General features: G+C 40.5%; 4 protein-coding genes, 3 long non-coding RNA genes and 1 other non-coding gene across 15 annotated transcripts; 4 read left to right on the top strand and 4 right to left on the bottom strand.

Moving 5' to 3' along the window:
• The first annotated feature begins 23,302 nt into the window (after positions 1-23,302).
• LOC122673758 lies at positions 23,303-62,488 on the top strand. Its single transcript, XR_006334819.1, has 3 exons — positions 23,303-23,349; positions 61,352-61,422; positions 62,396-62,488. It is a non-coding gene; the product is annotated as an uncharacterized LOC122673758 (long non-coding RNA).
• A 35,676-nt stretch (positions 62,489-98,164) lies between these two features.
• RAPGEF5 (Rap guanine nucleotide exchange factor 5) lies at positions 98,165-330,948 on the top strand. Of its 4 annotated transcripts, none has more exons than XM_043871607.1 (26): positions 98,165-98,524; positions 140,832-140,882; positions 142,564-142,670; positions 147,857-147,978; positions 149,544-149,712; positions 164,782-164,848; positions 190,082-190,130; positions 217,275-217,348; positions 228,412-228,537; positions 255,991-256,106; positions 256,576-256,664; positions 283,200-283,278; positions 286,807-286,951; positions 288,141-288,238; positions 290,004-290,034; positions 290,981-291,059; positions 293,405-293,554; positions 297,224-297,321; positions 300,025-300,147; positions 302,196-302,374; positions 308,633-308,723; positions 312,176-312,226; positions 313,038-313,125; positions 317,977-318,041; positions 323,631-323,685; positions 326,573-330,948. In XM_043871607.1, exons 1-26 carry the CDS (start codon positions 98,294-98,296, stop codon positions 326,689-326,691), a joined length of 2,652 nt encoding a protein of 883 aa, XP_043727542.1. In that variant the 5' UTR covers positions 98,165-98,293; the 3' UTR covers positions 326,692-330,948. The 4 variants fall into 4 exon arrangements, with proteins under 4 accessions (XP_043727542.1, XP_043727540.1, XP_043727543.1 ...); XM_043871605.1 differs by having other exon boundaries at positions 98,166-98,524; positions 255,988-256,106; XM_043871609.1 differs by lacking the exons at positions 98,165-98,524; positions 140,832-140,882; positions 142,564-142,670; ... (3 more) ...; positions 190,082-190,130; positions 217,275-217,348 and adding an exon at positions 228,110-228,333 and having other exon boundaries at positions 255,988-256,106.
• Positions 330,949-346,535: 15,587 nt separating this feature from the next.
• Positions 346,536-354,368, bottom strand: LOC122674140. The gene is made up of 3 exons (XR_006334913.1): positions 353,944-354,368; positions 347,852-348,031; positions 346,536-347,658 (listed from the first exon to the last, which is right to left on the bottom strand). It is a non-coding gene; the product is annotated as an uncharacterized LOC122674140 (long non-coding RNA).
• A 71,026-nt stretch (positions 354,369-425,394) lies between these two features.
• LOC122674139 lies at positions 425,395-438,929 on the bottom strand. The gene is made up of 3 exons (XR_006334912.1): positions 438,797-438,929; positions 434,660-434,664; positions 425,395-425,406 (listed from the first exon to the last, which is right to left on the bottom strand). It is a non-coding gene; the product is annotated as an uncharacterized LOC122674139 (long non-coding RNA).
• A 60,297-nt stretch (positions 438,930-499,226) lies between these two features.
• On the top strand, positions 499,227-544,639 carry CDCA7L (cell division cycle associated 7 like). 4 transcript variants are annotated; one of them, XM_043872243.1, is made up of 10 exons: positions 499,228-499,440; positions 531,287-531,427; positions 535,199-535,330; positions 538,082-538,456; positions 539,708-539,779; positions 539,899-540,060; positions 540,749-540,874; positions 541,755-541,904; positions 542,751-542,887; positions 543,296-544,639. In XM_043872243.1, exons 1-10 carry the CDS (start codon positions 499,417-499,419, stop codon positions 543,324-543,326), a joined length of 1,350 nt encoding a protein of 449 aa, XP_043728178.1. In that variant the 5' UTR covers positions 499,228-499,416; the 3' UTR covers positions 543,327-544,639. The 4 variants fall into 4 exon arrangements, with proteins under 4 accessions (XP_043728179.1, XP_043728178.1, XP_043728177.1 ...); XM_043872242.1 differs by having other exon boundaries at positions 499,229-499,440; positions 535,202-535,330; positions 539,899-540,069; XM_043872241.1 differs by having other exon boundaries at positions 499,230-499,440; positions 539,899-540,069.
• Positions 543,908-894,565, bottom strand: DNAH11 (dynein axonemal heavy chain 11). The gene is made up of 82 exons (XM_043872240.1): positions 893,946-894,565; positions 892,507-892,650; positions 885,122-885,318; positions 884,707-884,905; positions 883,860-883,959; positions 880,712-880,923; positions 872,806-873,039; positions 870,834-871,001; positions 856,714-856,830; positions 848,703-848,840; positions 848,265-848,389; positions 847,522-847,717; positions 844,589-844,693; positions 844,047-844,439; positions 836,589-836,921; positions 835,485-835,739; positions 835,225-835,394; positions 834,782-835,004; positions 830,376-830,492; positions 830,176-830,262; positions 823,837-823,995; positions 822,569-822,652; positions 821,024-821,182; positions 818,239-818,361; positions 817,413-817,535; positions 814,776-815,000; positions 813,376-813,467; positions 811,629-811,755; positions 796,067-796,216; positions 792,677-792,910; positions 775,086-775,217; positions 773,119-773,279; positions 769,401-769,557; positions 769,139-769,284; positions 764,584-764,700; positions 759,957-760,095; positions 755,518-755,610; positions 754,040-754,234; positions 753,119-753,196; positions 750,268-750,400; positions 748,251-748,378; positions 747,645-747,793; positions 736,556-736,706; positions 732,884-733,015; positions 724,538-724,711; positions 721,484-721,688; positions 718,462-718,627; positions 717,708-717,810; positions 714,315-714,554; positions 712,515-712,676; positions 712,066-712,259; positions 707,263-707,425; positions 706,026-706,149; positions 705,462-705,604; positions 694,916-695,077; positions 683,202-683,435; positions 679,558-679,704; positions 671,660-671,773; positions 667,571-667,714; positions 666,488-666,670; positions 664,852-664,953; positions 656,328-656,462; positions 651,885-652,055; positions 631,624-631,859; positions 630,238-630,360; positions 596,627-596,831; positions 595,415-595,579; positions 592,561-592,701; positions 586,826-586,996; positions 582,832-582,954; positions 581,228-581,421; positions 579,901-580,049; positions 578,918-579,045; positions 572,268-572,495; positions 566,908-567,099; positions 563,225-563,344; positions 555,350-555,592; positions 551,229-551,411; positions 551,035-551,150; positions 546,071-546,183; positions 545,454-545,594; positions 543,908-544,549 (listed from the first exon to the last, which is right to left on the bottom strand). The coding sequence occupies exons 1-82, from the start codon at positions 894,276-894,278 to the stop codon at positions 544,302-544,304; spliced, it is 13,518 nt and encodes a 4,505-aa protein (XP_043728175.1). The 5' UTR covers positions 894,279-894,565; the 3' UTR covers positions 543,908-544,301.
• A 16,076-nt stretch (positions 894,566-910,641) lies between these two features.
• SP4 (Sp4 transcription factor) lies at positions 910,642-991,536 on the bottom strand. 2 transcript variants are annotated; one of them, XM_043872533.1, is made up of 6 exons: positions 991,317-991,536; positions 990,786-990,901; positions 988,726-990,277; positions 945,592-945,820; positions 936,700-936,899; positions 910,642-914,061 (listed from the first exon to the last, which is right to left on the bottom strand). In XM_043872533.1, the coding sequence occupies exons 1-6, from the start codon at positions 991,321-991,323 to the stop codon at positions 913,814-913,816; spliced, it is 2,352 nt and encodes a 783-aa protein (XP_043728468.1). In that variant the 5' UTR covers positions 991,324-991,536; the 3' UTR covers positions 910,642-913,813. The 2 variants fall into 2 exon arrangements, with proteins under 2 accessions (XP_043728468.1, XP_043728469.1); XM_043872534.1 differs by having other exon boundaries at positions 990,786-990,896; positions 991,317-991,512.
• TRNAC-ACA lies at positions 972,190-972,263 on the top strand. The gene has a single exon. It is a non-coding gene; the product is annotated as a tRNA-Cys (tRNA).
• Positions 991,537-1,153,433: the final 161,897 nt, after the last annotated feature.

Raw genomic sequence — 1,153,433 nt, 5'->3', positions numbered from 1 at the left:
CCAGCCGGCTTCGGTCTTACACTGAGGCAATAGAGGGCGCTGCAAAGTTGAAGGGAGAGAAAGGGCTGCTTTTGTTCCACAGGCTGTTTCTGGTGTAGTTGCATGGAACTTGGTGTGCAGAGGGCCCCGGCACGTGTTCAGTGTGGTGGTGACGGCTCTCAGGGTCCAGCCTTTAGCACCTGAGGCACTCTGGTTCTTTACGACAGCAGACGTGCTCAGCCTGCAAGGGTGTGCGTCTCAGTCTTGCGGGATCCTCCTCGCAGTTTCTGATTTCCTCACTGGCTTTTCCCTCAGCCTTAGGGATGGTCTCTACCTTCTGAATTTCTACCTCTGTTACACTTTACAGTTCTCTTATCTTCTGCCTAGTTAACAGTCCTTCCTACTTGATGTCCCACATTCGGGTTATTAATGGGATTTGTCTCTTGACTGGTCCCTAACAGATACACTTGAACACATCTGATGACCTGTGCAGCGCTGTTTGTATGTTTCCCTCAGAACTCCTTATGGAGCCTCTGCGCTCTTGACTCCTACAGAAGCGGCCTTCCAGCTGGAATATATTATATTGAGTATCTCAGGGAATTAATTTCCAGATCCTAGACTTCCCTGTGTATACACTTTCCTAATAAGATCAGCCTGAGAACATGCCTGCAGGGAAGATCCCATGGGAAGGGTTTTTTTTTTTTTCCCAGCTCACCTTGAACTTTAAAAAGGTATACTTCTTATTTCTCCCTGATTTTACAGTGCATTGTCTAGAGTTGTAATATACTTATGCTGTTTTGATTAATTTTGTTCCATTAATTTTAGCAATAACTCAATCCAGAAGAAAAACTTTTTAACATCTAAAGCCTTAAGATTACAGGAAATTAAGAAATCATTTTGATTTATATCTTACTCTTGTTACATGGAAAAATGCTAGGATAATTAATAAGAGATTTTCAAGCATGAAACGCATTATGAAGGGTAAAATTGGAGAAATGGAATGGAAATGTGACTTTAAGGAGGGAAAAAAACATTAAGTGTTCCTACTGGTAAAAGGTCATTCATGTGTTTAAAAATTTTGGATGATGGTAAATATTGCTATGGTATCTATAATTATTTGGATACATATAAAAGCATTCAACAATTTTTGTTCTAGATTGTCAATATTGACTACGTGTTAGAATTACGTTCTTTGCAACAATTTAGGCAAAAGAGAAACTGTATAAGTTAATAGAGAAAAATATATGAACATATATATATATATGAGAGACAAGAAACTTTAGCTTTCATCTTTGAAAAGTTCAAGACAGTATGTAGTTTTCCAGAATTGTTTGAGGAGATACATGAGTAGATACATGTGCCTTACTTATAATAAAACATGAGTGAAGGAAGACTGGGTGAATGAATAAAGGAATGAGTAACTGAATCAGCAGTTGAAAGACAGAAGTCCCTCCCAGGATAAATAGGAACAACATTCTGTATTTCTCTGCTCAGGCTGTTTTTCAGCCTCTCCACTTGGGGAAATATGCGTATGGAAAAGGCATATGGAAAAGACATGGAGGCCCAGATCAGGAGCCAGCCCAAGTCTCTCCTTTGCCTTTATTTTAGAATGACCTGTGACTGACTGAATGACTTGTAATGCATTTCCTTAAAGCCCAGTGTCTTGTTTTTATTTTTTCATCTGTGCAGTGGATTTAGAAATTCCAAATGAGTGACCATTGGAATATTCATTTTATCTTTTGGAGGGAAACACCTGTGGCTTAATAGAACAAAACATCTTAGAGAAAGAAGACGTGGGTTGATGTAACGGTTTGCTAGTAACTGGTTGCATGTTTATCAAATGCCTTCAAGTCTTTGCACTTCGGTTTCCTTGTGTGTAAAAAGTGAGTGGTGATAACTGTGAGCCTTAGATGAAAGCACGCATGTAAATGTGCTCTGTACATGGTAAGCCATCAGTACATGTGGAAGCTAATGCTGAAGTATCAGTTGGCAGTGAACCTTGGTATATCCACCTCTTCCTGCCCAAGGGTTGCCGGTTAGTTTACCGTGAACTAAGCTAGTTGCCATCTAGGGCTGCACACTGCCCCAGGTCCAGATCACACCATGGCTCTTCCGTCCTAAGGCAAGGATGTGGGACATGTGATGGTCACACGTGGACGTACGCCCCCTTCACTTCTGTGGCTGCGGTTCTTGTAAGCTTCCCGCTACGTGTAGCATGTGTTTTCGTCCTTGCCTCGGGGGAGACACATTTGCAGGTAGTTCATCTGTAGAATCTATGGCAGTGGTCACTGTCAAGTATTTCCATGGATTATATAAAATGTAAAACACAGACACCGTAGCTTCATGCCAGAGTGTTTCCTGAATCTGCTGTCTTGGGGGCGTGTACAGTACTGGCCGGTGTTCCAACCAACTGAATTACAAACTGAGCAACGCAAACACATGAACACAGACACACACATGCACACACACACACGTGCACACACACACGTACACACACACAAGATGATTTCTTTATAGATCTCTGGCACTGAACCATTGGTAGTTCACCTGGCATTTTGTCAACAGTGGAGATCAACTGAGAAATTTAATGCTTGTGCCAAGTACCTAAAAATAGAACTATAAGATTTCATCTATTACTGAAACATTGGTGAGTAAAGGGACGTGCCTGCGGTTTCAGAGTGGAATCAGGTTAAGGGGCATTAGAGCTGCTTCTGCACTGGTGTCACCAGCATTTAAAATCAGGACCTCTCACTGGGCTCTTCATACATTTACACTAGTGGGAGTGATGAATTTTAAAATGAGTTTTTTGATGCTCTGTAGAGAGTAAACCCTCAAGCCGTATTTCCATAAAGATTAAGATCTTATTCCAGACCCCAATTAAACTAAGGGAAGTCATGATTGCAGAGAAACAGAGAGGAGAGTCCAGTCCTTGCAGTGTGCCAGACACACACTTTTCCCAGATCTCATCTCACTGTTTCTCACAACATCACCGTAGGTTGGGTGCCGTCCCTTCCATTTCACAGGTGAGAACACCGAGGTTCGGGGAGGTTAAATTCAGCACCGCAACATGAGTCCGTGTCTGTCTGAAACAAAGCATTCTTTCCCCTTCATGCCATTAGCTCTGACCCTGGCTCAGAAAGGTGGACGCTCGAAAAACGGGCTGTGGAGGTAATGTTAGTGTCTATCTTCCCATGGACCCAAAGCGGCAGTTCTCAATCTAGGCTGCATGTTAAAATCACCGCTGCTCCAGGGTTCACACTCCTGACTTGTAAGAGAGCTCTTAGAGCAGTATTTTTCAACTTTCAGAATCACCTGGTGCTTTGTCCAAACAGATTTCTGGGCCCCGCCTCCAGAGTTTCTGAGCCTTTAAGCCTGGAGTTGGCCTGAGAATCTGCATTTTTAGTAAATTTCCTGGTGCTGCTGTTGGTTGGGGTCCTCGCTTTGTGAACTACTGTCTCAGGGCGTTGTTTCTCAAAGTGTAGTTCCTGCCCAGAGTATTTAAGTTCAGAATTACTTATGAACTCAAAAGCAAACTCAAATGCAGGATCAGTCTTGGGGGTCAGGCACTAGGGAATCTGTCTTTTAACCAAATGTTCCAGGCGATTCTTCAGCTCACTGAAGTGTGAGAACAGTCATCCAGTGGATTTTTAACCTCCACCTCTTCTCATACACGACCTTGCTCTTAAATTCTATCTCATTTTGAGTGAAAACCCCACAACTGGCCATTAGTAGTTGTTGTGACTTGGCTTCTGGTTTATTTAAAATGCCCATAAGGGATCTCTTAGTCATGCTTTATAAATAAAAACAAAAAAAGAAAAATAGTGACTTAAAAAAAAAAGCACCTATCAATTGTCCAGTTTCCACTTCTTCATCGGGGGAAAGAGGCCTGGCTGATGAGGCGTTGTTTCGTGCTTCCCCAAGTAAGTGGAATTGAGAGGAGAAAAGCACCCTTTGAAGAGTCTCCTCTTCTTTCTTCGCTGCTTCCTTATTTTACCTGCAGCTATTCAGTTTCATCAGCCCCAGTGAAAATGCAGTTCAGGCTCGGAGTTTAAAGGCCGCTGGGAGCTTGGATTTCAGCTGGGAAGCTGGGTCAGCGCCGGCTTCCTCAGAGCTGGAAAACCTCTGTGCGCTCAGAGGTCGAGGGCCAGCAAGCCTGGCAGCGGCGGATGTGCCCGAAGAGATGCAGGTGCTTCCCCGCCCAAGCCCCTCAGCTGTGCTCCGGGGGAAGCCGGCGGCCAAGAAGAGTATTTATAGCCTCCTCTGCCGGCTGGTTCCTGCCCCAGGACCCCAGCCTGCTGCTGACGAGACAGGGGAAGGTCAGCAGGCTAGGTGGAGGGGGCCCAGCTGGCTTCCCTGAAGAGTTGCAGACATTAGTCCCCCGACACCTGAAGTTACAGACACAATGGGATCTCCAACAGGGAGAAATGAAGGGCATGGGAAAAGATTTCCCATTGTTCTTCCCTGGCTCCAAAAGAAGCCGTTTGCCCAAGAGAAGCCCACCACGGGGAGACCCGCCACCATCTGCAGAACTGGCTTTTAATCATTCTTGCCAATAATCGGGGCAGGCAGGTCCATGAAGCCCCCTCGGCCCCCGCTTCTAATGCCCAGCCCTGCCCAGAGGTTCTCACCTGGAAACCAGCATCCTCTTCCAGATTCTTAACGCAAACCTGTCAGCAGAAACAACGGCCCTTTTTCTCTCACATCCTTGGTTTAGTTAGGCCTTTGAGTTACAAAAGAAGGTGGAGGTAACACAGAGGTCAAGGTTACCTTGGGCCAAGTGGACAGCCCTATTTAATCAGGTGACTTTGGGGTTTCGGAGACGGGGCCACTGCCCCCACGTGTGCAGAAGAGGATTAGGGAGCCCATGAAATACCTTGTCAGTGTTTATGGGGCTGCATTCTGTACACAGCTTCTAGGTGAAATTGTTAGCTCTCCAGGGGAAAGCCAACAAAACAGCAAATGTTCCAGAAGGGGTTTCACTTCCTAACTGGCAGCGAGCCCGAGATCAAAACCTATTACTCGGAGCCACAGGTGGAATTCCTGCCGGAGACACAGGCTGTCCTATTGTTCTGCCTGGGGTCACTGTGCGTGGACCAAGCAGGGGTCCCTCTGTAGCCAAATCAGGGACTCGTGGGTCATTTTCTCCCTGAGCTTGACTAGCATCCTCTCTCTACAAACAGGGGAACTGGAAGCCTCATGATGGGTGTAATTTCAGGAACCCTTCCTGAATGCAGAAGGCAATTTATATTTTAGTTTTCCTTTTTTAAGAGGAAGTGGGTCAGAGTGGAATGACAGAGGTAGAGGCAGTTGAAGTCAGTGTAAGGGCTGGAGCCGGGCACATGGGAATGCCAATAACCAACTGTTAGTTTGCACTTTCCAGTTATCTGTACAGCGCTGAGCGCTTTCTGGACGGGATCCATTTATTCCTCCCAGTTGCCCAAGGAGGCAGAGGCAGCTACACTCCCTCCTTTAGGGCGGAGGAGACAGGTCTAGCGAAGCCGGAGGGCTTGCTCTTTGTCATGGGTGAGGATGGCAGAGCTGGCATTCCAGCTGCCTCCCCAGGAGCCTGGGCCCTCTGGGGCTGAGAGGCTGGTCTCCCTCAGGAACTCTTCTTGCTGTAGGTGCTTCCTAGCATCCCACAGACAGGGAGGTGGGGCTCAGTGTCTCCCTGAGAGCCTGTTCTAGGCACAGCCTCTTGGGCCAGCCCAGGGTTCCTCGAGACCTCCCTTATCCCATTCCTGCAGGTGCCCACCCCCCCCCCCACTTTCCACTGGACGCTGGCTCCTGGTCAGCTCCCTGTCTGAGGGAGCTGTGCAACTGGGGTGACTTTGGGGGCACTCTGTGTGAATTAAATTCATGCTGGGTTCATGTCATTGGAAGTGTTTTGCCCGACTCTTCTCTGCAGCAGGGTGGGGCAGGGAGAGGGAGCTGAAAGCAGAAAAGGCAGCTGGCAATTGCCTCCCCCACCCCCTCCCTGGACCACCATGGAGGTTGGTGATGTTTACTGTTGTCCTCTGGGGTGTGCAGTTGCCCTTCTCCAGCTGGTGGTGGGGACCGAACGTGCACAGTGTGAAGGGGCACGGCTGCAGCTGAAGGTACACTGCCTGGGACTGAAGGTCTCTTCTGTCTGGTGGGATGACCTCTTTGTATGCTTTTCATCAGGTGGCATATAACGCTGTAAGTTTCAGAAAGAGCTTCTCCTTTCTGGATTCCTCATGGCTTTTCCATTTTCCAAGTCACCTAGATAAGATTGTCTTCCTTGTTGATTGTTATACCTCTGGGATTCAGCACAGCTCCTAGCATATGATGGGTGCTTAATCAATGCCCATCCACTTAATAGCCATCCATTAAGTGAATAGCTAATTGAATCAGTGAATCCATGAACCATTGATGTTGGTCCTAGATTCCTGAAGTTAACCAAAGAGCATGACACTAGCATCTTCTCTGGGACTTAAAAAAGGAATGCCACTTTCAGAGGTTTGGGACGTGTGTCAGTTACAAGAGCAAGAAGCAGTCACTGGAATTAAAAGTGCAGGTTTATGGGAGGGGGACATCTGTGAAAAATAGAACAGGAGGCAGCAGGGTGGGGTGGGGAAGAGCATTCTGTAGATCAGACACGGCCGAGGAAAGGGAGTGGTAGGCAGGAGTGTGAGGCCCAGTGGCTCCCCTGGCCGGAGGCTGGTTGGCCGACTGCAAGGCCTTCCCTGAAGCAGGATCTGGGTGCTGCACCTCCATGCAGTCAGGGGAAGGGTGCAAGGATGATCTGGGCGTGACGATGCTGATTGCTTTTCCTTCTCCCGGCCGTGTCCTCTCATCCCGGCGTTTCTTCCATCAGGGCCACCTGTGTCTCCATCGCCTCTGCACCTTCTTTCTGTCCATCACCTCTGAGGTCTCCTGGGGAGGCCTGGCGGCCTAGGGCACTGGTCCTCTCTCAGCCTTGTCACAGTCTCTCTTTGGCTGGTTTCTAATGACTCAAACTCAACAAGCTCAAGTCTCTCTGGAGTGTGTTCCTTTTCAGGACAATATTCTTTCCTGTTTCCAACTCTGTCATGGACACTGCCGGGTCCTGCAGCTGAAAACCTAGCACTCTCTTCCGTTTCACTCTTGGCTCTTCTCCTGATGCCTCTGACACCCCATCCACCACCTCCAGTCCCACCGTTTGAGAAAGAGCTCTTCAGAGCTCTACTCCTGACCTGTAGGCGCCTGAGGCAGGCCAGGCCTGAGCCTAGTGGGGCTGGATCAGACATCCAGAGCCCGTCAGCACAGGGCAGGCAACATCCTTGTTGTAGGCAGAGTGTCTGGTTCTCAGGGTCTGGGTAAACAACCAAAATGAGGAGGGCTTTGTTATCAGCAGGGGGAAAAGCCCGTTTGTTCTGTTGAGTCCTTGCATCCTGGCCGTTGGGGCACTGAGGAAACCATCCTGTTTACTTAAGGTAGATTGCTTTCCCTTGAAAAGTGCTGGTTCTAACTCCAAACCTTTCAACTGTGTTGTGAGTATGAAGTGGTCTCTTTGCAGTCTTTTTACCCATCATACTTAGAGTGGTTGCCATTGTCCTTTTCCTCCGCTTTCTTCATTCATTCATTCATTCATTTGCAGACACTTGTTGAGAGAGAGTCACGTGAGTTTGTAGTTGGGGCTGTGGGCTCTGCATGCAGCCTGCCTGCACTAAAGCCCAGCCCAGTCACTGCCTGGGAGCATCGTCGATTCAGTATCACCTCTCCCCACCTCAGGTTCCTCATCTGTAAAGGAGTGTAGTTAGAACGTCCGTCTCAGAGGTTCGTGAGGATTAAAAGACTTTAACAGTCTGTACCCGGCACATGGTAAGGGAGTTAAAACGGTTCTGGATCCGTAATGTCAAATCCCTGCTCTGAAGGCAGTGTGGGTGGAGGTGAAAGAGCTGGGTGCAGACAGGACGGAGGCTGGTGTGAGCTCTGGTTGGGAAACTTAGAATTACCCAGTCTGTGATGCTTTTGTGTTAGGGGGTTACTAGAACAGTGAAAACTATATTGTTTTTAAAATTATTTACTGACTAGAAAATTAGTTTCAACATAGTGCTCAACAGTAAATAGTGCTGTTCAAAAGTGATTATATGAATAGAATTCTTTTTAAAAGATAGAACGTTGCTCATGTGTGCAAACCAAAATTTTTAAATAATTTTATACAGATTGAGAAAATATAAGCAAAATACATTACAGGCATACCTTGTTGTATGGCTTTGTTGTACTTTATTGTGCTTCCCAGATACTGCCTTTTCTTTTTCTTTCCCCCCACACAAAATGAAGTTTTGTGGCAACCCTGTGGCAAGCAAGTCTATTCAGCACCATTTTTCCAGCAGCATTTGCTCACTTTCTGTCTCTGTGTCACATTTTGGTAACTCTGGAAGTATTTTAAACCTTTTCATTTTTACTATATTTGTTATGCTGATCTGTGATCAGTGATGCTTGATGCTATTATTGTAATTGTTTGGGGCACCATGGACCTCGCCCATATAAGACCATGAACTAGATAAATACTGTGTGTTTTCTGACCGCTTCACCAACCAGCCATTTCCCCTTCTCTCTCCCACTCTTTCGGCCTTCCTATTCCCTGAGACACAGCAATTTTGAAATTAAGCCAGTTAATAACCCGACAATGACCTCTAGGTGTTCAAGTGAAAGGAAGAGTCACATGTCTCTCACTTTAAATCGAAAGTTGGAAATGAGGGAATTCCCTGGCTTTCACTACCAAGAGCACCGGTTCAATCCCTGGTCGGGGAATTATCATTCCACAAGCCGCCCAGTGTGTCCAAAAAACCTAGAAATGATTAAACCTAATGAGGAAGGTGTGTTGAAAGCCAAGATAGGCTGAAAATCAGGCCTCTTGTACCAGTTAACCAAATTGTGAATACAAAGGAAAAGTTTTTGAAGGAAACTAAAAGTACTACTCCAGTGAACACATAAATGACAAGAAAGTGAAACAGCTTTATTGCTGATATGGAGAAAGTTTTAGTGGTCTGGATAGAAGATCATGGGGCTTCCCTGGTGGCTCAATGGTGGCTCCTGCCAATGTAGGAGATGCAGATTCGATCCCTGGGTCAGGAGGATCCCCTGGAGGAGGAAATGGCAACCCACTCCAGTATTCTTGCCTGGGAAATCCCGTGAACAGAGGAACCTGGCGGGCGACAGTCCATAGGGTCACAAAGAGTCAGACATGACTTAGTGACTAAACAATAGAAGATCCTACCGGCCACAACATTCCCTTAAGCCAAAGACTAATCCAGAACAAGGCTCATCAAGTCTCTGAAGGCTGAGAGAGGTGAGGAAGCTGCAGAAGAAAAGTTGGAAGCTAGCGGAGGGTTGGTTCATGAGGTTTGAGGAAAGAAGCCGTCTTCATAAAATCAGAGGGCAAGGTGAAGCTGCAAGTGCGGATGTAAGAGCTGCAGCACATTATCCAGGAGATCTCACTAAGGTTGTTAATGAGGGTGGCTACTCTAAACAACAGATTTTCAATGTAGACAAAGCAGCCTTATTTTGGAAGAAGGTAACCCTTGAGAAAAGTCAGTGCCTGGCTCCAAAGCTTCAAAGGAGAGCAGGACTCGCCTGTTACGGGTTAATGCAGCTGGAGAGCTCAGGTTGGAAGCCAATGCAGTCACCATTCTGAAGATCCTAGGGCCCTCACAAATTATGGTTAATCTATTTTGCCTATGCTCTGTAAATGGAAAAACAAAGTCGGGGTAACAGCACATCTGTTTACAACATGGTTTACTGAATATTTTAAGGACACTCTTGAGACCTACCATTCTGAAAACAAAATTCTTTTCAAAATAATACTGCTCAGTGACCACACACCTGGTCACCCAGGAGCCCTGATGGCACTGTACAATGAGATTAATGTTTTCATGCCTGCTAAAACAAAATACTCATTCTGCAGCCCACGGACCAAGGAGTAATTTCAACTTTCATGTCTTATTATTTAAGAGACACATTTCACAATGCTGTAGCTGCTGTAGATAGCAATGGCTCTGATGGATCTGGGCAAGAATAGGGAAAGCCTCCTGGAGAGGATTTACCATCCTAGATGCCATTTATGAACGTTTGTGATTCGTGAAAAAGGTTGATATATCAATGTTAACAGGAGTTTGGAAGAAGTTAATTCCAACCTTCATGGATGACTTGAAGGGGATTCAAAACCTCAGGAGGAAGTAACTTCAGATGTGAAGGAAAATAGCAAGAGAACTAGAGTTAGAAGCCGGAAGACAATGCCTGCTTTGCTGTAGTCTCGTGATAAAACTTTAATGGATAAGGAGTTGCTGCTTATGGATGAGCCAAGAAAGTGATTTCTTGAGATGTAAACCACTCCTAGTGAAGATTCTTTGTTGAAATGACAACAGAGGGTTTAGAATATTATGTAAACTTAGTTATTAAAGCAGTGGCAGCTTGAGAGGACTGACTCCAGTTTTGAAAGGAGTCCTACTGTGGGTAGATCCTGTCAAACAGCATTGCATGCTACAGAGAAAACATTCATGAAGAGTCAGTTGATGCTGCAAACTTCATTATTCTCTTATTTTAAGAAACTGTCAAAAAAGCAACAACAACAAAACAAAACAAAATAAAAGAAGAAATTACCACAGCCACCCCAACCTTCACCAGCCATCCCTCTGGTCAGTCAGCAGCCATCAACACTGAGGCAAGACCATCCGCCAGCAAAAAGATTATTACTTGCTGAAGGTTTAGGTGATAGCATTTTTCATTTTTTTTAGCAACAAAGTCTTTTTTAATTAAGGTATGTATGTTATTTTTTAGATATATTGCTCTTACCCACTTAATAGACACAGTAGAGTATAAACATACTTTTACATGCACTGGGAAACCAAAAAATTAGCATGACTCACTTTCCTGTGATATACACTTTGTTGAGGTAGTCAGGAACCAAACCTGCAATATTTCTGAGTTACGCCTATCATACTGGGTTTTCTAAATATTTTTATTTATTTATTTGGCTGCACCCGATCGTAGTTGTGGCATGAGGAATCTTGTTCCCTGACCAGGAATCGAGCCCTGGTCCCCTGCCGCTGAACCACCAGGAAAGTCCCTATCCTGTAATTACTGTACATTATTGTCTATAAATACACGTTCACAACTTTAATCAATTTTCAGTCATATTTGTTTGCATTGAGGTAAGTTCCTGACACTTTTGAAGAATGTATTTATTTCAGTCTTTTTATTTTTAAACTTAAAAATTTACCATTGTATCATTTTCAGTTGCATTACATGATTAGTAAACTTGAAACTGACCTTTCTCTGTGAGCCCAAGTATTTTTGACTGAGAAAATACTCTCTCTGGAGTTGCTGAATTATTTAGTAAGCTTCGAGCTAATGCAGCTAAATAGAGTTTCTAATGTTTGATTGATTCTAATGTTTTCAAATTGGACTGTGTTAATATTTCAGCCAAAATAACATCCCCCATTCAGAGCACCTTTATTCAGTGAATACTTTTACCAGGCACAAATTGTCAAATAATTTCTCACTATTTATGATGCTTTTGAATATTTCACTAAAGTTAGACATTGTAAAATTGCAGGCCTTTTCAATTATATTCCACTTCAATAAAGAATATAAATTGATCCAATTAAAAATAAGAGCTTCGTCAAAAGATCCTTCCTACAAGTCAAGGTATTATATACCTCTGAGCTCCACACTTTAATTTCTTCATTTCCTTCCTTGCTTTGGTAGAGACAGTTTCAATGTGTCCCTGGGTAAGCTTGTTTTAGATAATTATAATTCACAAAGAGCTTTACAACCTGAATTTTATTGTGCTCCATTTATTGAATAATTTATTAAAATATTCCAATTGACTTTCATTAAAATGCAACCAGCATTTAATGAACTTTGCAAAATAATTCTCTGGTTTTCTAGGGCACATAGGTTGATTTACAAAATAGTCATTCAAAGGCTCAAACATTTCTAAAATCAGCTTGCTGATGGGCAGTAGAGAAAGTGAGAAAATGTGCACTGCCAAGGTGAAGTTTTTATTGTTATTGTTGATGCAAGGGCTTTGTTTTGAGAGGAGTGACTGGATGCTTGATATAAGCTCTATCAGAAGAGTTTTATGCTTTGGTTACTTTGTTTACACATAAAAACATTTGTAATTTTCAACAACCACAGTTTCTATTTCATTTGGTGGAATATCACAGTTCTTTGGAGACAATCATGGATTGTGCTCGACTACAGTTTTCCAAGTGCATTCTGCTCTGCAGCTTTCTTAATTTGGTAAGAACATTATTTTTCCACAAACCTAAGCTTTCCCTAAATTTGTATTCGTATTATTACTGCAAAACACATCTTATCTTCAGTCAAACTTTTGAACTGAATATATAACAGTAAAACAACATCAGCTGTTTTACCTGAAAATAAACAGTTTTACTGTGATTTCATGAACTGTATGGAGGGAAAAAATCACACCGTAGTTGGAATTCACTGATTTTCTATTTGAAGTATCTGAAGACTCTCATGTAAAAAGGGTTTTGTGCAACTGTTTGGCAATTCTTTTACTAATGTCACCAACACACACACAGCTATCGGTTCACTTTTTGCTTGTACAGATATGGAATAAAAATGGGCAAAGTTAATTGAGAAGAGTAGTTTGGTCTAAATGAAAAGTCATGCTTCACTGGTAAACACACCTTCTGCAGCTGCTCTTGTGGAGTTATTGTTTGGGAGCACAACCTTTCTAAAATAGTTCTAACTTTTGAAGTAGAGGCTGGAACTTCTTTAGTAGACTGGTGTTTGTGTGGTCCATGATGTTACTGGGATCAGGTGGTGGGTAGTAAATATTATCAATGATATTGTACAAGTTGCATATTCATCAGTTCTCTTGATACATGAAAATTCAGTACTTAAATTTAACTTTAAATTTAACATGCACATTTTTTGTTGACTTGCTGCTGAAACATTTATTGCCAAATTTTGTAAAGTGTTACCAAATAGTAAAATAAATAGTTGTAATTTTATCCATATTTGAAGGAAAATCCCTCTACAGCAAGAATATTCAGATTACTTGTTGTACTCTTTACTGTATCTCTGCTCAGTCTCCAATTCCTGTATATTTCACACAAGAGCCTAACATATTTAATTTCTCTTATTTTCCAAAGGCTGCAGTGACTGAAGGCCTGGGGATTTGTGTGTCTTTCAGGCCCCTGCCTGGCCAGCACACCCCTGGTGGGCGCACCAGATGGCCGGCAGGAGCTGTGGTGCCCAATAGTTCACCCCCAGCTTTCCAAGACCAGGAAGAGTTATATACACACTTCATTTTATCAGCAGTAAGTGCCCTGTGTGCTGTCCTTGAAAAGGAGATGTTAGTTTTCACCTGTTTCTGTTTTCATCTAGGAAAGCTCAGGAAAAGAGACAGTTTATGGCTGATCACCTTTCAGGTCTCAGCGTGTATTACAGTAAGAACCCTATTTACTGCCTGTGGACCTTACATACTTGCAGGAGGTTGGAAAGACAAAGTGGACACCCACCAAACTCTCCCTCCCGAACATGTGCCTGTGTGCTCAGCCACTCAGTCTTGTCTTTGACTCTTTGCAACTCCATGGACTGTAGCTGCCAGGGTATCTCCCAGGTCAGAATACTGGAGTGGGTTGCCATTTCCTCTTCCAGGGGATCTTCCCAACAGAGACCAAACCCACTTGTCTCTTGCATCTCCTGAAATTGGCAGAAGGATTGTTCACCACTAGTGCCACTAGGGAAGCATCCTCCCCAACATATTTTAATGCAGTCATCACCAATAGTAATTTACAGAAAAATAAAGCATCTAGGACAAATGCCAAAACCTACATGGGACACCAAGCAAAAACTGGGACTGTTTTGCTGAACTGGGATATGTTACCTCACTGGCAAGAGTGCTATCATCATAGTATCCCTTTGTGAAAAGCCCCCAACAGCAAGGGTGGTCAAGAAATACCTGAGCAGAATCTTAAGGTAGCTTGAAAATTGTCAGTCAAAGTATGAAAAGCAGGGTTTTTTTTTTTTTAAGTTGTTTGTAAGGCTTTTATTTACCTCAGTTATCACAAAAACCCTATCGTGGGTCATATTACTCTGTTTCTTGTTGCTGCTGCTGTTCAGTCACTCAGTTGTGTCCAGCTTTTATGGACCACCAGGCTCCTCTGTCCATGAGATTCTCCCAGCAGAAATACTGGAGTGGGTTGCCATTTCCTTCTCCAACTCTCATTTTACATGTGGGGAAATCAGGGCTTAGAGGGGATTAAGGAATTTGGCTGAGGTCCCCCAGCCAGGACTTGGAGAGGCTGGGATGCAAGCAGAGGTCTGTGACTCCAGCGCTGGGGGTCCCGGTAGGTCCACCAGTGGTTCTGCGTATACAGTGGCTCAGCGTTAGAGATGGCGAGCAAATTGGGAAACGACTTCATGTTGGCAAAAACTGGGGTGGGGTTGTCTGATGAGGATGCTGCTGAAGATGGGTGGAGGCCAGGTTATAACGGGCCTGGGAGGCCAGGCTAACTTGAATTGAGTCCTGAGAGTTGCAGAAAGCCCACTTTGAAACTCTCCTTGCCCATAAAGACTGGTGACTGCAGTCTTCACTCACCCCTCCCTTCCTCTCCACTTACTTACTGGTGCTTACCGTGTGTGTGATTTAGTCACTCAGTCGTGTCTGACTCTTTGCGACCCCATGGACTGTATGTAGCACTCCAGGCTCCTCTGTCTCAATTTTCCAGGCAAAAATACTAGAATGGGTAGCCATTCCTTTCTCCAAGGGGGTTTCCCCAACCCAGGAATTGAACCCATGTCTCCTGCATTGCGGGCAGATTCTTTCCCCTCTGAGCCAGCAGAAAGCCCACAGTTGTAACTGTGGCTAAGTTAAATACCCTCAGTGCTTCACTGGATACTGTCTTGTATGGTTTTCTCACTGTTGTATGCGTGAGTCTGGTCTTTTCATGCAAAAATTTCAACTTCTTTAAGACAGGGTTTGATGTTGCCGTAGATTTCTTAGTAATTCCCGCTTGGTGCTGAGCACACAAGAAACATTCAGAAAGACATTTCTTGATAGAAGGAGGGTTGTCAGTGAATGGGTTTTGAATTATATTATGTTGATTAATATCTCAGTTTTTTAGAAATTTGACTTGAGTGTGAGCCTGCTTTAGTTCTGCTTTTTGATACTCAGCTGCTTGGCGGTGTTCCGCCCCTCCCACCCCGGTCTTCTGTTTTAGGCGCTTAACCTTGCTTCACGGTTACACTTTCTACCTCCTTTTCTGCTCCCACTGAGTAACAGGTTCATTTTCTTCCAGACATTCAAGGTCGGGTGAGTCCAGGTGGGCAGGCAGTTGATTTATTAATGCCTTGTTGAACAGGCCCATTGGTGGGTTACTTGATTTCAATATTCACTGGTTTTGGTAAATCTGGTCAGATCTAAATAGGACTAGAATTCTGGAACCGTGATATGCAGATTGGAAATCACCAGCCACAGGTGACTATTTAAATTAATTAAAATTAGATAAAATTTAAATGTCTATTCCTCAGTCATACTAGTCACATTTCAAGAGCTCAGTAGCCACAGGTGGCAAGCGGCTACCCTATTAGTACGAATTTAGAATCTTTGCATCCGTCCAGAAACTACAAGGCAGTTGATTGTAGGCAGGAGTATTGGATTAATTAACAAATCCCGGGGCCAGCATTGAGCACTATAAAACAAAGCTTTGATAACTGATTTTTCCTCTGGCTGATTTATAATTCAATATAATATTAGTAGAATTCCTAGGGGTAAAATGACTTTGGAGCACTTAAATAGCCCTTTGTTTAAGTGCCTATGACTTCCAACAAATCTGTGAGCTGTGAGTTCTTCCAGAACAGGGGATGTGTGTTAACTTTCTGTCTCCTAGGCTTGAATTTGTGTCTGGTGCAGAAAGAATTTAAAAGAAAAATATCGGGATAATGACTAAATAAATGCTTGGAAACATCATTTCATTTCCTCTATTGCTAATTATAACTATTAGGCTCACAAATTATGTTCTGAGATATACCTTTTTTTTAACCTATTCTTTTATTTTTATGCTGTATATTCTGAGAATATGAAAGAAAGAAAAAGTTCAGAAATGAAATACAAATTCATTTGAATGAAAATATGAGAAATCTCTGTTGGGGGAACACAGAAGGAAAGGCTCCCGGGGGCCCCCGTGGGGTCAGTGGAGGCCTTACCCTGGGGATAGCCTGGCCCTTGTCGCCTTTCTTGTGGAGTTGGCAGGAGTTGACATGGGGCATCCTGACTTTGGAGGCTGCAGGTGGCCTGTCCCTGGGTCTAGGAAGGCAGCACAGACTGCGGAAAGTCAGCTTCCTAGCCCTTTCCTTCCCTGGAGGGGCCGCTGCCAGGGCCCTGCGATGCTTATCTCTTCTCTGCAGATCTGTGGAGTGAGGTCATCCAGGAAGTTGAATCCCTTTGATACAATTATCTCTGCGTCCTTGGCTCTTTGTTCCTGTGGAGAATGACCGGTGACCCCCATGCTTCTTACGTGGTCGGAACAGCTATTGTGAGGTGGGATGCCAGGTGTAGGGCCCTGTGTGTGTGTGTGTGTGTGTCCTTCCCCTGATGTCAGGATGGGGGCCAGGGAATGGAGGTGGGGTCCCCCAGGAAAGCATGCTCACGCTGCAACAGAGGAGATGAGCAGGGAGAGGAGAACTTAATGGGTGATGGCGACTCTGTCTCTCTGTCTGTCTGCCTGTCTCTTTTTCTCTCTCTCTCACACACACAGACACACACACATACGTGCATGTAGACCTACATTCACCATGACAAAGCCCAGAAGTGTTTCCTCTTCAATTCGTCTCAGTTGACAACCAGTTAGGCCAGTTCTAAGGGCTCACTCTTCCTGAAGGGGCAGGGGTGGGCGACTTTTGGGAATGAGATTACTCCACAGCCCTGAGCCCATCTTTTGCTGTACTCCCTCTTGTATCTGGACACCTTTTCTACTCAGTCAGAATCCTCCTGCATAACAGACCCCAGATCCCCCAACTTGTGCCCCCTTTCCTATATGTTTCCCCTCCCCCAGACTGGCTCAGCCTCACCTGTCCTTGACTTGTCCGCACCAGAAATAACTCATTTAGGTCTTTATTCTGAGGTTCCCTTCCCTCCCGCCTCTCCTGTTGTTCTGTCTTTCATCCTCTGGCTGATCACTGAAACGTGCTCTGAGCCATCCAACGGCATTTGTTGCCAGGAACAGCAGGTCTGACGGTTTAAGCACTTTTCTGTCTGAGCTCATGAAGCAACCCGAAGTCCTTAGCATTCAGGGAGTGATGAGAGCATTTCTCTAGAAAGAGACAAAACTCCCATTGTGTGTGTACGTGTGTATGTAAATATTGTTCATATCATATGCAATCCATAGCAGAATAACAAGCTAGATTAGTGAATTATCTGTTGGAAACCATGAAGGGACAGTTTCTTGCTTCCCATTAGTGGGGTGGGGGAAGGGGGAACAAGAATTGTGGGTATTTGTGGTTTGGGGCTGCCTGGCATCTGTCCTCCCCCTTCCTCTTGGGAAGGTTTTCCCAGTCTTCACTCAGATGCTGTGGTGGCCTGGCCAGGGAAGGAGACACGTGACCGCGCTCCAGGGTTCAGTGAAGGGGATGGTTACACGATGGGGTGGGCAGGGGCCAGGGGAGCACTCGGAGGCAGGTGACAACGGGAGCTGTTACCACCGCTGGGCCTGGGGGGAGGGAGGGAACGGCTAGAGCTGGAAGTGTCGGGGGGCGCCCTCCAGGGGCTGTCCCTCCAGAGGAGCACAGCCTCTGTTAGAACCTCAGCACAGCAGGGAGCGAGCTGGGGGGACAGTCACTCCTGCCCTGTTCTCCTCCCACCTTCAGATCTTCCGCTGGTGTTCCTGGGGTCAAATCCAACTAGAAGCCAGGGAGCAGGACAGCTGGGGTGGTGCACTGTGAAAGGTGTGCCCCGAGGGCACAGAGCAGAGCAGAGGGGGATCTGGGGTGAGGGTGAAGCAGGGCCCAGGCATCCTGCCTCTTCCAGCAGCCCCTGTGCTCTGGGAGAGGAGCCTCCACCCCCAAACACATCTCCTCAGGCTCTGTCATCTAATTCCCAGCCAGAAGATCCACCCCTGGTCACAGTGCCTAGTTCAGGACACACCACCCAATTCAGACCAATGAGCCAACATTTTTTTCTCTAGAGACTTTTAGGAAAGAAGATGCTTCATTTTTAAGAGAGCTGCTGGGAGAGAGTTTTCCCTTTCTGCTAGACATAAAGAAGGGAACACATAACCCCTGTAGCTGCTTCCAGCCAGTTTGCAAACATGCAGGCAGTCAGCTTTAAGGATGAAGCAGGTACTGCAGGAGACAAGATGAGAAGAAGCTGTGCCTCAGGTGCCATGATTTGGCCACCGAAACTCACCCTATGACTAGTTTTTAATCACTGAGTCAATACCATCTTTTGATTGTTTATGTCAACTTGGGGTTTCTGTTACTTGCAACCAAAAGCATTTGATCAAAGCCACCAGTGTTGGGCCCGGAACCAGAGAATATTCTTCCATTCAGTACATTGCAGAAGGGGAAGCACCACAGGGCCAGGCAAGCTGTAGTTTGATAGGAAAACTGTAGCATGAATGATAGGGAGGCTAAGAATAGGACCAAGTCCAGAATGTCTGGGGCAAGCTGGAATCACGGAGTCAAGGGTTCATGTTTGGTACAGACAAGACTGAGTAAAGTACAGGTCAGGAGTAATGGGGAATGCCCAGTCACGGTGGTGAGTGTGTCTGTCTGACTGGCTTAAAAGGCCTGGGGCAGGTTGGACTGATGGTTTTAAATGAGGTCATCACCTTTAAGCAGCAAGACATGGCTGTCTCCAGGTTTCTTGAGAATATTTGGCCAGTTGCATTCTCAGCATGATCCGTCATGACTCTTCAGGGCGTAAGCCTTTGGACCCAGCCCGTGGTTTCCGTCAGGCCAACCAGGGGCAGAGAAAGGACAAGGAGGGCTTCCCTTGCTGGCCCTTGCTTGGCTGCTGCAGGCAGCAATGCAAAATATTCTTCCACTGCATCTTCCTTTGTTTGGGATTTTAATAATTCCTCTCCATTTTAAGATGAAAGATGTGTTCTCCTGGCAGTTCTGGTGGTGAATAGGAGGCTGATGGTAATAGAGTTATATTTATTGAGCACTTTATGTGTCTTCATATATGTCTGGCTCTCATCCCAGCACTTTATTTATTTATTTATTTTGGCATTAAAATAGAGAGATGATAGGATTTAATTGGACATAATTGATATTATTAGTATATTAAAGTTGCATGGCACTGGTGCACACAGATCATCTCTTCAAACACATCCGAAAGGTTCGTGCACACTTTATTCAGATTTATGAATTTTAGAGTCACCCTTTCTTTATAAATAATGGAGCATTTATATATTCATTACTAGTCCTAAATCTTTTTCTTTTTTTCCCCATGCTTTTAATCCAAGTACTTTATATGCATTAACTCATTTAATCTTCACCACATCCTTTGAGATAGTTGCTATTATTTTTCCCAAGAGGAAAATGAGGGAAACGAGACATCACATGAGTTGAATTTTAAGTGTTAGGAAGGGTTTTAGTCATTTGGTTCACCCTCTCTATAAAATTTTGAAATGTTGCCTACACGTAAGATAATTTAAATATATGTATATGGTATAAAGAATAATACAACAAATTCACACATGTCCACAGTCAGTTTGAGAAGTGGTACCTGAAGGTGCTGTGTATCAGTTCCCTAATCCAGAACCTCATACCCTCTAGCCTTGAGGTAGATCCTTGGCTGCATTTCGCTTTTATCATTTGTGTGGTTTTTTGCCTATAGACCTGTCCAGCCTGTGTCAGGCCTTTTAAGCCCATCAAACACACTTAAAACCTTAATACAGTGTTTACATTTATAAGCTTTTGAACTTCATATAAATGTTATTATTCTTAATACATAAGGGTATTATGTAGTATTCTAAAATATGCAATGTGATGTGAAATTTATCCATGTAGCTACAGGTAACTGTTGACTCATTTTTCACTGATCTGTGATATCTCTTTTTATGAATATACCATACTTTAGTTTTGCTGCTGTGACTGGACATTTGGGTAGGAGGTTCTTACTATTCCAACTTTGCTACTGTGTCCACTCCCATACTGTCTCTTGCTACCCACAGGCAAGAGTTTCTCCAGGGTATAAAGCTGGGAGTAGGAGGCTCATTTGTGGGGCATGTACAGCTTTGAGGGCCCTCGTTGATGACTAGTAAGTGGTTGTGTCAGTTTGTACTCCCACAAGCCGTGTAGAAGGGTTTTCATTATACCACAATCTTGCTTACTCTTGGTATTGGCAGATTAAAACTTTTTTTCCCTGAGTATGCCAGAAATTATAATTGCATTTATTTGTTTCAAATCCATACTCAAATAAGACTCATAGATTACAATTGTTTGATGTAACTCTGGAGTCTTTCTTGCTACATAGATTTCCTCTCTCTCTCTCATCTTGTTCTTTACAGTGTCTGTTGAAGAAATCAGGTCATTTATTCTGTATAGTTTCCACAGTCTGGTTTTTGCTGATTGCATTCCAATGTGTCAATCAGCATGATTCACAGAAGCCTCTATTTCCTGTAAATTGGTGGTAAGATCTAGAGAGCTGTTCACATTTGGCTTTAATTTTTTTGACAAGAATGCATCAGGCAATGTATTGTACTTCCATCCATCAGAGAGCAATGTTAATAATATCCAGTTACCTGTTTTCTTTAAATGATGTTAACAACAGCCATTAATGATTATTACCTAGATTCATTATTTAATTATGGTGTTGAAGGATTCAAATTCTATTGCTCCCACTTCATTTATTAGTTAGGATACTTCTATAGAGAAAGCCTTCTCCTCATCAATTATTTTGCATCCCAAGATACAGTTTTGTAAGTAGATTCAGTTTGCTTGATTTGGTCCTTTTATTTACTAGTTTTCGAAGGGACACATTGATACCCTGTGTCCTCTGGATATGACCAATGAATTTTGAAATTTATTATCATATTTAAAATATATCTGATATTTCAGTCCATTGCAGCTACTAAATCTGTTGATGCCCAATTGTTCCACCTTTGGCCGTTGGGAGCCTATTTAAGTTGGTTTGTGCATCCTTTTGACCCATCTGTAATATTTTCCAAAAGCTTCTTAATTTTCTGGTGTGACAAGAAGTGCTAGATTCTTTTTTATACATTTTATGTCACAGACTTGGAATCAGCCATTTCTCCAGAATTCTGGGAAATGGTATTAATGTTTAAAGTAACGATCTGGGTGCTAGGGCTTGTTATTTGCTTATTATTAACCAGGCCACAAGTCTAGAAGTCATGTTTGAGCCTGTCTTTCTCTCGCAATGCACTTCCAATCGATATGGAAATCCTTTCCTTTCCAGAGTCTGGCCATTTTTGCCATCTTCATTGCACCAAGTGTTCTATTCTGCTCAGGCTGCTACAACAAAATTCCACAGACTGAGTGGCTTATGAACAACAGAGATGTGCTCTAACAGTTCTGGAGGCTGAAGACCAAGATCGAGGCACCAGCCTGGTTGTTTTCTGGTGAACCAGCCCTCATCTGGGTCCGTAGCTGGCATCCTCTGCCTGTGTCCTCACTTGGTAGAGGGGCTGGGGGCACTCTGTGGGATCTCTTTGATAAGAACACTAATTCCATTCGTGAAGTTTCTGCCCTCATGACCTAAGAACCTCCCAAAGGTCTCATAATACCATCAGATTTGGGGATCAGGATTTCAACATGTGAATTTTGGAGGAGCGCCAACATTCAGACCATGGCTCCAAGTTATCTAGGTCATCATCATCTCTTGCTTGACCTGTTGTGTTAATTGCCATTCCAGCTTCTAGACTTGCCTTTCTATGGTATGCTCTCCACACAGCATTTTGTTGAGCCTTCTGCATGTTAACTCACCCCTCAGTGTCTTTCCAACTTCTTTGAATAATTTCCAAGTGAACAGTTCACCCTCAAGCATCTCTGTCACCTGGCCGCCTGCTGTCTCTCTCCACGCCTCCCACCCCCATCTTCTACACTCTCCTTTTGATTACTCTACCCCGGACCCCCGCCTCTGTCTTCCTCAGGCCCGGCTTAGGAGCTTTTACATTTTCAGTTCCTCCTGCTTAGAGAGCACTTTGTTTTAATGTCTGCATGAATCACTCCCTCACTCCTTTCGGGTCTTACTTAGGTGTTACATTTCTCAGGGTACTTTCTTCACCCAACTAGACAAAATTTCTCCCCTATTTAGTTACTCATTAGCCTCCTTCCCCTTATTTATTTTTCTTCTAACATTTGTCACTGTCTGATCTGCATGTTTGTTTATTGTCTGTCTCCCACTATTGGAATATAATCTCTTTCAAGGCGGGGCCTATCTGTTTTGTTCATTGCTATATCTCCAATATCTAGCTCATAGCCTGGCACGCAGCGTTCAAGAAATATTTAATGAGTGAATGAGTGAATACAGGTTGGCTTTAAGTGACAAGTTCTCAGGGAAAACCACTTCCCCTTTGACCCATAGCCACAGTTTTGCCTTTATGCAGCAGTTTTATTCTTGTTTTTATTGTTGTCATTCATCCTTTTCCTAAAAGTGTTGGTAGCCCTTTGGAGATCTAACTTAATTCATGGAAGTGGGGTGGCAGAAGGAAGCATCTGCCTTTTGACTTGATATTTTTCAAGGGCCCAAGGCCACAGTCATCTTTCTGATGAGTGAATATCAGAAAATAACCTGAGGCAACTTCGGCTTCACCACTCTTTAAAAATTCTGAGTTTCTTCTCTCACTTCATTTGGAGGAGGGGTCCTCCAAGGATTTCCCTTACTTTCTTATGAGCTTAGTTATGCGTTTCTACCAATTGTTTCTTTATGTTCTTTTGCATTTCAGATGACCTGGCTTACAGTAGTACTGAATCTGGAACTCATCAGACCTGCTGTTTTTCATGCCCTGCACAGCAACCCAGGGGACTGACTTGCCCAAGGTCCTCCTGTAAATGGAATCGCTAGAAGCAGACCCTGAATCCCTCACCTCTTCATGGTGAGTGCTTAATGTCCACCTTGGACTGGGGCTGTGTCCTATTTTCTTAAGAGGGTCTACTAGAACAGATATTTCTAGCTTAATGTTTATAGTCAGAGAAGGTAGAAACGAACAAAAACAATAATCACAACACGAGGGTCTCCAGTTCTAAGGAAACTGTTGTCAGCGTTGAGGTCTGTAATAGCCACTTGTAAATGTGTAATGGGAAATAGGAGTGGGACTTGTGGCTGATGTCAGCAGGGTAGCTTTTGTCAGAAGCTGCTCTTTTTGCTTTTCCTTTAGAAGTCAGATCTGAAAGACCCATTTTCCTCAGAATTTCTGCTCCGAGGTAAGGCTGGAGGCCTCCTTTCACTCCTACAGTTCATTTAGGCTGCACTCAGGGTGGTTTCCAATCAGCGTGGAAACATTTGTACCTTGATAATTATAGTAGATTTAAAAAAATGTTTATTGGCTCTGGTGAGATAGTGTTACTGAAAACAGGCTGTACTTTAAGCAAAATGGCTGCAAGCTTGGCATGCTCAGAATACTTTGCAAATCAGTTGATAACTGAGATCTTCAGTCAGTCAGTCAATTTTGCTTCACATGATGCCAACTGACATTTAAAAGAAAAACCCTTATTTGTCTCATTGAACTGACTGACTTGGGGCCTGAATTGACTTAATTGCATGGTTGCTTTTGGTATATGGTAGATAGAGATTGCTCTGCTGGGTCATCATCGAATGTAACACACAGGTCATGAATAATAGTGGACAGCCCCAGTGGGCAAATGACTTGCTAACTTTTTCCTTGCAAAATAACTTACTGTTGCCAACCTATCAGTAACCTGGTTTAAAAGGCATGTGAATAATAGACAGTGCAGTGTTCTGTCCATTGAACTCAATTTTAATGTATCACATCAAATCATTGGGTCAGTCAATCCAGTACCAATTTTTGATAGATAAGGTTTTGATGACTTTCAAAATATAGGCAGTGAGGTATGCTGGGATAGCTACCTTTGAAGATTCCCTTAGTAAGAACAGCAGTAAGTTATGTTTTCTAACCACAAAAGTATTACTACAATGCACATTTGGAAATTTCACTCACCTGGAGGTGGTGACAGTTAACACTTTAGTATATTTCCTTCCAATCTTCTTTTCACACATTTTTTACTAATTGAAATGATACTATATCCTGGTGAGATTTTCTTTCACTTAATTTGTGTACTGATGGTGTTTTCTTCCACTGAGCATGATGATGCGAATATTTCCCATGTTATTATCAAGTTTTCCATAAATATTTTAATGGTCCATAGCATTGCATTGTATGAATGCAAGATAGCTTTTTTGTTTGTTTTTGTTTTTAATTAATTGTTAATTAATTGATTTATTTTTGGCTGCATGGGGTCTTTGTGGCTACCAGGGGTCTTTGTTGCTGCCCGGCTGTTCTCTAGTTGTGGTTCACGGCCCTCTCACAGCAGTGGCTTCTCCTGATGCAGACGCAGGCTCTAGGGAGCACAGGCTTCAGCCGTCGTGGCACAGGGCCTCAGCTGCCCTGTGGCATGTGAAACCCTCTGGGACCAGGGATCGAGCCCATGTCCTCTGCGTTGGCAGGCAGATTATTAACCACTGGACCACCAGGGAAGTCCCAGAATAGGTTACTTAAACATTCTCCTACTGTTGAACAGTTGGGCGGCTGTTTTGTTATCTATTATTATAAATACTATTTACCTGAACATATTTTTCAGGTACAGAAAATTTTTTCTCTATATCTTAAATTATTTTCTTAAGCTAGCATCGTATAATCATAGTATAAGTATTTAATCAAAGGTTATAGATATTTTTCAGCCTTCTGAGACAAATGGCAGAATTGTTTTCCTAAAGGAGTGTCCGTATTTATATTCAATCCAACAAGACACAAGAGGATTGTGTCTGTGGCGCTCCAGGCATGTTATTTTGGCTCTCCTAAGTGATTACAATGTCTGTGGCAGGTGACATTTATTTTTAGAAAGAGCAAAGAATCATTTGGAACCAAACATACTCAGTAGAGCAAGTGATTGAATTGAACCAGAACTATGGGCTGCATAGTAACACTCCCTACACACACACACACACACACACACACACACACACACGGTTGCATTATGTGTGTGTATTTCCTAGATTAGACCAGAAAAAAAACCCTCTAAAAATAGTTACCAATATACTTTTAAGTGATAACACTATTTGCTGAACAAGAGAATAATCTTCTGCGGTACTATCTTTAGAGAAAAAACATTCAAAGAGTTGTATAAGTTATAGCATATTTGTTTAAAATTTTATCCCTCTATTTGATAGTAACACTTCATTTCAAAGGTAACTTTGATAATTCCAAGTTCAAAGTTTTATTCATTCTGTTTCCCATAGGCGGCTCTAATTACAAAGCTGGGTAAGAAGAGGTCCTTGCTTTGGTTTTAAGCTCCCTACTGAGCACGTTATGAGTTTCTGGTCTCATTGGCACTGTGTGTTGAACTCAATGAATATCAAGCACATCTATGCTTACTGTAGGCTTCTTCGGAATGCTAATGATTCATGTTTCTTACAAAAGTGCTTGGAAAAGTTTTTTTTTTCTTTTGGTTTTTGGGCCTCCTCTCACTATATCTATATTCAAGGAGTGTTAGATAGACAACGCAAAAGATCTCCTGAAGGATGAGATTTAAACATTAGGGATTGAGTTGGAGCAAAGACAGAACTACCTGGCTGTCGTCAGAAGGTGGTGGAGAGAAACCCCAGAGTCTAACTAACTCTTCTGCCTTTGTAGAGTGTCGTCAGAGTTTCCTGGGTGAGCTCTGATTGGCTGTATGGCTTTTGACAGGCTTCCCAGGTGGCTCAGTGATAAAGAATCTGCCTACCAATGCAGGAGACACAGGAGACTCAGGTTTGATCCCTGGGTTGGGAAGATCCCCTGGAAAAAGAAATGGCAACCCACTGCAGTATTCTTGCCTGCAGAATCCCCTTGACAGCAGAGCCTGGTGGGCTGCAGTCCATGGGGTCAAAAGAGCCGAACATGACTGAGCAACTGAACAGGCACACACATGGCTTCTGACATGTCCTTGGCTGTCCATTTCCTCAACTGTACAATGGACACGAAGTGCAAAATATTTGTTTCACAAGATATAGCAAAACTGAAATGTGATGGTACTCAGCACTGTATGTGGCCATTAAGCGTTTAAATGACAGTGAGTCCCATTGCTGTCACCATCATCAGTTGTCATGATCATCTTTTGGTCGCCCCTTAGGACCTGCCAGGGTGCCTGTTTAATGAGAGCACAATAAGTGTTACCTCATACTGGCCACATCCTTGTGTCCTTTTCCTGACTTACCACAGAGCCTGGCGTCCAGCCAGCATGCAATAAATGAATATTAAATTAGTGAAAAAAAGTCCACTTTAACTGTGTGATTGCCAGATGTAATTCACATGGATATTCAAAAAAATGGTATTTAACGTGATTTCATTTTTTTCCCATTTATTTTTATTAGTTGGAGGCTAATTATTTTACAATATTGTAATGGTTTTTGCCATACATTGACATGAATCAGCCATGGATTTACATGTGTTCCCCATCCTGAACCCCCCTCCCACCTCCCTCCCCTTAACGTGATTTCTCAGTTAAGAACTTCCTCTTCTTCTGTTATGTGCTCTGAGGGTAGGTAGAGTGTGGTTACTACAAACAGGGCTGCTCGAGTTGGACTTTCCTGGGTGGAAATCCTGGCATCGCTTCTTGCTTGCTCTGTGACCTAAGACAAGTTTCCTCCCCTCTCTGTGCCTCAGTTTCTTCATCTGTAAAGCAATAGCACCTTCCTCACAGGGATTAGAGACTTTATACATACGGTGATTAGAACAGGGCTGGCAAACAGTAAAGGCCATGTAAGTGTGTACCAGGGAAGGGGAAAGAACTTTACAAGGGACGAAGCAGAGCCCCTCTCCTCAAAGATGCTTTCCGGTCCTCAGGGTTCCACGTATGCCCACAAGGCATGCAACAACATGAAGGAAAGCCGAGCGTGAGTGAGGAGTTCAGTGGTGTGCTGCGATGTGCTAAGCTGTTGTTAAACAGCCAGCAGTCTGGGAGAAAAAAAGCCCTGACTTAAACAACTCTTCCAATTTCCGTGGTGTAAATATTCCTGCCGAGGCCAGTTTGAAGCCACCGTTGTGCTGATTGTGGAACCAGGAAAAGACACACACAATCGGTTCCTGCAGGTTGACGCGAGTGGGCTCCAGGACACTGCTGGGTAGAAGCTGCAGGATTCTAGAGAACACCTCGTATTTGGTGATATGGACAAAGGGTGTTAACATCTTCCGGTCTGGAGACTGCTGCTTGGTTCTGGGAACAGGAGAGGTCCCTCTATCAAACCAGAGGGAGGGACGCCTTTCCTTCCCACAACCTACCACTTAAAAACATAATTCCCCTGATCACCTGATGCCTGAAAGACTTCAGAAAGTCAGTCTCTTTGACCTTTTACCAGTCAGTCCTTGACCTTGAGATAGCCAGTGGGTCGCATTACGAAGATGGGGTTCAGGTTTGCTGAGCCTGGAGAGAGAGAGTAGAGGGGTGGGGTCCTCGTCTCCCAGTGTTGTCTTCTTCGGGCAGCTCAGGGAGAAGCAGCCACCAGAACCTTGGCCCCTGCTCTGCCCTAATTCCCGGGAGGACTTTAAGAAAGCACTTAAACTCACTAATAAAATGGGTAGAATAACATGATGGTAGTCATTCCTTTCATTGGGCATCCCTAATGATTCAAGTGGTAAAGAATCTGCCTGCAATGCAGGAGGCTCAAGTTTGAGCCCTGGGTTGGAAGATCCCCTGGAGAAGAAAATGGCAACCCACTCCAGTATTCTTGCTCAGAGAATCCCATGGGCAGAGGAACCTGCTGGGCTGTGGTCCACGGGGTCGCAAAGAGTTGGACACAGAGAGTTGGTTGTGGGAAGCAACTGAGCACCACACACAGTCATTACTTCTCTGCACCGATGATTCCCCGTTGCCCACTAGAATAGGACGCTCCTGGTGGCTCTTTTCCCTTGGCCACAGTGCCCGCCACATTCCAAATGACGGTTGTGTGGTCAGTGTGGACACTGCAGAGAAGGTGACATGGGGTGGATTCCCAGCTGAGTAATGGGAGAGCAAGCAGGAAATACGTGTTTGTTGTGTGAATGCCCTGAGACTGTGGGGTTCATGATGGAGCACGAGCTGTCCTGTACCGACGGACACAAGGATGCAGTGGTGAGAATCAAAAGCAGTTATACACTGTGGATGGAAATGTTCTGTCAGCATTAAAGCACTCTACCTAAGGAAGGAGTTGGCATGTCTAAATTAGCAAGTGGGTGGAACGCTCATACTTGGAAAATTGCTTGCAATTATTTCCTTGAAATAGAAATTGAACTCTCAGGAACTACATCTGATCTCAGGTCTATACAACAGGTCAGATTTGCTGTTAGCTTTCCTGGTCCAAGACTGGAGAGCAGTCATCTTCTAGCCTTTGGTGTTTAAGTTTCCAGAAGTGTTCATGAGGAAGGAAAAAATGTTTTATCATTGTTTAAGGATAGGAACGGTGACCACATAACAGAACCCCCTTCACAGCAACAATAAGAATGGCTTTTCTCCAGTGCCTTTGTGCCAGAACTTTGTGTTAATATATAGAAATGTAACACCTCGCCCCCCTTTCCAGAGTCAAAGCTCATCAAAGTTTGTACAGAAGGAAAGGACCAGAGCTGGCATTCAAACCAGGCCTGTCAGAAACCCTGCCTTAGGTTTTCCCAAGAAGGCGATAAGGATTCAAGTACAAGTAGTACATGGGGTGTGCATGTGTGCTCACTCACTCAGTTATGTCCAACTCTTTTGCGACCCCATGGACCATAGCCCACCAGGCTCCACAGTCCATGGGATTTCCCAGGCAAGAATACTGGAGTGGGTTGCCATTCCCTCCTCCAGGGGATCTTCCCGACCCAGGGTTGAACCCGTCTTCTCTGTCTCTTGCATTGGCAGGCGGATTCTTTACCCCTGCGTCACCAGGGAAGCCTTTATATACTGGGCAGTGGGAAGTGATTCAGGAGAAGGAAGGCAGCTAATAAAGGATGACTGTCACATAATTATCATTATGGCTATGGTTTAATCCCCTGGAGACAAAACTCATGACCCAGAATAATCCCACTCAAGGGCTGAGAGAGTTGGGGTATTAATATACCAACAGCTGAGTTTGAAGACGGCTCCCAGGGGCAGAGTGGCCTACTCTGGTTTGGGGAATAAGTGCCCTCAGGCACAGAGGCAGAGCCTGGTGATGGGAAGTCATCTTGGAAAGCACATACGCCCAAAGGTTGTGGATTGAGGCATGACAGCATTTGCTCCAGGCTCCAAAGCCTGAGGTCTCCGCTACTTCTACCCTGTTCAGCTCCCTTGGTCTCTGAGCCGTGGAAGCTCCTCGGCACATCCGCCCTCCCATCCTGGAGCACCTCTGGGGCCACGGAAACCCCATTGCTACTAAGGATTGCATCTAGAGACTATCTGGTGCCCAGCCAGCAAGCAGCGGACAGAGCTCATGGATTAAACCACTTTAAATGGGAGAGTGGAGTCCATTTTCTAGGATGGTTGTGAGCATTGAATGAGTACATGTAGATTTCTTGGCACAGTGTCTGAGGCATGGTAAATGAACAATAAATGTGAGCCGCGATGTGGTTGAAGACAATAGACTGGGCAGAAGATGATGAAGGGAAGGACCAGGAGGACAAGGAGGGAGCGAGCAGAACAGAGGAGGGACTAAGGAGCAGACAGACAGAAAGCTGATGTCACAATGTGCTGTTCATGTCGGCTGTCAGCATCAGCAAACTGCTCTTCTCTCTCCTCTTCTCAAGGTGTGGGGGGATGATATTCTTTCTTATCAACCAGAGCAAGTCTGAGAAAGATTCCTGCAGCATCTCTAGTTCCCATTCCTGCTCAAGGTTACCCTCCTGGCAGTGTTACTGCTGGACACACAGATAGCCTGGGGCTGAAATCCGTGCTTCTGAGCTGCCTGAGGATGGGCTGGGGCTTTCCAAATGGCTCCTTCGACTGAGCCTAAGGCTCAGAATTTAATGTTGCTTCTGTGATAATGCCAGTTTATGGAGTCCTGAGTGTATGTGTGTGTGTGTGTGTGTGTGTGTGTGTGCATGCACACGCATGCATGCTCACTTGCACTTGTGAGTGTATGTAGGCACTTGTGTTTAGCTTGCAGGATGTATACAATTTCAGATATTCTGGAAATAATTGCTCTTGATTAGGACCGGCGGCAGCCACCAGTTCCTATTTTCACTGCAAGTTGAAGGAGAAAAGCAGTGACTTAAATCACAGAACAGGTGTTTCAGATTAGACATTAGGGGAAATTTCTTTTTCAGATGGATTTGATAAACTCTGGAATGGATTGTCAAGGGAAGTTTTGAAGCTTCTTTTTCTGGGAACTTTTATAAATAGGATAGATACTTGCCTGCCTGAGGCAGTTGAAGCATAATTCCATCTGGAGATGCCCTGATGGACTGGCTTCAGGTGGGAACAGAAGGGAGCAGCGATCATCTTTCTACTGAGGTCTCCTAACCAAGCGTTTCATTCCACTGTTCAGAGCATTTCAGCATTACTGATTTTATCTGATTTCAAAAGTTATACATGTTCATTACCTAAAATTCAGAGAATGCAGAAACATATGAAAAAACTCAAACAAAATCCTGTAATTCAGAGGCAACCAAAAATAATTTATTTTGGCCTATATATTTTCCAGAATTTTTTATACATTTCACACAGAATTTTCCAAAAAAATTGTATCATACGCTACACATTTTTGTAATGTAGCTTTTGTACTTACTATATTGTGGACTCCTTTCTATATCACTAAATATGGCTTTATATCAGTTTTGGTAGCTAAAGACAACTCCATGATATCCATGTAGCATATTTTATTTAACCAGGTTTCTACTGTGGAGGTTTAGGTTGCTTTTCCTGGAAATTCCTATATGTATGTCCTTGTGGAGTTGTACAGTTATTTCTTAATAATAAATTCCTTTAAGCAAAATTGCTGTATAAGGGTATGCCTGTTTAGAATTTTCCTACCTATTGCTAGACTCCCCTCCAGAAAGGTCAGATCAATGTGCATCACCATCAGTAATGCTTGAGTGAGTCTGTTTTCCCTTTTCCTACACGACATTAACTACTGTCCATGTTCACTGTCTGTTCTCAATGTTTTAATATACATTTCTTGCGTTCTAGAAACATTGAGGTTCTCAAGGTTTTTAGTCATTTATGTTTCTTTTGTTAGTTGCCTTTTGTCTCTTTTATGCAGTTTTCTATTGGGGACCCAGATAGATAGATGGATCAATTGCTGTTGTCTGACTCTTTGACCCTGTGAACCTGTAGCCCACAGGCTCCTCTGTGGCATTTCCCAGGCAAGAATCCTGAAATCAGTTGCCATTTCCTTCTCCAGGGGATCTTCCTGACCCAGGGATCAAGTGTGTGTTGACAAGCAGGTTCTTTACCACTGAGCCACCAGGGAAGGATGGATCAATAGATAAATAATCAATAGATAAGCCATTTCCTTCTCCAGGGGATCTTCCTGACCCAGGGATCAAGTGTGTGTTGACAAGCAGGTTCTTTACCACTGAGCCACCAGGGAAGGATGGATCAATAGATAAATAATCAATAGATAAATAATCTTATTTATATCATTTTCAAAGCTGCCTTTTAACTTTACTATGAACATATTGTTCAGAGGTTTGCTACACAAATTATTCTTTGGGCAACAGTAGTTTTAACTAGAATATAACAAGCTATTGGAATCCTGGTCACAGCTGTCACCTGTCTCTAGGCCAGATGAAGTCTCCAATCACCACGGAGTGTGGGGAGGTGGGCAAATTGTGGAGACATGGCCCGTGCATAGTTTTTGGATCAGATCAGAGTGTCCTGCCTTTGAATGAAGTCAGAGCCTCTGGGCTTGACAACAGAACAGGAACAAAGCCTTCAACCCAGGGAGCCTGTGGTGGAAGGAGCAAGCGATGAGGAATGTAGGGAAGGTGGGGAAGATGGGCCAGTCATCTGATCTTCAGGGCCAGTCCCTCTGTTCCCCTAAAGGTAGCAGCAGCTTCTCCTTCTCAGCTCCCCTCCCCACCTACCCCCCCATACACAAAGCACCCACGTTAAGAGGCTTTACCAACCAGAACTGACGTCCGCTCTCTCCTGTCTCTTCCCTTGGACTGAGGAGGAGGGGGACATGAACGCTTCCTACTTGGCAGCGTAGGGCAAGGCAGGCTGCCTGCACAAGGGCAGGGCAGGCAGAGTGGGGGGAAAAGCCGGACATTCTTCCTGGGGCAGGACTGCCTCTGGGGAGAAGGGCCTGGCTGCCTGATAGGGAACTAGAACTTGGCATCGTGCTTTGTCACAAAGAGGGAGCTCAAACCAGGACCACATCCTACTTCTTCAACTTCAGCTCATCTTTGCTTTTTCCTGCTCATCTTAGCTGTTTCAGGTTACAAGTTTTGTGAGTTTTTGAGAACAGTATCTTGCTCATTTCACTCAGAGTAAAAGCCAGACTTCTTACCTGGCCTGTCTGGCCCTGTCAGGGTGGTGTCACCTCGGCCACCTCTCCCACTCCCTGACTTACCCCGTTCCCCAGACCGTTCTATCCCACCGATGCCTAGAACACTCCGAGTGCGTGCTCACCCTACGGCTGTTGCACTTGCTGCTGGCTTTGCTTGAAGGCCCTTTCCCCACATGTCCACACAGCTTACCCACTCCATCCTCAGCTTTCTGCCCCAGAGTCGCCTCATCTCAGCGGCATGTAGAGGTCCTTGGCAGACAGCTGTCTCCGGGAAGTGCATCTCAGAGAGCAGGGACCAGACATCAGGGAGGGCTCCTGAGGTGAACCCCAGGTCTGGGGCAGGGCTGACTGACAGGATGGAAATAGACCCAAGAGTCAGCAGGGTCCAGGGCTTGCAGCTCACCAGGGTGAGGGCTTGGCACAAGGGACCCAGTTGACAGGCCCAGACAAATACCTGGGCCGCTATTCCTTCTACTCCTCCAAGTCCACCTGTCTCCTGCTGAGCTGCGCCCCCCCCCCACCCCCCCACACACACACACACACGCACACACACACAAGCAGCATCTTCTCTCTGTCCCAGCCTCCACCGTGGGCTCATGCTCAGGACCCCACTGCACCAGCAGCCGGCCTGCTCCGCTGCCCCGCATTCCTTCTGTCTCCCCTCCCTGCCCTCTTCCCGAGACTCAGGTTTCTCCTCATCCTGTTCTGAAAAACCTCCATTCTCTTCAGGTGTATTGTTGCATCTGAACTCAGGCACATCCCCGGGGCAGCACACCCAGCCCAGCTCTGGGAGCTGGTGAGGCAGGAATGCATCGTAGGAACTCAGCCTCAGAAAGAAAGGGCAGTTAGTTTCTGGACCACAAGACCAGAGTCAGGCAGCCAGCAAGTGTGAGCTGATGCTGTGTTTGAGAGCTCTAGGCCCAGAGCTCAGAAATCCCTGCTGCTGGAGAGTGGGATTGCCCCAGAGCACAGGATGGTGCCGAGCAATCCCGAGGCGGTGCTGAGACGGCTGCAGGCCCAGGAGGAGGGAGGTCGGGGGAGTCGGCGGGGGGGCAGTGGAGGGGCAGTGGTGGGAAGACAGTCCTAATGTACTGTCCGGTCCAGCAGGGGCACCTGTCTGTCTGAATCAGTGCCCATGGACCAATTAAATCAGGAACTCTGCTGGTGCAGCCCAGGCTTGGTCCATTTTCAGATCTCCCTAAGTTATTTTAATGTGCAGCTCTAGCTGGGAATCCCGGATCCAAGGGAAAGAGGAGGTGATCCAGGACACTAATATTTGCTGAATACCTGCCATGTGCTAGATGGTTTGCCTAGTCGTGGCTGCTGTCTATTGGGTGCGTACTACGTGTAAGACACGGTTTCAAAGGTTTTTTATCTACTGGTATGTGTAACAGTCCTCTGAAGAATGAGCTCCATGTCTCGATAAGGAAACCAAGGCACAGAGCAATCACAAAGCTCATGAATGACGGAGAACGGTTTCAGATCAAGGCAGTACAGCGTCAGAAGCCACACTGTTTTACCATTACATCTTACTGTCTCACAAAGACCTTGGCTGTTAGTGAGGGCGGGCCATGTTGTTCTGAGAATGGAGGAAGTTACCTGGAAACCCCTTAACAGAAGTCCCTTAAGAACGCAAAAATCTCCATGCTACCATGTTAACAACGATGATTTCTTACTCAAACTGGCTATTCATTGAACTTCAAATTTTTTATATATAGCATTCATTTATGGCTTGAAAAAAGGTTGCTGTTTATTCATTGAAGGTCCATAAGGAGTTGGGAATGGGGGAGGAGGAGTGAATGCTCTCCTCCACAAAGCCACTCAGAGACCCAGGCTGAAAGAAGCTCTGCCATCTTGTAAGCTGCATCATTTGAAGAGGAAGGTGGCCTTCTCAGTCCCTTGGACCAGGCCATAGAGAGGTGGCATAATCACACCTGGTTTTTTCACTGCCTCAGCTGGAAGGGGCAGAGGTCATTTCTGCCCCTCCTTCATTGGCTAGTCATGTGACCCTGCCTAGCCGCAGGGTGATTGGGAAACACAGGGAGCCAGTGGAATATGTGTAAGCATTCATTTCTTGGCCATACCCCCCTGAGGGGGCTGGGATTCCCAAAGGCCATCTCAGAGATCAAGAAATGTACCTAAAGAGACCCAGAGCTTGGAGCTGGGCTTCATACTCAGCTAGTCTCACTGGAATTCTTGTGCTTTTTCTACCCCATCAGTGTCATTTATTTATGCTCGAGGGCATCCAGTAAATGCCTACACCGCCTCCAAACATAAGGTGACACTAGAAACTTCTGGGTTGTAAATATAGATAATTGTGCTATTTTTATGAGGTTGTGCTCATTAAATCATCTGTTGAAGTATCTCATGCCATCCTGGGAGCAGAAAGGATCACGCTTGGTGCCTAAAAATAAAGAACGGATTCACTGTGGGTTGCTAATATATGTAGCTTCAAAAAAAGCAGCCACCAACTAGCACATCTCCTGTATGCGTAAAAGACCACAGTTACACTGTTAGTGGCAGCTTCTTGCAGTTTCTGGAGCTCTGCCATCCCAAATTGCTCCAGGTACAGAGTTGACAGGTTGGAGGAAAGCTTTTTTCTCCCTCAGTCTGTGATCACCCCTGGCTATGGTTGTTTATTAACCCACAGCATGAGCAGGAGTAGAAATTTGCTAAACTCCACAATTTTAGCATGAAACTTGGCGAGTGATGAAATTTCTCACCTTGTCCAATCGCTTAGGGTCTATTGTTCTGATAATTACATCTTAAAATAGTGCCCATTTTCCAAATGTGCAGCCATCCTGACGGGAAGGAAGAGCGTGCCCTGAGGTAGGTAGTCCCTGCTTGTATTTCCCTTGACATGGAGACGCTTTGCCCTTGGCCCCCAGGAAGCCCAGGGCTAGGACCTGGAGCCCCCACATCTGTCCTGCACCCCGGGGAAGTGCTCTGTTGCAAGTGTGCCCCACCCCATGACCCAGGCCTGTGCTAGGGGTTGTAACTGCATGAATACTGACAAGTCCGTCCCAAACCTTCCTCTCCGATGCGGCACCTCCTCTTGTGCCCCAAGGAGCTGCGCTTCCCTCTAGAAAGGGGCCAAGGCGAGTGTGCCGAGGGTGACATGTGGGACCAGAGCAAGTCAAATAATGAAAACAGTAGCCACCACTAATGAGCTTTACCACAGGCCGGGCACCCCTCTCAGTATTCTACGTGTCAGTTGGTACAGTTCTCAGAACAGTACTCCAAAGCAGGTGGTGCCATGATCTTTAGTTCATGGATAAGGGAGCTTGAGGCACAGGGAGGTTTAGAAACTTGCCCAAAGTCCTGCAATTAGACATTGGCAAAACCGAGGAGAAGAGGCAGGCAGGATGGTTTTTGAGGTTGAGCTCTTCACCAATACAGAAAATAAAAAGAGGCATGGGAGGGGGAAATATGATTGACAAGAGGAAACCCACTGATCACTTTTCCATGTTTCTCCTTGGCGTCTGTAAAGCCCAGCAGGAGACTGAGGTTACCTTCCCAGACTGGCTCTGGTTCCAGAAAGATCTGAACCCCAAACCAAGCTGATCATTGAAACCATCTGGGGAACCTTAGAAAGGCCAGCTATTTAAGCAGTACCCCTGAGCTACTAAACCAGTCTGACTCCATATGAGTCAGGGCCCCTGGAAATAGTATTACTGCACATTAAATTTCCTCGAGTGTTTCTAACGGCCAAGCAGGTTTTGAAGTCCCTGCTATAGCAGAATCAAAACATTCCCAAACACAGGGGTGGGCTCACACTGGCCTGGGACATGCCCCGTGATGTGCACAGGAAGTATACCTAACACGAGCATCAAGGCTGGGTTTGAAAGGGAGGAGAGGTGGTCATGGTTCAGCATGGAAAATGTGTAGCTAGGAAGGGTGTGATCATCAGCCTGCCCTAGTCATCCCTGTTGCCTTAGTTTCGGGAATGAGGGCCTTTGAAAACACTTTTTATTGTTTCTTTTTCTTTGTATACCATCATTGTAAAAGTGCACATTGGTAAAAAGAAGAAAAGGATCTAGCACTGGCATTTCTAACACCAGAGTTATCCTGCTAACACTTGAGTGCTCATAGTCACTTCCTGCCAGATAGATACACATCCTCTCTCTCTGTTTTTTGGAAAAGCTGGTGGCACCACCATTTTGCCATCTGCCTGTCTGGAACCCCACTGAGTGAGGTGCCAACAGGTGCCTTGTCCCTGTGGATATGTGGGTTTGCCAGAATTTGAGGCTCGGCAGAGCCGAGTTGGGGTCAGCAGATCCACAGGAGTCGGGGAAGCCTGTGTAGCCAATGGATGGCCTGGGTGGGCCTGCACCTCTGGTCACCACACCCCTGCCACGCCAGCAGCACCGCCGTCACTGCACCAGCTCAGAACCACGGTGTCCAGCCTGGGAGAAACCTCAGAGATCACCACCTGGTTGGCATTTTATAAACAAGGAAGCCAAGGCTTAGAAGGGGGAATGGCAAGCCCAGCTGTCTGTCTGCCCTGGCTATGAGCCCTAAGATGCCTGGAATATAACTACGGGTCTGGCAGAAGAATCAGGTGATTCCTAAGGGCCAAGACTAATGAATGGGCTACAGAACAAGAGATGGGCAGAGCTCACTGGAGCTTGACTTTGTGGAAATCCTTTATGGCCACTCCCGGCAATCAAGATTGCTGGGAGAAATATCAATAACCTCAGATATGCAGATAACACCACACTCACAGCAGAAAGCGAAGAAGAATTAAAGAGATTCTTGATGAAAGTGAAAGAGGAGAATGAAAATGTTGGTTTAAAACTTAACATTCAGAAAACAAAGAACATGGCATCTCGTCCCATCACTTCATGGCAAATAGTTGGGGAAACAGTGAAAACAGACTTTATTTTTGGGGGCTCCAAAATCACTGCAGTTGGTGACTGCAGCCATGAAATTAAAAGACGCTTGCCCCTTGGAAGAAAAGTTATGACCAACTTAGACGACATATTCAAAAGCAGAGACATTACTTTGCCAACAAAGGTCTGTCTAGCCAAAGCTATGGTTTTTCCAGTAGTCACGTATGGATGTGAGAGTTGGGCTATAAAGAAAGCTGACTGCTGAGGAACTGATGCTTTTGAACTGTGGTGTTGGAGAAGACTCTTGAAAGTCTCTTGGACAGCAAGGAGATCCAACCAGTCCATCCTAAATGAAATCAGTCCTGAATATTCATGGGAAGGACTGATGCTGAAGCTGAAACTCCAATCCTTTGGCCATCTGATGTGAAAAACTGACTCATTGGAAAAGACCCTGATGCTGGGAAAGATTGAAGGCAGGAGGAGAAGGGGATGACAGAGGATGAGATGGTTGGATGGCATCACTAACTCAGTGGACATGAGTTTGAGTAAGCTCTGGGAGTTGGTGATGGACAGGGAAGCCCGGCATGCTGCAGTCCATGGGGTTGCAAAGGGTCAGACACAACTGAGCGACTGAACTGAACTGAACTTTGTGGCCACTGGCTCACCTGTTTGTGTTGTATAACCTAGCTGCAGCTTAACTGGGGCAAATCCAGCCAACAGACCCAACAGGATTGTATTCCTACAGCTTTTTGCTGACAGTAGCCTCACACACCCCTGCCTCTCTTTCTAACTATCTGTCCCTGCAATGTGATCGGTTAGGTTTTATCAGACCAAAGCTTGTAATTTTGGCATATCTTAATACTGGCTATGTTAATAGAGTTACTGTTAATATAAAAATGTTTGTGGTATACTGCAGGGGTTGGAAGATCATATAGTAAATGTTTTAGCATTTGTCAGCCCTAGGATGTCTGTTGCAGCTACTCAGCTCGGCAGCTGTCACACAAAAGCAGTCGTAGATAATATGTAAATGCATGAGTGTGACTATGTACCAGTAAAGCTTTATTTACAAAAATAGGTGGTCAGACTGCCAAATAGTTGTAAAGGGGTTACTCTATGCATAATAGAGATTTATTCCTGATTATTCTACTGAATAATTACAGTATATCTAGAAATTCTTAATAATGTGAGTAAATGTCAGCAGAAATGACTGAATCGTTAGAGTGAGAGCAAAGTCAGATCTAGTCATAGAAAAAAATTCACGTGGTTCTGGAAACTCTACTTTTCCTGCTTTTTAATGGCTGCCAGAACAATGTTCTTGCCAGACACGTGTTTCAGTAACTCCTTGTGAATACATTCATAGTGTGGAATTCTTTAAGCTCAGATTGCCACAGTGCACTGGTCTAAGATATTAAAGCAGATGGAATATTAACCACCAGTGTGAATGTTTCATTTTTAAGACAGAAAATGCTCTCTCAAAGTAGCTAATGTTTGTAAGAAGGTGTTGTGGTTGTTGTCTATTGTCAGTTAATTACAGAAACAAGCTGCCCTAAAACAATATTTATTTAGCTTGTCCATCCCTGGATCGCCTGGGAGGTTCTTTTGATCTAAACCAGACGAGGCCCATGTCAAACAGTACAGGTTGGGTCTGCCCATGCTCCCATCGGGGACTGGGTGGTCTCGTGGAGCCCTACTTGCATGTCTGCTGGTGGGCTGGCTGTCTGCTCAGGCAGTGGGGGTGGGGAAGATGGTCCAGGATTGCATGGCTCTCAGTCTCCAGTAAGCTAGCCTGGACTGTTCACAGTGCAGTCCCAGGGGGCCACGGTGGTGAATGGAAGCCTGAAAGGCCTCCTGAGGCCTGAGCTCTGAACAGGCACGTGGGGCACTTCAGTTGCCTTCCATTGGCCTAAGCAAGTCACAAGATCAGCCCGTATTCAAGAAGTGGGGAAATAGATCCCACTTCTTACTGAGAGGAGTGCAAGGTAATACTGCAAATCGGGGAGGCATGGACAATGGGGCCATTGCTGCAATCAATCTCGCACGGTTTGTAAGAAAACAGGCAGGATAATCATCTCTTAAAGACCCGACAGGAAACCCTATTGACAGCAGCATTCATGCAGTGGAACTAAGAACAAAATTAGCAAGACTGACACATTTTCACAGTGCTGCAGCTCCTTCTCATTGTTGAATGAAACCGTGTTTGTTGGCTTTTTGTTTGTTTTCTTTGCTGTACTCTGTGGCATGTTGACCTTAGTTCCCCAGCTAGGAATCAAACCCATGCACTCTGTAGTAGAAGCACAGATTCTTAACCACTGGACCACCAGAGAAATCCCTCAGTTGCTATTTCTGTCCACCTCACAGGCCTGTCCAAATTTCAGCACTTTTCCTAGTGTGTGTAATTGTGTTCTACCAAAAGAAAGCCCTGGGTATGAACATTCAGACTTTCAAAAGAGAAATTAGGATGTTCTTCTTTGATTGACAGGAATTCTTTTAAGTTTTAACAGAAGGTTTTATTATAGAGTTCCTTGAAATAGTGAGTTCTTTACTTACCATGTAATTTACTTCATAGAAATTTGGTGTGGAGGTTTTCTGGGCACTCCTGTTACCAGGAACATGACACATCCTTATTTCTCTCAGGACTCCTTAATGTTAAGATGATATGCTTAGTCTTGTTTTTTCACCATGTTTGTATATATGAAAAGGCCAAGCCTGCAACAATAGTACCTCCTTTTTTTTTCTTCTTAAAGAAGTCAGACCACATTGGATTTGGGGGAGGGGGGCGGCGGGGCGGGAAGCATTGGCCCAAGTTTCAGCAGATGTGAGCTACAGTGAGATGGCTCAGGTCCTAAAAAGAACAGCAGGCTTGGAGTCAGGAAATGTGTGTTTGGATCTCATCTACAAATATTTTCTTTGTTATAAGACATCATTTAACTCTTCTTGCCTCCAGTTCATTCGGGTAGATGCCTCCACTGTCTGTCACCATGTGATTCTCTTTGCTGACTGTGTGATTCCCTGGGTCTCAGTCTCCACACCTGTAAAGTGGGGCTAACGGCACTCATTTTGATCATTTATCGATGAAAAAAAAATCAGAAACGAATTTGTCAAGTTCCCGAAGACCAAACTTGAGAGTACCTCACATACACAGCTTTCTTTTAAATCAGTATTCTTTGATATCTAATTTTGTATTCATAATACTGAAGAAATTCAGCATTTCTTCAGGCGGAGGGTCCTCAATGTTGGTGTCCATCAGGATGACACAACTTGAATCTGCCTCCAGAGAGAACACATGGGAAGTACTCTATTAGGGCTCTGGAGCTGAGGGTTGGGGTTATAGTTCTTTCATTTAAGGCTTTCCCCTCAAGTTAAATGCATATACTTCTGGAATGGGGAGCACACAAAGTTTTGCTTGTGGTTTAGACTCTAGAGTGTGCGAGTTAGAACTTGTCCTGAGAGCAGGTTTTGACAGATGGGAAAGAAGAGAAAGGATAAAATGTGAGACCCTAAAATGAGTGAGGGAGAATCCATAAAGAGAAAGGAGGACAATAGCCAAGGTAACTCAGGCAGTGACCAAGCAGAAAGGATGTGGCCGTGGTCCCGATGTAGGACTCTGGACATATGTCGCTGCTGGACCTGAGGTGAGGTCTGGAGGTACTAAGGGAGACGTGGGAAGTCATAACAACCAAATGCGGACAAAGCATTTCTCTTTGGGTGGCGTGAATGTTTTATTTTCCTTTTTTGTATGGGTATACTTTTGTTTTTCCCCAATTATAAAATAGACCCGAATTGGCTCTATCAGCACTTTTTTTCGCATTTGAAAAATATTTTACATTTCAAAGCAAAGAGGACAGAGAAGACATCTCACACTATTGGACCAAAGCTGGAGTGAATGGCTTATGGTTTAGAAAATGTTTCAGATGAAGGCCCTTTCTCCTGCGTGTTTTTATATTTCCAGACACACATACCTCTCTGAAAGAAGTATTTTCCTCCTTGAAGCTGATTCAGGCTAAATAAGGGTTTTAAAGCTGTGTAAAATTGAATCTAGTTTTCTTATGGATGCTATTAAGAGCCCCTTAAGATAGAAACCTTTACCGGGGCTCATGTAGTTTAATTCAATTCAATTCTATACCCATCATTGAGTGCCAGCATGCAGGAGGTGTCACGATGAGGAAGGCTTGATTCCTGCCCTCAAGATGTTCAAAGCAAAGCGGATGAGACAGGTGCAGAGATAAGAGCCTTCACGTTGTCTTTGATGAGGGGCTCGAGTCCTGTTAAGTCTGGCCACCCCAATCTATTAGTCTTGACCCCAGAGACACAGGGAATTTTGGACAGCACTTTGACACTTAAGGCAGTTTCCCTCCATATTATTCATGAACCATCACCACCAATGTGTACGCAGTTCACATTGCAGCTCTCATTCCCCACCGTGGGTTTTAGAACCTAGGTCCTACTCTCTGGCTCTGCAGGGGAGACTTCTATGTGGGCAATATCCTGGGACACTCCGTCCCCTTCAAACCCACCAGCCTTTCCTGCTCTGCTTCTATCAGCTTCCATTCACACAAGCATTTCACTCCCTCTTAACAAAAAAGGAGAGTTAAATTTAAAATACCTATATGTGGGATTTGCCCATTTCTTCTTTACCCACTTCAGCCCAAACTTCTGTTAAGCCCCATGAAATAGACACAGAGTGTGGAGTGGGTGGAGGAAGAAATGAATTCCAACTGGCATGGGGTATCTGAGAAAGCTTTTCGAAGGAGATGCTATTTCATGTGGGCTTGGAAAGGTGGTTGTGATTTCAGCAGGTGAGCGTGATGCTTTCTGGCCCTGGGAGCTCCGTAAAGAAAGGGCCATAAGTTTGGCAAATGGCGGGTGGCTTTGGGGGTGGTAGACCTGGTGTCTACTCTGGGCTGGGTGTGCCACTGCAGAGGAGTGTAGCTCAAGGGAGGGAAATAAAGGTGGAGAGATGATTTGCAGCAATTCTGCAAAGGGTCTTGGGGGCCAGTCTAAGGATTTTAAAGTTATCCTTCATGCAGAGGAGATAAGCCTAAAATATGGCTGTGAGGGGAGCATAAGAGAGGAGCATCTCAGAGTCCCGTGTGCAGAGAGTGAGCACAGAATCTGCCTCAGAAAGCCTCTCCACACCGCTCTTACTCTTAGATCCTCTCCATAATCCAGCTTGTGCAGAATGAGACCTAGGAGGCCAAGGTCCTATAGCATAACTTCCTAATCGGCCCCCGGAGGCCTGCAGAGGTATATGCTCTCAGAGCCGCGAGTTACCTCCTTCTCTTCTGCTCTACAAAGCAGTGTTTACTAAGTCTAGGCTAGATCCACAGCAGTGCACTGCTGAGCCTGAGGGCATTAAAACTTTGTGAAAAATCACTCCCTGTCCAATTTAAACATGCGAACCCAGCAGCCTGCCCTGAGTAAAGGGAACATGTTGTGAAAAGTAGATTTCCTATTAACTTTTTTCTTTTTTCTTTTTTAATGTGAAAAAGACCAGGTAGTCACTCTTGCCAACCTCCATCACAGGCTGGAGAAGGTCAGGTTCAGCTCCTGAGGAGGTAAACAGATCTCAGGGAAAAAACACATTAGAGGAATAATCCCCCCAGAGTCATTCGGAAAATTGCCTGTGCTGATCCACAATGGGAAAAACAAAGTGCATTTGATGAGTTCAGCTGAATAAGATCCTGGAAAATTATCTGAGTCAAAAAAATTTCAAAGCAGAGCTTAAAAGCCTTAGCAGACTTTTGCGTGTCGGGAAATAGCAGGCTCATGCACACACAGGCACACACATGCACACATGCGGGGCGATTCACATCTTAATGGTCTCTTTGTCAGATGGTGCCGCTAACCCAGAGTAGTGTCATTTACTGCTCATTTCCTACAGGGAGAGGGAAGTGGAGGGCTAGTGAGAGGCGTGAATGTGAAAACAGACTCCAGGAGTAAAGGAAATCTTATGGTCTTTTTCAGTGGGTGGGACTCAAGTCCTTTGTGTCTAGTTATTGTTGAAGCAGTTGAAGCACTGAGTCCTTGGGTGGGACTTAATCTTGAATTTTTACAGCTATGTCTTAAACATAGAACAAGGCATCTGAAAGATTTGTCAGGGGGGCACGTGTCCAGGGAACAAGCAGAATTCTTGCTATTTACCTTTACTAGCTGTGTTTTCTTTGTGCTTGAAACAGAAGCCCTGGCAGGAAGAAGCAGAGAAGAATTCCCTCTGCAACACCTGTGACATGGGTCCGGTGCCCTGCGGCCCAGGTCTCAGGGCATCCTGGCGGTCTGTCTCTGGGATGGACCTTGGGTGGCAAATCTCACCTGCCCACTGCCCTCGAAGTTTCCGGCTCAGCCACGGCTGCTGCAGCAGAGCAAGGGGCTGAAGGTCTGGGACACAGGTGAGGCCAAGTGTACCCGAGGAGGCCTGTGAGATGGTCTGACACAGGGAGGAGCCAAAACGGTCACACAGGGTTATTAGGAAGATCTGTACTCTGGCTGGATTACATTACAACCTCGTTGTTCAGTTGCTTAGTCATGTCCGACTCTTTGCGACCACATGGACTGCAGCACACCAGGCTTCCCAGTCCTTCACCATCTCCTGGAGCTTGCTCCTGTTTGTTGAGTTGATGATGCCATCCAACCATCTCATCCTCTGTTGCCCACTTCTCTTGCCTTCAGTCTTTCCCAGCATCAGAGTCTTTTCCAGTAAGTCGGCTCTTTGCATCAGGTGGCCAAAGTATTGGAGCATTAGCTTCAGCCTCAATCCTTCCAATAAATATTCAGGGTTGATTTCCTTTAGGGTTGACTGGTTTGATCTTGCTGTCCAAGGGACTCTCAAGAGTCTTCTTCAACACCGCAGTTCAAAAGCATCAATTCTTTGGTGCTCAGCCTTCTTTCTGGTCCAACTCTCACATTTGTACATGACTTCTGGAAAAACCACAGCTTTGACTATACGGATCTTTGTTGGCAAAGTGATGTTTCTTCTTTTTATTATGCTGTCTAGGTTTGTCATAGCTTTTCTTCCAAGGAGCAAGTACCTTTTAATTTCATGGCTGCAGTCACAGCCTGCAGTGATTTTGGAGCCCAAGAAAATGAAATCTGCCATGTTTGGGTAGCCATTCCCCTCTCTAGGGTATCTTCCCAACCCAGGGATTGAACCCAGGTCTCCTGCATTGCAGGCAAGGTTCTTTACCATCTGAGATTACAACCTTAGGAGGACCAAAGGTGAATGTGTCTCTTGACCAGATTTGGGGTACATCGTCCCACATGAGCCATTATGCAGGAGTTGTCATCTAAAAGTGTGAAGGTGGGAAATTATTTTGAAGGTCCTGTTCAGTGTCCTGTCTTGTATAACAGTGCAGCACCACTCTGTGTGTGTCCAGAGTTTTACAAGGGGCTTCTTCAGCCCAGGAAAGGGGCCATACCCAGAGCAGACCCAGGACCGCCTCTCCGGACTGTGCCTCATGGCTGGATTTTAACTGAACACTTCCTAAGTACCAGACCTTGTAAGAAAGGAAGAGGAGAGCTCACAGAGCCTGCCTTCTAGGCCCTCACTTTGCAGAGGGGAGGCCCTGCAGGTCTACCAGCCTGATAGACCCACATGGAGGAGGGCCCATGGTTCACTCAAGACCCCTGACATCTGCTCCCTGAGTGGACCTCGCTCCCTACGAGTCCTCGCTCAGATGCCTCCTTCTCAGAGAGACCATCCCTGTTTTTAAGCCACGGTACGTCTCATCCCCTCATCCTGCTCCACTCTTTCTCTTTATTTCCGTACGTGAGTCCACTAACAGACCGTGTAATGTACTTAGTCTGATGACCGTTATTTATGAAAAGCTTCTTCCCTCTTGAATGGAAATGCTCATGAAGCAGAGACCTTTGCTACTTATAACTGACTGGTGCAGTAACCGTAAGCGCAGTCTGGGCTCCCTGGACCCCAGGTTACCTGATTGGGGTTGGCCTGGGTTGCCCGGGGGCCAGGCTCTCTGTTCCATAGCTCAGACCACTGCTTCTCTATCCCATTTTGTGAAAGAACATCAGTTCCTTGTTACGAGCTGGAATCCAGGGTTACATCTCATAAAGCTCTGTTTCTAGGCTCTCAGCAGAGATTGTTTCTCTCTCCTTTCTGTTTTATCTCTGATGGCAGTGCCTGGGATTTCATAGGTAGGACTTGGTCAGTGTTTATGGGAATGAAATGTACGTAGTTGACAGTGACATTTCTACATAGCTGACATTTCACTCCTCTTTTCCCAGGCATAGAAAGAGCTCTACTGTCTCTGCCACCCAGCACTCACCTCTGTGTCCCTCTGGACACGGCCTTGGGGAGTGGAAGGCCGGTCTGGCGTGGAAGCCGGGGTGGTTCTTGTCCCATGCCGCTGGCTTTTACCACAGCTCCTCCCTCTCCTGATCCTAAAGCTCCCCCCTAACGAGTGGCCCAAGTCCCTGCAGACACTGCCGCCCTGCCGTCATCTCCGAGTCGGCCTGGATTTAATCACACCCCTCCTTGCTGACTGGGTCCCAGGTCTCCACAGAAACAGACTCAGAAACAGTATTCACATCTCTCAGCTCCTTCCTCTGTTACCCAAGATAAGTGCAAGGAGGAGGTAAAACCAGGGCAGAAGGGCCAGGAGGTGCCTGTATGAACTCGAATGGGTCATCGGGTCTTTCTGGGCCAGGAGTCACATCCTTGCTTTGCAGTTGGTGGTGGGCTCCCTCTCCAAGGTGAGCAGCCTGCAGCGGAGCACGGTGAGGAATTGCAGCAGGAACCCCGACCACTGCTTCAGCCCTGGAGGCTGACCGCGGCTGCTTCTAGCCACGTTCCCGTCTTCCCAGGGCCTCTCGGAAGTGTGCAGACAGCGGTACGGCACCGGATCTCTCTGCGGCTGTCAGGGGACAGTTACACACGCGGAGGAAGGCCCTCTCACCAAGCCGGAGCCAATCTCTGTAGCTCAGACAGCGCTGTAGAGGGGTCTCAGGTGTTAGATGGTCCTTTGTCTGCTGTTGTAACCGAGAGAGAGAGGTCCTTCCATCATGCTTCTCCTTCTCTGGGAAGGTGTCTTGACAGTGAGAGCCAGATCGATGGGGCTGAGCCAGAGCGGAGGGCAGGGCCAGCAATCCAGGTCCTCTTGATGGAGAACAGGCCCCTCACAAGGATTCCCCTGCCTCAAAACCGACTGCTGTGGCTGTCAGCACTTACTGGCCATTTGGAAAGCGGCTCAGTTTGGGGACCCAGATCCCTCTACTAGCCCCTTGCAGGTAATTGGTGTCCTTTGGGAGAAGGAGGAGAAGAAAGCTGAAGGAGGTGAGGAAACAGGACACTTGGTCCAAGTGCTGTTTCACCTGCCCTTTTCTCCAGTTTGCTGCCTCGCCAAGACGTTTCCCCATACCTCTGCCATACAGCTTCCCGCCACCCCACCCCTGCCCAGCCGCCACGTACACTTTCTCTAACCCTAACAAAAGAGAAGAGGAAGTGGCTATCAGCTCCAGTCAGGATCTCAGCAGAAACATCAGAAGTTGTCATTACCTTCAGGTTCTGAGTCAGCGAAGGGGGAGGGAAGTCGGCTCCCACCACAGCACGTAATTCTGCTCCAGGGGCTCTTCTCACCACACCGAGCCCAGGTGGCAGCGTGGGCCCCCTGGCAGCGTGAGGCCGGGGTTCCTTGGAGAATCCCACCGCCATCAGGAAGTGCCACAGACTCCCAGTTCTCCTTGGTTAAGGCCAGGTTCAGGGGGATGGGGAGAGGAGCCAGGAGGGAGGGTGTGGCCCGTGTAATCGGAGCCAGGGCCTCAGCTCAGTAGCATGCCCACTGCAAAAGCCAGTGTTGTCTTACTGAGAACAAGGCACTGCTTAAAAATGCGAAGGAAAGGTTAAAAAGGAGATAAATCCCGTGTATTTCTTTTCATGTTTGGCTTTCCATTGTACCTAGAACTAGGATAATCAACTCTACATCATGGTAGACGATGATCAGCCTGTAATTTGATGATTGATCAGCCTGTAATTTGGACTGATTTATGTGGGTGAAAATTGATTTTTTAAAATCTCTTGGATGATAGTGCTAACAGACCCCCACCTACAGACATAACTGTTAGTTACAAGTGCCTGCTGGGTTTGGGAAGTTAATAATAGAAGGTTAGCCTTCTAATCCAGGCTTTGCTGTCTATTGATATTGTTGCCTATCTGTATATCATCATGATCATTTCCAAACATTTGTTGTGGCTCTTATTAACTGTATAAGGAACCCACAAAAGGTAGAAATCAGTTATATGAAAATCTCTCTTTCTTGTGTTGCCCTGAACTGATTTCAATTCTTGGTCAAGTGGCATGTTCAGTATCATCTCTGTTTCCTGAGTTCTTCCTGAAAGAATTGGCTTCTCAATGAGGAGTGCTTGGCCATGTCTTTGGCCTTTTGGAAATGTCTGCTCACCTCCTTTAGGTAGAGAATATTCCTTCCTAGCAAAAAATGTGTATTATATAAGTATATAGAGAGAGCTGATTGAAAATGCAGGAACCAACTAGCCAGTATCTATAATATTTTCTCTGAAATGGCTAGCTTTATGGCACGGCTTGAGATGCATTAGGAGAGTAAGTCATATTTCATTTGTTTCTTCTCCTCTGATGGGTGCCCCATGAGACTATGGTCCCTTGGACTGACATCTGGTAGAAGAAACATTGAAGGATAAATGAAATGCTTCCAGTTAATCCCATTATGCTGTTTACTGACATCCTCTCTGGGCTCAATCTATCCCCAAGGGACTTTCTACAGGGGAGCATATTTGATGGGAAATATAGATTGTGTCCTAATAAGCCAACGAAGGTAATCATGAGTCCTGGGCTTGCCAATGGAGGCTGTCGCTCCGAGAGCCCACAGAACGGGACAGATTCTGTTTCTTCCTCCACATGCCATGCTCAGTGAGCTTGGGAAGGTTTGCAAAGACTAGGTTAGTGTCATTTAATTGCAGCGTTATTTCCATCCTGAAAATTATACTACATAGAAGACCTGAGTTCAGACCTGGTTCCACCAGATAGCACTTTGTAGCTTTCCTTAGCCTTCAGGCCTTGATGTTGTTAATCAGAGTCACTGCCTGAAAATACTTGGAAAACTTGGATGCCACATTCACACATAAGCTATCATTTATCATGATTACAATATCCCCATTGGGCCCTTTTATTTTCTACTAAATAGTGGAGCAATCTCTTTAAGCAGAACCCATCATTTCCTGAGGTATCTTCTTACTTCCCCTTTGCATTGCCTGTTATAGATCTGTCAAGAGGTGGAAGACCAACCACTTAAGTCTCCTCTTTTGGAGATAAAAAGTCAATGTGGCAACTGATCTTGCTGTGAAGAGTTGAAAAAATTTTTCATTGTAAGAATCTACGTGTTTGTTTGTTTGTTTGTTTGTTTTAACCTGCCTAATAACCCCTTCAAGGTGAAATCCAGCAGGGGTAATTAAGGTAAAATCAGCAATAACATCCTTCATTGAACTTTCAAAACAGGAACTTTGTGAACATTTTACCCAAAGCTTGCATGCATTAATTAAGTAATGTAAATTAAAGTAGTATGCTCCTTTATTTTTGCTTACTCTAGGAAACCAAGCATTCCATTCCAGCCTGAATGTTGACACGCTTAGGAAATCAAAGCTTCCTTGTTTCATCGTGTTGGATTGGATGAGTAATAAGAAGTTTCTCTGGCCTCTGGCCTAAATGTATAGGTGCTGCAGTGGGACAGAGGTGCTATAGGTCAGTGAGCTCAACTTGGACAGGTGGGACGACCAGAAGGAAGCACAGGTTGGGTACTGCAGGAAGATCACCACATCTTGGTTATCACAGATCTCTAGGTGGTTAAGATTATATCAAGTACTTGAAGTTCAAGTCATAATAAGCCTGGAATAGAGTTCTAAATTTAGGGCTGGAAGCACTTTAGAGATCATCTAAACTCTTGTCACCCAAAAGTCTGGCCTGAGAACTGGCAGCATCAGTATCATCTTCAGGTCCCACGCTGGACCCACTGAGCCAGAGTCTGTGTGTAGCAAAATCCCCAGGGGGCTCGAAGTCATATTAAAGTTGTAGTCTCATTGGTCTAACCCATTCCTCTTGTTGTAGAGATGAATGAAGTCACCAAAAGTCTATGTGACATCAAGCAATGCCAGTTCAGAGACAGTTCTCACTGGTTCAACTAAAATTTCTACACTACTTGTATAAGTGGGTTAATATCATGTTGGTAGCTCAGCTGGTAAAGAATCCGCCTGCAGTGGAGGAGATCCTGGTTCGATTCCTGGATCAGGAAGATCCCCTATAGAAGGGATAAGCTACCCACTCCAGTATTCTTGGGCTTCCTTGGTGGCTTAGCTGCATTATCGTGACTGTAGGTCAAGTGCTTGGGCACCTTGAGAAGGGAACTGTTAATAAGGCAGCACAGAGGAAAGCGGCTTGGCATCCACTGCCTATGGTGAGGCAGTGCAGTGTTGAGGTGGGGTTCACCCCAGGGCCTTGCTCCTCCTGCTCCCTCTGCCTGTGATGCTCACCTCTGAGTCTTCACATGGCAGGTGCCTCCTTATCTCCCGAGACTCACCCTTGGAGAAGCTTTTCTTGGTCACTCAATCTCGAGCCACTTTCTCTCCCCATTCCAATCCCCTCAGTCATTCTCTATCCCCATGGTCTTGCCTCTAAAAAAAAAAAATTCATAGCAATTATTAAATGAAACTATTTATTTTAACACCTTATTGTCTGTCTTCCCTCCCAAAACATGTTCGTTTGATGAGAGCAGGCACCGTGTTCTGCTTGTGCACTGCAGAGTCCCTCCTCACCAACAGCAGAGCCTGACACAGTACCTGCACAATACTTATTTGCTAAATGACTAAGTAATTGAGAACAAAGTATGCCATGTTCATGGTAAGAATAATCATCAATAAGAGCTAACGTTTGTTGATTTTAGCAATATGTAGGGAGGGCACTCTGCCACAGGTTTTATCTACATTGTCTCATTTAATTCTTTATTATCAAAAGCATGAGCTAGTGTTGACTGCTTGGAGATTGTGACCTTATAAAATTGGGGGAGATGATTGAAATCTGACTTGAATTCAGGACATTTCCCTAAAGGAAAGCACTGAGTGGCCCTCTGCACAAAGTGGTCCACACTTGGGGAGGATCTCAAGGATCCAGGCTACTCCCAGGACTGTCTTGGCTCCCTTGATGGTTTTCCTTTGAGCACACGAATAGGGACAACCTGACTTAGAGGCCTGATGAGGAATGAAATGTCCTGATATGCTTTTCAAAGTGATGGTGGAAAAATGAACCCTTTCTTACCCCTTCCATGACCTGCAAAGCCATCTGTAACAGAAAGTAAGTTGTGCTTGGAGGACATGATGCCAACCAGAGGACAATCCTTGATCTTCATTTTTCACCAAAGCAAATAGATCAGTATTGGCTTCTGTCATCAGATACATTTCATGGTGCCTACGGAGAGAGGAGGGCTTCCCAGGTGGCGCTAGTGGTAAAGAACACTCCTGCCAATGCAGGAGACATAAGAGATGTGGGTTTGATCCCTGGATTGGGAAGATCCCCTGGAGGAGGGCATGGCAATCTACTCCAGTATTCTTGCCTAGACAATCCATGGGGGACTGGGCGCTTTAAGATTTCAAGATATCTTAGAGTGCCCAGTCCCCATTCCACTCTCCATCTCGCCCTCCATCGGCCCTGCACGTCCCTCGAAGACAGCCACACCCAGCTGACTCAGTAGGACGAGGCCTACCAACAGATCAGGGAGTCAGCCGGAAGAGCACATCTATAAGGAGAAGCAGGAGGATGGAGCGGAGAACAACTTGAGTGAATGCATTTCATTCCAGAGAAGAGCTTTTTAAAAAGCCATTTAACATTTAAAGTTCTATTATTATTTTTGGCAGCATGTTGAGTCCATGTCTCTTTTTTGGCTACTTTTCTAGTACTTTATGTATCTGGAAGCAGAATTTGCAACCGATTTCAGTAACTCTGGGAAAGCTTTTTCAGTGCCATTATAGGAGGTGTTTAAATGCTATCTAAATGTTATTTGGTGCACTCATCAAACAAGAGGCAGGCACAACTGGGAGTGACCAAATAAAATGACCTGTAATTTATGTTTCTATATCATAAACATAAAAATGCCTGAAGCATTGGTCTTTGTAGAATTAATTATATAACTTAAAAAGCAAATCTAACAACCATTACCCATAAATTCCAAGTTAATTACACAAAGCAAAAAACAGATGGGTGTACAAGACCGTGGGTGGGCCCTTCCTTTACACGGTCAGTCATGCAGCCTGGTATCTTTATTTTAATAAGCTTTATTTAATTTTAGTTGTATTTATGTGTTTGTTTATGTGTTTATTTATTTTGTCTGTGCTGGGTCTTCATTGCTGCCCTGGCTTTTCTCTAGTTGCAGACAGTGTGGGTTTTTCTCCAGTTGTTGTACGCAGGCTTCTTACTGCGGTGGCTTCTCATTTTACAGAGCGTGGGCTCTAGGGCACTTGAGCATCAGTAGTTGTGGCTTCCGGGCTCTCGGGCACAGGCTCAATAGTTGTGGCCCATGGGCTTAGTTGCTCTGCAGCATGTGGAATCTTCCTTGACCAGGGACTGAACCCATGTCTCCTGCATTGGCAGGTGGATTCTTTACCACTGGGCCACCAGGGAAGCCCAATAAACTTTCTGTTAGGCAAAACTGCAAGTATGTACAAAAGTAGAGAGGCCATGCACACATCATCTAGCTTCAACAATCTCCCTTTACTGGCCCTTTGCCCTGATGGTGAGAGGAGGAGCTGATAGGTGTGGCCCTTGTAATAGCTGCAAAGGCAAAAGAGTTGTGTCCATGGCAGGGGTGGGTTATGCACATTAACTACTTGAAGCTGTAGGTAAAGTAGGTAGATCATAAGCTTCATCTCAACTTCTGCTTCAAGACATCAGGCCAAAAAAAAGAGTCAGGTTTATAAGCATTTATTGTCTACCATGAGCCCATCATTGCACTAGATTTTGTAATGGATTTAGAATAGTAGTCATTAACATATTGGAATGGTAAAATAGTTTCCATTTGCCCTTCCATGTATCATCTCCTCATTACCCTACCCTGCTCTGCATCCCGGGAGACTGATCTGTACTACATCAGAAGTCCCCCCGCCCTCTGACTTCTGCTGGGCTGAGCCAAGGGGTGGCAGGGAGACGGACACCAGCAGGATGTTGGAGACAGGGATGTTGAGCGGGCAGGGTACCGGCTCACACAGGATGTGAGGCAGTGCTGCCCTGACTATCCAGCCGATGAGTTTTAGTTGATTCAAGAGAAATAGTATGCTCAATATAACTCATCCTTAGGAAAATGTAAATTAAGCCACAGTGAGATACCACATCACACTCAGGAGAGATCATGTCACATCCATTGGGATGGCTATTATTGGGAGAGGAAAAAAAAAAATAAACAATATCAACTGTTGATGAGGGTGTGGAGAAATTAGAAAGTTTGTGCATTGCTGGTAGAAATGTAAAATGGTACAGCCACTGTGGAAAACAGTATGGCAAATCCTTAGAAAAGCTGATAGAATACCCATATGATCTAGCAATTCCATTACAGGGTATATACCCAGAAGAACTGAAAGCAGAGACTTGAACAGATTTTTGTATGTCAATGTTCATAGCAGCATTATTCACAATAGTCAAAAGGTAGAAGAGAACCAAACATTCATGGATAGATGAATAGATAAACAAGATGTGGTATATACATAAAATGAAATATGATTCAGCCTTAAAAATAAATGAGATTTTGATACTTGCTGTAATAGGGATGAACCTTGAAGACATGATGCTAAATGAAAGAAGCCCGATACAAAAAATAATGTAAATATTGTATTATTTCACTAACATGAGAAATCTAGAGTGGTCCAATTCATAGAGACAGAAAGTAGATTGTAGGTTATGAGGGACTGGGAAAATTGGGGAATGGGGAGTTATTGTTTGATAGGTACAGAGTTTCCATTTGAGAAGATGAGGAATCTCTGCAGATGGATGGTGCTGATGGTTGCAAAACAATGTAAACTGACTTAAAGCCACTGAACTATATACCTAAAAAATGGCCATAATTGTAAGTTTTATGTTATGTGTATTTTACAATAAAAAAGTAATAGGTATACTTTGCAGCTTTACCGCAAAGTGAAGATATGGAAATTTGTTTGGAGGCGTTTAGCGTCAGTGTACAGGAGTAAAATATGTGGCCCACTCTCCCCTCCCCTGCCACTTATACAAGGAATTTTTTCCCCAATAAATCTGAGATTGCAGAACCAAAGACATCCCACTGTGCCAAGTGTCTCAGATTTTCCCTCTGCAGGGTGTGGGTGCCCCTATCCCCCTGCCCACTGCAGTGTTCAAGGGTCAACTGTATTTAACTTCTTACCAAGAAAATTCTTCTCCTCCTCCTTCCTCTCTTTCTCTTCTTCTTCAATTAGTATCTTTGTGTATATAGGTTCTAAGGCAAGAACCAGGAAGCTGGCAGTATGGAGACTTTTTCTGCAGGCAATTAAGGTAGCCCAAAAAGAGAGGTGGAGAAGAAAGGGCAGGTAATAGAAGTGCTGTGATGAGAGGCTGCTTTTTCCAGATCTTTTCAGGGAGGCGGTCTGGTCCTTTTCATCATGGAGACCTTTAATTAGGAACTACATATTCATGTGTTATTTACCTGGCCAACAATATTGGCTCAAACACTGGTTGCTATAAAAAAAATTTTCACTGAAAAGGAGGCTTAATAATATTTCTTAATACAAAGAATTCTGTAAATTGTCTCTTCAGTTGTAACTTGTATCAAGGGTGAGGTCTTCTGAATGATAGTTTAATAAGGCACGTGCCTCTTAACATGCCAAAATATCACAGATATTTTCTCCTTACACACAGAATGAGCACCAAGTTTACTTAAGACCAAATGTAACTCTGGAATAAAGGAAGTGGGACTATGTCTGAAATAAAACCTGAGTTTGAGTCTCAGATCTGAAGAAAGCTAATATGAAAACATACACTGTTGCTATTCTTGTTACAAATTACTTGGACATTGTTCTCTCTTTACAGCAGCTCTGTTCATTATTCCCATGTTAAGGGTGGAGAAATTGGAGCTTACTAACTTGAGGAGTAGTTATTAAGCTACAGACCGATATTGAACCAGAGCTGCCTTCTCAAACACCACAGCTCTTTGGGTTCCATCAGAGCTGTGAAAGGCAGGCGATTATATACATGGATTTTCCAGAAGACATGATCAGAATGTTCTATTCCCTCAGTTGTTTTCAGGGCAGGAATGAGACTAAAGTATTGTGTCAATATATAGATTCAACCACATCATGTATTTCTTATTTGTATTTCTTGTTTACCTTAAAATTTTTTAAAGATTTTCATATCATGACTATTTCAATTCAAATAGTTGGATGATAGATTTAAGCTTAACAGGTGATGAAATTGAGATGCAACTTGACTTTTCAAAGATCAGTTTACTCGTGGCTGTTGTTTAGTCGCTAAGTCACGTTCAGCTCTTTGTGACCTCATGGACTGCAGCACACCAGGCTCCTCTGTCCTTCACTATCTCTTGGAGTTTGCTCATGTCCATTGAGTCAGTGATGCCATCCAACTGTCTCATCCTGTGCTGCCCCTTCTTCCTCCTGCCCTCAATCTTTCCCAGAATCAAGGTCTTTTCCAATGAGCCAGCTCTTGGCATCAGGTGACCAAAGTATTGGAACTTCAGCTTCAGCTTCCAATGAGTATTCAGGGTTGATTTCCTTTAGCTTTGACTGGTTTGATCTCCTTGCTGTCCAAGGGACTCTCAAGAGTCTTCTCCAGCACCACAGTTCCAAAGCATTAATTCAGCATTAAGCCTTTATGGTACAACTCGCCCCTCTGTATATGACCACTGGACAACCACGGCTTTAACTATATGGACCTTTGTTGGAAAAGTGATGTCTCTGCTTTTTAATACACTCTCTAGGTTTGTCATAGCTTTCCTTGCTAGTGGCTGAGTTGAGGAATATCCTAGGACCCTCATCTCTGGGTTACTGGTTGTCATGGCAATGTAGAGGTGGCTGTACAGTGGTTCTTGTTTAGGTGGTGGGGCCTGGATGTCACACTGACCTAGGCTAAGCAACTGGAAAAACAAACAAACAAACAAAGCAAGCCTTCACATACTAGTTTCACATATTTAAGTTGTAGTTTCTAGTAATAGTTTTGAAGAAAAAGTCAAAGTTGGAAATACAGTGTTCACTAACTTTATTTTCTGCAAATTTTTTGCACCGGAACAGACAATTGTTAGGTGAATTTTAGAATTAGGAAAGTTCAGCATTTAATGCAGATTAAAATGTTACTGATTTTGCTTCTGTAATCACTTTTTTGCTCGCCAGCATTTCTGTGAGTCAGTTTCACTTGTAAGGAAAACCTAACTCTTTTGAAAAGCAAACCTTCTCAAGAGTGACCTCTATTAGGAGCCAGTGGTGTCTGTTTCACAGTTGATTCTGACTGCTTCATTATTCCCACTTCCCAAACTGCTAAATACACATAGCTGTACCGTATCTTCTGACTTCATTCATTTGATCCACAAATATTTATTAAGCACTTAACACATGCAGGGCTTCTCTTGTGGCTCAACTGGTAAAGAATCCGCCCGCAATGTGGGAGACCTGGGTTCAATCCTTGGGTTGGGAAGATCCCCTGGAGAAGGGAAAGGCTACCTACACCAGTATGCTGGCCTGGAGAATTCCAAGGACTGTATAGTCCATGGGATCACAAAGAGCTGGATGCAACTAAGTGACTTTCACTTTCATTTTAACATGTGCAGGCACTGTTCTGGTCTCTTGGGATATGTCAGTGAATAACAGAAGCATCTCTGCCCTCTAGAAACTTACATTTTAGCAACTTTGAAGGTACCTTGCTATTCACATATTAATAGCATTACATATGTTGACTTCTAAGAGAAGGGGAATACATTACAGTATTCTCATGTAGACCTGGTTTCCAGCCATAGCCTTTCCATGAGCATATCTGCTGGTAAATAATCTGAGTAAGGAATGTTAAGAGGAAATATTCTCATAAACTCAATATGGGTTTTTCGGACCTTTTAGCTCTACCTCAGGATAGCTAGGAGCCTGACAGAAGTAACGGGCTAGTTGCCTTTAAGAGCTGAGGTTAAATCAAAGAAGTTTTTCTTCATGGTAATCAAGGAAAGAAACCTTTCCTCCCCTATCCCACGCAGAGCACTATATTAATCATTCATTGCTCATGAAATTCAGACATATATCTTAGTTTTCTGCACAGAACTGCATAATGATAAAAAACCAAAGGGCTCTGGGTGGAAACCAGGCAGAATGGGGAGGAAAGAGGAAGATGATAGAACAGCCTCACAGCTTATATCGTAAACAGTGTCAAGAGGCACAAAGAGAGAAATCTTTTCATGTTGCTTCCCAATCTAGGCTGGTCCTTTTGAACCGTAACACAGTCTTGAAATTTTTAAGAGTCTCTGCAACTCAAAATCCGAAAGCATAAAATAATGGGGAAGTACTGCCACTTCTTATTAGCTTTGTTATAGCGCAGGTATAAATGAAATCAGCAAATACATTTCAAAAAGTAAATATGAAAAATATTGAGCTTATGCATTTATGAAGATTCTGGTTCATAAATGAAGGCTTCATTTTTTAAAAATAAAAATTGTTATTTTGAGTCAGTTATTGAGTCTCTTTCAACTTAAAAAAAAAAATTCAGCAGACTCTGTGTGTAGTTTTTCATATAGGAAATTGCTCTTTGGGACTTCCCTTGAACCCATCCTCTAAGTTCTAAAAGAGCTGCTATTCATTAGGCCCAGCTGACATGAGAAGTTATAATTTTCTTGGTTTTCTTAAAAAAATGACAGTTGATATTTTGCAACTTCTGAATGTGGGTGGGAAGATGACAAATAACAGAACATATATCATTAAGACATCCTGGAAGAAGGTAACTAAACTCTGGATGTATGCTGGGGATGGAGGCAGGAAAGAGGAGGAGGTGTCTCAGTGGAACAAGTGCTGGGCAGGAAGGCTCCATAGCTGACTGCTCTGTGCTTGCCAAGTACTTGGGTTCTGCAGTGGCATTGAAGCGGAATCTTGTTCAAAGTTGGTTTTTTTTTTTTTAAAGATACCTAATTAGGATGAATAAAATAGTCATCTCCTATGTGAAAATCTTCACTGTTGTGACTGCTTATCCTAAAAAAGATTTAAAAGTGAGTTTTGTTATGCTTCATGCTTTCCTCATTGATGCATTCTAGACTTTTCCTTTCATGGAACTCCTGGCCTTAATCCTGATGGGCACTTCAATTTAATGAGTGGACAGCCTCTTTAGCTATAAACCAGAGGTATAGCTCTCCCCAGATTGAATTTCAGAGAGGGTCTCTTAAACTTTGTTAATTGCAGACTGGAAAGCTTGCTTGTCTATCTGCAATGCTGAAATGTGTGTGGGCAGAAGTCAGATTCATAAAGAGAGACAAAGGCAGAGAGTTAGCCTGAGTCACTTTATTCTGACAAGCTTGATTTTGTGTGTGTATGCTTTTTGGTGGGGGCACGTTGTTCAGCCCACTGTGAGCTAAAAAAAGAAAGAAAGAAACCCAAACAGCCATGAATTGAACTACAGGTCCTCTATTCCAATTGTAAGTCTAGGAAGTTGAGTTGAAGATAGTATTGACTAGGTACAAAAGCAATGAGTTATGGACTGTCAGGAGCCCTTCTCTAATTAACAGACTTGCCACTGGCATTGGTGTGGACTCCACAGGGGCGATTTAGGAAACAGTTGTACCTGTGCTGAACCTCTGTGATGCAGCCCCTTGTCACCATCCTCTGGAGAGCATCGAGCCCTGGGACAGTAAAAAACATCACTCCATCACCTCCTGCAGAAATCATCCCCTTTTCTATTCACCACTGTCTCTTCTCAGTATATACTGCTCCAAATGTAAATTAGCATTGCCTTAAAATTTGGGGGTAGGTTGGGAAGCCAATAGTAGTACTTTGAGTGGTACATTAAATACTCTACAAAAGCTTCCTGGATCTCTATTAGGAGTCTGATAACATTAATATTATAATTCAAATATTACTATAAACATACATGCAAATCCTTAGTCTATCTTTTATTGCCTATTCTCATATTAGATGGGCTTCCCAAGTGGCTCAGTGGTATAGAATCTACCTGCCAATGCAGCAGCTGCAGGGCATGCAAGTTCAGTCCCTGGGTGGGCAAGAGCCTCTGGAGAAGGACATGGCAACTCACTTCAGTATTCTTGCCTGGAAGTTGCACGGACAGAGGAGCCTGGTGGGTTACAGTCCATGGGGCCACAGAGAGTTGAACACGACTGAAGAGACTGAGCACATATGCATGCATTCATATTAAATATGTATTGTACATCAAAAGACACAGTTCTTTTTTTTCCTAGCAATATAAAAAGCAACACAAAAAGTACAAATTCTCATGACAAGTGTGATCAAATGCTTTAGCCAGGAAACTATGTACCATATTTTATGAAAATAATGATTGGTTAAAGTTGAATATTCCTTCCTTGAGTTTAACACAAAATCATGGATCAAACACTATTTATCTGGCAAATTCTCTGCTCAGTGCATCCTCCAACTCTTGAGACGTTGTGGAGCCCAAGGGTTGAGGAGGCTTCTGAACCAAACCTACCCTCCCAACAGAGTGTATGATGAGGGAATGAGAGAGGGAACATGGTCCTGCTGGGTTTTTCTCACAGTTGGGGTTCAGTGGAGCTGATCCAGCAGCTGCTGGGGACTCACACCGTTCTGGCTTTCTCTTGCCCATTTACGGGTAGGCCTACATGAGTTTATTTTCTGAGAAACCCCTAACCTTGGGTTTTCACTGTAAACCCGATATAGACAGTATATGGTTGGGAATGGCTAGCCACAGATGGGAGAAGGCAATGGCACCCCGCTCCAGTACTCTTGCCTGGAAAATCCCATGGACGGAGGAGCCTGGTAGGCTGCAGTCCGTGGGGTCGCGAAGAGTCGGACACGATTGAGCGACTTCACTTTCACTTTTCACTTTCATGCACTGGAGAAGGAAATGACAACCCACTCCAGTGTTCTTGCCTGGAGAATCCCAGGGACGGGGGAGCCTGGTGGGCTGCCGTCTATGGGGTCACACAGGGTCGGACGCGACTGAAGCGACTTAGCAGCAGCAGCAGCAGCCACAGATGAGCTTGTAGGGATAAATTGGGAGTGGTTAGCACAGAATATGTGGAATGTTTATCAGAAATAAGGCCTCGAAACTAAATTTGACACCAGAGATGATAAAAAAAATTGAGCAACCTATTGATTAATGTAAACCCTATTATGTTTTATGTGTGGCAAGTTATTTTTCAAAAATTCTATCTTCTCTGGGGAGATACTATGTCACAAGTGTTATGAAGAACTCATACACCAGAGGTTTCCACTTTTTGAGAAAAAAATCTGTCTTTTCCCCCAAAATCTTTGAGGTATAATTAGAAGCAGTGAACTAGATGTACACAAAAAGCATAGATATCAACAACGTAGTGCTGACTGAAGATGATTTTTAGTGGAAAAAAATGAAATGAGACTTATAACAGTATCATCTATGTACATTAAATCACAAACACATAATCAACAACATTACACCTTTTATAAGGGTCCATGCATATCAGGGCTTCCCTGGTGGCTTAGATGGTAAAGAATCTGCCTGCAATGCAGGAGACCTGGGTTCAGTCCCTGGGTCAGGAAGATCCCCTGGAGAAAGGAATGGCAACCCACTCCAGTATCCTTGCCTGGATAATCCCATGGACAAAGGGGCCTGGTGGACTGAAGTCCATGGGGTCGCAAAGAGTTGGACATGACTGAGTGACTAACAGCTAACATTTTTTTTAATGCATATCAGACACTTCTGAGTGACATGCTTATAGGAAGGAAGAGTGAGGGGACACAGGGGGTGGGGCTGGAGATGAAGGGGTTAAATGAAATAAAGGAAAGCAAGCAAGGACCTGGCACCCACCTAGAATGCTGGGCTGTGGATTCAAGAGTATAATTCACTCTGTGAACCTGAGGGCCAAAGACTCCCATGGTAGGAGTGACAGGAGTTGGAAAGTGGGGGTCCCTGGGCACAAGGAAGGGAAAAGGAACCTACTGAGTTCATACTTCCTTCTCCATCCTCCCCCCTGCCATGTCAGTGACATCTGCAGAAGGGGCCATGCCGCAGGGAATTTTTTCTATAGGGGACTGTCTAGAGAATATTCTAGCCCATGCAGGCCAGTCTCACAACTATTCAACTTGGTTGTTGTAATTGAAAGCAGTCATTGACAATCCACAAGAAATGTGGAGGGCTGTTTTCTAGTAAAACTTCACTTAAAAAACAAGAGGCAGACTGCACGTGACCCATGGGCTGTAGGCGGCTGACCCCTGGCATGAGAGCTGGAGCCCCTCCTCCTCCTGGACTGCCCAGAGCAGAGCCACCAAGATGATTCTGTCATTCAAAAATATGACCTCAGAGGACAGGTGGAAAGGCATCAGGGCTCATTTAAATTCAGAGAAAAAGAACCTGAGGTCCATAGGGGCTTCCGTGATAATAGAATTTTAGACATCCTGAGCATTTGCTGCTGGGATAAATAACCTGTGGGCAGGGTTCACATCATTTTTCATTTGATCAAGTCAAGAGCATGTTTCATAAGCAAATGCAAATGCTCAAGAGCTTTTCTGAGTTTGTAGCAAGTGGCAGGAATTTACATCCTGTGTGTCCCAGCGGCATGGTGCCAGGGGCTCCCTCTCCACCTTTCTCAGACATGTTGGCCTAAGTCTTTGGGGCACTTTCTCCAAGAACCCCCAAACTGGACTGGAGGCTGTCTAGGCAAGAGCTAAGCCCATGCCTGCAGCTCATGTCATGTGAACGTAGGACAAAAGCATAAAGTCTTCAAAATCATCATTTCTACATGAACAGGCCAGTCAAGCACTGTAGATTCAAGCATGAGGATCACCAGTGCGAAGCTTTTCGGATGTCAACAGCAAAAGGTAAACAAAATCAAGTAGCTGGACTGCCTTTCACCTCCACCCTGGTTCACTGGCTTCTAGTTGCTAATTATCATCTCTCGAGGCTCCTGTCCTGTCCCCTGTTGTGTCTGTCTGGCGAGCATCTAAGCCTCTCTCTCATTACTGAGTGCCTGGCTGTTTTCCAGCAGAGGGCCGGTTCCCTCTGGCCCTGGAAGGACAGCCTGTACCATGATGCGCTGACATCTTAATTTGGTCCTGTAACAGCGTGCTTATCCATGGCCATCCGCTTGGTCCAAGTGAGATTTCCCCAGGCACCCCTTCCCCTGCATTTAGACTGTCTTGCTGTGGCTCCAATACTTTACTCTCCTAAGGAGAGGCTGTAAGGCAGAAAAGGCCCCATTTAAAGCCTGTATAAATTAGTGTCAGTCATAAAATTCACCCACTGTATTTCTCAGGAGTCCACATGTCAAGAGAGAGGTGAGAAGAATCATTAGCTAAGCGTGCTCTTCTGTTTGGCCTACCAGGATTTCAGTCTAGGACCTGCACATACTGACTAAGACAGGGGGTAGTTCTCCAAGCCGACTTAGGGAGAAAAATTAATAGTCAAAGGCTCCATGGACCTGTTATTCCCATGTCTGGTTATAAATCCAGAATATTGAAATATTGAAACTTGTTCATGAAGGTAATGCATTTTGTTAGTCTTAATTGAGAAATTGCCCTCAGCGTGGTACTTGATTTGAAAGTTTACTCTTAATGATATTCGGAAACAGGAATCCAACTTCATGCTTCCCTGTAAGTAAAACGATGGAAAATGTGTTAATCTCAGCCACATGAGGCCTTGGGTGCCCAGTAACAACTGCATTTACACTTTTGGCCTTGTGTCAGAGTAAAAGCAAAGAGCAATTTACACCTGCTGAGTGTCCTCTGTCTTTGTGCCCAGATCCAACTTTGTTCTTGTTTTCTCAGCTCTGCAACTTTATCTTCTTTCCTGCAGTGATTCTGTAGCTGAGCCCTCCAGGTCAAACACCTGCATATGCTCTTGGCCTTCATGTCTGCATTTCCCTGGAGGAGGGAAACAAGCCTGCCTTCTCCCTTCCAGACTCCAAGGTGAGAGGGAACTCAAGCGAGACCCAGAGAGACGGTATTCTTTCTACTTCTGCTGAGCATTCTGAGCATGTTGTTTAAAGGGTCAAGAACTTGAACTTAGACAGAGAAAACGAATTAAAATATGTGATTATGTTAGTCTCAAACTCCTAGTTAGCGCCCCCTGCCCAACCTTTCCCCTTTGGTAACCACAAGTTTGTTTTCTATGTCAAAGGTCAATCTCTTGACCCTTTAAACAAAATGCCCAGGACTTCCCTGGTGGTCCAGTGGTAGAGAATCTGCCTGCCAATGCAGGGGACACCGGTTCGATCCCTGATCTGGGAAGATTCCACATGCTGCAGGGCAACTAAGCTGGTACACCACAACTATAGATAACCAACAAGGACCTACTATATAGAACAGGGAGCTCTACTCAACATCTTGTAATAATCTATAAGGGAAAAGAATCTGAAAAAAGAATAGATATATGTAACAGAAGCACTTCACTGTGTACCTGAAACTAACACCTGGACTCCCCGGTGGCCCAGATGGTAAAGCGTCTGCCCACAATGCAGGAGACCCAGGTTCAATCCCTGGGTCGGGAAGATCTCCTGGAGAAGGAAATGGCAACCCAGTCCAGTATTCTTGCCTGGAAAATCCCGTGAACGGAGGAGCCTGATAGGCTACAGTCCATGGGGTCACAAACAGTTGGACATGACTGAGCGGCTTCACTTCCTTTCACTTTGAAACTAACACAACATTATAAATCAACTATGTTGTTGTTTAGTCACTAAGTCATGTCCGATTCTGTGCAACCCCATGGACTGTTGCACACCAGGCTCCTCTGTCCTTCTTTACCTCCTGGAATTTGCTCGAATTCATGTCCAGTGAGTTGGTGATGCTATCTAACCATCTCATCCTCTGCCACCCTCTTCTCCTTTTGCCTTCAGTCTTTCCCAACATTATGGTCTTTTCCAGTGAATTGGCTCTTCGAGTCAGGTGGCCAAACTGTTGGAGCTTCAGCTTCAGCAGCAGTCCTTCCAATGAATATTCAGGACTGATTTTCTTTAGGATTGACTGGTTTGATTTCCTTGCAGTCTAAGGGACTCTCAAAAGTCTTCTTCAGCACCACAGCTATACTTCAATTTAAAAAAAAAAAAAAGAGAGACTGACTGTGTGGATCACAATAAACTGTGGAAAATTCCGAAAGAGATGGGAATACCAGACCACCTGACCTGCCTCTTGAGAAACCTGTATGCAGGTCAGGAAGCAACAGTTAGAACTGGACATGGAACAACAGACTGGTTCCAAATAGGAAAAGGAGTACGTCAAGGCTGTATAATGTCACCCTGCTTATTTAACTTATATGCAGAGTACATCATGAGAAACGCTGGGCTCGAAGAAGCACAAGCTGGAATCAAGATTGCCGGGAGAAATATCAATAACCTCAGATATGCAGATGGCACCACCCTTATGGCAGAAAGTGAAGAGGAACTGAAAAGCCTCTTGATGAAAGTGAAAGAGGAGAGTGAAAAAGTTGGCTTAAAACTCAACATTCAGAAAACTAAGATCATGGCATCTGGTCCCATCACTTCATGGGAAATAGATGGGGAGACCTTGGAAACAGTGTCAGACTTTATTTTTTGGGGCTCCAAAATCACTGCAGATGCTGACTGCAGCCATGAAATCAAAAGACGCTTACTCCTTGGAAGGAAGAGTTATGACCAACCTAGATAGCATATTAAAAAGCAGAGACATTACTTTGCCAACAAAGGTCCATCTGGTCAAGACTATGGTTTTTCCAGTGGTCATGTATGGATGTGAGAGTTGGACTGTGAAGAAAGCTGAGCCCTGAAAAATTGATGCTTTTGAACTATGGTGTTGGAGAAGACTCTTGAGAGTCCCTTGGACTACAAGGAGATCCAAGCAGTCCATCCTAAAAGAGATCAGTCCTGGGTGTTCACTGGAAGAACTGATGCTGAAGCTGAAACTCCAGTACTTTGGCCACCTCATGAGAAGAGTTGACTCATTGGAAAAGACCCTGATGCTGGCAGTGATTGGGGGCAGGAGGAGAAGGGGACGACAGAGGATGAGATGGCTGGATGGCATCACCGACTCGATGGGCATGGGTTTGGATAGACTCCGGGAGTTGGTGATGGACAGGGACGCCTGGCGTGCTGTGATTCATTGGGGTTGCAAAGAGTCGGACACGACTGAGGGACTGAACTGAACTGAACTGACCTTTAATTAATAATAGTAATATAAATGTCTAGCTTTGAATGTTAACTGTCTGTCAGGCTCTTTGCTAAGCACTTATATGTTTTATACTCATAACAACCCTGGGTAGGAGGAATTTCACATGGGGAAACTGAAATTGGATAAATTAAGTGACTTGCTCGGATGTGGAATTTGAAACTGGGGAGTCTGGCCCCTGTTTCCAGCCTCTGTGCTACAGCAGGACAAGGAATAGAAGAGGTACCACCCTGAGTCTTGCCGCTTTGTGGTTATACAATTCTCAAGGGAGACCAGTCTCCATCACCCTGTGTAGGATTTACACAGTACAAACTAAAAATGCCTTCTGGATTAATCTTGGCAGCCCACACCTTACCACCCTCCTCTTCTCCTGCAATCAGTCCCTGTCTGTTCAGTGAATGTTAACTCAGGTTATTATTAGCTGAAGAATAATTATAGCTATAAATATAAAATTCATGTATGTAAATGTATTAATACCTTTCTCCTGCCCTTAATCTTGTCTACAGTGTTATCATGAAAGGGCGTTTTACTGTCTTCAACCTAATCTCTGATAGACAGAATAGAGTTTGTTTGGATTTAATGCGCAGAGGGCATAAGTCCTTAGGAGAACAGAGATTGGAGGTGGTTTTTTGTGTTTCTTTTTAGAAATGGTTGTACCTGGTCTGCAAAGGAGATGCTACCAACTCCTTTGTCAGTGAATGCTTTTCTAGACTATTTCCTGGTAGATTTTTGGAATAAAGACAGGTGAGTGAGATGGCCTGGCTAAGCCAGGGTTGCAGAAATGTTTTTGAAACAGTGCAAAACTAACTGCCCCCCCAGCCCCCCCCCCCCCATATGCCCCAAACGGAAAACCCTGGCTCCATTAGCACTGTTCTCTAAGGGAGGTAACTGAAAAAAAAAGTGTTAAGTTGCTCAGTCATGGCGAACTCTTTGCAACCACATGGACTGTAGCCCGCCAGGTGGCTCTGTCTGTGACATTTTTCCAGGCAAGAATATTGGTATGGGTTGAGATTCCCTCCTCCAGGGGATCTTCTTGAGTCACATTGGAGGCCCAAAGGCAAACTCCCCCACTGACCAAACCCTAGAACAACAGTTAACAGTTAACAATAATAAGAGCTGACCTCTACTTAAAGCTTTCTATCGGTCCAAAAAAGATCTTAATGACCCAGATAACCATGATGGTGTGATCACTCACCTAGAGCCAGACCTCGTGGAATTTGAAGTCAAGTGGGCCTTAGGAAGCATCACTACAAACAAAGCTAGTGGGGTGATGGAATTCCAATTATTTCAAATCCTAAAAGATGATGCTATTAAAGTGCTACACTCAATATGCCAGCAAATTTGGAAAGCTCAGCGGTGGCCACAGGACTGGAAAAGGTCAGTTTTCATTCCAATCCCAAAGAAAGGCAATGCCAAAGAATATTCAAACTATACACCATTGCACTCATCTCACAAGCTAGCAAAGTAATGCTCAAAATTCTCCTAGCAAGGCTTCAACAGTATGTGAACTGAGAACTTCCAGATGTTCAAGCTGGATTTAGAAAAAGCAGAGGAACCAGAGATCAAATTGCCAACATCCACTGGATCATAGAAAAAGCAAGAGAGTTCCAGAAAACATCTACTTCTGCTTTATTGACTACACCAAAGTCTTTGACTGTGTTGATTCCAACAAACTGTGGAAAGTTCTTCAAGAGATGGGAATACCAGACCACCTGACTGCCCTCCTGAGAAACCTGTATGCAGGTCAAGAAGCAACAGTTAGAACCAGACATGGAACAATGGACTGATTCCAAGTTGGGAAAGGAGTATATCAAGGCTGTATATTGTCACCCTGCTTATTCAACTCGTATGCAGAGTACATCATGTAAAATGCTGGGCTGGATGAAACACAAGCTGGAATCAAGATTGCTGGGAGAATTATCAATAACCTCAGATATGCATATGACACCACCCTTATGGCAGAAAGTGAAGAGGACTTTACTAAAGAGCCTCTTGATGAAAGTGAAAGCAGAGGGTGAAAAGGCTAGCTTAAAACTCAACATTCAAAAAATGAAGATCATGGCACCTGGTCCCATCACCTCATGGCAAATCGATGGGGAAACAGTGGAAACAGTGACAGACTTTATTTTCTTGGGCTTCAAAATCACTGCAGATGGTGACTGCAGCCATGAAATTAAAAGACACTTGTTTCTCTGAAGAAAAGCTATGACCAACCTAGATAGAGTATTAAAAAGCAGAGACGTTGCTTTGCCAACATAGGTCTATCTAGTCAAAGCTATGGTTTTTCAAGTAGTCATGTATGAATGTGAGAAATGGATCATAAAGAAGGCTAAAGCCTGAAGAATTGATGCTTTTGAACTGTGGTGTTGGAGAAGACTCTTGGGAGTCCCTTGGACTGTAAGGAGATCCAACCAGTCATTCCTAAAGGAAATCAGTCCTGAATATTCATGGAAGGACTGATGCTGAAGCTGAAGCTCCAACACTTTGCCCACCTGATATGAAGAACTGACCCATTGGAAAAAACCCTGATGCTGGGAAAGACTGAAGGCAGGAGGAGAAGGGAGTGAAAGAGGATGAGATGGTTGGAATATATCACTGACTCGATGGGCATGAGTTTGAGTAAGCTCTGGGAGTTGGTGATGGACAGGGAGGCTGTTATGCAGTCCATGGGGTCACAAAGAGTCAGACATGACTGAGCAACTGAACTGAATGGATGGGTCCAGATGCTATGCTAAGCAAATTACACACACTGAGTGGTTGCTATAGATTTGAGTTACTATTATGCCCACTTAACAGATGAGGAAACTAAGGTAACAGGTAGTAAAATCGTAGCGACAAGATTTAAGCACAGAACCTGTGGGCCTTTTTAGTTCTCTGACTCACCATGAGACTCAGCCAAGTGACAGTGTCCCTGCTGCTCCAGGGCCCTGGCAGGCAGCTTGAAGAAGTGAGGTCAGTGGGTTCAAACCACAGGGAGCGAGGGGGCTGGAACACACGGAGAGAGCACGATCTAGCCCCGGAGGAGCTGCCACTCACAATAGGAGGGTGTGCAGGCCAGGTGCCAGGCCTTTTGACTTGTCTAGAGTGGCCAAAAAAGCTGAAGTTCAGTAAGAGATCTCCCGGGTTTTGAATGTTGGCTCCTTATTTTAGAAAGGCACTCTCCACACCGACCGCCTACCCCCGCCACTCATGCAGAGCCTACTCCTTCCTCCTCCTTCCTCCACTGCACTGGCTCCGCACAGCGTGCCCCTTGCCAGGGGTTTGCCCTCAGATGTTGATCTTCTGTCTGAACGTGCTCCCGCCTGGGCTCAAACTGTCTGCTAAGCGTCACGAACTTACGCTGTTGAAGAATGGTGACAGAATTGGGAACCCGCCTGCTTCCGTGTCTCCTCCTGCAGTTTACTCAGCTCAGTGCGGACTGCACCTCTGAGCTTCCCCACATCCTCTCTGTAGGGATCAGTGTCCTCTTGGCCAAAGTTCTCCTGAGGCTTTGTACTGCGCCTGGCTGTATCCTTTCTCCCTTTTACGTGGTCCATTTCTTCTCTCTCCCAATCACACAGTCAGCCTCTTGGGACAAGTCCAAAGTCTTAGTAATTACCTCACTCTTCCCATCTTCCCCCAAGCCTGATCTCAGTGCTTCATAGGTTTACCTCTCAAATCTTTACTGAGTTAAATATAAAAATTGCAGTACAGGTGAGGCTTGTCTTTGTATTCTTAATGACGAGGCAGGTTCAGTTGCTTTAATAAAGAACTAAAAGTACAGTTACTTTGCCTCTGTAAACCTGTTTTCTCATCTATTAAATATTATCAAACCCATAGGAATCACTTAATAGGTGTAGATTGCATAGCACAGCACCTGAGGCATAGAAGGCACTCGGGAGAGGCCAGTTCATCTTGTTGTCACAGCTTTCATGATTTAATACAATTGTTGCTTAGACTGTTTTTGATCCCATGGACTGTAGCACTCCAGGCTTGCCTGTCTTTCACCATCTACCGGAGCTTGCTCGAACGCATGTCCATTGAGTCAATGATGCCATCCAGCCATCTCATCCTCTGTCATCCCCTTCTCCTCCTGCCCTCAATCTTTCCCAGCATCAGGGTCTTTTCCAATGAGTCAACTCTTGGCATCAGGTGGCCAGAGTATTGGAACTTCAGCTTCAGCATCAGTCCTTCCTATGAGTATTCAGGGTTGATTTCCTTTAGGATTATGTGGTTTGATCTCCTTGCAGTCCAAGGATCTCTCAAGAGTCTTCTCCAACACTACAGCTCAAAAGCATCAGTTCTTTGGCACCCAGCCTTTTTTCTGGCCCAACTTTCACATCTGTACATGACTACTTGAAAAACCATAGCTTTGACTAGATGGACCTTTGTCAGTAAAGTAATGTCTCTGCTTTTTATTATGCTGTCTAGGTTAGTTATAGCTTTTCTTCCAAAGAGGAAGTGTCTCAGTTTCATGGCTGTCATCACCATCTGCAGTGATTTTGGAGCCCAAGAAAATAAAATCTGTCACTGTTTCCATTGTTTCCCCATCTATTTGCCATGAAATTATGGGACTGGATGCCATGATCATCATTTTTTGAATGCTGAATTTAAAGCCAGCTTTTTCACTCTCCTCTTTCACTTTAATCAAGAGGCTCTTTAGTTCCTCTTCACTTTCTACCATAAGAGTGGTGTTATCTGCATACCTGAGGTTATTGATATTTCTCCCAGCAATCTTGATTCCAGTTCATGCTTCATCTAGCCCAGCATTTCACATGATGTACTCTGCATAGAAGTTAAATAAGCAGGGTGACAATATACAGCCTTGGTGTACTCCTTTCCCAACTTGGAATCAGTCCATTGTTCCATGTCTGGTTCTAACTGTTGCTTCTTGACCTGCATACAGATTCCTCAGGAGGCAGGTCAAGTGGTTTGGTATTCCTATCTCTTGAAGAACTTTCCACAGTTTGTTGGAATCAACACAGTCAAAGACTTTGGCATAGTCAATAAGCAGAAGTAGATGTTTTCTGGAACTCTCTTGCTTTTTCTATGATCCAGTGGATGTTGGCAGTTTGATCTCTGGTTCCTCTGCCTTTTCTAAATCCAGCTTGAACATCTGGAAGTTCATGGTTCACGTATTGCTGAAGCCTGGCTTGGAGAATTTTGAGCATTACTTTGCTAGCTTGTGAGATGAGTGCAATGGTGCATAGTTTGAATATTCTTTGGCATTGCCTTTCTTTGGGATTGGAATGAAAACTGACCTTTTCCAGTCCTGTGGTCACTGCTGAGCTTTCCAAATTTGCTGACATATTGAGTGTAGCACTTTCACAGCATCATCTTTCAGGATTTTAAATAGCTCAACTGGGATTCCATCACCTCCACTAACTTTGTTTATAGTGATGCTTCCTAAGGCCTACTTGACTTCACATTCCATGATGTCCGGCTCTAGGTGAGTGATCACACCACTGTGATTATTTAGGTCACTGAGACCATTTTTTTTTTTTTCTTTCTTTCTTTTTTTTTTTTAATTTTATTTATTTTTTCAGTGGGTTTTGTCATACATTGATATGAATCAGCAATAGATTTACACGTATTCCCCATCCCGATCCCCCCCTCCCACCTCCCTCTCCACCCGATTCCTCTGGGTCTTCCCAGTGCACCAGGCCCGAGCACTTTGTCTCATGCATCCCACCTGGGCTGGTGACCTGTTTCACCATAGATAATACATGCTGTTCTTTCGAAACATCCCACCCTCACCTTCTCCCAGAGAGTTCAAAAGTCTGTTCTGTACTTCTGTGTCTCTTTTTCTGTTTTTGCATATAGGGTTGTCGTTACCATATTTCTAAATTCCATATATATGTGTTAGTATGCTGTAATGGTCTTTATCTTTCTGGCTTACTTCACTCTGTATAAGGGGCTCCAGTTTCATCCATCTCATTAGAACTGATTCAAACGAATTCTTTTTAACGGCTGAGTAATATTCCATGGTGTATATGTACCACAGCTTCCTTATCCATTCATCTGCTGATGGGCATCTAGGTTGCTTCCATGTCCTGGCTATTATAAACAGTGCTGTGATGAACATTGGGGTGCACGTGTCTCTTTCAGATCTGGTTTCCTCAGTGTGTATGCCCAGAAGTGGGATTGCTGGGTCATATGGCAGTTCCATTTCCAGTTTTTTAAGAAATCTCCACACTGTTTTCCATAGCGGCTGTACTAGTTTGCATTCCCACCAACAGTGTAAGAGGGTTCCCTTTTCTCCACAGCCTCTCCAGCATTTATTGCTTGTAGACTTTTGGATAGTAGCCATCCTGACTGGCGTGTAATGGTACCTCATTGTGGTTTTGATTTGCATTTCTCTGATAATGAGTGATGTTGAGCATCTTTTCATGTGTTTGTTAGCCATCTGTATGTCTTCTTTGGAGAAATGTCTGTTTAGTTCTTTGGCCCATTTTTTGATTGGGTCATTTATTTTTCTGGAATTGAGCTTCAAGAGTTGCTTGTATATTTTTGAGATTAATCCTTTGTCTGTTTCTTCATTTGCTATTATTTTCTCCCAATCTGAGGGCTGTCTTTTCACCTTACTTATAGTTTCCTTTGTTGTGCAAAAGCTTTTAAGTTTCATTAGGTCCCATTTGTTTATTTTTGCTTTTATTTCCAATATTCTGGGAGGTGGGTCATAGAGGATCTTGCTGTGATTTATGTCGGAGAGTGTTTTGCCTATGTTCTCCTCTAGGAGTTTTATAGTTTCTGGTCTTACATTTAGATCTTTAATCCATTTTGAGTTTATTTTTGTGTATGGTGTTAGAAAGTGTTCTAGTTTCAGAATCCAGATAGGAAAAGAAGAAGTGAAACTCTCGCTGTTTGCAGATGACATGATCCTCTACATAGAAAACCCTAAAGACTCTACCAGAAAATTACTAGAGCTAATCAATGAATATAGTAAAGTTGCAGGATATAAAATTAACACACAAAAATCCCTTGCATTCCTATATACCAACAATGAGAAAACAGAAAGAGAAATTAAGGAAACAATACCATTCACCATTGCAACAAAAAGAACAAAATACTTAGGAGTATATCTACCTAAAGAAACAAAAGACCTATACATAGAAAACTATAAAACACTGATGAAAGAGATCAAAGAGGACACAAACAGATGGAGAAACATACCATGCTCATGGATTGGAAGAATCAATATTGTCAAAATGGCTATTCTACCCAAAGCAATCTATAGATTCAATGCAATCCCTATCAAGCTACCAACGGTATTTGTCACAGAACTAGACCAAAGAATTTCACAATTTGTATGGAAATACAAAAAACCTCGAATAGCCAAAGTAATCTTGAGAAAGAAGAATAGAACTGGAGGAATCAACCTGCCTGACTTCAGACTCTACTACAAAGCCACAGTCATCAAGACAGTATGGTACTGGCACAAAGACAGAAATATAGATCAATGGAACAGAATAGAAAGCCCAGAGATAAATCCATGAACTTATGGACACCTTATCTTTGACAAAGGAGGCAAGGATATACAATGGAAAAAAGACAACCTCTTTAACAAGTGGTGCTGGGAAAGCTGGTCAACCACTTGTAAAAGAATGAAACTAGGATACTAATATTTTCAAGTAGCATTTCCCAAACTGTTCTGGAAAGTCAACATTCATATGCTAAGAAGACATTATTTAATGTTCCATGGACAACCCCAAGGGAGGTAGGAAGGTCTGCATCCTGTTTCGTTTTTAATTCTCTGTCTTAAATAAACTTGAACATTCCCATGATTAGGGCGTTTTGAACTGTGCATCTCCAATTGTGGACTATGAGGGGCTTCCAGAAGTTGAGGAATAGTTTTCGTCATTGTAACACTGTTCGTGTCTTCTTAAGTATAAGCCTGGCCACAGCCTTGTTTCTGAAACTTCATCTCTTTTTTTGTTCTCTGCATTTTATTGTGGTTCTAAGATTAGGCTCGCTGACTGTGCTGTCATCTGGAAATATGGTTGGGCATGAGCTATACTTTTTAGTAAGCTTCCCTGGAGATACCGTCCGTTACAGATTTGCTCCGGAAAATTGTGCTTGCCCTTGGGTGGTCAAAAGGGTTTGATTCCAAAGCTAAGTCTTCGGGCATCTCCCGGTCGCTGATGTGCTGCAGGTGGTGGCCTTCACCCGCTCGGAAATCCAACTCAGTGGGTTCCACGGCAGCCGGCGCCGGTGCTACGGCCACCGGGTCTCCGGCCGCCGCCTCGTAGACCTCAGACTCGGAGTCTGGCGCAGGCCCCACGCGCCGGTTGGCATTGAGGCACACGCAACAACTCAACGTGTTCCCCATGGGGCGCCTCCGCTCGGCCCCGGACTCCGCCAAGCTCAGAGACCGCCCCCTCCCCCAACAATGGAGCGGCGGGCACCGGCAGACCCGGGCTATGCCGGGGCTGCGCCGCACAGGTAGACGCGGCCTCGCCTGCCTCTCTCCTGTCCGCCACGCCGCCGGGGCCGGAGCAGGGCTCCGGCCCGGCCGCACCCCCGCTGTCTCGCCGCCGCCGCCTCCCCGGAGTCAGCTAGTCAGTACTGAGACCATTTTTGTATAGTTCTTCTGTGTATTCTTGCCACTTCTTCTTAATCGCTTCTGTTTCTGTTACCATCTCTGCATTTCAGGATTTAAGACAATAGAGCTAAGTTTTACTGAAAGGCAAGGCTGTTCTTATTGCAGGTTATCCTCACATCCTGAACTGAGATCCCAAGGCACTCGTTGAAGGTCTTTTCCAAATTAAGACAGCAGTTAAAATTCCACCTATTCATTTCTTGCCTGTAATTGTTTGTTTGACCCTGGTAAAAACACTTGCTTTCCTTCTTAATAGAAATTTTACAAATCTAAGTGATGAACATGGTCATTACTCTCTGTCATAGGCTGAATTTTGAACCCCCCTTCAAATTCATATATGTTGAGGCCCTAACCCCAGCACTTCAGAATGTGCTTCTGTTTGAAGATAGGGACTTTAAAATGGTAATTAAGGTTAAATGATTCAGTTTAGTTCAGTAGCTCAGTCATGACCAACTTTTTGCAACCCCATGAACCGCAGCACACCAGGCCCCCTGTCCATCACCAACTCCCAGAGCTTACTCAAACTCATGTCCATTGAGTCGGTAATGCCATCCAACGATCTCATCCTCTGTCGTCCCCTTCTCCTCCTGCCCCCAATCCCTCCCAGCATCAGGGTCTTTTCAAATGAGTCAGCTCTTCGCATCAGGTGGCCAAAAGATTGGAGTTTCAGCTTCAGCATCAGTCCTTCCCTTGAATATTCAGGACTGATTTCCTTTAGGATGGACTGGTTGGATCTCCTTGGAGTCCAAGAGACTCTCAAGAGTCTTCTCCAACACCACAGTTCAAAAGCATCAATTCTTCAGCATTCAGCTTTCTTTATAGTCCAACTCTCACATTAATACATGACTACTGGAAAAACCATAGCCTTGACTAGATGGACCTTTGTTGGCAAAGTAACGTCTCTGCTTTTTTTTTTTTTTTTGTGATTCTATTATTTTAATAGTTAAGGACCCCTTTAAGACAAGTAAGCTTCAAAATTAAGAATGCCATAGACGTCTCTGCTTTTTAATATGCTGTCTAGGTTGGTCATAACTTTTCTTCCAAGAAGTAAGCGTCTTTTGATTTCATGGCTGCAATCACCAGCTGCAGTGATTTTGCAGCCCCCAAAAATAGTCTGTCACTGTTTCCACTGTTTCTACATCTATTTGCCATGAAGTGATGGGACCGGATGCCCCGATATTTGTTTTCTGAATGTTGAGCTATAAGTGGGCCCCAATTCATTCTGACTGTGGTTCTTATAGGAGGAGGAAGTTTGGAGACATAAAGGGACACAGGGTGGGGCATGCACAGGGAAGGTGCCATCTACAAGCCAAGGAGAGAGGCTTCAGGAGAAACCTGACCTGCTGACACCTTAATCTTGGACTTCCAGCCTCCAGAACTGTCAGAAAATGAATTTCTGGGGCTTTCCTGGTAGCTTAGTAGTACAAAACCTGTCTGCTAATGCAGAAGACACAGGTTCGATCCCTGATCTGAGAAGATCCCACATGCTACGAAGCAAATACCCCATGTACCACAGCTGTTGAGCCTGTGCTCTAGAACCCAGGAACTGAAACTACTGTAGGCTGTGTGCCCTAGGACCCGTGCTCTGCACCAAGAGGAGCCACCACAGTGAGAAGCTTGCACACCACAGCTAGAGAGTAACTGCCTCTCGCCACACTAGAGAAAAGCCTGTGCAGCAACAAAGACCCAGCACAGCCAAAAAAATAAATAAAATTATTTTTTTAAAACAATGAAAAAAAAAGAAAACGAATTTCTGTTGTGCATGCAATAGGTAGTATAGGTACATACATGTCCCCTCCCTCCCAGCCTCCTTCCCACCTCACTCTTCATCCCACCCTTCAGTCTGTGACATTTTGTTCTGGCAGCCCTATCAAATTAACACCTGCTTCTTCTTTTGGACCTTTGCCTCTTCCTAGTGATGTAACTTCAGAAAACAGGAAATGGGGATCTTCTTGAAGGATATGGGAGAAAAATATATTTTGGGAGAAACAACATGTTTGCTTAAAAACTGTCTCCTGGCCTAATATTTGAGAGATTTTCTGAGGAAGACCTGTGTGGCAGATCCCGCCCATATCCTGCCCACATTCCCTCTGCCTTGTGGCTGTGGCACATACCAGCCAGACATTAAACTGCAAGCATCTTGTCAGTGGCTTGGAGGCTTTTTCCTCGTGCCTGAAACCTACTTTGTCAGTGCTCAGGGCAGACTGAAAATGTCAGAGAATTGATGCTTTATGACCCATAGGAACTGGAGTATAAATACCCTAGATCCCTCATCCTCAAACATGATAACTCAGGTAACTCCAGAAGCTTGCAGAATTCTCCAGCAGGATTAAGCTCCCTTAATCTTTCTTGATTAAGCTGTGAGTGGCGGCCGTGAGGACATACCCCACGTCCAAGGTAAGGAGCAGCAGCTGTGCTTTGCTGGAGCAGCTGTGAAGAGATACCCCACATCCAAGGTAAGAGAAACCCAAGTAAGATGGTAGGTACTGAGAGAGGGCATCAGAGAGCAGAAACACTGAAATCACAATCACAGAAAACTAACCAATCTGTTCACAGGACCACAGCCTTGTCTAACTCAATGAAACTAAGTCATGCCGTGTGGGGCCACCCAAGACGGACGGGTCACGGTGGAGATGTCTGACAGAATGTGGTCCACTGAAGAAGGGAATGGCAAACCACTTCAGTATTCTTGCCTTGAGAACCCCGTGAACAGTATGAAAAGGCAAAAAAGATAGGACACTGAAAGATGAACTCCCAGGTTGGTAGGTGCCCAATATGCTACTGGAGATCAGTGGAGAAATAACTTCAGAAAGAATGAAGGGATGGAGCCAAAGCAAAAACAACACCTAGTTGTGGATGTGACTGGTGATAGAAGCAAGGTCCAATGCTGTAAAAGCAATATAGCATGGAACCAATGTTAGTTCCATGAATCAAGGCAAATTAGAAGTGGTCAAACAGAAGATGGTAAGAGTGAACGTCGACATTCTAGGAATCAGTGAACTAAAATGGACTGGAATGGGTGAATTTAATTCAGATGACCATTATATCTACTACTGTGGGCAGGAATCCCTTAGAAGAAATGGAGTAGCTATCATAGTCAACAAAAGAGTCTGAAATGCAGTACTTGGATGCAATCTCAAAAATGACAGAATGATCTCTGTTCGTTTCCAAGGCAAGCCATTCAATATCATGGTAATCCATGTCTATGCTCCAACCAGTAATGCTGAAGAAGGTGAAGTTGAATGGTTCTATGAAGACCTAAAAGACATTCTAGAACCAACACACAAAAAAGATGTCCTTTTCATTATAGGGGACTGGAATGCAAAAGTAGGAAGTCAAGAAACACCTGGAGTAATAGGCAAATTTGGCCTTGGAGTAAAGAATGAAGCACGGCAAAGGCTAATAAAGTTTTGCCAAGAGAACGCACTGGTCATAGCAAACACCCTCTTCCAACAACACAAGAAAAGACTCTACACATGGACATCACCAGATGGCCTTCACTGAAATCAGATTGATTATATTCTTTGCAGCCAGAGATGGAGTAGCTCTATACAGTCAACAAAAACAAGGCCAGGAGTGGACTGTGGCTCAGATCATGAACTCCTTATTGCCAAATTCAGACTTAAATTGAGCAAAGTGGGGAAAACCACTAAACCATTCAGGTATGGCCTAAATCAAATCCCTTATGATTACACAGTGGAAGTGAAAAATAGATTTAAGGAACTAGATCTGATAGATAGAGTGCCTGATGAACTATGGACAGAGGTTTGTGACATTGTATAGGAGATAGGGATCAAGACCATCCCCAAGAAAAAGAAATGCAAAAAAGCAAAATGGCTGTCTGAGGAGGCCTTACAAATAGCTGTGAAAAGAAAAGAAGCAAAAAGCAAAGAAGAAAAGGAAAGATATTCCCATTTGAATGCAGAGTTCCAAAGAATAGCAGGAGAGATAATAAAGCCTTCCTCAGTGATCAATGCAAAGAAATAGAGGGAAAAATAGAGTGGAAAAGACTAGAGATCTCTTCAAGAAAATTAGAGATACAAGGGAGCATTTCATGCAAAGATGGGCTCAATAAAGGGCAGAAATGGTATGGACCTGACAGAAGCAGAAGATATTAAGAAGAGGTGGCAAGAATACACAGAAGAACTGTACAAAAAAGATCTTCATGACTCAGTTAATCACGATGGTGTGATCACTTACCTAGAGCCAGACATCCTGGAATGTGAAGTCAAGTGGGCCTTAGAAAGCATCACTACGAACAAAGCTAGTGGAGGTGATGGAATCCCTGTTGAGCTATCTCAAATCCTAAAAGATGATGTTGTGAAAGTGCTGCACTCAGTATGTCAGGAAATTTGGAAAACTCAGTAGTGGCCAGAGGACTGGAAAAGGTCAGTTTTCATTCCAGTCCCAAAGAAAGGCAATCCCTAAGAATGCTCAAACTACCACACAATTGCACTCATCTCACACACTAGTAAAGTAATGCTCAAAATTCTCCAAGCCAGGCTTCAGCAATACGTGAACCATGAACTTCCAGATGTTCAAGCTGGATTTAGAAAAGGCAGAGGAACCAGAGATCAAATTGCCAACATCCACTGGATCAAAAAAGCAAGAGAGTTCCAGAAAACATCTACTTCTGCTTTATTCACTATGCCAAAGCCTTTGACTGTGTGGATCACAATAAACTGGAAAATTCTTCAAGAGATGGGAATACCAGACCACCTGACCTGCCTCTTGAGAAACCTGTATGCAGAAGAAGCAACAGTTAGAATTGGACATGGAACAACAGACTGGTTCCAAATAGGAAAAAGAGTTCATCAAAGCTGTATATTGTCACCCTGCTTATTTAACTTTTATGCAGAGTACATCATGAGAAACGCTGGGCTGGAAGAAGCACAAGCTGGAATCAAGATTGACGGGAGAAATATCGATAACCTCAGATATGCAGATGACCACCACCCTTATGGCAGAAAGTGAAGAGGAACTAAAGAGCTTCTTGATGAAAGTGAAGGAGGAGAGTGAAAAAGTTGGCTTAAAGCTCAACATTCAGAAAAGATCATGGCATCCGGTTCCATCACTTCATGGCAAATAGATGGAGAAACAGTGGAAACAGTGGCTGACTTTATTTTTTTGGGCTCCAAAATCATTGCAGATGGTGATTGCAGCCGTGAAATAAAAAGAAGCTTACTCCTTGGAAGAAAAGTTATGACCAACCTAGACAGCATATTGAAAGGCAGAGACATTACTTTGCCAACAAAGGTCCATCTAGTCAAGGCTATGGTTTTTCCAGTGGTCATGTATGGCTGTGAGAGTTGGACTATAAAGAAAGCTGAATGCTGAAGAACTGATGCTTTTGAACTGTGGTGTTGGAGAAGACTCTTGCGAGTCCCTTGCACTGCACGGAGATCCAAGCAGTCCATCCTAAAGGAGATCAGTCCTGAATGTTCATTGGAAGGAATGATGTTGAAGCTGAAACTCCAATACTTTGGCCAGCTGATGGGAAGAGCTGACTCATTTGAAAAGATCCTGATGCTGGGAAAGCTTGAGGGCAGGAGGAGAAGGGGATGGCAGTTAATGAGATAGTTTGGTGGCATCACCAATTCAATGGACATGAGTTTGAGCAGGCTCTGGGAGTTCGTGATGAACAGGGAGGCCTGGCGTGCACAGTCCATGGGGTTGCAAAGAGTTGGACATGACTGAGCGACTGAATTGAACTGAAGTTAATCTTTCTTGAGATGCACCTTTTCTTGGCTCCCTTCATATCTCTTTGGAAGCTCTCCATCCTTCCTCTGCAAAACGCATCTCCCAAGGACATTACTTGCTCTAGAATTCTTATGTTAGGATGTGATTCTAGGGGAACCAAAACTAGGGCTACCTGCCTTCTTTCTACCTGTGTGTGCATATGAAACATCCATATTTAAAGATGCTGCTGTGGTTTCTAATTTAACAAGATGGTATATTGCATTGGGGCTTTCCTGGTGGCTCAATGGTAAAGAATCTGCCAATGCAGGAGACTCGGGTTCAGTCCCTAGGTCGGGTAGATCCCCTGGAAAAGGAAATAGCAACGCACTCCAGTATTCTTGCCTGGAGAATTCCATGGACAGAGGAGCGTGGTGCGCTACAGTCCATGGGGTCGCAAGAGTCAGACATGACTTAGTAACTAAACAACAACACTGCATCCAGTTCTTTCTCTGGTACGGAGGTAAGTGGTTCATCTACTGGTGAACCCTGGAGCCTCTCCTTGCAGAAAGGGTGTTCTAAAGCCCTGCCTAGTGGACATGTCTTTGTGTCGTCAACTGTGCTGCATTTATTTCTTCTATAAACACCAAAGCCCAGTCTTTTCAGAACTTACTGGCTTTTAAAAAAATCTTTTTAAATTGAAGGATAGTTGCTTTACAGGATTTTGTGGTTTTGTGTCCTGCATCAACAAGAATCAGCCATAGGTGCACCCATGTCCCCTCCTTCCCGACCTCCCTCCCGTCTTCCATCTCATCCCACCCTTCAGCCTGTGTCAGAGCCCCTGTCTGAGTTCCCTGAGTCATGCAGCGGATTCTCACTGGCTCTCTGTTTTACACATGGGATGGTAAATCTGTTACTCTCCCCACGCGTCTCCCTCTCCCTCCTCTCCTTCCACTGAGTCCTTACTGGCTTTGCTTGGCCTGTGCTCCTGCTCTGCCCATCTCTGTGATGGGCAGGTGTGTCTGCACTGGGGTGGAGTGGTTTTAATAAGTTGGCTGTGCCTGAGCCTCATGTTTCCTTATGGGGCTGCCGTGATACCTGGTGTGAAGTTTTCATGGTCCACGGGGGTGCAGCTGGGGGAGTTGCTTCTGAATAGGAGTCCAAGTGACTGTGAGAGAAACAGACTTCTGAGCAACAATACAAGCTGCCCTGGGTGGCAGTAAAGCTTCTGCTAAGCCCGCTGACCCTAAGCCCTTCCTCGTTACTCTCAGGCTGGTGTTGAGCATGTCTTCTCAGGTCTTCAAAATCCTATAAAGCAACTATCCTCAGTGACTGCTCAGAACACTGCTGAGGACACTCTACACTGAGTAGGTTTCAACCTTCTAGGCCCTTACGGCCAGGCCCACAGTTCTGGAATGCGGCGCCCTGGGACAAGGCTGTGGATGAATGCGTTAGCCAGGCCTCACCTGACCGTGCGTGCAACCTCTGCAGCTGCTCTGGTGAAAGGACCGCTTGTCTTTGCCCCAAGAGGAAAGGTTTTGTCACAGAAGCTTTTTCTCTGTCGCATCTTTTGTGAATCTTTTGCTATTAGTGCATTAATCCTAAGAAGTATTGCTGGCTTAAAGGATTTTTGTGAGACAGCCAGGGGTCCACCACCGTGGTGTTTAATCACCTTCATTGCCACATGATCTTCAGCTCCCAGTTGAAGGCCAGAACCACAGGTTTAAAGGGCCATGGGCATCTCACTCCATGCATCCCTGCCGACTTATTTACCTTCTGCTCATTGACTGGTAAAAAGGAAATAGTAAAGGTGCATGTTACTCTATTATTTTCTGTCTAATTATTTAGAAAAGCCTCCCCTGTGAATTGGTTAAGGTATTATACCGAGGGAAGATTTCAGATCGACTCTGGATAAATCTACGGACTCGTGTAAATCCACCCATGACATCTAAATGGACTTCCTTTGAACCAGGTCAGTCTGTAAATGATGAGGGCCTTAATCCTGTCTTTCGTTTTTTTTTTTGGTGTTTTGTCATACATTGATATGAATCAGCCATAGATTTACACGTATTCCCCATCCCGATTCCCCCTCCCACCTCCCTCTCCACCCGATTCCTCTGGGTCTTCCCAGTGCACCAGGCCCGAGCACTTGTCTCATGCATCCCACCTGGGCTGGGGATCTGTTTCACCATAGATAGTATACATGCTGTTCTTTTGAAATATCCCACCCTCACATTCTCCCACATAGTTCAATAGTCTGTTCTGTATTTCTGTGTCTCTTTTTCTGTTTTGCATATAGGGTTATCGTTACCATCTTTCTAAATTCCATATATATGCGTTAGTATGCTGTAATGTTCTTTATCTTTCTGGCTTACTTCACTCTGTATAAGGGGCTCCAGTTTCATCCATCTCATTAGGACTGGTTCAAATGAATTCTTTTTAACGGCTGAGTAATATTCCATGGTGTATATGTACCACAGCTTCCTTATCCATTCATCTGCTGATGGGCATCTAGGTTGCTTCCATGTCCTGGCTATTATAAACAGTGCTGCGATGAACATTGGGGTGCACGTGTCTCTTTCAGATCTGGTTTCCTCAGTGTGTATGCCCAGAAGTGGGATTGCTGGGTCATATGGCAGTTCTATTTCCAGTTTTTTAAGAAATCTCCACACTGTTTTCCATAGCGGCTGTACTAGCTTGCATTCCCACCAACAGTGTAAGAGGGTTCCCTTTTCTCCACACCCTCTCCAGCATTTATTGCTTGTAGACTTTTGGATAGCAGCCATCCTGACTGGCGTGTAATGGTACCTCATTGTGGTTTTGATTTGCATTTCTCTAATAATGAGTGATGTTGAGCATCTTTTCATGTGTTTGTTAGCCATCTGTATGTCTTCTTTGGAGAAATGTCTGTTTAGTTCTCTGGCCCATTTTTGAATTGGGTCATTTATTTTTCTGGAACTGAGCTTCAGGAGTTGCTTGTATATTTTTGAGATTAATCCTTTGTCTGTTTCTTCATTTGCTATTATTTTCTCCCAATCTGAGGGCTGTCTTTTCACCTTACTTATAGTTTCCTTTGTAGTGCAAAAGCTTTTAAGTTTCATTAGGTCCCATTTGTTTAGTTTTGCTTTTATTTCCAATATTCTGGGAGGTGGGTCATAGAGGATCCTGCTGTGATTTATGTCGGAGAGTGTTTTGCCTATGTTCTCCTCTAGGAGTTTTATAGTTTCTGGTCTTACATTTAGATCTTTAATCCATTTTGAGTTTATTTTTGTGTATGGTGTTAGAAAGTGTTCTAGTTTCATTCTTTTACAAGTGGTTGACCAGTTTTCCCAGCACCACTTGTTAAAGAGGTTGTCTTTTTTCCATTGTATATCCTTGCCTCCTTTGTCAAAGATAAGGTGTCCATAGGTTCGTGGATTTATCTCTGGGCTTTCTATTCTGTTCCATTGATCTATATTTCTGTCTTTGTGCCAGTACCATACTGTCTTGATGACTGTGGCTTTGTAGTAGAGTCTGAAGTCAGGCAGGTTGATTCCTCCAGTTCCATTCTTCTTTCTCAGGATTACTTTGGCTATTCGAGGTTTTTTGTATTTCCATACAAATTGTGAAATTCTTTGGTCTAGTTCTGTGAAAAATACCATTGGTAGCTTGATAGGGATTGCATTGAATCTATAGATTGCTTTGGGTAGAATAGCCATTTTGACAATATTGATTCTTCCAATCCATGAACACGGTGTGTTTCTCCATCTGTTTGTGTCCTCTTTGATTTCTTTCATCAGTGTTTTATAGTTTTCTATGTATAGGTCTTTTGTTTCTTTAGGTAGATATACTCCTAAGGAGTAGGACGGGGAGACCACTTTCTCTCCTACAAATTCATCAAAAGAATAACTGAACGCAGAGCAAACTTCACAGAACAACTTCTGATCGCTAGGTGAGGTCATCAGGCGCCCAGAAAAGCAGCCCATTGTCTTCGAAAGGAGGTAGGACAAAATATAAAAGATAAAAAGTGAGACAAAAGAGCTGAGGACGGAGATTCGTCCCGGGAAGGGAGTCTTGGGCGGCATTGCTTGGGGTAGGGTCCGGGCCTGAGTGCCCTGAGGACAATCGGAGGGAGCTTCTGTGAGGTGCCAACTTGAACTGTGGGAGACCAAAAGAGAGTACATTAACTGGCCCGAACACACTGCCAGCCGTTCGCAGAACAAAGAGACCGAGAAAGTCCAGAGAAGAGCTCGCAGGCTGCAGACCGGCCCAGCCCCGCAGGAGGCAGGAGGCAGGGGGGAGGGGAAGGTCGCGGCGAGACACAGGGCGCAGGCACCCGACCGGCGCGGGCGGGGACTGGGGCTGGGGACATGGAGGGCGGAAGGCGCGCGCACCCGACTGGCGCCAGCAGAAACTGAGACTGGGTCCGCGGAAGGGAGTGGGCGTGCCACACCTGGGTAGAGTGCGCCCACCAAGCCCCTGGCTGCCTGGACCGCTCTGACGGGGAAGGCACAGAGAGCAGGCGCAGCTTTTCGCTCCGCGCTTTTGTGGAACACCCGAGAGCTGGAAACTCGCGCAGCGCGGGCCGCGCTCCATATAGAACAGCCGGGAGCCTGAGCAGCGCAGACGGAGAAAGCAGCGCCAGCCCCTCCCGGCAGCCCCAGCCCCTCCCCGCAGAGCGACGGAACTAGCTACCTGAATAAGAGTCCACCTCCGCCCGCCTGTGTCAGGGCAGAAATGAGGCTCTGAAGAGACCGGCAAACAGAAGTCAAATAAACAAAGGGAACGGCTTCAGAAGGGACTGGTGCAACAGATTAAAATCCCTCTAGAAAACACCGACTACACCGTAAGGGGCCTGTAGATACCGAGAAGTGTAAGCTGGAACGAGGAGCTATCCGAAACTGAGCCGAACCCACACTGACCGCAACAGCTCTAGAGAAACTCCTAGATATAATTTTACTTTTTTCTTTTTTTTCTTTTTTATTTTTTCTCTTTTATTTTCCTTTAAAATCCCCTATTACTCCCCCATTACTCCTTAACTTTCATTTTCATAGATTTTTACGATTTTTTTAATTAGGGAAAAAAAATTTTTTTTTTCTTTCTTTCTTTTTTTTTTTCTTTTTTCTTCTTTTTTTTTCTGTCTTTCGTTTAAACACGTCTTTCAAGATAATTTCTCCTAGCAACCTGTTGGGGTATTAGTTCGGCTCTGATGCAGACGGAGTTAGCATTGAACTGTAAAGCACAAAATCCCTTGTTTGGCTTCCCAGAATTTGTTTCCTAAAATTTAATAATATTTCCCTGTTTTTCTTTTGTTTGAATAACAGCAAGGTAGTTTACTGGATTGAAGATTTGACATTATCTTACCCTAGACAAAGGCCCTGAGCACCAAAACTGTGTGGGGCTGCGTGTTAAAGGGACCGTCCCTGCCTGACTCCTCTCTCATCTTCCGTTCCCATCTGGTCGGGTTTTCCTTCCAGATGCTCATCTCTTCTTTGCTTCTCTACTCCCACTTAGACTGTTTAATAGCATCAGGTGTCATCACCTCACCTGGGAGTCCCCTTGGTTATCTCCAAGTCTGCCTCCTTGATATTAATTCCAGATATTCCAGGCAACTCTGCCTCCTGTTTTTCTGCTAATTATCCCCAAACATGAGTCCATTGTGGCCATCCCCAACTAAGAAACATACTGTGCTCCCTATGGATTACCACACACCTTCCAGTGTTCTGGGCTGGACTTTCGAGGCCCTCCACAATCTAGCCTGTCCCACACAGCCCAGCACGCTCTCCTTCTCCATTACTCAACATGCTTTGCTTTTTCCTCTAACCATGAGCAAGTCAGGACCATTTCCAGAGCCAGTGGATATGGGTATCCAGCTTGTGTACTGCCCCCAGCCCTGGGCGTCATGCAAAGCTGGTCTTTTCTACTTCCATGATCTTCTTTCTTCCCACTGTTTGCCTGTCTAAATTCTTCTCATCCTTCAAAACATCCCTAGCCACAATGTCTTCTTTAGTTGTGCCAAGTCTCAGTTGTCTTTACCCCTTCTTTTGAAGTTCTACAAGTCTTATAAACTCTTCCCCCCAAACAGTTCCTACTAAGAAAACACCCCTGCTACGGAGGGAATGTCATTGTTGTTATTTAGTTTCTAAGTTGTGTCAAGTTCTTTTGCGACCCCATGGACTGTAGCCCATCAGGCTCCTCTGTCCATGGAATTTCCCAGGCAAAAATACTGGAGTGGGTTTCCATTTCCTTCTCCAGGAGATCTTCCTGACCCAGGGACTGAACCCATGCCTGCTGCATCTCCTGTGTGGCAGACTGATTCCCAGAGGGCATGTACCCCCAGTTATCTTCCCATCCCAACAACAGACCACAGTAGGGCTTAGGGACTATTGACTAGTTTTCTCTCTTTTCAAATGTGATTATTTTAACTCTCCCGATTACTTCCTGAGTTCCTGGAGGGAATGAAGGCCACCATCCACATCTGTAGCTCACACAGTGCTGAGCACAGGATTGGTGTTCTATAAATATTGGCTCTTTGATTCCTGAGCATGATCTATAATTAAGACAGAAAGAAGGAAGAACATCAAATGTTGATATGCTTCTTAAGGCAAAATCGGCATCATTCTTAGTTTGAGCCTGGAGATATGTAACGTGAGCGAAAGGTATGTGATTTTCAAGTAATAAGGCCTGTTCCAGGAAGTTGTCCACATTGTCCAGAGAGAAGAATGAATTAATTATTTTTTCACCACCAATAATATAGTTGATTTCAAGCAAGGCAGCTTCAATTATTTAGAATACTGAGTAGCTATTCAGGGTTATTTATATGCAAACTAAAAGGCAGAAACACTAGAAAAGCAACATCTCTGCCCTCTTGTTAGAGATTGAAATTTTATGAGGACTACCTGTTGTCATGGCAGAAAATTATTCTAAGTGCATACCCAATAGTAACTACAAAGAGTCATAAATTCTCTAGTAAATGCTCCAGAAAACAGGCACAAAATTCTGTCATCCCATCTGTCTTTTTCTTCTTACAGAGAATCTGTGCTGTCTTTGAAAGAAAAATGCAAAATTGAAACAGAAAGTAAAGCAGCCTCCTGCAAGTGCCTTCTTTGCTGTCTCCTCCTCTAGCATTTTCCCTCTCATACCTGGTCCTGTGATGGTTGTCACTTCTTTGTGGTATTTTTAGGATGTAAGCATCAACAGAAATGTCGGGTTTCCACTTGTTTTGCCCCTTCCCAGACTGCCTTCAATCCTTCCCAGAACCTCTTGGCCAGCAGGTACTGGGCTCCCTAATGACCAGTGTGGATTGTTAACTTTTGCTCATTTTCAGGTTTGTATCTTGTGGTGGTGGTGTTAGGTGCTGGAGGGAGATCCATTTGTACTAGATATGGGTCCACTAACGAAGGAGCAATCCTTTACGTTGTGGTGGACATCATAATTAATGCCGCAAGTGTAAGTGGGGCAGCTTACTTCTGTCTTCATCTGTGGTCTGTATATACACACTCATATTTAGAAAGTTAGGCTCAACCCAAGTGCCATGGGTCTTAGAAATTTTGTGACTAGGGTGCCTATTTTGAAGAGGGGGGCACAGCAGCCCACTCCAGTATTCTTGCCTGGAGAATCCCATGGACAGACGAGCCCGGTCGGCTACAGTCCATAGGGTCGCACAGAATCAGACAAACTAAAACAACTTGGCAGGCACACACGTACCTATTTTGAAAATCTGATGACACCCATGTCTCTTTCATCAGAGAAGTAAGCAGGCATTTTTCATATGATTTCAGGAAGTTCCCAGCCCTTTTTGAATCTCTATAGCTCAGATTGAAGAGTAATAAAAATATCCTCTCACAAGCCTGTGCTCCTGACTGTGCCTTCATTGTTCTAGGTGCTTTACACGTACCCTCTCATGTTTTCTCCACAGTGATCTGATGAGGCAAGTTGTTCCTCATTTTGCAAATGAAGGGACTGAGGCCAAAGATGTAGCTCTTTCAGCTTCCAACAGTGCTTCCAAGTCTTTCCTGTGATTTCATGGACTCTTGAGTTCATCTTCTTTTCTGATGTCTACACCATAAGCAGAGGTCTAAAAAGTATCTTGTCCATACAGCTTGAGAAGAACTATTAAGACTTAACAAACATTAAGGCCTGTTGATCCTCTGAGTCTCCCTTGAAAATAAATATGACATTCTATTGTTACCATTGTGAATGGTATCTGCAAACATGTTTCAAATCGACACATTTGAAAAGTGAAACAGTATCAATTTTGATCTGAAATCATAATACTACAGTTGCCTATAATGCCCACCATGCAGAGAACAACACTGTAAGTGAGGGGGAATTTACATGGTATTTAGAAGGAATGACATTAGCCAAAGAGGAGCCAAGGATAATAAATATGCATGTAACTCAGTGGACCATCACCAAAACTGGCTCATCCTGAATCGAGTGGAGAACGGAGTCAGGTTCTTTCAGCCTTGACAATGCAGGTTTTGACATTTCATCAGGAATAAACAGGAACTTTATGACTAACAGCTTTTCCTATTTCTAAATCAATAGACATAAAAGAGCACCTGCAGATAAAAGATTTCGTTAGCAGCTCTGCTAATAGCAGTTATAAATTCTTACCCTTGCAAACGTCTCCTCAAACTTTCTCTTCCCTCCTAAGAGACCAGGTCATAGGGAGAGAACCAGATGTGTGTCACATTTTAATTTTCTAAGAAAGTTCTTCGTTGCTGCTCTTTTCAACATTACTACCACTTTTAAGTAAATGTATTTAGAAATAAAGATTGATATGTCATAGTGTTTCTCTTTATCAGGGCTTGACTTCAGACTTTAGAAAAACTAATTGGGGAGATTGCCCAGAAGACAGTCACAAAGTTTGTGGGCTTGTAAAAATGTGTGCAAAGTTCATGTTACTATCCAGTCATACACACACTTACACGTGGGTATGTGTGGAGATAATGTTTTTTTCTTTCCTTCTTTTTTTTTTTTTGACTGCATGGCTTGCAGTCAGCCTGAGTTTTAACACTGTTAGTTCCCTGACCAGGGATCAAACCTAGGCACTTGGCAGAGATAGCGTGGTGGCCTGGTTAGGATTTCAGGGAGTTACCTGGAGATAATTTTGATTAAGTAGTCATTGTGAAATTTTTTAAGTTAGATCAATTTTAAACATAAAATAGATGAGATTTGTTAATGACAACAACATATATATATATGTATTTTACTGTTTGCTCGCTGTTTTCATAGGCATTATTTAGTTTAGCTTTCATAACCACCCCAGAGACTTTTATTATTCCCTGTTTCATGGATGAGGAAATGGGCTCAAAGAGACGAAGTGCCGGTTGAAGGTCACAGAGCTAATAAATCAATAAATGTGGGACATGGCCTAGGTTTTCGATTCCCTGTTTAATGTTTGTTCTCCTCCCCCACAGCTGTATTCAGAGTAGAGAGGATGAGGAAGTTATGTTTCAGGGCTTGACGGTAAAGTCAGTGCTTCAGGAATAACCTGTCTAAAGATTTGGGGTTTGTCTAGAGAGGGGATTATGTGGGGAGAATTGGTGAAAATCATGTGTAGACCACCGTTTGTTCACCAGGTCATGCTGCTTCCCTGGGCTTCACCTGGGATTAATCAACAGCCACGTGGGAGCTGTAATTTAAGAGGGATCCACCTGGGTTGTATCTCACCAGGACTTCCCTGGTGGCTCAGACGGTAAAAACCTCTGCTTACACGGCGGGAGACCCAGGTTCGATCCCTGGGTTGGGAAGATCCCCTGGAGAAGGAAATGGCAATCCACTCCAGTACTCTTGCCTGGAAAATCCCATGGACAGAGGAGCCTGGTAGGCTACAATCCATGGGGCCGCAAAGAATCAGACACGACTGAGTGACTTCACTTTCACTGGGTTAGATTCTACATGAAGATCTTTTTTTTTTTCATTTATTTTTATTAGTTGGAGGCTAATTACTTTACAATATTGTAGTGGTTTTTGTCATACATTGACATGAATCAGCCATGGATTTACATGTATTCCCCATCCTGATCCCCCCTCCCACCTCCCTCTCCACCTGATCCCTCTGGGTCTTCCCAGTGCACCAGGCCCGAGCACTTGTCTCATGCATCCAGCCTGGGCTCGTGATCTGTTTCACCCTAGATAATATACATGTTTCGATGCTATTCTCTCGAAACATCCCACCCTCGCCTTCTCCCACAGAGTCCAGAAGATCTTGTCTAATCTCAACAACCTGGTAGTCTTAATAATAAACAGAACAGATCATGGAGGCTCAGAGAGGCCAAGTAATTTAAGGCCTCTAGAAGGTGGAAAAATCTGGGTTCAAACTCAGGCCCATCTGTTTCCAAAGCATGGGTCTTCCATTCCACCACCCAGATACCTCTACTAGCCACCTTTGTGGAAAACCCTAGTTCTCTGTCAGGATGAAGGTGGTGTTAACTCAGCAAAACTGGGAAGTGGGAGGGCAGAACGGTTTCTTTAGCCTGTTCACATCTCCCTACTTTCTTTCTTTTTTCCTTTCTTCTTCCTTCTTTTCTTTCTTTCTCTCTTCTTTTTTAGTTTTTTTATTTTTTCCAGCTGTGCTGCATGGCTTCTGAGATCTTGGTTCTTTGAGCAGGGATGGAACCTGTGGCCCCTTTGCTGGGAGCTCGGAGCACTAACCACTGGACCACCAGCGAAGTCCCTCCCTCTTTTCTTATTATCAGAGACAATTTTCTTTTTCTGACCGTTTTTTGGGACCCCTTTATACCTTTAAATTATTGAGGGTCTCGAAGAGCTTTTGTTTTCCTGTGGGTCATACCTGTGGATACCTACTATTTTAAAATTGAAAAGAGCAGAATTTAAAAAAATTACTTATTAATGCATTTAATAAACTGATTATGTTAATAGAAATGTTTTATGAAAAATAATGGTTTTCCAAAACAAAACAAAGTTTAGTGAAACGAATGGCCTTGTGTATATTTTAGTTAGCTTCCTTGATGTTTGGCTTAGTAGAAGCTGCTGGAGTCTCTTCTCCGTTCCTGCATTCCGTCTGCTGCAGTGTCACATGGCCGTAGCCTCTGGAAAACACCTCTTCGAAAAATGACAACAAAAAAGACAAATAGCATTTTGGCATTATTAAGAGAACAGTTTTGACCTTATGAAAACCCTGCAAGGGTCTTGAGGAATCCCAGAGGTCCCCAGGCCACACTTTGAGAACTGCTGCTCCATATAACCGCCTCAGTATTCACTAGGGCTGGTGAAAAACCCCAGTGTTCAGGTCACTGAATCCAACCATGCATCTGATAAAATGAAATTCCATGAAGTCCGCTCATTTTGCAAGGGTAAGAATACTAGAGAAGGAAATGGCACTCCTCTCCAGTATTCTTGCCTGGAGAATCCCCATGGACAAAAGAGCCCGGTGGGCTGCAGTCCCTGGGGTCACAAAGAGTCAGACATGACTGAGCTCTCACAGACACAGACACAGACACAGACACACACACACACACACACACACACACACAGACTGTTTAAGTTCAACATGGATTTAAATGGATAGAAAAGTCTTTATTATGCTAAGAAGAAACAGTCTTAACTGTTTAGAATGAATCCAATTTCTCCTCTGTATATTCCAGATACATGAAAACAACAGCCTTGTCCCTTGCTGTCATTTTCTTCAGAAGACCTCCTTTATGTTTAAGAACTTAGGAGACCTCCCTGCTCTGAGTGTTCTCTAGCCCCACATCTCTATATTCTCATCCAGACCTTCAAATGCCAATTTGAACTCATACAATGTTGCCAGAATGCACTCAGGCAGATTTTCTCATGGCTTACTCTGTGCTTGGCTTTCATCAGGGCTACAAATGCTTCACATTCACAGACGGGGAGAAACATATTGTCAAAGGTCTCTGTCTTCTGGTTGAACATGACCTTTGACACCCTATTTACTTTCCTACTCCTTCTGCCTTGGAGAAAGGCTCCGCTTTCTCCAAGGCATCATCTCATCCGTCCCTTCTCTTTCACCCCTACAGAAAGGCAGTGCTTTAGGTGTAATGCTTTGAAGTTTGCAAACAGCTTTATAAACATCATCTCATTTAATTAGCATGGAAACTATGCACAAAATATTTTTGTTGTTCAGTCATTAAGTTGGGTCCAACTCATTGCAACCCCATGGCCTGCAGCATGCCAGGCTTCCCTGTCCTTTACCATCTCCCAGAGTTTGCTCAAACTCATGTCTATTGAGTCAGTGATGCTATCTAACCATCTTATCCCCTGCCACCCGCTTCTCCTTTTACCTTCAGTCTTTCCCACCATCAGGGTCTTCTTTAATGAGGAGGCTCTTCACATCAGGTGGCCAAAGTATTGGAGTTTCAGCTTCAGCATCAGTCCTTCCAATGAACACCCAGGACTGATCTCCTTTAGGATGGACTGGTTGGATCTCCTTGCAGTCCAAGGGACTCTCAAGAGTCTTCTCCAACACCACAGTTCAAAAGCATCAGTTCTTTGGCACTGAGCCTTCTTTATGGTCCAACTCTCACATTTGTATATGACTACTGGAAAAACCATAGCTTTGACTAGATGAACCTTTGTCTGCAAAGTGATGTCTCTTCTTTTTAATATACTGTCTATGTACAGAATGCACAGATGTGAGTAGGATAAGGAAAACACAGAAGTTTCTGTTAAACTGATTTTATGGGTTACCACGCTAATACTTCATGCTTGGGATTCTGTAACCTGCTTTGCTGGCTGTGCAACTTTCAGGGTCTCCCTATTTTAAAGCACTCTACATACTGATGCTAAAATCATCTTTCTTCCCTGCTGATCTGAACATGCCACCATCTGGAGTCCATTTATAGCCTCCAACACTCTTGGGGTAATGTATTTTCCTGAGACCTTCGAGACTCTGCATCTGCTAAGACCTCTGCCTGACTTTCCTCAACCTAGGATAACAGTGTTTGGCTAATCAGAGTTTTGTTCATTCATTTGTTCATCCATCCAGCATTCATTCATGTATGCATTTTTTTTTTTTTGACGTGTAGATGTATGCATTTTTTAACATAGCATCTATGATGTGCTAGGCACTGCAATGGACAGTAGAAGGGAATACAACAGTAAGCCTTCTCTGCCCTCCAAGGTTTTATAACCTCATCTAGGTCTTATATGCACAAGTGGTAAAGTACCTGCATGCCAATGCAGGAGACGTAAGAGACATGGGTTCGATCCCTGGGTTGGGACGATCCTCTAGAGAAGGGCATGGTAACCCACTCCAGTATTCTTGCCTGGAGAATTACATGGACTGAAGAGCCTGGTGGGCTACAGTCCATGGGGTCGCAAAGAGTTGGATACGACTGACATGACTTAGCATGCACACACACATGCAATTCAAATACAAGACTAACTGTGATAAGAGAGGTGGTGAAAATAGATTTATAGTTGTAGGTAAACTCTGAGGTTTACCTGAGGAAGAATTAATCCCAATGGGCAGAGCATACAAGACCTCCAGGAGGGGGTACTGTTGAATCTGTGCAAGGACAAATAGATTTCCATAAGCAGAACGGGGAGATGGGACAAGACTGGCTCGGCTTCCTTGCTGTCTGTTGGTCAAGTTAGGTCTCCTATTGCCTTCTCCTTGTGTCTTCTTGGGCATTTGACCACAAAGAATTTTTTTTTTTTAACCAGTGTCCTAAATACTCAAGGGCCTGGTAAACGTGCACACCTGACTTAAAAAAGGAAATTTCCAGCATGATAAGAGTCAATGGCATATGAAAAGGCATAAACAGACAGATTTTGTTTCAAGATTATGAGTGTATAGAAGACAAACTTACAAGGAAGGTCACCCACCCTTATCAGCCGGTCTCTGGTTGGAGCCACCAATGCAAATAGTGTAAGAAAAAAATGTGTCATCCTTGAAGGGAGTATTTGCATGATGCACAGTGCATGATATACTACACAAATAATAGCACAGCATCACACAGGTTTGTCATGAACCATCTGATGGCAGATAGTCCTATTTGTGATTCTCCAAAACTAAAACAAAATGAGTAAGGCTTAACATTTTTAGGTTTGAAGCATGTTTCATTATTTTGTGACTTTTATCTCAATTGCATATTCATTCCATAATAAAACATAAAAATAGTATTAGTATCAGGCACACACTTCTGTGTGGCATTCTCGGCAGAGGCAGGGTGGGCAGAACTGGGTTGCAAGCTCTGATCTCCCACTTCAGCCTTAGTTCTTGGGAAGGTCCCATTCAATCCATCTTGATCATTATATATTAAAGCGTTAGCAGGCTTGAATAGAGAGGCAAAACTGTATTTAGATTTTCTATTTCAAATAGCTGGTAAAGAAATGCAAAACACCTTAAATGGAGAAAAAATGAAAACAAGAGATGTTGGGACGGGATGGGCACCAAGGAGGACTCATCAAAGTCCTGGTAGCTGTGGGGTTAGGAGACGGTATAGCGTTTGACACACGTGTACATTTATGGGGAGATGAGTAGGTACACAGGGAGGGGAAAATGCAAGGGAAAGCCCACCTAGTAGATGCTTTCCTTGGCATTCTGGACAATCATATGGACCACAAAACCTAAAGGAGGAAAACCAAGGTGAGTCATTGCTTCAAATTCCACACAACGAGGACTGGAAAGTCGCACACTGTGTGCTCCAAGGGCTGACTGTCTCTGCTCCTCTCTGTCCTCTGAGCACTCAGCCCCATTCCATCCTTTACTATCAGATATTTGGACCCCAGCATCACTATCGCTCCTGTCCTTTCTCTTGGGCTCCAGCTCATCCTTTGTTCTTGCTGGTCAGATTTTCACTGAGCGGGGTTGGTGGGGGGAGCTTCTAGTTTAGTGAGTTTAACTGCTGTGTAAACAAATCTCTCAAATCAGCTCCCCTTACCTCCTAACTTTTCTAAATCCAGAGCCATTTTTTAAAACAATTTTTTGAATAGGTAGTATGTTTTCATGTTTTTTTTTAAAAAACAACAAAAAAGTTATACTTGAGAAAAATCTCCCTTCTTTTCTTTCCTCATGTAGCTAATTCCAACCACTTGCAAGAAACTTCAGGTTTCTTCACATACATGCAAACAGAAATATAAATTTCCTTTTTTTCTTTTTAATTCATAAAGGAGTATATTTTTTGTGGTTTTCTGAACCATGTGTTTTGGCCATTTACTAGTATGTAACGTGCATGTGTGCTCAGTCACTTCTCCCACCAACTCTTTGCAATCCTATTGACTGTGGCCTGTCAGGCTCCTCCGTCCATGGGATTCTTCAGGCAAGAATACTGGAGTGGGTTGCCATGCCCTCCTCCAGGGGATCTTCCTGACCCAGGGACTGAACCTGCATCTGTATGTAACAAATATCTCTAAACTGAGGGGCTTAAAATAATTTGTTGCTAACTCTCATAGTTTGGTGTGTTGATTGGGCTCAACTGTGTAGTTCTTGCTTTGGCTTCTCACTGTGGTTATGGTCAGATGTGGGCTAGTATAGGGGTCATGGAAAGGCTTGACTGGGTTGGAGGTTCCAAATGGCTGGCAATTATGTTGGCTGTTGGATGGGAGCTCAGTTGCCAGAGAACCTCTGTATAGACTGGGCTTTTCACAAGAAGCTGGTCTCTGAGTGGGAGCATCCCAAGAGATCTGGAAGTGAAAGATACCAGCTTAATTAAGGGCACCTTACAGAATTGGCACTGTTAGGTCTGCTGGATTCTGTTGGCAAAATGGTCTCAGGGCTAGCCCAGGCTCAAGGAGATGGAGAAAGAAACCCTGTTCTCTTCATGGGAGAGTAGGAAGATTGTATTGCAGAAGATCTTGAGGTTAGGAGATACTATGTTGGCCATTTTGGTAAAATACAATCTGTATCACCATCTGAAGTACCTTTCTACCCCTTCTAACACATGTCCAAGGCCTGAGGAGCATTCTTTTTTAAGGTCTAACATCTGACCTCTCCCTTTTTCCACCAACTCTACTCATTCAAGCCCACATCCTTTTGTAGTTAGGCGAATGCCAGAGTCCCTGGTATCCCGCTTTCCTTCACTGCAAATAGCCAATGAAACTTTCTTAACGTTGGTGTTTACATAAACTTTAGCTTTAATGATGTCATTCTCCTAAGTAAAAACCAGATCTGATATCCCCAGTGGTTTTGTTTGACCTGTGCAAAGCTGGCATATATAGGATTTGCTTTTTTTTAACTTTCAGCATTGCAAAATCAGGAGATCCAGATGAAGCTCCTTTTGAAAAACTACGTCCTTATATGTAGTAAAATCGGATTTTTTGACTAATATGTTCTAGATACTGAACAAAAGGGAACAACGCTCAGGCTCTTGTGGGATTTAATGGACAGCAGGGAAAATAGATAAATAACATAGAAAGACTGATGGATGGCAACACTGCAAGGTTAAAAAGCAGATAGGGCAGGAGGCAGATGGGAAGGGCTACAATTTCAAATCACATGGTCATGGATGACCTCACTGAAATGGAGACATTTCAGTTAAAAAACTTAAAGAGTAGAGGAAGGGTAACAGGAAATTCTAGAACTTTGCTTTCCAGTAGAGTAGCCCACAACCATATGTGGCTATCTTAATTTGTATTAATTAAAATTAAATAAAATTAAAAATTCAGTTTTTCAGGCACAGTAGCCATATTTCCAGTGCTCAAAAGTCACCTATGGCTAGTGGCTACAAAGCAGATATAGAACATTCCCACCATTACAGAGTTCTACTGGACAGCATTTCAGAGGTGGGGTATTCCAGGCTGAGGGGACAGCAAGTGCAAAGGTCCTGGGGTGGGGGAGCAGGTGGAACACTGTGGTACTGCTCTTCTGCTCACACATTCCTGCTATGCCCTACTGTCTGTCTTATACCGTAGCTGTATGGCAGTTGTCATTTAGCACCTTACCCCAAGCCAACTTTCCAAAGGCCTTTGCTGATATTAAGTTTTAGACCTTTGGTCAATGCCATAGAATCTATGGGGTCAAGTCCCAGACTCCCTGATCTTGCACTGAGAAACTCTGTGAAAGAGCATGAAGTCCAAGGATCTAGACCAGGAGTTTGAACACGCGTGTTCTGTTTTAGAGCAGAGTAGGTTCATGGTGTGATTCAAAGGGTGTTCTCAGGGGTAACATGGCACAAGCATCCACTCACTAGAGAGATTGTTGGCCACAAGTGTCCTGGAGTGCCTTTACTGGACCAGGACCAAAGGTCTAGTGGACTTTTAGCTGGTATTTCAGGAGGAAATCTGGACTATGGAGTATGACATTGGTTTTTGTTTTTTTTAGTTGCTAAGTCATGTCCAACTCTTGTGACTCCATGGACTGTAGCCTGCCAGGCTCCTCTGTCCATGGGATTTCCCAGGCAAGAATACTGGAGTGGGTTGCCATTTCCTTCTCCAGGGGATCTTCCTGGCCCAGGAATTGAACCCCGGTCTCCTGCACTGCAGGCAAATTCTTTACTGATTGAGCCATGAGGGAAGCCCACGACATTGGGGCTCAAGGCAATACCTAATTACCAGTGGGAGCAGAAGTATTTAAACATTATATAAGCCGGTATACTCTTATATGGTCCATACAAGTGAAATTTCAGCCTTGAATAAATATATGTAATAGGTATTTGGAAACTGTAATGTCTGATAGAGTTTATTGCCGTGCCCTTTCCAGTAAACACACACAGCTTTCGGTGACAGGATGTAAGGCGTCCACTATGTCACCAGCATCTATTCTGACATTTTCTCCTCCTCCATCACAGGATCCCTTTTTCTCACCAGTAGGACACATTCAGGGCCCAATAGGTTCTGTGTTCTACCACCATGGTGTTTTTTTCATGTTTTTCCTTCTTGCTTGAAGGAGCCACATTCTCTTTTCTGCCTGATTGAATCGTCTGCACTCAGCTTGAGGGCACAGCTTAAACTCCCTTCATCAACTTTTCTTTGCCCGGGCCAGAAGCATTTCCCTGTTCCTGTGAGCTGCAGTGCTCATTATTCACACTCAGTTGGCAATCACCAAGACTACAACGCAATATCTTTGTTTTTTTTAATGTATGTATTTAGTCCTGGGTCAAGTCTTAAGTTTGAGCAAACTCTGGGAGGTAGTGAAGGACAGGGAAGCCTGGTGTGCTGCAGTCCATGGGGTCAGAGAGTCAGGCACGACTTAGCAACTGAACAAGTCTTAAGATCCTTGAAGGCAGAGTTCACATGTCATTCTTTTTTCCTTGCATGGTCATATTTCCATATATATTTGCCAGGCGTCTTCCATATGAGGGCTGAGGGTACAGTGGTAAACCAACATAAACCAACAAAGGGCCCCGATTCCCTGTAATCCTTGGTTGTCAACTTTATTTTTTCTAAGGTGAGTAAGGTTATTCAGTTCTTGCAAGTCTTAGGCAAAGATAGGAGCCCTGTGTCCTACTGATAAGGAGTAAAACTACTGGCTGCCCCTTGCTGAAGACAGATTGATCTGGGAGGTGAAGGTTCACAGCCATCTGGACGTTAAGGCCCTGTTGGAAGAGTCTCGCTGCCAGGGCTCCACTATTCCTGCCTCCTGGAATGGTGTAAACAATGATTCACACCACGGTAGGCCTTTACGCTTTACCAAGCACATTCATCACATGCATTAGGCTTTCAGGGAAGGTCAGGTTCCAACTTGTTAACAGAGAATCACCTCCAGGTCACCAGACTTGCATCTATTTTGCTCAACACCTATCATAATGAACAAAAGTTTTAGACTTTAATGATGAATGTGCCAAAGAGAGGACAGCGTTTGATTTGTAGCAGAATGCAGAGCCTGTTTTGAAGTTCTTAGGCGAAAACCATTTCTGGGAAGACTGATTACGATTTGAGACCAGGCGGTGAAGAGAAAAAAAAAAACAAAAAACCACCTTGTGCGCCTGGGCGGGGTGGTGGTGTTCCCCACTGCCTGGCTCACTGGGGTCGAAGTTCAGGTCGAGCCCGGCATGCAGGAAAAGGGGTGAAGCGGGACTTTTCAGCCTACAGGGAGTAGGGGGAAGGGCCGGGCAGTGGAGTGGGTTTGGTGGCGGCTTCTGGGAACCCCGCACCTGCGGAGGAGACGGTGCTCAAGGTTCGGGGAGGGGCTGCGGGGGCCGGGTCCGCAGGCGGAGGTGTGCCGCGGCGAGGGCGGGGCGGGGCGGGGCCGGGCGCACCTGGGCGGAGAGGGGGAGGCGCGCGGGGCTGAGCCGGGCGGGGGCCGCGGCGCGCGCCAATGGGCAGCGGCTGGCAGCGCGCCCCGCGCCCGAGCCGCAGTCGCGCCCTCTTGCTGCCTGGCGAAGGCGCGGACGGCGCGCGGAGGCGAGCGCGGGGAAGAGCCGCCGGCGCCACAGCCGCCGTCAGGGCATGAGGATGGCCGTGGGCTCCGTCAAGATGCAGCCACCGTGCGAGAGCCCGGCCCTGGCCGCGGTGGCGGCCGTGGCGGCGGCGGACGGCGCCCTGCGCCGCAGCCCTAGCGCGCGCGAGCCGGAGCGCGAGCAGCTGCCGGTGCCGCCGCGGCCGCGGCTGCGGGACCTGCCGGCGCTGCTGCGGAGCGGGCTCACCCTGCGGAGGAAGCGCAGCGCCGCTGGGGGCCGGGTGAGTGGCCGGGTCTTGCGCCGCCGGAATGGGCGTGGGAGGCGCACACGTGGAGCCCGCGCCCACCCACCGGGGCGGCCATGGAGGGCATCTGGAAGTTGGGGAGGTGCCGGGAGTGGGGCCCTTGTGCCGGACTAGGCAGAAGAGGGGCCCTGGAAGGCGGGGTCGTGGGGTGACCCCCGCGGAGCGGCGGTTTCCCTCTCCCCTAGGTGCACCTGACTTAGCCCAAGCGCACCTGGATTCTGGCAGCCGGACCGTGAGCATCGCCGGAAGAAGGGCCGTTTGCCTTTCTCCAGAGGGGGAGCTGCAGGTGTCCGGTGCCCAACGGCCGGCCCTGTCCCGACAGCGAGCCCAAGGCCCCACGCGCGGGACCTCAGTTTTCAGGAGGCATGAGACGTGTGCACTGCTGTCGGGCGCCTCGCTGCAAGCTTTGGGCACCGACACTGGCTCTGGCCGCCGCCACGGCCGAGGGACCGACGCCGGAGTTGGAAGTTCCGGGGCGATCTTTAGCTCCTGGGCTCTCCAGTCGCCAGCACTTAGTTCTCGGCGACGCCGCCAGAATCTTAAATATTGACTTCCTGCTAGTGTGTTCGGTAGGATTTCCTGGTGGAGGAGTGTCCCTTCTTGGGTTCTAAGTGCATCTAATGTCCCGAGCAGGTCGGACATGTTTTGTGGTTAAGAGAAGCGGGACAGCCTGGGATCTCTCATAAGTCACTCAGTAGGCACTACTGACTTACGGGTGTCCCTGCTCACCGGGGCCTTGGGCACCTTTGGGAAGTTTTACTTTGCTTTAAAAATTTTTGCATCATTAAGGAGACTTTACCGAGAAGGCACCACAAGGTAGATATTTTGGTTTGTAATTTTAAATTGTTTCATATCTGGTCAAGTTGAGATTTTTAAGAACCTCATTTTTAATTTGTAGTAAAAGTTTACAGCTTGATTTTTAAAAAAAAAAAAAAAGTCAACAAACTGCAAGCACCTGTTAATAAAGGTCTTAAATAATTGAAAAATAAAAAAAATAAAAAGAAGTCGTAGTTGTCGGCCTTAAAAGATCTTGCTGGGGGACTTCCAGCTCTTGAAAGACAGGTTTATGAAACTTGAGTGTTAGGGAGAAACACTGGGTTTGGTATGGCTTCCTTTGGGCAGGAAATGGTCTGAATTAATGTTGAGTCTTTGGCCTTTCTAGGCTGTGTACCTCCTTCCCTAAGAATTCTTCCCACATAGAGATGACTGTACATAATCTACCTTAGAAGGATGTTTTGAGGATTAGCTGAGCAGTAATAGGACCATCTTTAGGTCAAATGACCAGGGGGGTTTAGGAATTAGCGCAGATGACCTTACCGTGTGGCGTACAGGGTTACCTACAAAGAAAGTGAGGAAATGTATCCCAAAGATATGATAGCTAAATAAACACAAAAATCAGAGTTAGAGACTTTCCAGGAGTCTAGGGGAAAGTAGGTCAAATTATATTCCTGTTATCCTTGACAGTTACTTTTACACTGTACAGAATCCTGAGGACATGAGGGCAGCCAGGCAGTCTGTGAGGAGGATTGCCCAGGGTTTCTGCGTAAATAGATCTGGAGTGTTCATCTGCACAGAGGCTAGAATTTCTCCCTGTCTGGGATGATGTTGTGGTGTACCTTGCCAAAATACATATTACTCATTAATTATTCTGAGTGTGGTTACTTCAAATAAGGTATAATTTATTAGCCCTTCTTTGGTTCTAATATTGTATTAGTTCTCCTTGTGACATTCCAAATACATTTCATAAGTGCATGGCCAGTTTTTTTTTTTTTTTTTTTTTTTTAAACTGGGGGAAGATTGTCAAGTTTTCCAACATTGGAAACCCATAATTTTCAACCGTTTTCCCTCCTTTGGCTCTGGAACCACCTTTGTGATCATGGAACCTTCCCATCAAAGGAGTTGGAAAGAGTTTGAAAAAAAGAGAAAAATAGGTGAAATATGTATTAGCTTGTTCAGGCTACCATAAAAAAAAATACCATAGACTGGGGACTTACATAACAGAAACATATTTTCTCACAGTTTTGGAGGCTGAGAAGTGCAAGATCAAGGTGCCAGCATATTTAGTTTCTGGTGCGAACACCTCCTGGCCGGTAGACAGCCACCTTCCCTCTGTGTCCTGATGTGACCATTCCTTGGTGCCTCTCTCTCTTTTTTTAAACTGGAATATAGTTGATATACAATATGATGTTAGTTTCAGGCGTGCCACATACTGATTGGTATTTGCATACATTAGACAATGATGTGATGATGTGAGTCTGGTTACCATCTGTTCCCACACGAAGTTACTACAGTATTATTGACCATATTCCGTATGCTGTATATGACATCCTCATGGCTTATTTATTTTACAACTGGAGGCTTATACCTCATACTCCTGTTCACCTGTTTTGTGCCACCCCCATCACTTGTTTATTCTCTGTATCTTTGCTTTCATTTTGTTTTGGTTTTTACATTCCATATGTACGTGAGATCATCCAGTATGTTTTTCTCTAACTTATTTCACTTAACAATACCCTCTAGATCCATCCATGTTGTCACCAATGGTAAGAATTCATTTTTTTTTAATGGCTGAGTAATCTTTCATTATACGTATATACCCCATCTTATTTATCCATTCACCCATCAGTGGACACTTCACTTACTTCCATATCTTGGCCATTGTAAATAGCGTGGCAGAGGGCATGGGGGTGCATATATCTTTTCCAATTAGGGCTTTCGTTTCCTTTGGATAAGTACCCACATGTGAGATTCCTGGATCATATGGTAGTTCTATTTTTAATTTTTTGAGGGATCTTCATACTGTTTTCCATAGTGACTCTGTCAGTTATAATCGTAACCAATGGTATGGGAGGATTCCCTTTTCTGTGTATCCTCACCAGCACTTGTTGTTTGCTGTCTTTTTGATGATAGTCATTCTGACAGGTGTGAGGTGATACCTCATTGTGGTTTTGGATTGCATTTCCCTGATGATTAGTGATGTTTAGCATCTTTTCATATGCCTGTTGGCCATCTGCTTGTCTTCTTTGGAAAAATGTCCCTTCAGGTCCTCTGCCCATTTTTTTTTTTAATGGGGTTATTTTTGTTTTTGATGTTGAGTTGTTTGAGTTGTTCGCATATTTTAGATCGATTCCTTGTTGGGTATATCATTTGCAAATAATTTACATACTCCCATTCAGTAAGCTGCCTTTTCATTTTGTTGATGGATTCTTTCACTGTGAAAAAGCCTTTTAGTTTGATGTAGTCCCTTTTGTTTATTTTTTCTTTTGTTTCCCTTGCCTGAGGAGACAGATCCAAAAAGTATTGCTAGACTGATAGAAGAGTGTACTGCCTATGTTTTCTTCTAGGACTTTTATGGTTTCAGATCTTATGTTTGTAAGTCCTTATCCATTTTGAGTTTGTTTTTGTATATGGTGTGAGAAAGTGGTCCAGTTTGATTCTTTTGCCTGTAGCTTTCCCAACACTATTTATTGAAGAGGCTGTCTTTCCTCTGTCGTATATTCCTCGTTTGTCATAGATTAATGCACCGTATAAGCATGGGTTTATTTCTGAGTTCTCGATTCTGTTTTTGTGCCAGTACCACATTATTTTGATATAGGTACTGTATCAGTTTTTGTACCAGTTTTTGTACCAGTACCATACCATTTTGATGACTGTAACTTTGCAAAATAAATTGTTTGAAATCAGGGTGTGTGATACCTGGAGTTTTGTTCTCTCTCTTAAAACTGCTTTGACTATTTGGAATCTTTTGTGTTTTCATGCAAATTTTAGAATTTTTTTGTTCTGATTCTTCTGTCTCTCTCCTTTTCTTATAAGGCCACTAATTCCATCATGGAGACACCACCCTCATGGCCTGTCTCACCCTTAGTACCTCCCTCAGGCCCTCCAAATACCAGCATCTTGGGGCTTATGGCTTCAACATTAATTTTGGGGGAACACAAATATTCAATCCACAACAGAAGTGTTTGAAGGAAAGAGAAAAACACAAGCAGTGTGTATCAAACCAGTGGGTGACTGGTAAACACCTGGGGTCGTGTGGTGAGCCCCTTGGTTAGGGCAGGGATACCAATGCAAGTAAATCATGGCTTAGCTCTTTCTGTGGACCTTCAGTTTTGTATGTCATGAGCTGTACTTCCAGATTACAGCTGAGTGATTATAGGGACAAGTTAGCACAGATTCATTACTACTGGTAAGAAAGTAGCTTTGTGCATTACACAAGTTGGTAGGAAAGTTTGCAGCTTCTGTATTGACCAAGATCTGATTTAGGAATCTGTGTGGCCCTTGCCCATGCTGCCTTGGGCTCTCACAGATCTTAACAATCTGACATCAACTGTCATCAGATAAGCTCTTTGTGAGTTGTGTTGCCCAACCCAGGTGGCTTGTAGGCTGTCTCTTACTGGGAAAATGTAAGCTGACATTTGCTTGTTACTATAGAACTCCTGGTTCCTTGGTTCAGTCACTTATTGTCATAATGAATTCAGAATGCAAGTTGATTAAGGCTCTTTAGGCTAAGTGGAATGACTAGATTTTTCTTAACTACCTCCTAAAAAATCACTGGTAAAATAAGGCACAGATTGAATTTACATCAAAACCATTTAATTTTCTTTTTTAACTTTGTGTTGTGGACATTTTGAGAGAACAATGTAATTACTTCCTACCTTTAGCTATTAACACTTTACCAATTTTGTTTCACTTATTTCTCTTTTCCCCACTTTTCTTTTGTGGGGGACTGGTGTATTTTAAAACAAAATGCTAAATATTATGTCATCTGTCTCATTAGTGTTTTCAGTTTACATCTCTGATAAGGACTTTGTTCCTTAAAAAAAAAAAGTTGTGTGCCTTTCTTGTCTAAAATTTTTAATAATAATTCCTTAACATAATTCCCATATTTAATTTTTCTCAGAGATGTCTTTTCACTTATGATTGGTTACAACCAGAAATTAAGGTCCACGTGTTGTGTTTGGTTGTTAGGTTTTCAAGTCTATTTTATTTTATAACCATCTCCTCCCCCTGCTTCTTTTTTCATGCCTTTGATGTGATGGAGATAGCAGGTCATTTGTCAAGTAGAATGTCCACTTCTGGGGTCACTTCTTACTTGTGATGTTGTCTAGTTTGTTCATTTATTTTCCATGTTTCCTGTAACCTGGCAGTGAGATGTAGTGGCTTGATTAGATTCAGACTTAAGAGCAAGCATTCTTGGTAGGTATTACTGTGTATGATCTGTTGCATCACGTCACTAGAGACGTGATGCCTGAATGTGTCCCTGTTTGAGATACCAAGAGTGATTAGTGGGTTCAGGTGGGGTCAACTTATCTTTCTACCTTTCACCTAATGATTGTAACATCCTTGATAGTTGTAAGCCAGATCCATTTCATTAGAGGTTGCAAAATGATGATCTAAATCTATCATTCCTCTTGCATTTATCAGTTGGAATTCTGTCTATAAAGAATTTACTCTCAAAAAGAAAAAATAAAAATTTACCCTCATGAACTACTTGGGTCTTCTGAAAAAAAAAAAAAAAATTGCATAGGAAGGACAGGGGAAAGTCTTGATTTTTTTCCCTTTTATCAATTTTCTGAGTTATGATTTAATGCCCTAACAACCAGTGAGTTTTTTTCTTTTTCAAGTATCAGTAAGAGCTTGTATTTGTTTGTAATTTGTTTGTAAATACATTACATTTGTAATGTATTTGTTTCAGTCCATTGAAGGCAATATTCTTTTTGATGCTCAGTTTATGTTTATCTCCTGCGTACTTCTTACAAGGCCCTAGTAGTCTCTGATACCTTTCTTCCTTTTCAGCACAAGTTATTCTAAGCATATCTTTTTCCATTTCCTGCTCCAGACTCCAAATCAGCCATTTTCTCAAGGAGTACTGATTTTTTTTCTTCTGAAACCCATTCATGTCCCTCAACTTCTGCCTCTCATAGTGGTTGAGTTTTTTTTTTAACCTTCTTTTTAAGTCTTTCATCTTAAATTTTTGTTTCATTAAAAATTCTTCTCATCAGGCTGTTTCTAAGACTGTCATTTTTTCCCTCTAATGAAATAACTGGTAGCTACATTCCCTCTTTCTATATATACTGTCGGAGTGCTGGGGCTGCCTTATTTTGGGCTTTGGCTGCTGGGATATTTTCTGCAGTGTTCCACCACTTTCTTTATCTCCTTGAAATCTGTTTCATTTACCTCAGTCAGAATGGTTCACTGGTTGTGCCAGTTTGACTGTTCACCCAAGTCTTCCTGTGATCCTCAGCCTTTGGATCAGTCTTCTCTGCCTTGACCTCTTCCCTTCAGCCACCCTTCACTCAGGCAGGGTCTCAGTGGCTCTTCAGACTTGAGAAACTGGAAGTTCTCTCTTTTTCATTTATAGTCTGTACCTTGATGCATGCGTGTGTGATCAGTCATGTCCAGCTATTTGCAACCCCATGGACGGTAACCCACCAGGCTCCTCTGTCCATGGGATTTCCCAGGCAGGAATACCAGAGTGGATATTTGCCTTTTCCTTCTCCAGGGGATCGTCCCAACCCGGAGATTGAATCCCACCCTGGTGACTCCCTCTCATAGAAGAACAAGGCTGCCATTTCCTGTGTCTGAGCTGGAATGCTTCAGGCCTGGTTTACCACCCTCCTCTGCTGGAAGTAAGACTTTGTTGATTGAGAAACACGTTCTGCTCCAAGTTATACCAGTATGGCCAACTTACAGTTATTTTATACATGTATCTCATAGGCAAAGCATGTAGTTTCTTCCTTGTATTTAAATTAAAATCAGTGCTAACACTTCATAGCATTTAATTATGTGCCTGGCAGGTTCTGGTATAAACTTTAACGCTCACTACAAGCCTCTGTGTTAGATGCTTTTATTTGCATTCCACAGATGAGGAAGGGGGTTCCCAGGTGGTGGTGCAGTGGTGATGAATCCGCATGCAATGCAGGAGACATGGGTTCAATCCCTGCGTCAGGAAGATTCCCCTGGAGGAGGACATGGCAACCCACTCCTTTATTCTTGCGTGGAAAATTCCGTGGGCAGAGGAGCCTGGTGGGCAGCAGTCCCTGGGGTCAAAAAGAGTTGAACACAACTGAGTGCACTTGTGTGCATGCACTCATGCACACCCCCCTCCCCCCCACACTCACATACACACACACATGAGGAAACTGAAACCTAGAGGCAACTTGCCTAAGATCACTGAGTGGGCGGGACAAGGGAGGTTTGAATCCAGCCAGTCTGGTTCCATAGTCCATGTTCTGAATTCACTCTCAAGTGTACTGAGGACCTAGGGTCTGTTATTTTTTTTTTTTTCTAAATGTCCATTGTTGTTGTTGAGTCACTCAGTAGTGTCCAACTCTTTGTGACCCCATGGATTGCAGCATGCCAGGCTTCCCTGTCCTTCATCATCTCCCTGAGTTTGCCCAGACTCATGTCCATTGAGTTGGTGATGCCATCCAATCATCTCGTCCCCTGTTGTCCCCTTCTCCTGACTTCAATCTTTCCCAGCATCAGGACCTTTTCCAATGAATGCCCATAGCCTTTATAGTACCTGCTGGTATGACCTTACCCCTCTTGAGAATGGTCAGTACGTGCTGTTGATAATGCCACACATTAACTTTTCTTTCATTGGAGCGCACAAGGGCTTGTGATCCTCCTCCTGGGATTGAGGTGGAGAGGTCGGGGTCTTGGTGGGAGGGGAAGTGCTGTGGTTATAGGTGTGTATAGTAACTAATAGCTACTAAGATTAAAGGTTGCTTTCAGTGTCCTAAGCAAAAAACTCCCAGGCCTATCTTCATCAATCCAAAAAGTTTGTGAATTTCTCCTCCTTACTCTTTTCTTATCTGCTTATGGTAGCCTGTCAGAAGATAAAGGTCATTAGGGGAGGCGTGCATCCTCCAGGAAAGGTGAGTCAGATCAGATATGACAGCACGTGTTGGTCTTATTTAAGAAACAGTGACTTCCGGCCAGCTCAAACTTTGAGTTGCGGGGTCACTACTCTATATCCTCGCATGTTATTCTCTGAGCTCTTGAAACCTCATTTTCTTCTACTGTTGTGAGATACACTGTGGGTCAGGTTTTTCTGAGAATAGAGGCAATGTATGGGAAGCTTTGGGCACCTTGGAGCTAAAATGTTTTCTTCCCCAGCTGGATGCTTATTCTAAGCAAATGGACTTTGATAGACATATGTATGGAAATCTAGGCATAAAAAATTTTGCTCTTGTATGCAGTGTCAGTTTCCAAGTTTTTAAAGATTGTGGTGTCCTAACATAGAGTGAATATTTTAGGTAGTGTCTAAATACTTGTACCATAACGAAACAGTCTGAGGTTCACACTTGCACTGTCTAAAATGGACTTGGCAGTAATTGGTAACTTGTGCAGCTAAAAATAGATGGAAAGGTGGGAGAAAAGTCACTGGAGATGACTCTGAGTGCTTGTGACTTTTTTTTTTTCCCCTCAATGTTGCATAACAACCCTGGTTAGGAATACTGATCATTCTAGTAACAATATGTTATCAAGGAGTAATTTGTGAGAGGTTATGAGATTTTATGGGAAGGCAACCTAGTTAAAATCAGTGGCTTCCCCCCCCCCACCATGGTTAATTATTGTTATGATAAATCATTTATAAGTCCATATGGAAAAGGGAAAGTTCAAGGACAACATTGTGGATTCTGGCACGTCTTTATCAGATTGAAATTTCAGTAGTCCTCTAAAAGGAGAAGGTATTTTCAACTGTGAGAAAATTACCATCTAGAGAGGTTTAATAGCCTTCCATGATCACCCAGCTAAGAAGTAGTACAGTCAGAGTGGGGCCCAGGACTATCTGATTCCAATATCTGTGGCCTTTTTGCAAAACCATGTTGTCTAAGTGTGTGTGTGTGTGTGTGTGTGTGTGTGTGTACGTGCGCATGCTCAGTATCCAGGTCATGTCCAACTCTTTGTGACCCCATGGACTGTAGCTTTGCCAGGCTCCTCTGTCCATTCTTTACCACTGAGCCACTGTACCCTGTTGTCTAAGACATGGACGTAATTATAACATGTTGAGCATTGGATCAATGGTTACCCCAAGGAACTCCAGTGGTAGAATCCCTTAGTGTGTGGTATTTATATAAAACTAGGGGTGCCCTAGACATTTCAAGTTTAGGGCAAAACACAGCTTATTTTCTTTCCAGTGTCTTAGGTAAATGGCTTCCAGGATTAGTCTTTATCCACTTGCAAGGTTTGGTGATGGCTTGAGCAGCAGCTGTTTGTCATCGCTCTGCAATACCATCCATTGTTCAAGAAACAGGAAGGTTTAGGATGACTCATTCCGGAAGCCATTGCTCTGGAGATTTGGAAACTGACTGACTGCGTATTGCAAATGAACTTGGAGATTTATATAACGAAAGTAGCTTCCTTTTCTGGAAGACTGGAAGAAAGGGTAGAATGAGTTTCTGATAACCCAGGATTTACATTTCTGATGGTGGCTTGTTTGATATTTAAGAAACTTCTGATTAGGAAGGGGGAACTGTGCATACCTATCAAAGTAAAAGAATCCACTTACAATTGAATCAAGTCATTGAGAATACACAAGTGTCTTTTACTAAAATTAAGCTTTGGCATATTTATCTTTTAATGTATCTGATTACATGAAACAAATAGCTCTCAACTCCGCCCCCCCCCCCCCCCCCCAATCCCAGGCCTTTTCTGGAATCTGGGATGGCACCCTAGAAAAAAATGCATGTGCAGGCATAATTTTGCACCTCATTTCAGAGGGCTTGTGGATGTTCTGAAGCCTAGGTCACCACACACCCCTAGTTATAAGGCCCTTCTTCTAGAAGCAGCACCATGGTTCTATAATTATTTTACTTTGTATCTTTCCTTCCTCTAAAAATCTGGCATAGTGTCAGGTGCTCAGTCAGTAAATATTTCCCCAAATTAAAGCATTTTATTGGCTTGTTGAATTGGAAATTTGTTCACCTCAGTGCAGCAAAAGCTTCAGTGAGTCCTGGAAGGTGGTGGCCGTGGTGATGATAACTGTTATTATTTAACAAATTCTCATGTAACATTCATCATATCGGGGTTGTTTGAGGTACTTTAAGAACATTAATCACTGAATCCTCATATCAGCCTTGTATGACTGATGCGCTCTTTGTCTTCTTCTTGTCTGAAGTGAAGAATGAGGTTCACGGAGGCTGGGTAGATTGCATGAGATCACCTAGTAAGTGGAGGAGCCAGAGTTTGAACACAGGAAATCTGGCTCTGTATTACAAGGCTTACCTATTCTGCTGTATCCTTTCTCCAAATAAGAGAATGTATTTTCTTGATTATAATCTCTTTCTCTTTTTCATTTTATTACTTTTGAAATAGGGATGTATGTTAAATTAATATGATCATTTAATGGGATATAACTTTTTTCATTTCAAAGCTATTATTAAATTGATAGTATATGTTAAAATTTGCTTCTCAGGTGGTGATAGTGGTAAAGAACTTGCCTGCCAATGCAGGAGACATAAGAGACTCAGGTTCCATCCTTGGGTCAGGAAGATCCTCTGGAGGAGGGCATGGCAACCCACTCCAGTTCTTGCCTGGAGAATCCCATGGACAGAGGAGCCTGGAAGATTACAGTCCATAGGGTCGCACAGAGTCAGACATGACTGAAGAGACTTAGCATACATGCCATCTTGAAATCTTGATGTCTTAAATTAAACAGCTATAATAAGCCACATTTTACTTTTTGAATGTAGCTGCATAGTTTATCTGTTGAAATATCAAAATAAATCACAGCTTTAAAATCATGCATGCAGGTCACTCACTCTGGATCTTTCCCATGTATACATGTTACTAAACTTTTGTTTGATTTTCTCCTGTTAATAAATAAAGTAAAATGATGCATACGAACAAAGTGTTAGTTACTCAATTGTGTCTGACTCTTTGTGACCCCATAGACTGTAGCCCTCCAGGCTCCTCTGTCTGTGGAATTTTCCAGGTGAGAATACGGGAATGGGTAGCCATTCCCTCGAACCCGGGTCTCCCACATTGCAGGCAGATTCTTTACCATCTGAGCCACCAAGGACTCCCAATACAAACAAAATCCATATCTGTTTGGAAGTGTGAAAAATTTAATGAAGAGTATATTAACAATTTATCTGAGCACTGATAATTGCTTATGTAATGATTTAAATGACAGAGGAGAATGCATATAATTTTTTTCCTACAGAAAATATGATTACCTTTAAAATAATGTTGAAGGTGAAATTATATATACATAGAAAGTTTATTATTGTTTTCCTCCAGTTTTTTTTTCCATAAAATTTAAAAGGTAAACTTCCCATATGAATTTCTTACTTTTTTGAAACAGCCATGAATATACACAAATGCCAATAGAGTTAGACTTTGTCTTTGAGTCACTGTACATTGTATGGGAAGTTGGCAGATCTTACCTAGAAGGGACTCAATTAATATTTTTTATGTTTTATCTGCTTTTTTTCATGAGGCTTTGGCCTCTCCCTTGGAAAGTGCTTTTCTTTGCTTTTTGTACCATTTGTGTTATCTGTAGAAAAAACACAATTCAGGATTTCTCATAAAGGCAAAACAAACCTTTCTAAAGTTAGAGTCCAGAAAACCAGGGCTTCTGCAATCTAGCTGATTGTCTTCCTGTATTTTTTTCTAACTGGTCTAGCAACTCACTCCAGCCCCATTGGTGCTTTTGCTGTTCAGTTGAGTTTGACCTTGTCAGATCATTTACCTGCAGCTGTTATGAGGTGTACATGCAAATACTTGTGATTGCCTAACACTTTTGCCTTTGGTGAAGACTGTAAATTTGTTTTACTCTCTCCTGCTATTATTGAGGGAAGTGAACAGCTTATCACTTCTGCTTGGTCTAACACTCTAAATGTTGACTGTAAAGGACAAACACTACAAATGGTACACTCCATCATCCTGTGTTGTGAATTTATATATAGGTATGAAATCTTTTGTAGGGAAAAAAAGAAACTGTGTGATGTTGCTTTTAGAGAGTAGGGGAAGTATGATGCCTGTTTCAGTCCATGGAAATAGAATTTGGCTTTGTTATAGAAGAAAAGACACTTTTTTCCTATGTTTTGTCATTTATCGGCTATGTGAATAAGTCAGATAACCTTTCTGAGTCTCTGTTTCTAAATGGAATGCCACTATTCTATCATGCAGGTGATGGTGGGAGAGGGGACCACTTTTCATTTCTTGGCCCTTGTCTGTCCAGCCAAAGTCTTTCTCCTTTGAGATGCCAGCTCCACCCCCAGTACACTCTGGGAGCATGTTTTAGACAGAGGGGAAGATGGGTCTTAATATTCACCTCATCTCTGGAGTTAAAGAGGGGAAGATAATGCTCTAATAGAAAGAGCATTTGAAGGAGGAGGAAGATTCTGATTAAATCGAGAATCCGTCATATCAAAAGAGTAAAAATGATGTTACCTATGAATTTGTTTCTAGAAGATTAAATCATTTGTTTGGCCATAAACAGAATTCTGGGAGAGGAGTCAGAAAAGAACTTGTGTCAGCAGCCCTTTGTATCTGGGGAGAGCTTACCCGGTGGTTTGATATTCTTTTAGGTAAGAGGTTTGTTGTTGTTTCTTGTCATCAAGGAAAGCTATTTTTTAGATTCAGATTAGCATCAATATTTGTTTTCCTCTACTGTTTCAAATTTATGAAAAATCTTCAAATAGCACCCATTGAAACACTGAAATTTCTGTTCTTCTTGGCACATGACTTCTTTTAAAAAAAGCAGCAGCCTGCTGGTCTATTCTAATCTACCTCGAATATCCCATGAAGTTAGAGCTTAATGAAACTGCAGAGAGTCAGTTCAGCAGTAGCTGGCTGTTCATGCTGCTGTCATTTATATAAGGCTTTATGTTTGCGGAATGCTTTCTCATACTGTTCTCATAGCTCTGAAGTAGGTATTCCTTTCTTATACAGACAAAACAAGTTACTGAGTTTTTCCGTAGGCCACAACCTCACCATCTGTGAAGCACAGATAGTGCCTACCTCACAGAGTGGGAGAGGAAGTGGGTTAACATGCACAGTACTTTTCAGACGAAGCTGGTTGTGTGGAGAAGGCTTAGTGTGAGCTGCTCCTGTTGTCCTCGCTGCCATCATCATCGTCTCCTGAAATGACAAATCTGAGGGATTTCAAGATCAAGCTCTTTGAAAAGCTGAAATAGATTTTATTGGCTATAGTGACCGCAACTAAGTTAGAAAACGGAGGCTCAGACATTGGTATCTTGCTAAAGGTTGTAGGGAGGAAGCTCAGGGTCAAGGGCTCCTTACACTGGAAGGGCCTCTGATAGGATATCCATGGTCTGTCCTCCCTAAAACGTCAAAGATGGGGTCTAAAGGAGGACTCCTCAAACAGTAGCATATACATACATGAGCATCCCTGAGAGCTTTTTAAAACACAGATTCCTGGGCCCCAGTCTTAGAGACTTTGATTCCATAGGTCATGGATGGAGCCCAAGAATCTGCATTTCTGTGCAGTTCCAGGTGATGCTGATGCGACTGGGACATGGACCACACTTACACCAGTTGAAAGGGCCTTGAAAGTTTGATTCCCTTCAGTGTCAGAAAATTTCTGAGGCCGGGAGTCTACCTGCTGTTCTGTTTGCCACCTTCATGATGGAAGGACAAACCAAGATGGAAGACCGTGACTATAAGAACTTAATTAGAATTAATAATACTGGAAACTCCCCCTGATTGGTTTCCACAAAGTCACTGGCAATTGGAAAAGTCGTGAGCATTTGAAACACAAAGGGCCCGTGGCGGCTGGCCTCCTGACTCTCTGTCCATCCCCTGTCCTGTCCGTTTCATCCGGTCTACACCTTGGATCCTGCCCTCTGGGTGTTCATCACTGGGGCTCCCGCCATGTGGTTCTGGTTTGGGTTCAGTCAGTGGAAGGCCAGGGGAGGAGTGAAGCCAGGCGTGGGTGTCTGTCCCTTCTGCTGCTGCTCCTTTCCGTGTAGTGCCGGCAGTGCCTGTGACTGTCTGTCACCAGCTTCAACAGGGCAGCCTCTCCTCCATCACTTCGGCTCTGTTCCGTCTCCAGCAGAGCTGTGTCTTCCCTGGTCCCCCCTGCCTGTGGCTGTTAAAGGCTTGTTGTTCCTAACCCCTGTGTTCTGCAGCCTCTCCTGCTGGCTCTCGGAACCTCGCCCACACACCTTTGCTAGGCTGTCTTTTGAGAGGACCCTTGATTGACACTGGAGTGTAAAGAAGAGCTCCCAAAAGATGGGAAGAGTGATGGTAGAAGGTGTAGCCTTGGATGAAAAGAACATCATGAGTGGAGTGGGCAATTGGCGGTGAAGTTTATGTCAAGGGGCTCCAAAATCACTGCCTATGGTGACTGCAGCCATGAAATGAAAAGACACTTGCTCCTTGGAAGGAAAGCGATGACAAACCTAGAGAGCATATTAAAAAGCAGAGGCATTACTTTGCCAACAAAGATCCATATAGTCAAAGCTATGGTTTTTCCAGTAGTCATATTACAGACATGAGAGTTGGACCATAAGGAAGGCTGAGCACTGAAGAATTGATGCTTTCGAACTATGGTGCTGGAGAAGGCTCTGGAGAGTCCCTTGTACTGCAAGGAGATCCAACCACTCCATCCTAAAGGAGATCAGTCCTGAGTGTTCATTGGAAGGACTGATGTTAAGGCTGAAACTCCAATACTTTGGCCACTTGATGCGAAGAACCGACTCATTGGAAAAGACCCTGATGATGGGAAATATTGATGGCAACAGGAGAAGGGGATGTCAGAGGATGAGATCATTGGATGGCATCACTGACTCAATGGACATAAATTTGTGTAAACTTTGGGACATAGTAAAGGACAGGGAAACCTGGCGTGCTGCAGTCCATGGGGTCGCAAAGAGTTGGACATGACCTGGTGACTGAATAAGACAATAAGAGGTGAGGAGTGCAGGAAAGGGGTCTGGCCTTTAAATTGATTCTGGATTAATCACAGAAGGTCCCGAGAGGTCCCTGGGTGAGAAGCTACAACTACTAGAATGTGACGCCAGTGTCATCCCTAAGTGTAAACTTGCGCGGTGAGGGGTTCAGAGGAGCTTTTTTATGAAGAATGTACATCCCTCGGTCGACAATTGCCTAACAGTTTTTTTCTTTCCTGCGCCTGCCGCTTCCCCAGACACCCCTTAGTGTCGTCAGCCTCTACACAGGGGTCATAAGGTCTTTTTGCGGCGCTTTGATCTTGCTCAATTTTGTCACAGTATATTGAACATATTCTGAAGTGCCTGCCAGAACTACATTCACAAAGTTAACAACTAGTTGAATAGAATAATCACAACTTCAGTTCCTTTGCCCGTGGGTCCCAGTGATGGGCATATCAATAAGATGAAAAATGCTGTTCATGGTTTTGGTACTCAGCTGCATCACCCTCTACAGTACCCTCGCCATGAAGCAGGACCATAGCACAGACTTGTACCAATGCTGTGTGTTTACTGGTCCTTTTATATTGAAATGTTATGCCCAGGTTGAAACTGTTCAACAGCTTTTAGAGATGTTTTTAGTGGGGGTGGGTAGTAAAGTTTGTCTTAATACTTTGCCTTAATTGGTTTAAAGATAAAACAGGTCCTTGATCTCAGATTTTCTGTTGTTAACAATTCTTTAGGAAGAAGAAAAGTTCTCAAGGAAAAAGGAATTCTGGAATTTTTTCCCTCTTCTTTCTGTGTTTTCATATACCTTTGTGTCAGAAAACATGACTTTGGGAGGGAGTTGGGAGTGTGACCTTATACAATTGAGGCAAATCATGGTGAATCATCTTGTGTTACCGTGGCACAGATTTCAGGTACATGAGCTGAATTTTCCCTCCTTTCTGGTTATTTATCCTGAGGGCGTGGTGGCTGGACACCCTGAGAAGACAAGCCACAGAGGAGAGGATCCCAAGTCTACCAAGAAGGCCATGGTGTCTTCCTGGATGGAGGCTGCCTTGACATGGTAATGTGTCAGCGTCAGCTGTTAGTGGAAATTGACTGGAGGGAGTAAGGGGATTCCTAGTGCAGATGATCCTCAGAGAGGCCATATCCTGTCCAGGGAACAAGGAGGAGCCCGGCATGGAGGAGTGGGGCCCCCATCATAGGCTTCTTTTCCAGTCTTGCATCCTGCGGTGAGGATGGTTCTTGCTGATCTGCTTTGTTTTCACCTCCTAGAGTAGGGGTCCTCCCTATCCCCCTCCCTGGGGAAAGAGCCTTTCTCTTCCTAATATCTCCATCTCTGGTTTGGCCCCAGGAAATCTCTGGGAGCCTTCTCCTGGTATTTTGAGGACTCATCTCCTTACTCACTTCGCTTGGGATGAAAAGCAGGATTAAAGGATTAAAGCATACATTCTCCTTTCCATCTTCATTATTGGTTTGGTTTCCTTTGGCTCCACAGTGCCTGCTTTTCTCTCCTCCTCCCCCGAGGTTTGTTCCCTAAGGCTGTTCTGGTGGGCTGTTTTCCCAGCACATCTGTGAATCAGCTCTCCCTGTTGTCGCCTCTCCTTGTTTCCCTGCAGAGCCCTCCTTTTCTTCATCCTTTTACCATTTACCTGGCCCCAGCTGAGGGCTGTTTCATATAAACGGGGATGCCACAAGCCCCTTTTAGAAATCTGGGAGATTCAAACCCACTTTTACACGTTAAAGGTTCCCTCTTTTTAAGGTGATTTAAGCTCTTACAGCAGTCTACCTCTCTTCCTTAACTTCCCAGAAGAACTTTTGCATGGGCTTGGATAACCACTGTCTCCCTGGTCTGCACTGAGGGATGCAGAGTTTACAAACATTGTTTTCTAATTAGCTTTCATTTTCAAAACTACCTCCTTTAAATAGAGACTTCTATCTTGGTCCAAAAGATGTGTACAAGAAGGTATTGCTCTGGTGAGAACCAGGGTTGTGAAATGCAAAATCATTTTCATTCCTTAATGGCAGTAATAAATGTAGAACCTTCATTTAAGCAGTTAGCTTTGGGAGGACAAGGCTAGACAGATGACAAAATAAAGTGGATTAATGGTTTTGTTAATCAGTTCTTTCACCACAGGCAGCTTCATAATAGTATAGCACTTACCCCTCCCATCTCAGGCTGCTGTCCACTGAGTCATCCTCACTTTTGCATTTCCTGATATCTGTGTAAAGTATCTATCATCTGATTTGTCAGGATAGTCTAGGTTTTGCAGCAATAACAAAAATACTGCAAAATCTTTGCTGCTTAACACCACAGACGTTTATTTATTACTCACTGAAAGACCGTTTTGTGTCTGGGTGCTCACCACGGGGAGCTGTCCTCCATGTGGTGGCTCTGCTTCCATCGTAGGACATTTCTGCATCATCATCACCTTCCACTATGACTGCGAAGTGTGAAGAAAGAGTGGAGAACTCCACGAGGGTATTTAAATACACCTCTCTGAAGGGTGTCTTGCTGACATCTGATTGGCTGGAGCAAGTCATGTGACCTCATTCACTTCAAGGCACGGGGCGAGCGTTTCCTCTTCCCAGGAGCTTTGAAGGAGAAAGGGGGCACAGATACTAGGAATGCCTACCCCAGGCTCCAGAAACTGAGCATTCAGAAATGAATAAAGGCATAATCCCAGTCTTTCAGTCCAGCTGGAGAGGTAGACAGGTTCATAGTATTACAGTATGGTCTTATAAAACTGTACAAGTTGCAAGTTAGCACGGTAATGACTGTGATAGGACAGGGAGCACCTAAGAGCACAGAGAAGAGCGGGGCAGCCACCTCCCTGGGCTGGAGAAAGGGAAGACCCTCTCGTGGAAGTGACATCAGGGCTGGGCTTTGCTCGCCAGCTGGCAGTCTCTTAACCTTGGTGAGGGTGGTATCTGGCCTTATTTTATGTGCTGCATCCCAGTGAAACTAACGTTTGGAATGCAGCTCCAAGAAGTAGGCTTATCTTTTCTTTAAGACCTCAAGAAAAAAGTGAAAGCAGGCTGTCAGCAAGAGAAAAGATCTGTCCGTTCCCATGAAAGGTGACACACAGTATCCTTCTAACAGAGATTTGCAAGCACTATTCTACACTTCTCCTAGCTGTTATGCTCCTGACAGTTCTTTGATCTCAAAAATTAAACTTGCTGTTATAGTAGGAAAGGAGCAAAGCAGGTGTAAAATAACAATCAAGGTTGGTTATTAGGCAGCAAAGGTTGCATATACTGTACTTTGATTTGCCCAGAGATTCTGACACATTTTACATTAGAAATAAATGTGAGTGGTGTGTTAACAGTGCAAAGAATTTACTTTATAGACAGAAGGAGACAGGCTTGTCCTCAGATCTTATAAAGCCACATCCTTACCCTCTTTCACTGCTCTAGCCCCATTGGCCTTATTGCTGGTCATCCATCACAGTGGGCATTCTCCCACCTTGGGGTCTTTGCACCTGTTGTTTTCTTTGTCTAAAGTTTTCTTTCTCCAGATACCTATTCACCTACTTCAAGTCTTTGTACAAAGGCCATTCTCTTGATGAGATGTGCCAGGCACCCTATTTTGGGTTGAGAACTACTCCATGCAATACACATATGGGTTTGGGGACAGAATAATGTTGAGACTGTATGTGGATAGGATCTAACAGTTAAGGTTGTAGTCACTGTCTGTTGACAAAAACATTTCTTAAAGTTCAGTCTAGGTGTAGGGGGTGCAGAATGGAGAACAGAGAGGTTGAAGGCAGCAGAATCTGTTGGGAGCTGTTGTCCAGGTAACAGGAGCCGAGGGCCTGGTGTGAGACGGAGGTGTTGGGAGTGAGAGGTCTGAGGGTGGGGGAAGGTCAGGATGCTAGAATTCGGTGATTTCCTCTCAGTTTTCATGGGGAGCTAAAAATTAGCAAGGACTCAGAATAGGTTTCTTGTGTTGAAAGGAATATAACTGTCAGAAGCATGACCAGACGTGGTGTCTATACTATACAGAAGGTCTCTTAGAAATTATGAGAATGTGTATGTGTGTTTGAATGAAAAATTGAATGTAAGTCAGCTTTTGTGATGAAAAAAGAGGGAAAGGGGATTCTTTTAAAATGACTAAGTGGTAGTGTTTGTCTTTAGGACATAGTTTGAAATTTCCACTTCTTGGTTGGGGCAGAAGAGCGGAAGGGCAGCCTGCTCCCATTCTGCTGGGGCTCTCAGGGTTGCGCCCGCCTTGTGACCCGCCTGCCCCTCCCTCCCAGCCTTGGCCTCAGGCTACATCTCCTCGTGCCAGGTCTCCACCTTCAGTGCCGGGAGCATTGTGCCAGCTGCCCTCCAGCCCCACCTCGGGTCAGGCGGAGGAAGGTACAAGTAGGAGAGCTAGAAAGGAGAATGTGTCCTTTAATCCTGCTTTTTTTTTTTTTCCAATTCTTAAATTTCTCTGTGAAGTCCAGGGAATTGTGGCCTCAAGATACCCATAGCTGCTTGTTTCAGTAGAATCAGGTAGAAAATTGTAAATGTTTTCAAGGCTTACCTCTCAAAATCCACCTGCCTTCTGCTTGATGTTGAGAAAAACAGACACCTCTCTTCTTTCATAAATTTCCTGACAGCTCCTGCTTCTCACCCTGTAGGATGAGAATTTGACTCATTTGTGTGAGCCCATAAATATGTGTACCCGGCCTCCACGCATACCCTCCCTCTCACCTCGGTCCTCAGGTAATTGAGTTGCTGCTGGACCAGAGTTCGGAGGAGCCTTTTGTGTTCACTTAAACTTGTCTCTGTAATTGGATTTGGGACTGAGTCAATCGGGGTTTTGATTGCTTACAAGAGAAACCAACTCCGAAATTACTAGGAGGTGTTGTAGGTCATCCTACAGAATTACTGGAAGGCTGGAGAGGTAGGCTTCTGACAGGGCAGGAACCAAGTATATTTCCAGAGAAGAAACCATAGAAGGTGAACAATCAAGAGCCTGAATGGGGACTTCCCTGGTGGTCCAGTGGTTAAGACTTCACCTTCCAATGCAGGGGATGCGGGTTTGATCTCCAGTGTGGGAGCCAAGATCCCACAGGCTTCGTGGCCAAAAAACCGATACATAAAACCGTCATTGTAACAAACTTAAGAAAGACTTTACAAATGGTCCACGTGAAAAAAATCTTAACAAGGCATGAATGTCCAGAACAACCAGCTTGGGTCTCTCTGTCACTTGCCAGCTGAACAACTCTGGACCTATCTCTTAACCATTCTATGCCTCCCAGGATAGTTATTAGTGAGAAATGCCTTCGTATTTGGAAGAAGTACTTAAACAGTGACTGGCAAATAATAAACAGTGTCTCATCCTCTGTCGTCCCCTTCTCCTCCTGCCCCCAATCCCTCCCAGCATCAGGGTCGTTTCCAACGAGTCAACTCTTCGCATGAGGTGCCCAAAGCAGGAAGAGAAGGGGATGACAGAGGATGGGATGGCTGGATGGCATCACCGACTCGATGGGCATGAGTTTGAGTAAACTCCGGGAGTTTGTGATGGACAGGGAGGCCTGGCGTGCTGCGATTCATGGGGTTGCAAAGAGTAGGACAGGACTGAGTCACTGAACTGAACTGAACTGATAATTGCTCTCTGGGCTGCAGGCTTTGCTTCTGTGCCCCTAGCTGCTGCTTTGCTGGAACTAGTTTCTCCCTTATCGCTAAAGGCCAAACGTTTGTTCAAGGACATTGTTTCAGTTCTTTGTGGTTCCCTCAGAACCATTAATTCTGGGACATTATTAAGAACAGAAGTACATAAAAATCATGGTCTGTGCATTTGGGGCTTTAGTATTACTTGGCCACCCTGAGCGATAGTGTAGCCAACTTATTTCTGCCACTTCTTGTCTTCTTTTTTTTTTATATTATGTTTTCTTGGTCATTACTAACATCCCCTTTATTCTTTCCTCCTATTATTCTGTTCAGAGAGGAGCAGCCAAAATGGAGATTGTCATAAACGATAAACCATCTTACCTAAGAAGGATTTAGGAGTCCTCTCCCCTTTTTAAGGGTAGCATTAATATTTAAACATATTAATAATTAACATAATTGCTTATTAGTATTATTTATTATTCACACTAAATATTTTTAAAAAGTAGGTTTCTGTAATACTTATTCTATTCCCTATTTGATTTTGTTCAAAGACAATTATATCTATCTATTCTTTTATTGACAGAATCTTTCCTTTAAGATTGTCAAGAGTGTTGGTTGTTTTGGCAAGCCAGGGCATAGTCCATTTATAGAGAAGCTTTACTTAAAAGCAAAAAGTCAATGACTTGGTGTAGTCCATGTGTTGAATATGCTGTTTAGGGTCCCAAGTTTAGTTCAGTTCAGTTCATTTCAGTTGCTGTCGTCTCTGACTCTTTGGGACCCCATGAACCACAGCACGCCAGGCCTCCCTGTCCATCACCAACTCCCGGAGTTTACCAAAACTCATGTCCATTGAGATGGTGATGCCATCCAACCATCTGTCATCCCCTTCTCCTCCAGCTCTCAATCTTTTCCAGCATCAGGGTCTTTTCAAATGAGTCAGCTCTTTGCATCAGGTGGCCAAAGGATTGGAGTTTCAGTTTCAACATCAGTCTTCCAATAAATACCCAGGACTGATTTCCTTTAGGATGGACTGGTTGGATCTCCTTGCAGTCCAAGGGACTCTCAAGAGTCTTCACCAACACCACAGTTCAAAAGCATCAATTCTTTGGCACTCAGCTTTCCTTATAGTCCAACTCTCACACCCGTACGTGACTACCGGGAAAACCATAGCCTTGACCAGATGGACCTTTGTTGGCAAAGTAATGTCTCTGCTTTTCAATATGCTGTCTAGGTTGGTCATAACTTCCCTTCCAAGGAGTAAGCGTCTTTTAATTTCATGGCTGCAGTCACCATCTGCAGTGATTTTGGAGCCCCCCAAAAATAAAGTCAGCCACTGTTTCCACTGTTTCCCCCTCTATTTCCCATGAAGTGATGGGACCAGATGCCATGATCTTAGTTTTCTGAATGTTGAGCTTTAAGCCAACTTTTTCACTCTCCTCTTTGACTTTCATCAAGAGGCTCTTTAGTTCTTCTTCACTTTCTGCCATAAGGGTGGTGTCATCTGCATATCTGAGATTATTGCTGTTTCTCCTGGCAATCTTGATTCCAGCTTGTGCTTCATCCAGTCCAGCGTTTCTCATGACGTACTCTGCATATGAGTTAAATAAGCAGGGTGACAGCATACAGCCTTGACGTACTCCTTTTCCTATTTGGAACCAGTCTGTTGTTCCATGTCCAGTTCTAACTGTTGCTTCCTGAGCTGCATACAGGTTTCTCAAGAGGCAGGTCAGGTGGTCTGGTATTCCCATCTCTTTCAGAATTTTCCACAGTTTATTGTGATCCACACAGTCAAAGACTTTGGCATAGTCAATAAAGCAGAAATAGATTTTTGGTTACTCTCTTTCTCCACACAAACAGACATATAATATCTAGGTATATGGTCATGCAGTTCAGCCTGATTTTGATTATGTAAATATGTAAGTAATAGCTATCAAATATTTATCTATTGAACATTTTAAAGATTTAAATAGCTAAAAAGTTCTTTCACTGACTCTTTAACATGAATATTGTAGAATCACTATAATGAAATGTAAACATTTAATATGAATATATGTAAAACAACAGTGGGTTTAGGTTTGATCTCATCTGGCAGGCTGTATAAGGAGATGATTAAACGTGTTTTGTTTCAGTTACATACAAATACACATATGTTTATGTGACCCAGGCCACCACATAAAATGTACTGCCTACTGTGGGTTGTAGTCAGGAAAGTTTGAAAGGCAGTGATTAAACAAGCAGCTTATTCCAGTTTTGTCTGTGCTCACCTCGTAGTGGGTTGCTCCCTCCAGCACAGAAGGGTGTGAGAGAATCAGAGAGAAGGTGGTTTGAATGGAATGCCTTACCCCATGGGTTATAGCCCGTGATGGTGGTGAAGTGTTTGTTGTCCAACTCGAGACACACAGGACCTAAGTGAGAGCTATGTGAAAGGAATTGCCTGCCACGAGTTTGGAGTGAATTCATAATTGGAAAGCTTTCAAAAGAAGGTTTGCCTCTGTGTGTCCTATGTAGTTGGCAGTAAGAAATTGGGAACGACTTTGAAAACCTTCTCTTAGCCTGGACTCTTGACTATGGAAATGTGGCCGAGTGGACAGAGCCAAGTTCTGTTCTCCACAAGGGAACAGGCCTGGTTTTCACCTTCCTATTGAAGGCTTTATTTACACCGAGGACCCTGACGACTCTCATGATGCACTAAAACACATTTATAAGGGCACACAGTTGCAGTAATTAAGTTCTGAAGCTTCATTTGCTTGCGATTACATTTCTAATGTTGCCATTTAAAACCTCATTAAAATTAAGAAGGGTTTGACAGGCCCAAGTCCTGGAGGCTCAGGCAGTTCACAGGCAAAGTTAGAGCCCAAGAAGAGCCTTCAGCTGCTTTGTATGACTTTAGTTATGTGCTTATTTATTTCGTTTTGGAGGCGGTCATTTTTAAGTAAATTTAGAATTTCAAAACCTATCAAATATGGTTTAAAAATAAAATTTAAAAAAATTTTGTTTGTTTTTGGCTGTGCTGAGTCTTTGTTGCTGCTCAGGCTTTTCCCTGGTTGCGGTGGGCGGGTACGACTATGCAGTGCTCGCTTCTCTCGTTGCAGAGCGCAGGCTCTAGCACACTGGCTCTGTAGTTGTGGCACTGAGGCTGAGTCGCTCCGCTGGCTTGTGGCATCTTCCCATATGAGGGATCAAACCTGTGTCCTCTGCATTGGCAGGCAGGTTCTTTACCCCTGAGCCACCAGGGAAGCCCTAAAAAAATTTTTTTTTTACATTGTGGTAGAGTACATGAAATCTGAAATTTACCATCTTCACCATTTTTTAATTTTAATTTTTATAATTTTATTTATTTATTTTTGGCTGTGCTGGGTCTTCACTGCCCCACAGGTTTTCTCTCGTTGTGGCGGCAGGCTTCTCATTGCTGTGGCGTCTCTGGTTGTGGAGCACAGGCTCTAGGTGAGCAGGCCTCAGTAGTCGTGGCTCCCGGGCTCTGGAGCACAGGCTCAGCAGTTGTGGCACATGCCTGCCCAGAGGGCTCAGTGGTAAAGAATCCCATGCCAATGCAGGAGTCACAGGAGATGCAGGTTCGATCCCTGGGTTGAGAAGATCCCCTGGAGAAAGAAATGGCAACCCACTCCAGTATTCTTACCTGGAAAATTTCGCAGACAGAGGAGCCTAGCAGCCTACAGTCCACAGGGCCACAAAGAGTCAGACATGACTGAGCGACTGAGTACACACGCACGGGCTTAGTCGCTCTGCAGCGTGTGGGATCTTCCCGGATCAAAGATCTAACCCGTGTCTCCTGCATTGGCAGGCAGATTCTTTACCACTGAGCCATCTGGGAAGCCCATCTTGACCATTTTAAAATATACATTTCTATGGTGTTAAGCACACTCACATTGCTGTGCATCGAAACTCCAGAATCATACATGGGTTTGAAGTCAGAATGGTATAAGAGCTTTAATGTAAGTATGCTTTTACTCTAGGATTTTAACGATGCTTTAGTATTCTGAGTTTTTCTGTTACTCAACCAGTGTTTTCTAATTCATGCTAATTCATGCTTCTGAGATATATAATAGAAATAGAAGGAAATCCTCAGTTATTTGCTCACTGCTATCCCCTCATTGAATGTACTCCTTTCTTGAAGGTTTTTGATCAACTCAGTTTCTCTTGTAATTATTTTTAAAGGAGTCTTGATCTTTTATTTTAGGCTTCCCAGGTGGCGCTAGTGGTAAAGAACCTGCCTGCTAATGCAGGAGACTTAAGAGACATAGATTCGATCCCTGGGTTGAGAAGATCCCTTAGAGGAGGCCGGGCAACCCACTCCAGTTTTCTTGCCTGGAGAATCCCATGGACAGAGGAGCCTGGTGGGCCACAGTCTCTAGGGTTATAAAGAGTTGGACACAATTGAAGCAACTTAGCACAAAAGCATGCATGACCTTTTATTTATTTCAAGAGACATGCAAAATTTCAGACTGAAAACGGTGTGGAAATATTAATACTTTCTTCTGTAGGACTTATTCTCTGGAGAGGGGCATATCTCTTAGGAAAAATGAAAAGGTTTCAATCTTGTGTTCTTTTGCAAAGATTTTGGTCTAATTCAGTTCTATGTGCCATCCATATGTGAGTTGTAAAATAGTTTTCATTCTATCTTAGCAACTGCTTTACAAACTGCTCTCTTGGTGATTTAACCTTACCTTCAGTGAAAGCTCTGCATGGAAGTTGTTAATGGAATATGTACATAAAGGCTTTTAGAACTCCTTTTCCTCTTGCAGGTTGAGGATTTCATCCCAGCCTGCATGTTGAGGACTGGGTACTGACATTGTTTTGGATTGAACAAGAGAGTTGAGTTGTTGTCCAGGACTCAGGAAGGGGTGTGATGAACAAGGAAGCCCATGAGGCCAGGATCAAAACTCACATTCTTGCTGATGTCTCTGATGAAGCCAATGTCCTGTACATGAGGATCACAATTCATTAAAAAATTGATATGCAGTTTGCATACCTGAGAGTAGTGAACTCAGTGTCTGTTCTCTGGGACAGAGGAGGAGGTTAGATTTTACTAGAAACTGCATTGACCATATAGCTTCATATCCTGTATTAAATGTAGCTGTCACATCATAATCCATTGTGTATCTCACATTCTTCCCTTGGAAGCTGATATCTAACCTGGCTGTGTATAGACAATTAAATTCAAACACTGAGAACCTCAAAATTACTGGCATTTGACTTTGGGGTATTTACTTCTTGCATTGTTTCCTGTAGATGTTGTTAGCTCTGAGTATTCAGAGGTTGATGGCATGAGAAAGTGATCCTAAACACTTCCATAAACTGGCCACAAAACCAACACTGACCAAGTACTGATGTTATTAGAATAGGAACTCTGGGCAGAGCCTGGTCTACATCCTTTACCACCAAGGGTCATTTAGAAATGGAAGGGCTGCCCTGTCTCTTCTCGCTGTGGGTTTTCAGTCTCCCCACTGTAATCTCTCATCGTCTTCTGTTGCTTTTTTCTCTCCATGGGTCTTGTTCAGCCTCCTGTCTCTTCAGGGAAGGCGGGGAGGGTGTGAAGGGGGCTCCATGGAGAAGAAAGAGGGGGAACAAATGAAAACATCTCTCCTTGTAGAATCTTTAACCTGTCATATCTTCTTGGCTCTTTACCTAGAGACTTATCTCCCTCTCATGAACCCAAACATACTTATATTAGAGCTAATTTAAGTTTGGATTTCTTTCTGACTGTAGACATTTTCTTAATCCTGTATGTGTAAAGAATCACCATTTGTATCTCTGTAACTTTACCTTTCTGTTTAAGGGTTAGAGGTGGAGGATTGTGATATAAGTAGAGGTTTTACATTTTTTGATTATAAAAGAAATATATTTAATACAGAAAAATTGAAATTTTGAAAAGATAAGAACAAATCTACCAGTAGCCAGTCCCACGAAGACCATTACTATTAGCATTTTGATATGTTCTTTTCTATTTGTTTTTTAAGTGCTGTTGACCTTATATGTCTCTTTAGTTTTACTTGCTTTTTTAAAAAAAAACTTTTCACCAAAATACTTCACTGTATTACAAGTTCTTTGCGATACTTTTAATGACTTCATAACGTTTCGCCGGGTTCCTGGACTGTTAAAAGGGGGAGGGGGGTATAGGTCGAGGAGTCACAGAGCATGTTGAGTTTTTAGATAACCAAGGATTGTAAAACCCTTTCAAGTAGTAAAAAAATACCCTAACAAAATGTCTCCTCCTTTGTCATTCATATATGTTGTGTCAGTTAACTCTGCAGTCACCTACTTCTGGAATGTGGGGCACTTTATTAACTTTTGTCTAGAAACAGATGATCAATGTTAACATACTTTGAAAGGAGCCTCTTAAAAAGTTAGGGTTGTGATTGACTGTATCTCAGCTCTGTCAAGTTAGAGAAGATATTGTTTGATACCTGATTTTATGCAGATTTGAAGGAGAAAGAGTCCAGTTGTAGGTGTTTAAAATGAAGTTTTAAAAAATGAATTTGATTAAAACTAAAAATTGAGAAAGTTCTAAAAATGGAAATCCTTATGAGGTACCTCTCACAGTAATTATGCTTCAAGAAGAGGGGTGAACACAAAAAATTGGAGTTATTTTTGGATCTTACATAGCAGAACACATGTAAATCAGTTTCTGAATGTCGTCCTCTTCGTGAAAAAATAGTACAGAGAGGAGTCAAGATATGTCCAGAAAGTTTGGAATGGTAACAGTCTGCTTTAATCAGATGGTTAGGTAGCTCTGGTATTTGGCCTTTTTCTTTTGTTCATCTTGGCCTTATAATGTCCCACCCTTGGGGCCAAGGCTGCTGTCTGCTTGACTTCCCCTGCCAAGAATTTAGGCAGCAACATCACTTCTGACCTTGATTAATAGATGCACTTAAAAGTCAGCAGGCCAGCAGGAGAGGCTTGGAGAAGTCACTGCAGCACTTTAAGTGGAAGTACTTAAGCTCTGGGACAGGCTTCTCAATTTACTGTTTTCTGTTAACACCAGTAAATGTGCTTTAAGATGGCAACAGATATCTATAAAAATAGATAAATTTTTAAAATTCCTTGGTCAGATGTGTTTGAGAAATGTTGTATTAAGCAGAATTTATTTACTGCAGGAATTTTTTTTTTTAATTTTTTTTTATTGGTTGTGCTGGGTCTTCATTGCTTTGCGGGCTTTTGTTTAGTTGTGGCAAGCAGGGACCACTTGTTGCTGTCCTTGGGTTTCTCATTGTTGTGGCTTCTCTTGTTGCAGAGCACAGGCTCCAGGGCATGCAGGCTTCAGTAGTTGTGGCTCCCAGATTCTTGAAACAGAAGCTTAGTAGTTGGAGCGCATGGGCTTAGTTGCTGTGATATGTGGGATCTTCTCAGATCAGGGATTGAACCCGTGTCTCCTGCATTGGCTGGTGGATTCTTTACCGCTGAGCCACCAGGAAAGCTCTCCGAGAATTCTTGAACATTTTTAATTTGCTTAGGGGCACTTTTCCACTTTAAGAAGAGAGAATGAAGTAAGTGACGTCTTCAAAACTCATCTTGCCCGTTTAGTCCTTTTTTTAGGAGGCTCTCTGTTGATGTCTGGACTTCCCTTGTGGCTCAGCTGGTAAAGAATCCTCCTGCAATGTGGGAGACCTGGATTTGATCCCTGGGTTGGGAAGATCCCCTGGAGAATGGAAAGGCTGCCCACTGCAGTATTCTGGCCTGGAGACTTCCATGGACTGTGTAATTCATGGGGTCTCAAAGAGTTGGACATGACTGAGCGACTTTCACTGTTGATGTCTTGGTCTGAAAACACTTGTAGCAGAAGCAGGATTTTGTATCTAGGTGGTGTGGATGAATGCTTTTCAGACTTGACTGTGATATGATTCACCTGGTGATCTCGTTAAGCTTCATCTCCTAACTGGGTGCATCTCGGGTGGCCCCTGAGACTCTGCATCTCCCAGGAGCACCCAGGTGATGCTGCCGCTGCTGCCGCACAGACCATGTGGAGGAAGGAGCTAGTTAACTGTGGATTAGCAGCTGCTGAGCTGGGGCCCGAGAAAGACAAATACTTGCCAGGTGGTTTTAGTAGCCTTCCAGAAGGTTCCCTTCTGAGCCGAGTGAACTGATTGGAAGTTGCTGATGCCTGTTGTGCTGAAAGGGGGATTATCAGAGGAAAACTAGAGAACTGGCTCTCCTTGAACTCCAGGACCGCCGAGTGAGCTGTGGGGCGTCTGCTCTGAGTCTCGTTCTGGCTGAAGGCATCACCGGTTCTGTTCACTGGGACCGTCACGGGCCTTTGTGTTAGAGTCGAACGTTGTGGGAGAGGAGGGAAGCCATTTGAGGAAAGACTCTGGTGATTTGTTAGAGAGAGGAAAGGATGTCCAGACAGGTTAGATGAAATAATTTGGCGGGAAGACTAGAAAGGAGGGATTCAGTGGAGGGGGAGGAAGACCTAAATCAGCGTCAGGGAATTGAAAGAGTAAGCGTACAGTCAGGGCTGGAAAGTCGTCAGTGCCGATGCAGGAAGCAGCGCAAGGCCCGTTAGACTCCGCTCATTACAGGGAACCTGGGGAGCAGGTGACCCTGTTTTGAACCTGCACGTGGTGGAATCTGCTGTGTCAGCACACTCGGAGAAGTGATGAGTTCCGATTCCTTAGTGTGGCTGTTAGACTGTTTTGGGAGAGGAGAGGAAGTGACGGACCCTGATGTGGCTGTAAAGAGGGCTTCCCAGGTGGCACAGTGGTGAAGAACCCGCCTGCCCATGCAGGGGACGCAGGATACGTGGGATCCATTCCTGGGTTGGGGAGATTCCCCTGGGGTAGGCCATGGTGACCCACTCCAGGATTCTTGCCTGGGAAATCCCATGGACAGAGGAGCCTGGTGGGCTACAGTCCATGGGGTCACAAGGAGCTGGACACGACTGAGCGACTAAGAGCACGAACAGATGTGAAGAAGACGAGGGGACCAGAGGAAGGAGGGCGTGTGACTCAGGCTGGAGTAAGCGTCACAAGCCTGTCGGACACCAGTGCCCGCTCTCTGAGGGCTTGGGAAGTAGGCGAAGGCCACAGAGCTCACAGTTCTGTGTGCGATCGGAGCCAGGAGAGGAGGAAGGCACAGGCCTGCTCCTTGTGGCGAATGCAAGATGAGATGTCTCTGTTCTTACCTCCATCAAGAGAATGATGTTTCAAACTGGAACTGCATGAGATAGGAGGTAATGGGGTGCCCAGCTGCTTCAAGTCCCTTCTGCGAGCCAGAACAGTGACCTTGTGTGATTCCGAAAGTCTGCACATAGGATCACAGCGCCACAGTCAGTATTATTTGCCAGATTGTGGAGGATTTATGTCATTGCCCTGGTATTAATGCAAATGTCGTGAATTTTATAAGTTGTGTATGTGACACTGTAAATAGCCAAGGTTAATATCAATCCTCTCAAGTCCTAAAATGAATTATTAACTGAAAGGTTTGGGAATGCTAAGGGAGATAAGTCATAGTAACCAGGAGACACAATAAAAAGTTGAAAGTGACTTACAAGATTTCCACTTGGCAATGTCCAGATCAGACTTCTCTTGAAAACTCTAGGTGTATTTCATTCAGAGATAAACAGTGGCAGCGGCACATTGTTGTCATTGACAGAAGCCGCTGGAAATTCTGTACCTGTTTGGGAAGGGACCGTGGTCCCAAGAACATGAGAAAAGTAGACTGATTCTGAGTTACTCCTCCAGACTCCCAAGTATGAGAAACAGGACCTCCCCGACATGGGTCAGGCGGATGAATGAAACAGCCTGTGTCCTAAAGGTGCTTGCTGTGGGAATCCTGGGCGTTGGCCTGTAGGAGAGTTTCCCTCCCCACAGATTTTCTCTTCTGACCGCGAGGAACCTGGGCGAGAGGCAGAGAATTCTCTCAGAGCTGCACTGGCCTTGCTTTGTCACAGGCACTGTCATGTCCTAGGAATTGTGGATGAAAAGGATACAGTCCTGTCCCTGGGTAAGTTTAATACTGTGAAAGGGAGACCCACATTCATGTACATGATAATAAGTTTGCAGAGCGACCCCAGAATAATAATGAATGCTTACTGGGACTTCCCAGGGCACCCAGGATTAAGACTCCTCACTTCCAGTGCTTCCACTGCCAGGGGTTCAGTTTCGATCCCTGGTGAGGGAACCAGGATCCCGCATGCCACACAGTGCAGCCAAAACAAAACAAAAAAAAAATGAATTTCCCTCTTTAAAAAAAAATAGTGAGTGCTTGTTGAGCACCTTTGTAAGCTCTTTAATATTTTAAATCAGCGGTTCTCAGAGTATAGTCAGTCCATCAGCATTGTCTTCTGGGAATCTGTTAGAAACGCAGATTCAGAACTTCACCCCAGACCCAAGACAGCCAAAACCTCTAGAATGGAGCCCAGCAATCTGATTTAATAAGGTGATTCTGATGCAAGCAATTTGAGAACCACTATTTTAAGCCATTTCATCGTTACAACAACTTTATGAACAGATTTTATTTCTCCCATTAAAGAGATGGAAACAGAGGCACGAAGAAGTTAAATGAATTGTCCACAGATGTAGAACTTTTAAGTGGTACAGGTGGGCTTTGAATCTAAGCAAAGCAAATTCAGAGCCCTGCTCCTAACCATCAGGCAAGGCAGCGTCCTAGGAAAATAAGGGGCAATACACAGAAGAAGGAGCTGTAAACTCCAAAAGGTGAAAAGATTTAAAGGAGTAAGACCAGATTTTTTTGTTTCTTTGTTTACAAACATTTAATGAGAATTAATTGTATGCAATGAATTATTTTAAACCCTGTGGACGTGTATGAATATGAGTGGAACACAGACTCTATTTTAAGATTCTTATAATGAATTAGGAGCAATCCAAATATAAGTGTCTGGAATCTAAAGTGCTTTGAAGTAACCAAGAAATTTTTATGGGGCAGGGGTTGAGGATTTGAGCGTGTGAATACATTTTAACATAAACTGTTGTTGTTCGGTCCCTCAGTCCTGTCTGACTCTTTGTGACCCCGTGGACTGCAGCACGCCAGGCTTTCCCTGTCCTTCACCATCTCCTGGAGTTTGCTCAAACTCATGTCCATTGAGTCGGTGAGGCCATCCAACCAACTTGTCCTCTGTCATCCGCTTCTCCTCTTGCCTTCAATCTTTCCCAGCATCAGGGTCTTTTCAGGCTGTTAGTTTGTGGCCAAAGTATTGGAGCTTCAGCATCAGTCCTTCCAGTGAATATTCAGGATTGATTTCCTTCAGGATTGACTAGTTTGATCTCCTTGCAGTCCAAGGGACTCTCAAGAGTTTTCTCCAACACCATAGTTCAAAAGCATCAATTTTTCATTGTTCAGCCTTCTTTATGATCCAACTCTATCATCCATACATGACCACTGGAAAAGCCATAGCTTTGACTAAACAAACGTTTGTCAATAATGTAATGTCTCTGCTTTTTAATATACAGTCTAGGGTTATCATAGCTTTTCTTCCAAGGAGCAAGCATCTTTTAATTTCATGGCTACAGTCATCATCTGCGGTGATTTTGGAACCCAAGAAAACAAAGTCTGTCACTGTTTCTCTCGTTTCCCCATTTATTTGCCATGAAGTGATGGGACTGGATGCCATGATCTTTGATTTTTGAATGTTGAGTTTTAAGCCAGCTTTTTCTCTCCTTTCACCTTCATCAAGAGGCTGTTTAGTTCTTCTTTCTGCCATAAGGGTGGTGTACTCTACGTATCTGAGGTTATTGATATTTTTCCCAGTAATCTTGATTCCAGCTTGTGCTTCATCCAGACTGGCATTTTGCCTGATGTACTCTGCATATAAGTTAAATAAGCAGGGTGACAGTATGCAGCCTTGATGTACTCCTTTCCCAATTTGGAACCAGTCTGCTGTTCCATGTCTGGTTCTATCAGTTACTTCTTAACATGCATACAGGTTTCTTGGAAGGCAGGTAAGGTGGTCTGGTATTCCCATCTCTTGAAGAATTTTCCATGTTTGTTGTGATCCACACAGTGAAAGGCTTTAGCATGATCAATGAAGCAGATGTTTTTCTGAAACTCTCTTGCTTTTTCTATGATCCAGTGGTTGTTGGCAATTTGATCTCTGGTTCCTCTGCCTTTTCTAAATCCAGCTTGAATATCTGAAAGTTCTCTGTTCATGTATTGTCGAAGCCTAGCTTGGAGAATTTTGAGCATTACTTTGTTAGCATGTGATAAGAGTGCAATGAATGGTGCAGTAGTTGGAACATTCTTTGGCACTGCCTTTCTTTGGTATTGGAATGAAAACTGACCTTTTCCAGTCCTGTGGCCACTGCTGAGCTTTCCAAATTTGTTGAATTATTGAGTACAGCCCTTTCATAGCATCCTCTTTTACGATTTGAAATAGCTCAGCTGGAATTCCATCACCTCCACTAGCTATGTTCGTAGTGATGCTTCCTAAGGCCCACTTGACCTCGTGCTCCAAAATGTCTGGCTCTAGATGAGTGATCACACAGTTGTGATTATCTGGGTCATTAAGATATTTTTTGTACAGTTCATCTGTGTATTCTTGCCACCTCTTCTTAGTATCTTCTGCTTCTGTTAGGTCCATACCATTTCAGTCCTTTATCGAGCCCATCTTTGCATGAAATGTTCCCTTGGTATCTCTAATTTTCTTGAAGAGATCTCTAGTCTTTCCCATCCTATTTATTTCCTCTATTTCTTTGCATTGTTCACTTAGGAAGGTTTTCCTGTCTCTCCTTGCTATTCTTTGGAACTCTGCACTCAGATGGGTATATCTTTCCTTTTCTCCTTTGCCTTTTGCTCCTCCTCTTTTCTCAGCTCTTTGTAAGGCCTCCTCAGAGAACCATAAACTGTATGGAAACAGCATAAACTGTCTGGAAACTTAGAAGAAAGGGATTCCAGGCATTGAGGATATTGTGTGCAAGATTCAAATGTTCGAAACAAGGCGTATTCTGTATTACCATATAGATTGGTAGTTCCTAGTTTAAAAGTAGTTAGTGAAACTGGTTGCTTATGTTTGTTTTAGTCTTGGGAGCCAATAATTGTTTTGACCTATTTCTTGTGTTCATGTAATATGTCAGTGAAGGTGGAAATGTGTCTTAAACAATTTTGAAGGAAATAATCTTAAATGGCAGCAAAAGATTATTTGGTTCAAAATGAAAAAAATTCTTACTGATAGCTGGTTACTGGAATATATGCTAGGGAGATTACAGAGAGCCTTCTGCTCTGTAAAATTTGATAATTTAGACCAGGGTTGGTAAACTTTTCCTGTAGAAGCCCAGATAAAAAATATTTTTGTCAGGAAAATGGCCAGAGGCGGATGTAAACATGGGACACAGCTGTGTTCCAGTAACACCATGAACCCAGCACCGGCAGCTGGGTTTGGTCTGTGACCCCTGATCCCTCCTGCCTCAGATCACTAAGACGAAGGCTGTGGGATGGTCTGGAGGCCTCCGGGTGTCCTTTCTGGTACTGTATTTCTGAGGTGCTCTGTATGGCTTGGGTAACTGAAAAATAAAAACTCGAACTAGTTTCTAAGTCTTCCTTCTGCCAGAGGACTATACATTGTCACCTTTATTGTTTTTTGCAGCTTTCAAAAACTTTTGTACAAATTAACAAGGAACATGAAAGAGATTGACTCATTTCCAGAGGCAACAAAGATAAGATACCTACTCCAAGGTGTGTTTCTTTTGCACATTTCTGACTTGGCAGTAGTATAGGAAAGGAAAAGTGAAAAAATTTCCTCTTGAAGATGCCACACAAAGTGACTTATTGAAGTCTTTCCCACTGCAAAGAAATAATTGGCATTCAAGTGGATCTTTAAGTTTTAAAGCAAGCACATTTATTATTCAGTCTTTAAAAATATATTCTGTATATATGTTTCATATATATGTGTGTGTTTGTGTGTGTGTGTGTTTCATATGTGACCACTTACAACACAGTTGAGAAACTTGAGAAAGCAAGCCGGGAAGGATGGCAGAGATGGTGGTGGGTTTCGTAGGTTTTGAGGGGATGATATCCTGCCTTACTCTTTGGCCTGGGAGTCCGGGTCACCAGGTGACGTGGCGGTGGGAGGAAGTCGCCACTGGCTGTCCGGCCTCTGCTGTGCTCTGTAGAAGGTCCTAGATTGACAGAAGGTGGAAGTTCCTCTGGGGGTTTACGAGACTGGTTGAGGAGAGATGAGCTACATATGCAGATGGAGCCAGGAGACGCATCAGTGACAAATACTGAGAGTGTTTAGTGGAAGAGATTGGACACAGGAGGCTCAAGGCTTGGGTGAGCTTTACACAGCATTTGTGTGGGTTGAAGGAAGGGCAGGATGTGGAAATAAAAAGATACACAGAGGTCAGAGGTCATGGCAAGGGCTTGGGCTTGGAGGTGAGATTGTGCACTGTTGGCAGAGAGAAAATTGGAGCAGCTGTCTGGCTAGAGTGGGGAGTTTGCGGAAGAGACATGCAGCCAGGATTGTGGAGACATTGACAGACTGGCCACTTGGGTAAAGTCTTAGAATATTGTTTGTGAGTGCATAAAGAGCATAAACTATTTTAGAATCAATTTTACTTTTTAATAACGAAGTAGTATGTAAGGAGACATTTTAGGGAGGCTAATCTGATCTGTGTGAAGGTGCTAGAGGCCGGAGTGGTCAGGGGGCAGGGAGGGTCATTCTGTTGCAGCCCAGGATGATAATGTTATGGAGAGAGCAACTTTTAGTACAGAAATAGAGGCTGTATTTTAAATAATATTTGAATGGTTTTTGAGGCTTTGTTTTTGGGGAGGAAAGAGGCTATTACTTAAACATTTTTTATTTCACTTTGAAATAATTTCAGACTTAAACGTATAAATACTACAAAGAAAGCCTTATAACCATTACCCAGCTTCCCCAAATGTTAACATTTTAGGTAACCACAGTGCACTTGTCAATACCAGCATTGACACTCAAGTAGCTCAAGTATAGACCTCATTCACTTCCTACCAGCTGACCTACTAAGGTCCTCATCCTTGTCCAGGCAGGCACTCAGGGGCGGATTGTCTTTCTTGTCAGTCTCCTTTGTTCTCCAATCCAGGAGAGATGCTCTGCTTTTCTCGGTTTTTCCTTACCTTGACAATTGTTGCAGAGTACGAGCTAGTTACATTGAAGAATATCCCTCAGCTTGGAGTTGTGTGATGTTTTCTCATTAAATTACAGCATGCATTTTGACAAAAAATACCCTGAAAGTGCCTTTCTCAGGGTATCATATGATTAATAGCAGTCAAGTGATGTCAAGTCTCATGATTGGTGATAACTTTTATCACTTAGTTAAGATGGATCTGCTAAGCTCTGCTGAAAAGTTACTATTCTTTCCTCTATTCCTTAATAGCTTATGGGGAAACACTTTGACACTATGCAGATGTCCTATATCTTAGTGGTACTTTTATTCTCTCCTTTTGGCACCCGCTGATGATTCTTGCTAGCAACACTTGGTACTGTGTTCTTTGTCTAATTGTGATATTCTTTGCCTCTTCTTGTTGCATTTAGTAATTGAAAGAATTCTGTAAGGAAGAGCTGTTTCTCCACTGTGTCCTCTGCCCCATGTTTGTTTATTCAGTGATTTAGTAGATCAGTTTGGACTCCTGGTTATTTATCCTCCTGGTATAATGTAATGCTTCCACTGTTTTGTGCTCAAGTCCTAGATAGGGCAGATGGGAGCTTCTTCACATTGGATGCTGAGAAAAGGGTTCATTTTGGAGTCCAGGTGTGACTGGGAGGTTGATGTTATTGCAGGTAGGGAATTCAGTAACAAGTGGAGATAAGGAAGCTGCCAATTTAACTGCTGACCCAAAATCTTTAGTGACCTGCTTCCTAAACTGTAAAGGCTTTTTCTATGATTGCATTAACCAAGGAAGCCCACCCTGTAGGCTGTTATGCTGTTGTTTGTACACACAATAAAAAGAAAGATACTTTCCCAAGGAATAAAAAAAGCAAGTTGATGAGATTTGGGGGTTTGTTTCCGTGGTACCTATTGTATATATTTCCCCAGAAGTTGCCAGTTCCTGCCGATTTATCTCCCTAGGCAGGCAAGATTGTGAAATATTTATAAGTATTCCTAAGCCCCACTTTAATTTTCTCCTTTGGCTTTTAAGTGGGGCAAACATGTTTGTACTAGAAGAGAGTCCTTCATTAGTGGGAAATGTAAATTAAGTCTAATGCTACAGATGCCATTAAAAGGGAGATGTCCTTTCAGAAGGCGTGTAGGAAGGATGCCGCTCTGCAGACGTGAGGCACCTTGGCTTAGGGTTATGTCTGGGATGGGGCGGATAGAAAACACACACCACAAGGACAGGTGCAGGGTGCGATTTACTGAAACACTACCTCTTTGTTCTGCACAAACCAGTGAGAAGCTCAGACACAGACCCCAGGGCTGCTGTTTGGATGGCCTGCACCTCTGCTGTGTTTAGATCTCTGGTGGGCATGTGAGGGAGGAGATGGCGGAGGAGTGCACCCAGCTTCATAGTGGAGGTGGGTGAAGAGAGCTGCATATCATCGAGTTCAACCAGTTTTTTTAGTTTTTCTCAAACCAGAGCGCATCCAAGCTACCCTGAGAAGCTTGGAGAAAACCCATTCAGGCTGCACTCCTATAGGTTCTAATTCTGTGGACCTGAGCTCCTGGTTATTTCTTCAGGTTCCCTGATGGTTCTAATTTACATCCAGGGTTAAGCGCCTCTGGATCTAGCAGAGACAACTATCTGTGACATCTTCATGCAGCCATATATGCTTGCTTGTCACGTGATTCTTAAATTGGCATATTCGATATTATAAGATAAATGAATGGGAAAATAACTACAGACAGTGGTAAACTTGGTGGGTGACAAGTTGGGTGAACTTCTTAACCTGTTCAAGTCTAGCTTCATCATCTACAAAATGAGATTAATAATACCTCATAGTTTTTCCAAAGTTAAGCAGTATGTTGCATGTAAAATAATCAGTACAATCTCTAGCACACGGTACAAACACATTTATTATTTAGTAACATGCAGCATGTTACAGTAGAGTGGTCACTTTGGAATCAATCAAAATTTTCTTCCAGCCCTGGCTGTATAACTTTCCAGCTCTGGGACCTTAAGTGAATTCCCTAATTTCTCTGACCCCCAGGGCTCTTGTCTATAGCTGTATGAACAGGTAGGTACACTTCCTAGTGTGGAAAAGTGCTTAAGCATAAAGGCAGTGCTCAGTAAGCATATCTGCCACCTTCCCGCTCATTCTGTTTTCTTATTACATCACAAGGCAGTGGAAAAATCTAGTTTTGAGAACATCATTGACTTTGGTTTGGCCAGGTTGTGTGGAGAAGATACTGTTACAAATGGCCTTTGTGGCTGTGACTGACTTTGGGAGCATGACCCTTGGAGCCCTGAGGGATGGTTGGGCCTGAATTGGGACCAGAGCCTGCAGATAGAGTTGGGGTGCCCTGCGCTGCACTTCCGTATTAGTACTTGGCTAGTGTCTCCAGTTTGCCTTATGCTGAACTTGTGATGACCTTGTCCTTCTTAAGCCAACATACTGGCTGGGTGGGATTCTGTCCTTTTTACCTGAATCAAGCTTTGCTTGAAATGCAAGGGTATGCTGGGACTTAAAAAGGACCCCCACCCCAGGTCTTAGAATTCTACTTCACAGCCTCTGTTGTTGTAGTCCCTAGTCTCCTAACACATGCGCCCTCTAGTTGCTTATGGAACTTTTTGACTTCTAAGTATACTTACCCATTTTAACATCTGCATTTATACTTTGTCAGCCTTCAGAGGGTAGAGGACAGTGGCTGAAGATGACAGAAGTTGTGTTGTGAGCTGAACTCTTAACTTATCAACACGTTTGGTAGTTCTTGTTGGTTCCTGTTTGTAATAGAGCAGGTCATAATTCTGTGCTGATTGAAGTGATTCAGTCTTTTTCTTTTCATTTCTCTCTCCCCTTGTAGCCTAAGTTTTTTAATTCAATCCAAGAAGAACATTAAGACATGTCCTTTAAGAGCTGATTAAAAAAATGTGCGTTAAGTCCAGTGATGCTAAAATGTTTAATTTAGACCCAACCTCACAGACTACTATAGTTTAACTTTAGTGGGCACTTAACTTAGAAAAAAATGGAAATAATATATGATTGCTTTCCAGTTATCCCTCTGAGTTATGCCATTATTTTTTTTTCTGGAAGTTCATTTATGAATATTAAAGGGGTGCAATTTTCTAACACATGTCTAAAATATGAGATCTGCATGGAATCATTTAGGGAATTATTTTCTATGGTTCATTAAATTGGAAAGGAGAAGAAATTTGAATTAAAGTCTAATTTAATTTGTATTATTACTAGTCTTCTCTCTATGGTCTGTGTAAAGTCCTGTCTAAAAGATTCAATGCATCTAGCTTAAGTAATTCTTGGAAATGGGAGATAAAGGGGAGAAAAGAATCATCTCATCTGGGCATTCTATTTGAGATATCATGGTGAGAACCACTGAGAAGAGGACACTGCATCAATTGGACCAGCCACCCAAGATTATAGAGAAAATTGATGGGAAATTGGGAAGAAGAAAGAGACTTCTTATGGGTTTAAAGTGTTCTTTAGATCCTGTGTCTTTCAGTAAATTGATTTCTAAATTAGAGGATGGTATCTTGTTCACATCTCTGTTTCTGGAACTCCCATGTTGCCGGAATAAGAGCTCAATAGGTGCTTCATAAGGAACTTAAGGAAAGTTAGTTGCCACAGGAGTGGTGAGATGAAGCTCAGAAATGCTGAGAGGAGAAGCAGAACCCAGGGAGTCTAGGATGGAATGAAAACAGCTGAGTGATTGAATATCATGGAAAGAATGTTGAGTGGAGAAGGTGCATCGTCAATGTTTCTTGTGCTGCTCTTTCAGGGAAGGGCTGGGTGCTTTAGAGCAGTGATTCTGAGTCCTGTAAGTTGGCCCATGGCATTCTCCCAGTAAAATTCCACGACAGTCCTTTCACGAGGTCTGTGAAAAAATGAGGTGATGGATGGTCAGTTCCTCCATGTTCTTTTTTAATCAATCTTTGGCACTTGCAATTTTTAGTCATAAAGTGGTCTCAAAAAAAAAAAAAAAAAAGTACAGGCTTATGGTAGTTATTTTCAGTTGAACAAATCAGTCCTTTCTGGTACTGTTTGAGAGCTGCTGTCTGGAACGTTTAGGAAACACAGCTCCCTGGGGACGAGTCGAGAGCAGGCTTCTGAGGCATTTCTGACAACAAATCTAGGTATTGTGTGCTGTCAAAGGCAGTTCCTGGTCGATTCCCCGTGGGCTGGGGCTCATCTAACACTGTTGTCTAGTCGGCATGGACGCATCCCATGGCTTTATTGACTCACCTTACCAATCTTTTGTAACAAGCCACCCACAGGGGAAGTGTCTGTGAAATGGAATTGTGCAAGTCTAACACTAGTGTCAAGACAGCCAGATTGGGGCTGGCAGCAGAGAGAAAGGAAGCCGTTCGCTTTCTTTTGTGGACGTGCCCCCACCTAATTCAGAGCTTGTTTCTACCTGGAAGACTTCTTTTTAACTAGATCATGTGACATCGTTGCTTTTCTGAGCTGATTTAGGCAACCAGATGAGTAATAAAGATTGTCAGTTCTGGCCTGCCATATTGACTTTTAAAAGGCTGTTTAGGGGGAAAAAATCACTTACCATGATGATTCATCTTCAACTTATAAATCTGGTGTGGATGCAGATTTCACACTATTCAGTATTTCAGTAAGTGAGTACAAATGCATAGGCTCAGATGACAAAAGGCCTAGGAAGGGCTGGTTGGGAATGTGTATGGACTAGACCAGAAGGGGTGAGTGGATGTTTTATTTTAATACATGATAATTAAAAATGGCCTGTCTGGGGCTTCCCTGAGTGGTTCAGTGGTAAAGAATCCACTTACTGATGCAGAAGACACGGGTTCGACCCCTGGTGTGTGAGAAGATCCCATATACCCCAAAGCAGCTAAGCCTCTGGGCCACAACCATTGAGTCTGTGTCCTAGAGCCCGGGAGCCGCAGCTACTGAACCCAGCACACCCTGGGGCGTCTGTTCTGCAACAAGAGAAGCCGCTGAGATGAGAAACCCGCACACACAGCTAAACAGTAGCCCCCGCTCGCTGCAACTAGAGAGAAACCCTCGCGGCAGTGAAGAACCGGCACAGCCAAAAATAAATAAATTATTCTTAAAAGAATTAAAAATGGCCTATCTTAAACAATTTCTGGATTGTTTGGCAGCACCCACTCGATGGACATGAGTCTGAGCAAGCTCCAGGAATTGATGATGGACAGGGAAGCCTGGCGGGCTGCAGTCCATGGGGTTGCAGAGATTCGGACACGACTGAGCGACAGAACTGAACTGACTGAAACAATTTCTAGGGTGGGGGGTGGGGAGCCATTGCAAGTCTTTGGTGGAGTGCCAACTGACATTTCTGGATAGAGAGTCCATATATTTATTTCGGTTTAATTAGAAGATAAGTAATATGGGAGCTGTGTGGAGTGGGCCAGAGGCAAAATGGAAGTTCTGCCATAAAGTCTGGTAGAAGGTTCAGAGGCTGGAAGGCCCTGAGTGGCAGGGAATGTTTTGTAAGTGAGTCTAAGAAGTGGAGGCGGCAGAAAAAAAACTATGGGATCTCAAAAGATAGCAAGCTTCAGAATAGAAGTGTAAAGAACTTCTAAACATAGGGTTGGGAGCTCAGTAAATGTTCATTTCTCTCTTCTTTTTCCTAAACCACAACAGGAAAACATAATAGTTTTCTATTGTGCTTAAACACATGTGGGTGATGGTGCCGCTCACTGGATTGTTAGGTAGGAAAAATTAGCTCCTACAATACAAATCATTCAGCAAATACTCAATTGATACAGAGATATAAATAATCTGTAATAAATGAATAGAAAAATTCAACACTTCTGTGCACAGCTGTGTGCTAGAGCCTGTGAAAGCAAAGGCGGGTAAGCTGCCAGCTCTCCCTCAAGGAGCTCATGGATTCGTTGGGCAAATGCACGTGTGGAAGGACAGTCAGTAAGGCAGAGCACCCGGGAGCTGCCCCAGAAATAGTCAGAAACAAGGAGCTCCAAAGAGGGGCACATCCCAGTGGAGGGGGACAGAGCCTCACCCAGCAGGTGACTGCACAGACCTGGGCTTCGCTGGGGTCCAGGGCCGTGTCAGGGAAGGTGAAGGGCGTCCTGATGTGGGGAAGGGTATGAGCAGAGGCAGGTATGTGTTGTAGGTTCTTCTGAGAAGTGGATTTCATGTTGAATCACAGAAGCCGCATGGGGAGGTAGAGGGAAAATACTAGAAATCTGCTGGAGGCCGACTCTGGTGGGCCCAGAAGGGCAGGCGGGGGTTTTTCACTGACTCCTGTAAGCAAAGAGAGACTCCCCCTCAGCTGAGGGGGCTACACAGGGGCTTCTGTTCATGTGGGGTTTGCAGGATGGCCTGAGAGGGTGTGACTGGAGCCTGGGGAAGTCCACTGAAGGCTGAGACAACAGTCCAGGGGTGCACGGATGAGAGCTGCAATTAGATCAGTGAAAGGGGAAATGGAAGGGAAAAGAGGGTGGTATCAAAGTCATGTTGAGAATAAAGCGACACAGACACAAACGTCCATTGTTCTGTTGCAGTTTTTAAAGCTGTGGAAGCCGTTCTGGTAGAATATCCTGTCCTGTTGGAGTAAATGTTGACCAGATATTTACCTTGAATGAGAAGAAGGATGTTATCCTCTGTGGCCATTGACATTTTTTGGCTCAGACAATTGCTGGACTTGCCATGGTTGCATGTATTGTGTCCTTGATTGTACAGTGGTACTGAAAAACTGTTTGGTTCTAATTTTTCCCTTCTCTTTCCTTCCAAATAGACTCTATCAAGAAGAATTTCCAATCCATACCTCGAACATACTCCATCCCAGGTATGATTCTTTTCTGTCTTACAGCATTTCTGAAACAATAGTCCACGAATCCCGGTGTAGTACTTGCTAGTTAGAAATCTGCCCTTTGCTCCTGATCACGCTGTCTCCTTCACGTGGAATGACATGGCCGAAGGTGTTTGGAATGCTTTGATAACTTTCATGTAGAAAGATGTTCACTAAATAAGGAAAAAAAATTTCCCCCACTTTCCAAGTCCTTTACATGAATGTGTTACGAATATGGTGGAGTTTGTATATAATAGAAATATTTTCAATTTGCTGAATGATAGAAATGCTGTATTTAAAAAATAGGAGATGTTTTACTCTGAAAACTTTGTGAAAAGGGGGATTATTTATAGGTATCTAATAGTAGAATATCCCCGATACTCACTGAAACAAGGTGGGGCTGCCTTCATTGTGTTGTTAAAAAAAATCAGCTGACTAAAAAAAAAAAAAATCAGCTGACAGGGTTGTGTATTTTAGAAAGACAGGGGACTATGAGCTTTGTGAGGACAGAACCTTTGGTCTTGTTCACTGCTGTATCCCCAGCATCTAGAATGGGGCTGATTGCTGCTCCGTGTTTTTGAATGACTGAGTGAATGAACGCTGTCAGGACTAGTCAGGTAGTACTTTCTGTTGTCTGACTCAAGTATTTTTTTTTAATGGGTTTAGCATGTTAAAAATAAAATCATCTCCTGTCCTCATCTTCTCATTACGTTGTGTTCAGGAGGTGATCGTATGAAAATTAAGGGCGTATAAGGATGGGATTGAAGTGTTCAGGATTAGGTTATTGTGAATATATTATCAATTGTCTGCCTTGGGAAACGATAAAAATATTCCGTCAAAACTTTGTGGGTGCAAAAAGAGTTTAGCAAGAAACAAGTGAACAGATGTAAGCATGCACCCTCAATATATCTTCCTTTTCATGAGCTTTTACTTAGGAAAAGAGTTCATCTCCTTTCCTTTGTGAGGCAACATTGCCCTGTGGATGAAGTTGCCAGTTACAGAGAAAGGAGGTAGTTTATAAAGTGGGACACAGACCTCTCCAGATCTAAGGGATACCCTCCTTCATCCTCCAAGAATCAGAGATGCATACAGGCAAATCAGAAGATTAAAAAAAGAAGTTATATGAAATTTGTATCTGCTAGATGCAATCATGAAGTAGATTGAACCCAGGATGCTTGGAACTAACTATGAACTCTGCAGTTGAGTGAAGCTTAAAAGCAAAGCACACAAATTATATCATGGTGTGAGATGGTCACTAGATAGGAAAAAATTTAATTTTCCCATCTTCCAAGCTGTTTACATATATGCATTATCAATATGGCAGAATTCATATAAAAATGTTCTTCAGTTTGCTGTATTGATAGAAACATTGTATATAAAGAAAAAAGGAACAGGTATTTTGCCTGGAAATTTTGTGTAAAAGGAAATTATTTACAGTTAAAGCACTTTAGCATTTGGAAAGTAGTTATAATAGCCTAATAGCTTAAATGGTCCAATAGCAAAAATAAATAGAACAGGTAGTTACATAGCTGTTATCTTAGCTATGTATGGTAAGATATAAGTGTTTTATGCTTAGGGACTTGGCCATAATTTTTCTGTATAGTGTGTCATCGGCAGCTCACAAATTGTCACATTATTGTTCTGCATTCTCAGTGAATCTTTTGTCTTTTCTATGTAGATTTATGGGGAGAATTCTTCTTGTGCAGGAAGAGCGTTGCGGAATATTATCATCGTTCAGGCAGCTGACCTGATAAAGGACAGAGCGAACCTCAAGGGGTTTTATAGGTAACACCGTTTGCTAACACCTTGTCAGAAATTCTCCTTGAGAGAGAAAAAAAACTGAAAACCTGTTAAAGTCATAACCTTGATCACAGAGAGATGGGCTATTATGAGGAGTAGGAGGGTTGCTGGGCTTGAAGTGTCTGCTTGGGAGATTGGCGGTGACGTTTCTCTTAATTAAACGAGTGTTGGTCAGCTGGACTCCTGGTCTGAAGATCAGGCGAGGAATGCTCAGCTGCAGGTGTGCTTGGGCTCCTGAGAGCCTGCTCTGCTTCCTCAAAGACGTGATGTTTTATAGTGTTTTTACCGGGCGTGTGCTGTGTTGGGCCTTCTGTAAATACAGGCCCCCTCTCTCAGAGCTCTGTGGGGATCCTTGGAGGCCCCTGGGGGAGAGGGCCATTACTCTGATTCTCCAGGTGGGCGTGAGCTGCCCCTTCAGGACCTTCAGGGTGGAGGAGGGCCAGCTGGGCACAGGATTGGCACTTGTTTGCCTTGGCAGGTGAATAAGGGTGGAGGTGTTAGAGTAAATGGATGGGCATATGGTCAGCTATAAAGTACATCTGGACCAAGAAGATGGTCACGGAGAAAGTTCAGGGCACATGTCTTCATTTCATGGAGCCATTTAAAGAAATAACAAAAGTAGATGAGCAGCTTTTTGTGACTATTTTTTCCAAGTAAAGGTATTAAACCACAGCAAACAATACTAAAACTACAAAAATAACCAGAGAAAGAACCACTATCATTTATTATCATTATTTGTTCTTACAAAAATGAGATTACAATACCATGAAGAATAGGAAAGAATACTCAGAACAAATGATGCCAAAAAAAGTAGGAAAGATTCTCAGGATAAAGACGTTTCTTTAACTAAGTTTAGCTAAATCACCATCTCCTTATGGTATTTTCTTTTTTTTTCCACTTGCCACAGATGGGAAAAATTTCATCATGGCCTAGATTTAGGGGGATAGTGCTTCCTAACCTGTTTGAGTAAGAAGGACCCCCCCCCCCCCCACTTTTCTATTGAGGCATAGTTTACATACAGTAAAATGCACAAATCTAAGGGTACAGCTGGGTGAATTTTTAATTATTACACATACCAATGTGACTGCTATCTATAGCAAGATCTAGGAGGTTTTCACACCCCAGATGATGTCTTCATGTCCCATCCCTATCAGTAACTGTCCCAGGCCGACAACTTGTTTCTCATCAGAAACTTGGCAGGATCTGTAATCTTAGGCACCACTGAGCAACTACACAGTGGAGATGAGAGAACTACAATGAATTAACACTTTAAAATCCCATGTTTAATTAATCTTATTAGTATTTATGTAGGTTTTGACGCCTCCCACATAGGTTAGACATGATTCATTCTGTTGAGAAACAGTGCTTTTGTGTATTGTGAATCTCATTAAAAAGCTCCAAGATCACCTCTACTCACTTCCTCCCATAATGAATTCAAGCCCCTAAGTCTGAAAATCACCAGCTTAGGGCCCAGGTCAAGTAATTGCAACAGGCTGGGATAGGGGCTGTGAGTATAGTTGCATTACTTCATGTAAAATCTCTCTCTTTTTTTTTCTTTAATAGATGATAGTATCAACTTTAGACAAGTCTAATTCTTTTTTTTCTTAAAAACTAAAACTGCCTATACAAGCATACCTCAGAGATACTGTGGGTTTGGTTCCAGACCACCCCAGGGCAATGGGTAGCACAATAAAGTGGGTCACATGGATTATTCTGTTTCTCAGTGCATGTAACAGTTATTATACTGTAGTCTATTAAGTGTGCAGTTGCATTATGTCCAAAAATAATATTCATCCCTTAATTTAAAAAATACTTTATTGCTGAAACTTGCTAATCATCATCTGAGTCTTCAGCAAGTCATCATCTTTTTGTTAGTGGAGGGTTTGAAATGTTTTGAGAAGTACCAAAAACAGAGATACGAAGTGAGCAAATGCCATTGCAAAAATGGCACTGATAGACTTGCTATATTAAGCTTGCCACAAACCTTCAGTTTGTAAACATAATATCTCTAAAGTACAGCAAAGGAAAGTGCAATAAAATGAGGTCTGCCTATGTCAGTCTTTGGGCCTAGTTGTGAGCAGACTCATAGGATTCATTTTCGCTTCTATATAAGACTGTGTGTAGGACTGGTCCTTGCTATCAGTTTTGTTCCTGATTGGATATAGACTGAAAAAGAACTGGAACATGTACATTAATCAGGTTCATGGAAAAGAACCATCCATCTGAGCAAGGGCATAGTTTGAGTTTATTGAGAGTAGAATGTGGTGAGAGTGTGGGTCTATAGTCTAAGGACTGATTAATGCTCTGGGTTTAGAGGCAAAGTGCTAATATGATAGCCTAGGCTGAGTCATTTTCATTTGTCTGGTAGTAAATTGAGGCAGAGTACCACATGAAAATTACTTTCATAATTTTGATATGTTTTCCATTCATTTGGTACTATAGGAAAAATCATACTTTTTTGAGCCTTCATGTAAGTCTCTAAATACCACTGTCCCATTGAAGGAGATGAGGGTCTGTCTCTACTGCTATGAACTGATTACTAAAACTGTAACTGGAGATGGAAGGAGGCCAAGAAAAACCAAGTGTTCAACTTCAGCGATTAGTAAAATTCTTGTTTTGCTGTGGCAATCACATTGACCTTGGAGCCATCACCTCTGTATCATAACGTTCCTATCTAGCATTGCAGCATTGGTGAGATCTCTATGTACTCAGAACAGCTTCTGGATTCAGTACAAGACTGAAGATACGTGGGGAGTAAGAACTGCTGTGGGTGTTCACACGCCTCCTTTCCAGGCATCTCTAATTTCTCCACCACCCTCCTCTCAGTCCTGTAGACTCAGGGATTTAAAGTGGATTGTTGCTGACCTGGTCCACGAGTCAAGGAGGTTGTTGGTTAACTGCAGTGGCCACTCACCTCATTTTGTTTGCTTTGGTGGTATTGTTCACTTGCCAAGTTGGGTGCAACTCTTTGCGGCCCTGTGGATGGCAGCACATCAGCCTTCCTTGTCCTTTACTATCTCCCAGAGTTTGCTCGTACTGATGTCCATTGAGTTGGTGAATTGGTGGTATTAGTGATAGTGTCTATCTTTATCCCAGTGATATTTTCCCTGGTGCAAATGGATTGTCCAAAGCGATTTGAAACATGATATGATAAATTGCAGGTGGGGGTAGAAAGAGATTGTGTACAACTGAAACAGTAGCTTACTTTGAGAGTGAGAGCTTGATTATTAGGTAATAACTACAGATGACAGCAGTCATGCCTATACCATGTTTTAGCAAATCGACTCAGTCCTGCCCACCACACTCTCCTCCTCGCCCCCGAGACAGAGCGAGACTTTCCCATTGAGAAGGTCGGGCTGAGTCACTGGCCTCACCTGGCAGCCCGTTAGAAGTGAGGGCTCCGAGGCTGTGCCCAGCCACACTGCACCAGAATCTTCATGTTAACAAGGTCTCCCAGATGACTCCCACTCAACACAGTCATGGGAAGCCCTCTTCTGAGAAACGTCTTTCTGATCACCTGTGAGGAAACAAGCCAGTGCATCTGTCTAGTCACTGTTGCAATGTGAAAGTTTAGTTTGTTTAGTAAATGTTTTGTTGTATCCTGCCATGTTCCAGGTGGTGTCAGACACAGAACAGGCTGAGGAGCTGTCTGTACTGTTCTGAGAATGAGGATTAAGATGATAAAAGTGCTTTACAAGCCCAAAGATGCTGGCTAATTGATAGAGGTGTTGAGGAATTAACACTTTGAGCATTTACTAATGAAAGGTGTCCTATAGAGTTAGAAGTTAATGTTGATGGTTTGGTCTAATTGCCTGTTTTGTTGCAATCTGTTTTCCTGTATTGTTTTAAAAAAACCCATTTATTTGACTGTTAATCTTTCTTTTGTCTTACTGCTAACCTGCAACTGGATTTGTACAGTTGGTACAACTTAGAATTGCCTTAATGATCTCAGAGTATCTTTCAAATCTTTAGCCAAGAAAGTGATATTTTAACTAAAGCTAGAATAGTTGTTCAGATATCTCAGCAGAAGTGTTTACTACCTTATTTTTCCATCATCCAGGAAAATAAAGTATCTCATGGCATTTTTTCATTCTTTTGGTTAGTGGGTGATTTCTAGGTATTTGTGATTATGCCAGTCATAAAAGATAGGCACTATTTTTCTGTTCTAGAAATACAAATAAATGTTGGCATTTTTAGTCCTTAAATAAAAAATATAGGAGAAAGTCATTTTCATGATACAGGTGTTAAAAAAAAATTTTTGGTGTGACTTTTTTCATATGGGAGAGTGGGTTTCAATGAAATTTCTGCAATTAATCTTATTTCAGAAAGTTTTCTTTATTTGGTTTTTCATCTGAGGCTGATAAAGATGGAAAGGTAGGCATGAAAATATTGTTTGTAATACCCAGATGAGGGCATTCTTTGAATACAGCTGTGTATTTTAAGATGGATTATAGAAAGTCTTTCTTCAGGTGGTTAGCAGAATCCGTTATCCAGGTTTGCAGGTTTATGATCCAGGGTGCTTGGTGGATTGGTTAGACTATATTAAGATTAACAGTCAAATTCATTGTCCTTTGAGACAAATATTAGGTTTAATCTCTGTTTGAAGAGTAGAAAACAAAACATTATACCCCTCACTGTGGTGTTACTTTGTCTAATCTTGGAATTATCTTGTTCTCAAAGAGACGAGATAAAAATGTGTAAATGGTTGCACCAAAGTTGATCACCACTTATCTTATCAAGGCAGAAACATTGTCTTTCAGTAAAGGACTGCTAAATTTATTCCTTCATTTATTCAAATGTATGTATTCAGAGAATTTGCTGTGTTCCTGGACTGTTCTAGTGTTGGAGTTTAGTCATGAGTTACGTATACATAGTCCCTTTCTCCTGAAAATTATTCTCAAGGGAAGAAAGCAGGTATTATTCATTTGGAAAGATGTATAATTGGTAAATGTTAGGTGATGTAAAGAAAAAGTATAAGAGGATATGATTCTTAGCTTCTGTAAGGAAGTGATATTTGAGCTGAAATCTGAAACATGAATAAGAAGTACATGTCATTTATTCTTGAGTTGCTTGTCTAAAAAGAACATGAAAGGGATGGTATTAAATTGCCTATTTTTTTGGCAAATGGGTGGCAACCATGTCTTACTGTCAATGGCTTTGCTTTTGTCTAGGAAGAGCTGCGTTGGGTCAGAACTGGTGGACTGGCTTCTAGAACACTGTCCTTTCGTCCAGTGCAGATCTATGGCCATAGGGGTCTGGCAGCTCCTACTGGACATGGGGATTCTGTCATCAGGTTAGTATTACGTGTTCTGAAGGCACAGAATCCTGAAGCTGTTAAGCTGCCTGACCAAAATGTGTTTGATTTCTTAGATGATATTATAATCTAGATGGAAATTGTTTTTGCTCGTAAATATTTGTGTTCTCTTATAAATGAAAGTGACAGGTCATCTTTTGTTATTTCTCACACCTCTTGGTATTTGCTGATTTATTAACTACAACCTGTAAGAGTCTTTCCCTTACCCCATCTCTTCTCTACTCAAAATGATGCTCACAATGTTTAAAAAAGATCAGTGGACATCTTTAGTTGCTCTAAATGTGTGACTTGTCTTGCTGTACTTAGAATAATCATCAGAAAACTGACTGTATGAATAGAAGGTGTATGCCATTTTAATTGTATAAGGAATCATGAACAGCTAGAAATACGATCTATGAAAATAAACTGTTTAAATAGAACAGAAATTTGATGTTAACTAGACACTAAAATTGGAGAAGGAAATGGCAGCCCACTCCAGTATTCTTGCCTGCAGAATCTCATGGACAGAGGAACCTGGTGGTCTACAGTCCACGGGGTCACAGAGAGTCAGACGCGACTGAAGAGGCTTAGCACAGACACTAAAATAGATGGTGAATGTCTCTTTTCTTTGTTGAGTCCCAGGGAATTGAAGAGTTATAAGTCAAGCAGCTTGGAGTCTTTATTTGGCTCTACCACACAGGTGCGGGGTCACTGGGAAACTCTTTTCTTCTCTGGGTTATAAATAATGAGGGTCAGAGAACAAAGTAAGGTTCAGAAAGACATACCCAAGTCCCACTGTGGGAAAGTGGTACAGATGGGGATGTGGGTGTCATCTTAGTTGATCACACTTAGCACCTGATGCTCTTATTTAGAAAAGCAGTTAACTGCCTTTAAGGATTATAATTATCAGCTTGCTTGTGAAGTTCAGGTTTCTGGTTTGCAAAACATTTTACATTAATATTTTTAGGAAATGTCTCCACTTCTTTATTTCTTTTAAAGTAGGGGTTCCCAGACTTGGTAGTATTGGTATTTTCTGCCAGATAATTCTTAGTTGTGGGGGGCTGTCTTGTACATGATAGGATGTTTAGTAGCATCCCTAGCACCCCCTAGTTGTGGCAACTCAGAATGTCACCAGACATTGTTAAATGTCCTCAGGGCGGGAAACAGATGCCTCTGGCTGAGAACCACTGATCTAAAACGTGGCATAGTTTTGTATTTGTGTACCATTAAAGTGATTAAATGTACTGCTTTGGGACACTAAGAAAAAAAAAAAAAAAGAAATTTCTTCTACTCCCTTGGAATTGCTATTGATTTCACCTGTCCCTTGATGCAGAAGAGTTGTAAAATCCGGGTGAATGTGCTGGCCAAAGTTTCAAATAATAAAAATAGGTTGGTCAGTAAGTCCTTTTTCATTCAATGTGATTGTGAGCATGAATGGACTTAATTATGGTCCTATCCCAGCTTCTCCCTAGTAATTAGTAGGTCTTTCAATTTATTACTTGGTTTATGACTCTCTAAATAATATACTTTACGAAACCGATCCACACCTTTTTTGTTTCCAACAGTGGACCAGCATTTATACTTTCAGGACACCTATGTTTTCTACCAGTTTTCGTCTGATGAGTGTAGCTACTTGTACTGTGAGTTCGAAAGAGAAGAGGAGTGGCAGAACGGTGTCAGACTGTTACTGCAGCTTGTGCCTCTCATTCCCAGTCGAGCTGGCATCTGTGAACTGTAAGTAGAGGCTGTTTTGTTCCGTTGTAAAATTATTCTCACTTCGAGAACCATCCCTGTGTCTGGGGACTGTGCTCTGCTTTTTAAGACCATCTCCTTTTAAAAGTAATTGTTTTATTCCCATTTCTCAGATGTAGGTTCAGAAAGGTAAAATGCTGAAAATTCAGTCCAGCTAATAAATGACTGAACTGGTGTTCAAACCCCGGAAGTCCACGCCCTGCCAGCTGCACCATACTGCTTCTGATTTAATCACTGCTATATGAGTAGATGATCCAAATTGGGAATAAACATGATTTAGCTGAACTTGGAATAAAATAATAACCGGCATCTTATTCTCTAGCTAAGTCATGACTTTCCTAAGAAAAACTCAACAAACATTTCTGCAAATAATCTAGAAGCAACATTTGGCAAATTAAAACCCATGAATCATTATCACATGAAGACGCTGAGTCACTATATGATTAAAATGAATTTGTTAGAAGAGGTTTTGGAATAGGACTTGAGTCATGATATGATGAATCTGACATGCCTTTGTTTATGCACAGCATTCATGACAAGCTTATTTCAGTATAATCAATCGCAGATTAAAATTTTTAGTTAGTAACCTTTGTATATTCTGTTTCTAGAATACATTGAGATTAGAGGGCAAGTGGTATTATCCTTGCTTCATGGGTAAGAAAAATAGGTTTGGGGAGAAACACCTACAACCACAGCAAAGATGAATTACTCTTGGTTAAAAAAATACAATACTGAACAATTAATACAGACTTTTAGAAAAGATAGAAATGTCAGAATAAGACACTAATAGGTTGATTGTAAAGAATGCACTTTGTGTCAGGAACTGTGCTACATGCTTTATATTTGTTATTTCATCTTCAGATGAATTGTATAAGACAGTTTCTATTATTTTAAAGTGAGGAAACTGAGGCATACAGATCAGGTAACTTATCTAAGGTCACACACGTGGTGTGTGGCACGTCCCATGTCTGTCTGGCTCTCACACCCGTGCTTTTAACACCTGCTAGAGTGTGTGCCTAGGAGTTGTGGGGGTCATTCTAGCTTCCCTTCTGAGACGTGATAATCAGAAGCTATAAAAGTGTTAGGCTGACTCTGAAATGCTTATGAATTCAATGCCACTGTCCATAGAGGACCTTGCCGTGGTAAAGCAAATTCAAATAGAATGCATCATTCGACTAAGTACGGAAAATGTTCCTTAATGTAATATGCTTTTAATATAGGCCAGAAGTTTCCCAGGAAAAGTCAAGGAGCATTTCAATAAATTTTAAAAAGCTTTCTAAGAAAAAGTCAAATTAAGCTAGAGGTGGCTGTGACTTTCTGTGACTTCATAGACTGGCATTCTCTGGCAGCTGTTCTTAACCATTTCCTGTCCTGAACTTGGAAGTCTGTGCAGTCCTGAAGGGTGTACCCAGAGTAATGGGGGCATGAGGGGTTCTGCAGTAAACTTGCAAGCAGTCCTCATGGTTTAGCTCCACTCCTTTCTCCCCCACTGAGGAAGCATATTGGAATGCCAGTGAGAGGACCTTGTTACAGGGAAACCTTAAGTCTGCTGCAGGTTCTAAAAATGAACCTATTTTTTAAAATTTGGTTCCTAATATTAACTGCATATTACTTGCAGTCTTTTGTCGCCCCGATCACCGTACACGTGCCGTGCCTGTGGAGTTGACAGTCACTGTGGCGTGCCTTGTCAGCACATTCTTTTTCTCTTGTTGTGATCACATACATTTGGGAGTGGTAATTCCTCTGGGAAAATTGGCAGTGGGGAGCTATAGACCTGTTTAATCCCATATTATAAGTACAAACTATGAAAAGATAAAATTACTGAACCTACTGCAAATCCCTTCTGGAGAGAATATATCTTTTTTTTTTTTTCTCTGTACTAGAGTTATAAGCAAACTTCTATGCTCTGGTAAAATGTTTTGGGCCAAAATTTTTTAACCTAATCAAAGATTAGGTTATCCAGACTTGGAATCAACTATGGTCAGAGAAAAGGAAGGTGTCCGGGGGACGTCATCCTCTTCCAGTTGGGTTGTCACAGCCATTCCTAAGGCTCAGTGCCTGTGATCCCATCATGACTTCTCCAGTCTGGTGATCTCCTTTCATTGTAGCCTGAATCCCACAGCTGTTTATTCCCTCCTGCCCTTGTGAGGTTCTGCTGTTTCCTTGTCTGGTCAGGTTCTTCCCACCCCTCAAGGGGGAGCCCAAGTCCTGCCTTGACCACAGAGCTTCCGTGATGGCTGCAGTCTGTGGCAGCCCTGTGTAGTATAGTGTGTGTGTCAGTCACTCAGTCGTGTCCGACTCTTTGTGACTCCACGGACTGCAGCCCACCGTGCCCCTCTGTTCATGGACTTCTCCAGGCAGGAATACTGGAGTGGGTTGCCAGGCCCTTCTCCAGGGGGTCTTCTCAACCCAGGGATCGAAGCTGAGTCTCCCACATTGTAGGCAGATTCGTTACCATCTGAGCCAACAGGGAAGCCCTCACTTTTAGTAAAATTTACTGCTCTTGCTGTTTGTATCAAAAATTTTTTTTCCATTCTTCTATGTCATTCTTAGTCCTATGGTACCCATTCCACTATATTATCCATTCATTTTTACCCATTCTAGTGAAATGCCCTCTAAAGTCCTCTCGACTCATTAACTTACATTGTCTGTTCACAAGCTGAAAACCCAGTCCTATGGTTCTTTTACTAACCTTTTTGATATCTGAAGGCTTTGAAGTTCTGCCTGTGCAGTTCCACACTGGGGTTCCTGTATTTGCCGTCTTCTCTCTAATCCCTTTAACACTATGTGAGGAAACTACCTCCTGTCTCTATGTAAATACAATTCTGTTCTTTAAGGCTGCATTTTTAAAAAGAAAAAAGAAACAGATTTTTTTTTCCATTTAAAGTAAAATGTTTAAATCAGGAAGGAAAATGGAACTATTGCAGGTTTTTTTGGCTAATGTGAAGAAACAAAATTCCTCTTCTATACAAAATAACTTTTACATCTAAGCTGAGTAGATCATTTGAAAGAAGTGAGTGCATTGGTTGTCAAGGGTAATCTCCGGGGGAAGAAGGAACAATTGTGGTAACTTATTCAAACTGAAAGCCAAATCAAGTCATCCAGAATGTACTTTTTTCTAACTTTTTTTATTGGTGTGGGAGGAGGGAAAGTGGGGGGGGGAGGCGGTTAGGAATACTGAAGTCGCAGTGTAGGGAAAGGCAGCCTAATAATTCCTCCAGGACGAGTAAGACACGTTTCTCTCTTAACACTGACTCGTTGGAGAATTTAGGCTGTGTGGGAACTTGGCTGTTTTAATTCAACCACCTGTGTTACAGCCCTCCCAGCTTGCCCAGGGGTGGGAGTGGTGGTGCCCTGAATAACTGAGTCTGTGAACCTTGATACATAAAGCTGTATTCTGCCAATTACAGGGCAGTTAACGTTTATGCTGCTGTTAAGAGTCAGAGAGGATTGCTAAAATTTTACTCACGCTGCACTCAGGCAGGTAAAGAAAAATGTAAATGTAACTTTGCTTTTCTCTAAGCGGTCCGTTGTTTGCTGTCCACATGAGTCCCATCCTGCTGGATCACCAGAAAGAAGGAAAAGCAAAGCCCCATAATTTTATTTTATTTTTTCCATTTTAAACTAAAGCTTGCATTTTATTTTATTTTGTTTTATTTTATTTTCCATTTATTTTTATTAGTTGGAGGCTAATTACTCTACAATATTGTAGTGGCTTTTGCCATACATTGACATGAATCAGCCATGGATTTACATGTGTTCCCCATCCCGATCCTCCTTCCCGCCTCCCTCCCCATCCCATCCCTCTGGGTTTTCCCAGTGCATCAGCCCTGAGCACCCATCTCATGCATCCAACCTGGGCTGGTGATCTGTTTCACCCTTGATAGTATACTAGTTTCAATGCTGTTCTCTCTGAACATCCCACCCTCGCCTTCTCCCACAGTCTAAAAGTCTGTTCTGTACATCTGTGTCTCTTTTTCTGTTTTACATATAGGGTTATTGTTACCATCTTTCTAAATTCCATATATATGTGTTAGTATACTGTATTGGTCTTTATCTTTCTGGCTTACTTCACTGTGTATAATGGGCTCCAGTTTCATCCATCTCATTAGAACTGATTCAAATGAATTCTTTTTAATGGCTGAGTAATATTCCATGGTGTATATGTACCACAGCTTCCTTATCCATTCGTCTGCTGATGGGCATCTAGGTTGCTTCCATGTCCTGACTATTATAAACAGTGCTGCGATGAACATTGGGATACATGTGTCTCTTTCAGATCTGGTTTCCTTGGTGGATATGCCCAGGAGTGGGATTGCTGGGTCATATGGCAGTTCTATTTCCAGTTTTTTAAGGAATCTCCATGCTGTTCTCCATAGTGAAAGCCCCATAATTTTAGCCTAATCGAGTAAAATTATTCTAGTAAGGGAATTTTTAAAAATTTCTTTGGTTAGCTCTTGAGCATAGTTTGGTAAAATGGTTCAGTCTCTCTCTGCCCTGTCCTTACTCCTCAGCAAGATAGCCTTTGGGGATATGGTGGGTGGTGTGGGCCCCGACCCTGGGCTGAGCTGTTACTGTGAAGCCAGGGCCTGGCATCTTTGGGTCCATCTCTGTGGGCTTGATCAGTGCCCCAGGGTCCTGGCCAATGTGCCCTCCTGGGTGTGTGCTGGCATTCTGATGCTCCTGAGGCCCACAGACCTCCATTCACTCACTGCTGTCTGCTCTCTCTCCCTGATCTTCCCTCTATCCTGTTTAAAAAATCATGCCTGTTCATTGTTGTTCCTGTTAATGAGCTGAGTACTTAACTGGATGGCACCTTTGATTCCTCACTAACCAGCCGTAGGGAAAGCTCAGCCCAGTGGGTTAGGAGGGTTTTCTTGACATTCATGGCTCCAGGCTCTAAATAGAGAAGAAAACGGGTGGGTGTTTGAGGTAGATGGTACAGTAAGGAGAGCAGGAAGTCAAGAAGATGGGTGGCATGTTGAGACAATACAAGGCAGCTTGATATGTCTGGAGCAGTAAGTCAAAATCAGTGGAACTCAGAACCTTAAGAGGGGTGGAGAGCAGGCTCAGATTGGTTACAGGGGTCTGAAAATCTACAGGGAAGCCAAGCATTATCTTTGTATTGAATAAAGAGAATGACTTAACTGTATATAGATGCTGCTGAAATAAGTACAATTTACTTGAATTCACGGTAACATTTTGGTCATATATTTGCTCAACAGGTACAGAGTTTATGTGTCTTTGATCTATTTCTATGTTAAAGGGGATCCCCCCACTCTGGTAAAATGGTAAAATGGGTGGTTCAGTGGTAAAGAATCTGCCTGCCAGTGCAGGAGCCACAGGAGATGTCAGTTCGATCCCTGGGTCAAAAAGATCCCCTGATGAAGGGAATGGCAACTCACTCCAGTATTCTTGCCTGGAGAATCCCACGGACAGAGGAGTCTGGTGAGCTATTGTCCATGGGGTCACAAAGAGTCAGACACAACTGAGCGACTGAGCATAGCACACAACTACTTAAAAATGGAAAATAAATGGCTTGGCCTAACCTAATCTAGCAGTGGCAATAATAATAAAAAAAATAGCAGTAATAGTTAACACTTACATGTACTTACCACATTCTGAGCATTTTACACGGGATTCATTTAATGCTGACAACAGTAGTTTGGAGCTGTTCTGATCTTACAGATGAGGAACTATTAATATTATGTAACTTGCTCAAAGGGCCGGCGTCTGTACTTGGTGGCAGAAATGTGAACTGAAGGCAGAAAGTGAACCACAGTTTGCAACCATGACACCTTAGAAATTAAACAGATATAACCTGTGATCTACTAAATCGAGACTGGGATAGAGAGATAAGACACAGCAGTATTTTTTTTTAAACAAGAGGCCGAGGTGCACCAAGGTGATCTACAGTTCTATGACATTAGTCCTATAGAAAGAGCTCCGCCAAGTGATAGGGAATGTGAAGGTTAATTAAATCACAGTCTCAAAATACTACATTAAAAAGCCAGATTAATTTTATCAGGACATAAATATTTTATTGAGCATGATACCTGTCACACTTGGCTGACACTTCTGAAATTCTGTAAATTTAGCTTCATAAACATTTATATCTGGAAAGGGATTTTCTGGATAACTGAATTTGCTTCTCTTAGTTTTCAGGTAAGGAAAAGGGACAGGACATAGAGAGTCTAGGAAAAACCACACCCTTGTCACAAATACTCTCCACTAAGTGACTTACTTAACAACATTTACTTACCGTCAGGTTTGTGTTAATAACTGTGCCAAAGCCTTATAAGATATGTGACCACATATATGTAAGTAATGGAAGGCCTTTTATGAGACCAGTGTTATTATGACAAAGTTAAGAAAAGGAAACTGAGTGTAAACATAAAAACTGTAACAAATATTACTGAATGGGATCTGGCAATATATAAAAATGATAATGCATCATAAAATGATATTTATCCCAGGAATATAAGGGTGATTCAACATCTAAAAATCAATCAGTGTAATCCACCAGATCCAGTCCAAAAAAGAAAACTGAAAGTATGTGACAGACTCTGCAGATGCGTGAAAGCATTTTAAAAAATTCAACATTCATGATAGAAATTTTCAGAAAACTAAGAATGTAAGGGAATTTCTTCCATCTGGTATAACCTTACATAAAACATGTAGCTTATGTCATACTTGATAGTGAAAGACTGAATCCTTTTCCACTAAGATTGGGAACAAGGCTAATATATTACCTCTTATCACTGTTTCCAACATGAGCCAGTGTAATAAGGTCAGATAAAGAAGGAAAAGGTATACAGATTAGAAGGAAAAAAATAAAGCCATCTTTCTTTGCAGATGACCTAATTATAAACATAAATTATATACATAAAAGATTCTAAGGAATCCACAAGAAACCCACTAGACCTAATAAATGGTTTAGCAAGATTACAGGCTCTAAGACCAATGTATGGAATCACATTTTTCTGTACTGGCACAAAAAAAGAACCTGTGAAATGCTTAGGTGCAAGTCTAAGAGTGTGCAAGAGCTGTATGTCACACACTTCATAAGCCTGATTGTAAAAAATCAGGAATTAAATAAGTAGAGGATTTATTCATGTTCATGGATTGGAAGATTCAATATTATTTAGATATTAATTCTCCCCATATTGACCAATCACTTCTACGTCCATCATCCCCTGACCCGTTGCCCTCACTATACCTGCATAATATAAAACCCATGTTTGGAAACATTGACCTCTAAACAAGGAGTGTTTGGAGCTCAGTCTTCTTTTTTCTGCTGTCTCTCTGGATGCACCATCACTTAGTCATATTTTTAATATCAGCTCCACAGTGATGACTTCCATAATTCAGATCCCTGTCTTCTCTGAGGACTTTATTATTCAATAGTAACACCACCACCAACTCCTGCATCACCTCTGCCCCGTTTATTCTCCTTATCCTGCCTAACTTGTTCTTTTTTACTTGACATGTTTAAGCACCATGAGAAATTCATTGGCATCCTTAATTTCTGAGATGGTGCTAGATTAACACCTTCTAACTGGAAAGATCAACTTCAAGTCTGCCGTTCCTGCATCCCCAAAACTTCACTTTGTATTCTTTACTTTTCCTGCTTAGATTCTCATTTTATGATCCTTGGAGAGGACAAAATACTGAATGACTAAACAAACCTTTTTTGAGTATCTCTCAAAAAATTTTTCCTGATGAAACTTGACATAAGTTTTGTATTAGGGTCATAGGTGAAGAAAAATTTCTGTTTATCACTAAATTGTTTATATAAAAAATGCTATGAAATCAGCTGGTCTCAGTCTTTGTTATTACTCATCACTGCCTCTCCTAAGGAAATACTAAGTCCTCCAAAATTTCCATTGTTTACAGATAAGGCTTACTCCAGGTGTGTAAACAGACTGCTTATCTCTATTTGAGTACATCAGTTTAGGAATAGTACAGGAATTTTTAACAAAACTTAAACTTTTAGTCTTGCTTGAAATGGCACACATTTGAAATGTAGCTGTTTAATTAAATAGCAAACATTAGTTTTCAAATCTTCAATGTGAAATGTGAAAAAGAGATTATCAGTAATATTTTATTCAGTTTTAGATGAATGTGTAACTATATACCCTGGACCCTTAATGAAACCTGTCACATTGACAACTTTCTCCTGTTTGGTAAATTTCCTCTGTAAATATAACTAGTAGCCTGATACTATGAAAAGTCACCTTCTCTTGAGAAGTTTGAACAGGTATTTTTATTCATGATATCAGTGATCTCAAAAAAATAAAATCCAATTCTCATATACCTCCCACCCACTTTTTCTTTTTGTCATAGGAATTTGCTTTGTTAAGCAAAATAGACCTATCTGATTATAGGTGTTATGGGAAGATCTAGGTGGGATAGTACTTGAGTGTCAGATATCCTCTTGGGGTCTGTAGGTGTTGGATATGGTAGAGATTGACTCTGTGCCCCTTGAAGAACATTCTGTTGTGGTGTTGAGGACTTGGTGGCAATGGTTTCTTAGGAAAGAAACTTTAAATCTGGCCCAGGAAACATTTCTAGTGGAAAATAAAAAGGTCCCTAATGCTTTTCCTTGCCTGACATTCAACAAGGATGGAATGGACTCTGGCTTGTCCAGGAGAAGGTGGATTCTGGGGTTGTCACCTGACCTGTCGTTTCTTCCTGACGTGGTGGAGACGAGTCCCTTCTGCTCCAGGCTCCCTCTGCTGCCTGGGCTGTGGACCTCAGTTTCTGCTCTCTCCGTTCCTCGCCCTCTGTTGGTGTTCTCCTTACCTTTGCTGCAGTCCTGTTTGCTTGTGTACAGCCAAGTGCCTCAGCGTAACCCCCAAACTCATTAGCAGTAGCAGACGTGCCCTGACTGTCCTGGCCTTGGCTTGGCCTCTCGCCATTTCCCGCCTCCCTGTGCTGGTCATCCTGCCAAGTTCCAGGGCCACTCCTTTCCCATCAGACCTCACCTCGGATAGCACTTCTCCCAAGACACCTCTGAATTCCAGAACAGGCTAAGTGACTCTTGCTTGTGTTGGCAGAGTATTTCAAAGATGGATTTTTTTAAGCCCAGTAAATAGTTTGTAGTTTTCTTTTTTTTTTCCCCCATATATGTGGGTGCTGTGCATCTTTTGTTTGTTGTGGGATCATGTTTGAAAGATTCCTGTATAGTTTGTCTTGGTTCTGGTTTGTTCCATGCCCTAGAATTTCACCAGCCTCTCACTGGGGTTGTCTGAGATTCATGCTAAAAACTGGCTTTTTCTCAGTCCCTTCCAAACAGGGCGGGGCAGCGGCAGCCTGGCTTGGGGTGGGAGGTAGGGACAGGCCTGCCCCAATTCCCCAGGAACACCCTCTTCCTGACAGAATTCTGATTTGGAGACAGATGTGTTCCCCACCTTCATTAAGTCCCAGTCTAGATTATCTGTTTCCCTATCTATTTTGCCATGAAGTGATGGGACCAGATGCCATGATCTTCATTTTTTGAATGTTGAGTTTTAAGCCAGCTTTTTCACTCACCTCTTTCACTTTTATCAAGAGGCTCTTTAGTTCATCTTTGATTTCTGCCATAAGGATGTGTCATCTGCATATCTGAGGTTATTGCTATTTCTCCTAGCAATCTTGATTCCAGCTTGTGCTTCATCCAGCTTGGCATTTCACATGATATACTCTGCATATCAGTTAAATAAGCAGGGAAACAATATATAGCCTTGACATAACTCCTTTCCCAATTTGGAACCAGTCTGTTGTTGCATGTTCGTTTCTAATTGTTGCTTCTTGACCTGCATACAGGTTTCTCAGGAGGCAGGTAAGGTGGTCTGGTATTCCTACCTCTTTCAGAATTTTCCACTCTTTGTTGTGATCCACACAGTCAAAGTCTTTAGCGTAGTCAATGAAACAGAACAGATGTTTTTCTGGAATTCTCTTGCTTTTTCTATGATCCAACAGATGTTGGCCATTTGATCTCTGGTTCCTCTGCCTTTTCTAAATCCAGCTTGAACATCTGGAAGTTCTTGGTTCACATACTGTTGGAGCCTAGCTTAAAAGATTTTGAGCATTACCTTGCTAGTGTGTGAAATGAACACAATAATGTGGTAGTTTGAACATCTTTGGCATTACATTTCTTTGGGATTGGAATGAAAACTGACCCTTTCCAGTCCTGTGGCCTCTGCTGAGTTTTCCATATTTTCTGGCATATTGAGTACAGCACTTTCACAGCATCATCTTTTAGGATTTGAAATAACTCAGCTGGAATTCCATCACCTCCACTAGCTTTGTTTGTAGTGATGCTTCGTAAGGCCCACTTGACTTAGCACTCCAAAATGTCTGGCTCTAGGTGAGTGATCACATCATCATGGTTATCTGGGTCATTAAGATCTTTTTTGTATAGTTCTCTGTATTCTTGCCACCTCTTCTTAATATCTTCTTCCTCTGTTAGGTCCATTACCTAACAGAAACCTGAAGGGTTCTGTCCTTTATTGTGCCCATCTTTGCATGAAATGTTCCCTTGGTATCTCTAATTTTCTTGAAGAGATCTCTAGTCTTTCCCATTCTGTTGTTTTCCTTTATTTCTTTGCATTGTCCACTTAGAAAGGCTTTCTTATCTCCCCTTGATATTCTTTGGAAGTCTGCTGTAACCAGGAACAAAACAGGCATAAATCTCTATTCCCATGTCTAGGAGGGAAGGACAATTTCATAAATAAACAGATTGATGTCAGTTAACAGTGGAAAACTTTGCACAGATGAAGTAGGAAATGAGCGATAGAGTGATGGGTCAGGAAAGGCCTCTCCAGGAGGTTGATGTGAGGGAAGAGGCAATGTGCAGTGTTGGGGGAAGTGTTCTAGGCTTGGGGACAGTCAGGGCAAGGCCCAAGACGAGAGCATTGAAGGCAGGGCCAGAGAGACCAGAACAGAGAAAAGAGAGCAAGCGATGGCAGCACTCTAGAGACTCTGGCTTTATTCCAAGGATGATGGGGGGTCACTTGAGGGTTTTGAGCAGAGGAGGAACATGATCTAGCTTACGTGTTAACAAGACCACTCTGGCTCTAGGTAAGCGATCTTGTGGCTGGGGCAGCAATGGTTGGAGCAGAGATGGTGAGAAGTGCTCCAAAGCGAGAGATGCCTCGAAGATAGGATCTGGGGCTGGATACAGTGAAGAGACCATAAGGAGCGGGGATCAAAGGTGACTTCTAACTAGAAGGGTGGGGTTGCCGGTAATTAAGGTGGAGAAACCTGTAGAGAGGCAGGGGTTTGTTTTGTTTTCAGTGCAGATTGAGTGCAATGAAAACGTGTCCTATTTGATGGCCAGAGGGACAAGGGTAGAGGCGCACTGGCCTTTGCCATTCCCATGTCCTTACAGCAGCACCCCGAGATACTGCAGACCTCTCGAACTCACAGAGACATCCGCCCAGGGCCCTGTAGTTGTGGAGTCACTAAGTCATGTTCGAGTCTTTGCAGTGCCATGGACTGCAGCATACCAGGCTTCCCTGTTTTTCACTATCTCCTGAAGTTTGCTCAAACTCATGACCATTGAGTCAGTGTTGCCATCTAACCATCTCATCCTCTTCTGCTCCCTTCGTCTTTTGCCTTCAATCTTTCACAGCAGCAGCGTCTTTTTCAATGAGTCGGCTTTTCACATCAGGTGGCCAAAGTATTGGAGCTTCAGCTTTAGCATCAGTCCTTCAGTGAATATTCAGGGTTGATTTCCATTGTATATATGTACTGCAACTACTTAATCTGTCCATCTGTCACTGGCCATCTAGGTTGCTTCCATGTCCTCTTGCTACCTCTTGTTAATCTCTTCAGCTTCTGTTAGGTCCTTCCCATGTCTGTCCTTTATCATGCCCATCCTTGCATGTAATGTTGCCTTGATATCTCCAATTTTCTTGAAGAGATCTCTAGTCTTTCCCATTGTGTTGTATTGCCCAAAGCCCTAGGATTCGGCATTTCCCTTGGAGGATCATGGGGTCAGGCTTGCGCTGTTGCCAGGCAGAGACCTTGAGAAGCGGCCTTAGGAAATCATAAAAGGGACTGCAGTTGGGCCAGAGCTTCCTGCTGGCTCAGACCCTCAGGGATGGGTCTTCCTTCCTAGGGTCACTTCCTTTTCTCTTTCTTTCATCATCTCGTCACTGCCATCACTGCTGAGTCCAACCAGGATTTTCTGTTGCCCTCTCTCTGCAGAGTTTCTCTCTGCCTCCCTTGTTTACTGAGCAGCACAGCACAGCCCCCTTAAGATGCAAGTACAGCCTTTCCTTAGTATCTGTGGGGGACTGTTCCCAGGACCTCCATGGATACTAAAATCCACGGATGCTTGAGTCTCATGTATAAAATGGCATGCTACGTGTTACAGGTGGTGAAAGAACCTGTGAAGAAAGATCTTTATTCTCCCATGCTCCTTCTGTTTCATCATCTGTTTTGATCTGATATGTGAGAACTTTACCATCACTGGGTTGCACGAATGGGTATTTACATCATAAAATAATCAGAATTTATCTTATTTTGCAAAAATATGCTTACAAGGGAAAAGGAATCTGGTATTTCTGGGCCTCTGGGCATTGCGCTGGGCAGGGATGCTCGTGGTGAGGAGGGAAGCTGAGTGGGGGAGCATCGTCCTTTCCTCTTCCGTCCCCCCACCCCACGCGCCTCACTGTTTGCCTGCTGCCCACCTCACTCCCCTGCGCCGGGTGCCGTGCAGGTCCTTGTGGGAGCAGGGTGGACCTGGGCTCCTCAGCAGACAGGAAGTCTTCTGAATTCTCAGGTAGGCAGTGGGAGAGTCCCTGAAGTTGTGGGTCTGGAGAAGAGCAGGACCAGGTCGGGGTTGTAGAAAGAGAACCCTGGCATCAACAGAAGATCAGGTACTGGAGAAGAAGCAGAGACAAGCTGGTTAGAAGCTGGTTAAAGTATATTGTGGAGGTGAGAGCCTCCCACAGAGGCTAGTGGGGAGGAAAGCAGGAAAGCAGAGAAGAGGAGGATGTGATGGAAAGATGAGGAATGACCACAGGGTGACGTGAGGCTGAGTGGTGAGAGGCGGTGGAGTACCACTGAGGGCAGGAGAAGGTCACTGGAAGTTATGTCGAGTCTGAGGGCCTTGTAAGATCCCCATGAGAGTGAAAACAGTGTTCTGAGATTGCCACCTAGAGCCCTGCTGAAGGCAGATGGAAGCACAGGGTAAGCTCAGCGAAGATTCAGGGGCTAGAGAAGGACTTGAGAGTTCTGGGTATAGAGTGTGGTGATTGAGGGGATAAAAACGGGCCTTGGGCTGGAGGACGGCACTCAGGAGAGCATCACTGTCTCTCTTAGATGTGTTTCCTTGAGAAATGTTTCTGCCAGGGGCGTGTTTTGTGCTGGAAGCATGATGAAAGATAGTTTTGCTTGAACAGAGATGAAATTATTTGTCACTGAATTTGCAACAGCTTGGCTGTTACTCATTGCATAGCCCCCATCAGTCACACACACTAGAACTTCCCTTGGAGTTTTGAATTCCTTTCGGCAGTTTGCTGAAAATGCATTCACAACAGAATCTGTGTTAATGGGGAATACGTCATGCACATGGACTCATCCTTCAGGTGTCTGCTGGGGGCTGAGCAAGAGATGGCACCACCAGCTGCTCTTCACCGCAGACACCGATGGGGCCTTGAAGTCCTTGGTGGTGCTCTTGTGTCTAATGTTCTCAGCTCCTAATTTCCTCTCAGATCTGTTCTGTCACCCCAGCATAATCTTATAAACCTGCTTTGGTGGCTTAGGTTATAAAGGGTTCCAGTCTCTTCTCAGTGTAACTTCATGCGTATGGAAACCTTGTAAGTAGATTGTTTTAATAATAAAGCTTATTGTTTGAAATGTTCATTATCAAGGTCATGTTTCAGAGGCTTTGCTGCACCAAGAATTAAGTTATTGGACAACATGCCTGCACTGCCCCATACCTGTGACATGCCATTCTTGTAAAGGTGGTAGTTTGTAATTCATTCCTCTGACCTGAAGGGTGGGACATTTTTCCTTTGAAAAGTTTTAGTAACTTTTACAGAAACTGGAAGCCAGTGCTTTTCCTTTCTCAAAGAGCCTCTTCTCAACTCTCTTAGGAGCCAGGAGAAGCCCTTCTGCCCTGCAAGGCTTGCGCTCAGGCTGGCCCACTGCAGTTTCTGAGATTGAAATCCAACAGTGGGCTGTAACACCGTGGTACTGCTCTGCAGAGCAATTACCACCAACCCCCTCCCAGTCCACAGAGGTGCCGCAAGGAATTGCTTGTGGAAATAGATCTGGGAGACGATTACATATATTCAGTTGGCATTAGTCAGTGTTTTTCCCTTTGACCAGGTCAGGAGAAAGAAATGTAATTTTTATAAGGCTTGTTTGAAGTAGATTTTATGTGTTAGCAATGTACATTTGTGTGGTAACAATTTTTCATGAATTACATTAGGTGATTTTCTAAACAAACTGATATCCCACTGTGTAAATGTTGTTTGTCTCCTTAGTTATTTAACACATGCATAATTTTCTTCTCAACTCGGCTGTGGTCTCATAAAAAAGAACAAAGTGCTTCTGCTATTGTGATCCATATAATTCCTATCACAGGACAAGGCTTATAATAGACTATTTCCTAATAAATTTGTTTGTCGGCTGGAACTCAGATATAGTAGAAAATTCATGTTTCATATTTTCAGAATCTGGATTTAACGTAGACTGACCAGGAATTTCACTACTTAACCACATTATGTTCACCCTCTGCTGGTTCTCTGTGCATACCCATGTTAGTAAATTTGGTGTGTCAGGATTATCCTTCGATTCATTTGGAGAGCAGTAACAGTCCTCAGGATTTAATTGATATGTGGGAAGGAGGTTCTCACTGATTGATTTTGAAGGAATCGTTGGCCTGCCCCAGGTTGTGTTCTTCTGGTATTATTGTCACCATGTTGCTCACATAGGTTACTTTCACTAATGTATGAAGCAATAATGCTATTATTTACCCTGTATTCCCCATAACTTGGTGAATAAATATGAGCAGCCAAAGCTAAAGTGTAATTTATTCTTTGTTTTTCAAAGATCTCATCAGAAAATTGAAGACTCAGAAGAGAGCAGTGATGAAATTCTTGCCCGTCTAACGTCTGCGGTAAGGTCACTCGATTTCCCTGCCCAGGAGTGCAGAAATAGTGAGGGGTCTTGGAAGGGAGGCACTGTGGGTAGTGATGTAGGGAGACACTTGCCCTGTGGCTGCTTCTCACTGTGGGAGGCCCAAGTCAGGGTGAAAACAGACAGTGGCATTAACTTGCTCTGCTCTCAGGCAGCCTCTCCTGCAAGATTACAGATGCTGTTGATGGAGAGTTCCCGGAACCTTAGAGAAGGACTTCTTTTTTTTTTTTAATACTGTATGACTTAACCTAGGGAAAACTGTGACCTACTGCACAAAAGAGAAAGGACTGTATGTTTCATTAGGAAAAAAAGACCACCTCAACGAACAGAAGATCAGTTCTTCAGTTTTCAATGTATGGATTACAACATTTTCATTATGTCTTTTAAAGCCATTAATTAGAGTCAGTACTTAACCTGTTGGTTGAGGGAAAGCTTAGCCCCTTCTTCCCAGAAGAAGCTGGCCATGGTCGCTAATCATTAAACTCTGGTTGTTGACAGGCTCTAGCAATCCTCTCTCACAAAATCTAGCCTTCCCAAAGCTTCTTGAGTGCTTCTTTAAATGTAGTGAAAAAATGGTGCTTGCTGAAAATCATGCTGGATTGGGTTATGTATGTGAAATGAAACTGATCTTGTATAGTTTCACACCCCAAGTTTTGGCATCTGGGCGCAGCTTGAAAGTTAAAAGTTGTCTTTCCTACTCTTCTAGAATGTAGCTTAGAAAAGCAATTTTTGGCTAAATATAGTGATGAGTAGTATAAAACTTCACATGCAATGGAATCTTGACAGTGTGTTAATAAAAAATATTTAACGTGACCTTTGCAGTTTAAAGGGCTTCCCTAGTGGCTCAGACAGTAAAGAATCTGCCTGTAATGAGGAGACCAGGGTTTGATCCCTGGGTCGGGAAGATCCCCAGGAGAAGGGAATGGCAACGCACTCCAGTATTCTTGCCTGAGAAATCCCATGGACAGAGAAGCCTGGCGGGCTAAGGTTGCAAAGAGTTGGACTCAACTGAGTGGCTGACACTTCACTTGCAGTTTAAAGTATTGACCTATGGGTTGCAAAGTCATTAATAGCCATCTGTTTAAAAAAACACCCACTCACTATGTACCAAATACTGTGTTAAACATGGTGTGTTTGTATGTGTGTGTGCACATACCCATATACATTTTACACTTCACTACAGCCTTGTGAAATAGGTGGCTTTATCTCTGTTTTATAGACATGAAAGCTTCTAGAGGTTAAGTAACTTGCCCAAGGTCACCCATCTAAAAAGGAACAGAGCCAGGATCTAAACTCAGGATTTTCTACTTCTTAGTCATGTTCTCCTAATCACTGGGCCTCATTTTTAAAATAATGTAATATAGTAGGTAAGTTTCAGAAGCAGTGAACATGTAAGATGTGGTTCTTACAGCCATACCAGGAAGGCAGGCACATTAAGAAGCTAGCTTATAAAACAACTGACAGTTGAGCACCAACAACCATAGTGTATGATAGTAAATCCAAGAACAGTAATAGAGAGCTCGGTTAAAGGGACCGGACTTGAATCAGCACTGAAAGCGGTCAGGCTGTGGGCAGGTAGAGGATGTGTACTCTAGCTGTGGGGTTTAATAAAGAAAATTAAAAGACTTTTTGAACAACAGATTAACATGATGTAGACGTTTAAGAAAGATGAGTTGGAGATGGGGAGATGGATGAACATCTAATTTGAGAGGCTGATGAAAACCTAGTTTCTGGTGTATTTTTGGGGAACCACAAGAAAAAGGAGCATAAAGAATTGTTTAAAAATCAATAGATCTAGGTAAATGTAGAGGAGGAGCCAAGTAACCAAAGCTGTGAACTTAATGGAAAAGTGATGATACTTTTAGGAAGCTGAATAAAATATACGGAAGGAGAGATGATGTAATTTTGGACACGCTGAGTTTGAGGACATAAGGGTGTAAAAATATTCGGGAAACACCTGGAGACGTGAATCTGGAACTCAGAAAGGTCAGGACTAGAGTTATGGGAACCAGTCCAGGTTGTCAATTGAAGAGCAAAGTGGAAGATGCAGTCTTGGGCAGCCCCCAAGATAAAAGGGAGTTAGGGAGCTGAGGCTTAACACTCAACATTGCAAAAACTAAAATCATGGCATCCAATCCCATCACTTCTTGGCAAATAGATGGGGAAAAGATGGAAACAGTGACAGACTTTATTTTCTTGTGCTCCAAAATCACTGCGGACAGTGACTGCAGCCATGAAATTAAAAGACATTTTCTCCTTGGAAGAAAAGCTATGACAAACCTAGACAGTGTATGAAAAAGTAGAGACATCACTTTGCAGCAAAGAACCATCTAGTCAAAGCTATTGTTTTTCCAGTGCTCATGTACAGATGTGAGAGTTGGACCATAAAGAACGCTGAGCGCCGAAGAATTGATCCTTTCAAACTGTGGTGCTGGACAAGACTCCTGAGAGTCCCTTGGATAGCAAGGAGATCAAACCAGTCAATCCTAAAGAAAATCAATCCTGAATATTCATTGGAAGGACTGATGCTGAAGCTGAAGCTCCAGTACTTTGGCCACCTGATGCAAAGAGCCGACTCATTGGAAACGACCCTGATGCTGGGAAAGATTGAGGGCGGGTGGAGAAGGGAATGGTTGAATAGCAGCACCAACTCAGTGAACATGAGTCTGAGCAAACTCTGGGAGATAGTGAAGGACAGGGAACCCTGGTGTGCTGCAGTTCATGGGGTCACAGAGGGTCAGACACGACTTAGCAACTTCACAACCACAAAGGGAGATGAGGAGACTGTGATAAGAAGTGAATATACTTCTTATTGAAAGTGAAAGTTTATACCATAAAAGTAAAATTCAAGAGAACCTCTAGAAAGGAGGGGTGGACAGCAGAGTGATGGTTGTATACTTGTTTGAGGTAATCTTACTGGAAAAAATCTCCAAGCTAAAAGACTGAATAAATTTAGGTAAGGTGCTAGAGTAGAAATGAGAATAAAGGATATAGGAGAAATAATCATGTCTTCAATTGATAGCTGACCAGCCTGGAATAATGAAACTATCTTTGAACTGAGAATGTAGACCTTTATTCTTAATTCTTTCAAACAGTATGACCTTGGCCAAATTGAGACAGTATCTAGGTTCTAAAATTCCTGGGTTCCTTGTATAAGCATTTATGAAGAGACTGTTGTGCTTCCCCACTTCACAGCGTAGATATTCCTGTTGGCAGTGGTCTGAAAGCTTTGTTACCCAGCTGTTAACACCACACAGGACGGGAGATGTTTGCATACATCACTCAAGTGGCAGTTGTCATCTAGCATGACCCTGAAATGCATTAAAGGAAAGCAGAAGTGACATCTGTAAAGTGGAGTTGTTAAAGTGCTCTTCGGAGCTTTTGTGTAATTAGGGGTCATTGGAAGGGGGAACGCATACTGCACTGTGTATTCATCTCTTTTTCCTCAAACTTGGGGGTTTTATAAATAAGCATTCTTTAAAAAAAAAAAAAATCCCCCTTGTTAAATAGTTTATTTCTTAGTCTCAGCTTAGGTTCATCAGGAAAAAGGTCCTTTCATCCAAAAAATAATATGTAAAATTCTACCCTGGAAGAAAACACAAGTGAGTTTTCATATTAAAGTATCAGGAGAAGGCAGTGTATATAGAAATAAAAATACCTTGATAATTCGGTCAGATTTACAGCTGCTAGATTTACACAAACATAAACAGTAAAAATGTTTCATCTATGTTTCTAGTGAGTTTCAAGAAAGAGCCACCTTCCCAAGTGCCTGACATCCAAAAACCTAAAGAAGAAAACCTTGTAAGAAGTTTTCAGCTTAAGGAAAAAGGGCATGACTGTAATAGACTCCTCCCAGTATATGAACTCTTCTGTCACACCTTGGGCATTATTATCTGAAAATATTTTGGTTTTCCCTGTGTACATAGGGTTTCTGCCTTAACATCTTAGCCACCTTTCTAATATCTTCTGACTGAACACATTTTGTTAACCTTAAACCTTCTCTTCTTCGTTTCCTCTGAGTCTCTGTTAGTCAGATAAAGCTGGCAGGCTAAAAGGAGCCTATGGATGACACAGTCTGCCACTTTGTACCCTGGAAATTTTGAGCATTGTTTTATTTTATCTTTAAACATGAATTCTCCCAGGGTACATGACAAAAAGAGTGTTCAGAATCGATAATACAGCTTTTATATATTTGTTTTACAGTCCAGGATAAACTAGACATAGAGAAGAGCTTTTAGTCAGTAAAATACTGCTTTCAAAGTCATAGTTCTAAGGATGTAAATTTAGGAATTAAGCTAAACTTTGAGGCATTTTCCAGAACTGAGAAGTAACTTGGGCATTATCCAAAGACAGGAAGTGGCAACATGGACATGGTTAAAGAGGATATAAAAACTGATTCTGGACTTCAGATCATGCTGCCTTAAAATCAACATCGTAAACAAACCATGTTGGGTTATTTCTGTTACTTCAGGCTAAATTTTCTTGACGTAAATTGTAGAAATACGAAAACACAAACATCCTAGTAAAGTCTGGTGATTTTCATTCACATGGTCCAGTTGTTGGCCTGCTGAGGTGATGTGAGCGAGGCTAAGTTGTGAATCTAACGTATCAGATGCATGTTTGATGACGTGGTTGTATGAGTGGCATTTATGAAAGGGTTGTGGGGGGAGCTGTGATGTGGTCATCTGTGCTGCTTGTCCAGTGAAGTCAGCCATCACTCAGATGGTAAAAGAGAACTGTGCTGAGCGTCCACACTGACCCGGTGATGGTAATGGTGAAGAGTTTGTGGCCATGTCTTGAGATATGAATTCAAATGAAAAATATAGTGTATAGAATTTAGGAAGAGCAGTCAGAATTGGATGAGAACAGAATCTAATAACCGGGGACCATTTAAGTAGGCACTCGTACACCCTCATCAGTTCAGTTGCTCAGTTGTGTCCGACTCTTTGTGACCCCATGGACTGCAGCATGCCAGGCTTCACTGTCCATCACCGACTCCTGGAGCTTGCTCAAACTCATGTCCATTGAGTCGGTGATGCCATCCAGCCATCTCATCCTCTGTTGTGCCCTTCTCCTCCCTGATGCATTCCCAGCATCAGGGTCTTTTCCAATGAGTCAGTTCTTTGCATCAGGTGGCCAAAGTATTGGAGTTTCAGCTTCAGCATCAGTCCTTCCAGTGAATATTCAGGACTGATTTCCTTTAGGATGGACTGGTTGGATCTCCTTGCAGTCCAAGGGACTCTCAAGAGTCTTCTCCAACACCATGGTTCAAAAGCGTTAATACTTCGGTGCACAGATTTCTTTATAGTCCAACTCTCACATACATACGTGACTACTGGAAAAACCATCAGCTTTGACTAGACAGACCTTCATTGGCAAAGTAATGTCTCTGCTTTTTAATATGCTGTCTAAGTTGGTCATAACGTTTCTTCCAAGGAGCAAGCGTCTTTTAATTTCATGGCTGCAGTCACAATCTGCAGTGATTTTGGAGCCCCCCAAAATAAAGTCTGTCACTGTTTCCATTGTTTCCCCATCTATTTGCTATGAAGTGATGGGACTGGATGCCATGATCTTCTTTTTTTGAATGTTCAGTTTTAAGCCAACTTTTTCACTCTCCTCTTTCACTTTCATCAAGAAGCTTTTTAGTTCCTCTTCACTTTCTGCCATAAGGGTGGTATCATCTGCATATCTGAGGTTATTGGTATTTCTCCCAACAATCTTGATTGAAGCTTGTGCTTCATCCAGCTTGGTATTTAACATGATGTACTCTGCATATAAGTTAAATAAGCAGGGTGATAATATACAGCCTTGACGTATTCCTTTCCCATTTTGGAACCAGTCTATTGTTTCATGTTCTGTTCTAACTGTTGCTTCTTGTCCTGCATAGAGATTTCTCAGAGGCAGGTAACGTGGTCTGGTATTCCCATCTCTTGAAGAATTTTCCACAGTTTGTTGTGAACTGCACAGTCAAAGGCTTTGGCATAATCAGTAAAACAAAAGTAGATGTTTTTGTGGATTTCTCTTGCTTTTTCTGTGATGTTGGCAATTTGATCTCTGGTTCCTCTGCCTTTTCTAAATCCAGCTTGAACATCTGGAAGTTCATGATTCATGTATTGCTGAAGCCTGACTTGGAGAATTTTGAGCATTACTTCACTAGCGTGTGAGATGAGTGCAATTATGTGGCAGTTTGAACATTCTTTGGCATTGCATTTCTTTGGGATTGGAATGAAAACTGACTTTTTCCAATCCTGTGGCCACTACTGAGTTTTCCAAACTTGCTGGCATATTGAGTGCCTCACTTTCACAGCATCATCTTTTAGGATTTGAAAAAGCTCAACTGGAATTCCATTGCCTCCACTAGCTTTGTTCATAGTGATGCTTCTTAAGACCCACTTGATTTCTCATTCCAGGGTGTCTGATTCTAGGCGAGTGATCAACCATTGTGGGTATCTGGGTCATAAGATCTTTTTTGTATTGTTCTTCTGTGTATTCTTGCCACCTCTTCTTAATATCTGCTTCTGTTAGGACCATACCATTTCTGTTTTCTATTGTGCCCATCTTTGCATGAAATATGTCCTTGGTATTTCTGATTTTCTTGAAGAGATCTCTAGTCTTCCCCATTTTATTGTTTTCCTCTATTTCTTTACATTGATCACTGAGGAAGGTTTTCTTATCTCTCCTTGCTGTTCTTTGGAACTCTTGCATTCAAATGGGTATATCTTCCCTTTTCTCCTTTGTCTTTAGCTTCTCTTCTTTTCTCAGCTATTTGTAAGGCCTCCTTAGACAACCATTTTGCCTTTTTGCATTTCATTTTCTTGGGGTTATTCTTGATCACTGCCTCCTGTACAATGTCACAAACCTGTGGCCATAGTTCTTCAGCTACTCTGTCTATCAGATCTAATCCCTTGAATCTATTTGTCACTTATACTGTATAATCCTAAAGGATTTGCTTTAGGTCATACCTAAATGGTCTAGTGGTTTTCCCTACTTTTCTTCGATTTAAGTCTGAATTTGGCAATAAGGAGTTCATGATCTGAGCCACAGTCATCTCCCGGTCTTGTTTTTGTTGACTGTATAGAGCTTCTCCATCTTTGGCTGCAAAGAATATAATCAATCTGATTTCTATATTGACTATCTGGTGATGTTCATGTGTAGAGTCTTCTCTTGTGTTGTTGGAAGAGGGCGTTTGCTATGACCAGTGCATTCTTTTGGCAAAAGTCTGTTAGCCTTTGCCTTGCTTCATTTTGTACTCCAGGGCCAAATTTGCCTGTTACTCCAGGTATCTCTTGACTTCCTCCTTTTGCATTCCACTCCCCTATGATGAAAAGGACATCTCTTTTGGGTGTTAGTTCTAGAAGGTCTTTTAGGTCTTCATAGAACCATTCAACTTCAGGTTCTTCAGCGTTACTGGTTGGGGCATAGACTTGGATTACTGTGATACTAAATGGTTTGCCTTGGAAATGAACCAAGATCATTCTGTCATTTTTGAGATTGCACCAAAGTACTGCATTTCAGACTCTTTTGTTGACTATGATGTCTACACCATTTCTTCTAATGGATTCTTGCCCACAGTAGTAAATATGATGGTCATCTGAATTAAATTTGCTCATTCCAGTCCATTTTAGTTCACTGATTCCTAAAATATCAATGTTCACTCTTGCCATCTCCTGTTTGACCACTTCTAATGTACCCTGATTCATGGACCTAACATTCCAGGTTCCTATGCAGTATTGCCATTTACAGCATTGGGCTTTGCTTGTATCACCAGTCACATCCACAACTTGGTGGTGTTTTCGTTTTGGCTCTGTCTCTTCATTCTTTCTGGAGTTATTTCTCCACTGATCTCCAGTAGCATATTGGGGACCTACCGACCTGGGGAGTTTATCTTTCAGCATCCTGTCTTTTTGCCTTTTCATACTGTTCATGGGGTTTTCAAGGCAAGAATACTGAAGTGGTTTTCCATTCCTTTATCCAGTGGACCATGTTTTATCAGAACTTTCCACCATGACCTGTCTGTCTTGGGTGGTCCTATGGGGCATGGCTCATAGTTTCATTGAGTTAGACAAGGCTGTGGTTCATGTGGTCAGTTTGATTAGTTTTCTGTGATTGTGATTTTCATTCTGTCTGCCTTCTGATGGATAAGGATAAGAGGCTTATAGAAACTTCCTGATGGGAGAGACTGTGGAAGAAACTGGTTCTTGTTCTACTGGGTGGGGCCAGGCTCAGAAAATCTTTAATCCAATTTTCTGTTGATGGGTGGGGCTCTATTGCCTCCCTGTTGTTTGATTTGAGACCAAACTATGGTGGAGGTGATGAAGATAATGGCGGCCTCCTTCAGAAGGTCCCATGCATGCACTGCCACGCTCAGTGCCCCCAACCCTGCAGCGGGCTGCCGCCGACCCACGCCTCCACTAAGGCACTCCTGGACTCTCACAGGCAAGTCTGGGTCAGTGTCTTTAGGGGTCATTGCTCCTTTCTCCTGGGTCCTGGTGTGCACAGGGTTTTGTTTGTGCCCTCCGAGTGTCTGTTTCCCCAGTCCTGTGTAAGTTCTGTGATCAAATCCCCCTGCCCTCCAAAGTCAAATTCTCTGGGGGTCCCCAGTCCCGTTGCCAGATCCCCAGCTTGGGAAATCTGTTGTGGGTCCTAGAACTTTCGTAACAGTATGAGAATTTCTTTCTTAAAATTTTTCTGCAGTTTGTAGGTTGTCTCCTCGGTGGCTCTGTGGTGGGGTTAATGGCAACCTCCTCCAAGAGGGCTTATGCCACAGGTTTTGTGACTCAGGTATCTGCACCCAGAGCCCCTGACCCTGTGGCAGGCCACGGCTGACCCATACCTCTGCAGGAGACTCAAACACAGGTTTGGCTCAGTCTCTGTGGGGTCTCTGGGTCCTGATGCGGTCAAGATTTTGTTTGAGCTCTCCAAGCATCTCTGGCGGGTATGGGGTTTGGTTCTAAACGTGATTTCACCACTCTTACTGTCTTATTGGGGTTTCTCCTTTGCCCTTGGATGTGGAGTATCTTTTTTTGGTGGGATCCAACATTCTCATGTCATTGGTTGTTCAGCAAAGAGTTGTAATTTTGGAGTTCTCACAGAGAAGATGAGTGTACGTCCTTCTGCTCCACCATCTTGCCAGTGGTATTCCTGGCACCCTCATATTCTTTCTCAAAGCTGATGTAGTTGATGATTTTCATCAGTGTAGATTTCTCTCTTGGTACGTCTCTGCCCTATCCTGTTGCTCATTTTCTTCAGCTCATCCAATTTTAGTTTAGAACCCCTCTGCGTTTAATGTCCTTAGTGGTGTTTTCCAAATTCCTTCTTATAGGGTACATTATCACTCCTCTGAGAAATACCTCTGACCTTAAAAAAAAATCTAACCCAAATTACAAATGAAGGTTACTGCTATAAGTTCTAGAAGATCTTGAAGCAGATGAAACCCCAAGAAGTCAGCAGGACACATAACTTTTGGTGCAAGTGTTAGAGAAGAAGAGATTTGAGATGGAATTTCTCTTTGCAACTCTCTAGGAAAAAAAGACAAAAAACAAAAGAAGAGATGGTTATAACTGCAGCACATTGTCAACTTCACAGCAGAGTCTTCCCAGCTTAATGTCCAGAAGTTGTGACATTAACTCCATCAGTTTTTCCATCAGCGGTGAACTTGTTCTCTCATGCTTTCTTGCATTCTTTCTAGTAAAAGTCATCTCATGTTTTCCCTCTCTGGGATCCTGCTTTACAGGTAAAAAGGACCTGATTTTCCTCTCACTTAACCCGGGCCTGTGATTCTTCTCCCATGTCATCTTTTCCTTAGATAGACTCTCTTGGGAAATACTTTTCAGGGAGGCACCAGAAACTGAGTCTTAATGAACAGCCAGTTGTCCTGTATCACCAAAAGCATAACACTAGGAAACTCAAGGACCCCAGCTCCCCAAGGATGTCTGTCTTGTCAGCTGTCTCACTCCTCGCACTCATTTAAAACTCCTCTCCTTTGCCTTGCCTAGTTATTCTTCTGAACCTTCACTTGTTTTCTTTAAGGTTTGTCTTTTCCAAGAATCTGCTATACCCTTTCTGGGTCAGGAAGCATATAACGTGGCTAGGATTCCTTTAGTTCATCCTTCTGGATGAATCTAAGAGTTGGGTTTGATACAGTGGAGAGATTCCTTTTTGGGCAGTAGAGTCTGAAGAGAGGGCTTCCTTAGTGGCTCAGATGGTAAAGAATCTGCCTGCAGTATGTATGGGAGACCCAGGTTCGATCCCTTGGTCAGAAGGATCCCCTGGAGAAAGGAATGGATACCCCTTCCAGTATTCCTGGGGCTTCTCTAAAGAGAAGGGCGACAGCTTTTTTGATTGGAATTGTTCACATTGGTACCGGTTCAGGAAGAAGAAGTAGCATGGGATTTGCGTTTTACCGAATATTTTAAAAGTTAGAACTTTGTAGACTTATTTAAGAGATGATACATAGAGTTAGTAAGGTCTAGAAATAATCTTAGGTTAGGGGAAGTGGGGAGAATCTGTCACATTTGGTACACAATGCGCACCATCCAGTGATGAATTTTGCCACATTTAGAAACACGGCTTTTTTAATGCTAAAGTACTGATCTCCACTCACTCTTTTTCTGGGCTATCTGCCTCTTCCTTTCAGGGGAACAGAGGAATGGAGTGGAGCTAATCTCCATTTTCTGTGTCTGTCACAGACCTGAGTGAGCATGTTTGTTCAGAGAATAAACATAAGTGACTCCCCCAGGGAATGACTCACCTTGTATCTGGGCACTGCAGGATCTTGAACACCTTGCCACCTTGTATTTCTCATCTGTGAGGGATGTGCAATTCCCGCTTGGAACTGTAGCCTGGTTCCAGCCCTTCCAGGGGCTTTAGAGCTGCTACGTGATTTGGGGAAGGTCAGGTGGGTTGAGATTTGAGAGGAAGTGTCAAATGAGGCCCATGAAGACAGATCTGGTTTCAGGAAGCATCAAGAAAGCCCTGGAGCACTTGTAGCACAGTCTTGGTGTGGTATTCCTTGTTTTTGATATTTCTAAGGAGTTGTGGGGTTTATTAGTACCTTTCCTCGTTGTGCTTTAGAGCTACCCTGATCAACTGTCAGTGTCCAAGGTGCATTTGGCTGTGGATTTTTAAGTCTCTAGGACCATGTGGAGAGCTGGTTACAGCTCCTTCAGTTTCTCTCAGGTAGGATCTCACAGTAACACATCGCAAAGCCCATGATTATCAATATGTGAACAGGTAACTCAGCGGTGTTTTTCTCTCCTTTGTAAATCAAACAGGCTTAATACATCTACCGCACATCAAGTTGATTTTCTTTGTCTTGGGAATAGGTCCCTAAATAGCAAAAGATATAGATGTATACACACATGCCTTTTTAAAAATAAATACTAACTTATTGTCTCTACTTTCAAAGAAACCAGGACTTGCCTGGTGGCTCAGACAGTAAAGCATCTGCCTACAATTCAGGAGACCCTGGTTTGATCCCTGGCTTGGGAAGATCCTCTGGAGGAGGAAATGGCAACCCACTCCAGTAGTCTTGCCTGGAAAATGCCATGGACAGAGGAGTGTGGTAGGCTACAGTCCATGGGGTTGCAAAGAGTTGGACCTGACTGAGCGACTTCACTTTTCAAAGAAACCATCTTTACATGCTCGGATCTTGTGGTAACCTAATTAAACTCTAGCCTTGTGAAGTTTGTTTTGGGTTTTGGTGAATAGCATAGTACATGGTGTTTTGCCTACTGAGATGAGCCCAGTGTGGGGACATTAACTTAAAAACATAATTTTAGAAAGATATGAGTGTGCAGAACTCATTCAAGAATAAAATGTGACTTGAAGAATCCCTTGTCAATAAGGGAAGAAGTGTGTGTGTGTATACATATATAATATATTACAATCCTTGGGTATCAGTTCCGAAGATGAAGATAATAATTTTTCTCTGCAATATACATGCAAAACAGACCTTTTTTAATTGACAGGGTATACAGATAGACCACAGTTCAAAAGCATCAATTCTTCGGTGCTCAGCTTTCTTTATAGTCCTAACTCTCACATCCATACATGACTACTGGAAAAAGCATAGCCGTGACTAGATGGACCTTTGTTGGCAAAGTAATGTCTCTGCTTTTTAATATGCTGTCTAGGTTGGTCATAACTTTTCTTCCAAGGAGTAAGCATCTTTTAATTTCATGGCTGCAGTCACCATCTGCAGTGATTTTGGAGCCTGAGAAAGTAAAGTCTGACACTGTTTCCACTGTTTCCCCATCTGTTTGCCATGAAGTGATGCGACCGGATGCCATGATCTTAGTTTTCTGAATGTTGCACTTTAAGCCAGCTTTTTCACTCTCCTCTTTCACTTTGATCAAGAGGCTCTTTAGTTCTTCTTCACTTTCTGCTGTAAGGGTGGTGTCATCTGCATATCTGAGGTTATTGATATTTCTCCCAGCAATCTTGATTCCAGCTTGTGCTTCATCTAGTCAAGTGTTTCTCATGATTTAACATATAAGTTAAATAAGCTGGGTGACGGTATACAGCCTTGATGTACTCCTTTTCCTATTTGGAACCAGTCTATTGTTGCACGTCCGGTTCTAACTGTTGCTTCCTGACCTGCATACAGGTTTCTCAAGAGGCAGGTCAGGTGGTCTGGTATTCCCATCTCTTTCAGAATTTTCCAGAGTTTGTTGTGGTCCACACAGTCAAAGGCTTTGGCATAGTCAATAAAGCAGAAATAGATGTTTTTCTGGAACTCTCTTGCTTTTTTGATGATCCAAGGCATGTTGGCAATTTGATCTCTGGTGCCTCTGCCTTTTCTAAAACCAGCTTGAACATCTGGAATTTCATGGTTCACATATTGTTGAAGCCTGGCTTGGAGAGTTTTTAGCGCTGAAGAATTGATGCTTTTAAACTGTGGTGTTGGAGAAGATTCTTGAGAGTCCCTTGGACTGCAAGGAGACCCAACCAGTCCATCCTAAAGGAAATCAGTCTTGAATATTCATTGGAGAGACTGATGCTGAAGCTGAAGCTCCAATACTTTGGCCACCTGATGTGAAGAACTGACTCATTAGAAAAGACCCTGATTCTGGGAAAGATTGAAGGCGGGAGGAGAAGGGGACAACAGAGGATGAGATGGTTGGATGGCATCACCGACTCAATGGACATGAGTTTGAGTAAGCTCTGGGAGTTGGTGATGGACAGGGAGGCCTGGCGTGCTGTTATTCATGGGGTCGCAAAGAGTCGGACGCAACTGAGTGACTGAACTGAACTGAACAGATAGACCATTTCGCCATCAGTTTGTACATTAAGAGTCACGGGTTTGTGGAGTGTTACTGTGAAATCCTATCTAAGGCAAGTGGAAGGAGCTTTCAAAGGATGATCCATGAACATTTCATGTTGGGTTGCTTCTTTGTGCATTTGTTTAAAATAGAACTTCTTATAGATGCTTAGATGAAATTTAATTTTGCATACTTAACTCAATGGTGCAGCTTTAGTATTATGTCCATTTGTGAAGCAGGAACAGGACGCATATAAAAAAAGAGAAGACTACTTGAGTTTTTGGTGGTAATGGAATAAGGTAGATTTTAAATTAGTTTGTTATTTTATGCTGTTGTATTAATATAAATTAGAATATAAGGAAATTTTGTGTGCATACTAGATGGTTAGAATTAGGGTGAATTCTATTTGTGTCAAAATGATGATAAATCTGGTAGTGAGTCATTGTTAATATGGATTATGCTTTGCAAATTTTAAAAATTTATCTGACACTTAGGTTATTTAACTTGAATATAAAGACAATAATTTAAAAAAAATCCAGAATAAAAAAGATGCCCATAGTGAAACCGCTTAGATGTGACTCACTATTAACACTTTAGTGTTTATTACTTTCTAGGTTATATTTCTTGTGTGTGTATTTTTTGTAAAATATGTAAAAAAAAAAAAAAGACTCTTATTTTAAGGTCTGTACTTTTCCCTTTATGTATTTTCAGCGCCAACAGTACCTCCTGTGACATTGGTTGTGGTTCATAGCACCCTATACCATGGATTTATCATCCCCTGAACATTGTGGTTGTTTTCCATCTTTTGTATTAGAAACAGCACAGGTGAACTTCTCTATGGGGAAATTATTAAAGAAACTTGTTTGCAGGTATAAATGTATTAGCCTGCTGCTGAGTTATGAATACCAGATGAGCTCTGGGTAAAAGGCTAAGACTGGGTGATTTTTGTTGAGTTCTTACCTTGCGCAGTCATCCTGCCTCTGCTTCTCATGCAGCATCACATTTCAGCCTTGCACAGCATCACAGGTTGTCATTTGTATTGCAGAGGTGAAGCATTTGAGACAGAAAGTATTAATTAAGAGTAATTAAAAATAGCAATTTTTGCTATTGTACAGGAATTGCTGTAGTAATGAAAAATAGCAATTTAGGGTTCAAAAAGCAATTCTCTACATTATCTTCACTTAAAATACTTCATAGTTACCGAATAGGTCTCAACAAGTGGGATTTGGGATTTGATTATAGAGTCTTCTTATCTGAAGAATTGTATAAAATGAAACCTATGAAATTTTGTTAAATAGCATTTTAACTTTTAGCCTGTTAGGGATCATGAAATACTGTAAACAGGATTGCATGGTTTAGCAATTCAGATATTTATTTAGACTGGCTCTCAAGTCATGGGATTCCATTGTGTGAACTCAGAGGTATGCTCTGGTAAAGATGTGACAGCTGGTAAATCATGACCCAGGACTAGACTTATTAGCATGTTACTATAAAATCCTAAAATGGGGTTCAAGGCTAGTTTTCCAGGAGGGCTCTGAGGGTCTAAGTTGCTGTACCTTAGTAGGTAGAATGACCCCAAAGATGAATGCACTATTTGGCACCTGTAGATACTCACTACATGGTAAAAGGTACTCTGCTGATGTAATTAAGCGTAGAGATCTGGATTGTCTGCAAGTACCCAGTCTAATCCTGTGAACCTTGCTCTGGTGAGTATCAAAGAGAAGTGACAGAAGAGCTAATAAGGAAAAATTCCGAGCGTGAGGATTCAATGTGTTGTCACTGGCTCTGAGAAGTAGGTCTCCCTGTGCAAGGACCAGAGAGAGGCCTCTAGGAGCTCAGGGTAGGTTCCAGGTGACACAAGCAAGGAAATGGGTCCCCTAGTCACACAGATGCAGGAACCAGACTCTGCCAACAACCTGGATGCACTTGGAAGCATCTTCTCTCCCAGTGCCTCCACAGGGAACACAGCTCCGCCTGTACCTTCATTTATGGCCTCGTAAGTCTCTAAGCAGAGGATCCAGCTGAGCCATGCTTCCTCTGCACTCCTGAGCTGTGGAAGTGTGAGATGATCAGTGGGTGTTCTCTTAAGCCTCTCAGTGGGTCATGATTTGCTGGGGCAGAAATACAAAAGTAATACACACTCTTTGTCAAGCAGAGCTGCAATCCCTTGATTCATTCAACAGCAGTTATCTCTTGGATGCCAAAAGCTGCCAGGCCACAGCTAGTTGGCTGATCCCTCTGAAGTTTCAAAGTGAATTTCTAACTCTGAGGTCTGTCTTACATGCATTTGTAAAAGCTTCAGAATTCTGTAGAAATCTAAAAGCATATTTAAAAATATATATAAACTCTAGAAATACCTGCACTGTAGGCAGTGTTAAAACTTTTCAGTGAAGCTTATCGGTCACTTTTATGCTACTGGCGATGTGGGGGCCATGTAGGAGGCATATTATAAGCAGAAGCAATACTGATTGCCAAGGAGTTTTAATAACTTAGATGAGAAGAAGGGTTTAAACAAATGAAATAGTAAAGCAACTAGGGACTGAAATGTCCTTCTATTATAATTTGTTGTTAAGCTCAGCTGCATTACTTACAGTAATGTGGTGATGATGATGATAATGGTAGCTAACCTGCAGGTAGCACTCGCGGTTGCACACCATCCCTGGGTGCTTTATAGGTGTGAACTCACTTCATGCCCACAGCAGTCCTGTGCTGAGGGGTGGAGGGCTGTGACTCTGCCCCAACGCCCACCTCCCCAGATTTCCCTCAAGGTTGGCATAAACTAGATGAAGATTTCCCATTCCTGTTACAGGCTTTTGGATCTTGTGTTCTGCATCTTGTTCTTCCAGGACGTCCTCCCACATTCGCAGTTTTTGTAGACAGACTTCCTAGTTGGAAGGGGTCTTAGATGATCTGGATTCATGCCAGTGCAGGCGTTTCTGTGTAATGTCCCTTGTTGTTCAGTCACTCAGTTGTGTCCGACCCTTTGTGACCCCACGAACTGCAGCACGCCAACCTTCCCTGTCCTTAACGGTGTCTCTGAGCTTGCTCAGACTTGTGTTCATTGAGTCAGTGATGCCATCCAACCATCTTATCCTTTGTTGCCCCCTTCGCCTCTTGCCCTCAATCTTTCAACTTCTATAGCACCTATCCTTTCTGATGGGAGATCCTTACTGTAGATGATCCCTGGAATGTCTAGAGCTATAGGTTATACTCCTGCTGCAGTTTAGAAACTTACTTCCGAAGAGCACAAAAGGGCTTGTAAGGAATGACATGTGATACGAAATAAAAGGCATGCTGAAGACATAAGTTTGCAAACTATGTCTTTAAAGATACTTTGTTAAATAAATCTATTGAAGAATCATTAAATGTGACATAGATGGAAAATACTCTGGTCTTACCAGAAAATGGAAAAAAGTAACTTGAGACATAAAAATTTTTAAAAATATATTGATGTAAGCATAATCAATGTTTTATTTCATTGTCATAGCAAAACCCATGGTGTCCAATGTATACGTGTTTCCTTATAACACTTCATATATAAAATGTTCATCAAGAAATTCATGTGGATGAGCAATTAGGGCTTTGGGGAAATGACTAGATCAAGAATTGTGAGAGCAGCTTTGAAGACTGAAGGAGCAGATTCACCTGCTCTTTTGAAAAGATGTCAGTGTCATTTGCTTGCTCTTTTAAGATTACATTTGGCCAGTACATCTGTAGCATCTTCTGTTCTTTGTGTCATGAAATTGAAGAGATTTCCACAGTAAGGAATGGCCTCCAACTGTTCTTTTTCATCTGTTTGTTGAGATTTGCTCTCCCCCTGTCTATGTTAGCTAGATGAAATGGCAATAATATGCCCAACTGTTCTATTGTAGGCTGACAGATAGGCGACTGCCAGGAGGTTTATGCTTGTTCTCTTTTGTTGATAGTAGATAATTTGGGTAGGAGGCATTCATAAAACAAATCTTTAGAACAAATCCTTGGTCTGGGTACTTCTGAAATTTACCTTCCCATATAAAGCATCTTCTACTGAACTTCACATAGTAGACCATTTCCACTGTGGGTAGCTCTGAGTATTTGAAAGTTTGTAGAGCCAAAGTGTGCCTTTTTGCCACAAGAGCCACTTTAATGAAAAGCCCACACACCACAACAAAGAGTAGCCCCTGCTCACCACTACTAGAAAAAACCCAAGCGCACCAAAGAAGAACTCCCTCACCCAAAAAGGGAGATGTGGAAATAGGTGATACTGAAGACCAGATGAAAAGAATATTATATATGAAATATTGGACATTGGACTCTGTCATGGTGTCATGGGAAGTCTTTGAAGGGTTTTTTAGCAAGAGATGTAATATAAGATTTATATTTTCTATTGGGTATGATGTGGTTTGAAGAGATGTGTAAATGATGTGTAAAAAGAGATGTGTAAATGAGAGGCAACAGTCTGAGTTGGGAGAAGATGGTGGGTTGCATTAAATCAAGGAAACCTCACTTCTTGGCTTGAGATGCTTGGTATATGGTGGTACCATTCACTGCCTGGGTATATGGGCCATGCTGCAGATGTAGACAGTGGAGGGAAGTGGTAAGAAAGTGACTTCACGTTTGGAAGTGTTGAGTTTGAGTTACTCGTGGGACATTTAGGTCCTGGAGGTGGATGGGGATGAGACTTCTGGACCCTGGAAATGAAGATAGATTGAAATCCTGTGAGTAAGTGAGGTTGCCTATGGAGAACGAATAGAAAGAGAAGAAAGTTGAGAGGGCTAAGAACAAACCACTGAGGATCATCAAAACTTAAAGACAGGGGAAAGCAAAGCCTTGAGGGAAGAGAAGTGGCAGCCAGAGAGAAAAGAGAAAAGCCTGGAGGGTATGGTGTCATGGAACCCTAGGGGTTAAGAACAAGAGGATGGGTAACATGCCAGACCCTGCAGTTGAGGACAAGATAAATGAAGACCATTACATCACATCGACTCGAGGAGGCGACCTCCTTGGGGTTGTCCTGTGAATACTGTCAACTCCTCATAACCTAAACAGATGGTACTTCAAACAGTACAATCCAGGTGTTGATCTCTCTGGAGTCCACCATTTCTTGGTGACCTGAATGTCATCCTAGTACTATTCCAAAAGCATTGTTGCACAATTCTAAATAATTTCATTTCCATTGTTAGCTTATACCATGCTTATGATCAACTAAAAATTATCATATCTTTTTAATGTGACCCTCATGCATAGTAGATACATGTACAAGTAGCAGACCTAAATAACAGACTTAAAAAGCGAACTTAAATATAGGGACTTCCCTGGTGGTACAGTGGCTGAAGATTCCATGCTTCCAGTGCAGGGGGCCTGGGTTCAGTCCCTGGGCAGGGAACTAGATGCCACTTGCTGCAACTGAAAGTTCACATGTCGAAGCTAAGACCTGGCATAGCCAAGTGAATAAATATTTTAAAAAAGGAAAAAGGAAAGAACTTACATGTAGGACTTTATTCCACTAGTTAGTTTCAGGTCACTTATGTATGTGTTAATCTTTGGTCAGTGATTATCTAAGTAAAATAAACAGACATATCTGTATTTAGTCAACAAAGTCTTTATGAGATTTTTAAAATATCCCTAATGTCCTTGAAATAAGAATAAGCATATTTTATCATCCTAGCATGCTTAGCAAACACATCTTTGATATGGTGAGAGCAGTTATTAGGAAAACAACTATTTGTTAAATAAACTATTAGGTGGAGAGCAGTACTGTCTAGACAGATAAATAACTTTCTTAATTTTCTAATTATGGGTTGACATTAGCAGGTAATCACAAGATTATTCATGTGTCAGTCCTGTGGCAATATTAACTGTTTAGAACAGAACAGTGAATTTGGAAATGGGAAAATGGGCCACTGAGGAACAAAGAAAATTGTCACTGAGTATGTGGCTATTTCTTCATGGGACAGAAGTCTAGTCACCATCAGTACCCAGTTTATATCTTATCCAAAAATATGTTGATGGCTTTAATAAGCATATTTATTTATTTATCTAGAATTTTAAACCCTGTTTTGGAAACAACTCTATTTGGGAATAAAACAGGAAAGTGTATTGAATTATGTTTCTTCTTACATTTAATTTAGGAAATTGAGAAAACATGTTCTGTGTTTTAAAACATTTTGATTATATTATCAAAATTTAAAGATTTCTAAGATTAATAGATTTACTAAAAACCTTTAGGAAATTTGTGAATTCATGATTTCCTGTAAACTTAGTTTGTAAGGATGGCCCTTTGGTTAGCTAAGACTTTGATCTCTGTTGGTCTGTCTCCCATGATGACCTTCATTGGCTAGCTGTCAATGTTGGTCTGTCCCACGGTGACCTTCGTTGGCTTTCTCCAGCTTCATGCTTGGTTTTCAGGAGCCTCTTCCTCCAGGAAGGCCACCACGTCTTCTCACGTTGACCTCTCCATGGTCTTGATCTCTGGCACTCAGGGCTTGTATTTGACACTTTCTGTTGCCTCTTGAATCTTGTGCTGATGCAAGACTCATTGCATTTGTATTTTGAGTCTGAAAGCCGTATAAAGCCAGAGAAAAACAGACAAAATGCTGGAACTGAGACTAACCCTGATTCTTGTTGAATTTCAGGGCTATTTTGTGAGTAGCCCTGCTGGTTATTAAAGATAGAAAGCCAAAATACTTCAACATTTTAAAACATTTTTAAATTGCTGATGGGTACCCAGAGGAGAGAGAAAATTTTGATATGTGTTTCATCAGTCCCTTAATTATCCTCTATCTAGATATTCAGAAAAGCAAATATACCCTAAGCTGCAGATGTGTTTTGAGTTATAAGGTTCTTTTCATATTGAGTAAACTATGTTTTAAAGTTTAAGCTTCTTTAAAAGCTCCCTTGCAATTTTCCTTGTGATTGGGTCTGTCAAACCACTGATGTTGTAATGGAATCTTACCATTTGATTGGATTATATCAAAATAATAGCTAAAACACAGTGAGGACCATGTTCCTTTACAAATGATTTAAATTAGAGGAGACTAAAATAAAAAGTAAAAATTGATTGTCAGTTGAAATGATTTCAAGATTAAAAGGTGAGTCTTGGAGAAGTGAAGATGTCTTATGAAACAGAACAGTGCTTCTCAACCCTGGATACAGTGTAGAATTGCTTAGGAAACTTGGGAACAGCAGCAGCAATAAATACTGATGGCTGGACTTCTCCCCCAGAGATTCTGATTTAGTTGGGGCCCAAGTATCAATTGCTTTTTTAAAGCTTCCCAAGTGATTCTCATGTGCAGTCAGGTTCAAAATGGATGAAAAGCCAAGCTATTTAAAGAAAGCATTTCTTAGACAGAGTATAGTGATTGCATAGCTATTTGACAAGAGGAAACATGAGAAAAAGATGGAGACAAATCTTCAGCTTAAAATTGGTAGAGGTTTACGATCCATTACTCACAAATCTGAAATATAAAAGCCCTAAAAAACAAAAGGTTTTCATAACTTGCATGTTTGTGTGCTTCCTTGCTCAGTGATGCCCAACTCTTTTGTGACCCCGTGGTCTGCAGTCTGCCAGGCTCCTCTGTCCATGGAATTTCCCAGACAAGAAAACTGAAAGGGGTTGCCCTTTCCTACTCCAGGAGATCCTCTTGACCTAGGGATCGAACTTGCATCTCTGGCGTCTCCTGCAGGTGGATTCTTTACCACTCTGCCACCTGGTGCCAAAATCTAACCTAAACTGAATATATTTAGTAGAAAATCCTGAGACTTCTCCTAGTCTGTCTTTATCCCCTTTGGTATGAATAATCTTACATTTCATTACAGAAATATTAATATGCCTGATTTCTTATTATAAGACTTCACTGAGGGTGTGACATAGGTAGGGTACATTTCTGAACTACATAAAATGTTCAGTCACCAATACAATGAACATGAGTTTGAGCAAGCTCCGGGAGATGGTGAAGGACAGGGAAGCCTGGCGTGCTGCAGTCCATGGGGTCACAGAGAGTCGGACACCACTGACCAGTTGAACAACAAAGGCTTGTGATGGACCGCTGTAAGAATGTACTTCCGGCCAGATTAACAGCAGTGCATTTCTTCTAATTTTCTAGGCAGTGGTTTAGCACCCTCATTAAATAAAAACAATGGTGAATATCAGAGCGTGGCTCTTGGCCATTTTTTAATATACATATATATGTATATATTTTTTGATACTGATCTAAGAAGAGGGTTCCATTTGTGTCATGATGAGAGAAGCTTACATTAAGGAACAGCACAAGTAGATCAAGTAGAAAAATGATTGTCTATAAAAGACTTTTCGGTGTAAAAAACTCCTCCCCCAAGTTAATTGTTGAAAACAGCACATATTTATTGTACTTTCTTCTTCTTCTTTTTTTTTTTTTAAGTGAAACAGGTAAAGTGTTTATTAGGAAAAAGATTAGAGAGAAAGTCGCCACGTATTTATTATCTTCATCAGTTCCTGAGTGTTAGGAATTCAGAAGCATCTTAGCTGGTCGGTTTTTGCTCAGGGATCCCAGAAAGTTGTTATCGAAATGTGGGCCAGGATTTCAGACATCTGGAAACTGGAGCGTTGCTGGGGTGTTATATTTCTTTTTCAGTGCCAACAAGCCCCTTATTAGTGCTTACGAAGAAGTCTAGCCTCTGTTTCTGCAGTTGTTAAAAGTTTACGTTTTCAGAATAAACCTAACAAGTATTTGCTGAAGGAGGCTTGGAGTCCTAATTTGTTCTGAAGATCTCTGCTACAAGTCCCTTCTTAGGGGGAGTGCCTTCTCTCTGGATTTTCCTTGTCCTCCCTCAGGCGGCCTTGTTTTTTTTTCTTTTTTCCCCTCCCCTGGGTTCTGTCTCTGTTCCCTTAAAGTCGCCTCTTCATCCACCTCCTGTGGGTCAGTGCGTGTTGATGGCCCTGAGTCATGGTGCTGAAAAGCTGGTTGCCTCAGTGGAGCTTCTGCCCAGAAGACAGGCATTAGTCACAGTTGAAAATAATGAAATAGTGATTGCTGATGTATCTTAAAAAAAAAAAAAAGGTGCAGGAAGATACTATGTTGTTGTTGTTCTGTCACTAAGTCGTGTCCGACTCTTTGCAACCCCATAGGCTGCAGCACGCCAGGCTTCCCTGTCCTTCACTGTCTCCCTGAGTTTACTCAGACTCATGTCCATTGAGTCAGTGATGCCATCCAGCCACCTATAGGAGACTAACGGGATCTCACCCAGTTTGTGATTTGTTTGATCAGTGCTTCCCCCTTTGTATTTTGGAGGAAGAGTAACCTGCCCTTAGGGTTTTGCTCAAAAATGTTTTCCCTCGGGGGCAGAAATGGGGAAGCTGTTCTACACGCCACCCATGTAACACTTCTATGTCCTCTCTGACTGCAGATGTTCAGGGGGTGTGGTGTGGTACAGTAGAGTGTTCTCATTTATTTTATGGGAAAAAGAAAAAGCTTAGGTTCATTTTTAACTGTGAAGTCCTTGTCTTTCTCACTATCCATTTTTTTTTTTTTTCATCTTCTTGGCTTCCCCAAAAACTGATCTATAGGTTTCTTACTCATCCTTTTTCTCCCTTTCTTTCTCCACCAAATCTTTGCAGAGATGTTTTATATAGTGATGGGAATAAAACATTTTCCTTTTCTGAGCTACTTCTCTTTTGAGTCTTATTTCTAAATCGAGAAAGAAAAAGTGAAGCTCTCATGAAGAGAGAGTATCAGGTATGGAAAACTGAAGGAGGAGAGTGGAAAAGACAGTTTTAAGTGAGCTACCTTCTGCATCTTTTTCTGTCTCTGCTGTCTTCCTATGCCTGAGCCAAGAGAAGTCTTCCCTGGGCGCCCATAACATATTAGGAAGCCATTGACAGGGTCCCAGGGAGCCTTTCTAATCTGTATCTTTGTCCTCCTCCAGATATTCTCCCCTGTAACAGGGGAGAATTCTGAAGAGAGAGGTTGTTACTACGATAAACCTTACACACAATTTCAGATATATAAAATAGGCATTCATTTGTGTTTTATTTTTTTGCTTTTTTACTACAACACATGCAAGTATCTTGTAAAGTCTTTCCTCTGGTTAATCATCACTTATATCTCTCCCAACTCTCTTTTCTGGATAAGTTCTTCAACTAAATTTTTATATCTGTGAACATTTTTGTTTATTTTTTTTTTTAACTTTTAATTTTGTATTGGAGTAGGAGTGGCTGAGCATGCACGCACGCGTGCACACACACACACGCACACACAGCTGATTGACAAATAATGTTTCCAGTGAATAGCGAAGGGACTCAGCCATACATATACATGTATCCCTTCTCCCCCAAACTCCCCTCCCATCCAGAATGCCACATGACATTGAGCAGAGTTCCACGTGCTTTGCAATAGGCCTTTTGTTTGTTACCCATTATCAGTACAGCAGTGTGTACATGTCAATCTTAAATTCCCTAACTGTCCCTTCTCCCTGTCCTTCTCACAGCAACCATCAGATTGTTTTCTAAGTCTGTTAGTCTCTTTCTGTTTTGCAAGTTCATTTGTATCATTTCTTTTTAGATTCCAAATACAAGGGGTTTAATACAATATTTCTCCTTCTCTGTTTGGCTTCCTTCACTCAGTATGACAATCTCTGGGTCCATCTGTATTGCTGCAAATGGCATTATTTCATTCTTTTTAATGACTCAGTGATATCCCATTGTATATATGTACCACGTCTTCTTTATCCAGTCCCCCATGAGTGTTTTTGGATTTCAAACTCCCACCATTAGAGAGGGACTGATTATCTTCTCATTACAGTATAGCTTTCCTGAGGAAGTCCTAAGGAAGCCAAGAATCGGTTAAATCAAGAGTATATATACCCTTTCGACTGGCGTTCATGCTGGCCAGCCAGGGCCGTTGACAGTAAAGCAGTGTGTGTGTGTGGGGGGGGGGGGGTCGGGGCAGTAAAGCAGTGTGTGTGTGTGGGGGGCGGGGGGCCTGCTCTCTCCAGGGAAGATGGCTCCTTGATCAGTGTGTACGGACCCCAGGCAGAGTCCCAGTGTCTCACTGAGCTGCTTTTGCCTTCACATACATCAGTGTAAATTAGATTAATTTCCAGAGCACATCTTCTTTAACCTTGAACTTTCACACTCTGCCTTTAAAATGTCACTTGTATAACACATTAAGTTGCAGGACCCTTCCAAACTCACTACCGCTACCCCTTCAAACCTCCAAAGGTTTCTCAGATATTATCCTCATGTCATCTTTTTTTTTTTTTTCCCCCACATTATCTTTGAAAGTGACTGTGATTACCTTTCTTGGTCTCTGCTTTATGTTCCTTTTTGAGAAAGGATTTAAGCATATATATTCAGGGAAGAGAGAGAGAATGAGTGAATAAGCAAAAATCTGGACAATAAGTGAGGTTTAAGGCACTTAGGATATTAAAGTTCATCCTGCCTGTTGCCATTTCACCTGCCCTGTGTGTGGATAGCATTTGCTTTTATGCAGCATGTTATCTGAAATGGTTGCTATTAAACCTGTCAGGCCTCAAGTGATCATTCATTGTATTCAGAAAGAAGTCCAATTAAACTAGGGTCACCTACCTCAATTTTTCCAGAATTTCTGTATAAACTAGAATCTTTGAGGGAGAAAGAATATTTACCATCTTTGCCACAGTATTGTGCCTGTTTTAATTATTTATTTGCATTATTTCTGAATGTTACAGAGCTATGTTTTTGAGGTACTTCCCATAAAAGCATCGTAAGTAACAATGTTTTCCAATGTGTACATTCTGGCAACTGTTTATAATTTCTTTTTAAAAAGAAGTCAGTTAGATTCTTTGAGGTTTTCTGCCTAAAATTCCTGTGCAGAAGTTTTTCCATATTATTAAAAACAAACAAAAAGATGATAGCAAACTTTCTTATCTCAACAGCTCTTAACTTTGTTTGCAGATCTAAAGACAAACCTATGTTTTTCTTATTCTAATTTGATGTTTTCCCCCTAATATTTTCTTAGGTGCAGAGAGAGCTTGCAGCTGTTATTGCTTTGAAAGCGAGGAAGTCTGGTAAGTAGTCTTTCGTGGGGCTGGAGGAAGATTCTGATTCTTTGGGGATATTTCACATGTCATGTGCTCTGAGCAGTTGAATGTATCCTGGGAAGATTTGGTCCGGAAAGCATATCTCCGTTTGTTTTAAAAATTATTTATTCTATTCTCAAAATAGCACAGGCATATATACAGTTCTTTCAGATTTCACTGCCTGGCTTTATTTCATGCTTCAAGGAAAACTGAAATTCAAAATTAAAAATGTGTTTGCAGCCCGCTGCAAGCATGGGTCTAGGTACCCAGCAAAAGAAAGCAAACCACTTTACATTACTTGTCATAATGACAGAGGAAAATAGATAATGTAATGGTGGTCTCTGTTTTATATTTCTCATCTCAAAGTGGCTTCTTAAAAAAATAATTGAATTGTCTAATAACATTTCATAGCAAGCGTGTTTCGCAGGAACTGATGGTATGAATCCAATTCCTAATACCTTAGGAAGCAATCTGTGAATGTAATAAGTGGAAAGGAAAAGGGAGCTCTTCACTACATCTTGAGGAGAGAAAGTCATGCTCTGCTGAAATTCAGTATGAAACAGACACTCAGTGAGGTAGAGAACACTTGCTTTGAAAAGAAGAGTAGCAGGAGGACCCAGCCCTTGCTGTTCAGAGGAGGTCGGTGCTGAATGGAATGGCAAACAGAGGAGAGATGCTTCGTGGAGAATGTTAAACTAGGCTAAGACTTTTCGGGTGAAAGTACAATGACAAAATCAGCGAGTTGCCAAAGTTTGAAGAAATGCCTGGAACAGAGATGTCTTCAGAACAGAAGTCATACACTTTGCATCTTCCTTTTTCTAGCTTGAAACTAAAACTTTGCTTTTCTCTCGGTGACTTTTGGGATCAAACACACCTTGTTGTGTTTGTACTGTGTCTTTGTTGACTTGGCTGTTGTAGAGGATGTGGAGACTGGACACTATGAAGGTGGTGGAGAAGAAATGTGGGGCACAGTGATCTGGATCCGCAGAGCCCAGGCAGTGCGAATGGCATTAGATCGTGGGTATTTGCATAGGTGGAGATCAAGAGGGAGAAGGGACACCAGGATACAGGTGGTAGGAGGGGAGTCTTAGAAATGAATTGTGCTAGAGCTGCTGTATGTTCCTACAACCATAAGGAGACAGAATTTACAGTCAGAATGAGTGGGGATGATAGTGGCTTGGAGGATAGATTTATTTTTTAAGTTTTAGAAAAAGTTGGGAAAATAATAAAATACATATAGTCTGTCATTGCTGGAGCAAAACAGAGCAAGTAAATAGAGATGGGGCTGGAGAAGGAGGTGATTGCTAATTTACACAGTGTGGGATGGGCAGGCCTCTTGAGCAAAGACCTGAAGTCACTGAGGGGTGAGCCCTGTGGACGTCCAGGCAAGGGCATTGGACAGAGGTGTGCAAAATGTGTATAGAGAACAGCAAGGAGGTGAAAGTGGCTGGAGCAAAGTGAACCAGGCAAAAAGAGGTAGATTTCAGATGTCAGGCTAAGAAGTTTGAACTTTCTGGAGGTGAAGAGTAATGAGGAAGAGTAAGCAAACCCATACACAGTAGACTGTGCAGAGTCAAAGATTGGTATGAAGTTGACTGTTATGCCATGAGATTAACATCTCTATTTTCCTTACTTATTTCATCCGTGGAGCTTGGAATGTCAAGACAACATTGGCAACTTCTCAGGGACAGAGTGAAACACAAATATACCAGGGATGGGGGCATAAATTCATATTTTTATTTTGTCAAGTTCCATGAAAGCCCTTATTGGTAGTTTTTAAACCGTATTGAATTTATAGGTCATTAGATAAGTTTGGCACTTTGGAGATAAGTGTTTCCATTCATAAATCTAGGATTTCATTCCACTTTTTTCACATCTTCAGTACTGTCTTAAAAATGTCCACTTAAAGCTTTGTACCTTTTTTCGCTTAACATATTTTTTGGCGCCTTTGGTTACTGTTATTTTTAGTGATTGTTATTTTTTTGGCTACTGGTATTTTTAGCTTTTTTTCTTTTTTTTTTTTTAAGTTAAGGTTTCTGTCTTTGTCTTTCATGACACTTTTTCTTGAAATAAACTTTACCTTTTAGAGTAGTTTCAGTTCACAGAAAAACTGAGCAGAAAGTACACAGTTCCCATACACCCCGTGTCCCCACATGCCCTACCCCCTTACGGCCGTCATCTCAGAGGGGTGCTTTGTTATAATCAATAGCCTATGTTGACACATCATTGTCACCCACTCTCCATAGTTTAGGGCTCACTCTTGGTACTGTCCATTTTATGTGTTTGGACTAATGTCCCATAACTTGTGTTTATCATTATAGTATCACACAGAGTCATTTCAGGGCCCTTCTGCTCTACCTATTTATGCCTCCCTCCCCCATTTCCTGGCAACCACTTACGTTATTGTCCCCATAGTTTTGCCTTTTCCAAAACGTCACATAGTTGGAATCATAGAGTAGATAGCCTTTTCAGATCGGCTTTGTTCAGTCAGTAATAGGCATTTAAAGTTCATCTATGTCTTCTACTAATGACTTGATAACTCATTTCTTCCTAGCACAGAATAATAATCTGTTGTCTGGATGTACCATAGTTTATGTATCCATTCACCTGCTAAAGGACATCTTGATTGCTTCCAGGTTTTGGTAGTTATGGATGTTATAAATAAACCTTCTGTAAACATCTGTGTGTATGTTTGTATACAGTTTTCATCTACACAGACACGTACATGCACACATAGTTTTCAGCTACTTTGGGTGAGTAGCAAAGAGTGTGATTTCTGGATCGTGTGGCAAGAGTATGTTGAGTTCTTTAAGAAGCTGCTTCTGGTAACTACCTTCCCGAGTGGCTGTACTGTTTGTGTTCCCACCAGCAGTGAACAAGAGTTCCTGTTGTTCTGTATCTTCACCAGCATTTGTTGTTGTCAGTGTTTCAGATTTGGTTGTTTTAGTTTCCATTTTCCTGATGGTATGTGATCTGGAATATCTTTTCATGTGCTTACTTGTTATCTTTATATCTTCTTTGATGAGATTGTTGTTAAAGTCTTTGATCCATTTTTCAGTCAGCTTTCTTGTTTTCTTGTTGAGTCTTAAGAGTTCTGTATATATTTTTGATGATTGTCCTTTTTTGGATATATTTTGCAGGTATTTTCTCCCAGTCTCTGGCTTGTATTCTCATTCTCTTCACATTGTCTTTGAAAGAGCAGAGATTTTTAATTTTAATAAAGTCAAGCTTATCTTTCTTCTCTTTTGGATCCTGCCTTTGTTGTTATAGCTAAAAAGTCATAGCACACACAGAAATTTTATAGGCATATCACATCCTAGAAATTTTATAGTTTTGCATTACATTTAAGTCTGTGATCCATTTTGAGTTCATTTTTATGAAGAGTGTTAGGTCTGCATTTAGGTTCTTTTATGTGTGTGTATGTCTGTATGTCTAGTTGTTACAGCAGCATTTGTTGAAAACACTATCCTTTTTCCATTTTCTTGCCTTTGCTCCTTTGCCAAAGGTCATTTGACCATATTTGTGTGGGTTTATGTCTGGGCTCTCTATTCTCTTCCATTGACTACTTGTCTGTGCTTTTGCCAGTACCACACTGTTTGGATTACTGTAACTTTACAGTATTATCTTTTCTATTATCTATTATCTTTTCTAATTGTTTATTTTTCCTGTATGAGAACCCTTGTTTTTGTGCCTATCAAAAGTGTTGAACTTAAATGAATTCTAATAGCTTGTTTTAAAATTATCTTGGGTTTTCTTTATGGGCAAATATAGTGTCTATCAATTATGACTATTTTATCTCTGTCTTACCAACCCAAGTAACTTCCCTTTTTTCCCCTCATGCTATTTCATTAGCTAGGGTCCTGTGATATATAAATTGAATAATAAAAAAGATAGTTGGCCTTCTTACTTTGTCCCTGACAAAATTAAATAAGTTTTCTGACTAGAAAAATAGGGTAAGCAAAGAAGATCATTTTTAGAGAAAAACAGACTTTTCTGTGCCACATTCCCCAAACCACATCAAATTTGGGAAACAATCTAGGGGCAAAAATAACCAACAAGATGATACTGCAATATTCAAAGAATCCAAGTGTGGACTTCAGGAGATACCCACCTGATTCGTCCTACGCTGTTGCTGCTTGATTTGACATTGAGAGTAGATGAAAAATAATAGTGGCAAAGTGTGAGAACCTAGCTCATAAGTGCTGCTTTTATTCCTTTATCAGATTCTAACTGAACACCTACTCTAGGGCATTGACGGGACAGTGGTGAGCAAAGACAAGTATGGCTCCCTGCTATTTTAAAATCACAATGTTTATTTCATAGATAAATAAACATGAGTAAGTCAATGGCTGTCTGAAAAAGGATAATGTATTACTGTGTAGTTAGGAGGGGATAAAATGAAGAACTATTAAACACAGCCTTAATTAAACAGAATTTTAGCTGCAGAAGGGTACTTTCTGTGTATGCTCATTTTTTAAAAACAAAAAACTATTTTGATTTTTTTTAAGGTAGGATAAAAAGAAATTGGTATACTTCTAATAAAAAAAAAGTATTAATAGTTGGCACATCTGGGGCTTGACAAAAGGAATTGATTGCTTTAATATCTGTCTTGCAGTAGAACTGTTAATTAGGGCTCAGGTGGTCATGCCAGATTTATGTCTCTCTGTGAAGGGTTGTTAAAACAAGAATTAGTATAAAGAAAAAGTTTTCGGTTTCAGCTCTCTGTACAAACAGAAATAAAAGTAATTGCCAATTGATAGATTATATAGATGATTCAAGGATCTAGCTTTGTAAAAAATCCATTTTGTTGTTATTTTCTAAGAAGCTATTAGGATGTGCCTTTAAATAGTTTTCTCCTCTAAATGCTAACCTTAGTGAATGTGAATAGCATTTTAAGGCTTCACACGGTTTTAAGATGTTAACACAGATATCCTTGCACTTGTTTCTTTTTTGTTGAATTGCTATTACTAATTGTTAGACAGGTAGAAGGCAATGGCACCCCGCTCCAGTACTTTTGCCTGGAAAATCCCATGGATGGAGGAGCCTGGTAGGCTGCAGTCCATGGGGTCGAGAAGGGTTGGATATGACTGAGCGGCATCACTTTCACTTTTCACTTTTATGCATTGGAGAAGGAAATGGCAACCCACTCCAGTGTTCTTGCCTGGAGAATCCCAGGGATGGGGTTGCATAGAGTCGGGACACGACTGAAGTGACTTAGCAGCAGCAACAGACAGTTAGAGTCTTAGGGGACATTTTCTTTCCCTTTTCAAGGGAATCCACAGCCAAAGAATGTTTAGCTCTCAGTATCTTTAGATTAAATGAAATTTGTGCCATGGTGGACTTTTATTTCAGGAAAGCCAGAAATCTCACATTGATAAACCTCTCTGGCAGTTTTTATATTTCACTCTCTCTCCTAGTCCATACCTAGTTAAGTGTTTTAAAACTATCAAAAAAATAAAAAATAAAAAAAAATAAAACTAAGTATTGAGGATATTAATGTTTGGAAAACACAGAAGAGGTTCTAGACTCTGTTTGTACCATTAAATGTCTTTGTGACTTTGGTAAAGGGATTCCAATTTGTACTGTATCATGAGGGGGTGGGTATAGAATGTAGGAACCTTCGTGATTCCTCCCAGCTCCAGTATTTAATTATAATAGTGAGTATTTTCATTAATTTCTTTCATTATCCTTAATGGAGTCACAACCTTGGGAATGTTTTATTCAGGACTCTTAGGGACAAGTTGAGAGAAAAATAAGCTGAAAACCACAAGGGGACTTTATCGGCTCAGGGTATTTGTGGAGCTAATCAGTCTCAGCAGGAGAGAACCTCTTTCCTGGTAAGGCCCACGGGAGTCTTGGTGGGGACTTTGCTGGAAGGATGGAATGCCCATCTCTGGAGCAGTGGAAGCTTGGATGGAGGGCAGGATACAGAGGTTAAGTCCCATGAACTGAGGCTGGGGCAGGTGTGGCTCCCAGAGAAAACCAGCAGAAGAGGGATGGCTACTGGGGCAGAGTACTCACCACAGGAGGAACTACTTGTATTGTCTGAATCTCATGATTCAGAGAGGATTTAGAGGGAAGTGTCCACAGGCTAAGAAGGCTGCAGCCAGTGCAAACCCAGGCTTTCCAACATCCAGTCTGTAGGTTTCCTAGCTACACTGTGTCCCCTCCCTTGTTGTTATGGGGAGTAAAGATGTGGTTTATGGAAAGGCATTCACATTTTCTACTTTTGTTTCTGGAAATGGAAAAGAATCGAGTGAAAACTTACATTTTTCAAGCAGTAAATAGCATCAATTTTTCCCCTCTTTTTCAAATAAATTAGCCAGGGATTCAGGTTAACGTGTTATTTTTGTACCAAGATATTTTATTATTTCTTGGGATGTTAAATATATATATAACATAGAATTGTATAAAATGGGTTTACCTACTGTGTTTAGTTCTAGCTTTTAGAAACATTATTTTTAATAGGCCAGAAAGGATGAGAAGGAAGCCCGAGTTTTACATTCACGTTAAATTGTTTCTCCTAGCCTCAGAAATCCCCGTTTGTTCAATCGTCTTTGATTCCTATACTCAAGCTTAAATAGGCATTTGAATGGGTATGTGATTTTTCCAACTTGGTTATTACTATTTGCTGTACACTGAACTGCATGTTTGTAAAACATTCAACAGGTGACCATGGGATCTGGTAATCCAGGTGAACCCATCAAACAAGTTGAGGGCCTTTTATTACCTGGCTAAATTCCTAGCTTTGAAGATCTACTGCTGGTAACAGTCACTGGTCACCAATAACTTGTTATAGGAACTCAAGCAGTTTTAAGCCCCTTTGTGAGATTGGAGGGGAGTCAGTGTTGACAGGAAGCTCTGCAGAGAGGTTTGAGGTCTGACACAGTTGAAGGGACATGTCCTCCTTCAGGACAGAAGCTTCCCAAAGAGAAGACATCCCCATCGCTTTGTCATGAGAAATGAAATCGATGGGCTGATTATTTTTAACAGTAGAGAAAGGTTTCTCCCTTCTGCACATTTAGAAAAAGAAAAATAACCGTTAAGCCAACGAACTGCTTCTACTTTTACGGTCCTCTAACTTTTTACTTTTTATTTTAATGTAGCACAGTGTTTGACTTTATTCTCTCATGAACACATTGCTCATAAAGGAGCATGCACAGTGAAATGGAATTTTAGAGTGGATGATAATAATAAAGTTAAGGACCAACAAAGACAGACTTAACGTGCTGGTACAATTATTGCTATCTCAAACCCCTTTCTGGTTTCCTGTGATTAACTTGCTATTGAAAAAATTTAAATGCTTTTGAAAGTATTAATAAAAGCTGTAATCCTGTCTGGAATAGTTTTTTCCATCTAATCTCTGAGTGCTCTAATAATGAATGTTCAAGCTAGAAAATACTAGTTTATAATGACAGAGGTCTGTTGGCTGTATTTTAAGCAGTTGAGATACTATGCTTAGTTTTTAGTGATATTTTCAACCCCTTGAAAATTTAAAGTCTTCCCCAACCTGTCCTCATAGGGCGCACCTTCTCCTCTCGGGACTGGTGTCTCCACGTGGTTTGTATTCTGTCCTCTCCTCCTTTGCCGCCTCCTGGATGCTGAGCTGGCTGGGCCGTGGCTCTCGTTCGTGGTCAGCACAGACCCACACCGACTGTCTTGTTAGCCCCACTAACAGATGTGCTATTTAGCATTTGTCAGCCAAGAGGAAAGAAGTAGCATGTGTTTTCCCCCAAAATAATCAGCCCAACATTCTGGTCTTCCTGATTGATTGAGGATCTAGGATGTTTTCCTGAGAAGAAAGAGCTTTGCCTAACACCACACTGATTGTTGAAGTTTGTAAAAATCTCCCCCTTCTCGGTGCTATAATAACTCCTTGTTCTAACATTTCCAGAGGCTCTTCTGCCAGCTGACGGATTTTGTACATTCACATCCCGTCTCCACCAGTGCATGTTCTTCCTAAACAGTGACCAATTCAGTGGTTGACAAGTTGTATCTTTCTTTTTTATTTAATGGCATGAAACCATAATAAGAGTCTTGAAACAGTCATTGTCAATGCAACACAAAGTTAAAACTTACTTGAAAATGTAAAAATCTTCCTATCAAGAAAATAATAGCATCGATAAAACCCAGGAACAATTGAAAATGCATGAGGCAGATGCTTTGTAAATTTTTTCTAACTCTCCCACTGGGATACGAAGAAAATTGCCTTTAAAAAAAGAATCCCATGACACTGTCTTTTGTAATTAGAGCTATTAAGTCAAAATGATAAATAACCATTCAGTGACATACCATAAAAGAAAATAGCCCTTTGCCCTGTTTTCTCCTGAATAGCAAGGTATCTGAGAGCAATCAGCATGGAATTTGGGCTCTTTTTAACCCTGAGGGTTACTTAGAATTTAGGAAATTAGAAAGCAAGGCAAGATGATTTTCTTTTTCCTCCTTCCACACGGTCGTGTCCATTAAGAGAGTAAATGGAACTGATTTGCCAAGGAGGTGAAGAATGGTAATAACCACAGCAGAGAGTACGTGAGAGTGCAAGGTTTAGAGGCCTTTGTTTTAAAAAATGCACTGCAGGAACTCTTCAGCGAAGGAAGGTAATGTTTATAAGGCTCAGCAGACAAAGGGATTTATCACTCTGAACGGGAACTTGTTGTTGTTTTAGGGAACCAGATACCGGAAGGGAGAACTGAGCACTGATGCTCTCCGGTCTCCTGTGGTCCAAGACAATGATTTGACGCCATTCAGATTCTTACCTGTTATTGCCTGTGTCTTATAAATGTGGCCAAACCTTGGGAAACAGCTTTCCGAGGTTTGGAGCAGAGTTGGGGGGAAGGTGGGACAGAGACATGAAGCAGAGACTCCACAGTTTTCTGTTTGAGTGTGGAAAACTGGCTGCCAGCATTACAGCTCCTGGGAATATGTTTTCTTTGAGGAAACTAGATGAGTGTAATGAGTGTACCCTGTGCATAAATTCAATATTCCTTCTACACCCAAGGTCAAATGAAAGTTAATGACCATTTGCACACCAGAGATCTGAAACCCACATTTTATTTCTTTCTCATAATGACTGAAAAGCATAGCAATTTATATTTAAATTGATTTAAATTTCAAAGCATAAACACAGAGGTCTCCCTGGTACCCTTTTTTCACCAGTGAAACTTCCTGGTAGGGCTCAACTTTCATAAAAAATCCAGCCCCATCCCATGCCGGCTCCCCAGTGTGGACCATTTTTTTGTTTTCTGTGGAGCAGCCCTGTTCCCACCCTGCTGGGTTAGTGACACCAAATTAGAGCCCAGCAATGCAATCAAAACCACTTTCTGTAATGATTTAGGTTTTGCATTTGTTGAGTTAATTAGCTGATTGAGGCAACTAATGGGTGTCTTTAATAAACTGTTGATGGGGTGGCTTCTCTAGAGCCTGCCAGCTCCTTTGTTCTCGGTCTTCTGGGGTTTGGGAGCTGCTTCCCAGAAGAACATATGATATATGCCACCCTGAGTCTGGAGGCCAGCCCAGGAGGCTAGTATGCTAATTACCAAGTGCCCCAGAAGGACGAGCATCCACTTAAAACCCTGTATCTGACCAATTCTGTGTGCTTGAATGAAGTTTTACATGGAGGGGGTTGAGGTGCATGGGTGAGGGGGTGGGGAGAGTGACCTGTGATCCATTTTTACAATTAAAAATGCTATGATTGCTTCTCTGTATACACCCAAGCTACAAAATAAAAGCAGTTAGTAGATGTTTTAAAATATTAGAATAGTTAAGGAAATATTACAAGAACAAGATGACTAGATAATTAAATGGGAAGGTATATAAATGGCTAAAATGGTGTCTTATGAACTAAAATATTCCTTAAGTATAGGAATTCTTGTTGTATCCTGTTTTTACAAAGTTATGAAATTCTGTGGTCTGGTGAACACAGTCTGCTACCAAAATCTGGCAGTCTTGGGCATGTAGTCAGAAAATCTGGGCTGTGTTCACTCTGGCAAGTCACTGGCTCCCCTCAGCCTCAGTTTCTATTTTTTTTTTTTTTTTTTAATAAAAGGAAGAGGCTGGGCTTGGTTGATGCTGGAGGGCCATGCTGAGTCTGCAGGTCATGCCCTCAGTGCCAAGTATTAGGTGGTATTCCTTGCTGTCTGTTTAGGCAAAATGTAAGAATAATAACTGCTGATAACTTAGTATCTTTTCGAAACATTTTTTCTTTTTTTGACTTTTCCCTTAGTGAAGATCTACAGATGGGCCCCTTCCCCTCCTTTTTCAGGGAACATTTTCTGCTATCATTTGTATTGACAAGTAAGCACACTCGAGGGAAATCTTTGTCTTGGCCACATGACCCAGCTATTGTCCATCATTCGTCACATTAAAAGTCTAATTGTATAAACAGCCATGAAAATGGAGCTGTTCTCAGTAAAACTGAAAATGACATAGGCACAGTGTGTGTAAATATAAGTTAAATAATGTGCCATAGTATGTAATGCAAAGTACACAATTTCATTCAGCTGAATTATACTAGAAAAAGTGAGCCAGTTATGATAAAAGTGAAATTTATGTCACACACTGTTCTTTCTACTTACTGTGACACATAAACACTTAACATTCGAGAATTTCTTAATCAGACATTGTCTTTGTAAGTGGCTAGACAAATTGTGGTTCTAGCCACTTGCAATTTTCAGATAGTTGTAATAATATTGCATTTTAATTCTTTTTTTTTTTTTTTTAATTCTACAGTGATATCTGCTTTTGGAATGAGACTGATGATAAAAATTTTGGAGACAATGAAGGCTTATATTTACAACTTCAGTGATACATTTTGACATAAGTCTTTTTGGTTGGAGATGAGGAAACAGATGGATAGATTATTTTTTTAAATAATTTTAGGTTTCCTTCTGAATGGTTGCATCAGAATTCCTACTTAACTAAATAAAATTTTCATTTTCTAAAGTTCCTCAAGTTTAGTTGGACAACTGCCCAACTTTTCAATGTTTCTTGACCTGGGTGGAAATTTTGTCATGTGAATGGTAACAGAATTAAAAGCTCTCATGGCATTGGCAGTAAAGCCTTTGTAAATGAAGAGAAGTACTACCAAGCTTTATTTAGTGGGCAGACTCAGGAATAAGCAAATATTCCTACTGAAGTTTCTATGCTAAACTTACCAGGAAGACCTTTGGGTGGGGGAGGGAGGGCCCACTAGTTTAAAGAGGAAGTGAATTTAACCTTGGCTTTGAATGAGTGCCCATGATCCACAGCCATATCCTGATAAATTGTGGGCAGGACCACAGGTTGACAGGACTAAAAGGTTTGTCTGGTTCTCCTTTTGCCAGAAGGGGGCTAACTTCTGTGTGTTGAAAATGCAGATACAGAATAGAAACAAAGCATTTGCCTTAAGACCTATTAAAATTAATGGAGAAAGCTTATATCTTATCGTATTATTGTTTTCTGGTAGAAAAATGTGAGAAATTTGAGATTGAGGTTATCTTTATACCATTAGAAACAGACGGAAGCTTTTAGAAATGGGGCCTATTTTTCTTCCACTCTAACTGAAATAGAAGAGCTTGACAGATGCAATTGCCATCTTAGTTCTTATGTTCTATTCTCTTCATTTTGATTTTTAGTTTTGTTTTCATATGTTTAAAAGGCCCATTTCCATATCCTAGTTCTGAAGGTAGAGCAGGGTAAAGGTTCTTTTTTTCTGCCTGAGGGAGGCCTTATAGAGCAAACACAAATTTATCGAATAGTAGTAAGAAAACAAATTTCCACCTTCAGGTAGGGGGAATTAGCAGGGATTAGAGGTCATCCATAGGCCGTGGCTGGAAACCTCTCTTGCTACAGTGGAGGAGGGTAAGGGTGTTGTCCCAGCAGCCTTCTGGCCCAAGGAATGTCTGTCCACCTTGTCTGGTCAGGGGAGGAGCAGATTTCATCCTCTGCTCTCGTGGTGTTTGAGCAGCACACCTAGGCTGTAGGCTTGGTCACTGGGCACCTTGGACCTTTCAGTCATCTCAGAGTCATCGCCGAAACTAATTACTGGTGTGGAATCCAGGCTTATCGTTTGTACCTGAATCCAAGTTGTTGAAGCTGCTTCATTTTGCTAGTAACATTAGGCCTACTTAAGTCAACTAATTTCAGGGTTAATCTTGTAATCAAGTGAACAGTTTCAACGAAAGATTACATTTGTGTGAGTGGTCCAGGTCCTTCCAAGGGAATTTTCCTGGGGCCTGCTTTAGTGCAGTTTTTCATTACCTTGATATTTCAAGAAGAAAGTCAGACAAATAAAATAGCTGTAGTTTCTATCAATTGTATATGAAAAATCAAAATACATATGCTTTTATTTGAGAGGAAAGATGGCTGGCTTAGTGCCTTCAGCGTGGATGTGGAAAGTAGTCTATCAGCCAGTGCTAGTGCTGTATCAAAACTTTTTTCTTTCCACGTTTATCTTGGCTAGGTTTTCTTATCTGGTAATCTTATGGGATTATTTTAGTTTACGAACCATTAGAGCACTTATACTAATACTCCAAAATGGCAACAGATTGTCAGAATTATTCACTGTGGTGAAATGTAGATGGGAAACGCTTTCTTCTTCATTTTCAACAACTGTGCTGTATGGTCTTACCTACTGCCAGTGAGCTTCTAGATTTCAGCTGTTTCTGATTCAAACTTTCTTTGTGGTAAGCAGTCTGCTCAGGATGTTGGTCTTGCCTGAGCCTAGTTTAAATCTCCCTTCTTGGGCCACCTAGTTTCTGGCATGAGAGGGTCCTGTGGTGGCGTGGGCTCCTCTGGTCTCTGCAGTGGTGCCCCTGCCAATGACTGCTGCTGTAGGCTGGGTGGATCTACAGGGGGGATCTGCTTGCTGGGTATCTGCAGCAGCAGTTAGGGGCCCATGGCAGCTGGCTCAGTGTCTGGACCTTCCTGGGCCTCTGGCCCCATATTGCCTCTTGCTGGAGATGTAACCCCCACTGCTTCCCTGCTACAGGCTCCAGTCAGCCCCTGGCCTGGATGAGGGCAATTCCACAGCCAGCCCCTCTTCCCAGGCCATGGAGATACTTCTGAGTCCTTCCAGACTTCCCATCCAGGGAAGGAAGAGAAGCTCAGAAAAGTCATCCCTACCCCTTGTCTGCTCCAAGCCTTATGGTGCTCACAGATGGTCCCCTGTGAGTGTGCTGGCCCCTTGTGGGGCTGGGGTAGGGCTCAAGACCATCTCCCCCCGTGTGTCACAGCCCTGTAGGTGTGCTAACCAGCACTCCCATCCTCAGTGTCCCCTCAATCATCCACCCACCCCAGCCTTAGAGCCAAGCCCACCGGGGGGCTCAGGCCCACTGGTCTGACCTGTTTCTGCCTCCTCTTTCTGCTGCCCCATCCCGTGATCCACTTGTAGCACCACTGGGATGGGCTTGACCTTTTCTTACCATTACTTCCTGACTGTCTCCTTGAGGGGGATAAACCTGTGGCTTAGCTATCCCAGGAGAGAGAACTCTGCAATCTAAGACTTTTAGAGTTCTTCATGTGCAAAGGAGAGTGAACTTTCAAGCCTATTATCTTGCTGCAAAATTCTTTGGGTGTCAGAATACAAATATGATTGGCTTTGTCTTTATGCTCTTTATCTTCTGCTCTACCCAGGGTCTGATTAGGGAGAAGATTCCATCCAGAGATGAAAATGGAGAAGAAAAAAGCACATTACATGCTTTGTAGCTTAAAGTAATTACCCTTGATTAAGCACTTGACTTCCATCCTTTTTTCCCGCACACCTACCGTGTGGGCTTGTGGTTCTAATCATCCCCTTCTGCAGATAATGAAGTTTAAGAATGGTGAGTTGATGTAACTTGACAAAGGTCATATACTAGGAATAGTGTAGAAGTGATGCCATATTTTCTCCCATATGAGTAATAAAAGGGCATTAAAAAAAAATTCAGTGGGATAGAGTTCATTGAAGGTTAAGGAAAGTGTTCAGACATTTCCTAGCCTCCTCTTGGCCTATCTGCTCCCTCCCATCCCCACATTGATTGAGTGATTGGACCGTTTGGTGTCTTTGCTTGTATCAGTATTTACAAACACAAGGACTTTGAGGGGATTCTTGGTGGTTCCTCTGCATGTTTTAGAATTTCACTGTAATGTCAAGGGAAGATTCAGCAGTACAATTGCAGACAATTCAGGAACAACAACAACAGAAAAATAGCATCATGTGAGAAGTATTTTAATGTAAAAAAACATTACTTTTGGAATGTAGACTCCTTGCCTACTATAAAACCTTAGTTAACAAGACTCTGTGTAGATCTGACCTGTTATGTTTTCTGGTTTACAGTCCTTGAGGCAAAATTTCATAGCTGTGAAAAGCAATTTAAGAGACTCAGGTTCAGTTCTGGCTTAGTCCCTTACTGTGAAGTAACGGCTCCCAGACATTTGTTTTCTTGTTCTGTGAAATGGAGCAAAGGGTGTATGCCTCTGGGGCTTCTGGAGGTGGGAGAGAGTTAGATAGCGTAAAGCGTGAAGCTGGCATGTAGTTACGCTTAGAAATAATTTTCTTTTTCTCTTATTTCTGGCTGCACCTTGCAGCACCTGGGAACTTAGTTCCCCAACCAGGAATCAGACCTGTGCTGCCTGCAGTGAAAGTGTGGGGTCTTAACCTCTGGACCGCCAGGGAGGTCCCAGATATCATTTTGTTTTACTCCCTGAGATAAATATTGTAAAACTTTATCATTCTTGGGTGAAACTATACAGAGTAGTGGGGTCTGTTTAAATGAAGGAACGTCTTAAGGTGTCTGAACACCACTGCTGCTCAAGTCTTTAGTCACAGGGTTACCCTGAACCTGTCCTGTCACCAGAACACAGTTCTTGCAAGGTGTTTAAAAATGAAAGCCCTTCTGACTCCCAAGAAAAATGGTGAAGAAAAATATTGCTAAGGTTAACGCAACTTTTTCATTGAGGTTTTATTTTAGTTGGTTTGTATACAATCCATCTTTGCATTAAAAGGAAACTTGTTTATTTCCAGTACATTTCTTCACAAGAAGGGCAACCGAACAGGCTGCTGGGCTCAGGTACTGATGAATTCTTTATTACTCTCACCAATGGAGCAAATATTTATGCTCTAATTAAAGGATACACTTTGCTCTGGTGACGTTACCATTTTTCTCTGTTGAATAACTTTTCCATTGGCTGGACATTAATGTATTAAATGTGACTCCAAAGAAAACACCTAATAGGTAAAAACCTGTTAAGAAGTGGAGGAAAGAAAGTTTGGAGGATCGAGTCCTCTACAAGGCAAAGGCAAAAGAGCTGCAATGGAATCCTCTCTGCCTGGGGGCAGGGCTAAATCACACCATCAGTCAGGAGACAAGGAAACAGCCAGAGTCCGTCTCTCGGTGGCTTGAGCTGGCTCCAGGCAATCGTGCGGAGTGTGGAGTATCTGATGAAGGAGATGATGAAGGAGATGGCAGGTTTTCACCTACCTTTGGTTTTAGCCTCCGCACCGTAGATTTATTATGTTGTCCGAGTGCCGTGAATTCCCACTTCTCAGCACATCAATAGTCAAATGTTGGTAAAAGTAGAACATTAGTATTGAGCTCCTTGTGTGCTGTTATGTTCTGTAAGTGGCAAGAGGCAGGAGTCTTCAGGGATGGGGGCGTGACAGGACCAGGCTGGCGATCTGGAAGTGGAGCAGCTGAGTGGAGAATGGATGGAGGGAGGGGCTGGCTCAGAGGCTGTGGCAATAGTGGCGGAAAGGCGAGAGGTGGCATGGTCATAAGCTATGACGGTGGCAGGGAGCAAGAGGGACAGAAACGTCTCAGAGGTAAAAGTGACAGGGTCTAGTGAGAGACGGATATGAGGGCTGAGGAGAAAGAAGACTGTGCAGGCTCCTGGTGGTGATCTGAACTAAGTACAGACCCCAGGAGGAGGGAGAGGCCTGTAAGACATACTGTGTGTGATGCACGCGACTTCAGACCTCCGTGTCCTCCCATTGTATTAAATTGATGACTCTTTTTTGAGGGCAGAGGTGGTGCCGCTTCACATGCCATAGCAGCTTGTATGGAGCAGACATGTGAGGGTCTATGAAATGAGCATCCTCAGCATGTAAGCGGAGATGTGGGCCTGGCACTCAGAGAAGCGGGCAGAGATGGAGACACAGATTTGGGAATAACCCGCATAATGGGGAAAGCTGAAACCATAGGAACAGATAATATCACTGAGGAGAGAGGAAAGAGCCTGCAGGAAACTTGCATTTTTTTTTAGAGGGTTTCAACCTGATAAGGACCCAGAAAAGAAAGTTTCAAACAACAGTCTCAAGTTCAGCTGACAGGCTGAATAGATCGAGACAGAGAGAGTGGTTGTTGGTCAGCTTTCAAAGAAAGGTTGAATGGCACTGGATGGACCAGATTATAATACCCTGACATGGTAGGATTGTAAATTGGTACAGCCACTGTGGAAACAGTATGGAGAATCCTCAAAAAATTGACTATTGTGTGATCCAGCAATTCCACCTCTGGGAATATATCCAAAAGAAACGAAAACACTAACTTGAAAAGGTATCTGCACCCCCATTTCATAACAGCATTATTTACAGCAGCCAAGACATGGAAGCAGCCTAAGTGTCCACTGATGGGTGAATGGATATAGAAAAACCAAACTCATTGAAAAAGAGATGAGATTTGTGGTTACCAGAGGCACAGAGTTGGGGAAGGGGGAGATGGAGCAAGGTGGTCAAAAGATACAAACTTCCAGTTATAAGACAAATGAGTACCTGTGGTATACAGTACCTATAGCTAGCACTGCTCTATGATACATAGAGAGTAAATCCTAAGAATATTCATCACAATGAAATTTTTTTCCTTTTTTTATTATTGTATCTGTAAGAGAAGATGGATGTTAGCTGAACTGACTGTAGTAATCACTTCTGTACGTGTTAAACTTATACAGTGATGTATGTCAATTATTATTCAGTAAAACTGGAAAAAAGAATACATAAAACTTTAAAGAGTTAAAAGAATATTAAAAATACTATATGACATAACTCAATGGTAAATTCTGACCTCTATTTTTCAAATTTCACTACTAAAAACATATATAGCAATTAGGTAAGGCTTGTAACTGCTTTTCCCCTTACTTTTTAAAGATTAGAAAAGATCTGAGCATTTGGGAGCACTTGTGGATATATATAGATAACATGGCCTTCACTGGTGGCTCAGATAGTAAGCCATCCGCCTGCAATCCAGGAGACCTTGGTTCAATCCCTGGTTCGAGAAGATCCCCTGGAGAAGGGAATGGCAGCCCACTCCAGTTTCCTTGTCTGGGACATCCCATGGACAGAGGAGCCTAGCAGCTGATAGCCCGTGGGTTCGCAAAGAGTTGGACAGGACTGAGTGACTCAATGAATACGCTCTGTCAGCATGTCTTGCTGGTAGCTCATTTCCATGTCTTCTCACAGGGCTGCTCTCCTTGATGTAGTGGATAGAGTCTTGTTGAGGGGGCTCGTAAGATAAATACCACGACCTTTTTCCAGGAATGGCACTGAAAACATAGCTAGTTATTTGGATAATGAGAAATGGGATTCTGCCTCCCATGGCTGGGAATACCTTCTGTGTTTTCCTAACATATTTGTGTCCACAACCTGCAGGATACACAGAGGAGTCTGACCTGGCATACATCTAATTCCAGGTTTGTGAGAAATACTTAACTTTACTAGTTGCAGTACATTTTGACTTTTAATTTTTTTTCCTATTCTTTCCACTGTATTCTGTTCTATTTCATTGAAAAAGAAATGGAAAGAAGTCCTGGTCAGGATCCACATGAATGATTTTGCAGTTTGACCAGCTGTTACGGCTCTATCCTTGACTGAGGGCGACTTTAACTGCCACGGACGCAACATTTTATACAGGAGGATTGTATAAAATGAGAATGTTTTTGCATGCCTAACTCTGTAGGTTTTTTGAACATCAGATGAGACCCTTTATGAAAGAGCTTTTCCTCTGTAAAAGTACTGCACAGGTGAAGGGTGACATTTTTGCCAAAACTTTAATTCTTGGCAGAGTACTCAATGAATTACATTTCTTAACTCGATTTGCTGATTTCTTACATTGAAACACTAAATTTCTGTCTGTAATATGATTTTTGGTTGATTTGTAAATTAAAAAAAAATAGTCTGGTTGATTTTCAAAGAGCGCTCTCAACTATAGTCACTTAGTACATTACAGTCGTTGCATTTAATGACCAGTTGGTTTGGCTTTGACTTTTACAACATTGATCAGGAATTAAGTAAACGTCATTCTGAAAGAGCATCAGTTCCTCTTGTGTTTCAGTAACAGTTTTAACAGAGTTATTAGGAGAGTTTTCTTAGCAACCATCCCAGTTAAGTCATGGGGAGAGAGAACCTCTTGTCCCCAAGGCAGCAAGACGGTGACAGTCAGGATAATCCTGGCATCCTCAGAGGCTGACACCAGTAGCCCCTCTTGAATTGCTCTTGGCTAACCTCAGAGATGCAGACGACACCACCCTTATGGCAGAAAGTGAAGAACTAAAGAGCCTCTTGATGAAAGTGAAAGAGGAGAGTTGGCTTAAAGCTCAACATTCAGAAAACTAAGATCATGGTATCTGGTCCCATCACTTCATGGGAAATAGATGGGGGAACAGTGGAAACAGTGGCTGACTATTTTTTGGGCTCCAAAATCACTGCAGATGGTGACTGCAGCGACGAAATTGAAAGACACTTACTCCTAGGAAGGAAAGTTATGACCAACCTAGACAACATGTTAAAAAGCAGAGACATTAACTTGTCAACAAAGGTCTGTCTAGTCAAGGCTATGGTTTTTTCAGTAGTCATGTATGGATGTGAGAGTTGGACTATAAAGAAAGCTGAGCGCCGAAGGATTGATGCTTTTGAACTGTGGTGTTGGAGAAGACTCTTGAGAGTCCCTTGGACTGCAAGGAGATCCAACCAGTCCATCCTAAAGGAAATCAGTCCTGAACATTCATCGAAGGACTGATGCTGAAGCTGAAACTTCAACCCTTTGGCCACCTGATGCGAAGAGCTGACTCATTTGAAAAGTTTTCCCTGATGCTAGGAAAACTTGAGGGCAGGAGGAGAAGGGGACGACGGAGGATGAGATGGTTGGATGGCATCACCGACTCAGTGGACATGAGTTTGGGTAAACTCCAGAGTTGGTGATGGACAGGGAGGCCTGGTGTGCTGCAGTTCATGGGGTCACAAAGAGCTGGACACAACTGAGCAACTGATCTGAACTGAACTTACAAAGAGATAGAATTAAACCCAGTACTCTTATGTGATTTAGTGCTAATTAATCCACATATAGTCTTAATTCTCTTGTGGGCTCTCTGTTTACCATTTGAAGTGTATGCCTCAGGTCTTGTACTGTGACTTTTGTTGTGATAAGTTATTTTCAAAGACCTTTTCTGGCTCTTGGACTCTGTGTGTTGAGAGATAAGCGGATGGTTTGTGTTGGCAGAGAGCAAGGCTTCGAGCCTCTGTTGGTCCCAGAAGCTGTCATTCCTGTATCTTTGTGCCATGGGAGGGAACCGTCCAGAATCAATATTTGCAGAGGAAAATTTCCTCCAGCAGATTCTTATTCTGATCAGATAAAAGAATTCAGCTCAAAATCCAAGTAACTGCTTCCTCCTTGTTCTGCCAGATGAGCCACACTCTGAGGAGGCATGGAGAGAGAAAGTGCCCCCATACGTAGTCGTAGACATTGATCTTCACATTAAAGCATCAATAAGGCATTCTCTTTTAGGTGTCATCCATGAGACTTCATGGGGTGATTATAAATCCTCAGAAGGCCACAATAAATAAGGTGGTGTTGTTTTTTTTTTTTCCCCAAGTGGTATACGTGAGCCACTAGCTATAAATACATTCTTAGAATCATATTTTTTTCAGTATTTCCAATAAAGTAATGTTGTGTGTAGTAAGAGACCGCACTCTTTTCTTCATTATCAGGGTGCCGAGGTTGAGTTCAGCAGCACTTTGAGTGTCTCTTCATTACCCATGTTGCGATCAGCTGAGTTACCTCTGTGACGTGCCTTTAATGTACTTCTGTTACTAATTCTGTCTCTGTTAACCAACATATAACCTTGGGCAGCACATTTTGAGGTCTTCAATATGTGATAAGTAATGTCGTATTGTTGTTGAGGAAAAGCAAGAAATACAGGACTGAATTCTTATCCCAAGTATGCCTTTTTTGGTAATCTTCCCTTTGTTTGGTTCTAGTTGTATGTACTAAGAATTATGTCTAAATTTCAAAAATAGTGTGAACTCTCAATCATGAAATTATAATTCACCATCCTGCATGTTTTCTGAATGTTGAGCTTTAAGCCAATTTTTTCACTTTCCTCTTTCACTTTCATCAAGAGGCTCTTTAGTTCTTTACTCTCTACCATAAGAGTGGTATCACCTGCATATCTGAGGCTATTGACATTCCTCCCAGCAATCTTGATTCCAGCTTGTGCTTCATCCAGCCCAGTGTTTCTCATGATGTACTCTGCATATAAGTTAAATAAGCAGGGTGACAATATACAACTTTGATGTACTCCTTTCCCTATTTGGAACCAGTCGGTTGTTCCATGTCCAGTTCTAACTGTTGCTTCCTGACCTGCACACAGATTTCTCAAGAGGCAGGTCAGGTGGTCTGCCAGACTTCCCATCTCTTTAAGAATTTTCCAGAACTTGTTGTGGTCCACACAGTCAAAGGCTTTGGCATAGTAAATAAAGCAAAAGTAGATGTTTTTATGGAACTCTCTTGCTTTTTTGATGATCCAACAGATGTTAGCAATTTGATCTCTGATTCCTCTGCCTTTTCTAAACCCAGCTTGAACATCTGGAAGTTCACGGTTCATGTGCTGTTGAAGCCTGGCTTGGAGAATTTTGAGCATCACTTTACTAGCATGTGAGATGAGTGCAATTATGTGATGGTTTGAGCATTCTTTGGCATTGCCTTTCTTTGGGATTGGAATGAAAACACGTTTTCTAGTCCTGTGGCCACTGTTGAGTTTTCCAAACTTGCTAGCATATAGAATGCCTCACTTGCACAGCATCATCTTTTAGTATTTGAAAAAGCTCAACTGGAATTCCATCATCTTCACTATCTTTGTTCATAGTGATGCTTCCTAAGGCCCACTTGACTTTGTATTCCAGGATATCTGGTTCTAGGTGAGTGAACACACCGTTGTGGGTATCTGGGTCATGAAGATCTTTTTTGTATAGTTCTTCTGCATATTCTTGCCACCTCTTCTTAATATCTTCTGCTTCTGTTAGGTCCATACCATTTCTGTTTTTTATTGTGCCCATCTTTGCATGAAATGTTCCCTTATTAGCTCTAATTTTCTTGAAGAAATCTCTAGACTTTCCCATTCTGTTGTTTTCCTCTGTTTCTTTACATTGATCACTGAGGAAGACCTTCTTATCTCTCCATGCTGTTCTTTGGAACTCTGCATTCAAACGTGTATATCTCTCCTTTTCTCCTTTGCCTTTAGCTTCTCTTCTTTTCTCAGCTATTTGTAAGGCCTCCTTAGACAACCATTTTGCCTTTTTGCAGTTCATTTTCTTGTGGATGGTCTTGAGCACTGCCTCCTACAAGTCATGAACCTCTGGCCATAGTTCTTCAGGTACTCTGTCTATCAGATCTAATCCCTTGAATCTATTTGTTACTTCCACTGTCTAATCGTAAGGGATTTGATTTAGGTCATACCTGAATGGTCTAGTGATTTTTCCCTAGTTTCTTCAATTTAAGAAAGTGAAAGAGGAGAGTGAAAAAGTTGGCTTAAAGCTCAACGTTCAGAAAACTAAGATCATGGCATCTGGTCCCATCACTTCATGGCAAATAGATGGGGAAACAGTGACAGACTTTATTTTTTTGGACTCCAAAATCACTGCAGATGGTGACTGCAGCCATGAAATTAAAAGACGCTTACTCCTTGGAAGAAAAGTCATGACCAACCTAGATAGCATATTAAAAAGCAGAGACATTACTTTACCAATAAACGTCCATCTAGTCAAAGCTATGGTTTTTCCAGTAGTCATGTGTGGATGTGAGAGTTGGACTATAAATAAAGCTAAGTGCTGAAGAATTGATGCTTTTGAACTGTGGTGTTGAAGAAGACTCTTAAGAGTCCCTTGAACTGCAGGGAGATCCAGCCAGTCCATCCTAAAGGAGATCAGTCCTGAACATTCACTGGAAGGACTGATGCTGAAGCTGAAACTCCAATCCTTTGGCCACGTGATGCGAAGAACTGACTCATTGGAAAAGACCCTGATGCTGGGAGGGATTGGGGGCAGGACGAGAAGGACATGACAGAGGATGCGATGGCTGGATGGCATCACCGACTCAATGGGCATGGGTTTGAGTGAACTCCGGGAATTGGTGATGGACAGGGAGGCCTGGCATGCTGCAGTCCATGGGATCACGAAGAGTTGGACAAGACTGAGCGACTGAACTAACTGAACTGACTGACTGATCCTGCATGTTGTATGATGCAGTATAATAACATGAAAAAAAGAAATGCATAGATATCAGAAGATTATTGTTTTAAAAACAGAAACATGCATTTAACAGGCCAAAATACTCCAAAATTTAATTTTCTTTTTTTTTCATCAAAACTAAAACTTTAAAGAGCAAAAATTCAGATAAAGCATAAATTAAGTGCCAAGGTATAGTGAGTACTTAATGCAGGCATAGTTGTTCCCTGTTGGCATATTGTTGACTTGCCCTCTAGGAACACTGTTCCTTGTTACAGGATGAAGAAAGGGTTCTTACAATATTTCAGATAGTTTACTTATTTCTACAACCCACTGCATTTTTAAGTAGAATTGTAGATGCTATTTTGTATTTTAATATTCCCTTTTCATTTATGTCTCTAGTTTTTCAGAGAAAATATTAGTGTTGTTTCTTTTTATTCTTAAATTTCCTCCTAATTGGGCAACAGTAGCAACAGAGGGCCCCCTTTGAACAAGCGTGAATGGAACTTTTTGCTGAAAACAGAAGAAAAGCTTCTGTCGACTTCTGTTGTTCCTGCCTTGCTTTATAATGCTCAGCTGGTAGGAGTTATCCTGGTTTTCCATGGAGTTTAAGAAAAGACTTTCCCTCTCTTCTTTTTTCATAAATGGCTGTGAAAAGCATAGCTTAGGTATGTAGGTGTAATCAGTGTGTGCCTTTTTGGTCACTTGGGGAGAAATTGTTCATCTCAGTTAATTTTTACAGCACTCTCAGTGTGTGCGCAGCATTCTAGGTGGGCACCATGGCGAGTGCCACACAGTGGGCATAAGAGACACGTAAAAGCAAAAGGTACATGAAATAATGCTTGAAGGAATACAGAGTAGAGAGCATAGTACTTAAAAGTACACAAAACGGTGCCAGCTAAATCCGAAAGCACAGTGGGCTACCTCACTGTCGGTAGGGTGCTGTGTTTGGGGCCTGCTGTTGATGGAGAAGGCAAAAAGAATAAGTGGTACAGTGGGCACAAGCAATGACTTATTCTACTCAGGTATCATTCTGGATTGCCTTTTCTCACTAATCTCCCTGCCACCGGCCCCCCGACCCCACTCCCATGCAGTCCCTTGCCTCTGGTATTCAGTTCATGGCAAATTATGTCTCAGAAACACAGCTCAGATTCTCCCTGTTGCTTCAGCTCATCTGGCCCCCTCACCCCACCCCGGTCTGTGCTGCGGTCATTTCTAGCCCAGGTGGTAAGCCATGGTCACCTAACTGGGCTCCCTGCTTCCTGTCTTGCTTCTCCTAAGCCTGGTCCCCTCAAAGCAGGTAAATAGAACTTTTGAAAATAGACATCACGTCATGCAGTTCCCAATTTAAAATTCCGTAGCCAGGCTTCGGAATATGTGAACCATGAACTTCCAGATGTTCAAGCTGGTTTTAGAAAAGGCAGAGGAACCAGAGATCAATTGCCAACATCTGTTGGATCATCGAAAAAGCAAGAGAGTTCCAGAAAAACATCTATTTCTGCTTTACTGACTATGCTAAAGCCTTTGACTGCATGGATCACAATAAACTGTGGAAAATTCTTAAAGAGATGGGAGTACCAGACCACCTGACCTGCCTCTTGAGAAACCCGTATGCAGGTTAGGAAGCAACAGTTAGAACTGGACATGGAACAACAGACTGGTTCCAAATAGGAAAAGGAGTATGTCAAGGCTGTATATTGTCACCCTGCTTATTTTACTTATATGCAGAGTACATCATGAGAAATGCTGGGCTGGAAGAAGCACAAGCTGGAATCAAGATTTCCGGGAGAAATACCAATAACCTCAGATATGCAGATGACACCACCCTTATGGCAGAAAGTGAAGAGGAACTAAAAAGCCTCTTGATGAAAGTGAAAGAGGAGAGTGAAAAAATTGGCTTAAAGCTCAACATTCAGAAAACTAAGATCATGGCATCCAGTCCCATCACTTCATGGGAAATAGATGGGGAAACAGTGGAAACAGTGTCAGACTTTATTTTTCTGGGCTCCAAAATCACTGCGCATGGTGATTGCAGCCATGAAATTAAAAGATGCTTGCTCCTTGGAAGGAAAGTTATGACCAACCTAAACAGCATATTAAAAAGCAGAGACATTACTTTGTCAACAAAGGTCCGTCTAATCAAGGCTATGGTTTTTCCAGTGGTCATGTATGGATGTGAGAATTGGACTGTGAAGAAAGCTGAGCGCTGAAAAATTGATGCTTTTGAACTATGGTGTTGGAGAAGACTCTTGAGAGTCCCTTGGACTGCAAGGAGATCCAACCAGTCCATCCTAAAGGAGTCCTGGGTGTTCATTGGAAGGACTGATGCTGAAGCTGAAACTCCAATACTTTGGCCACCTCATGCGAAGAGTTGACTCATTTGAAAAGACCCTGATGCTGGGAAAGATTGAAGGCAGGAGGAGAGAGGGGCGACAGAGGATGAGATGGTTGGATGACATCATTGACTCGATGGACATGGGTTTGGGTGGACTCCGGGAGTTGGTGATGGATGGGGAGGCCTGGCATGCTGCGGTTCATGGGGTAGCAAAGAGCCAGGCGTGACTGAACTGAACTGAGTGACCCCCTGCCCCCCAACCCCATGTTCTCAGACTCACATCCACATTGCGGTCCATGCTCTCTCCAGGCCTGGCTTGCATCACTCTCACCCGCCATGTGCCTCAACCCCCAGTCTCAGCACAAGTATCGCTTCTTCAGAGAAGCAGCACGCCTGGCCTGCTCTCCACAGTGACTTCCCTCAGTTGGTTTTCCGTCATTTCCCTATTTATTATGATCTTTACTCCTATCTAGTTTTTAAAGATTATTGTTCTAATAATTGTGATTGTTACTAGTTGCAGCAGTAGTTGTTAGCCATCCCCCAGGTGATGTGTGTCCTTCACGAGGTCAGAGGCTTACCTGTCTTGTTCACAGGTGTAATCCCAGTGCCAGGCACCTAGCAGGTGCTAAGTACATATTTGTTAAAATGGCAGAGCAAGCTGTGTAAGGAGAAAAATGATGAAATCATGGAGTTTGCATCAGAGCTGGGTACACTACATTCTGACATTGAATGTTAGTGGGAAGTCAGAGAAGAGGAAGCCAGAGAGTTCAAGGATGACCTTCCGTGATGAACAGTGTTCAGAGTTGATAAGATAAGCAATACAGAGGCCAGAGCAGTGTACTTATTGTTGTATTTTCTGAGGCTAATTATTAACAGTTCTGCTCAAGCTAGATTTTAGTAAGGAGAGGCTGGAATCAGGGGCTCTGTGGTAGGAGGTTATTGCACCAGTGCAGAAAGGGTGACAAGGACTTTGATAGAGAGATGCTGCAGAAATATGGGAGAAGAGGTCAATTCAAGACTCCATAGTTTAGAATTTTGTGGTAATAATGCTCCATGCAGTCCAAATATAAAATAATCATGCTTCTTCCAGCATTCCCACTCCTGGGCATATATCCAGAGAAAACTCTTAATTCAAAAAGATCCATGCACCCCAAAGCTCACTGCAGCACTATTTACAAAAGCCAAGATATGGAAGCACCTTAATGTACACTGACAGAGGAATGGATAAGGAAGATGTGGTACAGATATACAGTGGAATTTCACTCAGTCATTAAAAAGAATGAAATAATGCCATTTGTAACAACATGGATGTACCTAGAGGTTATCACACTAATTGAAGTAAGGCAGAAAGAGAAAGACAGATATCATAGCATATCACTTACATGTGGAATCTCAAAAAATGATACAAATGAACTTATTTCTAAAACAGAAACAGATTCATAGACTTAGAAAACAAATGTATTGTTACCAAAAGGGGAAGTTGGGGCATGGATAAATTACAAGTTTGGGATTAGCAGATGAACAGTACTACATGTAAAATAGATAAATAACAAGGTCCTACTGTATAGTACAGGCAGCTATATTCAATATCTTGTAATAAACTATAATGGAAAAGAATCTAAAAAAGAATATCCATATGTATAACTGAATCACTTTACTATATACTTGAAACTAAGACAACATTGTAAATTATACTCTAATTTTAAGAAAAATCATGCTTCCTTCATAATATGTGTTAGTTGCTCAGTCATGTCTGACTCTTTTGTGACCCCATGGACTATAGCCCTCCAGGCTCCTCTGCCCATGGATTTCCCAGGCAAGAATACTGGAATGGGTTGCTATTCCATTCTCCAGGGGATCTTCCCAACTCAGTGATTGAACCTAGGTCTCTGGTGTTGCAGGCAGAGTCTTTACCGTCTGAGCCATCTGGGATAACACTAAACTATTAGCCCAAAAAATGACATAAAAATATGGTGTTCTCACTTGAACTGGGTAGCAGTCTTTCTCTCTACCCCAGATCCCCTTTGGTAAAGCACAGAACTGGCATGATGATGTCTGGGTGGGCTGAGGTGACAAGGAGAATTGAGATCGGATATCTCCAGCGCTACTGGTTTAACAAATGAGATAATGAGTGTGAAAAATGCCCAGTGTATTAGTGAAACTATTCATCCAAATAATTTATTGTAAAAAATAGTAGTGATACTTACTTTTTGGGTCTCTACCTAACATTCTTTTTTCCTGCCAAATTGCCATCTGAAAAGAAAATGACCTGAAACAATTTTCTTATGATGCTACGTTTGCTTAATATTGTTCTTTTTCTTTCTTTCTTTCTTTTTTTTTTTTACTTAAGCACTTGCACAAGATGAAGAGAACAGTGACAAACAGGTGACCGTGACAGAGGCTGAAGGTGCTGCGGATCCTCAGGTGTGACTCGCTCTGGGAGGCCCGTCCCTGCGCCCTTCTTCTGTGCTGAGTGGTGAGAGAGCACAGGTGTAGGCAGGTGGCCCAGGTCTCCCCTTCTGTGTTCTGTGAAATCATGGGAATGGAGCACTTATTTTTGATTAGGAGATATTCTACAAGAAAGGCCTGAAATTGCTCATTATCTTTATAATTTGATTCAGGGGAGAAGGACAGGTATGGAGACAGCCCCCACTTCCCAGAGGAAGCAAGCCAAGTAAGTGAAGAACCAGGGGAGACCACCCTGGGGCCATCCGCCCCTTGGAGATGGCAGAGTCAGCCCGGGACAGAGCCCAACAGATCCATGTGGTACCTCCCCTGGCAGAGTTTCCGTACCCACCCCCAGCATTTATCTCGTGGCGCAGACATACTTTTAGTAGCAGCTGACCTCCAAATAGTATGGCAGCATAAAAACTTTGGACACCCTCCTGCTGTAAACTTTATGTAAATGCAGAGGATTGGAAGTTTCTTTGTGGGGACAGCAGGGAGAGAAACAGAACAGATGGCATAAGGACTTTTATTTGCAAAGTCCCCAGCAATTCACCTCCACTCCTCGGAATTCCACTGCCTTGACACCCATCTATAGCGCTATGTGATGTGGCTGAATACCTAGTTGCATTAAAGCAGTTTCTTAACCCTTTTGAGGGTTAGATGACTCATCGCTAAACCTACCTGATAGGGAAGTTGTGAGGATTAAAAAGAGAAGTGTGTTGAATAAGAAAGCCATGGGATTTTATTATACACAAGAAAGAGAAAAGAGTGGGTTCAGGGGAGTCCACTATTTGGAAATCATGTTGTGTACAGAGCGGTGGGGTTGACTGATCTACCCAGGGAGAAGAGTCGGACAGACTCTACACTCAGGGTGAAAGGAGGAGGAAAACGAAAACAGACAAGCCCATCTGAGCCCTTACTAAGTGGGGGGTGTTGCTGGGTTCTCCTCACTAGACCTGCAGAGGAGATGCCCTCTCAGGGTTGTGATGATGGTATCCTGGTATCAAGTAGGTCCAAACTCATCAAAATGGGTACATTAAATGTGTGCAACTTGTTGTATTTCAAGTATACCTCAGTAGGCCTGGTGAAGAAAAGGCTTAGTTTGGTTGACCCCTCGCACTCCACTTTTAAAGTTGTAAATCTGTGGATTCAGGTCAGAATAATCACATTAACTTTGTTAGGCAGGACTGCATAGGTTTTCATGGCCTAATAAGTTCATATAAAGACTTGTTTGGAATTGTTTTGCTGGGGTCATACTCAGAATGCGGCAATCCACAGGCTTATACTGCAATTACTTTTCAGGCTTCCAAGTAAACCTAGGCAGGGATTGCTTTCCCAAAGGTTTCTTAAAGCATTAAGTTATTAGTGGGACATTTTATTTATTATTTAGTTTCTCAACTTAAACTTCTAGTTTTAATTTATTTTGGACTTATTCTGTGGGCAAAGGTCTGTGTTAATGTAGTTCTATTCCTTTGTGTATCTCAAATGGATATGCAGAGCTTGCTCTACAAAATTTTGAGATTTTTTGTCAGCAGTGGTGACATCTCTGACTTGAAACTGGTGAATCTATAATTAGATCAGGAACAGATTCTTTTTAAGTTGGGGAGTCATGAGTTAATTCAGTGGGGTGCCTGACTGTGAGTGTTAGAGGCCTGGACAGCTGTCACCTCCACTGACGTGTCTGAGGAGGTCTGATTCGCTCTCACAATGAGAGGGGCCGCTTTTAATGGCTTAATCCTGCAGGTCCATCTATTCAAATGTGCTGAGTGGACTCACCAGGGGTTCAGGTTGTACAGGGCAAGCTTAAAGAAAACATCCAGAGTTTCTCCATCACATATCTAGACAGATTTAGAAATAAATGTATGTGTGTGCTCATGGGTATAAACATGTGCACTTTCCACAAAAATTTATTCATTTGATACTTGTGTGTGTGTGTGTGTATGTATGTAAAAATTAATCAAGCACCTTTATGCCAGGCTTTTATGGTATTTCATATTATGGCAGTCTTCACTTCAGAGCATGTTATCATCCAGTTAAATGCAAACTGGTTTCTCATTCCTTCCCTGTATGTGATGAAATATGTCACTACAGGAAAAACTTCCTGTGGCTGTTGAAAACTTTAGGTGTACAAAGGGTTAAGCCAGTTACTAACTCTGGAGAGACTGGGCCTTGTTGTGCAAAGGTTTCTCTACCAGAAAATGAGTTCTCTCCTCCTATGCTGGTTTTCTGCTGGAGAAACTTCCTGTTTCCATGCAGTGATGTGTATGCACAGTGAAGGGAGCGTGCAGCCTGGTTTACATCCCACCCCTTTTTCCTCATAGTTGGTGCCTGTAGGCAAGTTCTGTAGTGTCTCTAAACTTGCGTGTTCCTTTAGAGTGGGATCATTTGTCACCAAAGTGTCCAAAGTATCCCCACTATGCTAGGCAGTGACTAGCATGCTTGGTTTTCGTCTTTGTAAAGTGGAGATGTTACGAAGCTGAAATGAAGCAACATAACAAAAGCCTGCCATTCTGGCACAGAAAAGAGTTGAATGTCAGGCCACACCCATGAGGTTAAGAGCTGCTGCCTCCTGGGCCAGGCTGCCAGGGCTCTGGGCTGGGCTCTGATCCAGCACCTCGGGCAAGTTACTCTGCTCTCTGGTGTCCCATGATGCTTTTCTTTAGAGTATCGAGAGTTAACACTTAGATAACACTTCAAATGCACTCTCCTAAGGCCTTTGTTTTTATTACTGTATTTTAAAACCTCACAACAAACCCTATGAGGCTGATAATATAATTACCACCACTTTACAGATGAACTGCTGATGCCGAAAGCAAAAGCTTTTCTGTACACCGGTGTACAGCTGAATCGCATCTCAGAGACAGAATTTTGGATGAAGTAGAAAAGGATAGCCTTTTTACTTTGCCAGACAAAGGGGTCACAGCGGACTCCTGCCTTGAAAAACTGTGTGTGTACCCTCGCCCCTCCTCCAGAAAGCTTTGATGAAGAGTTTTATAACAATACTTCCCAAGGGTGAGTTTGCTGACAAGATGAGGGGGTGTGTGCTCTGCTTAGTCACTCAGTCATGTCTGACTTTGCGACCCCATGGACTGTAGCCTGTCAGGCTTTTCTCTCCATGGGGATTCTCTAAGCAAAAATACTGGAGTGAGTTGCCATGCCCTCCTCCAGGAGATCTTCCCAAGTCAGGGATCGAACCCAGGTCTCCCACATTGTAGGTGGATTCTTTAGTATCTGAGCCACCAAGGAAGCCCAAGAATGTTGGAGTGGGTAGCCTATCTCTTATCCAGGGGAACTTCCTGACCCAGGAATTGAACCAGGCCTCCTGCATTGCAGGTGGATTCTTTACCAGCTGAGCCACCAGGAAGGGTGTGCTAGGGTCTCCTAATCTTGATGAGCTTCTCTGGTTCTGGCTCTGGCTCTTGCCTCTGGTGGTTTCTTGGTTCTCCCTCCCTTGATTAGCAACTGAATCTGCCCTTTGGAACTCAGGGAAGCTCCTGGAGGCTGGAAATTGCCCCCAAGCAACAGGGGACAAAAAGGCCTGTCCCCCATGCCTGGGGAGCCCCAAAGGACCCTGCTAGGATTCACTGTGAAGTGGTGGGGATGGGAATCCAAGCAAGGTAGTCTGATTCCAATATTCTTGCTTGTAACCACTGTGCTAAACAGCCTTCCTAACAGCTCTGAAACGGAGATAATTGTTCTGAAGGTTAATGAGTGTATGTGAAGCAGAACAGCGCCTGGCATACAGTAAGTTCTCAGCAAAAGTTAGCCTCCTGGTCTTCTCATGACTGTCTGTTGCATTATGTTTTGGTTTGAGAATCTATGGTGTCTATCAGGGCTGGGCTACAGGGTTACTCTGCCCTCCATTGTGGTGTCTGCATATCAGAAAGCATTCTAGACCTTCACTCATTATAACCATTTACATAGGACTAAAGGGTTAAATCATCTTACCAAAATGTATAGAATTTTTTCAGGTTCTAGTTTAAGGGTTGTAATGAGATATTCAATGAATAACTTACAGCATTTTGAACTTTAGAAATTCTCCCTGTTTATGCAGGTGGCCACTGGATTCAGTGATTATTTTGTCTCCTATTCCTCCATTGGACTCAATCATTTTATTATTAACTGATGATAACTTAATTATGAAAATTGATTACCAAATAGTTCATGATTGTTGTATCAGTAGCGAAAGTGTTTTTTTTCCAAAATAGACTGAAGAAAGCTCTTGTTTAAGGTTGTGATAGCTATCATAGAAAACAGATGATACTTTTAAATCTTTTGTGTTAGAATATATTAAATTTACTATTCTCTTTCTGTTTTGTTTTTTTTTAAACCACTTTATTATTTGCTCAGCTTTGGTGCTCTGCTTTGCAGAATGGTCAATAATGTATAAGATCTGAGCTGTAATTTCTTTCAGGTCAAAACAAGGTAAAATATGGTGACTTCTCTATTCTAGTCTGAAAGTTCAAAGAATTAAATATATGTAATGAATGAACCTCTTACTTCATCAATTACATTAAATCTGTGATGTATGTAGCTTCATCAGAAGAGATAGTTATGTAATACAATAGAGGAAAAAAAGTGTTTGAGGGAAGTAAGAGTCATAAATTCCATGTAGCTCTGGTTTCTGCCGCCTTCTGTGTTCTGGAGGCAATTTGGCACAATGCAGCATCACACACTGTTGGTATAGGATGGTGTGGTCTAGTAACACAGGTGATTCCACAAGGGAGGAGGACTGGAGGAACGAATCTCCCTGAATTTGCACTGTGAGGGACCAAAAGTCACTGGATGCTTTCCCAGGCACTGTGATGCCCCAGCATGGTGTTGAGGCCTATCCTTGTGATGCCCGGGGCATTAGTAAACCTGCCTTTACCATCACACTTTGCATCACATTTACTTTTCACTGTGACTGCTTCTTGATCCTTTCCCCAGTTATCAAAGGGTACATTTTTCTAGTCCATCTAGTAGAATATTTGTCATCATTTTCTTTCTCTGAAGAAATTTGAGAAAATGAATAATAAAAATTAAATTATTATTTATTAATATTTTAATTTATAATGAATTAACTTTTGAATTTTCCTGAAAAGAATTCTTACTGTTTTCTCGATTTGAAATAGGTATGTGCCATTTGATAATGTAATATAGCATCCCAGTCAATCAGTGTTTTATTCTGTCATTTGGGCTTTCTGTTTAAAGTAGCAAAAAAATTTTTTTCACGAATTTCTAGTCAAGATTTAATTTTTGAAGAAATGAAGCTATTATATAGTAATCAATTCTAATTTACCCACATACCCTGAATTTATGTTGAAAAGCGTTGTTATTACAAAAGTCCTTTCATGAAAGGTATTCTTTTTCATCCTGGTTTTCCTTCCCTTTGAATAGCAATTTTGGCATGATGCTTTTTCTAAGTGTTATAGAAAAGCTGATTTTTAAAGTTATGCAGGAAATGCTTCCATATATAGAACTGTGCTCTTTCACCTTATGTCATAAAGGTTGTTCATTTATCATCCTTGTAGCTTTTCCTAAGGGAATTCTGTCCACGTTTCATTTTATCCCTGAAAGAATGGACCAAACATTTTTATGACTCCATTTATAAAGGAAACAGACTTTTCATTTACATACATTTCTCTTCTCAAATACTGAAAATCATATGAATAACTTTAATTATGCATTACAGAGTTGTTTTTTTTCCGCCAAAGCAGACCTTGAAATAAGGCTCTTAAATCACTCTTCTGACTGACTGTTACACGTTCATCTTTTATTTTTTCCTGGCCTAGATTATTAGGTAAACAGTTTATAATTAATTTCACATAGATAAATTAATAGTCCTGGCATGTGAAAGTCTAGATCAAGGGCTGTTAGTTATCTTGCCTCTCTTGCCATAACAAAGCTCTCAAAATATATTAATAAATTCATGGCTTTTTGAATTAAATCACTAAATTACAGAACTGTGAAAGGAACCCCCTGGAGAACATCTGGTTGAGCATGGTATTTCCAAAGAGGACTGTCTTATAAAACTATCTAGGATATACGGGCATCTCTCCAGGCTTAAAGTTCTCTAGGGAGTGAAGAAGCTTTCATAACCCTCCTTGAAAGCCTTTTTTGATAGTTATATATGAGTGCTATCGAACTGATTGTCATGTGAAATGCATCTAGAAATTATGCAAGAGACCAGAAAATCTAGATCACAATATTCCTTTTAAAATTATAAGGTAATTTAATTACAAACATCAAAAAATTAAGCCAATCTGAAAACCCATTTTTTAAAGTAATAGCATTTTGTGTTTAAAATACATAATTTGTAAACCCAAGTATCTGGTACTGATGAAAATGTATTTCCTCAAGAAAGAAATGTGTCTAGGATCCTAAGCAAGAAGCTCATGTTCACACAGAAGCCAAAAAAATAGTCAAGGTCTCTTAACTTTCTTCTCCTCAGTCCTATCGTTTTGTTGCTGATGATATTATCAGTTATATTCTAAGGATAGGTGTGGAACCCACAGACAGAAGTAAAGACTCTGTCCAAACTGGCATCTGTGGACGCTTGGCCCAGGTGTTTGGAGCCAGTGCTGGTGAGAAGAGGGAGCAGGCTCATTCTCACTTGGCAGGTCGGTTAGCTCGAGGAGCTCTCCTCCGTGTACCATCCCAGCCGGGCCCATCCCACTCGTGGCCTCTGTTACCCCAGGCTGCCACCCCAGGGAGCAGGCAGAGATGGGGACCAATCCATCACACTGCTGAGTCAGCAGCTGTGCAGCAGGTCCAGAGCTTACAGGGTCATTAACACCCTCTCTCCTCTAGCAAGACAGTGTATTACATACTGGGAGAATGACACGGATGGAGAGAGAAGAAGTCCTAGATGGTCAGCATAAATGGACTTTCTGGATAACAGAGATACAATCCTCTAAGTATCAAAACATTTAAAGAATGTTGATCATTTTTGTCTAGGTATTTCCCAGAATAATTTCCTTGCCTTCTTAGTTTTAAAGGAAGATCCTTAATTCCACTGGTCCTCTTTTTACTCTGTGGCAGTGATTAAAAGAGCATCTTCAAGATTGGCCCATTTGTTTAGCATTAGCTCAGTTATGGACTCCATTAAAATCCTGATAAAGCAGCATGTCCTAAGGAGGATGGCTAGAATGGTAAAAGGATCTAAAAATAAAATCAAGTGAGTCCTTACTAATGCTTGGCAGTCTGATTCTATTCTTGTTGTCCAGTTTCCTATTCTCTCAGGTCAGAAGTTGAGAAACCACAGTCTCCTGCCTGTTTTGTAAATAAAGTGTTATTGGAACACAGCTGTGCTCATTCACTTACATACTGTCCATTGCTCCATTTGTGTTAAACTTGCACGGTGGCTCAGACAGTAAAGAATCTGCCTTCTGATGCAAGAGACCCAAGTTCAATCCCTGGGTAAGGAAGATCCCCTAGAGAAGGGAATGGCATCCCTCTCCAGTATTCTTTCTTGCCTGGAGAATCCCATGGACAGAGGAGCCTAGTGGACTACAGTCTGTGGAGTTGCAAAGAGTTGGACACAACTGAGCAACTAACACTTTCACTCTCACTTTGGGTCCTTACACCAGAACCACACAGCCCACTGACCCTAGAATATTTACACTCTGGCCCTTTACAGACAAAGGTTTGCTAACCCTTGGAACTGAAATGACTGTTACATGCTCTCTTTTGTTATGCTTCCAGCATCTTCTCAGAGTCCTTACTCTCAGCTAATTACCTGAATTGTTGTTTCTGAAATAGAGGTCTTCAAGAAAGAATTTCCATGTTCTTGTCACCAGATATGCCAGCCTACCTGCACTTCTCCCCCTGTATCCTCCCCTCCTGTTACAGTGAGGGAAGTATTCACATGCATGTTTCTGAGGGTTGATCTTTATGCTCTCTTTCCTACTCAGGCACGTTTCCTAAAAATGCCATCTCTCTAGCCCATGCCATCAAATTTCTCTCTACACGGGATGATTTCTAATAAAGATAAAAGTGCTGGAATATCCCTCACCTTAAACGAGCAACCAGAGCTCCCTGCAGCGTCACTTTTTAACTAGTGCCCCGTTCTTGAAATAAAACTCCTTAAAAGAGTTGTCTCTCATTCTCTGTGAAGCCCATGTGAATAAAACTTGTCCCCCCACCACTTTTTTTCCTCCAAAAAAATAGTTATACTCAAAGTCACCAATTACTTTTGTTAAATTCAATGTCAGTTGTTTGAGCTCCTCTTATTTGATGTTTCAGCTACACTGAATGCAGCTTTTCACTCCCCCCTCCTTGAAAACACCATCTTCACTACTCACCAGGTTCTCCTCCTAGAGCCCTCCTCATTCTCCTTTCCAGATTAGTCATCTTTGTTGTTTAGTTGCTAAGTCATGTCCAACTCTTTGTAACCCCATGGACTGTAGCCCACCAGGCTTCTCTGTCCATGGGATTCTCCAGGCAAGAATACTGCAGTGGGTTGCCATTTTCTTCTCAGGGGATCTTTCTGGGATCAAAATTGAGTCTCCAGATTCTTTACCACTGATCCACCAGGGAGGGAGGCCTCACTCTTCATCTTCCCAGTATCTAAATATTAGACTCAATTCATGGATTTCTTCTCTTCTTTGTTTGCATCACCCCATTGGTAACCTTAGTCCTTCCTCTAGCTTAAATACCATCTACCCTATGATGACTCCCATCCCCAGCTTAGTCTTCTCTGGATCTCCTGACAGCCAGCCCGGCAGCTCCGAATGGGTGTCTTAATAGGCATGTCCCATACCAGACTGCCCCCCCAAAAGTCTCCCAATCTCAGGAGCTGACAGCCCCTACCCTTCTAGTCACTCAGGCCAAATATCAAGGAGACAACCATTTCTGCTGGTCCTGCCTTTGAAATAGATCCAGAATCTAACCACTTCCGACCATCTCTGCCACTGCCATTTCTTCTTCCAAACCATTTCTTGTCTGAAGACCAATCTTAATCGGCCTTGTAGCTTCAACTGCTCTTCCCCACTTAACAGTGTTTCCTCAACCCAGAAGATGGAATGATCCTGTTAAAAGATAAGTTGGATCATTCCAGTCCTATGTTCAAAACATGTTAAAGTCTTCTTCCATCTTGTTCAGAAAAAGAGTGTAAACCTCTTGCACGTCCTGTGCTGAAGCTACACGTCCTGGTCCAGCATCTCCTCTCTGAACTGTCCCACAGGTCTCCCCTCAGCAGCTCCGCTGCAGCCCTGATGTGGTCTTCCCTCATCCCGGAACACGCTGAACACTCCCAGACCTCGGGGCCACTGAGCTTCTGTTCCTCTGCCGGGAACGTCCTTCACTCCCCTTCGGTCTCCTCTCAGATGTCAATCAACGAATCCTTCTGTGTCTCTTACCCTCCTTTCTTTTCCTTCTTATCACATACCACCATCTGATTTTTCATATCTGTCTGTTAATGTAATCCACATTTCCTATTTAATGTAAGCTACATGACATGTGACTTGGGCTTTATTGTTATTCACCACTGTATTCTTAGAACCTGTAATAGATCTTGGTGCATGGTTGTTCCAATAAAAGCAGTTGAGTGAGTGACTGACTGAATGAATGAATAAAATAGGAAGGTAGGGGAATATACATGAGGAATGCAAAAAGGAGGACATCATAGGTATTGGTATTTAAATATTTAGCAGATCGTCATATTGGATAAAAAGTAGACACACTTTCAGTTGCTTTAAAGGGCAGTGCTAGTTCTCATGGATTGAAGTTCAGTGGTTTCAGAATTTTGTCTAGCGTGATAAGGGGCTTTCCAGTACTTCTGGCTCTCCAGCACTGCACAGCCTGTCTTAAGATAAACTGAGATCCTTGTCTAAGGAAACCCTGGAGACAAACTGGAAAACCACTTGTGAAGCATGCGGTAAAAATAAATCCCTGACTTTGGTGGAGAAATTCCACTTGCCATTCCAGGGGAATCTGATTTGGGCCACTTCCGATTTTCTTGTTTGTTTGTTTCCTTCCTATTTGTTGGAGAAAATGCTAGATAAGGAGCTGTCCTTGCCCTTAGGAGTAACTACTTAGTCACTGCTTTGCATGGACGGTTCCATTTTTCTGATGCCCACTCAAAAAAATGTGTGTCTTCAGTACAGACTATTAAGATCCTAAGGTTGTGATCACTTGCTGCCCCTTTCTCTGTATTTGGTCACATCGCTGGGTCCATTCAAATCCTGTCGATTGTAAAGGGTAAAACGAGGATTTGATAGTTTTGGCCATTCCTGCCAGGAGTAACTTAAGATTTCTTTTTAGGTCATTTCCTCATATGTCAGTGTGAACCATTTTTGAAAGAATTTGAGTAGAAACTGTTCAGAGTGTGTGTTAACAATGAACATTTTTTTTCTTATCAAAATCCTAGATTCTTTTTCATATTATCATCATTACTTGGTGCTTGGGTCTAATGAAAAATATGGTGCTTTGTGGACCATTTCTAAACTCTGAGTATGTTTGAAGTTTTCTTTTTGCAGTTGATTTTTAATAACTTTCTACCACATTTCATGCAACATTGGAGGTATTTTACTGATATTGCCCCACAGTAACTTTTCAGTTTCGAAAGAAAAGAATTTCTTGTGCTTTTCTTGTGAACTGTATATTTGTACATGGAATGAGCTGGTGGAGCTAAGGAGTTAGGAGGTTGTGCACTGTTATTTTTAGTACTCTATCACTTCACCCTGATTGCCGGAGTAGTTCCTGGCTAACTTTCCCATGAGTTTTTAACCTCTTGCTGGGCTTATGTAACAGGAAACAGGCTGTCAGGAACAAATAGTGGCATATCAGGAGCACCCTTTAGCAGCAAATGATTCAGTTTGCTCTGCCTTTCCCTCTCTTAAAGTAGACTGATAAATGATCTCAACTTAAGTCTTTCAGTGCGGCATTCCTAGGTTAAGTTTCAGTTTTGGAGAGGCAAAATATTTTTACCAAGACCATGATTCAATCCAGGCGACAAGAGAAGATGAGTGTATTATAAGGTGAACTATTCAGTGAGCAGTGTCATGTCCTGGGACTGTGGATTTAAGTATATCTTTGCTTTTTCTCCAACTCTTAAGGCTGGCATGATGTGCAAACTTCAGGAGAGAGATGATATCGGGCGAATCGAACTGGTCCAGAAGCTGGCAAGAGAAAACTGTCAGTTTTTGCAGACGGACAAAAAAGAACAGGAGAAATCTGAACACGTAAGCACTTTTCCTCTTGGGAATGCAGGTTTGAGGGGGTGGAAAGTGTTTCTGCCTGGTTGTATGTTTGAAGGGAAGAATATTTTATTTTAAATTCTTTGGGCTTGGGTTTTTTTTTTTTTTCCCCTCCAAAAGCATGCTTCTTAGTAAAAGAGAATGACAACTGCTCTAATTTTCTAGGCCAGTGGTTTATGACACTGGATTTAGAAGCAGTCTCTTCACAGAAGTAGATTGTGTAGAAATATAAGAATGCACAGGAGCACATGTGAATGCATGTCTATTTGATAGCTTCCAGGCTTGACTTGGGGAGTTTCACCCCATCAGAAACTCTGTGGAGTATGAATTCTAAAAGAACATTCTGATGTACTTTTATGTTGAGCCCAGGGGGTGGATCTAGTTATCAAGCAAATAAGTCCTAACTCAAGAAGTAGGTGAGAACAGAGGAACAGATTCTAGATGCTTAGACCCAGCGGCAGAGTCAGAAGGGCGTTTTCCCAGTATTTCATGAACGTTTGTGTTCCAACAAGAGTTATATTGTTTAGGTGCAGTTAGACTGGAGGGAAGGGACGCTTTGCTCCGTTGTCCTGAAAGCAGTTATTCAGCCTGAGCCTTAGAACCAAGAACGCTGCGGTCATGCTGGGGAGACAATGGGACCACTCACTTCGGCTCCACATTGTTGTCTGTTGACTTCGTGTTGTTGTTTGTAAGGCCTCACCCTCCATGCTGAGCCTTCCAGGATTGCTCATGAAGGGGAAAATACCCCCGTGTGTATGAACGTGTCTTTTCTCTGACTTTTAATCTTTGCTGAAATTTTGTTTTCAACCCTTTGCAAGGGAGCAGAATTGGTTCATGCTCATTCTGCTCCGAGACCATCAATACAAACACCAGGGATTGACGGAGCGGGAGAGGAGGGGAGAGGTCCCAGGATGGCAGGCTGTTCCATTTGATCACGTAACACATCTATAGCAGTGTGGCATCGAGTCATTAGCTATCAGCGTCTCAAGGGGGAGAACAATTAGGCAGTTTCAGAGCCTGCAGTGGCAGTTATCTCAGAGGTGACTGTTGGCTTTAAGTTTGAGTGGACGTCTCAGGAGCCTTCACCTCAGTGGGTACTACTTAAGGAACTTTCTTGTGTTGTTAAAAACACTCCAGAGGTTAACTATATGGAAGACTGACTCCTAACCTCTTCTGCATCCATAGAATATCCCAGTGCATGTCTTAAATTTCTCAAAACAATGTTCCTTTTGATTCATCTTAGTTAGAAGAGCAGTCGTTTTCATATGCTATATTTTACCGATTTCAGGGTGTTCTCCCCTCCTTCCTCCACACACATCTTAGAATTTCTGAAATCAGGATGAGTCTTAACAGTTGATGATATGAAAATATGCCCTAGTTTAATTGGGAGCATTTCTCTTCCCTAGTGGTCCTTAAAAAGGATGACATATTATACAATGGAGAAGGAAATGGCAACCCACTCCAGTATTCTTGCCTGGAAAATCCCATGGACAGAGGAGCCTGGGACAGTTCATAGGGCTGCAAAGTCAGACAAAACTGAGTGACGGAGCACACATTATACAATGGATTGTATATTCAATTCAGTGGATCAGTAACAACCTGAGGGGAGAGAGAGATCTTTTAAAATCAAACCAATAGAGTAACCCTTCCCCCTTCCTCAAGGTCAGAAATCACCAGCCTTAGGCCATAGACAGCTTTATGCTTAATATAAAGCTACCTGTGTTGCCTTTGCCTTATTAGTTTAATCCAGAATATTATAGTTACAGTTAATGAGAATATAATACCCTCCAAATACATAGTAACAAATCTGAAAGTGCAGCTGTTAATGACTTTGACCATGAGATGGAAATTTAGTGGTGGAAGGTTTGCGACTCTGCTTACGGTTGTGTACTCACTGTTCTCTTTAAACCTTTATTTTAAGATGGTAGAAAAGAACACTATGGTTTTTTACTTCTTGTATGAATGTCGTAATATGGATGCATTAACAGCTCTGAAGATTGTGTCCTTCTGAGGGGAAAGATGATGTATAAATAAATAGTGGAATGATGGCCTTTTCTGTTTAGACTTTTCCTGCTGAAGCTGACAGTCAGGAAAGGTGAATGTGAAGGATCTTTCTTCCTTCATGATAAATATGAACTTAGTTATTCTGTGATCTCCCTCCTTCAAGCTGACACCAGCTGAGCTCTCAAGGCTAAGACTTCCACAGTGCACCACCAAATGGAACCTTTGACACTGGATGCTTCCTGCACCTTTTGCAGTTGTTTGTTAGGAATAAAAACCACCTGTTGGATTATTTCACTCTTTTGTCTTAAGCACTCGATATAGCAATCCCTTTGCTTGCCCACTGAGTTCAGTGTCCATGAGCTGGTTGCAGCATTTTCATTTTTCCTGCCCTCACTTTCTTTTCAGCATCAGTCATCTGTTCTTGTCTATGAAAACACGCAGAATATACAGAGGAAACTGCAATTTACTTAATGTAAACTTACTTCTGCAGTTTCCTACTCTTACAACAATAACAATTATGACCAAACCCTAGAGTTACATACAAATTTCCTTTCTTTTGTGATTCTCAAATGCTTCAACTACCTCATCTACCATTCCTGAGCCAAAATAATTTAAGTGGACAGTGGTAAAATTTGAGTTTATTTTATTTATTTATTTAAAATTTGAGTTTAGAATCTCAGATGCCTATTGAGTCATTCTTTTTAGTGAACGACTTTGCTTCTCCAGTCCCAGTAAGCCATGTCCCTCTTTGTCCATAAGCATTCAAAAGAGAAAGCTACTTTAAGGTCCTACTGCCCAGAGATAGACATGAATTTGATAGAATAAGGTTTTTGTTGCTGGTGCATCTTGTTAGAAATTGAAGGGGCTTTGAGATTTCTGGGTAGGCATATCTAATATCTTCTTAAACTGGTAAATGCCATGATTAAAAATGGATGCAATTAGAGAAATGCTTCACTCTGTGCTTTTGCCAGGGTGTTTCTGAAGTTTAAAAAAGTTAAATGTATAATTGTCACAAGTTTCTCAGGAAACATTTACTTTTCCTGTTTTCTATTAACAGGCTGTAGGCAAAATCAGCCAGCACTCATTCCTAAGTGTTGAAAATTATGTGAGAACTTTAAGAAGGGGACAGAAAGGGCTCTTTCTTATAAACATTATGAGAGTGAGCTTAATATTTGGTCATTAATTCTTTAAAGAAATTGCCTCTTATATAGGCATCGTATTTTCTAGTCTTAGTTCTATGATTATATCCATAGAGGAAGGGGCATATGTTACCAAATGGGAACTTTTGAGCTTGACCTGGAAGGATGACTAAAGTCATAGAAGGGCAGGGCAGGGAAGAGCATTTAAGACAGAGGGACCATCAGGAAGGTGTGTGAGTTGAGCCTTGGCAGTTCTTGGGAAAGGAGTTGGGGTGGGGTGGGCTGTGAGGGAAGGTAGAATTCGATTGTGAAAGACCTGGCAACCCACTCTAAGCAGTTTAGACTTGCTTTTGTGGCCAAGGAAAGCCATCAAAGAAGGGAAGCGGTATAATCAGATGTGGGCTTTGTAAGATCCCTCTGGCATTGGTTTAGAGGAAAAATTGAGTGAGGAAGAGGGAAACGCTGGAGAAAACCCTTAGAAAGATATTGTTGTGAGTCAGGTGAGAGATGTAAGTCTGAACCAGGGTGGCAACTCTGGGAAATGAGAAGGTCACAGATGGTGGGTGAGTCATTTAGATGGTAAACTTGGCAGTATTTGATGACTGGTGATGGGAGGATGTGTGTGCTAATTTATACTAAGCAATTTTGAAGTTTGTACTACAATTTCCTGGTATAGACATGAGAACGTTGTCTTTATCTCCAAAATGGTTGGTCACTTTTCCCAAAAAGCTCTGTAGCCATTTACCTTGCCTTGTCCTGCAGTTGTTTCAGGTATCTGAGATAGATGCTGCAGCACACAGTGTTTATCTCATCAGCAAATCATCAGATGGGTTTTTGGCTAACAGTAGGGAGACTGCTTCTTCTGAGACCCAGGTACTTGGACGATAGCTTAAGCATAGAGAATCTCTGGTAGCCTCAAAATGAACTGAATTATTTGGCCAATGCTTTGGCATTGGTTGCAGTGATGTGTGTACCTCCTTCAGAATTAACTGTGATTTTAGAGGTGTTCTCCTGATCCATTTAGTCTGAGTTGGTGTTTCTATACTGTTATTCTGGAATATCCTTGGTTGTTTATTCATTCAGTGCATCTTTATTAAAGCTAATGTTGTAGTGGATCCAGAATAACTATGCTGGTTCCTCCCTGAAGGAGTGTAGTTCCGTTGTGGAGAGGCGATACAGACACACGTAACAGTGGTGTGAGGAGACAGTGGTAATAATCCACAGAGAGATCCATGGGTGTCACAGCAAGACTTTTCACCTGGGCAGACAGGACTCTCTCATGGCAGAGGTAGAGTTTGATGTGGGCCTTGAAGTAGGTTTGAAGTTGGATTTAAACAATCCAAACTGAAGAAAAGCATTCCCGGCAGAGAGAGGAGCATTAGAAAATACACAAGGCGTTTTTGTTTTTGTTTTTTTTTCCTTGAAATTGAAACCACTCTGTGTCACCAGAGCACCAAGAGTGGGGTTGAGGAAGATGGTGGCAAAGATTTAGGAGAAGGAAAAGTGAGGAGCAAGATCGGGGCCAGGCTGTGGAGGATTTTGAGGGCTGACACGTTTCACTTCATCCTACAAATAATGAAGAGCCATTGACTTGTTTTGTTAGTTTTCATCAAAAAGAAGGATGAAGGGGCCCTTCTGTGAGGGAAATGATATTATTTCAGTGTGATGGGTCAGAAAGCTGAGGCTGATGGGTGACCAAGCAGAGCTGGGCCAAGTGGCAACTCAAGTCCAACTGCCCCTGGTCACCCGCTCGCTCAGCCGTCAACCCCGGAGGGAGCCTGGTGTGAGGACCGGAAGCCGAGATGACAGGGTGGTCCTGAGGAAGAGCGACCACCAGGACGGCGGCCCTGGGGGAAAGACAGAACGATGATGTACTGAAAGGATGGTGGTGGTGAAGTGTGGGAAGGAAGAAAGAAAAGGGATGCTTAGGTACAAGCTTATTTTGAATTCTAACTCAATTTTTTAAAGTGTATAGACAGTTCACATTTAGTATCTGTGAAGCAGCTGGATTGAAGAACAGCTCTAGATGTGGGTGCTGTGTTCTGCCATACCATTGCGCTGTTTACTGGAAAACTGAAACTCAGCTTTTCCTGAAATGTTGTTTATGCTTCGTAGTGTATTATCTTGTAGAAGAGGAGTAGCAACAAGCCGCTCCTAAACTCGACCTCCCAATTTCCAAACTGCAGAAACGAAAGTCTATAAAACGTATGTGGAAGCCGTGCCTAGCAATGCTTGCTTTCCATGGGGACCCTGTCTGTATCCCTCCCTCTCCCCACCCCGCTTTCTTTAGTTCCTTTGTTAAGTCTGGGGACCCACCCTACTTCCTTCCCCTTTTCCAATTCACTCATGAAATATGGGTGGGAAGGAGGTTTTACACATTCTGAAACCGAATCTTGGCAGGGTCTGCTGCCAGGCTGGGGTCCCTATCTCTCAACCTAAACCGGAATTTCCTCTCCCCCGTTTCCTGCAGCCTCATCCTGCAGCCCTGCTTGCGTCAAAGGGCTCGCTGGGCGTCCAGGGGCTTGCTGCCCGTGTGTCCCGGGGGCAGAAGTGGGCTGAGGATTCCGGCTCCTGCCACTCTTTATTCCACACTCTAAAAGTTGGTCTCTGCATTTTCCCAACTTATGTTTAGTCTCTTACTTGAAAAAAAAAAAGACTTTATATAAAATGAAAACCCTCTTTATGCTCTATGTGAAATACTGAAAAGAGATGGCCTTTTTATTCTGTATTCAAACTTGCTTTATACATCGAGGTGAATAAAATTAAAGAGGGATCATGGCATTATTTGAAGTTTGCCAGTAATTTAGTTTAACCAAGAACTACTTAAAGACAAGTGCAGTGTTATCACATCATTGCTTAGTTTCAAAAGCCAGAATTCAAATGTAATAGGCAAGTCATAACATATTAAGTGGCCCACTACTGAGAAATTCTGTGCAGAAACTATGTTGTTTTTCTTAATAAGAAAAATCCCAACTTTGTGTTGGTTTGGCATTTACATATATACCTTTTTAGAGGAAATAGGCTTCCTTGAGTGAGTTGTTTTAATTCATCTTTAATCAGGATTAATTTGGCCACAGAGTAATCACGAAAGTGATAGAGAAGAGAGGTCTTACCTCCAAGAAGTTTACGGTTTGGCTGGAGATAAAATTCACACGTGGAAAACCAGTGCACCATTCAAGACAGTGTTAAACGAAGTGTTTAAATAATTTCACAGACGTTCAGGGAGAAGGAAGTACCTCTGGTAAACTTTTTCACAGTTGCAGCAATCCATAGAGAAGCTCTTTTCCTTTTTCAAAAGCAAGGTTTGGAAGTTTGGTTCATTTTAAATCCTGCTTTTATTTTGTTTTTTTTTTTCCATCATAAAATTGGCAGCCAGGCAGCCAGAGGACTTCAGTGTTTGAGCTCCTACTGTCTGGCAGAGCCATCTGCCCACTAGCTCTGGTTTTTAGGTCTCACAAGAAGCCTGTTGCAAGTCTCACTCAACATTTAAAAAATATTATCTTCAATTTTTAACATTTTAAGCAGAGAGGAACTTGTCATTATTGTATTTGTTTATTTTTCTGAAGATACTCATTTATTTTTAAAAAGGCCCAGTTAAGAAAATGGATCCTGGCTCAGTTAGTTTGGTTTATCAAATTCGTATTCTTGGCTGATGTTGGATTCCCTGTGGTACAGATGCTACTCACCAGGTTTATCAAGTTCTTCTACACGTAAGGTTGAAATAGTCATGTTATCTTTAGTGTGTTTGAGAAATCATACTGCCGTGTGGTGCTGTGCTTCATCGCTCAGTCGTGTCTGACTCTTTGCGACCCCATAGACTGTAGCCCGCCAGGCTCCTCTGTCCATGGGGATTCTCCAGGCAAGAATATTGGAGTAGGTTGCCACGCCCTCCTCCAGCGGGAGAAATCATACTAAATATGGTGAAACATTGAAATACTGAAAAATAAAGTATTTTTCTCAACTTTTGTTCCTCTCAGTGGTATAACTCACTCCAGACCCCTGGCAACCTTATATTCTTTTTTTCTCTACCCCATCAAGGTGTGATCTACATTAATATAACAGTATTAATACTTTGTAGGTTGTCATCTGATCAGTTAACACTAGAAATCTTTGGTGGTTTGGTTTCATTTGAATTTATAATGAGTGCTTTAAGACAAAAGGATAGAGAAAAGATGCATGGACAGATGGACAGCCATTCATAGAGAGATGGACTGTACTTTATGACAACTGTGACCACTGAGGCTTGGAGAAATAAGACATGGAGACACAGGGACTCATGTACATTGTGTCTTGATTCCCCCAAAGACTGTCCTGATACATCAGTGCTTTGGGGAGAGTCAACATTGCAAGAAATTTAGAGGCTGAGTTCACAGTTACTGTTGTCTAGTTGCCAAGTCCTGTCCAGCTCTTTTGTGACCCCATGGACTGTAGCCCACCAGACTCTGTCCGTGGGATTCTCCAGGCAAGAGTACTGGCGTGGGCTGCCATGCCCACCTCCAGGGGATCTTCCTGACCCAGGGATCTCCTGTGTCTCCTGCATTGGCAGGCAGTGAATTCTTTACCACTGAGCCACCTGGGAAGGCCGGAGTTCCCAGTTACCTGCATCCTAAGTTCCAAGGTGCTATGGAAGCTTGTCACAAGGCACTCAGCTGGTCCAGGGAGACACGCCTGTGTCCCTGAGGAAGAGACAGGATCTGAAGAGTCAGAAGAGTTCCTAGAAGAAGTGAGGCAGGGCAGGCGTTCCAGGCAGAGGAGAAAACCTTGGGAGGACCGGAAGGGCTGAAGCCGAGAGGACGCCGCAGCTCTGCAGGGGGAACCAAGAGGCTGGACGGAGCTCCGGGGAGGGCGAGGAGGCAGGTCTGCCCGAGAGGCGGGGACAGAGGAGGCAAGGCCTTACCCACAGGCCTAGTCAGAGATGGGCTGCTCAGAGTGAGACAGAGCCCTTGTGGAGACTTTAAACAAGAGAGGAAGATGATTAGATTTGAAGTTTTGAGATTCCTCTGCTGCACTGTGGAACGGGTTTGCCAGCCAAGAATGGGTCACACTCACTCCCTTCAAAGCTTTCTGACTCACCTTCCCTCACAGACCTCTCTTGATTTTACATAAAACAGTAACCAGCATAAATGTCAAAGCTTTGCTGTGAAGACAGAATGTCCAATTATAGCTCACCGTTTAACTGAACAGCTTTACTCTAAAATGTACCATATCAAAAAATAAAAAAATAAAATGTACCACATCATCATTTTTCTTTAAAAAATTGACTTTGATTCAGTCCTGTTTCATAGAATAAATTTTGAATTTGTATGTAATGTGAATACTTTCTGTTAATTAACACCTGACAGGCACGTATGTTCAGATTAAATGTACTTAACTTTGCTGCATAATATTTGCTGCATATTGATTCAACCCGAGTTTGGTGATTTCTGTGTGATTCACATACTTCAGTTGATAAAGATGAGGAAAAGAAATTTATAAAAGATTTTCATGTGGGATGTAAAGAACTTTTTTTTTTTTTCCTTTTGCAGTGGGAAGTGGGTGGAAAGGAAAAATTCCATCTGGCATACAGCAGCCCTAAATGTTGTTTTAAGAGAGCAAAAATAGAAGATGGCTGAAAATATCATAACAGAACATAGCAGGCTGTGGGCAAATGTACAGTACATATTTTCCTAATAAATCATGTTAAATACCCATATTTTGCTTAAAACATGACCATGTTCTTGTTTGTCAGTACATACAAATTTGTCTTTAATTTTTTAAAAATCAACCACTCCATTATTGAAGAACAAAAGACTTGTTTGGGTGTCTTGAAGTTAATGCTGTCACATTAAGTCTACCTGGAATAGGTTTTTGTGGGGTTTTCTTTCCTTTTCCAATCTCTCCCTCCTGTATTAAGAAAAAAAAATGGAGAAATAAGATATGGCATGTCTCTTCATTTATTGTACATTTGTCCGTAATTAGGTGAACAAGGCTCAACAATTTTAACAAAACTTTGTAAATGTCCTCTTTGTTCAGGTTCCAGGAATGACTGGGCATGATCCAGATGAGCTGAGTCAGAGTAAAGGATTAGGGGCTCCTTTAGATCCAAGAAATAGAGAGGGAGTGAACAATGGTGATAATAAGATAATTAGGATGGCAGGAAATGGCCCTGGGGTAGGGATTTCCAAGGAAGCTCATGAAAACTCAATGAGTCCCAGAAGCATATCTTAGTGACCTCTCAGGTGGGGGTGGGGTAGAAGGTGTCCAGTTAAAATTTTGACCCTGTGCGATCAAAATCATACGGGGGATTCGTTAAACCTTTCTTGATCTTGCCTTGGCTACAACTTATAGAGGTAAAACAAGCTTCCTATTGGTACTCTCGTGAATAAAGAATTCTGATGATCCCCAGATGGTGCAGTGCCTAATAAAATATCAAACTGAATTTTATGGTTGGAGATGCTGTCACTTTCTCCCAGGTCAGTGACCTTACTATAAGGAATCGAACCCTCATCTCCTGCATTGGTAGGCGGTTTCTTTACCACTGAGCCACCAGGGAAGCAGTTACCCCATCAGAAAACTAACACAGCAAGTCCTAAAAGCGGGCACAAACAGTTTTGCCAACAAGAAGTTACTGGGACATTCCGTCCTTATTGAACATCCATAGGGCAGCACAGAACTGAAAATTACCTCTGTGTTAAAACAATACTTTGATATAACTCTAAAATCGTGGGAACTGAGAGGTTAATTGAAGCCATGGAGATAATACTGGCTCCTCTCCTACTACGTACGACTGGAATATACAGTGGCAGAGACAGAAACATGCATGGCTCCAGTTAGTGCTGAATTGTCCCTACAGGTTTGAGGTTAAGGGATGTACCAGCCAGGTGGAGAAGGGAAGCTTTTGAGCTTGTGTGTGAAGTCGCTCAGTCATGTCCGACTCTTTGTGACCCCATGGACTGTAGCCTACCAGGCTCCTCTGTCCATGGGATTTTCCAGGCAAGACTATATTGGAGTGGGTTGTCATTTCCTTCTCCAGTTTGAGCTTAGATGAGGCCAAATTCTAACTAACCCTTACAATCCAAGAGAAGAAACTTTGGAACAAAGCAGAGAGCCAGTTTTATTCTGATTGTCTTTTAAGGAATATACTTGAATGCCAGATGCTTGTGGGCAGATGCCTCTCAAGACTTGCTGAGCTGTTAAATGCCATTTCCATTGTAAGTTAGCAATCGTGTCTGACCTGTATCCAAATTTTAAGTAGATCCCACTTCTATCTGAAGTCAGTAAATCTCAAATTCCTGTCCTTTAGTATTACTCATGATCTTGGCACATGGAGGAGATCTGCATAGACCTGAGACAAGTTTGCCGCACCCTGGAAAAACCCTTCTTCACAAAGATCCAGGTGGCCCTGGGTAGAGTCAACGTCTGTAGCTGCTGAGCCCCCGGGGCCCCGCCCCGTGTGCTTTGCCAGTTTTGCATCTTGGCTCTGACTTCTGCTTTTAGATACCACACCTGGCCATGCCAGAACCTTCGGAGAAGAGGGCAGTGAGAGTTTTGTTGGGCCCGTTTTGGCCCAAACCTAAGTTTTAAGATTGCTTTACTCCAGAAGAAAAGTCAGGAATGCTGTCTTTTTCTTCCAAGTGATAGAGGATGGCAGACTGCAGACTTCCCAGTCTGGGGGACCCTAGAAGGAAGAGTTGGGTAGCACAGGCCTACAGAAGACCCAGAGGGAATTCAATGTGTGTTCCTTAGCCAGATTCAATGACCCAGCAATTCTGGGGGATTCAGTCACTTAACTTGACTGCCTCGAGGTCTTCAGACCGATGCTAGCATCTCGAATCAGTCAGATGCTTAGCTTCTCTACCATTAGCAGCTTATTTCAGATTCCCCTGTTTGAACTCCTAGAGATGATTAGGAAAAATCCTACTAGGAAGGAGACAGCCAGGTAACTGTTTAGCTTGCTGCTACCAACAGTGGGCATTCAGCTGTGACACATAAAGTTCACTTTGTTGAGGGCCTAAATGATTTTTAATTTCAGTAGAACTTTCTCCTTTTCAAATATAGAACAAATTTTTTTAAATGTTTGGCCAAGATTAATTTATTCTTTCCTATATTCACTGAGAAAAGCATTTTTTAAGCACTGATGAACCAGGCATCACACATGATTGAAGAGAGACATAAGTGAGCAAGATTGTATTTGAGCCCCCAAGCTCATCACCGCTTATGAGGGAGGAGGATTGAAAACAAAGACAAGAGAGTTAAAGAAGGGTAATGTACAGACTGAAGAAAAGAAGGAGTGTACTTTGAATAAGGTGTCTGTTTCTAGAAAATCGTTTCTTCACCTTCTTGTGAGGTATTTGCTAAATTAAACATCATCTCTCTTACTTCCTGGCATTGTGACCAGGTAAGACAAATCATAAATGGCAGACATCATAAGTCTTATCTCTAAGGAGAGTTAGATATTGTTGCAAAATGGCATTGCCCATTTTCCTCTCTCCCCATTTTCTAGCTACAAAATATTTTAAAAATTAGTATATTGTATTTAGTTCTTGACCTGTTTAATAATTGAATTTGTTTTTGAAAACAAGCTTCATTCTTGAGATTTATGGATGTTTAACAGTCAAGAACAAGGCATCAGGCAACTTGCTGGAATTTATGGCACATTTCTTTCTGTTAGAGACTTTTTTGTTTACATTTGTTCTACCAGCTGTAAAGTAATACATGCGTTTTGCAGAGAATTTAGAAATAATAGAAAGCTACAAGGAAGAAAAGAAAAATTTGGTGAGAACTAACCAGGATTTCTCCTCACTGTCTCCATAATCAGCACATGGATTATGAGGCTTTTCTTACATTTCTATAACAGACTTCACTTATCTACTCTTCTCATTTGGGGGCCAATAGGGTTTCAAATTTTTCCAGTTATAGTAATCTGAGATGCACATGTCTAGAAAAATCTTTATCTAAGTTTATATTTCTTAAGGGTAAATTCCTAGCTGAGTAATTACTACTCACAGGTATGAACTGCCTTAATCTTTTCTGTTTTATGACTGTTCTTCTTAAAGCTTGTTCCAGTTTTCATAAACATCAACACTCCATTAAGATATTTGTTTTGTTACACCCTCACTCATATTGGAGCATCCCTGGTGGCTCAGAGGGTAAAGAGTCTGCTTGTAGTGTGGGAGACCTGGATTCGATCCCTGAGTCAGGAAGATCCCCTGGAGAAGGAAATGGCAACCCACTCCAGTATTTTTGTCTGGAAAATCCCATGAACGGAGGAGCCTGGTCAGCTACAGTCCATGGGATTGCAAAGAGTCGGACATGACTGGGCGACTTCTCTTTCTTTCTTTCTATCTTTCACCCATATTGATTATTATGATTCTTAGAAGGAGAAGCTAAGTTTTCTTGTCAGGTTGATGGGAAGGAAAAGTATTATCTTGGTCAGATTTACATTTCTTTTCTAGTGAGGTTGAATACTTGCAGTTAATATCAGTCTATCTATATTTCTTCTGTAATTAGTCTATTCACCTCCTTTGCCCATTTTTTCCATTGGGATTTTTATTACTAATTTGAATAAGTACTTTATACATTAGGGACATAAATCTTTGTCGTATTTGTTACATGTAGTTTTTCCAAGCTTCTTATTTTTTGTTTTTATGCACATATGAGCAAAAGAGTTGATTCATGTTTTTTAACTTTAAAAATTGCCTTTAAAATTAGAAAGTTCTTCCCACTTCTGTGGCTAGATACTTAATTTTATTTTTTTCTATTCTAGAGTTATACTTCTTACTCAGGTCTTTAATATAACTGGAATTTATTTTTATAATATAAAAATAAGATTTCTCCATCAGCTATCACATGCAGATTTTTTCATGTTTTCAGATTTTTACTGGTTGCAGCATTAAAAAAAAATCCATTGTATTCTTGAGAAGTTGAAACTGTTAACAAACTTCCTTCAAATTAAATATACAGAATATAAACTTAGTAATATTACCTCTCTGAGCTTCAGTTTTCTCATCTATAAAAGTAGGAGATTAGAGGTGTAAGATTTCTTCTGGTTCTGAAATTCCTGTCTTAAACTGAAGATGACGTCCCCCACCCCCACTTTCCCCAGTTTAGCAGCATTGGTACTTTTGAGCGTTCAGCACTTTGGGGGAAAATGTTGCCATTTTAAAATAGATGCCATTCCATCACTCAGGAGGCCCTGAGTAGCCATTTTTCACTCTGATTGCCTATGCTTATCAATGCCAAAAATCATTCTGTTCTTTTATGTTCTAAAAATACTCCTGTGGGTAGAATTTCTAAAAAATCTCCTCTTTGTGAAATGCAGTTGGTATGGGACAGATGGCGATCTAGCATCCGGCTAGAAGTGTAGCTCTGCTCTCAGTGTGTTGAAGACACGTTTCAAGCCATGTCATTAAATATTTGGAATTGTTTCTCTGAGTTTACAATGTCCTGAGCAGGATTAAGATATGAAACTCTCAGATAATGACAAGCTGAAAAAAAAACTAGATCCTACTGTCTTGAACTTCTAGAAATAAGAAGAAATTAGTCTGTTTATTTATAGTGGCTCAGTTCCTTAACCACTATCCACAACCACTATCCACAACCACTGTTTGTTTGTTGTTGTTGTTTTTTTAATGCAAATTTTGATCTCTCCCCTGTCTCTCAGAAAGAATATTTCTTCTCTGAGGATAAACTCTATGTTTTATTTGAACTTTTATCCCCAGCATCTAGCATGAGGTTTTCAGTTGGTATTTGTGGACCTGATTTCTGTAGAGAAGACAAATGTGAGTGATTTGAAATAGTTCCAAAGTTCCAGCACTCAAACCAAATCTGTGCAAATCCAAAGTTATACCTGCCCCAGGATTCCAGTTCATTGGAGATTTAAAGTTTTAAATGAAAGGTTTTGTCTCAGGGAGGATTAGTCTGGAAATGACAGGAAGAAAGGACGAGGAGGTTCCTCACCAATCATCAGTTGGTAACTGCAGACAAGTCTTTAGGAGAACACATAATTGGTAAAGGGTAAAACAAACTTTCAAGCTTCAGTGAGTCACAGTTCATGGAGCAAGGATCTTACCGGGGCAGGTTTATGTATATGAAGATTTCAATTCTCTTTGGTATACTAAGTGCACATTAACATTCAGGAAAATAGATGATTTTTTTGGTCTGTATTATCATTTAAGTACTTCCATTTCTTTTCAATCCATTTTTCTCTTTCTCCACACCCATTCTTCACTCCAGAAAAAGGGAGAAACACCTACTCCTGTGTAACCAAATTTATTTATTTCTTATTTTAACCTTCTGTCTTCCTTTTTACCTCCTAATTTTGTTTATCTTTCAAACAATTGTAGTAGTATTTCATTGCAGTTTAAATTATCTTAACCTGTTTTAATACCAACTTTTTCCATCACTGCACAATAAACCAAGAGTGACACAGCCCTACTTGTCTCATAGTCTTGTTTCACACTGTAAAATAAGGTTTTTGCAATGGTTATTGCTGAGACCTAGGTGTGTCCCTCTTAAAACACCAAGGAATGTGCAAAACATGAAAAAACAAGAGTGTTTACTTAAGATGCTTTGTGTCTCCTTGCTCCCATGCCTTGTGATCTTGCGGTTGCTACGGTAACTAGGAATTTTTCATTCCATGACTTGCATAAGGACTGAGGCTGACCTTTTTATTACTGCTCTGCCCTCTCTGAAGTTATATGTGCACTCACGTGCATACACGCACACACATGTGCACGTGTTCACAGGCATACGCTTGTAAAGTCACATTTATATACACACAGCAGACATTTGGAAAGAGTTATAGAGCTCCTTGACTTGAAGCCTTCCCATTTTCTAAATGTATTACTTTACACTTTATTTATTTTTTACTTAAAAACTTTTTCCAGTTTTACTGTGGTATAATTTACAAAAACTGTATGTATTTAAGGTGTATAAGGTAGTGTTTTGATGGATACATACCTTGTAAAATTATCACAGTCTAATTAACATATTTATACATCACGAGATTATGTTTGATTGTGTGTACGTGTGTGTGTGGTGAGAACACTTAAGATCTACTCAGGAAATTTCATGGATCCAGTGCTTTTTAAATTTGAAAAATACTTCTCCTGGGTCTGTTCACAGTTAAGAGCTTGCTTTCTCAAATAATTTCAGTTTATAAATTAGATCTTTACTTATTCACGAGGCATTTTCAGACACAACTGCATTTCCTACAAGAGGGATTTGGGAAGAGAGACCAGTGCCATAGGAACCAGTTGAGGGGGGGTTATCACGTGCTGCTATAAAAATCCATACCATCCTCTTTTTACTCAGATTTTTCAAAGATTCTGTAAAACTGCTACTGTGAATTATTCAAACCCCAGGTGACAAGTATATCTGCAACTAGTAGAAATTTTGTCTGAGTCATAATTTACCGTAGGTTTTCATCTCATCTTTAGGTTGCTTGGGGAAAGGGTCAATACTGATATTTTCCCTTTAGAATAACTTTGCATGTGTGTGTCACACACACAAAATGATATGAAAATTCTTAGGAACAAGAAGGTGTTTCTACAATTTGTATTTGCCATTTCTGTAAAATTGCCTAGCAAGCAAGATTTCAGATTTTTTAGTTGTTTTAAATCTCAGGTAACATATGTTTTGTATTTTGAGGTCCATCGAGATATACCAATAATGAGAATTGGAAATTAGCACTGTACCCAGCACTAAGTCATCTCAGTTTTTTGCAAAGTGACAAAGTCTGTTGTGAACATATTATGCAAACCCTCTCCAAGAATGCTGTGGATTGATGGAATTCATATCCAAAGAATTGATAGACAGTTTTTCTCCAGTGAACTCAGTCATGTTAGGAGATACTTAATGATCTAATTTAGAATTTGAAGGCATCCCCATTTCTTCTAAATTACCTTCTAATAGGCTTCTGTCAGATCGTGTATGCACAAGGCAGTACCCTCAGTTGCCCTTTGACCTAGGCTTCTTGAAACCAAACGATAAGTCTTAGTGACTTCCCAGCCCAGCCAGGCCTTTGCAGATTCCCATGGACTCACTAACCAGGCTGAGTGTATGTAACTCATAAGTCTTAGCAGAATGAAATAACCACCATATCTGGGACTGAGGGGCTGCAGAAGCGATGGAGTGCAGCGGCCTCACCCCATGACCGTGGCCAGCATCACGCCTTGTTTGTTGCTGCAGGTGTTTTATCTTGTTTGTACTTTAGACGTGCTGATGCTAAAGGATGTTGACTGCTCCCTTGCAAGTAATCAGCAACCCCATCCCAAACTAGGGTCTCATTAGGCATGAACTCACTCCTGAAATTTCTCCTTTCTACCTGAGCCTGCTCTCTGGGCTATCTCTTTGTAGCTGAACCTCCTGCTCCCGGCCTTTGCCGACCTTTCAGTCCTTGACCTTGGGCCATTCTGATGTCTAGTATCTGCTCATCTGTCGTTCACCAGGCCGTTCATTCGTTTTACAGGCAGTGTTATTCTGGATGGAGGGGCAGCACAGAGAACAAGACAGACCAAGTCCAGGTTCTCATGAAACAAATATCAGGGTAGAACTTGTCCTGTCATTTCTCCTTGCCCTTCTCCTCTCCTTCCCCACCCATAATCTATTCAGTAACCAAGAATCTAGTGTATTGGAATTAGAGGACTTGCTGAGAAAGATTTAATAAAATTTAAGATTTTATGTTAAAAAATAATAAAAAAAAAACACCTGTGTGATTTAATAACTCTCAAGGGTCACATGGGGAGTCTCTTGTGTGAAGCAAAGAAGAGGATCTGAATTGCAGTGAACTGATATTACACCAGAAAGAGTGTTAGGAAAATAAAATGTGCAGGAATTAGATTGAAGTTAGCCTGGATCAGATTCCTAGCCTTGCCCTAATTGTAGGGTTCTCAGAAAACTTACTTTACATGATAATAATTATTGGAGACAGTAAAATTCAATACATACTGTTCTTCTCTAGCAGCCAGAACTTTCTATCTTGTCACATTTACTGGTTTTCTCTAGGAGTTTGACCACGTTCCATAACATAGTGTTTGCTTTCACACTATGGAAGTCAGACTTGACCTAGATTTTCTAAGTCTGGGGATGATGAACCCTATTAGTCCTTTTTAGGCTTTAGTTTGAATTATTAATCATATTATTCTTAGGATTTTTTAAAATAACTAATGATCATTAACTCAAATACTCTCTTTCTGCCAGGATGTGTTTGCTAAGCAAGAGCCTTGGAATCTGGTAAATTTAAACCACTGCTCACCTTGACACACATCTGCTTAGTTTATCTTTCCCTTAGCTGCTCTATTAATCAGGTCTATCTTGCCAGCAATATCCTTTTCTTTTTTTTTTTTTTCTAAAGCTCTGTTTGCTTTTTTTTTCCTGTAAGAAAATAGAATCATGAGATACATTGTCAGCAAATTTTGTGAAGGTTGTTCTTAGACAAAATTGTTTTTGGCCAGAGGAGATAATTTTTTCAGATAAGTATTCCAGTTCTGCAGTCCCCACATTTACAGTACAAGAATAGATGCGGGCACTAATGGTTTGGTTTGCTCAGCTGTGTGTGAATTTCCATAGTGTAAGATGAGGAGAGACTCCCTAAACACGAAATCACATGCAGCTTTCCTCCATAGGGAACCAACACTTCAGGTTTCTGGGGAAAAAGTGAAATCAAGACAACCGAATTTTGTAGGCTCTGAGGCTTGGGGGGAAATGTGAGGGTCATTGTCTTCAGCCTCACTCACTGAAGAAGCACCTTCACTTGTCAATAATGTTACTGCCAGACTCTGCTTCAGTTTCAAAAGGAGGTCATTTTGCCTCTGTATTTCCTAAACTTGACCTTCAGTCTGCTTCCTCCAACTCACGATCTATTAACGGAAGGTTACTTTTCTACAACATCACCAATAATCCTGTTCCACAAGGCAGCATAGCTCAGAAAGTGCAGATCTCCTGCAGTGGTTTCATTGTCACCATCTTTTTCTTCTTAGTCATTCCAACCACCTGAACACTACCTCAAAGGGCATGTTTCCCAGACCCTCTTGTAGTTCCTTGGTGCTGAGTCCCATGTGCTTTGATCAGCAGACTGCTCTGCCTACAGGCTCCTCACAGCCCCACTTTGTTTTGTTGGAGATAAGATTCACATAGCATAAAAGTAACCATTTTAAAGTGTACAGTCCCATGTCTGCCCAGTGCTTGGGCCCATGAGGCCCAAGGCAGTGTGTGCACTGGAAGCCCTGCCCCTTAGTCTGCAAGGTCTCTTGCTGCCCAAGTTCTGTAGGCATCAGATTGAACTGATCCCTGCCATCTTTAACTCTATTCTTGCCAGTGCTTCATTTCCCCCCTGCTGGGTCTTGAGCTTTGCTCTCGCGGAGCTGGTGTACTTGTGGTCCTGAGACCACGTTCAGTCCCTGTCAGCCCTCATCTCCTCTTGGAACTCAGGATGATGTAGACACCTCTGTTGCCTTACACACTGGGCAGATTGGCTTGCTTTAGCTGCCAGCACCAGGGTTAACTAGTCCCTGCCATAGTTGTAGTCTCTAACATGTATTAGTGACCATCTTCCAGGGATGTCTGTGGTTCTGGTTAAGAGCTCTGTTGTTGGGTCTTCCTGGGCTTAATCTCAGCTTTAGCACACACACCCTCACCCTGGGATCTTGCTTGGCCAAGTTACTTTGTCAAAATGAGAGATTTAACAGCATTTACCCCATGTGGGCTGTGCTGTGCTTAGTCACTTAGCCATGTCCGACTCTTTGCGACCACATGGACTGTAGCCCACCAGGCTCCTCTGTCCATGGGGATTCTCCAGACAAGAATACTGGAGTGGGTTGCCATGCCCCCCTCCAGGGGATCTTCCCAATGTAGGGACAAACCCAGGTCTCCCGCACTGCAGGTGGATTCTTCTGAGCCACCAGGGAAGCCAGAATTGTTGTAATGGTTAGATAAGAAGGTGGCTCAGACACTAAAGAATCTGCCTGCAGTGTGGGAGACCTGGGTTCAATCTCCGGGTTGGGAAGATAACCTGAAAGACAAAATGGCAACCCACTCTAGTATTCTTGCCTGGAGAATTCCATGGACAGAAGAGCCTGGTGGGCTACAGTCCATGGGATCACACAGAATTGGACATGACTGAGCAACTAACACTTAGATGAGATAACGGAAGCTCATCTCCTAGCTTTTCTGATATATGGTGAACCCTCAATAAATGTAATCGATTTATCTGCCTGGTCTTGACTTGATCCCTCCCTTGTTGCCTGTTCCTAGTAGATCTGTTAGTTGGATATGGCAGTGCTGTCTCCTTAGTTCTCCAACTGTAACTTCTACCACTGTGAGATAAAAACTATGTTAGCTTTCTTTAATGGTCTGGTAACTAATGATTACATGATGCTTTATACTTCACCATGTATACTTACCATGTATCCTCTTAAATTGGAGAAGGAAATGGCAACCCACTCCAGTATTCTTGCCTGGAGAATCCCATGGGCAGAGGAGCCTGGCAGGCTATAGTCCATGGGCTCATAAGAGTCAGACACGACTTATAAACTAAACCAACCAACCAACCATCCTCTTAAGTACTGGCCAAATCTGGGGACTGCCTTAGTGATTTTCACATTAATGACTCTCAGAGTAAGATCCTGAATTAGAGCAAGTTGTGATCTCATAACTTGTCTGTCTGTATCACTATCCAGTGTGACGAGCATGCACCTCTTCTTTTCAGTTCACCCGTATCTGTCTGAGTGTCCCAGACTTCCAGTTGGTGATGAAGATGCAGAAGAGGGTGGGCCAGTGTCATCCACTGCCCGAGTAGTTGGGTGACCCTTCCTTAGGAAGAGCACCTCTCCGCAGACTGTCCACTCTGTTAGCACCATCACAGTCCACTACTTGAGATGTAGCCTGTGAGACTTATGCTGTCATTCTGTAAACCTCCACTCAAAATTGCACTTTTATCCTTTCCTCTTTCTGTTCATTCACTGATTGATTTCACTAATGTTTGAATGTCTATGAAGTGCCAAGACCTGTTTGTTGGGAGTTCAGTGTTGAAGAAGATATGGTGCCTGCCTACACATGAGCTTATGCTTTAGAAGGGAAACACAAAAGGTCGTCAGCGTGTGCTTTTTGAAATACTGGGTCTGAAGGATTCGTGTGGCCCCATGGGGTCCCAGAAAAGGGCCCGCCACATCAGACTGGAGGTAGAGGGGACAGGAAACATGGAGGATGTGATTCTTGAAGTGCACTTTGTGAGGTGAATGAAAGTCCGACCAAGAAGGGTGGGAAATGAAAGGAGTCATAATAAGCTATTGGCTCTAAGTGCCATCACAGTCCTTTCAGGCTGTAATAAAACACCACAGACTGGATGGCTTATCAACAGGAGAAATTTATTTCTCACAGTTCTGGAGGTTGAGAAATCCAAGATCAGGGCACCAGCAATTCAACGTATGATGAGAGCCCACTTTCTGGTTCATAGACAGCTCTCATTTTGCTCTGTCCTCACAGGGCAGCAAAGGGTCAAGGGATCTCTCAGGGGCCTCTTTTGTAAGGGTACTTATCACATTCAAGAGGTCTCCACCCTCAGGACCTAGTCACCTAAAACCTCTGCCTCCAGACACCATCATGCTGGGGATTAGGTTTCAACATAGAATTTTTGGAGAGAGGACTCATTTAGTCCATAGCAAATGCCTTCCTATGAATAAATTAGCAGTTACTGTGTTCACAGACTTGAGGGAAAACAGCATTGCATCTTGTACTACATGTATGACTTCTTGAATGCCATGGCATCCAGCTAGATGATTCTGTGCATCCTTCATATGACCAGTTCTCTGTGCTGCCTGCTTTACACAGGTCTGATGATGGAGCCAGCCTGGGTCATGGGAGGAGTGTTGAGGATCCTGCTTGGGGCAGGAGGGGAGCTTAGAGGGTGCAAAATCCACATCTTCCCCAGTTGGGCCCACAGGGTGACCTGTTCCTACCCACCCCGTATTTTCCTGGTGCCCTAGACTGGGGGACAGTACCATTTAGCGCAGGCCTTCCCAGGGTTGTGTTAGTTACAGGGTCTCTTATATGTCAGTTACATGGGAGCTTAGTCTGATAGAATTTTGACAGATGGAACAAGTATAACACTCAAGTTCAGAACATAGTTATCTCATGTGATGAGTGTTATAATAGAAGGGTGACTGAGGAGAGAGGGTAAAGGCAGCCTTGGAGGAGAGTGACTGTTGAGATTGAATCTGCGTTTTAAAGGTAATCCACTCGCTCACTGTCTCCCTTGCTCATGAACTTGCAAGCTCAATAAACCATTATCAAGTTAATATCATTTGCCAGACCTTGAGCTGTGTGTTAGGAAGAGAAATAGAAGTCACAGTCCCTGCCCTCAAGATGTCATCATTTCGCGGAGACCACAGAAAGAGCTGATAGTCAGAGGTCAGTGTGATAGATGTCATGACAGCGTTCTTTGAGCATCTCATCTGGACAGGCAGTGTTACTGGCAGGAGATTTGTCAGAGAAGCTTCCTTAGATGTGGTGATAAAACGAGTTTCATTGTATGGAATGATTTGTACCTTTTGGGGTTCATAGACTCCAATGAGACCTAGAATTCTGGACTCTGGCTGGGAAACTGTGCCTACACATAAAAAATCCTGTATACTTTCAGAGGGCTCTCTGAGCCCCTGAAACCCATCCATGAACCCCCAGCTAAGTTTATGCTCACAGAATAGCAGGGACTCGATGCCATGGAGAATATCAGTGGCTGCTTTCTGTGAGCACTTGGGAGAAGAACGTTTCCCATCAGAGATAATAGAAAATCAAGCAAGTATTTGTGACAATTTCAGCAGGCCTGAAAAACCCCTTAGTAATCACTTTTCTTGCTAGTGCCAGTGATAAGTGAAAATATAAATGCAGTCACATTTGGTTTGGGACTGCCTAGACCTGCTAAACTGTGAACATCAGTTCTTGACTTTATATTTTTATTACCCTATATGTATTTCATCTTAAAAATAAATGTCTTTCATGTGAATAAATGAAAGAAAAAGAGTTGGATTTGTAAGTATAAATGCTGATCCTGGTCTTGGAATTTAATCTAAAGTAAGCCAAAGATACAGGTTCTATAATTCATTGAGAATTCACAGGCAGGAGAGCAGTGTAGCCATAAAAAGAAAAGAAATCATAGCTAGTTGCCCAAAGAATGGAAAAAAGATGAGGAGCAGGGAAGATCTGAAAACCCTCCTTTGTTTTTGTATTCCTCATGGGCTCTGTTGAGAAGGTCCTGTGAGTCTGTGATCACACAGCTTTCCCTCAGCACTCATCCCCCTCCCACTTTCAGCTGAGGATACCTGTTTATTTTTGCACTTCCTCTCCTCCCCCACCTCCCCACTCATCCTAGACTGCATCCCAGACTACATCCCAAGGGCAAATCTGTGAAGAATCTATGTGGCCCAGTCCTTGGAGTTTCTTGTTCTTCCCACCATCCCTTCAAGAGAGTAGGGCAAAGAACTAGTTTCTGCAAACCTGAGAGCTAAAGTGTGTGTCAGGGAGAGGAGAGGATTCTCAGTAAGCATGTACCAACCAGGGCTGAGCATCACAGGCCAAAGCAGGGGACGGGGTGGGAATATGCCTTCTGGGAACACACCCTGCTCCCCACTGCACCCTGCTCTTTAGTGTTGCCCCTGCAGAGCCCTTTCTCTTCTGAGGTCTGTGCCTCTTGTTCCGGCGTTCTTCCTAGCTCACCCATCTTCTGAGCCCTGTTGCCTGTAATCACTTTTGGGAACATTCCTGGGTGTGATTCTCTCATCCCCCTGACAAGGAAATAAATGCATTTTATTCTTAACTCCGATAATCATCACCTCCACTCTGCACCATGCTCATGGCAGGGCAGCATCTTAATGACCCTCGTTCATGGTCTCTGGCCAGAGACCACTGGGAACACAGCTGTAGTTGAGCAAGTTGGGTTTGTTGCTTGGCTTGGGGATGGAGCATTCGCCCTGTGGGGAGCCTTGCAACAGCTCAGTGCAAGAAGGTGTTAGAAGGACTCACAGGACTTGGGTTTGTGTTTGGTGACTCTGGGGAGGATTTAAAGTAGCGGGGCTTTGTTTTTGATCAAGCAGTTGGGTAATTCTGTGAGATATCTTAAATCTTATCTCTAGGAGGAGCAGCAAGGCTAAGGCTGTCACTGGGGAAGCAGCAGCCATCACTGGTTAGCTGGGCTTCCTGCTGCTTTCTGCTGCTACCAACATTTATGCTGTATCTTGTTCAGAGTGGCCATTGTTTTGTCTTGTCCCACCACAGCACAGAGTGACCTTCTCTAGTGTTGACTTTTTGCAGAATCTTTGGCATTTAACAGGAGAACACAGGGCTGGGCCTGAGTGCCCAGGCTGGCTCCAGGTGTCTGGGCTGCTTCTCCTTCCCATCTTCACTGCTCTGAATTGCCCTGCTTCAGAGATCAGCCTCCTTGATCAGAGCCTCCACCTGCTGCCTCCTCGACTGCCTGCCTGTCCCCTTCACTCCTGTAAAGACTTGTCCTCAGCCCCTCCATGCTGCCCTGGTTTATCGGCTGTTCTCTTGGCTCATCCTTCCGCTAACCAGACAGACGCCACGTGGTGATGAGCTGTGTGCGTGTGCTGATGTGGCCCTGAGCTCCTCTCCTCCCTCCCGTCTCCATTGCTGATCACTTCCCTGGGGTGGGGGTTGGGGGGTGCGGATCGTTCACTGTTCCCCTCTCAGGTTTCTGAACACCTTGGCAGGAAGGCCTAAAACCATACACATGTGTTATCCTCAGCAGCACAAAGCTGTCTGGCAATTGCTTTTTCCATAACTTGTTTATCCCCTGTTGCACCCCCAAAGCCATTTCTCCAATAATTTTCTCTTTGGGCCACCAGTGAACCCCCTCCGCCCAGAAGAGGGTCTCAACTCATACTCTGCAAAGATGATGGAAACCATCTCATCTGTTCTACCTCAGCTTTCTTCTTTTCCCTGCTCTATTTTTTTTCCCCTAAACCTCCATTGTCTTCTTTGCCCTGATACTCTCTGAAAGGAGGAACTCTTGGTCCTGCGGTAGCCTCACCCCTTCACACCTGTTCCTGACCTGTCTCGCCTCTTTTCCATCACCCTTCACCTCCCCACTTCCCCAGCCAGACAGCCTCTTCAGCCGGACTCCTTCCCTTCCTGGTGACATTCTAAGGAGGTCTGTCTCATCTGTGCACTTCCTCCGTGTCCTCTCACACCTCAACACTCCTCTTCCCACCGCTGGACTTAACTGTGGTCTTGACATCACTTTCTCGTGGACTCTTCATCTTCGTAAGCTTGATGACATCAGATAAGCTTTTCGTTGCCCTCCACCTACTCCTGGCTCATCTTGGTTTCACTTCTTCATCATCTCTTTAGTAGGTTTCCTCGTGACTCTGATCCCTCTCTTTTCCTCTCTATTTCTATGTTTTCTCTTCCTTTATCCATCTTCATAATCCCCTTTCTCTCCTGCTTCCCTTTAACAGTCTCACCCACTCCCTAACTGGGATAATTCACAGATTTGTCTCTGTCCTTGGCCTTCATACAGAGGCCTCGTTCTTTATTTCTAACTGCTTGCTAAACATCTACAGCGTGATGTATTGTCAGTCCTGAAACATCAGTTGTCTGAAACCAGATCCATCAGTCTCAGCAGAACCAGTTTTTTTGCCCCGTTTAATGGCACTTCCGTTCTCTGTCACGCACAGCTCTGGGATTCGATCTGTCACCTTTGACAGTCAAATCCCATGAGTCCTACCTTTGCTTTTGCTTCTTGCGTATGGACTTGTCTTGGGGAGCTCACCACATTAGACTTGCGTTATGGAGCTATCACCTTGTCCTCTAAGGGCAGGGCACCAGTCTTCCTCACCTCCGCTTGCCCCTTAGTGGTTGGCACAACACCTTCCCCACAGGAAACCCGCCCCCCTCCACTGTCTGTTGAATGATTGTCTATAAGTTAAGCATTTTAATGCTGTACTTGCATTTCACAAACTATTTGTCATTGAATGCATTTCTTTTCATTTGTTCGCTGAATACCTTTATTCTTAGCTGAGCAAGCACCAGAATGAAGTTTCATGACCAGAGCCTCAACTCCGGTACTTCTGCTGTTTTTCAGGAAGAGCAGTTTGGCATATGTTGGATGCGAGGCATTAATCTCACCTTCCTTCTTGAGAGCAGATATAATACATAGGGTTATTATGTTTTCACGGCAATTTTAGATAACTTCCATCTCCCTTTATACATTGATTTTTCTGCTTTTTCGCTTCTCTATTTTTTAACAGGTTTTCAAAATGGAAACTACCACTGTGACATAAGATGCTATTGATAGTGCATCAGTATGGTTCAGCTAGTCCCCTGCCCAGCAGAGTGTAGCTGCTCCGTGTACAGCCCTGTAATACATATTAGTTACACAGACATTAGAGAAGCCCTTCCCATCCATATGTATGCACATGGCCTGCGGAAGTTAATAATGCCATATATCACATGCACGTAGAATGTAAAATGTACTTCAAAATGACAGCGGGCTCATATAAAACGAGTATTGGCTTACGACAAGAGGAAAGCCAGAGGAAGCTTTTTGTCCTTTCAGACCTGCTCTTTACTGAATTATCTGCTTCTGTGTCTCAGTATCCCAGACTCCATTTTGCCACCCCCGCTACTTTTTGGGGGGTCAATATTATGCTCATCTTTCCAGCCACCTTATTTCACTTCAGCCACATGGATAACAAAAGAACCTCCTTGGAGAAATGAAAGATAGCAATTACACATTGGTATTCATGTTACAGGAGTCGCTGCCATCCTCGGGGACTTTAACAATGAATATCCAGCATTAATTGCCACAGTAACTGCGTGTCTGACCTTGCTGAAATGTAATACATCAGTTTTACATAGTAAAATTATTTGCCACTAAGAGATTAAAAAGGCATGATCATAAAATTATATTGCTGTTTGGAATGACTAGTAGTTTTTATTTTTAAGATCTTGGAGAACTCGAATGAGTAGGTTGCTACATTTTCTTAGAAATGAGAACATTGGGAGCTGAAATCTTAGTATTCCCATTGACTTGGTTGGCAATTATGACAAGAATAGTGCCTTCCTATTCTTATGGAAGGTGAATAAAATACATTGGCATCTCCAGTTAATCAGTGGAAAACTGATTAATAAGGCATGGAGACATAGTACTTTTTATCTACTTGGGGGAAAATGTTCTTTTTGTGTGTTTATACCTAATTTATGTAGGTTTTCTACCAGGAGCAAGAACATAGAAACATGCCTGGAACCCCAGGACCTGTTTCCCTTTGTAGCATCATTTTTAAGGTGATGCTTGTAGGCTCTCAGCTTCTTGCATCAATCTTTTGCTCAGATCCTTGGAGATACAGAAGTTAAATTTTCTCCTGTGTGTCTCTTACACACACCCTGCCCCCCCGCCCCCAATTTCCTCTGGCTGGATGTTGCCAATCAGAATTTCACACTCCACACTCTGAAAGTGTTCATCACTCGGGGTGGCTCCACACTGCTGGGTCAGCAGTGAGCCCGACTCCAACAGAGCCTCGTCAGCGGGCCATGCTGGGCTCTGGCCGTGGAAGCTGTGTCTGCAGAAATGAGTGATTGTTTGGCCTTCTGTCCGTGTTAAAAGTGACCGAGGTGAAGAAAGTCAGTGCACTCACCCGTGACAACCGAATTTCAGCCCAGATGAGATTCTAACTAGAGGATCCATTTTTTGCTTGTATCCTGGCAAAACAAGTACATGATAAATGTGAAGGCCATCTCAAATTTGCTTGGGCAGGGGGATGAACAGAAGAATAGAATGAGTAGTTTTCTGCCCACCTTTTCAAGTAAGACTGTGATGTAAATGACAATACACAGCCATTGCATCTACTTAATATGGCTTGCTCATTGTTTTAGTGTTTTGTATGGTTTTCCGGTTTTAATATAGTAAAATAGTAAAGAATATAGTAATATAGTAAAGAATAATACACATGCAATCAGTGTTTTGTGTTTCTGAGACTTTGAACTTTGGATTTCTTTATTCAGATCATTCAAGTAGTTTTAAAAATGAACTCCGACTCCCATCCTCACTGTGTTTTTTTCAGTTTTCTTTAAAGTATGTATGTCTTTCTAATGCTTTATGTGTCCAAAGAACTTGATCCTGGCCCCAGTACCATTAGACAGAGATTCTTGACCAGATTCCTAATTTGTTCTGAATCTATAAAGCGATTAGGTGGGAAAGCAACTTGAGAGATTGCAGCTTTTGTTAGCTTTTTTTTTTTTGCCTTTTAATCTTCTCTCGCTTTTTCCTTCTTCCATCCATCACTCGGGTCGGCAATTAAAGCAGGATGATGAAGTGACGACTGTTGAGGTGAAAGAGCAGGACCAGAGTGTCCTGGTGCTGAAGAAAGTGCAGAGCTGCGGCCCAGCCCCCCCGGCGGGGCGCGCCGAGAGCGATTGGAGGTGAGAGTTTTCACCGGAGCCCCGCGCTTCTGTTTCCTTTCCCTGCCTGCCTCCCCTTCTCCCGCTCCATCTCACTCGCTCTCTCTGCCGCCTCTTCCCTCCCTCCCTCCCTTTTTTTCTCCGCCTCTCGAGCCAGCTAGCTAGCGTTCTAGCTGACTGCAGAGCTCCTAGCAGCCAGATGGACTCGGATCCCAGCAAAAGGACAGAGGTGGCAAGATCCCTGAGCATCTAGGGGATGCCTTTGTTAGTGGCCGTGCAGAATGGGCAGCTCCCGGCTGAGGGTCTTTGACCCTCACTTAGAAAGAAAGGATCCCTCCGCTGCCGCGCTGGCAGACCGAGAGCTGCCCCTGCCCACCTTCGATGTGCCTTATTTCAAATACATTGACGAGGAGGATGAGGACGAGGAGTGGAGCAGCCGCTCACAGTCCTCCACTGAGGAGGACTCGGTGGACTCTCTGCTCTCTGACAGATATGTGGTCGTGTCCGGGACCCCGGAGAAGATCTTGGAGCACCTTTTGAATGACTTGCACCTGGAAGAAGTCCAGGACAAAGAAACAGGTAAGGCAGGGGGGTGTCTCCCGCTTCTTCCAGACTCAGGGCTGCAGCGCCGTTATCAGTTTCCCGAGGGGCAAGTCTCCTTCCCTAGCCAAAGCAGCAACCCGGGGGTGGGCTGAGCCAGCAAACCTTTGTGCGCCTCCCCCTTAGCCTCCTGTCGTTTTGTTTAAATCCAGTAAATGGACGCATGGAGATCCCAGCAGACGCCTGGTAAGTGGCTGTACAAAGAAAATGTTAGGAAGGCACGTATTCTTGTTTTGCTGGCAATTTTTTTTTTTTTTTTTTTTACCAAATCTCACCTAAAGGCAGTTGACACGAGGCCAGCATCCAGTAGCCAGTGTTGAATGGGAAGGATTACAAGGGAGATGGGGGTTACCAGCAAGCATTTACCTAGCCGGTGGGAAGCTCTGAGCTGGCAGGAGGAGCCTCCCTGCCAAAATGTCAACAATTAATGCAACTATTCAGCAACTGGAAGCTTAGCGGCAACTTCTGCGTTTTTCCAAGTGTTTCACAAACTGCTCAGAGCAAGCCCTACTGTGCAGAATATAAGACTCAGAGCTTCTCAGACTAGAAATGATAATTCACTGAAGTCTTCTTGGTCAGATTCCTTGTCCTTCTGTTTAATCCGCAGGGAAAATACCTGCTTAGCTTTTTCACCCCTGCATAAATCTACCTAAACTTCCTTCATCACACAGGGCAGTGCTGGATTCTTTTAACCAGGATTTGTAATTTGCTTCAGCCTGGAGCAGTTATCCCAGTGAATAGGCCTCTGGCTTTAGCCTGAATTCTGTGACTTGATCCCCTGACTAAAATGCACTTTTTGCTGCCACCATAGCACCTGTCATGATCTAAGTTTGCAGTACATGGACTGCATCAATGAAAGGCATTTGGGGGTTGTATTGGTACAATACTTTGTACTGATAACTCACTCCTTAAGTTTTTCCCATGCGGGAAGGATTTTGAAAGGATAGCTCAGGTGAGAACAAGAATTTCCTTGGGTCCTGGCAGTTTTGTCTGAACTTAACTGATCTGTGCTGCATTATGAAGGACATTAAGAGGAACAAAGATACATGGAATATGCAATTGAGTTTTTAAAAAGGCAAAATGACTCCATCATGCATCCTACCAGTAGTGTTATTGTTTGATCTCACAATTCAAATAAAAACTTTACTTTGCCTTATGTATGTTTGGGGGGGAAAATGGCAATAGTCATTTATACACAGACAAGCTAAAAGAAAAATGTATTCTTGTGGCATTTGCTGGGTGGTTTTTGCTTGTCTGTGTATTAATATTTTGCACATTTGAGTAGTATTTGCACAATTGAGTAATAATGCACAATTGAGTATTTTGCACATTCAGTAAACTGAAGCAGAAGCCAAGTTCTGCTTCATCAGAGGTGGTCATTGTGGAACCGGCCATAATTTTCTGTGTACCGATTACCAGACTGCTTTACACAGGTGGTTTGGACTTGATTACAGACAGGTTATCTGCCATGAAGACACCTTTGAACACGGGTACCAGGTTGGGAGATTCAGTGGCTTGTTCTTAATAGCACTGCAGTTCTGTTCTGGGCACAGGACTTTATGTCTAAGTTGTATAAATAAGAGTAGAGATTACTGAACTCAATACTAGGCCTACTTGGTTTCTTTTTTTCCTTTGTTCTCACTATCATTGGTTTTTTGTGAAAGATGGCCTTGTTGTTGTTGTTTAATCGCTCAGTCGTGTCCGACTCTTGCAACCCTGTGGACTGTAGCGTGCTAAGCCCCGCTGTCCATGGGATTTCCCAGGCAAGAATACTGGAGTGGGTTGCATTTCCTCCTGCAGGGCATCTTGCCGACGCAGGGATTGAACCTGTGTCTGTTGGATTGGCACACAGGTCCTTTATCACTGAGCCTCCGGGGAAGTCCTGGTGCCTACTAACAAGCTCCCATACTTAACACTGGGAATGAAAAGTCACCCTGATCCCTCTTAGTAATGCCAGTGGTTGCCTCCTGTTGGGAAATGGTGTTGTACCTGGTGTGTCGTGACTGTTATTCCTAGTTTGTTTTAGATTATAGCAACACTGGGGTCTAATGTGTCACCCTTGCCAGGTGCTGAGCAAAGCAGAGAGGACCAGGACTCAGTGGGGTGGCCTCAGTCCTGCTGGGGTCAGCCCCTCCTCACTCCTCCTCATTTCCTTAACATTTGCAGAGGACACATGTGAAACTTTATGTGTTTGCAGAGACACCTGAGGGGAAAAATGGTAACAATACTTCCTCTGATCAAAGGAGTTTTATGAAAATGAAAAAATCAACTTTAGAGAGAGATGGATGTGTAATATCATAGGGACACCTAAGTAGAAGTCACACACAGTTCTTCCAAACTTCATGAACAGCACTTGGAGAAAATACAACAGAAAGACCCATATGTGGCTTTTGTTGATAAAACTAAAAGAAATCTCATAAATATAATATCAGTTTCATGTAAAAATGGGAGAAAAGTGATTATGAGTTTGTTCTAGTTTGAATACCAAATGAATCACATATTTTAAAGTAGCTGTGGCCTCTTGTCACTGATAGAAGTGAATTTCAGTTCTTTATCTCGCTCAGGCTGGCAACCCTTATTATAAAAGGCCTATGTATTCAGGGGTCTAATAGAGTCTCGTAAACATATGGAAGACAGATGGAGGAAAATGAGAAGGGGCTGCAATAAAAGTATACAGCAGCGTTTTTATGTTCTTGAGCACCCCTTTTAGGGAGCTGGAGCCGTATGGAGCCGGGTGGAGCCATATGGTGGTCGTCCACATGGCCCCAGTGGCAGTGAGAGAGAAAGGGACATGGGAGGAAATAAATGGTGCGGGTTGGGATGAGCCTGATCTTGATTCTTACATTCCTGTACCTGCCAGAGGCTGGGGAAGTTAACTAAGCAAGAGATGCAAGCTATTCCCCATCTTTTTGCACAAAAGTCACTTCATTGTTAAAGTGTAGGTGCATGACCCAATAGATGAGACAGGTTCAAGTGATTACTAATTGATGTTAAGATGCAAGCAGAAAAAAAAGTTTACTTAATTGAGTGGAACAGAAATATGAGATAATGTATTTTTGTTATTACCTGAATTAAGAATGGAATAGAAAACAATTCATATAGTATTCTATCACCATATCAAACTGAGTTTTAAAAAGCAAAAAATGTTGGAGATGCTTACAAGCAACCTGCTAATGATTTTCCTAAATGATTTGATCCACACGACACTTACTATGCTTATTTTCATATCATAGTCTTCTGTGTGCCTACCTTTCCTCTCTGGTAGCACCAGGCACAAAAGCCCATCCTTTGATTATCTGTGGAATGAATGGATAAATGAATGAATGCATAATCCTTCATTGTTTAAAATTGAAAAACTATTTGAGTCTGGTAACTGGATATCTGTTGGTGAACAGGCAAAGCCTGAAGCTGTTTGCAAAGATTTCCTTTTCCTTCAAGGTTCAGGTTCTGACTTGAAGCATTTGGAAGGTTAGGGGAAAATCAAGCAGCTCTGTCTTCCGTCTTCCCAGAAATAGGACAGATATCATTGGGCATTCCTAGCCCAGGAGAATTACATGGAAGGCAAAAAGCAAGAAAACCAGTTTGCTGTGAGTGGAGGAGCTGGGAGCTGGAGGTGTAAGTCTGCACCACTTCCCTGGTCAGTGGTGATGGCTGCTCCTATTTAACCCCTTCCCCTCCCTGGAGGGGATGCAGTATGTTTTGTCTTGAGATGCTTCTGTCAGGAATAACGATTTCTGTTTCAAAGTGGGGAGGATGGGGGCGACACTCTATGTATCAGATGGATTCCCCAGAGGAAATCCTTCCTACTGATTTCTTTTCCTACGTCTGCATTACGATGAGTAATTAGGGGAAACAGAGAAGAGGACATGATTTGCTGTCCTGTTTCTTCTGTGTCTTAGGTTTTTTTTTCATCTTTTCAAAGCAAATATGCTTGTGTGAACAGGTTTTCAAGAAAAACAGAGACTAGGATAGTGGAAACGGGTAAATCCTGTCATGCTTACTAGGCTTGACCTGCTTTCTTCCAGGAATGGCTATTCTTAGTTCATGAGGTTACCATTCAGGATATCCAGTACTCAATGTGTGTTGACCACAGTTTAGTCCATGCGACTGGTGTGCCTTCAGTAGCATCTACAAGGCTCCTTGCGTCATGGAGAAAGTGAGTCCCTTACCTGTGTAGCGAGGCAGCCACCTCTGTGAAAGTTGACACCTGGTTTATGTCTTAGGAGTGTCTCACTTAATCGATGGGGTGCCACAGCTCTTCTCCATCTCCAGCTTAGTAGTGTTTTTGGAGCACTGTACCAATGGGACCTTGAGTGGAGCTAGAACAGGCATGACAGTTTTTCACTGACTTTTTTAACCTTCTTCACCCTGCTAACAGCAAGCCTGTCCTGAATACATGATACATACTTCTTTTGAAGGAAAATTAAGAATGCCTTTTTTCCTGATCATTGGAAATACAGAAGACAATCTAGGTGAACTTCTTCCTTAATTTCCTTATATTTTAGGATTTCTGAAAAGCTGTTTGGTCCTTCTGTTCCAGGCTTTCTTTTGCAGGTGACCAGATCTTTTTAAGACTGTGTCCGCATGGCTGTGGAGGACTAGAACTTTTGGGGGCTGGCACAGAGCTTTTAGATGGTTGGGAGGCTCCCCATGGTTTTATGCCGTTAACATGCATATAACATTATCTTGGATTTGTCTTTTTATTTTTGTGGTATCATGTGACACGTCATAGACCAGTCATAGATCTTATCTGTGGCTGCATCATTAGCAGCACACGGGACATTTTTCAAAATACTGATATCTGAGTCCCACCACAGAGATGCTGATTCAGTTGACCTAAGTTGAGACCTAAGCCTTATGGTCTTTGAAAGCTCCACAGGTGATTCTGTGCGTAGCCAGGTCTGAGAGCCACAGAGCTAGGATGATGACTTTGTCTCCCCACTTTCTTCAAGGACAAATTCCACGTGTTGAATAGTTATATATTTGCCCCTGGGAACTAGGGGGGTCATTTCTACTTTCCTCCACCGCCCTCTCCACTCCCTCTCCTCGGCTCATATCTGGCCTTGTATCCACTGTTTTCCTGCCCCAGAGCCTCTGCAGCCTGAGAAGTTCAGAATCACAAACCTGCATTGTTGGTCAAGCCTCTAAAACAGTTTCGAAAAGAGGAGATAATCCAAGGAAACAGTGGTGTTGGTCACACAGCTCTTTGCTGTCAATTCTTGGAATGAGGAGTCGATGGTATAGTGGGCAGAACCCATTTGGATTTTTGCCAGGGTTCTGTCATGCCCCACGGATCTCTGGGTGGTCCTTCAGTCTTACAGCCAAGAACACTTAGTTCTGTAAGAAATGACCTTCTGAGAAAGGAGAACACACAGCTAGCAGAGTAGAAAGGGTACTCAGATGAGATTCTGAAGTGTTGGGTCCTGGCTCTGAACTCTGTTAGTAAACCAGCCTGAGACTTTGAGCAGTTATACATGAAGTGATTTCTGAAGTGTCTTTCATCACTAAAATGCTTTGGTCCAAAGAGATTTATATCAACCCTTTCCTTTCAAAATATGTCACAGAACTGTAGAATTCTAGCTCTGGAGCCCTTAATGTTCATGTAGACACCTGCCAGAACCTCACCATCATTTTATGCTTACCTCACCATCACTTAGGCATGGCACAAGGACTTAGGTCATTTGGCCTGATTTCGTGTTGCTCTGTCTTCCTGCTGTGTCTCTTCAGCCTCACTCAGAGAGCAGTTAGAATGTTGATGGGGTAGCAGACTTGGAATTCAAGGCCCAGTGGCCCTATCTGGTGATGATTTATGCATGTTTGTGTAGAACACAAGTTTCCAGTGGGAAACTGCTTAAGTTCCTTTCAGAAATTATGCTATAACGTTTACAAAGAACAGCTTTGATTTATCACCAACTAGTAAAATACATTTGCAGAGAGTTTTATTACCAGGCCATTTGGGGATATTCAGAAACAGTCTCTTGCCAGAGAAAAGCAGTGGGTTTCCCCCCCTCCCGCTGCCCCCGTGATGAAATGTACTGCATCCTGGCTCTCAGACTAACGCTCCCTCTGTAATTCCTCTACTTTTAACTTTACACGCTGCTCCTATAATAAAATACAACAGTGTATTTTTGAGTGTCCAGTTTATATATACGTGTGAAAGTAAAAGTCGCTCAGTCATGTCTGACTCTTTGTGACCCCATGGACTATACAGTCCATGGAACTCTCCAGGCCAGAATACTGGAGTGGGTAGCCTTTCCCTTCTTCAGGGGATCTTTCCAACCCAGGGATCAAACTGGGGTCTCCTGCATTGCAGGCAGATTCTTTACCAACTGAGCTATCAGGGAAGCCAATATACATGTGATGAATGCCAAAGAAAATTTTAATTCCTTCCTTCCACAATTATCTTTAACCTCTGCTATTATGTAGGCACTCTTGTAGCCATGGGGACACAGCTGTAAACAGACTACTCCCAACTCCTCTGTGGGGCTTACATTTTAATGGGGGGAGTCAGCCAAAAAACAAAGAGAGAACCAGTGGATGTGAAATGAATGGGTGCTAAATAACCAATCTCATTACAGGCACTAGTGTGGGAGAACTGTATCTATATGTCATTGAAGATAAAGAAGCTATATCTTAGCATATCTAAAGTAGTATAGAGAATTAACATGAAGTTTCTGGTCCTATTCAGCAAAGTTCAGAACCTAAGGAAATAGTTGAGAAAATAAATAGATACAAGACATAAAAGGAATTTGATGTAGCCATGGGTATCCCCGGATGGTACTTGCTTTAGCTAGAAGTTGTAGGCTTTGTATCGCTGTAGTTGCTTGGTATCAGCCGTTTACTTTCCTGACCTGTGCAAATAACTTTCTCAGAGACTCATAACTGGACTAGGTTGCCACTTGGGGTCTTTTTCAGCTTTATGGAGCTGTCAATTTTAAATATTAGGTTAATTCTGTTTGCATACATGCTAATGAAAAAAATCAAGGAAAGACTGAAGAAATTCATTAGCCCTAACTCCAGCTACCCTGGGTGTGCCTCAGATGCAGATGAGAGACCCACTGTTCAGCAAAGACTTGTTTTTCCAGATAAAGCAAAGGCTTGAAACAGCAATCCACAGTGACAGTGAAAATCCTGAAAGTGCTGTCGAGAGAGCTTTAGGAATAAAAGTGCTCATATAAGGGTCTGGTTTCTGTTCTGCTCTATAATCTTTGTGCATTTGGTTTGGTTTCTTGGCAGTTCCCTTAGCTTCTCTCCTAATTGCTAATATGGAGAATGTATTGTTTTTGCTGGTTGCAATCGAAGTATTGAAAGGCTTTATAAATTAATATTGACAAAGTGACGAGATAATTAGAATTGTATAGAAATTTCTTTCTCGGTTGCTTCATTTATGAAAGCAAAGAACTTAGATCACATGATGTCTGAGGCCCCCTCCAGTTTTGAGAGCCAGGTTTTGACACCACTCCATTTATACAAACGTCTGCTTCCTTAGAATGATACCTGTATAGGATGATTATCTCCAGCTAATGAACAGAGACACTAAGGCAGAAGACGTTAACTAAGGTGCTTCAGAGATAGAGGGATCATTTGAATCTGGAAATGAACCCAGCTGTATTCGTAGCTTTATCCCAGACATCTTTTTTGTCTAGTTACTGGAATCATGGATAAGAGGCAGAATTGAAGGAAAAAAATCTAGCATTCAGCTCTAGCTATAAACCTCAAATCAAGCCCTTTAGTCGTCACTTTAGGGAGAACTACTCTCCAGCACAAAAGACTTGCTTCTTGGTCTCCAGCTGTGAGCAAAGTGGCCACTGGATTGTCTGACTGCTTCCAGAAGGTTTCACAAGACAGAGAGTGTGAGGGAAGCAGTCCTAATTATCAGCTGATGCTATATCAGACCACTCACATGAGAAATGATTAAAAATCAGATTTTGACTGAATTTTGTTTGAGGTGTTCATCTTCTGAACTCATCTATTCACACCACCTTTGAACAAGTGATATTATGAATAATAGCAAGGGAATTGATGCTTTTATGCTGCCAGTAGATTGTGGGTTAATTAATACTCCTGTTGGTAATGAAGCAAGGTGAAATGAAGTGAGACAGAGCTGAGGCATAAGGTCATTAATGTAGGCTGATTAATAATGGAAATGTGGAAGTTTTCATTACAACATGAGCAATGGGAAAAGGAGATGTTTATTGGATAAGGATATAGGCAGGAGTACAGATACTTTTCAGGGAAGCTATTCCTGTTTAGAACAGATTGGATCAGTGGAGTACATTTTTTTAAATCACATCATTTTCATGTTTGTACCACATGATCTCTTCTAGTACTTTAAGTTCAAGTATAAGTCTAGAGCACATAGAAACAAGGTATAACCTTGTAGGGCTGTGGGAAATTAATTTCAGGAGGATCTGAAGATAGGAAATGGAAAATGAAGCACAAAATGGGCAAGAATTACCTTAGAAAGTAGACCTTTAGTCTCCTGACTATAAGAATTTTGAAAAACTTGTGCATCTTCACAAGAGTTTTTGGATTTTCTTCTTTGAATACATCTTCAATATTTTAAGGAAAATATTAACAGCTTTATGATGGGTTAGAGTGAAGGCCAGGTCCTGGACACAGGAAGTGAGGGAGAGGATCTTTGAAGGTTTCCTCCGCACATTATGCTCTAAACGAAATACACATGTGACTGCTTGTTTCTGTGAAGTCTGTCCTGGTGGTGTGTCCTCAACCCCCCAAACCACAAGGGTTTCCCTTTGTAAACTGTAGCCAGAGCAAAAGACTCAGAAATGAATGGAGTTCCTCCTTTATTCACCTTTGCACTTTGTATTTGCTTTATTCCCCTTATTTCCATTTTCTTTGCTTTCCCTGAAATGCTTTCCCTCTGCCTCAGATGCTCAATGTGGTCCTCATCTCTTTTGACAGACAACTGTGGGGAACCTTAGGTATTTCTTCTTTGCAGCTCAGTAAATTCTAATTTCCTAGAATGGCTAGTGGATAAATTATTACAAATAATAAAATACTGTGGTACACTGAGAGTTGCCATACATATGTGCATAAATTACCAAATTTCAATGAATCAAAATGTATAAAATTACCATCTGTTTTTAAATATAAAGCATAAAGGCCCTCTCTAATAAGTCAGAAAGTATATAGAATATCTTTGGTTTTATAATCATGTGAATAAGATATTGACTTAAATCTGTATAGTCTCTTTGACATAGGGTGAAGGTTGCTTTTTAAAGACAAACCCAGTATTACTTGTAGTTTTTCTTATAAAGATGCGTTTGAGAAAAGCTTTGTTTAGATTTCCCTTTATATTTTGTCTCCCTAATATATATCTTTTAAAAATAAAGACAGTTACTTCTGTTTTTCTATCTATAATCTATAATCTCTGTAGCAGTTTCTCAGTTAATTTGTGCTGATTTTTTTTCTTAATAAACTTTTTTTTTCGGGATGGGGGGAGTTCTTTTTAAAAGGAAAGTGAATTTTTATTTCCTTAAAAAGAAAATGCTTTTCTCAAGTCTTAAAGTTTTAAAAATGACTGCATTTTCTCAGTGAATTTGGGGTATATTGGCATACTTAATACTGTACTTTAGTAGAAACACTTGGGATTTTGTGAGTGTCCAGCTATATTTCCAGAAACTTGTTTAAATGTGTGATGTGAGTCAGGTATTTTTGGAGCAGCAGATTCTAAAATTTCTGGAGATGTGATACTGTCTCAAAAGTGTGTTTAATTTTAGCAGAACCATAGTTTTAATGTAACATCAGCAAATGAAATTACTCGAGACTGTGTTTAAGGCAATTCAGTGGATAAAGAAGCTCTTTCCCTGTGTTCCCCTCTCTCCCTCAGAGATCTTGTGTGTCATCTTTACTATTGATGGAATTAATGTGAGATCATCAGATGTTCTTGTCCATGTTTTTAAATTCTGTGACATCATCCTCAGTCAAAAATTTTAGGGTCCTGTCAGAAAATGGAGGAAAAAAAGTGATTTTTCTGTACAAGAGTGTGTATTTCAGATAGTCTTATAAGTGTGAGGAAGGAATGCTAGTGGATGGCAGTCTGTTGATTATAATCACTGCATGTTAAAGTCTCTCACTGTGTTTCTATCAAATTACGGCTTTAGGTAAAGAGTACAAAGCCACGGAATTGTTGTAATTGACAAGCACATGTCTAAAAGGGATATTCTTCAAGTGAGAGAATTTTTGTCTTTAACACACCTATAATTGAGCTTTTCCTCATTTCTCTCTGCAGTCTTTCTCATTATAACCTTTCCCTCCCACTTCCCATTATCCTCATTTTCTGCCCTTGGGGCTTTCTTGCTCTACAATCGAAACCATTCTTTTCATTCTGTTTGCTGCTTTTTTGCCTTGTGCTTAAGGCTGCTGTTTGGCTGGCAGTCCTCCCCCCAAATCCCAGAAATAAATATAAAATGAGACAATTGGTACGTATGGGTGAACAGAAAGTGTGGAAAACTGTCTTATTGTAATACCCAGAATATCTTGTTGTAATCTAAATAGTGGCAGAAAATTACTTTCAGAGCAATCCTGTATCCTTTTCTGCTTCACAGTTATCCTTCTTGTCTGTTTTCAGCATACAGGATACTTGATGAACCTTCTAATTTTTAAATCTTTTAATCCTATAAATGAGCTTTACTTAGTGTGAAGATGAAAAGCAGAAGTTAAAATTGCCCATCTCATGCCTGGTAGGATATTTCTACTTAAATTCTCAGTCTAAAAATGAACGGGAGTTTAGGTGAGTGGTGTTTATATCAGCACTGGTGACAGATAGTAGTTTTAATATTAAAGCATCTGGTATTTTCCTTCTTTCTACCTCCCTTTCTATGTGTCTTAAATAGACTTGTTATGAAGAAAGATTTACATAATACTTAGAGCAAGTTAGTCCCCCCCTACACACAGAATTTTCTTCCTGTTTTGCTTGATAGCACATATTTTGCTTTTGTGTAGCAGGCTTATAGATATTATAAATCCAGTGTCATGTGTTTTGTTAAGGAAAAAAAAAAAAGAACAGAGAGAACAGGGTGGAGATATTTTCATCCTAATTTTAGCTCTTGTCCCCAGAGTTGAACATGTAAAATGTGACCTCCTGTGTCTTAGTTTGGTTTGGTCTGAATTTGAAGGCATTGCAAAGCCATTTTCATTCACCACTGATGACTTTTATATAAAGATTTTACTAGGCTCAAATTCTGCCAGTGCTGATTGGCATATTATGAGTGCATATCTCAGAATTATGATGACAATTTACACTATTAGACCATATTCTGGGGGAGGTTGTTTGTTCTTTTAGAAAGAAATCAAAAACCTGCAAGGCAAATGTTTCTTTATCAGCACATTCTAGAAATTCACAATAGTGAGATTAGGGTAAATTCACAACACTCATCTCTCCTTAAATGTACTTTTCATGCTTATGATATTTGAGAAACTTGAGAACAAGACCATGTTACTGATACTATATTTGAGTTCCTGAAAATTTTCTGTGCGTATATATTTTTTGTGATTAGGCATGGCTGCATATAACAGGAAATCTCGAACAGTGATGTACACAAATGTCCATATACTTCTCTCTCATGTGAAAATAGAAATAAAGAAATGCACTGCAGAGCTGGTAAGGCCTATCTGAAATCAGCCAGGGGTGTGATTCCTTCCAGCTCTTTGCTCCAGTGTCCCTATATATTTCTGTCCTTTTAAAGTAATATAAACATACTGTAATTTAAAGTGCCACATAACCACTTTTTTTTAAGCCTATGAAGATTAAGTCTTATATTTTTCTCTATAGGTGAATATGTACACTAATCTCATGTATTCTTTTTTTAAATTGAAGTATAGTTGATTTACAATGTTGTTTCAATTTCTGCTATTCAGCAAAGTGATTCAGTTATACACATAAAGACATTCTTTTTTTACATTCTTTTCCATTGTAGTTTATCACATATATTGAATATAGTTCCCTGTGCTATGCATTAATCATAATTTCATGTATTCTTAGTTCTCAAGGCTTATTTATCTGTAAGTACCTTTCTCTTGTGTAATTTGAACCACTGAATTCATGATTGAGAATTCTTCATCTTTTACTCCAAAATTCTCCCTACTAGTTGTGAGAAATATTCTTCATAAGTAAATTTAACATATACAAAGAAGTAGTTCATGTCATAAGGCTTTGAAGAAGTTTTTTAAACAAAGCACAAATTAAAATTATTCTTCTCAGGGCAGGCTATAGTATACCATTTTATATATTATTGTATTCTTGGTGATATTTCAGAACTCATATGTGCCCATTACATATCTGTGTGGATCAAATCACCATGAATCATGCTAACAGAAAAGCTTAAGAATGTTCTTAGGCAGGATATAAAATTAACACACAGAAATCCCTTGCATTCCTATATACTAACAATGAAAAACCAGAAAGAGAAATTAAGGAAACAATACCATTCACCATTGCAACAAAAAGAATAAAATACTTAGGAGTATATCTACCTAAAGAAACAAAAGACCTATACATAGAAAACTATAAAACACTGATGAAAGAAATCAAAGAGGACACAAACAGATGGAGAAACATACCGTGTTCATGGATTGGAAGAATCAATATTGTCAAAATGGCTATTCTACCCAAAGCAATCTATAGATTCAATGCAATCCCTATCAAGCTACCAACGGTATTTTTCACAGAACTAGACCAAAGAATTTCACAATTTGTATGGAAATACAAAAAACCTCGAATAGCCAAAGTAATCTTGAAAAAGAAGAATGGAACTGGAGGAATCAACCTGCCTGACTTCAGACTCTACTACAAAGCCACAGTCATCAAGACAGAATGGTACTGGCACAAAGACAGAAATATAGACCAATGGAACAGAATAGAAAGCCCAGAGATAAATCCACGAACCTATGGACACCTTATCTTTGACAAAGGAGGCAAGGATATACAATGGAAAAAAGACAACCTCTTTAACAAGTGGTGCTGGGAAAACTGGTCAACCACTTGCAAAAGAATGAAACTAGAACACTTTCTAACACCATACACAAAAATAAACTCAAAATGGATTAAAGATCTAAATGTAAGACCAGAAACTATAAAACTCCTAGAGGAGAACATAGGCAAAACAATCTCCGACATAAATCACAGCAAGATCCTCTATGACCCACCTCCCAGAATATTGGAAATAAAAGCAAAACTAAACAAATGGGATCTAATGAAACTTAAAAGCTTTTGCACTACAAAAGAAACTATAAGTAAGGTGAAAAGACAGCCGTCAGATTGGGAGAAAATAATAGCAAATGAAGAAACAGACAAAGGATTAATCTCAAAAATATACAAGCAACTCCTGCAGCTCAATTCCAGAAAAATAAATGACCCAATCAAAAAATGGGCCAGAGAACTAAACAGACATTTCTCCAAAGAAGACATACAGATGGCTAACAAACACATGAAAAGGTGCTCAACATCACTCATTATTAGAGAAATGCAAATCAAAACCACAATGAGGTACCATTACACACCAGTCAGGATGGCTGCTATCCAAAAGTCTACAAGCAATAAATGCTGGAGAGGCTGTGGAGAAAAGGGAACCCTCTTACACTGTTGGTGGGAATGCAAACTAGTACAGCCACTATGGAAAACAGTGTGGAGATTCCTTAAAAAACTGGAAATAGAACTGCCATATGACCCAGCAATACCACTTCTGGGCATACACACTGAGGAAACCAGATCTGAAAGAGACACATGCACCCCAATGTTCATCGCAGCACTGTTTATAATAGCCAGGACATGGAAGCAACCTAGATGCCCATCAGCAGATGAATGGATAAGGAAGCTGTGGTACATATACACCATGGAATTTTACTCAGCCATCAAAAAGAATTCATTTGAACCAGTCCTAATGAGATGGATGAAACTGGAGCCCCTTATACAGAGTGAAGTAAGCCAGAAAGATAAAGAACATTACAGCATACTAACACATATATATGGAATTTAGAAAGATGGTAACGATAACCCTATATGCAAAACAGAAAAAGAGACACAGAAATACAGAACAGACTTTTGAACTCTGTGGGAGAAGGTGAGGGTGGGATGTTTCAAAAGAACAGCATGTATACTATCTATGGTGAAACAGATCACCAGCCCAGGTGGGATGCATGAGACAAGTGCTCAGGCCTGGTGCACTGGGAAGACCCAGAGGAATCGGGTGGAGAGGGAGATGGGAGGGGGGATCGGGATGGGGAATACGTGTAAATCTATGGCTGATTCATATCAATGTATGACAAAACCCACTGAAATGTTGTGAAGCAATTAGCCTCCAACTAATAAAAAAATTAAAAAAAAAAAGAAAAAAAAAAAAAAAGAATGTTCTTAGGCTTGTGAGTAGTACATTTACTTTAAAACAAAACTGACTTATTATTAGAACCATTTGAGACAAGGAATATGTATGCGTTCCTTTAGCCAAAAGGCAAAAATACCTTGCCCAGTGGCAGCTGGCACATGTTTAATGGCCTGTTTATCTGGACGTTGGACTGATAGGTGATAACTGAGGTGAGGGACAGCCAAGATATTGACATGCAAGTCAGTTCTTTTGCTTTAGGAAAGAGTGAACACGATTTAACATGACTAATGATTTCTAGTATCTATAATGTCTAATACAGAGAAGTTTATGTAGAAGAAAAAGAGTTTTATGATTTGACCTTTTAAAAAAAATTGTTTTCCTTTCTGTCTTTACATTTCAATTTTTTTAACTATAAATATGTGTAGTGGCCATTAAAATATCTTAAAAACATTGTGAATTTGTGGACTGTCTTAATCCTTCTAGGTTATTATCATTTCCACCCTTGGAAAAGTAAATTGGTTGATCTCTTATCGCTATGTGCTATTGCCAGGTGTTTGCTAGAAAACAAAAACAAAGTAGTATTTGAGTAGGGATAAAGGAACTCTAGCATGCTGATAAGTAGATGAAAAACAACTTCACAGGGGCCTCTTTGGCCGTTCAAAGCCCATAAAATGACTAGGTACCTTCATCTATGGTGCTTTCCACTATCTCAACCCGGGATTTGGTGACTTTCCTGCATTTCCTTTCCCCCATCCCTGACACAGCAGGTTTGGCTGCACACCCTCAGGAGAGCATCATGCACTCAGAGACATTGCTGAGGCTCAGCCCAGCTTAGGACCTGAGCCCCTGCTGACATTAACTTGCATTAACACGGTGGCTGTTTTCCTTACTTATCTCAGTCTCGGTGTCACCATCCTGCAAAGATATGAGCCCTACATACCTCCTCAGGTGGCTATGAGGAGCAGAGACCAGCTGAGCGAAGCTCAGGATAGAGCTCACAGTATGTGGTCCATGAAGAGTGGCTGGTACGTTTTGTTTTTTTTTCCATACAGACTAGCTCTGTTTTCCCTTCCAGTGTTTCCCTATCACCCACCAAAGCCACCACTAGCTTTCTGGGGCATGGTAAGGAATAGGCATGGTTCAAAACAAATTTGAGGCTCTCTGAGGCTAAAATAAAACAAAACAAAAATAAGACCGGTCAGCAAAAACAAGACCGGCAGCTGACTGTGGCTTAGATCACGAACTCCTTATTGCCAAATTCAGGTTTAAATTGAAGAAAGTAGGGAAAACCACTAGACCATTCAGGTATGACCTAAATCAAATACCTTAGGATTATACAGTGGAAGTGAGAAATAGATTCAAGGGATTAGATCTGATAGAGTGCCTGAAGAACTATAGACGGAGTTTCGTGACATTGTACAGGAAGCAGGGATCAAGACCATCCCCAAGAAAAAGAAATGCAAAAAAGCAAAATGGCTGTCTGAGGAGGCCTTACAAATAGCTGTGAAAAGAAGAGAAGCAAAAAGCAAAGGAGAAAAGGAAAGATGTTCCCATTTGAATGCAGAGTTCCAAAGAACAGCAAGGAGAGATAAGAAAGCCTTCCTCAGTGATCAGTGCAAAGAAATAGAAGAAAACGATAGAATGGGAAAGACTAGAGACCTCTTCAAGAAAATTAGAGATACCAAGGGAACATTTCATGCAAAGATGGGCTCAAAAAAAGGACAGAAATGGTATGGACCTAACAGAAGCAGAAGATATTAAGAAGAGGTGGCAAGAATACACAGAAGAACTATACAAAAAAGATCTTCACAACCCAGATAACCACGATGGTATGATCACTCACCTAGAGCCAGACGTCCTGGAATGCAAAGTCAAGTGGGCCTTAGGAAGCATCACGATGAACAAACCTAGTGGAGGTGATGGAATACCAGTTGAGCTTTTTCAAATCCTAAAAGATGATACTGTGAAAGTGAGGCAATCAATATGCCAGCAAATCTGGAAACCTCAGCAGTGGCCACAGGACTGGAAAGGATCAGTTTTCATTCCAATCTCAAAGAAAGGCAATGCCAAAGGATGCTCAAACTACCACATAATTGCACTCATCTCACATGCTAGTAAAGTAATACTCAAAATTCTCCAAGTCAGGCTTCAACATTATGTGAACTGTGAATTTCCAGATGTTCAAGCTGGATTTAGAAAAGGCAGAGGAACCAGAGATCAAGTTGTCAACATCAGTTGGATCATAGAAAAAGCAAGAGAGTTCCAGAAAAACATATAATCTGCTGTATTAACTAGGACAAAGCCTTTGACTATGTGAATCACAACAACTTGTGGAAAATTCTTCAAGAATTGGGAATACCAGACCACCTGACCTGCCTCTTGAGAAATCTGTATGCAGGTCCGGAAGCAACAGTTAGAACTGGACATGGAACAACAGACTGGTTCCAAATAGGAAAAGGAATACATCAAGGCTGTATATTGTCACCCTGCTTATTTAGCTTTTATGCAGAGTACATCATGAGAAACACTGGGCTGGATGAAGTACAAGCTGGAATCAAGATTGCTAGGAGAAATAACCTCAGATATGCAGACAACACCACCCTTATGGCAGAAGGTGAAGAAGAACTAAAGAGCTTCTTGATGAAAGTGAAAGAGGAGAGTGAAAAAGTTGGCTTAAAGCTCAACATTCAGTAAACTAAGATCATGGCGTCCAGTCCCATCACTTCATGGCAAATAGATGGGGAAACAGTGGAAATAGTGGCAGACTTTATTTTTTTGGACTCCAGAATCACTGCAGATGGTGACTGAAGCCATGAAATTAAGAGACTTTTACTCCATGGAAGAAAAGTTATGACCAACCTAGACAACATATTAAAAAGCAGAGGTATTACTTTGCCAACAAAGGTCCGTCTAGTCAAGGCTGTGGTTTTTCCAGTGGTCATGTATGGATGTGAGAGTTGGACTATAAAGAAAGCTGAGCACCAAAGAACTGATGCTTTTGAACTGTGGTGTTGGAGAAGACTCTTGAGAGTCCCTTGGACTACAAGGAGATCCGACCAGTCCATCCTAAAGGAAATCAGTCTTGAATATTTATTGGAAGGACTGATGCCGAAGCTGAAACTCCAATACTTTGGCCACCTGATGCGAAGAACTGACCCATTTGAAAAGACCCTGATGCTGGGAAAGATTGAAGGTGTGAGGAGAAGGGGATGACAGAGGATGAGATGGTTGGATGGCATCACCAATTCAATGGACATGAGTTTGAGTAAACTCCGGGAGTTGGTGATGGACAGGGAGGCCTGGCGTGCTGTAGTCCATGGGGTGCAAAGAGTCGGTCATGACTGAGTGACTTCACTGAACTGAACTGAACTGAGACTAAAATATGTGTGCTGGGTAGTGGTGGTGGGTGGGAGTGGGGTGTGGAAATTTGCTTAGATATTCACATGGACGCAACAGTCATCAGTCTGGAGCTTGTAGACTGCCATTTGTAGTTCTTTAATGACCTCACCAGTCAAATTCCATGTCTTTGCAAAAGTTGACACTTTATCCTGCACCTTTGTCTTCAACCTGAGGTAATAGAAGTTTGGTCGTCAGTTGTGACCAAACCTTTCTTTGTGACCCTAAACCACGAGCCTTCCCTTTACCTGTGTGAGAAAGAAAGCAGTCATGTGATATTGGAAAGAAGTCTAGTGACTGCTCTGGAAACCAGACACAAAGGCATGTCTGCTGTCAGTCACTGGTTGAGATACTTATCCTAGAAATGTTTTCAAACAGAGGCAATATGTTAAAGTAAGTTTTCTTGTATTGGAAGCATTCAGTTTGCATAAGATCTTGTGCCAAATTGCTTAGAAAGAGCCTTAGTTGTGTTTACTTTAAGTGAATAAGTTTGTAGAATATCCTTTTATCTTTAATATATCTACCTATCATGCCAGTTCTTAGCTTTAAAATAGGCAGTTGACTGTCCATTGCTAAACTTTGTTTAAAGTAGCTTTTCTAGTGTCCCTAAAAAAATTTTTTTAACCAGAAACAAAAGTAAGTTAGTAAATAAAGTTTTACTTGTCTGAAATCCAGCACTAGTGATTGACAGTGACCAAGGGGGAAAAATTAGTACTCAGAATGGTGATATATTTCAAGTTTTGAAAGAAAGCTGATAATAGAGATTCTGCTTACTGCTTAGGAGATAAAAATGCCATACTTTGTTTTAAGTTTATTCAAGGATTGGAGTTATTTCTTGAAATAACCAGGCCTGCAATCCATGTGGTGGCAAAGAGTCAGATATGACCTAATGACTGAACCACAACAACCAGACCTGAGACTTCTGATTTAAAATTTAATGTATAAATTAATTTTCTTTTGTTTCATGAAATTTTAGAACATTTGCCAGGCACTTAGGAACACAGTTTGTATCTTAAGAAATCATTGTGTGGTGTTGATTGTACAAGATTCAACAACTCAGTTCAGTTATGTTAGACTGAGCAAATCTTTGATATTAATTTTTGTTGGTAGATGCTGGCAGATTGGTATTTTAAGCATCACACTCATGATAAATGCCATATTCTCATATATACTGTTAAGTAAAACAGTATTTGCATTGATCATGAAGAAATTTGACCTCCTGGCTTATTCGTGAGAGCACCTGCTGTTACTGATCAATGAGCTACACAATTGCAAGGAGTCTTTGGGAAGAAACAGCATGCTAGATGGTGTGAGAGCTGGTTGTCAGAATATCTGTAGTTTCTTTCAGTCTAACTAGAGTATGCCTCTGACACTTACCAAGGGGCATATCTCTAAAGCACGCAGACCAGAGACCATCACACACCAAATCCAGTGGCCCTTGAATGCCCTGTCTCATGGACCTCTGTCCAGCAACTTTTGAGACTTTTGATCTGCTCTCTTTCCCAGTCCTTTCTTGTTGGTTTCTATTACATTTCATCTCCCAATTCTCCAGTTTTTTCTCTTTTCTCTCTCTTTTTTTAATTCATCTTTCTCTTGCCATCACCCAAATGTGAACTTCCACCCCAGCTTAACCCTTAGCCCTCTGCTTACGTCTTAGGACTGTTGCTGAAAATTCATGTTGTTCCCAACCACTCTATACAGTAACTTCCATCTTCATGTAGCCTTTGTTAGCAAACTCTGGTCTTGATATATTGCTCAGTAGTTTCACTTAAAGTAACCTAGGGAATCCAGGCTCAGTGCATTTAAAAGTAAACTCATTCTCCCTCCCTTATTCCTCCTTTATCCCCACTCACTTCTGGGATGCAGCAAGTGTAATCTGTATCTTTCATCACTTCTGACCTCAAAAGTCTCTACTCACTTTGCTTTTCCTATAGAATGAGCCCCAGACTCCTTAGTCTTGAGCTCAAAGATCCTCTGGGAGTTGGCTCCAACGTACATTTTTAGGTTTTCTGTTATACCGTGTGACCCTTCCATTACTGTTTCATAACTATATCATAGACTAAGACTTGCAAACTCACATGTCCACAGACAGTTCATGTGAACAAAAGAAGCCAGCCAGAGTAGAACTGTGCTAAACTGGGGAGGCCCCTCTGCACAAGAAGTGCAACTCAGCTTTAAACCATGGTTGCCAACTGAACTGTGGACCTGGTGTTGCCAGATTTCTGATTTTTAAATATTGTCATCTAGCACAAAACATCTTTAGGAACAATCAAGTCTCAAAGACCACTGGTCTGTGACTCAGCCACAGACACACACCCATACCCACTCCTTTGCTTACACACTTAGTTTCTTCCTCCTCCAATTCTTCTCAGAAGTTCAGGGGTCCTCTCGCATGCCCCCTGTTTGGTGAAACCTTCCCTGGCATACGGGAGTCTCTCCTTCATCCCCTGTGACATCTGTGGTTGGCACTGCTTGGTTGTAATGTTACCTCACTTAGATCATGCCATGCACCAGCCACTGTGCGTCCCTGTATCAACCCCTAGTGCCTCAAAAGATGCCTTATGTGTAGTTCAGCCCTCCCGCAGTTTTGGTTGGTTGACTGGTAGCACTTGGAGAAACAGGTAAGGATAGACATAAGTAATTTATTTTAGGAAACTAAAGAACAGATGGGCTTCCCTGGTGGCTCAGCGGTAAAGAATCTGCCTGTAATGTAGGAGATGTGGGTTCGATCCCTGGATCAGGAAGATCCCCCTGAAGGAGGGCATGGCAACTCACTCCAGTATTCTTGCCTGGAGAGCACCATGGACAGAAGAGCCTGGCTGGCTACAGGTCATGGGGTCACGGAGAGTTGAACACGACTAAAGCGACTTAGCATGCATGCAAAGAGCAGAAAGGATTTATTGTGTGCTTGATGTGTACCGGATTCTTTGCCAGATACCTTAGCTATACTGTTCTACCTGACTGAACTCCAGCTCTGCTAGGTGTGGACTTAGGGGATTGTGCTAAAGACCCAAGGGAATGAGGTACTCTGCTCCAGCCTCCCCAGGTGGGAATCAGAGTCTCTGACTCCCTCTGCATACTCTGCACTGTCCTCTGAGCTTCCCGGCAGACATGGCAGATCCATGAATTGTGCCGGAACACAGCAGCTGATGGGGGCTGGGACAGCAGGAGCTCATGGAGCCCGGCCCCTCTGTAACGACAGAGCGACCTGCAAACGTGACCCTTTCTCTGTGCGGAGAAGATAAAAGCGCCGCTGTTAATATTCCACGCTCCTTCTTGTGACATTTTTAAAAGGCAGTGTGTGGAATTAAATGTAGCCAAGAACGTAAAACCTGCTGCACTCAAGTCATTCTGTCCTAAAGAAATGTGGTGGGATTCTAAAACCAAATTTTCCAAGTTAAAATGAAAACGGATTTTATCATTGGAAGAGTGCCACGCCATCCCTATCTATAGTCATTAAAGGGATGACTTTTCAAGTTTGATGTAGAAACAGCATTAAATGAATAAACATTTCTTGTGTAATCGATGTCTAAAAATAAAGCTAGATCTCAGGATTTGGCAGTTTTAGAATGGCTAAGCAGTACTGTGGTGAAATTGTAAAATTCTGCAGAAATCAACTGAATTTAAAAGCTGTAGTAAACAGCTGCATTTGACGTCACGAATACTGCATTTTGAAATGTGAAATACACTAAGCAAGAGGCACAACCCCTATCAGTGGCCTAGCACTTGAGCCTATGATTCAAGCATGAAGGTGAAATTATTTTGTTTGTACTTAATCAGATTACATGGTACATTTTGGCACTGCTTCTCAAAAAATAATGGTAAGTTGTAACATTCCAGGGCCAGGAATAGGCCCTTTCAAGTACAAAGCTTGGCTCCTTGGAATAAAGGTAAAGTCAAGCATATTTTAAAGCACCTTAAATTTCATTGCATCTGAAGTAGAAATACAGGTGAAACAAAACTGCCAACAGTACTTTGGGGAATATGAGTTAGTACAGAAATGTTGAATATTCACATTACCTTACATAGATCAAATGGCTCCAATAGACTGTTGTCTGTCAAAATTCTTTTCATTTGCTTTCTTGGTAATTTACTTTAACGGGTGAGTAGTTTCATTATTGCAGTGCATTTTGTTGGTGAGTGTTGGAAAATAAAACTGAAGTAGATTTTTCTAATTGCTCCTGAGTCACCCTATACTCATGATTTATAGACTTCAGAGGTTTTGGTTTTTTTTTTTTGATAACTGAAAAAAGAAAAAGGCATTAAGCTTAGAATTTTTGGAAGCATTTAGACCATTTCTTTCATTTGATTAAATTTACATAACAGAAATCTATACAAAGGATCTATACCAAGCCAATTATCGTTCCACCTTGACATAACTTGGGGATGTTCTAGAAACTTTTGTGCTTTGTAGAAATAAAACGGAAATTTTTAGTGCTTTATACACTTAAAGTGATAGAAAAAATGTTAATTTATGCATGAAAGAAAAATACATTCAAGTAAAGTCAAATAAAAATAGACAATTCTTTTCTTATGCCTTCAAGTTTAAAAAGTAGCAGATGATTGAGAAAAGTTCTGTATTAATTAACACCATGGCTAATTATAGACACAAATTTTAGAGCCATTCTTTTAGATCTTCTACAGCATATTAATATATTTTATTTCAAGTTACATAGTTCTTAAAACTGTAATAGTATTTACCTTACAGTTTTGATTGTTATTAGCATGTTATTTTTATACTGCAAAAAGTAATTCTTGTAATTAAAAATCCACTAGAAAATTTTATCTTATTTGTGGGGAGAGGGGGTATGCCTAAAAGGATAGCTGAGTATTTTTGTCAGTGATGAGCCAACAACTTGGCATTAGATTTAGTGATTTGATTTAATGGGTAGAATTTCAAAGACAAGTTTTTTTGTATATTAATACCTAGGTATTCATTAAGCTAGAAATAAATGAATGCATCTTTTTATTCAGAATGTGAGTCTATATGGCAACTATGAATGTGTTTAAGTGAAAGATGTTTTTATACACAAAAGTGCTTTTCTACCTAGAGTCTTAAATTACCATTAATTAAGCAGTATATAATATAATATATAATTATAGTGTTTTAATATGGTTGCCAGTGGATTTGCTAGTCTTTCTAAATGGCCATTGTTGGCTAATAGTCTTCAGGGGATCATTTATATAGCTATTGTGGTTCTAAAAATATGTCTAAATACCAATGGGACTGCCTTTTTTTTGAAGCATGGCTATTAAAATGCACTTCTATTTGAAGTGTGTCTTTTTGATTAAGTCACTCAATTACTCTCATATGTGGCAAAAAAAAAAAAAAAATACCAGTACTGAAAAGAATAAAGGAAAGCTCTATTTATGTAGAAAATTTTCAGAACAAAATGATAGTTATATAAAGATTTGAGTTAGGAGTGTTGGGAATCTGTTCTATTCATAAGGAATTTTAGCTGTTATTTTCATTAGATTTTTAACTGGAGATGTTTTTATATAGCCTCATTGTCTTTACTTTAATTATTATTTCTATGGCAGGGAGATAATTAGGTAAATGCTGTTGAATATTAAATATGGTAGTAGCTTCAGGGAAAATAAGCATTTCTGGGTCAGAGCCCTCAACAAGTATTATCTTGTATGAGCTGGTTAATGGAATTGAATGCCAAATGGTTTTGCCACCATCCAGCCAAACTCTCAGAGTCACTCAGTTCATCATCTAAGACTGTTTTGGAGTGGAATGACTGCTTATGTCAAAGTTAATGGTGTTCTTCTTATTTTACTAATACAGTTCTTTACTGCATGAAATACTGTATATATTATTTACAGATATTTCCAGTATGGTGTTCTTTTTAATGTGAATTTTTCATGGAGTAAAACTTGATTGGAGAATACTTCCAACCCCATTAAATTAGCTAAGTGTAAGACCATTCCAAGGGGCTTCCCAGGTGGCTCAGTGTTAAAGAACCCGTCCGCCAATGCAGAAGACGCAAGAGATGCAGGTTTGGTCCCTTGATCAGGAGGATACCCTGGAGGAGGCAGCTCATTCTAGTATTCTTGCCTGGAAAATTCCACGGACAGAGGAGCCTGGTGGGCTATGGTCCTTGGGATCACAAGGACACAGTTGAGCAACTGAGCACACACCTAAGAACATCCCAAAGAGTCTGAACCCGGGTGTCACACCAAAACTTTGTGCTGACTTGTAGGACGCACTCGGTGGCATCACCCAGGGGTTTCTGTGTAGTATTTGCTCCAGTCTGTAAGGGCCCATTGGAAAGCCTAAAGTAATTCTAGGCTTCTCTGAGGTCCTTGCTGCCTGTATCTAATACTGAATGCAAAAAAGACTTCACTTCTAATCAGACCAGAGAAGCTGAGGATTCTCATCAACCGTATTTAGTGCAGAGAAATGTCCTAATTCGTGAACATTATTGTTCAGCAGCATCCCAGAGTGATAGTTTGCAAGTTAGTTTCCCAGATATCCTAGGGGTTCAGACGTCACACCATTGTTGGATCTTAACTTCATCTATTTAAAACCCTGTAAGGAAAGAGACACAAAAATTTCAAATGTACATTCCAAAGTTTTCACTAGGAAACCAGTGACTAACTTGTGCTGCGGGTTAACTAGCTTGGGGGTAGATCTTAGAATAAAATTTCTTCTGCCTTTTTGTGCATAGATTGGAAACTCCTGTGAACAAGGACCTAAGCAGAGAACCCCTAGCTCTGCTGTGAATGTAGGCTGCATGAATCCAGTTGCAGCCAGCTGCAGTCCCGTGGCTTTCCCGTGCCGGCCTAAATATATGTCCAGCAAGGCCTCGGCTCTTCTGTTTAAGAACTTGCTTTTTCCACAGATGAATAGTAGTAGTGACTCTTCACATACTGCATGTGATGCAATATGTGTAAGCTTAGCCTTATTTTACATTTTAGGTGCCGTTTTTCAAATTTTATGTTTTTTTAGCAAGGAATACTGTTGCTTGGGCTTCCCTGGTGGCTCAGACAATAAAGAATCTGCCTGCAGCGCAGGAGACCAGGTTCGATCCCTGGGTTGGGAAGATCCCCTGGAGAAGGCAATGGCAACCTTCTCCAGTATTCTTACCTAGAGAATTCCATGGACAGAGGAGCCTGGTGGGCTATATAGTCCATGGAGTTGCCAAGAGTCAGACACAACTGAGTGACTAACATTTTGACTTTTTCACTGTTACTTATCTGAAAAAAAAAAAATTCCTTTGAAAAAAAAATCCCTAATGCTCTTCATGAACACCTCTGATTCATTTTAATAAAGAGCTTCTAGAAAGCAAGAAGTTTTGGTAACCCATTACCATTTGCAACCACCTTACCTGTGTAGATCAAGAGTATCTTGCTGTTTTGCAGCATAAACAAACCATGGAAATAATTTAACCCCTGCAGCTGATATAGGGCTGTAGGTGTCATTCACAGCCTCTTTTTATCAGAATTTTGTATTCTTCGAAACAGTCTGTTTTACATTGATAACTTTTAAAGGAGAATTGCTGGTTATTTCTAAAAGTATGGAATTTTTCCAGTCTTCAAAATGGAGCTATAGAGTTCTGTTCTGGACAATTCTTTCTACTTTCACATTTGTAGTATGAAGGAGCATCAGTGCTATTAAGTACACAAGCTCACTATTTATAGAATTTATTACTATTTCAAATAGCTAAAATTTTGGTATCCAGAATGTAAACAACATGAAAACTAAATAATAGGGTACAATGAATTTTAAGATGTGGAGAGTAAATAAAGACTACTATGGCGAAAGGTCTGCTTTGCATTCTGAACATGTCTTTCTATCATTTTTGAAGTTTATTGGAGATCAGTCAGTCTGCCTGTTTAATAGTTTCATATTATATGTAAGATGGACTTTGTAAAGAGCACTCAGCCAAAGAGGCAATAAAAATGGGACCTATTTGTGTTGAAGTGGTAGAAAAGGAATTAGGAAGGAGTATGTCATGATCCTTTTTATCTGCTCTCCATTTTTAACTGGACTCAGCCCTGTCTCTCTTCACAGCAGTAAGAAAATCACTCTTCACTTTCCCAACTTCTTACAGATACTTTCAAGAGATAAAGGTGAACAGCCTTGGAAATTGCCATGTATCCTCTGGCTTTTATTATCCATTGTTCTTATCCTAGACTTATGTAAATGACTTTTGTGCTGTAGTTACTGGCTCAGTTGTGTCCGACTCTGCGACCCCAGGAACTGTAGCCCCCCAGGCTCTTCTCTCCATGAGGATTCTCCAGGCAAGAATACTGGAGTGAGATGCCATGCCCTCTCCAAAGGATCTTCCCAATCCAGGGGTTGAACCTAGGTCTCCTGCATTACAGGCAGATTCTTTACCATCTGAGCCTCCAGGGATTAGAATTTATAGGTGTCATTTCCTGTAGGTCTGGAGTGCATACTTCAGAAATCATATAAAATTTATTTTTAAAAGCATGTTTTTTTATTACACTGGTTTTCCATAACATCGGTACCCGCAAATATAGATGAGGTTTAGGGAAGGAAAAAACAGATGACAAAATTATATGTTTAGAGAGCCTTGTAATAAAAAAAAAAACAAAGTCATTGCTTGAGGCATTCTATAAAAGAGTTTTTAAAAGTAACTTTAATAAATGTATTTTGTCCTAAAATTCTCCTAACCTTACCCCTCCCACTGCCACCACCATTGATATTTCTGCTGTGCACACTCTTCCAGAGCCTGGCCGAGCAGCTTGGCCCTCTTACCTCCGATTTGCTCACCTTGTGTTTGTTTTCCTCTCTCTGCAGAGACTCTCCTTGATGACTTCCTTCTCACGTACACGGTCTTCATGACAACTGACGACCTGTGCCAGGCGCTGCTGAGGCAATATCCTTCATTGGCTTCAGGGTGCCGTGTCGGCTTCCTCCCAGACAGATGTCTCACATTGGGAATTAACTGCCTTTCTTCATTTACTCAAGCCCTCAGTAGAGTGGGGCTGTGTTAAATATTAATGTCATGATCGCCAAGGTGAAAGATGAAAGGAGACAGTATGCAGGGGGCACCAGAGATGCAGAGCTGCTGCTTTCACCTTCCGTGTCGTGGGTACATTGTCGATATTATGTTTTCTTCAAACCTGTGTCACAAGGCTTTAGAATCTAGAGATGAATTTGGCCTACTGGGTAAAACCCCAGAGTCAAGAGGTTGAGTGGATTGGCAGTAACTGAACTTAGAAGACAATCAATCAGTTAGTGCCAGACCACATGGGTGGGGAAGCATGCATGTGATAGTGTTTTTCTGGGCAAGTATCCTGGGGAAGACAAGGGTTTCCCACTTGGGAGGTCTGACCCCCCCACTGCCACCCCCAATCAGCTGTCATCATTTCAGAGCTTTGTCAGGGCACGCGGTTTTAGGATGATGGATGTGATTAGAGGGTTAATGACCAGTTAAGGAGGCTTTAGGATTGCATACAATGACTAGAAGAGATGCAACAGATCAAAGGCCAGGAAGCCATGCCATGGAAACACACTCGGTATCCAAAAGAGTGTCTTGACTTACAATGTTTAAGGAAGAGTTTTTTCTTTATCAGAAGTCAAGCCATGAAGGTCACAGGAAAAGACAAAAAAGCATTTGCATAAGTGGAAATAATGCAAGATAAATCCTTATATTACACCTTTCAAGAGAAAAACTAGAAGAAATGCATACTTTAACAAATTATTTGTGTTTGCCTGAGTTTGTTTCACAGGTAAACATCAAAGAAATCAGATGTCCTTGATGTACTTTTTTTTTTTCTGAGTTAGTTTTCTGAATTAGTTGCTTTAATTTCATGGTGAAATAACAAGGATTTTAAGTATTTCCTGCCCCCCCTCCCCCAGATGTATCCATTCTAAAATATTCAGTGTTATCTATAACTTTTCTCCCCTATTTATTTTTACATTTTTTATTGAAGTATATTTGATTTATAATGTATTAATTTCTACTGTACAGTAAAGTGATACCATTTATATATATAAATACTATTCTCTATATTTATATATATAAATACTATTCAGTTCAGTTCAATTGCTCAGCCGTGTCCGACTCTTTGTGACCTCATGGACTGCAGCCTTCCAGGCTTCCCTGTCCATCACCACTTGCCAGAGCTTACTCAAACTCATGTCCATCGCGTCGGTGATGCCATCCAACCGTCTCATCCTCTGTCATCCCCTTCTCCTGCCTTCAGTCTTTCCCAGCATCAGGGTCTCTTCAAATGGGTCAGTTCTTCGCATCAGATGGCCAAAGTATTGGAGTTTCAGCTTCGGCATCAGTCCTTCCAATGAATATTCAGGACTGATCTCCTTTAGGATAGGCTGGTTGGATCTCCTCGCAGTCCAAGGGACTCTCAAGAGTCTTCTCCAACACCACAGTTCAAAAGCATCAATTCTTTGGTGCTCAGCTTTCTTTATAGTCTAACTCTCACATCCATACATGACAAATGGAAAAACCATAGCTTTGACTAGATGGACCTTTGTTGGCAAAGTAGTGTCTGCTTTTTAATAAGCTTTCTAGGTTGGTCATAACTTTTCTTCCAAGGAGTAAAAGTCTTTTAATTTCATGGCTGCAGTCACCATCTGCAGTGATTTTGAAGCTCAAAAAAATAGTCTGTCACCGTTTCCATTGTTTTCCCATCTATTTGCCGTGAAGTGATGGGGCCGGATGCCGTGATCTTATATATAGTATTCCACTGTGTCTACGTGCCACATCTTTTTATCCCTCAGTCCTTAATGTACTTTTGTAGGTTGGGGATACAGTGACTGAATTATGTTTTAAAATAGCTACAAAGGGGACCTCTCTGGTGACCCAGTGGCTAAGACTCTGTGTTCCCAATGCAGGGGGCCAGGTTCGATCCCTGGTCGGGGAACTAGTTCCTGCAGTTAAGACCCAAATAAATGCTTCTTTTAAATGAGCAGATTATAAAAAATGTTACAAAGTCTGATACAGAATTTGTCCCTGTTTTGCTATTATATATCAGCATTAAAGAATATATAATCCTGTCCAGTAACCCTAAAGCCTACCTGTGTTTGGGGTCATAGCATTTTCTATTTCTAGTTAATTTTTTTTTCATTTATTTTTATTAGTTGGAGGCTAATTACTTTACAATATTGTAGTGGTTTTTGTCATACACTGACATGAATCAGCCATGGATTTACATGTATTCCCCATCCCGATCCCCTCTCCCACCTCCCTCTCTACCCGATCCCTCTGGGTCTTCCCAGTGCACCAGGCCCGAGCACTTGTCTCATGCATCCAGCCTGGGCTGGTATATTTCTGGTTAATTTTTTAAGGTGTCCAAGATACTCAGAAACGATAATTTGGGAGGCAAAAAACACTAGGATGTTTTGGAAAGTGCCAAGCTTCTGTCTTATTCCTAAGGTTTTAAGCTTGTTGCCTTTGAGGTTGTTATTTTTATTTAATTTTAACTGCATAGTTAACACATTGTCATTGTATACAAATTGGGGAATGCTTGTAAGTATAATAAAAATAATTCATGTTCTCTGAAATCTCATTACTTTAAGAAGCCACTGTTAACTATCAGTATATATCTTTCCAGGCAATGACCATGTAAATAAACATAGTTAATAGAAATGGATGATCCTGACATATTCTTTTCTTACTTGCTTTCCTAATTAATAGTATATTGTGGATGCCCTGTGTCAGCAAATAGAGTGCTAGACCATCAGCCTTATGGCTACAAAAGAGCCCTTTAAATGAATATGCAGTAATTTATTTAACTGTCGTCAGTGGTTGAAGCCTTTAAGTTACTCCTATTTAATATTTTTTATTCCAGAGAAAATTAAATTAGCAGCCCTTTTTACTTATATTTGTACACTTATCCATTTCTTTTTTTTTTTTTTCCATGTAAATTCCTGGGGATGGACAGTTGAATCACACCACAAATTATGGTCCAGAAATCCATGCTTATTTGGCACTACTTTAGAATGTAAATTTCTGAGGATCAAAGTGTATGTGGCCTACTTCTGATGTCATCCTGATGGAAATAGTGACCACCTATGTAGTGAGGCCAGATCTCTTGAAGCCACCCTTGTGATTAATGGCCCATCTGGTATCTCTTCAAAGTGGCATTAACCCTCACTGCTTGTGGAACTGTGTGATACATTTGTCAGTTTGATCATCTAGTCCTTATCCTCATGGCCTGCCACCAAGTGTATGTAAATCATTTTTCTGGGTTTCCTTTTGCTTTTTTCAGTGCACACCTGTTACTTTCCCTACACATGTTCTTTTCTTCCTGCATATACAGATACTTGGAGATTTTTTTTTCAAAAATGTGCATTAACATATTTTGTGAAAACAAGAATAAATGGATCTCTTCATATTTTTACTTGCAAAAATGCAGTATTCTTTCTTAACTATTTGCACCTATTCTGCCAAGAAGTATCAAGGCAAAGAAGAAAATTCAGATGTTCCTTGTCGGAAACGGAAGGTCTTGCATCTTGTTTCTCAGTGGATTGCTCTGTACAAAGACTGGTTACATGAAGATGAACATTCAAAAATGTTTTTAAAGGTAACGTAAAACTTCCAGTTATTCAGTTACTCTTTGATGCTGAATGACTGACTTTATTTTCAGTTGTGCATTTCAGTAATCTAATTTGTATGCTACTGTCCTCTAACTTGTTTGTAATGTTAAAGTTATGATTCAAAGTATTTGTTTTGGCTTCTGAAGCCAAATATTATTTACATAGTTAGAAATTTTTAACTTTAAATAATTATATGTGAATAAATGTAGAAGGCAAGTTTTAAAGGCACTCATTTAAGGTTATTTATTTTACCTGTCATGAGAATTTTAATTGCAAATGAAATAATTAAGGAAGGTTAAATAAAACATACTTTAAAATTTGATACTGCCTAATATGTTGAGATGTATTATAGGTTTAAACTAACCAGTCCCATACCTACAGTAGTAGGATAAAATATTATTTTTATCATATAAGAACTATATTGACAATGTATGCATTATGAAACTTTTTCAGGACCTGGTATATTTTGAGACATTAAAACAATCATAACTTATAAAATTGATGCTAAACCTAGATTTCCATTTTAAATTAGGTAAGCTGATATGTGTTTCTAATCATGAGTAAGCTGCAGTGTCTTTTCAACACAGATGATTCTCTGGAGACAGTTTGTAGACAGCTGGACTCTTTTGGCCACCAAAAGCATGTTGGCTGTGCGGGTCAATACAGAGGAGGGGGACAGTGGAATCCGTTCGGGGAAGAGTTCTATTTCAGAATGGGCAAGTGTCTAAACTGACTTTGTCTTCATGAAAGAAATCACTTTGATTTCAAAATTCAAATATCTTTTAGACATCCAGTTAAAAACTGGTTTAAACTAAGTCTCTGATTAAACTACTGTTACTTTCAAAACAACTGGTTAATTTAATTCAATAGATTTCTTTTTCCCTCCCAAATAATTATGTGGCTGTTATTTCTAAAACTATGTTGTAGAACAGGCCTGGGAATTTTGAGTAGCTCCTACCCATAGCCCCCGAGGGCTGCCAGAGAGCCACATAGTTGAGCCAGGGGCCTGAGGTGGAAGCCCCACTCAGGAGCTCCCTGGTGCCTGGTTTAACCCCTTGTATTGTTCTGGGTTCCACTTATCTCTCTGATCAGGTTACCCACTGTTTGAGTCTTAATCCTTACAAAATAGACACCAGACCAATTCAGCTGCCATTTTCTGACCCCACCCCACCCCAGACCATATACAGGAGTGTGCTGGACGATGTCTATGAATACCCAGTACTTGAAAAAGAACTGAAAGAATTTCAGAAGATACTTGGAATGCACCGTCGTCAGTGAGTATTTCATTCTCCTCATCACAGATGGTAAGAGAAAGCAGCACCACATACGACAGAATTGGGAGGTGTCTCAGAAAGATCATTTTGAACATTTCAGATCTGGGATTTATCTTGATTCATTAGGTTTTCTAGTAGTGAATATGCATTTTGTTTTTATATCTCAAGATGAGCGAACACTAAATCAAGCTTATTGGCTATTTTTTTAAAAACCCTGTTCAATATGATAGGAACCAGTTGAGCCATGACAGTCTGGGTGCATAAGAACAATTATTTAATAAATTATTATTTATTTTTATAAGTGTAAATATTTAACTTGTCGTTTCAGGGGTTCATAGCTATCTCTAATGGGATAGGAAAAAAAGTTTTATAAACAATTCCCAGCAAACCTTGGCACATGTTTAAAGTTCATTTTATGGATTCCCTGAGGTTTCTTTATCAATTTAGAAAAATTGAAGGGAAACACTTACTCTGTGACTTTTGTCATGTCCAGGTATCACTGAGGTATCTATCATTAGTCTTTCAAATTGCTAATACCTGATTTTACTCTGATTTACCACTAACTCTTCTTCATAATTTTGGTAAATGAAAACATCAAGTCATTATTCAGTTTTCAGATATACCTGCAAAGTTAATCTGAAGGGAAATATTGTTCTCTGATTTGCAATGTATTTTCTATTTTTTAAACATAAAACACATCTGTTGTCAAATTGTGACAAAATATTAAGATTTCAGCAGTCATAAATGGCGCTTCTCATAGAAAATGTTAATTCAAGCCTTTCACATTGTCAGAGACTTACAGCCTGACTTGCGTTTAGTAAAGGAAGATCCTATGCAGTGAAGGCTATACAAATAATTTTAGGGTGTAAACAAATCGTGTGTAAACCTTTGTCCCAGTCATGAAAATCACACATTTAGAAGTTTAGAAATGAGCTACAGGGTATTAATAATGAATGTTATGAATTTTGGTGGTCTTCTTTTATCATCACATTCTACACTGTAAAAAATTTCTATCACCTAAGACTAATATGAAAATATGAACAAGCAAATGAAGCAAAAACAAAAAAGAAAGATTTACATCAAAATAATACCCTACTTGGAAATAGATCTATGCTGTAAGGCAGGTCTTACAATTGGGAAAATTTAATTCTGGTTTAATACAAATGTAAATACATTAAATGCATTAATGTAATTTAATACATTCCACTTAAAAACTTACATAAAAATGGGAAATAATAGATATAATTAAGAACATGATCTAAGTCATGATTCTTGCCTCTTTGGTATGAGATAATGAAATATCTTTTAGGTGCTGGAATACAATTTGAGCTGGGGACCTTCTGAAGGCCCCCCAAGTCTTACCACACATCGAAACATCCTGGAAAAGAACAGCCTTGGCTGGCTTATTTAGCTGTCTGAAGAACAGTAATTTCACCTAAGATTTAGTGAAATGTGAATAAACTTAAGAATTTCTGTGGACTGAGTAAGTCCAGTTATTTCCTCAATGCTCACTTTCTGTGAATAGAAGGCAAAGTATACATATTGAATAAATAGCTTCTTTTCTTCCTGGTTCACTTGAAATCCTAATGTCAAGTGTGTTTTACATAGTGTTTTACATTCATTCATAAATGAATGAATACTGTGCATTTTACCGTTTTGAAAAGTGAAAATCTCCGCATGGTGCCTGAAAAGTAGTGTCTGTTGACAGTGGCTGCATTTTTCTGGGTTTGAGACAGAGACTGACCTCTTGTTGTTTCCCTTTCAGCACTGTAGATGAATACTCACCACAAAGGAAGGTGAGGCAGACCCTTCTCTCTGAAACTGATCTGAGTTAGGGACCTTGCCTTGCCCCACTTGGCATTTCTGCGTAATTAGCATGAATGCTGTCCCCACCCAAGCGGGGTCAGGCACGGAGCTGGGGGCTGCAGCTTGCCTCCCTGCTCCTGCCTCACTTAGCTGGTGTGGATCCAGTTTCAGCCAGGTGCCCTTGACTTTATGACATTTCTGCATTTTTTGTAGTGCATTTTGGAGTCCTGGAGTTTTCCCAATGTCCCTTGAATGACATAAACTTGATTGTTAATCGTTGATGTAAAAATAGAGAGTCATCTATGCAAGACTTTTTTGCCTGCAAGAGTAAGAAAGTCTTGTAAGAAAAAGGTTTGCACTCTTCAACCCAACCGAGAGAGAGAGATTATAGCCGGGGTGAATATGTTTCCTGTTCAGCTTCAGGGGGGAAATGCAAAATGACACATCAGACACAAGTTTTGTAGGAGCCGATATGTCAGGTGACGGATAATCATGATGAATTATGTACCTGTTTCCCTTAAGCAAGTCACTGCTCTACTGCAGAAGTATGAAACTATCTCGAAGTGGCCTTATCCAAAAGTAAGGTTGATGTTGGGGTGGGGAAACCATATCTTTCTCAGGAGAAGCAGCTGTGGACTTTTATAGTGGCCAGAGATTAAAAATCACACCTGTATTCTCCAGCATGTTGTGAAGAATCAATTTGGGGGCTTTGTCCCTGCCACTGACCTTGGCCACGGTCAAGGTCCTGTTGCTCAGACTCTCCACCTCCACTTGTACTAATTGAGGCAACTCCCAGTTTATTCCTCTAAGATTAGACGATGGATTTCATATTTTAAAAAAAACTGGCACACTCTTTTGGAACATGTTGCAAACAGCTGTGGTTTTCCAAAGGGCAGCAGTACATTCGCTCATTGTTCTTGTTCTCCCTTCTTGCAGAATAAAGCCCTTTTCCACCAATTCAGTCTTAAGGAGAACTGGCTCCAGCACAGAGGAACTGTGACAGAAACTGAGGAAAGTGAGTATGATTTGAACAAGGTTGGGGGCAGGTGGAGAACCCTAACACAACAACACAACTTCAACGCCTCCGCCTGGCGGTAACTGTTTCCAGCTGCCCCACCCCCACCACAACAAGCACATTAGCATCCACAGTGAAAGTTTTTCTTCTCTTGCCGTGGTATAGTTTTCTTCATCACTGAGTACTGTCCCCGAAGCCAGGACATCTTTACTTTGGGACGTAAGGGAAGGAGACTGTGCAGAGTCCACTGCGTCCTTGGGGAGAGGTGCAGAGGACTGGAAAGGCGCCCTTAGCTGCCTTCTCCCCTGTTGTCGGTCCGTTGCCCGTGACTCACTGGAAAGTCCGCTGAAAGCACTGTTCAGGGCTTGGACTGAGTCAGTCCTTGAGATTTAGAGGAGAAAATCTTGGCGGGAATAATGAAAGGAAGGATGTGTGATGGAAACCCCTCCTAGGCAAGGCCATGCCAGGCAGTGCTGCACAGGCAGGGCGTCCTCAGTCAGCGTTCCTGCCCAAAGGGCTCCTGACATCCCACTCCCCCGCCCCTGCCGTCCGAAGAGGGCGCCTAGGTCAGGGCGGGGGAAGCACCTTTGCAGCACATTGACCGTGCTGACGTGCTTTCTGCTTTACTGTTTTATAGCAGAACAGGAAATGGTTTCCTCCTGGTAGGGTAAAGGTGGAGTCAAGTGCAGAGCTGGGAAACAGCCATTCAGATGTTCATGCTATTATGACTGGACACTTTTTAAACTCGCCTGCCCCAACAGTGCCAAAATTCTAAGTATAGACATTGAATATTTGCTCAACTTCTTGAACCCTTGAGCACCCAAATGTCAGAGATTCCTCTTCTGTTCCATCCTTTGTGTATAACGAGCTGCTTATGAGGGTGTTGGTCACGTCATCTGTACCAAGTGGAGGAACAGAAAAACCTCACCTCCTTCTCTCTCAGTTGCTAACCTTCCCTTCCCATTTGTCTCACAATTAGCTGTTTAATTTTCCATGCTGAGTTTCAAAGGGTTATTCAAGATGCCTCAGACTGTTTTTGTTCATCATTTTGCTAAGCACAATGTAAACTTTCCTCACATTTAGCATTTTGTACACTGCATCTTTGCCTTGCTCCAAAACTCCATCTTTCTATGGAAGGAAAAAAGCCTTTTTCCTCTCTCATGGGTCTACTGACCACACATAAAACAGCTGTTTGTTGGATGCTAGAGTTTGAATGACACACCCTATCAAACCTAAAACAAAATATTGTCAGTGCCTCTGTCAAAGTGTGTTTACTTTGAGGTTTATACTAGTAAACCCATAGTTTGTCTTTTGCTTCATTTGCATTTCTGTGAAAACATTCCTGGTTCATTTTTGTGGTGCCGTTTAAATTGCATATGAAACTTCTCTAGGAGCTACACTGTACTTCTTTTCTTCAATCTAGAAAAGAAGAATGTTTAAGTATATTATTGTCCTGTCTTTTCTAAAGAAGCTAGTGTTTTATACATTCATAATGGCTCATATAAGAGGCACATAACATGTCAGCTATTTCCATCGCTATTAAGGCAGCTTCCACTGTCAAATCATAAAGGAATATTTTCCCTGGGCCTGTTCACCATGGTAGTGATAATGCCCTTGTAATAATGAGTAGTACCACAGACAAGAAAAAGGAAATTAAAAAGCCTGGAGTGTGACCTCCATCTGAAAACTAAGCTCACTACCACCTTGATACAGGCAGGGGGTGGAGATTCTTAAAAGATCAAGAAGGCTTGAAGCCAAAAACCATAGCAAGCGACAGATTTTTAGATAAAGCTTCAGTTCAGTTCAGCTCAGTCCCTCAGTCGTGTCCCACTCGGCGACCCCATGGACTGCAGCACGCCAGCTTATGCGAATTCAAATAACAAAGCGTGGTGGTCTTTACTGAGCCACTGGGACTGTCGAGAGGAGAAGTGTAAAGTGAAAATGTATGAGTTAGACATTTTTGTAGGCTGCTCTGGGAGATCTCGGTAACCCTTGTGGAAGGGCCTGTGAAGTCCAGTCCATGTTGCTTAGACTGAACTGTGTTGTGGTTGGGCTGCCTCCTACCACGAGCACACAGCGAGCTTTGGCATGACATAGGTCTCTCAGTATGCTCTGGGAGGCCCGAGGACTACTGCAGCTTGCTCACCTGCTTTGTAATGCCCCCATCTCATGTGTGTGTAAGCACATGGCTCCGTTCTCACGCCCTCGGGCGCCCATGTCCTCGTGTAAATCTAGCTGTGCCTGTCCGGTACTAAAGAGCATAGTGTGGTGGGTGCCTTGATTTGGAAAGGTCTGTACCTTGTGGCCACAGTTCTGTTTACTCACAATTCTTTCACCTCATGTAGTTTTTTGCCACGTGTACATAACGGAGCACTCCTACGTCAGCGTGAAGGCCACTGTTTCCAGTACAGCCCAGGAGATCCTGAGGGTTGTGGCAGAAAAGATCCAACATGCAGAAGAGGATCTGGCTCTGGTGGCCGTCACCTTCTCTGGGGGTAAGTTATATTCTGTCTTTGAATATTTAATCGTTCACTGGCTTGCCTCCAAAGGGAGAGCGTTGACATTTTTATAGAGTAAATGTGCAGTGCGTCCCTTCTAGGTCCGCAGCTGGGTGATCACCCTAACAATGAGAAGCCTCCTACCAGAGGTGTTTCCATGACAACAGTTGGGTACCATTGGATACTGAATTTCCTCCCCAAGAACCGGAGAGGCGTGCTAGTGCTTTGAAATGTATTATAAAGCTTTACATAGTTTGTACTCTAGATAAGCCTTCTGTTTTCATGTTTAAAATAACTTGGGAAATTGCTAGAGGATGAAATTACTTTCGGAAGCAAAAAGAAAGACAGCCTTGAACTAGTCATTTTACCGGCTGACAAGTTAATACTTAAAGACTCCCTATTGAAGGAAACAAACACTGTACAATAAGCCAAAAGCTCACAGGCAGTGTTCTTTCAGGTAGACATGGGGAGTGAGCTCAGTTATAGTCTTCTGTTGGGCCTTATTTATCCTCTGAGAATGGCTTATTGTGTGTTTTGAATAAGATCACACAGATTACAAGCTGACACTATTGATCTTATGACCTGAACAGAACCCTTCGCTTCCACTGGAGCCTGTCAGATCTCTGTGTCGCTGGCCTCCATTTTTGCCTTACAATCGTTATTTAATATCTCATTAACCCTGAGAAAAACCGCAAAGAAAGTGACTGAGCCTCAGTAGTTGAAAAATGGGAGGACAGCGTAAACTAATCAACCAGAGATCATGTGTGCAGGGGAGGGGGAGTAGATAAAGGGCATTTCTGTTTACCTTTTGTTATCACTCTAGAGTCAGGAGAAGATCAGAATGTACTTGATGTTAAAGCATTATGTGAGGGAACATTGTCTCTTCGGCTTTGTTACTCAGAGGCAGATAAAACGGCCCTACAAGCTAATCGTTTACGTAGTCAAACAAATGCAGCTCATCTCCCCAGTCCCAGTGCTTCTTTACTTCCTCTCCCTGGGCATCATGCCTCCTAGCAAAACATTCCCTGGAGGAAAAGAGCAAATGTTTCAGGAACATATGGACTTACATGAATTTTAAGGGAGTTCAGAGAGTAGTTGAATGTCTAATAAAATATATTAGGAAATACTCCAGATAATATGATATTTGTATATTAATTTTAAGTGACCAAAGATATTAAATGATTCCAGACAATAGTCAGCTTCATCAGAATGAGCATTTGCCTCTGAAGGCAGTCCTGTTACAGAAAATAATCATCAGGTCCCCATGCAGACAAAAGGTGCTGGAGAAAGAAAGACCCTGAGAGGGCCTGCTGGTACAGTGGACGCCCACCCCCTTTGGAAGCTGACCCAGTGTCGGCCCAGGGCCGCACGTGCATCTGGGAATTAATGAATGGCTCTTTTACTACCCACTATCTATTTGATGGCTGTGAAATACCATTTTTACACTTTATTAAGTTAGATTCATCTGGCGTTCTGATGTGCATATACTCATAGCTAATCATCACTAGCAATACGAGCTTATCTCTTGAATTACCTCACAGATTTGGAAATATGCCATCATTTTTCATCAATTAGTAGTTTTGTCTGTTAAGAACCTTTCTGCCTGCAGTTTCATATCCCCCAAACAATAATGTTCTTATGAAGGAAAAAAAAAAGCCCACAGAACCTAATGTATTCCTTGCTCTAGTTACATAATTTTTAATAAATAATGTTTTCAATGCTGTGTCAAAATGAAATGACAATGACATCTACTGTTATTTTCTCTTTCTCAAAAGAAAATACATGTTGGCCATGTCGGTTTCTCCGACAGGACTAATACTGTTGTTCTCACAGCTCTTAGTAGGCTTCTAGCTGTTTTGTGCCCAGGGGAAGTGTATGTATGTAGTAACAGAAACCTACCCAGTTACTCAGAGCTTAAAATTCTATCACTTTTCATTGTTTATGGCATAGTGACAAACCTGACAATAAGAAAAATAGTTCTTAGCAAATGGAAAAATGGCTGTCAGAAAACCATGCCATTTTATTTCATAGCAAATGCAGAATGGCTCTTATAAATTCATATCTAAGGTATTTATGAATATACAGAGGGTTGCAAGAAGCTGTAGCTTAAACAAGGAGGGAGGATATATAAGAACGTCGGAGCCCAGCCATGTGGGACCATTTACAGCAGATGTCAACAGCCTGACATGACAGTACTACTGATCTTTGCGATGCTGGGCAGTAAAGAATGTATTTGAGTATCATTTTTGTCCTCTGTATCAAGCGGAAATGTTCAAAACAAAATCTGGCATTTGAACTGATTATGTTATCTAAAAAAAGATATGTGATGTATTGATTTTCCAACCATGCTAGATAAATAAAGGGCTACCTTAGGGGACACTGATTGTGTTACAGTGGAATAAACTTGAATATCACTTTGGTCAGTTCCCCTCTGTGTTTTGCAGGTGAGAGGAGGACATTTTTCTTTGAGAAGCATATTGTGTTATGAATCCAGCTATGGTAGAAAAATGGCCAAAGGATAGGAACAATAGGTAAATAAAATAGAAGAAGAATAGATGAAAAATATTCACTTTACTAGTGGTCAAGAAATATAAAATATACCAATAATCTATTTTTGACTTTAGCAAATCAATAAACTTATTCAAAGTAATGATGAGTATTGGTAGACATAAGAATTGGAAAGCAGTTTGGCAGCTTGTATCAAAACCTTTACAGATATTCATTCCCTTTGACCTAGTAATTCTACTGCTGAGAACCTGTCTTAAGAAAAATCATCTATAAGGAGTCAGAGATTTATGCAGGAGGATGTTGACTTCAGCAATATATATTATGGCTGCTATAATAATAGATCCCATTTATCAAATCCCTGTTATATGTCAGGCCCCTTGCTGGTATTTAGCACGTATCTTGCTATCTAATTTATATGACAAAAAAATTGGAAACCATTAAATGTTCAACAATAGAGGAAAGATTAAATGATGGTGTAATAGACTATTATATAACCAATTACACATGGCATATATAAATAATTTTGACAAGTGGGTAAGTACTTACAGTAAAATCAGAATATAAAACCACATAAGGAATTATTACAAATATATATGTATCTATGATTATTAATGTATACATATGAATAGCTGTGACTATATGTACATGTGTGCACATATGTATTTGCATAAAGATGAGGACAGAGATATACCCAGCTGTTACCAGTATTACTATTGTATGGTTACTTTCTTTTCTTTCTGTTTTTTTTGGCCCTGCCTCATGGCATGTGCGATCTTAGTTCCCCATCCAGGGATCGAATCCCTGTAGTGCCCCCTGCAATGGAAGCACAGGGTCTTAACCACTAGGCTGTCGGGGAAGTCTTCATATGGTTACTTTAGAGATATGAAATGAAGAGTGAGTTTTACCTTCTTCCCCAAGCTGTTCTGTGTAAAAAATGACTAAATATTATAAGAATGAATCCTAAGAGGGTACCTCTTTGTGGATAATGAGCTTTGATTATCTGGTGTCATTGTATAGCATATGCAGAACTGAATTACATCTACTTCACATCCCATTTACTTTTAAGTATTTTTCTTTGGCAGATTTCACTCTTTAGCAGTACTGTGAATGCATACTAGCTCTTCTTGTGTTTTTAATTATTCTTTTCTGTAAATAAAGAAAAGCATGAGCTTCAGCCAAACAACTTGGCCATCTCCAAATCCCTTGATGCCTCTGGTCGGATATATGTCTACCGGAAAGACCTGGCCGACACTTTGGTGAGTTACCTTTGGCCTTGTGCTTGAAGCACAAAGGCACGAATGTCAGTCTGAGAACATGTATTTGTGTGTTTTAAAATGAATGTTAGAAAAATACATCAAGCTGTTTCCTTCTGTAGCCAACAGTACACTTGTCAAACAACACTACATTTGCTAATCAAAGGCAGGCCTGTCTTTAAGAACTGAAAACCCTTCGCACTGTTTCTCTCTAAGCCTCTCTGGAACAAGGGATTTGAGAGATGGGACACTTTCTCCAAAAGAATCTTAATTCCATTTCTTCTTTCCTGGTGGATATATGGAGATCAGGCTGAGGAATCTGTCCTGTGTTCATTTAAAGGGAAAGAGATTCTGTTCTTCTGTCCCCTGGGTGCCCTTTGAGCGTGCCATTCCCTTGAAGAGAAGGTACATGATCAGCATTCCCTGTGTAAATGGGCAACATCAGATGCCACTAAAGAGTAAGCATATGAAGAAATGGAGAAACCCCCACTGTAGGTTATTTTCAGTTTTAAGTTTAAGAACCTTTATACTTAACTAGATGATTTGTTGTTGTTGTTCCTAAAAACCTTGGTCTTGTGGTTGCTCTCTGGATGGTAGAATCAGGCCTCAGATCCATCACCCATAAAAAGTGGGCTCTACCACATCATGATCATATCATCCTGAGTCAGGGTCCTGGTCTGTGCCATGCAGTCATCACAGGAATGGGTCTTTCCAGCTAGGCTCCTTTTATGTATATAATGGACGAGTCTGTATACCATGTAGGTTAACCAACACTGCTTATAATAAAAATACCTCATGTAAAATTATCTACAAGATTTCAATAATACCATTAGCCACCCCCCACCTCTTAAAGGAGGAGGATCTAATAGGCAGGTTACTGTGGGCTCCTGGTGATGGAGGCACTCTAGTTGTCTCCCATTGTCCCACCCTTCCACCCCCAGCCACACAGAGACGTTTCCTGTGGTTCCCTCCCATGGGAGTTCCCAGAGCTCTCCTGCTGCAGTCCGGGGCCTCAGAATAGCAGAGGGCAGGCCTGGGGCAGGTCTTGTGGGATAAATAGGTGCTGTGAGTTGAGCCAGATGCCACCCTGCATGTGAATGCTTCCCCCACCTAAAATTTTCCCATTGGAATCATAGTTCTGGTAATTTCGGCTCCAAAAGATCTCCATTGAAACGGAGCATTGTAAGGGAAGGCTAGCAGGGGAAATCACTCATATCCCCTGTGCTTGGGCATGGGTCAGTCTTCTTGGAAAGCAGGAATCGTAGCCCTGAATGAATGGAATAGAGGAATAGAAAGTGTTTCCTGGAGAGGGCAGTGGACTACCTTGAATAACCAGAGGGCAGAGCCAGAGTAAGGGCACATTTAGGGAGAAAGTAGGAGGGATAAAAAGCCGAGTGAAAATGTCCTTACAGCTCCAAATTCATAAGCAGAGATCTGTGTTTCTTCCCACCTCATGGCTCTGTGAATGTCTGCAGTGTAGCCTGGCATCTGCGTGGTCCCCATCTAGCCAGACAGGGCCCTGGGGAACCTGGGCTTTCCCCACCTCAGCACCTCAGCGTCTGCACATACATCATTCATTCCGCGCTTACTGAGCTCCACCCTGTACCCGCGCTGGAGGCACAGGGACAGTTTGTACCTGGACCTACTCTGAAGGGAATCAAGTCTGTGGAATGGCTTGTGGAGGTCTTTTGTCATATTTTCAATTAGGAAACCTTTTCATAAATATAAAAATTCAAAAATGCTAATAATTTATTTTGCAGTTCAAAAAGTAAAGACTAATATTTGGATTCTGAAATATTCCCTTTACTCTTCTATGGCATTTATTTTTGAAAAGTCCTCTTTTTTTTTTTCCCCAAGACATTAACTGTTTTAACATATTTAATTGTTCAAGTCAAATGAGAGAATTTATTACCTTAATTAAAAAATATCAGATGTTTTGAAAAGATGCCAAATAATTTTTAATAAATTTAACAGTGATGGCAGATTTAAAATTGTGGTGGCATTTAATAATTTTATGTCAGATTTTAAAGAAATACTATTATTACCAAACTCTTCATACCCATTTGTCTAGAGAAAGCAATTGATAGTTTAAAATAATCATACACCATGGGGTATAAAGGAATTAACTTTTATTTTTTATTTCCTGTTTAATTTTTTTTTTTTTTTTTTTTTGCTTTTCACGGGCATTTTAGTAAAATTTGTAAATGCATGTCTGGGATGAGACTCGTTAAACATATTTCCTGTAAAAGCCATGTCTGTCTTTATTGAAGTGCACTGTGACATTTCTTTTGTTTGTTTTTATCCTAACCCTGCTGGCACATTAATTCTTACCAGAAACCAAAGTGACTTCAGGGCTTTTGCTTTCATTATGCTGTCTGCTGGGGCAGTGTTTTATAATCAGATTTGTGCATGCACGTGTGTGTGTGTGTGTGTGTGTGTGTGTGTGTGTGTGTGTGTGCATGCGTGCCTGTGGGGAGGGAGGGACAACTCAGTTAAGTATCATTGATCACATTCTACAGCTTCTGAGGCTGTTTCCTGAACTGGCTGTAACTCACTAAGGGTGACCAGACAGGGAAACTATTAAGTGCACTCAGACAAGATTCTTTTTCTAACGCGGGCTCCTAGTGCCTTTCTGTGGCCAGCCAACTCAGTGCCAGCCATCTGGGGATTCACTGAGGATTCTTTTGCTTCTGTCTGTCGCTTTAGAATCCGTTTGCAGAAAATGAGGAATCACAGCAAAGGTCGATCAGGATTTTGGGAATGAACACTTGGGACCTTGCTCTGGAATTAATGAATTTTGATTGGAGCCTTTTCAATTCAATTCACGAGGTAAGTAAGGGGGGAAGTGATCAAATAAATGCTAGTGCCATTTTAACTAGGAATTCTTCTTGAAGAATATTCATGTGTGATTAGGTTTTAAGACGATCCATTTTCTGGTTGATATAGTTATGCTTTGGGATACCATGGCCCACAGAGATACTTGGGGACTTTAAATATATTGAAAGACTGATCCAAACCTAGGAAAATTAGAATACATGATCATGCTTTATTTGCACCTAATACAATTGGATATTTGTGTAATATATAAATATGCTATATTTTTAATGTTTGAAAACGTGTATTTATATATATGTGTGTGTATATATATATATACATGAAGGTTGAATGGGGTTGAAGAGGTGTTTTATGTTTGATACCTTTGATACTGATATTATAATTTTTCCATGGCTTTACAGTACTTATATAAAAATCACATTTATATGTGTTCCTACATGCACACACACACTTTCCTAAGAACATTCTATACATTTAGACTATGCTGCAGGACTTCAAGCATTCTCTTGGACATTTTGAGATATATTTCAAATTTTTATGTCCATCAGCCTCTCCCTTGAGGACAGCTTAAATGTTTATAAAACATGAGATGAGGGGCAGAATGCTACTGACAATGGATGAATGAATGGAGCCAGTGGAAAGGCTCACAGGAATCAGTAGATGAAAAATGAGGTGGACTGTGTTGCATTTGCTTTGCCAGGTAGTGAAATGTTTCATTACAAAAAGGTCTTTCCTGCTGAAGAAGGAACTCATGCCTGATTAAGAGACCCCCCCCAAGGTTCTCTTTCATTTTGGAGCATCTTTTAAATGTTTTCTTGCAGAAAACATTCCAACATAATGATCTAAATTTGAGCAAGTAGTAAACTCATTCAAGCTAAATGACTTGTGACTTTGGAAGTATTGGTAGAGTGGGATGTGTCCCTGCTTATGTGCTTATGCAGTGGGAGGATGTGAATTTCTTGTGTCTCTCTCACACACACACACACACACACACACACACACACACCTTTCCGGTTGGAAACAAATCTCTTCCATTGCTTACATATGATCAGTCTAGTCCCTAGTTACTGTCAGTTTTGTACCTTACTCTAATCTTACTCTCTTTGTATGATTTGACAGTGTCTTATTTCAGTGGTTCTCAAAGAGTGGGTACCCAGACCAGCATCATCAGTATACCTAGGAATTTAGTAGAAATGCAGATTTTTGGCCAGACCACAGACCTGCTGACTCAGAAAATTTGGGGGGGGGGGGGTGGGCACAGCAGTCTGTGCTTTAACAGACTTCCAGGTGATTCAAATTGACACTGAAATGTGAAAAGCCTTGTCTAGAGAATCTACCTGTGAGGGTCTAATGTACATCTGAACAAATGATGTCATTTGCGCTTGAAGTTGCCTATAGAACAAGTTTGGGAAGTTTGAATTTCATTCAGCCTGTGATGTAAGAGTGTCTTAGGTTTTCATGAAAAGCATCATCTTTGCATTCTAAAAAAAGTACATTTATGTAAGTCTTTTATGTGAACATCATTGCATGAAGCATTTCTGAAAGTCAACATGAATTGTCTTGAATTTAATATATTGTTATTTGTTATATCTAACATATTATGACAGTGGCTATCTGAAATAGTTCTTAAAGACCTATTTGCAGGGCAGGAATAGAGACACATATAGAGAACAGACTTGTGGGCACAGTGAGGGAAGGAGAGGGTGGTACGAATTAAGAGAGTAGCACTGAAACATATGCATTACCGTGTGTAAAATAGATAGCTAATGGGAAGTTGCCGTATCACACAGGAAGCTCAGCTCAGTGCTCTGCGACCACCGAGAGGGGTGGGATGGGGCTGGGGGATGGGAGGGAGGTTCCGAGGGAGGCGACATATGTGTACTTACGGCTGATTCACACTGTTGTGTGGCAGAAACACAATACAACATCGTAAAGCAGTTATCCTCCAATTAAAAATGAATTGTAAAAAATGGATTGCATTTTGTATCAACGTGACCCTGTGCTGTAACAGTAAATGCTGGCATGAATACCTTGTCTTTCAGCAAGAGCTGATCTACTTCACATTCAGCAGACAGGGAAGCGGGGAGCACACAGTGAACCTGAGCCTGTTGCTCCAGAGATGCAATGAGGTCCAGCTCTGGGTGGCCACGGAGATTCTGCTCTGCAGCCCACTGGGCAAGCGAGTGCAGCTGGTGAAAAAATTCATCAAAATTGCCGCTCAGTGAGTGTCTGGTGGTGAAAAATGCAATTCTGTTCCTCTCCTTGAGAGGGAATCTGTTTTTTCCCTGTGATGGGATGGGATGGGCTGTGAAGAGATGGGATACAAAAGGGTAATAGTGAGTTAAGTGACCAAATTATTGGAAAGGTCTGTTCTGAATATTTCTGTCTTCACCTTTAAAATATTTATATCTTAAAGTAAATGTCAGAATACCAGACCATAGCTCTTTGTGCTGAAGGAAAAAGCAGGCAGTGCACACGTGTCCCATTGCGCAGCTAAATTACATGGTGGCCAGGTGAGTTACAGTAGGTTAGGAAAATGGGGGGAGATGCTGAGAAGGGGTGACAACTGTTGAAAGTCAGATGCATTTCAAGGTTCTGCTCCTGGCTCCTTGATGCCCAGAGTATGAACTTTCACTGATTAAACTTACTTTTGTATATAGAATTCCTTCGCTAGGCTGTGTTAGCTTCCAGAGGACAGGGACCATTTCTAATCAAACATTGGACCTGGGGTACCTGGTACTGAAGTTGGTAAATAGCAGTGACTCAGTAGTTGGTTGGATGACATTTTAGTAACTTCCTGGGAGCTTCTGTTAAAATACGAGATTAATGTCCTGAGACCACTCTTGGGACAGCTTTCCAACACAAACAGGCAACAGGAGTCCAGATCTTTCCCAGTTCCTCCTACCTCCCAGTCTTTCCATTTTTTTTTCCTTTGTTTTTCAAAGTAGTTTTTATATCAAACAGTTTTTGGGTACATGTCAGTGTAATATCTTTAGGAAATCTGTATTGAGCACTCATTATGTTTGCACATCTGTGCAGGGTGTTATGGGGGAATCAGAATGAAGCTACACCCAATACCTGCCTTTGAGAACTTTGCTATCTGCTGGGTAGGGGAATACTTTCTATAACTCCAGTGGTTCATTTGCAAAATAGAACCCAAGGGTGCCCTACCATGAGATGAAGTTCTTTCAGGGGCTTTAGAGGATGGGAAGCTTCTATGCCAAGGGAATGGGAAAGGAGGATTAGAAAAACATTGGGAAGAAAGTAGCATTTTGAATTCTAGGTAAAAATTCAGGAGTACACTCTCCATGGAGTTCAAACTCACAAGAGCGAAACAGAGAAGTTGATGGGAGGCAGAGAACATGTAGTCAGGAAAAGGAACCTCATCCAGTTTGACCTGAGTGGAAGGTATTTATGAGGAAGCCATGGGAGACCAAGCTGAAAGGGAAGATAGGGACAAACTGTAAAAGATGTTGAATTTCAGGTTGAAGAGTTTGGACTGAATTGTATTAGGATTCTTTTTTTGTTTGTTTGTTTGTTTTTAGGATTCTTTATATACCTAAATCTTAGACTCATTTTATAATGAATGCTCCTTTTTTTTTTTAATTGAGTCAGTACATTTTCTATAGTATCTATGGACTTCCTAAAGATGAGGCTCTTTGTGGTCCAGAACGTTCTTATAAAAGCCAACTACTTGGTGAAATGGGACACTAATTTCCCAAGGAGTGAAATGACACCACATAGCTTAGTTCCCAGTGTAAGATCATAGCTGTCCTCAGGGAAATGAAGTATGTATATTCACATCTTCTCCATATGGCCCATGCTCTTGAATTATTTGCTTTTCTGGCCTCTATTCCTGGCCCATAGAACAGAATTCCAACAGAAACATAAAGTTAAATTCTTCATAATCACACTGGTACAGATAGCCCAGGGAAAACAGTTAATTTCCATGATCATGCAGTGTCTCCCTGCCTAAGGCATCCTATTTGCATATTCATGTTTCCTTCCTTCTTACCAGTCCCATCCCCCACCTCTGTGGATTGAGTGGATTTTATTGCTTTAGACAAAGGAGTGTTTGCTAAACTGAAATGTTCTAGTATCAGTCTGTTCTTACCTTGCAATGAATGAACCTTGGCGAAAGAGGATTCCAGATGGGAACGGTGACCCATATTAGTGCTGTATCAATTTGTCTTACAGAGAAGTAAGCCATCCCTATATTCATTTTTTTTCTTTTTACATTCAGATATTTATTGTTTGTGGAATTTTTTTTAAATATGACTGAAAAATATGAACCAGGAAACTTGTTTATGGGGAGATAAAAGATAAAAAGATGAGAATTACATCTAAAGATTTTGTGTCGCTAAATGATTTTTGAATATAGAAGAGGCTGGTATACCTTTTATAGTGAATAATAATAAAATGATTTGCCCCCCGGGTCTTCTTTTCAACTCCAACAAATGCTATCTGAAAGTTTTGCTGCATACTGTGCATTTGAGTGTTGGGCAGAGTATAAAAATGTCTAGTTGGAAATGACAGAACCAGTGGGGCTCCCATCATGCTCTACTAGGGGGAGAAAGGGAAAGCATCTGGTTGAGATGCTTCTGGCACAGGGATGGGGCTGTTCTCACTGACCACAGGGCCCTCCGCAGAGGCGCCCAGCATCATCACATGAAGAGATGGAGCTGACTTGAGTCTGCCCTGGCTGGCATGAGCTTGCCATGGTGAGATGAGACAGGAGGGGTGGAATGAGGGAAGAAAGGGCAGAAGAAAAGCAGAGTTGCAGTAGTGATACCTTTAGGCTCCTTTATTTCTTAGAAACAGATGGACTTTTAAACCATAGGCCAGGAAAGTGTCCTGTTTGTTTATTCATGGATAATACCAAGCAGGCTCCACCTGGGAGAACATTGGCAGAAACCAGATGAAGGGCCAGTTAGACTGAATATCAAGTCCTCATGCCTACCAGGAGACTACAGGCAGAGTCCAAAGTTGGACAGAAAGACTATGAAAGGGACAGACCATGCCCGCTGCAGACCCAGCAGAGAGGGGCTTGCCAGGACTGTGTTCATCCAGTTATTTAGTACAGTAGGTGTACAGGCAACAGTGCCTTCCCAGGTTCCCCTATTAAGGAGGCTGAAATTTCCAAAATGCTCCTAGTGGGTGACCCCCACTGCCTTGATGCCCAGGTGCAGCTGTCCTGGGCAGTGTCCAATGCACAAAACTGGCTCCAGGAGCAGACAGGTTTAGGCGGGACCAATGAGGGCATGCTGCTGCTGCTAAGTCGCTTCAGTCATGTCCGACTCTGTGCAGCCTCATAGATGGCAGCCCACCAGGCTCCCCCGTCCCTAGGATTCTCCAGGCAAGAACACTGGAGTGGGTTGCCATTTCCTTCTCCAATGCAGGAAAGTGAAAAGTGAAAGTGAAGTCGCTCAGTCGTGTCCGACTCCTAGCAACCCCATGGACTGCAGCCTACCAGGCTGCTCAGTCCATGGGGTTTGCCTGGCGAGAGTACTGCAGTGGGGTGCCATTGCCTTCTCCCAGTCAGGGCATAGCCAGCTCTATATATTACCACTTCAGAGCCCAAAATAGCTTCCTGGTCCTGAACTCAGGAACCCTGCTCCCATACACACCTGCAACTGGAAATTGGTATAGTTTTGGGAAACAGAAGTTATTAATATGTTCAAGAATCTTAAAGTCATGATTGCTTTGATCAATCATGTAATGACTTGAAGTATAACTTAATTTAAAAAATCAGACTGTAAAAAGTTTTATATGCAAAAGATATTTATTGTAGCGTTCTGTATTGAATTGAGGGCTTCCCTGGTGGCTCAGAGGCTAAAGCGTCTGCCTCCAATGCAGGAGACCCGGGTTTGATTGAAAATAATTTAAACGTTCAGCAATAAGGGAATACATTTAAAAATGTATTTAAATATGTTTTTGATGAAGTGTTCTATAGCTGTTAATGATAACAGTCAAGAATCCACAATATGTAACAGTGCATACCTGAAAAAGCAGGATGCAGAGTTGTGTATACGCTGTTCCCCAATTCCATTTGAGCCGCTGGTGGAGATGTCATGCAAGAAATGACATCTGAGGACAGCTTAGTCAATGCACATTAGGTACTTTCTATTGCTGCTAAGCACTTCCGATGCTGAAGCTGAAACTCCAATACTTTGGCCACCTCATGCAAAGAGTTGACTCATTGGAAAAGACCCTGATGCTGGGAGGGATTGGGGGCAGGAGGAGAAGGGACGGCAGAGGATGAGATGGCTGGATGGCATCATCGACTCGATGGGCATGGGTTTGGGTAGACTCCAGGAGTTGGTGATGGACAGGGAGGCCTGGCGTGCTGCGATTCATGGGGTCGCAAAGAGTCGGACACGACTGAGCAGCTGAACTGAACTGAAGCATTTCCATATTTTTTTCATATTTAATTAGGATAATTTTTTAATTTTAAAAACTTGCCTCAGAGAAGTTATTTTCTAATTCATCCCAGACTAAGGAGTGTTTGGGATGGCTGGCATGGAAGCCCACCCTCCCTCTGCTGGATCAAACCCCCTCAGCTGGCTTTGAACATTAGTGGAGTTTTGACCAATTAAGTTGAAGGGCAAGATTGACATTCTACAGATCGGGTAACTTTCCAGAGTGATTGGAGCTTGACATGGTCTTGTTTTGCAGTATATTCCTTTTTTCCTCAAAAGAGAAATATGGGACAGTGTCCTCATAATATATGCCATACTTTAAATATATAAGTATATGCGTAACATAGTAGCTATTTTGTTGAGAGAAAAGGAAATAATGTCTAAATGTAATAGGAGGGGAGCTTAGACCTATGAGATAAGAGGGACTTGTCAAAAAAAGAAAGGCAACATACAGATTAAAGAGACAGGACCCAGGAGCTGTTATAATGGGAGTCTGGGCTCTGTAAAGAAACATGAACGCTAGAGCTTTCAGTTGAAATTGTAAATGCATCCAAAACAGATTTTTTAAAAGAAGGAATCTTGAAGTGTCCAGAGAGTATCAAGAGCACCCATCTTTGGAGAAATGCCTGTTTAGGTCTTATGTCCACTTTTTGATTGGGTTGTTTGGTTTTCTGGTATTGAGCTGCTTGTATATTTTGGAAATGAATTATTTGTCAGTTGCTTTATTTGCTGTTATTTTCTCCCATTCTGAAGGTTGTCTTTTCACCTTACAGTTTTCTTCATTGTGCTAAAGCTTTGAAGTTTAATTAGGTCCCATTTGTTTATTTTTGTATTTATTTCCATTTCTCTAGGAGGTGAGTCATAGAGGATCTTGCTATGATTTATGTCAGAGAGTGTTCTGCCTATGTTTTCCTCTAGGAGTTTTATAGTTTCTGCTCTGATGTTTTAAGTCTTTAATCCATTTTCAGTTTATTTTTGCATATGGCATTAGAAAGTGTTCTAATTTCCTTCTTTTACATATAGTTGACCAGTTTTCCCAGCACCACTTGTTGAAGACACTGTCTCGATTATATATATTTTGCCCCCTTTGTCAAAGATAAAGTGCCCATAGGGGTGTGCATTTATCTCCAGGCTTTACATCTTGTTCCATTGGTCTATATTTGTTTTTGCACCAGTATCATACTTCTTGATGACTGTAGCTTTATAGTATAGTCTGAAATCAGGAAGGTTGATTTCTTCAGTTCCATTCTTCTTAAAATTGCTTTGACTAACCCTCTCACACTGTTGGTGGGAATGCAAACTGATAGAACCGCTGTGGATAACAGTATGGAGATTCCCTAAAAAACTAAGAATAAAACTACCATGCATGCTTAGTCACTCAGTCATGTCCGACTCTTGTGACCCCTTAAACTGTAGCCAGCCAGGCTCCTCTGTCTATGGGATTCTCCAGGCAAGAATACTGGAATGGGTTGTCATCTCCTTCTCCAGGGGATCTTCCCAACCCAGGAATCGAACCCACATCTCCTGCACTGCAGGCAGACTCTTCACTGGCTGAGCTATGAGGGAAGCCCTACATGATCCAGCAATCCCACTACTGGACATATACCCTGAGGAAATCAGAATTGAAAAAGATACATGTACCTGGATGTTCACTGCAGCACTAGTTACAATATCTAGGACAGCCTTGAGGGATGGGGTGAGGAGGGGTGTGGGAGGGCGAATTCAGGAGGGAGGGGACACATGTATGCCTATGGCTGATTCATGTTGATACATGGCAGAGGCCATTGCAATGTTGTAATTACCCTCCAACTAAATTAATTAATTTAAAAAAAAAGCACAGATCTTTTCCTAAAGGCAATGATGAGTGGAAGTATTTGAATTTGTTTTTGTTCAGCAGATACCACTCCTCTCTCAGGGGCACATAGGTCATGGAGCAGAGTTCAGCCCCGCCCTAGAGGTTGAACCCTGTGGCCTAGGAGAGTCTTGGCAGCTTTATCTTTTGTGCTCATCTGGCAAAAGGGTGTTGCCTAACAGTACCTTCTGCTTTCTTTAATCCATAGCTGCAAAGCCCAGAGAAACCTGAATTCCTTCTTTGCTATCGTGATGGGTCTCAACACTGCTTCTGTGAGCCGGCTGTCTCAGACCTGGGAGGTGAGCCTTGGCGGTCCATGGGAAGGATGGAGTGGGTGGGAGAGGACAAATAACACTGAATGGGAATGTTCCACCAAAAAGTCCTTATTTAAAGTAAATTGATTTAAATGGTTTAAATGAGAGAAGTACCACTAGGAAAACATGTTATAAATTAGTGTCTCAAGTCCTTAGGAACTGTTTTTTTTTTTTCTTAAACCTTTTATATTGTATTGGGGTATAGCTGATTAACAAACAATGTAGTGATAGTTTCAGGTGAATAGTGAAAGGACTCAGTTATACATGTACATGTATCCATTCTCCCCCAAACTCCCCTCCCATCCAGGCTGCCACAAAACATTGAGTAGAGTTCTATGTGCTATATACATTATTGGTTATCCATTTTAGCTTATGGTTGGTTGCCAGGGGGTGGAGCGGGGGGATAGTTTGGGATTTTGAGATAGGCATGTACACACCGCTATATTTAAAAGTTTTGATCAAGTGGTCTTCAAAATGGTTCTATAATACATATAAAAGAAACAGAAATTGACAAATGCTTCCTAACTTGAATTAGTTTTCTGTTTTTCTCCCGTGATGTCATGGTTACAGTTCCATGTTGGTCCTTTCAAAAGCTCCCGTCTGTCCAGAGGCAGGTTTGCTGAGATGCTTATGAATTTAAGCTACCAGGCCTCTCACGTGCAGGACTCCTGGCAGTGTGTTCACGTGGATGGCAGATATCTTTACAAAATTTACAAAAGTAGTTTTATATTCTTTTTTTTTAATTAAAAAAGAGGGCCCACAAAATGTTATATGTTCCAGATCTCCCAAATCCTGGTTCTGCCTGTCACTGTTGTATGATCAAGGCCATTGGGTTCTCAGGCAGAGAAGCCCACTTGAGCAGATGACTTCAGTGTTTCTAGGCTTGGAAAATGATCACCCTGGCCTACGTAGGCAATAGAGGAAAAGAAGTTGGTTTGAGGAACTCAAAGAGAGGTCAGCAATCATCTGGAGTAAAGGGCCAGATGGTGAATATTTTCGGCACGTTGTCTCCATTGCCGTGACTCAAGTTTCCTGTTGGACTGCAAGAGCAGCCATGGTTAGTCTGTAAATGATGAGCATGGCCATGCTCCAATAAAACTTTATTTACAAAAGCAAAGGGACAGGCATGTTCTGAACCATGGACTCTGAGGGTCTATGTGGGAAAAACAGAAATGGGGGTGTCCCTGAATATTGCCAGACACAGATATAGGACCCTCTGCCTCCGCTGTGGCCCCTTCACCTCTTTCTTTGGGCCTTTGTTTCTTTCTCTGTCTGTTCCCTACTGACAGCCCACCTCACTTCCTGCACCGTTTCTCTTCCTCATCCTCCTGCTCTAACCGTCCAGTCCCCTCCCTTACGGATCCAGCCTGCTCGTGGCTTCCTGAGGGCCCCTCAGCCTCTCCCCACCTGCCCTGCACTCTTCATGGTCCCCGGTTCACACTCCTGCAAGAGAAGCTGATGGGCCAACTAGTGTGTTTCCTACATTAGATCTCAGCAACAGGCTGTGGGCAACTTTGGGGTTCACTTTCTCTGCATCAGGGGCCACATTCTGGTGGAATGCACTGTGGTCACCCAGGGGATAGGGTCAGTGCTCCTTAAAGGAGTTCAAAAGAAAGGCCATGAAAGGTCTGCAGCTCTGGTGATGCACACAAGCAGATGCCCTTCACGAGACTCAAGGAGGTGGGCAAGGAATGCCACAGTTGATCAGAGCAGGGGGGAACAAATGGCTTGCAAGGGTCCCGGGAGGAGGGTGGAATTTCAGGCCACACCAGAAGAAAGCAAATATTGAGAAGAGAAGAAGTCAACTAAATTCACATGATGTGCATTTTATGTGTGTGGTGACTGCCCGCCATGTGTGGGGCTCTGCATCAGTGCTGAGGCAGACTGCAGGCCAGCTTAACACCAGGTCTGCCATGGTCAAGGAGCTCTCCAGCTCATTCTGGGTGGGCCCCAGCAGAGCAGCGGAGGGACTGCGCTGTCTTGGTATGGCTGAGAAGCTGTGAGTGGCAAGGCCTTGGAGGTTAAGTTGAGAGTTGCTGGGGCCATTGGAGTTGGCCTCCCCTCAGTGTCTCTAGGCCTGGAAAATGATCACCCTGGCCTAAGTAGTTAATAGAGGGAAAGAATTCAGCTTGAGGAACTAGAAGAGAGGTCAGCAATCATTTGGGGTAAAGGGCCAGATAGTGGATATTTTTTTTGGCATGTGGTTTCCATTGGCATGACTCAAGTCTCCTATTGAAATGCAAGCCCTGGTTAGTCTGTAAATGATGAGCATGTTCATGCTCCAATAAAACTTTATTTACTAAAGCAAAGGGTCAGATTTGGCCCATGACTGACCCCTTGAGTAGATCAGTTCGGCCCTAGACATGTTGCGTTTGACATGCAACTGAGACATTTTTGTGGAATATCCAAGACTAAGGTATGCAGCTCAGAAGAATAGTTGCAGGTGTCTGCATTTTATCTTTTCATATTTAATTTATCATCCATTTATTAATATATATGTGTTGGTATATGTAACAGTAGTTTCCAAACAGGTTGAATAATCTGTGTTGTCAAGTCCATATTCAGAATTATCAAATTGATATTTAAAAGTGTAGTTGTTGTAGGGGTTTACCTCATTGTTTTGATTTCTTTTGGAAACAGAAAATCCCACACGTTTTCTAGAACACTCGTAAGTGTTAATTGCTGGAATTTGCCGAGCACCAACTGTGGACTGTACATTTCCTATGAGTAGGCTCCATTTCAGTCAGAGAACATGGAGACTGGCTGCAGTCACACGGCTAGAAAGAGGGCAGAGTCAGAACTCTGACCACCGAGACGTCGGGCTTTCCCGCGTCACCGTATTAAGGGCAGGCTGCAGATCCCAGGCCCTCCTTCCTTAGGCCCAGATTCTTATTTGGGAGGACGGTGTCAGTCAGTCCCCTGTCAGTCTTCATGCCACCGTTTGCATGGGTGATCTTTCCAGTTTGGTGATTCTGCCCACTAAAGTACAGGCTTCATCACTGAGGGTTCTCATGGCCTTTCACTATTTAAACCTCTGCTGTGAAACATAATGATATCATTTATACAAAAAATATCAGTCAACATTATTATTTCCTACTCAACAAGACAGTTTAAGAAGGTGAGAGCGTTTGTCAAGGGTAGGATACAGAACTGAAATCCAAGCTTTCATTAAAAGATCACCAGTGAGTGGAATATCTTGAGTTGGATTCCTGAATCCTGTGGCTGCTATTCATTTTAAACTGTCTTTAACAACATTCCCAAGGAACGTCACATTAAGGAATGATGAGACTTGTGTAATGAGAAGCAATCAGGGTAGAACCAGTTGATAGAGGGATTTATATTCAGAAATGTAAAGTATATAGTGCAACTTAATGAGCATTCCCCTCCAAATAACTGACTTCTTTTGACCTTTTCTTTTTCTGTTTGTTTGTTTTTAGAAAATCCCTGGGAAGTTTAAGAAACTTTTCTCTGAACTTGAAAGTTTAACAGTAAGTAGTTGAGCATAGTGGAACTTACTCTTCAAACTGATGGTTAGCCTCAGATTTCTTCCTAGATTTCAGTGGTCAATGTCTCCACTCTGCCATGTCAGGCAGCTTGGACTAGTGCACCTGTATGTGAACAGGTAGCTTTGCTGCTTAATGGAGTGAAGCAGGGTAACGGTTACTGCTTCTTCCTCTCCATGGAAAAAGGTTGCAAGAGTGGTCCTTTTGGTATGATATTCAGAAGGCAGATTTTTCAGTACAGTCCATTTCAAAGCCTGTGAAATTAGCTAGTATAAATTTACTGTGCAGTTCTTATGCATTATTCTTTTTTCTTTTTTACCATTTCTCCTTTTTATCATTTCTTATATTTTTGAGATACAAAATGTGCAGTTTCTTTTCAGAGCACAATAAGAATGTTCTTTTGTTTTCTCTGCATTATCCGTGCAGTATGAGGGCAGTTTTTCTTTGCAGTGTGCCTAACAAAAGACTTTGGGGTTACCTCATGATAGAAATCATGGAGAGGAAACTGTACTTAAAGAACCTATTGGAGGGAAAATAATAGGGCAATCAAAAGGTGTCTCTCTTCTGCAGTCATTTCCCATTATTGTCAACCAGTACTTGACTTTCATTCATTGCCTAGATTTCCTGCCCTAATTTAGTGAGTTTATTCTCCTAGGAAACCTTTATCTACTTTGTTCTTAGGAAGAACCACTCTTTATCTAAATCATGTTCAAATTGTAACAGCGAAAGTAGATTTAGAATTGTTTCTATAGCACATTGATTTTTCTTTCTCTTTGTAATCTGCTTGGTTCGGCAGGATCCATCCCTGAATCACAAAGCCTACCGAGACGCATTCAAGAAAATGAAGCCACCCAAAATCCCCTTCATGCCCTTATTGCTTAAAGGTAACAATTATCTGTCTTTTATGCTATGTAATTTCATTTTCTAGAAATTTATCACTCTAACTATGGAGGGCAAGGAAAGGAATCTCAGTTGATTTCTTTAAAGTGATTTTGTAATTCTAACTATGTTGGCTTGTGACTGTTTTTCACATGTTTGCTTTTTTCTGAGACACCTAAAATGCTTCATTGTTCTTAAGCAGACATCAAAGTATTTTCACTTGACTCACAAAACTTGGCACTTAAACTGTTTGTGTTTTTGCTTTACTCTGTTGCTAAGCCTTGTCTTATCTGAGTCTACGTCCACTTAACCAAGAAAAAGGCTGGCATGAAGAATCCAAGTGGTGATCGGTTATGTTCTTTGTTTGCAACCGAAATTTCAGAGATTCAGCCCATGGCCTGCCGCTGTGTGAGAAAAACCTCCAGTCAACACAAGTAGTGTCATGTGTAAAAAGTTTTGGTAGAGAATGTACTTTCTTCTTTCCAGGAGTGAACCAGTTGGGAAAGTATGTGATAGCTACAAATTAGTCGACTTACTTCTCTTCTGTAGAGCAGCAGATCAGTCATCATGAAATATGTTAGTTAAACTTATTAATGAGATCTTGACGGTCTCTTTCAAACCCAGGGGATTAGTGAAAGGGAAGTTTGTTTTCATCTGGCCCATGCTTCTAACACTGAGTATACATCCCACCTGTGTGCCAGAGCGAGGGATTTGGTCTTTTCTCTTGGTCTTATTTTGACTATTTTCAAGGGATTTTTATAGGATTACTCTTTTATATTGCTTGCACCCTTTGGAGGCTTATACTTTCTGCTGGCTCAGGCCCCAGCGCCTACACTCATACGTGTGGTGGGACTGCCTGGAAAATGAAGTACCTGGGAACTCGTTGGCCGGGCGTGTCCTCTGCTGCCTCCCCTCATCACCAGTCCCACTGGCAATAAAGCCGAAAACAAACCTTTTCGGCTTCTCCTGAGAACAACCAGAGCTTGGAGAGCTTTTGAGTTGCTGTGCATTCTTGCAGCTGTTTATCTAGTCTCCATCTAGTATAAAGCAAGAATTTCTGTGAAATAGTAATATATTAGGACAATTAGGCCAATGAAGCTCATGGACTGCTTCACTCAAGCTCAAAAGATTCTGAGAACTGTAAATGGATGAAATAAGGAGAGATTGTAAAGCCAGAATAACTTTAAAAAGTTCATTTGGTTCTTCATTTTTATTTCTAAGATAAGTTTATTCAGGCTTGTGATTTTTATTTAAAATAAAACACCAGCTGGAGAGTGGGAGTGGTGGCGTGTGGGAAGTAAAACTTAGAACCATGTAGACACAGATAGGAAAAATAGTAAAGGAAGACAGATCTGGGAAAGGAATTGATTTTAGAAAGACAAAATTTTGAAACAATAGATTTTTTTAAGGTGATGAGAAAATAGTCAACATTTTCCCTTTAATTTAGATGTGAGCTGAGCCTTCTGCTATACAGTAGTGGGTTTTCCCTCCAAATATTTATTGCAGTCAGGTGCCTCATGCTTATGTCTTAGCTTGGATGCAGTTTTCTGCTCTACTGAGTTTATCAGACCTCTTTGTTGGCAGCAAAGCAAATTTCTCTTTTTTCTACTCAAAGTACATTGTTTCATTCATTCTAGCAAATTAAACTTTTGCCCTCCTTTTTTTTTCACTAGAAACTCTTGAGTTTTAAAAACAAGTGAGCTTGTTTTCTTTTATCTTAATTTTTGTCATTATAAAAATAAATAATATTGGCACTCTATTGCATTTAAAGTTACTATTTTTGTCTGAAATAATTTCAAAAGGAAAAATAGGATGACGCTTTTAAATATGTATGTATCACATCTGTGGTAAGACATTTCGGAAAACACATGCAACATTAATTCTTAGCTTTAGTAACTGCAAAATTATTTTAAAATTTGCAGTAAACTACTTTAGAACAAGCAACTTTTTCATGAAAAATTCCCAGACCTCTTCTCTTGTGCCTCTTGCTTTGGATTGCTTTTGTTCAGAGAAAGAGACCAAAGTAAACTCCTTGGGTATTAGGAAGGATTTGGGCTCCCATGTTTTATTTTTTGAGATAGTCAGTTCCCAGTAACATGCAGGTTATCAAAGTAAGCACATAACCTAAAAATGCTTCCAGCTATCAGCTTTTCTATTTGCCTGTGAATTTCTCACTTCTGATTTACTTTCCCCCTACTGTGGAGTCCAGTTCAGAAAGTAGTGAACAGGAAACCCTGAGTAAGTGTTGAAGAAAGGTTCCAGCTGAGCTAAAGGTCAAAAGTAGTTGAGTCATCTATGTCATGGTGTTTGGAGAGATGATAATCCTTCCAGTAGAGTGTCTGGTGTCTGAAGTTAAACCGAGGTTGTATCTGTATCTTCAAGGGCAGATTGTTATTGCTGATTTGTGGAGTTGTGTAAATAGAAGGAAGATTGAGGTGCTTCCATGTTTTGTCCTTCTTTTTCACTTGCCATGTCTTCAGATGGAGTTATTTCATCCCCAGTCCTGTTACATAAAATGTTAGGAACATGTTTGGGTGTTTCCAGATAAAGGGGTCTGGCAGGTACTCATTTCTGGCAATGCACTTGGTGGGTACCCTCAACTGCTTCACAGCCCACCCATGACTCAGGTTGTGAGACTCCAGTTTTTCAGTTCAGTCACCTGTTGGCTTATCTCTCTCACACCTTCCTAATCACACACTTGTCAGTCACCTGCATCAAGACCGGCAGCCATTTTGACCCCCTTTCTCCTGGGCAGCAGCCCCTCTTCTCTTCCCTACCTGGCCGGGCATACCTTCCCTGCCTCATCCCCATGCCAGCATCAGCCTGCCAGCCCTCACCCTCAGTAGAGCCTCCTTCCTCGTGTGCTGACCTCGACAAGTCCTTGAGAGCTGGGGAGAAGCAAGACCGCCCAGGCAGAGGAGAGGGAAGAGACAGAATGAGTGACAACGGAAACTGTAAAATTTGCAGAGGCCCCCACGTCCAGTGAATTCAGCAAATTGACTGGAATAGATGATCAGAAATGCCCAAGTCCTTCTGAGTACCAGAGAGGCACCGTGGTGAGAGGAAGCAGGCCGCCCGGGCTCGGGTCCTGGCTCCGAGATGTAGAGCTGTGGTCGTGAGCCAGCTGTGCTCCATTCGTCTTTGGACTGTTGTTTCTTCACTTTCTTTCCTGCTAAACTTTACCTTATAACCTTTTGTGAGTATTAAATGAGTTAGTGCCATGTCTGACACTGATGATAAATATAAGCTGTGTTATGATCCTCATCTTCGGGAACATAGGGTGGGGATGACAAGCCTTGGAACACTGGGGAAGTGGTCCAAGAACTCTGACAGGGCATTTGTAACCTGAATTCTCTGGGCGTGAGGAGATACCAGGCTCCTAGGTGGTGTTTAAGGTAAACAGTGTGCACACAGTGCTTTGCTTGCTATACAGAAAGAATACAAGCTAAAACTGTGTTGGCTGCTCTTTCTCTAAATATTGTGTCAGAGATATAAAGCTTGCAATTCTGTTCTGAAAGCAAAACAGTGAAAGATAATAAAATAACTAGAGAGCTCGTCAGATGACTGTGTAATGGTGAATTGTTTTCTTGCTCAGACATCAGTTTTAAAGACGAAAGAAAAGAGAGAAAAAAGCTTAGGAAAACCTTGCAGTCCGGTGGGGTGGAAGCTGTGTATAAAGGATGCCTTGAGGAAAGGGTCGTATCAGTGTATTGTGTGACTGGTGTCGCCCCCTGGTGGCCAATTAAAGCTCAGCAGCTAAGTGTGTTGCAGGGCGATTTCCCAAGCACCTGCCTCCTAATAACCCATAGGGACCAGCAGAATCAAAGTCTTGACTAAATGCAAATACTTTCCCTTTCTATTTAGAGGAATTTAATCTGTTCATTTCCCTCTTTTATATCATGTTATTTTAAGAAGATCTTTGAAGATGGTTTTCATTTGGTTTGCTCTCTATGTCTGTGATATAACATGATTATTTGCACATTCTTTAAATTGTAGTACATTTCTTACTTTGATTCTTATCTGTGAGGATTCCCTAATGTTCAGTCACTCACCCTCTGGTTTGAGTTTTTATAAGTCACCCTCCTTTTGGAGCTTTAGCTGCGGTCATTGTTGCTAGTCTCCATCTTTTGAAGAAGCATTCCTGTAATTTTTGCAACCAAAGGGAGATGTTTATTTGAATGTCTCCTGTCACTTCAAATGCAGTGAGGCGCAAAACCAATGTCACATTCCCTTCCTCTGACAATGCACCTTCATCCTACCTTCCTTACATTGTTTTCATCAGTGACACTTGCTTTCCAGTGGTTGAATAGACCCGGAAACCTCACCATTTCTAACCTGTCCCTTTCCTCACTCACTTTGGATAACCACACCAGCCCTGGTTTTTGGAACCAGAAATCTAAGTTTAAACATCCACATCTAATCCTTAATGTTTTAAGTAAGGCAGACCCCATTCACTTTACCAGTGATTGTTAAAAAGCAAACACATAAATATTAAAATAATTTTTGTTTCTGGGTATTCAGTTCTTCTCTGTTCACTGTTCTGGCCTAAAAACATAATGGACCAGTTAAGTTGTAGAATAGTGTTAGCTTATGTTAAGTGGGTTGAGGTCAAAGCCTACAATGTAAGAGCAAGATACACACTTGTATGAAAGTTATGTTTTCTCCCCACACACATAAATTATGCCCTCTCACATCGCATCCTGTACAGATTCAGTTCCAAGTTGCCTGGTCTAATGCGTGAAATAATCCGTAATGTTTAAGAAAAATTAATAAGCTGCCCTGCATCTACACCTCTCCAGTCCTGACTCATGACCTATTCCTAATGGTACATGCATCTTCTTGTTTTTAATTTTCAGATGTTACGTTTATTCATGAGGGAAATAAAACATTTCTGGATAATCTTGTCAACTTTGAAAAACTGGTATGTAAAATTTCACTATTTCTCTTTTTGCCCACTGTAAAGGAAATGAGTGCTTTCCTTGTTCTGACAGATGACATTCTCTACTGAACTGGTGGTGATTTATTTGCTGCATGTTATGCACTGTCAATAAAATGCATCCCAATTAAAAAGAAGTGAAGTGTGCTGCCAAGGTTTTGAGAGCCAAGTATGAACATCTGCTTTTTATTTTTGAAAATGGAACTTCATTAGATTAACATCAGTGGTTGAGTGTATGTATCTGAACTAGAACTAAAGTGGAAAGGTTCCTGTCAGTAGGAATTCACACTCGTAAGGTTGAGCCTTGTGGCTTTAAAGGCATCTCTCTTTGTCTTGGCAAGCACTGCTCCTCCCCCTGGGGAGGTACGTCCTTCATGGATATAACGGTGGGATTTGTCGGGATGCCTGGGAGAGGAAGGACCACCCATTTATCAGCCTGTGGGCAGGTGCCACTCTGTGAGACCACCTCATGCACAGTGAGAAGGGGGTCCCCCGCCAGCCCCTTCTTACGCATCCCCAAAATGCCTCTTCGTGGACACTCCTGGGTGCTCTGTCATGCAGCAGGCCCCTCCTAGCCTTTCTCACCCGCTGAGGGCAGAGCGGGTTGCCTGTAAGGGCTGAGCAACTGTGAAATAGGACTGCTCCAAGGAGACCCTGCTGACTGCAAGAATGGATTTGTTTGACAGATGAACTTTCGTGTCAGAGATGAGCCTGCCATGCATGATTAAAGATGATATCAGTGACCCCTGTCCATAGACCCTGACCTTTGAGTGACCTTTTTAGTAATGGTAATGGATTCGTGTGAACTCTTTCAGGAGTGGGCCCCTGGTTCCCTGTGAGACCAGGTCAGGCATTTGCAAGAAGGTTGAGTGAGCTGGGGGGCCATAGACCGTAACCAAAGAACAGCCAACTGATGAGTCCAAACAGGGTTAGCCTCTGGCCTTTGCCTCCTCGGTGCCCAGCTCTAATTGTGGGGTTAACTCACTCACACGGGAGGAGATGGCATGGTGTCAGTGCAGGCGGCTCTTGCACAACCTGAAAACCCAAGCAGCTGGGATCTGGAAGATTGACATCTTAGGGTGTCTTGCCATAGCTCTGTTTTAATAATCTGAGGATGATTGCTTTCTGGGTAGTTAGTTTTTTAAGTGGACACGTCCATAACTTTTCAAGTCTCTCCTGGCACTATGTGCTTTGGAATTGAGCTCAGTTATTTTAGATACTTCAGTCAAAACAATGCAGCCTGAAATAGATATTTTAAAGTATTGAGTTTTCTTGTGTTAAAAGTATTATTCTTGTATTAAAAATATTAGTTTTTAGAGAATTTGTTCTGTCACCCAGTAATGTTCTGAAGATCCCAGGGCCTATTTGTGGCCTTGGATTGTAGGCACCAACATGCTAGCCTGTCGGCAGGTTATCTCCAGTGTTTGATAGCAATGAAGTGACTGCAGGCGTATGAAGCTGCTGGTCAATATTTATTTCAAATCTTGGCCAACACCTCTGCTTAAGATCACCGAATAAGCTTTGGTGAACATGTGTGAAGATGAGGGAAAGGTGTGAAACACCAAATGGAGTTTCCTCTGAAGGTCTCACACCCTTCACCCTGAGTGACCCATAGGCAACACGGGAGAGTGGGAGGTATTTGGTATACGCCGAGTATTGTCTGTTGTGAACGGCAGACTGGTGGTTCACCTTCTTCCCAAAGGGAACCAGTGACTCAAGTTCATTGTGTCATTTCCTCTCAGATGGAGCTATCCAAGTGAGAGAACAATTTGAAAAATGCACAGATTGGAAAGAGCAGTGGAAAGCTTCCTGCACCGTCTCTATTTCATTCTGACCAGCGTCTCTGTTCTTCCCCGGCTTTTTCCAGTAGAAGCCTTTCAATGCCAACCAACCTAGTCTAGGGTCTTGCTTTCACAGAGACAAGACTTCAGACTGGCCATAGGAACTGAAATGAAGTCTGACTAACAGTACTTCTCTTGGGGTCAATACCTGTATGTGTCCTTAATATTTTGATAAAGCTTAATGAAATAACGAGGTATAAACAAGTAATCTTTCATTTTAAATTTTAAATTCTTAAAGAGAACTGTTACTGAAAAGATGGCTAGGAGATAAGCGCAGTTATACATGGGTGCAGCAGGCCCTTGGCACACAGCGCTCCCATCATGTACTCGGCTAGCACGTCATTTCTAAAGGGAGCAGATTTTGTAGCATCACTGAGTTCCTGGTCCTCAAAGCAGATGGCACTTAAGAAATAGCATGCCCCATGCTGACCCCCTCCTTGCACAGAGAATTCAGGGTGAAGTCAGAATTTTTTTCTGGAAGGACAAAACACTATTTTACATTGTATAAAGCCCTATGTTATACTGGGATGCCAGAGAGTGAAACTGAATTTCCTAGTAGAGTCAGTAGTTTCAGCACGTTTCTTAGCAAAAGACAGGGTTTCACTTAAGCTAAAATAGCATCATCTTTCACAATAATGAACCAGTAGACCCTAACTGGATTAACTTGTGGGAAGCCAATTCCTCATGATGGATATTAGCCAGACAGCAGATAATTCAGTGTATTATCTTTATCAGGCTGATCCCGGCCAACGCATTAGGTCAGAGAACAGAGAAGGCTTCATTGGATGTAATAAGTTTTCTATTGTTCCCCTCGCTGCCTCAGCAGCTCCAAACGTATCAGCCTCAAACCATTAAATAATAAAGAAAAAAAAATGCATTCTTCTATATTTCTCTTTATCCCTCAATTTTAAGACATCATCCTTTATCGTAGCTCCTCCCTCCCGCTTTGGAAAACCTGAAGATGAGATCCGGGCTCAGGTTGCAGGGCTGCCCTGAGTACCAGCCTTGCATCAGCCATGCATATGGCACATGATAGAGATCCAGGTGACGCCTTAAAACAGCGAGAGAACAGTCCTGAGAATAGCGGGAAAACTGGGGGAAGGAAATTCAACAATCCATTCACAGACATGAGTCAGGCCTCATTTCCTTTACAGCTGCAACTCGGGCTGCTGCTGGAATCACTGTCCTATTTAATTTTTTCACTATTGAGTAGAAATACAATAGAAATCAGCCCATGAGAACAGTTTAATAAGTAGGTCATATTCAGATAATGTTTCTGGAGGTCTGCTGAATTTTAAGTAATTGTTTTAATGTCAACATTATTATGTTAGCCATCATTTGTTGAGGGTTTGCTGTCTATAGATTACCCTGTGTTCAGTGTGTGTAGGCAGGACATGAAAAATGATGGCCCAAGGTCCTAACTGCTGTGTATAAAATAAATACTATATACAGATATATTGTACACCACAGGTGAATATAGCCAATATTTTTAATAACTTTAGATGGAGTATAATCTATAAAAATTTTGAATCACTGTGTCGTACACCTAAAACTATTGTAATACTGTAAATCAACTATATTTCAATTATTAAGAAAAAGATGATACCCATTTAGGAAGGTTTGGAGGACCAGATTATGAATAATGTTGATTCTGGAATTATTGGGTGAGGTTTGAATTTTGTATGAAACAGAGTGTGGAGTCTAGACTTGCAGAGGCCTGGAACAGGATGACAGATGTTTGGAGATTATTCTGCCAGCTGACAGGAGGAAAGTGTAGTGGAGATCGGTCTTGTCCTAAATGCTGTCTTTCCTTTACCATGGAAAACTGACTGTGGTAGAGAGAGCTGGAAGACAGTGCGGGGACACAAGTATGAGACGCGGGGTCTTGTCAACAGGAAGGAGCTGCGGGCTTAAGAAACCTTTCCCTGGAGGTGAAAAGAGCTTCAGAGAACTTGAGAAATTAAAGCAGAAAACTGAAGACTAATGAAAGGGAATGTAAATAATAAGCAGGGAAGAGGCTCCGTAAAGATACTGATGTTTTAGAAGATGTTCGTCTTTCATAAACATCCCCTTTCCCATCACCATTTGCGTTTCTTGAGTCTGGTTCCACAAAGTTCCTGCATCCGTTCAGCAGGTGTGTGAGGCTACGTAAGTGCTGCATGGCAGGTGCTGGGTCCGCGAGGCCCTCTTGTGGTAGCTGGTCTAGAGGAGGAGAAAAGTCCCCCCTGATCAGGACAACACAAGCCCAGTGAACCCTATACACAGAGCAGTGGGGAGGTTGAGAATGGCGCCTCCCGAGTCCAGAAGCGAGACCTCAGAAAGGCTTCATGGGGAGGAGGTGAAACTTCTGAAGTGAAAGCATAAGCAAATGTGGACAGGTAGGTTGAGGTTGGACGTGCTGCCTTTTTTTAATATATTTCCATTTAAATATTCATTTTTTTTCTTTCATTTGAGGTATAGTTGGTATATAATAGTATATGTTATAGGTGTACAACTTTGTGATTCATAATTTTTAAAGGTTCTACCCCCATTTATAGTTGTTATAAAATATTGGCTATGTTCTCTGTGTTGTACCTTATCCTTGCAGTTTATTTACTTTATGTGTAATAATTTGTACTCCTTAATCACCTTCCTCTCTCTTGCCTCTCCCTCCTTCACCTCCCAACTGGTGACCAACCACTAGTTTACTCTCTATTTCTGTGAATCTGTTATATTTTGTTATAATCACTAGTTTATTTTTTAGACTTCACGTATAAGTGATATCATTATAGTGTTTGTCTTTCTCTGGCTGACTTACTGAACTTAGCATAATACCCTCCAAGTCCATCCAAATTGTTGCAGATGGCAAAATTCCATTCTTTTTAATGTCTGAGTGGTATTCCATTGTATATATGTATATATGTCACGTCTTCTTTATCCACTCACCAGCTGATGTGCACTTAGGTTGCTTCCTTATCTTGGCAACTGTGAATAATGCTGCTGTGAACGTTGGGATGCATGTGTCTTTTTGAATTAGTATTCATTTTCTTCAGATAGAGACCCAGGAGTGAAATTGCTGGATATGATAGTTTTGTTTTTAGTTTTTTGGGGAACCTCCATACTGTTTTCCATAGCGGCTGCACCAACTTACATTCCCACCAACGGTGTGCAAGGGCTCCCTTTTTTCATGTCCCCAGCAACGTTTGTGGTCTTTATGTTAGCCATTCTGACAGGTGCGAGGTAACATCTCCTTGCGGTTTTGATTTGCATTTCTCTGATGATTAACAGTGTTGGAACATCTTTCCATGTGCTGTCAGCCATCTGTATGTCATCCTTGGAAAAATGTCTATTCAGGTCATTTGCTCGTTTTGTAATTGGGTTGTCTGTTTTCTTGATGTTGAGTTATATGAGCTCTTGATATATTTTACATATTAACTCCTTATCAGTCATAGTATTTACAGGTATTTTCTTGTGTTAAGTAGGTTGTTTTGTGCTGTGTTCTTTACAGTATGTTTTTCCAAGTCTTGGTTAGAATCTATGCAACTGGGCTTGAGAGCCCCTATTTCCGCACACAAGGTCTAGATATTCTTTTGTAATCCAAACTCAGTATCCTCAATTAAAGCTAGGTCTAGCACCAAATACAGCTCTTCTGTTCACATCCAATGGTGTTAGACTATTCAGCCCTGCAGCACTGCTACTTCGGCGACATCTGAAATGACCCTTCCCCTGATGTGTTTCCTCTCCTGCCTTTCAGCATATGATCGCCGACACTGTCCGAACCCTGAGACACTGCAGGACTAACCAGTTTGGTGAGTCGTTGAAGCTGGTTACGGCATGTTCATTTATCATACGTTGGTGCAGACTGTGGCCATTTCACAAGTATTTGGTGATAGAAAATGTAAACAGGTGGTAAAATACAATATTCACATCGCATGCATGTATTGTATTCCCTCCATTTCATCACTGCGTGCTTGGGATGGAGAGTAAGAGAAGAAATGGCAGCTCTTCATGCTGCCCCAGCAGCAGGTCTTCACTGCCCAGCGTGACTTACAACTATCAGAAGCTCCCACTCCACTGCCCGCCCCCGAAAGTCCTGTTTGCTCGTCCTCTGGCTCAGAATGACCTGTGGGTTTATCAGGGGTGACCCTGTCCTTCACCTCCTTGCCTGGAGCCTTCCTGGAATAGGAATAGTTTGAAAAGTGCCCAAAGCAGTCTTCCAGAATCTTTTCTCCTCTCCAGCGAAAACTTTCTGTCTGGAGCTTCCTTTGACTGAAAAAGTGTTTTTCTGAGCACTTTTGTAGACTCCCTACTGAGACTAATCTATGTAGGAATATTTGTTTCTTTTTAAGTCTCAGGAATAATTTACATTATGTTTAAATGATGTTAAGACATTGCAGGAAGGAAGGAAATCAGAATGTATTGAGTTCAGGGAGCTTTCACATGGGCAGTGGAATCCTGACCCCAGGGCTGGTGAATGGAGGTTATTAACTCTGTGGATGCAGAACAGAAGACCCCAGCTCCGAGAGGCTGACTCATTCGGCCGTTCCTCAGACCACCCAGCTGGTACCCTTTCCTTCACTTTGCACAGACTTTAGAGATAAAAAGGCAGTTGTTTGTTTGTTTGCTTTTTAAAAGACAGAGTTCGTAATTATAAATCAATGAGAAGTGACCACTAAGTAAAACCTAACTTTAAGTAATACATACTCATTGTAAACCAATGTTTTTCAACAATACAGAACTATAAAGTAAAACGATCAAAGTCCTACTTCTTAAGGAAAATATTGCTAACACTTTGGTACGTATTGCTTAAGAATTTTCTTTCCATTACATACTCTTAAGAATTTTCTTTCCATTGCCAGGCTTGAGTAGCTTTATTGTCCTCCAACAAAGCAGCTGAACTTCTGTGTGAATTACAGAATTTCTACTTGAAAGAGAGAATTATAAATACAGGACCTAATCTTCTAAATGTTCACATCAGCAAATACTGTTTGATACATGCTTATATAATTCTCCATTAACTACTCAAGTATAATGCAGTTTCAATAGTTAAGAACATTGTCATGTATATTCATTCAAATGTGTAAGCATAATATTGCTGATGAGTAAAGGATTTGTGTTTCTTTCACCCTCCTTTGCTTCCCACGCATTTATGGGTTCTCAGCAAATTCTGGGACCTCAGCCTCACTTGCCAAGGGCTTCTGGTCTATATACACTGCATGTGTGGGCAGGAGGGGTGTGGCTGGCCTTGACCTTGCCGTCAACCTCCCATCACCAGAGGAGAAGTCTGCAAGGCACAAAGCGAAGGAGAAATTTACATGAGCATCAGGCCATTTGGCGTTTCATATTTACCTATCTTTAAAAATCAAGTTTGGAACTGAATTACCTAAATTCATTTTGACAGTTTATATAGGCAGGGTTAACCAACGTCAGCACTTGGAAAGCCACTTTGAATTACAGAGTGCCCTGCAAGGGTCACGCATCATGGTTGGAAGCATTCTTCATGCTATCTTTTTAAGACTGGAAAGTTAACAACAAAATTATCTTGGAATCATCATGTTTTCTAAACCAAACAAGGAGGATGGTAAAACTCTTGGGGCTTTTAGTTGTTGAACCGGAAAGGCTTGTTTCTATTAAACCTAAGGACTACAAGCCATCCATAATATACATACCTTGTTTTTTCCTTAGAAAACATATTTGTCACAGAGGAGGGGAAAAATGGGTTTTCCCCAAGAGAAAAAAATCTCTGCATTAGAATGTAGAATGCTCAGCTTCCTGAGGGCCTTTTCCTTCTGCTCAAGCTGAACTCACCCCGTGCTTCTCCATCTGAAACCCCATGGATCATGGAGGCTCACAGTTACCTTGTCTTTCCGGAATGTAGCTCAGCCCATCTCCACAGGCCATGAGGGGGTTTTTGTTTGTTTTTGACTACGGGAAGTGGGCCTCCGCCATTGTCCAGGCTACTTTATCTCTGGTTCCTTATCACAGCTGCCAGCAGCACGGCCTGCGAGGTTCACAGTGCCCCAGAGCCTCTTGTGGCCCTTTGTCTGCTGGGCGTTTGGGAGTAGGAACCCCCTTGCCTTATCTTTATCTGGGCAGATGTCAGCCCATTCACACACTTCCTGAAGCTGCTTTGCCTGTTAACCAGACTTTCAGTTCACTTCAGCAGTGTTTGTTCACTCAGTTGCTCCCTTAAATCCTGCACACACACCCCCCCAAAAAGACACCAAAATATTATGTGAAATACTTAAAAAAAAAAAAGAACTATTATGTCCATGCAGTCACCAGATTAGCAGTGATTTCTGACAGTTCCAGCCTACGATACAAGAGCCTGTGAAGGCCATTTAGTGGGGAGCCAAGACCATGGACCTGGGGGCCTCGTGGTCTGGGCTCCAGTCCTGCTCTGCCACTCACCTGCCATGTCTGTGCTGTTTCCCGTTTGGGCGAGAGGATCATAACAACCACTGTCTCGGTGTTGGTAAAACATGTATCTTGCCAGTCTGATCACCTCACCTGAGGAATCCAGTCTGAGCCCAGAAAGCATCGACATGATTAGCAAACAGACATCTCTTCTGGGACCATGACACATGAGGGTCAGCCTTCTGGAGTTACACTGCATCTTCATGCTGGATTTTACTGGTATTTAGAAATAGCTTACTGCTCTCATGAGACTGACTTTTTTCCCCTTCCCCCACATAGGAGGTGACGTATCTCCAAAAGAGCACCCAGAGTTAAAGTCCTACGTGCATCACCTGTACGTCATTGACAGCCAGCAAGCCCTGTTCGAGCTCTCGCACAGGATCGAGCCGCGGGTATGAGCCCCACCGCACACTGCCTCGCCTCCCCCGGAACCGCAGCGCCGGAGCCACAGGGATGGCAGTGCCAAGCGTGTTATGTTCCTGCGAGAGAAGTTGCTGAGTTTTATCAGCGTATCACAATGAGACGCACACAGCAAAGCCAGCCAGAGCGTGCTCAGGAAGTGATGTCAGCCACCTGAGTTGGGGAGAGGCTGCTGTCGAAAGGAGGCAGCAGAAGAGGAGGCAGAAACTTTCTCGAAATGAGAAGTCTGGCTTTTTAGGATCACTGTGTTGAGCCAATCATTGTTCACTTTGCAACGTGCCAACGTCAAAGCAAGAGGCCGCCCCTTGTCATACGGTGACCAGACAGCTCGGTTAGAGTGCGCAGGAGCCGCAGGGAGCTTCACTTGGCCTGGCAGTAGATGGCTGTTTATAGGCTCTCAGAGTAGGAGCTCGTTCGAACACTCAGACAGTGATGGCATCTCTAGGTTTCTATGGAGATGGACTGGTCTCCATCGTTACAAACTATGACATCACCAAAAGCTACTTGTGTCTAGGGAGGCAGTGAGCACTGGCCGCTGCCACCCCTGCTGTAATCTCCAGAAGAGAAATGTCGAGGCATGCATTTCTTAGCAGCTCAGTCACTTCGTGCTGTATGCTTGCGGGTAACATTCGTGTCTGCACAACCTGATTTACCGCTGTAAGTGAGTTAGACTAAGTTGCTTTGCCAATACGGAAAACATAGTCATCTTTAAGAAACTGACTCGCTGTTCACTTTCTGGGGATTTTCTTTACATGTGCAGGCAGGCTCTCATCTCTCCTCGAGTACAGTACGATTTTTGACAAAAGCACGGTGCCTGCCACATCGCGGGCACTCTGTAACTGTTTCTGGGGGTGACAGAGTCACAAAAGTCCAGCGTCTTGCATCTGGCGGTGCCCTCGTGTTCTCACGGTTCGGCCACCTCGTACCTACACTCTGGAATGAGAACAACCAGTACAGGGGGCTCTACATGGGATTTGATGTGTGGAGCGCTTAGAGCTCCCTGGAGAAGAAGAAGAAGGGATATAAAATAGTGGCAATGGCCTGTCTTTCAGCAGATGAAAAGAGCCCCCAGAGATCCAAATATCTGATTTATGTTGGACACTTAGAAGTCCTGTATCCCACCTCCCAACCAAGGCAGGGGGCCTTTCTATAATTTGCCTCTTTTTTCATCTCAAAGTCTCAGAGTCTTTGAGATCTCTTTTTATTTCCAGTTTTAGAGATTGGGGCTCCTACAGTAAATAAGACCTGTGGCTGTTCTCACAAACTGGTTTGCCTCAACCTTCAAATGAACAAAAAAACCTGTGGGAAACAATATTGAAATCCATCCCTGCCAGCCAGATCCTTGTCCCTTCGCTTAAATACAAAGTTCCTGCTTCCCATATTAGGTCCGTTCATTTCCACACGTGTGACCCTGGCGCCCCTCTCACCAGCCCTGCCAGCTCCTGTCCTCGATGCCTGTACAGAAATGCTTCCTCTCCTCTCATCAGCATCTCATTACTGAGCTGCTTCCAGTGCTTTCCAGCACCTTCATAGCAGCGCCGTTCCCTGGGCTTGGCAACCACGCTGACCCGGAGAGATCGCTCGAAAGAACCACGTGGAGCCAAATTGGGGACGACTTTGAGAGAGAGTCTGTCCCATTGTGTCCTTCAGTCCTGCAAATGAACAGGGCTTGACAGAAAGGCACCGTCCAGGGCTGGTCCACTCAGAGAAATGCCCCAGGCAGCTGGGAATGGAATGAGACTCACTGGAAGAGGTCAGAACCATCAGAACCAGGGAAAAGCAATTTCTCTCGAGGCCGATCAAACAGTGGAGAAGGGCTCCCCTTGGCAATTACTGGTGACAGTGTGGGCTGGCAGCACCAGTGTGTGTTCTGGTCTTTTCTCTATTCTTGGGGAGTAGCACTTAGCCATTCTGATCCTGTGAGGCTGTTTCAACATCTTCTCTGTGTTTTAGAGTTTGAGTGATTATTCGCATTAGATTTACACTGCTCCATCTAGAACTACTGCAGTTGCTCCAGTGGAGAGCTATTTCAGCACAGCACCTGCTGCTTGGACCTCAGCTCAGATACATGCATGGCCAAACAAATCCACATGTACATCAGGTCTGAACAGATTCTGAGGGTGTATTCAGTTTACCCCCATGTGGCATGAGTGGAAACACTGGGGAGAGAACGGCGTTTGCCTACTGTTTGCTCCAGTCATGGGGCTCACGTGGCTCTCAGGGTCTCCCCTAGTCATGGGGCTCATGTGGCTCTTGGGGTCTCCCCAAGTCATGGGGTACATGTGGCTCTCAGGGCAGCAAAAGGAAAGGAGGATTTTGTTCTGTTTAGATGTGCTTTTCCATCCCCGTCTTCTGAAAGTCATAATCTCCAAATCTTCCTGAAATTTAACAACAGTCTCCAGAGGTTTCTCTGGCAGCAGGTCTCAGAAATTTCAGAAGCACCGAGAAGGCCTGAATCTGAAGCTGAAGGATTCAAGGCAGGATCATGGGGACCAGATCAAGCTTAACGTGAGACTTTGTAACAAGTCTGGAGTTGTCCCAGTGAAGAGGCTGCACAGAATTTAAGCTGGGTCCCTGTTAATAGGAGTAGGTCATATTCCCTCACCAGGAAGATGTATAAGCTCCTTTCCAACTCTTATTAGATTTTCACAGTTGCACAAAATCTCCATTCACTCTGAAACATGTAATGTATCTGCAACCTTCACCAGCGAGGAGTGCATGGACCCTTCTAAGAGGGTTCTTTTTGCTACAGCACAACTTTCAGACAGTCCTGTGGGTCTTTGGATTTGTCAGCATTCCAGCAAACCAGCCCTCTTTAGAAGTTAGCATAGGATAGTGTGCTCTGAAGGGTTAGTTGATCAGTCGTGTCTGACTCTTTGTGAACCCATGAACTATAGCCCACCAGGCTCCTCTGTCCATGGGATTCTCCAGGCAAGAATACTGGAGTGGGTAGTGCCATTCCCTTCTCCAGGGGATCTTCCCAAACCAGGGATTGAACCCAGGTCTCCTGCATTGCAAGCAGATTCTTTACCGTCTGAGCCACCAGGGAAGCCCCAGCAACAGTTTCCAATAGGCAAAATCATAACCATTCCAAAAATATTAAATTTTTTCATACACATTTGCAGATGCTCCAAAGACAACAGTTTTTTTAATTCACTCTCTGTTACAGTCTGTACAGTTGCCAAATGGTTGTAGTGATACTTATTATCACCTGCATTTTCTTTATTCTATCTCTGTAGAATAAATTTATTATCTTAGACCCCTATCCACAAGCAAGTCGGGTAGAGCATACCTGAAATTCCAAGGCATGAGGATAAAGTAAGAGCCTACCCCTCTCAATTTGTGGGGAGAGGTGTACTCACCTCTCCGTAGGGAGAAACAGTAGTGTGAAAGAGAAGGTATTGGTGGCTTTCGATCCCTGGAGCGTGGCCTTGACGGCTGCCCTGACCCTCGCCCTGTGGTTTTGCCATAGTCATCACTCACCACAGATCCCAAATGTCCCTGGATGGCACAGGGAATCCGAACTTCTCAGAAACTAGGGGCAGATCAGATCCACTGTGGTGGTCTCACGCAGAGTTTCTTTTAAATGCGGTCTAATGCGGAATTTCTTTTAAATGCTTCAAAGACGTGTCCTTAAAATTTCAGCCTGCTTATTAACCAGTGAGCCATTGTGCTTAGAACCAGTGCTGGAAAAACGTTTTTTAAAATTGCCAAAAAGTTAAATGAAAATGTACTATATAAAGCAAAGCTGTATATACTAAACATTTTTTAGCAGAGTACTATTTATTTGCATAGCCTATTTATTGTATTCGTATTATACTGTTATTAAAGACTGGGATGAAGTCAACCGGAAGCAAGGACTCTTGACTGCTTTGACCTTGTCAGCTTGCGTTAACAGTTAGAAGATAGAAAACCTGCAATCAGGGCGCCTACCTAACTTCTCAGGGACTACACTTGGTAGTTTTCCACCATTAGAAGAGCTGGTAAATATGAAACACTTGTGGAATTACCAGAATTGCCATTAACAGTATTTCCTTTCTCATATCTCATGCTTTCTGCTTCTGTACATATGACTGTGCTGTGTATTTATCAAAGCTAGTAAGCAATAATTTATATGTAAAAATGGCCAAGCAATATAAGGTGAAAACTTATATAAGTTACTGTTACCTTGTATTTTCAAGTGTTTTTTTAAAAAACTGCTTTTCCAAATATAAGATTATGTTAAAGATATACTATTCACGCCTCAGAACGTCTTGCTTTGTGATGCTTGGGGACTCTGTAGCCAGTGTTCTGGCACCGTGTTATGGTCAGATTGAAACTCAGGAATCGTTTACCCACAGAGTGTGCAACAGGTAGGTGAAGAGATTCTCAGGTGGCCCGTGGAAGCCAAAATCACTTATGCAGTTATTGCAGAACCTAAACATGCTGTGTGGGAAATCACATCCTTTTCTGGGATGTGCAGAGTCCGACAACCCCCACCAGCACCTCACCCCACTCAAGTGGAATGGGGTGCTCTCCCTAACCAGCCCAGACATGGAGGGAAGCTCCAGGCCCTTGTGGGGATGCCCGAGGCCTGGACCAGCGGCAGCACAAGAGCCGGGGTGGGATGCTGAAGCAGAGGGGTGGTAATGATGGGCCACAGGCCGGAAAGACATTAGGCTGTCATACCAACTCTTCTCTAGCCCTTCCTCCAAGAGGATTATACATCCTGCCCATTGGTGTCCAGCTTGGCCTCTGGCATGTGCTGATCCTTCCCTGCAGGAGGATTATGTTGAATTGAGTACTGGCCAAACATCCACTTCTCTTCAGTGAAAAAGGCAAGGAGTGACCTGTGTGGCTTGGAGACTGAAGCTTTGAGGTCGCCTGTGGCCGTCACGTCTCTTCTGCTGCGAGACCCGCGGGGCCCAGGTAGAGATGTCTCCACCCACTGGGCTCTCCAGCTTGTGGAGGGTGTGTCACTTGAGGGAGAGAAAACACCCTCATTCAAAGGTACTGAGACTGAATGGCGGGGGGGGGGGGGGGGGGGCGACCTAGTATTACCTGGGCAGCATTTCACCACCACTGACTAATACAGTCTCCAGGACACAGGGGAGAATTAAGGCAATGGCAGGACCTTTCCCAGGTTCTACAGCAGCCGTGGCTCTGTGGAGTCTCGCATCTGGTAAGTCTGTTTCTCCTGGAGAACTCTTTATGGTGACAGATGGCCAAGTTCAAACTACGGGAGCTATCTTGATTGCTTACATCCAACACCCCTTGCTCATCTAGTTCTCCACCAGCTGCCCATCCCCACGTTCCCACATGAGGTCAGGCCCTCACTATCCATCACTTCAGCCATTACAGTGACCTTCTATTTAGGCTTCCTCCCTTTCATCAAATATTCCCTTTCAAAATTGATTTTTCTTTTTTTTTCTTTTCTCTTCTCTCTTTTTTTTTTTTTTTTTTTTTTGCTAAAATACAGATCCTAGCTCAAAATCCTTCAGCAGCACCTCTCAAGCTATAGCAGTAAACCTCAATAGCATACAAGTTCTTCACATTCTGGCCTCTTACTTATCTGTCCAGGGGTCAAAGAGATTGGGAAGACAAATAATTTGGTACCCCCGTTTAAACTGCTATTCTACATGGGGAGATTCATTGATTCTTACTCATAAGAATGCCAGATGAAAATAATATGCACCAGACATTTGCTAAATGAGTAATGTGAGACTTACTTGCTCCTTTCAAAGGTGTGGAATCTTGAAGCCATACTGAGGATGCAGAGCTCTCTAGGCTTGGAGGAGGTGGGGCGGGGGCTCTACCAGGATTTGCCTAGGTGGGCAGAATTGCATTTGCTATCAGAGATGAGCTCTTCCCTACCAGAGAAGTCCCAACAGACCTAAAACCAGCCAGCAATTCAGTCATCAGATGAACAATCTTGGAGAAGATCTCTAAGATCACTTTCAGCCCCTAGCTGTTAAGAAAACTGGTGCAGATCTGCGATTGCTAGAGATAATTGGTTTGGTTTTGTTTCACGAAGTGACTAGGCTGATGTGGGAAATAAGAACTGTTCACGGTCCTTTGTGTCCCGTTGACCTGGGCTGGGCCTCAGCTGGGAGGGGACGGCAGTGGGCCAAGAGCGGAAGGGACGCCTCACCCTTCCCGGCCCGGTGCCCCTGCTGACTCCACAGTCCTAGCAGACATGAAGGCCTGCAATAAACAGACGAATAAAGTCCTGGAATCAACACAGCAGGGTCTGCTTCCAGCACAGAGCCAGCTGCTGCCTCCCCAGGGGTAAGGAGGGGCCACAGTGAGGGTGAACCTCGTCCTTTCAGCTGTCATTATATTCCTGGCTGCTGCCACCTGGCCTCACTCTGCCTTCTGGACCAGGACCCCTGACTGGAGCCAGCACTCAAGTCTGGCTGGACTCCTCTCCTTCCCACCCCAACACATTGTGCCCGGGACCCCTTCCGCACCTACCCCCCCCCCCCCCCGCCCCCCCCCCCCCCCGAGTAAGGCTCGTCCACTTCCAGATCATCCTGGGCCACCCATCCTGCACTGAACCCCCTATCACTGTCTCAGTTCCTAGAGCAGGTCCCACCCCACTCTTTGGGGAACCACCCTGCATGGTCTCTCCACCCATCTTGCGTGGGCTGCCTCGAGGGGGAGGAAAAGGACCAGCCTAGCCTGTAAGGCTAGACTGCCGGTTCAAATCAGACTCAGGCATTGAAGAGCTGGGAGAACCAGCAAAGTTTCCACCGCCATCTTAGCTGCTGTTTCTGCACCTCAGAAAATGGGAGTTCATATGCTTTCTCCCTCACAAGGTGGTGTGAGAAATAAGATGAAAGGAAAATGTATAGTAGTACATCAGATGATACAAGGTTCGTAAAGAAAAAAAAGCTAAAGCAGGGATGGGGGTTGGAGAGTGCCAGGGAGAGAGTCAAAGTGCCAGGACAGGCCTTTGTTATGAGTTGAATCAGGCCCCCTCAAAACTCATGTGTTAAAGGTCCTAACCCCCAGGATCTCAGAATGTGACTTTATTGGGAGACAGGGCCTTGACAGAGGTTATTAAGTTAAAATGAAGTCCTTATGGTGTAAGCCGTCTAGAAGGACCCATGTTCTTATGAAAAGAAGTGAAAGTGTTAGCCGCTCAGTCGTGTCCAACTCTTTGGCAACCCTGTGGATTGTAGCCTGCCAGGCTCCTCTGTCCGTGGAATTCTCCAGGCAAGAATACTGGAGTGGGTTGCCATTTCCTTCTTCAGGAGAACTTCCCAATCCAGGAATTGAACCTGCATCTCCTGCTTGGTAGGCAGATTATTTACTACTGAGTCACCTAGGAATCAATTTGATACTTATTGACAGTTTGTTGACTGACGGCCTCAGGAGCTGTGGGGACCAAAATATGAGACATTCAGGCCATCTGGTGGGCGTGTGCTGATTCTGCTCAGCATTTAGGTCTCAGTTGTAGATTCCTGTTCTTGAGGTCCTGGTTAAATCAAAGGACACAATGAGGCACTGTTGTGAGTGAGAGGCTTGGCTGCTCTGCTTTACTGGGCCACAGTCCAGTGGGTTCTTGTTTTTGCAACACAATGCAGAGTCTTAAAAAAATATATATACAGAAATCAAGGGAGTGAGAAAGGAGCCAAGCTGGAGAACGTTGACACTTGAAAGGGTCAGGCAGAAACTGTCACCTTCTGTCTCCAAAGGGGATGAGGCTTCCCTGGTGGATCAGCTGGTAAAGAATCTGCCTGCAATGCAGGAGACCCAGGTTCGATCCCTGGGTCAAGAAGATCCTCTGGAGGAGGGCATGACTACCCGCTCCAGTATTCTTGCCTGGAGAATGCCATGGACAGAGGAGCTTGGCGGGCTATAGTCCATGGGGTCGCAAAGAGTTGGACATGACTGAGTGAACTTTCTTTCAAGGGGATGAAGGTGAGAGCCAGGCTGGAATGGAACAGGCAAGTTCCTCCGCATGCCCTGCTATTGAAAAGTCCAAAGAAGCCTACAAAGCACCTCCTGATCTGAGCCCTGCTTGGTTCCCCAGCCTGTCCTCTGGGTACTGCTCCCCACCCCACCGCACTCCCCAAGAGACACACGTTCGTTTCACTTCAGCCAAGCTCAACCTTTCAGGCAAGCCCGCAGGCCTGAGGACTAGCCATTCTACCCTCCCCATTACCCAGCGGGCACTCCGGCACTAGCGGGTGCTGTGCTCTGGCGGGGCTACGGCCGTGAACGTGAACGAGACGCACGATCCGCCCCGCACGCGCGCACCTGCCGCGGGTGAGGCCGCTGCCGCCGGCTGCTCGTTGCCCCTCTAAGGGACGCTTCAGCCTCAGGACCGCGGGGGAGGCTGTCCCGGGCCCTCCGGCCTGCGTGGATTTCCTCCGCACTGGCTGTCCCCGCCAGCCCAGGTTTAGCCCTCAGGTAGGTGTCCCAGGCGCAGGTGAAGGGCACAGTTCACAGCCCAGCGGTGCTGCAGCGTCGGCGGGATTCGCAGCCTCGCGGGGCCAGCGCTGCGCGCTCCAAGTCCCCGTGGGTGACGGGAGGTGGCTGAAGAGCTCCGGGGGCTGGGGTGGGCCAGAGAGGCCGCTTTCAGCCCCTTCCCAGTGTTGTGATGTCCGAGGAGCGGGACGCGATTCCAGCACATTCCTGAATGCTTGTAGCTGGGGTGAATCCAAGTCCCCTTTCCCAGAGCGGGTACCAGGTAGGCCACACCTATGGTCTGCGCCAGCAGTCCAGAGGTCCCAGGGCCACCACGGTCACGTTCTTCCTCCAGGCCCTGCACACCGTCCGCAGTTCAGAGGAGACCTCGGAGGCATTAGCTGAGGCCTGCTCAGAAACGACCCTCTCACTGCTAGGGGAGCAGGGAACCCTTGTCCTCCGCTCCACCCCCCCTCGTCTCCCCAACAGTCCTGCCAGGGCTAACTTTGGCCACTCCCAGATCCCACGAGGGCTAAGAGTTTCCCTGACTCTCACAGTGGCTGAGCACCCTTGTTGCCCCAGCCATGTATAAGCTGCTGGAATATTCCCAAGTGTGACTAGCCTGCTGCCCCAAATTGGGGTGGAGAGGGATGGAATGAAGGGATAAAGCTCCGTTTCCTTCCTTCCTCTTCTTTCCCATGAAAGAGCCTTGAGGGCAGATTCAGATGGAAAAGAAGGACAGGTCCCCTCATTCACGTGCAATGACCCCAGTGGTCACCACTGGGCTCCTTTTGTTCTTCGACACCAATGGAGTTGGGGCCGCAAATTCTCTGGAGAGTCAAGATGTGGGGAACAGCCAGCGGCCCTCGTGGAACCCATGTTTCACATTATGCATTGAAATTCCCCTTGGCCCAGGGCTGAGCTTACCCTGCAGAATCAAAGAGGTCAGTAAAGGCAGGGGACAAACCACAGACTCAGCCTGGAAGCCAGAAGACACCACACAGATGGAGATAAACAGGCATTTCAGAGCAGCGCAGGGCGGGGCATGGCACATTGCTTCTCTGGCTGGCAGTGCCTGGCCACTGGGTCTCCAAACAGTCCTTCCGTTTTGGAGATGCCAGGTTGTTTTGAATCTAAGGCTTGACTGTTTTGGGGTCGGAGTGGGGAGGATTGACTGGATCACAAACGGCCCCTGCGTGATAAATATGGCAGTTTGTATGTTTCGTATTCTGGTACTCAGCCCTCCCCATGGGGACACACTTTTTTGGTTTATTTTTAAGTTTATTTTACTGAAATAGAGTTGATTTACACTCGTGTTAATTTCTGTTGTGCAGCAATGTGATATTCAGTTTTTTATATATACACACACACACACAAACATATACACATTTTTTCTCATATTCTTTTCCATTATGGTTTATTACAGGATATTGAATATAGTTCCCTATGCTCTACAGTCGGGCCTGTTGTTTCCCCATTCTATATATAACAGTTTGCATCTGCTAATCCCAAACTCCCAGTCCATCCCTTCCCCACCCACCACCCCTTGGCCACCACAAGTCTGTTCTCTATGTCTGAGTCTGTTTCTGTTTCATAGATACATTCTTTTGGAAGCACTCTTTTCATTTACCATTTAATCTTTTTAAAAAAAAAATTATTTACTTATCTTGACTGCGCTGGATCTTACTTGCTGCTCATGGTCTTTCTCCCTAGTTGCGGGAGCTCGGGTGGGCTCCTACTCTTCATGGTGGCTTCTCTTGGTGCAGACTACAGGCTCCAGGTACACAGGCTCCAGTAGTTAGGTTTTTCAGGCTCTAGAGCACAGTAGTTAGGTTTTTCAGGCTCTAGAGCACAGACTCAGTAGTTATGGTGCACGGGCTTAGTTGCTCCGTGGCATGTGGACTCTTTCAGGACCAGGGATCGAACCCATGTTCCCTTCAATAGCAGTTGGATTCTTATCCACTCTACCACCAGGGAAGTCCCTGGAAACATGTTTTTTGACAGTTATTTTTCCTTAAGAAAAGTTCCCAATCTTAGGGTTTTTTAAATGATTCAAATTCTGGCAGTTCAGAGTTGTTTAGTGTCTTTGGGTAGATGTTAAAGAACAGCTGGGTTTCCTCCCCCTATTTTCTTTGCCCTTTGGTTTATTTCACTCAGTGTTCCAGTAGAAAGATCCCTGGAGTGTGAGTCAGGGAAACCTGAATTCAGGTGCCTGCCCCACGTTCTTCCAGGAACTGTGGCCTTGGGCAAGTCATTTATCCTCACTGAGACCAGTTCTCTTACATTCTGAGATGATGTAGAATCACAGGGAGGGAGGAGGGCTTGGTTAGTTCACTAAGTCATCATATAACAGCCGTTTTAATTCTCTGTTGGAGAGTTCATTCATCCATTCATTTGTTCATCAACTATTTAATATATAGAGAGATCATGACAGACATGAAGATGCAAAGTCGATGAAGACATGGTCCCCACTGATGAACAGGCACAGTGGAAAGAGTGCTGATTTTCTGAGGGACACAGCCAGGTCCCAGTGCTAATTAGCTGTGAGAACTCAGCTAAGTTTTGATGACTTCTCTAAGCTCCAGTCTGCTTACTAGTGTAATGGGGTTATTGCATAGGGTGACCAACCATCTGATCTGTCTGAGACTGAAGAGTTTCTTAGGACACAGGACTCTTGGAACTAAAACCTAGAAGGTTCCAGACAAACTGGTAGGAGTTGGTCACCTATGTGAAAGATGAATTGAAATGACACATAGATAGGGCCTAAGCCCAGGGACTTCCCTGGTGGCTCAGACGGTAAAGTGTCTGCCTACAGTGTGGGAGACCTGGGTTCAATCTCTGGGTCAGGAAGATCTCCTGGAGAAGGAAATGGCAACCCACTCCAGTACCCTTGCCTGGAAAATCCCATGGACGGTGGAACCTGGTAGGCTACAGTCCATGGGGTCGCAAAGAGTCAGACACGACTGAGTGACTTCACTTTGACTTTTCAAGCACAGTGCCCAGCATCTGCTAGCTGCTTTATCAATACAGCCCTTCTTCGGGTATATGCCCACACAGCCAGACACCCCCACCCACACACCTCATCACAGGATAAAGGGAAAAGAAAAAATGTAAACAAATAAATATGCTATAACTAAGGCAGCTGTGGGAGAGAAGGACTGCTGAGAAAAGCCAGGAGAGGCTGCAGCAGATGGGAGCCTGGGGTGGGGGGAGGCGAGTTAAGTGAGGGTCCTATTTAGGGAGATGCAGCCTGTGCTTGAAATATTTGTAAATGCTTGAAAGTTTAACAGCTTTGGGCTCCTAAGAGGTGTTCTGTGTGGTTAGAACAAGCAGGGAAGATCCTAAAGGTAGGTTTGATTCATATTGTAAAGGCCCTATGTATGATTCTAAAAGACTTGGCTGTCATTTTGAAAATTTCCAAACACTTTTGATGATGCATCCTTCTGGTGAAAAAAGGTGAAAACGGACACCCTTCCAAATACATGTATATTTATGTATAAATAATGCACATGTACTATGTAAGGAAATAAAACATACAAAAAAACCCAGAAATGTTTAAAGAAACAGATGAAAGGCAAATATAAATAGAAGTTCTATTTTCTTTCTATTCTCCAGTGATTTATTTTGTCTGCTTCCTCAAGTATACATACCTCATTTGAGAGATCACTTCTCTTGGCGGTGGAGAATCATGGCAGGCTTTAGATGAAAGCAAAAAAACTTAACCTGATCAAGTTTGATTTCCATCAAGTGACCCTGGGTGCTTAAAGAAGGGCACAGAGGCAAAGAAGCCAGTAGGAGACTGTTGTCAGAGTCCAAGAGAAGGTATCAGTGGCCACACTCAGATGGCAGCATAGGTGTGCAGGGAAGACGACAGATTGGGGAGGGATTTAAGAGGTAAAAGCAAGGGGACGTGTGAGTAAGAATGAATCTGTTGAGTTAAATAAATGCATGAATGCATGCCTCATGAAAGATGTCCTCACGTAGAGGAACGCCCTGGAACTACAATCCATTTCAGTGACATTTTTGATCCACGCTCCAGATGTGATGCAATGGAAGTCAGAGCTGTATTATGACTTTCTTGGGCCTTAGACACTTTGCCTTCAGTGAGCCCCTTTCTCCATTAAAAATAATAATAAAAATATAAATTTATATATAAATAAGTATATATATATATGAAAGCATCTGAATGAATTGTATAGAGAGGAATATAATAAAGTAGTATTAATATTATATTCCCTTTTTCTCCTGATTTTGGAAGGAAGCAAAATACTCTCATGGGTTTCTAAAGGTATGCTGCACCTTAGGCACCGGGGCCTCTGGTGCCCAAAGGATAAGTCAGCCCTGGAAGCCTGTCAGACTCTGGGGATGTGGCGTTCTGGCAGGTTCCGTATGAGCATGGAGCGCCATCTAGTGGCTCACGTGTTTGCAAGTCAGCCGAGCTGCTTATCTGTACAACTTTTGACTCAGCATCCCAGATCTGACAGATCCCAGTCTGTCTTACAGCTGCTTGACTCATCTCCAGACTGCCCTGGATGCAGGGTTTTGAGACTGATTGGCAGGCAGACAACACGAAACTTCAAGAGTGCAAGAAGGGCACAGTAGAGCCCCCAAATCAGCTAAGAGCCAAAGTTTAATCTTTCCATCTACCAAGTTATTTAATGCAGTAGTAGTTTTCAACATTTTGGGGCTTGAGGCAATACACTGAATGGGGGTAAAGTGGACACCAATTTAGGAAAGAAAGTTTTAAAAAACTAAAAAAAAAAAAATGGTCTTGCAATATTCTCTCAGTATTTATTTTCTTCTCCACTAGGATTCCTTCTGTATCTGCAAAGCAGTTATCCAGTATTTGATAAGAGGCCAGGCTTTTTTTTTTTTTTTCATGGTCATGTTGCATTCCTTGCAATATCTTAGATTTCCTGACCAAGGACTGAACCCAGGCTCATGGCAGTGAAAGCCTAGAGTCTTAACCATTGAGCTGCCAGGGAAATTCCTATATGATGTTTTTAATTTGCTTTTGCATTAGGCTTGCTAATATCTTATTGGGTTTCTCTTATTGAAAATTTTGCGTCTATATTCATCAGGGATATTGGCCTGTAATTTTCTTAAATCATAGTGTCCTTGTCTGGCCAGAGTATTACTGGCCTTGTAAAATGAACCTGGAAATGTTCCCTCTTGTCCAGTTTTTTGAAAGAGTTTGAGTACTGTTAATGCTTCTTTAAACATTTGGTTAGAGTTCACTAGTGAAATCACCTTGTCCTAAACTTTTCTTTGTTTGGGAGTTTTTGATTACTGATTCAGTCTCCTTACTCTTTATTGGTCTGTTCCTATTTTTACTTCTTCATAATTCAGTCTGGGTAGGTTGTAAATTTCTAGAAATTGACTCATGTCCTCTAGGTTATCAAACTTGTTGGCATATAATTATTCACTATCATCTCTTATGATCTTTTGTATTTCTGTGGCTAATTAATTACAATATCTCCTCTTTCATTTCTGATTTTCTTTGAGTCTTCTCTTTTTTTCCTTAGTTAGTTAGCCAAAGGTTTGTCCATGTGTGCGGCTCCTGACGTAGAACTCTGGGTGGGGCAAGAGAGAGGCAGGAGAGGCAAACAGGCCTCCTCGGCAGTGTTCACACAGCTGCAGAATCCAGGCACTTCCTCTCACACTCACACCCTCCCCCACGGGAGACATCACAGGCTGAGAGAGGTTCTCTTGCCCCTGAGCTACCCAGGAGAGGTGTGGTGCAGGTAGTCAGATGTTCCTCTTACCCTCTCTGATGTGTTCAGTTGCGGATTTTTGTCGTTGTTGCTGCTCCAGTCATGTGCTGGAACCTCTGCTGGATGCTTGGACTTCCACAGTCTCTGATCTGTGGGTGATGGTCTAATTGGTGATTTTTGTAGGGGGAGATGATAGAAAGCTTCTATTATTGCCATTTTTATGATGTCACTCTCCAACAGATATCTTTAAAGATATAAACTCATAAAGCTTACTCAAGAAATAAATAACCCAATAGTGTGAAAGTCGCTCAGTCATGTCCGACTCTTTGTGACCTCGTGGACTCTACAGTCCATGGGATTCTCCAGGCCAGAATACTGGAGTGGGTAGCCTATCCCTTCTCCAGCATCCAGCAGATCTTCCCAACCCAGGAATCAAACCAGGGTCTCTGCATTGCGGGCGGATTCTTTACCAGCAACCCAATAGTTGTGTATCAAACGAAGCAACTGAGTTCATAGTTCAAAGTCTATATCAACCAAAAAAGAAAAGTCTATATCAATTTGCCTGCATCCAGTCTGGAGCTTAGGCCACACAGGAGGTAAACAGGGAAAGTTTACAATAAAGAATGTCAAACTCTGATAAAATAGGGCCTGTTGGTACAAGATAAAACCAGTGCTGGCAAGGATGTGGAGTAACTGGAACTCCATACATTGTTGGTGGGAATTCAACACGGGATAGCCAGTTTGGAAAACAGTTTGGTAGTTTCCTGTAAACTGTCATGGATCCTTACCATTCAATTCAGCGCTGCCACTCATAGATATTTACTTAAGAGAAATAAAAAGATACGTTAAGACAAAGACATGTCCTTAAAAGTTTATAACTGACTTAGTCTTAAGAGCCAAAAACTGAAACCACCCTATATTTACCAACTGGTAGATAGATAAACACATTACAGTATATACATACATTAGAAAATGTCATGAATAGGTTGAATCCTAGCCCCCAAAGTTGATGGTCATAGGAGACAGGGCCTTTGGGAGGTGATTAGGTCATGAGGGCAGAGCCCTTGTGAGTGGGATTCATGTTTTATAAAAGAAGCTCTAGAGAGATCCCTAGTCCCTTCGTCTCTGCAAGTTTACAGAGGGAAGGTGCCAACTGTGAACCTGGATGCAGGCCTTCATCAGGACTTGACCATACTGGCACTTTGGTCTTCGACTTGCCAGCCTCCAGAACTGGGGGAACTTAACATATGTCCTTTAAAAGCTACCCAACCTGTGGTATTTTGTTACAGCAGCCTAAGTGGAAAAAAAGGTGCATTTTGGGGGATTGAAATATTCTACATCATAATTATGGCAGAGTTTTTAGTATATATATTTCTTAAAGCTCAACAAATTAGGTACATTTAAAATTGGTAATTTTATTATTTGTAAACTCTTTCTCAATAGAGCTACTTTTTTTTTTTTTTTTTAAAAAACTAGTAATAATGTCAAGCCTCTGCTGCTGCTGCCGCCAAGTCACTTCAGTCGTGTCCGACTCTTTGTGACCCCATAGACGGCAGCCCACCAGGCTCCCCCGTCCCTGGGATTCTCCAGGTAAGAACACTGGAGTGGGTTGCCATTTCCTTCTCCAGTGCATGAAAGGAAAAGTGAAAGTGAAGTCGCTCAGTCTCATCCGACTCTTAGCGACTCCATGGACTGCAGCCTACCAAGCTCCTCTGTCCATGGGATTTTCCAGGCGAGAGTACTGGAGTGGGTTGCCATTGCCTTCTCTGGTCAAGCCTCTAGACCACCCTAATTAAAATAGAATCCCTGGAGATAAGGCCCACATGCCTTAGGTGATTCTAAAGTGCAGTCTGGGTTGAAAATGACTGTCCTATGCAGAAAGAACATTTGTGTGAAGTCTTACTAGCTTCAGTAAGGCATCTCAAATGGTATGGCATCAATATGAAACTTTTTTTTCAACATCTCCTCCCACTTGTTGTTCAGTCACTCAGTCCTGTCTGACTTTGCAACCCCATGAAGTGCAGCATGCCAGGCTTCCCTATCCTTCACTATCTCCTGAACTTTTCTCAAATTCATGTCCATTGTGTCGATGATGCCGTCCAGACATCTCTTCGTCTGTTGCCTTCTTCTCCTACTGCTCTCAATCTTTCCGAGCATTGGGTCTTTTCCAGGGAAAGGCTCGTCATATCAGGTGGCCAAAGTATTGGAACTTCAGCTTTAGCATCAGTCCTTCCAATGAATATTCAGGGTTGGTTTCCTTTAGGATTGACTGGTTTGATCTCCTTGATGTCCAAGGGATTCTCAAGATTCTTCTCAAGCTCCACAGTTCAAAAGCATCAATTCTTCGGCACTCAGCCTTCTTTATGGTCCAACTCTCACATCCATACATGACCACTGGAAAAACCATAGCTTTGACTAGACGGACTTTTGTCAGCAAAGTGATGCCCACTGGCCTCTGTTGAAACATCAGGCAGACCCCCTCCACATCTCAGGCTGACTCTTTCCAGTCACTTTGTTATGATAACAGTCTAATTCTGGTTACAAAACTCCGTCTTTATTTCTGAAGCTTCATTCTCACATCATTCTCACCCCTTTCAGGGCAGGGCAGGGTCCTGTGATCTGAGCCTGCAGAACTGGGAGGGGGTGCAGACCCTTCACAGCCCCCACCCTTTCTTTTCTCTGTGATTACCTGTGGAGGAGGCTGCAGTTCAGGAGGTCCCCAAGACCACCCTCAAGTTCCACGATTCTGAGGAAGGACTCATAGAACTCAGAAAAGCAATTGTATTCACTATTATTATGAGGGATGATGTATTACAGCAAAGGGAAGAGGTGCGTAGGGCAGAGTCCAGGAACACTCAGGTGTGATTTTCCATTGGTCCTCTCCCAGCGGAGTCATGGGACAGTGCTTGCTTCTCCCAAGAATCATGTGTGGAAAAGTGCCTAGGTTACCGCTAGCCAGGGAAGCTCACCTGGGCCTTGGCATCCAGTTTTCACTGGGTTTTGTCAGCATGGCTGACAGCCCATATGATTGACTTCAGTCTCCAGCCCTTAAAGCGCAAGCTGATACCATATGGGCCCAAAGCCTCCGTCATAAATCACATTGTTGGCATAGTCTATTTGATGTGATCCCAGGCAGCCACAAAAACAAAGACATTTGCCAGGCAGGATATTCCATGGGCTCAAATGTTACCTTCTAGTAGCCTAACCTGGGTCCAGCGTTTCTTTGGGCAAGGTTAACTCTTTACTGCTCACTGGTCTACCTTTATGTGACTGCTGAGAGTGGGCGTTGGTCCCCCTTGCAGGTCTGACTCCTTGTCTCTGTAGATACTGTATGAATGCTGATAGCCCCAGGGACCTGGAGAGTCTGGGGACTTGGTTCCTTGTAGTGCCCTGTATCTGTTATCACAGCACCATTTTGTAACCTCTGGAGTCAGAAATGAAGTCAATCAACTCTTCATTCCACCCGGTTACTATAGCAACACATACACTTTAACATTGAGTTCAAGACATCCCTGTTTGGGGGAAAAAAAATCCATTGACCATTTTTCCACTGTGCAGACTCCAGCGTATCACACAGTTCCTCTACTGCCTCCCTCTCAGAAGCAAAACCAGATTCTTCCAGTTTCAGCTCCCTTCTGTTGCCACTACCACAGTTTAGCTCCAAACCAAACTCTGCAAAGCCAGACCCATTTAGGGAACTGGGCAGAATGAAAGAGCCTTTCATTTTCCCCAGGATCCAGCCTCACAAAGGCACTTGTGATTGTAGATAGCTCTTATTTCCCTGTGTTACAGACACTGTTGCAGTATTGGGCACCAGCCACGCATGACTCCCCTTTTCGTTGCCCCGCCACTGCTTCCAGCATGCTGCGTGACCCGTGGTTTAGCGCCTAAATTCTGATGGCCGACAGAGCACCCACTGAGGCCAGGACTTGGCTGAGGTTTTACTTTTATTCTCATTGCCATGAGTGTGAGTCAGTAATGCTGAGGTAATCCTCTTTGTCACCTGTGTTTTACTGTTTTACTTTACATTTGTTTTATTTACTTAAAGCACATCAAAGCAAATAGCTCTGATTTGCTCTAAGTATCTCATGAGAGAGTCTTTTGGTTAAATTGCTTCGGCAGATGACATGCAGAGTGTCGTACATACTGTTTCTGTCTAGAAACAGCTGGGAATGTCTGCACTGAGGAGACATCCCTGCATTGTGTGATGGAACATGGCAGACAGACACACGGAATTGGAGGCTCCGTCCCCTGCAGGCAGGACAGAGGGTTTGCCCTCAGGGCCAGGGCGTGTGTCTAGTGAGAAATAACATGGGCTCTCACAGGCCCGCTGAGCTTGAGGTGGTCCCTGGGACAGCCTAGACAGACCTCACTTTACTGTACTTTGCTGTATTGTGCTTTGCAGTTATGTCACAGAATTAAAGGTTTGTGGTAACCCTGTGAGGAACAAGTCTCCCAGCGCCGTTTTTCCAATAGCATTTGCTCAGTTTGTGTTTCTGTGTCACATTTTGATAATTCTCAAAATATTTCAAGCTTTTTCATTATTGTATTTGCTGTCATGATCTGTGATCAGTGATCTTCCATGTTACTATTACGACTCGCTGAAGGCTCAGATGATGTTAGCATTTTTCAGCATTAAGGTATTTTATTTTAAGGTATTTTAAAATTAAGGTACACACATTATCTTTTAAACATCATGCTGTTGCACACTTAATAGGCAGCAGTGTTACTGTGCTTACTTGCTCAGTCGTGTCCCAGTCTTTGCAACCTCATGGATTGCAGCACGCCAGGCTTCCCTGTCCTTCACCATATCCCAGAGTTTGTTCAAACTCCTGTCCACTGAGTCAGTGATACCATCCAACCGTCTCTTCCTCTGTTGCCCCCTTCTCCTGCCTTCAATCTTTCCCAGCATCAGGGTCTTTTCCAAAGAGTTGGCTCTTCACATCAGGTAGCCAAAGTATTGGAGCTTAAGCTCCAGCATCCGTCCTTCCAGTGAATATTCAGGGTTGATTTTCTTTAGGATTGACTGGTTGGATCTCCTTGCAGTCCAAGGAACTCTCAAGAGTCTTCTCCAACACCACAGTTCAAAAGCATCAATTCTTTGGTGCTCAACCTTCTTTATGGTCTAGCTCTCACATACATACAGACTATTGGAAAAACCATAGCTTTGACTATATGGACCTTTGTTGGCAGAGTGACCTCTCTGCTTTTTAATATGCTGTCTAGGTATGTCTTAGCTTTCTTTCCAAGGAGCAAGCGTCTTTTAATTTCATGGCTGCAGTCACTGTCTGCAGTGATTTTGGAGCCCAAGAAAATAAAATCTGTCACTGTTTCCACTTTTCCCCCATCTATTTGCCATGAAGTGATGGGACAGGATGTCATGAATGTTTCTGAATGTTGAGTTTTAAGCTAGCTTTTTCACTCTTCTCTTTCACCCTTATCAGGAGGCTCTTTAGTTCCTCTTCACTTTTTGCCATTAGAGTGGTATCATCTGCATAGCTGAGGTTGTTGATATTTCTCCCAGAAATCTTCATTCTAGCTTGTGATCCATCCAGCCCAGCATCTCACATGATGTACTATACATACCTGGGCTTTCCAGGTGGTCCTAGTGGTAAAGAATCTGCCTCCCAATCAGGAGACATAAGAGACATGGGTTCGATCCCTGGGTCGGGAAGATCCCCCAGAGAAAGAAATGGCAACCCACTCCAGTATTCTTGCCTGGAGAATCCCATGGACAGAGGAGCCTGGCAAGCTAAGGCCATAGGGTCACAAAGAGTCAGACGTGACTGAAGAAACTTAGCAAACAGGCAGTCTGCGTCTAAGTTAAATGAGCAGGGTGATAGTATGCAGCCTTGTCGTACTCCTTTGTCAGTTTTGAACCAGCCCAGCGTAGTGTAAACATAACTTTTATGTGCACCAGGAAACCAGAAGATTTGTGACTTGCTTTGTTATGACATTCACTCTGTGGGGTGGTCTGAAACTGAACCCACTGTATCTCTGAGGTCTGCATGTACTGTGATTTGAAGGAAAACAGAGCTGCCGGACTAAGACCAACTGCTCAAAACTCCGTCCTTTCCAGAACTTAGTTCCTGGACGAATCTGAAGCACAGAGAGCTCAGCTGTTAATAACCAGTCACACGTGCTGACCGGACTGTGACTGACATGCAGGCTGGCTTCCCAGATGTGTGGTCTGCTCGGCCTGTAATGCTCTGTGGCTTCCGTCCTGAAATAATAATTTGGGTTTTGAATTTGTGTTTTGTAAGTGAAGTCTGCTGGGACAGTGGAGCATGGGCCAGGGATTTGGAGGCTCTTCAAAGTGTCTTAGCGTGTCTTACGCTTTTTTGTTTCGAGACAGATGTGGAATAGAGTACAAGGAACTGAGGGAAACAGGCCATTAGTGTAAGGTTTTGTGTTTATCTGGCTCGGGCTTGGGCTGTGGTTTCTGTTTGCTGTAGCTATAAGGTGTTAGAGGCTAAACTTGCTCCCAGTGTTCCTGTTTTTGCCTCCCCTGTTGTCCTTGGATTTCCCCAGAGGCTTCTTGAAGCTTCTAAGAGGCACAGTTCTCGGAGGTGTATTCCCCAGTTGTTATACTGGAGCCCTAGAGATCTGGACGATGATGTGGAGGGAAAGCGTCTGTGGTCCTACAATTGGCAGTCTTTTAGTGAGCCGACCTTCATAAGAGCGTCTCCATTTTCTTCGTCTTGTTTGTCCCTCATCGCTGACACAGGGAGGCTGGAGAAGGTCGAGATCGGTACATCCATTCCCCCAGGTTGGTTAGGGTCTGGCAAAACCTCAGCAGGTTAGGCTCTAGTAAATTACTTTCTCTTGAGGGCAGGCCTTGTTAGGAAGAATGGAAATGTCTGGGTGTAGTTAAGAAAGGCCGTTTTCCCCTCCCCCGCCCAGAAGTAGGAAGGGCTTCTTCTCCCTCTTCCCTGTGAGAACCTGGCGGGACTCCCGCAGGCCGCGCTCACAGAGGTGTGGGAGCCTCCCTGGGGTTAGCGCGCCGGGCCTCCCGCACCGCCCCCGTTACCTCAGCTCTTCCCGCCCAGGCAGCGGCTCCCACAGGCTGGCTCTGCTCTGGTGAGTCGTGACTTTGCATCTGCCGTAGTCTCTCCAGTTTGTGGGCAGTGGCTTCTCCTGTGGCTTCAGTTCTCTGATGCATCTGAGAAGAGTTGTTGATTTTTCGGTTTGTTCAGCGCTCTTTTGGTCTCTATGTGGGTGGGAGAGAGAATTTCTGAACTTCCTTACTGGCAGAGCTAGAAACTCGAACTCAAATACTGCTTCAGTGCTCCGACAGTTGGAATGATGTGGCAGGCAGTGAGGCTGTGGGAAAGAGGGCGGAGGCTTTGAGGCCTGGACCTGTCACCAGCCGCCCCACCTCTCCTGGCTGCTTCACTTGAAGCCTCACTGCTCTGAGCGCTGTCTGTGAACTGGCTGTGTATCCCGAACTCAGAGCTTGTAGAAAAGCAGACTCTCGGGGGCCCCATTCCAGACCTGCCGAATCAGAACCCACAATGTAAGGAGACCCCGCCCAGGGGATGCCTCTGCAGGTCAGCATTTGAAAAGTTCTGACTACAAGTTACGACACACTTCCGAACGAGAGTTTGTTACCTTCATTCCCAAACTGATACTGAGGCACCCTGCGGTACCACAGTGAATTTACAGGGAGCTCTCTGGGATAGCTTTATTTAATACATATCTTGGGAAACACAGAAACATTTGTCCAGTGTCCTGTGTATCTCTAGCTTTAGTTTATTTTCAACCTTAGATCACTATGTTCCTTCTGTTGATGTCTTATGGATGAGTAGGAAAAATTTCAGCTGTGATCAGATACTAGAACTGTGTGAAAGGCAATGGGGAATGAGAAATGAGTTGGCAGTTGTATCTGAATCCAAAATCTGAGAAGCGTACAGGTGCTAAGCTGTTAGACCATCAGTATGGATTAAATTGTTTGAACCTGACTACTTAATAAGTAGAACTGTTAGGTATTTCCTTTCCTGGGGTACTGACACACTAGGAGGACCATGAACTGAGGAAGTTTGGGAACCTCTGGTTTAACATTTGGTTAATTGCTTTGTAACCAAACCAAACAGGTCTGGTCACCCCGTGCGAAGTAAAGCCAGTCTTCTGGCACTGGGTTGTGCCGAAGGTAAGTGCAGGTTTATTGCAGGGCACCAAGCAAAGAGTCCAGGCAGCTAGTGCTTAAAAGAGCCAGACTCCCCACTGACTCTCAGGGAAAGATTTTTAAAGACATGAGGAGGGAGGAGGGTTGTGGAGTGCGTGATTGTCTCATGGTGAGGTAATTGGAAGTTGATCGACCTTCTGGTTCCAGCCGCTCTGGGCTCTAGGTGCTTGTGGGCAGCATGCAGCTAGCTTCTTCCACTTGGTGGAGGTTTCGGTATCTGCAAAACAGCTCAGAGGGTATGGCTCAGAATATTGTCTGTAGCCCTTGAAGAGAAACTAAAGGTCCTTGACTTTGTTTAATGGCTAAACTATTATTATTTTGCTTGACTGATTTCTTTTCTTTCTGCATTGTCTCAGTTTTCTGATTAAATTTACTCTTTAGAACTTGGGGAATGCCTAGGAGGCTCAAGTTTTTCTACAAACAAGAGGCAAGCAGAGGACATGAGGGAGTCTGTCCTGGAAAGGCCCCAAAGGGTTCTACTCAGTTACAACTGCTCTTTCACTTGCTTTTTGAATGAATTAAATGAGATAATGCCCGTAGATGTTAGTTCTCTTCACTTTGCCCTCATTTAGTGTGCTCCTTTTCTATTGAATTTCACCTGCATTCATTCAGGACATGTGCAAAACCCTCATACCAAGGTCAGTGAACCCCACCCCAAGCAGGATATGTTTACAACGCCATGATCAGTTTCCCTGCTGTGCAGTGCTTAACACCTGTATCACGCTTTATGTTGAACACATGCAATCTCCTTGAATTTTAACAACCAAATGAGAAAAGCCAAAGAAATATTAATAACTCCATTTTAAAGGAGGAAAACCAAACCCCTGAAATTCAGAGGGGTTGCACAGTTGTACAAGCTCACACAGCAGAGTCTTTTCCTCACAAAACTAGTGCCCCCTTATTTCCCTCACTGCCTGGCGGGGAGAGGAGGATATTCAAGAACTGGGTGGGATGTCGGTGAAAAAATGAAAAGTGTTAGTCGCTCAGTCGTGTCTGATTCTTTGTAACCCCATGGACTGTAGCCCACCAGGTTCCTCTGTCCATGGGATTTTTCAGGCAAGAATACTGGAGTGGGTTGCCATTTCCTCTTCCAGGGGATCTACATGACCCAGGGATTGAACCCTGGTCTCCTGCGTCTCCTGTGTCTCCTGCATTGCAGGCAGATTCTTCACCACTGAGCCACCTAGGAAGCCCTTACAGAGAGGTTGGGCACTGTCTAACGAGCACCAGGTCACTGTGTTGTTGAGGGTGATGAAGGGAACTTGTATTCTGCTTCATTAATACTCATTTCAGGTGATTCTCTCTCTCTCTCTCTCCCCCCACCTCCCCCTACACGCGCTTCTGGAGGGTCTGAGTAGAACAGGAGCTGGTTATAGATTCTAGTCCCCAGGCAGGGACGCTTTTGACCAGGAAGGGCTGAGGCCTCCCCAGAGAGCTTTGGAGAGGAGAACCACATCACAGCTAAATACACATTGCCTCTGGATCCCTCATTTGGCTCTTTTCCAGATCAGGAGTGACCAGAAATGGTGACCATCTGTCCACTGTTTCTTAGCCTCCAGCCAGGGCCAGGGCGGCTTGGCACACACCGTGGCCACTGCCCACCCCCGCCTCTGTCCACTGGATGGAACTTCCCGCTTTGTTCCTTTTCCTGCTTCTCAGGTTTAACTCCTCCTTAAGGAGACAGTGTGCAGAATCACTTTTCCTCCCTTTTTAAGTGACAAAGTCTAACGTTTCCTGGGAAGCCACTGTCGGCAGGTGTTGCGCTACGTCTCGTACCGACCGTCCCCAGGTTAGTTGGCTGGCGCTGCCATCACGCAGCACCACAGACAGTAGCTTACACAGGAGTGTGTGGTCCCCCAGGAGTCCCAGTCCCGGGGTGGGCAGAGCCCTGCTCCCTCTGCAGCACTAGGTAAAGATTGGTCCACGTCTCTCTCTCAGCTTCTGGTAGCTCCTTGACTTGTGGAGCACAACCCATTCTCCACAGGACATTCTCCCTGTGTGCCTGTCTGTCTCCACATTTCCTCATTTCATAAGGAGGCCAGTCATACTAGATCAGGGCTCACCCTACTCTGGTAGGACCTCATCTTAATTCCATTGGCAATGACCCTTTTTCTGAAAAAGGTCACATTTTGAGGTGTTGAGAGGGCTTAAACATATACATTTGGAGGGACATAATTCAACCAATAACACACCCACCCAACTGACAAATGAAGAAACTGAAGCATAGAGGAGCTAAATAAGCTTCTTAGGGTCACATGGAGAAGGAAACGGCAGCCCACTCCAGTATTCTTGCCTGAAGAATCCCATGGACAGAGGAGCCTGGTGAGCTACAGTTCATGGGGTTGCAAGAGTCAGACACAACTTAGAGACTAAACCACCACCACCAGCTCGAGGTCACCTGGCTAGTGAATGACCGAGCTGGGATTTGGACTGGAAGCCCTTTATTCAGAGAAGTGGTTTGTAGGCTGGCGGCACTCCGGTCACCTGGAGCCTCACTGAGCGCAGACTGCTGGACCCTACCCCACAGTTTGTGGTGTAGTAGGTCTCAGGTGGGTCTGCTGCATTGTGTTTCTGACAAGTGCCAAGCAACACCGCTGCTGTATGTCTGGGACCATACTTTAAAAACAACTGCCCTGGCAGTGGCTCTCAGACTCCATCTTGCATACACATCACTGGGAACTTCTGTTTCTTCTTCTGAGCAGTTCCCGTGACCCACTCCAGGAGATTGTGATGGGATGAATCTTGATGGGGCCCAGATATCTTTCCTGGTGACAGGTAAACCTCGTGGCTCTGAGTCAGTGCTCAGAGACCACCCTTTGGGAAAGCCCCAGGTTCCTGTTTGCCGGCTGACTGCCAGGTCCTTCCACTTCGCCTGCACGTTGGAGTCACCTGGGAAATTTTCAGAGGTGCTGAATCCATGGCTGGGACTCACCCTTAAAGATTCTGATGCAGTTAGTATTAGGGGATGGCCTAAATTTTTAAAATTCAGGGTTGGTTTGTTTTTTTAAAAAAAAACAAACACTGGGTTTTTAAAAATTCTCTTGCAGGTGACTGTAACGGGGCAGTCCAGGTTGAGAACCACAGCCATAGCTGAAGCATGGGAAAGATCCCCTAGGGATTGGTTACTGTGAGTGAGGTTCCAGACATTCATCTAAGAGCCTGGAGACGGGAGGGCTCCATTCTCCCTCAGCATTGTCAGAAGGTTCTTCCTCATTACTCAGGCCTTTTGCAGCCGGAAAGCCTGTATCTTTTCCCAGAGAACCAACATTGTTCTCCCTGCATTCATTCATAAGGGCTTTGTGGTGCCCTGGGGAGCTGTGAGAACTCTGGGGCCAGGGAGCTCAGGCCTGATTCCAGCTTCTGCACTTGCTGAAAGTGTGAACCTGTATTTTTATTTATGGGGTGGCTGGCTTTCCTTATCTGAAAACCTTACCTCCTACAGTTGTAGTGAGGAGTAAAGGGTTACTGTAGGTGAAGATCTTATAATGCTGCCTGGCACAGAGTAATTAGTATTTTAGGATTTTTCACTGAACAGGGATATATTAAGCAGCTACCATTTGCCAGTCATGGGGGTACAACAGGGACCACAAAGTCCTGTATCTCAGAGCTGATAATGGAAGGAACAGAAGCTGATGATATCTAATGTGACAGTACTAAATTATTTCTGTCTCCGAATCCCCAAGATGTCCTCAGGGACCCTTTTTAATGAACTGCTTTTTGCCATCACCAAATTTCAGAAGTCCTAATCCCCAAAGTGATAGTATTTGGCCATTAGAAGGTAGTTAGATCATGAGGGTGAAGTCCTCTGAGTGAGATTAGTGCCCTCATAAGAAGAGATAAGAGGGACTTCCCTGGTGGTCCAGTGATTAAGACTTTGCCTTCCAGTGCAGAGGGTGCTGAGATCCTACATGTCTCATGGTCAGAAAACCAAAACATAAAACAGAAGCAATATTGTAACAAGCTCAAGAAAGACTTTAGAAATGGGCTGCATCCAAAAAAAAAAAAAATCTTTTTTAAAACAGTGAGAGCTTGCTTCTTCCCTCTGCTGTCTATCATGTGAGGACACTTGGAGAAGAGCTCAGGCTGCAAACCAGGAACAGGGTCTGAACCAGAACCTGATCACACGGGCACCTTCATCTCTGACCCCTCAGCCCCCAGAACTGTGAGGTACATGTGTTTCAGTCACCCAGCGACTGTTGTAATACAGCAGCTCAAGCTAAGATACCGAAGTGAGGGAGACTTCAAGTCCTGGGCAGACAGTGCCTCATGGGGTACCCATTAGGAACAAGGAGAGAAGGATGAAGTGGCTGTGGCAGGTTCGGAGGAAAGGGGGTTAGGCTAAGATCCCATGCACCGCTGCTGCCTTCCTCCTGTCTGATTAAATCTTTCTCGGAAAGCTCTCTTGATATCCCTCCCTTTTCTATCCGTCCCCTCTTTATCTGCCTCCCTGCAGTTGTTCCCTGGGAAACGTCCCACTCTAATTTTTTTTTACGTTCTCCTGTGGAGTTACGGCTTGGGGAATGGTGATGAGATGGGCACAGAGTCACACATGAACAAGGCTGAGGTGTAGCAGGAGCCGTGGCCTCAGGGCCTGGCTGGCAGGAGGATTGCAGCCTTTTTGTTTTCTTTTTTCCTTCTTGGACCATGGGCTAGGCTCCTATCTTTCTCTTTCTGGGAGGCTCGTTAATAACTAACGGAAGTGCTAATTGCCTCGCAGGCACTGGAGGGCGCTAGTTCCTCTATTTCCTAAGAGAGAGCTGGTCCTCCAAAAAGATCACCTGGGCTAGCGGGGTGCCACTCCGAAATTACCCCAGGACCCTCTTGGGCAGCAGCCGGGGCGATAATCAGCCAGGCGACTGGCCCGCGTCCCTCGCCCGGCGTGGTCTCCCTGCCCCGCGTGGCCGCCGGCACTGTCGCCGCGTCGCATGTGCACATACCGCGTTTCCTCGGTGGGTGTCGCTGTGGTCAGGAAAGAAATCTTGCAGGAGGCGCGAAGGCTGTGCGCTGCCTGGCTTGGTGGAGGTGGGGTGTTGCGGATGGGGACGCTAAAACGAGAGGTAAATTACCGCCATTCCAAAAAGGACTGTAATGTTCCTCAGTATGAAAAATTGTTCCCGTCAGCGGCTGCGCCTCCTGCAGCCACCACAGAGGAGACGGACTTTTTGTTGTTGTTGCAAAGCAGGGCTGAGACCTGTCTCCAACTCTTCCTTGACTGGTGGTTAGTCCTGGGGCCCCTTCTCCCTGGAGCTGGATCAGGGGGATGGTTCTCAAAAGGCAGCACAACCTGTTGAGGATATTTCAGTGCACTCCTGGCCTGTACCCTGGAGTTTTTTGTTTGGAACTAACGGGATGCTGCCAAGGAATCTGCACTTCTTTACAAGCACCTCTGGTGTCACAGTTAGTGCAGTCCCTGCTTGGAAATACGATAGTTAAGAGAATCAGATTAAGTCAATTTCCTGGAGACTTGCCAGGAATCTGGGTACTATTTCAAAAGATGTTACACCGGCTAATTAGAAAATTGCAGAAGTAATTTTACCTCCAAAGGGCAGAAAGTGGCCGTTTTCACACTGATGTGGCTGTATTTTGGATCTGATTTCTACCAAATGCCTGTGATCTGCTAAACCCTTCTTACATAATTCTAATTTGTTCTCCCACAACTTGATGGGATATTCTCCATTTCTACCCACTGGTAAACGGAGGCTCTGAGGTCAAGAACTTGCCCCGAGTTGGCTCTGCTCTCCATGGAGTACGGACTCCACCCCAGGTCTGTCTGGTCCCAAAAGCTTTGTCATCTTCTGTGCAGTTTGTACAAGTGAATAAGGGAACTGTGGGTGCTTGGTCTGTCAGTCTGACCCTTAATATGTTGATATGCAAGTTCTGCAGACTGCAGATTGGAGTTAGCTGCAGAAAATGTGTGGGAGATTTAACTTGGAGACCTTTGCAAATACAGTTTGGATTTGGGGTCCAGATTTGGTCAAACATTGGTCATTGGTGTGTACTAATGAGCTCTCAGTTCTTGTCCAGTGCACAAAAGCAGATTCATGGTGACTTTGCTAGACCAAGCCTCCTTCAGTTGTCACTTGTATTTGTTCCAACCACCTGTATATACAGCTCCCTGCCTCAGTGCACCCCTATAGTCTGTTCTCAATACAGTAGCCAGAGTGGGCCTTTTAAAACAACCAGATGGTGTCACAAACCTTCCAGTAGATTAGAGTAAACCCCAAAGCCCTAACTGTGGCCCTTGAAGCTCCAGTGGTTGTGACCCAGGGTACCTCTCCCTCCTCATCTTGCAACACCTCCCTCCCCTCAACACTGCCCACTTAGCTATCTCTTCTCTCATTCCCAGCTTAGGGCCGTGCTTATTAGAATGTCATGACCATGAGGACAACAACTTTGCCCTGTCAACTATTAAATCTTCAGTGCTGGTATTTGACAAATAACTGAGTGAATTTTTGTTAGTGAGTTGTGGGTTTTAAATTCTTTGACGTTGTTTCATTAGGGAAATGAGAATGGGAGATAGCTGTGGGAAAACAGCTCGGTGATGTTGTATTTCACTCCTCCACATCACTAGGTTTTGGGGTTCTCCCTTCTATGCTCTAGGGACATACAAAGAGCACAGTTTCTAAAAGGAAAATGCATACCCATTGGGGAAAGGAACACAGACCTCCTCTACCACTGTTCATATCCATCTGTGAAGATCCGTCTTGGATCAGCCTAAGGTCCCAACCTGCTGGGGAAGAGTTTTCACTGGTTTCTTAGTGTGGAGACTCAGAAGATGGACATCAGAGCCCACTGTGGAGGGAAGTGTCTCACAAAAGTGGGTCCCAAAGCAGAAGTTAAGGTGCTTTCCCACCCAGCAAACAGCAACAAAAAGAACTCTTTATCCTGTCAGCTGGGTTAAGGATTTGGCAAGGAAAGGATAAGGTTTTTGGGTGAGGTGGAAGGGGAAGAAAGGTTGATGTTTTCATTGTGGTTTGGTTTGGTTTTGAAAGAGGTTGCTTGCCAAAGATGCGATGATGATTATCTCAACATCTTGGGTAATTCTGGGGTTCCAAAGCAAGGCCAGAATTGCCTGGAGTCTGAATTGAGGTGACTCCCACTTGCTCTGCTCCACTTGATGGATTCCTTGATCCAACAAGCCGCCCTTCCCTTCCCTGTCACCATGTGCCTCTCATAGTCTGTGGGTCTGAAACTTTACTCAGTAGCTGCATCTGTACAGACTGCCTCTGTACAAAAGTTATTATTTTTATCTGCTGAAATATGTAAAAGCAGCTGAGTTTAGCTCTCATTAGAGAATAAGTTTTCCATTGTCCTTAGAGCTACTTCCTATCTTTAAAAAAGCCTAAGTTGAACTTTTTCTGTCACAGAGGCAGATTCATGGTCAGCCTATAAAGCTGTAGATTCAGTTACGTCTTTGTCTGGCTTCTTACAATGTCCTGGGCATGACCAGGATGGATTCATATGTCACATGTTCTTGTAAAATTGGAGAAAATAAGATATATTAACTGTGAACATGAAAAGTGAAAGTGTTAGTGGCTCAGTTGTGTCCAACTCTCTGTGACCCCAAGGACTGTAGCCCACCAGGCTCCTTTGTCCATGGAATTCTTCAGGCAAGAATACTGGAGTGGGTTGCCATTCCCTTCTCCAGGGGATCTTCCCAACCCAGGGATCGAACCTAGGTCTCCTGCATTGCAGGCAGATTCTTTAGCATCTGAGCCACCAGGGAAGTAATCCATCAAAAACACTTTTCCACTTCAGTTTGCCCTCTATTGACCTTTTGCACCTGGTGGCGATAGAGGTGGCAACCATCATTTTGGGATCCAGCAAAGGGAGAGTTGAATTGCACATACATGGGATAGTTTTTCATGGGATTCCAGTTTTTTCCTGTAGAAATAAGTCATGGTAAGTTACATTAATTGTCCAGTGTGGCTTTTATGAATATCCCTATGGTCTACCATGTTTCTTCACCTGACATTGTAAAACAGAAGGGCCTAACTCCAAAATCTGTAAAGGAGGAGAAACAGGTTTGAAATGTACAAAGCCAGAAGCTAGTCTGTGTACAGTTTGTACAATCATCAAATCTTTAATATTGTAAGTAGGAGATTTAGGAGGCGTCACAGGTGGTGCAGTGGTAAAGAATCTGCCTGCCAATGCAGGAGACACAGGAGACTTGGGTTCGATCCCTGGATCGGGAAGATCGCCTCGAGTAGGAAATGGCAACCCACTCCAGTATTCTTGCCTGGAGAATCCCATAGACAGAGGAGCCTGGTGGGCTACAGTCCCTGGGGTTGCAAAGAGTCAGACACGACTGAATAATGGAGGAAATTTAGTTCTTATTGCTGCTGGGTCAAAGTGGAGGTTTTATCCTGTCAGAGATAAAAAATTAAAAAAATCATAATGGGCCGCTACAACAGGGACATCTATGATAGACTGATTCATAACTTACTTCAGTTTATAGTATTTAAAGTAATTATTACCTTAAACGGAGAAGGCGATGGCACTCCACTCCAGTACTCTTGCCTGGAAAATCCCATGGACGGAGGAACCTGGTAGGCTGCAGTCTCCATGGGGTCGCTAAGAGCTAGACATGACTGAGCGACTTCACTTTCACTTTTCACTTTCTTGCATTGGAGAAGGAAATGGCAACCCACTCCAGTGTTCTTGCTTGGAGAATCCCAGGGACGAGGGAGCCTGGTGGGCTGCCGTCTATGGGGTCGCACAGAATCAGACACGATTGACGTGACTTAGCAGCAGCAGCAGCATTACCTTAAAATCTCGAGTTACTCCTGAGACAAAAACTTAATAGAAGTTTCCCTAAATTTGACAATAATCCTGAACTTATGGCATTATGGATAGCGAGTTGCTTGCTTCTATTTGATACTACAAGAATCATTTTTATGTAAAAAGTGCATCACCAAAAATGTAGGAAAAAATAATGGTGAGTCAACTAATATATTTATTATTTATTATATATACATTTAATATATTTATTTATATAAATATTATATTTATATAATAAATTTAAATAATTATTATTTAAATAATATAATTAAACAATAAATTTATTGTTATAAATTATTACATTATTTACATAATGTAAAAAGCATTATGTAATGCTGTGTCTCTGAATTTTGTGATATTTGTGAGCTTTTGTTTTTTATTGAGATATAATTGACAAATAGCATTATATTGGTTTCAAGTTTACAACATAATGGTTTGATATTTGTATATATTGTGAGATGATCACCTCAACACACCTAGTTAACATTCATCACCACACATAATTACACATTTTCTTGTGATGAGAACTTTTAGGATCTACTCTCTCAGCAACTTTCAAATAAACAATACAGTATTGTTAACTACAGTCACCATGCTGTACATTTCATACCAGGACCTATTTGTCTTATAACTGGAATTTTGTGCCTTTTGACTGCCTTTACCTATTTCACCCATCCCAGAGCTCTTCCTCTGGCAGCCATCAATCTCTTCTTTGTATCTATGAGTTCGTTCTTTATTAGATTCTGGCTCTGAGTGAGATCTTATGGTATTGTTTTCCTCTGATTTATTTCACTTTGCATAATGCCCTCAAGGTCCATCTGTGTTGTATCAAATGGCAAAGTTCCCCTTTTTATGGCTGAATAGTATACCATTGTATGCATCTATTTCTTTATCCATCAGTGGACACTTAGGTTGTTTCTGTCTCTTGGCTCTTGTCAATAATGCTGCAGTGAATGTGTGAATGCAGATATCTTTTTCAGTTAGTTTTTGTTATTTTCTTTAAAAAAATACCCAGCAGTGGGATTGCCAGATCCTATAGTAGTTTTATTTTTACTTTTTTGAGGAACCTCTTTATGCTTTTCCTTAGTGGCTGTACCAATTTATGTTCCCACCAACAGGACACAAGCGTTCTCTTTTCTCTATATTCTCCCCAACACTTACTGTTTCTGTCTTTTTGATGAAAGCCATTCTGACAGATGTGAAGTGACACCTCGTTATGGTTTAGATTTGCATGTCACTGGAGGTGAGTGGTGATGAGTACCTTTTCATATACCTTCTGGCCATCTGCATGTCTTCTCTGGAAAAATGTCTATTCACATCCTCTGCCAGTTTTTTAATAAAATCGTGTGGGTTGTTTTTATTTTTATTTTTTTGGCTGTTGAGTTGTATGAGTTATTCATATCTTTTGACTATTAGCCTCTCATCAGATACATGGTTTCCAAGTATTCTCTCCCACATGGTAGGCTGCCTTTTCATCTTGTTGATGATTTTCTTTGTTGTGCAGAGCTTTGTAGTTTGTAGTACTCTCAGTTGTTTATTTTGCTTCTTTTACCTTTGTTCTTGGTGTCTGTCAGCTTTTAAAAATTAGAAATAGGATGGGAAATGAAATCACAACCAAAGCCATCGCTTTTGTCCCTCTCCTGCCTACCAGTTAGGATGCTGCTGCCCGGGATGGACAAAAACAGAAGCAACACCTCCTGCAGGAATCTTTCTAAATAAGCCTGTGAGGATCTGCCGCTGCTATATGCGCCCTTCGCCACCCATCAGAAAGGGAGGGAAGAAAAAAATCAAAACGGGCGAAACTGGAGAGAGAAGGAAGATGTACAGAAATTCAAGCCAAACAGGTGAAAGTGGGAAGGAGAAAGATGAAGACCCAGTAACAGCTGCTAACTAGAAAGAGATACATAAAGCAAAATATTGGGAAAATGTAGAGTAAAGCAGACTAAACATTTTAGAAGTTTTTTCCCCAGCTCTCTGCCAGGCCTTTCCCAGATGGTAACTGAACCATTTGTTTAAATTAAGTCTTGCTTAAATTACAAGGAGCGAAGCTAATTTCCAGTGTCAAGAATTCTTGGAGCAGAGCCATGGGAGGTGGGAGAACATACAGTGCTGTAGGTGGGGGAGCAGCTACACACGTGCCAGCTGAGGACTTCCGGGATCCTCCTGGGATTCACCCCTGTTTAAAATGATAGTCACCCTCCCGAAGCCCGCACTTTATCCCAGTGGTAGTGCTGAAGCCCAGGCCCCATGAAATGTGCAGCATCTTTAGTGGAAATCTTCTTTTTAAAAATTCCCTGAAATGTATTAGAGGAAAAGTGAACACTAGGGTGGTAGCCCGCTGGGTGGTTTCTCCCCCCACTCCTTTTGATTATAGTTCTTATAAAATTCTTGGAATCAGAAGATAATTTTTCAAACAAATGAGAAACTTACAGGATTCAAAATTAAGATAAAGTTGACTTTCTTATAGTTAGGGGTCTGAGATGGTTATGTGTAACAGTTAGAATTGCTTGACATTACAGACTATAGAGTCCTGAATGTTTACATTGATGGCAGCAGGTCTAAGATGCACCATCAAAGAAGAGGAAAGAAAACAGGCTTGAAAAGGGCAGAGATCATAGGGTCTTGTCTGAGCATCCATAAAAGAGAAGCGCCTGCCAGATAAGCACAAATCGTCCTCTTCCTCCTTGCAAAACTCCCAGCTCCTTTGCCCCCGTGAAAAAGGCTCCTGGGACTCTCTAAGTCCTCCCCGAGCATCTCCAGCTAAGCCAAGTTCTCCATCAGCCTTGCCTTCCTTCACAACCCCCTGCCCCAGCTGGGTCTTTCAGAAACACTTAGAGGCTGCAGTCAAGCTAGTTTTCTTTTTAACTTTCCATTTTTACCGAGTGGTAAATTAGGAGCTGGGAACAGTCCCAACTTAACTTTCCTAATACTGTCACTAAGTGGCCACGGGTAATTGCTTGAAAGCTGCGGCCGCCAGATGACAGTCAGGACAGAACAACTCGTAGTGGCCAGCAAGCCTCAAAAGGGTCAGCCTTGCAGTGCCACTCCACGGCCAATTACTTGTATGCTTTACTGAACCTGAGATGGGGAAAAACCAAGCCTCTTGGACCTGGGAAATTTGGATCAGAACTACCTGAACAGCTTCTCTGTCGGCTTTTCTAGGCTAAAGGGATGAGAATTTTAATTGTTGAATGCTAATGATGATGATGTCTAACAGAAAATTACTTGCCCATGTACACATCAAATTGGATCAGTTACTGGAGACTATTCGCCTGATGCCAATGACATTGAGAGTATCTCAGTGCCATAGGTGTGAGCATTTCCACTCTTTCAGTTCCTACAGGGCATATAAAGGCAGTGAGGCGTGTTGAAGGGGAGTTGAACCCAGTTCCAGGCCTGCTTCAGTAGCCTCCCAGCAAACAGTCTTAAGCTACTCCCTCCTTGGGACCCTCAATCCACCTGTCAGTGAAAGGAGGAGGATGCACCTGCTGTATTTACTCGAAAGGGTCGTTACAGAGATTGTGATTAATGCTGTGAAAGGATTTTGAAATTTTCTGTACAAATGTAAATAGAGCATATTATACAAATGAAAGATTCTCTCCCCCAGCACCTCTCATTACTGGGGTCTCTGTCCCCAGACCCCACTGAAGCTGCCATCTGTGGTCTCCCCATGGGCATTTCAGCTCATCCTGAGCCCTTGTGTTGAATGCCTTAGGTTTTGTCATTGAGATTCTTTCACGTAAGTAAAAGTCAAATTTGCAAAGTTTTTTTAAGACTGAAAGAATGTCAGGAGTCTTCTATTTGTCACAAGATTGACCTGAACCTCAACCAGCTCATACAAAGACACTGTGATTGACAAGCATGTGGCAATAACATGAGTGATGGAGGTAACACTCAGAAAACCTCAGCCAGCCTGTAAAGTTTTCATCAGTTCTCTCAGCTTTTAATCTGCAATGCTAATGAAGTAAATAGCAGAGGAGTGCACTAAACTGATGAAATATTGTCATTTCCTACCCTGTGGATAGATTTTTCCTGGTCTACTTACTTCTTCCTATTAGGTTGTTATTAAGCCCAGTTGTAGTTTTCTGTTACGTTCTATCTTAATTTGCTTAGTTGATCTTAAGCTTTCCTAGCAAAAGGGCATCTTTTCCCCCCTAGAATTGTATTTCCAATATTGGAAAAAATATTCCTTTTTGGGATAAATAAAAAAGTAATTGCCAACAGTAGGAAAACAGACCTCAGAGCTTTCAAATGGGAGAAACTGAGGAATTAGTGAACAAAAAACCTTGTTTGTTTTTTCATTTGTTTTTTCCAATTATAAAAGTAATCCATGCTTATTGTAAAAAAGTTGTACAAAGAATACAGAAAAGTCAAAAGAGATAAGAAAACACTATTAACACACAGGCACTTTCCTTCCAGTATTTTTTTCCCCCAATGCATTTTCTGTCGCTCACATCCTTTGTTTGGTCAATTTTTATGGCACCTATATGCCAGGCCACCATGCTAGGGTAGGCACTTTCTTGGAAGAGGATAGTCTTACCCACTTTTATATCTGCTTTCTTCACTTGTCACAAAACTTCTCCAAGATATGTTTTCTTTACCCATCTTGTCCGTAAAGTTGTGTTCAGTTGTCTTCTGATGTGGATTGTTAACGGTCAGTCATGTTATTCTCTTAAGTCACATGAGAATCACTGTCCATTTGCTACTTAGAATAAAACTACAGTCATCCTTATGTAGCTCATCAGTGGTGGAAGACACCCATGAATTCTGACAATTACCATCGCCTTCACCTATCAGATTTTAAAAAGAAGCAAGTATCCCTTAATTCTGTCATAAACTTAGGAATAGACTTTGAGGCTTGTCCTTTAAAGCTATGAGTCCAGGAAAATGTTAGCAGGCCCAGCTGGTTCATCTCTTTTTATGGTTGAAAGAGAGAGAGAGAATGAATGAATGTCACCATTTTTATCCTTGCTCACATGGGCTGGAATTATTTCAGCATCTCCTCAGCACCAAAAGTCTCTGAGGTTTTGAGGGATCAGCTTTCCTATTAGAACATCCCTGTGGATGGGGACTCAGAGGAGAGAATCAAAGAGAAGTATTTTTCCTTTCAATTATTTAACTTTAAGAATAGAGGTACAAATCAATCTGCAGCATCAATAGAAATGTCTCTCCCATGATGTAGCAAGTATCCCCAGCCTCAGTCAAAAGTCTGTTAACTCCACTGAGTTAACTCCACTGAGTGGCCTCCCCAGCCACAGAGGGGACCTCCCTGTTTTTCTTTGTGCCCAGGCCTCTCTCCAGCCCTTAATGAAATGGTCTAAGCATTTGTATACAGTCAAGCTCTGAGTACCTATCATGTTCCCAGTGGGGAAGGCTCAAAAGGAAGGAGGTAGGAGGCATATAAAGACTTTGTGATTCATCCTGGGAAATTTCAAAAACTTTCTCACCTTTCAATAATATTTTCTAAGTTTTTCTCTCTCTTACTTTAAGCACAAAGGGACATTTTCAGATCGGTTTTTAAAATGAGTTATATCAGGTATTTTTCATAACAGAAGTCAGTGAATTCATTTAAGTGTTGAGATTAAAATTTCCCATGTTTAGATGATTCCTGCTAAATTTTTTGAGAGATTTATTGGCTTCCGTCACTCATTTTAGTTCAGGGTGGTGATTTTTAAATGCTCATGAGGCAGAGGTCTTTTTCCCTGAGAAACAGTCATTAGAAAATAATTGTAGTCCTGTGGGTACATACATGCATAAACACATACATACACAAGTACATGCCAAAGAAAAACCAAGCTGGACAGTAGTTGAGGAGGAAAAAACAGATTTTATTCAGGGCTATTGCAAGAAGGGGAAAGAGACCTCAGTATAGAACCAAAGCTCAATTCAAATATAGTGTGGGCAAGTGGAGATTTATAGTCAAGGAGTAGGGTGGGGGTCAGTGGATGGAAATGACTAAGAGAAAATATCATGGGAATGGGGATTTTTGGCCCAACAAGATTCTTACTGAAGACAGGCCAGGAGGATCAGATGTCACCTGGGAGATGGTGGGAGCTGAGGAACCTGCTCAGATATGGAGGAGGAAAGACTCACTGAACTGACTTAGTTTTTCTTGGAATTGGATTTTATAAGAAAGTTCATAGATGGGCCTAGGAGGTTCAGGAGCCTGACTAAAGTTTGCTCAAGCAAAAGCATCTCTGTTAATACATACACACACATATGTATCTATACACAAACATACACAGGTATATATATGTATATAAACTTATACTATGTATTTTTTCTTATAAAATGTAATGAATTCTTAAAATTTCAAATCTTTAGTAAGAATCTGGAGCAGCACTTCCCTTGTGCGAGTCCATGGACCATCTACCTGAGAATAACCTGGGAATATTTTTAAAAAAATATAAATTCAGGGGTTGTAGTTCCCCCAAATAATCTGTCTTAGTGGGACATGAGGATCTGTATTTTAAACATGCTCATCAGATCCTTTTCATGCCTAGCTGTATTTGATAACTGTCTGGTGCAGTATATTTGACCTGTCTTGAAAAAAACAAAGCCATACACAATGTTTTTTTTCTTTTTTTTATTACTATTTTTAAAAACTTATTTTGCCAAACATTGACATGAATCAGCTGTGGAACATGATAGTGTCCCCTGGCTACCATGAGGCTACTTTCATATTCTAGGTACAGGGCTTGGTGTGTCCCTATAGTATCCTGAATTACACACAGGTTTATTGAGAACTTTTTAGCTTCAGGAGAATGTTTCTTTTAAAAATTGGTAAATAAACAGTTTTTATTAGAGCACACCTCACTTTCTTCATTTTCTTTCTTTTGATGAGGTCCATAAAGTTGAGTTGCACTAGACTAAAAAATTCTCAAATATATAGCCTAAGAAGTAACACTGAAAATGATAGGACATTGTTAAAACACAGAAGAGTGGAGTGGAATGCAGTTTTGATAGGGGAGCTAGTAGTCTTATCTTTTCATGCAGAGTCTTACAGATTCTTTTTGTGATATTGATAGTATGCCCAGTAAATGCCTCAATATATATGTTTTTCCTTGTTCATTTCATTAATGAAACTGTAACTGTACTGATTTCTATTGTTAGAACTCGTAGCATTTTTTACATCTAAGGTGGAATAATTTGCAAATTGATTCATTCTTATATGTAAGCTGTGTTTTGGAGGCCAGTCTCAGGGTGTGGTTTTACCTTTTTTTGAAGATAAACCAGTTTGCTCAAGGTTTGAACATAGAATTGGTAGTGGACATAGGATTAGAATCCTTAGCTGGTTGATCAGTCTTTTAGTCACATGCAAACAACATGACTTAGGTCTGGGATATAGCTGCTACCCACCCTTCTTACTGTGGTGTCAGTGCATTTAAGAATATATGGAAATAATTGCCATATACCAATTTCCTGTGAACCACAATAATTCTTACATAGAAATTACATTTAAAAGGTTTAGTAAGCCTTGGTTTTAAGTGTTTGATCTCACCTTTTGGGTTATAAAAGCATGGATTTTTGAGTCGGTGTGGTTTTAATGGCTCTTTATATCTCCCTGCATAGTCTGATTTGTTTTGAGAACATCTGCTGTGAATGTGGGCTTCTCTTGTGGCTCAGCTGGTAGAGAATCCACCTGCAATGCAAGAGTCCTGGTTTCGATCCCTGGGTTGGGAAGATCCTCTGGAGAAGGGAAAGGTTACCCACTCCAGTATTCTGGCCTAGAGAATTCCATGGACTGAATAGTCCATTGGGTCGCAAAGAGTCTGGGTTTCCCAGATGGCGCTAGTGGTAAAGAACCCGTCTGCCAATTCAGGAGATGTAAGAGACACAGGTTTGATCCCCGCATCAGGAAGATCCACTGGAGAAGGGCGTGGCAGTCCACTCCAGTATTCTTGCCTGGAGAATCCCATGGACAGAGGAACCTCACTGACTACAGTCATTAGGTCACAGAGTCAGACACAACTGAAGCAACTTAGCACACACACACACTGTGAACGTACCTCAAAGGGAGACTGTCCAAGTGTACAGGTCCTGGACATTTTTCCCCACTGAAACAGAAGCCTGGAATCTGTTTAATTACCAAAGTTTCTAAGGTTCTCAACCAATATTACCACAGCTAAATCTGAAGCATGAGAAAAATGAAGCAACCTTCCTTTTGTCTATCCAGACACCTAACTTAATGGTCACTGAATGATTTTCTGTTGATAGATATGAAATGTCTCTGGGACATTGACTCATCATTCCCTCAACAAACATTTATTTAATATCTGTCGTATACCAGCATTTGGTCGAGGCAGTTGGGATACATCAGGGAACAGACAGAGATCCCTTGTCTCACAGATCTTTTTATTCTGTTAAACTTTCAAGCATGCTAGGCTGTTTGGATATATCAATACCAGATAGCTATTTTGTTGGTCTGTGAGTTACAAACTGGTAAAACCAGAGGTTCTGTTCAGCTCACAGATAATTTCTGAGGTTAGCTAAGTGGATTTTTTAAAAGTTAGTTTGAGTACTTTAAAAGCTGTGTACCCTCCAAAAGACACACGCCTGCACCATCTTACTGTTCCCACTTCATCAGCTGTACTCACACTTTACCTGCCTGGCCCCAGAAGGCATTGGAGTTTATGCGCCCCGGCTTTTAGCACGTCTGTGCTTGGCATTGGTACTTCCTATTCATCTATAATTGTCAGAATGAACTCTCTTCTTTTACCTGAAAGAATTCAGATGCTTTGTATGTGTTCAGAACTCTATCTAAAATGTTGGGCCTTCCGTGGGAAGTCAGCTCACATGAGATGGTGAGTTCAAAATGGCAGTGGCTTAGATGGCTAACAATAGCTGAGATGTTCCTAAAATGGTGCCACTCCGTTCCCCTACATTGGAAAGGAAAGTTGGCCTTTTTTCTGTTGGCAAAACTGTATATGGTGGTTACAGGGAAAATGAGTCCATGCATCTGTTTTTTAGTAAGCTCTTATTCCTTACAACTGTCAGCTTGTTGCACTATCTGAACTATTACACTCATACTGTCCTTTTGAAATGGAATGCTTCTCCCCAGCCCCGCCCTGTAAATCCTCTCTATCTAGTCAGTCAACTCATTCTTCCATGAGGGTTTCCATCTCCTCCTTAAAACGATTTATTCTATTCTAACTCATGTCAGTTTCCCCTTCTCTGAACTCACAGCACACTTAGGGTAGTTGATATACCCACTCATTTACTTGCTTAGCATTTATTAATTGACTACTCTTCTCTGCCTTAGGCACTAGAGCTGATACCTTCTGCTATAGTCTGAATGTTTGTGTCCCCCCCAAAATTCATTTGTTGAAAGTGAAAGAAAGTGAAGTTGCTCAGTCGTGTCTGACTCTTTGCGACCCCATGGACTGTAGCCTGCCAGGCTTCTCTGTCCATGATTTTCTAGGCAAGAGTACAGAAGTGGGTTGCCATTTCCTTCTCCATGAGATCTTCCCAACCCAGGGATTGAACCTGGGTCTCCTGTGTTGCAGGGCAGACGCTTTACCATCTGAGCCACCTAAGTAAGACTTCATAATTTGTCCACAAGTTTAAGCAGTCTTTATAGTGAGTGAAAGTTGCTCAAGTCATGTCAGACTTTGCAACCCCATGGACTCTACAGTCCATGGAATTCTCCAGGACAGAATACTGGAGTGGGTAGCCTTTCCCTTCTCCAGGGGATCTTCCCAACCCAGGGATCAAACACAGGTCTCTTGCATTGCAGGCAGATTCTTTACCAGCTGAGCCACAAAGAAAGCCCATTTGTTGAAATCCTAACCCTAAAGGTGGTGGTATTAGAAGGTGGGGCCTTTGGGAGGTGATTGATTCATGGAAGTGGCGCCATCATGATAGAAATTAGTGCTCTTATGAAAGAGTTCCCAGCTCTAGTGTCTGACAGACCCTGGGCATATGGGGACAACCTACCTTCAGGTTTGGGTCATCAGTTAAGGACTGTAGCAGAGTGTGCCCATCATTAAAGTTGAGAAAGCTGAGTGGTCTAACTAGTCACCATGTTTCGACTACCCTGGCACTCACACCATTCCTTTAGCATTAGTCTTTGGAGTTTTCAGAATATGTCACCACCTCCAGTGAAGGCTGTCCCCTTGCTGATCCTCCTCTGCAGCACTATTTTCATCATTGATTATTATCATCTGTCGTCATCACCTTTCAGTGTCACAGCACTCACAGTGGGGTGGTTATAGCTCTCTGGAAAATAAACCTCGGTGAGATCTCAAGTGCAGTTTGATCAAAGAAGCTGGATGTTCAGCCCTTGGTGATCACTTGATAAATACTAGTTGAATACCTGGCTGTGGAAGATTATTTCTTTCCATCTTACACTGGAGGTAGGAAGGGACTGGAGTGCAGGGACACAGATTTCTGTCCCCCAAGGCAGAGGAGGTTGTTCCACCTTAAGATGTCATTAAAGAAGTTGGGAGAAGAGAGTTAACTGTTTCTTGGGAACTTCTTTAATCTCACGATCAAGAAAGTTTCACTCACTGGAGAACAAGATGGCAGAGAAATAGATGGACATTGAGTACATCTCTCCCCACAGATACATCAAGAATATACCTTCAGACACAGACGTGCATGCAGAACACCAGCTAAGCGTGGACAGGAGTACCTGACCAGCAGAAAAGAATATATAGATGTTAAAGAAATGAACGTTATTACAAGAGATAAGGAAGGACATTACATAATGATCAAGGGATCAATCCAAGAGGAAGACATGGCAATTTTAAACATCTGTGCACCCAACATAGGTGCACCTCATTACATAAGACAAACACTAACAGACATAAAAGGAGAAATTGACGGTAACACAGTAGGAGGAGACTTTAACACCCCACTCACACCAATGGACAGATCATCAAAACAGAAAATAAGGAAGCACAAGTCTTAAATGATACATTAGATGAAATGGATCTCATTGATATGTTCAGGACATTCCATCCAAATGCAGAAGAATACACCTTCTCAAATGCACATGGATCATTCTCCAGGATAGACCACATCTTGGGTCACAAATCAAACCTCAGTAAGTTTAAAAAATTTGAAATCCTATCAAGCATCTTTTCCGACCACAATGCTATGAGACTAGATATTAATTACAAGAAACAAAATGTAAGAAACACAAACACATGGAAATTAAACAATATGTTTCTGAATAACCAACAGGTTACTGAAGAAATAAAAAGGGAAATAAAAAAAACTTTCCAGAAACAAATGACAATGAAAACACGATAGCTCAAAACCTACCGGATACAGCAAAAGCAGTTCTAAGAGGGAATTTTTTAGCAATACAATCCTACCTCAAGAAACAAGAAAAACATGGAATAGACAACCTAACTTTATACCTAAAATAGAAAAAGAAGAACAAAAAACCCTAAAATTAGTAGAAGGAAAGAAATCATAAATATCTGAGCAGAATTAGATGAAAAAGAAATGAAAGAGCCAATAGTAAAGATTAATAAAATTAATGGTTCTTTGAGAAGATAAACAAAATTGACAAACCTTTAGCCAGACTCAAGAAAAAGAAGAATCAAATCAACAAAATTAGAAATGAAAAAGGAGCAGTTACAACAGACAATGAGAAATACAAAGGATTATAAAAGAGACTGTTATGGACAACTATATGCAATAAAAGGGATAATCTGGAAGAAATGAGCAGATTCTTAGAAAAGTTCAATCTTCAAAGACTGAACCAGGAAGAAATAGAAATTATCAACAACCCAATTACAAGCACTGAAATTGAAGCTATGATCAAAAATCTCCCAAAAAAACAAAAGCCCAGGACCAGATGGCTTCACAGGAAAATGCTATCAAACATTTAGAGGAGAGCTAATACCTATCCTTCTAAAACTTTCAAAAAATTGCAGAGGAAGGAACACTTCCAAACTCATTCTACAAGGCCACCATCACCCTGATACCAAAATCAGACAAAGACAACACACACACAAAAAAACTTTAAGCCAATACCACTGATGAACATAGATGCAAAAATCCTCAACAAAATTTTAGGAAACAGAATTCAGCAACACATTAGAAAGCTCATACACCATGATCAAGTTGGTTTTATTCCAGGTATGCAAGGATTCTTCAATATATGCAAATCAATCAATGTGATACACCATAATAACAAGCTGAAGGATAAAAACCATATGATCATCTCAATAAATACAGAAAAAGCCTTTGACAAAATTCAGCACCCATTTATGATTAAAACTCTTCAAAAAATGAGCATAGAAGGAACCTACCTCAACATAGTAAAGGCCATATATGATAAGCCTACTGCAAGCATTATTCTCAATCGTGAAGAACTGAAAGCATTCCCCTAAGATCAGGAACAAGATAAGGATGCCCACTTTTGCCACTATTATTCAACATAATTTTGGAAGTCCTAGCTATAGCAATCAGAAGAAAAAGAAATGAATCTAGATCAGAAAAGAAGTAAAGCTCTTCCTGTTTGAAGATGACATGATACTGTACATAGAAAACCCCAAAGATGATCAGAAAATTACTAGAGCTAATCAGTGAATTTAGCAAAGTCACAGGAAGCAAAATCAATACACAGAAATCAGTTTTATTTCAATATGCTAACAATGAAAAATCAGAGAAACTAAGGAATCAGTCGCATTCACCATTGCAACAAAAAATAAAATATCTAGGAATAAACTTATCTAAGGAGAAAAAAGAACTGTGCACAGGAAATTATAAGACACTGATGAAAGAAATCAAAGATGACATAAACAGATGGAGAGATACTCCATGTTCCTGGCTAGGAAGAATCAATATTGTGAAAATGACTATACCACCAAATTCAATCTACAGGTTCAATGTGATCCCTATCAAATTACCAGTGGCATTTTTCACAGAACTGAACAAAAAAATCTCACAATTCATATGGAAACACAAGAGACTCCAAATAGCCAAAGCAGTCTTGAGAAAGAAGAATGGAGCTGGAGGAATCAGCCTTCCTGACTTCAGTCTATACTACAAAGCTACGGTCACAAGACAGTATGGTGCTGGCACAAAAACAGAAATATAGGCCAATGGAACAAGATACAAAGCCCAGAAATAAACCCATGCACCTATGGGTAGCTTATTTTTGACAAAGGAGGCAATAATATACAATGGGGCAAAGAGAGTCTCTTCAGTAAATGGTGCTGGGAAAACTGGACAGCTACATGTAAAAGAATGAAATTAGAACACTTCCTAACACCATACACAAAGATAAACTCAGAATGGATTAAAGACCTAAATGTAAGGCCCAAAACTGTAAAACTCTTAGAGGAAAACATAGGCAGAACACTCGATGACATAAATCAAAGCAAGATCCTCTATGACCCTTCTCCTGGAGTAATGAAAATAAAAACAAAAGTAAACAAGCGGTACCTGATTAAACTTAAAAGCTATTGCACAGCAGAGGAAACTATAAGCAAGGTGAAAAGACAGCCCTCGGAATGGGAGAAAATAATAGCAAATGAAACAACTGACAAAGGATTAACTTCCAAAATACACGAACAGTTCATGCAACTCAATACCAGAAAAACAAACAACCCAATCAAAAAGTGGAAAAAAGACCTAAACAGACATTTCTCCAAAGAAGACATACAGATGGCTAACAAACACATGAAACACATGAGTGATGCTCAACATCACTCGTTATTAGAGAAATGCAAATTAAAACTACAATGAGATATCACCTCACACCAGTCAGAATGGCCATCATCAAAAAGTCTACAAACAGTAAATGCTGGAGAGGGTGTGGAGAAAAGGGAACACACTTGCACTGTTGGTAACGTAAATTGATACAGCCACTTGAAAGATGGTATGGATATTCCTTAAAAAACTAGGAATAAAGCCACCATATGACCCAGCAATCCCACTCCTGGCATATACCCTCAGAAAACCAAAATTGAAAAAGACACATGTATCCCATTGCTCATTGCAGCACTATTTACAATAGAACATGGAAGCAACCTAGATGTCCATCAGCAGATTAACGGATAAGAAATTTGTGGTACAAAATCACAGTGGGATATTACTCAGTCATAAAAAGGAATGCATTTGAGTCAGTTCTAATGAGGTGGATGAACCTAGAACCTATTATTCAGAGTGAAGTAAGTCAGAAAGAGAAGGATAAGTATCGTATACTAACACATATACATGGAATCTAGAAAAATGGTACTGAAAAATTTATTTACAGGGCAGCAGTAGAGAAACAGATATAGAGAATGGACTTATGGACATGGGGAGAGGGGAGGAGAGGGTGAGATGTATGTTGGGAGTAACATGGAAACTTACATTACCATGTGTAAAATAGTTAGCCAACCGGAATTTGCTGTAAGGCTCAGGAAACTCAAACAGGGGCTCTGTATCAACCTAGAGGAGTGGGATGGAGAGGGAGATGGGAGGGAGGTTCAAAAGGGAGGGGGTATTTGTATACCTATGGCTGATCCATGTTGAGGTTTGACAGAAAACAGCAAAATTCTATAAAGCAATTATCCTTCAATTAAAAAATAAAGAAGTTTCACTCAACTCTGGCTTGCTTCTTAGAAACTTTGACTCTCTTCTCTTCATTTTTCCTACATGAAGGACAAATCTTTAGCCTTTCAGGAATTTCCAGTCCTATTTGAGGACACACCAGAATATTTCTGACCCTGAACCTTTTAAATAGATTAAGAAACTCACATGCAATACACATGCAGAGAGACCCCTATATTTATGCTTATATGTGTAGCAGATCTCTATACAAATAGACACACACAAACACCTTTTATCTCGATAAAGAAAGCACGTTCTATTCATAGGAAAATAGTTGGGTCAGGCTTTCTGGGGTTTTTGTTTGTGCGCCGCAGGGTGCCTAATCACACTGCAGGGGCAGGCATCCGATGTCACGCCAGCCACCTACAGCAAGCCCGGGTGCCAGAGGCAGAGATGAGAGCGCTAATTAGAGGGTGTCAAGAGACAAGGAGAGAAGGAACCAGGCAAAAAACCCCACAAAACAAAACTTTCCATGAAGATGGAAAGTAAAGGAAGGGTGGGTTTCTCCTTTTTGTTTTGGGTGGGAATTCTCTGCTTTTGAACTCTCTCCCTTGTTCTATAATTTACAGCCAAGAGCTGGATTCATGGAAATAGCTGGATTATGTTTTGAAGGTTGCCCACATATTCCTAATAAGCATTTTCCAATCTGCTTTTATCCACACTTCAGTGGTGTTAATCCCTTCCTGTCCAAGCCACTGCTGATAGAATACATATTCAAGAGTCTTCACAAAGATTCTTCAGTTTTGTGAAATTGGTTTTATTTAATCCAGCATTCCCTATCTTCCTAGGGGCGATTTGTAGCTTTGTGTTTTTCATGCACGTAACTTTTGTATTTAAGCCAAGCCCCCTCATCCTGGATTGTTATGTTGGTGGACAAAGCAGGTATTATTGCCTTATGAGGGGATTACTGGGATGTTACTAATACATTACAATGACTGCCAGTAACTAAAGATTTGGATGGTTCCAGCCATATACTTGGCATTTTCCTGGAGCTGATGTTTTCCTTTATCCCCCTGTCTGTAGTTGTCATCATTTCTAGGTAAGCCTTTCACAACCTATCTGAACATTAAAATCTTCTGGAAGAGTTGAAAAATACCTGGCGTCTGAGTCTCAGTCTAGTGAAATCAGAACCTGTGGAGAGGGACAGCCAGGCACTGGTCTCTTCATGAGTTCTCCAGTGTTCAGGCAGTGTTGAGAGCACTGGCGAGGTCCTCGTCCTGTGACCCTGGGCTTAGGAGTAGCTGTGAGGGGGCCGGTTGGCCCGCCCTCTTTCCTCCCCACCCCCAGGTTGAGCTCAATGCTACCCACTGTTTCATTGGCCTCTGGATGATTCTCAATCCTATCACCTGGGTCAGGACCAGGTTGGTGGGAGTGAGGCATCCAGAGCACAGGCCGCTCTCATTGCCTCACCCTCATCCTGGGCCTAAGAGCGCTTGCTCTTCACAGAAACTTACATTTGATTGCCCTGGATATGAAACCATTGACATATTTTCTCTCTTCTCCATCTAAACCTCCCTGTCATCGCCCCCTTTTGGCAATTCTGTTTAGCAAATACCACTTTAGGAAACAAGAGACGTCTTTCTAAACTGCCTTCAGAGCCAGCACCAAGCCATAATTAAACTATTTTCTTCCCTTTAGAGGTACAGTTGCTTTAAAAAAAAAAAATCATTTTACCCTGAGTAATTTGCTTCCCCATTCCCTAATGCAAGTTCCTTCTTGAGTTTCAAAATTCTTGGTCTATTTCTGAGAGAACACCATCATGGAGTTCTAGACGCGTTTTTTTTTTTCCCCCACTTTGACATCCCAAACCATCTTCTAGGTGTAGAACTATTTACTTTTCATGATGATTATATTATATGATATCTTCCAGGTGACTATTACAGACCCCAGAAATCATATAGGTATCAGAAATCATAGGTATCAGTTTTCTTACCTTTTGACCCTTAATTCCAATTGCCTACCGCCTACACCTCCTCCACGCCTACTCAGATAAACCTGTCTGAAACTCTCCTCACTGGCCTTCCCTCTAAATTTCCTTCTTCTAAACCTTTATGTTTCCCACCCTTATCCTTCTGGCTCACCCAGCTTTCTCCCCCACTGCATCAGACCAGAATCCTGCCATCCTGCTGCTTACTCACCCCTCCAACCAGCCCAATTCTGAGACCTTCTGGATCTCCTCTCTGAGCTGTTCCTCATCTCCATAATCAACCCCACCTTTTTCTGACTTCCCCCATGTCCTCCCATGTCTCTCTATCTTTGCAAATGTTGCCTCTCTGCCAGATGAGTTCTGATTCTTGTCAGAGCATTGCATGGTCTTCCTGACCTAGCTATTGTCCACCTCCCATGGGAAACCTCCTTTAACCTTCCAGAGAGTGACCTCCCAGTTCTGAGTCCCTGTGTCCCCTGGCGAGGGCCTCCACCATAACCTTGGTCCTGATCACTGTAATCATCTGTGGCTATGACTCTTTTCCAGGAAATGCTGAATTCCTTGAGCACAAGAGCCACTTCCTATCTATCTCTGCAGCCCCAGTTTTTAACCCAGTTAAGGATAGCTAACAGCTGTATAAAGTGTAACCAGGTGTTTTAAGTGTGGGAGCATACCGTAGTGGAGGTCACGGGTATGGACTCTGGAGCTAATCTACCTGAAATCAAATACTTCAGTACTACTTGCTGGTTGTGTGAATCCAGGCAAGTCACTTGAACCTCTGCCACAGTTTTCTGTCTGTAAGTTGACAGAGTAAGATCTACCTCATGGGACTATTGTGAAGAGTAAGTGGATTGGGACTTCCCTGGTGGTCTAGTGGTTAGGACTTGGCCTTCCAATGCAGTGGGTGTGGGTTTGGTCCCTGATCAGTGAGCTGAGATCCCACATGTCTCGGGGCCAAAAAAACAAGACCTGAAATAGAGGCGATACTGTAACATTCAATAAAGATTTTTTAAAGAGTAAGTGAACTTACAACTTTAAGGCAGTTCCCAAACTAACATTCTAAAATTCTCTGAAAACACTCCCTCTTCCCTCCCCTCTAAGCAAATGTGTAAATGAGTTCAGAGATGATCTGTAATCTTAAAATCACCTGTAGCACCTAACCCAGTGTAGTGATTAAAACCAACTGTTTCATAGGTTGGTTGTAAGGATGAGTGAATGAACACATGTATAGGACTTAGGGTCTGATATGTAGGAAGTACTTTATTTAATAAGTGTTAATCATTTTTAATATCATTAGTGCCATCCCCTCCAAATTCCTTCAATAGTTCTCCAGTTTTAACCTAATTAAGTTCAAAATCTGTTCCCCAAGATTATGACAGATGTACCTGAATCTCATTTATGACCAACATTACTACCTTTGCAAATGCTGTTCAGGTATATGACCCTAGACTCTTTGCAGTCTTACTCTCTCTTTCATTTGTGAGAATCTACCCATTCTCTAAGGCCATCTCAAATGTTAATTTCTTAATATGTTTTTTGGGTTTTCTAACTACAAAGGAGCTTTCTTCTTCTGAATGCTGTATGAATTTTATTGGTATTTTTTTTTAAAAAACAACTTTTACTACTGCTATTGCTACTGGCATTTATTGAGCACTTACTATGTGCCAAGATGCTGATAAGCATGAAACACGTGAATTAAGTTATTTAGCTGTAGCAAGAAGGAGGTTTAAGTGGCGAAGGATTCAGACAGGGTCAGCAAGGGGGTAGGATATGGCTGTGGTTATGTCTCTACCTGTGTCCAGGATATTATTTTCCTAGTTAGCAGAATAGGACCATTTGTTTTTGTCTTCACAGAAATTGTGCCTCTCCTAATTTTAGTAATACTTCTAATATGGAAATAATAAATTTTTAAGCCAGTAATAATTTGAAACCTAATTTAAAACCCATATGTGTTATTCACTCAGTCATGTCTGACTGTTTGTAACACTATGGACTGTAGCTTGCCACGCTTCTCTGTCCATGGAATTCTCTAGGCAAGAATACTGGGGTGGGTTGCCATTCCTTTCTCCAGGAGATCTTCCCAACCCAGGGATGGAACCCAGGTCTCCTGATTGCAGGCAGATTCTTTACTGTCTGAGCCACCAGAGAAGCCCATAAAACTCATACGTAAGTTTTACTAAATCTTAGCATTAGAGAGAGCATGATACACTTTTTCTTTGATTGAGATATGTCTTCTGTCAACAGGACAGTCGCTGTCAATGCTTTCCAAAAGAAAGTACAAAACAAGGACTCTTCTTGATGTCAGAATTCAGCCATTAGTATATCTATTTGCATTTGTTCTTATTACACTGTTGGTTTGTGCAAAACATGTTGTCCCTTCCTTTGATGAAGTCTTTACTTACGCACTCAAAGCATAATAATGAGCTGGTTGGTTATTGAGTCCCACTAGTGGAGCAGTTTGGAAATCAGAGCATCTCCAAAGGATGTGTCAATTGCCTGAGGAATTTGGCTGCCCCCACCACCAAAATGGAGAATACCTTATCCTTGGAATCATTTTGAATTTATTTAAGCCTGTGTGGAATGTTCAGCATGTGGACACCTAGGTATATTTATAGACCTTTTCTGGATTGGCTGGTGTGCCGGATGTCCACTTTAGCTGTTAGCCTTACTCTCTGCTCAGGAAGGCTGACCTGAATCAGCAAGTTTCTTTACATTCTGGTTCTAGTTGGATTTGGCCAATGAGTAGCACCAGTGAGAGAATACAGGGAGGGAGGGAGGGAAGCGATTTGGGGTATCATTTTCTGGCCTCTTTTCTGCAGTGGTGCCTTGGTCACAGCTCCTATTGGGTGTGCAGTGTCCTTTTCTGCACACCTCTCTGGCTGTAGATAACCTCTCCCTCCTCCTTGTATGTTGAAGCCTAGGAGTGGTAACAGCCCTAGGATCACTAGTCTTATGGTCTCCTTTACCTTGATGACATCTTTGTAAATAGTCCCTCTATCAGGCTTTCCTAAAATCCCCCAATTTAGGTATGCCACCTCTTTCTAGATATTGGCTGATAACCCACTGTTGCTGTGTCTACATCTCTAAAAGTAATTTAGCCTCTAAGGCCTGTGAGACAACAGAAGGCAGCAGGTGTAGCAATGAAAGAAAGTGAAGTCGCTCAGTCATTTTCGACTCGTTGCAACCCCATGGACTGCATATAGTCTGCTAGGCTCCTCTGTCCATGGGATTTTCCAGGCAAGAATATTGGAGTGGGTTGCCATTTCCTTCTCCAGGTGTGGCAAGGACATCTTTCCAAATCTATGATAAGTTCTAATTCAAGGGTCTACAAAAGTTCTCAAGGAAGGACTCTGACTGAGGGAGAAATTTCTTGTGTGGTCCCATTGTTACTTCCTAGAATTGGACCCCAAGCAAAACTACTGGTGAATTCTTGAGATCTGTCAATGCAAATTCATGTTTACTTGAGAGGCTGCAAATTTATTACAGCAGGCTTCAGCAGAAAATATTTGTCTACAGTGAAAAACTGGAAGCCAACAATGCATGATTAGAGAAAGGAAAATGTCATTTTTTAAATTGGGGAAGATGGATGTAAAGTGGAAGATTCCGTTCTGGCCCTAATTATGTGGCTGGATCTTCCTGGACTCTCAGTCTAATCGGCGTCGATACAAAAATTACACAGCAATCTAGAAGCTTAAAAAAAAAAGAAGAGAAAAATGGCAGTAATTAAATGACAAAAACTATATTCAAATAAAATTAAGGGTTTGACTTAAAGCTATGGGGGGCATCTCCTTTTGTTTCTTCTTATGTAGCATTTAAAGGAAAATGAAACAAAAAGAGCTATCTGGAAGTGTTCCTTAGCACTTATCATAGCCCCAGCCTCAGGCGTTTGGTGGTCTGAAGTCCCCTGTGCATCCAACTTGTTCATTGTATGACTTTGGGTTCTATTCCTGTGCTTCATGGAAAAGCCCTGGAGAAGGGACCCAAGAATCAAAAGAAGAAACTCAGTTTAGTTGTTAGGTTTATCCATCATGTGTTCACTCACTCAATCGTGTCTGACTCTTTGTGCCCCCATGGACCATTGCCTGCCAGGCTTCTCTGTCCATGGGATTCCCCAGGAAAGAATACTGAAGTGGGTTGCCATTTCCTCCTCCAGGGGAATCTTCCAAGCTCAGGGATCAAACCCGAGTCTCTTGTGTCTCCTGTATTGGCAGGCAGATTCTTTACCATTAGCACCACCTGGGAAGACCTTTATTCACCATATCAAGAGGTTAAAGGTATATTGTTTAAGTGAAAGAATTATTTAATGGAATGAAATAATTTAATGATTTAAATGGAAGTTTTTATAATAATAATGATTTTTAAAAAGAAATATTTTAGATACACAAAAAGCACCCATACCTATGCCCACCTATGTTTAATGAACATAAATATCTTGCTGTGTTGTTTCATTTTTGAAAGTAAAGCCTTTTGGAGTAGTTGAAGCTTCCACTGCAGTCTTCAGCCTCCCCATCTCTCCCACTGTCTCCAGAGGTGACCACAGTATCAACATCAACATTTTCCTTCTCTGTTTTCATACTTTGTGACTACGTAGGCATGGGTTTAGAAACAGTGTACATAGTCGTGCTATTTCTGTGCTTTTAAAATCTAAATAAATTGTGTTTCCTTATGTTTTTAGGAATTATCTTTATTGAGACAGGTACCTGTGCATCATTCATTTTAAATGCTGTGGACTCTTTCATTATATGAGTATATACTGTGGTTTATTTCTCTTTTTCCTATTGATAAATATTTAGAATGTTTGCCTTTCTACCATTACAAGCAACATTTGATAAGCATCCTTGTAAATAGTGTCTTGTGTACATCTGCAAGACTCTCAAGGACGTAGACTTGGGGAAAAAATGTTGGGCTGTATGTCAAGTACACCGTCATCTTCCCTAACCATTGCCGTATCCTCTCCTGAGTGGCTGGACAATGTGCATACTTAATGCAGAACCTGACAATTTTCATTTTCCCCTGTCCCATCTCATATTTTATATAATCAAACTTCTAAAATGTTACTGTCATAGTGGTTTTATTTTCATTATCCTGATTACTAGTGAGGTTGAGTTTCCTCCCAGATGTTTGTTGGTACTTCAAGTAATCTCATTTTCAATAATCCATTCCTTTCCTCTTGCCCCCCCCCCCTTTTTTTTCCTGGATTTTTTTGTCTTTTCCAAACTAATTTGTATGGGGTTTTAATGCCTGAGTTGCATCCTTAGGAAGTTACTATGTATCAGATAACTGTCTTAGTGGAAAGTTTCAGATTCTGTACTCTAAGCAGCAAGCATCACCTTATGCCTACTATAAATGACGCATTATTCCAGGTTGACTCCAGGCTTTGTCAACAGGAAGAAGCGACCTGTCCTGATGAATATAATAGTAAAGCTAGTCACAGCCCTTTGGGGATGAGGGCCCGAGTTATTGGAGAGAAAGCTTGGGAAGATCTAAGAGCAGGAATTTAGGAACCTGTTAGAGAGTGAGGCAAAGCTCATATAGCCAGGAGATGCCTGGAGACTGACAGAAGGGCAGAAGCAGAGTGGTTTCTAAGAGAAGGTAAGTGGTAGGAGGTGCTGTGGGCTCTGTGATGGGGAGGCTGCCTCCCTGGTAGGAAGACATCTCACAGCTATGGAACTCAGAGAATGGGGGCATCCTGACTGCTGACTGGCAGCCCAGTTCACCGCATGCCAACATGGGTGGGTGGCAAGGAGAGAAATCAACAGGAATTCAAGAAGAAAATCCTCATAGGCAGCTGCGCTTCCCTACTATCAGAGCCATGAAGGGCTTTACCATGATCAGCCAGTGAGGATGGAGGGAGCCTGGGTCAGGCTACACTGCAGAGTGTGAAAACAAAGAACGGGTAGGAAAACTAGAGCTCTGATCTGTCACCAAATTGTAACTTGGCTTCTGATAGTAATGGTTTATTTTATGCTGCCTCCAACTTCCAACCAGCAAATTACAAAATCGCATGATTTGCATTTTACCTTCTTTGTTTTCCCTTCCTGTCCACGTTAATAGAGGTAGTGTGAGTGGCAAAACAACCCTCAAGCAGGTGGCGGCAGGTAAAAGGAAATCCTGTGTGTATGTCTGACTGGCTGCTGAACGAGGGATTGATGATGACTGCCCTGTCGTCCTCCCTGCGTGCATGGACCTGCGTGTTATCACCCAGGAGGGTAGGGAAAGGCCGAAAAGCAATTAAATGCTAAATCCCCCCATCTCTTGGTTTCTAGCTGTGTCAGGTCCAAAGAGATAAAGCTGCTTGGTAAGCCTGTTTTCGCTTGGGTGGTGAACCAGTGTCTCATAAATCAACCAAGTGAGGGAACTGAATCAACCCCAGAGTCTAGGGCACAATTAGCTACCTTAGAGAAGGAATTGAGAGATACTCCTGTCGTGACTGCTTAAGTTCAGTGCAGCCTTTCCTTGTAAAGCCAGACATTAATCTTTGTGGTTGTTTTTGGTCTTTTTGCTAATACACATGAGGGCTGGTGGTCTCATCTGAGTGTAGACTGCCCAGCAGTGAAGTATATCATGCACCAGACTTGTCTAAGGCTTGATGTGAACATGTAAATAAGAATGCTAGTGCAGAAATAAGTAGACTAGCCCTGCAGTATTGATGAATTCTGGAGACTTACTTCCTTTAGCTCTGTTTCATTCAGCAAAGTCTCTGTTGTCTGACTTTCACCCTCATGGTCCATCAGAACCAACTCCACGTGTCCTTGAAGCAGATTTAGAAAATGAAGGCAGATTAGAAAATTCCAAGTTTTCTTTTTGGCAGCATCAAGTGGCTATTATCCCAGAGCCAAGCAATGTTGCCAGAGACTATTTTTTTAAAAAATCAACAGATGAGGGAGAATCAAACCGTCTAGTGTCACAGACTGCCAGGGAGTGAATTAGCATGCCAGGGGAAGTCTCCTGCCCCTTCCAACTAAGGAATAACAGACAAACAAAATCATGGGTTAACATGAAATTTCAAACAAAGCAAATGCCTCACTCACCCTTGACATTCGTCTTTACAATTCTATTAAAAGGTTTTTCATAAGAGTAGATTATTGGGTTTCCAGAAATGAACTGACAGTCATCACTACGTAATTTCTTTCTAAGGGTATCATTTGTGCAGTCTCTGGAGTTTCTTCTTTATTGCGACTTTAAGCAAAATTTTCTTTCACAAGGGCTATGCTCCAAATTATTATGGGCTCTAAAATAATAGCAGTTGTAAGTTCTCTATAGCCACTTCTCCCACCTGTTTTGCTTTATTTTTTAATTTACTTTATTGAAGTATAGCTGATTTATAGTGTGTCAGTTTCTGTTGTATATCCAATTGACTCAGTTATATATATACACACACACATTCTTTTTCATATTTTTCATTATGATTTATCAATATCCATATTATAAGGGACCCAACTTTCTCTTATGTTTCCAATTTACTTATGCTTCTTTTTTTTTAAAAAAAAAAACTATTTTATATTGGCGTACAACAGTTTAACAGTATTGTGATAGTTTCAGGTGGACCGCAAAGGGACTCAGCCATACATATGCATGTATCCATTTTCCCCCAAACTCTGCTCCCACCCAGGCTACCACATAACATAGGCAGAGTTCCCTGCGCTATACAGTAGGTACCTGTTGGTTATCCACTCTAAATATAGCAGTGTGTACATGTCAATCCCAAACTCCATAACTATCCCTCCTCCCTATTCTTCCCCCATGGAGGCCGTAAATTCATTCTGTAAGTCTGTGAGTCTGTTTTGTGAATCAGTTCATTTGTATAATTTCTTTTTAGATACTGCACATAAAGGATGTCATGTGAAATTTTCTCCTCTGACCTACTTCACTCAGGGGGAAAAAAAAAAAAGATGTTTTAAAGTAAATTTTATCTAACATTTCCAAATCTGTTCCCAGTCATATCCTGATCACCTAGTTATCTGTGTACTTGGGAAATACTTCTCTTCAACAGAGTAGTTTTGCTGCTTTCTCTAGAACTGTATAGAGAAGCTTAGCCCCTTAGATAAAAAGTAAGGACTATCCTTTCTGTGTGGGAGAAGAAGGCAGGCTGTGTGGTCAGATGTGCATCTGGAAAGGCTCCTTGCCCTGCTCAGTGGTTCTCCAGCCTGGGTACACACCGAGTTACCTCAGGAACTCTGAGAAATGAATCATACTCCCGTCACACCACATAGTAATTCAATCAAGAGCACAAGGTGAAGTCTCTGGACGGGCAGCACCCGGGAACTTGTCAGAACTGTAGGTCCTCAGTCCTGGTCCCAGACTTGCTGAATCAGACATGTTCAACGTGTGGGGCCCAGGATCTGTGATTTAATAAGCGCTCCCAGTGGTTCTGATCTCATTCAGGTTTGAGGGGAAATACCTCTGCAGTTCATATTTTTAAAATATAACTCCAGATGACTCCAATGTGCAGCCAAGGTTGAAAATTTTAGGTATCTCCTTCCAATTGTATTCATTGTGCTACGACATTTTGTATAAGAGACTTGAGCTCCTCAGGTTTTCATATCCACAGGATCTCCCGTAGATACAGAGGGAAGTTGTATTTACTTCTGTTTGATTTCAACTACGCAAAAGCCAACTGCCTGTTTGGCTTCTGATCCTTTAGATCAGTCATAGCCAAGAGAGTTCTGGTTTTATATGCCTTGGCTCTAAAAGGCTCAGTCTAAAATGTGTCTTATCTCCAGGACCTACCCCTTTGACAGAGATGAAAAATCATATCAGAGTACCAAGAAGTACTGCAAGATCCTTGAAGAAATGCAAAAGCACAACATTGTTTATTAGGCACAATAGTGTTAACTGTGACATTTTTTTTTTTTATATTGACAGTATTCAAAATCTCAAGACCTTTTAGGGTTGTTTTGTTTGCAGTGAATCTGAATGACTTCCTGACTGCTAGTCACCTAGTAAAATCTCAGACTCCATTTCATTGAACTTGAAGTTTGATTGATATGCAGTCTTAGAACTTTAAGTAGGAAGCATTGTCCATGAAAACATTTCCTCCTCTCAACTCAGGTTTCTCAAAGTTTTCATCCTCTCCCTCCTCCTTTCCATCAACCCTCCCTACACTATGTTGTTCTTCCCTTTAAACAAATAACTCTTACCAAACCAAAATTCCCTTTCTGAAATGCTTAGGACCAGCTATGTTTTTTGAAGTTCATACACTTCAATTTTAAAGGAGTAAAGTAGTATGCATACTGTATATTAAGATCTGAAGCAAAAGGTGTAGATATTCAGACTAAAGAGATTAGGGACTATATATAACATCAGGATGGCTTTGTTGTTGTTTAGTTGCTCAGTTATGTCCAACTCTTTGCAACCACATGGACTGTAGCCCACCAGGCTCCTCTGTCCATGGGATTTCCCAGGCAAGAACACTGGAGTGGGTTGCCATTTCCTTCTCCAGGGGATTTTCCCAACCCAGGGATCCAATCCTGTATTGGCAGGTGGGTTCTTTACCACTGAGCCACCTGGGAAGCCCCTCAGGATGGTTAGGTTTAGGTTTTATGAATTGAAAACCATGCAAATGAAAACCCTGTGGGCCTCCGGAGCTATTTGCATTTCAGCATACTGAATGCAAGATTGTGGGCAGTGTTCCATTCTTGAACCAGGAGGCAAACCAGCCCCAGCAGGATTGAAAAGCCCCAGGATCTTAAAACAAATTTAAAACATCTTGTTTATATTGAGTTTAGATGGTTGGCATTTAAGGACAGAACTTATGAATATGTAGCTTTGAATGTTAGTGCCTAGATCTGTAATCAAAGCAGCCAGGCTTAAACCGTACTTTTCAGTGAGATGACAGTCTGGAAAGATCACATTGCCCCTAAACAAATGGTGTTGGGACAGCGACGAACCACGTGGAAATGGAATGAAGCTGGAAGCCCCACTCTCTTCTTAATTGTCAGGTGGGCCAAAAAGTGTAGTCAGGTTTTTCCATACAATGTTACAGAAAAACGCAAACTTTTTGACCAACCCAGTGCATGTCATCCCAGATGGACTGAGCCATAAGCATTCAAAAAATAAAAAAAGAGTGACTATTTTTACAATGCCAGAGTGGAGAGGACTTTTCAAACATAATGAAAAATCCCCAAAGTTATAAGAGGTAAGAGCTGTAATATTTGCATAAATATCAATGATTTCTTTAGGGCAAAAATCAGTATAAAAAAGCCAAAAGTGACCCAAAAAAGGATTTGTAACACATGCTAGATACACGTGCGTAAGAAGTGTGTTTATAAATCGATAAGGCCATCAACCTAACTAAAAAAAATGAGCACGTAAGCAAGCCCCAGACAAAAAGAATTACAAATGTCCTTGAAACATGACATGATTCTCCACCTCATATTCCATTAAATAAGACTGTGAAAAGTAGTCAGTTGTCAGACTGGCGAGGTTCATTCTGTTTGGTGACTTTGTTTTAAGACTACCCTGCAAATTCTGCTCACACAAATGCATGAAGATATATGTACAAGAATTTTCAGAGCCACATTGTTTTGAACAGATTAAATATTGGAAGCAACCTAACTGTCCTTCAGTGGTAGATTGGTTAAATAAGTGAAAATGCACCCCCCAGGCCAGAGTATTCTGTGGATGTTAGAAGGAATGAGATAAATCTACATGTGCCAATGTGGAAAGGGGCTCACTGCGCCTGGATCAGTTGCAGAATAAAGTGATTCTGTCCGTGTGAATGTTGGTGTAAGCACAGACTGTGTCTGGGACCATGCACAACATCCCTCATAGCAGGGTCCTACCCCAGGGAAGGTGAACACAGACGAGTGCGCAATACAGTCTTCTGAACTGTTTGACTTATCTACAGTAAGCATGTATGAATTCAGTGATACGCTACTGAAAACTTTTCACATCTGGGCACCCTTCTTGCAAATCAAGGACGGTCTGAAATCAGTCTTGGTTTGGTAAACTCACAGCTGGGCATACAAGGAGGTGGGGTTGAGGGGTTTAATACTGTCTTTTTGCAAAGATGCCTTATCATCCATTTACAGGATTGCTTTCTTATATAGACTTCTTGCAATAACTTTAGTTAGTGAGTTGGAGCCATTTGCAAAGGTGTCTCAGACTGAGAACAGTGACCTAACCCCAAAGGCACTTCGCAGAGTTCAGATTTCGTGACTGAGGAATGTTCTTCCTTTCACGCTTTATGGCACTCTGTGTTCCATAATGGGTCAGGACCAGAGGGAGGCTGTGGACAAAATTTTGTCTGTGTCCATGAAGCCCTACACAAGCCTAGTCCTGGATTGGGGGCTGTGCCCAAGTCGAACCCTCCTTCCGGTCTTCCCCACCCCGCACAGCTTCTTGGGGTGCACAGGCTGTGGGGCTTCCTGTCAGGCCTACTTGCCTAAGTCCTCTTCAAGGAATTTTCACCAGTTGCCTACAAGGACATGATGAGGAAGTTTGAAGCCAAAATCAAGATGATGCGAGAGGAAAAATAGAGATGCCAGCTCTGAGACCCTGCTAGCTTTTTCCCTGATGGTGTGGGAAGAACAGAGAGCACTGAAGGGCACTCATAATACCAGGCTGTCCTCCCCCAGCCCAGCAGTGTTCCTGCGACAGACTCAGAGCACACTTCAAAGCAAACCATGATTGGTTCCCTACCTGCCAGACCCTCGGCCCAAAGAGAGCCGGTGGACTTGACCCTGGGAGTGAAACCTGAGTGGAGACCCTCGCCGCACGAAGAAAGCAGCCCCTTTCCCTGTCCTAGCTGGCGGGATGTAGGGTCCAGTGGCTGCTAAGTTTGGGGCTGCACAGATTTTCTTGTCATCCTCTGTAATTTTACCTCCTTTTTTGGTGGTGGGGGACTATGAAAACCCATTTTAAGCTTTAGCGCGGAAGTTGGGTTTCTTTTTTTTTTTAAATTTTTTTATTAGTTGGAGGCTAATTACTTCACAACATTTCAGTGGGTTTTGTCATACATTGATATGAATCAGCCATAGATTTACACTTATTCCCCATCCCGATCCCCCCTCCCACCTCCCTCTCCACCCGATTCCTCTGGGTCTTCCCAGTGCACCAGGCCCGAGCACTTGTCTCATGCATCCCACCTGGGCTGGTGATCTGTTTCACCATAGATAGTATACATGCTGTTCTTTTGAAACATCCCACCCTGGAAGTTGGGTTTCTATTAGTAGAAGCCAGTTTCACTCTTCACAAAATAATTGATGAATCAAAAGGGGTTCTACTGCAAAAATAAAAGCCATGAATTTTTTTTTTTTATCTCTGTGATTTGAGTCACTTGCTTCCTAGCAGTCCATCTGATTTACTGTGACGTCTTCGTGACTCTGAATTTATAATATTTATCTGGGAACTTTGCTTCAGTCTCTTAACAGGCTACCTCGTGACAAGGTACAGAGAAGTGGATGTGGTCTGTTTTGGGTTTGCTCATGCAACAGTCATTTCTGAGATCCATACAAAGGAAAAACATAGCGATAAGATACGAAACCCTTAATTACTCTAATATATGTACGAAGCTCTCTCCTCACCGCACCTCCTTCCCCGGCTCCTTCCTCCTCAACCTCTCTTAACTCCTCGGGTGCGATCCACTAGCAGAAGCATCCAGCCCATCGCAGCTCACTTAAACGGCTGCAGGAAATTTGTTTTACAAGGCTGGTTTTAACTGAACTACCTGCTGTGCGGCACATTGCTACTGTTTGTGAAATGAATGATGGGAAAGGCAAGTCTGTGATTTCATTTGTTCAGACCGATTACTCACACGTTGCACACGGTATCATTTGCTTGTCACTTAATGACTGACCAGCCTGCCTGAATCATTACTGTTGCGGCGTAGTGAAAGGAAGACCTCGGCATAATGAGGCGCTGAAGGAAGTGGAGTGCTGTTTTACCTAAAAGAAATGGTGTGCAGAAATCCAGCACAGCTGCAGGTGTTCCGATGACAATGTGGGAAGCAGTTAGCTTCCAATTTAGCAGAAAATTAAGAGCGAAAAAACTGTTATTTGTGAGAGAAGATACTCATGGCAGGCAATCATCCTCGCTCTGCGTCCACAAGATGAGCTTTCAGCTGTCTTTGTCGTGACTTAAAACAATTGGTATCTTGGGCTGCATTCAACACCAGATTGGTGCTTATTATCTGCAGTTTATTCTTTCTTGGGATATTTTGTTTTTTTTTCCCCCCCTCTATTTTATGGTTAATTTGCTTGCTTGAATGTAAAGCCATTTAAGCTGAAAAATCTGGATTGTGGCTGATCATTGTGCCAGGGCTCTGAGCTGTATGATACAAGATAATTGGCAATTTTCAAATTCATAATCCATTTTGTTTCACTCATTCCCTCCATCCCCCCCCCCCCGGGTCCCTTCTGCTAGCTTCTCTGCCCTGTTCTTCAGCATAATCTTTGAAACGGGTAACAGGGGGAAGGTGGGGGGCTAGAATCCTCCACTCAGGACCTGAGGCTCCTGAGAGTCACCTTTGGGGAAATGAAAGAGCAAAACTCCATGATGCAAACCTGTCTACCTCTGGGGAAGCAGTCTCTCCCAAGCAGATAGATACTTCATGAAAAGGCTGAATTCTGTTTGGAATCACAGTTCCAAGTTCTATTGGTAGGGTAATAAAAAGATTTGGCTTCACTCGAGAGTCTGCTGTTTGAGGCAGACAAGAAAACCCCGACATTCTATAAACCAACTGCCAGTCTCCCATTTGATGGTGGTCCAATGGCTAGATCTGACATAGCGTATTCTAGTCTTTTTATCCCTTGCCACGTGAGTCAAGGTGAAACTGTTAATAGACAACAATGCCTAATCTCTTCACTGGTGAGGTAGCTCTAGTATATAGTATATCGTATGCGTGTTACCTTTTGCTGTGTCAGTCAAGGTGATGGTAGATAAAGATGCCCAAGTCTATGTCCATTGATAAGTCTAGCCCACAGGATTTCATCCCAGTAGTGTAAGCCCTTCGTGTTTCATTCTTTTCTATTTTCCTGTCAGAGCAATGTCATCAGAGTTGACTCATTTCAGTCAAGTTATTCCTGAGCAACAAAGTTCCCCTCAGGAGATTTCTTTAGAGATATGGTAGTATTGTTGTAGGAAGGGGGACCCCTTCCAGGGCCCGAAACTGGGCTCTTGTCTAACACTTGGAAATGAATTGTCCGAGGAGACACATGTGCTGACAAAGCAAGAGATTTTATTGGGAAAGGGTACCCCGGTGGAGAGCAGTAGGTAAGGGAACCCAGGAGAACTGCTCTGGCGCGTGGCTCTCAGTCTCAGGGTTTATGGTGATGGGATTAGTTTCCAGTGGTCCTTGGCCAGTCATTCTAACTCAGTCTTTCCTGGTGGTGCTCGCATCGCTCAGCCAAGATGGATGCTAGCGAGAGGGATTCTGGGAAGTGGACGGACAGGCGGTGTTTCCTTTCAACCTTTCCCAAACTCTTCTGGTTGGTGGTGGCTTATTAGTTCCCATTCCTTATCAGGATCTGCTGTCATAAAACAACTCATGCAAATGGTTACTATGGTGCCTGGCCAGGGTGGGCGGTTTCAGTCAGTGTGCTTCCCCTGACAGTAAGTTCTGGTTACTCTGTCCTCGGTGATCTCAGGCCAGTGGAGTATCGTGTCTTAAAAGCAGTATTTGTAAGGGTGGTAACAGAGGTGTGTTCAACAGACAAGGGGGCTGTGAACAGTAGTCCTGCTGCTTCAGCTAAATAGAACACGGAGATTCTCTATCGAAGGAGGGACTCTTCAATGATATATGTACTTTTTATTCTTTGCAGCCGCCAGACCTTCTTTACCTGAAAGCAGAACACCCTTGCCACTTTTCTTCTCTTTATTAATTACAAGTCTTTTATTTTCCTGTTCTGTCACTCTGATGTTTCTATGGGCACACTTGGTCACAGCACTGGTTAAGACTGTGAAACATTCTGTCTCCCCATTTTGTAATAACTTTCCACTTGGATCGTGATGTTGTTTTTCAGGTCCATTTGTGTGAACTAGTAGAAGGAAAATGCAAGAGAGAAAAAGAACCTGGTGAGCAATCATAGACCAAACAAGCACCAGATTAGTAGCCAGAGGAGAAAAAATAACCAGAGAGGGGATAAGAGGCTTTCCGCCCTCAAATGCTGTTTGGTGTTTATCTTTCATTACACTGTCTTTTGGCTTTCACCTTCCTCTCCAGCTCAGATATCACATTCCCTTTCACCATAGCTGTGTGTTTATTATTTAAAGTGCTGGCAAGCCTAAATTTCCAATTTCTGCACTGCTTTCCGTGGTAGAACTTGGATAATCAGGCACTCCGCATCCCATGTGTGGGTTTTCATCTTACTACTTCCTCGCACAGATACTGCGCTGTCACCAGCTGGCCTGAGAAGACACTCAGCCACACTATTTTCATGTCCACTAATAGTCACTCAGTCTCCTGTTCTGCCAATTTGGTGCATAATATTTTCATTTTCTCTATATACATTTTCCAATACTCCTGTCAGCTTGCAACATCTACTTCATTAAGCTTCTCCTCCCTCCGGTTGAACAGCCATCAGCAGTGAAGAAGCCTTTGTGAGGTCGAGGGGGGATTGATCTTGTTTTCTCCACACACTCGCAGACCTGCCAAAGCAGGAGGATTTACTGCCTGTCACCCAGATTGCCTGGAGGATGCTCCTTGTCCCCATTTGTCACGCAGCTTCCGTTGCTCACCAGGCGCTCCGGCTTGTAAACCGATTTCTGAAAATGTGAAAGGATTATCCTCGCTCATAAAATGCAAAATTTGCTTAACTGCCTTAGAAGATTTTTCAGGCCGCAGCATTTGTTTTTCAAGAGAGGCCGATTTGAATTACAAAGTAAGGTCGGTGTGGTGTGGAGAGAGGGGTGGTGATGGCCACCATCAGGCCGGCCCCTCCTTCGGGCAAGCCAGACAGCGAGGAGCTTCATGAAAAGTGCAGAGAGAAAGCTAGTGTGTTGCTTTACGTACGATTCTACACTGCAAAACAAAGCAGTGGATAAAGCATCTATCTCTTGTTTCATTTAAGGATTCTTGGTCCTGTTTGGTCTTCCTAAAGGGCTTGCAAATAGAGCATTTGAAAAGAATTACACTCTAGTGGCTGTTTAACTTTTATTAAGTAATTACAGATTCTAAATAGAAGACACAAAGATCTGGACCAAGGATAGTATCTCCATATTCAGTAAGTCCAGCAACAACTTCCTAAATATGCATGTGAAAGCTTTCTTGTCTTTCATCATTTACCAAATCCCACAGTGAATCTATTTTTATACTCAACCCAGACTTAAACCAACTCCCACAAACTGAGTTGAGTGTGACATTTATAACAGACTCCAGATAGCAATGTATTTTTATAAAACCATCAGCCAGCCACGCCCCCCACAACTGTTCCCTTATTAAATCTATATCTTTCAAAGAACACCCTTTAGGACTAACAATAAAATAAGAGGCCGTGAACTGGGGGATCTTCCTTTTTATCATCTTTCCTTCGGGGCAAACTTAGAAAGGCTTACTCACCATCTCTCCCTGAAGATTTCTTGGCAACAGTGATTGTGTCTTATTTAGAATATATAAACCAAGGACCTGTGCTGGTGATTGGTACATTATAGGTGCTCAGTACATGGGTGTCTGAGTAAATGGATGAAGGGTATGGTGTGGGGGCCCTTTATTTATTCCTCATTTTCAATGGATAATCTCAACTCAGTTCATTCAAGGCAATCAGTAAAATCCTAAATTTATAAAAGGATAGAGTAGATCTTTCTGGTGAGAAGTGAACTTTTGTTGAGGGAGTATGAAAATACAGAGTTATAGATTTATACAAGGGGATATGAAAGAGAATGTTCAGGTGTAGTCTTATGTTATGGATGAAATAAATGATAGATATAGAAATGGAAGTAGGAAACAGGGATGTTAAGCAATCAGCTGAGCTAAATATATATCCATCCTCTTTAGAGGAAGAAAACTGATTTTAGCATCTGAAAATGAGGCATTTCAGGATCAGGCTTCCCTTTTCATTTCAGGATCCCCTACTGAGTCAGGGGATGTTTCCTTCTTTCTGTTTCTCTTTTATTTCTTGTCTTCACTCATTAGGTAAGCTATGCCCCTAGGCTGCTACATTCCTCTTCACAGAGGGAAATAAGACAGGACAACAGAAAATTCTGCCCTGTCACTGAAGAAATTAAATAGTGTAGATCAGGAAAAGGAGCTGGGGATATAGAAATACAGAGAGAACTATTCTATGTAACATGATCCAGAGCCTCCTCTAAGCCCCATTTTGACTATGTTTGACCATTAATCTTTTTCTCTAGCTTCCACAATATGAGACTCAATTTTTGTCCCATCCTCTTCACTGGTCTCATTTTTTAAAAACCAGTCTTTTTTTAAAAAAATTATTGGACTATAGTTGATTTACAATGGTGTTAGTTTCAGCAAAATCAGCAGTTATATTTATATATATACATACACACACATACACACACATACGCACGTATGCATTCTTCTTCAGATTCTTTTCTCACATAGGTTATCACAGAACATTGAGTTCCCTGTGCTATACATTAGGTCCTTGTTGATTATCTGCCTTGTATATTGTATTGTGTATATAAAATCCCAAACTTCTGATTGATCCCTCCCCCCATGTTTCCTCTTTGGTATCCATACGTTTGTTTTTTGATATCTGCACATTTGCTTCTGTTTTGTAAATTAGTTCATTTGTGCCTTTAAAAAAAAAATCCACGTATGTGAAATAATATGCTATTTGTCCTCCTGTGTCTAACTTCACTTAGTATGATAATTTCTAGGTCCATCCATGTTGCAGCAAATGGCATTTCATTCTTTTTTATGGTTGAGTAGTAGTCCATTTCATATACACCACATCTTCTTTATCCATTCTTCTGTCAATGGATATTTAGGTTGCTTAATGTTTTGGCTGTGGTAAATAGTGAATATTGGGATACATCTTTTCAACTTATGGTTTTTAGGTTTTTTAAGGAACCTGTACACTTTTCTCCTCTTCCGTCTCCTTCAGTGGTGCTCTCCTGACTATCAGATCAGCCTCGCCTCTCGTTTGGAGATCTGGTGTTCTCTACCTTTCTGGGCTGGCTCCTTTTGGGTGCTGTCTTCATGGTCCGTATGTGCAGCTCTGCGCTTCCCTGGTTCTGTCAGTGGTACCACCCTCATCCCGGTGCCCTACACTTGCAGTTATGTAATTACCTGGGCTTCTCTCACACCTTTCCCCCCATCAACTAATCAGTCTCGCCAAGTGGTATTGTCAGGTCAGTGTAAAAGTCTTTTCCATTTTTCTCCATTTTTACTGTGACTATCTCAATTTAGAAATTTAGCTTTATATCTAAAGTGCTGTTTTAGCTGAGGCTGTTCTCATCACCAACACTACTCACAAACGTGTACACACACACCTTCACCTTCTCATGTATCTGACTTGCAGTTGTCAGATTGATTAGTGGAAAAACCTCATTTCCATTAAACTTACCTCCTTAACAGCTAAAAATAGTTTCCTAATTGAGAGAACAGCATAGATTTTATGTAATTCTACTACTATCTCTCAATATAAACCTAAATGTGACAATTTTTTTTTTTGTACCTTAATACCAAGAGTATTACTTCCTATAGTTTGGAATGCAACTAAGAGAACTACCTATAGGTTTGAAAATCACTTCTCTCTTTAGAATTCAGGGATCTCCAAACTCCAGCTTTGTTTATCTGAAGAATGTTTTTGTCCACACTTAATTCTTTCTGCATCCCTTCAAAGATAAAACTTTTATCCGTGTAGATAGTTTTCAATGGAAAGAAGAGAAACATAGTCAGAGGATACAGAAATTACCTGAACATTGGTATGTGTTTCTTTTTACTTAGGACAGGCTTAAGTAAAGTGGTTTTACTAACACCCACATGATTTGTTCTTACAAAGAAATAGCTGAATATTTTAAAACACGTTTGAGCAGAGGAATTTTGAAACTGATTTTTTCATAGTTTGACATGGGACGCAGGGGTACTAGGGAAGTAGTAGCAGGTCCTTTTGTTCAGCTGAGGTCTTGGATGATTTGTAACTATACAAAGTCAAGTTGGGACTTGTGTTTGGGAGAAGGGATAGAATTGCTAAACAACTGTGCTTAATAAGGAGAAAATACACTGAGGCTTCAGAAGGCTGGTCTGAGGGGAAGAGGATGAGGAAGCATCTGGGCAGGGAGAGAGGAGCTGGGCAGCTAGCCTGAGATGTGGAGTGCCATGTGGAATGGATCAGCCAAGAGAAATCCCTGGTATCAAATGAAAGGTGAATGGAAGGACTTTCAACAGCATGAATGATTAGACACCCTGAGAGCCATTCAAAGAGATCAACATATTTGGGCATATTCATGTAATGGAGAAGTCCATTGCAGAAAAAATGAATTAGAAATACATAAGTTAATATGAGTCGTGTAAGCTTGATATTGAGTAAAGCCTCTGCAAAAGCATGTGTCATGTGATGCAATCTATACAGAAATTTAAAACTTGCAAACAATTATGTCCTTTAAAGATATCCATAAATGCTTGGGCCTTAGGAAGCATCACTACGAACAAAGCTAGTGGAGGTGATGGAATTCCAGTTGAGCTATTTCAAATCCTAGAAGATGATGCTGTGAAAGTGCTGCACTCAGTATGCCAGCAAATTTGGGAAGCTCAGCAGTGGCCACAGGACTGGAAAAGGTCAATTTTCATTCCAATCCCTAAGAAAGGCAATGCCAAAGAATGCTCAAACTACCGCACTATTGCACTCATCTCACATGTTAGCAAAGTAATGCTCCAAGTTCTCCAAGTCAGGCTTCAACAGTACGTGAACTGTGAACTTCCACATGGTCAAGGTGGTTTTAGAAAAGGCAGAGGAACCAGAGATCAAATTGTCAACATCCGTTGGATCACAGAAAAAGCAAGAGAATTCCAGAAAAATATCTACTTCTGCTTTATTGACTATGTCAAAACCTTTGACTGTGTGGATCACCACAAACTGTGGAAAATTCTGAAAGAGATGGGAATACCAGACCACCTGCTGCCTCCTAAGAAATCTGTATGCAGGTCAGGAAGCAACAGTTAGACCTGGACATGGAACAACAGACTGGTTCCAAATCGGGAAAGGAGTAGGTTGAGGCTGTATATTGTCACCCTGCTTATTTAACTTATATGCAGAGTACATCATGAGAAACACTGGGCTGGATAAAGCACAAGCTGGAATCAAGATTGCCAGGATAAATATCAATAACCTCAGATACGCAGATGGCACCACCTTATGGCAGAAAGTGAAGAACTAAAGAGCCTCTTGCTGAAAGTGAAAGAGGAGAGTGAAAAAGTTGGTATTCAGAAACTCAACATTCAGAAGACTAAGATCATGGTATCTGGTTCCATCACTTCATAGCAAATAGATGGAGAAACAATGGAAACAGTGACAGACTTTATTTGGGGGGGCTCCAAAATTGCTGCAGATGGTGACTGCAGCCATGAAATTAAAAGACACTTGCTCCTTGGAAGGAAAGTTATGACCAACCTAGACAGCATGATAAAAAGCAGAGACATCAGTTTGCCAACAAAGGTCCGCCTAGTCAAAGCTATGGTTTTTCCAGTAGTCACGTATGGATGTGAGAGTTGGAGTGTGAAGAAAGCTGAGTGCTGAAGAATTGATGCTTTTGAACTGTGGTGTTGGAAAAGACTCTTGAGAGTCCCTTGGACAGCATGGAGATCCAATCAGTCCATCCTAAAGGAAATCAATCCTGAATATTCATTGGAAGGACTGATGCCGAAGCTCCAATACTTTGGCCACCTGATGTGAAGAATTGACTTATTGGAAAAGACCCTGATGCTGGGAAAGATTGAAGGCAGGAGGAGAAAGGGATGACAGAGGATGAGATGGTTGGATGGCATCACCGACTCAATGGACATGAGTTTGAGTAAACTCTGGGAATTGGTGATTGACAGGGAGGCCTGGCGTGCTTCAGTCCATGGGGTTGCAAAGAGTCGGACACAACTGAGCGTCTGAACTGACTGACTGAGTGATAAATGCATGGGAATAACAAATACCAAATGCAAGATAGTGGTTATCTCTGGGAGAAGGGAGTTGGAAGTATAAATGAAGAGGGATACACAGGGAACTTAAACTCTTGGTTAGCATCATTTCTTGAGCTGGGAAAGGGGTACATGGCATTAATTTGATTTTTAACATTTTGCTTTCTCATAAATGCTTTATCATGTACTCTTAGAATAACTTTTATTTAAATTTTGACTTACAGAAAAAATGCAAAGAAAGTAGAGATTTCCCATATGTCCAAACATACCCAGTTTCTTCTGTTTAACATCTTACATTAGTGTGGTACATTAGTTATAATTGATGAACTAGTGTTGGTTCAGTGTTTTAAGCCCATTTCCTTAGTTTTTACCTAATGTACTTTTCTGTACTAGGATCCCATCCAGGATACCATGTTACAATTGGTCATCGTATCTCCTTAGGCTCCTCTTAGCTATGATCGTTTCGCATACTTTCTTTTTTTTTTTTTTGTGACTTAGAGGGTTTTGAGGGTATTGGTTGGGTATTGTGTAGAACGTCCCTCTGTTGAGATTCGTCTGATGTTTGTCTTGTGATTAGACTAAGATTATGCATTTTGGGAGGAAGAAGTGAAGTGCCATGCATATCACATCATATAAATAGTACATAACTTCTCACTGTTAACGTTGACCTTGATCACCTGGCTGGCGTGGTGTTTGTCACATTTCTCTCGTGTAAAGTTATCTCTCCCCTCCTTTTTTTTTCTTTTAATACTTTCCTCTTTGGGAGGAAGAATAAAAATCTCTCCCCCAATTCTCTTCCATACATTAAGGCTTCACTCAAGGGCCTTCACTATATGTAGCCCCCACATAAGAAGTAGTGTGTTACTGTTTACTTATTTCTTCAAAATTTATTTATATCAGTATGCACTCAGAGATATTTATTTTATATTTTGGGTTATAATCCAATGTTACTTTATTTTGTTACTAAAATTTTTCCAGTTTTGGCGTTTGAAATACTTTCACTTGGCTCCTATGATTGTGTTGGGTTGTGTTATTTGTTTAAAAAAGCATTTCCCTACCTTCTCGTACTATGAGATGCTCCAGACTCACCTTGTGTACTTCCTACCTGGGTCCTAGAATCAATCATTTCTCCACGGATCCTGGGCTATTTTTACTGGTTAGTGGTTATTATAAACCAAGGTCTGGGTGCTGGGTATGTTCAGTGCTGCTGGGATGTTGGTGCGTCTAGGCCCCCTCGGTAGTCAGAGCAAGGTATAATATACCATGCACAGACATATATCTTTAAATATTGTCTATATATAACCATTTGTATCTGCATTAAGCTAAACATGAGTTCATACTGATGTCTTCAATTCTAACTCATTATCATATGAGTCATCCTATTCTATTCCCCTTGTCTGTTAATCCTCACTCCAACATAATTAATTCATTGTTAAGTCAATCTGGATATTGGAATAAGAGAAAACGCTGTGTGCATATGAGGAGTGGGTATTTAGTTGTTCTACCACAGAAGGTTAATTCTGCTCATCCTTAGCCTACACAGGGAATTGAAAAACACAGTAACTGAACTGTCATAAGACTGTAAATAGCCTGGAAGTAGAATATGTGTACATCCTGCTTTAATACACAAACTATATACACACACACACTTTTATTTCTTAAATTTTATGTGACTGGAGGGTAAAATCTTTACAGTATTGTGATGGCTTCTCCCGTACATAAGCATGAATTGGCCATAGGTATACGTGTGTCCCCCCAGTCCTGACCCCCCCACCCCTCTCCCCACCCCATCCCTCCAGGGTGTGCAGGGCACTGGCCCTCGGCGTTCTGCTTCGTGCATTGAACTCGCAGTGGTCATCCATTCTGCGTGTGGCAGTGTACATGTTTCAGTGCTGTTCTCTCAAGTCATCCCACCCTCACCATCCCCACTGAGTCCAGAAGGCTATCATGTACGTCTGTGTCTTCTTTGCTATATGTAGGATTGTCGGTACCATCCTTCTGGATTCTATATTATGCATTAATATACAGTATTTGTCTTTCTCTTTCTGACTTACTTCACTCTGTATAATAGGCTCTAGGTTCGTCTATCACATTAGAACTGACTCAAATGTTCCTTTTATATGTGTGTGTGTGTGTGTATATATATATATATGTTCCTTTTTATAGCTGAGTAGTATTCCATTGACACATACAACTTTAATACAGGATAAGAAAACTGAACTATAAAAGAACAAATTCATAACACCTAGTAAACCTAAACATTTACAATCCAATTTTACAAATACTCAAAATTAAAAAAATAATAATATTTTACCATAAACTATTAAAATATAGCAGACCTAGCAGAAGATTAGCAATAATCAATTTAGAAAACAACCAGCAAGAAGTATTATCAGTATTATGGATAATAAAAATAAAGGATTAAGCTGGGTTCAAAAGTTTTCCTTGAAATTCCAGGCAATGTTTGAGACTCACTCATTCATTGGAATTCTTTAGTACTATTTTATTTTTTTAGCACATGAGAAAATCCTTATACAGGTGGATGCTTGGATCCTATTGTTTACAAATCTGACAGAAGCCTTAGAAAATCTTATAAACCCATTAGAAGCCTAACTAAAATATTTATATTTATGGTAATTAAAGAAGATACTGGCTATGCAGCGAAACCAAAAATTTAGCATGAACAGACTCTTGGGAGCTAATGAAAGAATTTTAATGTGCTACCAGTAAATTTTACTAATTTTTGATAATTACTAGTGGTTTTTGGTAAAGACCAATAATAAAAGCTAGAAAAAGATTGTTGATTGCTTATGGGGCCAATTACTTTTAAAATCTGTGATGTCAAGAAAACTTCCAAACAACTAATACTTTGCAATGAGACCACAATGAGACCTACAACACACAAAACAATAAATGATTCTATGCTTTTGGAATTTCCAAAGAATTTCCACCAAGAGTAACGGAGATGTATGACCTTCCCACCAGTCTTCTTGCTCTCCTATGGAACTACTAGCAGTGTGTAACTGGCATAACATTATAGTCCCATAGAGTCACCGTGTTCAGTCGCGTCACGCAGGTATTAGTCTGTTTACAGATGGAGTTAGATTACCACTCCTCTCAGACTAGTAAACAGTGCTCTGTTGCGTGTAAGATCTTGAAGCCCTTAGAAGCTCTTATTTTTGTGACCACTGCAGAGAAAAGATGAAAGAAAGCCTGTGGGAAATCATTATGGGAAATCATAACGTGTTGGATAACATGAGTCTTAGTTTGAGGCAGGAAAAAAAAATAAAAGTAAGTTCATTTGCAGTTCAGTTATGTTTGAACGGATTAACAGTAAATATAATTTGTGAACTATTGCTATTTCCTACCCCAGGCAGGTTTTATGGTTTTCTACAATTATCTGAAACATATTTTACAGACTTTTGATGGTGAAAAAAATATAAAGATATACAATTTAGGTGGTACAGACAACCTTTGTGGTAAACCAGCTTGACAGATTTCCTTACCAACACAGAGAAGGGATTTATAACACAGTAACTGAAAAAAAAAGTAATTTTTAGACCCATGGAGATTGCTTCATAGTTTCCTTTAATTAGAAGTAGAATTCCTTCGGTGGAGACTCATATTTCTGATATTGTATTATCTTTTCTAAAAGAAGGAATTTATATTATTTTTAACACACTATCAAATATGCTGTAAGAAGTAATTTTTCTATACATTGACTGTAAATCTTAGATTATAAAATCAATGATAACAACTCAGAATTTGTAGCAATGCACTTAGTTAATGGTGTTCTTATTTATTGCTAATAATGAAAATATGTGATTTTGGAAATCACTAAGAGTAAATGTGCCCCTTTAAATCTCCAATTTGGTCAACTTTTATACAAAATTATTGCTTCAGAAAGCCTCTATTACATTGAAAAATTCTCCAAACATCTTTGGTTAAGAAAGATAGTAATATAGCCTTAAATTTTGTTTATCTTTCAAAGGATCATGTAATGTATGTATTGCTACATAACAACCAACCCCAAAATTTAGTAGCTTGAAACCATAGTTGATTAGTTCCATTGATTCTATAGGTTGGGTGGGAAACTATTCTACCAGGCCCTTCTGAGGTCACTCATTTGGCTGCATTCAGCTGGTGGGGCAGCTTGGAACTGGCTGTGACAGGATGGAGGGCCATTCTCTCCAGTCCCCTGGAGGTGTCAACTGGGACATTTCACTTCTCCTTCACAGGGCCTCTTACCCTCCAGTAGGTTGAACTGAACCGCTTTTAAAGAAGGACTCCAAAAGGGCAAAGACAGAAACCTACACTCCTGAACTTGGACATCACTTCTACCACAATCTGTTGGTCAAACCAAGCCCCAAAATGTTCCAAATTCAGGTGATGGAGAGATAGACTCCACCTCTCTTGATTGGAGTAGGTGTAAACTATTCTGGGAGCCATGTAAAGTATTCTGTGGGAGCCATGTTTCCCAGGCTCCCACAGCTATGTAATCAGAGATGCCAAAATTCAGTCCCCACTACTAGCTCTGCAGGTTTTGCAAAAAACAGCTCAACACACTTTACTGCCGTCTTCTAAAAAATTGTAATAGCTACACAGATCTATCAGGACTGCTAATAGGAATGATGTCTCCTGAAGTCATGCAAAGCACATATACAAGTTGAAAATGAAAAAAAAAAAAAAAATGGTTGTCCTGCCCAATTGCATGTTTATGAGCACAGTAGGGAAGGTAGTAAGGGCCGGGATATCAGCAGACACTTGAGATGACAAATGCAATAGAGTTTAGACACCAGAAATCTTAGCCTCAGGTATTGATGATGACCATAAATTGTAATTGTCAAAAGCTCAAACCACAGATTTAGTCTGTCTGAAATGAAATTCCGTCCTCATTGTTAATGAGTTTTGTGATTTTAGGCCAAGTCCTTCATGTCTCAGTCTTGTCATCTATAAAATGGGGATAATAACGATACCATGCACCAGCTTGTGGAAAGAATTCATTGATGTAAAGCACTTAAAAGGTGGCTGGCATCTAGGAAATGCTGCTTAAGTATTTGCTCTTTTCATCACCATCACTGTCATCATTGCTGGCAGATGGAAGAATCCAACTAATTGGGTATACTGTTGAAAAAGGGGGAGCAATTTATTTTAAAACCAAAATAATCATACTGTATCAGATCTCATCTTCATATCCAAGCTGAATGTTTGGGACAAAAAAGAAAATTTTGAATATTTCTAAAATAGAATTTTAGCCAGGAATTTATCTAGAAATCTTCAAAATTTAAAGAACTTCTCTGTTTCATCAAATAATTAGGAATGGCACAATGTTAACAAACATACATAGAACTAAAAGATGAAAAGCAGGAGTTATTCAGTGACTTTGGTTTGGGTATTTTATTCACATATCTGAAGTTTTTAAGATGCCTCTGAGTAAATCTCTCAGAAATTCAGGGATTTATAGTGAATATCAGTGAGTTTCCATAGAAAATATGTTGAATATGTATTTACATGTTACATGTTAGTTACCTTCCCAGTCCCCTTGCCTCAAAGTTCTGTTCCATGAACATGTGCATGTGTATGTTTATAATTGGTGAGAGTCCAGGAATTCATGTCTTTTTTAAAACATAAATCTATTTTTTAATGCTTTTGGATTGTTTTATTTATTTTTTTAAAATTTATCTTACTGAAGTATAGTTGATTTACAATGTTGTGTCAATTTCTCCTGAGAGCAAAGTGATTTCAATTACACATATATTTATATATACACTCTTTTCCATACTCTATTCTGTTAGGCTTATCACAGAATATGTAGTTCCCTGTGCTGTACTGTAGGACCTTGCTGTTTATCCATTCTGTATAATAGTGAATAGTTAGCATCTGCTAATCCCAAACTCCAATCCATCCCTTCCCTCCCTCCTTCCCCTTTGATAACCACAAGTTTGTTCTCTGTGGCTGTGAGTCTGTTTCATGGACAAGTTCATTTGTGTCATATTTTAGATTCTGCAAATAGGTGATCTCATATGGTATTTGTCTTTCCTCATTCTGACTTATTTCACTTAATATGATGTTCTATAGGTCCATCCATGAGGCTGCAGATGGCATTATTTCATTCTTATGGCTGAGTAGTGTCCCACTGTATACAAGTACCAAATCTATCCATTCATCTGTCAGGGGATGTTTAGGTTGTCTCCAAGTCTTGGCTGTTATGAACACAGAGGGTGCTTCTATCTTTCTGAATTGTAGTTCTGTCCTGATACATGCCTAGGAGTGGGATTTCTGGATGCTATGATGACACTCTTTTTAGTTTATTTATTTATTTACTTTTGGCTGTGCCGAGTCTTCTCTGCTGCAAGTGGGCTTTCTCCAGTTGTGGTGCATGGGCTTCTCTTGCTGTAGAGGACCAGCTCTAGAGCCGTGGCTTTGTTACTCCACAGCATGTGGGAGCTTCCCTGGGGATTGAACACGTGTCCCCTGCATTGGCAGGCAGACTCCTATCCACTGTACCACTAGGGAAGTCCCATTTTTAGTTTTTTGAGGAACTTCCATATTATTTTCCATAGTGACTGTGCCAGTTTACATTTCTACCAACAGTGTAGGAGGGGTCCTTTTTCTCCACACCCTCCAGGAATCCACATCTTAAAAAATACCCCTGGGAATCCTTATGATTAGTCATGATTGTAGTACACTGTTCCTTCTCAAGTGTGGTCTGTGGTCTAGCTGCATCGGCATCACTTGTTTTCTTGTTAAAATGCAGAGTCTCAGGCTCCATCCCGGCCCTCCTGAATCAGAATCTGCATTTTAACAAGATCTTCATTTGATTCTTATGCACATTAAAATGTAAAAATAGCTAGATGACAGCTTTTAGTCACAGTGGCACTTTTGTTCCATTTCTTATTCTCAACCATTACAGTTTGCATTGAAATTATAGTTATGTGATTACTTATAGCATTCTCATATAAATTCTGTCATTTCAAAAAAAAAAATTCTGTCATTTCAACAAAACTATCCACAGGAAGATAAACCAACTTTTTTTCATACCTGATGTTTATGTCTCAAGGCTATTAAGCCTTATAATGATGGCTTTAAAATAGCAATGACATATGTATATATGTGTGTGTATATATACACACAGAAATGTATATAAAATGTATAGCTATATATGTTATATGTAATTATCTGTATATATATGCAATTGTTCTGTATATTACAGAATATATATAATTATCTACAATAATAATTATGCAGAATTATATGTATGTATACCACATATATCTGTGCAGAATCTTTGTGACTAATTAAAAGAGATACTAATAACCATACAATAGCTACCAGTTGGCAGCAGCTTTATCTGATAATAGCTCTACTATATATATTTATATATACATATATTAAGCATAAACATCAAATTCTCCATAATAAAACCACAACACTATTTTATCATTAATTTAGTAGTAATTTAGGTGCTCTTGCTTAACATACAGGTAAAATCTCCTGGACCTATGCTTCTCTTCCCTCTACTTTTTAAGAAACATTAGCAATGTTTCTTTTAAGAATCATTAGCAGCTCTGGTACTTTAGAATTAATTACTCTTTAATAACATTGCTCAGTTGTATATGGTTTCACTATTTTTTTTCCCTTTATTTATTTATTTATTTTTTCAGTGGGTTTTGTCATATATTGATATGAATCAGCCATAGATTTACACGTATTCCCCATCCCGATCCCCCCTCCCACCTCCCTCTCCACCCGATTCCTCCAGGTCTTCCCAGTGCACCAGGCCCGAGCACTTGTCTCATGCATCCCACCTGGGCTGGTGATCTGTTTCACCATAGATAATATACATGCTGTTCTTTCAAAACATCCCACCCTCACCTTCTCCCACAGAGTTCAAAAGTCTGTTCTGTACTTCTGTGTCTCTTTTTCTGTTTTGCATATAGGGTTATCGTTACCATCTTTCTAAATTCCATATATATGTGTTAGTATGCTGTAATGTTCTTTATCTTTCTGGCTTACTTCACTCTGTATAATGGGCTCCAGTTTCATCCATCTCATTAGAACTGGTTCAAATGAATTCTTTTTAACGGCTGAGTAATATTCCATGGTGTATATGTACCACAGCTTCCTTATCCATTCATCTGCTGATGGGCATCTAGGTTGCTTCCATGTCCTGGCTATTATAAACAGTGCTGCGATGAACATTGGGGTGCACGTGTCTCTTTCAGATCTGGTTTCCTCAGTGTTTCACTATTAAATAGAGTACTCCAGTGGGTAAGACATAGTCTAATCTCTTTTTATGACTTTTCCCCTCATCCTTCCATCCATCCATTCATTCACTGAACAAATTACTATTGAGTTCAACATGTTTCAGCCTCTGTCCTCTTACAGAGGATAACAAAATATGTTCTATGTCTTTGAGAAACATCAGTCTAATAGAAAGGCAGACAACAAAGTCAGCAGTCATAACTAGATTCAATAAGTAGTTTAATAGCATTTTAAGGGGTACAGCAAAGAGCATCACAACTGAGGAGGGCTCAGATAACCCTCACACGGAATGAAATGACCCATGAGCTGAGTCCTAATGGATGAGCAGTTAGTCCGGGGATGTGGTGAGGAGGGGAGTTAACAGACGGAGGAGGCGAAACAAGTGAACATGTGAAATAGCCTTATGTGTCTGGGGATTGCTTTAGTCTGGTTGGAATGAAGTATGTGTGTGTGTTCAGACATGTCATTTAAAATGTTGGCAGAAAGGCTGGGTTGTGAAGGCCAGGCTGAAGAGTTTCAGTGTTATGTTGGTGGCAGTGGCCAGCCTTCAGAGGATTTCCTAAAGGGAGTGAGATGGTCAGAAGTGCACTTTGGAAAGAATACCTGGCAGGTAAGTGGAGGACAGAACTGAGACAAGGGGCAGCATTGAATGAGTCTGCAGGCCAGAGCAGGGATCATACTGGGGAGAAGACAAAATTAGAAACATGAAAGGCAAAACAGACATGGCTTCATGTCCGGCTGAGTCTAACGGTGCAGAAGAGACTCCAGGCTGACTCCTCTGAGCTGGTGGAGGTCCTGGGTGAGTGATGGTGTCAAACAGGAGGAGCTGGTTTGGGAGGCCATAAGACACGCTATTGGGAGCAGGTTGAGTCTGAAGCGTCTGTGCCTTTCCTGCTGGAGGTATGGGGTAAACAGCTGGCCTAGGGCCCAAAGGAGAGGTGCCCATTTATTTATGGTGTGTCTTTTGTGTGTACAACCAGGAGTCATTCTAATGCGTGTATATAACCATCTCAGCTATCACATGCTGGTAAGGGGCTTTCTGCCTTCTGTATACCATTTTCTTCGTTGAGCACCTCCCTTTAAACAATATACAGAGTTAAGCAGAACTGTATTTTCTCTTGTAAACGGTGAACATTGATCTCACTGAACACTCTGAGGTACAGGCACACCTTGTTTATTGGGCTTCAGTTTACTTCACTTTGCAGATACTAAATTGTTGTTGGTTTTGTTTGTTTTTGTTTTGTTTTACAAATGAGAGATTTGTAACAACCCTGCCTTGTGAGCAAGTCTGTTGGTTCCATTTTTCCAGCAGCACTTGTTCACTTCATGTCTGTGTCACATTTTGGTAATCCTCACAGTATTTCATTATGACTATGTTTGATATGGTGTTCTGTGATCAGTGATCTTTGATGTTACTATGGCAAAAAAAACTATGCCTTGCTGAAGGCTCAGATGATAGTCTGCATCTTTTAGCAATAAAGTATTTTTAAACTGAGGTATGTACATTTTTTAAAAGATATACTGCTGCTGAACACTTAATAGACCATAGTATAGTGTAAGCATAAGTTTTACATGCACTGGGAAACAAAAAAATTCATTTGACTCATTCTGTTGCCATATTTGCTTTATCGGGGTTGCTTAGAACTGAACCCATAATATCTCTGTCTGCCTGCAGTAGGTTTCTTTCAGATATAACCTCCCGCATCCTCTCTCACCAGTTGAGTTGAATCCCTACCAGGAATTAGTTGTATTTGTTCCCAAACCTGTATATCCCAGTCATCGTTGCTATTTTAATTATATAATTTAATTAAATCTTATGTAGAGCAATGAAATATCAATGTGAGAATAAAGCAAGTTGTGGTTTCTATGAGGACAAAAGCTGAAACTTTGAGAAGACTTAATAAAAATACATTCTCTTTAAGAATTGCTGTTAAATTAGTGATGAGACAAGTATGATCAGTTAGAGGAAATAGTCATAGTCTGGAGGTGCTCAAGTGTTCACTGGCTTTGCCTGTATATTAATTCTTCACTCTACTTTGTGGAAAGCAGGCTGGAAACTGCTTATGAAGGATTGTGTCTATGAGTAATGCAAGAAAGATATTGAGGAATTCTAATCATGGGATGCATTTTCAAAGACAAGGTTTTGACCCTCTATCAAAAAACTGAATTGGCAAGTTAATGTTCATTTATAATTTTACCTTAAAAATGAAATGTTTAAGCTATGTATATTGATATTCAGTCGCAAAGTCCTGTCCTATTCTTTGAGACTGCAGCACGCCAGGCTTCCCTCTCCTTTACCATCTCCCAGCATTTGCTCAGACTCATGTCCATTGAGTCGGTGATGCCATCCAGCCATCTCATCCTCTGTCCCTCAGTCTTTCCTAGGTTCAGGGTCTTTCCCCATGAATTAGGTCTTCATACTAGCTAAAGTAGCTACAGTTTCAACATCAGTCCTTGCGATGCAATGAATATTCAGGATTGATGTATGAATCTTTTAAAAATATGTTTCCCCAATTTAGCTGGCTTTTTTTTTTCTTAAATAACCAATACCGGTCCTGATCCCTCTGATGAGAGGGTTTCTAGTATATAGGGCACCTCTTTCAGATATTGTCTATAGCTTGAGCTCCTAAAGAAATAGGGTGGCCACAAAGAATAGAACTTCAAGTCCCCACAAAGCCTAGGATCCTCTGGGTGGTCTTTCATTATCAGTGTAGGCTCAGACAACTTTTTTCTGCTCTCTACCCATTATTTCTCTTGAAAAATGGTGATTTTAAAGCAAGCTAACTACATTAAAACTTTGATATGCCAGAGACGTGACAATTTTGCTTTAACAAGTTCTTGCTCCAATCAGACCGTAAGTGATGTCCTCATTTCATATCGTTTAGGATTTTCTGCAGGCATATTGATGTTGGGAGCTAAAGAGTCCCTAGAATGTGATCTTGCTACCTTATTTGCTCTCACTTTTTTAAAAAATGTGCATATATATACACACACATGTATGTGTATGTGTGTATACACATAAATATGTATACTATTTGTCCACTGAAAGCAATTAAGTGCAATTAAAGCACATCAATCAACATTTCATGCATCACGCCACATTACATTTGCCAGAAATGAGGGATTGATGGGGTTTATGTGACACCCCAGTGGTTAATCCATTGGCTAAATTTGGAAGCATAGGGAAAATATTGCAACTGAATCTATCTGAAACGCTAGCATCTCTAGAAGTTATGCCCTCAGTGCTTATTAAGGAAATCAGCAAAGGAAATATTTTCTTTTGCTTTTGCTTCTTCTTAAACATCTTTTATGTAATATGTATTACAACAGAAAGATTATAAACTAGTCACTCATCAGTCAAGGATTTTACTCACATTGCTCTGTAGGACTGAGTGCTTTTTATTTTTAAAAATTAGGAGATTTCCTACAAGAAGGAGTTTTTCCTTTTCTTAATGGAATCAGGACTGAAAACCAGCTCTGGCTGAGCCATGTCTGCCCGTTTCCTCAGAGGATGTGCTTTTCCGAGTCAGGTGCCCACACACCACCTGCCTGTCTGAGGTAGACATTTCAGTTTGTACCTCTAAAAGTAATCATTTAAAATTAACCACTGATACAAAAGTCTTGGCCAGATTTCACGTTCTCTGTACTCTTTCACTCCTTCAATTAACCTCTGTCAGTAATTGAGTTTTGTGTATATTTTGCTGTGTATCAACTTTTTTTCTAATCTAAATCTTTATATGTGTTACTTCATATTAATCACCTATTTAACTGCCTGCTTCTAATATGTCTTGAGGGCTTTTCTTCTTTACTTATGTATAGTTTTAGTCTCTAAATATGGTTTGGAAAGGTGGTCAGACTACTCCAGGATCAGCAGCCTTTTCTGTAAAGCACCAGACAGTAAAATCTGGGGGGCTTTGTACATCACACAGTTTGTATCCAACCACTCAATTCTGCCATAGCCCACAAACAGCCATAGACAAGGTCTGAGTCTGTTCAGGCTGACATAACAAAAATAGCAGAGAGAGAGGCTTAACCGACAAGCATTTATTTTCTCACAGGTTTGGAGGCTGGTATTCTGAGATTAGACTTCCCTAGAGGCTCTATGGTAAAGAACTAACCTGCCAGTGCAAGAGATGCAATTTCAGTTGCTGGGTTGGGAAGATCCCCTGAAGAAGGAAATGGCAACCCACTCTAGTATTCTTGCTGGCAAATCCCATGGTCAGAGGAGCCTGGTGGGCTACAGTCCATGGGGTCACAGAAGAGTTGGACACTACTTAGCAAGTAAACAACAACAATCTGAAGTCAGGGTGCTGGTGTGGTCAGATTCTGGCGTAACCTCCCTTCCTGGCTTGTAGATGACTGTGCCCTCACATGATCTTCCCCTGTGCATGTACTGAAAAGAGAGAAATCTCTTCCTCTTCTTATAAAGCCACCCATCCTATCAGATCAGAACTCTACCCTTAGGACCTCATTTAACCTTACTTACCTTCTCAAAGCCCTGTCTCCAATAGAGTCAGAGGTTAGGACTTCAACATGTGATTTGACACGAGAGAGCATGAGAATGGGGAAATACAATTCAGCCCATAGCAGACAACACATAAATGATTGACTGTGATCATATTCCAAAAAAGAAAAAACCTTATTTACAAAAATAGGCAGCAGGCTAGGTTTGCTTTGTATGCTGTATGTTGCTGACTCCTGCTCTAGATCACTTCTTGATTTATTTTGAAACTGTACTTTTAGGTTAATTTCTTTTTTCTGCCTCTTCTGGCTATTAAAATTGGCATCTTCCTAGTGAAACTATTTACCTTAGATTAGGACTTTGTTTATGACTCTAACCCATGTGTCCGAGACTGTAACCTGGCAAAAAACCCTGCTTAGGATTTGAACCCATGTGACTGGGACTCAAACCCAGTCAAAACCCATGGTACCTGGTTTCAGGACCTAAGAAAGCTCAGGTTCTTGATGTCTCGTCACAGAAAGAATTCAGTGAGAGACAAAGTAATAGGTAATAAGTGGGTTTAGAGAGAAACATACTCCACAGACAGTGTGGGCTATCCTAGAGGGCGAGTCTGGCAGCCTTGAAAATGTGGCATGATTAGCTTTTATGGGCTGGGTAAACCATGAAATTAAAACGTTTGCTCCTTGGAGGAAAAGCTATGACAAACCTAGACAGCGTATTAAAAAGGAGAGACATCGCTTTGCTGACAAAGGTCTATATAGTGAAAGCTATGAGTAGTCATGTATGGATGTGAGAGCTGGACCGTAAAGAAGGCTGAGCACTGAAGAATTGACGCTTTTGAACTGTGGTGTTGGAGAATACTCTTGAGAGTCCCTTGGACAGCAAGGAGATCAAACTAGTCAATTCTAAAGGAAATTAGTCCTGAATATTCATTGGAAGGACTGGTGCTGAAGCTCCAATACTTTGGCCACCTGATGTGAAAAGCCGACTCATTAGAAAAGACCCTGATGCTGGGAAAGATTGAAGGCAGGAGAAGGCGATGACAGAGGATGACATGGTTGGATGTCTTCACCGACTCAAAGGACATGAGTTTGAGCAAGCTCCGGGAGATGGTAAAGGACAGGGAAACCTGGTGTACTGTAGTCCATGGGATCATAAAGAGTTGGACATGACTGAGTGACTGAACAATGAACAACAGTGAGTGGGAGGATTATTTCAACCATGTGGGGGAAGGGGTGGAGATTTCCGGGAGTTGGGCCACTGCCCACCTTTTGGTCTTTTGATGCTGCCTTGGAACTGTTATGGTGCCTCTGATTGTGTTATTTAGCTGGCTGATTGAGGGTCAAGATCTAGTTAAAGTTGACTTCTCTGCCATCATGGACCCATTTGATTCGAATCAGTTTATATTTATCTTTGGGCTGAGTCATTCTTTCATAAGTTGTACCCTGCATCTTTCCCTCCTTTTTACTAGCAAGCTACATGGAACATGAGCTATGAAAAATGAAATGTTTTCCAATTGCAAAGATAGCTTAGTGTGTGCAGTGTGTATTGATTAGCCTTGGAGAGAAGTGGAGAAGGCCCAAAAGTGGGGTGACCCCTTAGCCTAATTGGCTTACCTTTCCCATCCAAGCAAGTTACATATGAGGTCCCAAGGGACATAGGAATAGCTGAAACGAACCTGAAGTGAAGTGAAAGTCGCTCAGTTGTGTTGGACTCTTTGCGATCCCATGGACTGTATAGTCCATGGAATTCTCTAGGCTAGAATACTGGAGTGGGTAGCCTTTCCCTTCTCCAGGGGATTTTCCCAACCCAGGGATCGAACCCTGGTCTCCGTATTGCAGGCGGATTCTTTACCAGCTGAGCCACAAGGGAAGCCCTAATGAACCTGAAAGTTACATCAGGAGCACCAACCTCCAGATGCTCACAGCACTGGCAGGCAGTTTAACAGGAATTATTCTGCTCTCAGAGATTGGTCTTTAAATGAGGTCAGTGCCTTTGAATCCAGGACTGCAACAAATTAGCTACACAAAGTAACAAAACACATTTTATCTTAATGTTCCCAGACAGGATCTTTTAATCTGGTAGGTTGATGGGGCTGGGAGAAGGCATCATTTCATTTGCAAGAAATCCAGAGTGCTTTATGAATTTTAGGAGATGCCGGGAGATGAGCTGGGAATATTTTCCAACCTTGGGCAGCAGTATTGTACCCTTGGGAGGGAAGGGGCTCTGTGGGGTTCCCCCATCTCCAACGGAGTGTGGGCGGCTCTGCATAGAACAGTGCCTCCCCTTGTTTACATTCTACACACACAGCCTCCAGGGATCAGCTAAACAGTGTCACGGCAGCATTCTCTGTTGTTTTCATGGAAAGGATGTGTTGACACGCGCTACCTAGCTGTGAATGTAAACACGAAGATGCTGACAGCAGCCTGTGCAGACGGCTAGCAGGTACCTACACTTACAGCGGGCAGATGTTTAACCTTGACATGAACAGTAATTAAGCAGAGCCTCAGTAACCAGTGCCTCCCCAGGAGCCAATTAATAATTTGGTGGGGGAGATGTTATACGCAGATTTCCCCCCAAACCACTGCAGAGTGCCTTTCCACCCTCCCCCAGTGGACAGGGCTGGGCAATCATTTGTAACAAAGCCCTGTGGTGTGCGTGTGAACAAATTGTAATTAGGCAAATTAAATGAATGTTGCATGTACATCAATTAATTTCTGGTCACAAGATAGACAGTGATCCATTATATATCAAAGGCTTCATCTTGGAGGCAGCACTCACCCACCTCTGCCTACCCATCTCTCTTCTACACCCACCCCTAGGAAAAGCCTTAGCCCTCACTTAATTCTCATTGAGTTACTTCATCCCAGTTTGTTTATTTCTTTTTGGCAGCAATATAGCAATATACACATTCCAAGCAGTCTTCTGACTTTTTAAAGAGAAAAAAATCCTGCTTTAAAAGATGTTTAGAAAATGCATGCATCTAGCATATATTACTCTTTCTGGGTCCAGTAGTAATAGCATCTATTTCCTCTCCCACTGAGGCAAAGAAAATAAAATAAGGCTTCTGTGAAGGATGGTAGGCACAAGTTGGGGACTTCCCCACAGAGCGAATTGTTCGGGGAAGGCACATGATTCAGTGTAATTGTCCCAAGTGGGTCCCCCTCCTGTGGATCTCTGTGGGTCTGAGTCATCCTAGTAAGGAGAATGCCTCGCCGGAAATGGAGTTCAAGAACCACCCCCCCCCCCCCCGCCCCGTCACTTCTTGCTGTTCAGCCAGATTGCACTGCATTAACTCCCTTCAACACTGTGGTTGCACCCCTGTAGAGCTGCCTAAATTTGTACACTAACATTTTAAGGAATAAAAACAAAATAATTTTTTGTTGTTGTTTTTTACTATATAGGGCCTGGCAGGAACAGAATAAATAAAAGCAAAATGTAGGCCTTTACTGTAACTTAGCCCTAGCAATCCCTTCATCGCTGATGGAAGGGCCTGGATGCTAAACTTTCCTTCGTGTACCATTATTTCCTTTTCTTCGGGAACTGTCGTCCGTTTGTTTTGTTTTGTTTTGTTTTGTTTTTAACTCTGGCTAAACTGACCACTCAAGAGTTGAAGAGTTGCTCTTCTACCCTGCGTGGTTTGAAGCAGAGAGTGGGGGTGTCCAGGAGCAGAGGGACACAGGACCTCCTGCTCAGCTCTCAAGGCAGGACCAGTGCTTCTCCTCAAATCAGAGCCCCAGACTTAGCAAAATGCCCGACTTCTATTTAGGGATGCTTTATACAGCCAAGCGCTCTTCATTTGTATGAATTATGTTAACATAATCTAAACAGAGCATATGAGTGAATGGGCGGATGAGTATTGCCTTATGTCAGAGCCCTCCTTTTCTGCCCTCCCCCCATGGTCTCTCCCACCCGGGCACGCTCTTGGCTCCATCCCCCTCAGTGGACACTGCCGTCTCTGTGTGATCACAGGCTCCCCAGAGGCCGACTGCAGACCCTTCCTTGCTCTTGCCTCGCTTCCCTGGTCCCCCAGCCTCTAGTGCAGTGCTGAGTGTAACACAGTGGGGGTGTGCAGAAAGCACTCCTTGAATATAGCCAAGGAAAGTGAGATCCTGAAGAAGCTGAGGAGTCAGGGAACTGGAGCATCCTGGATATTTGGGGTGAAGAACCAGCTGCGGGGTATGCCCTACAGGCTTCTGCCAGCATCAGCAGAACCCCCTTTCCCCCTCTGCTTTCTGTTCTCATCACACTGAACTTTTTCAAAAATTACTATGTGCTTTCCTGATACTACGTCTTTTCTTCCCTCATGCATTTTATCTTTGTCACAGTAACTGATGAACGACTTCTAAGTGTTCTTCGTGTCTTCAAATTTCTCTTCTCCAGAAGCCTTCATTGCTTTCTCAGGGAGGGGTTAAATTCTTTTATATTCTCCCAGAGCCATCCACTTTCCTCCTTTGTCATCCTCATCTCATGTGTACTGTTCAACAACTGTTCTTTTTTTTTTTTTTCCTAGCATTTTAAAATGTTACTTTATTGTTTTGCTCTGGAAATTAAGACATGTTAAAGTTTTTCTGCACATAGGTAGTATAAGTAATATATGTCATTCCAAATGTCGAATGTCTCCGTTACTGGCCTATTGTTCAATTGACAGATGCCATTGTCTATTATAAAGTCAGGAGTAGTTTGTTTTATTTATTTATTTATTTATTTTTTTATTAGTTGGAGGCTAATTACTTCACAACATTTCAGTGGGTTTTGTCATACATTGATATGAATCAGCCATAGATTTACACATATTCCCCATCCCGATCCCCCCCCCTCCCCCACCTCCCTCTCCACCCGATTCCTCTGGGTCTTCCCAGTGCACCAGGCCCGAGCACTTGTCTCATGCATCCCACCTGGGTTGGTGATCTGTTTCACCATAGATAATATACATGCTGTTCTTTCAAAACATCCCATCCTCACCTTCTCCCACAGAGTTCAAAAGTCTGTTCTGTACTTCTGTGTCTCTTTTTCTGTTTTACATATAGGGTTATCGTTACCATCTTTCTAAATTCCATATATATGTGTTAGTATGCTGTAATGTTCTTTATCTTTCTGGCTTACTTCACTCTGTATAATGGGCTCCAGTTTCATCCATCTCATTAGAACTGGTTCAAATGAATTCTTTTTAACGGCTGAGTAATATTCAGTGGTGTATATGTACCACAGCTTCCTTATCCATTCATCTGCTGATGGGCATCTAGATTGCTTCCATGTCCTGGCTATTATAAACAGTGCTGCGATGAACATTGGGGTGCACGTGTCTCTTTCATATCTGGTTTCTTCAGTGTGTATGCCCAGAAGTGGGATTGCTGGGTCATATGGCAGTTCTATTTCCAGTTTTTTAAGAAATCTCCACACTGTTCTCCATAGTGGCTGTACTAGTTTGCATTCCCACCAACAGTGTAAGAGGGTTCCCTTTTCTCCACAGCCTCTCCAGCATTTATTGCTTGTAGACTTTTGGATAGCAGCCATCCTGACTGGCGTGTAATGGTACCTCATTGTGGTTTTGATTTGCATTTCTCTTAATAATGAGTGATGCTGAGCATCTTTTCATGTGTTTGTTAGCCATCTGTATGTCTTCTTTGTAGAAATGTCTGTTTAGTTCTTTGGCCCATTTTTTGATTGGGTCATTTATTTTTCTGGAATTGAGCTTCAGGAGTTGCTTGTATATTTTTGAGATTAATCCTTTGTCTGTTTCTTCATTTGCTATTATTTTCTCCCAATCTGAGGGCTGTCTTTTCACCCTAGTTATAGTTTCCTTTGTAGTGCAAAAGCTTTTAAGTTTCATTAGGTCCCATTTGTTTAGTTTTGCTTTTATTTCCAATATTCTGGGAGGTGGGTCATAGAGGATCTTGCTGTGATTTATGTCAGAGAGTGTTTTGCCTATGTTCTCCTCTAGGAGTTTTATAGTTTCTGGTCTTACATTTAGATCTTTAATCCATTTTGAGTTTAATTTTGTATATGTCGTTAGAAAGTGTTCTAGTTTCATCCTTTTACAACTGGTTGACCAGTTTTCCCAGCACCACTTGTTAAAGAGGTTGTCTTTTTTCCATTGTATATCCTTGCCTCCTTTGTCAAAGATAAGGTGTCCATAGGTTCGTGGATTTATCTCTTGGCTTTCTATTGTGTTCCATTGATCTATATTTCTGTCTTTGTGCCAGTACCATACTGTCTTGATGACTGTGGCTTTGTAGTAGAGTCTGAAGTCAGGCAGGTTGATTCCTCCAGTTCCATTCTTCTTTCTCAAGATTACTTTGGCTATTCGAGGTTTTTTGTATTTCCATACAAATTGTGAAATTATTTGTTATAGTTCTGTGAAAAATACTGTTGGTAGCTTGATAGGGATTGCATTGAATCTATAGATTGCTTTGGGTAGAATAGCCATTTTGACAATATCGATTCTCCCAATCCATGAGCATGGTATGTTTCTCCATCTGTTTGTGTCCTCTTTGATTTCTTTCATCAGTGTTTTATAGTTTTCTATGTATAGGTCTTTTGTTTCTTTAGGTAGATATACTCCTAAGTATTTCATTCTTTTTGTTGCAATGGTGAATGGTATTGTTTCCTTAATTTCTCTTTCTGTTTTTTCATTGTTAGTATATAGGAATGCAAGGGATTTCTGTGTGTTAATTTTATATCCTGCAACTTTACTATATTCATTGATTAGCTCTAGTAATTTTCTGGAAGAGTCTTTAGGGTTTTCTATGTAGAGGATCATGTCATCTGCAAACAGCGAGAGTTTCACTTCTTCTTTTCCTATCTGGATTCCTTTTACTTCTTTTTCTGCTCTGATTGCTGTGGCCAAAACTTCCAACACTATGTTGAATAGTAGTGGTGAGAGTGGGCACCCTTGTCTTGTTCCTGATTTCAGGGGAAATGCTTTCAATTTTTCACCATTGAGGGTGATGCTTGCTGTGGGTTTGTCATATATAGCTTTTATTATGTTGAGGTATGTTCCTTCTATTCCTGCTTTCTGGAGAGTTTTAATCATAAATGAGTGTTGAATTTTGTCAAAGGCTTTCTCTGCATCTATTGAGATAATCCTATGGTTTTTATCTTTCAATTTGTTAATGTGGTGTATTACATTGATTGATTTGAGGATATTAAAGAATCCTTGCATTCCTGGGGTAAAGCCCACTTGGTCGTGGTGTATGATTTTTTTAATATGTTGTTGGATTCTGTTTGCTAGAATTTTGTTAAGGATTTTTGCATCTATGTTCATCAGTGATATTGGCCTGTAGTTTTCTTTTTTTGTGGCATCTTTGTCTGATTTGGGAATTAGGGTGATGGTGGCCTCATAGAATGAGTTTGGAAGTTTACCTTCATCTGCAATTTTCTGGAAGAGTTTGAGTAAGATAGGTGTTAGCTCTTCTCTAAATTTTTGGTAGAATTCAGCTGTGAAGCCATCTGGTCCTGGGCTTTTGTTTGCTGGAAGATTTTTGATTACAGTTTCAATTTCCTTGCTTGTGATGGGTCTGTTAAGATCTTCTATTTCTTCCTGGTTCAGTTTTGGAAAGTTATACTTTTCTAAGAATTTGTCCATTTCATCCAAGTTGTCCATTTTATTGGCATAGAGCTGCTGGTAGTAGTCTCTTATGATCGTTTTCAACAACTGTTCTTATTGATGTACTTTAAACATTTTTTGATTTTATATTGGGCTGTAGTTGACGTACAATGTTGTGGTATTTTTTAAATAATTTTATTTATTTATTTATTTTTGGCTGCACTGGGTCTTAGTTGTGGGAAGTAGGAGCTACTCTTTGTTGCAGTGCATGGGCTTCTCATTGCATTGACGTCTCTTGTTGCAGAGCACAGGCTCTAGGCACACGGACTTTAGTAGTTGGGGTTCATGGGCTCTAGAGTGTGGCTCAGTAGTTGTGGCACATGGGATCAGTTGCTCTGAGGCACATGGAATCTTCCTGAAGCAGAAATCCAACGTGTGTCCCCTGAATTGACGGGTGGATTCTTACCCACTTGGCCGCCAGGGGAGTCCTGCAGTGTTGTGTTAATTTCAGGTGTACGGCAGAATGACTCCTTTGTGCTGTTGGACTTTGGGTTTGATGATGAAGAAGAGGTGGTGGCTGCTGTGTCCGCCGTTTTATCCCCAAATACTTAGCACAGTGGCTGTGCTTGTTGGGGGCCTAGATACATGAATGAGTAGATGGATAGAAAAATGAGTGGATGGAAGGATGAATGCATGTATGGGTGGTAGGATGGATGAGTAGATGAGTGGGTAGTTAGATGGTGGGTAGATTTGTCTGTTCTGACCCTCCCTTGTACCTGGAGACCCAGGGCTCTGCTTGGGCTGAGCTCTCTGGAGCTGAGCCCAGGCAGGACTTGGGCTGTGGAGGCCTTCACTGCAGGGAGTAGGTCAGTGGGCAGAGCCCAAGATGAGGGGGCCACATGAAACACCAGAGGACTAAAGGGGAGACCAAGGTGGAGAGAGGTGTGTTCTGAGGATGAGGGCCTGCAGCCAGGCTTCCCAAGGAAGAAGGAGCCTGATGGCTGCCTGGGGGCGGGGGCTGTATTTAGTTTTGTTGTTTTTTTCAGTTGCCCATCCGTTTTCGAGTCTCTGTCACCCATGGACTGCAGCGCGCCAGGCCTCTCTGTCCTTTAGGCCCTATAAAATAGACGTTTCCTGGTTTCCTCTGATGGTGAGAACAGAACTGTTGATCACATTGAGCTGTTTTAGACAAATACATAAAGAGTCACCATTTACAATGTTTTCTCCCAGAAGTGTAACACAGGGATAGCCTCTGTTGTCCCACATTTCTAATTTCATCGAGTCAGTGGACTAATGATGGAGTGTCAGCCTCTAATTTATCACACCTCAGCTCAGTGGTTCTCAAACCTAGCTGGAGATTTAAAAAGCTGGAGCTTTTAAAAAACATCAATGCCCAGGCCCCACCCAAAAAAGATTCTCACATTCACTTTGCAAAATTATCCCCAGTGATTCTTGTGTGAAGCGAGAATTGAGAGGCAGCTACTCTTCACTGCTCAAGAAGGCTACAGTCTTGCTACTCAAGAGTGTGGTCCGTGGACCAGCAGCATCTGCATCGCTAGGATCTAGGTAGAAATGCAGAATCTTGTGTCTTACCCAGGCCCACTCTGTCAGCATTGTGTTTCAGCAAGATCCCCAGGGGACTCATATTGAACACTGAACATTGACATTTGAGAACAAGACTCGAGTTAATCCAAAAGTCAGAGACTTCGTAGAATATTCACCAAGGACTGGCTCAGAACACACGGGTGTTTATTCTAGTTTGCTGTTACAACAAAGTACTGCAAACTGGGTGGCTTAAACAACAGAAATGTATTGTCTCACAGTTCTGGAGGCTAGAAAATAAAAAATCAAGGAAGTGGTAGGGTTATTTCTTTGAGACCTGCAAGGGTGGGGTCTCTTCCAGGCCCCATTCCTTGATTTGTCTATGGCCATATTCATGTTCATATGTGTTTTTCCTGTGAGTGTCTGTGTCCAAATTTCTCCTTTTTATAAGGACACCAGCCATATTAGACTAGGGGCCCACCCTACTCTAGTGCCTTATCCTACCATAACTAATTATATCTGCAATAAACTTGTTTCCTAATAAGGTCATATTCAGAGGTACTGGGGACTCCTACTAATTTGAATTTTTGGAGGATACCATTCAGTACACAGCAGTACCCAAAGCATGGCTTATAATTTATCATCCCTTCAAATATACCTTGAATATTTTTTTTTTTGCAAACTAAAATCTAATCTAAAGCAACTTTTCTAAGTCATGAAACACATAAAGGAGAAAATGAGAAGTCATTAGTTCTGCTTCTGTGGGGTGGGCGCATCCCATCCTTCATCTCCCTCTTCTCTCTCTGATTTCTCTATTTGCTTCTAAGTAGTCACAGAATGCTGTGCCTGTCTCAGCAGAGACTTAACTGACCCAGCAGGAAAATATAAATTCCTACCTTCTCCAGGAGCACTCCTGAAGAGGTATGGTTACCATCTTCTGACCTCACCAATAAAAAAATTATCTCCTCTAAATACCCTTTGAAAGTGAAAGTGTTAGTTGCTCAGTTGTGTCCAACTCTTTGTGACCCCATGGACTGTAGCCTCGCCAGGCTCCTCTGTCCATGGAATTCTCCAGGCAAGAATACTGCAGTCGGTGGCCATTCCCTTCCCCAGGGGATCTTCCTGACACAGGGATTGAACCTGGGTCTCCTTCATTGCAGGCAGATTCTTTACCATCTGTGTCACCAGAGAAGCCCCAAATACCCTTATGTTTTTTGTTATTGAAGTATAGTTGCTCTACAATGTTGTGTTAGTTTCTACATGCAGTGAAATGAATCAGCTATACATTTACATATATGCTCTCCTTTTTGAACTTCCTTTCCATTTAGGTCACCACAGAGTATTGAATAGAGTTTCTTGTGCTATATACTATAGGTTCTCATTAGTTATTTTATATCAGGCACTTTTACTTCACTAAAGGAACAGCAATATTCTCAATGAAAAATAGCGAGCTAGGAATAAATTAGGAGTTTGAGATTAACAGATACAGACTACTATAGGTAAAATAGATAAACCACAAGGACCTATTATTGTTTAGCACAGAGAACTTTACTCAATGTCTTGTAATAATCTCAATATAATGGAAAAGAATCTGAAAAAAGTGTGAGTGTATATATATGTATGTATATAACTGAGTCACTTTGCTCTATAGCTGAAATACTATAAATCAGCTATACTTCAATTGAAAAAAAAAAAAAAGCAAGCAGTTTACCTGATAGGCTGAATAAATGATTTTCTATCAATTCATTTTGTAAGAAATGACTTTACAGAAAGTGATTTGTCTCTCGGTTCTCTTTCAGCAAACTGTGAAGGGGGTATGCCCGAGTTAACAGTGAGCCCACCTTTGTCGGCTGCGATGACTGTCCTTTGTGATGCCTCCTCGGGGTGTATTTAAGAATAAAATCACGGGGGAGACCTTTGACCATAAAGGAAGGTTTTGTGGAGTTACACCAGCATTTCTCAACCTCAGACTGTTGACGCCTGTGGCAGGACACTTCTCTGTTGTGGAGGCTGTGTCACGCATTGTAGGGTATTTGGCAACATCCACACTAGATGCCAAGAGCAACATCCTTAGTTATAACACGTTAAGTCTCCAGACATTGCCAGATTCCCCTGGAAGCTCATGGGGCAAAAATCACTTCTGGTTGAAAACCATTGAGTTAAACAAACAAACAACAAAAAAAGACTTACTGATCAGCTCTGTCCTGGAAAACTCATTCTTAATTCTCCTAATACATTGTGTTATTATTTTTCCATTTGTGTAATAAATTTCTACTTTGGTTAAAACGATACTTATGACGGTGATAGAGGTCATTTTTTCCCTCCTTCCTTGTAAAAATTGTTCTGAACTTTAGATCGTTAATAAGAAACAAAGGGCAATATGATAATTCTGAAACAATTGGCAAAAAGATAAAGGCATTTTAAACTTGCCACAAGGCTACTTAGTCCGATAATATCTCTCCTTAAGATTCAGTCAAAATATGTTCGTAAGCCCAAGTGAGTCTCATAGAAAAAAAAAGTCAGTAGTTTAAGTTTATTAATTTAATGAGTTCTAAATTATATCTAAAAATAAGAGAGAAAGAGAGTCAATTTAAAAGCTGCATTAAAAGCTACATAATTTCCAGATCTACGTTTTGGGCTCTTCCATGTGGGTCAGAGTGAACCAGGAGGAATGGGATTAGAAGAGTGAGAAAGGACTACCCCTTGTTGAGTAGAAAAATAAAAAAATTGCAAAAATTTAACAAAAAATGTCTTTAGAAGTGTCCGATCTTTGTAACTCCATGGACTGCAGCACACCAGGCTTCCCTGGTCTTCACTATTTCCTGGAGTTTGTTCAAACTCATGTCCACTGAGTCAGTGATGCTATCCAACCATCTCATCGTCTGTTGCCCCTGTTTTCTTCTTGCCCGCAGTCTCTCCCAGCATCAGGCTTGTTTCTAGTGAGTCGACTCTTCACATCAGGTAGCCAAAGTATTGGAACTTCACCTACAGCACCAGTCCTTCCAATGAATATTCAGGGTTGATGAATGAGTATTTCCTTTAGGTTTGATCTCCTTGCTGTCCAGGGGATTCTCAAGAGTCTTCTCCAGCAATACAGTTTGAAAGCATGAATTCTTGGGCATTCAGCCTTCTTTATGGTCCAACTCTGACATCTGTACATGACTACTGGAAAAAACATAGCTTTGACCATATGGACTTTTCTTAACAAAATGAGCAATTCATAAAAAGCCTATAGCTTTGTTCCCTTGGAAGTTTCTTAAAACAGACTTTCCCACTAAGCTATCATGTCTTATCACAAATGATAGAGGGCACAGTTTTCTGCAGTTAAATGTATACATATATCACATGTCATATTTCATATGTATGTGAAAGAGATCCTTCTCTGATTCAATATTGTGCTGCCTCAAGTCCTATGGAATATGATACTGTAAGTGTGAAATGATATCTGTATCAAGACAGTTTTCAATTTTATATATCTTTCCCACTGTGCTGCACATAATAAATTAATGGCCTCAGAGGAGCAGGAGGAGGAGGTTGAATTCCCCAGCTGGCTAGACTGATAATGAAGTTTAGAAATCAAGTCAGCTTGGATAAGACACAGAAGGTGATATGCTTGTGCATGTGAATCTATGGATCAAGAGTCATGCTATTAATAGCTATGTATTTTGAAAATATCTATTCAATAGTTGGGCTTCCCAGGTGTCTCAGTGGTAATGAATCTGTCTGCCGAAGCAGGAAATATGGATTTAATCCGTGGGTTCGGAAGATCCCCTGGAGAAGGAAATGGCAACTCACTCCAGTATTCTTGCCTGAGAAATCCCATGGACAGAGGAGCCTGGCATGCTACAGTCCACGGGGTCACAAAAGAATCAGACACGACTTAGCGACTATAAACAGTTCAACCACTGAATAGATATTTTCAAAATCCGTCTCCCTTTTGAGACTATGGGCTCCCCAAGGGCAGTGGTTGTGTCTACACCATCTCTAATCTGTAATGTGCTCTCTTAGGTTCACATTGCTGGCTGGGCATTGATGCTGCTGCAGTGGTTGTATAGAGAAGGAAATAATAAATTGTTGATGAGGATCAAGGGAAGGGCAAGGAAGTTGTCCACCAGAGACTACTCTTATTTCAAACCTTGCAAATGCAAACCCAGTGTTTACCTGGGTGGAAGGGGAAAGACAGACTACCAGGCAGAGGAGATCATGTGTGTGAACACAGAGAGGTATAAAAGAGCAGTCAAATTTAGGAAATGATGAGAAGCTCAGTGTTAGGTGGGGCTATGGCAAGAGGCAAGACTTAATACAAAGGAAATGATCAGACATTTAAGTGCTTATAAGCAGTGTGAAGAAGTGTGGATTTTTTTCTGAAGGGAGTAGGAAACCACTAAGGAGAGGAGAACAGTAGTAAAACACTCATACTGATTTTGTTTAAATTCATTTGGCTTAAAAAAATTTTTTTTACTTTTATTCAAGTATAATTGAATTACAATGTTGTTATTGATTTCTACTGTACAGCAAAGTGATTCAGATGTATATACATATATATATATACACATATACACATTCTTTTTCATACTGTTTTCCATTATTATTTATCTCAGAATATTGAGTACCTTGTTTATCCATTCTATATATATATAATCATTTGCGTCTGCTAATCCCAAACTCTCAATCCATCCCTCCCCCAACCCTAATAAAGATTTTAGAAGACAAAGCAGCAAAGACTCCGTGGTCAAGTGTATCTGTCAGAGACAGTGAGATGTTCATTTCCATGACAATGATGGTAATGCCATAGCAACAGTTTTAGACCCAGGACAGATAGCTCTAAATGTATCTTTAAATCAGTGAGAGCACAGGTTGGGAGGAGGAGAGGTAGAAGCAGCAATCTGGGCTGGCTCTCCCTGCTGTTGATCTTGGATCACGTGTTGCCTTGTGGAGAGTCCTGGGGTCAAGGGAGTGGGAGATTGGAGAGCAGGATAGGGCGATGTTAGAGAGGACACCAGTGAGGTGGGTGCTCGGCTCCAGGGAGCAGCCCTCCCCTGGGAGGCTCTGACACACTGCAGCTCTGACAGGGAGCCTGTCACCAGCCTTTGCTGCCACTTGGTCACAACTGACCAGTGGAGGAGTGGGCCACAGCTGAGCTTGGAATGTGGGCATCATCTGAGACACTTAGAAGCTGGAGTGTTTGAAGCCAAGTCTCATTCATTTCAGGTCTTGAGGGAGAAAATCCACAAACTCCATCCTGCAGCTGAGTCCCAGAATCCTGGGAGGAGGGGATCTCCCTACAATTATGGAGGCTAGAAGTCTAAGATCAAAGTGTCAGCAGGTTGTCTCCTGTAGGGCCTCTCTCCTTGGCATATAGATGGGTACCTTCTCCATCTGCCCATGGTCTTTTCTCTGTGTGTATCTGTGTCCTAGTCTCCTCTCTGTATAAACAGACCAGTCAGCCCTATTGCAGCGGGGGCCACTCATATGACCTCATGTACCTGAATTACCTCCTTGAAGGCCCCTCTCCCAGTGCTGTCCCATTCTGAGTGTTGGGGATTAGGACTTCAACATGCGAGTTTTGAGGGGACACAGTATGGCCATGGCAGGCAGTCAAAGTTGGTTTCAGCTGCTTGCAAAAATCCAAGCCAAACTGAAAAACTAGAACAGGGGCTCAACCTGTTGCAGACTCTTATATCACTTCACTTTGATTGTGGCTCCTATAAACTCAGCACCACGGTTCATAACGGTCCACTCCTGCTGGGCAGAGACCAGATCTGGTTTGGCATCAGCCCCTTCAGCACCAACCCTGCACCTGGACAAGCCAGGGCCTCCAGGTAAGAGCCAGGTTGTGGTCTGCCAGGGCCCCCTCTTTTCCTGTCATGGGGATCCCCAGTCCCATGAGGTAGCTGCGGTCACAAAACTGATGTGGATACAAAGCCCTGTTGGTCGAGGCAGAGCGATTCCGGCTGCCGGCCTAGGCCGTGGCTCTTGGCTCCTGTGTGTTCCTTCTTCAGCATTTAACACTCAGATTTTGTAGACACTGTCAAGTTGCTTTTTGACCAGTTTCTCAAGTTATTGATACTTGAGTAACAAGAGAGAAAGACATGGAATGGGACAGACTAGCTGAAGGAGAAAATTGAGATGAATCTCTGATGGGACCGGCTTTCCACTTTGAGGCATAGCCTTAATATCCAATTACAAAATTTCCTATCAAGGAAAAGGCTGGGAGATTGAGGGACCCCTGTTCTCCATTAATGATTTGTTTGAGCTGTATAATATTATTCAGAATCTGAATTTGAGATGAATTCTTGTTTAATATGAATCCCATGTTATGTAGAACCTAATTAAAATTCTTAATGTGAGTTAATGTATCTTCACATACATTTCTATAATGTGTAGGACTACTTAATTTAGCATAATTATCAAGATGAACCACATCTAACATTACAAGAAAATTGCAACCTGTCATAAAATAAGAGGGCCATATTATAGCAGAGTCCTCACCCTCTGAGATATCATGTTAGAAAAGCCAAATAATGCAAATAGATCATCACTCCCCAATTTGATGCTGCTTTGGTGATTTGATTAATTATTGTGAAGTGAAACAGCTAACAAAGAAGGATAAATAAAAATAACTTCTTGCATCCAAAAAAGGGTGTAAATTTTAACTCCAATGCATGACAGCAAATGTAAGCAAGAATTATAAACAATGGAGCTGGCTGAATGAATTAATATGTATCAGCCTTTATTGCTAGAAATAGGCCCCTGTATTGTACTGGTACATTGTGGTTTCGCTCAACTGCAAATTTGGTTTTTCTTTTCCATTTCTCCTGAGAATTCAGAAACTGCGTTCTTATTAACAACAATGGGGAAACACCAGAGCAAAGAGGAGCCTGAACGTGTGTAATGTCTCGTCTCTCTGAGTGCTTTGCCCTTTTGCCAAGATTCTGCTATTTTTATAAAGTTTCTCTGGGTTTGTTTCACTCTGGTTTTTCTTTTTCTGCGTTTCTTAATATGGACCAGCTAACTCTGCAGACATTCAAGTCCCTCCACAAATCCCTGCGGGGCAGTTTCCACTAGGTAATCACCGATCTGTCCCTTGGTTCATTGTTCAAAGTCAAGCCTTAAGCCCCAAAGCTATTTTAAATGTTTTATCTTTCTTTAAACCCCTCACTGAACCTGACCTCTAGGCCCCTATTTAATTGATGGCTGCCACGCAGAGACCTAGCACCTATTAGGCGCTTAATAGATACCTATGGAGAGACAAGCTACCCTAATATATATCTTTCCACACCTAGACTTCCCTTAATGCTCCGCCCTCAATCACATCCTTTTCTGGTTCCAGGGAGACCTTGCATCTTCCATAGCATCTCACCTGTTCTCTCCTAACTGCTTTCTTTTAGCTTCCAAACATATTGCCAAGAAGAAATTGATTTGCAAAACAACCACAAAGCAACATCAGCAACAGTGCAAGCCAACCAGCCTACAAAATAAACCAAAAACATTGTCATCTTGCCATTAAGTCTCTTGATCTCCTTAAAGCTAGGTAAACTCACTGTACCACAAAATAGACCAGCCCTACCGGTGGTCGAGTATGCATTTACCCAGGTTCCAAGCAGACTGTACATCTTCCTTTGTTGAAAGTTTCAGCCCAGAAAAGCCCCCTTTTCTGGAGTCTCTCCATCATTCCTTTATTGCCCATCTGGTTATAACAAGCATCCTTTTTCTTGTGCTTCTTGGATCTAAGCTAACAATTCCCAGTTATCCCCAGTTCTCATATTCAGCACCTTCAGCCCCAATAGCCCTCTCCATTGCTAGCATGGCTCATTTCTCATGGCATAGTGTGGATATGTGATGTTGCTAAAAGACCCCCATCCCACAGCACTGGATGCCAAAGGAGGATGATTGGGGGTGGGGGAGTCATTCACCTCACCTGACTGCTTCTCCCACCTACCTTTCTATTTCTATTTTGTGACACGTTTCTCTATGTGGCCCCATTTTCTCATTATCTCATTATTGGTTCTGGTCCAACTATCACGTCCCTCTTCCTGTCTGTCTGGGGCCATGCTCTGGCACCCTTCTGATAGTGCAGTTTCCCCAGTTGCCCCTTTGTCTGATCCCCAGGGCACCCCTTCCACATAGGCTCTTGGCCTTTAGTCATCCCCCTTTCCTCCCCCATGAACACTTCTAGTACCCATGACTGAAAAGTTCCCATCTGTCCTTCTCATCCAAATATTCCAGGTTTCCTTGGTACCGAAATGGCTGGTCTGCAAATTCTAACTCGTCATATATAATAGCCCTGCCTGGTCTGCTAGGTTCAGAGGGCTTATGGACTGTGACTTCACCCAGACTCAAACCAGCTTATCACAGAATCATCAGTCTCAGTCACCTCTCCAAAAGAGCAAGATGCCAGCATTCTTCTTTGGCATTCTCCTTTGCGGGCATCTGGCCTTAGTATTGCTGAGTATCCAATTTCCTCAAGCCAGTCATGCATCCCCACATCATTCACTGAAGCCAGGAGTAGAGTAGGCATGAGTGTGTGTGAACACACACATGGCCACTCTGGGAAGCTGACCTCCTCAGATTGGAAGTCTTAATGCAGTATGAAGGACATGCAACAAAGACATATTAAGGTTTCTAAAAATGTGGTGCATTTTCATTTTTCCTTCTATAACTGCAAAGTGAGAAAGCTACCACTTCTATATTTAAAATGTACTATCTGTGTCACTAAATTTCCGTTAACCGTTTATTGCTGGCACCAACTTACTTCTGTTAGGGTGCCTTTAACAACCTCATGCTCAGGTGACGGCCACACCATGAGCCTTGTGCCAACAGAGGCACTTGTCCTGCAGCCATCATCAATGCCTTGTACTCTTGAGAGTACCATGGTGGATGATACTGAAGAGTGTGCATACCAAGGGATATGAGGTGGGGGCCTTGCCCTAAAGGAGCTATCAATATATAAAATGATAAATGTGTACATAAAATATTAAGAGCTCAAAGTATTGTAGAATTAGAGTGGTAGATGGGATCAAAACCATAAACCAACATATACAGATCAAAGCAGGGAGAAGGAGAAAAAGGAGGGACTCCTGGGTTGAGTATGAGGGCATTACCCCTGATGGGTTATTAACATATCTAAAGAAGTAAGCTTTTGGTCAGAAAGGAGGGAGGTTAATTGAGAGGACATGGCCCAAGAGGTAATGGCTGGCAGGGTCCACTGGAAACAGCCAATGTGCAGAGCTCACCCAGTGTGAGGACAGAGGAGCACGCTGACAGAGCCAGATGCCATCATGCACTAAGAGGTTCTGAGTCCTTGCTCACCAAGCAACTCTGATACACCCCACCCCACAGTGACCTGCAGCTTCTATACATGAAGCAATTTTGTTTAGGATAGCAGTTGTTTAAGACAACCCACCCATCCTGTCTCTTTAACAGTAATATTTTTGTAGTATTTTTTTTTTATTGCTTTCTGACTTACACATCAGGCTCTCACGAGCTTTTCAATGTGAGTCAGCTTCCCAGAGCATAATCAACCACAGGACACAGAAACAATCAGAGTCCTCTGAACTTTTACAGCTGATGCCAAACTGTATCTAGGGCAGAGATTTGTATTTCTTTTCTAAAACTGAATTTCCCTTCTGTTAGTAACAGAAGTCCTGAATTTTAGCTCCACGGCCTCACAAAATACCGTATTTTCAGCTTCCCCATACCTTGTGCCTATGTGGCTGAATTCTGGCAAAATAACTATAGGTAGAAGTGATGTATCCAAGTTCTAGGTCATGCCTTAAAAAGGAAAGAATGTGCCCATGTGCCCTGCGCTGTCGTTTTCTCCTTCCCACTTTCTGGAAGGTGGACTTTCCACCTAAAATGAGATGAAAACGTCCTAGAGAATGGTGAGTTCAGGAGCTCAGATCCCCAGCACCTTGGAGTCAGTTCATCCCTGTACTTTTTAATCTCAGTGACTGCATAGCAGTAATTAACTTATATGCTGTTTAAGCTATCATTATTTAGCTGGGGCATTGTTACAGCAAAAGAAATTGTATCTTAACTAATTGGGTACCATAGTCAGTTTCTCTCTTGGAGGACAGTCATTAAATCTTCTTAAGGCCATTTGCGTCCATTCATCTCATTGGGGGACTTTCCACTGGAAACATCTACAGGAAGTCCAGCCAGTACTGTAAATCAAAAATAAAATGGTGAAAATGGAATATCAAAGTGCTAAGGGGAAAAATGCTCAGGGACAAGTTAAAAGGGAAAAACAATTGCAGGTACCATGATCTTTTTAAAATTTTTATTGGAGTATAGTTGATTTACAATGTCTTGTTAGTTTCAGGTGTACGGCAAAGTGAGAAATTATATATTATCTACTCTTTTTAAGATTCTTTTCTCACGTAGGTTACTACACAGTACTGAGTAGAATTCCCTGTGCTATACAGTAGGTCCTTGTTAGTTATGTATAGCAATGTGTATACATCAGTGCCAACCGCCTAATTTATCACTCCCTCCCCAGCATTTCCGCTTTTGTAACCATGTTTGTTTTCTACGTCTGTGACTTTCTATTTTGTTACTAAGTTCATTTATACCATTTTTTTTTAGATTCCACATAAGCAGTATCATGATATTTGTCTTTCTCTGCCTGATTTCACTAAGTATGACAATCTTTAGGTCCATCCATGTTGTTACAAATGGCATTGTTTCATTCTTTTTTTATGGCTGAGTAATATTCCATTTAAGCATATGCCGCATCTTTATTCATTCCTCTGTCGATGGACGTGTAAGTTGCTTCCATGTTTTGGCTACTGTAAATAATGCTGCAGTGAACATTGGGTGCATGTATCTTTGCAACTTATGACTTTCTCTAGATCATGTGTCCAAGAGTAGGATTACTGGATCATATGATAGTTCTATTTTTAGTTTTTTTAGGCATCTCCGTACTGTTCTCCACAATGGTTGTACCAATTTACATTCCCACCAGAAACGTGGGGGATTCCCTTTTCTCCATCCCCTTTACCGAGCTTATTGTTTGTAGATTTTTTGATCAGCAATCATCATTATTAAACAATCATTATGTCTCAGATGGTAAAGAATCCACTTTGCAATGCGGGATCCTGCAATGTGGGATCCAGTGCAATGTTCAATCCCTAGGTCGGGAAGATCCCCTGGAGAAGGAAATGGCCACCCACTCCAGTATTCTTGCCTGCAGAATCCTGTGGACAGAGGAGCCTGGCAGGCTATACAGTCCATGGGGTTGCAAAGAGTTGGACATGACTGAGCAACTAACTCATACACGTGTCAAGTGTGTTAAAGAATAGTGGTAGATACTATAATCTCTGTATTTACAAATAAGTAAGCCAAGGCATAAGTGGTTTAAAAATTTGCCCAAATTAACAGAGCTAGAAAGTGACACACCTAGGATTCAAACTCTATTCTGTTTGAATTCAGCACATTATATTGGACACGTCAAGCCCTATGAGTGAGTCAGATGGATAAAACAGCAATTTTCATATCTTAGATATCATGGTTGCAAACTGGGAAGAAATTAAGATTATATACTTCAGAAAGATTTTTAAGTACACTTATTCAATTCTCCAGTAGTTACATACAAGAAGAAAAGGAATTTATTCAGGACATCAAATATTAAAAAAGTCATCATATCATTAACTTGTAGCACAAATAATGCTTCAATTTAGAACTTCCTATGGAAAAACTCAAGCATCTTGAGAAACCTGTGCTTGAAAGCTTTTGTTCAACCATGTCATTAAATCTCATCACAGCCACCACATCCATCAACTCTGATCATTTTAACAAGACTCCAGTACATCTTAACCAAATCAGTTAGTGATTATCCTGAAAAAACTCCCGTATTTAAAGTGCTCTGATTTTTTTCCAAGTGACTTTAAGATGCTGAGTTAGAGTCCTCTTTGCTCCTTTCTTCTTAGAACAAATGTTAAAATGAAGCACTCGGCACACCCGGCATTCTGCTGGGCTTCGGGGACAAAGGGATGAGAACAGCAGAGTGTTGACCCAAAGGGGCTCTTTAGAGTGGTAAACACTCATCCCTGTCAGTAGAGGATCACAGTGAGATGTGAGAGGCAGAGTCATGGAGGTAAAGAGCAACCACACATCGGAGCTTTTCTTGGTCTTTCCCAGAGGAGTCGGGTCTTCAGGGCAGTGCCATCTTCTCTCCTCCTCCCCTTATCCGACTGTTCTCTGTTCCATTCCCACAAGTCTCTCGGGAGAGAACACTTGGAGAGAGAGCTGACTGCGAGACAAGTTAATAGTTCCTTATCAAACACATCAGTCAGTTCAGTTCAGTCGCTCAGTCGTGTCCGACTCTCTGTGACCCCATGGACTGCAGCGCAGCAGGCCTCCCTGTCCATCACCAACTCCTGGAGCTTACTCACACTCATGTCTATCTAGTTGGTGATGCCATCCAACCATCTCATCCTCTGTCGTCCCCTTTTCCTGCCTTCATTCTTTCCCAGCATCAGGGTCTTTTCTAAGGAGTCAGCTCTTCAGGTGGCCAAAGTATTGGAGCTTCAGCTTCAGCATCAGTCCTTCGAATGAATATTCAGGACTGATTTCCTTTAGGATTGACTGATTTGGTCTCCTTGCAGTCCAAGGGACTCTCAAAAGTCTTCTCCAACACCACAGTTCAAAAGCATCAGACACATCATAACAATGCATATTTGTGCTAAGAAATTTAAAATTTAAATGTAGGCCAATTGGTCATTGTCTCTTTATTCTGAACTGTTGTTGGCTTATCCTTGTTGTAGAGGAGATGAACTTAGTTTCCTAAGAAAAATCTTCAAAGCTCAATTACCTTGGAAGTTTTTAGAAAAGATAATTTGCTTATTAAATTTTAGGACTATTGTTGAAACTTGGCCTCTGTTCCCTGATGCTGGACAGAAATGCAGAGACCGAGGTTTGGGTGAAGTAGAAAACAACAGCTTCATTGCTGGCCAGGCAGAGGGGGCCACGGCAGGAGTGTGTGTGTGTGTGTGTCCCTCCCCCGCCCTCCTGGAGTAGAGAGGAGCCTTGCAGAGTTCAGGGAGCAGGGCATGATCCCTGAACGTGTGGACAGTTGTTGGATTGGTTGGCATCAAGATGAAACTTCAAGCACCATCAACCTTCTGGTTTCAACCAGTCTAGGGTCTATATTCTTGTGGTCAGTAATTTTCATCTGGAAGGAGGGCATCTGCTTCATGTAAAAACAACTTAGGAATGTGTGTCAGGCCTTTACCTGTATCTTTCACTGTGAATTCAGTGGTTCTATTCTGTGGCACATTTACAATCGAAATTGTTACCAGTTCCCCTGCCCAACAGCTATTTTTTGTTTCTGGATCTTCACATTTCCCAACCATTAACTTATGAGTCAGCATTTTACTTCAAAAGACAAGGACACAGGGGCTTTAATATACAGTTTCAGACCTAGCTTTGAGTATTGTGTTGCTGATCTTTATTAAATATATCTACATGATATTTGCTAGTCATTGTTAAAAGCCTCATCAGGAAAGAGGAGGCAACTCCGCAAAATCAATATTAAATAAAATGTCTTCAAAATGATATAAAATTTTAACTTTTTAAATGTAGAAAATTTGCTAAAGCAGTTATGTGGCCAAACCACCAAAAAGAATTGAAGTAATAAAGATAAGAGATCTGTATTTGGAGAGTCATAGCATCAGTAAAGATTTCTGGCAATATAATTATTTATTGTCATTGGTCAGTCACTTAGTTGTGTCCAAATCTTTGCAACCTTGTGGACAGCAGCACAACAGGCTTCCCTGTCCTTCATCTCCCAGAGTTTACTCAAACTCATGTCCATTGAGTTGGTGATGCCATCCAACCATCTCATCATCTGTGATCCCCTTTTCTTCCTGCCCTCAATCTTTCCCAGCATCAGAGTCTTTTCCAATGAGTCGGTTCTTTGCATCAGGCAGTCAAAGTATTAGAGCTTCAGCATCAGTCAGTCCAATGAGTATTCAGGGTTGATTTCCTCTAAGATTGACTGGTTTGATCTTCTTGCTGTCCAAGGGACTCTCAAGAGACTTCTCTAGCACCACAATTCGAAGATATCAATTCTTGGTTCTCAACCTTTTTTATTGTCCAGATCTCACATCCATACATGACTACTGGAAAAACCATAGCTTTGACTGTATGGACATTTGTAGACAAAGTAATGTCTCTGCTTTTTAATATGCTGTCTAGGTTTGTCATAGCTTTTCTTCTAAGGGGTAAGGGTCTTTTAATTTTATAGCTGCAGTCACTGTCCACAGTAATTTTGGAGCCCAAGAAAATAAAGTCTGTCACTGTTTGCATTGTTTCTCCATCTATCTGACATGAAGGGATGGGACCAGTTGCCATGATCTTAGTTTTTTGTATGTTGAGTTATAAGTCAGCTTTTTAAACTCTCCTCTTTCACCTTCATCAAGAGGCTCTTTAATTCCTCTTCACTTTCTGCCACAGGGGTGGTGTCATCTGCATATCTGAGGTTATTGATATTTCTCCCAGCAGTCTTGATTCCAGCTTGTGATTCATCCAACCTGGCATTTTGCATGATGTAGTCTATGTATTCCCCTGGTAGCTCAGATGGTAAAGCGTCTGCCTACAACGCAGGAGACCCAGTTTTGATCCCTGGGTTGGGAAGATCCCCTGGAGAAGGAAATGGCAACCCACTCCAGTATTCTTGCCTGGAAAATCCCATGGACTGAGGATCCTGGTAGGCTACAGTCCATGGGGTCGCAAAGAGTCGGACATGACTGAGCGACTTCACTTCAGTCTATGTATAAGTTAAATAAACAGAGTGACAATATACAGCCTTGACGTACTCCTTTCCCGATTTGGAACCAGTCTGTTCCTTGTACAGTTCTAACTGTTGCTTCCTGACCTATATACAGATTTCTCAGGAGGCAGGTCAGGTGGTCTGGTATTCCCATCTCTTTCAGAATTTTCCACAGTTTGTGGTCATCCACACAGTCAAAGGCTTTGGCATAGTCAATAAAGCAGGAATAGATGTTTTTCTGGAACTCTCTTGCTTTTTCGATGATCCAGCGGATGTTGGTAATTCGATCTCTGGTTCCTCCGCCTTTTCTAAAACCAGCTTGAACATCTAGAAGTTCACATCTAGAAGCCTGGCTTGGAGAATTTTGAGAGTTACTTTACTAGTGTGTGATTTGAGTGCAATTGTGTGGTAGTTTGCGCATTCTTTGGCGTTACCTTTCTTTGGGATTAGAATGAAAATTGACCTTTTCCAGTCCTGTGGCCACTGCCGAGTTTTCCAAATTTGCTGGCATGTTGAGTGCAACACTTTAACAGCATCACCTTTTAGGATTTGAAATTATTTAGGATAATTATTTATGGGCAATATACAGTACACTGATTTTTGATAAGTTCTATCAAAGTTATAGTCATAGTCACAAGTTTCATATGTGGGGCAGCAGAACAAAAGATGTGGCACCAAATGACCAATAACTAATAGAATATTAGAAAGTTCAAAAATAATAAATATGTTCCATATGTGTTACCACTTTTTGAAAGAATCACTGAAAGAGTAATACCTCAGAAGGGAAGAATATATATTTCAAACAGATATATGAGAACAGCCAGGAACTTACAGTAGGAAAATGGTTCAAGAGGTAATGGTATATTCAAAGAGTAAAATATTGTCTAGTCATTAAAAATATTACTTTGAACAGTTTGAACTTGTGAAAACCTGGCAGTAGAGAGTGAATTGAAATGGTAGGGTACAAAGTTGAATACTTGGCAGTGTAATCTGAACTTTGTAAATGAAGCAAAAAAGTAAATGCAGAAAATGGCTGAAAGAGTAAAGAGAACAAACTATTAACAAAGGTTATTTCTCAATGGGATTTTGAGGAATTGTTTTGATCTTTGTGTGTGTGTGTGTGTGTGTGTTTACTTTTCCCAAGTCTCTAATGACCACATATTATTCCTTCCCTCCCTTTCTCTCTCTTCTCTTCTCCTCTGTCTTCTCCTTCCCCTCTTACTCCTCCTTTCTCTTCTTTCCTTCACCTCGTCCTTCCTTTTATTACTTAAAAAGTGCCAAGCACTATGCCAGATTCAGAGAATAGCCAGATGTAAAAATGAGTCCCTTGAACTATCCACTCAAGCCTTAAAACTTTTGAAATGTAGCTATAGACAGGTTGAAAGGTAGGGTGATCAAGAATGAGGTCAGAGAGTGTTATTCCGAAACATTTGTGTGTGCGTGCTAAGTCACTTCGGTTGTGTCCAACTCTTTGCAACCCTATGGACTGTAGCCCACCAGACTCCTCTGTCCATGGAATTCTCCAGGCAAGAATGCTAGAGTGGGTTGCCATGTCCTTCTCCAGGGGATCTTCCCGATACCCAGGGATCAAACTCAAATCTCCTGCATTGCCTGCAGATTCTTCATCACTGAGCCACCAGCAAAGTCCATTCCAAAACGTAATTATTTAAAAAACCTCCTTAGAGTTTCAAGTGAAATGTAGCCAGTGGTTATCTTACTGTGACTTCAGACGCCTTAGGACAAATGCAGAGTATAGGTTCTTCAATACAGAAATGCACTGATTAGAGGTCCTGGCACCTCTTCCCAAGATGGGCGTTGGAAAGCACGATTCATTTTGGCCTCTTCCCAGAGGACCCTGGAGAAAGTCCCCTGCACCAAAGCCTCAGCAGGTGTGGGTGACCCTCACCAGAACACTTAGCTTTGGGGCTCTCGCCACATCACACACCCAGCTTGACTGAGCCCACTGTGGGGACTCGAGGGATTCAGCAAGGCATCAGGACCCCGCTTGGTCTCCTGACCCTTTGCATCCTGGTGGCCTCTGATGATTGAAGGCACCGTGGCCTGTTCTCGGGGACTCCCCATGCTCTCCCAAGGCTGCCCTCAGCAAGGACCCTGAAGGCCCCGTGGTTGGCAAAGATGAAAGCAAAATCTACATGGTGTCTGAATAGCTGAAATAAAAGCCTTTCTTCTTCTCATATCTTACCATACAGTTTTCTTTTCCTTTCTTACTGTTCCTTTTTTTTTTTTTTTCTGAGGAGAGGGGGGTCTTAGAGGCTGTTTTTTTCAAAGACCAGCTGATTTGTAGCTCAGGAGAAAAAAAAGACAAGCATCCAGAAATCTGGAAAGAAGAAAGAAAATCTTATGAATATAACTCTGACCTCAGCTAACTCAAATAAGGTGTTCATTACCAAACGATTAGAGCCACCTACACAGGACAAAGTGAATTTCTAATCAACAGGTAGTAATAGCAGAACCCCCTCCGCAGTCAAGAAGCATTAGAATGGATTATCCACGAAGAGAGGATTAGAAAAAGAGAGACGTGGAGTCCAGCAAAGGAAACCCCAGCGGGCCAGCTGGCTAATGTTTGGGATAATAATTCCAAATGTATTAAAATAAATTGTAAGAAAGAAAAGGCTGAAGGCAATAAAAGCAAGCTTCACACGATACTGTATATTGTGGACAAAATCATGCACATTTGCAGTAATCACTTCCCCAGAGGCAAGCGGTGAAGGTGCCACCAGCAGAGACTGGTAGAGTTTAAAGGCACAAAGCCTGGTACATGAACAGGAGTTGCAAGAAGTGGGGGCAGTTACCATGGCGTCTGCCCGATACACACTGTCCTGGTCTCTCTTTTTCTGTCGCCTGAGCACTGCTTCACAGCAGTGTGCAAACAGGAAGGAAGTTGCAGGAAGAGATGGCTTTACTCCCCCACAGCTTAAATAGAGGCTTGCTGAAGATCTTAAGCAGGGAGAGAAATGCTCTTTCTTTTTTCTTATTTGTGGAATTTCACCAGCAACACAGATGTAGAGCGTGGAAGCCTCTTTGGCCTCTCAGCTCTTGTCCATCAGTGTGAAGAACTAGAATTCAGAAACTGACAAAAGAGTAGAATGATCAGTTTTTCTTTGGCCATATACATTCCCCATGGACTGTAACTTGCCATGCTCCTCTGTCTATGGAATTCTCCAGGCAAAAAAAATGAAGTGGGTTGCCATTCCCTTCTCCAGAGGATCTTCCTGACCCAGGGATCAAACCCGGGTCTCCTGCATTGCAGGTAGATACTTTACCGTCTGAGCTACTAGGGAAGCCCACCATACTCAGAGCCTACCACCATTTTTAATCTTGATCTCCCATTTTCTTGTTTTGTTGTTTTTGCCTATTTAAGGTTAAGGCCATGTTACTTCTAGGAAACCTGAAAATAGTATTTAAATGCACCTCATAATTTTTTCCATTTTTATTTTACATCAGTGAGCCTGAGCTAGGGGGAAATCATTGGGCCAGAGTTTCCTATAACTATAGTTATTGTTATTGTTCAGTCGCTCAATCATGTTCAATACTTTGCAACCCCATGGACTGCAGCACGCCAGGCTTCCATGTCCTTCACCATCTCCCAGGGTTTGCTCAGACTCATGTCCATTGAGTTGGTGATGCCATCCATCCTCTGTTACCCCCTTCACCTCCTGCCCTCAATATTTCCCAGCATCAGGCTCTTTTCCAATGAGTCAGCTCTTCGCATGAGGTAGTCAAAGTATTGGAGTTTCACCTTCAGCATCAGTCCTTCCAATGAATATTCAGGACTGATTTCCTTTAGGATGGACTGGTTGGATCTCCTTGCACTCCAAAAGATTCTCAAGAGTCTTCTCTAGCACCACAGTTCGAAAGCATCAATTCTTGGGTGCTCAGCCTTGTTTATGGTCTAACTCTCACATCTGTACAGGACTTCTAGAAATACCAAATACCATAGCTTTGAATATATGAACCTTCTATAGACTTTATCTTAAATATTTTCTTCATGAAGCTGGGAATTCCCTTATACTTCATGCTTGAATAATTGATGATGTTTTTACTGAGGAATTTTCTTGCTGAATTGATTTGAGAGTGTGTAGTGAATCCTTCTTTCAAGTTAATAACATCCATCCTTCTATCCATATAGGTTGTTTAGTACCGAACCTGTAATAAGTACTGTTAAAAATGAAGTGAAAAAAAAAAAAATGAAGTGAGTTCAAGATGAATAAAACATGATTCTTGCCATCCACTCTGTATGGTTGATCAGGGAGCAGACATGCCACAAGGAATTAGAGCAATGGTGTCAAAGAAGGAACAAAGGCTTGCTGCGGGCTCGGTGGGAAGTCCTAAGAGAAAGCTCCTGATTTCTTTAAATGAGGACTCAAGGGCATCTCTGCAGAGGATCTGAATGGGTATTAACCTTGAAGATGGAGTAAGAAGCCAGACATCAAGGACATGTGGGAAACGACCTGCCCCGGAAAGAGTGAGTGGCAAATGCATGTGTAGGAGCTGGGAGGTCAGAAAGAGCCTGACGTGTGCATGGGGAGCTGCAAGAGGCTTGTTGTTAATGGATCTCGAGTGGTGGTGGTGTTTTTAGATGAGAGAGGGAGGAAAGTTGGGAGGAAGTTACAGGAGATGTCAGAAGGTAGGGCGTCAGGGGCCAGACCATGCCTACTATCATGCCCCAGAAGAGAATGTGGCCAGAGCAGTTGGCTGGTTGCTGAATGTTGTTCTAACATGCTTTGCTCCTATTCCCCCTTCCAGCCAAATACATCTTGCTCAATATTCCAGAGTCCTCCTCCTTGGATGGCAGTTCACCTGGTTGGTCTTGGTTCAAGCTGATATGAGAGGACATGATGAAGGCCTTAAGTAACGTACCTCCTCTTGCAGATTTCTCAAGGATAAGACCAAGGTTAAGTCAATCTGTTTTCCCATAACCCTGTGTTGCCTTATATAACCTTCCAACCAAAAAGCTGCGAATCTGTCAAACAAGGTCTGGAATAGAAAACTAGGGATCTGGAACCACCAGGTCAACTCAAAACTGGAGGGTCCTTACCCAAGTTTACCAACCTGTTGTTCTGCTTGTGAAGCTGTGCAAGAACGGTGTACCTCTGCAAGCGTTAGGAGAAGGCAGTACAATGGTTTCAGCCTTTTATTAATAACATAACAGGTATGAGTAAGAACTTTTCTTTTTAAATAAAAGTTGTTCATTTACGGGGTATTTGTTGAAACAAGTGAAGCAGCAAACTGCAGATATATATGAAGGCAAAGTTATAATTCAGATTCATCTACACCAAACAAGATAAAACAGTAAGTGTGGAGGCAGTCTGATGGAGTGGTTAATGGCCTGGACAAGCTATGTGACCTTAGACAACTTGCTTGGTTTTTCAAAGCATCAGTTTTCTCATCTGCAAAATGGGAATGATAGTACTACTACTTCAAGAGAATTGTACTGAGGATTAAATGAGTTACCGGGTCTTAGGTGCATGCCTGATGTTGATCAGGTCACTTGCATGTGCTTGCTGATGTTGTTTTAAACCTGATAGGAAGAGCAAGGCACTTGCTCATCTCTTTCCTCCAGGAAAAAATTGTTGATATTCCCATCCACCATTTATGTCACAAGACTGCGCTGCTGCTCCTCCTAAGAAATATACTCCCATAGCATCTTAAGTCTACAGTACTTGGAAACACTTTGCATTTTGAACTGTGATTTCCCATTAGTGGTCTGACTTCCTCTCCCCCGAGCCTGTGAGCTGCTTGAACTTGGAGGCCGTGTCTTGTTTAACATTGATTCTCTCAGCCCTGACACAAGGTCTGGTCCTGGGTCCACTCACATGCAAATACTCAGAGGATGACATATCTTAAAATGAGCTTTAGTTTCAAAAGAAACCTGTGGTACATCACAATCAGAAGCGCATCTTGTGAACTTTGAGCCAGAATGTTGTTACTGCAGGAGATAAACGGTGCCCAGTTAACTTGCGTTCGCTGTGCTGTCTTCTAGCTTAACGACTGGCCCTCGCAGTGGAGGAGCCTGGAGTTTAAGCCAGGCTTTGTCACTTGTTTCTGTGTGGTCTTAGGAAAGTTACTTAGTTTTTCCAGGACTCCAGTTTTCCATCTCTAAAATGGGGATAAAAGGGCAAATAAGAGAAAATAGATGTAATTTGCCTGGCATATAGTAGGAACCCATCAAATAGAAATTGCTGATTTATTAATTATTTAAGTTGTGTTAATACCTTTGTTGATGTTTTTGAGTACTTGGAATAACTTAGTATATGATTTTATTGATCATGTAAATAATGGTAGCTAACATTTATTGAAGGATTGGTTTTACCTGCCAGGCACTGTTCTAAATATTAATACCATGCTAGTTTATTTAATCATAACAGTTCTGTGAGATTATGTACCATTATTGTCATCATCCCATCTTACAGATAACAACGCTGAGTATAGAGAGATGAGCTTGCCTAATGCACAGTTAAGGAAAGCACGGAGCCTAGACTCAAACCCAGGTGCCTGCCCCTGACTGTTAGCTGCTGAAGGACAGGCCCAGGACAGAAAGACCAGTGAGTGCACTATGGAGGGAAGATGGAGGCCTCTGCTCTGCTTCTTAGGAGACAAAGTCCCTCATACTTGGAGACGGCGTTTCCCTTCTGTAATATATGAGGAGTCATGTTTATCCTCACAGGACTTTAGTGACTGAAAAAAACGTCATGGTTGCGAGTTAAGCTTTGTTTGGGGGCAGATGAGGTCTAGAGCCCAGGAGACAGCTTCTCAGATAGCTCCGAGAACTGCTCCAAAGAGGCAGGTAGTGGAGGAGGGCAGTAGGTATGTGATTTGGTGACGGGGGTACATGCAGTCAGGCACACATTTTGGCAGAGGTATGCTGCTAGTCACAAGGAACAGATGTCTCTGCTAATGATTTTAGTGCTTTTCTAGGTATGAGAAGATGCAAGAAATCAGATTCATAAAATTTTCTCCTGAAAATGTCTAACTATCTGAAGGCCTATTCTGCCAGTTTCTCCCAGAGAACTGAATGCCTCGTTCCTGATCTCCTTTCAGCAGGTGTTGAAGGTCAGTGACTGCAGTGGCTGGAGACTTCATCCTTGGAGAAACAGATGGCAAATGCCAATTTTTAGTTGACAACTCCAAAATCAAATACAGGCACACTACTTTTTATTTCCACAATGGTCTCCTGGAAACCACTTTGAAAACTAAATCATTGCTATGTGTTGTTTATATTCCCATAGGAATGATGTGCTAGTTGGGGATTGTATTCCTGAACAAGGCCTCAGAATCAAGTAAATCATTAATATGAACCAAAATGTGTCAAAGGAGTAGTTATAGAACAACCATAAACCTATAACACGCTTTTTAAAATAAATTAATCGTTCAGGTTCTACAAAATAGGCACATATGCTCCATACCCAGATCAAGAAGACAGGAAGAGGAAAGGACACTGCTAACAAATTGAACCCATAGGCACTGAGGATCCTTGCTGGAATAGCCCCTAACTTACAATATACTGCTCTTTTTGGAACTTAGGATAATTTTGGAGGAAATCATTCAACACCTTGTGGTTTATGTATTTTCTTTTGAAAAGCAGAGGCAGTCAGGATAATCTCAGTGACTTCTGAGTTCCTCTTAAAGTTGGAATTAGTCTATTACAGTGTACTCCTTATAGCTTCTAAATATTTAAGGGACTCCTAAGAACTCACGGTTCAAAAACTTTTAAAATCTGGTCTTTTCATTTATTTTCTGTTTTGTGATTCAACCTCCCTGCTTCCCTTCTTCCCTGTGAAGAACAGGCTGAAACCTGGGGGCCCCAGAGAGGGAAGAAGTATTTAGTTTCTGGTTCCTTTGCTGTCTTATTGACAGAAGATGTTTTAGAGCTGATTAAGCAGAAAACACCCATGGGAGAGTCAGGTCCTCACTTAAAGATGTTATCCAAATGAACTGAAATGAAATGGTGATGTGCAGTGGCCTAAACTATGAGGATTAGCATTTTTGGAACAGTGATGACTATATATATATATATATATATCTGTTAATGAAATATTTGGAATAATGATGATTATTTATAATATTATTACTAATGCAATAAAGCATTTACAGGCAACATAAAGCATGATTCCACAATTGTGAGTAGTAGAAACATAAATCTAAAGGAGAGCTGTTACTTACTAGAAGAATCATGGTGGTTATGTAACTCTTTGGCCTCTGAAAATGTTATCTTTCTACAAAGAACAATTTCTTGGCAGTATTTTTTTTTCAGTTTCAGAAGTTAACCTCAGACTCCCAGACGAGCAACTGCTTCTGTTTGTTTCAATATGAAATCCTTGAGCAGCATTTATATGTAGCCTGTTGTGTGGTTTTAGTGCACACCCAGGATTTGATTAGGTCTTTGTCCCCTGCAGATGTATTTATTAATAAAATAAAGCCGTTGGTAACAGTAATGGAGAATGGTGACCTTAACTTTTTTTTTAATTTTTAATTTTGTATTGGGGTATAGCTGATTAACAATGTTGTGATAGTTTCAGACGAGAAGAGACTCAGCCATGCAAATACATGTATCCATTTCCCCCTCAAACACCTCTTCCATCCTGGCAGGCACATAACATTGAGTAGAGTTCCATGTGCTATGCAGTAGGTCCTTGTTGGTTACGGAATGTAAATACAGCAGTGTGTACATGAACTTCCCAAAGTCCCTAAGTATCCCTTCCCCTCTGCAACCGTAAGTTCATTTTCTAAGTCTGTGAGCCTCTTTCTGCTTTGTAAGTAAGTTCATGTGTATCATTTCCCTTATATGTGAAGAATTTAATTTTTTAAGCTCGTTTTAAAAGTGAAGCGAAAACAATTTCTAGAGTGTCCTGTAATTCTGAGTCTTTCCAGTAGATGGCACTGTTGTATAAAAACAACCCATCAGTTAGGGCTTAGGGACTGAAGAAAGATTTTTTTCTCTTTCTCAAAGAGCCCTCCCTCCTCCAATAGACAAACAGGAAAAAAGTGAATAATGAAGAGATTATTTCCTTCTTTGGTACAATATGGATGGTGCTCATGGGAAAATGGTTTTCTTTATTTGAATATGTGTGTATTTGATCATTTTATCCATGGTATCTGCTGAGTTTGGAAGGTTACCCCTCCCTCCCTCTCCCTCTCTTCCTTCCTCATTCTCTCTCCATGCCCAAGTTTAACAAACTTTTTTGGTTTCAAAAAAGAGAGGTGAGAAACCTGAGCTGTGCTTTCATTATTTCCCTCCACATGCTAAAGATGTGGAGTGAGAAGTTGATATGTTTTGGGGTTGCTGCTGCTGTTTTCCTCAGCTTGTTTATGTCTAGAATAGTGGAGTGGAAAGATCATGTGCTTTATACCCCCAAAGAGTCCACATCCTGAATTTGCTACTTGCTTGATCCCTCTGAGCCCCCTGTTTCTTGCCTGGAAGAAATGGAAGCAGTAGCAAGTCCCATCCGTGCAGCGTTAAGGGGCTAGAGGTCTCCTTATACACAGCCTGGCAATGTACCCTGTACAGGGCAGATTCTCAGTAAATGGTGGCTGTTGATATGAAAAGTGGTATTGCGGTCCGATGTAAGCGATTGATGACATTGCTCGGTGATTAATTTCTGGTCTTACTCAATTTTCCAACCTTGACTTAATCTGAGGTAAGAAAACTGCCAGCCTTAGGAGAGATCTGGTGCATTTCTTAAGGAAATACTGACCCAGCAACTGCTTCAAAGTGATGTGTGTACACCGGAGTGCTACCTTCATCAGAAACAAAATACGGTTTTGGTAAAGCAGGTGATCATTATGGCTCAAGCGTGTGTTGATGGAAGAGAGGTGATGTTTGTTTAGTGTGATGACTGGTGACTCATGATTTCACATCTAAAATAGAGCTTATAAAACAGAAAGTGCAAGCCACTCATTTTTTCTATAAGGAAACTTAGGTCCAGCAAAGTTTTTTTAAAAAGACACAAAAATGCTTTTTCTTTTGAAATAGTTTTAAACTTGTAGAAAAATTGCAGAATTATACAGAGAATTCCTGTATATCCTTCACTCAGCCTCTAGAGGGTAAACCTCTTCCACAACCACAGTAGGTTATGTAAGGAAATTAAACATTAGTACAATACTGTAAACTAAATCTACTCACCTTATTTGAATTTTTACTAACATCCTCTTCAGTTCTGGGACTCAGTCTAGGATCCCGCATTGGATTTAGTTACTGAGTCTCTTTAATCTCCTCTAGCAGAGAAGACAATGGCAACCCACTCCAGTGTTCTTGCCTGGAGAATCCCAGGGACAGGGGAGCCTGGTGGGCTGCCGTCTATGGGGTCGCACAGAGTCAGACACGACTGATGAGACTTAGCAGCAGCAGCAATCTCCTCTAGTCTGTAACAGTTCCTCAATCTTTCCTTGACTTTTGAGACCTTGTCACTTTTGAAGAGAACTAACTAGTTATTTTGCAGAGTATGCCTCATTCCACAAATTTGGATTTGTCTCATGATTTCTCATGAGTAGATGAGGTTGGGTATTTTTAGCAGGAATGCTATGAAAGTGAGATCGGGCCCTTTCTGTGCCTCCCATCAGAAAGAATGTGATGTTAGAGTCTTATTACTGGAGATGTTAATTTTAATTGCTGGCTAAGGTGATATCTACTACATACTCCACAGTTAGATTACTATTTTCCTATTTGTCGTTAATAAATATCTTTGGGGAGAAATTATAAGACTGTACAAATCTTGTTTCTTCTTAAACTTTCACCTATTAATTTTAACATCCATTAATACCTACAACAATTATTATTACTGTGGAGTTTCTTCTTATTTCCTCATTCCTTTTACACTTATTAATTGGATTTCTTCTGTATAGTTCTCTCTTCTACCCTGTTTATTTACTTAGTAAGTTGTTTATTTATGAAGGTGTAGACTCATTGATACTTATTTTATTTCTATAGATTATAATCCAGTGCTAACTTTATTTCCTTTCCTGATCAAAATTATTCCAGTTTTGGCCATTAGATGCCTTCCCATCTTCTTTTTACATAACCCTGCCTTTTTGTGAGCATTTCTTTGTATTCTAGCATACCAAGATGTCCAGGCTTATCTTGTATTTCACCTGCTCTGGTCCTGGAATCAACCACTTGATTGTTGGTCCAACAATCAAGCACTAAGGAGCATGGTTCCTTTATTGGAGAATGGAATTTAGGAAACAGAATCAGCACTACATGTGCTCATGGCTACTAGGGTATCATTGTTTCTAGACTGTCCCAGCAGACAAGGAACTTAGTGTATGTATACTAATCCATACATATATATCTATATTTATCTGTCTACACACATGCACACACAAAAATAAGTTTGTAATGATAATTTTGACACTAATCAAATACCATAGGTTTCATTCTTTTTGAAATTGTCTTTCTCCTTTCCTTATTTATAACATTATTTCTGACAATGAGAAACCTGGCTCATTTTATCTGTATGTGTGCTTATTTGTTCAATTCTAGTATATACACAAAATAGTTTGGGATAGTTCGCATCCCTGTTAGAAACAAATTGACATGCAAGGGCATCTGTATAGAGTATCTTTAGCTTTTAGCCTTACAGTATGAAATCTAAATCATGTTCTCCAGATTTCTGTAGGTTAGTTCCTTTTTTCCCACCCCTTGGTTTGTTACATACTTAAGTTCATGTTATGCTTGTGTTCCATTTCAGGTTCCTTCCCTGTTCTAATTGCTTTTAATTATGTTTCAAAGTTTGTGAAATATTACTCTGGTTCTAAAAGTCAGAGCTGTTTAAAAAAAAAAAGCACATATACTCAGAGAAAAGTATTCTTGCTATCTCACTTCCATTCTCCCATTTTTTTTTTTTCCATTCCATTCCCACCCATTCTCTGCAGTAACCTACAGAGTTTAATTTCTGGTTTCATCAGTCCTGTGTTTCCCTTTCACAAGTAAGCAGACACACATGTATTTTTCTGTATCCTTCTTTCTCAAGTGAAAGGTTGCATACTATAAGTAGGCTTTTCAACTTTGTTGTTTATAATTAATATATCCTGGAAATTACACAATATCAGTTCACAGAGATTGTCCTCTTTTTTTTAACAGTTCTATTCTATTCCATTGGGTAAATGTACTGTGGTTTATTCAACCCATTCTGCTACATGTTAGCACTGAAGTTGTTTCTAATACTGTCAATTACAAACAGTAATGCTGCAGACAGCCTTGTGCACATATATTTTTGTGTTGTTGGATGTGTGTCTTCAAGGTAGATTCCTAAGAGTAGAATTGCTGGGTCAAAAGATCAGTGGAGCTGTGGAAAATAGCTTGAATAGTTGAATACGCAATTACCCTACACATATCCAGTCCACTCCAAAGGAGTTCAGCGCAGAAACCAAACAGATGTGTGCACACCTGTTTTCGTAGCAACATTATTCACAATAGCCAAAACATAGGAGCAACCCAAATGTTCATCAACAGAAAAATGGAGAAACAAAATGCGGAATGCACATACAATAGAATAGGAGTCAGTAAAAATGAACACGTTTCTGACATATAATGCTTATTGAAATAAGCCGGACAAAAAAGGGAATATATTATATGATTTCACTTATAGTAAGGTACTTGTACCATAAGGTACCATTCAGGTATGACCTAAATCAAATCCCTAATGATTTTACAGTGGAAGTGAGAAATAGATTTAAGGGATTAGATATGATAGACAGAGTGCCTGATGAACTATGGATGGAGATTCGTGACATTGTACAGGAGACAGGGATCAAGACCATCCCCAAGAAAAAGAAATGCAAAAAGGAAAATGGCTGTCTGAGGGGGCCTTACAAATAGCTGTGAAAAGAAGAGAAGCCAAAAACAAAGGAGAAAAGGAAAGATATACCCATTTGAATGCAGAGTTCCAAAGAATAGCAAGGAGAGAAAAGAAAGACTTCCTCAGCGATCAATGCAAAGAGATAGAGGAAAACAATAGAAAGGGAAAGACTAGAAATCTCTTCAAGAAAATTAGAGATACCAAGGGGACATTTCATGCAAAGATGGACTAAATAAAGGACAGAAATAGTATGGGCCTAACATAAGCAGAAGATATTAAGAAGAGGAGGCAAGAATACACAGAAGCACTGTACAAAAAAGATCTTCATGACCCAGATAATCATGATGGTGTGCTCACTGACCTAGAGCCAGACATCCTGGAATGTGAAGTCAAGTGGACCTTAGGAAGCATCACTACAAACAAAGCTAGTGGAGGTGATGGAATTCCAGTTGAGTTATTTCAAATCCTGAAAGATGATGCTGTGAAACTGCTGCACTCAATATGCCAGCAAATGTGGAAAGCTCAGCAGGGGCCACAGGACTAGAAGAGGTCAGTTTTCATGCCAATTCCAAAGAAAGGCAATGCCAAAGAATGCTCAAATTACTGTACAGTTGCACTCATCTCACGTGCTAGCAAAGTAATACTCAAACTTCTCTAAGCAAGGCTTCAACAGTACGTGAACCGTGAACTTCCAGATGTTCAAGCTGGTTTTAGAAAAGGCCGAGGAACCAGAGATCAAATTGCCAACATCCGCTGGATCATCGAAAAAGCCAGAGAGTTCCAGAAAAGCATCTATTTCTGCTATATTGACTATGCCAAAGCCTTTGATTGTGTAGATCACAATAAACTGTGGAAAATTCTGAAAGAGTTGGGAATACCAGACCCCCTGACCTGCCTCTTGAGAAACCTGTATGCAGGTCAGGAAGCAACAGTTAGAACTGGCCATGGAACAACAGACTGGTTCCAAATAGGAAAAGGAGTATGTCAAAGCTGTATATTGTGACTCTGCTTATTTAGCTTTTATGCAGAGTACATCATGAGAAATGCTGAGCTGGATGAAGCACAAGCTGGAATTAAGATTTCTGGGAGAAATATCAATAACCTCAGATATGTAGATGACACCACCCTTATGGCAGAAAGTGAAGATCTACAGAGCTTCTTGTTGAAAGAGGAGAGTGAAAACGTTGGCTTAAAGCTCAACATTCAGAAAACAAAGATCATGGCATCCGGTCCCATCGCTTCATGGCAACTAGATGGGGAAGCAGTGGAAACAGTGAGACTTTATTTTTTGGGCTCCAAAATCACTGCAGATGGTGACTGCAGCTGTGAAATAAAGACGCTTACTCTTTGGAAGAAAAGTTAGGACCAACCTAGACTGCATATTAAAAAGCAGAGACATTACTTTGCTTACAAATGTCCATCTAGTCAAGGTTACGGTTTTCTAGTAGTTGTGTATGAATGTGAGAGTTGGACTATAAAGAAAGCTGAGCGCCGAAGAATTGATGCTTTTGAACTGTGGTGTTGGAGAAGACTCTTGAGAATCCCTTGGACAGCAAGGAGATCCAACCAGTCCATCTTAAAGGAAATCAGTTCTGAATGTTCACTGGAAGGACTGATGTTGAAGCTGAAACTCCAATACTTTGGCCACCTGATGTGAAGAACTGACTCATTTGAAAAGACCCTGATGCTGGAAAAGATATCAGGTGGGAGGAGAAGGGGACAACAGAGGATGAGATGGTTGAATGGCATTACCGACTCAATGGACATGAGTTTGAGTAAACTCTGGGAGCGGGTGATGGACTGGGAGTCCTGGGGTGCTGCATTCCACCGGTTACAAAGAGTTGGGCACAACTGAGAGACTGAACTGAAGGTACTTGTAGTCGTCAGATTCATAGAGACAGGAAATACAGTAAAAGTTATAAGGGGTTTGAGAGAAAGGGATTGGGGAGTTAATGTTTAAAGGGTACAGAGTTTCTATTTGGGATGACACAAAATTGATGATGGTTAACAATGATATGGTTAACAATGATATGTTACGATGAGGATGTACTTATAGCACTGAATTATACATTTAAAAATGGCTAAAGTGAGAAGTTTTGTCATGTATATTTCATCACCAAAAAATTAAAAAAAAATAAGTCCATGTAATTTTGTGGGTATTGCCAAATTCCCCCAGCAAGATTGGATCAGTTTTCAGTCCTCTCAGTTAATGAATGAGAGTGCCTGTTTCCCAACAGCCTCCCCAACAGGTGTTACGATACTGTTCAATTCCTGTGACGTGCTCGGTGAAAAATGGTATCTTAGTGTTGTTACAATATGCATTTCTCTACTTCTACTGAATTTAGATATATTTTCATGTAGTTGAGAGCTGTTTTTATATCCTTTTGGGGGAATTGTCTCTTCATATCTTTTCCTCATTTTTCTAGTGAATTTTTGGTCCTTTACTGTGCAATTTTTAGAGTTACAAAGTATATATTTACATCTACACACATACATCAGTTCAGTTCAGTTCAGTCACTCAGTCATGTCCGACTCTTTGCGACCCCATGAATTGCAGCATGCCAGGCCTCCCTGTCGATCACCAACTCCCGGAGTTTACTCAAACTCATGTCCATCGAGTTGGTGATGCCATCCATACATAAAGGCTATTAGTCCTTCACCTGTAGTATACATAGCAAATATTTTCTTCCCATTTGCCTATGGTCTTGACTTTGTAATGCTTTTGCCATGCATATTTTTTTGGTTCAGTGAAATTTATTGATTATTTTCCTATTTGTTTCTCTGTTTTGATTCATAGTTAAAAAGCTTTTCCTTACATTGAGGTTAGAGAAGAGTTTGCCAAGTGTACTTGAATTTGTATTGTTTCATTGTTTTACACTTAAAGTCCATAAGTTTATGCTTATATATTTTGTAAGACAAATATATAGTTTTTTCATTTGTACACAGTAACTGAAATGCAGAATTTTTGTGATGAAGCTAATGATTTAAAGAAGAAAAAATTGCAGCATGGCAGTAATCAATCTCCTCCTGGCCTTCAATTAGCTTTTAGAAACTTTTAACTGTTGAAGAACTACTTTGTAAATCAACTTAAATGTTCAGTGACAGTACAGAACTTACTTAACAGTAAGTTAACCCTGTACATTTCAGTTGGATTATATTGGAAATCTTTAAGGCACCATCTTTATACAAAAACAGAGCTTCAAAAAAGTTCAACTTTTGAAACATTTAGCATGTTTAAATTATTGAAAATAAAACTTGAGAACATTTGCAGATTAAAATGTGTTCCTTTAAAGAAAGCAAGGGAGAACCTGAACTAATACTGATAGATTAATAAACACTCAAATGGTGTACAAATACAATTTAAAAGTTTTTGAGTTGTTTTGGATTGTCTCTGCATGCAGAAAGAATGTTTTGATGGTGCTTCTAATTTCAATTGGATAAATTTATATTCTCTGCTAGAACAGAACATTTAGTAGCATCTTAATTTGAATATTCAATCGAATTGTAAATAGAGACAAGTTGTTTGATAAATGTCTTGTAAAAATATTTGTTTAAGAAAGGTATTATGAGCAGAGATGCAAGTAGACCCATGAGGCTCTTTGAGCTGAGATAGTTTCACAATTCAATATAAAAAATTAGAATTGCAGATAGCTTTCATTTATCAGCACTTGCTCTGACCTTACCAGGTATGTCAACACTTGTAGAGAAAATGTTTTCTCAATGAAAAATATTATGACTTACAGAGAAAGGTCGGTTTCAAATACACCAACAATAAAATGTAAATGTGAAGAATATTGATAACACTTGCAAGAAAAAATTAAAAAATAGGACCACATACACTCTTTGGAAAGACACTAATGACTGTCTAGAGACTAATATAGTTATGAAATGTATTAAAATAAAAGAATGTGTATCCAGAATGATTCTTTACTTCCCCCAGAATGATTTTTTAAAGCTTATGCTATTTTTAATATCATTCTGGGTACAACCTGGAAGATTATTTTGATAAACAGTATAAAAAGATTTCTTAATTTCAATATACATAGATATATGCTATTTTATTTTTAGAAATAATTTTATTTGTAAATAAAATTTGAATAAAGATATTATGCATATCCACCAATTTAATGAAAAGTTTCTTGATCAGTAAGTAAATATTCTGTAAACCTTTATGTTTATTTTGTAATATCTTCTTTTATACTCAAAAGTGTCCTGAGTGGTAAAATACTTGGTTTTATACTTCAGGATCATCTCACCTGTAAAAATAAAACACAAAATATACCAGGCCCTGAAAAGATGCTTTTAGTCAGACTGTTACAATAGAAAGAGTACAGATTAAGAGGAATATCTTAAAGAGAATGGAGGGGCCAGGATTTTGTAATCTAATTTGGTAAAAACATTCAGAGAAAATGTTATATTGACCAATGAGAGGTAAAGACCTTTCTGAATTACATAAAAACACAGATGCACAGAGCTTCTGGCTTTAATCCTAAAATTTCAGCCATGAGTAAAATGTAAAGATAGAATTACAAAATTCACTAAACCGTATCAAGGAACGGTTCTCTTCCTACTGGATATGACTTCTTAAGTGATTTGAGCTCAAACCAGACAAACAGACAAACCAGGAAGGGAGACTAACCACTCAGACTGTTTCTCATCTTTCACTCAACAGACATAAGATCTCTAGGAACCATCACTCCATTTGCAGAGATCACCAAATGGTTAGACCATAAAACCTAGAGAATCAGGCACCAGAAACACAGCAAACACTCAGATTCCAAATAAATCATATCTTTGCCATATTACCAGTGGTCAAGATTTCCGCACAAGACTAGGAGTTGGACTCAGCACCGAGTCCCTAGATCACCCTAGGAACAGAGCACTGCTGCTGCTGAGTCGCGTCAGTCGTGTCCGACTCTGTGCGACCCCAGAGACGGCGGCCCACCAGGTTCCCCCGTCCCTGGGATTCTCCAGGCGAGAACACTGGAGTGGGTTGCCATTTCCTTCTCCAATGCATGAAAGTGAAAAGTGAAAGTGAAGTCGCTCAGTCGTGTCTGACTCTTAGCGACCCCATGGACTGCAGCCTACCAGGCTCCTCCGTCCATGGGATTTTCCAGGCAAGAGTACTGGAGTGGGGTGCCACTGCCTTCTCCAGGAACAGAGCACAGAGATGTTCTATTTAGATGACAGCTTTTGGGGGAAACATCATTAATATGAAATACCTCAGAGAAAAAAGGGGTTGGGAAAGCAAGTTACATTTGCTTATATATGGAAGCAAGTTCTTTTCTGAACGTTTCCTTTGGTAACGTCCAGATAAACTACTTTGCAGACTGTTCTTTTTTTTAATTGAATAGTTATATTATAGTTATATACTTATATATATATATAGCATATATATAATAGTTAATATACAATATTATATAACCTACAGATGTATAATGTGATGATTCATAATTTTTAAAGGTGATACTTTATAAGTATTACAAAATATTGGTTATGTTCCCGTTGTATCATGTATCCTTGTAGCTTATTTTGTACGTAATGGTTTGTACCTCTTGATTTTCTACCCCTATTTGCTGCTGTCCGTTCCCTTTCCTCACTGGTAACCACTGATTTGTTCTCTATATCTGTGAGTCTGTTTCTCTTCAGTTAATCACTAGTTTGTTGTATTTTTTAGAGTCCACATGTATAAGTGATATCATACAGTATATGTCTTTCTCTGTCTGACTTATTTCACTTAGCATAATAGCCTCCAAGTTCGTCCATGTTATTGCAAATGTTAAGATATTCTTTTTTATGGTTGAGTTGTATTCCCTTGTATGTATATACACTGCTTCTTTATTCATTCACCTGTTAATGGACACTTAGATTACTTTCATTTCTTAGCAGTTAATAATGTTGCTATAAACATTGGGTTGCATGTATCTTTTTCAAAATTAGTGTGTGTGTGTGTTTCCAGATATAGACCCCAGCAATCCATGGAATTGCTGGATCATATGGTAGTTCTATTTTTAGTTTTTTGAGAAACCTCTGTACTGTTTTCCACAGTGGCTGCAGCAATTTACATTTCTATCACCAATGTGCGATGGTCCCCTTTTCTCTAAATTCTTAACAACATTTGTTATTTGTGTTCTTTTTGTTTATACCCATTATGACAGGTGTGAGGTAATATCTTATTGTGGTTTTGAGTTGCATTTCTCTGATGATTAGTGATATTGAGCATCTTTTCATGTGCCTCTTGGTCATCTGCATGTCCTCTTTGGAGAAATGTGTATTCAGGTCTTCTGCCCATTTTTTAATGTGGCTGTTTGATTTTTAATGTTGATTTGTAAGAGCTGTTTATATATGTTGGATATCAACCCTTTACCTGTCATGATTTGCAAATATTTTCTCCCATTTAGCAGGTTGTCCTTTGTTTTATCCACTGTTTTCTTTGCTCCTGCAAAAGCATTTATGTTTAATTAGGTCCTATTTATTTTAGTTTTGCAGATGAGTCCTTTTTTTGGAGCTGAAATTTTATTATTTTTCGCAGTATATTCTTATTAGTTATCTATTTTAATGCAGTGGTATGTGTGTGTCAACCCCAAACTCCCACCATCTATCCCTCTCCCCCAGTCTTCCCCCTTGGCAACCATAAATTCATGCTCTAAGTTTGTGAGTCTATTTCTGTTTTATAAATAAATTCATTTGTATTGTTTTTTAAAGAAAACATTTTCCTTGTAGGCTATTCTTTAGTTGTTGTGTGCAAGCTTCTCTTTGCAGTGGCTTCTCTCGTTGCAGAGCGCAGGCTGTGGGGTAGAGACCCGTAGCTGTGGTGCAGGGGCCTAGTTCCAGCAAGGCGTGTGGGATTGAACCCATGTCTCCTGTGCCGGCAGGCGGACTCTGCCATGAGCCACCAGGGACGCCCTCATTTCTAAAGATTCTGATTATAAGCAATATCATCATATATTTGTCTTTCTCTTGACTCATTTCACTTAGTATAATAATCTCCAGGTCCATTTGTGTTGCTGCAAATGGCATTATTTCATTCTTTTCATGGCTGAGTAATATTCCATTGTATATATGTACCACATCTTCTTTCCCCATTCATCTGTTGAAGGATATTTAGATTACTTCCATGTCTTCGCTATTGTAACAGTGCTGCAGTGAACACTGGGGTGCATGTATCCTTTTCAACCATGTTTTTCTCTGGATATATACCCATTAGTGGGATTGCTGGATCACATGCTAGCTATATTTTTTGTTTTTTAAGGAACCTCCATGCTGTTCTCCATACTGGCTGTTACCAATGTATATTCCCACCAAAAGTGTAGGAGAGTTCCATTACTCCACACCCTCTCCAGGATTTATTGTTTGTAGATTTTTCTGATGATGCGCGTTCTGATTGGTGTGAGGTGATATCTCAGTGTAGTTTTGGTAACCTGTTTTGAAAGGAAACTTCCCTTTGGGACAGCTCATGCCACACTGAAGCAGCATATTTATAGGAACTTTGAGTTGAAATCTATCTCTAGAGCTTCCACCTTGCTCAAATTCTCTTTTCTGGAGGAAACTCGTCCAGATCTAGTAACTCTCCTTCACATGGCTCAGCCCTTCAAGTACTTGAGAAAATTGTTGTTGCTCTTGTTCAGATGCCAAGTTGCGTCTGGCTCTTTGCAGCCCCATTGACTGTAGCGCACCAGGCTCCTCTGCCCTCCACTCTCCTGGGGTTTGCTCAGACTCGTGTCCACTGAGTCGGTGATGTCATCCAACTGTCTCATCCTCTGTCACCTCCTCCTCCTTCTGCCCTCAATCTTTCCTAGCATCAGTGTCCTTTCCAATGAGTTGGTTCTTAGCCAAAGATTTGGAGGTTCAACTTCAGCATCAGTCAGTCCAATGAATATTCAGGGTTGATTGCCTTAGGATTGACTGGTTTGATCTCCTTCCTGTCAATGGGACTCTCAAGAGTCTTCTCCAGCACCACAGTTCAAAAGCATCAATTCTTGGGTGCTTAGCCTTCTTTATGGTCCAACTCTCACATCTGTATATGACTCCTGGAAAAACCACAGCTTTGACAACATGGACCTTTGTTGGCAAAGTGATGTCTCTGCTTTTTAATATGTTGTCTAGGTTTTTCGTAGCTTTTCTGCCAAGGAGCAAGCATTTTTCATTTTCTGGCTGCAGTCACCATCCACAGTGATTTTGGAGCCCATGAAAATAAAATATGTCACTGTTTCCACTTTTCCCCCATCTGTTTGCCGTAAAGTGATGGGACCAGATGGCATGATCTTCATTTGAATGTTGAGTTTTAAGCCAGCTTTTTCACTCTCCTATTTCACCCTCATCAAGAGGCTCTTTAATTCCTCTTCACTTTCTGTCATTAGAGTGGTATTATCTACATATTTGAGGTTGTTGATGTTTCTCCGGGCAATCTTGATTCCAGCTTGTGCTTCATCCAGCCCAGCATTTCACATGATGTACTCTGCATATAAGTTAAATAAGCAGGGTGACGATATATATAAGTTAAATAAGCAGGGTGTTGATGTACTCCTTACTCAATTTTGAACCAATCTGTTGCTCCATGTCCAGTTCTAACTGTTGCTTCTTGACTTGCATACAGGTTTCTCAAAAAACAGTTAAGGTGGTCTGGTATTCCCATCTCTTTAAGAATTTTCCATGATTTCTTGTGATTCACACAGTCAAAGGCTTTAGCAAAGTCAATGAAGCAGAAGTTGATGTTATTTTTGGAATTCCCTTGCTTTTCTATGATCCAGTGGATGTTAGCAATTTGATCTCTGGTTCCTCTGCCTTTTCTAAATCCTGCTTGTATATCTGGAAGTTCTCGGTTCATGTACTAGTGGAGTCTAGCTTGAATTTACCTTGCTTGCATGTGGAATGAATGCAATTTTATGGTAGTTTGAACATTCTTTGGCATTGGTCTTCTTTGGAATTGGAATGAAAACTGACCTTTTCTAGTTCTGTGGCCACTGCTGAGTTTTCCAAATTTGCTGGCATAATGAGTGCAGCACTTTCACAGCATCATCTTTTAAGATTTTAAATAGCTCAGCTGGAATTCTATCACGTCCGCTTTGGTAACTCCAAACCAAATCTCTCTCTAGATTAGCCATCTTCAATTCCTTTCACCTAGTTACATTTGCTCTGATTATAGTCTGTTTTGACTGTATATTCTTCGAAGTGTGGCTTGTACCATCCCATTTGCTCCTCCAAACAAAGTAGAAACTGAATTAAGTGTTTTTGTTTGTTTGGCCAACACTTCAAATAATGTGTGATTTGGGGCTTAGGTGGATTTTTATTTTTAAAAACCTTAATTGTGGTAAAATAAACATATAATTTACTTTCATAATCATTTTAAAGTGTAGTGTTCTATTAAGTTCATATTCATATTGTTGTGTAATCAGTCTCCAGAATTTTTTCATCTTCTAAGCTCTGTAACCCATTACATAAGAACTCACATTTCCCCTCCCAACCCCTGGCAACCACCATTTCACTTTCTTTTTCTGTATATTTGACTACTGTATGTCCTTCGTATAGATAGAATCATGTAGTATTTGTCTTTTCGTGGCTGGCTTGTTTCACTTTCCATAATGTTCTCAAGATTCATCTATGTTGTAGAATGTGTTAGAAATTCTTTCTTTTTTAAGGCTGAATAATAGTCTGTTATATGTGTAAACCACATTTTATTTATCCACTCATTTGTCAATATACACTTGGGTTGCTTCTACGTTTTGGTTATTGTGAATAATGCTGCTTCCTCTTGATGTGTTTCAAAGAGTAATTAAAAACCTAATTGGCTGGAAAGTAACAGGAGCGTCAACTCATATATTATGCATTCGTTCATTTCTTCAACATTTATTGAGTACTTGCTGTGGGTAAGATGTCACTGAAAGGATTGAAGGGAGAAACGAAGATGAATTCAAGTAAGTTCTACTCTCAGTAAGGTATGTGGGTAAAAACTTGATCATATACTGTTACTCTTGATAAATTATACTCTCCTCCAAATCAGACTTGTTAAGGCTTAATGAAAATAAGGCCAAGGAAAGTATAATGGATATCAGGAGAAAGCAACTGAGATCAAAGGGAAAAGAGGAATTCCACAAAATGGCATTTAGGAGACTTGTGTGTACACACTTCCCATACATGTGTGAGCCCTTGTGCATTTCTGTCTCTCTATGCCTTCTGTATTTATCGGAAAATCCTGGCACTTTTTAAACTAGGAAATTTGAATGTATGGACACTTTGAACTGAGTATCCTTTACATTATCTGTTACTAGATAATATTGATCATGTAATTAGATAATAGATAAACCAAAGTCATGGTAGAAGTTCCCAGGAAGAGAGAATAAGGCTTAGAAATGGTTATTCAAGAATACTCTTGGAAAAGTAAGTTATTGGGTACTAAGTACGTGTATGTCTTTGAAGGTTCTCAGATTTGAACAAGCTGCTTGAAAAATCAGAGGGGACAGGGGTTGTGGACACAAGATGAATCAGTAGGTGATGACCCACTGGTACTACTGATAAAGCTGTCCCTTGGACTTTCGTCAGGTACAGTGGCTAAGAATCCACCTGTCAATGCAGGAGTCACAGGTCCGATCCCTGGTCAGGGAAGATTCCACATACCGTGGAGCAACTAAGTCCATGCACCATAACTGCTGAGCACACGCTGTGGAGCCTGTGGGCCACAAACACCACCTCAAATCCTTTTTGGGAGAAGGCAAAATATAAACAGAGAAGCAAACATTCTACCCTGATAACCTGGGATCTTTCTCCAGAGTGAAGCTGCTTGGCAGAGAGAACTATAACAGGAAAACCATGGGGCAGTGCCCTGGGTATCTGCCAGTAAGTCGGGCAAGCCCCGAGTGTCCTGCATTGGGGTCTGCTCGGTGTCCCTCTGAGCAGCCACAAGTGCGTGGTGTGGTCTCTGCCTTCAGAAACCTTCCCGTCTGGTTGGGAAAGCAGCTCTTGAATGAACAAGAGGCAATGACAAACAGTAGAGAATAAAATCAAATGCCAAAGTATTCTAGTGTGGGACATAGTTATCTTGCTGGAAATGTAACTAGTTTGGGGAGCTTAAAATTACTCCTTTCACTGACCATTTTCACTCAGGAATCAAAACATCATGTTTAATAAAGAAGCCAAGCCTGAGCACTCCTGTGCGGCCAGGCTGGTCTGTGGAGTGATGTTTGGTGTAGAGTCTAAACCAATGGTTGTCAACCTTGGCTGCACGTTGAAACCACCTGGGAACTTAACAAAAATCCCATGGCCCCTGTGGTATGTCCAGATATGGCAATTTGAATAGTCTGGAGTTCAGTCTCGCTTTCTGGATTTTTAAAAAGCTTCTCAAGTGAGTTTCATGTCCAGTTAACGTTGAGAGCCTCTGATCTCAATGTTTGTGACATCTTGTTTTCTTCATAAAAGTTTGTTGGATGCCTGCTATGCACATAGCAATAACAGCAGTTACTGTGTTAGCACTCACACTGTATGAGTGTGATTGTCATTGAGTCTGTTCATGAACATTTTTCCTTCCAGGCACACGGTAAGAATGTATTTTTTTGTCCCTTTAAATCAGATGTGGATAAGTCACATGCTTTGGCCAGTGGACTTTGGGCAGAAATGATGTGACACGTCCAAGACTGTCCTTTAAAAGACAGCACATAATTTATTTATTTATTTATATTTATTCCCTTTGCCCTGCTTCGATAATTAAGGAGGTAACTGTTGAGAGGGTCTCCCATCATCCCGAGTCCTCAGCGATTACTGTGAGCAGTTGTCCCTGCTGACTTGTGCCAGGCAGACATGTAGCAAGAATGAGAAAGTTTTGCTGGGTTAACTACAGGCCAGGCTCTTTCACTCCTGCTTCCCTTTCTCCAAGGCCACTGCTCCTGAGGCATTACTGGGAAACCGGAATGGTTGACTTTGTCTTTTCTCCTCATTAGGTTACAGGCCCCCATGAGCGTGGCATCTTTTCTCATACTCCACAGGCACTTTGAAGCTTGTTAATTAATTAATGCTGATTAAACTAAAAAGAGTTGACATTTAATTCAGCAAACGCTTCTCAGGTTTCTACTGCATGCCTGATACTCTTCTGAACCCTGGTGATAAAGGCAGAAAGACCTAGCATGGGGATGTACAACAAATATCAGCTCAGTAAATCTGCATAGCAAGAAGCAAGGCTACAGTGTTTGCTCTCAAGGGTCTCAACCTCTGAGGAAAAGTGTAGACAACTGAGATAGCTACTTCTATTATTTTTAAAATTTTTATTTTATATTGTATAGTTATTTTACAATGTTGTGTTAGTTTCAGGTTTACGGCAAAACAGTTCAGTTATACATTTATCCATTCCATTCTTTTCAGATTCTTTTCTCATATAGGTTGTTACAGAATATCAAGTAGAGTTCCCTGTGCTATACAGTAGGTCTTTATTGATTATTTGTGTTTTATGTAGTTGTGTGTATATGTTAATGTCCTAATTTATTTTCCATATTTCCCCTTTGGTAATCTTAAGTTTCTTTTTGAAGTCTGTGAGGCTGTTTTTGTAAATAAGTTCATTTGTATAACCTTTTTAGGTTTGATATATAAGTGATGTCATATGATACTTGTCTTTCTCTAAATCATTTCACTTAGTAAGACAATCTCTAGGTGCATTGGTGTTGCTGCAAATAGCAAAAACATAGATTCATAGACTTCAGAAGCAGACTTATGATTTGTCCCGGGGAAGATTTGAAGTCACTTAGATAGGGGCTGAATGATCAGACTGGAGCCGTCAGCAGTTCCGAAGGGGGCTGAGCTGAGTGTTTGTGTCCCTCCAGAGTGTGTGTCCATGCCCAGTGGGATGTATTAGGAGGAGGGGGGTTTTGGGAGGTGTAAGGATTGTGCTTTTATGAAAGAGACCCCAGAGAGACCCCTTGCCCCAGTGTGAGGTTACGGCAAAAAGATGATCATCTAGGAACCAGAAAGTGGGGATAGCAGATACCAAGTCTGCCAGCACCCTGATTATGGGCTTCGTAACCTCCAGAACTGTGAGAAGTAAACTTCTGCTTATGAGCCACCCAGTGAGTGGGTATCTGTTCAGTTCAGTCACTCAGTCATGTACGACTCTTTGCGACCCCACGGACTGCAGCATACCAGGCTTGCCTGTCCATCACCAACTCCCGGAGCTTGCTCAAATTCATGTCGATTGAATCAGTGACACCATCCAACCATCTCATCCTCTGTCAGCCCCATCTCCTCTGTCTTCAGTCTTTCCCAGCATCAGGGTCTTTTCCAATGAGTTAGTTCTTCACATCAAGTAGCCACAGTATTGGAGCTTCCCCATCAGTCCTTCCAATGAGTATTCAGGACTGATTTCCTTTAGGATGGACTGGTTTGGACTCCTTGCAGTCCAAGGGACACGAGCAGCGTGAATGGACTGAGACAGTGGATTAGGGAGGTGGGGGCAGAACACTGGTGGTGGACAGACGAGTGCCGAGCTGTCCAGGCAAGGGCGGGGTGTGACGGGGGGCGGCAGCGGGGGCGGGTCGGAGCCCGGAGACGGTGAAGGAGTGGCTTTTAAATGACGTGAGGGGGAGCGAGGGGGTAGGACAGAGGAGGCTAGGGTGACTGGGAGGGTTTTTACTCGAACCCTTGGGAAGAGAGTGATAAAGAAACATGTCACTAAGACATGCTGAGTAGGAAAAGGAGTAGGTTTGGGAAAACCAGGCAAGTATTATCATGCGTGTTGAGCATCACTTCCTACACTTTCAAAGGAGATATCCTGGAGGTAATTGGATCCCCTGTATGCTAATAATGAAGGTGATAGGATGGTGAATGCCAACCCCACGAAAGGGAGATTCGTGGAGCAATCACATTATTCTTTTTTCTTTAATTATTGTTTTTCATTGTGGAAAAAAATGTATAACAGAAAATTTGTCATCTTAGCCATTTCCAAGTGCACAGCTCCGTAGTGTTGTGTATTCACACTGTTCTGCAGCCAGACTCCAGCACTTTTTCATCTTGCGAAACTGAAGCACTTGACCCATTAAACAACAACTCCCCATCCCCCACCCCCATCCTGGCAGCTGCCATTCTCCTTTCTGTTTTCTCCTGTCTGAATGGGACTGCTCTAGATACCTCATGCAGGTGGAGTCATACAGCGTTTGTCTTTGCGACTGGCTTGTTTAACTCAGCATAATGTTCTTTATGTGCTGAATTGGGTCTCTCCCCACCCAGTTCACATGTTCACATTCACGTGTTCAAGCCCTAATCCCTAGCGCCTGTGAACGTGATTCTGTTTAGAGATGGGGCTTGTAAAGAGGCGATTATATTAAAACGGGGCCATTCGGATAGGCCATAATCCAGTCTGACTGGTGTCCTTTTAAGAAAGGGACATTCTGACACAGCGAAAAGCACAAACACAAAAACAACCATCTGCCAGTCAATGATGGAGGCCACAGGACAAACCAAACCTACCAACACCTTGACCTTGAACTTGCAGTCTCCAGAACTGTCAAAAAACAAATTTCTGTCATTTAAGCCACTTAGACTGTGATATTTCATTATGGCAGCTCTAGCAAATTGACACAGTCCTCAAGGTTCACCTGTATTGTTCTATTAATACGTATCATAATTTCTTCCCTTTTTAAAGCTGAATAATAGTCCACTGTGTGTGTACATTATACAACATTTAGGTTATCAGTTCATCCCTCCAGAGATACTAGTGTTGCTTCTGCCTTTTGGCTGCTGTGAATAGTGATGCTCTGATCCTGATGTTCGGTCATCACTTAGAGACCCTGCTTGCAATTCTTTTGCATAAATACCCGGAGTGGGATTGCTGGGTCACGTCAGTCAGTTCAGTTTAGTCGCTCAGTCGTGTCCAACTCTTTGCAACCCCATAGGCTGCAGCACGCCAGGCTTTCCTGTCCATCACCAGCTGGCGGAGCTTGCTCAAACTCGTGTCCATCGAGTTGGTGATGCTATCCAAAAATCTCATCCTGTGTCATCCCCTTCTCCTCCTGCCTTCAGTCTTTCCCAGCATCAGGGTCTTTTCAAATGAGTCAGTTCTTTGCATCAGCTGGCCAAAGTATTGGAGCTTCAGCAGCAGTCCTTCCAAGGAATATTCAGGACTGATTTCCTTTAGGATGGACTGGTTGGATCTCCTTGCAGTCCAAGGGACTCTCAAGAGTCTTCTCCAACACCACAGTTCAAAAGCATCAATTCTTCAGTGCTCAGCTTTCTTTATGGCCCAACTCTCACATCTATACATGACTACTGGAAAAACCATAGCTTTGACTATACGGACCTTTGTTGGCAAAGTGATGTCTCTGCTTTTTATTTTTATTTATTTATTTATTTATTGGTCTGTGCTTTTTAATATGCTGTCTAGGCTGGTCATAACTTTTCTTCCAAGAAGCAAGCACCTTTTAATTTCATGGCTGCAGTCACCATCTGCAGTGATTTTGGAGCCCCCCAAAATAAAGTCTGTCACTGCTTCCATTGTTTTCCCATCTATTTGACATGAAGTGATGAGACCAGATGCCATGATCTTCGTTTTTTTGAATGTTGAGCTTTAAGCTAACTTTTTCACTCTCCTCTTTCACTTTCATCAAGAGGCTTTTTAGTTCTTCTTCACCTTCTGCGTATCTGAGGTTATTGATATTTGTCCCGATGATCTGATTCCAGCTTATGCTTCATCCAGCCCAGCATTTCACATGATGTACTCTGCATATAAGTTAAATAAACAGGGTGACAATATACAGCCTTGATGTACTCCTTTCCCAGTTTGGAACCTGTACATTGTTCCATGTCTGGTTCTAACTGTTGCTTTTTGACCTGCATACAGATTTCTCAGGAGGTAGGTAAGGTGGTCTGGTATTCCCGTCTCTTTCAGAATTTTCCACTGTTTGTGGTGATCCACACAGTCAAAGGCTTTGGTGGAGTCAGTAAAGCAGAAGTAGATGTTTTTCTGGAACTCTCTTGCTTTTTCTGTGATCCAACGGATGTTGACAATTTGATCTCTGGTTCCTCTACCTTTTCTAAATCCACCTTGAACATCTGGAAGTTCATGGTTGACATACTGTTGAAGCCTGGCTTGGAGAATTTTGAGCATTACTTTGCTAGCGTGTGAGATGAGTGCCGTTGTGCAGTAGTTTGAACATTTTTTGGCATCACCTTTCTTTGGGATTGGAATGAAAACTGATCTTTCCCAGTCCTGTGGCCACTGCTGAGTTTTCCTAATTTTCTGGCATATAGAGTGCAGCACTTTCACAGCATCATCTTTCAGGATTTGAAATAGCTCAACTGGAATTCCATCACCTCCACTAGTTTGTTCGTAGTAATGCTTCCTAAGGCCCACTTGACTTCGCATTCCAGGATTTCTGGCTCTTAAGTGAGTGATCACACCATTGTGGTTGTCTGGGTCATGAAGATCTTTTTTATATAGTTCTTCTGTGTATTCTTGCACCTTTCTTAATATCTTCTGCTTCTGTTAGGTCCATATCATTTCTGTCCTTTATTGTGCCTATCTTTGCATAAAATGTTCCCTTGATATCTCTAATTTTTTTGAAGAGATCTCTAGTCTTTCCCATTCTGTTGTTTACCTCTATTTCTTTGCATTGATCACCAAGGAAGGCTTTCTTATCTGGGTCATATGGTTATTCTGTTTTAATATTTTGAGGAATCATCATGCTATGCTCAATGGTGGGTCCACCATTATATACTCACATCAGCAGTGTAACAGAAATTAGAAACCAATAATATCTCCATGTTCTTGATGAAACTTGTTATTTTTATAGTTGCCATCCTAATGTATATGAAGTGATATGTCATTTGATTTTCATTTATATTTTTCTAATGGCTAGTAATGAGCATCCTTTCATATGCTTGTTGGCCATTTGTATATCATCTTTGGAGAACTGTTTGAATCAATGTTTTTCCTTTTTTCATCAGTAAATGCTGAAGATTTTAAATCTAAATCAATATACAACTAATAACCCCCATGCTCTCTTTTTTTCCCAAGCTTTAAACTTTTTATTTTGTATTGGGGAGTAGCCTATTAACAGTGTTGTGGTAGTTTCAGGTGAGCAGCGAAGGGACTCCACCATGCATCACAGGAATCCACTCTCCCTCCATCCGCGCTCCCCTCCAGGCTGGCACATGACAGTGAGCAGAGGCCATGTGCTATACATTGGTCCCTGCTGGTTATCCATTTTGCAGCAGTGTGTACATGAGCTTCCCAACGTCCCTAACTGTCCCTTTCCCACCGGCAACCGTATTTCATTTTCTATGTCTGTGAGTCTCTTTCTGTTTTTTTAAGTAAGTTCATTTGTACCATTTCTTTTTAGATTCCACATATAAGGGATGTCATGCGATATTTCTCTTTCTCTGTCTAACTTCACTTAGCATGACACTAAGTCCATCCATGTTGCTTCAAATGGCATTTCATTCTTTTAATGAATCCATTTTTAATCAGTTTATATTCTTATTGTCGAGTTGTAGAAATTCTTTATTCATTCTAGATACTAACTACTTAACAGATGTATGATTTGTAAATATTTTCTCTTATTCCAGATTGAATGTGTCCTTTGAGCATAGAAGTTTTCAGTTTAGACATAGTCCAATTTCTTTATTTTTACATTTGTTATGCTTTGGCTGTCATAACCAGAAAATCCTTGTCACATCCAGTGTAATGATGTTTTCCCCCATGGTGTCTTGTAAGAGTCTTATAGTTTCATATATACTGTTCTTTAAGGAGGAAGAATCTGAAGCTAAGGGAGGACTCTTTTGAGGTAAACAAATATCATGTTTATAAGCTAAGAGGAAAATGCTGGAATTGAGATAGAGCTTGAAATATAGAAGAAAGGGGATGATGGGTGGATCAGGGTCTCAGACATCATGAAGGTGTGTTTTGCTGGGCAGGTGGTATCCGGAGGCCAGAAGAAAGAAGGGATGTAAGATGTCCTGTCAGATGGCTTCTGTTTTCTCTGTGAAGCGGCCCTCACATCATTTAATGAGCGTAAGGAAAGGGAAGGTGGAGCCTGGAAGGCTTGGAGAAACTGCTGAGGGGATGGGAGAGGGATATGTCTGAGGGCATACTAGAACTGCAAAGCACGTTTAGACCATGGGTCTGAATTGAGGCTGGTACCAACCACGTGATTTTATCATACAGTCTCTCACAGAGACTGAAGTCAGCTGTTGGATTGAATTCATGTGAGAGTTTTCTTCTCAAGTGCTGTATTATTTTTGTTTTTCGGAAGTTCAGTTTGATCTGTTCTAAAATATCTTTCATGTCTCTGCTTAATATACACATACTTTTGTCTACTTTCTTGAACATGTTTGAGTGTCCTTGTCTGCTGGTTCTACTGTAAGCATCGTATTTGGGTCAGTTTATGTTAACTGTTGTTTTTTCTTTATTATGGTCTGTGTTTTCCTGATTCTTAGCATGCCTGGCAATTTTATATTTGATCCCAGACATGAAGAATTTTACTTCATTAGGTGCTAGATATTTTTGGAAAATGTTAAACCTTCCTTGTTCTGGATGCAATTAAGTTACATGGTAGCACTTTAATTTTTCTGAGACTTGATTTTAAACTTTTCTAGGTGGGATCATAGCAGTCTTTAGTTTAAGGCTAATTTTTACCACGGTTGAGACAAGATTGTTCAGAGTACTCTATCTAATGCCCACATATTAAAAAGCTTATCTGCTTCAGCTGGTGGTTTTTTTAAATTAGTCTTGGCTCTATATGAGTTATGAGGACTCTCCTGCCTGCTTATTTTGATTAGTTCTTTTCCTGGCTTTGGATTGTACCGTCACATGCATGCCCTGATTGGTACTGTCCTGTGTGTGGTAAAGAAGTCACCTGCAGGAGATGCAAGAGACGCAGGTTCGACCCTTGGGTCGGGAAGATCCCCTGGAGGAAATACTCCAGTATTCTTGCCAGGATAATTCCATGATCAGAGGAGCCTGGAAGGCCACAGTCCATGCACTGATCAGTACGCGGCCGAAAACTCAAGGGGAATACCCCCCTGCAGATTTCTGGAGAAGCTCTGACCTCTCTGCCCTACAGACTCTAGAGTTTGGCTCTCAGACACCCAACCTCATCTCAATTCAGAAAGACTTCCAGGTTCTGCCTGAGTTTTCCTTTATTGAATTATAACTGCCAGGCAGTGAGCTGGGACAGTCATAGGGGCCACTTCATTATTACCCCTTCTCTCAGGGACCACTATCTGGTACTGCCTGATATGCAGTACTTAAAAACTATTTTTTCTTGTGTTTTGTCTGATTTTTTTTTTTTTTAGTTGTTTAGGGTGGGAGAATAAATATGGCCTCTGTACCTCAATCTGGTCTAAAAGTAGAAATTTAGTATGAGGGCATTACAGAGTAAATGTTTCACAGCAAGAAGGAGGCAAGATGATTGAAGGCAACCATGGGTATGGAGTTTGGACTGATTAAGAAATGTAATGAAGAAAGAGGGGGCTGGTACAAAACAACCCATTTTTTTTTTAATGAGGTGGAATAAGAGATGCAATAATGGAAGAAGAGAACATTGGAGGAGAACTGAGATACAATTTTGAAAATTATAGGGATTAAACCTGTTTTATTAACTGATATATTCCCAATACCTACAATAGTGCCTGGAACATAGTAGACAGTCAGTAAGCATTTGTGGAATAAATGAGTGAAATGAGAAGAGGTAATGGCCAGAGAGTAAATAAATTGTCTGAATTTAAGAATCCAGAGTGTAGTATTGCTAGGTGATGGCAAGGACAGATATTTGGCTATGAGGATGAGTAGAAGCTGTGGTATGTGGGAAAATTCACTGTGTTGAGAAGAACGAAGGTCTATAAGGCCACTGATATCTCCAAGGAAGATAGACGACTTGAAAGGGGTGATAGAGGGAATGATTCTCAACCTAGTGACACAGGATTTCACAAATGTGGGCTGTTGATCTAAGATCAATAAGGAAATTAGACTGAAAGGGATTTACTCCCATTATCCAGAGTTCCAGAGGAAATAGTGGAGAGCTCTGAAAGTATAGATCAGGGGTGAACAAACTAAGAGCAAAATAGGGATGGTGAGAAGTCAGGTCGTGGTAGGGGCTAACTTTAGGAGTGGTGACCAAAGATGTCAGTGATTTAAAAAGTTGTGATGAGAATAGTTTCAAATATGTAAATTATATTCATTTTATCATTCTGAAGTAACCCTCTTTATCTCTGATAATACTCCTTGTCCTGAGGTTGTCTTTGGTATTAGTATAACCATATCAGATTTCTTTTTTCTTTTTCTACACCAGGTTTCTTAGACTTACTGCTCACATGGCATATTGTTTTCCATTCTTTTCCATTCAGTTTTTGTCTCTGTATCTAAGCTGTGTCTAATATGAATAGCATAGAGAGTCTTGTTTTGTTTTTTTAATAAACTTGACATTTTCTGCTTTTACTTGGAGTGTTTAGTCTATTTACATTTAATGGCTATTGATATGGTAGGATTTAACTCTACGGTCCTGATACATTTCCAGACAGACACAGCCTTAAGTATTATAAGTTTTACTGTTCCTAACTTCCCAATCTTGGGTAATTAACTTAGTATTTCTGAGTCCTAATGTCTTTATCTGTGCAGTATAGATAAGTGCTACTGTGAGAATTAAAAACAATGAATATAAAGCAGAAGGCACAAAGTAGAAATCTGATAAATTGTGACTTACATTCAAAAGTATCATTTCATTAACTGTACTAACGTTTATGATAAAGATCTCTAACTATTCTGAAGAAAATAGTTCATATAGCATTCTATAGTTTATAAAAAATTTTTTTGAAGTGAAATTCATACCACATAAAATCACCCATTTAAAAATTAAAATTCAGTAAGGAGTACATACTACATTCAAGATGTTGTACAGCTACCAGCTCTAGCTCCAGAACATCTTCATTACCCCAGAAGGAAACCCTGTACCCATTAAGCCTCTGGCAACCACCAACCTGCATTTTATAATATTTCTATTGACTTACCTATTCTGGTTATTATCAGTAAATGGAATCATACAGTAGTGACCTTTTGTGTCTGGCTTCTTTCACATAGCATTCTGTTTTCAGGGTTCACCTATGTTGTAGGGTGTATCAGTACTTCATTCCTTTTTATGGTGAATAATGTTCCAGTGTATGGTTATACCACAGTTTATCCATTTTTCTGTTGGTGGACATTTGAGTTAATTCTTGTCTTATGAAATATGGGGAAGCCTCAATAGCGAAAAAATTTAAATCTTGGAAAACCATAGAATCAAATGCTTAGAGCTTTTGGAAACTTGGAGCATCTAGTCTAACCACATCATTTTTCAAATGAGCAGAACCCAAAATCTCCCAGATGGTTTACAGCAGAGCTAAGATTAGAAGTCAGCATCCACACTTCTGGCTGTTCCATGAAGTAAACAGTGAGTAAAGTTATCTTAGGAAAAGCTCCTTAAATGAGTCCCAGCATTCAAGGAACACACACTCAGAGGGAAATGTATGAATGATGCTCCTACCAAATGTGGAAGCAACAGCAGATTCAGTTCTTTTTTAGACTTTGTATGTCGAGACATAAAGAATTACAGTCCTTCACATGATTGTCTAAAACTGCTTAGTTTACCCTCTTCTGACTCAACTTCATGGTTTTCCCAGAAGCAGATCCTGAGACAAAGAATTGTATGCAAGTTTATTTGAGAAAGTGTGGGGAGCACTCATAGGGAAGCAGAGAAGTAATACAGAGATGGGAAGGTGGTGGGCATTAAAGGTTCCATTGTTAAGCCTTCTGCCATAGTGGGAACTGGAGCCTAATCTTACAGAAAATGGTACAAAACTCACACAGAATTATTGCTACCCAGGGGGCAAGCAAACCAGGGCATTAACAGCAGTTATCCAAGCATCACTGGTTGAGGAGTTCCCTGGTGCCCTGGCTGGCCATGGCAGCGGGCAGGGTGTCTTCTGCAGTTCCGGAAAAGTAATCCTCAGACACAGAGAGGCAGATAGGTATCAGCAACTGGAAGTGAGTCAGGGCACCCTGCAAGGTTGGAGGGCTGCAGGCAAGGCTCCGACAGCATCTGCCAGAGACTTCTGCCCAGACCAGGAGTGAGAAAGCATGACTATTGCACTGCTCAGTATGGCTTGGGTAATTATCCAAATAGTGAGATTAGAGAAAATATTTTTCATTTTTTGATTCATTAAAACCCATGGAAAGCTATGTCTTGACTTGTAAATTTCTTTAAGATACCTCTAATCCTGGATCAGATCTTAGAAAATGTGACCCAGTGAGAAATAGAGCTGAAATGTTAACATTCAGGGAGAAAATCTATACTTCTCTGCTTCCCTATGAGTGCTTCCCATACTTTCTCAAATATAAGTTCTTTTGGGGAAAAAAAATTATTTTGTAGGTGAAATGGATTTATTGCCATTTAAAATTTTCAAACAGCAAATGATGGAAAGAGAAAAGGCTTTCAAAATAGACTCTATAGTATAACTAGAAAGAATGTGATCAAATAAAAGGAGAATCCCTGGAAATATTGTTTCTGTGAAGTCTGCCATCTAGAGAAAGTTCAAGATTGTAAGGTCAAAAAAAGTGTCCTTAATTTGTTTTTCATTGTTTTTCCTACAGCCAGCCTTTTGTTATGCAAAAGAAAACCATTAGCTTTTGCAAGCCTGGTTGTTGAGCATTGGTCGATCAACTCAGAGACATACAGAAACCAAATGACCCCTGGTTCAGCGACTAGAATCTAGAAAGTCACACATGAGAAAGCGGGACCCCAAAATAAAAACAACAGTTACCAATTTCAGAAAAAACTGGCAATTTGCTGATGCAGAAACACTTCTGAGGCTGGAGTGAAATTCCTCCTTCATTTTATGAACTTACTTCGCCACAAATAAGAAATATTTGTGGCCACCAGGTGCATGAGCTGTCAAAACTGAAGTATGTGGCATTTAGAAGAGATTTGGAAAGTGACAGGAAAATTCACTGCCTGGTAGCAAGAGAGAAAAGGGCAGAGCTCACTGCTTTAGTACTTAACTGGCTATGACCTTGTCCATTGGTGCCGAAAATGATGACCACACAAATTGGGCTTTGGGAGGAAGCAGGATGTGTTGGGGAAAGCACTAGAATAGAAATAAGGAGAATGTGTTCCCAGTCCTGGGACTGCGGGACAAGTCAGTTCTCTCAGTTTCTATATCTCTAAGTTGATCGGTAGGAGAGTTTGTTTCAAAGATGTCTTTTCCAAGTGAAGCTATGCGATTCTCAGTTGGTTCTGAAAACTAGGACAAGCTGCTTCTGAAAAAGAGTGAATGATTTGGCTGATTAGTTTATTAATGCATTCAAGCCATCAGTTACTGGAGGAAGGGTGTTTAAAGAGGCAGCATTAATACCGATATTTAAAGATGCAGCCAGACAACCTAGCTTTAGATCCTGGCTGACACGTAATTATGGTATAATTCCGGGCAAATTGCTCAAGTGTTCTGTGCTCAGCTTACCTGTCTATAAAACAGGATTAATAATCATGCCTACCCTAAAAATTGTTGTGATGAATAAGTGAATTAATATATTGTGGCAGAAAATAATGAATACATTATATGCTCACCAGAATGGATTTGCTCCTTTTGCTGGGAACCAAAGCTAGACTACATTTCCCAGTATCCCTTGCAGCATTTTAAGACTATGTTAATAGGTGTTCTGGTCCATAGTGTACAGAGAAAAAGGAATGTGTGCTGAACCTGGTTCATAAAGACCTCCTATATGATTCTCCAAAGAACTAGGAGTTGATGGGCCCACAAGATATTAACAGAAGAAACCTTTTCAAACACTCATCAAACTTCTTAGGAGAAATAAACTTCTATTGTGGTAAGCCACTGAGACTTAGGGTTTACCGGTTACAGCAGCTAGTGAGTATAACTCACTAATAAAATGTGTCAGACAGTTAGCAGCTTCTCACAGAGTAGAGGCGTGAATGTCCAGCCGTATTTAGATCCCCAGAGAAGGGAACTGCTGGGGGATAGAACCAAACTTGGGTCCGCTCACTCCTGCACAGTAAAGCCAATCTACCACTACCAGGTTGTGGTGAAGGAAAGTGCAATGTTGATCACAGGGCACCAAGCAAGGAGTCTAAGCAGTGAGTGTTCAGAAGACCCAAACTCGCTGCAAGCTTTCAGGGAAAGGTTTTTAAAGACAGGGTGAGGGAGAGGGACTTGTGGGATGTGTGGTCAGCCTTTGGACATTCTTCTGATTGGTTGGGGGGTGAGGTAATGATGAGTCAGCATCATCAACCTTCTGGTTCCGACCACTCTGAGGTCTACGTGCTTGTGGGCATGTGTAGTTAACTTCTTCCATCTGGTAGGGATTTCAGTATCAGTATACTGGAGTGGGTAGCCTTTCCCTTCTCCAGAGGATCTTCTCAACCCAGGGATCGAACCCAGGCCTCCCACATTGCACACAGATTCTTTACCGACTGAGCCACAAGGGAAGCCCAAGAATACTGGAGTGGGTAGCCTATCCCTTTTCCAGCGGATCTTCCTGACCCAGGAATCTAACCAGGGTCTCCTGCATTGCAGGCGGATTCTTTACCAACTGAACTATCAGGAAAGCCACTTCAGTATCTGCAAAACAGCTCAAAGGGTATGGCTCAGAATACTCTAGCCCTTGAGGAGGAACTAAAGGTCCTTGATTTTGTTTAATGGCTAAACTGTTGTTATTTTGTTTTTCTTGAATGGTTCTCTTTCTTTCTGCATTCATCTGATTAAATTTATTCTTTGGCACTCAGGGAAGGCCTAGGAGGCTAAAGTTTTTCTACAGATGAGAGGCAGGCAGAGGACATGGCTGGGGTTGGAGGTATGTCTGTTCTAGAAAGGCCCCATTGGGTCCTACTTGGTGGTGTTAGTTGGTTCAGTCATGTCTGACTCTGACCCTATGGACTGTAGCCCACCAGGCCCCTGTGTCCATGAAATTCTCCAAGTAAGAATACTGGAGTGGGTTGCCATTTCCTCCTCTAGGGGATCTTACCGACCCAGGGATTGAACCTGTCTTCTGCATGGCAGGCAGATGATTTACCACTGAGCTACCTGGGAAGCTCCCCACTTGGTTACAGAGCCACTTGAGCAAATGAATGGCCATGTTATGTTTGAAAATAGAGTAACCTGCCATAGCTGGAGGGCAGGTTCCCTGGAGGATTCTGGACTTAAGTGTGGTGAGAAGAGGGGTTGTGGTTACATTAGCCCGAGTATCAGGCAAAGTAACCCGGAGGGTACCCAGTAAGCCGGGGTGAGCCACCAAAGAATGGGAGCTGTGTTAATGTTGCCACAAAAAGACACTCAGAGCTGTAATTTGGATTGTGTTTGTTTGGATTCCCTTCCAGGTAGGCTCTGAGGGAGGACTTAAATGCAACTGGTTTATTTGGGAGGTGGTCCCAGGAAGCACTGAGGGAATGGGAAGTGATAGCAGAAGGGAGGAAGGTCACTGAAGGGTGTGCAGTGAGTGGGTTACTGCTGTGGGTACCTGGGACTCAGTCCTCTGGGCACTTGAGAGATCCACGTGGACCATGACTCAAGATTGTCCAACTTGAAGAGACAGGGAGGGAGGTGTGTATTTAGCAAAAAAAAAAACAAAAAAAACACCTGTTCCCAGGATCTGAACTGCCCAGCAGTTCAGCTCTCCCACATGTTAGCCAAGCTCTCTCCCAGAGCCTGAGCATGCCCCTGGCTGAGAGAGACAAGATGCTGCTGGATGTAAATCCATGGCTGATTCATATCAATGTATGACAAAACCCACTGGAAAAAAAAAAAAGAAATCCAAAAAAAAAAAAAAAAGATGCTGCTGGCTCATAGGGAAACTCTGCTAATGAGCTTGGGGTGGAACAGAAAGGATCCCGGGTGAGCACTGACATCTGACATAGCTCTCCACACCCTCTTCTTCACCCCTTTATTTCTAGGTACCTCTTTCCCATCATCTGTCAAATCTGATGCTGAAAGGAATGTGATGATAGAGTGCAAAGAATAAAGGCTTTGAGATGCAGTAAACCTGGGTTCTAATCATGCCCCTACCTCTTATTAGTTGTGTGATCTTGGGCAAGTTGCTTCCCTTTCTAAACCCCCATTTCCTCTTCTGGTAAATGGAGTTTAAAGTATCTAACAATCAAAACTCACTAGTGTTTAAATGAGGCATCTAGCAATACTATCGGAGAAGGCAATGGCACCCCACTCCAGTACTCTTGCCTGGAGACTCCCAGGGACGGAGGAGCCTGGTGGGCTGCAGTCCATGGGGTCGCTGAGAGTCAGACAGGACTGAGCAACTTCACTTTCACTTTTCCTTTCATGCATTGGAGAAGGAAATGGCAACCCACTCCAGTGTTCTTGCCTGGAGAATCCCAGGGATGGGGGAGCCTGGTGGGCTGCCGTCTGTGGGGTCAGAGTTGGACACGACTGAAGTGACTTAGCAACAGCAGCGGCAGCAATACTAGCTCCCTTCTTCTCTGAGCTCTGGCAGATACCATCAGTGACATGATGCCTTGATGTAGAGGAGATGGGATGGAGAGGTGGGGGACTGACAGAGTTGCGTGTTGCCATGGTAACCAGGCATCCTATTATTCCCATAATACTTCTGGCATTCCTTTTTCTAGACAGGCTGCTCCTGTACAACCTTGACTTATCTATTCATTTTGGCATTTTTTAGGGAAGGCCATCAGGCTGGGACAGGATGAGGATGAAAGGATAGGAATAGGCTAGACTTTCCAAGAGTCTGTGTGTGGAGGTCACCTGCCAAGAGCTAAGGAGACCAACGCAGGGAAAGAGGCCATGGACTTGAAACCACTGAAATGGCTGAGACAGCCACCCTGTGATCTGACCTCATGCCCTGTAACCCACGAGTATTCAGAAAGATCCCCAAACTCATGCTGTTTGTAGTGTAGTTGAGTTTCCTACAGGATCTGGCAGTGGGGCATGCCTGTCAGCTTAAGGTTGAGCCAAGATGGCCCGTAAGGGCTTAGTTTATGAGACAGAGGAGATTAGGGAGAAATAAGGTCTGAGTTTACAAAAATTCTGAGGAGGATGGAAAAAGGACCATCTGTTCTCTTGTAGGGAGTGACTACAGTTTTGGATTTGTTCATAAATGGTAGAGAAGTAGAAGACTAAACTGCCAAGATGTGTGTGTTAGTAGTAATGCCCTGAGGAGAGGCCAAGACAGGATGGTACATGCAAGAAATTGATTAGGAAGAACTTCTGTGGGAAGAAATGGGGAGGGAGCGAGGAGAGGCTGGGAGAATCATCAGACCCTGATGCAGGGTGAACCCCAAGTGCAGGAGAGAAGGGCGGATGTGTGGATGGGAGTGTCTTAGACCACAGTGCAGTTCCTAGGAAGCTTTGGTGATGGCACCAGGGAGCCCTCCAGCCAATGTCACCTGCGGGTGGATTCCCATGTCCCCTAGAAATGAGCGTGCTTTGTTGTGTCTGCCTCAAAAAAGAAGTGATAAGAAAATGACTGTGCTTCTTGCTAGCGTCACCAGATGGCACGAAAAACACGATCTAACTGAGAATATTGACTTGAGGACTATACAGCACGCATAAGCACAAACAGACACACCCCCTCATCTTTCTCATACCCTTACACCTTCTCTGTGGTTATATCAAACTGTGGTCCTAAGTTTGAGTAATTTTCTTGATGAAAATGTTTAATGAATGGTCCAGTATCAATTTTCTGCTTTTGGTAATGTGCTATAGTTGAGTGAGATGTTATCATGGGGCGAAGCTGAGTGAAGGTACACCTACTATTTTTGCAGTGTCTTGTTAGTCAATAATTACTTTGAAATTAAGAGTTAAAAACTGTTTAATAAAGAATCCCAAACATGAATAAGCCTACTGATTTTAAGAATGCACGTGATAAATAAAAAAAGAAAGTCTGAATTATACAGGAGGGTCTTGAAATAGTGTTTGAAGGAAATGATGAAAAATGAATGTGATATAACAAGAGCAGCAGGCCTAAAGGAACATGCATTTTTACCTTCAGAGACAAGACTGCACACCTAGCAAAAAAAAGTAGCTTGACATACCATGGTTTTCACCTGCTTCAGGTGGGGTTGGAAACACTTTTCAGTGGATTAAAAATAAGGACTACTAATACCAAGTGCGGCAGGCCAGGAGTTCCTGAAATCTGGTCCTATTTGGAGCCAGAGAAGCTGCTGCTTTATGAAAAAAGGAAATTGAAAACAGCAACAAATGCAGATTTCTCTTTTAATACAGACTTTGGAAGAAAGAAAATCAGGAGGACAATGAGCTGTCTACTTCTGGTGTCAGAACGTTTGTCTTCAAACATCTTTTCTCCATTGTTTCTATTAGAAGCTACATCCTACCATATCCACTTTGACCAAGCAAACTTCACTTCTCTTACCCAGGCAAAGGCCTAAGTTTCCGCTTGCATATTAGGAATTTAAGATATTTAAGACTGTGGTAACATTTTTACTGGGTCAGTTTGTTTTATTTTAGTTACATTTTTAAAAGCATGTTACTCTTGAGACTTAATTTTTAATGTTTTGCTTTTGCCATCTTAGGCCTATTGTTTATATTGTAGAAGATCCCATGATGTGTGATAACACCTACTAGACTACTGTTTCTTGTGAATTAGCATTTCCCTGGTTACTAAAACCATTCTTTTCTTTTGTTTTCTAGCCATTTGTGTATCTTTTCTTATATTCCTTTTTGTTGTGACACATATGTTGTAGCTTCTACCATTTTTCTGTTGGCTTCTCTGTCTTTTTCTAATGGCCAAGAACTTTTAAAAATATATTCTGGATAGTAACCTTTTAGTTGTTTTATATGATCCAAATATTCTGTTATGTAACATGGTTTGTTTTTTTTTCTTCCCACTCTGTGTTTTTTAATCAAGATGATATTGCAAAGAGTTAAAAAATAATAAATTGATATCCAAAAGCAGATTTCTCTTGAAACTAAAGAAGCGTTAAGTTCAGGGCCTTCACTTGCATGGTTCTACAGTCCTGGGAGAGGTGCTAGCAGAGTCCTCACACAATCACATATTTTCATAAAATTTACCAAAGCTGTAGAAGTTAATGACAATCTGTTGAGACCACTGCCTCTTCTATTTTCATTCGTGTTGGGAATGCTGGAATTATCAGCAACTTACTAAGTGGACATTTTTTATTTAGTGGGATATATTTACGTGATTTGCAGTCACTTTCACACACAGTGAAGTTATTGTTGGCTGTCAAGGTATGGGAGTTGCTTTTAGGAATATCTTTGTTGGCCAACTCACTGAGTATCATGCCATGAAGACGGGGGCTAGAGGTCATACTGTAATATTGTTTTCCAGTCGCTCAGTCATGTCTAACTCTTTGCAACCCTGTGGGCTGCAGCATGCCAGGCTTCCCTCTCCTTTACTATCTCCCAGAGTTTGCTCAAACTCATGTCCATTGAGTTGGTGATGCCATCCAACCATCTCATCCTCTGTCACCCCCTTCTCCTCCTACCTTCAGTCTTTCCCAGCATCAGAGTCTTTTCCAATGTCGTTATGTATGATCCAAATATTCTCTGTCATGTAACATGTTTCATGATGCTCTTCGCATCAGGTGGCCACAGTATTGGAGCTTCAGCATCAGTCCTTCCAATGAATATTCAGGGTTGATTTCCTTTAGGATTGACTGGTATGATCTTCTTGCTGTCCAAGGGACTCTCAAGAGTCTTTTCCAGCACCCCAGTTTGAAGACATCAATTCTTTGGTGCTCACCCTTTTTTATTGTCCAACTCTCACATCCATACATGACTACTGGAAAAACCACAGCTTTGACTACACAGACTTTGTAGGCAAAGTAATGTCTCTGCTTTTCAATACTCTGTCTAGGTGTGTCATTGGTTTTCTACCAAGGAGCAAGGATCTTTTACTTTCATGGCTACAGTTACCATCCACAGTGATTTTGAAGCCCAATAAAATAAAGTCTGTCACTGTTTCCATTGTTTCCCCATCTATTTGCCATGAAGTTATGGGACTGGATATCATGATGTTAGTTTTTTGAATGCTGAGTTTTAAGCCAGCTTTTTTATTCTCCTCTTTTACCTTCACTAAGAGGCTCCTTAATTCCTCTTCGCTTTCTGCCATAAGGGTGGTGTCATCTGCATATCTGAGGTTATTGATATTTCTCCCCACAGTCTTGATTCTAGCTTGTGCTTCATCCAGCATTTTGCATGATGTACTCTGCATATAAGTTAAATAAGCAGGGTGACAATACTCCTTGTCATACTCCTTTCCAATTTTGAACCAGTTCATTATTCCATGTCCAGTTCTAACTGTTGCTTCTTGACCTGCATATGGGTTTCTCAGGAGGCAGGTAAGATGGTCTTGTATTCTTATCTCCTTAAGAATTTTCCACAGTTTGTTGTGATCTACACTGTCAAAGGCTTTAGCATAGTCAATGAAGCAGAAATAGATGTTTTTCTGGAATTTTATAGCTTTTTCTATGATCCAACAGATGTTGATCTCTGGTTCCTCTGCCTTTTCTAAATCCTGCTTTTGCATCTGGAAGTTCTCAGTTCACATACTGTTGAAGATTTTCCCAGTAATGGAAACATGTAAGAAAGAAGAAACAAGGTTTGAAGTTTACAGAGTTAGAAACTAGTCTGTGGGAAATCCTTCTGGTGATCAGATCTATAAATTATAAACAGAGGGTCAGATTCTCAGTCATGCCTGGAAGTTCTTATTTACCATAATAAACCACTACATCAGTATATAACATACCACTATAAGAACTGTAGTAACAATTGAATTGATGTGATCAAAAGAATTGATGACAAATTGCTTTATGACTATCTTTGACTTTTTCAAGTATTTAAGATTAGTTACCGCACAAAAAAAATTTTAAATGCCTTGACACTTTACTGCTCATATATGAAAAAAAGTGAATAGAGTTTTTCCAAACTTACCATAAGTTCTAGTTATTTAAATGACATTATTAATATCAAGTCATGAAGCTTAAATAAATTTTTCTAAACTGTCAATAATAAAGAGCAATTTCAATCACCAGTGCTGAAGAAAGACTATCTTTTGCTCCCTCTACAGGAAGTGTCATTATATTAGTTTCATATTCAAATGAAGAAGTACCCCAAAATATCAGGAAGTTTATTAAAGAGCTATATCCAGCAATGTTTAATGAAAATATGATTTTTTTTGTATATTTTATGATGTCTTCAGTATTTTCATTTTTTCTTAAATTTGTAATTTTTGTGTTTTTTGAACTTTTAAGCATGTATTCAATTTTGTAACTAATTTTTATTTGTAAATTTTACTTTTTTGTTTTAAAGGGATACTCCCACCATATTATATGAACTTCAAGTGCCACACAACTTAGATCTGCCCTGGCAATATTTTTAAAAACTTGTGCTAAAAACAAGAAGATCCTTTTGTTAGTTTTGCTTTCTTCCCGATCCTCAGAGTCATTATACTTTGCTTTTTGTCCAACTGTGATTCTATTAGGAATTTTCATATTTCTAAATAATATACTTAAAGTACTTCTTCTTGCTTTATTCAATTTTAGATATTTTCTTATGGTTTCTACCTTGACAAATAAAAATGTACTCCTCTTTAGGTTTACTATTTTTCTTTTACCTTATCAATATACTTTATCACTATTTTTAGACAAATAGCCAGTATGTATGTCACAATTCCACAAATATCATATATTGCAGGGCCAAGACATGTACCGTAATTATAATTTCTTTACAGGACGGCTTTGTTTCTTGTTGAAATTCAAATTGCCTCTTCTCTGTATGATGTGTATTCTCTATTTTCCCCAAATGCTCCGTCTGATCATTTTTTTCCAATATCCTCTTTTTCCTGGTGCCCTTTTCCTTTTGCATTGATTCTGTGTGTCTCTTAGCTTCTTTCTGATACTTTCTTTTTTTCTTTTTTCTTTACTCTCTGGGAAATTTCCTGGATCTTACCTTCAAAGCCTTTCATTGAATGTTATACTGTGATGATCGTATTTTTAATTTCTTAGCCTGCTGTACCGTTATTGATTGGCACTTCCCTCTCCTTCTTGGATCTATTCCCCTCCATCCCTCTCTAATTTTTCTCTCTGGTTTCAGAGTCCATCCTCTAGTATCTGAGAAGTGTGCTTTGCTTGTATGATAGTGTATACTAATAATAAAATAATGGTGTTATTTTATGCTTGCACAGATTTGCTACTTTTGCTGGGTGTTTAACTGTAGCTTAAAACCATGTTCTCTCTGTGTTTTGGAAATATTTCTCCATTTTCTTCTAGATTCAGAATACCAGAGAAGTTTGATGTTGTTCTGTTCTTTCTATAATCTTTGAGGATCTTTTTATACCTGGTGTTCTGAGATTTTATGATGGTTTGGAATTTCGTGAAGACGAGGCTATCTCAGCACTTCTTATGTTAGCCACTCAATGAATTCTTTCAGTCTTGATATACACTACATTTCTTGATCTCTCTCTCTCGGCATCCTGTTCTTGTATATCAAGTATAATATCTTCTAGTATCTCTTTGAGTATACAAAAAAAAGATTTAAAAATAATTTCTCTAGAGTATGATTTATCTTTTTTTTTGACAGGTTGATTTTCCCTGTTGGCTTATTTTAATTTCTTTTATGTTGATGCCTTTCCTGAAATGTCTGGCATTGTTTTATGGTTTACATCCAAGAGGAGCTCAAACAGTGCTGACTGGAAGCTCTGGTAGCAGGGACCTGACTTGTCAGTGAGTGGGCTTCACTTTAGGACAATAAAGTAGAGCAGGGAATGTTCGCTTGGGGACCCTAAGGTGTTGGCATGTGGCGTTTTCCTTGGGGTTCCCAGTCTCCCTGAAGAAACTGCTAATCTTTTACCTGCAGGTTGGATTGCAGATTGTGCAAGGAGAAAGGGAAGAAGTGGGGGCCCACCCAACCACACTGCATGCATTCTCTGAACCAGTCTCCATGTTTTCAGAGTCACACCCCACCTTGCTCTCAGCCACACTACCCTTCCGAATTATAGACCTTCCCAGTTTGTTGAGGCAAGTTGGATCCCTTTTCTTCCCTGGTCTCCTATGGATCTTGGTGTCAAATTCCTCTGCTTCTCTAAAATCAGTTACCTGTCCTCCATTTGCTGTGCATCTTCCCAAAGTGGATAGAAATCTTTCATCCATTGATCTCCTGTTCTAGTCTCTGTGTCCATGTGAGTTTATGAGATTTGATTGTGCTCCTCACATATTTTAGTGGAACCTTGAGAAGTAGGAGAGATTAAAAAAGGATTTTAAAGGATAAAAATGTTGCATCTTTAACTGAAAGGTTGCCGATCTTCTAAATTTCTATGATGATTACCTAGCTTTAAAAACTTTCCGTGCAGTTAAACTTATCAATTTAATATAAATATAAAAATTTTCTTCTAAAGACTCACCAGTTATTACAATAATGTTTACAGATAGTCTTTCCTTTCCACATTATTTTTAAGTATTGATTTTGTCATACACTGAAGTCTTGTAAGTACATGGATCTCCTCTTCAATTTTATTTTTCTGTACTAATACCACAGTAATTATTGTAACTTAACAATATGTTTTGATATTTGGTAAGACATGTCTCCTACTTTCCTCTTTTACAAAATTATCTTTACTATTCTTTTTTTAAAGTGAGTTATCGATTTACAGTATTGTGTTAGTTTCAGGTATATAGCAAAGTGATTCAGTGATATATATTTTTTTAGATTATCTCCATTATAGGTTATTGCAAAATATTAAGTATAGTTCCCTATGTTATACAGTAAATCTGTATTATTTCTCTATTTTATGTATAGTAATTTATAGTTATTAATCCCAAACCCCTAATTTATTGCTCCCCCACTCCCTTTCATGTTTGGAGACTGTAAATTTGTTTTCTATATCTCTGAGTCAGTTTCTGTTTTGAATATAGATTGATTTGTATTATTTTTTTAGACCCCGCATATTTGTGATATCATATGATATTTGTCTTTCTCTGTCTGACTTACCTCACTTAGCGTGATAATCTCTAGGTCCACCCATGTTGCTCTAAATGGCATTATTTCATTCTTGATGAAAGTGAAAGAGGAGAGTGAAAAAGCTGGCTTAAAGCTCAACATTCAGAAAACTAAGATCATGGCATCCAGTCCCATCACTTCATGGGAAATAGATGGGGAAACAGTGTCAGACTTTATTTTTTTGGGGTCCAAAATCACAGCAGATGGTGATTGCAGCCATGAAATTAAAAGATGCTTACTCCTTGGAAGGAAAGTTATGACCAACCTAGACAGCATATTAAAAAGTAGAGACATTACTTTGCCAACAAAGGTCTTCTAGTCAAGGCTATGGTTTTTCCAGTGGTCATATATGGATGCGAGAGTTGGACTGTGAAGAAAGCTGAGTGCCAAAGAATTGATGCTTTTGAACTGTGGTGTTGGAGAAGACTCTTGAGAGTCCCTTGGACTGCAAGGAGATCCAACCAGTCCATCCTATAGGAGATCAGTCCTGGGTGTTCATTGGAAGGACTGATGCTGAAGCTGAAACTCCAATACTTTGGCCACCTCATGTGAAGATTTGACTCATTGGAAAAGACCCTGATGCTGGGAAGGGTTGGGGGCAGGAGGAGAAGGGGACGACAGAGGATGAGATGGCTAGATGGCATTGCCGACTCAATGGACATGAGTTTGAGTAAACTCTAGGAGTTGGTGATGGACAAGGAGGCCTGGCGTGCTGCGATTCATGGGGTCGCAAAGAGTGGGACACGACTGAGCGACTGAACTGAATACTCCATTGTGTATAGGTACCAATTCTTTATCCATTCATCTGTCCATAAACATTTTAGGTTGCTTACATATCCTGGCTATTGAAAATATTACTGCAATATACATTGGGATGGGTGTATCTTTTTGAATTATGGTCTTCTCAGGGTATATGTGCAGCAGTGGTATATGCACAATGTATTGCTGAGTCATATGCTAGTTCTATTTTTAGTTTTTTAGGAATCTCCATATTCTTCTCTGTAGTGGCTATATAGATTTACATTTCCATCAGTAGTGCAAGAGGGTTTGAGGTAATGGTGTTGAGCCTCTTTTTCATGTGTGTGTTTGGCCATCTGTATGTCTTCTTTCGAAAAAATGTCTATTTAGCTCTTATGCCCATTTTTTTTTGATTGGACTTTTTTTTTTTAATATATTGAGCTGCCTGAGCTGCCTGTATATTTTGGAGATTAAACTCTATCAGTTGCTTTGTTTGCAAATATTTTCACCCATTCGAGGGCTTGTCTTGTTCATGGTTTCCTTTTGCTGTGCAAAAGCGTCTAAGTTTAGTTAGGTTCCATTTGTATATTTTTGTTTTGATTTTCATTACTCTAGGAGGTGGGTCAGAAAGGGTCTTTCTGTTATTTATGTCCAAGAGTGTTCTGCCTGTGTTTTCCTCTAAAAGCTTTACTGTGTCAGTTATGTTTTGCTGCGTAACAAGTCACTCCTACTTTTGTGTCTTTAAATAGCAAACATTTATTCCCTCATGCCTTTTCTGAGGGTCAGGAAGCTGGGAATGGCTCAGCTGGGAGGTTGCTGTGGCCCTAGCTCTCCCCTAAGGCTGCCGTGACCTGGAGGCTTAGCTCCAGGAAGACCCGCTCCTGGCTCACTGTTGTGGCTGCTGGCGGGTCTCTGTCCCATGCAGGCTGTTGGCCACATACTTCAGTTCTTCACCACGGTGCCTCTTCATAAGCTGCCTGAGCGTCCTCACAAAGTGAGGAAGCCCCCCTCAGAGTAAGTGATCCGAAAGAGAGAGACCATGATGGAAGCCACGGTCTCTCTAATTGTTTGTCTGTTGTTCCTTTTGTTGTGTTTTGCTTACCCCAGCGAGTCATATTTTTCACATATGCTACAGATCTCTTGTGGATGGGCATAGAGTTCTGCTCATCACAGTTACCAAGGCTGATGGAAATTCCATCTTCACATGCACTGCCGTGATTGCAGAGCCAGGGAAAAGGAAATATGTTGAACCACATGCTGGCTTTTAAAAAGTAGCATTATTTTTCATGATTTGAAGTAATTAAAGACTCATAGGAAGTTGCCAAAATAGTACTGAATTTTTAATTTTCCACTGAGAAAGCGGGCACCTCTTCCAAATAAAGAAGTGCTTCTGAGACTCTGTCCCCTGACCTCTGTTTATAAGCTTCAATCAGCTTCACCATCATGGCATCCAGACCCATCTCTTCATGGCAAATAGATGGGAAAAAAGTGGAAACAGTGACAGATTTTCTTTTCTTGGGATCCAAAATCACTGTAGCCATAAAATTAAAATATGCTTGCACCTTGGAAGAAAAGCTATGACAACCCTGGACAACATATTAAAAAGCAGAGATGTTACTTTGCCAACAAAGGTCCGTAGAGTCAAAGCTATGGTTTTTCAAGTAGTCACGTACAGATGTGAGAGTTGGACCATAAAAAAGACTGAGCACCGAAGAATTGATGCTTTCAAACTGTGGTGCTAAAGAAGACTCTTGAGAGTCCCTTGGACTGCAAGCAGATCAAAGCAGTCAATCCTAAAAGAAGAGCAGACTCATTGGAAAAAAAACCCTGATGCTGGGGAAAATTGAGGGCAGGAGGAGAAGGGGGAAACGAGGGATGAGATGGTTGGATGGCATCACTGACTCAGTAGACCTGAGTTTGAGGAAACTCTGGGAGATAGTGAAGGAGATGCAAGCCTGGCCTGCTGCAGTTCATGGGGTCACAGAGAGTCAGACATGACTTAGCAACTGAACAACAACAGCAGCTTCACCAAGTCATACAGTTCCAAGGGTTCTACCCTTTTTTCTGAAGCTAGAGGTTCTAATCTGAAAAGGACAGGTGGCTAGGGTCTTCCCTGGTGGCTCAGACGGTAAAGAATCTGTCTGCAGGGCTGAAGACCTGGGTTCGATCCCTGAGTTGGGAAGATCTGAAGAAGGGAATGCCAACCCACTCTAGTATTCTTCCCTGGAGAATCCCATGGACAGAGGAGCCAGGTGAGCCACAGTCCATGGGCGGCAAAGAGTTGGACATGACTGAGCAGCTAACACACATGCACAGAGGTTCTAATCTGAAAAGGACAGGAGGTTGACTCACAAACATTAAAACAGGAACTCTACTTAAAAGTAATCATGTACCACATATGTAAATGCACTCAAAAGAACGAGGCAGACACACACCACTGGCTCAAGATCCCCTTTGGGAGTTGATATGTGTTGGGGTGACAGGACTGAAGAGGAACATTAAGGTGTTTTTTTTCTCTTTATGTCTTTATATTTTGAGTATTTCAGGAGACTGTATTTGTGTATTATATATGTGATTAATTTTTTAAGGAAAAATACAATAGTCAAAAGATTTTATTCTTCATTTGTAATCTACCCCTGTTTTTTAAAATTGGTTATGCAGGTAGAGTCACATCCATTAAAACATCTCTCAGATCCATTTGCACCCCCTACCATGTAAAAACCCATCAGGCATGATCCAACTTCTGCCTGGCCGTCTCCAAACAGAAGTCTGGTGGGCTTGAGGAGCCCTTGGTCCCTCAGTTTTTCTTTCTGTTTTGGCTTCTGGTGTCAGACACTGGTTAAGACCACTGGTCCATGGCCCAAACTTTATGCCTTCACCGACTTCAGAGATTCTTGGTTACCCAGACCGCCTCAGCTGTGTGTTTCTGAGAAACCAGGGAACCATGTCTGGGGTCACCTTGCCCTCAGCTCAAATCTCTTTAATCACTGGGCAGAGACAGTTGGGAGTTTGGGAAAACACTTACACAACACTCCTTGTGGGCACCAAGGCTGTTCTGTCTCTCCCCAGGAGTCCTAAGCATTCTCTGCTTTGGTTCTAAATATAACCAAGGAGAAATGAGGGGTGGGAGTGAGACCAGTCCCAGGTATGATACCAGATTTCCTGAACTGCAGACTAGGGGGAAACATACACCCAAAACACACAGACACACACCCTTCACACAGACACACACTGCACACACACTCACCACATACACAGAGACACATCATACACACAGACACACACACCACACACACAGACACACACAGTACACACAGACACACACCACACACACAGACATATACAGACACACACAATGTACAGACACACACAGACACACACACCATACACACAGACACACACAGTACACACAGACACACACCACACACACAGACATATATAGACACACACAATGTACAGACACACACAGACACACACACCATACACACAGACACACACGACACACACACACACCCTTCACACAGACACACACTGTACACACACTCACCACATACACAGAGACACACACACCATACACACAGACATATACAGACACACACAGACACACACACCATACACACAGACACACACAGAGAGTAAATTATCAATTTATTTTCCAAAATCCTAGCCAAAAGAAAGTGATCAGATAGGACAAGAGCAGATACAGTCAATCTTAGAGCAGCTTCCCCTAATCCTGGAACTCCTAGAAGAATTTGTGTAGGATCAGAAACACTGATGACAGTCCAGGGCAACTGTGAAGTCTAATTTCATGCTTTTCTGCTGACCTTTCCACGGTACTCTTCAGGAAAAACTTGCTCAAGTTCACTGTTTGCTGCTTCTATTTAAGGAAATGCTTTAAAATGTCGGGCTCAGGAAAATCCATTTCTTTTTTGTATGCAGTGTTTATTAGTGCCTTTTCTCTCTTGTTGGCATCAGTCTTGTGGAGGCTTGTATAAGTTATGTATCTTTTCCAGGAATCAGCTTGATGTTTCTATGTTGGCTTTCTTGTTCACTTTATTAGTTATTTTTATTATTTCCTTCCTTCTATTTGAATTCTTGAATTCACTCTCTTCGTTTTCTTTTTTTGAAACTTGAATTCTTAGCTCATCTGTGTTCAATATGTCTTGAATTCTAATGCATTTTTAGGATGTACATATTCACCAAATTTGTCTGTAGTTGCATCCCCCAAGTTGTGATTGACAGTGCTCTGGATATTTTTATTGGTATTTCATATTTTATATTCTCTTTCGTTTGAACTCACAAGTTCAAAATAAATTTTTTCTATTCTTGGTTTCTTTATCTTTGTATTGTTGATTTCTAATTTGTTTTTGCATTGAGATTAGAGAACATGATAGATGTGATTTTGACCCTGCAAATACCTCATTTCATTATTGCCTATTAGTATCAGTAAGGATTTCTTAATTTATCTTTATAATTCTTAACATTTTTATATATTTAAGATTATTTTGACAGATACACAAAAGCACATAATTATTATAAATTCTCGAGGGACTATTCTGTTTACTATACAGTCTCTCTTAATCCCTGCAGTACTTGTTATGCACTGAATTGTCCCCATCTATTGAAATCCTAACCCACAGTACCTCAAAATATAACCTTCTGGAGGTAGGGCCGTTAAAAAGTTAATTGAGGTAAACTGAGGTTATATGGGTGGGTCCTAATCTAACAGGACTGGTACCCTTATAAAACGAGGAGTTTGGGAGGCAGACATGTCCGTGCACAGAGGAAGACCATGTGAAAACTCAGTGAGAAGGTGATCATCTGCAAATCTAAGAGAGCGGTCTTAGGAGAACCCAAGCCTGTTGACAGCTTAGTCATGGACTTTTAGTCTCCAGAACTGTGAGAAAATGACTTTCTGCTGTTTGGTAGCCAGTCTGTGGTATTTTGTTATGGAAGCCCTGGCAAATTAATACAGTGCTTTTTATCCTTTATTAATAATGCTATATTCACTTCCATTGGAGAAGGAAATGGCAGCCCACTCCAGTATTCTTGCCTGGAGATTCCTGTGGACACAGGAGCCTAGTGGGCTGCTGTCCATGGGGTCGCACAGAGTCAGACACGACTGAAGCGACTTAGCAGCAGCAGCTTCCATTTGGTTATTATTTATCAGGTATATCATAAAGATTAGTAAGAAAGAACAAATGTGTGGTTATCTATAGATGCCATGATTGTATAGATAGAACAGCTAACAACATTTTACAAAAATTCCTACAACTAGTGAGTTTAACAAGATTTCATGGTAGAGTCAATACACAAAAATCATCTGCACTTCTGTATACTAGCAAGAGACAATTGGGAAATGAAATTTGAAAAAAAATCCAAGGGGAGATGAAAAACCAGATGATTAAGTATTGGGAGCCAGTGGATGAGGTTGATTAGAGAAAGAAATTAAATCAGTCAGGAAAGTGGTCCCAGGATTCAACTGTGGGCATTCCAGCGTTTAGAGGTCAAACTGGAGAAGCAGAGACAGCAAAGGAGACTGAGCAGGAGTTGCCAAGGAGATAGAAGAACCAGAGAAGATGGTATTTCAGAAAAGAGAGAGGAAATGTGGCCAGTTGAGCCCATTGCTGTTGAGAGGCTGTGAATGATAAAGACAAGAAATGACCGTCTTATCGACAACATGGATAACCTTGTTAATGTTGACTGAAGCCCAATTAACTTGGGTTCCTGAATGAGTAGGACTAGGACTACCTACTACAGGCCACCCTGACGGAATGCTTTGTTGTCAAGGACAAATAGGGTCTGGAAGGGGGACTGTGGGCTCAAGGAAGGTTTTCCTTCCTTCTTTCCATCCTTTCTTCCTTTTTCTCTCCCTCCCTCCCTGTAGCCATCCTTCCTCCCTCTCTGTTTTTCCCTCCTTCCCTTCCTTCTTCTTTCCCTCCCTCCCCTCTTCTTTCTTGCAGTTATGTGGCTGTTTCAGTCCACTTAGATTCTAGAGAGAAATTGATTATTGGAGGTGAGGGGAGAATTGTAGAAATGGAGTCCTGGGGGAGAAGAGAAGAGAAGAGATGAACACCAGGGCCCAAGCAGAGGGGCTGATCTTTGATAGAATCAGGGTCATGTCTCACACTTTAGGCTCAGATACACTAGGTTGGTCTATCTGTGGGAGCCGTCATATAATTGTTTATATATTTTTTGTCATTTAATGTGAGAAAAGGTCATTAGCTGACAGTGACGGGGCATAGCAGGAATGAGACTGCAGGAGAAAGAGAAGTTCTAAGTGTGAACTAGTATTTGGGAAGGGAGGGAAGTGAACATACCAGGAAGATAAGATCAGATGGTTGAGAAATATTGAGAAGCTGTTTGAAATTTATGGTTGTGGAATTAAAGTGAAACTAGATAATATTCAGCTACTTTCATGCAGGCATGAAGTAGTGGGATGTTTGCACTTTATTAGGGATGACGTTTCAATGGGCAAGTAGGACACAGGAGAGAAAATCCAGGAAGTCAAAGGTAAGGAGGTGACTAACATGTCGTGGAATCCAGGCTGTATAAGGAGGAAAGTGAGCCCATAGGAAGATGGATGGTGACAGCCCTATCAGGGCCAATAGATTGAAGGTTTCAAGAGGTCAAAGTGATGCTGAGAAAGGAGTATTAGAGCTGGTGAGCTCTAGGTGTTGGAGGTAATTGTCAGAGGGTGAGATGCTTGGAATTATTATTTCAGATGTGATGCTGGTATTTGTGATGACAAGCTCAAGTGTATGATTGTGGGAAAGAGTGACCAAGGTGAGGTGAAAGGAAGTGTCGTGGAGATGCACAGTTATTAAGCCACTGCCTGTGCACAGTTATTAAGCCACTGCCTTTTAGCTCCAGACTCACCTTATGTACTTTCCCTAGGATGCTAGGGCTGGGACTTTAGAAATCATTTTTGCTCTGCCAAATAGCTCCCTGTTACACTCTGCCAACAGTTAGAACTGGACATGGAACAACAGACTGGTACCAAATAGGGAAAGGAGTACATCAAGGCTGTATATTGTCACCCTGCTTACTTAACTTACATGCAGAGTACGTCATGAGAAGTGCTGGGCTGGATGAAGCATAAGCTGTAATCAAGATTTCCGGGACAAATATCAATAACCTCAGATATGCAGATGACACCACCCTTAAGGCAGAAATTGAAGAAGAACTAAAGAGCCTCTTTGAAAGTGAAAGAGGAGAGTGAAAAAGTTGGCTTAAAGCTCAATATTCAAAAAAAAAAAAAGCTCAATATTCAGAAAACTAAAATCATGGCATCTGGTCCCATCACTTCATGGCAAATAGATGGAGAAACAGTGGAAACAGTGACAGACTTTATTTTTGGGGGCTCCAAAATCACTGCAGATGGTGACTGCAGTTATGAAATTAAACGACACTTATTCCATGGAAGAAAAGTTATGACTGACCTAGACAGCTTATTAAAAATCAAGAGACATTACTTTGCCAACAAAGGTCTTTCTAGTCGAGGCTATGGTTTTTGCAGTAGTCATGTATGCATGTGAGAGTTGGACTATAAAGAAAGCTGAGCGCAGAAGAATTAATGCCTTTGAAATGTGGTGTTGGAGAAGACTCTTGAGAGTCCCTTGGACTGCAAGGAGATCCAACCAGTCCATTCTAAAAGAAATCAGTCCTGACTGTTCATTGGAAGGACTGATGTTGAAGCTGAAACTCCAATACTTTGGCCACCTGATGCAAAGAGCTGACTCATTTGAAAAGACCCTGATACTGGGAAAGATTGAGGGCAGGAGGAGAAGGGGACGACAGAGGATGAGATGGTTGGATGGTATCACTGATTTAATGGACATGAGTTTGGGTGGGCTCCGGGAGTTGGTGATGGACAGGGAGGCCTGGTGCGCTGCAGTTCATGGGGTGCAAAGAGTCAGACATGACTGAGTGACTGAACTGAACTGAAGGCTCTGCCAAGAGAGGAGTCTAGAGAGAGAGAGTAAGACTGGGGGGTGGGGCGGGGAATAAGGGGCTTGCTTCTTCCTGTTTCCATCACTATTATGGCAACAGTGTTTCTTCACGCAGGCAGCAGTTCCTTCCCATAGTAGTAGCGGAGTTCAGTTTGAGTGTTTCCTGCACTTGAGGAACCAGCTTTACTGAGCGCAGCTCAGACACACTGGCCTCAGCCAAGCAACACTGCTCTTCGGAGGTGTGGCTTCAACTCTTGAGGCCTTCCTCTTTGGGCCTAATCTCTTACAATCCTAGCCGATCCCTTGTCTCCACTCTGCCCTAGGGATGGTAGCTGCCTCTTGCAATTGAGGTCTCTGTGATACCTTAGTATTCTCTTGTCTCCTTTCCAGTTTCCTTGTTAAAAATTCTACACTTAGCTAACAACTCTTCATATGGAATTCTCTCTGTCAGATAACTGGCGTGGTTCCCATTTCCTGACCAGACTCTGATAGACACAGGATGTGAGGATGTGAAGGAGCAGAATACTTGGATGTTGATGTCAGCAAGAATGGTGGTAGGAATAAGGGTAGAGACCAAGGCAGTGGTTCAGAAGTGAAATTAACCAGTGAACGTGAGGGACAGAACACTGCAGGAAGAGGGGAATTGGGTACTAAAGTCAGCTGGATTTTTTACACTTAAATGTTTAACTTGAGATCTTACTCTCCATGATTTAAGCTCAAAAGTGTATTTAAAATCCAGCAAATTCTTTTCACAGGTCACTTTATTTTTTAAAATTTAAAAAAGAATTATTGAAATATAGTTGATTTACAGTGTTGTGTTGATTTCAGGTGTTGTGTAAACAAAGTAATTCAATTATATATATATTATATACACACACATATATAATATATATTCTTTTAAAGATTCTTTTCCATTATAGATACTACTAGATATTGAGTATAGTTTCCTGTCCTATATAGTAGGTCCTTGTTGTTTGTTTTACATATAATGGTGTGTATATGTTGATCCCAAACTCCTTATTTCTCCCACCCCTCTCCCCTTTGGCAATCATACTTTTCTGTGTTCTGTGTTTCTTTTCTGTGTTCGTGAGTCTATTTCTGTTTCGTAGGTAGGTTCATTTGTACCATTTTTTAGATTCCACATGTAAGTGATACAATATTTGTCTTTCTCTTTCTGACAGACTTCACTTAATATGATAATCTCTACAGATGACATTATTTCAATCATTTTATGGCCATAGGTGCACTTTAATGACATCTTCTCCTACCTGGTAAAAATTAGGTCAGCGTTTCTCAAAGTATAGTCTGTGGGTTTTATGTACCAAAACCACTAGAATTCTTGTTAAATATGCAGATTCCTGGTCTACACAAGTAGGGAGACCCAAAACTGAGAGGTGTCCCAAATAGTATGATATTAATGTTAAAACCAGGATAGTCCTGGACAAATCAGAGGTGGTTGGTTAGCCTAATGCCAGACCTACTGAATCTAAATCTTAAAGGGTCGGGCTGACGTCTGCCTTTTGAACAAGTGTCTCGGGTGGTTCTTAGGCACACTGCCATGAAAACTACCACCCGAGGGGTCTCCCGGCTTGACAGGCTAGGTAAACCTCTTTCCTTCTGGGCTCCACACTGCCCCTATTGGTGGCATTCTCTGATCAAGGAAGAGTGTCTCACTTTCTTGTCATGGCGTGTTATGGAAATCCTGGCAATCCCTCCGACTGCTGATAGTACAATTGAGCATATAGAAAGTGAATCACACTTCTTTTGATTTCTTTTTTTACTCCTTATAACAAGATATACCACCATTGATTTTTCATGGTAGTGTGGGCTGGCCACGTGCAGTAGAAGCTTGTTGTTCCTAGAGTGTCCCTGGGACATATCCAGTGTTAGCTCAGTCTGCTATTGTGAAATACTATAGCCTGGGTAGTTTTAAACAACAGAAATAACAGAGCAACATACAAAAATCAATTGCATTTATTGGTAGCAGTGAACATACGGAAGCTGAAATTAAAAACCACTTGTAAATACTATTTAGAGTTGCTACAAGGAAAATACTTAGGTATACACTTAAAAATATGTACAGGATCTATATGCTGAAAATTACAAAATGCTGATGGAAGAAATCAAAAGAAGACAAGTAAATGGAGAGATGAAACTTGATCATGGACAGGAAGAGCCAACATATTGAAGATACTGTAATTGGATGAGGCTGGTACTGAAGCCAAGCTCAGCTGCTCACTGCTCAAGGCCAATACTCAAGAGACAAGTGTTGGTGGAAAAGGAAAAGTTACTGTATTCAGGAGGCCAGCAACCTGGGGAGACGGTGGACTAATGTCCCAAGACCATCTCCAAGTTGCCAATTGGGAGACAGAGATTTTAAAGGCAGTGTAAAGGAGGGGGCTGCAGAGTACATGGTCACCTCGTGCATAATCCTCAGGTTGGCTGGCATCAAGGTGGAGTCTCAAGCATCACCAGTCTTCTGTTTTCAGCCAGTCTAGTGTCTCCGTGCATGTGGCCAGCAGTTTTCACTTGTGGAGGTCTGCTTCCTGATTCCTGTAAAAACAGCTTAGGAATGTGTATCTGATCTTTATCCATTATCATTCAGGGACCTGGGAGTTTGGTGACTCTGCTGTGTGACTGGTTTACAGTCTAAATTGTTGCCATTTCCCCTGCTCAACGGTTAGTCTTTGTTTCTTCTACTTCTCATTTCCTAATCCTTAACTCTTAAACCAGCCTGCTTGGTTACCATATCAGTTCTCCCCTAATGAATCTATAGGTTTAGTGCATATCCTATCAAAATTCTAGCAACATTTTATGTTGATATAGGTAAGCTTATTTTAAAATTTATATGGAAAGGCACAGACCTTAGATTAGTTAAAGCAGTCTTGACAAAGATAAATACAATGGGAGGAATCACTCTTGATACTAAGGCCTTTACTATATGCTTGAGTATATAGTGTGACATTGGTAGAGAGATCTCAATGGAACAGAATAAAGAACCATAAATAGACTGACACATGCATGCTCAACTGACTTTTGACAAAGATGAAAAAGCTATTCAGTGGAAGAGAGATATCCTTTTCATCAAATTGTGCTTAAGCTATTGAGTAGTATGCTGCTGCTGCTGCTGCTAAGTCGCTCCAGTCGTGTCCGACTCTGTGCGACCCCATAGATGGCAGCCCACCAGGCTACCCCATCCCTGGGATTCTAGGAGGATGAAAATGAGCTTTGAGCTAAATCCCAGACCTTATACAAAAATGAATGCAAAATGGATTTGCAGACTGACATGTAAAATGTAGAATTATGAATGTTTTAGGAAAAAAGTGATAAATCTCATCAAAACAAACTTTTGCTCTGTGAAATCATATGTGAAGAGAATGGAAAGATAGAGACTGGCAGAAAATATTTGCAAACCACATATCTGATAAAAGACTAGTATCTAAAACATAAAATGAATCTCACAACTCAACAGTAAAAAAAAAAAAAAAGTCTAGAGAATGGGCAAAAGACACAAACTGACACTTTATCAAAGAGGATATAAAGATGACAAATAAATACATAAAACATGTTCAATATCATTAGCCATCAGGGAAATGCAAATTAAAACCACAGCAAGACATCACTATACACCTCCCAGAATGGCTAAAATAAAAAAAAATAAAAGTGACAACACCAAATGCAGAAGATGCATTTGGAACAGGGTATTGGATCCTGGAGAGGAAATTGGATCGTTCAACCCAGTGCTGGCAGGAAACTGAAGTGGTATAGCTGGTCTGGAAAAGTCTGTCAGTTTCATATGAAACTAAACTCGTAAGTACCAACAAGACCCAGTGAGAGTACTCTTGGGCATTTATTCCAGAGAGATGAAAGCTGCATTCACATAAATGTTCATAGCAGCCTTATCTGTGACAGCTGCAAACTAAAGTCAGCCCAGATGTCTTTCCACAGGTGAGTGGTTAGAACCCATGGTATGTACATACCATAGGCTACTACTCAGAAATAAAAAGGAGCAGACTATTTCATAGCTACCACTGTTTGGATGAATCCCCAGAGAACTGTGCTGAATTTGAAAAGCTAATTGCAAAAGCTGACATACTGTTCTCCAAAAGGTTATGTAACATTTTTGAAATTATAGATAAAGAACATTACAGCATACTAACACATATATATGAAATTTAGAAAGATGGTAACGATAACCCTATATGCAAAACAGAAAAAGAGACACAGAAATACAGAACAGACTTTTGAACTCTATGGGAGAAGGTGAGGGTGGGATGTTTCAAAGGAACAGCATGTATACTATCTATGGTGAAACAGATCACCAGCCCAGGTGGGATGCATGAGACAAGTGCTCCGGCCTGGTGCACTGGGAAGACCCAGAGGAATCGGGTGGAGAGGGAGATGGGAGGGGGGATCGGGATGGGGAATAAGTGTAAATCTATGGCTGATTCATGTCAATGTATGACAAAACCCACTGAAATGTTGTGATTAGCCTCCAACTAATAAAAAAATTAAAAAAAAAAAATTTTAGAAATGGAGAATAGATTAGTGGTTATCAGGGAAAGGAAGTCAGGGTATGGGTTGGGGATAGGTGGGCGTGAGGAGGACCTGGTTATAAAAGGATCCTTGTGGTGTTAGAAGTATTCAGTATTTTAACTGTGGTGGTGGTGGATGCACAAATCTGTACATGAGATAAAACTGTATAGGTCTAAACATATACACACACACATGTGCAGGTCAAGCTGGGGAAATCTGAATTGGATTGGTGAACTATATTGATATCTGTATCCGGGATGGGACAGTGTACTATAGTTTCTCAGAATGTTACTGTTGGGAGAATCTGGGCAAAAGGTACATAGAATCTCTCTGAATTATTTCTTACAACTGCATGTTGTAGGGAGGGGAAATTTCCCTTCTGTTGGTTTTGGTTCTTTTGGCTGGTATAAAAATTAAATTGACAGAAGACAGATTAACAGGAGAACAAAAACCCAAATTTAATTTTTTAGGTATGTAGGTCTCATGGGTATGGCACATCAGAAGTGACTGAAGCAGGCCAGTATGTACCTTTTTAGGTGAAGAATCCAGTTATGAAGATTTGACAAAAGGGTTTGGGCTTATAGTAGCAGATTAATGAAGAAGTAACAAGAGTTTGTTTACACAGCTTCCTCTGCCCTTTCCCTATCTCTGTGTAAGATGCCTTCCCTCCTTTGAGTGGGGAGGACTCCTTCCTGTGGGAGTTTTGTTTTCTGCTCTCAGGGGAGCAAATGAGGGTCAGCATGTTCTTGGACCGGCTCTTTCTCAAATAACTTTAATTCAAAATAATCAATATGCCTCAGTGTCATATTTGGGATAGTCTGTTGTGAACCCCATCAATGTGAACCTACAATCATCTCAGTGTTTGTTTGAAGCTTTAAGTGGGAGAGGGAGTGGTTGTTGGAGATCTCCAGTGACCAGATGCCTGCTGAGATCTAGAATGGGGTTGCTCAGCAGCCTTGTTGGGCAGTCAGGATGCTGGAGCAGGGGCTATTAGCACAAAGGACTTGGCTCAATTCCAGGGTTTTAGTTAAAAGATCTGATGAGGGTTAAAGACATTTAAACACTTTGAAGCACTTACAGTTTTACCCAGAAGTTAATAAACTTCAAAACTGCTGATCTTAGCCTGTGACTTTTGCCTAATGTATTTCAGTAGTTTAGTTTGCCCCCCTTTTTTTCTTTTTGATTGATTTTTTAAGTGAAGGATAATTGCTTTACAGTACTGCGTTGGTTTCTATCAACATGAATCAGCCATAAGTTTACCCATGTTCCCTCCCACTTGAACATCCCTCCCACCTCCCTCACTATTCCACCCCTCTCGGTTGTTATCGACCCCGATTTGAGCCCTGGGTCATATAGCAGATGCCTTTTTTCCCCGTTAATGGGAGTAGTAGAAAGCAAAAGACAAATTTATGATGCCAAGTAAATGGTCTGCTTGGATTGCCTTCCTCTTCAGTTTCTACCTTGTGGCTGAATTCCCCTTTTTGACTGTAATAAAGACACTTTTTCACCTTTTCTTAGAACATGATTTTTAGGCCCTGAGTACATTCCAGGCATTAATAGTCTACAGAACATGAGCAGTTTCTGAAAAAGTAGATCTCCACAGCTTATTATTGTTGTTGTCTTGGTTTCTGTTTGTTTGATTGCTTTGCTTTTCTTCTACCAATGGGGTAAGTGTATTTTGAGAATCAAGTATAATAGCTTCTGGCCATCACATCTCTGAACTTTGCTAAGGAATTGCAAAAATGATTTCTCTTTACATAAGAAATCCTCTCAGCCTTTCTTGAGCCCTATAGAGGACTGTAAACTCTGGTAGATAAAGTGCCTGACAATTTGGAGAGTTTAGGAAGAAAGTGGAGAGGAAAGATGGAGAGGGACCAATTGTAGAAAAGAGACAAGGGGGCTGGTATGTTACTTTTCTTTAAAAACAAACAAACAAAAAAGTTCCCTCAAAATACATTTCAGCTTCTTTGGTCAGAGTCTGATTGAAACAGTGCATATTCTATTCACTAGTAGAGTGTGGTAAGGCTATGCTTGCAAAATGACATTCTGTAACAGGCCGTATTCAAAGTGTTTTCAGAGTACATGGCCTCTTGTCCATTTCATAGACAGTTGCGATTTACTTTGGAAATAACTGTCAGAAAGGTCCTGTTGCATTCTGTCTCCTGAACCCACCTGGGAATTTGTGGTTATTGTTTTCATTATTTAAGTCTTAAAATGAGACTTTGAATTTTATGCTGTCAGAGATTTTCCAGGGCTGGGCTCCAGTTAGCAAGGTCAGGAACTCATTTGGACTCAACAGTTGTAGAAGAATCCAGACGTGATATGTAGGTCACTGTCAAAAGCCATGAAAGACACGGTAATCAGATTATCAGCTAAGAGTAACCACATGGGACAATTTAGCCACACTAAAGTCCTGACCATGTGTGGACTTTGGAAAAGGGAGACAAGGTGGGTGGGGTGGGGTGAGGGGAAGAAGACTCTTGAAAAGAGTGCAGGAATATTTGTGATGAAAGAAATTTTCACATATTGAGGTATGGGGAAGTCATTCTGGCTTATAAATGAGTTAACTTGAATTTTATGCTAATTAAAACAGCCTGTTTGTGGCCTATCAAACATAGATTGTAACTATTTAAATTATCAAAGAAAAGGACAACTTGACCTTAAGTAAAGAATGCCCATGTTAAAAATAAGGATTAAATGCCCTTCATCCTGGAATGCCAATGCTAGTACTCACTTGATAGAGACTTCCTTCTTAGGTGCCAAGGTCAGCCTGTGCGTGCTGTATATGTGGACATGCTGGTCTGGTTTATTTGAAACCTTGAAGAGATATGTTCCTGACTTACTTAAAGTTTGTTCATTGTCCTGACAAGATTTAAAACTGACCAAAAAGTCCCTTAGAAAGCATCACTAAGAACAAAGCTAGTGGAGGTGATGGAATTCCAGTTGAGCTATTTCAAATCCTAAAAGATGATGCTGTGAAAGTGCTGCACACACTATGCCAGCAAATTTGGAAAACTCAGCAGTGGCCACAGGACTGGAAAAGGTCAGTTTTCATTCTGGTCCCAAAGAAAGGCAATCCCAAAGAATGCTCAAACTACCGCACAATTGCACTCATCTCACATGCTAGTAAAGTAATGCTCAAAATTCTCCAAGCCAGGCTTCAGCAATACGTGAACCGTGAACTTCCAGATGTTCAAGCTGGATTTAGAAAAGGCAGAGGAACCAGAGATCAAATTGCCAACATTCACTGCATCATCAAAAAAGCAAGAGAGTTCCAGAAAAATGTCTATTTATGCTTTATTGACTATGCCAAAGCCTTTGACTGTGTGGATCACAATAAACTGTGGAAAATTCTGAAAGAGATGGGCATACCAGACCATCTGACCTGTCTCTTGAGAAACCTATATGCAGGTCAGGAAGCAACAGTTAGAACTGGACATGGAACAACAGACTGGTTCCAAATAGGAAAAGGAGTACGTCAAGGCTGTGTATTGTCACCCTGCTTATTTAACTTATATGCAGAGTACATCATGAGAAACGCTGGGCTGGATGAAGCATAAGCTGGAATCAAGATTGCTGGGAGAAATATCAGTAATCTCAGATATGCAGATGACACCAACCCTATGACAGAAAGTGAAGAGGAACTAAAAAGCCTCTTGATGAAAGTGAAAGAGGAGAGTGAAAAAATTGGCGTAAAGTTCAACATTCAGAAAACTAAGATCATGGCATCTGGTCCCATCACTTCATGGCAAATAGATGGGGAAACAGTGGAAACAGTGTCAGACTTTATTTTTGGGGGCTCCAAAATCACTGCAGATGGTGACTGCAGCCATGAAATTAAAAGACGCTTACTCCTTGGAAGAAAAGCTATGACCAACCTAGACAGCATATTAAAAAGCAGAGACATTACTTTGCTAACAAAGGTCCATCTAGTCAAGGCTATGGTTTTTCCAGTGGTCATGTATGGATGTGAGAGTTGGACTGTGAAGAAAGCTGAGCGCCGAAGAATTGATGCTTTTGAACTGTGGTGTTGGAGAAGACTCTTGAGAGTCCCTTGGACTGCAAGGAGATCCAACCAGTCCATCCTATAGGAGATCAGTCCTGGGTGTTCATTGGAGGGACTGATGCTGAAGCTGAAACTCCAATACTTTGGCCACCTGATGTGAAGAGCTGACACATTGGAAAAGACCCTGATGCTGGGAGGGATTGGGGGCAGGAGGAGAAGGGGATGACAGAGGATGAGATGGCTGGATGGCATCACCGACTTGATGGACATGTGTTTGAGTAAACTCCGGGAATTTGTGATGGACAGGGAGGCCTGGCATGCTGCGATTCATGGGGTCGCAAAAAGTTGGACACGACTGAGCAACTGAACTGACTGACTGAAAAAATCCCTGCTTCTCCAGAGCAATTTCTCAGAGTAATCTGGGAAGTGAGCTTCTGGGCTGTAGTGTTCAGTTTGACTCAAATAAAACTCCAATTCTTATTATCGATTGCTCATTGATTATTTTTGCTAAAACTTGCTAAAAGTGACCTTTCAATGAAAAAATACTTTCAGAAACAAATAGGGAGAATAAACCAGAGTCATGGCACAGTAAATCAGTAGATTGGGACGGTAGTACCTAAGGAACCTCATTCCTATTTTCTTAATTAAAATGTAAATTTATTTTATTGCCATTACTCACCCTCTCCAGAGCACCAGGCTACCCGACTAAAGGCAAAGAGAGGCATATAAAGCTCAGCAGTTCGAGACATCTGAGTTCTAGCTTGGCTCTGCTAGGTCACCTTGAGCAAGTTTTTTTCAGCCCCCAAAGCCTCAGTTTTCTCATTTGAAAAATGAGGATAGGATTATGTACATCAGATGTTTGTAGTGGTGACTGAGTGAAATATTGCATAAATAGTTCCTAGAACATGGTACTCAATAAATGGCAGGATTATCACTATTGATACTATTCACAACTGTCCACCACCCTAGCCTTTCCAAAATACAATCACATCTGATACTACATGTGTTCATTTTTGTAGAAATACTGTTGCATGGATTAGGCAGATATGCAGTATCCCCATTTTACAGATTAAAAAAAAAAGGAAGCTCAATGATTAGTTCTAAGGTCACCCAGCAGTTGACTTGGATTATAACCATTGCGGTTCTTTAAGTAGGGATCAGAATCACCTGGATGGTGAGCATAACTCAGGTTGCTGGGCCCCACCCCCAGAGTTTGCAATACAGTAGGTCTGAGGTGAGGCCCACTAATTTGGATTTCTTTGCCAGAGCTCAGGTGATGCTGACACTGTTGATCTTAAGACCTCACTTTGCAAAGGCCAAGCTAGACTAGAGCAATGGTTCTCATTAGAATCACCTGGAAACTTAATGGACTCAACAGACCTGTAGCTGCCTCAAGTCCATAGATTTTCTATTACAAATGTGATTCAGTCTTAGCACTAGCATATAAAAACGTGATTATTCCAAGTAAAAAAGGATAAATCACAAAGTAACAACTTGGGGATTTCTACAGTCTGGGAAGTTGTGGGTCTCCCCCCCCCAATATAGTATTTTTTCCTTCCTTACTAAAAATTGAAGTACAGCTGATTTATGATGTGTTAGTTTCAGGGTTACAGCAAAGTGATTCAGGTATATCTGTATCTAAATCTGTCTGCATATCTTTTCAGATTCTTTTCCATTATAGGGTATTACAAGATACTGGATACAGTTCCCGGTGCTATACAGTAGGTCCTTGTTGGTTATATATTTTATATGTAGTAGTGTGTATCTGTTAAACTCCTCCTAATTTATCCCCCCCCTTTCCCCCTTGGTAACTGTAAGTTTTTCTGTTTGTGAATCTGTTTGTCTTGTACATAAGTTCATTTGTATCATTTTTTAAGATTCCACATATAAATGATAACATGATATTTGTCTTTGTCTGACTTCACTTAGTATGATAATCTCTAGGTCCATCCATATTGCTGCAAATGGCATTATTTTATTCTTTTTATGGCTGAGTACTATTCCATTGTATATAAATACCACATTATCTTTATCCACTCATCTGTCAAGGGACATTTAGGTTACTTATATGTCTTGACTATTGTAAATACTGCTTCAGTGAACACTGGGGTGCATGTATCTTTTTGAATTAGAATTTTCTCCAGATATATGTCCAGGAATGGGACTGCTGGATCATAGTTATTCTATTTTTAGTTTTCAAAGGAAACTTCATACCACTGTTTGTAGTGGCTGCACCAATTTACATTCCCACCAACAGTGTAGGAAGGTCAAAAAATATCATTAAAACAAAATATGTGTAGAGCCAACTATTTAGGGAAGCTTGCAGCAAAACCTGCTATGACTTCAGGACAATTTATCTACCACCTTCCCTCATACCTATTTCAAGGCTTCCAAAACATCTACCAGTTTAATTCTTCACTCTTCATACTTCAACTCTAGTCTTCCCAGACCTTAGCTAAATTAAGTCTCCCTGTTTTACACCACCATAGAACCACTTACCTTTCCCTTCTGGCATCTATTGTAACTCCACATTTACATTTATTTGCATCACTATTACTGAAATTATCACCATTATTATTAAGTAAAGGTTAATAATAACTAAAGTGAATTCATTATTATTAATCAAATTATAATTACATCATTACTACATTTATATCATGTCCGTGGCTGGCTCCCTGCCTGTAAACTCCAACAGAGCAGGGGCCTGTTTTTTGTCCCAGCTTGTGAACCCAGCGCCTGACACACAGTAGTAATTGCTCAGCCAATATCTGTCAGTCTTCCTGACCTGTAAAACTGTCTAGTGGCCTACATGTACAATGTACAATGGTATAGAACAGGCCGTCTGAAGTTCCACGGGAGGTTTGCAGTTCCCGACCCTGGGGGCCTGGGTTACCAGTTTTGCAAAGTGAGCCCTGAAGCAAATGTTTTGAGAGGCGTCGGAACCCCGCCCCTTTACAACTACGAAACAAAACAAGTTCTGAGGCAGCCCTAAAATGCTTTCCCTGCTCTGAGACTCTCGTTGCTTGAAAGGCTCTGCGCTCCAGGGCACTACCTGGAATAAACCCTGCAAAGATCTGGCGGGCGCCGCAGTCGGGCGTGCCAGCTGGAGGCTGCGCCGGGACTGCCCCCTCTCATTTCTCCCGCGCGAAACCCGGCCGGACCGCTCCACTCCCTCCCTCCGCTGCAGGGGGGAGCCCGGCGCCCCCAGATTGGCAGCCACCTCGGGCGGTGCCCGGCTGCAGCCCTTCTTGCGCCGCCTGAGAAGCGAAATCCATCGGTCGCGAAGTTTGGGTTGTGTAAGCGGAAGCTCGCGGGCGGGCGCGGCGGGGCGAGTGAGCGGCGCGGGGCGCTCCCCCTGTCCCGGGCGCCGAGTGCGCCCCTCCCCCGGCCCGCCGGAGCTCCGGGCGGGGCGAGCGTGCAGCGCGGCCGCGGGCGTTCTCCGTGCGCCGGGCCCCTGGAGAGCCAGGCTCCCGTGGCCGCGTGCTGGGAGGAGGCCGGAGTCCCGTGGGGAAGGATGGCGTTGGCGACTCGCTCACAGGTGAGGGTCTGGCCGCCCGCCGCAGCCCGGACGCGCCCACGTCTGGCTTCTCTTTGCGCCTGGCTCTGCGCCCCGCCTTGGGCTGGAAACGTGGCCCTCGGCTGCCTGGTTGCGGAGCGGGCGTGCCACGCAGGTGTGTGCGGTGGATGACGGCTGTTCTCCGGCGCGGAGAGGCCGGGTGCGCCCCACGCGGGCGCTCACTGCCGTCTCGGGTGGGACCTCCGGGCTTGCAGGCCATGCTGCTGCGGCCAGGAGCCCCCGGAGTGGACGCACTGGAGGGCAGTGCCTGCGGCGAGGCCGCAGGGACTCAGCGACTGCGTTTGCAGTGCTCATGGGGCTGGGAGGGGGAAGTTTTTTCGGTGCGCGCACCCCACTCTCTGGGATTGGTACGGAGTTGAGTTACGTTTAAGTGTAATTTTCTAAAACAAAACAAAAAAAGTCTTCGAGGATTAGGCAGTTCAACTTGGATAGTTTATAACTATCCAAGTTATAACTTGGAGTTTATAAGGAATGGCTTTTGTATTTGTTCTAGAACTTTTGTAATTGTTTTCAAGGAACTTGTAACTGTTTGGGGGAACTGGCACCGTCATTAGTCCAGGTTCAAAAACAAAGAGCCCCGAGATCCAAATCATATATACAACATCACCCTAGTTACCCGTTGTAGTTGTAACTAGGTCTTTCTTAAAATTTTCATTATCAAGGTTCCAAGTGTTACAGCGGGTGGTGGGAAAATAGCCTTCGCTTCAGTTTTCTTTTTGACTTTGTAAAAAGCGCTTCTCTCTACTTTCTAGTAACGAATACACAGATTTTATTAAGAGGTAAGCAGCAAAAACTTTTTCCAATGTGCGAAAAATAAACGTTTTAGAAAGGGAAGGAAGCAGCTCCTGAGATCCCGAAAGATGCTTTGTGTGAGGCTTGGGGTTTTTCTTGCGTCCGTGAACACCTCGCTCGCTGCTTCCTCCTTACCTCTGGCTGGCGTTCACCTCCTTTCTCCACCTGGGGACCGGGCCTCCCCAGGAGTTGGCAGACCTGAAGGGGAAGGTGTTACCTGAGCCCCTGACACTGCCACCTGTCTGGGTCTGGCCGCACAATCGCGCCACCCATGGTCACTTTGGCCATTTGATGATTTCTGAAGGGCTTCCTGAAAGTGGACACTTGAGAAAAATCTACTGTTGTGAATGTTTTTGAGGAGTGTTTTTAAACTTCTTCAATGAAGGGAGGTATTAAAAACAAGGAAAACTAACTCAAGAAGAGGTGGGACAGGCTTCGTTACTGTTTTTCTGTTAACCACTGGCTCTCACCATACAATCAGTATCGTAGGCCTCTAGGAGGTTTGGGTTTCTCCAGTCTTTAAGCCCTTCTGGAAGGAGCTTCCAACCCCTTGTGAATTTCATCAGAAAATGTATCTTGATGGTGTATCCTTCCTGAGACCTGTTGTTCTGGTGGTACAACATAACAATTCCTGCTTAGGAAATTTTAAATGTCCCAGGATGTGTACTTGGAAATGAACACTTTACTGTCAAATAATGAAGCTAATTTTCTGTAGTGTTAATACTATTTAACCACGTATACAGGTGGAGGTAAGCCACCAATTATATCAGAGCTGTTATGCACCCATTAGGGCAAGTTACTTTTTGTAAGATGATCAGGTTTTTTTTTTTTTTTTTCCCCTCCATCTCAGAAGCCCTCCTAATTGGCAGTGGAAATTAAGATTTGTTAGGATATTTTTCGATGGAAATGTTCATCATAGTTTAAGGGTGAGCATATTATAGTGTCTTTAAATGAGTGGAGAATGATTCTACCAGGTGGCAAGGTGACTGTGAATAAAAGCACTTAGTGGACATTTCAGGTGTTAATTAATGTGGCTCTTCCCTGTACCCCCACCTTGTGCACAGAGGAGCAAGGGGAGCACTCCAACACACCCTGAAGGGAGGCTCCGCCCAGTGTGCAGTGGGTTTTAATCCCACGCATGCAGCAGATAGAGTTTCCCTCCCTTGCAAAGTGCAGAGCTCAAGGGGCTTCAGTAAAGCAGCTTAGGCCGGCGTTCTGAGTGAAGGGAGGTAGGCAGGGCGGAGACAAGACATGTGTTTAAACTCTGTGGACTTCTTCCTAGCCTCTGCTTTTCTGCAGCTTCACCGGTGTGTCAGATTTGATGTCCTGTGACAGTGATCACACCTCCCATGGGCTCTAGTGCTTGTTGGGCTGACCACTGTGCCTTTGTGCTTTTGTATTGAGTGACAGGAATGATGCCCAATAAAGACTAGGGAATCATTACTGAGCGCTCAGCAGAGAAGCTGGCAGGAGCTGGAGGATGGGCCTGCCTCGGCTTTCTTGTAGAGAGCCTGGGAGTCGAAGAACTGACTCATTGGAAAAGACCCTGATGCTGGGAAAGATTGAAGGCAGGAGGAGAAGGGGACGACAGAGGAGGAGATGGTTGGATGGCATCACCGACGTGATGGACGTGAGTTTGAGAAGACTGTGGGAGTTGGTGATGGACAGGGAAGCCAGGCGTGCTGCAGTCCATGGGGTCGCAAAGAGTCGGACATGACTGAGTGACTGAACTGACTGACTGGGAGGTCCTGAATGTTGGTGTGATCTTTTTACCCTCTTCTAGCACTGGGGTGCCTGTGGGATCCTTAGAGAAGGAAATAATTCTAAATGTTCTCATGTATTGCATGAGCATGCTGTCTGGATGAGGAAAGGAATTTATCTTTTTTTAAAAAATTTATGGACTCATTTTAAGGAGGATAATTACAAAATCATAATGGTTTTTGCCATACATCAGTATGAATCGGCCATAGACGTATGTGTCCCCTCCCACCTCCCTCCCCACAGGAATTTTTCTGATGGTGATCTCACAGCCACAAAGTGTACTCATCTGATCCTCTGACTTAAAACATGTGCCCAGAGTCCCAGAAGCTGGTCACAGAGGGCAGTCATTTATGACATCTTAGAAGGCCTGCACAATGATTTGTCATTTTAATAATCCCGTGTTTAAAAGGCCACTTGTTTTTTTTTTTGTTTGTTTTTTTTTAAAAAGCTATTTGTTCTTCCTTTTGATGTACTGCTGACCTCCCACCCATAAAAGAGCTGAATTCTCAGTGGTCAGGCGAAACCTCAGCACAGCATTTTCTATCTGATCAGGTGTATGGGGACAGAGAATCGTAAGATGCTTACGTGATTTAAAACAGTTTAGGAACAGTGCAGTAATGTAAAGCCATTCAGATGGAGTAGTGTAGGCATGCTAATTTTAAATTGCCCTTAAGCGTTCTCTTATTACTCTCTGAACCACAGTACAGAATTTGTACCTCCAAGATACAGTTTTGATTTGTAAAGGACGTAGCTTTATGCATCAAAATGGAATCGATACAGGCTGCTTGGGGAAGAATGTGCTGTGCTTAGTCGTTCAGTTGTGTCCGACTCTTTGCAACCCCATGGAATGTAGCCTGCCAGGCACCTCTGTCCCTGGGGATTCTCCAGGCAGGAATGCTGGAGTGGGTTACTATGCCCTCCTCCAGGGGATCTTCGCCGCCCAGAGATTGAACCCAGGTCTCCCACGTTGCAGGCGGATTCTTTACCATCTGAGCCACCGGGGAAGCCCTGGGGAGGAATAGAGATAAAATATTTGTGGGATCATTACTTTTCTTTTTGAAAAGCAGTGGTCTGTAGGAGTTTTTAAATGGGACCATTCAGAGGCATAGTTGGCATATAGCTGAAGTTAACATGCCAGGATAATTTTCTTATGTCATGGTAAATGCCCTGGGTATAGTGCAAAAAAGTAGGTTGTGAAGTCCCACCGTGAAAGAGGCCAGAGTTTTGGTTCAAGTAGTTGATGGTTTCCTGCTTCATAATCATCAGCTGATGAGAGAAGTCCCCCTGACTGGTTTAGTTCTTTTAGTGGCTACTGGGTGCTTAAGCATTACAATGTCAGTTATTGTGGAAGAAACAAGAGACTCCTAAAACACTGTTCTTTCCCCAAGACCCAGTCAGCGATCACTCTGGAGCTGCTTGGCTCTTCTGCCTTTGACAGAGTTCAGCTGGCTGTTACTCTGAGCTGGGAGGCGGACCTAGGCGGCCTTCAGTTTTGGGGGTAGAGGCCTTAAGAGTCATCTTTATCCCTGCCCTCCAAGGAAAGCCCTGCTGTAGTTAACGTTAACAGATTTCCTCCTCACTGTGGTGATGTGAAGTAGGTGATGTGAAGTAGGTTGCATTATCTGCATCAATGTATGACAAAACCCACTGAAATGTTGTGAAGTAATTAGCCTCCAACTAATAAAAAAATAAATAAAAAAAAAATAAAGATAAGGCTGATAGACTGATTTCCTTGGAGTAGCCTAGTGTGAAAGGAGCTGAATCAGAACTCTGTCTGCAGAGCCGGGGCCTAACTCTTGCTGCTAGACATGATCAAGGACACACCAGGTTTAAACTGTGTAAATAGAAGTAGGTGTCAGCGGTCTGGAACTTTCTTATACCTTTGTCCCTCCCTTTAAAGAGAAGAGCTGGGGTGTTAACCGAAGCTCATCTAGTTCTTTTTAAGGAACTGGACAAGTTATGCTTTGAGCAGGATTTCTTGGGTGCTGGCTGTAAAAGTCAGTTTGGGAATGTGAAGAAGATCCACAGAGTTTTTACATAGGATTGACTTTTAGATGAATTTTGTGTTGTACAAATAACACCCTGTTCACAGAAGCTGAAAGGGAGACAAACTAATCTATTGCTCTACCTCGCTGCTCTCTGGGTATCATTTTCTAGTTATTTTTCATTCCCTGTTTGCCTGTGTCCAGTCACCATTTTTGCTTAACTTCCATGGTATGCTGTTGAATTTTATAGTATGATTGCTGTTTGAATCCTGCTTTCTTTAGCACTGTCCATACTATTTTTCGGAGTAGCTTGGAGGTCTTTACAGTTTTCATTTTCATTCAGATGAGTGTTTTATGTATTTTCTGTTGAACATTTTTTATTTATTAACAAATACATTTAAGAAACTTTGCAATGACCGTCTTGGGGTGGTGCATACTCTATGCCCTGTGTTGAAGAAAATGCTGTTTTTAATTGCTGTTTCCTTATCATGTACTTAGTATTTGATGGGACATGATTGTCAGTAGGTGAGCACCTGGAACATACTGTCTTCCTAAGGCATTTCTCCGTTGGTTGTGTTAGCTGACAGAAGGCACTTTGTGCTCAAGTTAGAATCAGGGCTCATGATAACTGGCCTGGAATAATGACTATTTTCATCCTGAACTTAGAGCCCCCAAGCTAAGCCTTCTTTGCTCTTGCTTTATTTTGGCTGTAAATTGTCTTCTAGGTGGCATTCCCGAAAATGTGTTTTCCTTGATGTTGTGGATGTCTAGAGATCAAACAGTAGGTTCACTCATTATAAAGCTCTTTCTGAGAGTTCAGAAAACAAAGGTATTTCTTGATGTGCTGGTTATAATAGATGGGTGCAGTTTGTAAAATGTCACCATGCTGTATGCTTAAGATCTAGACATTTTCTGGTTTCGTGTTGCTCATAAAACAGCATAACATGGGCTGCCAGGTGTGTGGTGACAGCTTTCCCAGGTTGTCCTGCCAGTTGAACTGGTATCCTGAGGGCTGGGCGTAGTCCATGGGACCCCCTCTCCTGTTCCCCCAAACCCTGCATAGCAACAGCACTGCTTGTGGGCTGCTGCTGCTAAGTCACTTCAGTTGTGTCCGACTCCTTGTGACCCCACAGACGTCAGCCTACGAGGCTCCTCCGTCCATGGGATTTTCCAGGCAAGAGTACTGGAGTGGGGTGCCATTGCCTTCTCCTGCTTGTGGGCAGCCCCCCATATTTAAAGCTCTGCTTCTGAGGACCCTATGTACCTGGCAAATTTCTTTGAGTCTTTTTGGCACAAGACCTGGCCGTCCCTCGGCTGCCTGCTGGTAGACACCCCCTCTGCTTGGAGAGCCCAGGATTTACCCCAGGGTGATGGCTGATCACCCCAAATCATGTGGCAAGCCAAAATGATAATTATCCCAGTGAGTGAAGGGCCTGGCATATCATGCGTGCTCAGTCATGTCTGACTCTTTAGGGCCCCATGGACTGCAGCCTGTTAGCCTCTTCTGTCCATGGAATTTTCCAGGCAAGAATATTGTAGCAGGTTGCCATTTCCCACTCCAGAGGATCTTCCTGACCTAGGGATCAAACCTGTGTCTCCTTCATTGGCAGATGGATTCTTTAACACTGGTGCCTCCTGGGAAGCCCCTGGCATATCACAGCTGTTAAATATTTGTTGAGTTTTTAAAGAAAGATGGTTTAGGATTGTCATTGTATAGTGAGTGCAGGCATGAGTTACAACAGGCTGGAGCAGAGCTTCTGGAAATTTTTGTTGGACTAATCCATGGTGGAGGCCAGTTCGCGCCTGCCACAGCGGCCTGGAGGTGTGCAGTCTCACTCTGCCTGTGCAGGAGATGTTCCCATTAATCTTGTTTCGTCTTTAAAAGTCATGCCTATTGCATGATACGATTTTATTTGTTTGTATCAAGAATGATATTTTAAATTACTCTTCTGGGAAAAAAACTTCCTCTCCCTTTTCCCTCCTGTGGTCCTGAAAGCCCTCTGGCTGTCATTGAGCTCCCCAGCTTAAGCAGCATGGAACTGCCAAGTATAAAATTTAGAACTTGGACATTTAATAAGCCCTGAAATATATATCTACCTGTCCACTCCCCCAACCTGCTCCATCCTTTTACTTAAAACTCCATGACTCTGAAGGTGGTTGGGGGGGAGTGTGGTTATCATTGATACTGAATTCTCGAAGAATATTTTTTTAATGCAAAATGCCTAGTGCCCTTTATTTTGTTCTCCAGTAACATTGGTTTAGAATAGAAAGTTAAAAGTGCATTGAAAAATCATTTATTTTTTAAGTTTTATTTTTTATTGAAGTATAGTTGATTTACAGTGTTGTGTTAGTTCTTCTTTGCTGTGGTGGTGGTGGTTTAGTCGCCTAGTTGTGTCTGACTCTCTACGACCCCATGGACTATAGCCTCCCAGGCTCCTCTGTCCATGGGATTCTCCAGGCAGGAATGCTGGAGTGGGTTGTCATTTCCTTCTCCAGGGGATCTTCCCAACCCAGGAATCGAACCCGGGTCTCCTCCTTGCAGGCAGATTCTTTGCCAACTGAGCTATGTGGGAAGCCCTTCTTTGCTGTAGCAAAGTGATTTAGTTATACATATGTATATTCTTTTTCATATCCTTTTCCATTATGGTTTATTATAGGATGTTGAATGTAGTCCCCTGTGTTGTACAGTAGGACCTTGTTTATTTTATATAAATTCTATTATATATATATAAATGCAATATTTGCAAATCCCAAACTCTTGATTTATCCCTCCCCCACCTCCTTTCCCCTTTGGTAACCATAAGTTTGTTGTCTATGTCTGTGAGTCTGTTTCTGTTTTGTAAATAAGTTTATCTATATCATATTTTAGACTTCACATATAAATGATATCATATGGTATTTGTCTTTATTTTTCTAACTTACGTCACTTAACATGATAATCTCAAGGTCTATCCATGTTGCTGCAAATGGCATTGTTTTGTTATTATTCATGGATAATATCTGTGTGTGTGTATACACACAACGCATCTTCTTTATGCATTCATGCGTCAGTGGACATTTAGGTTGCTTCCATGTCTTGGCTGTTGTAAATAGTGCTCTGTGAACATTGGGGTGCAGTGTTCTGTTTTTTTTTTTTTTAATTAGCATTTTCATATTTTCCTGATACATGGCCAGGAGTGGGATTGCTGGATCATATGGCAACTCTATTTTTAGTTTTTTGAGGAACTTCCATACTGTTTTCTAAATGTCTGTACCAATTTGCATTCCCACCCACAGTGTATGGGGGATTCCTTATTCTCTACGCTTTCTCCAGCATTTATTATTTGTAGACTTTTAAAGGTGTCTATTCTAACTAGTGTGAGGTGACAACCTCGTTGTATAGTTTTGATTTGCATTTCTCTAATAATTTGCCATGTTGAGCATGTTTTCATGTGCTTGTTGGCCATCTGTATGCCCTTCTTTGGAGAAATGTCTACTTAGGTCTGCTGCCCATTTTTTGATTTTTTTTTTTTATTGAGCAATGTGGGTTGGTTGTATATTTTGGGAATTAAACATTTGATGGTAACATCGTTTGCAAATATTTTCTCCCGTTTTGTAAGTTGTCTTTTCATTTTGTTTATGGCTTATATGCTGCGCAAAAGCTTTTAAGTTCGATTAGGTCCCATTTGTTTATTTTTACTTTCATTTCTATTGTTTGGGAAACTGACTGAGAAAGCATCGCTGTGATTAATGTCAGAGAATGTTTTGCCTGTTTTCTCTTCTCAGAGTTGTATGGTCCTACGCCTTATATTTAAGTCTTTAAGCCATGTTGAGTTATGGTATGATGGTGTGTTCTAATTTTACTGGTTTACATGTGGCTGTCCAGCTTTCTCAGTACCACTTGCTGAAGAGACTCCTTCCTCCATTGTATATTCTTGCTTCCTTTGCTGAAGATTAATTGGCCATAGGTGTGTGGATTTATTTCTGGGCTCTCTGTTTTCTTCCATTGATCCATATTTCTGATTTTGTGCCAATACTAAACTGTTAAAAATTATGTTTATTCTTGTTTGTTTTGTTTTTTTTTTTACTAACAGTTGGTCCCAGTTGGGGGAGGGGGGGGCTTCCCAGGTGGGGCAGTGGTAATGAATCCGCCCGACAACGCAGGGGTTCATTCCCTGGGTTGGGAAGATCCCCTGGAGGAAGGCATGGCAACCCATTCCGTATTCTTGCCTGGAGAATCCCATGGACAGAGGAATGTAACAGGCTACAGTTCATGGGGTCGCAAAGAGTCATACTGAGCATGCACACACACCGATTTATTTGGGGGGTTTTTTATTAAAATAGTTGAAGCCAGTGGGGCCTCATGTAGCCTTTCTTGTACATGCACATGACCTCTTGCAGAAGGTTTTCTTTACCTGACTAAAAAAAAATAAAAACTGCCTTGTTCTCTTTTCCCACACTGATAGCTTCAAAAATTCACTGAAAAGAGCATCTAGTTGTCCTTGTGATCTTTGTTGTACTAAGTGATCCTCTTCCCCAGCTGTAATTGGGAACTGAGAAAGGACGCACTCCTAGGGAGTGTGTACATTCACTGTGGCACAAAGCCAGGAGCCAAGTGGTGTCAGCAGCCTGCACGGGCCGGCATCCCAGGGATTGTTCAGCGTGCTTTCCCCTAGCAGGGCAGAAGTGTGTCAAGAGGATCCCTCTATAAAGGTTTCCAGGGCTGGGCTGTGGGGTGAAGAGCCTGTCTCCTGGCCCCTCAGGAGTGTGCAGATCTGTCCAGTGCTTGTCTGCGTTGAGCACAGGGACAGCGGCTTACCAAAAGACGGTGTACCCCTGCCCCATGTTCTCCAGACTCCCGTGTCCACCTGTGAATTTCCTGCACATCCTCTAGGCTGACTTCATCCCACATCTGTGTGGACGTGGCCGACCTCGTGGCCCCTAGAATTCTTCGGTTCATCACGCCGTGACTGGGTCAGGTGCCCTCCTGGGCTGACCTCCCTGTTTGCATTTACTGCACCACATCGACACTGACTGGATCGTCCACGTCACCCTCCCCCTGTGACTCACTGCTCATTGGGTCCTTGAGCACACGTTCGTACAATTACACTCTGTGATCACTTTTAATAACGAACACTGACACAGCGTCTTCTACTTCAGGGAATGCTTTCCGGTCACAGTTTGGAAGCCATCAGAGCTCTGTACAAATATTCTTGTTCTTTTGGTAACCGGGAGGAATGCATTTTCCTGGCCCCTGAAACAGGCAAGACTTACATGTGCTCTGGCCAATGAAATGTGAGAGAAGTCAGGTGACGTCCTCTAAAGCCAGCGCATCATCTCCCTTGTCATGCTGCCTCTGCCCGTGTTCCTGACTGTGGAAACTGTCAGCCTGGGTCCTGTGTGAGGACGGCGTGCAGCTGGCCCACCTGGCCAGCCCAGGGCCAGCGTGTTCTGTGGACAGGAAAGAAGGCTTTCTTGCTTTAGAGCGTTCAGACGTGGAGTCGTCTGCTGCTGCTCCATAATCTGTCCTGTCCTGACGGACATGCAAAGGCATGTGTGTTTCAGTCCGGATTCTGTGGCTCTCACCTGAGTGAACTGGTGTCACGGTGGTGATAGAAGTCACAAGGAGGGGAATGCGCCTGTTGTCAGGGCTTCGGGGATGTCAGTGCCCTGTGTCAGGCAGGGCAGAAGTGTCCCGTAGGGAGAAGCCACCAAAATGTCAATAGCAGCTTGTTGAAAACCACTGAGAGCAGACTAGTTTGATTTGACAATCAGTCTTTTAGAGTGCAGAGAAATCTTAACATTGGCTTCACACTTCCTGTCTGCTGACCCTTTGGAAAAGGAAATTACCCAGAACTTCCCAAGTGATTTGGCTCGCTTCCCTCCCAGGACATCTGCCAAAACTTTGTTTGGTTCATAAGCTACTCTTCTGAACAGCTATTCTGAACCCTAGATACAGACACATCTGTTAATTTCCTCCCACTTAGATTTTCTCTTTTAAAAATAGCATTGATTTTTTTTTTCTTCTGCCTTTTTTTTAATGATGGCAGAATATGCATAACATAAATTTTACTATGTTAACCATTTTCAGATGTATAACTCAGTGGCATCTGGTTCAGTCAAGTTGTTGTGTAACCATTACCACTGTTCATACCCAGAACCTCTTCATCCTCCTGAACTGAAACTGTATCCTTTAAACAATTCTCTCTGCCTTCTCCTTCCCCCCAGTCCATAGGAATCACCCAGAAACACTTTCTGTTTCTGTGAATTTCACTGGAAGCATACAGTATTTGTCCTTTCATGTCTGATGTATTTCATTTAGTGTATTTTCAAGATTCAAAGATATATCTTCTTACAGTCTGAATAATAACCCATTGTATGCATATGCTACATTTTATATATTATCCATTCATTTGTGTATGGACATTTGGGCTGTTCCTACCTTTTGGCCATCTTTAATAATACTGCTATAAACATTGGTGTAAAATATCAGTTTGAATCTCTGCTTTTAATACTTATGAACATATACCTAAAAGTGGAATTAGTGGATTGTATGGTAATTATGCGTTTATTTTTTGGGTAACTATCATATTGTTTGCCACAGTGGCTGCACACTTTTTCATAACCACTAACAGTACTCAAATGTTCCAGTTTCTCCGCTTACTCAGAAACACTCATTTTCTATTTTTTTGATAATAGCCATCCTAATGGGTGTGACTTTTAATATCTCACTGTGGTCTTGATTTGCATTTCCCTAATAATTCATGATGTTGAGCATCTTTTCAGTTGCTTATTGGCCATCTGCATATATTTGGAGAAATATCTGTTTAAGCCTTTTGCTAATACTTAAATTGGTGTTTGGTTGCACTGTAAGAGTTCTTTGTATTTTCTGGATATTAACCCTGTATCAGGTACATGATTTGCAAATATTTTCTCCCATTCTCTAGTTGTATTTTTCATTCTCTTGGTAGTATCCTTTAATGCAGAAAATTTTTTAATTTTAATGAAGTCCAATGTATCTATATTCTTTTCCTATTATTGTCTGTGCATTTGGTGTCATATCCATGTCATAAATTTTTCCATCTTTGTTTTCTTCCAAGAAGGAAAGAGTTTTTGTAGTTTTAGCTCTAACATTTAGATTCTTTGCATTTCTAGTTTTTTGTAGATGTAAGATAGGATTCAGCTTCATTCTCTGCATGTGGAAATCCAGTTTTTCCAGCATCATTGGTTGACCACTGTCCTTTCCCCATTGAACAGTCTTAGGATCCTTGTCAAAAGTCATTTGACCATCTAGTCAAGGGTTTATTTTGGGGTGCTGTGTTCTATTGCGCTGATCTAAAAATCCATCTTTGTGCTGGGACTATACTGTTTGGATTAGTGTAGTTTTGTAGAAAGTATTGAAATCAGTTAAGTGTGAATACTCCAGTGAGGTTCTTCATTTTCAAGATTGTTTTGATTTTTCAGGGCCTCTTGAGATCCCACATAGGAGGGCTTTTTTGTTTTTGAAAAAAGTGTTCGTGATTCTGATGAAAATTCATTGGGTATACTGATAGCTTTGGGTAGTGTTGTCATCTCAACAACATTAAGTCTTCCAATCTATGAGCATGTGATGTCTTTCCATTTATTTATGTCTTCATTAATTTCATTCAGTGGTCTTTTGTAGTTTTCAGTGTGTAAGTCTTTAGCTTCATGGCCCAAGTTAATTCTTAAGGGTTTTTTTTTTTGATGCTCTGATAAATGGAATTTTTCCAGATTGTTCCTTGTTAGTGTATAGCAATGCTACTGATTTGATTTGAATTTGTTAAATAGTACTGACAGTTTCTATGGGATCTTTAGATGTTCTACATAGTTACATCACCTGCAAACAGTTTTAATGCTTTCTTTCCAATTTGGATGCCTTTTACCTACCTATTTTCATTGGATAATCACTCAAATACTATGTTGAATAGAAGTGGTGAAGGTAGGTGTTCTTGTTTTGTTCCTGATCATAGGAGAAAGTGTTAAGTCTTTTCAGTATGATATTAGCTGTGAGGTTTTCATAAATGGCCTTTATTAGGTTGGTAATGATTCCTTCCATTCTTTGTGGAGCTTTTTAAAACCATGAAAAGATACTGAATTTTGTCAAATGCTTTTTCTGCATCAGTTGAGATGATTATGTGTTTGCATTACATTGACTGATTTTCATATGTTGAACCATGTTGTATTCTAGAATATATCCCACTTGGTCATCTTGTATAATCTGAGCTGCTGAATTTGGTTTGCTAGCCTTTTTTTCAAGGAGTTTTGCACCATAAGGGCTATTGTTTTGTACTTTGCTTGTAGGTTCTTTGTCTGGCTTTGCTGTCAGAATAATAACCAGCCTCATAGAATGAGGTAAGAAGTGTTCTCCCCCTTCACTTTTTTTTTTTTTTTTAAGAATTTGAGAAGGATTGATGTTAAATTTTCTTTAAATGTTAAATAGAACTCTGGTCCTGGGATTTACTTTGTTGGGAGGTTTTTCATTACTGATTCAAATTCTTACTAGTTAGAAATCTTTTTAGGCTTTTTGTTTTTGAGGAATCAGTCTTGGAAGGTTGTGTGTTTTACACATTTGATCTAGCTAATTTTTTGACATATAATTGATCATAATCTTTTAGAAAAAATGTTACTTATTTTCTTTTCGCTTGGCTGGGTCTTGGTAGCTGCGTGGGCTTTTCTCTAGTTTCAGTGAGCAGGGCCTGCTCTCTGGTCGCAGCGCACAGGCTTCTCATTGCAGTGGCTTCTCTTGTGCCCCTTGAGCTCTAGGAGGCGTGGGGCTAGGTAGCTGCAGCACACGCTCAGTGGTTGTGGCTCCCGGGCTTGAGGGCACAGGCTCAGTAGCCGTGGTGCATGGGCTTAGTTGCTGCACAGCGTGTGGGATCTCTCTGGATCAAGGATCGGACCCCTGTCTCCTACATTGGCAGGTGGATTCTTTACCACTGAGCCACCAGAGCAGCCCTAATTATATATATAGTACTGTTTTTGTTACCTTTGTTACTTATACAAAACTAGTAGTAATGCCTCTGCTTTATTTCAGCCATTTGGATTTTCTGTCTTTTTTCCTTAATCTGCCTAAAAGTTTGTCAGTTCTGTTATTGTCATAGAACCAGTTTTTGGTTTTACTGATTTTTCTCTACTGGTTTTCTGTTCTTTATCTCTGCTGTAATTTTTATTTCCTTCCTTCTGCAACCTTTGGGTTTAGTTACCGTACTTCTTCTAGTCCCTAATAATATAAAATTAGTTGGTTGGTTTGAGATCATTTTTAATATAAATGTTTATAGCTATATATTTTTTTCTTAGTATTGCGTTCTCTGCATCACACAGGTTTTGGTATATTTTGCTTTCACTTCTTTGAAAATATTTTCTAATTTCCCTAGTGTTTTCTTCCTTGACCACTGGTTGTTTTAAGAGTGTTGTTTAATTTCTACTTATTTGTGAATTTTCCAGTTTTTCTTCTGTTACTGATTCCTAGTTTCCTTTTTCTTTTTTTTTTTTTTCCCTAGTTTTCTTTTATCATTATTACAAACATAGTGTATGTGATTTTAATCTTCTAAATTTATACTCACTTGTTTTGTAGTGTGACATACAGTCTGTCTTGGGGAGTTTTCCATTTGCTCTTGAGGAAAATGCATATTCTGCTGTTATTGGGTGTTGTGTTGGGAGGAAAATGTATATTCTGCTATTGTTCTGTATATGTCTGGTAGTTCTAGTTGGTTTATAATGTTCATTTCCTGTTTTTCCTTATGGATCTTCTCTCTGGTGTTTCTATCCATTATTGAAAGTAAGGTACTGAGATCTCCAGCTATTATTGTAGAACAGCTTTTTTTCAATTCTGTCAGTGTTTTCGTCATAGGTATTGAAGCTCAGATGTTTCATACGTATTTATAATTATTGTATCTTCTTGATGAGTTGATCCTTTATCAGTGGGTTATGTCTCTTATAATTAATATCTGCTTTATCTGATATTAGTATCAGTCTCACTTTGGGTTACTGCTTCTGTTGAAGATCTTTTTCTGTTCTTTCACTTTCAACCCGTTTGTGTTTTTAGATCTGAAATAAGTCTCTTGTAGACTGCATATGGTTGGATCCTATCATTTAATTCACTCTGCTAATCTGTCTCTTGATTGTCAAGTTTAATCATTTGTATTTAAAGTGATGACTGGTGGGGAAGGACTTTTACCGTTTTATTTTTGTTTTCTTTTGTCTTCTAGCTTTTTTGGCCCTCATTTCTTGGAATTATTGCCTGTGTTTGCGTTTTGTTGATTTCATTGTAGTAGCATGTTTTGATTACTTCTCATTTCCTCTTGTGTGTATTCTATAGATATTTTCTCTGTGGTTACCATGGGGATTACATATAAAATTCTAAAATTAAGACAGTCTAATTTGACTGATACCAATTTAACATCAGTGGCATACAGAAAGCTCTGTTCCTATGTAGTTCTGTCCCCTCTCCTTGTTGTTGATGTCACAAACGACATCTTCATGGATTGTGTACCCACAAACACAGATTTGGTTTTTTAATCCTATTGAAAATAAAAAGTGCAGTTTCAAAACCAAATTTACAAAACACTGAGTTTTACACTTGTGTGTTTCCCTTTAACTGAAGACCTTATACTCTGTATGGCTTTACGTTACTGAGTCCTTTCATTTCAGCTTGAAGGACTCTTTAGGATTTCTTGTGGGCAGGTCTAGTAGTAATGAACTCCCTCAGCTTTTGTTTATTTGGTAATGTCTTAATTTCTCCCGCATTTTTGAAGGACAGTTTTTCCAGATACAGAATTCTTGGTTGACAGTTTTTTTACTTTCAGCACAAATGTATGAATGTATTGCCTTCTGCCCTCCAAAACTTTTGAAGCAAAATCAGCTAGTAGTAGTACAGAGGGTCCCTTGTTGTTATGAGTTGCTTTCCTCTTGCTACTTTCAACATTCTCTTTTGTCATTCCACAGTTTAATTAAAGTGTGCCTCAGTGTGGATCTCTTGGGTTTATCCTACTTGGGATTTCTATAATTCGTGCCTTTCATTAAATTTGGGAATTTTTTGGCCATTATTTTGTCAAGTCTCTTGATTCTTTTGCCTTCTCAATCTGAATTTGAATTTCTCTAGGGAAATGTTCAATTTAATTATTGTATTTTCTCCAAAATTTGTTTCTTTTCCTTTTTATAATTTCTCTTTACTGATATTATCCTGTTGCTTATATATCATTTTCTAGTTCTTTTTCTACCCTAGTTCTTGCTGTTTTCCTTTTGCTCTTTGAGTATATTTAAGGCAGTTATCTTTGTCTAGTGAGTTCCAGTCTGCTTCGTCAGGGACATCCATTTCTACCTACTATTTTGTTCCTTTGAATTTTGTTTCTTAGTATATGTTTCTTCTTTGCCATAAGTTGGGTGTTTGAGAAACTGCCAGTTTGAGAAACTGGCACCCTTTTCCAGTTTTTGAAGACTGGCTGTAATGCCAGGGAAACCATTCACTGGTTGGCTGGATATGTTCTGAGCTTGAAAACTTAGTTAAGCTTTTCTCACATCTTTTTTGAGAATGTGTCTTTTGGACCTGTGTGTGACTTTGTCAATTCTTCCATATACACAACTTCTTTTGACTATCTTAATTTCCCTAGAAGTTTTACCCAAGCTTCTCCTTGGGGCTTTAGATGGTCTGTTGTATTTCTCCATGCATAAACTCTCATTCCCAGGCATCTGCAGGTCTGTAGGCCCCTACAGCTTGCATGAGCAATGGCTGGAGCTTTTCCTCACCCAGGAGTGAATTAGGTGAGACAGGGACCCTCAGGCAGCCCCCATGACTGATCAGAAAGTTGCAGTCAGTGTCTCCTTTACTGGTTTAAGGGAATTGGAAACTAGGCTGAAGCATCGTCTGGACCAAAAATTGCCTTGTGAACGGAATGGAGCACGGGTTAATAAAATGCCACCTAAGTTCCTGCCATTTGGAAGGTGAATGTTTCTTTTTTCTTTTCTCTTTCCCTTAAATTTTTATTTTATATTGGTCTATGGTTGATTCACAATGTTGTGTTAGTTTAAGGTGTACATCAAAATGATTCAGTTATACATAGACATGTGTCTGTTGTTTTTCAAGTTCTTTTCCCATTTAGGTTATTCTAGAATACTGAGTAGAGTTCCTTGTGCTATATAGTAGGTCTTTGTTGTCACTTTTAAATACAGTAGTGTGTATATCTCAGTCCCAATGCCCAAGCTATCCCCTCCCCCACCCTTGCCCCCTGATAACCATTAAGTTCATTCTCTGTTTCTGTTCTGTAAATAAGTTCATTTGTATCACATCTTTTTCGATTCCACATACAAATGATATATGATTATTTGTCTTTGTCTGACTTAACTTCATTTACTATGATAATTTCTATGTCCATTCATGTTGCTGCAGTTGGCCTCACTTCATTTTTTATGGCTCGGTAATATTCCACTGTATATATGTGCCATGTTTTCTTTATCCATTTATCTTTCAGTGGAAATCTCGGTTGTTTCATGTTTTGCCTATTGTGAGTAGTGCTGCTGTGAACCTAGGGATGGGGGTACATGTATCTTTTTGAATTGCAGTTTTATCTGGGTATATGCCCAGGAGTGGGATTGCTAGGGCATATGGTAATTCTATTTTTAGTTTTTCTGAGGAATCTCTTTACTGTTTTCCATTGTGACTGCATCAGCTTACATTCCCACCAACAGTGCAGGAGGTTTTCCTTTTCTACACACCCTCTCCAGCATTTGTTATTTGTAGGCTTTTTAATGATGGCTGTTCTGACAGGTCTGAGGTGATGTCTCATTGTAGTTTTGATTTACATTTCCCTAATAATTAGTCATGAACATCTTTTCATGTGCCTACTGACCATCTGCATGTCTTCTTTGAGGAAATGTCTATAAAGGTCTTCTGTGCATTTTCAGTTGGGTTGTTTGTTTTTTGTTGAGTTGTAAGAGTTGTTTGTATATTTTGTTTAAGCCTTTGTCAGTTCCATCATTTGCAAATACTTTTCACATTCCATAGGTTGTCTTTTCCTTTTCTTTTTTTATCATTTGCTTTGCAGGGCAAAAATTGATTAGACCCCATTTATTTCTGTTTTTGTTTCCATTATTCTAATGGATCCAAAAAGAGACTGCTGCAGTTTATGTCAAAGAATAGTCTATGTTTTCCTCTAAGATATTTTTAATATCCAGTCTTATGTTTTGGTCTTTAATCCATTTTGAGTTTATTTTTGTGTATGATGTTGAAGAATACTCTGTTTTTTTTTACATGTAGCTGTCCAGATTTTCCAGCATCACTTATTGGAGAGACTATCTTTTCTCCATTGTATATTCTTGCCTACTTTGTTGAAGATTCGTTGACCATTGGTGTATTTTTTTTTTTCCCTGGATTTTCTATCCTGTTATATTGGTTTGTATTTCTTTTTCTGTACCAGTATCATATTGTTTTGATTACTGTAGCTTTGCAGTATAGCCTGAAGTCAGGGACCCTGATTGCCTGAGTTCCGTTTTTCTTAAGATTGCTTTGGCTATTTGGTGTCTTTCGTGTCTCCATAGAAATTTAATTTCTTCTTTTTTGTTCTGGTTCTGTGAAAAATGCCATTGGTAAGTTGGTAGATATTGCATTAAGTCTGTAGATTGCCTTGGGTTGTATAGTCATTTGGACAATGTTGAGTCTTCCAATCCAAGGATATGGTATATCTTTCTATCTGTGTTATCTTCAATTTCTTTCATCAGCATCTTATAGCTTTCAAGGTATAGGTTTTTTGTTTCCTTAAGTAAGTTTATTCCTAGGTATTTTATTCTTTTTATGTGATGGTACATGGGGTTGTTTATTCAATTTCTTTTCCTGATCTTTTGTTTGTTATTATATAGAAATGTAATAGATTATTCTATGTTTTAATTTTGTATCCTGCAGTTTTACCTAATTCATTGATGATCTCTAGTGTTTTCTGTAGCATTATTAGGATTTTCTATGTGTAATATCATATCATCTGGAAACAGCAACAGTTTTACTTCTTCATTTATAATTTGGATTTCTTTTATTTCTTCTCTGATTGCCAAGCCTAGGACTTCCAAACCTATGTTGAATAAAAGTGGTGAGAGTGGACATTCTTGTTTTGTTTCTGATCTTAGAGGAAATGCTTTCAGCTTTTCAACATTGAAATAGATGTTAGTTGTAGGCTTGTTATATATGGCCTTTATTATGTTGAGGTAGGTTCTTTCTATGCCCCCTTTCTGGAAAGTTTTTATAAATGGGTGTTGTATTTTGTCAAAACATTGTTCTTCACCTGTTGAGATGATCATATGATTTTTATTCAGCAATTTGTTAATACAATATATTGCACTGATTGATTTGTGGACATTGAAAAACCCTTGTATTCCTGGGGTAAGCCCCACTTGCTCAGATATGCAGATAACACCACCATTATGACAGAAAGTGAAGAAGAACTAAAGAGCCTCTTGATGAAAGTGAAAGAGGAGAGTGAAAAAGTTTGCTTAACGCTCAGCATTCAGAAAACTAAGATCATGGCATCTGGTCCCATCACTTCATGGCAGATAGATGGGGAAACAGTGGAAATAGTAGCTGATTTTATTTTTCTGGGCTCCAAAATCACTGCAGATGGTGATTGCAGCCATGAAATTAAAAGACTCTTACTCCTTGGAAGGAAAGTTATGACCAACCTAGACAGCATATTAAAAAGCAGAGACATTACTTTGCCAACAAAGGTCCGTCTAGTCAAAGCTATGGTTTTTCCAGTGGTCATGTATGGATGTGAGAGTTGGACTATGAAGAAAACTGAGCACCGAAGAATTGATGCTTTTGAACTGTGGTGTTGGAGAAGACTCTTAAGAGTCCCTTGGACTGCAAGGAGATCCAACCAGTCCATCCTATAGGAGATCAGTCCTGGGTGTTCATTGGAGGGACTGATGTTGAAGCTGAAACTCCAATACTTTGCCGACGTGATGCAAAGAGCTGGCTCATTGGAAAAGACCTTGATGCTGGAAAGGATTGAAGGCAGGAGGAGAAGGGGACGACAGAGGATGAGATGGTTGGATGGCATCATCGACTTGATGGACATGAGTTTGGGTGGGCTCTGGGAGTTGGTGATGGACAGGGAGGCCTGGCGTGCTGCAGTTCATGGGGTTGCAAAGAGTCAGACACGTCTGAGCAACTGAACTGAACTGATCATGGTGCTTGATCCTTTTAATGTGTTGTTGAATTCTAGTATTTTGTTGAGGATATTTACATCTGTCATCATCAGTGATATTGGCCTGTAATTTTCTCTTTTTGTGGTATCTTTGGTTTTGGTATCAGGGTGATAGAATGAGTTTGGGAGTGTTCCTTCCTCTGCAATTTTTTGGAATAGTTTTAGAAGGATAGGTGTCAACTCTTACCTAAAGGAGTGTGTGATAGAATTTGCCTGTGAAACCATCAGGTTCTACATTTGTTTTGTTGAGTTTTTTTAATCACAGTTTCAATTTCAGTACTTGTGATAGGTCTGTTCATATTTGCTATTTCTTCCTGGTTCAGTTTGGAGAGATGAAACCTTTCTAAGAATTTGTCCATTTCTTTTAGGTTGTACATTGCATTGGCATATAGTTGTTTGTGTTAGTCTCTTATGAGTCTTTATATTTTTGTGGTGTCAGTTGTAACATCTCTTTTTTCATTCTAATTTTATTGATTTTAGCCCTCTCCCCTTTTTTTTTCCCCTCTCCCTTTTTTCTTGATGAGTCTGGCTAAAGGTTTCTTGATATTATGTTTTCAGAGAACAAACTTTTAGTTTCATTTGTCTTTTCTATTGTTTTCTTCATCTCTATTTCATTTATTTCTGCTCTGATCTTTAAGACTTCTTTCTTTCTACTGACTTGGGACTTTGTTAGTTCTTTTTTCTCTGGTTGCTCTAGGGTGTAAGGTTATGTTGTTTATTTGAGATTTTTCTTGTTTCCTGAGGTAAGATTGCATTGCTATAAACTTCCTCCTTAGAACTGCTTCTGTTGCATCCATAGGGTTTGGATTATGTTTTTGTTGTCATTTGTCTCTAGGTGTTTTTTTAAAATTTCCTCTTTGATTTCTTCAGTGATCCATTGATTGTTCTGCCTCCAAGAATATTTGTGCTTTTTGGTTTTTCCTTCTCTTAATTTCTAATCTTGTTGCATTGTGGTTGGAAAAGATGCTTGATGTGATTTAAATTTTCTCAAGTTTGGCAAGACTGGCTTTGTGCCCCAACATGTGATCAGTCCTGGAGAATGTTCCAGGTACACTTGAAAACAATGTGTATTGTGCTGTTTGGGGATGGAATGCTCTATAAATATCAGTGAAGTCCATCTGGTCTTTTGTGTCATTTAAGGCCTGTGTTTCCTTATTGGTTTTTCTGTATAGATGATCAGTCCATTGATGAAAGTGAGGTGTTAAAAGTCCCTCACTATTGTTGTGTTACTGTTGAATTCTCCTTTTATGGCTGTTAGTGTTTGTTTTGTATACTGAAGTGCTCTTATCTTGGGTGCATGTATAAGTGTTATATCTTCTTGGATTGATCCCTTGATCATATGTAATGTCCTTCCTTGTGTCTTGTAACAGTCTATATTTTAAAGTCTGTGTTGTCTGATAAGAGTCTTGCTACTCCAGCTTTATTTTGATTTCCATATGCATGGAATATCTGTTTCCATCCCCTTTCTTTTAAGTATGTATGTGTCCCTAGGTCTGAAGTGAGTCTTGTAGACAGTGAATGTACAGTTTTATGTGTTTGTATCCATTCAACCAGTCTATGTCTTTTGGTTGGAGCATTTAATCCATTTCATTGAATAAATAACAATATGTATGTTCCTGTTGCCCTTTTCTTATTTTTGGTTTGTGTGTGAGCCATTATCCCCTCGGTAGGAGATGTGACGATGCTGTGGTGACCAGGCCTGAACTGGCCTCCCCTTTGCTGTGGTTGTCACTGCCCTGTCAGAGGTGGGTCTGCCCCCTAGAAGTTGGAGTGGAAATCCCCAGATCTGTTTCTTGTCTGTGTTTCTGATCCACAGTGTGAGGTAGGCAGGGTTGGAGCACGCCCACTGGAAGGGAAGCTACTAGTATTCCTCCTCTGGAACTGTTTACCTGTTGTATGAGCTCTCGATTACACTGTTGCTGGCACTGCTCTCAGCCCCACCTTAACTATGGGTATGCTTGTAATTGGCCCTGGTGTCTTTCAGATGTTGTTTTCACTGGGCCACCAGCACAGATCCACTGAAGTCAAGTTCCTGTATTTGGAACAGTGATCATAGATCTGGACCCACTGTGGGCTCTGTGAGAGCAGCTCAGACTCTGGTCTGGCTCAACCCCCATGTGTACATGCCTGCAAAGTCTGCAGCTGCTAAAACTAGACCCATCTTGGCTACGGGAGCATTTTTTGTTCTTCTAGATGTTCTGTAGGCACTGAGTTTAGGAAGCCAGTTGTAGGTCACCCAGTTGTGGGGTTATCAATTTGTGATTTGCATAGCTAGTTACATGGGGATCTTTTTTGTCATTTTAGGTGTCTGAGGTTCTCTGCTAGTGTTCAGCCGGTGTTCTGTGAGAATTGTCCCATTTGTAGATGTGTGCTGGATGCCTTGTGTGGAGAGATGAACTCCACGTCCTCCTACTCCCCCACCATCTTGACTCCTGATATATTTTTTTCTCTGTATTTTTGCCTTCTCCAAAATGTTACTTAAGTGTATTCAGACAGTTTATAGTCTTTTTCACTTGGCATAGTAATGAGATTTATTCATGTTGTTGTTGTGTTTATAACTAATTTATTTACTTTTTATTGCTGAGTTAAATCCTGTGGTGTGGTTGTTCCACAGTTTGTTTATCCATTCTCTAGTTGACTTGGATTGTTTGTTGGTTTGAAAATAAAACTGCTAACTGCAAGTTTTGTGTGAATATAACTTTCATTTTACTTGGAGCAGGGTTGCTGGATCATGTGCTGAGTGTATGTTTAACTTTATAAGAAACTTACAAATTGTTTTCCAGAGTGGCCATATGATTTTGCATTTCTACCAACAGTTTATGAAAGTGCCAGTTGCTCCACATCCTTGTCAGCCCTTGGTATTGTCAGGTTTTCAAAGCTATGGTTTTTCCAGTGGTCATGTATGGATGTGAGAATTGGACCATAAAGAAAGCTGAGTGGCCAAGAATTGATGCTTTTGAACTGTGGTGTTGGAGAAGACTCTTGAGAGTCCCTTGGACAGCAAGGAGATCCAACCAGTCCATCCTAAAGGAAATCAGTCCTGAATATTCATTGGAAGGACTGATGCTGAAGCTGAAGCTCAAATACTTTGGCCAGCTGGTGCAGAGACCTGACTCATTGGAAAAGACCCTGATGGTGGGAAGGATTGAAGGCAGGAGGAGAAGGGAACAACAGGTTGAGATGGTTGGATGGCATCACTGACTGGATGGACATGAGTTTGAGCAAGCTCCAGGAGTTGATGATGGACAGGAAAGCCTGGCATGTTGCAGTCCATGGGGTCGCAAAGAGTCGGACATGACTGATTGAACTGAATTTCTGATAGATAGATAGTTATATCTCACTGTAGTTTTAATTTGCATTTTTGTGATGATTGTGGATGTCCAACTGTGGATGTCTTTTCTTGTGCTTATCTGCCATCCATTTTTATCTTTGGTGAAATGTCTGCTCACCTCTTTTGTGTGTTTTTAAATTGGGTTATTTGTTTATATTGTTAAGTTCTTGAGAGTTCTATATATATTCTGAGTATAGGTCCTTTATCAGATGAATGATTTGCAGGTATTTTCTCCTGTTGGCTTTTCATTCCCTTAAGAGTGTTTTCTGAAGAGTAGACGTTCTTAATTTTAATTGTCTAGTTTATACATTTAGAAAATCTCTGTTGTGCTTGGTGCATTATCTAAGAACCCAAGGCCTCAAAGGTTTTCTCCTTTGTGAAGCAATAGAAGTGTTACTATTTTAGGTGTTATATTTAGGTCTGATCCACTTTGAGTCGTGTTAATAGTGCACGGCATGTACATTTCTTATGAACAAGCTGATTTAATCATAAGAGATTTAAGGAAACGGCATTATTTATGGAGAAGATGATATGAAACAGGGTTGAAGGAATGCTTTCCTCTGTGTAAAGGATCTCCTTACACAGATGCAAGATAGTAGACCCTGCAAATTCTGCGATCCTTGGTATCAAAATTACTTTCATAACAGTTTTTCAGAATAAGGAGACTGTAGTAGCACACACAAATTTCTTTTGTACTGCTCTTTAGGGCTTAAAATGAATCTTGTTTCCAGGTGAAATACACACTAGTGTTCCTAGAAAGAGAAACAGTTCCTGAAGCTTCATAAAAATCAGCTCTCCAATAAATTGGCTTTAAAAGAGAATCTCAGTTTCTTTCCCTTCAAAAACTAATAGATGATAAATATGTTCCTCCTGACTGGGTGGTGTTTTGTTTTCTTTTGTTTTTTTAATCCAGAAGGAATAAATTTAAATATCCTTGAGATGCAGAAAAGTCTTGATTTAGAAAATTTTACCTGATTTTAAAATTTCTTTATTTCTATGAATATGTTGATGCTGCTTATCAGTTACTCATATTTATTAAGGACCTCTGGGTATGCGCAACTCTATTCTTGCTGCTGGAGTGGGGCAGGGTGAGAAAGACAGATGCCAGCGAGATCCAGAGTGTGCCATGAGAATTACCATGAGAATCACATGAGAATTAGGAAGGAGGTTAAGATTCATACAAGAGTAGCTATTGTGAAATAGGAAAAGTCACATCCCTTAAGACAGGAACAGAAAATGAACTGGACCTTTTATACTCAAAGCATGTTCTGCAGACCAGAGCATGGGAGCTTGTTAGAAATGCAGAATACCAGGCCTCTCATGTGGTTTTTGTTGTGTGTGTGTGTGTGTGTGTGTGTGTGTGCGTGTTTTTATTTTACTGAGGTTTAATTGACTTATAACAGTGTTACTTTCAAGGGGTACAGTGCAATGATGCAGTATTTATAAGAGTTTATAATATTCCTCTGTGTGTGTTTATGACATCTTGTTTATCCATTCATCTGTTGATGGACACTTGGATTGCCTCTGCTTTGTAGTTTTTGAGAATAGTACTACTATGAACAAGGAAAGGGTCATTTTTCTCTACGATATTTTTACACTAATTTTTGGCTGCACTGGGTCTTCACTGTTGCACACAGGCTTTCTCCAGTTGTGATGAGCAGAGACTACTCTCTAGTTGTGGTGCATGGGCTTCTCATTGCAGCGGCGTCTCTTGTTGTGGAGCATTGACTCTAGGGTGTACAGGCTTAGTTGCTCCTCGACATGTGGGATCTTCCCGGACCAGAGATGTAACCTGTGTTTCCTGCATTGGTAGGTGGACTCTTAACCCCTGGACCACCAAGGAAGTCCCAGGAAGGGCTATTTTTAAAGTTTTACTTTTAATTTTCTTAACACTTTGGTGCCCAGTACTTCCACTACCAGGCACTAGAGATGTTGTCAGTAACATTTGAAATTTTGACTTTTAAAATGTCCTTGGTGTTCCACAAAGCACCATGAGTTCTGCCACGTACCTTCCCTGAATGAGTTTAGATCCAGCCTGTAAATCTTTGGTCCTTAGAATTGGAAGCTGACATTTTATAACTGAGAGATTTCTCACCAAGACTAAAGACCCCTCAGTTCTCCGGGGAGGTTGAAGGTTGAGCACGCTGGAGCCCCAGGACTTGGTGGCTTGCGCTGCTGGGGTGCAGGGGTGACTGTCCTTCCTGGACTTGAGTCAGCACTGTACCACGCAGCCTTCCCTGAGCTGCTGCCATTCCCGCCTGCTTGGTTCCAAAGCCTGATGAGTTTGAGTTCTTTGTTCCCAGAGATGAGCCCCAGGGTAGTTTGCAGGGCAAGTAAGTGAAGTCTGCAGTCATTTCTGAAGAGGTGCAGTGAATGTGACTGCTTTGTATGTAGGTGCTCAGAAATTCTGGGAGAAAGTCTTTAATTCCTCTTGGATAGAAAGGTGACAGCTTGCATCTTTTGACCCCGTGCACCTTTCCTAGGAAACACACGTTCCCTAGGGAAATGCCTACAAGATCAGATGCTTGCAAGAATTTATTGATAACCTGCTTTAGGCCAAGCCCATGTCAGTCAGAGAACTCCAGTCAGAGAACTCCATCCTAGTGTCTTTGTTCCAGTCACAGAATTAAATCTAGGGGCCCCCAATTGACCTTTGATGATACATTGTTATCCCAACAAGGACAGAGTGAACATTTGATATATACAGTTTATATGAAATAAAGGAAAAAATGGGTGTTTTTAAAAATTTTGTTGTTTAATCACTCAGTCATGTCTGACTCTCTGCCACCCCATGGACTGTAGCCCTCTAGGGTCCTCTATCCATAGGAATTTTCCAAGCAAGAAGACTGGAGTGGGTTGCCATTCCCTTCTCCAGGGGATCTTTGCTACCCAGGGATCGAACCTAGGTCTCCTAGGTGGATTCTCTATCATCTGAACCGTAAATACGCAGTAAATAGCACCTTTTGTTATTCTTTACAGTTGAGACTTCTGAGGCTCAGAAAAGTCACACAACCTATTCTAGGTCACATAACTATGAATGTAAGTTTTTTTACTTTCAAAGAGAATTTTGATTCCTGTCTGATTAGCTAGACAGCATTTATCCTAATATTATGCAAGGTCAACTACTGTAAGTATAATGCATTAGTTGGGAATATTTAATGTTTTAAGTTTTTTGCTTTTATATTTTTGGTTTGTTTTGATGTTATCTTTTGATTGGCATTGTAATCAGGTGGAACATAAGCTTTGGGGAAAGGTCTATGTGCTCTCTCCAGGCCACATAATAGCTGTTGAATGGATCACTGCTGAGTGGAACGGGGAAGTGACAAATCCTGGGGCCTACAGTGTTGACCTGTGTAGCTGGTCTCACATTAGAAGCATGTCCCTGAGAATTCTCCTTCATCAGCTCCTTTGGGTCCCTCGCATGTGATACTTGCCGCCTTGGTTGCATCTGTTAGTTGTTGCACTGAAGACACTTGGATATTTTACAGACTTTTGTTAAATCCCGGGGCTTATGACTGTCTGAAATGCTTCTCTTAACGCCTTTTGAAGTTGGGCAGCAAGAAACAAAGAGCCCTGCATGCCCCAAGAGTGTGTAGTGCTCTTTGCTTTTTAGAAAGTGCGTTCTTTGCTTCTGTCCCTGATGGGTAATCACAGCCTTGCTCTGGGCACCTCTGGAGCAGATGCAGGAGGAGGAGCAGGGCAGACACAGCTCACCGCAGTGGTGGCTGTGACGGTGGCCCCAGGGCTAACACAACTGACCATGGATGCAATTTGTTTATATCAGTAGCATCTCCACTCCTTACACGTGCCTCCAGTAAGCCATTCCATTGGGTGCTCCTTCTTCTTTGAATCTTCATGTCAAAGCAGGCTTCTGGGCCAGCGGGGTTTTTTGATTCATGGAATGATGATAAGTCAAAAAGTGCCACTTTAGGGACTGAACTCGATGGCTGTTATGTAAAGTCTAACATACTTCCATAAGTATCATCTGTGTTTCTCTGGTAAAAGTATTTTCTTGGTTGTATTGGTTCTGATGACTAAACAGCAATAAAAATGTCTTTGAAAAGACAAAGGAAACAAACACTGTTAAATTCGCCTTCTTAAATGAGGAAGAGTTTTAATTTTTCTCCCAAGAACCGTCTCAGATTTAGGCTCTTTTTTTAGGAGCGTCTTAGCATAAATGTTAACAGTATTTTTCCTATTGTTCAGTTCAGTTCAGTCGCTCAGTTGTGTCCAACTCTTGGCGGTCCCATGAACCACAGCACGCCAGGCCTCCCTGTCCATCACCAACTCTCAGAGCCCCAAACCCAAACCCATGTCCATCGAGTTGATGATGCCGTCCAACCATCTCATCCTCTGTCGTCCCCTTCTCTTCCTGCCCTCAGTCTTTCCCAGCATCAGGGTCTTTTCCAATGAGTCAGCTCTTCGTATCAGGTGGCCAGAGTGTTGGAGTTTCAGCTTCAACATCAGTCCTTCCAATGAACACCCAGGACTGATCTCCTTTAGGATGGACTTGTTGAATCTCCTTGAAGTTCAAGGGTCTCTCAAGAGTCTTCTCCAACACCACAGTTTAAAAGCATCAGTTTTTTGGCACTCATTCTTCTGTCCCTGATGGGTACAGCTTTCTTCGTAGTCCAACTCTCACATCCATACATGACCACTGGAAAAACCATGGCCTTGACTAGACAGACCTTTGTTGGCAAAGTAATGTCTCTGCTTTTTAATATGCTGTCTAGGTTGGTCATAACTTTTCCTTCCAAGGAGTAAGCGTCTTTTAATTTCATGGCTGCAGTCACCATTTGCAGTGATTTTGGAGCCCAGAAATAATAAAGTCAGCCACTGTTTCCCCTGATTCCCCATCTATCTGCCATGAAGTGATGGGACCAGATGCCATGATCTTAGTTTTCTGAATGTTGAGTTTTAAGCCAGCTTTTTCACTCTCTTCTTTCACTTTCATCAAGAGGCTCTTTAGTTCTTCTTCACTTTTCCTATTGTTAGTGGAACTCTAATTCTGTAAGCGTCTGCCTGTTTGTCTCTTGAAGTGATTTCATTAGATGGTTTGTAATTAACTGTCTGACATCATTAATCTTATATTCAGAGTCTGGATTTGTGTTCTCTGGAAGCCAAGGGTTAAAATTCCTTTGGTTGAACCGTTGGCCATCTAATCACTGTTACACAGGAAGCATTAAAATTATGATAAAAATGAGCAGTTAGGGACTGGTGATCTCTCAAATGAACCTGCCTGTTACATTGATTCAATGCACAGGAAAAAAAGATCCAAAGGATTCAGGAAACTTTGGAATACACATCTCTGTGTATGCTAGTGCAGCTGTTATTGACAGGGAGGTGTGGGGAAATCCTGAAACCCTTTCAGGGTTCCATAAGGACAGAGTTATTGCCATCATAATATTAAGACACTTTTTACCTTTTTTTGCTGTGTCAATATTTGCATTCATGGTGCAAAAGCAAAGGCAGGGAAAACTGCTTGTCCTTAGCATGAATGAAGGCGGTGGCTTCAAACTCTACTAGTTAATGGCCACCTCTTTCTTCATCTCCATGCCACTAGTGTTCAAAGAAACTGTTTCACGTAAGCATGTCTTCCTGTAGCAGTAAAAATTATTTTATTAAAACCTCGACCCCGAGGGCATCTCTCTTATGTAATGCATAATGACATGTGAGGTACACATAAAGTATCTTTCATTCCTAGATACATCCATGGTCTGGTTATCTCAGGGAAGAGACCTGGGACCTAGCAGGACTGCCCTGAGGATAGCAAGAGTTCCAAAGAAGTCTTGAGCTTGAATGATTTCTGTTGTCATTGGTGTTGGTAGCTGTGTTGGTGGGATGTCTGAAACTGTTTTGTGTGTTTTGTGGATAGAGCAAGTGGGTAGGTCTATGAGAAGTACTGAGAATTGGGGTTTTCTTTGTGGGGAGGGAGATACTACTGGGCTGAGGAAAATGAGCAAGAATCCTGTCATGCTGGGTATGAATTCAAGATGTCACACTAAACTTAGACGGAAGGTATTTATGACACCTTTGCTCTGTCCTTCCTTCCCTGATGGCTCAGTTGGTAAATAATCTGCCTACAACACAGGAGACCCGGCTTCGATCTCTGGGTGGGGAAGATTCCCCTGGAGAAGGAAATGGCAGCCCATGCCGGTATTCTTGCCTGGGAAGTCCCATGGATAGAGGAGCCTGGTGGACTTACAGCCCATGGTGTCAAAAAGAGTCAGACACCACTGAGTGACTCCACCACCACCTTGCTCTGTCCAGTCAGTGCAATGATACTCTGCTGGCAAAGAGGACACCTAGGTCTCAGAGCTTAATTTCTAAATGCCCGGGCTCCTTGGAGAAATGGCTGATTCAAGGTCTGAGGCAAGTACAAGGCTAGCTTGGCATGCTTTTTGTGTCAGAAAGCAAGGAGGTGCTCAGAGACTGTTAGGGTTGTATCAAAGTGACACAGAGTTTGGCTTGAAGAGCTTCTGATGGCTGAATTTGGCTGAATTTGGCTGAATTTGGGACAGTTTGGGCATGAGAAAGAATGATGAAACAGTAATGAGTAATAATAACACACTGGCTTTAGAAAAGTCCACGAAACTTCCTGGGAGGGAGGGAGAGAGGGACAGAGCGTAAGAGAGAGAATAATACATTGCCACCTAATATATGAAAGGGGAATGGTATTAATATTTGAAAATCATTGTGTAACCCCTGAAGTGGTAATTGATTCAGGTGAAAGTTAACTGATACTGAAACTGCTCTCAGGGAGAATGGATAGTCACAGAATGTCAAATGTCACCCTAGTTATTACTTACTAAGTACCAAGGGCTATAAAGACACTTTTGCTAAGGGGAAATCTGGCAGACCCCACTTTAACTTGATGATCAGACAGCGTCAGCACTGAGGACAAAGCCAGGTGTCATGGGCACCTGCGGAGCACAGCTCTGCCCCCAGGGTGGTCTGGCCCGGAAGCAGCAGTCTTGAGTCTGACTGAGCCTCTCTATCCAACCACCAAATTACAGGAAATCCAAGGGGACCAGAGTCTGTTAAATACATCCTGGGGCTGCAAAAACCAGAAAACCAAAACCCTCTAGACTCAGGCAAACTCTGCAGTCAGATGAACCAGTTTCTTCAAAGATCAGTTGTGAGAAAAAAACACGAAGGAGACATGAGGAAGGACTTGAGCCGTATTGACCAACGTATGGACCTTATTTGGATCCTGATACAAATACATTTGGGAGCTGAAAAAAATAAGTTAGTAATGATTCTGAACACAGACTGTATATTTGCTGGTAACACAGGGTGAAATTACAGTATATTTACAGTTTTAAAATAATTTGGAAGGAGGGCAGTTGGGTCTGGATACAGATGGAACAAGACTAGCTGTGGATCAGTCATTGCTAGGGTGTTCGCTCACATGTGTGTTCATGACACTATTCAGTATACTTAGGAGTATATTTGACGGTTTTATAATTAAAGATACCGCTAATTAATAGGGAATAGCTTGACGTTTTGCATCTCTTAATACAAGGCATTGAGAAACACATGTCCTCTGTTTAGAATTGGCACCAGTAATATTTAACTTGAATCTATCAGAAAACAATCAGCTAAGCTCAGAATTATGTGATATTCTACAAGGCAATTTTCTTGGGTTGTCTAAAAAAGGTCAGTGTTACAAAAAGCAACAAAAAATAGTGTCATAAGAGTACCATCAAATGCAGTGAGTGATCCTTGCTTGAGTGGATCCCTTTTGCCCTTAAAAAGTTATGAAAAATAACTGAAAATAAGAAAAGGTATTATTGAATAAGTATTATTTTGGGTATGATTATGTTCGTGTGATTCTGTAGGAGAATGTCCTTATTCTTGGGAGATGTGTACTGAAATATTCTAGGGTGAATTGTATGGTGTCTGCAAATTACTTGAAACATGTGGGTTAGGTTGCCTCATATTAAATCACTGTTTTCCTAGGTTGGAAACATTAAAATATCAGCAGATGCCTAAGGTTCAAGCTAATGTTTGTTGAGAGAGAGAGAGAAAAAAAAAGCAGCTGGGGGTTGCAGGTGAAGCATATACAAAAGCATATACTATTCTTTGACCTTTCTGCGGGTTTGAACTTTTTCAACATAGTTGGGAACAAACAAGTAGTCAACATATAAAAAAGAACCCTCAGCAAATACATGTTTGTTAGGTTAAGTGTGCTGGCAACATTCTCTCTGGGAATAATTGCCTGTAATAGTGTTTAATATAATTAATTCTAAACTACTTAAATTGATTCAGAATGTAGAAAAATCTTTATTTCATTGTATGAACTTTCATATGACAAAGAAAAGAAAAAAGTAAAGAACTATAGGTGGAAACTAAGAAGAGAGGAGCTTAGTGATAAGGAATATTACTTTTTTACATAGATGGCATGTAAAGACAAATCCACTGTAGGGGAGAATGTTCTTATTTTTTGTCTAGAGATCAGAAATGTCTTTTAGCTAAATACGTATGGCCTTGACATCGCCTGTAAGATAGGATATATCTCCAGAATTTGAAGAGAAGACCTCTTCTTTTCTAGCCCTTCCCTGGTGGCTGTGAGGGGTCAGTTGAGGCACATTTTGCTCACAGTTATTGGGGTCTTGGGAGTAGCCACAGCAGACTGACTGCATCCCATGATGAAGTCATGGGACGGTGATCCCTGCTCCTGGAGAAGATTTCCCTGAGTGATTATAACAGTCCCTGATTTTGTTCTCCTTTTTTCCAATTCAAAACAGATCCCTAAGGAAGTGGCTGATATCTTTAACGCCCCCAGTGATGATGAAGAGTTCGTTGGTTTCCGAGATGATGTTCCCATGGAAACCCTCTCATCCGAGGAGAGCTGTGATAGTTTTGACTCACTGGAGTCGGGGAAGCAGGTATGGGTGCCTCCTTTGAAGGCATGTATTTGTCTGGAAGCCTGGATCTTGGTTTGGATTTTATTTTTATATGAATGTGGTCTGAAATTGGTGGTATCAGTTAATTGTTGAGCATCTTATTTTATCATTAGTGCCTTCATGTTTCAAGAATCTGGTGAGGGTACCTTGCTCAGTTTTGCTGTTTCAATCCTTTCTGTGTACAAGATTTTTTTTCCCCAGTGAACAGGACCTCACACGATCAGATCTGCTTGCTTTGCCCCCTTGGGGCTGCAGCCTGTGGTGAGGCTGTATTGGGAGTGCTCCCACCCAGCTGGTGGGGACAGGTGGGTCCCATAGGAGTGTGTGGTGACCGTCCGCCTCTGTGCCCTTGCGATGTGGCTCCGTCTGCACCTCACTCATGGAACTGCTGGCAAAAGCATGATTCTTCCATTAATTCCTTTGATCTGTGGTTGACATAGGTTACAGTTCTCAGAGAGGTAGATTCCTTAAGGTTTATGTTGTGATTTAGTAAGAGTGTGGCCGGAGTATGCAGCCTTCTGCGGCATTTTCTTCTGAGTTCATAACGGCACTCAGAATTCCTCCTTCTCCCTCGACCATGGCCTCTCCTCACAGGCAATGAGTTAAATCCACCCAGCTTCTACTAGGCAGTAGTGGAGGGAGGCAGTTAATTATGTAAGTGAAGCGCCTGTGTCGTGACCGTTTGTGGGGTCCTCACCTTACTCGATGCCCTGCAGCATGTGACGCCCCTCAGCCGCCTGCTTCCACTGCCCTTGGGCTCGCTCTCTCTTCTCCACGGTTTCGTCTTCAGACCTTCCACTTTGGCCTGGTCTCAGCCGTTGCCTCCTGTTGTTCATGGTGTGGCTTTTCTCTCCAGCACCAGATGTACTTCTGATAGCGCTTGGATCTATCTTCATTGTCTAAGGGAAATAGGAAACTTACCATTTCCCCCAGCCCTGGTTGTCTGTCTTTGGCGCTTTTATCTTTTTTTTTTTTTTTTTTATCTTTTATCTCTGTCTTTGGAGCTCCTGACCCCTCCCACTGCTCGCCCATCTCCTCGACTCCCTCGCAGGAGTTGAATCTTCTTCCGCATTCCTCACCTCCATCCCTTCCGTGCTCTCCTCTCTTCAGCCGTCGTGGTCCTCATAGCCCTTCAGCTGAGCTCTGGTCACCACCAGTTTCACAGGTGATGAAGCTGAAGCGTGGGGAGGTGAGCGATGAACAAGTCCCCACATCTGGGAAGTGACTGGGCTGGGATGTCTCCTGTCTCAGAGCCCCACTTCTCAGCGCCGAGGCTTCCCCGTCTCTGACCCGCAGGCTCAGCTGCAGTAGACGCCCCTCCGCATGCACCGTCTTACCCTCTATGCACTCCCCAGGCTCCTCATCCTGCCTCTGCGCTCCCAGCACTTTTCTAGCCGCGACCCCAGTTCAGATCCAGGTCAGACGCTGCTGCCTCTGTGAAGTCTCAGGGGATTTTCTTACTTTCTCTGCACCGTGGTGCTGTGTCTCCCTTACAACGCTGATCCTCGCCATGGTGACCTGGGGACTTGTCCAACTCCCTTACCAAGTGGTAATCTCCTTGATGGAAGAGGCTCACACTTGAACCGTCTTTCCAGCTTCCCTAGATCAGATCCTTTTCCTCTGGTTTCCTGCATGCAGCACCCACGGATGAAGGATCCTGGTCTCCATGCTCCATGTCTGACCGGCTCAGCTGCCATCACTTTCCAGTCTGTTTCTTCATGTTCCGTGAGCTTCAGAAGAGGAAAACATCACCATTCTGTTAGCTCCTCTTCTGATCTGTCATTTGCTTACGTTCTGATCATGATAGATATAGGTCACCCAGGCCCATAACATATTGCCTGGTACTGATTTTTAAAGATAGCAGCCGGTTTTCGGAGAGCAGAGAGCTGCGTCAAGGTTGTAGCCAGCAACGCAGGAGGCTGTGAGGAGTGGATGCTTGTTTGCTTCCTACAGACCCTCGCTGAAGACAGGTTTCACACCCTGTGAAAGCAGGAGCCTTGGTTTAGGACTGCGGCCTAGCTGGTTTTCTCCATCAGAGCTGGCCACCAAAGTCCTGACCTCGCCCTGGCTGACCGCTGCCTGTGAGACTAGCTCACAGCACAGAAGCAGCCAGAGGACCGTGGGTGGGAGCTGCTGTCCCCAGGCGTGACCTGCTTGGGCCCGGCGGGGACGTTGGGTAGGCGGTGAGTGTGCACAGGCCCCCGCAGTCCACGGGACTGTGCGGCAGCCCGGGGCCCCTGGGCCAGGTGTTTCCTGCCCTCGGGGGTGGTGGGTTTCCTTGGGAGCCCACCACAAGCACCGTCCTTCCTTCATGATAAACCCGGGCCTGTGCTTCCCTGCCCCCACCGCACGGGCTCCCGGTCCCATCCGTTCTAACCCCCCGAGAGAAGCCACGTGAGCTTGCACACAGTCCATGCAGCGAGTTCCGACGCTGGTCCCCCTGAAACACAATTTGAATTTCACTTTAAAGAAACTTCTCTTTTGTGGTGATTTTTTTTTTTAAGCAGCTGCACCACAGTTATCAACAAAGGAACAAAATAATTTAGCTCAGCACACTCACTCCAATTACCCATAATAATTCATAGGAGACATTTTTAAGCTTAAAAAAAAATGCTGGATATAGGCATTTCTTTCTCTGTCCTCCTGGAAGTTTTTTCCACTCATCTATTATATCTATTTTTCTCCAGAGATTATCTGAGCTCGAATAAGTATGTAATTAAAGTCAGGGAGAAGGCGGGGGGAGAGAGACTCCAGCCGGGAGTGGTGTGACGAGGGGTCACTGCTATATTGGGTGTGGGAGGGAGCGACGCTAGTGGCAGCTGGGGACACAGGCTCCAGGCTTGGCTGCCGGCTTGGAGGAGGCTGGTTTATGGGTCCCCGTTCTGTCCCGAAATTCATTCTTTTCCTCTCCTTTCTTTCAAGTTTGCCACCTATTTCTTTGAGTTCAAAAGATAGAAAAATTTCAATGTCCTCTCTGAGCCAGCCGTGTACCATCGTTCCTGGGGCTCACTTGCTGCCTGTGGGCGGTGGCGTCTCAGCTCCCACGAGAGAGACGGGGCTTTCCAGGGGTGGGAGGGTTGGGGCTCTTCTGTCAGTCCCCTGTGGTAGTGGGTAATGGAGCCGCTGTGCCCCCTCAGCAGTGGGCGGGGAGGGGTGTGGAGGCCCATCCCTGCAGGGAAGCCTGCTCTGGGAGAAGGGGCGTCTCCCCTCGGAGGAGCCCAAAGGGTCCTGTTACACAGGAAAGCCATCGTGTGGGGAAGCTAGGTTTTCTCCTGTCATCTTCTCTAGTATGTTTCACGTTCTGTGTCAAAGTGGACGTTTCTGATGGCCTGTGCTGGAAGGAGAAACTGAATTTCATCCACCCTTACTGGTTAGCCAGATGACAGAGGCTGTGGCCATTCTAATTTTCGGAAATTGTTCAATTTGTGGGTCTAAATTTCTGCAAACTCTAGAAAATACGTATATGTGTGTGTGTGTGTGTCTGTGTGTTTATTGTGTTAAAATACACGTAAGATTTACCACTTAACCATTTTTGAGTGCAGGTGAGTCCCCAGTGTCCTGCCTGCAAGACACTTGAGCAGCACTGAGTACCTTCACAGTGTCTTGCGGCTTCCACCGTGATCTATTTCCAGAATGTTTTCATCATCTCATCATCTCAGACAGAAACTCTGTACCCATGAAACGTTCACTCCCACTGCCCCCGGCCTCTGTTTTCCCTTTTTTCCATGACACGTATGTGTGTTTTTAATTTAGCAGGATGTGCGTTTCCATTCCAAATACTTCACAGAAGAGCTCAGAAGAATTTTTATAGAGGACACTGACTCAGAGATGGAAGATTTTGAAGGATTTACGCAGACTGATCTCAATGTTAATAGTAACCCAGAGGTAATGGGAATAATTACCCACGTGAGGGAGTGTGGGTTGTAGTATTTTTAGTCCTGTTTCTGAATTGTGCTTCTACTTGTAAGAAGTCTCTTCACACATGAAAAGGTTTTACTTTTTCTTACATGTTTATCTTCTAAGCCAGTTAGCGAAATGTAAAAATTGGCTCTTCCAGGGTGAATTCCTGGTCCAGTGATCCATTATGCTCTTAGGGAAAATCTAGTTCTCTTTCCTAGGTACTCTTGGAGTTTGGGGGTGCATGTCCCAGGCATCCCTTATTGTCCATATCGGAGAATTTAGTTCAGATGTTTTGCACCTCTTCTCTCTGAAAAGAGGAGGGTCTGAGTGTAACAAGTTCCTGAAGGTCATTGCTTGTTGTGCGGTAAGCAGTGTTCTTGGGTTTGGAGTTACTTTGGCAGAAATTTAGCTGTGGTACAAACATGAGTGTTCTCTCTGTGCATTCTTGATTTGGATCACACTGTGGTTTTTACTGATACAGATGCCCTGGGCCTGCCTGATTCTGAAGGGAACCCCTCAGCAACTTTGCCATCAAGGGACTTGTTGACTGATCTCTTTCTCTTATTCCCTATGTTCAGGCCAGTTTGTTGCCAACCAGAATTTGAATGTCAGGGTAATTTTGAAGAACGGCCTTTGGATTTTTAAGGCATAAGAGTGCTTTCTCCTACCTGAAAAGTAGCATACATTTAGCTCAGAAAGTCAACACACCACTTCAAGGTCAAGGTCAAGGGTAGGGAGGTTAGGGCTTGTCATGTTAAGGAGTTCCCAGGGAACCACTCCCATGTGGAACCTGTGCAGATGGTCAGATACGCTGTAATCAGTAGGGTGGTTCTCTCCTTGTCTTTTCCCTGGGCCTTTACGGCCTGAAAGCCCTAATGGTAGGCTGCCTTGCTTGATGGTGGTTTTTTTCCCGTGAATAGCAGCACAGAGCGTGCCCGCCTGTAGGCCCCAGCCCCTGCCCCTGCTTTCTTTACAGAAGTTACGTGTGTTCTGGCCAGCAAGCCTGCAGTTCCTTGCCAGCAAGACACTGAGGTCCTTCCAAATCTTAATCGTCTACTCTTAGTGATGTGTTTATCTTCTGGTCTTTAGCTAAGTAATGTCAGGGTGTTCAGAGAAGTTGTTTCCAGCATGGGAAAGCGAATTACTCCCAAAGTCCATTTTTTTCTCTCTCGCCTCTCCAGAACCTAAACATTTAGGGGATGAATTGTGACAATTTGTGTTGACTCTGATATAGCTCAGGGCAGGTCCACCTGCCTATTTTAAAATTCAGTGAGAAAACAAGCATTGTTGCCTCCCTGCCCAGCCTCCTTCCCCCCCCTGGCGTGGAGTGGTGAGACCACCTTTTTGATGACAGGGTATGACTCTGCGTTGGTATCTGGGGGCCCACTGGCCACACGCGACCCCTCCACAGCTGTGGCGTCGGCCCTCAGGCCTGAGTCTCGGCTGGTGTTCACTGTGCTCTTTCCCCTCCTCGGTTCTTTGTAGTAACCGGCTCCACATCCTTGGCAGAGAGGTGGAGGTGGGTTAAGTGACGATTAAAATAAATGGATAAAGCCAGTTGGGGAGACACTTCTCTGAAGTTGTCTAACAGTGTCTTCATCCAGCTCACCATTCTCAGTTCCCTAGCTGCTATGTGGAAACTGCAGGATATGAAACAGATCAGCGTAATCTTACGTCTGCTTGGTTTGTTGTGCATTGGTACACACACCAAGGTTTGGATGTCATCTCTTTTTTCCCCTCCCGTGACCTTATGTTTTAACTTGAGTCCAGCTGGAATGTGGAGTGGGGTTGGGCACTGAGGAGGAAGCAGAGTCATGAACTGAATCCCGGGCCGCCTCCTGGTGGTGTTCTCAAGTTCTCTTCACAACAGGAACCCCTGACAGAGGTTCCCCAAGCTACAGTGTCCAGCCTGTGGTCAAGGAAAGATGCTCAGGCCATGACCTGGGTCTTAATATCAAAACCCATCTCTGCAGTTGTTGAGTCTTTTGCGTCTGAGATGTCACCTTGCCTTCCATTCTTACTGTGTTTTCCCGAGTAAAACCCAAGTTATGTTTTAATACGGGAGACCTGCACTGAGCGGAGATTGAAATTGGGACTGCAGATTCCTGAAGCTGACTGGGCAGATGCCCGCAGCTGCCTGCCCTGCAGAGCGGTCTGCCCGGTTGCACCCCTTGGCTCTGTGGGTTACAGAAAGGGGAGGGGCTGCCCTAGAAAGAGGACCCAGCGTGTCCTGGGGACGCGGCTCCCCCACTGTCCCCGATGGTGGATTACCTGCCTGCTCCTTGGTCACTTCACTAAAATGAAGTCAGCTCTCCTCTGTTTCTCTTTTTCATGAATCCTCTTGCAGCTACTTAGGGCAGAATGATATTTTGTTTTTCACTTAGCACTCTTACTCTGTCTGAACACAGTGCTTAGGCCATGCACACCCTGTCCTTGACTGTTCCCACATTGCTGGGCTGCCAGATGTGCCCACTCAGCGGGTCAGCGCTTTGCTTCCAGCCTGATGCTCTGAACGGAACAGCCAGTGTGTATGTCTGGGCCACAGTGTGAAGTAGCCTGCTATTTGATTCTGTCCATCAACAAACTACTCACGCATTTAACTGAAGAGTTCAGAGGGAATGACCAATAGGAAGGGGAAGCACTCAAGTGTCCAGTGTTTTCCTAAAATAGAGTGGTTTTAAGTGTGTCTTTGTGAAGACTTGTCACAGACACTTTGTTCTTCCTCATTTTCATTAGCTTGTGGAGTCAGATTTGAGTGATGACAGCAAAGCGTCTTTCGTGAGTGAGGAAGACGATGATGATGAAGAAAAGGCGACACCTCGAAGAAGCAGGCCTAGAAGAAGCAGTATTGGTCTTCGAGTAGCCTTTCAGTTCCCCACCAAGAAACTGGCGAAAAAAGCTGATAAGAACAGTTCTTCAGAGCCCCTGCTTTCTGGGTCACGTTTACAGGACAATAAAAAAGCGATTCTTGGAAGGAAGACCAGCTGCAGGCAGGAGAAGGAAAGGGAAGACTCTGCCTCTGAGTCTGAGGACGACTCCCGGGATGAGGGCCAGGAGAGCTCGGATGCTCTGCTGAAGAGGACCATGAACATCAAGGAGAACAAAGCCATGGTGAGTCTGCGTCCTGGCTGCCGCTGCTGCTGTCAGGAAGCCTGCTCTGGGTTTTGTGGGTCCTCCCTCTTCTCCTGGACTTGCAGCAGTCATTGCCTGATTAGCTCTGGTTTGGGAAGAGACTCCTAGGACCTTCCACGCTGCCCTGGTCTCACACCAGTTATTGTTGATCACATTATGTTGCAAATGTGCAGTGGTTTAGAGACAAAAAAGGCCTGTTCCCAGCAAAAGGTGGCAACATGTAAATAGGGGTGTCCTGAAGCCCAGGAAACAGTTACTGTGCAGGTCAGGCAGGCAGCTTTCAGCCTAGCTGTTGCACTTTGGAGATATAAGGGGAGGAATGAAAGGGGTCTAGGTATTAAAACACCCGAGGAGTTCTGAATCACTTCATAAATTCATGGAACAAAGGGAAATCTTCATGTGGTCAGTAACTAGTTTGCTTCATAATTTTATATATACAGAATTTTAAAAATAATTTTACCAAACACTTTTAGTATTTTGGTATACTTATTATTTTCTTTTAAAAAAAGCATAATGATGCTGTATAAGCAGATTTAGAATATGTCTAATAAGTTACTTAAGGAAATACAAAATTTAATATACATTTTACTTTTGGGTAAAGTTTATCTAGAGACATAGTAGTGTTTAGCTAAGGAAAAGTTTTAGGATTGTATCTCTGCATCTTTAAAATGAGAACTATGTTCTTCACGATTTTGTTAGTGACACCCATACATCTGTTTGATTGGCATTTAATGCCTGTTGTTTTGGTATTTTTAGGAATATTTTCATAAATTACTTTCATTGATGAGAAATTAACCAGCTTGAAGAATCAGTGTTTTAGAGGTCTCAGTAACTGTCAGAATGGTCTAGTTGGGCATTTTCTGTTTTGAACATGATGAAACTTCATTTGGGTGGGCAAAGTGGTAGCTTCCAGGGTCACACTGGGAATTAGTGGCTCAGTCCTGATTCTAACCTTATGCTCCAGGCCTTGATCCTTCCAGGACAGTTTTCATAGTGTCTGGTCCTTATATATAAGGAAAAGACATAGATTTTATTCCTCTGATAATTTCAGCATCTCACCCTGGAGATAAAAATCTTTACACGAGGTTAAAAATATAACAACTCTTCAGATCTTATGTAAACTACTCCGGTTTTTCATGTCTACAAACTCCAAGACTTGTGATAACCTGTTAGATGAAGTAGACTTAGTAATATTTATGCAAGACTCAATCTTATTTTTTCTGAATTTAGCTTGCTCAGTTATTGGCGGAATTGAACTCGATGCCTGATTTCTTCCCGGTCCGAACCCCAAACTCAGCTTCTGTAAGTGGATCTCCTTGTATGTACTGTCTCCAGTATTCACACACACACACTCCATGGCCAGATGGCCTTCATTCTGGAAAGCAGCCAGTTGCATGCCTGTGTCTGTGCTCTCCTTGCAGAAGAAGAAGACCTCGAGGCGGGCCTTCTCAGAGGGACAGGTCACGCGGCGGACCAACCCGACCCGGAGCGCGCGGCCCCCCGAGAAGTTCGCCCTGGAAAACTTCACCGTGTCAGCTGCCAAGTTCGCAGAAGAGTTTTACGGTTTCAGAAGAAGGAAGACAGTGAGCGGGGTATTTTATGACTATAATGAACCAATGCTTCTTTGTCTAAGCCAGTGGTCCTCATGCAGGAGTGTTCATCACGGCCTTCTGGGGCTTGGTGAGGGTGCCGAGGGGCTGACCCGGTAGGTCTGCGGGAGCTGAGACGGCCAAGCTCTCAGCTGCCCTGGGTGCTCCTGTGAGCACACTTGGGTAAGGACCCCGGGTTTGAGCTTGCACTTGGTCTGAGCTTTAAGCCTTTTAGGCTGTCCGGTGCCTGAACTGACTAGCTCAGTGGTTAGGGCTCCAGGTGGCTTCAAGGTTTTGCTTTTGGGAACATACAGGATGACTCCCAGTCTTTCTGTGTTAGGAATGGGGAGTTTTGAGAGCTTTCTGTCTGGAACAAGAAACTCTGGACCCTGTTTGTGGCTGTTCAGTGTGGGTCAGTCCTCAGAGTAGCTGGTGACCATCCATTGGGCAGGGACCCTTAGTTTCTGATTGGTCATTCTGTGTCACCTTGCCATCCAGGAAGCTTGACACTAAAGATAGGAGCTCAGCAAATGACTAAATGCACGAATGATTTCAGGGAGATAAAAGAGGGACCGAGTTACTCTCGATGGTCCTAGAGCTCTGAGGAATTTAAAACTTATTAGTATTTTTTTTAACCACTGAAAGCATCTCATGTCCAGTTCTGCTTTGGCTCTTTCTGCAGGGGAAATGCCAGGGGCACCGCCGACGCCGCTGTGTGTCTTCGTTTCGGCCAGTGGAGGACATCACTGAAGAGGACTTGGAGAACGTGGCCATCACTGTTCGGGATAAAATCTATGATAAAGTTCTGGTAAAGTAATCTAACAGCTGGTTTACATCACTGTGGCTCTTACGGGGACTTCCAGGCACTGGTATCTGAACTGCCTGCTTGGAAACCACCTGGGCTTAGGCCCTTGTGCCATCTGTCTCCCCAGGGCTCGGAGGTGGGCTCTGAACTGGAGCAGCTTTATCTGGGCAAGGGGAGATGGCTTAGTGCAGTAATTCTCATCAGGAGAGAGGTCTCTGGCGGGTAGCAAGCAGGGGTATAGTCTGGAAAATCACATTTGTAATTGTTATATTTTAAGTAGATAGTTTTTATGTTTTAAACATTGAAAAAATAATGCTTTTATAACCACTAGAAATATATTTACACTGAATTAATATATTTACCATATATTAATATATTGAAATATTGGAAATATATGTATAACATATTTATGTAACCAATAGAAACTGAAGTTTGACAGAATATCTTCTGTAGGTAGGAAATGTTTTAAATGTTTGTTAAATGGTGATGTAGAGAATGGCTTGTGGTATTTTGCATCATTTTTAGATAATGGGACAGTGTCTTAAACAGTATTAAAAGGTTTTCGATGTAGTTGCCAACATTTTAAAACCAGGAGGTTTTACCCTGAATGGAACCAGGTTGCTGGGAGCTGGGCTGGAGCTGTGTGATGCTCCGGGGGTCTGCCATCATCACTCAGTCACCCCCATCATTTCTGCCCACCTGATCATTCCGTTTCTCCCAGGCTCCCTCCTCGGGCTGTCCTCTGGCCCCAGGGCTGAGTGCTCACAGCCTACCGGAGGGCACCAGGGTTTGGACCAGAGACACAGCCATGCTCGACTCTAGAGGAGAGGCCGGGTACCCCCTTCTGAACCCTGTGCTCACCACTCGCTGCCTTCGCCCGCAGGGTAACACGTGCCATCAGTGTCGGCAGAAGACCATCGACACCAAGACGGTGTGTCGGAACCAGAGCTGCGGTGGCGTGCGGGGGCAGTTCTGCGGGCCGTGCCTGCGGAATCGCTACGGGGAGGACGTGAGGTCGGCGCTGCTGGACCCGGTAGGGATCGTGTGCGCCTTCGTCCTGAGTCACGGTGTGAAGGGAACGAGCTGAGGCCGGGGCTCTGGGGCCCTTTGTCAGGGATCTGTAGCCCCCTTACCACTCTCTTCTCCTCCTGCCTCTTGAGACTGGCAGAAATGCAAAAGAGACTTTCCTTCTAGAAAGAACAGACTGACCAACACACAGGACAGTAAAAAGAGTGTGTTTCATCTTCCAGGGTCAGAGCCCAGCTTTCTTAGAGCCATGGTTTGTGCAGGTGAACCCGTGCCCCTTCCTCGGGCACTGTCCCTTACCTTGGATTTACCCAGGGCCAGGCCGGGGGCAGGAGTATTGCCCTGTAGGGTGCTGTGTGCCCCACACGGCTCTAAGATTTCATGTCAGCGCAGTTTACTTGTGTTGTTGCTCTTAACCTTGTGAGCTGGGTGTATAACACCTCCCCCCAGCTTGGCTCCCAATACCTAGTACGCTGGTTAGTGTGTGGCCCTTGCACCTGGCTGCAGGGTCTGTGCTCATGACCGCCGCACTGCTGGACCAGGGGTAAGTAGACTGTCCCCAGTTTGCCGCTGAATGTCAACTGCTGCTCCGCATAAGTGAGTGAGAAAGCCTGTACTCTGAAAAGCAGGGCTGACTTCCCAGGCATGTGATCTGGAGGGGTCCACCTTTCTGGGCCTTTTTGAAACAGGGAAAGGGAAGGAGACAGTAGTGCATGTCACAGGGTGAAGGCTTAGCTGGCTGACCTCACGTGACTAAGGACTGGGGATGAGGCCGAGCGAGTCGGGCTTGGTCAGGGCGTCGCCTTGTCTGCCCTGTCACTAAGGGGGCATCGCGGCTGCTCTGCTCCCCCAGGACTGGGTGTGCCCTCCCTGCCGGGGCATTTGCAACTGCAGTTACTGCCGGAAACGCGACGGCCGCTGCGCCACGGGCATCCTCATTCACCTGGCCAAGTTCTACGGTTACAACAACGTGAAGGAGTACCTGGAGAGGTAAGCCTCACAAACCAGAATGGAGGGTGTGATTCCCGGGAGCGGGAGAGGGGGAGACTGTCTAGGTGGGCCCCGGGGTGCCTCATCTCAGCCTGACTCTTAGGAGCCACCTCGAGTGTCGGCTGTGCTGGGTCTGTGTGTGTTGGGAATAGCAACGGAGTCTACAAGGCGGGGAGGGAGCCGTGAAGGCCAGAGAGCGCTTCTGACCCTCTGGGACAGAGGGGAGGCTGGGGTGCTGTGCCCGGGGGTGAGGAGACTGGGTTAGGGATGTGGGGGTGAGGCGAGCCTCCCTGCAGTGACCGGAGTGAAGACTGGCCTTGTGTCCGGAGCACAGTTTGGGTCTGGTGCCCTGGGGGATGCTGCTGTTTCTCTGCCTCCGTGCCCCTAATGCTTCCTGTTTCTTCTCAGCTTACAAAAGCAGCTGGTGGAAGACAATTAGGAGAAGAACCAGCCCGCTCACCGTGGAGCACTCGAACAAGACATGCCATTTGTGCCTAAGATTTCTTACGGTTGTTTTTTTTTATACAGAAATTCTTTGTAGAGCTAAATGCTATATATTTTTTTTTTTAAAGATTGTTTTTATACGCTTCAAAAGATTTCTCAGGAAGATAAGAGAGGAATCTGTATATACGCAGGCCTGTTTGTATGTTGAGTTATTAAAAGCATCTGCAGATGATTAAAAACCAGTTTAAAGGAGTGAAGTTCCAGGTAAGTCCTGGAGGAAACAGCATCGCAGCTCTTTATCTCCCAGACAGTAACTGGAGGCCAGGTCGTTACAGGGGTTACACCTAGTTTATCATGAGTGACCATAGTTCAAACCCCATACTCTAAGTTGCTCTGGGTGTTGGACATTTATATTGAAGAATGCTCCTCTAAATTACAAAGTGCAATTAACCATGGACCTAGAGTTTTATTTTTGTTAAAACTTGAACCAAAAGTAGACTGTCACATTACTGACACTGGAGGGCGACTGCCTGGGGCCCGTGGCTTCTATATTTTAAAAGAATATATAAAGGCAAATTTAATTTAGAGATTTTGTTTAATATCTATAGAAACTACACTCCCATGTAGGGACCAGGAGACTTCCAGCCATATTGCTTTTTGAGTTACAGCGGAATTTTGATGAAAACGTGAGCTGCACTAATTTTGTGTTGCAGGATGCGGGAGTCGAGGGGTACTGGGGAAATGGACACATTTTCAATAGGTTTCCCATATTTTTCTACATTTGCTTCTTTTTGTCCCCCTTCTCTACAAGGATGGTGTTTTAAAAAATTAATGCACATTTAATTTTCTTAAAAGTTACATAAGCCAGAATATGTTATGCCTCCCAGTAGGATAAATTACCACGCCCGGGAGCAATGACAGGTGCTCAGTGTGGTCCAGCCAAGCCCGGGGGAACAGGGCAAGGGCTGCCTTACGCCTCCAGCAGCAGAGCCACGCCTGCCAGGACCCACTTGGCCGTCTTGTCTTTGCTCTTTAGCCTGAAGGTCCAGATGTAGTGGGGGCCTCTCCTTTTGGTTTTGTACACAGGGCACTCGTAGGTGTGTCGGGTTTCCTGTCTGTCCACTGGTATGGCTTTTGCAAAGATGACTGGCATTGCGGACCTTAACTCCTTGAGGCGGGCATCCACAATGGTTCCTGACTGGCTGTCCCATCTGGCTCCTGCAGGAGAGACACGGGTTATAACCATGCTTCTGTTGGTACCGCTTCTCTACCTGTTGTAGGCAATAAATATTCTGGTTTTGTCACTTTGCTGCGTGTCAGTGGTTTCCTTGCCAAGATGGGAGGGAGGTTCATTACTTGCTGACTGGGAGCCACACAGACACTGTAAGCATAGATTTGTTGTTGTTGTGTCCGACTCTTTGCACCCCCTTGGACTGTAGCCCACTAGGCTCCTCGGTCCGTGGAATTCTCCAGGTAAGAATCCCGGAGTGGGTTGCCATGCTAACCCCTGAACTTTCCTGTGAACAAAAAACTAAATCATTTGAATTCAAAAGGTTTGTAAAACTTAAATGAAAACAGGTTTTGTGAGAATCCAGACCCAATAAAGCAAGTTAGTTTGTCCTTTCTTTTAAAAAAAATAGTGAATCTGCATGCTTGTGGACAGTGTAAGAAGTCTGCAGTTCACCGTGTTCCCTTCCCACTGCACCTTCTCTTAGTTCAAGTTCAGGTCACCTGTTTAAATGTCTGTAAAGTGACAAGGAGCATCTTGGCAGAGACTTGGAAATACTTTCTCCAAGAGCCTTTCAGGAGAAGAGGAAATGTTTTACAAGGTAAGATGAATGCATGGGTGAGTGGAAAATGTTCCATCTTTACCTTCAGGTTTGGCTCCCACTGGACACACATCTTACCATTTTAATTATCTGAAAGCCAGAAGTGAGGTAAATAAGCACTAGTGTGAGTGAGAAATGGAGTAGTGTGGTGTGTTAGTTGCTCAGTTGTGTCCGACTGTGACCCCCTGGGCTGTAGCCCGCCAGGCTTAAGCAAAGGACAAATACCAACTTGAACCCAAGTGCGAAAGGTTCTGTGTGTGATGACCCTGCACGTGCTCCTGGGGGCATCTTACCTTCCATGAGGAGCCCGTGGAGGTAAGCGCCTTCCCTGGGGGGATGCCCGTAGTCCTCCTTTGTTTTTTTGGTAATGTCAACAGTAAGGCACATTTTGTCCAGTGGCCACTCGTTCTTTCGAGCCGTGGTCTGCATGATTGCTTTTGGAGGAGGAGGGACAGGTGTGAGCAGGAGGAAGCCACATACATGAGATTCTCTGGAGCCACCAGTGAGCTGAGCGTCCACCCAAAGCGAGCTCTGGTCCCATGGGGTGTTCGGGACATTACCTGCCTGGCTGCACTAGAGCAGGGGTGGGAGTGAAGGCCAGACCATCTCCCTGGCCTCACGGATGGCGCTTTGGTGGAACAGCCATGCCCGCGTGCCGCTGGCTGGTTGCTTTGGCTTTTGCACCAACTCCCGTGGCCGAGCACAGCTGCGTGAGACTGTGGGCCTGATGGAGGACGGGTACTGCGTGACCCACATCCACCCGCCTGGCTGCTCCTGTCCTGCCTGGGCAGTGGTCACCTCGTGAGGACAGGTCACCAGAGCGGGGGAACAGCTCCAGGGACACGAGGCTGGGGTTCTGTTCGGGGCATGGCTCTGTCAGCATCAGGGGCTGCCCCACCCCAGCTCTTACCTGTTAAGAAGGACTGAGGGTTGAAGAAGCCAGAAAGCCACACCACAGCCGGAAGGGCGAGATCTTGTGTCCAGGAGTCCAGTTCCCGGCATCGCAGGAGGAGGTCGTTAAACCTGGGGAGCAGAAGGTAGGAAGAAACAAATGTGCTTTCAGTACTAAAGCTTTCCAGTAAGATTAGATTCTGGGGATGAGGGGGTGCTGGGGGGTGGTAGAGAGGTCCAGAACCTGGTAACCTGTGAAACTGTTACCTGATGACCAGGTAACAAAATCGTCTGTCCCCTTAAAGTGTTAGAAACACTGGCAAGTGTGGAAAACTCTTATTTACTCAGCCACTGTTTCACTGGTCCTCCAAGGGACCCCCCAGTGACATGTGGTGATGCTACATGGTAGCCGTATATGATCTGGGCTGACGGGGTGCACAGGGGAGCATCCCTGTGTGTCTAAGGATGGGCAGGGGAAGGCGCTGATGACTCTTGTACAACCAGAGTTCCCAGGAACGGCAAGGGCAGTAGAGCATGTGATAGTGGCCTCCACACAAGCAGTAATTACCTGAAAGTAGGGAAGGAAAAGTTATCAAGGGGACCAACCACCTTCCATCCATCGTGAGCCTGTAGTTTGAGAAACTGCTGTGTTTCCAACATGTCCTCTTATTCCATCAGCACAACAGTTACCCGAGGTAGGAAGCATCTAAAACATCCCTGTGAGGAAACCAGCTCACAGAGGCTAAGGAAAAATGAACTTCCATAAAATTAGGAGAAGCCTTGATAGGTAGGTTTTAAAGGGCTGCTGAAAACAGGGGAGATGGAGCACAGAGCAGAAAGCCCAGCCTAAATGCCTGGGGGACAGTTCTCCAGGGTGAGGTCTCTCCCAGCCAGCGTGGCCGCGTCCTGGGGCCTACAGCAGCAGGCTGAATGAGGACCTCATGGCCACAGACCACCACCTGGAAGAAAGGTTAAATGCTCACACTTGAACTTGGCTCACAAAGACAATTCCTACCAGCTTAGAACTTGGCTCTGGGCCCTGCCCCATATTAAATTTTTCCAAATAGCTGGTTTAGGGAAAACATACTTGTAGATAGATGCCACAAAGAAGAAAGGCAAGGAACAGGAAAAGCAAAGATAGGAGAAAAAGAAAAGCTCGAGATGTGAAAGAGGATAAACACTGCAGCAACCAGTTTTTCTAATGAAGTGCATATGTAACGAGAATATGAGTTAAAACTGGTAAGGTAAGAAAAAGTGAGGCAATTAAGTTGGAAGAAAATCTCAAAAAGACAGTTATAGAAATGAAAGCAAAAAGTTAAACAGCATATGGCAGAATAATAAGGAAAGCAAAATGAAATGAGTTAGAGTTGGAGTGAAAATAAGATGAATGCTGAAACATTGGCTAATTCAATTCTAGAAAATTTGAGTTTTCTTAAGTTACAAATTTGAATCATCATAATCAGGGACATATGTTGTCAGAAAATGTGACACATAATACTTACTAAGATACAGACTGTGCAGATAGAGAATCCCCTGGAAAGCCAGGAAAAAACATGAAGTCTTTTTATAAAGGGGAAAAAATCTATGTTAGCTTCAGGCAGCATTTGATCATAGAATAGAATGACACCTATGAAGTCCTCTGACAACAAATGGGTTAAATTACTTTTATAATCAGCCAAACTGTAACTTGAGTCTAAAGACAACTGATTATATGGCATGAAAAACCACCCACAAATCCAATCAACCAGAAGGAAGGGAACCCAAAAATAAAAAAGAGGAATGTTAAAAATCAAGACTTTTAATATGCATGTTTAAACTTTAGAAAACTAGGTCAAGTGCTTTTCCCTCCCTTCAAAATAAGCAATGTGAAACCAAAAATTGATTTTGGACAGTGATTTTTTTTTTTTAATATTTTTTTTAATCCAGGGGAGAAACAGTAGACAACAGAATAGGAGACAAAGATACAATGACGATCAGCCAGAAATGACAGCCAACCAGAACACAGACTGACAGAGGGCAGTCCAGGCAGGCGAAGATAAGGCACCATTTGAAGAAAGAAGGCCTAAGAAACAGACAGATGACGTAGAGAAAAAACATGGACGCCAAGGAGGGTGTGCGTGACGTGTGTACACTACTATGTATGAAGTAGACGGCTGGTGAGAGCCTACTGTATAGCATGGAGGGAGATGCAATCTGTGGGACGTGCATTAACCTTAAAAACGCATTCTAATACGTATCTGGTGCAGACAAATACTGTTTGATTCTGCATATTATCAGGTACCTAGTAATAGTCAAATCCACAGAGTCAGAAAGTACACTGGTAGACGGTGGGGTGGGGATGGGGACATAGAGATTCAGTTTAGGAAGGTGATGAAGGATGGTGAGAGATGCACAGCAATGTGTGTGTACTAAGTGCCACTGAAATGTACAGTTAAATATGGTTAATACAGTCTGTTTTATATTACATGACTTGCCACAATAATTTCTTTTTTCAAAAAAGCAGGGCTAAGAATTTTAAAGGGTGGAAAGAATTGTGGACTCAGATTTATAACATCACACGGTATCAAGTAGGATGCCTTTTTAAGAGACCACACCTAAACACATCGGTAAAAATGACAGAACATTAATACATTAAGAGTTAAGAAAAAAAATCTTAAAAAACTTCCCAAAGAGAGTAACTTAGCGGTAGAGGAATGGCAAGTATTTATGCACAGACTCACGAGCCACAGTAAGTGCCAGAAGACAACACAGTTACAGAACACTGACATTTGGAGGGCGAATAATCATTATCTAGAATTCTACTTCCAGGTAAACTGTTCATCAAGAGTGAGAGGGTAGTAGAGAGAATTCAGACACGTACGCTCTCCTCCCCGCCACACACCCTGAAGGCCTGCTGTGTGCCTCCTCCTTTGGCACAGTGACGAGGGGACCCCTACTGCTGCTCTGCTGTGGTTTCAGTGATGAGTGGCATTTCTGCCTTCTGCAGCTGAAGGTTCCAGAGACAGACTGACTGAAGTCAAGCTTATTCAGCAGCTCAAAGGACCTCAAGCCCCGTTTTTTTCCTTTCCACCTTCTGCAGTGCTGACCACATGGCCCCAGGATGGCCACTGCATCCTGAGTTTATGCCAACTGGAAAGGGGCTCACTTTTATTTTAGGATTAAAAATAAATAGGACCCCGTACCAAAGATGTAAAAGGTGAGGAAGGAAAACAAGCAGAAATACCTAAAGTTTTGCAAACACACTGTCTCAGGAATACCTCTTTGGGGACGAGAGTCCAGCAGGGCAGTTCTTACTCTGTCTGCAGTGACGGCGGGGTCTCCGGATATGCCCTTTGTGGGGATGGGAACAAACAGGTGGCTGGGCTTTCCAGTTAGTCATCTGACATTATTTTTGGAAGTGTGTAGTAGCTGAATTATGACAACTCTTTACAGGTGATGTGGGTAAGATATAATGTTACAAACTTCTAACATTTTTCTGAATGGTCTATATTCCATACCACTGCAGTTTTACAACCGCATTTTCTCAAACATATGTCAAACTTAACCACAGGCCATTTTTTGCAGATGACTTTACTCTGTCAAAGTATCCTAAAAAGATCCCCAAGGGACAGTCTGTCAGTAGCAAAAGTTAGTCTTGAAAGGTCTTTTTGCCTTAAAATTATAGAATCTCATGACAGAAGCTTGAATGGTTTTTCCTGTATTTATCATGTTTACAAATTACCTATAAACCACTTCTATAAAAGAATTAAAACTTGGATTGTCTTGGGATAAACATGTCAGTTGTCTGTAGAGATGTTAGTAGTAGTTCTTCCTAAGTCATAAGGATTAGGAGTGTTTATTTGAAAATTAAAGCACTGGAAAAAAGCAGCAAAGAAATCAACACATGCTATTAAGTGGAAATAACTCCTGACCATAAACAAAAATAAAATTATGGTGGTTTAAAATAAAGTTTAACTATAATTCCAGACTGGAAGGAGGGTAAAATGGCGGAAGAAAACAGTATTGGTGTTACAGTGCATTAGAAAAATCAAGTGTGTATGTTACAATGTCAAGTCTTCCTGAAATAATAGAAATGGTACAAGGATACACATGATAAACTCACAGAAGCTAGAAGAGTTTGGAAAAAAGAGGCTAAGAAAAATATATAGAAATTACGAATCAAAAGATAAGATTGGTGGAAATAAGTCTAAACTTATCATTGTCATGAAATTTAAGTGCAAATGTAAATTCTTTTTGACTGGAAGTATAAAGTCCGCCTTTAGATAGTCAAAGCATTAACAGAAACCCATGACTCTGCCGCAATGCTTTCCTGTCATCCAGCAGGCCCACAGGGCACCTTCCAATTCAAGGATTGGAGTAGCATTCTGGTTAATGCAAGAAAAACTTAGGAACGTGAGGACAACAAGTGTCCACGTGAAAAAAAACCAGGCATAGAGACAGCCTCATGAAACTTGCTGTGCTGACTTGCAAGGCCCAGCTGTGCTTGGCACCAGCCCTCAGGGAGCTGTAAATTTCTGCCCCTGACTCTGGCTTGTCTACACAGTCCTATCCACACAGCGAAGGCAGTGTTATCTACTGCTTACTGGGGTAAAAGTTCACTGTGAAATGCCATTAGTTACCACTGGCTTTAAAAATAAGGGTATAAGATGTGGTGAGGGTAAGCTCAAGGGTGCCTCCCCCAGCCATTTAAATCCTAACAGCTCAATGAGGAAATTTTTTTTATCACTTTTCAGATGATAAACTGAAACAGGTCAGGTATTTTGTCCAAGATCAGACAGCCACTCAATGAGAAGCAGAATTCGATTCCTGCTATGACCCTAACTTGATTTTTGCCTTTGAAGCAACTTACCGAGGAAACTCAAATGAAACTGGTGGTGGTGTGCAGTTACGGCTGAATGTACTCAGCAAAGCACAATCTTTAGGGTGCCTGTGAGGCAAAGGTCAGAAAACCAAACCAGCGCCGAGCTAGGGTGTGGTGCTTACCACTGGGCCAGGCCGTATGTGGATGGATAAGCCAGGTTGCTCCAGGTTTCTGGTACTGCGTCGTAACTCAGCGCAGACTGCTGGGCTTCCATGTCAGGAGATAGTGTCAGCTCCCCCTGGCAGGGAAGAAGACGACTGCAGAGTAAATATGTTTCATGTGGAGAAGCCTGCTCTAGTCCCACTTTTAAACTTACCTTCAATCCAAGCTCTAACTGTTGGAGTGACACACGGATTTCCCGAAGGAGAGTGTTCATCCGCTCACATTCTTGTAAGCAAACAAGGGCATAGGGGCTTCTGTTCGGGTGTTTTTGCATTATCTCTGTCACGTTGAACTCTTCTGGAAGTTTCTCCAAAATGTCATCCAAGACATTCTTAACCTTAAATTGTGAACAAACACAAAGATTTAGCTCGTTTTCTGTTTCATTTTCAATCATGGTGATGGTATATCTGCTTATTTTTTTACGTCTAAGAATATATACTACAACTCTCGAAGATGCTTGCTAATGAGTTTAAAAGATGACTACCAACTCCCAGGAGCTGGGCAGAATGGCACGGCCAATGAAACCACATAGAGGCCCCTGTGTCCCTGTCTTCTGAAGTAAAAGACTGACTCAAGAGCTGATGGTTGGGAAACGTGAACAAATAATAGCTGTTGGACTGGGGAATTGCTAACAGTTTAGACTATAAATCTGCCACATGGCAGAATCACTGAATTCACAGCTCCCTGAAAGATATGGATAAAGGCCTGACATAGATTCCTAAGTTGTTTTTCTAGGAAGCAGACGCCCCCTCCAGAAGACAACTACTGACCACAAAAACACAGACCCCAGGCTGGTTGAAACCAGAAGGCTGATGATGCTTGAAACTCCACCTGATGCCAACTGATCCAAGAATTGCCCACAAGCGATTGTGCCCTGCTCTGTGAACACTGTAAGACTCCTCTCCCATCCAGGAGGGACACACAGACTTGAGGGCATCACCCTGCTGTGGCCCCCTTTGCCTGGCAAAGCAGTAAAAGCTGCTCTTTTAAACCTCTGTCTCTGCATTTCTATTCAGCACCACTACCAACCCCCTCAGCTCACTCTCAAACAATGCAGCCCCCTCCCCTCTTGAACTCCCACAGTATAGTCAGGGAGGTGTTACTATTTATAGTTTACTTACTGTTAGCATTTAGGGAACAAAAGACGTCTCATAATGACATTTCATTTGTTTATAAAGACATGATCAGAACATGGAAAACCTCAATATTTGGGTAGTCCATTTTGCAATCCGCTAATTAAAAAAAATTATTTGAAAACTCAAATGAACCAAAGAGGCCACTTAAACTTGAACTAATTCTGGTGACTCTGCTATGCTGCCCTTGCAGCTGACACATCTAAAAATTTGGGAGGCAGTTTGGATCAGTATTTTCAACAAGAAGGAAGCCCCGATCTTCTAGAGCTGTTGCCCTAAAGAAATGAAGGATTTATTCACTTGAGGACGTGCATATGTACATAGTACTCTGATGTGGATAGTAATTCTAACGATGCAGTTTTGCAGACCTGGGAAAACCAACGAACACCTGAAAATGACAAAAGACTGGAAGATACTCCCTGTCCTCAAGCCTCAGGCAGCTTTTCCCTCTCCTTGATTTCTTGGATTATGGCCTGGGGCTCTGATGAGATGCTTGCAAATTGCTTTAGTGCCCTGGCAGATAATTTATCAGATCCTGAAATCTTGAGCTCATTTATAGCAGCAGCAGAGAGTATGAAACAGTACAATTGAGAAGTTAGGTGAAAGAATGGCTTTGGGACTCAGCTAGAATCTGGTTTCCTTCAGTGGCCCTTTCAAGCTGTATGACCACGGTGAGTCACCTAAGTTTATCTTTGAAATAGAGATCCTGGTATCAGTACTGATGCTGAGTGCTTCCCATGTGGGTCAGTGGTAAAGAATCCACCAGCCAATGTAGGAGACACAGGTTTGATCCCTGGGTCAAGAAGATCCCCTGGAGAAGGAAATGGCAACCTGCTCCAGTATTCTTACCTGGGAAATCCCATGGACAGAGGGGCCTGGTGGGCTACAGTCCATGGGGTTGCAGAGAGTTGGACACGACAGTGAATGAGCACACACACACATCAATACCACTCAGAATTTTAGAGGATCAAATGGCGTATCTGTAAAGCACTTTCCATAGCACCTATTAGCTAAACAGTAACTACCTGGGAGAGGGCTACTGGTTTGCTTGTAGGAAATGCTGAGGTAGATTTACCTTATTTGTTCTGTGTTTTTTTTTTTTTTTTAAATTTAATGATCAGCTTCCTTATTGGAAAGATTGAAGCCCTCTCAGAACTAGATGATGACCTCACATGCTCTCTGCTTCTAACGCTGTGTGTGCACGCTAAGTCACGAAAGTCGTGTCCAACTCTTTGTGACCCAATGGACTGTAGCCCGCGAAGCTCCCCTGATGATGGGAATTCTCCAGGCAAGAATACTGGAGTGGGTTGCCATGCTCTCCTCCAAAGGATCTCCCCAAGCCAGGGATCAAAGCGTATCTCTAACGTCTCTTGCATTGGCGGGCGGGTTCTTTACCACTGAGCCACCTGGGAAGTCCCTGTTAACATTACAGATCGTCCCAAATAAATGAATTTTTCTCATGCATCTCTTTTCAAAATATCTAAATTATAAAATGTCTCAATTAATGGGCTTATTTCAAGAAATAGCTGAAAAATTTCAAGAAATAATATGGCAAGTTCCTGGGACCTCTCTATAATTAGATCTGATGTTTACTCTGTTCCCACAAACTGCATCTTTGATTGGTAATTTTTGAAAGAAAAAAGGTTAATTTACTGGGGAAAATTTTTAAAAATTCAGGTTTTTAATTAGAAACAAGATTTTAAAGGTAAAAAAATTATTTGATGTCCATTTCTCATCCCCATATTCTACAGCAATAAATTCCTTCAAAAGAATAATGCTAGCCTCCCAAGAAAAGGTGAAAAAAGACACTCATAAAATGACAGAGCCAAAAACATACTGTATGAAAGACAAGCCACACATATGGAGAAGAAATTTGCAATACATATTCTTAATGACACATATCTAGAATACAGAGTTTGTACGAATCAGTAAGATAGACATTGATAACCAAATTAGAATTTGACAAGCAAATGGAACAAGTACTTCACACGAAGGTATATCCAAATGGCCATAAACATACAGGAAAAATGCTCAATATTATTCCTTAACTGAGGGAATGCAAAGTTAAAACCACAATGAAATATTATTCTTTAGAAGACCCCAAGGAGCAGGAACAACTGGAACTTACCATCCACACTGCTGGGGGGAAGTACAACTACTTTGTAAAAAGGTTTGGGAGCATCCACTAAAGCTGAACATTACTCCCTTGAGCCAACAGTTCTACCTCTGGGAATAAAGGAATGAGTATTATGAGAAGATACCTTTGGGAGGCACCCTTGTCTCCTGATTAAAGACTCTACAGGAGTGTTCATGGCTGTGACAGTCATACTAGCAAGAAGCTAGGAAAAAGCCCAACACCCATTCGCCATCGAAGGAATAAATAAAACATTATATATTTACATAGTAGAATACTGGGCTTCTTGTTGGCTCAGATGGTAAAGAATTCACCTGCAATGCAGGAGATGTGCATTTGATCCCTGGGTTGGGAAGATCTCCTGGAGCAGGAAATGGAAACCCACTGCAGTATTCTTACTTGGGAAATCCCGTGCACAGAGAAGCCTGGTGGGCTACGGTCCATGGGATCGCAAAGAGTAAGACACGACTTAGTAAACCATCACCACCACCATAGTAGAATACTAAACAAAAATTAACCATCAGTCCATGCGATAATGTGGATGAATCTCACAAATGTAATGTGTAGCGAAAGGAGTGCGCATTAGTCAACTAGTACATCCTGTCTGAGCACGTGTATTTGAAGTTAAAATGCTGGGAAAGCTAATCTGTGGTGACAGAGATAAGGAGAGAGGGTACCTTTGGCCTGCTCCAGGGGATCTTCCCAACCCAGGGATCGAACCCAGGCGGATTGTTTACTGTCTGAGCTACCAGGAAAGCCCAAGAATACTTGAGCGGGTCGCCTATTCCTTCTCCAGGGTATCTTCCCAACCCAGGAATCAAAACAGGGTCTCCTGCATTGCAGGTGGATTCTTTACCAGCTGAGCTACCAGGGAAGCGTCCTGGAGTGCTGGAGGTAGTGGTTATGTGTGTACACAAAGGTGAAATCCCTGAGCTGTGCACGTAGGATTAGTGTGCATCAGTGCACATATGACACACCTCAACAGAAAAGAAAAAAGCGGCTCTCTACCTTGTCTTCTGTGGACTGTCCCAGCTCCTCGCTGCTCACTGCATTCCTGGGCTGCATCTCCAGCAAGGTTCTGAACAGCATGTTGGATGTGACCGTCAGAAATTCAATTTCAGCGTTCGGGTGGAGGCCATACAGCACTGGGCTCTCTGGAGGAAGCATCTCTTCTATGTACTGGTGGTAGCCTGAGTAATCCAGGCTGGGTGGAGCTGCAAATCCTGGTGCCAGCATCAGCTCATCATCAATCTTCAAGCCCAAAGGAAAAGCCAGTTATTCCAAATTGAAGTGGACATCAGTCTTCCCTTCCTAAACACCTAGGGAACAGCACAGTGCTAGCTAGAGGGCACACTCTTCACAGTATCTCATGACCCTCTTGTAATCAATCACTTTGCTCCATGTATGGTACCTGGCTGACCTCTGTGGAGGAGTCCAAGGAACACACCTGAATCTATCCCTTAGAAGGGGTAACGACATATATGCACACAAAGGGAACGGACTGGTGCTGAGTCATCTACTGAGTTCTGGCCACCCTGTTACATGTTTGCAGTCATTGATTCTCCCTATATATCCCCATTTTGCAGAGAGAAAATTGAGGATTCAGAGTACCTTGCCCAGGCCTATGTTTGATGTTAATCTTAATTCTGAACTCATTTTAGTATGACTTCATAGTACTTTCCACAATACTACTTCAAATTATTTTATATATTATACATATGGATTTTGTAAGCATGCATGATTATATGTGCATATCTTAAAAAAGGTGTATGAGTGTGTGTAATGAACATGTTATAGGATAGTATGCACTATAATTCAAATGAATGTGACTTCCCCATGACTCTGAGCTTCTCAAGGCAGTCTGTGTAGCTCATCTCAGGATTTGTAGACCTGAGGCACATACTGGTACCCCCTCTATAGTTGCCTAATAAGAGGCTGGAGTCATCAGGCATTAATCACTCCCACCCCTTCATTCAGGCTGGGACAAAGGTATATGTTCTACCTGGAAGAATGTTCTATGTTCTCAACCAAGGCGAGGTGAACAGCAATACCAGAACGTCTAATGTTAGAATGCAGTGCTTCAAAATGTAAGCACAGCTGTGATGACCTAGATGGGGAGGGGGATGGGAGGGAGGTCCAAGAGGGAGGGGACATACGATACACACAGCTGATTCACTTCCTTGTACAGCAAAAGCCAATGTAACATTGTAAAGCAGCTACACCCCAATTTAAAAAAATTAAAAAAGGATTTATGGGTTTCCGTCTCTAACCAGCTATAAATAGTGTCAATCAAGCACTTATACCTTTCTCGTTAACTCAGTATATGCTCTGATACTTTTCCCTGATTTGTTCTTTAGTTCCCAGGGGACCATTATACTTTGGGTTTAATTTTCCCAACCTCTCTTGCTGTAAATTCTGTCTAAATGCACTTAAATGCACAGGGGATACTAGTTTTTAAAGACTATCACCTAATGTTATTTTATGCCTAGATTTTTAAAAATTTTATTATTATTTTATTATTTTGTTTTCTGAAAATGGGGTTTATCTCTGCAATTGTGTATTTTTATGTTTTCTGGTCTCACTATCGCCTGGAGACAAAGTGACTTCATTAATTCATTCCATCATTTGAACAGATCACCTAGTGTACCCCAATAAGCTGTGGAGGTACAAGAGATTCATACAATGTAGTTCTTAAGGAACTCACAGTCTAATGGAGACAAAATATGTGTGATTTTCTACACAGTCATGTCGATGTCGTCAGTGAGTGTCAGCATTTCGTCCCTGCCTTCTCAAGCCTGCAGCCCCACGTCCTTAGGGATGGTGGTACACATCTGCTTTCCTGAATTCCAAAAGCCTTTTTAAATATTAAAGTCAGCATTTTTGTTTTTATTTTGTACCAAGAGAATTTTGAAATTATCCAGTATTTCATCTTACCAGAAACAGACCTTGACCCAATAAATATGAAAAGGAGCATCGTGGACTATCTTCATTAACTATATCCATTCATTTGGTTTGTTTTATTCAGGTATTCAGATTTTCTACCATTTCATATTTATATATCAAAATAAGCAACATTTAAACTTCACTCGATTCACCATGACCAAAACAGAACCGTGAAGCAGATTTAAACTCACCATTACTTGATAGATATGTTAGCTAAAATAAAAACATGGGCACAAAATATGAATACGAAAACCAAATGTTAGACTAAATATATCCAAGCCAGAATTTATCCCTGCAAACAAGGACTTGGTTTTCCCTATTAGTTTTCACTAGTTACAAGAAATTTTAAGAGCAACAGCTAAATTATCTTTCTGTACAGCCAAAAACAGAGTTTCAAGAGAGAAAGTAACCAAACCATGGAATCATTTGGAACTTTCAAAATGCCCGGGGACTGGACATGTGTGTGACTGCATATTCATATAATGTGGGCAGGAATGCAAATGATCTACGCTTTCTGGAAAGACTTAGGCAGTCTGGTTACTAGTGTGTGAAGAGGGCCTTCTGTATACTGGACAAGGAGTGAAGCCAAGGAAAACAGCAAAATCAAAGGGAAGGATTAAGTTTATAGCCAGATAGATCTGGTTCAGTTCCCATCTTTGAGTGGTTAGGTGGCCTTAAAAAAATGACTGTTTATCTGAGTTTCAATCTTATCAGTAGGGTGGGGTTCATAACAGCAACCTAATGATCGTGGCTATGAGAATTCAATGACAAGTATACAAATAGCTGGGCTTCCCAGGTGGCGCTAATGATAAAGAACCTGCCTGCCTGTGCAGGAGACAAAAGAGAGGCAGGCTCCATCCCTGGGTGGGGAAGATCCCCTGGAGGAGGGCATGGCAACCCACTGCAGTATTCTTGCCTGGAGAATCCCATGGACAGAGAAGCCTGGCAGGCTACAGTCCATGGTGTTGCACAGAGTTAAACATGAGTGAAGCAACTTTGCACACATGCACACAAATAGCTAGGCACATAGCAGCCTTTTGCAAACGTTAGTTTCGGTTTTTCCTGCGCCCTAGAAAGAGACGAGTATCTCAAGTACACATTAATTTTCTAGAAGGAAAAACAAAACTTGAGAATGTCCTACTGTAGGTCCCTACTGTGATGTCAAACAAGTACAACATGATAAGCGAGGCTTAGTTCACACAGGGACTTAAGTTCTCCTTCAATAAAACTGTGAAGATGTGAACATACTCAAATGAGCGCTAGGAATCCTGATTGTGCACCTAAGCCTTCTCCCATCCCATATAAGGGCTTTTATGAAAAGCTGCTTTTCCCTGATGGGACTCTAACTCTCTCTGCACAATGGCCATCTGCCTTGCCTTTAGGGGAGAGAGTTTGATAAGCTTATTGTTACACCTCAAAGAATCAGTTGTTCTAAATTAACATGTCTCCAAACAAGACTCACAAATGGCCAATAAGCACAGGAAAAGATGCTCAACATCATTAGTCTTTAGGGAAATGCAAAACACAATCACAGTGTTATAAAACTGCTTCACACCCACAGTAAGGATGTGGAGAGAATGGAACTCTCATATATTGCCAGTGGGACTATAAAATGATGCAGCCACTTTGGGAAACAGTTTGTTGGTTCCTCAAAATATTAAACATAAAGTTACCATATGATCCAATAATTTCATTTCTATGTATATACCCCAAAGAAGTGGAAATGTATGTCCATGCAAACACTTACACATGAATATTTATTCTACCATTATTCATGATAGCCCAAGGCCAAAACAACACAAATATTCATCAACTGATGAACAGATACATAAAATAGAGTGTGTTGATACACTGGAATATTATTTGGCCCCTAAAAGGAATAAAGTAGTGATACATGCTATAACACGGATGATCCTTGAAAACATTATGCTAAGTGAAAGAAGTCAGACACAAAAGACCAGATACTGTCTGATTCCACTTACGTGAAATGTCCAGAATAGGCAAATCTCGAGACAGAAAGATTGGTGATCAGCTGGGGCTGGGGAGTGGGGGATGTTGAGGACAGGATGGTGACTGACTACTAATGAGTCCAGAGTATCTTCTGGGGGTGACAAAGATGTTCTAAAATAGATTGCGGCAATGGCTGCATAACTGAACACATGAAAGACCTTTGGATTGTCCAACTGAAACTGGTAAATTTTATGGGACGTGAATTATATCTCAACAAAGTATCTTAAGAGAAAGAATCAGTGGAACTGTGCTCAGGGAGAATGAGCCTCCGCATTATGAAAAATCATCAAGAACTCCAGTCATCTCTGCAGAAATCAGCGCAGGGCACGCTCGGGTAGAATCGTCAGGAACTGGGAAAGCCAGGATCCTGCCATTCTGTTGAGTCTGTTTGATTGTCATTCTTTCACCTTCTTCCTGGCAATTAATGAAAGGCTCACCTCCTCCACCGCCTCTCCGAGGAGCCCTGTTTATGAATAGAAGCTCCCAATTCACCGTGAGTCTAAATGAGTGTATATGCTTGTGGACTTTTGAGTTAAAAAGAATAACAACAAAAGGCCCTGGCACCAAAGTCTGGGAGGGAAATTTCTCAAGGCTGAAGCATGTTTTCTACCTTGAGGGTACATTAGTGATTTTCTAGACAATACTCTTATTTCACAAATGAATATACTGAGGCACAGGATGGGCTGGCACGAAGCTGGACAGTACGCTAGTGGCAGAACCAGGACCAGGGTTCGGGTCTCCAGGACCGTCCAAGGCTATCCTCCCAGTAGCCACCCTGTGCCATCCCCCGTGCACAGGGCAGATGGAGGTCCGTCTGTGACACGTGCCCCGAGACTGCTGACAGTCAGCACTCCAGCCAGGGGGCTGCAGAGAATCCGGAGCCTGGCTGCGAATTCAAGTCCTGATTTGGCTACTTGTGCAACTGTTTGAGCTCGCTGAATCCGGGTTTCCTCTGTGATGACTGGGATAACAGTATCTACTTTGCAGGACTGCAGTGAGAAGAGACAATACACATGAACTGTGTGATACAGACCCTTGGCACAGAGCAGGGGTTGATAAAATTTAACAAATGGCTTCCATTGTCATAGCTGCTGATTAAATATAAAGTACAGTCAAGTACAAAGTATACATTATGAAAATTTATACTCTGTAATAGTAAAAATGTTTCCCATTTATTAGGCATTTTGTTCTAGCACTCTTGAAGCCTGACAGTGAACCCATGAGTTGGGCCATTCTTGTTCCACAGATGATGAAACAGAGGCTCGGGTTCAGTGATGTAGCCACAACTGCACAGCAGACACAAAAGAACCGAATCTGAACCCGAGTTTTGTTTTTACTTCAAAGTCCAACTTCATGATTGTTAATATCTGACAACTTTCAGATGACCTGATACCTTATTTTCCAAAAGTAATTTACTGTACTACTTGTTTAGCATTGCCAAGTGTGCACCTCACATAAGAGAATCGTATTAATTCTAATTCCCTAACTTTGGCCAGGAACCTTCTCTCTCTCTCTCTTTTTTAAGCCAGGAACCTTCTGAAGGACATGCCATCAGCCCTCTCTAAATGCCACCTCATTTACCCAACAAGAAACTCATCCATCTTCCCTAACAGGACAAAGTCAATGAAAACATTCTGAGCGGTGGAACTTGAAACCTTAGACCACCCATGGGTAACTTTTCGATCAGGTGTCCGTGCAACCAAAGATACTAATCGTCAAGTACGTTAACCAACATGAGAAGTGGCAAAAAGACATCCTGCGGATGCTGCAGTGTCAACTTAAGTCTCTCATGACGTAAACAGCGTGAGCGGGAAACATCTGCACGAGAACAAAGTAACTGGGATTTCACAGCTTCTGCCACCAAACCAGTCAGAGCTTTCCCTTCCTCTGGTGAGTAGAAGGGGCAGTGCCGTCTGGTGAGCAGGGAAGATGGCAAACAAGCATCTCCATCCTGAAAGCCTCACCAGATTGGCCGGGAAGGGCGGCTACCTGTATTTCTAAAGGGCTAACACCCACACCAGTGATGCCCCTCAGGTTGCACCCTCGACCTTTCTTTTCCAGTTACGTGAATGGGTGTTCAGCCTTGTGCAGGTTCATGGACCATCTCAGCTGGCAATAGGGATCACTCCTCATCCTCAGGCCAGGACCACAGAGCTTCTTGCTCTGCCCCTTGACCTCCACTATCATTCGGAGGTGGCAGGTAAAGGTGGCAGGCCCGACCCTCTTTAGCTTTCCTATCTCCATGGTAACCTGCTCCCAGACCACCTCTGAGGAACGACTTCCGACTGTGCTGAATTGAAAGTGTCTTTCTGACCTGTGAAACCCAGTTCATCAGAACTAAGGAAAGACCAGGAGACTCACAATCAAAAGAAACAAGTCATAGTTACATGGCAGGGAAGTATATTTTTCCCTGCCCCATCCCCAAATCGTTCCACATTATTAAAAGCAGGAAAAAAAAAAAACTGTCCTCAGTTTCCTATATGAGACTACAATACACCATGTTTTCTAACACATGATCATATTTCTTCTTAGAATGGACTTTTGAGGAAGGTGTCATGCTTTTATGAGATGAAGTTCTCAAGAAATTATAAATAGGCTGCTCAAACTATTTTAAAAAATACATGGCACTGCTTTAAACACAGCTGGTGTCTTGCCCAAGTGGGAATAGAAATGGCATGGTGGAGGGTGTCTTAGCATTTCTAAGAAATAATCAGGAAATGGCCATGAACCTGCTACCACTTTCACCTACTTCAGTATGGAACACAAGAACTGAATAAGTTTTCCAGGAAACCCAGCCCCAGGCACAAACCATGTAGGTATCTGGTCTGTACAGACAAAGGGCTAGTAAGATAAGAAATGGGAAAAAAGGGTACCTGGTTTCTTTATATTGCAGAACCGGGGGCTCTGCCCCTTCCTCACAGAAGGAAGACCTGTCTTTTTAAATCACTGCAGTTTTATTGAGCACATATTTAGTTAGGACACAGTGATCAAAATTTAGAATACTCCATGGCTTCTGCAACAGAGAACAAACTATAGATTTCACTCACATCAGAGCCCCTGAATTGAAATCAATACATCTGCCTAGAAATAGATACATATGGCTGGGGCCCCTGCCAGTCATAACTGAGTGGCTGGGGACAAATCACCATGCCCCTGCTGCCGTCTCTAAAATGGGGTGACAATGTCAGTTCTGTGTAACTCACAGGGTTATTCCAGAAATACAGTGAGGCTGTGCATGTGACCGTACTTCCTATGGGCAGAGAAACCACCTCTGTGTGTGTGTGTGTGTGTGTGTGTGTGTATGTGTGTGTGTGGGGGGAGTCATGTTAAAACAGATTCTCATCTTATGGGTCTGAGATGTGGCCCAAGATCCTGCATTTTTAGCAAATTTCCAGACTCCCAGGAAGGTGGGCCAGAGTATATTCACAAAAGGCCAAGAATCTTCAGTAACATTCAAGGACTATTAACATAGTGACATCAGTTTTAAAAATTCTTAGAGAAAGAGAAATATCATATGATGTCCTTAATATGTGGAATCTAAAAAGACATGTACAAATGAACTTATTGACAGGAGACTCACAGACTTAAAGAACAAACTTATGGTTGCCAGAGGGAAGGATGGGGAGAAGGGATAGTTAGGGAGTTCGAGATGGATACGTACACATTGCTAAATTTAAAATGGATAACCAACAAAGACCTACGGTATAGCACAGGGAACTCTGCCCATTGTTATGGAACAACCTAAATAGGAAAAAGAATTTGCAAAAGAATAGACACTTGTACATGTGTAACTGAATTACTTGGCTGTATACCAGAAACTAACACAGCATTGTTATTCAACTATTATCCACCATGAAATAAAAAGGCAAAAAAACCAATTCTTACTAGAATTATCTTCTCTAAGAAATGATTTTTTAAAAAATGTCTTACCAGAGTGGGATTCATGAATTCTTCTAAATACACACAGCACAGTTTGCGGTCCCAGTCATCTGTGATGTGGCCCCCATACATGATCTCACCAAAGAGGTAGCGGAGGTCTTCCCATGGGACCTGGGGGGATCAGGCAAATGTTCACTCCCGGGGCCAGGGCAAAGGCCTCAGTCAACTGACAGCAAATCCTCCAGCCCCCACCAACAGAAGCATTTAAAAGAGGTCCGACAATTAGAATTGAACTGGCTGAGAATTATTTTCCGTGTGTGTTAATACATTCAGTAAATATTCAGTAACACTGAGCTTTTTTCTTAATTTTTTTTTTGTGGCCACACTGCGTGGCATGTGGGATCTTCGTTCCCCAACCAGGGATTGAACCTGCGCCCCCTGCAGTGGAAGTGCAAATTTTAACTACTGCCAGGGAAGTCCCAACACTGAGCTTTTAATGAAGACTTTAAAGCAAATTTGAGTTATTCCCAGAACATGTTTATACATTCAAAACCTCATCTACAAACCAGGAGAAGCCCATGTTGGTTGATACGGCTTTTGAGGGATGACCTCCTTTTACGATCTGATCTGTATCAGGTTTTTATGATCTGATTCAGGAAAAGAAAGAAAAACTCTACAGTTTGAATTTGGGGTATACTGAGAATTCCATCACCTTCCAGAAATCCAGGCAAACCAACTGAGTTTGTCACAGACTGATCTGAGGGCTCGGTTTACGGCATGGCTGGCCTCCAGGACCCTCCTAAGGGCTGCAGCTAATGACTGTACTATGCTTTATGCAGAAACCACGGCATCTCCGCTTTACCGGGCTTCACAGGGTTTGAAGCCCCTTCTTTGCTACCCTTTAGCTTCCTCTCGGTTTGCAAAACATGCCAGCTTGTGATGAAGCCTTTCTAGACAGAAAGCTTTATATCCTCGGGGGCAGTATATTGCTTCCCAGCAGTTCAAGTAAAAACTTAATTATAGCCTTCAAATTGTTGCATGATGTGACAGAACAAGTAAAATTGCCTCAACTATTCCAATGCACTTGCTACAGGTTTCTTAGAATTTGAATAAATGAACCTCAAATACATCTTTCTTTTAAGGCACCGCAATGTGAATGAAAAAGAAAAGTGGCTACAAGGCACCATGCTGCCTCCACCATGCCATGGACTACTTCCAGAGAGCAGAAAGTGATGGGAAATAGGATTTCTTAACTTGATTTCTGTGATCACATTTAATTAATGCCTTCTATATATTATGATTTGATACATGGCCCCCTCAAGATTTTAAGCAGCTACAGATCTATTCTTCTTAATCATTGATTTTCTCCCCCCAGATCTTGATTTTGTTTTCTACATATACATTTTTCTGGCATCCTTCCCTTGGCATGGTGATACACCTTGAAAAAAACAAAGGAACTTCTTGTTATTCAATAGAGGTCTTCTTGAGCAGGTTGGAATGGGAGAAAGGTACTGCTACAGAGTAACAATTTTTCTTCCTACTTCCTTGAGGCTTTTTAAAACCAAAGTCAGAAGTTACATAGCTCGATCCCCAACCTTAAATGCAATCAAGTGATATTTTCAATTAAAGTCTTCCAACCTTGACATTCAAGATTTTCTCTATGGTGAGACTTATAAAATTTATATGGAATAACATCAAAGTTCTTATAAGAGTTAAACCATGGGGGGGGCTTCCCTGGAGGCCCAGTGGTAAGGAATGTGCTGCCAATGCAGGAGACGCAGGTTCGATCCCTGATTCAAGAAGATCCCACGTGTCGCAGAGCGACTAAGCCCATGCACCACAACTTCTGAGCCTGTGCTCCGGAGCCCGGGAGCTGCAGCTACTGAGCCCGTGTGTCCTCAAGCTTGTGCCCCGCGACAAGAGAAGCCACTGCAATGGGAAGCCTGCACTCGGCAACTAGAGTAGTCCCTGCTCTCTGCAACTAGAGAAAACCTCGCAGAGCAGCAAAGACCCAGAACCACCACAAATAAATACATTAATTTAAAAAATGTAACTGTTGGCATTCCCTAAGACTTAATCTTAAATCTCTCCATCACACTTGAGATCACGGTGATCTCATCTAACCACATAACTTGAAAGATCATCTATCAAACGCCTACTTCCAAGTTTATACGTATACCTTCTTGAAAAGGGCATCATGTACAAAGAAACTATGTGAGCAAGTCAACCTAATTCCCCAACCCAAATAACGTGCTTCATGATATGTGGTGAATGACTTGGGTCAAGACATCTGAGAGACAAGACAGAGTGTTTAAAACCTGAAGCTGTGTTGATCCTGGGACCCCCGCGGGAGAAGTAGCAGGACACAGCGCGAGTCAACTGCTCAACTGGTGCTGCCAAGCCTCAGGGCGTGAGAGCCGAGAGAAACATGGGTCAGTGCCTCTCCTACCCCACTTCATTCCTACCTCTACTGTGGACAGGATGTGGCTGAAATAGGGTAATATGCCTGGTCTTGGCCTCCTGGGACAGGAATGAAGGACTTAAATAAAAGTATTAAGTGGTCTATTTAATTTTCCACCCAGAACTATGACAATAATCATTTTTACCTGCAACATTTTAAACAAAACGTGCTAAGATCAACACAAAATGCTGTTTATTAAACTGGTCAAAATATGCTCAAAGTGAACTTCAAAAATTTTAAATATGATAGCAACTATCACATACCATACAGAAGCAATTTATTTTGAATACAACAAGTGTTATTCAACATGTGTTCCTTGACAGAACACACCCATGTTACGTACAACGTGTACATATTTTCTGATAGTGGTCAAACCATCTTGAGAGCTTAAGAAAATTTTGATAACAAAAATTATAACAATAGTTACCAAAAGAACAGCAACAACAAAATATTTATACATAGAAACATTGGTTAAATGGTTTTAAAGGCCTTTTATAGCAAGTATGACCTAAAGCCTAATGCCTGGTTGGTTCGGACAAATATACCTCACTTTTAACAGACTGAAACTTAATGGAAAAAGTTCCCCTTATGAGGACTAAGCCAGAAAATCCTTACAAACGGTTCGTCCTTTTTGAAATCCAATCACTGAGTTTGTAAGAGTTTACACAAATGTTCTTGATGAAGCGTTCCCATTCCCATCTGTAGAACACATTTTAGCTACGAAATAAAATCATTCATCTACCTTTAACTTCAAATCAAGGGGAACATTACTGAGAAAGTCACAACAAGGTGGCATCCTTAATACATAATAATGACATATGCAGGAAATGCACCATTATTTATACATGTGACGCGCTGTAAATTGCTTCCATCATCAGAACTAATTGTAGTGATTATTAATGCAGTGTTATGAACTGTCAGAATTGCTGTACGTAATTACATTTGTGCAAATGCTTCATTACCTGCCTAATGAATCTGGCATATATGCACATGTAAACCACTGTTTTTGTTAACATAATGAAGGACAATTTTTTTTTTTTGGGTACTAAGCTGCTGATGTAGAACTGGTTTGACCTATCTTCTAAAGTTCGAGCATCCATTGTTGTAAAACGTTTGATCTGGTTTATTTTCACACTGGGCAGAAGATGCATATATAGTGTAAGCAATTTCAATAGTAGCTTCAAAAGAGAAATTATGGTCCATTTTGATAGTGCCCAAAGACTGACAGCCTCAGCACGCTCCCCTGAAAGGTTATGCGACCATAGACACTTACGTTAGGGTTCGCCTCTAAGTAGTTGCAGAGGACGTTGGCACAGATGGTGAGGTCCCCGGGACTGAATGGGTAGCGGCGGCTCCAGCCCTGGGGGCCAAACCTGAGCCTCCCGGCAACACAGGCATGGAAGTAGCACAGAGAGAAGAGGATGCTTTTAAACTCCTGCTCCTTGGAGCACACTTCGAGTGTATCCTAGGAGAAAAGAAAAAAGGAGTGATCATTTACCTGTATGGTTTCCAAGGGCAAGGGTCTGAGTTTTCAATTATCTTGTAGAGGACTCTGAGAGAGACCTAGGACAGAGGTGACACGCAGCTTTAAGCTGGGAGAGCATAAGAGGAAACTATTTGGCACTTGCTAGTCTGTTGATTTAAGAGGAATGGTTTTATTTTGCTTCAGTTATACCTCTGTTCCTCTAGAGAATGAGACCATTCATTCTGACCAGTGGTAATACCGTGTGACGTCATTTTCCCCTGCAAAAATTTCCTTGTACAATCTGGATGACAAAAGGCCATCATCTTAATTTCATCAGTGTAGCAGACTATAAGTGAGTGCCAGCTCTCCATTCCTCTCAGTTCCATGGTAATACAGATGATCTGAGCACAGGGACACTCATTGCAAAATAATTTGCCAGCCTCTCTTGAAGCCGGATGTGCCACATGACAAGGTCTTTTCCAACAGAATTTGAGCAGAAGTGATGTGTGCAACTTTCATATCACTTCTTAAAAGGAAATTGCTTGCTCTGCTTATCATTCTACCCCTTCCTTGTGAGCTAGAAAAGACACTGATTAGGTGACTTGGAAGCCATGAGTTAGGTATATGGCGGAGGCACCAACCAGCTTGGGTGTGTAGTTGATTAAAAAGACCAGAGCTGCCAGTTATATGCAACAGAAATTAAGTTGGACCATAAAGAAGGCTGAGTGCCAAAGAACTGATGCTTTTGAACTGTGGTGTTGGAGAAGACTCTTGAGAGTCCCTTGGACTGCAAGGAGATCAAATCAGCCAATCCTAAAGGAAATCAGTCCTGAATATTCATTGGAAGGACTGATGCTAAAGCTCCAATACTTTAGCCACCTGATGGAGACAGTCTACTCATCGGAAAAGACCCTGATACTGGGAAAGATTGAAGGCAGGAGGAGAAGGGGATGACAGAGGATGAGATGGTTGGATGGCATCACTGACTCAATGGACATGAGATTGAACAAACTGTGGGAGATGGTGAAGGACAGGGAAGCCTGGCACGTTACAGTCCCTGGGGTTGCAAAGAGTCAGACATGACTGAGCAACTGAACGACAAGAAATTATCTTCTTTGAATCACTGTAGTTCTGTACTGCCCCTTGACTAATACAAATACAACTAATACAACCACCACCATGACAACTGGTTTTCTTCCAATGAACTGGAAATAAAATTCACTGCTGGAATGATAGACTGGCATATAGAAGAGTAGAAAACATATGCCCTCTATAGTAGATGTGTAAGATGTTTTTTGAAAATCCAGAGGGAAACCTGGCATGTTACACTGATATGGTTATGGCCCCCAAAGCCATACAATTAAAAGGTGAAAAATAGCTGTCTGTGACTTATAGGCAGTACTGAGCCATTCTCAGTTCTGTGAGGCAAATGAAGAAAAGTTGAGGACTATCCCTTCAGCTCATGCTGGGCAGCAGAGGATGAGGAAGCCATTTCAGCAAATGAATCAGACAATGTGGGCATCTGCAAAATCTGTTTAGCCTGTTCTGGGTGGGAGTTCAGATCTGGCCTCCCAGGGCCTTTCGTAGAAGTCTGCACCCAGCCTAAATTTGTTCTCTTGGTCCAGGACTAGAAGAGTTTTTTAGTTCCTTTCTGTATTGCTTTCATCAGAATCCAGGGTTACCACCAAATACAGTTCTAGAATTGGCCAGGCCACAGACAGTACAGGCCCAACTAAATCACTAGGTCATTCTCAATGACTAGGTCATTTCTAGGAAATTTGTGGGACTTGAAAGTATATGACCACTACAAATAATTTTTCCACTGTACATCAAGTAAAAGGCAAGCTTGTGAAAGAAGAGAAATCATATAATTGGAATTAATGTTGACAGTAAAGAATTTGCCTGCCAGGGAAGGAGACATAGGAAACGTGGATTTGATCCCTGAGTTGGGAAGATCCCCTGGAGAAAGAAATGGCAACTCACTCCAATATTCTTGTCTGGGAAATCCCATGGACAGAGCACCCTGGCAGGCTACAGTCCTTGGGGTTGCAAAGAGTTGGATATGACCGAGCAACTAACATTTTCAGTGTTGAAGGATATAAAAATTGATTGCTTTTAAAAAAGTAAGAAATTTCTTGGAGACTAAATAGAAGTGACAAAATTTTACTTAAGGAATATCTAACTACTCACTTAACTCCTCCATGAATTACATATAGTCCCCAGAAAACCCAAAGTACTACAATCAGTACATTATTTCTATCTACACTGCATATAACCTAGTTTTAGCCTCAATGCTAAAGAAAATCACAAGTCAATGCCCATTTCACTATGCTCTAATAACATAAATGATGTTAGGAGAAAATATGAATTGGGCTTTTCAAGAAAAATGTATAAGTCTGCCTAACATTCCACATTCCAGGACAAGTGATCAAGTGTTCATATCAGGAAATATACAAATGACATTGTAAAGAGAGAACAGGCACTCACACATAACTATGTTGCATGCACACAGACACCAATTTAATATGCACAATTACCAATTATTTGTTTCTACTGCAAATCTTACAGAAAAAGAAATTTACATTTTTACTTCAAAAATCTGGTTATCTGGGGATGAAAGAAGCTCAAGCATTTATGACATCTTCTCCAAGAGGCAGTGCCATTAAGCTGGAAGAGGGGGAGGTAGGCAGCATCCTAAAGATATGATTCTTTACATATAAACATGTAAATACTCGTCAGTTAGTGATTATATTTACATACTCTAGAATGTTCAAGGTGGTAAAGGACCAATACTAAATGAACTTTGTTCACTATGAGTACCCATGTCAAGATCTGAGGATACATTCTGATTTGGGGAGAAGATTAAGAATACAGATTGTATTTGATTTGAAAATCAAAGCATGTAAAACAAAACTACCCAAACAGAACAGTTAATGTGTCTGGATTCCTTGGGTGCTTTTCTCATCTAAGGACACCCAGGCAACAGGAGCCACTAGGACTCATTCAGCTCACCCAAAGGGGAACCAAGGTAGAGGGCGGTTAGCATCATTTGTCACAAGCTTTAGCAGATAGGATAACAGCCGCAGCACACAACATCCAGGATGGTACGCTTGGGAGAGGAGGTGTCCATGATGGACACCGCTAGCTGCCAGCCCTAAAGTGCCTTCATGCTGATTTTAGCTGTCCCAGACAGATTTGCTTTTCCAGCCTCTCTTGCAGCTAGGTAATGCAGTGTGAATAAGTTTGACCAATGAGTTGAAAGAAGTAGTGTGCACTAACTTGAAGAATGCAGCTTTACAAGGAAACAAACATGTTCCCTTCATCATCTTCTCTGTTCCTTCCTTCATCCTACTTTCTGGAACACAGATACGGGAGCCGCCGCTCTCACCGCCACCTGGGACCAAGGCAAGCCTACCCTAGAAACATGGTAAGCGCACTGGGCTGATGACCGCTCCGTGGTGACACAGAGGAGCTCTGAATGACCTGGCTCCCGAACTCTCACGTGATGGAAGTACCTTTTATAACCTTGTTTAGGCCACTGTTGCTTTGTACTTCCTTCATAAATAGCCAGCCATAATTCTAACTGATAAACAATGCCAGGAATCTATACACAGATAGCCAGGGAGCACAGACTACTACCCTTTAAATATATAATCTGAATAATAACTACATTTTTTTTCTAACATAACGACAATTCAGCATTTCATGAAAACCTCTTTTAAAATTTTTAGATTTTCTTTAGAACATTTATTCGGGTGGTTTTGGCTAGATTTGATGCAAAGTTTATTTAGTGAAACACATTGATTATCTTTGTTTTCACCACTTATGACTATATTTAGTCTTAATATTTCAGAGGAGCCCTTCCAGTAGATAAGAAATATTGTCCCTTAAAGTTCTTAAAGAGTCTCTCCAATAAATGCAATCTTCAGTTAATATAAGTGGTTTTTCAAGGAGCAGTCAAAAGAACTGATACTTTCATAAACTAGAACATGCTGTTCTCACTGGGGAAGGAATTCAGGCACAGGCTCTGGGGATCTGTGACTGTATGCAACAATGTACATTTCCCTGGGGAGAGTGTCTGTAGTTTTACCTGATTATCAGAGTGCTGCTTACCAAAAAAAAAAGCTGAAGGACAACTGGGCTGCAGCCTATATGTTCATGAACTGCTTACTTTTACAAACAAAGACAGCTGTTCTGGGGAGTTGGATAAATCCTATTTGAATATGTCAAACTACTCATTTGTCTCTTTGGGAAAAAGCTCAGGAATGTCATAAATGGCAGGAATTGTGACAAGTCAAGGGATAATAAGACACAGGCCTGCCTTAGTTCACACAGAAGGATAATTCAAATATGTAACAGATTCATCGAAAATTTCTGAGTGCCTTTTGTTTATACAGCCCATCATGTAAACAGGCTCAAACTACTCAATTATTGAATTAGGCAATTAACTGTATTCTTCAAAACTATATTCTTAGGTAGCCAATTATTTTAATGCCTTTATAATGTTCAGTTGGGTATTGGTCCAGAGGGTACTAGATAAAAAGTTAATAAGCATGTAGACATATTTTCAGAGTGTAATAATGTTTCTAACAGGAGGCTGAATATGTATCACCAAATTATATGTGTTTTCTCTTTAGGGCTTATTCTACTTCTCCTAATAAGAATGTTTTTTACTGAGGATTTCCAAGAAATTAGAGGAAGGAATGGGAGCTCACAGAAATAGCAACAAGGAAACTGACGGACTTGATTACAGCAGAGACAGATGTGGTCATCTGAACAAAGAGACTAATGGTAATAGAACTATCATTAATTTATAAAGGTATGAATTTTATTTTGAAAGGAGGTGAAAATGTCAATTTGAAGGTAGTATGGATATAATCTAAAAAGAAGGGCTTTAAATTTACTGATATCAAAATCATACCTAAAAATATTAAACAGTATACCAAAACTCTCACCATGTCATCATCATCATCCTTCTCAATAACATCAATAAGAGCAATGGCTTTTCCTCTTTCTATGGTTAGAAATACTAGCCTGCCATGTTTGTCTTCAATAAGCAAGTTTCTCAAAAAGGCACATGATTGTTCATTCTTTTTATATATAAGGCTGTGGTTTTAGGTCTCACAGTCTTGTGAGAAGACCCAGGCTTTGGGCTTCTGCTTTTTTACCTGATCAAAGTTGTAGAGAGCAGCATGCAAATTGGCCAGCATTCCTGTGGGGGGCTCGTTAGTGATCTTGATGGAATTTTCCAGGAGCCCCTGAGGGATGACATGCTCGCTGGGTGTAGGTGCCGACTCAGCACTCATGAAAACCCTGTAATCTCGGTGGCTTCCCTGGCTGAATCTTTCAAGCAGTTTCTCCAAGGTTCTCAGCCACTTGGCTACCAAATGGACATTCTGAAAAAGAGCATGGTTTATGACTGCTGTGGAATACTGAAGTATGTTACTTAAATTACAAGATTACAACATTTTCCTTTATAGAAATGTCTTGAAAACACAGAGAACCATGATTTAAAGTTTCCTTTATTATCACGTTAGGAGGAAGAAAAGACCACGACAGAATTGAGCCCTGAACACATTAAGTGCTCCAAATCACTACAGGTTGTCTTTGTAAACCAAAATCTCCTTCCAACACACACACCTACTTCCAATACCCACCAATCACTTCTGAGATGGAGGTCTTGATACTTTTCTTTGTTACAGTTCAAACTCAATAACTGAGACTAATCTGGGTTAGTTTGATCAAGTATAAGAACTAAGGGCCAGAAATGCACCTGATCAGCTATTTCGTTGTTACTGATGGAATCTCCTCTACTCCAGCTCCTACTCATTGGTGTATGAACTCTAACATGGACATGCGAGATGAAAGACTGGCTGATAAAGCAAGCAATCACTCTTTGTTAAGATGCATTGTGTATTCCTAACATTATTTAACTTAAACCCCAGGGCTGTCAGAAATCGGGTAGGAAACAAATGTCACCACCATCACTCTTTGATTTTTAGTTTTACAATTTACAAATAGGCTTCTCCCATTCTAAACACCCACCATTTCGGCTTGGTAGTTGGTGCTATGAGAGATGTATAAAGATACCTCACATGATCTCTGGCTTCGGAGAAGTCCTTGCTATAGTAACTGAAAACATCATCCCCAGGAATACATCATTATTTCCAACAAAGAAACACATTTAAGATTATAATGGCTAAAGAAACAGAATGAAGGCAAACAGGGGAGGGAATGTAGGTAGCTGTTTTGCAGGCAGCTCTGTTGCAGGAAGCGGCTCTCTGCAGGATACCCTCCTGTCTTGTCACATTAGCAAAGCTATATCGTAGCTAACCTTGACCTGGGTGCCCCCATGTTCTACTCATCTCTGGTCCTAGCGCACCTCTCAAATCTTTTCATCACACAATGCCTTACCTAACCTGTTGATTCTTCCCTTAGATCAAAGGAGCAGAAATGGAGAGTAAGTACTTAACAGATGACTAGATCTTTTTCCCATCCTCCCCTTTAGTAATCAGGTGAGCAGAATGTGTGAACAACAGCGTCTAAAGAATGACCACAAGGTGCTAACAAGCCTGCATGCAGTGGTGGTGGTTCAGTAGCTAAGTGGTGTCCAACTCTTGCTACCCCATGGACTGTAGTCTGTCAGGCTCCTCTGTCCATGGGATTCTCCAGGCAAGAAATACTGGAGTGGGTTGCCATTTCCTTCTCCAGGGGATCTTCCTGACCCAGAAATTGAACCTGGGTCTCCTGCATTGCAGGCAGATTCTTTACCAACTGAGCTATGAGGGAAGCTCACAAAGGGGGATGGCAGTAGATCTGACCCTCCTACCTCAATGATGAACTGAGATTACTTTTTACCTTTTCCTTTAAAACCTTTCATTGCTGAGCGGAACCTTCAGAGTTGGTTCTGGGAGCTGAGTCTGCCTTCTCCCCAGAAGTTAAGGAATAGTACTTGCCTACCAGCACTTGCCTCTCCAGTATTGGCTTTTGGAGCAGCAAGTGGCCAAATCTGGATTTGGTAACAGGAACAGTAATGTATGTATCTTTCTTCCAAACAGTTTTGTTGTAAAAAGACCTACACCAATCCAGTGGTTGACATTATTAGGCTTTTCTCCCCTGGGAGAATACTGAACATTGGAAGGTGTCAAGGCCTGAATCATGTCCCTCCAAGTCCATATGTTGAGTCCTAACCCTCAGCAAAAAAGCAAGAGAGTTCCAGAAAAATGTCTATTTCTGCTTTATTGACTACTGTGTGGATCACAATAAACTGTGGAAAATTCTGAAAGAGATGGGAATACCAGACCACCTGACCTGCCTCTTGAGAAACTTATATGCAGTTCAGGAAGCAACAGTTAGAACTGGACATGGAACAACAGACTGTTTCCAAATAGGAAAAGGAGTATGTCAAGGCTGTATATTGTCACCCTGCTCATTTAACTTATATGCAGAATACATCATGAGAAACTCTGGGCTGGATGAAGCACAAGCTGGAATCAAGATTGCCAGGAGAAATATCAACCCCAGATATGCAGATGACACCACCCTTATGGCAGAAAGCTAAGAAGAACTAAAGAGCTTCTTGATGAAAGAGGATAGTGAAAAAGTTGGCTTAAAGCTTAACATTCAGAAAACAAAGATCAGAGCATCCGGTCCCATCACTTCATGGGAAATAGATGGGGAAACAGTGGAAACAGGAGCAGACTTCATTTTGGGGGGCTCCAAAATCACTGCAGATGGTGACTGCAGCCATGAAATTGAAAGACGCTTACTCCTTGGAAGGAAAGTTATGACCAACCTAGACAGCATATTAAAAAGCAGAGATATTACTTTGCCAACAAAGGTCCATCTGGTCAAGGCTATGGTTTTTCCAGTGGTCATGTATGGATGTGAGAGTTGGATGGTGAAGAAAGCTGAGCACTGTAAAATTGACGCTTTTGAACTGTGGTGTTGGAGAAGACTCTTGAGAGTCCCTTGGACTGCAAGGAGATCCAACAAGTCCATCCTAAAGGAGATCAGTCCTGGGTGTTCATTGGAAGGACTGTTGTTGAAGCTGAAACTCCAATACTTTGGCCACCTGACATGAAGAGCTGACTCACTGGAAAAGTCCCTGATGCTGGGAAGGACTGGGGGCAGGAGGAGGAGGAGACGACAGAGGATGAGATGGCTGGATGGCATCACCGACTCGATGGACATGAATTTGGGTAGGCTCCGGGAGTTGGTGATGGAGACGGAGGCCCGGCGTGCTGCAGTTCATGGGGTCGCAGAGTCGGACACGACTGAGTGACTGAACTGAACTGAACTGAACTGAGCCCTCAGCTCCTCAAAATGCAGCTATATTTGGAATAGGTTCTTAAAAGAGGTAATTAAGGCTAAATGTAGCCATTAAAGAGGAGGGCATGGCAACCCACTGCAGTATTCTTGCCTGGGGAATCCCCAGGGACAGAGGAGCCTGGCGGGCTACAGTCCATGGGTTTGCAAGAAGACAGACACGACTGAGTGACTAAGCGCAGCAAGCAGAGCAGACTGAAGTGGACCTTTGTCCAGTGTGACTGGCGTCCTTGTAAGAAGAAGAGATTAGGAGACAGACAGACAGACACACATAGAAGGAAGACCATGTCAGGAAACAGGGAGAATATTACCATCTATAAGCCAAAGGGAAAGACTTCAGATAAAACCAACTCTGCTGACACCTTCATCTCAGACTTCCAGCCCCCAGAACAATAAGGAATTATACTTCTGTTGCTCAAATGATCCAATCCGTGATACTCTGGTATGGCAACCCTAGAAAACTTCTACAGTAGGTAAGGGCTCTCTAAGCTTCCTCCCTTACTTGCTACTAGATGGTAAGGAGAGTGCTTCTCACTCTAACTGTGCACTCATACAAGTAAGCAGGAGCAAAATCTGTAACAAAATCTGTTTTGCATGCTCAAATGTGTTCTGATTCTCTACCTCAAGGACTATGACAATGCCTTGCTTGGAAAGTTTATGTGAAACAAATGTAAAAATATCCCTAGGTGGTGACTTTGGAGTCAGGGAACAGAAAAATCTCCAAGTGCACCATTGCTGTATACAATCACACTTTGGAATTCAGCCTGGGGACCATTTTTGAGGATACCAGCTTTGAGACTAGCTAGATATCTATGGCCATTTGTCCAAGAGCAGCAGTGTTTGTGCGACAATTTTAGTCAATACATATCTTGAAAACAACCCACTTTGCCCATGAAAAGTGTTTTTTAATTCCATTATTTTAATTCACAAATCATCTGGTGTGCATAAGATAAAGACAGCGCCAGCCTGCTACCTTAGTTACAGTTTTCTGTGGAGTGTGGGTTTTCTGACAAAACCCTAGCTAGCTAAATATCCTGAGGGACGCTATTTCTGGTCATAGTAATTGGCTACAGTGGAGTCTGGATAAGAACTGATTAACATGTGCATACATATCCTTTGCCCATGCCAACAAAATTGAATGTAAAATACAAATAATATAACAAGTTCTGATTACGCTGGTCTTGTCATGCTGCAAAGTCCTGCTCTTCTTTTAACTGCCAATCAAAGGGATACTACAAATCTTTGGAAACTGCCAGAGTGTGGCAAAAAAAATAGCAAAAAAAGTTACATTCTAAGTTTCTGGCTTATCACTAAGAACAAATGTCTAGAATAGATACCCAAAAGGAGACCCTTCACAAAGTAAGGTCTTTCAAGGCTTTTTTTTTTTTTTAAATGGGAAAACTTACTACTTGCACTTTTTTGGGGGAAGGGGACAACTGGTAGCTCAGCACAGACATAAAACTGACAGAAGCATTTCACTCTGAGTCCTGTCTTCTCACGAGGTAGCTGCATCCCTCCCAGCTCCATGCCAGTCTGAGCCTCTGGATGTGAGAATCTGCAAAGAACTCTTTCTTCTGTGGGAAGATCCCAGGGTCCACACAACTGTCCAACTAACAACTGCTAGTTTTAGAAAGACGAACCTGCCACTGTCAGACATTTGACTCTGTGAGGCTCAGAAGGGGACACGTCATCCCAAGTCCCCACACTGAAGGCTCATGGTTTAAGCAGTAGGTTTTACTCTCCCAGAAAGTGATATTCTGTTTGGATAATGGGCAGCATCTTTGTGAATCCAATTTTATTTTAAGCATAAATGCAAACTTCATCAGCTCTGGACACTGGAGACATTAGGGAAGGCCAGCGTCCTGACTGCATGAGGTGGCAGTGTGGGCTAGCTGAAAACTCATCGTCCGCTGCCAAACAGACTCTGTCCTTTTCCCACTGGGTGGCCCTGAGGCTCTCCAGACTACTCGGAGGCTCAATTTTCTTATCTTTACAATGGGATGGGCATACCTACCCTTGCAGCTTTGCTGTGATGATTAGAGATACTGTATCCCAGGAATGAATTGCCTAGTACAGAGTCTGGCATATAAAAGAGAACCTTTGTGCTCCAAATCAAAAAGCTATTTCCAGACCTCCCAAGACAGCTGGCGTGCCCTGCTGTATAAGGAGTCTGCTTGGCCCCTAGGTGCCGCCTGAAGCTGGCCTGGCCTCCATGGGTTCCTAGGTTCTTGTTGGTGCAAACTAAAAAATGCTGCTTGCCATCTCTTTCTATAAGGATGACATCATCAGCCACTGCAATTGCTGGCATTCAACACACCCTGAGAGGTGTTCAGGGTGGAGGTCAGGAATAAGGCACTCTATACTCTGGGAAAATCTGGTAGAACTGACCTTCATAGTTAGATATTTTCAGGAGAAAATCTTTTCAATCTATTTCTTGTATCCTTTTATACCTAGAAAATCACTAAAATCATTAGCAGAGATATCTGCTCCTTGTGACTAGCAGCAACCTTCTACTGAGACGTGGGCTTGGTTGCCAGGATCACATACACACTGGACTCTCCCCACTACCTGTCTGGTGTAGTTCCTCAGAGCTGAGAGTCTGTCTCCCGGGCTATAGTCCTCAGTGAGGTCCCCAAATAAAACTGAACTCATACCTTCTTTGTGGTTTTTTTTTTTTTTTTTTTCAGTTGACACCAGAATCCTGAGTCATGGAAACCACTCCAGAGAGCTCTGAGTGGTAGACTCACAGACCCATTTATAGAAGCCCTGGAAAGGATAAAGGGACTAATCCTCACTCTTTAATTTACAAAGAGAATGCTACACAATAAGCTAGGGGCAGAGTCAGAGACATGGGAGATCATGAGATATGCAAGAGTGCTCTGCCAACTTTAAAGCCATATGCAAATGACAGATGTCATGACCACACTATTGGTACTCTGTCTGTCTGTCTGTCCTCAAGCCCTACAGGGTGTTTCAGATATACGTACATAAAGAGAATAATGGGCTCCCTCTAGTATTTTAAATTTTAGGATTTCCCTGGTGGTCTAGCGGATAAGAATCTGCCTGCCGATATAGGGGACATGGATTTGATTCCTGGTTCGGGAGGAGTTCATATGCTACAGGGCAACTAAGCCCGTGCACCTAGAGCCCATTCTCCGTAACCAGAGAAGCCACCGCAACTAGAGAGCAGGCCCCGCTCACCACAATTAGAGAAAGCCCCATGCAGCAGCGAAGACCCACTGCAGTCATGAATAAATAATTAAAAAAAAAAAATTAAACCACAATGGCTAGGAAATCCCTCAAAAGATGGTATCTATTCTTTTCGGCTGAGCGCCTTGTCATCTTGGAGGTGTCACTGCTGCTGAGAGAGCCCCCAGGGCTCTGCAGATCACAATGTGTTTGTGAAAGGCTCCTCCCCACGGGGCAGGGTGACTCTGCACCGCCCATCCGTGCTCAGTCCCCGTGTGGCCCCTGAAAACGTGATACTCACTTGGAGCATGACCCAGTGTCCTTCTCTGGAAGCCTTCTCCAGGGCCGTTTCTGCCACCGTCTCCTGCCCTTGTCCTAAAGACACGTTGTGGAATTTTCCCAAGTCGATTGTAAACCCCAGTCTCTTGCCTGCAGGAGGGCAGGACACAGCAAGAGGAAGAGTGAACCAAGGAGAGGTGAGAAAGGTCTGGTGTTCTGTTATCTGACGTCCATCTGGTAACCGCTGTTACCTCCTGGGTTACTTTCCCAAAGAATCCAAACTAAACCTCTGTTGTTTCAACAAGCATCATTTTAAGCTTTCAGTGTCAATGGCAGCCTCCTCACAAGCATTAGCAAAGCCTGTGGAAATTAGCTCCTCTGGTTTTATCATAATAAAGCTTTTGACATTTTGATAGGTGGCAAGCATTGTTATTAAGCTTTATAAACTCTTGCAGGAGTAGCAAAACACTGCCCTCACAAAAAGGAGCAACATGTGGTAGGGATCACATCATTTTTTTGACCGGATCAGCCTGTTCGGTAAAACGCAGGAGCCTCTCACCTTGCGAGGCCGTGCTGGAATCCGGCAGAGTCAGGTCACAGCTCTATTAACCCGGAGCTCTCCGAGCAGGCCGTGGGGAATAGTCATCGACAGCATAAAGCGGCTGTGCCTAGCACGACCGAATAGACTTGCTCTAATGACCATTATTTAGTCACAGGGGGCACAAGATTACAAGAGCATGTAGAAAATTGCCCTCTGGCCCTCATCTAGTCAAAAGGTAGAAAATTGTACAAAAGAAACTTGCATTATGCCAACCAGAGGAATGCTCCATTTAAACATTTCTTCTGACTACAGTGTTATTAACCTTACATTTTCCATAGATTCAATCTCCAACAGATGAGAAAGGGGAAAAAAAAAAACAACTAAGATAACTGTGAGCTGAAAAGGAAGGTTGGGTTGGCGCTGGGTGAGAATCAGGGCTGGATGGCCACCTCCTGGCCACTCACCCAGTATCTCCAGGTCTTTGAGGGCATCTACTCCTGGAGAGAGGATGAAGAATATGGGGGTGGCGGGGCTGCTCTCCTCAAATGCTTTAACCAAGTCCAATCTGGTCCTCTCTACATACTTGGCACCCAGTTTTTCCTCCACGAAATTCCTGTAAAAAAAAAATGATGCCAAAGACAGGATTGGTGTTTTTGACCTTGATAAGTGTCACAACTTGAATCAGCTTAAACTGCAGACACAGGAAGGAAGCTAACCTTGTTTAGAACATATGATGTCTTATAATAACGGCAGTATGAATCTGACTAGATCTATGCAGTTGAGTCGGTGAAATCTCTCACTGCTTTAGAAGAGATGAAAATCAGAAGGCTACATTCTTTTTGGGGGGCTACCGAGACCCTCCTGAGTATCATCAGCTGCCTGCATGTGGCTTTGTGTCCCCCCAAACCCCCTGCCAGACCCCCCATTACTTATGAACAGTTCATTAGATTTGCCGCCATGCAATTTTCCAGCCTGTTGGGCTTCTCATGAATATACAAATGCTTTTTGGGGTGTTTCTAACACAGGGAAGCTCAATTAAGCAGGGATTATTTGCCAGCAGCATCAGATTTAGCAGAAAGTAAGTACTACTAAGCAGAATTAACTTGTAAAGTAGGGTGCGACAGAGGCTTCTGCAAAGGGAAAATTGGCTGAAAAGACAAAGCAAAGGAAAATACCTGCGGCAAGTGAATACGACCGAAGAAAAAGCAGCTCCATAGGGAAGGAACTTGAGAACTCTCTGGCTGGTGAATTCAAATTAGAACTAAGCAGCATACTACCACCGAGAAGCCAAAAGGGCAAAGAAAAAGGACACTTAAACCAAGATTCAGACAAGGGTTCTGCTTTTAAATTGCTCTGGCTGCAGAGTTATAGAACTGTAAGTGAATCCATGAAAGGAATTCATTTTTTGTTTGATGTGCAAAATCTTCAGAGCCAAAGTGCCACCACTAAGTGAAAGACAATGAGAATCACACTAGGATAATGCAAGTTCCTGGCCTCTGAACTCTGCCAGCGCTCTTCCTAGACTATTTCCATCAGTTTCCTGTTTCCCCTACTGATTTCAGAATTAAGGTTTTCAGGAAGAATACGCTCAGTCCGCTGACAGACTAGCATGCTGTTCAGTGTTTAGCAAATCTTAGCAACAGCAGTGATTATAATATAAAAATGTTGGCAGAATCACTTTTCATTAACATGAACCATAATGTCTCCACCACTGAGTCTCCACCGGATACTTCTAGTCTTTAAGACAAAATTTCCTCTAGGTTAATTTCTGTAAGAGCTAACTGCCCCCACCTGAGAGCATATGTCATTCTGTCAGGGCGCACTGCTCTCAAAATAATCAGCTTCTGTATTAAATTTCTCTTCTTCCATTCTTGAGGTAACCTTTCCTTTTCTGGACACTCGGATTCTGCCCACTTCCTCCACTGCTTGGCAGATCCTTCCACATCTCGGTCGAGGCCTCGAAACTCTTCCATGAGGGCGACCGCCTGTGATAAAACAGGGGAGCAGAGGTGACTAATATAGCAGCTAGTGTATAACAGCCTGGAGTTTGAGACAAAGACCTGTGGATGTTGAGGTGAGTTCCCTGAGCTAGACAGCAGGTCCTTGTTGATTATCTGCTTCATACCTAAAAAAACCACAACACCGTTACTCATCTATACAATAAACTAAAAATTAAAGAATAAGAAAGAAAGAAGGGCCTGAAACAAAACAAAAAAAACAAGACGTGTGACTATGTTGGATCCTGTGCAGGTAAGTGGTGCTGGACAGTCTTCACTGCCTCTTCAGATTTACTCAGGACCCTTCCTGCCCTCCAAAGAGGGTGATCGCAAAGGATGACTTGAACAAAGCTTCCTGGTTTTCTGCCTGGTTGGGTCTGATCAACAGGAAGCACTGGCAAGAGCCTGGAGGGTTAGTGAAAGGAGGCGAAGGTACCTCTTCCCCAGTGCTCTCCTGGGATGTTGTTTAGTGGTGGCTCCATTTCTTTACGGAATGCCACAGTTCCCATAGGTTGGCTCTCGCCCATAACTTCCTTTCTCAGTAGTTTCACTAACCTTTTCCCTCCCCATCCCTGGCTGATCCCCTCATTTGTCCTCTCATACTATGAAAATATACTCTTTGTTAAACTTTTTAAAAATCATACTTTGAATTTGCCATTTGTTTTCTGCTGAGACTGTGAAACACAATTGAACTTGAACTTATAATTCTAGAGTAATAATCTAATTAAAAATTCTATTTAAAAAATAAAACCTAAACATACTAAAAAACTAAGGAAAAACATAGTTATTTTCAATACAGAGAAATATTCCTGTCTTAGGGAAAAAAGAGTATGGTGAAGCTTAGCATGTGATGAGCATCTCTGAGGAATTCCAGAGTCAGAGAATAAACTTTTAATAATAGGATCTTCTGACAGAAACATGGAATAAGGATTTACAGTTAGGGTTGTGCTGCTTAAACATTTTACAGTGATAATACATGACTATACTGTATAAATTAACAAAACTATTTTGAAAAAGTACAGAAATACTATAAAAAAGAAAAACCAAATGAAGAAACTAGATTCAGGTCAACTGAAAAAAAGATCACTTATACTCCTCAACTTTAACCAAAGGTCCTGTACGTTGTACATATTTATTAACAACTTTCCCATCCATAAATAGATCAAAAGTTCCTTTACTTCCAAATAAAAAAGGGAAATTAGAATATAGTTGGTGGGCATGTATATTGGTGTAGCCACTATGGAAAAGAGTATGGGAAGTTCTTCAAAAAATTAAAACAGCATGTATCTATAACTAAAATGGTGTATATCACCTATATTTTTAAAAACTACATTTTAGAGAACTGAGATTTGAAGTAAGATTTAGAAATTTTTTGAAAAATCAATATTCCCAACATACCTTAATAGCACTCCATGACTGATGAGTGAGGAAATCAACAGGACTCTGGTAAGTGTGTTCAACTGTGAACCGAAGCAGGAAATCCAGTTCAAGATGATCTATCTCTTTCTTTCTCAGCAAAATCTTCAGAGGACACAAACAGGAAAGGGTCATTCGGTTCGCATCGAAAGCAAGGATGCAGTCACCACTTAATAGACATGGTTGACAAGGCAGAGCTAAGACTTCTGAGAATTCCTATAGATACGTATCAGTTTGTGCTTCAAATAAGGGATCTTAGATTATGCTCATGAGCTCAAAATCTTGATTGAAAATCTAATGGCAAATAATTACCAAACCTGGTTCATTTCAATTTTAACACCTGTGCCTACTAGCAGCATATTTAAAATATGCTTTCATATTTAGCCTTCTGCTGTTAGATCAAACTTGTCTTGAAACTTTTTATACAAATTGAGAAAGCCTCAGATGAAAAAGGACCAAATCACCAAACAAAAGGTAAAACTAGTACAGTAAGTTAGTCCTGATATAGAAATTACATTCAATAAACTACGAGATACATAAGACTTTTCTTAGATGTGAGATTATATTGAGAAAAAACTGGAAATTGTTTTACAGACACAACTGAACAAACACATCATGAACTGAACTTTAGACATGTTGGTTACAGAACTGATAAAAAGTTCATAGAATATTTAGGAGGAATCCAAATAAAATATTCCTAATTTCCACATAAAAACTATAACACCTTATAAAGTTAAACAGGTAAAATGTTTGAGATTTGTGCTATTTAAAAATTCTAGATATTTTCAAAATGCATTACAGGTGGTAACATGTATCAGAATATTATTTTATTGGATAAATTTTCTTTATCCAATTTTTAAAATTTTTTTTCTTATTTTTTTCTTAATCCAATTTGATTTATTTCATCAAACAAAAAATTTTCCTCATATATATATAAAGCTTGCATTTATGTAAACATTATTTCAGATAGATAATTCACCAACATATTCTAAAAAGTTTTAAATAGCTGTACACACATGTGTGTATTCATATGGTACCATCCCTGGTCCATTACTGTTCATGAACAATACATGTAAGCACACAAATGTCAGCAAAACCTACAGACAGTATGATTGAAATATGGGCAGAGGAACTGAATAGTCATTGTACCAAAGAAGGCATACAAGTGGCTGACAGATACATGAGAAAGTGCTCAACATCACTCATCACTAATCATCAGGAAAATTCAAATCAAACCCACACGAGATGTCACCTCACACCTGTTAGGATGGCTATTAGCAAACAGACAAGAGATGACAAGTGCTGGTGAGGATATGAGACAGGAACCCTTTAACACTGTTGGCGGGAATGTAAATTGGTAAAACTACATGGAAAAGAATATGGAGGTTCCCCCAAAAATTAAAACTAGAACTATCACAGAATCCAGCAATTTCACTTCTGGGTATACATCCAAAAGAAGTGAAATCACTATCTCAAAAAGATATCTGTTCTCCTATGTTCATTACAGCACTTTTTTTTTACAGTAGCCAACATACAGAAACAACTTAAGCATCCATCTATGGATCAATGGATAAAGAAAACGTGGTGTGTGTGTGTGTGTATGTATGTATGATTTTTATATATGCACATACATATATACAATGGAATATTACACAGTCATAAAAAGAAGGAAATCCTGTCATTTGTGACAAGACAGATGAACCTTGAGGGCATTATGCTAAGGAAAAGAGTCACACAGAGTAAGAGAAACATTGTATAATCTCACTTTCATGTGGAATCCAAAAAAACAGAGAACAATTTGGTGGTTGTCAGAGGTAGGTGGTGGGGGTGGAAAAATGGATGAAAGGGATGCTGCTGCTAAGTCGCTTCAGTCGTGTCCGACTCTGTGCAACCCCATAGATGGCAGCCCACCAGGCGCCCCTGTCTTTGGGATTCTCCAGGCAAGGACACTGGAGTGGGTTGCCATTTCCTTCTCCAGATGAAGGTGATGAAAAGGTATAAACTTTCAGTTATAAACAAGTACTGGGGATGTAATGTACAGCATGTTGATCATAGGTAACAGTACTCTATTGTGTATTAAGAAGTTGCTAAGGAGTAAGGCTTCCCTGGTTGCTCAGTGGTAAAGAATTCGCTGCCAATGCAGGAGACACAGGTTCCATCCCTGGGTCGGGAATATCCCCTGGAGAAGGAAATGGCAACCCACTCCAGTATTGTTGCCTGGGAAATCCCATGGACAGAGGAGCCTGGTGGGTTATAGTCCATGGGGTCACAAAAGAGTTAGACATGACTTAGGGACTAAACAACAATAAAAGAGAGTAAATCTTAAAGTTCTCATCATGAGGAAAAAATGTAACTATATGAGGTGAAGGCTGTTGACTAAACTTATAGTGTAATCATTTCACAATATATACATGCATAAGATCATTATGTTGAACATGCTGGACTAATACAACGTATGTGCCTATTGTATCTTGATAAACCTGGGAGAACGTTAAAAAGAAAAATTCCATTTTGTAATGCATTACTCCTGTTTATCACATATATTATAAAATGATTCCACCCATATATTCTTTTTTATCCCAAAGGAATCCATTAACACCGAAACTATTGAAAGAGAAATGATCAGTTCAGTTCAGTTCAGTCGCTCAGTCATGTCCAACTCTTTGCGACCCCATGAACCGCCGCACACCAGGCCTCCCTGTCCATCACCAACTCCCGGAGCCCACCCAAACCCATGTCCATTGAGTAGGTGATGCCATCCAACCATCTCATCCTCTGTCATCCCCTTCTCCTCCTGCCCTCAATCTTTCCCAGCATCAGGGTCTTTCCAAATGAGTCAGCTCTTCGCATCAGGTGGCTAAAGTACTGGAGTTTCAGCTTCAGCATCAGTCCTTCCAATGAACACCCAGGACTGATCTCCTTTAGGATGGACTGGTTGGATCTCCTTTCAGACCAAGGGTCTCTCAAGAGTCTTCTCCAACACCACAGTTCAAAAGCATCAATTCTTCGGCGCTCAGCTTTCTTTATAGTCCAACTCTCACATCCATACATGACCACTGGAAAAACCATAGCCTTGACTAGACAGACCTTTGTTGGCAAAGTAATGTCTCTGCTTTTTAATATGCTGTCTAGGTTGGTCATAACTTTCCTTCCAAGGAGTAAGCGCCTTTTAATTTCATGGCTGCAATCACCATCTGCAGTGATTTTGGAGCCCCCCAAAATAAAGTCAGCCACTGTTTGCACTGTTTCCCCATCTATTTGCCATGAGTGATGGGACCAGATGCCATGATCTTAGTTTTCTGAATGTTGAGAGAAGTGATAGTTTATCACTATTAACAGCAGGTATTTAAAAATGCCTTCTTTGAGCAAAGTACTTGGGAAGACACAAAATAAACAAGACATCTTTCATCAAGATTTGAATTGACCGAAAAAGTTATACAGCAAACAAACTAATAAAAGGAACACATGTTTATTTCATCTAGGAATGAGGTCCTCGATGGTTTTTTTCTCACCATGGGTACTTTTATTTCAACAAAATCTTTTGCAGAGTCCACATCAGAAAGAGGTCTTACTGAAGGTTAGAGTGTGAAACCTGGAGCTCTTTCCACCCATTTACTGTTTTTTAATGGGGCTCTGAAAACCTCCCAGGACCACTCAGATTTGGAACTTTAACCTTGAGATTCTCTCCAAGAAGCTCCCTAGGAGAATAAATAGCTGGGAGGTCTGAACAGGACCTGGAAAGGTGAGGCCAACGCCTCATGGACCTGTTTTACAGAGTAATAGCTGATGTGGTTGCCCCAAGTGCAAACCCACCCAAGCCACTGCATGCTGACCTACTCACAAGGCTGACATATGCCCAAGTTCCCTCTGGGAAATTCAAACTATCCAAGGGCTTCCAAGCAGCAGTGAAGTACCTAATACACAGAGATGCGAGACTTGGGTTCTGGGGCTGCTTTTCAGCGACTGATTTCCTCACCTGGAAAGCCATCTGGGACAGGAAGGTGAGTTTGTCCTTCTCAAACAGCGCCTGGCTGGTGTAGAGGAAGACGGCATGGGTGATGCTCTCGGTCAGGGAGGAGATGCGCCCCGGGATGTCCTCCACCTTGTCAGCCTTTTCGATGGCTCTGTGGAACAGCATGTTGAAAGCCTGGGGAATTCAAGGCACTGTTAAGGGGTGGCAGCTGGTGGCAGATGTCCAGCTAGTCCCAAGCCCAGAGGCTGCAGTTTATGGATGGGCAGAGAGAACAGGACGGGTTTTACAAGGGTTCTTTGAGCTCTAGAATAGCTCTTAGCATGTGGTAAGGCCTCAGTGAAAGTTTGCTATTATTTTTAACATTATTTCATAAAATCTACCCACATTTTCTCCCTAACCAATTGAACTGCACTGTCCTTTGTCCTTCTACCCATGCAATTGAATATATATATATATATATATATTTTTTTTTTTATTTTGGTAAAATACACAAAGGGTAAAATTTACCATCTTACTAGTTTTAAGTAGCATGAAGTATATTCACAAACTGTTTTCTTCTTGAACAACTGAAACACTGTTAGACAATAACTCACTTAAAAAACTCATTTAATTATATCAATAACTCCCTATTCCTTGACAACCACTATTCTACATTCTGTTTCTACAAGTTTAACTGCTCTAGGTACTTCCTATAGTGGAATTATATAGTATTTGTCTTACTGTGACAAGCTTGTTTCACTCAGTATAATGTCATCAAGGCTTATCTATGTTGTGGCATATGTCAGAATTTCCTTCCTTTTTAAGGCTAAATAATATTCCACTGTGTGTACATATTTACTGTGGTTGTTCAGTCACTAAGTCCTGTCTGACTCTGCGACCCCATGGTATGCCAGGCTCCTCTGTTCTCCACTATCTCCTGGAGTTTGCTCAAATTTATGTCCATTGAGTCAGTGATGCTATCTAATCACCTTATCCTCTGCTGCCCCCTTCTTCTGCCTTCAATCTTTCCCAGCATCAGGGTCTTTTCCAATGAGTTGGCTCTTCACATCAGGTGGCCAAAGTACTGGAGCTTCAGCTTTAGCAATGAATGAATATTCAGGACTGACTTCCTTTACGATTGACTGGTTTGATCTCCTTGCAGTCCAAAGGATGCTTAAGAATCACAATTTAAAAGCATCAATTCTTCAGCACTCAGCCTTCTTTATGGTCCAATTCTCACAGCTGTACATGATTCCTGGAAAAGCTATAGCTTTGACTTCTGTCAGCAAAGTGATATCTCTGCTTTTTAATATGATGTCTAGGTTTGTCATAGCTTTCTTTCTGAAAAGCAAGCATCTTTTAATTTCATGGCTGCAGTCTCTGTCTGCAGTGATTCTGGAGCCCAAGAAAATAAATCTGTCACTGTTACCACTTTTCTCACTTCTATCTGCCATGAAGTGATGGGACCGGCTGCCGTGATCTCAGTTTTTTAAATGTTGAGTTTCAAGCTGGCTTTCATCCAGTGATGGACATTTGGGTCTATTATGAACAGTGCTATGAACATGGGTGTACAAATGTCTCTTTGAGATCACCTTGTAATTCTTTTGGGTATATGTTCAGAAGTGGAATTGCTGAATCACATGGCAACTTTTAAAACAACTGTCATATTGTTTTCCAAAGTAACTGCAGTGTTTTACAACCCTTCCAATAGTGCACAAGGGTTACAATTTCTCCAGATCATTGCCAACACTTGTTATTTTCTGTTTTTTTTTTCTGAAATATTGTAGCTATCCTAATAGATATGAAATGGTATCTCATTGTGATTTTTGATTTGCATTTTTCTAAACATTAGTGATGTTGAACATCTTTTCAAATGCTTATTAGTCATTGGTCATGTCTTATTGGTCATGTCTCCTTTGGAGAAATGTCTCTTCAAGTCCTTTGCCCAATTTCTAACAGGTTATTTTTTTGTTTTTGTTATTTCACCCATGTACTTTTGGGATCCCCTTTGATTATCTAATTCTTTTAAAAATCACTCAATATTTGTTTTAACTCATATGTCTTGGTAGCAATGGGACTGTATAGATTTTTACATATATCTATAGATATTTAAATATATAGCTAAACATATCCAACTCTATACATCTATAATCCAAATCTATATATCTATAAATAGATATAAAAAATATCAAATTTTTTTGACTGGTGGACAAGGACTAATATACTTGAGAGAAAGTAAAACCCTATGAAGACTGACAGTAAATATGGGTAAGAAGGTATTCACAAAGTACTTATTTGCTATTTACATTTTAAAATCATTTTTTGATTTATAAACAATAAAATGCACCCATTAAATAAAAAGCTCAATGAGTAGTGATAAATGTATAGACTTCAGTAAACAGTCACTGCAATCAAAATGTAGAACCTTTCTATTCATGTCACCCTAAAAAGTTCTCAGGAGCCTCTCTGCAGTCCGTTCCCACCATTATCCACCCCCATCCCTGCCCACTGCTCAGCTATTTGTCTCATGGCAGATTCATTTTAGATGTGTACGTCTAGTGCTTTGTTTTCAACTTCATTCCCTTTGGGTAAAGACCTAGAGTAAACATTTAGATCATTTTGTAACTTTATGAGAAACTGCGAAACTGTTTTCCAAAATAGTTTCAGCACTTTGCATCCCCACTGGCAAAGTGAGAGAGGTGTAGTACCACATCGGTGCTAACACTTACGTTAATGACAGTCTTGTACAACTTTAGCCTTTCTATTGGGTATACAGTAATATCTCATTCTGCTTTTACTCTGCATTTCTCTGATGACTGTTGAGCATCTTAAAAATGTGCTTATGGGTAATATATATCTTAGCAGACAAGTCCAAGCCTTTCCTCCATTTTTTAAATTGAGTTAACTATTGAGTTGTATATTCTGATATGAGTTCTTTGTGGAATTTATGTATTGGAAATAACCTTTACTGGTCTATGGCTTGGTTTTTCATTTTCTTAATGTCTTTTGAAGTGGCTAACTTTTTTCTCTTATACTCTAAGAAATTTTTATTTCTCTTATACTCTAAGGATAAATCTTTGCCTAAACCAAAACCCAAAGACTTTCTACTGTTCTCTGGGAAATTTTACAGCTTAGGTTATTCATTTTGAACTCATTTTATATGGAGTGATATAGTAGCTAAGGTTCATTTTATTCCATGTGGATATCCAGTTGTCCCAGCACCATTTGTTGCAAAAACGATTCTCTCCTCAGTGAATTGTCTTAACACTCCCTTCCAAGAATCAGTTGACCATACATTTATGGGTCTGCTTCTGGACTCTTTATTCTGTTTCATTGATCAGTGTATTTTTATTTAGGTCAATCAGTGTAGTAAGTCTTGAAATCATATACTGTAAGTCTTCCAAATTTGTTTTTGTTTTTCAAAATTAGTTGTTTTTAAATCCTTGGCATTTCTACATAAATTTTAGAATCTGTTAGCCAATTTCTACCAAAAAAAAAAAGCCCTTCTGGGATTTTCACTGAGACTGAATTAAATCTTTAGATTAATTTAGATAGAACTAAAGTCTTAATAATACTGATTGTTCTGAGTCATAAACATGGTCTTTTTCTCCATTTAGTTGAACCTCTTTAATTTTCTCAATAATATTTTATAGCCTTCAGTATGCAGATGTAGTATCTGTTTTGTTAAAATTAACCCTAAGAGTTTCAGAATTTTGGAATCTACTGTAAATAGTATTTATTAATTTTATTTTCTAAATGTTTATTCCTCATATATAGAAATATAATGAATTTTGTATATTGACTTCATATCCTGTGATCTTGCTAAAAACTCACTTCTTAATCCTAGTAGCTTCTTGTGAAAGTATCTGTGGAAAAAAGATAGCATTTCTTCTTTTTTTTTTTTGTATTGTTGCACTGGCTATAACCTCCAGTGCAATATTGAATAGAAGTATTAAGACATTCTTGTTTTGTTCTTGATCTTAGAGGAAAGCATTCAATTTCTCAACATTAACATTAGCTGAAAATCTTCATAGATGCCCTTCAGCACACAGAGTATGATAAAGTGACCATTTTATCCCAGTTTGCTCAGAAGTTTTTTTTAACCAGATGTTTTAATTTGTCAAGTTCTTTGCATCTACTGAAATTATAGGCTTTTTCTTATTTTTATTTTATTAATATGAAGAATTACATTGTGTGATTTTTAATGTTTAACCAACTTGCACTCCTGGCATGAATTCCAATTGAGCATAACAAATTATGCTTTTTATATGTGGCTGGATGCAATTTGCCAATCTCTTTTTTAGTAGTTTTCAACACTGTTTCTCATAGGGGCTGCTCTGTAGCTTTCTTTCCTTGTAATACCATAGTCTATTTTTGGTGTCTGGGTAGGCCTGGGCCCGTATTAATTTTCCCCTTTCACACTGCAGGGAATCCAAGCCCCCTGTGCTTCTCAGAATTTCTTTACTTGTTCCATATTACTAGACATCTGCTAGTTATTCTTGATCCTTTCTCTTTATTATTGCCAGTATCCAATCCATCTCCAAGAGCTGACTGTTATAGCTTCAAATTGTAAGTCTATACACTTCTGTTTGAGTCTTTTGCCATCACATGAGTCATCCTGCCTACAGCCTTTCAGTGGCCTCTCTTTGTCCACAGACTATAATCCAAAGTCCCCAGTATAGACCTCATGTGATCCAGACACTCCCAGCTCTCAGGACTCATGTCTCACCACCTTCTTCCTCACTCATTACCCCCAACCACTTAGATTCATTCACCTGGTATATGTGCTGCCGAAGCAAGCACAGATTCACTCACCTGGAATCTTGAAAACTCTTTCCTGTCTCCTATATCTGTTATATTCTCCAAACACTATATAACCTCTGAGAGGTCTTCCCGAGCCCTCAGTAAAGCAGCCTCTCCATCTCTACTGTTCTCTCTCGTTGTACTTGTCACTTTTGTACACACACAAATCTATATATCTCCACTCTTATCTGTGTTTTCCAAACTGTACACTCAGCAACCAGCACAACATCTGGCATTATGACTGATCACAATAGCTATTTGTTTAAAAACTGAAAGATGGAATGAATGGATACTGCCCAGAGGCAGAACGGTCCAAAGTAAAGACCACTGGGTTCAGAATCAGTCATGGGCTCAAATTCTGACTCTTAAGATTATGAAATGTGACTTCTTCGCCAATTTAAAATCTGAACATATTAGTTTTTTTTAAATAGGGATAAAATAACATATTTTATTGAGATGTTTTAGGCGTAAGAATGAACCAAAGAAAGGAAGTGCCTTGCATGAAACACTGGCTTAATCAACAGTTATTCCCACTTTTTTCCCCTCTGTACCAAAATAAAAAGGGAAATCTTTTTCATAACATGTACACTTTCACAAAAAAAGGAAAGGAGCCTCCAGGAGAATTCCCTTTATGTGTCTGTGTGTGTGTGTATATATATATATATAAAGATTCTTTATATATATATATATACATATATATATATATAAAGATCCTATTGAAGAATGTAAACAGTGTGCTTTGATGTCACATAAGTTAATTATTTCAAAGCCCTATTGAAAATTAAAAATGAAAGTTACTGAGAAAGTGAAGATTTCTTTCACCTTATTTTTATTTTGCTAGCTAGATCCTTGAGACTCCTTACTGGATGCACTACACTGCTTAAAAAAAATTCTAAACTTTCAGAAGCAAGCTGAACTTCTAAAGTCTAAATTTTTCTTAGCATATTCATCATTACCTTCAAAGAGAATTGATAGATGGGGTTGATTTTTCTGAGGTCATTAATCACAAAATATAGAAGAGAGGCTCTTGCTGCCACTGGTCTGTAACATTCTCGGGCCTCGTTGATTTTTCTTTCATTTTCTTTAGCTTCAATCACCTATGGTGGGAGCAAACAACATACGTAACTTACTCTTCATAGTCTCTACGTGATGGGAGGGACATATCTGAAATGAGAAACCAGTAGTACTGAAGTAGGTAACACGTATGGCATCTCTACGCTTGGTCTTTTCTAAAAGCATAACATTCATATTTTAAAATAATCTTTTTGTAAACTGAGTTTTAAATGAAAATGGATGTAACTCCAGCTGTGTTATGGTTACAGATTAAACAAACCTGATTGTTTCTGGTTCTACAGAATTTATTCCGAGTAATGTCACCTTCCTGCCTCCCCTCTCTTTTTCAGGGGTTAATAACCCAGCTGTATCACCTCTCAGGGATAGCTCTTAAAAATCTGCTGGGTCAATTCAATGCCAATATCTTTATTAGTCAACAAGGTATCCAAATGCAGCCAAGGTCAATAAAATATCCAATAACCAAGCTTACTAAAAAGCCTTTATAGGAAGACTCTCATGACTGCCTAATTCTGACTTTGCACCAGATCATCCATATGCTCATATATTTCCATTTAGTTTATCTTTGTACGATATTAGCCTCTGGGTACATTCAGAGAGGTAATTAAACACACAGACCATCATCAGCCAACATATTCGTTTTTATTCAAGACACAGTTTCTTCTATCTAGGACTGCTGTTGGTCCTAGAGCTTTATAAGGTACAATATTTGTCCAACCTTTGTTTACAAACTTAATTCATCATACTTGTCTATAAAAGGACAGAAGAAAATGTAGAGCAGAAACCAGTAGTGTAAATTACTGCACAAAGCAGGACCTCTGACAGGATAATATTTAAATCATTGTGTTTGGAACACCCAGACCTTTGTCTAAGAGGGTAACTGTAAATAGTCCTGTCTAACAATTCATTTAGCTTTTTGATGGTGTACTTGCAGGAGGCACATATTGGTATGTACTTCAAATGGTTACTCAGGGGTAAGTGGAAGGGAGGGTAACTTGGGAGATTGGGATTAATATATACATACTACTATCAATAAAACAGATACCTAATAAGGACCTACTGCATAGTACAGGGAACTGTACTCAATATTCTGTGATGGCTTATATGGGAAAAGAATCTAAAAAAGTGGATATATGTATTTGTATCACATATTCACTTTGCTGTATGCCTGAAACTAATACAACTTTGTAAACCAATTACACCCCAATAGAAATATTAAAAAAATTTTTTTAATGTAGAGCAAAGGAAGCTCCTATATGGAAAAATGTTAGGAAGATAGCAGAGATATTTTAAGAGACAATTAGAAGTTAACTTCAAAGCTAAGACCTAATTTACTTAATTGCCTTAATCTTTACCATTTTAGGAGCTACCTAGAAATCACTTACTTAAAAGGAAAGAGTAATTTGGGATTCCATTTCCTTGCTTAAACTAAGACAAATATATTAGATGTGTGGTAACACAGTGTTAGCTGGGTAATTAATAGATTACTTAGTAATGAGGATACTCCAGAAAGCAAATAAGGGTTCCTCTCATTTCGAAACGTCAGCGTTTTAAAGACTAGTGGCCATGTGTGAAAGTCCAACGTGCATGCACAAGGCATATTAGGACACATGTTGGACGTTCAGCAGGAAGTCTACTAAGTGAACATTTTTTTCTAGCTTTTAGGAAACGTCACTTTCCTGGGGAAATAATGCATTTGAGTGCAGTGGGAGACCATCCTTTGCTCAGTTTCCCAGCACTGAAGGCCTATAAACGAAACTTAAGCTCTAAGGATTTCTGTAAGATATACAACAGACCAGGAAGCCTGTAGTGAGACTGTAGGGTGTCAGTTTGCTAAAGCTGAAGACTAAACCTTTTAATATTTTAGACTACATTAGCCAGCAGGGCCCGATTTCCTTCAAATTTAGTCACTCAGGAAAAAATAACAGCCTGGCAGAGTCTACTATGAACAACTGAATCTTTGTTGAATTAGGAGAAGCATAAGTTCAATCATCTCTATCTGCATTCAGAAGTGCACAGAGTTCACTTTTTAAGGGCAGTTTATGAAAAGGCCTGAATTCCATAGTCAGTCCTCTTAGAGAAATGGCCAAGTGGGATTACACTTCTCCCCAGGCACTTCATTCAAATAGAATAAGCCCTCCAGAAGTCCAACAAGCATTGAAGCACTATTTACAACAGCCAAGACTTGGAAGAACCTAATTGTTCGACAGAAGAATGGATGAAGAAGATGTACACACATATGATGGACTATTACTCAGCCATGAAAAAAGAATGAAATAGTGACATTCACAGCAACATGGACGGACCCAGAGGTTGTCATACCGAGTGAAGCCAGAGGGAGAGAAGTCCTATGATATTGCTTACATGTGGGATCTTAAAACCAGTGATACAAACGAACTTATTTACAAAACAGAAACAGACTCACAGACTTAGAGAATGAACTTAAGGTTGGTGGGGGAGGGGAGGTCAGGGAGGGATAGTTAGGGAGCTTGCGACACACAGGTACGCACTGCTGTATTTAAAATGGAGAGTCAACAAGGACCTACTGTATAGCAGCACGCTGCTCAATATACTGTAAAAAAAAACCTCATTGGGAAAAGAAGAGATACACGTCTATGTATAAATGAATCACTTTGTTGAACACCTGAAACAAACGCAACACTCTTAATCAACTGTACTCCATGATAAAAAGTTAAAAAAAAAAAAACAACCGTCCCGGCAGCGCCTGCCTTTTCCTACCTTGCGCTCTATCTCGGCTGCGGTGGCCTTTGCCCTCTCTAGTTTCTCTACCAGTTTGGTGTCGTCTAGAAAGCTCCCTTCTGCCGCAGAGAGACGCAGGAGGAGGTCGTCCTCCAGGTACTTCAGCTCTATCTTAAAGTCATTTTGGTGCTTTGTCAGAACCAGCTAATGCAAACCAAACAAAAGGTGAGAGACAGTGAATAAATTCATATTATTTCATATAAAATAAAACACTTAACACTACAATTGTACTAATCATAATCTTTAAAAATTCTTTAAAAGCAATACACATAGTTAAATATGCCCAGAAATTTTCCCAATTAAAGTCAGGTATAAATTACTTTTTAATCTAGATGGAGATAATCAAGGGCTAATTGCACATGAAATTTTGGCATCTCATAGAAATATAATGCATTTTTGTATGCCAAACATCTCTGCCTCCTCCACCACCTGCTAAGGTACAGAATTGTAAATATTTGTATTTTCTTGCTTGTTTGTATTATTTGTTTGCGATGCATTTAAACTTTAAATTCGAAGGCATGGTAAGAGCTGATTGCACTCCAGGGTCCAGAACGTGACCATACATCATAATCATGGAACATTATGAACCCAGAGGAAGAAACTTCTGGTTTCTGATTTACATCTAAAGAGAGAAGGCATTATTTCCATCCTCATAACAGGATAAAAGCTAAACATCACAGCCCTTCTTGTATCTGTCAGAGAACTGAGGTCACAGGGCAATCGCCATGCTGAAAACTACAGAGATGGGTGAATACAGTCACAGCTTCTCAGGAACATGTAAGTAGTAATTGGCTAATTCCCGGGGGCAGAACTTGAGAGTTAAAAACTTCTGAGGGCTCAGTGTTTGGGGATCTCTTAGGAGAGGAAGCCCAGGGCAGATGCCTCTCTACCCTCTGTTCTTATCTGTTTCTCCAGCCCTGCTTCCATGATTCCAACTCTGTGCTTGCCAGAGTCACCTGCATCAAACAAGACCCACAACGAGTCCATCTCCTTGGGCACAATCCCGACTACTTCCTTAATCAGAAGTATCTTGAGTTGCTACTTAACTGTTCACATACATTCTCATTTTTCTTAATTAGATTGCGAGATCCTGGAAGGCAGGCATCCCATCTTATACTCCTGTGTCTGGCACTATCATTTGTGCAAAGAAGGTACTGAATAAGTGCTGAGGGATAATTTCATAATTTTTACCTTAAGTTTCTCCAAGTCTGGCCTTTCCATATTGACAACCTCTGCCAACAGCTGGGCTTCCAGACCATCTTCTGTGACCGTGAAATTGAGGAGGGTTGTCTGAGCCTGCAGTTCTGGCTTATAGTGAGGATTTACCAGTTTTGTGTGAAGGATAAGACGAAAGTTGCAGTTAAATTCACATTCTTGATCTCCAATCTTGATATACCTAAAGGGGGCGTAACACAGACATTCAGGAGACTCCCGTGAACCATGGCTAATACTAAGGTGTCATTCCATTCCTGTATTCTTTCGGTGAGTCACGATTTTTTGTTTAGTCTACATTTCCCTAAAGTATAAGAGGAGTAAGAATTATCCACTAAACCTCTATATGATTAAGTCTCCTTACACGTAAAATGGTGATAATGGTCGTACTCACTTCACAGTGTCATTGTAACAATGAAACACAATAAATCAGATAAAGAACCTATAACAACAAATGCAAGCTTCTATTATTATGCTATCTATGATTAACCTTATATTAAAGATTAATATTCTTTAAGGATAAAATGAGTATGTATGCTCTTATACATGTGTTTTTAAGTATCTCTGATGAGCCCAGCCTTTAAGTTTTAGCTTTCCTGGTGGCTGAGATGGTAAAGAGCTTGCCTGCAATACAGGAGACCTGGGTTTGATCCTTGGGTTGGGAAGATCCCCTGGACAAGGCAATGGAAACCTACTCCAGTATTCTTGCCTGGAGAATTCCAGGACAGAGGAGTCTGGTGGACTACAGTCTGTGGGTTTACAAAGAGTTGGACACAACTGAGGGACTAACACTTTCACTTTTATATATATATATGTGTGTGTGTGTATATATGTATATCTACATACTTAAAATTTATACATATGAAAAATACGCATATTCTTGTCCTTATACATGCTTAGTTTAAGCCATGCACTTTAAATGATGCAGAAGGGATTCTTTTTTCCAAGGCCCATCATGTGACTATGAGTAACGGTAGCAAAAATATTTTCCAATAAAGAAAGAGAGAAAAATTCCCCTGGCACTTTACTCAGTCTTGGTACTTTGGGCTCTGGCTCTGAAGTAAAATTTAAGAAGCCTGTTGCATGCGATGCATGGACAGCATTCTTCTAAGCTCCATCTCACACGGGGTGTGCTGACAGCAAGCACACTTCTGGTTTTGTGTCCCTGTTCCTCTGGCCACAGGGCCCAGGAGTAGGTACTTAATCTGAGCTGTTCCAACCAGAGTAAACTTTCCTGGGATTCAGGACTGGGACAGAGAGAAGGGAGAGTTGGAACTGGAACCTCTAAGCTCGTGCTGACGTCCCTCTGTCCTGCTGGTGAACCAAGCAGCAGAGAAAGACTGTCCTGGTTTCCCAGTACAGGACAGGATACTGGTTTCCCAGTATCTGAACACTGAAACCCATGTTCAGATCAAAGAGTGACACAAAGGAGCATGTTCTGGGTTTCATGGGCTTCTAGGTCCCTCCTTTCCTGAAGTCTGGCTGCATCTTCACCTCAGTTGCCATGGCACCCTGCAGCCTCGTAACAGTCTCTGTTTTGCTTCAGCCCGATGGAGGTGGTTTCTGTAATTGCAAGCAAAGCTCTGAATGAATGCAGTCACCCCGTGAGGGCAGAGCCTGATTTTTCTCTACCTCAGATGCTGGCATCTAATTTCTAAGGAATTCTCCCTGCGTTCCCTTGCCCTGTGGGTTCTGAGTGCGCTAGGCCATTGGACGCGCTGGCAGGAGAGAGCAGCACAGGAGGAGAGAGGGGTCTGGCGGACCTTCATTGCTTCCAGGTTGCACTTGTTGGGGGGGTAGGGGGGTGGCTTGGGGGAGAGTGGCGTGAGGGCTATGTGCTGCAATCCACAGCTCATCTCGGGGCTATATGTGCCTTGAGATCCACAGCTCTGCTCAGAGCAGCTAGGAACACCTTCAGGCCCGGAGGCAGTAATGGCTTGCCGCTGCTGCAAATCCTTTGTAGCCTCAGCAGCTCCACTGAGTTCCCTTTACCCTTTGCTCTTCAAATTCTTCTTGTAAAACAGTCACTCTGTGAATTCTATCAAACAATTCCAGCCTACTTTGTGGTCTTTTTCCTGCCAGGACCCTGCTATGAGGCTGCAGCAAAAGGTGAGTTTTTCTTACTCATGCACCAGACAGACAGAACCCATGAATGCTAGAAACTCTCAAATTTTTCCATCAAAGTGGCCTGAACTTTGGAGAAGTGAAATTCCTCCAAGAAGCTACAAGCATGGCTGAAGCAAGGAGCATCTTCTCAGTCTCCTACTTTAACTACTTACTGAAATTATGAGTTCTTCCCTATTTATTGTATATTTTCATTAGAGAGGTATCATCATGATGATGATAAGAATGTTACCCAAAGTCCACATTGTTTTTAATTTAAATATAATGTTTTAAGTAATTATGAGGAGAAAAATGAATGCTCATCTCACTGACTTCTGGGTGAGGTGTTAAACTTCCTTAACTTTATCAACTTTGGAAAACCAGATGAATTCAAAAGAAAGACACCGTAGAATATACACTGTCTTCTTTTTTGAATTCATCCAGTTTTCCAATACAAACTGATACAACCACCATGGAGAACAGTATGGAGATTCCTTAAAAAACTAGGAATAAAACTACTGTATGATCCAGCAATCCCACTACTTGGCATAGACCCCAAAACCAGGATTGAAAGAAACACATGTATCCCCATGTTCACCGCAGCACTATTTACAGTAGTTAGAACATGGAATAACCTAGATGTCCATCAGCAGATGAATGGATAAGCAAGTTGTGCTACATACACAGGATGGAATATTACTCAGCTATAAAAAGGAACACATTTGAGTCAGTTATAATGAGGTGGATGAACCTAGAGCCTATTCTACAGAGTGAAGTCAGTCAGAAAGAGAAAGACAAATATTGTACATTAACACACATATATGGAATCTAGAAAGATGGTACTGATGATCCTATGTGCAGAGCAGCAGAGAAGACACAGACATAAAAAACAGGTTTTGGACACAGTGGGAGGATGAGAGGGTGGGATGATTGGAGAGAATAGCATTGAAACATACACATTACCATATGGAAAAGACAGCCAGTGGGAGTTTGATGTATGACACAGGGACCCAAAGCCAGTGCTCTGTGAAAACCTGGAGGCATGGGGTGGGGAGGGAGATGGGAGGGGAGTTCAAGGGGGTGAGGACACATATATACCTGTGGCTGATTCATGTTGATGTACATGGCAAAAACCATTACAATACTGTAAAGTAAATATCCTCCACTTAAAATAAATAAATTTAAAAAAACCACACTTGGGGCTCTACTACAAAAGAAAAAGAGAGAGAAAGACACTGTATAAGTTCAGAATTTAGGCAATGCTGAATCCTCCTTACTAAAATGTCACAATATTTGCAAGAACTTTTTAAACTTGAATAGAGATACTCAGATGCCCCAATGTGGTAATATTTTGGGCTGCTATTGATGGATATTTCGTAACTGTCTTGCTCTGAGATGAAGTCATATGGTGAGGAGAAGGCCCCTAATTCCCTGGCCACTCTTGACTATGGAAATTTTTATAACATAATTTAAGCGGGTGAGATTAGTTAATAATCAGTTTTCTTAAATCACTAAAGCATTAATCAATAAGTCACCCAGTCACTAAGTTTTAATCACTACAGCTAAGAATCTCAAATGATTGATCAGATTCATAACATACTGTCTCCATTCAATTCTCAACTTTTTTTCCCATTGTAGTGATATTGTATTTCAACAAAAACTTTCACAGGTTGCCATACATCTAAGGACAATTAATATAAGGACAAAGGATACAAGAATAGACAATGGGCAAAAGACATTCTCTGAAACAAATGGTGTTGGGAAAGATGGATGGCTGCACGTAAACCAATCAAGTTAAAACACATCCTCTTGCCATACACACGAATAAACTCAGAATGGCTTAAAGACTTAAATATAAGGTATGACACCATGAAACTCCTAGAAGAGAACATAGGCAAAACATTCTCTGACATAAATTGTGGCAATGTTTTCTTAGGTCAGTCTCCCAAGGCAACAGAAATAAAAAGAAAAATAAACAAATGGGACCTAATCAAACTCACACATTTTTGCACAGCAAAGGAAATCATAAAAACAACAACAAAAATGAAAAGACAACCAAAGGATGAGAGAAAATATTTACAAGTGATTCAACAGTCAAGGGCTTAACTCTCCAAAATGTACAAACAGCTCATATAACTCAACAACAACAAACCAAACAACCCAACTGAAAAATGGGCAGAAGACCTAAGTGGACATTTCTCCAAAGAAGACACACAGATGGCCAAGCCAACAGGCACATGAAAAGATGTTCAACATCACTAATTATTAAGAAAATGCAAATTAAAACTACAATGAGGTTATCACCTCACACCAGTCAGAATGGTCATCAGTTAAAAGTCTACAAATAACAAATGCTGGAAAGGGTGGGTAGAAAAGCCCTCCTACACTGTTGGTGGGAATGCAAGTTGGTATAGCCACTATGGAAAATAGTATGGAGGTTCCTCAGAAAACCAAAAACTATAAAAAACAAAAACAAAAACTGTAGAACTATCATATGATCCAGCAATCCCACTCCTGTAAACAACCCAAAACTCGACATGAATGATTTCATCATTTAACTTAATAAAAAATGGCTCCCAAAGTAGTTTGTTTGGCAGGTTTTTCAAGCTTAGAAACTTAACCAAAAACTGTGAAAGCATCTTAAAAATTTTATTGAACTCTAGTTTATTTACAATGCTGTGTTAATTTGTGCTGTAAAGTGAAGTGACTCAGTTATACATTTGTGTGTGTGTATGTGTGTATGTATATTAGTCTTTTTCATAATCTTTTCCATTATGGTTTATCTATTTGGTTTGTTTCCTGATAAAACTGTAATTCGAAAAGATACACACAACCCCTATGTTCACAGAAGTACTACTCACAGTAGCCAAGACATGGGAACAGCCCAAAGGTCCACTGACAGATAAATGGATAAAGATGTGGTACATACATACAGTGGAATACTACTCAGCTATAATAAAGAATAAAATAATGCCATTTGCAGCAACACAGATGAACCTAGAGATTATCATACTAAGTGAAGTAAGTAAAAAAGAGAAAGACAAATACCACATAATATCACTTATATGCGGACTCTAAATGTGATAAATAAACCTATCTATAAAACAGACACAGACTCACAGACCTAGAGAGCAGACTTGTGGTGGCCAAGAAGGAGAGGGGAGTAGAAGAGGGAAGGATGAGGAGTTTGGGGGTAGCAGACGCAAACTATTATTATAGGATGGATAAGCAACAGGTCCTACTATACAGAACAGGGAACCATATTCAATACCTTGTGATAAAGGAAAAGACTATGAAAAGGACTATATATATAAATACACACACACACAAATTACATATATATATACACACACACACATATTACACATATATATACACACATATTACATATGCACATATATATAAAACTGAGTCACTTTGCTTTACAGCAGAAATTAAGCTTGAAAAATCTCTCAAACAGGCTACTTTGGGAGCCATTTTTTATTAAGTTGAATGGTGAAGTCATTCATGTTATTAAGTTTTGGCTTATTTTCCCTTAGTACTTCCCACTGTTTAATTTTTTTCCAGAAGGAAAAAAGACAGATTTAGGTGACAGCCCTCTTCTAAGCTGTATATATTTATAATCCATACGTTCCTTTACAAATAATTTTTAAAAAGAGTATTAACATGACTGTTAAAAGTGAAACTCTGAGAACAACAAGGGATGAATGAACTACAAGCCAGTTGTTTTAAGTAAACCAAGTAACTGCAAGTGTATCTGATGTGCACAGTGGCCCTGAGTCCTTGCTATACAAGTCTTAAAAATGATACATTTGTTTACACTTTTGCAAATGCCTTCCAGTTGATATCATGCTCATTAACATAATCATGACTTTATAATTTCTCCAGTTAATTTTTTTTTACCATGAAATATGCTAAAACCAACATTCATTCACTCAACGAGCATCTACACCGTGCCAGGATGTCAGAGTCTACTAGACACTGGGCATATAACCATTACCCAACAAGCATGGTCTATTCTCTAACATTATTTTCTCATAATAAGCATAAGAATATAAAAGTTTATGTACTGATTCATTCTTTTACTTATCCAGTTCATTCATGTGAAGATCAAAGATCTGCCTCATTAAAAGAGAGGCAAATGATCTGAATAGCTATTGCTCCAAAGAAGATCTACAAATATCCAATAAGCACCTGAAAAGATGTTCAACATTACTAGTCATCAGGGAGATGTGAATCAAAGCCACAGTGAGGTGGGAGTTCACACCCACTAGATGGTTATAAAAATTAAAAAAAAAAAAAGAACAAGAACTGGCAAGGATATAGAAACATTAGAACTCTCATACACTGTTGGTAGAAATGTAAAATGGTGCCCCCAATCCGGAAAACAGTTCGGCAGTTTCTTTCAGTCTTAAACACAGAGTTACCACGTAACTCAGTAATTCTACTCCTAGGCACATGTCCCAAGGAATGGGAAGCATACGTCCACATAGAATTTTTACACAAATATTCACAGCAGCATTATTCATAATTGCCAAGAGATGGAAACAACCCACTATCTATAAACTCATGGATGGATAAACAAATGTGGTATATTCAAACAATGGAATATTACTCAGCCATAAAAAGGAAAGAAATACTGATACATGCTACAACATGGATAAACCTTAAAATCAAGTAAAAATAAGCCATCACATAACTCCACATACTGTATGATTCTATTTATGGGAAATGTTCAGAAGAGACAAATCAATAGTGATAAAAATCAGATTAGAGATTGCCGAGGGATTTCAATTCTAAAACTGTAGTGATGACCGCTCAGTGCTGTGAATACACTAAAAACCATTGAATTATTCACTTTAAAGATTAAGCTGTATTATACGTGAATTACACCTCAATAATGGTGCTACCAAAAGAGAACAAAAATGAACAACAATCTAACAAAAGGTCAATCGCCAACATCTGCTTTTGTCAATCTGAAAAGTAAGTCATCATGCTAACTATAGTTTACCAGAGGTTCATGCTTAACTTTTTAGTATAGTAAGGTGTATTATAGGATGGTCTTAATTGATAAGGACAACTTTCTTAGTCAATCTGCTTCTTTTTGACTGAAGACATATTCAACCATATCTACACGGACAGCATCATCAAAATTTCTCCCATTACTTGTTTTCCTGTTCAAAGGTTTCCAAAATTGGTCTCACAAATAGCTTGGAGAAAATCTTTCTTTGCTAGTGAGATTCTCTGTTTTTCTGTTAATTCACTATATTACTGTTGGCCTAGATTTCAAGACTTCCGTGACCAGCTTTTAAAGGAAATTTCAAGAGTGGCGGCTTTGTGTAAGTAATTACCTGGGGTTCTCACACATAAATGATCCCAAAGTTTATACTCATTTATATTTGCACAATAACAAAACCAATACTTTAAATAAACCTTGAGTATGTTGTCTTATAATTTTCCAATTACTGCTCCATCTTGGTTTGAATTCACTCCTCCCCTTGTAGTATCTCTGAGAAATGCCAGATTTATCATGACCTTCCATGATTTCACACTGAATTTTTCCTCATTTGGTTATGAATTGTAACTGGGTTTGGGTTCATATCTCATAAACTTTATTTTTTTAACCAGTAACCTATAACCCAAGGTGAAAAAAGAATTCAAATACTTTTCCACTTTAAAAATGTAAATTTAAATGAACATTGAATGCATCAAGTCCAGTATTTTCATTAATGTTGTCTAATGGGACAGCTCCTGTGGCAGGGTTAGAACCTGTGGACGAAGTTAATTTAATTTTGAGGCTTGTGCGGGAAGTAAGGGTGGAAAGGATACATGACAATCAAAGCAAGCCCCCAGCAAGATGACAAACATATCTAACAGTCAAAGGTGTTCAGATCTCATGGAGAAATCCCTGTAGAGGAGATGGACAACTCTTCCTGTAAATTGCCAGAAAGTTAAGTTCCAAGCATGGTCAGCCGCACACATCTTTATCATATACAACCCTAAAACTATCCTCAGCTCTTGGGCCACGTCAAGATAGGCTGCTTGCCCATCAGCATTCTAGAGGGTTTACCAGTCAGTGGTATCAGTGTAGTCTCCTCTCAAAACAGCAGCAGTTAATCCCATCTGAGCATCAGAAACACCCTGTTACAATTTCTCCAATCAGTCATTCCACCTAGCTGTGCTTACCTCTCTGGGTTTCCAAGAGAAAGAGAGACTAGCCGATACAGAACATGAGGTTTGGACAATTCTGCTTCTGGGTGCAGGTGACAAAAGCTTTTAACTGGGCAAGTATGTATTTAACCAAGTATCTCAGTTAAAGTCACATTTGGTAAGGTGGCCCAGACATAACTATGTATGGTTCTAAACCTCCCTTGCATACTTACGTATGCCCTGAGGCACCCACACACCCCAGTTTGAGAAGGGGAAATCCAGCCGCTTGAGGTACAGGGCTGACTTTCTCTGTGAAGAAACAGAGTTAATCTGGGAATTTCCTATGCTGGTGGCAGAGAGAAGGATGTCTGCCTATAAAACTGGTTTTCTACTTGGCTCTGAAACATTATTTTATAGGTTTAGATTTCCCAGGGATTGTAAATTATCCTCAATTGGAGTATTTTATGATCTATGAAAGGCAAAACCTGCAGAATGACTCAGTGGGCTTTATCATTGCTGCTAGGTTAATTTTTGGTTAATCTCCAATCTGGGAAAATTAAACAGATTGCTAGTGCTCTCTCCCGAATCGAAGGATCCAAAAAAAAAAAAAAGGAGTTAACCAGAGGGGTGGGAAAAGCAAACAATCACTGTGTTGTTTCTGTAAAGACAGGAGTCCAGAGGTTGTAACTTCTGGAACACAGCAGGAAGCTCTAAGCACTTGAACTTCAGCGCCAAGGAAAACCAGCAGCAGGAGGGAAGGGTAACCTGAACCTTGCACCTTTTCTCTCTCACAGCTATTCTCTGAAAGCAGGAGTTCTTAACCCACCCTCTGGCCTCATGACCCCGCGAACAGGACTCTTGTCTTTGACACTGAAACGGGCAGAGCAGGGCTCTCTGAATGTGTGCTGGAGTTGCTGCCAGAGGGGTTTCATTCAATCCTCCAAGGGTGTGAGCTCCTCCTGCCCCTCTTTTCTCTGGCTGAGAAGCGCTGGTTTGGACATCACAGGCTGATTACACAAACTGAAATAAAACGAGTTTTCCCAGTACAAACACCACAATTTAATAGGCTAGGTCAGAGGATGAGCTGTCCACACTGTCTCACTTATCAGACTTGTGATTTTTAGAACTCAGAGTTGTGATTTTAGAAGGGCCCCTAGAGATCATTCAACTGCCTCCTTTTTATGGACCTAGTTTATGACTTGTCCAAGGTTACACAGCTTAGTGGCAGAGCTGGGACTGGAACCTGGGTCTCCAGACTCCTGGAATAAAGTTCACTTAACTACATCCCATCACAGGGTAATTTGCTCTGTTTGATGGTGACAACTTGTAACCCCAGCAGCTGTCAACCTGTCTAACCATCAATCACAAGAGGGTACTAAGAGAATATGACTGAATCAGTAACAATCAAAGGCCACTAACAAAAAAATAAAAATAAAGACACAGCTCAGAGGACATATCCTGCTGATCATCAGTTAGACATACTATCCTTGTTTATTAGGGAGAATAGCTCTGATTATTGAGGTGCCCAGCCTGAATCCAAGAGCTATAATTTCTGGGAGATATTTTTATAAAATGAATTAATTTACAAAATTTTAAAAATAAATCACTCAACTTATAGAAAAGTTTTCTATTTTCTGGCTTTCAGGAAAAGAAAATACTGAAGTATGTCAAAATGCTCAGTGAAGTAATTCTGGATGAAGTACTGTACAATAAAGACAATCATCTACAAATTAACTAGAAATTTAGTTTTCTATGTGTAAGGCTGGCATAAAAATAAGACAGCTACATGTAAACATGAAATTAGATCATTCATTAACACCAGAAACAAAAATAAGCTCAAAATGGATTAAAGACCTAAATGTGAGACTGCTCAGTCACTCAGTCATGTCAGACTCTTTGCAACCATATGGACTGTAGCCCACCAGGCTCCTCTGTCTATGGAGTTTTCCAGGCAAGAATACTGGAGTGGGTTGCCACTTTCTATTCCATAATGTGAGACCGGATACTATTAAAACTCCTAGAGGAAAACATAGGTAGAATCCTCTCTGACATAAATCACAGTAGTATCTTTTTCAATCCATCGCCCCAAATAACGGAAATAAAAACAGAAATAAACAAATGGAATCTAATTAAACTTAAAAACTTTTGCACAGCAAAGGAAACAATAAACAAAATGAAAAAACAGCCCACAGATTGGGAGAAAATATTTGCAAATGATGTGACCACTAAGGAATAGTTTCCAAAATTTACAAACAACTCATGAGGCTTAATATCACCAAAACAAAAAAAAACCCTATAAAAAATTGTGCAGGAGACCTTAACATGGACATTTCTCCAAAGAGGACAGATGGCCAACAGGCACATGAAAAGATGTTCCACATGGCTAATAAAGAAATGCAAATCAAAACAACAATGAGATATCACTTCACACCAGCCAGAATGGCTATGGTAAAAAAATCCACAAACAATAAATGCTGGAAAGGGTGTGGAGAGAAGGGAATCCCCCTATACTGTTGATGGGAATGTATATTGGTATAGCTACTATGCAGAACAGTATGGCGGTTCCTTAAAACACTAAAAATAGAGCTACCATATGACCCTGCAATCCCACTCCTGGGCATACATCTGGAGAAAAACATGGTCCAAAAGTATACATACACCCTAATGTTCACTGCACCACTGTTTACAATAGCCAAGACATGAAAGCGACCTAAATGTTAATCAACAGAGGAATGGACAAAGAAGACATGGTACATATGTACAATGGAATATTATTCAGCTATTAAAAAGAATAAAATAATGCCACTTGCAGCAACATAGATGGACCTACAGAGTGTCATACTGAGTAAAGTAAGTCAGACAGAGAAAGAGAAATATATGCTATCCCTTATATGCAGAATCTAAAAAAAAATAATACAAATGAATTTATTTACAAAACAGAAAGAGACTCACAGACTTAGACAAAAAACTTATGGTTACCAGGGACGAAGGATGGGGTGAGGGATAGTAAGGGAGTTTGGGATCAACATATACACACTACTATATTTAAAATGGATAACCAACGTCAGTCAGTCAGTTCAGTCGCTCAGTCATGTCCAATTCTTTGCGACCCCATGGACTGCAGCACGCCAGGTCTCCATGTCCATCGCCAACTGCAACAGTTTACTCAAACTCATGTCCATTGAGTTGATGATGCCATCCAACCATCTCATCCTCTATTGTCCCCTTCTCCTCCTGCCCTCAATCTTTCCCAGCATCAGGTCTTCTCAAATGAGTCAGTTCTTCGCATCAGGTGGCCAAAGTAGTGGAGTTTCAGCTTCAACATCAGTCCTTCCAATGAATAATTAGGGCTGATTTCCCTTAGCATGGACTGGTTGGATCTCCTTGCAGTCCAAGGGATTCTGAAGAGTCTTCTCCAACACTACAGTTCAAAAGCATCAATTCTTTGGCACTCAGCTTTCTTTATAGTTCAACTCTCAAATCCATACATGACTACTGGAAAAACCATAGCTTTGACTAGACAGACCTTTGTTGGCAAAGTGATGTCTCTGATTTTTAATATCCTGTCTAGGTTGGTCATAGTTTCTCTTCCAAGAAGCAAGCATCTTTTAATTTCATGGATGAAGTCACTATTTGCAGTGATTTTAGAGCCCCCGAAAATAAAGTCTGTAACTGTTTCCACTGTTTCTTCATCTATTTGACATAAAGTGATGAGACCAGATGCCATGATCTTAGTTTTTTTGAAAGATGAGTTTTAAGCCAACTTTTCCACTCTCCTCTTTCACTTTCATCAATGGGCTCTTTAGTTCTTCTTCACTTTCTGCCATAAGAGTGGTGGTATCTGCATATCTGAGGTTATTGATATTTCTCCCAGTAATCTTGATTCCAGCTTGTGCTTCATCCAGCCCAGCCTTTCTTCATGATGTACTCTGCATATAAGTTAAATAAGCAGGGTGACAGCATACAGCCTGACATACTCCTTTCCCTGTTTGGAAACAGTCTGTTGTTCCATATCCAGTTCTAACTGTTGCTTCCTGACCTGCATACAGGTTTCTCAAGAGTCAGGTCAGATGGTCTGGTATTCCCATCTCTTTAAGAATTGTCCAGAGTTTGTTGTGGTCCACACAGTCAAAGGCTTTAGCACAGCCAATAAAGCAGAAATAGACATTTTTCTGGAACTCTCTTGCTTTTTCAAAGATCCAGTGGATATAGGCAATTTGATCTCTGGTTCTGCTGCCTTTTCTAAATCCAGCTTGAACATCTGGAAGTTCACGGTTCATGTACTGTTGAAGCCTGGCTTGGAGAATTTTGGGCATTACTTTACTAGCGTGTGAGATGAGTGCAATTGTGCAGTAGTTGGATCATTCATTAGCATTGCCTTTCTTTGGGACCGGAATGAAAAATGACCTTTTCCAGTCCTGTGGCCACTGCTGAGTTTTCCATATTTTCTGGCATATTGAGTGCAGCACTTTCACAGCATCATCCTTTAGGATTTGAAATAGCTCAACTGGAATTCCATCACCTCCACTGGCTTTGTTTGTCATGATGCTTCCTAAGGCCCACTTGACTTCACATTCCAGGATGTCTGGCTCTAGGTTGGTGATCACACCAGCGTGATTATCTGGGTCATGAAGATCTCTTTTGTATTGTTCTGTGTATTCTTGCCACCTCTTCTTAATATGTTCTGCTTCTGTTAGGTCCATAGCATTTCTGCCCTTTATTGTGTCCTTCTTTGCATGAAATGTTCCCTTGGTAGCTCTAATTTTCTTGAAGAGATCTCTAGACTTTGCCATTGTATTGTTTTCCTCTATTTCTTTGCATTGATCGCTGAGGAAGGCTTTCTTATCATATATCCTTGCTATTTTTTGAACTCTACATTCAAATGGGTATACCTTTCCTTTTCTCCTTTGCTTTTTTAACTTCTCTTCTATTCACAGCTATTTGTAAGGCCTTCTCAGACAACCATTTTTCCTTTTACATTTCTTTCCTTGGGGATGATCTTGATTCCTGCCTCCTGTACAATGTCGCAAACCTCCATCCTTAGTTCTTCAGGCACTCTATCAGAGCTAATCCTTTGAATCTATTTATTACTTCCAGTGTGTAATCATAAGGGATTGATTTAGGTCACACCTGAATGGTCTAGTGGTTTTCCCTGCTTTCTTCATTTTAAGCCTGTATTTGGCAATAAGGAGTTCATGATCTGAGCCACAATCAGCTTCTGGTCTTGTTTTTGCTGACTATATAGAGCTTCTCCATCTTTGGCTACAAAGAATATAAACAATCTGATTTCGGTGTTGACCATCTGGTGATGTCCATGTGTAGACTCTTCTCTTGTGTTGTTGCAGGAAGGTGTTTACTATGACCAGTGGGTTCTCTTGGCAAAACTCTATTAGCCTTTGCCCTGCTTCATTCTGTACTCCAAGGCCAAATCTGCCTGTTACTCCAGGTATTTCTTGACTTCCTACTTTTGCATTCCAGTCCCCTATAATGAAAAGGACATCTTTTTTGAGAGTTAGTTCTAAAATGTCTTGTAGGTCTTCACAGACCGTTCGACTTCAGCTTCTTCAGCATTACTGGTCAGGGCATAGACGTGGATTACTGCAATAATGAATGGCTTGTGTTGAAAATGAACAGAGTTCATTCTGTCATTTTTGAGACTGCATCCAAGTACTGCATTTCAGACTCTTGTTGACTATGATGGCTACTCCATTTCTTCTAAGGGATTCTTGCCTACAGTAGTAGATATAATGGTCATCTGAGTTAAATTCACCCATTCCAGTCCATTTTAGCTCACTGATTCCTAAAATGTCAATGTTCACTCTTGTCAAACTCCTGTTTGACCACTTCCAATTTGCCTTGATTCATGGACCTAACATTCCAGGTTCCTACAGAGTATTGCTCTTTACAGCACTGGACTTTACTTCCATCACCAGTCACATCTAGAACTGGGTGTTGTTTTTGCTTTGGCTCCATCCCTTCATTCTTTCTGGAGTTATTTCTTCACTGATCTCCAGTAGCATATTGGGCACCTACTGACCTGGGGAGTTCATCTTTCAGTGTCCTATCTTTTTGCCTTTTCATACTGTTCATGGAGTTCTCAAGGCAAGAATACTAAGTGGTTTGCCATTCTCTTCTCCAGTGGACCACATTTTGTCAGAGCCGTCCGTCTTGGGTGGCCCTACATGGCATGGCTCATAGTTTCCTTGAGTTGGACAAGGCTGTGGTCCATGTGATCGGATTGGTTAGTTTCCTTTGATTGTGGTTTTCATTCTGTCTGCCCTCTTGAAGGAGAAGGGTAAGAGGCTTATAGAAGCTTCCTGTTGGGAGAGACTGATTGATGCTGAAACTGGGTCTTGCTCTGATGGGCAGGGCCATGTTCAGTAAATCTTTAATCCAATTTTCTGTTGATGGGTGGAACTGTGTTCCCTCCCTGTTATTTACCTAGGGACAAACTATGGTGGAGGTAATGAAGATAATGAGGACCTCCTTCAAAAGGTCCCATGCACGCACTGCTACACCCAGCGCCCCCAGCCCTGCAGCAGGCCACTGCGGCGACTCCTGGACACTTTCGGGCAAGTCTGGATCGGTCTTTTGTCAGGTCACTGCTCCTTTGTTCTGGGTCGTGGTGCACACAAGGTTCTGTTTTTGCCCGCCAAGAGTTTGTTTCCCTGTCCTGTGTAAGTTCTAGCAGCTCTATGGTGGGGTAATGCGACCTCCTCCAAGAGGGCTTTTGCCATACCCAGGTCTGCTGCACCCAGAGCCCCAGCTCCTGCGGCAGTCCACTGCTGACCCGTCCCTCCCCAGGAGATGCTCAAACACAGTTCTCCCCAGGAGATGCTCGGTCTCTGTGGGGCCTCTGGGTCCTGGTGTGCACAAGGTTTGTTTGAGCCCTCTGAGCGTCTCTGGTGGGTATGGGGTTTGATTGTAAACATGATTTTTCTCCTCCTACAATCTTGCTGGTGCTTCACCAACATGGACCTACAGTATAGCACATGGAACTCTGTTCAATGTTATGTGGCAGCCTGGATGAGAGGAGAGTTTGGGGCAGAATGGATACATGTGCATGTTCGGCCAGGTCCTTTTGCAGTCTATCACAAACTATCACAACATTGTTAATCAGCTATACTTCAATAAAATATAATAAGTTTTTTGTTTTTTTTTTAAATTCCAGTACTCAGGAATATCAAAATTCTCTCAAAGATTACTCACAACCTAGCCAAAAGTTATCATGGGGATGAAAAGGTTTAATTTCTTCAAGTCATGGAAGGTCATTACTGTTGTGGAGGATTACATTTAAAATACTTGAAAATAATTTCTTGGCTAATGTTCACAGGATTTCTGTGATAGACTTTGGGAAATATTTCTCCCAATTCCCACATTTACCTGAGAGCCAGAATCTGTATGAGTTGAAAGAGGCAGCGTCATCTCAAAATAGCCAAGATGAGAGTCTGAAGTCTGAGACGACAATGTGAATTTCTTATTTCTGAGAAATGTGTCTAGAAACTAAGGAAATGTCTTTTACTTCTGTTGGCACTGGTCTCAAGATTTAGTGTTGCTACTGTTGAAAATGCCATCAGTCTTGGATCATAAAAACTTACATGAATTTCTCTAGTGATCAGATATTCTGAGTACATGAACAAACATCACCATTATTTTTTTTATTGCCGTGAAAAAGTAGCAATATTCAATTTAGAACAAGGACTTGCTTCTGAGGCAGATCCAAGTCTTTACCAGGAATGGCTGCAGTAAAATACTGTTTTTTTGTTTTTTTTTTAATTGCAAAACCTTTTTCACATTGCTGGCGAGAAATTTCTAAAGACAATGTGTTACTATACTGAAGGTTGTTCCTCTAGGATGGGTGATTCAGAGAACTAATACACTCTCTAAATAGGAGGAAGTTCATTCTCCAGGCCTCACTGAAGCTGATCTGTCAAAGTAAAGAAATAGCAGGTGGGTTTTGAGATAAGTAAATAAAAGTTCCACAAGCTGGGGGGAAAAAAAAACACAGGAGAAGCAGAAAACCTTCTCAATGGACATCTAAAAGCCTTACTGCATGTCCTGCTGTTTCAAATGAAAAGCTTCTAGATTAGACTTGTGAGCTCCAACAGCCCTGGCTGCGTGCACAGCCGAAGGTCAGGTGCAGCGAGGGCGGCGGAGAGGGGTTACTTAGCAACCTCGGCAGGAAGGCTGGAGCGAGGTGGTCAAACCTGGCTCCTGAAGAAAGGATTGGGCTGAAAGCTGCACAGCCGGCCAGACGTTTAAGAAAAAGAAGGAAAGGAAGTCCTGAATAGAAATGGGTTAATTGTCTCATTGCTTCACGCAGTTAATATAACCAACATGTCCTTCTAAGATAAAAGCAAACTTCGACTAGAATTGAAAAAAAAAAAATTAAAGTCGCAAGAATTCAGATACCACTGAATAGAAAATATAGCTAAAAAAATCATAGTAGGTTATTTCCCCTTTGAGATACACACACACACACACACACATGTGTTCCATATACATACAAAGCATACATGTTATATATATTTATACACATTTCAACATGTCCTTATTTAAACATTATAATGTGGCATGAAAAATGAGGAATTTCTAGTTCCATTCATATTTGTTCATTTTTTCCTTTTTTTTTCTTAACAAAACTGCTTTTTCAAAGAAAAGAATCTAAAGGTTCTTAATCTGTGGCCCTGTTTGGTATCTATGTTCATATATACAGTCAAACAATGTCAGCAAGATGACTGAAAAGATGAACTATCTGTAGGTCCTGAATATGTATATGTGTGTATGTGTGTGTGTGTGTTAGTCACGTCCAACTCTTTGTGACCCCATGGACTGTAGCCCACCAGGCTTCTCTGTCCATGGAATTCTCCTGAATATTATACTTAAATAAAAAACCTTGATTGAACTCAGGGATAGAAAGGTTGCTGGAGGTCTTTTCAGCAATTAAACTTTATTATTTTAACTAGAAACTGGGAGAGACTAGAACGCTGAGTTCTACTGTATGCTGCTGCTAAGTCGCGTCAGTCGTGTCCGACTCTGTGCGACCCCATAGACAGCAGCCCAACAGGCTCTGCCGTCCCTGGGATTCTCCAGGCAAGAACACTGGAGTGGGTTGTCATTTCCTTCTCCAATGCATGAAAGGGAAAAGTGAAGTCGCTCAGTGGTGTCCAACTACGAAGCGACCCCAAGGACTGCAGCCCACCAGGCTCCTCTGTCCATGGGATTTTCCAGGCAAGAGTACCGGAGTGGGTTGCCACTGCCTTCTCCATCTACTGTATGAGGGCATGAATTACTAGAAAATAGAAATATTCTTACCCACAGGGAACATAATTAGAGAACTTCATAACTCCAGAGCTTACTAAAAAACCATATGTTTCTAGCTCAATAGAGCACATTCTACTACAGTATGGGGTTTAATTTAACATGGTTCTAATTTAAATTTCACTCAAGACTTCATTCAAATGCATCTATACTCAACTAAAGAACAATAGTATGGCACCAACTCCAAGAGCAGCAATATAATAATAGTTAAACTGGAACTTGCTAACCAAAATATTTTTTATTGATTTTAGCACAATTTTCAGGAAACTTATTATAAAACAAATACTATTTGTAAAATACTTTCATTTTATTATGTCTATACAAATAGAAATTTCTATTATAGAGCTAATATTTCTATTAGTTTTAAGTTTCTTTCCAGGGAATGATACTTGAAGACTATTACTAAAAGAACAATGAAATGAAATTAAATATAGAATAAAGTATAAACTTTAAAAAACATTTATATGCTCAGAAGCAAGCTGAAATACATCTTGCAGTAAGGTTTCTCTAGCTAAGATTAAAGTTCAAAAATCACTTCAATAATATTTGTGGAGATTCAAAAGATTAAAGAGATACAATTTTATGAAGATGCTTCACAGATCAGCAACTTCTCTAATATGTACACCAGTAAATTTGCTTTGGAAAAAGTACGTGTTGATAAATCTCCCCAGATATGTTTTCTGTCGATTGATACCATACAATATATTTTACTTAAAATTAGGATTGTCTGGAGTTTGGTGGATTTAATTATTTGTAATTACCAAGCTGTTGTCAGCCTGTGGCCATTTGATGATAGTGCTATCTGCTATGTGGGTCAGGTTCAACTGTATATCTTCTCAAACACAGATTTAATGTGCTATTGATGAAACCATTACTAGAGCCAAATTAAAGTCTGGGCTGACTGATTGGTCCACAGGGAGTTGTCACACAAGAAAGGAGTAATTAGTATTCATTACTTCATACTCCACAACATCCCAATTATTAATGAACTTCAACTTTTGGACTATGCTGTATCTATCACAAGTATCTTTTCAGACATCCATTATCAGGAAGAATAGACTAATAGTGCTTTTTTAAAAAGGACCCCAAAGCAAACAGAACTAAAATAAACAAAAACACTATAAGCCATCAAAAACTTTCTGAGGAATGTGGCTTTCTCTCAGGAATATGCAAGGTTATTCCGCCTGCCCTTGAAGAAGATGAAGCAGTAAAGCCATTTGGGGTGATGACACCAACTTGGCAATCCCTGGGGGGTGTTTGCCCTTCTCTTGCTTGCTTTCAGGGCTATTTCCTCTTTACAATACAAAGGGAAACATATTTGTACCCAACAGGTAACTGGAAAGAGAAACAGAAATTGTTTGTAACATTGTATAGGAGGCAGTGACCAAAACTATCCCAAAGAGAAAGAAATGCAAGAAGGCAACTTGGTTGTCTGAGAAGGCTTTACAAAGAGCTGAGGAAAGAAGTGAAAAGCAAGGGAGAAAGGGAAGATACACCTAACTGAATGCAGAGTTCCAGAGAATAGCAAGGAGAGATAAAAAGGCCTTTTTAAATGAACAATGCAAAGAAGTAGACGAAAACAGTAGAATGGGAAAGACTAGAAATCTCTTTTCAAAAATTAGAGATGTCAAGGGAATACTTCATGCAAATATGGGCACAATAAAGGATAGAAACCGTATGGACCTAACAGAAGCAGAAGAGATTAAGAAGAGATGACAAGAATTCACAGAAGAACTATACAAAAAAGATCTTCATGACCCAGATAATCACGATGGTGTGATTACTCACCTAGAGCCAGACATCCTAGAATGTGAAGTCAAATGGGCCTTAGGAAGCATCACTACGAACAAAGCTAGTGGAGGTGATGGAATTCCAGTTGAGCTACTTCAAATCCTAAAAGATGCTGCTCTTAAAGCATTGCACTTAATATGCCAGCAAATTTTAAAAACTCACCATTGGCCACAGGACTGGAAAAGGACAGTTTTCATTCCAATCCCAAAGAAGGGCAGTACCAAAGAATGTTCAAACTACCAGACAATTGCACTCATTTTGCATGCTAGTAAGGTTATGCTCAAAATCCTTCAAGCTAAGTTTCAGCAGTATGTGAACTGAGAACACCCAGATGTACAACCTGGGTTTAGAATAGGCAGAGGAACCAGAGATCAAATTGCCTACATTCATTGGACCACAGAGAAAGCAAGGGAATTCAAGAAAAATAACTACTTCTTCTTCACTGACTATTTTAAAGCTTTTGACTCTGGATCACAACAAACTGGAAAATTCTTAAAGAAATGGGAATACCATACCACCTTACCTGCCTCCTGAGAAACCTGTATGCAGGCCAAGAAACAACAGTTAGAATCTTACATGGACCTACAGACTGGCTCCAAATTAGGAAAGAAGTACATCAAGGCTGCATAGTGTCACCCTACTTACATAACTTATATGCAGAATCCAGCATTCAAAATGCTGGACTGGATGAATCACAAGCTGGAATCAAGACTGCCAGGAGAAACATCAACAACCTCAAATATATGGATGATACCACACTAATGGCAGAAAGTGAAGAGGAACTAAAGAGTCTCTTGATGATGGTGAAAGAGGAGAGTGAGAAAGCTGGCTTATAACTCAACATTCAAAAAACTAAGATCATGGCATCCAGTCCTATCACTTTATGGCAAATAGAGCAAAAAGTAGAAGCAGTGACACACTTTATTTTCTTGGGCTCCAAAATCACTGCCAATAGTGACTGTAGCCATGAAATTAAAAGATGCTTGCTTCTTTGAAGGAAAGCTATGACAAACCTAGACAGTGTACTAAATAGCAGAAACATCACTTTGGCCAACAAAGGTCTTAGAATTAAAGCTATGGTTTTCCCAGTAGTCATGCATGGATGTGAGAGTTGGACCATAAGGAAGGCTGAACGCTGAAGAATTGATGCTTTTGAATTGTGGTACTAGAGAAGATTCCTGAGAGTCCCTTGGACTGCAAGGAAATCAAACTAGTCAATCCTAAAGGAAATCAATCTTGAATATTCATTGGAAGGACTGATGCTGAAACTCAAGCTTTAATACTTTGGCCACCTGATGTGAAAAGCTGACTTACTGAAAAAGCCCCTGAAGCTGGGAAAGACTGAAGGCAGAAGGAGAAAAGCATGGCAGAGGATGACATGTTCAAATAGTTATCACCAACTCAATGGACATGAGTTTGAGCAAATACTGGAAGGCAGTGAAGGACAGGGGAGCCTGGCGTGCTGCAACCCATGGGGTTGCAAAGAGTCAAGACATGACTTTGTGACTGAACAACATTTTTTCCACTCAAAAAAAGAGCTGTTGGTTGGAACAGTTCCTCAAAGGAAGAGACTAATAGTATTCAATATACAAACCTTTTGTGTTATTGAAAAAACAGCAGAATGAAAGTTCCCAAGTCAGTCCTCTGGAAGGCTTCACAGTCCTTAAATATCATCAGTGAGTATGTAAATCTGTACAACTTTGGAAAACAATTTCACATTTTCTTTTAGAGCATACTGTGTGCACTCTCTACAACCCAACTCTTCTACCCCAGAATATAAACTCTAAAGAACCCCTTGCTGTGTGCACCTTTACATGTGTATCTGAGTATTCAGTACACTAATATTAACAGCAGCATGTCTTGTAATAGCAAAAAGCTGGAAAATCACCTAAGTGTCCTTCAGTAAAAATATTCAATAGAGTGAGAAAGAGTCACACCATTGAATATTATAGCTACAAAAAATGAGATTAGAGTTAAATGAAAAAAATTAGAGGTAAAAGCAAGAGTATATGCTTAGTTAAGGCACAGAAGTTTAATACTGAGTAAAAAAATTCAAGTCCCTCTAAACTCTATATGTATGCTATGATGGATTTTTATAAACTCCCAAATCAAAGATAATATATTGTTTTGGAAGATACATATATATGATAGAACTATTTTAAATAAAGCAATAAAATGATGATGAAATTTAAAATACTATCTGGAGAGGAGGCAGGATGGGAAAGGATTTGTGAAGGTGGATTGAAGAATACTGGCCATCTTAATGTTCATAATTTGAATGGTAGATACCCATCTAAATTATTATTATGATTCATAACTTCTATATACTAAGTATTTTATATGCATCATTATTAAATAATAAAATTTAAATAACCAAAACCCTCTACTGCTCTTAGGAGGCGACCTAAAAGATCAAAAGATATGACTGACTCCTCTCCGCTCCTCCTTTTTGCTGATATGCTTTGTGGTCCCACTCATGGTTCATCCACACTTTCCATGTCTGAAGAACAAGGTCTTACTTCTGGAGGTCTGGCTGAGCATCTGGCCCACGCTCCCAATCACCCACATACTATACCTATCAGTCATCAAAGATTCAAGGGAAATCATATATACTGAATATCTGTAGGGCTATGCTTTTCTGACTCATTTGAAAAGATCCTGATGCTGGGAAAGATTGAAAGCAGGAGGAAAAGGGGATGACAGAAGATGATATGGTTGGACAGAATCAGCGACTTGATGGATATGAGTTTGAGTAAGCTCCGGGAGTTGGTGATGGACAGGGAAGTCTGGCATGATGCAGTCTGTGGGGTCACAAAGAATCAGAGACGACTGAGTGACTGAACTGAACTGGGATTAACATATACACACTGTTTATGAAACAGATTAACAACAAGGCCCTACTATACAGCACGAGAACTCCCAATATTCTCTAATAGTTTATATAGGAAAAGAATCTGAAAAAGCATAGAAATATGTATAACTGACTCACTTTGCTGTACATCTGAACCTAACACAATGCTGTAAATCAACTATACTCCAAAATAAATAATTAAATAAAAAAGAAGCAATGAATTAGAAATCATGTTAAAAAATAAGAAAGAATACAATGAGTCAAAATTTTAAAATTGGGGCATTAAAGAAAGTGATAAGAAATCTTATGGAAAAAACTAGCAAAATTTAGTAGGCATTTCATGGAAAGCTAATAACCATATCCTTATTAACAGTAAAATAGAAAACAAAGCAGCAGTGAGATAAAGATTCTATTATCTGACGTTTCTATTGGCTCTGGCTCATGATCTCTTATTTCCTTGTGTGTTCTGTGATTTCTGCCTGTGAACTCACGCACCTCTGAATTAGGTCTTTCACAACCCTCTGAAGTCTGGATTTACAGACATCATTACAAAGAGGATCTGTGCCTCTGCCAAGGGCACTGGAATGTGACCAGCCCAAGGCCACTTTAAAATAAGTTAACGGTTTGAGGTTTTTAGGGCACATAAGTGATAAAAATTTTTCTTAAATATTCCCAAGGAAGATGGCTGTGGTTAGGAATTCTCTGGGGCTGTTTTTCTGTCTCTTACTGAGGGCCAAAGTAGAGAAAGTTTCCTTTTTGTAGTCCTGGGTTTTGTTTAACTTTTAAACAAATTTACCCTTAAACAGAAGGTACTGGCCCCTTTGAGGCTCCAGCATTAGGCAGGAATCTCTTAGCAGACTCAACACCCTGAACAGGCCCTAGACTTGGTCCAAGCTCTGTACATTCATCGAAACAGAAACCCAAGGTTATCAGGTTTTAGCAGGTATGCTCAGGAAAAAAAAACATCATCTTTGGTCTCCTTGTCTTTCTATTTTGTGCCTTCTGGTTACACTTCCTGTCAACTGAGTGATACATTTCAAAAGGTATTTTTAATAATTTAACTATCATTTAGTTCTTTTTTTAGTATTTACATTTCTAGTCTCACATAGTGCCAGAAATAAAAGTCTATGTTTTTATTGCTTTGTTTTTATTTTTAGTTAACCATATTTTTAAAGGATTTGCATCCATCGAGAACTTGAAATCTAATAAGGATACATAAGAGAATCTAAGCATGTTTTTGAGAATGACATATAAAGGCAAAATAACAGTCACACAGTATAAAATGTATTATGTATGGGAAAAGTTAAATGTAGATAGCTAAAATTCCCATTTAGTTAACTGAATAACAGCTAAATTCTGGATGAAGTGAATTTGTGACTTATAGGAAGAAAAGATAGAGGAGGACAGGGAAGCCTGGTGTGCTGCAGTCCAAGGGGTCAGAAAGAGTTGGACACGACTTAGCGACTGAACAACAACGACAGAAAGAAAGGGTAAATAAAACTGCACATTATAGACAGGGGTATTATCTGTATAAAGTAATGAAAAGTGAGGTTGGTAAAAGGAAACTCTGTAGTATCAAACAGGTAAAGCATGTTGCAGGTTTCACAGGAAAGCTTTAATTCAATTCAAAGTAATGGACAACAGAGAGTTCTAAATAGGAGTGATGAAAAAAGCAGTATCAGAAAATATTTTAACCACTTTCTGGTTTGGGGAGAAGTAACTAGAGAGAGGATGTAAAGTGATCACTTCAGTCAGCATGAGGAAATGAAAGGCTTAAACTGCACTGTGAGGTACAGATATGAAATCAAAACATCGATGAGACAATAAGCTGAGTTTAGGAAGAGTTATACCAGCAAAGAATTCATAGGAATTCTACCAGAAGATGGTAGTGCCTATCTGTTTGGAAAATCTGGCTAAGAAACTAGGTTTCCATATATTAAACTTCATATAATCCTCATATAATCTTGAGCATCCAAGAAGACTAAGACTAGAAGACTAAGCTCTTTCAAGACCCCACTTTTCTGAGTATTTCCCTTCTGAATGTATAGCATCTCCATAGAAAATCAATCTACTACAATGCTTGACCATCTCTCTAGGTAGATGTTCCCCAATCTACATGCTCAGCCAACATCTCTTTATCAAGTTCCATATTCACAGATCCCATGCTTCTTAGACTTCTCTTTTGAGAATGAGTGTTAAAGTAGCATCTCAATCTTTGAATGTCTAATAAGTGGAATTGTTAGCTCTTTCTCTACACTTAATCCTAATTCCTATATCACATCTCCCATCACTTAAACTTTCAGAAGACTGGAAATCATCCTTGAAACTTCCTTTATCCCTGCTAACAAATTGCCATTAATGACCACGAACTAATGATATTAAATCCTTGAGAATTCTTTGGTTTGCCCTCTCCTTTCCACCTCTACTTTGACCCACCTTGCCTGTGAGTGTCCAGGAGTCTCCAGTGGAGGCGTGGGTTGGTGGTGGTCTGCTGCAGGGTTGGGGGCACTGAGTGTAGCAGTGCCTGCATGGGATCTTTGGAAGGAGGTCACATTATCTTCATTACCTCCACCATAGTTTGGGCCGAGAGGAACTACCCCACGTCCAAGGAGCGGCGGCTGCGCGGGCGCAGGAGGGCCGAGAGGAGCTACTCCACATTCAAGGTGAGGCGGGGCGGCCGTGAGGAGATACTCCTCGTCCAAGGTAAGGAGCAGCGGCTGCGCTTTGCTGGAGCAGCCGTGAAGAGATACCCCACATCCGAGGTAAGAGAAACCATAGTAAGAAATCAGGTGTTGCGAGAGGGCATCAGAGGACAGACACACTAAAACCATAATCACAGAAAACTAGCCAATCTGATCACACGGACCACAGCCTTGTCTAACTCAATGAAACTAAGCCACGCCATGTGGGCCACCCAAGACGGACGGGTCACAGTGGAGAGTTCTGACAGAATGTGGTCCACTGGAGAAGGGAATGGCAAACCACTTCAGTATTCTTGCCTTGAGAACCCCATGAAGAGTAGGAAAAGGCAAATTGATAGGATACTGAAAGAGGAACTCCCCAGGTCGGTAGATGCCCAATATGCTACTGGAGATCAGTGGAGAAATAACTCCAGAAAGAATGAAGGGATGGAGCCAAAGCAAAAACAATACCCAGTTGTGGATATGACTGGTGATAGAAGCAAGGTCTGATGCTGTAAAGAGCAATATTGCATAGGAACCTGTAATGTTAGGTCCATGAATCAAGGCAAATTGGAAGTGATCAAACATGAGATGGCAAGAGTGAATGTCAACATTCTAGGAATCAGCGAAATAAAATGGATTGGAATGGGCGAATTTAACTCAGATGACCATTATATCTACTACTGTGGGCAGGAATCCCTTAGAAGAAGTGGATTAGCCATCACGGTCAACAAAAGAGTCCGAAATGCAGTACTTGGATGTTATCTCAAAAATGACAGAATGATCTCTGTTCGTTTCCAAGGCAAACCATTCAACATCATGGTAATCCAAGCCTATGCCCCAACCAGTAAGGCTGAAGAAGCTGAATTTGAACGGTTCTATGAAGAACTACAAGACCTTTTAGAACTAACACCCAAAAAAGACATCCTTTTCATTATAGGGGACTGGAATGCAAAAGTAGGAAGTCAAGAAATACCTGGAGTAACAGGCAAATTGGCCTTGGAGTATGGAATGAAGCTGGGCAAAGGCTAATAGAGTTTTGCCAAGAGTACACACTGGTCATAGCAAACACCCTCTTCCAACAACACAAGAGAAGACTCTACACATGGACATCACCAGATGGCCAACACCAAAATCAGATTGATTATATTCTTTGCAGCCAAAGATGGAGAAGCTCTATATAGTCAGCAAAAACAAGACCGGGAGCTGACTGTGGCTCAGATCATGAACTCCTTACTGCCAAATTCAGACTTAAATTGAAGAAAGTAGGGAAAACCACTAGACCATTCAGGTATGACCTAAATCAAATCCCTTATGACTATACAGTAGAAGTGAGAAATAGATTTAAGGGACTAGATCTGATAGACAGAGAGCCTGATGAACTATGGACAGATGGACGGAGGTTCATGACATTATACAGGAGACAGGGAGCAAGACCATCCCCATGGAAAAGAAATGCAAAAAGGCAAAATGGTTGTCTGAGGAGGCCTTACAAATAGCTGTGAAGAGAAGAGAAGTGAAAAGCAAAGGAGAAAAGGAAAGATATTCCCATTGGAATGCAGAGTTCCAAAGAATAGCAAGGAGAGATAAGAAAGCCTTCCTCAGTGATCAGTGCAAAGAAATACAGGAAAAGAACAGAATGGGAAAGACTAGAGATCTCTTCAAGAAAATTAGAGATACCAAGGGAACATTTCATGCAAAGATGGGCATAATAAAGGACAGATAATGGTATGGACCTAACAGAAGCAAAAGATACAAAGAGGTGGCGGCAAGAATACACAGAACTGTACAAAAAAGATCTTCAGAACCCAGATAATCATGATGGTGTGATCACTCACCTAGAACCAGACATCCTGGAATATGAAGTTAAGTAGGCCTTACGAAGCATCACTATAAACAAAGCTAGTGGAGGTGATGGAATTCTTGAGCTATTTCAAATCAAGAAAGGTGATGCTGCGAAAGTGCTGCACTCAATATGCCAACAAATTTGGAAAACTCAGCAGTGGCCACAGGACTGGAAAAGGTCAGTTTTCATTCCAATCCCAAAGAAAGGCAATGCCAAAGAATGATCAAACTACAGTACAATTGCACTCATCTCACATGCTAGTAAAGTAATGCTCAAAATTCTCCAGGCAAGGCTCAGCAATATGCAAACCATGAACTTCCAGATAGTCAAGCTGGTTTTAGAAAAGGCAGAGGAACCAGAGTTCAAATTACCAACATCCACTTGATCATTGAAAAAGCAAGAGAGTTCCAGAGAAACATCTATTTCTGCTTTACTGACTATGCCAAAGCCTTTGACTGTGTGGATCACAACACACTGTGGAAAATTCTGAAAGAGATGGGAATACCAGACCATCTGACCTGTCTCTTGAGAAACCTGTATGTAGGTCAGGAAGCAACAGTTAGAACTGGACAAGGAACAACATACTGCTTCCAAGTAGGAAAAGGAGTACATCAAAGCTGTAAATTGTCACTCTGTTTATTTAACTTATATGCAGAGTGCATCATGAGAAAATGCCAGGCTGGATGAAGAGCAAGCCAGAATGAAGACTGCCGGGAGAAATATCAATAACCCCAGATAAGTAGATGACACCACCCTCATGGCAGAAAGTGAAGAAGAACTAAGGAGCCTCTTGATGAAAGTGAAAGAGGAGAGGGGAAAAGTTGGCTTAAAACTCAACATTCAGAAAAGTAAGATCATGGCATTTGGTCCCATCACCTCATGGCAAATAGCTGGGGAAGAGTGGAAACAGTGGCAGACTTTATTTTGGGGGGCTCCAAAATTACCGCAGATGTTGACTGCAGCCATGAAATTAAAAGATGCTTACTCCTTGGAAGGAAAGTTATGACCAACCTAGACAGCATATTAAAAAGCAGAGATATTACTTTGTCAGTAAAGGTATGTCTAGTCAAGGCTATGGTTTTTCCAGTAGTCACGTATGGATGTAAGAGTTGGGCTATAAAGAAAGCTGAGCGCTGAAGAATTGATGCTTTGAACTGTGGTGTTGGAGAAGACTCTTGAGAGTCCCTTGGACGGCAAGGAGATCCAAACAGTCCATCCTAAAGGAGATCAGTCCTGGGTGTTCATTGGAATGACTGATGTTGAAGCTGAAACTCCAACGCTTCGGCTACCTGATGCGAAGAACTGACTCATTTGAAAAGACACTGATGCTGGGAAAGATTGAAGGCGGGAGGAGAAGGGGACGACAGAGGATGAGATGGTTGGATGGCATCACCGACTGAATGGACATGAGTTTGGGTAAACTTCAGGAGTTGGTGATAGACAGGGAAACCTGGCATGTTGCAGTCCATGGGGTCGCAAAGAGTCAGACATGACTGAGCGCCTGATCTGAACTGAACTTCCACCTCTACTGTCGCTGGCTTAGTTTAGGCTCATATTATGTCTCAACTGGATTATTGCAATTGTTTACTAATTGGAGAAGGAAATGGCAACCCACTCCAGTATTCTTGCTGGGAGAATCCCATGGACAGAGGAACCTGGTGGTCTAGAGTCCACAGGGTCGCAAAGAGTCGGACACGACTGAGTTACTTCACTTTCACTAACTGGATGAACCCTGACTCTTGGTCCATGTGTCTTTAATCAATACTCCATACTGCCAAAGTGCCCTTTCAAAAAACATAAATCTGACTGCACTATTCTTAGCATGCTAAGAGTCTTTCACTGACTTCTGCTCATGATTCTCAAGTGAAAATATTGAAACTCCAGATGTGTTACTCTGCGAAGGCAAGGTCCCTTGGTCAAAAACCATGGTTGTTAAAAAAAAAACAAAAACCATGGTTGTTGTTAACTAGCATTATAGATAGGAATGCACCCCTTCAATGTGCTTGGGGAAAAATCATTGTAACCAGGGAAAAGGGAAACCTATGGGTCAACGGTGGGTACCCAAGGATATCCACATTCTGGGGTCTGACAATCCAGTCCCACCTTTCTCAGTCCATACTCCTTTTCCCCCCAAAATGGGGCTTTCCACATATTTGAATCTTAACTGCAGTTCCCCAAAGTTGCTGGGCTGATTTGTGTGTTTTACTACTTGGAATTCGTCCTCTCATTCCAGAATTCTCTTCTCCCATTTGTCTGACAAATGCCCACTGACCTTTTAAGATTCACACTAAATGTAAATGTAATACAAAGTCTTTCCAAGTCTCCACTACGGAGCAGACGATTCTCTATCATGTGGACTTCCGTCATCATACCCATGGCATATATTACTTGTGCCTGTATAGGTCTGACTTTCCCCTCAGGAAACGTAGCTTCCTTAAGGGCACGGTCTGTGTCTTGTGTTCTGAATCACTGGCCACCAGCACAGGGCCTGCCTCTAGCAGTTCTCAGAGAAGCCTTATTCAGGGACTGACAGAATTTGCAAGGACTCAGATTCTCTGAATAACCAAACTCTAAAAACATCTAGAGAAACCTGGAGGTACACAACTAAAATTTCATAAAACAACCTTCATAAAAGTAGTTGTTGCCACTCTTATGAAAGAGTTTAGGAGTTAGAATTGTTACAGTAAAAACTGCATGCAATAAACTCCATTTATTATGTTCTTACAGATCATTTAATATTTTCTTCAACTTTTAAAAACAGCTACAATGACATGATCAATTCTATAAAGCCTAATCAGTTCAGATCAGTCACACAGTCATATCCAACTCTTTGCAACCCCATGGACTGCAGCACACCAGGCCTCCCTGTCCATCACCAACTCCGGAAGTTTACTCAAGCTCATGTCCATTGAGTTGGTGATGCCATCCAACCATCTCATCCTCTGTCCTCCCCTTCTCCTGCCTTCAATCTTTCCCAGCATCAGGGTCTTTTCAAATGAGTCAGCTCTTCGCATGAGGTGGCCAAAGTGTTGGAGTTTCAGCTTCAACATCAGTCCTTCCAATGAACACTCAGGACTGATCTCCTTTAGGATGGACTGGTTGGATCTCCTTGCAGTCCAAGGGACTCTCACGAGTCTTCTCCAACACCATAGTTCAAAAGCATCAGTTCTTTGGCACTCAGCTTTCTTTATAGCCTAACTCTCACATCCATACATGACTACTGGAAAAACCATAGCCTTAACTAGATGGACCCTTTTTGGCAAAGTGATGTCTCTGCTTTTTAATATGCAGTCTACGTAGGTCGTAACTTTTCTTAGCACAGATTCAGGAAAGATTATTAATTTGGAATAAACTGCCCTGGTGTGATATTTTGTGATAAAGAATTTGATGTTCTATGTAAAACAAGTTGTTTCTGAAATTAAAAAAAAAAAAATCCTCTGGGATTCTTATACTTAACTATATCCATACTGAGAAAAAATCAGGACTCAAATTTATCAGTCTCTGGATGTTTTAGATTATCAATATATACACACATATATATAGGGACTTTCCTGGTGGGTCAGTGGCTAAGACTCATGCTTTCAATGCAGGCAGCCTGAGTTCAATTCCTGGTTGGGGAACTAAGTCCCACATGATGCAGGTAAGAGTTCGCGTTCTACAACTAAAGATCCTGAGTGCTGAAACTAAAAGATCCCACATCTCACCTGCTACAACAAGGTCAGACTTTCCCCATGCCATAACTAGACTGGGTACAGCCAAATACATAAATAAACATTTAAAACATATATATATATAAAGATAGAGAAAGAAAGGCAGAATTTCTTACACCTAAATTGTGTCACCAAAGGTTCAAGTTAAAGCTAAGAGAATATATAATTCACTGACAAAAATTCTGTGTCTTCATAATAGAGTCAGAACCTTAATAACAAGGATTTCACTTTAGTGACATCCAAGATTTTGCACTGTATTTTTAACACATCAGATACGGCCACAATTTTATTTATGTCAGAGCTGCAGTTTGTCAAATGTCTTATTAGACTCTTCTAAATGCATGTCTGGGTAAATTTTTGTTTATTAAACAATTATAAGTTGTCACTCACTGTAAATGGACTTAATTGGTGAATTGTATAATAAATACTAATCAGTTAGAGCCTTCTTACAAAATAGAAGTTAGTCACCCTTAAGCAGACCTATTTTCATTTTAAATTGACAGGAATAATCCAGTGATGAAAAGAGAGACAAGACACCTTTGAGGCAGAGAGTGGGTGCCAAAGAAGAAAAGTGTTGGGGAAATTCTGAAATTATACCTCTGTGAAGAAAAACAACAAAAAAGAGAAAGAAATTCAGGGGAATAAGCCGTGGCAATGTTGGTTTCTTGAGGGAAGAGGAACAGAGAGCTTTGGACACAGCACAATCTCCAGTGAGCCCACCCAGGCTCAGTTAGAGACAGAAGTACTGGATTTGACCTTTTACACAATTACAGAGTGACATGTTGCCTGCTGGGTAATGGTTTCACTGTCCCTGGAAGGATGTGATGGAGAGATGGCGTTCAGGGCAACAGCAGCACTTGGAAGATCATGCAGGTCTCAGCTAGAGTGCCCAGTCTACCACTGCTGCTGATATGGGGATGTTCTTAGGGATCCACTAGTGCACTTTTTTTTTGTCCTAATGGTTTATATGTATGTGTGTATATATATATATGAGATATATACATATCAATATTTTAAACATATAGGAAAAAAGAGAACTAGCACAGTAAACACATGATTTTGTAGATGCTATGACTTGGGGTAAGGCTGAGTTTAAAAAAAAAAAAAGTGGATTTAAAATAGGTTTTTAAAAACATTACGTAAACTCAAAATGGATTAAAGACCTGAATGTAAGGCCAGACAGTTTAAAACTCTTACAGGGAAGGAAACTCTCTGGCACAAATTGCAGCAGTATCTTTTTTGACCCATCCTCTGGAGTAATTCAAGTATAAACAAAAATAAACAAATGGGATCTAATTTAACTTAAAAGTTTCTGCACAGCAAAGGAAACTATAAACAAGACAAAAAGATAACCCTTAGAATGGTAGAAAATATTTGCAGATGAAACAATTGACAAATGATTAACCTCCCAAATAAACAAAAAGTTCATGTAGCTCAATATAAAAAACAAACAACCCAATCAACAAATGGACAGAATACTTAAATAGACATCTCTCTAAGGAAAACATATAGATGGCCAACAAATACATGAAAAGATATTCAACATCACCAATCATTAGAGAAATGCAAATCAAAACTACAATAAGGTATCTCCTCACACAGGTCAGAATGGCCATCATCAAAAAAATATACAAATAATAATGCTAGAGAGGATGTGGAGAAAAGGGAACCCTCTTGTATTGTTGGTAGGAATGTAAATTGATATAGCCACTATGGACAATAGTATGGAGGTTCCTTAAAAAACTAAAAACAGAACTATCATATCACTCAGCAGTCCCATTATTGGGCATATACCCTGAGAAAACCATAATTCCAAAGACACATACAATTCAATGTTCATTGCAGCACTATCACAATGCCAGGACATGGAAGCAATCTAAATGACCATCAACAGAGGAATGGATAAAGAAGATGTAGTACATATATACAATGAAATATTACTCAGCCATAAAAAAGGACTGAAATTGTGCCATTTGCAGAGCTGTGGATGGACCTAGAGACTGGTGTAAAGAATGAAGTAAATCAGGAAGAGAAAAACAAATATTGTATATTATTAATGCACATATGTGGAATCTAGAAAAATGGTATAGATGATTTTATTTGCAAAACAGAAATAGAGAAACAGATGTAGAGAACAAACATGGATACCAATGGGGGTGGCATGAAATAAATTGGGAGATTGGTATTGACATGCATACACTATTGATACTATGTATAAAATAGATAATAACCTACTGTATACCTCAGGGGACTCTGCTCAGTGCTCTGTGTGACCTCAGTGGGAAGGAAATTCAAAAAAAGAGGAGATATATGTAAACATAAAAGCTAACTCACTTTGCTGTACATTAGAAACTAACAATAAATTAATAAAAAGCAAAAATATTAAGAAAATAAGGATTCAAGTGATATGCATTTGAGGCAAATATATTAAAGATGTTTTCCAAAGTACTGATGGTAGAAAAACACTGGTATGAAGTAATAAAGGAGCAAATGCTCTCATATTTGTGTCAATGCATTATTGGGGTCTATAAATCAGGAACTGGGTAACATGAATCTCAATCTACCAAAAAAATAGTTTGAACATCTGGATCATGTCAAGTTTGCTTTGGTCTTGGAATGTAGGAGCCTTGGAATGGAAACTCAGAAAAATCACCAAGAATATTTCAATAGGACTTCCTCGATGGTTCAGTGGTAAAGAATTCACCTGCCAATGCCAAAGCCATGGGTTCAATCCTTGGTCTAGGAGGATCAGACATGCCGCATAGCAACTAAGCCTGTGGGCCACAACTACTGAGCCCATGACCTGGAGCCCAGGACCTGCAACTACTGAGCCCACACACCCTAGAGTCCATGCTCCACAAAAAGAGAAGGGACCTCAATGAGAAGCCCACGGACCCCAGCTAGAGAGCAGCCCTTGCTCACTGCAACTAGAGAAACGCCCACACAGCAACGAAGACTCAGCACAACCATAAATAAATAAATAAAATTATAAAAAAGAATATTTCAATATATTACATTTGACTAGGAGGACATGAAACAGAAGCTGATGATCAAACTCACGTGTAGTGCAAAACACACGTCAAAAACTACCTTTAAGATTATTTTTAATAATAAAATTATTATTCAGTAATACTTACTTTCCTTTTTTAATCGTGTTCCTACCAAGCAATGGATCAAGGACTGGATCTATTGTTTCCTCAAGGTTTTCAATTAAGAGGACATCTCCAAAGGCCAAAGCAGTTTCAATGTCATTCAAAAACCTTAAAATTGAGTCAGAATCAAGAAAAATGTAAATAAGCATAGGAAAAGTATTCAAAATTATTTATGCTCAATTATATTTAGTTTAATGCAAATATTGAGAAGACTGTTTTATAAAGTAGTATTTTCTTCAACTAAAATACATGGAAATTAAAGATTAGATTGAGATAAATTTCAGTTATATGTTCCAAAATGAAATTCAGTAATGTGAACTAATAAGTCCATGTGTAAATTACTTTTGACAATAATCATGGTTAAAATAAATAGAACCCACCCAAACACAAATCACTCCAGTATTCTTGCCTGGAGAATCCCCATGGAACAGAGGAGACTGGCGGGCTACAGCCCATGGGGTCACAGAGAGTTGGACATGACTTAAGTGACTTAGCATGCACCCAAACATTATAAATTTAAATTATTTCAACAGGTCCTCTTGAAAAAAATTCAAATTAAATGCTTTGTGGTTTTATCAAATTTTCATTTTTTTAAACATTTAGATTCAGTCATGTAGAGAACTATCATTGGATTCCATTGCCACTTTCCAAAAATAGTCTTTTGCCTTTAAAAATAATTTCCTCCAAGTATTCAGATAAGCAAGGAGACCATTTATCTGCACAACTGCAGACATTCCTTATTTCATTTTACATGTCAAAAAATGATGGAGGGGTAAAATGAAGTATAAGTAAGTCTAAAATTATTTATTTGGCATTAACTGAAGACCAACTACATGCAAGACAGCTCTGTACTTATCAGAAAATACTGTCATGCCAACCAAGTGACAGAAAATCTCAGAGCAGATTCAGTTCTCAAAAGTGATAGGCAAAACTTGACTAAAAAAATTATCTTCAGGCACTCGACCTCGGGAATTGAGCTGTGTTAGAGCTCCACTGTAGGCAAAGTACGTATTCAGCAATGTAACTGGAAACCTCATTAAGCCTATAGGGGCAGTTGACAATTCTTGGGTTACCATATGCCAAAGTCCTAAAGAAGGATTATAATGCATCATATTTCCATTCTTGGCCGTAGGAAAATTTTCCTCTCACATGCAGTGTGTTCTAACCTTCCAACTAACTTCTTCAGGTAAATGGATGCACACCACCCAATGTAAACTCAGAGATCCTTTATGTGAGTAGGCAGGTAAAGAAGTTGTACCAAATTATCACATTCCAAAGTGGCAGAGAGGTCTAAGAAATGCCAGGACTTGGTAAAACTGAAACCCATTTCCAGCAGCTCAACAGAGAATCAACCCTTCAGATTTCACATACCCTTTCTGGCCCAAGTGTGTGACTTTCAGGTCAGTCCCATACTTGTTCTTGATCCACTTAATCCCTTGCTGCTGAGGGTCGATCATCAGGGGCCAGCGCTCACAGTGCGTCAGGATAGCGGCGTTCTCCGTGGACATCCTGTCACTGGGCAGTCCTTCGTTATTCCACGTGGCAGTGGTGGCATCGTCCGTCAACATGGCAATCACGTCCAGGCCTTCAGTTATTGGGATGGAGACCTTGAGAACCAGAGTCAGGCAATAAACTGCCAGAGTAGCAGGACATGACCGACAAGAAAATAGACCAAAGCCAAGAGAACACATGCGGATTCTCCTCCAACTCTCAAAAGCCAAATAAAACCCTCATCACAAAATACAACTCAAGCCAGTAAGTCTAGGGTTTATCTCTCAGAATTTTGTCAACTGCAGCATTCAACGTCTGATTTGTTACTGCATCTGTCTGGCTTCAAGTGAAAGGGACTTCACCCTCTATACACACCTACAGCAACCCCAACAAGGCGAGTGTGAATTCAGACTCCAGGAAGTAAGGCAGGACAACAGAAATGTATTCACCCAATGGAGGAATCACCCCACATCTGCAATACTAAAGTGCACTCTTTTGCTCAGGCATTTCATCTTTTTCTATAGATCAACACTACAGAGAGATGACTTCTCTGTCTGAGGTGGCTTCATGGAAAGTATTCAGTCCACTGGCACTCCATCAGCCTGTGGTTGCCCAGCAACCTTGACTCAGCCTCTCCTCTGAGAGGGAACTGTCTTCAGTGTGACAGTGAAAAAAGTAAGTGTTAGCTGCTCAGTCGTGTTGATTCTTTTTGACCCCATGGACTGTAGCCCCCTCTCTGTCCATGGAATTCTCCAGGCAAGAATACTGGAGTGGCTTTTAGTTCTTAACTTCTAGTTAATACAAACAATTTGAAACAACTGGAGGCTTAAGATAACATTAATTTTTAAAGCTATAAGGAGTAACAGAAGGTACACATACAGATCTTATATCTGAATTCAATAGTTTGCATTGCTTGAGCACCTACTGTGTACATAGCACAGTGCAGGGGATGAAAGCTAGTCTCCCCTTTTTAATGGCTACTTTAACCTACTGGGTTGGCCAAAAAGCTCATTTGAGTTTTTCTATGTTACAAAAAAATGCTGAAGGAAATTTTTGGCCAACCCAATAGTAGGCGAAACAAAGCAGGTAACTCACACTAAAGAATATCATGCTGCTACTGCTGCTAAGTCACTTCAGTCATGTCCAACTCTGTGCGACCCCATCCCTGGGATTCTCCAGGCAAGAACACTGGAGTGGGTTGCCATTTCCTTCTCCAATGCATAAAAGTGAAAAGTGAAAATGAAGTTATATCATAAATACTGTAAAATACTTTGAGACTTAAAATTTTAGAAACAAAGTTTTTTGTTTTTTGTTTTTTTAATTTTTTTATTAGTTGGAGGCTAATTACTTCACAACATTTCAGTGGGTTTTGTCATACATTGATATGAATCAGCCATAGATTTACACTTATTCCCCATCCCGATCCCCCCTCCCACCTCCCTCTCCACCCGATTCCTCTGGGTCTTCCCAGTGTACCAGGCCTGAGCACTTGTCTCATGCATCCCACCTGGGCTGGTGATCTGTTTCACCATAGATAGTATACATGCTGTTCTTTTGAAACATCCCACCCTCACCTTCTCCCACAGAGTTCAAAAGTCTGTTCTGTATTTCTGTGTCTCTTTTTCTGTTTTGCATATAGGGTTATCTTTACCATCTTTCTAAATTCCATATATATGTGTTAGTATGCTATAATGTTCTTTATCTTTCTGGCTTACTTCACTCTGTATAAGGGGCTCCAGTTTCATCCATCTCATTAGGACTGGTTCAAATGAATTCTTTTTGACAGCTGAGTAATATTCCGTGGTGTATATGTACCACAGCTTCCTTATCCATTCATCTGCTGATGGGCATCTAGGTTGCTTCCATGTCCTGGCTATTATAAACAGTGCTGCGATGAACATTGGGGTGCACGTGTCTCTTTCAGATCTGGTTTCCTCAGTGTGTAAGCCCAGAAGTGGTATTGCTGGGTCATATGGCAGTTCTATTTCCAGTTTTTTAAGGAATCTCCACACTGTTTTCCATAGTGGCTGTACTAGTTTGCATTCCCACCAACAGTGTAAGAGGGTTCCCTTTTCTCCACAGCCTCTCCAGCATTTATTGCTTGTAGACTTTTGGATAGCAGCCATCCTGACTGGTGTGTAATGGTACCTCATTGTGGTTTTGATTTGCATTTCTCTAATAATGAGTGATGTTGAGCACCTTTTCATGTGTTTGTTAGCCATCTGTATGTCTTCTTTGGAGAAATGTCTGTTTAGTTCTCTGGCCCATTTTTGGATTGGGTCATTTATTTTTCTGGAATTGAGCTGCAGGAGTTGCTTGTATATTTTTGAGATTAATCCTTTGTCTGTTTCTTCATTTGCTATTATTTTCTCCCAATCTGACGGCTGTCTTTTCACCTTACTTATAGTTTCCTTTGTAGTGCAAAAGCTTTTAAGTTTCATTAGATCCCATTTGTTTAGTTTTGCTTTTATTTCCAATATTCTGGGAGGTGGGTCATAGAGGATCTTGCTGTGATTTACGTCGGAGAGTGTTTTGCCTATGTTCTCCTCTAGGAGTTTTATAGTTTCTGGTCTTACATTTATATCTTTAATCCATTTTGAGTTTATTTTTGTGTATGGTGTTAGAAAGTGTTCTAGTTTCATTCTTTTACAAGTGGTTGACCAGTTTTCCCAGCACCACTTGTTAAAGAGGTTGTCTTTTTTCCATTGTATATCCTTGCCTCCTTTGTCAAAGATAAGGTGTCCATAGGTTCGTGGATTTATCTCTGGGCTTTCTATTCTGTTCCATTGGTCTATATTTCTGTCTTTGTGCCAGTACCATACTGTCTTGATGACTGTGGCTTTGTAGTAGAGTCTGAAGTCAGGCAGGTTGATTCCTCCAGTTCCATTCTTCTTTCTCAAGATTACTTTGGCTATTCGAGGTTTTTTGTATTTCCATACAAATTGTGAAATTCTTTGGTCTAGTTCTGTGAAAAATACCGTTGGTAGCTTGATAGGGATTGCATTGAATCTATAGATTGCTTTGGGTAGAATAGCCATTTTGACAATATTGATTCTTCCAATCCATGAACACGGTATGTTTCTCCATCTGTTTGTGTCCTCTTTGATTTCTTTCATCAGTGTTTTATAGTTTTCTATGTATAGGTCTTTTGTTTCTTTAGGTAGATATACTCCTAAGTATTTTATTCTTTTTGTTGCAATGGTGAATGGTATTGTTTCCTTAATTTCTCTGTTTTTTCATTGTTAGTATATAGGAATGCAAGGGATTTCTGTGTGTTAATTTTATATCCTGCAACTTTACTATATTCATTGATTAGTTCTAGTAATTTTCTGGTAGAGTCTTTAGGGTTTTCTATGTAGAGGATCATGTCATCTGCAAACAGTGAGAGTTTCACTTCTTCTTTTCCTATCTGGATTCCTTTTACTTCTTTTTCTGCTCTGATTGCTGTGGCCAAAACTTCCAACACTATGTTGAACAGTAGTGGTGAGAGTGGGCACCCTTGTCTTGTTCCTGATTTCAGGGGAAATGCTTTCAATTTTTTACCATTGAGGGTGATGCTTGCTGTGGGTTTGTCATATATAGCTTTTATTATGTTGAGGTATGTTCCTTCTATTCCTGCTTTTTGGAGAGTTTTAATCATAAATGAGTGTTGAATTTTGTCAAAGGCTCTCTCTGCATCTATTGAGATAATCATATGGTTTTTATCTTTCAATTTGTTAATGTGGTGTATTACATTGATTGATTTGCGGATATTGAAGAACCCTTGCATTCCTGGGATAAAGCCCACTTGGTCGTGGTGTATGATTTTTTTAATATGTTGTTGGATTCTGTTTGCTAGAATTTTGTTAAGGATTTTTGCATCTATGTTCATCAGTGATATTGGCCTGTAGTTTTCTTTTTTTGTGGCATCTTTGTCTGATTTGGGAATTAGGGTGATGGTGGCCTCATAGAATGAGTTTGGAAGTTTACCTTCTTCTGCAATTTTCTGGAAGAGTTTGAGTAAGGTAGGTGTTAGCTCTTCTCTAAATTTTTGGTAGAATTCAGCTGTGAAGCCATCTCGTCCTGGGCTTTTGTTTGCTGGAAGATTTTTGATTACAGTTTCGATTTCCTTGCCTGTGATGGGTCTGTTAAGATCTTCTATTTCTTCCTGGTTCAGTTTTGGAAAGTTATACTTTTCTAAGAATTTGTCCATTTCATCCAAGTTGTCCATTTTATTGGCATAGAGCTGCTGGTAGTAGTCTCTTATGATCCTTTGTATTTCAGTGTTGTCTGTTGTGATCTCTCCATTTTCATTTCTAATTTTGTTAATTTGGTTCTTCTCTCTTTGAGAAACAAAGTTTATGATATTTGCTTTACAGTATTATGTTCAAATAGGCAGGTATTTGTATGACTACACAGAAAATTTTTTCATCAAAAAAATCTAATGGTTACAATATGATTATCACTTTCACAGTAAGTTTTAACCTAAGTTTACACTGGGGAAAATAATCCTCAATTCATATATATCTTTTTAATCCACTCTTCTTTGCATATTCCTTGAAGGAGTATGCAGAAAAGAATATTAGTTCAGAAACCAAGAGTAAACAGGGAGTCCAAAGTCAGCCTAGAAAAGTCAGTATCTAATTGCTTCATTAAAGAGTGCAACATGCTGTCAGTCAAGATGGAGCTTAAAAAAAGAGTGGGGGAGGAAAGAGGCTCCCTTCTTAAGAAGCTTTTATTAGAGAGAAGCAGGCTGGAAGGAAGCACACGCCCTGAGCCAAGATAGACTAATCCTAACACCGAATGCCAATCCTCTGGGAACTGATCACGTGGCGTATTGCAAAGGATAAAAGGGAACTTCCTGATGAGGTTAAGACTCCCAGTTAACAGAACAAGTGATATTTGTAAGGTTTTAAGTGTTTACAAAATTTACTTATATATATTTGCTCTGTTCCTTGCCTCACTTAATTCTTCCAGGAGTTCTGCAAAGTAGGTCTCTCCCTCCCTCTTTTTTGCTTAGGACACTGAGTTAACTCCATGTATAGTAATTCCATGTACTTGTCTGTCTATAAACTGCTAGGTCAGATTAATGAGTGGAGTGCAAATGCCTCCTTGAACTTGGCCATGTTGGAAACAATTTTGGGTAACAATTTTACCTGTACCCTCAAGGTCACATATGCCCACTGTCCCTGTCCTTTTCAGTTACCACCCCTTGCCATCCTCCAATCTCATGGCCCCATTGCAGCACTTCCTGACAACTGTTCCCACAGCTCTTGTGGCCTCCTAGTCTTATTTGGGTCAAACGCTCTTGCTTTCTCCCTCTACCTGCTTGTCTCAACCGAAACCCAGCTCTTTCCTAGGACATAGCCTCTCAACCCCAGGCTGTATATTAGAATCACATGAGAGCTTTCAAAGCTACCAATACCACCCCATCTCTAATGATTCAACTTCAACTGGCATCAGTATGTTTTAAAAGTTCACTCCCACATGATCTTAAATATGAAGCTGGAGTCCAAGAACCACTGCCCTAGTGTCTCCTTTTCCTTGAGGGCTTTCTCAAGTAGATTGTCCATTTTCTTAGTATTCCCATTACTGAAAAAGCACGTGGGGGTAACAGTGGTCACTCTTCTTACTCCCCTGCACATCGTCCCAAGACCCCACAGCTCTTCTATCCTTAAGTAAAAAGTGACACATTTGAGGCTCATGGAGTCCAGCGATACACTCCTCTATGTGTCCCCGTCATCCTAAAGCCTTAGCTATTGGTCCTTCTCATTTTCCAAGTTTGGCTGCCGATCTGTGACAACCTCAGTGCTCATGGACATGTCAAATCCACTCTCCAGCCTTGACATCCTTCATGAGAAAGCTCTGCCTTTCCTTTCCACTCTAGCATTCTGGAGGAAGAGGCAGGGGGAGAGAAAAATACCAGAACCAGCTGGGACAAGCACCCCAAACCTTGCCTCCCTTGCACATCCTCCACACTCACAAATGCTGATATGTTTTGGCAGGGTACTATACTATCTCCTTTTTTTAAAATTAATTAAAAATTTTTGGGGGCAAGTCACAGCATGTGGAATCTTGGTTCCCTAACTAGGGACTGAACCTATGCCCCCTGCAGTGGAAACTCAGTCTTAACCACTGGGCCACCAGGCAAGTCTGCCTGCCTCCTTCTTTACATGAGAGATGCTGTTCCAGACCTTATAATAATCTGAAATTATTTCATTATTGAGACCTAAACTTCTAATACCCAATTCTTTAACCATGATTATCTATACCTCTTCTCATACCTCTGAATATAATATTTGCTCTTACCAACAGTATTAAGACATCAGGTCCTTTATCCACCACATATTTTTCACTGTGGCAAAATAACTGTATTATAAAATTTGTCATCTTAATCATTTTGACGTGTACAGTTATAGTAATACTACTCCAGTAATAGTAAGTGCATTCACACTGTTGTGCAATCACCATTACAATCCATCTCCAAAATTTTTTCACCCTCCCAAGCTGAAACCCATACTCATTAAACAATAACTCCCATTATTCACCCCCTCCAGCCCCTAGCAACTACCATGATACTTTCTTTTTCTATGAAACTGACTGTTCTAGGTACGTCATATAAGTGGAATCACATAATATTCGTCCTTTTATGACTGATTTATTTCCCTTGGCATAACATCTGTGAGATTCATCCATGTTGCAATGTGTCAGAATTTCCTTCCTTTTTAAGACTGAATAATATTCCACTGTATGTATATGCCACATTTTCTTTATCCATCCGTCTGTTGATGGACATCTGGATTTCTTCCACCTTTTGGCTATTTCTGAAAAAGGCTGTTGTGAACAAATGTAGACTTACCTGAGCTCTTGCTTTTATTTTCTTTGGCTAGTGGATTCCCCAGCCAGGTTGGATTATATGGTAGGATTATATAGTAATTCTATTGAGAAACTGTACCGTATATTTAACCACTAACTTTCAACTAAACTCACATCTCTGCCAAAGCTAAAATAGAACCTTCTATTCCTTAATTGCTCTGACTGTCACATTAACTTCCCTGCCTTCTTTTCCTTCTGGCTTATCTGCCTATCAACCTGTATACCCTGGCTGAAGTAACACACTCCTGTCCTCTCCTTTTGGTCCCAGACTGAGTATTGCTGATGAAAGCTTTATTACTGTGACTACAAATTTATCTTTTCCAAATTCTACTTTGGCTTCTCAAAGTTGCTTGGCAAGACTTTAACATCTATTCTCTGATCGCCTTCAATGGATACTTTTTGATGTTTTTGCCATTCTCCTTGCAAACATTCTCCTCATTTCAATTTTCTTATCTTTGGCTGATTAGCCCTGCAATTTCCTGCTTCCTGAAGAGAAGAGAGACCAGCAGCTACAACTACAACTTTCTATCAGCATCTCTGCTCGCCTATGTCCCCTTTTCTCCTCTTCCCTCCAATTTAGTTCAAGGAGTCTTGCTTCTTCTACCTGAAAGTCATTCCCTTTTCCTCTATTCTTAAATCTTCTTCCCAGTTCCTGATGGATCAGACCACTTCCCTGTTTTATCATCAGTAATTCCTTTTCCATTCCTTCTCTGGAAGACTAGAAACATGTTCTAGTTTGACTCATGCAAAAAAAAAAAGAAACCCGTCACTTAGCTTCATATCTCAACCAGGCGCTTCTGTTTATCCCCTTCTCTTCAAAGCAAATTCCTACAAGAACAGCCTGTCTTTTCTACCTACTTCCTGTGTAACTCAGTGTGATCAGCTTCTGGCTCATTACACCCTGGGGGGCAGAAAAGACTTGCATACTTCCAAGTCTGGTGACACTTTTAGTTCCTACCTATTCTCTCACTTGTCTCTATGGCTTTGGCATCACTGATCATCCCCATCTTTATACTCTTACCTCCTGTGATACCACTGTTGCCTTGGGCTTCTCCAGTCTCTGACTGCACCTTCTTCATCTTCCTCAGCTTCCTACTTACATGTCAGCACTGACTCGGCTCACTTCACTCTAAACATCTTCCCTACGTGATCTTACCACGTGTGTAGTTTCAAGAACTATCTACACATCAGTGACTCCCAAATCTCACTCTCACCCAGTAATGCTCTTGTCCAGTTCTCTACTGGTTATTGACACCTGAATGTTTTAGAGACACTTCAAAACCAATCTCTGCATTGTTTCTCCTAAAATGATTTTAATCTGAGGGAATGGCACCTGCATATGTTTACTTTCTCCCCATCAACCCTTACATTGTTGCAGCAGCTCTTCTTCCTTGCCTCCTCTGGAATCACTCTCCTGCTTGTCACATTCACTGTCATCACTTTGTTCAATTCACTGCCTTCTGGGCTATCACTCTTAATTAGTAACAAGAGTCTCTTTCCCCTCCAAGTCACTGCTTTTTCGGTGGTCAGTGTGAGCTTTTCAAATGGATAATACTGATCATGTCATAGACCCGTTTAAAATCCTTCAATGACTGCCCATGCCTAGGATTAATCTCACATTTCTTTTCTCAGCTTATTACACGGGGGTTATAATATGGCCCCTCACTGATTCTGTAATGTTTATCTACAATTTCTGATTTATAACTGTATAGTTCATCTACATTTTAAGTTATTTGACATTCTAACACTTAAATCATTTGGAACTCTTTTCATTTCCCATGAAACCATAAAGGAGAGCCCTAACTATATTTCAGCCCAAACAGTTGGTGAGTTGCGATATCACCATTTATTGGATAATCTATTACTTCCCCTACTGATCTGAAATACACACTTAAGCATACATTTATTCTAAAATATGTACTGATAGGCTGGTAGTTTGTCAAAGACTAAATACAGAGTTAGAACTCAGAAAATTCCACTCCTAGGTATATATCAAAGAGAAATAAAATGTGTCCACACACAAAAACTTGTACATGAATAATTTAACTGTTTATAGCCACATTATTCATAATAATCAAAAAGTAGAAACAAGCCAAATGACCATCAATGGATGAATGGATAAATGAAATGTGATATATCCACATTTATATTCAAATAATAAGGAATATTATTCAGTCATAGAAAGGGATAAAATACTGATACATGTTATGTCATTGATGAATCTTAAAAACATGCTAAGTGAAAGAAGTTGGTCATAAAATATCACATATGTTCATTCATATGAAATGTTCAGAACAGGTAAATTTATAGATACATGAACTAGATTAATGGTTATCTATGCCCAGTAAGGATTGGGGGATTGTGGGTGACAGCTAATGGGTATGGGGTTTACATTGAGAATGGTGAAATGCTCTAGAATTGACTGTGATGAGAGCTGCACAGTTGTGTGAATACACTAAACACCACTGAATCATATGCTTTAAATGGATGAATCATAAGGTGGATAAGTTATCTCTCAATGAAAAAAAAATACTGAACATCTACAATGTTCCAGGCACCTTTCTAGGACTGAGTAGTGAACAAAATACACAGAATACTTGCCTCCATGGATCTTACATTTTTTCTGCGGGAGAGGAAAGATGTTAACCATAACAAAGCAATGTATTAGCAAGTAATAAATGCTATAATGGAAAAAATACAGTAGAATGAGGTATGCTGAGGGATAAAGGTTGTAATCACATCTAGGAATTTGTAGTATTCTTGCCTTGAGACACCCATGCACAGTATGAAAAGGTGAAAAGATATGACACCGGAAGAGCAGCATGCCAGGTTGATAGTTGTCCAATATGCTACTGGAAAAAGTGGAGAAATAACTCCAGAAAGAATGAATAGGCTGAGCCAAAGTATAAATAATGCCCAGATGTGGATGTATTTGGTGGTGAAAGTAATGTGTCTGATCCTGTAAAGAATAATATTGTATAGGAATCTGGAATGTTATGTCCATGAATCAAGGTAAATTAGTGGTCAAACAGGAGAAGGCAAGAGAGAACACCAACATTTTAGCAATCAGTGAACTAAAATGGATGGGGACGGGCAAATTTAATTCAGATGACAATTATATTTACTACTGTGGGCAGGGATCCCTTAGAAGGAATGGAGTAGCCCTCAAAAACAACAAAAGAGTCTGAAACAGTGTGTGCTTAGTCGTTCAGTCATGTCCTACTCTGCGACCCTGTGGGTTGTAGCCCATCAGGCTCTTCTGTCTACGGGATTCTCCAGGCAAGAATACTGGAGTGGGTTGTCATTTCCTCCTCCAGATGATCTTCCCAACCCAGGGACTGAACCCAGATCTCCTGCATTGCAGGTGGATTCTTTATCGAGTAAATATTTATATAGTAAATATTATTTAAAAGTCAAAGCAAAGGCCTATCAGCATTTGGGTGCAATATCAAAAAGGACAAATAATCTCAGTTTGTTTCCAAGATCAACCATTCAACAACATCACAGCAACCCACTTCTATTTCCCAACTACTAATGCCGAAGAAACTGAAGTCCGACGGTTCTTTGAAGACTTCCAAGACCTTCTAGAACTAATATCCAAAAAAGATGTCCTTTTCAGCACAGGGGATTGGAATGCAAAATAGAATGTCAAGCATTACCTGGAGTAATAGGCAAATTTGGCATTGGAGTACAAAGTGAAGCAGGGCAAAGGCTAACAGAGTTTTGCCAAGAGAACACACTGGTCATAGCAAACACCCTCTTCTAACAACATAAGAGAAGACTCTACACACGGACATCACCAGATGGTCAATACAAAAATCAGATTGATTATATTCTTTGCAGCCAAAGATGGAGAAGCTCTATACAGTCAGCAAAAACAAGACTAGGAGCCGACTGTGGTTCAGATCGTGAACTCCTTATTGCCAAATTGAGACTTAAATTGAAGAAAGTAGGGAAAACCAATAGACCATTCAGGTATTACCTAAATCAAATCCCTCACAATTACAGTGGAAGTGACAAATAGATTCAAGGGATTATATCTGATAGACAGAGTACCTGAAGAACTATGGACAGAGGTTCACAGCATTGTATAGCAGGCGTGACCAAAACCATCCCCAAGAAAAAGAAATGCTAGAAGGCAAAATGGTTGTCTGAGGAAGTCTTACATATAGCTGAGAAAAGAAGAGACACAAAAGGCAAAGGAGAAAGGGAAAGATATATCCAACTGAATGCAGAGTTTCAGAGAACAGCAAAGAGCAATAAGAAGGCCTTTTTTTTTTTTTTAGAGTGCGTATATTTAGTTATTTTTATTTTTTTATTTTATTTTATTTTATTTTATTTTTTATTTTTTTTTTCCCAGTGGGTTTTGTCATACATTGATATGAATCAGCCATGGATTTACATGTATTCCCAATCCCGATCCCCCCTCCCACCTCCCTCTCCACCCTTCTTAAGTGAACAATTCAAAGAAACAGAGGAAACCAATAGAATGGAAAAGACTAGAGATCTTTTCAAGAAAATTGGAGATACCAAGGGAACATTTCATGCAAGTATGGGCACAATAAAAGACAGAAACAGTACGGACCTAACAGAAGCAGAAGAGATTAAGAAGAGGTGGCAAGAATACACAGAAGAACTATACAAAAAAGGTCTTAAAGACCCAGATTACCATGAATGTGTGATCACTCACCTAGAGCCAGACACCCTGAAGCGTGAAGTCAAGTGGACTTTAGGAAGCATCAGTACGAACAAAGCTAGTGGAGGTGATGGAATTTCAGCTGAGCTAATTCAAATCCTAAGAGATGATGATGTGAAAGTGCTGCACTCAATATGCCAGCAAATTAGGAATACTTAGCAGTGGCCACAGGATTGGAAAAGATCAGTGTTCATTCCAGTCCCAAAGAAGGGCAATGCCATGTTCAAACTACTATACAATTGCACTCATTTCACAAGCTAGCAAGATGATGCTCAAAATCCTTCAAGCTAGGCTTCAACAGTACATGAACCAAGAACTTCCAGATGTACAAGCTGGATTTAAAAACGGCAGAGGAAACAGAGATCAAATTGCCAACATCCTCTGGATAACAGAAAAAGGAAGGGAATTCCAGAAAAACATCTACTTCTGCTTCATTGACTATGCTAAAGCTTTTGGCTGTGTGGATCACAAGAAACTGTGGAAAATTCTTCAAGAGCTGGGAATACCAGAACACCTTATCTGCTTCCTGTTTGAACAAAGAGTCAGTTGATGGAAGTGAGTAGGGCAACTGTGTCCTAAGTGAAAACACTTCAAGACAAGAGGAAACAGCTAGTGCAAAGGGCCTGAGGCTGGAGCATATGTGGTAAATTCATGGGAGATGGCCCGGTGTGACCAGAGCAGATGAGTGAGGAAAGGAATAACAAAAAGTGAGTTACAGGGAGGTATAGTAGGTCCCCTACACGTGAATGAGTTCTATTTTGAGAGCACATTCATTAGTCCCGTTGGTTCCTAAGTCCTACAAAGTTAGCCTATCTACCCAACTAACACAACTGGCTGGGTAGCACTGTACTGTAATAGGTTTATAATACTTTTCACACAAATGATACATTAAAAAAACACACACAAAAGAAAACATTTTTAATCTTACAGTACCTTGAAAAAGTATAGTAGTACAGTATAACAATTGGTGTCAGGGGCTGGCATCAAGTGAACAGGAAAGAAGAGTTATTGACTGGAGGATGGAGAGGAGGTGGGAGATGGTGGAGCTGAAGGACTGTCAGCAATAGGAGATAGAGAGCAAGCTGCATGCCTGATGTTGATGGAACAAATGGACATTCACATCTTCGAAAGTCTGCAAGTTGAAGGTTTGTATGTAAGGGACTTACTGTAATGGGGCCAGATCACTAAGGGTTTTATAAGCATCTGCAGGGTTTCTAGCTTGTGCTCTAAGTGCAGGGGGAAGTCAACAGAGGGATTTTAGGAAAAAAAACATTACTTAATCTGACTTGCAACATATCACACTGGCTGATATATTGAGATCCGATTTGGAAGAGGCAACAAATATAGAAGCAAGGAAACCAGTTATATAGTTTTCACAGTAATTGAAGAGGAAGCTGATGGCTTGGCTGAGGATGGAAGCAGTGAAGGTGGTGAAAAGTGGTCAGATTCTGAATATATTTTAAAGGTTCAGCCCACAGAATTTCCTAGATAGACTGGATGTGGGTGTCAGAAAAAGACTGACATCAAAGTGACTCCAAAGTCTTTTAGCCTGAGTTGACACAAGGATAGACCTACCATTAAACAAATCGGGAACACTTGAGTAGAAGTTTTACGGGGAAGATCAGGAATTCAGTTTGGATGTTCTACATTTGAGACATCTTTCAGACACAGAAGGGAAGATGCCATTGTCTGGCTGCAGATATACATTTGGGAGTTAGTGGGGTCCAGGTGACATTTAAAGCCATGAACCTAGTGAAGAAGCAGCTCAAAGACTGAAGTGTAGGTCATTTCAACATGAAGAGACTGGGGCGGGGGTGTGTGTGTGCTTAGTCGCTCACTAGTGTCTGATTCTTTGTTGATCCCATGGACTGCAGCCCACCAGGTTCCTCTGTCCACGGGGATTCTCCAGGCAAGAATACCCTCCTCCAGGGGATCTTCCCAACCCAGAGATTGAACCCGGGTCTCCCGCACTGCGGGCGGATTCTTTACCATCTGAGCCATTGGGGCAGGGTGGGAAAGAAAAAAAATCAAGAAGTCTGAGAAAAACTGACCAGTGGGGTTATGTGGAAAGTGAAGGGAGGGTGATTCAAGAGAATCAAGTATTGATGGGAGGATGGAGTGATCCACTGCATCAAATTCAGTCAAGTACGATGAGAATGAAAAATGAACCACTCAACTTAGCAATGTGAAGGCAAAATCTGATAATAGGCATTTTGGTGGCATGGTGGGGATGAAAGTCTGTCTGGAGTGACTTAGAAATACGGAGGGAGGTTGTGGAGACAGTGAATATCCATTCCTCTTCTGAAGTGATGACTGTAAATGAGAGCAGAGAAATTAAGGAGTAGCTTGAGGGGCAGGGAGAGTTGAGAGAAATGTGCAGATATATTTGTTCTTAATGGGAGAAATAACTACGTGTTTGAGTGCTAGTGGGAATGATGTAGTAATGAATCAGTCCAGACAGTAAAATTGATGATGACAGCAAGGGGAGAATTTGTCTTGAATTGTCCTCAAGGAAAGGAAAGGGGATGGAAACTAGTACATAACCCAAATGGTTGGCCTTGAATAGAAGTATCAGGAGGGAAGATGGTATACTAGTAGAAATGTTAGGAGGTGATAGATGCAGTTGCATTTACACATCATCATATATTAAATATATCAAATATCTCTGCATCCTTAAATGACTCTGATCTCTATTCTAGTTTTCTATTTCCCTTGAAGACCCACGTTGTTGTAATTACTTTAGCTTTAGAATATATTTTAATATTGTGAAGTCCAAGTGCCCTCTTAATGTTTGATTCCAAAATTACATTGGTGGTATTGAAAATATATTCTTCCAGAACACTTTAGAATCATTGGGTCAAGTTAAAATATAACTCCTTTTGAAATTCTGACTTTGAGTTAAATTTGTTTATTATATTTTGGAGTTTTGATGCATTTAGAATACACAGTCTTCCTTTCTAGGAACACATTAAGGATTGTGGACTTATTTTATAAGAGTTCTCTCTAAGGTTACCTTAAATATGTACACAGGTTGCTAATAAATGATATGCTTAGCTTAGAGATTTTTTAAAAGGACACAAATAGTAGTCATTTGTTGATTGGCTAATTTATAAACTGTCAAAATCCCCAGGATACCCAAGTCAAAATGACAAGCCAGAGACACCCAGGGGAGTAAGGAGCTCTAGCAAATACCCTATATACTGTGGAGCAGGATGAAGAGTTGCTTCTTGGAAAGACAGGATGAGGCAACACTGATGAGAAAAAATTCATCAAAGAAACATTAGCATGAATAAACAATTTCAGCTCCCCTTGAACCCTGGCACATGTTCATAGATGTGATTATCTTTCCACTTTGCTGTGATTGAATCTAGAAGAAGTATAAAATAAGTAGCTCAAATGGCATCACCAACTTGATGGACACGAGTTTGAGCAAGCTCTGGGAGTTGTTGATGGACAGGGAATCATGGCATGCTACAGTCCATGGGGTCACAAAGAGTCGGACATGACTGAACGACTGAACTGAGAAACTAGAAACCTCTATTCTATAGGACAAACAGTTTTTAGGTTTTTATATAGCATTTTCTGCCAGGGGTCTTATAGACAGAAAAGTCTCTTCCAAAGGATGTCATTTATATAACTTGAAATCTCTTTCTTCCTTTAGCATACAGCTCTGCCCAGAGATGAGTGAGAATAAGCTGGTCATGTTTGAGGATCTATTTCTCAGCTGGCCTGGTGCCTGTGTACTCAAGAGACTAGCAGAGAGCATTGGGATGCCTGAAAATAGACATGGAGTCCTGAGAATTGTGGGCCCATAGAGAAACACAGGCCTGTAGTTAAAAATAAGTGTTTTCTTAACATACAGCATCAGAAAATTATCATTTTTGCTTTAGCTATATGTTTAAAGAGTTTAGACAGTTTGGATAAGCCAATTAATCTTACTCTTCACAACAAAATTTTATCTTCTGGAATTTTAAGTAAATGGGAAAATACAAGTAGATGGGAAACTTCCCAGAAACACACACACTAAATGGTGTGATTTCCTCTTGTTTTTAGACGCTAATTTTTGTCCAACGGTTTTGTGACCCCATGGACTGTGGCCCACCAGGCTCCTCTGTCCATGGGATTTCCCAGGCAAGAATACTGAAGTGGGTTGCCATTTACTCCTCCAGCGATCCTTCTGACCCAGAGATTAAACTCACGTCTCCTGAATTGGAAGACTCAGTCATCAGGGAAGCCCAAATGATGCGATATGAGCAATTAAACATCAAATTTAAAACTTAAATTTGAGACGGCAACTTTTCAATTTAAAAAATGTAAAGTGACTGATAGTATCGATAGCATGAACTTAGGCTGTTACATGATTCAAAGAGCTGGACACGACTGAGCGACTGAACTAAACTGAACTGAAGGGCTAGATATGTAATGAAGAACCTGCTTTAATCAACTGAGATACCGCAGTTCAGTACAGTTGTTCAGTCATGTCTGAAACTTTGCAACCCCATGGACTGCAGCACGCCAGGCATCCCTGTCCATCATCAACTCCCAGAGCTTACACAATCTCATGTCCATTGAGTCGGTGATGCCATCCAACCATCTCATCCTCTGTGGTCCCCTTCTCCTCCTACCTTCAATCTTTCCCAGCATCAGAGTCTTTTCAAATGAGTCAGTTCTTAACATCAGGTGGCCAAAGTATTGGAGTTTCAGCTTCAGCATCAGTCCTTCCAATGAATATTCAGGACTGATTTCTTTTAGGATGGACTGGCTGGATCTCCTTGCGGTCCAAGGGACCCTCAAGGGTCTTCTCCAACAGCGCAGTTCAAAAGCATCAATTCTTTGGCACTCAGCTTTCTTTACAGTCCAACTCTCATACATACATGACTGCTGGAAAAAACCATAGTTGTGACTAGATGGACCTTTGTTGGCAAAGTAATGTCTCTGCTTTTATATGCTGTCTAGGTTGGTCATAACTTTTCTTCCAAGGAACAAGTGTCTTTTAATTTCATGGCAGTAGACACCATCTGCAGTGATTTTGGAGCCCCAAAAATAAAGTCTCACTGTTTCCATTGCTTCCCCATCTATTTCCCACGAAGTGATGGGACCAGATGCCGTGATCATAGTTTTCTGAATGTTGAGTTTTAAGCCAACTCTGTCACTCCCCTCTTTCACTTTCATCAAGAGGCTCTTTAGCTCTTCTTCACTTTTTGCCATAAGGATAGTATCATCTGCATATCTGAGGTTATTGATATTTCTCCCAGCAATCTTGATTCCAGTTTGTGCTTCGTCCAGTCCAGTATTTCTCATGATGCATATAAGTTAAATGAGCAGGGTGACATATACAGCCATGACGTATTCCTCTCCCGATTTGGAAGCAGTCTGTTGTTCCATGTCCAGTTCTAACTGTTGCTTCTTGACCTGCATACAGATTTCTCACGAGGCAGGTCTTGGAGGGCACAAACAAAACCTTGTTTGCACCAGGACCCACGAGAAAGGAGCAGTGACCCCACAAGATACTGACCCAGACTTGCCCTTGAGTGTCCAGGAGTCTCTGGCAGAGGTGTGGGTACAGCAGTGCATGCATGGGACCTTTCGAAGGAAGTGGCCATTATCTTCATAACTTCCACCATGGTTTGGCCTCAGGTCAAATATTAGGGAGGGAAAACAACCCTGCCCATCAACAGAAAATGGGATTAAAGATTTACTGAGAATGGCACCCCCTCCCCCAACAGAGAAACACCCAAGTTCCCCCTCAGTCAATCTCTCCCATCAGGAAGCTTCCGTAAGCCTTTTATCCTTCTCCATCAGAGGGCAGACAGAATGAAAACCACAATCACAGAAAACTAACCAATCTGATCACATGGACCACAGCCTTGTCCAACTCAAGGAAATTATGAGCCATGCTGTGTAGGGCTACCCAAGACAGACAGGTCATGGTGTAGAGTTCTGACAAAATGTGGTCAACTGGAGAAGGGAATGGCAAACCACTTCAGGATTCTTGCCTTGAGAACCCCATGAACAGTATGAAAAGGCAAAAATACAGGACACTGAAAGATACACTCCCCAGGTCAGTAGGTGCCCAATATGCTACTGGAGAGCAGTGGAGAAATAACTCCAAAAAGGATGAAAAGATGGAGCCAAAGCAAAAACAACAACCAGTTGTGGATGTGACTGGTGATGGAAGTAAAGTCTGATGCTGTAAAAGCAATACTGCATAGGAACCTGGGATGTTAGGTCCATGAATCAAGGCAAATTGGAAGTGGTCAAACAGGAGAAGGCTAGAGTGAACATCAAAATTTTAGGAATCAGAAAACTAAAATGGACTGGAATGGTGAATTTAACTCAGATGGCCATTATATCTACTACTTTGGGCAAGAATCCCTTAGAAGAAATGGAGGAGCCATTATAGTCAACAAAAGAGTCTGAAATGCAGTACTTGGGTGCAATCTCAAAAATGACAGAATGATCTCTGTTTCCAAGGCAAACCATTCAATATCACAGTAATCCAAGTCTATGCCACGACCAGTAATGCTGAAAAAACTGAAGTTGAGCGGTTCCATGAAGACCTACAAGACCTTTTAGAACTAACCCTTGCAAAAAGATGTCCTTTTCATTATAGGGGACTGGAATGCAAAAGTAGGAAGTCAAGAAATACCTGGAGTAACAGGCAAATTTGGCCTTGGAATACAGAATGAAGCAGGGCAAAGGCTAATAGAGTTTTGCCAAGAGAACACACTGGTCATAGCAAACACTCTCTTCAACAACACAAGAGAAGACTCTACACATGGACATCAACAGACGGTCAATACAAAAATCAGACTGATTATATTCTTTGCAGCAAAGACAGAAAAACTCTATACAGCCAGCAAAAATAAGACTGGGAGCTGACTGTGGCTCAGATCATGATCTCCTTATTGCCAAATTCAGACTTAAATTGAAGAAAAGTAGGGAAAACCACTAGACCATTCAGGTACGACCTAAATCAAATCCCTTACGATTATACAGTGGAAGTCAAATAGATTCAAGGGATTTTAGATCTGATAGAGTGTCTGAAGAACTATTGATGGTGGTTTGTGACACTGTACAGGAGGCAGGGATCAAGACCATCCCCAAGAAAATGAAAAGCAAAAAGGCAAAATGGTTGTCTGAGGAGGCCTTACAAATAGCTGTGAATAGAAGAGAAGCGAAAAGCAAAGAAGAAAAGGAAAGATATACCCATTTGAATGCAGAGTTCCAAAGAATAGCAAGGAGTGATAAGAAAGCCTTCCTCAGTGATCAGTGCAAATAAACAGAGGAAACAATAGAATGAGAAAGACTAGAGATCTCTTCAAGAAAATTAGAGATACCAAGGGAACATTTCATGCAAAGATGGGCACAACAAAGGACAGAAATGCTATGGACCTAACAGAAGGAGAAGATATTAAGAAGAGGCAGCAAGAATACACAGAAGAACAACACAAAAAAGATCTTTATGACCCAAATAATCATGATGGTGTGATCACTCACCTAGAGCCAGACATCCTGGAATATGAAGTCAAGTGGGCCTTAGGAAGCATCACTATGAACAAAGCTAGTGGAGGTGATGCAATTCCAGTTGAGCTATTTCAAATCCTAAGAGATGATGCTGTGAAAGTGCTACAATCAATATGCCAGCAAATTTGGAAAACTCAGCAGTCGCCACAGGACTGGAAAAGGTCAGTTTTCATTCTAATTCCAAAGAAAGGCAAGGCCAAAGAATGCTCAAACTACCGCACAATTGCACTCATCTCACACACTAGCAGAGTAATGTCAAAATTCTCCAAGCCAGGCTTCAGCAATACGTGAACTGTGAACTTCCAGATGTTCAAGCTGGACTTAGAAAAGGCAGAGGAACCAGAGATCAAATTGCCAACAATTGCTGGATTATCGAAAAAGCAAGAGAGTTCCAGAAAAACATCTATTTCTGATTTATTGACTATGCCAAAGCCTTTGACTGTGTGGATCACAACAAACTATGGAGATAATACAATGCAGCATAGAAAACAGTGGCCTGGAAAGCAGTGGTCTGGTTTCCTATCTTTTGTGACCTTACCAAGTCATTTAAACTTCCCTGACTCAGTTTCTCCTTTGTACAAGGATAACCTTAAACTAGACGATCTGAAATCTCCCCAATCTATGCTTTCATTTTGCTTATGGGTGAATTTTCAGATTCAAAGTAAGCTCTTTTTATACTTACACACAAAGTGTTATACTTTTCATCTGAAAGTAGTCATTTAAAAAATCTTTAATAACCTGTGATATTTGTAACAAAAAAGTTTCACCCTGTATGCACACATGATATTCCAAATTTGATTTCAGTTAACAGTTTTGTTAAAAGCAGTTTTCCAACTATACCCCTATAGGTCATACACATAATTTTTCTGTTTTCCACCTCCCTGTTGAAACTATCGTTAAAACAAGAAAACTGCAACACACAAGAAAGACTTCCTTCAATACTAGAATTTCCAGTCATTTGAGATTACAGAGGTACAAAAATGTCTGGAACACACACTGTTTTTGTTACCGAAATTTCAGTGTGACGCTTCCAAGTGTGGCCCAGGTTAGGGACTGAGCTTACCTTCTCTTGAAGAAAGGGAACCCACATGCAGTCCACCAGTTCCTGGCGATACTGTTGTGTAAAGGAGCCAACATAAGACACATATGCTGCCGTAAGGAGAACATCTCCACAGAGTGTCTTCTCTTGAGCTTCGAAGGATTTAATAGACTGGCCCCAGCGAATCTTCTCTGACTGAAATATATGATGATTCTGATGTAACTGCAAAGTGAGGAGCAACTCAAGAAACATTTAGTGTAATTACTTTATACCTCGGTTTAAGTCTAGGTCACCCTGCACAGCCTTGATAAGGAACAGAACATGACTGGGTGGTGTAACTATGCTGACCATTCATTCATGTAAACCCATTATCATGAAGGCACTCTCGTTCTCTCGTCAGTGAAGTTTATGGTAATACAACATTAGATCTTTAACATCTCCTTTTTGTTGGATGCCCTAACTCTTCAGTTAGGCTTGAGGTTCTTCTTAAAAGGCTGATGGTCACTCTCTTGTCCCTCTACGAGCACAGGACCAAGAGCTGTGGCCAAACCTGAGTGATGTTAGGATTTTTACGGCAGCTTGGCTGTTCACCATCATTTTTGCTTTTCAGCAACGGTACTATACCTCCCTCAGCAAACATCATCTTAAACATACCAGCCATGGGTGGATTATAGAAAAAGGAAAGTGACAAACACTAGTTATGTTCATTATTTAAAACATAAAGCTTAAAAGAGCCATCTTACTAGAATTCTATTAATTGAAGAACAGTGCTGGTACTTACTAAATGTGGGTTATTTCTGCAATATAATTACTCAATCAGTGGAAGAGCTTACAGCCCATGTAAAAAGATGGAAACCAGAAGGATGTCACTAGCTTTGAAGACAGTATGCTCAAAGGATGCTATTCAACTCCTTCTATCTACATGACTAGACATTTAAAATCTGATTTCCAAGTTAAGTATGTAGAGCCCTTAATATTGGATTTGAATAAAACTGTAATAAATATCTATGGATTGACTGAACTGCAGGACACTTCACTAATTCATTTGGTTTCAATGCATGCTAAAATTTAATACCACATTCTAAGAATACGTAAATTAATAGGAACTGGAGAAATAAAACCAGCAAAATGTTGGTTAAAACAACGAAGAACCCTGTGGAAGAATTCAGCTTTTTTCATGAAAGAGGGGAGACCACAGAAAGCAAAAATAATTTATGTCAGAGCAAATTGCAATACTAGCTCCCTGCAAGCCATCACAATACCCTCAGCACTGAGGTAATGAAACTAGCAGGTGACAATGGTTATGAAATCTATTTTAAGATAGTCTGCTTTGCTCGATAAAGATCACTCCAAGTTAGCTCTATAATTAAACACTAGGCAACTTCAACTCCCTTGCCTTCTTTATAGAATTCATTAATTTCCTTCCTCAGCTATAGATAATATATCCATTAATTTTGAAGAAGAATCTCTCATTTGCCTTCCCTCTAACTTTGTTGTCTTTGGTTAGTAAATGATAAACAATAAAGGGCACCCACCTCATTCTCCAAAACAGCTTTGAAACTTGAAGATTTACTAAACGCAGACTTATCGGCGATTGAAATCGTCAATAATTTCACTATACCACCCACGCAACATAAATCATTACTGACACTGGCTAACAAGGGTTTAAGAATTGGAACATGTCCTGTAATAAATTTCTAGACAGTTAAAAATCACTATAATTTTATTCTAATGCATTATAGATTGCCTGTAATGTCATCCTGGCTGGGGTGACCCATTTCTAATTTTGAACAGCTGTTAGCTCTGGAGTTAGTTAATGATTAAATATAAATTGCCTGATTTATTAGTCTGAATGGTTGAGACTATAGCTTCCAGGTCAATGCTATATAGACAAAATCATCAGTCTTGGTGTTTTTCAGAAGTTAACTGTCTCCTGTTCTAGTCAGAAAGAATTTATCCTCAAAGGAAAAGGTCTGACATCTTCAATTAATCTTTTAAAAATATACGTATATACATACTTATATGTATTTTTTGTTAGTTAACATTATTCAGCCATTTTTCCTCTCCTTTTCTAAATCATAATCTAAATCATCATGAATAAATAAAGCCTTTGGAAGACATTGCTGTGTGCTAGAGATACAAGGTAGCAAGATACAAGATACAAGGCCTGTTTTTCCCTTGATAAAACTTTCAGACATTCTCTACTTCAAGTAAGTCTAATTAAATGGCACTTCCTCTTTTCCATAGGTCCTTATAAATGATAAACCCTTCACACTGCCCAAATCTTATCACTTCAGATGGAAGCAGGTATAAACTCTACTAGGAGCTTGCATAATTTCTCAACGGATCTAAGAAAAATGAATCTTCAAAGGGCTCCAGAATTTCTTTTCAACACAGGAGTTCTTCCCAAACTCACCCATTCATTCATTCAACAAATATCTATTGGTGCCTCCAGGGACTACTCTATATGTTTGGGATCAAGCAGTGCAGGAAACAAATGAAGTTTCCTTCTTTTGAGAGCTCATAGCCTAGAGTTAGGGGAAAAAGACTGCAAAAAAAGTATATATATTCATGCATGTATACATGTGAGTGTGTCATATGATGATACAGACTATGAAAAAATAGTAAAGCAGAGGAAACAAAAACATCTCTAGAGTGCTATGGCTGATTCTTGATGTTTGACAGAAAACCACAAAATTCTGTAAAGCAATTATCCTTCAATTGAAAAAATAAAGTGGCGAAAAAAAAAGATCTATGGAGTGGTGTGTGCATGCGTGTACTCGTGTGTGTGTGTGTATGTGTATAAGGGGCAAGGCGCATGCTTTTTAACAAAGGGAGGTCAGAGAAAACCATGTAATAAGGAGAACTTCTGGCAGATACCTGAACGAAGCATGGGACCCAGTAATATCAATGCCTGGAAAAGTGTCAGCCACATGGAGGAAAAAGGCAAAGGCCATGGGGTAGGAGAGTGACTGCAGGGTGAGGAAGAGTGAGCTGCCTGGTGAGGGTGGATCAGGGCAGAAGGTGGCAGAATGGAGGACAGAGATATCCAGGAGCCAGGTCATGGAGGGTCCTGCAGGCCTGGCAAAACCTCTGGACCATATTTTGAGTGAGACAACTAGTTATTGGAGAATTCTGAGAGAGCGGTAACATGAGTGGACTTAGTTTTTCTAACAACATCACTCAGCGGCTCTAAGGGGTGTGGACCTTGAAGGTAGTGGTGGAGGCTAGGGCGATGCTCCAGGGGGGAGAAGCTGGAGGCCTGGACCAGCGTGGAGAGGTGAAGGTGCTGAAGAGTGCTGGCATTCTGAATGGACTCTGAAGGGCGAGCCAGGATGGTATGCTGCTAGACTGAATATGGGTGTGAGGAAGAAAGCTGTAAGTCAAGGGGGAGTCTAGAGCTTTAGGCCATAACAACTAGAAGAAAAGACCAGCAGTTATTGAGACTGAACAGAGACAGTGGATCTAGCAGAATGAAGAGTGAGTTTGCATATAATAAACTATGCGTTTCAGAGGGATAATGGGTTTAAATTTGTATTAAATTTAAATTAGATTGTTAAAAGTCTACTTATAAGAAATCAGGCCAGCCTCAGCCATCCTAACTTACATTTCTCCCTCCTTTCTTGGTGAGAGAACTCTGATTCTGAAAAGACTGTTACTGTGTCCAGTACCCTGGGATGAACTGGCTAAGTCAATTATGATCACCCCATTTCCCACGTTCCCTGCCTTCTTTACATCTATCTGTGGTCACTCTGGTTCTGGCTAAACAAATAAGTGCTTTAGGCAAGTCTGCTTAAGGGGTTGCCTTAAGCAGAAAACTTGTTTTTGTTATAAAAGGAGAAAAACCTAGCTGCTACAGATTCTTCTCTCCTGCCTGAACCTGAAGGAGTAGCATCCATCTGGCACATGGCTGTAAAATGTATGAGAGTGAACAGACACGTGCTCTGACAGCAGCAGAAGGCAGCAGACAAGTCAGGGGTCTGATCACTCATTCCCTGAAACGACACTGATAATGGCCTACCTCTGCAATTTTTTTTTTAATATGTGAAAAATAAACTCCCTTTTGTTTAAGTCACTGTGAAACAACTTTTCTATCACCTTCAGCTAAATGCATGTCTAGTAGTGCAATTCTATATTTTTAGGTAGCACTTAAAAACAAGAGTTTTGAGATTCACATATCATGAAATTCACCAAGTCTTCAGTTGAGTGAGTTTTAATATATTCACAGATCCGTGCCATCATCCCCAATAATTTTAGAAGGTTTCTCTCATACAATAGAGAAACTCATACCCATCAGCAGGCACTCCCAAGTTCCTGCCCCCTTGTCCAATATAAATGATTCTTATTCCCCTTTTTGTTGTTGAGTCCATGTTTAGTCAGTCATTGTTGAGAGGAAATAAGGATAAAATCTCCAAAAGCCGATTCTTAATATTTTGGTTAGAATTTTGGAAGAAAAGGTTAACTCACCTCAAGTTCCCTCACAAGTCTGTTGGCTAGTTCAATAGTTTTGTTGGTTTGGTTCACCTCTTCTTGACAGCGAACTTTCTCAGCTATTGCCTTTTCAAACGAATCTGTGAGTCTGCTCAGATTTCTATCCAAATCCTTAAAAAAAAAAAAAAAAAGTCAAATTAACTTCTGCATTTTTAGGTAAAATGCAAACATTACAATCATCTTAAAACACCTGTTACCTTAAGGTAAATGAAACAAACTTCCTTCCCTCCTTTGCCCCTTGAGCACACGTATGTTTTGGGAGAAGATAAGAGGTTGGTGATAATAAATGCATCAGGGCAACCATGCAGTCTTCCTCTTTTCCTTCCACACTGGGCAGAGTGCAGACAGCTACCTGGGCAAGTGGACGTGCCCTGCTGACTCAAATACACTCTTGAGCGCCCAGTCCCCTCACTCATGCCTAAGCCTCAGCTTCCCTATATTAATGATGAATGTCATCTTTCTCTCTGCTGACTTCTCTTTCCACTTCTCGTGCTCCATAATTCAGGCAATGAAGAGTGTTAATTATTGAGCCCCTTTAGATCTCAACACCCTGGCCTGGCTGGCCAACCAATTTTCTCTTCTGGAAACCTGGGATTGCAAAGTTGAGGTATGTCACTGTCTTCAGCATTATAAGATCTGGGAAGATGCGCATATGTGGGAGGGCTTCATTTAGAGAGGGACCATCTTTCACCAGGGACACAGGAAAGCAGGAGAAACCAGTCCAGAGAAAGAGAAAGAAGGAAAAGGTAGCAAGGGGAGAAGTCACATGGCCCTAAACACGTTTGACAGCTTCCCACTTCCTGGATCTTGTTCCTCCAGGGACCAAGTCACACAGTTTTTTTTGCCTCAGAATGCCATGAGTATTCCTGGTCTCCGTTTTGGCTTAAGGTTTCCTAAGTGGGTTTCTATTTGTACAGCTAAAGGAGCCTTGACTAAGGGAGAAAATACTTGGGAGACTCATTATAGCATCTTGCTACCTGCAAGTTCTAACAATCCTAAATGAGATTTTTAACACTGTGCTTATAAATACGTGCAAAATTCCAAGAGACTTTAATAATCAAATTTGTAGAACATACCCTATTTATAGAGACTGTCAATATTTGTCTATAACCCAATTATTACATTATAATTTTAATTTATATCATTGAAGTCGTACTTCTTTAAAAAAAGTATATGTCATATTTAAGATTTACATATGAAACAATGTCAAATTTGTGACAAATGGTGGAGATATCATGCATCTTCAGTTAGAAATCAGGTCAAAATAAATAATATCTAGAGGTATATTTTATTAAAAATATTTATGGTTTTATAGGGCTTCCAAGGTGGCACAGTGGGTTCCCTGACAGCTCAGTTGGTAAAGAATCCCTCTGCAATGCAGGAGACCCTGATTCGATTCCTAGATCGAGAAGATCCACTGGAGTAGGGATAGGCTACCCACTCCAGTATTCTTGGGCTTCCGTTGTGGCTCAGCTGGTAAAGAATCCAACTGCAATGCGGGAGACCTGGGTTTGATCCCTGGGTTGGGAAGATCCCCTAGAGAAGGGAAAGGCCACCCACTCCAGTATTCTGGCCTAGAGAATTCCATGGACTGTATAGTCCATGGGGTTGCAAAGAGTCTGACACAACTGAGCAACTTTCACTTTCAGGGGGCACAGTGGTAAAGAACCCTCCTGTCAATGCAGGAGACACAAGAGGCGCAGGTCCAATCTCTGGGTCAGGAAGATCCCCTGGAGCAGGAAATGGTAACCCACTCTAGTATTCTTGCCAGTAAAATCCTATGGACAGAGGAGGCTGGCAGGCTACATTCCATGGGGTTACAAGAGTTGGACATGACTGAGTGTGTGAACATAAATACAAAAACACACACAGAGTACATGCTTTTATAAAATACAGAAGCTGACTTAGCTCTGGTATCAGACACCTGAGTTCATGTCTGGATTCTGCTATCAGCTAAGCAGCCTCAAGGTGGACTGTGTACTTAAGCTCTCTATGCCTCAGTTTCATTAGTTGGACACAAATGAAGCAACTTAGCATGCATGCATGCATCATCTGAAAAATGAAATAATGTCACCCATTTCATAGGGTTGACCTAGGTATATATAGACCTAACAGAAGCAGAAGAGACTAAGAAGAGATGGCAGAAATACACAGAAGAACTATACAAAAAAGGTTTTAATGACCCGGATAACCACGATGGTGTGGTCACTCACCTAGAGCCAGACATCCTGGCGTGCAAAGCCAAGTGGGCCTTAGGAAGCATTACTACAGACAAAGCTAATGGAGTTCATGGAATTTCAGCTGGGCTATTTAAAACCCTAAAAGATGATGCTGTTAATTTGGAAAATTCAGCAGTGGCCACAGCCCTGGAAGAGGTCAGTTTTCATTCCAAGCCCAAAGAAGGTCAATGCCAAAGAATGTTCAAACGACTGCACAATTGCACTCATTTCACATGTTGGCAAGGTAATGCTGAAAATCCTTCAAACTAGGCTTTAACAGTTATGTGAACCAAGAACTTTCAGATGTACAAGCTGGATTTAGAAAAGGCAGAGAAACCAGAGATCAAATTGCCAACATCCATTGGATTACAGAAAAAGCAAGGTAATTCCAGAAAAACATCTACTTCTGCTTTATTGACTATGCTAAAGCCTTAGACTGTGTAGATCACAACAAACTGGGAAATTCTTAAAGAGATGGGAATACCAGACTACCTAACCTGCCTCCTGAGAAACTTCTATGCAGGTCAAGAAGCAACTGAATGTGTAACAATGGACTGGTTCAAAATTGGGAAAGGAGTGTGTCAAGGCTGTATATTGTCATTCTCATTCTTTAATGTAAGTGCAGAGTACATCATGCAAAATGCTGGGGTGGATGAAGCACAAGCTGAAATCAAGATTGCCAGGAGAAATATCAGTAACCTCAGATGTGCAGATGACACCACTCTTATAGCACAAAGTGAAGAGGAACTAGAGCCTCCTGATGAAAGTGAAAGAGGAGAGTGAAAACGCTGGCTTAAAACTCTGCATTCGGAGGAATCAACCTGCCTGACTTCAGACTCTACTACAAAGCCACAGTCATCAAGACAGTATGGTACTGGCACAAAGACAGAAATATAGATCAATGGAACAGAACAGAAAGCCCAGAGATAAATCCACGAACCTATGGACACCTTATCTTCAACAAAGGAGGCAAGAATATACAATGGAAAAAAGACAACCTCTTTAACAAGTGGTGCTGGGAAAACTGGTCAACCACTTGTAAAAGAATGAAACTAGAACACTTTCTAACACCATACACAAAAATAAACTCAAAATGGATTAAAGATATAAATGTAAGACCAGAAACTATAAAACTCCTAGAGGAGAACATAGGCAAAACACTCTCCGACATAAATCACAGCAGGATCCTCTATGACCCACCTCCCAGAATATTGGAAATAAAAGCAAAAATAAACAAATGGGACCTAATGAAACTTAAAAGCTTTTGCACAACAAAGGAAACTATAGGCAAGGTGAAAAGACAGCCCTCAGATTGGGAGAAAATAATAGCAAATGAAGAAACAGACAAAGGATTAATCTCAAAAATATACAAGCAACTCCTGAAGCTCAATTCCAGAAAAATAAATGACCCAATCAAAAAATGGGCCAAAGAACTAAACAGACATTTCTCCAAAGAAGACATACAGATGGCTAACAAACACATGAAAAGATGCTCAACATCACTCATTATCAGAGAAATGCAAATCAAAACCACAATGAGGTACCATTACAAGCCAGTCAGGATGGCTGCTATCCAAAAGTCTACAAGCAATAAATGCTGGAGAGGGTGTGGAGAAAAGGGAACCCTCTTACACTGTTGGTGGGAATGCAAACTAGTACAGCCACTATGGAGAACAGTGTGGAGATTCCTTAAAAAACTGGAAATAGAACTGCCATATGACCCAGCAATACCACTTCTGGGCTTACACACTGAGGAAACCAGATCTGAAAGAGACACGTGCACCCCAAAGTTCATCGCAGCACTGTTTATAATAGCCAGGACATGGAAGCAACCTAGATGCCCATCAGCAGACTAATGGATAAGGAAGCTGTGGTACATATACACCATGGAATATTACTCAGCCATTAAAAAGAATTCATTTGAATCAGTTCTAATGAGATGGATGAAACTGGAACCCATCATACAGAGTGAAGTAAGCCAGAACGATAAAGACCAATACAGTATACTAGCACATATATATGGAATTTAGAATGATGGTAACGATAACCCTATATGCAAAACAGAAAAAGAGACACAGATGTACAGAACAGAATTTTGGATTCTGTGGGAGAAGGCGAGGGTGGGATATTTCGAGAGAACAGCATCGAAACATGTATATTATCTAGGGTGAAACAGATCACCAGCCCAGGCTGGATGCATGAGACAAGTGCTTGGACCTGGTGCACTGGGAAGACCCAGAAGAATTGGGTGGAGAGGGAGGTGGGAGGGGGGATCGGGATGGGGAACACATGTAACTCCATGGCTGATTCATGTCAATGTATGACAAAAACCACTACTATATTGTAAAGTAATTAGCCTCCAACTAATAAAAATAAATGGAAAAAAAAAAGAAAACTTAAAAAATATATATATATACCAAAAAAAACCCCCCCAAACTCTGCATTCAAGAAACTAAGATCATGGCATCCAGTGCCATCACTTCATGGCAAATAGAAGGGAAAACCATGGAAATAGTGATAGACTTTATTTTCCTGGGCTCCAAAATCACCGTGGATGGTGACTGCAGCCATGAAATTAAAAGATGCTTGCTCCTTGGAAGAAAAGCTATGACAAACCTAGACACCCTAATAAAAAGCAGAGATATTACATTGCTGATGAAGTTAAAACTATGGTTTGTAGTCAAAGCTGTGGTTTCTCCAGTAGTCATGTATGGATGTGAGAGTTGGACCATAAAGAAAGCTGAGCACTGAAGAATTGGTGCTTTCAAACTGTGGTGCTGGAGAAGACTCTTGAGAGTCCCCTGGACTGCGAGGAGATCAAACCAGTCAATCCTAAAGAAAATAAACCCTGAATATCCATTGGAAGGACTGATGCTGAAGCTCCAATACTTTGCCACCTGATGGAAAGAGCCAACTCATTGGAAAAGACTCAAAGCTGAGAAAGATTGAGGGCAGGAGGAGCAGGGGGCAACAGAGGCGACGAGCTGGTTGGATGGCATCACTGACTCAATAGACGTGAGTTTAAACAAACTCCAGGATACAGTGAAGGATAGGGAAGCCTGGTGTGCTGTAGTCCATGGGGTCACAGAGTCAGACAGGACTGAGCGACTCATCAACAATTCACATACCTAAGGTATAAGCTGATATACCGTTTCCTTTTGTAAAGCTGGGTTGGAGACTGGGTATTGGGAGACCATGGGCTCCTGCACTTGTTTCTCTGCCTCTCGTGAAGAGGTACTGACAGCTCTTGCTCTGGACTATCTTCCGCAAGGTATATGCAGAGCAAATAGGCTTCAGAAATAGAGCCAGTGTTTCTCTCAGGGCATAGGACAGAAGTACTCCTGTGCCAGAGTACTAAAGATGTGTTTCTCTGTGGGACAAAAGTTGGGCAGATTTACTCGCAGCTTTCTTTATAGGGGGTGTTTCCTAAGCTTGTGATACCTCAGCTATGACACAAACCCACTGTGAACTGCCTCAGCTGACCCACTGTGCGTCACGGCCATGGGGGCTGGGGGAGCTGAGGCCCACACGAGGCTCACACTGCTCGCTGTGCTGTGGGTAATGCAGCCCTCTGCTCTCTGACCCACTCAGCCCATATCCCTCCATCTTCTGCCCAGCATCTGTGAAACAGCGGTGGGTAACCTGTCAGCCTGTGAGTAGGGTAGAATCTTGGTTGCTTCACAGTTCTGGACAGGCCCTGGCCTCTCAGGTTCTAGAAATAAATGGGAGGTGGGGGGAGGACTTAGTCCGAAGACCCCAGCCCACCAGACACCCTAAAACCAGTGTTCTCCAGCTGAAGTGTGCACCAGAACCACCTGGAGAGTTTGATCAAATCCACAATTCCTGGATTCCCTGCCAGGGTTGCTCATTCAGTGAATCTGACAGTCTGGATCTCTAATGAGTTCCCAGGTGACACTGATGCTTCTGTGGTCGAGAGAACGCACTCTGAGAATCACTACCCTAAAGAGACAAATCTGCACATTTTCATGGTCATCCTTAGATCCTGTATGTGTCAAAGACAAGATGGCCTAAGCAGGTTTATTTTGTTTTGTTTTTTTCCCCACTCAGCCTTCAATATGAGGCCATCTTTTAGTCTGAAACTAGAGATAAAAACTTTGAAAGAATATACAAAGTCTAATACTAGTTAATGAATGAATTTCCTAAATGATGGTAGACACAGCCCTGCTTTTCTAGGTGAGAAGGCAACAGAAAGCATAGATAAGGAGGAGGGAAAGGCCATGAGAGAGAAGGAAACAGAGGCTGAAGGAGATGAAAGCAAAGCTAGCAAAAATTATCATGACAAACCTTGACTCAAACCTTGGGCTCAAACCTTGACTTGACTCTGTACCAACAGACAGAAACTATGCAGAGTTTGACTTTGTGGCCGGACCAGTCTTCATAGCAAATTGTTTTTTACTTCAAATTTCCAACAAAGGATATTCTCCCATATAACCACCATATAACCATAATTCACCTCCTCAGAGACCCATGGTAGGATTTCCTCCAAGATGGGAGCATGCTCCTTCAGGTCTCCCCTCAACTCTTTCTGCTCCTAGAGACCATCTCTAGCCAAACTAAGCTAAAGAGAATCTCCTGAAAATGGGAGAGCTCTTTCAATGAAAGGAAAGGCACAGAATCACACACAGGCTCCTAGGAGCTCCAGAGAGACTTGGGGGCAGGAACGAAATACTTGAAAGCTTCCTCTGGACACTGTCCTACCATACATGAACTTTATTTTCAGTCTCATTCTCTGGCTACTGATTTGATTCTAGAGATTGGGGGAGTGAAACTGGCAAAGCTTGGATCACATAACCAGGCTTCAGCTAGGACAGAAAAAGGTACCCATGATCGAAGTCCTACCTGAGTGTATCCAATGAGGAAAGGTAATTTTCCAAAGATAAACCAGTCTGTTGCCACCCAAAGAAGGTAGGTTGGATGCTGGTAGCCAAAATACATCACAGATGCCCCACCTTGAGAGTTGGCTGTTATTCATGAAGTGACAGCTAAGAAACTGAAGCGCTGAGGATTTCCCTCGGTGGCCAGGGTTACCCAGCCTTGCCACTCTGACTGTACCACTCCATGCTACCACGTCAGCACCTCCAACTCATCATCTCTAGTCTGCATGTGCCCCTCCCCCCACCATGTCATCAGCAGCCTTGAATCCATGGACTTGTCAAGTCTACCAAGTGCTTCTTCTTGTCTCCACTGTAGCTGTCCCTGCCTTAGCTGAGGCCCTCGGAGGACCCACAGTGGCACTTCTAACTTGTCTTTCTGCAGTTAGCCTCTTCTCTTCCTCCAGCTTCCATTCAGTTGATGAAAAGTGACCATGCCATTAACCTATTAAAATCTTTCAAAGGCTCAATACCAAGGTCAGATAAGATTTAAATTCTGCAGCATGAAAGGCAGAGAAGGCTTTTGCTCAACTTTTGCAACTTCATCTTTCATTCCTCCTTACTATTCCTAACCATCCCCCAGACACTCATGTTAGGGTTCTGGCCTACTAGGACTCATGAAGTCTACCAACTGCTTCTTCCCTCTTTTCTTCACTTTTTTTTTAATCACAAACACCTTTCCTGATTTTGTTATCCTTGGTGACTCACAAGTAATTTTTGCAGCTCATATCAAATACACCTTCATTATGAAACTTACCCTAATTTCTCTAGGCTCTTTTTTGGCGCTCCTATTGCATTCTGGATATAGTCACACATATACTTGTAGCATCAAATGACAATGATCTGTTATGTACTTGTAGAGATAGTCAAGGTGATAATATTTGCAGTTAGCATTTTCTAATCACATACTATATGCCAAGCACCATGCTAAATTCTCATTATGAATTACTCTCATTTTATCTTCATGATCTACCTAAGAAGTAAATGCTATTACAGTACCAATTTATCAGATGAGAAAAAAGAGGCTCAGAGAGGTTAACTAACATGTGCTGGGTGAAACAGTAAATAGTGGAGTCTGGATGTAAACCCAGACACTTTGGTTCCAGAATCCTTGCTTTAAATCCCTGAACGCTATCCTCGTTCTACTGCCAGACCATGAAAGTTTCTTAAGTGCAGAAATCATGAAAGTCCCCTTTCCAGCTCGGTGTCCAGCATCCAGCAGGCGAGGAGTGTCTATTGAAGAAGAATATAAATGAATATACTCATGAAAGGTCCAATTCCTTCCTGAGCGGTAGGTCTCAGAGATGGCCCTGTCTGAAGGTGGGATCCTAAGGGCGGGGCGGGGTTCCACCACTTAGGAACTTCTTCTGTGCTGGAGCCTGTACTTACCGCTAGCTTTTTCCTGATAGCCTCCAATTTCTCAGTAGCTGCAGCCAGTTCTAAGTTTGCTTGGGCTAATGCTTGGCGTTTGGGCTCCACGTCACAGTAGACCTGAAAAGCCACATAAGGGTTATTTCACAAGGCAATGAAGATGCAAACAGGGCAAGTAATCAGTCTTCTATTTCCTGGAAGCTTTACAATTAAAATCTCTAATTCACCTAGAAATTTGGTGTTTACTTTTAGTCATGGTAACACCTAATGGCAGAACAAAAATTCATATAGCCTTCGAAATTTTCTCTGCTTGTCCATTACTCACTCATTTGTTATGGACATTAGAGTGATAAGCACTAGCATAAAATGCTACACAGGCCACATATCATTATGATATAAAATTAATTTTTCATAAAATTTGGAGACAACCCTCATTATCACCAGAAATTGTCGAGTATAGCAACTACAGCTAAAGGTGGGATCATGTCTAGCCTTAAAGGCAGAAAATTGGTGTGGAGAAATTCTCTGAACCCAGAAAGAAACATGAGAGATAACCCTCACACAGTATAACGTTAACCACACTAACACTTTTTTTTTTTTTCTCTAAGTTCCTGGCCAACTTAAAGGTTATCTGAATGGGTGATTTAAGCATTTGAGTGGATCAAATATTCTGTTGGGCAGGGAGAAAGGAAATTAAATTTTCTATGTCATAGCAAAACAACAGAGAACACAGCAATGGTCCAGTGCTGGGCTTGTCTTTCCACCGAGGGTGTGAGGCCAGCGCAGCGGTGAGGTGTGCTATTATGGAGCGAGGCTGCCCATCAGCCGTGATCTGCCTGCAGTCTGGCCTGATACAGGTTTCCACTAAAGAGAGACGGACAGGGTCCTATTCCCATGGGTCCTTCCCAGAGTGAAGGACATACCCTAGTTTTCTGAAAATCGTTCTGGGAAAGACAGTGGCATCTCCTCAGCAATTCTACCTTTGAATATAACACACAAGACTTAAAGACAGAAATGAGTCAGTTCTTCCTGGCAAAGGGCCATGCATGTTCCCTTTTCACATCCAGTCCTTTGCTAAGTGTTTGGGACACAACTGGCAAGACAAGTACTTGATAAATAAATGATTAACTGAAATGATCATCTATCTCTATTTGGCCCAAAAGTACAAACTTTAGAATAGACCGCATACAGTCAAAAACACATTTGTCATTAAAATATGAAAGTCCTCCAAAGGTTATTTCTCATCTCATTAAGTCTACTTGTAGCTGGTGTAAATTTCTGCTTTGAGAGCAGGGATGAAATTTAATTAAACATGAAGTCAGATTTGCAGTTGTTTCAAGTCAACAACTGAAATATTTCAATATAAATAAATATAATTACTCTACCCAAATGTTTTTATCTAATCAAATCAAATTTAATTGCTGCTATTTGATCTAAAGAAGTTACTCTACCCTAAAAAAGCATGGCTTCCAACATTTCAGCTATCCTCCTTTAGAGAATTACGATTAATCTGATGGTTTCATGTCTTATTCTTTGAACTTTATCTTATAATTAAATATCAAATTATTTTACATTTTTTGCTGGCCTAGAAATTAATATATATATGATGCTTCCTGAATAACACCCATAAACCATCTGGTCAGGCCTGATACACCTCGTAGAATTTCATGATGTTGATGACCCAGGCGCAGAGACCAGCTGCTGCAAAAGATTTGGTCCGAATCAGGTTTGGGTTGAACTCGGGGTCTTTCAAATACTGTTCCTTCACCACTCTTAGACAATTCTCTGGAATGTGCTCTTTGTCATAGTTAATTAACGCTTGCAGAAAATCATCCACCTGTAAAGCAAAAAAGACTTACTGCAATGAGCCATTTGTGCTGCAGAGAAAATTCCAAGATCAAAAGTTAAAATCAGCTTTTAGGATTCACATCACAAAGGCAAAATTGGCAAGCTGCATTTATCCCACTGTTTGACTTTTTCAGTCTTTACAGTCTAAAGCTAGAATTAGCAATGGACACTTTTAAAATCCCTTCTATCCCAGGGTAAAATATTCAGTCTTTGCACAGGAGGCATTCACATTTTGAAGAAAAGAAAGGCAGAAAAGAAAAAGGAAAGCACATACCCCAAAGCCCCTTTGCTTCACCTTCTTGTGCATTAGTAACATTTTCCAACAGAAGAAACCCATGTAATTTTCTCCCTCCTACACTTAACTGCTTTCGTAATTTTGAAAATAATTAGCAACCTTCCAACTGCTGCTGGTGCTGCTCTAGGTGTGCTCCAACCCCACGCTAATCTCCAACCTGGCAAACAAAAGTTCTAGGTCCAGAGGACGCACAGCAGATGACTCTCAGCAAATCTGAAGATGATTTCTTTTGAATAGTTAGGGATTTTATAGCTGCTTCTTTCTCCTCAAACTGTATGTACTTTAAGAAAATTTATTTTACTGAAGTATAGTTGGTTCACAATGTTGGGTTAATTTCTGATGTAGAGCACAGAGATTCAATTATACATATATAGAGAATATATATATACACACAGACATACACATTCTTTTCATATGGTCTATCAGAGGATATTGAATATAGTTCCCTGTGCTATACAACAGGACCCTGTTGTTTATCCATTCTGCATAAAATAGTTTGCATCTGCTAATCCCAAATTCCCAGTCCCTGCTGACAATATAACCACAGAACTGAACACAGAAATCATCAGAATTTTCACGCTGCCAGGCTGATACCTTTCCCATGAAGACTCTAGCTGCTTTCCAACTCCGGTCTTTCGGCACTCTGCCCCGGGGAGCCAGAAGGACCATCACAGCCGCAGTAACGTTGGTAACTGCATTTGGAGGGTTGGGAAAGGCTTTCAGCTCAGTGAGATTGACCTGAAGGAAAGCACACACACTCTCAAGACAGGGCGCTCTGCTCTCTCAAGACCGCTGTTGGGTCATTAAGCTGGTCTTCAGTGGCTAGTCTTTTCCACCCGCTCCTTTTCATACCGGTCTCGGTTTGGCAGTTTTTGCAGCCCTCCCAGAGATCCCACTGTGGGACACCAGTAGGTCCAGGTCTTTCTGGCACTCTTCTGATACTTTGGAAACATCACTGCCTTTTTGGGTTCCAAGTAAATTTATCTTCCTGATGTACCAGTCCTGCAGAATCTTGCACACTGAGGCCACAGAATTTCATAAACGTATAGGTTTTAGGGTATTTAAGGGTTCATCCAACCTATGTAGTATATTTGTCTTTGAATCAGGCCTTCCAGAAACAGGGAATTCCCTGGTGGTGCAGTGGTAAAGAATCTGCCTGCCAATTCAAGAGACACGGGTTTGATCCCTGGGTAGGGAAGATACCCTGGAGAACGAAATGGCAACCCACTCCAGTATTCTTGCCTGGAGAATCCCATGGACAGAATAGCCTGGTGGGCTATAGTCCACGGGGTCACAGTCAGACACAACTTAGCGACTAAATAACAGCAATAACTCAGAAACAGAGTCCCTTAGTTCAGAGCCTTTTAGTTTTGTTTTTTCTGCTTTATATGCACAAGAAACATCTTCTATTACACTATAATGACTCAACCAGGAAGATGCCCACAGAGGCTGAACCTCCTTTCTACATTCCTCCTTAGTCTCTGAAGGTCAGAATCTTAATTTACTCAAGAGATGGTATTAATGTAATACGTTACAAGTACCAGGAAAATACTTTGGAGTAAGAATTAATATCTGTAAGAAGTATATGTAGGTTCACAATACTTGCTTTTTGTGTGTGTTTTTTTTTAAGGATTTTCTATGAAATTTCCTGAATAGTATTATATACTCTTACCTATAAAATCTCATCAAATGTTGAACCTGATTCTCCTCTATTACCATAAATTGCCTTTTCATTTGGGAAATGACTGCAAAGAACAGAAAGGGTGTGAAAACAAGAGTAAAAGCAAAAAACATAAAGTATGCTAAGGCTAACTGAGTGATGCTTTCTAAGGCCCACTTGACTTCACATTCCAGGATGTCTGGCTCTAGGTGAGTGATCACACCATTGTGATTATCTGGGTGGTGAAGATCTTTTTTGTACAGTTCTTCTGTGTATTCTTGCCACCTCTTCTTAATATCTTCTGCTTCTGTTAGGTCCATACAATTTCTGTCCTTTATCGAGCCCATCTCTGCATGAAATGTTCCCTTGGTATCTCTAATTTTCTTGAAGAGATCTCTAGTCTTTCCCATTCTGTTGTTTTCCTCTATTTCTTTGCATTGAATGCTGAGGAAGGCTTTCTTATCTCTCCTTGATATTCTTTGGAACTCTGCATTCCGATGGGAATATCTTTCCTTTTCTCCTTTGCTTTTCACTTCTCTTCTTTCACAGCTATTTGTAAGGCCTCCTCAGACAGCCATTTTGCTTTTTTTCATTTCTTTTCCATGGGTATGGTCTTAATCCCTATCTCCTGTACAATGTCATGAACCACTGTTCATAGTTCATCAGGCACTCTATCAGATCTAGTCCCTTTAATCTATTTCTCACTTCCACTGTATAATAAGGGATTTGATTTAGGTCATACCTGAATGGTCTAGTGGTTTTCCCTACTTTCTTCAATTTAAGTCTGAATTTGGCAATAAGGAGTTCATGATCTGAGCCACAGTCAGCTCCCGGTCTTGTTTTTGCTGACTGTACAGAGCTTCTCCATCTTTGGCTGCAAAGAATATAATCAATCTGATTTCAGTGTTGACCCTGTGTAGAGTCTTCTCTTGTGTTGTTGGAAGAGGGTGTTTGCTATGACCATTGCATTCTCTTGGCTAAACTCTATTAGCCTTTGCCCTGCTTCATTCTGTACTCCAAGGCCAAATGTGCCTGTTTCAACATTCAGAAAACGAAGATCATGGCATCTGGTCCTATCACTTCATGGGAAATAGATGGGGAAACAGTGCAAACAGTGTCAGACTTTATTTTTTGGGCTCCAAAATCACTGCAGATGGTGAGCACAGCCATGAAATTAAAAGACGCTTACTCCTTGGAAGGAAAGTTCTGATCAACCTGGACAGCATATTTAAAAGTAGAGACATTACTTTGCCAACAAAGGTGCATCTAGTCAAGGCTATGGTTTTTCCATTAGTCGTGTATGGATGTGAGAGTTGGATGGTGAAGAAAGCTGAGCGCCAAAGAATTGATGCTTTTGAACTGTGGTGTTGGAGAAGACTCTTGAGAGTTCCTTGGGCTGCAAGAAGATCCAACCAGTCCATCCTAAAGGAGATCAGTCCTGGGTGTTCATTGGAAGGACTGATGCTGAAGCTGAAACTCCAATACTTTGGCTACCTCACGCGAAGAGTTGACTCATTGGAAAAGACCCTAATGCTGGGAAGGATTGGGGGCTGGAGGAGAAGGGGACGACAGAGGATGAGATGGCTGAATGGCATCACCGACGTGATGGACATAGGTTTGGGTGGACTCCGGGAGTTTGTGATGGACAGGGAGGCCTGGCGTGCTGCGATTCATGGGGTGGCAAAGAGTCAGACACGACTGAGCAACTGAACTGAACTGAATGCTAACTGAGAGCTTAGTAACCAAAATCCTTTCATCATTTATAAATATATTGAGCTTTATATTTAAGTGATATTAATTTATTTTGACTGAGTAAATAATAATATATTCAGAGAAAAAGCTGCCAATATAAAGCACAAAGAACAAAATAAACATTCTAGAGCTCAGAAAGAGGGAAGTATAAAATTTCATTACTCAGAGATAATTAGTTACTTTTATCTTTTTTCCAACTTTTCCTATGTATAAGCATGTCCTTATTAAAAAACGTCATAACATATGCTATTTTATACTATGCCTTTTTCATTTAATAGATCATGAACATTTTTTCACATTGCTAGCTTGGATTTAACAATTATCATTTTAATGGTAGCAGGTTATTTGAACGCAGAATAATCAATCTTCCATCACAGTATACTTATGTTCTTTTAAACTGTTTAACTTTATGGTAATGCTAAAAGGAACATCCATGAAGATAATAACTCTCTGTTCACAGTCAAAATTATTTTCCTCAAAAGAATACTGAGAGAAACAAATGGAATATTTCTTTGAAGAGCAGTGGAAGTCTGGATCCTTTCCTCTTTGAAAGTGAATCCAAGACCCTCAGCCTAGTAATGCCCTGGGAATCTCCCCAGAGGCCTAGCAGAACTGAAAGAAGACCAGCTGCCAGTTTTTTAAAATAACATTGCCCATAATTCCATCTCTCTTTACACAGTCCTTCTGATCACCACAGTTTATTTTCTCTTATGGGAATTTGAATGCTCAATGAGATTTTGCTAATAACGTGAAGCTAGGGAAAATGGTGTCGGTCAAAACTAGGTATCTTTGCTTCCAGGTTTTTCTACTTTACCTGAGGGTCTCTCATTAATACTACTTTTATAAGATATTCATAAAAGGAAATATCCAGAGGATATAAAGAACCCCCCACTTACTTCTTAAAGCAACAGAGGAAATAAAGAATCTTCCACTTGGTTTTTAAAGCAACACATAATATGAACCACTGGATTTGGGCCAAATCTAAGTGCTAACAATAGAGTTGCCTTTTATGACAGCATAAACTGCATGGCATTGGAAGTATTCAAAGGAGACTACGTGCTGAGGCCAAGGAGGACAGACTTTGGGATGGGAAAGGCAGCTCAACTATAATGATGACCTCAATGATGTCTTTAAATAGTTGTTTCAACTGTAACATTTTATGGGACTTTCTTTTTTTTTGATTGCATGGATTTCACTATCAATTCAGTTATTGAAACTCTAATAACCTTCAAATATTCTGAGGAAGCCCTGAGCCCAGGAATCGTTCTTACCCTGTTGAGTGTATTGAGGGCAGCTGTCGCAGCCACCAGCGCGGGCTCAGCTTTCAGTAAGTCTGCCTCACACTCCCTCTGTTTCTGGGACACTTCAGTCTGAATGGCCGTCACCTAATCAAAGAGGAAAAGCACACAAACCTATTATCGTCTCAGATATCTCTCTTGAAAAATGCAAGCTGCCTCAGAGACACTGTTGAATAATTTGCCTATATTTTGAACAGATGAGGATTTTGTCACAAAGACTAATTTCTCTTCAGGCATATGGTATACACAAAGCTTTGCATATGCACAAAACATACAACACAAATCTCAACACAAATGGACTCAAACATCAAAATGCTCCAAGCAGGGCTTTGACTGTTTTAAGCAATTCCTTTGTTTTTCAGTTTTCTTTTTCGGCAAGTCCTGGACAAGTGAAAATCTAAGCTGACTCAGTAAACTAGATCACAAAATACTTTTGCCAAAATTCTCTTAATTTTTGCTTATCTTTACCTTACCTACATTATCTAATTACTTATACTTACATTATCTAAAAGCCATGTTAATTATTCTTCAAGAATAAATGTAAAGGGGCTTTCCTGGTGGTCCAGTGGTTAAGAATCTGCCTGCCAGTGCAGGGCACACGAGTTCGATCCCTGATCCAGGAAGATCCCACATGCTGCAGGGTAACTAAGCCCATGAGCCACAACTACTGAAGTCCACAAGCCTAGAGCCTGTGCTCTGCAACAAGAGAAGCCACTGCAATGAGAAGCCCATGCGCTGCAACTAGAGAGTAGCCCCTGCTAGCCAAACTAGAGAAAGCCGGAGCACAGCAAGAAAGACCCAGCACAGTAAAAAAGCAAAAATAAACAAATGAAATTGAAAAAAAAAGAATGAATGTGAAGCTGTTTTGCTCAACTGACTAAAAGATATTATTCACTCTGTGCATTTTGTTTTCCTACTCTGTGCATGTTTATCAGTACAAAGAAATTTTATGAAGACTAATTATATACTAGGTTGGTGCAAAAGTAATTGTGGTTTTTGCATTGTTGAAATTTGCCATTTGGTATTGAAAACATTCTTATGTTATATATCATTTTAATGTGCATTTTTCACTTTGCTTTTTGGCTAATGACTTATTACTTGCTGTTTATATTTATTTTAGACTAGGGAAATGATGTTAGACAAAAAGCAAGTTCCAGCGATTTTCTTATTTGAGTTCAAAATGGGTCGTAAAGCAGTGGAGACAATTGGCAACATCAACAATGCATTTGGCCAGGAACTGCTAACGAACATACACTGCATTGGTTGTTCAAGAAATTTTGCAAAGGATATGAGAGTCTGGAAGATGAAGAGTGCAGTGGCTGGCCAACTGAAAGGATCACTGAAGCTGAACCTCTTACAACTATACAAGAAGTTGCTGAAGAACTCAGTGTCAACCCTTTTAAGGTCACTCAGCATTTGAAGCAAATTGGAAAGGTGAAAAAGATCAATAAGTGAGTGCCTCATGAGCTGACTGAAAAAAAAGATCATCCTTTTGTTCAAGTGTCATTTTCTCTTATTCTACGCAACAACAATAAAGCATTTGTCTATTGGATTGTGACATGCGATGAAGAGTGGATTTTATGACAACCAGTGATGACCAGTTCAGTGGTTGGACTGAGAAGAAGTTCCGAAGCATTTCCCAAAGCCAAACTGGCACCGAAAAAAGGTCATGGTCACTGTTAGATTGTCTACTGCCTGTCTGATCCACTACAGCTTTCTGAATGCCGGTGAAACCATTACACTGAGGAGTATGCTCAGCAAACAATGAGATGCACCAAAAGCTTCAATGCCTGCACCTGGCGCTGGTCAGCAGGAAGGGCCCAGTTCTTCTCCACAACAACGCCCGGCCACATCACACAGCCAATGTTTCAGAAGCTGAATGAACTGGGCTATCAAGTTTTGCTTCATCTGCCATATTCACCTGACCTCTCGCTAACCGACTACCACTTCTTCAAGTTAACTCAATAACTTTTTGTAGGGAAAACTCTTCCACAACCAGCAAGAGGCCAAAAATGCTTTCCAAGAGTTTGTTGAATCCTGAAGCATGGATTTTTATGCTATAGGAATAAACAAACTTATTTCTCACTGGCAAAAACGTGACTGTAATGGTTCTTATTTTGACTAATAAAGCTGTATTTGAGCCTAGCTACAATGATTTAAAATTCACAGTCTGAAACCAAAATTACGTTTGCACCAACCTAATAATATGGATATGGGGAAGCCATGTTGGTAAACTTGAACAAGGTCAAAATGAGGACTTTAGGAGTTTTGATCCTTCTCCCTTTAGAACACAGAACTTGAACGTCTAGGAAGAGTAAAATTCTTGTCCTCAGCAGAAATGTGGAGTTTCAAAGCTATGGCTGCCGGGCACCAGGATCCAGTCACCATGGGGGATGGTTGCTGTGGTAATGGGGACTGTGAATCATCATGTGTGAACAAAAGTGCATTTCTTCAGATGTGTTTGGAATGAACAGGTTCATCTACACCATAAAATTAAACACTGCTCACAACAAATTGCTTTGTCTACCACAGCTTTATTAGCAATAATTACCCTTCTCCTGATTAACCATTATTTTGCTGTGTACTGCACCTCTTATGAACGTAATTGGTTCAGGCTAGATATGTGACCTCTGGCCAATACGTATGGTTACTATTAACATCTGTAGAGAAACTCTGCATGCTTACTGAGAACTGCTCCCAAACCGCAATCCTTCCAGGAATGACCATGAAAACTCCAAGCATACTACATTTTCAATGTGTTAGAGAATACTGCTATAGAAAAAACAGAGGCTGTATTTGAGTGAGTTACTACATCAGGTTTATTTACTTTGCTTAAGGATATAATGAATCTATACATGCTCCTTGTGACCATTTATAATAGTATCTTTTTAAACTGGATGTGGGATCATAGATTTTTAATACTTAGAAGAAACCCTAGTGAGTATTTCTCCTAAATGCTATTTCAACAAGACTAGGGTCATACATACTACTCTCTCTTCCTTTACTATTAATGGAGTATCATCCCTTTGGGTAATTTGATAAACAGGGCAATTTAAAACATTTAACAACTAAACCCCACAAATGCAAATGAAAAAAATACTCCAGGTTGGTCAGCTTACTTCTCATCCCCAATCCCTCTCACCCTAAGTGCAGCCTTACTGGAGCTGTGAAACTGCTGTGTATCATGGTGACTTGGGAAGCCTGACTGTGCACTTTTTCTCTGCCTCCCTCCCACAAGGCTCCGGGGGACTGGTTAATGAGGCCCAACCTGGGGAAGGTGGAAGAGCTGCAGGGAAACTTAGAGTCTGTGCTTTCTCTTCACCAACGTCTATTAAAACATATTTGAAGACAGCCCCATTCTGGGGAACACCAGACTCCTCCTGCCCTCTACTTGTCAAAAGCTCCTTGCAGATGGCTCATGAAACTTAGTGGTGATCACAACGAGAGGATAAAGTCACAATAATTGATTGTTATGGGCTGAACTGTGTCCATTCAAAATTCTCAGGTTGAAGCCTTAAACCCAGGACCTCTGAATGTCACTGTGTTACAGAGCGGGACTTTAAAAATGGTTAAATTAAACTAAGCCTGTTAGGGCGAGGCTTAATCTGATCTGACTAGTGTCTTTGTAAGAGGAGGAAATCTAGTCACACAAGAATCAGCAAGGGTATGTGAACTGAGGAAAAACACGTGAGGACAAGTGAGAAGGCGGCCATCTGCAAACCCAGTGGAGAGAGGCCTTGGGAGAAACCAAACCCCCAACTTGACCTTGGACTTCCAGACTCCAGAACCTGAGAAAATAAATCTCTACTGTTTAAGCCAGTTCTAAGCAATAGGTAGAAAAGGACATGTAAAAACAGACTGGTTCAAAATTGGGAAAGGAGTACATCAAGGCTGTATATTGTTACCCTGCTTATTTAACTTATATGCAGAGTACATCATGCAAAATGCTGGGCTAGATGAAGCACAAGCTGGAATCAAGATTGCTGGGAAAATATCAATAACCTCAGATATGCTGATGACACTATCCTTTTGGCAGAAAGTGAAGAGGAATTAAAGAGCCTCCTGAGAAGGTGAAAGAGGAGAGTGAAAAAGTTGGCTTAAAACTCAACACTCAGAAAACTAAGATCATGGGATCCAGTGCCATCACTTCATGGCAAATAGATGGGGAAACAATGGAAACAGTGAGAGACTTTATTTTTGTGGGCTCCAAAATCACTGTGTACGGTGACTGCAGCCATGGAATTAAAAGGAGCCACTTGCTCCTTGAAAGAAAAACTATGACAAACCTAGACAGTGTATTAAAAAGCAGAGACATTACTTTGCCAACAAAGGTCCATCTAGTCAAAGCTATGGTTTTTCCAGTAGTCATATATAGATGTGAGAGTTGGACCATAAAGGCGGCTGAGTGTTGAAGAATTGATGCTTTTGAACATTGGTGTTGAAGAAGATTCCTGAGAGCCCCTTGGACTGCAAGGAGATCAAACCAGCCAATCCTAAAGGAAATCAATTCTGAATATTCATTGGAAGGACTGATGCTGAAGTTGAAGCTTCAACACTGTGGCCACCTGACGCAAAGAGCGGAATCACTGGAAAGGACCCTGATGCTGGGAAAGACTGAAGGCAGGGGGAGAAGCTGATGACAGAGGACAAGATGGTTGGATGGCATCACCGACTCAACAGACATGAGTTTGAGCAAGCTCTGGGAGATGGTGATGGTGAAAGACAGGGAAGCCTGGCGTGCTGCATATCATGGGGTCACAAAGAGTCTGACACGACTGAGCAACTGAACAACACTGTTTAAGCCTCCTAGTCTGTGATATTTTGTTATGGCAGCTCCAGTTAACAAATATATGACTCTCACTTACCTTCAGACTATAAGAAATTCCTGATGGTCCTCCAAAATTCAATCCCATCCATCTTTAGAAAACAGACATTAAAAACATGAAGACCACTCAAAATGAGGGAGAATGTTTACCTTTTGAAGAGATTATATCAGCTCTGCAATATGGAAAGTATTTTCACTCATTTATACTCAACAAAGAGGGCAATTTGAAAGGGATCAGAGGATTCTTAGAACCTGGAGCTGATACATCAAAGATGGAAGATCTAATTGTCAGAAGCTTAATGGTGCTTCTGTTACTTGAAGTCACTGTTAGCAACACCTGTGATTTGACTAATCCTTGATGATCTCACACATTTGAAGCAACAATTTCAACTGGCTTCTCTATATGGATTGTCAAGATGTACAGAAAGACAGTCTCCCAACTCCAATATTTGTTAAGCCATATTAAATGTTGCAATGTACTTTTGTTACTTTTAAGGTACTTCTTATGTATTAAACCTTGAGACTTCAATTTCATAGAATCAGAGAGTCCATATACACCCCTTTATAAGAAGCACATAGAATCTAGTATGTTGTTGTGCATATGACCAATGTGAGCTCATGGCATATATCTGATTAATACCTTGACTCTACATAACTTAATTACAAATAGAACTTTCTTCCATAATCAATTTAAAATAGTTTTTTCCACTATTGCATCTATTTGACTTTCATCATAGCCCTTATCATTAACATAAAATATCTTGTCTATCAACTTGTCACTCATCTCCTATCTTTCCCATTACAATGTAAGCAACATGCAGGCACCTTGCCTGTTATATACCTTTAAGAGCCTAGAAAAGTGCCAGGCCCCCCCAAAAAAATTGGTGCTCAGACAATATTTGTTATTTATAATTAAATTGAGCCTCATGAATAATATGAAAATATTTTAAAGTATTCTTATCTTTTGTTATGGATTAGATATTAAAATAATAGCATGTATCTTTTCCATGTCTGAAGAATTTCATGAGACAACCTGTCAGATGAGTTCTAATTTGCTAAAACATTTCCCCCTCTTTGTGAGGACAATTTTGCCTTAGAAATTCACGTACAGAAATGTAAAAAGACCTCCACAGTACTTGTTATAATTTAAGATCTGTAAAAATGGATTTTGGCTTCCCAGGTGGTACTAGTGATAAAGAATATGCCCACCAATGCAGGAGACATAAGGGAGGCGGGTTTGATACCTGGGTCTGCAAAATCTCCTGGAGGGGGGCATGAGTTATGAAATAGTAACTACTGGAACATCACATGTTTGTTAATGTCTGAAAAATATCCCCTGGGTGAAATTAGCTTATGATCATCACACCATGTGTGATACCCAGTTACTTTAAATATAAAAATATACCTTTAAAGATATCCTCCACTTAAAAAAAAAAAAAAAAAGATATCCTCCACTTATCTGAAACTCAATGGAAATATTTATTACCAGAATTAGGAACTATATGCTTATTGGCCGTGCCAAACATGCCTTACCTTTAACTTCAAAAATAAGTTTTTTTAAAAAATATTTAACGTTTTGATTTTCTATACACTTTTCAAGTCTTTAGTGTGCAAGTTAAAGGCAGACATGCTGAATGCACATTAGAACAAAAGGAAAACAATTCATCTGTCTATGAATGAATGGTAACATCGCTGGAAAAACTCAAATATTTTCTGCTATCATTAATGCAGAATAATAGCATAATGGCAACAGAATCACTGGCTTTATGAGTATTCATAATTCATATCTTGTATTAACTAAGCCTTGATTATAGGGCTTCCCTGGTAGCTCAGCTGGTAAAGAATCCTCCTGCAAAGCAGGAGATCCTGATTTGATTCCTGGGTCAGGAAGATTTACTGGAGAAGCGATAGGCTACCCACTCCAGTTTTCTTGGGGTTCCCTGGTGGCTCAGCTGGTAAAGAATCCGCCTACAATATGGGAGACCTGGGTTTGATGCCTGGGTTGAGTAGATACCCTGGAGAAGGAAAAGGTTACCCACTCCAGTATTCTGGCCTGGAGAATTCTATAGTCTATATAGTCCATGGGGTTGCAAAGAGTCAGAAAGCCTTGATTCTAATCTTTTGTTTAAAATAGAACTTGTATACATATACATTCATTCAGCTTTTTTTTTTTTTTTTTTTTTTTTTTTTTTTTTATTTTTTTAAATTTTTTTATTAGTTGGAGGCTAATTACTTCACAACATTTCAGTGGGTTTTGTCATACATTGATATGAATCATTCAGCTTTTAAAAGATATTTACTAATCATTCTGTTTGCTTTTTACTAATTGCTAATTATTCTGTTTGCTATTTACTAAACATTTCGTAATCATTCTGTTTCTCTTGGGAAGTGAGATATACAAAAATGAAATACCTTCTACTTGCTGCTGAAGTTTCAGTAAGAGAAGATGACAAAATAAGTTATATTTATTTCAGAATTACTGGAAACCTAAGTACAAAGAAAGCCAATCTATATAATCTTAAAAGTAATTGTTTCCAACAATAAAACATAATACAGAATGCCATGGCCTCCATGGACTCAAAAAGGACAAATTTAGCTTGGGATATAATAATAACCTTAAGTTGTATTATTAAAATGCAAAATTCGAAAACCATCTTGCAGAGTGACGGAATGGGCTTTGTTAACAATTGAGTTGTTCAATTTGCCTAAAAACTGAAAACCTTTAGAAACCTCTGCGGTGACTTCATGACCTTTACTGTATTACAAATAGGCCTGATGTTCAAAATCCACATCCATTATATGCTTGAATGAGCTCAGTATTTATTGTTCTTTTGTGTCATTAAAAGAGCTAAAAGGGTGGGAAAATGCATAATGTAAAGAAAGGTCAAGTGGTAATCATGGTGTGAAATGCTGTTACATGTGTAACTATCATAATTCTTTAGATTTTACGCTCCCTGGAGGGGAAGTTGTTCAAAATTGTTCACCTACAAAGGTTTATTTTGTGCTAAATATAGCTCCGCACTCCAAAGGGAGGAATTAGCCTGACCTTTCGCTCCTCGGCGTCGGCGATGGCCTTTTCCCTGCTCAGCTTCTCTGTCTGAAGCCCGATCTTCGCGATCAGAGCTTCAGCATCTTGATTTCTCAGCTGTAACTCGGCTTCTTGAGAGGCAAGTCTGGCTTTCAGCTCTCCCACCTAAAGGAAAAGTCATGACTCTGTGTCAACAGCAGCAAATATCAGATATAGCTTATTATTTTAAGTGAATTCAGGGATGCCTAACAATTTCTAACTTGCATCTGTTTCTTTCCTGATTCGACTTTAATTCCATGTGCAAAAATGCAGCCTCCCCCCCCCCCTTTTTTTTTTAGAAAACACAGGAATCAACAGAGTAAGTTTTCCATGGTTTTGTGGAAAATGTCATTAATTTATGTCAGCACCAACTAGACATTTATCTTCTCAACTCAGTCTGTACAGTCAAGGAAGCACCCCCAGCCATCCCCACCTGAGCACGTGTCACAAGAGCACCCTGCTTTTCTGGTCCTGTGGGGTACAAATATTACTGTTTTTTTTTTAATCATAAAAAAGAATAATCACACCCATTTATTTTGATTCCATTGCTAAAAGCACTTCAGGGGTTTCATCATGTGAGCAACATTCCACTGCTATATGCAAGGACCCTTACAACCTCTTCTTCAACACCAGTTATTTACACTCTGCCTTAGAGGTATGGCTGATACTGTGACCGCTACCTGTGTTATTAGAGTTTAAGCTAAGACTGATTTTTTAGCCTCTCTATGAACTCAGGCTCGTGCCACACAGTGACGTTTGCTTCTCTCTCCTTTTCAGCCAAGTGAAACTAGTCACATGGCACTAGTCACTAATCAAAAGCATCATCCAAGAGATTAAAGGAAAATAATTTCAAGCACTGATTTCGGTCTGTAAGGAAGCTGTTAGGTCTGAAATGTCCAAAGCCACTCAAACCCCGGAGGCAAGGTCTTACTGATGAAGAGAAGTGACTAGGGCTCTCCATATGACCTATGCTAAATCTGCAGAGGGCATACATGGCTATCAAGGGGCTTAGGGCTTTATCGCAATGCATGAAGAGCACTACGGGTCGGGCGTACTTCAGCCGGCATGGCTATCTGGCTCTGTGGGCTGCTGCCACATGAAGACCTCTTGCCCTGCACACAACCTGATCTTACACTATCAGGCTTTTCAGCTATTCACAGAAGACACTATGCTCCCTCTCCATAATCAAATGATTTTTAAAACTCTTAAGGTGTATAGAATCCACCTGCAATGTGGGAGACTTGGGTTCGATCCCTGAGTTGGGAAGATTCCCTGGAGAAGGGACGGGCAACCACTCCGGTATTCTTGCCTGGAGAATTCCATGGACAAAGGAGCTTGGCAGGCTACAGTCTATGGGGTCGCAAAGAGTCAGATACGACTAAGCAACTAACACTAAAGTGCTATTAAATATTCAAACCACTCTTCTGATGTTAAGAGCATGACATACACAAACACCTGATGGAAAGGAATCTTTAATAGTCCTTCCATTAAGACCTTGTGTATCTTCTCAGACTTTCTGCCTGTTGCTTCTAGCTGAGGGGGAATAAGGGGGCTCCACACAGTCATGAACTTGGTAGTCACCATTAATCACTGGTCCCTTTCTTTCTTCCTCTCCTCAACCCCCAAATTATAAACACACAACTGAGATGACTGTTAGGAAACCACAGATTCTTTCCTTTTCTTTTTCTCTATGACTGAGATGCTGCCATCACTGAGAAGAACCAGGAGGCTACTCCCCATGCTTTTATCTCTGTTACTAGGGAAATAAACTCTCTGAGTGCAGCACCAGCCCCACTCAGTACTGCAGTTCAGCTTAGCCAATACTGTTACATTTCCTGGGGCAAACTCAACAGGCTCCTCAACATTCAGTGGGACATTAAATGCTCTGGGACCCAGATCTCCTTCACCTTTAGCTTCATAGGACTCCTAGCAAAGTCTTTACTAGGGAAAAGGGTCTTGATTCAAGTGAGGTGGAATTAGAGAGGAGGAGAGAGAGAAGACAAATGAAAGAGAAAGGCAGCAAAAAAGTAAGATAAAATGTATATAAAAAGGGAGACCAAAGCAAGACATTGTTTAAAGGGACAGAAAGATGCACAAATAAAAATACATTCTTTGGGAGTTTTCTGGCAACTATTATTTGCATTGGGTGTCCCAGGTGGCTCGGGGGTAAAGAACCTGACTACTAAGGCAGGAGGTGCATGTTCAATCCCTGGGTCGGGAAGATCCAGGAATTCTTACCTGGAGAATCCCTTGGACAAAGGAGCCTGGCAAGCTACTGCCCATAGGGTCACAAAAGTCGGACATGACTGAGTGCACCCACATACATACACACTCTTTGCATCACTCAGTCTTGGAAACTGTCCTGGGAACCTCTCACTCCGGTTTCTCTTTCCCAATCATGGTCCATTTACTCACTGTTCAGAAATGATCACAATGTGTCACTGAAGAGCCATTCCTTGGTGTATGAAACGAAGGGGCATAGAAGCAATGGGTGCCTGGCCTTTAGAATGTTTGAAGGACGTGGCCCGAGAGTCCTTCAGGGTGAAAGGTGCCAACATACGCTCCCCCAATCAGGTTCTACCTTATTTCCAGCCTAGGCACAGACAGTCCACCAGCATCCTTGGGGAGAGAACTAGCTCAATCTCTTGAAAAGCATATGGGCATACAATCTAATGAAAATACGCTGTAAAGGTCACTGGAGTTTCTTGCCCTGAGGTGAGCACCAGTGAGAACTGTATTTTCCCCTTCTAGCTCTACGGCCTGGCTGGCCCTTCACCAAAGTATTTGTCTCCTCACATTCTAATTTTTAAGCAGTTACAGAGAGGCTCCAGGAGTCGGTGATGGACAGGGAGGCCGGGCGTGCTGCAGCCCATGGAGTTGCAAAGAGTTGGACATGACTAAGTGACTGAACTGAACAGAGGCAGCTTGGAGTCATGGGCTTTATATAGATCTGGGCTCAAACTCCAAATTCACGGGCTCTGTGGCCTTCAATTCTTTGAGCCTCATGTGTAAATTCACAGTAGCAACACCTACTTCATATACTGGGTTTTTAACCATGGAATCAGATGATATGTGTACAGACCCACAACTAACACCCTGTGCGGATTGACTAAGGGAGATTAGAGGCGCGGCCCTTCAAGGCAGTGGAGGCCGTGTGGCTGGGGATGAAGACTGGATACTCTCATCTAAGAAAACTGGTGGCTAAAAGGAGCGGATCAGTTAGGTCAGAGGAAACTGCTGTACTTAGGGATCCCAGTCACAGCAACCCTTATCACAGCACCAGCCAAGAAATGACGCCTTCACTCGGGGTAGAGAACCTGAGACCAATCTGACAACAAGCCCAGAGCACCGGGAGATGACAGGAAGCCAGCTGTGCTCATCCCATTCACCATCTCTACACCGCCCAGCACGGAGCCGGGCCAGCCAACCAGCCGTGACAGCGCAAGTGGCCGACACCGTTCCTGGTTTAGGAGCGCGGGAACTGTGTGTTCTCTGTATCATTATCTACAGATTTTAGGACCAGGCATCTTACACAAGTGGGTTAAAAAGCTGCTTCAAAAGTAAACTATTTTTCAACGTTAAGAGCACAGGTATCACCGAGTAACAACATACCCTCGTCATACCTGAGAGGCTGTGGTTCTCAGCTTCTGGACACCATTCACCAAGTGCTCTTTCTTCTGGGACACTGCTTCTTGTTTCTTTTTCAACAGGTTCTTAAACAGTGATATTTGTTCCAGAAAACTCTTTGGGGTTGTATAGTTGTGTCTTTTCTCATTCTGGTAATACCTGGTACTCATTTCATGTACACTAGTGTGAACGTGGGCCATGAAAAGGCTAATAGAGTCTTTATCCAGGGGCTGAAAACATACATATTGCAATTCATATGAAATTCTCTCAAGTAAAAACAAAAATGCCAACTTTAAAAAAAGAAGAAAAATCAGCAACATTATACAGTATTTATTTTCTAAAAGCCAGCACCACTTACAGTAGATCTAGGAAAACTTAAAGTCTTTCAGAGACATCCACAGGTTTAGAGAGATGACAAGGAAGTATTCAGTTTAGTCACCTCTTCTTGCCAAGCAGGGCAAAGGATTCACCTGTGGTCCACATACCAAACCCAAAAGCCAAGATGCAACACAAGCGCTGCTTTTTACAACTTGATTTTTATCAAGTGTGTGATAGAGAAAATGCAGAAACTGAGACATGGGAAGTATTTTTGGTGTCACTTTCAAGCTAAGCTTTAGCCAAAGAAAACCAACAACTCTGCAGTCACTGGGGAGAAAAAAAAACAAACAAAAAACACACATATAGCTTAAGCTGAGAAATACACAGTTTTACAAGAATTTATGTTGAAATAAAACCTAGAGGGTAAGGTATAAAAGTCACTGTTTGTGGGAGAACAATACACCCATTCTCATTTGGAAAAAAAAAAAAACAAAGGAAAAAGGAGCAACTCTCCTTTGAAGAGTCGCTGGAGAACTCCCCACTAGACATTCTTTCTGGTTTTGTCCTCTACGACTTCTGAAGTAGTTAACTTTTTAATTTGTGGAGTCACATCTCCCTCATTTTAATGATTATTTATTGCATTCTGTACAAGATGAACCAGGTTCAATTAATCAAGGGAAGCCTAAAAATCAATTAATATGAATTAAATGAGCTACACCAACTCTTAGGAAAGTCACACATAATTTACCAAAGTGTTGTCAATAACACTCAGACATCTTTGGGGAAATTGCGCACAAGTGGCTGGTGGTGCAGTTAAACGTTTCAAAGCTGTGTCATTAACATCACAGCCAGGGGTGCGAGGAGAGACAGGCCGATTCTTGCTGGAGAAGAACGCCTCCAGAGCGAAGTCCACACACTCCACTTTCCAACCTCACGGAAAACGCCTGAGTGGGTTTAAAATATGTATAGATTGTTCTGCATATGAAAAATCCACTGTGCTAGTTACTAAAACGTTTTTAAAGCAAAAGTTAAATACAGAATGATACACAATTTGAATATTCTTTGTTTCCACTCGATCTAAGACATACGTGTATCACCAAATAGTGAATTCAGAATATAAATTTCTAAGGAAGTAATGCCATATAACTCACATCCCTGCGGGGATTTCATTTTTTCAAGAATCTGACTGCAATATAAATATGGGCAGAAATTCACTCGTGTCCTGTCTTGTTTTAACAAAACTCAAAGCCAGCATGTATCTTTCTAAAATAGATAAATATGTCCCCAGCCAAGTGCAATCTCCTTGCAGCAAAGGAAAAAAAAAAAAAATCTGGCCTCTACCCAACCATGATACTTATGAGGAAGCTCCTCGGCTGCCCATGAACAGCTCTCTTTAACAACAGTTTCATTTGTAAATCCGAGATGGAAGAAGTGGTTTCCGGTAGAGCTGGAAGAGGCCCGAGACAACTTGTCTCAATGGGGCAAAATAACTATTGTTATCGGGCTTAACAAAATGGCACAGCATGGGAGACTTGCAGAGCCAGGGAGCAGCTGGTTGTAATTCACACTGTTTTTCAGAAAACTCTAATCGTTCCAGAACAGACCTCTTTGATGACTGGTCTTCCCTGCATTCTCAATTTGTCACTTTCTCTTATGATAAGGTCAGTAGTGACAGCACTTCCTGACATTAACAGCTGTGGCTTTTAAAAGGGTCATTGTAGAACTACTAATTGCAGTAATTTCATTAGCATAAATTATTTATTCTGCCATTCATTTATCTCTAATTTTCTTTTGGGGGGCAGGGGGAGCTGGGAGGAGAGGGCTCCTGGTGCAGCTACAGCAATGGTGATGCTATGCTGTATTTTTCACTTTTAGAGGATGGAGTGAAGAACATCATTCCTGCTACATATGGCCCCTTAATGAAAACTGGTTGATCTCATTTGCAGTCATCTCGCAGCCAATCATGGTGAAGGCAAAAATAAAAAGAAGCAAAGTGCCAGTATCCAATGATTATAAACGCAAGGTTTCCCCACTAAGATGCCTTGGAAAACAATGCTGGATCCAATGCAGAGTCAAATGCAAAGAAGAAACTGTTTTTTCCTCTCATTAATAAAAAGTGTTTAATTTCTACCCTCCTGGTTGGCTCTCTGTAAACACAGAATCACAGATCTCTGCTGCTTGGTGTCCTGGTTCTCAGGCAGTCAGAATCACCAAGCACCCCAGCCACCTGACTCTTAGAGCAAATGTCCAGCACATCACTGCTATTGAAAACGACTGCAAAATTGGGATGAAAACCAATGCCTGGAAGCCAGAATGAAATCAAACCCTGTAAGTGCTGCATAAGATTTCACACATTCCCAAGACCAGCAAAGACTATTTACATTCAGTCCTAAAATTCAGTTCCAGAAGTATTGAATTCAAGGAAGGGAGCTAGGAGGGGCCAACAAGGGCAGATGAAAGAAAAAAACTTTTCCTTTCAAGTTTAACTTGGGATAATTTTGTAACATATAATAATGTCATATATCTATCATCCATCTTGATAGTTTTCCTCAGAAAATATTTCTATATTAATTTTTCACAGCTTTACTGAAGTATAATTAATATATAAAAACTGGACATATTTATTTTTAATAATTGTGAAGTTATTGATTTTCAGTAATTCCAAAGCTATTATTTGTACTTTTTAGTTCTTTTGGGAGCTGGTCAATCTATTAGAAACTGTGGTTGTAAGGTTGGTTTATTAAATAACACAAACTGAATAATGCACAAAGTGGCACAAAAATATTTGAGCTCCTCTGCTGATGATCTCGTAGTGCTAATAGACTCTCAGGAAAACATTGTGGAGGCAGCGAGGGACATTGGGTTTGAATCCTGAGACCTGGTGAGAGTTTCACTTCTGTCAAATTGGGCAAGTTATTCCTCCTGCCACAAAATCAAAAGCTAGACATTCCTCACTCCTTTTGACTCTGCTTCTTCTCTTCCTTTCAAGTCCTCCTTTGGAAGAGGCAAACATTTGTGCAATGGTCCATTCTACTGTTAGCATGTTTGTGTTTTCATTTTTGTCTTTAAGTTTAGAGACCAAGCCTGGGTTAAAGGCAAGTTGAAGCCCAGCACAAGCTAGTAATCTTCCAGATGAGTTTTTAATCCTTGAAGGAGCCTTCCAAGGTTCACTGACAGAATATTAAAACAAAGAAGCAATTGAGGTCTGAGGGTGTGAGGAGGTAAGATGGAAGCCATGTCAGCTAAACATCTCTCAGAGAAAGAAGACAAGGGAGGAGATGGTTCTGGCAAGACCAGTGAAGAGGAAAGCCACAAAACTATAGCTAGGAGGGACTGATGCTCCTGTGTGATTCAGCTAAACTTTCAACTTAATAGCAAGTCCAAGTTCCTGGGCAGCTGTGAAAATTGGACCCTCCTTTCCAGGAAGAGGGGATTCCTAAGTTCTCATACGTAAGTTTGCAAAAACCCTGGAAAGCAGCATTCTATTGCTTTTTGCAATTCTACTGTAAACTTAATTAACATGCACAGAGCAAGAAATGTATGGTGTGTAGTATATTAGTGCACACGTGCAGAGGAGAAAGGGAGCTCAAGAATGGGGAGTATATTAACCACCACTGGGCCTCCTCTCATCTGTTTGAAGACAGGCTTAAGCTGGTATGAGATTTAGGCAGATTGAGTAAGAATTTGGTTATATTTGCTTTTGTCTTGATCTTTTAAAATCATACCACTATTCCTCAGAAAAAGGATATTTTTCACAAATTCACAGAATTTCTCTTGCACAGGGTTATCTTTCTACTTTTGAAATTCATACTTAATAATCCTCACTTTATTTCAAAGGAAGAACTGTGCTAAAAATTGTGAACAGAAATGCTGCTAATGTACCTGTCACTAGCAAAACAGTATTTACTAGGCTTTATGCTTGGTCTAACATTTTAAAAGGAAGCTAGAAACCAGTCACAAAGTCAGTCTTTGATATACAGAAGTATAGTAACTTTGTCGGCATTCTGAGTGCAGCACTTTAACAGCATCGTCTTTTAGGATTTGAAATAGCCCAGCTGGAATTCCATCAGCTCCACTAGCTTTGTTCGTACTGATTCTTCCTAAGGCCCATTTGACTTCACACTCCAGGATGTCTGCCTCTAGGTGAGTGATCACACCATCGTGATTATCTGGGTCATTAAGATCTTTTTTGTCTAGTTCTGTGTATTCTTGCCACCTCTTCTTAATATCTTCTGCTTCTGTTAGGTCCATACAGTTTCTGTCCTTCATTGTGCCCATCTTTGCATGAAATGTTCCCTTGGTATCTCTAATTTTCTTAAAGAGATCTCTAGTCTTTCCCATTCTACTGTTTTCCTCTATTTCTCTGCAATGTTCACTCAGGAATGCTTTCTTATCTCTCCTTGCTATTCTTTGGACCTCTGCATTCACATGTGTATATCTTTCCTCTTCTCCTTTGCCTTTCAGGTCTCTCTTTCTCTCAGCTATTTGTACGGCCTACTCAGACAGCCTTTTGCCTTCTTCGATTTCTTTCTCTTGGGGATGGTCTCGATCACTGCCTCCTGTGCAATGTTATGAAACTGTGCCCACAGTTCTTCAGGCACTCTATCAGATCTAATCCTTTGAATCTGTTTGTCACTTACACTGTACAATTGTAAGGGATTTGATTTAGTTCATACCTGAATGGCCTAGTGGTTGTCCCTACTTTCTTCAATTTAAGTCTGAATTTGGCAATAAGGAGTTCATGATCTGAGCCACAGTCAGCTCCTGGTCTTGTTTTTGCTGACTGTATAGAACTTCTCCATCTTCACACACAAAGAATATAATCCATCTGATCTCGCTATTGACCATCTGGTGATGTTCAAGTGTAGAGGCATCGCTTGTGTTGTTGGAAGAGGGTGTTTGCTATGACCAGTGTGTTCTCTTGGCAAAACTCTGTTAGCCTTTGCCCTGCTTCATTTTGCATGCCAAGGCTCAACTTGCCTGTTACTTCAGATATCTCTTTACTTCCTACTTTTGCATTCCAGTCCCCTATGATGAAAAGGACATCTTTCTTTGGTGTTAGTTCTAGAAGATCTTGTAGATCTTCATAGATTTGTTCAACTTCAGCTTCTTTGGCATTAGTTGTTGGGCATAGACTTGAATTACTGTGATATTGAATGGTTTGCCTTGGAAACAAACCAAGATCATTCTTTCATTTTTGAGATTGCACCCAAGTACTGCATTTTGGACTCCTTTGTTGACAATGAGGATTATTACATTTCTTCTAAGGGATTCTTGCCCACAGTAGTAGACAAAATGGTCATCTGAATTAAATTCCCCAATACCAGTCCATTTTAGTTCACTGATTCCTAAAATGTCGATGTTCATTGTTGCCATCTCCTGTTTGACCACTTTCAATGTACCTTGATTCATGGACCTAACACTTGAGGTGCCTATGCGATAGTGTTCTTTACAGCATCGGACTTTACTTTCACCATCAGACACATCCACACAATAACAATGGGCATTGTTTCCACTTTGGCTGAGCCTTTTCATTCCTTCTGGAGTTATTTCTCCACTGATCTTCAGTAGCATATGGGGCACCTTCCAACCTGGAGAGTTCATCTTTCAGTGTCCTGTCTTTTTGCCTTTCCATACTGTTCATGGGGTTCTCCAGGCAAGAATATGGAAGAGGTTTGCCATTCCCTTCTCCAGTGGATCATGGTTTGTCAAAACTCTCCACCGTGACCCATCTGTCCTGGGTCCCTGTGCGGCATAGCTCATAGTTTCATTGTGTTAGACAAGGCTGTGATCCATGTGATCAGATTGGTTACTGTCCTGTGGTTATGCTTGTCATTCTGTCTCCCCTCTGATGGATGAGTATAAGAAATTTGTGGAAGCCTTCTGATGGGAGAGACTGGCTGTGGGAAGAACTGGGTCTTGCTCTGGTGGGCAAGGCCATGTTCAGTAAATCTTTAATCATACTTGCTGCTGATGGGTGGGGCTGTGTTCCCTCCCTGTAGTTTGGCCGAAAATCAAACTATGGTAGGGTAATGGTGACCTCCTCCAAAAGACTCACGCCAGCATGCTGCGCCTCCCAGGACTGCTGCAGCCCGAGTGCCTGTCCCTGAAGCAGGTCAGTGCTGAGTCTTGCCTGAATAGGAGACACTCAAAGACAGGTCTGGCTCAGTCTCTTGTGGATATCACTGCTCCTTTCCTTGGGTCTTGGTGTGCACAAGGTTTTATTTCTGCACTTCAAGCATCTCTGGTGGGTATGAGGTTTGATTTTAAAGTGATTATGCCCCTCACCCCTCCTATCATCTTGTTGGGGCTTCTCCTTTGCCCTTGGACATGGGGTATCTTTTTTGGTGGGATCCAACATTCTTCTGTTGATGGTTGTTGAGCAGCTAGTTGCGATTTTGGTGTTTTCACAGAAGATGAGTGCACATCTTTCTACTCAGCCATCTTGACTCACTCAATATTCTGATAAATTTGGAAAACTCAGCAGTGGCCACAGAACTGGAAAAGGTCAGTTTTCATTCCAATCCCAAAGAAGGGCAATGCCAAAGAATGTTCAAGCTGCCGTACAACTACGTTCATTTCACATGCTAGCAAGTTCATGCTCAAAATTCTCCAAGCTAGGCTTCAATAGTACGTGAACCAAGAACTTCCAGATGTGCAAGCTGGATTTATAAAATGTAGAGGAACTAGAGATCAAATTGCCAACATCTGTTGGATCAAGAAAATGCAAGAGAATTCCAGAGAAACATCTACTTCTGCTTCACTGACTATGCTAACATCTTTGACTGTGTGGATCACAACAAACTGTGGAAAATTCTTCAAGAGATTGGAATACCAGACCACCTGACCTGCCTCCTGAGAAATCTGTTGCAGGTCAGGAAGGAACAGTTAGGACTGGACATGGAACAGTAGTCTGGTTCCAAATCGGGAAAGGAGTACATCAAAGCTGTATATTGTCACCCTGCTTATTTAACTTATGTGCAGAGTACATCATGAGACATGCTGGGCTGGATGAAGCACAAGCTGGAATCAAGATTGCCTAGAGAAATATCAATAACCTGAGATATGCAGGTAACACCACTCTTATGGCAGAAAGCGAAGAGAAATAAAAAGCCTCTTGATGAAAGTGAGAGAGGAGAGTGAAAAAGCTGGCTTAAAACTCTGCATTCAAAAAACTAAGATCATGGCATCTGGTCCCATCACTTCATGGCAGATAGATGGGGTAACAATGATAAACAGTGAGAAACTTTATTTTCTTGGGCTCCAAAATCACTGTAGATGGTGACTGCAAGCCATGAAATTAAAAGATACTTTCTCTTTGGAAGAAAAGCTATGACAAACCTAGACAACATATTAAAAAGCAGAGACATTACTCTACCAACAGAGGTCTACCTAGTCAAAGCTATGGTTTTTCTAGTAGTCATGTATGGATATGAGAATAGGACTATTAAGAAGGCTGATCATTGAAGAACTGATGCTTTTGAACTGTGGTTTTGCAGAAGACTCTTGAGAGTCCCCTAGACTGCAAGGAGATCAAACTAGTCCATCCTAAAGGAAATCAACTCTGAATATTCATTGGAAGGACTGATGCTGAGGCTCCGATACTTTTGGCCACCTGATGTAAAGAGCTGACTTGTTGGAAAGGACCCTGATACTGGGAAAGATTGAAGGCAGGAGAAGAAGGGGGAGACAGAGGTTGGATGGCATCACCGACTCAATGGACATGAGTTTGAGCAAGCTCTGGGAAATGGTGAAGGACAGTTAAGCCTGGCGTGCTGCAGACCGTCGCAGAGTCGGACACGACTGAGCCACTGGACAACAACAACAACATAGTGTTTTCCTCCTTGGGTGGACATTTTCCCATGACCAGTTTGGAAGATGGCAGGAAAATATGCCATTCTGATGTTGCCAAATCTTCAACAAGTTCTACATGGAAGAGATGACAGAATGTGAAATAAAGTCATTTTCTTGACAAAGCTGATGATACTGAGCTAGGGTAACTATTTTGCAGTATCTCAGCAAAGGGACAGAGCCTTTTTCCTTGCCAGTTGGAGGACATGCCTGAAAAGGATGATCTCCATCTTGCTGACATCCTCTTTTCTACTCCTTTCAGAGCAAACTTCACTCCTCAGAGAGCTCATCATCTCACTTCCATTCAATAATCTCTCTTTTCATCAAGTCTTGCTTTCAAGTATGTCAATTATTCATTTTGACTTGAAAAACCAAAAGCATCACTTATCTTTTAACACCTGTTTCTCTTGCCTTTTCCCCTGAATTTTCCTAACTGGGACCCATAGACTTCTCAATAAGCCCTGCTCCCAATTATCATTTTCAAACTGATCCCCAGGCACAGCCAGAGGGTCTCCCCTCCCTCCATATACCGTGTCGTCCCGTCCCCATTTCCAAGGGTCCTGTGAGGCGTGTTTATTGACACAAAGTCATCAGGTAAATAGCTGGTGATACTCAAGTGTCAAGCTATTTTGGTCTTTCTGTCAGCTGTCATTTTAGTTCAATGCCAGGTAACAGGAAAGTAGCACAAACATTTACTTAGAAGCAATCAGCCAACACCCCTGGGTTCTGAGTGTGTACGGACTGAAAATTATATGTCAATGCACACAAAACCACTTGCCTTTAATGACTCCTTTCTCTGTGGCTAAAGGAGGGGAGGGTCACCTTGTATAAGTACCTTACACTCAGCAAATGAGGTCAATAATTAAGAAGTACCTAAATTATGCTGATAACTCTCAGTCTCAATGATCAAAATTAAAACTAAGAAATTGATCAAATTAGTATTCATTTAAAAAATGTAAAAGCTGTTTTTGACCTCTACTGAAAAGGCCCCACACATTTTTAGAACATGGACACGTTGCACTCTGAATTATAATTATTGCTCCTGAGCAACAAATTAGGAAGGTGGGAAAGTTAAATAGGCACGCAGCACTGGAATGAAATCATCTGGCTAATTTGTTTCCAGGCATAATTCGGCGCCACAGAAATGGGAAAGGGCTTTTTAAATTCTTATTTGGCACTCAGCATCCTATAGGAGGCATCGCGATACCACCAAATAGAGTTGAGGACCTGCAAGGAGCCCTCTGGACTTAAAGTGATGCAAGTCCCGCCTCATCCAGCAGATGTCAATGGTCACTGGCGTATTCAAGCTCCTTCAGGAAGAGCCGTCTCCCTCAAGGGCAGGAGAAAACCTGCATCAGAGCAGCAAAGGCAAGAGGCTTAACGCACTATCCAGACACTTGTAAACCCTGTCTCCTCCTATTTGGGAAATGAACATTAAGAAGCCAAGCACACTGGTCCTTTACTCTTCCTTACCAAGCCAGCCTGATCAAACAACTGGATAAAAGAGATTTCTGCTTACTAAAGGACACATGCTGGCTCTCTCCCTCTAGTGATTCAGTGTTCTGAACCCTCTTATAATCATCAGAAGACAAAATAATGACCTACGTAATTCCAGGAATGCGGTGGGCCTAGCATTAGCTGAAGACATTTGTGTTAATAGCTGTGACCATTATTTGTGATCATATTTAATGATGGTCTTCTGGATTTTAAAGTATAAAAGATTTTTGGTAGATTTAATGCAAGTGTTAGTCTCCATTAAGTGGGGTTCCTTTGACTCTTCAGGAAGACACATCATGGGGAGAACAGCATTTCAGACAGAAATCAATCAATCCTGTGATGGTACACTACTACTCTTGTTCATGAGAACAAATTTACATATATTTCCCTCAGTGTAAGAGGGGCTTTGCGGTGCTCCCTGACCAGTGGAAAACAGTGACTATCACTTAAAAACAACAGAACCACACAGTAATATTACTCTCTCTTTACCCCCCCAAATCCTGTTGTTGTTTTAAAGGTCTGGGTAAGTTCATTCAATGTTAGGGGTGAGTATAGAGACAGGCAAGAGAAAGAAATTTCTGGCTATGGAAAAAAACAGTGAAATAGAAGAGCTCAGGTTTTTCATTTATTTATAGAAATGTTTTAAGTGTGTGTGTGAAGACAAGAAATTGAGAGAAGGTGTTTAGATATCTTAACTCTGTCATATATGTCTTTAATATGTTGCGTGACAGTTCTTTCCTGGCATTCTGGCACTAAATAGTTAATAAGGACTTCCCTGGTGGCTCAGACAGTAAAGTGTCTACCTACAGTGCGGGAGACCCAGGTTCGATCCCTGGGTCGGAAAGATCCTCTGGAGAAGGAAATTGGCAGCCCACTCCAGCACTCTTGCCTGGAAAACCCCATGGACCGAGGAGCGTGGTCCATGGAGTTACAAGGAGTCGGACACGACTGAGTTAATAAACTTTAGAAAAAAATAAACCATATAAGATAAAGCTTTATATATTATGTATATAAATATGCAGTAAAGCTAGCTGTATTACAAACAATTCATTAAATAAGTAAAAACGCCCAGATTTCTAATCACCTGGCCACCAGAAGATGTACCATGAGCAAAATGTGAAAGGATGGCTTTGGAAAAGCAGCAGCTACACCTTTGGGAGTAGGGAGGCTACAGCAGGCTGCCCTGTTCACTGTTTCAACTGGTAACAGACTTCACTCCTTACATATCCCCAGTCTTGTTTGTGGCTCTGAGAATCCCTTTTCCTGTCTGACTTATTCTAGGCACCCTTTCTCCTCAAGCCTCCATGGAATTGGAAGACAAAACTCCCTAGGAAATGTTCACAATCACCCTCCTTCCAAACTACCTAATCAGAAAGATGCTTGCTTCACACATAACTTAATTTCTAGGAGGTCTAATGATTCCCTCATATCCACATTTCTTTTTCTCTTTGAATCTGAATGAAGTTTTATTTGTTTCATGCAACCATTTGAAAATGCAACAGGAGGTGGAAATTTCATCATGAGCAAATGATATACATGATCTATAAAACATAAACCCATAGAACAATAAAGCAGATACATTATATGACTTAATCATTACTAAATCCACAGGGGCTGATTTTTCACCTAACAATATCATAAATGAGAAAAATCACAAAATTGCCTTACTTTGTTAAGATCAAGCATTGCGTAGCTATGGGTGGCTACTTTTTTGTTTAGGTTTTTAGTTGTGGATTTAAAGGATTTATATCCAGTAAGCCCTGTTATGATTCAAGTAAGTGATGATCCTGGCCTTTTGGTGAGTCCGTGGATGAGTAAGAACTTGATCACGTGCTATGTGTGTACACATCTCAACTGAACACTAAAAGATCAGTCACTATATTCCATAGAATGTAAACTCACAAGGATGATATCATCTTAAACGAACAAGGACAACTTTCTGCTCTAAGGTGTGTTTCTGAAAGTATTTACTGAGGATTTGGGTCCGAGTGTGCGGGTACACGAGTGTTTTGAGAGAGAGCGATTGGAGGCTGACACAGCATACCTCAGTTCCCTTGGTTTCCTCCATGAACCTCCTGCTGACTGTGACCAGAGCCTCCTGGGGCCAGGCATGGAACCAGTCAACAGCCGTGCAGTTAACCAGGGCTGGGAACTTCCGAGCTCTACTTCTCAGCGTGTGACCAACCGGAGAGAAACACAAAATGATCTGTGGAGACACGGGGGCAGGGCAGAACCAGGAGGGTGATGAGTGAGCAAGGAATCACACTGAGACCCTGGACAATGAAAGAAAGGAGCGCAGCCAACCGTGACATTAAAGCAGCCTGAAGCACCACAGAGTGGAAAGCAACATTAACCTCCCTGCTAATCAGAGTACACAGGACCCCGTCGGACGGACATACAGAATACTGCTGTGTGCCTTCCTTAAAACCAGGCCCTCTCCTTCTGAACGTTTTTGATGACCGTCATGTATAGTGAGAAGTTCATTCTTTTCTATTACACAAGTCACATTATGACAGTAAAAAATAAAAAATGAAAGATCAAATCTCTGTGATAATACCAAGACTTTCATCTTCTGGCTCCTATTATGTAATTCACCAGGCTCCATAAAACTGTGCATAAGATACTTTTAAGAAAACAATATTTTGTCATATTGAATACTTTGTTCCCATTTAAAATAAAATACATTCACTTGAGTTCATGCTTAACATTTTTAAAAGAGTAAAAAGGTCGGTTTACACATGATCCCAAAGAGAAATCTGTAAGTTTGCAAAGTTCTATTTAAGTATTCAATGACTTAAGAGTTCATTTAAATCAGGAAGTTTCCATCCTCTCTTTAGTGACTCGGCTGCTACTATCAAGAGTGCCTGAGTTCGGCTGAGACGCGTGTCACCGAAGCTCAGTGAGGCAAGCAGGTTGTCAGGAGTCGGGCGGGTCTGAAAATCCTCCCTAGGATCATCAGATGTGGTGCTCTGTGTATACACTAGCACAAAGGAGGTGCTTATGAAGCACCCCTTTCGTTCTCTGCCTTCTCTCCCAGGTCACTGTGAACTTGAGGGCACTGGGGGAGCTGGTGCCAATTGGGATAGCGTCTGAGGACAAGTCTTGGTTTTCTTTTTTCTAGACACGGCTTGCACTTGATGACATACACAAAGCTCAGCGGTTCTCTTAATGAAATCTCTCACACTCTGAGATCAGGCATCTGACAAAACCATTTTTCATGAGATACGATTTTTCCCACATTGCAGTTTAGAATTCATGTCATAAAAACCATAATAATATATGAAACCTTATATTCTCATTTAACAGGTGCTTTTACTCTGTTAATTGTATATACTATGGCTCTTCAACAACTCGAGATGAATCCTAAGATCTTAAGTGCTTTCCAACAATGCATAAGCTGGCTGATCATTTATTTTTTTATATTCAAGAGTCTAATTACAAATCTAATAACTGCTCTAAAATTGCGTGTCTTCAGTAACGAGCCTCAGTTACAATGCAGAATTTTCACTTAAAACACAGTTTTTAGATTTCTCCTCTCAACCTTGTCTCCCCAAACATGAATATATTTCTTTTTTGTCCTCCAAGTTGGTTTTTCACACCCAACTTACCTCTCATTCATGACAATTTTAGAAACTTCATTTATATGTAATTTTAACAAAGGCAGAGGAGGGGGAAGCTCATTTGAGTTAATAAATATTTCCCTCACTTCTACACTTGCTATATTTCTACATTTATTACTGGCATACTATCAGGTCTTAAAAGTGTGTTAGAAAACAAAGCATCTGAATCATACCTGGTTAGCCTCAGGATAAAACACTTTGAGTAAGTATCACTAGATATGCCTTATTTACTGGAAGATAATATAGAATGCTGATTAAAAAAAACACACTATTTCCTTTTCTTCAATTTTACAGTTGAAGACATCTTTTCCCCCTATGTTATTTATTGTGGCTTAAATAAGGATGCTCACAGTACCATCTAAATTTCACATGGGGGGCAGGCGACAGGAGGCTGGTGGTTTTCAAAGATAGGAGTTGGTGAGAAATGCAAATTCTTGGATCTAATCCAGACTTGGGAATCAGAGGACTCAGGCCTCGGGGTGGGGCTCGGTAACCTGTGTTTGCAACAAGCTGTCCACGTGACTCTGACGCCCACAGCTACAACCTAATCATCTGAAATTTTCTGTGGGAATACCTAAATGAAGCATTTACATTTCTAATGCTTTTGCAGTTGGTGAAACACTCACAGAATCTAAATTTCTATCTACATACAGAGTGAAATAGAAAATTTAGAGAATTTTAAATAAATCAGATAATCCTTAATAACCGAAATCCTATCTCATAAAATAGACCCTGGGAACAAAATCAGAGAAATATGCTTGTTCACAAGTACTTTCTACGAAGGGAAAGGATCCGTCCTAGCAGCCTGGAGGAGTGCGAGGATTGCTCAGATTCTCAGATCAGTAATCTCCACCTTTGCTAGAAATCTAGCACAGATTCTCTCTCCATCCAGCTTTCTGTGGCAGTGGTCTTATGTCAGGTTTTTTCGAGAGCCCAAGTGAATGTCTGGAAACTGCTGGTTGCTTTGTTCTTTTAAAAAATAGTCTCCACAACTTTAGATACTCCGGAGTAAACTTGAGTTGTTGCCTCAAAGAACACTGTTGTAAGGAGTCGGGGGAATCGTCCTATAATGATCCTATTATAGTTCCCTCATTTCATGAGAGATTAACATAGTAAAGGACTGATAAGAAATAAGACAAGTAAATGATTAGAAAAAAGGGTGTAATATCTATAATTTACCCTTTCAGTTCTGTTGATATATAATTGACAAATAAAACTGTAAGATGTTTGATATGTATAATGTGACAATTTAAAAACAGACATTGTGAAAGGATTCCCCCCACTGAGTCAGTTACACATCCTTCACCCCATATGTTTACTTTTTTTAGTGAGAATATGTAAGCTCTACTTAGCAAATTTCAATTATACAATACAGTATTATCAACCATGTGTGCGTGTTAGTTGCTCAATTGTGTCTGACTCTTTGTGACCCCATGGACTGTAGCCCACCAGGCTCCTCTGTCCATGGAATTTTCCAGGCAAGAATACTGGAGTGGGTTGCCATTTCCTTCTCCAATTGTCAACTATAGTCACCATGTTAATCTCTAGGTCCTCAGACCTTCTTTATCTTGTAATTGAAAGTTTATAGCCTTCTACCAGTCTCTCTCCCTATTTCTCTTACCCCTTACCAACCACTTTTCTACTGTTTCTGTAAGTTCTACTTTCTTTTATCCCACATATTATTGTTACCATGTAGTGTTTGTCTTTCTCTGTCTGGCTTATTTCACTTAAATGATGCCCCCAAGGCTCAACCATGTTGTCACAAGTAACAGAATTTTCTTCTTTTTTAAGGCAGAACAGTTCCCATTGTGTTTGTGTATCCATATGTGACTGTGTAGATATATGTGTGTTTATATCTTGCATTTTCTTGATTTGCTCATCCCTTTACGGACACTTCAGTTGTTTCCATACATTGGCTACCGTGGATAAATGCTGCTAGGAGTATGAGAGTGTTTTTGGTCAAATGCTTTTTCTCCATCTACTGAGATGATCATATGATGCTTAGCCTTCATTTTGTTAATGTGGTGTATCATAATGACTGACTTGATGTTCAACCATCCTTGCATTCTTCAATAAATCTCACTTGATCATGGTGTAGGATATACTTCTAATGTATTGTTGAATTCAGCTTGCTAACATTTTGTTGAAGATTTTTGCATCTATGTGTCACGGATATTGTCCTGTAATTTTCTTTTCTTGTGGTATCCTTATCTGGCTATGGTATCAGGGTAAAACTGGCCTTATAAAATGAGGGTTTCCACTCCTTCTGTTTTTGGAAGAGGCTGAGAAGGATTGATATTAATTTTTCTTGAAATATTTGGAGGAAGTCACCAGTGAAGCCATCTGGTCCTATAAAATATACCTATGAAATACTTCAGTCTACTATAACATCCATGCAAATACTCATTTTATACCTTAGGAGTCATTATCTGGTTATCCTCTGAAGTGCATCAGTAGAGACTACACAGGCTAGGGATGTTTAACAAGCATTTCATATACTCTAATGGAAGCCTGCATTATTAAGTTGGCTACCTGAGCTCTTAGCTAACTTCTCTTATCACCATAAGTGGTTGGTTGGTTAGCATCATGAATACTGAATATGATTGTTCAATGATGAAATGATATTGTTCATGATATCTTAGAAATACAGAAATAGCTGTACTTGCACCTCCACTGTTCAAGAAACAAAACAGGAAAATACAGTCTGAAGTATCCCAGTAATTTTCCCCTTGACACCTTAGACTTTGGGTTTGACCAGTCCTGTGGTAAATAGCTTACAGAAAGGAGAAACTTTTTGTACTTTTATGCAATACCAATGAGAATCTTTGCTTAATTCTACCATGAAATATTTCTATACCTGCCTCAAAGGAAAGTGGCCAGAGGACTAGTCAGGTTCCTAAAAAGACAGAGTCGGGATTACAAGCTTATAGGCCAGATTTTAAGACTTCGAAACTTAGTTCTGTGCTACAAACCCTATATATGCCAGAGTTCAGTCCGAGGCTTCTCTCTCTGCAGCACACCTTAAATTGGGAAATTTGGGGGGATCAGCCCCCACCCCTGAACTGGTGCCATCTACTTCCAAGCACTGAAGGCCCCTGAAATATATGCCCAGACAGTTCCTCACAACTGCAAATGACCAAATTGGCTTAAGTTAGTTCCCAGCAATGGACTGGAAATAAAAGTCAGCTAAGAAAGTTAAAAATGCCTCAGACAGCTGTGTTCTTTTCTAAAAGCAAATTCTCACAAGTAAAAAGCAAACCCTGAAATCACCATCTATATATTTTCTACAGCTCTAACATTTGGATGTCAGGAACTTGCTTTTGGTATCCATACCATAGAATTTTCTATTCCCTTTTTTCCCCTCTACACAGGTGTTGTGACTCATTTGCAATAACCCCCTTTTCATTGTGCTCTGTAATACATTTCAATTTCTTTTAGATTAGATCCCATGCAAGTACATATTCATTTGTATATCACTAAAGGCCTCAGTCCATTTCCTCTTGTGACAGAAATTTGAATAGCTACCATCGCTGTATTTTTTTTCCAGTTGATATGTTTATTCTCATATAGAGGTAATCCTCCCACATACTCACTTCAGAAGCTTCTAGCCATAACTTGTGCTTGCATTTATCCTCAAAGTCTTAGTATTTTTCAAGAATGATGAGATCTCAATCTTACTGAGAGAATCCTCATAGGAATGGAAGTTTAGCCTAGAAATGATTCCTCAGTTTGACTGTTTTAATATCACTATCATCTTTATATATTTTTCTGTATTATACCCTCACCTAATAACTTTATAACTTCAATTATTTTTATGAGGTTCAACAGCATCTACAGCACGCACACATTCTACAGGTATTTACATTTATTTTCTTTCTAGGTAACACACAATGAAATCGTTCCCATGACCTTTCACTTGTGAATATTGGTCAGTACAGATATTTACAAGGGGTAAAACATTTTTCACCGGAGAGTTTAAATTATTTTATTTTTTTCTTAACTGAAAACCTCTTCAATTCATAAAGAAGTTGTATGTGGAAGCCTAATAGAGCAAAGAGCAAATGCATTCCTGAGGAGTAAAGACAGTAGGAATTATATTCCCCACTGTATTTCTTTCCCACTCATCCCTGTGTATATGAGGAGAAGAATCCCTGTCTGCAGGGCTGGCACTGCACACGCTACCCGCAGGCTGGTCTGCAGCCCCGTAACCTCGTATAGTGGTGGTTATTAAAAACAGAACATCACGGAGAGGGTGTGGAGAAAAGGGAACCCTCTTACACTGTTGGTGGGAACGCAAACTAGTACAGCCACTATGGAGCAGTGGAGATCCCTTAAAAAGCTAGAAATAGAACTGCCATATGACCCAGCAATCCCACTGCTGGGCATACACACTGAGGAAACCAGAGCTGAAAGAGACATGTGCACCCCAATGTTCATCACAGCACTGTTTATAATAGCCAGGACATGGAAGCAACCTAGATGTCCATCAGCAGACGAATGGATAAGGAAGCTGTGGTACATATACACCATGGAATATTACTCAGCTGTTAAAAAGAATTCATTTGAATCAGTTCTAATGAGGTGGATGAAACTAGAGTCTACTATACAGAGTGAAGTAAGCCAGAAAGAAAAACACCAATACAGTATACTAACACATATATATGGAATTTAGAAAGATGGAAATGATAACCCTGTATGCGAGACAGCAAAAGAGACACAGATGTATAGAACAGTCTTTTGGACTCTGTGGGAGAGGGCAAAGGTGGGATGATCTGGGAGAATGGCACTGAAACATGTATATTATCGTGAAACAGATCACCAGTCCAGGTTCGATGCATGAGACAGGGTGCTCGGGGCTGGTGCACTGGGATGACCCTGAGGGATGGGATGGGGAGGGAGGTGGGAGGGGGGTTCAGGATGGGGAACACATGTACACCCGTGGCGGATTCATGTCAATGTATGGCAAAACCACTACAATATTGTAAAGTAATTAGCCTCCAATGAAAATAAATAAATTTATATTAAAAAAAAAACCAGAACATCAGATGCAGATGCCTGAACATCTACTCAAGGGGTCCATATTTGAAGGACCCATTAAGGTTTCTTCCTTGTGATCTGTGCTTCTCTGTTAGCAGAGTGGCCACACTTTTGCTGACATTCTGTACACAGGAAGTTCTAAGAACAAGTGCCATTGATGCTGGCAAATCCCACTTTTAGGCATTTAACATATGGTACAGGTAGCATTTCAAATTGATTATAATGAAAGATTATAAGTGGTGTTGGGACAATTTGGGGGAGAAAAAGAAAGCCCACCTTATTTTGCAAAAAGCAACCAGGACTGAACGTTAAAGAAACTATAGATTAATTTAAAGAAAATTCAGAATAGTATTTTCATAACCACAGAGTATGAAAATGTTTCCTAAAAAGCAAATCCATTAAGAAAAAAGTTACATATATTTAACATTAAGTTATATAAAGAGCTCCCATAAATCAATAAAAAATTCTAACAAACCAAGAGGGAATTGGCAAAGGGTATAACTGGATAAAGGGTTCAAATAGTTATTGAAAATAAAGTGCATTTGAGTTAAACAGTTCACCCCATACCCCAAGTTCTTAAAATATTTGCTATTTTTTTCCCTGTGGGAGATTTTGACACAAAATGGCAAAGAGGGAGGTAGAGAAAATAGAGATGTGGAAAAAAGAATTAATTCTGAATAAATGCTTTGTATGTATGTCTATACACATAGAAAGTTGAAAGAAAATAAACCAATGTGTTTTCAGTCATTATCTCTAGATAATATAACTAAGCATAGTTTTTACTTTCTTCATGTGGTTCTGTATTTTTAAAATTCTTTATAATGAACATATGCTTCTTATAAAAAATGAATCTCTTCTCTCTATATACATACATGTATACACACGTGTACATAACATATATTTGTCTTTGTTTACTAAGTCGTGTCTGGCTCTTTGTGACCCCATGGATGACAGCCCACCAGGTTCCTCTGTCCACGGGATTTCCTAGGCAAGAATACTGGAGTGGGTTCAGTTCCTGGGTTCAGTTCCTTTGCCAGCCTCCAGGGGATATTCCTGACCCAGGGATCAAACCCACGTTGGATTGCATTGCATTGCAATAGGTTCTTTACCACTGAGCCACAAGGGTAGCATATATAACAATATAACATGTATACACACACACACACACACATATATACTGGGGAAGTAAATATATAATTTAAAAATACAAAACCATATGGAGAAAGTAAAAACTACACACACACACCCATAGATAGTGAACAACTGAACAGATATCCAAAATCTTGTGAAAGAATCAGGGGCAGCTACATACACCAAGTGTTCTTTTCCCCATGCCATCAGATAGCCAGGAAGGAAGACAAGAAAGAAGAGTTTTCACATTTAACTAAAGTTAGCAGAAGAGAACAAGAGTACTCCACTTCAGGTGTAAGATGAGAATGACGTGGGAAAAGATGCACATACACAAATGTGAAGGAGAGGGGGCATCTGACATTGATTCACTGGTTTGCTTCAGCCCATCCAAGGACACACATCTGGTCATCATTAATGTGCACTGCCCTGCGGGAGTCAGAGGTCATGTTTCACAGGCCAGCAGGTTCTCACTGCCCCTGCATTCTGAATAGGAAGCGACTTTCAGTGGTGAACATGGGTAATGGGGTGGCAACGTCACATCATTCAGTCTGACCTGACAGGTGTGCTCATTAACCCTTGCTGCACATCCAGCTTCCCATGTTGCCCAGCAAGGAACATACACAAAGGAAATATCAGCTCATCAGAAATTTTGAGTCTTTAGCACATGCTGCTGAATATCAAGATATACTTAATATGACACTGACACACAGAAATCCATTAGTCTTAAAAAAAAAATTCCAAGGATTTGAGGGTGATACATAGGGATGAAGAGAAGGAAGCTGTGGTTTTCTAGATGAAAGGTGACCTATTTCTTCACTACACTGTTTCTCCCTCAGGTCAAGGCACTGACCATTAACCTTTCTCATGAGGTAGCAAGCTAAGTGACAAGGCCCAGAAGGAAGTGAAATATTCAAGGCAGAGATCTTATTCCTCCTTAGCATTTAAAAACTAAAAAACCCTGCTGCTCATTTTCATAGGGAAGAGATAAATTATCCAACTAGTAATCCTGTGACAACAAGGAAAAATGATCCATATCTAACTCCAAAATAAATTCTAGCTAGTACCAAGGTGCATACTGAAAAAGGTGATGATGGAAAGGCTTAGACAACAACAGTTCAGTTCAGTTCAGTCACTCAGTCATGTCCCACTCTCTGCAACCCCATGAATCGCAGCACGCCAGGCCTCCCTGTCCATTACCAACTAAGGGAGTTTACTCAGACTCATGTCCATTGAGTCGGTGATGCCATCCAACCATCTCATCCTCTGTCGTCCCCTTTTCCTCCTGCCCCCAATCCCTCCCAGCATCAGGGTCTTTTCCAATGAGTCAACTCTTCGCATGAGGTGGCCAAAGTACTGGAGTTTCAGCTTCAGCATCAGTCCTTCCAATGAACACCCAGGACTGATCTCCTTTAGGATGGACTGGCTGGATCTCCTTGCAGTCCAAGGGACTCTCAAGAGTCTTCTCCAACACCACAGTTCAAAAAGCATCAATTCTTCGGCACTCAGCTTTCTTCACAGTCCTTATTTAGGAAGACTGAATTGTCCACACTAGCATTTTCAATTGGCTGTCTGCCATGAGTGTGGCGAGGTTTCTTGTTCTAACACGTCATCCTTCCCGCTGCTGTTCCTTGGTTACATTACATCCCTGAGCCTACACTAGGGCGTGGAGTTGTCTCTGTGGAGGAGCTCTGGATTGAACCTCAGATCATCTGAGTGATAGGCCTCAACTACTTGCCCTGAAGTACTAACATATATCATTTCCTCAACTCAAACTCTTCCTCTGCTCCTTTAACGATTTACAAAACACTTGTGGTTTAGTCACTAAGTCGTGTCCGACTCCTGTGACACCGTGGACTGTAACCTGGCAGGCTCCTCTGTCCATGGGATTCTACAGGCAAGGATACTAGAGTGGGTTGCCATTTCCTTCTCCAGAGGATCTTCTGGACTCAGGCACTGAACCCAGGTCTCCTGCATTCCAAGTGGATTCTTTACCAACTGAGCTATGAGGAAAGATCCACCCTTAACTCACCCCAATTAACTTTCCCAGCCTGATCCACCTGTTTCTTCCAATAAGAACTCTACGTCCCAGTCATTTAGAGCAGTAGTCCCCAACCCTTTTGCCATCGGGGACTGGTTTTGTGGAAGACAATTTTTCAATGGACCAGGGAGTGGAGGATGGTTTCAGGATGATTCAAGTGCATTACATTCACTGTGTACTTTTTTTCCCATTATTATTACATCAGTTCACCTCAGATCATCAGGCGTTAGATCCTGGAGGTGGGGATCCCTGATTTAGTCCTATTTGTGGTTTCTACAAACATACACCATGCAGTCTACTCTTAACTCTTCTAAACGCTATTTCCTCTCCCTGGAAACTCTTCCCCAACCCACGGCATCCCCAGGAATTCCAAGCCATACCTGACACACAGCGCACCACTTTCTCCAGGAGGCCTAATGGCCTTAGAAAGGATGCCGAACTCCTGTGGAATCAGCATGGCTACACTTATTTGTGATGTCTCGTTTCCTGTAAAAGCGTAAGCTCTTCAAGGACAGACACCATGTCTAGCTCACTCGGGTGCTCAATCTGCTTAGAACAAGGCCTTGTAGGGAACCAGCATCACAGGAAACTTGAAGAAGGTGCCCTCCAAACACTCGAGGAAATAGGCAAATGGCCTTTTACACTGAATGACTGGATGTCCTTACAAAATGTATCAAACTTGTCATATGAATTCCCAAACAGAACCATATCAGAGTTGAAACAGCACGTTTAACTAAATGCAAGGAAAGCCAAGTGTTTCTTACTTTGAGTTGTAGTCGCACTCGAGCCAAAAAGAATTTCCAACAGTTTTCTCTGGAGTCCACCATGCCCAGACCACGAACTTCATTACGAATTCCAGAAATTATCTTGTCTACATCTTCATCACTGAACAGGTCAGGAATTTCCCCTGCCCCCAAAGGAATGAGTAGAATCATTAAAAGACTGCTATAATTCATATTTTAGATATGACTTAAAGTGCTTTCTAATACAAAGTTCAGCTTTAATGATAGAGTTTGAAAACAGAAATGCAATTTTTTTGTTGCATTTATAAGACACGACACAGTGACGACAAGCTGTGACAAACCCACCCACTAAACTTGCACAGGCAGGAATAACATTTACTTCACTGAAGGCCTCTGCAAGGCCTCTCACATCGTAAGCAGACTAAGAAAGCGATACACTTCAAATTAGTTAGGTTTATATGTTTCTCCCCAAAGAATGCCCTGACAAACATCTCAAAGACAAATTATCTCTATTTAAAGTTCACTGAAACCACAGATCATTTGTCTTTGGGGAAGATCTTTCATGGAATGTGTTGGTTTAATCACCTGATGCCAGCAAGTCATTAATCAGCACGAGAAAGCTCTCATCTAGAACCTGGGCATCTGTCAGCAGGAACGCGGTGGGCATGTTCTTGGCTCCGGTTCTGATGTACAGATTGGCAAGATCTACCTATAAGGAACAGAGGCCATCACTCACACTGTGTGAACAAGCTGGTGCGCTGTTGACGAGGGGTGGGGAGAACTGAGACGCTACAGCGGGAGGGCTGGGTGCCGTCCTTTCCCCGTTTATACGTTCTTTCCTCTTGGTGACTCTTCCTGGGGGGGCAAACACTATGACATCAGCTCCATTTCTGGCACATAATGATGAGTGTCATGTTCAGGCTTCACGGAGCCCAAGATGCAAACAGGCTCCTGACAAACTCCCTTCCATTCACGCAAAAGTGAATTCAGTAATGATTCTGTCAAGCAACGCGGTGAAAAGAAGGTTTTGGCTCATTTTAACAACTGTCTACTTCATTGTTCGGTGACTTAAGAGTTTACTAGTTTTATTTAGTAATACTGAAAGCAAGTGGTTTGTTGTTTGCTTTAAAATAGCACTTGCCACAAACTGTAAGTACTATTTTGTAAGTACTGTTGTGATTTAAAAGCAAAATATTAAAAAATGTGTCAGGGTTTCTTGACTGTATCCCCATCATATTTTCACAATCTGATACAAAGTGGAAAAAAATCTCTATGCACTTGTTAAAAAAAAAAAAAGGGGTTCCCCCCCCCACCCCCGCTCCATCGTATTGGTGTATGAATACTGCTGATTATCAGGTATGGTCAGTACAAAAGAAAAACATATTTGTGTAGGCAAGTATTTAATAAAATGTTTTCTGAGCAAGTTAGACAGGCTTATACACACATAAAATGTTGGTAGCAGTTTACTATTATTAATTCAACAATGAAGGAGAAAGTTAAAGTGTTAGTCCCTCAGTCATGTCTGACTCTTTGCGGCCCTATGGACTGTAGCCCATCAGGCTCCTTTGTCCATGGGGATTCTCCAGGCAAGAATACTGGAGTGGGTTGTCATTTCCTCCTCCAGGGGATCTTCCGGACCCAGGGACCAAATCCAGGTCTCCTGCACTGCAGGCAGTTTCTTTACTGTCTGAGCCACCAGGGAAATCCATGAAGGAGAAACAGCCAACGAAATCCTCTAAAGAGCTTAGCCGCCTCCAGGCTTGACTGGAGCACCTTTATCCTGGGGCAGAAGGAGCATGGGGCCGCCCATCACCAGACTTACCCGAAGTTCCTGGACCCCGAAGCCTTGGGTCAGAGTGATCTGGAAGACGTCAAGGCTGCAAATGTGAGCTGCCAGACGGGCCAGGCTCTGCTTGCCACTGCCGCCCACTCCGACCAAGAGCGCATAACCCTGAGGGGACTGCAGGGTGCGGCTGATGCGACACCTGGGGAGAGAGAGTACCCCCAACAGATGACACCCAATGGGCCCCAGGGCTATGCTGGTTTAATTTTTCAGATATTTAGATACTAAACTCTGATTTTTATTTCAGACTTTCAGTCCTTGTTCTTCTGTTTCCCAAATAAAAAGATGCTGCCTGCATCTGCCCCCTAATCACTTGTCTAACAAACCATCCTGGCCAATGACATCTGTACTCCCAACTGCTGTGTTACTCTCCCCCAAAAGAAGGCAGAAAATGAGGACAAGGCCTTGCATCAAAGCATCACATTTTCCTGATTAGCAAGAAAGATCCTAATGTCACACCAGTATCCATGTATAAGGATATCACAGGGAAAATGTCTTTGTGCCAGAAACTTTGCTATAGAATTACTTTGGGAAGAACTGATTTCTTCAGACCAACAAACACCTCACATGCGATTTACTTCATGCATTTTAAACACTTGCCAGCTCCCTCCAGTCGAGCCGGGAACCGACCAAGGACAGCGGCTGCCCATCCCTGGCCGCGCCTGGGTCCCCATGGCCGCGTCGCTTGCAGCCTGCGGTAATGAGGGTGCCCACTCTCCAGGCCACAGGTCTCGCCCTGAGGAGCTGCACTGGGGCAGCAGGCGGTGGCCTCTCGGCGCCTGGCAGGGCCCCTGGGCTGTGCAAACCCAAAGGCCAGCGCGTGCTGGGCGTACCCCACTGCACCTGGCCCTGCAGGGCGGGGCCTCCTCTGTGGTCACGGGCACACTGTCTCTGTTTCAGAAGAGATCTTAGGAGATAAACATGTTCAGAAAGAAAAAAAAATAAATAAACACTTGCCTTTTTTACATGATTCTTATCTCCCTTGCATGAAAGCTTTCCCCTTGCCTTGAGCCGTCTAAAACATTCTCAGAAAGTGTTAGAATCCAAGAGGAGTTAAATCTCCAGCAAAGTTAACTAATCCCTTTTTCTGTATTATCAGAGAGGTTCTGAGTGCTTATCCTACTGATGTTATTGCTACATCTACAGCTAGGAGTAAGTCGGCTTTCACATGATCAACATAAGCGTGTGCTCATTTGCTTCAGTCGTGTCCAACTCTTTGCAACCCCGGCGACTATAGCCCACCAGGCTTCTCTGTCCACGGGATTCTCTAGGCAACAACACTGGAGCGGGTGGCCATGCCCTCCTCAAGGGGATCTTCCAAACTCAGGGATGGGACCTGCATCTCCTGCACTGCAGGTGGGTGCCTTACTGCTGAGCCACCAGGGAAGCCCCCAATATAAGCATATGGAAGCCCAAATGCAAAAAAATTAAAAAAAAAAATACTGTATTTGCTCTCGGTTGCTTTCCTGAGATGAATTTAAGCCGTGACAAATCCAAACAATCTTTAACATATTTTTTTTTAAGAGTACTTTTTGAAAGAATTAAGTTGGGATCGCTTATACTAGGACCAGCACACACAATCATTTCCTGAAAACCTTCAATAACTGAAAAGACAGGTTATTTTTCCAAGCTCAGCCACCTCATTAAATTTTACTTCACATGACCACATGATAAAACCACCTTGGCAAAGCTGTGAGATTACTCTAGTAATCTCTTGAGTGAAACCCCAAGTTACAAGGCAGGGTTTTCATTTCATTTTAATGTGTGCTTTGAGGTCTGCATCGACAGAGTCTGTAAGTGGCAAAGTCTCTTTCTACAATGTTCAAGGACACACTGGAATCATCTCTGACGTGGAGTAAATCAGTTTCTAGCTCACAATCCCTAATCAAAGTACCAGCTTTTCCTTATAGGTCACTGAGAACTCTGTGTTGAAGGATTACAGGGGACAACTCCTCAGTGCCAACAAGACATCTCTTCCACATGAGTCATGACAGACGGCCAGCGCACATTAACCCAACCAGAAATAGCATTACTAAAAACTCACTTTTCACCATGCTCAGAGATTCTAACAGAAGCTTCCTTTGTCTGCTAAGCAGAGGACTGTCACTGCAAAGGGATCCATAAAACAATCAATATGTAGGAAGCTTATAATAAATGATGATAGGGAAAGCGCCCAAGTTTTTCTTAGGCACTTGGGCTCAACATTTTAAGGAGTGAGTCTTCTAAAAATCAAATTCTCCACCTTTCTTGGGTCTGTTTGAATTGCATTCCTCACATACTTCCTTCTTTCTTGACTTATTTCATTATTTTAATCTTTGCCCGAGTATCACTTGTTAGAAAAGCCAGCATTATTAACTGAATGGCATTCCCCCAAATGCATATAGTGAAGCCCTAACCACCAGTACCTGAGAATATAGACTTTTTAGGAAATAAGAGTGATTGAAGAAATTGGTTACAATAAGGTCATAGAGGAGTAGGGTGTATCCAATATGACCGGTATCCTTATAAAAAGGAGAAATTTGGATAAAGACACACACAAAGGGAGAAAGTCACGTGATGACTGAACTCAGACTGTCACAACACAAGGAACTTCCAGAAGCAAGGAAAGAAGGCTGGGGCAGACTTTCCCCAGCATCTTCTTTAGGGAGCATGGCCCTTTTGATATCTCAATTTCAGGCTTCTTGCCTTCAGAACTGTGAGACAATAAATATCTGTTTTTCTAAACTGCCCAGTTTGCAGTGTTTCGTCAGAGCAGCTCCAGCACACCAGTAGAGCCAGTGAGAAATGACAGTTACCGGGAAGCAGGACAGGAAGGGAAGGTGCCATCGACTTCCCACGCAGCAGCAGCAATGGCCAGCTGTTTAGACTACTCAACCAACTCTGTCATTCCCATGCTAAATTCTGACCCGGAACTTCTCACTGCACTTAGAAAGAAATAAACCCCCCTTTCCTCTGGTTACAATAAAACACCCTGTACACCTGAGGCCTGTGTCCACCTCCCCACCTTGACATATACCCTTCTCCCCGCTTCTCCATGCTGCAGCCACAATGACCCTCTTTCTGCTTTTGAACATTCAGCCTAGGGGCCACATGAAATCTGCCCACAGCTCAAGCATTCTTCCTCCAGATCCTTCCAGGCTGAGCTCCTGCATATCACTTCAGTCTCACCTTAAATGTCACCTCCTCATAGAGATATCCAGTCCCTCTTCGGGAATTCACATGTTTATTGCTCAGAATCAATAGATTTTATTCCTCAGCAGGATGTATCACTTTCTGCCATGTTCCTCACTTGCTTATTTGTTCATATCCTTATAAACATCCCATGGGATCACTAAAACATAAGCTCGATTAGAGAAATAACTGGATTATCTTGTTTGCTGCTGTCTTCCCAGTACTTGGGCAATGTCTGACAGCAGGGCGTCACGGACGGTCGCACAATCTGTGCACAGCAAAGGCACCCAAGCCAGGAGGTGACAGCCTGTTCAGTCACACTACATCAGCAAAGGGGCCTTCTAGTTTTCTGCCCAGAAAACATGCCCTTCCCTTTTTTCTTCCTTAACTTGCACGTAAGTACTGAATAGGCTGGCAATGTTTCTGTTTGATAGTAGGCACTCAATGAACATTCTTAACCAAGGAAAATCAGCTTGAGTCCATTCTGTCTCTGCCACTTACAAAGTTTTAAGATTTTGAACAAGTCACTTACCTTCCTCTTTCTTCATATTCTTTCCTAAGGCCATGGCAACCCACTCCAGCATTCTTGCCTAGAGAATCCCGTGGACAGAGGAGCCTGGCGAGCTATGGTCCGTGGGGTCACAAAGAGTCAGACACGCCTGAGCGGGGCACACACACACACACACACACACACACACACACACACACACTGAATAGGCTGGCAATGTTTCTGTTTGGCGCTCAGTTGGCACTCAATAAATATTCTTAACCAAGGAAAATCAGCATGAATCCATCCTGTCTCTGCCACTTATGAACTTTAAAACTTTGAACAAGTCACTTACCTTCCTCTTTCTTCATAGTCTTCCCTAACAGAGGTACAAGTGAAATAACATGAAATTATGGTTTCTCATGGCACTTCAAAAAATAGTATACCTATATAAGACATTGTGACATAATTCATATAGACAATAGTCTTTTAACGGATCCATGACACCTAAACCTATTATCATTTATTCATTTATATAAAAATTATCTACTATTATACAAAGAATTGTGTTTGACATTCTTGTAATTTGTTGAATGCAAGCTTAGTGACCTTCTCTGAATTAGGCCCATACATTTATAGTTACAGAAGCTAAGGGGATTGGAAGGACTTTTTGCAAAAGATAACTTTCTTACCTAACTCAGGTTACCAGTTTTCTAGTGTAGAATTCAATTTCCTTCCTACACATGTACATTCTTGAGGTCTTCTACAAGTTGCCTTTTGCTTATGACATGATAAGTGGGTGCACTTACAGGTATGTATGTGACATATTTACGTCATAGAAGAGGGCTGTGTCTTGTCTATTTTATCTTGTGTTCTCAGTCAAGTTTTTCTTTTCATTTTTTGAGGTAACATTGGGTTTCAATATTATATAAATTTCATGGAGAAACTTAGCTTTATACTGTATGGCAAACAAGAACTGATAGTTAAAAAAAACCCCAAAAGACAAACAAAAAAAAAAAACAACTGATAGTTCAAAGTGCTCAGTAAGATCTACTGAATAACAACAACTGTGGACACCCAGCCATTTTTACTTTGTGCAAAAGCATCACAGCCCATCAACTCACACATGTTGCATGGCATCTTCAAATAAAACAAGGTGCATGGCGGCATTGAGTTCATTGTAGTCATCCAGCGCTTCCGTAAGAAATGTCTTCAGCACCTCCCAGTCCTTCACTGGCATGTAGCACGGGTCTTGGCCGCCATTAGCAAAATGGCAATAGATGAGGGGCTGCTGACGCAGCACATGGCTATCTACACCCTGTAGGAGGAGGAAGTGAAAAATACGGTCATGTCAATCTCCAGAAATGATTCCTCTGGAGGCAGAGTGACTGGTCCAGGGAAAAGCTTGCAAATCAACCCATGGGTGGATGTCATCTTCCACCGTACAGATCTGGAATCACAGCTGTTTCAGCAAGGTAATCATATATACAATTCATTCACATCCTTATCCCATTTCTGCCCAAAAGCCAATAATGCCACAGCACATAGTGACCTTTGGAATTCATTTGCTTACTTCAAAGTATTTATTAGCAGTTTCCAGCAGTTTTTTATGAAACAAATCACAGTCCTTTGTGTCTATCAGTTTGTCTCCATAAACACGAGAAGATTCGTGAAGCCACAAGCGTATTAAATCATTTGGACACTTTAAACACTCAGGAGAGGTGAATAAAATCCCCTAAAAGGCAAGAGGGGAAAAAATTAAAAATTCAGAAGGTGATGACATTCCAAGATAATACTTTCTTTTAACATATTCTTTAGCTGCATTCTGAATTTAGCAATTTACTGAGTTACAAGAAGGGTTATAAATAGTATTACATATCAGTAGTTGTAGTCTCTGATAAGCAACATTTAAACAATCAACTGTACAATAAAAGGGGTTAAAGAATGGGTTGCCATTTCCTTCTCCAGGGAATCTTCCCAAAGCAGGGATCAAACCCGGGTCTCCTGCATTGCAGGCAGACACTTTACCGACTGAGCCATCAGGGAAGTCTATTAAAGAATTAACTACCATTATGCCTATTTCCAGGAATGAGCTAAGGCCGTATTTCAAGAGTCAGCCCAGGAACTAAATATCTGATCTGAGAATGTGTACCTACTGTCTTCAGGGAAATCAGTTTCTAAAACCAGCTAACATGAAAGTCATAGGACAGTAATATATTTTATTCTAAAATCCTGTGATGTCCTTTAATCTAATTCATTCATTTTAAAGATGAAATATATAAGATCCAGAGTCCACTGTCTGAAGGCACACTTTGTGGGTAGTCAAAACATTTTGATTTTCACATTCTCACACACTATTCTTCAATATTTTGGATTCATATAGACCCAGTTCTCATGGGGAAAGTCACCATGTTCTGGGCTCTAGGGACAAAACCAAGGGAGTCACAGAGAATTAGCTGTAAAAGGCTAAACAATTGTTGGGTGGTGTTGGGTGTAGCCAACAGACTGGATATAAATGGTGGGCAGAGAAGTCTCTCAATTCTTGGCCTCCCTTCCCTCTTATGGTCAAAAATCTGCTTTTAAAGACCATTTAATTGAGCACAGTCTTTCAGGCAGGTGCAAGAAAGATCGAGATGAAAAGGAATGGTCCACATTCAGAAAAAACTTTTGCCTAACGTGGTTACAGTTTTGAGGCAGCTGTGGAGTGATTTAGAAAGCAGGGTTATAAAAGTATAAGAAATAAAAATCACCAAATACAGAGAAGTCTCATGAAGTTTTCATATTCCACCAGTTTACTACTTCTGTCACAAATGAACTTTGAGCCATAAATAATTCTTCAATTACTTTTACTCTACTGATCAGGCCATGTAAGTTGGATATTTTCAAAATTTCAAGGTTTTGAATTCTCTCTTTGGAACTTTCTTTTCAAATCATATACATTCACACTGTCCTTTTACTGGATAAGTGAGTTAAGTGTTAAGACCAAACCAAAATAGGAATTTAAGAAATTATAATTTCTCTTGATGTATATTTAAAAATTATATCACATAAATATTAAAAAATGAAAATTATCCCTTTTACTTGCACAAAATGAGACACTCAAATATTTATATGGAATCAATGAAACAGGGAGCCAAGATTTCCACCTTAGCTTCTATTGCTAAGTCACCACCAACCTAAGAGGAATTGCTATTTTCATTGACAAAATGGGGTTAATAAACCAGCCATAATTCATAAAGCTTATTACAGAAAATGAAAGAATGCATGCTCAAGTATGCAGCATAGTTTTAGACTTAAGTTCTATGAATGAAGCCCATTGATATTATTATAATCAGTGCCCCACTCAAGACACATAACACAGTCATCGAGGTACCTGGAAGACGTTTGACAAGTCTCTCAAATTAAAGAGGTAGTGGAATTTAATGGCCGTGGGTAAAAATGTATGTGCCATCATCTGATGGAATGCGATTGTTGCCCGTATCAAAGTGGGGCCACTCCTGAGAACTGAGGGACCAAACGCTTGCTGCTGGAAATGGAAACGCAGGATTTGGCTGTAGATGGTGTTCAGTGCATCCGGTGATGGAAAGTTGACTGCAAACACTGTGAAATGTCTCTGAAAACAAAAACAAATATGAGAGTTGCATAAAATAGAAAATGTAATGGCACCAGTAGATTGGGGCTTCTCTGGTGGCTCAGACGGTAAAGAATCCGTCTGCCAATGCAGGAGACCCAGGTTCAATCCCTGGGCTGGGAAGATCCCCTAGAGAAGGGCATGGCAACCCACTCTAGTATTCTTGCCTGGGAAATCCAATGGACAGAGGACCCTTGTAGGTCATCGTCCATGGGGTCACACAGAGTCAGACATGACTGAGCAACTAACACTTTTACTTTTACTTTCCAGGAGATTACCAAAACAGGGAGGGGAACTTTATTTTTCATCTCTTCCTGTATCCATACCCACTGCAGTGTAACTTGGCAGTACCTTCCACTCTGGCTCTGAGTGCCCCTATGACTTGAAAAGGCAACAGGAGGAGACAGAAGTAACAGGGCGCTAGTCACTGTCCAAGGCTTGTGTGTTTCCACTAGCTCTCTTAAGGCTCTATCTTTGCAATGAATTCTACACGCCTACCCAAGGATGAGAGACACGTGACACAGAGCCATGCTGTCCCAGTTACAGTCACTCCAGCCAAAGCCACCCTGAGTAGCTGCCAATTAACTGCCCAACGTGTGACCAAGCTCAGGTTAGGTCAGCAGAGTCACCCAGCTGAGTCTCCACTGACTACACAAAAGCAAGCGAACAACACTGACTGCTGTATGTACACTGGTAGCGGTGGCGATTTTTATTTAAAAACTTACTTGCGCTCAGAAAACCTGCACATAAGTATTTACTGTAGCTTTATTCCTAATTGCCAAAATCTGGACACAACCATTGCTGTTGTTCATTCACCCAGTCGTGTCTGACTCTTTGGGACCCCATGACCTGGAGCACACTAAGCTTCCCTGTCCTTTACCATCTCCCAGGGCTTGCTCAAACTCATGTCCATTGAGTTGGTGATGCCATCCAGCCATCTCATCCTCTGTCGTCCCTTTCTCCTCCTGCCCTCAATCTTTCCCAGTATCAGGGTCTTTTCCAATGAGTCAACTCTTCGCATCAGGTGGCCAAAGTATTACAGTTTCAGCTTCAGCATCAGACCTTCCAATGAATACTCAGAATTGATTTCCTTTAAGATTGACTGGTTTGATCTCCTTGCAGTCCAGGGGACTCTCAAGAGTCTTCTCCAACACAACAGATTAAAAGTATCAGTTCTTTGGTGCTCAGCCTTTTATATGGTCCAACTCTCACATTCAGACATGACTACTGGGAAAACTACAGGTTTGACTAAACAGACCTTTGTCGAAAAAGTAAAGTAAAAGTAAAGTCTCTGCTTTTTAATATTCTGCCTAAGTTTGTCATAGCTTTTCTTCCAAGAGGCAAGCATCTTTTAATTTCATGGCTGCAGTCACCACCCACAGTAATTTTGGAGCTCTTTATTTTGAAGAAAATAAAGTCTGTCACTGTTTCCCCATATATTTGTCATGAAGTGACGGGACCAGATGCTATGATCTTAGTTTTTTGAATGTTGAGTTTTAAGCCAGCTTTTTCACTCCCCTCTTTCACTTTCATCAAGAGCTTCTTTAGTTCCTCTTCACTTTCTGCCATAAGGGTGGTGTCATCTGCATATCTGAGGTTATTGATATTTCTCCCGGCAATCTTGATTCCAGCTTGTGCTTCATCCAGCCCCGTATTTCACATGATGTCCTCTGCATATAAGTTAAATAAGCAGGGTGACAATATATAGCCTTGACATACTCCTTTCCCAATTTGGAACCAGTCTGTAGTTCCATGTTCAGTTCTAACTGTTGTTTCTTGAGCTGCATATAGGTTTGTCAGGAGGCAGGTAAGGTGGTCTGCTTTTCCCATCTCTTGAAGAATTTTCCACAATTTATTGTGATCCACAGAGTCAAAGGTTTTAGCGTAGTCAATGAAGCAGAAGTAGATGTTTTTCTGGATGTCTCTTGCTTTTTATGTGATCCAATAGTTGTTGGCAATTTGATCTCTGGTTCCTCTACCTTTTCTAAATCCAGGTTGTACATCTGGAAGCTCTCGGTTCATATACTGTTGAAACCTACCTTGGAGGATTTTGAGCACTCCTTTGCTAGCATGTGAAATGAGTGCAATTGGGAAGTAGTTTGAACATTCTTTGGCACTGCCCTTCTTTGAGACTGGAATGAAAACTGACCTTTTCTACTCCTGTGGCCACTGCTGAGCTTTCCAAATTTGCTGGCGTATTGAGTGCAGCACTTTAGAATTTGAAATAGATCAGCTGGAATTCCATCATCTCCACTAGCTTTGCTCATAGCTATGCTTCCTAAGGCCCACTTGACTTAGCACTCCAGGATGTCTGGCTATAGGTGAGTGATCACACCATCGTGGTTTCCAGGTTATTATGATCTTTTTTGTACACTTCTTCTATGTGTTCTTACCACCTCTTCTTAATACCTTCTGCTTAAAGCATCCTTAAATAAGTAAATGGATAAACAAACTAGGAACATCCAGACAATGAGTATTATTCAGTGATAAAAATAAATGAGCCATCAAGACATGAAAAGCCATGGAGGAACCTTAAATGCATATTTAAGCTAATGGAAAGAAGCCAGTCTGAAGAGGCTACATACTATATGATCCTAACTACAGGACACAATGGAAAAGGCAACACTATAGAGACAGGAGAAGGATGAATGGTGGCCAGGGATTCGGGGGTAGGGAGGGCTGACTAGGTGGAGAACAGGGAATTTTTTAGGATAGTGAACTACTCTGTGTGATACTTTAATAACAGATGCCTGTAATTATACATGTGCCAAAAGCCACAGGATATGTAACACAAAAAATGAACCCTGACATAAACTTTACACTTCACTTAACAATAATTTATAAATATTGGCTCATCAATTATAGTGGGGGCAGCACACTACTGCAAGGTGTTTGTAGATGAGTTACAGGGTGTGAGAGAATATATGGGAACTCTGTACTTCCAGCTCATTATTCTGTAAACCAAAAACTGCCTTAAAAATTCTTTTAATTAAAATAAGCTTCCATGCTTCACCAAATGTACAGTAGAACCATACATCCTAATCTTAACCCCCAAAGCACTAAGAATCAAGACCAACAATGTGTGAGTATGACATTCAGGGGCTATTTGGCGGGAAGCAGTACTTGACACGCTACCTGCAGTCGAGGACTGAGGGAGAAACTGCCCACCATGGGATTCATGCAGGCAACATACTGACAGCCGTGGATTTCTTTAAGCATCACTTTCTGTCTGTCATACCTGCAAGATAGAAAACAGAACCTTAAATCCCAAAGTTCAAAATAACAACAAATCCCACCAGTTCATAAAGGACTTCATCATAAATTGTTTTCTTTGATCTTTATAATCACTCTGTGATGTTGAACTTGTTAGCCTACCTGAGAGATAAAAACTAAAGCTTGGAAAACTGAAGACTACAAGGCTCCTATGATGCCAGAATCAAAACATGGAGCTAAATCAATAGGTATTGTTGCTGCTTATCGATTCTCTTGAGTATGGTTAAAAATACCCACAGCGAGACCAGGGGCTTTCCCCTACTTAACATCAGGGACTGTCAACTGTGATGCCCAGACATTACCAGATGTTTACATCTTACAGAAAATGTCAAGCTTCTCCTAAGTAACTTGAGGGTGAGTTAATGTATTAAGGAGTTAAGCTTTAACTGGACAGTTTACGTTTCTAAGATACTTTTCAATCCAATTCTTCCAACGATGCAAAGAAAGTCTATTCCATTTAAGATGAGCAAAAGGGGAAGCAAACTGAAACCCAAAAAGTATCACAGAAGGTGCTCCTAAGAAGAGGAAGAAACTGGGGTGATTCTATTTAAAAATTTTTACCCATAGTAATAATAATTAGATTTCGGTAGAAAATGAAACACAGAGAATCACTTACCAGTGTCCATAATCAATATGCTGCCGAATCAGAGTGTGGGGCTGGACAGTGCCATATGAGTCCACTGCAGGCATATTCATGTCGTCAATAAAATAAACCAACTTTTTATTTCCTCCTGGACCATAGTTACGACCAGCTTTCTTCTCTAGAGGTTTCTCAAGAATTCCTAAAACCAATATATAACTCTGTCCACCAATCAAATAAAAATGTAAGCTTCTGTTTAGTCCTTTTTTCTCATTTTTCCTCATCCTCTGCCCATTTCATCCACTCTGTGGCTTTGAGTATCACCTCTCTGCAGGTTAATCCCAGAAACATGTCTCTGTTCACCTCCTTGTATGTAATATGCTACTGGAGCTCATCCTGACTCCTTTCTCAGAGTCCGCAGCTACAGCATGAAGACACGCTGGCCATCACATCTGAGACAACATCTTCGCTGCTGACCTTCACACCTTCTTCCCCTGTACTTACCGTCATTCATGAACCACTGCTGGTCCACTCAGAACCTGTCAAAAAGTCCTTCTTTATCTTCCTTGTACTAGAGTCTAGGGACAGTCAAGAATTTCTCACATCTCTCTTCTGGGGCCACGGGGTACATAAGAGGATACTATATGCAGGCATTATCCTGTGTATACATCAAGTTACATTTCTTCACTTGCCTATATGACTTTGTGTTGATATGTTTGAGAGGAAATCACAAATATAGAAAATCTTGACAGTATGGACCTGAGATGCAGTATCTAGTCACTTGCCTATTCTCTAAATGAACTATCAATAGCTTGAGGACACGAACTCTGTCATGTTCATTTCTGTATGCCTCATAACACCTAAAGTAAGTAAGTAACTTGTTAAATGAAAACAGGAATGAAGTAAAAAAAATATATGACAAATTAGTTAACAAACCCTTCTTCCAAGCAGCATATCTGCATTTCTAAATGGTTGCTGAACATCAGTTCCTGCTAGCCATTGACAACTGTATGTCTGGCCAACATCAAATATGCCTGTTCCCAAACTCAATTTTACATGCCTCTTCCCCACTCACAACCCATCACTTCTTTTTAGCCTTCTGTGCTCCTACCAACAGGATTAACACTCGCCCAATCAGCCAGATGCAAAGCCTGAATTTAATCTTTCCTTCCTGGTCCCTGATTTGTTCAAGCACAGCCTATAAATGGTACCTCACATCTCCTCCTTTTGTCTTTCCCTCTAAAGCTCTAGTCCAGGGTACCATTTCATTCAGCTAACATATTGCTCAAGGAGACTGGTCTCTTCATCATAGACTTCTCCTCCTAAAGTAGAGCCTGTTGTTTTTTTTTGGTTTAGTCGCTAAGTCATGTCCAAATCTTTTGCAAACCCATGGACTGTAGGGTCAGACTCCTCTGTCCATGTAACTTTCCAGGCAAGAATATCAGAATGGGTTGCCATTTCCTTCTCCAGGGGATCTTCCCGACCCAGGGATCAAACCTGGGTCTCCTGCATTGCAGGCAGATTCTTTACCACTGAGCCACTAGGAAAGCCCAAAGTAGAGCCTGCATCTTGTCAACTCCTTGCTCCCCATCAGTGGCTCACCACTGCCTACCATGTGAAATATGTTCCTTTCCACTTGCATGTTAGCTACCATCCCTGGTGGTCAGTGACCACCATCCCTGGTTGCCTGGGATGATCCCAGTTATAGCACTCAGAGTCCCTTATCTCAGAAACCTTCCCAGTCTTCAGCAAACTAGACAACTTGGCATTCCACCTATAACTCCAGCCTGCCACTCCAGCCTTTGCCCTATCTTCTACCTGATTACTATGCTTCGATCAACTTAGAGCAATTAAATGAATGTGTCCCACAAATTTCTCTTTCATGTCTTTGCTTAAGCTTATTCTTCTAGCCTAAGTTCCCTTTTTGCCTGTACACCATCCCATCTCAAAGGTCTGAAATCCTTTCTTTAGAGTACACTAGCTCTTTCTATTCCTCATGCTAATAGGCAATGTCTAAATCTATTCATGCTTGTAACCCTTCCAAGAATCAGCAAGCTGAACTTCGTTCAACTATTGAATTGCAGCCCTAATCTTCCATTTACAAGTGATAAAGTGATCCCTTCTTCTGTGTCCACATGAAAAGCGTGTATTATACACAGTGTCTGGGGATAAAGTAGATAAATGAAACATGTTTGCTGAAGAAATGAATGAAAACCTTCCAGGTCAGTTTTTTAACTGTTCCACTCACAAAGATGAGGAAGACAAACTTGATTAAGAAAGAGATTACAGCACAATCATTCCTGGGTGAGTTAATGATTTAAGTGATAAGAAAACAGGTTGTTAATCTCTACTGATAGGGCCAAGGAAACAGCAAAAATGCACACAACAAAGAAACCATGTTCAGGGCAACAGGTTTCATAAAGCAGTGGACAGCAGGAACTTCCGCTGCCCTCACATGACACAACCCCACCGCTCTGCTGGACAGTGACAGACACTGCTCTCAGCTCTTTATATTCATTCTTCTCTACTTCTCACGTCTGCTCTGTTTGCCCTTCCAAACTCAAAATGCCCCAAATCTATGTGGTTCTTTCGATTACACTGATGCATGTACTAAACAATTAAAAATTATTCTTACCGTTCTAAGATTTAATTAACAACTGGCGGCCCGTCATTTCATCAATACGGTCTGAATGCACTGCCCACTAAAGCAATCCTTGCTTGCAGAGGTAACCAGTACACTCTTTCTTGAGCATATTCTTTTGTTGCTAGGGCTCCATGGAATTGACTAAAGCTAACCAAATGGTTTAGAGGCAAAACAATGGAATTGTTGATGTAAATTCTTTCTGTTCTATAGAGTAATAACCCAAGTAAAGCCAGGAGTGATATAAAAAGCCAAAATAACAATATTTAAACAACGTATATTCAGTCAGAATGGTGAAAAGTAAAAATTCACTCTAAGCAAAATGTCTAAGAAAAAGGGATCATCTCTTTGGGCTGCAAGTCCTGGCCCTGATAGTATCTGGCCTTGTTTCTGGAGTAGAAGAGGAGGAACACTTACGCTGCAGTGCTGCAGATGTTGTGTAGTAGTTGAAAGGCACACGGGATACTATATAAGCCTCAGACAGACCTGCCAGCATGTCACCTACAAAGACTGTTTTTCCTACTCCAGCATTTCCTACCAGCATCAATGGCTGTCCTTTCTCGAGCAGCAACTCCACGAAATATCGAAGACGAGTTGTCTCTGATGTGTGAACCAGAGCTCTCTGGTGGGGAAAAACAGACAAAATTTTGTACCTACACCAACATATAGTCATTTTTAGAATTGAGACCAAATGCATTCTTAGTTCTAGTTGACAGCTAGTAGGAGAGATCCCACTTAATTTTTCATTTTGAATGGTCAGTTCAGACATCATAGCTTGAAAAAAGAAACTGGGTAGCATTGTCAAAATGCCATAGCAGAAGGAGCTGATTTATTTTTTCTCATTAGGAGCTAGCACCCAAGGCTTCCTAGCATGGAAATACCTATACTCTGCCTAACCTTGGGTGAGGCATATAAAGGAATACAGTGAACGCTTAAGAAACCGCCCACCACTCTTTAGGACATGATGGAACATGTGAAAGGCCAAGATATGTACAAACAAAAATTGGTAGCAGTTCCTTCACCCAGTAAGATTAATGCTTCATGTGCAAAGTGATTAGGCACAATTCACTCTAAAGGAGTTCAGTGCAAGAAGAGACCAGCTTGTAAGAAACAAACGTTAAGTGAAATATTCACAAGTCCAAAGCACGAGTGATACTTATTGTACACTGTTCTGTTAAAAACTTTTATAGCAATGCTTCTGTTGTGAAAATTAGTTATTATTTAGGTACTACATTGTTTCATGAAAAAACTGAGATGGCTTACAGAAATACAATAAAAAGAATACAAATAAATAAAAGGCTGACTGAGGGAACAGAGATTAATACACTGTGTAAGGTCAGGGAAAGGGAAGCAGATGCAGACACACTGGAAAGAGAAGCCTGCGTGGTGGTTAAAGAGAGCTGAAAATGTCTTACATTTGGTGAGGGGGGGGGCAAATTAAAAAGGGGATTAAAAAAACCTGTTTACAGGATTTATACAGCTCGTAAGAAAAACACACAAACTCTGTAATGGATAAAGTTCTTCCCTGCATGGTTCACATACACTGACCACAGATCAGTATTTTATAGATCATTCAAGATCAAATTCATGATAATTAGCATTCATTTTAGGACTTCACCTGAATTCAGTGCTCCTCTCAGGACCCGTTGAAAGACACAGACTCTTTTGTGCTACATTGAACAGTCCCAGATGACTTTAAAATCACCGTTGAATTCTGGAACATGTTTTTTTTCCTTTCTTGTTGCTGGTTGTCACATTTGCCATTTAATTGGCTATTAATATTGGCTCTTTTATCCACACATTAATATCGATAATTAATACCTACTGAGAGCTGAGTATGTGAGAGGTACTATGCTGAGACCTTTACATGTGTTACATCGTATGATACTCATAACAAACCTAGGAGGAGAGTCTTGTTATGATTTACATTTCAGAGATGATGGAGCTAAAGTTTAGAGAACATTAATAAATTGGCCAGAGGCATACGTGGTGGTACTTGGATTTAAACCCAAATCTGTCTAGAGCCTGAGTCCTGTCTTACCTACTGCACAGAATGCTCTTCAGAGCATGGACCATACACATGTTAGCTGATGTCTAAGTACTCCATCTCTCCATATATAAAAAGGCTAGTAACAGTCCTTTCTAACAGGGAATTAGAAGATGTGACTGTATCTGGAGAGAAGGTCTTTAAAGAGATGATTAAGTGAGGCTGAGCATGGGACCTAATCCAATCTGACTGGTGTTCTTGCCCAAGGAGGAAATTTTGAACACACTTCAAGATGGTGTGCAGGGAATGTGTGTCCACACAGGAAGGATCATAGGGGGACACAGCAAGAGGGGACCATCTACAAGCCAAGGACAGAGGACTCAGGGAAAAGCAAATCTCAGCCTCTCAGGCTGTGAGAAAAATTAATTTCTGACGTTTAAGCCACTCACCCTATGGCAGTTTGTTAGGGTGTCTTAAGCATGCTGATACAAGCAGAGTGGGCCCCAAAGTCAAAGTGACTGGTAGAAAGGAAAATGTGAATACACAGAATACACATGGGAAAATGCCATCACGTGAAGATCTGACCAATGCCGCCTCAAAGCAAGGACCAAGATTGCCAGTGAACCTCCAGAATCTAGGAGAGATTCCTCAGAAGGAACTGACCGTTAACACCTCTATTTTCAGCTTCTAGCCTCCAAAACTGTGAGACAACACATTTCTGTTGTTGAAGCTACCACGTCTGTGGTACTTTGTTCCCTGTTCAATTCCAGGAAACTCATACATCGCATTTTGTTTTATTTCACAATAACTGCCTCGTTATTAGTGTGGCAATCACCTATGTGCATTTTATAGGGCACGACTTGAAATAAGAAGTTCCAAAGCCAATCAATATGAGGTGATTTTGAGAAAGAAATATAATGAAAAGCAAAACAGATTGAAGAATTAGAAAATGGATAAAAGATAACTTGATATATAAAAAATGTAGGACAATTTATAAAAAGAAACAGTTAAAAAAAACAATAAAGATTCACTTCCATTTGTGAGTTGCCCTGTGAAATTGAGATATACATCTTTGAATAGGAAGATGAGACATTCCTTTTATGGCTTCAGGGGTAAAGGAAACAAGTTCTATGTGAAAAGTACAGCTTAAGAAATGCAGAATAAGGTCAGAAATAAGACTCGCTGAACCTCACTGAACTAATAAAAACATGCCTCCAATTTTTATAAAATCACACAATTTCTAGGAAAATCTAAAGAAAGCTGTTACCACAGAATTAAGTTGAAATGAAAAAAAGAAACTGTAGAAATATAATCATCTTCCCAGTCGTTCCTATAACAGATTCTTCTTTCCAAGGAAATATGTTATATGCTGACCATACCAACAGGAATTCATCTATCAGGCAGGAAAACTAAGACTTCGTAAAAACAAACGAGGCTCAAGCCAGCATCACGTGGTTGAAGATCACTGTGTCCCCCACACCTACCTGCAAAGGTATTTCTGGATCCATAGTAAATTCGGGGATTTTTTCAGCCCAAGGCAAAAATTTCTTACTTCTGTGGTCCAGATAATAATCAAAAATTGTTCCCTGGGATGGAAACTTCACTGCTTTCATCTCTTTATGCCACCACTGACTGAATTCAGCTTGACAACCAGAAAGCTAAGGAGAACAAGAGAAATTCTTATTGCAGACTTACAGGTAATTTTGAACACATACAAAGCCACTGCAAGTGCAGCTGATCACACAGTGTTTTCAGCAAATAGTTCATAATTACAAACAGGACTGAATAACTGACAAAAGAAAAATAAATAACTAGAAGGAAGTTATAATGAGTGACAATACCATTGAGGCTGAAAGCTATAACTGCCATACGTCCATCAGGCACAAATTTTCGGCAGTAATTATTAACTTAAAAAGCAAGGTTAAAAAAAAAAGCAAGGTAAGTTTAGGTGAACCTTAGATGACTCTGAGGTTATTCAGTTTAATAACAAGCTATCACACAAGTCACCCTGCTATAAGATAGTGGTTAGCAAACACTAGTGTTTATTTCTACCAATGTTTCGCTCAGTTGATAGTAAAATGGGGAAAGTAGGAACAAATGAATACTTCAAGAAATTAGTAACATTACTGACTTAGACACTGTTCTTTATTTGAGCTTATAGCCTTCCTAGAACTTTTGGTGTTAAAAATATCCTTTCCTTTATAAAGCTGTGGTGATAATAAATGGTCATTTAAAAATAAACACCCTTATTTAGAAAAACAAACAGTTGGTAACCCTATTTCATTCCTTCAAATCATTAATGAAATTTTGTTGGTCTCTGAAATTTGAAATCTGAGAAGCTCTGCCATGAGAGAACGGAAAGAACGGACTTGGTTTTCTAGCACAGCACAACTGAGTAGTTGAGCTGAAACTCCACAGATTCCTGTCCTGTAAGAGAATCTTCCAGAAAAGATAACGGAGTAGGAAACACGTTCTCCTTGCTAGAAGGTGCTTGTTTTTATAAGACGGCAGGTACAAGCCCTTTGCTGCTAGGTTAGAGGTTAGAAAATGGAGATGGGGAAATTCCAACTGTGTACTAGCAACTAACAACCCCTCCTACGGGATGAACTGACAAAGCTTCGGAGCACTTTAAAAACACTGTGTGTCTTCACCACATTCACCAACCTTCAGTTCAGTTCAGTCGCTCAGTCGTGTCCAACTCTTTGCAACCCCATGAATCGCAGCACGCCAGGCCTCCCTGTCCATCACCAACTCCCGTCACCACCAATCTTACATGTATCTAAAACTTTAACTCCCATTTTGCTCCAGGGAAATTCTTAAAGTTACTTTTACTTTGGTGTCCTTATGTCCATGGACTACGGCCCACTTTCTGTGTGAGGCTGATCAGACACATGAGTAGAGATGGATAGGATGGTTGGAGGGTAGGAGGGTGTGGTTAGGGCTGAGAGGTGTGGTCAGCCTTAGCAGGGAGAGCTGATCCCGCCAACCTTCCCAACAAGGGGAGCTCATATTCCTACAGACCACTACTCACATTATTTATATCCTTTTCAGTTATCTTCAGATTGGTGTCGCAGGATATTTTCTTTTTAATCATCCTATAGAAGTTGGTCAGAAACCAAGTTCATTCAAAAAATATTCCTTATCTGGTACCATTTTTTGTTTGCAGGATGCACATGAGATTTCTACTTTACAATAAAATTTGCTTCACTTAAACCATGTCAGCAGAGTCATTTTGATGACAAATCTTTGATCATTCATTCACTCACTAAAATGCATTTGTTCTCATAGTGGGGAGGAAAACAAACAGGGTTTCTGCCCTCACAGAGATTATGGGGGAAATGAAGGGGAAGTATGGTGGAAGCAGAGGTGATGTCTATGAGCACAGAAATAAATAAATTGATATCTTGAAAGCCAACTTTGCTGGAAGGGAGAGAAATGAGGGCATCTATTTTAACTGGATGTGCAGGGAACCATCTCTGAGAACAGGCACCAATTAGGGAGCAGAACATTCCAGGAAGAAGTCAACAAGTGCACAGATCTTATCATATGAAAGAACCTGCATTCCAGAAACTGGCCAGTGCAGCTGGAGGGGAGAGAGAGTCTGGGCCAAAGCCAAAGGCCTTGTAAATGAAATTTTAAAATTTTATCTTAAAAGCAATAGGAATTTATTAAAGTGCTGTAAATTCTGGAGTGTATCATATAATCCAATTTACATTAAAGAAACCATTCTGGCTGCTGAGCACATAATGGATGATGGGACAAGTACAGAAGCAGAAAGACCGGTGAGGAGATTTACTTCAGAAGTCAAGTGGGGAATGATAGCAGCTGTTTATAGGAGGCTCAGGGAGGGATGACTGGGACCAATTTTGGAAGGTGTTTGCAACAGCCGGGGTTAAGAACACAGGTCTGAGTCAGTCAGCTGCAGTCTGAACTTGCCTCAGACATTGGTTAGCCATGTGTCTCCAAGGAGGCTAACTTATCTAAGTTTCAGTTCCTTTTTTGTAAAAGAAGAAGAATAGCTATAACTATATAAACAGGATATATATATATATATATATATATATATATATATATTTTTTTTTTTTTTTTAAGATTCAACAAGCTAGCCTATTAGAAGCCCTAAACTCTTTCCCTGACATATTAGGCATATTAGACATATTCAGAGTAGGCACCCAAATCTGATGACTAAATGGCTATTCCTGAGACTATTTCTTGGATCTGCTTCATTCATGTTTCCAACTTAATAATCTCTCATTTGAATGCTGCGTAGTTAAAGCACTTTTGAAAATTTAAAGATGATGTCGAATACTAATTGGGGAGAGTATCTGGGACAGGAAAGGGACCATGTGATGCTCAGCTCCTGGTTTGACTAGCTGTCTTGGAAGGCTGCCAAGTCTGGAAATTGCAAAGATGAAAAGAGGGTCAAGTTGGGAGGAAGGTGAGCCGTCATGATGAGAAGCAGAAAAATCTCAGCTGTCAACATCCTTCTCATGCAATTTTACTTGGTTGTACAGCCTTGGAAAAGGAAACACTCTGTGGAGAACATTGGAAAAAAGACAAAAGTCATGATGTTTTGGGGTAGACATGAATACTCTGCATGTGGCCTCCATGGAGAGGAATCCATATGTGTAAATTTTGCCTTTGAGATAAACCATGTGAAGCCACACAACACTCTTAACTTGGGCAAGAGAGGCTATTATTCTTTAGAAAAAGCACTTGGAGATTACTGAAGAAATGTGGGTTCTGAGAAGGGTCAAAATGAGACTTAGGCGGCCAAGTGAATGCCAAATTCATTTACAGATATAAAGTACAGTAACTTAGTGACAAGTAGCAGAACTGGCCCAGAGGTCATAGCAACCATGGATTTTAGAACCTACTGTGACTAAACCAACAAATTTGAGTCACTCTTGGCTATAATACCTTCCAGTTTTAATTCCCAAACATGGTCCACTGGAGAAGGGAATGGCAAACCACTTCAGCATTCTTACTTTGAGAACCCCATGAACAGCAAGGAAAGGTAAAAAGATAGGACACTGAAAGATGAATTCTCCAAGCTGGTAAGTGTCCAACATGCTACTGGAGAAGAGCGGAGAAAAAGCTTCAGAAGAAATGAAGAGGCAGAAGCAAAGGGGAAACAATACCCAGTTGTGGATGTGACTGGAGGTAAAACTAAAATATTGTAAAGAACAATATTGCATAGGAACCTGGAATATCAGGTGCATGAATCATGGTAAATTGGAAGTAGCCAAACAGGAGATGGCAAGAGTGAACATTGACATTCTAGAAATCAGTGAAATAAAATGGACAGAAATGGGTGAGTTTAATTCAGATGACCATTATATCTACTACTGTGGACAAGAATCCCTTAGAAGAAATGGAGTAGCCCTCATGGTCAACAAAACACTCTGAAATGTGACTTCAAAAATGACAGAATAATCTCAGTTTGTTTCCAAGGCAAACGATTCAACATCACAGTAATATAAGTCTATGCCCCAACCAGTAATGCTGAAGAAGATGAAGTTGAACAGTTCTCTGAAGATCTACAAGACATTCTAGAACTAACTGTAAAAAAAAAAATGTCCTTTTCATCATAGAGGGCTGGAATGAAAAAGTATGATGTCAAGAGATATTTAGAGTAACAGGCAAGTTTAGCCTTGGAGTACAAGATGAAGCAGGGCAAAGGCTAACAGAGTTTTGCCAAGAGAATGCACTGGTCATAGCAAACACCCTCTTCCAACAACACAGTGACACCTCTACACATGGACATTACCATGTGTAATGTCAATTACACAATACTTAATATTGTTAATATTACATCAATACTGAAATCAGATTGGTTATATTCTTTGTAGCCGAAGATGGAGAAGCTCTACACAGTCAGCAAAAGCAAGACCAGGAGCTGTGTGTGGCTCAGATCATGAACTCCTTATTGCAAAATTCAGACCACTAGGCCATTTAGGTATGACCTAAATCAAATCCCTTATGATTATACAGTGGAAGTGATAAATATTTTCAAGGGATTAGATCTTACAAAGAGCGCCTGAAGAACTATGCGTGGAGGTTCATAACACTGTATAGGAGGTGATGATCAAAACCATCCCCAAGAAAAATGCAAAAAGGCAAAATCATTGTCTGAGGAGACCTTACAAATAGCTTAGAAAAGGAGAGAAGCAAAAGGCAACGGAAAAAAGGAAAGATATACCCATGTGAATGCAGAGTTCCAAAGAATAACAAGGAGAGATAAGAAAGCCTTCCTCAGTGATCAGTGCAAAGAAATACAGGAAAACAACAGAATGGAAAAGACCAGAGATATCTTTAAGAAAATTAGAGATACCAAGGCAAAATTTCATGTGAAGATGGGCACAATAAAGGACAGACACAGTATGGACTTAACAGAAGCAGAAGACATTAGGAAGAGGTGGCAAGAATACACAGAACTGTACAAAAAAGGTCTTAAAGACTTGGACAACCACAATGGTGTGGTTACTCACCTAGAGCCAGATATTCTGGAACATGAAGTCAAGTGGGCCTTAGGAAGCTTCACTATGAACAAAGTTATTGGAGGTGACAGAATTCCAGCTGAGCTATTTTAAATTCTAAAAGATGATGCTGTTACAGTGCTGCACTCAATATGTCAGCACATTTGGAAAAGCCAGCAGTGGCCACAGGATTGGAAAAGGTCAGTTTGCATTCCAATCCCAAAGAAGGACGACAAAGAATGTTCAAACTATCATACAATTGCGCTCATTTCACATGCTAGCAAACTAATGCTCAGAATCCTACAATGGCTAGGCTTCAACAGTACGTGAACCGAGAACTTCCAGATGTACAAGCTGAATTTTAAAAAGGTAGAGGAACCAGAAATTAAATTGCCAACATCTGTAGGATCATTAGAAAAAGCAAGGGAATTTCAGCAAAACATCTACTTCTGCTTCATTGACTATGCTAAAGCCTTTGACTGTGTGGATCACAACAACTGTGGAAAATTCTTATGGGAATACCAGACCACCATACCTACCTCCTTAGAAACCTGTACGCAGCTCAAGAAGCAACAGTTAGAACTGGTCATGGAACAATGGACTGGTTCAAAATTGGGAAAAGAGTACACCAAGGCTATATATCTTCACCCTGATTATTTAACTTATATGCAGAGGACATCATGCAAAATGCTGGGCTGGATGAAGCACAAGCTGGAATCAAGATTTCTGGGAGAAATATCAATAATCTCAGATATGCAGATAACATCATCCTTATGATATCTGCTTATGACATCCTTAGGATGTCGTCCATCTGCTTCTTTGCAGAAAGCAAAGAAGAACTAAAGAGTCTATTGATGAAGGTGAAACAGGACAGTGAAAAAGCTGAATTAAAACTCAACATTTAAAAAGCTAAGATCATGGCATCTGGTCCATCACTTCATGGTAAATAGATGGGGAAAAAATGGAAACAGTGACAAACTTTATTTTCTTGTCCTCCACAATCACTGTGAATGGTGACTGCAGCCATAAAGTTAAAAGACATTTGCCCCTTGCAAGAAAAGCTATGAATAGCCTAGACAGCATATTAAAAAGTAGAGACATTACTTTGCCTACAAAGGTTCATCTAGTCAAAGCTTTGATTTTTCCAGTAGTCATATATGGATGTGAGAGTTGGACCATAAAGAAGACCAAGAGCCAAAAAATTGATTCCTTTGAACTCTGGTGCTGGAGAAGACTCTTGAGAGTTCCTTGGACTACAAGGAGATACAACCAGTCAATCCCAAAGGAAATCAACTCTGAATATTCATTGGAGGGACTGATGCTGAAGCTGAAACTCCCAATACTTTGGCCACCTGGTGGGATGTACTAACTCACTGGAAAAGACCCTGATGTTGGAAAAGACTGAAGGCAGGATGAGCGGGCGGTAACAGATGATGAGATGGTTGGATGGCATCACTGATTCAATGGACATGAGTATAAGCAGACTCTGGGAGGTGGTAAAGGAGAGGGAGGCCTGGCATGCTGCAGTCCATGGGGTAGCAAAGAGTCAAATGACTGAGTGACTGAACAACAGCAATACTTACAACTGGAAATATTTTAGGGAAGCCTGGAAGACTTATGCCATCTATTTTTAACTCAAAGATTAAAGGGGTACCCAAAGAAGCACTTATGGCCCTGAGAGATCCTGAGGCACCACGGATGGCCCTTGGAGACAGACATACGTAAGTGGGAACCCAGATATTGTCATCTGCTGTCAGTCAAGTTACTTTGCCTGACTTTTACTTTACCTGCATAGTGATGATACCTTGAATTACTGCAAAGATGACATGAGAAAATCTATTCACAGATGTGCAAAGAAGGGATTGCTGCTGCTAAGTTGCTTCAGTCGTGTCCGACTCTGTGCGACCATATAGATGGTAGCCCACCAGGCTGCCCTGTCCCTGGGATTCTCCAGGCAAGAACACTGAAGTGGGTTGCCATTTCCTTCTCCAGTGCATGAAAGTGAAAAGTAAAAGTGAAGTCGCTCAGTCATGTCCGACTCTTTGTGACCCCACGGACTGCAGCCCACCAGGCTCCTCTGCCCACGGGATTTTCCAGGCAAGAGTACTGGAGTGGGGTGCCATTGCCTTCTCCGAAAGAAGGGATTAGATGTGTAAATTTCTAAAGGTGAAAAACTCCCACTTTGTACTTTGACAAGTCTAAGCAATGTGTGTGTGCATGTGTGTGTGTGAGTGTGTGCATGTGTCTATGCAAGTTCTTAAGTGTTTACTGAAAAGAAATCAGAAGTCACAGACCATGCTAGGAATGTTGTATAGGCGTGATAGCCTCGCTTTAGGCCAAAGGAAAGGACAGCAGAAAGGAAGCAGCCTGGGGTTGATTATAGCTCTTGAGGACTACCCTAGGGAATGTGTGAGGCTAGGCAGAATTAAGAGGAGTAGAGATCTGGAAACCAATGAGCAGGCTATTATGTGCTACGGATTGAACTGTCGCCTCACCAACATCAAATGCTGCAGCCTTAGTCCCCAAAGTGGTAGTATTTGGAGATGGGCCCTTTGGGAGGTATTTATATTGAGATGAAGGCCTGAGGGTGGGTCCCTCATATCGGGATTAGTGCCTTTACAAGAAAAGACTCAAAAAAGCATTTTATCTTTCTTTCTGCCACGTGAAGACACAGAAAAAGGCATCTGTCTGCAAGGCATGATGATGCTCCTCACCAGAACTTGACCATGCTGGCACCTTGACCTTGGATTCACAGCCTCCAGAACTGAGAGAAAGTAAATCTCTGCTGTTTAAGACAGCCAGAGCATGATATTTTGTTACAGCAGCCTGAGCCAAAACAATGTGATAGCTCACAGCAAGCTAAAGCTGATACACTCCTGAATTAAGGCTGTAGGGATACAGATAAGGGGACAGATATGACAGCTACTTTCTATCTGAAAGGAGCTGATGCTCATAGGATGTAGATGTAAGAATGATGTCTCCCAGGTTTTTAACCAGAGCAACTGGGAGAAATGTATCACTGAGGAAAAGGTGAAAGAGGAAGGGCAGACACGTGAGGGGCAGATGAAGTACCTCGTCTCAGGAGCACTGAGACACTGCTGGTGTTGACATGGAAACTTGAGCTCAAAAGAGAGATCTGGTGGAAGACTATGGACCTGGCCTTGTCAGCCAAGGATAGCACCACCAGCCTGAGTGAGCTTGCCTGACAACGTACAGGCTTAGGAGTGAACAGGGCTAGTAGGGTAGCTTTATGATAATTACATACCCAAGAACCCCCAAACTCACAGGGATCACATATAATCATATTTTTCTCCAAATAAAACTGGTTCTGTAAACTATTTCTATACATACCTGATCTTGTAGCAGAGTGCCTCCGAACGCCCAGATACAAGCAAAGACAAAATAGACCTCATAAACTTCCTTTGGGCTGTCAGAAGGTACATTTTCAGGAGTCAATAAACATTCCAGAAGAGTACAAACAGTCTAAAGAAAAACAAAAAGCCATTCTTTCAGGGCAACAGTTTTTTGTTTTTTTTTTTAATAACAGTGAAGAAAGTTCACAGGACTTAGGAATAAATCCTCTGTACCCTTAAGAGATTTTATGATTTTTCCCAGCTCTGTAATGTGCTATCCTGAGACACACAAATGACTGCCTTGGGTTTCTGAGTTGGCAGTGGACAACCTTGGCCACTTTCAACCAAACTTATCTTCTATGTAACAACAAACTATCAAAAAAAAAACCCTATTATCATAAGTTCTTCAATTAGTAATCACTATTATAAAGAGAAGTACACATAAAAAAAAAACAAGGGGGATACAGCTGTGCTGTCTTTTTTTTTTAATAAATAGTGAGTCCTTCCATACACAGGACTCTGTAACCCACTTTTTCACTTAAAGACAAACTAAAGGCATTTTTCTCTCCAGCATGTGGTGCCCTACAACATCACTGGGGACGAAGGCACTAGGTGGAAAGGATGTGTAACTACTGCCCTCGAGTAGACATTTAGATAACCCACTTTCCCTTCATTCTCTGGCAGCTGTTTCCCCCACCTGTTGTCATAAATTTAGAAAGTCAGACTGGCTGCCCTTAGCTTGTGGCATTTTTTGGACGTGAGACTAAATCTAACTTGGGAAGAAATGCTATTCAGGAACTTGCTCTTCAGATCCTCCATGTGAAAGGGCTCCACTGGTCTGAAATTCACTCCATGTCCAGGGCAATTAGGTCAGTAACAAAGGGAACATGCCTGCCGCTAAGGCCTTTCTTGTGTAAGATAACCATAATGAACATGCTTTTCAGCTAGCACAAAAATGGTTGTCAGGAATTAGCACTGCCATAGACCCTCAAAACTCATGAGACCCTTCCCCCAGTTTTCGGAGGCAGTGGTAGATGTTTATCAATATCACGCACAGAGCAGTGAAAGCTGTAACAAAGCAAGTCGTGTGTGTCTCTCCCTCCCAATCCTGAGAGGCAGGGAAAATGGTAATATGGAAAATTGGTCCTGGCATAATTTGGAAGTGTTTTTGAAAATTTAATTAGTTGAGCACCTGTCACATTTTCATTAGAAAAAAAAAAACTTTATTGGAGGATAGTTGCTTTACAACCTGTCATTTTCTCAACCTCTCTCTTGATCTCCATTATTTTATATTGTGCCATGTTTGCTACTTTAAAATAATCTTCTAATCAAATAAAATTCACCAATTTGTTGTCAAGAAAAACAATATAAAACTCTGAGGCTTTGCTGTTCCTGAGTAGAAGCCATGCTGGTCTAAGCAACTGTTAAAATCAAAATGAAAAGGACTGAATGGTGTCAAAATACCATCCACTGATTTGAACATGCTCATAACAGGTACGATTTTTCTATTTTCTCCCAAATACAGTACTTGGAAAACAGTTTAAGCTCTGCATCAGCAATTAATATAATCACACTTTTGGTGTATATTCTGAAAGAGTTAAAACACCTTAACAAATGCAAAGCAAGAAAGTTTCATATACTGGAAAACACAGTATATTAATTTCTTAAAGTGGCCTTTTAAAAGTATGAAATAATACCATTTACAACTACATGGATGGACTTAGAGATTATTATACTAAGTGAAATTAGACAAAGAAAGGCAAACATATGATATCACTTACATGTGGAATCTAAAATACTACACACATGAACTTATCTATGAAGTAGAGACAGATTCACGGACATAGAGGGCAGACTTGTGGTTGCCAAGGCGAAGGGGCAGTGAGAGGGACAGACTGGAGTTTAGGATTAGCAGATGCAAACTAGTATATGTGGAATGGATAAACAATAAGGTCCTAATGTATAGCACAGGGTGTGTGTGTGTGTTAATTGCTCAGTCATGTCCAACTCTTTGTGACCCCATGGATTGTAGCCTGCCAGACTCCTCTGTCCATGGAATTCTCCAGGCAAGAATACTGGAATGGGTTGCCATTTCCTTCTCCAGAGGATCTTCCTGACCTAGAGGTTGAACCTGGGTCTCCTGCATAGCACACAGATTCTTTACCATCTGAGCCACCAGGGAAACCCTGCCAGGCTCCCCTGTCCATGGGGATTCTCCAGGCAAGAACACTGGAGTGGGTTGCCGTGCCCTCCTCAACTCAATTACAGTAAAAAAAAAAAAAAAAAAAAAAAAAAAAAATCTTTAAGCAATTCTCTTGTACACTCATTTTTGTCTCTAATTTTTTTCCTTATAAGCACAGCAAAGAGATGACTTTATGCAATAGCAGCCAGAAAGGAGTTAAGGATACAGTGCCATTTCTGAATACTACAAAAAGAGGAAGTGAGAGCAAAAATCATATTAATTCCTACTGACCTATTTTCACACTACTATTAAATGAAAAAGTTCACACCACAGAGAAACACAAATACACAAGTCAACTTGAGAAAGAACACGATACTTGCTTTTTGCAAGTATTACACCAGAGGAAGTCTAATTAGGCTAACCACATAATTAATTCATTATGAATAAATTCAGACCTGCTTTCAGAAATAAATTATACCTCAGATAATTACTGGTGAAGACTATCGTTTACTTAATTGGTGTGCGAATTACCCAAAAACCTGAACTTTCTCTTCTTATGCTTGTGACTTTCTAATTTAGCTTCAAACAAATTCTGTACCATAGTAACTTCACAGTAACAAAGTACTTCAAAACCAATTTTGCTCCTAAAGAGAAACAAATAAAGGTTTCTAATTGTAAACCTTTCATGAAGTTTTATACTTGTCAAGGCTGGGGGATAGTTTTTCTCACACTGAGATTAAGATCACAACCTTCATTTCTGTGTGCCATGCATTATTTTCATTTGCTGTCATGACAATGTGTCATACATACTCTTCACTCTTACCAGCTGTCTGACAATATGGATCAGGAAAAAAACCTATCCCTGAAATATTATGAACCCTTCATCTAGATTGACCTGACTTGAGGACTATTCTTGGGAGTGGGGAGTAAAGAAAGGGAGGAAGGAATGGGAGGTCTGTCAGGCCAGGTAGGGTAGGGGTTGGTTGTCCAGGTGATGTTCAGTAGCTTTCTCTTACTCACTGGTCAACATCTTTAATTGCATGAATTTACGATTTTCAAAAAATACACTGAGCACCTTCTTTGGGCCAGTTGCTTAGGAAACAGAAAAATAAATGAAGCTGTTACAACCCTGCTCTTATTTCATGCAAATATATTTGGGAAAAACACAATGATTCAATAATATGTTTGGCACCTACTATGTGCTTGGCATTATGGAAATCTCTGGAGATATACAAGTGATAAAAGGTGGCTCCAGGCCTCTAGTTCACAGTCTAGTGAGAGAAACAGACCGCAAACCCAAATGGTCAAGGCACGTGACAGGCATGTGATAGAGGGTTGCCAAAAGCACCGGGGAACATGGGGGCTGGGAGTGTGTGGAGCAACCTAATCCTTCCAGAAACCACTCCATGATTTTCAACAAGCAAGAACTTCTATTTTGATCAAATCAAATCAGGACTAGTGTGTGAAATAGAGTGACCCAAGACAAACCTGCACCAGGCTGCTCTCTGGAATTGAAGTGATAGTTTTAAAGCTTGTTCTCAGCTTATCTAAGCATGCAGGAACGTATTTATCAAAAAGAATCGTTAAATTGGCCTTTTCTGACTGATGCCGCCTTCTGTCTATCCAACTGGCCACATACCTGAAAAAGAACACAGAAAGGCTTTTAATTGAGCACCAGGCTTGAAAAGCAGAAATGCACATACTCAAAGCTTCCCCCTCCAACACAGCTTGGTCCAGTACTTCAGGGACACGTTGAGTGGGTTCATTCTATTTCTCAAATGGCAAATATTTTAAAATGACCCTTTATACACTTGTTTTAATGGCCATTTTACCCAAATGAAAAGAATGTAAAAGAAACTACTAACAGCACTTAGAAACCCAACATAATAGAGGATAAGTAGGCCATTACCGAGCATTTATAAGGAAGTAGAGTTTGTCATTTCCTAGAGCACTGAAACTATTTTCAGAGGGTAGGCTTCATTTATGAAAACAGCTTGCGGTTTTTCTTGATTAAAATTGGCGTCGATTTTTTAGTAATGAAAAATCAGTTACAAGTAAAAAGGCAAAAATTTCATAGGGACTATTTCCAAGTCCCTCCTTGTTCACTGGATTGAATGTAACTCTAACCTGATAGCTGATAATGCGGTTCTACGTGTGTGTGCTCAGTTGCGTCCAACCGTCTGTGGCTCCATGGACTGTAGCCCGCCAGGCTCCTCTGCCCACAGAATTTTCCAGGCAAGAATAATGGAGTGGGGTGCCATTTCCTACTCCAGGGGATCTTCCTGACCCAGAGATCAAACCCTCGTCTCCTGCTTGGCAGACAGATTCTTTGTCAAGAGCATCATCTGGGAAGCCAGTAAGTGGCTCTAAAATGGTATCTCACCCTTGGGTACAAGTGTATAAATCTGAAGCTTATAAAATGTTACCACTTACATTCATCTTTCTAACATATTAATAAAATAATGTTTGTCAATAAAATGAAACATGACTTAGTTGTACCCACAGTAGTCTCTGGAAAGAAACTGTATGATATGACATGAAAAATAATTGCTTAAAGAGTTCTCATCAAATAAGAAACAGTGATCACAAATCCATGTAGCTGCCACCAGAGACAGTGCAACCAGATCAATGACAGCTATACCTTGCTTTAAGCAAATCAGATTGCATATTTTTAATATCAAAAGAAATTAAGGCAAGATGATTATCTCAGCAAAGAGATAAGATTATCCCTCTGATAATCATAAGGCTTCATGATGGAGTTGTATTAAATATTTAACTATCTACACACTACTGCTAGATTTATGAACTATCAACTACTATAACTTTTTCAGGTCAAAAAGGAATGATTTTCAGCTGAAGTTCAGTTGCATGATGGTGACTGAAAGGTCACTTCTGGTGCTCCCCAAGTTGCATCCAGTGGGTGCCACAGAACAGTGGAATAATGGAGTACGGTTGCTAGGTACTCAGAATGAAGGCCACACCTACCCCTTAGCTACTGTTTTTATTCTACACAAGCTGGCAGAACTTAAGTTTCAGTATCCAGAGCTTTTTTTGGTAGGGTAGGTGGCGGGGGGTGGGGAGATTATTTGGGGAGATGGAGCTCTAAGTCAGACTGCCTGGATCTTTATCCTTTAACTCTGTTTCCTTGGGCAGGTCAGTTAATGTCTCTGTGCCTCTAATTTCTTAACTGGCAATGGAGATGATGATGACATGCTTTTCCTAAGGTTGCTCTGAGGAGCAAATGAGTTCTCATGTATTAAGTGCTTATATTAATAACTGACATATAACAAATTTCCAATCAATGCTACTCATTAGCACAGAGTTGGTGGAATTGGGAGAACTGGGTTCAGATCCTGGCTTTGCCTCTCTGCGCATCTCCTAAAGGCAGTAGTGTCCTGCAGGGCAGGCAGTGCTCTGTTGGGCTTAAGAAATTCTACCCCAACTCCCCACCTGTGTCTTTGGTCTCTGTCGGGACAGAAGGCTGTGCAGGGCTAACCAGGAGCTGCAGCCTCAAGAAAGCCACAGAAGGGGAAGTGGGCTTTGCACTTAGGTAACAGCTACTTCACTGACCCCCACTGGCCAAAGTCTCAAAGGGACAGCCCACCAGGCCCAAGAGTAAATGATGCTGTTGTACAAAGTATGTCCACAAAAAAGAAAGTGAATTCAATCAAACCAGGAGATGTGGTAAGAGTTGAAACTGATTGGAGGCAAACAAACAAAAAAGGAAACAAAATGACCTCTGCCAGCAGTCAACCACACCATATAGCACTGGAAGTTAAGGAAAAAAGCGCCTATATTGTTAAATATGGACAGTTGAAAACACTATGTATAAATTACTGCAAAATTTAGTAAACATTAAAAAGTAGCAAATTATCTTCAGCAATGGAAAAATTGAAGCTATAGGTCTGTGTTATTGGCAATTCCTTCCACCTCATTTCATGCAAAATTTTCTCATGGTTTTTAAAAGACGCTCTAGATTTGAACATAGACAAATGAAACACACTGCTACCATACAACATACACGTAAAAACATCATATATTTATTCCTTACCTACATATGAGTTCACCCACATCACTGCCCCTGCCTCAGGAAATAGTTGCCTTAATGCAACAGATGCTTTAATGCATCACCTTAACGCTAATGTCTAGGTCACTAACAGAATCTTTGGCTCAGTGGTGCTTGCAAATCTGTTCCAAATAGGCAGCTGTGTTGCACCTCCTCCTTCTCCAGAAGCCTTATAGGTACATCACTTCTATAGGAACATCACAGGAAGTCTACAGCCCTGTAGTTGAGAAACTATAAGGGCAGCAAAAGTTTTCAGGCTTTTGAAGACATTATTTATTTATTACTCTAAGTCTGGCACTGGGATCCCATCATACAGCACAACAGGAATTCAGGGCTCTCTATAGTTTGCCCCTCATGGCAAGATTTTGGTTTTCTATCATTCACGGTGGCCTAGAAAATAGCAGAAGTTGAAAAGGACCTACAGATCAACAGTGTACATTGATGACTACTGAATCTGTATGTTTACACATACAAATAGAGTCCAAAGATGAAAGGATGGGATTGTAGGGACAGAAGACAATAAGCTCATCCAATGTAGGTGAGTGAATGAGTGAGACAAAGGTAGAATGATATTTTCAACTAAATTATTAGAGAAATGCAAATCAGAAGTACAGCAAGGCACCACCTCACACCAGTCAGAATGGCCATCATTAAAAAGTCTACAAGCAAATGTTGGCAAGGATATGGAGAAAAGGGAACCCTTCTACATCATTGGTGGGAATGCAAATGGGTTCAACCGCCATGGAAAATAATAAGGAGGTTCCTCAAAAGAACTAAAAATAGAATTGCCATACGATCCATCAATCCCACTCCTGGGCATATATCAGGAAAAAACTAAATTTTGAAACACACACACACACACACACCCCTATGTTCACAACAGCATGATTCACAATAGACAAGAAATGGAAACAACCTAAAAGGTCATCCACAGATGAATGGATAAAGAAGATATAGTGTGTGAATACACACACACACACACATAATGAACAGTACTTAACTGTTAAAAAAAAAAAAGAAAGAAAGAATGTCATTTGTGGCAACATGGATGGACCTTAGAGATTATGATACTAAGTGAAGTAAATCAGAAAGATAAAGACAAATACCATATGATATCACCTACATGTGGAATCTAAAATGGGACATCAGTGAACTTATCTGTGAAACAGAAATAGACTCACAGACACAGAGAACGGGCTGGTTGCCAAGGTGGAAAGAGGGTGGGAGGGATGCTTGGGGTTGGCAGATGCAAACTATTATATATATGTGTGTGTGTAACTGAAACTATACACCTGAAACTAAGACAACACTATAAATCAACTCTACTTCAATAAAATCAAGTTTTTAAAAGAAACATTTTCAACTAAAGTAATAGAGGGAAAAGTATGATCTGAAATTGTGGCTCCCAAAAGTTATCTTCCAGGAATCAGACAAAATTTCAGAAATATTCCTGCCTTTTCCTATCATTATGTACAAGCTATGCAATACATAATTTGGTAGATCTCATTTTCAGTTATGCTCACTTTAAATAATTATAAATGAATTTAAGTATTCTCTATTTTTCTGTGCACTTTATTCCTTTCTATTAGAAGAAATTCTCATTGATGATAATTTTCAGAAACTTACTTCTAATTTCTCTCAAGATCTCAACAGATGTAGGACTCTTTCAGTAAACTTACTTAGAACTCAGAATTAAAATAGTATTTGATTTCTCTAGTCACTTACTGAAATGATTTTAAGGATGTTGTTTGACTTCTTATCTGTAAAATGTGGACATAAAATTATGCATTTAAATAGCTCAGAGAATTTTCACAAAAAATGTTCTTAGCAGATTAAGTAATAAGAGCATTCTATTCATTCCTTAGTTGGAACATAGTATTTCATAATCTCCTCTATCCAAAATATCTTATCAGTTTCCTCATATGAATTAAGAAAATATATTTCCTAACTCTGGACACTAAATGTTCTAGAAGCAATGACATACCAGTGGCAATGAGCACTCTAGCATCTTATCTTGGATTCTAAATACTACTCCTTAGACAAAAATCAGTCACTCCCAGCTCCTTAGAGAAATGGCTGAATGGAGTGTAGGGGAAGGAAAGTCTGAGATGAGCCAGAAGCATCTGGCTCAGCTAGAAAGCAAATACAGAAGAACATGAAAGGCACTCCTGCTGGCAAAATTTAGGACAAATTGAGCATGCAGAAGAATACTGTTGGCAATGATTCATAATCCACTGAACTAAGAGAAAAAAAGAACCCATGAATAGAAAATGACACTCCTCAAAAAGAAAAAGGAAGGGGGAAGAGAAGAAAGAGAGAGAAAGAGAGAGAGAGAGAGAGAGAGAGGAAGTAAGGAAAGAGAGTAGAAGGGAAGAATAGAAATAGTTGGTTTTTTTTTTTTTTACTAAAAAAATGTCACTTAATATTAATACATAGAGACAGAGAGGTAGGCCCAACTTTGCAACCACTTTGCAAATATCATTCTTTGAAATATCTGGCTTCTTCTCTTCAAAACTCTAAATGTCATGAAAGAAAAAGGTGGATAGATAGTCTAAATTAAAGGAGAAGACAGAGATAAGTAAGTGCAATGCATGGTCCTTGTTTTGATTAAAAAAAAAAGCCACAGAGGAAGTTCCCAGAGTAGCTTGGAAATTCTGAAAAATCACTGTTTTGATAATATTATAACAAAGATAAATTTCTTAGGTATGTTTATCAGAATTATGTTCATGTAGGAAACACTCTAGTTCTTAGGAATGAATTGCCAACGTCTCCAACTCATTTTCAAATAATTCAGCAAAAATAAAAGTAGACAATTTATGTCTCTCTCTGCCTTTGAGAAGGAGTGTATGTATAGCCAAAGAGAAAGTAAATTGGGTAAAACTGTAAAAATTGATAACTGTAGGAAAAGACTGCTTGGTTATACAATGTACTACCTACCACCTTTTTAACTTTTTTGTATTTTTTAACACTTTCAAATTAAAAAGTTGGGGGGAAACTGAGATCTTAGATACTGGTTTTGGAAATTACATTAATGATTATATTGATCTCAGAGATAATTAGGGATTAAATGAGTCAATACATGTAAAGCTATCACATTTTTAATATTATGACATTAAAGTAAGGTAACAAAGTATCTAATAACATGGTGTAAAAAAATACCCCTCCCAATTGAAATACCCCTCCCACTTTTTCATAGTACACTGAAACTTTCTGGTAGTAGGAGGTAAAAATGTAAAAATATCCTGTACAGAAGATGCCCATTATTATGGATAATGACCTGGATGAACCCTTTAGTCACACATATGAAAATGAAAATCTACCCATTGATCTTAATTAGAACCAAACCTCCATAAAAATAAAATCCAATGGTAAAGAGGAGTTTAACTTTCTCAAGAATGCAAATCAGGTGACTTCTGCCATCCTATGATCTCTGACTTACTAGATAAAAGTCCTTCTTTAACTGGGGACTTAGACAGCCTCTGTTAGCACAAACTCCTTATGTTTATTAGAGACCTTGGGAACTGTGAGATCTACTACTGAAATCAGACCACACCAGTGGGGGTGAGGGGTCTCAGGAATGAAGTGGGGTACCAGGACTACCTCTGCTCTCTGCATGGGAAGGTCAAGGGACACTGGAGAGTCTCCTTCATCTAGCCCCCAATCAACAGAAATGTCCTAGGAGCCAGTCAAAATCCTAGCTGGAGAAAGCAGCTGTTAGTCCAAGAAGAACTCTCCATCTTAGACTTTAAAAATCAGTCCTTCCCCTAGCTTCACAGAAACCTGAGTGTGGCTCTACTTGACTGTTGAGTTAGAGGATGAGACTTTCAGCAAACAAATCAGTACACAGAAAAGTAGCCAGGAGAAGTACATGAGTCAGGAGTCTGGCAGGGAACAGAAGTCATCCTTGAATTAGGATAATAGAGAAGGATCAATAAAAGGACTACTGGGAAAGGTACAGGGCTACCAGAACCTGGAAGTAAAGAACCTCATGGAGAGATTTAAGAGGGGCTTCTCAGGTGGTTCAGGGGGTAAAGAATCTGCCTGCAATGCAGGAGACGCAGGAGACACTGGTTCCATCCCTGGTTTGGGACGACCCCCTGCAGGAAGGCATGGCAACCCACTCTAATATTCTTGCCTGGAGGATTCCATGGACAGAGGGGTCTGGTGGGCTACAGTCTATAGGGTTACAAAGAGTCAGACACGACTGAACATGCACACATGCTGATGAAGGACAGCCATCCTGCTGTAGTCCTACGGGGAGCGAGCCAGAGGAATGAAGAGACCTCACTCTCCTTTCTCCCCCTCATTTCCTGTCGGCGCTCCCCATTGGCCAAACCAACCAGAAGCCAGAGGGCAAGGGACGTATTGATGTGGTCCACACAGGACAGCCACTGGCACAGAGCAGGGTGGAGGGGGAAAGAGAAGATAACCGACACAGGAAGCGTACCCTCACCAGCACTGTTCACGTGCAGCACAGCGTGGGAATATGAGAGAAGGTGACAAGGGGCCACCAGGATAAACGATGATAGGTGTACACATCCGAAAAGTAAGCAATGGGCACAATAGACCTGTTCTAAATCAAAGCATCGCTGCTGTTCACATATGTATATTACACACACACACACACACACACACACATATGCTCACTAAATGATATACTTACACCTAAGTGCTCCACATGAGCTTTTATTATTTATTCACTTAGTCAACAAATGTATGTCTTTACATGTGCAAGGCATGAACAAGGTAATGTCCAACTAAAAAAGACAAATGCATAAAGGTGCTACTTTAGATGAGCCTAATTAATTAGCACTAAATTTAATCAGTAATATTTTCTTCAAATAGTCAAATACAATTTTAGCTTTTTTTAACACCTAAGAACCTAAGATTAATAGTTCAGTTCACTTGCTCAGTCGTATCTGATGCTTTGTGATGCCATGGACTGTAGCACGCTGGGCCTCCCTGTCCATCACCAACTCCCAAAGCTTGCTCAAACTCATGTCCATCAAGTCAGTGATGTCATCCAACCATCTCATTCTCTGTCGTCCCCTTCTCCTCCTGCCTTCAATCTTTCCCAGTATCAGGGTCTTTTCCATAGAGCTGCTGAGCAGATGACCCACAAACTGCAGAACAATTATACCAAAGAAATTCTCGCATTGTTAAGAAAGTTCTTGGACCAACAACAGATTTCCCAACCTGGGGCTCCAGCAAAGGGGACAGAGAATCCTCAGGGAATTTGACTTTGGAGGCCAGTGGGATTGGATTACAGAACTTCTACAGGCCTAGGGAAACAGACTCTTGGAGGGTAGAAACAAAACCTTGTGCACGCCAGGAGAAAGGACCAGTGTCCCCACAACAGACTGAGTCAGACTTGCCTGTGAGTGTTCAGGAGTTTCTGGTGGAGGTGTGGGTCAACAGTTTGGCCTCAGGCCAAACAACACAGAGGGAACACAGCCCCGCCCATCAACAGAAAATTGGATTAAAGATTTACTGAGCATGGCCCAAACACTCTCTTCCAACAACACAAGAAAAGACTCTACACATGGACATCACCAGATGGTCAACACTGAAATCAGATTGATTATATTCTTTGCAGCCAAAGATGGAGAAGCTCTGTACAGTCAGCAAAAACAAGACCGGGAGCTGACTGTGGCTCAGATCATGAACTCCTTATTGCCAAATTCAGACTTAAACTGAAGAAAGTAGGGAAAACCACTAGACCATTCAGGTATGACCTAAATCAAATTCCTTACAATTATACAGTGGAAGTGAGAAATAGATCTAAGGGATTAGATCTGATAGACAGAGTGCCTGATGAACTATGGACGGAGGTTCATGACATTGTACAGGAGACAGCGATCAAGATCATCCCCAAGAAAAATAAATGCAAAAAAGCAAAATGGCTGTCTGAGGAGGCCTTACAAATAGCTGAGAAAAGAAGACAAGCAAAAAGCAAAGGAGAAAAGGAAAGCTATACCCATATGAATCCAGAGTTCCAAAGAATAGCAAGGAGGGATAAGAAAGCCTTCCTCAGTGATAAATGCAAAGAAATAAAGGAAAACAATAGAATGAGAAAGACTAGAGATCTCTTCAAGAAAATTAGAGATACAAAGGATAATTTCATGCAAAGATAGGCTCAATAAAGGACAGAAATGGTATGGACCTAACAGAAGCAGAAGATATTAAGAAGAAGCAGGAAGAATACACAGAAGAACTGTACAAAAAGATCTTCACAACCCAGATAATTATGATGGTGTGATCACTCACCTAGAGCCAGAAATCCTGGAATGTGAAGTCAAGTGGGCCTTAGAAAGCATCACTATGAACAAAGCTAGTGGAGATGATGGATTCCAGTTGAGCTATTTCAAATCCTAAGAGATGATGCTGTGAAAGTGCTGCACTCGATATGTCAGCAAATTTGGAAAACTCAGCAGTGGCCATAGGACTGGAAAAGGTCAGTTTTCATTCCAATCCCAAAGAAAGGCAATGCCAAAGAATGCTCCAACTACTGCACAATTGCACTCATCTCACACACTAGTACAGTAAATTCTCCCAAGTCAGGCTTCAACAATATGTGAACTGTGAATTTCCGGATGTTCAAGCTGGATTTAGAAAAGGCAGAGGAACGAGAGATCACATTGCCAACATCTGCTGGATCATCAAAAAAGCAAGAGAGTTCCAGAAAAACATCTATTTCTGCTTTATTGACTGCCAAAGCCTCTGACTGTGTGGATCACCATAAACTGTGGAAAAGTCTTCAAAAGATGGAAATACCAGACCACCTGACCTGCCTCCTCAGAAATCTGTATGCAGGTCAGGAAGCAACAGTTAGAACTGGACATGGAACAACAGACTGGTTCTAAATAGGAAAAGGAGTACATCAAGGCTGTATATTGTCACCCTGCTTATTTAACCTATATGCAGAGTACATCATGAGAAATGCTGAGCTGGATTATGCACAAGCTGGAATCAAGATTGCTGGAAGAAATATCAATAACCTGAGATATGCAGATGACACCATCATTATGGCAGAAAGTAAAGAAGAACTAAAGGGCCTCTTGATGAAAGTGAAGAGGAGGTGAAAAAGTTGGCTTAAAGCTCAACATTCAGCAAACTAAGATCATGGCATTCGGTCCCATCACTTCATGGCAAATAGATGAGAAAACATGGAAACAGTGGCTGACTTTATTTTTTGGGGGGCTCCAAAATCACTGCAGATGGTGTCTACTGCCATGAAATTAAGAGACACTTACTCCTTGGAAGGAAAGTTATGACCAACCTAGACAGCATATTAAAAAGCAGAGATGTTACTTTGCCAACAAAGGTCTATCTAGTCAAGGCTATGGTTTTTGCAGTAGTCATGTGTGGATGTGAGAGTTGGACTATAAAGAAAGCTGAGTGCCAAAGATTTGATGCTTTTGAACTGTGGTGTTGGAGAAGACTCTTGAGACTCCCTTGGACTGCAAGGAGATCCAACCAGTCCATCCTAAAGGACATCAGTCCTGAGTGTTCCCTGGAAGGACTGATGTTGAAGCTGAAACTCCAATATTTTGGCCACCTGATGCGAAGAACTGACTCATTTGAAAAGACCCTGATGCTGGGAAAGACTGAAAGTGGGAGGAGAAGGGGACGACAGAGGATGAGGTGGTTGGATGTTATCACCAACTCAATGGACATGGGTTTGGGTGGACTCCGGGAGTTGGTGATGGACAGGGAGGCCTGGCGTGCTGCGGTTCATGGGTTTGCAAAGAGTCAGACATGACTGCGCGACTGAACTGAACTGATATATATTCCATTGGGTATTTATTCCATTCTGCCTTAAAAAGAAACGAAATTCTGGCACCTGCTGTAACACAAACAAACTTCGAAGACATTTTTTTTAATAAGTTTTATTCTGCAGATTTAGAAATTTGAGAGTTTTTAATAACTGTAAAAGAAATCCAGTCACACCTAATGATTAACAGAATGTAGTGGTGTATAATCTCAACAGAAATCGTGCTGATGTGCCATAATAAATTGTCTGTTAGTAAAAAAAAAAAAATACACTTTAGGGCACAGCATCACATCACAAATTACAGTAGGGATACTTTGCAAGAATTTATTCAAACTAGAGAATTCTGAGTAACTGTGTCTTCTGAATGCAGCACTTAAAAATGTAACAACTCTGTGCATTCTTTTTTCTTAAAAAAAGACATTTTACTAAGTGAAATAAGCCCACCACAAAAAGACAATTATTATATGACTCAATTTATAAGAAGTACCTAGAGTATTCAAATTCATAGAGGTGGACAGCAGAAAGGAGCTGGGATGCTGGGAGGGGTACTGTTTAGTGACTATGGGGTTTCAGTTTGGGAGCATGGAAAAGGTTCTGGAGACTGGTGATGATGGCTGTACCACAATGTGAATGTACTCAGTGCCATTGAGACCTATTCTTAAAAACGGTTAAAATGGTAAATCTGACATTATGTACCTTTTACCACAATTAAAAAAAAAAAAAAAAGCCATACTCACGGATTCCAGCCTAAATCTTGTGGGTTCACATATAGAATACCAGCTCTGGAAACAGTAGCTGGGGTTGCCGTCCTCAAGTGATGAATCTCAAAGAGCAGCTTCATAGAGGGAGTCAGAGCTATGCGCTCGTTGCTGGCCAATGTCAGCACCTGGACACGGCAGCACAGCACAAAGGTGGCCGTTTCATCAGGGAGCAAAGGCAAGGCTGCTGGCTTTTCATAACAGCAGGATGTCCTCCCCCCGCCCCCAGGAGAAGTGCCGAAGGCTACATATGAGCTCACCACCCAAGTTAGAAATGATCACTGCCCAAGGTAGAAATGCAGTCTGAATAAAGATACCAGTTGGTCTCCAGGGGAGCTCACTGACCCCCTGAGGAACAAACTCATCAACATGCCCTTACTCCTGCCAACTTTTAAACAACTATGGTAAGTATCTAAATTTAAGACTTTTGTTTTAACAGTTGATTACATAAAAAGGCATGAATACCATAAAAAATAAACTTTATGTAGAATCTGAAATATCACAATTTTAAATTGTCCTTTTGAAACTCATGCAAGTATAGAGATCTCAGACATGCATTTTATGATAAACAGTATTTCAGTTCACCTTGTTATCATCCATGACAGTGTTTAGTGATTCAATCCACATGGGATCAATATCACCATCCAGGACTATCCATTTTGGTCCATCATGCCTAAGATTTGCTTGTTCTCGCAGAATGGATGAAAACAGACCTGTAAGTTGAGAGTAAACAATCCTAATGTACAATGGGGTAGACTGCTGTTCACTTCTAAAATAAATTTGTGTTAACTGTATTGGAAGTTATTTTAAGTAAGTTTGCACCTCATCAGGTGGGCAAACAGCAATGCTTTTCGAGCCATACCTGGGCTCTCGAGATCACTGGGCAAGTTTCACTTCCATGAGAAGGTTGCTTAACATCTCACACCAAGAAACCCCAAAGATCAAATAAAGTGCCTTCCTTGAAGAACATTTGTGGAGACTTACAGCAGGCAATGTACATGAAACTCAGTAGTTATACAAGTGAAAACAGTATCCTTTTTTTTTTCCATGCACATATATTCAGTACCTATCTTGGGCCAAATATTAGCTTATTCCACCTTTATCAGTTTTTCCATAACATTTCAAGAGAGATCATTATAAACTATTCAGAAGTGTGATGTATTTCTTTGAGAAATTCATTCACTGGCATTGTAAGACGTTATTATCTCACAAGATGTAAAGATAAAACATTTTAAATTCACAGTCTTTCTTGCTATGTATGTTACATGGCATATTTAATAGCTGCTGAGTGTTCAAAACTCAAGTATATAATACTACAGTGAAAAAAAAACTGTATTGAGGCATGTATGTGGAAGGTTTTGTTTTCTGTGAAGTATCTTGTGCAAAGATGAGTGACAGTCAAAACAGAACCTGCCATTATAATTCACAAAAATGTCAGCAATGTTTCTAATGGACAATGATTTGAAAGGCTTCCACATATTTTCAGTGTAAACATTATTATTCCCTTCCTGCCATAGTCTTTAAAAAAAAAAAGCTAGAAAGCTTACGAGAGTACATTTTGATTGTCCCACAATTAAGGAAGCAGTGTGTACATGATATTAGGAAGGATAATGATGAAGTTGGCTTCTTTGATAGGGTCATCAGGACGGTCTTCTTTAATGTGATATTTGACCCGACATTCCAGTAATGTAAGGGAGCAAGCCATGCCCGCATCCCCACTGCTGCAGACAGTGGGAACACCAAGCGCAAAGGCCCATGAAGGGAAGATGCTTGGCAATCTGGGGCAAGAGCGAGGAGGCCTGAGCACATAATGTGCAAGTAAAAGGCAGAGAACAAGAAATGAGGTCAGAGATGGGGGAAGGGGGACTCCATCACATAGAACCCTGTAGGCTTTGGATAAAGGCTGGATCCTAATGCTGATGAAACACACTGGAAACTTCAAGCAGAGAAGTAACGTCTTGAAGAGCCTCTGTCTACTGCATGGAAAATGAGCTTATTGGAGACCCATGAGGTGTGACCCACTGTTGGTGGTCTGGACTCACAGGGAAGGTGAGAAGTACTGGAATACAACACACACGTTAAAGGTAAAGCCAACAGAATTTGCTGTGAGGTTGAATGTATGGTGGGAAAGAACTCAAGGATGATGACAAGGTTACTGCATTTATGGAAATGAGAATGTAAGAACTGATCTTAACAAAACAAAGGAATCTGCTTGTCTGCAAAAATGGTTTCAGGACAAGAAACACATCCCAAGGACTCTGGAACTTAAGTCAGTGTCTTGCATCAGGTACTGCATAAATATTTCTTGAAGCATTTGTGTTGACTTCTCTTCCGGTTTACAGGGAGCACTGACATAAATAATGGGGGATAAAATACACAGCTTTGTGCATGAACCTGCTGAATGCTAATCAACCACTTATTCAAATGTAGGTTTAATTTATAGGTTATAAATGCTGTTGTGAGCTGCTCTATTTCCAATAATGCCAACCCATAAACATTAAATCTTCAGCCATGACTAAAATTGGCTTGAACTAAGAAATGATTTTCTGGATTTAAAAAGAAAAGAATTTTTTAGCATTTCAAAAGGGGAACTACTACTTGCCATCTTTCCATTCTCGGGTAGCATGATGTATGAAACCGAAGAGTTCATCTGTTGTCACAGCTTTGGGGTTTAAGTCATTCCAAATGGGTTTCTGTTTCATGTTAACATATGTTCGGTTTAATGTTCTCAAAATCTAGGGGAGAAAAGGAAAAAAGCTGAGAAAACTAATACTAATGTAAGCCAAATGAAAAGCAAAAGATTTCTGAAGGGTTTTCCTTATGTATTATATGTTCCTATATATTATGAGTGTACTGAGAATAGGAAAACATTTACATGTGTATATTTTCATTCCCATCTTGAAAACTTTAATTCTACAGTCCCTGAGGATCAGTTCACCTGATTCTTTCAACAATGTAGACGAGAGAAGGTCACCATCAACTGAGATTTTTAACCATGTGTGCAAAGTAAAGGCTTGTACATGTTATTCCTGTGCATGATATTAACATCCACTCTGCCTATATTATTTAGATGGTTCTTCAAATTTAGCCTGCATCCAAAGTGCATAAAAGGTATTCAAACAGACTAACAGACCCAGTCTCAGAGTTTCTAATTTAGTAGGTCTCAGGTAGGACCGATTTGAGTTCTAACAAGGTCCTAGGTGATGCCTATGATGCTTGCCTAGCTCTACTGTGAGAACTGGTGACCCAGAGAAGTAAGTTTTCAACAGGAGACTCTCTTGACCTGAGGGAAGAAGATGTGCTGCTGGGCATCTTGTGGGCAGAGGCCAGGGACGGCTGCTCAATATTCTGCAATGATAGGCCGGCCCCCAAGACAAACACTTAGCAGATCCAAATGTCAGTGGTGCTGAAGCTGAGAAACTCTGATCTAGGTAATTGAGGAAAAGAAGCTTTGAGGCTAGGAATTCACAGAACAGATGCTTAATGTTGTTTTGCTGTTCACTCAGCTGTGTCTGACTCTTCTCGACCCCATGGTCTGCAGTATGCCAGGCTTTCCTGTCCTTCACTATCTCCTAGAGTTTGCTCAAACTCATGTCCATTGAGTCATGGACATCACTTGATGACAAGTGATGCCATCCAACTCCCTCATCCTCTGTCGTCCCCTTCTCCTCCTGCCTTCAATCATCCCCAGCATTAGGGTCTTTTACAGTGAGTCGGCTCTCTGTATCAGGTGGTCAAAGTAGTGAAGCTTCAGCTTCAGCATTTTAGTCTTTCCAATGAATATTCAGGGTTGATCTCCTTTAGGATGGACTGGTTGGATCTCCTTGCAGTCCAAGGGACTCTCACGAGTCTTCTCCAACACCACAGTTCAAAAGCATCAATTCTTCGGTGCTCAGCCTTCTTTATGGTCCAACTCTTATATCCATACATGGTTACTGGAAAAACCATAGCTTTGACTATATGAACCTTTGTTGGAAAACTGATGTCTCTGCTTTTTAATATATCTAGGTTTGTCATAGTTTTCCTTCCAAGGAGCAAGCGTCTTTTAATTTCATGGGTGCAGTCACTGTCCACAGTGATTTTTGAGACCAAGAAAAAACCTTCACTTAATACATATCTGCTTAATGAACTGATGCCTTAACCCAAGTATCTGCCAAACTATCCTTTTTGCTTTCTCTGAAAAGCCATGGCTTCTATTTTAGATATTATCATCCTTATCGCCTCACAGGGGTTTAAAGGACTGACAAACAATTGCCAAATACCTCAGAATACTACATTGCTAAATAATATGGCCCCAAGCTTTGGTGCTCTAATTCTATCAGCCTAAGTAAAGGTTGAATAGAACAGAAACAGAATCAGCAAAGACTAGATGAAAGAAATTGAATGTCTTAGGAATATTAAGCTTCTATTTTTAGAAACCATTAATCTACTGAAAATGATAGAACTTAATTTTATCCTTCCTTTCACCATAGCCCATATCTGAAACTTAACTCTAACGAAATAATTACAGGTCTATCAGTTAGTTATCTACTTTAATATTTCAATTATTACATTTTTCACTAGAAAAAAGCCCTATACCGGGCCTCCTTTTACAAGTGTACCACTTTTGAGTTCTGATCTAAACATTGGCAAGTTCTATAGACATCCATGCCCTGAAGTCGCATGTGCGCACTACACTTATTTTTAGTCACCGGTTACTAAATATGTTTCTACCCAAGCACCCTCAATTAAAACACATGCAGTTCTGCCTATACTGTCTGCCAAGCAAGAAAAGTATGTTTCCAGGACTGTCAGTAAGACCAAACAAAATCAAGCAGTGAACTAAAAATGGGGATAATAACAGCCGTGGACTCTCATCACCATACAGAGTAAATCATACATCATGCACCAGGTACCTCAAAAACGTGGCTTTTGCTTCCGCCATTTCTTTTCAAGTTTTGCTTTGGCCCCACAGAGAGTGATACTGAAGAAAACTATTTGGGTTTTTCTCAGTGATATGGGAAGGAGAAACCAGGATAACTTGGGAAATACCAGAAAATAGTCTGGACAAATGTGGGTAGGGCAGAATCAATCTTGTAATCTGGGTATCTTATTCTAGAGTCTCTCAATATGTTTACTTTGGATAAAAGAATTCAGGTAGATTACTGAAAGATGCATAGGATAGGAGGGCATTCATCTAAAAGTGTGAATAGGATGCTATCTCACATGGAAAGCCCAGTCTTCCTTCATTTACTTTCCTTGAGTGCAGTGTTCTAGTAATTCCTCTCTCCTTGTCCTCATTATAAAGAAAATGAGTGTCAATTGATCAGAGAGCAATATTAGAGTCTCAGATTCTAACCTCAAATTATGAGCAAATTCACTGAAGGGAACTCTCAAGTAGAACTGAATGTAGGCCCCGCTCTTAGGCCAGTTTTGTTCGCCTCATGGCCAAAAGCTCACAGTGTTTACCATACCTCACTCTTCCCTGTGCCTGCATTTCCAACGACGAAGACAGAGTGTCGCACGGCCAACAGCTCCTCAAGCTGAACAACCTACAGACCAAACAACCAGACACTAGTTTCCTTTAAAAAAAATCTACCCATTTTTGCCAAGTTCTTTCCTTACAACTCAAGCCAGACCCCACCAGCAGCATTATATTCTGGGAAAATTCAGAGATAACAAGTGCGAAGTACAGTTTCTCCCGGATCTCCCAATGTAGAATATGGGGATGAGAATGAAGAACAACCATTAATTAGTTAGTGAGTCACGGGCACAGGCAGAAGTGAAGTACAGAAGTACTTGGTACATGGCAGGAGTGAGTATGAAAATCAATAACACTCATGAACTGTGACCAGAAACAGTATATGGCCAATATCATCTATAACTAATGACACAGCCTCTGAAATATCTGAAACAGATACCCTTTATGTATTTTAACATTCATGTATATTCACTATATCCCAAATGAGCAAGCATATGCACAAGCCTTTGGGAAGTCAGAAGATGTCATACATATGGACATTTCTCCCCACTTACAAACATGTGCTAATGATTTTATTACTTTCACCCTTCCTTAAGATGGAGAGAAAAGATAGCAAAATTAATTCTTGCTGCACATCAGCAAGGAGTTTTATGAACTAATGAAAAGTCTGTTCACATTGAAAACCATGACTTAATCATATCTGTAGATGTTCACCTTCTCACAAATGGGATGATATTTTATATTTACTTTAGTAAAGACTTCCATATTAGAAGGCTATAAAGTATGTATGTATCAAGAGCATCTTAAGGTCAGTGGAATATGTAAAGTGATGTTTTGGCTGAGCATCACATCCCTGCAGTTATGGGCACTGAATATCCCAAGGGCTGCCATGACAAGGGAATTCTCCTTTTACTTTGAGGATGAAGCTTTCCTCAGGCTGCAGGTGGAGCTCCACAGTGGACTGCCTGACCATCCGTTCAAAGTCGGGTGCTCTCCTCCGGGGCACATCTAGGGATGGAAACAGGTCACCAATGAGGCCCAAAAACACAGGGGTGTCATCAGTCACTATTTTAGGCATATTGAAGTCCCTTAATGCTCTCATGAGTACCTAGAAAGGAAGACAGAAAACTTTTCATAAAAAAAACTGATACAAAAAAAAAAAAAAGCTGATACAAGGTCTAACAAGCACCTCAACAGCTAAAGATGTTATTTTTAATTTTCATATCTAAGTCACGAGATAGATCCTGTTCTCTATTAGAATGGCATTCTATCTACAGAGAGGGTAACTGCTTACAAAATCACATATCAGAACAGGAGAGAACTCTTGATGCCATGGGTAACCTCAGACTAAAGCCAGCCAAGGGGCCCTGTCCCTTCCTTGACAATATCTGGATCTTAAGACAAGGTCTGAGGTGCTTTTGTCTGTAATCCTAAAACTCCAGGACATAAATTCACCAGGCCCATCAGATCATTTTATTCAAAATACTCTGAAAATCTCAGAATGATCAACTCCATCCATTTTTAGCTTGGGTTTTTATTCTGTATTGGTTGAAAACCAAAGACACTTTTAGATATTAAAATCAGTAATTTGAACATCAGGATGACTTTCACACAAAGAGGTAACTGTCCCAACAAAAATAAAAATATAGCAAGAAATAGCAAGAAAACAAACATGACAATCTTGACCCAATCATGAATTGTGACTGAGAGGAAGAGAAAGATTGGAAAAAAAGAAGCAGAAATTCACATGATAAATATCCCTTAACATGAAAAGAAACTCAAAGGACTAGATCTTTTTTCAAAATTGCAAGCCATACTGCATCTATACAAAGGCTGTATATCAATTACTCTCACTACTTGTTTAATAGAGAAAAATGCACAATGTGGATGTTATTGTTTTTCCCCATGAAGGAGACTGGAACATATCCCCTTGTTTCTCTAAATAACCAGTTAAGTATTTCATCGGTGTCAGGCAAGCATCCTTCCTGTTCATCCCATGAAATGAACATACTTTCTTCCATTAGATTATGTCTTCATTGACATTTTTAGGATTAATATCCCAACTCAATCAGATTTTCTAAGTGCTCCTCAGAGAAAATCAAACAGTGATTACTGAATTATTTACAACTGTCCAAGTACTTTTTGTGGCTGATATTTCAAAAGCACTTATAAAATCACAGTTTCTTTCATATATTCATATCCTTTTACTCAAAAATACTTGTAGTCTTGTATAATGTAAGAAATGCCAGTCCTCAAAATATCCTGTATTAAAAATAGATGTGATCCTTTTTAAAAGTTGTGGTATGTATAACCCACCATCCATACATACACTTTTTTTGTACGAAGCCATTTAGTTATTCACTCAACAAAATCATATTAGCACTGCAGTACCTGATCTTCAGGTCTATTTTTATCTCCTCGTTTCAGGGAGCCAGCTACAACCAAGACAGATTTAATAGCACGAAGTCCCCAATCATAATGATCCTAAAATCAAAACACAGATACATTCTTTCAAAAACTTTATGAGGGACTCAGATTCTCATTCCAGAAGGAAGAGCTTAAGGCTAAAAGAAAAGAATTCACTTAAATACGTGTCTTGACGATGTAAAGTAATATTTTTCTCCCCTCCTTGAAATTTTAAAAATCATGTCCCTTCACTGTCCTGCTTCTTTTGACTGATTTTCTGCCTCTGTCAGCAAATCTCTTCTTTCCATGGTGTTTAGTTGCAGTATTTGCCCAAGGCTCCACCTGCCTGCCTCCCTCTGTTCTTTCAGTAAACTTGCCAACTCAGAGTTACAATTACTCCCATGTTTTACCTCCAACCACAAGCACACTCCTCTTGTCCACCTGGAGCCCTGCTATTCTATCTCCTCCTGGCCCTGGATCTCTAATCTCCCTCATTACTCTCGCTCTAAAAAAAAAAAAAAAAATTTATTGGAGTACAGCTGATTTACAATGTTGTGTTAGCTTCAAGCATACAGCAGAATGATTCAATTATATATATACATGTATCTGCTCTTTTTTAGATTGTTTTCCCATATAGATCATTACAGAGTATTGAGTAGAGTTTCCTGTGTATACTTATTCGGTGGCTCAGTGGTAAAGAATCTGCCTGCAGTGCAGAAGACGCAGGTTTGATCCCTGTGTGGGGAAGATCCTCTGGAGAAGGAAATGGCAACTTACTCCAGTGGAAAATCCCATGGACAGAGGAGCCTGGCGAGCTACTCTCCATGGGGTCACAAAGAGTTGGACATGACTTAGCAATTAAACAACAACAACATACAGCAGGTCCTTATTAATTACCTATTTTATACATGGCAGCATATATAATATGTCAATCCCAGTCTTCCAACTTATCCGTCCGGTCACCTTACCCCCGGTAACTGTTAAGTTTGTTTTCTACATCTGTAACTTCATTTCTATTTTGTAGATAAGTTTATTTGAACCCTTTTTTAGATTCCACACATAAGTGATATCCTATGATGTTACCTGCAGGTAAAGAGTGGAGGAGGGATGAACTGGGACACTGAGATTGACACATACACTACTGTATATAAACAGGTAAGTAATAAGGACCTTCTGCACAGCACAGAGATCTCTACGCAATACTCCATAATGGCCGATACGGGAGAAGAATCGCAAAAACACGGATATGAGTAGAGTAGATTCACTTTGCTGCATACCTGAAACTAACACAACATTGTCCATCAACTTTACCCCAATAAAATATTTTTAAAATACGTTCAATGATTAAACCAACACCTCTTTGAGACTTCTACATTATCTCTGCACAAGATTTCTGCAGAGGCTCCGAGCTCCTGGGGCACAGACCCCGTGCTAACTGTTTGCCTTCTAGGTCCTAGCATGGTGCCCTGCATGGAGCAGGGGCCTCAGGAAAGACATTCTGCATCAGCTGAGTGGTTGTTTGTAAACGGCCTTCTACCTACAACCACACAGAAACAACCCTTCTCTCTAATGTCTCCTGGCTATGTCTGAGGGAAAGTCATTTAAGCTCTCCAAGTCTTACTATCATCATCTATAAAAAGGCAGATGGAAGTATTCATCCACTTGACAAGGTTGTTGGAGTAAAACCAGTTACTGCCTTGAGAGCAGTGGTGCAACATATGTAAGCATAAATATGCCCTTCCATCCATTAGTAGATAATAAAACCAATGTAGTGGGTCTTAGCCATCATTTTTCTTGGTATTAAAATAGAAAATAATGCAATGAAAAATACCACAGTGCACTGCAAACATTAATGGTAAGAAGTGCTTGATGAAGACTTTTGTTTCGGTTGTATTTGGGTGCGTGTGTATGCACATATGTGTATACTGAGTCTCAATAGAAAAAAGTATGTTTTACTGTGGGTCACAGCAAAAATCAATTCAAAGCCACTGATACAGAAAGAACTAGGGCTTGAGGAGGGAAGGAAGGGGGAAGAACCAACATTTGGAGGCCACAGAGATTGGGGAGGGGTAAGTCACTGCAGTAAAACTATTAAAGAAGAGAATGTATGAAACATACATGTACTTCAAAGATACTAGTACGTCACAGCAGTACTATTTACAATAACAAATATAGGAAGCAGACTTAATATCCACTGACAGAAGAATGGATAAAGAAGATGTATACATACATTTATATAATAGAATACTTCAGCCATAAAAAAATAATGAAATAATGCCACTTGCAGCAACATGTATGGTCTGAGAGATTATCATACTAAGTGAAGTAACTCAAAGAAAAACAAATCTCACAGGATGTCACTTACATGCTGAATCTAAAATATGACACAAATGAACTTATTTATAAAGTAGAAACAGACTCACAGACATAGAAAACAAACTTACAGTTACCCAAAGGGAAAGGGGTGGAGGGAGAAGCATAAATTAGGAGTTGAGATTAGCAGACATAAATTACTATATATCAAATAGATAAACAACAAGGTCCTACTGTAGCACAGACAACTATCATCAACATCCTTTAATAACCTACAATGGAAAAAATATGAAAAAGATTATATACACACGTGTGCGTGCTTGTGTGTATAATTGAATCACTTCTGTACAACAGTAACTCAACACTGTAAATCAACTATATTTCAATTTTTCTTTTAAAGGTGACTTGATGACACTTCTAAACATTTAAACATCTAAAATCCAATCCCACAGTTTAGAAAACTATCAGGATCACGTCCGTAACTCAGCTTTTCTGTCCCGGATGAATTTCTTCCCCCTCATTCCCTCCCTGAGGCTTCTCTGAGTTGGAAAATTCTTTCCTTGCCTGTTCTGCCTTTACTCCCTGCATCTTCCTCCTGTAACTGGCTGCTGGTGTCCTAGATAGGATTAGAGAGGACTGGATTAAAATCATGTTCCCACCACTTATTAGTCATGAGCTTCAGATAGGTAATTGACTCAGTTTCCTCATCTGTAAAATAGAATGAATAAGACTAAGTTCATAGTGTTTTTGTTAAGATAATAAAGATAATACACAGTTCCTGTTCTGTAAATACTGGTTCCTTTTTCCTTGAAACTATGATAAGTTTTCTTCATCCTCCATTTCTTTCTAATTTTTATGTCGTGTATACTAAATCTCCTAAATAGATCTTTTTAAGACAGAAATCTGAGTGTTTCATTTGTTCTGTGTTTTACCCCCTTCATCATCAGCAGCAATGAGTTTATTACTTGAATACAGTAAATGCTCACTAAATGTTTAAGTATGGTACTGGGAATACAGTATGGTTGTGACTACAGGTATCCTGGATCCAGTAACACTGATTTCTTCTGATGTTTTTTCCATTATAAAATTAAAATGGTTTCATTGAAAAAAAAAATGTCATCACAAACAATAAGGAAAAATTCTAAAATACAATCTTATTACCCAGAAACAAATGTTAAAAGTCACAATGTATTTTCCAGTCACTTTATACATAAAACACACAATATAACATATAAAATACACTCAAGTTATAGATCACATCTACAGTTTGGTATACTACATTTCATATAACACTGTCATCAACATTTTCCACACGCATTTGCCTCTCAGACTTTAAATTTCATCCCAACAATGGGTAATTTGAAATGAGTGTATATGGCAGTATAAGTAAGTGTATGGTTGTAACTGTGATATTTTAATACTTACATCCGGGAAAAACCGCAAAATAATATCACTAGGAATTAACAAAAGGTCACCCAAAGACTGAAGTCAAAGGTGACCACAAAGCTAAATTTAAAAATGGTGATGTTGATATAGATGCCATTTTTTTTTTTTGGACCCATCAGCAGATTCAATTAAATAGAAAGAAGCTACTGACTGGAGAATAAAGTATACATTAATTTGGCCCATTTCAGAGGCTAGGGAATTGCAGAGCAAAAATAAACACAAAAAAGCCAACTCTACCTTCAAAGAAAGAACTACCAACAAAATGAGAAACTCTTTAACATTTCTTGAGGGTTCTTCAGAAAATCAGCTTTCCTTGGGTCTTATGAACACTCCCACACTCTTTCCCTGGAAAATAACATTCCCAGGAAAGAGAGGCATCATAAAACACGTATCTAATTATAGCACTGATAACATTTAAAAATAATCACATAGCCCATTGATAAAACTGTATTAGGTACATACAAAACCTTCAAATTTGTCTCATGTGTTTAATTTCTTAAAAATGAAGAACTTGTAAAGCATAGATTTTCAAAATTTAAGGGAAAATATAAAACTATTCCTGAGTGTCTAACTGTAATATGAGTGATAAATTGCCCAGTATCCGTACTTCGGAAGCTGTTTTCATGGGGTTTAACAAGCAGGAAAAAGTAACAACAGGCCCTCACCTGCTTGGATAGGAGCTCCCGGCAGAGTGTATACAACGTGATAAATTTGCGGGCTAATGAGCGCGCGTTCACAAAACCCTCAGCAACTAACAGGATTTCACAGATTAGCTCGATGTCTGGGGCCACCATGGCACAGGGTCTACAAAGTAAATACGAAATTTTGTTTTAAAATGTGATAAGGAAATAAGTACAAATTGCTGAAACCAAGTGATTAATGCATACCCACATTCTAGTCATTCCCAAGCAGGTCACAATTACCTCTGTCAATCTCAGGTAACAAGACCCTTCACTTCAACTAAAAAATGCCCAGGAGCTACTGGATACATAGACAAAGGCGGAAAATCTGAAAATGTCAGAAGCACACATGTACGAGTTGAAGGGAAATCTGTGGGCACGTTCAGGAAACTTCCATTTTAAGTTGTCACTGCAAAAAGGTAAGTGATGTTTTGTGCTAGAGGTCAGCCTTTATCTGTAGCCAGTGCTGTGCTGGTAAACAGTCAACAACTGACTCTCCAAAAAATAGCACTTTCTGACTTTCAAAGAATCAGTATGTCCACCATGGCTGATTTCATCTACCAACACAGTATCACTGAACGTGGAGCTAACACGCAATGAGGTTGCACACCACCATACACGCACAACAGACACAAGTAACCTAACAGCATAAGTGTTATTAAAATAGAGGAAACTAACTAGGAAATCATGAATTTGGATGTTTATCACCTTTGTCTTTCATAGATGTTATTTAGTCAAAAGTTTATATAATTTAGCTTTTTATTAGTATCTGTACTGAACCACCACCCCACAAAATTCATGACAAGTTAATCATCAGCTCTTTTAAGCTCATACCAGTCATTCCCAACACTGCTTGTGGCCAGCTTGACCAGATTTTTAAGATGAAAACTTACTGAAAAATAACTTTCAAATTCCCTTTTTTGGGGGTGGGGGACTTTCAAAAAGTCCTCACAAGACAACTGCCATTAAAAGCAACATTTGAAAAAATTCTACTCAACTGAAGTTCAGTGCCAAGAAGGAGCTAGAGTAAATAGGTAAATAAGCCTGAATCTTGAGACTTTTTAAAGCATGTATTTTATAGCATGTATCCCAGTAATATTTACCCATCTGTTTTTATAAAATTATGGTCTATTGTGTGCATGTCTAATTTTTCATCCTAAAAATTCCCGAGTCTCTCTGGATCTATGTTATCGACTACTTCTACCTAAAGTAGCCCCACAATTTCCCCCACAGTATCTAAGTAAATACAGGACAGAAAAGGCTAGCAAATTTGCTTAGCTGGTACTTCCACAAATATTGCCAACTAATACTCAAAGAGTATTTTGCATACCATAAGGGATGCTACAGCTTTTCTGCACTTTCTCAATTCTCTCAACTGTTCTTGTCTGTACTTTACTGAGGTGCAAACCAGGGTTCTGAGCAGTACAAGCACACGGCTGGTAAGCAGTGGAGCCATGATACGTAAGGCTCAGGCATGCTGCCTCCACTCATGAATACCACAGGCATCACCCAATCGTCCTTCACACTTTGCTGAGATCAATACTTGTCCCATACACAAATGATGCTGCACTTATTTAAGCCAAATTTATGAAGACTTCACAAAATAATTTCCAAATTTTAAGACCCAAATGAAAACCTGTACAAGATGAACTGGAATACAGATGCAAAAAAACTGGAGAGATCTACAATTTTCAAATGGAAATATTCTGCAATTATTACATTGATTTCCAGGACAGTTATTTTCTAGAATTTTTTTTCAAGGAAAAAGAGACATTATAAGATTGCTATTGCAATAAACTGCATTATAAAATTGCTGGAGAGAAAGCTATTATATGAGAAAACAAAGACATTCACTAAAGGGTATTAGAATAACTCAATAATAGGGAAAAGAATTCTGTTTAAATACTCATTTCATGTTACCTACCAAAATAAGACCTTAATAGATGAAGTACATTTAAAAAGTCATACTCTAAAAATTAAAAGAAAATACAAATGAAATATGCTTAAACATCTAGATGGATGGACAAGCAAATTTTAAGCTTGATAGAGTCTAAAGAAATCACACTAAAAACTACAGAGGTTCTTCCATTCTATGTGAAGTAGTATATTATTCTGAAGGTAGACTGTGAACAAAGACACATCTGACAAACATGGAAGAACTTTTAAAAAATAAAACTGATAAGCCTCCAGCTCATCAAGGAAACAAATGGAAATAAGATACAAATTACCCTTATCAGACACGGATTTCAGGACATCACCAGAGATAATAAGAGAATATTAGGAACAAATTAATGCCAATAAACTCAACAGTTTGATAACATGGAGAAATCCCTTACATGATGCAAATCACAACTAATTCAAGAAAAAAAATCTAAATCTTTTAAAGAAACTGAATTGATCACTAAAATGATTCCAACAAAGAAAAATCTAAGCCCAAGTATATGTAAGGCTTCACTGATTAATTCTATCAAATAGGGGATAAATAATACCAACCCTACAAAACTCTGAAGAAAACAGAGAAGGGAACATATGTCAAGTCATTCATGGGGTCAGCATTACCTGGGTCCAAAACCAGATGAAGATATGACAAGAAAGGATGCTACAGACCATCATCCCTCATGGCACTGATTTTAAAATCCTCAACAAAATAGTGATAAATTGAATCCAACAACACAGATAAAATAATAACTCCTGACCAGGTGTAGTTTATCTCAGGGATGTAACACTGAAGAACTGTGTAGCATCTGAACAATCAATGAATATAGTTTGACATATTAACAAAAAAGAAGGGAGTCATATGAAAACTACTTTTTTTTTAATTTCTAAAAGAAACATAGTGGAAAAAGTTTGCAACCTGTCGTGAGTCAAATGGTCTTAACTAGGATATTTCTAAAAACCATGAAACAAGTTGAAAACTATATTTCATTGAATTTAAAACTTCTATTTTTGATGGACACCATTAAGAAAATGAAAAAGCAAGTCATAAATTGAGGGGAAAATACTTGCAATGTATTCAACAAAGAAAATGTATGCAGAATACAGCACTTCACAAAAGAGGGTATGGGAATGGCCAGTAAGTCACATGGAAAGATGCTCAACATTATTAGCCATCATGGAAATGCAAGTTAAACCCACAATGATATACCATCTCCTATTTACTAGGTTGGTTAAAACTAAAAAGACTGATAATATCAAGTTTTAACAAGAATGTAGAACAATTGTTCTATATTGATGGTGAGGGTATAAAATGGTACAGCCATCTTAGAAAATAGATTTGCAGCTTTTAATAAACTCAAACATACATTTGCCATTTGACTTACCAATTCCATTCATAGATATCTACCCCAAATAAACATGTATTCACACAAAGACTGTACATGAATGTCCATAGCAGCTGTATTCATAATCGTCCCAAACTGGAGACATACATCAACCAGAGACTAGATAAACAAACTGAAGTATGCCTCTCCAATAGAATACTCATTAGGAACAAAAAAGAACAAACTACCGAAGCACTGGATAACTCTGATAAATCTCCAAGTCATAATCTTCAAGGAAAGAAGGCAATACAAATGGGTACACATAGCATGGTTTCATTTACATTAACTCTAGGAAAGACAAATTTAACCTTGAGTCACTGAAAGGACATCAGTGATATGGGGGATTAACTTCAAAGAGGCACAGGAGAACGTCCAGGGGTGTCGGAAACATTCCACATCTTGACCGTAGTGGTCGTGTTTCCACCAACTGGATACTTAGGTGGGTGCATTTTATTGCAGGAAACAAAGTTGATTTAAAACATGAGTTAAACAGAATGGGTTCAGATGCAACAGCACAAGTTCTCTGACAGATTGCCATAAGTGTATAAACTGGCAGAGTATGTTTGGAAAGCAGGTTGTCAGTAAAGACTTTAGCCATTCACCAAGTAATTCTACATGAAGAAATCTATTCTGGGTAATAAGCTTCATGTGAAGGGATGTTTACAGTCTGCTATTTTGTGGTCATAAAGAACTGAAAAGAAAAACACAAGCCCTCCATGTCAGACAATAGGGAATGGTTAAGAAGATTATGGATGAGGCAAGGGAGAGGCCATTTTGGAGCTACAAAGAAATGGTATTTCTAAAGAATTTTCAGTAATATGACAAACTACTTATGTCAACACATTAAATGAGAATTAAATGAAAATCATGCCTAATCTAATAACTTAAACCCATAAAACAGGAATTATGAGACTAGAAAAAATACAACAATCATATTTCTAGGTGATAAAATTGTAATTTTTTCTTTATTCAGTTTCATATTTTCCAAATAGTCTGTACTTTGTGAAAATTATGTTTATAATAAAATTGTTTTATTATGAATATAATAAGAGCTAGTATTAAATGTTCAATGTACCATGTAACTTTTATGTAACAATTTTGAGGTCTGATTTCACATTTCACAAGAGTTAATTTATCATGGTGAAAGTTCTCTCTATAAAGGGATCCCAAAGAAACAATAAGGGGTTTTCCATAGAAATTCTCGAGTAAAAACAAATCATTTAACAGTGCAAACCAGCAACGTTAGGTGGCATGAGCGCTCCAGATGCTAAACCACAAAGCATAACACTTGCCTGAAAAGAGCTTTGAGATTTTCTGGTAATTCAGTTCGACCAGCATATCCTGGGTTCATAGTGATAAATATTCCGACTGATGGCTTCAGTATGATAGCTTCGCCAAGAAATACAAATCTACCAGAAGAAGAATGCTGATGGAATTAAATGTGTTCATTGAATATCAATGCACATTGACAAATGCAAACCACTGCAAAATGCAAATTATTATTAGGAAGCTGTTTATGCTGTGTAATTTTCTTTAAAATTCATAAGCATACATATTTTGAATATCTTGAAGCATGTTTATTAAAAATACACTCCCTTCCCCCAAAGGAATTACAAGTATGGCAAGTATTCCTTTGTATTTTAGCATGGCCACAGTGTGCAAGAATATAAAAATGAGGACTTGACTGTTTTATCAGTTAATGAAAGGTGATGCCATCTTTGACTTCAACATGGGCTGCAACTTCTTGAATGTGATGTGGTACAGATGGAGAATGTCCAGCTCAGAGAAGGAAGGGACTTTTTGTTCATTCGTTACCTTGTCTGTGTGCTCACCCTCCATCTCTCCTTCCCTCCCACTTATTCAACAAATATCTACTGACCACCATTGAGAGGTGGGATTCCTAGGTGGCGCTAGTGGTAAAGAACCCGCCTGCCAATGCAAGAGACATAAGAGATTGTGGGTTCGATCCCTGGGTTGGGAAGATCCCCTGGAGGAGAGGACATGGCAACTCACTCAAGTATTCTTGCCTGGAGAATCCCATGGACAGTGAGGTGTGGAGGGCCTCAGTGCATGGGGTCACACAGAGTCAGATACTTCTGAATACTGTGGTGCTTGGGGCCAGACTGGAAGCATTCAGAGACCAGATATAACACTTTAGGCATATTCCATTCCCGCATCCAATACAAAAGGCGGGGAAGATAAAAATAGTATTATTGGATTATATGATGATTAAAAGAGATTATGTATATAAATGGTGAAGAGTACAGTGTCTGCATTTATGTGTGTGCCTGCTTATCCGCTCAGTCATGTCCAACTCTTGGCGACTTCATGGACTGTAGCCTGCCAGGCTCCTCTGTCCATGGGACTTCTCAGGCAACGATGCTGGAGTAGGTTGGCATTTCCTCCTCCAGGGGATCCTCCCGATGCAGGGATCAAACCCATGTCTCCTGCATTGGCAGGCGGATTCTTGACCACTGAGCCACTAGGGGAGACTGTACAGTGCCTGGAGCGTGGTAAATACTCAACAGATGTTAGTTACGACTACGGCTATGTTCAGAAAGCTTTAACAGGACCATTGGGCTGTTGAAGGCCAGGGAGATGGAGCATAAAGGCCTGTAGGAACCAAATGGAAGGACAAGCTGATGGGAAAAACTTTCCCATGGGGGTAAAAGAAACACCCCCTTCATGGAGCACTGTCTTGTGGCAAAGGGGCTTGTGTAGCTCAGTGAAGCTATGAGCCATGCCATGTAGAGCCACCCAAGAAGGACAGGTCATAGTGGAGAGTTCCACTGGAGGAGGGAATGGCAAACCACTCCAGTATACGTGCTGTGAGAACATCATGAACAGAAACCGCAACAACCTCAGATATGTGGATGATACCACTCTGATGGCAGAAAGTGAAGAGGAACTAAAGAGCCTCTTCATGAGGTTGAAGCAGGAGAGTGAAAGAGCTGGCTTAAAACTAAATATTAAAAAAAAAAACTAAGCTAATGGCATCTGGCCCCATTACTTCATGGCAAATATAAGGGGAAAAGGTGAAGTAGTGACAGATTTCCTCTTCCTGGGCTCTAAAATCACTGAGGATGGTGACTGCAGCCATGAAATCAGAACGACTGCCTCTTGGCAGAAAAGCTATGATAAACCTAGACAGCATGTTGAAAAGCAGAGACATTACTGAAACGGACCAACAGTCTGTTTAGTCAAGGCTATGGTCTTCCCGGTGGTCACGTACGGCTGTGAAAAGCTGGACCACAAAGAAGGCAGAACACCAAAACTTGATGCCCTTGAACTGTGGTGCTTGAGAAGACTTCTCAAAGTCCCTTGGACAGCAAGGAGATCCAACCAGTCAATCTAAAGGGAAATCAACCCTGAATACTTATTGGAAGGACTGATGCTGAAGCTCCAGTATTTTGGTCACCTGATGCGAGCAGCTGACTCACTGGAAAAGTTCCTGATGCTGGGAAAGATTGAGGGCAGAAGGGGAAGAGGGCCACAGAGGATGAGATGGCTGGATGGCATCACCAGTGCAGTGGACATGAACTTGGGCAAACTTCGGGAGATGGTGAGGGACAGGGAGGTCTGCCGTACTGCAGTCCATGGGGTTGGAACCAGTCAGACATGACTGGGCGACTGAAAAACAATAGCAGCAAACGAAACACATATAAGGCTTTCTCTTGCTGAGAAACTGCAGGGCTGAAGTGGTGAAGGACCTGGGCCTCCATCATCAAATACAAGAGGGATAAGAGAATGCCAATTTTAGGACTGTGTCTTAGATGCTAGACAATGACGAGGAGGTGGACTGTATATAGTCAAGGTACAAATGGAGAAATCTTCATTCCCAGAGGGCTGGGCTGGGGAAGGCAGACGGGCAGGCAGCTATGGAAGCAGGACAGGGGGGTGGCTGAGCACTCTGCCATCACTCACAGCAGGGACGGCCACGAGTCGACGGCAGGGACCTCGGGGTCGGGGGAGACAGCAAGATGCTGGAAGGCTTTGTGGCTAGGCATGGTCTCATCTCTCAAATCCTCAAACAGAAAGAGAATGTCATAAAACTCAGGAAATCATGAAGGAACCTAGCAGTCTGTACATGGGCCAGCATGAGGATGACCAGCTCACATATATGCACATAGAGATGGAGGAGACCCTGGTTGGGAATTCTCACAAGTCCTTACATTGGTCAGTTATCTCACTCTCTGTAAGAAAGGGTGGCCTCAAAGGCATCTGGGTTACATTGAATAAGGAGATTTTGACTAAACGCTAAATCTAATGTCTGGAAATCACAGGGGAATAACCTCACTTCTGTAGCATATCATTAGATCAGGGGCATGTAAGGCAGTAGACACCTGGTCACAGGAAACTGTTTTCCCAGAGCCATGTGGCAGGAGGACTGAGAATTTTCCTAGAAGGTAGAAATATTCAGATGTATCTAAAATAACTGGAAACTTCTGTAGTTGCTTCACAGTTTCAAGGGACTGGATGATCCTTCCCTGATGGGAGACTGACATTTTTACGGATAAAAGCTAGCTGAGCAAAATGCCCTAAAAATGGGCATCAAAGGGTAGGCCAGATACATGAGATGGCAATTTATACAAAAAATGGTACGAAGAAAACCACAATTGGGTACTGCAATACTGATTTCCCAAACGAATCCATCAAACCCTAAGTACCACTCATGTTCTGTCTCTCAGAGTGTGGCATCAAGTTATGAAGTGAGTAGGTTCTAGATCTATTTGACCCAAATAACTGGAAGAATGTGAGGGTGTATTCTACTGGGACAAGATGACTAATAATGCAGGTGTTAGTGCAAGGACCAAGATTTTGACTTTGGATCTATTAAATATGACAGGCCAATGAGACTTCAAATTGAGTCCTAAGATGCCCCAAGACAATCACTGACATTGTCTATGTAAGTCTAGATATCAGAGAAAGGAGATCTGGGCAGCCAGTAGCCAGCACCATCGACATGGCATTGGACGCCATGAGACAATATGAAATGATCAAGGAATGAATAGAGATAGAAAAAAGAAGAGACCCAAAGATTGTGACATCCTAAAGGAATGTCAATCCTAAAGGAAAATCAACCCTGAATAATGATTGGAAGGACTGATGCTGAAGCTCCAATACTTTGGCCACCTGATGCAAAGAAAGACTGAAGGTAGGCAGAGAAGGGGGCGATAGAGGATGAGATGACTGGATGGCACCACCAACTTGATGGACATGAGTTTGAGCAAACTCTGGGAGATAGTGAAGGACAGGGAAGGCTGGCGTGTTGCAGTCCATGGGGTCACAAATAGTTGGACATGACTTAGCAACTGAACAATAACACTGACACGGTGCTGTGTGTCAGGCACTTGCCCAAATGCTCTGCATTTAATTCTCACGATAATCTATGAGTTGGATACTAGGCTTCCCCTCATTTTATAGTCAAGAAGAAATCAGCAAATGAGCAGCCCTGAGGATGAGGGAAAACTGGGAGGATGTGGGATCTTGGAACCTATGTGAAGAAAGTGTATCATGTAGAAGGGAAAGATGGTGTCAAATGCTGCCACAAGGTCAAGTAAGATCAGGACTGAGAATTGATAATGGGATTCAGTGTTGCAGAAAGTGTTTATTCTTTAAGTAATTAAAGTAATGTGATACACCTTTCTTGTATTCAATGCTCAAACACCACTGCAAAGACATGGGGGGTTATTCAAAATAATTCTTCACAATTAATCAGTCACTCTCATTCTATCCATCTCATGGGACAGGGAGAAGCAGTCAGAGACTGTGGAGGTGAGGTTTCCTCCATTGCTGCATGGAGCTCTTTCTACTTGGACCAACAGGAAGAAGCCACATGCCGCTCACCTCTGCTTCCTGTTTCTGAGGGCATCGTGTATCGTTTTCACTTGCACGGACACCACTGACAGAACTTCCACGGAGATTCGATTGAACTCGTCAAAGCAGCCCCAGGCTCCTGTCTGCACCAACCCCTTATAGATATTTCCTATGGACTAAATGATGGAGTGAGGCATTAAGAATTTATTAACAGAAAAGAGTTTTAAGGTATTAGTTTGAATCATTCCAGATGAGGAATACTACTACGAGGCTGTATCATTTTATAACTTACTTTGTAGTCCATTTGCTCCGAACAGTTAAATACATAAACCATCATGCCAAGGGCGCGGCCAAGATCTTTGGTGGTTTCTGTTTTCCCTGTACCAGCCGGGCCAGCTGGAGCCCCACTCATGGTGAGATGAAGGGACTGAGTTAAAGTAATGTAACACCTTTAAGCAAAAGAAAACACAAGTATTACAATTTTATATGAGATTCCTAGAAAAAGTGAAGGACAATGCAATATTTTTTTAAGTTTAAGAAGCTATGGTCCAGAATGTAGCTGTAATACAAAATGTTGATAATACCTCTGATTTTGTTCATGGTAAGAGTCAATAATATTTTATCAAATTTAATTTCAGGTTGGCTGTTTAAAAATAATAGAGAAAAAGACATTGCTTTATCTCATTTCCAAAGAGCTGTGTATCTGAATACAAATGACACTTAATTTGTAATGCTCTTGAATTTCTGATATTTCTAGGCAAACATACTATTAATATGGCAGACAACATTTCAAAATATTGTTTATAAAAGAAAAATAGGAATCTTGGATGATGAAGAATTAAACACTTCATTTTAATAAATACATTAAGAGATGAGATGTACAAATATATATAAATACAAAGTATGCAGATAATATGTACCTATTTCACTGCACAAAGCAAATATGACAAAGACAATTTATCACATTAAAACATATTCAGGAATTCATTTCAAATGTGTTGTTACGTGTGTTTAGACTATGATAATACTTATTTTTGCAGGAAAGATTCAGAGTCCTTAGCCTAAGGAAAAATATGCTAAGACAGAATTTAACACTTGTAAAAGAAGGAACACTAATACCTGGCCAGGACCTAACATGGGGTTTCTGCAGATTCATGAATTATCTTTGTTTTAGTATAGACAGTGGGTCTAGTGGGGGTACCCAGGACCAGTGTCTGCTCCGCCATTCATCAAATGTTAACCTTAAATTGCATTTATGACATCAACCTGCCTCAGTTTTTTCCTCCATAAAATGAGGTTTATTATAGGGTTATATTAAGAAAGCCAACTCAATGAGGTGGCCAACTGGTGAAAGCAATGGATGGCTAAGAAAGCCAAAGATGAATGCTTTAAAAAATTCAAAGTACTATGCAAACTGAAGTAATTACTTATGGAAATTGCAAGAGTTCCTATATTTTACAGCCATCACATTTCAGGGCATCTTACAATGAATATGGAGTTGAAAGATCCCTGGCCTAGGAATTAGAGCACTTTTTCTAGTGCAGACTATGCCCTAGCACTCTTTTCCTGTGGTACCAAGTTCCACTGGACCTATGACCACCTATATGCTACAGACTACATTTTCTCCCTGCCTGCCAGCCAGAAGCAGCCAGGTGACCAAGCTCCAACCAGTGTGATATGCACCGAAATGAGCATGCACACCCTAGGATGCCTCCTTTGAGATGTTTTTCCCCTTTTCCACGAAATGAAACAAGTGTTCAAGCCACGTGTAGCATGTTGGCCACCAGGAAGCCAATACTGTTGAACCACCCTCCTCGGGAATGTCACCCAACTGAGACCCCAGCTTCCATGCTATTGAAGCCCTTGTATTCCGGGTCTTTCTGTAACAGCAGCTTAGCCTGCACCCCAGGAAACAGTCCACCTGTGTCCCAGCCCAAGTCTCTCAGTTACAAACTGGGTGACCTGGGTCTCTAAACCCGCCCACACAGGGGAGAAGGAGACGATATTCTTCCGGCCTACCGCACCAAGGGAAGGTCAACACCAAACAGGACATAATGGGAGTATTTGCAAGGTATCATTGTGTTAATGTAAACTATTAATAAATAATCCCGGGAATGAAATGGGAGAGAAATGTACATAATGTGAACATCTTATAAGCCCTATTCACTCTATAAAAGGAATATTAATCTTCCTTTTTACTTCCAAATAAACCTCATAGTGATTTTCAAATTGGAAAGTTAATATGCTACTGGTCCTCACTATTGACAGACTTTAAAACGCCTCTTCCCTTTTGTCCTGTATCCTGTATCCTTCTCTATTTACAATGGCACGGATACAGCTTATTCTAGGCATTTGCAGTTTTGATGATACAAGTGATTTTGTCAGGCTACAAATTTTAATTTCTCACACTGAAAGCAGTACATAAATTAACTAGATAGTGAACACTGACTTTAGAGGCAAGTTAAAGAGAACTGAATTAGAGAAACAATTACAGAAGCCTTATGATTTATCAATGACACAGTCACAAGTAGATTAATACGTTTAAGAAAAATCCCAAAGCTAATAAGGGAATTCCACCAATCTCCCAGGGCCACCATTACCACCCCAACCTGATAGACAGACCTGAAGCTGTTTGCACTTTCATTCCCAGGTAGCTTATGTGGCATGGTGATAACTGGGTAATTGGGAACATTAGTATGATCTCGAGGTCTGATTTCTCTTTCATTAATGCCAAAGACTAAATATGCTTTCTCCCATCAATAGTTCAGCAGAGGTTGGAATACTAACAAAGAATTTCAGGTCAGTGTGACATATCCTTATCTCTCCAACATTCTGACTGTGTGTCTCTATTACCTTGGAGTCAAGTGGCAAGGAACTTTTAAGAACCCCTTGCTCCTTTGACACTCTTGAGCCACACTGGGCTCTGTATCTATCCCTTGAAGCAGCCAAGCTCCTTTCCATCTTAGAAACTGTGTACTTGTCTTTATCTGTAACTGTCTGGCCCAGGATGTTTGTCTTGCTGGTTCCCTGTTAACATTTGAGTCTTGGCTCCCCTGTCCTCTCATAATCTATAGCAGGCTCTCCCTTCAAGACACTTTCTAACATATCAGCCTGTATTATTTTTGTCATGGCATATGAACAGCCGACTCATCTGAAGAGACCCTGATGCTGGGAAGGATTGAGGGCAAAAGGAGAAAAGAACAACAGAGGATGGGATGGTTGGATGGCATCACTGATTCAATGGACATGAACTTGGGTGAACTCTGGGAGATGGTGAGGGACAGGGAGGCCTGGCATGCTGCAGTCCACGGGGTCACAAGGAGTTAGACACAACTTAGCGAGTGAACAACACGACTCCAAAAGTATTACCCCCTAACTCAGCCCTGTTAATGTGTTTACCATTCCTTTCTGTTCGCAGGCACTCACAAGCCACACTCCCCTAGAGAGTGTGCCTTGTAAGAGCAGGAATCCTTCCTGCTTGATCCTGGGAGCGTCCTCAGCACGGTGCTTCAGAAGTCCTGTATCTGCTGAACCATTCCTGTTCTCCCTCTTTTCTTCCTTCACTATATGCAAATTCAGAAATGAATTTATCATAGGCAATTCTTCTTTTAACACTTTCAGCAAAAGGATGCAGTGGGAGAAATGGTTAGAAATCCTGATATCAGGGTGTCAGCCATAAATAACCAGAATGAATAGGCTCTGAGATCAAAGACGCTGCCTTGAGCCATATTAATGGCCCATGATTTCATGATGTTTCTACCACATAGCACCTGTCATTATGCTTTTCTAATCTGGTTCTCTTCCTTGTCTCTAACACCAACATACACTGTGTCACTCAATTAATGCATTTCCATACTGCTTTCATAGAGTTTCCCTATTTGTTCCCCATTTTCCTGCAAGCCTTTATTTTTCAGCCATCTGAAAATAATTATTTTGAGATGCCTTTACCCATGCTAGGGGACTTCTTTTGACTTGGCTTTTCCCATCCGACTCCAGCTTATCATTGTTACCTGTCAGTTAGAGGTGTGATCACAAGTCGAGGGCTGTTTCCTAAATATTCATAGAAGTACTGGAACTGGGCATCACAGATATTTACAAGACAGTGTTTCTGGGTGTCTTCCCACCGGTGACGGAGCTGAGAGAGCCAAGCAAAAGCCTGGGGGGTGACGACCTGAAAACATCATGCGATCACTACATACAAACACTTAGAGGTTTAAGGCCACAAATGTAACCTATCAATTAACTCTACTGAGTCACATTTTACTCCTAAAAAATCTCACAAAAGGGAAATCTCTTGCATGCTACTGCAAATTGCAATTGCACGTAAATGGTTGAATACTTAATCAGAAATATGTGTGTAATAAAAGTCTTCATTTTAAGAAGGCTATACTGTAAAACGACATCAGTTTCTTGATGCAATGCTTCTTCCCCTTTACTGAATCACCCTAGGGGATTGGATCACTTTTGTGACTTTATATTCATATCAGTGAAATCAGATGGAAAAAGCACATAATCCATTATTTCAGCATGTCAGAGGTATAAACAAACTATACTTTTAACCAAGCCCATTCTAAGATTGTTTTGCTTTTATTAGAGATTTCCACTCCATTTTTCATTAGGCCAAACAACAGTATTTTTTCATTGCCTTTATTTCTTATTTTACTCAATTCTATTCATTCTTTCCCAGTTTGAAAAATAATTCCAATCTCTTTCAAGATCCAATGTGACCCAAGGATTTCCTAGGAATCACCTGAAGTTACCAAAATTAATATCTGCTCATTGTCTGATATCTTCCTGAGTCTCATCATTGCATACTTATGCATACCAAAGGAGCAGGAATTAGACAAAGTCTTTATCTCTTTAAGTACAAAATAAAGAACGTATTTTAAACTAAAACTTCTCCTGCTGCAAGCAAACCATCACTGATAAAAAAATGATAAAATATGCAAGGTCATATTCAAAGAGTAGTTATCAATGGCTCATCATCAAAATGAGAACACATGGTAAGAGTATTTTGCAAGGATAAGTTTTAGATTAGGATTTAAACAACATTATTCAGTAGGTGTCCTGAACCTGGACCAAGAAGTGTTTCTTCTTATGTTTGCACACGAGGAAGCATTTGCCTGCACTTTATGGAGAGAATTCAAATTCATTTTGATTTTAATAAATTGAGAAGGAACTAGAAAAACAACAGAAAATATGTCACAATATAAGCATACCCTCAAACCATGAAGGTAATTACCACCCTTAAAAAAAAAAAGAGAGATTTGGAAAAAGTAGTTTTATGGGCATGGTATGTCAGTTTTGTTCACTAGACGATCGTATTTCTGACATTTTAAGGAGGAGTATATTTTGAAAAAAGGATGAGTAATTCTCCTTCCACATTAAACCCTGGGGGCATCAAAGAGATACATGAACCTTTTAAAGAGATAAGGAAAGAAGGTAAACAATGCATTGAAAGGAATGGAAAGTAATTTCTTTAAAAAAAAAAAAAAGTAATTTAGCTTGGAATGGAAAAGACAAGGGGTGGCCAACATTTCTCTTTCTTCAAAAAGAAAATAATCAAAAGCACACAGAGATGATTGAGGTGCCCACAATCTTACTGCTATTGGCGGGATAAGCCACCGAGGTGGTTACCACAGGCCAAGGGGCCAAGATGCCTATGTGTAAAGAAGCCACAAAACACGGAAATGAACACATGACTTCTTGTGGTTCCCACATCCTGGCTTAATTTTTGGATGATCTGAATTAGAGGAGGCTTACGTCGCCAAATCCATGGGGATATCACTTGGGGTAACTCTTTTAAGGATAATATATTTGCTAACCCATATGAAATGTATCCAAAGTAAGTACAACCAATTTCTTTGGACTAATCAAAAATACCAACTTTAAAAAAAATTGCTTTCTCAGAAATATTTTTGACAAAAACACCACTTTTAGTAAAGAGCAAAAAATACATGAAATCTCCACAACTTGCCTTCTGAGAAATAAGTTTTGCCACCACATCTCTGGCATGGACATCTATGGTACAAATTGTCATGATCTTCTGCCTGTCTCCAGGTAGAAGTTCTCCCAGCAGAAGTGCAATCAGTGTATTCAACTGAGAAATCTAGAAGGAATTTTTTTTAAAGAGGTAAGAATTACAAATATAGAATTTTATAGCCCAACAGTCTTTATAATTGTAAAAAGCCCTTTAGTTTTGTAAACTATTTCAAATACATTGTCCCAGCTGGCCCTCAAACAACTATTGGGGTAGGAGTGGAGTGGGAGGAAGGGATTTAATTAATTAACTAATACAGAATAAATATTATTACTGCCCCCTGCCCCCTACCTCCTGAGCTAAGACTCCAAGAAGACAGGTCAACCTGCAGGTAATGACAAAGCCAGACAAAGAAGCAAAGTTTCCTGGTTGCAGTGACCTATCCACATAACCATGATCTAGTCTGTAACTTTGGTGGAATAGAAATGACTATAAAATTTTAAAAGGTCACATTGAGCTAGCTTCTGTCAAAGTATAGTAAGAATTAAATATGAAGTGCTTTTTTTGATTGGCTGGTTTTCTGTTTTGTGTGTTTTTGCATGGAATATAGGATGATTACTGAGAAAAGCTTTCTAATGTATGGCTGAAGACTGCTGCACTTAAATCTTTTTCATATCCCTGGTGCTTCCCTGGTAGCTCAGCTGGTAAAGAATCTGCCTGCAATGTAGGAGACTCTGGTTTGATTTCTGGGTTGGGAAGATCCGCTGGAGAAGGAATAGGCTGCCCACTCCAGAATTCTTGGCTTCCCTGGTGGCTCAGCTAGTAAAGGATCTGCCTGCGATGTGGGAGACCTGGTTTGGATTCCCGGGTTGGGAAGATCCCTTGGAGAAAGGAACAGCTACCACTCCAGTATTCTGGCCTGGAGAATTCCATGGACTGCATAGTCCACGGGGTCCCACACAGTTGGACATGACTGAGCGACTTTCACTTTTCACTTTCATATCCCTGGTGGCGGTGGTTTAGTCACTCAGTCATGTCTGATTCTTTGTGACCCCATGGACTGCAGGCCACCAGGCTCCTCTGTCCATGGGATTTCCCAGGCAAGAACACTGCAGTGGGTGCCATTTTCTTCCCCAGGGGATCTTCCCCACCCAGGGATTGAACCCGGGTCTCCTGCACTGCAGGCAGACTTCTTACCATCTGAGTCATCATGGAAGCCACATTCATATCCCTATTTTTGCCTAAATAAGAGTTGTCTGGTCCAACAATTTCTGAGATCAATATATTTCAAACTACTGGTCTCTCTTCCTAGAATGGAAAGAATTGGAATGGAATCACATGGAATATAAAGAAATAAGGATGCTGCATTATAGTAGTAAGAACATGAATTGCTTTATGAAAGTTATTTCAGTTTCACGCTGGAGTGTATACAGATGTGTGTAAATCAGATCTGATATAAACTACTTCTTAATGTTAATCATGGTCAGAAAGGTTTGATGGATACTCTCTTAGGTGGTCATTTTGTTAGCATGCTTATTTGCATAAAAACATTCTGGTCTTACTCAAGGCTTATTAACAACAGCAACAAAAATCTGCCTTATTCCAGGGTAGCATATTACAACACAATACCATCCCCTTTCCTTTACAGCTCTGCAAAGGACAGTCAATGACAAACTATTAGATCCTAAAGGAATTGGTTGCAAGTGAATATATCACATCACTAGAAGCTCTCAAACCTTTACTATCAAAAACAGATTCCCTTTAGTACTATCACCACATTCCAGAAAGCACCAAATAGTGCAGACTGCCCTGAGACTGCTGAGCAGCTAAAGGGCAGAAGGTTCTATAGGTACAGCATGCATAGAGAAGGCAGGCAGGAAAACAATAACCACAGCACGCACAATTCACAGTAAATCAGTGCACGATGCACCAGGCACTAAGGAGGGCTATTGTCTGTATTATCTCATTTAATCTTCGCAACACTCTTATTATTTTCATTTTGCAGGTAAAAGACAGCTGACTCATGGGCATATTAACCACAACTGCCAAACGGGGCAGAGGGAGAAATTCAAATCCAGACAGTCTGACTTCAGAGTCTGAGTTCTTATTGATCACATCGCAAAGACTCCTTGTACCAGCCTCCACAAGACCAATCCACCCACCACTTTCAAGTTGGAAAAGCAGTGGTTATGCAAAAAGCATTCTGGAGAGACTTAAAATCAAACACAATGAATAGTTGGTTCAAAGGAATAAAAACATGTCCTTGAGACATCCAGTCTTATACCATTAATCTACTTTTCATATTCTACATCCAAAAAATGTAGTTACATGGTAACAAAAACAGAGGTGATTATTAGTTCATGCCTGCCACATTCAGTGTTCATCATACCCCGCCTCTAGGTTCCACAAGGGCAAGGTCTGTGCCTGTCTAGTTGAGAGCTTTGTCCCCAGGGCCACTGGGGAATAGGTGGTGAAAAGGAGGTGCTCAATGCATGTTTGCTGAGTAAACGAGTGAAGGAAGAGTAAGAGTCTACACACATGTATCTTTCTCAGCAAAATTTATCACATGATTGTTAGAAAAGTGGTACTTCAGCATTGGATATTTTCCCATCTTGGCCAAGATACCCGGTCTGTAGAGTCCCAAATCTTACACCAGTACCAGAATTTGGTTAAAAAGAGTTGATTATAACAACAGAAATAATAGTTTATGTCTCTTAAGAAAATTTATAATTTCAAGTCCTTTCACAAGCACTGTCTTGTCTGAGCCTTTCTGTGATCTATTATTGATCCCTCCTTTTTTTTTTTTTTTTTTTTTACAAAAGTTCAGCCAAGTGACAGGTGATTAAAAATACAGCTTGTCAATGTTATGCGAGACTTCCCTGGTGGCATCATCGACTCAATGGACATGAGTTTGCGAAAACTCCAGGAGATGGTGAAAAGACAGGGAAACCTGGCGTGCTGCAGTCCATGGGGTCGCAAAGAGTTGGACACGACTGAGAGGCTTAACAACAACAAATACATAAGGCAACACAGGAGGAACACTTTCCTTGTAGCAGCAGAAACACTGCAATTTTACCAGCATCAAGGGAACTGAAGACTTTTCAATTTAGGCACACCCAAGTCATAGCGGCAAAGAAGCTGGAAGAGCCCTTCTGCAGAAACATTAAAATCTGGAGCTTATAAATCCTCAGCTCAGCAAGTTGAAGTGAACATTATAAGGTAACAACGATAGTACTTTGGAAGCCAACTACCAGAACCCTCAAAACTTCCAGCCGGACAAACACAGAAGTGATACTCTCTGTGTCTCTTAACAATAGCTATAAGGATCTCTAATCCTGAAACCCACCAATGTTTTAACTTTAGCAATATCAGAAAAAATGGATTTTCATTTACTGAGAACAAAGAAAATTGCCAGAGAAACCAGGTCCCACACTTCCTGACACTATCAAGTCTGTGGAACCCCCCGTTCATCACCCTCCTTCGCACTATTTGTTTCTTACTTCTCCTTCAATCATATCACAAAAACCAGCACAATACTGAGCAGTGAATGCCGGAGACAGTGAGCATAATTACCCTGTTCCTGACATTAACGACAATGATGCTAATGCTTCACCATTAAGCATGATTTTCTCTAAGTTTCTGATAGATAACCTTCATCAAGTTTTCAGTTTCCTTTCAGATGCTTTATAGTAAAAGAAAAAGGTGTAAAAATCAATAAACTCCCACCTTAAGATACTTGAAAAAGAGGAGCAAATTACACTCAAAGTAAGTAGATGAAAGGAAGTCATCAAGATAAAACAGAAATCAGTGAAATACAAAACAAACAATAGAGAAAATCAAAAGAGATTAGTTTTTTTGAAAACTTAAATAAGACCGATAAACATATAGAAAGTCTGATTACAAACAAAGGAGAGAAAACACAAATTACCAGCCAGGAATGAAAGAGGGGCGCAAAGCCAGACCCTCCAGATGTGCTAAGGATGATGTTGGTAAGGGACGACCTACTCACATCAGTAAGTCTGAAAACTTAGCTCTGGGTGGATGAACTTTCTTCAGCAAAGGGCCAGACAGAAAAGGTTTCAGCCTTTGAGGGCTACATGGGCTCTACCGCCTCAACACCACTTACAAGACCAGTCCAGGTGAAAGCAGCCAAGCATCTACACACCAGGCCAGACGTGGTCAGACGGCTGTAATCTGCCAGACCTGGACTGAGATTAAAAACGGGTCAATACCTTGAAAAACACAAGCTCCCAAAGCCGACACAAGAAAAACAAACAAACAAAAAAGCTACACAACAGCATGTATATGAAAGAAATCAAGGTATAAGTGAAAGATGTTTCACAAAGCAAATGCCAGGCCCAGAGAGCATCACCAGAGATTTCTATCATACACTGTCTGTCACAAAATGATACATGAGAATACAATACTTTTCAATTCCTTTTAAGGAACATAATCCTGATCCCCAAACTGGCAAAGATATTATAATAGAAAATTACAGATAAATGTCCCTTATGAACATAAATGCAGAATTCCTGGACAAAATATTAGCAAATAGAATCCAGCAAAAAATACATACACATCGATAAGTGGTAATACATCGTAAAAAACTGGAGCTGGCTTTGCACTCAAAAGCTCACCATAGTAACAGAACAAAAGAGATAAACCGCAAGAGAGCATCTTAGAAGATTTGAAAAACTTCAGTATCTCTTCAAGATAAAAGTCTTGGTATGTAATGGGAGGTATTTTACTCTATTTGAGAAAGACTGGCTACAAAAATATAGAACTACTATTATACTTAAAACACTGTTCTTCACTAAGACTGGGGAGAGGCCAGGATTGTCTGTCCTCATTACTTCTATTCAACACTGTACTCAAAGTCCTAGCTTAATTCAGTAACTCAAGAAAAGGAAATAAAGGGCAAAAAAGAATGGAAGAGCAGAAGTAAAACTTCCATTATTTATAGATGGTATATTCATACACATAGAAAGCCTATGAAACTATATTAAAAAGAAAATCATGCTAAAACTAGTAAACAAATTTGGAAAAGTCTCAAGACACAAGATAAATGTTCAAATGTCAATATATTTCTATATACCAGCTACAAATATTAGAAAATAAAATTTTAAAATTAATTAGCATGTTTAGAGTCAGACACAACTGAAGTGACTCAGCACAGCATTGTTCAGAAAACATTGTTCAGAAATATTAAAGATCCACATCAAGAGACATAACATGTTCCTGGATTTTAAAAATCATCATTGCTGAGATATTCATCCTTCCAATATTTTTATATTCAATGTCATCCCAGTTAAAATTTAATTAGACTAAAAGACTAATGAAGCTTTTTAAAACAAACAATATGATAGTAAAATTTATTTGGAAATGAAAAAAAATGGGAAATTCCCTGGTGATCCAGTGTCCCGATGGTTCATCGGTTAGGACCCTGCACTTTGACTGCCAAGGATGTGGGTTTAATCCCAGGCCAAGGGGTCACAAAGAGTCGGACAGGACTGAGTAACTGAGCACACACAAAGGAAACTAAAATCCCACAGCCACACAGAGGCACCAAAAAGAGAGAAAGAAATGAAAAGAACTTAGAAAAGCCTAAATAATTTTGACAAAAAAATAATACAATTGGAGAGTACACAAACACAATTTCCAGGCTACAGTAATTAACACTGTAGATGTGGTATAGAGAGACAAATAGATCCATGGAACAGAAGAATCTGGAAATAAGTCCCCATATATATAATCATTTGACTTTTTACCAAGGCACAAAGTTAATTCAAAGGAAAAAGAAGAGATGTATGGATCACAGATCTAAATGAAAAACCAGAACTATAAAGCACCTAGAAGGAAAACAGGAAAATATCTTTATGACATTAAGAAAGGCAAGAACTTTTTGTATGTGACATAAAGATAATTGATCATAAAGTAAAAACTTGATACACTAAACTACATCAGAATTAAAACATTCTACTCACAAAATATACCATTAATAAAATGAGTAGTCAGTCCATTCATGTCGTGACCAAGGACTTCTGCTGGAAACAAATCCTGTAACCATTCCATACAGTAACGTCTGCTATACAAGCATGTTTGTCAAGATAGTCTAGAATGAAGGCAGTTAATCCCTCTGCTCACAAGATGCATAAAATGTGAGACCCACAAGGACTGTCTCCCTACAGTGCTAAATGGAAAACCCAGACCAAAAAGGAGATGTGCTAATTCGTGAGACTGGCCAACAGAACTTTCTCTTGTACTTCATCATTGCCAACTTTCTGTCCCAAGTTTATTAGAGCTTTATAAAATGAGTAAAAAAACCTTTGCATGTTTTTCAATATTCCAGAACAGTTGATATAACGGTATTAATCTGTTTTTAAAATGTCTGACAACCATTGGAACAGTACCCTATTTAAAAGATATATATATATATATACACACACACACACATATATTTTTAAATTTTAACTTGATTACCATTTCCATTATTTCTGTGGTTACTGGTCTACTCAAGCTTTCTACCTCACTTTGAATCAATCTAAGAAACAGTGTTCATAGAAAATCATCCATTTAATTTTCAACTTATATATTAGTATAAAATCACATGTAGTGCTGTCCTGTCTTCTAAGAATCTTTCTTATAGGGGAATGCTTCTTTCCTCTACCTCTTTGTTGTGTTTGCTTCCTCCTCTGAACTGCAAATCTTTGTCAGTGTTTGAGCTGTTCAAAGAAGCAACTCTTAAGTTAATGGGTCAGACTGGACTCAAGGGCTACACGGGTAACATTTTTCTGTTACCTCCATCTGTCATTGTGGGGATCCTGAGTTACTTCAGGATCTGTTCTGCTTCTTTCTCTAAAACCACAACTGGTGAACTACAGGTAATGAGCCAAATATGGCCCACCACCTATTTTTATAAATAATGTTTGACTGGAACTGAGTCTTGTCCATTCATTTAAAAATTGTCTATGTCCTCGTTCCCACTACAAGAGCAGAGAGAAATGGGTGTGAAAAAGATTAAAAAGCCATAAAGACTAAAATATTTACTATTCCACCCTGCACAGAAAAAGTTGCCCAACCCCAAATCTACAGTCAAGACACAGTCATGGCAGAAGTACTCAATAAATGTCTCACTTCGTTTACGAAGTATTTCTCAGGGCTTTATCCTCGGGACAAACACTCTCACTGATAATCTCTCAGGATGTATAGGAGGCAGGACTGGTTCCAACTGTCTGCCTCTTAGACATTCAGTACTTATCCCTGACCACAAGCCCCAGGCTTTTTCCCTTTATTGAATTTCAGTTTGTAATTTCTCTGGAATTTCGTTGGAATAAAATAGGCTTATCATGGCAATAGCTTTTAAAAAATTATTTTTAAAAAATTCTCTCTTTTTTGGCGGATAATTGCTTTACAATACTGTGTTGGCCTTTGCCATATATCAACATGAATCAGCCACAGGTATACATATGTCCCTCTTAGTTATCTATCAGTTTGATTCCATCTGTCGTCAACTTCGAGGCATTCCTCAACTTATCTGGTCTAGTATTTCCAGGTGCAGTATGATTTTATTTTGTATACTTTGTCTTTCAATGTAAGTTTTGATGTGTTAAAGTAGCCAGGCTGGGCCCAAGACGGAGTTGCTCACGCTGAAGTCCCATGTCAGCGACCCAAAACTTAACTGTTTCCACACTGGACTCTCCCAGAGAAGGAAGGCTTAGATCAACCCACCAGCACCTGCCTGCTCAGCACACGTTCCCTGGCCGGGCTCTCAGGCCTCCCTTTGCTCCTCACTCTCAGTCACCCTGCTTTAACCAGTCAGTAAATGCTCGGCATAATTTCCTCCCTTGCTCCTGCTCACTTTGGTTTATAAAAATCTTTCATTTTCTATAGCTCCTTCTATAGCTTCTTTCCATCTGCAGATTGAATGCTGCCTGATTGATGAATCACTGAATAAAAGCCTACTAGGTTAGTAAATTGTCTGTGGAGAGATTTTCTTTTAACAGATGAGAGGGGTAGTGGAAAATATGTGCTCTACTCATCATCTGGTAGGTTCCTGCTATGTTAGGAAGCATGTGCCTATCAGATCACACTTCTCTATAAAGACAAAAAAAAAAATTAACTTACGTCCAATACACAGTGGGTAGCTACAGTCTTCTTCTTTGAGTCAGAGTTGGGACAAAATAGGAACACTATCAACACAGCATCCACTTGTTTTTAAAAGAATTTCTCAGTGATTAAAAATGAGGCTAAAAACTGACCTTAAGTAGAAGAATGAGAGACTCTTTCTATACACATAATATTTCGGAATATTTATGGTCAGGAAGGGTGAATGGTTAATAAGAAAAGCTTTATATTCCTTACTATGAGTCTTATTAAAAGTACCCTAGGCAATGTACCAGTACACTAGTAATTAATATTTTCAAGTCCAAAATGCTTCTCTTTTTTTGATGATTTTCATATAGTGCAATAATAAAGGAAGAGTGGAAATACTTTCTTATCAGATCCCAAATCTAACAAAACAAAATACTTTTGTCAAGGAACTCTTAAATCTGAGAAATTTTACCTGTTGTACCTTCAAAGTCTGGCACATGGCAGGGCTATATATTCAAAATTCAGTATTTTTGCCTTTAATCCCGACATCAGCTAATATACAATTACAATATGTTGAGGGGGGTGAGTTTAAAATAATTACCTTAGTTAATTTCACTACAACTTGGGATTGAAAACTAAGGAAAGAAATTACTTGTTCAGGTAGATCATCAGTTACACTCAACTCTGATTTCAGTTTTGAAATTAAACTATTTTAAAGGACTGAATTCATCTTCCAAGCTGCTCACAATATTAGCAAGAGACATTTTAATTAAAAACAAATTCTAGCAAATCGTTACATCCATTTTTAAAAAGCAGAAACTAAAGGAGTTTCAATTCAGATGCACACACTTCTCATGAACCAAACTACAGCTTTAACAGTATTCAAATGTTAGCTTCACTCATGTGCAAGTTAGTGGAATGCTGAAATGCTATGTTGAAGGCATCTGTTGGCTAGTCTGTCAAACATTTCAATTCATGCTAGAAGTGTTTCATAATTAATCATGTAAGTACTTTCTTCATAAACCATTCTGTTTGTCTACTTCTCATCTAACGTAAAAGTTTAAAATTACTTTAAAGGAGAAAAAAACACTAAACTTTGTTAATTAGCTGACTAACATAAAGCTATTAGACTATGAAAAATTTTAGCTCTAAGAATAAAAAGAATCAACCCAATGCTAACGACAGGAGAGGGAATGGACAATTCTCACACAATGATACTGGGAAGGTAAACTTGGCATGACATTTCAAAGGTTTAAAAAGTTTTGCTCTTTGAGCTAGCAACTTGACATCTGGAAATTTATCCTGAATAAATGAAGAAAAATATGTGCAACAGGTACATAAACACAAGTCTGGTTATTACACTATTATTAATGAGCACCAAAAATAAGAACAATCTAGACAGCCAGTATTAAATAGCAGTAATAATAACAATAGTCAATCTTGCAACATAGTGGGTTACACTGAATGAATAATTCCTTTATTAACAGAGAGGGCATTTAAATAAAACAAAACACATCCACATTCAAAGTACACAGCCAAATATAAGACAGGGGGAAGACAGAAGGGAAAGGAAGAAGGGGAAAAGGGTGGGGAAGAGTAGGTGACAGTCCCCAATGCCAAGGATGTACATCCATGCCAGAGCAGCAGAATGAGGTTACATGGCTAATGTCATGCAGCCTGCAGGAGGGTTTGAGTGGAGACTCAAACCCTAGACACTGAAGTTTAAATCGCCCACGTGGCCACAGAACATTTTTATGTCTCTGCCCCTCACACTCCCTGAGCAAGGGACGGAGTTGGAATCGAGATGCTGACGTCAAGCTGAGATCCTCAGAGTACTACACAATCCAGTGAAAGGTTCTAGAAAAACTCGACCTCCTAGCTCAGAGAAGCAAGAAGAAACCTTGAAACATCTTGATAGGCTTTTGATAAGAAAAAGTTCTCCAAAAGAAATCAAAATCTCACACCCCTGCCACGTGAAGCTATGGCATCCAAGTTGACCCTGCCTCTATGACTGGGAAATCCCAGACTGAGTAATTAAACACAAAATTAATCCAGAACTCTAGAAACCTGCAAGAAACAAGGAGAAAAACATAGGGACGTCTGCTCAGTGTAGGACACACAGAATTCCTTCAGAAAAAGAAAAAAAAAAAACCTAGATAACCTTTAAAAATAAATGAACAAAAGATTTACTGTATAGCACAGGGAACAATAGTCACTATATTGTAAAAACCTATCATGGAAAACAAGTTCAAAAATAATATATGTGTACATGTATAACTAAATCACACACACAAAAAAGAATTCTACTTTTTGAAATTCAGAAATGTTTATTTTTTTGCCAGTTTTTCTAAATGTCCTATGGACATCTAAAAACAATGTATGAGATACAAAATTTTTAATATATTTGTGTAGGATATAAGATTAATGTAAATAGAAATCTATTATATTTAAATTAAGGACACAATTCCAGACACTGCTATTCTTACTTTTTTGCACTTGATAAAATATTCTTAGAGAAATGTTACTATGTCTTACTATGATTATATATTTTTTTGTTTTCCCTTATATTTCTTCTGTTTTTTGCTTTATGGATATTTGTTTCTTAAAGAGATAGATATACCAGACCACCTGACCTGCCTCCTGAGAAATCTGTATGCAGGTCAAGAAGCAACAGTTAGAACTGGACATGGAACAACAGACTGGTTCCCAATCAGGAAAGGAGTAGAGCAAGGCTATATATTGTCACCCTGCTTATTTAACTTATATGCAGAGTATATCATGAGAAACGCTGGGCTGGATGAAGCACAAACTGGAATCAAGATTACTGGGGAGAAATATCAATAACCTCAGATATGCAGATGACACCACCCTTATGGCAGAAAGTGAAGAAGAACTAAAGAGCCTATTGATGAAAGTGAAAGAGGAGAGTGAAAAAGTTGGCTTAAAGCTCAACATTCAGAAAACTAAGATTATGGCATCTGGTTCCATCACTTCATGGCAAATGGAGCAACTGGAAACAGTGTCAGACTTAATTTTCTTGGGCTCCAAAATCACTGCAGATGGTGACTGCAGCCATGAAATAAAGAGACGCTTACTCCTTGAAAGAAAAGTTATGACCAACCTAGACAGCATATTAAAAAGCAGAGACATTACTTTGCCAACAAAGGTCCGTCTAGTCAAGGCTATGGTTTTTCCAGTTGTCATGTACGGATGTGAGAGTTGGACTATAAAGAAAGCCGAGTGCTGAAGAATTGATGATTTTGAACTGTGGCATTGGAGAAGACTCTTGAGAGTCCCTTGGACTGCAAGGAGATCCAACCAGTCCATCCTAAAGGAAATCAGCCCTGAATATTCATAGGAAGGACCGATGCTGAAGCTGAAACTCCAATACTTTGGCCACCTGATGTGAAGAGCTGACTCATTTGAAATGACCCTGATACTGGGAAAGATTGAAGGCAGGAGGAGAAGGGGACGACAGAGGATCAGATGGCTGGATGGCATCACCCACTCAGTGGACATGAGTTTGAGCAAGCTCTAGGAGTTGGTGATGGACAGGGAAGCCTGGCATGTTGCAGTCCATGGGGTTGCAAAGAGTCGGACATGACTGAGTGACTGAATTGAACTGAACTGATGCTTGTTTCTTTGTTGTTAGGTGTTGAATGGTTTATGATGTCTATCTTCTCTGTGAATTATACATTTTCTCATTAAAAATATTCATCATTATTTCATTTAAAGATAAATAAATTTAATAGAAAATGAATGTACAAAAAATAAATTCAAATTTTAAAAACCGGCCTCAAGACAATCAGTAGAAAAATCTAAATAAGACTAGTAATGAGATATAAAAATAAAAACCATAATGAAGAGGTAATTCATCAAAAACTGATTTTTACAGAAGTAAAAAAGAACCTGGAGAAATTGAGATATAGTAACTGAAATCAAAATGATGAAATGGGTTCAGTTCAGTTCAGTTGCTCAGTCATGTCTGACTCTGCAACCTCATGGCCTGCAGCACGCCAGGCTTCCCTGTCCATCTCCAACTCAAACTTGTGTCAATAGAATCGGTGATGCCATCCAACCATCTCATCCTCTGACGTCCCCTTCTCCTCCTGTCTTCAATCTTGCCCTGCATCAGGGTCTTTTCCAGGGAGTCAGTTTTTCACATCAGGTGGCCAAAGTATTAGAGTTTCAGCTGCAGCATCAGTCCTTCCAATGAACATTCAGGACTGATTTCCTTAAGGATTGACTGGTTTGACCTCCCTGCAGTCCAAGAGACTTAGGGGTAAAGATGACTGACATCTGCAACTTCCTTTGAAATGAATCATAAATATAAGGTATGTTGATGGAATAATAAAGGGCTGGATAAAGCATAGATAATGTGGTATGAAAGTAAGAAACCAAAACAAAATGTTGATTGTAGAACCTAGGTGGCAGGCTTGTATATCACTGTACTATTCTTTCAACTCTTTCACACATTTGAAAAGTTTTATGATAATCACTGGCGAAGAACTCCTTAAGTTATGCATCACATTAGACAACACTGCCATTGCTATCATTATTTTCATTGTATCAGCAAAAGCTAACACACAGCACTTAAATTTTGTCAAGTACTTTTAAATAGTTTTTTACTGATATTAACTAATTTAATCCTCTGACAATACTGTGATGCCATTATTATCTGTTTTACAGATCATGAAACTGAGGCACACAGAGTGGGTAAATAACCTGCTCAAAGTCATACAACTAATAAAAGGCAAAGCTGAGGTTTGAATCTATGTAATCTGGCCTTGGACTCCTTTTTCTTCATTATAAACAAGAGGAAACAGTGAACTGGAAGACAGATTCCAAAAGTCATTGAAATTGCACACAAAAAGGTGGAAAGTTTGAAAATATGAAATAAAGGTTAAAAGGCAAGGAGGATCACATGAGAAGTTTCAACATACAGGTGATAAAATTACAGAGAAAGAAAAGAGAGACCACAGAAAGAACACATCAAAGAAAAAATGGAAGAGGATTTTCTCAAACTGAAGACAGACATGGAACTAAAGATTCATAAAGCTCACTCAGTCCTCAGCAAACCAAGTTTAAAAAGCACACTCACAACACACAAAATACACAAGAGTAAAATAAAACATCAGAAACACGAAAAGAAAAATAAAGTTGTATAATCTGCCAAAGACAGATTATTTATGCAGGAAAAACAATCTGACTGACCTAAAACTTTACAACCATAAAGGCCCCCAAATAATGGAATAATATTTTAAAAATTCTAAATGACAATAATCCTCAATTTTGAATTCTCTACTTAAACTATCAAGAAAGAAGTCTAAAGAGACAAGGGATCAGAAAACTCCCTATGTATCACTCGGCAAAGAGCTACAAAACTGGACTTAGAAATAAGCAGCATTTAAAAAAATGAGCAAAGTCATTGTTAAATATATTGATAAATCTATGTAAGATTTAAAATGATAACAACACAATGAACCAGGGGTTAATACAAGATAAGATTAGACAACAAGTAAATGGGGAAGTGGAGATGGAGAGAAGCCCTCTAAGGTCTTTAGGAGGAAGAGGTAAGAACTATTAAAGGCAGAATGTAAGCATCATGAGCACAGAAACTACACAGCCAGAACCACAGAGCCTAGAACAGTGCCTGAAGAGTGGTCAGACTGTTGGAGTCAACCTGAGTCTGGCAGAAGGGAGGGCATCAATTCTGGTATAGCCACATAAAGGAATACTATTTGACCATTTCTAGTGTGAATTTGATATTGTGTGTGTCAAGGGAAAATGAAACAAAATGCATGGAAGTAAAAAAAAAAAAAGACATTTCTCTTATTTATACACATACAATCAACATAAGTAACTATGGTTACAGGCGTCCCCTGTGGCTCAGATTGTAAAGAATCTGCCTGCAATGTGGGACACCCAGGTTCCATCCCTGGGTTGGGAAGATCACCTGGAGAAGGAAATGGCAACAGCTACATACCAACACACACACACACACACACACACACACACACACACACACACATTTATACAGAAAGAAAGAAACAGTAGATAAAAGGAAAAATTTTTGACATCTATATGCCAAAAAGTTGTCAATGCTTTTCTGTGGGAAGTGAATCTATGAGTGTTTTTTAAAGTCAGTTTTAATGAGGTGGATGAAACTGGACCCTGTTATACAGAGTGAAGTAAGACAGAAAGAGAAATACAAATGCTTTATATTAACACATATATATGGGATGTAGAAAGTCTGTAATGACAATCCTACATGTAGGACAGCAAGAGAGACACATATATAAAGAACAGACTTTTATATTATGTGGGAGAAGGCGATGATTTGAGAGAATAGCATCGAAACATATACATTACCATATGTAAAAGAGATGATCAGTACAATTCAATGCATGAAGCAGAGCACCCAAAGCTAGTGCTCTGGGACAACCCAGAGGGACAGAGTGGGGAGGGAGGTGGCGGGGCTTCAGGATGGGGGACACATGGGTACCCGTGGTTGATTTATGTTGATGTATGGCAAAAAATCATCACAATATTGTAAAGTAATTATCCTCAAATTAAAATAATTTAATTTTTTAAAAAAGAAAAAAATTATTTGCCTTTTTTCCTTTCTGTATCTGAATTTTCATCTTTAACAATACATAATAATGAAATCATGAAACTGAAAATGATAAAGTTGATATAAAAAAGAAATATCCATAAAATATCATTTACTGTTTTAAGCATTATTCTAACTATCACAAAAAATAATGGGGGCAAGGAGAACAGAAAGGAGGACATCAATTCTGGTATAGCCACATAAAAGAATACTATTTGATAATGTCTACTGTGAATTTAATGAAGAGAGGAGAAAATATTAGCATAGAGTAAGTAGAAATATGCTTCTTGAAAGACTGAAATTTGAGGAGTGATCGACAGTAGCTGAAATTTAAGATAGGATATTAATTTAAGTATTTTATAGTATCCTTATATATATTTTAAAATATATAATAAAAATACTGCAGTTATAACAATAGCATAGATAACAATAAATCAACTAACCAGAAAGTTAATTTTATAAGCATAATAGAATTCATTACAATTTACTTATCTCAGTTATTTTTACCCATGGAAAAAAACAGCTTTCTCATCCATGTGACATTGACGACAATGGCAGAGATACTGTCCTAGGGAATAAACAGCCACGTCCATCAATCTAAGCCTGTAACTTCAAGCCTACTAAACAGAAATTCATGCCCCATTCTCCTAAGGATGTAAGAACAAGAATACACTGTTCTTCAAAAGTAAAGGATGCAAAAACTTCTTTAGAAATGTAAATAAGTTAGGTGGTCTCTTCACAAGATGAATGGAGAAGGAAATGGCAACCCAGTATTCTTGCCTGGATAATCTCATGGACAGAGGAGCCTGGCAGGCTACAGTCCATGAACTGTAGAGTTGGACATGACTGAGCATACACAGACATCCAAGATTATAAGAGCCAAATTAAAAGGAATAATTTTTCCAGTAGTCACGTATGGATGTGAGAGCTGGACCATAATGAGAGCTGAGCACCGAAGAACTGATGCTTTTGAACCGTGGTATTGGAGTAGACTCTTGAGAGTCCCCTGGACTGCAAGGAGATCCAACCAGTTCACCCTACAGGAGATCAGTCCTGAATATTCATTGGAAGGACTGATGCTGAAGCTGAAACTCCATACTTTGGCCACCTGATGTGAAGAACTCACTCACTGGAAAAGACCCTGATGATGGGCAAGATTGAAGGCAGGAGGAGAAGGGGGCGACAGAGGATGAGATGGTTGGATGGCATCACTGACTCAATCGACTTGAGTTTGAGCAAGCTCCACAAGTTAGTGATGAACAGGGAGGCCTGGAGTGCTTCAGTCCATGGAGTCACAAAGAGCCAGACATGACTGACCAACCGAACTGAACTGAATCAACCCAAGTATTCATTATCTAAATCTGTATGATTTTTAAGGCACTCCAGTTAAAATACTGCTAAGAAGAGAAGCAAAGAGGAGGAATGGGAAGCATTCTCAAGCCGGTGGACTGCACCAGTGTTACTTACAAATTTTATAACATTGGGAAAGTCATTTAACAAATCTGGATTCTGACTTTACCCACTGAACACAAGAAGGGTAGACAAACTAATATTTAAACAGTGCTCGCTTTGGCAGCACATATACTAAAATATTTAAACAGATAGTTAGGGAGTTTGGGATGGACAGGAACACAGTGCTATAGTTAAAACAGATAACCAATAAAGACCTATTATACAGCACAGGGAACTCTGCTCAGCTATGTAACAACTTAAACGGGAAAAGAATTTGAAAAATAATAGACACATGTATAAGTGTAACTGAATCACACCTAAAACTAACACAACACTGTTAATCAACTATGCTCCAATATAAAATAGAAAGTTAAAAAAAAAAACAAATATCTTTCAAAGTGTAATATTCCCTTTTCTTAACTAATAATATTTATTCTAATATATAATGTTTATGCAGAATCACACCAGCATGGTTTTTTCCAAAATACACAACAATGCTTCTCAAACTCAACTGCATACAGATCTTCTGGGATCTTGTTAAAAAACATACTTTGGTACAGTAGGTGTTGGGTAGGCCTTGAGATTTTGTATTTTTGTCACGCTCTCTGGTGATACCAATGCTGCTGACACATGGAAAACACTGAGCATGTTGGCCCTAGAAGATAAGCCTCATATTCTCTTAATCTATATGCCAAGAGAAAGGTTCTATCTCTGAATTGTTTCACAGCCAAGAGCAGAGGGGAAATTTAAGGAGAAGTAATAGTATGACTGGGGTAAATAAAATGGAGTTCAAAATAGACCCTCTTCAAAAGTTGCTCACCTGTGATTTCTAATGAACAGATAAAGAAAATACATGAAAACATTTGTCTTGTTTGAATAATCCTCTGTCTTACTGAGTCAAGAAAATCATGCACCAAGTATGTGATCAGTCTAGATGGAGAGTCTTACCTAGGAGGAAAGAAATCGGTACCATATCTAGGTGTGGGTGATAGACTAGATTCTTCCGAGACAACAGACAAGAATGGATGTGTTTTTTTTTTTTATTGATGTATAGTTGATTTACAACGCTGCATTAATTTCTGCTGTACAGCCACCTGACTCAGTTATATATATATGTGTGTGTATACATATATATATCCATATATATATATAATACTTTTTTATATTCTTTCCATTATGGCTTATTTCAGGATATTGAATATAGTTCCCTGTGCTATTAGGACCTTGTTGTTTAAAGATGGGTTTTTTTAAACCAATGTAAAAAATAAGACCACCACCCAGCTAAAAAATGGATAAACAAGTGACTGCTAAAAATTTCCCCACCATCATGCCCTTAACACTTAAAACACTTCATAAACAAGAATGAATGAATGAAGCAAGCTTACCTCTTCAAGTCCCTTAAAATCGCAAAATCACGAATTTTACAAAATACCTGTTTTTTATGGAAATCCTTTAGGGCCGTTTCGTAGCCTTCCTCTAGCCTACTGAAGGCTATTCCTACATCTGTAGTCCACCAGATTTGCGAGCTAGTTAGCGCAACTTGAGCCGGGAAATCAAAAATCCACAGTTCCCTGGGTTTGTCTTCATAGACTGCGATGGCCTCTGTGATGGAATGACGCACTGTCTCCTGCATGGTCCGTTCCAGCTTCAGGAGCCAGGTTTCCACCTTTCAAAGCAAACAAATGTAGTAACACAGGCTTACCTATGGAAGAGGGATAATGCTATCCTCTCTCAGGCTTGAAGGCTACTAAGAGAGGAAGGCTTCAGGTGGATTTATTGGGTTGGCCAAAAGTTTGGTCAGGCTTTCTGTAAAATCTCATGGAAAAACTCAAATGATCTTTTTGGCCAACCCAATGTTTTAAACTCCTGTACTAGAAGGTAACTCAAAGGGGCCGGTGAACTACTGACAGAGGAAGTCTTCCCTACAGAAAACTGTCTTCTGCCAGGATACCGCTCATCTTCTTTCATCTACCAGCTGCCTCATAAATTTCCACACCCTAACCAGACAAGGTGTTCTCCATTCTTCATTTTTCAGATTTGAAGAGCAGAAGGCTCTAGATCAAGTTCCTGTCTGGCAACACACAGTGTTTTGAGAAACCAAACATCACAGCCAGTATGTTAGAGTAAAATTCTAGAGATTTGAAAATCACAGGATATGGATTTTTTAAAGTGTACCTGATATAACAATGCAGTGCTAAATTTCAGGTGTATAGCAAAGTGATTCAATTATACATATATATGTATTATTTTTCAGATTTTTTGCCATTATAGGTTATTATAAGATATTGAACACAGTTCCCTGTGCTATAATAGGTCCTTGCTGTTTATTGTAAACATAGTAGTGTGTATCTGTTAATCCCAACCTCCTAATTTATCCCTTTGTCCCCCTTCTCCTTCAGTAACCATACATTTGCTTTCTGTGTCTGAGTCTAGAAAATTGATTTTTTAATTTATTTTTGATTTTTAAATATACTGAAGATTCTACCCTAAAATCTCTATAGTACCTAGTCTTACAGTGTTTTCAGCAAGTGTCTTAATTATATTCCCAACTGGCTCTCATCTTCACACTTGTCAGAAATTAGACAGTAGGAGAGATGAGAAAGAGGACAACTGCTGACTTGTGAAAATCAATCTTGAAAAAAATTCATTCAAAGTGTATTTTGTTCCCACAGATATATTTCAGCCAGTTTTCCATTCTATTCAAATATGCTATATTTGTCTGTATATATGTCTCCCGGGGATGATGTTATATAACAAAAGGATACCTATATCATTTGAAAATAATTGACCATGGCGATAAAAATGACTATACTAAATAAATTCCAAGGACTGTATGAGATCCTGAAATTATATAATTGATTTCTTTCCCTGCCTCTGTGAAGATGGCAGCAGTATTCATTCCTACAACCTCTTTCTCTGGAGAAGTGGGAAGGAGTGGTGTGTGGTCAATGAGTTGACAGCCTTCCCTATTGGAAGAAGAAAGCACAGCCTTTGCTATGGCCCAATATCCTAGGAGCCTTCTCCCCTGGCCTCCTGGCCGGGCTTTGTTCCCATGCCTGAGTGCAGGAGATCTAAGCACTACTATCGTCACTCAGCACAACTCAATGTCACCAAGCAACAGGCTCCTTCAGTAAGTAAGTCATATATCATTTTAGCATCTCCCAGATGCTCTGGGATCCATGTCCTCAATGTGGGCCACCTGTTCTTCAGAACTCTCCAGTCCATCTGGGAAGACCAAACATACATACACGGTAGGTGTATGTACCATACATACATACACACACATCAGCCCATGTTTAGAGACTATGCCACCAAGAGCAACTCAGCTCAATGAGTTGAGAACTAAGCCCTGATGAGGTGCTTGCTTGATACCTTCTCACATCTTAGTGTTGCATCAGCTTCTGTCCAACTCTTTGTAACAAGAATCACCACTTCCTGTTATCACTAATTATGTGAACATCTATTTCTTCAATGAGCCCAAGAGTTCCCAAAGGACAGGTGCTATGTCTTACTCATTTCTGGATTTCCAAAGGCCAAACCCAGTGGCTGGTACATAGTGGGTATTCAATAAACACTTGTCAAATAAAAGGCAAACAGCCAAAATTGGGAGGAACCAATCATAAAAGTGTGGGGTAGGGGGGAAGGCCTAAAGGAAAAGCATCTTTTAATAAAACAAAGGCAATTAGAGGGTGCATGCGGTACATGCCCAAAAGTCTCTAGCATAAGTTGCTTATACAGGATAAACTAGAGCACTGTGAAAACTTTCAATATCAAAGGTTTCTGCTAGTGATAACTGCATCTATCAATTGGACTGTCCTCCTTCCAGGCACTATGCCAGTCAGCTAGCAGTCTGCTGGGGAGGAGGCAGACAGCAACACACTTTTGTCAAGATAGTTTATGGTGATTTTTTCTAATCACTGTAATAATATCCTAAAGAGCCCAAGAGATCAAATATATACTTTAATCAAAGTATTCCACCATCTGCTTTCCCTGCATTTGGCAGGATTTTTCTGGTTCAATATTAAAAAGCAACAGAGAAAATCCCTGTAGAAAAAGGGGCTGCTATCAGATTTTTGCAAAGGGCCCTTTAAAGAACCCCCTGCCTCAACCTAAACTGTTCTTTAATAGAGGCTACTCTCTCCGTTACTTGTGGATTAATTTTTAAGTTATACAAGCATCATCATAAAAAGATGCAATTCCTCTAAATCATCTGAAAACACCAATAGCTCCTTCATAAATCATAATGAGCTGTTCTTACAGATAACTGTTAAGAATACATTTGAGGTGTTTGTGAGAGAAGAGAACATGTTAACTGTCTGTGCATGCGGTAACTGGTATACGTGACATCAGCTTTGTGGACTCAGCCAGTTATTTACAAGCAGCCACTGACAACATCCGCCTCAGAATCCTGAACCGCAGCCACTTTCTAATGTGCTTCACTGCAAGGCGCTGCTTCACCGTAATCCTTCCCCGAATGGTGAGCAGGGCTGAAAGTTATTCTCTCTGCAGGAGACTCAGTCACTGGGTGGCATTTGCTACTAATTCTGGGGTCTGCTCATTCAGTCCGTGGCAGTCCTTCCTGTCCAGCTCAACTGCTAGTGTCTTCGAGCCCGTGCAGGCTGCTGAAGCCTGATGCACAGAGCAGGAAGCTTGGCAGAGGACTCCTCGGACACACCAGACCGACGTAAACAGGAATCTCAGAGCACAAGACTAAGCAGAGCCTGACAATTGACATGAATGGACAATTTCTGGTTCCATTCAACTTTTAAAAATGACACCCCCATCCTCCCCTAGCATAGAGAATCTCATAATCAGCTCTTACATGGCCTATGCATTCACACTCAGCTGGGAATGGGACGTACTCCTCGTCTTTGCTGTACATTCCAACCGCCCTGTGTGCAGAGACATCCTGATCATCTTCAAACTGCAGATCTGCAATGCTGTCGAAGAGTTTGGAAAGGTGGCGTGTAACCTAAGACAAGATACAAGAGATAAGAGCACTTCCTACTGGAGGAGCATTCTGGGAATCAAGAGGTAGCTAAATGAATTCATAAAACTGTCTTTATATCATCACAGAGTTGCCTTAAAATGTTTTTTTTCCTTCCAAATAAAAATCATTTCTTCAATTTCAGAGTCTGAAATGACCTTGGTGGAGAAGTAGCCAGGCACTCTGATCACATCATCAGGTGTTGGGAGGTGAATGCTTACCCGGGTAGGTCATCTGTTTTCTCCTTAAAGTTGGAGACTTACTAACTTCTCTATCTGTACCATATTCCTGCAGCAATCATTCTGCTGGAAATTTTGTGGTCAGGTTATTAAAATTCAGATATAGTATTTTACTTACACCATAAAAACCTTATAAAAAAGGCATTGAAATATTTGAAACAAAAATGTAAATTAGACCTTCTCCTTGGGTCAGGTCATTTGCTACCATGCATCTGCTTTGATACTGACATGAGTCCCATGCATATTTGTTACATAAGAAGGGTGAACGGGATTCTCCCATTTTCATTGACAAAGAAATTGAAAGTCAAGTATTAGGTGACTTCATCAAGTTGACATTGCTAAATGTAAGTGGCAGTTAGATCTTAAACCTGCAAGTCCAGGCCACATTTACAAAGTTCAAATTCTTCTGGCCTCCTAACTTTTTAGATCCTAAGTTGTGGGATTCCCAAAAGAATCCCCAACAATATAACATACTGAGCCCTGCGCAGGTTCCAGACTACTTGAAATATAAAACAAACCAAGTTAAAAAACAAAGATCTGCACTTGTTCTGCTAGAGGTCAGTTCAGAGAGGAAAGCCCGACTGGCCTCCATGCAGTACATGAGAACCAGTAAGTCTTCTCCATCTGGTCACATCAGAAGAGGCTGGGACCAGACTCTCCACCTAAAAGGGCTGGCGAGGAGGAAAGGAGAGGAAGGCGTGTGTCCTGCAGGCTCTCAGTCAGGCAAGCCACTCTACCTGCTCTGGGGTAGACTGAATAAAGGGCAGAGTGGACCATAGGAAGTATCAGGAGTGGGAACCAGTATTCCCTCCTTACACGTGGCACAGCTAAAAGCTGCAAAGCAGAACACAGTTTGGTGAATCCTCAAAAAGTTAACATAGCAACTTCCCTGGTGATCCAGTGTTTAAGCATCTGTCTGCCAAAGCAGAGGACACGGATTCAATTTCTGGTCTAGGAAGATCCCACAGGCTGCAGAGCAACTGGATCCATGAGCCACAATGACTGAGCCCACGCTCCACAACAAGAGAAGCCACTGCAAGGAGTAGCCCATGTACAGCGATCAGAGAGTAAGCCCCCACGTGCCTCCACCAGAGAAAGCCCAGTCAGCAATGAAGTTCCAGCACAAAAATGCATACATAAAATTAGAAAAAGAATAAATAAAAGGTTAACATAGGCTTGCCGTAAGACCCAGAAACTTCACTACTAGGTACATACCCCAAACTACAGAAAACAAGTACTCAAAATACCTGTACAAAAATACTCATAGCAGTATTATTCACAAAAGGTGGAACTAACCCAGGTGTCCACTGACGGATGACAGACACCCTGTGGCATATCCATACAACGGGATACTGCTCAGGCATCAAAGGGAATGAAGCACCGGTGCATGCTACAGTATGGATGAACCTTGTCGAAAATGTCATGCTGTTAGGAGGTGGCCAGGGGGAGCAGGCAAGGGAATGTAGTGACTTCTTGATGGGCGTGGGGCTTTATATCAGGGTGATAAGATAATTTGGAACTAGGCAGAGATAACAGATGCAAAACACTGTGAATGTACAAAATGCCAGTGAATCATACGCTTTAAAATGCATAATCTTGTGTTGTCTGAATTTCATCTCAATAAAAATAATAAAAAATAATAAAAACCAGAAGATGGTTTCAAGCCACAGAAAATTTCTTGGCACATGGCATTACGGCCATCTCTGTAATGAGATTTTCTTGAAATACAGTTTAACCAGACTTGATAACTATCCCAACATCAGCTTCTAGGAACAAGAGCAACCTGCCTAAATTTCCCACATGACAAGACCACTATCAATACTGGGAAGGAACTCAAGGGCGATTTAATCTCTGAAGCTTTTAGCCTTCACATTTTTGCTGTATTCGCTCTTTTAGAAGAAAATCACAACAAGGAATCTTCCCCGTTGAAAACAGATGATTTTCTGCGGCTCTCACTTTCAGTGTAGACAGAGTGGTAGCCGATGACCATTGCTTGGGTTATCACAGTTACTGCATCCCTGCACATAACCCAGAGGACATTTACACACAGTCTCTCCAATCATCTCACAGTTCGCTGTCACAGCTGAGGTGGCCAGCAAGTGCACAGATGTTTAATGGCTTCTACTGCATAACGGGCCTAAATAATATTCAGGTACAAAGCTGCAGGATAAATGAGACCTCAACCATCAGACACCCTCACACATCACTGCTTTGGCCAGGAAAGAGTTTCATAAGAACTTCTAATCCTGCAGTCATTCAGTGGGTGACCAGGACATGCAAACCCCACAGCTTGCTGTTCTCCTGTGACTTATACCTGGCATGCTGGAAGTTAAATAGTTTCCTATTCTGCCCTCCACTTCGAGCTTCTGAGAGAACACAACCATTTTCTTAACTAACATGCACGCTGTTGCCCTCAAATTAGTTCCATTTCTTTGTACATGTTAACACAAAATTTAAATTCCTCTTTGCTAGTTGGGTCTTTGGAAAGATCTTTAATTTTACAAAAAATAAAAAAATAAAAAACTGATGCCTCCTCTTTTTACCTAAGAAGAAACAAAATGGATATGAAAATTTCAAATCATGAAATTCAATAATTTGATTATATCTTGAACAGGTTTCTAAAAGGTTAGTGACAAAAACTAAAAGGTCATGTTTCACAGATTTACAGTAAATCAGGTGCATCCACCCATTGGGGTGTAGGTATTCAGGCAGGTCCTGCTTTGGACAGTAGTGCAGGATTGTAAGAACAACTGTGCAACCTCTACAATCAATGGGTAAACATGCAAATGTGCTCTGGACTTTAAAAATTTTTGTTAAAATATTAAAATCCCTCTCACTCTTGGTTATAGAAGTATAGGGAAATAAAAAACTGTAAATAAATATTTAGTACACTAACTGAAAACCCTAAAAAATTAAAAATTATTTTAGTTCTTTTTAGGAAACTTATCAGGTGTAGTTCAAACAGCACTTGCCTCCTCCTCCTCATCTGAGAACTTAAGATTCCAAACGAGCATCTTTCCTGTGCTTTGTGTAATCTTCATGTTCCTTTGGAAGTCTGGATCAGCTGCCAACATTTCATCCTTTGAAGCCCCGTGTCCCGGTATTTCTAAGAGTTTCTTTAATGTGGATTTTCTTTTTTGTGTCACTACCTTTGGGAAATCTTCCTCCTTTTTATCTCAACCACTGTTTAGATTTGTTTTGATTAAGTTCATTTTCACTATAGTCCTCTGGCTGCATATCTAGAATCTCTCAAAAGGTGATGTCATTTCTACATTCAGCTTTTTCATCCATGACTACATTTATGATTCAAATTTCACTTTAGCGTTATCAATTTTCACTTCTTTGCTACACTTCCAACTTCATCACTAATTCTCTCTTTTGATGGTGTATTTTTATAAAATATCAGGTGGGTTCTTCTCTGGGGACAAATTTGTAGCACACTATGTTCTCTGCTGACTTCGTGAGAACTGAACAGCAAATGTGTGATGGCCAACCACAGACAGACTTTGAAAAGTGTGACGTTACTGATCATGTGTCAAGATGTACATCTGTCATTCACGTGGCGATTTTTGTGGACTGAGGAACCAGCGATTAAGTTTGTGCTTCTCAAGATCGGTCACAGTTAACACACCACAGTATGTGAAATGTGAACCATATTATTGGGGGGAATGGAGTTATATAATCAATCCTTGATAACTGAAATTAATATTTTTCAGATTTCTGCACAAGGAGACCTGCCTTTTTAAGAGCTTTCATTTATGTCTGTAAATAAAGTAAAAAAAAACCTACTTATCTCAGTAATTTTATAATTTAAAATGAAAACTAATACAATGATCAGATCAACAGTCTGCTCTATGTTCACCTAGAGAACAAAGGGAAGAAAATGAAATTATGTAGCTTCTGCATATGCATCTATGCATAGTTTCCATGTATTGCTATGAACTAACTTCTCTGTATGGTTATCATACATTCTCAAAGCTTTCCCCAGTGCTTTTTGCTTATATTTCATTGCATATTTGCCCATCTATGAAAGATGCTGCTGCTGATTAACAGAGATAAAATAGACACAAAGTCTTAATGTCATTCCTAGCATGGTGAACACCTCAGAGTTCACACATACATAGTAATTAACTCATTTATTCATAATGATGGTAATACTCATGATAGTATTTGTGAGAAGTATATAACATCCGAAATATAGGCAGTCTTATCTATTTTTACATGTACTGAGTCTATTACTCAGTAATATGAGTCTATTACTTTTACATGTACAAAAATTTAAGCCTGCTAAAATGTTGAATAGTTTGTTGTCTTTTATATTTTTAATAATAGTATAGGTGACAGTACATGGACACATATCATTGTCTGAAGCCTAAATATGCAAAAAACTTCTAGGAATATGTTTAATCAGTTATATCACTTTCATATAATGATAACTTCTACAGATATTAAACATCATAGTGTAGAAGAATATTTCAATTTTTATTAAATATAGTGTTCTGACCTACACAAACACATTAAAAAAAAAGTCACCATAATCACTCAAATATAGCATCAAGGAGTATGCTAATAATATTCTGATATTCTATATTTCTATATTTTTCAAACTTTCAGTAGTGAACATGCAATTACATAATTCAGAAAGACTATATTTGTTGTTGTTCAGTCACTAAGTCACGTCCAACTCTTTGCGACTCAGTGAACTGCAGCATGCCAGACTTCCCCATCCTTCATTATCTCCCAGAGTTTGCTCAACCTCATGTCCATTGAGTCAGTGATGCCATCCAACCATCTCATTCTCTTTTGCACCCGTCTCCTTTTGCCCTCAATCTTTCCCAGCAAAGATATTAGTTTTTTTTATAAATTTTGTAAATCATTATAGCTAATATTAGGTATCAGATATTACCTGGTGTGCTTTTACCAAAACTAAAATCGTAGTATACATAATATTTTGCCATTTGATTTTGTACTTACTAATATAACTTGGATATAACTATATTATCAATGCTAATTCTGTATTTCTTCCTAGACATTTTTAGCATGTGTATATAAATGTATATAAGTGTGCTGACAACAAAAACTGAGTTTTCAAATAACCTTTTAAAATATAATTGTATAGAGAGAAAAGTGAAAAAAAATCATAGGTGTACAGCTTAATAAATTTTTAGCAAAGTGAAAAAAACTCTTGTAAACACTGAGACAATTAAGAAACTGAATATATCTGTACCCAAAAATTCCTCATGGCCCATGTCAGTCACTAGTCCCTTCTCTCAAAAATGGACATTACATAATAAAGGCCATATACAACAAACTCACAGCTAACATCATTCTCAACAGTGAAAAGCTGAAAGCATCCCCTCTAAGATCAGGAATAAGGTGTCCACTGTCATCACTTTTATTCCACATAGTTTTCCAAGTCCCCTAGCCATGGCAATCAGAGAAGAAATAAATAAATAAAAGGAATCCAAATTGGAAAAGAAGTAAAACTATCAGATGATATAACACTATACATAGAAAATCCTAAAGATGCTATCAGAAAACTACTAGAGCATATCACTGAATTCAGTAAAGGTGCAGGATACAAAATGAAGGGAATTCCATGGTGGTCCAGTAGAGAGGACTCCCTACTTTTACTACCAAGGGAGTCGGTTCAAACCCTGGTAGGGGAACTAAAATCCTCCAAGCCAAACGGTGCAGTCAAAAATAGAATTAATACACAGAAATCTCTTGTATTCCTATACATTAATAACAAAATATCAGAAAGAAAAATTAAGGTAACAATCCCCTTTTTTACCACCACATCAAAAAGAATAAAATGCCTATAAATAAACCTACCTAAAGAGGCAAAAGACTGCTACTATGAAAACTGTAAGACACTGAAGAAAGAAATCAAAGATGACACAAACAGATGGAAAGATATACCATATTCTTGGACTGGAAGAATCAATGTTGTCAAAATGACTGTACTACCCATGGCAATCTACAGATTCAATGCAATCCCTATCAATTTACTAATGGTACTTTTCACAGAACTAGAACAACTTTTTGTTTTTAATTTGTATGGAAATACGAAAGACTCAGAATAGCCAAAGCAATTCTGAGAAAGAAAAATGAAGCTGGGGGGAATAGGCCCCTGACTTCAGACTATACTGCAAAGCTACAGTAATCAGAACAGTACAGCATTGGCACAAAAAGAGAAATGTAGAGCAGTGGATCTGAATAGGAAGTCCAGAGATAAATCCATGCACCTGTGGTCAACTAATCCATGACAAACGAGGCCAGGGTACACAATGGAGAAAAGACAGCCTCTTCAGTAAGTGGTGCTGGGAGAACTGTACAGCTGTGTGTAAAAGAATGAAATTAGAACATTCTCTAACACCATACACAAAAGTAAACTTAAAATGCATCAAAGACGTAAAATAAGGCTAGTACTATAAAACTCTTAGAGGAAAACATAGGCAGAACACTCACTGACATAAATCGCAGCAATATCTTTTTGGAGCCATCCCCTAGAGTAATAAAAATAAAAACAAAAATAAACAAATGAGACCTAATTAAACTTAAAGACTTTTGCACAGTAAAGGAAACCATCAACAAAACAAAAAGAGAACCCACAGAATGGGAGAAAATGTTGGCAAACAAAGTAACCCACAAGGGATTAATCTCCAAAATATACAAATAACTCATGCAGCTCTATATTAAAAAAAAAAAAAAAATCAAAAAAGGCCAGAAGCTCTAAATAGACATTTTTCCAGTGAAGATACATGTCCAAAAAGCACATGAAAAGATGCTCAGTATCACTAATTATCAGAGAAATGCAAATCAAAACTATAATGAGCTATCACTTTATACCAGTCAAAATAGCCGTCGTCAAAAATTCTACAAACAATAAATGCTGGAGAGGGTATAGAGAAAAGGGAACCGTCCTTTTTGGTTGGTAGGAATGTAAGTTGATATGACCACTATGAAGAGCAGTATGGAGGTACAGTGAAAAAAAAAAAATAAGACTAAACAAAGAACTACAATACAACTCTGCAACCCCACTCCTGGGCACATACCCTGAGAAAAACATAATTCAAAAAGATACATGGACCTCCAGTGTTCATTGCAACACTATTTACAATAGTCAAGACATGGAAGCAACCTAAACAGGCAAAGGGATAAAGAAGATGTGGTACATATATACAATAGAATATTAAGCAGCCATAAAAAGAAATGAAATTGGGTCATTTGTAGCAATGTGGGTGGACCTAAAGTCTGTCATACAGAGTGAAGTCAGAAAGAAAAAAATCAAATATCATATATTAAGGCATGTATGTAGAATCCAGAAAAACAGTACAGATGAACTTATTTGCAGGATAGGAACAGAGACACAGACATAGAGAACGGACATGTGGGCGCAGGTGGAAAGGGGAGGGTGGGATAAATTGGTAGATTAAAACTGACATACATACCCTACCATATTTACATAGTGGGAACCTAGCACAGAGGGCCCAGCTCAGGGCTCTGTGATGACCTAGATGTGTGGGACAGGGTAGGGCTGGGAGAAAGGTCTAAGAGGGAGGGGATATGGGTACATGTATAGCTGATCCACTTCACTGTACATCAGAAACCAATACAACATTGTAAAGCAATTATGCTCCATTTTTACACAAAAGCTAACGCTTCAGAGCCAGAAACCCTGTCCACTGAATTTAAGTTGGAGCTGAACAACCTGACATCAAACAAAAGCCAGGATCAGGAGTTTTAGATTCCACAGCAAAGCCTAAGACTCTTTAGCAGTGGGATCCCAAAGTTATACAATTTTTTATCTTGTTACATCAAGTGGTGTTTTAATCCTGCACTATAATAACCCTGATTTTGTTGTATAACTTATAAACTCGCTGTGGAAGGAATTCCAATAAAAGAGCTCCAACAGAATTCTAAGCAGTGGCAACATATTGGCAAAATGAAAAAAAAAAAATGTTATATAACCTGTAGTTAACCATATGTTAACCATTTTGCAAGGATGATCAAGGATAATCCCTACTGGATATATAATTTATGATTTTATTTAAAAACTGATTGTCTATTTTCTTGTCACACACAAACACCTAGGCCATTTGAGTACAAGGCCACCTTTATACAAAGGCATCCATTTGAAATATGACACAGTCCTAAATTATACTGGCAATCCACTCCAGTATCCGTGCCTGGGAAATCCCATGGACAGAGGAGTCTGGTGGGCTACAGTCCATGGGATCACAAAGAGTTGAACATGACTGAAGTGACTAAGCATGTGTGCATGCATACCAAGTGGAGCTATTCTCACTGGCAATTTCTATAATAAACTACACTTAGACAAACAGCTTCCATTCCTTGGTGTTCAGCTGAAGGTGAGTAGAGGTAATGGCAAGGTAGTCAAAACCATGACCATCTCTTATGTCCGTTTTCTTTTCCTGCCTCTTCCTTTATTCCATCCTCAGCCCCAACCTAAAGTCAAGGACAACTGCCTCCCTCCAATGCAGGTACCTATGAGCCCTCCAACCGTCTACTCCCTACAGAAAAGTTGGAATCTTTTTTATTTCAGCTAAAACTCATTCACTCTTACATGTGGCCAACTAACTACTTGCATCTTCAGCCTTTTTACTCTTGATTGTCTAAGACATACTAGTTAATTTTATGTTATTTTTGGCTGTGCCACATGGCTTGCAGGATTTTAGTTCCCGAACCACAGATCAAACCCGAGCTCCCTGCAGTGGAAGCATGGAGCCCTAACCACTGGACTGTCAGCAAAGTCCCTCCCTTGACTGTCTCAGGAGGACTAATCCCCATCTAGAAGGCTGTGACCCACCATTAGTGATTGTTGAGCTGCATCACCCTGATTCCTGAGATTCAGATCCTGAGGCACCTTCACTCCATCACAGAGATAACCAAGTGGAAGCACTATCCAGAAATATACTGTGCTTGTGGGGATGTGGGGTTTTAGACATCTGCCCCTTGAAGATCCAGAAGTTCTTTTTATTACTTAATACTAAGCCCATTTCTCACAAGCACCTGTCCAAGTGCCAATATTGACAGACTATTAAGGGTATCAGTTGAGTGCCATCTGCCTCATAATGCAATTTGGGGACTTCTCAAAAGACAAGTTGGCAGATTTCTTCTTACATAGATTTGGTCTGATGTCATGAAGGATATTTTTGATGCAAACATTCAACATTTCTGAGTATATATATTTCCTGATCTTGTCAGTTTAGAAAATTGTGGCCTCAACTGCCATAGCAGTGGCTTTCTGGTAGTCACATTAAAACACGAAAAAAAAAAAAAAAAACCAGGTGAAATTAATTCTAACATGCTTTATTTGACCTAATACATCCGAAGTATTGTCACTTCGATATATAATTAATAGAAGAAGTACTAATGAGATATTTTACATTCTTTAAGTCTTTGAAACCAGGTGCATATTTTGCATTTATAGCTTATCTCAGTTTGGATTCTTCATCAGACATATTGATCTGTCTCTATGTTTCATAAGATGCGTGGTTGAGAAAGTAGATTCACACTCAAGTTGTTTCAAATTTATGTTTTCCAATAACTGAATCAAAGATCAACTCTAACACATTGTAGTTAAAAATTCAGTTTCTCAGTTGTCACATTTCAAGTGCCCATTAGCCCCATGTGGTCCACGGCTACCTCCATTATGCAACACAAATGCGGCTGATCACATAGAAAGTGTCTTTCTTTAGTATAGCTCCAACATGGGGAAGCTTTCACTCATCATCACATAGAAGATGAAGGAAGACAAAACACACCAACTCTTCTAGGACAGAAAGATCTTTCAGGTCATAAGGAACCAGTGGCTAAAAACTGGTTGTCTGCTATTTTTAGACACTGTATTATAACCTGGGAGGGCACCTCAGGGCAACTAATGTTACCCAGGCTGAATTTAACCACTACACTTGCTTTACTTGAAAAATACAAATGGATGTTTTTCTAAGCAGGAGAGGAATCACAGAATGTTAATACTGAATCATGTGCAACTGCATAATTACTACTCCATGTCCATTAGCCCTGCAAGGACACCTCTAAGTTTGTGTTCCCACAAGCAACTGCCAGAAATTTCTGACCACTTAAGTTACATGGCACAACCCTATCCTCAGTCCTTGAGATAATCTATGAGAGATCTATGGGAGATCAGGATGAATTCTAGGAGAAAAATCTTTAAAACTTGACCTTAACCAAACTTACTGAGAGCTAAAAAGCCACTGAAGGCATTTTAGATGAACCGACATCATCACTCTGACATTCCAACTGAAGTACCTTAAACTGGGCATGTCTGCTTATAGAATGCAGGATGTAGTAATATCAGCCCTCCGCTAGCTGATGTGTTCAGGCTGATCAAATTCCACATCAACTGCAGAAACCCTCACTTGGACCAGCACTCTTAAATTGAGTGTAGTGGGTGGAGGAGGGGAACCTGAAGAATTCAAGTCATTCACAAGATGTCAACACGAGTCATCTGCCCACAAAGGGCCACTGCATTGTTATCCCATAAGCTGCAGTTGCCATGTTATCTCTGTCACACGACAGGGAGCACATTCAGGATGTTAACACAAAAGGCAGAGACGGAAAAGCTGTGTCTGGTGGCCTGAAACTGATTCTGATAATGAAAGAGAGTGCAGGAAGGCTTGGCCCTCTGGCATAACAGCCGTAAGCATGAACTCTTCCACGGTAAGTGACCAAAAGTTGAGATCACACCTTGACTTTGCAGAAACACTGCAGGGAAAGAAGCTGACTGTGGCTCAAGATGACTCAACTCCTCCTTAGCACTTTTTCAATCCTCTGCCCCAACAAGTCACTCCCTGGTAGTACCTGCACCTCAGAGGCAGCTAAACCCTTTCCCTAATAAGGACCCTTTCCTAAAAGTGGGACATTTGATGTGAAATTGAATTGCTTAAGTTTTAATTCGTGGAACAAAAAGATCTCAATGAAGTCAAATTTTGAGCAAATTTGAAATAGTGTACCTCAAATTTCAAAATGTTTCAAAAATGGAATCAAAGCTGGCAGGTCAGGAGAACTGTAAACTGCGTTTACCCTGGAGCTACATAGTCAGACAGACCCATTCAGTTAGTAAGCAGAAATATCCTACCTCCTTTTGTTGATATGGTATAGACGGCACCACGGCTGGTACTCATTAGCATGGCTGTGAGCCATTCTGGAGACTCCCTCTGCTGTGACTTTAATATTCAGCTACATTAAAATTTAAGATCTTTTTAATGCCCAGCATTACTAGTCCTACATTAAAGAGTGTTACTAGCACTGAGAAATGCACCTGAGGTTCAGGGGTTTAGAACTTAAAATTAAAATGCTGTGAATGAAGCAGACAAGAAGACTTGTCAAATCACAGTGATATGAAAGGTAACACTCTAAAACACTGAAGTGATACTGTGAAAATAGAATTATTTTAAAGGTACATCCTTTCAGTTAACTTTTTTAAAAAAAGCGAAACCTCATCCTATAATTTAGGAAGGATGTGGAAAAACAGCAGTTGGCATCAGGGATGCATATACCTGTGAGCCAACAAGCATGTCTAACACACGAAGCACTTTTTGATGATCTGAAAGGACACAGAATAGGTGACAAGTGTATGTTGAATCATCTGCTCCTCTAGCACCTGCCTAGGACCTCAATTAAGGACCGAGAGGCCCTGGGCACGCACATGCTCTGAAGACAGCAGACAGGGATTAGGACAAGTTGGTCCCTTCAGGGCTTGACAAGACACATCTCAACAGCTTACCATCATCTGCCTCCACACACCCCTTCTGGGAAAGCACAGCAGGGAGGTGGGGAGAGAGAGACGACCATCCTCACACCTGTGAGTTATCAGCCCAGAGGGGGATGCTCTGACTTTTCCTCACTCCTCATGGGGCTTCAAGGCGGAGGACTGTTTCCCCAACCTCTGCCCTTTAACTTGTCCAGTGAGTGGGGTTGGGGAACCACTCACAGAATCCTCAGGTGCCTGCAGCAAGTGAATCTGTGACACGTCCCTACTTCCCACATCTGTTTAGGTGGAAAGGAGGAACAAAATGTAACAAATGACTGACTACACTGCCAAGGGCAAGAACTAGAAGCACTGAGAAGGACTTGGCTCTGCCTATATTCCCCTGGGAAGTTCCCCCTGTCCTGAGGACTTGCTCCTGTTCCACAAGAGACCCAGATGTAGGTCCTGGCTGTCAAGGGGCAAGGTCAACAGCCACTGCTGAACAGAGAAGCAGGAATATGCATTAAGAAAGGGCGATGACTGACAGATGACACCCTTCCCCCGCCCCTGCCCAAAATAAGCTGGTAGGGAGGAGAAATAAAAGATCTCATCTCTAGGTTCTTTATGTAAAAAACTGGTCCTGACACAGAGGTGAGCTTGGAATTTTAAACTAGATCTTGCTGAGTTGCTTTGGGTTTCTTTAATTATTAATAAGAAAAAGGGACAGGAGCATTACAATGCCTAGCCAAGGTATTATAAAGGGATCTGTTACTCAGTGTAAAGAGATTCAGCAGGGCACATTTGAGATTAATAATTGTAGAAAAAACAAAATGTCTCATGTCTATATTCTGGGTAAGTAATACTGTTCAATAAAACACCACATATGTGTTTATTATGTTTAAAGAATATAAAAGAAAAAGCATATTCTTACTTACAGATTTATGCACCTAATTTACAGAGTTAAAATTCGGAATTCTAAGTATTTCAAATTTTCAAGTGTTTAGGAACAAATACCTGGAATAGGATAGGACACCCTCTATCTCATATCATCACCCTAGGAGATCAGAGGCACTGGATAGAAAGCCCCAAAATAAATCCACCTATGGTCACCTAACCTATGACAAAGGAGGCAAGAATATACAAGGGAAAAAGGACAGTCTCTTCAGTAAGTGGTGCTGGGAAACCTGGACAGCTACATCTAAGAGAATGAAATTACAACACTACCTAACACTATACACAAAAATAAACTCAAAATGGATTAAAGATCTAAGTGTAAGACAAGACACTATAAAACTCTTAGAGGAAAACATAGTAAGAACATTCTTTGACATAAATCACAGAATTTTTTTTTTTGACTCATCTCCTAGAGAAATGAAAGTGAAAACAAAAAATGAAACTATTTATTTAAACCTAGTTAAACTTAAAAGCTTCTGCACAACAAAGGAAACCATAAACAAGCAAAAAAGACAACTCTCAGAATAGGAGAAAATATTTGAAAACAAAGCAAACAAAGGATTTATTTCCAAAATATACAAATAGCTCATGCAGCTCAATAACAGAACAACAAACAACCCAATAAAAAAATGGGCAGAAGATCTAAATAAACATTTCTACAAGGACATACTGATGGCCAAGAGGCACACGCAAAGATGCTCAACATCATTAATCATTTAGAAAACTGCAATTCAAAACTACAACAAGGTATCACCTCACACTGGTCAGAACGGCCCATAATCAAAAAGTTTACAAACAATAAATGCTAGAGAGGATGTCGAAAAAAGGCAACCCTGTTTCCTGTTGGTGGGAATGTAAATAGGTACAACTATGAAAAATACTATGGAGGTACCTTAAAAACTAAAATAGAACTACGATACAATCCTGCAATCCCACTCCTGGGCATGTACCCTGAGAAAATCATAATTCAAAAAGATACATGGACCCCCAGTGTTCATTGAAACACTGTTTACAGTAGCCAAGACATGGAAGCAACCTAAATGTCCATCAACAGATGAATGGATAAAGAAGATGTGATACATATACACAATGGAATACTGCTCAGTCATAAAAACAAAGAGAATTGAGTCATTTGTAGATAAGTGGATGGGCCTAGAGACTGTCAGAGTGAAGAAAGAGAAAGGCATATATTGTATATTAATGTATGTAAGTGGAATCTTTAAAAATGGTACAAATGAACCTCCTGCAGGGCAGGAATAGAGATGCAGATGGAGAGAACAGCTACGTAGACACAAGTGGGGAAGGGGAGGGAGCGACACTAGGAGATTAAGGTTGACACATGTACACTACCACATGTAGAATAGCTAGTGGGAACCTGCTATATAGCACAGGGAGCCCAGCTCAACGCTCTGTGATGGCCTAGATGGGTGGATTGGGGGGTGGGGTGGGAGGAAGGTCCAAGAGGGAGGGGATATATATGTACTTACAGCTGATTCACTCTGTTGGACAGCAGAAACTAACACACTGTAAAGCAATTATATTCCAACTAAAAAAAGAGAAATGAATGAGAGAGAAATAATCAACATAAATACTGTGTCCACAGGACATCAGAATTCAGGAAACTGTAGTGTGAGGTGACATATATTCCAAAGAAAATGGCATAAATATTTTTAGAGAAAGAACACGGAGACAAACCTATAAAAGTAAAGCACAATCTGTGATATATGGTGAAGCCCAGGAGTAACTACCGGTGTCAGCTGTAACAACTCTAAGGTCTTGAACAACCGAACAGATATAATGAAAAGCAATGTCCTCTAAATGTTTAGGGGAAGGAGAGCTTGGGGATTTGCACAAAGTTTGTCTCTGCTCCGTGCTCTCAGATTACAAAAGACAACTGCCTCTTTTATTTGCTTTACATACTGTCATGGGTGCTACCTTATTTTCGAATGGACAGGAGAAAATTAGAGGGTGGAGGATGAGCCTGAAATTATACCAATACACCTCTGAACAGCACTGAAGCCTAGCCCAGCTTAGTAATTATAAGCGTTACCCTGGAGTCAAGGTTTTGAAAGAAGGTACCTGCAATGATCTTGTTCCCAGTGACCCAGTCTTTCCCAAGAAAACTGTGAACCAGGCAACGGAACCCCAGTATCTGTCCCACAATTCTGCGGATTTGGAGCTGGTGTTTCTTCCATTAACTCCTTGCAAGGCTTTAAGCCTTTTACATTTGTTCTCCTTTCTAGACATTTGTACAGTGTCCTTTCACTGAGGACAAGATGGTTACCCTTCCTAGGTCCTTTAGCACTGCCTCTAACATCTCTCTGTTGCTACATTAAGTATTTTTATTGCATATTTTCTGGCTCTTGGAACATGTGACATGGCGGGTAGCGTTTAGACAACGATAGAGAAATTGACATTCCTTAGCTAACAAAGGACAATATGAGACTTTCAAAATCAGTATTACCTGTGTAGGTTGAGTTCCCTTTGAAAGAATGTCAAGTAAGTCTGTGGAAGAGATGAAATAGAAGCGTGGGAAAGCCAAACGCTTGGTTTCCAGGTACTGAGCAAGAGCTTTTTCACAGAGAGAAAGCCTGTATGAATGAAACATCATTGTAAGCATATTTTGTCCATTCAGTTATTAAAATTTTAACAAAACCCAAAGTGTCTCAATCTGTCCATTCATCTCAATAAGCTCACTGTTTAACATGGTACCTACCTCCTTCTAACATCATCACCTCGTTTGTGACTAATGTGCAAGTTGTGCCAAGTAGGAGGAGATACACACACACACACATTAATTGAGACTAAATACAGGTCAAATTTAAGTTGATGTTACTTGTTGTCACTTATTTTTTTTATAGTTCCACTATAATATACAACTATTTTTTAACTAGACAAATTAAGATTTTTAGTTGGAGTTTCAATCAAACTCTTAAAAATTAATGGAATGAATATGTAGTAAAGGAGAAGGATATAGTAGAACTGAAAAGCACCATGAACCAATTCAACCTAATTAAGATTTATACAATTTCATACAACAGTAGGATACAAAGTCTTTTCAAGTTTCTATAGACTATAATCTAGGAGACACAGAAACATATCCAGGGACATAAAAGAGAGTGCAAAAGTTTCATGGTCTAAAGGTACTGAAATCATATAGACTGTTCTCTTGTCAATGTGGAATTAGGTTAGAAATCAGTATCAAAAGATATTTGAAAACAACCCACATGTTTTCAAGTGCAATATATTGTCACTTATCTTAATGACACTTCTCAACAGCAGGAGAGAAGACTGGGCTTGGCATCACCCACCCTGAGCACAAAGTGCTTTAGTTCACATGTAATTGGTTTAAGGTTTTCTTTCTCCCATGGAATGTCTACAAAAACTATGTGGCTTTAATTCTATCTGGTTTTCAGGGAAGTCGTAACACCCTGAACCATTTCCAGTTTATTGTTCTTAGCAGAGCAGAGAAGACCCAGAGGCAGAGCCACCAAGCCCTCAAAAATCACTGACTAAGAAATAGTTAACCTCTGTGGGAATCCACACTTCTAAAATTATGGTCAACTTTATCTCGAAAAAACTTCCAGATTATGAAATAATTGTATGCAATATATTTTTATCTAGAGGCTCCTCTACCATGCAATAAAAAGTGATCACTATTCTGCACAAAGCCCTCTTTTAGTAGCTGATCTGCCCTTTTTAAATCAAAAGTCAGAATTTTCTTGTGACCATTAGCTGTTGCATGATTTTATATCAATAAAATACCCTTTAGGACAAGGATTTCAAAAGTACTAACATACTGTCAAAGGATAATTTCTAGTATAATTTAACTACATACAAAGTAAAGGACTTACATGAGTACAGTCCCAGTTCCTAGAATACAGTAGATACTTAATAAATATTTACAGGACACTTTGATAAAAGAATTGATCAATCACGTTGCTTCATTTTTTCATGTTGATTCTCTACTTAATATATTCTATTTTACTATTATGATATCCCTCTTGGAAAAGAAATATATTTGGATATATTTGCATTAAATCACAATATATATATACCACCTAATATGTAAAAGGCAACTAGACAACAATAAGCAAAATTTTAAATTAGTAGAGGTTATATCTACAGTAACATGATATTAAATACTTTTAGATATTCAAAAGTAATGTCAAAAGTATAACAAATTGATCACTTTGTAGTTGTATTCTTACCTGTACTGTAAATCTTTAAGTTTTTCATAGAGATGCAGCTCACACGTTGCCTCCAAAACATTTTTTATTTTAGCTGTTCTGAACATTAATTCCTGTGTGAAAGTACAACATGCAACCATTGATAATAGAAATCACTTTTCTAGATTTTTTTCATCCCTTTGGGGAATCAAAAAGTGAAGAACAAACTATGAGAAAGCAAGGTTAATGAGACTAACACCATATCTGTTCTGCTATTAAACTTTGATGAATATAAAAAACAAACTGTAATCACATAGTTTTTATCAATATAAATTTGATAAGCATTACCACCACTCTGGGTCCATGAAGAATTTCTCTCTTCTAAACCAAACAAATAAAAACATAAAGAGAAAGAGAACCAGAATCTTAAAGAATATATTCATATTTAAAAAATGAGATGAATACTAAACAATCTATCTATTCTTTCCTGCTTAAAAGTTAAACAAAATAGAATCCCTCGGGTATTCTGTTTTAGCTAGCAAGGAGAAAATAATTCATCCCCATTTCTATATAAAAATGTAAAGCCACTATTCTCTGTTTAAAGTCTCTCAAATCATTTATTATTATATTACCTCACCATCTACTCTGGGGCTTCCCTGATGGCTCAGACAGTAAAGAAGCTGCCTGCAATGCAGGAGACCCGGGTTTGATCCCTGGTTCAGGAAGATCCCTTGGAGAAGAAAATGGCAACCCACTCCAGTATTCTTGCCTGGAGAATCCCATGGACAGTGGAGCCTGGCGGGCTACAGTCCATGGGGTCACAAAGAGTCGGACATATGAAACAAACCAATAACTGATAGTGTAACCTTGTTACTGGCTTCCCCTCCCTAGTCTCTGACTTCATGAAGGGAACGTGTCTCCGAGGCCTTCCTGTAGGGTAGGCAGTTCACGTTCTGTGGGAAACATCAGGCCTGCTGTCTGGTTTGGTACAGCACAAAGTTAAGACAACATCCATTCATGCTTACATCTTTAACTAGTTGAAAAAAATCCAAGGAATCTAATACTTTGTAACATACAAAAATAATATGGAATTCAATTTTTGGTGTCTATAAAAGTGTTACTGGTGCCAGCCACACCCATCTGTCTATGTTGTGTCTTTCTTTCACATGATAAAGGTGGCCCTGAGTAGTTGTGACTGAAATCATATGCAACCACAAAGCCTAAAATATTGATTCTGACCCATCACACAGAAAAGTTTCCTAACTTTTGTCTCCTGAAATGCAAATACTGATTACATATATTTATTTCATAAATTCAACACCCCAAATTATGTTTCTTTATATAAGGATTTTACGTTATTTAGAAAAAGATGTTTCTTTACAAGGCTTTTATATTATTCGGAAAAAGCTGTTAGGATAGAAAATAGCCTGTCTTCCGCAAACCTTAAATTCAGCATCTACTCTGTTGAATCTCTGAGCATCTTTCACAAGTTGGATTCGAATATCTTCTGAACAAACAAAGATGCTTTCTAGGTGAGACCAAGTGCGCTGGACTTCGATCCAAGTAAAGATGACTGAGTCTGCTGTGTTTAATTTGTTTTGCCAGCTTATGACTTGCTCAATGAAATATTCCACATACTTGCTTTGAAGCAGAGTCTGTAACTGAACCTAAATGAAGGCAAAGAATGTGAAATAACATCTAAATTAGTAATCTGAGCACCACGAGGGAGGGGCTACATCACTTCTTTTCACTGCTGGATTCCTAAGACCCAGCAAACAAAATGTGGAACAAGCATTCAGCAAGTATTTGCTAAATTAGTGAAGTAATGGCATATTCACACTAACATGGTTTAGTTTTGTTTTTTAAAAGAAAAAAGATAAACATAAGCAACTATATGTAATATGTCTTCTACAAGACTAACACGTATCTCTTTGTAGACAGGAAAATATATTGGGCATCAGGGTACAGTTTTAGGAATTAAATTTCACTCTTTCATCCTCCTTCACTCTCCCCTGGTCTCTGCCTACTAATCATTCCAAAGTTATGGTTCCTTTTTTTCTTTAATATTGAAAATATAAAACAAACTTCCCTCTAGCTTGCTAAGCCTTCAGGCTCTGTTTTCCTCCCCTTTGAATTTACTACCAAACTTTGCAGCTGTCCTAACACTAAGCCTTGCTTTAACACCATGCAGATCCTCGGGCACTTCCCCTATTCTTTGACACTGAAATCTCAGGAAGTCACTGAGCAGAACAACCTCTTCTCATTCTCCTTCACCTCTTAAGTATTTAATACATTTCATTCTTTCCATACCCCCCACCCATGGCTTTGTTGAGATATTACTCAGATGCTCTGTAAGTTTAAAGCATACAATGTGATGATTTGATACATGTGTGTATATATTATGAAATGGTTACCACAATAATGTTAATATCATCTCTATCCATGGCTCAGTGGTAAAAGAATCCGCCTGCCAAGGCCAGAGTTGCAGGAGACGCTGGTTTGAGCCCTGGGTTGGGAAGATTCCCCGGAGAAGGAAATGGCAACCCACTTCAGTATTCTTGCCTGAGAAATCCCATGGACAGAGGAGCCTGGCAGGCTACAGTCCATAGAGTCACAGAGTCGGACACGACTAAGCACGCTCGTACCCCCCACATAATTACCTTTTGTGCGTGAGCATGCATGTGTTAACATTAACACATTAATGTTAAGATCTACTCTCTTAATAACTTTCAATATAATATAGTCAACCATAGAGTATAATAGATGTCCAGAACTCATTAGGGGTCTATACCCTTCAACCAACATCTCCCTCTTCCCCAAAGCCCCAGCACCTGGTAATCACCATTCTACTGTTTGCTTTTATGAGTTTGGCTTTTTTAGATTTCACATGTAAGACAGAACATACAGTATTTGCTGTCTCTGAGTTATCTCACTTCACATAATGCCCTCAACATCCATTCATGTGGTCACAAACAGCAGGATTTCTCTTTTTTTAACAGCTGAACAGTCCATTATATATATATATATATATATATATATACACACACAAAAAAAAAACATTATTATATACATTTTATATATATGTGTGTGTGTGTATATATATGGGTGTGTGTCTACACACACACACATTTCTTTTATCCATTCATCCATCAATTGACATTTAGGTGGTTTCCATAATACTGACTCTATTTTTGGTGGAAAAAATTATCCCATGATTGTTATGATATTGCAGTATCCTTTTTCCACTATGTCTCTGATCATTCTCACTCTCTGCCTCCTTTATGTGTCTTCTCACTCACCAAATGCGGCCCTTCCCTACTGTTCTTGGCTGGCGTATTCTCCTTTCCTCTCATTATCTAACTCATCGATTCTCACAATACCAACAATGACCTCCCAACCTATAGTTCTAGACTGAACCTCTGCACTGGGCTCTGGGTCTGACTTTCCACCTTAACATCAATGTCCCTCACTTTAAATACATCAGAAATAACAGAGCATCATCTCTTAGACCAGGTTCTTTCCTAAGTGCCTTATGCCTAATAATAGTAACAAAACTATTATTATTTCACCTTTCTTATCCCTCACATCCAAAGAGACGCCAACTCATACCCTTAAAACTCAGGACCACATAGGCTGCATTCTGGTCTGTCTCTCCAACCTTATATTTCATTACTCGTATCAAGAAAATTTTTATTCTAAGGAAACCAAGTCCTTTAAATTACCTCTGAATGTCAGGTACTTTTTGGCATTCCAAGATGCCAGTAAAAGGGGACACTGTCCTCTTTGCATATATCACTCTTCTCTGATCATCATTCTTGAATACTAGCCCATCCTTCAAGGTTTAGCACAAGTACCACCACCTTGCAAGACTCTTTGGAACCCTTCTCTGTCTCCTGACTCAAGGACAAGTTCCTTGAGAAGAAGTGTTCATACCTTTTGAACCCAAATAGTACTATGCCTAGAGTCTGGTACAAGCAGATGTCTAATGAATGAAGAAAGAGATATGGAGTATTGGAACTTTGGAAAAGCCTAAAATCATAATTTAAAAGAAAGGTGTATAAGAAAAACATCCATCTTACTTGGTTGTGCTCTAGAGTTTCAAACAAGAGTTCATCAAACTTCAGTAATGGAATGCCTGTCCGATAGTGAACTTCGTAAGAGAACTCCATGGTTGCCCAGGTCTGGCTGATTTCAGTAATAACCTAGACATCAATAGCATTTAGTTATGTGCACGAAAGTTTGATTTAGAACCAATACCTAGAGTATCATATGAAATTTTTAAAACTGTTTTTACAATTAAAAAAAAACAGGGATATCATTGGCCTCAATTTTCTTTCCTTCAAATAATTCATGGTGTTGAGGTTTCAAGAATGAATTTCATCACACAAAAGAACAAGCATCACACCAATGTCACATTTTTATTGGATCTGAATTTTATATCCTTTACTGAAGTGGAATGCCAGAGCAGGAAGGGGCTTAAAAAGTTATCTTCACGTTCTGATAGGTATTATGTACAAATTAGCCAGCACAGGATAGGCAGTGCTAAGTGCCAGAATGTGAAGGCCAGTTCCCTTGTTAAAACTGGCTAAGCTAATCACTTCTCGATATCTCAGTTTCCACATCTGAAGAACAGGCATAATCCTCAGAGAATTAAATGAATTAGTGTCAAGCATGGACAGCTGCACTTGCTACCAAGTAAATGACACATAAGCGATTTCCACTATAATTGTCATCATCAACTGGGTCAACTCTTGGTTTACACATTTACTGTGGCTGAGAAGGAGTCTGTTTCCTGCTGGGAGACATGTTTCCACACAACCAGGGCCTGAGGCCTTTTCCCCAGTCCGCTCATGTGCCAATCACAGAATTAGCCCAGGGTAAAAAGAAACAGCCCGAGGACACAACCTTCTCAGTCCCCAGCTCTTTCACAGCTTTGTCCACGATGCTTCGGACAGTCTCTTCCACCTGGTGTAACCGCAAGGCTAACAGATCTGCCAAAGTTGTGGCTTCGTTTATGGAAAATTTGACCTGATTAGGAAGAAAAAAAAAAAGGCAGGACTGATTCCATATATATTAATGGTTCCTTGTTCCTTTTACCTAATGGCCAGAGGACTGAATCAGAGCTAAATCTACTCAAGTCAGCAGCTGAGTACATGTTAAGTTCTGAAATGTGTGAACCACCAAAGACATTGCCTTTTGACTCACAGTTATGGAGGTATCACCTACCGGAAGCGGGGGCTGAGGTTTAGGCCAAGTTCACACTTCACACTATACTATTTCTTTTGTTTCATAACCTTCCCTTGTCAGCTCATTTCTTATCTCCTTTGCCCACAAAACCCAAAGTTAAAGAGAATCACATTATTCATTTATTATAATTTGGTTGAAATCCCAGGAATCCGGTAGTAGCTCATTTGTCTTCTCTTAAGTATTCTATTCACTGAACATAATTCCCAGTTGCTTTCATGATTTAACCTAGTTTTATCATTGATTTAATCTTAGTCCCTTGGCAAAAAATAATTATTCTTACTCATACTGTCATTATTCATACTTACCGTGTGAAAAAAGTCATTCCCATTTCTTCATTATCTTGTGCGTTCCCCACCCCAGTATTTGCTAAGAAGCTCTCAGCTCTTCCTAAGTGCCCAAGGTCACCCATGTCCTTCACAAATGAAGAGCTGACCCCACTACCTGGTTTCCATTCCTGCTCCTCCTATGAACATCCAATCCCTCCCTCCTGGAAGCTGAAGTCTTCTCCGGCTCTCCCCAGTCTGTAACACTGCTGATCACCATCTGCCTCTTTGCACAAGATGACTGAACAGCCCTGTGTGTCCAAGACCGGGTGCTTCCTTGGCTGAAACCTAAAAAGTCCTGAGCAAACCAGATGAGTTAGTTACTTCTGCATCATGTTTGACCTCCCTCCAGAGCTGATGGGAGTCAGGTCTGTCTTACAGGAGGAACGAGCAGGGATGTGTAACAGGGTCCCCTGATTAGTTGCATGGTTTGTGCAGTGAATATGGACAACTGGAAGCGAATAGGTGACAACTGGGAGATGGATTTAGTCGCTGCTCTGATGCCCCAGAGCAGCCTGGAGGAAGACGCCTTTTTCTAAATTGTCTGCCAGAGAAGACATCTTTTTCTAGCTTGCAGAAAGGCACAGTACAGGTAAGAGCCTGTGGTGAGCAGAAAGTTCACTAGAGGAAATGTGAGGAGGGGGTGGGGAGAAGGGACATACAGTCTACATGTCATGTTGGGAGACTCAATAAAGATTTTCTGAAAGAACACAGTAATCAACTATGAACTCTAAATATGCAATGTCTAAAAGACTCTCTGGAAAGTACTATAGTAACAACAGCTTCAGGAACCATTCACTGAGGATTTGCTACATGCTAAGTCTATATGAATCTCAGCTCCTGTGTGTTCACCAAGTCTGCACAGGAGCACTATAGCATTACTTGTATTTCATGGAAGGGGCAACTGAGGTACAGAGAGCAAGTAACTTGCCCAGGATCCCAGAGATGTGTTAGGGTTGGACCAATAAAGCCTAGGCCGTCCCCACTTCATGAGGCTGAGCCTGTCCTCAATTTCCCCACTCTGCAAACTCTGTCTTCAAATCATGAGAGCCTTTTTTCACAACGTGTGCCTAGCAGAAAACAAGCACATCAGGCTGCCTGTAATATATTCTAAATTCATGAAGGTCACCTTCCCTGGAAAATAAAATGTAAGGTTGGTATATTTGCTCTTAAAAAGATTTAGAAGGGAAAGAAAACATAATCTCAAGTGGCATGGACACATGAGAAATAATTCTATATTTTGCAATAAAATCAAGACCATCAAAAGACCATCAAAACAAACACGACACTATTAATAAATGAATTGTGGGAGGGGATCACTATTTCCAAATTCTCTGTCCTCCTAAATTCACTTCTGTGCTCTTTCATCCTCTCCACTAAATATAAGATTTTTTGCAGCCATGTCATGCTCTATAAAATGCCTTCACATTATCTTACTTGACTCTTACAAGATATACATGATATGTGAGAGTAGATAGCATCTGTCTCATTAATAAAAAGTAAAACCCAATAGAAAAAGGTTAAGTGTATTGTGTGAGGTCATACAGCCAGTAAGAGATAAAAGTGGTGGTGGTGGTGGGGGTGTCTTAGTTACTTCTGTCTGCTTTTAACAAAACACCATAGACTAGGGGGATTAAACAACAACATTTATTTCTCACAGTTCTAGAGGCTATAAGGCCAAGATCAGGGTGCCAGCTTCACTGGGTTCTTGGTGAAGGCCTCCTTCTTAATTAACAGACATCTGTCTTGTTTTCACATGGTAGAGAGTAGAAAGTTCTGGGGCCTTTTTCCCCTTACAAAAGTACTGACCTCATTCGAGTTCTACCCTCATGACCTAATCATCTCCCAAGTATTCCATCTCCAAATACCGTCCCACTGGGGATTCAGGCTTCAACACACGAACTGGGCAGGTGCAGGGGAATGACACATTTAGTCTATAGCAGCAGAGGCTAAAACTAGGAACTCTGCATGTCCAGACCTTTGTCACGTCTCAAGGGGACTGACCTCTTGCAACTGATCAGAGACCTTTTCCCAAATCCCACTTCATCCCAGACGAATGATATGAACCAAGGAATAACATGTCACAAAAATATTCAGTTAATGAGACCCAGGACACTGACCCCAATGGCCGTCATCAGCTGGTGCCAATGCCTGTCCCTGAGGGCAGGGCTCTGCAACTCGGCAACAGCTCTCAGAGAGGTCATCGTGTCCTTCACTGTGCTTTCCAGGCCCGAGTAGGCATCCCACACGCGAACCTCCTTATCCAGAGACCAGATTACCTAAAGGAAAGTGAAAAAACAACCCAGCTCTTACATATAGGAAAATATACCTTATAATCTGCCTCCTATGGAAAATTATGTGTACTTTTTCCTGGGTTAGGAAGAGAGTAAATGTGTTTAAGCTCATAGATTAAGGACTAAGACCAGAGAAAAAAAGAAAAATATCCACTCTCTCATGTACTAGTCCACTATGTACAAGACACCTAGATATACTGGTTTCTTATTCATAGGCTCTAATTGGATATCCCATGAGGAAATCCACAGGTCATTAAACGCAGTGAAATAATAGAGTCTACAGCTCATGCGAATGAAGAGAGTTTCCTCTTGAAACAGAAACATGCAGAAAACTGAGATTGTTACTGGATCACTAAGACCTTCCTCCAAAGACCTGACTTGTTTAAACAACTTTAAGACATGTCAAATAGGGCCCTTGACTTGACTGTCTTCTTGGCTCATGGAACAATATCAACAATTTTGAATGAGAAAACCCAAAATAAAGTAACAATTTCAGCACAAAAGGACGGCGCTACTTGTTTTAGAGGAAAAAAAGCAAAAGAGTTTCAGCTGAGAGTGGGGTTTAAACGGTAACTCTGCCGTGAGACCGTCCGATGTTAAAGGACACAGGCAGGAAACAGCACAGAAGAGGAGTACAGTCACCCGTGACTCCAAAAGAATGACGGGGCATTTTAGTTAGGGCTCTTGGACCAGGAGAAAAGGGGAGAAAAAGATGGGAAGAGCTGGTTGGACTGAGTTTGGGCAAGGACATTCTGGGGCAAGAAGAGAGCAAAAGGCCCAGCCTCTCATTGCTATGCATTTGGCTTTATCCAAAGAGGCTTTACTTTCTTCAGAGGGCATAGGGCAGTGGGGATTAGATACCAAAACACAATATTCAAAGAAGCTGAGTTCTGTTGTATTGAGCCCTGCTGTGATATCAGAGTAGGCAGTAAGAGTAAAGATCATAACATTTTATATATTTCCACAGGTTACCCCAGCGAGCTGCCCCAAAGCCCACAGTCAAAAGGTACCTTTGAAGATACAATACACTTACAGTTGCTAAGGTAAGAATTCAACAGTTTCATGCGCCTAACCCCTCAGCCCTGCTCTTCACCTCTTTTTTACTCTAGACAGCCACAGAGAGTGCCTGAGTATAGCTGCTGCTCATCAATTCATTAGCCCTAATATGCTTTTATCCACTCATTCACAGAAAGCCAGGCTTGATTACAAGTGCAACTGGCTGACAGTGGGAAAAAAATTCCTGTCTCAAATCATCCTGTTTGAAGTAAATAAGGACATGCGGCCCAACACAGCAGATTCTAGCTTAGGGAAGATGGAAGGAGGTGGTGCAGAGGCAGATAAATCGTCATCACAGACAGTTATGGAACTTGCCTTGGCAAACCTTCTGAGTTCCACTTCCATCTGCTCCACATTAATCTGTCTCCACTGGGTTTTAGTCCAATTATCAATGCTTCTCTGAAAACGCACAAGCAGATAAAAGTGTCAACAACATTTGGTGAAAGCCAGTCTCCACAGCAAAATATATAAACTGATGATACACAGCAACTCCATCATCCAGGGGAAAGTCAATTACTTAAGTATTAACTGCACCTGTCAAAGCTTCCCTAAAACCAAAACAAAAAAGTTATCAGAACATGTCAAACTTAAGGCTAAAACATTGTGATAGATTAATTTCTAGAAGCAATGGCAACTTCCATACACATACCATCATTATCACTTAATCCTGAATAGTTTGAATGAATTGATAAATAATGCTACCATTAAATATCATATTTTTACAATTCTACATATAAGATAAGCTTTTGGAAGAAAACCTTCATCCATTATAGCCAAAACTCTCGTGAGTTTCTTGTAAATGTATTTCTATATGGCTTTCAACTAACTTCAAAGAAAATCATGTATTACACATATTGCAATATGCCTAGTTCCCTAGAACTTATTTTTATACTTAAGTTGTAACTTAACTGCTGCTGCTGCTGCTAAGTCGCTTCAGTTGTGTCCGACTCTGTGCGACTCCATAGACGGCAGCCCACCAGGCTCCCCCGTCCCTGGGATTCTCCAGGCAAGAACACTGGAGTGGGTTGCCATTTCCTTCTCCAATGCATGAAAGGGAAAAGTGAAAGTGAAGTTGCTCAGTCGTGTCCGACTCTTAGTGACCCCATGGACTGAAGCCCACCAGGCTCCTCCGTCCATGGGATTTTCCAGCAAGAGTACTGGAGTGGGGTGCCATTGCCTTCTCCGGTAACTTAACTAGCAATATACAAATTATTTTTAGCCAGGCCTGTTTATATATGCATATATATATAAGTACAAGTATGGGTGTATATGTGAGTTTGTATGCAGAGATGACCATACGTGTGCAATATGTATTAATTTTTATTTATATACTATAGAACTCTCTAGAAGGGTTTGAGACTCATATGAAGTTTCATTGAGAACTGAAAACAAAATCCACGAATAATTCAGAGAAGAATCTTCAACTAACACGTTTGAGGAACTCCAATTCTGGGGCAAAAGTTTAACAATCACATATTTTAAGATATTATAAAACTATGCAGACACTAAAAATTGCATATTTATAGAAAAGAAATACTAAAAGAAAAAAAAGACACGCATGCTTTCAACAAGCAGTGTCTTACTCTAACATAAATAATGACATCCCAGAGCCCCTTGAGCAATTTTATCTCTTTGCGACACTGCTTCATTTGTTTGTACTCTGGAAGAGCCACTTCAAAAAGATGAGTAGATTCCTGCATTTGCAGCATCTCTTCTTCTAATGCCTCAAGCTCTTGATTTGCCTGAGGAGAAAGCAGAAACACAAACACACTTAATATCCAACAAGCTGCCAGAGAAGAGAAGTCACAGTGTTCTGGTTCCATTAACATTTACAACTTCGATTTTTAAAAGAGAGAGAAATCTGAAGTATAATTATTGGTAAAATGTAGAAGGCTTTAGATAAGCAAACTCACAGCTACTCAAAAAGTTAGAGTAGACTATCAGTAAATACAATAATAATATCAATACCCTCCCCATATACAATTTCAGCAGAATCTGCTCTGGTATCAAATTGCTATGAATCCAAATTTTCCTCTTGATTTTCCTCATACAGCTGGGGATTTTTCTGGGGAGCAAAAGAGGAGGTGCAAGAAGCTTCCACTGAAGTATAAATCACTTAAAATTAAAAAAAAAAACCTTCAAATTAAAAAAAAAATGCCCTAGAGATTATCAATACACAAAATATTCCCAGGTGGCGTTAGTGGTAAGGAACCTGCCTGCCAATGCAGGAGACATAAGAGACACAGGTTCCATCCTTGGCTTGGGAAGATCCCCTGGAGGAGGGCATGACAACCCACTCCAGTATTCTTGCCTGGAGAAGCCCATGGACAGAGGAGCTGGCAGGCTGCATTCCATTGGGTCTCAAAGAGTTGGACATGACTGATGAAGACAGAGCACACACATGAAAAAATTCACCATATGATTATATTTGGCTGCCCTACCGTCTCATCAATGTACAACAGTTTATGTTTTACACCAAATATAAGCTGACTCTTTTCTTTCTTGATAAGCCAATTGTTTTTTTTTTTAAATAAGCCAATTCTTAATTTTAGTTTTTATTAACATACTGGTGTCTTAATGTGGTCAAGTGCAAAGAGTACAAAAGAGCTTGCAGGCAGGAAAAGCTGGAAACCCAGGGTCCTCTCTCCCATTCTTCTGGAGGCTGTTTCTCTAGTTCTCAGTTCTCTACACAAGTTGATGCTTATTGATTTATCAAGTTTGGACATTACAGATTTACTGGGTTTGCAAACAAAGGATTTAACTTTGCTTTTCTACTTTATATTTTCTCTCAACCTTCTCTCAATATCCAACAATTCTATTACTTTAGGTCTTTTGAGTTTCTTTTCTTAACTTTAAATACCCACAGTTAATCATTTAACAACTTTCAACTCTCCTAATTTCTTGCAACACAAATTAGAATATTAGCACTCTAACATTCTTTCATGATGTAAATTGTTTCATTTTTACATGTTATACCTTTATAAACATTAGCTGCAATTCTCTTAGTATTACAAACGTTAGAAAAATTCTATACACATAAAAAGGGGTGTGGCTATGAGCATACACACCATCCAGCTTAGGAAATACTTTTTACTAATGACTTTTAATGACCTTCTTAATTTTATCCTTCTCTTTCCCACTATAAACAAAAATCACTAAATTTTTATTTAATATCACTGATTTTATATTTTCACTACAGGTGTTTGTACTGCAAATGCTAAACTCTTAGAATTTATGGCTTGAAATCTATCTTAACACTATATATTAAGAATTTTAATATATTTTATTTTTGAGGTACTTCTACATATTCATGAAAAGTATATATTAAGTTCATTTCTACCACTTTATGGCACTACCCAGTGTGAATACTCTACAATTAATTTATTCTACCGCTGATAGTCATTTCTGTATTTCACCACGAATGAATGTTAAATGATACCTAAAGATCTTTTGGCATTTCTTAAGGTGGCTATATGACTTTTCTCTTAATCTTTTAATACGATGAATTATATTAATTTTCTAATGTTAAATATTTTCCTGGAATGAACCCAACCAATTTATATGGATTTGATTAGGTTTTGTTTAGTTCATTTGTATCTATGTGTACAGAAAAAAGAACAGCTTATAATTTTTCCTTTCTCGTACTACCCTTTCACAAAAATAAGACATGCTTCATAGAGCAATTTTTGAGTGTTCATTCTTCTTCTGGGCTCTGGAAGCATATGAATGAAGTTTATTTCCAGAAAGCTCCTTGAATTAACCTATCATCCCATCAGGGCCTGTTATTCTCTCTGTTTTAAACTAATGGTTTATATTTTTATTTTCCTACTGGGTAATTTTTCTTAGTTATAGGACTATTCAGGTATGTTATTTCTTGAGATAGTTTTAGTAAGTTATGTTTTTCCAAAAATGTATCCATTTTGCTTAAATTTTATTATTAATTATATTTGATGATCTTTTGAATTTCTGCTCTTTATGTACTGCTGGTTCCCTATTTACTCCTAGGATTGCGGATTTTTTTTCCCCTTTGTTACTTCCACCTGGGATTTGTCAATATAATTAGTCTTTCAATTTTGGCTTTGTTTGTCCTCTCTTTTCTTGAAATACACATACTGGAAGTCATTTCAGCGATTTGTTGATGGTTGATGCATTCTGCTTTTGTTTACCTTAAATACACTCTTGTTACTGAAATATAATTTTACACAGGAGAATTGGGAAAAAATCATCTATCTCCCAGCTTCCATTGTTGCTGGTGACAAATATAGCTCTTACCTCAGGTATCACTTCTAACAGATAATCTGTCTTTTCTATCTGGATGCTTTAAAGGTTTTCCTCTTTGCCATAGGTACTCAGTAGTTCACTGTGATGTGTCCAGATGTTGACTTCGTATTTAACCTTTATCAGTGAATATCCTCAGTTGATCCATGCTTTGACCAGTACTAAAAAAAAAAATCTCAGCTACTGTATCTCCACTGCTTGTCTAATAGTCTGCTTATTCTCTCTTCCAGGAAGTCTGAGTGGAAGAGTTAGACATCATTCTAACTTCTTACTCTGTATCTCTTCATCTGTTCTGTATTTTTTTATCTCCTTTCACTTATGTGCTGTTCTTCTAAGTGATTCCTTCCAATGTCATTTGCATTTCACTAATCCTCTTTTCAATTTAACTAGTTCTTTCACCACTACTGAGTTGTGTCTTTTAAAATAATTTTATTTTTCATTTCCATAAGTCCCTGGTCCTTTTTCAAACTCAGCTGATCATTTTTGATAGTCTCAAAACTGAGAACTTGCTTATTTTTTTTTTCAATATTACCTTTTATTCTCTTAATAAATGTTGGGTTGTTGTGTGTGTGTGTGTGTGTGTGTGGCTGCACCACACGTGGGATCTTCGTTCCCTGACCAGGGATCAAAACAAGGCCTCCTGCAGTGGAGAACAGTCTTAACCACTGGATCACCAGAGTAGTCCCAATAAATGTTTTCTAATATCTGACATTTTATATGTGTATGTATCCGTGGTTTGCTCTTTCTGTTGCCCTTATGCATGATGGTGTGTTTATTTTACTGTAAACACAAATTTAACTAAATTTAATCTGTTGGGCCCCTGAAGAGATTAAAATAAGATCAGTTTATTCTCCTTTATCCAGAGGAGATCTGGATTTGCTTCTATTGTGTGCTAAGAACTATTGAAACCATTTCAGTTTCCTGACCTGGAAATTCCTTAAGCATAAGGGTAGTACAAAATTGAACCACAACTCTTGGGAGAACAGGCTCATGTTTACCAATTCCCAGAGGATCCTTTTCTCCATTTTTTCACCCTGTTCTGAGCAAAGACTGTCATCTCAAAGGCTCCCTGCAGGCTGCAGATTTTCCCAGCCCACCCTCTCATTAAGGGTGAAAGTGAAAGTCGCTCATTTGTGTCCAACTCTTTGCAACCCCATGGACTGTATGGTTCTCCAGGCCAGAATATACTGGAGTGGGTAGCCTATCCCTTCTCTAGGGGATCTTCCTAACCCAGAAATCGAACCCAGGTCTCCCACATTGCAGGCGGATTCTTTACCAACTGAGCCACCAGGGAAGCCCTCTTCAAAGGATCTCCTCCTTTGTCTTGAAAGGGCTAATCACAAAGTTCTAGACTTCTGGTACTTTGATTTGCCCCTACAACAGCACAGGCTTTCAGTTTCCCTCTGCTTTCCATCCTGGTTTCAGCTACTCTATTTTCCTGCCCTTTAAAGATTTCTCTCGTTTTCTTGAGAATTCAGCAATAGATTTAGAAATTATGTATTTGTGGACATGTTTCAAAATCTGTTTTACAAAAGAGGGATTTTCAAAATGGCTAGTCAACCACATTCCCCAAAGTCAACAGCTATTTTATTTATTTTTAATTATTTTCCTATTAGTTATACTAATTATTCCTAGAAATATAAATCTAATTATTTTAATTCAATTGTATCTTTGGCTATGGAGAAAGAATAGCATATAATATAAATTTCCCAGTAATTGGTTATAAAAGGAGAGATATACCACACCAGTCCCCTTGTTCCTGGTGGGTCAATGGTTTCCATCTTTTGGAGTGAAATGCCTTGAGTACTGGGACCTACCATGTCAGTCCAGAACAAGCATATACATGACTTGGGTTGAAGCTAGTTACATAAACATTATAGACACGCTGGCTGAACAAACACACAAGAAAATGACTTCAAGATAAAGCAACCGAGTCTTACTATATTCAAAACTTTTTATAAATCCTCAACATATTCTGTAGGTGCAAAGTTAAATATCTAACTTTTAAATATGTAACTATATGGTGTTATAGTATAGCATGAAAATGGTAAGGCTCAATAAATGATAACTGCAGGAAATGTTTACACACAGCGCATTAGTCAAGGAAAAACGTCTCCCCATCCAATCTGTTCAGACCACCTGCAATGTAGATATAATCTTAAAAAAAAAAACAACAGTATTAGCATATTCTAACCTACTCCCTTTTCAGTGAATATATTAACCACTTTCCCTCAGCCAAGTGAAAGAAAAGACCTCATGCTATAGAATGGTGTTTAATGAATGGTTGAAAGCAGTTAAAACTAAATTCAAATCAAAATTTGGAAAGAGAAATAAAAAACTGCTTCAGCTTCAAGCTTTACAACAGTCTAAGGAGTATTTTTTGGCCATCTGATGCAAAGAACTAACTCAATGGAAAAGATCCTGATGCTGGGAAAGACAGAAGGCAGGAGGAGAAGGGGACAATAGAGGACTAAATGGATGACATCACTGACTCAGTGGACATAAGTCTAAGCAAACTCTGGGAGATGGTGAAGGACAGGGAAGCCTGGCGTGCTGCAGTCCATGGGGTCACAGAAAATCAGACATGGCTGAGCGACTGAACAACAAAAGGAGTAAAGACTATCTCCAGCATGAAGTCAAGTCAGGATGGCAGCCTACAGGGACCCAGAAAAACTCCCGGTCCCTGAATCTAAGCTTCAAAGTCATCAGCCAGGCTGCTAGGTTAAGAATTCTTAGAGAAACAAAGATATAATTTTTCTAATAAAATTTTAAAACGTTTTTTCAAGTCTCATGAATTATGCACCATTTTGGATTATCTGCCTATTATATACATTCTTATAGTCAACTATGATAAAGTAGCTCGTTATGAACTAGGTTTGAATGACTCAATAATATTTGTATCCAGAATTAAGAATAAGTTATGGGTATTCACTTGAAAGGCCCTAAAACACTAGCCACCTCCAGAAAACCACATAACATACATTTGGGGAGTGAGCACGGGGACACATGTAGTGTGCAGTTGGGAATGAGACTGAGGACATGTAATCAAGCCTAAAGAAGAAAGTACAGAATGAGGCAATAGACATAAATCAGAGCGGGGGAAAAGAGTAAGTTATGGACTTTCCTCACTATGATTAAGAATTACGAACCAAGTATCACATAGGAAACAGTACAACGGTCAATGTTTCTCATTTTTTAAAAAAATAAACAGCTAAAATTTTAATACTGATTCTGTCACTAACTGTGTTATCTCCAACAAGTGACTCAATTATACATAATTATATCTTCATCTGAAAAAAAAAAAAAGAATAGAAGCTATATCATAGGGATATTGCAAGAACCGAAATAAATAACGTATGTAACATGCTGAACAAAGTTCTTGACATATAAAGTGTTTAAAAAATAATAGCAGTTGTTAGTTTCATTAGTATGAGTACTTTGATGATAACAGCATTCTGGGGAGACATGATTTAAATCACAATATACTTTACTTGGTGAAAATGGTTTATAACTGGGTTTTATAGAGCTAATTCTCAACCCATAACTAATTGCAAAACTAAGGTAAAATATAGCAGTATCTCAGTGTCCAAATTTCTTTTTAAAAATAGCTATTATAACACACAAGATCACTGCAATCACATTACCTTATCGAGTACTGTATATGGATTCTCTGCATTAAAACGAAGGGGCGCATAGAATCTGAATCTCTCTCTGAACTCTGCCTGCTTCTCCTGATGAAGGCAGAAAAAAACAAAGTGAATCTCAAACTAACAGCTTCAACCAGTCTTATAAAACCTTTCTTAAACAAACAACAACAACAAAGCAACTTTGTTAGCTAGCTTACATCAAACAAAACACACGCTTTCCTTATGAGAGTGACTTCTGCATTTTGGAGAGGTGAGACTTCGTGTCTGACAGTTGCTGCAGTCTTTTTGGTAGTTTCCCATCTTTCAGGTAATTCCTGCAAAAACAAAGGTGCAAATGGGAAATCACTGCAGCACCTAAAACAAACCAACTCCACGGGATTAAGTTATCCTACTCTTTCTCCGCTAACCCATGGCATCCTTTCATTCTTGTGTAAGAGAAGGAGTTTACACCCCGAAGATTAAAGTGACTAAAAGGCTCAGAACCAGGCTGAATCCCAGGCTGACACATTGGCACCTCTGGAGTCACATCTTCCAAGCACAAACCAGGCTGTCCTCTGAGACTGACCTCAGCATAAATCAAAATGTTTTCAAAATAAACACAAATTACCAAATTATTTTGCTACTGAGGGACAAAATTAAGTGCTCTGGAAATGACTCGGTTGATCTAACACCTAGAAATGGAGCCATGTTTAGCCAGGGGAAAAAAAAGATGTTTTGGATCTGGTGGGGCAGAGATGAAACTATGAATGTCTTGTCCTTCGTTTTCCTCTGACTCCCAAAGCTGTGTTTGTACTCGCTCTGGATGGAGAGTTTGAACGTTTGGGTTAATTGTAAATGACTAGGATTTTCAAAGTAAGAGGAGGCAAAGGGAAGCGAGGGTTAATTCCTACTTGATGGAGGACAAAGCAGTTGTGAATTGTTCAGGTAGCAACTCAACTCTGCTGTCCTGACTACAATGCAAACCGCAACAGCAACTTATTTCCTTTGAAGAGCCCTTCTGCGTAACTGCTGTTCAAAAGCATTCCTTGTGTCCAGACTAAGAAAGCATTGTTTGTCTGGGTCATCTCCCAGGACACTGAAATTGTTTTGTCACATAAAACCACCCATGGTGGTGGGACTCTACTTGTGTATCTGAAGTACAAAAATCAAAGGTTTTAAAGACTGTTTTGTAACCTTTGATAAATATTTGATAAATGATTCAGTAACTGTCAATTATGAAAAGTGCACTGTGCTAAGTATAAATTGTATCTGAGTGCTGGAGGAGGGCTACAAAGAAAAAAAAAGCTTTAGACTGATACTGTTATATCATTTATCAGTGTGAAGGAGAGACGCACAAAATAACTTTTTTCATGACAGAATGTGTTAACCTCGATCAGGAGGTGTTATGAAATTAAACTGCAACAAGGTGTCCTGACAGAAACACCCAACCAGGCCAGGAGCTAAGAGACTTGGGCTCTAAAGCTACCTGTTTTTCATCTTGTTTTTCCATCCTTCTCAACAAAACTCTGCATCCTCATCTGTACCGAGTCTCACTTTGCAATTCCAACTGACCCCACAGAACCAGAAGTTTCATGGAGTCCCTTCAGGGCCATGGGAGAGGAGACATGAAGAGGTCTCACCGGTGAGCTCAGGTTCCTTAACCTTCTTCAACTACACTAGACCTGCTGCTATCTGCTTTATATTTGGGGATACCAAAGAGGCTTCCACTTGATACAAAGGAAGCTGTCATTGAAAACCAATAGATTAGATGACCTCCAAAGTCTAGCTGATACTGGTTCACTCGAGGAGGAGACACTGCATCAGAGGCTCACAGCAATGAGTGGATTTCAACAGGGAGAGATGAGGGTGAGATCCCTCAATAACTTGTAAGATCTCCAGTGCAGAAAGGAGTGAGAGTGTGGGCTCTGGAAACTGGACAGGATTCTGAGGCTGGGGCAGTCAATGAAGGTTTCTTGGGAAGGGAGTTAATAAAATCTATAGATTACAGGTGTAATCTAGCTTCAGAGCATACTGTAGATAGAGTGTGAGGACACAGCCGTGCCCAGGGGTTTTAAGCATTAAACTGAGCACCGGCAAGTTTGGGGAAATGTTATGACTGCCAATGATTATGAAGGAGAAAAAGTAACTCTCACAAATGGCTTAAATTAAAACAAATCTGGTACATTGTTATCCTCCACAAGCAACTTGAACTGCCTATAAATCTTGCATTTTCCTCTGATCAGCATGAATTACCAGCACCGAGACACACACATATAAGCTAAAGGTGTGGTTCACTTTTGAAATCTTGAAAAGCTTCATATTTCCAATATTGCCAAAACTGTAAGTAGTGAGTCAAACTTATTTTTATAGAAGTAAAGCAGAATACCACATTTGCTTTTATTCATCTTGGAAACATAAGAGTCCACTAGAAAGCATGTAAGCTAAAAAATGCATAAAAGAATTTTAAATCTTTTCCCCGGACTACAGCACTAAAATTAAATATATGAACTCCCATTTCATAAAAAAACTAACAGTCAGAACTAAGTGACTTGATCAAACATGTCTCCATTACCACTTATACTTTTCCTCATTAACTTATTGTTGATCAATGTATATAAGGTGTCATATGTGTCAGGAAAATTTATCAAAGACTTAAAAATGATAACAGAAAAGACTGGGACCTAGCTTTAGCAAAGTGTGAGCCAAACTTTTATAACACAAATTCTGGAGGTCATGACCCAAATCCCCATATCAGTTGCTTCTACTGTGGCTGGTTCCTCTATATGACATATTTTCAGGTTCAAGATCTGGCTCAAAGAATATCCCAATCTTCCTAAAAACAAACACTTATAGTGTGTTCTATCATAATTATTCAATCTCTCACTCTGGTTATATATTATCTATCCACATTGTCTTTCACTCCAAGTCAAACTAGATTTTCTTTTAGAGACAGATTTTACTTAAACAAAATTTAATAATTCATATACAGTAATTCTTTGTAGCCAACAAAGCACTTGTAAATACACTGTTTCAATGAGTCTTCACAAAACAAAATGCGGACTATAAAATGGAGCAGAAGTGAAAAACATTTTGGTGGTTCCTCAAAAAGTTAAACTTAGAAACCACATGACCCAGTAATTCTACTCTTACATTTTTTTCAAAAAAGAACTGAAAACAGGTACTCGAGTACTTTTGCACTAATGTCCACAGCAACGTTATTCACAACAGCCAAAAGATGAAAAGAGCCCTAATATTCCTCAATGGGTGAAAGGCTAGACAAACTGGAACACGCATACACACACACACACACACCCCTGAACATCATTCAGCCATAAACAGGAATGAAGTAGTGATATATGCTACAATGTTCATGAATCTCAAAAACATCCTGCCAAGTGAGAAAAGCCAGACACAAAAGGTCACATATTGTATAAAACCACTTATATGAAGTTTCTACAATAAGTAAATCCATAAAGACAGGAAAAGATTGGCAGTAGCCGCGGACAGATGGCAGGTAGTAGGGGAGCAGTGGGGAATGACAACTCATGGACATGGAGTTTCCTTGAAGGTGATGAAAACGTTCTGAAACCGTAACAGAGACAGTGGTTACATAACCTTGTGAACGTACTAATGCCACACATTTTGAAGCAATTGCTTTTATGTTAATATGAACTGTGAATTTCACCTCAATTTTTTTAAAAAAACATGGGGAATCAGAGACAGTATAGACAAATGTTACAGGTGAGGGATCTTAAGGGATATTTTACTGAAGAGGAAGCATGCTCTGAGACAAACATATGAGATGGATTTGCAATAAAGAAACCCTAGTTTGAGTTCCATGCTCTAATCACTGAACTAGACAGAATTCAATAAAAAGTTGTGTTTGTTTTTTTTTTAACTTAATGCAGAAACTGATCACATTGCAAAGTCAAACGTAAACCCGTCCTGGAGACTGGTAGATGATGTAAATGTATAAAGTATCTATAGAGCTTCAACATGAACATGGGAACAGCATCTCAATGGTGAGATTTTTATTCATGAATTCAGTTATAACTACGAAGACTTTGTACATCATTTGGCACACAGTAGCCACCAAGTCAATCCAGAACATAGAAAGAGGAGGGTGACACAGAAACTCTGTTTAGGAAACAGTGATTTCTGCATCCAAATTGGGCTTTATTTATTCTTTACTAACATGTCCACAATTTGTTTCCAAAGACTAGGAGAGTTCTCAACTGACAGGCAATTTTAGACGAAAAAGAGAGCTGGAGTTCACTTCACATGGGAAAGTGAAGATATAAGAAGAACCCCAAAAATGTACTTGAGAGACTCTCTATTATCTGAATACCTCTAACACGAAGATGGTGAAGCACAGCCATGCAAAGCAAGGATGTAGGCATGAAATACCTCTAGATATTTATGTCCTGGCTTCACTACTTGAGTGGCCCTGAGAAAATTATTAAGTCCCTTTCAGCTTCAGATTCCTAAGCTGTAAAATGAACACATTAATATCTACAGTATACATTGCTATGAGGAGTCATAACAGAGTACGCGTGAAGAATGAATGTGGGTACAGGAGGTGCTCAGTTTATGGTAATCATGACTATTTTACCACTACACTCACCTTTAGCTGAGTATAGACTTGCTCAGGCATCTTCTGGCCATACATTTCCAAGAGTGTGATGGTTTCTTTTAGCGGTTCAAAGAGTTCATCAGTAGCTCTCTGTCGGCTTCTTACAGCCAGAAGATACCCCATAATGTCAACTAAACCATCATGATCACCTTCACTTAATTCTCTCTGAAGTCCAGCGTCTGTCTCCTTTATAAATTCTTGTAGCTCATTCAAGCTATAAAGACATGTATGTACATACACATACACAAACTCATTAAAACTTAGAAGTATAAGGCTTTTGATTGATTCTTATTTTCAGTATTTACCTAAGTAAATGCTTGTTAACCATATTATAAAACTGGCAATTTTAATGCTCTTAAAATTAATACATCAGTTTTAAGAAGCAGTCAGGTATGAAAAGTTATAATTCCAAATACCAAAACACAAAGGGCTACCTGTCGATGACAAATCTCAAAAGATGCTCCTGAAACATCCAGCTCCATTTCCTGATAATGTTCATCAAGCTCACTTTAAAAGGCTTCATGTCCACCTTGAACCAACTATCAAACACCCTGAAGTCGTCAAACTTGCTCATCTGAACATACAGAGCCTCATAAATGTCAATCTATAATTAGAAGAGAGAAAAAAAAAAATCACTGTGTAACAACTCAGTCAAAACCCAGAAACTAGATTGACTGCTTAGGGTTTTTCTTGCCTGTTCTTTGAACTGCTCAAGTGTTGGTGATTGTTCGGGGACCTCTTCATTCACGTGAGGCTCCATCTCCTCTGCCGACACAGTAGGGCCATACAGAAGGAACTGCTTCATGAACTCGGCTCGGTCTTCTACCCAGAGGTAAGCATACATGTCCAGGGTGTTTCTGAAGTCCAAGACTTTGCTGATAACGTCTGCTACTCTCCTCATGATCTCCTGCCTACCTTCTGCCAGGCCCAGCATGTTGTCAACATCACTCTAAACAACAGGAGAGCCAAGCATTTACAAAAGCCAACCGTGTTTTCTCAATCATGTGCAACCTAACATTCTCCAAGGCCATTCTTCAAAAGGAGAATAGTTGGTAAGATAAAAAATTGTGTTGCCTTTCCCAGCTTCTTTCTTTATGCTCATTATCCCAATTAGTTTTGAATCATTAATATAAAAGCTAATTTTATAATTAATAATAATTGTCATTCATATACATGTCTTTGTATGGGCATTAGTACTCAAATGTATGGGTAGTTGAATAAGCACATTTGTTTTGAATTCAGGGAAGCTGCCACCCTCTATGTCCTTTTTCACCTTTTCATCTGAAATATTATTTCTTAATATTTTCTCTTTTGCATTTATATATCAGGAATGAGGTGCTTTCTTTCCTGTGGCTTTATCCCATTTTAAAAGGCTGTTTAAAATTCCTGACTTTCCTGGCTGCCCCAGGATCAGCTCACAGCATCTTGCTTTTAGGTTACAAATAAAATTAACCATACTTGGTATAAATATAGCACAAAAATGTAAACATCACAATACAGAACACTAGAACTCAAAACTGAAGTATATTCAGAATAAAAGCTCTGGAATTAGCTTTGCATTTGTTTGTAACTCTAAACATATTGTGCAAAATTGGATAAAATATATGTAAATATGAACTTTTAAAAATAAACTTTTTAAAGAATTTGTTTCCTTTTAAGTTTCCTTGATTTCTCTGTATTCTATTTTCTGCATTCAGTATTCAGTAACACTATTAATAAATGCATTTATAAGCTCTTAATCTATTAGTATGTATATATAATTAGCAATAAATGTAATACCTATTTACAAAGAGCATACCTGGTAGTTTTCTATTTCCAGATGTGCTGCTACTCGCTTCATCTGGGCAGACATTCTGAAACTACTGCACAGCATTTCTTCCACCAGATCATAGAAGCCATCTCCAGCCTCTCTTTCTAAAGAAGGCTTAAACAGAATCTCTGGGGGCATTAAGATCATTTGTGCTTGAAAAAATGGTGCAGGTTTCAATTGTTTCTCTGTGTTCTTCAGGAAGAAGTCTAAGTCATGCATTATTGCTTGAAAAAAGCCTTCCACCACGATGTCATCAATGAATTCTACATAAATTTTCCAGGCATCCAGAGAAGGATTGGCTCTGAATAGCTTCCTATTTTCCTACCAACAGACAAGTATTAACAGATCAGTATAGACAACAGTGAGTATAAAAATGAAAGTCATTCATTTAAATAGTCCATTAAAGGGGCTGCATTTGGGGGTACAACATAGAAACATTCAAATGCTTGGTTGTAGAATCTTAAGCCAGATGGCAATGACCTAAGCAGGATTTTGTAACATTTATTTTATTTATAAAATATATTCAAAAGTCATTCTTTAAAGGAGAAATCATTACGAAGACTGCTACCTACAAACACACACAAGAACTACACAATTTCCCAAAGCATCCTAGATGAATGGGGCCTGGGACTTGACCTTCCAGGGCCTCTCCTGTAAATGAAGTTTCCTCACCCAACCAGTCGTCCAGAGAACACTGTACTGGGATAACCAGAGATCACTAAGTCAGCATAGAGTGACGTGCTGTAGGCCATTCTTGGAGAACTTGCACTGTACTTATGTTAAAGTCCACTAACCTGGTTTAACTGATTGTTTCCAAACACGAAGTTATTTCGGGTCACCCACCTATGAGCAGCTGGAGGAGCAATACTAGCTCAGCTCGGGAAACACTGACCTGGGGAAGCCCAACCTGCCTTTGTGCTTTAACCTCTGCATCTCCCCATGGGTGGGTCAACGGGCACAACAGCCCAGACCCGGACATGGTTAAGGACGGCTAGAGGTTGGGCCCAGTGTGGCAGGCCGAGGGACAGAGATCTGAAAAGGCCAGGTGAGCAGCAAGGCTGGTTCCAGGGGCACCTTCTGAGTGGCAAAGGTTGAAGTCTATGCAGGCCAGAGAGTAGATGCTGAAGACAGAAGCTACGGTGACACAGAGAAAGTGTGTTAGTCGCTCGATCGTGTCCGATTCTTTGTGCCCCTGTGGACTATAGCCTGTCCATGGAATTTTCCAGGCAAGAATACTGGAGTGGGTTGCCATTTCCTTCTCCAGGGGATCTTCCTGACCCAGGGATCAAACCCAGGTCTCCTGCACTGCAGGCAGATTTCTTTACCATCTGAGCTACCAACGGGGACACAGAGAAAAGATGACAGCAAAACAGCTGATTAGAAGGTAGATTATGCTTTCTTTGATTATTCACCACTGTGGAGATATGATCCAGGATTCAGAGGTGTGTGCTATAGGCAAGAATCAGAACTACAGAGGTGACTCTCAATCCTGATAAAGCAGGGCAAAAATTAGCAAGTTTTTGAGGGTTTTTTCTTTTTTTTTTTGCCTTCTAACAAATTTAAGAGCTGCTGTTTACAGGGATGCTGTCTTTTCCACCATGCAGGTGGAACCATTCACATCTGCATGTTGTATACGACCCACACCTCTGGAGCTGGCAGTACACACCCCAGACAGCTGTGCGCAGCAGTCCTGTCTCCACTGCGAAAACCAGAAAGGAGAAGTCCAGAGGTCAAAGGGGTGAAAAAATCCTCAAAGACTATCTTGTTCAGGCTCTGCATCTTGAACGTATAAAACAAAGACCTAAAACGCATCCAGCATCCCATTAATAGGATCAAGAACTAGAAGCCAGTCCTCTTGACTCCCCAAAGCAGGGTTCTTTGCAACACGTCATAGCAATACATCTGTGATTTCCTCACTGTTCATACTTTCTCATATCAAGAGACTCAGTGTATATCACTACAGTGCCACTTATAAGAAACTGCTGTAGTTTCAACAATTTACAGCATAGGGAGGAAAAGAAATAGAAAGGAGAGCTTTGGGTGACGAAACGATCACTCGGGTCCCTTCCAGACCCAATCTTCCATGGTTCTGCCCTTCTCATCATCTTAGATGCTGACCTCAGACATGCACTCAGAATCAACAGCCACAAAGGGCACGGCAGGAAAAGGCAGAGCTTACCCACCTTCTGCTGGCTTTCTACGTCTTTCCCCAAAACCACACTCCTCACTGCAAGTCTGAGGACCAAGCTCAAAATGATGTGCTAATAAGAGGTGGGGCAATCATTTAAAACACAGATTACAGAAACAAGTAACCGTTTCATTTCTATTTTAAAGTCGCATTCCCTCAAGTTGGAAGCTCTCCACAGTTCTTGGTGACTTCAAAGCTTCTTAGTTTTTTACTTAAAGGCAAAAAGCAGAGTCTACTTGATAGTAGAAAAACTTCAACCTTATTCTGTGAGAATAACACTGCAAAACCTTGCTTGCAACTATTTCTAGTCATATATTGGCAACAATTTCAATGCATCTTGATCAGGATTCATAAATCTTACTGATCTAAACCCCCACGTTACTGTTTAGGGAGTCCACTTTTTTATTATCAAGAAAATACAAAAGAAGAAGCTGATCGTAACCCGTCATCTGTCCTCCATGAGACAGACTCTAAGGCATCGACACTCATCAGTGTGTCCTAAAAGTCACAGCATAATTCACAGTATCTTGGCAAACTAGGAATAGTCAGTGGCATGAGTAAGTTAAGATACTGCTGAAAAAACTTTCTTCTTTACATATCATAACATCCCTTCGATTCCTTCAAGCCTTGTTTGTTTAGTCGCTAAGTCATGTCTGACTCTTTTGAGACCCCATGGACTGTAGCCCGCCAGACTCCTCTGTCCATGAGATTTCCCAGGCAAGAATACTGGGGCGGGTTGCTATTTCTTTCTCCTGGGGATCTTCCCAACCCAGGGATCAAACCTGAGTCTCCTACATAGGCGGCAGATTCTGTACCACGGAGCCACCCGGGAAGCCCCAGCTACTCAGGCCTTAGGGAGAGCCTTCAGAGGGAGCAGGGCCCTACCCACACCTTGATTTCATGCTTTTAGCTTCCAGTCTGTGTGAGAATACAATTCTGTTGTTCTAAGACATCCATTTGTGGTACTTTGTTACAGCATTTATTACTTTGTTACTAGCAGCCCAAGGGTGCTAACACAGGCAGTCAGCAAAGAAAGCAAAGTTTCTGCCCTAACACGCGTTACCAGTAGGGAAAACTAATACTTTCTTAGATATTTCAGACAAACTTGGAAGTGAACAGTCTTTGAAACCCATATGCATTTTTTTCTCCCCACCCCCCTATTTTGTGACAGTACAGCATATCAAACGTACCACATGTTATTTTTCAGTGAATGCATTTGCTACTCTTCAGATACTGTCTTCACAGAATTCCAATGCCAGTCTGTGCAAAAATCTCCGCTTGGGTGGGCATCTCTAACTAACATGCTCAAAGACAAATCCTGTCTTCTCTACAACATCTTGCTCTTCCACAGCCCTCCTCATGTCATAAAGGGAACTCTATTTTCCCAGTGGCCCTGAACAAAAACCTCAATTTCACCTTCAACTTCTCTGTCCCCTGACTTGTCACAGAAAATATTCTCGGCTCTGCCTTCAAAACACATCCAGCACATGACTACTCTTCACCACTGCCACCCTGATCTAAGCCATCATCACCTGGGTTATAGACTCATCCCCTCATGGTCTCTTTCTCTACCATCTCCTGCCTCCCGTTTCACTCAACAGGGAAAGCCTATGAGCAGAGTCTCTGGCTGCTATTTCCCCTTAGAGCAAAACCCAAAGTTCTCAAAATGGCCTGTTGATCCTGTGTGATTTGCCCTTAAAAGTGGGCACTCAGTTGTGTTTGATTCTTTGCAACCCCAAGGGCTGTAGTCCGCAAGTTTCTCTATCCATGGAATTTCCCAGCAAGAATATTGGAGTGGGTTGTCATTCCCTTCTCCAGGGGATCTTCCTGACCCAGGGATGGATATCATGTCTCCTGCACTGAAAGCAGATTCTTTCCTGAGCCACCAGGGACTTGCCCTTAGTCCCTTTCAAACTTAATTATGTGCAATTATTTCCCTTGGGAATTACACTTCAGGCAGGCTGGCTCTCTAACTGATCCTTAGATATGCGACCCGTTATTGTTCAGTCCGTAAGTCGTGTGTGACTCTCTGCGACCCCATGGACTGCAGCGTGGCAGGCTTCCCTGTATCCTCCATTATCTCCCAGAGTTTTCAAACTCATGTCCATTGAGTCAGAGATGGCATCCAATCATCTCATCCTCTGCCACCCCCTTCTCTTTTTGCCTTCAATCTTTCCCAGCATCAAGGGCTTTTCCAATGAGTCGGCTCTTTGCATCAAGTAGCCAAAGTTTTGGAACTTCAACTTCAATATCGGTCCTTCCAATAAATATTTGGGCTTAATTTCCTTTAGGATTGACTGGTTTGACCTCCTTGCTGTCCAAGGGACTCTCAAGAGTTATCCGCAGCACCACAATTCAAAAACATCAATTCTTCAGCGCTCAGCTTTTTTTATGGTCCAACTCTCACATCGGTATATAACTACTGGAAAAACCAGAGCTTTGACTATGAGACCTTTGTTGGCAAAGTGATGTCTTTGCTTTTTAATACACTGACTGGGTTTATCATCGCTTTGTCATGCGACCGATACTCCTTCTGTAGCTTTTGTACTTTGATACTAGAACATCCTTCTTTTGTTTTCCACATAGCTCATTCCTTTTCAGTTCTCAGCAGAAATGCTACCTTAGTAAAGAGGTCCTTCTAACCACCTCAAATACAATGTCCACCCTGCCTGCCATTGATTCTCTCTCTTACCATCTCTGTTGTATTTTTCACCACTGCTCCTATGATCAACTGATGTACTATTATATATTTGTTATTTTCTCTTTCTACATTCCCTGACAAGGATGTAAGGTTTAAGAGACAAGACTTTTTTTTTCTTTTTCTTTGCTTTCTCTGTCTTCTGTTCCTGGCTCTTATTTTGTATCTTCTCTTACTTTGATAACTCTGGAGTAGTGCCTATCACTGCTTTAAAAACTCAAGTGCTTGTTATAAGGAGAGTAACTGCTGTCATCCTCAGGGATGGCTGAGAGGGTTACATGAGATGATGTAAGCAAGATGGGTGTCACATAGAGCATTTATCCAACAGTGGTAGGACTGACACCAAGATAACAACCCCATTTCTAGCCTCTCTGTTTACCAAAAGATCCCATATTCCTATCTCTTCCCTCAGAAATGAGCAGTAAGGTCTAAGAAGGAGAAGGCAATGGCACCCCAGTGCTCTTGCCTGGAAAATCCCACGGACAGAGGGGCCTGGTAGGCTGCAGTCCATGGGGTCGCTAGGAGTCAGACACGACTGAGCGACTTCACTTTCACTTTTCACTTTCATGCATTGGAGAAGGAAAAGGCAACCCACTCCAGTGTTCTTGCCGGGAGAATCCCAGGGACGGGGGAGCCTGGTGGGCTGCCGTCTATGGGGTCGCACAGAGTCGGACACGACTGAAGCGACTTAGCAGCAGCAGCAACAAGGTCTAAGAAATTACAGGCAAGTAATACAAATTCCTCCATTTTCAATGCTTAGTAAAACCATACATTAAAGCTCTTTTAGGTCCAATAAAAGAGCCCTTCTGAACTATTTCAAATCCTAAAGGATGATGCTGTTAAAGTGCTGCACTCAATATGCCAGCAAATTTGGAAAACTCAACAGTGGCCCCAGGACTGGAAAAGGTCAGTTTTCATCCCAATACCAAAGAAGTGCAGTGCCAAATAATATTCAGACAATTGTGGTCATTTTCACATGCTAGCAAGGTTATGTTCAAAATCTTTCAAGATAGGCTTCAGTAGTATGTGAATGTATAAGATGTACAAGCTGGGTTCTGAAGAGGTAGACAAACCAGAGATCAAATTGCCAACATTTGTTAAGATCATGAAGAAAGCAAGGGAGTTTCAGAAAAACAACTACTTCTGCTTCACTGACTATGCTACAGCCTTTGACTGTGTGGATCACAACAAACTGTGGAAAATTCTGAAAGAGATGGGAATACCAGACCACCTTACCTATCTCCTGAAAAATCTGTAAGCAGGTCAAGCTGCAACAGTTAGAACTAGACATAGAACAACAGACTGGTTCAAAATGGAAAAGGAGAACTACAAGGCTGTATATTGTCATCCTGTTTATTTAACTTATATGTGAAATAATGAGTACACCATGTGAAATGCCAGGCTGTATGAATCGCAAGCTAGAATCAAAATTGCCAGGAGAAATATTAACAACCTCAGACATGCAGATGATACCATTCTAATGGCAGAAAGTGAAAAGGAACTAAAGAACGTCCTGATGAAGGTGAAAGAAGAGAGTGAAAAAGCTGGATTAAAACTCAACATTCAAAAAACTAAGATCATGGCATCTGCCCCATTTCACGGCAAAGGGAATGGAAAAAAATGGAAGAAGTGATAGATTTCATTTTCTTGGGCTCCAAAATCACTTCAGACAGTGACTATAGCCATGAAACTCACAGACACTTGCTCCTTGGAAAGAAAGCTAAGACACACGCAGACAGTGTATTAAAAAGCAGAGACATCACTTTGCCAACAAAGTCCATACAGTCAAAGCTATGGTTTTTCCAGTAGTCATGTATGGATGTGAGAGTTGGGCATAAAGAAGGCTAAGTGCCAAAGAAGTGATGCTTTCAAACTGTGGTGCTGGAGAAAACTCTTGAGAGTCATTTGGACGGCTAGGAGATCAAACCAGTGTATCCTAAAGGAAATCAACCCTGAATATCCAATGGAAGGACTGACGCTGAAGCTCCAATACTTTGGCCACCTGATACAAAGAGCTGACTCACTGGAAAAGACCCTGCTGGGAAAGATTGAGGGATGGAGGAGAAGGGGGCGACAGAGCATAAGATGGTTAGACAGCATCCCTGACTCAATGCACATGATTTTGAGCAAACTCTGGGAAATAGTAAAGGGCAGAGGGAAGACTGGTATGCTGCCGTCCACTGGGGTTGCAAAGAGTCGGAAATGACTAAGTGACTGAACAAAAGAAACAAACTTAAGGAAAGCAGCTGCTATAAACTTTGAAGCCTTAAAAGCAAGTATGGTTGGAGGGCTTGGTAACTTCCTGTTGGTCCAGGGGTTAAGAATTCGCTTTCCGATGTAGGGGACACAGGCTCCATCCGTGGTCAGAGAACTAAGATCCCAGGTACCCCACAGCAACTACTGAGCTTGAACACTAACTACTGAGTCTGCATGCTCTGGTGCCTGCACAACGCAACTCAAGAGAAGCCCACAATTCCACACCGAACATCCTACATGCTGCCACTAAGACCTGGCGCAGCCAAATAAATAAATAGAAATTAAAAAAAAAAAAGGCAAGTACCTCGACCAAGCTGTGTATCTGGCAGCCGTCTTCATGGATTCGCTTGTACTTTTTTGTAAATAATTCACTCTTGTCCTCCCAAGTCAAGGCGGTATCCCGCCTGTGTTCTCTCCTGGGAAGGAGTGGGCACTCCGCCCAAGCCCGCACGGTCTGCTGGATCACCCTGATGTTATTCTGCGCACGCTCCACTCTGCGCTCCAGCTCTGAGGCAGCCATCCTTACCCTCTCGATATCCCCCCAGCAGTCATCCTGCCATGTCAGCGATGTGGCAGCTGCCTGCAGTTCCTCATCCACAGTCCTCAGCTCGTCCTCAATCAGGGGGTACTCAACTTCCAGAAGAGTCTGTTTCAGCTTATTATATCCATGTACAAGAAGTTCAAGATTTCCAATGTACTGAGCAAAAGAAAACCCCGAAACAAAAAGCACCATATGTTACAGCTGCTTGCTCTTGGAGCCATCAAAGTATCATAGGTCTACATGTTAATAAATAAAATTCCAACTATTTCTTTTCAAAATCTGCCCCAATATCTGAAAACACAGACCTTTAAGAGAGTGTTTCTTTTTTCGAAGATGGCAAAGGCTGAATCTGGTATGTCTGATTTCTTCAACATCAAAAGGTATTTAACTTCTCTTAATACGGCCACTAGCTATTAAAAGAAAAGCAAGAATTATTACATATTTTAAGGATATCTGTCTAGTCAAAGCTATGGTTTTTCCAGTAATCATGTATGGATGTGAGACTTAAAATATAAAGAAAGCTGAGTGCAGAAGAACAGATGCTTTTGAACTGTGGTGTTAGAGGAGACTCTTGAGAGACCCTTGGAGTGCAAGGAGATCCAACCAGTCCAACCTAAAGGAGATCAATTCTGAATATTCACTGGAAGGACTGATGCTGAAGTTGAAACTCCAATACTTTGGCCACCTGATATGAAGAACTGACTCACTGGAAAAGACCCTGATGCTGGGAAAGATTGAAGGCAGAAAGAGAAGGGGACGACAGAGGATGAGATGGTTGGATGGAATCACTGACTCGATGGACATGAGTTTGAGTAAGCTCTGGGAATTGGTGATGGACAGGGAAACCTGGCGTGCTGTAGTCCATGGGGTCGCAAAGAGTCAGACACAACTGAGCAACTGATCTGAACTGAACTGACTGAAGAATACCATTCTATTTTAACACGAGTTAACATCTAAATGCTTGTAATTTCATCAGTGATTACCATATTTTCAAACTGTCATGGCAGAGAGGTTTTTGTTTCTTATGCTTTTTCAAAGCAATACATTCCATATGACATAGAAGTATATAACTAATAAAGGTAGATAAGTTACTTACAAAACAGAAAGAGACTCAGACTTAGAAAATGAACTTGCGGTTGCCAGGGGGAAGGAATAGTTAGGGAGTTTGGGAAGTTCATGTACCCACTGCTGTATTTACAATAGATAAACCTACTGGATAGCACACAAAACTCTGCTCGGGGTTGTGTACCAGCCTGGATGATAGGGGGTTTTGGAGGACGATGGACACATGTGTATGTATAGCTAAGTCCCTTCGCTGTGCATCTGAAACTATCACAACATTGTTTATTAGCTATACCCCAATACAAAAATAGTTTAAAAAAATAAAAAAAAATAGTTTAAAAAAGTAATAATACAGGGAGAAATCCCTGGTTGTGGCTCACTGTCAGAGAAAGAATTCAAGCAACATCCACCTGAAGGTCTGAAATGGAAGGCCATAGATGGACCACAACCTTTTCCCAGCATCGTTAGCTCTATTATAGTGCTTATTGTGAAAACACAACATCATGATATACCAGAGAGGAATCTGAGCATGCCACAAGTTTTGTCTTTGCTTATCTGCAGATTTGTCCACAAGAAATGCTAGGTAAATGCTAAAAACTGCACCCGACTAAACTGAAAGTTTTATTAGGAAGACAAAATTTTCACATCACACCTCATAAACATCCACTTGCATTTACACGTGTGTGATGACACACATCCATCCACTGCTGTGGCAGAAGTTTTTGTCTGGTTTCAAATGACCCTCCTTCCACCACTTCACAGTAACACACAAGTCGTAACGCACTTCCTGAACAAACTCAGGTCTTTGTCAAGAGAAAGTGCCAATTCATTGGAGAATTTATCTATTACTTAACCATTTAAAATGCATTTAAGTATGCTACCCCTTCTCCTGGTTTTGTTTCTGTTTTTTCTTATTAGAAAAATGTTATATAAGTTATAGGTGTAAAGTATGTTCACAGTTTTTAAAGGTTACACTTCATTTGTAGTTATTGTAAACCATTTGCGATATTCCCCATGTTATACAATATATATCCTTGTAGATTATGTTATACCTAATATTTGAATCTTTTAACCCCCTGCCCCTGGGTTGTCCCACCCCTTCCCTCTCCCCAGTATTAACCACTAATTTGTTTTCTGTATCTATGAGTCTGTTTCCTTTTGTTATATTCACTCATTTGTTATATTTTTTAGATTCCCAATATAAGTGATACCACATATGGTATTTGTTGTTCTGTCTGACATTTATTTTTTACTATGACTGACAAAGTTTTTGAGTACTGTGCCCTAACCCTCACATTCCCCATCAGTCCTGTACTTTTTATTGTGCAATCTCTCACTGTGAAGTGATTTTTAGGAATGCATATGTCATGTCATAGCAGAACTGACTGTAGCCTTAACTCAAGGTTCTGAGGAAAAGACCATGCAATATGCTTTAGAAGGCAACCCAGGTGACTTCCTCAGGTTGTCACTCCATGGGTTAACTAGCACAGTATATTTTGTGTGTTTATAATCCCTTGTGGTAGAATTGTAGGGATTATCTCCAAAACATCTCAGAAATTCATTTTTTATAAATTGGTTTTATGCGATCAGAAGGTAGAGGAAATCCTCAGTTCTCCAGGTTATACATTTATATACATGTCTTGAGGTTAATAACAAAAATTAGGTGATGCTATTCTTTGTAATATTTCAGAAAATGAATCAGAACTTGGGTACAGACTGTGACTATTGAAGTCAGTGAGACTAATTTTCTCACCTCCTAGGCATAAAGTTGGACTGCCATGAGACAGGGCCAGAAAACATAAGCCAGAAAAAAACTGATCAAAGACTACTGATTCTGTTCAATTAAACTGACATCTATTAAATGTTATCAAGTGCCAAATACTATGTTAGACACACAAAACACAAAGATGAAATACAATGGACCTGACTCTCAAGTAACTCATTATCCAGTCAAGTGGAAGTGGTAAATAAATAATTACAAGACAAAATAAGAAAATAATTAACATAAAATTTGGTAAACAAATCTTTAAAGCAGACATATAGAAGCTGTTTTAAGTTACAGTCCTCATAGCTCTGACATTTTTCCAAAATAAAATTATAAATGACTGGAGGTATTAGGCATATACTTATAATAAAAAGGGCATTTGTAAAACATTTTAAAAACACTAAACCTTACCTTTGGGTCAAAGTTGACACTGAGAAGACCACTTATGGCACTGAATTTAACCAAGGGTTGATTCAAATTGAATTCACAGATTTCATTCACATTACTTTTCCATTCATTATAGATATGATCTTCAAATTGGTTCAGCAAAGTTGTCATCTCAGTGTATTTCTGATAAACCAAGGTATCATCAGGACTTTCCAAGAATCTGTAGGAATATGTTTTTTCTATATATTAGATAGGTTTCAGCTTAATTACTTTAAAATAATACACACTAGAAAATATAAGAAAATGCACTATAAACCAGGAAGAAAACCAATAAAGGTCAAACAATGCTTCTTCCTGGTCTTTGTTTAAAAAAGATAGTTATAAAATAAATGGAATGCCAAACATTTAACTAAATCAAATAGCAACAGGTTATCAATCCCTACAAAGAAAAGAGAAAGATATAAAAGTCCGCAAAATAAAACGAATGCTAGTTATTGGAGAAAGGAAAAACAATAACAAAAATTATCAGCATATTTTGGATGAAATGTCAAAGTGAAAAGGAAAAAAACACCTAAAACATAGAAATATAGGAAGTTCTAAGTCCTATTAAACATATTTCAAACCACGGGAATAAATCCCTCTCAACGAGCCCAGCCAATGACAAGAGGTAAATAAGGCGATAAGAACTAAAATGAACAGCTCACCACTCTATATAAAAATTGCCTGTGTCATAGGGATAGTGTTACCATGAACGCCTAACTACTTACAGATAATGGAGAGATGCAAAGTTTGACCAAAACATCTGCAGTCGGTCAAGAACCTCTTTAGCCCATTTGATATTTCCTGAAGCAAATGGCATATTCTTGTTAAGAACTACATTTCCTTGTTCAATCTGCAAATTGATATTGTGGTGAAGAGGAAAAAAGGGAACATTTAATGAGAGTACACTCCAACCTTGTGAACAACTGCTCATTTTGGTACTTTTACAGAACAAATATATAAAACACATGTGCTAAGTTAACTTGGTTGGTAGAAGAGTTACGGTCCTAAAGTAGGTTATTCACATCCATAGGAAACCAGTTAAATAAAAGCTTAACAACGTTAGTGCCGTATCTCACCTTTAGGTTCAGTCAGTGTAGTTCTACTTGATACCCTGACCCGCAATATGATGCTGTGCGTGTGCCAGACTTCATCCCCCCACTCACCTGTCTCATGTGTTCATTATACAATTGCTTACACATATCCAACTCTGCACTGAACATGTGCACAAGTGAGCTATAATGTGGGCTGAAAATTTCCATGACAACTGGTTTCTCAAGAAAATTCCCAAATACGGTCAAAAGCTATAAAAAAAAACAAAGTGAAAGAAAGATTAACCACCATAGGTTGTTAATACAAATACTCAGCTTCCCCCATTAAACCTCCTCCATCACTAGATACAGAGCAAACATTTAGATCTATGCAAGTATCCTACAAGGTCTCCACATCGAAAACATATCTTTGCATCTCATTAAAGTTTCTACACATCCAATAAAGCAAATTTTAAATGTAAAGCAGTTTCCCTTCCTCACCAGAGAGTGAAGAGTCAGAAAGGAACCTCTGTTAGTGATCCCTGATCACAGCTGACACTATACTTCTGTTGGGCATCAGGAAATGTGGAAGATGCTTTGCAGATTTAAGAACAGAAGCAAGACTGTATACTTGCTATTTGCTCTTCTCTCTTACATACTGGACTGCAAAGAGATCAAACCAGTCAATCCTAAAGGAAATCAGTCCTGAATATTCACTGGAAAGACTGATGCTGAAGCTCCAATACTTTGGCCACCTGATGCAAAGAACGGACTCACTGGAAAAGACTGATGCTGGGAAAGATTGAGGGCATAGGAGAAGGGGACAACAGAGGATGAGATGGTTAGATGGCATCCCCGACTCAATGGACATGAATTTGTGCAAACTCTGGGAGATAATATAGGACGGGGAGGCTGGTGTGCTGCAGTCTAGTGGGTTGCAAAGAGTTGGACATGACTTAGCGACTGAACAACCTACACATACTCCCTTTGAAATAAGAAAATCCATATTGAGGACCTCCAGGTCACAGAGTAATAATAACTATAGCTACCCTGTGACAGACGATAAAGAAAAAGAATGTGAAAAAGAATGTGCATATATATATGTGTGTATATATATATATGTGTGTGTATATATATATATATATGTATGTATGTATAACAATATTGTCACCCTGCTTATTTAACTTCTATGCAGAGTACAACATGAGAAACGCTGGGCTGGAAGAAGCACAAGCTGGAATCAAGATTGCTGGGAGAAATATCAATAACCTCAGATATGCAGATGACACCACCCTTATGGCAGAAAGTGAAGAGGAACTAAAGAGCCTCTTGATGAAAGTCAAAGAGGAGAGTGAAAATGTTGGTTTAAAGCTCAACATTCAGAAAACTAAGATCATGGCATCTTGTCCCTTCACCTCATGGGAAATAGATAGGGAGACAGTGGAAACAGTGGCAGACTTTATTTTTTTGGGCTCCAAAATCACTGCAGATGGTGATTGCAGCCATGAAATTAAAAGACGCTTACTCCTTGGAAGGAAAATTATGACCAACCTAGACAGCATATTAAAAAGCAGAGACATTACTTTGCCAACAAAGGTCCATCTGGTCAAGGCCATGGTTTTTCCAGTTGTCATGTATGGATGTGAGAGTTGGAGTGTGAAGAAAGCTGAGCACTGAAAAACTGATGCTTTTGAACTGTGGTGTTGGAGAAGACTCTTGAGAGTCCCTTGAACTGCAAGGAGATCCAACCGGTCCATCCTGAAGGAGATCAGTCCTGGGTGTTCATTGGAAGGACTGATGCTAAAGCTGAAACTCCAATACTTTGGCCACCTGATGCTAAGAGCTGACTCACTGGAAAAGACCCTGATGCTGGAAAGATTGAAGGCAGGAGGAGAAGGGGATGACAGAGAATGAGATGGCTGGATGGCATCACCGACTAGATGGACATGAGTTTGAGCAAACTCCGGGAGTTGGTGATGGACAGGGAGGCCTGGCGTGCTGCGATTCACGGGGTTGCAGAGTTGGACACGACTGAGAGACTGAACTGAACTGATAACTGAAACACTCTGCTATACAGCAGAAATTGACACAACATTGTAAATCAACTATACCTTCAGTAAAATTAAATTTTAAATTAATACTCATACCAGAAGCATCAGTCACAGTGACTGTCCTATCTATGCCCATGCGTGTTTTGCCACAGGACCCAGTCACCCCCAAAACAGCAGCTGGCACAGCAGTGGCGACCTGTTCCAATGACACCCGCTCCACAGGCTGACAGTTCCTTTGGTGTAAGAGTCATAGCTGAAACCTATGCTTTGAGAAAATCAGATTCTTTCCCAGAAAAGGAATTAGGGCATGGCAGGTTGAACCAATGCCAGTAAAATTATGAGTGAAGACAAATTACAACTGAACCTTGAACAAAATGACCTTCAACTGCATGGATCTACTTTTACACAAAATTTTATCAATAAAGACAGTGGAAAAGTTTTTTGGAGATTTGAGACAATTTGAAAAGACTCTCAGGGCTTCCCTGGTGGCTCAGAGGTTAAAGTGTCTGCCTGCAGTACGGGAGACCCGGGTTCGATCCCTGGGTCGGAAAGATCCCCTGGAAAAGGAAATGGCAACCCACTCCAGTATTCTTGCCTGGAGAATCCCGTGGAGGGAGGAGCCTGGTAGGCTACAGTCCACGGAGTCGTAAAGAGTTGGACACGACTGAGTGACTTCACTTTCACTCAGAGGAACCATGTTGCCAAAAAATAACAAAAATTTAAGATGTGTCATGAATGCATTAAATATATGTAGATACTAGTCTATCCTTACAGAGATATAAGAATCTATTTCATATAAAATAATGTATAGTCTTCTGTTTTATAACTTTGCTTTCAAAAAATTACATTATCAAACAGTATACCTCTCTCATAACTGAAGAAATTGCCTATCAGCCTATCACCACAGTTTTAAGTAACAATGTTACCAATATCATATTATGAATATGACTGTAATACTGTATGCCATAAAATTTTTATAATGATTCAGTTATTAGTACATAGGCTAGGCTATTGAGGGACAGTCCTGTCGATTGTTCTAGGCTACCAGAAAATAATCATGCTGAAAAAAAGAAGCAATCATTCAATCACTGATAAAAAACAGCAATCATGAATTCATTTTTGCTGCTTCAATTCATGATTACTGCTTCTTTTTATCAGTGTATGAATCATTATACCTGTAAAGAAATATGAATTTCTTTTTCACATTATCTTTTCAATTTTTTTATGTCTAGTGTTGGTGATACATGTGCTCTATATCATGTAAGACGATATTGATACAGGTACATACACACTACCAATGCAGGTATTGGCAGATGATTCAATAACAAACTCACAGGATCTTTAGAATACAGTCCTGTAAGTGTGTTTCTTCTTCCTTATGATTTTTCTTAATAACACTTGCTTTTTTCTAGCTTCCTTTCTTGTAAGAATATATTATGCAATACATACAACACAGGAACTGTGTCTCCACTGACCAGTCATTATTGGCAAGGCTTCCGGTCAAAACAAGGCTGTTGTTAGTTAAGTCTGAGGGGAACCAAAAGCTAAACACTGACTTTGGACTATGAAGGGGGTCAGCATTGTTCAAGGATCAACTGTCCTAGCAAGCAGGGGAAGCCAATGAGTAAGGGGAGAGAAAAAGCAGACATGTGAACCAAAACACCATCACACAACCAGCAAGCTGCTGAGTGTAAGCCCACAATTCCTGTTGATTGGTCATGGAGCCCTCAGATCTTAAACTAATCTTGACCAACCAGGAGTTTTAACAAGGCTAAGCTGTCTGGGGAGGCTAACTTTGGTTTCCTATTGTCCTCCTGTCTTATTTTCTCATCGGTGGGGATTCTTCTGTGCATCAGTGTGAGACAGCTTTCTTTGCAAGAAAAATAATGCAGTAAAAATACATATTTTAATAAAAGCAGTGTTTACAGAACGCTGACTAGGTGCCCAGGCACTATTTTACGGGAGTTAAAAAGGCTGTTCTCAAAGCTCCATATAAGGAAACTGAGTCGTGGGCAGGGGACAACTTGGCCGAGTTGTCAGAGCTGACACAGAGCTGTCATCTGACTCCGACACGAGCCGTCCGGCGCAGGGCAGCCTCTGCCACCTTGTGAGGCCTCCCATCAGCCCAGGCGCCACTGAAAATTGTTCTTTGTTAGTTACTCACTCTGTGTGGGCTTCAGAAAATGTTAGCTATCAGGCCTGTTCCATAGATACTTCCTTCGAAGTATCTCCTCAAAATAACTAAATATCATCAAGGTGGCAAAGAATTATATACCAAGATCTGTGCCTTGTTGGTGATGAGACACGGCAAAAGACAGAGCTCTGCTACTCCTCTTAGGGGTACACTAGTGGCTGTACCCCCAAAATTGTTGTTGTTAAAAAGCAGCATCACTGTAAACATTTTGTAAAGATGTCCTAAAAACTACTCACTTAAAAAAAAAAATCAACACAAGGAAAAAAAATTATACCAACAAAAATGTAGATCTAACCATATCTTCAAGGCAATTGAGATAAACACATGCTGGCCTTTTTTCTGGTAATATTAATTGTAAGCACTGTAAAACTGTTGGTGGGAAAGAAAGTGGTGCAGCCGCTATGAAGAACAGTGTGGAGATTCCTTAAAAAACTAAAATTACAGCTACCATGTGATCCAGTAATCCCACTGCTAGGCATATATCCAGAGAAAACCATGGCTCAAAAGAATACATGCACCCCAGTATTCATTGTAGCGCTATTCACAACAGCCAAGACGTGGAAGCAACCTAAACGTCCACTGACAGATGATGAAGAAAGAGGATGCGGTATGCATATAATGGAATACTACTCAGCCATAAACATAATGAAATAATGCCATTTGCAGCAACATGTGGTCATCATACTAAGTTAAGTCAGTTAGAGAAAAATAAATAGCACGTGATATCACTTACATGTGGAATCTAAAAAATGATACCAATGAACTTACGTCCAAAACAAAAACAGACTCACATACATAGAAAATAAAACTTAGGGTTACCAAATGGGAAAGGGTGTGGGGAGGGGTAAATTAGGAGTTTGAGATTAACATATTGACATTACTATTATATAAAAAATAGATAATCAATGACATGTTGTTTAGCACAGGAAACTATACTCAGTATCTTGTAATAATCTATAAAAGAATTTGAAAAAGAATATACGTATATATATGTGTAAAACTAAATCACTTTGCTGACCACCTATAACTAACACATTGTAAATCAACTATATTTCAATAAAAAGTACTGCAGAAAAAAAAAAAAAAGTACTGCAGAAACTACTAAATATTTAAAATCCACTTGGTTAGCTGCTGCCGAAAAAAATGCAAAGTATCAACTTTTCTTCTTACAAGCACTGTTCTGTTACATTTGGACTTTATGTTAAATTCTGAAGCAAAAACAGCCTTAAAGATTTCATAAAGAATTGGACTCTACCTACAGTAAGGAAACACATCTATTTCACAGCATTCTCTTTCAAACCCGTATTATGTAAACCACAACTGAAACAATACTAGAAGCTTCCCAGCCACATCTCATTTAGTCCACCTGACATGCTTAGTGGAACTTAACTCCAAGTGTAAAATAGGAAAGAGAGAGAAAATATTCTTTGGGGAGGTAGTTAAGCCAGAAATTAGTAGTTAAAGTCTTAACTTTTAAAGCAGTACACATTACCTTAATTTTTCAACATCACAGATAAATAAAAGTTATCTTCCAGGATGAGAATAAAGGTCATTTGAACTCCTGGTTTCCTTGTCACATCGGAACTAGGAGCTTTTTTAAGAAGACAACAGATTCTGTCCTTCATATCAATCTTGAAAGATTCAAGACTGATTCTCAATACGTGCTTCTTTCCGAAATATTCCATTAGAGGTCTGTAGGGTTTACCTTGATTTTCTTCTACTTCTTGGTTTCATTATGCAATATTTATGTTTTTCCTAAATTTGTCTCTTTTTCAGATTTTTGTAATCTGTTGCGTATGAACCACGTACACTTCGCAGTTTTCTGCTGCTGATGCTGCTAAGTCGCTTCAGTCGTGTCTGACTCTGTGCGACCCCATAGACGGCAGCCCACCAGGCTCCGCCGTCCCTGGGATTCTCCCGGCAAGAACACTGGAGTGGGTTGCCATTTCCTTCTCCATCACAATTTTCTAGTGTTCTGTTATTTCATCTAAAGACTTTTCTCAACACTTACCTTACATACTTCAGTCTCCATGTAGAGACACTGTAAATTTTAGAAAGCCTTCCATCAGCATTTTGTTTTAATTTTTATTGAGCACTAACTCTGCAGGGGCTATGTCAGAGTTTTATACTGTTGGCTTTCAGGGCCCTCCCTGCTCATGGCTTTGCTGGGTCCTGGTCTTCAGAGAAGTCTGCAGGTATTTATTCCCCAGGACGCGACAGTAACTGGGCAGAGTTCATCAACCTAGGCCTGTAGTAGAAATACTTCTCTCCCTAAATACACAACCCTGTTATTTTTCTTCTTCTGCCACAACTCTTGCTGCAGTTTATCTTCATCTGCGTGTCACTGCAGGACTGTGACAACCAATCAGCCCTCCTAATGTCACAGTTATTAAGTACCTGCTTTATATAAAGGATTGTAAAAGGTGATCTAAATATAACAAAAACTCTAAGATGATGCCCCACCCCTGGAGAGCTTATAAGGGCAGCAGCTTATGCTATATTTTTCAGTAGACAAGGTACAAATATGCTGAGAATCAAAGAAACAATACATGACAATCAAGAGATAAAACTGTTTAGAAAAATAATTGGCATGTTAAGTAGAATCTATATGAATGGCTGTGAGAAAGAGAAAAGGTAGGAGCCGCTGTAATTGAGATTTTCCTCCACATTCTTTAATGCTATGATTTCCAAAAGTCTGAAAGGAAGTCCAGTAACAGAGAAGATGATAGACTAGTGCATAGCCACTAAAAATGGCATTGTTGAAATCTGTTATTAAAGTAAAAATATTTATGATTCGCTGCTTCTTGAGAAGGCTACAGAAGGATTGCAGAGTTCAGAATATGTCATTTTTCGCAAAGAGAAATATGTATGCATATCTAGTCAAAGAAAAGGACTGGCAGTATTAAAAACCACAGTAACTTCTGAGAGAGGGCATGACGGGTGGTGTTATTTTATAACAACAGGCTATATATTTCAGCCAGCACATCTCAGTTTCATGCAAGGGCTCATAAGAGAGCACTCTAGGCCTTGTGACTTCCCTGTGTTAAAACAGTTGACAGTGTTAGAAGACACAAGAGCCTAACCACCATCTGACCAATTTATTTGAATTTCAAGACCAAAATCAAGCAATTATCTCTGAGAAAGTCTGGGTCTGTTATTTTGTTTTGCACTGCAATCTTCAATGAACTGTGTCCACAATTCTCTAGCTGTGTTTCGGCCAACACAGAGTCCTCATTCCACTTTGGGGACATCATCTAAGTTTACACTCAAGATTCTCTTCTTTGACAAGCAAGTTCTACCATTCATACACTATACTGTATTTCATCAGTTCTATGATAAACATTCTTTCATGTTTTAACACCTTTGAAACTAGATTATGTTATATAATCAACAGCGTCCTAATCTTTTGGCAGTGTTCCCCTTTGTTGATAAACAATGGCATGTCTGGTAACTGGTGTCTTATGCTTAATGAAAAACAGTGCGTAAACTGTTATTTATTTCAGTCAGATCAATAAAGTGGGCAGGCGAACCCAACCTATATAAACAATGGTAAAGAAAAGAAATTCTTGAATTAGCTGGTATATTTCACTTTTCACTGTGGCTTAATTTTGAATCAGTACCTCACAGGTCTTCCCAAATTTGCTCTAAAGGTAATGAAAGAACAATGAATTCAAGCAAAGATCAATAGTCAAATGTCCTAAAACTGAACTTGTCCAAGGTAAATGTCATCATTCATTAGTGTGTTATTCAAAGTTTATAATTCAGTGAGCTGAATATGAAAAGAATGTGACTAGTTAATAGTTTACCTGAATCAGAAAAGAATGTATTCCCTCTTTTCATCTAATAGTCTTACATTATTCATTAGTAAAACTTTTTTTTTAATAACTTCTTCAGAACTAACCTTAAACGCAGCTTCCAGACCACTGCAGTTGAAGAAAGCTTCACAAAGAATTGTCCCAAGCCTTCTGTCAAAATCCAGAATTTTGGACTTAAACTCAGCATAATCACTTTCAAACTCCTATAAAATTCAAAATAAAATATTAGTTTTCAGGAAAGAATCCAACAGTGAAAATATCAATCACAAAAGTGTGACACCTCTCTCTTTTTCTCTCTGAATGGATTTATTCTTCATAGCAGGATTCTAGGAAAGAAACAGCTGTATCTGACTAAGTGTTCAGTGACAGCCTTACAGAGCCGTGAACATCTAGCACTGTCAGCTCACCTTTCCACAATGCCTTCCACTGGCTCAGACCCCAACATCAGAACTTTGGCCTATTGATCCACCCTTCTCCATGCTATTTTGATTATAAATTTAAAAAGCAAAGCTTTATAGAAAAGAAAAAGGAAAAAAAAATCTTGCCTCATTATAAATTTAGTACATCTAGAGTTTAAAAATAAAGCTTTTGTTATTTTATGGAGCAGAAACCCTGCCAGGAAACACTATTTCTTCAAGTGGGAACTAAAAAGCACAGGTCTGTCTGTGAGAAAGATCACTGGAGACACAGACGCAATGCAACACTCTTCCCATTCCCCCAGTTTCCTACTAACATGTGGCTAACAACCCCCAGTTTCCTCTTAATACATAAACACCCACTCTCATAATTACAAAGAACAAAACAAAGACTAAATAACCATCATCTGCATAGCATTCCAACTCAGTCTTCAGTGAAGCCCCAGAAATTCAGAAACACTTTGGGCTTCCTAATCAAGCCACCGCAGAAGGGTACACCACACACTTAACAGACGCCCTTTGTTACCTCCATAAACTGAGCCTTTTCTATTAATAATACTAACAGGAATAATAACAATGACGGCAGCTAACATTTATTCAGTTCTATTTTAAATGTTTTACATTATTAGCTCAATTCTAATAATATATAATGTAGGTAATATTTTTCTCATTTTATGGGCAACTAAATAAACTCTGAGAAGTTTATGTCCACAGTCATACCACTAGTTAACAGCAGAGCCAGAATTTAAAACCAGGCAACCTGGCTCCAGAGCCCACACTCCAACCTTGATTTTGGATCTTTCTATGAAGAAATGCACCTTATGCTAAATTTAATACACACTAGAAAATGTGTATTTCTAGCGTAACAGCACAGTTCTAGAGCACTGTGTATCATAAACAGCAATGTCACATTGAGCATCAAGAGGAAGTCTACACTTTTGAATTAAGGCCAAACAGTCTTTTCATTCAAGGATCACTGACTTTTAAAAGTAAATACAAATGCCCAACAAGTTGTAACAAGCCTACCTTGCCTCTCTTCTCAGTGTGGCAACAAGGAACATACAACTTAGGATCTTCAAACATTATTTGAACAATTAGCAAATAATCAGTATCTAAGTTCAGTTCAGTTGCTCAGTTGTGTCTGACTCTTTGCAACCCCATGGACTGCAGCAGGCCAGGATTCCCTGTCCATCACCAATTCCCAGAGCTTGCTCAAACTCATGCCCATCAAGTTGGTGATGCCATCCAACCATCAGGGAAGGAACAAATACTTCTTTCCCATAACGGATCTCTCTCCCAACCTCTCCTGTCAGCTCAGCCTGAATTCAGAATTGCTGAACGGACTTCTCCCCTAGGAAATCCCCCAAATAACTAAAATTTATTATATACAAAGGCTTCCCTGGTGGCTCAGATGGCAAAGAATCTGTCTGCAATGAAGGAAACCAGGATTCGATCCCTGGATCGGACAGATCTCCTGGAGGAGGAGATGGCAACCCACTTCAGTATTCTTGCCTAGAAAATCCTAGAGGAGCCTGGCGGGCTACAGTCCATGGGGTTGCCAAACGGGAACTCATCCTCTCTATAAAGCCACTCCTCATTCTAAAACCCTAACAAAAACTCTGGCAATCTCTTTGACTTCTTCCTCTCTTGCTCAAGTGTTATCTCTCTTTTCTTCTATGTATTCTCCATCATCCAGGCATCACCCTCATCTGGATCACCATTACCACTTAGCTAGACTTCTGTTGGCCATATCTGAACAACTCTCTTTACCTTTAATTTCATCTCTCCCATCATTCTCTAAACTGCAATCTAAATAAGCTTTCTAAAATAGAAATCATACGTCAATCTCGTACTAATAATTCTCCATGTCTCAGTATGGAATACTTAACTTTTAGGGTGAAGTCTCACAGTCTTAGCCTCATCTACAATGTCCTTTGAGATGTGAACCCTACTTACTCCTCCTGACTATTCCAGTGTCTCTCCCGCTTCACACTCTCGGATCTAGCCAGGCCTGCCTTGTCACACTGATGCTCTGTGTATAACACAATTTTCTCTAATCACTTTCTTTTCACCTACTCCTCACCTGCTCCATTTCTATTTATTTTTTCAGTTCCATTTATCTTTCAGGCATTGTCTCAGATTCCCTTTCACCTCCCCTGGAAAGGGGCCCTTCACAAATGCTTCCATGGCACACAGCACTTTCCATTCCCTAGCACTGAGTACACTGTCTCACTGACTACCTGGATTCTCCCGCTGGATTTGAATTTATGAGGATGGTAACCAGGTTTCTTCTCACAGTGACAGTACCAATATTTAACATTCCCAGCGCATAGCTGTTTCTCAATACTTATTAGAGAATAAACAATATACTGGTGCTACTCAAAACCATTGTTTCCATATTCTAGAAGCTCCAAAATTGCCCTTATTAGTAACATGAGAAATTTTGACGCTTTAGCTAGAGAAAGGTCATGGACTGGAATGGGTGAATTTAACTCAGATGACCATTATATCTACTACTGTGGGCAGGAGTCCCTTAGAAGAAATGGAGTAGCCATCATGGTCAACAAAAGAGTCCAAAATGCAGTACTTGGATGCAATCTAAAAAATGAGAGAATGACCTCTGTTCGTTTCCAAGGCAAACCATTCAATATCACGGTAATCGAAGCCTATGCCCCAACCAGTAATGCTGAAGAAGCTGAAGTTGAACAGTTCTATAAAGACCTACAAGACCTTTTAGAACCAACAGCCAATAAAGATGTCCTTTTCATTATAGGGGACTAGAACGCAAAAGTAGGAAGTCAAGAAACACCTGGAGTAACAGGCAAATTTGGCCTTGGAGTACGGAATGAAAAAGGGCAAAGGCTAATAGAGTTTTGCAAAGAGAACACAATGGTCATAGCAAACAGCCTCTTCCAACAACACAAGAAAAGACTCTACACATGGACATCACCAGATGGCCAACATTGAAATCAGACTGATTATATTCTTTGCAGCCAAAGATGGAGAACCTCTATACAGTCAGCAAAAACAAGACCAGGAGCTGACTGTGGCTCAGATCATGAACTCCTTATTGTCAAATTCAGACTTATATTGAAGAAAGTAGGGAAAACCACTAGACCATTCAGGTATGACCTATATCAAATCCCTTATGACTATACAGTGGAAGTGAGAAATAGATTTAAGGGACTAGATCTGATAGACAGAGAGCCTGATGAACTATGGACGGAGGTTCGTGACATTGTACAGGAGACAGGGATCAAGATCATCCCCATGGAAAAGAAATGCAAAAAGGCAAAATGGTTGTCTGAGGAGGCCTTACAAATAGCTGTGAAAAGAAGAGAAGCCAAAAGCAAAGGAGAAAAGGAAAGATATTCCCATTTGAATGCAGAGTTCCAAAGAATAGCAAGGAGAGATAAGAAAGCCTTCCTCAGCGATCAATGCAAAGAAATACAGGAAAACAACAGAATGGGAAAGACTAGAGATGTCTTCAAGAAAATTAGAGTTACCAAGGGAACATTTCAGGCAAAGATGGGTTCAATAAAGGACAGAAATGGTATGGACCTAACAGAAGCAGAAGATATTAAGCAGAGGTGGCAAGAATACACTGAAGAACTATACAAAAAAGATCTTCACGACCCAGAAAATCATGATGGTGTGATCACTCACCTAGAACCCAACATCCTGGAATGTGAAGTCAAGTGGGCCTTAGAAAGCATCACTACGAACAAAGCTAGTGGAGGTGATGGAATTCCAGTTGAGCTATTTCAAATCCTGAAAGATGATGCTGTGAAGGTGCTGCACTCAATATGCCAGCAAATTTGGAAAACTCAACAGTGGCCACAGGACTGGAAAAGGTCAGTTTTCATTCCAGTCCCTAAGAAAGGCAATGCCAAAGAATGCTCAAACTACCTCACAGTTGCACTCATCTCACACGCTAGTAAAGTAATGCTCAAAATTCTCCAAGCCAGGCTTCAGCAATACATGAACCATGAACTTCCAGACGTTCAAGCTGGTTTTAGAAAAGGCAGAGGAACCAGAGATCAAATTGCCAACATCTGCTGGATCATTGAAAAAGCAAGAGAGTTCCAGAAAAACATCTATTTCTGCTTTATTGACTATGCCAAAGCCTTTGACTGTGTGGATCACCACAACACTGTGGAAGATTCTAAAAGAGATGGAGATACCAGACCACCTGACCTGCCTCTTGAGAAACCTGTATGCAGGTCAGGAAGCAACAGTTAGAACTGGACATGGAACAACAGACTGGTTCCAAATAGGAAAAGGAGTACGTCAAGGCTGTATATTGTCACCCTGCTTATTTAACTTATATGCAGAGTACATCATGAGAAATACTGGGCTGGAGGAAGCACAAGCTGGAATCAAGATTGCTGGGAGAAATGTCAATAACCTCAGATATGCAGATGACACCACCCTTATGGCAGAAAGTGAAGAGGAACTAAAGAGCCTCTTGATGAAAGTCAAAGAGGAGAGTGAAAAAGTTGGCTTAAAGCTCAACATTCAGAAAACTAAGATCATGGCATCTGGTCCCATCACTTCATGGCAAATAGATGGGGAAGCAGTGGAAGCAGTGTCAGACTTTATTTTTTTGGGCTCCAAAAATCACTGCAGATGGTGATTGCAGCCATGAAATTAAAAGACACCTACTCCTTGGAAGGAAAGTTATGACCAACCTAGATAGCATATTAAAAAGCAGAGACATTACTTTGCCAACAAAGGTCCATCTAGTCAAGGCTATGGTTTTTCCAGTGGTCATGTATGGATGCGAGAGTTGGAGTGTGAAGAAAGCTGAGCGTCGAAAAATTGATGCTTTTGAACTGTGGTGTTGGAGAAGTCTCTTGAGAGTCCCTTGAACTGCAAGGAGATCCAACAAGTCCATCCTAAAGGAGATCAGTCCTGGGTGTTCATTGGAAGGACTGATGCTAAAGCTGAAACTCCAGTACTTTGGCCACCTGATGCTAAGAGGTGACTCATTGGAAAAGACCCTGATGCTGGGAGGGATTGGGGGCAGAAGGAGAAGGGGACGACAGAGGATGAGATGGCTGGATGGCATCACCGACTAGATGGACATGAGTTTGAGTAAGGTCCAGGAGTTGGTGATGGACAGGGAGACCTGGCGTGCTGCAATTCATGGGGTCGCAAAGAGTCAGACACGACTGAGCGACTGAACTGAATTTAGCTTTTAATAGGCAATCAAGTTGCTGTGTGTAGAATAGATGCGATGGAGCCAAGACAGGGCCTGAAGGAGTAGTTTAGGAGCAAAGGCAATAACCTGGGTCAGAGATGAAATCTGTATATATTTTCAGGGTGATATATTCTCAGGGTTTATATGACAGAACCTGATGTTTATCATGAGAAAAGAGTAAGATCATGGATGACTCCTATATTTTGTACTAAGCAGTACACTATATGGAGTATTTTTGAGTTGAACAATACAGGAAGAATAGGCTTGGGGAGAGGTAAAGCACGCTGGTGATGTCTATTAAATATACAAGTGGAGATGTTGAGTAGGCAGCCAAATATACGCTTTGTTTTTGGGATATAAGGAGGTCCTTTCCATTATGTCTGATGTCCTTGAGGCTTTTGGTAGACGTTCTTTATCAATTTGAGGAAGGTCCTGCTACTCCTATTTCTGAGAATTTTTTTTCCCATCATGAATGGATGTTGAATATGGTCAAAAACCTAATGCATCAAAGTTTTTAAATTGATAAACTATCACAAAGGAGGCAAGAATATACCATGGAGAAAAGACAGTCTTTTCAACACGTGGTGCTAGGAAAATTGGACAGTTACATGTAAAAGAATGCAATCAGAACACTCCCTAACACCACACACAAGAAGAAACTCAAAATGGATTAAAGAACTAAATGTAAAGCCAGAAACTATAAAATTCTTGGTGGAAAATACAGGCAGAACATTCTCTGACATAAACCTATATCTCTATCTTTTTGGATCTACCTCAGAGAGTCATGAAAATAAAAACAAAAATAAATAAATGGGACCTAATTAAACTTAAAAACTTGTGCAGAGCAGAGGAAGCCATAAACAAAATGAAAAGACAACCCAAAGAATAGGGCAGACGATCTAATAGACATTTCTTCAGGGAAGGCAGACAGATGGTCAAAAAACAGATGAAAAGATGCTCAATATCACTAATTATCAGAGAAATGCAAATCAAAACTGTAATGAGGTATGACCTCACACCTGTCAAAATGTCCATCATCAAAAAATCTACAATAAATGTTGGAAAGGGTGTGAAGAAAAGGACACCCTCTTATACTGTAGGTATGAATATAAATTCGTACAACCATTATGGAGAACTGTATGGAGAATCCTTAAAAAACTAAAACTAAAACCCACAGTTACGCCCACTCCTGGGCATATACCTGGAGAAAATCATAATTTGAAAAGATACATGCCCACCTATACATGCAGTACTCTAATAGCCAAGACATGGGAGCAACCTAAATGTCCATTGACAGAGGGATGGATAAAAAGATGTGGTACATATATATACAGTGGAATATTACTCAGCCATAAACAATGAACTAGTGCCATTTACAGCAATATGGATGGACCTGGATATCAGCATACTAAGTGAAGTCAGACAGAGAAAGCCAAAAATCATATTCTATCACTTATGAGTGGAATCTAACTGTTGAAATGATACAAAACGGGGACCTCCCTGGGAGTCCAGTGGTGAGGACTCCATGTCTCCACTGCAGGGACACAAATTTGATCCCTGGTCGAGATCCGGCATATTGTGTATGTGCTTAGCCGCTCAGTCATGTCCGACTTTTGCGACCCCATGGACTGTAGCCCGCCAGGCTTCTCTGTCCTTGGGGATTCTCCAAGCAAGAACACTAGAGTGGATTGCCATGCCCTCCTCCAAGGGATCTTCCCAACCCAGGAATTGAACCAGGTCTCCTGCATTGCAGGTGGATTCTTTACCAGCTGATCTACCAGGAAAGACCTCGTGTGCAGCACAGCCAAAAAAAAAGATACAAATGAACTTATTTACAAATCAAAAACAGACTCAGAGATCTCAAAATCTAACTTGTGGTTACCAAAGGGGAAACATGAGGGGAAGTGATAAATTAGGAGATTGGGATTGACATATACACACGACTGACTATATATAAAATAGATAATAGGGACCTACTGTATAGCAGAGGGAACTCTACTCAATATTCTGTAATAACCTATATGGGAAAAGAATCTGAAATTATACACACACACACACACACATTATACACACTTTATCATCACTGACCATCATCTGAGCCTTAATGAGTCACAGCAATAATATCAAAGATCACAGATCACCATAACAAATATAGTAATAACAAAGAAATTTGAGATATTGTGAAAATTTCCAAAATGTGACCAACACAAAGCAAGCAGGTGCTACTGCAAAAATGATACTGATCAGTGCAGGGTTGCAATGACCTTCAATCTGTAAAAAAAAAAAACCAAAAAACAAAAAAACCCCCACAGTATCTGGCAAGCACAAATGAAAAAATGAGGTGTGCCTGTAATTCTTCAATATTTGGTAGAATTCTCTAGTGAAACACCCCAGGCATCAATATTTTCTTTGGGGGAAGTTTTTAAACACAAATCCAATTTTTCTCACTCTCACAAGAAAAAACAATTTTAAGTATATGTAATGACAGATGTTAAGTAAACTTACTGTGATAATCATTTCACAACATACACATGTACCAAATTATGTCGTACACCTAAAACTAATAACATGTCAATTATATCTTAATTTTCAATATTTCATATTGGGTGAGTTGTGGTAATTCGAATTTTTTGAGGAATTGCTTCATTTAATCAAAGTTATCAAATTTATGTCTAGAGGTTGTTCTTTTGCTTGTTTTTTGGTATTACCCATTATTCTTTTGACATCTGCAGGACATGTAATGGTAGCTCTTTTTTACTCCTGACATTAGTAATTTTTCTCTTTTCTTTGTAGTCTTACTAGAGTTTTGTCTTTTCAAAGAACTAACTCTTAGTTTCATTGACTTTATTATTTGTTTTCAATGTCATTGATTTCTGCTCTTCCCTTCTGATTTTTCCCTTCTTCATTATTTGTATCTATTTGTTCTCATTTTTTTCTAGGTTCTTAGGGTAGAAACATTACTGATTTGATATTTTCCTCTTTTGTAATGTATGCATTTAGTGCTATAAATTTCTCTCATAACTGCTTTAGCTGTTCCTACAAATTTTGAAATACTGCATTTTCATTTCATTCATTTTCATTCAGTCCTCTATGTTTTATTTCCCTTGAGACTACTACTTTGATTCACGGCATACTTAGAAATGTGATCTTTAGCTTTTAAGTCTTTAGAGCTTTTCCTGTCAGGTCTCTATTATTGATTTCTAGTTTGATTCCATTGTCATCTAAGAACATACTCTGTATGATTTCATTCCTCCCACAAGCAGCGAGTCAAATAAGAAATCACCTGGGAAATTAAGAATACCTTGACACAAATGGGGGAAAAAAGAGCCCAACAAAGTCAAACTTAAGGAATATACCAGAAACAGTATTAAGGGAAAAATTATCACTATAAACATATACATTAAAAAGGGAGGATCTTAACTGAATAACCTAACTTTACAAGTCACATGAATTGAAAAAGAACAAACTAATACCAAAGCTAGCAGAGGAAAGGGGAAAAAAATCAAGATTAAAGTGGAGATAAATGAAGTCAATAACAGAAAAACAGAGAAAAATCAACAAAACCAAAAAGTTTATTCTTTGGAAAAAAAATGAAATTGACATTTAGACAGACTGACTAAAGAAAAAAGAGGGAAACTAAAACTACTAAAATGAAATCTGAGTAATTACTACCAATTTTACAGAAGTAAAAAGAATCATAAAAATGTTTTATGAACAACTGTATAACAAATTATATAACAGATGAAAAGGACAAATACAGAAATACATAACCTACTATGACTGAATAATGAAGTAACAGAAAAACTAAATAGGCCTATAACTAGTACAGTGACTAGTCATCAAAAAACTTCCAAAAATAACAAAAAAAGCCTAGGACCAGATAGCTTTCTGGTAAACACCACCAAACACTTAAAAAAGTATTGACACCAATCCTACTCAAAAATCCTCTTCTGAAAAAGTGAAGAGGGAACACTTCCTAACTCATCTTATAAAGCATTGTCCTGATTCCAAAGCCAAATAAAGACATGACAAGAATATTACAGACAGGTATCCCTTATAGATAATGATATAAACACTCTCAACAAAAGCTAGCAAATAGAACCCAGCAGCATATCAAAAGGATCACACACCATGACCAAGTGGATTTCTTTGCAGAATGCAAAGATGGCAAATGAAATCAATAACAGACCATGTTAACGGAATGAAGCAAAAAGACCCCATGACCATCTCAATTGATGCAGAAAAAAATGACAAAATTCAACACCCTTTAATGATAAAAACACTCAAACTAGAAATGCTACAGGTCATCAACATGATAAAGGCCATCTATGAAGATCCCACAGTTAATACCACACTCGATGGTGAAAGGCAAAGTGGTCCCGATAGGATCACAAGCGTGACAAGGATGTTTACTTCCACCACTTCTATTCAACAAAGCATAGGAAGCACTAGCTAGAGCAATTAGGTGAGAAAAATAAGTAAAAAGTAATCAAACTGGAAAGGGATAAGTAAAATTGTCTCTGTTAATAGATGACATGATTTGACACACAGAAAACTCTGAAGATTCTGCACCAACGATAAAAAATGCAGCAAAGATGCAGGGTGCAAAATCAACATGCAAAAATCAGTTGTACTTCTATTCATTAGTTATGAATAACCAAGCTGTTCATATACCTTACAGGATATAAAAAAGATAACTCAATATTTACCAAATACCTAAATGTAAATGCTAAAAGTATAAAACTCTTAGGAGAAAATATTGGAGAAAATCTTTAGGACGCTGGATTTGGTAATCATTTCTTAGATGTGACACCGAAAGCACAGACAACAAAAGAAAAAATTTGACTTCATCAAAATTAAGAAATTTTGTGCATGAAAGGACAGTATCATGGGTATCAGTATCCAATAACCCATCGAATGGAAGAAAGCATTTTCAAATCATACACGGGATAAGGGATTAATGCCCAGTATTCTTTGAATTCTTTTTTTTTGGGGGGGCTCTAAAACTCCAATTTTTTTATATCTTCTATTTCTTTGGTGAAAATTTCTATTTCTTCACTGAGGTTATTTTTTATTTGTTTCATTATGTTGATAATTGCTTACTGAAGCATTTTTAGCACGGCTCTATAAAACCTTGTCAGATGATTCTAACATGTCTTAGCTTGATGCTGGCATCTATTAGTTTTCTCTTTTTGCTCAGTTGAGATATTCCTGGTTCTTAGTATAATAAGAAATTTGTTATTGTGGGGAGCTCCTATTATGGCTGAGTATACCAGCAGGCAAGACATGAAATTCCTGTAGATGACTAAGAAGAAATTTATGCAACTAAAATTTTTAAACACTACATACTGTAATAGCAAAGAATAAAGAGTTAAGGAGACTAGAACAGATCTGAGAACTAATTGTAGAAACTGGAACACAAGCTAGTATAGATTAATAACCACTTTCAAAGTGACTTTTAGATCCTAGAGTAATGATGGGTTAGGTATCTGGATCAACCTTCCTACTACAAACTAGCAGGGAGAAGGAACATAGCCACAGCATCTTGGGTCACTCCACCTCAGGGTACAGGTCCTCAGCCTGAATTCCCCAAACTGCCCCAGATGAACTTACTGACTTCTTTTCTATGAGGATGCAAGGAGGGAGACAAACACTAAAGGACAAATATGGCACAGCAAAAAATGCTAAACATAGCAAAAACTCTCTCTAGGCTGAGAGTTCCGAGTTGGAACTTCTGTTTCACTCCCTGAGAACTATGTAATCTCAGGTAATTTACTTGCCCTCATCTGCCTGTGTGGTTACTCTCAGGGTTACAGTGAGAATTAAGCAGGAATGTGTATAAAAGTTTGGCACGATGTCTGGCATCCAACATTTGTTCAGTAAATATTAACAAACTCCGAATAACTGACTCTAGTGGAGCCAAGGGTTTACTTTCAAGAATATGCACCAACCTTGTGTAGCTATCTGGGGAATTTTATTTAATCAAGCCACATTTCAGAATGTTGGTTGAACCTAACCGTTGAACCTAAAGTCACGGGCCCATCAGTTAAACACAAACAGTTAAGAAAGCAATCCTCTTGTCAAGTTCAACTTAATATAGTATCACTGTGTATACTCCCTAACATCAAACTTGCTAAGAGACTACAACTTAATGATTTCCACCACTAAAAAGAAATGATAATTATGCAACATGATGAGGTGTTAATTATGACTACAATGGTTTTTAAGATCTATAAATGCTTCAAATTAGCATGTTATATACCTTAAACATCTACAATGTTTCATGTTTCAACTAATTAATTAATTAAGAAAGCAAGTCTCTCCCCATAATTGCCTAGATCTCAAACAGTCCCATAGGAAGCAATCAAAGCAAATACCTAAAGTGACCTTTATATTCAGTATTAATAATTCAGAAACCCAAGGACATGTTAATGGACACACCTGAGCACCCCCTCTTCTGTAAACCGACCACAGTGGCAGAACTTCTGATACATAAAGGCTCAGAGCCTCACTGATAGGCTTGAGATTAATGAAGAGAGAGAAATAAGTAACAGCATTTCTGAAAAGAAACTACCAGCCACTGTTTCTTTAATTTCCTGGAACATATGTCAGCCATCTCTACACCAAAGGGCAGGAAGCGGACAGGACACACAGGACCGCCGCATGCGCACTGCTGGATGGGGTCAGGGGACACGGAGCAGTGTGTGCAGTGGGAGAGCAAGGGCATGGGGGCTGGGTGTGTGTCACAAGAAAACACCACCATGAATATGAGAGTTTGGAGGCAGTTTGTTGGCCGAAGTATTGTCTCCTAAAAATTACCAACTGATTTCATCATGAAATTTCACTGACTTCCCTGGTGGCTCAGGCAGTAAAGCTTCTGCCTACAATGCGGGAGACCCGGGTTCGATCCCTGGGTCGGGAAGATCTCCTGGAGAAGGAAACAGCACCCCATTCCAGTACTCTTGCCTGGAAAATCCCATGGACAGAGGAGCCTGGTAGGCTGCAGTCCATGGGGTCGGGCCAAAAGTCGGATATGACTGAGGGACTTCACTTCATCATCAAAATCAGAACACAATGAACTCAGCTCTTCAACAAATGAACAGCTTAGTCAAGCCAAAATAATCATTGCAATATTCTAAGGCAACACTGATAACCAAGGCACATTAAAGAAAAAGAAAGGGCATCTTTGACATAAGCACACCAATTAATTGAACTTTTAGTTAATTCACATTTTGATTTCACGGAATAACCAAAGTCAAGATAATCAGACCGGAAGTTGAAAGGGAACTTCAAGGGAAGGCTATAGATGTCTCCAACCTTTGGAGATCAGAGGTAAGCCTTGCCCTTTTCAATTACAAAATAAACAGGGCTTCAAAATACTAAATACAAATACCAGGCAGATATATATATCTGAAATATCTATATATATATAATATGTATCTGTATATATATATTAATGGCATGCTGAAAACCTACCAGGATTTGTAATTGTGAGTAAATCAAGACCCTCCTGCAACTGGCAGGCACCTGAGGGTCTGCACACTGTGGGTCTCACACTCCACTGCTCAGTTGCTCAGAAGAGCTAAACCAAGCCCCTCCAAGAGTCCCATTCTGTCCACATTCCCTGAGTGCCTGCCACGTGCCAGGCATTTTAGCAGGCTCTGGGGAAGAGCTCAGGCTATTCATCGCCACAGATCTGGGTTTCTCTTACTTTTCCACAAATTAGCAGCACACACAACAGCTGTATCATTCTTACTATTGACTCCACTTCCCAAAAGCTATCAACAGTTCAGAGGGATTCACTTTGCAGACCATGTCCTTACAAAGCTAACACACTGTACTTGTACATTTCAGAGAGTCAATTATTTGACCAAATATAAACATAATAGTGAATAAATTCACATTCCACAAAAAACAATGAGGGTGAGAGCTAATCATTACTTTTTGTTTTTGGTACCTGGGCTTCACTGTCATGGCAAAACACTAAAATGAAGCTATTTTTATCCCAGAGCTGCAGGGACATTCACAGGGAACTCCTGGCCCCTAATCTGCTGGCAGTAACAGAAAACAGAAGCAGCTTAAACCTGAAAAGCTTCCCTCTTTTCCCTGAGATTAATAATATGAAATTAACAATTATCTCTTAAGAATAACAAAAAAGAGACTACATAATGTTAATAATATATGCAACAAATGAGATGAAACTAAATATTCAAGTAAATGAAAAATATACTTAATGGTTCAAGAAAAGGCTAAAATAAAACATGGAAGTTACACAGACACCAGATAATCAAATCAAGATGAGTTAATATGGTAAGTTTTCAATACACATCAACAAGAAACAAATCCAGACAGAGGTCCACTGTTGCATTATTAGAAATAGTTTAAAATATTCCCAACTGAAAATGCAAAGGACTAAGTCTAGTCCCTGATCTATCATGAAATAGATGAGAGAATCCATGCAAGCCATTTCGCCTCTTTCATCCGAGAGAGGCTGGACTGGAGAGAACGTATTACCACTGTGACCTACTGTCCTTCCCAGCTTTAAAGTAAGATTCTATGAAATGAAAACAAAAAGATACAACATTACCATGTTATTGTAATCAGATGGGTCATACGTGCTCTGTTTAAAAATATTCCACTGTTTCATAAATTCTTCACTCATCTCACAGATCTGTCCATTTAAAATTGCTCCCCTGGTACCGCCAAATTCAAGTCTTTCCAGCTTTTCAAATTCCAATATGGTGACAAATATATCCTTTGAAAAAACACAGTAAAGATCTTTCCACCCTCTTGAGTAGGAAAAGAACATTTTAAAGATTCAAAGAAAGAAATTTCCCAGCATCCAAAATTGGTGTCAATAAGACATTTACATGATAGAAAATAAATCAAAGTAACTGCCTACTTTTAAAATTACACTCCCATTTTCACATGGACTGAAAATTATTGAGCAGTATAGGTGACATCTAATTTAACCTCAGCAAGACATTTAACTCTCTCATTTCACATCCTTCGGATCCTAAGTCAGATGCCCAGGCAAGATCCACCAAAGCTATGGTGAATGGGCTGTTAAGAAAGCATGGTGCAAGTTGCCCAGTGTTATGCATTTGGCACTCAGACTTTAAGAGTCATTCAGAAGAACTTTTCTGGTGGTTCAGGGGTTAAGGCTGTGCACCCAGTGCAGGGGGCATGGGTTCAATCCCTGCTCAGGGAACTAAGACCCCACAGACTGCAGCCAAAAATTAAAAGGCATTTGGGCTGCATAAATGATGAGAATTTTCAAAACATAAAACTCTGATTTTGAATGAAATCTGACAAATCTAACAACAAAAAAGCCCAAACTTGCTGGAAAGAGTTTCATAAAGAAAATAAGGCAGTTTGAAACTTGGGGGAAAAAAAAAATCGTAGCCAGCTGGCACCATAGAAACTGGTGTTTAAATGTGTTTACATGTATGCATTCATTCAATGGCTTCCCAGGTGGTGCTAGTGGTAAAGAAGCTGCCTGCCAATGCAGAAGACTAAGACACCCTGGTTCGATCCCTGGGTCTGGAAGATCCTCTGGAGAATGGCATGGCAATCTACTCCAATATTCTTGCCTGGAGAATCCATGGACAGAGAAGCCTATGCGACCCTTCAGTCCATAGGGTCGCAAAGAGTAGGACACAACTGAAGTGACTTGGCACATAGCAATTCATTCAATGTTTGATTTTTTGGTATTTAAAACATTTATACAAAGCACATGTTTTCACGTTCTTTTCACCTATTTTCATGGATAGCTAATATTTTAACTGTATAGCATATATATTTATATACTAAAAGTTACCATAATATTGAGATGATCAAATGGGTTTTCAGGTATGGAATCCCAATAAAAACATCAAACATGTAAAAGAGAAAAAGGGATTATTTTTTAGGTTCCCAATTTACAACTGTCTTCTAGGAACTTAGTATATGTTGTAGCACAAGGGTCAGTTCAGTTCAGATCAGTTGCTCAGTCATGTCTGACTCTTTGCAACCCCATGGACTGCAGCACGCCAGCCTTCCCTGTCCATCACCAATTCCCGGAGTTTGCTCAAACTCATGTCCATCAAGTCGGTGACGCCATCCAACCACCTCATTCTCTGCCATCCCCTTCTCCTCCTGCCTTGAAACTTTCCCAGCATCAGGGGCTTTTCCAATGTGTCAATTCTTCGCATCAGGTGGCCAAAGTATTGGAGTTTCATCTTCAGCATCAGTCCTTCCAATGAATATTCAGGACTGATTTCCTTTAGGATTGACTGGTTTGATCACAAGGATCACAAAGGTCACTGATCCGTAAAGATTAATGAAGTTTTGAAAAAAGAAACCAAAGCTTTGAATGTAAACAAAACTCTGAAACTAAAACTTTTACTGTATCTTGACAGCACTGGCCTTGTAAGCTCCCATGAAAATCACCAAGGAAGCAAACTTCTCACCCCCTACTCAAATAGAATAAATAATCTGTTCCCTGAATCATATTAAAAGGTATAGGGCTTTTGAATTAACCTACAATATAAATCAATTAGAAGCCAATAAGTAAATACCTCTATTTTCATGAAACGATCAAGAAATTTGTCAAATCTACGAAACACCAGATAAGACCGGAAATCCCATGGTTTCCGTTTCTTATTTCCCATAAAATAGCTTGCCAATCCTCTTCTATAGTTGAAGAAACAATTTTTGAAAGTCTTTAAGATGTTAATGGCCACTTGAACCTTTTCCAGACAGTCTTCAATTTCCCCTTTCAAGAGATCTTCAGGTGAAAGGTAAGCTATTGCCTAGAAATCAAAGAAAGAATGATATGAAAATGTTTAATAGTTTTCCTGAAAATATCTGTTTCAATGAAATGTTTTATTTTTCAGTGAGTCATTTTCAAATAACAATGTCTAGAATTGGGCCAGCAAGGCTGTGAAACAGAAGACACAAATTCTAGAAATTCAGGTAACTAGGTTTTAATGACATACATGTATAAAGAAATCTACAGAAGATGCTGTAATTACTGGAATCAAACATCCAACCATGACTGCATTTTTGCTAAGCTTCAAAGATAAAACAACTGTGTAATCACAATTTGCATGGCTATTTGAGGCTGCAAATATTCTGCACAATTTCTTTTTAATATAAAGAAATGTAGAAGCCAGGAGGGGAAACCTATGAGATCATGTATTTTAGAAATATGGTCATGTTACCTGGCAGCACAGGGTCACTTGCAAAGGTGAGGAAGAGCTGACACAGGTGATTATACCACTGGCAATTTTTTTAGATTAACAAACTTCTCTTCTGGGGGCTCATTACAGGACATAAAATCTAGCTGAGCTACAGCAACTTGAACTGATTTTGAGTAGTTGAAATGCAAAGATGAGAACGATTAAAGAGAAACCAACAGATTCATGGAGCAGCTCTCATAGTACCATCATTCAGTTCTTCCCTTTCTCCTGTTTGTTATGAACCTTCACAATTTCCCTGTTTAGGGAAAACCTAAACCTAAACCTAAACCTATAAAAACCAAAAACCTATAAATTCTAAGCCCGATGCATCTTCACCTCATATAAATTAAAGGTAAAATTGCATGCCTTTAATTCAACAGTTGTTTAGAAAGCTGTAACAGATCTCAATGGAGAATGTAATAAAAGCCATTGGGTTCAATAGTCAATTGAAGAAATGATTTCTAAATGCAGATGTATTTTCCTCCTTCTCCCATAAATGGCTACAGTTTTACACGCAGTGGCTACAGTTCTACCAGAATATAGACTCAGAGACATAAATGTGTAAAGTAGTAAGAAAATCATTCACTTGGTATCTAAAAAGCCTACTGAGTTCCTTCAACTCTGGCGATAGAATCCCAATCTATACTCATATTTCTCACTCAGGCCTGTATGGAAAATTAACTTCTCCCTAAAGGTTGTGGTGTTGGGGAAGACTCTTGAGAGTCCCTTGGACTGCAAGGAAATCCAACCAGTCCATCCTAAAGGAGATCAGTCCTGGGTGTTCATTGGAAGGACTGATGCTGAAGCTGAAACTCCAATACTTTGGCCACCTCGTGTGAAGAGTTGACTCATTGGAAAAGACCCTGATGCTGGGAGGGATTGGGGGCAGGAGGAGAAGGGGACGACAGAGGATGAGATGGCTGGATGGCATCACCGACTCGATGGACATGAGTTTGAGTAAACTCCGGGAGTTGGTGACGGACAGGGAGGCCTGGCGTGCTGTGATTCACGGAGTTACAAAGAGTCGGACACGACTGAGCTGAGCGACTGAACTGAACTGAAAGGTTGCTAATATTTCACACAACAGGGATGAGAACTCCCAGGAATCCCTCAGTAATTTGAGTTTTGTAAGAGTCTGCACATTGGTATGGGTTAGGGATTCCATAGGCCTTTATCTATATGTATTCTTTATAGTAAATGTGTCCTTTTAGGAAGCTAAAGAATCTACACAGTGCTGACTCCATTGCAGTGTGATTCGGCAACCCTCCATGACCTAATTATCAACATCTGAAGTAGCCTCCCTTTGGGCAAGCCATCCTTACATTCATTCCTGTGCTTCCTGCCTGACCCTCACATAGATGAGACAACCATGGCAATCAGCTTTCTGTTCACAGAGCCCACTGTTGAATTAGACCTCCTACATCAAGGACACAGTACCCAACATCCTAGATCAGAAAACCAGTCTATACCCTTTCGCTGGGCAGCAGGTTTGGGCTGCTGCTGAGTCGCTAAGTCATGTCCGACTCTTTTGTGACCCCATGGACGATAGCCTGCCAGGGTCCTCTGACCATGGGATTTCCCAGGCAAGAATACTGGAGTGAGCTGCTATGCCCACCTCCAGGGGATCTTCCTGACCCAGGGGATGGAACCTGCGTCCCCTGCATTGGCAGGAGAACTGTTTACCACTGAGCCACCTGGTAAGTGCCAGGAGGTTATGCAAACGGAAAAAGAGTCAGCAGAGGCAAGAGCCCTGGCCGTGGCCCAGTTGGAGACCACTAACTGCTTTTGTTTTCTCAGAGGGTCTCAGTGGCCTTATTTACAAAAAGAGGAGAGATGAATGAAGTGAACCTCAAGATTCTCTTCTGCTTCCTACAGTTCTCCCTGGAGCACACCCAACCAAACCAGCTCTACTTCCTCATGCTCAAGAGTATCAGCACAGACCAGCAAAAAACCACCGGATTTAGGATGAACTGGTTCCATGTCCAAAGCCTTATAAAACAAAAAATGATTAACCAGTTTATTTTATCAGTAGGAATCAATTAATGAATTTATCAATGATAGCATTTTTTAAATTTTAATTTTTATTTTACGTTGGAGTATTGTTGATTTACAATGTTGTATTAGTTTGATGCCTGTCTCCCAGCTTTTTCGTCTGATTTATGTGATTTTATGGACTTAATTCTACCATCCTTTTCCAAGCTCAACCTTGCAGACTTAAAACTCTTTGTCATCTAGGATCTTGTGAATAAGAACATCCCCAAGAGGGACACTAAGTAAGCTGTAGAACAGGGTGGAGGGCCTAGAGTGGAAATGACTCGCAACGAACAGGGAGCAGACTTAGGTAACCATGGAAGAAAAGCAAGGCACTAAGATAAGACACCATTACTGTGCCATTATCCAAGGTGGTCAGATGATGCCTTTTATATGTCTGGCCTAAATGACTAGGTTAACAGTCACTGTTAGAAAACAAGTAAAGAGAAACACATTTGCTTTTAAAGCAACAAAGGATTTCTGACCGTGCCTGGAATGCCTAGAAAGATCAGGCAGACAAGGAAAATGAGTGAAGAAGATCAGGAACAACAGTGGATGGTGGAGCCCAAGGTCACCTGGACAGCACCTGGCCCATCTAAAGGGGTACCTGAAGCTCTAGCAGCTGACTGTGCCAATGGGGATGGAAGAACCAACGGAGACCTGACTTTTCAGTGGAGGCTGGAATGCTGGAATCTAAATAAGACCTAATTAATTTAAGCACTAGCAACATATTTTTAAATAAAAATTTCAAAATACTATGCAAAACAAACACACTGCATTGATCCATTGGCCAAACACAGTCAACAGAATGCCAGCTTATGACTTCTGATAATAAGCTAAGGGTTCAAGGGTTCAAATGTTTCATAAACACACTGAAGTCTATAGATTCACAAAGTACATAAAAACTACCTAAGGAAATTATAAAAGACACATAAAATGTGTAACCACACAAATTGCGCAAAGCACAAAATTAAAGGAACAACATGGTATAATTCTATACCCACAAATCACATCAAATTTTTAAAAAATGGTAATGCTAAAAGCTGGTGAATTACAGTAAACCTGGTTACACATAATAATAGCAATGCAATTAACATAAGCTTCTAAAAATAATTTGTATATGTCAAATATTGTTCAAGAGTCATGAAAAGATTATAGCCCTTAAGCAACATCAGGAATTTATATTAAGCTGATTATCCAAGTTAAGGAAAAAGGATTTTCGTATAAAGTTGTTGTCTACATATTGTTTATAATACAAGTGGCTGGAAGTAATCTACTTATCCAATAAAAATAAATTAAACTTTTCAAGAAGATATTAAAAAAAAGAATTATATGATAAAATGTATTAGTAAGGAAAATTCTTTTAATGCTGAATTTGAGAGGGATGGAATTATAGGACTACTTCCATTATAAATTTCATACAATATTTTACAGATATCACTAGTATACCAAATAACTAGTATACCAAATATTACATGGTAATTAGAAATAAAAACTTATTTTAAACTATGGAGCATAACATAACAGGTAAGAGCTCTTTCTTGCAAGCTGGATGACCTTGGGCATGCTATTTATTCTTTCTGGACTTTGGGTGTTTTTGTTTTTGTTTTAATATAAGCTGGATCTACTAATAAATAGTACCTATATCATAGTGCCGCTAGAAGATTAAATTCATAGAATTTTGTAAAGGGCTTAGAAGAATTCTGGCAAATAAAACAAACTACACAGTGCTTGCTGGGGCTTTCCTGGTGGTACAGTAATAAAGAATCCACCTGCCAATGCAGGAGACACAGGAGACACAGGTTTGACCCCTGATCCTGTTGGGAGGATTCCCTGGTGGAGAAAATTGCAACCCATTCCAGTATTCTCGCCTGGGAAATCTCACGGACAGAGGAGCCTGGTGGGCTACAGTCCGTGGGGTTGCACAAAGTCGCACACAGCTAACTGACCATGCACATATACACTGTGCATTAAAAAGGCATTAAAAATCAACTGGACAACAAACTGGAGGTGGTGATGGGTGTTGTAGAGTTTAGCTCTTCAGAGAACCCAGGTATGAATGTTTACTCATTGGTCATTTTTTATTCCTTACATGTTGGGGCAGATCTACTACAAAGTCTACTTGGAGAATCTAGGAAATTGGGTAAACTAAACCTTTGGACATAAGCCAGGAATAGTAACTAAGGAACAAGGGAAGCAAGGTTATTTCCTCAGGAGTTTGGCAAACTTTGACCACGGACACTGACCAGGGGTCAGGGATAATAGGTTAACAGGCTTACAGGTAACCTGGGCTCTTTGCAAGCCACCTATAAAAATGATTGACAATCTTTGAGGTTTCTACACTAACAGGGCTTTGCAGTAAAAGTTTGGATCATTCTCAAAATGAGATGTGGATCCTCAAAAGGGGTTTGGGAGAAGCTGTGGTCACAGCTGTTAAAACCACAGTGGGGATCAAAGCCTTTCACATGAGATGTGTCCATTAGGGCCCAGTGCGCTCACTTAACAAAAGAGCAAAACTGAGTTTGCACAACAGAGAAACAGAAATAGAATGAAGCCAGAAGAGACACTAAAATAAAGCAAGAAACTGACAGGTTACCTCCAATTAAGAGCTGCAACTAGTCTGCAAGTCAACAGTTTGGAACTTTTACTGATTTCTATTAAATGTTGCACTGAGCACTTCATTTAGGTTCTCTCCTTTGATTCTTACAACAGCCCATGAACAAGGGCAGAAACTGAGGCTCAGAGAAGTGATTTAACTCCACTGTGTGCTCAGTCATGTCTGACTCTTCTGTGACCCCATAGACTATAGCCTGCCAGGCTCTTTTGTCCCTGGAATTCTCCAGGCAAGAACACTGGAATGGGTAGCATTCCCTTCTCCTCTAAAATGGTTCAGTTAGATCTGAATCTTGGTTGGTCTGAGTCCAAAGACCTTTGCGTATACCATTCTATCTAGTTAGAAGCAGAGAGGAGAACCCCCTCTGAGAGAGAATAAACCCCCACACACCCACATCCCTACCTCAATCTTACACTCCCAAAACTCTAAACTGCAGGTCAGAAGACCTGTACTTTAATTTGTCCCCCTAAATTTCAAGGAAGTTGAGCAAATGATATCTTTCAAGTTTCAGTTAATTCATCTGAGAAAGTATCAGAGATTGGAGTGGAACCCAATTCCCCAACCAGTTTCTCCTACAACATCCTTCTCTTGAATGCTTAGGACAGCAAAGTGCTGGGCCTGGGCAGCAGAAACTCCGAGCTGCTTGCCTTGACTATGAGCAGATTTTCAGGGTTCCCAATCTCCTCCAACTTACCCCACTGTGCAATAAAATTTTTTAATTTTCAATATGAGTCATGAGGAGAGAAGCATTAGACTAGACTGGGGATTTAATAGGTCAATCATAGATGTCCACCCTTCCCTGAGCTAGTGATCCAGATCTGTCTAAAATATCCTATTTTCCTGGCCACAGGGTTGCTCCAGAAGAGAAAGTAAAATGTTTTCAGTTCAGTTCAGTTGCTCAGTCGTGTCCGACTCTTTGCAACCCCATGGACTGCAACATGCGAGGATTCCCTATCCATCATAAAACCCATTGGTCCAGAACTAAAAGCAAAGTCAGTCTCTTTCCAGGGAAGTTCTTCTAGTAGCAGAATATCCCTTTAGTGCTACCAAAAGCCACCTTACTTACATGTGATGAGAGGCTAAGAATTGAGTCAATTAAACACAAATGAGCAAAGTGGAGCTTTGAAATTACCATCTGATTCTCCTGGAGAATGCTAATCCTCAAGTCTTTGCACACTTAGACTTTCCAGTTAATGTGAACTTAGGCCCTTCTTTCTGTTTCGGTTCGCCAGTTACAGGTAGAAGTGAGGGACTCTCCTAAGAGGCGTTCTTAGCAACACAAAGGCTAAGCCACAAGCACAGATTCTGATTCTCTGGCATCCATTTTACAAAAGCCCCTCAGGGGTTCAGACCCACACCCTGATATAGACCCTGCTATGGACTGAACTATGCCATACCCTCTGAAACAGTGCCTGTGTTGAAGCCCTAACCACCAATGTGACTATCCAGAGATGGAGTCTTCAGGAGATAATTCAGGTTAAATGAGGACAGGAGGGTGGACCCTGATCTGATAGGACTGTGGTTCTGTTACAAGAGGAGGAGGAAGATCTTTCTATCACGTGAGGGCAGAGAGAGAAGGCAGCTATCCGCAAGCCAGAAAGAACACGGGTCAGAATACACCAATGCAGGAACCTGGACTGTTCTCCCAGCCTCCAAAACTGTGAGAAAGCCATTTCTGAAAATAAAGCCACCCAACCTGTGGAATTCTGTTATAGCAACTCAAGCAGACTTAAACACACACACACATACCCTTAGAGAATCACTAGATGATACGTCCTTCCAGTATCTTTTAGCTCTGAAATTATGAAATGCTGATATTATCGACACAAGAGGAATTAAAACTTTCCACTGGATGAGGAAGCAGTCTAATTTTTAAAAATATTTTGTAATATAAGCAAAGAGTAGAGAAACAATTATAAGTAAGATATTTTTAAAGGTCACCCATGAATCAAAATTTTTTTAATTCGACTACTATTTTTTTGACGATCATTCTTGCTTCCACCATGTTCTCTTACTTTACTTTCCAAAAGTCTTCCCTCAGCCTGTGTTTCCATGGAAACCAAAAGGAAAGATACAAAGAAAGTACTACACATGTGTGCCTTGTATTAGAAGCTACCTTAAATCTCTGAAGAAAGGTAGGGTATTAAACAAACAGAATCCAGTAACAACCTGTCCTGCGATTGTATTTAAGTTATTTCTAGTGCTCCTTTGCCATTTAGGATAGAAGATCACCTGGCCTTTGTTACCATAAAGTCCTCTCTGAAAAAAGAGGAATAAAGTGATCTCTAACTGGATTTATTCATTCCTCATTGATGTAATAAAACTTAAAAGTGAAAGCGATAGTCGCTCAGTTGTATTGGACTCTTTGCAACCCCAGGGACTGTAGCCCACCAGGCTCCTCTGCCCATGGGATTCTCCAGGCAAGAGTACTGGAGTGGGTTGCCATTCCCTTCTCCAGGGGATCTTCCCAACCCAGGGATCAAATCTGGTCTCCTGCATTGCAGGCAGATTCTTTACTGCTGAGCCACTAGAAAAACCCCAGTAAAACCTACCACATGGCAATAATTCTCATTGACTCTATTTTTTCATGCTACATACCTGGTCAATGAAGAGATTACAAAACTCTTGCAATAAAACTATAATCCGAGCAGGGGTATTATAAAACTTGGAATGACTCCAGATCAGACAGATGGTATGAAATAACGGGGCAATTAATACACCGGTCTGTGGGAATTCCGTCTCCTGGAGACACTGAATGTGTCTCCTCAGGGGTCTCAGGTAAAGTTCCACATCTTGGGCTTCGAGCAGAGCTGAAAGGAAACCACCATTAATGTGAGGCAGTCTCTTCTATCTAAATTCACTTCACAAGCTCAAGACAATGATGCAAAACAACATGGTTATACTTAAATGTTGCCTCTTTTTAGATTATTTATCCTACAATTGACACATGACAGGTTAGGAAAAGCTTCACATATTGTCTGGCTGTAAGAACCCTTCCAAAGAGCCTGGGCATATTCAATATTCACCTTCACAGCACAAGCAAATTGTGACTGAAGACTCACAAGCTTCATCAGCAGGATTTAATTCCTCCTAGGTACTTGCTACCAGCACAACTTAATCATTTATTGTTTCATTCTTCTATCTTATGAGAGCAACTTATACAATGACTAAAAAATTTTCTATTACATTATTAATCAAAATATAACTATTGAAACTTTGAGGCATGGGTGATGAACATATTTTGGACATAGACGAAGGCAATAGTTACAGGATACTGTGAATACACTAAATGCCACTGAACTGTACTCTTTAGAATTTTACCTCAAATTTAAAAATTATTAAGCATATCATATTGATGTTTGGTAGAAACCAACACAACACTGTAAAGAAATTATCCTTCAGTTAAAAATAAATTTTAAAAAATTGTTAAGCATGTTGGAATAGGTATATTTTTTAAAGCTATATGAAAAAAATTTAAATAGTTAACTATTACTAATTACTGCTTAATCTAATTCAAATTTTCTCTTAAAACTGGCCCTTTTGATGGCCCTAAATAGATTTCCATCAGACTCCATTTTACTCCTGAGGCTACAAATACTTTTGCTTAACTGAAAGGCATCTCCTATGAAAGTAGGATATGAAGGAAACTAAATTCTTGTTATCTTGTGTATCCCGAAATACTCCTGTTAGAGATTAAAAACAAAATAACCTGCTACACTTTTTTTTTTTTAGCTGTCGGAATCAGATATCTACCCACTCACAGTACTCTACTTGACAAGTAACTCATATCTGTCCACCTAACAAAGACCTGGGACGAAAGAGAGGGTCCAGGAACCATTTTTATCCCAGATGCACTCATGTTCTGAAATGAGTGTGTTTTCAATATTAATTTCAAAATCAAGTAACTGCATGTAATAGGTAAAGTGACCTTAAAATGTGATAAGCATATCTAGTGACTTTACAGAGCCCCCAGGAAATCGCTGGGGAGGGCCTTCTAACAACGGCTTTGGGCCACTTGCTCTACTCAAAGTGTTTTTTCCCTGAATCTCTAGGCTGTATGTTCATAAGGTTCTAAGGATCCCTGGGATTTATTCCTGCAGACCTTGTAGCCAAAGAAAATGTTAAATCTTACTAACAGAAAAAAACACAAGCAGCTTCTGTTTATGGAGGGTACACTTACTGTGTGCCTAGTACTCTGTACTTGTTGTTAAATCATGTCAGACTCTTTAGCGACCCCATGGACTGTAGCCCACCTAGGCTCCTCTGTTAAGGGGATTTTCCAGGCAGGAATATTGGATTGCCATATCCTTTCCTGGGAGATCTTCCCAACCCAGGAATCAAACCCACGTCCCCTGCATTTCCTGCATTGGCAGGTGGACACTTTACCACTGAGCCACCAAGGAAGCTGGGTACTTTGTACTGTATATCAAATCTTCAGTTCAGTGGATTTCAGCCAGGGGAGGTCTTCACCACTGGGGGTCATTTGGCAATGTCTTAAGTTTTTTTTTTTTTTTTTTCTTTTTGTCATAATGGGCATGGGGGTAGTGGGTAGACTCCAGCAATGCTGCTAAATATACTGCAATGCATAGGGCGGTTCCCCACAACAAAGAATTACCCCACCCAAAGTGTCAGTGGTATTAGCGTTGCGAAACAGTGTTTCAATCCTTGCAACAATTTGCAAACAAAGTTTTAATATGCCAATTTGGCCAATGGAAACCAGAGACTCCGCAAAAAGATAGTGTACTGAGTGGATCTGGGGCAGAAACTCAGATCTAATTCCCCTCTGTTTGAAAAGAGGCCTTAAGACAACAGTTTATGGAGAAAAGCCTAAAGAGTTAGCATAACTTCCTCAAAGTAAACTTTAAGTATTTTCTGACCTTCCATGTATTACACATTAAAAATTTAAAAATAATTCTCTAATGTCAGAAACAAAAACAGGAGTTCTCTGGTGGTCTGGAGGTTAGGACTCTGCTTTCACTGCTGAGGGTCTGGGTTCAGTCTCTGGTCTGGGAACCAAGATCCCACAAGCTGTGCACATAGCCAAAAAAACAAAACAAAAACCAGCTATGGGGCCATGCTATCTTACAATTTTATCATTTAAAACTTTAGAATCATGGATCATATCCATATTTGCTTACACATGCCTAAAGAAACATGAACAGAAATCAAAAAACTATGGAGGGGATTACTCCTGGTTGAGACTGAAACTGGGTACTGAAAAGATAAGCAGAATTTGCACTTTTATATTTTAAATTATAAATACCATCTTATAATTTCTGGCTTTAAACAATGTGCATGTATTATCTGTTGGAAATTCAACGAACAAACCCTCCTCTCTGGGTGTTAAATCTTCAATGATGATTTTGCATTCTTAGGAGTTAAATAAATGGTGGAACGTAAGCAAATTCGGAGATTCTACTGGGGAATAACTGGACTAATTGCAGCCCAACTGTTGATTAGATAATATCCATGCTGGGCATTCAATTGCTTCCTGATAAATACCAAAAGCCTTTTCCCTTCACACAGGCACACTCACTGAAAAGTTCACTCTAGATCCTCTTTAGTAAGTACTTAAATGGTTTACTAATAGCTGAAGAATAAATCGTAGACGATTAAGGTGGATTTACCATTAGAAGAGTCAAGTGCAATCATTTCATGAGCATACCAAGGGTAGAAGGAGGCTGAGCAAACAGGAGGAGTCAGATCAGGAGGGACACTGATCCAGGCCAAGGAACACGAGTCTTACCATTTTTCACAGCCATGAAAATGTCCTTCAATGTTGGAAAATAGCTGCTTTGCTTATTTTTCAGGATCTTAACCATTTTGAGGATAACAGGAGTCTGAAGCTAAATTGAGATATATATATAACCTAGATTAATGACTAAATAAATGCATTCTGCAAAAAAATTTAAATTGTATTCCATTAATGCACAATACACACAGTATCTAACACTCAAAGACGTACCTGGTTTCAAGTTGAAAATAATTTTTAAAATTAACATTTTTTCCTTAAGCTTGTATTTTATTTTACATTTATAGGTCTTTATTTGACTTTTTAAAAACCTAACTTACGTTTTATTATATATGTAAGATAATAAATTTCCATATAAAATCTGTTTCAGAAAAATCTCTAAGAGATAGGTGAACATGTGAATGAATGTCTTAGTTTTTAGAACATTAAACTGAATAACTTCTAAGGCAAACAGTAGCAGAGGAACCAGTTCGTTCTTCTAAAGTTGCATCTCTCCACTAAGCAAAGCCTACTCCTTTCCCAAATCAATTATATCAACTAGATTAATTAAATCATAAAAATCTTCAACATTTCCCTTGGGAACCACACTTCCTATGCCACAAAGTGTTTCCAATTACTCATATGCTGTCAAAATATTTTCAAAAAGGCAAATTCAGCTTTAATACCCATTAATTTTAAGAATGCATACTATAGAGAATTTTGCAGTAAGAACTGAGTAAGTCATTCAAAGACAGTGTGTTGAACCTTTAAAGTTATTGGAAATCACTGCTTTGGGGCACCAAATTCAACAAGTGACTTTGCTAATTCAACTGACAAGCAATTTCTACGGCTCTCTACTTACTTGATCATAAATGCATGATAGGTTCTCTCTTCTCATCGTCCAGAAATCCAGTTCAGTTTGAGGATTTGAGTGAAGACCATTTAGCAAAGGTTGCACTGAATCTTTCTCTATGATTTCTTGGATTTGATGTGACCATTTAATAACCACTGATTCAATTGCATGGAGTACTCTCCTTTCATTTGGCTCCAGTCTGCAAACACTGAAATGATTAATAATATAATACAAAAATCAATCATTTCATCTGACTAAGGACAGGACTTAGTATTTTAATAACTATTTTTTTTATTTTTAAAATGTGCTATCATTACAATAATATTCCTATATTGCTAACATGGGGGTGTTACAGGGGTGTGATATTAAGTAGGTATATCAGCTCTCCATTTTGATATCTTGGGTAAACTGTATCATTACGTACCTGGTCTCTGAATATTTCTGATCTAGGTCAATGTTTCCTGCAATAGTGGGAATTGGTAGAAGAGTTCTTCTCAACATTTTGCCCCTAAAAATATGCATTTTACTTTTCATGACTTCTATATGATGTTCCATGTCTTGTGAAATAAAGCATGACCAGGATTTATGGTTGTTCTTATTAGAAACAATTGGCACTAAAATCTAGAGAAAGAAAAACATTTTAAGCAGCAGAAAAATTAATTTACAGACAACTTCCTCCTTCAAAGATTTTGTTACACAAGATTGGCAACTAAACCACTCAATTTCAATTTCATAAATGTCCTCCTGTGACATCAAATCTACAAACAGATGACAAAGTCAGTGACCCATTTAGACTTAACCAATTAGACAAATTCAAAGTGGAAGTACTACACTGCTTGTTCATTCATTTACATATTTATCAAACATTTATGGAGGCTCCCAGTAACTCAGACCCTATATGAAATAAGCAAAATCATGTCAAGTAAGTAAACTGCTTTCTTAGTGCAAATTGAACACATTGGCAGGTGTACTAATAGAAAAAAATCTTCTTGAATCACATGGAGGCAGAAGCAAATAATCTTGTCCAGCTCTGAGGGACACCCCAGTGGATTAAATTTTGATAGAAAGATATTTATTAAATCATATGAACCTTTTTTTGGAATTCCTTCAACCATTAAGTTGAATGAATTAAGGGAATATCAATGAAACTATATGTGTGGGAAACCTCCAAAGTTATTTTTTGTGTTCCCAAAGCCCAGCATATGCTAAGTAATGATAGTTTGTTGAGTTCGTGAAGTTGGTCTCTTCTTGCTTCCTCATTCTTTTCCAATATGTACTAATTGTAAACATTTCTTTCTGACACAGTCTGTCTAGACTTTCAGCATTAGCCATAAAATTTCCATCAGCTAAAATGCTTAGAAAACAGCCTACCTTTTTAAAGTTGATTTTGAGAACACAATCTTCTAGTTAACTACAAACTGAAAATTCAGTTCATTTTCCAATGGGGATAAAACAAATATGTCCAGATTGTATTATATTTTCCTGCTTTGTACCCACTACTTCTTGAGCTAGGAGATTAGCAAGAAATAGTGTCTTTCGGTGGCAACAATCTAAATGTCCATCTACAGATGAATGGATAAAGAAGATGTGGTATGTGTATATACAATGGAATACTACTCAACCATAAAAAAGAATGGAATAAAGCCATTTGCAACATGAATGGACCTAGAGATTATCATACTAAGTGAATTCAGTCAGAAAGAGAAAGACAAATGCCATGTAGTATTACTTATATGTGGACTCCAAAATAGAATGCAAATAAACTTATTAAACTTATGAAACAGAAATAGACTCCCAGGCAGAGAACAGACTTGTGGTTGCCAAGGCAGAGGAGGGCTGGGGCGAAATGTATGGGGAGTTTGAGATCAGCAGATGTCAACTACTATATAGAGGATGCATAAACAATAAAGCCCTACCGTAGAGCACAGGGAACTATACTCAATATCCTGAGATAAACCATAATGGGAAAGAACATATATATCTGAATCTTGCTCTCTATATATATCTGAATTTGCTCTATAGCAGAAATTAATACAACTATACTTCAATAAAAACAAACAAACAAAACAAAGTAGTGTGTTGAGCTCTGAGGGTCAGAACTTCCGTGAGAGGCACATGTTCCTGTCATGTGGAAAACACAGGAAAAACACCCATCTCTGACTGGGAGGGGTATTAGGGAAGACTTGCCAGCAAAGCTGATATGCGGTTTAAATCTTAAAGATGAACGAGTAGGGCAGGTAGAAACCTGAACACTGATGCAAAATCACTGAAGGCTAAAGGAGTACATTGCTTCTGAGAAAGTTCCAGTCTGGCCTCCTTGAAACTGGAGCCAGCACCCCCCAAGGAGAGGGTCTGTGAGGAAAGCAGGGGGCGGTGCATGAAGAGCTTTGGAAACGAGACTGAAGACTTAGGTTTGCTGAGCTGCCCGTGCACTGACCCACTGAACAACTGCTTTCTAGATTCAATTCCCAGTATCAACAGCTTTTTCTAAAAGTCAGGGATAGGGATAATTCCGGTTCTTCAACACTTCCAGTTTACTGGATACTATTTCAAACTTTCAATCTATTTACTGTTCTGTGACAAGACCAACTTCTTTTAAAATTAAATATTTGTGTCATAAGCTATAGATAAAACTGTTATGCAATTCTGAGCCACATGCTTTGTAGAGCAGTTAAGCAGAGGGCTAGGGTATCTCCATGAACATCATTTCAAACAAGTTGACCTGGGATGTGCTCTGTAGTGAAAATAAACCTCCTTAGCAACAAGCACATACAAAGGAATTCAATTAATCTGCATTTTTTTTTTTAGCTGGAAGTTTTCTGTCTAGGTTTTATGCTTTATAAAAAAAACCTCCAAACTTTCTCTGAACCAAAGTAATTTGGACATGTTTACTAGTGGATATACAATCATAGGTAAAAAAGTCTGCTGGCATTCTCTTTACTCACTTTCTTTATCCTTCTTTGAAACTGGCATCTTCCTTTTAACAACAGTTCTTAAATCAGTAGAGACTATTACCTGGTCAACAACTTCAAAATACAGGAGCCTAGGCTTCTGCTAGACTTATTAAATTGAAATGTATAGGAATGTGGTCCAGACACCAATTCTAAGAGCCAAATCATATTTTCATTCTGGCTTGAGAAACATTTACAGTTATTGTTTCTTTCAAGATATGGGTCAACATAATACTTAAATAACTGCATGACATTTTTAACACTTCTGCTAAATTACATAATATAGTTAAAATAATAGCATATAGGGACACATATTATATTGAACAGTAGATCAGGAGTAAAATTTTGCACACATTAGATCTGAGATGTCTATTACACAGTAAGTGTCATGTCCAGTAGGGTGGTGGAAGTCCAAGCTTGAAGTTCAGGAGAAAGATCAGGGCTGGGAAGAGAAGTTTGGGAGAGCCTAGCCTATCAACATAAATTACTGTTTATCAGTGTATACCTGTGTCAAACTTCAAAGACTATACAACATTGAATATAAATTACAGTATATTAGGTCATTAAAGGAGAAAAAAATAAATATGAAGTCATAAATGACTTTTTCTCATCTTCTGTTCAAACACCTGGTCCATCCCTTTAATTTACTCCAGTATAAGAACCACAACACTGGAAAATTCCCTCAACACTTTTCAACCCAATCACTACTTCAGTAACATAGTCCCTCTTTGGTCCTTGATTTAGTCACCGATTCACCAATCCTTGCATTAAATGTTTTTCTTCTTAATGTACCAGAAAGTACCCAGAAAGATAGTAGTTAATTAGTTTGGAATGCAAGTCACAAAGGGCCCATTTGATTTCAAACTTTTAAATGAAATCTGTCCTAATTTTATTATGCACCTTCAGAGAACGTGCATAACCACTATCATCTTTCAATAAATACATGGATGTGGGTTTGACAATTGGCTTTGATGGCAACCACCTGGATGAAAAAGTTGCAGGGGTGTTAATTTTCTAACCAGCCTTTCCAGCTTTATTTCTCACCACCCTCTAGTTCTTCTTCCCCAGTCTAACTGTACTAATGTACTTTGTTTTTTTAAAAATGCAATCTGCATTTCCTCACCTCTGGGCCTTTGCACTGCTTCTCACTTCATCCCTTCTCCACACCTAGCTACTGCTCCCTGACCTTCAACAAACAATTTACCAAATAATTTACAATGATTTACCTTCAACAAATAATTTACCATACAACTGTGGATGCTTTTGAGAGTAAAAATGAACACCAAGAATCAGCAGATGTCATCTGATCTGTAACAGAGGAGACTGGAACCAACTCAGGCAAATCAAGACCTGTAACCTATTCGAGTTGAGACTTCCTACCTTCCCTGACAACTCTGTAAGATGTTCAGCATCCTGCTGAAACCACAATGCCCACCACGCCGTATCCCTGTTTGTTCAGCTGTCTGCCTCCCTAGTTAGACTGCATGCTTTCTGAGGGCAGAAAGGTCATCACTAACTGCCAAGTGTGTTCTGTCAGTGGTACCAAATAGGTAATAAAAAAGCATTGACTAAAGGAACAAATGACACCTGTGGGTTTGTTAGCATACAAATTCCAAGTGAAAAGCCCAAAGGGACACTTGGGAATTTGTATGCTAATAGGCCCGCAGTTGTCATAAATGTCAAAAAAATTCAAATGGAGATAACGGAGGTCATACACCAAATACTTTTCCTCTAAAAAATATCTTGCAGCTCCACTGTTTTGTCTCTTAGAAGAGGATACCTTTAGCCCTTATTTACCTTTCATTCATTTAACAAGAACTTACCTAACTCTTACTATGTGTCAGGCAGAATCTTGGGGGTTTGGGACTCATCCCCAGTGGCTCAACTGGTAAAGAACCTGCCCGCCAATACAGGAGACGCAAGAGTCGTGGGTTTATTTCCTGGGTTGGGAAGAGCCCCTGGAGAAAGAAATGGCAACCCACTCCAGTATTCTTGCCTGAAGAATAGGAGCCTGGCAGGCTACAGTCCACGGGCTCGCAGAGAGCAAGCACACAGCGAGGAAAGAGCAAGAGCCGTGACTGGGGTAAGGCGAGTAAGGCACTCACTGCGGAACAAAACATGAGAGGCCACAAAAAACCCACAGGCAACAACTTGATGTGCTGTTGTTTGGTCACTAAGTTGTGTCTGAATCTTTGCGACCTCACGGACTGTAGCCTGCCAGGTTCCTCTTTTCATGGGGTTTTCTGGGCAAGAATACTGGAGAGGGTTGCCATTTCCTTCTCCAGGGGATCTTCCCAACCCAGGGATGGAACCTGAGTCTCCTGCATTCCAGGTGGATTCTTCATCCCTGAGTTACCAGGAAAGCTCAACAACTGAATAAGATGAATCATATTTTAAAATATTTTTTAAATAAAAGTTAATCCCAAACTGATAAAAATAGACATTTTTTAAATAAAGATGAGTGTTACTGATATTTTGCCTTAGGCTCCAATATGACTTGGCATGGCACTGTTAGTGATCCTATTTTTAAAGTGATTTACTTGCATTAATTTTTATTTTTTAAAATACTGCCTTAGTGAATTCCCTGGTAGTCAGTGGTTAAGACTCCATGCTTTCACTGCTAGCACCTGAGTTCAATCCCTGGTCAGGGAACTAAGATCTTGTAAGTCTTGTGGTGTGGCCAAAAAAAAAAAAAAAAACACACACAAAAAACTGCCTTAAACTATTATTCAACTTGGATTAACGAGTTTTGTTTCTTCTCACCTCCCTGGAAGTTCTCCTCTTGAGCTGGGTGCCTCACTTGCCTGACCCTGGGTCCGGGCCCTTCAAAGATCCCTGTTCATCTGGAGGGCGGCTTCACAGACAAGAGAGATTTGAGCAAAAAGACGTGAATGGGTAGGCTGAGTGGATTCTGGGGAAGATGAGGAAACAGCTAGAGCAAAGGCCCCAGGGCTACAGTGTGCCTGAAATAATTAAGGAACCTTCACAAGGAAGCCGGGAGTCAGAGACTGAAATGAGTTGAGAGGTCACAGGGAGGTCAGACCACAGAGAATTTGGGTTCTTGCCAGGCCTTAGGGCCCCTTCATTCCGAATTTAAGTCTTGTCCACAAAGACACCCAAGGGACATCGAAAGTGTGATGTCCTCACTTTTTTCGTCCCAATGCTCATATCCTCAAGCAAAATTAAATAAATTAGAATCTTCCCAAACCACCTAAACCCATGAGGTTCTGAATGTTTTATGTCTTCTACAGATAAACTCATGGACAGTGTACTGTTTCACTTAAACTTTTCAGGGGGCTATGCAGAGAAAGGTCAGAGAAGCCTCAAAGAGTTTTCTATCTTTTGTCACAGACGGTAGAGAAAGCATTCCAATAAGGAGCGCAGCTTTGCACTTGTAAGTCCAGTTGATGGCAGCCTGGATTCCCGTGACCAAAGGTCATTTACAGTCCATGTGAAACCCTTTCATCAGATTCAGTTCAGTAAAAATCTCCTGAACACCTGTGACATAACAAAAACCGTCTCAAGTGCTTAAGATAGAAAACTCTCTTCCTAGTGTCTTCTGGAAATCAGCTAACACTATAGAAACTCAATAGAGGGAAACCATGGTAGAACTGAGGTTGGGGGAGAGAAGCCCTACCTAATCCAGAGACGGCCTGAAAATACTTTTCAAGAAGCAAGCAGAGGAGCCTCAGGAAGTAGAAGACGTGTGAAAGACGGAGTCTGACAAATGTTCAGTAATAAATATGTATGTTGGCAATTACTCCTACATTAAATATCGGTCTTGGCAAGACTGCTTTGACTAATGAGACCTAGTTTAGTGATACTGTTTCCCCAAATTTGGTGTGCATTAGAATCACCTGGACTTCCCCGGTAGCTCAGATGGTAAAGAATCCGCCGGCAATGCAGGAAACCCCGGTGGGATTCCTCAGTCGGGAAGATCCCCTGGAGAAGGGAATGACAACCCACTCCAGTATTCTTGCCTGGAGAACTCCATGGACAAAGGAGCCTTTTACCAGTCCATGGGGGGGTCGAAGAGTCGAACACCACTGAGTGACGAACCCCCCCCCCCCCGCCCCCACACACACACAGAATCACCTGAGAATCTTTAACCACTACTGCAGCCTGGCTCCCACCCCGAGACATTCTTATTTAATTGGTATTATGTGTGACCTGGGCAGTGGAGTTACATTAGCTCCCCAGGTGATGCTAATCTTCAGCAAACTTTGAAAACCACTGCTCCGGTTCTTCCAAATTCAGTCATTTTGTATGCTATTCCTCAAAGCTGGTTTGTGAACAAACAGCAGCAGCTCCACTACAGACCTGCTGCCTCAGTTTGCCTTTACCAAAACCCCTAAGTGGTTCTTAGGAACATTGGAGTGCCGGTAACATGGGTTGGAGAGCACTTCTCTGACTGAAGGGGAGAAAAGGAATTTTAAGGCGCTCATTCCTAATACTTTGTGTCTGTTATCTTTTTCCATTACCTCAGGAGTGCACTTAGAAACTAACAGGAATCGTAAAAACTGATAACACACTTTTTCAAAGTGTATATCTATCTTTAAACTCTGAACAGGAAGTTTAATACTTTAGCCAAGTGCAGAAGCCTATTCCAGTTGCTTTTTAATTTCCTTCCATTATTTAGAAAGAAAGAGGTAAAGGATGATCCTACAAATTACCACCTGTTGAATGTCAGCATCAGTATCAGCTCATTTCAGGAACAATCTAAATGCTATCATTTTCCATCCACCTGGCTAATGAGATGACCAGCTGCTACATTCTTTTTAATAGCCAGTTATCCTGAATTAATTTCAAGTGTCACGAAGATAAATTAAATATTAAAATATTAAGGATAGACCAGTACCTCATCTAGGAAAGCAGTTACGTGTCCAAGAGATGAGGCAGGTAACTCGCCAAATAAAACTGTCTGAGAGAAGTCATTTACTCCAATGTTTTCAGTAGTCTTCTTGGCAATATAAACAAGTTTATGTTTTACATCTCTTGGAATCTGAAACAAGAGCAACATAATTATTTTAAGCCCACAATGTAGCTTCCATGTTAACAAGATGTACTATCTCTAACTTGTAACTGGATTGCAAGCATGAGAAAATCTGGCATCTTGCCTACCTTTATAAATAAGATTGTTCCACTGTGCCTCTGCAACGTGTATACAGTTTTCTTTTTTCTTTTATAAAGCTAATTTCACAGTATTATTGGTGTGGAATATCACCTTTCAGAAGATTATTATATACCATAAAGTCTCATAATTAAAAACAAATACAGCGAGAAATTAGAAATGTTTCCATCTCAGCAAAGGTTATTCTTTTGTATAACCTTTTCCTGTTAGAAATAAGCCCAACTGAGATAAAGACCAAGAGGTTACATTTGATTACTACCCTCAAAGCAAAAAAAAGACGTGTTTAATCAAGATATTCTAGCATTTTCATGACTACCAAGTCATTTCTTCAGATATCATGACTATTTAACCTAATACTAAAGTGTTCTCTTTGTCTACTCTGACAAACTTTTAAAAGTAAAACTAGGAGAGCAGCAAAACAAACAAAATTCGGAATTCATAAAATTCTAAGGTAAAACTCCAGTTTTTTTTTCTCTGGGATCCCCGCCATTATAATCGACCACATCTAGCGATGATGGTACCACTTTACAACGTAACAGCAAAGTATCTCAAGACAATAAATCTTGCTCCAAACTCTTCAAAGTCTAGAAGTGTTCGTAGAAGTACAGATGCTGTATTCGTAGAAGTACAAATACTGAACTCGTTAACGTTCAAGTGTACTAGAAGTCAAATTGAAAAAAGGAAAAAGAAACACTGTCCTGAGCGAAGACTGCTGGCAATCCTTTTTTTTTTTTTTTTTTTTTTAAGACTAAGTATCAATATTATCCCCTGGGATGAAGTGTGGTTGACAGGCAGCCTGAGCCATGACAAGCCATTTGGGCTCTGCCAAACACCACATGTGGCTCCAGAGTGATCCAAGAACGATTTACAGTAAAGTTATCTGGCACAGAGAATTCACCTTGCGCCTAACACCAGGCAGCTAAAGAACGCGCGGCTTTTGCAGGCTCAAAGGCTGACCTTCTAGAAAACTAACCAACAGCCGCTCAACAGCAGAGCAGACGCACCTGGGTTCCGGGGGCAGGCACTTGATAGAAGTTATTTATTTATTTACTCTTAAGAGCCCTAATACATGTCCCGAAGGAACCCAAGGAGGCGCGACGGGCCCGTCCCGCCCGGGTGCCCGTCAGGCTGGACGCGGGGTGTGGCCGGGTCCGCTCACCCCTTACCTGTTGGGCCGCCTCGAGCCGCCCCTCAGTGGCGACGCTGAAGAAGAGGCAGGCTGGGCTGGGGCTCTCCAGAAACTCCCCCAGAACCTGCCGGTTGTCCTCACTCTCCAAATGCCGGCTCCATTTCTCTTCCGGGAGGCCCAGTAACTGCTCCAGGCGGCAGCCGACGAAGCGCACCCGCGCGTCCTGGGCAAAACTCCGCGCTCTCCTGGCCGCCGCCACCTCCTCGTCTTCGTCTTCCTCCTCCAACTCCACCAGGCCGGCGGCCTCCGAGCCGACGCCCGGGGTGAGGCGGAGAGTCGGGGCTTCTCGGGCTGCCACCTGGGCTGCCATCGGGGACGTCCGAGTAGGCGCGGGACCGGCCGGCTCCCCGTGCGCGTCCCTCCGCAGCCCCGGGTAGGCCGGGCCACCTCCACACGCGCGCCCCGGGAGGCGCCCACCGCCTCCAGCGATCACTGCGAGCGCGGCCGCTTGTCCCGCACCTGCTCCCACTCGGCCTCCCGCGTCTGCTCTCGGAGCTACAGCGCAGCCGGACGGAGTTCCAGAGGGTCTTTCGCAGCGCGTCCCGTTGCCAGGGGAACGGCGGCCCCGCCCCGGCCGGCTGAGGGCGGAGTGAGCGCCGAGCGGAGCGGCTTTCCGGAGGGCGGGGGCTCGCCCTCCACCGGGGTGAGCCGCTCGGTGGCCTCTCCGCTGCCTTCTGTCCCCCTGGCACCCAGGGCGTCTCCGTGGGGGCTCCCGGGGAGGGAGTCCAGTGTTGATTAATTGCTGTGTTTTAAGCAGTGCCGCCGTGTGCTGAACTCCATGCTAAGTCCAGCCTCTTGATTATTCTAATACCTGGAAAGGCAGGGCTTCAATTCTTCGGCTTATCTAAGAAGCAAAGAAATAAGTCACAAAGTGACTAAGCAACAAAAAATGGTGGATTCATGTCTCGCGCCCAGGGCTTTTAATTCACCTTGCCCACAGTGGTTAGGTGATTCCAAAAAAGAACCAACATTGCAATTCAGCTTTCTTAGTTGTGGGAATCCCAAGATCTAGGCATTCAAAATCCTGATTCCGAACGTCACCTGCCAACTTACAGGGATGTTAATACACACAGCGAAAGAATGAAGGACGCTCTTTGAAAATGTCAAAGTGTTCTGAAATATATAGAGAATTATTATTCAATCCAAGAGTAAAAGGTCACAGGAGAAAAGTTCCAGATTAGTAGCAGTCTCCCTGATGTTGAAATGGGATTTCAGTACAGTCTGTTAATGACATGTGTTAAGACTGAAGGAGCTAGAATTTTAAGAGGCAGTCCTCGAATTAAACCTTTTTTAGTCCTTTCCATTTATTAATTGTTCATTTAAAAATAAAAACGTCAAACTTCGTGTTTCCCAAGGAAACATGAGTGAGCGTTGCCCTTAATAATCCATAGTAATAACTGATTATTGATAAATAGGTTGTTTCCAGCAAGACTTGGTGCCTCAACAGTTTTTTGTTTTTTTCTTCAGGATATCTGCTATGTCTGATAACCACTGTAGGCTTTTCTAGTTGTATCATCAGAATCTTGAATGAACACAGGCTCTTGGAAAGTCTTTATAATGACTTCACACTTCAAGGCTGCTTTGTACTGGCCAGGGCAATCCTTAGGGTACCCAGTAGCTACTAAGCAAGCCTAGAAATTACTGAAAATACTGTATGATGCTTCCTAGTCTTTCCTCTCATCCCTATGTTCTACCTTTGCATCCTCTACCACAGGGAAACAGGAATTCTGTAAATAAAAGAGTTGAATTAACTTCAAGTGGAAAGCCACTTTGAAATTCAGTAGAAAATTTGAAATCATAATGCTATTTAACTACAGTTTTCAAAAAGGTACATATGTAACTTATAGAATGAAAACACATCAAAGATGTATTGACTCATTAATGGGGAAATCGAAAAAATGATGAAGTTGGTTCCAGGAGAATCAAAGAAAAAAAGATTCACAGGCAGCAGAGACTGTTGAAATAAAGTTGTTAGATTAGATACCGTACTCCTTACTGTCCTACAGAACAGTATACTCATGACTTTTATCTTAGGCTTTTAACAAAATAATTTGTATATTTCAAAAATAATTTACATCTGTAATGAAAAATATCTGTGGTTAACTGCGATTAACAGAAAGCCCAAGTAATAGTGGCAAACAATAAAAATATTTATAACCTCACCCAAGAAGTCTAGTTGTAGAAAAGCCAAGGGTTGGTTAACAAAATGACTCTGGGATGAAACTGTTGTTTGTCTCCCTTTTCTGTGGTCTCCAGTTATTCTCCTGTCACGAATACTAAGTGGTAGTGATGCTTTCTAGCATTCCTTGTAGGTGACGATGCAAGAAAACAGAGCATCTTCATTTTTAAGTAAAGAAAACTTCGTGAAGCCATTCAGAAGATGTTCCCTTTCATCTGATTTGCCAGTATTTCATCATGTCTGTGTCTAAACTTTGTGTTTGTGGTGGGTAATGAGATCAAGATCCACCTCCAGCCTCCTCTTAAGAATATGTCCACTAGGAGGAGCCTGAGCAAAATCTGGATTCTGCTTGTGAAGAAAAAGAGAAAAAAAAACTGTCCATTAGTCAACCAAGACAGGAATGAATATGCTTTTTTTCTCAGATGCCCCTATATACATATAAATCATGGGAAGTATCACTTTACACTAACACAATTCCCCAAGAATTATGAAGACTTTACTTTTTTTTTGCCCCCTAACTGTGGCTAAACATTAAAAAGAACTTTATTCCTGGAGAAGCCCATGACTTAGGTCAATTTGAGATTTTGGAAGGAGATAAAGGAAAACAGGGTAAAAACTGAGAAAACTATGTGACTTGAGGAATTTTCCTGTCTGGATTTTCAGAGATATCAAGACAGAAACGAGTAAAGGACAAATATAATGGGGAGCTGCTGTTGAGGCCACTGGATATGTGCTGTGCTCAAGGGTCGGGGCAGAGAAGAGACATGCAAATCACAGACAGGAATGTCAACTCATAAGGTCAAGGCCATTCAAAATAGATAAAACAAACAAACAAAACACTAGTTAAATTACAGTTTCTTACCACTGTTCCTTTTGATTGAAAAGAGGAGTGGGGTAGGGAGGGAGGTGGGAGGGATGTTCAGGTGGGAAGGGACATGGGTTAACCTGTGGCTGATACATGTTGATGTTTGGTAGAAACCAACACAATACTCTAAAGCAATTACCCTTCAATTAAAAATAAATAAACAAACAAAAAGCCTAAAGCATATTTGCAAAGTCCAAGCATGAATTTAGGAGTTCAACAGGGAAATGTAGTAGAAAACCAGAGGATTTGCAGGAAAGAATAATTTTGTAACATTTAGAAAGAAAACTCTGAGGTGTACAAGAAATGACTGACAGAAACAAGTAAGCGAACAAGGAGAACCACAGAGCACTCTTCAGAGGAAATCCTCGCCCGTCTTAAGTGTAATCTCCGCCTGTACCTGCATAAGGTGCTCTACCTTGCCTTATGGTTATCTGTGCAGTTTTCTTAGTTTTCCTGATTAGCAACTAAGCCCTTTGAAGGTCGGCGCTATCAGGGACTATGACATTTATCTATTTTACCCCCTGTGGCGTCTAGCATAGACCCTCCAGCAATTCCACTGTTCAAATATTTGTTGAATTGAAATAAACACTTCAAAATAAAATGCCAGCAAGGGAAAGACTTCTGTAACCCAAAAAATTTCAGTCAGGTGAAAAGTGAGAGCCTCTGGAGGGAGAAGGGAAAAATGAATTTGTGAAAAAAGAGATAATTAATTCATTTAATTAAAGGAACAAGAAAGAAGTTTTACTCTGGGAGCCCTAGTTCCAGAGAAGGAAGAGGATATAGAGATTAAATAAATTCAACAAAAGAATATGAGAGTTAAGTTGGAGGGAGTATAAGCACAATTATTTCTGAATAATTCCTACATCATATCAAACACATTGTTATTTCTATTCCTGTTTGTTGAATCTTTCTTTAAATCAGAAATGAAGAGACAGCTCAGAGAAAGTGCTCAGAGTTGGGCATAGGTGGGGATTATGTGAGAGTTGGTGATCTCTCCCTTTTGGAGGGAGCACACACACAGTCTTACATTTGTCTAGTGCTCCACAGTTTACAAAGCCCTTTTATGGGCGATATTTAGTGGAGACAGATTTGAGGAGGACAACAGTGTGTTTATATCAGGTAAATCCCCCTCTTGCTTTTCTATTTACACTGTGGATGTATCCATTGTAACACTGCTAAAGCTTTCTTCCTGAACCAGTAAGCACTGTTTGCATTCTTGCTTTTCTCCCCAAATATGCATCTGTATTCCTAATATGCTAGAAGTGAGTTGTTCCAGGACATAGAATATCACATATAACTGGTAATTGTCCCTAAATCTCCAAGGATTAACATACCCTAATTTTATGTCCCAATTCTATCAGCACCAAGAAGCCACTACCGCTTTCCCAGCAATTCCAGCCCCTTACAAAGAGGGCGCTCTGTGGCACACAGTGAGGTTGCTTGGGCTGGGAAAGGTTAGAATTAATAAAACATTCTGTCAATGCACACCAACAGTTCTTTGCCTGTGGCCACCCAAACCCTTAGCTTCTCATGTAAACAGAGGATACAAATCATCTCCTGGGAACCTCAGTAGTTTGATTCTAAAAGGGTCAACAAAACTACAATCGGCAAAATCAAGGTGTTAGGGAAAAGAGGGGATTGATGGAAGCAGAAAGGAAATAAAACAAATCTTAAAGTGTAGTTCATAGATTATGTGATGCACCTTTTCCCACATTTTAACATCTATGCATTTGGAGTCCATCTTACATTTGTGGTCTGCCAAAAGGTATATCAGTTGTTGTTACTATTGCCCATACATCTGCAACAAGACTTGCACAGTGGAATACTGTCAGCACAGAAGAAATTCCTGGAGATAACAGGAAACCATTCTTTGAAGAAACGCTACATCATTAAGACTTCATGCCGCAGTAGAAACCCTCCTGCCCAGCGTTGGTATTCAGTTAGGACACCAGTATAGCCACACTGGTTATTAAAATACCAATTCCATACTGGAAGGCAAATAGCCACTCTGATTCCCCATCCCCTTACTCCCCAGCATCTAGCAACTGAAAGAGAAATGCCAGGGAGCTGGGGTGGAGGGGTGTGGGGTGTGGAATGGAGAAACAAGGAGGGGCTCTGGGACGTTCCTCCAATACTATGTCTAGCATCCCTTCTGATTGATGGGTGCGGTGCTGTGTCTGTTATTAAAATGTCTGGCTGTTATCTCTGTATAGTACTTAGAAACAGTAATTATTCTTACATTGTTTAAGTGGAATGAACTGAACTTGGAATAGGGTAACTCTTAGTTTGATATCTAAATATATCTAAATTTTGATTGGGTTTTGTGGGTTCTTGAGAACAAAGCAATGTCCTGTGGATTCACAACCCTGGTGTATTTTAGACCAAGTTATAGCTCACCCAGAGCCAGACATCCTGGAATGTGAAGTCAAGTGGGCCTTAGGAGGCATATCTATGAACAAAGCTGGTGGAGGTGATGGAATTCCAGTTGAGCTATTTCAAATCCTAAAAGATGATGCTGTGAAACTGCTGCACTCAATATGCCAGCAAATTTGGAAAACCCAGCAGTGGCCACAGGACTGGAAAAGGTCAATTTCATTCCAATCCCAAAGTAAGGCAATGCCAAAGAATGTTCACTACCACACAATTGCACTCATCTCACATGCTAGCAAAGAAATGCTCAAAATTCTCCAAGCCAGGCTTCAACAGTACATGACCATGAACTTCCAGATGTTCAAACTGGATTGAGAAAAGGCAGAGGAACCAGAGATCAAATTGCCAACATCTGTTGGATCATCAAAAAAAGCAAGAGGGTTCCAGAAAAATATCTACTTCTGCTTTATTGACTGCTCTTGAGAAATCTGTATGCAAGTCAAGAAGCAACAGGTAGAACGGGACATGGAACAACAGACTGGTTCAAAATAGGAAAAGGAGTACATCAAGGCTATATATTGTCACCTGCTTATTTAACTTATATGCAGAGTACATCATGAGAAATGTTAGGCTGGATGAAGCACAAGCTGGAATCAAGATTGCTGGGAGAAATATCAATAACCTCAGATATGCAGATGATACCACCCTTATGGCAGAAACAAAGAACTAAAGAGCCTTTTGATGAAAGTGAAAGAGGAGAATGAAAAAGTTGGTTTAAAACTCAACATTCAGAAAATGAAGATCATGGCATCCGGCCCCATCACTTCGTGGCGAATAGATGGGGAAACAATGGAAACAGTGACAGAATTTATTTTTCTGGGCTCCAAAATCACTGCAGATGGTGACTGCAGCCATGAAATTAAAAGATGCTTGCTCCTTGGAAGAAAAGCTATGACTAACCTAGACAGCATTTTAAAAAGCAGAGACATTACTTTGCCAACAAAGGTCCAACTAGTCAAAGCTATGGTTTTTCGAGTAGTCATGTATGGATGTGAGAGTTGGACTATAGAGAAAGCTGAGCACCGAAGAACTGATGCTTTTGAACTGTGGTGTTGGAGAAGACTCTTGAGAGTCCCTTGGACAGCAAGGAGATCAAACCAGTCCATCCTCAAGGAAATCAATCCTAAATATTCATTGGAAAGACTGATGCTGAAGCTGAAACTCCAATACTCTGGCCACCTGATGCGAAGAACTGACTCATTGGAAAAGCCCCTGATGCTGGGAAAGATTGAAGATGGGAGGAGACGGGGACGACAGAGGATGAGATAGTTGGATGGCATCACCAACTCGATGGACATGAGTTTGAGCAAGCTCTGGGAGTTGGAGATGGACAGGGAGGCCTGGCGTGCTACAGTCCATGGGGTCGCAAAGAGTCAGACATGATTGAGCGACTGAACTGAACTGAACTGACAGCTCACCTACAAAACAAAAAGAAAAAAAAACAACAGAGAGTTATTTGATATTTTTAGAGAGACCATAATTACTTTGAGAGTATTCTGAACAATGCCAGAGTTAAAAGACATTTTATATTTAGTAAGGAGCATAAATATTTAAATCACAAGCCTAATCAGTATTTCTATTAGAACAAAATGTATAAATTGAAGGCAGATATTTTATTTAAATGTATTCACTAGTGATTGCCACATTTATTCTCATTGCATCAGTTCTTCAGAGAATTTGTTAAGATCGTGGATTTTAATAACATTTAAAAGAAAATATTTTAAAAACATTTTGTAAACAAGGTATATTTTTCCTAAAAATATAGAAGAGTATATCTTAGATCTGCAAAATGATCAGTTTAATAAAATTCTCTAGGCAGGTTCACCCTTTCTCTTTTCCTATTTTATGTCAAAGTCTACATTTACAATTGGACCCAAGAATAAAAATATTCCCAATTACTTATCTAATTGGTGGACACATTTACAGAGACTGCTCTTTTTCCTCTTTATATTATTACTTTAAATATATATATTTTATTGAAATATAGTTGACTTACAATGCTTCAGGTGCACAGCAAAGTGATTCAGCTATACAGATACACATACATTATTTTTGAAAATATTATCCATCATTGGTTATCACAAGATATTGACTCTAGTTCCCTGTGCTATACAGTAAACCTTTGTTGCTTGCTGCATATCTATTTTTTAATAAGAAATCTAGGGTTCTATTCCTACTAAGTCAAGCAAGTGGGATCAAAATGTCATAATTTTTTTAGTTAAGCAAAAATTCATGTTTTCTAAAATATTTATATATTATACATATATATATGTATACAAAAGCTTTTCTACTACACTTGATAAAGACTTGAGAAAGAACATCAAAAAAAAAAAGAAGAGATAGAGAAATTAGAGAATATAAACTAAATGAGAGCACTGACTATGAAATAGGAAAAGTGAAACAAACTAGAAAAAAGTAAAAGACGATCATATAGTCCAGTTGTTTTTAAACATGACTACTCATTAGAAACATATCTGGAGCTCTGGAGGAAAAAAGCAATATCTGAGCATCTGTAGTTTTCAAAACATTTCAATATAATTGTGACATTCATCTGGATTTTAGAAAGCGATTACAGGTTTTTCTATTAGATCCTGGTTTGGGTGATGTTTTGATATTTGGTGATATTTTGATAGTTTGGGCTTCCCTAGTGCTTCAGTTGGTAAAGAAATCACCTGAAATTCAGGAAACCCAGGTTTGATCCCTGGGTTGGGAAGATCCCCTGGAGAAGGGAATGGCAACCCACTCCATTCTTGCCTGGAGAATTCCATGGACAGAGGAGTCCGGTGGACTACGACAGCCCATGGCGTCACAGCATGTCAGACACAACTGAGTGACTAACACTTTCGGTAGTATAGAGGTTCTATTATTTTTCTGTTGACCAATCATGAGACAATGGTATTAAGTAACAGTTATGTAATCACAATAGTAAAAGATCTTTATCAGTTTTCACAATCAATAGCCAGACAAAAAACAAAAGATAATTACAATTGCAAGTCATAATGAAAACATGATTAACAATATAAAATATTTACACACAATTTTGGGGGGGTCAAGCAGAGTGATATGACAAGAGGAAGTGCATACATGCACATGTTTTCATCCACCCAGGCAGTCTATGTCTTTTGGTTGGTACATTTTATCCATTTACATTTAAGGTAACTATGGATACGTATGATCCTACTACCTTTTTCTTAATTGTTTTGTGTTTATTTTCTGTCGGTCTTTTCCTTCTCTTGTGTTTCCTGCCTAAAGAAGTTCCTTTAGCATTTGTTGTAAAGCTGGTTTGGTGGTGCTGAATTCTCTTCACTTTTGCATGTCTGGAAAGCTTTTGATTTCTCCATCAAATCTGAAGGAGAGTCCTGCTGGGTAGACTATTCTTGGTTGTAGTTTCTTCCCTTTCATCACTTTAGATATATTATGCCATTCCCCTCTGACTTATAGAGTTTCTGTTGAGAAATCAGCTGATAGCCTGATGGGCGTTTCCTTGTATGTTGTTTGTCACTTTTCTCTTGTTGCTTTAAATACTTCATCTCTGTCTTTAATTTTTGTCAGTTTGATCACTGTGTGTCTTGGTGTGTTCCTCCTTGCGTTTATCCTGCCTGGGACTCTCTGTGCTTCCTGGACTTGGTTGACTATTTCCTTTCCCGTGTTTGGCAAGTTTTCAGCTATTACCTCTTCAGATATTTTCTCAGGTCCTTTCTCTCTTCTCCTTCTGGGACTCCTATAATGCAAATGTTGGTGTGCTTAATGGTGCTCCAGAGGTCTCTTAGGCTGTCTTCATTTCATTCTTTTTTCTATATTCTGTTTTGTGGCAGTTATTTCCACCATTCTGTCCTCCAGGTCATTTATCTGTTCTGCCTCAGTTATTCTGCTATTGACTCCTTCTAGTGTATTATTCATCTCTATTTGTTTGTTCTTTAGTTCTTCTAGGTCTTCAGTAAACATTTCTTGCATCTTCCCAATCTTTGCCTCCATTCTTTTCCCAAGATTCCGGGACATTTTCACTATCATTATTCTGAATTCTTTTTCTGGAAGGTTGCCTATCTCCACTTCATTTAGTTGTTTTTCTTGGATTTTATCTTGTCCCATCATCTGGGACATAACTTTCTGCTTTTTCATCCTAATTAACTTTCTGTAATATCGTTTTTGTTTTAACCACTGTGAGACTGTGCTTCTTGCTTCTTTTGTCTGCCCCCTGATGGATGAGTCTAAGAGGCTTGTGTAAGCTTCTTGATGGGAGGGACTGGTGATGGGAAAAACTGGGTCTTGCTCTGGTGGGCAGAGCCTTACTTAGTAAAGCTTTAATCCAATTATCTGCTGATGGGCGAGGTTGTACTCCCTGCCTGGTAGTTGTTTGGCCTAAGGTGACCCAACGCTGGGGTCTGCAAGCTTTATGGTAGGATTGATGGTGAATTCCAAGAGGGTTTACACCAAGGGGAACCTTCCAGTGCTCCCCACCCACCAACCCATGCCTCCACAGCAGGCCCTCCAACACCAGCAGGTAGTTTTGGTTCAGTTTCCTGTGGGGGGGTCACTGCTCCTCTCCTCTGGGTCTTGGTCTGTGCAAAATTTTGTATGTGCCCTCCAAGACTGGAGTCTCAGTTTTCTTCAGTCCTTTGGAAAGCCTATAATCAAATCCCTCTGGCCCTCAAAGCTAGATTCCTTGGGAATTCCCAGTCCTTTTGTTGGACCCCCAGACTGGGAAGCCTGATGTGGGGTTCAGAACCTTCACAAGAGTGTAAGAACTTCTTTGGTATTATTGTTCTCCAGTCTGTAGGTCACCCACCTGGCGGGTATGGGATTTGACTTCACCGTGATAGCACCCCTCCTACCGTCTCACTGTGGCTTCTTCTTTGTCTTTGGACATGGGGTACCTTTTTTTTTTTTTTTTTGGTGAGTTCCAGCATCCTCCTGTCAATGATTGTTCAACAGCTAGTTGCAATTTTGGTGCTCTCACAGGAAGAGATGAGTGGACGTCCTTCTCCTCTGCCATCTTGAACCAGAAGCCCCTCTTTTGTTTTATTAGCTTGTCTGATAAAATTTTTTAAGCATACATGACCTACAACACTATGTTAGTTCTGTGTGCACAGCACACTGATTTGATATTTCTATATGTAAAAAATGATCAGTGCTTGCACAGATTTTTAATACAAATTGATGTCCCCAGTACAATTGGTATTACCAACTGTAATTGGTAATTACAATTAGTACCAACATTGGTATTACCAATATCAATACAAATTGGTATTTTGAAAAACAAAACAGGAAAATAAATGAAAACCTGAAACTCTTTCCATAGGACCCACAACCCTGTACTAATCATGATTTACTCCATAAAGATGAGAACTAAAGGTTATATATCATCATCAGAATAGGGCTTAATTTTCTAACAATATTGTCTTTCTGTCCATATAATTATAGAAAGTGAGAGGAAGCAACTCTAATACAAAACCACAGTAACTTATAAACTTGATTCTGACTTATAAACTGTAATTAGAAATATTATATATTAATATGATGCTTCACCAAACATGCATACACATACTCACCACATATACTTATAAAAATATGATAAAGAATAAGCTAATATAAAAGCTGTAAGGACATAAAATAGTTAAAATTGTAACTATTTACAATATTGTTGAATTGCACTAGAATCATTATTCAGTTAGCTTCCTCTTTGCCTTTGTACTGTTTTCTTCAACAGTGGTTTTCCAAACTTGTTACGGTACCCAGACATTTCAAAGCCATGTTGCCCTTTACACAGCACCATGAATCACTGATGTATTTAATTCCAACATAAAATTATACAAGCTAGGAATGATTTTGCCAGCAGAAAATATAACTTTATTATGGCTTCCACATCTCAAAAATAATACTACTATCAATAAAATATTTATTAAAGCACATTTCATAGCAAGATAATAAATAACACAATTTGAGCCAAGCCAACCATCTAGAAAGACATGATTCAAAGACGAATGAGCGTATGAGACAACTGCTCAAGTTTAACTTCCTCCCCTTAACCTGTAATTTGCTTCTGTCTGATCTTAGCTCCCAGGGTCTGACTTCTTGGCTCTCTGACTCCAACTCGAGACTTGTTTATCTTAACCTGGCCCAACATGAGCTGAGCCTTGGCTCTTTCCCATACATGTGAGTTTACTGCACTCCCATCTCTGCAAGTGCTGGCCAGCCCATCTTAGGAACGGGGAAGGGGATCTTGAGGTGCTCAAGAAATCCAGCCAAGGAAGAGATGCAGGGGGGCAAGGTTACTACAGAAAAGATGAATAGCACCCTTGTGCCTGAACCTGGTTAAGACAATGGGTGCTAAATGTACTAATCGATTGGAAAAAGTAGTGCTATAGATTAGCTTGGGAATGAAAGGGGCAAGTCAGAGTTAAGAACAGGATCTGTAGCCCAGTTAAGGTAGTATAAAAATGCATGAGGCACTGGAAGTGGAGGGCAGAAGTTAGTGAAGGGGCCTCTGAGCCTTGCAAGGAATGATGTCAGTTTGGACAATTTATCTGTTTATGTCTTATTCCACAAAGAATCTGAAAAGCTAGAGTAGCTTAGAGCTTATAAATGTAGAGCACCTTATTCTTTTCTGAACCAAGTCTGACAGGAAGCTGTCTAGGATAAGAAAAGTTTTGGACACAAAATGCCCTATTTTCTGTTCATGGCCCCAACTTAATAGGGAGCTATTAAGTATATAGTACTTTTTGCCCTGTAAGTTCAGGTTCATTTCATTTTAGTTGTATCTCTTTTTTGTTACAGTTTTAATTAGAGGATAATTGCTTTTTAATATTGTGCTGGTTTCTGTTGTTTATCAACATGCATCGGCCATAGGTAAACAAATGACCCCTCTCTCTTACCAAGTATACCTCTAAACACAGGAGATGATTTCTGACATAGAAAATTATTCACACACATGTCCCCCAAAAAGTTATTGAACAACACATGAGCAGCCATTTCTGTTTTTTAGTAGTCGGTTTCCTTCTTACTTGTTTGGTTGTCTGCACTTAGGTAAGTAAGTAGTCAAAATTAACATTTTAAAATTAGAAAATAAGATTTGAAACTTTACCTTTGCTTAGCATTTGGAAAAGATGACCATCATAAAATTCTCAGCAGAAACTAGCTTCATAGGTAGTCTGATAAAAAAATATGTACACTTAAATTGTCACTGAAATTTTTTAATGGGATATTGAGCATTAACTTTTCAACCTATTGGTCCCTCAACTGGAACTTCTCCATCCTCTCTGCCCCCTTTTGGGTTAACCTAAAATTAATAGTAACTTCTATCTACTGAACACTATTGTGTCAGGAGCTTGAGAGTTACCTTCGTTAATCCTCTTAACAGACCCGTGAGATATTTTTTCCATTTTGCGCAAGAGGAAAAGAGGATGAAGAACTGGTAGATAATTTGCCTAGGGTTGTGTAGTAAGTGGCAGAACCAGGAATCAAGTTCACATTCCTCAGCTTTCCCAGTGGATGATCTCTGTGTTACATGGCTTTGCTTTCACCAGGGTGCTTGACCCTCTGCATTGCAAGCAGGCCTTTACCCCCGTGGCAAGGATGTACCGCTAGCTCTTACCTCTCTGCTGCAGTCCTCGTTTTTGGTCCCTCCAGGCTAGTGTGTTTCAGCCCTGGTCCAGTCAGGCTTAGGGTTCATCCCTTTCGCTGACCCCTCTTCCCTCAGTTTCCCCTGATCCTGACCGGCAAAGCTTGCTTCCTCACTTCGTTTTGCTCAGACATCACTTCAGGAGGCTTCCTGAACCCCCTAATTATAATCCCAGCCCCAGCACTCCTCACCTCTAGCTTACTTGTCCCCCTTGCCCTTAGCACTTTCAAATGTGCATGAACTCTGTGAAGGCAGGGGATAGGGCTCTTTGTCTTATTCTTGGTCTGACACCTGGACTACCTGGTACAAAATAGACCCTCAGTACTCACCCATCCAGAAGTAGGAGGGCTAAACATGTAGTTTTATGGAAACTATTGATAATAGTTTTTTGATCAATAGTTTATTGATATGATAGTTTTATGAAACTATCAGTTCAGTCGCTCGGTCATGTCCAACTCTTTGCGACCCCACGGACTGCAGCATGCCAGGCCTCCCTGTCCATCACCAACTTCCGCAGCATGCTCAAACTCATGTCCATCGGGTTGGTGATGCCATCTAACCATCTTATCCTCTGTTGTCCCATTCTCCTCTTGCCTTCAATCTTTCCCAGCATCAGGGGCTTTTCCAATGAGTCAGTTTTTCGCATTAGGTGGCCAAAGTACCGGAGCTTCAGTTTCAGCAACAGTCCTTCCAATAAATATTCAGGACTGATTTCCTTTAGGATGGACTGGTTTGATCTCCTTGCAGTCCAAGGGACTCTCAAGAGTCTTCTCCAACACCACAGTTCAAAAGCATCAATTCTTTGATGCTCAGCTTTCTTCATAGTCCAACTCTCACACCCATACACAACTACTGGAAAAATCATAGCTTTGACTAGATGGACCGCTGTTGGCAAAGTAACGTTTCTGCTTTTTAATATGCTAAGTTGGTCGTAGCTTTTCTTCCAAGGAGTAAGCGTCTTTTAATTTCATGGCTGCAGTCACCATCTGCAGAAACTTGGGAGCCCCCCAAAATAAAGTCCCTGTTTCCCCATCTATTTGCCATGAAGTGATGGGACCAGATGCCATGATCTTAGTTTTTTTAATGTTGAGTTTTAAGCCAGCTTTTTCACTCTCCTCTTTCACTTTCATAAAGAGGTTCTTTAATTCTTCTTCACTTTCTGCCATAAGGGTGGTGTCATCTGCATATCTGAGGTTATTATTTCTCCCATCAACCTTACTTCCAGCTTGTGCTTCATCCAACCTGGCATTTCAGCATATACATTAAATAAGCAGAGTGACAATATACAGCTTTGATGTACTCTTTTCCCAATTTGGAACCAGTCTGTTGGTACAAATCTTTTATACAGAATTTTAGGAAATGTGTGTATATTTATGCCTATCTGTATTTCTTGCAGTCTTTCAGCAACTTTAAAGACAAAGTAGTTTTATGTGGAAGTTTGAACTTCCCAACCCAACCCAAATGTTATATTGATATATATCTAAAATTACATTTTCTCTATATATGCACCTAATTTTATTAAAATGCATACAGGAAACAAAAATCCCATGGATTATGTTTTCCCTGAACAAAAAAATTTCAAACAATGCCCCAATTATGCAAAGGGATTATTGTTCATTGGAAATGCATCTACTGTTTCATTGCAGTACAATATTTTTAATGAAATGTTTCAAACACTGCAAGCTCATGTGAAAATTTTGCCTAACTGTCACCGAATTTTCCTGGTTGAATTCACAAGAGAATGCACAATGTACTTAAGGCTTGAGCATTTGTACCTAGCTGTGGGCAGCATAGTGATGCATGATTTATCATGAAAATACCTTTCCTAGTTAAAAAAAATAGATTTTATGTCAGTACAGTCCAATACAATATATGTAATTTGCTAACTCATTTGCTAAATCAAATGCTTATTGTAAAAGCTGTTATATATATGTACACACTTACATAAATTGCTTTTCTGGGCTAAAGTACTATGAATAGCATATTGATTCCTTTCTCTTTAAACAGGAAAACTTGATTACTAAAATTCTGAAATCCAGAAACCCTATTAATTGGAACATTTTCCTCCAGGAGAAATTATCCTAGCATTTGCCAAACTATTACCTTAGACAAAAACAAATATTTGTATGATCTTTCTTCCTTCCTTCCTCTTTCTATTTGCACTTGAGATCAGCTTCAGGCATCCATAAATAAATTCATTGTGACCTTCAAGGAAGAAGAATATAGCCTAATACATACACTAATTAGCAACTTTTAGGAGCATTGAATACAGTGTCTAAAAAACTCTGCTACATAATTACAAGTTGGCTGTGTATGAACTAGACATTAGCGCTTGGGCAGTAAATACAGTAACGTAAGTTAGATGTACTGAAGAATAAAGTATTTCATATGTTTTGCACATATCTGAAGTCTCTGCACTCTTTAAGCATCTGAACTTATAAAAAAAAAGCAAGCTATACAATCCTTTCTTGATATTTGAAGTTATCATGAATAGCATTATAAACTATACCATATTATACAGTGTTACACTTAGAACTGCTTCAACTTTCCTAACTTATTATATCAACAGTTTTGTGTAGGATAAGGTAAAATGCATTACTTTTTTAGTATTTTCTTTGATTCAGTCTAGGTTCCTGGTTGAGACTGAAGTTCCTAGAAGTCCAAGAATCAAACCGGCACTACCACATAAGAGTTTACTACTTGCATTATCCCTTTTATACAGTATCATCCTGATGCTTCCAAATGTGAATTTTTCAAATAATTGAAATACATTTCTAGTTTGATACAAATATTTTGAAAAATTTAGTAAGACCTCTTTACTGGTCATTTGCCAGAGTAAAATAAATCTGTTTTTTGATTCAGGAACTGTCAATAAACATATATTACTACACTAGCCATGTATTTAACTTACAGTTTTACTATAGAAGGCATCTACCGAAACACAATGTAGGCCCTGATTAATACAGATGTAAAAAGAATTCTTGGCATCCTGTGGACCAAAGTATTAATACTTACCTGCTGCCTAATATCCTCTGCTCCTCACATGATGATATGTAATATAGCCTGGGTTTGGGAATCTGATAACTAAAGTTGTTATAGCAGTACTTTATTATGTCAGTTAAGGTTCTGAGATTTGCAGAGCTCTCCCAAGAGGAAAAGCAAATAGCTTTTGCTTTTAGACTGTGGCATCTACATGGCATGCATTGCTTCTTACTGCTTCTGTAAGCTTAAATAATATTTTAATTATGTTTTCATTTTCAGCTCTTCCTACAATTTCCTAACATTTACTGCTTAAAAATATCTAAGTAAAAAATGTACCTAAATCAAATTTTAATTTCCATAAATGTCTAGAGCAATGGCTACAAATTAACATGAAATTTGAATTGGTGTTCTTTGGTGATATGTTCAGAGAAATGGTGACCATATCTTAATACTAGGAATTATGAAGAGTTGCCAATACATTTTCTAGTGAGAACATTACTTTCCAGTGTTCATCGTTATAAGAAGGTTGATAGTTCAAACAATTTATTGCTGCTTTATAGTATACATAATTAAATGAAGAAACATGTTAAACTCAAGGGAATTTTTAATAGGTTACTTGCAATTGTTATTGCAGGCAACAACTTGTACATGATTTTATTTCCAAATCCACAAAAAACAAATTTTATACAAATCAGCACTGTAAAAATGTCAATTACAGCCCCAGAGGCTTTGCTGGCAGAATAATTGTCTAAATTCTAGGATATGGGAAACAAGTTCTTTTCTGGATTCATCTTTTTTTTTTTTTCCATTTTTTTTTTTTTTTTTACAAAAAAAAAAAAATTTACAAGTGAAATGTTACTACAAAACTTTTTATAAGGAATTTTTGCAAAACATTTACATTTTACCATCAACTATTTCTGTTTTAAAATCATTATGTAGATTTAATACCCTATGCTGCACATCAATTTATGTGGGATGACAACTTAGTGACATGCATAAAAAAACACCACAAGGCATTAAAATGAAGACTTAAATACAAATATTGTTGCAATAAAACAGTTATAAAATTGAAAAATAGGACCTAAACATCATGCTTATCTAAGTTTGACAAATTAACTTTTTCTCCTAGATTACACACTTTTATTACTGCTCTCATGAGAGTGTGATAAATAATGACTTAACATCAAGTTCTAATGTAATCAGCAACACATACACAAACCTAACCAAAGAAAGTATACTGTAAGAAAAAACTATTCTAACACTGGAGTTCTACCATGATAAATACATAGCTTTGCACTGATAATTACAATAAAGAAAAGTTTTATAACAGTGGCAAAGGGAATGAACAGTGAAATGTCATTAAACAAGACTCTACTGCACATCTGTGCCCTATTACTTATAACAGCTATATCCCACCGAGTCAAATAAAGGACATTGAAATTTACGATTCTTATAAGACAGAAGAGTGGATTCAGAATGGTTTGCAGAACAGACTGTCAAAATATTTCTAATTTCAGTGGTGAAATGTGCACCTGCTAACACAAATTAATATACTTTATATGCTATAAAGCTATCCAGATTCAGTTTGTTAAATTTATAATAGGCCTCATTGTTGATTAAAAAATAACTTCCATTTCTGAGGCGCATACATAGGTATGCATTAAAAACGGTTCATAGAATAATGGTGCAGAGAGCTCACACTCAGTATCAACAACAACAAAAAGTGTCACTCTGAGGAAACATGATTCAAACATTAGGAAAGTTTCTTTGCATAAAAAAATTTATAGCACTGATTGTGTAGCATAATGATAGATAAAATATATATTTGATGTTTCAGCTCCTATATAATAAAATTAAAATTAACACTACCAAATGCTCCTCTGTACCAAACAAAACAAACTGATTCTGATGTTTTTAAAGCCAGATACATCAGTTGTTAAGAGTACATTAAATAAAATATACAAAACAATTTACAAAATCCAACTAAAATTTAAAGACTTTGTTACAAGTCTACAAAAGCTTTAAGAAACTTGAAATTTATAACCACAGTGTAAAAATTTTTTTTCCTTTAATCTCAAAGCTTTTTTATACAAACTGAAAGCACAAAAGACCTTCAGTTTTATATAACGCTACAAAGGGCTGGCCTAAAGTGTACATAGTGTAAACAGTGATCATTACAGTATTTCTCCTTCATCAAAAATACAAGAAACATCACAATTTCGGAAGAGAATTCGCATGAGTAGTACTTTTCCTGAAATAATAGAGAATGTACCAAGAAAATAACATACACCTATACTCAAACAGTCCCCAAACTAATGGTGTTAATTAACCAAGTAGTTAAAAACTTCAGTTTTCAAATGGTGAATTCCAACTGCATTACAATTCACTGTAAATATATTTTTAAATATGAAATATCTTACTAATATTTAAGCTACTGGCATACTCCAAATTTTTTTATATGAAACTTTTGGCCATCTTTCCTATTAAGATCCTTTTACAAACAATGAAATACATTTATTTCTTTAATCACTTATAACTGACTGATATTTTTAAAAAATACTTCTTGTTTCATAGCATCACATCTGTTATACATTTGTTAGGATGTCTTCTTAAGGAAAATTCAGTTACTGGCATAACATAAAGACATTACTGTGTTATAAATTCTTAATCAGCCTCTAAAACAGTGCTAGAAATAAAATGGGATTGGCTAATTTTTAGCAAAGAGGAAAACAGAAATTATAATGTAGTTAAAAGATAATTTTCTGCTGGCCTTAAAAAAAGTGTGATAATTCTTTCTTTGGCTACCAAGTCAAAGCATAAAGAATTTTGCACATTGTCAACTCATATTTACAGAATATGAAACTACAGGACAATTTAAACTCTATGCAAATATTTCCAATATAAACATTTAAAACGAACTTTGTGGTTCAACCTAGTGTTAGGAATATAATCAATCCTAACTTCAAAAACCATACCTGTTAAGTTGCCTCATTTTATTTTTCTGAAGCTATTATGAGTTTTGTTTTAACCATTTTCCCCCCAGTATTTTCCTATGGTTTCAATCTAAAATTTAACCTAAGGTTTAGCTCTAAGTTCCTCTTGTGTCTCCAAATGGAGAAAGTAATTCGATTTCACTGATTGTCTGCATACGCACTACTACAATGTAGTGGTAATAAAGATCTGAGATGCCTCTCAGATTGTTTTTGGAACTTATCTAATTTAACTGTTGAAGAATTTCTAATATTTAGAAAAGACGGCCAAAACTATTTTCAATTCATTTTCCAAAAATCAAGCTAAGGAAATAAAGCATTATCTCTATCATCAGTTAACTATCTGTTTTCTGTAATATTGGGGGAAAAAAATCCACATAAGTATTACTGACTGAATTTATAACAAAGTACTTTCAAAGAAAATAAGTCCAATTAAGGTCCAGTCTGCAAACTACTGAGGTCTGTCTTTTTAAACATGTTAACACATGATGTTAAGAGAGGGGAAGATTCAGTTTAAAGATTATGTGATCTATCTCCGAATAACTACAACGTACATAATATGGAGGAAATACTTTTCTATCTGTTTCCAGTATATCAGTTTGCTTTTGTATTTTAAAAAATTCAACACTTCATGTGCTGACCCCAAATCCTGGGATACTTAAAGAAGCCAAGAATGAAAACATGATTTCCTACTCTGTAATTCACCTGGCCAGCCCATTTCCAGATTTTCAAAGGTGTGTAAACTTAAGTGCAGCACTAGAGGTCTCTATTATAAATAACTTCAGAATTCTTCCATGTTGGTTGAAACATTGGGAGTTGCTGGGTTTGAATCTTGAGAAATGGCTGCAACTGTGACAATTCTTGGGGAGCCAAGCACCTCTGTAACAGATGAGTCCAGTTCTCCGGAGGTAACAATGGCAAGAGCTGTCCCACCACCTTTTTTATTCTGGTGCGTTTTGACATGTTTGGAGAGATGATCACTCCGCATAAATCTTTTAGAACATTCCGGACATTCAAATCTCTTTTCACCTAAACAGAAAAATAGTAAATAAAACAGCAATTCACTTTATCTAAATGAAATTATCATTTAAAATACTTTCTCTTCTGGTCATACTACACTTTTAACTTTTCGACAGTTGCAAAATACTTTGTTTCTATTTCAAAATGCCACCAAACACACAGTGCAGTATAGGAGAAAGGACACATGACTGGGAATAAAAGACTATGTTAAAGTCCTGATTCTGCTCAGAACTGAAAATAAAACTGTTTCCTCAGTTTCCCTATCTACAAAATAAGAAGGTTTCTAACAGATGATCTCAAAAGTCTCTTCCAGTTATAACTGCATAAGATCAAGGCTCATATTCACTCTTCCTTAAAAACTATTGTCAAAGTTTTGGACATAACGCCCAGAGGCAGGAAATACCTGGAAACTACTTCAAATAAAATCAGTTAATAATTTTACAGTGTACTGAGTTTCTTCACAAGGTAAAAAATGAGAGTGGGGCAAACACTACATTTCAAATTTAATAAGTTTTTAGATCTTGCAGAATTAGACTGTTAGGTTCTGGTAGACAGAGTGATCCTTAAATATTCTCTCTTTAAGTTATAAGATAGTTCTACTGGAAGTAACTACTTGTGTATTTTAGAAAAAAATGATTTCATTTTTATGCATAATAGGCAGGGGCACATAAAAATTTAGTTAATTGATATATCATGACATTTATAATGGATAAACTATTAGCTTTATTGGTCTCCTTAAAATTATTATTTAGAGGAAAGAAGCACTATCTTCCCAGTCTGATAATAGAATTTAAGAAAATAAGAAAATTCAATTCAGCTGCCTTCTTTTACCTGGCCCTGCTTTTGACTGACCAATAGAAAAATCTACAGGTTCAAGTGTCAGATATTATCCCCTCTTCTTTATGTGTTTGTTTTTATTTAAAAAAGAATTGCATCTGATTCACTGATATTTCCTTTCTCTTCTCATAGAAAAATTAAGTGAATGGATAAAATCCTTAAGGAATAAATAAAGCCAGTTAAATTTTAAGGCAAAATGACTTGCATTTTATGAATGCTAACACTCAGGCAAGGACCAAAAAACAATTAAATGAGGGTTTATGTTTAGGATCAATCTTGAACTCCTTTATCCTTCAGGCTTCCCATTTTATTTCAAAATAAAAATTCAAAGTGTACAAATTTAAAAGCTGGAAGAAATTTAAAGGATCTTATTTTACATTTTCATTTTATAGGTAAGTTGAGCCTCAGAAATTATTTTGCTTGGGAATCATCCAATTAATTAATAAAAGGGCAGAATTCAAGACACCTGATTTCTAATTCAGGTATTTTGTATTAAACCACCTGTAGTAGAGACCTCTGTTCTTTTATAGCAATGATAACCAAGAATAATCAGAAAGATATCAGGTAGTGATGGCTTGAAGGCATGAGCTTTATTCAGTAAATACTGAATCAATGGGTGACCAACTTGCACACACTGGCTGTTTAATAAACATTTGTTAGCTGTGGTATTTATTCATGAACTCAGTTATTTTTCAAAAAGTATTAGACTGGTGCAAAAGTAATTGCGGTTTTGCGTTGTTGAATTTTGCCATCTGATACTAGAATACATTCTTAAATAAACGTAGTGATATTATACATCATTTTAATGTGCATTTCTCGCTTTTTCTTTTTGCTAATGTCTTATTGCTTACTGTTTATATTTTAGACTAGACAAATGATGTTTGACAAAAAGCAAATTTGAGCGATTTTCTTATTCTAGTTTAAATGGGTAGTAAAGTATCAGAGACAACTCATAACATTAACAACGTGTCTGGCCCAGGAACTGCTAATGAACACACAGTGCACTGGTGGTTCAAGAAGTTTTGTAAAGCAGAAGAGACAGCCTTGGAGACGAGGGGTGCAGTGGCCGGCCCTCGGAAATGGACAACAGCCAGGTAGGAGCAATCGTCAAGCTCTTACAACTGCACTGAGAACCTGCCGAAGGACTCAACGTCGACGTTTGAAACAAATTGGAAAGGAAAAAGGAAAAAGCTCGCTAAGTGGGTGCTTCATGAGCTGACCGGAAATGAAAAAAATTGTCACTCTGAAGCACCTGCAATGCAGGAGACCCTGGTTTGATTCCTGGGTGAAGAAGATCCCCTGGAGAAGGGTAGGCTACCCACTGTAGTATTCTTGGGCTTCCCTGGTGGCTCAGCTGGTAAAGAATCTGCTCGCAATGGGGGAGACCTGGGTTTGATCCCTGGGTTGGGAAGATCCCCTGGAAAAGGCAACAGCTACCCACTCCAGTATTCTGGCCTGGAGAATTCCATGGACTGTATAAATAAGTCCACCGGGTTGCAAAGGGTTGGCCATGACTGAGCAACTTTCACTTCACTTTTCTTATTTTACACAACAACAAGGAACCATTTCTTGATCAGATTGTGACATGCAACGAAAAATGGATTTTAGACAACTGGTGACGACCAGCTTAGCGGTTGGACTGAGATGCTCCAAAAGTACCTTCCAAAGCCAAATCTGCACCAAAAAAAGGCCATGGTCACTGTTTGGTGGTCTGCTGTTAGTCTGACCCACTACAGCTTTCTGAACCCCGGCAAAACCATTACATCTGAGAAGTATGCTCAGCAAATCTATCAGATGTACTGAACACTGCAATGCCTGCAGCCAGAACTGGTCAACAGAATGGGCCAAATTCTTCTCCAAGACAATGCCTGACTGCATGTTGCATAAACAATGCTTCAGAACTTGAGCAAACTGGGCTACAAAATTCTGCCTCATCTGCCATTTTCACTTGAGCACTCACCAACTGATGCTTCTTCAAGCATCTCAACAACTTTTTGCAGGGATAACGCTTCCACAACCAGCAGGAGGCACAATACTTTCCAAGAGTTCACCAAATCCTTTCCAAGAGTTCGCCAAATCCCGAAGCATGGATTTTTATGATACAGGAATAAACAAACTTACTTCTCATTATATGTTGACTATAATGGTTCCAATTTTGTATGTCTGAGCCTAGTTATAATGATTTAAAATTCATGGTCTGAAACCACAAATATGCTTGTACCAACCTAATATTTGTGTTGCTCCAACACAATATTTGGAACAACTGCAGTATGACAGGTATTGGTGATACAAAAATGAACAAGTCAGAGTCTCCAACTTTAAGAAGCATCCATTATCTTGAGTGAGTCATTTGTTAAGCACATGAAACTACTGGTAAGAAAAGAGAAAGGAATTCAAGTCCCCAGCTACTCAGTACCAAACTCTAAGATAAACGAGAAATGAAGGGGACATGGTTTTTGTGTGGACTTTCTAGTCTACTCCCAAGTGGTGTGGATATCCAATTAATTTCAAGCAATAAAAGTTAGCTAGAATCTCAAAATAAGTAAATTATGTTGTACAATTCAAGTATCATTAGGGGAATGACATTTCAGTTCATTAACCTTCTTCCACAGAGAAGTGTGTCTTCTGCGGTGTAAGAACACAACTTTCTAATTTCCTACCTCTTTGGCAAACATTATCATTATACTTTATAAAATATAAGGAGGGACAGAGTTCTTACACTAACTATATATCCTACAGTATCTTTTTTTGTATTTTATTTAGATTTCATTAATCATTTTAGTAGGGTTAACATTGATACTTAATGCAACTAGTTATCAAAACTGTTGATATTAGTTATTAATACTTACAGTGAGCAAAATGCCCCAACTCCCTAAAAAGATGCCTGTGCCCCAACCCCTGGAATTGTGCATACGTTTCTTTCCTTTTTTAATTGTAGGATAATTCCTTTACAGACTTTTGTTGTTTTCTGTCAAACCTCAACATGAATCAGCCATAGGTATACACATGTCCTCTCCCTCTTGAATCCCCTACAAAGATGCCTGTGTCCCAACCCCTGGAATTGTATATACATTTTATCACATGGCAAAAGGGATGTGACTAAGTTTAAAAAGGTTAATATAGAGAGACTGTTCTTAATTATCTGGGTGGGCCCAATCTAATCACATGAGTTCTTAAAAGCAGACAGAGTTCTTCAGCTGGAGTCAGAAAAATGCAGCAGGAGAAATTAGAAGTGTGAGAAGAACCTGACCTGTTGCTGCTGGCTGGGAGTGGGGATGGGGGTGGTTTCCACATGGAAAGTATGAGAAGGAATGTGGGTCACCTCCAGGAGCAAACATTAGCCCCCACTGACAGACAGCAAGGAAACAAGGACCAACATCCTACAACAGTGAACACTGAATTTGATTGTCAGTGTGAATATGTCTGGAAGCAGATGCTTCCCCAAAGACTTCAGTTGGGAACATGACCCAGTCATCACCCTGATATCTTGTTTTGCTTTTATTTATATATGTATTTTCATTTATTTATATTCAGTTCAGTTCAGTCACTCAGTCGTGTCTGACTCTTTGCGACCCCATGAATCGCAGCACACCAGGACTCCCTGTCCATCAACAACTCCCGGAGTTGACTCAAACTCATGCCCATCGAGTCAGTGATGCCATCCAGCCATCTCATCCTCTGTCGTCCCCTTCTCCTCCTGCCCCCAGTCCCTCCTAGCATCAGGGTCTTTTCCAATGAGTCAACTCTTCGCATCAGGAGGCCAAAGTATTGGAGTTTCAGCTTTAGCATCAGTCCTTCCAATGAACACCCAGGACTGATCTCCTTTAGGATGGACTGGTTGGATCTCCTTGCAGTCCAAGGGACTCTCAAGAGACTTCTCCAACACCACAGTTCAAAAGCATCAATTCTTCGGCGCTCAGCTTTCTTCACAGTCCAACTCTCACATCCATATATGACCAATGGAAAAACCATAGCCTTGACTAGACGGACCTTTGTTGGCAAAGTAATGTCTCTGCTTTTTAATATGCTGTCTAGGTTGGTCATAACTTTCCTTCCAGGGAGTAAGCATCTTTTAATTTCATGGCTGCAATCATCATCTGCAGTGATTTTGGAGCCCCCAAAAATAAAGTCTGACACTACTTCCACTGTTTCCCCATCTATTTGCCATGAAGTGATGGGACCAGATGCCATGATCTTAGTTTTCTGAATGTTGAGCTTTAAGCCAACTTTTTCACTCTCCTCTTTCACTTTCATCAAGAGGCTTTTATATTAGTTGGAGGCTAATTACTTTACAATATTGCAGTGGTTTTTGCCATACATTGATATGAATCAGCCATGGATTTACATGTGTTCCCCATCCTGAAACCCCCTCGCACCTGCCTCCCCATCCCATCCCTCTGGGTCATCCTAGTGCACCAGCCCCAAGCACTTGTCTCATGCATCAAACCTGGTCTGGTGATCTGTTTCACAATTGATAATATACATGTTTCAATGCTATTCTCTCAGATCATCCCACCCTCGCCTTCTCCCACAGAGTCCAAAAGTCTGTTCTATACACCTGTCTCTCTTTTTCTGTCTTGCATATAGGGTTATCATTACCATCTTTCTAAATTCCATATATATGCGCTAGTATACTGTATTGGTGTTTTTCTTTCTGGCTTACTTCACTCTGTATAATGGGCTCCAGTTTCATCCACCTCATTAGAACTGATTCAAATGTATTCTTTTTAATGGCTGAGTAATATTCCATGGTGTATATGTACCACAGCTTTCTTATCCCTTCGTCTGCTGACGGGCATCTAGGTTGCTTCCAAATCCTGGCTATTTTAAACAGTGCTGCGATGAACACTGGGGTACACGTGTCTCTTTCAGATCTGGTTTCCTCAGTGTGTATGCCCAGGAGTGGGACTGCTGGGGCATACGGCAGTTCTATTTCCAGTTTTTTAGGGAATCTCCACACTGTTCTCCATAGTGGCTGTACTAGTTTGCATTCCCAACAACAGTGTAAGAGGGTTCCCTTTTCTCCACACCCTCTCCAGCATTTATTGCTTGTAGACTTTTGGATAGCAGCCATTCTGACTGGCGTGAAATGGTACCTCGTTGTGGTTTTGATTTGCATTTCTCTAATAATTCAACACCCTGATTTCAACTTTGTGAGATGTTAAGCAGAGGACTCAAGCTAAGCCTACTAAGACTTCGGACTTAAACAGCTATATAAAAAAGTGTGTTTTAAGCTGCTAAATTTGTGATAGCTTGTCTTGGGAGCAGTAGAAAACTAATAAAGATATAATCTTGAAAAAGGTAAAGCACAATTCAAAAAGTAAATTACAGTTGATCTATAATGGATCAAGATCTGTAAAATATCTTCAAGTATCAAAAGCATGTCAAGAAGAAATTTCAAATTTTTTTTTTCTCTAAGAAAATCTAAAGGATGTAACCAAAACGACTTTGGTTTAATAAATTGAACATAAAAAACCTGCATATTTTATCTAGATTATTAATAAAATGCCATGCTGTATGACACGATTATTCAAATACAGTATTTATATGTACTACTATATATATTTATACATATAAAAAGGATGTAAGAAGAAGATGCAAACTTAGAAATTATGCAGATTATTTCCTAACATGATATAACAGTATTTCTCTCAGAAAAAAATTAGCTGAGATTTTCAAATGGAATCCTAGATTTGAAGGGATGAATGGAATAAAACATCTTTTAAATTTTATTTATTTGAGGTAATCCATCAAGAGACAATTATCTAGCTGTCAGAGTCCTACCTATAATTTCATTTTCATGTTACCCTCAAACCTAAGCTAATACAATGTAAAAAACACATTTTATGAATATTTTTCAAAGCCTGTCATTTGATAACATATCTGCATATTTACCAATTAAAATAATTTCAAGAGAGAGCTAAGAGATTTTATTAGTTTTCAAGGGCTAGTATAAAAAACAAAACAAAAACAAAAAATCATAAACTGTGTGGCTTAAAGGCAACAGATACTCACTCTCTCACAGCTATGGAACTAGATGCCAAAAACCAAGGCGTCAGCAGCACAATTCTCCCACCAAAGGCTCCAGAGGAGAACCCTTCTTTGCCTCCTCCTAGCTGGGGGTGACTTCTGGCAATCCTTGGCACTGGCTGGCTTGTAGGTGCAGCTCTCCAGTGCTTCCCTCTGCCTTCACGTGGTCTTGCCCCCCGTATATCATCTTTTTATTATACAGATGTCTGTCACTGGATTTAACGCCCACTAGGTCCGAAATGCTAGGCACCCGGCATAGTTATAACTTCCTCTTAATGCATCTCATCTGCAAAGAACTATCTCCCAATAACGTCACATTCACAAATTCTACGGAGTAGGAACTGTCTCTCTTTCTGGGAGACACAATTCAACCTACTACAGGGACATTTTTAAATGTATGGCATTTGTTATAGCAAAGCAAAAAACACACCCATTGCTCAATGGATAACTTCATCAAACATCCATCTGTAGCATCTATACAATTTCTTTCCAGACTTTTATATATAACTCACTTTACAGAAATTGTATTTTGATTTGTTCTTAAAACCTAATTATTCAAACTGAGAAACCTTAGTCCCTGGATCCCTCCAATGCCTACTGGGATGGCCCTATCAGTCCCTCCTGGACACCCCTTCTTTTCGTAAGTACACTTAATTCTCCCCTATCATTAACTGGGGATAAAAGTAAATTAAAAGAGGGAGAAATGATAATTTGAGAGAAGTTATGTGGCTTAAGTTTTCTTAAAGTAGAAGACAGATAAGGGAAAGTTAAGTGGGAGTAACGAGAGATAGAAGACTTGAGGGTGCTAAAGTATGAGAGTGAAAATATTTAGAAACCTATGAGTCACATGGCTGTTATCATTATTATTGATGCTGAGTGTAATGACTTTATTTTTAAAATAAAACTGTTAAATAATGTGCTAAAAAAAAAAAAAGACTTGAGAAGGTTTAGATAATTACTAAGGTAATGTGAAAGCTGAAAAAAAGAGTAAGATTGATAGGCTATTCTGAGAGACTGCCTGAGATTTGAGACCATAAAATTTGTAGACATCAATCTACATCATGAGAATTTTTTCATTTCCTCCTTCAGCAATTATCTGCTCAAACAAGAGAAGCCCTTTTGGTCATTTCCTCATTAATACTTTTTAAAAAGGCAATCTTATCTACTCTAATGGTTTTAACTATCATCTAAGAATGGATGGCTCCATCAGGATACAGTCCTCAAACAGGAATTTGATCTCCCAGATGTGCCACAGAAAGCATCATTCAACATGTCACAGAAAGAACTCATTAACTTTCCAATCCTTATAATTCTCAGAAATAAAAGGGGAATTCCTCCCCAAAATATGCAAGAGGCAATATCAGTAAAAACGGTGACCAAAACTTAACTCCTCTGTGAAAAGACTCAGAAAACTGGGGGAAAAATAAACAATCAAATCAACTTATTTAGACTCTGGAAATTAACCAAGGGTTCCTGTAACTCAGGAGTGTTTTATAAGGAAAATGGCTAAATCTTGATAAGAATAGCAAGTTTTATGGTGATTTAACTTGCTAGTTCCACTTACTATTTCCCAGCAGCTTGGTAGCCACCAGAGGGAGCAGAACAGAGTGAGAGCCCTTTCAAAACTTCGTTCCCAAAGAATCATCATTGCGTCTTTGGAGGACTTAAAATACTGCTGCAGTGAACATTCCTTGGAAGTGCTCCAATGCAAAAAGTCTTCCTCCAGGAATAGAGAAGAGCATGTGTTTGTCTAAAACAATTACAGACAAGTATTTTAACTTCGTGGATACCTGAAACAATGACTAACACTTGAGCCAAATAAGAAATAGATAAACAAAAAATTTTAAAAAGCTCAGAGGTATGAGATAGCCATAGGGGCTCTAAAAAGTTCTGACATACTCCTTGGAAGGTAGAAGCCACATACATGTTTAGGGCTGTGAACATTCTCAGGAGAAAGGTTGAGAAGAACCAAGCTCTCACTTATAGAGCCTACCTATCCTTCGAGGCTCCACAAAAGAAGGAAGAGAACGAGCATTGTCTGGCTGAGAGCTAAGGGTGCCACAACATGCACACAAAGCCTCTCAGAAAAGACGGAGAGATAACTGGTCTGAAAATTCCCCAAATTTGATGAAAAACATTAATATACACACGGAAGAACCATAACTAACTTTAAGTAGGTTAAACAAAAAGAAATTCACACTGAGACACATAATAATCAAACTGTTAAAAAAAAAAAAATCTAGAAGCAGCAAGAGAGAAGTGACTTATCACCTACAAAGGATCATCATTAAGAAAATCAGCTGATTTGTTTTTCATAGAGATCATGGAGGTCTGAAGCAACAGGATGATATATACAATGAGGTGAAATAAAAAAACCTATCAACCAAGAATTTTATACACAGCAAAAATATCTTTCAAAACTAAGATGTTTCCAGATTGATAAAAGACTGAAGGAACCCGTCACACCTATAAGAAATGTTAAAAGGGGTGGGTCCTTCAGGCTGAAATAAAAAGATACTAAATGATAACTAGAATACACATGAAAAAATAAAAGAATGCCAGGTGAATAAACTATACAAATACAAAAGACAGTATAAATGCATTGTTTACTCATTTCCCCCTATCTAGTTTCAAACAAGACTGCATAATACTTATAAATCTGTGTTGAGGGGTACACCATATACAAAGCTGTAATTAGTGAAAGTAACAGTGTAAGTGGAGGCAGAACTATGTAGAAGAAAGTTTTTGCATGCTACTGAAATAAAGCTGGTATTAATCCAAATTAGACTGTTAAAAGATGTGAACTATAATACCCAAAGCAGGAACCACTAAGAAAATTACATATATATATAAAACATATATATATATAAATATATACACATACATATATACATACCTATACCTATATATATTATAAGAAATTAAAAAGTAATTAAAATAACATGAGCAGTATTTGTTTAACACAAAATGTCAATAATGGAGAAACTCAGGAACAAAAAAGAAGACATGAAGACAAATAGAAAACAAACACTAAAATGGCAGAAGTCTTTAACAGTAATTGCATTAAATATGAATTAAACTCTCCAAAAGGCAGAAACTGACAGGATAGATTTTTTAAAAAAATGACACACCTATATGCTATCTAAGAGAAGCTATCTTTAAATTCAAAGACATGAGGAGGCTAAAAGGATGGAAAACAGATATACTGTGCAAACAGAGAGTTGAAATAGCTATACTAATACTAGACCGGTAAGATAAAAATTACTACTAGAGATAAGGAAGGGTACTTTATAATAATAAAAGTATCACTCCACCAAGAAGCTGTAACACTTAGTGACATGTAAGTACCTACCAAAAGAGCTCCAAACCACAAGAAGCAAAATCAACAGAAGCGAAGAGAGACAGACATTCCACACTATATCCACCCTTTCCCTGAATTCTCCATTTCAACTGCAGTAGTCATCATTGGTACCTTTCATCTCTTTTCTCATATTTAATCAGTCACCAACTACTGTTAATTTTATTACACAGACATCTCTTAAACTGGTCCCAAATACACCTTACAAATTCTGTTTTATTAGGATCTTACCAAAAGTTCCTACTGTCTTTGCTAATTGGTCTCAAAGTTATTCCCTAGAAATCTGTCCTCCATACAAATATCAAATGGTTGAAAATGAAAAGGTGACCATCTGATTATTAGCTGAAACTTCCAATGGTTCCTCATTTCCTATAGTTGCAGAAAAAAAACAAAAACAAAAACAAATCAAATATATGTAACTTCCTATTGATCTCTGCCTACCTTTTTTAATCTATTGTCACAAACATCATGGTTCCAAAACACTGAACTGCTTGTACATCCTGACATCGTATCTTCTTTCTTGTATAAGTTAGCTTCTAGTTCAAGATAAAAATTCTGACTCTGCTCCACCGACCAATCATGTAATTTCCTGGCAACTTCTCTCTCCAATTCTCAGTTTCTTCATTTTTAACTGGGAATAGCAGAAATACCTATATCATGTTACTGTTCAAAGGATGAAATGAGAAAGTGGATTTCACAAAGCCTTCAGAAACCCAGCACACTGAAGATCAGATATGTTAACTACTACTGTGACTGCCGGTCTGAATTTATTGCTTCAGTGGCTCATTCTAACTCATCACTATGTAACTCAACTTGGCTCAAGGACCTAAGTTTCAAGCCTTCATAAAGAAGCCAATCAACCTCTTAAGACTTACATTTAGTCTTTATTTATAAAATGGTGGAAATGCACAGAATTGTTTTCAGGAGTCCCTTTGGCTCTAGACACACTGCATGAGGCATATGTGTGAGGCTGAGCAACAAATTCTTTGGGACTGTTAAAATAAAAATTAACCAGAAAATCTCCCTCAATTTTTAGACTGCAATTTCTCAAAGATAATACTGTCTCATGCTTTTGAAAATGTTTCAATTTGCATACAGTAAAATTCATTCTTTTTTCTACATAGTTCTATGAGTTTGGATAAACACATTAAGTCATGTAGCTATCACCAAACTTCCAATATAGAAGAACTGCTTTCACTTAAAGAAATTTCTTCTTGATATTTTTTTCACAGTCAAACTCTCCTCCATCACACATTAGGAAACACTGATCTGTTCTCCATTTGTACAGTTTTGATTTTTCATCCATGTGGTTTTGTGTATTAATGATTCATTCCTCTACTCTGTGGAGTACTCCTCCAACATATGGATATACCACAACATTTCATTCATTTACCAGCTGAAGGATATTAGGGTTGTATGCAGTTTTGGGTGATTATAAATAAATCTGTCATGTATATTCAAAGCTAGGGTGAATACTTGGGAGTGGATATGGTTAAGTGTATGTTTAACTTTTATAAGAAAATTCCAAAATGTTTTTCAAAAGTGCCATGTCATTTTGCATTCCCACCAGCAATAAAGTTCCAGCTCTGCAATTTTGTCAGTACTTCTAATTGTCAGGATTTTGATGTTCTTATTTTTTATTTTAGCCATTCTAATAGGTGACAGGTATCTTATGGCAGTATTAATTTGCATTCCCCCAAATAAAAGATGCTGCTGAACATCTTTTCATGTGCTTATCTGTCACATGTATATTTTCTTTAGTGAAGTGTCCAGATCCTTTGCCAATTCTTAACAAGTCTTCATCTAATAATTCTAACATGTGGATCATCTTGACACTGAGTAATTTTGGATTGTATCCTGGACATTTTTTATATTATGTTATGGTGATTCTGGGTTCTATTACAAATCCTCTAGAGAACAGTTCTATTTTAGCAAAACAACCCTTTAGGTTCATACTAAAAATGACAGCTTGCCTTCTTTGATCAGTAATTTCAATATTAATTTATTTTTAAACATTTTATTATGCTCTTTGAGTATGCCCAGCACGTGTCAGAAATTAGGTGGTGGTTTATAATACACTTCAGTCTTTGAGGCCTCTGCTATGGTTCTTGGCGATTGTTCTGTGCATGTACAGCTCAGAGTTGAGTCCAGAACTTAACTTTATTCCATACAGAAAGTAGGGGATCACCTTTTACAGATCTCTACAAACTTATCCTCAAACTCTCCAACCCCCAGGTGTCCTTTTTTTCTGGATTCTCTGGCCAGAAAGCCAGTATTCTGGGGGCTGGCGAGGGGGGTTCCTTCACTGTCCTGCACATACATCATGGTTGGCATTACCTTCAGAGTGAAATGACAAAGAACGGGAAAAAAAAAAGTAATTCCCCTCATATTCACTGAAAAACAAGGGCCCAATATTTCCTGATTCCTCTAACCAAAGATAAAGGTATTTTCTCAATATTTTAGCTGCTTCTGCAGACACTACTACAGTGCAACCCACAAACAGGCTGGCCTTGGAGTCAAGCGCCCCTTTGCTCTGCTCTCTTGCCAGATATACATGGTTTCTCCTACAGTGTTTGCTGTTTATACCTGCTATTCAGGGCCCACAGTGCCAAAGTTGGTAGAACAAAAGGAAAAAAAGTCCTGTGAAACTCACTTCTATTATGCATTGTTATGTAAGTTTAACCACATCACATTTCTGCAAATAAGAATAGAGATTATCAAGGAAGAGCATATATTCTAAAAAAGAGCCAATTTGTCTTTTGTAGAACTCTGTAGAAGGATGGAACTAAAATAATGAGAGGGAGACATGGATTATAAAACAGTAAACTGAAGCCTATACATGGAATATTAGCCCTACTGTTAAAAAATTGGGGCAAAATATTTGAGAATTTCTACCTGAAGAAATATGGTCCCACACTGTAATATACTACACATTGATAATTAGGTCCCTTTCAATATAACACACAGTGCCCCTACCCAATTTCCTAAAAAGAAGTTAACAATGATTTCACAATCATTCACTTAAATATTTGTCAGTCACCTTCATCATCACCACCATCTATTTAAACAAAAGCCCGGGATCACTGGACAATGCACGTAAGCCTACCGCAGACAAAGCGAAATACAAAGAAAATATGACCTTGGAGGAAACAAGAGACTTCCAGTAAGCGCCTGTATTTATACAATAAGAACAAGATGTATATTATCAAGGGTGAAACAGATCACCAGCCCAGGTTGGATGCATGAGACAAGTGCTCAGGGCTGGTGCACTGGGAAGACCCAGAGGGATCAGGTGGGGAGGGAGGTGGGAGGGGGGATGAGGATGGGGAATACATGTAAATCCATGGCTGATTCATGTCAATGTATGGCAAAAACCACTACAATATTGTAAAGTAATTAGCCTCCAACGAATAAAAATAAATGGGAAAAAAAAAAAAAGAAAAATCACTCTTGGAAATTAAAAAACAATTCAACAAAAATACCTGAAGCTAAAGCTAAGGAATTTCATTGAAAATATAGAAAAAGGTAAAAAGACAAGTAAAAGAAAAGGTGTAAAAAAAATCAATATAGGGAGTCCAACATACATCTAGTAAGAGTTCAAAATGAGCAAAAAATAAAAAAGGGTGAATGAGTGGATGTAGGGTGGTGGGGGAGGACCCAGAATTGAAAATTTCATCCAGAACTATACCATAAATGAAAACCTATGCTACATGCATAATTATGAAATTAACAGAATACTAAAGATTAAAAGAAAGCTCAGGATGAGGGCATATCAAAAGGATGGAGAAGGCAATCTGAAATAACTTTCAATGGCCAGAAATAGAACAAAGTGAGGAAGATAAGGAATACAGGAATATCTGGTTTTATTATGCTTTCCTTTACTGTGCTTTGCAAATACTTTTTTTTTAAATTGAATGTTAGTAGTAATCTGTATCCAGCAAGTCTATCAGCACCATTTTCCCAACAGCATCTGCTCACTTCGTATCTCTGTGTAACATTTTGGTAACTGAAATATTTCACATTTTTCCATTATTTTATATTTGTTAGGCTGATATGTGATCACTGATCTTTGATGTCACAACTCACTGACGGCTCAAATGACAGTTGACTTTTTCTTTTTTACAGCAATAAAGCATTTTAAAATTAAGATACATTGTTTTTTAGAATGCTGCTGTTGTTAGTCGCTAAGCTATGTCTGACTCCTTTTGCAACTACAGGGACTATAGCCCACCACGCGTCTCTGTTCATAATTTCCCAGGCAAGAATACTGAAGTGGGTTTCCATTTCCTTCTCCAAGATGTAACACTTCTGTATGCTTAAATAGACTATAGTATTATGTAAACCTAACTTCCACATGCACTGCGGGACCAAAAAATTAGTGTGACTGGCTTTACTGAGATATTCACACTTCACTGAGGTCGTCTGGAACCAAAATGGGACTATCTCTGAGATGTGCTTGTAATGATGAAATTGGATGATAACTCAAAAAACAAATATCCATGAACAAATATCATCAGTTCAGTTCAGTTGCTCATTTGTGTCCGACTCTTTGCAACCCCATGGACTGCAGCATGCCAGGCCTCCCTGTCCATCACCAACTCCCGGAGTTCACTCAAACTCATGTCCATTGAGTTGGTGATGCCATCCAACCATCATATCCTCTGTCGTCCCCTCCTCTCCCCACCTTCAATCTTTCCCAGCATGAGGGTCTTTTCTAATGAGTCAGCTCTCTGAATCAGGTGGCCAAAGTATTGGAGTTTCATCTTCAACATCAGTCATTCCAATGAACACACAGACTGATTTCCTTTAGGATGGACTGGTTGGATCTTCCTGCAGCCCAAGGGACTCTCAAGAATCTTCTCCAACACCACAGTTCAAAAGCATCAATTCTTCGGCGCTCAGCTTTCTTTATAGTCCAACTTTCACATCTATACATTACTACTGGAAAAACCATAGCCTTGACTAGACATACCTTTACTGACAAAGTAATGTCTCTGCTTTTTACTATGCTGTCTAAGTTGGTCATAATTTTCCTTCCAGGGAGTAAGCGTCTTTTAATTTCATGGCTGCAATCACCATCTGCAATGATTTTGCAGCCCCCCAAAATAAAGTCAGCCACTGTTTCCCCATCAATTTACCATGAAGTGATGAGATCGGATGCCATGATCTTAGTTTTCTGAATGTTAGGCTTTAAGCCAACTTTTTCACTCTCCTCTTTCACTCTTTCTTTTTTTTTTTTTATTTTATATTGATTAACTTTTTTTTTTTTTCTTAGTTGGAGGCTAATTACTTCACAACATTTCAGTGGGTTTTGTCATACATTGATATGAATCATCAAGAGGCTCTTTAGTTCTTCTTCACTTTCTGCCTTAAGGGTGATGTCATCTGCATATCTGAGGTTATTGAGATTTCTCCTGGTAATCTTGATTCCAGCGTTACTTCAGCCCAGCATTCCTCATGATGTACTCTGCATATGAGTTAAATAAGCAGGGTGACAATATACAGCCTTGACGTACTCCTTTTCCTATTTGGAACCAGTCTGTTGTTCCATGTCCAGTTCTAACTGTTGCTTCCTGACCTGCATACAGGTTTCTCAAGAGGCAGGTCAGGTGGTCCGGTATTTCCATCTCTTTCAGAAACTTCCACAGTTTGTGGTGACCCACACAGTCAAAGGCTTTGGCATAGTCAATAAAGCAGAAATAGATGCTTTTCTGGAACTCTCTTGCTTTCTTGATGATCCAGCGGATGTTGGCAATTTGATCTCTGGTTCCTCTGCCTTTTCTAAAACCAGCTTGAACATCTGGAAGTTCACAGGTCACATATTGTTGAAGGCTGGTTTGGAGAATTTTGAGCATTAGTTTACTAGTATGTGAGATGAGTGCAATTGTGTGGTAGTTTGAGCATTCTTTGGCATTGCCTTTCTTTGGGACTAGAATGAAAACTGACCTTTTCCAGTCCTGTGGCGACTGTTGAGTTTTCCAAATTTGCTGGCATATTGAGTGCAGCACTTTCACAGCATCATCTTTTAGGATTTGAAATAGCTCAACTGGAATTGCATCACCTCCACTAGCTTTGTTCATAGTGATGGTTCCTGAGGCCCATTTGACTTCACATTCCAGGATGTCTGGCTCTAGGTGAGTGATCACACCATCACGGTTATCTGGGTCGTGAAGATCTTTTTTGTACAGTTCTTCTGTGTATTCTTGCCACCTCTTCTTAGTCTCTTCTGCTTCTGTTAGGTCCATACCATTTATGTCCTTTATTGAGACCATCTTTGCATGAAATATTCCCTTGGTATCTCTAATTTTCTTGAAGACATCTCTAGTTTTTCCCATTCTATTGTTTTCCTCTATTTCTTTGCACTGATCACTGAGGAAGGCTTTCTTATCTCTCCTTGCTATTCTTTGGAACTCTGCATTCAAATGGATATATCTTTCCTTTTCTCCTTTGCTTTTTGCTTCTCTTTTCACAGCTATTGGTAAGGCCTCCTCAGGCAGCCATTTTGTTTTTTTCATTTCTTTTTCTTGGGGATGGTCTTGCTCCCTGTCTCCTGTACAATGTCACGAACTTCCACCCATACCATAGTGGTGAAAATAAATGACGGAATAAACAAATCATTGGGGAAGAAAGTATAAATCTTCATTACACAAGAGGCACAACTAAAAATTATACGAACAGTGAAGGGAAGAGAAAATAGTCTTTAGTACACCATAGTAACATCACACAGAACATTACATTGTATCTTCAGGCAAGATACAATGAGGAATGCTAAAAGTGAAAATAGTATTTTCTTTAAAGAAAAAAGCAGGACATTTGTGTAGACTCAAAGAATAGCCTCCAACATATTTACTAACTATTATGGTTAAGTCCACAAATTTTTTGATGCACTTCCCTCTAGGCTATGGAGCTTAATAAAATTTCCCCTTGAATACTGAATGGACCTACTCACTTGCTTTAATAAACAACACATGGAAAGGAAAAAAGAAAAACCTTATAGTGGATATACCTAGCAAGTACTATCTTAACTAACTCATTAACATTAACATCACCAATAATAAGACATATTGACATCATGTACTCCCTGATAGATGCAATTAGACACAAACAATTCATAACCTCAGTCTAATCATGAGAAAATATCAGGCAAGCTCAAATTGAGGGATATTCTACAAGATACCTCATCTTACCTAAAGTGTTAAGGTAAGAAAAAGATCAGGGGAAAAAAAATGAAATTTCACAGACTTCAGGAGTAAAGATCTATGACAAATAAATGCAATGTGGTACTCTGGACTGAATCCTGGAAGAGAAAAAGTATATTTGTGGGGAAGCCTGTAGTTTAATTGGTAGACCTGTACCAATGTTAATTTCTTAACATTGTATTATGGTAGGCGTTACCAATAAAGGAAGCTAGATGAAGGTATTTGTGACCTCTCTCTACTATTTTTGCAACTTCTCTGTAAGTATAGAATTACTTCAAAATAAAAAGTTAAAATAAGCTCTTAAAAGCTAGTGGGGAAAAATTAGGTCACCTACCAAAAAATAAGAGTAACAGTAACTTATTATTAGTAAAACAGATGTAAGAAGACAATAGAGCAGTGCCATTAATGCTTCAAGAAAATACAGTTTTCAACCTCAAATTCTGTGTTAGCCAAACTATCAGTTAAGTTGAAAAGCAAAAGTAAAGGCATTTTCAAACAAATTTACTTCCCTATGCCTTTTTCTAGGAAGCATTTCAGAATGTTTTCCAGAAACAAAGGGAATAAACTGAGAAAACCGAGGATGTAAGATCTTGAGAACACTGGATCCAAACCAACAGAGCAGGGAAGAAAGGTTTCAGGATTATAGCTGTGCAGCAGTCCTAGAGAGAAATCAATCAGTGCTTGATCAGAAAGCTGGAGAGCTCCAGGAACAAGGATAAACTGGACGGAGTTGACACTTCTCTTGAAAAGTTAAGATAACAAGAGGAGGTGATAAAGTTAACCAATGCAAGGGGGAAGAAGTCAATGTGAATCTTTGGGGAAAAAAAATACACAGGAAACAACATGTTACCCACATAATCATAGTCCATTACATAACCATAATTATTTATTAATTTTCAATGTTAAGCACTAAGCTATATAAAATAGGCAGTGGCTATTAAAGAAAATTTAAGTATTTTAACATTAAGAGAAAGACGAGAGAGTAAAAGTTTAGGTGAGAGAAGTTAGAAGGTGGAAGAGATGGAAACTGAAGGACAGACACGGCAACACGCTATCACAGAGAGGTGTGTCATGATACAACATTTGGCCTACACGCAATTAAAGAAAAGACTCAAAGTCACTGATAGTATAAGGTGAGGTAAGTTATTTTGGGAGGAGTGTTGATTTCTGACAGTTTGTAACTCAGCGTCCCTCTTTAAAAACAGAAGTATATTGATGTACAATATTATATAAGTTATATAGGAGCATAACATAGTGATTCACTATTGTTAAGGTTATACTTCATTTAAAGTTATTACAAAATATTGGTGATACTTCTTGTGTTGTACAGTATATCCCTGTAGCTTATTTTATACCTAATAGTTTGTACCTCTTAATCTCCTACCCCTAAATTGTATCTACCCCCTTCCCTTTCCCTATTCTTAACCACTAGTTTGTTCTCTATATCTGTGAGTCTGTTTCTTTTTTAAGAAAAGAATATATACACTAGTTCATTGTATATTTTACATTCCACCTGTAAGTAGTATCATACAGTACTGATCTTTATTTCACACCATGTCCTGATGGACAATGAGGCTGCTTCCATTTCTAGGTAACTGCAAATCATGCTGATGTGAACACTGGGGTGCATGCATCTTTTCAAATTAGTGTTATTTCTTTTTCCCAGAACATATACCTAGGAGTGGAATTGCTGAATCACATGGCAATTCTATTTCTAGTTTTTTGAAACCTCCATACTATTTTCCAGAGTGACTGTACCAATTTACACCGCCACCAAGAGTATACAAAAGGGTTCCCTTCTCTCCACATCCTTACCAACATGTTTTTACTTGTGTTCTTTTTAACGATAGCCATTCTCACAGTGAGGTGGTTTTGATTTGCATTTCCCTGATGATCAACGTTCCCTGCAATGTTGAGCAGTTTTTTATGTGCCTACTGGCCACCTGTGAGGTAAATTCTTAACTCTCATTGCATGAAGTCAGTAGTGTTAATACTGATATATCAATAAATAACAGTATAAGCATATTTTATAGATACATTGAGCCATCACAGGATTAATAAAAAAAGAATGCAGGAACAGTTAAAACACATGATTTACTCCAGGGAGCAGAACGGGGTGGTGGGGGGAGACTTGGATTAACAACTGAAGCTCTTCTACCTGATTTCATTTTCTCCGAGTTTTTTTTGTATTAATATAGCCAATTAACAATGCTGTGATAGTCTCAGGTGAACAGCAAAGGGACTCAGCCACACATACACACGTATCCATTCTCCCCCAGTGATCTGATTTTTTTAAAATACCACATGTATGAATCATTTGGAAAATTTTTAAATTTGTCCTACAGAAAGCAAAAAAAAAATATTCATTATTTCTCAACAGTGCAAAAAGATAACTCATTTATTCATTTACACTGAGGGGATGACTGAGTTTCTACTTAGTGCACTGGTTGGGTATTAAATAAAAAACTGTTCTTGCCATGAAAGACCAAGGCTTTTAGCTTAACATGTTAAATGCTTAATCAATACTAATTTATTTCAAAAGATATTGTTTCATATTCTTTTCAACAACTTTAATAAACAGAGTGAAAATTACTGATATTATGTCCTTAAAAATAACAAGTATCTGATGCTAAGTCAAACATTTTTCAAAATAACATGTTTAAATAAAAAATTTCATGAATGATGTATTCAAGATGTTTGAAATACTGAAAATAAGCTTTAAGTACATTAAATTCTGAATTATTCAAGTTATTATAAGATGATAATGATGGGGAACATTTAAAAAAAGAAATTATGCCTCCAAATCATTAAATCTTTTGAAGTAAATGTTTAAATAAATTCTTCAATAAACTTATCTTGTGTAATCTCTATCAGTATGGATATACAATTGAAAGGAAGTTGAGAAAATCATTGTTTCTCAAAAATGATGAAATCCCAATGTGAGAGGTTCCAGATTTCCTCAGCTTCCCTAATCTGTCCCATTGCTAAGCCAGGGTGGAAATACTGCATCCAGTAATTCTGGCAGAGTATTTTTCTATACAGATATCAATATTGCTATGGGCTTAATTTTTAATCGCAATACATTTGCCAGTATGAAAGGTGAGGTGGCATCAGAAATCCCAGTGCAATATACTACAGAAAGTTTTTAAAACTTTAATTAAAAGTCTTATTTTTAATATAATGCTAACTCAGTGATTGAGCCATTACACAAAGACTCATCTGTATTACTAACTTGTGTGCATATCAAACCAAGTACTTTTTATTCATCACTTCAAAGAGATCTAGCAATCATTATTTCTTCTCTGAGATTATATTGCAATATATAAAATAGAGCCCACTTCTAGCTTACAATTCTTTTGTTAGAATCAAATGAGATAATGTTTTTGAAACACCTGATATTCAGTAGCTGATCAATAAATGTGAATTCCAGTTCCCCTTTCGTCCTTTATGTACCTTGATTCAAGTGAACTGTTAATGTCTAATTGAAAAAAACCTACCGAAATCATTGTTTTCAATAATTAAACAGAGTCCCCAAAATATAAACTATACATGTTCTAAATACAGCACATCACGTTATACGCCAGAAAAAAGGGAAAATTGTCCAACATATCACGACTTAATACAAGCTTCTACTAAAACAGTATAGTATTGCTATAGGAAGAGACAAATAGATAAAACAGAGCATTCAGAAATTGAGCCATTCTTAAAGGGGACATCAATATATGAGAGAAATTCCATTACGAATCAATGAAGAAAGAACTGAACTATTAAAAAAATGGCTTTCCACATGGAATAAAAATAGAATAATATTTCCTCTTTAGGAAATCATCAAAAACACTCTAGGCTAATAAAAGATCAAACTTATGAAAAGAAAACCTTAAAGCCAGTAAGAAGAAAATGTTTTTAAAAACTTTATGATCTTGGGATAAAAGAAAATTTCATAAAAAAACTAAAAGGGATATATTTACATATTTTATATTTGACTAAATAAAAATGTAAAACTTCCATATGACAAAAGATGGCACCAAGATAATAACTAGCAGTATGTGAAAAGCTTTTGCAAAATATAAATCAGTAAGAAAAAGGAAAACAATAAAAAGAGCAGAAAACAAAAGATAAATGACCAATAAACATATGAAAAGCTGCTTCATCTTACTATAATCAGGAAGAATGAGAATTAAAAAAATCAGAAACCATTTTAGACTATAGAAAACTTTCAAAGCCTGAAGCTACTGGGTACTGGTGAACATACAGCACAGTGAAAACTCTTGATCAATCCCTAGAGAGTAACAGAGATGGTAATAGCCACTTTGGAGACTCTAGTGTTTATCTAGCAAAATCAAACATACACATTCCCTAAGATCCAGTAATTCTACTTCTTGTACATGTTCACTGTATGTTCAAACCAGTAAAGTCTGTGACAGCAAAAAAAACTCGAAGTCATCTAAAGAGTATGGGGGCTGGATTACACAGTGTAGTTAAGTTGTGACAGAACACTACACAGCAGTTAAAAGGAACAGACATGTGCTCAAACACATACATGTATTTGTGTTTGATATGAGCTTGGGTAGATTACAAAACATAAGTGAAATTATGATACTGTAATATATCATTTACATAAAGGTTTTACAGAACACACAAAACAATATTTCACATATATATCCATGAATAAAATATGTAAGAGTATTAAAACTACACTAAAAACTTACACTTTAAATTCACGGTAGCTGTTGTCTTTGGCAGGTAGGAGGACAAAGATGATGTTAACTTTATATGATTTGTTTTGTTAAAAAATAACATGTTAATAGCTGTCAATTTTGAAAGAGTTTAGGTAGGTATTTGTCATATGATTCTTGATACTTCACTCAATTATCTGGATTATAAAAAAACTAATTAAGATCACCAATAAGATGGTAACTCAACTCTCTTTTAAACTGACACAAAGTAATATACATCAGTTTGACACACTAAGAAAAAAAAGATAAACGAATGGAATAAATTCCAAGTCATTTAATTATGCTGATAAACCTTACAAAAAATAGAAGAAAATATATCTCAGAAATAAGGTAAAAAGTTTTGATCTTAAACATCTTTCATTTAATCACTAAAATGAATGATCTCTCTTTAATTTTTTGTATTTTCAATTTCATAGCTCACTATCACTAAAAGTTTCATCTAAGCATTGAGAAAAGAAGTAACAAGACCTAAAATAAACCAACTAACCTGTATGAGTTCTTCTATGTCTCTGAAGCTCATCACTCCTTGTAAATCTTTTGCCACAAAACATCCAGTTGCATATAAAAGGTCTTTCTCCAGTATGCCAGCGAAGATGTGCTCGTAGGTGAGATGTTTTGCCATAAACTTTTCCACATCCTTCAATATGACAGATATGCTGTTTCTTTTTTCCTGGTTCATTACTGCCTCTATCAAAAACAAAAAACAAATATTAATTACACTTCCAAATGTCATGCTTATAATTAAGGAAAAATAAAAGGGAATCAAGGTAAATTAAATGATGCTTTCTAAATGGGTTTTTAAAATCATGATGTCACAACTATTGTTAAAAATCAGAAAAATTTCAATTAAAGAAAACAGGGCTGTGGAATAAACTCAAAAGTGCAATGAAAACATGTTAATTTTAGAGAATGCTATGTTCTGACATGGAATTCCTGTTTATTTCCTAGTAGCTTCCTCCCCTGGGAAAAAAATCTTTAAACTTTTCAAGACATGTGAACATTCTTCTCTAAAACAGCAAAATATGGTGATCCTCATTTAAAAGTGTAAGGTTCAGAGTTTCACTTCCAACAAAAACAGCGTGAAGGGCTCCGTGGACGTATTCCCCAGTGAAACTAGTGAAAATGATAACAAACAAAGCAAATACTATTTACAATCTCTGGAAATGGCCTTATGAGTATACAACAAATAAAGAAACATTGATTCATGAAAACCAAATAGAATTTGGTAAGAAGAGTGCGAGTGTTGTATTTGAACCAGTACTCATGCTGTCTCTCCCTCCTCCTTCCACCTGCCTTGATAAAGAAATGCTATAGACTGGTGCAATCAACAACACTGTTCCCTCTGCTCCCACCTTCCAGTTGGTGGGTTATCACCTCAACACAGACAGGTCATCAGTATTTCTCTTTCTACCTGCTGTTGAGGCTAAGTTTCAGGTGAGTGTGGCTGACAGATGAGGAACAACCTTCTTCCATCCAATTTCAATTCCTGAGACACAGGCTGGACCTTGGATAAAGCGCTATGAAACCACTGAAGTCCAGATTACCCTAGACCCAGCTCATATGTAGTTCATAAATCAGAGGTTCCAAGCCTGGCAGGATATAAAATCTGAGGCTACTATTGATCTCCCTGTTCGCAAGTGCTCATCTCCTGGGGCATGGAATGCATGGGGAGAAATGTGCCACTGTCCCACTATCCCAGTTCAACAGCCATGACACAGATATTGGCCAGAAGGAGAGCATACCATAAAACATCCGGCTCCAAATCTCTTCCTAAGAAACTGATTTCATTTGTAACGAAGTGTGGAAAGGTCTAAAGATGCCCTTATAAACAGAATAGACAGGGAGGAAACCAATAGATACATTGGTGAAGTAAGCAAAACTGCAGACCGTTATGCTGCCAGAAAAAACTGAGGAAAAGAGGTAGCTGGTAGGAGCCCTACAGGATCAAAATAAATTTCAGATACAGACCTAATGCTTGCCCTTTTAAACTCTGACTGGATCAGTCTGTGTAGCAATATATGCTTCAGGGCATTATTAAAAACAACAATCAGTGGAGTTTAACAGCTGGGTGTGGTCAGGGAAAGAGACACTCCAAAAGATCCATACCCAAACCGCTGTCATTCCAGGGTAAGTAAGGAACAAGATTCATATTTGGGGGGGTATTTTTCACAAGAATAATTCAGCTAGTCACTAATCAATCAATCAAATAACAACAAGCCAGGGGCAGGAGGAGGACAGAGGGCAATACTAAAAGTTGCTACAATACATTACTTCACCTCTAAGTTTCCAACAAAAATTATGAGACGTCCAAAAGTCACAAAGAAGGAAACTATGACCTATTCATGAGCAAAAAAGCAGGCAAGAGAACTGTCTGTGAGAGACACCAAATTTAATAAGACTTCAGAGCAGCCATTATGAATATGTTCAAAGAAGTGAAGGATATTACGATTAAAGCAGAAAAGCACGGTATAATGACAATTTCACATCAAACAGAGAATATCAATAAAGAGCTAGAAATTATTTTTTAAAGAACCAATGAGAAATTCTTGAGATGAAAGGTAAAACTGAAATGAAAAATTCACAAGAGGGACTGAAGAGAAGGAAGAAATAGTGAAACTGAAGGAAGTTCACAGGGATTATGTAATCAATCTGAAAAGCAGACAAGAGACAGAACTAAGAATAAACAATGTCAGAGAAATGAGGGACACCAACATATGAATGAGAATACCAGAAGGAGAGAAGAGGGAAAGGGGGAATAGGTGATGAAGCAGAAAAAATATTCAAAGAAATAACAGCTGAAAACTTATGAAAAACATTAATCTATACTTTCAGGAAGCGCAATAAACTGCAGGTAGGCTAAATGTAGAGATCTACAAATAGACATTGTACACCAAAAGCATTGAAACCTGAAGACAAGGACAAAATCTTGAACAGCAAGAAAGATTAAACGCTGGCTTCTCAGCAGAAACAATGGAAGTCAGAAGGTAGTGAGAAAACATAGTCAAAGTACAAAAAACAAACACACACATAAAACCAGAGAGCCTCCAACAAGAATTCTATATCCAGCAAAGTTATCTTTCAAAAATGAAGGTGAAATAAAGATATTCCCAGATAAACCAAAAACTAAGAGAATTTGTTGCCAGCAGACTTGCTCTGCAAGAAATATTAAAAGAAGTTCCTTAAGCTGAAAGCAAGTAAAACCAGCAAGTAATTCAAATATATATAAAGAAACAAAAGTGCTCTAGCAAAGGTAATTACGTAATTATAAAGGATAGTGTAAGTGTGTATTTCTTCTCACTTGATTTAAAAAGCAATTTTATAAAACAGTATGTATAAAATGTATTGTCAAGCCTATAGAGAAACACAACATATGCAACATATTTGCCAAAAACAGCACAAAGGAGGTGGGTAGGAGCAAAGCCATACTGAACTATAAGGAAATGACCTCAAATTCAAGGGAACAAATAAAGAGAACCAGAAATCATAAAGTTAACATAGCAAAAGCAATATATACATGCTCATTTTTCTCCATTTCTTTAAAAGATAAATTTATATAAAGCAATAATTATAACAATGTATTGTGGGGTATGTAACACTTGCAATATCTATGTATAATAAAAATACCACAAAGAGGAGGACAGATCTACATAGGGGGAAAATTTCTATAACTCCCTGGAATTAAGTTACTATAAATCTTAAAATGACTAGGATAAATTAAGCTATACATGGTAAGGCCTACAGCAACCATTAAAGAAATATATAAGTACAATGAAAAAAATCATTAATGAATTAAAATGCTGTATTACAAATTAAAATGATATATTATTAATTTACTTCAAAAGAAAGCAGTAAAGGAGGGATAGAGGAACAAAAAAAGGACATGAGACAGAAAACAAAATGTAAAATGGCAGGCATAAATTTATTATATCAATAATAATATAAAATATGAACAAATTATATATATATATTCATCAAAAGGTAGGTTCTGTCAGATTACATTTAAAACAATACAAGAGCCATTATGCAATATCTATAGCTGACACACTTTACATTTAAAGATACAAAAATACAAAGAAATTGAAAGCAAAAAGGTGGAAAAGGTCTCATGAAAACAACAACCACAAGAAAGCTGGAGTGACTATACTAATACCAGACAAAACTAGCTTTAAAACAAAAGGCGCTATTAGAAACAGAGAAATTTGTTAAGGATAAATGAGTCAATCCACCAGGAAGGTATAATAATTATAAACATACATCCACTTAAACAACAGAAACGAGAGGGCCAAAAGAGAAGTAAAAATTGACAGAAAATGAAAGGAGAAAGAGATAATTCAATGCTAATAATTGCAAGTTTCAATTTATCTTCAATATTTCCACAAAACAACTAGAAGAAAATCAGTAAGGGTGCAAAAGACCTAAGTAACACTTTAAATGAATTAGACCTAACAGACATCCATAGCACACTTCATCCAACAAAAGCACTCTTCTCAAGTGCACATGGAATACTCTTCATGATAGATCATGTGTTACGATGTGAAACAAATTTCAATAAATTTAAAAAGACAGAAATAACAAAATTTTCTGACCACAATGAACTGAAACAAGAAATCACTTATAGGAGGAAACTGGGAAATTCATAAATACCTGGAAATTAAACAATATACTCCTAAATAATCAGTGGGTCAAGGAAGAAATCAAAAGACACTGAGATGAAGGAAAACAAAAACACAACATACCAAAACTTAGGCCATACACATAAACTGATGCTCAGAGGGAAACTTATAGCTGTAAATACCTATACTTAAAAAGATCTTACCTCAAGCATGTCAGAGTGGCTATCATCCAAAAGACAATAACAAATAACAAATGTGGAGAAAAGGGAGCCTTCATGCACTGTTGTTGGGAATGTCAATTTGTATAGCTGCGACGGAAAACAGTATGGATACTCCTCAAAAACTTAAAAAGAGAATGACCCTAACACCCTGGAATGCCACTCCTAGGTATTTAACCAAAGAGAATGAATTACTAATTAGAAAAGATATAAACACCCTATGTTAACTGTATCATTATTCACAATAGCCAAGACACAGAAGCCACCAAAATGCCCATCAATAGATGAGTGGATACAATATATATGTATATGAATGTGTGTATACACACACACACACACACAATATTACTCAGTCATCAAAAGGAATGGAATCTTGCCATTTGTGACAATGCGGAGAGACCTAGGTGGTACCATGCTAAATGAAACAAGTCAGAAAAAGACAAATACTGAATTCTTTTACTTATATGTGGAATCAAAAAAATTAAAACAAATTAACAAACATAACAAAATAGAAACATTCAGAGAGAACAAACAGGTGGCTGCCAGAGTGGGAGAGGGGAAAATAAGGCGAGGGAGACTGAGAGGCACAAGCTTCCAGTTAAAAAAGTGAATGAGTCAATGGGATGAAACATTCAGTGTGAGGAATACAGTCAATAGCTATGCAATAAATTTTGTACAGTGATATATCATAGAATTATTGTGATTATTGTGAAACGTACAGAAATTGTTCGGTTGCTAAGTCTTGTCTGGCTCTCTGCAACCCTATGGACTGGGCACACCAGGCTTCCCTGTCCTTCACCATTTCCCGGAATTTACTCAAACTCATGTCCACTGAATCAGTGATGTCATCCAACCATCTCCTCCTCTGTCGCCCTCTTCTCCTACCCTCAATTTTTCCCAGCACCAGGGTCTTTTCCAGTGAATCAGCTCTTCACATCAGGTGACCAAAGTATTGGTGCTCCAGCATCAATCCTTTCAATCAATATTCAGGGTTGATTAACTTTAGGATTGAATGGTCTGATCTCCTTGCAGTCCAAGGCACTCTCAAGAGTTCTCCAACACCACAGTTAGAAAGCATCAATTCTTCAGCACTCAGCCTTCTTTATGGTCCAACTCTCATATCCAAACATGACTACAAGAAAAACCATAGCTTTGACTATACAGACCTTGATTCACTATATTGTATAACAGGAACTAACATATAGTATTGTAGGTCAATTATACCTCAAAAGCAAACAAACTCACAGAGAAAAAGAGATCAAATCTGTGGTTACCAGAAGATGGGGAAATGGACCAAGGCAGTCTAGAAGGTACAAACTTCCAGTTCTAAGATAACCAAGTACCAGGGATGTAATATACAACATGATAAATAAACACTGCTACATGTTATATATGAAAATTGTTAGGACAGTAAATCCTAAGAATCCTCATTGCAAGGAAATTTTTTTTCCTATTTAATTTTACAGCTATACAATATGATGTTCACTCAACTTATTAAGATAACCTTTCCATGACATATTAAGTCATATTATTATGCTGTACACTTTACATTTATATAGTGCTGTGTGTCAATTATATCTCAGCAAAACTGAAAGAAAAAAGATCATAAGTAACCTAACTTTTCATCTTAAGACAATGAAAACAGAGCAAATTAAAATAAAGCAAGCAGAAGAAAGAAAATAATAACGAACAGAGCAGAAACTAATGAATTCGAGAATACAAAAACAAGCAAAAAAAAATGAATGGAATCAAAAGTTAATTCTTTGAAAAGGTTAACTGAACTTACAGCTGTTAGGGAGACTAACAAAAAAAAAAGACAGAGAGAGAGGGAGAGAAGGCTCAAATTACTAGAATCAGAAATGAAAAAGGGAATATCATTACCAACCTCACAGAAATAAAAATGATTATATGGCAATACCAAAAACAATTGTATGCCAATTACTTAAAAAACTATCAGATGAACAAATTCTTAGAAATATACAAAGTACCAAAGCTGACTCAAGAACAGGATACAACTCAGAACAAGTAAACAGGATGAATTAGCAGTCAAAAAAGTATTCACAAGAAAAGCCCAGGAACAGTGAGCATCACAGGTTCATAAAAACTTTTGAAAATTAATACCAGTTCTTCACACTCTTTAAAAAAAATCAAGCTGGAGAGAAGACTTCCCAATCAATATTCTTCCCAATGAATATCCTTCCAATGAATATTTGGGGCTGACTTCATGTCAATCCCCAGGGAAATAAACTCTGAATATTCTAATGGGAGGACTGATGCTGAAGCTGAAGCTCCAAAACTTTGGCCATCTGATGCAAAAAGCTGACTTTTGAAAAGACTCTGATGCTGGGAAAGACTGAAGGCAAAAGGAGAAGGGGACAGCAGAGGATGATCTCTGTTGAGATACTATCACCAGCTCAATGGACATGAATTTGAGTAAACTCCAGGAGATAGTGAAGGACAGAGGAGTCTGGCATGCTGCAGTTCATAGGGTCCCAAAGAGTCAGACATGACTTAGTGACTGAACACCACCACAAACTCTTTCAAAAAATGAAAACTGGACAAGAAAACTTCCCAACTCATTGTAAGAAGCCAGTAATACCCTTGCCAAAACATTATAAGAAAATCACAAACTGATACCACTCACGAACATGGATGTAAAAATCCCCAACAAAACAGTGAAAAACCAAATCCAGGAACAGAATTACATAGCATGACCAAGTTGTATTTATCCTGTGAATGCAAAAGTACTTTAACATCTGACAATCAGTTAATGTAATATATTATACTGATATAATAAAAAACCAAAATTACATGATCATCTCAACAGATGAAGAAAAAGCATCTGACACAATCAAAAATGCTTTCATATTGGGTGAGCTGGAAGACTCGTACACCCAAATGTTAAAAGTTACCACAAAGCCAAAGTCATCAACACAATGTGGTATTGGTGTAGAGACAGACATACGGATCACTGAAATAGAACTGAGGGTCTAGAAATAAATCTATATGTCTATGATCAACTGATTTTTGACAAGGGTGCCAAAACTATTCAATGAATGGGGAAGGATAGTTTTTTAACAAATGGTGTTGGATGAACCCGTAACTCACACCATTTACAAAAATTAACCCCCAAATGGACAAAAGATCTAAATGTAACAACAAAAACTATAAAACTCTTACAGGAAAACATCAGATTTCAGACATCAGATATGACAATGGATTCTTAGATATGACACCAAAAGCAGAAGCATCCAAAAACAAGAATCGACTTCATAATTAAACACTTTTCTGCTTCAAAGGATACTATTAAGAAAGTGAAAAGACAACTCACAGACTGAAAAAAAAATTATTTCAAATCATATCTCTGATAAGGAACCTGTATCAATAATATATAAAGAACTACTGATACTATAATTCAATAATAAAAACACAATTAATTAATTAAAATGAGCATGAGATCTTAATAGATAATTCTCTGATGAAGACACAGAAATGGCCAACACACAAAAGCATATTCTACATTATTTGTCATCAGGGAAATGCAAATCAAAAACAAAAACTTGTATAAGTGTTTGGGTGCATGCATGCTTAGTTGCTGAGTTGCTTTGTGGCCCCATGGACTGTAGCCAGGCTTCTCTGTCCATGGGATTTTCCAGGCAAGAGTCCTGGAGTGGGATGCCATTTCCTAACTCCAGGGAATCTTCCTGACCCAGGGATCAAACCCGTCTCCTGTACTGCAGGCAGATTCTTTACAGCCGCTGAGCCATTGAGGAAGCCCATACATAACATATATATGTAAGAATATTTATAGCAGCATAATAGCCAACAGACAGAAAAATTCCAAATGTCCATCAACTGATGAATGGATAAGTAAAATCCTTTCTTATCTGTAAAATGGAATATTTTGTTCAGTAAAAATAATGAAATACTGACATATACAATAGTACAGATAAACTTTGAAAACATACAAAGTGGATGAAATCAGCCACAAAAACCACATATTATGTGATTCCCTTTATATGAATGTCTAGAATAGGCAAAACTGTAAACAGAAATTAGTTCAGTGGTTGCCTCGAGCTGGGAGGGATGAGAGAGTGATGGCTAAAAAATACAGGATTTGTTTTCAGGGAAATAAAATTGTTCTAAAATTGTGGTGATGGATGTACAACTCTGTGAATATATTAAAAACCAGTGAAATGTACAGTTTAAATGAGTGAGTTGTATGGCATGTAAGTTTTATATCAATACAGTTGTTTTAAAATTTTACAAAATAAATGAAAAAAGAAAACCATTAAAAAGTATCAGATACATGCTAAAGAAACACTGAGATCCCATTCTTAGAATAGCTCTATTCAATTCCTTTCATAACAGTATTATATCTCAATTCTTGGGTTAAAGCTAGTGATGTTCCAATAGTCAAAGTACTCAGCCAATGGGTTGGTTTTAACTAACATCCTACGTGCCTTCATTACATGTAACTATTCATTACATGTTAGTTATTATTATACTAGTCTCCACGGAGTTGGGTAGTGGCAACAGAGCATTTACCTTCCTTCTCCTTCCCTACAATTAGGACAGGAACAGGCAACTCTTCGAAGCCTCTTGCCAGGCTGCACTTCTTGATCAGAAGCCTGCTGGCCCTGCTGCAAGTGCACTTGCGTGAGTTGGTCAGGACTAACAGCACCTATGGTTGCATTAGCAATTCCTCCAACCGCTACGGTCACAGGAGCTATGGTAGCCTGTTGGACCTTCACTCCATCTTGTCCTTGCTGCTGACCTAAAGATGAGAGGGGGGAAAAAAAGAGTGTTACAATGCTTTATATTCCTAAAAAAAGGATTAAGAAGATTTCCATAGGACACTTAAAAACTACGATATTTATTCTAACAGATAATCTGTGTAAAGTACAAAATCAAAAGTGTTAATGATTTATACTACGTCGATCCCCCTAAAATATAATATTCTAACCTTAGCAGCTCAGGCTGCTTGATGGGACCATACATAAATCATTAAATCCTCTTGGGGCTTAATTTCTCCATCTATAAAATGAAGATTAATAATCCTTGCCACTTACCTACCTCACAGAACTGTTGTGAGGATCTGTGAGGCACTATTTGAGATCCTTGGATGAAAGATGTTACAGAAATAGAAAGTAGTATTATTACCATTTCCACACTCAGCAACACACCTCATTCACTCCATGAAATCACAGGAGCAAAAAGTAACTGAACAAAGGATTAAGTTTTATGGACATTTCTCATTCCTGAATACTTTAAGCAAACAACTCTTTATTGATGAGTCTTTTTATTTTATTAAGTAGTTATTAACTAAATGCAAAACCATTCATGATTATTAGATTCTGTCACTAAAACCACAAAATAGACATTTTTCTCTGGTGCTCAAACAAATCGAGCTCATTCCCTTCTTAGGGCCTTTGCACACACTCTCCAGTCTAGGCCAAAATGCCTCTGCACCCAGATCTTTGCACAGTTAACTCCTTAGTAACAGTCTGATCATAGTTCAAATCTCTCCTCTTTAGAAAATGCCATTCCTGACCACAACATCTAAAATAGTTTCCCCTCAGTCTGTTTCTGTTTCATCAAGTTTTCTCTTATTTAAATTATCATGTCCTTTTATTATTTTTCTGTCTCCACCTCACTCCTGGATGTTACAGGTCACAGAACAGAAATCCTGCCTGTTATGTTCACTGCTGCATCCTCAGCTGTAGAACAGAGCCCAACACACAGTAGCCACTCAACTGTTGTTGTTCAGTCCCCCAGTTGTGTCTTGACTCTTTGCGATCCCATGGACGGCAGCACACCAGGCCTCTCTGTCCCTTACCATCTCCCAAAGTTTGCCCAAGTTCATGTCCATTCAATCAGTGATGCCATCCAGCCATCTCATCCTCTGTCGTCCTCTTCTCCTGCCCTCAATCTTTCCCAGCATCAGGGACTTTTCCAATGAGTCAGCTATTTGCATCAGATGACCAAAATACTGGTCAACTTAACATAAGCCACTCAATAACATAAGCTTGATGAAGAAGAGTTTAAAAGAAGAAAACATTTTAATGACATTCTGATCATATCACTTCCATGCTCAATAACACTTTCATTTATTCCCCATTGACCAAAGTCTGCCATTCAAAGGACTCTACCATAGGGACTTGGCTCCTGACTCACTAATTTCCTCCTAATGGCCAAATCCAAAGTGCATTGTCTCAATGCACGTAAGTAAAACTGCACTGTGGCATGTTATACCACTGACCACGCCGTCCTTAAAACTTGGCTGTTGGAGCTAAGTGCCTACATCCTTAGAAGCTCGTCCTCTTTGTTAGCTCTCCCTATCAGCATTTAAACCTAAACTGACATCACATTCTTAACAGATTTACCTACACTGGCTGCCTTTACTCCTCATTCCCCATTCTCTTCTTCAACTGCTGAAATTAGGTGTCTGACCCATTGCTCTGCTAAAATAATGACAGAACAAACAATTTCTCTGATGGTAAACCCCAAATACTCTTCCTTTTGCTCTTCTTTCACGGCTGGTGCACCTGCAGCTGCCGACCCCACCCTCTTCCTGAAATGTTCTCCCCGTGCTCCTCTGCTGCTACCCACCACTGGTGTTCCTCCTCCTCCTCTGACCATTCCCTCAGAATTCCCACTTCTCATCCAAACTTGCTCCTCTGGTTATTCATCCACTTTCATAACTTTTACTACTGTCTATAAGCTGATGTCTTCCAAAACTGTACATTTATGCTCAAATACCTCTCATGAATGTCATAATCTTCTTGTTATCTGCCAGGGAACATTTCCACCCAGATTTTTCAGAGGCAATCTTTCTAGGAATGAGACAGGTTATCCCACAAAAATGGTGGTCCAATCTACCATTTTCTCTTGCTTGATTATTACAATAGCTTCCTAATCGCTCTCCTTACCACCACTGTCCTCTATAAGTGCATTCTTAACACAGTTTCCAGGAGAACCATTCATTGTAATAGGAATACTCTGTAATAGTCAAAAAGAATGAAAGAAATCTTTATGGACTAACCCAAATAAACATCTAAAACTACATGGCTGAATTAAAGGAAGTTACTTGATCTTTTCATTCAGTTCAATTCAGTTCAGTTGCTCAGTCGTGTCCAACTCTTTATTTCCTACACTGATTTTCACACTCACAAATAAATTGGAAAAAGTCCGAAAGGATATATGACAAATTGATTAGGAGTGCTTACTTCTAAAAGGGCATCTGAGATTAGAGTGTAGTTAGCAGGAGTGCTGGTCTTACTTAAACTAGGTGCACACTTTTTTAAACAAAGAAAATGTTTCCATGTATTACTAACATATTAAAGACTAGTTTTAAAAGGAAAAATCCTGCTAGTAATTAACAGACCCAATCTGGAACTTCATTATTGCTTTTATATGCATTTATTTGATTCCCAATAGAACTGATCATGTTTTTCAAATACATATTGACCATTTAGATGTCCTTTCTGAATTGTATGTTCCTATCCTTTGCCATTTATCTACTATGGCTTAGTTTTTTTTCTTTTGTGTAGCTCCTTAATAAAGGAGCCTTTGTTTTGCTTAAAATATTTTCTATGATGTATAAATTTTAACCACACACATTAACAACAAAGGAAATAAGGCTTGGTCAAACCTTGTGAAGTCAACTATAAATGACACTTTAAAAAACACTGATGCCTTCATAACATTTAAACACAATGGGAACACAAAGGGGAAAGCAGAAATGATAAAAGATGAGGTACAACCTTACTGCCCTTTTCTTTGGACTGTACTGATTTGATTCTTTTAGTATTTCATACCACCCCTTTGAGGGAAGGAGGACAGATAATATTCTTGTTTTATAAATGAGAATATAATCTAACTGGTCCTTATTTCCTCTTACGGGAAAAATAACTTGTTAACTTTTTTGTTGTCTTTTTTTTTTTTTTTTTTTTTTTTACAGTGAGTGATAGGTAACATTACTGTGTAGGTAAAATAGACCTATACTTTTGAAAAATAAAAGAAGTCTCAATTATCTTATCTGTAAAAAAAATTAACCCAACTACCAATACACTGAAAATGATCTATATAATAATAGTCAATAATAATGTCATAATAAAGAAGCAGGTTCAAAATACTATTTTAAGTACATGTGTCTCATAACTGTATTTTTGCACACAGTCTAGGATATAAGATTATCTACTAGAATTGATCAGGAAAAATAAAAATTGTTGACTTCTGTACTATAAAACTTGCTGTGGAGGGCTATATGGACTTCTTACTGTTCTGAATAACTTTAAAATGTTTCTTAAATCAGCCTATTTTGGCTTATTTCCTCTACAAATTAAACTTATAGTCCATCTAAACAAAAGCCTCTGAAGGAAAGAAGGTATGTCTCCTTACATTGATGCAAATAATTTTCAGCAACTACACTCTGAAACAGGGTTTATTATATAAAACAGACAAGAAAGCTGTGCATTCCCAAACATAAAAAGATAACCAGGTATGTCTATGGTTGAGGATGTGGGGTAGAGATGGAGAAAAGAAATGGGAAGTGACTGCTAATGTGTCAGGGGTTTCTTTATGAGGTTATGAAATGTCTAAAATTATATCATGTTGATGGATGCAGTTCTTTGAATACACTAAAAGCCACTGAACGTAAACTTTAGATGGCTGTACTATACGATCTATGAATCAAAAATGAATAAAGCAGTTAAAAAAATTAAAAATTCTACTATTGTTGGCTCTAAGTCTCTTTAAACTAGTTGATTCTCACTTGGAGGTATTTTTATCTTACAGGGGATATTTGGTAATGTCTAAAGACATTTTTAGACATCTCTCCCATCAGGAAGCTTCCACATGCCTCTTATCCTTATCCATCAGAGGGCAAATGAAAACCACAACCACAGAAAACTAACTAAACTGATCACAGACTTGCCTAACTCAATGAAACTATAAGCCATGCCATGTAGGGCCACCCACGACAGACGGGTCATGGTGGAGAGTTCTGACAAAACGTGGTCCACTGGAGAAGGGAATGGCAAACCACTTCAGTACTCTTGCCTTGTGAACCCCGTGAAAAGGCAAAAAGATATGACACTCAAAGATGAACTCCCCTGGTCAGAAGGTGTCCAATATGCTACTGGAGAAGAGTGGAGAAATAACTCCAGAAAGAATGAAGAGACGGAGCCAAATAAAGTGAAAACAAACCCAGTTGTGGATGTAATTGGTTATGGAAGTAAAGTCCAGTGCAATAAAGAGAAATATTACATAGGAACCTGGAGTATTACATCCACGAATCAAGGTAAATCGGAAGTGCTCAAATAGGAGATGGCAAGAGTGAACACCAACATTTTAGGAATCAGTAAACTAAAATGGACTGGAATGGGCGAATTTAATTCAGATGACCATTATATCTACTACTGTGGGCAAGAATCCCTTAGAAGAAATTGAGTAGTCCTCACAGTCAACAAGAGTTCAAAATGCAGCAACTGGGTGCAATCTCAAAAACAACAGAATAATCTGTTCATTTCCAACAGTATCACACTAATCCAAGTCTATGCCCCAACCACTAATGCCAAAGAAGCTGAAATTGAAGGGTTCTATGATGACCTACAAAACCTTATAGAACTAACACCAAAAAAAGATGTCCTTTTCATCATAGGGGACTGGAATGCAAAATTAGGAAGTCAAGAAATACCTGGAGTAATAGGCATGTTTGGCCTTAGAGTACAAAGTGAAGCAGGGCAAAGGCTAACAGAGTTTTGCCAAGAGAAAGCACTGATCTTAGCAAACATTCTCTCCCAACAACACAAGAGAAGACTTTACACATGGACATCACCAGATGGTCAATACCGAAATCAGACTGATTACATTCTTTGTAGCCGAAGATGGAAAAGCTCTATATAAATCAGCAAAAACAAGACTGGGAGCTGACTGTGGCTCAGATCATGATCTCCTTATTGCAAAATTCAGACTTAAATTGAAGAAAGCAGGGAAAACCATTAAACAATTAAGGTATGACCTAAGTCAAATCCCTTACAATTATGCAGTGGAAGTGACAAATGGATTCAACGGATTAGATCTGATAGAGTGCCTGAAGAACTATGGGCGGAAGTTTGTGAACCATACAGGAGGCAGTGATCAAGATCACCCTCAAGAAAAAGAAATGCAAACAGGCAAAATGGTTGTCTGAGGAGGCTTTACAAATAGCTGAGAAAAGAAGAGAAACTAAGGGCAAAGGAGAAAAGGAAAGACACACCCATCTGAATGCAGAGTTCCAAAGAACAGCAAGGAGAGATAAGAAAGCCATCCTCAGTGATCAATGCAAAGAAATAGAGGAAAACAACAGAATGGGAAAGACTGGAGATCTCTTCAATAAAGTTAGAGATACCAAGGGAACATTTCATGCCGCTATAGAGTCCATGGTATTCTCCAGGTCAGAATATTGGAGTGAGCAGACTTTCCCTTCTCCAGGGGATCTTCCCAACCCAGTGCTGCACTCAATATGCCAGCAAATTTGGAAAACTCAGCACCAGCCACAGGACTGGAAAAAGTCAGTTTTCATTCCAGTCCCAAAGAAAGGCAATGCCACAACACTGCACTCATCTCACACGCTAGTAAAGTAATGCTCAAAATTCTCCAAGTCAGGCTTCAACAGTACATGAACTGTGAACTTCCAGACGTTCAAGTTGGATTTAGAAAAGGCAGAGGAACCAGAAATCAAATTGCCAACATCCACTGGATCATAGAAAAAGCACGAGTGTTCCAGAAAAACAACTACTTCTGCTTTATTGACTACTCCAAAACCTCTGTGTGGTTCACAACAAACTGGAAAATTCTTCAAGAGACGGGAATACCAGACCAACATACCTGCATCCTGAGAAATCTGTACGCAGGTCAAGAAGCAACAGTTAGAACTGGACATGGAACAACAGACTGGTTCCAAACTGAGAAAGGAGTATGTCAAGGTTGTATACTGTCACCCTGCTTATTTAACTTATATGCAGAGTACATCATGCAAAATGCTGGGCTGGATGAATCACAAGCTGGAATCAAGATTTCTGGGAGAAATATCAATAACCTCAGATATGCAGATGACACCACCCTTATGGCAGAAAGCGAAGAATAACTAAAGAGCCTCTTGATGAACATAAAGCGGAGAGTGAAAAGCTGGCTTAAAACTCAACATTAAAAAAACAAAGATTATGGTATCCAGTCCCATCACTTCATGGCAAATAGATGGGGAAATAATGGAAACAGTGAGAAATCTTATTTTCTTGGGCTCCAAGATCTCTGCAGATAGTGTCTGCAGCCATGAAATTAAAAAATACTTGCTCCTTGGAAGAAAAGCTATAATAAAACTAGACAGCATATTAAAAAGCAGACATATGACTGCCAACAAAGGTCCCTCCAGTCAAAGCTATGGCTTTTCCAGTAGTCATGTATGGATGTGAGAAGTGGATCATAAAGAAAGTTGAGTGCTGAAGAATTGATGCTTTTGAACTGTGGTGTTGGAGAAGACTCTTGAGAGTCCCTTGGACTGCAAGGAGATCCAACCAGTCAATCCTCAAGGAAATCAATCCTGAATATTCACTGGAAAGACTGATGCTGAAGCCGAAGCTCCAATACTTTGGCCACCTGATGCGAAGAACTGACTCAGTGGAAGAGACCCTCATACTGGGAAAGACTGAAGGCAGGAGCAGAAGGGGGTGACAGAGATGAGATGGCTGGATGGCATCCCTGACTCGATGGACATCAAGCTCTGGGAGTTGGTGATGGACAGGAAGGCCTGGTGTGCTGCAGTCAATGGGGTCACAACGAGTTGGACACGACTGAGTGACTGAACTGAACTGGAAGGCATTTTTGGCTTCCCAGGTGACTGAAGGGTGAAGAATGCGCTTGCCTTTCTTCAGACTTTGACAGATGTATGACTCGGATAGATTCCACAGGACAGTAGCAGTAAAAAGAATAATATCGTGAATTTGAAATTTTGCTTATTAATTACAAAATACTTCTTTACCTTACTGAAGAGCTTTTAACTATGTGGATTTTTGCCACAGAAGAACTATAACTTGAGAACATTAAGATAACTAAGTCCTCTCTGCACTTTTTAAATGAAGATGAACTCTATTAGCCAATGACTTCCAGGACTCATTTACCTACAGTGGGTCATGTACAAGTTGCAAAGCTATACTGAGTTTCTCAGCAGGTACAATGGACAGTTCAGCAGTACCTATAGATTAAAGAAGAGCTTTGGAGTCAGACAGATCTGTCTTTGAGTTCTAAATCTCTTTAGTTTCTTCTTTTGAGTAGCAGGAATTAACTGAGATAATGTCCAATATCTGGAGTATGACTAAACACTCAACTACATCTACAATTGCATAAATTATTAAGTACAAACACTTAATAATAGCCATTCAGATTTCTATAGGTCTTAGATCTTTGGATAAGAAACCAGTGTACAAGTGAGATAGATTCATTCACCAAACATTTCCTGAGTACCTGCTACCTGCTTAACACTTCAAGTCTGACTTGAAACTCAAACCTGTGGGGAAGTCAAGTCCAACCAAATAATTATGATATTCAGTTTCAGTTCAGTCGTTCAGTTGTGTCCGACTCTTTGCGACCCGATGGACTGCAGCATGCCAGGCCTCCCTGTCCATCACCAACTCCCGTAGCTTACTCGTTCACTGAGTCACTGATGCCATTCAACCATCTCATCCTCTGTCGTCCCCTTCTCCTACCGCCTTCAATCTTTCCCAGCATCAGGGTCTTTTCAAATTATGATATATCCTACAACAAAAACATACATAAGATGCTTAAGAAGTACAGAGGAAAATGATTTACTGGCAAGGAGAAACAATGAAGGTTTCACAGAGGAGATGAAACCACGGATAGGTAGAAAGAATAAAGGAAAACAGGAAGGCAACGAGAAGGAACTATTTAAAGGCATAACTGAGATACTGTATTGCTAGATATTAAAGTACAAGAAAATGAGGGGCTAAGGAGTGTTGGAAAGATAAATCAGGAAGGATCTCGTTCAATTTCTTAAATGAGTGACTCTCTGGAGTGGGGATGTGAGGGGTGAGTCCTTGTTAAAGAATCATGCCTCCCTTCCCCAACCAGAGACAGCTGCCATATAATCACTCTGGCCTTCCCTGAGGCTCAATGGCAAAGAATATGCCTGCCAATACAGGACACGCGGGTTTGATCCCTGGGTTGGGAAGATTCCCTGGAAAAGGAAATGGCAACCCACTCCAGTCTTCTTGCCTGGGAAATCCCATGGACAGAAGAGTCTGGTGGGCTACAATCCATGGGGTCGCAAAAGAGCTGGACACAACTTAGTGACTAAAAAACAACAATAATCATCACCCACTTTAACTGAATAGATTAAATGGCCATTATAGAAATCAACGACTTTATACTTATACTTTCTCACCAAATGCCCTCTCCAAAGCCTCTGAGAAGTTATATAAATCATTCAAGGTGATGCAGCTGCTATCAAGGTATGAACCTTGTTCAGCTTAAGCTGAACAAGCCTGGGCCAGGGACTCCTTTCTGGCTGGTTGGGGTATCTCCCTAGGAACTAGGGATATTAACTGGGCTTTGGAGGAAATAAGAGTAAAAAATAGTTTTAAACAGAAACTTAATGGATTCAAGGTCACATTTTAAATAAAACACTACCAAACAATCAATAGAATGGAATGTGGAAGTTCTATTAATAATTTTTAAATAAGATCTGTAAAAAATCCATCATTATATCCTCCATATTACATTATGGACATGATTTTATCAGTGTTATACTGCAACTTTAACATAGATTAGACAGGAAAGCTGCTTAGACCAGACCTATGCATCAATTTTTGGAATGCTTTTTCTGGATCTGGCAACCTCAAGGCAGATGCCTGAGTTAAGGCATGTATTAGTGTGAGTGAGTGAGTGAAGTCGCTCAGTAATGTCTGACTCTTTGCGACCCTGTGGACCTACCAGCTCCTCCGTTCAGGGATTCTCCAGGCAAGAATACTGGAGTGGGTTGCCATCTCCTTCTCCAGGGGATCTTCCTGACCCAGGGATCGAACCCAGGTCTCCCACACTGCAGGAAGACGCTGTAACCTCTGAGACACCAGGGAAGCCCGGAGGAAGCTCCTCCAAGGAGCGGCTGCTGCACGGGCGCAGGAGGGCCAAGAGGAGCTACTCCACGTTCAAGGTCAGGACGGGCAGCCGTGAGGAGATACCCCTCATTCAAGGTGAGGAGCAGCGGCTGCGCTTTGCTGGAGCGGCCGTGAAGAGATACCCCACGTCCAAGGTAAGAGAAACCCAAGTAAGACACTAGGTGATGCGAGAGGGCATCAGAGGGCAGACACACTAAAAACATAATCACAAAAAACTAGCCAACTTGATCACAGGTACACAGTCTTGTCTAACTCAATGAAACTAAGCCATGCCGTGTGGGGCCACCCAAGACGGTCGGGTCATGGTGGAGAGGTCTGACAGAATGTGGTCCACTGGAGAAGGGAATGGCAAACCACTTCAGTATTCTTGCCTTGAGAACCCCATGAACAGTATGAAAAGGAAAAATGATAGGATACTGAAAGAGGAACTCCCCAGGTCGGTAGGTGCCCAATATGCTACTGGAGATCAGTGGAGAAATAACTCCAGAAAGAATGAAGGGAAGGGATGGAGCCAAAGCAAAAACAATACCCAGTTGTGGATGGGACTGGTGATAGAAGCAAGGTTCGATGCTGTAAAGAGCAATTTGAATAGGAACCTGGAATGTTAGGTCCATGAATCAAGGCAAATTGGAAGTGGTCAAACAGGAGATGGCAAGAGTGAATGTCGACATTCTAGGAATCAGCGAACTAAAATGGCCTGGAGTGGGTGAATTTAACTCAGAAGACCATTATATCTACTACTGTGGGCAGGAATCCCTTAGAAGAAATGGAATAGCCATCATAGTCAACAAAAGAGTACGAAATGCAGTACCTGGATGCAGTCTCAAAAACGACAGAATGATCTCTGTTCGTGTCCAAGGCAAACCATTCAATATCACGGTAATCCAAGCCTATGCCTCAATCAGTAACGCTGAAGAAGCTGAAGGTGAACGGTTCTATGAAGACCTACAAGACCTTCTAGAACTAATACCCAAAAAAGATGTCCTTTTCATTATAGGGGACTGGAACACAAAAGTAGGAAGTCAAGAAACACCTGGAGTAACAGGCAAATTTGGCCTTGGAGTATGGAATGAAGCAGGGCAAAGACTAATAGAGCTTTGCCAAGAGAACGCAATGGTCATAGCAAACACCCTCTTTCAACAACACAAGAGAAGACTCTACGCGTGGACATCACCAGATGGCCAACACCGAAATCAGACTGATTATACCCTTTGCAGCCAAAGATGGAGAACCTCTATACAGTCAGCAAAAACAAGACTAGGAGCTGACTGTGGCTCAGATCATGAACTCCTTATTGTCAAATTCAGACTTATATTGAAGAAAGTAGGGAAAACCACTAGATCATTCAGGTATGACCTATATCAAATCCCTTATGACTATACAGTGGAAGTGAGAAATAGATTTAAGGGACTAGATCTGATAGACAGAGAGCCTGATGAACTATGGACGGAGGTTCGTGACATTGTACAGGAGACAGGGATCAAGATCATCCCCATGGAAAAGAAATGCAAAAAGGCAAAATGGTTGTCTGAGGAGGCCTTACAAATAGCTGTGAAAAGAAGAGAAGCCAAAAGCAAAGGAGAAAAGGAAATATATTCCCATTTGAACGCAGAGTTCCAAAGAATGCCAGGAGAGATAAGAAAGCCTTCTTCAATGCAAAGAAATAGAGGAAAACAACAGAATGGGAAAGACTAGAGATGTCTTCAAGAAAATTAGAGATACCAAGGGAACATTTCATGCAAAAATGGGCTCAATAAAGGACAGAAACGGTACGGACCTAACAGAAAGAGAAGATATTAAGAAGAGGTGGCAAGAATACACAGAAGAACTGTACAAAAAAGATCTTCATGACCCAGATAACCACAATGCTGTGATCACTCACCTAGAGCCAGACATCCTGGAATGTGAAGTCAAATGGGCCTTAGAAAGCATCACTACGAAGAAAGCTAGTGGAGCTGATGGAATTCCAGTTGAGCTATTTCAAATCTTGAAAGATGATGCTGTGAAAGTGTTGCACACAATATGCCAGCAAATTTGGAAAACCCAGCAGTGGCCACAGGACTGGAAAAGGTCAGTTTTCATTCCAATCCCTAAGAAAGGCAATGCCAAAGAATGCTCAAACTACCGCACAATTGCACTCATCTCACACGCTAGTAAAGTAATGCTCAAAACTCTCCAAGCCAAGCTTCAGCAATACGTGAACTGAGAACTTCCAGATGTTCAAGCTGGTTTTAGAAAAGGCAGAGGAACCAGAGATCAAATTGCCAACATTCGCTGAATCATCGAAAAAGCAAGGGAGTTCCAGAAAAACATCTATTTCTGCTTTATTGACTACGCCAAAGCCTTTGACTGTGTGGATCACAATAAACTGTGGAAAATTCTGAAGGAGATGAGAATATCAGACCACCTGACCTGCCTCTTGAGAAACCTGTATGCAGGTCAGGAAGCAACAGCTAGAACTGGTCATGGAACAAGAGACTGGGTCCAAGTAGGAAAAGGAGTACGTCAAATATACTGTCACCCTGCTTATTTAATTATATGCAGAGTACATCATAAGAAACGCTGGGCTGGAAGAAGCACAAGCTGGAATCAAGATTGCCGGGAGAAATGTCAATAACCTCAGATATGCAGATGACACCACCCTTATGGCAGAAAGTGAAGAGGAACTAAAAAGCCTCTTGATGAAAGTGAAAGAGAGTGAAAAAGTTGGCTTAAAGCTCAACATTCAGAAAACTAAGATCATCGCATCTAGTCCCATCACCTCATGGGAAATAGATGGGGAGACAGTGGAAACAGTGTTAGACTTTACATTTTTCGGCTGCAAAATCACTGCAGATGGTGATTGCAGCCACGAAATTAAGACACTTACTCCTTGGAAGGAAAGTTATGCTAAACTAGATAGCATATTAAAAAGCAGAGACATTACTTTGCTAACAAAGGTCAGTCTGGTCAAGGCTATGGTTTTTCCAGTGGTCATGTATGGATGTGAGAGTTGGACTGTGATGCAAGCTGAGCACAGAAGAATTACTGCTTTTGAACTGTGGTGTTGGAAGACTCTTGAGAGTCCCTGCACTGCAAGGAGATCCAACAAGTCCATCCTAAAGGAGATCCGTCCTGAATGTTTGTTGGAAGGACTGATGTTGAAGCTGAAACTCCAGTACCTTGGCCACCTGATGCGAAGCGCTGACTCATTTGAAAAGACCCTGATGCTGGGAAAGATTAAGGGCTGAGGAGAAGGGGACGACAGAGGATGAGATGGCTGGATGGCATCACCGACTCGATGGACATGAGTTTGAGTAAACTCCGGGAGTTCATGATGGACAGGGAGGCCTGGTGCGCTGCGGTTTATGGGGTTGCGAAGAGTCAGACACGACTGAGCGACTGAACTGAACTGAACCGAACTCTGATACCAGGAAAAGAAGATTAAGTGTATTCTAGTAACTGAAAAAATTTCTCTCTTAAGGTATACTAAAAAAAAAAAAAACCAACCAACCAACCAACCAACAAAAAGACAGTATTTGAGTTTTAAGTCAGTCTCCTGTGAGTCCTAAGTTTACACATCAATTTCTCTAGAATCAGAACCTGAAAACCCTCCTGAAATTACAAAGCTATAAGCTAAATCATAAATCTATTTTTCTATCAAAGAACACTTTAGGAAGCCCTACCGTAAAAGAGGAAAACTACTAAACCATCTTAATTATATATACATACTTCAGTAATTCATTAATAATAAGTACATTTCTCTTTAACTGTTAGTTATTTCTATGTATCCTGTCCCTTATCTAGACTAACAGGGCCACTCTTCTCAACTCCTTGTGTGTATAAGGAAAAGTTTATGTTGTAGAAATCCTTCCCAGATAGCAAGCAACTGACTCCAGAAGGAACTGAGTATTTTCTTTAAACAGAATCTCACTATCTTTAAGAAAAATTCTCATTTTCCCTCATTTCACTCATTCTTTATTGAACCATACTAATTTATTAAGGGGGTGGTAGGAAAAGTCAAAGGAAAACCAGACTACTTCTATATGGAATGTTAATAGTTTTTAAAGATGTAAAGCTTTTTTCATTTCTTCAGAGGTAACAGAGTCACTACAGGAAGGCCTGAACTGATAGGATCTCTATCACAAACTTTACCCCACATTAGGCTCTCACCTCCTGAAAATAAAACGTATTAGTCTTAGTAACTTGAAAAATCTGCAATTGGAAACCTTTGAGGACAGGAAAGAGAGTGCACAATCAAATCTGAGTTTTGGGAAAACTCTGGAATGTCAAGCTGGAATGACAGAGAAGCTAGAGGCAGAGAAGCCAGTTAAGAAGAACCTATTTTACCTTCTAGATGATGAGGTCCTGAAAATGAATAGAACACAGGAAGAACTCAATCTAAGAAAAATAATTGTAGTAACAAAAAACCCAGTGATGGCTGTTATCACTTAGTGAAAACTCTCCTGTGCCCTCAAGTGAAGTCGCTCAGTCATGCCCAACTCTTGTGCAGCCCCATGGACTGTAGCCCACCAGACTCCTCCATCCACGGGATTTTCCAGGCAAGAATACTGGAGTGGGTTGCCATTTTCATCTCCAGGGGATCTTCCCCACCCAGGGATCAAACCCAGGTCTCCTGCACTGCAGGCAGACTCTACCATCTGAGCCACCAGGGAAGTCTAAGCACTGTGCAAATCACTTTATATTTATTATCCCATTAAAATAACATGATTATTACCATTTTACAGATGTGGACATCATATCCAGAAAAACACTGGACTGGCATCTAGGTGGTAAAACCAAAATGTGAATCAAAGTCTGTCTAATTCCAAAGTTCAGGCATAAAGCTACAAACCTTAGTGATTTCAGCCAGACTACATCACTACAAACTCTGGCTAAGATCAAGTCAGTCCTTAAAAATCCTGGTCTGGGTACAAGGAAGAAAATGAGCCCATCAACTTAGATAATCAACTTAGGAATCAAGGAGGGAAGCAGGTCAGGAAAGGAAAATCAGTTCTATGCTCAAGGTATCTCCTCCAAGCGGAACCCCAGCTCCAACTCTGTCATCAATTAGAACTGCTTTATCTCCAAGTCAAATTCCATATGCCTCTTCTCTCATCAATTAACCTTCTGCCATTTTCACTTCCCAAATTTTTGAACTTCATCCTCATCCTCACCTTGTTCTCTAGTTATCTGACTGGAAAAACACTCAATTCAGCAACCTCTTCTGCCTTCATTTGGCATCCTTTGCCAATTTTCTCTTGCCTCTTTGAACTTGTCATGTCCGTTGGTAATTCCCATCAGAAATACCTCTGAAAACAATCTGGTTTTTTCTACTGCCTCAGAAACCATATCTCTTCTCTCTCCAGGTTTTTCCTCTCCACTAGTTCTACATTCCTAGTGAATCAATCTCCTTGAAATTAGATTAGCCTCCTCCCATCCAAGTCCGTACTATGCAACCTAAAATGTGTATTTGACCATGATATTTTTCTTAAGGTCCCCTGAAAGCTCCTCAAAGCTTTTAAACTCTGTATCATGACAAGGCAAGAATCTCCATGTCCTGGAATTTGTCACCATGACTACTGCACATAAACTCCTGGTATGAACACATGAAAAACCATCTGTGAGTTCCTGATCACATCATGCTATTACATGCCTCTGAACATTTGCCTGGAATATTCTTTCTTTGTCAACATGGCTAATTTCTTGTCATCCTATATCACTTCCTTGAAAAACCTTTCTTGCAAACTCTCTCATTGGATTATACATTATCTGCAGGGGATGCTCCACAATAAGAAAAGATACTGCAAGGAGGAGCCCAAGCACTGCAACGAAGAGTAGCCCCTGCTCACCGCAACTAAAAGCGTGAAAAGCAATGATGACCTAGCACAGCCAAAATAAAAAAGCTAAAAAAAAAAAAGCTTCAAACACAAAATCCAATGAACTTTTATCAACACTCACTCTCCAAATCATCTTTTCAATATTCAACATTCTGAGATTCCTCTTAGTTGCTGACATACAATCTTGTCCTCTTCCTATCTCCCCGACTGAACTCACTTATCGACTCAACTTTCTTCTTTGTTCCCAGAAGACTGAGTGTAACCCTAAGGCTAGTTCTCACTCTACTGCACTTCAAACTCAAAACTGTTTCCCTCATCAACCTCACATACTGCCATAACTTCAACTACTACCTCTATGTAGAAGACACTCCCCAAATCCAGAATGACAACTATGATCCCTCTTCTCAGATCCAATCTCCAAATATAAACTGGACATCTCCAACAGAATGTTGTACTTTTAACTCAACCTTAACAAATAACCAAACTCAGGCTCATCACTGTGTTTTTCTCAATGTCACTTCTTTTAATGGTGCAATCATTTTCATGGTCACCTGGGCTCAAACTCAAATAATTACCTTAAACTTAGTATTTCTTCTCTATATTCATGCATCACATCCTGTCAGTTGTTCTCTTGAAGTCTCTTGAATCACATTTTACATCCAAGTTCAGATTTCCCATCACTGATATCAGAACTAACCATATGGTCCCAAAATTGGACTTCCAGTTTTTCCTATGTCTGCTAGATAATAAAACTAAAATACCTTTTCATAAATGAAACTGCCTCTATCCCTCCAAAAATAAACACACTCACACACTGTTTCAGTGACTTGTCCCCAGTCTTTGGTCTGACATTCTCAGTCTATACCCAAACTGCTACCAATCTTACCAACTGCACCTTCTACCATTTTCCTCAAAGTCTCCACCAACTAAGAGGATCTACCAATTCTTTCTTCAACAGGTAAATCACATTTCCGCTCCTTCTCTTCTGCACCAGCTGTTTCTTTGGCCACTGATGCATTCCTTCTTAGTTCACACTCTTGGGAGGACTTTCCCTTCCTTCAAGTATCAGTTCAAGCTTCCTAGGCTTCAGTTCAGTCGCTCAGTCATGTCCGACTCTTTGTGATGCCATGGACTGCAGCACACCAGGCCTCCCTGTCATCATCAACTTCCAGAGTTTACCCAAACTCATATCCATTAAGTTGGTGATGTCATTCAACCATCTCATCCTCTTTCGTCCCCTTCTCCTCCTGCCTTCAATCTTTCCTAGCAAGAGGGTCTTTTACAATGCGTCAGCTCTTGGCATCAGATGGCCAAAGTATTGGAGTTTCATCTTCAACATCAGTTCTTCCAATGAACATTCAGAACTGATCTCCTTTAGGATGGACTGGTTGGATCTTCATGTAGTCCAACGGACTCTCAAGAGTCTTCTCCAACACCACAGTTCAAAAGCATCAATTCTTCGGTGCTCAGCTTTCTTTACAGTCCAACTCTGACATCCATACATGACCAGTGGAAAAACCAATAGCCTTCACTAGACGGACCTTTGTTGGCAAAGTACTGTCTCTGCTTTTTTTTTCCTGCTTTTTAATATGCTGTCTAGGTTGGTCACAGCTTTTCTTCAAAGGAGCAAGCGACTATTAATTTCATGGCTGCAGTCATCATCTTCAGTGATTTTAGAGCCCCAAAAAATAAAGTCTGCCACTGTTTCCCCATCTATTCACATGAAGTGATGGGACCAGATGCGATGATCTTTGTTTTCTGAATGTTAAGCTTTAAGCCAACTTTTTCACTCTTGTCTTTCACTTTCATCAAGAGGCTCTTCAGTTTTTCTTCACTTTCTGCCATAAAGGTGGTGTCATCCGCGTATCTCAGGTTATTGATATTTCTTCTGGCAATCTTGATTCCAGCTTGTGCTTCCTCCAGCCCAGCATTTCTCATGATATACTCTGCATATAAGTTAAATAAGCAGGGTGGCAATATACAGCCTTGAGCTACTTCTTTTCCTCTTTGGAACCAGTCTGCTGTTGTTCCATGTCCCGTTCTATCTGTTGCTTCCTGACCTGCATACAGGTTTCTCAAGAGGCAGGTCAGGTGGTCTGATATTCTCATCTCTTTTAGAATCTTCCACAGTGTGTGGTGATCCACACAGTCAAAGGCTTTGGCATAGTCAGTAAAGCAGAAATAGATGTTTTTCTGGAACTCTCTTGCTTTTTCGATGATCCAGCAGATGTTGGCAATCTGATCTCTGGTTCCTTTGCCTTTTTGAAAACCAGCTTGTACATCTGGAAGTTCACGGGTCACGTATTGTTGAAGGCTGGCTTGGAGAATTTTGAGCAAGCGTGTGAGATGAGTGCAATTGTGTGGTAGTTTGAGCATTCTTTGGCCTTGCCTTTCTTTGGGACTGGAATGAAAACTGATCTTTTCCAGTCCTTTGGCCACTGCTGGGTTTTCCAAATTTGCTGGCATATTGTGTGCAACACTTTCACAGCATCATCTTTCAAGATTTGAAATAGCTCAACTGGAATTCCATCCCCTCCACTAGCTTTGTTCGTAGTGATGCTTTCTAAGGCCCATTTGACTTCACATTCCAGGATGTCTGGCTCTAGGTGAGTGATCACACCATTGTGGTCATCTGAGTCATGAAGATCTTTTTTGTACAGTTCTTCTGTGTATTCTTGCCACCTCTTCATAATATTTTCTGCTTCTGTTAGGTCCATACCATTTCTGTCCTTGATTGTGCCCATCTTTGCATGAAATGTTCCCTTAGAAAGCCTTTATTTCCATCTTGTCTCTCAGTGACATCCTCCAACTTTTAATTTCAATGTAACCACCTCTTATCATTCAGTTTAATTTTACTATGTGCCACTATGTATTATTTCTATGCACCGTCTCTCATTTTAATAAATATTCTGTCTCCTCATAGAACAGAAGCTTTTTTTGAAGGCAGGGACTATGTCTTATACCATCTTTGATGTTCTAGGAATTTAGCCCTGTGCCTACACTTAGTAGGAACTTAAGGATTAATCACACAGAAGATATGTAGTTGAGAGATAATAAAAAAAAGAGAAATCAGCAACCAGGAACACTAACAACTCAGTGATAGGAAACATGAGAAAAAAGTCATCTGACATGAGAGTGGAGACCATGTGCAAAGGCAATCACAGAATCAGGCATTAGTGTACTGGCGTCTGAAAACAGCAAAATTTTCTAACAATGATTATCAAATGATGGAATTTTTCTGTTTTACAGGCAGTTCACCCAAACAAGTAATAAACAGGTACTAATAAAATATAGGGTTTGGATTTTAATTATCTTCCCCAACCAATGATGCTTATTTTAATGAAATATAGTATGTCAAAGCAAGCTAGCCTGTCTAGGTTGATGTGGATTCCTAAAACATTAGAATGGCAAGTCTTCAAAAAAAAAATTTTTTTTCCTCCTCTTTATTTGGCTGTGCTGGGTCTTAGTTGTGGCAAGCAGGATCTTTCGTTGTGGCAAGTGAGACCCAATTTTCGGACCATGAATTGAACCTGGGGCCCCTGTAAGGGGAGCATGGAGTCTTAGCCACTGGACCACTAGGAAAGTCCCTTGAATGAGAGCCTTGAATGTACTGAAGTTTACAGTTGATCTGTCCAGGCTGGGAAATACAGAAGTGGCACTCAGAGCTAGCAGGGTACAGTATGCTCTGACAGTTCTTAGGCTCATGGCTTAAAATAGTTGTGCAGTTCAGGGCCAAGAGAGGCTAGGCCAACACTGTTAGCCTGTCATGAATCAGCCTAATCCCATATAGACAGCTATTCTAAGATTCATCTCTAATAGGAAACTGAGCAACCAGGAAAGACTAGCTTTCTACTTTCAAGTGTACATAAACCCACCACAGATTTTCTCTAAAACCATAGAAAGGATCATTCTAACCATGTAAGAACCATCCTACATTCTCTGAAATGTAATCCAGCCCCATCTTCAGTTGAGGACAATTCTGTACTAGTCACCACTTCTCACTTCCAATTAAGATGAGATGAATATGAGCACACCTTTGGAGGAACAGGGGGAGAATTTTTAAAACTATTCTTGAACTGAAATAACATTTGGCATATTTGTGGGGGAATTAGAACATAGGCAAAGAAAAGGTTCTGTTCACTTATAAAAATTCAGAGTATGATTAACTTAAAAACTCATTTACAGAAATAAACCTTAAAAGACAGAACTGTTTGCTCATTTGATGGAACAGACTAACTTAAATAATTTAAAGATGTGTGCAGACAAGGAAATGAATGAGCTCCACTATAAAATTATAATCAAAGCCTAATTCTTAATAAATGATCTCTACATTTTCTCTTCAAAATAGTTCTAAGAATTAAGTTTATATTGTCCTTTTAATTTCTTCACCACGATAAAGCTCCAAAATACCATGCATGAATTTATAAGATACCTATATTAATATTTCTTTTAAATATTCACAGCTAAGGTGTATCAAGATTATTTCTACACTTAACCATGATATACAGGAATAACTGTGAAATAAATTATATAAAGAAATAACTAATTAAAAAAAACCCAGTGGATTACATTCATATTCCTATCCCCTCTGTCACATTAGGGAGTTTAATTATTATTTTCCATTTCTACTTTACTGCCCCTTGGAAAAATTCAATGTGCTTTATCAGCTTGGAGAGACAACAATCTATTCATTACTAAGGAATACTCCTGATTTTGAAAAGGAAAGGAACATGCAAATGTTCTTATTTCTAGACCTAGTAAATTCTCTAAACACAAAGAGAGATTGAAAACAAAACAAAACTACATTTAGTTATAATCTCCCAAAGGCCACTAGTAGTTTTGTATCACTTAAAATTTTTAGTTTTAATTAATATACAATGAATTTTGAATGATTTTAATATCCTAAACAATAAAGTGTAAAATTTGGCCAGATTTATCTTATCTGGACTATGACTGTCCAATGTTTATCTAACATTTCAGTACAAAAAGCAACTATAATGCTAAAACACAAGAAAAAACTGATTAGGGTGACTTTTATGAGCAATTACAATAAATAAACAAACTCAATATAGAATGTCATTAAATAAAATCAAAAGATTTTACAGCAATACAGAACATTGAGATTTTCATATCACCATGACATTAAAGTATTTTATTCAGCTAACAAAAAAGGCAAAGCATTCTAAAAGGTGAAATCCAAAGTTTCTGTATGCTTATTTTTATTACAGTTAAAATGAATATCAGTCCTTGAAACAGTTGACAAATTTTGAAAAATGACCACATACTATATAAAAAACAGAATCAAGTATTTTAAATACAATTTTTTAAAAAAACAGAGCTGCATCTACTGAGTCAAATATTTATTAAGCACCAACTATAAGCAGGGGCTTCCCTGGTGGCTCAATGGTAAAGAATCTGTCTGCAAAGCAGAAGATCTGGGTTTGATCCTTGGGTCAGGAAGATCTCCTAGAGAAGGAAATGGCCATCTACGCCAATATTTTTGCCTGGAAAATCACATGAACAGAGGAGCCTGACAGGCTACAGTACTTGGGGGTTGCAAAGAGTCAGTTGGACACTACTGAGCGACTAACCATAAATCTCAGGCTGTAACTATATACAATGCACTGTCTATGCACAGTGGAGGAAGCAAAGATAATCAGGTTACTATTAGAAGTAGCATAGGGAACCATTACTTAGCTCCAACTTACGGCCACATTTTCAATTACAAAAGCTGAATGCTATGGCAATAACAGCATTTCAGGACCACTAGCAGATCAGGTGCAAGAGCTGGCAAGAAAAACATGAGATGGGAAATCTGGTAGGAAGTGGGGAAAAAAAATTTAAGTCTATGAGTTCCCCAAATGTATCAGGTTATTATTCAATATCATTCCTCCATGATTTAAGGTTGCAGTATATAGAAGTTGCCAAGTGCTTTATTCTATGATCAAAAAATTTATTTTTTTTTACTTTACAAATTAAGACAATCCCTGGGGAGTAGCTGACATGCAATTCTAGAACAATATGACAGGTGCGTGCGTGCTAAGTCACTTCAGTCGTGCCCAACTCTTTGCAACCCCAAGAACCCCACCAGCTTCTCTCTCCATGGGGTTCTCCCAGCAAGAATACTGGAATGGGTTGCCATTTCCTTCTCCAATTTGACAGGTAGTTAATATATAAAAAATTCTGAAGGGCAGAGGTTTAAATCTTCTCTCAATAAGTTGTTCCCTATTTAATTATTTACTTTATTATGAATGCATTTCTCTAGTTTAAGCTAAATTTTTCCTTTCAATCTAATTATATCATATGTAGTTTGGTTTACTGAGGAAATGGAGAACTATCACTACTGTCCGTGTGGAGGACCAACTTAAAGCCACCTTTCCTTTCTAACCCTAAAGACACTACCAGAGAACTACAAGAGCTCATCAATGAATTTGGTAAGGTTGCAGGATACAAAATTCATACACAGAAATCACTTGCATTTCTGCACACTAACCATGAAAGATCAGAAAGAGAAATTAAGGAAACCACCCCACTTAACACTGCATCAAAAAGAATAAAATCATAGGAATAAACTTACCCAATGAGGAAAAAGACCTGTACTCTGAAATCTGTAAGACACTGATGAAAGAAATCGAAGATAACACAAACAGACAATGACATACCATGTTCTTGGATTGGAAGAATCAGTATTGTCAAAATGTCAAAACTATACTACCTGAGGCAATCTACAGATTCAATGCAATCCCTATCAAATCAAATGGCATTTTTCACAGAACTAGAACAAAAAATTTTAAAATTTGTATGGAATCACAAAAGACTCCAAACAGCTAAAATAGTCCTGAGAAAGAACTGGAGGACTTCAAACTATATTACAAAACTACAGTCATCAAAACAGTGTGATATTCTCACCAAACACACAGAAATCAATGGAACAGGACGGAGCGCCCAGAAATACACCCATTCACTAACGGTCAATTAATCTACAACAGAGGAGGCGAGAATGTCAAAGGGAGAAAAGACAGACTGTTCTGCAAGTGGTGCTGGGAAAACTGGACAGCTACAAGTAAAAGAATGAAACTAGAACATTATGCTAACACCATACACAAAAATAAACCAAAAATGGATTAAAGACTGGATATTATAAAACTCTTAGAGGGAAACAGAGGCAGAACATTTTTTGATACAAATCGCAGTAATATCTTTTGGGATTCACTTTCTAAAGAAAATAGAAACAAACAATAAGCAAACAGAACCTAACTAAACTTCAAAGCTTTTGAACAGCAAAGTAAACCATAAACAAAATGAAAAGACAACCCACAGAATGGGAGAAAATATTTGCAAATGAAGTGACCAACATGTGACTAATCTCCAAAATATACAAAGGGCTCACGTACCTCAATATCAAAACAAACAGCCCCCTCAATAAACGGGCAGAAGACCTAAACAGACATTTTCCCAAAAAAGACATACAGATGACCAAAAGGCACATGAAAAGATGCTCAACATGCTAATTGTTAGAAAAACGCAAACCAAAACTACAAAAGGTTATCACCTCACACCAGTCAGAATGCCCATCATTAAAGAGTCCACAAATAGTAAATGCTGTAGAGGGTGCAGAGAAAAGGGAACCGTCCTACACTGTTGGTGGGAATCTAAAATTGGTACAATCATTATGGAAAACAGTATGAAGGTGATTCCTTAAAAAGCTAAACATTAAACTATCATATGATCCAGTAATTCCACTCTTGGGCATATATTTGCAGAAGATCACAATTTGAAAAGATACATGCACCTCAATATTCACTGCAGCACTACATATATTACGATAGCCAAAACATGGAAGAAACCTACATGTCCATCAACAGAGGAATGGATAAGGAAGATGTGGTTACATATACACCACACAAACACACACACAATGGAATATTAGTCAAAAAATTAATGAAATTTTGCCATTTGCAGCAACATGGCTGGACCTGGAAATTATCATACTAGGCAAAGTTAAAAAAAATTCTATCATTCACATGTAGAATCTTAAAAAATGATACAAATGAACTTACTTACAAAACAGAAAGAGACTCATAGACTTTGAAAACAACCTGATTACCAAAGAGGAAAGGTAGGGGAAGGAATAAATTAGGAGTTTGGTATTAATATATATAGGCTTCCCTCATGGCTCAGAAGGTAAAGAATATGCCTACAATACAGGAGACCCAGGTTCAATCCCTGGATAGGGAAGATCCCCTGGAGAAGGAAATGGCAACCCACTCCAGTATTCTTGCCTGGAGAATCCCGTGGATGGAGGAACCTGGCAATTACTGTCCATGAAATTGCAAAGTGTCAGACACAATTGAGTGACTAATACTTTTCTCTTTCACATTAACATATACACACCACTATACATAAAATAGACAACAAGAACCCACTGTATAGCATAGGGAACTCTATTCAATATCCATAATAAACTACATGGGAAAAGAATCTGAAAAACAATGGATATATGTGTGTATATAACCTAACAACTTTGCTATACACCTAAAACTAACACAACATTGTAGATGAAGCATACTCTTAATATAAAATAAAAATTAAATTAAAAAAAAAAACACCTCTCCTTTCTATTTCAAATGTGAAAGAGCCAAACTTGACTCAATATTTACATTAAGACCCAGCAATACAGAACACTGCAGAAAGCTATTTCACCCCACATCTTGTATATTTACCTCTTACCTCATTAGCCAAAGTGGGGGGGAGGGGACTTAATTAGAAAACCCACCAAAACTCCTAACTCATTTTCTTCCACTATAAATTCACTGATCTCACAACTTCTTGTCATATTATCTCGGTTCATGAAATAATTATTTGGCCCAGCTGAATTTGTCATAAAAGTACAAATACTTTAGAAAAATATTTACAACAAAGTATCTAGTACAACACTTGCTTTAAGTTTCTAAGTTTGACAATCTAACAAAAGGAAGAAAAAAGAAGTGGAACTCAGACACAAAATGAGTGAATTGTGGACACAAATATCTGGATTCTAGAATTAAAAATAGTTTACAAAGTAAAATTGAATAACTATATTAAATTTTAGTTCTGCTAAATGAAAAAATTGTAACAATTGGAAGTATTACTTAGCAACCAAACCACTGCCTCTTGGGACAGGAGAAAATAAAACTAACTTTAAGATCTTATTCCTTTGAGAAAGGGAAGAAGCAAGAAAAACTTGCCAACAATTTTCTTCCTAATAAAAATGCTTATGACACCTGCATGTCTATTTAAGCCTCAGGGAGTTAAGACATGGGTTATCCTGACTTTGCTAATAACTGAAGATGTGATTTGGGTAAATTTACATTTCCCTTTGGGTCTTATAAACAAAAAGATGATCTGTAAAGGTCACTTACATATCAGAATTTCTGTAATCTTCCAATATGGTTAAAAAAAATTTTTTATACACATGAACATATGTATATATTCACCTACACACATACATATCTTGATACCAGTCCGAATCTCTGTTTTAGTTAGTTCTAAAGAAAACTTTAAAACTTTGTATTAAATACTATTTCTTGGTAATCAGATTCTTAGCCTTAAGAATTAAAAGAAGTAAATCAGTCTACCATTTTAAAACTATTTTCAAATAAGCTGAGAAGACTGTGGGTGAAAAGAGAGTTACTCAGTTACCACGAGAAAGTGGCACACACGCGCCAGGAGGCCACACAGGGAAGCCCAGGGTGGGTGAGGAGGCAGAGGGCAGGGGGGAAATGGGGACGAGGGCCTTTACTGTGGTTTCCACCAACAGGAAAAGGTGTGCGTCAGGAGAAACAGAGGCAGGGGAAGCAGGCTTGGGATTGGCCAGTGTGGAATGGCCACTGGAAGTGGCTCCAGGGCATGAGGGCTGCCCTTTGTTGTCTGGTGCCTGGCCCTGTGACCAGAGTAGGTAGACCGCAGCCTGAAGCATGAGGGCCGCAAAGACTGTGGCTGGTTGGGAGCGGGCTCTGCAGTGGTTTGTACTGAAAAGCACACTCAAAGTGGAGGTGCTTACTATCTCCAGGAACTTCTCAACCCTGGAAAGGGCAGTTCCTTCAGGATCGGTGAGGCCCCAGATGTCAAAGCATCAGAAAACAAAATAAAACCCACAGTTCACGCACCCACTTAACCCAACAGAGCAGTCTCACTTCTTTTTACTTAAATACTTACTACATTACCAGAACTGTGGTTTATGTCACAGAAACAAAAATGAACATGTAATAGAAAATGAGACTGCAAAATGCTAAACACACACATATTGATTTAGAAGAAAAGCATTAAGGGTAAGTTTATAATAATAATAATTTACATCCAAATTTTTGGTACTTACCAAATATTTTGTGACAAATACAAATGTTTTGGTATTTACCAAACATTTTTATATGCTACTGCATTTAATTCTCAGAAAAACCCAGTTTAGTAAGCATCTTGTTATCAGGTGATTACAACTACGGCTCAAGAACGCTAAAGGCCATCCTTTAGCACTGTCATGTCACAGACAGTACCTGGCAGATCAGAGGACCGAGGACAGGTCTTAACTCCTGTCTATTTCACCAGCACCACATCTCCTTCATTTTAGGTTAAACCTATAGTTTTCTCATGCTGAAAGAAATAGTTAACTATGCCTCAACAATGAGGATTGACAGCTCGATGGCCTTTACTATAACAACTGGGCTAACATACTGAAAAGCATGTAGGGTTCTTAACAACATAAAATAAATAAATCTTTTACTAGTGGTGCTTTTAAGTTATATCTGAAGGCACAATTTTGTTTTTTTAAACTTCAGTATAATAGCTGAGTGCCAGACTTTCCATAACCTTTTAAAGACTTGATTACCAAAACAACTCTTTCGTTTCTCAGTAATCACGGGGAATATAAACTTTTAAAAGTGTTTCTACAAATTCAAATTAGCTTTTTACCAAACGAAATCCAAGCAAATATTATATTAAAATTGCTTTTGAAATGCATTTGTTTTAAAAATCCTGTCTTGTTATTATTTAATTTAAAAAAATCCCTCATAGAAGTCATTCTACATATGCATCTTGAATTCAGCACAACCCACCATTCAGAGAAGCACTTTCTTCCCAAGGTAGCAGCTGGAGTCTACCTTAAACTCCCCTTTACTTCCCCGGTGGCTCAGACGGTAGAGCATCTGCCTACAATGCAGGAGGGCCCAGGTTCGATCCCTGAGTCAGGAAGATCCTCTGGAGAAGGAAATGGCAACCCACTCCAGTATCCTTGCCTGGAAAATCCCATGGACAGAGGAGCATCGTAGGCTACAGTGTATGAGGCTGAAAATGGAGTTCTTCATACTTTAATACCCCCAAGCAGAAAATTCTAAAGTTCAAGCAGATGAAAATACAAGTTCTCTTATGAGATCTCTTTGGACTACAAATCAGATGTCATATTCTTCAGCTTCTAGCATAAGAAGTAAGACATTTTCTCCTTTGAAACTGAGACAAAAAAGATCCACCTAATTCTTCTACTTCTAAATTTGTAGAGTTTACACTATTTTCCACGGAGCAGGCTGACTAGAAATCTAAGGCATGAGGTGCTAAGGTAATAAAACGGTCAGGTCTGTTGGGATGGTTACCGTAAAGTTAGAAAGCAGGAAGGGAGCAAAAACGACAGTAAAATCTCTGGCCTGAATATCAGGAACTAGCTTTTGGAAAGGTTAGGAGGTAACACCACCTAAGAGGGTTCTCAGCAGTATTTATTCTCACAAGGCTATTGATGCTGCTTGTCAGCTACCGAGAAGCTCAGGTCCAGGCAAGCACACTTCCTGTCTTAAGAGGCAGCTGGTCTCTGACCAGGCATCTTCAATGTCTGTATCCACTGGCAAGGGCATTCTGAGTAAGTCATAGGAGGTCCCAGATGGCAATATGAATGCCCCAGGGTTTAGGGGCCTGGCCCTCATCTCTGCTGATGGCTAGGCATGTGTCTAGTTTAAAAAGACAGCAGAGAGTCATTTTCTAAAAAAGATCTGCAAATCCTTAGTAATGACTCAAACTTAGATAAATGACCTTCTTTAAAGGGCAATAGCGTAGATTCAATATTAGATTTGATTTCAAAGATTTGCCGAAACAAGAACAAACTCTGACATTTTTTGAAATGCTGACATATTCAGAGTTTTACTCCAAAAAGTAATTAATTTGATTTAAAAAACTAGAAATATTGCTAAATGATATTTTTCCTGAATTTTCCTCTTGGTTCACTGAAATAAAATTTAAGTGCAAAATTTTTTCCATACATTTGTCTTTAAAATGATAGAATTTTTATACTAAAAAATACCTCAAATATTTCATTTTACAAAATACATACATATACATATATTTCATTGTAACAAAAGGGAAAAACAAAGACTTCTTAAATATATCATAGTTACCTCTACTCATCACAAACTGCTTATGGGATGAAACATGCTTGCCTTCCAGTTCAAAAATTATACACAGTTATCATTGCCAGCTCACATAGCTGCCAAAGAATCCTTTTAAAAAGCACTGAGAGCTGTCTGAATACTTTCGTTTCAACGATCAAGTTTTCTTTGTGACTTGAGTTGAGGGTGGAGTGTGAGGAGGGCTGCTAATTTTTTAGGATTACCCCCAAATGGGTTGGTATCCTTAATTATAGGGTAGAATTAGAGGAACAAGGAAGGTGATGAACAGGTCCACAGGTATAGAATATAATCCCCTTATGTAAATGTGTATGCATATATTATACATACACAAACTCACAGACAGACAAAATGAACTCAATCCCATCTTTTGAAAATACACTCCAATCTCCTCCACTATATTTACTCTGGTGTATTAAACTCATATAAAATGTAAATTAGCATTTAATTCTCTTTGGTACTTTGTTTCTTTAAAACTGAGGTGGGGGGGGCACTTTTAAAACTTTTTCATGGTAACAACTTCCTTGTCCCCAAGGACTTAACCATGATTAACGATCAAACAATAATTTTGAGTCTAGGTGGAATCTGGATTCTTTCCCCACAATCCCCGTGTTAATTCTGTAACACTGGGCAAGTTCTTTACCATTTCTAAGCCTTAATTTTTCTCATCCCTAAAAAAAGCTATAACGTAAGATTGATACAAAACAAACGTCATGTAGCACAAAGTACAGGTTCCACGAGTAGAGAAGAACATGTCTGCTTTGTTTCCCAGCACCTAGAACAATGTGCAGTACACAGAGGCAGATATTCAAAATATCTTGTTTATTATCCATTAAACAACCATAATAAATTTATAGCATCACTCTTGTCAAATGAGTTAATGCTACATAAAAATGACATGCAGAATTATCTGAAGAATACACATTCTATACATATAATTCCTATGATCTCTGGGTTTTTAAAAGTTATTTTTTAATGATATTTACTTCAGAAAGTAGAAAAACTTGTATCTGTACTGACACATCACATCCTGATCAAGCAGCAAGTCATGAAATACAGGCCTTATGGTATACCTGTCGGTATGCTTGATAACAGTATCAATTTTGTATTAATATAATTAAATATCAGTGTGTATAAATTAATATAACAGACATTAATTATCAATATATGCTGATATTGCATTGGTCAAAAAGTTCATTTGCGTTTTCCCATAACACAGTATACAAAGGACCAAATGAAATTTTGGCCTAACCTGTATTTAATAATATTGCTTAATACAAAACTAACATATTAAATACTAATAGTAATAGTTTACAAATATTAATGAAAATGAAATAAGACTCCTCTATAGCTTATATTCTTAAAAATCTGTTTTTCAAAATTCATTCAAAATCAGTTTACGGTACATATGTATTTACTAAAGGAAGTGTTCTTATTAGTTTCAAATTCCCTATCAACACAGAATACCATAAAGCAATACATTTTTAAAAATTCTAATTCTCCCTGTGGCACATAAGTCCTGCGCTCCAAAGGTCAATAAACAGTAGAGGGCTCACCTAGAGATAGAGGTATCAGTGATTTACTGAACATACTACAACAATTACAGTAACATAACTTAAAATCATACTGCTTAGCTGTAAAGACAGTCCTGTTCACCTGGAACAGTCTTACGAAGTATTTCACTTACTAGCTGCCTAACATACTGGTTGTATGCCCTTGGCCAAGACACTAACCTCTGATAGCCTTGGTTTCCTGTTCTAAAAACTGAGGTAACCATTGTTGTCTGCTTCAGAGGATGCCGAAATCAAATGAGTTAACATACATATAATGCTTAAGCACAATGTCTGACACTTTGAGACAATGAATTGTTTCCACAACTGATTACAGGAAATACACTGTACAGTACATGGGGACTTTATGGTGAGAGACAAGTGTAATGGTTACAGTCCCAGGGTTCTAGAGACAAAATGTGTACGGAGATTAGATGACCTTGAGCAAATTATTTACCACTCTAGGCCTCAGTTCTTACACCTGACAATACTTAACTTTATAGGGTGTTCTAAAGAATAAACGAGTTAATATGTCAAGTGCCGCATACAGTATCTGGGATACTCTAAACATGCAGTAAATGTGAGTTTAAACATAAAACAAACATTGAGGGTTAAAGAACACTTTTACTTCTTGTTTCATTCATAAAAGGGAACAGAATTATTTCTTTTCCTATTAGAACATTATGAAAGTGGAAGTTCGGCCCCATATATCATTCAGTCTCATAAGCAAGGTATCAAGCCTCATAATACGGACACTGGCTACATATTTGCTGGCTGAATTTATGGATGCAGTCTGCCAGCAGGGAGTCCACGAAATGGATGAAAGTCTATCAAGAGGTTACTAAAACCATTTACTGCCCTATCATTAAAATCAATTTAACTACTGACATCCTACCAATGAGGACAAAGGGTGAAATTCTAGAAATAAAAACACAATGCACTTTAACTTTATAAAACTATAAAACAAGTAATCAATAGGATTATTTACAAAATAAATTATTCCTTCAATAAGCATACTGTCATAGTTCATAGTATTTATGACAAATATCTGTCAAATGTTAGAGTTTCAAATTTAAATGTAGATCTAACTATATGGGAAAATGGGTAAGATTTACAAACCACTTTAAGTGTAACTGTTTATCCTACATGAGTTCTGTTAGTACATGTCATCATATGCATCTAATCTCTTCTCCTTCCGTCTTCTCCCTCAGGTCCCTGGCCAAGACACTCTCAACTATAACAAGGATTTCCCACCCTCCCGCCCAATCCCACACCAGGCACAGGAGGCACCCACTTACCACAGCACAGATCACTATCTGGTTCCTATACTTCTGTGCAAAAGCAGCTCCGCTTCTGTGAACAAAAAGCTGTGGTGACTTGACTCATTATTTACACAACTGGACTAAACTCTCTTGGGCCACATTATGAGGCACCTACATGATAACTTCTGAGGGACAGAAGCAACCTTGAGACTTTAAATATCTTTGACTTTGCCTTAAAACTTTCCTTACTGCTAAGATTCTCATCTGCGTCTCTCAAAACAATTAGATGAATGAAACAATTAGATAAGCAAGTTCCTCTTTTATTTCGTTTTACTAAGCACTTTTTCTTTTATGATCATAAACTCATTCCTTTTCAAGTATGCATCCTGACTCATCCCAAGGATCTATCCATCTCATTCTTCTATGAAATCAAAGCTTTCCTCCACCTGTATGCCTTCCCCGAGTTTAGTTATCAGGATTGTATGTACCGAGCAACATTCCTTGATGTGTGAAACAGAAAAAAAATCATACACATAAGACACAGCTCCTGTCTACAGGAGGTTTACAATGCAACTTTAATGTATAATAATATTCCTTCATCTAAGCCTAAATTCTGCATTGTTTATAGAAGACTCTCTAACTGCATTTCCAACATGAAAAATCCAACGTAACTTGAAATGACGGTCCTCATCCCAACCTTGCAAACTTTTTAGTCATCCTTTTAAGGTCCTGCTCAGGTGTTAAACCCTCTCCATGAAAACACTCCAAGAACTCTACAAGCAAGTCTTTCCTTCCTCTGGGCTTCCGGAACACCTCATTGACAGCCTTTACAAACCACACTGTACTTTAATAAACTATATATTCATCATATTCCATTAAGTCTGAGACGCAAATGATAAGAAAGAAAAACTATCATGCTAATTAAACTATGACATGCCTTTGATTATGAGGTGGATTTCAATTTCCAAGATGTTAAATTGTTAACAAAAAAAAATTATGTCTTAGAAACAAAGTGATTCGGAAGGTTCCACAACAGGGAATATACTGTTAGGGAGGCAAATTTCTCACTTCACCTTTGGTGTCTCAATGCCTATTACCATACTTAATACAAAGCAGAGAAAAGAAACCAGCAAACGTGCTATTTTTACGGAATCCCTTCACACTGATTTCATGTCACCATTCTGTGTATTAAAGAGAGGTTCAACAAAGTATCTTTTGTATTAAGCAGCTTCACTGCCATAGCCTTTATCAACACCACTGTGAACTCACTGTTAAATTACCCCAGTAACGTCCTTTCTTCTAGGCTCCTAATTTCTGACTTCTCCACACTTTTATCTAGAGAAATGCTATAAGAGCATCATTTGCAAACCTTTCCATTCAATCCCCTCTATCCACTAGATTCATGTTTTTCAAAATTATTATTACTTTGGCAGAATCTCTTCTTCAAACAAAACGTTAAGCACACAATCCAAAAAACCACAGAACTTCTCTGGCTGAAGCAGGGGCGGCAGGCTGTGCACTGGGCGTGCCCTGAGCTGTTCTGGAGACCACTATCCTCTGTGGGGCACGGAGATGAGAGAACACGACTCTCTCTGTTAGCTGTAAGCTTCCCGTGAGTACTTCACCCTTTTCATTCCAAGTTCAGCTGGCTTAAAACATCCTCTCTCTTCACCTTTCTACCCTCGAAGTTTCAAATACTTACTTCCTAGACCAATCTTCACCACAGAACGCATTCCTTGTTGACTGCAGACCTCTGATCTCACTTGTCTCTGAACTCTCCCAGGTGTTCTCCTTACCTCAAAACCCAGCAGTTGAGTGTAAACTCTCATACGCAACTGCAGCAGTCATATAATTGTTTCATGTATGTAAGCCTTATCTCCCTAACATAAGTATCCTTTTTAGACAAGTACTTTCAGAGCTTGCAGAGACAGCATGCAGCACACACTTAGTTCTTACTACACTGAAATACACTGCTTCTTTTCCACCTGCACATACACCCTTCCCCATATCCTTAGTTGCACTTCACCATGGCTTTCAGATACCCCTTTTATACAGATCTCTCTTTTAATTCTGATCTTATTAAAATATTTATTTTTAATTGATTGAAGATTGCTTTACAACATTGGTTTGATTTCTGACATAAATCAGTATGAATTAGCCATAGGTGTACATATGTCCCCTCCCTCTTGAATCTCCCTCCTACCTCCCGTCCATTCCCACGCCTCTAGTTTGTTACAGAGCTCCAGTTTGAGTTCCCTGAGTCATAGAGCAAACTCCCGTTGTTTATATACTTCTAATCTTTAATTCAAGCCAATATCCATATTGAAAACTACTTATTTTCCAACTTTACTATCTCACATTCTTCTAAAGGGTGAGAGTTGCTACGTATAGGTTTTTTACTAAGTTACCAACTTCCATACACAGTCTTCTTTACAATATCCAAACCCTTCTTATAACTTTGATCTGATCTGACCTTTACAGCTCTATGAGGTAAAAAGGGAAGGAATTAATTACACTATTTTACAAATGAAAAAAAGATTAACGCTCCAATTATAACATGTTTGCCCTGGATGGAGCAGCTAACAGAGAGCAGTGCCCACCAATAAGAGTTCTACTTCCCAATTCTGTTGCATTATATGTTTTAAAATATCATTTTCCATTGCTGCCTGAACATCCCCACAAGCAGGCTGTGAATACTGCACCCAGGCAGTCAGGTGTACCAATGTAATAAGGGGGCTACTGCCATGAAGTTCCCCCCTACCTTCCCCTGTGACTGAGCAACATTTAAACACACCAATGAAATCCCCTCACACCCTGATCCCCCAATAAAGGCATCTGCCCATGGGTTCTTGTTCTCTCTGCTCCCCACGTCCGAGGTTGAGCCAGCTTCCCTGACATCACCTCCCATGTGACTCTTTCTCAGGGCACACTGACTGCTTCTCTAGGACCTGTGTGTATAATAAACTTTTTTTCCTGGGCCTCTCTTGTGCCTCTTCTTCTGGCTGCAAATGACTGATGATCACCTAAAAGAACAAAATACCTGTGAGCTAGGAAGCCTCCCAGTACATGTATCTGCAGTAACAATAAACCTACTACCTGAACTACACCTCTGATCAAGCCCAGATAGTCTCCATCTATAACTTTATTGGGGCTTCCATGGTGGCACAGACAGTGAAGAATCTGCCTGCAACGTGGAAGACTTGGGTTCTATTCCTTGGTTGGGAAGATCCCCTGGAGAAAGGAGTGGCTACCCCTCCATATTCTCAGGCTTCCCTTGTGGCTCAGCTGGTAAAGAAACTGCCTGCAATGAGGGAGACCTGGGTTCTATCCCTTGGTCGGGAAGATTCCCTTGGAGAAGGGAATGGCTACCCACTCCAGTATTCTTGCCTGGAAAATCCCATGGATAGAGGCTCCAGTCCATGGGGATGCGAAGAGTCGGACACAACTCAGTGACTAACACACACCTAACTCACCTAACTTTATTATCACACCTAAGGCAAAGAGAACCTTCATCTATCTCAATTGTTGCTTTTTCTATTCAAAAGGGTCTGGGGCCTCAAATGGTTTTTAAAGCACCTTTGAGCTAAATATTCTGAGCCAAAAAGACAGGCCTATTGGGTTTGCTTACTGCACAGAGCACATTAACAGACTGGAAGTTCTAAGTGCTTCCCAGAGTTTGAACCACATCAGGATCCTGGATTTTCCAACTGCTCTTCAAGTCCACTCAAGAAAAAGTAATCACATTGTTCATACTAAAGTGACATCATCAGATATATGACTATGCTTAAAGTACTGAGACAAAATAGCCTAACTATAAATTCAATATTGAGCACTTCAGTGTATGTTTAAAACACTAATGCTTTGGTAGTCACCTAATAGAAGTACAAATAACAGAAAAATGGCATCTAAGGGCACAATCACTAAGTCTAACAAATAATGGAGAACAGAAAACTATTAATTTATGAACTAAAGTATTACGTAAATTTCTTAATAGAAATCATCTTAATCACTCTGCCTTTGTAATAAGAAAAATGGTAAACATGACTCTCAACCCCTACCTCCCCCAACCAAATCCCTATTTAATCAATCATGTAAGCTTAACAAGACTTATACAGAGCTCTCACCATATGCTGGATGAAAGTACCCAGAATAGACTATGTACTCAAATATTCATAGAATCCTAAATTTTAGAATTAGAAAACTCACAAATTATCTAATCAAACCTTCTATACAATATAGGAAATTCTTCTATATTTTAGTGTCTCTGATAGATGGGCATCCAGCCTCTAACACTAGGAAAATCACCACTTCATGAAACAAACTATTCCATTTCTACACAGGATTGTGTGTATGTGTGAAAGTCTGATTCTTTGCAACTCCATGGATTATACAGTCCATGAAATTCTCCAGGCAGGAATACTGGAATGGGTAGCCTTTCCCTTCTCCAGGGGATCTTCCCAAACTAGGGATGGAACCCAGGTCTCCCACATTGCAGGCAGGCATCTGTATATACATATACTGATTCTATTGGTTTCCCAGGGACAAACATAACAGAACTTCATCAATTAAAAAAGCTCTTCACATATCTAAAGAAGCTGTCACACTTTTTCTTTTCTTTTAATGATACCCACCCCCCCTGATTATTGTTAGTATGAAATGCCTTCCACACTTTTCAACCTGGGAACCCTTCTTGATATGCTTGCCAGTTTGTCACTGTCCCACTTAAAATGTGCCACATCCAGTAATGTACACAATATTGCACATGGTCTGAGAAGTACAAAATACAGGCGCTTTACTCTGCTCTTCGTTTGTGTTAAGCCAATAAAGCATCTTCACATGTCCTGCTGCCACACCATGCTTTCCATCTTGTAGGTATAAAATCGTGCCCCCCCAACCCGACAACTTTAAATAGAGGATCCTAACCGTTACATTTATGTTGCTAGTTCTTGTCCAGCATCCTGGTCTAGTAAGATCACCATCCTAAAGGAAATCAGTCCTGAATATTCATTGGACGGACTGATGCTGAAACTGAAACTCCAATACTTTGGCCACCTGATGTGAAGAACTAACTCATTTGAAAAGACCCTGGTGCTGGGAAAGATTGAAGGCGGGAGGAGAAGGGGACAGAGGATGAGATGAGTGGATAGCATCACTGACTCAATGGACATGAGTTTGAGTAAACTCCAGGAGTTGGTGATGGACAGAGAAGCCTGGCGTGCTATAGTCCACGGGGTTGCAAAGAGTCAGATACGACTGAGCAACTGAACTGAACTGAAAATCACTTGGCATCTCAATTCTATGCCCTCTCATAATTATTAGCAATACCCCCTAGCTTTGTCTCATCTTTGAATTCAGTCAATAGGTAAACCTCAGGTATGAAATCTGAAACAAACAAACAAAAATGTTCAACAGGACTGTATCAAGTATAGAACCCTATGCCACAATACCAGAGACCTTTACTGAGGAACACAGCCAACATTTTTCACATAATAGTTAGGTACAAGTCTTTAAAGAAATCATGACTATCAATGCTGAAATCAAGATACTTTGTGTTGATTTTATTTCCTTTGTATACTCATCCAGAAATTCTAAAGAACGAATTTGTGAACCTAGTTCTTTGGTGAACCCATACTGGCTCCCAGTGATTTCTGAATTCCTTTAAATATTCAGAGGGCAACTATTCCGTAATTCATTAAAGGACTCTGTTATGGGCAGTTATCAAGCTCATCTATCATGTGTGGTGTTTTCAAAAACTGAGGTGTTTATTCATGCTCAATTTTTCCATATTGTGTAACTTTTAAGTTATTGACATGGCCTGAAATGAAGTCTGAAAGTTCCTTCTGACCTTAGGATAGCATTCGTCTGGATCATACTTTCAAACAGAAACTAAATGCCCCCTATCTCCTCACTTACCTTGAATAAATATCTCAGAGTGACTTACAGCTCTAGTCATTTCCACTGGAACTGCATTCTCCTCACTGGTTAACAGAAGCTGGGTCGATGGAGAAGCTCTGCCTCTTCTCCATATTACATCATTTTGGTCAAGCAACGACTGTGTGCTCCACAGCAGGTTCCCAGCAGTTATCTATTTTACATATACTATTCACATATAGTAGTGTGTATATGTCAATCCCAAGCTCCCCATTTATCCTTCACCCACTTTACCCCCTGGTAACCATAAGTTTCTTTTCTACATCATTTGTACCAACTTTTAGATTCCATATGTAAGTAAACCTCAATGAGGTTATCTGTAAAATAAGCACAATAATCTCAAGGATACTGTGGGATATACTGAGATAATAGAAATACCTAGCACCTATCACATACTAGGAAAACAATGTTTGTTTCCCTTCTCAAATCTCATTTCAAAAAAAAAAAATTTCTAACTAGAGTTAGAACTTGCTTATCTACAAATAGAATTTACTAATTTCTTTAGTTCTGAAACTGCTCTTTCAAGAAGGGACAAAATACTACTACTGAGGTTTCACCATTAAAAATAACAACAAAGAGACAGAGAATTGTGTGTTTCACCAATGCTGTATTCAATATATTAACACTGAATATCAGGAATAATAAACGCAGTCTATGTGGGAGAAGACAAGGCAAGCTGGATACTCTCCTTTTACGATCCCTAAACCTCAGCTACATTTACTCATTACCAAGCAAAAGATTCAGTTAACAAAGGCAGAAATACAGGAGAAAGACAACTCAAGCAGAAGCCAAGATTCTAGTTCTCACTTTGCCACAAAACACAAGAAAGTCACTTAAGCTTTCTAAACTTCAGTCTCCTTTGTGCTAAAGTACCACTAAGGGATGAGGGAGGAGGAAGGATTCTCAATTATCTTTAAGTTACCTGAGTTAACTACAACTTTAGTAAGTCTTTCTCTCACCACACATACTTACATTAGCAATAGGTTCCCTTTGCCACAACTTGCTCATTCACTAGGTAACAAAATGACAAGCATAAGGAGTATCCAATCTTACTCATACCTAGATCAGAGGAGTACAGGAGAGCCCACACGGACATCTGGATATGGTCTGATATCAGGCCAGGTTGCCCCTTTTACTGTCAATCCTTACTACGTCATCCCTAAAAGTATGCAATGTAGCACTGCAGAATCTCTGACCCATGTTTCTGCTTTCACTTATAACAGTAAAAACACAAAATTCCTTTATAAATAGACTTTAACAGCAATAAGGAAGACCAACTAGTGAGCAATAATCTCAAAGACCATTTCAAGTAAAAGTTTATCATTTGCAAATCTGTGTTATTTGTACTTTTCCCCATCTTCTTGCTTATTCAAGCTTCCTTTCTCTTCAACTTGCTTTTACGCCAGCTCCAATATTTAAGTATTACTTGTTATATATTCCCTGATTTAGATTTGAAAAGCAGATGATTAACACTCTATTTTCCCTCACTCAATTATCTTGAAATGCCTCCCAAAGATGCCCTTTTAAAAAATTAATGTGGCTCTATACGAGTACTTTTTTATCTTCCGTGAAAAACTTGAAAAGAGGCAACAATATTGTTATATCATCATCAACAGATCTTAAAGGTCATGCTATACATCTTCTAACGGGTAAAACCAACTTGGCAGTTCAGAATCCAAATCACTTGTACAGGGCACAAGATATAAGTTTCTTAATGAACGCCAACCTATAACAAACAATATTAGAAGATTTTACAAAAAGAAAATTATAGGAATAAACATGACTTCTCTGAAAAAGGAAATAACACAGGAGACATATGCATACAAATAGATACATGTATGTTTATATATGCACATATACATATGTGTGTATATGTGTATACCATATGTGTATACCATATGTATATACATTATTTTAAGATGCCTACTAGGGAAATCCAAACTAATACAACATATGGCAGAGGAAAACCATATTTGTATTACATGTCTAGTCAATTTTCTACTTTTACTAGCTCTGGAAAAAAGTTTGGTGTAAGAAGTTGATTCTACTGGATTAAATTAGGTTTTTAAATTAAATATAAATGTCAACTATTTCGTTTGGCCTCTATTTTCACCAATAATGATTCTATTTTCACCAAAATTGACTCTTCCATTCCTGGTTCTGTTAATCCCAAGGTTTTATATTTTAAATCTCCAAAGAAGTAAAGGAAGATAGAGTTCTTGAAGTGCCAGCAACATTTCATGTCTGAACTACCTTTATGCAAGAATTTCAACAGAAATGTTAATTTCCACTAAAACTGACAAAGAAATATCCATCTATCAAGCAAAAGCATGATCTATTACCATATATGATCAGGGCCAAAAATAAATCAAATTGCTGGCCAGTGCAATTACTAATGAAATCAATGGTCCCTACACGTTCTAAATTCTTTAAAGAGAAATAACTCCTATAGTTCATTTAATCTAGGACACTTTGGCTACTAGAACACACTGCAAAAGCAGGTAGTTCTTTTTTGAGGACAACATCATCCATTATCCTCACTTACTTAAAACAAAGGATATTCTTAAGCCAGCAGTGTAACTAGTTCTTACTGTTGTTTTAGTTGCTAAGCTGTGTTCCACCCTGCGATCCCATGGACTGCAGCCCACCAGACTCCTATGTTCATGGGATTCCCCAAGCAAGAAGACTAGAGTGGGTTACCATTTCCTTCTCCAGGTGATATTCCCAACCCAAGGACTGAACCCACGTCTCCTGCGTTGGCAGGCGGATTCTTTACCACTGAGCCTGAGAAGCCCATGACTAGTTATTATATTTGCTCTTAACCTTTTTAAGAGGATTTCTCTTCTTCAAACTCCAAACTCTAACAAGGAAACAAACAATACGATTCACAGTAGGAGCACATGTATTTAGTTCCTACTACAATCCTAACTAGCTAGATGCTCAACCTAGAACTCAGGATTCAAGCTGAGACCAAACCACAGAAACACAAACTGAATAATTATCAAGGAAAGAAGCGTCCTGTAGGGTATCATTAACATTGCATTTCATAAAATCAAGTATGAAGCTCCTCAGCTTCAAATACTAGTTTCATTTTATTTATCTTGTATAATTTTTTTAAAATTTTTCTGTCCATGTCCTCCAGAACCTTTCCTATACTTTCTAAAGAACATGAGGATGGATGGTGGAGAACTCTTAGCCCCTTGTTCTTGAGCTAGCCAATACATTCTGTCAAAGCTAAATCATTTTTTCAAGTTCTGGTAATAGCTGTTATGAATATTAAGAACAAAAATTTCCCATAAATTAAATAATACCACTGGGGCGGGGGGGGGGGAGCATGAAGTAATCAAAAAGTACTAAAAAGCAAATGAGAACACAAAGTAAGAAATCTGAACTTCCAGGGCTCATTTATAGAAGGGAAATATCAGGTCCTTGCTGCTCATTCTCCCCCTTCCAGAGACAGGAAAGTACCTGGTGTACCACTCTTAATGTCTTAAATGCTCAAAGTCAAAACGAATGAGAACAGCCAATTCCTTAGCTTCATTAAGACCACTCCATGGCTTCCCTGGTGGTTCAGCAGTAAAGAATCCACCTATGATGGAAGGAGACACATGTTCAATCCCTGGCCTGGGAGAATCCCACGTGCTGCAGAGCAACTAAGCCCGTGCACAACTACTGAACCGCAGTCTAGAGCCCAGGAGCTGCCACTACTGAAGTCGCCGAGCCCAGAGCCCAGGCTCCACGAGACGCTACCGCAGTGAGAAGCCGGAGCACTGTAGCTAGAGAGCAGCCTCCCACCCCCGACCAGAGAAAGCCTGCTTGCAGCAATAAAGACCCAGCAGAGTCAAAAATAAATAAATAAAATTATAAAAAAATAAAAAATGAAACCACTCCAGGGTGCTGCACCCAATTCTAAATTGCTATCTTCTCTATCACCATGTATACCTTAATTCAGCAAATGTCTGTCAAACACCTATTACGCTAGGAAGTAAAGCAAAATCTGCAAACGAGACCCAGATTAACTGCACAGACTTGTTGAAATCAGCATATATTTCTGGTCTTTACAGCACGGGTATTTTCTTAGAACAGAGCATATCTATTAAAAATTAACAAAATTTAAGGTATTTGATTTTAGGAGAAAAAAATCCAACTACATAAAGCTCAAATTTTCTCATATACGTAAGTGTCCCTCAAATCATATAAACTCTTTAAATAAAAAAATTATCCCAGAAAATGCAAGATTAAACACACCTACTGACAGTGCTCAACACATAGCTAGTCAATATTTATGGAATAAAAATTATGAATTGTACTTGCCACAGAAATCTATTCTCTGAGCCACTTATGAACTAGGCTCGATATCCATCTCCTCCATATTTTGCCTTATCAGTAGTTCACGGCTGACAACTTGATCCCTGGTTCTCAAACTTAAATGAGATTTACAACCACCTGAAAAGTTTGTTTGAAATCCTTGACCAAATCCTTGACCATACCCCTAAAAATTACAATTCCAGAAAACAGATCCTGCATTTACAATAATATATCATTCAAGTGGGCTTCCTTGGTGGCTCAGATGGTAAAGAATCTCCCTGCAATGCAGGAAACCTGGGTTCGATCCCTGGGTTGGGAATGATCCCTGAGGGCATGGCAACCCACTTCAGTATTCTTGCCTGGAGAATTCCCATGGATAGAGGAACCTGGCGGGCTACAGACCATGGGGTCGCAGAGAGTTGACACGACTGAGTGACTAAGCTCGGGACAGCAAGTGAATGTGAGGCAGTCAGAAGATCCTACTCTGTTATGCTGGTTTACCTTCAAGAGGCGAAGGGAAAACTCTGGGTCATAATTGGTATCAATGAGAAAACAGAAAAACTGAACATTTCTAGCCAAAACTAAAGATTATACAATCCTCTTAATCATAATTCACTAACTAATGCTTAAAAGGCAAGATGAAATATAACTGAAACAACCTTTGCTTTGACAATACAAATTGTCATTCAACCCACCCAAAACAGACATTTTTCTGAAATAACGTATTGTCAATGTTCAGAAAAAGAGTAGAAACAAAGGAAGCTGAGGACTGTGATCCATAGAAACAGGCATGAAATTGTGCTGTAATAGTTTTAGGGGAAAACGTACCACACTCAAAACACTCTCTGACTAGTTACTATGCTGTCAATAAAAAAGCCACTGGTCATGTGTTACTATTTAAATTAAAATTAAATAAAATCAAGTAAAATTCAAAATTCAGTTCTTCTATTGCATTAGTCATAATGTAAGTCCTCAATAGCCACATGTGGCTAGCGGCTAACATACTGGATAGAAGAGATATAGAACATTTCCCTCGTCACAGAAAATTCTTTTGGATAGCTCTGGCTTAGAGTCAATGGGTATCTAAATAAAACATGTAATCTCCATTCTCCTGAATCAGAGAGGTCTATCTGACAACTTCTAAATTTTAAATATATAATTCTACTTTAGGTAGTGACTGTAAAACAAGAACCCTAGCATAATTTATCCACAACTTGTTTCAAGAAAAGTTATTCAAAAGTGGTATGTTTATTCATTTCTGATTCTCAAAACAGAAATAATTTAACTAAAGAGGTCTTAAGTATCAGACACCAAAACCACAACTAGGTTTTCATAATCAAATGAAAAGTGTTTAATTACTAGAAAACAAATGGCATTAGGTGAGAAGACTGATCCCAAAAGATTAAAACACTTAATAAGACTGGTTTTCCAACTACTTCAAAAGTTTCCATTCACATATGTAACAAATAACTACTTCATAACTAGTTCTAAAACGACCTTACAACAAATTCAAATTAGTGACATTTTACTGTCTATAGTTTTAATTGCTTTCTACCAATTTCACACTAAAAACTCCTATAAATAATTCAACCACTGTAGATTTTATTTAAATATAATTTTATAGGGGACTATTCACTGAAAGTCCTGAGCAAATCTTGGTTTTAGCAGAAAAGTAGGCATAAAAGTTAATGAAACAATTTGCCACTCAAAACCATATCTCTCAACTGCATGAACATCTAGTTTTGTATAATAAAATGCACAAGCACAGGCAACAAGATGCAGAAGCGTGAGGAGTAACAGAATTCAAACTGCAGCAGATCTATAACTGTATTATTTCAGCTTTAAATAGACTTTCCCTTAAGTAAGACATAAGCATCACTTTGACCAGGGTTCTTTCAGAAAAGCTCAAGTATACACAAATTTGATCTCTAAATTACAAAAAAAAAAAAAAGATTATCCGGAAAGTCTGCTCTGCAGAAAAAAAACTTTTAGAAAATACATAAACCTAACGCAAAATCTGTAAACATAAATGGGTCATACTGATGAATACGGAGTTATGGCAGTGAGTCTGACATTCCTGTGTACTTTAGCTTCTTTATGATCATCTGCTTACTTACAGGTTCACATCGAATCTGAGTCAGCAAAGGAAAGCACTACCTCGTTACTAAAAACAGTTTAAAAGGATCTTTAAAGGCAAAGACTGTACAGTAACTTACCTGCCACACTGGTGATTGTAACTGGAACTCCTTGCACTTGAACACCCGCAGCACCCAGGTTGGCAACACTCACTGTCTGAAGGTTAGGCACTGATGCAAGCTGGGCAGTATTCAAAGTTATTGGGGCACCAGCAACAGCCACAGGAGCAATCTGAGCAAGGGTTGTGCCGCCACTTGAAGACACTGGGGTGATGGTTAACTGCTGGGATAACCCAGCATTCTGAACTTGCAAATTTGAAAGACTCTGAATATTCTGAACCTGTACAGTTTGCCAGCTGATTTGCCCTGAAGGTGTTAAAGTTGGAGCCCTGATAAGCACCTGAGTCGGATTTACTGCTTGAAGTTGAACATTCTGCAAAGGCTGCTGCTGGATGGTCTGAATCGTCTGCCCTGACTGGAGTTGAAAAGACTGGGGTGGAATAGCTTGAATTATCTGTTGCTGAGGCTGCTGGATCTGGATCTGTTGCAAGATAGGCTGGCCTACAATTTGCACCTGCTGAAGAGAATTTGATTGATCCTGTGTATTCTGTATTCCATTGGACTGAAGCTGACTGGAGCTCTGGGCTTCAGACTCCGTAGCAGAAGGTGTCTGAGAATCTTCAATGGTGCGTTCAGAACTACTGGCTGATGTGCTTGCATACTGGCCCGTATCTGCTGAGCTCACTAACGTGTCACTGCTGGTCAGAGATGTTGATGCAGTGGTTGTACAGGTAGTGGAGGAGGAGGGAGATTCTGGCATGCTGGCAGACGCCGTGGTGGTGGTAGGTGTGGACGCTGACTGACTCCCATTGGAAGCGCCACTGTCAGCAGTAGCAGCAGGCTGGCCAACCTGCGCAGCTCCCCCTCCAGTAGCCACGTTGTTTATCACTGGCAAAGCTAAAGTCACTCCCCCAATGTTAATCGGTAGGGTTGTTACAACTTGAGCCTGAGTACCAGGAAGGGTCTGTAGCTGCAGTGGTATTGAAACACCAGGTCTAATTTGGACTGGAACTGTCTGATTCGCCAGGTTTTGAGCAAGAATATTCCCAGAAGCTGTCCTGTTAGCAGCTGTGAGTATAGCCTGATTATTACCTGCAGAAATGAGCTGAATTTGACCCTGCAAATCCTGTAGAGATGAACTACTCGTTGGATTGATTTGAATTTGCTGGCCTTCCACCGTTTGAAGTTGTGGAATCACTTGGTATTGTACACTACCACTTGGATTTTGTACTTGTATGACTTGAAACTGACCAGGGGAAGAAGAATTACCTGATTTAGTTTTTGTGGGAGATGCACTCCCATTATTACTGCTGGAAGAACTAGATGAACTAGAAGCTGGTTGAGAAATGTTATTTTCTTTTGAAGCAGGAGGAGTGGAGGCAACAAGTTGCCAAGCATTCCCAGCAAGTTGTGTTGTTACCAGTTCTAGCTGTTGTGGTTGATTCTGAAGTTGCACCAATCCTTGGCTTGGATCTATAATAATTTGTTGTTGTCCAGTTGCTTGATTTTCACCAGGAGTCCCTATTTTGCTGCAAGTAGCTGCCAGTAAAGCCAGAGGAGAGGGCTGAGAGTCCTACCCAAAATGGGATAGTAAAAGGGAGAGGGAAAAAAAAGTGGGAGGATTTAGTGAAGGCCAGTAGTTGGGAGGGGTTTATTTATTTATTTTGACAGCTCTACATTTCAGAACTTACTCAAGAAAAGAAAAAAATCTAAATATTAGCAAAAGCAATAAGATACAGGAATAAGGAAGCAGGTCCTACAATATAAACTATAAATAATAAGAAATTTCTAACAAACTTTCTTGAAGTGTTATTTTACTAAACTCAAAACGCCCTTGGGAAAACACACACCTTTCTCTTGTAGTCTGAGTTCCTGGTGGAATTTTAACCACGATATTCCAAACATGTGAAACCTATATGAATTTACAATTTAACTTCCTCACTCTCAGAAAGATGCTTTGAGTGGATAAACATTTTTGTTCTGTTCTTCACTTCTGGGCATTTAAAGGGCATAACTCCCTCTTTCCCCTTAGGTTTCGTGATGCCTTTTTTTTTTTTTTTTTTTTTGATGTTTGCCTTTACCTGGGAGCCTGAGGTTTTGGGTTTTTTATTGTTATTCTCTGGCTCAGAGGTTTTCCCTCCTTCTGTAGCCATCGCCGCTGCCTGTGCCGCCTCCTCCTCCTCCTCCTTCTTCTGATCTGCAACAAACCCCCCCCACCCCGTACACGACAACAGGTTATTAGGATTATTATTATTCGTCTTCCCCTTCCCCTCTCCTCCCCCTCCCCCCGAACATTAATCTCCATAAACCCGCGATCCACGCACACCGGCAGGGGGTGGGGGAGAAGGAGGGAAGGGAGGAGGGGGATATCACAAAACGTGGTTTGAAACCCGACCCATCGGCTCCAGAGCAACACCCAGAAGGTTGTTCTCTCTCAGACATTAAGACAAAACACAACCCTCCTTCCCTCCCCCTGATTCCCTCCCTCCCTCTCCTCCTCCCCTTAAAGCATCTCAGCGGCCCCGGGGGAGGGGGAAGAACCGAGCAGGGTCTGGGGAGGGAGGGAGGGAGGGAGGTGGTGAAGGAGACCGAGGGGGGTGGAGAATACGTACCGCTCATCCCGCATTAACAGGACAAACCCTCAGACGGAGACACTGGGATAGAGGTGGGTGGGGGTGGGGGCGAGGCGGGAGGAGAGGCCGGTCCCGCCCGCCCGCGGTGGCTCGGAGGAGGCTGTAGCTGGCACAGGCTCTGCCTCTTTTTCCGCGAATGGCCGCCGCTGGGCTGTGGCGTAGCAGCTCCTCTCTCCGCCCGAGCCCTGCTGACTCGCCCTTGATTGACAGCGGCGGCGCGCGGCGCGGGCGGCGGTGCGGGCCGGGGGCGGGGCCAGGGCGGCGCAAGCAGGGCCTACTCCCCACCCCCCTCGGCCTCTCTCTGCCAGAGCCTCCGACTCTCCACCCCTTCCCCCAGCGGATTGGCCGCCGACCTGCCGGGGGCCGGGGCGCTGGGGCCGCCTTCTCTCCACCCCCTTTCTGGGGGTTATTCTTTCAGCAGCTTTTCTTTTCCTCGCGTGGCTCCTCCGGTGCTTGTTCTCTCGGCGTTCTAGCTCAGGCGCACTGCCGGTAGGCCTTTCATACAGCCAAACTTGTTGTCTCAGGATATCCCGCCCCCTACTCATTTCCCAGCGCCCTCCCCTCAAAAGCCGGCTCCAGCATCCCTCAGAATTGCCACTAAAGAAAAAAAGCAGGATTCTCATTCAAGAAAAGCGGGAAGAGCGGACAAGGGGGCGCGCGAGCCACAGAAGACTCGGCGCAACCGGTGAACTGCCCGCTGCCCCCGCGCAGGGAGCATGGCTTTCCTGAGGCGCATCCGGACCCGGGCGCCCTTTTTCCCTGGCTCGGTCCCCATTGGTTGAGCGCCTGGGTGACGCGCGCTGAGTGGTGGGAGAAATGGGGCGGGGCACTACCGCAAAGGCTGTCGGCCTTCGTAGTTTCCGGTGGCCGCGACGGCCTCTCCGAGACACCGCCTTCCTTCCCGCCCCTGACTGAGGCCGGGCCGCGGAGCGGAAAGCTGCCCGAGGAGGCGGTGGCAGCAGGGCGTGGCCGGGGCCGAGTGGGAGTTGAACTGAGCGAGGGGGAGGGGGAAGGGGTGTTGTTTGCCTGGGCCTATCCAACGCGCAGGGCTGCCCAAACCACCTCTGCCACCGCCTCCTCGGCTCCAAGCCGCTCCCCGCGGGGCGAGCTCACACCCGGAGCGCTCGGCGATTGAGCGGGCGGCGGCGTGGGGAGGCGGGGTTTGCTGTCCTCCGGGTTTGAATGAACCCGGCTTCTTGGAGCTGCGCCTTCGCCTTTCCTTTCTTTGCTCACCTCCCTAACTCAGGCCCCGCGATTCAGATCCGAGGCCTGCTTTCCCTCGGAGAAGGATCTTCCATTTTGTTGTCTCTGGCTGGTTGCTGGAGCTGAGCAATGACCCGTCCTTTAAGGTTGCGTTGCGTCTTGCCGAATAGTCCGCGTGGTTGTCGGACTTCTCACTCTGTGAGTCTCAAAAGATTCTCGAGTGGAAGAAAAGCGCAGCTCATTGGGTCAGCCCTGGTCACGGTTCTGCATAAGCTTCTGGGCAAGTGAAATTCGCATCTGGCTGCATAAAGTATCTTGTAAAATTAACTTGAACAGCCTCCTGACCCAGCTTTCCTCCAAAGTCCTGAAGTCAGGATGATGCCATGCATTGTAATAATGCCTGATTAAATGTACCAAAAGTGGAAGTGAATCGCTAATATAAACACCGGCCTTGGGACTAAGCGCCCTTACAAATCTAGACTCACAGCCACCCATTCCTTCTTCACCTGGGCTTCACACACAGCCTAGAGCATTTTTGTCTCCTGCCTGAGGCCTGACGTGTCACAAGAGTGAGGAGGTCCCAGGTGCTTCACTTGACTGGCATTTCCTTTGCTTGTTAAAGTTATTGCAACATTGGCTGATGACAAAGCCAGCAGTGCAACAAGACAAAAGAATTCGAGTAAAGAATTAAATAGTATTGTCTACCCCTTCCTAAAAAATGAACCTAAGATCCTTAAATCACCTGCCTTTCCCCCACCCTATACAATTTAGAAAGCTCAAAAGTGCTTCTCGCATTTACAGATACACTGTCTATCCTTCAGTCTTTTTTTCCCCCAATTCACTGTGATGAATGAAGGAAGACATTTTGTAGTCTTATGAATTAGGGCATTCCTTGTAGTTTTTCTTACCTTGCAAAATCTGCCTCAGAGGAGCAATGTCACTGGCTTTAAATATGAGTTAAAGAAAAGAATTGTTTATCCATTCAGTATAGATCTAAAAAGTGTCCTAAATATTCTGTACCTTATATATAAGTGTTAATAATGGTAATTCATGAAACATCGTGTAGGGGAAGAAAAATCATTTTCCCCTACCCTTGTTTTTTTTATCTGAGACACAACCCCCGCCCCAAATAAAGATTAACAGGAGAAAAGCAATGTTATTAACATGTATGCCTCAAGTACACATGTGAGATGCCCAACAGCAAAATGAATACTTACTCAAAGTGTCTAAGAATTCAAACTTAAATGTCATCTTAGCAGGGAAAGGGAAGAGGGAATGTAGACCTCTTAGGGGAGAGTAAGTAATTTTTAGGAAAGATGAATGGGCTCATATCAAAATAGTATATGACAAAGTTGTCTGGGTTTGGTTCTAGTCCCTGTGTTGAGTCAGTCTTGGGGATTTTCCTGGTGGTCCAGTGGTGAAGACTCCACACCCTCATATCAGGGGGCCCCATTGGATTCCTTGTTGGGGAACCAAGATCTCACATATGAAAACTAAGCACATGTGCCTTAACTACTGAGGCCTCATGCTGTAGAGACTGCAAAAAACCTGTGCACCACAACCAAGACACAGCCCAGTCAGAATTTTTTAAAAAGTCTGTCTTCCCTGGTTGATGAAACCAGGGGCAGGTGACCTACATTAATCACTTCTCAGGCACCATCATTTTATCTACATAGAGAAAGTTTAGCTAGATAACATAGTTCCCAAAGTATAGTCATTCGTACCCCCACCTTTCTAAGTTAAGCTATACACAATCTATATTGTGATTAACTTAATGTTTTTCCTTTAAACCAATTTATTTCTAACATAAGTAATTTCTAACATGATTATTTCTAACATAATTAATTTAAGAAATTGATATCACCAAGGTAGGGCTTCCCAGGTGGCATTACTGCTAATGCAGGAGACACAAGAGCTGTGGGTTCGATCCCTCAGTCGGGAAGATCCCCTGGAGGAGGGCATGGCAACCACTGCAGATTTCTTGCTTGGAGAATCCCATGGACAGAGGAGCCTTGCAGGCTACAGTCCATGCGGTCGCAAAGAATCGGACCCAATTGAAGCAACCAAGCGTGCATGCAGGCACCCACTGTCTGTTACTAGAGTGCAGTCTTCTACAAGTGACTTTATCCCCTCATTCCTTCATCTATAAAACAGCAAAGGTGATAATATCACCATCTCAGTCTCTGGCATGTGGTAAACTCTCATCTGTAACCTATGATTTTTATTATTATTATTAATATTATTGCTAAGATACACTAGTTACAACAAGCCAAACTAGAGAGAGATAAGTGACTAAAAACTCTGTTTTAACTGATCTTTATTCCAAAGATTAAAGTTATTAATAATAACCAACAGGCAAATCCTTTCTCACTTTTATCTGACTCACACAAATTTATATATGTGTGTATAATTTGTTAAGGTAAAATTTTGTACACACTTTTGAACACACACATATGCGAACATACAGATGTATATATGTAAACTAGCTTTTTTTTAAACCATAACATATAATAACCATGTCTCCAGGTCAAGAAGTATAAATCAAAGTAATTATTTTCATAGAATTTAATACTCCATGGTATGAATATATTTTATTCAATAAAACTACCCCTATTATAGTCACTCAAGTTTGTATTGTTTTACCCTACCATAAATAATTTGCAATAAACTTATTTGTACTGGTACTTGCAAATATATTCTTTTATGTTAGCATTTTTATTTTAGTAGAGGGATTTCCAACAGTGGGATTGCTGACACTAAGTGTGTACATATTTAAAAATTTTAATACATACAGTAAGATTGCTATACCGAAAAGTAATTTTATTTTACATATTTGCTTGGTAGTATGAGTACTCATTTCCCTATAATTTCACCAGCAGTGGTGGTTCCTGACCTTGTAAATTATTGCAGATCTGATGGGTGAGGAGTGTATTTATCTGACTGCTAGCTTGAGCCTCTTTGCATTTGCTTAGTGGCAAGTGATTTCTACTGCTGCAAATTGCTTACTACTACCCCTGCCTCTAAGTTCCTATAGTATTGTCTTTCACTTATCAATGAAGGAGCTCAATGTACATGATAATGTTAATTCTTTGTCATTTGTATTGCCCAAATATTTTTTCAACCTATTCTCTTTGATATTTTTCCATGTATTCTGTATAATATACTCTGAACTCTATTTCATCAAGGATAATATCAACCTAAATGACTGCTTTTCATAGTTTATTAAAATATGGTTACCTACAGAAATAAGGTACCTTTTGCACTATATAGGTAGAACTGTTTTCTACACTAGGCTAGGACAGAATTATTGTCTCCTTACCCACCCCTACTCCTCCACAACCCACCCCTCCCCTGTCCCTTACACACATAATCCTAAATGCCTGGAAGGGTGCTTGGACCACTGGAAGCATTCAATACATATTTATTGAGTCAATAAATATATATTGAAAGTTTTAGTACGTAATCTATACAAATAAAATTACCCTGTCACAGCAAAATTTCTGGAATAATTTTTTTAATCAAATTTGGAAGATATTTCAAATAGTTTGAAATAAAACACAAACTATCCAATTCACCAGAAGTGGGGGTAGAGGCATGTATACGTAAGAGGGCACCCCATATATTATAAGCAGTTATTCTCCCTAGCACATGCAGGAACTGATCTGTAATGATGGTTATGAAAAGTGAAAGTGTTTGTTGCTCAGTCTTGTCCAACTCTTTGCAACCACTTGGGCTAGATAGCCCACGAGACTCCTCTGCCCATGGGGTTCTGCAGGCAGGCAGATTCTTTACCATCTGAGCCACCAGGGAAGCAATGATTGTTATAGATTCTCTTAAATAACCTGAGGGCAGCTAATAATAATACTCAGGTCTATTTCCTTATTTGCTTTAATTCATAACAATTTTCACAAGGACCTGAATCATATATAATAAAATGTGAAATTTAAATTTAAAAATGAAATGGTGAATACAGATATGACCACCAACAATGTCAACAGATTATGTTTCATCTGAAATTTAATTTTGATTCCAAAGTTCCTAGAGCAAGAGTAAATAAAGAAACATGATTGGTTCTATAGTTCTCATTTTCAGAAAGTTGAAAAAAGACACTTTCTCTGGGAAAGCAAAGCTCTTGCTAGCTCCAAAAACTAACAACTATTTTGTTTTCTGCGTTTTTTTTTTTTTAAGCTATTTTGTAAATGCCACTTGCATATTAGTTCTATAATTCACCATTTTAGGCATTTTCAGTGTTTGGAAAAGTAATTATGTTTAACAATATGGTTTGAAATATTTAATGAATTTAAATTAATTTACTCTATGAGATTTTTAGAAAATGTTAATATGTTTGAGATTAATAGAGCATTATAAAAGATCAAGTAAAATTAATTTTCTTATTTTATTCAAATAATTTGAGAATTAAAAACTGACCATGGAGATCTGAAAAGTAGATTTGAAGGCTTGAGGAAAAAAAATTGTGAGTTTAATTAACTGAATGTTAACTGAAATTCCAAAAATCTGTACATTTATTGTTCCAAAGTGTCAATAAGGGTCCCTTGGACATTTAAAACAATCATGCTAATAACCTTAAGATAACTAAATGAATCAACTCAAAACCAGATATCTACGAATTTCTGTCAATGCCAAAGATTTTAGTTTCCTTCTTTCTAATATTGAAGCAATTATTTGCTAAAGCTACTCTCTTTTGTGGTAACACCAAATCCTGAGTCTATTAGCCAAACAGGGCTCAGGGGAACAAATGGCCAGTTTATCTAAGAGTGAATTCAAAGTTTAAAGATACAGTATAAACCAAGTTCTTGGATTCGGAGAATAAATATTGTTAAAATGGCCATACTGTCCAAGGCAATCTACAGATTCAATGTAATCCCTATCAAAATATCAAGGGCAGTTTTTATAGAACTGAAACAAAAAACTTTAAAATTTGTATGGAAACAAAGAAGACATCAATAGCCAAAACAATGTTGAGAAAGAGGAACAGAGCTGGAGGAATTACATTCCCTGATGTCAGACCATTTTATACTATAATACAAATTTACTGTCATCAAAACACTATGGAACTGGCACAAAAACAGACACATAGGTCAATGGAACAGGATAGGGAGCCCAGAAATAAACACATGCACTATGGTCAATTAATCTACAACAATGGAGACAAGAATATACAATGGAGAAAAGACATTTTCTTCAGTAAGTGGTGTTGGGAAAAATGGACAGCTACATGTAATATAATGAAACTAGAACATTCTCTGGTATGAAACTATAGCATCCCTGGTAGCTCAGCTGGTAAAGAATCCACATGCAATGCAGGAGGCCTGGGTTCGATCCCTGGGTTGGGAAGATCCCCTGGAGGAGGGCATGATAATCCACTTCAGTATTCTTGCCTGGAGCATCCCCGTGAACAGAGGAGCCTGGCCGGCTATAGTCCATGGAGTCACAAAGAGTTGGACACGACTGAACTGAAGTGACTTAAGTATATGAGCATGCGTGCACACCCCCCCCCCCCCCCCCGCCCAACACTACCCGCAAGACTGAATGAGGAGTCTGTCCAACACAAGGAAAGGACACAATGGAGATGTGAGGGTCTCTCTGGTAGATGCAAGGCACTGGGGAACATGAGTATGGGGAGAGGCAGGGCAGAGAGAGTAACAAGGCTGAAACCTGCAGGGAAAACACTGTCTGGCTTCTTTCCAAAGGGGATACACTCCTTTAGCACAGCAGAGGCATGAGCTTTGGGGTGCTTCTCTATCTCTGCGTTGCTGGAGCACATGATGAGCTTTTAGACAGGACAAAGGGAATATTAGGGAAAGCAAAGACAAAGCAAAAGGATTGTGAGGAAATTCATGTAGAAAAGAATATAAATAGCAAATGCAATGAAAAAATGAAAAAACATTATAATTATTCTGTTCAATGAGCTCTTCCCATGAAGATTTTTTTCCAAATGTGTAAGTGTCTTGAGAAAACGTAGATTAAGAGTGTGATCATGCACCAGCCCAGGTGGGATGCATGAGGCAAGTGCTCGGGCCTGGTGCACTGGGAAGACCCAGAGGAATTGGGTGGAGAGGGAGGTGGGAGGGGGGATCGGGATGGGGAATACATGTAACTCCATGGCTGGTTCATGTCAATGTATGATAAAACCCACTGAAATGCTGTGAAGTAATTAGCCTCCAACTAATAAAAAAAAAATAAAAAAAAAAAGAGTGTGATCATGGAGGGAGTAATGCCCGCCAAGGGGTGTAGACACGGTGGTATGTTGTATATAAGGATAACTGCAGATGAGCTGTCTTCCTATGGCACTTGTCTGCAACATGTAGGAAGTCTTCTTGCTAAGTCTTGACAAATCCACCACCTAACAGATCATTTGCTGTGCATGACATCACCACATGAAGAGTAAAGAGCATCTCTCAGGACACTGAAGTCTGGGGCAGGAAAAATATGAGCACAACATGATTGGGCAAGCTGCAACAGTGATTTAAATATAATAGCAACAATAATTTCCCACAGTGATATATAAATGCAAAGTCCTCAACAAATAAATAGGGCAAGTGAGTTGCTTTGCTCTCTGTTAGTCAAGTCAAACACAGAATACTATTTAAGAAGGACATCAACAACTAGAGGAGAAGGTGATCCAGGATGGAAGAGCTGAGGAATGGTCATAAGCATTGAGGATGATTTGGGAAAAGGTCCTGTTCAGTTCAGTTCAGTCCAGTTCAGTTGCTCAGTCGTGTCTGACTCTTTGCAACCCCATGAACTGCAGCATGCCAGGCCTCCCTGTCCATCACCAGCTCCCGGAGTTTACTCAAACTCATGTCCATCGAGTCGGTGATGCCATCCAGCCATCTCATCCTGTCGTCCCCTTCTCCTCCTGTCCCCAATCCCTCCCAGCATCAGGGTCTTTTCCAATGAGTCAACTCTTCGCATGAGGTGGCCAATGTATTGGAGTTTCAGCTTCATTGAGGGTGATTTGGGAAAAGGTCCTGTAATAGCCTTCTAATACTTTCAGACCTGTTAGAGGAAGAGGGATTAGGTTTACTTTATGCAGTTTCAGAGGGCTGAACTATAATCAATAAGTGCATGATTTTGGCACAGTCTAAAAAGAACTTCTGAAGAATGAGAACTGTCTGACATGAAACAAACCCCCTGTGGGGTGGTGAGCCCTTAAGTGGAGATTTTCAAGCACAGGCTGAACTACTCATCGGGAATGTTGGGGAAAAGGGTTTGCATACCTGACAGCAACAGAAGCAGATCTAGATTTTGCAAAGCCCAAAGTTTTCAAATTTGGGGAGCTCCTTTTAAGAACAAAGAATACAAAGTTATGAATAAAAATCAGAGTGCCTTTGGAAGGCACATTTATAAATAAGCAATCCTCTAAAACTTAGGCTTCATTAGCTGTGTCATAAACACATGGCAAGGGAATCAGTTGATATCAAATAAATGTGAGATTTGAATTTGTTTTTAAATAATAAGTAATTTTTCTAATTTTAAAAATAGTCATACTGTTATGTATGGCACAGCATGGAGGGAGTAGAAAGAGAGAAGTGAAATTAGATTCACCTGGGTTCCTAGCTAGGCTCTGTTTTCATAGCTGGGTAACTGTGGGCAAATTACTTAACTTCTTTGAGTCCTAATTCCTTCATCTGTAAAATGGAGGTGATGATCTCTATATTGTTTGGGAAAATCTAAATGAAAATGTATATAAAGCACTGGTATACAGAAATTGCTAATCTGAAGGACTAATAAAATTTGAGTAATCAAAAGGAAAAGGTTTTTAAAATGTCTGTCATTTTAATATCTGTCATTATCTGAAGATAATAATGACGTTGTTCCACAATTCCTAATTTAAGGCATAAGGCAACAAGGTTCATGAAATGTTTGCAATATTCACATTAGGTTTATTTCAAACAATTCTTGCTTATGAACAGTAGGAAAAGTCTCTCACAGAACTAACTAACCAAGATAAACACCTTTGTCCTCCTAGCCCCCATTTCACTTACACAAAGTTTGTAGTCAGAATCAAGGACTAGGACATTTCTTGTCACCCCACTTCCAAGAAGCAGGCTGGCCAAGGTTAAGTGTATAGAGATGGACTACATGGTCGAGAGGGGAGTAACTTAGCAGAATTCCTGTGCATCACACAACTCCTGGTCACCAATCATCTAGAAGATTCTTGCTTCTCTAAGTGAGGTCCTAGCCAGCAGCAATGGGATAGTCAGATAGCTTGTTAGAAGTGCAGAATCTCAGACCTACCCTTGTATTTTAACAAGATTACTGGGTCATTTGATGCACAGCAAAGCTTGAGAAATGCTGATCAGATTACAATGTAACTCACTTTCCCACATGGTGCCCTGCAGTTGAGGTTCCTTCCTTTGGGCTCATGGGATGCATTTTCTTTTATGAGAAAGGTAAAGAATGAGGGATCTGTCTGCTATTCCTTGAGAGAGGGCCCAGTCCACCTGATTCTCATTGATCTTTCATTCTCTGGCTCCTTTTGCTGTCATGTAACTCATGAAAGTGAAAGTGAAGTCGCTCAGTCATGTCCGACTCTTTGTGACCCCATGGACTGTAGCCTACCAGGTTTCTCCATCCATGGGATTTTCCAGGCAAGAATACTGGAGTGGGTTGCCATTTCCTTCTCCAACTCATGGGGACACTTCAAATTTGAGATTGCAAGTTAAACCTTGCAAAAGGTCCAGCCATCTTTCTCCAACTGCCCCATCTCTTTTGAAGAGCTGGAAGACAAAAAATGTGACCAGGGGCTGTATTGCACTCCAGAGAGAGGCCAAGTTCTCTCTAAACCACTTCTCTCCCTCCTCCTTCCCTTCTCCTCCTGTCTGCCCTTGTCTTCCCATCCCTCTTCTCTATTTGATGTACAAAATACACCAAGGGGCGAATTCTATGGGAATGTCTCCTCTATCACTAGGAAGATCCAGGCCCAACCAGCACTGGGACTCACTCTTTGCCTTTTTTTCTATCTGATTGGTGTGTTTGGAATCTACCTTTCTTACCCTTGACTGTGGCCTTACAGAAAAGGGTAAAGAGGAGGAGAAATCTATTGAAGTGGAAAAATGAAAGCTTGAAAAAAATGAAAGTTTTAGTTGTTCAGTCATGTCCAACTCTTTCCGACTCTTTGGGACCCCATGGACTGCAGCCCACCAACCTCTGCTGTCCATGGAATTCTCCAGGCAAGATTACTAAAGTAGGTTGCAATTCCCTTCTCCAAGAGATCTATCTTCCTGACCCAGGGATCAAACCCACATCTTCTGCATTGGCAGGCAACTCTTTACATGTGACCCACTAGGGAAGCCCTTACAGAAAAGGGTAAAGAGCAGAAACCTATTAGGCCTATATTACTTTTAAATCTCTAGCCTAGGCAAAATGAGTCCTCCATCCATTCCAGAGGTGCACTGGCTTTTGGGAAGGTTTATCTCATACCTAATGACATGGCTTTGCTGGCAATGACTCTATGCATATAGTAATATAAAGTAATTATTTAGCACTTCTCAAAGACTAGAGGTCTCGTCAGTAAAACTGGAGATATCAAGGGAACACTTTGCCCAAAGAAGGGCAAAATAAAGGTAGAGACCCAGTGGACACTGAAGAGATCAAGAAGAAATGGAAAGAATACATGGAAGAACTGTATAAAAAAGATCTAAATGGACTGGATTGCTACGATGGTGTCATCAGCCACCCAGAGCCAGACATTCTGGAGAGTGAAGTCAAGTGGGCCTTAGGAAGCATTGCTGTTAAAAAAAGCTCGTGGATGTAATGGAATTCCAGTAGAACTGTTTAAAACCCTACAGGATGATGCCATCAAGGTGTTGCATTCATTGTATCAGCAAATCTGAAAGACCCAGCAGTGGCCACAGGACTAGAAAAGGTCAATCCTCATCCCGATTCCCAAGAAGGGTAGTACTAAAGAATGTGCTAACCATCAGACAATTGCTCTCATCTCCCATGCTAGTAAGGTCATGCTTAAAATCTTGCATGCTAGGCTTCTGCATTATGCAAACCAAGAACCTCCACATGCCCAAGCTGGGTTTAGAAAAGGAAGAGGAACCAGAGATCAAATTACCAACATTTGCTGGATCACAGAGAAAGCTAGGGAATTCCAGAAAGACATCTACCTCTGTTTCATCAACTACACCAAAGCCTTTGACTGTGTGGATCATAACAAACTGTGAAAAGCTCTTAAAGAGATGGGGATACCAGACTATCTTACCTGTCTCCTGAGAAACCTGTATGCAGGTCAAGAAGCAACAGTCAGAACCCAGTATGGAACAACTGACTGGCTCAGGATTGAGAAAGGAGTATGACAGGGCTGTCTGCTGTCACCCTGTTTGTGTAATCTATATGCTGAGCACATCGTGAGAAATGCCAGACTGGATGAGTTACAAGCTGGAATCAAGATAGGCAGGAGAAACATCAACAACCTCAGATATGTGAATGATACCTCCCTAATGGCAGAAAGTGAAGAGGAACTAAAGAGCCTCTTGATGAGGGTGAAGGAGGAGAGTCAAAGAGCCGGCTTCAAATTAAATATTTAAAAAACTAAGATCATAGCATCTGGCCCCACTGCTTCATGGCAAATAGAGGGGCAGGAAATGTGGAAGTAGTGACAGATTTCCTCTTGGGCTCTAAAATCACTGTGGATGGTGACTGCAGCCATGAAATCAGAAGACATTTGCTTCTTGGCAGGAGAGCTATGACAAACCTAGACAGTGTGTTAAAAAGCAGACATTACTCTGCTGACAAAGTTCCATATGGTCAAGGCAATGGTCTTGCCAGTGGTCATGTATGGTTGTGACAGCTGGACTGTAAAGAAGGCGGAGCACCAAAGAACTGATGTATTTGAACTGTGGTGCTGGAGAACACTCCTGAGAGTGCCTTGGACAGCAAGGAGATCAAACCAGTCAATCTTAAGGGAAATAAACCCTGAATACTCATTGGAAGGACTGATGCTGAAGCTGAAACTCCACTATTTTGGTCATTTGATGTGAACAGGTGACTCATTGGAAAAGTCCCTGATGCTGGGAAAGACTGAGGGCAGAAGGAAAAGAGGGCATCAGAGGATGAGATGGCTGGATGGCATCACTGATGCAATGGACATGAACTTGGGCAAACTTCGGGAGATGGTGAGGGACAGAGAGGTCTGGCATGCTGCCGTCCACGGGGTCATGAAGAGTCAGACATGACTGGGAGACACCAACAACAACAATGCTTGGTATAAGCATTTTACATGTATCAACTCATTTAATCCCCAGGTAACCTTACAAAGTAGGTACTATAGCCATTCTTGTTTTACAGATGTGGAATCAGCAGCACTCAGAGACAGGAAGTAATCTGCCCAGAAATAAGTGGTAAAGCTGGGGTTCGTATCCAGGCCACTCCCACCAGAGACCCTGCTCTTAACCTGCCTCTGACACATTTCTTCAAGAACCCTATAGGGAGGGGTGTGTGTCTGGCTTGGGTGTCCCCACTCCCTCAGCCAGTTACCCTTCTAATCTCATTACCACTCCCTACAGAGCTCCTTTGTCAAAGCCCAGCAACAGACTTTAAACCACAAAATCATGTCTGACTGCGGTTGCTTCTTTAGTAGAGCAACCAGATTTACAAATGAGAAAAGGAAGCATATCCTGGGCTCAAGAAGACTTTCCACAGCACTAGGAATTTAAAAAAAAAAAAAGAAGAAGAAGATCACATAAGATAAAAAAAGATAATCCAATCAAAGTGAGCCAAAGAGTTACTTTTTCCTGAAGTGAATTTTCTAAGGGTAAGATTTTCAAAAACCAAGCCAATAAATTTGTTTCCTGTTCTCAACCACAGTTCCTTGCTTTGGGTAAAACAAGCATGCTGTTTACAAAGTACTTTCACAGATGTTTACTCCCTGATCTTTACAACACCCCAAAGAATCGAGTGTCTTGCCTAAAATAACACATAAGCTAAGTGGTGGAGTTAGCCTGAAGCCTGGCCTCCTGACATAGATAGCAGAGCACCAGAGCCTCAGTGCTTGCTCTCTGTTCCTCAGTGATTGGAGTAGAGTGAAAAGCCTTGTGAGAACCTCATACTCTAAGTCTCGAAACTTCTGCTCACTCAGAATAGCAGGGAGCAAACACTGAGGGCTTTATCATACACCCAAAGCTGACCTAAGAATGTCACATGGTATAATTTATTTAGTCCCCACAACAAATCGTGAGAAGCAGGTTACTACAATCCCCATTTTGCAGACGAAGAAACTGAGTGTGGAAGATTTTTACAGATCTTACTCAGACTCACCCTTCTAGGAAGTGTTAGAGTTTGTATCCAAACCCAGACATCTGACTCCAGAAGCTGTTCCTTCATCCACCAACCTCTCTGGCCTCTGCTAAAAAAGTAAAATTGAAGTATTCAACAGAGAACCCAACATATCAGTGCTTAGAGGAATCTGTGAATAGAAAAGAGAAAGTATACAATATTATAGCACTTTCATTGTATTAAATAATCATTAGAAGGTAAACAGAATTATCATCTGGGTGTCAGCATAGAATATTAATGATTAACAAATTAAACTATATCAATTTATACGAATGCCTTCTCTGGGTAAGGGTCTGTGTCAGGTAGTATGGGAGCTCCATAGACAACCAAGCCTGCCCCTGCCTTCATGAAGCCTACGGGGAAGCTAGAGAGACAGCAAGGCACCATCACACATGTTACATATCACCCAGAAGGTGTAAATAAGAGTGCAAAGCAATCACTGAACAGGGCAGTGGATTCTACAGTCAATTACTGCAACAGGAGTCCAAAGCAAGGAAAAACCCCTACAGGCTGGGGCTGTAAAGGAAAACTTTGTGGAGGATATAGCTGGATCTTAAAGAATGCCAAAAATGGGAAGAGTTCTAGGGGAGGGAAGGGTATTCCAGACAGAGGGAACAGTGTGAGCATAGGTATGGAGGCAAGAAGATGCTACAAGAGCACCTTTGGAGCAAGGACAGTAAACATGAAGTCTGACAGGACTTGCCGCTGTTTCGGGGCCAGCCCCTTACCCCTCAGGGCTACTGCTGTGGAGAACTGGCGGTAAAGTGCCGCGGTACTGACCAGTATCCAAGGATCCATGTGTGTGGCACGTTCATCCACCCACAGGATGGGCACCTGCTTCCAGCAAGTTTTGTGTTCCTCGCACACCCGTGACAGCTATCATCTCTCATAGGGATTCCTTCCGAAGCACAATCAATCCAAAAGTACAATCCAAGGGATGTCAGCTCTAAGTTTTCGGAAACTTTTAAAGCCAGCAAATGTTACCACACCTCCCATCCCTCCAAAGACAATGGTCTTTGGAGACTTCCTGAAAAGTAACTTCTTTCAATCACCCACCCTTGCTGTCGTTGTGTCTCCATACTGTTTTGGGCTTCTTACCAATGACCTATGCCTAGTGTTCCAGCAATACCTCTGAGTGCCCACTGGAATGTCATTGCCTGCCAACAACTCCTCAACATGTGCACACTCTCCCCTCTCTCTCCCTTTCCCTGCAGTTGCTCACACACTCCACATGGTTACGGTCAAGGGCTTTCTCAAAACCCACTGCTATGCTATTCCTACTGCGTTCATGCAAAAAAAAAAAAAAAACCAAAACTTTTTTTTTTAACCTATGCCTCCTATAGAATATAGCAGTGAGCAATGGCCAAAAATTCTACCTTCAGGTAGCTTCTGTTCTTGGGAGGGGATTTCTAAGGGGAAAAAAAGTAAACCAGTGTATAGGTAGATGGTGATGAATGCCATTTAAGAAATGAAGCCGAGGTGGAGAACAGGGACTTCCTACAGGAAAAGGCACAGAGGAAGAGGAGGAAAGTTAAGCAGAGATTGGGAGAAGATGAGGGAGGCCGCTGGGGGAAGAGCTTTCCCGGCATAGCAAATGGCAAGTGCAAAGGCCCAGAGGTAGGGACAAGTTAGGTCATGTTGGGGACAGTCAAGAAGCTGGTGTGGCTGGGAACAAATAGTTCAGTGGTAAGAGAGGGACTCAAAGAGGAAAGGCAGGCAGGCCAGATAGCGAAGACCAGGGTATAAATACTGGAATTAATCAGAGGGAGGTGGGAAGACATGGGAGGGTTTTGAACAGAATAACAAAAATAATAAATACATTAAAAAAAATTAACCCAGCTGTTATGCGAAGAATAGACAACAGAATCAGGGAGACAGGTTCCAGAGCAATCTTCCATTCTTCTGAATGGTCTTCTCCATAAGACTTGCCATCAACTAGGGGAATTCAGTACACACGTGGATGCTCCATTCATTCACTGGCTTCTCAGTTCACTGACTCCCTTGATTCAAAGGTAAAAATAACTTCATTTCCTAATTAGTCACTCAGTCCCATGGCTAGGTCTCAATCTTATCATCACCTGGGCTTGATTTGCTTCTGAAATCACAAAATAGCACATTCTATGCTCATATCTCAGTTTCCTATCTTGACAATTTTGTTATTTATACCTAGTTGAGCTGGTCTCAAATTCATGGAAAATACCAGTCTGTTTGCTGTTCAGTCCTTCTACAGTCATTACGGCTATTTCTAACATTGTTTATACTCTGCAAACCATCTATCCTCCTATTCGCCCTGTCATTGACTTTGAAAATGAAACCCATCAAATTCCTGCCAACCTCTCCTTCATACCCATCTTTGCTTCTTCCTTCTAATCCCACAGAATGAGGCTAAAACCTTCACCTTGTTCACCTTCTCAGTCTTTCCCACATTAGACATCTAATTCCATAGCTCATCTTTCCAACCAATCCTGGCTCTGGCTTCTTCCCTTCACTGTTTAAATTTGCTCACATCTCTCTTATTTTGGAAACACACACGTGTAACAACCCTATACACTTCCCCCAGTATACATCCCCTTTCAGCATCTTGCCTTATCTTTCTCTACCTCTTGACAGCCAAGTTTATGGGGAAAGTGTTCTATCTCTTTTCGTGTCTACTTCTTCACCCATCATTTAATGTGGCTCCACCTTACTCAAATCTCTTTCTGCATTCACCAGATTCCCTTTCCAATCCTTATCTCTCTGTAGCCAACCCTGCAGAGGCACAGGTAGGCCAAACTCATACCTGGGATACTCTTTTCTCCACTACACTTCTACTCATCCTATTTGTTTCAGAAACTGTTCTGGTCTCAGGAAAGCCATTTCTAACACATTCCAACCTCCTATCCCTAAATTACTGAATAAGTTGCCCTAGGTGCCAGCAGAGTATCTTGTGCTTCATCTTCATTTACATTTACCACATATTTGGAGGTTTCTTGTTCACTCATGAGCCCCCTTTGCTAGATCATAATCACTTGAGGTCAAGGTCTATGTTTACATCACAATTTCTCAGTATACACTCTTTTTAATTAAATTTAACAGACAAAGCTGAATTATGAGTAATGGCATGTAGAATCTGTGTTTTCATCTTTGCACTCTAAAGATAACTGAAAGTTGTCAACCAAAGGTGTGACTTGGTCAGGAGGGTAATTTGTAGGAGTCTTTCCCACTTCTCAGTTCTTTTTGCATTTATAAACCTTCTCATTTCATCGGGCTCCAGGAAACCACTCTTCTATTGTATGCAAAATTAAGCTATCAAAGGATCTTTTTTTTTTTTTTTTTCATTTTCCAAGACAGGGAGTAGAGGATGATAAGCTGGATGGAGAAGGAGTGATGTTGGACAGCTGAGTTTGGGACATGTGTGGGGCAATTATGTAGAGATGTCCAGTGGGCAGCTGAAAAATGGGTTGGTGCTCAGGCAAGGACTGAGCTGTGAACATGTATTTTGGTTTCCGCAGAATATACACACATGGCAGCTGAAACATGAGAGAGCGTGTACTCACCAAGAGACAGCATGTAGCACAAGAGTAGAGGGCTGGCTTGTGGAGCACCTGAGGACACAGACATTTGATGGGTGGACAGTGGAAGAAGGATGGTGAAAGAAAGAAGACCGTGCAGGAATGGTCAGAGAACAAAGAACCCCAGGAAGAACCTATGGTGACCAAGGTCTACACCCTGACCTTCAGTCCCTGTGTGCAAGTCCTCCAGCCTGTTCACTCCAGACTTTGAGCTGAAGATTTCTGCTCCTGGAGGCTTGATACTTCTGTATATGCTCACAATCCAGTTTTAATCAGTTTCTCACCACTTGACAGAAATGGTCTGTTATCTCTGGCCAGTTCCTACCATATTTACTCCACCAGCTATCCTAAACCATCACCTTCCCAAGGACTCTAATCATTCTCTGCTCTCACTCTTTTTTTTTTTTTCAGCAATAGCTTTATTGAGATATAACCATTTAATTCACCCATTTAAAGTGTATAATTCAATATTAAAAACTTGTATTCACAAAGTTGTACAAATGTCACCAGAATCCATTTTAGAACATTTTCTCACTCCCAGAAGAAATACTGTACCCTTGAACCATCACCACACAAACCCTATCCACTAGCACTCCGGTCCTAAAAAACCAATGATCTATTTTCTACCTCTATAAACGTGCCTGTTCGGAACATTACACATAAATGGAACCAGATAATACGTGGGTTTTGTGACAGGCTTCTTTCACGTAGTGTAATATTTTCAAAATTCATCCACTTCATAGTCGGAATCAGAACTTGATTCCTTTTTATGAAGATATATATCTGAAAAATGCTCCACTGTGTGAACATACTACAGTTTTAAATCCATTTATCAACTGATAGACATTTGGGTGTTTCTATCTTTTGGCTATTGTCAATAATGCTGCCATGAACACTGGTGTATAAGTTTTTGTGTGGACTTATGTTTTATTTCTCTTGGGCATATACCTAAGTAGAATTTCGAGGTTATTTGTTAACTCTATGTTTAATCATTTGAGGAACTGCCAGACTATTTGTCAAAGTGACTGCCCCACCTTAAATTCTCACCAACAGAAAAGGATATGAGGTTCCAGTTTTCTACATCCTTGCCAACTCCTGTTTTCTGTCTTTTTGATTTTAGACATCTTAGTATATATGAGTGGGCTTCCCAGGTGGCACTAGTTCTAAAAAAGCCACCTGCTAATGGGGGAGACAAGGGTTCAATTTCTGCGTCAGGAAGATCCCCTGGAGGAGGGCATGGCAACCCTCTCCAGTATTCTTGCCTGGAGAATCCCATGGACAGAGGAGCCTGGCATATGAAGTGGTTCAGTTGTAAAGAATCTGCCTGCCAATGCAGGAGATTCGAGTTTGATCGCTGGGTTGGAAAGTTCCCCTCAAGAATGAAATGGAACCCACTCCAGTATTCTTGCCTGGAAAATCCCATGGACAGAGGAGCTTGGGGTCACAAGAGTCGGATATGACTTAGTGACTAAATAACAACAAAAGTATACATGAAGAGGTACCTCATTGTGATTTTGATTTCTAAGATGAGTAATGATATTGAACATCTTTCACATATTTGTTGGCCATCTGTACATCTTCTTTAGAAGATGCATGTCCCTTTTATCAGTTATATGATTTTAAAATATTTTCTCCCATTCATTTCATTATTTTTTCACTTTCTTGATGATGTTCTTTGAAGTACAAAAATTTTCAATTTCTATAAAGTCCAATTTATCTATTTTTTTGGTTGCTTGTGCTTTTCATTTCATATTCAAAAAATCATTATCAAATCCAAGGTCATGAAGATTACTCTTGTCTTCTCTCATGAGTTGTTTTACTATCATATTTTGGTACTTAGGAACACCAACTTTAAAGTATTGAAGCACTGGATTCAAGCCATGAGTTCCCATTTACCAGTTGTCTGACCTCAGGTAAACTGTATTTAACTTTTCCAAACCTTGTTTCCTCTTCTCTAAAGTGGAATGAGTTAGTAAAAGCAATCTATGCCATAAGAAAATTTTTAGGCTCCAATCAGTTAGTGTTTATCCAAGCTCCTAACACAACGTCTGGCACCTATAAGTGCTCTATCAATGCTAACTGTTAGAGGCCACCGATAGGAGCTTCCCAGTATTTACTCTCCTGCATCTTAAAACATTTCTGTGTTTTTACCTTCACTTCTATATTAGAACAAGGGTATAATTGACTTTCAAGTTATTTATTTCTAATACTGTATAATCACAATTGTACTGTTTAATGTACATTCCATTATCTAAAACTGTGATTCATACTTTCTAAGATCTAACTTTTGGGTGCATCCCTATATTTGTGTTATGCAGGATGTCATATTATATTGATCATTTTAGCATTACCATACAAGCGTTTTTTCACAAAATGTAATTATGGCAATTTTACATTGCATTATATAAATCACAATGTATTACAACTATTAATTTGGATAATAAAAACAGACTATTTATACAGAATAGATGAGAAAGGAAAAATTCACCAAGACACTTTGCTTCCATATAATTATACATTCTATTTATTCACAGAATAAATGACCAGTTAACAGTGTAATCTACACTAAAGCCATAGTAATTCTTCATGAACTTGGTTGGGAGTTATCCAAAGTTCTTTTGGGAATTACTCTGAGAATCAATTCCAATTTCTTCTGACAGATCAATAATATGAACCATCATACAGGATATTTCAAGAGTCTGGCAAGTGAAGTTCATTTCTAGTCATCTCTGGATTAGCAGTTCTCAAACTTCAGTTGTGTGAGAATTACTTGGAGAGTTTTTTAAAACACAGATGCTGGGACTCTCCCAAGTTTCTGCTTCAGTTATCATGGGGTGGGATCTAAGAAGCTCCAGTTCTATTAAGTGCCTAAAGGTTGCTGATGCTGCTGGTTGAGTCCATGCTTTGAGAAACATTGTTCCAGTACATAATGAATATGCATCGAGGATATAGAGTCTACATTTCTAAGTTGGTCAGAGTCCAGGGAATTTCAGGGTCTTCCAAATGCCATCAACTCTACTGGAGCTCTCTAGAGATCCCATGAAGCTCCAGACATCTCAAAAATCCTTTGGACTTCTACATAAAGATGTAAACATTTGAAAAACTGTGGGGTTGAGGGTAGTGATGATTTGGGGTGGGGATAACACTTTTTAATTTCTAGGAAAGCTTCAGGCCCTCGGAGGACCTGCTGACTCTTGAGTCCAGACCACAGGGTTTCCCTGCAGTCTAACTAATTATGTGCTTGGTCAAGTTGGTTTTGTTTGACTTATTCTCCTCTAATAGAACAGACCAGGCAATAATTTTAGTGTCCCATCCCTGCCCAATTATGCCTTCATGTTACAGGTCTACTATGTACACTCCTAAATTCACAGTCATTTCAGTGAGTTTGATAATGATTATAATTTGCTGTTCCCTATTGTACTAACATTCTGAGTGACTAGCAAGTTGTCCTTCTTTTGCCCTCATTCAATAGTTGGTTTCATTTTAGTCTGCCAGCAGAGGTAGGTGTGTGTGTGAGAGACTCGGGCAATTCCCTTGGTTATGCTTTGGGGTTGCTGTTAAAACCACCTCAAGCAAAAATCTGTGGGGAAAGTTTATCTTGCATATGGATGCACAGTGCGGAAAAGTATAAATCAAAGTATTGTCTCTGCAACATGGAGAACGTACAAAGAGATACATACAAAGAGAAGTAGAACCAAGAGAAGAGAACCTGACTACACGTTTAAGGATTAAGTCATGTCCAATAACAGAAATATCCTAGTCTTTCTCAATTATTTGAGCTGACAAATTTCTATTTTAAGTTACCTGGTTTAATTTGAGTTCCTATCATTACTAAAAAGTCCCAATTACATTATTCCTGAAGTTAACAACTCTATAGGAAAAAAAAAATTCCTGTATTTCTCCTCTACTTTCAATTCAATGCTCTAATCATGGAATAGTTTACTTTTGACTCTTCTATTCACCAAATGTGTGTGCATTTTTCTCCCATACTAAGCAATTCTCTGGTTCTCCAGACACCATCTCACAATTAAACTGACATTGTCTACCTGGAGTTACCATAAAATCCCACAGATTATGGCTTTAGTCCCACAATACTGTTTCTAATTCCACTTTAGATGTCAAACAGAAATCCAGGTTGTCATCTAGGCATCTGACCTTCTAACTGGCTATAACTCCGGGGTTTCCATGACCTACTCTTCAGGTTCAATTATTTCCTAGAATGGCCCACAGAACTCAGAGAAACAGTATACTTACCATTGCTTATTTTAACAAAAGATACTTCAAAGGCTACAGATGAACATCCTGATGCAAGAGATGCACAGGGCAAAGTATAGGGGAAGGGTTTAAAAGGTGCTTTCCCAGGCCAAATTTCAATCAGGCTCCCCTAAACTCTCTCTCCATCAAGGTCCATCCCTGTATTTCCTTGCAAAATCCAGTTTCAGTAAGAATCCTGCTAAGTCAGTTTAGCAAGAATTCCCACCTTTAATATCCCAACAAAATTCTCATTTCTGCCACCTCCCCCCAGGTGGTATCTGATCAGCCTGGCTGCCCTCAGCAAGAATCCTGTTAAGTCATTTCAGCCAGACTTCCCCAGACTTGTCTCCTTGTAGTAATTTTCCATCTATGAATGTCCCACCCAAACTTACTGCTCGGTTATAAATCTATACTTGTTCTGGTTGTATTTGGAATTGATTCTAGCTCTACTCTGTGATCTCTCTTTCCCTACGGCAATATTTTTTAAAATGTATTATTATTTATTTATTTAAAATTAATTTTTATTGGAGTATAGCTGACTTACAACATTGTGTTAGTTTCTACGGAACAGCAAAGTGAATCAGCTATACATATATCCACTCTTCTTTAGATTCTTTTCCCAAATAGGAAAAGGGTATTGAGTAGAGTTCCCTGTGCCATACGGTAGGTTCTTCGTAGTGATAGTAGTGTTAGTCACTCAGTGGTGTCTGACTCTTTGAGACCCCATGGACTGTAGCCTGCCAGGCTCCTCTGTCCATGGAATTCTCTAGGCAAGAATACTGCAGTGGGTTGTCATTTCCTTCTCCAGCACATCTTCGCAAACCAGGGATCAAACCTGGGTCTCCTGCACTGCAGGCAGATTCTTTACCATCTGAGCCACCAGGCTAAGCCCTGTAGATTCTTATTAGTTATCTATTTTATATATAGTAATGTGATAAACTGGGAGACTGGGATTGACAAAGACATACACATGCAATAGTTTTTTTAAATAAAATCTATTTTATTGCTTTAACTTACTGTCTGGCTCTGATTCTCTTTTTAGCAAGACATGAAACTCCTATGGTCTATCCAAGCAAACCACCTGTCCAGTACCTTCCATATGTTCAGCATTCCATAATTCTTTTTTTAATAATTGAAATAGAGCCGATATATAATACTATATAAGTATAGGGGTATAATACAGTGATTCAAGAATTTTTAAAGCTTATATTCCATGTAGTTATTAGCAAATCTTAGCTATTTTCCCTGTGCTGTAGAGTGTATCTTTGTAGCTTATTTATTTCATATATAATAATTTTGTACTTTTAATCCCCTATCCTTATCTTACCCTTCCCTGGACTGGTAACCACCAATTTGATTCCTGTATCTGTGAGACTGTTTCTTTTGTTATATTCACTACTTTATTTTATTTTTAATAAGATTCCACATGTATGTGGATAGCATACACTATTTGTCTTTCTATGTCTGACTTATTTCACTTAGTATAATACCCTCCAGATCCATTCCTGTTGTCACAAATTTTTTCTTTCATTATGGCTGAGTATATGGGCTTCCTGGTGGCTCAGGTGGTAAAGATCTGCCTGCAATGCAGGACACCTGGTTTTGATCCCTGGGTTGGGAAGATTCCTTGGAGGAGGGCATGGCAACCCACTCCAGCATTCTTGCCTGGAGAATCCCCATGGACAGAGGAGCCTGGCGGGCTACAGTCCGTGGGGTCACAAAGAGCCTGACACGACTGAGCGACTAAGCACGGGACAGCACAGCAAGGGAGCTAAAATAAGGTACGAGGAACTCTCCTTTCAATTAATATTTTAAATTATTTTGGCGAGGGAATCAGAAGGGCATAAAAATTTTCATGGTGAATACTTCGTTAAAAACAAAAGATCAAATGGAATATTTATACTCTTGAATAGGAACTTCTCTATAAGTACTGTGTGATTCCTGAGGAGAAACACTCCCTACAGCAGGTCAGGAAATGCCTTGATCAGCCCCAAATAGCTTATATGCTAGACTGACAGTTACTTAAGACATAGATAAAACTGAATCTTCTAGAAGAAAATTTAATATTTTTTACTTACACGTTGCCACAGTGAGGGTACAGAAGAGTAGCTAAAGTGGTGTTTGATTGTTATTTATATTGTTGTGATTGTAAAGAATCAGTAAGACCTTATTGAAATTCTCAAGTAAACTATAGATGGGGATGATAATTTCTATGTGAATTCATCACTGGTATTCCCTCAACTTAATTTCTTCCTTTATTAAGTTTTTCAATAGAGTTTACTGTGTGAATTCTTTTTCTCTCACAAATACTTATTTAAATTAATAATTTAAATAAAGGAATCAATTCATTATATTCACTATTACCTTCGAAGGACTTATTACAAACTGTATTCACTTCCTAAACTAAAGGAGCCTCTATAATGTTTTGTAAATATAACACTGATTATATTTAATTATTTTAAGTAGATCTGCAAAATATTTTAGAACTTAATACCATCTGCTATTCTATGATATGGCTACTTGCTGGGTAATTTTTTTCTTGCATTTACTAAGACTGGGCTGCTAACTATAATTTTGGTTTATTGTTATTAATTTAAAAATCATAATATATGTTTAGTGGCTACTGTTTGCCTTTTGATAACGTTGGTAATTTTCCCATTTGCCTTAATCCTAAACCCTTAATTTTGGGCCACAAAACAAGAATAATTAATTGAATTATCAATCGGAAAAGAAAAATGAAATTACTTTATTCATTTAAGTTTCTATTTAATAAATACAATGCTAATTTGGTACTTTTATGACTATTTCTAGCTGTCAATAATAACTGAATATTTTGTTTCTCCAATGATTTGCTTAGTTCAAATTGAATTTATCCAAGCTACTTTGTGTTTAACAAGTGGGTGAGTTAAAGGTCAAAGAAAGAAAACAATCCATTCACTCATAGGTACAATAAAACCATAAAATCATTAAGATAAATAAAGCAGGTGCAATGTAAGTAACAACTGAGGCGGCCAACAAGACAATTAGGTGCTAGGAAACACAGTATAATGAAAACTATATAAATTCAGTGCTAAATTTGACTCTGCACTTTGGGAAGAGCCAATGGAGAATAAAATTGTGATGTGCTATGGGGTCATACCTCTGTATTAAGATGAACAAACTTCTCTACCTTGTACTTTAGGAGGTATATATTCCATCAGATCTTGACTGGCATAATAAAAGCCATTCAAAAGTTTTTCTTAAGGAGAGGACAATTTTATTCCACTAAAATTTTAATCCCACTAATGAATTGCATAAAATGTTGACTTGTGGCTCTGTGAAATTTTGGGAGGGAACTAGTTTTATCCAGGTTGACAGATTACCAGTGAATTGTTTTGTATAGGCAAAAAGTTTAGAGAAACTAGGGTACTGGTCCTTAGACATTTTTATTCATGTACATCCTAAAATAATTTGGAAAAATCATATGCCCTTTAAACATTTAAAAACTAATATCTAAGAATTTCTATGACAAATTTAAAAAATTTTTAAAGGATATAACTTTTAGCATACTTATCTACAGTATTTTAAAATTAAAGCTTTAACATCATATTTAAAAGCACATTTATGGATCATTTAAATACCACACAGATTTGATAGCATCACTGTCCATTTAAAATACATGAACAGATTTTCTTTAGTAGTCAGAAATTTTACATTGTTTCTTATTTTCTATGAACTCCTATTTCCATTCTACTTTCACTATGAAATTCTCTTACGGGATGAATTATCATTGATGTAACTATTGGTATTCAATTGCTCCCAACAATCCATTTGCATATATATCTAGGAATTATTTTAATTATAATTGGTAAATATGACTCTTTCCACCTGTACTTCCCTCCTTCATACTTCCTGCTTTATCACGTATTTTTCAAATGGTTGTGAGCACTTTGGGGGAACTTGCTAAAAGCAAGTTGAATTGGGGACACATTTGGTGTGTATCATCGTTTATATATTTATAAGGTTGACAATTACTTCTGTATGTATCTATGTAATTTAGAAATGTATGAGACCCTGGGTACAGTCTGAATATTTGCATCTCCTCCAAATTTACATATTTAAATCCTGATGTCCACTGTCATGGTACTAAGAGGTGGGACCTTTGGGTGGTGATTATGTCATGAGGGTGGAGCCTCTATGTGTGGATTAAAATTCCTTAAAAAAAAGAAACCCTACAAAGTTCTTTAGCCCCTTCTAGTATGTAAGGATACAACCAGAAAGTGCTGGCTATGAACCAGTAAGAGGGCTCTCACCAGGAGTCCCCCATGCTGACATTTTGATCATGAACTTCCCACATGGTTGAGGACTTCCCACTTCTCTAAAACTGTGAGAAATAATTTCTGCTTTTTATAAACTACCCAGTCTGTGGTATTTTAATAAAGATCAGCCAAACTAAGATCAGCACTTGATAAAAATATTATAATATTTTTAGATTTAGAAATATTTGTGTTATCCCTTGGCATAATAAAATTTGTAATGTAATTTGTAATGCAATGTTTAATTTTTCATGCTAAATATTTACATTCATATATAAATTTGCATATCTTTTTGTAAAGTGCCCCTGCCCTCTCCACAACTTAAGTCTCAAGCCTCATAAAAACTGCTTATACTTTATTTGACCTAATTATGTACACTGTACTTGAAATTTTGTGTTTTCTGAAAAAAAGGGCAAAAATAATCTATAGTTTTTGTACTAACAAAAGTAAAATTATAATTCTCTATTGAAACCAGGATCCATTCTTAAAAAGTAATCAGGCTACCCAGTAAGTGGTTCCTGCCCCACCCTACAGTACATCCCAATCACAAAGTGCATGAAATTAGCAAGTTCTAATATACGAAGTTCCCTCAATGGAAACACCATTAAGTCAAAGAATAAAGCATTGTAGAACCTTAACTAGGGATGCTTAACAGACACTAATTGTTTTGCTCTCATGAGTTATTTTTTAACTTTTTAAAATAAAAAGTTAAAAGATACGTGAAAGTCACAGGTACAGCACAATAACCATTTTACTTCACCTAGATTAACCAATTGTTAATATTTTACTATGATGGCTTTCTCAAATTATAATAATAGTATTGTTGAAAAAATTGAAAACAAGTTGCAGAGTTATACCACTTGAACCTCTAGACAACTCTTCAAGAAAATTAGAGATACTAAGGAACATTTCATGCGAAGAGGTGCATAATAAAGGACAGAAATGCTAAGGACAGAAGCAGAAGAGTATGAGTAGAAATGGCAAGAATACACAGAAGGACTGTACAAAAAAGGTCTTAATGACCCAGGTAACCATGATGGTGTGATCACTCATCTAAAACCAGACATCCTGGAATGAGAAGTCAAGCGGGCCTTAGGAAGCATCACTACGGACACAGCTAGCAGAGGTGATGGAAGTCTAACTGAGCTATTTCAAATGCTAAAAGATGATGCTGTTAAAGTGCTGCACTCAATATGCCAGCAAACGTGGAAAACTCAGCACTGGCCACAGGACTGGAAAAGGTCAGTTTTCATTCCAATCCCAAAGAAGGGCAATGCCAAAGAATGTTCAAACTACCACACAATTGTGCTCATTTCACATGATAGCAAGGTAATGCTTAAAATCCTGCAAGCTAGGCTTCCACAGTATGTGAATCGAGAACTACCAAATGTTCAAGCTGGGTTTAACAAAGGCAGAGAAATCAGAGATCAAATCACCAACATCTGTTGGATCATAGAAAAACCAAGAGAATTCCAGAAAGACATCTACTTCTGCTTCATTGACTATGCTAAGGCCTTTGACTATGTGGATCACAACAAACTGTGGAAAACTCTTAAAGAGATGGGAATACCAGACCACCTTACCTGCCCCCTGAGAAACCTGTACACAGGTCAAGAAGCAATAGTTAGAATCAGACATTGAACAACAGCCTCGTTCCAAATTGGGAAAGGAGTACATCAAGGCTGTATACTATCACCCTGCTTATTTAACTTATATGCAGAGTACATCATGTGAAATGCAGAGCTGGATGAATCACAAGCTGGAATCAAGACTGCTGGTAGAAATATAAAAAAACCTCAGATATGCAGATGATACCACCCTAATGGCAGAAAGTGAAGAGGAACTAAAGAGAATCTTGAGGAAGGTGAAAACAGAGAGTAAAAAGCTGGCTTAAAACTCAACATTCAAAAAAAAAAAAAAAACTCAACATTCAATAAACTAAGATCATGGCATGTGGTCCCATCACTTCATGGCAAATAGATGGGGAAAAAAATGGAAACAATTACAGACCTTATATTCTTGGATTCCAAAATCACTGTGGACAGTAACTGCAGCCATGAAATTAAAAGATGCTTGCTCTTTTGAAGAAAAGTTATGACAAACCTAGACAGTGAATCAAAAAGCAGAGACATCACTTTGTCAACAAAGGTTTGTCTAGTCAAAGCTATCGTTTTTCCTATGGTCATGTATGAATGTGAGAGCTGTGCCATAAAGAAGGCTGAGTGCCAAAGAATTGATGTTTTTGAACTGTGGTGTTGGAGAAGACTCTTGAGAGAGTCCCTTGGACACTAAAACCAGTCAATCCTAAAGGAAATCAGTCCTGAATATTTGTTGGAAGGACTAATGCTGAAGCTGAAGCTCCAACACGTTGGCTACCTGATGCAAGGAGCCAACTCTTAGAAAAGACCTTGATGCTGGAAAAGATTGAGGGCAGGAGGAGAAGGGGGTGACAGAGGATGAGATGACTGTATGGCATCATACATATGACTCAATGGATGGAAGTTTGAGCAAGCTCTGGGAGATAATGAAGGACAGGGAAGCCTGGCATGCTGCAGTCCATTGAGTCACATAGAGTTGGACATGGCTGAGTGACTGAACAACTACCACTTGAACAAAACCATTAAAATCATAGAAATGAGCTTTATTATATTACAGCAAAAGTAATTTTGGTTTCACATTATTGAAATTTGTCACTTTAATGTTGGAAAGTTGAAAGTGTTAACTGCTTAGTTGCATCCAATTCTTTGTGGCCTCATGGACTGTGTAGCCTACCAGGTTCCTCTGTCCATGGAATTCTCCAGGTAAGAATATTGGAGTGCGTTGGCATTCCCTTATCCAGGGGACCTTCCCAAGCCAGGAGTTGAACCCAGGTCTCCCATATTGCAGGTAGATTCTTTATCATCTGAGCTACCAGGGAAGCCCATAACCCTTGATACTGGAATACATTCTTAAATAAATGTGATTGTGTTATGGTTGTTCAGTCACTAAGTTGTGTCCAACTCTTGCAACCCTATGGACTGTAGCCTGCTAGGCTCCTCTGTCCATGGGATTCTCCAGGCAAAAATACTGGAGTGGGTTGCTGTTTCCTTCTCCATGGTTATATTATACATCATTTTAATGTGAGTTTCTTGCTTTATGCTTTTTTGCCAATGACTTATTACTTGATGTTTATTTTATATTTATTTTAGATTATGGAAATGATATTAGACCAAAAGCAAACTTGAGCAATTTTCTTATTCAAGTTTAAAATGGGTAGTAAAGCAGGGGAGACAACTCGCAACATTAGGAACTGCTAATGAACATACAGTGCAGTGGTGGTTCCAAAAGTTTTGCAAAGGAAATGAGAGCCCTGAAGATAAGGAGCTCAGTGGGTGGCCATCGAAGTTGACAACTATGAATTTAAAGCCACCCTTGAAGGTGATTCTCTTACAAATACATGAGAAGTTTCTGAAGAACTCAACATCGACCCTTCCATGAAGGTGAAAAAGTTCGATAAGTGTGCGCCTCATTGACTGACTGTAAATTTAAAAAAAAAAGTCATTTTTAAGTGGTGTCTTCTTTTATTCTAGGCAACAAAAAAGAAACATCTCACAATTAGATTGTGACATGCGATGAAAAGTGGAGTTTATACAACAACTAGTAATAACCAGCTCAGTGGCTGGACTACGAAGAAGACTCAAAGTTCTTCCCTAAGCCAAACTTGCACTCAAAAAAGGTCATGGTCACTGTTGGGTGGTCTGCTGTTCATCTGATCAACTACAGCCTTCTGAATCCCGGTGAGACCATTACATCTGAGAAGTATGTTCGGCAAATAGATGAGATATAATGAAAACTACAATGCCGGCAGCCAACATTGGTCAACAGAAAGGGCGCAATTCTCTTCTTCGTGACAATGCCCAACCATAGGTCACACAATCGATACTTCAAAAGTTGAACAAATTTGGCTATAAAGTTTTGCCTCATATGCCATATTCACCTAACCCTTTGCCAACCAACTACCACTTCTTCAAGCATCTCGACAACTTGTTGCAGGGAAAATTCTTCCACAACTAGCAGGATTCAGCAAATAATATCTAAGAGTTTGTTGAATCCCGAGGCATGGATTCAACAGGGATAAAAACTTATTTCACGTTAGCAAAAATGTGTTGATTGTAATGGTTCCTATTTTGATTAATGAAGATGTGTTTGAGCTTAGTTATAATGATTTAAAATTCACAAAAACCACAATTATGTTTGCACCAATCTAATACTTGTTTTGTCAAGTGATGAGGAAAGGTTATTATCTTATTTCTCATGTCCTCTCAAAAGCCAGTATACTTAAATGTGAAAAATGAGAACCTTGAATTGCTATCCATCTCTTTGCTCAGCATGCTGAAAATAGAGTCAGCATACTTTGATCCCATTCACAATTTTCACAACTTCCCTAAATTATGAATTAATATCTAGAAACATATTTTTATCTTCCTGCTCTTCTTTACTGAGAAAGCAGCCTGAGGAGGATTGGCACTTGGGGTGAACTTCCTTTTATTTATGTACTGACATCCTTTCTTGTTCCACATGTCATGGGTACATATGACACTTTCCAATTCATATCATGGTTTTCAAATAGATAATTAAACTAAAACAAAACAAAGCTCTCTTTTCCATTAGCATTGTGAGCTAGGGGATCTGGCAGCCTACAGAATGGGAGAAAATATTTGCAAATGATACAACAAACAAGAGCTTAATTTCCAAAATAAAAACAGCTCATACAACTCAACAAGGAAAAAATGAACAACCCAACTGAAAAATGGGCAGAAGACTTAAAAAGACATTTCTTCAAAGAAGACATACAGATAGCCAATAGACACATGAAAAGATGTTCAACATTACTAATTATTAGAGAAATGCAAATTAAAATAATGAGCTATCACCTCTCACCCGTCAGAATGCCATCATTAAAAAGTCTACAAATAACAAATGCTGGAGAGGATGTGGAGAAAAGGGAACCCTCCTATACCACTGGTAGGGATATAAGACGGTGCAGCCATTATGGAAGACAGTATGGAGGTTCCTCTGAAAACTAAAATTAGAATTATTTTATGATCCAGCAATTTCACTCCTGGACATACATCCAGACAAAAACTCTAATTCAAAAAGATACATGGGATTTTCCTGGCGGCACAGTGGATACAAATCCATCTGCCAACGCAGGGGACAGGGGTTGGATCCCTGGTCTGGGAAGATTCTACATGCTGTGAAGCAACTAAGCAGGTGTGCCACAACCACTGAGCCAACACTCTAGAGCCCACGAGCTGCAACTATTGAGCCCACGTGCCACAACTACTGAAGTCTGCAAGCTCTAGGACCCATGAGTCGCAACTCATAAGCCTGCGTGCTGCAACTACTGCAACCTGTGTGCCTAGAGCGCCTGCTCCATAACCAGAGAAGCTGCTGCAATGAGAAGCCCGCAAGCCAAAGGAAGAGCAGCTCCAGCTTGCCCCAACTAGAGAAAGCCTGCCCAATGCAACAGAGGCTCAGCTCAGAGAAAAAGAAAGAAAGAAGATATATGGAGTCCTATGTTCATAGAAGCGTTATTCACAATAGCCAAGACACAGAAGCTATCTAAATGTCCAGAGACAGGTGAATGGATAAAGATGTGTTAAACATAAATACTACTCAGTCATAATAAAGAACAAAAACATGGGTGCAACTAGAGATTATCATACTAAGTGATGCAAGTAAGAAAGAGAAAGACAAATACCATATGATATCACTCAAATGTGGAATCTAAAATATGACACAGATAAACCTATCTATGAAAGAGAAACAGACTCACAGATATAGAGAACAGGCTTATGGTTGTCAAGGAGGAGAGGGGTTGGGGGAGGAATGGAGAGGGAGGTTGGGGTTAGTAGAAGTAAGCTATTATGTATAGAACAGGTAAACAACAAAGTTCTACTATATAGCACAGGAAACTATATTCAGTACCCTATGATAAATAATGGAAAATAACATAAAAAATGTATATATGTATAACTGAATCACTTTGCTATACAGCAGAAATTAGCACACTGTAAATTAAGTATACTTCAATAAAAAGAAGATATTTCTTTAAAGATTGAGATTATTCTCACAGAAATTCCATGCCCTGTTTAATAATTGATGCTTTTGCATATTTTATAAAAACTGCATTAGTAAGTATATCTCTGAAAATATTTTCATGTTATTTCTTAATATCTATTATTTTGCATTTTGGAGGCTTCCCTGCTGGCTCAGATGGTAAAGAACCTGCCTGCAATGCAGGAGATCCCGGTTTGATCCCTGCATTGGGAAGATCCCTTGGAGGAAGGCATGGCAACCCACTCTAGCACTCTTGCCTGGAGAATGCCATGGACAGAGGAGCCTGGTGGGCTACAGTCCATAGGATCACAGAGTCAGACATGACTGAAGTGACTTGGCACAGCACAGCACACATTTTGCATTTTACTTAGTGCCATGGTGCTTTATCCCCAAGTCTCAAAAATGATCCAGTAGGGCCTCACTGAAGCATAAAAGTAAGATGGCAATAACAGCAATCCCAACAACACAGAAGAAAGTAATAAAGAAAGGTAAATAACATAGCCTTTCAGTGAAATCTAAATGTGAGTCTTTCTGGGCAGAGGAAAATGAATCTAGAGTGGACTGGTTTCACACAAGGAACTGAAAAAAGTGCACATGGGAAATGCCATTATGGATAACTGAAGGCTGCACTTTATTGTATAGGCAGTCCATTTACCTCATCCTCTCTAATGATGCTTTGTCAAAAAATAACATGAATTTCTCCATAATTTTGCTGCATTTTCTAAAAAAGTAGTTTTCCTCAAAAGCTAAAAAGTAAGCCAATCTAGTTTCTCCAGGACTGAATAATATTTTCCAACATAAAATTGACAATTTATATTACTTAAACCAAAACTAACAAGATCTTCAACATTGAAGACGTCACAGCAAAACCAGGCACAAGTCATACTGTTGCTAACAGGCTGGTAAAACTAGTCATAAAAATTAATGATATACATTTTGCCCAGCAACAAAACAAATTTTGGCAAAAATCTTTGTCAAATGACACTAATGGATATTGTCCAACATAAACAGCATAATTTTTTAAGGAGGTTTGGTTGATTTATAATAGTTTCAGCTTTACAACATAGTGATTTAAAATTTCATAGACTTTACTACATTCAGCATTATTATAAAATATTGGCTATATTCCCTGTGTTATATAACATACCTTTGTAGCTTATCATTTTATACACATAGTTTGTACCTCTTAATTCCCTACCATAGTCTTACCCTTTCCTGTTCCTCCTTCCCTCTCCCTACCAGTAACCTCTAGTTTGTGCTGTGAGTCTGTTACTATTTTGTTATATTCATTTGTTTATTTTTTAATAGATCCCACATATAAGTGATAACATGTAGTATTTGCCTTTCTCTATCTGAATTACTTCAGTAAGCATAATAACCTCCAGGTCCATCTGTATTGTTGCAAATGTCAAATTTTAACTATTTTTTATTGCTGAGTAGTATTCCATTTGTGTGCGCATGGGTGTGTGTGTGTATACACCACTTCTTCTTTGTAAATTCATCTGTTGAAGCACACTTAGGTCGCTTCCATATCTTGGCAAATACAAATAATGCTGCTATGAACATTAGGGTATGTGTATCTTTTCAAATTTGTGTTTTCATTTTCTTCATCTGAAGAAATAACCAGGAATGGAATTGCTGGATCAAATTTTTGTATTTTAGCTTTTTAAGGAAACTCAATACTGTTTTCCATAGTGGCTGCACTAATTTCCATTCCCGGAACAGGGTTAAAAGGTTCCCCTTTCTCCACATCCACACCAATGTTTATTATTTGTATCCTCTTTGATGACAGATGTGAGGAGATATCTCACTGTGGTTTTGATTTCCATTTCTCTGATTATTAACCATGTTGAGCATCTTTTCATGTGCCTTTTGACCATCTGTATGTATTATTTGAAAAACTGTCTATTCAGGACTTTTGCCTTTTTTTTCCCCCATTAGATTGTTTGTGTATTTTTGATGCTGAGTTGTATCAGCTCTTTATATATGTTATATGTTAAACCCTTATTGGTCATATCATTTGCCAATATTTACTGTTATTTCATGGCAACCCACTCCAGGGTTCTTGCCTGGAGAACCCCAGGGACGGGGGAGCCTGGTGGGCTGCCATCTATGGGGTCACACAGAGTCGGACACGACTGAAGTGACTCAGCAGCAGCTGTTATTTCACAGATTGTCATTCCATGTTGTCTGTGGTTTCCTTTGCTGTGCAAAAGCTTCTAAGTTTGATTGGGCCCCATTTGTTTATTTTTGTTTCTATTACCTTGGGAGACTAACTTAAGAAACTATTGGTACAGTTTACATCACAGAATGTTCTGCCTACAATCTCTTTTAGGAGTGTTATGTTTGGGAGTCATGTTTTATGTTTAAGTTTTAAGTTTTTGAGTTGGTTTTCGTGTATGTTGGGAAGGTGTGTTCTGACTTCATGCAGCTATTCAACTTTCCCAACACCACTTGCTGAAGAGATTGTTTTTCCCACGGTACATTCTTGTCTCTGTTGTCAAAGATTAACTGACTGTAGATGTGTCGGTTTATCTCTCGGCTCTTTATTCTGTTTCATCGATCCATATGTCTGTGTTTATGCCAATACCATGCCATTTTGATTACTGTAGATTTGCTCTATTGTCTGAGGTCTGGGAAGGTTATGACTCCTGATTTGTTCTTTTTCTTCAGGATTGATTTGGCAATTCTGGGCTTTTATGTTTCCATATAAATTTTATGATTATTTGTTCTAGTTCTGTGAAAAATGTCCTGGATAATTTGATAGGGTTCACATTAAATCTGTAGCTTGCTTTGAGTAGTATGGCCATATTGACAGTATTATTTCTTCTAACCCAAGGGCACAGGATATCTTTTCATTTCTTTGAATTACCCTCAGTCTTCTTTATTAATGTTTTATAGTTCTCAGTGTATAAGTCTTTCACCCCTTGGTCAGGTTTATCCCTAAATATTCTATTTTGGGGTGTTCGATTTTAAAAGGCATTGTTTTTGACATTCCCATCCTGATTTTTCGTTGTCAGTGTAAAGAAATACAACTGATTTCTATATGTTAATCTTGTATCCTCCTCTCTTGCTGAATTCGTTTACCAGTTCTAATAGTTTTTGTGTGGAGGAGTCTTTAGGGTTTCCTATATTGATAATATCATAAACAAATATTTTATATAATTAACCTCATACTTTAATTTTGTGAGATGTGTGTGAATAGAGTTTTCTTCTGTTTTTCCTTACATATGGACAGACAAGTTGTAAACCATGTGAGTCAGGTAGAGGTATCATGATTACACTTCAAAAACCTCTGTTCTAGATAAAAATCTGACCTATAGTTTCCAATTCCATTCAGGGGTTGTAATTTCCAAATATCTATTTCAATCTCTCCCTTGATTAGGAGTGTATCTTTGTGTACATCTCTTTTTGGATGCGGATATGGGAACGAATCTCCTAATTGCACCAAAATTTTCAGTGTCCTAAACATGCTCAGCCATTTGTTTCTGGCAACTATTCAGAAAATTGAGAGTTACTTAGAAAGTCTTCCCTTTCCTTCATACTTCACTTACAATCATCTGCCGGACTTGTCAGTTTATCCTCTAAGTATGTTGAACCCGACCTTTTCTCTCCATCTTACAGATACTGCTTTTCTTCAGGATTGTGTCATTTCCTGCTTTACTTCAGTCCTTTCCATATTGGGCTAGCCTTCTTATTCTTCTCCAATTTATGTTCAATTTTGAATACAGGACAATCTTTTTTAAGACACAAAGATTATTGTCTTATCTCTACTTAAAGTCCTTCAAAAGCTTCATACTGTTTTCAGGAAAAATCAAACTCCATAACACCACATGGAAGTTTCATCATGATTTGGCCTTGGTCCACTTCTCTGTCACTTTCTCAACATGAACATAATGAACTTCTGACATCTGTGATTCTTGATATTCTATGCCATCATTGCTTTTGCACACACTATTCCCTCCAACATCCTCCTGCCTTTCTCCCAAATCTGCTTTTACTTGGCTGACTCCTTTATACAAGATACAGGTAAAAACTGACATCTCATTCAAACAGCCTGCCCTGAGATGCCCTGACTTCCACCGTATTTCAGTTAGATACTCCCCCCATAACTAATTGTATAACTTAATCGTAACATTTTAAATAAATTTTTTAGGGAAATATGTTCAATTTTATAAGAAATCAGGAAAATGGCCAAGAAACCTCTAAGATAAAGTTTTATACAAATCAGACTGATGAGACTTAAAAACCTAGCCACATGGAACACTGCAAGTGATGGTAATAGCAATTCTCATCCACTGCTGGTGAGAGGTATGAATCACTTTAGAAAACAATATACATTATCAGCAATTCCCCTCCTAGCAATTACCCCAGTAATTCCCCTTCTAAACCTTAAACTCTTACACAGATACAAATATTCATAGTAGGAATTGTTTCCAGGGACCAAAAATTAAAAACATCTCAAATATTCTTTAATAACAGAATGGATAAATTGAGAATATTCATACAATGAAATGCTTACTAAATGGCAGTGAAAAGAACTGAACTACAGTGACATGAATTGTCATGAATGAACCTAAAAAGATAATGTTCAATCAAAAAAGCAAGCTGAAGAAGAATACATGAAAATCTAAAAAATATATAGTTTATTGAAAAAAATTGCAAAAAACTATAAAGAAAAGGTTAACAGAAAACTCAGAAAAATGGTTACAGTGAGACTGGTATCTAAAACTACTGGATTTCAAAAAGATAAGAAGCTAATAAGTTGATGAGACTTCCATGTGAGTATCAAGTCTAAACCTGAGATTTCAAGATTAATTTAATACTATAATATAAAAGTGAAAGTTGCTCAGTTGTGACCAGCTCTTTGTGACCTCATGGACTATAGAGTCCATAGAATTCTCCAGGTCAGAATACTGGAGCGGGTAGCCTTTCCCTTCTCCCGCGGATCTTCCCAACCCAGGGATTGAACCCAGGTCTCCCACATTGCCGCTGGATTCTTTACCACCAGGGAAGCCCAAGAATACTGGAATGGGTAGCCTATCCCTTCTGCAGCAGATCTTCCTGACCCAGGATTTAAACTAGGGTCTCCTGCATTGCAGGCAGATTCTCTACCAGCTGAGCTATCAGGGAAGCCCAACTACTTGTCATGTTATTGACTTGGATCTGTTTATCATAATTGTAAGGTATTTTGCTAACTTTAACTGCATAAGATGCTTAGGTGAAAGTGAAGCCGCTCAGTTGTGTCTGACTCTTTGCGACCCCACGGCCTGTAGCCTGCCAAGCTCCTCAGTCCATGGGATCTTCCAGGCAAGAATACTGGAGCAGGCAGACTCCTTACCATCTGAGCTACCAGGGAAGTCACATAGCCTAAGATATATACTAATTAGCAACTTTTAGGAGAATGCAATGCAGGAGATCTTGGTTCAATTCCAGGGTTAGGAAGATCCCCTGGAGAAGGGGACAGCTACCCATTCCAGTATTCTGGCCTAGAGAATTCCTTGGACTGTATAGTCCATGGGGCTGTAAAGAGTCAGACATGACCGAGTGACTTTCACTCACAAGATAAAATATTATGACTAGTAACTTCTAGTTAATTCTAGGTGACTTAAGCTTCCAAAAGAACCCAATATAAAGATCCTAGGGTGAAATCTAATGTCTCAGAGTAATTTGGAAACAACAGGTCTACCCTTTTGTGTGAGATTAGTCCCCAAACATAAAATAGATGCTTTTAAGGTAAAATGTCTCTTTAAGATCATTCCTTTTTAGTATAGAAGACTATAGATATGATAGATACAGAAGACTATAGATAGGACAGATATGAATACGACTGAAAATACCACTGATTCATTCAGTTATGTATTGTCTACACTTTTTTATCTTTATCTGCACTGATAGGGACCAAATGTATGTAAGTGTTTAATTAAGCTATGAAGTTTTTTTTTCGAAAGACTAATCATTCAATCTATCCATCAATTTTTTGACAACATGGTATTTAAATTAATAACTTTTACAAATAAGTATCTATACCATTCTTTCAAATTTCTAGTATAGGTTATACAGCATCCCTAAAAAACATTTAGTAAGACATAATCAGGGCTAATTTTTCCTCAGAAAGGAATCTGACTGATGATACTGCAGGATAAAGAACAGTAGCAGACAAAAGCCTTGCAATGAACTTATTTTTTAATGGGAATGAAATTCTGTCTCTGTAAAAATAACAAAAAACAGCAACCCTAAAATGGATCAGCCCTAAAGGGATCATCCTCCTACACAAGTCTCAGATGCATTCAATTTACTAACCCTTTATTGTAACAAGGGCGTTAACTGGGCTAGCAATTTATGATGTATGGAAAACACTTCTATTAGAAACTAAACAATACTCGTCTATTTCCCATAAGCAACTGCACAGTAATAAGATGGCAGCTGTCCAGTCACTATTAGCCTTCATGAGACAAATCAATCTCAAAAATAAAATGTCCCATGTCTTGTTACAAGTTTCTTCTCCATTGAGCTGCTCTTCATCTGACAAGGCTTCCTTCCATAAGCAAAAGAATCCACTCCAGTTAAAAATGCTTGTAAAGACTTCAACTAATGAATTCAGGATATCAATTAGTTTTCTGAGTAGCTTTTTTAAGTCCACTCTTCACATAGTTTTTATAATATGTAAGCAGTCCTTAACTTGTCTCATCTTCTTTCACTTTTTGATTTTTATTTGCTATGCTTTAAGATTATGAAAAAGGAGAGAAATCTCTTTGCTTTATATTTGTGTGCCTTTATAAAAAACAGTAATGACTTTAAGAAAAAGCAATTCAATAAGGAGGTTAACTAGATTTGTAATATTTCCCCCTAAACCCAGGATTTCCATTGTCAAGGACTTTACTAAAGACAAAGATTTCAATTTGTTACAATTTAAGTTATTAAACAGAAATTGGAGGCACCATCTCTTCTTGCTTAAATTACCTATCCTGAGACGTTATCAGGCTTCAAATCTAAATTTTAAACATTCTAATTCACAGTTTTCAGCTCCAAAGATAATTTCCAAAATGCCAAAAATAAATTGGCATTTTTTGTGGTTGGAGAGTCCCAAAAGGAGAGGCAGTTTGGTTTTCATGTTTTAGAAAGGATCCTCAGATGAATTATTTTACAGGAAATATCTTGATATGATAGAATCAAAGTGTTTTAAAAACTGACTTTATGTTATTGATCCCTGCATAGATGAAATATATACAAGTTAAAAAAAAAGAAAACTTGTACAGTAACAAATAGATTATCCATTAGCAAGTTTCAATTCTACAAGAAAGATGAGAGGCGGATGATGATAAGAACATACAGCAGTATAATCAGGGAGCAAAATTGTACAAGTAGAAGAAACACAGAGAAACTTAACATTAAGTGTCTAATACACTCAGTTTTATGGAGTCTTGTAAATAAGCATTTGCATTAACATTAGTATAAGAATAGTCACCTATTCCTATTTTGATGAAAAAAAAGTGATAACTCAACTGATTGAGTCCAGGGCTACATATGCACCAATTTTCATTAGGAAAATACCGAGTTATTTTTAGCTTTGGCTCCCTTTAGAAGTGCTAGCTTGTATCAGGAAGACAAAGGTGAAGGGCATCTCTAAACAACTTTGGAAAGAAAGCTACATGTTTAAGGGACATTTTTTACTTCTTAATTTAATATACATAAATCAGGCTACATTCCCAAAACATTAAATAATTTTACCACTAAAGGGTGCTGAACTTTGTTTAAAAATAAAAATATTTTGACTACTATTTGAATGGTGTATCTTTAAACTAGATATCTTTATATTTAAAATGATTTTCTTGTTTTATCTAATCTACACTCTCTGTCCTCTACTGTGTTTAGACTATTTACTTGTAAAATATTGATATGGTTAAGTTAAAATCTACCATGTTGCTAATTGTTCTTTATTTGTTCCATGCCATTTTCTGAAAATGGCAAAACAGCACTCATTTCACATGCTAGCAAAGTAATGCTCAAAATCCTCCACGCTAGGCTTCAACAGAATGTGAACCAGGGACTTCCAGATGTACAAGCAGGTTTAGAAAAGGCAGAGGAAAAAGAGATCAAATTGCCAACATATGCTGGATCATAGAAAAAACAAGAGAATTCCAGAAAAACATCTACTTCTGCTTCATTGACTATGCTAAATCATTTGACTGTGTGGATCACAACTGTGGAAAATTCTTAAAGAGATGTGAATACCAGATCACCTTGCCTGCCTCCTGAGAAATCTGTATGCAGATCAAGAAGCAAGTTAGAATGGAACGTGGAACAACAGACTGGTTCGAAATTGGGAAAGGAGTGCATAAAGATTGTATACTGTAATCCTGTTTATTTAATTTATATGCAGAATACATCATGTGAAATGCTGGACTGGATGAACAAGAAGCTTAAATCAAGATTGCTGGGAGAAATATAAAAAACCTCAGATATAAAGATGATACCACCCTTATGGCAGAAAGTGAAGAGGAACTAAAGAGCCTCTTGATGAAGGTGAAAGAGGAGAGTGGAAAAGCTAGTATAAAACTCAACATTAAAAAAACTAAGATCATGGCATCTGGTTCCATCATTTCATGGCATATAGATGGGGAAACAATGGAAACAGTGAAAGACTTAATTTTCTTGGGCTCCAAAATCACTTGGAAGGTGGCTGCATCCATGAAATTAGAACACCCGTGATTCTTGGAAGAAAAAGATATGACAAACTAGACAGCATATTAAAAGCAGAGCCATCACTTTGCTAACAAAGGTCCATCTAGTCAAAGCTATGGTTTTTCCAGCAGTCATGTATGGATGTGAGAGCTGGACCATAAAGAAGGCTGAGTGCTGAAGAATCGATGCCTCAAACTGTGGTGTTGGAGAAGATGCTTGAGAGTCCTTTGGACAGCAAGATCAAACCAGTCAATCCTAAAGGAAATCAATCTTGAATATTCTTTGGAAGGACTGATGCAGAAGCTGAAGCTTCAATACTTTGGTCACCTGATGCTAACAGCTGACTCACCGGAAAAGACCTTGATGCTGGGAAAGATTGAGGGCAGGAGGAAAAGGGGATGACGGGATGAGATGGCTAGATGGCATCCCTGCCTCAATGGATATGAGTTTGAGCAAACTCTAGGGGATAGTGAAGGACAGGGAAGCCTGGCGTGCTGCAGTCTATGGGGTTGCAGAGTCAGACACAACTGAGCGACTGTACAATAGCATTTTTAAAAAACATTTTATTCTTTTTTTTTGGTTTGTGTTTAGACTAGCAGATTTTTATATTTCATTTTTACCTCCACTCTTTACTTATAGTTTATAGACCCTTAAATTATTTTCTCAGAATTTTTTCTTAGAGTTTATAATATACATCTGCAGTTAATGATTATCTACTTTCAAATAACATTATACTGCTTTGTGTGAGCTATAAGAACTTTGCAACAGGAAGCTCCCCATCTTCCTCCCATCTTTTGTGATATTATTGACAATTTACTTTTATATATGCTATAAACTCCAAAAACATTGCTGTTTCTATTTTTGCTTTATGATGATCTTTTAGAGTGATCAAAAATAAATACATAACTGTTATATTTACCTTTATTTTAATTTTTTAGACAAATAATAATAAATAATAAATAATTTATTTCTTTTCATTAATCCACATTTCTGTCTGATCTCATATCCTTTTTATTGAAGAATCTTCTTGAATATTTTCTATAATGCAGGTTTGCTGGTACTACATGCTGTAAAAATTAATTATCCTTCATTCTTGAAATATATATATTTTTCTTAGTGTACAAACTAAATTAATAGTTTTTTTCCTAATACTTTCTATGTGAGTAGCTATCCGAATACCTTTATTAGTAAATAAATTAGGTAAATAAATGTTCTATAATATTAGTATATAATTTCTGAAACCCATTATTGGAAATTTGTTCTGTGATGTTACTCAATAAACATTCTATGATTAAATAAATGTGTATATTTGGGGTAAATAAAATTAATCAAGTTTTTTTTTAAATAACCAGACTACTCAGAGTCTTTAACATACTAATATACATTATAAAACTCATAAAGTAGACTGTAATTTTCAGTGTTTCCTAAATTTATTTAATTACCAAACAATTCTGGAAATGCTGTACATTTTTAGATAGAAAAAAAGAAAAAAATGATGATTAACCACCATGAGCCAGGATGTGTTTGTTAGATTATGGAAATTCTCGTGAATAAATGGGCATGGTCATTGCCCTCACAGAGCAATCATATATTTTAAAATAGATTATATTTCTTAAAAGAAAGCTAGAGAATCACTATTCAAAGACTGCTAGATTCATTGCCATATTTATTGTCATTGTTCAGTTGCTAAGTCGTGTCCAACTCTTTGTGACCCCGGGACAATAGCACACCAGGCTTCCCTGTCCCTCACTTCTTCCCAGAGTTTGCTCAAATTCATGTCCGTTGAGTCAGTGATGCTATTTAACCGTCTCTTCCTCTGCTGCTCTCTTCTTTTGCCTTTGATCTTTCCCACCAGCAGGGTCTTTTGCAGTGAATTGGTACTTCACATCAGGTAGCCAAAGTATTGGAGCTTTAGCTTCAGTAACAATCCTTCCAATGAATACTCAGGGTTGATTTCCAGCAGGATTGACTAGTTTTATCTCCTTGTTGTCCAAGGGACCTGTAAGAGTCTTCTCCAACACCACAGTTCGAAGGCATCAATTCTTCACCACTCAGCCTTCTTTATGGTCTAACTCTCACGTCCATATACATGACTACAGGAAAAACCACAGCTTTGACTATATGGACCTTTGTTGGCAAAGTGATGTCTCTGCTTTGTAATGTGCTGTCTAGGTTGTCATTGCCTCTCTTCCAAGGAACACGGGTGTTCTAATATCATGGCTGCAGTCACCTTCCACAGTGATTTTGGAGCCCAAGAAAGTAAACTCTGTCACTCTTTCCATTTTTTCCCCCATCTATTTGCCATGAAATGATGGGACCAGATGCCATGATCTTAGTTTTTAATGCTGAGTTTTATGTCAGTTTTTTTATTCTCCTCTTTCATCTTCATCAAGAGGCTCTCTAGTTCCTCTTTCCTTTCCACCATTAGAGTGGTACCATCTGCTCATCTGAGGTTGTCGATATTTCTCCTGGAAATCTTGATTCCAGCTTGTGATCCATCCAGCCCGGCATTTCACATGATGTACTCTTGCATATAAGTTAAATAAGCAGGGTGACAATATACAGCCTTGATGTACTCCTTTCCCAATTTTGAACCAGTTCTTTGTTCCATGTCCAGTTTTAACTGTCGCTTCTTGACCTGCATACAGGTTTCTCAGGAAAAGGTAAGGTGGTCTGGTATTCCCATCTCTTTAAGAATTTTCTACAGTTTGTTGTGATTCGTAGTCAAAGGCTTTCACACAGTGTTTGAAGCAGATGTTTTTCTGGAATTCCCTTGCTTTCTTTGTGTCACTGCCATAATATTTGAAAGAAAGCATTTTAATGTAAGTATAAAATATAATAAAACTAAATAGAAGCAGCAGCTGCAGCTAAGTCGCTTCAGCCGTGTCCGACTTTGTGCGACCCCACAGATGGCAGCCCACCAGGCTCCTCTGTCCCTGGGACTCTCCAGGCAAGAATACTGGAGTGGGTTGCTAGTTCCTTCTCCAATGCATGAAAGTGAAAAGTGAAAGTGAATTTGCTCAGGCATGTCCGACTCTGTGACCCCATGGACTGTAGCCTACCAGGCTCTTCTGTCCATGGGATTTTCCAGGCAAGAGTACTGGAGTAGGTTGCCATTTCCTTCTCCACTAAATAGAAGACCAGGTTGTATAAAATGTGAGCACCAGTAGGTTAGTATTATAACATACAGAGAATTAACATGAATTGACAGGATAAACATGAAGCCTTAGTTGTAAATGAACAAAGACTATAAACAAGTAAAACACATAAGTAAAAATGCAGATAGTGAACAAATATTACAAAAAAATCTATTGTCCCTAGTAATCACAGTGACATTTCAGTACCACTTAACATCTATGAATCTGTCCAAATTAAAGAACATCTAAACAAAACAAATAAATCCTGACACTGTTGTAATTGAACAAACTCTTTGGAAAACATTAAAGACAACACCTATTAATATCCAAAACTAAGTCAATCTGCTCACTGAGTAATAATATCACTATTGGGAATTTTTTCTAAGGAAAAAAGTCCAGCAGAAAAATAAAACTATGTTCATGATCAAATACATGTTCACTGTGATTTTGTTTGATACTAAAAATTGGAAACAGCCCCAATTATAATAGCCATAGGTAAATTTGCAAATGCTGTGCTAATTTGGAGGATGACCATAATTTCTACTATGCATCTATCTCAGACTTCCTGAAAACAATAATAAAAATGAAGTTAATTAGGTGTGCTGCAGTGGGTTTACAAAATCCTACATTCATTATGAGTAACACTTCATGCCTATGTGGGAAAGATTATTATTGTATGATTATAGGTGGGTGATGGCTGCCCTTAGGGGTTGATGGTCGGATGAACTAGCTGCCCATCAACTGGAATCTAAATATAATTTTAATATATTAACAAGCTTGCTATCTAAATATAATCTTAATAAATTAACAAGGATATAATGTTTTCTTGTGCTAGAGTATAGATCTAAGGCAAGTTATAAACATTTTGTGACTATATAATCTACAAGTAAGATATTGCGACTGTATTGTTAATAGAATGCCTATCAAATAGTGGCCAAGGAGATAGATAATGAACAATATATAAAAAGGATGCTATAACCATGAAGTGGGTACAGAACTCAATTAAGTCTAATTGAAGGCAATTAGCAGGATTCCATATGGGTGGTGCAGAATTTCATCTATTTAAATCAGTCCACAAAAAAGTTTTAAAAAATGTGTAAAGGTGAAATTTTAAATATTTTCAGGGAATATGTTTTAGGCGGTGTAAAATTATATGGCAGCTAAAAGCATTCTTTTGAATTCCCCTGTTGATATGACAAGCAATTCAGGATTGGGAAAAGAAGCACAGATCTGATCTCACATTCCAGTCCCCAAATTCAAATCAATTATCCAGATCTGCAGTTCTGAATCTTTACCCCAAGGAACATGGCTCTTCTGGACACAGTAATCTCTACTCTTGGAGAAATGATTTTCCAAACCTAGAACGTTGTACACATAATTATAGCAGTAATGAAGAAGATCTATAGATAGTGTTAATCCTGCAGCAGTCAGTTTATGCAGAATATATTTTAAGTCACAATGATGATTTATGTTCCTTATATGCAGCCCAAGAAAAGCATGTTAGAAAATTTCTGACATGTTAGAGAATCTAATTATTTGCCTTGTTCTTTTAATTAGAAATGCCTGATTGATATTTGTGACAAATTTGACATGAATTAGAGAATGGAATTAATTAAGCTTATTAACAGTTGTTTGAATGCTTAGTAAAGTTGTAAATTCAATTTGTTATATTTTTAAAAGCTGCCAAGAACTTATAAAAATTGCTTTAGTTTGTAAACTGGCCTTACTGTGAATGTGATGTGTTTAAGAAAAAAAAATTAATTTGCTCATGTAAGTTAAAATGTTTAAGGGGAATTTAGTGAAGTAAGTTTTCTGAATGGGTTTTAATAATGACATGAGATCACCTACTAAATTAAACTTGGTTAAAATTAATCAAGAAGTAAAAGTGATTGTATTTATTTTTAATAAAATTATGTAATTCATAAATCAACTAGCAAAAATTTTAAGTTGAATTTATTTAAACTGATTATGTTGAAGAAAATTGATTGGTTGAAGAAAAACTCAGTCTTTTAATTAATTACCGTTACAAATTGCATATTTAGACAACTCTAAGTGATTCATTTTGCATATAAAAGCCCTCCCTTGGACATTAAAATATTCACTGACATGTGAAGTCCAACGATAACTGTCAACTGAACTGTTAATTGTCAGACAAATGACAAATGTGTAAGGCACTCTGTAAAATCCGGCCCATTATACCATTTGCATTTAAATAGGGACATTTCTTGCATTTTAAGTAAACACGATATTTAAAAGTATCATATTTATTATAGAAAGATAGTAAGATAAAGAAAAGTATAAGGAAAAAATAAACATTACCAGTAATTGGCCAAAAGATACCCAGTGCTAATATTTTGGTGTATTGGCTCTCAGTCTTTTTTATATATTTTAACCATTAATGAAAGTACATTAGCAATGTACCATACATTCTGTACATGTGTTTTTTGGTATGTTGCTTCTAAAATTTTAACTTTTTGGACTTCCCTGGTGGTCCAGTGTTTGAGATCGCCCGCCAATACAGGGGACACGGGTTTGATCCCTGGTCCAGGAAGATTCCACATGCTGTGAGGTAAAGCAACTAGGCCCATATACCACAACAACCAAGCCCACACTTCAGAACCTGAGTGCTGCAATTACTGAGCCTGCATGCCCAAGAGCCTGTGCTCCACAACAAGCGACGCTACTGCAATGAGAAGCCCGTGCACTGCAACTAGAGAGTAGCTACTGCTAGCCACAGCTAGAGAGAGGCAAAGAAGATCCACTGCCACCATAAATATATATACAATAGAAAATAAAACATCTAAGTTCTTTTTTAAAAAAACAAGCTTTTTACCATGATGACGCTTGCAGATTTTACATGTCAAGAAGAGAACCAAGAAGCTTTGGTGATGTTTGATGCCAAGTGATGGAGGGAGCATGGAATTTGGTGTTAGAAAGGAGGTTAAATCCTGATTTCAATGTTTACTAGCCAGGAAGACCTTGGTCAAGTTTCTAGACACCCCCTAGCCACAGTTTCCATACTTGAAGTCGACATGATAATAATTACCTATTTTGCTTTTTGAGGAAGTAAAGTACCTATATTTAAAGTGCATAAAGCAGCATCTGGTATAATCCTAGAGATTGGTTTCAGAGGTGTATTTTGGGTAAATATGTGATCTCAGGTGCCTCTGAGGTTAAGGAACATCAGAGACATGGAAGGATCCTTTATTCTCCCCTTTGCACATATAGTCAAGAGTGTTCAGTGTGACTACCAGTAGAGTTGGGAATGTGCTGTAGTAGCTACTCAAGGTGAATACAAGCTAACTCATGATAAGACATTCAAAAACAAGAAACAAACCAAAGAAAAAAGGGTAGTAACATCTGGGCTTAAGTAAAAGCATTTGTTCCAACCAATTTTATGCATAGTCAGAGAGAAATAATTGAAAGGGACAAAAACAGGTACTTTGGAATGCTCAGCACTTAGGTCCCTGGGGAGTAATAATTATCAAGGGAAAATACCAGCAGGGTGGCCCTCATTTTTCAAAGGGAAACTGGGCTGTATTTGTGTGAGTCCAATTAGTGCAGCTAGTCAAATCTTGTCAAATTGCAGAATTATAAGTCAGTTTTAAAGAAGGAATTATTTATGTAATTTTAACAATAGTCCATGTCCTGTTCTGTCTGGGAACAATCCTTTCCAAGAATGTTTCTTCTCAGAAGAGAAAGAAACATTTCACTTTATGACATTCTGTCTTTTTGAAAGAAAAATGAGCCTCACAAAAAGACCTCCTAGAAATGACTAGGAGAAGGCAACTTATTTTCCACATATACATTCTGATTTCCAAGTATTCAGAGCCACCACCTTTTCACCTGAGGATACACTCACCAAACTTTCCTGACAAGCTTTTTGATCTTATCATTGCGCTGATTTCCAGTGTCAGAACATTGTGGATTGTGCTGGAAACACTATGTAATCACACAGGCTTTCTGTGATCAAAGTTACTGCACCTATTTCATCACTACACTTTTCTAACAGGGGAAAAGAAACTCAAGATATAAGACATCAGTAGGAAATTGGCACTGTATACTGGAGAACCAATGACACTATATTACACTTCAAAACGAAAGAAGGATGCTAATGGCAAAATTCACTTGCTTCCACTTTCAAAGGTCAACAGGTAACATCCTGCAAACTAGAGTGATTTTTCAAGTGATCTGTAAATACTTCAAGTGCTCAGAAGTGAATGTTGTAACCTAATCATTTTGGTGACTATAAATTTTCAGACATCATTGCTGCCTTCCCCCTTATATCTGAGCATCTGCACAATATATATAGGCTTACAGCTAAAGTTGACTATCATGTGATGTTTCTGTATTTCACCCTATAAAATATTTTAACATAATTTTTATCGTGCAGATTAAAGAGATTTTAAGAAAATGGAGTTTTGAATACAAATATATTTCTCATTTTAATTGAAAACAGTATTTAGGCTTAAAAAAAGACTAGAAGTTGTTTTCCATCAATTAGTGTCTTATTTGTAGCAGGGTCAAGCGTTGAAAGAAAAAAAAGTAGAAATGGCCTCAAAATTTAAAAAAAATCTCTTTTGGTATCAAATGATATTGTTGAAGTTATCTGATATTTGCACTTTTGAGACTTCTAGATTCAATTTCTTTTCTGCTTTCACACACAAAGACTCAGGATAGGAATTAGGGAAAAAATAAAAACACTAATAATTACTGCAGTGTGCAAGTCATATGATTTTAGTCTTTGAAGCAGATACTGGGATGCTTTAAAACTGTAGCATGATGAGTGACTTAACAAAAGTGATCATTTTTTCATTCGTTTATTTAGGTAAAAATCTACTTGGAAGCAAGAGCCTTGTCTTCTCTCACTTTAGCAAAATAACTTTCGTTTCATTAGTTAAAGACAGAGGATTGATTATTCTTACTATTATGGCTCTGTCAAAGGTGGTTTACCCAGGTCAGCTCTTAGGTCATCAATTTTGATGGACTAGACTCTGAAGTAAATTAGGGATTTTAATCCTTAAGAGATCTCAGTAGACTGAGTTAGTCCACTTAAAGGTATCTTCCAAAAATAATATATATTTGCAAATAGGTTCCCTTTTAAAACCTCAGGTTTTTAACTGCCTGAGTTTCTATTTTGAGGAATCAGAGGTTAAGCACTCATCACTGTCTTCTGAAGATGATTAATTCAAGATCAATTGACCTAAATGGTTAGACACAAGTTGTAAGTCAAGGCTAATGGTTCACCCTGTTAAGCTCCAATAATCTTGAAAAGAACAGCTCTACTGACAGTCATAGCCTGAGTGTCCTAACACTAGCACCTTCATTTATGCTGCTAGCCACTGAAACACTAGCGAAAGGAAAGTGAAAATCTGTAGATCCCAGCAGAAAAAGTGAAAACCAGTCCAAGTTTATTCCTCTAATGTTTTGGGGTATATGAAAAGGGTCATTTTCATGTGCATGGAACAGCATACTCATATTCATAGTTCTAGATCTCCATCTGCAAAAACTTGGGGTTTCAAAATGGACTACACCTAGAAAAAACTGGCCCCAGTGAATGCATATGGTTTTCTTTTCCTTTGCACACAAGGCAACATTTGACTACACAGCTTACTCAAGGAATGAAATAAAGAGCAGCTGCAGCAGCAGCAGAAACAACAGCAAAGATGTAGGAAGGAAAGAAAGAAACACAGTCAGCTCAACAAATGATCATTTAGCTCAGGGGTCAGCAAACTTAGACTTGAGGGCCAAGTGCATGTTTTTGTAAAATGAAGTTTTCTCAATTGTGGTAAACTGTACATAAAATGTACCATTTCACCATTTTAAGTGTGCAAGTAGCATTAAATACATTCACAATGTTGTACAGTCATTACCACTACCTATTTCCTGAACCTTTTCATCATCCCAAATTTAAACTCTGCACCTATTCCTCCCTTTCCAGAACCTAGACAACAACTATTTTTTCTGTCTCCATGGATTTGCCGATTCTAGTTACCTCACATAAGTGGAACCATACGGTGTTTGTTCTTTTGTGTCTGGCTTATTTAACTTGCCATAATGTTTCATGTTTCATCCATGTTGTAGCATGTGTACATAAAGTATTATTGGAACACAGTCAGGCCCATTTGTTTACATGCTATCTATGGCTATGTTTACATTACAGTGGCAGAACTGAGTAGCTCTGGCAGAGACTTTATCACCTGCAAGGCCTAAGATACTTACTATATGACCCCATACAGAAAAAGTCTAAGCTCTTGGTTTAGATTCAAGAATCGTAAGGACCTTGTTTGTTAGAAGACTATTTATATTGTTACTTGTTCATAGCAATTTTGACTTATTTCACCGTCTGATAAAATAGGATTAATGACGTACTTGTCACACTGTTGTCACTAACAAACAGTCCCAAATGTCAAGATTTAAAATTCTTCTTCTCAAGCCCGGTTACAGTGAGGAGGGCTCATTTTCACATTTTACTGATACACATTTTACATAATGAGTCTGTGTGAGACAGACTTGAGTAGTGAATCGTGGTGCAGAAAGCACTAAAGCATGATGGACAGTTGCAACCTCTAAAATGCTTAATATTTTCTTGCCTTTGTCCTCTTTGGTAATCTGAATGAAAGATTACAATGTTTATGCAATGTGCTTTGATAAAGAGCATGTTTTTTTCTTGGAAATCTGAAAAATCATCTTTCGCCCAGACTATTTGGTACAGTTCATTATGTTATTCTATTATATTAAATTTTTTTGGAGTCTCCTAATTAGTGCCACTAAGTTCTATGTTGACAAGTACAGGCTAACCTGAAAAAAACACTTTTTCTCTGTCATCAAAGTAAATGAAGTAACCAGGAAGGCAATTTATACTGCAGTTGTAAAATACAAATGAAATGATAGATAATGCCACTTCCCACGAGGTCAGGTTTGGGTGATTAGTCCTAGGGTAACAAAATGTATTGTTCTTGGGCAAACATTCCAGATACAATAGCACTCAGTTTTATCATATATGATAAAAATGGAAAGATCTGAGGGACACTTTATGGAAACCATCAAGGTAATAAAAGCAAACATTTACAGGTGTTGACTGGGCCAGTCACTATCCTAGGGACTTTGTGTGTGTTAACTTATTGACGATGAGGCAGACTTACGAAATAGGAACTATTATTATTATCTCCGTTTTACAAAAGAGATATTTGAGGTAGAGAAATGAGTATCTCTAACTTTACTGTTTGTTTGGGGTAGAGGATGGATAGTGACTAACTGCTGTGTTTATTCTGTTTCAGCAGCACTTTCTCTATCCAGAAACCCAGAGGACGCAGTTCTTCCAGGGAGGGGTACGTCATGAGCGAAGATCCTCACTTAAGTGACAAGTTGGTGACCTCTTCCTGAGTGCCCCCATTCCTGTGTCTGTGCCTCCAGGATTGTCTCTATCGCCTTACAAGGTAGGTGTATTCATAATGGAGACCGATTCTTCCTTGACCTGGGTCTTTGCCTTCATTACCTCCCCCAACACATACACCTCACTGCGTGCAGATCAAACAACTTGGAGATCTTAAAAAGTGTTTTCCTTACATGATTTTGAAACCACCTTTTATTTGATGTGCTATACTCGACATTGAAAAAACTAAGATAATGGTGTCCAGTCCCATCACTTCATGGCAAATAGACGGGGAAACAATGGAAACAGTGACAGACTTTATTTTCTTGGGCTCCAAAATCACTGCAGATGATAACTTCAGCCTTGAAATTAAAAGATGCTTGCTCCTTGGAAGAAGAGCTATGACCAACCTAAACAGCATATTAAAAAGCAGAGACATTACTTTGCCAACAAAGGTCCGTCTAGTCAAAGCTATGGTTTTTCCAGTAGTCAGGTATGGATCTGAGTTGGACCATAAAGAAGGCTGAGTGCCGAAGAATTGATGCTTTTGAACTGTGGTGTTGGAGAAGACTCTTGAGAGTCCCTTGGACTGCAAGGAGATTAAATCAGTCAATCCTAAATAATCATTGGGAGGACTGAGGCTGAAGCTGAAGCTCCAATACTCTGGCCACCTGATGCGAAGAGCCAGCTCATTAGAAAAGACCCTGATGCTGGGAAAGATGCAGGAGGAGAAGGGGATGACAGAGAACAAGACGGTTGGATGGCATCACTGATTCAATGGACATGAGTTTGAGCAAGCTCCAGGAGATGGGGAAGGACAGGGAAGCCTGGCTTGCTACAGTCCATGGAGTCACAGAGTCGGACACGAATGAGTGACTGAACAACAACAATACAGTCCTGAGGAAGTTACTCCATTTTTCTCTTTTAAACCATCTCTTTTCTCCCTTTTTAAAACGTTTTGGTAAAATACACATAAAATTTACGATTAGTGACATTTAATACACTTGTCATGTTGTACAACTTTTGCCACTATCTAGTTCCAGGCATTTTCATCACCACAAATAAAAGTCCATACCCATTAGGTGGTCATTTTTCATTTCCTGTTCCTGCAGCTCCTGGCAAACATGAACCTGCTTTCTGTCTCTATGCATTTGCTAACTCTGAACATGTCATAAAATGGGATCACACAATACGTGACCTTTCATGTCTAGGTGCTTTTAATCAACATAATGTTTTCAAGGTTCATCCATGTTGTATCATGTATCAGCACTTTATTCCTTTTTTATGGCTGAAAAATATCCCATTGTATGAATGTACCACACTTCATTTATCCATTCATCAGGTGACAGATATTTGGGTTGCTTCTACTTTTTTGCTATTGTGAATAGTGCTGCTACTAATATTCAAGTGCAAGTTTTTGTTTGAACATTTGTTTTCAACTCTTTTGGGTCTATACCCCAGAGTGTAACTGTTAGGTCATATTGTAATTCAATGTTTAACTTACTGAGGATTCACCAAAACTGTTTTTCACAGTGGTTGCAGCATTTTATATTCCTACCAATAAGGTGTGAGGGTTCCAATTTCTCTACAGTCTACCAACATTTGTAATTTTTTTTTTGTTGTTGTTGTTGTTTTTTAACAGCCATCCTAGTGGGTGTGAAGTCATATCTTGTGCAGTGACTCAACTCTTTTGAGCCTTCGAACCTACATCTGTGATGATAAGGCAAGTAATAGCACTTAGTCACACAATGATATGAGGGATAAACGAAGTCACCCATGCTGAAGACTTGACAAGGTGCTCAGCAAATGTAGGATTTAGTCTTCTTACTGTTGCCCTTGGGTCTGTGTTATCTCTACTGGAAAAGATGGAACAAGTAGGGCTCAAATGCTTGGACTTAAATTTGACTCTGCATTTACCAACTGTGTGACCTCAAGCAAATGATTTAACCTCAGTGTGATGTGTTTTCCTTGTCCATATATTCTAATAGTACTTGCATATCCAGGTTCTTTAGAAGATTAAAGGAGTTACTATAGGTAAAGAACAGTATCTGATCCAGAAGGAGGTATTGGCAGTGTTAACTATAATTACCTCCTTCCTCCACTTCCCAGGGTAATTCCTGCTCAGTATCCGAGCTTCAGCTTCGGTTTTTTTTCCCCACCTCTGGGAATATTTTCTTAACAAACACCCTACTTCCTCCACCCCACCACAAACATACACACACACACACACACACACACACACAGAGAATTAAGTTAGCTGCCCCTCCTATTTTCTTCCTGAGTTCACTGCTTTTTTTTTTTTTTTTTTTGAGTTCACTGCTTTTGTGGCACTGAACAGATGCCGTGTCTCTTGTCTTTTTGAATCTTTGTGTGCTCAGTATCTAGCACAGTACCTGGCCCATAGTTGCTGCTCAATTATTAGCTGAATAAATAAGTGGGATGAATGTTAATCAATTAGTATGATGGTAGAGTATTATGGGTTTGTTCATCCATAAGAAATTAATGCCGGGAGAAATATCAATGACCTCAGATACGCAGATGACACCACCCTTACGGGAGAAAGTGAAGAACTAAAGAGCCTCTTGATGAAAGTGAAAGAGGAGAGTGAAAAAGTTGGCTTATAGCTCAACATTCAGAAAACTAAGATCATGGTATCTGGTCCCATCACTTCATGGCAAATCTGGTCCCAACACTTCATGTTTCCATGGGGCAACAATGGAAACAGTGAAAGACTTTATTTTGGGGGGCTCAAAAATCACTGCAGATGGTGACTGCAGCCATGAAATTGAGATGCTTGCTTTTTGGAAGAAAAGCTATGACCAATCTAGACAGCATATTAAAAAGTAGAGACATTACTTTGCCAACAAAGGTCCATATAGTCAAAGCTATGGTTTTTGCAGTAGTCATGTATGGATGTGAGAGTTGGATCATAAAGAAAGGTGAGTGCCAAAGAATTGATGCTTTTGAACTGTGGTGTTGGAGAAGACTCTTGAAAGTCCCTTGGACTGCAAGGAGATCCAACCAGTCCATCCTAAAGGAAATCAGTCCTGAATATTCATTGGAAGGACTGATGCTGAAGATCAAACTCCAACACTTTGGCCACCTCATGTGAAGAACCGACTCATTTGAAAAGACCCTGATGCTGGGAAAAATTGAAGGTGGGAGGAGAAGGGGACAACAGAGGATGAGATGGTTGGATGGCATCAGCGACTCAATGGACATGAGTCTGAGTAAACTCCTGGAGTTGGTGATGGACAGGGAGGCCTGGCATGCTGCAGTCCATGGGGTTGCAAAGAGTTGGATATGACTGAGTGACTGAACTGAATTGAACTGAAGAAACTAATATTTTTGGGTATAATGTTGGTATTAAACATGTTGGGAGAAATTTGGTCAATATTGTAAATTCACAGTACTAACGAATTTTAAATAAAGACTTATTGGAACTTAAGAAATGAAATTTTACATATCAAATTAATGCACTGAGAGAGGCTAGATATAATGTGCGTTAAATACTGAGTGCAAGCTCTATGTTGACAAATTTAGAAAAAAAAACTGCTGACACACTGAACACTTGATATAATTATGTATATCTAGAAAAATTCCATTATATACCTATCTCAATGGAGCTCTTGAGACATCAAATATGGAAAACTTCTGAGAATAAAAAAACTGCAAAGATACTTCCCATGTTAAAAATCGCTATCCTTGGTTAAGGAATAAAGTACAACAGAAGAGAGGAGAAAGAAAGCTTTTTGTTATTGAAAACAATGATTTTAAAGCTGTGTAAAGAATATTATCTTCCATTAAATGGGTAGAGACATATAGTGTATAGTGCAATGTATGGAAATTTTACAGTAATACTGACTCAATAATAGAGAATGGGATAGCCAGTAAAAATAAGTTATTAAAAAGAATACATTTAAATTTCAAAAAATTAAATATAAAATAAAACTTATCATTTGATCTTATAGATTTTAGCAATCTTGAGGTCATACTGTTGAGGTACACAGGTTGAAACCTGGTTATAGGAGATTAATAAGACAACATAGTCTGTTCTGAGTCCATTCACACTGCTATGAATACCACAGACTGAGGGGCTTATAAACAACAGAAATTTCTCTCTCACAGTTCCAGAGGCTAGAAGTCTGGAATTAAGGTACCAGCATGTTCAGGTGATATTCCTCTTCAGGGTGGCAGATTTCTTGTTTCCTCACAAGATGGATGGGGGGCTAGGGATCTTTCTAGGTCCTCTTTTATAAAAGCTAATCCCACTCATGAGGGTTCTATCCTCATGACCTAATCACCTCCCAAAGAGCCCACCTTCCAACACCATCACTTTGTGCATAAGGATTTCAATATGTGAATTTTAGGGGGAATTTTATGGGGAAACAAATTCAGATCAAAACCCTCAGTATTTGTCAAACTTATTGTATGTACATAAAATGTATACTTTAGCATCTCTATGGTGTTTATGTAGTTTTAGTTTCATATGATCTTTATTTTCTAAGGTGTAGAAAAAACAATTCTTCAACTCTAGTGATTATTTCTTGGGAAATTCACTAGGAAAATTGCAAGTAAATATTGTCTGTCCTGCATGCTTCTGCAAGAGAATTCACATTTTTGATGACAGGGCAAGAGTAACTGGACTCCAAGTGAAATAAAAAGTTCCAGAAACTAAATATTAACTTGGTGCCAATACTGGGGCCAACAGATTAAATGCCATTTCTCCTCAGCCAAAGTTTTCAGACATCTTATTTTCCTTAAAACAAATTCCATTCTATAATAAAAGGCTTTAGGATTGTGCAGATCTCCTCATCTTCAAATTATCAAAAGTACCAAATGATGCTATAAATAGCTCAAGTCAACCTAAAGAGCAAATTAAAGAACAGTTTTTGAGATTCTGTTGCTTATCAGGTTAGTTACTGTTAGGAAGGTGAATATTATAAGACAAGAATTCTGTTCTTAAAAAGTCTTCAGTCTACTTGAGAAACAAAATTTATACACAAAAAGGGACACACAAAGCAAGAGATTAAATGTTATTTTGTGAATCACACATATTGTGTATAAAATAAGCAAAGAGGGGGAGGAAAGTGACAAGGGAGAGAAGACCATTTAGATTTTCATCGTTACCAGGGGCCCTTCACTGAAACAAGCCAGCTGGGTTACAGAGATTTGGAAGAGGATGCTTCAGCTGACAGTTACACAGAATACCACTCAACCAGGAAGCCAAAGCAGGCTGGTGGAGTCCTGGTATGTAATCAGATTCAACATCAGGGATTCTTCTAGCAAATGCTCTAGATTAAAGAAAAGGTCTGTGGACTCTTCATCGGGCTGCTTGAGAATATCTTTGTGGTGATATTCATGTGGCAAAAACTGTTCTCTCCAAATCACATGCAGCTATGTGGGTGCTTCTGTCGGCAGAGGTAGACAGAGGTACATATTGGAAAGCAAATAATCGAACAGTTGACAGTCTGTGTAAGAGAGAAAGTCAAGATAGTGGAGAGGGGGTATGCAAGGAAAAGTTTTAGAACAGGGAACCAGAATGCATCGTGATTTGGGTGAAGGTTAAGAGAGGCAGGATGTGGCCAAAAATGTGTTCATCTGCCAACAAAGGACAAGTCAGCTGGAAAGGAGAATGTGGCCTAAAAAACCTCAATTAATCCAAGAAGACAAAACACTTGAAATGCAGAGTCTCTACATTTTAGAAGAAAACCATTTTGACCTGGATAATATAGAATGGGTCCAAAAAAATAAACAAAAAAAACCCAAACCCAGAATGGCTTTAAGCATCATGAGAAGTTCTCAAGTATTCTCGTTTCAGAGTTAGTAGTCACCAGTGGACAAAGGAAAGAGAAAAATGAATACAGTGTCAAATAATGACATGAAGAGCAGCAAAATGAGGCTGTACCTTTGTAAGCTGAGTGCATACAGTTTATGCCCCAGATAGCTAGACATGAGCAATGAGAGAATCCGTGATATGTTAAGGACCAACAGATAAATGCTTACACAGAGAAATAAAGGACATCCTGAAAAGGAAAAGTTTCTATTTCCATAGGGGTAGTATAATGATAGGAAGTTTTCTGACTGGAGATACTTGTCTATTTATTCATTTAATTTGTGTAGAAATTCAATTACACAAATATGGTCTTTCCCTTTGCTCATATTAGGGTAGTTCTTAAATTACCTGACTCTTTGCGACCCCATGGACTGTATCCTTTCAGGTTTCTCAGTCCATAGGATTTTCCAGGCAAGAATACTGGAGTATGTTGCCATTTCCTACTCCAGGGGATCTTCCCAACCCAGGGATCCAACTCACATCTCTTGTGTCTGTTTCACTGGCAGGTGGATTCTTTAACACTGCACCATCAGGGAAACTCTGAATTTCAAACAAAACTGGAGACTATGACTAGAAATTTCCTTTACTTTCCATCTAGGTCTGTGCAGTATAGCTAAGATACACCTTAGATGATTTCCCTGATACAGGTGTCCTGGTTGGGAATGACTGAAGACGATGGAAAAAGCACAGGATTTAGTGTCATGATCTGGATTTGAAGCCAGCACCACAAATCACTAGCTGTGATGCTCTGGATTCATTTCTGAGCTTCACTGAGAAACTGCCTCATTCCTTTTGTATAAAATAAAAATAGCAATATAGTAATATTATTAGATGGTGGTTATTATTAGCGATAACTTACAGAAAGTGTCGAGAGGAATACATGATACATACTTAATACTCAATAAGCAATGCCATTTTTTAGAAGTGTCTAAAGACTTCTCTTATCACTATAAAACTCGTTATTGTCATTTTAAAATGTACTATTTTCTCTTCTCCTAGGAATCAGTGGGAAAAAAATTTGTCACTCTTCACATTTCTTTCTTCATTGACTCCAAGGTGATATTTCCAAGACAACTTATCATGAGTGCATTTTACTGTTCTCCTGGTATTTTTTTTTTCTTTTTACTTATTTTGGTAGTGTTGAAGCAGGTTGGATTTCATCACTTTTGAGTTTATTTCTACGGGGCAAGGAGGAGCAAATTTCACTCCCTCAACCTGGAATAGAACGATCAACAACCAGTATTGTTCCATTAAGGGTTACTTTAAATCATCCTTTAGGTTCACCTTGGATATAAAGCATAAAGGCAATGAAAAAAAGTATCTAAGAATGACAGCTGAAAATTTTCTCTTCTCTGTTCAAAGAGTCCTGACTATAAGAAATCTCAGCCATCTAATCCTATTGAAACTTGTCACTCCTATGGTCAAAATGATACATGTCAGTTGCTTCCATTTAATGATGTCCCTACTTTGATCAAGTTTTTCACTTTTAATAAAGTGACTTGTGGCAGAATTTAATGATTTTATGAACCTCTTTTTGGCTTCAAGAAAAGGACTGTCATTTTACACTGGTCATATTTCCCTGTCCGCTTTTTCAGTGACTGAGTGATGGTTAGTGTTTAGAGAGAGTTGTTATTTTGAGTGCTGCCTGCAGATTGCAATAATTCACTTGTGAAGTGTTTAAGCAAGGCAGCTGATAAATCACAAAATTCTTCCCTTTCCCCCAGGGATCAGCTCTTGAAACTCATAAGGGAACTGAGGAAATTACTTTCTGATATCTTTGGAATTATGTGGCATCCTAAGGTGCTGCTCCTCAGGGCAGAAAAACAAAGCTCAACATCCTCAGTGGGAAAGTAGCAGATCTATGAGCAATCTAGCTAAGAATGCCCTTGATTTACAACTATATATACATATCTTTTAAAAATCTCATAGCACACATATCTAGTTGCCTAACATTGGAGTTTTTCTAGGTGTCAGTCTGCTACACCTTTCAGGCCCCGATAACCTCACTTGGCTTTAAGCAGTCCCACAGATGTGCACAAGATGAATCTGACACTGATTAACCCAGATACTGCAGCCTTCTGCCAAAGAGCTGCTGAAGTGTTTCCATGTCAAGGCTGAGTCTCTTATAACGGTGGTTAACGACTTTGTGCCCTAACTAGATACGGCCATGGGGTTACTGCTGCTCTGAGAGCAAGAAGGAAACCATAATTCATCTGATGTGGCTTTTTTTGCTGAGGCGCATGCTAGCATTGACAAATGACAAGCCATTGTGCAAAATCCTAAAGTAAGTTTCATGCAACTAAAGAGCCATCACTTCCGCTGTCACATATACCTCTTGCACTGTTTAAAGCAGTCTGGCAAAACACTGAAAATTAGGATCCAAAGATGGATCTCTTTATACATGGAGAAAAGTTACTGTATAAACCCTATGATAAGTAAATAAACAAAATTAAACTACAGTTGAGTATGGTCAATTTTATTACCTACATTCATATTATAGGCACTGTAACTATTCTTAATGCTTCCCAATTCATTCATACATTTGGACATGCACACTACAAGTATGTATTAAATCCCTACTATGAGTAAACCATTGCACAAGGAAATATGCAGGGTATAAAGATGAATCAGATGTAGTCGCTGACTTCAAGAGCTTGGTAAGACGTTGAAGCAAGAGGTAAAAAAACTTATATACCAAAACCTCTAACAGAAGAGAGCATGTGCTGTAATAGAGCTTTGTAGGTTGTCAGAGATGAAGACCTTGCTCCTGACTACGGTAACGCAGGAAAGTGTGCAGAAGCAGCAGCTAGTGGTAGGGTATGAACCCTGCAGAGAAAATATAACTTTGATCGTCAGAGATGACTTCAGCAGAGAAAGGAACATGAACAAACGTACAGAGGTGGGCAACTGCCACGCACTCTGGGGGACAAGCAAGAGACTAGCTTGACCAGAAAACATAAAATCTATATAAACCGGAAAGCTACCTTGGTTTCAGAATGTGGAGGGTCCCAACTGTTAGAAATTTGTTATTTTGTAAATAATGAAAAACTGTTTAGGTTTTTAAATTAGAAAGTGACATGATTAAAGAAATGTGTCAGGAAGATTAATTTGGTGGTGACATGTACAGTGAATTATACATCTTCATTTTTGAGATGAACATGCTAAAGAAGCCCCTGAGGCAATTATCTGCTATTGTCATTATTTTCCAATCTAATGCTCTTTCCTTTAGCTTGAAAAATCAGATGTGACTATACTACTCACACACAACTATTCATATTTATCATCCATATTTTTCATTCTTAGAGATTTAATAAGATTTCCTTTCCTTCTTATTGTCTGCCCTCCCTCCTTTCTCAGTGATTCTCAAAATTTTCTGAGTTGAGTACCTTACTATACTTTGATTTCATACTACTGCCTCTTGATGCTCAAAGATCTGGAATTAAGTATCACATTATCTTAAAACTTTTACAATAACTTCTAGAAACCTGATGATCAGCGCTGGTAATTACTGTTCTCCAAAAGCTATGACAAACCCAGATGTATTAAAAAGCAGAGACATCACTTTGCTGACAATGGTCCATATAGTCAAAGCTATGTTTTTCCAGTAATCATGTACGGATGTCAGAGTTCAACCATAAACAAGGCTGAGGGCCAAAAAATTGATGTTTTCAAAGTGTGCTGCTGGAGAAGACTCTTGAGAGTCCCATGGACTGCAAGGAGATCAAACCAGTAAATCCTAAAGGAAATCAACTCTGAATATTCATTGGAAGGACTGATGCTGAAGCTGAAGCTCTAATACTTTGGCCACCTAGTGTGAAGAGCCGACTCACTGGGAAAGACCCTGATGCTGGGAAAGATTAAAGGCAAAAGAAGAGGGCAACTTAGTGACTGAACAACAAGATATAAGAACAAGATAACTGTTTTTGTGATATTCTTTGGATTACAAGAAACATATACTCAAGCTAGCTAAGTCACAGGAGGTAGATGGCACAGGGAAAGAAATGGCAAGCATACATGAGTAACAATAGCAACTGAAGTGTCATAGGATTTCAGAAACAGGATATATACTCAAGTTGAGTTTTAGAAGAGTTGACACTTGATGCACAGCTGTTTTGGGTGTCTTAGAAGGAGTTTGAAGAGTTTCACTCCAGTGCTCTGCTACTAACATGATCTAACTTCTCTTGTATGTCAACTAGTTATCCTCTTCTTGTTGAATTACATATTCATCAAGGTTTCTGATTATTCACAGCTCTGCTTTCTGAGAACTTGGGTTTCTCATAATTGCTTATGGCCTTGGCCCTACCTATGGCTCTCCAAGCACATCCTTTCAGCATCAACTCCTCTACTAAGTGCTTGATTCTTTCTAAGCTTCTAAAATAAAATTCCCAAGAATGAGGATCTAACTAATCAAGCTCATTGTTTTATGCCAAGTATGAGGTCATTGCTCAGACTGGCCAAATCTACTGAGGTTGGGAGGTCAACAGGACACAAATGACAAAATGTCCAGCAAAATTTGTATCCCCTCCCCACAATACAGCACTGCCATTCAAAAGTGCCTGTATTTACTTTTTTATCTAGTATAGCCATGTCACCAGTTCTTGCCAACAGATTATGAACAGAATGTGTATCACTTAAGGCAACTGAAAAGTACTACCTGTTCTAAACTCTTTCTCTATCTACAGACAATAGTGGGATCACAAGACAAGAGAGTCTGGATCATTGAATCACCATGTGGAGGATGGCCACCAATACACCTGGAATATCTACAATAGACACTAGCTCCTGAGTCTCAAACTTCTACCAGTAAGATTGAAATTTTGAGATTTATTTGTCAAAGCACCTAGCACACCTTGACTCTATGTAGTCATAGAAAAGGTTATCATTTTTGTTTCCTAAGAGTGCTATAATATGGCTTCCCTGATAGCTCAGTTGGTAAAGAATCCACCTGCAATGCAGGAGACCACGGTTCAATTCCTGGGTTGGGAAGATTCACTGGAGAAGGGATAGGCTACCTACTCCAGTATTCTTGGGCTTCCCTTGTGGCTCAGCTGGTAAAAAAATCCACCAGCAATGCAGGAGACCTGGGTTCAATCCCTGGGTTGGGAATATCCCCTGGAGAAGGGAAAGGCTACCCACTCCAGTACTCTGGCCTGGAGAATTCCATGGACTGTATAGTTCATGGGGTCACAAAGAGTTGGACACAACTGAGCGACTTTAAAAAATTAAGAGTGCTATAACATAGCACCATAAACTAGATGGTTTAAAAGAATAGAAATTTATTCACTCATAGTTGTGGAATCTGGAAGTTTGAAGTCAAGGGGGCTGCAGGGACATTTTGCTTCCAAAGGCTCTAGGGAAAAATCTTTCTTGCCTCTTCCTACTTCCAGGAGTGGCCAGTAATCCTTGGTGTTCCTTGGTGAGCAGCTGCATCACTCACATCTCTGCCTCTGTGGTCACACGGTCTTTACGTCTGATCTGTCCCTATGTCTAAATCTCTTTCCCCTTTCTCCTATAAAGATACCAGCTACTGAGTTTGAGGGCCTATCTTGATCCAGTATGGCCTCATCTTAACCAACTGTACTTACAAAGACCCTATTTTCAAATAAAGTCACATTTTGAGTTTCCAAGTGGACATGAGTATTTGCAGGACACTGTTCAATTCAGTATAGTCATCTAGTACAAAATGTGGCTCTGCAATAAATAAAATTGCAAAAAATGTTATTCGTCTAACCTGCTGAAAAAAAAAATGCTTAACACAAGAGTTAAGGTATTGAGAGCCAGTGTGCTATTCTTTGAGTTTCACATGCTTCTGCGCCTTAGTCCCAGGTACCACCACCAAGCTGCAATTAAAAGAAGCCTGCTTTGAACTGAACTCACATAAACCCAATTCTGTCTCATTTATTTGTTAAAAAAATTTAAAGGCAGATGAAATTCCTCCCTTTGTTGAACTTATGGTTTAGCCAAGAAGTCATACCAACCATTAACTATGCAAATAATTATTTAAGTGGCTTCCCCGGGTGGCTCAGACAATAAAGAATCTACCTGCAATGCGGAAGACCCAGGTTCAGTCCCTGGGTTGGGAAGCCCTGGAGAAGGAAATGGCAACCCACTCCAGTATTCTTGCCTGGAGAAGCCCATGAACAGAGCCTGGTGGGCTGAAAGTCCACAGGGTCGCAAAGTGTCAGATACAACTGAGCAACTAACACTTTCACTTTCATTACACCCATTGAAGGAGACTACAGATGTAATATGAGTATGAGATCTAACCAAGTCCTCTACTTTGGGAAAAATTATCTAAGCTGAAACTGAGGAGACATCTGCCGTGTGTGTTTGTACAACACCAGAGGGCATCTTCTACACTGTAATCTATGTGAATAGTGCTCCTGGATCTTTTGCAGAGCCCAACCAATAAAGCTGAACATGACAGCCCTGCATATTAGGTAGAAATTAAATGAAGCAACTTTAGCTGGTGGGGGTGGGGGCTAGTGATAGTGCTAAAAGAAGACAGATAATCACGGAAGAGGGAACCACATATTACACGACCCAGATGTGGGAAGGTAACTCATGTGACATGGGGGAAATTATCTACACTCTCAAAACCTCAGCTATTTTATTGGTGAAACTAATAAAATTAGTTTTACTAAAGGGATAATAGTACTCCATTGGCAGAGTTACTGAGACACTGATGCTCTGTGAAGAAGCCCAGAGGCCAGCACAGAGGAGTATTCAGTCTCTGTTTCCTTTTTTTTGCTTTATTTCCTAGAAACAAAGTGAACTTGGGGTCACCAATGTGACATTTAACAAATAGCAGCTAACTTAATTCACACCTCTACCACCAACACTCAACGTTCTAGGACTACCAATGATTGCTAAGTAAGGTTTGCTTTCCAGGCAGCCTGTGTGAGAAAGGAAGGCCATATCTGGACAAAATGAACACACTAATCTTGAGATGATCAAAAAGGGAACTGAAAGTAAGCCACCACCCTCCCATGGCATGGTCTGCACCCTTCTCCCCACCCACACCCCTGCGATCTCATCCCCTGCCACATCTGACACTTTGATATTTCAGGAAATAGCTTATGCTGTTCTTTTCCTATGTTCCTACTACATTTTTTCAACACTTTAATCTTCTTTTACCATGATAAAATATACATAACATGAAATTTACCATTTAAACCACTTTTCAGTGTATAATTCAGTTCAATTAAGTGTATTAATGATGCTACGCATTTCCAGAATGTTTTCATTGTCCTGAACAGAAACTTTGTACCCATCAAACAATATCCCCCTCTTTCTCCTTTCCTTCAGCCCCTGGTAAAATCTATTATTTCTGTCTCTATGAATTTGCCTATTCTGGTACCTCATAAGTGGAATCATAAAATATATATCCTTTATGTCTGGCTTATTTCCCTTACACAATGTCTTCAATTCTCATCCATGTTGTAGCATGAATCAGAATTTTTTTTCCTTTTTATGACACATACCACATTTTGTTATACCACTCTCTTTTGTATAACTACTGTAATGCTATAATTTTCCCATTTTCACTAGCTTGCAGGCACCACGATGGCAGATGTAGTCAGTAGAATTTCTGCAATGGATCTCCACAAACGTCCTGCCTGAGTCCCTGAGATCTGTGAATATGATGAGCTATCAATCGTGAGATTGTTTTGTTATATGGGAAGACTGGATTAGTCAGGGAGGCCCATTAGCACAGAATTTTCTCTAGCTGGTGACTGAAGAGGAAGGCAGAGAGATACCATGCATGAGGGGTATTCAACACTCCATTCAAAGATGGAGAGGTCATGTGAAGAGAAATGTGGATGACTTAAAGAGCTGACAGAGGCCCTGGAAGAGAGACAGCAAAGTAACTTGAGACCTCAGTTTTATAATGGCAAGGAAATGAATTCTTCCCACAACATGAATGAATTTGAAAATGCATTTGTCCTCAGAATCTGTACCTGAGATCTGAGTCTGGTTAACACCTCGATTTTGACCTGGTGAGACCCTCCTAGGCTGGACTTTAGACATACAACTGCTGCAAAATTGGGAGCTAGTGACTGGGTGTTAGGTTAGGTCACTAAACTTGCAGTGATTTGTTACTGAGCAATAGAAAACTACTACAACAGGCACTCTGCCTTTTTACGTTTAATCCCCAGTGTTTAGCCTAGTGCCTGGAACTGATTAGCTTCCCAATAAATGCTAACCAAATAAACTGAAGCAAGTGGCAAGAGGAAAGGATGACAGAAGGAGAAGATAAAGGAGGAAAAATGAAAAAAAAAAGAAAAATGGAAGGGGATGAAGGAAAAAAAACGATCCAAATCAAGAGTAGGGGAGAACATCGAAAGTGAATCTTCACTGGAGTGCATGATGGAAATGTGTCTAAAACATATCTGGATTATCCTTTACCTCCTCTAGAAATTCAGATGTCAACGTTCTTTTTACTTTTACTAGATGTTTTGATTATTTAATTGTGTAAACTAAGGCAATGGCAGCCCACTCCAGTACTCTTACCTGGAAAATCCCATGGATGGAGGAGCCTGGTAGGCTGCGGTCCATGGGATCCCTAAGATTTGGACACGACTGAGTGACTTCACTTTCACTTTTCACTTTCACGCATTGGAGAAGGAAATGGCAACCCACTCCAGTGCTCTTGCCTGGAGAATCCCAGGGACGGGGGAGCCTGGTGGGCTGCCGCCTATGGGTCGCACAGAGTTGGATACTACTGAAGTGACTTGGCAGCAGCAGTAGCAGCTATTTGTTTAGTGTCCTTTGGCATGACTTGGCTTGAATGAACCGAAATCATAAACATGATACTATTTTAATTAAAAACAGTTTAGATTTAAGGCTTGAACATTCATTTTATGATCTCTCATACACCTGGATGGTGAAGAATGACCTGTTGGTAAAAGTCCCCGAGGGCATTAGTCAAAGGGAACTGGGACATTAATGTGTCCAGATTTTGAAGGAACTTGAAATAAATAATTCTAAATTATTTTTGTGAAATTATATGCCTTATTCTATTCTAAGAAACAAAGAATGAGTTGATCCCTTGCATGACCACTCATCTGAATTTTAAATAATGTAAACAGATGCCGAAGCTTTTGATATTTAAAATGTCACTTTTAGACTTCCTCACATAAAAAGGAGGGTAATTTCCTTGACAGAAAATATCTTCCCATCCACATGCTATAGCCCTTGTAATTCTACCATTATACATTCATTTCTTTGGATTAAACACTGATGTTAAACCTTATGAAACACAGTCATATTACCAGAAGGAGTAAAATATAAATTCATTGATCTTTAAGTATTAATAAATGTATCAGATTATCTTTCTCTCCTTTGCACATAAGCAATGAAAATCTATTTGTATGGGACAACAATGAAGAGAAACTAGCCTCAAAAGCAACTTTACTTTTATGGAATTATCTGTAGAGCAGGCCCTTGTTGAAAAACTGTGATTGGGTATGAACTTGGATTTCACAATCTGATCTACTGCATGGTTAAAGGCATGCTGAAATGTCAAGAAAGGTTGACATAGAGCTTAGAGGCTTATTTTATCTGATGAGACACATAAAGAGATCATGCCCATCAAGATGTTTATTAAAATGCTTTTTGTCATCAATGCTATTCCTTTATTTCCTTATTAAAAATGATAAATCATGTATCTCCCCCCTCCACTTCATTGAGGTGTAACTGACAAAGAAGATGTCTATTTTTCACCATGACAGATTGACAGTCTCATCTGGCTGAAGAATAACAGGAATATCTTTAGGCTGGTAACTCAAGAACAGCAGAGTGCAGACTTCAAACAGAGATGGAAGGCTCTCCTGTCCAGTGTTCACAGAAACCTGGGCTTCTCTGTCTTGCTCTTTCTTCCTGTCTCCATCTTTCTCTCTTCTTCCTTTTTCCACTCCCCGCCCTCTCAGTCTTCTCTTTCTTTCTTTCGCTCTCTCTCTTTCCCTCCCAGGTACCATGTGTTAAATCTACCTTTCCCTGTGTTGGCTTCATTCTCTGGGGATTTCTTTTCCTTGCTAAAACGGATGGTATCCTACAGTGCTCTGAGGATATGTTCTGCTTTATGGCCTATAATTTCAGAGAGGAAAGATGCAGCACAAATACTGGGAATGAACCTGATTGATCAAAGTTGTGATGACCTTCCCATCCCTGTACATGGAGATTACATTGGTCCTCTGTTCTACATATCACAGAGAAGTTCTTTACCAGAAAAAGAAGAGAGAGAAAAATGTTATAGGCAGATGAATCTCAGTTTCCACAATCTAACTTCCAAGGTCTATCTGGATTGGTGGGATGAATCAATACACGGCTTCACTTCTTTATGGCAGAAAGCAAAGTTTCTATTTTACATTGATGTTACATGGTTTCAACACTTCTACAGCAGAGGAGAAAGAGGACAAGGACCTGGAGAGCAAAACTGAGATTGTTACTATTATCTTTTACTGTTATTCTCTTTTAAGAATAAACAGCTGCATCACTGCCCTACAAATAATAACATTTTCAAAAGTAGAAAATGTGCTGTTTTGATGAAGTTAGACTCCTAAGTTCCAACCTGCCTGCTATAATCTGAGTTAAAATGTAGTTCCATCCTGCTAATAATTAAGTGCTGGAATATTTAAAACAAAATGAAGAGTTTCAGGTTTAGGTTTCACTCTATCTTTTTTTTTCCATTGAGGTAAAATTGGTATATAATATTATATAAGTTTCAGCAGTTCAGTTCAGTTCAGTCGCTCAGTCATGTCTGACTCTTTGCAACCCCATGAACTGCAGTATGCCAGGCCTCCCTGTCCATTTCCAACTCCCGGAGCCTACCCAAACTCATGTCCATTGAGTCGGTGATGCCATCCAACCATCTCATCCTCTGGCGTCCCCTTCTCCTCCTGCCCTCAATCTTTCCCAGCATCAGGGTCTTTTCAAATGAGTCACCTCTTAGCACCAAGTGGCCAAAGTACTGGCGTTTCAGCTTCAACATCAGTCCTTCCAATGAACACCCAGGACTGATCTGCTTTAGGATGGACTGGTTGGATCTCCTTGCAGTTCAAGGGACTCTCAAGAGTCTTCTCTAATGCTGCTGCTGCTGCTAAGTCTCTTCAGTCATGTCCGACTCTGAGCGACCCCATAGACGGCAGCCCACCAGGCTCCCCCATCCCTTGGATTCTCCAGGCAAGAACACTCGAGTGGGTTGCTATTGCCTTCTCCAGTCTTCTCTAATACCACAGTTCAAAAGCATCAATTCTTCGGTGCTTAGCTTTCTTTATAGTCCAACTCTCACATCCATACATGACTACTGGAAAAACCATAGCCTTGACTAGACGGACCTTTGTTGGCAAAGTAACATCTCTGCTTTTTAATATGCTGTCTAGGTTGGTCATAACTTTCCTTCCAAGGAGTTCAGTTCAGTTCAGTCACTCAGTCATGTCTGACTCTTTGAGACCCCATGAATCGCAGCACGCCAGGCCTCCCTGTCCATCACAAACCCCCAGAATTTACTCAAACTCATGCCCATCGAGTCAGTGATGCCATCCAGCCATCTCATCCTCTGTCGTCCCCTTCTCCTCCTGTCCCCAATCCCTCCCAGCATCAGGATCTTTTCCAATGAGTCAACTCTTCGCATGAGGTGGCCAAAGTATTGGAGTTTCAGCTTCAGCATCAGTCCTTCCAATGAATACCCAGGACTTATCTCCTTCAGGATGGACTGGTTGGATCTCCTTGCAATCCAAGGGGCTCTCAAGAGTCTTCTCCAACACCACAGTTTAAAAGCATCAATTTTTTGGCACTCAGCTTTCTTCACACTCCAACTCTTACATCCATACATGACTAATGGAAAAACCATAGCCTTGACTAGACGGACCTGTGTTGGCAAAGTGATGTCTCTGCTTTTTAATATGCCATCTCGGTTAGTCATAGCTTTTCTCCCAAGGAGCAAGCGTCTTTTAATTTCATGGCTGCCATCATCTTCCACAGTAATTTTGGAGCCCAAGAAAATAAAGTCTATCACTGTTTCCATTCTTTCCCCATCTATTTGCCATGAAATGATGGGACTGGATGCCATGATCTTAGTTTCTTGAATGTAGAGTTTTAGGCCAGATTTTTCACTCTCCTGTTTTACCCTTGTCAAGAGGCTCTCTAGTTCCTCTTCACTTTCTGCCATTAGGGTGGTGTCATTTGCATATCTGAGGTTATTGATATTTCTCCCAGCAATCTTGATTCCAGCTTGTGATTCATCCAGCCCAATATGTACTCTGCATATAAGTTAAATAATCAGGGTGACAATATACAGCCTTGACATACTCCTTTCCCAGTTTTGAACCAGTCTATCATTCCATGTCCAGTTCTAACTATTGCCTCTTGACCTGCATACAGGTTTCTGAGGGGGCAGGTAAAGAAGGCTGAACACTAAAGAATTGATGCTTTCAAACTGTGGTGTTGGAGAAGATGCTTGAGAGTCCCTTGGGCAGCAAGGAAATCAAACCAGTCAATCCTAAAGGAAATCAGTCCTGAATATTCATTGGAAGGACTGATGCTGAAGCTGAAGCTCCAATACTTTGGCCACTTGATGTGATGAACTGACTCACTGGAAAAGAGCTTGATGCTGGGAAAGATTGAGGGTAGTAGGAAAAGGGAGCGAAAGAGGATGAGATTGTTGGATGGCATCACCGACTCTATAGACACGAGTTTGAGCAAACTCCAGGTGATAGAGAAAGACAGGGAAGACTGATGTGCTGTAATCCACAGGGTCACAAAGAGTTGGATATGCCTCAGCGACTGAACTACAAGAGCCATACAATTGATGTTCACCTATTTCACCCACCCTACAATACTATTCCCCTCTGGTAACCACGCATCTGTTCTCTGTATCTATGAGTTTGTTTTCTTTGCTCATTTGTTTTAAGATTCCACATATGGGTTAATTCATAGGATATTTTCTTCTCTGTCTGATTTATCTCAATTAATGTAATATCTTCAAGGTATATTTATGTTGCAAAAGCAAGGTATCATTTTTTAAGCCTGAGTAATATTCCATATTGTGTGTGTGTGTGTGTGTGTGTGCGCGCGCGCGCGTGCGCATATCACATCATCTTTATCCCTTCAACTATCCACGGATACTTCGGCTGCTTTCATACCTTGGCTATTATAAATAATGCTGTGATGGGGTATATATACTTCTTTTCAAATTAGTGTTTTTATATTCTCTGGATAAGTACACAGAGGTGAAATAGCTGGATCACATGGTGGTTCTGCTTTTAATTTTTTTAGGAGTCTCCATGCTTCTATCCATCATGGCTGCACCAGTTTACATTCCCACCAACAAGGCACAGAAGTTCCCTTTTCTCAGCCTCCTTGTCAACAACTGTTCTTTCCTGTCTTCTTTAAGATAACCATTCTGACAGGTGTAAGGCAGTATCCCGCGGTTTGATTTGCATTTTCCTTATGGTAAGTGCTGTTGACCATTTTCATATACGTGTTGGCCATCTGTTTGTCCTCTTTTGAAAAAATGCCTATATAGCTCCTCTTTTTTAAAAATTGGTTTGTTTTTTGCTGTTAAGTTGTATTAGTTCTCCATATATTTTGGGTATTAACCCTTTATTGAATACATAGTTCAAAATACCTTCCCGCATTCACTAGGTTGCTTTTTTAATTTTGATGATGGTTTCCTTTGCTGTGCAAAAGTTTTTGGTTTGGTGTAATTCTGCTTATTTTTGCTTTTGTTTCTCCTGCTTTTGGAGGTAGAAGCACAAAAACACTGCCAAGACTGATTTCAAGTAGCTCACCACATATGTTTTCTACCAGGAATTTTATGGTTTGGGGTCTTACATTGAAGCCTTTGAGTTAATTTTTTCTAGATGTAAGAGAGTGGTCTAGTTTTCTTCTTTTACATATGGATGCCCATTTCCCCAAAAAACAGTCATTGGAAAGACTGTTTCCCCCATAATATAATCTTGCCTCCTTTGTATTACACTGATCATATAAACATGGATTTATTACTGGGCTCTCTATTCTGTTCCATTGATCTGTGTGCCATTTTTTTTTTGTGTGTGCCCTTACTAAACTGTTTTGATTATCATAACTTTGTAATATGGTATGAAGTCAGGGAGTATGATACTTTCAGCTTTGTTTTTCTTTCTCGTTGCTTTGGCTTCTCGGGATCTTTTGTGGCTCTGTACAAATTTAAGAATTTTGTTCCAGCTCTGTGAAAAATGACATTTATTAGAGACTTCACTGAATCTGTAAGGACTTCCCTGGTGGCTCAGATAGTAAAGTGTCTGCCTACAATGTGGGAGACCTAGGTTCGATCCCTGGGTTAGGAAGATCCTCTGGAGAAGGAAAGGGCAACCCACTCCAGTACTCTTGCCTGGAAAATCCCATGGACAGAGGAGCCTGGTAGGCCACAGTCCGTGGGGTCGCAAAGAGTCGGACATGACTGAGCGACTAAACTTTCATTTTCACTGAATCTGTAGACTACTTTCAGCAGTATGGACATTTTAACAGTAATAATTTTCTAATCCATGAGTTGACTATATCTTTCCATTTATTTGTATCTTCTTCAATTTCTTTTAATGACATATTGCCATTTTCAGTGTATAAGTCTTTCATCTGCTTAGTTAAATTTATTCCTAGGTATTTTACCCTTTTTGATGCAGGTGTAAATGGAATTGTTTTCTTAATTTCTCTTTCTGGTAATTAACTATTAGAGTATCAAAATACCACAGATTTCAGTGTACTGGTTTTATATCTTGTAACTTTACTGAATTCATTTATTATTTCTGACTTTTTTTAAAGTGGAATCTTCAGGGTTTTCTGTATATAATACAAGTCATACATAAAGTGATGATGTTACTTCTTTTTTTATTTAGATACCTCTTGTTTTATTTTTCTTGCCTAACTGTCATGGCAAGGACTCCCAATACTATGTTAAAAACAGTGAGAGTGGGCATTCTTCTCCTGTTCTGAACTTAGAGAAAAAGCTTTGAACTTTTCACCACTGAATATGGTATGAGTTGTGGGTTTGTCATAAATGATCTTAATTATGTTGAGGATGCTCCCTCTATATCTACTTTGCGGAGAGGTTCTTAACATAAATGGATGTTGAATTTTGTGAAATGCTTTTTGTCAATCTACTGAGACCATGTGATTTTTATCATTCATTTTGTTAATGTGGTGTATATATTGATTCATTTGTTGATGTTGTATCATCCTTACATCTTTGGGAAAAATCCCATTTGATCATTGTGTGTGATCCTTGTAATGTATTGTTGAATTTGGCTTACTACTATTTTCTGGAAAATTTTTGCATCTATATTCATCAAGGCTACTGACCTTGATGTTTTTTTGTGTGTGTGGTGTCCTTGTCTGGTTTTGCTATCAGGATAATGCTAGCTTTGTAAAATGAGTTTGGAAGCATTCCCTCCTCTTCAGTTTTTTCAAAGAGTTTGGGAAGGACAGATATTAAATTTTCTTTGAATGTTTGATAGAATTCAACAGTGAAGCTGTCTGGTCTGAGACTTTGTTTTTTGGGAGGTTTTTTATTACTGATTGAATTTGTTTATATTCAGATTTTCCATCTCCTCATGATTCAGTCTTGGAAAACTGTATGCTTCTACACATTTACTCTTTATTCATTTCTTCTATGTTGCCCAAGTTGTGGGTATATAACTGTTTGGAGTAGAGTCCTGTGATCTTTTGCATTTCATTGTATCAGTTACAACTTCTCTCTCATTTCTGATTTTTTTGGACCCTTTTTTTTCCCCTTGGTCAGTCTATCTAAATATTGCCAATTTTTTAAATCTTTTCAAAGAACTAAGAAGAGCTAGTTGCCTAAATTTAAAGAAACAGATTTTCTCTATTATCTTTTTAGTCTCTATTTTATTTATTTCCACTCTGACCTTTATTATTTTTTCTTTTTTCTATTAACTTTGGGCTTTATTTTTTTCTAGATACTTAATGAAAAGAAAGATTGTTTATTTAAGGTTTTTATCATTTAATGTGGTGAACCTGTATTACTAGTAACTTCTGTTGTAGAACTTTTGCTGCATTCCATAGGTTTTGGTGTATTGTTCTTCTATTTTCATTTGTATCTAGGTATTTTTTTATTTCTCCTTTGATTTCTTCAGTGACCCACTGAATATTCAGTAGCATGTTGTTTAATCTCCACATTTTTTTTCTAGTTTTCTTCTTGTAACTGATTTCTAGTTTCATACCACTGTGGTTGGAAAAGATGCTTCCCTGTCATTATAATGATCTTGAATTTCCTGGGACATTTTTTGGGCCTAACACGTGATCTATCCTAGAGAATGTTCTATGTGCATTTGAGAAGAATGTTTACTCTGCTGCTTTTGGATAGATTGCTTTGTATTTGTCTATACAGTCCATCTGGTGTAATGTGCCATTTTATTGTGATTTTATGTAATGTGATTTTAAATCAATATTTTCCTACTGATATTGTCTGATCATTGATGTTAAACTCTCCTACTACTATTGTATTGCTGTCAACTTCTCCCTTTAGGTCCGTTAATTTTGTATTATATATTTTGATGTTCCTATGTTGGATACATACATATTTTATAAACATCTGTATCTTTTATATATTTTATATCTTTCCACAGTACTGAATTTGTTATAATTATGTAATGGCCTTTTTTGTCTTTCATTACAGTCTTTGTTTTAAAGTATTTTATCTGAGTTACACCAGGTTTTTGTTTCTATTTGCATGGACTGTCTTTCTCCACCCTTCACTTTCAGTCTGTCTGTCCTTACTTCTGTCCTTACATCTTACTTCTGAAATAAAGATGAATATTTGTAATGATAAAAGGTACAGTTCACAAAGAAGATAGACATCATAAACCATCAGACACCTAACAACAAAGAAACAAGGATACATAAAGCAAAAATCTGAAGAAATATAAGCACAAAGGAAAAAAATATACAGTCATAGTGAGACATAATAACATTTTTCTGAGAATACTTTATCAAGTGCAGAAAAAATAAGAATAGAAGCATCCTGAATGATGTCATTAATAATTTATTTTTATTTCTGTTTATATTTATCTCATATCCTACACAAATATATTTAAAATTTTGTCATATGTTGTTATTAGGTATCCATAGCACATTTAGGAAAACTGGCAAAACAATAACATTATTAAATTTCAAAAGGTAGAATTATTTTTTTTTTGTAATTCAGTTATACATATACATGTACATTATTTTGGAAATTTTCCATTATAGGTTATTACAAGATATTGACTATAGTTCCCTGTGCTATGCAGTAAACTTTTGTTGCTTCTTGCATATCTATTCTTTTAAAATAAAAATCTAGCATAGTGAGTCAAACAAATTGAATCAAAATGTCATAAATTTTTCAGTTAGGCAAAAATTTAAAAGCTTCCTAAAATATATAATTATACATATTATTTATATATATTGTATACAAGAGCTTTTCTACTACGCATGATAAAGGCTTGAGAAAGAACATAAAAAAAAAGAAGAGATGGAAACATTGGAAAACATAACTAAATGAAATGGGAGTACTGAATATGAAATAGAAAAAGTAAACCAAAGCAAATTAAAGTAAAAGATCCTCATATAGTCCTGTAGACTTTAAACACGACTGCTCACTAGAAACATACCTGGAGCTCTGGCCAAAAAAATAAAAAATTTGAGCATTTGTATTTTTCAAAAAATTCCAAGATAATTCTGATATGCATATGAATTTTTAAAAGTGATTACAGGTTTCTTCCTTTTAAATGGCAGTTTTGGTGATAATAGAAATCTGTTATTTTTCTGTAGACCAATCATGATGCAATGGTATGAAGTGAGTAATATTTACATAATCACAAGAGTGAAAGATGTTTATCAGTTTTCACAATCAAAAGCCAGACAAAAGAAAAAAGATAATTACAATTGCACACCAAAATGGGAACATGATTGACCTAACGATACCAAAATAACCAAAAATAATTACATACAATTTGGGGGTCAAGCAGAGTGATGTTTTAAGTGGAAGTGCATACACATGCACATGTTTTCATCTGCTAAGCCAGTCTATGTTTTTGTGCTGGGTGCATTTAATTCATTTATATTTTTCTTAATTTTTCTGTGATTATTTCCTATAGGTAGGTTTTTCCCTTGTCTTGTTTCCTGCCTAGAGAAGTTCCTTCAGCATTTGTTGTAAAGCTGGTTTGGTGGTGCTGAAGTCTCTTAACTTTTGCTTGTCTGGAAAGCTCTTGATTTCTCCATCAAATCTGAAGGAGAGTCTTGCCGGGTAGACTATTCTTGGTTGTTCTGCCGTGATTTGTACCATTCTGTCTTCCAGGTTAAGTATCCGTACTTCTCCCTCAGTTATTCTGCTATTGATTCCTTCTAGTATTTTATTCATCTCTGTTTTTTTGTTCTTTAGTTCTTCTCAGTTCAGTTCAGTTCGGTCACTCAGTAACGTCCAACTCTCTGCAACCCCACAGACTGCAGCATGCCAGGCTTCCCTGTCCATCAACAACTCCCAGAGCTTGCTCAAACTCATGTCCATCAAGTTGGTGAGGCTATCCAACCATCTCATCCTCTGTCATCCCCTTCTCCTCCTGCCTTCAAACATTCCCAGCATCAGGATCTGTTCCAGTAAGTCAGTTCTTTGCATCAGGTGGCCAAAGTACTGGAGTTTCAGCTTCAGCATCAGTCTTTCCAATGAATATTCAGGACTGATCTCCTTTAGGATTGACTGGTTTGATCTCCTTGCAGTCCAAGGGACTCTCACGAGTCTTCTCCAACACCACAGTTCAAAAGCATCACAATTCTTCAGCTCTCAGCTTTCTTTACGGTTCAACTCTCATACCCATACATGACTACTGGAAAAAGCCACAATCCCAAAGAAAGGCAACACCAAAGAATGCTCAAACTACCGAACAATTGCACTCATCTCACATGCTAGTAAAGTAAAGCTCAAAATTCTCCAAGCCAGGCTTCAACAGTACATGAACCGTGAACTTCCCAATGTTCAAGATGGTTTTAGAAACGGCAGAGGAACCAGAGATCAAATTGCCAACATCCACTGGATCATCAAAAAGCAACAGAGTTCCAGAAAAACATCTATTTCTGCTTTATTGACCATGCCGAAGCCTTAGACTATGTGGATCACAATGAACTCTGGAAAATTCTGAAAGAGATGGGAATACCAGACCACCTGACCTGCCTCTTGAGAAACCTATATGCAGGTCAGGAAGCAACAGTTAGAATGGGACATGGACCAACAGACTGGTTCCAAATCGGGAAAGGAGTGCGTCAAGTATATTGTCACCCTGCTTATTTAACTTACCTGCAGAATACACCATGCAAAATGCTGGGCTGGATGAAGCACAAGCTGGAATCAAGATTGCTGGGAGAAATATCAATAATCTCAGATATGCAGATGACACCACCCTTACAGCAGAAAGCAAAGAAGAACTAAAGAGCCTCTTGATGAAAGTGAAAGAAGACAGTGAAAAAGTTGGCTTAAAACTCAACGTTCAGAAAACTAAGATCATGGCATCCAGTCCCATCACTTCATGGCAAATAGACGGGGAAACTATGGAAACAGTGAGAAACTTTATTTTGGGGGGGCTCCAAAATCACTGTAGATGGTGACTGCAGTCATGAAATTAAAAGACGCTTGCTCCTTGGAAGAAAAGCTATGACCAACCTAGACAGCATATTAAAAAGCTGACAAAAGATGACAAAGGTCATCTAGTCAAAGCTGTGGTTTTTGCAGTAGTCATGTATGGATGTGAGAGTTGGACTATAAAGAAAGCTGAGCACTGAAGAATTGATGTCTTTGATCTATGGTGTTAGAGAAGACTCTTGAGAGTCTCTTGGACTGCAAGGAGATCAAATCAGTGAATCCTAAAGGAAATCAGTCCTGAATATTCATTGGAAAGACTGATGCTGAAGCTGAAATTCCAATACTTTGGCCATCTGATGCAAAGAACTGACTCAGTGGAAAAGACTTTGATGCTGGGAACGATTGAAGGTGGGAGGAGACGGGGACGACAGAGGATGAGATGGTTGGATGGCATCACTGACTCAATGGACATGAGTTTGAGTAAGCTCTGATTAGTGATGGACAGGGAAGCCTGGTGTGCTGCAGTTCATGGGGTCGTGAAGAGTGGGACACAACTGAGCGACTGAACTGAACTGTCTCCCTTTTCCTAAGTCTCTTTTCCCTTCTCTCTGTTTCTGATCTTAGGAAAATGCATTTTGGAAGCTGAAGATTTTCCAGGGCACATCAGAATTACAGAGAAACACCTTTCATTCATGTCACTACACCAGCATCCCTATAAGATTATGGCCCATAAAAGAATCTTAGTACTACAATTCTTTGAAATAAAGAGTCATGGTTTTGCTTAATGGGGGATCAAATGGACCTTTACAACCATCAGAGAGAACTGATACCCTGGAATCTTGGAATCTTTCTACCTATTTGAGTCTAGAAGGTTCCAACTGAACCACCTTTACCAAAACAACTCAAAAAGGAAGAGAAACGAGAGAGATATGGAAAGTGGGAGGGGAAGAGAGAAGGCTTTCCTGGCAGACAAACATTTGAAGACTTTACTAAATTTTAAGTCATATGTTAAAGCTGTCAAAAGAGAATATTGACTCTTCTCCTCCCCCACCCCCCCCCAAAAAAACCCACCAGAATATTTTCTAAAAGTCAATGTTATGATAGAGAATAGAAACTATATTAACAATGACTGCCTATTTTATCTCATGGCTTTAGAACTTGGGTGGTGGTTTTTCCTAGTAGCAGAGAATAAACACAGTCAAAGAAAAAGCTCAAGACTGGCATGATACTCAGCCAGCAACTGAAAGCTGGGAGATAAGCATACTGAACTCTGCACAAGTAGCTGATAGCTGCACCAGCCAAAGAAAGGATGGTATCATTTATCGATTGACCATCTAGGTATTAGTGCAGGGGTTTTACATATATACTGTCATTTACATGACAAAAGTACATGACCATTATCATTATATTCATTTTACAGAAGAGGAAGCTGAGGTCAGACAGGCCAAGTTACTTGGCTAAAAGTTGCATGGTTTATGTGCCAGCACCACCCAGTGTGACTCAAGCCACACCTAGCATGGGAGGTAGACTGTTCCTGGAAGAGGTTGTGCGGTCTCAACCATGCAGACAGATTCTGACAGTGAGGTAGAAGGGGAGGCAATGTCCTGAGTTTTGGGGGCTGTTGGTGTTATCAGGAAAGTCTGCCTTCAATTTACACTAGGCTTGGGTTCAGGGAAAGGCTTGCAGTCTTTAAGGAGAGTGACAAACGCAGAAAATTATAACATGGTAGATAAAAGCTAGGGCACTTCAGTGAGCCATATTTGAGCTAGAGATACAAATGACAGTGACTTGTGCCCATGGGAAAGGTGCCCAACCCCTCTAAATTGTGACATTCTCATCTGTCTAATGGGAATAACAGTCCTATCTTTCTTACAGGATTTTATGTAAGTTAAGTGAGATATTATGTGTAGAAATAAAAGTAAGCCCCATAATAATGCATATTTCAGATGCAATGCTATTGGCAACTATCTCCTGGGCCCTGGAACTCCAGGCTGCCTGGCTCTGATGCAGGCTGACTGAGATCATTTAATCAACCTTTCAATAAAGAAATTCACATTTTACAGAATTGAATTTTTGGGACCCCACTTGTAATCTTATAGTGGGGGTTTAGTCAATGATTCCTGAAACACAGCAAACCTTATAGTATAAAATGGTAATGGCAATAATAACAAAGGAAAATAAAGAAAAGAAAAAGCAAATTTATCAGCAGCCCAGGACTGAGTCCATAAGTATTGGCCCAAATTTAAGTCAAAGTCCTCTCCTATTTTCCCTATGCTAAAATTTAAATTCAAGAGAGCCACAGGGCCCAGGTATTAGTACTGGGATATAAGGCTGTTTAAATCCTCTTTGCTTTGAGTCAAGAATGGCAGAGGAAGTGCAGCCAGCTGACCCTTCCCGAAGAAGAGTCAGTGCCGCCACTGAGGGGAGTTTGAAAACAGACCTAAGAGAGATGAGATGAAGATTGATAAGTCCATCATTGCTAAAGTCACGCTGACAGAGATAAAACTACTCCAAATATCATAGCACAACATGCTCCTGACAATATTTTTGAGGCTCCTTGGCAATTGCCCAAGCAGAACTGATACTTGATTATACATAATCTGCCTAATGAAATCTATTTAAATTGTGACAGTTTAAAGTAATTTCCAGTACAAGTAGCTCAGATGCGCTCTCTTCCGTACAGTTAGATTTTGGTTTTAAACTGAATGAAGATGCACTATCAATTAAGCAAGTGGCTTGATAAAAATGCAGCATTTGACTTTTTTTTTTCAAGTTTTTTCTTTCTTCCTGATCCTCCACATTTACTTCTATCAATCTAGCGATTAGAAAAGCAAAGTTCTGGTAAAGGATGAAAATGCTGGTACAAAAAGCCATGGAGCAAAACCTGTATTGTGCCAAATAATGACACTCTGTTCATTTCAGTGTGTTTGTCAGCAAGTGCACATAGCGATTTTCATTATGAGCTTTTACTAGAAATAAATATGGGCCTAAATTTAGGGGAAAGCTATTGCTTATTTCCTCTTCCTGGGAACCTCATTTGGCTACATCTTCAAATATGTGACTTTTATATTCTGTTGATACTGTTAGAGCCAGAAACCTACAGAGTAATTAGTGGAGGTTTTGTCTACACAGCACCAACATAAGCAAATGGAAAGTGAAAAATTCAGCCAAATAATTGGGCTTTGTGTGTGGAGGTTCCTGCGTGACTTTAAATAGCCAGTTAGCTCTTTTCTGTTCAGTAAAAAGAAAATGCATTTGCACTAATTGGCTCTTTCATCACCATGTGGACCACATTATCAGTAATTGGCCTAGGAGTGTTAAGTAAGTACACAAGAGTATTCCTTTGTGATAGAATGGGGACAAGAAGGAGGGAGAGGATGGCTGAAAAACAAGGGGAAAGATCAGCAGGTTATACAGAAAGACCAAAGTGAGCGCTGGACTGAAGGCAGAAAGGCGACAAGCAAAGTCTACTCATGATCTACCATGTGTTAGCAGTACTGTCCTCCCTTCTTTATATTTGACTCTGTTTTCCTCACTGAATTAATTTTATAGAGTCGTGGTTCTTGACCTTTAGTGTGATCACAGACACCTGGGAGACATGGTCAGACAGAAACTGCTGGGTCCACCCTCAGAGTTTCTGCTACCATAGATAAGGGATAGGGCTCAAGAAGTTGCATTTCTAATAGGTTTCCCTGTGATTGGTACTGGTTTCTGGTACTGGTGTCCTTGAAATGGCACTCTGATAATCACTAAAGCATTTTTAAACATCAGAACAAAGAGGAACCGGTGGATGCAAGGCTGAGTCACTCGTCCAAGGTCACACATGTACTGAGTAGGGAGTGCAGCTAAGACTGAAACTCATATCCCTCTGATTCCAAGATCCATGCTGCCTCCTCAGAAACAGAGCTTGACAAAGACTTTATAACTAAGGTGAATAGCCTGCAAAAATCTTTGCCTTACTTACTTCTTTATGGCATAGACACTGCTGATCTTGTTCCTGATATGTTACTTCTCTGGTGTTCAAGAGCCCATTCTTATTCCCTATCCACCAGATCTTTAAATATTGGGGTTTCCCAGGACTCTACTCCTTAGCTTGCTTTCTTACTTTAGTAAGATACTATTTTGGTATATGAATGGTTGTCATTTTTCTGGTATTTGGTGGGTGGCCACTGCTGCTGCGAGCTATATTTTAGGGACCTATTGCTTCTTGATGTGCTGGTACAGAAGAACCAAGAAAAAAGTAATCAAATCTTTGGTTGTTGAATTTCAAAAGCCAAGGTTGAGATGTGAAATTTTTAAAAAAATTCTTGAAAAAAAATTCTACATGACAGGTAGAGTGCTTATTTTATGCTTGTAGTGTTTGCTACATGAAGTGCTTTATTCATGGAGTGCTTGCTACATGAAGATGACATAAATTTGTCAGATGGTAGCAGTGGGAAGAGGGAGGAGTCACAAAGTGAACTTAACTTGGGCTGGAGCCAGGATTTAAAGGATCACATGTATTGAGTAGAGTCAATACCTAGAGACTCTCCAGCCTCCAATCCAGCAGGTCACAGTGGAGCCTGTGCCAGGGCCAGGAAGCCAAAGAGAGTGAGTTAGTGACCCAGTCCACCTGGCACCCATCAGTTGACAGGCCCAAGAAGTCCCCTATGACCCTCCTGCTAACTAGCAGAGAAAGCTCCACCTACTGACAGGAGGGGCACGTCTCTCTCTGGTTTCCCATATTGGACATTTGGTCCTCACACCTTCCTTAGTCCTCATTCTTCTCTCTAGGGGCCACTCCTTTCTGTGGCCCAGGAAACTTTTAAAAAGCATGATGAAAAGTGTTTTGAGCAGCCAGGGTGTGAATGCTGCTGAACAGAAAGTTATTGATATGGCTCATTAAGCAGAAATTCTTTATTTATTTATTTGGCTGTGCTGGGTCTTTGTTGCTGCAAGGGCTCTTTTCTAGTTGTGGTGAGTGGGGGCTACTCTATGTTGCAGTATACGGACTTCTCATTGCACTGGCTCCTCTTACTGCAGAGTACAGACTCGGGGGCAGGCATGCTTCAGAAGTTGTGCTTCCAGGGCTCCAGGGCACAGGCTCAATGGCCGTGGCACAAGGGTTTAGTTGTTCTGTAGCATGTGGGATCTTCCCAGACCAGGGATTGGACCTGTGTCCCCTGCACTGGCAGGTGGATTCTTTTATCACTGACTCACCAGTGAAGCCTCATTAAGCAGAAATTCTGCATTTAATGTTGCAGCTCAAAGATTCAGAAAGGGTTCCAATAGTTTGGATGATTGGCTAAAATATGGACCAAAAGATGGCCTATAGTAAGCAAATTAGAAATGCCAGATCTGCCTTTGTTTAGTGTAGAGGAAGAGATTCAAATGCTTAGAAAGACTGGAATGTTAGAGTGGATTTGTCATTTAAGACCCAGAGGAATCGGGTGGAGAGGGAGGCGGGAGGGGGGATCGGGATGGGGAATACATGTAAATCCATGGCTGATTCATGTCAATGTATGACAAAAACCACTACAATACTGTAAAGTAATTAGCCTCCAACGAATAAAAATAAATGAAAAAAAAAAACCAAACAAACCCAACTTACTCACCCTGGGAGGGTTCAGAAGGCATACCCTCTCAAGGCACAACTTTGAGAAATAAATTTGTGAGGGGAGCGCTAGTGTTCCTGAAGAACTCTGTGACTGCTCTTCTCTAAAGGTCAGACCTTACAATGGAAACTGCCACAATGAACTGAGAAATCTAAACGTAATGGTGAGATTGGATCCTGGGATGCAGGGGCCAAGTGGTTATACTCAACTGACAAAGGCAAGATGGGCATTGTTATCATAACGAACAGCAGAGTCAAAGTAATAAGTGGAATAGTTTGACTCCCATAGACCTATGGGGTGGGCCAGTTGATCATGGTATTCCTAGAAGCAAAACAGATAGAAAGCTTACTAAATCCTTACTTAATCTATAAGAGCCAAAAAGTTCTAGGTCAAGTGAACATAAGTCTCAACTGAATCAAAAAAACAAGGTCAAGGTCACTCAGTCAATTTCCAGACTTTTGCCAGTTTACAGACTCAGAACCCCTTAAATGAAAGAGAGAGAGGCTTCCTTGAGAAAGTATGCTGCTAAAAGTTTATACCATTAATCTTTTTCCCAGCATTCCCCCATAGTGACCTATAACCTTTTACTAGGATAAATGTACATTGAGGAAAAAGAAGTACTCAGAACTTTTGGGAAGGCCTGGATACTAGCTCTGAACAGACACAAATCCTAGGAGACCTGAAAGATCAAGATCACTGTTGTCCAACAATCAAAGTAGGGGCTAATGGAGGTCAGTGATCAATGGAGTTTCAGCTCAGGTCCATTTCAAAGTGGACCCAGTGGGTCCTTGAACCTATTCATCATTACTATGCAGCAGAATGCATAACTGAAATAGACATACTCAGCAAATGGCAGAAGCTCCTCATTTGTTCCCTAAGCTTTGGGGTGAGGACTACTATAGTGGGGCCATTATGACCTGTGGAGTAAGGGCTATTACAAGGAAAATAGTAGACCAAAAGTCAATAATCATTCATAGAGGGACTGCAGAGATTAATGTCACCATCAAGGACTTAAAGGATGTAAGGGTGGTGATTCCCACCACATTCCCATTAAAGTCCCCTATTTGGCCTGTGAAGAAGACAGAAGGATCTTAGAGAATGACTGGATTCTCATAAGCTTAACCAGCTGGTGACTCCAACTGTGACTGCTATACCAGATGCAGTTTCATTTCTTGAGCTAATTAACACATCCCATGGTAAGTGATATGTATTATAGTTTTTGATCTGGTAAACCATGTTTTTCTCCATACCTGCTAACAGAGACTACCAGAGCAGTTTTCTTTCACAAAGCAAGGCCAAAAATACACCTTCACTGTCCTACCTCAGAGGGATATCAACTCTCCAGGTCTATATCATAACTTACCTCACAGAGATACTGATTGCCTTTCCCTTTCACAAAATATCACACTGGTACATTATATTGGTAACATTACGATGACTGGAGCAAGAAGGAGCAAGAAGTAGCAACTACTCTATATTTATTGGTAAAACATTTGCATACCAAAGGGTGAGAAATAAATCCAACTAAAATTTAAAAACCTTCTACCTAAGTAAAATTTGTAGATTTTACTGTAGATTTGTAGCTTAGACTGTAGGGGTCCAGTTTTGTGGGGCATGTCAAGATACTCATTCTAATGTAAAGGATAAGTTGTTACATCTGGCTCCTCCTACAACCCAGAAAGGGCACAATGCCTAGTATAATTCTTTAAATTTTGGAGACAACATATTCCCCATTTGGGTGTGTTGCTCTGGCCTATTTAAAGCACATGAAGGCTAAACAACATGTTTCTGAATAACCAACAGATCCAGAAGAAATAAAAAAGGAAATCAAAATATGCATAGAAACAAATGAAAATAAAAACCCAACAACTCAAAAACCTATGGGATTCAATAAAAGCAGTGCTAAGAGGGAGGTTTACAGCAATACAAGCCTACCTCAAGAAATAAGAAAAACATGGAATAGACAGCCTAACTTTACACCTAAAGCAACTAGAAAAAGAAGAACTCCAAAATTAGTAGAAGGAAAGAAATAAAAATCAGAGCAGAACTAGTACAGCCACTATGGAGAACAGTGTGGAGATTCCTTAAAAAACTGGAAATATAAATGCCATATGACCCAACAATCCCACTGCTGGGCATACACACCAAGGAAACCGGAATTGAAAGAGACATGTGACCCCAATGTTCATCGCAGCACTGTTTATAATAGCCAGGACATGGAAGCAACCTAGATGTCCATCAGCAGATGAATGGATAAGAAAGCTGTGGTACATATACACAATAGAATATTACTCAGCCATTAAAAAGAATATATTTAAATCAGTTCTAATGAGGTGGATGAAACTGGAGCCGATTATACAGACTGAAGTAAGCCAGAAAGAAAAACATCAATACAGTATACTAACACATATATATGGAATTTGGAAAGATAGTAACGATAACCCTATATGTGAGACAGCAAAAGAGACACAGATGTATAGAACAGTCTTTTGGACTCTGTGGGAGAGGGCGAGGGTGGGATGATTTGGGAGAATGGCATTGAAACATGTATATTATCATATGTGAAATGGATCGCCAGTCCAGGTTTGATGCATGGGACAGGGTGCTCAGGGCTGGTGCACTGGGATGACCCAGAGGGATGGACTGGGGAGGGAGGTGGGAGGGGGGTTCAAGATGGGGAACACATGTACACCCATGGCTGATTCATGTCAATGTATGGCAAAACCACTACAATATTGTAAAGTAATTAGCCTCCAGTTAAAATGAATAAATTTATTTTAAAAATCAGAGCAGAAATAAATGAAAAAGAAATGAAGACTGTAGCAAAATCAACAAAACTAAAAGCTGGTTCTTTGAGAAGATAAATAAAATAGACAAACCACTAGTCAGACTCATCAAGAATAAAAGAGAGAAGAATCAAATCAATAAAATTAGAAATGAAAATGGAGAAAACACAACAGACAACACAGAAATACAAAAGATCATAAGAGACTACTATGAACAATTACATGCCAATAAAATGGACAGCTTGGAAGAAATGGACAAATTCTTAGAAAAGTATATCTTCCAAAACTGAACCAAAAAGAAATAGAAAATCGTAAAGATCCATCACAAGTATGGAAATCGAAACTGTAATAAAAAATCTTCCAACAAACAAAAGCCCAGGACCAGATGGCTTCACAGGTGACTTCTACCAAAATTTTAGAAAAGAGCTAACACCTATCCTACTCAAACTCTTCCAGAAAATTGCAGAGGAAGGTAAACTCCCAAACACATTCTATGAGGCCACCATCACCCTAATAAAAACTAGACAAAGATGCCACAAACAAAGAAAACTACAGGCCAATATCACTGTTGAACATAGATGCAAAAATCCTCAACAAAATTCTAGCAAACAGAATATTAAAAGGCATATTTAAAAAAATCATATATCATGACGAAGTGGGCTTTATCCCAGTGATGCAAGGATTCTTCAATATTTGCAAATCAATCAATGTGATACACCATATTAACAAATTGAAAGATAAAAACCATATGATTATTTCAGCAGATGCAGAGAAAGTCTTTGACAAAATTCAACACCCATTTATGATCAAAACTCCCCAGAAAGTAGACACAGAAGGAACATACCTCAACATAGTAAAAGTCATATATGATAAGCCCACAGCAAACATTATCCTCAAGGGTGAAAATTGAAAGCATTTCCTCTAAAATCAGGAATTAGACAAGGATGCCCACTCTCACCACTACTATTCAACATAGTTTTGGAAGTCCTAGACACAGCAGAGAAGAAAAAGAAATAAAAGGAATCCAGATTAGAAAATAAGAAGTAAAACTCTCACTGTTTGTGGATGACATGATCCTTTACATAGAAAACCTTAAAGATACCACCAGAAAATTATTAGAGCTAATCAATGAATATAGTAAAGTTGCAGGGTATAAAATTAATACACAGAAATGCCTTGCATTCCTATACACTAATGATGAAAAAACAGAAAGAGAAATTAAGGAAACAATCTCATTCACCACTGCAACGAAAAGAATAAAATACTTAGGAATAAATTTACCTAAACAAGCAAAAGACCTATATATAGAACACTATAAAACACTGATGACAGAAATCAAAGATGACACAAATATATGGAGAAATATACCATGTTTGTGGATTGGAAGACTCAATATAGTGAAAATGAGTATACTACCCAAAGCAATCTATAGCTTCAAAACAATCTCTATCAAGCTACTAATACAGAACTAGAACAAATAATTTCAGTTTGGATGGAAACACAAAAAACACTCAAATAGACAAAGAAATCTTGAGAAAGAAGAATGCAACTGGAAGAATCAACCTTCCTGACTTCAGACTATACTACAAAACTACAGTCATCAAGACAGTATGGTACTGGCACAAAGACAGAAATATAGATCAATGGAACAGAATAGAAAGCCCAGAGATAAATCCATGCACCTATGGACACCTTATCTTTGACAAAGGAGGCTAAAATATACAATGGAGAAAAGACAATCTCTTTAACAAGTGGTGCTGGGAAAACTGGTCAACCACTTGTAAAAGAATGAAACTAGAATACTTTCTAACACCATACGCAAAAATAAACTCAAAATGGATTAAAGATCTAAATGCAAGACTAGAAACTATAAAACTCTTAGAGGAAAACATAGGCAGAACACTCTATGACATAAATCACAGCAAGATCCTCTATGACCCACCTCTCAGAGTAATGGAAATAAAAGCAAAAATAAACAAATGGGACTTATTTAAACTTAAAATCTTTTGCAAAGGAAACTATAAGCAAAGTGAAAAGTCAGCCTTTGAAGTGGGAGAAAACAATAGCAAATGAAGCAACTGACAAAGAATTAACCTCCAAAATATAAAAGCAGCATAATCATCTCAATATCAGAAAAAAGAACTCCCAATCAAAAAGTGGGCCAAAGACCTAAACAGACATTTCTCCAAAGAAAACATACAGATGGCTAATAAACACATGAAAAGATGCTCAACATCACTCATTATTAGAGAAATGCAAATCAAAACCACCATGAGGGATCACCTCACACCAGTCAGAATGGCCACCATCAAAAAGTCTACAAACGATAAATGCTGGAGAGGGTGTGGAGAAAAAAGAACTCTCTTACGCTGTTGGTGGGAATGCAAACTGGTACAGCCAGTGGAGATTCCTTAAAAAACTGGAAAAAGAACTGCCACATGACCCAGCAATCCCACTGTGGGGCAAATACACCAAGAAAACCAGAACTGAAAGAGACGCATGTAACCCAGTGTTCATCGCAGCACTGTTCACAATAGCTAGGATATGGAAGCAACCTAGATGTCCATTGGCAGATGAATGTATAAGGAAGTTGTGGTACATATACACAATAGAACATTACTCGGCTATAAAAAAGAACACATTTGAGTCAGTTCTAATGAGGTGGATGAAACTGGAGCCTATTATACAGAGTGAAGTAAGTCAGGAAGAGAAACACCAATATCGTATATTATTGCATATATATGGAATTTAGAAAGGCAGTAATGATGATCCTATATGCAAGGTAGCAAAAGAGACACAGATGAAAAGAACAGACTTTTGGACTATGTGGGAGAAGGCAAAGGTAGGATGGTATGACAAAATAGCATTGAAACATGTATATTACCATACGTAAAATAGATGACCAGTGCAAGTTTGATGCATGAAGCAGGGCACTCAAAGCTGCTGACAGGGTGGGGAGGGAGGTGGAAGGGGGGGTTCAGGATGGGGGACACATGTGCATGCATGGCTGATTCATGTCATTGTATGGCAAAAACCACCACAATATTGAAAAGTAATAACCCTCCAATTAAAATAAATAAATAAAAATTTTTAAAAAGTGACCTGAAAAGCTGTGAGTAGGGTCTGGAACAAGAGAAGGCTCTGTACCAGGTCCAGGCTGCTGTGCCAACTGCTCTGCCACTATGGTCCAGCAGATCCAAGAGTGCTTGAAGAGCGTGTAGTAGGTAGGCAGGGATGCTGTTTTGAGCTTTCATCAGGCAGGCCCTATCGATGATTCACAGCACAGACAGGATTTTGGACTAAAGTCCTGCCATTCTCTGCTGATAACTTCTCTCCTTTTGGGAAAGAGCTCTTGGTCAGCTACTGAGTCTTAGTAGAGACTGAAAACTTAACTATGGGCCACCAAAGTTACTATGCAACTTGAGCTGTTCATCATGAATTGATATTGATATCTGATTGAGCAAAGCATAAAGTTGGGCATGGACAGCAACATTCCATCATCAAATGGAAGTGGTATATATGTCACTAGGCCCAAGCAGGCCCTGAAAGCACAAGTAAGTTATATTTTCAAGTGGCCCATGTTGTTTCAAATCCTTATTACAACAAAATAGGAACTGAGAAATCCTGCCTGCTTGCACTGTAATTAGTCTGTCATTCCAAATCTTTATTACAATAAGATAAGAACGAAGTGAGACAAATAACCAACCTGATACTGTGATCTTATGCTCTGCTGGCTTAGAGGTCTTAGTTCCAAAGGGAAGAATATTTCCACCAGGAGATACATAATAATTCTACTGAACTGGAAGTTAAGATAGCTGCCCCACCACTTTGGGTTCCTCAAGCCTATGAATCAACAGGCAAATTGAGTTTATGTGCTAGCTGGGGTGGTTGGTCCTGACCACCAAGGAAAATCCTACTACTCCACAATGGAGATAAAGAAAAGTATGTCTTGAATATAGGAGATCTCCTAGGGTATCTCTTAGTATTACTAGGATAAGAGTCACAGGAAAACTGCAACAGGCCAATCTAGATAGCACTATTAATGGCCCGGACCCTTCAGGGTCACCCCACTACATGGAACTGAAACTAGCTGAGATGCTTGCTAAATGCAAAGGAAATATAGAATGGGTAGTAAAAGAAGACAATTATAAACACCAGCTATGTATGACAAGTAAACAGAAACCAAGGACTATAATTGTCATGAGTATTTCCTCCTTATTTGTCAAGAATATGTTTGTGTGAGTACTGGTTTTCTTCCTTTTTTAATTCCTTTATCATGTGATATAGATGTACAGACTTTACATCACAATATTTAAATATTTTTAAATACAATTTTACATCATGGTACTTAAGCTGCATAATATGATGAAGAAGAGTCAACACCACTCAAGGACCTTACCTCCTCTTTTGGGGGAGCCATTAGTTTGTGTGTTTGGTTCATTGTTGTATCATCTTAAGCAGAATTATGATCGTGTCATTGTCTTCATTTGGAGATTAAGTATGGTGAAGGAGATGCATATGAGTGCCAAATGACAATGGGTAGACTTGTGCTAATTAATTTTATTTGTCAATTTGATGACCATGGAGTGGCAAGTATTTGGTCAAACGTTACTCTGGGTGAGGACCTTTTAAGTCAGTAGCCTTCCCTGGTGTGAGGCCATCTTGTGTCATTTCTCTTTAGCATGAAAATTGCTTTTGCACTTTTAAATGCAGATCTGCTACTGATGAATTCAGTTTTGTGTATTTGGTTTAATTCAGTTTTGGTTCAGTTTCTATTTATCTGACAATATATTTTATCTTCATTATGAAAGTACTTTCTCCTGGATATAGAATTGTTAGTGGAAAATAACTTCCTTTAGCACTCTGAATATGTCATTTCACAGTCTTCTGATTGAAATGGCTTCCGATGATACATGAGCCATTAATCTATATAACTTTAATCTAACCCAGGGTTCTCCAACGTCTTGGTTCATGGAAAAGCTGTCTTCCATGAAACCAGTCCCTCGTGCCAGAAAGGTTGGGGACTGCTGATATAACCTATTGTTTCCCTAATGGAATGGCTTTGCTTTCTTTCTTTCTTTCTTTTTTTTAACTGCTTAAAGATTTTCTTTTATGCTTGCTCTTGGAAATTTAACTATAACACTTTTAGGAGCAATTCTATGTTTATTATGTTTTGGTTGAGCTTCTCTGACCAATGAATTTGTTTTCTCTATCCAGTTTGGGAAGTTTTCAGCCATTATTTCATCAATTATTTTCCCTCATTTATCTCTATGGAATTGCAGTTTTCATATGTTATACCGCTTGCCACTGTCTCACAGGTTCTAAGATTGTTCATTTTTCTTTGAACTCTTTTCTCTTTGTTCTTCAAATTACCTAATTTCTATTAACATAAATGAATGGATTTTTCATTCTGTTTAATCTACATTTTTTTTACTGTTTTTATTTTTATTTAAAAATTACTTATTGCAGTATAGTTGATTTGTAATATTGTATTAGTTTCAGGTATACAAGTGTTCAAAGCTATATATATAAGTGTTCAGCTATATATATATATTTTTTTCAGATTATTTTCCATAATAGGTTATTATAAGATATTGAATATCGTTCCCTTTGCTGCACAGTAGATACTTGTTGCTTATTACTGTTTTTGTTTTAATCTACTATCGATCCCGGATAATGAATTTTTCCATTTGTTAAAATTTTCAGCTTTAAGATTTGTTTTCTGTTGAGATTGCTGTTTATTCACTGATATTACATTTTTACTTAATTCTTTGAACACATGTTACTTTAATTTTTGAATATATAAATGTAGATATTGCTTATAAGTCTTTAAATCTGAAATCCAATATCTTGGCTCACTTGAAGTCACTTTCGACAGACTACTTTTTTCTTAAATATAGATCTCACATTGCTCTTTGCTTGATTAGTGATTTTTGGTTGGAAATTAGACAGGATAGATGATATACTGCTGCAATTCTTACCTTACATTTTTCTAAAGACTTTATTTTTTGATTTAGTAAGCAGCTAACCTGCCTAGACAGTAATTGCAAACCTCATCTTCCCTGTGGTATACAACAAGCGATGTTTCTATCCTGTCCTTTTGGTCTTCCACCACTGCTTTATCAGCGAGGCTCCATGAATTCTGCACTGTGTCTATATAATTTGGTAATCAGTCAAGGATGGGCAAGGATGGGCTCACCCTTGTGGTTTTCTTCTCTTAGACAAGGAATTTCAGGTTGTTCTTCTGGCCCTGTGCTCCATCTTCTGATACTTTGAGGCTGCAGTTTTTCAAAACTAAATCATCCAATGACTGCTATCTGCCTTTGGATGCTTTCTAGTGTCTTAATATTTAAAAATTCAGTTAATTTTTTTAATGTGGAATAGTTTCCACAATCACCATTACTGGAAGTCTAGTGAGTTACTCCAAATCTGTAAGGTTTCAGCGTTCTACTGCTAGAGCTCTGTTCAGTTGTTATAAAAGAAGAAAATATCAGACTCACAGGTAAAGCCTTGTATGAGTCTGTTTTGGAGGAGTCAATTCTTCTTCGATCTGTTTAATTTCAGGGGCTCTCCTTCACCCCTGGGTCACCTGAGACACTCATGATGCATAATTAAACTGTCAGCCAGGAATTTTGGCAGTTCATAATCAGAATTTGGGTATTCGTCCTTTTGTAGCTCTCTTGTTGCTTGGGTTTTTCCTTTAACATTCCACCTGTTTTTATAGCCCTGAACTTTGAGCTCTGACATTTTGAGCTGGTATGATTGCAATTTACACTATTTCTGTTTTCCACAATCATTGCTTTGGGGGTTGTTAAGTGTCCACAGACCAGAAAACTGCAAACTGAGAGTTATCTTGCCCAAATGCAGTTTTTCAAAACTAAATCATCCAATGACTGCTATCTGCCTTTGGATGCTTTCTAGTGTCTTAATATTTAAAAATTCAGTTAATTTTTTTAATGTGGAATAGTTTCCACAATCACCATTACTGGAAGTTTTGTGAGTTACTTAATTTTTTTAAAATATGCCTACCAGGATGCTCTATAAATTCATCCTCTGCATGGAAAACAGATTAGATTTTATTTACAAATCAACAAATTCTGGCACTGCACAAGAATATTCATAGTATAAAACATTTCTAAGTTACTTAGAGATATCTAAGAATTAATACTGGTCTTCAATTGAACATTTGAGTCTGATGTACAGACTTTATAAGAATGCCTACTTTAATACAATAATCTCAATGTGGAGTTTATCAGGAAAATCTACTATTGACCAAGCTCTGCGCTAACTCCATTAAAAATAATTAGTCTTTGGATCACTTAGATTGAAGAAAGTAGAGAAAACTCCTAGACCATTCAGCTATGACCTAAATCAAATACCTTACAATTATACAGTGAAAGTGAGAAATACATTCAAGGGGTTAGATGTGATAGACTGCCTGAAGAACTATGGACGGAGGTTCGTGACACTGTACAGGAGAAAGTGATCAAGACGATCTCCAACGAAAAGAAATGCACCCAGGCAAAATTGTTGTCTGGGGAGACCTTACAATAGCTGAGAAGAGAAGAGAAGCTAAAGGCAAAGGATAAAAGGAAAGATATACCCATCTGAGTTTCAAAGTTATAGAGTAAGGTCTTTCCAGTGAGTCAGTTCTTCACATCAGGTGGCCAAAATATTGGGAGTTTCAGCTTCAGCATCAGTCCTTCCAGTGAATATTCAGGACTGATTTCCTTTCAGGACTATTCAGGACTGGTTGGATCTCCAGTTCCAAAGAATGGCAAGAGTTTCAAAGAATATCAAGGAGAGATAAGAAAGCCTTTTTCAGTGATCAATGCAAAGAAATAGAGGAAAACAATAAAATGGGAAAGACTAGAGATCTCTTCAAGAAAATTAGTGATATCAAGTGAACATTTCATGCAAAGATGGGCTCAATAAAGGACAGAAATGTTAGGGACCTAATAGAAGCAGAAGATATTAAGAAGAGGTGGCAAGAACACAGAAGAACTATACAAAGAAGGACTTACTGACCCGGATAACCACAATGGTATGATCACTTATGTACAGCCAGACATCCTGGAGGGTGATGTCAAGTGGGCCTCAAAAACATTACTATGAATAAGCTAGTGGAGGTGATGGAATTCCAGCTGAGCTATTTCAAATCCTCATCTCTGGAGAGAGAGGAGATTCAGAGAGAGCAAGGTAAACGTGAAGTAGTGATCTTCCTTACCAAAGAGCATGTTTCAGCCCTTTACTCCTAATTTAAATGAGTATTTCTATGAAGAAATGTAATAATAAGCACCACAATACCCTTGCATTTTAGATTCTTGTGGCCTCATATGACAAGTTTGATTCAGAAATGATTTATTGTGGAGAAAGTAGCACAAGGCAAAACATTCATTTGTAGCTCAGACTCTGGCAGAGGCAACGTGACTCCCTAGCTGGCATCTGTGGGTGCTCATCATTTGGATGCAGTTTTCCGACTGTGGCAGGCACAACATTCTAGGCAGGCTTGTTGTTGGATGTAGCTCTGTTATCATTCCTCAACATGAATCTCTAGTTTTCTTCTAGAACATCTCCAGTGAGTTTATATTCTACCTGTATCCCACAACAAATTCCTTTATCGAAACTAAAAGGGAAGGAATTCTGTTATTTACAACTGAGAATCCAGCTCATTACACTTGCCATCTCTTAGTATATCACCTGAATCTAATCTGCTACTCATTTATAATCCTGACAAATATTATTGGAAATCATATAACCAAGATTGTCAAAGCAATAAGCTTAATATATATCTGGGTATCAAGTTGTGTGAAGGGTCAGTGTTTCTCTTTTTCAGAAAAAGGGCATAGTTTTTATATTACTTTCGTAGCTTTACTCAGAAATCTATTAACACTTTAGTAGTAGTTCAGGGAACTGATGGTTAAAGATACACAGAAAAAGCACTAATTACTTTAATAAAATTGAAGACAGAATAGTGAAATATATACACTAAAATCCTCCGGCTCTAAGGGGTAAGGAAGTGTTTATATGAAGAAAAATGTAAAATATCCAAACATATTCTCCAGGTTCTAAAATCAAAATATAATTTAAAAGTCATTTCTCACAAAATATATTCTTGTTAAAGAGCATTATTTATATTATTTATCACAATCATGGTACTGCCCATAAGAGAAATTATATATAAATTGGGATATACACTATAGGGTCAATATTGAGACATCATAGTCTGAAGATTCCAAACCCCAGATACACTGGCATCAGCAGCTCATTATAAAACTAGCACTGTATAATTACTAATTTCTGACTGAATCTGGAAAGCAGAGTCAACATGGACAAACAGAGTATGTGGCCAATATTCAATAATAATTTATTCTATATAAAGTTAATAAAGATTAGGTATGAGTACTAGTATTAAAATAGGTATATCTTTCCTTTTCCCTTTCCCTTTTGCTTCTCTTATTTTCTCAGCTATTTGTAAGGCCTCCTCAGACAACCATTTTTTCCTTTTGCATTTCTTTTTCTTGAGGATGGTCTTGATCACTGCCTCCTGTACAATGTCTTGAACCTCCATCCATAGTTCTTCAGGCACTCTGTTTATCAGATCTAATCCCTTGAGCCTATTTCTCACTTCCACTGTATAATCGTAAGGGATTTGATTTAGGTCATATCTGAATGGTCTAGTAGTTTTCCCTACTTTCTTCAATTTAAGTCTGAATTTGGTAATACAGAGTTCATGATCTGAGCCACAGTTAGCTCCTGGTCTTGTTTTTGCTGACTGTATAGAGCTTCTCCATCTTTGGCTGCAAAGAATATAATCAATCCGGTTTCAGTGTTAACCATCTGGTGATGTCCATGTGAGAGCCTTCTCTTGTGTTGTTGGAAGAGGGTGTTTGCTATAACCAGTGCGTTCTCTTTGCAAAACTCTGTGAGCCTTTGCCCTGCTTCATTCTGTATTTCAAGGCCAAATTTGCCTGTTACTCCAGGTATTTCTTGACTTCCTACTTTTGCATTCCATTCCCCTATAATGAAAAGGACATCTTTTTTGGGTGTTAGTTCTAGAAAGTCTTGTAGGTCTTCATAGAACCATTCAGCTTCAGCTTCTTCAGCATTCCTGGTCGGGGCATAGACTTGGATTACTGTGATACTGAATGGTTTGCCTTGGAAACGAACAGAGATCATTCTGTCATTTTTGAGATTGCAAAGAGAGATAAGAAAGCCTTCCTCAGTGATCAATGCAAAGAAGTAGAGGAAAACAATAGAATGGGAAAGACTAGAGATCTCCTCAAGAAAATCAGAGATACCAAGGGAACTTTACATGCAAAGATAGGCACAATAAAGGACAGAAATGGTATGGACCTAACAGAAGCATAAGATATTAAGAAGAGGTGGCAAGAACACAGAAGAACTATACAAAAAAGATCTTCACGACCCAAATAATCACAATGGTATGATCACTCACCTAGAGCCAGACATCCTGGAAAGTGAAGTCATGTGGGCCTTAAGAAGCATCATTATGAACAAAGCTAGTGGAGGTGATGGAATTCCAGCTGGGCTGTTTCAAATCCTAAAGATGATGCTGTGAAAGTGCTTCACTCAATATGCCAGCAAACTTGGAAAACTCAGCAGTGGCCACAGGACTGGAAAAGGTCAGTTTTCATTCTAATCCCAAAGAAAGGCAATGCCAAAGAATGCTCAAACTGTTACACAATTGCATTCATCTCAAGCACTACCAAAGTAATGCTCAAAATTCTCCAAACCAGGTTTCAATAGTATGTGAACTGTGAACTTCCAGAAGTTCAAGCTGGATTTAGAAAAGGCAGAGGAACCAGAGATCAAATTGCTGACATCTGTTGGATCATCAAAAAAGCAAGAGAGTTCCAGAAAAACATCTACTTCTGCTTTAATGACTATGCCAAAGCCTTTGACTGTGTGGATCACAACAAACTGGAAAATTCTGAAGGAGATGGGAATACCAAACCACCTGACCTGCCTCTTGAGAAATCTGTATGCAGGTCAAGAAGCAACAGTTAGAACCAGACATGGGTCAACAGACTGGTTCCAAACTGGGAAAGGAGTGCGTCAAGGCTGTGTATTGTCACCCTGCTTATTTAACTTATATGCAGAGTACATCAGAAAAATGCTGGACTGGATGAATCACAAGCTGGAATCAAGACTGCTGGGAGAAATATTAATAACCTCAGATATGCAGATGACACCACCCTTATGGGAGAAAGTGAAGAAGAACTAAAGAGTCTCTAATGAAAATGAAAGAGGAGAGTGAAACAGTTGACTTAAAACTCAACATTCAGAAAACCAAGATCATGGCATCTGGTCCCATCACCTCATGGCAAATAGATTGGGAAACAATGGAAACAGTGACAGACTTTATTTTGGGGGGCTCCAAAATCACTGCAGATGGTGACTGCAGCCATGGAATTAAAAGACACTTGATCCTTGGAAGAAAAATTATGAGCAACTTAGACAGCATTTTAAAAAGCAGAGACATTACTTTGCCAACAAATGTCCGTCTAGTCAAGGCTATTGGTTTTTCCAGTGGTCATGTATGGATGTGAGAGTTGGACTATAAAGAAAGCTGAGCGCTGAAGAATTGATGCTTTTGAACTGTGGTGTTGGAGAAGACTGTTGAGAGTCCCTTGGACTGCAAGGAGATCCAACCAGTCCATCCTAAAGGAAATCAGTGTGGAATAGTCACTGTAAGGACTGATGCTGAAGCTCAAACTCCCAATACTTTGGCTACCTGTTGAAAAAAACTGACTTATTTGAAAAGACCCTGATGCTGGGAAAGATTGAAGGCAGGAGGAGATGGGGATGACAAAGGATGAGACGATTGGATGGCACCACCGACTCTAGGGACATGAGTTTGAGTGAGCTCCAGGAGTTGGTGATGGACAGGGAGGCCTGGCGTACTGCAGTCCATGGTGTTGCAAAGAGTCGGACATGACTGAGTGATTGAACTGAACTGAACTAGTGTTAAAAACAAAAGGGAGGGCTTCCTTGGTGGCTTAGTGGTAAAAATTCACCTGCCAATGAAAGAGACACGAGTTGGATCCCTGATCTGGGAAGATCCCATATGCCACAGAGCAGCTAAGTTCGTTCACCATGATTATTGAGCCCAGGCTCTAGAGCCTGGGAACCGCAACTGCTGAGACCACTTGCCGCAATTATCGAAACTCACGTGCCTTTGAGCCCATGCTCTGTAACACAGAAGGCCACTGCAATAAGCTCACTCACCCCACCTAGACAGTAGACCCTACACACTGCAACTAGAGAAAGGACGCACAGCAACGAAGACCCAGCATAACCAAAAGTGAATAAATGAATTTTTTTTTAAAAAGGGAAATCTTTACTATATAGGGTAAATAAAAACTTAATTTATTTTAAGAAAGAAATACAGATTAATAATGATACTGTGGAGAGTACAGAAATGCTATAGCCAACTCTGGGTAGGTTTCATTCCAGTATTTACTTTGCAGATAGTTTTTAACTATTTATTTTGTTTTTATATATAAAAATAAGTACATGAGAATTTCATGACATGTTTCCTTTGCTTGATTTTATAAGCACATTTTTTATTTTCACACATTCATACAATTTTATAAGTTTATAATATTCCAAGTTAGCACCCAATGGTTTGAGTTATTCCTCTATTCACTATTACCCAAACTGGGTTGTTTTCAGTTTTACGATAATATAAATAATTATATAACAAACATCTTTGTGCACATAGATATTTTTCAAATTTAGGATTTGTTCTTTAGAAGACATTCACAGAATACTAATTAGTGAAATCTCTTGATTAAAATTAGTTAAAATCTTTCAAAAACAAATATACCAAATTACACTCCCCTGGAAGTACCAGGTCTCTTGATTAATAACCCCAAAGAACAACCCAAATCACTGAGAGTGAAATAAGGTGGTGGAGGGGCAACTGTATCTCATTGATTTAATCTGAATTTTGTAATTATTAGTGAAATTGAACATTTTTTCCAGATATTAACTAGTTGAAGCATCTCTTTCACAAATTACACTTTTTAAACATTTATTGACTGAGGTGATGGTAAGTTAAAAAAATTTTTTATGAGGATGAAATTTTCATTTGTAACCGTAGGATGGTCACAGGTAGATTGAGGCAAATGCAGGTCCCTGAGCCCAAGTAACAGCTGGAGACATATATGCTGATTAAACAGAAGTCAGAGCAGCAGCATAGACCAAAGAGATGAAGATGTAAGGAATAAAGAAAGGCCTATGTCCAAAGCTAGTTTATTGGTATTCCTGTGGCTTCATAAAGGTATTAAACTGATTAATATTTTGGGGAACTTCATCTTGAAGTGGCACTGTAGTGTGATGGAAATGGTGTTAAAGTTGAGCAAGAATTCTTCAATATACACAAATCAATCAATGTGATATACCATATTAAAAAACTGAAAGATAAAAACCATATGATCATCTCAATAGATGCAGAGAAAAGCCTTTGACAAAATTCAACACCCATTTATGATCAAAACTCTCCAGAAAGTAGGCATAGAAGGAACATACCACTGGAATTGAGCTGCAGGAGTTGCTTGTATATTTTTGAGATTAATCCTTTGTCTGTTGCTTCATTTGCTATTATTTTCTCCCAATCTGAGGGCTGTCTTTTCACCTTGCTTATAGTTTCCTTTGTTGTGCAAAAGCTTTTAAGTTTAATTAGGTCCCATTTGTTTATTTTTGCTTTTATTTCCAGTATTCTGGGAGGTGGGTCATAGAGGATCCTGCTGTGATTCATGTCGGAGAGTGTTTTGCCCATGTTCTCCTCTAGGAGTTTTATAGTTTCTGGTCTTACATTTAGATTTTTAATCCATTTTGAGTTTATTTTTGTGTATGGTGTTAGAAAGTGTTCTAGTTTCATTCTTTTACAAGTGGTTGACCAGTTTTCCCAGCACCACTTGTTAAAGAGGTTGTCTTTTTTCCATTGTATATCCTTGCCTCCTTTGTTGAAGATAAGGTGTCCATAGGTTCGTGGATTCATCTCTCGGCTTTCTATTCTGTTCCATTGATCTATATTTCTGTCTTTGTGCCAGTACCATAGATGGGCCAAAGAACTAAACAGACATTTCTCCAAAGAAGACATACAGATGGCTAACAAACACATGAAAAGATGCTCAACATCACTCATTATCAGAGAAATGCAAATCAAAACCACAATGAGGTACCATTACACGCCAGTCAGGATGGCTGCTATCCAAAAGTCTACAAGCAATAAATGCTGGAGAGGGTGTGGAGAAAAGGGAACCCTCTTACACTGTTGGTGGGAATGCAAACTAGTACAGCTGTTATGGAGAACAGTGTGGAGATTTCTTAAAAAACTGGAAATAGAACTGCCATATGACCCAGCAATACCACTTCTGGGCTTACACACTGAGGAAACCAGATCTGAAAGAGACACGTGCACCCCAATGTTCATCGCAGCACTGTTTATAATAGCCAGGACATGGAAGCAACCTAGATGCCCATCAGCAGATGAATGGATAAGGAAGCTGTGGTACATATACACCATGGAATATTACTCAGCCATTAAAAAGAATTCATTTGAATCAGTTCTCATGAGATGGATGAAACTGGAGCCCATTATATAGAGTGAAGTAAGCCAGAAAGATAAAGAACATTACAGCATACTAACACATATATATGGAATTTAGAAAGATGGTAATGATAACCCTATATGCAAAACAGAAAAAGAGACACAGAAGTACAGAACAGACTTTTGGACTCTGTGGGAGAAGGCGAGGGTGGGATGTTTCGAGAGAACAGCATCGAAACATGTATATTATCTATAGTGAAACAGATCACCACCCCAGGTTGGATGCATGAGACAAGTGCTCGGGCCTGGTGCACTGGGAAGACCCAGAGGAATTGGGTGGAGAGGGAGGTGACAGGGGGGGGATCAGGATGGGGAACACATGTAACTCCATGGCTGATTCATGTCAATGTATGACAAAACCCACTTCAATACTGTAAAGTAATTAGCCTCCAACTAATAAAAATAAATGGAAAAAAAAAGAAGGAACATACCACAATAAAGGCCATATACGACAAAAGCACAGCAAACATTATCCTCAATGGTACACAACTGAAAGCATTTCCTCTAAAATTGGGAATAAGACTAGGGTGCCCACTCTCACCACTACTATTCAACATCGTTTCCAAAGTCCTAGTTAGCTACAGCAATCAGAGGAGAAAAAGAGATAAAAGGAATCCAGGTTGGAAAAGAAGTAAAACCCTCACTGTTAGCTGATGACATGATTCTCTACATAGAAAACCCTAAGGATGCCACCAGAAAATTACTAGAGCTAATCACCAAGTATAGTGAAGTCACAGGATTTAAAATTAATACACAGAAATGCCTTGAATTCCTATACACTAATAATGAAAATTCAGGAAGAGAAATTAAAGAAACAAACCCATTTACCACTGCAACAAAAAGAATACAATATTCAGGAATAAATTTACCTAAAAAGAGAAAAGATCTGTATGCAGAAAACTATGACACTGATGAAAGAAATCAAAGATGATACAAACAGATGGCGAGATATACCATGTTCTTGGATTAGAAAAATCAATATGGTAAAAATGACTTTACAGCCCAAAGCCACCCATAGATTCAATGCAATCCCTATGAAACTACCAACAGTATTCTTCACAGAACTAGAACAAATGATTTCACAATTTGTATGGAAACACAAAGGATCCCAAATATCCAAAGCAATCTTGAGAAAGAAGAATGGAACTGGAACAATCAACCTTCCTGACTTCAGACTGTACTACAAAGCTACAGTCTTCCAGACAGCATGGTACTGGCACAAAAACAGAAATACAGACCAATGGAACAAGATAGAAAGCCAAGAGATAAATCCATGCACCTATGGACACCTTATCTTTGACAAAAGAGGTAAAACTATACAATAGAGAAAAGACAGTCTCTTCAACAAGTGGTGCTGGTAAAACTAGTCAACCATGTGTAAAAGAATGAAATTAGAGCATTTCCTAACATCATACACAAAAATAAACTCAAAATGGATTAAATATCTAAATGTAAGACCAAAAACTATAAAACTCTTAGAGGAAAACATAGGCAGAGCACTCCCTGACACAAATCACAGCAAGATCCTCTATGACCCACCTCCCAGAGTAATGGAAATAAAAATAAACAAATGGGACCTAATTAAACTTAAAATCTTTTGCACAATGAAGGAAACTATAAGCAAGGTGAAAAGACAACCCCCAGAATGTGAGAAAATAACAGGAAATGAAATAACTGACAAAGAATTAATCTCTAAAATAAATAAGCAGCTCATGCAGCTCAATACCAGAAAAACAAGCAATCCAATCAAAAAGTAGGCAGAAGACCTAAACAGACATTTCTCTAAAGATGACATACAGATGGCTAGCATATGAGAAAATGCTTATCATTACTCATTATTAGAGAAATGCAAATCAAAACGACAACGAGGTATCATCTCACATTGGTCAGAATGGCCAGGCCACCATCAAAAAGTCTACAAATAATAAATGCTGGAGAGAGTGTGGAGAAAAGGGAACCCTCCTACACTGTTGGTGGGAATACAAACTGATGCAGCCACTATGGAGAACAGTATGGAGATCTCTTAAAAAATTAGGAGTAAAACTACTATATGGCCCAGCAAACCCACTACTGGGCATATACCCCGAGAAAAACATAATTGAAAAAGAAACATGTACCCCAATGTTCACTGCAGCCCTATTTACAATAGCTAGGACACACCAGCAACCTAGATCTCCATTGACAAATGAATGGATAAGGAAGTTGTGGTATATATACACAATGGAATATTACTCGGCTATAAAAATGAGCACATTTGAGATGTAATGAGGTGGATGAACCTAGAGCCTATTACAAACAGTGAAGTAAGTCAGAAAAGAGATAAACAAATATTGTATATTAACACACATATATATGGGCTCTAGAAAGATAGTACTGATGATCTACATGCAGGGCAGCAAAGGAGACACAGACATAAAGAACAGACTTTGGTCACAGTAGGGGAAGGAGAGGGTGGGATGATTTGAGAGAATAGCACTGAAACGTATACATTAGCATATGTAAAACAGCCATTGGGAGTTTGATGTATATTGCAGGGAACCCAAAGTGAGTGCTCTGTGACAACCTAGAGGGGTGGATGGAGAGGGTGGTGTGAGGGGAGTTCAAGAGAGAGTGGACATATGTATATCCATGGCTGATTCATGATGATGTATGGCAAAAACCATCACAATATTAAGTAATTATCCTCTAGTTAAAAATTTTAAAATGCCAATAAAAAAGTGTGAAAGTTGAAAGACAAAGTCTCAGTTTTATCTTTTAGACAAGGGTCTATATATTGTAGATAGCACAAATGGCAGTAGAGTCTATTTCTACAATCACAACATATATTATGTATATATTGCAATGTGCTTTTGCACATCCTTCCATTAGAGGAGTCTATTTTTCTAACACTTGAATTTGTGGTTCGCCACTTAACTTGCTTTGGCCAATGGCTTATTAGCAAGCATTGGCAAACAAATACAGATGGTGGGCATCACTGTATGTTTTTGAGCAGACCAGAGATGTTTCCTGGAGGAGGAAATGGCAACCCACTCCAGGATTCTTGCCTAGAGAATCCCATGGACAGAGAAGCCAGGTGGACTGCAGTCCATGGGGTCGCAGGGAGTTGGACATTAATGAGCAACTGAGCACAGAGATGTTTAAACTAGTTTTTAAGGCAACTGTGATAGTAGTATACTATAAAGGAGGAACTATGGAGGGGAAAGACGACGCAGGGATGCCCATCAGGAGATACTGGAGATGTAAGTAAAAGGAGGATCTGCAAACAGGCAGTATAGATGGCACCACCTCTAAAGGTAGAAATATAAGTTACTTTAGAGGTAGGATTGATGGGGATTTAGAAATCCATGAGATAGGTGGGGTTAAGGAGAGAAATCAACCCTGAATATTCATTTGAAGGACTGATGCTGAAGCTCCAATACTTCAGCCACCTGATGCGAAGAGCTGACTCATTGGAAAAGACCCTGATGCTGGGGAAGATTGAAAGCAAAAGGAGAAAGAGGTGGCAGAGGATGAGATGGTTGGATAGCGCCATTGCCTCATGGATATGAATTTGAACAACTCCGGGACAGCAAATTTGTGGAGGACAGAGGAGCCTGGTCCATGGGGTTGCAAAGAGTTGGACACGACTTAGCAACTGAACAACAACAACAAGGAGAGAACTGAGTCAAAGACAACATCAATTGCTTAACAACGGTATGTACTGGCAGAGTAGTGCTGCAGGACTGGGGTGCCAGCAGGTCATTCATCTGGAGATGCAGCAGGCAGTGAAGATGATGCTATGGACAATAACTGCCCCAAGTTACACATTTTCTCATTTTCCAGATGGTTTGCTTGATTTTACTATGTGCCTCCTTGGTTATTTTATTCTAGGATTCAAAATGTTCAAAGGACATTTGTGGGAAAAGAAGCCATCATTATAATTCCAACTACACTTTAATTTTTTCTATGGTTTTGATATTAGGGCTAATCTATTTTCTTCATTACTGTGTAATACTAACCTAATAATTATATGGCACAATAGAATAAATAAAATTTATGCCATAGAACGTATTATTCATTGAGTATCTATGGGAAAGGAAAGACAGTAAACAGTAATGATCACAGTTAGGGTAGTCAGATTTAGCAAATAAAAGTATAGGACATCAATTAAAAGTGAACTTCAGATAAAAAGTCACATAATTAGTCTACCTATGATAAGTAATTATTCTATGTCGCATAGAATATTTGGTGCATACTTATTAATCTCTTTTTTTAAATCTGAAATTCAAATTTAACTGAGAGACCTGCATTTCATTTGGTAGTGCTACCTGAGATGTCTTTTATGGAACATTTCTCTCTGAAATGCTGATGCATATTAAGTGGAAAAAATATTCTATGGATGAAAAATTAGGAAAATGCTGGAAAAAGCAAGATGAAATAGAGGTCCTTCTTTCAGGACCTCTCAGAACTTTAAATAAACTATTACACATGGTAAGTCTCCTAAAGCAAGATAGTATTCAGCATTTTCCACCTTTTATTTGACCAGATGTTTTCTTGATGTTTTGCAGATATTGTATGGAGGATAGCTGTTAACCTGTTTGTGTCTCCACCAGTGTAAGTAATAGGTGATGTGATGTGATCAACATGACAGAAGATACAGATATTTAAAATCTATATTCAAGTCCCAGGCCCATCAATCACTGGATGTTTGAAACGGAGCATATCATCAAACTTGACTGAGTGGCACTTCCTCCTCTAGCGATACCAAAACACCTAATTCAAGAGGGGTCTTCAGAGGCTTGGAAGACACAGCACAAGAGAGAGCACTTTGCAAACCGAGAAGCCCAACACAGATCTCTCTCCTCTTAGAACAAGGGGAGGGAGAGAAAACAAAGGATCAGACCCAAGAAGGAACTTCCCAACAGGCCCTTGAGCTTCACGTTTGTCAGTGTACCTGTCCCCAGGGACGCCTGGCCATAAGATTCTAGTTTGCAGGCTGTCTGGTTCACTGCATTTTACTCAGCCCACAGAGCTTTGTCAACATCTGCTACTCCTGGGTGTTTGCTGATTATGCTGTTTAGAGGGAGCTTCCATCTCATGATTGTGACTGAAAGTTGCTATATGGTACTGATTTCACCCAATTCTGTCCCTGAACCTGTAGCTGCATCTAGGAGGATTGATAAGAACACAAAGGAAGCAGCCTCTCTGATTCTCTGAAATTCATTTTAATTTATTTGTTTCCATTAATTATTTACTTAAGTTGATTGCTCTTCATTGTCATAACAACTATAGTTCTTTCTGTGCAAAACTCAAAACAGAATTTTGAGGGATGGTCATTTTGGTCAGAAATTTGAGGGATGGTCAGCTTCTTACAGCAGCTGGAAACTGATGGGAAATAAAAAGAGAGATAAAGCACAGTCACGGGAGACAGAGGGGCTTACTTGAATATGAGGGATCCTTATGAAACTATTTTTCACTAATAAATTATTATTTGTAATGATTCTTCAAGCCTAATATTGGTAAATCAGCTATTTGTTAGTGGCTTTTAGGAAATATCTAGAACCAGACAGAAATATTAACAAAAATTGTTCACAGTATGTTTGTTGGAAGTGAGTTTTCTTTTGTTGGAAGGCACCTGAATCATCCATTTTGGTTTTATTGAACTTTGAATAAAGTCTTTTTCTAGATTCCAGAGGAAGCTCCTTGCCCCCAAGATAGAATAAATGATAGCAGTATATATGTGTGTTCATTCTTAAGATTTTATGTCATTAACCAACACCAAATCAGGAAAGAGACAAGACAACATTGATTCCCGAGAAATGTTTCTAAAGAGAAATGTGGGGATTTCAGGTTTCTTTTGATTATTAAGGTTTATATGGCTTATTTCTGAAAACTTTTCACATGGTAACTACACTGCCCTCCCATCATTTAGTTCTGATTCCCAGATGATTTGAGACTCTGTGAAGGTTCCATTGTCTGTGAAATGATTTCTAATGGTGATACTCAAGGGGATTTCTTCTTCTGAATGCTATTAGTGACCTAACAGAAAAGGGCGTGATTTGCCAGCTAAATGTGTAACTGTAGCTGCATAGAACAAATCAAGAGAGCATTTGCTACAAGCTGGTATCCATGTGACCTTTAACATTTTAGTGATATATGGGTGCTGTGAACATAACTGAACTATAACCAAGAGAAAAGAATTTATCCTCTCTCTTCAAAGTATCAGACTCCTAAGAGCATTATCTCACCCAATTTGTTAACAGTAAGAGCTTATTACAGTAAGAACTTGCAAAAGGATGATAGAATGAAAGAGTTTTAATGTATTCTGCCAAAGGGAAATTTACCATCTGGCTGTCTTCATGAATCACATATGCCGAGAATAATATTTTAGAAGATACTGACAACAAGACACAGTAATTTGTAAATGAATATTACTGATGCTGCCCTTTTTAAAGCAATCTGTGGAATAAATCAGTATACAACAACTATAGGATTACAAGTCAAAGACTTGAAATAGAATAATGAAGTATATTACTGTTTTTTTGTAATTGTAATAAAGATCCCAAATCTTTAAAATGTAATTACTTTGATGCAAATTTCACTGTTTCCATATGCATCCTCTCAATGTGCTCCACAAAATAGGTAGGATAGGAAAATATATTATGAAGCCAAGACTACAAAAAAAGTCTTACTGGCAAACACTGTCAGGCAATTAAAGATCACAGAAATATGTCATTGGTCTGACTTCTCAGAAAGTGTTTCCTATAGCACAAATCTTGAAAGTGTTATTAATGGAAGACTTCAATCTTCAACGCATATAGCTAGGCCCAAAGACATGATTTTAACTTTTAGAAAAAGTAAAACATAATTTAAAATTGTGGAAATTCAGTTAGGAATTTGGGGATAACCAAATATTTTCTAGCAGTGATCTGACAATGTTCTTGCTTTAGAGATCATAAATTTAAAATGAAAACTATTCATAGTTGATGAAAACTAAAAAATACACATGCTTTTTCTTAAAAATTTGTTTGGAAAGTGTATTAATGAAATGTAAGAAAAGAAAGTCTCATAGACAGTGACAATTCTATCATAAATCAGATTTAAACCTGATTATATGTGGGCTGAGAATCTAAATTTTAAATACCTTTCTCTTCTCCGTGTCAGTGATGGTTCTGATATTGCCATACTATCCTGTTGGTTGGTAAAGGATCATAAAGAAGTTTTTCTAATGATGGAGGGATTACAAGAGTGTCAAGTCTGTGGTCAGTGAGGAGGAGGACCATAACAACTGCCACTTTCCAAAACAAGAAGTATATATCTTACTTCTCCGAAAATTAAGAGGAAATCTTCTGCAAAGGAAAAGATACATTCTGAAAATATTTCTGCATATTTTTTCTTTTATTTCATTTTTCCATAAGGCTAAGTTTTTTGTCAAAGAATAGCAGTGTATTAGCTAGATATATTTATCTTGTGAATCTGGCAAAGCCCTGCAGTTTCATAATGATCACTATAATATATAGTAGAATATATGGTATATATTTATCATATACTGTATATAATTGTAGCTTCTTTCTGAATATATACATTTGCATGACAATTAAGTGGCACTTTGGGAGCTATTTTCTCTTTTTTTAGTCTTCTGAGGTATAATCTCAAGGGACAAAAAAAGTACATTCTCATTCACCTCTATTTTTTTTCACAGACTTTAAGAAGAAAAGATAGTTAATAGCACCTGGATATGAAATTGAATCAGTATGAACACCAAGCTGTTAGAAATTCCAAAAGATGTTGAAGGGCCTGTGGATGATTTTTTCTTTTTTCTGAGATTTAAGAACTACTACGTGAATGTTTGGGCTTCCCTGGTGGCACAGTGGTAAAGAATCCACCTGCCAATGAAAGAGACCTGGGACCCATCTCTGGGTCGGGAAGATCCCCTGGCGGAGGAAATGGCAATCCACTCCAGTATTCTTGCCTGGAAAATTTCATGAACAGAGGAGCCTAGCAGGCAAACTCCACGGGATCACAATAGAACACAACTCTACATGCAGGCCCAAGAATGTTTTGGAAATAATTCAGAAAAAAAAAAAAAAAAACCCACTGGTGGAGGTAGGGAAGCACTGTGCTCAGTGAAGAGTGCAATTCTCAAATTACTATTTGAGAGGATAATTTAAAAAAAAATTGTAGAGGGACTTCCCCAGTGGTCCAGTGGCTAAGACTCTGTGCTCCCAAAGTAGGGGTCCTGAGTCTGATCCCTGGTCAGGGAACTAGATTCCACACACTCCAACTAAAGATTCCACATGCCGCAAGAAGATGGAAGATCCTGCATGCAGCAACTAAGACTCGGTGCAGCCAAATAAAAACATATATATATATTTTTTAAACTGCAGGAATACAGTTGTATGTAGAAGAAATCTGAATATTTAATAACCATTTTCATTTTCTTTATTTCTAGCAAGTGTGGAAATATAGCCAAAAAACACATGAAGGAACAGTTTTCTCAAACACATGAGTTGTAGACTAAGCTCTCAGCCTGGTGAATTATTTGTTCTTATGTAAATTGGAAATGATGAGGAGTAAAGATTATACAGAAGAAACATTATTTGGGGGTTAATCTGGCAAGATGACAAGTATATGAAGAAAAAGTGAAGAAGGAGCAATGTAAAAATAACTAGGACCTAGTATACAGAGTTCCAAAGAATAGCAAGGAGAGATAAGAAAGACTTCCTCAGTGATCAATGCAAAGAAATAGAGGAAAACAACAGAATGGGAAAGACTAGAGATCTCTTCAAGAAAATTAGAGATACCAAGGGAACATTTCATTCATAAGATGGGTTCGAAAAAGGACAGAAATGGTATGGACCTAACAGAAGCAGAAGATATTAAGAAGAGGTGGCAAGAATACACAGAAGAACTGTACAAAAAAGATCTTCATGACTCAGATAATCATAATGGTGTGATCACTCACTAGAGTCAGATATCCTGGAATGTGAAGTCAGGTGGGCCTTAGAAAGCATCAATACGAACAAAGCTAGTGGAGGTGATGGAATTTCAGTTGAGCTATTTCAAATCCTGAAAGATGATGCTGTGAAAGTGCTGCACTCAATATGCCAGCAAACTTGGAAAACTCAGCAGTGGCCACAGGACTGGAAGAGGTCAGTTTTTATTCCAATCCAAAGAGAGGCAATTTCAAAGAATGTTCAAACTACCGCACAATTGCACTCACTCACACGCTAGTAAAGTAATGCTCAAAATTCTCCAAGCCAGGTTTCAGCAAAACATGAGCCGTGAACTTCCAGATGTTCAAGCTGGTTTTAGAAAAGGCAGAGGAACCAGAGATCAAATTGCCAACATCCACTGGATCATCGAAAAAGCAAGAGAGTTCTGGAAAAAGATCTATGTCTGCTTTATTGACTATGCCAAAGCCTTTGACTGTGTGTATCACAATAAACTGTGGAAAATTCTGAAAGAGACAGGAATACCAGACCACCTGATCTGCCTCTTGAGAAACCTGTATGCAGGTCAGGAAGCAACAGTTAGAACTGGACATGGAACAACAGACTGGTTCCAAATAGGAAAAGGAGTACGTCAAGTATATTGTCACCCTGCTTATTTAACTTATATGCAGAGTACATCATGCGAAACGCTGGGCTGGAAGAAGTACAAGCTGGAATCAAGATTGCTGGGAGAAATATCAATAACCTCAGATATGCAGATGATACCACCCTGATGGCAGAAAGTGAAGAGGAACTAAAAAGCCTCTTGATGAAAGTGAAAGAGGAGAGTGAAAAAGTTGGCTTAAAGCTCAACATTCAGAAAACTAAGATCATGGCATCTTGTCCCATCACCTCATGGGAAATAGATGGGGAAACAGTGGAAACAGTGGCTGACTTTATTTTTTGGGACTCCAAAATCACTGTGGATGGTGATTGCAGCCATGAAATTAAAAGACACTTACTCCTTGGAAGGAAAGTTATGACCAACCTAGATAGCATATTAAAAAGCAGAGACATTACTTTGCCAACAAAGGTCCATCTAGTCAAGGCTATGGTTTTTCCAGTGGTCATGTATGTATGTGAGAGTTGGACTATGAAGAAAGCTGAGTGCCGAAAAATTGATGCTTTTGAACTGTGGTGTTGGAGAAGACTCTTGAGAGTCCCTTGGACTGCAAGGAGATCCAACCAGTCCATCCTAAAGGAGATCAGTCCTGGGTGTTCATTGGAAGGACTGATGCTGAAGCTGAAACTCCAATACTTTGGCCACCTCATGCGAAGAGTTGACTCATTGGAAAAGACCCTGATGCTGGGAAGGATTGGGGGCAGGAGGAGAAGGGGGCGACAGAGGATGAGATGGCTGAATGGCATCACCGACTCGATGGACATGAGTTTGAGTAAACTCCGGAAGCTGGTGATAGACAGGAAAGCCTGGCATGCTGCGATTCATGGGGTCGCAAAGAGTCAGACACGACTGAGCGACTGAACTGAACTGGGCTGAAGCTACTGAGCATGCAAATATATATAACATATAGGCATTAACATATGTGATTTTATCTTTGTACAACATACTTTTGGCTAGTTCAAATAATTATACTTAGTAAATAATTTTAGTTATTAAGTAAATACTGTAAACTTATTCCAATACAATTCCATTTTTTTCTCACCTTTGTGTTATTACTCTCAAGCACATTACATTTGTACATTTTATAAGCTGAAGAACATAGTCTTACACTTAAAAAACATTGATCCATATAGTTACCATTTCTGGGGTTCTTCTGAGTTACCATGTGATGTCATTTCCTTTCAGTCTGAAATTCTTCTTTGTAAGAAAGATCATTTCCTCTCAATCTGCAGGTCTTTTCTCAGACAAAAGATCAATTATCAATGAATTCTCTTAGATTTGTCCACTGGGGATGTCTTAATTTCACTTTCATTTCTGAAGGATAATTTTACTTCGGAGAATTCTTTGTTGACACTGTGTTTTCTTTCAGCATTTTGAATATGCTATCTCTCTTCTGACTTCCACTGTTTCCGATGAGAAGTCACCTGTTAATTGTATTGTTTCGTGGGAACAAAAATGTGAAGCACTATTTTGTCTTGCTGCTTTCAACATTTTCTCTTTTCTTGCAACAGTTTGGCAAAATATGTCTGTGTGTAGGTCTCTATCCTTCTTGAGATTCAGTGGATTCTGGGATCTGTATTTTTTGTTTTGTTTTGTTTTTTTTAGCAAACTGGGGAAGTTCTCAGCCACTATTTATTCAAATGTATTTTCAGAATTTCTTTTCTCTTCTCTTTCTTGAATTTTTGTTTTATGTATGTTGGAATGCCTGATAATGTCCCCCATGTCTGAGAATGTTTATTTTTGTTTCTTAAATTGGATGATTCCTATTGATTTATCTTCAAGGTTACTTATTCCTTCTTCTGCCATCTCAAATCTGTTATGAAACTCACTTACTTAATTTTTTATTTCAATTATTCTAATTTTCAAATACTGAATTTTTATATGGTTCTATTAATTCTTTCTTCTAATAATTTTTTTGGGGAGGCGGATTTTTAGTGTAAAGTCAATGGAAAGCTGCCGATGGACCTTAAGTAGGATAGTGACATGATCCAACTCACAGATTCCATCATCTTCCCTCTTCCTTTCTTTCTCTACTGGGCAAGGAATATACTTCCAGCTCTTATAGCATCTGTCTTGTAGGGAGTTTATGGTTCTTTTTTGTAGTTTCAACTTACTGAGATAACTCATTCATTGAATTATTTCCCCTATATTTAATTATTTGAACATATTTATAATAGCTGGATTGGAGTATATGTCATATTGCTGATAATTTTATAATCTGGGCCCTCTCAAAGTCCATTTCCATTGACTCCCCATACCTACTCCCAGGTATAGATTATATCTTATTTCTTTCCATGTCTAGCAATTTTGGGTTGAAAAGTGGACATTTTAGATAATATACTTCAGTTACTCTGAGGTTTTTTTTGGAAGGGGGGTTATTGGTTATTTTTAGTAATGTGCCTGAACATAAACAGCAGAATGTGTCTCTCCTGTTTCATTCATCTGCTTATCTGCTTATGTCTTTTCAGTGTTTATATTTTCTTGTTACAGCCTGACTTTCAGGAAGTCATCACTGTGTCAACATAATTTAGTGGTTAGGCCACTAACTTGGGCAGAGTTGTGTCTGGGTAGCTCAGCTGGTAAAGAGTCCGCCTGCAATTCAGGAGACCCCAGTTCAATTCCTGGATCAGGGAGTTCCCCTGGAGAAGGGACAGGCTATTCACCCCAGTATTCTTGGGCTTCCCCAAGAATGGTGGCTCAGATAGTAGAAAATCTGCCTGCAATGTGGGAGAACTGGGTTTGATCCCTGGGTTGGGAAGATCCCCTGGAGGAGGGCATGGCAACCCACTCTGGTATTCTTCCTAGAGAATCCCCTCGGACAGAGAAGCCTGGCAGGCTACAGTCCATGAAGTTGGCAAAGAATCGTAAATGACTGAGCAACTAAGCACAGGTGTTCACGTATCTCAAGGTCATAATGCTTCTATCCTGTACTGAAGTGATCTTTGTGTGCGCTGGGGGATACTTTAAACTTTGCAGTCAGTTCTCAACTGCCCCTTTCCTAGAATATTTTGCCACACATTGCTATGTATCCCAGTGGCCCCCGGATATGTGGAGAGTTTATATCAGGTTATCTATGTATGGCTCTCTTATTTCTAGCATCTCCCTGTTAAGTTTTCTGACTAGTCAACCATTCACCCCAACTGGAAGGCAATCTTGGTCTAGCAAAACCATAATGTTTCCCCTGGCCATTTCCATCCTATACCACCACTTTTAGCTGAAAAGTCATGATATTTTCACCTTTTACTCTAAATCTAGTCCAGACATCCCTGTAAGCAAAGTTTCCTGTCCCGGGCTGGTCACATTGCATTCTTGCCAACTCAGTCAGTCACAGAAGACACTATTTGACTCCACTCATATGAAAGTTCAGAATAGGGAATTTAATAAAGATATAAAGTAGATTAATGGTTGCTTAGGGCTGGGAGGAGACTGGAATATGGAGAGGTGGTGTGGGGTGATAGTTGAAAGGTAGAGTTTCTTTTCTGAGGTGATAAAAATATTGAAAAATTGTGGTGATAGTTGTACATTTCTGTGAACATACTAAAAACTACTGTTCAATTTAAACGTGTGAATTCTATGATATGTAAATTATATCTCCATAAAGACGTTAAAAATAAAAAGGATGAACACAGAGTTGTGGCCAAGAGCTATATAAGACAAAAATAGGATGATCAAAATACAGACTCCAAAGAGGTAGGGAAGAAATTTGCATAATCTAAATAACGGCTATAAGAAATTATCAGCAAATTGAATGGAAGTGTAGAATTCTCTTAACAGAAAATAAGTGCTAAAATTCAAAGAGATTATGAGTGAAGGAAGGAAAGGATGAATTATGAAATAGTGTAAAAATTCAGGAGACAGAGGTTATTAAACTCAATTCAAGTTGTATCGTATAGCGTTGGGATCTCCTGTTGGCACAATGACTTTTAAAAACAGTTCACTGAATTCCTGTGACTCTGATAAAAGCATCCTAAACTTAATTCTTGATCCCATGTTTCAGTCTTAAATCTCTCACTGTTGAGTACCATAACTAACTTTCTCCATGTTCTATGTAAAAATCTGTTTCCTTCATAAAATGAACTTCCATACAGGGAAGCTAAATAAATAAGTATAAAGAGAATATAGTCTGACATCTTTGTATTAAAGTAAAAAGAATCTGGGTAATCATAATTCGAAGATGTTTTAAAAGTCTCATCCACTTGAAAAAAAAGGTATAAGAGAATTTTACAAAGCATATAAATGGTATTAGAATATTCAAGACAACTTGAAATTTTTATTTTAAATTTAACTTCTTATTTTTAGAAGAGGAATATTTGCTTAAGCTACAACTTTGTCTTGTCAGATATTTGCTATACTTAAAAAGAAAATGTTCATACACTTTAAAATATGTAACTAATTTAATTAAGTTTATAAATGGGCTATAATATAATGGGATTTTGGTCTATCAACTTTGATTTAATCAAACATTGATCAAAGAATCAATGGAAACAATTTTATACATATTTTTATATATAATTTTTACATTTAATCACATAAAAACTGGTGTGAATTTGTAGACTAAGACATTTAGAAGAGTAAGATTCAGCCAAGGTGAATATGCGGCTAAATTAGAGTTTTTCTTTCAATGGTAGGGACCAAAAAGACAGAGTATCTATGGAGCACATGTTAATGCACAGAGGGCAAGAGGGGAAGGTATAATGTCAATACAGTTGCAACAGTAGCAGTGATGTAAATAAATAGGAAAGATCACTAGTTACAGATGAGCTTGTAATTAAGGCTGAATGTCCATACATTCCATTTGTGGAACTGGAGACGCTGCAGAGAGCATGAAGATTCCTATGTTGCAGCTAGTATTTTAGTAATGATCCAGTAGAAAATTATCAATTAAAATATCAGGAAAAGGCCATATTATGGTACAGAGAAAGGTAACTCAACAAGAAAAAGAAGACTAAGACCAGGATAAGTATTACCTGAATTACTTACGACTAAGAGCTATACCAATGTGCTGGGAAGGGAGTTAAATCTAAGCTCACTATCCCTCCATATCACACATACCCACAGCATAACTGTACATGATTCATAATAAGTTCTTATTATTAATTATTTTATTAGGCCTTTAAGGGTCCATATAAAAGAAAAACTTTGAATACCAGGGATATAACACTCTTTTGTGACCAGGCAGAGTGTAGACAAGACAGCATATGGAATTTCTTCTCTATTGAAAGTAACTATTAGGATGAATCAGAGGAATAGCTTTATAATCTCGATGAAATGAGATTTCACTTAAATCTCAATGAAATGTTGGGGTATGGGATTTCAGGGTCTTTTAGAAAACTCTTTAGGGTATGCTGAAGAACACTGTCACCAATGTTTTTTAACCTTGAGAATAGAGAGGTAAGGATAAGGATGTTAAAGCACATGAGGTTACCTTGTGAGGCTGTCACGGCTAACGCCATGACAGGCAGCCTAGATTAGGAGTAGGCCTGGTTTCCCGGAGTAACATAATTATCAGGCCACCTGGAGCCAGCCAATCAACATGTGCCTAGCAAGAAAAAGGGAACCTATCAGGGGAAAGCTGAAAGCCCACAAGGATTGGGCCAACAAAAATTGCCTTGCAACTGTGTAACCAATCCGCTTGCGCCAACTACCCGATTGTACCCAATAAATACCCGAGAGAACTGGGGCTCCAGGCCTTTTCGTCCTCACACCCTTGGTGAGGGCAGGAGGCCCTGGCTCGAGTCAGTAATAAATTCCCCTATTGCAAGTTGCATTGTCTCGAGGAGTCTTCTTTCCCGATCGGGGATCCGGACTATGGGCAGAACAACCTAGAACTCAGTTTTAAGAACTTGGGCAAGTCAACTGATTTCTCTATTTCTCAGAGTCTGTATCTGCAAACTAGCAGCAATAATGTTGCCTGCTTAATGAGATTATTTGAATGATCAATGGTCTGAAGCTTTTTGAGAATTTAGTAAAATGTTTACATACAATAAATGCTAGAAAAAGATTAGTTATTATCATCAAAGTAAGAAAACAAAATTATGCATTAGTAAATGTTTGAGGATTATTATCATCATTATATGTGTGATTTTGTATGGCTTTTTCATCCATCTTCTGCAATTTTCATGTTATTGCCCCTTCCTATTCTCAAAGGTATAAAAAGGAACACATTAGAATGCTAAGGAACTGACCTAAAGTATTGACTCAACAATAAAGTACTTGCTTCCAGAGGAGGTTAAGGCAAGGGAAAGGTGTTCAAAAGTTGTCTTTCAATTGAAAAGAATATTATTCAAAATCCTTTAGATACAGTATGTACTACAGTTTAGTATCCTGTAATACCTAACCCCCACCATATCCCAAAATTAAGGCAGCGTTACTGAGTGCAAGCATTTCAATCCCTGCTATACTACTTCCTAGTTATGTGACTGGTATGGGTTGAACTGCATGCCCTCAAAAGAGATATGTTGAAGTCCTAACCCTCAGTTCCTCAAAGTATGACCTAATTTGGAAATTTGTTCATTACAGATGTAGTTAGTTAAATGAAATCGCAGTGCAGTAGGCTGGGCTACCAATCCAAAATGACTATTGTTCCTATAAGAAGACAGCCATGTGAAGACCCAGAGATACACAGGGAGAAGGCTATGTGGTAGTGTTGGGTTGAAAGAAGGATTGACATCCTTCCATACCCATCTACAAACTGAGGAACCCTGGGGTTACCAGGAGCTAGGAAGTAACAAAGAAGAATTCTTTTATAGGCTTCAGATGAAGCATAGCTCTCCTGACACCCTGATTTCAGACTTTCAACCTCAAGAACTGTGTGACAGTACATTTCTTACCACCACTAAGCCTGTGGTACTTTGGTACAGCAACTCTAGGAAACTGATATAGTGATCTTTTTTTAAGAAATAATTTCATTTATTTACTTATTTATTTTTGGTTGTGGTGGGTCTTCATTGCCACACTGACTTTTCTCTAGTTGTGGCAAGCAGGGGCTATTCTCTAGTTAACAGTGTGTGGGCTTCTCATTGTGGTGGCTTCGCTTGTTGTGGGGCACGGGGTCTAGATCACAGGCTACATAGTGGTTGTGCACTGGCTTAACTGCTCCACAGAATGTGGAATCCCAGCCAGGGGATCGAACCCATGTCTACTACATTGGTAGGTAGGTTCTTTACCACTAAGCCAACAGGCAAGCCCTAATATAGCGATCTTGATCAATTTAGTTACTTCTCTGTGCCTCAGTTTTCTAACCTTTAAAATAGGAATAACTAGTCTACCTACCTTATTGGGTTGAAGTAACCTGTGCAAAACCTGGGTGTTTAGTGGTTCTTGGCCTACAAAAAAAAATCAACATAAAGGTGCAAATATACCTTTGAGAACAAGTTTGATACCCAGACTTTATTTTTTTTTTCTGTTATAAATTTTCTAATTTTATTTTTTTATTTTATTTTTATTTATTTATTTATTTATTTTTCCATTTATTTTTATTAGTTGGAGGCTAATTACTTTATAATATTGTAGTGGTTTTTGTCATACATTGACATGAATTAGACATGGATTTACATGTATTCCCCATCCCGATCCCCCCCCTCCCCCACCTCCCTCTCTACCCGATCCCTCTGGGTCTTCCCAGTGCACCAGGTCCAAGCACTTGTCTCATGCATCCAACCTGGGGTGGTGATCTGTTTCACCCTTGATAATATACATGTTTCGATGCTGTTCTCTCGAAATATCCCACCCTCGCCTTCTCCCACAGAGTCCAAAAGTCTGTTCTGTACATCTGCGTCTCTTTTTCTGTTTTGCATATAGGGTTATCATTACCATCTTTCTAAATTCCATATATATGTGTTAGTATACTGTAATGGTGTTTATCTTTCTGGCTTACTTCACTCTGTATAAAGGGCTCCAGTTTCATCCATCTCATGAGAACTGATTCAAATGAATTCTTTTTAATGGCTGAGTAATATTACATTGTGTATATGTACCACAGCTTCCTTATCCATTTGTCTGCTGATGGGCATCTAGGTTGCTTCCATGTCCTGGCTATTATAAACAGTGCTGCGATGAACATTGGGGTGCACGTGTCTCTTTCAGATCTGGTTTCCTCAGTGTGTATGCCCAGAAGTGGGATTGCTGGGTCATATGGCAGTTCTATTTCCAGTTTTTTAAGAAATCTCCACACTGTTCTCCATAGTGGCTGTACTAGTTTGCATTCCCACCAACAGTGTAAGAGGGTTCCCTTTTCTCCACACCCTCTCCAGCATTTATTGCTTGTAGGCTTTCAGATAGCAGCCATCTTGACTGCCATGTAATGGTACCTCATTGTGGTTTTGATTTGCATTTCTCTGATAATGAGTGACGTTGAGCATCTTTTCATGTGTTTGTTAGCCATCTGATACCCAGACTTTAAAAGCTGGTAAAAAACAATATTCATGATAATAATACAGTAAAATTCTGTGACCATGTGAATTACAATATTATGCAACTGGTGATTGGCTTTCATTCTCTGCCCAGCTTGCTTTTGCAAATTGGGTTCAATAAGCAGGCAACTCCATCTTGGGAAACGGCAGGAAAAGGAGACCACAGCCCTCCAACGCTGTTTTTTTTTTTTTTTTTTGGTCCAATCTCCCTAATCATACAAATGAGTCAGGCACCAGTCATTGGGGGGATTCTTGGAATGATGCTTGAATCCTAGAAGTCCCAGGCAGTCAGAGAAGCCAGAATTGTTCTCACTGATATTAAAGCCAGATTAGACAACTGCCGCCAGGTTAATGGCACAAAATTATACCTGAGACCAGGACACTGCTGACTCACGCTGCTGAACTACAACTCTGAACTGGCTATGTGGGAAGGCTTGCCCACTTATTCCCTTGAAATAATGTAACTCTGAATTTTATACAACTTGAACATTTGGACTCCTCTTGCCATTTACTATTTAGCAAAATCCATCAGTTTATTAAAAGCCTTGAATAGATATTTGCAGTGTATCAATCACTTTATCAAACGGCTATTTTGAAATATCTTGTGTGAGTCATTTAGTTGATAGGTTTCTATTTTGAAATAGAAACCAATTATGCAACTTAGAGATGTGAATATACCTATTGCATGTGCAGCTCACTGCACTCAAAATGACAAAGACTGACACAGGACTTTTTTTCCCTCCAAGGAAAATGGAATGCAAATAAATGGTCCATTAACACACAGATTAGCCTCCTGATTCATGCACTGTTTCACTCTGAGATATATGATAGATTTCCTTCTCCTCCCCCAACTTACTTGGATGGTTGGACATAACATGGACCTAAGCTTAAAGGGAGAAGTCTGACTTGGAATATAATTCTTAAGGAACAAATTAGCCAGATTATACGTTTCTAAAATAAGGCAAATTAAGAGTGACTTGGATCTCCAGCCAAGTGGCAGAATTAGAGGAGGAATAAATAAGTGACCAGGCTATTCTAGTTTCTAGAAGCAGAGACCATAAGTGATTAGGTGAAGATCATCTAACAAGGCCTCTGTCCTCCTCCTAATGCTACCAGATTCCTTTTATTTTCTAGAGATGTAGAAATTGTAGGCACTTAGCACACATTTCAGAGAATGCAATGGCACCCCACTCCAGTACTCTTGCCTGGAAAATCCCATCAATGGAGGGGCCTGGTAGGCTGTGGTCCATGGGGTTGCTAAGGGTTGGACACGACTGAGTGACTTCACTTTCACTTTTCACTTTCACTCATTGGAGAACGAAATGGCAACCCACTCCAGTGTTCTTGCCTGGAGAATCCCAGGGATGGGGGAGCCTGGCGGGCTGATGTTTATGGGGTCGCACAGAGTCGGACATGAGTGAAGTGACTTAGCAGCAGCAGCAGCACACATTTAAGAGCTCTAATTTTAGCCATGTGATTGGTATTAGAATCCTGAAAACTGAGGGTCTATTCTCAAATGGTTGACAAATGGAAAGAATCAGCAAAATAAATCACTAACAACTGAAAACATCTGCATTTGAGTGAGGGCTTGGAATCTCTTTGAGAGCTTTCCTCAGAGAAGGTTTAAATTGTTGAACTTCACACTGTCACATTCTACTAACATATAAAGCCATGTGGAAATTACACTTCACAGTGATACTAAGGGCTTGATCCTTCCTTTTGATACGTTATGAGCAGAAGCACATTTTCTTAAGATTTAAGGAGATATAAGTGAGAGAGCGCAAGACTGAGCCTTCATAGGTCTGTTGCTTCTAGCCTGCTACACAACAATCCAAAATGTTTAGAGAGGCATTTGAAAAGTAACTGTATCTTGACATACCACTTAACTTTTTACTTATCTTTATATTACAGCGAATCATCATTGTACAATCAGAGAAAGACAATGGTATATTCTTTTAATTGGAAGTACATCTCCACATATATATTTCCAAGAGCATATATTGCTTTTCACAAAGCCCACAGCCAAAAACATTCGAGCTGACATTGTGGTCTTTACACAAAGGGAACATCTGGTCATGTATATCCAATGTGGGAAGCATCTTAGCTCAGATATTCTGAAGTTTCATGATTTGAAAAAAGCAACATGAAGCTTGAACTATATGAAATTACTAGTTCCTACTGTCTGACCTAAAAAATGGTTAGGTATGCGATTCAATCTAATACTGTTCAAAGACTGAAACAGAGAAGGGAAGGGAGGAGTTCATTTGCTGATTCTATTTTCTTTCCCTTTCTCTTTAATAACATGAAAGCAAAGTGAATGAAATGTTCTGTTTGGTTCAGAACCACATTATTGATTCTAATCACGAAGGTATTTATTCACCTGCTACAATTTAAAAATTTGATAAACTTTATTGCATTTTAGATGCATTTATAATCTCTTTGTTGTTCAGTCTCTTGGTCATGTCCGACTCTATGACCCTGTACACTGACTGTAGCACACCAGATTCTCTGTCCTTCACCGTCTCTCAGAGTTTGCTCAGGCTCATGTCCATTGAGTCAATGATGCCATCCAACCATCTCATCACATGTCACCCTCTTCTCCTCCTGCTCTCAATCTTTCCCAGCATCAGGGTCTTTTCCAGTGAGTCGGATTTTTGCATCATGTGGCCAAAGTATTAGGATTTCAGCTTCAACATCAGCCCTTCCAATAAATATTCAGGGTTGGTTTCTTTTAGGATTGACTGGTTTGATCTCCTTACTGTCCAAGGGAACCTCAAGAATCTTCTCCAATACCACAGTTCAAAAGCATCAATTCTTCATTGCTCAGCCTTCTTTATGGTCCAACTCTCACATCTGTACATGACTATTGGAAAAACTATAGCTCTGACTACACAGACCTGCATCAGCAAAATGATGTTTCTGCTTTTTATTATGCTGTCTAGGTTTGTCATAGTTTTTCTTCCAAGGAGCAAGTGTCTTTAAATTTCATGGCTGCAGTCACCATCTGCAGTGATTTTGCAGCCCAGGAAAATAAAGTCTGTCACTGTTTCCATTTTTCCCATCTATTTGCCATGAAGTGATGGGACCAGATCTCATGATCTTAGTCTTTCAAATGTTGAGTTTTAAGCCAACTTTCTCACTTTCCTCTTTCACCTTCATCAAGAGGTTCTTCAGTTCCTCTTCACTTTCTGCCATAAGGGTGGTTATCATCTGCGTATCTGAGGTAATTGATATTTCTCCCAGCAATCTTGATTCCAGCTTGAGCTTCATCCAGCCCATTTTAGATGCATTTCTAATTTCTATCTAAACTTAATTTTTAATACTGGACTTTTCAGTCTTACAATTGGTCATCTTTTCTTGTTTTAGAGGCTTTTAACTACTCAGTGAAGGTACACCACATAGGTTTGAAAAAAAATTTTTTTTTCTACATCCATCTACATATTAAACTATTTATTTATTTTTTTTTTAAATTTTTTTATTAGTTGGAGGCTAATTACTTCACAAAATTTCAGTGGGTTTTGTCATACATTGATATGAATCAGCCATAGATTTACACTTATTCCCCATCCCGATCCCCCCTCCCACCTCCCTCTCCACCCGATTCCTCTGAGTCTTCCCAGTGTACCAGGCCCGAGCACTTGTCTCATGCATCCCACCTGGGCTGGTGATCTGTTTCACCATAGATAGTATACATGCTGTTCTTTTGAAACATCCCACCCTCACATTCTCCCACAGAGTTCAAAAGTCTGTTCTGTATTTCTGTGTCTCTTTTTCTGTTTTGCATATAGGGTTATTGTTACCATCTTTCTAAATTCCATATATATGTGTTAGTATGCTGTAATGTTCTTTATCTTTCTGGCTTACTTCACTCTGTATAAGGGGCTCCAGTTTCATCCATCTCATTAGGACTGGTTCAAATGAATTCTTTTTGACAGCTGAGTAATATTCCATGGTGTATATGTACCACAGCTTCCTTATCCATTCATCTGCTGATGGGCATCTAGGTTGCTTCCATGTCCTGGCTATTATAAACAGTGCTGCGATGAACATTGGGGTGCACGTGTCTCTTTCAGATCTGGTTTCCTCAGTGTGTATGCCCAGAAGTGGTATTGCTGGGTCATATGGCAGTTCTATTTCCAGTTTTTTAAGGAATCTCCAGACTGTTTTCCATAGTGGCTGTACTAGTTTGCATTCCCACCAACAGTGTAAGAGGGTTCCCTTTTCTCCACACCCTCTCCAGCATTTATTGCTTGTAGACTTTTGGATAGCAGCCATCCTGACTGGTGTGTAATGGTACCTCATTGTGGTTTTGATTTGCATTTCTCTAATAATGAGTGACGTTGAGCATCTTTTCATGTGTTTGTTAGCCATCTGTATGTCTTCTTTGGAGAAATGTCTGTTTAGTTCTCTGGCCCATTTTTTGATTGGGTCATTTATTTTTCTGGAATTGAGCTGCAGGAGTTGCTTGTATATTTTTGAGATTAATCCTTTGTCTGTTTCTTCATTTGCTATTATTTTCTCCCAATCTGACGGCTGTCTTTTCACCTTACTTATAGTTTCCTTTGTAGTGCAAAAGCTTTTAAGTTTCATTAGATCCCATTTGTTTAGTTTTGCTTTTATTTCCAATATTCTGGGAGGTGGGTCATAGAGGATCTTGCTGTGATTTATGTCGGAGAGTGTTTTGCCTATGTTCTCCTCTAGGAGTTTTATAGTTTCTGGTCTGACATTTAGATCTTTAATCCATTTTGAGTTTATTTTTGTGTATGGTGTTAGAAAGTGTTCTAGTTTCATTCTTTTACAAGTGGTTGACCAGTTTTCCCAGCACCACTTGTTAAAGAGGTTGTCTTTTTTCCATTGTATATCCTTGCCTCCTTTGTCAAAGATAAGGTGTCCATAGGTTCGTGGATTTATCTCTGGGCTTTCTATTCTGTTCCATTGGTCTATATTTCTGTCTTTGTGCCAGTACCACACTGTCTTGATGACTGTGGCTTTGTAGTAGAGTCTGAAGTCAGGCAGGTTGATTCCTCCAGTTCCATTCTTCTTTCTCAAGATCACTTTGGCTATTCGAGGTTTTTTGTATTTCCATAAAAATTGTGAAATTCTTTGGTCTAGTTCTGTGAAAAATACCATTGGTAGCTTGATAGGGATTGCATTGAATCTATAGATTGCTTTGGGTAGAATAGCCATTTTGACAATATTGATTCTTCCAATCCATGAACACGGTATGTTTCTCCATCTGTTTGTGTCCTCTTTGATTTCTTCCATCAGTGTTTTATAGTTTTCTATGTATAGGTCTTTTGTTTCTTTAGGTAGATATACTCCTAAGTATTTTATTCTTTTTGTTGCAATGGTGAATGGTATTGTTTCCTTAATTTCTCTTTCTGTTTTTTCATTGTTAGTATATAGGAATGCAAGGGATTTCTGTGTGTTAATTTTATATCCTGCAACTTTACTATATTCATTGATTAGTTCTAGTAATTTTCTGGTAGAGTCTTTAGGGTTTTCTATGTAGAGGATCATGTCATCTGCAAACAGTGAGAGTTTCACTTCTTCTTTTCCTATCTGGATTCCTTTTACTTCTTTTTCTGCTCTGATTGCTGTGGCCAAAACTTCCAACACTATGTTGAACAGTAGTGGTGAGAGTGGGCACCCTTGTCTTGTTCCTGATTTCAGGGGAAATGCTTTCAATTTTTCACCATTGAGGGTGATGCTTGCTGAGGGTTTGTCATATATAGCTTTTATTATGTTGAGGTATGTTCCTTCTATTCCTGCTTTTTGGAGAGTTTTAATCATAAATGAGTGTTGAATTTTGTCAAAGGCTTTCTCTGCATCTATTGAGATAATCATATGGTTTTTATCTTTCAATTTGTTAATGTGGTGTATTACATTGATTGATTTGCGGATATTGAAGAACCCTTGCATTCCTGGGATAAAGCCCACTTGGTCGTGGTGTATGATTTTTTTAATATGTTGTTGGATTCTGTTTGCTAGAATTTTGTTAAGGATTTTTGCATCTATGTTCATCAGTGATATTGGCCTGTAGTTTTCTTTTTTTTGTGGCATCTTTGTCTGATTTTGGAATTAGGGTGATGGTGGCCTCATAGAATGAGTTTGGAAGTTTACCTTCCTCTGCAATTTTCTGGAAGAGTTTGAGTAAGGTAGGTGTTAGCTCTTCTCTAAATTTTTGGTAGAATTCAGCTGTGAAGCCATCTGGTCCTGGGCTTTTGTTTGCTGGAAGATTTTTGATTACAGTTTCGATTTCCTTGCCTGTGATGGGTCTGTTAAGATCTTCTATTTCTTCCTGGTTCAGTTTTGGAAAGTTATACTTTTCTAAGAATTTGTCCATTTCATCCAAGTTGTCCATTTTATTGGCATAGAGCTGCTGGTAGTAGTCTCTTATGATCCTTTGTATTTCAGTGTTGTCTGTTGTGATCTCTCCATTTTCATTTCTAATTTTGTTAATTTGGTTCTTCTCTCTTTGTTTCTTAATGAGTCTTGCTAATGGTTTGTCAATTTTGTTTATTTTTTCAAAAAACCAGCTTTTAGCTTTGTTGATTTTTGCTATGGTCTCTTTAGTTTCTATTGCATTTATTTCTGCCTTAATTTTTAAGATTTCTTTCCTTCTGCTAACCCTGGGGTTCTTCATTTCTTCCTTCTCTAATTGCTTTAGGTGTAGAGTTAGGTTATTTATTTGGCTTTTTTCTTGTTTCTTGATGTAAGCCTGTAATGCTATGAACCTTCCCCTTAGCACTGCTTTTACAGTGTCCCATAGGTTTTGGGTTGTTGTGTTTTCATTTTCATTCATTTCTATACATATTTTGATTTCTTTTTTGATTTCTTCTATGATTTGTTGGTTATTCAGAAGCGTGTTCTTTAGCCTCCATATGTTTGAATTTTTAACAATTTTTTTCCTGTAATTGAGATCTAATCTTACTGCACTGTGGTCAGAAAAGATGACTGGAATGATTTCAATTTTTTTGAATTTCCCAAGGCTAGATTTATGGCCCAGGATGTGATCTATTCTGGAGAAGGATCCGTGTGCACTTGAGAAAAAGGTGAAGTTGATTGTTTTGGGGTGAAATGTCCTATAGATATCAATTAGGTCTAGCTGGTCCATTGCGTCATTTAAAGTTTGTGTTTCCTTGTTAATTTTCTGTTTAGTTGATCTATCCATAGTTGTGAGTGGGGTATTAAAGTCTCCCACTATTATTGTGTTACTATTAATTTCCTCTTTCATACTCGTTAGTGTTTGCCGTACATATTGCGGTGCTCCTATGTTGGGTGCATATATATTTATAATTGTTATATCTTCTTCTTGGATTGATCCTTTGATCATTATGTAGTGTCCTTCTTTGTCTCTTTTCACAGCTTTTATTTGAAAGTCTATTTTATCTGATATGAGTATTGCGACTCCTGCTTTCTTTTGGTCGCCATTTGCATGAAATATTTTTTTCCAGCCCTTCACTTTTAGTCTGTATGTGTCTCTTGTTTTGAGGTGGGTCTCTTGTAGACAGCATATATGGGGGTCTTGTTTTTGTATCCATTCAGCCAATCTTTGTCTTTTGGTTGGGGCATTCAACCCATTTACATTTAAGGTAATTATTGATAGGTGTGGTCCCGTTGCCATTTACTTTGTTGTTTTGGGTTCACGTTTATACAACCTTTCTGCATTTCCTGTCTAGAGAAGATCCTTTAGCATTTGTTGAAGAGCTGGTTTGGTGGTGCTGAATTCTCTCAGCTTTTGCTTATCTGTAAAGCTTTTGAGTTCTCCTTCATATCTGAATGCGATCCTTGCTGGATACAGTAATCTAGGTTGTAGGTTATTCTCTTTCATTACTTTCAGGACGTCCTGCCATTCCCTTCTGGCCTGGAGGGTTTCTATTGATAGATCAGCTGTTATCCTTATGGGAATCCCTTTGTGTGTTATTTGTTGTTTTTCCCTTGCTGCTTTTAATATTTGTTCTTTGTGTTTGATCTTTGTTAGTTTGATTAATATGTGTCTTGGGGTGTTTCGCCTTGGGTTTATCCTGTTTGGGACTCTCTGGGTTTCTTGGACTTGGGTGGCTATTTCCTTCCCCATTTTAGGGAAGTTTTCAGCTATTATCTCCTCGAGTATTTTCTCATGGCCTTTTTTTTTGTCTTCTTCTTCTGGGACTCCTATGATTCGAATGTTGGGGCGTTTCACATTGTCCCAGAGGTCCCTGAGGTTGTCCTCATTTCTTTTGATCCTTTTTTCTTTTTTCCTCTCTGCTTCATTTATTTCCACCATTTTATCTTCTACCTCACTTATCCTATCTTCTGCCTCCGTTATTCTACTCTTGGTTCCCTCCAAAGTGTTTTTGATCTCATTCATTGCATTATTCATTTTTAATTGACTCTTTTTTATTTCTTCTAGGTCTTTATTAAACAATTCTTGTATCTTTTCAATCTTTGTCTCCAGGCTATTTATCTGTAACTCCATTTTGTTTTCAAGATTTTGGATCATTTTTATTATCATTATTCTAAATTCTTTTTCAGGTAGATTCCCTATCTCCTCCTCTTTTGTTTGACTTGGTGGGCATTTTTCATGTTCCTTTACCTGTTGGGTATTTCTTTGCCTTTTCATCTTGTTTAGATTGCTGTGTCTGGAGTGGACTTTCTGTATTCTGGAGGTCTGTGGTTCCTTTTTATTGTGGAGGATTTACCCAGTGGGTGGGGTTAGACGATTGGCTTGTCAAGGTTTCCCGGTTAGGGAAGCTTGCGTCAGTGTACTGGTGCGTGGAACTTGATTTCTTCTCTTTGGAGAGCAATGGAGTGCCCAGTAACGAGTTTTGAGATGGGTCTATGTGTTAGGTGTGACCTTGGGCAGCCTGTATGTTGACATTCGGGGCTATGTTCCTGTGTTGCTGGAGAATTTGCGTGGTATGTCTTGCTCTAAAACTTATTGGCTCTTGGGTGGTGGTTGGTTTCAGTGTAGGTATGGAGGCTTTTGGACGGTCACTTATTACTTAAAGTTCCATGTAGTCAGGAGTTTTCTGGTGTTCTCAGGTTTTGGGCTTAAGTCTCCTGCCTCTGGATTTCAGTTTTATTCTTCCTGTAGTCTCAGGACTTCTCCAACTATACAGCACTGATAATAAAACTTCTAGGTTAATGGCGAAAAGATTCTCACCCGTTAGGGACACCCAGAGAGGTTCACAGAGTTACATGAACAGGAGAAAAGGGAGGAGGGAGATAGAGATGAGTAGCAGGAGAAAAAGGGGGACTCAAGAGGAGAGAGACAGATCTACGCAGCTGTCTGTTCCCAGAGTGTTCTCCGTATCTCATACACCTACAAGGATTCACAGAATTGGATTGGGAAGAGAAGGGGAAAGGAGGAAATAGAGGTGTTCTGAGGTAGAAAACAGAGAGTCAAGATTGGGAGAGAATAATCTTCGGTTTAAAGATAGGGCTTCTCTCTTTTTTTTTTTTTGTAAGGTTATAGTGTAGTGAAAATGAAAATGAAGAGTAGTAGAGGAGTACGAGAGGACTTTAAAAGAAATAAGAGCAAAAGAAAAATAGAAAATAAAAGAGAAAACGGAAAGAAAAAAAAAAGAAGAAAGGAGAAAAGAAAAGAAAAAGAAAAAAAAAACAAAAAAAAGAAAGAAAAAAAAATTTTTTTTTCCCCTAATCAAAAAAATCATAAAAATCTATGAAAATGAAAGTTAAGGAGTAATGGGGGAGTAATAGGGAATTTTAAAGGAAAATAAAAGAGAAAAAATAAAAAGGAAAAAATATAAAAAGAAAAAAAAAATTTTTTTTTCCTTACTTAGAAAAAAAAAAGGTAAAAATATATCTAGGAATTTCTCTGGAGCTGTTGCGGTCAGTGTGGGTTCGGCTCAGTTTCAGATAGCTCCTCGTTCCAGCTTACACTTCTCGATATCTACAGGGCCCTTCCGGTGAAGTCGGTGTTTTCTACAGGGATTTTAATCTGTTGCACCAGTCCCTTCTGAAGCGGTTCCCTTTGTTTATTTGGCTTCTGTTTGCCGGTCTCTTCAGAGCCTCATTTCCGCCCTGACACAGGCGGGCGGAAGTGGACTCTTATTCAGGTAGCTAGTTCCGTTGCGCTGCTGGGAGGGGCTGACGCTGCGGGGATGGGCTGGCGCTGTGGGGCGGGGCTGACGCTGCGGGGAGGGGCTGGCCCTGCGGGGGCGGGCTGGCGCTGCCGGGAGGGGCTGACGCCGCTTTCTCCGTCTGCGCTGCTCAGGCTCCCGGCTGTTCTATATGGAGCGCGCCCCGCGCTGCGCTAGGTTCCAGCCCTCGGGTGTTACACAAAAGCGCGGAAGGAAAAGCTGCGCCTGCTCTCTGTGCCTTCCCCGTCAGAGCGGTCCAGGCAGCGAGGGGCTTGATGGGCGCGCTATCCCCAGGTGTGGCGCGCCCACTCCCTTCCGAGGACCCAGACTCAGTTTCTGCTGGCGCCAGTCGGGTGCGCGCGCCTTCCGCCCTCCGCGTCCCCAGCCCCAGTCCCCGCCCGCGCTGGTCGGGTGCCTGCGCCCTGTGTCTCGCCTTGACCTTCCCCTCCCCCCTGCCTCCTGCCTCCGGCGGGGCTGGGCCGGTCCGCAGCCTGCGAGCTCTTCTCGGGACTTTCTCCGTCCCCTTGTTCTGTGAACGGCCGGCAGTGTGTTCCGGCCGGTTAATTTTCTCTCTCTCTTTTGGTCTCCCACAGTTCAAGTTGGCACCTCACAGAAGCTCCCTCCGATTGTCCTCAGGGCACTCAGGCCCGGACCCTAGCCCAAGCAAGGCCGCCTAAGACTCCCTTCCCGGGACGGGTCTCCGTCCTTAGCTCTTTTGTCTCACTTTTTATCTTTTATATTTTGTCCTACCTCCTTTCGAAGACAATGGTCTGCTTTTCTGGGTGCCTGATGACCTCAGCTAGCGATCAGAAGTTGTTTTGTGAAGTTTGCTCTGCATTCAGTTATTCTTTTGATGAATTTGTAGGAGAGAAAGTGGTCTCCCCGTCCTACTCCTCTGCCATCTTGGCTCCTCCCCCCCATATTAAACTATTTAAATCAATCATGGATTTAAAAAGAAAAAAAAGCCAGATAATTTGTGCACTTCTTTCCTCTATGTAGCCCCTCTGGCCCTACAGTATATAAAAATATGTGTTTTTTTCAACTCTTTTAACTAAGCAAATGCTCCATGGGTCAGCTGTGAATAAGGCATCATTAACATGCTAAAGGAATTACAAAGCTCTTCCTGGAGGTGACACCCACATTCATAATAAAAAATGATATCCGCTATTTAAGGACTCCTGTTAAGGATACATTCCTGGACTAAAATTAAATTACATCTAATCTTTTAGTTAGCTCCATTCTCTCCAAAGGCTGTTTCCAATAGAAAGCATTTGATTTGCTAAAACCATGTAACATTTTTATTTTCTGATAGCTAAAATTAGGCCTTTGAGGGAAGTTAGTGGAAGAAAACAGAAGGGGAAAAGGTGAAGAAATTTCAGGTACCCTGTGGAAAATTGTTCCATTGGTTACAATCTATCACATTTTTTTCTTCCATTTTTTCCTTTTCTTTTAAAATCAACTGGATTCAGAATCAGCAATTCTTAAATATTATTGCTTTGAACTAACTTTCATTTGTCTCTTCTTGTCAAAATGGAGATCCTGTTTATGGAAATACTTATTGGAATTTTCAGCTGGAGCATAATTTTTAGAAATTGTTCACTATTGAGGGATGGATGGAGGTTTGTAACACTGTACAGGAGGTGGTGGTGACCAAAACCATTCTAAAGAAAAAGAAATGCAAGAAGGCAAAATGACTATCAGAGGAGGAGCTACAAATAGCTGAGAAAAGAAGAGAAGCAAAAGTCAAAGGAGAAAGGGAAAAATATACCCAACATAAAGCAGAGTTCCAGAGAATAGTAAGGAGACATAAGAAAGCCTTCCTAAGTGAGCAATGCAAAGAAATAGAGGAAAACAATAGGATAGGAATGACTAGAGATCTCTTTGAGAATATTGTAGATATCAAGGAAACGTTTCATGCAAAGAAGGGCACAATAAAGGACAGAAATGGTAGGGACCCCAACACTAACAGAAGAGATTAAGAAGAGGTGGCAAGAAAACACAGAAGAACTAAACAAAAAAGGACTTAATGACCTGTATAAACACATGGTATGATCACTCACCTAAAGCCAGACATCCTGGAGTATGATGTCAAGTGGGTCTTAGGAAACATTACTATGAACATTAGTAAATGTTCATTAGCTAATGAATATTAGCTAATGAAGGTGATAGAATTCCAGCTGAGCTACTTAAAATCCTAAAACTAGTGCAGTTAAAAGTTCTGCACTCAATACGTTAGTGAATTTAGGAAATTCAGCAATAGCCACAGAACTGGAAAAGGTCAGCTTTCATTCCAATCCCAAAGAAAGGCAATGCCAAAGAATGCTCAAATGACCATACAACTACACTCATGTACATGCTAGCAAGGTAATGGTCAAAATCCTTCAAGTGAGACTTCAACAGTACCTGAACTGAGAACTTTCAGATGTACAAGCTAGGTTCAGAAAAGGCAGAGGAACCAGAGCTCAAATTGTCAACATCCACTGGATCATAGAAAAAGCAAGGAAATTTCAGAAAACATGTACTTCTACTTTATTGACTACAATAAAGCCTTTGACTGTGTGGATCACAACAAAATGAAAAATTCTTAAAGAGATGGGAATACCAGACCACCATACCTGCCTTCTGAGAAACCTGTACACAGGTCAAGAAGCAAAAGTTAGAACCACACATGGAACAACAGACTGGTTCAAAATTGGGAAAGGAATACGTCAAGGCTGTCACCCCGCTTATTTAACTTATATGCAGAATATATCATGCAGGACTGGATGAATCACAAGGTGGAATCAAGATTTCTGGGAGAAATATCAAAACCCCAGATATGCAGACAATACACTCTTATGGCAGAAAGTGAAGAGGAACTAAAGAGCCTCTTGATGAGAGTGAAGGAGAAGAGTGAAAAAGCCAGCTTAAAACTCACCATTCAAAAACTAAGATCATGGCATACAGGTCCATTAATTCCTGGTAAATAGATGGGAAAAAAAGTGGAAACCATGGCAGCTTTTATTTTCTTGGGCTCCACCATCACTGCAGATAGTGACTGCAGCCATGAAATTAAAAGACTGTCGCTCCTTGGAAGAAAAGCTATGTCAAACCTAAACAGCAAATTAAAAAGCAGAGATATCACTTTGCTAACAAAGGTCCATATAGTCAAAGGTATTGTTTTTCCAGTAGTCATGCATGGATGTGAGAGCTGGACCATAAAGAAGGCTGAATGCCAAAGAACTAATGCTTTCAAATTGTGATGCTGGAGAAGACTCTTGAGAGTTCCTTGGACATCAAGGAGATCAAACCAGTCAACCCTAAAAGAAATCAATGCTGAATATTTATTGGAAGGGCTGATGCTGAAGCTTTAATACTTTGGCCACCTGATGAGAAGAGCCAACTTACTGGAAAAGACTGTTAACACTGGGAAAGACTGAGGCAAGAGAAAAGGGAGCTACAGAAGATCAGATGGTTGGATAGCATCACCAACTCAATGGATATAAGTTTCAGCAAACTCTGGGAGATACTAAAGGACAGGGAAGTCTCGTGTGCTATTGCCCATGTAGTCACAAAGAGTCAGACACAACTTAGGGACTAAACAATAATTGAGGGGTGATTGTGTGTGTATACATACATACACACACACACACACACATACACACATGATTGATGAATTTTCACAAACTGAGTGCTTTGACATCCACACTACTGTTCTTTCTTAACTCCTGGATTGTGAGTTAAATTTCATATCCTCCAAGATATCTTTAATCACTCAATTCAAAGCATCAAGTCATTTTCCATCAGAGTGATTCTTGAAGTATGGTCTGTGGTTCCAGTGGTCCTCCAGATCTTGCAAGGGGTCTATGAGGTCAAATTGCTTTCATAACAATACTAAGTAATTCTTTGTCTTTTCATTCTCATTTCTTTAGGAGTGAACAGTGGTGTTTTCTAGGAGGTACAATAATGAGTGATTACATGTCTCTGACGGTTTTAGAAAAGGCAGAGGAACCAGAGATCAAATTGCCAACATCCACTGAATCATTGAAAAAGCAAGAGAGTTCCAGAAAAACATCTACTTCTGCTTTATTGACTATGCCGAAGTCTTTGACTGTGTGTATCACAATAAACTGTGGAAAATTCTGAAGGAGATGGGAATACCAGACCACCTGACCTGCCTCCTGAGAAACCTGTATGCAGGTCAGGAAGCAACAATTAGAACTGGACATGGACCAACAGACTGGTTCCAAATAGGAAAAGGAGTACGTCAAGGCTGTATATTGTCACCCTGCTTATTTAACTTATATGCAGAGTACATCATGAGAAATGTTGGACTGGAGGAAGCACAAGCTGGAATCAAGATTGCTGGGAGAAATATCAATAACCTCAGATATGCAGATGACACCATCCTTATAGCAGAAAGTGAAGAAGAAAGAGCCTCTTGATGAAAGTGAAAGAGGAGAGTGAAAAAGTTGGCTTAAAGCTCAACATTCAAAAAACTAAGATCATGGCATCCAGTCCATCACTTCATGGCAAATATAATGGGAAACAGTGGCTGATATTATTTTTGGGGTTCCAAAATCACTGCAGATGGTGACCGCAGCCATGAAATTAAAAGACACTTACTCCTTGGAAGGAAAGTTATGACCAACCTAGATAGCATATTAAAAAGCAGAGACATTACTTTGCCAACAAAGGTCCATCTAGTCAAGGCTATGGTTTTTCCAGTAGTCTTGTACGGATGTGAGAGTTGGACTATAAAGAAAGCTGAGTGCCAAAAAATTGATGCTTTTGAACTGTGGTGTTGGAGAAGACTCTTGAGAGTCCCTTGGACTGCAAGGAGATCCAACCAGTCCATCCTAAAGGAGATCAGTCCTGGGTGTTCATTGGAAGGACTGATGTTGAAGCTGAAACTCCAATACTTTGGCCACCTGATGTGAAGAGCTGACTCGTTTGAAAAGACCCTGATGCTGGGAAAGATTGAGGGCAGGAGGAGAAGGGGGTGACAGAAGATGAGATGGTTGGATGGCATCACCGACACAATGGACGTGGGTTTGGGTAGACTCCGGCAGTTGGTGATGGACAGGGAGGCCTGGCGTGCTGCGATTCATGGGGTCACAAAGAGTCGGTCACGACTAAGTGACTGAACTGAACTGGATGGCTACTAATGGAATGTGTGCTTGAGTGTTCTTGTGTTTTAATTTTTTTAATTTATAATACAGTAAATATAAATAGATACAATCCACTTTGAGGTCCTCAATAATTTTTTAAGAATGTGAAGGGTTCCTGAGACCAAAAAAGAACTTGGCTCTTTTCCTTTGTCATATTTACTCCCTTTAAATAAATAGTGTGCACAGCCCTTTACCATCAGATGTTCTTCTAAACTCATTTACTTATGCCTTTTCCTTAGACTGTTGGCACCATGAAAGCAACGATATTCCCATGCTATTTACTGTTACATTTTATAGTTTCACATAGGGCCTAGTATATAATAATTGTTTAATAAATGTTTGTTGAATTATTTGATAGGTGAATGAATAAGGAACAAGAAAAAAAATTAAAGATAAAAACAACTCCAAAGGTGTATGACAATTTTAAATGTTGTTTATAGTCAAATAGAAATTTAAGTTATTGAAAAGATTTGAATTATTAAGTAAGATTTAAATGATAATAAACTGTGCTGGTAAGAATATAATGAGGCTAGGTTATCATTTCCTGCTGATAGGCGTGTCTATTGTTTACTGTTTTTTGAAAGTAATGTGATCCTTAAAACACATCTATCCTTTTTACAGTCTGTTCAATAAGTGGTGCTGGGAAAACTGGACAGCTATCTGCAAAAGAATGAAACTAGAACACTTCCTATCACCATATGCAAAAATAAACTCTAAATGGATTAAAGACTTTTTTTTTTTTTTTTTTTTTGGATTAAAGACTTAAATGTTAGGCCAGAAACTATAAAGCTCTTAGAGGAAAACATAGGCAGTACACTCTTTGACATCAAGTCACAGCAAGATCCTCTTTTACCCACCTCGTAGAGTAATGGAAATAAAAACAAAAATAATGGAATGGAAATAAAAACAAAAATAAGTGGGAACTAATTAAACTTAAAAGCTTTTGCACAGCAAAGGAAACAATAAACTAGATTAAAAGACAACCCTCAGAATGGGAGAAAATAATTGCAAATGAAACAACTGACAAAGGATTAATCTCCAAAACATATAAGCAGTTCATACAGCTCAAGATCAGAAAAACAAACAGCCTGATGAAAAAATGGGCAGAAGAGCTAAAAGACACTTCTTCAAAGAAGATATACAGGTGGCCAATAAACACATGAAAACATGAAATCAAAACTACAGTGAGACATCACCTCACACCAGTCAGAATGGCCATCATCAAAAAATCCACAAACAATAAATGTTGGAGAGGATGTGGAGAAAAGGAAACTCTCTTTACTGTTTGTGGAAATGTAAATTGATACAGCCACTATGGAGAACAATATGGAGATTCCTTAAAAAAACCAAGAAAATAAAACTACCACATGACCCAGCCACCCCTGAGAAACTGAAAAAGACGCATATATCTCAAAGCTCATAGCAGCGCTGTTTACAATAGCTAGGACATGGAAGAAACCTAGATGTCCACTGACAGATGAGTGAATAAAGAAGTTGTACATACCTAGAGGAAAAGGACAGATTCTTTGAAATGTTCAACCTCCCAAGACTGAACCAGGAAGAAACAGAAATTATGAACAAGCCAATTACAAACATTGAAATCTAAACTGTGATCAAAAATCTCTGAAAAAACAAAAGCCAGATGGCTTCACAGGAGAATTCTATCAAACACTTAGAGAAGAGCTAATGCCTATTTTTCTGAAACCCTTCCAAAAAATTGCAGAGAAAGGAACACTTCCAAACTCACTCTATGAGGCCACAATCACCCTGATAGCAAAATCAGGCAAAGACAACACAAAAAAGAAAATTACAAGCCAATATCATTCAGGAACATAGATGCAAAAATCCTCAACAAAATTCTAGCAGGCAGAATTCAACAACACATTAAAAAGCTCCTACACCATGATCAAGTTGGGTTTATTCCAGAGATGCAAGGATTCTTCAATATAGGCAATCAATCAATGTAATACACCATATTAACAAATTGAAAGATAAAAATCATATGATCATCTCAATAGATTCAGAAAAAGCCTTCAACAAAATTCAGCACCCATTTATGATAAAAGTGCTTCAAAAAATGAGCACAGAAGAAACTTATCTCAACAGAGTAAAGTCATATATGATAAGCCCACAGCAAACATTATTTTCAAAGGCAAAAACTAAAAGCACTCCCTCTAAGATCAGGTACAAGACAAGGGTGTCCATCCTCACCACTATTATTCAACATAGTTTTGGAAGTCTTAGCTATGGCAATTAAAGAAGAAAAAGAAATAAAAGGAATCCAGATTAGAAAATAAGTAAAACTCACTGTTTGTAGATGACATGATACTATACAAAGAAAATCCAAAAGAAACTATCAGAAAATTACTAGAGGTAATCAGTGAATTCAGCAAATTTGCAGAATACAAGGTTAATACACAGAAATGACTTGCATTCCTATATACTAACAATGAAAAATCAGAAAGAGAATTTAAGAAATCAATCCCATTCACCACTGCAACAAAAAGAATAAAACATCTAGGAATAAACCCACCTAAGGTGACAAAAGAACTGTACATGGAAAATTATAAGACAATGATGAAAGAAATCAAAGACAACATAAACAGATAGAGAGATATTACATGTTCCTGGGTAGGAAGAATCAATATTGTGAAAATGACTATACTACCAAATGCAATCTATAGATTCAAAGTGACCCCTATCAAATTACCAATGGCATTTTTCACAGAACTAGAACAACAAATTTCACAATTCATACGGAAATACAAAAGACCAAGGAGACTGAATATAATACAAAAGACTGAATAGCCAAAGTAGTCTTGAGAAAGAAGAATGGAGCTGGAGGAATCAACCTTCCTGACTTCAGATTATACTACAAAGCTACAGTCATCAAGACGGTATGGTACTGGCACAAAACCAGAAACAGAAATATAGACCAATGGAACAAGATAGAGAACCCAGAGATAAACCCATGCACCTACAGGTTAACTTATTTTTGATAAAGGAGGCAAGAATATACAATGGGGAAAAGATAGCCTCTTTAATAATTGGTGCTGGGAAAACTGGACAGCTACCATGCAAAAGGATGAAATTAGAACACTTCCTAATGCCATAAACAAAGATAAACTCAAAATGGATTAAAGACCTAAATATAAGACCAGAAACTATTAAACTCTTGGAGGAAATCATAGGCAGAACACTCAATGACATAAATCAAAGCAAGATCCTCTATGACCCACCTCCCAGAGTAATGGAAATGAAAAAATAAACAAACAAATGGACCTAATTAAACTTAAAACATTTTGCACAATGAAAGGTATTATAAGCAAGGTGAAAAGACAACCCTCAGGATGGGAGAAAATAACAGGAAATGAAACAACTGACAATCTCCAAAATAAAGAAGCAGCTCATATAACTCAGTACCAGAAAAACAAACAACCCAATCAAAAAGTGAGAAAAAGATCTAAACAGCCATTTCTCCAAAGAAGACATGCAGATGGCTAACAAACACATGAAAAAATGCTCAAAAATGCTCATTATTAGATAAATGAAAATCAAAACTACAATGAGATATCACCTCACACTGGTCAGAATGGCCATCATCAAAAAAGTCTACAATCAAAAAATGCTGGAGAGGGTATGGAGAAAAGGGGACCCTCCTGCATTGCTGATGGGAATGTAAATTGATACAGCCACTATGGAAGATGGTATGGAGATTCCTTAAAAAATTAGGAATAAAACTACCATTTGACTCAGCAATCCAACTCCTAGGCATATACCCTGAGGAAACCAAAATTGAAAAAGATACACGTTCCCCAGTGTTCACTGCAGCACTATTTACAATAGCTAGAACATGGAACAACCTAGATGTCCATGAATAGATGAATGGATAAAGAAGCTGTGGTACATATATACAGTGGAATATTACTCAGCCATAAAAAGGAATGCATTTGAGTCAGTTCTGATGAGGTGGATGAACCTAGAGCCTATTATACAGAGTGAAGTATAAATACCATATACTGATGCATAGCTTTGGAATCTAGAAAGATGTTTCTGATGAATCAATTTTCAGAGCAGCAATGGAGAAAGACATAGAGAACAGACCTATGGACATGGGAGGAGGGGAGGAGGAGAGGGTGAGATGTGTGGAGAGAGTAGCATGGAAACTTACAATACCATATGTAAAATAGAGAGCCAACGGGAATTTGCTGTGTGAATCAGGGAACTCAAACAGGGGCTCCGGGACAATCTAGAGGGTGGGATGGGGAGGGAGGTTCAAGAGGGAGGAGATGTGGGTATACCTATGACTGATTTTTGTTGATGTTTTGACAGAAAACAACAAAATTCTGTAAAGCAATTATCTTTCAATTAAAAAATAAAGTGGCAAAAAAAGTAAGTAAAAAAAGTTGTAAATCTATACAATGGAATATGAGTCATAAAAGGAATGCATTTGAGTCAGTTCTAGTGAAATGGATGAACCTAGAGCCTGTTATACAGAGTGAAGGAAGTCAGAAAGAGGAAAACAAATACTGTATATTAACATATGTATACAGAATCTAGAAAAATTGATGAACCTATTTGCAGGGAAGGAATGGAGACTCAGATATAGAGAATGGACTTGTGGATACAGTGGGGCAGGAGAGAGAGAGACAAATGGAAAGTAGCATGAACATCTGTACACCACCATGTGTGAAAACAGGTAACTAGTTAAGAAGTTGCTACACGGCACAGGGAGCCCAGCCTGGTGCTCTGTGATGGCCGAGAAGGGCAGGATGGGGGAGGAGAGGAAGGCTCCAGAGGGAGGTGATATATGTTTAATTTTGGCTGATTTGTGTTGTTGTGCAGCAGAAACCAATACAATATTGTAAATCAACTTCCCTCCAATTAAAAATAAATGTAAAAAAAAAGCACCTACCCTTTTTGAAGCAATAATTACATTTTTGGTGATATTTTTAAAGGAAATAACTTAAAATACAAAATGTATTATTTATAGCAAGAAATGGGAAGAAACTAAATGTTCAAAAATGCTTGGTTACATCAATTATACCCATATGATGAAATATTTTGCAGCCACTGAAAACAACATTTGTAAATCATATTTAATAGTACGGAGACAGCATTATATTTATAATTTAAATGGAAAAAGCATCATTAAAATGTATAAACACTGATCTCAACTATTAAAAACATGTATTGAAAAATACTGGCACAAAATACATCAAAATTAAAATAATGGTTATCACCAGGTGGTAGGATTATGGGTTACTTTTATTTTCTTTATATTTAACAAGTTTTTTCTTGCAATATGCCTTATTATAGTAATAAGAAAGTTATTTTAGATCACAGTATAAATGCTAACAATAGATAAAATGTTTAAAATGTATTTCTATTATTAAACCATCATAGAGAAAAACTGAAGAGGCAAAATAGTATACTAATCAGAAAGAGGGATCACGGGGCCAATCTGTTTGTCTGACCTCTGGGCTGGGTGATTTACCAGCAGGGCATTTAAACTCCAAATCTCAATATCTTTACCTATAAAATGAAGTAATAATAGTACCAACCTCAGAGAGTGGCTGCCAGGATTCAATTGGATATTAATAAATATTCATATGTCTTAGTCCAGTATTTGGCACCTGGTAATGCTCGTCTAAACACTAGTCATTATCATTGTTATTATAGTACTTAAGTGCTTTTTCTTCATCTAGATATATTTCAGAAGAGAAATCTAATATCTTTTGGCTCAAAGGTTGCTCAACCAATCAATATATACCTACAAGGTCAAAGAGGGCCGGTTTTCATAGCTCAAGAATTCCCATGTACCTTAAGAAAATAAATCAATGATAAAAGGAAAAACTCAGAACACAAGTCTATGTGGAAATTGGTAAAAACTGATAAACACCAATGGGGTGTCATTAGCCTTTAAACTTCAAGTCTTAGAGGTTGGCTATAAAAGGTAGGCTCAGTGACAGAATGCTCTGGCAGTCAGAGACCCCAACTCTACGTGGGGCAGTTGGCAACTAGGGGAGAGTTCTCTCACTGCCCTGCCTGGGACACAGTGACAGCTCTCTCTGTGTTCTGCATGAGGTCCTGTCTTCTCCGGGGTCAAGTGCTGGGGAGGACCAAGTCAGCAACTTGGGCGCCAGCTTTGACGCCTTTCTCTCCCTCTTCCACAATGTTCAGTTTACCTCTAAATCCTGCTATTTGACTCCCTAAACATCTCTCTCTAATCTGTTCACTTCTTTCTGTCTTCACTGTCATTACCCTAAAATCACAATCTCCTCTACTGTTTGCTTTCTATCTAGCCCCCCTTCAAGCTATTCTTGCTACTGCAACAAGGGTCTTTGAAGAATTCAGTCCCATATTTCTTCTGGGGTGAAAGTGTGTCAGTAGTTTTTCATTGCTACCGCTTTTATAGATAAAGAGCAACAGTTTACCTTGGTACCCTCCCTAACTCTAGTATCCAAACACCCTAATTACTGAATTATGTTCAGATCCTTGAAAGCAACTAGCTCTCAGTTCTACATTTGTCTTCCTGAAACACTGTCCAGACTCAAACTGTATCTTCTTTTGTCTCTTTACTTGTATGCTATAGACTGAATGTGTCTGCCACCTCTTGTCCCCCACCCCCTACAAATTCATATGAAAGCCTCAATATCCAATGTGACTGCATATGAAGATAGGACTTTTAGGAGGTAATTAAGGTTAAATGAAGTCATAAGAATGGGACTCTTATCCAAAAGGATTAGTATTCTTATAAGAAGAGACACCAGAGGGCTCCCCTGCTCCCCTTTCTCTTTCTCTATCTACCTCCACCTTCACGTGGGGACACAGCAAGAAGCTGCCACCTACAAACCAGGCAGAAAGCCCTCATTTGACACTAAATTGCCTGGCACCTTGATCTTGGGCTTCCCAGCCTTCAGAAGTACGAGAAACAAATTTCTGTTCCTTGAACGACTCAGTCTATGGTATTCTGTTATAATAGTTTGAGCGGACTGATACACCACACCCTGAATACCACCACTTACTTCTTTCATCTCAACTGTCAAAAGACCTCAACTGAGGCAACTTTTCTGCGGGAAGATTTCCCTAAGTGACCCATCTGGAAATGGTACCCAGTTATGCTCTCAGAGCATTACGTGTTACCATGATTCTCTCATACAATATTACCATATCATGTTTCATATGTGGATTTCCCAATGGACCAGACACCATGAAGCCAAAGAACCCAACACTGTGCAGACTCAGAATTTTGCACATGTCTGATGCAGTCATGTCTCTGTGGATACTTTATTATATTGATTTGACTGTTTAAAAGGGAAGGCTATTTTCACCCCTCTCTTTCCTAGCCACGAAATATTTGTATAGAAAAATTTGAAAATATACTGAAGGAATGACCAAACTAATAACAACTTTAAGGGAAGTAAGCTGATTTATAAGACAATGGTCTTCTATACCATTTATAAATATTTATGAGACTAAAACCAAATAAAGGAATTGCAAAGGGATTTCTAAGTCCTTTATAAGTCCTTCATAAATCCTCTATAAGTCACTGCCACTTAGCACATATGTAACCTTAAAAAAACTTAACTTCCTTGCCACCCATTCCTCAGTTGTACATGGAGGATAATAAAAAGAACCTGGCTTTTAGAACTATAGGGAACACTGAACAACAACAACAAAAACACACAGATAAAAGTTCCTAGACTAACCTTCAGTACTTACTTACTAAATACTTGATAAATGTTACCTCTTTCAACTTTTTAAATTAGTAAAACAGGTTCAAGAAGAGTCAAATTCTTGGTTCTGTTGCTCAACGGGCACCAGATTAAGGGCTGGGACTAGACTGTTTTACACATTGTTAAGAATTATTGATTTTCATGGGCTCTTCTTCTGAAGTTGCCATCTCTGACCCATAATATTTTATTTTATTTATACCCCACTGTGTCCAAGAAAGGACTTCCTGGAGCTTACAGATGAACATAAAATACAAGCAATAGGAATTAAAAGCAGAATAAAGAGGAGAGACACGAATGAGGACTGAGCATGTTAAGGCTTGAGGTGAAATACTGAATCAAAAGAAGCCAGAATAAAAACGCTATTTTAATTTCTCTTTTCATGCTCTCACTCCTTTCTTCTTTCTTTCTCAAGATGATTTAAATGCTACTTTAACTTTAAAAAAAATCCAGATTATTTAAGTTATTATCCCATAAAATAATTCTATACTTCTATATCAAAACTAATTTTCCATGTTTTTGTGTGTGAAGCCATATTTCAATATGCAAATAAACAGACTACATATTAATTAAGGGAGATGAAAGAGCTTAATAGTGACTAAGCCCCTATGACCTGCTGGATCTCAGTCCAAGCTTTCATTCAAGTTGTTTTTGGATACCACAACCCTATGGAGTAACCATCCATTTTATAGATGAGCCACAGAGAAGTGCAGTGGTTTGCTCATGTACAGAGTAAGAACTCAAGCCTATGTCTGTTTCAGATGCTTGAACTACTATCATCACACCAGGGGCAGAACTTCAAGAGATGAGACATACATTTGCCCACAGACATAATAGTTCTAAAAGGTCCTTGTGAACACTCACCTTTTTGTTTCATTTTCCTACTGAGAGATTTTTTTTGGTAAGGGGTGTATGTCATTACTTGGTTTTGTGTACACAATCTGCCATACTGGTAGCAGTAGGGAAAATTAGGGGTGGTTAGAAAAAAAAATCTTAGCAGACATGTAGGGCAACAGGAGTCACTCAGAAAGTTCCAGGTCATCTCACCCAAGTGTAAAACCAACAAAAAACTATGTGTCAGAGAAGCAAATGGATGTTAAGATTCCGGAGTAAGTATGGTGGAAATAAAAGCTTATGGCAGAATCAGAGAAGATTTTGGAAATGTCCTTGGAGCCAAGGGGGAAATGAAGATGCTAAAGCCTTTACAATCATTTTATTCACAGCTGAATGCTAAGAAATGACTGAAACTTGAAGTACAAACACATCTTCTTCCCACAGGCAACTGAGACTCAGAAAGCACACAGGTAAAATTTAAAATTGTGATATCTCTAGTCATTTCTTGTCATCCTATCACTCTTTCAGTAAATTGCCATTAATTTATTATTACACAGGAGCTGTGTGATTTAGCTTGTGAAATATCAGGTCTAACAATATTAACTATGATTAGTTTAGCTCTTTGAAGTCTGTGAATGGTGTGATTAGATCTTTTTTTTCTCTTTTTCTTTTCTGACCACGTCGCACAGCTTGTGGGAGCCTAGTTCCCTGACAAGGGATTGAACCCATGTCCCCTGCAAGGGAAGCATGGAGTCCTAAACAATGTACTACCAAGTAATCCCCTTTTTCATGACTGTAACTTTTCATAACTGCACATGATTGTCTTAAGTGTACTGTTCCTCTTTTGCTCCATTATTCTGAAAATTTTTTAAGCATTCTTTAAGTTTAAAGTAGAAAAATAATTGGAGAAGGAAATGGCAGCCCACTCCAGTGTTCTTGCCTGGAGAATCCCAGGGACGGGGGAGCCTGGTGGGCTACTGTCTGTGGGGTTGCACAAAGTTGGCCACGACTGAAGTGATTTAGCAGCAGTAGCAGCAGCGGAAAAAAAATTGAACATCCACCACTTTTTGTTACTACAAATCTCTGGGGTTTAAGGTAAGGCAGGAGTTGACAAATTACAGCCAAATCCAGTTGGTTGCCTGCTTTTGTAAATAAAAATGTACTGGGCCACAGCCTTGGTCTCATTTACCAGGTCTTATCTACGGCTGCTCTTGTGCCACACTGGCACTGGTGAGTGACTGTGACAGGCTCCACCTGGTCCACAAAACCCAAAGTATTCACTATCTGGCCATTTACAGAAAAAGACAAATCCCAGTGGTAGGGAGGAAGCGATTTTATTTCTTACATTCGCATGTCAAAAACAAAACAAAACTAACAGTATGTCATGAGGGTGGTATCCTCTTTCCTGTGTGATGAGGTGAAAGTTTCTCTCCTGTGTTCTGTGAATTCTCTCTAAAAACACATTTTTAATTAAAAAATATTCTAAAAGATTTGACTCAAGCGGTATTTCACCTGTCAAGCCTTCTGTTAGGCCTGTTCCTCTATGCTTCCACAGAAGTGTTAGATTTTTCTATATTAGTAGTGAGGGAGTCAATTACTAGGTAAGTTGATAAGAAGTCCAGGGTCCCCAAGGAGGAGAAAGGGTCTGGAGCCCTTGAGAAGGAGAAAAGGGCCTGGTGCTCTCAAGGAGAAAAGGACAAACATTTTTTTCTATATTGCTTTGTCTTAGTCAATATAACAATGTATCTTGCAGGAGGATATGTTTCTCCTTAACAAGAACCCTCTGACTAATCTTGTTATCTTAAGACATATATTGTGGGAGTGGCTCTGGCAAGACCTTTCTATTGTTAGTTCTAATTTTACTTAAGATGTATGTTGTGGGAGTGGGTCTGGTAAAAGTATATGACGTCTTGATAAGACTAGCCAGTGGGGGCACTCTCCATCCCCCTTCTGATGTCTGTGTCAGAAGCTTTCTCTGTTCCTTTTCTTACCTTAATAAAAGCTCTTGAGTGATCAAGCCTGGTCCCTGGTCCCAAAGCTAAATCTTTGGAGATCACAAATCCAACACCATTCACCGTAAGCTATCAGTAGTTACCATACTGCGCAGCAATTCTTTTTTCTTCTTGCCTCTGAAACAAGCCCATGAACTTCATAATGACCAAGAGATCCACCTAAGTCTTTTTTTAGGGCCTCACTCAGAAAACAACGACATTATAGGATGATGAGAGAAAATACTTCCTTACCTTTACAGCTTACAGAGTACAGTAATCCTCCCTTAACTGTGGTTTCACTTTCTGTGGTTTCAGTCCTGCAGTCAACTGAGCTCTGAAAACATTAAATGGAAAATTCCTGAAATAAGCAATTCAAACATTTTAAATTGTGTGCTCTTCTAAGTAGCATTATAAAATCTTATGCCATCCCACCCAGGACATGAATCATCCCTTTGTCCAGCATATCCTGCCCATTGATCACTTTGTAGCCGGCTTGATTATCAGATCCACTGTGGAGACATACCAGTGCTTGTATTCAAGCTGCCCTTATCTTAGGTAATAATGGCCCCAAAGTGCAAGAGTAGCGATGCTGGAGATTCAGATGTTTCAAAGAGAAGCCACAAAGCGCTTTCTTCAAGTGAAAGGTGAAAGTTCTTGACTTAAGGAAAGAAAAAAAAATCATATGCTGAGGTTGCTAAGAGCTACAGTAAGGATTAATCCTCTACTCATGAAGCTGTAAAGAAGGAAGAAGACATTCATACTAGTTTTGCTTTCACATCTCAGACTGCAAAAGTCATGGCCACAGCATGTGAGAAATGTTCAGTGAAGATGAAAAAGGCATTAAATTTGTCCAAAAAGATACTGTGAGAGCCCACTTTGTATAATTTTTATTATAACATGCAGCATACAGTTGTTCTATTTTATTATTGGTTATTGTTAATCTCTTACTGTGCATAATTTAAATTCAACTTTATCATAGGTATGTATGTATAAGAAAAAACATGTAAGACTTGGTACTATCTAAGGTTTCAGGAATCCACAGGGGGTCTTGGACCCCTTGGAGAAAGGGGGACATATTTTCATAATGGTTGTCTGTCTTCCTACTTTTTCTCAAATATTACCTGTCAGAGAAGGATTCCCTGAACACCCTATATTATTAAAAAAAAAAACACAAAAACTACACACTAACCCCTTTACTCAACTTTTATTATTTTTATAGTACACATAACTACTTGATATAGCAAATGTTTATTAGTTTACAGCCCCTCTTCTAGAATGCAAGCTCCCCATGGGTAAATTTTAAGGCTCTGTGGTTAACCACTATACTTTCAGTGCCTAGCATATAAAATTGGTAGAGCTATCATTTTATAGATACTAAGGAAATCAATATGGAAGATGCTGAATTTTGGTTTTGCTTTTAAGTAGAAGAAGTTATATTTGATTTATATATATATATATATATATATATATATATATATACATGTACAGTCTTCTTTCTTTTCCCTGTGAAAATAAACAGTGGCTTACACATTTGAAATTTCCTACATAAATGTCATTTTTGAAAACAAAATTTGCAAACTATGGCCTCTTTTCTAAAAGATCATCTTTTTTTTGTATTTAGTTAATATTTATTTATTATGGTTTTTAGTCAAGTTTTTCCACAGTTTTATTGAGATATAATTGACAAATAAAATTATGATATTGAAAATATAAAATGGGATGATTTGTATATGTGTACATTGTGAAAGGATTCCCTCACCGAGTTATCACATCTGTTACTTCACATATTTACTTATTTTGAAGAAGTATAAATTGATTGTCTATAGTAACACTGAAGATAATTGTTGGATCAAGAAATAATAAATAGGGACAACAAAATACAAGAAATAGGGAAAGGGGAGAAGACAGAAGAAATACCCTGACGTTCTTTGAAGACCATATGTGTCAAGAGACGCATCTGGCTAAAAGGATACTAAACAAAACCAACTATATCTCAACAGTAAGGGCAGTGGTTATAGTACTAGCAATATTGTTATTTCACAGAGTCTAAGTAGCTATTTGAATGTAAGATGCTCCTCTAGTTTATGAACACTAAGAAAGAAAAATATTTCCAATTAAGCTATGATATGCCATTAATTGGGGCTTCCTGGTAGCTCAGATGGTAAATAATTCGCCTATAATGCAGGAGACCCAGGTTTGAGCCCTGGGTGGGGAAATACCCAAAGAAGGGAATGGCAACCCGTTTCAGTATTCTTGCCCGGAGAATTCCATGGACAGAGAAGCCTGGCAGTCTACAGTCCATGGGGTCGCAAAGAGTCGGACATGACTGAGCAACTAATACACATGCATGCACCATTGATTAGTAGATGCATTCTAATTTCAGTGTTGCTAAAATTGGAAAAAATGTGTTAGAATCAGTGTAATAAAGTTAACCACCTCCTCCTCCAACCTCCTGACCCACTGCCAACAACTACCACCTCTCAATTTCCTATTGGCTTTCACAACTGTCCTGGGAGTTTTCAATCCTAATAACAATCTCTGTTTTATAGAAGAACAAATTGAGTCCTGCAGTAGCTAAGTTATTTTCTCAAGATCACAGCACAAATCTAGGATATGGAGTCCATGACCACTGTGTCCATGTGATGGAAATCTATCTAGATAGGGGCTTTCCATTAATTTTAAAAATTTATTTATAGGTAAGTTATCTTCATAAGACTTGTTTTAAAAACATTATAATAAAATTTTTATCATACCAAAAATTAACAATTATCCATTTATATAATTTGATATTCAATCAAATGCCAAGTCTGTGATTTAAAACATGGAATTGCTGGGTCATATAGCAACACTATGTTTAACTTTTTGAGGGAATGTCAGACTGTTTTTTATAGTGTATTACCTTACATTCTCAGCTGCAGTGTATAAGGGCTCTAATTTTTCCATATCCTCACCAAGACTTACTGTTTTCTTTTTTATTATAGCCAAACTAGTGGGTATGAAGGAGTCCCAGTGGAAGGCTCCATTAACTTTTTTTAAAGTATCAAAGTATCATTTCAATATTATACATCAATTATGTACATATATTAATATACACATATATAAATAAATAATTTATCATTATGATCGCAATCTCTGAAAATTTGGCAAACAGTCCTTGAAGCTATTTATGTATTCATTCACTTCTATTGAATTCCCAGGGCTCAATTTGTTGTATTTTAACAATACTCTTGTGGAGTAAGTTGGTAGGGAAATCATCTCCAAGAGCTATAAGCTGAGAAAGGCTGTCAGCCAAAAATAAATCATCCTATTCACAGTCCAATGCTTTATTATCAGGTCACTCTGCCCATGGATAAGGAATGGGAAAAATGAGTGACACAGAAAAGCCTCACAGATTGTACACTCCATTAGAATATCTAAATTTAAAGCAGAACCTGCACCTACAATATGTCTTTTTATGATTTGTCCCATTCGCTTTTAAAGCCAGGAAAGTGACAATAAAAAGACTCTGTATCATGTAAAATGACATGTTTTATTTTTCACATTCATTCCCCAAAGAGGTAGCATTACAAAGAAATAGCATCTCTCTGAAAGCCAAAGTGCTTCCATCACTTATGAACTCTTCATGGCAGTGGTAGAAAAGCAAATATTTAAGTTCTCAAAAATCAAGACACAGTTTACTTTTAACACAGTCTTGATATAAATTGTACATGTACATGTGTATATAGATCTGCTTAAATTAGATACCTCAGCCATAAGAAATCGCTGTGTGATTGTCAATCAGAATAAGACTGTAATGTTTATATGAGTTATTTTGGATGAAACAATAGACTGAGGCAAAAGAGAACAAAATATCACCTCCCAAAAACCCAAACTGATTGAACCAAGCACCCATACTCCAATCCTTCAAATATCTCTCTGATACCTACTCTAAGAAGAAAGAAAGAAAATAAAAGATCTCTTAGAGATCTTTGCACTGAAAGCATGGAATCTTAAACAGTGGACCACTAGGGAAGTCCCTTAAAGATCTTTTAAGCTGCCAATTTAAATTGCAACCTTTAAATATGTATTTTATCAAGAAGATATTCTACATATTTAATTTTTTCCAAATAAATCTGCTGTTATTTTTATATACAGGTTGAATATCTACATAGAGTACCTACCATATGTAAGGCACCAGGCAATGCTATCCTTATTTGTCTAGCTAGTATCTGCAGTGAGAACTTCCTTGCCTTTCAGAATGATCTGACCAGATAATTGCTTCACTCAATCCCGCACTAACTTCAAATCTTTTTTCAAAGGCCACTTCGTAGTTGAGGAACACCTTATTTAAAACTGAAAACCTCCCTCCCGTACTTCCAGCTCCAACTATTCTCCTTCTCTATTATTTCTTCAAAATATTGATTACCTTCTCATCTCATTTAGTCATTTATTTTATTTACTATTTGCTTTCCCTGTTGTAATGTTAGTTCCATGAAGGCAGAGACTTTTGCCTGTTTTCTTTTTTTCATTACTTTACTTCCAGGGTCTGAATGAATATTTCTTGAGTAAACAAATGAATGAAAATGGCCACTATAATGGGTCTTTGTAGTCTTTGATTTTCCAGATGCCTCTGATTTTTTTTAAGTTCATATTTATTAGCCTTTTCTTAGCTTTGATTTTGACTGAGGACACATTCCTCATACTCTGCTTCTCTTTTATGTCTGTGATTTATGAGTCTGTCCCAGAGCCACTTCTTGTTGATGGGTCTCAGCGCTTACCTTTTCCTACTCTCCACTGCCTACAGGCCACCTCTACAACTGAGTATGTCCCCAATAGAAATTATCATCTCCCCACAAACCTGCTGTGGAAGCTCCAAGTTGGTTAATAACATCACTAATACCCAGTCTCCTAAGCTAGTGATATCTGTATCCTCGGTTCCTCTCTTGGTTGATCTATGAGCGTGTTTCTGACATCCTGGCCCTCAGTATCTCCACATCCACTCTGCCACTATCCTAGCCCAGATCCTTACCCTCCTGCCCTGAGGCAACTGCAATCTTCTCTATACCTGTATGTGGAGAGGTCCAGGAAACCTTAAGGAACTACCACACCTATAGCCACATTTGGAAGAGATGGACTCAGGTCTTTCTGTGGTAATTAACAATGGCTTGAGCAGCATTTGTGGGGTGGAAGCTGCCTCGATACATGATGGATCTGTGATCAGACAAAAGCTAAACATAACCATGTGTGTGAGCTGGACATGGGGAGGTAAAGGCAATCATTTTCGAGGCAGCCAGTGTAAACAAGAAAAGTAGCCCCTTACTTGGGGAACTTATCTGACTCTAACACCTGGATCTGTGTGTGGTTAGCAGCTGACCTGGCATTCACAGGTAGGCCATGGCATCCCAGAGTCCCAGAGTCCTACACCTGATGACCCCAAACAGACAGAACAAACTTCATAATCTTATCTAAGCCCATATGAAAACAAGGTCACTATGTAAACCACAAAATTCCAAAAAGTCCCCTCTCCCAGCTAATATGAATGACTGCTGCTTCTGTAACAATGACATCCTTAGCCTCATTGTTCTAGTTACAATCAAGATATGCAACCACAGAATTACTCGCCTCACTTTCTGAGAGCATCCAGCAAAGCCCTGCTTCCTTGAGCTCTTCCCCAGATCACTTAACAGCAGCTCAAGTTCCGTAAGAAGTCCTTTCTAACACTGGCTTGCTGAGATGCCTCCCAGGTCCCCATGGCGAGCAGTCTCCCTTGCTGCAAAGAACATGAGACCCAGCAGGTCCGACTCAAGGTTTGTACCTGACAGTTGTTGGCTGAAGAGTTTGGACCCTGGTGTGGGAACGCTGCTCTGTATTTGGTTGAATTAAGTAAGCCATTTAGAGAGGCAATATTAGATGCTCTCCAGCCAAAGATGAGTCAAATTCAGGCAGTAACTCAAATGCTTGAGGATATCTGAATCACACAGTCTTGAGAATCCTAGCCCAGAGTGAATGCAGGGTTGAAGAAAAGGTATTACTTGCCACTTCAGATTTCATGGATTATTGAAATACCCTCAATTTATGCCTTTAGAGAATATGTTCTGAAGTGGAAAAAAGGACGCAATAGCTGGCTACCTTGGATGCTGGCCTGATATTCTGTCTGTGTTTATTAATTTAAAAAATATTTCCAGAATGCTCAAATGCTTCAAGCATTTTTCTAGGCATTGCAGATACAGTACTAAACCAAACATACAAACTGTCTCCCTGCTCACTTTGATTTATATTACAATTGGACATGAAAAACAACAAAAACAAATGTATATATCTGAAAAAACAAGCAGTAAATTAAAAAATATGTAGCTTGTTAAACAGAGGATGGGATGGTTGGATGGCATCACTGACACAATGGACATGAGTTTGACTAGGCTCCAGGAGTTGGTGATGGACAGGGAAGACTGGCGTGCTGCAGTCCATGGGGTCGCAAAGAGTCGGACATGACTGAGCGACTGAACTGAAATTAGAGAAAGTCAACAGTGTGTCTTAACAGTTCCTCTAGATTTTTGGATAGTATCAATAAAGGCCTATCTCAGGAGGTAGAATTTAAACAGATATTTGAATATTGAGAAAGAGCCAGCCATACACATATTAGAGAGAGGTGATTCTAGACAGAAGCCATATAAAGTAAAGGCTCTAAGGCACTATAAAAGATTGTTTTAGTCAGCTCAGGTTGCTGAAACAAACGACCAAAGACTGGGTAGCTTATATGGAATCCTAAGAATTACAATCATAACACACAAGAAAGATCCTTTTCCCTGGGAGAATGAATACGAGGCTATGTTTAAAGTCAGTGCTAGTGGAAGTAAGTGCTAGTAATAGAGATGATTTTCATCACAGCTAAAATATGAATACTTAGTTTGTATAAATTTAATTTTTTCAATTAAAATGTTCTGAATTGAAGACCAGGAAAATCCTACCTTCTCAGTCTTAAATTTTGTACTCTACCCAGGAGATGGTGGTGGCTGCCACTTAGAACGCTAGCGCCCTCACAGTGGCTGCTCATGAATCTCTCTCAATTTTACCAATGATAATAAGCAAACAGGAAAACGGAATTTCAAAGCAATCAACTTAATTCTGGGATCAACAGCCCTGATGATCGTTCTACTTAAATCCTCAAGTCCATTTTACCAGAATGTATTACCTTTAGACTTCTCCTTGCAAAGGGTTTGGATACCACTATGACGATGCCAAAGCCTTTGACTGTGTGGATCATAACAAACTGTGGAAAATTCTTCAAGAGATGGAATACCAGACCACCTGACCTGCCTCCTGAGAAATCTATATGCAGATCAAGAAGCAACAGTTAGAACTGGACATGGAACAACAGACTGGTTCCAAATCAGGAAAGGAGTACGTCAAGGCTATATATTGTCAGCCTGCCTATTTAACTCATATGCAGAGTACATCATGAGAAATGCCAGGCTGGACAAAGCACAAGCTAGAATCAAGGATTGCCAGGAGAAATATCAATAACCTGAGATATGTAGATGGCACCACCCTTATGGCAGAAAGTGAAGAAGAACTAGAGCCTCTTGATGAAAGTGAAAGAGGAGACTGAAACAGTTGGCTTAAAACTCAACATTCAGAAAATTAAGATCATGGCATCTGGTCCCATCACTTCATGGCAAATAGATGGGGAAATAATGGAAACAGTGAAAGACTTTATTTTTCTGGGCTCCAAAATCACTGTAGATGGTGACTGCAGCCATGGAATTAAAAGACACTTGCACCTTGGGAGAAAAGCTATGACCAACCTAGACAGCATATGAGAAAGCAGACACATTATTTTGCCAACAAAGGTCCATCTAGTCAAAGCTATAGTCTTCCCAGTAGTCATGTATGGATATGAGAGCTGGACTATAAAGAAAGCTGAGTGCTGAAGAATTGACGCTTTTGAACTGTGGTGTCCAAGAAGACTCTTGAGAGTCCTTTGTACTGCAAGGAGATCCAACCAGTCCATCTTAAAGGAAATCTGTCCTGAATATTCATTGGAAGGACTGACGCTGAAGCTGAAACTCCAATACTGACCACCTGATGCGAAGAACCGACCCATTGGCAAAGACCCCAATGTTGGGAAAGATTGAAGGTGGGAGAAGGGGATGACAGAGGATGAGATGGTTGGATGGCATCATCGACTCATGGACATGAGTTTGAGTAAACTCCAGGAGTTGGTGATAGAGACAGGGAGGGCTGGCGTGCTGCAGTCCATGGGGTCGCAAAGAGTCGGACACGACTGAGCGACTGAGCTGAACTGAACTGATGTACTCAGTGAGCATATAAGAGTACTACCAACTATTTGTGGGAAAACAGGTGATGCATTACTGATAAATCAGAGGTGAACTGTGGCTGTGCTTTGATAACAATGCTGTTGTTGTTTGTTGCTGTTTAGTCACTAAGTTCATATTCAACTCTTTTGCCACCCCACAGACTATAGCCTGCCAGGCCCTTCTGTCCATGGGATTTCCCAGGCAAGAATACTGAAGTGATTGCCATTTCCTTCTCCAGGGGATTCTCCCAACCCAGAGAGCAAACCTACATCTCTTGTATCTCCTGCATTGGCAGGCATGTTTTTTGTTTGTTTGTTTTTTTAATCACTGAGCCACCAGGAAGCCAGTAAGAGTATACCAAATACAAACTTTATTTCTCTCTACCAGATTCGCCTGTGTCTAGAGGTGCTAATCCACAGCTATAGTCTCATTTCTACAAGGTCTCTCTTAAGGTCCAGCTCAATTGAGTCCAGTTATTCTAAAGAAACCAGCAAATGGGTCTCTCAATGGGGAACACACATCCCAGATTCGCCTGTGTCTAGAGGTGCTAATCCACAGCTATGGTCTCATTTCTACAAGGTCTCTCTTAAGGTCAAGCTCAATTGAGTCCAGTTATTTTAAAGAAACCAGCAAATGGGTCTCTCAATGGGGAACACACATCCCATCAATACCCAACTTAAACACTGTCTAAGTGTGCAGCTTCCTAGAGGTTCCTGTGGTAACATGTGAATGGACATCTAGGCCTGATAATACAGAGGCTCTGGGAAGATTATCTGAGAAGACAAGTCTTAAGACCATGGATTCCCTGAGAAGATAAGTATAGTTATACAGAAAGAAGTAAGAGGTAATCCACCAGAAACAAACAATGGCAATGGCTATTATCTCTGTGGAATCATTTCTTAGTGGATTCGTCAGGAAAACTGCAGCCATTTAGCAACTTCTGAATGCAAAAATCACTTGAGCAGAGAAAACTAGCTATAATCAGAGAAGTATCTTAGGCAAGGGTTCCTTAACCTGAGGAACTTTAAAATTAATTTAATAAATACACTGTGACTGGTTGAATTACGGCTCCCCAAAGACATCCCTACCCTGATCGCCACCACCTAATGATGTTACCTTAGGAACTTTATCAGTGTGATTAAGTTAAGGATCTTGAGATGAGGAGATTACCCTGGATTATCTGATGGACCTAGCTTAATCATCTAAGAGCAAGGCAGGGAGGTCAGAGGAGAAGAAGGGACTGAAGCAGAAGGCTGAGTGATATGGGGTCATGAGCTGAGAATGTGAACAGCTTCTAGAAGCTGGAAAAGGCAAGGAAATGGATTCTGCTCTGAGCCTCCAGAAGGAACACAATATGGCCTACTCATTTAGACTTCTGATGGACAGAAGTGTAAGAAAATAAATTTGTGTTGCTTTATCTAAATTTGTGGTATTGAGTTCCAGAAACAGTAGGAAATGAATAGATACACTTTATTAGATCCCATTTCACAAATCACAAAGGTGACTGGTGTTTATTGCCACAATGAAATAATACAAAGATATAAAGGAAAAAAATCCCCCACCTCTGTTCAGCACCTCCCAAGCCTCACCTCCAGGGCCACCTAAGTTTTTCTACCCACACTCAGTACTGGCAGTTCTAGCTCTTCAGTTAGTTGTTTTTATTTAAAGTATTAAGACCTTTGAATTAACTAACTGTCCTACTAATATATTCTCTCACTAAAAATGGAAGATTACACAAATGGCTCCCAATCATTCCCTTCTCTCTATGTAGGCCCCTTGCAAAGTGCTTTGTAGCAATTCCCATCAAAAGCTGGGTTCTATTCCCCAAACTATCCCTGGGCTTGGCCAGTTGACTTGGTTTGACCAATGGGACAATAGCAAGCATTAACTCAAGCAGAGGCTGCTGGGAATTGTCCTGCTTATGTAAACTAGGCCAAGGCAAGCCAACCTGACTGGAAGAAATTTCTACTCAACTCACAGACTAATATCAAATACTTGTTCATAGCTTTAAGCCACTAAGTTTCAAGGTCATTTGTTATTATAAGTAACTGTTCCACAAATTTGAAGTTACTGATATCTTCTCAGATGTCACCTTCCAAGAGTCTGGATTTTCTCTCTGGTCTGAATTTCTGAAAAGAATGATCTACAGACACAATACATAAAAAGCTGAGGCATCATATGGTTCAATCTCAATGAAGAATCACATTCAAAGACACAATGGTGAAACAAAACAAGCAAAAAATAGGGAGATAAAATTAGAAGCAACTAAAATCTTTTCTGAAATTTCTTTTATTAATGCACTGAAAATTTGCTAAAATTATCATTCCATTTTTCTTGTATCCCACACATGCTAGCTATTACTCACCAAATCCAAAATGTCTGTCTTCTCTAAGATCTCCAAAATCTTTTCCATACCATGTCCATGCCCCGTTTCAGTCCACTTCTTTAACTCTTTCCTTCTAGAGTAACTCCCTGACTTTTCCAATATAAATTAGCAGGCAGGAAAGCAGTTCTCTATTTTCCAACCTACCCATTATTCTGAAGTCAACCTTATATCAACTGACATCAGGAATGGATTTGGAAAGATGGAATAATACTTTTAGGAGTTTGTGTGTGGGGGGAGAGGAGCCATGGAAACGTCTATGAATAGTCTTATAAGGATAAAAATGTTTCTGCCTGCATCTCACAAGAATCTACAGTGAGTAAAGGCACTGGTAAATTTTATAGTTAAGTTTGAGTAAAGTGGCTGGAAATATTACAGTGAATTAATTTTAAAGCTCTCTGAAAAAAATAATAATATAGAGCTAAAATTTCAGATGATCTTAACTGAACACAGGAATTGCTCCTGATTGTAGATGAAAGATTAAAATTATCTACTCTTGGGGCAGAGATGACAGTATAAGTCTGGATGTTGAGAGATAAACATGTTTACATTGTTTTGTTAGAAAATTTAAGGAAAAATGATAGAAGAACAGAGTAACAGACACAATTTCTAAGCTACTAGAATAGGATAAATCTAAAATAATCCAATCAATCCAATTCATGACAAGAACTATTTCAATTGAAATAGCATTAATCTTAAAAATCAATTTGGGATGAACTGGTACCTTCCTGTTGTTCAGGCTTTCATGCAGGCAAATCTTTTTATTTATTTATTTTCAAACTCTTTAAAAGAGCTTATTTATATAAACTCACATAGTCCTCACAACAAGCTTATTAAGGTAGGTATTACTATTATACCTTTATTACAGAGAGGGAGATACAGACTATCTTCAGTAAAATTTTTTAAAATCTTGGAAAAAAAGGTTTGTAGTTTCTTTTTATAATAACTGCATGTTTTCCTTTACATTTATTCTAAGTGTGCACTGCCATAAACATGAACATAATGTCAGATTTTTATATTTTTAACATTTTTATATTTATTTTAAATAGTGATTAATTTTCATATTTCTCCATTACTTTAGTAAAATTCTTGATGATACTGAGATTTTCACTGGCTGAGTATATAATTTTATTGATTAAAAATAATCATTCTCCATTTAAGAGATATCAAGTGTAACTACTGTTGTTTCATGGGGGTAATTTTTGCTTTGTTTTAATAAATCATAACATATTATTCATAAAAGTTTCTCTTTTTATTCTAAAAGTTATATCCCTTATTTATATTTCATGTCTTATGAATTGGTCAGAATATTCAGAAAATTCTACATAATATATGATATAGGACATTTTTAATGGCGATGCTTTTGGTATTTCATCATTACAAGATGTTGGCTCCTGGCTAAAGAGAGGACCTACTTATTCAAATTGAGGATTTACCCTTTTTTAGTCAAAATTAAAAAAAATTTTTTTAAAGTGAATGACTTGTGTATTAAATTTATAACTGTTCTTTGAAGCAACTAGAACAGACTGAAACATACTTTTAATATAACTTGAACATGTCCAATTAGATTAAACTCCTTCATAAGTAATACACAGCTTAATGTCTCTACAACATGTAGAAAATTTGTAACAAACAAACATGTGTAAATATATCCTCCTAACTCTTTTTCTCTTCATTTAAGCTTATGTAATAACTTAAATTCTAGCTTTTTAACATATGGTTATACAATTATTTTTGAGTTTCTGCTACACATATTTTCCCCTGTAGGTTGCAATATATCAAATTTGACAAATGTGGAAAGCTCTGACAGATACTTTAGTAAGTTGATTTGTACTTCTTAATGTTTGATATTTATATGGTTAGTTGACACCCTGGCTAAGGCAGTAAAATACGGAGGAATACAGTACAAGCTTGATCTTAGTTAACATGTTTTTTTTTTTTGTATCAGCACCATAAAATTCTGCATTTATGAATTTTGTTCATATGCTGCTGATTTATTGGAAGGAAATTTCTATTAGACATTTAAGCAGAGATGTTGAGTAGGGGGTTGGATTATCTGCACCCAGAGCTAGATTTTTAAATTTGTAGTTATCAGCATATAGAAGACAGTTAAAACCAGGTTTCAAATCTTAATCTTTGTACCATGGATGATTCACAGAATGTAGACATTAAGGCACAAAATCAAAAGTATAAAAATGTCTAAGCTAAACAGGTTCAGAATTATTCTCTAGCAGGAACACTGAGGCCACAGTTAAAGGACTGCATAGTGTGTGGGTATGTGTACATGTATTGCCTTACATCCTAACAGTAACATGCTAACATCACAGTCATGCTAAAAATTCATAATAAAATTTTACCCACAACTCCATCCAGAAGTCTCAAGTGTCCATTTTTCATGTGTCTTCTATATCTTATCCATTTACTTAATAATAAGAGGCAATAACTGTCACTTTGACGGCTACATATTCTATGGAGCTGGCATACCAAAATTTCCTTACCTAATAGCAGTTTACACACTTGGATAAAAAGTGTTCTTTATATAAAAATAACAAACCAGGCTTGGGGGAGAAAATGGAAAAGAAATGCACTAAATGCATTATGTCCTCCTTCCTGTAGTACATTCAACTTCCTCGGGGAAGTCTCCTGGACACCCCAGCTGGGTTGGGTGCGGTTGTGAGATTTCAGACACCTTATCTTCCTGTCACACTGTGTAGTGTGGACCTGCGGGGGTTGTCTCCCTGAAACACTGTCAGGCTGTGTGCTGGCCCACTGTTGCCTGCCTGACACTCAGTACTCCTCCGCACGACTGCATACAGGAATGACAGAACGGATGTCTGGATGCCATCCTCTGAATGGAAAGTAGAAGAGAGACATCTCAAAATGCGTGTTCCTATTTCCCAAATTTCCTTTCACATACACATCTTGTAGTATTTAAAATCGTTCTCATGTGGACAGGAATGTGCAAAAGACAAGTCTGAAGAACTTAGAATCTTGAACAGACTTTTTTTTTTCTTAAAATGCAAAGTCTTTCCAGGTAGCACCAGCAATGAGTGGGGCATGCTGACCCTCTCCAGCTTTCTGTTCCTCTGGGACAATGCTTTCTGGCCCTCTTGTGGTGGGTAGGAAAAGGCCATCTTACTTGTTTCTAGGAAAAGATAGAACAGTCACTTCCAGACTGGAGTAATGATGCTGGGAGCCCTTGTAGAGCTAGCTTTTCCTCAGACACAGTGACCAGAATGTTCCAGATAGTGGCTTTTCTGTCAGCCAGGTCTCAGCATGAGAACCACATGAAGCAGTCCCTAGGCGAATGGAGATGACATGTTCTGTGAGTGAGCAATGAACCTCTGTATTGTGAAGTTGTTGAGATTTAGGTATTGTCTGGTACAGATACTAGCCTACCCTGATTGACACTTCATGGGAAAATTTTTGCTTCATTACACCTTAAAGAGAGACCGTTACTGAGCTCTAGAAATTTGAAAATGAAAATAAAGCACAGGAAAATTAACATCTCTCTGAAGACAGTAAAATGTAAATGCTAAAACATTAGAAGAGGAAGCATGTCTGCTTAGCAACCACAGTACCAAGGTGGAAAACCTAGGCATTTCTTCTGTGTCTTTTATTTGGCTTACACTCAGGGCTAGTTAGACCAACAGTTGTAAGTAACTGGATGCAGTTCTTAACTGCGACACTAGGGCCTTCAGAGCATTTTCTATGTAAATCCAGGGATTGCTATATTGACAAGAAAAAAGAACAAGGCCCATTGGATTACTTCAGGATATTTTCTAGCCCTAAATGTTGGTAGCTGGACTGGTACTTATCACCTTCTGAAACACAGGCAGGAAAAATAAGGGTTATACATGTCAGTTTTGATGTGTGTTTTAGTACCTTTAGTACTTCATCCCCAGTGAAGGAGAAATCTCTTACTATGGAATTCCAGGGCACTATGAGCATGTGCATTCATTGGTAGCTTTTGGAAAATCCATGGGGGAAAGCAGCTTCAGAATTATTGAAGAAGTACAGAGCATAGATTCAAAGGACCTGGATCTGAACATCAGCTCTGTCACTCTGAGTTATAATATCATATGAACTTTAAAGCTTGGCCAAATGTCATAATGCCAGATTATGAGGATTCCTGTGAAAAGTACATGTAATGAAGTTTGTGAAAAAATCAGGCTATCTAGGCTCCAAGGGATTAACTTCTTCACAAAGGTTTATTCCATTGACCATGTTTCTAAGAACGGGAGTACCTGGAGATGCATCCACAGAGAACTTGCTGCTGAATTAATTGTTTTTAAATCCCAAAGAGTGCCTATTAATCAAGTACTATTTTTGGTGTAGGCTCAAGGATTTCTCCTACAAATAAATGGAAAATTACCATTACAGAAGTGGATAACCAATTGGTATTCATGGTCAAGCCTCAGACCAGGTGCTATGGGGATTTCTGCCATTCTATGCAATTTGGACAAATTCTCATCAGTACCTCTGTCTCTGAGAGTGGTTTACACTCAGTCTTACTGTGAAGCAATGGGAATTACAACTGCACACATCAGAAGCAATTCCACACCCTGGATGCTCAGAAGAAGAACACTGATGTTTTAGCTAAAAGTTCTGGCTCTACCAACAATGGGTTTGGGAATTAATCATCTCAAATTCTGACAGTCACTGAGCTGGGCCAGCTAATAGTGAAACGTTATGTCTGAAACAGAAATTGTTTTGAGGAACAGACTTGGAATTAGCATCTTGGTCCTGGCTGTAGACAGTTCAGAGCTTGGGTGACGGAATGTGAGTTTTAGTACATATTTCAAATCTTCATAATTTAGTATTTAGAAACACTACAAGAAGGATGATGTCAAGAAAGGTATTTATAGTTTATTTTGTCCTCCTTCAGCCTCCTTTATCCCACAACTTTATTGAACTGGATGGCAGAAAACAAATTTCTATTCAAACATATCCAAGAAAGGTACTCATTTCAAGTTTCCTTCATGTGTCACTCAAGATAAGGAGACTATAACTTGGAATTCTCATTGTCCTTAGAAGCCTAGTATTTAGATAGGAGTTTGTCTTTATAACAATGTAGGATACACTTTTCTCACTCCATTTCACCTTAAGGTCCCCAATCAAGCAGTAATGGGGCATTTCCTTCCCAAATATATTGAAAACTTAGTTTGCCAGGCTCTTTGCATATGCCATTTTCCAAACAACTCTGTGAGGTAGGTGCCTTTCCTTACTTATTTTGTTGATAAGAAAAATGTAGCCTGAGGAAGTTAAGTAATACCTAAGGGCACCCTGTTGGTAAATAGGATAGTCAAAGTTTAAACTCCTGAGTTGGAACTATTGTCTCTCAGTGGCAGTGGTAAGGGGCAGGTTCAGAAGTCCTGAAAAATGGATATGGGTCATTTTTCTGGAATGAGTGAAGAGGAAAAAGGGTCATCAACGACAAGGAAACAGTGATATTTAAAAAAAGAAAAAGAAAAAAAAAACACCTCAGAATGGTTTAAGGCCTACCTGTATACATCAATGAACACTATTTTGGATAACAGAATTCCCCTTTCTGGAAATACTGCTTTTCAGAAACTGGGAGCTGCTCACCAATGAAGAATGGTTAAATGGTTCACATAGTAGAATACTTTAATGCCTTTAAAAAGTCAAAGAGTCAAGATATAAGCTCTGTGTGTCACCCAATAGTTAATCTCTCTCTTCTACTAAATGAGGAAACAATACTACCTACTTCAGAGGGATACTATGAGAATTAATGCAATACATCATGTAAAATGCTTAGAAGTGCCTAAGCCTATGCCTAAAATGCACCTAGGGCATGGTGAGCACTCAGCAGATGTTAGCTTTTATTATCAATATGATGTGAAAAGGTGTTTATGATATACTGTAATGTGAATAGAAGAGGCTATGAAACTGTATATTGTGATACCATTTTTTAAAAAATATGTACACATGCAGGGGAAATATCTGGAAACATATATATCATAATGTTAAGAGTATTAACTGCTTCAACTGTATGTGAACCGAGAACTCCCAGATCTTCAATCTGGGTTTAGAAAAGGCAGAGGAACCAGAGATCAAATTGCCAACATCCACTGGATCATCAAAAAAGCAAGAGAATTTCAAAAAAACATCTACTTCTACTTCACTGACTATGCTAAAGCATTTGACTGTGTGGATCACAACAAACTATGGAAAATTCTTAAAGAGATGGGAATATCAGACCACCTGACCTGCCTCTTGGGAAATCTGTATGCAGGTCAAGAAGCAACAGTTAGAACCAGACATGGAACAATGGACTGGTTCAATAATGGGAAAGGAGTATGTCAAGGCTGTATATTGTCACCCTGCTTATTTAACTTCTATGCAGAGTACATCATGAGAAGTGCCAGCCTGAATGAAGCACAAGCTAGAATCAAGATTGACGGGAGAAATACCAACAACCTCAGATATGCAGATGACACCAGCCTAATGGCAGAAAATGAAGAGGAACTAAAGAGCCTCTTGATGAAGGTGGAAGAGGAGAGTGAAAAAGCTGGCTTAAAACTCAACATTCAAAGAATAAAGATCATGGCATCTGGTCGCATCACGTCATGGCAAACAAATGGGAAACAACGGAGACAGTGACAGACTTTTATTTTCTTGAGCTCCAAAATCACTGCAGATGGTGACTGCAGCCATGAAATTAAAAGACGCTTGCTCTGTGGAAGAAAAGCTATTTCAAACCTAGACAGCATATTAAAAAGCAGAGACACTACTTTGCCAGCAAAGGTGCATCTAGTCAAAGCTATGGTTTTCCAGTAGTCATGTATGGATGTGAGAGCTGGACCATACAGAAAGCTGAGCACCAAAGTATTGATGCTTTTGAACTGTGGTGTTGGAGAAGACTCTTGAGAGTCCCTTGGACTGCAAGGAGATCCAACCAGTCAATCCTCAAGGAAATCAACTTCGAATATTCATTGGAAGAACTGATGTTGAAGTTCCAATACTTTGACCATCTGAAGCAAAGAGCCAACTCATTGGAAAAGACCCTGATGCTGGGAAAGATTGAAGGAGGGAGGAGAAGGGGATGACGGAGGATGAGATGCTTGGATGGCATCACCGACTCAACAGACATGAGTTTGAGCAGGTCTGGGAGATGGTGAAGGACAGGGAAGCCTGGCATGCTGCAGTCCTGTGCTGGGGTCACAAAGAGTCAGACACGACTCAGTGACTGAACTACAACAACAACTAATTGTTGTGGTTGGGAGATCATTATTTCCTACAAACATAGGTGATTTTTATAATAACAAAAATTTGGTTTCCATTTTGACAAAAACAATAAAAATAAACAAATGACCCTTGGGGGGATCCACAACTCTATCTTCTTTCTTGGTTTCTCCAATTCCAGGACAAGATAATGAAGAACATGAGGATGAGATCTAGGTCTTAGTTCTGTTATCATAGCCAAGTGATTTAACCTGGGTCTCAATATCTTGTAGGGTTATTATAGAAAAGCAAGTGAGAGAATATTTGAAAGCACTTAAGCCCTCATAAGGAATTATTATTACTCATGTTCTCTCTTGCAGGCTTTAGAGGACCATTTGGTTTCTAGGGCTTAGAATTGTAACAACCAGAGTTTTGCAAATAGCAACAACAATGACAAAATATTATCCAAATCTCAATGGCTCTTCCTTACTGTATATGCAAGAATCTCAGTGTTTTTGAACTCCTCTTCTAAATAAATAATATTATCTCCCACTACTAAGATAATGAGAGGATATTCAGTGCCCACACCTATGGTATCTGCACAAAGAAACAAACTATGACCTGATCATACAATCTCCAAACACAGGTACCAGAATTTCCTACATATAATCTGTACAATACATATTATTAAGCACACTATTCACCAATAAAACCACACTAGATGCATTTGGAATGAGTAAGAGACAGAGGTGAGCAAGAAAACAAAAGCTTTCTTTTCTTAACCTCTTTTCCTCCCTTTTTCCGCACCACCCCCCAATTTGTCTCTGTCTTTGACTCTCTCAGAAAGAAGTTGTCCTAAAGCCAGTATTGATTAAAAAATATTAATGTCCCAAAGCATCTCAAATCAAATCTTACTTTATGACTAAAAATAAATATCACAATGGAAAAACTGAGTGTGAGGGTGTACAGAGGGCAGAAGTTAGAATTGCTCACCCTTTAACAGTTTTTACTCAAAATGTTTGAGGTCTTAACCTTCTCAATGTGAAGTCATGA

The sequence above is a fragment of the Cervus elaphus genome, chromosome 18 (assembly GCF_910594005.1).
Source record: "Cervus elaphus chromosome 18, mCerEla1.1, whole genome shotgun sequence".
Classification (NCBI taxonomy): domain Eukaryota; kingdom Metazoa; phylum Chordata; class Mammalia; order Artiodactyla; family Cervidae; genus Cervus; species Cervus elaphus.
The sequence above is the reverse complement of the archived record's forward strand: the minus strand, read 5'-3'. Positions and strand labels throughout refer to the sequence as shown.

Excerpts from the sequence above, each read along its gene's own strand:
- SP4 (XM_043872533.1), bottom strand. Across the intron at positions 990,278-990,785 it reads CCAAAACCTCAGGCTCCCAG|GACTCTCAGCCCTCTCCTCT; the intron begins GTAAAGGCAAAC and ends CATTTTGGGTAG. Across the intron at positions 914,062-936,699 it reads ACATAGAAGAACTCATACAG|GTGAAAAGAGATTTGAATGT; the intron begins GTTAGTTGGTTT and ends TTTTCTGTTTAG.
- RAPGEF5 (XM_043871605.1), top strand. The coding sequence starts at position 98,294 with ATGAGGATGGCCGTGGGCTCCGTCAAGATGCAGCCACCGTGCGAGAGC. Across the intron at positions 149,713-164,781 it reads CGAGCTGGCATCTGTGAACT|ATCTCATCAGAAAATTGAAG; the intron begins GTAAGTAGAGGC and ends TGTTTTTCAAAG. Across the intron at positions 300,148-302,195 it reads TTTTCAATTCAATTCACGAG|CAAGAGCTGATCTACTTCAC; the intron begins GTAAGTAAGGGG and ends CTTGTCTTTCAG.
- CDCA7L (XM_043872241.1), top strand. The coding sequence starts at position 499,417 with ATGGCGTTGGCGACTCGCTCACAG. Across the intron at positions 540,070-540,748 it reads GAAGGAAGACAGTGAGCGGG|GGGAAATGCCAGGGGCACCG; the intron begins GTATTTTATGAC and ends CTCTTTCTGCAG. Across the intron at positions 541,905-542,750 it reads GGTCGGCGCTGCTGGACCCG|GACTGGGTGTGCCCTCCCTG; the intron begins GTAGGGATCGTG and ends CTGCTCCCCCAG.
- DNAH11 (XM_043872240.1), bottom strand. The coding sequence starts at position 894,278 with ATGGCAGCCCAGGTGGCAGCCCGAGAAGCCCCGACTCTCCGCCTCACC. Across the intron at positions 572,496-578,917 it reads GACACTGGGTCATGCTCCAA|AATGTCCATTTGGTAGCCAA; the intron begins GTGAGTATCACG and ends GCTCTTTTTCAG. Across the intron at positions 563,345-566,907 it reads ACTTAGAGGCGAACCCTAAC|GTCCCATGGGAAGACCTCCG; the intron begins GTAAGTGTCTAT and ends TGATCCCCCCAG.